Raw genomic sequence first — 1,028,730 nt, forward strand, 5'->3', positions numbered from 1 at the left:
TGTGTTAGGTAAATGCATTTACCAGTGACTCTGAAACTAACTGAGCAGTTCCACGGCTCTCTTCTCTACTCTTTACTACTACTTTAATACTGTTTCTAGCTAGTGGTGGTAGTTTTTTTTCTCACTGCTACAAAAAAAAAACGTAGAAAAATTTAGTCAACCCACACAACGTTAGAACCGTGAAAAAATGCACAATAGTTCTATCATAAAGGCCGACAGCTAAATGTTTGATTAACAAATTATTTTCTGTTTAAAGCAACAACAAAAAAACTATATATATATAACGTTATATATCATAAAATTGGGAGCCTGATGTGTTCGGCTAAGACAAGCTTATGTTTTGCTGAATGCTTGGTAGTGTGCACAAACATTGCGGATTTCTATGGCAACAGTGGATTTAACATTTGATCCCGAACTCAGAGAAATCATTCATTAGCCTTCGAGGGGACAACTTACCTGATCCAAAATGAAGACTGCAAAGTGTGTTGAGTTGGAAGCCAAACACCGTCATCAGCGTTTTGCCTGTTTATTCCTGCCAACCACTTGTTTCTCCGTTTTGTTTCTTTTGGGATACGGTATAAAGATATTCCTTTTGTATGATCATGCATCTGATCGCAACAACTGCACAGCATCGCTCGGGCATGATAGAAATATTTCGCGACGAGCTGTATTATCACCAGTGGTATAGCATTTTCTATTCCGTCAAGATGGCTGCTCCAAATGCCGTGATGTCACGCGGGACATCCCTATAGGTTATATTCATCAACTAACTATTCAGAAATGTTGTCTACATGTTGTCACTTCTTTTTGAGTCACTCCATCTTTGTCTGACTCCGGTTTGAACATAAAAGGCTAAACATTTTTGAATTTTTTAGGACACAAGCTGTTGTAGCTCCGTCCCCTGTGCTGGGAGCAGCAGCTCATTTGCATTTAAAGAGACAGACACAAAAACGGTGCGTATTTGATCACCCTCAAAAAGTGACAATTTTAACATGCTATATAAAATATTTGTTGGTATTTTGAGCTACAACTTCACATACACACTCTGGGGACATCAGATACATATTTTATATCTTGTGAAAAGGGCATTACTCCCCTTTAAAGTAACAAAAATTTCTTTTAAAATCAATTCATTAACATTGCCATAAACTGCATAGGCCCGTGATATAGGTTGAGTAGGACATTCTGGTTTCTAAATATGTTTAGATGGTCTCGGCAGTCAGTATTTTATCGCACAAAACACGTATTTAGTGTAGTTTGGGCCGTAGTTCATGATTTGAAGATGAAGGCAGTTCAAGTAAAGTTCAAGAATATTTTAAGTATACTTTATGTAGTAAGTATTCTAATAGCAATCTACTAGTAGTATAATTGTAAATGTACAATTCAATACTAGTTTGTGTATAAAAGTATACTTTTAAGTATTCCTCAAGTGTAACAGTAGTAAACTGTTTGTGCTGCAATTATACACTACAAGTGAACTTAGCACATTTTTTTAGTTTATGAAAGAAAACTTTAAAATATACTCTCTGTAAACTACTAGTTTTATTTTGCAAGTACTTGTAAGTTTTTTAAGTGAACGTATCATCATACTATTTATATATTATTTTTGCACTTTAAATAATAATTAGGTATTAATTTGTATACTTAAAATAACAGAATTTTTTGTAAATTACAATGTACACTAATAGTGGACTACACAAAAATTCACATACACAGAATTAGGAATATATCTGTTTTTTTAATAAATCAATATTTTCTAACAATGTAAGTTTACAAGACAGTATGTAAAACTATATGAAAGAAGTATTTAATTGGCTACTCAACCAAAAGAGTAAACACAACTACAAGCCAAGTATACTTAGAATACTACTTTAAGTATAATTTTAAGTATATCTCAATTAAAAGATTGAGTACAAAAATAGGCCAAATATACTTAGACCTTTCTGTCAGTATAAGTCAATACGTAAATGTAATTTTAAGTATGTTTCTAAAAGTATATAAAAAGTATACTATTTTTAGTTTAAAAGACGTATACCAATAGCACACTTGAATAAATTTATTTATCATAAGAGATGCTCAGCAGGCATTAATTCAGTCTAAATATATATATATATATAAATTCATCTAGTTTGATATTGGAATTTTAATTGTACAACTAGTTTCTTTTTTTTCTTTTTTTATATTTAGAATATCTTTGCTGTCATCAACAGTAATATTCACTTTAAGTTAATTTTTCAAAAGACTCACATTGTTAAATGTAAAGTTTAGCAAATCTCAGAATAAATAGAACTTTATTAGAAGTGTAAAGACATGGGATATACTTAAAAAATACCTAGACCTGTTTATTTTGTATGAATAGTTGTATTTATTATTTGCATCTACCATTGTTTTCCCCCATGCTGACCCTATCAGAACAGACGTGTGACCCATTTGTAGGTCACGACCCTCTAGTTGAGAACCACTGCTCTATGCCAGTGTCCTATGAACTATCCTCTTGTTCAGCAATGCATGTAGTGTTCCTAATCCAGCACCCATATCAAGATTCCAGGCAGTGCTACAGGATGGGGTCAAGATTTGAACTCTCTTCTCAGCCGCTCGTTCAATTTGATTATAATTGACCGGCAGGCTGAGAGGCAGTGAGATAGAGAGAGAGCTGGTGTGCAAAGCTAACGAGGGCTGATTGTAAATACAGCAGCAGGAGAGCCACGTGTATGCCCAGCCCTCTTCAGCCCGACTCGGGTAGAGTGTTTTAAAAGCACTGGAGCATGGGCCTCTCGCCTATGGAGCGGGAGCCGAGAGCTTATGATGGGGCCAACCGGAGGTTTCCATCTGCTCTCATTCTCTTTTTCACAGGAGCACGAGTGGCTTGTTCACACCAATGTTCTGGCCTGATCTCTTAAAAATGGCCACCACTTCATCAACCGCCCACCTCTGATATTAAATGCATCCAAATATATCCTGACACCACTTCGGTGCTCACAGGGCACTGAATGCAGAGAAATCTGTACAAGGTGTTTATAGAAGTCTCAGAGCCTTCACTAGTGACTAGATTCTGAAGCTTCTTACACTGTTTGAAGGATCTCATATGATTTTATCATGGTTTTACTGTATAATTAACGTTTTCTTCAAGCAGAAGGAGCTGGATGAAATATTTTTTTCACAATCTGACTTGTGATGCATCCTGGAATCACAATCACATCATGTTTGTTTGTTTAGTCAGAGGAGAACTGGTCCCCTGACTGAGCCTGGTTTCTTTTACCTCAATCTTGTCACCTGATGGGAATTTGGGTTCATTGCCACTGTCACCTCCGGCTTGTTAAGTTGGGGACACTTAATATTCAGCAGTATTATTGATTTGACCACATGGACACTATTGGATAAGAACTGAGCTGGATGATGACATCGCTGCTTTATAGCTGAATTGAACTCATTAATTAATGAACTTTACATAGCTATTGGACTGAACCGAATTAACAGTGAACTGACTTCAGCTTAACAATTACACTGTTGTCTTTTTAGAGCTTGTTTTCATCATTTTCCTGTTTATCACCCTAAAGGGACCAGACGATATCCCAGGCGAAGTTTGGAAACTAATGGGACGGCAGGGTGCTGAGAGCCTGGCATCACTATTCAATTGAATGATCGCAGAAAAAAAAACACCCCGAGCTGGGCCAACCAGTGTCACTTTGCCCATCTGGAAGGGAAAGGGCAATGTGAGCGAATGTACCAACTACAGACCCATCAGTCTCCTGTGCCATACAATGAAGATCTTTGAAAGGATTCTCGACGGGTGCCTCCAAAGCATCGCCAACACCACCCCAAATCAATGCGGTTTTGCCAAGGGATGCGGAACGATCAATGCTATCCACGGCTGCTGGGAAACATTGAGATAAAAACAAGAAAATCCACATGGCATTCCTGGACTTGGAGACGGGGTTTGACCGAGTCCCCTTCAGAACGATCTGGCGTCCCTTTTGATCGCACCAGATCCCTGAGGCCTGTGTCCGATGAACCCAACTCCTCCACCAGGATACTACCAGCGTAGTCTGCTGCCCTGTGGAAATCTCGCAAGCTTTCAGCATTAGCACTGGAGTTCACCAAGGATCGGCCCTCTTGCCCCTTCTATTCATCCTTTGCATGGATATGGCAATGGCAGACATCCAATCGCCACACCCGTGGACACTCTTGTACACTCTTGTACACTGACAACGTTCTACTCACCAACGAAGAGCAAAAGACCCTCAATGACCAAGTGCAACAGTGGAAAGATCAACTGAACGAGAACGGACTGCAGCTCAATCTCACGAAGGGCGAGTGTATATAGAATGCGGCCCACAAACCATAGGCACCACCATCGTAGACGATCAAGACCTGAAGAAAGAGGACTGCTTCAAATACCTAGGCTCCACTCTCTCGGCAGACGGTGACCGCCTCGCAGACTCACATGCATATTAATCGGAGTGTTGGCCTGCATCCACCAAACACCAGCAGGCCCTCCACAGTATGGAGATGCGTATGCTCTGATGGTCGCTTGGGCTGACCCACCTGCACCAGGTCATGAATGAGGACGTGCAGAAGGTACTGGGAGAAGGTACTGGCATTTTTCAACGCTGTACAACTAAAAAAGCGCAATGTAAATAAAAATCAACTTCTTTAAGTTTTTCTTTATAACTAATTCAGAACCTTATTTCAAAATGTTACGAATACGGTGGTTGGGATGTGATATTTTTGTAAAGGCTGATGCTACTTTATGCCAAAAACACTTTCATTACTAAAAAACATTCACTACCAATTGCACTGAAACTATTCAGTCTGAATTTGTCCATGAAAATATATGGATGATTGTAGTACAATATTTCATACTCACGTCAAGAAGATCCTGTGAAGTCCTGTGCACCTGACCAGCTTTAATATAGCACACCTGAAGAACAACTTAAATGGAATGGTGCTAGATGTGTGTGTATGCATGTGTTTGATTGGAGGTGAGCAGGAGGTGTGCTGATGTTGACCCAGAAGTGAAGTGATGCATGGAGGACAGACAGCAGTGACAGCAGGAGAGAACAGGTTCCTCAAAAGGTGAGAGAAGCTGCTGGTCCCAGCTGACCCATCCCTTCTTTGCATATGTGTGTATTTTAATTACTATGTATTATTGTGTTATGTATATGTGTTATATGTATTATTATTAAAATGTTTTTGTTAAAGATACATAGGCACAATTTGTTTGTCTCAAAAACAATTTCAAACATTGAAAATCAAAAAATTCTTTATAACAATGTTTTTAAGATAATGAGAAACATAAATGCATCTACTCATTATTATTTTTATTCTAAAATGTTGTAAAGTAGTCATAATAAAGTCATCAAAAATATTAAATGTAAAATGTATTATTACTATTAAAGTATAATTTTTTGTATAATTTTTTTCAACCGTTTAGGTATAAGTATTTTAATGTTTCTCATGATCTTAACGTTTTGTTATAGTCAAGTGTGTTTAAAACTTCAAACAGTGTATGTGTGTGTGTTTATGCATACTATGTGTCTTTATTCATTGTCTACTACAGGGCAAATTAAAGTTATTTTTGTGACTGACACCCGACTGATTTAGAACTTTGCAAGCTTGGCTGCTGATTGGTTCCCAGCAGGCCTGCCGGACTGCGTGTGTGTGTGTGTGTGTGTGTGTGCGTGCCTGTAGGCTCCTCTGATATTTACAGCAGGGTCCGTTCTTTATTTAATCATTGCCTCTGGGGTTCTCTTGGATGTTTTGCCTGCAGCAACTTTAGACAGCTGATGCCATATTTGGTCCTTACCAACAGGTCTCCCGTTCATGGTACTCTCAACTGAGACAGAGGATTCAGGGCCGGACTAGCAGTGTTGACAGGTGTGAAACCCAGGTACAAGAGGAGCAGGCCTGTGTGTGTGCGTGCAAATGTGTATGTTCCTCCTTGCTCACAACACATATCTCATCTTACCCTCAATCCTGCACATTTGCGGACTAAAAAGGAATAAATATCCTTGTTTGGATGAAAAAAAAAAAATGATATCACGATAGAGTATGTAAGATATATTTTTTCTTTCATCCATCTATAAAATTTCATGGCTTATAGAGAAATAAGTGGGTATTACTCTGGAGATAGTTTGGATATTGCACAGAGTAGGACAAAAGATCAGGATATTAGAGTTATGTATCTCCAGCTTTACACTACAGGCCACATTTACAGCCCAAGCCGAATACAAGCACATTCAAATTTCAAGCTTTGTTAAACTTTATCTTCAGAAGCATCGGCTTCATCAGCAATTTGGAGACTTTCACCAACATCTCTAGTTCACTTTGACCTGTAAAGATACAGCCTGTTTAAACACAACTGTGAAATGAGTTTAGGACAATCTACAGTATGTCTGGATTTTAAAATTCCAGAATCATTTTAAATTAGTGGTTTTCTATTTTACAATATTTTAAAAAGCATTTTTTCCCTGTGATGGTAAAGCTGAATTTTCAGAATGATTACTCCAGTCAGATTAAATGATCCTTCAGAAATCATTCTAATATACTGATTTGGTGCCCAAAAACATTTGTTATTATTGTCAGTTGAATTTTTTGGAAATCATAATACTTTTTCCCCCAGAGAAGTTTGAAATATAGATCTTTCGTAGCATTATAAATGTCACTTTTGATCAACTTAATGCATCCTTGCTGAATAAAAATATTAATTTCTTGGTAGTGTAATTTTAAAATGTAGTATAGTTTTGTTTTCAAAAAATAAATTATTATTATTCTTACTACTTCATTATTATTTCTATTTATTTATACATTAACATTAAGCCTCTGATGGTTACTGCAAAGATGAACTTGTGTCTCGATTGGACTTGTTTATTAAATAATATTGTCATTTTTATTAGATTTTTACATGGTTTTTTCTTTTCTTTTTTTATCGCTGTGGTCACTCACAGACATTAATCACAAATATTGCTGTATAAAAGTGTTTTGTTTTGACAGTTATATAGTCGCACCTATTAGTAGTTATCAGACCCAAACTCTGTCTGCGTGAACATAGCCACAGAACCTCCATTAAGTGGAGGAAAGTTTGATGTTGAATGTTTAGAACTAGCAGGTGTGTGTCATTGGCTGAGAACCAGCTGGGTCCATGAACTCTGCTGACTGGCTGTGTATGAATGATTTAGGAACAGGCTATCTGTCTTGCCCCAGTATGCGGTGCATGCATACGTGTGTGTGTGTGTGTGTTTGGAATACAGAGTGAGAATTCATGGGCCTCTGAATGGAGGTTTGGCTCAGAGACTTCACTGTTGTATGTGACAGATGGTGGAAAACAGCAAGTGCTGAGGAGAGATATTCAAATCTGATCTTGGAGAATGTGAAGAGGGTTTCTGGCCAGAGCAAAGCCTCTTGCAGAGAGAGAGATTAAGAGCGGAAGGGGAAAACTGAGGGGAGATCAGACAGAGGGGGAAGGCTTGATCAGATTTGAGGAGAAACCAAAATAGTTGTTTTTGTTTGTTTCTTTGTATCCAATCAGGATGTTCTGAAAGTAGGAATTCATTCTTTTGTCTTCTATTTTCACCATAATAATTTGTCAAGCTGATTTTATGGTTAGCAGAATCTTTACATTAAAGCACTACCAAAAAACAAATGTGTATGTGGTAAAACAAGTGGCGCAACTTTGTTTTAAAAAGTGGGTGGGACATGAGTACAGTATGTGTGGTGATGGGGGAGTTGCTAATAGAATGCTATATCAGATATGTACAATAACAACTGCAGAAAAAATAACATTACGATGATAGTTTCATCCTACATCTATTACATATTCTTAGTCACTAGATTCTTCACATTAGATTCTTCACACTAGATTCTTCACAAGAAATACATTGATCTGCAATAAATATTCATGTGCGCTAATGGTCTGGTGGTAGAACTTTTGTTGAAGGGATAGTTCACCCAAAAATGAAAATTCTGTCATTAATTACTCACCCTCATGTCGTTCCAAGACCATAACACTTCTGTTCATCTTCAGAACACAAATGAAGATATTTTGTATTAAATCTGAGGACTTTCTGTCCCTCCATTGACAGCTACGCAACTGACACTTTAACACTTTAAAAAGTTAATAAAGAGATCGTAAAACTAATCCATACGAATTTGGGGGGTTTAGTCAATTTTTTGAGGAGAAAAAATATTACTTTATATGATGATTGAATTTAGGCTTTTATTCACATATAAACATTCATCAACTCACATCAGTTGTGGTAAACGGAAGCTCAAGCGTGTTCGTGTTACGCAGCACGTTTGAGTTTCCACAAGAAACAATGAGGTTTGCTCAGGCTATATGTGAATAAAAGACTAAAGCAATCAAGTCTTTTCAGAAAATTTGGACTAAAGTATTCAATTCATATGTATTAGTTTTACCATCTTTTTATGAACTTTTTGAAGAGTCAAAGTGTCAGTTGCGTAGCTGTCAATGGAGGGACAGAAATTTCTCAGATTTAATCAAAAAGATCTTCATTTGTGTTCCAAAGATGAACTAAAGACAGGTTTGGAACGACATGAAGGTGAGTAAATTAATGAAAGAATTTTCATTATTGTGTGAAATAACGCTTTAAGCGTATCTCAAGTTCTTTGTTCTAATCCGCCCTTGTATAGTTTTTGTTTTGTATATCAAGAGCAGGGACACGTTTGTGTGAATTTTGTTTTGTGATTTCATCAGAACGAATAAAGAAGTCTCCGCAACAGCGTAGCCGATAAATTGAAGGGCTCATCTGAGTGAACTGCACACAAGCGCCAAGAGAACAGTGTTGCCTTTCGCCAATTATAACAGCGGCAACAAACACTCAGTGTGATTTCAAAAGCAACACATTCCAGCACCAGAACGTGTCCTATTTAACAAACGAATGAAATTAATACTCTGCTTGTCAACTGGAGAGACTTTTAATTTGTAGGCTATTAGGTAGGCTACATCAGTGCCTTGAAATATTTAAAAAAGGGGTGGGAACAATATCGACCCTGGCAAAAAGTGGTGGACACATGTCCCGCCCGCAAATTACACCTATGCGGAAAACTATTTTCAACCTTCATTCTGACCCTCGTCTGAAATTATAAAAATATTTAAGGGGCGGCTCCTTTAAGGCTTGTCACTAAACGCCCACTGTTATGATTGGCTAATGTCATGGCATAGGAAACATCAACGCCACTCACTATTGCACGTGAATAAGTGTTTTGATAACATTATCCATATTAAACTTTAATTTACAGACAAAGCATTATGAAATCGTTTACTTAAGATTTGCGATGTAGCTGCTGTTAGATCAAATACCGCTGACTGCTTCATCTGTCAACAAATGTTTCTTTGCAAACTCTCCATTGTTTATGTTACAGTTACCGGCTGGCACCATGTAAACGGCTTATATGCTCTATCTGGAAACAGCAGAAATAACTGAGACAGGGAAAACTGCGTCTGTTTTTCATCTCGCTCAGCAGAAAGAGAAAGACCGCAAAACGAAATAACTGACGTAAAGTCGTCCTCTGGAGCAAAGTAAACACCAACCTGACCCTTGCTGGCGAACTCCACTATTACTCCTGATCTCTATATAAACATTATAGTGTTATAATCCTAGAAACAGGTTCATTACCCCTGAACAAATATTCGCAAACATTAATTATACAATTACAAAAACTACCACTAATGTGATAGCACTTTAGTGGGCATCACACACTCCCTGACAGAAAAGAATGGCTCCTGACATTTCCAAAAATCTTTCTCAAACCAGTTTAACCTTTTCAACTTTTAACCTTGATTCTCCAATCTCTATTCAACAAACAAGTATGGTAGGTGGAATGTATGTAGTAGGTGCTTGGTACAGGTATGGGTTGTATGGTATCTGTGGATAAGGGAGTAGGTGTGAATATTGCATGCAAAAAGGTGGGACGTATGGAAAGAGTGAGTGTACAGGTGTAGTGTGTGGAGATGCTTCTATGACTGGCACATAGGGTGCTGTGTATACAGTAACTGAGTTAACTGTGGCGCGTGACTGGACTGATGGTTCACCTAATGACTTATATGTGAGGAAACGGCATGGCCTTCTATCACGGGCAGACCTTCTAACGTCTGACTGAGTGTGCTCTACAGGAGGGGTCAATGATCGAGCTTCTGAGTCGGAGCCTTTGTGTCCACCGTTTTCCTCCCCTTCCACAGGTTCAGTGAGTAAAGGTAAGTCTTCATCAGCGTTGTGTCTCTCCTCAGTAGGATTTGGTAAGTGTCCAGGTACAGTGTGGCTTTCTCTCCTTACAGGTGCTGATTCTGATCTTCTAATCTCTGGATACCTGGTAAGTTGCTCCTGGTAGATAACCGGTCTTTTCTTTGTCCTTTCGTTCGGTGTTCTTAACCAGTATCTTGAGCCGAAATCATCTTCTGAATCACTTCCACTGTCATCACTCATGTCTGCTTGCCTTTGAGTGTCTGTCATTCTCTCTTGGTTTCGTCTTCCATGTGTTTTCTTCTCAGGGATCGCTCTGGTGTCAGACGGAGTAGCTTCGACAGGTAAGTTGTTCACCAGCAACAGGAGATTGCGGTGCAATCTCCTGCTTTTCTGTTTGTTTCCATTTTCAGGGCAGTACACTGGGTTCTCCCCAAGTTGACGTTCGACTATGTATATCGTCTTCTCCCAGTATGCTCTTAACTTTCCTGGTCCTCCACGTTCACTGAGGTTCCGGACCAGAACTCTGTCCCCTGGTTGCAGTACCACTCCTCTTGTCATACATAATTTTTGCTATTCTCGCCAGCAATGTGGTAGGCTTCGGACATCCTTTTAGACCATTTCTCTGCAAATCCTCGAGGTGAGTATGGTTCCCTTTCTTCCACCAATCCAAACAGCAAGTCGACTGGGAGATGTGGATGACGACCGTAGAGGAGGAAAAACGGTGAGTATCCTGTAGCTTCATGTCTGGTGCAATTATATGCGTGTATGACATGCAGGAGGTGATCCTTCCATCCTAATTTTTCACTATCTGTCAAAATTCTCAAAGTGTGGAGGATGGTGCGGTTCAACCGCTCAGCTGGATTGCCTTGTGGATGGTAGGGCGACGTCCGCGAGTGACCAACCCCTGACAACCGTCGTAGTGATGGGAACAGTTTGTTCTCAAATTCACGACCCTGGTCATGATGTAGTTTGGATGGATATCCAAACCTGGGTATGAAATCATTGAAGATGCGCTCAGCCGCTGTTTTCCCACTCTTGTTCTTCGTGGGGTATGCCTGGGCGAATCTAGTGAAATTATCAATCACTACTAGGATATATTGATATCCTAGTATCCTATGTTTCCCTGACTTCGTTTGGAGAAGCTTATAGATTGGCTTGGCGATCCTGGAAAAATCCTGGATGTATGAACGGTAATATCCAAGGAAGCTGGCCAGTTTCCTTACCTCACCAACTGTCTGTGGTGTCTTGCTTGTCAAAGTTTTGACTGCTTCAAGGTCCCGTGGGTCGATATTGACACAGTCAGCTGATACCAGGCGCCCCAGGTACCTGACTTCTTGTCTGAAAAGCTCACATTTCTCAGCCCTTAGTTTTACTCCATGCTGTTGAAGGGCCTGGAGCACTTTGCGGAGGGCCTCTACATGTTCTTCGAATGTTCTTGCATTACAGAGCACGTAATCCAGATATGGGATGCAGCATTCATCCCTGAGTGGGCCTAGCACCTCCTCCATACTCCGCTGTAATGCTGCTGGGGCATTTGAGAGCCCGAATGGGATCCGGACCCATTCACAAAGGCCCCAAGGGGTAATGAAGGCAGTCAGGTGTCGTGAACCCTCGGCGATGAAACCCAGATGGTAAGCCTTTCCCTGACCGAGGATGCTAAACCAGGTGTTGCCCCCCAGTGTCTCCATCAAGTCTTGTATTCTGGGCAGCGGGTGTCGATCAGGCACAGTCTTTTTGTTCAGGAGGCGATAATCAATACAAAGGCATAGGCTGCCATCTTTCTTTCTAACTCATACAACTGGGGCAGCCCAAGTGGAAAAAAGTATACTTTATTGTATTTGAAATATATTCCCTTTTCAATAGTACATTGCAAATATACTAACAAAAAATGTACTATCTTTAAATATATTATAATTATATTAGCATCATCCTATTTTTATAATACAACTTTTAACACACTTTAAAAGAATTGTACTTTAGTATATTTTCTAAAAGTATATTGAAAAACAAGCATACTTTAAAATATTTCTAAAAAGTCCACTATAAGTACATTGGTTAAAAATATATGCTTTGTTACACTTTTAAGAAATATGCTAAACACAAGTATACTTTTAATATATTTCTAACAAGTGCACTAGAAGTACATTGGTAATAAATAAATACATGCTTAATTATACTTTTAAAAATATGCTAAAAACAAGCATAATTTTAACATATTTCTAAAAAGTGCACTATAAGTACTTTGGTAATAATAATAATATGCTTAGTTACATTTTTAAGAAATATGCTAAACCCAAGAATACTTTTAGTGAAGTTTTAGTGCATTTAAAGAAAACATACTAATGTTGCTCTTACTTACAATACATTTTTGGAGTACTTTGTGTAAGAACATAGCAAAATGATTAAGCTTTTAGTGTGTTTAAAATATATGAACTTTATAAACACTTGGGCCTAACTGCAATATATTTTAAATATGTATGTATTTATCATTTTAATATTTAAAAATATATATATACAATGTACCAACTTATAATGTATTAGAAACATTTGTCAATAATTATTAAGCATTGCAATAAGCAAACCTAATTAATGTTGTTCACTTTTACTTGTTTGTAGGCTACATTTTCCAGAGAAGTTAAAAAAAGTTTGTACTTGGTTAAATTCAAACAATAGCATAATACACGTGACTAGTCCTGATTGGTTCCAGAGCCTTTAAAAGGTTGTGATTGGTTCTTGTGATAATGAGCTCGCGAGCTCGCAGTCGCACTTCACTCAGAGCTTCCGTTGATCAGATAATATGCTGTGCGTGAATGTTACTTGAAGTGATTAGATTTAGAAGTCTAAATTTAAACTGTTAAAAATATATAGAGCGATCGTGTCTCTTTAGAGGAGTAGGAGGAAACCACGCGATTCATATGGATTAGATGGTATTTTTTGTGATTAACTTTTTGAAACGTAGCGTTATGACAAACGTGATTTTACCCAGCTTCTTCAAGTTTGCATGGCGTGTGACATTTGGAACCTCATTATGTTGTGATTCTTCTAGGTAAGATTTGTATTACATTAACATGACCGGTTTGGGTCTTGACATACATGCTCAGGGCAAGTTGTTATGACACAATGTTATGTACATTGAGCACTGATGTTCAGTTGGCTTGTTTGGGGTCAAATTTATTTTTATTTTTCAATAAATTTGTATTTTTTAAATATAACTATTTATTTTATTTGGATGAATTTGTCTTTTTATCAGATTTAACAATTGTTATAAATTCCATTTGTGCTGGTCAATTATGAACAATAGGCAAAATTGAACTGCTAGCAAAAATTGAAGCGAATTTGGTTGGGTCGAGGGACCGCTGCTGCAAATATTTGTGTGGCTCCTCCCCTAAATCTCACTCTAAACTTTTGATAAAACTTGAAAACTTGCATTACTTGTCTTTGCCAGTCGTATTTTTGACACAGTGTAACAGCACGTCTTTTTCAGTTCAGCTACATTCAATTTAACCAATCAGAGCCAAGCTTTTCACGTCGAAGCAGACTCGATGAGATTAAAGATACTGCCTCAGAAGTTACTGGTAAGTTTTAGTTGCTGTTTGCATACATAAAAAGCTCACTATTTAGTTTTTTAATCTTCATAAATCTTTTTAAAATCTATGTGGAGACATTTGTTTGTCTTAAAACAAATATAAAACATTGTCCAATGCATCTGCAAAAAACATAATTAGTCATTAAAACATGTACAACATTGCATTATCATTATTTTTATTTGAAAAATGAAGCTGTGTATTTATTTTTGATTTCCTGAAAAATTTGGCTTCATTATGTAAATGATCTGTCTTCGAAAGTTTGGGGAAAAAATACATGTTATGAACAAAGTTACTTTGTCTTAAGCTGACCAGACAATTATGGTAGTGTGTGTTGATTGGGGTTTATAGTAGTTCAAGCATGAAAACCTTATTGCCGTATGTATGCATATATAATTCTTTTTTTTTCATATTACTTTTTGTTGTTTTTAAGACCAGCTGCTATAGAAGAAAAACTGAAATCTGAGTGCAGAGACAAGCGAAGAAGAGAGTAGTAAGTATGGTTTGATCTCATATCACCTCTATTATAGAGATCTTTGAATCAGGCCTATTGAGCGGTGGACCACAGTTAGGAAAATGTTAGTGACGCGTGTCTATTTCAGGTGTCTAATTTGTGCTGCCTTTGGGTCATTCATGTAAAAATCTGTTTATTTGATTGTGTTTTTTAGTAAAGCTGTAAGTCACTTGTCCTAGTTGTCCTTGCATACAATATTTTTAACAACTTCTAATTTCCTTAAATCTTTAGATCTTTCTTTACAATAGACAGGTTCATGGGAAATACCATAGGTTTTAAATAAACCACAATTATCAATATAAAACATATCCTCTAATACTCACAGGTTGCTTTATTGATGCAAATAACTACATCTGTAACTTTTTGATTGAACTTTGCTCACTGTAAATTGTGTTGGGCTTCTTCTAATCTCATGTTCAATGTAACTCATAGAGTGCTGTACAGTGACGACAGACAAGAGGATAAAGCTCGCTGAGGAGGATATAGCCAAAGCTTTTAAAGGTACTGAGAAGTCAAAGGTACTGAGAAGTCAACAGAATTCTAATGCATTTCTATGCAAATTATTATACATATATTGAAACATGGATACAAAAGTGTTAATCATTGGTTAATTTTATATTAATTCTTCTTCCCTTTCAAAGATCCTCTGATAAAGCAGTCTTCAAATACTACAAGCCCCAGTTGCAGAAAATGAGAAGTGATCGTCTACTTGAAGATGAAGATGTGACATTCAAACTCTTCTGTTTCTTCGTTTCAGCCATTTGTAGGCCTAAGTTTGTAAATAATGCATTATTCAGTTCTGCACATTATTTTTCTGAAACTTTTTTTTTCTTTCTGAAAATTGCATTGTGATGCTTATTTAGTGATGTAAAATTCATAGTGTACTTTTCAGTAATACATGTCTAACTGAAATGTTCTACAAATATATATATATATATATATATATTGCTCTGCCATAGCATTTCACTGATCTTTTTAATTTACTTTAATTAATTTTTTTACTCTTATGTAATTTACACAAGATACTATATTAAAGTTTTCTTGATTTTCAAAGTCTGTGCATGTCTTAATGTTTATATTTAATTATTTTTGCACTTTTAATATACCATTTTAAATACTGAATAAAACCGCTTTATAATAAGCTATTAGTGTAATGCTAATACACTTTTAATGCTATTTAAATGTTTTTGAAGTACATTAAAATTATGCTTCACATATATTACAACTAGTTTAAGACATGAAAGTATATTTTTAATGACTGCAAAGAAATACACTTAATGTACTACTGGAAGTGGTTACATTTTAGCATAATTTAGTATATTAAAATATAGTACAAATATTTTTCGAAGGCACTCATAATGAATTTGTAACACAAATAAAGTACACTTTAAGCATGAAAATACGCATGTACTTAAAGTGTACTAAGTATACTTGAAATTGTCTCAATTTAGCAACAAAAAGTACACTAAATACACTTAAAGTTACACTTTAGTATAATTGAATTATAACTAAAATACACTTAGTACAAAAAAAAAATTATCCAAAATAGCACACTTCGAGTTAACTAGTCATTAACACACTTGAAGTATACTGACAATTAGTCTGGCTGCAAGTATACTTAGCATTTTTTTTTTCACTTGGGAGCATATGGGTACTTGGATCTCACAATCCAACCTCTCATGAGCAGCTCCTGCACGTATTCCTTTACCTCTTTAAACAGTGTCTTCGGGACTGCCGAGTTTGCTCTCTGTACAGGAATTTCATCGGTGAGGGTGATCGACATTTGCAGGCTTGGTATGCATCCAATATCATCGCTGTCACGTGCAAACGCTCCGGTTTCTTCACACATCTTTTTGTTGACTTTTTCCTTTCGTTCATCATCGAGGTGACTGAGGTAGATGGGAGGTCGCCATGACGGCCCTCCTTGATGCCACACTGTTAACAGTCACGGTAGGCTTGAGTGCTTCAGGTGAGTCTGGTGTGATCACTTTTTCAACACAGTGGATACTGCCAAGTGCTGTCTTTCATGGCAGAGTTACTGCATGTTTCGTGTTGTTAACTACTGGTACCGCTACATACGATTTTCTTGGATCTTGGACCTCCAAAAGACCTTCACCCACATCCAGTTCCGTCAACGGCACATTGTTGTCATCAGACTCAAATAGAAAGACTGCGTCAGATGTACTCATGTGGGGAGGGACTTGGCACTTGACCCAGGCTAGCCGACCTGCTGGGATCACCATGTCCTGTCTGCCTGTCCATAGGCGCCCCCACTGGACATAGGGTTTGCTGGCTTGGATGAAGCCCACCATTAGCTCTGCCTTCTCTGCTGGTATACACAAGGCATTACAGATTAGGACGACGAGGGTTGAAATCAGCTTTTCAGGTTTTTCTTGTATCATCTCTTCGAGCACGTTGAAACCCAGCAGTGGTCTCTCCAGAGCAAGACTGCTGACAAGAAAAGGCACAGTGATTGACAGGTTAGGGTCCTCGTTCCCCCTCAAATTGACTGTAAGGGCAACCCAGCCATCAAACGGGAGGGCGTCACCGTTCACTGCATACACCCTTAACTCAGTGGCCGAACAGGAGTGTCAGGTAAGTATTTACTCTTCCAGTCTCTATCAATCATGCTTACTTGAGGACCAGTGTCTAGCAGAGCACTGACTGCTAACCCGTTTTAGTGACAATGGGTGAGGGCCCTTCTTCCAATGAGTTTGGCTAATTGTTCCCTTTTGCTGTAGGGTCCTGTGTGAATGGTTTTCTCGGCTTGTTTGGTTGTTTCTGTCTCGTTTTCGTTACTTTGTCTTTTGTTTAAATCTCTTGTCAGTCTTTAATTTCCAGGTTGATCAGTATGACAAGTGTCAGGTTTGGACGTTCGCTGAGACCCGGTGACTGTTTGTCCCTCGGCAGAGACTGGCTCCAGTTTCCCTGACGTGTTAGTCTCTTTAGGCAGCCCACTGCCCGGTGGCCTTCTTCACCACAACGGAAACAATGAGGACATTCGGGACGATTTTTCTCCACACACTTGTCACAGCCATATGGTTTCTCTCCCCTGCGGTCTCTTCTGTCTTTCCCATTGTGGCTGAACTGTCCTGACCCCTGTTTCTGCATTGACTGTCTCATGTGCTCAACCGTGCTGGTAAGCTGTTCAAGTTTTTCCGTTTACTGCTGGATCATATCTGTTTTTGGCACCTTCTCCTTTACACTAGGACACTGTGCAGAGTTAACTTCAGACTGAGCACTGTGCACCATTGTTAGTTTTTGGCGGGTGGAGGGACCTAACCTTCGCTGCCTTTCACTTTCAGCATACATGATTTTCTTCATCTGTTTCAGGATTGCCTCGTCTGATACTCTGGTGTCCACCAGCAATGGCTTCAGCTCTCTGCGGACAGCATCATGTTTATGACCTAGACTCTGATACAGGGTGTGGAGAAACACATCCTGTACTGTGCTTGTGTTGTACTTGACATCTGTGTCAACATGTTTGGAGGCCAGCTTGATCTTCTGCTTAAGTCCTATGACTCTGTATAAAAACTGTTGGGGCGTCTCACTGTCTTTTTGTTTGGTCCACATGAGTTCCTGGAACAGTTCAGTGTTACTTTGCTCACCCAGGTGGGAATGGAGGAAAGCTTTTAGCTCTTCTACAGTCAAATCGTCCTAATCATTAGCATATCTTTAAACGTTCCTGGCTTGATGTCTAGGAGGACAGCTCTTACAACCTCTGCATCACTGAACTGCTCCTTTAACCCGTCTTCCATCTGCCGACAGACACTGTTATAACTGAGATCTGACCCCTGGTCGCCAATCTGACCCCCCTGAATCTTCAATTCCATACGATGAAGGTAAGATAACTCTCTTAAGGAGAGCAACTTGTCCTGTGTTACTGGTGTCGAGTGTTCACTTAAACCTCTGGTGCCTGCTACATTACCACTGTGTGAGGTGGGTCCCATCTTTACCTATGACTGGGATTCAAACTGTGTAGTGGGTGTGTGTTTGTACTGCATCATTTTCTTACTTAGCTCCTCATAACTAGCAAGTATTTTCTGTAGCTCTGTGTCATGTGTCACTAGCCGTGGCGAGAGTGAGAGTGCCCTGTGGCACTCCCAAATGTGGTATCCCAAAATCGGTAGGATTACTATCATCAGGTGGGTTAACATTATCACTAGCATGACTTACATCCCCACTGCCCGATACATCAATTGCTACAGCAACTTGTGAGACATGACCCTGAATGACTGTGTCGATTACCTCCCTTAAGTTTAATAAATGTGCCATCCCAGAATCCTCTGACTCTAGTAAAGGCTCATTCTGGACATGAAACTACAAATGTACTCAAAACAACCCTCCTCATCTGTTGACTGAACACGAGACTCGTCCATTCCTGGCACCGGACCCACCGACTTGGCAATCTGGAACAGTTCGTCTGCAGAGAGAGTGTGCAGGGTCTTTTTGATGTCCCACACCGACCTTTTCCTCTCACCATCCGCCATACTGCTTCCCAATTCCTCGCACTGGGTCACGATAGTCCAGGATCACAATTCATGCTCTGTTCTTGATGAGTGGTGATTTCAGCACTGCACAGACATTCTTTTTTTATTCTTTGCAGGTAACCTCTTCCTCAGCAGCCAGAATCGATGACATCTGGAGATCTTTTTCCCCGGCTGCAGCTCGCTGGTTGCATCAGGTCACTCTTGGTCCAAGGTTACAGTATCACTGGATCAGCTTCCGACCACCAGGTAGGAGTGATCCCGGACGAGCCCCCAATAAACTGTTACAGGTACCGGCTGGCACCATGTAAACGGCTTATATGCTCTATCTGGAAACAGCAGAAATAATAGAGACAGGGAAAACTCTGCGTCCGTTTTTCATCTCGCTCAGCAGAAAGGGAAAGACCGCAAAGCGAAACAACTTGTGTAAAGTTGCCATCTGGAGCAAAGTAAACGCCAACCTGACCCCTGCTAGCGAAATCCACTATTACTCCTGATCTCTATATAAACATTATAGTGTAATAATGCTGGAAATTATCCCTGAACAAATATTCGCAAACATTAATTATACAATTACAAAAACTACCACAAATGTGATAACACTTTAGTGGGCATTATCATTTACAAAACAATCTGCTGTCAAATTCTCTGAACAAACATATAAACCTTTGACACCATCCAGAACGCCATTAAAAATAAATCATCCATTTGTTCCTGATGCTGCTGAAATCTGTACAGAGACTCAAACAAGCTGCTTAAACAGGACTCGTCAAAGCAAAAGTTCCTTAATGCTTCTATTTACTCTTCCATTTGTGCTCCTGTCAGCAGACTCAAGCTTGTGGAGTAAAAAGATCGGGCATATATATACTGTATCTAGTGTAGTCAGCGTCAGTGATTATAATGGGTTCTAGATTATAATATAGAGGGTAGAGGGCTGTTCTTCAAATAGAACTGTTCTATTTGCTTTTGACGCCATGCTTGCTTCCAGTGGGCAGGGCCTGTGGTGCGATGACGTAAAACTATTAGTCTACTATCAAAATTACGATCATTCTTTTTTTACAGTGAAAAGAATCATAATGGAGAGTGAAAGAGAAAGAGTACTATGTTTATGAAACTGAGAACAAATGGTGTGTATGTGTGTGGGTTTGAGAGAGAAAGATAGATAAGTAGGCTAAGTTTGGTGATGGTGGGCCACCTGGTTCGGAGGCTGAAGAATGGAGCGAGTGGAGCAGACCTATGCCGTCTGTCTCCTAATAAACAGGCAGCAGATCCTGGGCCCCGGCCAGTGGGGAGCCCTGCCACCCAAACTGCCATCTCTATCTCACCCCAGAGACTAGCAGGGAGGCCAACGGCCACACGCCGGCTGACAGAAAGAGCAAAGCCAGCGGGCCATATGTGTCTGGTTGTGAGAGGAACTCAAACCACAGACTGTCCAACACAGAAATGCTGCAGCGGCCCAGCTCTTCCTCATGGCAGAATTAATGGAGCGCTCAGCATTGAGAGGGGCGAGAAAGGCACAACTAAATGGTAAGTTGCCTTTGTGATGGATATGTTTAAAAGGTATTTTCCTTTCATTGAGTGTACTGTACATTGTAGTTCAATTAAATTTTTTATTATAGTAAATGGATCAGACTATTTAATCAGGTAATATTTGGCTCTTTTGAGATATTCAGCTGTGCAATAGAAGTGGCAGCTCTCTTTTCTGCTAATTCCAAAGTCTACAATAATTGATATACTTTTTATGCGTGTTTTTTTTTTTACACAGATATATTATATTTTAGGTGTGTTTTGTATGGAATCCCTTTTCCATGCTGGAGAAAAAAATGAAATAAATAAATCTAAGAAAAGTTTAAGTAAAAAATATAAAGTTTAAAAACCACCCTGCAAAATATGAGCTGTGATATTTTAAAATGTAAAGTTGCAGTTATAAAATATTAAAAGTAAGTTGCAATTTAATTTCTTTTATTCTGAGGAAATGGCCTTCATAAATTTCAAGTAAATATTGTGTGAAATGTTTATTTAATTTGTGCCCACTCTTTGCTATATTATATTATATTATATTATATTATATTATATTATACTACACATTTGTAATTAAAAATATATAAAGCATATACATTTATACAACAAAATATTAAAGCAAGTGCCATTTATTTAAAATGTATATATACATAGCACAAGCACACCTTTTCAGAAGGAATGTAGTGGAAACTGCATCATTTGTTTGCAAATACCACTTAATTTTATATTTTTGTTAAAAAAAATGTAAGCGTGACTTAAGTGTCCAAAATAAATTACTATTATATTAGTACCTTTCTACAATCTAAATATATTTGGCACTGACTAATGTATGAAGGATACTTGCTCTACAAGTGTTCATTTCAAGAGAGATCTGTGTAGCTGCTGAATGCATTCATGTTCTGTTTCATGGTGAATGACGTGACTCCTCGTCTTTTGAACAAATGTATGTCAGATTGTGAGAGATTGAGTTTGCATTGCATTACATGCAAATTTGTCACATATGGCATCAAGCCAGATGTTTGTGGAAGATGGCAATCAAACGCGGATGTGTGCATTACTCATCTGCCATAGCAGATACGTCACAAGGTAAAGAAGTTATCAGCCCCATCAGTTACATTCAGAATCAGGTGCCTCAGATCTCTAGCCTTTGTTAGGAGACTGTGGGTAGTAGAGGAATTTTTAAAGAGGAGGCCGGATGACTCATGATGCCGATTCTCTTCTTTTATGGGGCTTTTGCCTCATTAAAGCCTTAACGGTGTGAAGAGAATTGGAACGACCGGATGGCTTTATCACACCCTCGCCTCGTCCCTTTCGCCCTTCAGATCAGCATTAAGCCCTGCCCACCCCAAGGACATAGACCACCATTAAGCCTTGCCCACCCCAACGCCACAAACCGAGGCCAACCATCCCATATGGTGAGTAAGAGCACCCACATCCATACTAATGGACTTTAATTAATCCTTTGCCACATTTTAACATAATAAATGCCCCAGCAGGCAAGCTACTTAAAAAGTGTTGTTTGTTGAATATGGCTGTATTTTTTGTTTCAAGGGTGATGATTGAATTAAATATGTTTGCATACTTTTAGTTAAAGATGCACTCAAGTTTTCTTCATGTGGTTCTTCATCCTATCGATTTTGGACTTGGTACTGAAACCCGGTGGCGTGGAGGCTTGGAGTTTGTTTACTAACTGCTTCTGCTTTATAACAAAAGCTGTTTGTTTATCTTATTATTTCTTTCTTTTTCGACTATTTTAAGTTGGAATTTGAAATGAAGTGGCCGGGAAGTTTAATTGGAATTAAAATATAAATTTGTAAAAACAGGTAATTGAATTTTGGGGGAATTTAGTGTTCTTCCACGTTGGTTCAAACATCTGTTTGTTTATCTGTCGATAAGGACTTTAAAACCTATATACTTGACATCTTTAACTTTTCGAATTGTGAAGCCATCATTCAAAGTTTCTAGTTAAAAATGATATTTGCATTGCATTTTATTTTCTGCTTGTTTGGCCATTTTATTTTGTCCTTATAGAGTTATACTGTGTTGTTAGATTTTATTGTGTTTGTTATTATATTATTTTGCTTGTTCTGTTTAGATATACTTCCAAATGTACTTTAAAAAAAATGTCTTGAGCACAAGCTGAAAGAATTATATAACACTATTTATTATTGTCTTATTAATACCAGGACACGGGAGAAAACGGCTTTTCGAGAAGTCTGATATGACTGAAGTCTTCCTCTCACGTGAGTGCACATCTTTTTAATAAATTGTTCTTATAATTGTATAATACAATTTCATATCATCATGTGCATGCTTTTAAAGCAGATGCTTGTAGTATTTGAAAGAGAGAAAGCTAATTCTCCAGGAAGGACATAGGGGGCGCTGTGCTCTCATGTCTCACTACATCACATCTGTCTGTTTTGTATTACTGCCTGCGAGAGGATTATGCTTAATGTAATAACCTGCTGGAAGTTTCCGGGCCTCTTTCTGAATTTCAACTTTTGTGCGAGTAATAACACAATTCTCATTGCAATAACTGATCAAACTCTTATCAAAAAGCTGCAGCTCAAGTGACATTTGGTGCCTTCAGGTTCTTGAGAAAATGTAACTTCCTGTGTTCATTTCAAGTAAGACGCTATTTGTTAAATTACCTTGTGTTACGTGAGGAGTAAACCTCTTTTCTTTTCTTTTTTGAACATGACATGGCAGCACACAGCTTTCAACACCTTATTTTATTGTCCCAACATTCAAAAGTACAAATAATTCAAACACAACAGTTTTATGAAAAAGAAAAAAACATTTACAGCAAGTATTTTTTTCCATATTTTGTTTCCAGTTTCAGAAATGACCTAAACTAGCAAGGATAACATGAAGTCATTCATCGCAGTAATTTGATTCATAATAAGAATAAGGATAATGAGAATAATATTAATCATAGTAACAATAATCAATAATCGATAGATAAGTAATAACGTAAGTAGGAGAGACCAGCTTGGTCCGGTGAACTTTTTTTTTTCTTTTTTTTCATCTTTTTTTGTCTTTAAAGATTTATAGATTTTTCAGATAGTAAACAAACACATTTCAGGAGAAAATGAATTATGACAAGAGCCTTGTTCCTCACTTTGCCTTCCCTCCTACACTACTGGCTGATGGGTTCCTATTGGCAGGCTGCCACTATAAGGCGCTACAGGGGGAGAGACACTGTGATACGGGCACGCACTATAGAGGCACGGCCCCGCGTTTCCAACACCCCCGCAAACTCTCACGCTTCCTAGACGCTCTCCCGTGCAGTCATCCACGCTCAGACACGCGGAGGGTGGTGGCATTAACCAAAAGAGGAGGACGTAATGCAGGAAATTTGTTCGTACATCAGAAAAACATTCTACTGGGGTCGTTGCATAATTCAAACTCCCAGCCGCAGCGGGGTTTGAGAAGGGCCGTACCGCCGCCCCCTTAGAGACGGAGCAGAGGAGGATGGATGGCATTAAAGGTGGAGGAATGTAAGACTGCTCATGAACGTGACTTTGTTTTTTTGTTCTCCAGCATTCACACCGGTCTTAACAAGAGCCGAGCTCTCCATTCAGGAAGTTTACCTCTCAAAATAGACTATATCTTAGAAAATATATAACAGGTGTCATCTATCAAATATTATCTGCTATAGCTATTTTTGTTCAACCAGTACAATCAGAGTCAATGCTTTTTTTGTTTTTTTTGTTTTTTTTTGGAGTATCAATGTGGTTTAAATGAAGGTTACAGTTCAGATGAGTCGATGAATCATACTAAAACAATGGACACATATCACTCAATCAAATTAGGGCAGCAAAGCCTGACATGAACATTGTCGAGATCCATGAGAAACTACATTTCAGACCCACATTTTTGCATAAAGTTTAATCACAAAGCAACGGTAGTGTGTGGAGGGAGGGCGGGAAGTGGCTTTTAAAACTACACAAACTTATCACAGGTTATATTGAACCAGAACAACTGTTATAACATTCTATTAAGACTAAACTTTATTGAAAAAGATTTAAAGATTTATGTTTAACAAGACAAGAAAAAAGCAATAGCAAATTGAACTATCGGCTAGGTTATGCATAGCGAGTAACTGTTTCTATTAATAAGGGAAGAGCCTCACCAACCCTCTTGACATTTTTTTCGTTTTTGACTTTTAAATTTTTTATATTGTAATTTTGATATATTGGTACAAAGCACAAACGTACTAAAATTTCTCAGTGCACAGGACTAATGGAAGAGCGTCTCCCTAGTCGTTTGTTCCCTTTAGCTCAGAAAGACCCCCCCCCTCCCTGTACCAGAATCACGCAAAAACACAGACAACATAAGAAAGGAACAAGTAAATAAATAAATAATCGAGATAAATAAATAATTTAATCAATGAGACAATCAATCAATTGATCAATAAATAAATACAGATTTTTCTCAAGAAGCTTTTTGTTCGATTTCTTTTGCTGCGGCGGTAAATCAAATAAATCGATCCAATTTTTCAGCACTTTTTTTGCGTTTTTTCTTTATCTTCACAAGCGACATGACAACATATTAAACAGGATTCCTCACAAGTTTTTCTAAGTAACTGAACCATCACTTCATAAAGTTTTCATATGAAAAAAGACAATTCCAAACGAAAAACAGTGACAACTCAGATAGATATAGATATTGGAACAGAAAATGTTGACTATATATCATCTATTTGTACACAACAAAGAAAGACACAGTCGTAATAGATCCTTTGAGGAAACAAATACTAGACTAACAGAACTAGCTAATTATCGCTGAATTTCGACAAACGCTGTACACTCAGCAAATAACCTAGAAGGAAGCAAGCCAAAGGAACGACGTCGTCAAGGCCCGAATTTGTTTATCTGGGGTTTCTCCAGACCATACGCCGGCCAACGACGACGATTTCGAAAGAATAAACGCCAACGAAAGAAGAAAAACAGCAGCTTAATATAATGCCAACATCGAAGTTTTCTTTTTTTTCTCTCTAAACAACACGAAGAACAACAAAGTTGGATATTTAAGATATGTGAACCATGTAATATAGCACCTACTGTTGATCGCTAAAGGAAGTACATCTCGAATGCGATATCACAAAATCATAGCGAATTAAACATAACCATGTATATGTCGTCCGAATGGAGAAAGAAGTGTGTGTGTATCTTTATTACTTATATCCCAAAGACAGATGGTCTAAAGTAAATGGGTGGACGATGGGTGGCCTTGCTTTGGGCTCTTGACTGTGAAGATGTGGTCGGCCTGGGAAGACCCCTCTCCCTCTCCTATTGGGTATCGCTGTTGAATAATTACTGCTATGAAAATTACCTGCCTGAATTTGCATCCCTTGATAAATTCTTCCATCTACAAAATTCTTCCATCGCCAATCCGGTTCTCCCCGAAAAACATACAACCTTGGATCCTAAAAAGTACCCCGGCAGAACGAACAAGACAAGGTGGCACCTGACCCCTCCCCCCGTCCCTAATTAGCCAGTCAAAATATTTTTCTCTTTTTTCAAATCCAGATTCTTGTAAAAATTCTTCAATAATTATTTTAATCATTATTTATAAAAATAGATCTTCTTTCTCTTTATTTTTTCATTTTTTCTAAACGCATTTTCAAGCAAAGAGACTTTCTCTTTGGCAACAGTGTGTGTGTAGTTTTTTTTTGACGCAACGTGTCATCAGGAGCGCTAGCCCATCCCTTCCCTCGCCCCTTCCCCCTGAATCCCCTGTGAGGACAGACGTGTGTTTTGTTTGCAGTACAAAACCAAAACTATGCTAGAAACATCTTCTGCATTAGAGAAAAGGGATGGCCTCATCCCTGTCAATTCATTGGGGTTCTCTAACAATTTACACCAAAACAAATGAATGAATGATCACTGATTTTTTTTCTTCTTCTTTTTTTAAAAAGAGCCCCCTCCCATTCTCTTACCAGGGAGGTGTTTTTCTAACGACAGTGGATCCGGATTTAAAAAAGAAAGAAAAAATCCTGAATCGACACCAAGAGAGTTCGATCTAAAGAAGGACATTTTCTTCTTCAAAATAAGGGCGGTCTGGTTTTGCTACTGTTTACAGAGAAAAAAAAAAGAAAAAAGTAAAGACAACCACGAGAACTCAAAAAGATATACAACAGAATCCCTGTACCACTTCCAGGGTCTCCAAATAATGAATATTCTCAATTTGTCATTTTGTAATACTTAGGCAACATTGGCTTATAGGTCCAAAGTTATATTATAAGCCATATCCAGTTCTTTTTTTGTGGGTTTGTTGGTTGGGTGTGTTCCTGTTTTGAGTAGCTGAGTGGGCAGAGGTGGGTTTTTAGTATTAGAGGAGCTGTAAGGAGCTACACAAGTGATGAGAGGGGAGTTCAGGACTTGTGGGTCTTGTTGGTCTTGAAAGACACTTGCAAGACACGGTCACCCAACCGATACCCATTCAGACTGGCGATGGCCATGGCCGCTTCGTCGTAGTTTGTCATGGTGACGAAACCGAACCCCTTGCACTTGTTGGTGTTGAAGTCGCGGATCACCTTGACGTTGTTGACGGCACCAAACGGTCCGAAGAGCTGCCACAGGACGCTCTCGTCCGAGTCCGGGGACAGGTTGTAGACGAAGATGCACCAGCCTGTTCCTGTGTGACCGGGGATATTCATCCCTACTAGACTGGTCATGCTATCGATGGTGATGGGGGAGAACCTGCAGGACAAGAGAGAGAGAGTGAGGAAGATGTGTAAGTCACGCTGTCACAAGCCAAACTTCAAACTGATTCTTCAAGGGTTGCGCTAGCAATTTTAGTGCCACATATTTTCAATCTATCACTTTGGAGTCTAAATATCTGCTCCTCTTTTTTTCAGGCGGAAGGCAACCAGAGAGGTTTTTGAATGCAGACTAAATAGGATGCGCTCCGGTGCCGGCTGCGGGGGGCTACGCGCACGGGCGCCAGGATGCAGAGCTCTTCCTGCGCGGATCTATTGGGGAACTAAATTACAGGAACTCTGCACATTAATACCTTCGAAGTTCATCAGAGATTTCACATGCAACCGAGTAAATCTGCTCTCATTCTCCTTGTAATCTTTCCATTCTTCCTTTTTTTTCCTCCCTCATGATACAGAGATTTGAATGCTCAGTTGATTTCACTTAATTGCCTTTCCGCTTAAAGGAAATTTCCACTTTAAATAAAAGGTAAATTGGATAAAAGGTTCATTTTGTGTGCCACCTCTCAAGGAATGACTATAGGCATTATTGGGTGTGCTTTAATTGAGATTTCCGCTTTGCTGCTGCTGTCGTCTTCGAATCCGAAAGGTTTGGGGAGGGGGATAGGAAGCTGCCAGTGAGCAGAAAATGGAAGCAGTGCTTTTCAGCCAGCTAGCACGGGGGAACAGAGTGTATTCCACCCACACCCTCTGCCGCTCCGCAGTGTGTGACTGTGATCGATAGCACTGCACGGACTACAGGGCCGGCCAATTCCCTGCTTCTTGTTCTGCCAAGAATTACTCAGACGTTTCATCTGCGTTTTAGCCTGTTCGTCCTGGCAGAGTCAATACATCTGTCTCCCTCTTTCGCTTTTGTGTCCTGTCGCTTGCGTCTCATTATGTTAACGAAGGGTATAATAGTAAGTCGGCTCACTTTGCACCATGTGACAAGCAAACCATCTCATGACTTCAATTACGCTGGTATTTCTGTGTAAATAATGAATCCGATCCCATTATTCATCGAATATAGCTTCATGGTAATTTGGATGCCAGTCATCTGCGGGCAAGCGGGTGAGGGTCGGACTAGCGTATTGCTGACACAAAGGTGTCAGGTGACTACTAGGGCAGGGCCGAGAGCTGTCTGTTGGTCGAACTAAGACGAACTGTTGGACGAGGAGTTGCATAGCAACAAGCGACTGACCTAGAGCCACCCCACCCTTCCAAGCTGCCCACCTTCACCTAGTGATGCTCACTTCTTCAGAGTGGGCTTTGTTCGTTAATTATCTTCTACATCAAGCTATGTGAGCACGACACCTCCCCTAAATTTTTCCTTTCTCGAGGCAGACGGGCTTATTTGACAGCTGATCGCACCGATAGTAAATAAAAAGGAATCTTTCGTCTCGTCATTTGTTTTGAAAGATGCTGTTGCCTCTTTTGCATATCCTGTTTTTATTGTTGCACTTCCTGTTACTTGTCAGATTTCTTTTTTAAAAGCATGTTTTCTTTTTTATAACAATCGTTAGGATGATTCATTCTGATCAGCCAGCGCTGAAACAAAACAGACTTTTCTAGAAAGAGAAGAAATCTAGTAAATACAGAGCCTTTAGTCTTTACAGAGAGCTATCTTTAAAAAAAAAGAAAGAAAGAAACTTGCACAATGCACAACCTTTCATGCTACTCCCTCCATCTTAGCCTTAAGTCTTTGGTGTTCGAGGGACATCAAAGTGTTTCAATAGATACTAAAATATGCAACAAAATGTCATAAGCACTAAAACATGTTCAAAAGAAGCCTTTTCACTACATCCACAGCAGCACAAAGCAAAAAGAACATGAGCAAACCCAACTGATCAGAGGCTCCTAAACCTGCAGTGAAACACTACATTTCCTGCAGGGATCCAGGTGAGCTGTCACCCCCTCCGTCTCGCTCTGGAGTAGCTCAATCCAACAATTAAAACAAAGAAGTAAGACGAAAATAATAATGCCTCATGCCTTTTAGCTGTTAGACTTAATGCATTGGGAATATACATCATTTTGTTCAATTGTTGGCAGTGTGTAACCCTGAACTGGACGGAGGTACGGCTTCAGCCCCTGAATCCTGTGGATGCCACGCCTCAAAACAGGAGCTACACATAATAAAACACAAAATACCAAGACGGAACTCATAAAAAATTCATGATCAACCACTACAAATTATAAAAGATACTTACACTTACTTTTAAGAGTTACTGACTGGTAGATTGAAATAAAAAAAAAGCAAAAGAACTAAAGGGAAAGGAAAAACCTTGAACTGAACTGAATGCATGTGATTTTCAAAAAGAAGGGAAAAACAGGATAGAAATCATACTGTCAACATGGACATCTGGCATTCGGTGAAGTTTTAATTACCTCTTAACGCCATAGGCCATATTAAGCAAATTGTCCAGCCTGTAAAGAGAAGGAGGGTTCTGGGGTTAATGCCAGGCAGATGGTTGACTCACTCAGTGGAACTAATGCTACATCCCTGCCTCACTGAAGGAAGACGCCCATCTAGCGATGGGCCATTACACTGTGCTGCCCCATCAGGCATCTCACAGAGTCAATCATACATCCAAAGAGCAGCAGACTTGCAGCAGCACTAATGCTAACAGGAGGCCACTTGAATGCCCACCAGTTTAGTTTAACAGTGCTGCAGTCCTGAAATATTAATCACTAAATCATTTATTTGTATTGTATACTTCATCATAACGTATACAAAATGTCATAGGTTGACTTGCATGCACTAATTAAGTACAATGAAGATTTTTTTTTAACAATGTGGGGAGGGGAACTGAATTATAATAAATGATTTGTAATGTACTGCCATTTATTTCTGTGTGTGTGTGTGTGTGTGTGTGTGTGTGTGTGTGTGTGTGTGTGTGTGTTTTGTAATATGATATGATATGATATGAACTTAATTCTTTGCTTTGGGAATATATTTAATTTAGTTTTGTTGGCAGCAAATAATCCGGAGCTGTACTGGGGTACAGCGTCAGCCCCTGAATCTAGTGGAAACCACACCTCAAAAACAGGAGAGTAAATTTATTCAGGTAAATTGGGCCATATATTATTGTTTTCATTTCACTCACTCACTCACTCTCTCTCTCTCTCTCTCTCTCTCTCTCTGTCTCTCTCTCTCTCTCTCTCTCTCTCTCTCTCTCTCACTCCCTCTCACTCACACACGTTGGGTGTTCATGTTTTATGGGGACATACATTTTCCAAAAAACATCACTTTTTATGATTTATAAGCTGTTTTTCTTATTAGGACTAAAATGATGAGGGATGGGGGGATATTTTTTTCTAAATAAATATTATGTTTAATTATATATTACAATTAAACATACAACATTTGTACTTTTCTAAATGTTTTCAATGACTTTTGTCATTGAAAAGAATTTCTATATTTTGATTCTATATTGCAATGCTGTAATGTATTTTTATAGTGACATTTAAAGAATGATTTAGAGGAATATGAGCAAATTGAAAACAAAACTCAAAAGAGAAATCATATCAATCATACAAACAGATATTAAAAATTATATATTAAAAATGAATCTTGGTGTCAAAACACGTGCAGATGATAGTGTTATGGATGAAATTGGTCTGGGGCCATCTTTCAGCTATTTGAAAACTTTAATATAAAATGACATTTCAATGAAGTTGGAGGTAGGATGTAATGCCACATTAACTGGGAGTGCCCTTTCTTCCTCTTGCTGTCACTTTCTTTTGCGGTCTCTCTATTAGCCCCAGTGACCCACCGGGCCGGTATATTACGTTTTCCTTTCCCGTCAGTCATTCTCATTTTGGGCTCCTGTCTGTTTGGCTACTCTGCGACCTCTGTCCCTCACTCGGCTCGGCCCTGTCTCATTTCCTATTAAAGCTGTAGCAAGATGGCTGGCAAGGCTAATTACTGCTTTCTCACATTTCAAACTGAAGTTCTCCAGACAAACACACACGTACACATGCTCCCCCTCCTTCCTTGTGGTGGGTCAGCAGTTGGTGACTCTGCCTTCTGTGAACTTGGAGAAAAAAATGCAGCCAAACTAAAGGGAGGAAATTCAGTGTATCGAGTCATTAAGATGCCAATTAGCCAATTAGGGAGGCAGGTTGCTTTGTGGGTAAATGAGTTAATTGGAGAGAGAGGGCTCTGAGGTGCAAGAGCAGGCGATGTGTGTCAACCCGGCTCGGTCCGTCCTACAGCTTTTCACACTTCCTCTCCAAACACACACATGACACAATGAAGCCTTTGTAAGGCTGACTAATACATGCAAATGGGACTCATCCTTTTCAGATCTCTTCAAAAATAAGTGCTTCTGATGTATAAAGAATTCATTACTGATTTCTGTCATCAGTATTGCTGTGCAGTGCTAATTGCTTGATGAGTCCTGTTTGTCTAAACAAAGGATCTCTTGCTTCAGATGCATGAACTGTCTGTGTGATGTTTGCTATAGAGGAGATGGACTGTAACTCATACAAAGTATTTTATATTTGTGATAAAATTGAATTATTAAATGTTTTGAATGGTTCTCATGAGCTGCACACTTCATCTTCCATTCATATGATTGTGAACGTGTGAACGTAAAAGTTTGGTATTTAACTTTTTGGTGAACTCTGACCTGCAAATTTGTATAGTGAAAAGGTGTTTGACCAAAAACGTCTCAAATTAAAAAACCTGTTCACTTACTATAATAAATACTAATTTTTTGTAAAAAAAAATGAGTAGATAATTTAACATTTCGAATTTATTATGTTATATTATTTTATTGATTTACAATAGTTTGGGGTCAGTACAATTTTATGTTTTGAAAGAAGTCTCTTATGCTCACCATGGTTCAGTTTGTTTGATCACAAACACGTACAAACAGTAATATGGCAACATTACTCCTGTCTTCAGTGTCACGTGATCCTTCAGAAATCATTCTAATGTGCTGATTTGGTGCTCAAACTTTTCTTATAATTATCAATGTTGAAAACAGTTGTGCTGCTTAATATATTTCAGGATTCTTTGCTGAATAGAAAGTTCAAAAGAGCAGCATTTATTTTTAATAATAGAAATTGATAACACTTTATTTCAGTGTCCTTGTTACATGTACTTACTGTAATAATAACAGTAATCTATGCAGTATTACATGCAACTAACCCTAAACCAAACCCTACCATATAGTAAGTACATGTAGTTAATTAAAATTACTCAGTACTTAAATGTATAATTACATTGTAACAAGGACACCTTAATAAAGTGTAACCAAGAAATATTTTGTAGCATTATAAATGTCTTTACTGTAACTTTTGATTAATTGAATGCACCCCTGCTGGAAAAAAACCCTACTGACATGTGTATGTAATAATCCTTTAAATAATATATTATTATTTTCCATTCATAATTTTTTTTTTCCAGTACAGGAGCCCTGGAACATGACATCAAATCCTGTTGCCCATATTTAAACTAAGTTTGCATGTTAAGTCACCTATAAACTGGTTCCAAAACACATGTTGTAGATTGTATTGAAAAAAATAGTTTATGTAACCATATGCTATAGCTTACTACCTAAATATGTGTCAATCTGCTTCTATTTTTGGAAAAAATTAATTATTTTTTGTCCTAAAAGCACAAGTAGTGTTTTGCATATGCAAACTTTTAAGTTTCAATAAGCTAAATGGCTAAAGCTATCACTATTGATACTACATTCAATGTCAGTTTGATTGTGAGTTAATATCCGCTGCTTTTAAGCAGTAAACTTTCACTGCAAGATGGCCTCATCTGTTTTGGCAGACTTCGCCAGCTCGAAGCTCATAAGATGTGACTCATAGTTAATGTGAATTAGCCTCTGAGGAAAGGAGATCTTAAGCAAAGACCTAGCAAGTCAACGGCTGGATCAAAAGGTGTTGTTATTGTTGCCTGTGACTAACTATATGTGTAGTGAGAGGAGGTATGGCAGAGAAAATTTACTTCACATCGCCTTTAAAAAGGTTGAGAAGCGCTGCCCAAAGCTATAAAGGTGTTAGCTGCCAGAGTGAAGTTATTGCTGGCTTGCTGAACTGAAATGAAAGGAACATATGTGAAATGAAAGAAGGGGAGGATGGCAGATGAGAAAAAGAAATCAGAGGGACATTGTGAACGACAGAACCCCACTGTCTCTTATCAGTCCTTTGCTTCTGTTTCTTTTCTGTATTTCATTTTGTTTCTGCAGATGTTTTGGAGCAGCTATTCCTCGGAGGTGACATGACACATACAACTTCAGTTCTACAGGTAACAGTTTCATAATCCAGACACCTATTTTGCTTTTCTGTTCCACCAATTTTGAAAGAAAGTTACGAAAGATGCAGATTGTTATTGCAGGCTGACTGTATTTACCTGAACCTCTGCGCTTGGTGGTGGAGGGGTCCTGGGTAGCGCCGGTTGGGGGATTGGTAGAGCTGCGACAGTAACGCCTGGCTGGTCTTCTGGCTGGGGTTGTTGGCAAACTTCACCGTTATGGGCTCGGCGGCACCTGAAGGTTTCTGTCCATTCAGACCCTTGATGGCTTCCTCCGCTTCTATCCTCTTATCAAAGCGAATAAAGCCCACACCCCGCGAGCCACCTGTGGGGCCAGCACACCAGAAACAACACACCATACATTTACTGGCTTTATCCGGCCTGCAACAGCAACATAGACCTTGTAAATCTAGATTTTTTCATTTTTAAAAAATGGATGTACATTTATAACACTATACCTTGTTATATTATATAAACTACAGAAAACTAGTTAATGCTGCAGTGTTTCTAATACAATGGCAGAAGGAGTGATGGCAAATTTGTCCTCTCTCTCTTCTGACCAGTGTAGTCAATCTCTTTCCTCTTTGGGAAAGTTCTAAAAAGGTCATCATTTATGTTTTCTTTTGCTACTGGACCAAATAGGAATGCAAAAATGAAATGTTTCTTTTTAGTTCTATTAATCACAATAGAAGTTTATCCAATTATGACGACAACTTCCGCTTCTTAGAACCCCAGAAATGTGACATAGGCTACACAAATGCACACACTTCCTGACTCACACAACTTAGTTCAGAATGATTCATTTCTATATTTAGAGATTGTCATTTGTCGACGGCGAATCATTTTCAGAGATATGCAGCCTGTGACGGATCCTATTGCTGGTGTCACATCATGCAAATGAGGCGAGATGGAACAGGAAGATTCTATTGGCCGGCCAGCATTCCAGTGCTGTCAGGCAGACGTGTAATTTGTTTTCTTTTCTTCATGAGAGGATGACGATATTGTGTGGAGAGGCTGTCGCCCGCTGGTGTGGAAATTGAGCGTGTGTATGCAACGGCCTCACGCTGTGTGGTTTGCGCCAGCTGACGGCCACACGCCGCCTCATGGTATGCAGCTTGTCCGCGACATTTCCATGGTTTCCAAGGCGATGGTTTTGACCGCTACCTGAAAGTAACATTTAAAAGAGCCTGGCTTACTGGGAGGTCTTTTGTTGGGTTGGTTTTTAATGAGACGATCCTTCTGCTCTGGGGAGGTGCGTGTGGAGACGACTTGCCAAGAGGGCAATTTGCATAATACAATGAACATGTATTTGTGTGTGTCTGCGCTCTGCTTTCTGTATTGTCAGTTCGTTCTCCTCTCACTCTCTCAGCTGTCACCCGCTAGTATTGATGTTTTCTGTTGGGCTGCCTGATTGTCTATTCAAATCAGTGTCTTTTGATACGTTCCATTCTGCAAACAAATATTTGCACACAATCTTTTCAATGCAGTGAGCTTTCATTCAGACTGCGGCTGCATTACTCTCTTTCCCTCGCAGCATGAGTCATTCCTGACAGCTTTTCACTTTTCCCTCTCCCTTCCAAAAACCTACTCTCTTTAATTAGACCCTCAGAAGTAAAGGCTCGAGGAAGGAAAAGCATGCATTATTCCAGAGAGTTTAGGATACACGGTTAGCTTCGTGCTCACCGTGGAGTGATGTTGAGGTCAAAGCAGAATCCTTCGAAAGTGGAGCAGACAGAGGAAACTGGGAATGACACCTCCTCTCTCTGTTCATCTCTCTGTCTAGAAGATATTTGACATGCAACAGCTCAAGTATCTAAAAATACAAGAGATTACACATTCCGTTTCATGAAATTTTGATCCAAAACTAGACGACTTTTTGTTTCTGTCTGTCAGTTTAATTGTGCAGGAATGAACTGATGGATCTGACATAAACTATATACTATCCATGCTTTGGCTTGTTTACATTGTACACAAACACCGTCTGAGACCGAAAGTGGGGAGAGGGAGGCATCAAGACATCCTGTCTATACTATAATGCCTTAAATGCTTTTGAAGGCAACAGAGATTTATCTTTCACATATCTCACAACGCGCAGTTTGACGGTTGGTGGAATAAATAAAAAACGACAGTAATTTTTTATTATTATATAAATGCAATTTTTTTTCAGCATATGCCTACTTTTCCTAGAAATAAGTATGGTGGATAAATACTAAATACTTGGTTTTAAGCTCTCTTGAATTTGTTTTAGCTCATTAGATGTGATGTTATGGTGACTTAACCAGAGGTAAAAGGTCAAGCCCTTGCATACCTATTATATGGCTATATTTGGAAAATCATTCAAGCATATTTGTGGAGTACTTTATTTCTGGAGTATATACTATGCACAGTATGCCAATTCTCTGTATGCTTGGAATACCTTAATCATTTATCATAATATGCAGTACAGTGCATGGGGTACTGTATCCCACAATGCAACGGTATCTTGACTTCCACTGCATTGCGATGAATGATCCAGAAATGATTTTCATTTCCATGCTGGACACCAATCACACACAATGTAATGAGGTTATGCAACAACAAAGTAGCATGTTGGAATGTTTATCATTAAATCATGCCTACTATTTCACATAAACTTTAAAAACAAAAAAAAATTTAAACAATAGATTTTCTTATAGAAATTGTTATTAATTGCATTATATTAATTCATTATATTTCATAAATTAACTTTTATGGGCAAGCACCCTATTCGTCCACCGCGACTACTTATTTTCCCAGAATACATTACACATTTTGAATTTATTTCAGTTGCAATTCATGTGATTCTTTCTGTTATTCCAATTAAAATTTCTGTCTGATGTGGCACATTCAATTTAAATTTCAACTCATTAATTGAAAGGGAACCAATTCCTAAATTCAGAATTTTGCACATCTCTGCTTAACATTATAAATGATGGGACTGATGGCTATTAAACAGCAAATTAATGTTGTAAATGTAATGTTGTCCCTTTGTCCTCTGTAAGTCTGGTTTGTATCATACCTTAAAAAACAGTGTAGGGCCGTAGGGCAGGTAATCTGTATTATGATTCAATCCAGAGAGTTTCAGCACTGTGCTCTAACACAACTATAATGAAATCGTGATGGGATCTCAGTTTCCTCGGGTAGATATAGTGCTGACCAATGTCATTCAGGCTGCAAACAGCTGACGATCTATCAGATGCCTGCAGAATCGCTAAAATTGCGGGTCCAGAAAATAAAATGGCAATTTAACAGTTAGAAAATGCAAATGGAAGCCTTAATGTTGACTGTGCTTTACTTTTTTCTTTTTCTCTCGCTTCTCTGACATTACCATAATGAGCCTGCAGCCGTTTCTATAACAGGCTGCCTAAACAAAGCGAGCGGCCGGGCTAAAACCGGAGACACTGGCACTGCTAGCTCCTTTTTAGTGCTTATCATGAACCGAACAGAGTTACAGCTACAATGTGCCGGTTAACAGCACTATTCTCCCCAGTAATCAGTTCTACCTTACGTAACTTTCTACCTGTACTTATCTCAGCTCAGCACACATGAAGCCGGAGAATGTGAGTTTAATAATAACCGTGACACACAGAGCGAGCACACAAGAAACAGTGGCAGGAGACCGCTATAGCCGGCCTGACAAAGCGCTTTCCACTGCACGCCCACTGTTCTTGTCCTCGACACTTACTGTGTACGAGAGAGAGAGAGAGAGAGAGAGAGAGAGAGAGAGTGTCCTCTGGGGAAAAAGAGAAAGCTCAGAAAAGCTTGGCTGTTAATGAAAGCCTTCTCTCCTATGTCTGAACACATGCACCTCTCCGTTGTCTCTCATTCTTTCACTTTTAAGTAGTTGTGACAACTATATGGAACATTTATTAAACTAGTGCGCTAATATATTATGAGGAAAAAAAGAGTACACCTCTTTGCCGTAGCCTAATCAGAGAAAGGAGAGCAGCATCCTCGTTTTATGTAACTTTTAGTTGCTGCCGCTACAGATGGTGTTTGAAAAGGCTCAGTAAAGGAAGTCTTTGAAGACTCTCTCAGCACTTTGCCTGTTTCTGCCGGCTCACGGCTATAAATCCATCTGTTTGTCCTTGTGTAATTAGAGGCCAAGGCAGCGGTGTCATGGCATGCTTTGCGACGTCTGGTGGAGTATCTCAATTCATTGTATACATCACAGATCCTTTGTCTTCTACAGGCCTTGATTTGGAAACTCGTCGTGCAACGTTGGCTCAAATGCACATGGATGTCGTGCTTCTAACCGTTCCTTACATCATGCTATAGCTAATGGAATTCAAGTCATGGGAAAATATCAATGAGAGTAAAAAGAAAAGGAGACGAAAGAGGAGAAAGCGTAGCATTTTAAAAGAGGGATTTCCACAAGTAGCTCAGTCAAGGCAGTCGTTTTTCACTTAAGTGGCGCAGCTTGTAGGAGCCGCCGTTTTGGATCAATTGTATTTGCTCTCATTGATGGGACATGTATTGACTGCTAGGCAAGGCTCTGCGGAACCCCTCTGAATATTTGACTATTGATCAAAAATCCAAACCTATCATACTTCACTTAGGTTACATGCTATGTGTAAGTACTCATGGCATGGATTTAGTCAAATGCTCAGAAGCTTTTTCAAATCCCTGTAATTTAGTCACGTTTAACCAATAAACTGAAAACAAACAGATACACCCTAGGGAACAAGTTATATAAACAAGACATGTGGGAAGAGGACTTCCACAGCAATACATTATACTCTCTGTGAGGGTGAACAGAGAAAATGCTTCCCTAATTGTTACCAATAAACTTTTGACAAGGATGTATTATGTATTATTATTTCAGAAAGGCAAAGCCACTGTTAGTTTACCATGCCATATGTGTTTGTTTTTATTAATGACTTTCAGTGTTATTTCACGATATTGTATTTTTCTTGATACTGAGAGGAATATGACAGAATTAGATTAGCCTTAAAAAGCATGTGGCAGATGTTGACTTGCTTTTTGAAAATGGGTGTGTGCATGAACAATCTTTATTGACATTATGCTAGCTTTAAGGTATGTATATTTACTCTATATTATACATATAATATATCATATACATACATATATATACACATACATACATATATACATATATATAAGCGCAAGTAGGCATAACAGTAACAAGTGGGACAAGACCAAAAGAAAAGCGTTTTAGTCATAATTGAGTCATTAATTCAATAACTGGCATGACTTAAGATTTATTCATTCGCCATGCTGTAAATGCGTGGTTTGACAAGAAACGTGTTTTAGGGAACCATTTTTAATATTTCTCTAGTATGAAATCAATATTTTGCAATTCTATGTGGTGATGCTAATGTGGGGCAGTGTTGCTGTTGTTGTATGTACCACAAATGGCTTGCATTTATGTTCCAATGATTGTACTTTTAGATTCTGTCAGAAAAATGGTGGCCCATGTAACCAGCGAGTTAATCTGTATCGTCAACATTCATGTGAGATTTAATTAAACTATGAACTGTTTTTGAGTAACAATCCCTTTTTGACTTCAATACTTGTTTTTGACAAATGCAGAATCCCTGTTTGGCTTTCAAGGCTTTTCAGAAGGATTGTAATATTTGCTAATGTCTCTTTATGGCAGCCCTCCGATCAGTAGCTTCAAAAAAAAAAAAAAATTCCTTGTTTCTTAATCACTAGCAACTCCAGTTTAATTAATCATTAAGCTCCCTCATTGCAGAACCTTTTCTCCCGGGGAACCTTCATAGGGCCAGAGGAAGGATCTGTGTCAAGGGAGGAAGGCGTGTGTGTGTGTGTGGCCATGCAGCGTTCCTCAGCAGTTCTTCCAAAAGGGTTCTGCACCACTAGAACGTGGAGTACATTTTCCTGTGCCTTATGCGATATTGTTTGAATAGAAAGTGCCGATATGAATTATGCAGTTGAAAAAATATTGAATGTGTAAGAAATTCAGCTCCATGACCATTTATATCCAAGTTGATTTATTCATGATGCTGGAGGAAGGATAGGCCAAGGAGATGGCTGGATGCTTTAAAATACACTCATCAGTCATTCCATGTCATTCGATCATTCTTAAGATTAGGATCCTTGGTCACGATCAAATGCAAACAATCAACCAACCTGCACATAAATGTACACACAGAAGATGGCTACAAAATGTATATTTTTTTGTGTAGTTTCAGTAAGTACATGTTAAGTGCATTTACATACACTTTAGAAGTTCTATTTCAGTTGGACTGAAGCAAAAAGTCAGATTTTTAAATGTCATGTTTAAATTGCACTAGTCTATTTTTTTCTGAATTCAGACTAGATAATGGCACCTTAGTCTGGTTTATTCTAGCATGTATAATATAGAGCCAACAAATTACTCAAAGTAATGCAGAATAATAAGATCTTATAGTAGATTGTGTGATTTAAGAGGTTTTTTATTTGTGTGTTTGCATGCTACAGGGTGAGAGAAAAGCGGCCCCACTGATACCTGTGACCTGGTCGACGAGAATGCGGGAGGTGATTATCCGTCCGTACTGAGAGAAAAGCTGTTCCAGCTCCTTCTGGGTCATGGTTTTGGGCAGCCCACTCACGTACAGATTGGCGTCACGGATAGAAGCCGAGCTGGGCCGTGCATATGACACCTGTAAGACAAAAAAAATACTTTGAGAATTCATTGCAGTTATGGAACTATATTGGTTTATCTGGTCATTCGAACTCCTCTTCCATATGTGCTTGTTGAACATTTCATTTCACTATTACTTTTGGAGTATATCTGTTTAGGCAATTTATAGCCAACATCTTGCATTGGCAATATGCAGCATTCAGATGCCAGAGGTCATCTGTGCACCTGTTCTTTATCACACTGTGTTGGTGGTCTGTATTCTCCCATTGACCTGGGGCAGCTAGGGACTTCAGAAAGATAATGCCCCAAAATCCTCCACTTAAGAACAAAGGACTTATAATAATTTCTAATAACCTTTCAACTTATAATAATTTGAAAAGGAACAACTTGCTGCCAATTCACAATTCACAGATAAGGGATATACACATGACATCCCAAGAGCTTTGCAAATGTCTCAAAGGAGGAATAAAAATTAAAATTCAATATTAATGTGCACCACGTCTAACTCCATTTCGGAAGGGAAACAATGTATCCAAGAAATATACCCAAAATGAAATGGTTGAAGTTCATGAACCTTTTAAACTAATTGTGGTCTATTTGGAAAGAAGTTTTGATGGTGTTTGCTGTCCAAAAATCAGTCATAAATAAGAACTAAAAGATATATAGCATATTTATTTACAGCCTTTATTAAAGGAGGTTAATGTGGAAAAAATATAAAAATAGGCATCTCTCTATATATATAATTAATTCATGTTTATACAACTTGAAATTAAATATATATATATATATATATATATATATATATATATAGAAAAACTTGCATTAATAAATGCAGTTGGTATCATTGAAAAAAAAAACATTTACAGTATTACCTAATGTTAATGGATAGAACCTTATTGTAAAGTGCTACCAAATCTAGAAACACAATGGTGTCATAACCACACATGTGATCATGTTATATTTTCTGAGGATAGCTCTTAACCTTTCAAATAAACTGAAATAACAAGTTACCAATATATACAGTAAATCAAAAATATTCAAGCATGGATTTAATTGCACATAATTGGACAGTTTCAGTTTCTTCTCTACAGTTGTACAGATTGTTTTAGAATAAGGTTCATAAACCTCACTTAGAGCACACAGCAGTAAATGATAAAGGCTAATTTGTTTTCAGAAAACACACATGATGGAATAACTTGTGTGTGTGTGAGAGAGAGAGAGAGAGAGAGAGAGAGAGAGAGAGAGAGAGAGAGAGAGAAGGCTGGCTGTCATCTGTGCTGAATAACACTTTGGAACCTTCTGTTTGTGCCTAGAGTGAGAGCCAATCCATCTATAGCTCTCTCTCACCCTCGCATTCCTCACACGCTCTAATATCAGCGCACTGCGTTTACTAGCACCTTGGACAGCGCTCCTTCCTCCATACTCTCTCCATCTATTGCTCACACACTCACACGGCACATTCTCACCTCTCTCGACTTGTCAAACTCGGCAGCACCTTGGACAGAGTCTATCACACTCTAAAACACACAGTGCTTGTTTTCAACTTCACATCCCAGTCACTCTTATTTCTGACTCACATTTTAATACATTTTTCACCCATTGCACTCTCTCAATCAAATCAAAGCATTGGCAAATTTAATATACCATAATGTGACTGAACTTTGCACAAATGTACAGGGATTGTTGGATTTTTTTTAAGCAGTCCTTGTGGGAAACTTCAGTCATGGATTATCTTGAATGATAATTATTTCTAAAAATATAGTTCTCCCCAAAATGATTTACTCACAGAATATCATAGTCCATATAACTGCTTTCATACAAATATAATTTATTATTATTGAAGTGATTCAATGAAAAGATCCAACTCAAAAGAATGATTCGCTCATGATTCAACCATTTCTACTCATATAAGCGTACCTCAAGATTTTCAGCACATAATTACTTAAATTTCAGTTTGTTCATGACTGTCAAGTCTTTAGAAGACTTTGAATATCATGAGATTTATTCTGTTCCTAAATTGCTTAGTTTTAAAATGCATGTATTTCCTGCATGGATATCTTCCTAAATTTTAAATGAGAATCGTTTATAATAATAAAAAAAAAAACAAGAGAGATGCTTTAAGGTCCCTCAGCAGTTTTCCTCCACAATATAACCCCTATAAAGTAACATTTGAAAGCAAAGAAATCAATAAAGCCATAATATTAGTATTTTAATTTTACAATTATTTTATAATTTTATTAAATACTCTTTTGTTTATTTTGCAGTACAACAGTATTGTTGCAATAGTAATATATTTCTTCATTGATTTAATTTTTATAATATAATGATAAAACAAAAATATTATTTTGAATAATAACAACTATTTTTATGAAGAAAAAAAGCTTTTCTTTTCCCTTTTGTCCTTAGCTGATCGCATGTCTAAGTAAATACTTCAAGTCATATGAATTATTTGTTTAAAGCTTCTTTTAAATAATATTGGAACGACAAGTACTTTCTTTAAAATGTCTCCTTTTGTGTTCCACAGAAGAAAGTCATAAGGGTTGAATCGACATGCGGGTGAGAAAATGATGACAAAATGTTTAGTTGAACAAATCTATTAACAGGCAGAATTTTCTTGTTGACTCCATGATTTTTTTGTCTGTCTTCGCTCTTTCCCACTACAGTTCACTTTTAATCCAAGATAGGGAGATGTTTCTATCTCCCTGCCCTTTTAATGCTCACGTCAATTTAATCTGTTCCCATTAATGGTTGAAGCAGCCTTTCCATCTCATATTTTCATTAGTTCTGACATTTGGGCAGCAGAGCCATCACAGGCTGTTACACTGCTACAAATGCTGAGCTAAACATGCTAAACACTCCGCTGTAATCTCCTCAAATCCACTTAAATGGAGAAGGCAAAAGCCATGGAACCATGGCAGGCTCTTCCCTCTCCTCTCCTCTCTTCCCTTCTTTTCTTTTCCTCTCCTCTCTTTTTTTAGTTTTTTTTTCTTGCACTGTCAAGCAGCTCCAGATGTCAGATCTATCAACACCCTGTCTGCTGTAAGGAGTGTGTGTGTGTGTGTGTGTGTGTGTGTGTGTGTGTATACACGTATCTCACAGCACAAGGCTACGCTCTTCTCGCCCTCAGTGGGATTTCTCCCATCACACCTCGACAGGAAGGCAAAGCCGGAGTTTTGCTGAGAAACGGAGAAGTGTCATGGAGAAGTGTGTGTGTGTGTGCAACAAAATGATGAGGGTGTGGAACTTGTGACTGGATTGAAACTCTCACTCATTCTTTTTTATTTTTTAGCCGGTGAAACGCAGCTCTGTTGATCTGTTTTCATGGACTTCCTGCATTAGCTGATGTGCTCGAGCGACAACATGTCCCTGACACCGTCAGATTTTGCCAAAGAATATAAACTCATCACAAACCACCACATCTTTTCTCACTTCCTTTTTCTTGTCTAAAAATCCTCTTGTAAACATATAGATCATCAGCTTATTTCAGCAGGAGGGCCCTCATAAACTGCAGGTTTTTTTTTTGCTCCACTGAAAAGAGCAAAGAACTGCACTTCGGATAATTATCCTCTCCTTTTTCCCCTTTTTCTCGCTCATCCACTCTTAGACACAGCTGTCTTTTGCTATTAGATGGTCTGTCTTCATCCCGGCTCGATGGGGGGTGGGGTTACGATGGAGGCTTTATGAGAAGGATGACCTTGGAACACACTTATTAGAAGTTATGAGATAGAGGATTTCACCTCTCTCTCTTGTCGTATTACAGCAGGAGAGCATCATTTTGAGAGGGCTGGTGCTGGTCTGAATAAAAGGTTTCATGGAGTGCAGAGAGAAAGGAGACCAAGCGGGGAGTGCCGAGAGCGTGAGAGGTGTAAAAGAGAGATCACAAGGAAGAGATAAAGACATCGGCTTCTCTGACCCACGCTGAGATGGACGGATGGATGAAGAGATAGTAAATATGGAGATAAAAGATCTAGATGATTAACAAAGAACACAGATTGGAGTGATGAAGTGATAAGCAATCAAAGCTCTTCCATGTAAATCACAGGTTTGTCTTTACCAGCTGTGACCACATAAAAACAACAGCATATTTTGACGGTTGCTTGGTATCTATTTCTGTGGCATTATTTAGGGCGCAGCGACTTTTAGCCCACTCAACCGAACATAGTCAGCTGATATAAAAATATGCATTTCTTGCGTTAAAAGCACATCATTTCTGATAATTTGCAATAGTTTCTGTTTTATAGAGGTACAAGGCAGATCTATCCATTGACATAGTAAATTACCAGTGCGGATAGTCAGAATGTGCTTATTCGAAGACGAACATTGAAAGTAATAAGTAGGTGGAGAAATCAGAGAATGTGCTTTGCTATATCTTTATGCATCAAACCTACTAAAGTATATTGGAGTTTGTGTATTCTACTCGTTTTGAGAATTAAGTTATTGCATAAAATTTGACTCGTTCATTTGTGCTTATGAACTGAGCGGAAAAAAACTCTGAATGTCACACAAATTACAGTGATTTTAGGAGAGCAAATTTTTTTTGTATAGGAACATGTAATCAACAACTATTGACATTTTTACATTTTCAAATGAATATGTAGTTTATTTTCACTATCTTTATCTTTGTATCTTGGTGTTAAACTGGTGACATTTCAGTTTTGACATTTCAAAGATGAAACTTTAAACTGGCTTGATATTGTGTCTCATAGCAAATCAGTGTGGATCATCAGTATTCGCTAATTAATATTCATGAGCTCAGGCTTCTTATGAAGCTCCCCCTCCCTAAACTCACTCTGGTAGCATTTGGTTGCGCCGTCTAGTGCAAAATTGGTCCAAAATTCTTCTCCACATAGGCTTTCATTGTCATAGACAGACAAATTGCTTGTCACTTTGCACATCTTTCTTTGTGTCAATTCCAGTATTCATGTTTGTGTGTGTGCGCAGGCAAAAAAAAAAATCAATCATGCATGAGATGCACGTGTGAACAGCACAGTGCACAGTAGCCTGCCTTTTGTTTGTGTATGTCGGTAGGGATAGTCACGGAAGACAACTCTTGCTTCATTAACCATAAAGTCTGCTTTTGTTAGAGAGTGTATGTGGCTGGAGGTGGAAATTCATCATGTTTAGAAGAAGTATGCTCAGCAACATCATTCCTCCAGGTTATGAGTCTGGTTTCTCCCAAGGTTTTTTCTCTCTCCCTTCTGTCACCTGATGGAGATTTGGTTCCTTGCCACTGTCGCCTTTGGCTTGCTTAGTTGGGAAAAAGTTGGATATTCAACAATATTATTGATCTGCCTGCATTGACACCAATATATGAGAACAGAACTGAGCTGGACGATGACATCGCTGCTTTCTCCAGAGCGGCTATATAAATATATAAATGGACTAAATGAATAACTTTTTTTACAACAAAAACTGAACTTACTTCAGCTGAATTATGACGATATGTTCTTCTAGATCTGCTGTACAGCAGAAACCAACTTTGTTGCATTATTTTCCTTTTATCAGTGTAAAGCTGCTTTGAATCAATCTGTATTATAAAAAGCGCTATATAAATAAAGGTGACTTGACATAACTCAACAACAGACAGCACAAAATTTAGTGTTACACTAAATTTTGCCCTTAGGCCGAATCTCTGTATGCTCAAATCAGTTTCAAATTTCAAAACATAATACCATAATACTAAAATTAATACCAGTCTTAAAATTATGATATCATAATATGTATACTAAAATAATATTAAATATACAAATAAATAAGGTTTATATATATATATATATATATATATATATATATATATAAAATAAATAATCATAATCATAATTTTTTATTTTAAAAGTATTTAATATTTAAAAAGCTAAATTTTAATACTCCTAATTATTTATAAAATGGTGGCTACATCAATTTAAACATTTTTGTGAAACTTCAACAGTAAGCAATTATACTGAAGTCTCGCAATCCTCATTTCCTAATGTGGTTCATATAGGGTTAAGTTCACATAAAATGTTGGTTTAGTTTGAGTCATCGATGAATGACAGCTATTATGCCCTGCAATTCAGTGAGTCAGATGTTAATTCAGTAACTGCTGTGATGGATTGAGTAAATTATTCTTTAGAATTATTCAAACTGATAACTTGGGAGGTTTTGACTGATTCACATTGCAAAGAAGCCGTTTTATTTTGTTGTTGTTTTGTTTTTCTCTTAAAGGGGTGTGGTAGTCGAAAGGACCAGCTGAAAAGTCACTCAATAATAGCCCTAAGATGGGAGTGAAAATGCTGGTGTGTTTGGCCAGTAAGTGCAGTGTTTTAACTGTGTTTATGTATGTGTGTACCACTGCCTCCTTGTGAAGTGTGTTTTGTCACTGAGAGAAGTGCCGCGTGGCAGGAAGCTGTGATGATCAGCAAATACACACAGAGTGAGTCATTCTGTCTCTGATGGATTCTTAGCTGATGCTGAAACCAGTACTAGAAACACTGCTGGCCAACACATACACATGCTGCCACTCTGGAAAACGCCCATGTTTGAGAGCATTGTGCTGTGCTCTTTCAAAAACAGCCCTGACAAGTCTTTTCTTTCTCCTCTCTTTTTTCTTTCTCTCGCTCCCACACGCAAATGCACAAACACACACACACACACATTCTTTTGCTGTTATGTTAAGAGGTACTGAGCATCGCAGACTGAGCCGTGTTTTCATAAACAGGCAAAATCCAATCTGATTAGATTAGGGTGGATGTAAGTAAGAGGTCTGGGATTATAGGCCAGATGAAAACACACACACATACACACACACTCACACACAGCCAGATTATGCCGTAAACAGCAGTCAGAATTTACTGTTAAAACCAGCTGCTGCTTCTAAATTAAGTACTGTTAAGGAAAATGGAAACCATCAGATTGTGGTGAATCTATTTCGTTCAATAATTTAATTTAATGATAGAACAGAAATGAGTAGAATAGAAAATAATAGATAAAATCAGTCCAGAGCAGAATAGAACATGACAAATCATAAGAGAATAAAATGAAATTGAATAGAATAGAATATCAGAACAGGACATGATCAGAACAAAAAACATAGTAAAAATCTGACAACAACATAGAATATGACAAAAGAGAATGGAATACAGAACTTTGATAGAACATAACAAAAATGAAACTACTACAAAAAGACAGATCAGATCTAAATTGAATTAAATTTGACAAATCAGAAGACAAACATAATTTGAATGGAACATATCAGAACAACAAAGAACAAAACATAAAATAAAATATCGATTAAACATTATAGAACAGAATTGAATGATGTGTTTTTCTACGGTGGAAACCAGACATATTTTAGATGTCTATTTAGCATGTCCACATTATTCTATTATACATGCCATTTCCCTTTTTTTGTGTGACTTCATGATTTGACATTTGGAGATTCATTTACATATCAACTACACTATTTTTCCCTTTTCTTCCTTCAGTTGCTTTCCTGTTTCCTTCTGCATCTTAATGAGTCAGATTTGCCCTCCTCTCTCTTTGTGCTGCCGCGCCTCAGCCCAGCACGAGGCAGTGTACGCCACATGTTCTAATCACTGCAGCTCCACTGGCACAAACGGTGACAGGAAACATTCAACGCATTGACTGGCGCAGACGTGAGAAATGGTGACTGGGAGAGCGCTTCCACCTAAATGAGATGTAGCTCTGTTACCGACTCTGTTATCTGTTACGTTTAACTAGGTTCAATCCCAGGTGCGGGTGACCTGTTAACTGGAGAGGTACTGAGAGAAGCTCCTGCAATTAGTGTGATGTGGGTTGCTTTGGTAAACAACAGGCAGGCAGTAGCCTAACAACATGAACCCTAACGCTGATCCCAACACTGACATCTACACATTCATGTATGCAGGAATATACAGCTGTTTATGTTTTTTACATTAATCATACAAAAATAATGTGATAAATCTGTTCAATTAAAGAATTAGCATATCATTTCATTAATTAATAGTATGCTGTACATTAGCAATTCATACACTCTTAAAATATTAAAATTTAAAAATAATTAAGTCATTAAGGCTTCATTTATTTGATCAAAAAGCTATAATATTTTGAAATTTCACAATTTAAAATATTTTTTTTCTATTTGAATATATTTTAAAATGTAATTTATTTCTGTGATAGCAAAGGTGATTTATGCTTTTAAAAAATAACAATCATAGTGTTACTTGGTTTTAAACAGGCACCTTTTTTTAAATTCCTGACATGTGTGAGACTGGACTTTATGGTAGTCTACTTACGTACCTTAATAGTTTTGGTCTGAAGTCTGAGTCCATTTAACGTGTTGATGGCTTTCTCTGCATCTTTTGGGTCAATGTAGTTGACGAAACCATAGCCAAGACTCTGCCCTGTAGTGAAGGAAAGAGAAGGAAGGAAATTTTAGCGTCAAACCTTTCATTATGTTTAAAAAGACATTAAATTGTGAAAGCATTTCTTTTAACCACCCTTCCTTTGAAAGCCAATCACTTGTCCTTAGTTACCAACCCTAAAAAATGATTTAAAACCACCTAAAAGCATTCATCACAAAAACTATGCATACATTATGAAATAGACGATGTTAACAGTTAATGATATATGTAGCATTAGCCTGACTAGCAGTGACTAGTTTGAGCTTGTTTAGAAAGTGTACATTAAGTGAAAGCTTCCACTGGAAACCTCTGACAGAGTCTTTGATGGAATTATTTTGATTTAACCTCTTCTAACCGTCGTCTGCTCCTCTGAAGGCGAGGCAGACATCAGCTGCTATTTGACTTAAATAGAAACCCTGCAGCTAAAGGCCTGTGTGGTACCGCTTTTTTCCTCCCTTTTCCTTTTCGTTCTTCAAAGATCTCGCCACACAAGTGCAGTGGAACTCGAGAACAGCGCTGCACTTATCCTCATTAATGGAAACAGACAGCGCTAAGTCCACAGTGTACACACAAAGTGAATCATAAATGCGTAAGAGTGTTACACCCTGCGCCAAACAAACATAAGCTAAAGCGCGCCAGATATCGTGGGGGGGTGAGCGGAGAACTTCTTGCTGCCTTCGCTTCCAGCCTCTATCTCTTTCTCTCTGGATTATGGAGGATTACCAATCCCTCTGTCATTCTTTAAGACTGAGAAGAGGTACTATTCAAAGCCTGACACTGATGTTTCAAAGTTCCTTTAAATATAAATACTGTGATCCTAGACAATATTTTATTGCTCAGGTGATCAAAAGTGACAGTAAAGCCATTTTTAATATTACAAAAGATATATTTTTTTTACTTTAGAAGGGGAAAATATCCACAAAAGTTAAGCAGCTCATTATTTACAACATTGATGGTAATAAATGTTTCTTAAGCCCCAAATCAGTATATTAGAATGATTTTTGAAGGACCCTATGACACTGAAAACTGGAGTAATGATGCTGAAAATTCAGCTTTGCCCAGAATAAATTACATTTTACATATTGCAATTGTAATATTTCCCAATTTTGCTGTTTTTACTGTATTATTGGTAAAAAAAAAAGTAGTCTTGGTGAGCATAGGAGACTCCTTTCAAAAACATAAAAAAATATGGCTGACTCCAAACTTTTGAACTGTAGTGTATTTGTTAATGTAATATATAATTTTTTAAGTTAAGTTTAGGGTCCAGATCTCACTATGAACTAGTTGCTTATTACCATACATATTACTAGGATATTGGCTGTTTATTAGTACTTATAAAGCACATGAATGCCTTATTCTGCTTGACTTTGTACATCCCTAAACTACCTTACTAACTTTTAATAAGCAGTATTATGAGTTTATTATGGCAAAAGTCGTAGTTAATAGTGAGAATTGGACCCTAAACTAAAGTGTTACCTTATTGTGAATATTCTTGACATGTGTTGTGCCAAGCTCTAAAAGCGAAAAATTGTGTGTGTGTGTGTGTGTGGTTCAGGTAAACCCTATGTTATGGGGACAATATGTTCCCACAAAGAGGGCAATATCTGAAATCCTTGACCTTCTGGGGAAATTTTTTGGTCCCCATGAAGAAAACAGCTTATTAATCATACTAAGTGATGTTTTTTGAAAATGTAGAAATGCAGAAAGTTTTCTGTGATGGGTAAGGTTAGGGCTAAGGTTAGGGAACAGAATATACAGTTTGTACAGTATAAAATAATTTTGTCTATGGAAAGTCCCCATAAAACTTGAAAACCCAACATGTGTGTGTGGGAGAGAAAATAGAAAAGAAAAGGTTAGTGTAAATGAAGTGTTTCCAAAGTGCTGTCATGGAGAACTTCAGCTATTTATAATGATACATTCGGAGAACGCACCAGAGAGAAGACACTGACTTTGCCTAACCTCACCATTTGTCTTTCTGTCTTCACCATCTCAGTTGTGTTCCTCGCTCCTTCCTTTGTGTCCGAGAGCATTTGGCCCCACGTTGGCATGCCCCATAATGCCATTTTCATTGTGTGTATATGTGCGCGTGGGTGGATGCGTGTGTTTGCATGATTGTGTGTTTGAGCGTACAATAATGGGTTCATAAAACAATCTGTTTTGTAATGCCCCTTTGCCTGATGGCATTTCCATAACGTCGCTAGCAGTTGTTCTTGCCTCCTTTGGAGTTCTTGCCTGAGGATAAGGTGAGGCCGACCAAGGCCGCTTCAGTCAAAGGGATTTCTCTCACCAGTATAACACACACACACACGACACACAGCCCTTCTCCATCACACAGCGGTGCGACAGTGGAGATCTCAGTGGGGGACTAGAACCTGTTTGCTAAGAAAAAAGCACTAGCGCACACACACGCGCATTTGGATTTTGAGGATTGTTGTGGAACTGAGTCATATTCTTAATATTTTAAGAAAATTAAAAGAAGAACCCCTTAGTGAGTTTACTCATTATTAATGTAAGTGCATAATTATTAGACTTTGTAGTCCATGGCAATACAAAGAATAAAATCGACCTGCTTTAAAGAAAGGAGGCTGCGAGTTGTTTTGACAATCTCTAAGGCCCTTTTTTTGGCAAGGCAATTATTTAGCTAATTTAATTTCCCCGCGAACAGACACATTAACAGAACCTTAAACTGATCTCTATTAAATATCTCATATCTCATCTGTGCTCTCTAACAAACTGCAGAGGCACAATCTCAAAGAAAACATGTAATATTACAGACATGCACATAGCCGCGTCATAAAATAAACTCCCTCTTTATCAACACAACTCACTGCTGCATGCTGCACCTGCTTATGGACATACAGACATACTAAGGATGTCTAGTGGTCTAGATGGCCAACTAGTTGTCCAATAACAGACTATACTGATTAGTGGGGTTGAGTAGTTTATCTACTGTTTTTAAAATTTCAGTAGTGATGCTTTAAAGGGGTTGAATAATGAGATGCAACTCCGCAGGGAGAGTATTAACATGCTTTTTGGTTGTACATTAACACGTATTTTTTGCACTTCCTTAAAACACACAGACAAATAAAAATAAACATCAAACACGATACCTATAAACAAGTATATACTGTACACTCAGTAATGTATACTGAATTTGGGCATGTATATATGGTATACACACCTACACACAGAATATAAAATTCTGTTCACACAACCAGATCATATACCCACGCAGAGACAGCACATGAATGCAAAGCGCACACAAACACAATCTCTTCAGCACAGCCAGGGTTACCTACAATGGACAACAGCTTAGGTACCGAAGAGGGTTACAGTCAGGTCTGCCTCATGAATTTATTGAGGGAAGTAGGAATCAAAAAGTATTTTTCATGGCAAAGTCAGCACTCTGCTATTTGCATCATATCTATTCTGTTAATGTTTCATGTCATGTTTGATCTACAGAAGTTTGATTTATATTTTGTGTTGTTCTGTCATAAGCATTCAGGGCAGAGTGTGCTGTTTACGTGAATTTTAAAAAGAATATTCTCTTTTCTCTAGTGTACAGCAAGATGATCGATATACATAAACTGTATTAAATGTGAAACTGCAAAAAGATGATTGAGGATTTTGACAGAGCCCATTAGATATATGCATTAAACATCAAATGCCACAGTAAAAGACAATTACCTCAATGCTGTTTAATTAGTATAATGGTTACGTTAACTTATATATTTTAATTGTCAATTAAAATTGAAATTGAAATGATGCATTGCGCTTTTAATGAGCTTTTAATGAGTGCTGATCTCCGTTTTTCCAGCACTTTCTGTTCCCCAGCAGGATAGACGTGCAGTCAAATTTTGATACATTGGAAAGGCTTTTTCAAAGACAATGCTTAACACCAATTAAAAGGATATTTTTCACAAATAAACAGCTTATGACTATTAGTGTGTAGGCTCCTGATGGGTTTTTCATTGCGATGGGACACGGCTAAAGCTGGAGCGTAATAGTAATGTGCTAGAGCTTGATGGAGATTGTGTGTGTTCTGTGAGTGTGTGGGTAAAACAAAGAGTATAGGTTTGCCTGTATCCAAAAGCATCTTTCTCCTTTGACAACAATTCAACTTTAGCCAAGTATATTTATTGAAATAAAATTCTATGCAAGCAACATGCATTACCTTTCAAAAGTTTGGGGTTGGTAAGATTTGTTCAATGTTTTCGAAAGAAGTCTCTTACGCTCACCAAGGCTTTTGTTTGATCACAAACACTTACAAACAGTAATATGCTGAAATATTATTACAATTTAAAATGACTTTTGTATTATTTTCTTTTGTAATATATTTTCAAGATAAATGCTTAGTGCATGTTCTTGTGGTGCCGAAAATCAATCAGGATTTTCATGATGTCATTTCCTGCAGATCCAGAGCCTCACAGTTTAGGTGATTGGCTCAAAAATGATGTGCTCCCATGAGGAGCAAAGATGGCCGATTACAAGTCATGTACTTACAGGGGGCCAGACTAGCATCTGCCATTGAGAGAAACAGGAATGGATAACAGGTATTATAGACCCCCTGCTGTATGATTTTATAATCTGGGGTATATGTTTTTGATACAAAAAATATTATCCATAATATGCACAGCTGTATATTGCTCCAGAGAGACATAGCGTGTGTTGTCATGTTTGTGAACCCACGGTATGTGTACATGAAAAAGATTATTAGTGTCTCTGTGATCGAGAGGATGAGGAAGATGAGGAAGGGCAGGCGTAAGCTACAACCCCCAACCCCCACCCCAGTATGCGTCTCCTTTAGCCCTTGAGGAACATGCTGAGTTAAATGGGAGGAATGATATGTTTCTCTCTCGTTAAATTGAGGCTGTTTAGAGTGAGAGGCTCCATTTGGAGGAGTCGTATTTGAACCATTACGCCTCTTACCTCAGCAGCAGGAGTCAGAGTGTGTGAGAAGATAAAATGAGTGTGTCCAGTGGGTGTCCTTCCTCTCTTTCACACACACATACACACACACACACACACACACACACACGCACACACACACACACACACACACACACACGCACACACACACGCACACACACTACACTTTTACTTCATGGTACATATCATTTACAATAACACACACACATATATTTCCCCGTGCTGAACATCATTTATCATCAAAGCTTTGCACAGGAAAGATATATTTGACTGATTTTCACTGTTCTGCTGCTTGGCAGTGAGCTAAAAGTCTTCAGACTGGATTCTCGCTAATTTCACCCTCTCTCTACATCAATTGTTGATACATAATTTAAAGGCCCAGTGCTTCCATTGATTGAAAATGAGAGGAACATTGTATAAAACACGAAACTGCCTCTAGCAACAACCCTCCTCCACAAACCCTCCGGCAGCCATGTTGAGTCGACAGTTGCAGTTCCCTTAAGCTTGAATCAGGTGGGAAAGCTGAAACTAGCAATTGTTTGGGAGAGAACAGCAGCACAGACGCAAGATGACAGTTCAACGAGCATCTGACGTTAACACACCTTGATATCACAAAGCTTTCTGGCTACGAACAGGAAAATCTGTTTGGTCAGACTTAAATTTAGTCACATTTAAGATGTGGAAGGGGGGGGGGGGGGAAGCAAAGACGAAAATCCATTTCAATTTGTCAAAACAAATGTATCGCTGCTGCTTGCTTGCTTGATATTTTGCCCTTGTCGCTATAGCATCTTGGGACAGAAACATGTCTCTGCAGTAAAAGACATCTCAAAGACATTTTTGTTGCATTTTATATGATATAGAAATACACAGCTGCATCACTGAGGTCATCATGAATTGTGTAATGCCAATAGATGGCAACGTACAACCTTATGGCTTCATTTCAATTAGCTTAGTGATCTTCCATCCAAAGAGACAAAAGCTGACTGAAGTGTAATTAGATAATGTAAGGTGCAATGAGATAATCTCTATTCTTAATGCTGTTTATCGTTGCATCTAATAGCCTTAATTCGACCCATTTGTACATAAAACACTTAAGGGATGCCTAAGTGCTCTCTCTCAGACAAAAGCATTATTCTGATTGGATTTGCATTAGAGATTCATATTTCGCCTAAGAGGTTGTGTAAAACCATTAGCTTACCTTACCTTGCACAAATGTAAGGCCTGTTTCCTTATGTACCTACCTACTGTGTATTTTACTGCGTGTTTTACAAGGAAAAGTAAATATAGCTTTTTTCCCCTTCTATTTATAAAAAACTTATATTGATATGGGGAAAAAAGGCAATTGCAAGATTTTTAAAATGCGATATAAAGTTCCATTTTGGGATACAAAATCACATGGTATTTAAAGTTGAAATTGAATTAATCTGTGACATACACTGGCGTTCAAACGTTTGGATTCAGTAAGATTTGATCAAAAAGCCTGCATTTATTTTGTCAAAAAATCAGGAAACCATCATATTGTGATATATACCAAGTTCTGTCATGAAACTTTAGATGGCTAGATGGGTCCTTAATGCAACCTGATGATAATTACATTGCACAAGCCATGCACTACATGGCACAAGCTGATGTCACATCTGAAGCCAATGAGCTTGAGGCTCAACATTTAACTAGCTGGTAACCGTAGCAGTTTGCAGCACTCTTTCAGAGTTCCTCTGAAACCCTCCACCTTCCCTAACTCCAGCTATATAGATTTGCAGCAGTTAATTCTATGCTATTAGTGCTGAAGCAGTATGTCTCACATGCTCACAGTATTGCTCAGTATTGGTGTATGTATTGGCAGTAGCAAGTCCCGTACTTGCTCTGCAGCAGCAATAACCAACAACAGCAATAATCAACAGTATGGCATCAGAAGCAGCATAGCAGATCTTTTCAGCCAAGACCAAATACATTAACATTGTTATATCCATTATGCTAAAAATCTTTTTAGAGTTGTCATGATAAATATATTTACTGAATTTTCAATAAACAACAAACAACCATAGCAATACAAAATTCCACACGCAGTCCCTCACCCAACTATAACAGGATTAGTACAGAATACAATACATTACAACAGAACCATATGTAATAATACAGACATAGGCCAAAACAAAAGTAAGCCTTAATTAGGTCCAATAAGTTAAGGGAGGTAATAAAAAAATATAGGAAAATCAAGGGGGGATATAGGTAAATCAAGTCATGCGCATAGTAAATAATGTGTGCTACTAACTTGATACAAGAGTTCAACTGGGAAAAACAAAAATAATTGTGTAGTGTAGACGGTCAATCAGTCAATGGAGACTGTATCCAGTCACAAAGATTTAACATGCTCTAAAAAGGGTAAACAAATTCTTGAAAATTTAACCATGGAACCACGAAGGCAGTGTTTAATTTTTTCAACTTTCACAAAAAATAGGGCATCGTTTATCCACTGAGTATGAAAATATTACAATTTAAAATAACCTTTTTTTCTATTTTAATATTTTTTAAAATGTAATTTATTCTTATGACAGCTATATTTTTAGCAGCCATTACTCCAGTTTTCAGTGTCACATTATCCTTCAGAAATCATTCTAATATGCCGATTTGGTTTTCAAGAAACATTTATTGTTATCAATGTTGAAAATAGTTTTGTTGCTTAATATTTTTCTGCAAATCATTATGTAATTTTTCTCAAGATTCTTTGAAGAATAGAAAGAACAGCATTTATTTAAAAAAAAAAATTTCTGTAACAATGTATAAGTCTTTGTCACTTTTGATCATTTTAATGCACTGCTAAATAAAAGTAGTCTCAACTGTGAGATAAAGTTACAATTAAGAAAGTTGCATATGTGAAATTTAAAATCTCATAGTGTATTAAGTGAATTATATAAAATTGAAGAGTATTGGACATAGATTGATGAACTTTTTGTTTGTTGGGTTTTCTGGAGCTCTGAAGGCACAGATTCCGTGTGGGCCGGCACATTGCTAATGCCAGTCGAGAAACAAATGTGATCATTTACCCAATGTCTTTACCAACTCTTTCCCAAGTAAACCCTACACTGGAAATCCATCTGAAACTGTGCGTCTGTATTTTGCTGTGCCAGGCTGGCGACAGCTGGAAGACACAGGAATCTCCCGCCCCCGTTCCCCCACTCTGCTGTGCCGGAGCCTGCGGCGTGTTGGCGTGTAGCCTGCAGTGTGTGGGCTGTCTGGGAGGAGTGTGCATGTGGAAACGAAAGGAGCCCCTGCAAATCTGGGACACCCCAACGAAGCGACGTCAGACCCCGCGTATTAGATGACAACACTGGCAGCCACCCCAGGGAATGCTGAGATCCCACGCTCTCTTGGAACTGCTGGAGCTGCATGGAGCCAGTGGCTAATGCCAAGCTAACCGTAAGGTAATGTTTGTAAAAAACCTCAACAACACTTTGTGGGCTAATAAAAATGCTAGGGGAAAAAAGAACAATAAAGTTTGCATTATGTGTGAGATCAATAATGGAAATATTGTCCAGATTTCAGAAAATGTGTTGCAGTTTAAGCTTGGTTCTGGATCATATAGATCAGTGGTTCAATTCAATAAATTCCCCTTCCTGTCATTCCAATTCCAATTCAACTTCCCGTAAGATGTGGCCAATTCACATTATACTTAATAACTAAAAGGAGGCCAATTCTTCAATCCTGAATTTTGCCCAACTTATTGTTGCTGCACAACAGCTAACCACAAGGCCACGACTCCAACTCAGGTACATGATTGCTTAAAGAATGTCAGTAAATTTTTCCCCATGCACATTTTTATATAACCCAATAGAGGCTAAATAGCCTTTAAAAAAACAAACAAAACAGAAGGTGATTAGTTTATTCCTGCGCTCATGTTTATCAGCAGCTTTGAGACGGTGACAAAAAGTTCATTGTCAAACGATGTAAATGAGGTCTGAATAACAACCTATCATTTACTTTGTTTACTCCAGGCTGAGTGCGGAACATCACGGCACTGAATTATATGAGGAAGTCAGTGTTCCCTGCAATCACTATGGTAGCTAATTCAGACTTTTTCCCACTACCAATTTCAGCTGTACGGTTGTGCCATTTAGATGTCGTGTTGCATGTGTTGGCTCGTTTAATTCGGCCTAATGCTGTTTTTAACAGCAAATGACAAAACATGGGAAACAGTTCATGTTTTATTTCTACAGCATCAGATAAACACGGCGCATGTTTGACATGGTGGTTTTTCACACGTTCGCAGCAGTCTAACACTTACTGAGGTGTTTCAAACCTCAACGTGCTTTTGCAAACATCAAGCACAATGAATTTTTCATAACACTACATCTGCTTTTCCCTGCAGTTTTTTATCAGTGTGATTGTGTGAATTTCAGCACATCTGCGAAGGACTGCTAAGATGTCTTTCTGGTTTTAAATCACATGCCGTTCTTAATTTGCTGGCGGGCGGCGCAGGCTGCACTCTGGTCAGTGTAGAGACAGAAGCCATATACAGCTACATATTGATGTCGGCTCAGCTTGACGCTAAGGTTAGCATGCGCTAAGCTTGGCAGCAGACAGCAGACAGCGGACACCGCGTTTGGGTCAGCAGCGTGACAGATGGTTGGGTCCTCAGTGTGCAAGTGGGTTGTGTACCTGAACAAGCAGTCGCATAAAGCAGCTTTGATGTAAGCTACATAAGTGTTAAACACAGAGCGAACTGATAGCAGCACCGCCGCCTGCGCCAAGCCATTAAATACCAACAATGGTATCTGTGGATTGGACAAGAAAAGGAAAATAATGAAGCAAAATGGCAGGCGACAAAGTAGGCTGGGAGCGATAGCATGTGTCGGTTGCTTTTCTGCTAAACAGGGAGAGGCCTAAACCGCAGGGGGGAGGGAGGGAGGGGGGTGCGAGGGGGGTTGGCGCTGTTTCTCAGAAGCCATTTTTTATCGTGCAGTAATTATTTACAGCTTGAAGAATATGAACAGAAGATTATCTGCAGTCGCTCTTTTCCCCCTCTCCTCATCAGATGGAAAATCAAAGATGCAATCAATTCACGTCCTTGCCTGAGTGTGTCCTTTTTCTGCCGTATCATTATAAACACAATTGTGTTCATTTCCACGCAGAAAAAGGATCCGCCGTGTCGAAAGCCTGACAAGTATCCAATTCTTTTCCCCTTTCAAACCGCCGCTCAATCAGTCTTTTCCATTTTGCTTTGTGCTGATAGCCAGAAGCGTTAACACTTTCTTAATGTATTCCATTAAAAGTTTTCATTCAATATGATTTCTGGCTCACAAGAAAATCACCATTACTCCCTATGGGCTATGTGTTTATCCTCATTATTAGCACAGAACGGGGTATTGCTGAGGTAGCAACACTGTGCTGGGGATGTGTGCATTTAGAGTAGGGGATTTTCAGCTTGATATGAACCTTTAAAAACAAAAGCTTTCCGCTAAGTTAGCAGCATCGCCATCTGCTTTATTCGGCATCTCGACACAATCCTTGTGGTAATGACTTCTGAAATGCTTTCCCCACTGAGAGGGATGTGATAAAGCCGTTTCTGCTGACAGTTTACATAATCGCTGATAAATATTGGCCCACTGTTTTTTTTTTAACTCACAGAGTGTAAATTATTCTTATAATCATTTTTGTGCAATGAATCAACAATAAAAATAAAAAAAATCAGTGATGAGTTTTGTTTGTGGTTTGTAAGTACATTTGTGCATTCCTAGCATATACAAAGTTGTTTCTTCAGCTATAGGGAATTATAATTATTTGGAGGTCTATAATAACACTAATTATAGTTAATAAAACATAGTAACACTATTTTGGAAACTTTACAGTGCCTTCATAATTTTTTGCTTTTTTTCAAGTGCCCCCTTTTTTATACAGATTTTATTATTTTAATTGTTCAATCTTAAACATTAAATATTTTTTAATTAAATTTTTTTCTTTTAATTGTAAATTTCCCTTTTGAATAGACTATTTTTATTTGTTTGTCATTTACTCTCCTATTAATATGAAATATTTGAATAATGAAATATACAATAATGTGTATTTAGGATAAATCACGTTAACTATGAAATTAGCAAGACAAAGGAGTTGGCCATTTTAATCCTAAAATGTTTAGAGTGTAATTTCCATCGTTCAATGTATGGTGGTTGATGCATGAGAATAAAATGTTGGACAGTGTTAGTACACTAGGTTGTAAAGTATGTTTTACGGTATTTCACTTTCTAAAAGGCTGCAGGGCTAAAAGTGCCCATAGTTCAGGGCTCCAGACTAACTTTTCCACTGGTTGCACTGGTGCTACCAACTTTCTCAGTTGGTCGCACCAGCATATGATTTGGTCGCACCTTTTTTTTTTTTTTTTGCTACATGCCATGGGATTAATCAATGCATGCTGAGGAATAGTGGTTTTAATGGACCAAGGCTAGCAAAGGCTTTCTGGGTTGCAGCAGAAATACCTGTAATATATTAATTATCATTGCCAAATTCATGGATTTCAGGATTCAGGATTTTCATGGATTTTGGACAGTAATTTTAAGCATTTTACATTTGAATTATATACAATCTATCCATTTACATTTGAATCATATTCTATCTATCTATCTATCTATCTATCTATCTATCTATCTATCTATCTATCTATCTATCTATCTATCTATCTATCTATCTATCTATCTATCTATCTATCTATCTATCTATCTATCTATCTATCTATTATCATCTTTCTATCTTTTAAAAATTATTAAACATTCAAATGTAAGCATTACATTTTAAAAGATTAGAGTATTATAATAAACTGATACAGATTTTTCGTTATCAAAGTTTATAGTTCTCACACTCCTTACCTTCTGCATTTTATAATAATTTCCTTTTCCTCTGTCGAGCAATCATGAGAGTAATCGCTCGACAGAGGAAAATATAACCGCTGAAAAGACGTAGGAGGAAGGGGCTCTGTGTTTCGTGAGACCATTTTTATCATTTATAGATGCCTTAATTCGTGAATTCGTAATTGGCGCGTTTCACCATCAGTGTGCAATGCGCGTGACGTCTATGTTCGTCAATAAATAAACTGTACGTGTCTTGCGGAAGAACATTGTAGACGGAACTTCTCTCCGTTAATGTCTATGGCGAGTCACGCAGGCACTGGGCTACTCCGTAGCCGAGACGACCCCGGGATAAAATAGTCCGAATATAAACACTTATTATAGGCGTACCGTAGTGATTCAGAATAAGTCAAAAACACGGTTTGGAAAATGGATTCATGATGTAGCATACTCGTTCATTTTGAACATAAGTTACGGACTGCAGCAGCTGATACAACGGCGTTCTGTTGCTCAAGTGTCCACTCGCACAAATGCGACCACATAACATTTTAACTCGCACATTCTCAAAAAATGGTCGCATATGCGACCAATTTGGTCGCAGCCTGGAACCCTGCCATAGTTGAAGAAACATCCGTGTGTGTATGACTACATTAAATAAAAGATTGAGCCTCAGGTCTCCAGTGTATTCAAGTACAGCTAGAGGTCAGAAAGAAGATGATGAGAGCATGTGTGCATGTGAAAGTGCAAGGAGAGGAAAGAGAAGGACGGATAAACAATCTGGGGTGGCACTTTGGCAAGCGGCAATCACCCGGATTTGACAGGGCAAGAGAACAGTAGCCGTGGCAAACGGTACATCACTGCATTGCGTCTCATCAAAGCTGACAGGAGCGGGGGAAGGGAAAAAAAGGAAAAGAAGAAGCCTGTCTATTACGTGCAAAGGCCCAAAGCTTCTCACCTTGTCGAGGGAGCCGTCTCTCTCTAACTTTTCAAGTGCTGTGTAAAAGGCTCTCTCGTACATCAAAATTCTTTGTAAGGCTGAGAAGTGACTTCTCGTCGACGTCCATACCCTATAGATGAATGCCGAGCGGAGAGCTCAGGAAGGTTGATCTGGTCAAATATTATGACATCGAGGTTCAGATACAATCTCTGATGCCCGAAATCTATTTTGAACCCCAGACAGCAGCTAATGACGACAGCAGAGAGAACTCGCAGTCTCCTGGCTCGCTCTGCTTTTACAATGATCAAGAAGCGATTTGTTAGCTTAAAATTCTGAACTGGGAAATTGCACCCCTGGGATCCCAGAGCAAAGAGTGCAGTACAGGGAAGAGCCATATTTATGATGCACTATGTGTTACCGAGCCTGAACAAGGACAGAGCGGTAAGACAGTGAGTGATCCTGGTTAACGTTATCTTTTCACTTACACGCTGTTGGGTTTTTAATAAAGCGCGTTCCATTTGGTGTATGTGCGGATTTCCTAAGACTCAAGTTAATATCTCACATGTAAAGACTGAAAAAGGAGCATGTGTCAACTCTCATGACGATGGTTCTAATGACAATTCTCTTGCCCGACCATCTGACTGCCTGGCAATGAAATCCTACAAAACCTGTGGTCAAGAGCCAAGACTCTCTCTGTCTCTCTATCTCTCCCCTTTTGTCTAAAAACCAGTGGCTTTAGGCCCGGCCTTGTTTTAATGAGATTATCCAGAGCGAAGTGTCACTAAGTAGGATATAAAATGGAGGCCATTATCTGGCATTATTTCTGAGCAGCTTCGCCATCCATCTGCTTACCACCCACATAGTCACTACGGTGGGATTAGAACTCTTATTAGCAGGGGAGTGCTGCTTAAACACCTCTATGTCCTCTTTCTCTCTCCTCCTTTCTCTCTGCGCACTGTAAACAAAGAATAGCCCTTCTCATCTAGTGTTTACAACTCTGGAATTTCCCTGAAATTGCGGTTTGACCTGATACAACTGCATCGAACAGACCCATTGAAGCAATGCTTTTAATGTAAGACTTCATTATTCATTTCATTTGTCCTATTAAATATTCAACAGTGGAGTAAAAAAAAGCCATTTTGTGATACAAGGTTGCTGGTTATGGATGGACCTTCAAAATGCTGAATATTCTAAAATGACTTTGTTATTTTGATTTTTTAAATAAAACTAGAATAATTTAAGTATTATTATTAAGTTGACATTTTAAAGATCGCATGGTGCTTGCCTCATTTTAAAAAATGTTTCTAAATATATTTCCATATATGCTATAAGCATATAAACATTTTAGTAAATCTTGTAATTATTTTGATTAACATTAATAGACAGCTGAGAAAAGTTAATGACTACTTCCGTTCCAACCAAAGTGGCTCCCATCCCAAAGTTTCCCTTTTTAATCTATAATACCCAAGACATTGTGCCTCTTCTGCCTCCACTACACACAGTTCATTATGTAAATCAAATTCAATTTTTGTTTTGTTTTCCCCCTCCTTATTATATCACCTGTGATTTTGTCTCGAACCAGCTTGCAGGACTCAATCTCGCCAATGCTGCCAAAGAGGCTGCGGAACTCTTCCTGGGTCATGTTCTGGGGCAGGTAGTTGACGATGAGGTTGGTCTTGCTGTCGTCATTAGGGCCGCCGGTCTGCATGGGCGAGGGGCAGCTGCGGCTGTTGCTGGAGGGCCCGTTGGCCGTGCCAGAGTTTGGCCCATTCGTCACCTGAGGCTCCATGTTGCTGATTATCTGCAGACAAAAGAAGGTTTGAAGGATGTGGCATCTGAAACATAGACAGTTTACTAATTCTTTAAAGAATATTATGATATTAAACCACATAGAAAAAGCACATTTTAGCATTTACAAATTGGCTACGGATTTACTATACATATTGATTGCTTTAAGAAAATCTGTGGAGTTACTGACATCCCAGATAAAGGGATTTGGAATAATCTGGTGTATGTAGCTGCAACTGCAACTATTAACTGCAAAACCTCACAGACTGACTCTAAATAATACAATGCATGACACACTTACTGAAAAACTGTTTATGCATCTCTAGACTTTCACTAGCTTTCTTCCACTCTCCCTCCCCCTCGCTGTATTACTGATATTTTTTAGTTTGGCTGTGCGTTTTGATGGTTGGCTCAACCTGACAGGGTAACAATGTGAGCCCTTCAGTGTGGAACGACTGTCATGGCGAACAGCGTTTGCCACTGGTTTAGCAGTGCGCTTTTAAGAGCAGGTGTTTGAAGAGAAGCTTACTGGCCCTGGGGAAGAAGGAACAGAGGAGGCCCCAGTCTGTGCTGCTTTTCAGCCTCAAACTTTTTATTTCAAGATTGTTCCACACCGCAGTTAAATGTATTCACCCATTTGCATAAAGCATGTTTGTGTGTGAGCGCATGTGTATTTAATTTTGTCACCCGACTCTATTTGAGGGGGCTGGGTGACATCTGGAATCGTGTCATATTCTAACTGTCACGAAGGTTGAAGATATGCGTGCGAGTGAGCGTGTGTAAGCGAGAGCAGATTAGGGGGTAAGTCTTCATGGTTGCAAAAGCAATACTCCATGAGATTTTCTCAGGGGGACAAACAACAACTACATCAGTCAGAGGAGCATGTTGATGACAGATTTTGCTTTAGCTTTTACACCTTTTATAACACTAGACTAACCTTCTCCGACTGTCTGGACAGCCATGGCAAAGCCTAAAACCGTGTCCGAACCAGACGTGATGTGACAAAGTGACACTATATTTTGTCTGCAGCTTGATTTTTATTTCACCGCTGTCATTTTGAGTAGCCCAGAATGCGCTGAAATATTACTGGACCAAAGTTCTGGTCCGCATGTATTTTAAACATAGAGGCGGAGAGACTAAAAATCATAAGAGGAATTTTAGAAAATACAGTCTGGTTGGTATCTTTGCAGATTCTTGTCACATCGAGTCTGGTTAGGATACGGTATAACTCTGTCCCATTGTATGCTGTGTGCTTTAGTGTCAGTCTTTTAGGAACATTCCATGAATGTTCTCATTGGTAGACAAAAGTCTTAGACCAAAAAGAGAATAGAAGAAGGAATAAATTAAACAAACAAATTATTATTTTTTAAACAGATTTAAAACAGCAAGTATGACCTGATTATAGCTTATTCAAAGCTGATTCTGTAAGTCAACCATGTTTAATATTCATTTTCTTTTCCTCTCTGACTGGATGTGGCATAATTCAGATAAAGATCTGCACTGAGAGAGTGAAGGAAAAGCGCTAATGTTTCCTGCTGATAGATTCATGAGTGGAAAATAATAGAGATGAGGAGGAGAAAAAAATGGATCTAAGCTGAAATTCAGCTGCACTTATTTTTAGCTCTTCAAAAAATACACTGCATCTGCACTCTGAAGTTTGACTCTCCTTTATCAAAGTGGGAATATTTAGAAAGGTTAACAATTTTTCCCCATCTGACATCACGCTCGTGTTTGCACTTGGAGTATTTTTGAGAAACACTCAGGCACAGTAAAGAGGATGCTAAAACCAAAGCTATTTAGTTGTGTACGATGAGAAACCATCAAAAATAGCTGCAGCATTTCTCAGTCTCCCTAAGTAATCTTTAAAGTCAATGTAATATCAAAATTGACCCTATTTACTTCCTTAATGCCTTAATGTTTTGGATCTTAATGAATGACTCATTGGCATGTTATTCCAAATTTAAAAAAAGGTCTTAAAATGTAATAACTGGCTCTACCTCTGAAATGACTTTCCTTTAACAATGGCATCACTTATGCTGCATGACCTATTGAACAATGTTAACCAATAGCCAATAGCAACTATATAAAAGAAAAAAAGGAAAAAAGTGTGCGTGTATATATATATATATATATATATATATATATATATATATATATATATATTTATTTATTACACAGCTCTGTAAAATACTTGATTCTGATTGGTCAATCGTGTCATCCAGCGGTGTGTTATCCCCCGATAACAACCGGTAAGAAGTCAGTGATTTAGGCTTGCTAGTAACGTTTTTTCCTTGTGGACATTTGAGCTAATAAAATATTAAAACTCAAATCAACATTTTATGTACAGTTATTTAATTGTCATCGAGTATCGCAGACTCTCTCTCTCTTGTTTCATACAAAGGCAGGTGAAATAACGTGTAATAAGCGGTATGACTGTACCGTATCCCTAATGTCCATCTAGTTTGAACTTGCCGCTTGCAAGCAACTGCTTTCTCTGCGTTTAAAGAGCTAATAAAATATTTTGACTCAGGTCAATATTTCATGTAATTATTTACTAATGTGGCAAGTAGCCATGTAATAAGCGGAATAATGCTTGTCGAGGTTTATTCTGCGATAACTATCGGCTGGATGTATATATATATATATATATATATATATATATATATATATACTGTATATATATATATACTGTATATATATATATATATATATATATAAACTGTACATTTAATAAATATCATGTTTCACTTTATTACATTATTACAAAAAAAGACAGTGCCTCTGTTTTTAGTCTTTGTAGACGTTCACATTTATCCAATGTGACAAAAAGGAAAAAAGCTGCCTGCAGCCCATAGGAGGCTCATCTGCAAAGCTCTCAGGATATGCATGTAAATGGATCCTGTTCCGCACTTCTCTGCAGAAAAGGGGGATGGAGCGACACAAAGGGACAAAATGGCCATCGCCACAGCAGGTTTTGATTGATGTGTGTGTGTACATGTTTATTTCTGTGTATTTTCATCTGTGTGCATGTGTGAGGGGAATCATATTAAGTCTGTTTGCAGCTCCTGCGGTGCACTGTTCTTTCAGGGTAAAAAGAAATGCTCAAACCTCATGGGATAAGAGCTTTGAATATTCCAGAGAAGGAACCGATGGAAGTGGACATCTTTCATTCTGGTTCCAGGGACCTGTTGTGTCTCGATGGCCAATTAAAAACCTTTTTTTCCTTTGTGATCCTTTTACTAGCTCTCATATGCTGCCTTATTATTTTTCTGTAGTTGAACTACCTTGTTGTCATATTGAGAAGGGTAATTGTTCTTTTACATACTCAGTATTGCTGGACATTTGCCCCAGCAGCTGACAGGGGTCAGTGTGGTGACTTTCCTTTAACTACTGTTCCTGAGTAGTTAAGATTAGATTGAAAGGCAAAAATGGCAATCACAGTAAATAGATGTTACTGTAAGGATTTTTATTTTAGTGATTCTTTCTGCAGGTTGTGGTCAGTAGGTGGCGACAACTGTCATTATGAGTTATTTAGCCAACTGATTAATTAAAAAAATGCTGAATCATTCAGGAATGAAACATTGGCCTGTATAAGTCATTGAATCGTTCACTTAAGTGATTTGTTCAAAACACTAATTAGCCTAGGAACTATATTGAAATTACATATATTGAAATTGGCTACTATATATTTATAATACAAACTTTTTAATATAAAATTATATATATATATATATATATATATATATAGAGGATATAGTCTGTGGAAACTTTGCTATATTGTGTATCTGAGATAAAACACAATATAGCAAAGGTTTCAAGGACTATATATATTTGTTATTTTATTAGCCAAATTCATTAAGAGTCTTTCTTTCTGTAGAAGATATAGTTTGTTAAACCCTTGCTGTATTGTGCATTTTATCTCAGATGGTATGCTTTATTGACCAATCAGCATGTCTTGAACTAACCGTTTTATAAAGTCTATTTGGATACTTTTTGTGTGATGTAGAATGGCTTTTGGGCCTGTCAGCAAACTTGAACATGTAAAAGGGCAGAAAGCAGCTGTGGTTAGGCAAAAAAGGTATACTGTTTACAGCAAGGTTTGGCTAGTTATGATTTCTCAGGATAACTACTTCAGTGATATCTGTCAAGAAGTAGAGAAATTTGAATACATAAATTGTGCTTACAGCACCTTTAACTGAACAGTACAGTATAAACTATTGTGGTTTGGATGCTAGCTAAGGCAGAGCCTAGCTGGCTCTATCTGTTTGTGCTTTAGCTGTAGAAGGCAGGGAGACAGTTAGACAGGCAGACATGCTAAGCCATCACAAAGGCCTTGGTGTCAGCCGGGGGACAGACATCATCTTCCCTTTGATCCAACTTAACAGTAGCCCCAGATTACATTCCTTTATTTTTTCAAACGCAATGGCAGATATGCCGACTGTTTCTGAACGCTGCTCGGCCCGGCTCAGGCTACGAGCACGCGCGTCTGTGTCTGTGTCTGTGTGTGTGTGTGTATGCAGGAAGGAAGAGGCTCTGCCACTCTGTCTTACATAAGTGCCTTAGATGATGTCAGGACAGGGATAAAAATACAGGTTCAACCAGTCCAATGTCCCTGAGTCACGCAGAGCCAGAGGTGTGTGTGTGTATGTTCACAGCACTGCAGATAGATGCATTTAGATGTGTGTCCTGATACCTGCCATTTCAACATGGCACTTTAATGGCCTTATTAGCTAAGATGATAAAATGTCAGGCTTCTATTCTGATGTGTGTTTTTACTGGTAATGCTCTCCAGTTATTATCAGATCCTTCTGATGCTAGTGCTCCCTCCTATAGATGTCGGCTCTTATTTATGTGGACATGTGGCAGCTAAATCTAGGAGAAAACTACACTGGGATTGATCTTCTGGTGAAATTTTTGATGATTTTTTTTTTTTTTTTGCGAATGCAATACAAACCAAATGCAAAATCAATCTTTTTTACATTCTAAAGTGATTCCTTATGCATTTATGTAATCTTTGTACTTGCACAAGACACTGAAATGTTGCACAGACATTATACATATTGACAATACAACATCAATCCAAAATATATTACAAGTAACACTCCTAATAACAATTTCAGTAATAATACTAATAATAAGTTTTATTTAAAACTTATCATTAGGCCTGTTTTGCTCTTCCCCTGCACACACCCTCCCTCTCATAGCACAATTTCACAGTAGCAATATGTCTATTAATGGGGTAAAAATGGCAGTTAGTGGGCAGCAGTCTCCTTACCATCTTTGGCTGTGTCAGCAGTCCCTTCTCAGCCCAGCCCTGGAGCTGCGGCAGGTCTGCCTGACGCCACTGAGTCTCTGTCGATCCCTACGGGAGGGGGGCAGGGTCAATATTCAAACATGCCCATTTTCTCCATACCAAACAAACACTCCTGACGGTCTCCAGGCACACTAAAACACACAGGTGGCTTTGATTTGGACTTGAAAGACACAATCGTTTGAATTCAGTTGGGTTTTATATATAGTATAATGGAAACGGGTGCTACAAGTTCATGCAGAGAACGGGTGATATATAGAATAGAATATTTGCTGATGAAACGGAAGTATTTTTTCACACTCCAGGCCATAGACAAATTTGTGTAGGATATAGAAACTGCAAGTTGTGAAAAACAGCAAGCCTCCTACTGTAGATTTAATATCATGGGCTTTCCGACAAATCCAGCCTCGTAAACAAGACCTTAGAGGACCAATACCGAGGCTGCCGCAATCACAGCTTGAGCCGTGGCACTAACAGGGAAAACAGCCAATTTAGGAAAAGAGGGAGACTCTGAGCGTGACCTTTCTGTTGGATGGATGGAATAGAGGAGTGTAATAGGAGGCATCCAGCACTATATGATGGAGGAGACACTTCTGCATCGGAAGGGATGGAGGGGGCTGGGGGGAGGGGCTTGGCGTCCTCTGCAGATCTTTAAAACGTTCGTGTAAGCGTCCAGGTGTCTGGATCTAGAGAAAAATGAACTGTCAGCGGAGAGAGGGATAGGGTGGGCAGGTGGATTGCTGACAGCTCTCGGTGTAGTGTTATCTGGGGCATGGGTCTGTAATTTAAAAAAGAGCCTCATGGGAATCTTTTTTAATCTCATGTGCCACCTTGGTTTTAGTTTTAGTGAGGACCGCAGGGTGTAACAAAACACTTTTATTGTTCTAGTGATGAAACATAAGTGTACATTCAGCTTTAAATGTGATGTGAATATATATTTGTTCTCTGATGAAACAACATATCTGCATGAACCAATCCAGAGCATTAGATCCACATGCTGCATCGTTCAAAAACAACAAGAAGCGGAATGACACAGCCAAATGATGCATCAGAATGTTGGTGCATCATTCACAGTAAGGTTTAAAAAGCTCTCGCTGTTACTCTGGTTACAGAGGACAGATCAATGTCCATGGGCGACAGAAGGGAGAGGAGAGGACAGACTATAAATGAATTCATCTTCTGTTTTCACTGACCTTTTCTCAAAGCTCACAGGAATCAAATATGGAATATGTAACAATGGAGAAATAGCTTTTTGTTCTGTTTCTCTCAGTCTTATTATCTCTCTCTACATTATTTTTGTTGAAAAAATACAACTACTCAAACTGCTGTTGTTCATATCAATTAAACAATGTGAACAAACATGTAAATTAAATTAATGATTGTTTCTTTAAATCATTTATCAGATACGCCAGAAACGATTAGCCACAGTTTGCAGGGTGTAAGGTAAATTATCTGAAGGGTTTTCTTTTAATATATTTACTTAATTACATTAACTTATTGACACTCTCTCTCTCTCTCTCACACGCACGCACACACACACACACACACACACACACACACACACACACACACACACACACACACACACACACACACACACACACACACACACACACACACATAAAACGAAACTCACACACTAAATGTAGATGCTCAAAAATATGCTGATGAGAAAGAATCACTGATAATCTGTATTTTATAATTATTATTATTAAATACCTACCAATATTAAATGCAACTAAGAGTTTTGTGGCTTTAGTCCATGTAATGTCCATGTAATGTTAGCTTTGAGGCCATCTATATGCTAGTGTTCTCCTAAACATTGACAAAATTACTTTTAGCAGATATATGCATTTAGAAATGTCTTTCTCTTCATGGAAAAAGGATGTTGATTATATAAAATATTTTAAAACATCCCTGTTTTCTGTTTATGTTAACACCTAACAGAAAACTATGGTTGTCTAGCGACTTCATGTTTTTTTTTAAACTGAAGAAAATTGCATCTCACATTAGCTTAGCATAACTTCACCATTTCCTTAACCACAGTAGCCACAGCACAAAAAACAATAACACAGAGATGTCACCCTGACCCTCTGCGATCAAAAAATCTCCCACGCTTTTCTTTTCTGCTCGCATGATGGTCAATAAATCAGCCACTTCATCCATGGCAGAACATTCTCGGTCAAACAACCAATACTTAATCCCAAACATGAACCTCACTGGCCTTATCTCACTGAAGCGTCTCACACAATCATTTCCATGCACCTACAGCCCATATCACACAACCTTGTGCCGGATAATTGACATTACAGAGGCTCTGCAAAAACAGAGAGCCTGCCACAAAATGGAGGTCACCCTCAGTACCTATATATATATATATGTGTGAATGTATGATCTTGCTGTTTTTGCCACACGCACTTGGGTTTCAAAGCTATCTAAGGGAGAATTTCATCTTGAAATGTTCTTTCTTGCACTGTCATTTCTGTTTACTCATACCACTTAGGAACATGTAGCCGGGGGATCTTTTCCTTCATTCATTTTTTGAGCTCCTTTAAAAAATAGCAGGACTGTGGTAAGTAGGCCTAGACTAAATCCTTTAAAATAATTCTCAGTTTGAGAAATAAACAAATTTGTATTTAACAGAGTCTCCGGACGGAGGGTACAAGTCTCCTTAATGTTCACAGAGGTTGCTGCACTTGCCCGAGACTCCATCCCTCCTGTGCACTGAGCTGCTGGAGGGCATGTGAGCTGTCAGAACCCATTCAGGTACGCAGCTTCATACATTTCTTGTATCTTAACGTCAGGTCAGTAAAGTTCTCTGTGTGTATTGATTTTTATTTTTCTCTCCCTGTGTTTTGCGTGGGCTCCCCTCCTCAGTGGGACACCTCCTCCAGAGCCCTCGGGTCAGACTGCCACTCCGGCAGATCAATCAGGGCAGTAATGTGGGACGGCATGCGCCAAGACTGCTCCGCTCTGTCACCATCGATCCGCATCTACTTTACCAAATGGATTTTTTTCTTCTCCGCCCTCCCTCCCTCCCTCCCTTCTCTCATTGAGTACCTCTCTCTCCCTATTATTCTTCCTCTGAGGGACTTCGAATAATAAATGCCTCAGTATAAAAGCAATTTTTCATTTAACTTTTGCTTGACACATTTTCTTCTTCCCTCTCTAGATGAAGTCCGGTTTTATGTTACGCCGGATCAATAGAAGCTTCCAAGAAGATTCTCCCATAATTTCTCTGGCTCTCTCCCCTGGGTGATGGTGATGGGCCTGGTTGAGCCAGGACGTTAGTGGAAAGCTGAGGACCACACCCTGATCACATTACCCCATCATTAGAGCGAGCCTCATTTGATCAGTAATGAAGGCTGCTGTTCATTTGGCCCATGCCTCATGTTCTTTCTAAGCGTCTGTTTCTGAGAGATGATTTCCTTGCTCCTATCTAAGAGTCCAAAGAATATCTCAGCGGAATTACTCTGACCTTTTGATTTGCTTCCTGGGGTGATTCAGGGTGACTATATAATGGCAGGTCTGTAGAGTAGTAGGTGAGGTTGAATACAGGCCACTGCAGAAACATAAACACCTGAATGCTGAAAGCCGGGATTGCATATTTTTTTCCGAATTAAAAACTACCAAGCTTATTTTTGTTAAAATTGAAATAATTTAAGCTAAAAAAAATGTCTCATTTAAATGCCTGGATGATGGAGAGATGATTGATTGTCAGAGGGTTTAATTACTTGAAACCATTATCAGAGATTTTAAATAATGAAAAATACATGAATAAAGATTGACACATCAAAAACTTGAAATAAGGGAAATAAGGTACAAAATCTTGGTTCTAGATTCTTTTAGAAATCAAACTGTTCATCGAACTGTTCATGTAAATTTCATGTAAAAATATTGTAAGAAAAGAAAGGAAGGAAAATTAGGAGATGAAAGGACTGCAAGGATGATAGGAGGAAAACATGTGAGGGTGCGTGTGGTGAACGGCAGCATCAGTGACACGTGTTTTTCCTTTGGGCTACGGGTCTGGTGAAACACCTGCGTCTCTCCCAACCCACTCTCTCCAAATCTCACAATGTTGACCTCATCAGCTGACCCCACTCTCTTTCTCTCTCACTCTCTCTATCCAGCGTCGCTCCTTTGCAGTTTCTCTCTCTCTCTCTCTCTCTGGATGAATGGCTGTATTTTCTCTCAGTGCGTGGGATCTCCTTGGCCTTAAATTAACCTCTCTTGCAGATCTTCTGTGGAGACGAATTAGCGACCCCCACGTGACATTGTGGCTAATGTGTTGGTGAGGGTTCAGCAGAGTTTTCAAATAAAAAAGGCAAAAAATTCTTCAATGCTGTGCTGATGAACTTCAGTGCAAAAATGAATGTTTTCGTTAAGTTACACAACTGCGGTGCATGCTGATGCAGATTAAAAACAAACAAACACAGCCATGATCATGCAAAAAATAATCATACAGAGCTGGATTTCTCGACTGCATGTGCACTTTTTGCACAATCCACTATCTAGTGCATGCTGCCATGGGGCCACTGGCTCTGTTAGCTGCTGGTAGCGGCCCAGCTCGCTGCTAAGGCGAGCAGAAAATTGGTGAGCATCTTGATTCAGGGATGACACTTAAATTTGTGTGGCTCCAGTGACCAGTACTATCCTCAGGCACCGGATGGAAATATGAGAGAGTTTGGCCCTCTGCCTGCTCCGGCAGGACTCGCGTCCTTCAGGCAGTATGGGGCAAGCAGCCTGCTGGGCCTGGCTTTGCACACACACACATACACACCCAGTGGCACGCCACTGACATGGTCCAGCCCCTGGCCATCTCTGTGATATCTCCCATGGACACGAGCACTGCTTGTGATGCGGAGAGGCCTTCGCTATCAGACACGAGGCTCTTGTATCATATCAAAGCAGATTTAATGGGTGAGTGTTTGGTGGGTGTGTCTTTAAAATCACTCAAATCTGTATTATAAAACTCAGTTTATCTGCATGGTAATGATAAAAGCGAGACAGGGGACTTCTTTGGGTGTGTACAGAACACGTGTCGTTGACTGTCAACTAGCCTCAGACCACGAGTTGATTGTCAGTGACAGGCTCAGAGATACAATGCCCACCCCCACATGCTCTTTCTCTTTCACATACCCTTCCACTTGCTCTATCTAACCCTACACATATTGCCTCCCATTCTAATGACTTCTACTTTAGAATAAAGGTGGTCTTCCCATGTCTGGTAAGCGGGCGGTATGTTTCAAGTATTATATCAAGGTATAAATGATTGTCATGCAATGGTATATAGCATGTAATGGTATAACAATATCTCACACAGAACATTTATTGTCAAATGCCCACAAATGTATATAAAATTACATAAATGAATTTAATCATATATTATTCCATTTGATATAATGATAGTTTAAATATGCTATATGTCATTAAAAATCTTGAATAAAATCACACATAGCATCAGTTCTGACAGGTCACGTCAGTCAAGCTCGCATCAGCTGATCCATGTCTACCTATTGGACTACGACGCCTATCACAGTATCTCTGTATAAGGCACCATTCAGTATTATATGCAATGTTTTCACGTTGTTCATGAGCTAATTACCCTCCTTCATCCCCAGCTTCTCCTCTCGCCCACAGTCAGGACTTGACCTTCTGAAATTCCTCTTTGAATCAGACTGTCACTTATCTTGATTTATGTTATCACATTAATTTATTATCATTAAGAACGTTAATGACATCTGTAAAACATTTATGTTGGTATTGTTCTGTTTATAATAAGGGGTTTCCCTGCTCTTATCTATGCTATAGGCTAGATGGATGGGTGGGGAGCTCTTGCCCAGAACAGAACCATACCCCCCAATTACTAATATTTATAATTTCCTGCAAAACTTTATTGTGATATATACTGGTCAACAACAGCATGCCTTCACTGGATGAGATGCGCCAAAACTAAATTGCTCCCATTACAATCATCAACGACATCCACACAAGAAAAAATCACCCGCAAAGACACTTTGCAGAGTAGACTATAGAATTCTTCTTTTTAAATCAAACCCTAGATATACCACAGTATAATATCTACCGGCTGAAACATCTGTACTATCACAGAATATATATGTATTACCACCCAGTCCTACACTATACTATGCAAATAGTCTTTTCTTAGATGTCTCCTCTGTCAAGGTTGTGTGCATATGTGTCCTGTCTCTCTAGTTGTGCAAGTGTGTCTATGTGGTTTCCTTTTACTCTGCGCATGCAGTATGCAGGCTGTGTCAGCTCCAGGTGGGGTGTTGACATGGCTATAGGTATCTGGCAGGTGGCAGAACAGTGCCGCACCTGCGCCTTGCACAGCCTCATTCCTCCATGCCCTGGAAACTATGCATACTGTGCACTCCTGAACCTCTCCGGCTAACAAGCTGCTTTACCAACTACAAATCACATTGAGACTATATAGATGAGTTTTAAAGCTGCGCTTGGGAACCCTTGGTGAGTATTGCAGTGAGTGTGTAGAGCTGGCAAAATGAGGATGAATGTGTTTTGTTATGCAGAGTGTGAAACCCAGCTAAAGACCTTGCACCATATATTTGTCTTTTAATTATTTCCTCTGTTTAAGCTTGTCATGCAATGTTTGCTCATTATAGAGACACATTAAAAGCTTTACAAATAGCCTGAAAGTAGATGTGTGTGTTTGTGTGTGAGGGGAGCGAAAGGAAAGGAAGACAGTGTTCATAAGGCAGCTAACTGCATCTCAAGTTCCTGAGAGGATGAGGTGGGCTTCTGAACACACATCAACTGAGCTTTCCTTTCTCTTTTTTTACTCCAACAAACCACTCACATGAGCTCTGGTTAATCCAATCTCAGCCTCCTCATCTTCCTGCAGCCTCTTTCTCAAAGTCCCTTTCTCCACACTCTCTCTTTTCCAAAACATCATCTCTTATTTGCACATTTCCTTTCCAACACACAATTCCTCCATTATTCTCTCTTCTCATTCTCCTGTGGTTTTTTGTTTCCCCTTATCTTCTACATGTTTTTAACCATTCTTCTTCACCAGTATTGGACTTCTCTTTGCACCAACAAACACCTGATTTCTGACTCTTTTTGTTTCTACAGGGAAGAACTACAGTGATACAAAATCTCATCCTATAAATGGAAAGCGTGATGACTGTTCCAGTATATTAACCAATTTTTTAAAATACACCAATATTCTAATTCTAGCTGATACAACAAGCTGATAAGTATTTTTATTTTACAGCTGATAACCGAAAAATGTCCAGAATAAAACTGTACAGTATACTATTTTGTCTAAAACAAATTTTTATAAAAAAAAAACACTAAAAACTAATGACCTTAACCATTTTAAAAACTAAAAGTGAAATACGCATTACAACATTATAATGTACAGTATAAAAAACTGGGTATTCATTTAGAGATTTACTAAGATTTACATTTAGAAGTGTTATTAAATTAGTTTATTTTAAATTGTGAGTGTTAGATGAGGAAAAGTAATCAATGTAAAAATAGGGCAAATGAGCATGAACAAATAAAATTTATGCAATATTGACTGATACATACAGTGGTGGTCAGAATTAATGACACCCCTGGTAAATATGATCAAAAATGCCTGTAAAAAATAAATCTGCATTGTTTATCCTTTTGATCTTTCATTCAAAAAATTTGCAAAAATCTAACCTTTCATTGAAGTAAAATAATTGAAAGTGGGGGGGAAATCACATTATGAAATAAATGTTTTTCTACAAAACACGTTGGCCATAATTATTGGCACCCCTAGAGTTTTTACGAGTAAAATATCTCTTAAGTATATTCCCATTAATATTTACCTTTTTTTTAGCACACCAGGGTGACTAGGAACATGCAATTGTCTAGCTATGACTTCTTGTTTCACAGGAGTTTAAATATGAGGAAACACAAAGGCCAAATTCCCTTAATCATCCATCACAATGAGTAAAACCAAAGAATATAGTTCTGATGTGCATCAAAAGATTGTTGAGCATTACCAAATAGAAAGTGGCTGTAAGAAAATGTCAAATCCCTAAAAATTGAAAAATTTTGAGAAAAATTGAAAATCCCCATTTTGACCATCAGGACAATAATTAAGAATTTCCAATCAACTAAGGATGTTAAGAATCTGCCAGGAAGAGGACGTGTGTCTATATTGTCTTAATGCATGGTGAGGAGGAGAGTTTGAGTGGCAAAAGACTCTTCAAGTATCACAGATGGAGAATTGCAGAGATTAGTTGAGTCTTGGGGGTCAGACAGCCTAAAACAATATATCAAACAACCTCTACATAACCACATGTTGTTTTGGAGGGTTTCAAGAAAAATCCTCCTCGCTGCTCCAAAAACAAACTCCAGAAAATTCAGTTGTCAGACACGACTGGAACTTCAAAAGGGACTGGATTCTATAGACAGATGAAACAAAAAAAGGGCTTTTTGGCAGCAAACCCACCAGATGTGTTTGGTGCAAACAGGGATAAAAAGTACCCCATGCCTACAGTTAAATATACTGCTGGATCTTATATGTTGTGGGCCTATTTTTTTTGCTGGAGGTCCAGGACATCTTGTTCAGATACATGGTATTATGGATTCTAGCAAATACCAAAAGATAAAAAATAAAAACCTGACTGCCTCTGCTAGAAATCTTATAATGGGCCGTGGTTGGATCTTCCATCAGGACAACGATCGAAAACAAACATCAAAATCAAATCAAAAATGGGTAACTGTGCACAAAATGAAGCTTCTGACATGACCATCCCAGTCCCCTAAACTGAACCCTATAGAAAATGAGTGGAGTGAACTGAAGAGAAGAAGCACCAACATGAACATGAATCTAAAGGATCTGGAGAGATTCAGTATGGAGGAATGGTCCCTGATCTCTTGTCAGGTGTTCTCCAAACTCATCAGAGATTATAGAAGAAAACTCAGAGCTGTTATCTTGGCAAAAGGAGGTTGCATTTTTTCATAAATTTATTTAATAACAGGGAGCCAATAATTTTGGCCGTGGTGTTTTGGAGAAAAGCATTTGTTTCATAATGTGATTTACTCCCACCACTTTCAATTCTTTTACTTCAATGAAAGGTTAGATTTTTGCTATTTTTTTTAATGAAAGATTAAAAGGATAAACAATGCAGATTTATTTTTTTGATTTTTGATCATATTTACCAGGGGTGCCATTAATTCTGACCCCCGTTGTATATTAATATCACCTAAACAGATAACCGATATACTATATTGTAAATCCCTGAAGGCATATATTATTTTATTCAGAATAAAACAGTAAATTATTTTTTATATATTGTAAGTGCTGCTGTTCTGAGAAAACAGACTGCATATATTTATATTCATGGGCATTCAATTTTTCCCCAGCCAAATAATTTATATTTATATTGGCCAAAATATCTGTACCAATACATTTATAACTTTAACCCTGCAAAACTCACATCTGGTGGAGAAACATCTCTATGCATGAAGTCAGTTTGGTTATTGATTAAGTTTGATCTCATAAAAGAAAGTAGCTGCAAGACAGTGCAGTAACCCCACAGCATCTGCTTTAATAAGAGAACGCCGAAGTAATTGATGGAAGATTGACTGAATTACTAACTAACACAGGCAGCAAATAAATAGCACAATCTCAATATGAGAGACAACAAGGTGAAAGAAATTCAATCTGTTAACCTCTTCATACATGTCAACGCAATAATGTAGTCATATAGGCTCCAAAATGCAGATTAATCAGTGTCATTAATAAGAGGGCATTTCTTCCCCCTGCTCTTCTGCAACTATAGCGAAGTGATAGACTTTATAGTCTTCTTGTTTTCCAAAACAGGAATGATCTAAACACTGTCAACATATCTCCAGGATGTCCTTTTTTCTTTAGAGGTGGGGATGTAAAGAATGGCATTATGAGAGAGAGGGCGACCTAATGTGTTCCATTGCAGCTGGTTAGATAAAACCTTTGCAGAATATCAACGAAAGCAGCAAATGTGGCATGCATTCAAAAGAGCAGTTTAATCTTCCAATGCCGGGGTACACTGTAATTGAAAATGCCTACAGGGGACCATCTATGCTCATATATAATGTGCTAGAAAATATAGGGTTATCCTCATAGAATCCATCAGAATCAGAGTTCAGAGATGATTGTGCGAATACTGTTTCTTTCGTTCTTTTTTTTGCATTTTGGTTTGTGCTTGGAATATTAACCAGTGTTTGTCTGATGTGCTTTTACTAACCATGGTTTCCTGATTGCAGGTTGATGGAGACCTAACGGAATAAATGCCTGGCTTCTGGGAAGAAAAAAAAAAGGCAGGGTGTGTTTAAGGAAAGACATTTTGCTCCCGGACAAGACAGCAACTTCTGCTAAAGGTCTGCTCTCACCTCTAATCAGCCTAACTCCTCTTGACAGCGAGATAACAATATCCACAACCCGAGCGGATCTACAGGGGCAAGATTTCACGCGAAGCAATTCCTTCGTGAAATGCCAATGGCTGTATCTATGGTTACTGTTGTGGGGAAGATGCGGGCCACCCTATTTGCCCTTTCTTAGCCGGGGTTTGTTTCGGGAGCTACTGTACCTCATACACTCCGTAACCCCTTACTGCTGTGACCTTTGACCTCTGGGCACTGATATTCGGAGAGCGGAACTATCTTTGACATTTATATCCATGTTCCCTTTCTCGCCTCATTTGTTCTCCTCATTTTATCCCCGTTTTCACCAATGGGAAACATGCACAAATAAAATCTCTCCTCGAGTGTGCTCTTTTGAATGCCATACCAGACATCATTATGCAATTTTTTAATATGCATCAGTCGTTTTTGTCATATGCATCGTAAAGGTTTTAGAGGTTTCAAATTCCATGTGATTGTGTGAGGCGAGCCGTTGCAATGTGAATGACCTTGAGATGTCCTTTAGCGGGAGGGAGGTCAGTTAATTGGCTAATGGGCAGGAGAGAAAAGCGACTATGTTTGCAATAGTGGGAGCAAAGACTCGTCTGCTGCTGCTGTCTTTTCCTGGGGTGCAAAATGTAGATCAGAGAAATGTGCAGTTTGTGCACAGTCTCGAGAGAGCCTGCCACTCAAATCCGAACGTCTGTATGAATACCAAAACACACAGGCAGAGAGAGAGAGAGAGAGAGAGAGAGAGAGAAAGAGAAAGAGAGAGAGAGAGAGAGAGAGAGAGAGAGAGAGAGAGAGAGAGAGAGAGAGAGAGAGAGAGAGAGAGAGAGTAAGAGAGAGAGTAAGAGAGAGAGTGAGAGTGAGTAAGAGAGAGGGAGGGAGGGAGGGGGAGAGAGGAGAAGGAATGAAACAAAGAAAGTGGGATGGATGAAGAGGGAGGTCGGAAGCTATAATGATGAGAGCCAGCTTGAAAGAAATGGGTGGTAATGCGCTTCTTTTACCTTTCTCTGTTTTATGTTGATGTGATCAACTCTAACCAACAATCAACGTTTGTGATAGAGCCTTTGCTGAGCATATTATTTTTTATTTATATATAGCCTATATATATATGTAATGTGTATCTGGAGAGGCAACTGTCAGTTTACAAGGAACGAGCGGTGTGTTATGTTGGTAAGCAGGTTGTGTGTGGTATGTATTTTCGCCTGATTATCGTCTGTGGCACTTTGAATTTACGCCAGAGGAATTATTACGCTTCCGGTTGTGAAGCCTGCTCACTCCCTCTCTCCTTAGCTTTTCTTTTGCAAGGAAAATGAGGATGAATCAAACTGAGAAATCACTGTGGATGCCTATTAAAATTTAAACCTGAACGTTTTGTTGTTATTCATGTATATTTAGCTTTGACATAATAAAAGGCCTCTTTGCGAAAGCATGTTATTAAGATTATATTAGATTATTATTCATAGCACACTGTTTAATCGAACCTGAACCTTATTAATGCATTAGGTGAAATCTTTTTTACATAAAGGGCATACAATTTTTACCCAAATTTTATTTAAGGTGTTGCTCAAATGTCAAACGTAGCCTATCAACTTTTTCTCAGATATTTTTCCTAAGATTATTTAGAAAAATAAATATTGATATTCAGTAAGTGTATCGAGCAATGAAGTTAATGTTAATAATATAGAACCAATAATTTAATCTTGGAATAATTTGATCAGAAATGTTTAAGCGTTCCGACTTTTGAAATCTTGGCACAATGTGTGACATTCTGTCTTTTGTGCAAAGTTTTCTCAGAAGCCAAACTTAAGAAGCAGGAGACTTAAAGTCTTGTTGCCGTCAAGGGGAAACAGCTGAGATGTTAAAGAGATCTCATTTGCGATATCTCTTTCATATGGGAAGATTTTATAAGAACATTTCATTGATCTGGTCAATATTAATTCGAGCTCAAATTTACATGCACAGTTTCCAAGGTTTTCTTCATAGGTTTGCTCAACTCTCATTTAAACACTAAGGGTAAAACTCACCCAGAAGTGATCACAAATATGGAATGTGATGAAAGCTCACATTAGCTACTGAAATCTTCACTCAGTTATTCGAGTCTGAATACGAGACTTGTCTAATAAGAGCATTCTGACTTCACCTGTCAGTGTGCTCAATCCTCCCTAGAGCTGGATGTTCAGTTACCTCAGTAACTCTCAAGGCATTTTCTCTAATCAGTTGGCAGAGTGAGACTCATTCAGTAATTACATTCAGAGGTTACATTTGTGTTCTAAATCTGTCAGAGCTGTTGAAAACGATTAAGTATTAGGATACTTTTTCAAATCGGAATGAAGAGCATAGCAAATAGATTACAGAGGGTTGTTTGCTCTTTTAACGATGCCATGTCGGAATAGCAGTGAGAACATAAAGACTTAAAAATGGCATCTGGCATGGATTCTAATTATAAAACTATACAGCAAAGCCTACACTTAATGTTATTTAGAAGATATATAAAAGACTCTAGGCTATTCTGTTGTCCTTTAATCTTAAATGTAGTGTGCTAAATCCAGTGGAAGAGAAATTTATTATATTTTGTGTGGTCATTCTCTCTATGACTGAGAAAGGATATCATAGTATCCCATCTTGTATCTAAGGTTATCTGATCTAATGTCAGTCAATGTTGTGTCTTTATGAGCAGAGGAGTCAATTTACTGGTATAATAATAATTTAATCATCTGGCACATCCTCTGATTCCTATAAAGACATATTAAATATTAAAGAAACAATATTTATTGGGCCAAATTGTCTTTTTTTGTGTGTGTGGAGAATTTCTTGCATTAAAAAACTGAGAAGCTATCCAATCCAATTTGGTTCAAGATAAATATCTTCTAACCTAGAGAAAAAGTTCCAATAAGAGAATGAATGTCTTTTTCTACAGAAAAGCAATACTGAAAGTGCTATGTGCCTGAAATTTTGAAACTGAAACTTGCACAATGAACCATGTTTTAAACTCACTCAGGTGGAAGCTCTACGGCGCCACCACCTGAGGGCTTGTTGCAAAAGCATGCCAAGGCAGTCAGTTAGATGGATGCTGCTGTTCTCCTTCAGCGAGAACCGTGAGGGATGGATGCAGTGGTGTCACATGAATCCCCGGGTCTTTGCGGCCAGAGGGGGGCAACCTGAGCCTCTCTAACTCTCAGAAAAATCAAGTGGCCCACTTTGACACTCAGCTGTCATCTGTAGTCACTCTGTGTGCAGAGGGGTGCAAACTCTTCCACCCAGCCTTCACATATCCTGGGGCACTTTTCCCACCCCTGCTGCCCAGATTTCAGCATCTCGGCAGCTTGTCTCCTATTTTGCTCTCTCTCTCTTTCTCTCTCTCAGTTGTCCACCTGCGCCCTCATCTACCCCTTTTTAATATTCAGTCCAGCTTTAGCCTTATTAGCATTGATATGCAACCTTGGAGTCGGACAACAAAGGAGAAAGCCCTAAAGCAGAGTAGTAAGGCTGCTTGGAGGAGGAAGTGAAATTATGAGGAAGGATAGAGATGAAGAGGAGATATGGGTGGATAGGGTGTGAGGCGAAAGAAGAGGAGAGTCTGTTTCTACGTGGCCATAGTTCTGTGTAATGGCCGATTGTAGCGCATGTAGCAGGGACGTCAGCACTGCGGAGGAGGAAGAGAAACGTATAGGCCTATGTGGAAGATCTTTCCCCTTAACTTCCTCCCTCCCACACCTTATTTCCTCTCTCACTATAAGCATTGTGGACAAGCCCCCTCACTGCCCTAATGTTTTTCTGCCTTACACAAACTGTGTTTCGCACAAAAGAAAGGGAGGCAGACAGGGATTCACTGTTGGGAATCACTCTCTTTTCAATTAGCATTTTGATTGCATGTTAAAGCCCACACACAAATAGTCAAACATTTGCCTGAAAAATGAATAATGCTGCCCACATTTGAATCTGAATGCCGCGCCGCTCAGATGAGGAATTTGACAGTCACTGCAAGTTAGTAAATACATATATCTGTGCTGTCTTGGCCGTTCGAAACGGTGCAATTATGATGTCTTCCACCTTTAAAAGATGTGCTAACGCGGGCCTAGGATTTCTCTTACCCTGCTCCATCTGTAAGCTTCGCTACTTCCCTCTATCTCTTTCTCTCTTCCGTTTCTCTCTCGGGTAGAGTTGGTTCCTGGCAGGCACAGTCTCCCACTAGCCTGGTGACAGCCGGGGGAGGCAGTCTCTGAGCCCTTAGTCAACAATGGACACATACACTCACACAACACACACACAGTGCAGCATGTTTAGTGCAGCCTGCCCTACCTCTATCAGAGAAGATGGGCAGTGATCTCCAGACGTGCTTGAACACTAACTACACTGCACGGAAACACACCTTCGCACATTGCCTGATAGATTCTCATGCACACGTACACACACACACACACACGAGGTCACTCCCACTCATTCTCATTTACAAACTTACACTCTAGCATGTACGCTAGTACACAGTTACACAACCTTCTACGTATGCATTGTGAATGTGATTTTTATACGAATTTTAAAGCATTTGTTTAGGAAATTGTTTAGAAAAATTAAATGATCACCACATTACTCATATGAATAATATGGCTGTATTATTTTGACAGATCAAACCGGAACAGCAAGTGTTAAAATGAGGGTGAAAATGGAAGATGAGAGCAAAAAAAGGTGAGCATTAAGATTCAACACTGCCTCTATATCGTTAGAAGGGTTTTAAACCGCACCATCTAAGAACCTGCTACACCTGTCCTTTCTCTCTTCTCTGCTCTTCTCTTTTCCTCAGCCTTGTTCTCAAATAAAGCTGCTCTCATCCTAAGAAAAAGGGGAGGAGTAGCATGCAGAATTGAAAAAGAGGAGAAAGGAGAGATAGAGAGACAGACAGAGAGAGACTCCAATGCTGCCACTGCAGCTGCAGGCAGTGAGACACAGCAAGGGCAAACACACACTCGTGCACACACACACACACACACACACACAATTGTCTGCACAAAACCATCGCAGCATCCTTACCATCTTAAACCCGTTCCACTCCATTCGTAAGTCGGTGGCAGAGTTCTCGCCTATAGCCGTGCTAATGTCTCCTCACTTGGAGATCTCTCTCGGTCTCTCCTCTCTCTCTCTCTCTCTCTCTCTCTCTCTCTCTGTATGTGTCTCAGCGATGGTGAGGCAGCGTGTGGCCAGCGGGAGAGAGAGTGGGCATTCCTCCTCCGAGTGAGGCTGCTTGTGAATGCACGGGCTTCAGCATGAGCTGAACGCTGCAGCCCCACTCCCTGCCCCCTCCTCATTGGTGAGGTCAGAGTAGCCCCCTCCTCCTTACTTCTCTCACTGGCTGCCTCAGCTCTCCATCATCTGCTCTACTCTGGAAAATTAACACTTTCGCTCTGGCAGCCTTGCAGACGAAGGCACAGGCGCTTCGGCTAGCAGAAGCCCTTTCAGAAACAGCAAAGGCAATCAATCGCAACCGATGTCTCTCCTTGAGTTAGAGCAGACTGATTGCACATACAGCCATTATGGTAATAGGGTGCCTGTGAGGCACTGCTAATTAATGCAAGTAAAGCATGCAATGATTACGGAGTATGTTAAAGCTTTTATATATACAGTATATGTATATGTATATATGCATAATATATACACACATACAGTATACACACACAGAATGTATATATACTGTACACAGGGATAGTTTAGTCAGATGGACATTATCGCAGGTTTTATTCTGCAATAATGACCTGCTGACTTTACACTATCCCTTCATTAACAGGGCTTAACAACTTACCGAATAAATATAGACATGAATGTTAAATGTTGAATTTAGTTCACAGAACATTTACACGCCAAGAAACAAAGGAGCAGTCAATTATACAACATTGCCCTGGAAAACGGTCATTATTCTGTAATATATTCGTTTTTATATAATTTTACATACATTTTACATTTATCTCTGTAAATTTACAGTCAGTGCATTAATATCATAAACTTCAAAAGGAAGTGGTTTGCACTTCAGTTTGATTCAACTGATTTAGGCAATTAAGACGCCATATAATTAGTCATTTGCAAAAGTGAGACAACACATGTTTTACTCAGTAAACCACAATTGTTATATACTGAGTATCAGGTTGAAGAACGCACTGGTTACTGAGCACACACACCTGCTCTTTGTACAAAAACATAACTGCACACGCATTCTCACACACCTTTACACAAAATGCGCACTCAAAAAAAATCATCTCTAAATAACAATATTCTGTCTTCATCCCTATTGTCGCCGTTTATGTGCTTAAGAGAAAGCAACAGAGCAAAGTTGGCGAAGGAGTACGAGGGATGAATGGATTATTCTAAGGCTGCGCGTGACAGCGTGTTTCAGTGATTTTCACTACAGTAATTCTCTTTCAAATGCGGGCACATTACTCACCATGACCATTCTCGTGTCCGGAGGTGAAGGTGAAAAAGAAAAAAGCTCGTTATTTTATACCCGGTTAAAAAAAATAAACGTTGCGCTTTTGAGCGTTTTTTAGGGAGTCGTTCCCAAAGTCTTGAAGGAGAGGTGTCGAGTGGACCCAAGGACAGTCGGATGCAGACTGGTCGGCTGAGAGATATGGTTAGATGGAGTCGAAAACTTACAGCTGCGGTCGGCGAGCGTCTATTGTTTCGTAAATTAATGTAGCTGAGGGGGGAGTATCCAAAATAAAACAATAAAAACAAAAAATATCGGTTCCCTTGACTCTGTGGAGCTAGCAGTGCGAGCGTCCCTTTTTCCTCCACACCATTTATGGAACACAGTGTCAGGCTGGTGTGAGATCTGATTGGTTGAGCGGGGACAGACAGGGGGTGGCGCGCGCTGCGCTTGAGGAGACTGTTGGAGAGGGTGAGGCGCGCGCGAGTCATAGGGGAGCGTCGCGTCTTTGGGGAAATAGCGGGCTCTGATTGACAGCTAATTTGACCTTCGGTTGCATGTGGAAGACAGGTACATGTGAAACGTTTTGGGTTTAAGTGTTGTGTCAAAAGCAAACTGTACCTGTGATGACTAGATAGGGATATTATTTACAATTTGGAATCTGAGGGAAGACGCACGCGCACATAGGCTAAGTTACAGTGTTTTTTTGTTTGGTCGTTTTTAACTTGGTCGATATTCGTGTGTGAATTATACAGTGACTTCTAAATGCAATTTCCGAGACCAATCTTTTGAAGTTTGTGCAATAAGTTACATGTTGTAATTTTGGCGCCACTAGAACAGTTACGAGCAGTTAAGACTTTTTTAAACAATTAACAAAGATTTTTATGATATATTTGTGAATTATACGTTTATAATAAAGTGGGAAATAAGAGATTTATTTGTCACAGCGTATTGTTGCTATGGTTACCTCCTCAGGCGAACTTGGCATCTGTTTGTGCGAGTCTACTTGGTGAGAGATAAAACTAACTTTATCTTTTAACGTTTGAAGACTTTGTTAAAAAGTGTGTACACACACACATACACACGTATAGGCCTACACATTTACATTCACATTTAAGTGTGTGTAGTTTAGAATTCTTTTTGCATTGGGTTCAAGGTCTCCCTCCTCCTCGGCTCCTCTCATAATTGGTTTAAACCTTTGTCGTTTAATCTTTAAAATTGTGTTTAGTATTGTGCCGTAGATCTTATTAATGCAAGCAAAGTATTTCTAGGATTATTTCAGGTTTAAGGTCCAGTCTCACAAATCTTGGTTACCTACATTGTAGGAAAAAAAATATGCGTAATTTATTTAGTGCCAATAATATTATTGTTAATGTGATCTTTATATGTAGGCTAGTATCTTGATTCTTGATGTTAAATAAAAAAATCAAATTACTTAAAAAACAGGCTTGTTATTGTATATCAATGTTATATTAGCATAGAACATCAGCAATAGCAGCACAAGCTAATTAATATTCATAACCACAGCCTTCTCATGTTGTGATGTCACAAGCTCATCTTGCTCCCCCTACTCATTCACACACACACTACATTCAATTGCATCTACTCGGGTAAATGCTTAATAATTAATAATTTCATCCAATGCATTATTTTTTCTTTCATTTTCTCTTTTCTAAATATTATTGCAAACTCTTCCCACATTCTCTGTTGTTCGCAGCTGCACACGAACTGAATCAATAATTAACCGCGAGAACAGCCGCTCCCTCCCCTGACAAAACCCATTTCACATCTCCACCGGTGAGGGCTGCCCGAGAGCGACTGCTCGCCGAATAAAGGGATTTCAGATCTTGTTTTATTTACCAAGATATGGAATTCATCACGGGCAAAAACACATTTCCTGCTTGCACCCATTTACTCCGCATATACAATCCTAATGTTACACATTCAATGGGTCTTCGGGGAGTGTTGTGTGAATGCATTTTGCTCTCAGGTTTGTTGTGGGGGAATAATGTGGGTGTCATTTTAATATGGTGTGGGTCTTTGTGTTGCTGTACTGGTACAATAGAACAAATCACAGGGCCAGAATGGGCTGGGAAATGGCTGTGGTCTTATCGTCTCTGCACCTGCAATTCTAAAAACCACAGCGGAGGTCCCTTACGGTGAGCAACTGACTTGACAAGAACTACTTTTGGCATGAGAGTCCAGCAGAGCCATAAAAAATTAAAGACATTTCTCACTAGATGGCCAGGCCTCGCTCTTAGGGACACAGTACTTGAGAGCTCGACCCGAGAAAACCCAAACTCCATGTAGACTATTTATATTTCTCTGTTCTTGTTAAATGTGTTTGGCCCAATAGCGGGATGTTGTGCTTCATGTATGTGTATATATATATATATATATATATATATATATATATATATATATATTAGGGGTGTAACGATACCCTCATGTCACGATTCGATATCACGATACTGAACTCACGATACGATATTATTGCGATACTCCAAGACATATGGTAAAAGGTTAACAAAAAATGTCCTGTTGATTAAAATGCTAAATTTTATATTACATTGTGGGTTTAAATGAATAGGCTTGGACTTGGTGCTTGTAACCCAAGAACAATGGTGACACCAGAATAACAATATTCATGAGTTATTGTAGATGAATATGCTTGCACGATTTCATTGACTAGATATATTTAAAATAATGTCTGCCACTTTTTACTGGTAACATCAGACATTTGGCATTATCAGGACCCACAAATATTCCCCCATTGCATTATTATACATTATAATCAACATTATATATAGTAGTTTAATGTAGTACTTACACTAAAACTCTGAAAACTTGAATTTTTTCTCACACAGTAATTTTTATTTTGGGGGGACTATCCACGATACATATTGTCACTATCCACGATACGTATTGTTGCATTTTTGTATTGCGATATATTGTGGCACGATATATTGTTACACCAATATATATATATATATATATATATATATATATTAGTGCTGTCAATCGCAATTAAAACACTTACTTTTTATACGATTTTTATATATTTTATAATTTAATAATTTCACAGTTAATCTCCAAATCAATGTAGAGACAACATAAAGTATATTTTAAATACTTGTTTAATGGCATCATTTTATGAATGAAGGCCAGTATCACTGATACTAATACAGCTACTGATGTCTCATGAAAATAACCCCCCCCCCCCATTTTAAACATGAATTATAGCCATTCAACATTACATTGTAATTGAAAGCTATCAATTTTTCAACATTTATTGGGCTTCAAAAAAATGAACAACCTTTAGTTTAAGTAAAATAGCATTATTTAAAACAGCAATGTTTAATAATCTAGTCATTGTGTTTGCTTCCCCATATTGCTCACTGAACCATGTGGCACTTTATGAGTTCTAGAAGGCATTACCTTTCAACTTCCTCACAACAAGACATTAATTTAGGTCCCTCCCACCAACAGAGAGAGAAAAACCTGTCTGTCGTTCATATGCAAGCATGATTCAATTATACAGGACCTCACATCATAGCACAGGCAAACTTGAGTCAGTTCTTTTACCTGTGTGACTTTACCAATCTGACGTCTAGCAACCACATATGGAAACCATCACTGAACTCATCACAACCTCCAAACTGAACGAGAACGAGCAGAAACCTCTCCACCCTTCTGATACCACCAACCATTTTTCATCATCACATGGTTGGCAGGTGGAAATGTGTACTTTGACTTTCACTTTGATACTGTGTGTTTATGCAGAGCAAGAGAGAAAAAAGTTGGTTGTGGGAGACTGCTACACTCACTTTCTCTACGTCTGACCATTAGGCATTTCAGAGATTGTGCATGTGAGAGAGACATATTCATGTGGGTAGTCAATGCCAAGGTCTCTGCACTCTCATTTGGATGTAAACAAAGTACTGAGTGCCTTTATGCAGATGTATTTTTAATATTGTATTTCAGTGGAGTGCATTTATTGCATACAGATTGAATGTTTTGCTTTTGATTTTTTTCCTTTGTGTCTTTTTCAGACAATAATAGCAGAACAGATCAGCTCCTGGTAATAGTAAGTTACAAACAACAATAAATAACAGTAAATAGATTTGAATGCTGTGACATTACTTTAATATTCATCACTACCAGGTATTCTACACTATGGTTGCTTTTGTCAAGAGTCAAAGAAACATCAATAAATCATAAATAACAACGATTCTTACAATGGCAGTTATCTTTCTCTACCTTCTCTTTCTTGGAAATCTTTATAAAGGACTAAATGTCAGCTGCTGGTCTTTGTAACAGCTGATGCGGCAGATAGAAGAGGAGACAAGTCCCATCTGGAAGGTTCAATTTGAATTTCCCTGTATTCAAAGTTCCATAGATTACTAAAAACATATACGCATGAGACAAATCAGAAATATCTGCTGTGCTGTGTATAGTAATATACCAGCTATTATGCTATTTTCAAAATAGCTTATGGTTTGAAAATATCAGTATTTTGTTTTTAATCACTATCATTGTACAGTATTTGGGTAGTTGACCTGCATTTTAACATTTTACGAATCTCAACTAAAATGGTTTTCAAATTGTTATACAACTGCACATTCATTTTTTGTGACCCCATATGAATTGAGAAAGTACGTGGAATATTTGTATTGATAGAAACCACACCACGAGACTGTTTAAGAATCTAAAAGTGGTGAAAAATAATGAGCGGTCATAGCATCTATAATGCACACGTTATATATAAATATGTATACCTAAAATCCTGTTAATGGAAAAAAAAATTGTGTCGACTACCCATTTGCAGCATCCAGTATGAGAGAGTGTTTTGAATTAAGGCCGTGTACACTAGCAGTAGACGTGCAGGCTGAGGGAACGTGTCCAGTATGACTCAGAGGCTGCGTGTGACCCTCTGTCTCTCTGTTCACTCCTGGGCTGGGTGGGGACAGATGGAGGGAGGGGTCTTAGGGATTAGACTGGCATGAGGTCTGCGGTGGGAGGTTTGGCCAAGAATGCATGGAGGTTTTGAGTGGGAGGATGTGACCTCGGGGATCTATACTATTGCAGAAAAGTGTATGTGTGTGTCTGTACACATAAACGACTTTCATTTAGTCATCATACGTTGGATAAGCCTCTCTGAAAAATGAACAGCAGGTAATAGCAGTCAAACTAAGATAGCATCATTTTATATAAGATGCCGTTATTTTGTCCTCCAACCCATATGCATTTTATGTCAGCCATTTTGCCAAATGGGCTTTTTATGCAGGTATTGCCGAGCTAAAGGATGGCTGTTCTGACCACCGGCAGAGGGGTTTTATTACAGGCCAGCTAATGTAAATCACATAATTTATCGGCTGTCAAAAAGCCATTAAAAGTGAAACAGCATGCGAATTGAGTAACGAGCTAAAAGCAACGAGGCTAATTGATTTATTTTCATTCTGTAAAAATTGTGTTTTTATATGCTCAGCTAACTAATTGACACTGAAATTGCATTCTTTTTTTTAAAATCTTGGATATGTCCGTTATACAGTAATTCAATGGGATTGGATTGTAAATTGGAAGTTGGGTTGTGTAATTGTGGATTGAAATGCAGTTTTTTTTTACTCAGAACACATTTTCTTGGAAAGGAAAATATTCATGTATATACGGTATTTCAAAACTCCCCTTTTTTAAATTCATGTAGAATGTCTATTCTCTTTTTCAAAACTGAGTTTGGTTATGTGTGTGATTTTGATGCAGTCAGAGGTTTGGTCAAAGCCTTTGCTAGCTGAGCATGTAAAATGTCACTTTAGTTATTGTTCACTCAAACACTAAGAGACACATGCACACACCCAGAACTGCAACCTCTCTCTTTCTCCCTCTCTCTTTCTCTGCCTGTGCTCCTTTGTTTCTGGAGTACCCCTGATCCTCTGCGGCCGCTTAGCTCCAATTAGAGCATCTCACCAACCTGGCCTCTAACACAAATACACACACACAAATGCTTAGCCCCAGTCTCCTCTCACTCTGCCTCATTTCAGCCCTCAATCTGACTAATTACTCTGAACCTTGCATGTCCCATCTCTCCCTGCTTACAAACACAAACACACACTCACACACACCACCTGACTTCTTCCGTTGGCCATAACCACAAATCCAAGTGCTCTTGTTTGTCAAATATTTCAGATCTACAGTCCACTCGGATGAGTGTGTTACTTATGCTCCATCAGTGTCTTGTCAATGTTATCGATTTCCACAATATGCATTCTCTTTCACTTCACATTCACTCCTGCTTCCATCATGAGCACAAGGCATCTATTCTGAGTTTAACATGTTAAAACATGCAACCGACATGGTGATAATTGTTTCAACTGCGCAAAATCTTCCAGTGAAATTATTTTGTCTAAATTTTCACCCTGAATAATAACAGGTTTATTTAAAGACACTGAAGTGAAGATCCCCTGCAAGCTGTCAGCTGAAGTGTGTTAAAAATTGCACATCTCATTTGGAGCCTTGACAAAAAAAATCCACTTTGTCCTGTTATTTGGGAATTCACTAGAAGATTAGTAGATTAGAAAAACTGAAATTCATTCAAAACACTGCATGTTTACAGTTTAGTTAATATTTTCCCTCAAATTACTTTGTTAAAAAAAATCCATTCAATATGCCAATAAAAATGCTAAAATTTTGTTTTAGAAAAACGTAAACATTAAGGGGAAAACGGACAATCCCATACTGTTTCTATACAATTTTGATTTGTTGTAGGACAAATATTTTTTTCTCCTCACATCAAATTCTCTCTCTTATTTGACATATCCCGATTGTCACAATTCTCATTCGTCTTGGGAGTAAGGGGTGAAGTTTTCTCCCTCTGAAGCAAATATCCCTTTCTGTCAGAGGACATGAGTATCACCCAGTCCAATTCCTGTTCCTGTCACCTTCTCAAAGGAGAACCCCGACACCACATCAACTCTTTTTGGCGGCTTCACTGCCAGGCAGCACTGCAAGTGTCAGGCTGCTGAGCTCAGGCTCGGCTCACCCAGATGGAGCTCGCCACGTTCAAATACAAAAAACCTGTCTGAAAACGACGGTTGTGTTTCGTATCTGAGATATTTTACAGGATAATGATTCAGGTAATGTTTGAGATAAGATTTAAAAGACTCTGAGAGTTTAGTAGATTTTCAGTGCTAATAAAATACATTTAGGTCAAAAAATATGACTACTAATAATTATCATGCTGATTTTGATGGTACTTATCATGGTGACTTTTTACATTTTACATTAAAGAAAGCCTCATGGATTGTGGGGAAAATTAGAAAAATGTGACACTGGAGTATCCTTGAGCAGATATTTAACCCAGTGGGTGGCTCTCATTGTGGCCTGCTCCAAACCAAGGTGACATTGAGCAAGACACTTTAGCTCTTTTCTGATCATTAACATCACTGACGATTCTCTCCATCTCATTTGCGTGGTGCAGTATGGTTGGCTGGAGGGAGACTGAGCGATGGTGAAGATCGAGTTGTATGACGGTTGGCTGTAGGGTGGCCTTTGCTGTGTTTGATCGCAGTCGGAGCTCTCGAGCACAACGAGGAAGACCGCTGTGGTCCATCTGGCCCAGTCTTTAATCAGTGCTTCCCTTCAGAGAGGGGGCCACGCTTTCACTGAGCTGACCAGGCCAGCTTTTGCTAAGAGCTACCACAAGATGAATATAGCTTATTCATAATATTATTCATTCCTCTGTAGTGAATTTTAATAATGGTGTGTTTTTGGTGCCTAAATATGTATGTTTTAAGTTTTGAAGGAAAGAAAAAAAGTTGTTAAAGCCCTGATATTAAGTGTCTTAACCGATGTAAAAATAGTTTATTATATCTTATACTATTTAAATTCTGCCGCTCAGTATGACTGCCAAATATACACAAATATACACAATTATGTATACTTAATAGGTCAATATTGTAACTAGTCCTATTGCATTTAAACTAAAACTGTACTACTAGACTAACAAATCTGTCAAAAATGTCTCTGATATTCATATGACATAGCAATCGTGTAGTAGTTTTTTAAATCTGCACTGACAAAATTTGATTCCGAGCATTCAAAGTTTTAGCTCATTGATATTATATGTACAACTCATATCTCTGGGGTAAAATCGAACAGAAATGTGCCATCGATCTCGCTTTTTTCCTTTTCTTGTTCCCCTGTTCCCCCACCCATCTTTCCTTGTTTGTAGATACTCCATCACCTTGTCTTTCTGAGCCCTGGGAAAAGCATCATCAGTATTTCTGCACCACTCCCCTCCATCCATGCTGTCTTTCTCCCAGAATTCATGGTGCCTTACTTATTCAGAGCAGACGAGAGCAAGACAAGAGAAAGGAAAAGATTCTGAAAGAGAAAAGATACAAGAGCCGCTAGCTGTAGACAGAAGGAATGCCTTGAGAAGCAATTAGCATATGTAACTTCTTTCCCCCCCTCTGCCTGAAACAGGGTTATTTCAGTGAGTTTGTATTGATGTTTTTGAACAGGCTCCATGGCAGAGCGTTTAATGCTGAACACTGCTGTTAGTGAGAATGCATTATTAATGTGAGGGGAAACTAACGGGGACCAGCAGCTCCTCGGGGCTGTGAAGAGGACGGTTGGCGTCTCTGAGGAAGCAACACCACGCCTCAAAGGTCTTCCTCGGTAATGCACACATGCCAGGCATCTATCATTTATTCATGACAGTCAGGCGCCTCCAACTCCCTTGAACAATTAACGAATCAATGAAATGTATGGGCTCAGAACCTATCAATACGGGGAAACAGCGCCGTTCGTCAACGTGTCAGCTCTTGGGCACAGGCTATCATTCAAGCAGAGAGCACATTTATCACTTCAAAAACAGCCTGCTTTGTCATAGCGGATAATCCTACTACAAAATGGCCGCCGATTCTGATGGATGATTGGACTTCCTTAATAACAACCGGTCAGGGTTGACTGCTTTTCTTAATGTATTTAACATGCAATCCAACACATTAGAGTGTTTCAAGGAGTCTTTGGAATCTGTTTTCCTGAACTTTGAGTGAACAAATCTTGTCCAAGTGGTCAGTTTAATTTTGAATTGAGTTCAAATGTCTTAAAATATGGTAGCTCGTATAATTTGCCATCTAATGTTGCCCTTGTAGCCAGTGCTCAAGCTGTAAAAGTAACGTGTGCAAAGTGAAAAAGGGAAGGAGAAAAAGAGTGAAATTGATGAATTACTGGTGCTGCTTTCTACACTACAGCGCCTTTGCACTTCCTGTTCAATTAACAAAACCATTAATTATACTACTTAAGCAAGCCAGGGTAAACCAGACAGGCAAGCATTCATGCACTTAACACACATTCATGTGTAAGCATTTAACGTTTCTCTTTTAAAAATCACTCCATCCTCATTCCTGAAATACTGAATCAGTGAAATGTCTATTTCTTTCTTCTGGAAGAATAAAGCAGCACTGCTGCTAAAAAAAAACAGAACTATTTTCTGTATTTGGAAATACTGTGAATTTTAGTATGCATTCTCAGTAACAGTCTTTAGTGCTGGCTCAGCCATAGAAATTACTCTTTTTTTCCCCCTTTTCTGCTCTTTCTTTTATTTTTATTTTATTTTGTATCTTTTTATGGCTTTGCTTTGCTTTTTAGTCACACTTAAAACACAAAGCTCTCGCTGTTCACTGAATCTTCTGTTTTGATGTTCTTTTTCCCTGCAGAAATCACAGCCCTGAAACTCTAGATGAAGACTAGACCTTTATTCTGTACGCAGAGAGAGGTAAGTGAACGTGTTTTCTTTGGGGACCATCATCGCCAGCACTGGCCCCCTGCTGCTGAAATCACAGGCTTTTTACTTCCAGGTCATGGTGTCTGTATAACTACCGCTGACCCCTCTCTTCGCTGACTTTTTTTTCAAAGAGAAAAAGGGGAGAGCTTTCAAGACCTCCAATCTTCATCAACACCAAGTCCCTGTGAAATCATCAAAAAGTGAAGGCAGTGAAAAAAAATCTATTTTTTTTTCATATACTGACTAGGGGCTCAGAGATTCAGTGACTGTCGTCCCTGGAGGAAGTGTCTTCCACTACATAGGCACAGGGGCCAGATGTCACCTGTCCTCCCAGGCGAGGGGAGCTCCGGTGGAGCTAAGACTCAACTGAGGCAGGCTGCCCTGGTTCTCTCTCTGCCTGGCTGGAGACACCTGCGCTTCGCCTCAATGGTGACGCCCCCCAATGGAGCTTTTTTCATCTACTTTCACATGCACGAGCATCCTGAAGCACAGCGGGTGTGAGTGTGTGTGTTGTTTGCGTGTCATATTTATGTGACTGTGAGAGTCACACACACATGCACCCTTGTGATGACGATACACACTTAATTTCATTACATTTGTTTCCTAATGAGCACTCTTCCTGTTTCTCTGCTTTATGCCTGAAAACACAAAACTGCGAACGTTTATGGCTCTGCAGCCAGATTGCTTTGCTAATGCTTCCTTAGACACATTTCAGAGGATGTCTAGGGTCCTATGTGTATTGTAACTTGGGTTTGCCTCTTTAGTTAGACCCAAACTCAGTTGTCAACTGGACCATTATTGCAGTCAATTAATGAGAATACGTTTATGCCTCTGATTATGTGGTACTGAAACACAAAAAATGATCTGAATGCAGGTCCATTTGCTTTCAGTTTTTTTCGTATTTCACTTTTTTTTTATACAGACAATCATTTTTATTGTCATCCATCAGATTACTTAAAAACTACAACAATCATATTTAGTTTGGTATTCACAAAATTTGGAATACGTTGTTTAGTTTCTCTTAATATCCCATCTATTTACAATATGAGCGCAGATCACCACCGTAATGCTCACACAGTATTTCGATGCAGTCCTGTGGAACATTTGGTGTATGTCTATTCAAAACCGGTGGTCTTGCATCACTAGTTTACAGAACAGGAGTTTGTTTCTGCACCCTGTCGTTTACACATGCACACACACACACTTGCGTTTAAGCAGTGAAAGATGGCTAATTCTCTCACTAATGCCTTGTGTGTGTGCGCGTGCACAGTACCCGTCTAGTGACCCACAGGTTAAATAGCTCATTCTTGCGGCCTTTTCTTCCAAAATGGCAAAGTGCCCTGACAATAGCAGTGGCCTCTGAAGCTGCAGGGCTCAGGGCTCCAGATCTTTCTCTGTGATGGCTCTGCCATTTTCACACTAGTACAGAATAACAGAAGCCTCTTGACAGAGCCATTGGAAATGAAATTTTGACAAAATATTGATGAGAAGTACTTAAAATTCCCAGCAGCAAGAATAAAGTGCTAGTGTCCTATTTGGTTTAACACAGTAGCTTTTGTATCCGGCTAAATATACACAGAGGTAAAAAGGTATTGATGTCGAAATTCTGAGGTGAACGCTAATAACTCTGCGAGGAGAGACGTCCTACTAGAAGGAGAAAATGTGCTTATTTCTGAACAGGAAGTTGATCCACTGCAATCTACTGCTATTGTGTTGCGAGATGCGAATCTTTTCACAGTTGATGAGTCTGCTTTACTTGCTGCTTGGCTGCTCTTTTAGAGGATTCAGACTCGCGCACACGCTCGCTACGGCTTTGTGCAGGGGTAGAATACTGCACCTGTTCTCAGTACAGTTAGGCTGGGGTTGAGCAGCACAAATGAACTAATTTCCAGGGCTACATTGAACAGAGAACACTGCAATCACAGCAGGAGGAGCCTGTCGAGCCGGCAGATGGGCAGAGCTAATCATTGTTGTGAAATAGAGATGACCCTGCCTATCTCTCACACTGCCAACAGACATTTGCCAATCGCTCTTCAATTCCCTCTCCTCTCCCCCTCATCTCTGTTTGTTTCTCAGCTCCCTCCAACGAATTTAGGAGTGAACGTAACCTTCAAAAATGGCTGAAAATGAAGTTAGTAAGCGAGCACAAAAGCATTTGATAGAGTAGCTGTAACCCGTGGACTGCTGGAGTGTGTGTGTGTGCATGAACAGCATCTCCAATCAGCATCAGAATTTTTTAATCCAGCAAATCTGCATGTGCTTAGATTTATGCACGTAACCCTACCAAGTCATATGTATTTTGTACATGTATGCCGCTTTTCTCATGATTGTACTTTTGTGCTATTTCAGAGGTTTTCATCATTTGTGCTGAATGCTGAAAAATGTTCAGTAATTGGAAATCACACCGTATCCTGCTTAGCGAATTATCTCTAGTGACAATGTGTCATGCTTGATTAAAAAAAAACCACTGTGGTTATTAACCGTGATTAGAAATCATTTCAATGTCTTCTGGATGTTCGAGACCCCATGAGAGTGCTTGGCACGAGGATACTAAAATCAAACATAACTACTGTTATGTGATGCAACTGTCTTTCTACTTCCCCAAATAAATTTTTTACTTTTATTAAATTATTCCAGATTGTTTATAGGTAGACGTTAAAATTAGTGATCCATTGCTTCTCTTGATTGCGCTTGGCTTTTTATGTCAGTTCATGTTTGTAAAAGCATCTTCAAATCTAGCTCTTAGTGTTTTCATCGCTTGATTGATTTACTTAATCATAAAATACAATCATTACTTTGATATATGAATTCTACACATGCTGCGCTTATAGAAATATAATTGAAAAAGCTGCATCCAAATGGTACGTTCTAGTCGTTTTCCTCAGCGAGATGTCTGAGAGCAATCTAATGCATGAATAAAAAATAAATCCTCACAGAACTACAAGGGAGAATAAAATCTAAATAGAATAAAAAACTAAAAAATGCCTAGACAGACCTCTACTTCTTCCCTGTACAATGATTTAATGTATGCAAATTATCTGGCTTCAGTTAATGAAGGCACAATTAATCTTTGTAATGATGGTCTGATTCAACCTTGTTAATTACAATCTCAAAATGTGAGTTGTGTGTTTGCGGATCCATGTGAGTCACAAATGCAGATTTTTACGAGAAGCAACTGTCCAGCTGCTTTTCCCTGCCCCCATATGAATAAACAGCACAATTTATTATCCAAATGTAATTTTTAAAAAAAGAAGGAAATTGGCAAGAGTATATTTTTTATCCAGATAAAAAAAATATTTGCATATAATGTACAATGACTGTTATTGTATAATAGTAAAACGTGAAATTAAATTATGCCAGACATAGTGTCTGAAAATTATATTTCAGTCATTTTGTTTAATTCTATTCATTTCGATCTTTAACATGAAAAGTGCAAAAGTAGAACTTTAAAACAGTTTGTTGACAGTTTTTCGAGGTGGAAAGAGATACCGAGAGAAGCTTCACTTCTCCTCAAACCATCTTTATCTTCAAAAAAAGATTTCACTATAAACTGTGTTCTGCTAATGTGAAAAATCCAGAATAACACTTCATGCAGTCACACAGCTCATAACCACTAGTGGCGCATACATATCGCTGTCACTAATTTTCATTATATATTAAATGTTGCCTAGATTTTTTGCCTTCCCATGCCAAACAGTGACTAATTGCTGGATGACAATGATTTTTCGGATTTACTAGTAAACGTTTTGTAGTTCAAATGAGAATATGTGTGGTTGTGACTTTACATGCCTTGTCTCTTTTTTCTGTCTTCTCAAAGCTGAAGAATCACCAGGATGAATATTCAGAATGTTTCAAATCCCTGAGCTGTGGAGAATTTTTAGGCAAGTGTGTTCACACACCTCAGAAAGGTTGCAAAGAAGGATTTAAAAATCTCCCCTCTCTGCCTATGAGCACCCAGCTGCATGTGATCGCAGTGTGTGTATATATACTTGTGTGTTTGTGCACTGGCAGAAGAGCTCCAGTGCTGTCAGTATGAGTCTGATTTGTGTGAGAATGTGGTGCGGCTCCAGGCAGGCAGGCTGATCCTGTTTTGTGGAGACGAGGAACGAGAGCCCATCACAGATTAGACACCCACAGTTTCGTGTCGATTTAATGCACCAAGTCAGGGATTTATTCTCAACCGACCGGCGCTTACAGCACCAGCCAGCCAGGGCTTTCCCATACAGCCATCTCTCTTCCCCCCCCAAGACTATAGTAGAATATCAGAAATGACTGAATAAGATTGTAAGGATGGATATCCACTTTCATAGCTCCAGACTTGAATGAGATCACATTCATTATAATCAGGAAAACCTAAGCCAGCTATTTGTCTAGTATGCTCTGTTATGGCCATCTATCAGTGGAGAAATAAAACGGCTGAATTTCGATGTGCTACGAATTAAAGAAATACAATAGAGCCACTCACATATTGTTGAACTTGAGGTAGTTTTGTAACTGTCTGTGCAGTAAAAGACACATGCTTTCTATTTCACACATTTCCAAGCATGTTTCTGCTGAAATGCTGCAGGGAGCACCAAAACAACACATTCGGAAAGTTGTTTGAAATTCAAAATGATGCTCGAAACAAATCGTACATACAAAAATCTGTCCTTTAGCCATCTAACCTTACATGCTCAAATGAATTTAAGCATACACACAGGCACACACACACACACACATCTGGCGCACTTTCAATTTTAGGCATCAGTACACTGCCGCACAAACATATTCCGAGCAGGAATACACAAATGATACACTTACACAAGCTGCTTTTTCTCACTCTTTCTCTTTCTTTCTGGCTAACTGATAGAAAGATCTAGTCGGAGTGGGCGGCCGTATCATCACACAATGAGGCATGAAAACATTGGCTAATTCAAGCCTTAGGGCTGCACACATTTACCTAAATTAAGTTAGAATTCTTATTCTACTGTGCCATCTATTTTCTCGTTCATATGTCTAACAGATCCGTCTATCCTCTTACCCCCAGCTCCCTGGCCCCCAGTTGGCTGGATGGATCTCGGGGGAAAAGCGGCGAGCCCATGCCTGGAAAGGAGCCCTCCGCCTGGGCTACTGCTGAGTTCTGTGAACACCTTACCATCATCTTCAGACACTGCTCGCGAGGTGCGCATTTACAGGGAAGAGGAGAAAAGAAGAGAAGAGGAAGAGAACAGAATGCTAGCCAAGGTAGTAACGAAATATACAGGCTAAAGAAATAGCAAGAGGCGAAAGGAAAGAGAAAACTGAACTGCCACAGTGATAGAGAGCCGTGTGCTTACGTTCACATTGGCGCTACACTCTCACAAATACGCACGCACACACTCAGTGCAAGCCCCAGATGGGCAAGTCATCAAGCAAGCTCAGCAGTTACAGCTATCTTGCTTTGAGTAAATGAGAAAATGAAATGATTGTGCGTGGGTGAGAGAGAGAGAGCAAGCTAGTCTCATCCATTACAGTACGCCCGGAGAGCAAAGAGGTTCTGCCTTCAGCTAGCAGATGTTTAACTGGACCTAAATGCTCAATCCCTGCACATTCATTTGGACCTGTCAGCTGCCACATTTAGAAGCATGGACACAGTGATAAAACAGAGAAACGTTACGCACAACAGAATAATGAACACACACTTAGAGAAGTGAGGTGACAGAAGAAGAAAATCCAATTCCTTTACCTCATTGCTCAACAAAGCAGCATTCAGTGTTCGGCTGATTTCAAACATCTTGTTGGCCGTGTTTCGATTCTTGTCGCTTTTTGTGATTTTTTTTCGTTCTCGTGGCTCTACGGCTCCTTCTTCTCTACTGGAAATGGGAATCAGTCCCGAGAAAAAAAAGAAAGAAAAATGAACAGATTAAAAAAAAATAAGAAAAGGAAGGAGAAATCCTCTATATGTGCTGTCTGGCTGGATGTATTTTCTCCTCTCTCGCGCCCGTGTTTTCTGGTGCACCTCTGTTAAATGTGGCGCTTGTGCCCTGGCTCACGGCACACGACTGAAGAGTCAATATTTTTTTTTTTTTTAGCTCCCCAGAGTCAGCACATTAAAACAAGCAGTCGGTCTGCCGGGCTTCTTCCCTTATCTGTCCTCCACACACTCGCTCGCACAATGCGTTACGATCCTCACACTGCTCTCTAGCAGATTAGTTCGTCCCAAAACATAGCTCTTAGTTTAAACTCCTCTCTCTCTCTCTCCCTCACCCTTTCTCTTTCTCTTTCTCTCCTTCCTTGCTCCCTCCCTTCCTCACACTCCCTCTCTCTCTATTTCTCTTTACCCCCACCCCACCCTCCACTCGCTCCCTCTGTCTATTTCTCGATCACGCTCTCCTGCAGTTACAGTTCACAGTGTAACCACAAGGTGGGAAGACTGTTCATAACAGACATGACACAGGCACATCTGCCTTTCCTGGCTCATCTTTTCCTCTCCGTTTGGCTTCACGGCTCTCCTCCTGCTGCTTGCGGGGAACACATGATCGCTTTGGCACCCGCTCACCTCCATTCTCCTCTCTCTCGCCTCCCTCCGCACCTTCGTCGCTTCGCGACAGCCTCATTTGATGTATGGGAGAGAACGGGGCTGATTTATAGACCAATAGCATTAAGAAAACTTTGACCAGTGGCACCTAGCCGGAGAAAACCCCTGCTGAGATGTCGACATAACGTTCCCGGAGCATATTTGTGAAACGGACATGTATCTTCCTCTGAAATGGCATCAGAGCAAGACATTGGCGTAATTGTGCACTGTTCAGTGCTTCGATTCACTGCTTCACGTAGCTACACTGACCCCGAAATACATTTGGATACTTTCGTTTATGAATGTAAATATGTAAATATATATAAATGCCACTGCATTAGATAACAAAATATCAAACCAAGTCGCATTTATTTTACAGAAAGGTTGCACAAGTATACTTTCTGGTTTTCAAATGTTAGGGGGGCATGTGGATATTTAATGTGATGAAGAAACCTGCGGTTACTATGCTAGAGACAACTGTTTGAATTTACTTCATGCTAGTATGACTTGACCTTGGTTAATTCTTGAAGGTCTAGCATCATTTGTTCACATATTCCAAATTTGGCTGAAGTGTTCAAATATGTTTTGGGGCCATTGTACTGTATGTATAAAGGAATTTGTATATAGCCTGATTATTAAATTGCATTGACAATTTTTGTCTTTCAATTGTGTTGTGTTGGAATTTGCTGATATATAATATCATTGATTCATTAGAAGTACTTTCAAAAGATAAAAGATAAAAAATACAATTATCTTTAGATGAACTTAAACGCTGATTCCCACTTAGCAGCAGGAACCCGAGGAGAATGACCTGTCCTCTGAATAATTAAACATCAACAACCAAACCCTTTAATATCATTTGAGAATTACATAGAATAATAAACAACCTGATTGTTATCCAACAATTTAGGTTATTTTCTGTGTAGCATTATTTGTAGGAAAATACAGTAATCAAATCAGATTTAAATCATTCTATTTATTTTAATTTAATGTTTGTTTCTTTGTTGTTGTTTTTTACTTTAAATAACTGGTTGTCTCATATTATTGGCTTTAGATTTTAAATGCTGTTTCTTTATAATTATTTTATATGGACAAACTTATAAAAGTATGAGCAATCATGAGGTCATTGTTATTCATTGATTTAGTCATCGACTCGCAAATGTATTCCCATCAGCCAATGACCGCATAACACTGTAATCTTACCATTTAAAAAATATTATTCGATATGCATACTAAATTAGACTTTAACAAGATGTTTAATTTAAAATGTTTAGCTATAATTATAAAGGGAGTGGATAAAATTGTCAAGATTCATTATGTTGTTTTGTGTTAAACAATTACTTTTTAATTGTTCAACATTAAATATAATACTGTCTATGGCAAAGGCTAATCATCATCTTTATGCCAACGGACGCAGCTAAACTCAGGTACAAGACAAACCACAAAACCACATGTCTCTTTCTCAAAATAATAAAGCATGCAAGAATAAGTAATTTTCAACCTGTTTTGTTTATAGTGAATGTGAAAAGCGGAGGTTAGCTAAAAGTGGGTATGACAGCAGGAAAATTAGCTGTTTCTTTCTTTCCTCTTTTTGAAAACTGCGTATGGTACAGTATGATCTGGTCTCCAGGCCCCATGAGAGGCGTGTGTCCAGTTAATAGCAGCCTATTGACACCGACCCATCTGTCAGGGTGGACTGAAGCCAACTGAAAGTAGAGAGATGGAGAGAGCGTTGAGAGAGAACACTACAATTTTTACATCATAGATGGTGTGCGCATGATACATTTTTTAAAACTGTATCACATTTGTTCTTTGCTATAACATTTTGTACCTCCACAGCATCTGCGTTATAACATTTAATGCTAAATCCATGTAGAATAACATCATTATAGGCAAATCTTATGAAGTTAAGAATCCACCCAGTGGGTTGCATGCTAAGGCACCATTGCTAAAAACGCTAAAAAGCACTGCTTTCTCGCTCTCGCTGTAATTATGTTATCACTGTGCAGGATTTCACGTTTGTCAAGTAGCGTAGCCTATACCAGATTTTATCGTATACACCAGACCTGGTTAAAAACGTACAGGAGACATTGTGTGTACGTGCGCACGCACTGGGATGGGCTGTCACTTGAATCATGGAGTCTACTGCTTGATTCCAGAGTCATCTGCCTCTCATTCTCCCTCCTCTGTCCACCAGGGTCCCAGGAGGATTCTGATTGCTGTCTCCATAGTGACTCTATGTGTCTTCATAAAGCCTGTTCAGAGCCTGCCCCTTCTCCTGTGTGCTGTCTGTTCCATGCAGATGACCTGCCATTCACTGCAAGGGACTCATGCGTGGATTCCCAACATGGTCCGTCTAAAAAGGGTTTCCCTGTACACCACCAAAAAACATGTTGGGCACGTTGGAAATGCACACCCACATTTACAAACACTCAAGTTGACTCTATAGAGTGTTTGCTTCAAATACCTCTAAGCCCAAAGAGTATGTCTCATCTTTAATGTTTAACTCAATCCAGTTTTGCCATAGCCGTTGGCGTCATACTCGTCTCACATCATTGTTAGCAGCATAGTCGGTTATAATGGTGGGGTAAAACTTATTTTGATGTGGAAAAACATTGCGTCTCGTGGGAACCAATTAAAAAATCAGAGGATCAAGAAGTGGACTGTACTTCGCTTTTGTATTCTATGATTGATGGGTTCATTAAATCATGTGTTCACTTGGCAGACCGCATGACAGGACCAGCGCGCGAAGAAGAAGAAATTCTGCTTTTGCAGGCACGTCATAATTGTCATAGGAATTATCTGCTGTGATTCTGTTTCCCCTACAATTATATTTCCTGGTTTTTGTTCACAGATCTATGCGGTTGGTGTATGCATGTACATCGCATGCACCCTGGAGCATGCGCAGACGTCTGCAGACACAAAAGAATGAGGAGGAGATCGCTTTGAGCGATCTATATTTTTGTTGCTCGATTCATAATACGAATTGACAGTCTCAATAAATAAACAGGGAGGCATGGAGCCAGATAATTGGAGATGTTAGGGAATGACATACCATGAAGGACAGCTTTTCAATTTTCAGATGGAAGGGTGTACTGTGCAGCACAATTCCTCATTATTTAAAAACAATCAAACTACCCCGGCTGCCCTGCTGGTTGTAGTTTGCCGTCAAATATGATCGCAAGGGAAAAAATCATTGCCAATTTTGTCTTATTAAAGATGACCCCCGTTCTCTTCATCTGCTTCTGACACTCGCCGCTCCGCTCATAACCTGAAAATTAGTGGCTGAGGGTCTCTATGTCTGTGTCCTCCTGAAACGCAAGTCATATGGTTGTTCATTTGCAGGCTAATCAGAAAGCTGCACTATTAATGGAAAATGAATGAGGTCGGATTTGATTGTGGTTGATGGCAGAGGCTATGCTCCAATTGTCCTGGAATCCATACACTTTAATCAATCTATATTGAGAGACAGCCAGTGTCGGTGTGAGGAACATTGCAATTTAAAAAAAATTAGACACTTGAAGAGGGATGGTTGATGACCTCAATCTCTGTCCTCACAATATAAGAAAAAGAAATATCAGGTTCAAGGTAGCTAGAGATAATACTATGCTTTTTTAAAATTCATATAAGGCCTACATGTTGAGTGCTAACCTGCTTTATTTCTTATCTGGGAGTGAATTCCATTCAAAAGTGAGCATCTTCTTTTGAATGGAATTGAATGGAATCACTAAAATGTGGCCGTTTGAAAAATCCTACACACAACCATACATCACATCTACTTTATCTGAGTGTTGCCAAGGACATATAATGTAGTAAATACTAAATTCATGTTTATAGAATAACATTGTCATGATAACTAACATTTATATAAAATAGTCTGTGTGTCAGCATTGGTTACAGGCAGTGATGATAAAAGTCAGGATATAGGTCCAGTGATTCTTTTAAAACAAAACTCAAAATAAGATCCTCAGGTGACTAGAACTGGCAAAATAAACAGAACGACGCAATCTAATTGCCGGTACACATTGTACGATTTAGGGCTGTCCCAGAGTAAAAATGACCAATTGTGTCGATTTCTGGCTCCTAAACAGTGGTAAGAGAGGTTAAAAGAAGGCCGTTGTCACGGTCTTGTGACCAAAGATACCCTACGATAATTTTCTGACAGTATCATCTCACAATGTGTTTACTGCTACGGCCTACGTCTACTGACTAGCCAATAAAAACACAACATGAAATGGCATATTGAATATTGAAAATGCTAAAACTTAACTACTTACCTCAAGCTCCATTTGCAAAATAGACATGCCAAGTGGGCCTCTTTTCCCTAGCCATAACCGCATCCATATTCTCCACTTTCGCTTACAATGTTCTTCTTTTTTTCAGCGCACAGAAAAACCCCAATTGCTAAAGTGCAATTTATCTTGCTCTCTTTGTTTACCACTAGTCTAAATAGCGCGTGCTGATGACGTTTTATTCATCTACTACCTTATGTTGTAGATTTAATAGAGCTTTTCACAATGCGCTTAATCCCGGCTTATCGTCGTTCTAGACACCGCTTTTAACCCCGAGTAAAGGAACGTTGTAATTTAGAAGCGGGGTTAGGACCCTTTTTACCTGAGGTTATGAAACCTTGCAGTAGGGTTACCACCGCTTTTGCAGTATTAAAGGGTTAGTTCACCCAAAAATGAAAATTAAGTCATTAATTACTCACCCCCATGCTGTACCAACCCCGTAAGACCTTCGTTCATCTTCGGAACACAAATGAAGATATTTTTGATTAAATCTGAGAGGTGGATCACTGCTACATAGGCTGCCAGAGGGAATGAAACTTGACGGCCCAGAAAGTCATTAAAGAACATGTTTAAATATTCCATGTGCCTACAGTGGCTCAACTATAAGTTTATCAAGCGACGAGACTACTTTTTTTCCGAAAAAACCCCCATAAATAATGACTTTATTCGACTATTCCTTTTCTTCCTTGTGGGCCTGAGACGAGAGTTCAAGAGATTTCCACGACGCATGCGCGAGAACTGAGAAGAGGACGTTCTTCTTCTAATACTTCTTGTTCAGTTCTCGCGCATGCGTTTGAGACAGTCGTCAAAACGAGGATGCGCAATGCTAGAGCTTTTATGTAAATAGGTTGCTTACTGCGTTCATCCAATCAATGACACTGACCCCGCAAATATGCAGGTTTTAGGAATGTACAATGTGAAACATCAGCTTATGAATACCCAGGATTAATTGTTAACCCAGGGTAAATTATGAGCAGTGTGAAACGTGAAGCAAGATAACCCAGGATACAGTTTGCGCAGGGTTTAGAATGACCCAGGGTTAACTATTTCAAGTGTGAAAAGCCCTTATAGGTGTCATCATCATACAGTCTACATACATGTCATACCCAAGTATATTAGATCCATGTCGTACAGTGTGATTTGTAATGATATTATAGAATTTCTGAACTCGCACAATCTGTAGCTGGCATATGTAGACAGAACTTAAATACACAGACCAAACAAATCAATGCAACAAATACCAGGTGTGAGCACAAATCAAACAATGAGTAACCAAGGAGACTAACCAAAGGTGGGAACAAAGGAAACAGAAAACAGAGGAAAACCAACTCAGGGTGAAATTCAAACATAGGAAAAACACAGGACATAGTAACCCTGACACTTGTGTTTAAAAAAAATGCAGCTTGTGTACTAGAGTGCGGATCGGGCCGAATTTTTTTGTCCGAGCCCGGCCCGCGTCCGACAGAGCGGTAACCGAACCTGACCCGAGCCCGACAGGCATAAAGATATTTATGTCCGAGCCCGACCCGAGACCGACAGTTAAAATCCCATTTTTTTCTCATACTAATGACACATATGCGTTTGTTTGTGTGGAAAGCCTGCTTTTATTAAGCAACTGTAGGAAGACATTCGGAAATGTCAGCAGGATGAGTGCATCAGCGCGCACGGAGAAACAAGCGCACTTAACGCAGGCGCGCATTCACGTGTTTCGTTGTCACGGCTACATAAACAAATTTCCGCACACAGGAAGACAGATGTTATGGTAATATTTTACATGCATCTTAATCACAAAAACGTCGTTTGCATCACGTGAAAGCATCAGGCACATTGGCTACCAACATTATAATCTGTTTTAAATTTAAAATGTTCAATGCCATATCGCGCTGATGTGACCGAGCCCGACCCGAACCCGAACATAATTTCTAAATATCTGTCCGAACCCGGCCCGGCCCGTCGGGTAACGACGGGTCCCGTCGGGCTCGGGTCGGGTATCCATCCTCTATTGTGTACTGGCTGTTTGTGTGGTGTCTGGTAAAAAAACAAACATGATTGTTTAAGGAGAATGTTTCAGAAATGAAATTGTGAGAACATGCCACCCAATATCATGTGGTCATTAACGATAAAATTACCTATACTGACCACTCAATGTACCCATTGTCAATGGGTCCCTTTGTGAAATAATTCAGTTGGTCAATTTAGTCTGGAATGACCCTGCAAATAGCATCCACATCAGTGTTGTAGTCAAGACCAGGCAGAGACCTGAAAAAATTGAGTCTGAGTCAAGACCAAGTCCAAATGCTCCCAATTCCATGACAAGTCCAAGATCATATGGTTTTGGGCTGAGACTCGAGATGGACTTGTTTTCGGACTGTGGTCACAGTACTCCAACGCTTATCCACATCCCTATAATTTTAGGATACATGCTGTCTGTCCTGTTTTTCCATATTGAGTCAGGGTATTTGGGTGGAACATAGCCTACTTGAAAGCTTTTTTTGCCATTAGTCTGTAGTTATGTCAGCCATTAATTAGCTACACAATTATGTATATTTACATTAATTTAGAATATTTAGTTTGTAATTTAAAAATATATTTGTTGAGACATATTTATTGTTTTATACAAAGATTATACAAAAGTTATACAAAAAACTTATATACAAAGTTTATAAGATTAAAAAAACTGTTAACTTAACTGTTGGGTTACTTTTAACACAACTGGCTTTTAACCCAATGCATTGGGTTAAACTAACACACAGTTGGGTTAATCATTGGGTTATTTTTAACCGAACATTATTGAGTATAATTTACTTAATTTGCTACTTCCAATAGGGAGTAAAAAATAATTTTTGGGCTATTTTCCCAGAAAAGTAAGTGTGTACATTTTAAGTCCAACTTTTTAGGAGTAGCAACACACTTGCATAGGTGGGTTAAAATCAAATAGACAAAAAAAAAAACATGAACGCATAATATAGTGGATGTTATAGTGCATGTTTTATCAGCAGCTAATAAAGGACTTGTAGTCTGTAAGTAAACAATGCTGACATTTTCTCTCCATTTGGACGCTTTGCTTGGCGCGTTGTGTGGAGACATCCGTGTGGCTGGGGGAGCTGTGCGCTTTTCCCGCGCTTACACGCACCTGCTGGTTACGTCAAATCCTTCCTCTCGCGCCGCAGCACGCCGTCGTCTTGGAAACGCTCCTTCAGCGTCGCAAGCCTGTGTGAGTCTGTATGATCGGATGATGGAAGAAAACAGCAGAGAACATCTCGATACTGGTGTGTAAAATTAAAACACATTCATACACAGTCATATGACATTTTTCTATTGACAGACACGCGTTGGATGCTGTCTGTGCATGTAGAGCGTGCAAATTTAGCCGTTAGGTGCATGATATGAGCGCTCCGTCCATGTAAACACTGACTGTTTGCTAACGTTAGCCGAATAAACCTTATTATTGTGATACTCTCCAGCACTCAAGAGAATCAAGACATTACAAAGCGTCTATGTATTGCGATATATATATATATATTCACTTACAGCTAGATAAGTCATGAAATGCAACACCACGTGTGCTTGTAGTCCAGCCTTGTTCAGGTGGACGTTTCCAGATACTGTGACTGGTAACGTTAACACTTTAATGGCTTTACTACATCTTTATGAGACTACTAACGTTAGGGTTCCAATGCATTTCATTGGTAAAATGTACAAGACATGTAAATTACTCGTTTATGCTAGCTTTACAAATCCTGACTAGACTAATTTAGATGTTCACTACTTTGCTAGTTTTAATACACAAGCTATGTTAGTAGCAATCTGATCAGACAGCCTTCTCTGTGAACATTTTCTGAAATTCAACGTTCTAAATTCATCCTATGTATATTTCTCTCTCTCTCTCTCTCTCTCTCTCTCTCTCTCTCTCTCTCTCTCTCTCTCTCTCTCTTTCTCTCTCTCTCTCTCTCTATACACACACACACACACACACACACACACACACACACACACACACACACACACACACACACACACACGTTGAGTTTTAATGTAAGTGGATATAATATACAATTTGTACAGTATAAAATCGTTGTGTCTATGGAATGCAAATATGGGGACATTCCATAGACACAATGACTTTTGTACAGTTTTGTGACCAAAATTATTTATTCTCTATTTAAACGACATCTTTACAGTATCTACAATGTTGAAATTTATAATGTTCGCCGATGACACACATATTTTTTGCTCTGGAAAAAATATGGATGAATTATTGCAATTGGTAGAAAAATAATTAATTGTGTGGTTAAAAAGTGGTTTGACTATAATAAGTTATCTTTAAATGAAAATAAAACTACATTTATGATATTTTCTGGTAATAGGACTCATAGCAATGCAAAGTTACATTTAAATGGAGTTGACATCGAAGTAGCCTATGAAACCAAATTTTTAGCTGTGATTATACTGAAGATAATAAATTTAGTCGGAAACCACATATTGAATATATTAGAAGCAAGGTAGCAAAATCAATAGGAATATTGTATCTAATAAATAAAAAGGGTTTGCGTATTATATATTCCTCCTTAGTAATGCCTTATTTGTCATATTGTTCAGAAATATGGGGAAATGCAAATAAACAAATATAGCTGTATTAATTAAGTTACAAAAAAGAGCTATTAGACTTATTAATAAAGTAGGATATCGTGAACCAACTAACAAACTCTTTATTCAAAGTAATACCTTAAAATTTACAGATATTGTATACATAAACAGTGTTTCCCCTAGGATTCTTTTTTAGGGGGGGGGGGGGGGTGTACTGCTAGTGTTGCGGAGCGGGCGTGTTACGGATACGTGGTGTAATTTTTTTGCAATCAAAAAGCATGTCTAATTAATTGAAATCATGTATTATGAATCATTAAACAATACTTTTTTTTAAAATATATGAAAAAAAATGTCACACTAATTAATTCTGCGCTAATTCACACTAACACTAATTCTGTGTTGTGTTTTTTCTGGTAATAAAATGAAGACATAAAACAAAAATTGTATCATTTATCATCAATTTTAATCATGTGAAATTAAATAAACTTTTTGTCAAATAACTTGCTGCACAATGAGCTTTACTGTTAAAATTAAAACATGGATTATTCCTTAAAAATTTCAGTTTTGATGATAATTTATTTGGATTAGTGTTAGTGTATTATTACATTGGGACATATCTAAATTCTAATGTACAACAGTAATATATTTCTGTCAAGTTAAACCGAACTTTTATTTTGACGGGTTGCCGTGAAGACCTTTTGAGTTTCTGTGTGTTTATGTCATGATGATAGTTGTTCTCAAATGAAGCGGTTAAATGATCACGAAGTAGGGTTGGGAACATACTGTCTATGGTTGGGAATCGTAAGAAATTTTTCGGTTCCGATTCCGGTTCCGCCAAACGATTCCGGTTCCGGTTCCCATTCAATAAAAATTATTAAAACTAATACAAATAGTAGTACGGGGAAAATACACAATCCTTTTTGTGTTTTATTTCTGATAGGCCCTACTTGTCAAATGAGTTTAACAGACTGGCAATGTCAACAAATGCAACATATTATTTAGCAATATTGTTTTCTGAAGGAAAATAAAAAATGTTGCATTCTCAAGGATAATTTGGGACCTCTCCTATATCTTATTGTATATCCAGCAGTGGAATACCCTCTCAGAAGGGGTAGAATATGCTTGAACACACATGTAAGATCCAGACAGGTGAAACATAATATTTTTTAAATCGGTTTGAATGATTGATTTCTGTGAAACTTCACTTGTTTCCTTACTGGATTAAAGTTCTCTAGCAGTTAATAAACAGAAATGCATGCGTCTTGCGGAAGAACATTGTAGCCGGAGCTACTTCTCTATGTTTATGTCAATGACGCGAGTGAGTCACGCAGGCACTGGGCTACTCCGCAGCAGTGCCGAACCGACCAGTGTAAAGTAGTCTGAGTCTAAACGCTTATTACAGCCTTACCGTAGTGATTCAGGATAAGACAAAAACACGTTTTGAAAAAAGGCATTCATGATGTAATCGCTCATTATATACATTTTGTAAATTCTGAAGCGAATTTTCGTTATTTGAAGCGACTTTCAAAAGGTGATTAACTGTTTTAACATCAGTGTTTATTCTCGAACTATAAACTTTTATCTCAGTACTTCTGTGATCGTTTGAATATTTTTAACACAGAAGTATCGATACTGTGTTGTTGAAAAGACAGAAAGTAAAGCTAACGTTAGATGTTTCATGTCAGCGACAGCGCAAACAGATTTGAATGTCCCGGTGTGAAGTTTTTGTCATTTAGGAATAAGATCGCGTGGGTGTTTGAATCGAGATCGTTTAAAGATTAATGGTGCAGCTCTACTGTCTTATTCTCTCTCTCTGCGTTGATATCTGACGCAAAAAAACTTGTTATACGAATAGCGCGAGGGACAGTGCATTCATTACAATTTAATATTTATGTGGTGAGACGTCGCTATTAAAGGATAAGCTCCCAGCACTTCGTCCACACATCGCATCAGAACCAAAAACACTACCGGTTCTGCATAAGAACCGGTTCTCGGTTCCCAACCCTATTACGAAGTGACTTTCAGAGTGGATCTAGAGCCTGGAGAGGAAGTTCATGCGTTTGTGTCTTCATATAGGCCAAAAAATAGCGCAAGCGTCACACGTGCTTCAGTGTGTGTGTGTGTGTGTGTGTGGTAAATGAAACTGCGCGTCGGCGGCACCATTCATTCACACAGAACATGCAGGATTCGTATTTAAATAGTCTTTGTGTTTTAATATTCACACACACTAGTCTACATCGCGATTTGATTTCAAGTGTACTGAACTGCTTTCTATTTTTTCCTCAAATTTACAAATTCCGTGAAATTCCGCGTTATACACTAAATTCCTTTTTTATGACTGGATTTCGTCAGCATTTTAGGGGGGGCGGCCCCCCCAAAACAATGGTAGGGGAAACACTGATAAAAATATTGGAAATAATGTATAGAGCACTAAATAAAAGTCTTCCATCTGGTATTCAGAAATTATTTAAGTTAAGAAGAGAGAGAAGATATAATTTAAGAGGCCCGTTTATGTTTGAATGTGGAAAAGAAAGAACTAATGTAAAACCGATATGTGTATCAGTTATGGGTGTGACACTATGGAATTTACTAAAAGATGATTTGAAATTATGTACTTCTCTGTTTGGCTTCAAAAGATCTTTAAAAAAGAAGATTGTTAATGATTATTTAGTTAGTATGTAAATCTTGTTAATATTATGTAAAAAAAAATATTGTATGTGCAGTATTGTATAATTATATATACTGTTTTTTATAATTTATAATGCTGATTCTTCAGGTATATGGTTAAATAGGGTAGGCAAATATAAGCCTCGGCTTCAGCCTACTCCTTTTTTGTGGTTATTTCATTGTAAATTTACCAACAAAAATAAAAAAATAAATAAAATATAAACTTTTATACTGTACAAATTGCATATTATATCCCCTTACATTAACTCTACTGCTAAACCTACCCACAGAAAACTTTCTGCATTTTTACATTTTCAAAAAACATCGCTTAGTATGATTTATAAGCAGTTTTCATCTTGTGGACACACACACACACACACACACACACACACACACACACACACACACACACACACACACACACACACACACACACACACACACACACACACACACACTCATAGGCAAATACTGTTTGTTTGTTCTTTTGATATTCAGCTCTACTTAAATGGTTTGTTCACCCAAAATGAAAATTCATCTTCATTTATTTACCCTCATCTCTTTGCAGACACTTAAGCAGAATGAAAGGTTCATTCACTATTCTCTTTTCTTTTCTTTTCTTTTCTTTTCTTTTCTTATTTTCTCTCCAAACAATGGAAGTGAATTGTGACTGAGTGCTGTCATTCTGCCTAAAATCTCCTTTTGGCTCGAGTGGAAGAAAGAAATTTGAGTAAATTAAGACACCAATTTTAAAGAACAACTTCTTTTATAATGTCTGCTTTTATTCATTTTCCAATGTCATTTTTCATTTTATGTGTTAATTTCATGTTATATGTTAATAAATTCATGTTATATGTTAATGTAAAAATATTTCAATGACTCAATAGAATCTACGTTGCCACTGTTTTTGTCATAAACACAGTGCACACTGATCAACAACCCTGTTTGGATGGCCGATTTCAATTGCTATGTTGCATAACTATGGTATAACTGTTGCGTAATCATTTTGAAGTCAGCAATAGATAGAGAAGTCATTGCTATTTTTTTTTGTTTTTTGTTGTTGTGTTAAAATGGAATGTGTTTTTTGATATTTGAAATTGGGCCAATCACAACGTTTTTGTATGTACTTCTGAATTTTATGTGGCAGATAATGAAGCAGGGGGGGAGGATGCTTTGGTTGGGAATGTGAACAAACTGATGATCACCCCTCCAGGATACACTGGACCATCCAAGAAAGGTCATGTCATCTTTGACGCCTGCTTTGAGAGTGGTGAGAGATCTGAGTATTTGTATTTTTAAGTCCCTTTTTCATCACTATACTGAGTGCTGTCATGTCTACACTACCATTCAAGAATAGCATTTTTCTGAAATAGAAATCTTTTGTAACATTATACATGTCAGTATATATTTACTGTCATTGTTGATCAGTTTAGTGGATCTTTGTTAAATATTTGTAATAAATTCTAACTGCCCTCAAACTTTTGAACACTAGTGTAAATTCTGCACCATTAGCACAGGATAAAATTGTAAAAATGGACTAAGCTGGAATAGTTAACAGCATTTTAACATTTTCAAAATGTACAGTGAGTAAATTGCTGATAAAATATTTGTTTAAAATATGCACATTATTCTAAAGTCATATTAAATATTCATTGTTTATCAGGCATTTACAAAGTAAAGGAATCCAATATTTTATCAGCAGTTTAATAACACTAAATTGCAATTATAAGCTTGTGCCAAGTTGCATAAGTGTAAGCGGAATGTAAAATGTTAACATATGCGTGTGACGTTGACATGTTCGTGATCTAATTTATCTAATTTAACAGCACCTTAGTTAAACAGTATGTTAACATGGCAGTTAATTATAGATTCAAAAGGATGAATAAGGTGAACAGCTAGAATAACCCACTGTTACCACTACAAATGCGATACACCCTTGAATTCCCAGGAGAGCAGTAGACCTCTATCGTCAAACATGTTTGTGCAAAAATCATTGTCAGTGTCTTTTGTTTAACCATACTATTTTAGCATATGGCAGCACAGCCTGAGAGAGACTATTGTCCATGTGAGTGGGGCATTTAATGAATAATTATCTCCCTTTTAAATGGAGGGGTAAAAATTGAAGTGTTTCATTTGAAAGTGACTGCTCTTGTCGGTCTACCTCGCTGAAAACTGTAATTAAAGCAAGTTATGATATTTTAAAGAATGCTTTTGAGTAAATGGCCTTTGTTTGGCACTTTTTGCCAGTCTGAATGAACAGTGATGTAATGAAAATAAAGTGCTTTTGCAGTGACAAGGTCAAGTGGGCAGCTGAGAGCAGCTTTGGGCCAGATTGACAGTGAATCAGTATGGCTGAAACAGGCACAATATCATTCTTTGCTGGGAGATTAGGTTCAGGGTCTCCAGCAGATGAGACTCAGCTTTCATATTCTTGACAGCCAACCAATTCACCCCTCTGCGGGGAAAGAGCTCGCCTGTGGCTAGGCTCCCTGTGGGGAGTTTTTTTATTATATAGATTTTTGGGTCTTGGAAATATTCTGTAATGGTACAATTTTTAGGTGGAGCGAGTTTTTCTGGTCATATCTGGTAGTTTGGGTTGAATGTTAAACTGAAAGAAAGCAGTTGGTTATGGATCCAGTGTCTGAAACGTAAGACTGACCACTTCAAATCAACTCGAAAGTAACTTGATAAATCAATATGATTCTGACTGAGCAACTCTACAAGAACTAATAATGTTCACATCGTGCTTTAGGAGTTAAACCACCCGTCATCATAGAGATGTTTATTACTTTTATCAAAACAATGGCGTTCATTGTAAGCTTGCTTGGATGTTGGCGTTAGTCATGTGAAAGCGATAGCCGAGGGTGGATGATGTTTGGGTGTAGTGGCGTAGGGCGGCAATAAAAAGACATAGAATATTAACATAAGTTACAGAGCCAAAGTCAATATAAATAAATAATCAGGATGTTTTATAAGTTTCTCTGTTTTCCCCTCTGACTGGCCCCGAGGACCCCGAGGCACTGATTAATGAACATCCAGCCGCAAGACCAGGATCAGCTAACATATATGACATTACCCCCATGTCTCTGGCTCGGCAAATTCTCTGAATGATTTATGGAATAGATATTAATCTGCTTCCAGTAAATGCATTATCCAAGTTGGAAAATGGAGAGGAATTGATGTTACAGCGCTAATGTCAAATTAATGTCCTGTTGCTGTTTCAGCAAAGCAACACTGCAGTGAAATGATGTTAACCACTTACACTCTGACAAAAGGGAAGCGGCACTTTCTCGGCAACAATCTGGGGTTTTGACGTAAGTGACTTTGAGAGCTGAAGCCCCTGTGTCAAATGAAGGACTTAAGGCGTGCGATAGTTCAACAAAGTTTTCAGAGCTAGGCACATCCGGTCATTAATCAAACGCTCTTCCCTTTATGTTGAAGAAGATGTGGAAATGTAAAGGTTTGTTACAATGTGGGCTCATTTGTCAGAAGCCACCTGTCAGCAAGTGATAACTTTTCACCGTTCGTAGCCTCTCTTTTGTTGCAGTGAAAGTCAGCACCTTCAAAATGGAAATGATATTTAATACGCAGTCAAAGGATAAAATATCCCCTCGGATAGCCTGTAAAAAATGAAAATAATAGTATAGATGCATTAGATATCACTCAGATCTTGAGAAAATAGTTATACCCTTTTCCAAAATATATGGCTGTGCACTGTGCAGTCAGTTCTAGCAAATTCTAGTAACTAACTAGAAGCAACTTAACAGCATTTTCCACATTTTGACATTTAGTTCAGCTGTTTTCAAAGTATTGATACTTTGCCATTCTAGTGAATCTAGTTCTAGTGAATATTTCATTCAGGAAGTTCATGTAAATGATTCGAGTCACTGTACAATGTTTCATGTTTAACTTTGATACTCTCACCCAAGATTGTTTATGTCACTGCCTTTGTACAACCTCTGATTAAATGATAAACGACATCATTTTTATATATAAATAATATATATATCTGTATAACTTGGATACTTTTTTATTTACAAAGAAAAAACCTTTCTATGTACTGTAGTTATCTACTTCTATTTGTCTTGCAGTAAAGCTAATTGCTTTTACAAAGCAGTAGCATGAGTATAGTTTAACTACTTAAAATTATGATAAGCTTGTAGCTTAGTAAACAATGTTTTCAGAGTTGCTTCCCCAACATTTATACAGTATTTGCACTGTGACTGCTACACACAAGATTTCAATCCTTGATGGCACCATCCAATGGAACTTCAAGCAAATGCTTCTGACTTAAAAGCCAAGATATCACTCAAGTTCCTTCCCTCTGCCAGAAAAAATGTTTCTTGTTTCTTTCTCCCTTTAGACAGCTGTCATGAGAGAGAAAAAAAAGTCAGAAAAATGTCTCTTATCTTTAGTATCCGGGTAATAAATTCTAATTGGTTAATTAAAACAGACCATGGATACGTAAACTATTTACTGAAGGCATAAAACACTTAATTTACATTTAGATGAGATGTAACTCATTTTCTTGTCAGCCATATGCAGATTAGGTCAGTGGTATATCTTTTCTTAGGCATTTGGGCCTACAGGTTTCTAATTCTCTCACTTCTGTGTCTCTGTCTTTTTTAGCATAACTTATTAAAATATCCCCCATTATGCACAGTTTGATAGTAAAAAACATAATGAATATTTCCCGAAGGCGTCATTAAAACGTTATTGATGGCTCTATAGATATAGTTACGTTTGCCGCATTATGTAAATTCCATAGATTCTTGAATTTAAAAGAGCTTTAATGTTTATAATTAGCACTTTAATCGTGTGATATTATCTGAGGTTTTTAATAATGTGGTTTTATTCCAGTTTAGAAACATTTGTTTGTCAATGTTTTTTTGGAGTAGCTGACTTTTAGAAAACATTTTTTTTATAACTGACATTGACAGGATTGATAGTCTTGCATTAATCTATGGCCTCCGGATACATTTTTTTAGCATGCCAGAATCAAGTATATTTAATGTGAACCTTTTAGCATTTTGAGGAGATCTTGAAGGTTTTGAAGTGCATGTCATTCATTACCTAACTCCTTCCCTTTCATTCGTGTAGATGTTCTCACATTAGTTTCATAATTCATTCTGGTGGTAAATTGTCAAAAATATTTCTCCACATGCAGATGCTTATCAGAGGCTCTGAGTGATACAACTTATTGACTGTAGCTTCTGATTAAATCTGGTGCCTGCTGGAGGCAGAGGAAGAAGGTGTGTGTGTACACAAGTGCATATATGCGAATGTGTGTCTACATAATGATTCGATTCCTACCAAGGGCAGGATATAACGTATCCACCAATGACAATCTGAGATGTGCGGTACCCCCTAAGCATTTAACGGATTTGCACTGGGGATTTTAAATTATCCATTGTAATCATAATAGATGAAAAAAACTCCTTCGATTCAGCGAACAAAAGAAATGTGTTCGGAGAGGGGACAAGGCCTCAGCCGCACGCTTGCTAATGAGGATAAACAGTAGGGAAAAATCTCTCCGCTGATGGGGCTTTAATTGTTTTGCGTTTTTCTTCTTCTTTTTTTACATTCAGTAGAGTTTTTCTGTCTGTTTTTATCTTCGCTCAAAGTCTTCATGCTTCATGTCACTCTTGCAGAGTGCATCTAGTGGATGAATGATTACATTTAACACCCCAGAAAGACAAGAGGGGGATGAAGGGAGGGAAAAAAAGTAAGAAGGCCAAGGGGACAAAAAGCAGCCAGGCTTGCCAGCAGATATTTATATACTTCAGATGTACCCTGAATCAAGACACTCAGATCCCCATTGATTAAAGAAGTGGAAACATTCTAACAATCAGGCTTTATGCTCAGCACAAGTGTCTGCTGGAAACAGCAGGGTTTACAGGGAGGATGAAGAGTACTTAAACAGATATTAGGCTACTCTAGATGTATTCCTGCCCTCAACAAAACATAACAACTACATGGACAAGCATAAAAAGACAAGTGGAAGAGATATTAGTTACAGATTTTGTGCTTAGTGTTTAGAAGATGAATATTATGCTTGTAAATGCTTTGGTGTTTAGGAGAAAAGTCATGCTCCTACTAAGAAAGCTACATCACTGTCTGGTGTCTTACGGTTTTCTCTTTTTTTTCTCTCAAGGTTTTAAGAAGGATTAAATTGAATTGATTTGGGCTGTTTTCTTAGAAGAACCAGCACAGGTTTCTGATTTATTGTTTTTATCAAGTGTCTTTTTGTCCCCCATTTAGCTAGTTGAAGCTAGCCTGCTTGTCCTTTGTCAATTTTGTAGCTTTATCTCTTTTATTCCTCTAACTGATCCTCAGGCCTCTGGTGTTATACAGCTTCGACCCTGAAGAAAATATCTGTGCACTCAGAGAGCATGTGTGGAAGAGGTTTTGTGCTCTTCCCCCTCCTAAACCACAAGGTTAACAGCCTCGGTTCTTGAGTTTTACTGTAACAGATCCTTACTCATTGTGGCCCTTTAATCATATATCACTCAAGTTAATGCACAAAGCCAAACGGCTGTAACATTTACAGGTATTTCACAAAGTGGTCTGAGCCATGTTTTCTGTGACAAAATACTGTCTTTTTTTCTTTTTCTAATTGATCCACTAGGGTTAATGTCAAGACGACATAAAGAAACAGTTCCAAATCATTCAGCTTCTGTAATTTACAATGTTCATGAGTAAAACGGAACGTGGAGTGTAGGACTGTAAAAAAACACGAAATCAAAGCACCACAATGGACTATGCTAAACCCATACCAAAAAGAAATCATAGCGCTGCACCGTACTGCTAAGCAACTCAACTAGAGCAGCAGTAAATAAAAGTTGTTCCAGAGGTGGTAAATGTTATTGAATTTTGATAAACACTTTATGTCCTTTAAAATAGCTAACAAATTATGCACAGTAGGGGCCTTTTTGTATTCCATTCTATTGTTTTTCTCTGCAATCATGTGTTAGACTAACCTCTTTGACAAGTGCACTTGCATCTTTTGCAGCATCTTATGCATGACACGCATTCTAAAAATGTGGCGATTTAGGTAAAGATGCATAGCTAGACCTTGCGTTACGTTTTTCATTCCACTGGCCTGCACTTTGCATTTAAAAAAAAAAAAGTCCCCTAAGTCATTGTAATTTAACATGAAAGAACAAGCATTTGTACTTCGAACTTTGCATATTTGTACCACATCCTTACAGTCTCATGCACAAAGATGAACCGCATAGCTGAACTATAATTTAAATTGGTCCTCACTCTTCCTGCCGGTATAGCAACTGCTTCTCAGAGCAGAAGTGCACAGTGGTCTGCGCACAGTCATGCTGTAATATTTACTCACCCCTAGAGTGCTCGGCTATACGTTTATTTCATGCAGCCGTTATTTTGAAATCGAAAGCGAGGCTCTGGTGGGAAGAACCCCGGAAGTAAAGATAAACAACAACGCCTTGGACTACCAACCTGAAGCTGCAGCTGCGATTTACACTATTGGATGTTAATATCCAATATAGAATATGTATATAGTTCCTGCTTCTATTTTTACTTTCTGAAAAAAACAATTATAAATGATTTTCACTGTATATAGTCTAAAGTATGAAAGAAATGTATGTACATTTTTTGAATAATTAATTTCAACATTAAACACAACAATACGCCATCACATTCGCGGCTCTCCTATGATTAAAGGCGATACTTCCGGTTTCCTTCCACACCGGAGCCTCGCTTTCGATTTCAAAATAATGGCTGCGTGAAATAAGCATATAGAGTGTCTGCACTGTGGAACGAGCTGGGCGAGCAGATATTTAAAATGTGCACTAGCAAATTAAACAGGTGATAATCCTGCCTGACATTCCCACCATCAGCCTTGGTTATGTTTGATCAGAGCCCTGCAGCTTGGAGAGATCTTGAATGAAACATCAGCTTTTAGGCTGTTGAGATTCTTGCATGGGAATATCATGGAGTGCACATGTGTGGTTGCGCATATTTTATTGACTTGTTCTTTGAGGTATTTCCTCTGGTATCTTGCTCTGCGAATGTCAATGTAATACAGTATGTTGTTATGGGAAGAAAGAGGCAGGAACCAGTGAATGTTCAACATACTTCAGTAAAGTAAACAAACGAAAGTAAAAAAAAGCAACTTAAAAAAGCCCAGGCCTGGTCCTCTCTCGTCCTTCACTGTCGTCACTCCTCCTTTTACGCTTCTCAAGCCATATATATATATATATATAATTTACTTTTAAGCTTTTAAAATAAAATAATTTGCTTGATTTCGTTGGTTCAATTTCACTCACATTTGTGTTGTTGCTGAACAATCTTTTGGTTCAGTGCTATCAAATTAGATACAGTGAGGAACCATTTTTCAAACCGTACAACACATTCCCACTTTCAGCCACTCAGTTTAGAAACTAATTTCTGCCATGCGTTTTACTTGTGAACGTGACGCATACTTCAATTAGCACCCTTCACTTGCTCTCACCAGCACATTATAATGGGCGGTATGAAGACTAGCATAACACTTACAGGCTCAGCGTTTTCTATTTTACTGTTATTAGCAGGAGGTTAACTCAGAGCACAACTGCCTCTTCTTTAAAGCAAATGGAATCTGTGCGGTTTTATCCGGACACTGACCCCTATTAGGAGAGACTTCAACGAATGGCGGGTTTCCTGAATATCTACGCAGGGTCATGGCGTATGCGTGTGTTTTTCTCAATGAGCTTTTTAACCCACTCTTGTGCTAGAGCTGTCAGAGCTAAGCCGCCACTCTTGTGTAGAGAGTGTTTAATATACTAGGTCAAGTGATCGAGTCAGCATCTCCATTGGCTCTATTCCATTTTATGTAGTAAAGTAATTTCAACTTGCTTCCACAGTTCGGGTTTTGTTTAAATACTTCTTTCGTATTTAACGCTTCAAGGACCGTGGCTGCCTGTCGGGCCATTGTTTGCTGCTAAAGCTCTTGATCAAAAACATGACATTTTTGTGCATTCAGAAGCAAAGTTCGGAAACAACGCCGCGAGTGGGGAATTTAGAGCGTCTCACAGGTGAAAATGACTACACACAGAGTCGTGTTGTGATGCGTTGCCGCATGAACACGCTGCTCCATGATGATGGAGTAATCCATTTCCCCAGCAGCTCTCCTGATGCCGTAAATACTGGGGCCAGGCGGACATGTCATTCCTCATTCTAGGCAAGGACATGCAGTTTGGGAAAACGCTGGAGATTTGTAACGCTTTAGCGCTCTGTTTTTCCTTTTTCTTATTTTACACCACCTCTGTTTATATTACTGATTTATTTAAAACATTTTCTTTGAGATAAAGTTCATTGATGTGATGTGTCAGGTTCACACATTTGTATGCTCTGGGTAAGTTTGTAAACCGATGCATAAGAAGCATAGAGGAATTTTAATAGAAATATTCAATAACACATACAGTGCTACTCAAGGATATATAACAAATGTTTTGCAAGCAGATAACTGCTTCCTGTGTACCGTCCTCAAACTTGTTGACTGTTATTCTACATCATTTGATGAGCACATTCCCCCCTACAAAGATAAAAGCTCTAATTGTTGCTCTCTGCTGAGATTGTATTCAAACACTTCTGTGTTACGTAAAATCACAAAGTGCCGTAGTGAATCTAGATGTACTGTTTTGCTAACAGCACCTCTTGTTTGCAATGCATTCTTCACGCTGACATCTCTGTAAGCACAGCATAGCATTTTTATTTCAGAATGATCAGTATTGATCTGTAAAATGATGTGATATTCATCATGTAAGAATATTATTCAGTCTAAATTTGGTTTGGTAGATGGTAACATTAATAGCAAAATCTATTGCCTTTCATCTGCCACTGTAGGCTGTGAGGAGTGTGTCGGAGAAGATTTTAGTCAAAAAAATTCTTTGAGAGCGTCTAAAAAAGGCCAATGTCTAGAAGAAAACCAATTCTAGACCGCCCACCGTCTTTGAATCAGGAACATTTTATGTGTGCAAATACTTTGCCCTTAATTAGAGTAAAAACTTTGCATTTGTCCTTTGAAGAAGGTTCAAGAAGCTTCCTTGCTCTTGGCAGCCACCACTGATTCCAGTGCCTCCCACCATGCAGCCAAAAATGACCATCCCTGATTTATTTTTCCCTTGTAATAAGAGATATTAAAATGAATATCAAATGTAAGTTGAATCCTTCATAGTCTGCTTTAACACAGCAGCAAAAGCACTTGTCAGTCCCAATTTATAGTGCTAAATGCGGTTACATTCACACACTAGTCAGTTAAACCAGAGTGACACGAATGTTACTGATATATATATATATATATATATATATATATATATATATATATATATATATATATATTATTGACGTCTTTCGGCAGTTGAAACCCCGATTGAGCGATTACATGTGACACGATTCGGATTTCGGTAAGTTGTTCTGTATCTTTCAACATATCTTCTGATGTTTATTCAGGTTTATTTTGTGCTGTAACAAGTAGTAAAGTGGAAACGATGATCAGTTCACATGCGCCCCGCGCTGCTGCTTTGCTTAAACTGAGGCGCTATGCGATCTGTCACGTCACAATAAATGGGGCCAAAATGGTATTTATTGTTTGAATTTCGTTATAAAATTGACAGAATTTGAAAGCTGAGACTTTGTTTCATATCAGAAGTAACAAAGCACAACACTTATTGTGATTTATTGGATGGGAGGTATGTTACAAAGCTTTCATCAACTTCATTCATCAACTGAAAACAGCATAGACTGAAAGATAGATTTTTGGGATTTAAGAAACGATATTGGTTCTTCAAAATGAAAATAGATTTAAATTAAAATAAGTTAAGATATTTGTTCATACAGTAATGGCTGAAATACAATATGTAAGCTGGTGTGTGAACAGCTCTAACATTGTCTGTGAATGGAGCTAAAGTTGATGTATAGACAGAGTATTAGCAGCCTTGCAGAAATCCAATAAGTGTGCCTTCCCCCCTAGTGAGCTTCTCTTTGTATTTTTTTTTCCTTTCACCATATATTTAGAGCACTGTTGCTTAATTCTCTTAAGTAATTACACCATGGTGGGTGTAGTTTGCTAGAGTACTTTTGCAAAGGGAGGTGAGAAGGAGCACTGATTTTCTGCCAAGATTTCTGAACAGCTTGCAGTTGAACCCCTCCGTTCTTTTTCTTTCCATTCGAGTCTATCAGGCCATTGACAGTAGCATCACTTTATGTATTTCCCTGCTTTGAAAAGCTTTTGCACGTTGTGAGATTTCTGTGTTTCTTGCTCGGGATGACCAAGAAGCCTTGCTGGCATTTTGTAGCCATCTTGGCCCACAATGGCTGTGCACCATTGATTCATCTGTGGTTTTATCACTGTGCTGCACAACACGACAGCGCACACCAGATGTGCACTAGTTACTGCATGCTACTGCTATGCGACACATCTATGAGTTTATCACTGCATACCAACCCCTTAGAGTGCTGACTGCTGCCTGGTAGAGGAGTCATGTGTTAGTATTCACTCCAAACCGATTCCCTGGCATAGTCCAGATGAAACAATCATTTGGTTTAGCTCGGATGTAAATCTATTGGAAATAGATGTGCTTTGTTGAACCAGTGCTGCCTCAAGCTGTGTTGCTCTCCGGTTTTAAATGAAACATGCAGGGGGAAAAAACTAGAGATTCCTGAAAACATCTGATTACAAGGTTTGAGCAAAATTCATAATTCAAGATTTGTCTCTTTCAATTCATAAATGTGAATTTGACTTGACTTGGCCACACCCCAAATAAGTTGAAGAATTGGAGTTTGAATTGGATTGGAATTGGATTGGAATTAAATTGTTCTATCTATACTACTGTTCAAAAGTTTATGCTCACTAAGGCTGCATTTTATTTGACCAAACATGCAGTAAAAACAGTAATATTGTGAAATATTATTACAATTTGAAATAACTGTTCTCTGTTTGTATGTATTTTAAAATGTATTTTATTCCTTTGATGCCAAAGTGGAATTTTCAGCAGTGATTACTCCAGTCTTTAATGTCGAATTATTCAACAGAAATCATTCTGATATGCTGATTTGTTGCTCAGGAAACATTTCAAAACAGTTGTGCTGAACCAGTGCTGCCACCTATTATCCATGCAAAAGACCAAAAAAGACTTGTCTCTTTTGTGCATTTGCTTGTCAAATAATGTCAAACATTTTGTTAAAGAATATAACATCTTTGACAAAAAACAAAACACAGGTTTGTGAGTGTGTGCATCTGTGAGTGTGAGAGTTTGTGAGTGTGTGCGAGTGTAGTGTAGATAACAAGTTCTGACGTTCAAAACAAATCCTGTTAAGTTTTCTTAGTTGTATTTTTCTTTATTTTTTATAAATGATTTATTGTTCCGACAGCTCAGGTCCCTTTAAACAAAAATATTAATGTTTTTGTGCACTTTATTTTTAAAAAGCTTATATATTTGGCAGATGTAAATCATACATGTGAATGTTTTTTGTGTTAGTCCATTTTTTTATTAATACTTTAACAGCTCAGGGATGTTAAAGGAGCAAACTGTTTTTGCACTGTGAATTTGCACTGTGCGTTCTGTTTTTGTATACATTTATTATATTTTATTTTTTATCCGATTCATCGATTTATCGAAAAAAATAATCGACAGACTAATCGATTATTAAAATAATCGTTAGTTGCAGCCCTACATAAATTTATGTACTAAATGGACACCTTATATCAATTAGTTATTTGGTTTTTGGAAAGACACCTGTGAATAATCCTTCAATCAGATTGTTTACTTTGCTGGATATAGCAAATAATGACAAAATGAAATGTTAAACAAGATAAGCTGTGTATGCTCAATTTCACTATAAATGTTCGATTTATCCCAATTAAAAATTGTAATCTATTAACAGACCTATAAAACAGTGATCCATTTTTGTGTAGAATTATTGTGAACATTTTTGTTTTTTTTGTCTATGGATTCTATAAATCCTATAAACCTTCCCACTTATTTATTTTTTTTAAATTAAAAAGACTTTCAAACAAGGGAATTTACAATTAGAGTTAACACATTTCTTTTAATACAGGGCCTGAATTTGGTTTTGGAAAATAGGGGGGAAATCCCCCTTTAGGTCATTCTTATGGGGTGGGGGTGGGGGTGGGGGGGGTTAATTTGAGGGGGGAGTTTTTTTAGACAATTTAAAAAAAATACGTTTAGCTAAATGTTTGCTCACTCATTGTATTTGTGTTTTTACAATGGGGTCATTTTTTGTTTTTTTACACAACAAAAGGAAGCTTGATTTCAATCTTTGAATTAAATTGAAAAAAGGAGCACAAATAAATACATGAAATAAAGAGAAAAGTTTAGGTCTAACACTAGTATTCAGAAATGCTAGAAACGGAAAAAATAACACGGAATAGTCTTTTAGTCCTGTATAATTTGAATACATAGGCTATTAATCCTGATTCCTTACAATTAATGCTATCTTTTGTTGTTTTATATACAATAATGACAGACACATTTTAGGCTACTCTCACTTTAAGAGCTAGTGCACGGATCCATTAAGGGGCCGTTCACATGTTGCGTGTAAAGCGCAGTCCACGTCACTTTCTCCTCTTTTAAAAAGGGCTCCCTGTTGCTAAGCAATCATGAGCCACGTTCTCCATGAAGAGGAAGACGTTTCAGCAAAGGATGAACGCGCAAAAGACGTAACGTGAACGGCCCATACTGTTTTTCTTAGTGTCACATGCATTTTCTTTTTGTATTATTTTTTTAAGACATAACCGATTGTGTTTGAGAGGATACTCCCCAAGACCGGAATTTAGACAATGTTGTGTGCTTTTGACCGTTAAAGCACTATAATTCGCGAAAAAGAACTCAGTTTTGTTACTCACGAGCTGTTTGTCATGCGGTTTAAAATCGATTGAATGTTTAAATAGGTAAGACTTAAAAAGACGCACAAATTATAAACAATAGTGACGATGCAATGGCCCGATTGTGCAAGTGACATTTCCATCAAATGTCCCGACTCCTGAAACGCGAGAGTCTAGAATCACCGCCTGCAGCTGCAGCGCGATTGGCTTGCCTTGTGCAACCCATTTTGAGAGACAGAAAAGACGCGGCATTGGCAGAATCACTCAGGCTGTTTGTGAAATTGCGTCTCGCAGAATGTTTTAAAATGACTGATTTGATCTTATAATCTGTTAGGTTAAATTTACTCATAGGCCTACATATTAGATTGAATGAATGTTTGGGGGAATTTCCCGCATTATAAACGCAAGACCTGTGGGAATGATTAAAATGATGCGCAATACCCGCAATCCTGCACCGAAATTCGAGCCCTGTAATAGACAGATTTCTTGAATGGATTATATTTAAATTCACATCTTCACATCCTGTTTGCAACTTCAATTCAATTCTATTCAATTCAGGAGTTGATTTGGAATTTAAAAGGCATCCAGAATGGTGCACAACCCTGCTGATATCATCTTTATCTGAGTTTGTGCCAGGTGTTTTGTTGCACTTTAATAGAAATTATCAACATTTCATCTTTATTCAGTTTTTGTTTTGACATTTCATGCCTCCCTCATAATGAAAGCCCCTTCTCTTATTGGTGACTTATTTGAGTTGCTGTTAATTTCAGGGTCTCCTTGTTCCTGTCTCCATTGGTGCCCACCTCCGATTACAGACAAGTCAGCCCCAGGCATTAGAGCGCAGACCAACAGGGAGCATTAACTGTAAATAAACAGGGAAGCCGCTCCCCAATAGGACGCTACCACCCTGATAACAGACCCCTCTTAGCAGCATTCTGACCTTCTCTTTGCCACAGGCTCACCATGGACCCTTCAGCTTCTTGTGTCTTTATCTCCCAACTCTCCACAGGAAAGATTATTCTTATGGCCAGGCCAGAGATATCGAGCAGGAACTAGAGGAAGAGATAACGAACAAAGAGCAAGAGAGTGTGTTAGGGAGAGATGAAAACAAAAAGTCAGAAACAGAAAAGGACCTAGAATGTTGTCCTGCTGGCTAAGCGTCTTTTGTCCTTTGTAGGACTTCATATAATTAACACGTAAAGAGATAGCATGAAATTTGAAGTGACTTCTGTTTACCCACTAAGGACTCAAACCATACAGCTAACAAAATGATAAGGCAAGGAATGAAAGGGAAGGAGAACAAAGTGGTACATAATCTAAATCTGGATATAAAGGGGTAACAACGTTAACCCTGCATTTTCAGGAAATAAGATAAAGAGGGAAGACCACAGTTGACGGGGATGAGTGGCTCTTTTAAGAGAGTGCCTCCAGGAGTCTGGGGCTTCAGAAAAGCCGGCATGTTTCATGGCTGAGATCGATGATACAATTTAGTACATTTCACAGTGAATGCCTCCCTGTGACCTGCCGACTGTTATGAAATGAACACACTTGCTTTGGGCCCTTTTTTTATTCAAGCAATACCGATACAAGGGCAGCAAGAAAATTTGAACCTTTTCAGATTCATTGGCCCCTTTATCACTGCTGCCAAGCGTGTGGGCTGCAAAGCACAGATGCAGACACTCTGTATTTTGTGCCACTGAGGGTTCTGCATATCCATGCTAAAAGATAGATGTCAAGCAATTACTTCTCTTGAATTTATTTCCTGCCCCATTTTTGATAAAATGCTAATGCATGTGATTATTTTACTGTATTTAGTACCATTTTAATGACAGTCTAGTGATTTGGGTGACATTGTGTAATTGATGTCATTAATTAGCATCTAGAGGCCGTTTGGCTAAAAACCCACATTCATGCGCAGCACGGCCTTCCTCATGGGACTCCCAGAATGGCGATGGAAATAGTGGTAGTGTTGTGAAGAATGCTAGTTTGAAGGCTTTTACAGTTTTGACACCTGTTAAAGATGTTCTGAGAGTTAGAGGTCATGGCTCTATTCTTGTCTTGATTTAACATTTAATAAAAATGTGAAAAAGTTTAGCAGAGATGGAGAGAGAGAAAAAGAGGGACAGAGATGGAGAGAGAGAGAGAGAGATTGATGTTGTCTCTGTGACACCTTGCCTTTAGACCGAGAGCAGGAAAAACTGCATGAAGAGAGTTTGTCTGGAGGTCTTGTGAGCCAGATACCTTTCCTGGGGTTTGAATCAATTCCAGCTTTATCAGTTGTCCGTGTCCAGGTATTCTCACCCGTGGGAGAGTCTGATGTGTTTTCCAATAATGAAAAGGAGCACATGGCAAAAACACATTTAAGAGGTGGCCAGTCTCCAGAGTCACTTCTAATTTCCAATGCAGTTTGTAACAAAAGAAAAAAAAAACTTGTAGAAAGGTTGAAAGATATCTGTTTCCAATGCCGTTATCAGTACCTGGGATGCTCTAGACTCACACCACATTACCACATTTCTCACCAGTAATTAAACTACAGCTAGTCAATAGATACCAGATAGTGCTTGTCCTTGTTGCTCAAATAGATGTGTTTATCCCTATTATTTATTGCTTTATAATCAGCTACTTAGCATAACATGGTGACTTAATCTAAACAACATTATATGGGTTCCATACTATATTTTACCATGCATATTTTAATAAAATAATCTGTCACTGAAATGTACAATGTATAAACTACACTCCTTCATCGGTGGCTTATTCTCTCTCTCTTCTCTCTTCTTTTTCAGTCTCTCTGGTTCTCCCTGTATAGTCCTGTTCTCCGGTTGTGGTTTGTTAGGAAGCTGTAGACTGCAGAGTGTCCAATTGTTTTGGATAAGCAGGAGGACTGCTCTAACTGACCAGGCTTGTAGCTCTGTAATGGGATTAGCCAAGCCATGTTCCTATTGTATGCCTGACAGGCAGGCCTGCCCCCCATTCTGTTTCTCTCCTTTCTCTTTTTCTCTTTTCCCTTCTCTTTTCTGTATCGCATAGCTCCTCATTTGTTTCTTCTATTTCACATGCAGAAACAAAACATATTGTACATTTCATAGATTCATTTGCTTGAGCTTATTCTGAACAACTCTAAAAAATCTTTTAAAAAAAAACCCATAGAATTATAGATTTTGTCCATTCCACCAACATATTCAATTATTTGAAATATATTTCTGGTGCACATGGTTTGTAGATTCTAGGTGTTGAACGGTAATATAAAATAAGAAACCGAAGAATATAAGTTAGGCAAATCAGATAAGAAGCAATGGAGGCTACGTCTATGTTTTAGAAATAAGTGTCTGAATTGAACAGCTGGAAGGAAAGAACAGTGTGAGATAGCTGAGTGGAGACCACCCACATGCTTCTCCAGACAGCAAACACATTACATTAATACGGATTCTCCATTTGCTTTTCTCTTCTATGTCTATAACAAGGTTAACCACATTAACACACACACACACACACACACACACACACACACACACACACACACACACACACACACATACACACACACACACACACACACACACACACACACACACACACACACACACACACACACACACACACACACACACACAGACACACACACAGACACACAGACACCAGATAAGATGATTCAACCTCCCACTCTTTTCTCTATATGGAATGTTTATTTCAGTTCGCTGATAACAGTGGGAATTAACTCCCTATAAATGAGAAAGTGTCTCTCCTCCCAACAGCTCGGCAGTGTCGTTCTGCTGAGAGCAAACAGGCTATAAAACAACACTGCCTCTATTCCCATTGAACTACATAGAGTGATCCTCTGAGCTTGTGGCATTATTTGCAAAAAAACCAATTTGTTAAATCCTAAGCACTGTGTTATAGAAGTCTCTTATGACAGAGTATGTAGATGAATTTCTCAAAACAGCTGTAACAGGAGAATTTGCTTGCAATCTCTGTTTCTTGCTTTTTCTCCCTGTTTTCCACTGTTTTCCACTGTGTCCATCTACACACACACACACACACACACACACACACACACACACACACACACACACACACACACACACACACACACACACACACACACACACACACACACACAAACAGTACCACAAGTAAAAATACAGTCATTGATTTTTCCTCCCCTGGTTATACATTGAATTATCTGTGTTGTCAGTGAACTGTCATCCAAAATGGCGTTCGTCCTCCACGCTGTGATGGCTGGACCTCTCCTCCGCTGTAGTATTTATGCTTGTTTAGGGCTGGCCGAAGTGTTGTAGATTACAGCTCATCATGGTCTGACTCTGGAGTCAGGCACCATAAAATTAAAACTCAAATCAATGGTGTATCATATCCTCTCCCATCAAGCTGAGCAGAGACTTGTTGCCCTGGAGCCCTGAAGTGTATTTTTTTCTTCTCACAAATGTAAGGAAGGCTGTAAGACATAACATACCTGAACATTGAAGGAAAATGAATCGGATGCTTTCGGCTAAATCAGCATTTTTGTGCGTGCTTGTTTTCATATTAAAATGCTGTGTGTATCAAAAAATTAGCAGGGGTGGTTGAGAGTTTGTAAGTTACCCAGCAATGAATTTCTAAGAGGGAAACTGCAGTAGATATGTCAGGACCATGGACAGCGACTTCATTCCGCGGTCTTTGGGGAGCTGTCTTTGGTGCTGAAAAGTCAAGCGTTCTGAAAGAAAGGCAGTATGATCTGCTATTTAGATTCAAAGTCTAAAGTGTGTGCCCCCCATTTTTTGGGCCTTGCAATAAACTAAATTCAGCTGCAGATATACAATATTTATTTTTATTTGTTGTATTAACATTCAGCCATTGAAAATTATAGGATTAGATTTGAACTGGATATACTTCATTTTTTGTAGAGGTTATTATATTTGCTCAAAACAATCAAGGCAAGTTTTTTAACTAATTGTAATATTAGATTGCAAATTACGTGCAAAAATTATTTTCAGTATTTTTTTTTCACAGCTCAGTCTGTTGATTTCATTATCTATGACATGAGATACAGCCAGGGTCTAAAATTAACTTTTTTGTATACCTGCCAATAGCAAGTAAATTAAGAACATTTAATGACTAGTTTCTTACTGGCAATGGAACTGTATTTTGCATAATTTTATATACAATACATATGCGTTCCTATGAAAATGCTATTATTGATCTGTTTTTTTATCTTTCCATATTTGTGGCAGGGTAGGGATTCCCAGTTTTTTGTAAAACACTATTTCCTGTAAGGGTTAGGGTCATATTATATTATATTATATTATATTATATTATATTATATTATATTATATTATATTATATTATATTATATATCCCACTCGTGGAAGTCCAAAGCACGACCATAAAGATAAAGATACTAAATAGTCTTTAATAGTAAATATTCACAGAACAAACTCAGATAAAGGCAGGCATGCAAATTAGTACGACCACGTAAAACGGACGATACCGAACAAATGAGGATTCAAACACAGGAAATGAAATACACAGATTAACGAGGTGAACACAGCTGAACAGGAACCATAGCAACGCATCAGACACGCAGACAGGAAATGAAAACCAAACTAAACTGAATATAATTGTGTCAATATGAATATACAGTGTGTGTATATATATATACACACACACACACACACACACACACACACACACACACACACACACACACACACACACACACACACACACACACACACACACACACACACACACAGTATATAGCCTACAGTGTATATACTGTACATACTGTAGGTTTTATATATTAGGTTATATATATATATATAGTTAGTTTTAGGCCCTATATACAGTGGTGGTCAGAATGAATGGCACCCCTGGTATATATGATCAAAAATGGGTGTAAAATATAAGTCTGCATTGTTTATCCTTTTGATCTTTCATTCAAAAAATTCACAAAAATAGAACCTTTCATTGAAGTAAAAGAATGAAAGTGGGGGGTAAATCACATTATGAAATAAATGCTTTTCTCCAAAACACGCTGGCCATTATTATTGGCTCCCTGTTATTAAATACTTTTTGCAACCTCCTTCTGCCAAGATAACAGCTCTGAGTTTTCTTCTATAATGCCTGATGAGTTTGGAGAACACCTGACAAGAGATCAAAGACCATTCCTCCATTCTGAATCTCTCCAGATCCTTCAGATTCACAAATACATGTTGGTGCTTCTTCTCTTCAGTTCACTCCACTCATTTTCTATAGGGTTCAGGTGAGGGGATTGGGATGGTCATGGCAGAAGCTTCATTTTGTGCTCCGTAACACATTTTTGTGTTGATTTTGATGTTTGTTTTGGATCGTTGTCCTGATGGAAGATCCAACCACGGCCCATTATAAGATTTCTAGCAGAAGCGTCAGGTTTTGATTTTTTTATCTGTTGACATTTGATAGAATCCACGATGCCATGTATCTGAACAAGATGTCCAGGACCTCCTGCAGAAAAATATGCCGACATCATTAAAGATCCAATGGTATATTCAATTGTAGACATGGGTTTTTTTATCCCTGTTTGCACCAAACACATCTGGCATGTTTGCTGCCAAAAAGCTCTTTTTTTAGTTTCATCTGACCACAGAACCCAGTCCCGTTTGAAGTTCCAGTCGTGTCTGACAACTGAATTTACTGGAGTTTGTTTTTGGATGAGCGAGAGGAGGATTTTTCTTGAAACCCTCCCAGACAACATGTGGTGATTTAGGGTTTGTTTAATTTTTTTTAAAAATCTGTGATCCTTAAAGAGTCTTTGGCCACTCGAACTCTCCTCCTCACCGTGCATTAAGACAATATAGACGCACGTCCTCTTCGTGGCAGATTCGTAACATCTTTAGTTGATTTGAACTTCTTAATTATTGTCCTGATGGTCAAAATGGGGATTTTCAATTCTTTAGCCATTTTCTTCCAGCCACTTTCTATTTTGTGATGCTCAACAATCTTTTGATGCACATCAGAACTACATTCTTTGGTTTTACTCATAATAATAATAATAATAATAATAATAATAATAATAATAATAATATGTTTATTTTTTATAGCACCTTTCAAGAACCCAAGGTCACTTCAAAAAATGATACAAACAGTTGACAGACAAACAGACAAGCAATCTGGCTGATATAACAATTAAACTAACAGAAAAGCAGATGGAGACAACCAATAACTATAAATAATTAACATGAGAAGTTAGATAATCAAAGAAGACATACATTTTGATAAAGAAAGCATGTAACATAAAAAGTTAAAAAGGAGGACAGAGAAATAGAATGGAAAATAAATAATTATTTACTGAGCATGGTGAATATATGAGTTTAAAGTTGCGATTTAAAGGTCTGTAGGTCAGGGGTGGCACGAAGATCAGACGGCAGCTTATTCCACAGCTTAGTGCCTACATTGTGATGGATGATTAAATAGGGTTAAATTTAAAAAAAACTTTAAATTAAATGGATGATTAAAAAAATTATTTGTGGAAGCTACTTTTCTGTCTGTGATTGAATATGTTGACATAATAAACTTCCAGCTTACCTCTGTACCCTTCTCTGTATCAATTCTGCTAGTTACCAGCTACGCTCCTCCAAGTGGTTGCTTTTTAATGTACCCAGGGTTTTGACAGATCTGGGGAAAACTGCATTTTCATACTATGCACCCTGGGCATGGAATAATTTGCAAAAAGATCTTAAACTAGAAACGTGTATATCAATTTATACATTTAAGAGCATGATAAAGAATGTGGTAAAGGAGACATGTGGTTGGTTTTCTTGAGAGGCTTGAGTTTTTTTGTTTTGTTTGTTTTTTGTGTGAATTTTGTCATGATTGTATGTAGCATTTTTAATATGTCAGGGCTCCAGACTAACTTTTCCACTGGTTGCACTGGTGCTACCAACTTTCTCAGTTGGTCGCACCAGCATATGATTTGGTCGCACTTTTTTTTTTTTTTTTTGCTACATGCCATGGGATTAATCAATGCATGCTGATGAATAGTGGTTTTAATGGACCAAGGCTAGCAAAGGCTTTCTGGGTGGCAGCAGAAATACCTGTAATATATTAATTATCATTGCCAAATTTCAGGATTTTCATGGATTTTGGACAGTAATTTTAATCTGTAATTTTAAGCATTTTACATTTGAATTATATACAATCTATCTATTTACATTTGAATCATATTCTATCTATCTATCTATCTATCTATCTATCTATCTATCTATCTATCTATCTATCTATCTATCATCTTTCTATCTTTTAAAAATCATTAAACATTCAAATGTATGCATTACATCTTAAAAGATTAGAGTATTATAATAAACTGATATTTTTCAGATTTTCAGATAGATTTTTCGTTATCAAAGTTTATAGTTGTAACTAAAAGCAGAAAATTCACACTCCTTACCTTCTGCATTTTATAATAATTTCCTTTTCCTCTGTCGAGCGATCATGAGAGTAATCGCTCGACAGAGGAAAATATATCCGCTGAAAAGACGTAGGAGGAAGGGGCTCTGTGTTTCGTAAGACCATTTTTTATCATTTTTATATGCCTTAATTCGTGAATTCGTAATTGGCGCGTTTCACCATCAGTGTGCAATGCACTGCACGTGTCTTGCGGAAGAACATTGTAGACGGAACTTCTCTCCGTTAATGTCTATGGCGAGTCACGCAGGCACTGGGCTACTCCGTAGCCGAGACGACCCCGGGATAAAATAGTCCGAATATAAACACTTATTATAGGCGTACCGTAGTGATTCAGAATAAGTCAAAAACACGGTTTGGAAAATGGATTCATGAAGTAGCATACTCGTTCATTTTGAACATAAGTTACGGACTGCAGCAGATGATACCACGGCGTTCTGTTGCTCAAGCGTCCACTCGCAAAAATGCGACCACATAACATTTTAACTCGCACATTCTCAAAAAATGGTCGCATATGCGACCAATTTGGTCGCAGTCTGGAACCCTGATATGTTGTGTTTATGTATGGCTGCTACCTTGGCCAGGTCTCCCTTGTAAAAAAAGATTTTTGATCTCAATGAGACTGCGGTAAAATAAAGGTAAAAAAATTAAGGGAATTTGGCCTTTGTGTTTCCTCATATTTAAACTGAAACTAGAAGTCGTAGAAAAAAAGGTAAATATTAATGGCAAGATACTTCAGAGATATTTTACTCGTAAAAAATTCTAGGGGAGCCAATAATTGTGGCCAACGTGTTTTGTAGAAAAACATTTATTTCATAATGTGACCCCCCCCCCCACTTTCAATTATTTTACTTCAATGGAAGGTTAGATTTGTGGATGAAAGATCAAAAGGATAAACAATTCAGATGTATTTTTATTTACAGGCATTTTTGATCATATTTACCAGGGGTGCCATTAATTCTGACCACAAATATGTATAAATATATATACATAGGGCCTATTACTAACGTTTTGCTACACCTGCCAGTGGCCAGTGACTTGAGAACATGAACCAGCCATTAGTATTTTTTACTGGCCATGGAACTGTTTTTGTAAAAACAGGCCGTAATGACTCTCAAAATTTTTATTTCTCTATTCCAATTATATACCACAGCTAAAACTACTAGCCTAACTAATATAAATTTAAAAGATGATTAAAGACAAGTAAACAGTCAGTGATAAAAATAATCAAATTACAAGTAAAAGCACAAATAAATACAAGATAGCAAAGATATATATATTTTGGTATTTATTTTTTTATGTACTAGTTGTAGCTTGTCTTACAATGACATGAAAACTATTAGAAATTTCATCTCATCTCAACTATTAAACTATCACAATTAAGACCAAATCACTGGATCACTGTTACTGCATGTCGATGGCCAATATTTGATGTTAAAAGTGGCGTAAATGGTTAATGTTCTGGAATGGATGAATGATGAATTAGAGTGCACATCTGTCTGGAACAGGTGCAGCAACCAATCTCCCATTCTCCCATTCTCCCATTCTCTCTTTTTCTCCTCCAGTGACTGGCTCAGCTACTGATCCTCCCTTTCTCTGTGTGGTTGGCTGATGTATAAAAAATACATGTTAGAGCTGTGAAACAGATGTTATTTTGGTGTAAAGTGTGTTTGACTTGACTCTTCTCAGTTGCTGAGAGCTGTGGTGTGGAGCCCTATCACTGCTGCTGGGAGTTCATGTCTGTCATTCAGGTTAAGATATGAAGGGGAATGTGAAATGTCAATACATCTTGTTCTTAGCTGCTCTGAAGGTTTTGGAATATAAAACTGATTACATTCATCTAGATGTCTCTGTTTAAATTGGGTGTTCACCAGAGTTGTGTGTTATACTAGTACTAAAATATTATCATAGTACTAACAACTGACAGTGCTACAATATCACTAGGAAATTTTTTAGTAGTTGGCCCAAGTGACAATGTTTTGCTATTCAGTGCAGTTTAGGCAGTGCAAAGCTAATTTATTCATTACATTATTAATTTGACAGTATAACTGGTTCATATTAAAATTAAAAAACAACAACGATATTAATCGGACAAAAAATTAATGATGAATCAAATGTAATTTGGACCCTTTGTATAGTAGAATTAAATTTGCATCAAATTTGAGAAATATAAATATACAGAAAGCTGTCTGGTGTATATTCAGGCATACTGTATATGACATTATTACACATGCACATTTTGTTGTTTTCTTTCCTCAGAAAGAACTTAACGAAATGACTATTTATTTGATTAAACTCAAATTATTCTCATTCAATTATTGGATTTATTGACAGCCCTAGTTTATTTTCATTTGTTGCCCCAGACATTTTGATTTAGTATCAATGGCTTAGTATCAAACTCTAATGCAAACACACTTTCATAAAATATTGCAAACTGCATCTATTGATCCACACATGAAATTTAATTCAATTTCTCTCCTTCACGCATCATGTTTGAGTTTCACATGGACCTTTCCATTTAATTCGGATATGTTTATAAAGGTCTCTCATTGACCTTTGCAATAGTTGTCTGATAATCTATAAAAATGCCTTTCCATCAGGAGTGTGCTACTGCTGTCATACTTGGATTCTTGCTGCAGGAGATTTGTGTTTAAAAGAAAGTGACTTTAATCAGCTAAAGTGCCAATATCCATTTCATCTAGAGAGCACTATCAATCTGTATCCAATACACTGGAAGAAAAACGCAGTGACCATTAGAACCATTCGGCAGCTGTTCAGAAAATGAACAGAAAGGCATAAATTAGTTTATGAAGTTATATATTTAGGGGGAAAAAGGTGACAAGTTTTCATGTTTTATTTATAATCTGCTTTTTTTCTGGAAAGTGAGTCTGGGAGTCTTTGTAGAGTGAGAACTGACTAAATCAGGAAGTTGAAACTCGAAAAGGTTGAACTTCGCACTTTACAGTTTTGTCCTGAGAGGATCCGTTCCTGCTGGTTTTGGGGACAGGCGATTAAGTTTGTGATGAGTTTAGGAATGTTTCTGTTCTGGCAGAAGGATGACGTTCCGCTGGGCTCCGGAGTGACGGAATGGTGGTCACTCCATCTGTCAGTAATTAGCTCTGAGCTATCTTCCACCAGGCGGTGACTTCCACACTTCTTTCCCTGAACCCAGCCTGCATGAGCAGGGCAACCAGATGCATCTCCCCCTCCCTCCCTCCCTCCCTCTTTCTTTCTGTTCATCCAGCCTTATGAGTTAACTCACTCGCATTACCATTGGACAGGGCTGCTGGACTTGTACATGGCAATGCAGCATTTCACTAGTTAGTAAATAAGAAAGTTAGTTGTTGTTGTTTAGTAGATTCTTTTATCAGTGTATTACAGCAACAATCATCCCTGGAACAAACTGGCTGCAACCATGAGATTAAAGCCTTAACCTTATGAATAACCTTATGAATGCTAAATTTGTGTGAGTTTGGTGCTTTTTAGTTAATGTCTGGTAGTTTTTCAAACAAATTCTAAATTAGCTTGAAATTTAATATTAAAAACTCAATATAAAATACATCAAGCAATTTCATGTGTTCTGTATGTTTATTTCTCAGGTGCACGATGGGGATTGCTAATGGTTTTAAACCAACAAACTTCCAGTTATCAGACTAGATCTTTAACTACCATACCATACCACCATATTAACTTTATTGATAAAGCAATTAGCGTTATCTTTCATTTCTTTCATATTCCAAAATCAGTCATTAAAGACGGTTGTAAAGGCCTCAGATTGCAGCCTGTACTTGCGTGTTGCATTGTGGCAATGTTTTGTTGCTGTTACTCTGCATGGTGTGAGAAGATTGTCTGTGTTTCCATCAGCACGCTTATTTAAGGCTGATCTTTATTACCTGCCATTTGACATTTGTGTGGGGCCTGCAGGAATAATATGTTACCAACAAAGCACTTTTCTGGTTTGTTAATATTTATTTGTTTGCGGCAGCCATGTTGAGGCTTGTTATTGTGCGATCTGCTACCAAAGCTGTCTAGTCGTCACCTGAACGACTGCCAAGCGTCTCGGCTCGGCTTCCTCCATCCCACCCAGTAAGTGTGTGTATGTGTGTGTCAAAATCTGTGGGGAAAGAAAAGGTTTAGATGGCAGCGCAGCATTTTATTTCTCTTTACATAAATGAAATACTGTGAACACACATAGATAGGGATCCCAACTGATTTATTATTAGTCTACAGGGAAATATCTCCCAGTCACTGCTTTGTGACATATATTTGTACTCTGTGTGGAAATATATGTCTGCAAGGTAAAGCTTTTGAAATGAATATATTTCTGTATGCATATATTGGTGTATCATATAGCTATTGAATAGATTCAAGGCCTGAAAGTAACTCTGGACAACTTCTTTGTTATTCTCTATGTCTCTCCATAGGTAACCTGGGCCGTGTTGACTACATCAGTGAATTTGAGTTTGATCTGTTCATCAGGCCTGACACGTGTAACCCGCGGTTTAGAGTGTGGTTTAACTTCACGGTGGAAAACGTTCGAGAGACTCAGGTGAGCCCAGACCAGCACAGAGACTCCTTACAAAAGCTTACCCATCGGAGATGCTCCTATAATTTTTCAGGCTTGGATATAAATGTATCCGGGTTTCAAAATTAAAACTTGCCGAGCACCATGTGCAAAAAATAGAAGAAGAAAAAAAGAAAAAAGGCTTAGGGACTTAAATTAACTAGTTAAATGAACAGTTTTATCATGTTAACCACAAATCTTTCCTTTGAGACATTTTTTGCAGTATGTACAAACATTCACTACTGTTTGAAAGTTTGGGGGCAGTATGATTTAATTTTTGTTTTTTTCTTTGAAAGAAGTATTTTTCTGCTCACTAAGACTGCATTTATTTGATCAAAAACAGTGAAAACAGTTCTGTGAAAACAGCTGAATTTTTCGCATCAATAACCTAATATTCAGTCACATGATCCAACAGAATTCATTCTAATATGCTAATTTGGTGCTGTGATACTTTTTTTTTGTATTTTGAACGTTTTTTGTATGATGTAAAAATGTTTGCACACTTCGGTGCTTAAATATTTATATACATTTCATGGATGCTACAATTTTTTATTTATTTGTTATTCTTTCTTTCTTTCTTTCTTTCTTTCTTTCTTTCTTTCTTTCTTTCTTTCTTTCTTTCTTTCTTTCTTTCTTTCTTTCTTTCTTTCTTTCTTTCTTTCTTTCTTTCTTTCTTTCTTTCTTTCTTTCTTTCTTTCTTTCTTTCTTTCTTTCTTTCTTTCTTTCTTTCTATTGTAATGTGAAACACATGCAAGTTTTGAATGCCATGAATGATTGAAAGATATTTGAGCCAGTGAGGTCTGCTTGTCATTATCACATTGATGATATGCCAAAAAAATTTCAAGTGTCACCCACACGCTCCCAAAGGTAGACAATTATCAGCCAAATAAATTCATCCCTTATGCTGACGTGAATCCTCAGCAGATTGGATGACTGATGCTTTAAATGACGTCTCCGGCTCCTGGAAGAATCAATATCGCAAATGAATCTTAAATCATGCAGGCTTACATGAATTTAAATCAGTTTTTCTGCAGAAGCGTAATGCTCAAGTGCCAGTTCATGCCTGTAATCAATTTACAGAGACCTTGTGGTACACACGTCAGACACACAGATTGGTTTATACACATGTAATTTTGGATGATTGAGTCAAGTTATCTCTCAAAATGAATAAACTTCTCTATTTTTTAATTTTTTTAATTTTATTATTTTGCTTTTTCACATGGTTTGAAATAGCATGTGACAAATCAACAAGTGGAAGTGTCCTTCCCAAGAAACATGCACTAGTCAAATTGACAAACTTCACCTTGTTGTTGAGATTCAAGTCTGTATTGCTCTTTTTCCCCCTCCTGTCCTCTTAGCTTTTCACTGCGCAGACAGACAGTATCCACTCATGAGCTCAGGACTTTGTCATTGGTGGAGAGGAGTGGTCACATGCCACAGTGATATGTGGGAACAGAGGGCGTGTCCGCCGGACAGGCCAGCTGGCTGGGCCGGGCTGCAGTTGTTTAGTTTTGTTAACACCGGTCGAAGTCTCATCACGGCTGTCATTTTTGTTTAATAGCTAGAGGACGGTTTACACCAAGAAAGGAGGGGCGGAAGGAGGGCACGTACGCTATCTCACTGATCTTAGATACCTACACGCAAGGATTGTACATTCTGAGGACGATATAAGGAGGGATGGAGAGAGACGGGCTGTTATTAATCGGAAGTGCTTTACAAAGAAATATGAGAGACAAAATATAACATGCGAGAGAGAGAAAGACTAGATGAAAATGTGGGATGCTGTTGCCATCTTCTGTAGCCTGGCTCTATCAGCCCATCTCCCTGCAGTGCTGTAGTCAGCGCTAATCAAATTTTATGGGCCAGAGATGAATGGAAGCTTTAGTCCGGGAGTCTGATCGATTTTAGGGCCAGATACCACTCTGCATCCTGCGCCAACAGGATATTTGCTGCTATGGCAAAAAAGAGAAAGATCAGGAGGGGAAAGAAAACACACACACACACACATCGTACACACTACAGGTGGCAAAAGAGAAACATTTACACTATTAGCTTTGGATGTGCTTTGTTGATGCCGACTCCACCCTCCCCACTCTCTCCCGCTGTCACCACCTTGCCCTCTGTCTCCGTAATCTTTTCTCCATCAATCCAATTTCCGTTTAAAATGAGGACTAGTGTGAATTTAATCTACTTCAGTGGGAGGAGGTGGGGCGATCGGTTGGTTTAGCGGAATAGAGTTTGTTTGGTATGGGTTGTCTGTGAGAGTGAACTGCAACACACATTGCATGTTTTGTTAATTTATTTTATTTATTTATTTATTGACAAGTGTTTTATTCCTGCACACCCAACTCTCCCTTTACTAAAGAACAGGAGAATGGGAAGCTGTGAAAGTGTGTGATACTGAAGCTGAGATGACCATTTTTGGCCATTTTGAAGTAAATGTAAGCTGGTGAAACAAATTTTGGTCATCTCAATCAGCTTAGCGGCTTTGTGGAAATTGGCTGCAGCATTTTCTTTTTTATGATGGATGGATGTCTTTTTCCCTTTCTTCTTCACCGCAAAAAACTGGTTACCTTAGAACCTGGGCTCCCTCCCTCTCGTTGAGCTGGGGTTAATTATTTTGCGATGCGATGGAGTTTGTGGTTTCTATTTAATCGATGACTGTAATTCTGTGTGTGTGGTGGTGTCATGAAGCTGTTGCTTTAATGCAAATCCAAAATGTGCATTTTCCTGGGTCCTGTTTTGGAGACAAAAATGCTGTAACCTATTTTATTGTCTTTGGAGAGGATGATTGTATATCCTTTCCTTTCCTTTCCTTTCCTTTCCTTTCCTTTCCTTTCCTTTCGCTATTATAGGCAAAGGTTCCTGATCACACCTGCTCATAGATGAAAGGACCTTCTGAGTCATGCGTATGATGATCTTAATTAATGTCATTAAGTATGTGTTTTTTTTTTATCCACTCTGTATGAGAATCAAAGACTGCTATTAACTCATCAGAGTGACGGCAGCGCAGTGTAAACATTTTGACATTTTGTATCTGCACAAAGAAAGGAAAAGACAGAGCAGAGAAGGGAGATGGGAGTAGAGATCCTGACCCATCCGTGAGTGCTGTAATGGATGAAATGCATATTGATTTTTTTTTCTGGAGTGGAGGGAGACTGGGTGGAGCAGGTGTGTGCTTGTATTAACAGTAGCATTAGCGTGTGTTTGTGCATCAGCATCAATGTGTGTCTATGTGTGTGTGTGAATGTGATGGTCTTGGTGTGTGTTGTTGTGTGTGTGTGTGTGTGTGTGTGAGTGAGTGAGAGAGATTTGCGGGAATGGGCGTGTGCTGTGTGATCTTGGCTGTGTGTTCTGGGAAGGCTGCTGGAGGTTGTGCTGTGTAACATCAGCTCTTTGGCACAGCCCGGGCTCTGCATCTGACTGTGTAAACCTGCATAATGGACTCTTATCACACACACACACACACACACACACACACACACACACACACACACACACACACACACACACACACACACACACACACACACACACACACACACACACACACACACACACACACACACACACACACACACACACACACACACACACACACTTTTTAAATGTTTGTATGTTTGTACAGGGACATTTAACCCTTCTGGTGTCCTTCAGACTGGACTGAGGGACATGGTGGGAGGGATAATGAATGTATGCAGCTCTGTCTCTGGAGGACCAGAGCTAGATCTGTATGTCCAAGGGTGTTGCCATTCGTGTATCCTTGTGTATGTGGACATGTGTATCCGATATTGAGGTGTAGGATTAGAGGGCAACCGATGCAGTGTCTAAACAGGAGACCATAAAACAGGTTGCATCTAGGGTTGGTGGAATGACCAAAATGTAAATGTGCTTATTTTGGATCAAGGTAACTGTATACACTTAAATTAATTCAGCTTGAATAAACCAAATATATTTAGATGTCCTTTTATATTGAATATTGTCATAATATTGAATTACTTCTTTATAAAATTATATATATATGTATATATATATATATATATATATATATATATATATATATATATATATATAAATATATATATATATAAATATATATATTATACATGCATACATAAGTGTGTGTGTGTGTGTATGTATGTATGTATTTGTATATGTTTTTATATTTACTTTATGCAACATGTTGAATGCTAAGATTATTAAAAATCTTTTTTAACATTTTGCCATTTCTATTCGAACATTACTGGATATGATATACTACTGTAGCTAGATTTATCATTGCGAGATTGGTACAATGACAGGAAAATAGAAAATAAAGATAAATATTCTAATTTACACTTTAATAGAGATTATGTTTGCATCTTCCAAACGATAAAACCCACTCACTAAGAAATAAATAAATATGTTGCCTGCTGTCTTTAACACGTCATACCACTATAAAGACAGCAAAAGAACAAATCAAAAAATAACAATATTTCAACTCGCGTTGGTTCTGTTCACTTTCCTCTAGAGTCTTTGTGTGTATTGTCTGGTATTTTCTTCCAGTCTGTGTAAGTCATGTGCTTTTAAGTCATTTCCCTGTCATCCTCTGCCCACCGTTTTTGAGGTGTCTCCAGGGGGCTGGAAGGAGAGAACAGATGTCTGGCATGTGGCAGGGGTCCTGTTCAACCCTTGGTGAATTGTTTGAGGATTACATTTGTAATTTAGGTAAAGTAGTCCGACCAGCAAGGCATTGACCTCCTATATTCTCATGCAGGTTAAAAATCTCCTGCTGGATTCTTCATAAACATCATCTTAAAATGTCATCTGTCATATTAGAAATAAACAGGCTTTCTTAATCCATCAGCTCTGATTTTACTTGCAGATGTTGTTTGTTTTTATTTTTATGTTATTAATTAGGGTTGTCAACTTAACATGTTGATTTAGTGGGATTAATTGTTTAATATAACTTGTTAAAAATTAGCTCAATTAATCATGCCCCTGACCCCTTTGTAAATGCCATTATAAGAATTGTTTTCTACCATTGCAGCAATTCAAGCTTTAAGTACTACTAATGCAGCCAGCTGCTATACATGTTGGATCGAGTGCAACAGATTGGAACAGAACACAATGATTGTGATGCTTTTTTGAGAGTTTGAAAGGTTGAGCTCCTTTCCTTCACACAGGATGCATTCTATCTTTAATAACTGCTATAGTGGACAACAAGCTATAGTGTGTGGGAATGAAGTAGAACACGAAGATCTCTTCTTATAACTTAACAAAACATTTTAAAAATGGTACAACTCAATGGCCAAATATGTAAAAAAAAAAAAAAAAAAAAAAAAACAACATTACAGAACATCCATTTGACCGGTTACAAACTGTTGGAGATTGCTGTTTTTGATAATTATGTAAAATAAAATTCCACTTTTTTAAATGTCTATTCATTGCTTAATTGCAACAATATTCGGATGCCTTAGAATTATCTTTGTGACTTTTCTCAGCAAATATTGATCTAGGCCATTAATTGCGATTAAATTGGTTTCAGTTACAATTTGTAATGGATGGACATTCCTATATAATATTTTGATTGATAACAGCAGAAAGTAGAACATCATTTACATTCTTTCATTTAGAAAAACATTGTGATTAAGCCACAGCTTTGTTTTTGCGATCATTCCAAGCCATTGCTAATGTGGTCACACAAGCTGAGTGTTTCCTCCCAATATGGCGTGTCTATTTACAGTCTTGCTATACAAGCGGCTAATGTGGCTAATGTACTGTGATTTGGCCAGGCTGCAAGGGGATCTGCACAGGAAGCTCATTTCACAGATATATAAGCACGCTGCACAGAGCGGCTCCAGCAGCACCTCGGCACCGCGGCGATCATCCGGATGGCGGGTGCATCTTGCGCTCCATACGGAGCCCAATACACTCCCTCTGCGGGAAAGACGGAGACCGTGCCATGCATGGACCCCCTGCCAACACGAAAGCTTCAGATTACATCTGCAGCATCCCTCATCCTCCTCCCCCGAAACACCAAGCAGCCAGGCAGGTGGCCCATTTATATACATTAAAAGAGCCAAACATCTCTCGCCTCGACTTCAGGGCTTTTTGATAAAGGCCGCTGCTAGGAAGGGGAGGGAGCCCACGGGGCCCTTTTGAGTAGCTAAAAGGCTGAATTTGGCGGCTGGGTGCTGCTGTGTTTGGCGCGGCTAGCGGGGCGCGTTGTAAGGGAATGGCAGGGGCCATGCAGAGCGCTGCGCATCTGCACAAACGTGCGCAGCAGCGGGTTGAGGATCATCCTTTTACAGGCCATAATGAATACAGATTGCGCAGCCGGATCGAGATGCTTGGCAATCTGCTGTGCCGAAAATGAAACAACTGCTGCTCTAATCAAATAGTCTTTTCATGCCAGCATACTCTTTAAGTTGGGGCTAAATTCAATTCCAGAATTCTGGGGTTATAAATGTTGTAATTAGACCATTGTTTTTAAACAGGAGGGTTCTGCACAGGCTGGCTCTCTATCTTTCTCTTGCTTTGTACCTCCTGATCACTATCTGTGTTGTAACCCATTGTGGCCCTGATGTGCTGAATGCGAAAGCTGAGGCTATAGACTCTTTGGGGCCCTTCAGAACCCCTCTGCCCATGTCAGATTCATTATGCTGACTAGCATTCAGGGAGTCTGCAGTTTATTAAACAAAGAGGAGCTGGTGAGCTGTGGTGTGCTGATGCTTTGTTGCAGCTTTTGTTTCTGTTTGTGCGCTTAATTCAATCAGGTCCACGCCCCCCTCTAACCATTCTGTTTGTTCTTTGCCGTTAATTACGGCCTAAATTGTTCTCTTGATGTTATATCTGTGTTTATTTACAATGGGGTGCTGCAGAGATGCCTTATGTAGGAAAGTGTGCAGCTGCTATCTCCTTGCTTTAGCCCTCTATTCTCTGCCTACCAAGAAGAAACCCAGTAGACAAAGCAAATGATCACTACATTGGAGCCTTTTAAAGTTTTCCAGAAATGTTTAGATCCTCATTTTTATATAACTTTTGTTCATACTTGATGATTTACATTAGTGTTTCTCAACTGCTGGGTCGCAAGTGTGCTCTGGTTGGGTTGTTGATTTATTAACTTTTAAAACTGTTTAAAAGTTTCACACCGTAAGCAGAGCGTAAGCAGCGCAGAAGCTCTGCGTATACAGAGCGGGAGCAGCACGTGCCCATTGTGCTTTCACACTGGCAGCGTTTGTCGCATGCAGCTAAACCGAAGCTTGTGTACTGCAAATTCAGACAGTATCGTCCATCGTGTCACCTTTTTCAGGTGTTCTCCGATGACTACTGTCTGTCATATGCTTTGATTTATGACGGTTAGCATACTCTGCTGTGATGTGAGTCATGTGACCATGTTCCCCACCCACACATGGCTTCCTATATGTGTGTGTGTGTGTGTGTAGTTATGATAAAAGTAATTTCAAAGTTAATATATACCTCTAGTTTTAGTCCGTTAAATGAGGTATGGGCAAAAAAACTCCTGGCAATAATGTGTTTTTGTGGATTTTTGTCATTTTGTAAGTTTGTAAATTTTCTTGTTAAGTTGTGTATTTTGACAAAAAAAAGTACTGTGGCTTTAATTCAGTGTGAGCAGCACAGCAAAAATAGACTCTCCGCCAAAACGATCACGGCACTGACACTTCTGCTCTTCTCCTGCTACGCGCTACCACACTGGCTCGCCCAGTTAACATGGGCACCAAAAAAATATGTGCTTTACATTCTGCTAGTGTCTTCCAGTGTGAAACGGGCGCAAGTGTCCAAGAGACATTTAGATTCCAAATGCACAAACTGTGATGTATATACACGTGTTACATGGGGCCGTTCTGTGTCTTTTTTAAAAAGCTTGATGCTGGTCTCTATTCAATGCCATTTAAATGGACAAGGACTGGGAAATTTCTTGTAAAAATTATTATTTTGTGGTCTGAAAAAGAAAGAACGGCATACTGAATAAGAACAACACGAGGGTGAGTAAATTACTTAATTTTCATTTTAGGGTGAACTATGCCTTTAACAATTTTGAAACAGTTTTTTTTTCTGAATGCAGAAGCAAATCCAGTTGACAACCACCGATTTATCACACAGTTAATCGCTAATTTTTACCCCCAAAGTGTTACTTTAATGACCTCTGTGTCTATCCTCAGTTAACCTGGTTGTATTTGTAGTAGAAGAATGTTATCTCTCACTAGATGAGCTCATAGAAATTGCTTGTCAGAATTAGTGGCATGTGCAGACACCAGCGTCCTCGCCGCTCCAAACGAGCAGGATCTTCACGAGTGCTCCTGTCGCTCATGGACACTGCCATCCATTAGACGTCTCTCTAAACTGCTCCACGTTTATTGGTTGTTATGAAAAGGCACAAATTACTAAATGCAAACATGCTCTGCCTTTGTATGACACTCTTAATGCATTGAATGTGGATATTATGAAAGGCAGACCGAGGCCTAGTACGAGACATGCCGGAGAGCTGTCCACATTTGCATTTTCATCCCATTCAGTGGCTTCCACTTATTGCTCTAAAATTGTTTTTGAATCTCCAATTCTGTGGTTATGAGGCTGTATTGAATGCCATTTGCTCTGTATTATTTGATGTGGAGGCAGCGCAGAGAGATGCTGTCAATCTGTGTTCATGGCTAATGTGGTTAAGCAAAGCCAATATGGTTGTTTTCAATGCGTGGTGTGGTGAACAGGGAGCTGGATTGTGACTTGGCGAAGTGAGATAGAGAGAAATGAGGAAGATGTCGTGTTCTCCATTTAGCTTACTTTTTGCCTGGCAAGGTATTAATTCATTGATGCTGTGTGTAATTTGGCAGATAAATAAGTTACATGTTATTTTGGTTTGAAGCTGAATTTAGGAGCTTGATTTTGTGTGTTTCTGGGGTGGATTAAAGGCACAGTATGTAATTTTTGCCGCTAGAGGTCACATATTCAAAACAATAACAAAAGCGTATAGCTTTATGACACTTGAAGGAGCGGGGGATGATGGGAGTTGTCTTCTTCATCTCCACTGCAGATGGAAATCAATCTGACGGGACTCGCATGTTCATGGATGAGGTAATAAACTTTTATAACCGTTACAATCCCACATGATTTTATTTCATTCTAATTAGCTGCAAGTAACGTAATGTGTAATGCTAAATTACTCCTCATACATGTTACTTTATTTGTTGAATTAATTGGTAAGGTATTTACACAGTTTTACGTGTTCAAAACAATCATACTAAAGGTACATTTAAATGTACCGACAGCATTTGCAAAAAGGCTGACTTACTATTTATGTAAAACACATACTGTAGTTAAATACAGTACCGTAGACTTGTTAAACAGTGGTAATTACCTATGCTCTCTCCGTCTAGGAAATGCCACACCGATACTGATCCTCGTTTTTTTCTCCTCTTGTCCAAAACTCTTTGTTATCTTTGGCACCAGAACATGCTGCAAACAATAACGAATAATCATTGTCCATAATTACTGTGAAACAGCAACAGAGTGGCGTGCTAGACTCTACAACTACCCCTTCCGCATTTTTTTATGAGACTCACTGTGTTGCTATGGTTTCTACGGCAGTAAAAGCAGAAAACCGAGGATAATGCGGACATGATGCCATTGACAGACGACGCAAATTGACAAAGCCACTAGAAGGCAAGCCTGCAACCTTTAGCCAAAAAAGCGTAGCGGCTAATGCTAACGCTGCGGTGGTATACGGGGGAAGGAGACCAGTGGTCGTTTTTTTGTGAATGGATGTCAATGTAGAAGAGGCTTAACTACACTGAATAAACCGCTTTTGTGAGGAAATAGCTAATCATTTAATGAATCCACTGCCTGTACACTCATCTTCAACGCTAAACAATACTTTTGTTGGGAACGATATGTAGATTTTACTATTATAAAAAGGTTATTCTATAAGAGAAGGCAGAGAAGGGATGTCGCAACAGGTAGGACTCGTTTACGGCATTACCATAGTATTTAATAGTAATATTGAGTGATTTTTGTATAGCTAATGTCTAAAAAAAAAAGAAGTAAAAAAATACAGATGTTTTCTTTCTTTGGCTTTCAGGTTTTACCAGTTATGATAAGACTTGAATTGTAATGACTATTATAACTGCATATATGCATATGATGCTGATATTATTCCTGTTAATGAATAAAAAGAAAATGTATAATTTAATTATAAATATTGTGTTATATTGTATGCTGTTTAATGAAAATTAAAAAATGAATTGTTCTTTTTTATCGCTGCCAGGTTCGTCTTGTAATGATTTATGACTGCTTGTGTCTAATAATGATGATGATGATGATGTAATGCTTTTAAATGAATGATGGTAAAAAACACATGCTTTTAATGAATTATGTATTAAATTACAATTAAGTGTTTTTGTGTAATCTTAAATGTAGTTTTATGCGCTCTGCTGTGACTAGTACTTTGCAGCTAATAGAGATATTCACACTCTTTTTTTCCGCAGTAAAGTACATTTCACAAACAATATAGTCCCACTGTATGTTTACTAGCAATATAACACCAAATATAGAACATTTATTATTCACAAGACCAACACGCTAATCCACAGGAAACTGATAAACGTAATCTGTAACTGACTGTCATAATGCAAAAATATTACATATTGTGCCTTTAATAGTTAATAATAAGTTAGCCTATTTTGAAGCAGTGCTTCTACAAAGCCATTGACTCTTTAAATTAAACATTTAGGATCCAAACAACCTTTTTTGTCAAATTCCAAAATCGCCTTCTATCTATGTAGATTTGTGGCCTATGGTAACATTTTATCACAATCGATTGTAGTGGTTGAAGATTCACACAGAGATGCATGAAATTCTAATTTTGTGCTTCACTATTGTTAGAAGATAAGCCAGCATGTGGACTGATTATAGAAGACAGTGTTGTACATTGTGGTAATACTACTCCTTATATATATATAGATATAGTTTGTTTTCAATTTTTGATATATATACATATAAATTACTTATATAATGAATAATGACACACACTATATAATGAATATTTAATTAATTTATCTAAAATACATTAATATTATACACAATATATGTATTATTAAATGTTACAATAATATTATATATCAAATATATTTATGTATTATATGGTGGTATATAAATATAATTGTCATAATACATTTGTGTAAATATAAATTACCACATCTTTACATCTATATATATTATTACTCTAAACTGTTGTTCCCCATGTCTTTGCAGTGCCCTACAGACGGAACATCCTTTGATTTCAAGTTTTACTTTGACGTAAGTTATCCTTACATCATGACTTGTCGTATGATGTCCACTTAACAGGGCACTATTCTGTGGTTGTAACATAACCTTAGAAATGTGAGGTAAGATGGCTGCTCCTCATTGTTGTTGGTCCATGTCCACAGAACTCTGACTAGAACAAATTCATGAAGCAAGAAATAGGCCTGACAGTGTGTTTTCTGTCTGCCATGACCTCAGCTAGAGTGAATATGGCAGGGTAGAAGTCAAACAAAGTAGCTCTTACCCACAGTGTACTACCCACAGGGCTCAGCGCTGCCCATGTTCCCTGGGGGAGATACGGCTCTCTCTGCCTCCAACAGCTTTTTAGGGCCTCATGCGTCACACCCCACCTCAAACTCCATGAATCTTTCATAACGCTGCTTTATCTGGGAAACCGAATGACCACTGATTTAAAGACATTATCCATACAACTGACATAGACAGGAACACATAACACACATGAAGACCTTTGTCACTGTATGTGTGGGGACTTGCATTCCACATGGACCAACAACAATCTAGTGTTTGCTGAATACTGAATATGGCATATTAAAAATATGGCATTTACTCTAAGATTTAACTTGCTGTTTTTACCTGACAGAAATAAAAAAGCCAGATGAATGCAACAAGTAAACATGATTTTTTTTTTAGTATTACTTTGAAACAATCATGTTTCATGCTGCAGGAAAGAAACTTATCGTTAGATCATGGATATGTCACTTTTCTTTAAGATTCTGACCTAAAGTTCTGTTAAAGTAGAGATGAGAAGGAAATGTAGTTTTCATTCACAGCAGTTCCCTCGCCAATGGTTTTTCAGATAGAGATTACGTCTGGTCTCGGGCTAAATTACACTGTCAGTGGTGATTCTCTATTGAATAGTTTTTTAAAAAAAAGTCTGATACTAGATTTAGCCTTTTTTTTCCTAGGAAACCAACCCTTTAATCTGTGAAGGAACCTGCAGCAACCTGCATTTTATTATCCATGTCCTCACAGTTGTTGAACAGTAAAATAAAGTTCCACCTTGAGGTAGATGTTTTATTCTATTTCATACACTTGGTTGTGGTCTGTAGGTATACCAAATTCTGTTTGCATAGAGTAAACAGCTGGTGTTTGTCTTTAGGATTTAGAAGGTCTAGTCTCTCCAGAGAATCATCAGATCATCAGAATCACAGCTTGTATGAAATGGAGTCATTTTAATGTATATCACTGCCGTTTTTTTAACAATAAAGAGACTCGATGATAATTTCACCCAGGAAGGCCACGTTTACGTTGAAAGCAGGTTGAGTTCACATGTCATTAATAGCTGAAACATATGCAGCGTCTTTAGTTGTGCAGATTGTATTATCGTGGTTTAAATGCACACACGATTGCCTGGCCCCTGCATTCCATAATTGCTTATGCCGCTGTTCAGTGGCTGTCATTTTCATTCAGTGTAAATTGCAGTATGCTGAGCCCACAAAGAGAGTCACAGCCAGCCCTGTTTTTCATCGCCGGGATGCAAAATAAATGATGTTTTCATCAGGAGACTAGCGGGGAATTTGATCAGCGGCGCTAGCTGCAGCTCCAGGCGGCTCATCGGCCAGATGTAACACGGTTAAGTTGTACCTGAAGGACCCTGATTAACAGCCTATAACACTTCCAGGCCCCAAATTAAAACCCAGATATCAGTAAACATGTACTGGAATATTCTGAAATACCAGAACAATCCTGGGTGGTCCATGACTTGGAGAGTCATAGAAAACTGTTCTGTGAATGTTCCCGTCTGTTGTTTACATTTCTTGTTGTGATGTGAGATAGCAGGTATCAGGTAGGCTATATCTTTCATGTCCTTATCAATTTTGGGCTGTGCTTTTTGCAGTTGACTTTCAACTAAATCTAATTTCATGTGATTTTAGGAACAATGGATTTAGGTAATCGGGAGAATCTGCAGAAGGTTTGCATTTAAATATCAATGAGTTATTAATTTATCCCTCACAGTCAGACTGAGTAATTGAGAGAACATCCCCTGATTTAATAAAAGATTAACATTACATTAATTAAACCACTAAATGACATCAATTATGCTGCAGGTTTTTTACAGACTACTGAGTAGTTTGCGGAAGGCATCACTCCAGTTAACAGATGAATTTTAATGTACACCCTTAACGAGAAAACACCCATGTATGATATGGAACGGAACGTAAATATCAGTTATTGAAATCCTGTGGCTTAACTCAGCCTGATTAGTTATCCCATGTTAACATGTGGCAGGCTTTCCATGTTGTCAAACCGTTAGTCCCTAGAGATTGAAGCATTTGAAACCATTGAATTGAACATTGAATAAACATTTAGAGTTTGGGAGAGGAGTGCAGGAAAGAGAGAGAGAAAAAAATAGATGTGCACATGAACGACGCAGGGAAAGTTTTCTAATGTAATGAGGCATCAGGACGAGCCTTTTGCAGAATTAATCAGCGAGCAGAGAAGGTGCCATTAAAACACACAGAGAGGAGACTGAATGCTTCTCTTGTGACAAATGTGTAATTAAGAATGATTTCATACTCTCTGTATTCACACATTCATCGATAGGAAGACAAAGAACGTTCATCTGCTCAGCAGTTTGATGAGAGCCAGTTTTTAATTACACCCCCATTACAATGACACCATTTTGCCAATTTTTGGGTGAAGTTTTAGAACCACACTCCTTTTTATAATGTTTAAAAAGACTGGCTATTTGAACAGTAAGGATTTTTTTTGTTGGCCCACAGTCAGGACAATATGTTTGCTTATGTTTCAGATGTTTGCTTATCCTTATTATTATTATTATTTCCTATATTCTTATTATATATATATATATATATATATATATATATATATATATATACACAATCAGTGTTTAATTTTTAAGTTGACACTTGGAGAGGGGGTTAGCATTAAATTAGATTGTGAATCACAAATGAAAAAATGGCAAAGAAATGAGATCTGGCACTGTTTGGCCACTATTTCAGGTCTGGTTATTGTAATAACTGGCTACCCGAAAACCCATATCAAGCTGTACTCATTCATAAGAATATGAGTTACCTATTTTTGTTTGTTTGTTTATTTATATGCTCATTTTCAAGAGACTGTTATTACATTGAATGCATACAGGCGAATGTAGGAAATCACTTCAGATACAGGCTGATATTGTCCTCATATAATAAAAGAGAATAGAGTTCATGTAACAGAATTGGAAATGAAATTGCAAGTCAGTCAGCAAGCAATACTATTTGTACAGATGAAGGAAACAAGTTAGATTTTTGTCTCTAGGATGTAATGTAGAGATTTAGGATATAATGGAAGTGGTCAAATCATCATAACTTAGTGATATTAATTCAAACTGTGCCACAGACAGCACCCCTAAGTGAATTTCATGGCTTAATAACTGCAGGTCACCTTGTTATAAGGAAATGGCTGTAATTTCGCTCACACACGCTACACACACACAGATTGTGAGAATGTGATTGAGCGTGCATGTGTAGGCGTATGTTTATTTGTATCTGTGTGTGTGTGTGTGTGTGTGTGCGAATATAGCTGTTATAGGTGATATAAACTATATTAACCTGTGCCTGTGTGTTTAAGACTCAGAAATATAGGCTGTATGTGAGGGCAGCTTCTTTCTTTACTCTTCAAATGGCTTTTTTTGAATGTTAACGACCTTATACTGGACCAAAACTCTAAATCATGTTCATAAAAGCAGCTTAAAAGCATGGATGTATGATCACTCGCTAACCTCTACTTTTTCATGATAAGCAGAAGAATAAATTTAATTGACACACATTAAATTCTGTTGGACGTTTTAACAGTTTTTAAGAGATAAAGCGATGATATCAGTTAAATGGGTTCTAATTTCACCAACATGGCTGCTACTGTAGAATATGGTAGGAAAAAAATATTGTTCGTTTTTACTGTCATCATCATTCAAAAGAAGCCGTGCTCACTTAGTCACGTTTTTAATATTTTCCAGTCCTGTTTTTGTTAATGTCTTTTACAACATATATTCTTATAATCATATTTTTATGCCATCTACCTTCTGCCACCTTTGATTGTTTGCACACCCGATCCAACTTGGCAACATCAAGTATCAAGGAGTTCACTTGTAAATATGACTTTGCTTCGTCATTCATTTGCACATAATTTGAAATTACAGTATTTCCTACTTCACTTGTAAGCCACATTACTGTAGCATGGATCTAAAACTAAAATATTAACTTGACTTAGAAAAAAAAAATATCAGGGCATTAGGATGTGAGAAACATCAGGAGACACTGGAGGTGGAGTCTGAAACCTCTTTGTGCCCATTGGCCAGTCAGGATGAAGATGCTTTCTCTTTCTGATTACTTATATGATGGGATACTTTCTTCCAGTCATAGTTTTGAAATCCAAACGCAACATGTAATCTCTCTTCAGAAGGATCATCTCTCCTTCTCTCCCCATTTTCTCTCTCACTCTCTCTCTCTGTCCTCATGAATACTATCGCTCAGGCAGCGAGCTGTTGCAGGCACTTTGTTGCTGACCATGGTGCTGAAAGTCCTGCTGCCTTCTATTGCCTGATTGTTCATTTCATGGTTCATATAGCCCACTCGCCATTTGTCAGCAAGGCCGTTAGTGCACCTGCTTTTTCTCTTTAACCCATTCCTTTACAAACCATAACAAATCAAACGCACATTTGTTTCAGCTCATGGCTGACAGCTCACTGCCAGCATTACTGTTTCAATTAGAGCGGCGTGTGCGAGTGTGCGTTTCACGAGTGAGACTTGAGTGCAGTGGGAATAGGTTTTAGTTTGTGTTTGTTCTCCTATAATGGGACGGCTTGTTTGGCGAAGAGGGAATTCTGTTCAAACACGACTGTAAGACTCGTATATATGTGGCGGCGTATATATGAACTGGTCACAGCAGCAGTAACCGCACAGATTGGCACTGTTATGTAAGAACCGAGAGGATCGGTGGGGTCATGTTTAGAGAATGAGAACTTTCGATTGAGGTGGAATTATCTCATTAGGGCTCTCCCAGCACACACGCATTAACAGTCCCTTTCTTTCTCATGCCAGTGTCCTTCATATGGAGTGTTGCCTTTGTCAGCTCCAAATTGTCCTTCATGCTGCGCTGAATTTGAGCAGTGTGCCAAACGCTAAGTAAATGTGTTTTTCAATCTACCCCCTCCTCCTTTTCATCTAATTCCTACTCGTCCAGCTATTCCACCATTTAAGGATCCTATACCTTTCTGTTTCTATGTAATATTGTCTCTCTCTCCTGTCATCATCTCCTTTACACTGTTGGTTTTGGCTGGCCTGGATAGATTCCATTCATACACACATACAAACAAACACAAACTGTTTGTCCAATCACATTTGTTTAAGCATGACCTGCACTAAGAAAATTATGTTTTTGTTCCTTGCAGCAGGAAGAGAGAGAGAACACAGTGAGGTGATGTGAGTTTAGCATCCTCTGTATATTTATATAGAAATACCATGGCATAATTATGTTTTTTGGATACGTACTATGGTGATACTTTGGCACAATAATACAATATAATATAACAACATATTATGTTGGGTTAAGCGAAGACTGACACAGCCATTTATTTTAAGTAAAATGAGCAACTTAATGACAAATAACATGTGTGCCAAATTTCCAGAAATCAAATCAAAACATCAAACAAACTTCAGATGAGTGGACTCAAAATGTAAACTAATTTAAAATACAAACATCACACTCAAGTAGGTCAAACCCCCCCCCAAATTTAGCACTTTATCCACTCTGTTTAAGCCTATTTTTTTTTCTTTTTGAGTGTGCACTTTGTATTTGTTTTTAATATATATTATTTAATAACATGAGTATTTGGCCCTATAAAGTATTCGGACATGCTTAAAAATGCCTGAATTTCATTGCATTAGATACAAAATATAAAAACAAGTGGAACCTGCAAACAAATGATGCACAGATTTTTAAAGAACTAACTTTACACTTTCTTCGTTTTTAGGAATATGTTTAGTGAAATATGTTGAATGTACCTTTGTACTTGTGCTAAATTCCTAGAAAATAAATTTTAATTAAATTAAAATAAATGTATACATTTAGTAAAAAAAATCACTTCAACATCACAAAATCTACCTTATTAGCTAACATTGTTTTTTTGTGAAGGTGCTGCAATAATTAATAGTTATGACACAGGCGTTTCCCTCCTGGCACATTTGAACCACAGCTTATGACAAAAAAGGAAGGAAAGAAAATAATATTGGAAAAGACACTGCTCTGGAGAACATTTGTTATAAGCCATTAGATAGAATGCGGCATTTAATTTGTTGACTGCCCCCAGTTGCTTTCACATCGAAATGAAGATTGAGAAACACTTTGTTGCCACCGAAGAACACACACATGTGCACACACACAAATATGCACTATATCGTGCACAGCGAGCACTGTTAAAAGGGAACTTCATTAGGTATGAAAAACAGTTTCTCTTTTGGTTCTCCTCCATTGCTTTTGGAGGCCGTTGGAATGGAAAATCCCTGATGACCAGGTAAGGAGTCTTCTCCCCGAAAAGTGCCATTATCCAGATGGTGCCATTAACAATTAGGCTGCAACATTTTCTCTTTTATAATTGACTCCATAGGCTATTAGGCAGGTTGGCATCAGGTTCGGTCTGCCTGAAACTTGTCCAGATGTTGTGGCGCAGACAGGGGTGACTGGATAGGAGATTTTAAAAGAGGGAGAGAGAGAGCGCAGACGAGCTCATAGCTGGGGTGTTGTACAGATGGACAGTGGCGGTGGGTGGTGGTGGGAAGTCAGACTCGATTAGATCAATGTCTCTATCACTCCATCTGCACCACACACACTCGTCTTCCTTACCGGAACAGATGAGAAAGTACTCATTCGTTCAGTATGCAGATGCTTAAGGTTGACCCTTTGACTTATAAAACTTGAAAGGTAGAATTACACTTAGGTATATATATATATATGTGTGTGTGTGTGTATGTGTATATATATATATATATATATACACACACACACACACACACACACACACACACACACACACACACACACACACACTCTATATATATATATATATATATATATATATATACATATATATATATATATATATATATACATACTGTACATGTATTTTTAAAATGTATTTATTAATTTATATCAGTGTTTTTCTTCATAAATTATTTTACGCTTTGTTTACAATTTGTTACACCCCCTATTATGCTCATAGTTGTCTTTGCGTATTAAGCTGGCATAGGGGAAAGTATCTGTAATGATGGCGCAGACACAAGGGGATCCATTCGCAGCATTTATTAGAATGGTCAAAACAGGCAGGGTCAAACAGTGGCAAACAGAACAGAGAAGGCGAGGCTGAGACAAACCAGATAGACAGGCAAAGGGTCGAGGCAGGCAGAGAGAATCAGAGTCCAGTAAACAGTCCAGGGTCAGGGCAGGCAGAGAAGGGTCAGCTACGATAAACAATCCACAGGTCAAACACAGGAATCAAACTCGGGAAGATAACGCTCAGAAATGATGGCCGGGGCAGATCAAGACTTCGCAGAGAAGTGGTGTGTGGAAGTGGCTTTTATGTGTGTGTAAATGAAGTGCAGGTGTGTGTGCAATCAGTGCAGTGCAGGTGTATGGTGTTTGGTGTAATCAGTCCAGGGAGGTGTATGATGGGAAATGTAGTCCAAGTAAACCCAGGACGTGTGTTGCTAATCATGACAGTATTACCCAAAAGTGAAAATTATGAAATTAGTTTAGGAAACAGACAATACTGATCGCACTGATTCAGATCAATAACTTCTTGGTTTTTAAATCTTTTTATAAACCTTTATCTAATATTTTTATCATCATCATCCTAGTTATCATTATTATTGTTGTTGTTATTATTTAAGATAATTATTATAATTATTATTGGCCATAACTCAGACTTGATCAGATTGCAGCCCACAAATCTATAATCTCTGATTCATTTGATTCATTGATTTGCAAACTGGCTCATAAGAGATATTTGTTTATGAATTGTGCACAGGTGGCGCTTTGATTTTACATGCAGGCAGTGAAGACAATTCAATAGAAAGACATGTTGTCAATTTATTGATTTTTTTTCACATTCTCATCAAATGCATGCTCACAACTTGGGTATAAAAAACATTTATTTTTGGCTTTGCTTTTGGTGCAGGAAGCATTCTTATACTTTTTTTCCTGGGTGACCCAGCATTGCATACTTGCAGTGTAGACGACTTTATCGATCATTATGGGAGCTATCTAGTTTTGTTGCTCGCTTACGGTGTACACAGGGTGTAATAGGCAGCGATCAAATAGAAACGTGAGTGGTAATACGAAGACTTGCTCTTTCCTTCTATATTCCATTTGTATGCTTGGGATTTCCTGCAAAGCAAGTTTCTTGTTTTTTTCCGTTTTATATGCGATTCTCATAACATTCCGACATTTGTTCTCTCAGAGGCAACAAAGTTTCATTTGAAGGGCATTAAATCTTATCCAATACTTCACCTTTTAAACAACACCAGAATCTTTTGTGGCTGTCATTTTGAGTCTCTCTGCCTTCCCAGAAGCTGGGGATTTTGCTAAAAGGTTCAGCTTTGTCCTATCTTATGTGTCCTGCAGATCAGAATCAGCAGTGTCTTTTATAGCCCAAAAAGAACAAAAATGATATTGATTATTCAATAGGCTGGCCAGCCAGAGCCAGTCTGCTGTATCCACAGACTATTAGTAAACAAATCAATGGGCCACACTAAGTCTTCGCTCAGGCTATGCCGAGCATTCTTCACTCTCCTAGAAGAAAAACTTCTCACAGCAGATTCACAGACACAGAAACTGCCTCAACAGAATCATATTAGCACAATATGAGCATGCTGTGAAACATATGCTGAAATGAAAGGGCTAATATTTTAGATATCAGTATCGCCTCATGAAAGTATAAGTACAAGTACTTATTCATTAATAATACATTTAAATAGAGTGCACCAAAAAGTCCAAATTCGCAATCTGCCGTTTAGATGACAAAAGTCGGTGATGGTTTGACTGATCCATTTATACTCCCTTCTTGTAGTGAAGACACCTTCACAAAGACTGGGATGGTGCTCGTGGCTCGTGCCGTCCATCCTCCGAGTCTGTGCAGTGATGAAGGCTCTGGCCTGAGGATGTAGCAGACAGGCCTTTTAATCTGGGACAGAGGAGCACTCGAGGTGATTGATGATTCAGTTGAAGCGTTAGCTGGAGTTCTACCTGAGATGGATCAGTGACTCCAGGCACAGGGCTCAATCCATTTCCATCACCTCATCGTCGCCACTCTTACTGTCCGTCACTTAATCAGGTCAGAATCATGCGGCAGTCGAGGTGGAGCCATGGAGGATGGAAGCCCCATTTATTACACTTCTCTGTGCAATAAGTATATGGTATGTTTTATGCACTGGTGGGGGATGTTTTTCATTAGACCAGCTGTGGTGAGCATGACTGAGCTGTCATTCACCCATGACCTTGACTTTAAAAGTTAAATTTACTGCACAGGGCACTGTGGACCTCGAATGTGTCTTAAGAGCATTACACTATCAATTGGCCTTCTGGGCATTTATCTGTTTATCTATCTGTCTGTCTGTCTGTCTGTCTGTCTGTCAGTCTTAGTCAGTCAGTTTAATATTTTTCTTTTACCCAGTATTTTTTTCTTTTACCCAGTATTTACTTGCAAAGAGTTCTCTGTAACGCTTCCTTTTACAGTCCTGTTCCCCATGTAAAAACTATGTACTTATTATAGTAATTACAATAATTGGGTAATAACTAGGTACTAACCCTGAACCTACCCCTAAACCTAACCTTAACCCATGTACTTACCTTATATTACCCAGTACTTTCTTAGGTAAGTACACTGTAAGTACACGTAAGTTAACGCACTGTAAAATTAAGGATTATTACCCAGTACTTGCTTAGGTAAGTACACTGTAAGTACACGTAAGTTAACGTACTGTAAAAGGAAGCGTTACCGAGTTCTCTAGATGGATCTGGATTAGGTTTTTCCTCCAGATTTACAGATACGTAGGTGTTCCTGCTAGAGTAACTCCGGGTCTGTCATTATGTTATCAGTGGATGAGCTGGAATGAAATGGCACTGTGTTCACTCTAATCAACAGGCTAATCAGTCCGGGCCTCAAGTGTGCTATTGTCACTCAGAAATTGGCCAAAGTCAAGAGGGATTTTCCTGTTGAAGCTTTTCTCTATTCATGAGGCATCCAATTGAAATAATAATAAAAAAAACTATTTTAATCTGTGTGCATTTTTTGACAGCCCGTTTTGAAGTACTCTGATTTTTTACTAATTCTCCATCATTCTTTCAAACTCTCCAGTTTAAACAAGGCTTCTTGCCACTACAGGGAATACAAGACATTTCATCAGCACTCCAGGCTCCGCCACAACAAACTCCCTGTGAAAAGGCCAGTCATTGCTGGAGGTCAAATTAGTAATTGACGAAGAATTGCAGTTGTCTTTCTTTCCTCTAGTGTTCCTGATCTTGCTCCAGATTTCAAACATTTATGAATAGACCACAGGATTGTGTTGAATATAGAGCAGAATTAGAGCATGTAGCAGCATGGGCTCCCTAAGCTGGGTAACCTGATAGTTTTCCCACTTATAATTAAGTGTTGTGATGTGGTTCTGCCCCCACCATGCTGACAGCTGCATACGACTTTGCCTTCACACAAATTACCGTGAGATCAACACGGTGTCAGTTCTTCTATGCTCACCGTACTTTCCACTTAACAGAGTTCTCTCATTTATAATTTTCATTTCTCACATAGCGTTTGCGTCGGATCTGGCTGTGAAGATTCAGAGTGTTGGTTTTGAGACCCTAATCATATGCGCAATAGGGGAAGAGGAACAGATTTGGGGCCAGCATACAGTATTACCTTACACCTGATGGAATGGTTTGAAGGAGGTTGGTAAAATTCATTGCTGTCCATAGTGAGGCAGAAGCCCTTCCACCAGGTAAAGTTAGCAAAGCCATTTTTCATAATGTTTTTTTTTTTTCTTTATTTCTTTTTTGGCAACAACAATTGTACTTAAACCCAGTGATTCAGTGTGCTGCCATTTCTCATTCCCTATCCATTCGTCCACACAGTGCCCAGTAGAAATTCCTCTCTGCCCCCACAGTTAGTCTGTTTTGTTAGACATATTGCATCTTCCCTGCTAACCTGTTTTTCTTTGTGTAATTCTTTACATACTGGGTCATCCATAAGTCTGAGGCTACATTACAAAGTCACTAAGCAATTAGCTAATCATTTGAACCACTTTCTACAAAAGGACAGATTTTGTTCTATTAAAGCTTCTATTGAATAATTCTCAATTCCTGGTGGAGAATATGGATATCAGGTTTTACACAAACGTGTGGAGTTTGCTGGCTTTATAATATAATTTAAAATGAAAAAAAATGTATTTAATTAGAAAAAAATGCAAACCATTTTCACTCGTAATCTCAGACTTTTGACATTTGTCAGTGCTGCTCTGATAGGATTTCCCATTATTATATTATATAATTTAATCTGATTATTGTTGTATTAATTATGACTTTATTTTACACATACAATTTTAATTAATTGAAATTATGTATTCATTTATATATGTGACCTTGGACCACAAAACCAGTCACATAGGTACATTTTTTGAAATTGTTCCCAAATAGATAATAATTTTAATAAATAAGCTTTCCATTGATGTATGGTTTGTTAGAATCGGACAATATTTGGCCGATATACAACTATTTGAACGTCTGGAATCTGAGGGTGCAAAAAAATCAAAACATTGCGAAAATCGCCTTTAAAGTTGTCCATTTATGTTCGTGATTGTGCTGCATTCACTCACAAAAATATTTGTTGTATATATTTATGGTAGGAAATTTACAAAATATCTGGAACATGATCTTTACTTAATATCCTAATCATTTTTGGCATAAAAGAAAAATCGATAATTTTGACCCATACAATGTATTGTTGGCTTTTGCCACAAATATACCCGTGCTACTTGTGACTGGTTTTGTGATCCAGGGTCACATATTTGCATTTTACATGATTTACATGTTTTTGAAATGAGTGTTTTGTAAACATCTGCACGGTAAAAACTCCCTCTCTGTCTGCTGCCATACTTCATAAGTTCTCTCTTTCCTCATTTGACCTTCTAACTCCTCGTCCCTACAGAAACTAGTTCTTTCTATCTTTATCTCCTCTTTGTCTCTTCCTCTCCCTCATGTTCTCTTTCTCCTCTTCTCTAATCTTTCTCCTATTCCCCCGTCCATGCTCAGAGACTGTATGTGCGCGTGATTTATCAGTGATTTCTCTCTCTCTCTCCGACAGGTAGGGCTGCTGCTGGGATATATTTTAATTACAGATTTAGTCAGAAGTAATTAAGCTTTTATATCAGAAGGGACAGCTCAATACTCCCCTCTATTCTATACAACAATAGATCCGTACACACACACACACACACACACACACACACACACACACACACACACACACACACACACACACACACACACACACACACACACACACACACACACACACACACACACACTCTAAGATACAGTTCAGACACAAACCCGCAAGGCTGTTTTGCTTTCTTTGGACATTTACCTCAAATCTGGCAAATGTTTTACCTCATTTAGTTTCTGCAGCTCTCTGGAACAAAATGCTTTTCTTGATTCCTATGAACTTTACTTTTTCAAGGACAGAGTATAGCGACAGGTGATATTTGATTTGACTGAAAACAGATGGATTTTGTGCATCAACACTTTTCATACAGATTATTTTTCAAATGCATTTTTTTTGTTCATTTGAGAAGATACTTTGTAAGAGATGTATGGACCCTCAGTTTAAACATTTCCTGTAGGGGATTTCAAGTGCATGAGCCGCTTTTCATTTAGTTTGAAAGTTTAAGACAGCAGCAATAACATCTCGCCTCTCACTGAGTGATAGAGCTCTGCCAGTGGATGTGCTCTTGTTAAGCAGCGATTGTGAAGTCTGTGTTCTTTTTATGTTGACTATGGCCCATCCGTATGCTCTGGAGTCCATAAGCTTGTTAAGAAAGACGGACACACAGAGGAGAAGGATGCAGGGAAAATGATGGCTGTGTGTCTGTGTGTATATGTGTGACACAGATGGAATGACTTCTCTGGGATTACAGTGTGGCTGGAGGAGCAGAGAGGTGGTAATTGCATTTTAATTACAGTGTTGATGGTTTTGTGCCGTGCCAGATGGAAGCTTCTTTACAGATACACACAAAATTAATCAGCCCTGTGCTGCAGCCCTCTCCTTTCACCTCAACAACGGTATTCTCTCTCTCTGTCATTCAGTCTTTCTCTCTATTTGTTTTACACTCAGCCTCTGTCTTTTTATCTCTCTGTCTCCAGATATACAGTAAATTTGTTAAATCTGTATATATTTTTCTCCCCCTCATTCTGTTTCCTCTTTCCTTCTTGCCTCTAGCGATGCTTAAAAAAAAATGCCTCTCAGTCTCAAACTCAATTTGCCACAAGGTCAATGACTACGTTTACATGCAGCTAATAACCCGTTCAAAACCGGAATATTTGCAATAACCCGGTCACGCACGGCCATGTAAACACCGGCAAAAACCCGAATATGCTCATATCCCGGATTTTAAAAACCCGGATATGATACCTGGGGTACCCCTTTTCTAACCCGAATTTTTGGTCTTGTCAACGCGTATTGGCATATCCCCATAGTGATTTGTGTTCTGCGCATGTTTTATTCGCAAGGAATCTTGGTCTTTTGAGTAGAGGAACTTCTCGGCGCATACAAAAACCCGCGTGCAGTATACCGGAAGTAAACATGGCGAGACGCAGCACAGCATACATTTGGAGCGAGGTCAGTACCAGCACCAAAGCGCAAACAAAGGTGATCGCTGTCTGCCCCGAACTATTCATTATCCGCGTGATGCTGCTGTTGTTAAGTCTTTGGATACAGGAAGAAGAATCGGAAATGACGCATATTGCGTCTTAAGGTTGTCCGTACGTCCAGACGCTAACCGCGCGTCACCGTTTACATCGGGATATTGCAATTCCATGTATGCAGGAGTAACTCTTTCTACTCACGTATGTAAACGGGTTATTCCTAATCTTTCAGAAACCCGAATAGTGACCTTAACCCGACCATAACCCGGATATTGGCTGCATGTAAACGTAGTCAATGTTAAATCCTAAAGGCAACAAGTATTAGTACATTAAGCAATGTATATGAGATTATCCTCGCATTCATTCACAGATGAAAAACAAAGATAAAGACATTGTTTGGATCTTGTAGATGGTGTTACCTACAAAATTTCATCATTTTAATGGATTTAACTAGTGTATGGTGTTCATCTTGAGCCATTCCAAACGTCCTCGGGTTACGACTGTAACCCTTGTTCCCTGAGAAAGTGAACGAGGACTGCGTCGAACGAAACTTTGGGGGAACGCCCCTCAGCGTAGCGCCTCTGAAGTATGAATGAAACTGAGCCAATCTCTGATTGGTGCTGCGTAATGACGTAATGAGTGACGGCATACAAGCGGAAGCTATAAAGGACGCCGGCACACATGAGATGTCAGCTTCTGTGATGAAGCAAGCGCTCCCAGGCAGGGGAAGGCGTGGCGAAGGGACGCAGTCCTCGTTCCCTTTCTCAGGGAACAAGGGTTACAGTCGTAACCCGAGGATGTTCCCTTTCGAGGGAACTCGGACTGCGTCGAGAGCACGAGAGTGGCAGGCGTAGACGGGATGTCCAGACTGTAAAACCTAATAAAGGTGTGGAGGGTGGCCCATCCTGCTGCATCGCAGACCTCTTGGATTGGGGCCCCCGAGAGGAGGGCTCTAGAGGACGCCATGCCTCTGGTTGAATGAGCCCTCACGGCCAAAGGTGAAGACAGATTGCGCACCTGGTAGGCCAAGGAAATAGCCTGGACAATTCAGTTCTTGGGCGACCCAAAACACACCAGCAACTGGTCTGACTTCTGCCATGAAGAGGACCTCTGAATGTAAATTTTTAGAGCTCTGACAGGGCAGAGCAGATGAAGTCTCTCCTCATCCGCCGTCACGTGAGGTGGAGGATGAAATGCCTGCAGAACCGTAGGCCGTGCCGCATTAGATGGCACCTTAGGCAAACAGCCCGGCCTAGGATGTAGGATGGCTTTAATGTCGCCTGGAGCAAACTCCAGGCACCCATTAGATATGGAGAGCGCCTGGAGATCTCCTACCCTCCTCTGAGAGGTAATGGCCAACAGAAAAACCACCTTCAGGGAAAGGTTCTTGGCCTCAGCCTACTCCAGTGGTTCGAAGGGGGCATCGGCCAGCCCTTCGAGAACCACTGCCAGGTCCCATGTGGGAACCCTGGTACGAGCCGCAGGTCTCATCCTCCAAACCCCACGGAGGAAACGTACGACCAACTGGTGTCTCCCCAGAGGCCCATCACCCAGAGGAGCGTGGAAAGCCGCAATGGCAGCCAGGTACACCTTGAGTGTGGACGGGCTAAGACCAGCTGAAAAGCGATCTTGGAGGAACTCCAGAACTGAAGCCACTGGGCAGTTAACTGGATCCACCTCACGCTCTCTACACCAATTGGTAAAGACGTTCCACTTTAAGCCGTACAATTTCCTCGTGGATGGGGCTCTAGAGCTGAGTATGGTCTCCACTACTCCAGCTGATAGGCCGGCCTCTAGGTACTGTGCCCCCTCAGGGGCCAGACCCACAGTTTCCATAACTCGGGCCGAGGGTGAAATATTGAGCCCTCTGCCTGTGTCAGCAGGTCCCTCCTGAGGGGAATCTCCCACGGAGGGCCGTCTAGGAGCGATATAATGTCTGAGAACCATACTCGGGCCGGCCACAACGGGGCTACCAGCAGTAGGCTGATCCCGTCGCGACGGACCCTCTCTAGAACTCCCGGGAGCAGAGCGATCGGGGGAAATGCATACAGACGCAGCCTCGGCCACGTCTGCACCATGGCATCCAACCCCAGTGGGGCTGGATGAGTGAGGGAAAACCACAGTGGACAGTGGGTCGTCTCTAGAGATGCGAATAGGTCCACTTCCACTGAGCCGAACCTCTGAGATATTGACTCCACCACCTCGGGGTGGAGTCTCCATTCCCCGGGCCTCAGCCCCTGTCTCGACAGGATGTCTGCTCCCTGATTTTGACTCCCTGGGATGTATGTTGCTCTTGGAGATTACAGTTTCCCCTGTGACCACAGGAGGATCTGATGCGCCAGTCTGCATAGAGGGCGAGACCTCAGACCACCCGGATGGTCTATATAGGCCACTACCGACATATTGTCTGACCTCACAAGGACATGATGACCCTTGAGGTCTGGCAGGAAGCTCCTCAGAGCTCGGAACACCGGCAACATCTCCAGGCAGTTTATGTGCCAGGAGGAATGATGGTCCTGCCATAACCCTGTCGTAAAGCGGCCGTCCATGACCGCGTCCAGCCCCTGAGGGAGGCGTCTGTCGAAACGGTTTTCTGGCGACATGACGCTCCCAACACTGGACCTTGGGACAGAAACCAAGCTTTTTTCCACATAGATAGGGAACGAAGGCATCTGCGCGTAACCCTAATCATGGAGAACGGGTTCCCTCTCGGGGAGAACCCCTTGGTTTTCAACCACCACTGGAGGGCCCTCATGTGCAGCAGTCCAAATGGAATAATGTTGGACGCTGCTGCCATGAGCCCCAACACTCTTTGAAAATGTTTCACAGTAATGGCCTGGCCTAGCTTTAGCCTGGACACTATAGCCAGAATGGACTCGATTCGTACAGGAGACAATCGTGCCTGCATCGTGACCGAGTCCCACACGACTCCCAGAAACGTGGTTCTCTGGGCTGGTGTCACACGCTCTTTTTCGTGTTGAGTCTCAACCCCAGGGTTTGGATGTGGGCGAAGACGACATCTCGATGCCGAACCGCCAGCTCTTGTGACTGAGACAGAATCAGCCAGTCGTCGATATAATTGAGTACCCTGATGCCCTGGAGCTTCAGGGGTGCTAGAACTGCATCCATACATTTGGTAAATGTGCGTGGGGAGAGAGCTAGGCCGAACGGAAGAACCCGATATTGGTACGCTACGCCCCCGAAAGCGAACCTCAGGAACTTCCTGTGAGATGGAAGGATGGATATGTGGAAGTATGCGTCCTTTAGATCTATCGTGACAAACCAATCCAACTGAAACCAATTGAATTTGACTCACGATGATGGGAATATTGAGCATCTTGAACCTGAATCTCCTCAGAGAACGATTCAAGTGTCTGAGATCTATTATTGGACGCAACCCCCCATCCTTTTTGGGAACTATAAAGTAGCGGCTGTAAAACCCGGACTCCCTGTCCAGTGGAGGAATACGTTCTATAGCCTCCTTTACCAGCAGGGAGTTTATTTCCTGTTCCAATACCCGACCCTGCACTGGGTCGACTGCAGTCCAGACCACCCCGTTGAACCTTGGTGGGCGTAAACCGAACTGCAGCCTGTACCCCTTTTGAATGGTGCGGAGGGCCCAAGGCGAAATATTCGTGAGATTTTTCCATGCGTCGAAATATTTTACCAAAGGAACCAGGCTCACGATTCTCGATGGGCGGACGCGATTGCTGCCTGGCCGCAAGCCTGTGGGGCGGACAGTGCAGCGCGCGTTCGCTGAAAACCAATGCGTCCCGAAGCGCACTTGGCGGCGGGAAGTCGACATCGATTTCCTGCGGGCTCCGCGGAGGAGGCGACCTCGATCGCTCCGCCACGGGTGGGGCTGCCGGCAGAGGACCTAGGCTGGCTAGGACCTCTTGGACGAAGCTTTTTTAGCCTGCAGGACGGCCCTCAGGTCGCCCTGCTGCTGCTGAGGCTTCGCCTGAGAGCGTCGTCTATGCCCCCAGGCTGTTTGAGGAGGGGCTCTAGACGAAACGCTCTCCTTCTGCGCCTGTCTGTAGGTGGAGGAGCTGGTGGCTGGCTGCGGCTGCCCACTGGGGGCAGGCTTCTTGGATCTGGGGCGGCGAGGGAGGTACTGCTTGAAGGCTGCAGATTGCTTTTTCACCTCCTGAAACCTGTCGAGAACTGTATTAACACCGTAGGACGTGCCGCATTAGATGGCACCTTAGGCAAATAGCCCGGCCTAGGATGTAGGATGGCTTTAATGTCGCCTGGAGCAAACTCCAGGCACCCATTAGATATGGAGAGCGCCTGGAGATCTCCTACCCTCCTCAGAGAGGTAATGGCCAACAGAAAAACCACCTTCAGGGAAAGGTTCTTGGCCTCAGCCGACTCCAGTGGTTCGAAGGGGGCCTCGGCCAGCCCTTCGAGAACCACTGCCAGGTCCCATGTGGGAACCCTGGTACGAGCCGCAGGTCTCATCCTCCAAGCCCCACGGAGGAAACGTACGACCAACTGGTGTCTCCCCAGAGGCCCATCACCCAGAGGAGCGTGGAAAGCCTGGGCAGGCTTCTTGGATCTGGGGCGGCGAGGGAGGTTCTGCTTGAAGGCTGCAGATTGCTTTTTCACCTCCTGAAACCTGTCGACGACTGTATTAACGGCGTCGCCGAACAGGCCAGAAGGTGAAATCGGGGCATCAAGGAGAAAAGCCCTGCCTTTATCCTTGATCCCCGACAGATTTAACCATAAATGTCTCTCCGAGACCACCAAAGCTGCCATGGAGCGGCCGATGGCACGGGCCGTCTCCTTGGTGACTCGGAGAGATAAATCTGCAGCCTTCCTCAACTCAGCTACATCATCTGGAGTTGGTCCCTCGCCCTCATCCAAATCCTTCAGAAGGTCGGCCTGGTAAGCTTGTAACACTGCCATCGTGTGTAAACAACCACCAGCCCGACCCGCAGCCATATATGCCCTGCCCACCAAGGAAGATGTATCCCTACATGGCTTAGTGGGCAGCACCGGGGCTTTTAGGGACGATGCCGATTCAGGAGATAAATAGGTGGCTAATGGTTGTTCCACCTTCGGCATCGTCCCATAACCTTTCTCTTGCGCCCCCAAAATATTACTATAATTCAGGACAGGGGGGTTGGACACGCGTGAGGAATGTGGCTTATTCCACGATTTACACAACTCGTTGTGTAAATCGGGAAAGAAAGGCAAGCCCCGGTGTTGAGGTTGCTCTCTGTGCTGTAGGAAGCGCTCGACTAATTTGCTTTTCTTTATGAGCGCTTCCTGCCTCTCATATGGCCAACTAATATTGAGACGGGCCACAGCACGAGAGACAACCTCTACCAGCTCCTCATATGCGGGGACATGGGGTGGCGAGTCATCCCCAAAATCCCCGCCCTCGATGCTGAGCACGTCTACTTCCTCGGGAGCAGACAGCTCAAACATCGGGTCCTCCACTCACGCGGAAGAAGCCGCGGGGCGGGCTTCCGCGCGAGGTGGGAGAACATCAGAACTGACAGAGGAATCCCGCGAATGTGCCTCAGCAGTCTCGAGATCCCCTGTCAGATCCATTTGCGAGCCCCATGAACAGCGTTGCCGCGCCGCCTCAGCAAACGCGGGTCCCGCACCACGAGGCTCGTGAGCCTGACCATCCTCATTAAAAATGGCCAGGCGGGAACGCAGCACACAGATTGGAAGCTTTTCACAATCTTCGCAAGCAGCCCCCTCGAGAGCTGCCCGCGCGTGCTGCATTCCCAAACAATGAGTACACAAACGATGCGTGTCCCCACCCGTGATATAGAGAGGGCAGGGATGCACACACCGAATGAAACTCGCTTGGCTCGCCATAATATATATATATATATATATATTGTGTAAATGCTTGTGACAAACAACACCAAATAAGACAGACAAGTCAAACAGAGACACTTGCTGAAGAACAGAAAGCTGACATCTCATGTGTGCCGGCGTCCTTTATAGCTTCCGCTTGTATGGCGTCACTCATTACGTCATTACGCAGCATCAATCAGAGATTGGCTCAGTTTCATTCATACTTCAGAGGCGCTACGCTGAGGGGCGTTCCCCCAAAGTGTCGTTTGACGCAGTCCGAGTTCCCTCGAAAGGGAACTTGAATTTAACAAGCTGCCTGATTTATTTGTTTTTTCTATCACCATGCTGATTTGGGTACTTTTAGATATGCACCACACATATCGCTTTGGCTAAATCTCCAATTTAGCTTAATTTAATCACATTCTACATTGCATCTGGTTAACCGTGTGCAGGTCAGTTTGTAGCTTCCATTACATATTATAATATTGTGTTGTAACAGTATACCGGTATGACGATATATCATGGAATTAACACATACGATTATCATATTGTGCACATTTGCTTATCTACGGTATTGGGAAAAAAGATAAGAAAGATCAGATGGAGACTCTCACCTGCCTATAAGTAACTACGCATGTTTTCTCTAATCTCTATCTCAAAAGTTATTCAGTCAAGAGCAGTGATTAATTTTATCTGTCTTTTGTTCTTTGATTTACATTAATGACAGACAGCAGCAGCTTTATTAGGCTGCTGTCACTTTAAGTTCTTAAGATGTCCGATCTCTCCTCTTTATGGTCATTTGAGACTACAACTAATTTAAGACTGGGCTTACCAGGATACTCGACAAAGCAGGTATTTTGTGTGCATGAGTCATGTGTGTGTCTGTCACACAGACAGGAGATTCACAGACAGCATGTCAGTACAGATTTAAGTTAATTGTTTTTGCATCTTATTGTGCTTGAATGGTCTAACAGCATGAATGATAGCGTAATCATCAGGGGCGGAGTACCAATCGGGAGAGTCGGGACTTTTCCCGGTGGGCTGGTAGTGTTTCGAGGCCGCGAGGGCCGGTCTGATAATAGTTATACATTGCAAGTTCTTAGCAACACCATCCGGCGGCCTGGTGTGCGGCCGCTGCCCGCTTAACTTTGCAGCCTCTCTGCTCAACCCGTAAATAAATGCATCGATCCGCAGAAGCAGGGAAGGAACAAAGTTTTATGTTTTTTTTTATTAATTTATAAAACAATTAATTGTAAGTTCTGTCATATTTTTCAGTTACTTTTACTGTTTTCGTTTTTTCCCCCATGGTATCTATTCAGTATCGGTATCGAGATATTTTAGTCTGGTATCGTATCAAAGTCATAATTTTGGTATCGTGACAGCACTACTGCCACCAACACTCTGCTTAACTTACTTGATCTTTTAACTTTTGAATGTTTTTATATATACTGTATATAATTAAACATTTTGCCGTTTAACATTTAACAAGGGATTTGACTGTAAGAAAACGGTAATATTATGAAATAGTTTTACAATTCAAAATAACTTTTTTTTTATTTTAATACAGTTTCAAATTTAATTTATTCCTGTAATGGCTAAAAAGTCTTACTGAAAACAAAAACAGTACACATAAACATTTTCTATTGGTATTTAATTATTCATATTTGGTAATGCTTCAAATTGGTGTTGTGTTCACAAGTTTGCTCTGTTTATATGTCATGTAAACTGCAACAATATTGAGAGTGAATATTTTTCCAAACAGTCTGTTTAATATTGTCTATTTGTCTCTATTTAATGTTTTGGGGAAAAAAACTAAACAAAGAATACTACATTTCAATTTAGTAATTCATTCAATTGGGAGAGTTGAGTTAGATACTGAATTTCCTTTTGCAAGGAAATGTATCATGCATATCTAATTAAATTTGTCTTCAGACGAAGTCCCGTTCGTAACGTTTTCTTGTGGCGTTTTTGTTTTGGCAGGCAGTGACGAACTGTTTTGGCAAGCTTTTGTTCCGTTGCCTCCTTTATGCTTTATAATCTTCTGTCTACATTGCATTAGTCTCTGAAAAATCCCCATTGATGTGAAAATTTCATTAAAGTTTGACTGGAGCTAAACTAGCAATTTCTCAGAGTTCTCATGTGAGTCTGGGTTCAAAGTTAAAAGAGAGGACAGTTGACTTTCTCTGACGGTTCAGGGCAGATCTCTTCTCCTCAAGTCGTGACTCGTGACAGGACTGGCCTTGGGGGCCAGGATTCAGACCCGAGCTCAGGATTTCAGAGGCCGGATCACCTGTGGCTTGTCTCTGCTCTTTACTAACTGTCTGTTGGAGATAAGCTGTGTGTGATAAGATGTTTGCAGTGAAGGCTCAGAGCCATCGCTGCGAGGGAAACGTGGCTATGTATCACAGGAAGCAACGGCTGCTGGTGAGCTGATAGTAACTTAATAGCTTTATGATACAGGGAGGGAAAATGCTCGCTGTCTTACCTATTTCAGTCTAATGTCTGTACATACACCCCGACACATACGCACAGAGGAGGAGGAGGAGGAGGGGGGGGGGGGGGGTGTTGCTGAAGTAAGTCTGCATGTTATCCGCTAACACTTTTTTTTGATCTGGTGAAAGAAAAGGTCAGTTTAATCTCAACACAGGCTTATCAGACTCTCTTTGCAGTTAACAGAGATTTTTTTAAATCGCCTAAATAATTCTCACCTCCCAATTAATATTTCCAAAACACATTCCTATGCAGGTGAAGATATGTTCAGCTGTGTGTGGCGATAGGTTTCCTGGGCTTAATGGCATTTGTGTGTAGGTCATTTTAATAAATTCATCAATTACAACAGAGTTCAATTTAGTCTAGCCGCGAGCCAAAACAGTGCGCGGCTGTATTTTCAAGAACGTTACAGTAGCTACTTTATTTTTCTCTCTCTCCCTGCCTGCAAAAGCCAGCAGAGTAATTTGCTGAAAAATTACCTGTGTTACCTTGTAATGTATGCTAGTCTGTGTAATTTTAGTTTTCTGATTGTGGAGTGACAACCGCATTCTACAACCGAATTAACTCCCGAAAAATGCAGGTAGCGACAAATGCATTTACAAAAATTATACGCAGTGTGTGCAAAACTGAACTGAAGTTGTTAATGCCGTTTTTAAACACGCATCAGAGTTATTTCTCCTGTATGCACAGCGCAAAAAATCACAGGGAATGAGGTACGCCTTGACTTTACGTCTTGATTAGTGTTGCCAGATCTAGTGTTGCCAGAACAGAAAAGGATCCTATAATAAACTAAAATCCAAGCGCTTAATAAGCAGCCATTATAATAAGAGAACATGGCAACACTGCAAGAGTGTGATCGGCAGCCTTCCAAACATAAACAAAACACAATGTCTCTGTCTATAGTGGTTAAGTTAAAATCGGCAAACACAAGTCTTTGGTCGCGGTAATATTACTTTGGTCAAAAATAGCTGATACCAAAAGTGTAAGAAACCAGACCGTTGCTATGGTTACTACGTTGTGAATCATCGCAATTTCGAAGTCACTTCTGTTCCTTACACACACAAAACGATAATTTAGGGAATTCACTCCCGTATTTAAATGCAGTGGCCTTTTACACAGCTTTAGTCATAGTCCTTTAATTATCCTTTACATTTAGTCAATATTTCATCATGTTATATACGTTAATTTTAGCCACTTCAGCTGTGACTAAAATTGCAGCAAATGATATTTGAATCGTTTTTTTTTTTTTTTACTTTTCCCCCCATAATTTCTCCAACTACATGTAAAATAGTTTTTACTGAATGGAGATGGACCTTTGTACATATATTAAATTATTGACTTTCTAAATTCTCTGCTGCTTTATTTTAGTTTAATCTCATATGTTACTGTAAGTCGACATGATGTGTTTTCTTTGAGAAATCTTGTTAATATTTGGATGTTTTCTTCATCTTTTTATTGTTGTAAAAATAAGTAATTTTCTTAATTCCTTTACTTCTGTGGGGTGTTAGAGTAATTGATTGAACTGATTTTGATTGAATAAGGTCCCATGACTAAAAAGGCCAATTAGTGTTTGGGAAGGAAATCTGTTAGTTAATGGAATTGTTACAGTTTTATTTTATTCTAAACCGTGTTGTCTGTTTGCATATTCATATGAGGCCTTTGTGTTAAACAGGTCATTGTTTGTGTAATAGGTTGCCAAGTTGGGTGTGTGTTTAGCTGGATTATGGGTGATTTCTCTGGCAACACAAAGCTCGGCATAATCTCCTTATCATCAGATGAATTCCCAATAATCCTGTTATGACAGCTAACACTCTGTTGATCACAGAGCCGCCTCACTGGCTAAAAAACACTTTGATTCCTGCCACTGACTCGGTTAAAGATGGGACATTGAACATGCGTTAATGCTTACTAGATTTTTACATTTCCTGAGGCAAATGTGAGTGATGCATAGCCATGATAAAGTCACTGTCAGGGCATTGCTGTGCAGTTGTTAAGGTGTTAAAGGTTGTTGCTAGGCTGTTCTGTGTGGTTACTAGTCTCTTAAGACTTATTCAGGAAGGGAGGAACAATTATTAAGAAAAACAATTGCGCATCTCTCCCCAACAGGTTGCGTTATTGAAGGTGCCATTCATGTCCATAGCTCAAACCATGCAGGACGAGTTATTTGCCAAAGTTTAATACTTCGGTTAAGGGGGTTGTTCATGTCAGCAATAGAAATAGTGATGTTAGCCTTTGCAAGCATTGCTAAAAAATTCATAAATGATGTGTTTAAGGCATGTGAGGGAACCTTGAGTTCAATGATGTACTCAATCCAGTGTACTCATCTCTCATTAGTACACTGTTTGTCTTAAGATGGTAGATACATGCTGATTTAATAGCCAGAAGCTATAAAATGCTTATAATTATTGCAAAGCTCTGCTGTGATCGTTTTTCTGGAAACCAGTACACTCGCCTTCTAACCTGCACCACCTCCAGATGTATTTCTGCTGTATGTATATCTTCCTCTACATTAGAAGGTTCTGAAGTAAAGAACCAGGGCTTGAATAGTCTCACACAGGAAGTGTTATGCTGACACGTCCCTGAAGGGATTGTTCATTTAGGACTGAGATGGCTGAAAGTTACATGTTCTTACATATGGATTTTACAGTGAAAGTTTTTTCCTGGTGAGCTCTTTCTGTCTCGCTTACTTTCTCTTTGTCTCTGATCTGCCAGCATTTGTTCATAATGAGATTCCTACAGGACGGGAATTCCAGGGAGAGACATATGTCTGACTGTACATGCTGTTGGCTTTCTCTGCAGCCCACATCCTCTGAGACGTGAGAATGAAGAAGAAAGAGAGGAAAAGAAACACACACATTGAGTATTGCTAAAGCACAGGCTACTGCCTATTGCCTCTTTCAGTCAACCTTTACTACTGTGGTGCAATATAATTTACCTTTCGTTTCAGTGGAATCTGCTCTTTTTGAACTGGATGTGAACAAAAGAACATCTGAATGACATTAATAATTGTTTGTTTAGATGTTCTCCTAAAATACAATGCAATACCCTTGTGACCTCTGCTAGTAATTACACACATTGTCGTATTTGAGTCATGTGGGTCATCGTCCCTGCATTCAAACATATATAAGTAAATAGATGCATTTAGATGCAATAGTGTGTGCTTTGGTGTGAATATGATTTACTTTATGACATTTATGCCATTCGAATACACAGTGTTGTGGTTCTTCCAGTTATACATGGGAACATGAGGAATAATTGACACGTCTAGGTTGGTTGTGTGTGTGTGTGTGTGCTTCACAGGCCCAGTCTGGGGTGCTTTACATGAAAAATGCTCCTCCTTTCCCTTACTCTCTCGCTCATTTTCTGACGAGTAGGCGTGTGTCACCCAGAACGAACATGTTTAATTTCCTGTCAGCACTGGGTGTCTTCATTTTTTTTTCTGTTAAAGAACAATGTGCACGCAGAACCTTGTCAGCCATTTTCATCTGCGATTTCCCCAAGGCCTGTTCTACTTTTCTGTCTCCTCCCTCAATCATATGGATTCATTAGCTTGGGGTTTAGAGTTTAAAACCCTTCTTCTTCTTCTTCTTCTTCTTCCTCTTCTTCTTCTTCTTCTTCTTCTTCTTCCTCTTCTTCTTCTTCTTCTTCTTCTTCTTCTTCTTCTTCTACTTCTTCTTCTTCTTTTAGAGAAGAAAAATTTGGTGACACACGTCAAGTCAGTTTTTTATATATATAGACACAATCAGATGTGTCTCAGTCTGATTGATCAAATGTGTTTTCGTCATCTATTTTGCAATAGGCTTCTTCTTCTTCTTCTTCTTCTTCTTCTTCTTCTTCTTCTTCTTCTTCTTCTCCTTCTTCTTCTCCTTCACCTTCTTCTCTTTTTTGAAAGAGAACCTCCTGAGGTTTTTGCGACTTTTTGAGATATTGAATCTGACAGAGTTTAATCTGCACGATGGAGGAGCATTGCCTGTAGGCTTATGATACCAGTTAACAAGTGTGATTCTCTGTGTACACACACATACAAATTTACAGTGGCCTCAAAATTATTTGGATATTTTTGCAATACGTAATTGTGTGTATATATATATATATATATATATATATATATATATATATATATATATATATATATACACACACACTTTGGGGCTACTATACTAGTCTATTGCCTGTACAATTTCTTATTCCCTTATATCTTAAAAAATATATATAAAGGCTTAAAACAGTTGTGATGTAACTTTTTTTGGTCATCACATAATTCCCAGACGTACATTTTGTGTAATATTGCTTTAAATACTTTACTATTATTCTAAAATGTAGAATAAAGAATGTGTAGGTGTATCCAGGTGTGACTCGTAGTGTATCATTAAACCTCTTGAAGCTAAACGCATTAGTTTCCTTTTGCATCAGTGGGTTATTATGTCTTGCATTATGAATATGTGTTACTCTATACGGAGACAGTGAGTGATCAACATATTCTTGAGATGTTCTTTGGAATGCACTTGATCATTTTTATTATGCCACATTGTTGTGTGTGTGTAGATGTAGGTGAATCAGAGAGGTTTGTATGTGAGCGAGAGTGTTAAGTGTATGTGTGTGTGTGTCTGTCGCCTGGGGAGATGGCAGTGTTTCGTGTGCATATTGAGGCGCGCTGCTCCCATATGATGATTTATTACTTCTTTTAGAGATCCTGCCTGGCATTTAGTGGAGTCATATTGAAACCCACACGCCACCAAAACAAGCTCTGACACTTAGATCTGCTATGCCACATGCAGAGATTGTGTGTGTCTGAGAGAGAGATTGTTAATTATAGTAGTTCTGGGCCTGCTGGAGCCCATCTTTACTCCAAGTACTGTCCTCTCATCTGTAGAGGTATCATTTGTATGTAGTCATAGTAGTACATGTGGATTTCTGTTATAGATATATTTTTCCTTCCTTCCCTACCTTTCTGTCTTTCTCTCTGGTTCTCCAGAGGGAAACAGACTGTAGATAATAGGTATGAAGAGAGATCCATGCAGGCTCTGGTGTTCCATACTAGGAGTGCAGCAGCCCATAGCAGGTATACCAGGGGTCAGAGTCAATTTCAAAAGGAGCATTTGCTTTATATCCAGTCCACACCTTCACGCTCTTGATCATAAAGCACTTCTGTTAATGTGCGTGGCCAGATTTTATCTACAAACACCCCCTCTACCCTTGTGATCGCCCAGTGGACAATGTTTTTTTGAAGATGTGGAGTTCAAGTTCTGCCTGGATATTACTGTTAAGACTTCATGGACCAATAGCAATCCACAATGTCAGAACAAAGATGATGTGTATTTTATGTATTTAGTGGTGCTCGCTAATGCTCATGCTTATTTGAACAAACCCGCTTAAACCACTTAAATGTTTATAAAGATATATTTCTGATGTCTGTGTGACAAGTATTCGCTGAGTTTTAAGTTTAGAGTCGTGCTCTAGATAAAAAGTTCATGGAGACGGAGAGGCAGAAAGCACACCCTGTTTATTTTCTTTATTTTACAAAAGCACAATGTTTTGTTTTGATTGTAAGTGGACACATACAAAAGTAGACCTTTTACAGTTTATTTTTTCATATTTATTTTGTCTGTATGACCATAAATTACAGAGTATTTTAAGTCCATTTTGCTACTATGTGAAGAAAATCCAGCAAAACGCGCCGGAGCGTTTGTCGACCCCTAAGGGTTAACCATCGTTATCCATCCATAATATCTATACAACAGAACTTGTTGGTAGGTTCTTTTGAATGGGTAATCAACCACCTAGCAACCATTCAAATCACTCAGCAATGGCTGTCAGCAATACTGTATGTGCCTGTGTGTCACACTGTTGGTTTATTATTTAAAGAGGTTGACCTCATCCTGCAGGCCTTCAATTATGGTTCTACCGCAGCTAACTTGATCTCTACAGCACCTGGTCTCACACTCTCATCTAAGGCCATTAAGTGTGTGTTTTCTGTGTACATCTGCGACTGTCTGTGTGTGAAGCTTTACAGATCTTTGCATTCTCTTCCATTCCCTTCCATTATGGTTTGCACTGCCCTCACCCCGTCTTCATGTGCATTTAGATTGGCAGTGACAGCTGCATACAGACACACGCTTCTGTCTTTCTTACCAGTAGCCCAGAGTAGGACCAGGAGTACAGCTTTATCCTCTGGAGCAAGTGAAGTCACACTGTTCACCTGTGTGGTTTGTGCTCTCAACACATTTCATACAGACGTGGTGAGGTATATGCACTTTTTATACAAATCTGGTCCAAAGATTTATGAAAGACTATTTGAATCATGCATTCAACTGATTCATTCAAAGTCATCAAAACAATTGACTGGTTAAAACCTGAAAGAGCATAGTACAATATAATTTAAAACTTTGGGGTTTTGCAAGTTTTTTTTTTTTAACTAAACCAGAACAAAAAAGTGTCTTATACGTACCAAGGCTGCATTTATTTGATTATATATACAGTAAAAATGGTAATATGTGATATTAGGAGCAATTACTCCAGGCTTCAGTGTCATATGATCCTTTAGTAATCCTTCTGATAATCTGTTTTGGTACTTAAGAAACCTTTCTTGTTTTTATCTATTGTTCTGCTTACTATTTTTGTGAAAAGAAACTCACAATTCTTTGATAAATAGAAAGTTCAAAAGAACAGCATTTATTTGAAATCTTTTACATCACTGTAAATGTCTTTAATGTCTCTTTTGACTTAATGCATCTTTGCTAAATAAAAGTATTAAATCTTATGGACCCAAAACTTATTAAAGTAACACCAGGTAACTTTTCAACCTTCATGATATATTTCCAAGTCTCTTGTGATGGTACATCGACTTACAATAGGTTGAATGACACGTCTGCCATAGCCTGACCGGGTCTGTAGCGTTTTTAATCGTACTTTTAAACTTCGGGTTTCGGGTAGTAACCGGCGAACAAAGAGAACTACAAAACTCGACTGCTTTACGGCATATACCTCCCTTCCACCACCACCCCCACTTCCTTAAAATCGCAGGGCTGTCAAGTGTCCTGCATTGAGCGTGACAGTCACTCATTTCGGTCTTTTGTCACGCCCTCCCGCCACACATTGTATTTCTCACGCTGAAAAATTATTTGTAATATATTTAATATGCCGCAGCGCCCAAAACTCTGGCCGTGCCGCTCTCACTGTGGAACAGGCATGAATTCAAGCGCGTCTCCTCTGGTGTTGTTCGTCTGGTGTTATTAGCCAATCAGAAAATAGCACTATGGTATCTAGCCTACTAGATACCATAGTGCTACTATACTAGCCTACTATATCTGGGTAACATTTAACGCAACAACCAATGACACCCCGTAGTCTGGGGTGTTTTTTTGTCTGCCTGACTATGTTACGGAAGCTATCTTATCCTCCGTTTATCTTCATGAATCAGGTAGTGATTATTTGTCTTGCCTCAAGCTATAATGCAAATCGATTTGTAAAATTTGCAGATTTATTTATGGAAGCTTGATATTATAATATTGACGTTATATGGTTATTATCTACCACGCAAACATTACATTGAAGTATCATATAGATTCAGTAAAATGGAACCAATAGACTAGCCTACTATAATGACACTGGGTTGTAAACGTGATCATTGCGATCATTTGTCGTTAGAAAAAAAATAAAACCCATGAAATTATATTCATATGACATGCTGAAATATATGCTACTGTACCTGGGATGAAGACATTTCACACGCGACGCAAGCAGAACACCTGCATGTGACCTCCCCCTACAGTGTTCAGGGCTATCATGGTTGTCAACAAATGCACGATGACAGAATTTACGACAGTAGTAGAGGACAATACTGTTTCCCAACTGTAGGGGGACCCCGAGAGCAAAAGTTACCTGGTGTTACTTTAACATTTTACATTTTCAAATGAACATACTTCTCTTGCTATTTCTACCACATAATGATAAAGTATTTTAGTATTTTATTTTTTATTTCATTGACTGTATGAGTGAGTGATTTAATTATTTTCTCAAACAATTCCTTTAAACCTTTTAGTTCATCCAGGTTCAGGTAGTAAATTCAGTATCGTCAAAAATGTAATTTACTCCAAATTACCATATAGTTGATTGAACTGTTGTAACTGTTGCAGTTTCACACTCTCAATCATGATGTTGGTCTGAATTTCAGCAAGGTTTGCGACATAAAATATCTTAAAAGTAGTCTTCTAAAGTCGTAAAATAGCTTTGTGTGAGTAACAGCCCAAAATTTAGGTCAGCAATAAATAAATGGCTCTCCTTCACACATTCAGGAGAGAAATAATGTCGAGAATAAATCGTTTATGTGAGACGGATCAATGAGTCAATGAACCAGTCACAGGGAGGTTCTAACTATTTCATTTTGATTTAACATAGTCTGTTTCTCACACAAAGAAAACTTGGAATATATTGGTCAAATCATACAATTTATCAGGGCTGCCTTTTTGCCGCTTGATAACTCATGGTCACTGTATTTATGGTAAACGGCAGCGTGAACACTCTTCACACCAAGTAAAGTTTGGAATGAACCCTTTAAGTAGGGGCTATCTCCTTTTGCTATATAGAGAGAGGCAAAAATGGACAGAAAAAGTAGATGACATAGAAATGCCTATTTGTGCTCTTGTAATGTTTCTAAGTCTGAATTAAGGTGGGAGCGTGTGCAGAGGGAGAATTGCTTTTGTTAATTGATGTGAATGAAATTGACACCCCGGTCAACACTCTCGAGTCTTATTCCCAGCTGCCACACACAAGCCAATCAATGCCCATCATTATCCGCCAGCAGCAACCTCATGTAATTAAACTCTTCCCGGAGCAGTCTTTATTTTCAGCTCGCTGCCATGAGTGCATGTGCAGTCCCATAGCAGGCCTGCTCTCAGATCAGCGCCTTCCGCCTCTTGTGAAGTGCATCCTACAGCAGATAGAGCCATGTCTGGGTCAACTCGGGTCTCAAAGAAAGCTTTCTTTAGAGCAGGACCGCATGACCCATTAAAATCTCATATCCTCCCTCGGGCTTCCAGACTAGCTTCCACCTCCCCCGTCCCACATCACCCGAGGATATTCCCAATCTAATAAAAAAACTGCACTTTCCTGTAGAATTTCTTTAACTGTTTCGTGTATAGTGTAGCGTGTGCGAAAAAAAGCATGTAGCACTGAGTACTTAAAGAAATTAGAAGGAAATTGAAACAAGTAAAGGAAGAAAAGTTGAAGACTGGCACTCTGCCTAGCCTCCAAGCTACTGCTGTAGCCAAGACAGAGAGATGAGCTGTCCGTCGTCCTGAAATCATGAAATCACCACCCCCGCCACACAGCGAGACGCTCTCTGCTGGGCTGTTTGCAAATGAATTCATCTGGAGATTATTTTACCGATCGTGTACTCTAGTTTCGGCCACGGGACAATGTTGGCACACAGTTAAATTATGACTGAGAGAGAGAGGTTGAGAATGAGAGAAAAATTGAAGCAAGTGAAAGAGAGTACTTCTGTACCTTTGTCTATGCTACAGATGTACATGAGAAGCTTCTAAGCACTGTAGGGCTGAGTGAAAAGGCTTCAAGGGCCCTTTTCAAAGAGGCTCCTTCCTCTTTAGCTGATATTTTGTTCTCCAAGATGTGTATAGCGTGGGAAAGGAATATGACACACTGCATGTGAAAGATACCCAGCCACTGCCTCCTCGGCAGACTCTGCCGCCAGCCACTTTTATATTTATTTTCTCTCCTCACACACACACTTAGCTTGGCGCTTGTCTTTGATACAATTCCAAGAGCTGTCAATCAGCCTTCATGTAATGCTTGGCTGAGATGGAAAGGAGGAGTTGGATGTGTAGCCGTGCTCTTCCACAGCACAAATGTACACTCTGAGTGCCAAAACAGATCAGGTAGAAATTACAAACTTTGCTTAGAAACTTGGGTTTAACTGAGTTGAACTGAGTCTAGTGAAGTATGACTGTGTAAGCGTGCTATAGCTGACTGTAAAGTAACTCCAGGCACAATGCAACAAGTATCCAGCAGCAAGCACTTCATCTGTTCAAACTGCTGTGTGATGTGACACTAAGCAGACAATGCTTTGCCTAATGTTAAGTATATGTAGATTTTGAACCAGTAAGATTGCAAAAGTGGATAGGGGTATCCAATGCTAAGTTGTAAACGTTTTAAGGTTTGTCACTTTGTCTTGTCTGGTTAGAACACTGTGTTTTAATCATTAAACCATGAAACAGCTACACTAACTACATGATTTATAAAATCTAAACCGATTTTTAAAACACTAGGCATCATACACTTGACGAATTTGTAAATGGTTACAGAGGGAAACTGGGAATCACACAATAAAAGACTCTAGATCATATACTACCAGACTTCCAAATTATTACGAACACAAAAACCTCGCACAAAATCACGTGCCTGATTGCTAGGAGATACATGAAACAGTTGTTGTTGTAGCAACTCTGTGTGCTGAGTCGCAAAAGAAAGAATGAGCCAAGTACATTTGGCTGTAGTCTGTAGATGCGGTCAGTATGGACTCTACATATTACAATGGGAATTAGAGGTGAGTGGCGCAGTCAGTTGTTTTTTGTGCTGATGGGTCAGATATTGAGGCTAATATGTTACGTTTGTTCTGTTCATTTACTTTTGTATTGTTATTTTATTGCAGCACAGGTAGATAGAGGACAGCTTTGGTTTCAGTAGCAACGCATCATACACTAAGGTATGTGTTAAAATCGGCTAAAAATATCAAACATGTTTTTGATATCCTCTGACTGGATGCAATCATAGTCTGAAGCTAAAAATCGGAATCTGTGCCCATCATACACTACTCGATTTTCTGTGAAATCTGTCAACTCCGACCAAAATCTGTAGACTTGCGCAGATTTTGGGCAAAAAATCTGAACAAAACTTGTGTAGTGTATTCCAGCCTTAAAGGAGAACTCCGGGCAATTTTTAAGTTAATCTTGATCGTTAGACCTTTGTGAGTACTGACTATAGAAAAAAAAACGAACCGGATTGGTGCTTGCTACGCGGAGCTGCGACCGCGAATGCCCAGAGCTCCCACTCAGCTAAAACGGCAGCTATTTTTCTTCTGCAGTTGTGGATAGTTGTACTTCAACTTGATGTGCAAACTCCCGTAGAAGTACTACGCGCTAAAGATTACCGCATTTGCAGTGAACACTTTGACAAGGATGACTACACACACTCAACACAGCGGGGCCGTTTGAAGAAAAATGCCATTCCATGTACGAAGACTCGTCGCACATGATCAACGCTCCTCCCACCTGGACATTGTTTACCTTTTCCGGCTACAGCACGGGACTGCAGCGCGAGACTACAGCTTGCCGTCTAAAAGACTATTTAGGTGAGTTGAAACAATGGCTAAGTTGCTAAACGCATCTTGTTCACATGTAGGGTCCCTGTTCATGTTGGACAGACATTTTAATTGCATTTTGTGTCTGTTAATAGGCTCAAAAACGCTCTTTATGTCCATGCCCCCATAGCTGCCGTTTTAGCTTGGTGGGAGCTCTGGGCATTCGCGGTCGCAGCTCCGCGTAGCAATCACCAATCCGGTTCGTTTTTTTTTCTATAGTCAGTACTCACAAAGCTCTAACGATCAAGATTAACTTAAAAATTGCCCGGAGTTCTACTTTAAGATGATTTTACTGAGCTGCAGAGCTATATTTTTTATTGCCAGATAATTTGATATTATGATTTATATATTCTAGCTATGATAAAGTTAATTATACTTCAATTATAGTCTATGTTGTGTGTACATTTTTTGTGTACGTGTTTTGTACAGAACTTCATGGTCTAAATGAAGTGGTCTGGTCTTCATTCAAATGACTGATGGAAATTTGTGGGCTATAGAAAAAAAAGTATGTAAATTCTTTTATAATGTGGTTTTCTTATAGAATGTTGCTTTGTTGATTAAAAGTTAGAATTGCATTGTTTGATATAGGGTTGTTTAATTTAAGAAGAGAATTTTATTTTTAGATTAGTTGACAAAGTCCCAGTGGTATTTGTTGCATGTGAATAGTTGATCTGAATTGGTCAGACCAGCTATGTATTATTATTTCTATAGAGATTTACTGTAGATGCTACATTTCAGCCTGTCCATCTTTCTTTGTTTTTCTCAGTCTCTGAGAGCTCTGTCCAAATTTTCAAGTGAAAATATAAAGGAAGCTGCTCACAGGTCTGGCTTCTCACAGAGACGTCATGTACCTTTTGCTTTTCATTCTCTGTGTTTCTGTTTCTTCAGATCCATAATTGGAAATTTTCACTCCTGAGCTGTCAGTTTCTCGCACCGTGTGCTTCCTGCATGCTTTTTTTAAGCCTGCTGAGGCAAATGGAGCATTATCTCCAGTGTATGAGAAGATTTGGCCTTGTTCTCTATCTAAATTGAATATCTGCCTTGTTTTATTTTTCCCCCCCTCATGCCACAGATTGAAAATCGCACGTTGAACATGGTATCTCAATGTGTATGTGTGTGAATGTGTGTCTAGCACTTGACAATCCTCAACAGGAATATTCCTCCAACACTGCGTTAATAAAAGAAACAGCATGTAGCAGTGATTAAAGTGGTTGAGATTTCAGTCCAGCCTTCTTTCTCGCACACTCGCAGAACCCAGGCCTCCGTCAGTGCCGACACACACTGGAAAATTAGTTCTTGTAGGTTTTTTTCTAATCTTCTTCAAACTTGTTGGTCATTAATGAAACGGGTAGTTATCTGCAGTCACAAATCTGTTGCTGTACAGCTCCATTCAGACTTTTGAAATGACAAATGGCACATCTAATCTGAACTGACTTTCCGCAGACAACATGTGGCGTATTTGGTTATTAGTGGAATTATTTTCAGACATGGTGAAACGAGTTTGCCGTATCTTAAAACGAATGAAAGCGAGATTAGCAGTTGCTATAATAGATAATCAAATACAGTTAACTCCATTCTTGTGTGCTCGGAGTACTCGTAAGAAGAGTACTCGGAAGAAGACGGTCCGCTAGTGTAGAGTTCAGTTTTATTCAGGATAGAAGATAGCACGTATTGAGTTTTGTCTTTCTTTTAACCTTGTGTTCAGACAATGGAATATTTAAAAAGGAAATTACAATTGTGCAAAGAACAGTGTGGATGGGAATAATGACAGCACCATCCTAGGACACAGTTATTACCCTTAAAATACTAATCCACAAAACCAGAGACTTCAATAAAAATCAGCTGTATTGTTCTGTGCATATCAAGATCTTTTTGGTTTTTTGCTGGAAAATTGGAGTCAGATAGGTCAGTAATGAGAAATTCTGAATATATATATATTTTTTAATTAAAGGTATACATTTTTTTTAATATATAATGTAACCTTTAGTTTTTCTCTTCAACGTCTTTAACAACCAATAGTAAATAATTTAACATTCATATAATACAATCATGTAAAAAGTGAATGTTATGTTACAAAAAATGCTGTGAAATGTTTCGGCACAGCAAAGCACCAGTTTCAATAAAAGTATATGTTTCAGAATCAGAATCAGAATCACTTTATTGCCAAGTAGTGCTTTCACACACAAGGAATGTGCTTCGGTAACAAGATGCTACCATGGCTGCTATAATCATCGCCAATTTCAGTCCAGTCACTTGTTTATACACTTTTACATCGCATTATTGCTCAGTTGTTGGCAAAGGGTGAGAGACCTGGCGAGCCATATGATTTTTGTCAAAGAGCCAGGTGTGGCTTGTGAGCGATAGGTTCCCGACTGCTGCTTTAATGTAACATACCAGTGATGATATTTAGTTACACTTTAAAATGTCTTTCATTCAAATTATATCAATGTATGACTTTACACAACCTCACTGTATATGAATGTTAAAGCAGTTCCCTCTTGCAATGAATCGGTTATGGTACAATAATTCAACTGTTTTGTGCCATATAGGCTGAATCCGACAGGTTACCTTGGATTGTGCCATCTCACGCTATAAAAAGGCATAAAAAAGGAAGAAAAAGGCCCCGTTAGATGTCAGGAATATTAAAGAGGTGAGAGGTGCCTTGTGAGTGACAGGGAAACAGGCAGTGAGTGACCCTGCCAATCAGGTGAGCAGTGATTTTAAAGAGGCCTTTTACTGTCACAACACTCACAGGCTGTCTCTCTCTCTTTTCCACCTTGCAAGTTTTTTGTGGAGTATACTGTCTCTTTTGTTTACGCTGGAGAGTGTGACCATAATGCTTTGCGTTTAGCTGCTAAAGCATGCCAGAATTGTGTCTGATGTTTATGAAACAAAACATCAGCAAAGTCCAGCTTCTCTTGTTAGTTGTTCATTTCATTTCATACTAGATTAATTAAAAATAATCTGCATCGGGTGAAAACCCAATTGGATTTTAAGAGCCTGCCCAAGTTAATTAGTTTCTTCTCTGTAAAGCTTGCAGAATTAGAGATTATGTCTTCTCTCTCCCACATACACTCTACAGGAGAACAGGAGGAGATGCGTGCAGTTTGCATATGTGCTAGAGTTCTTGTTAGCAGTGATGCTAATTAACAGGAGATAAAGAAGCGGAGGTGAGAATCCTGGAACAGAAATAAACCTGTGATTTTTCACAAGCAGCTGCACCCCAAGCCCCCCCCCCCCCCAAACAAGCGACAAGCTTTTCAAATCAGCTTGATGTCAAGTCCAATGCAGTTCACTCTCAGAGTCATTACAGAGTTTCAGACCTGACGTGTTATGGAAGTCTTTCCTTTTCTTGCTCATGCACATGAATGATCACACCTTGCATCCATATTTTGCCTAATCTTTCAAAATTACTGAAGTATCATATATACTTCTGAAATGCAATTTTTCCAGTAGCGTGTCATGCTTGTAACCAGCAGGATTAACAATTCAATAGTTTTAATTCCACATTTAGCAGGACCTCTCATAATTTCTTTTCCCTCTGGATGGTTAAAGATTCTGAGCTGGAGGCTTGAAGTCAACACATGTTCTTTATGTTTGTGTGCACCTGTGTATTGACACTATTTGAGTGTATAATTCATGCTCCAGGTCTTATTGCGCAATATTTAACGACATGCTATTTAAAGAAACAAAATGTTCAGATGTTTTGCAATATACAATACCGTTCAAACAGTTAGGCTGGATAAGTTGTTAAGGCTCACCAAGGCTGCATTTATTTGATCAAAAAACAGTAAAAACGGTAATATTGTGAAATAGTTACAATTTAGAATAATTGTTTTCTGTTTTAATACATTTTTTTAAATGTAATTTATTCCTGTGATGGCAAAGCTGAATGTTCAGCAGCCATTTTTTCCAGTATTCAGTGTAACAAGATCCTTCAGAAATTTGCTGCTCATAAAACACTTCTGATTATTATCAATGTTGAAAACAGGTGTGCTACTTAATATTTTTGTGGAAACCATGATATAGTTTTTCAAGACTCTTTGATAAAGGGAAAGCTAGAAAGAACATCTTATTTGAAATAGAATGTTTTTATAACAATGCAAAAGTCTTTTTTCACTTTAATATATTCTTGCTGAATAAAAGTACAAATTTCTTTAAAAAACAAACAAACGGTAATGTATAACGCCTTCGACTGACATTTATAGCTTCATTTTGGCATATAACTTACTTTTCATGATCAGTTCCCGTCCAGTTTTTCTCATTGAATATCTTGTTACACTTGAAGTACGTCAGATTGCAGAAGTAAAACGGGTTGCAAATTTCATGTTGACTTCAAGAGCTGTGTAGCTCATATTACAGGACCTCTATAGATTATGTATCCTTATACTTCATGTTATAGGAGTCGGTAAGACAAATCCAATAAAAACGATACAGTTATTTTCTCCTGATGAGCTGGAAAAAGTAATTCAGGCTGAATTTTGATGTTTTTTTTCTGATGAGTTGGATGATTTCTTGGTCATCCAAATCTGTAGCCAGTTGCTACAAACCCCTTAAGTTACAAAAAGTGATAATTATGTTACATTTGTAGCTAAGGGTTTTCTTATCTTAACATCTTTGTTGATTGGTTAAAAATTGCATAGGTTTATCCACCCTGAAGTCTGGCTCTTTTACAATAGTGCAAAATGTCAATTGACTTTTTATTACTTATGACCTTTTATTACTTTATTTCTCTTGTGTTTACTTTAAGCATTTACTTGAATAACACAGTTCTTGTCTGAATAAGCATATCTCACCAAACAAGAAAACATTGTCACCTTGGCCTGTCATACAAAGATCAATTGTAACTCATTGATCTCTGCTGTTACTGATAGAATTCCCTAGATTGATCAGCAGTAAACACAGATTGACAGCTACATGTCCTGAGTGCGTGTCTGAGATCAGTTATGGGGGATGAATATTGGAGACTTTGTGTTGATGGAGGTGAGTACTTTTTGCATGTTTATGTCACATTATTGTAATATCTCAAGACTATAGGGCTTTAGCTCTATTTAGATTATTAATGTTCAACTGCACAATCCATTTTAGCTCACAAAAAAGGTGCTCTGCAGCTGAAATTATTTGCTTTCTATACTATAGCTCCTCATATAAGTGCTCAGAGCTTAAATTACAACGGCTTCATTGCTCAAATTATCATGGACCTGTAGCTTCCTGTAGTGAGCTCTCATTTTAATAATTTCTTCAACTCATTTCTTGAATTAAGTCCTGTATGTTTTCGAGTCATCGTAGCAAAACGCTTACTAAGGAACATTGATTTGCAATGCTCACCCTGGGATGGGGTGTATTGAAATCCCGTTGCTGAGTCAGTCATCTCAAACAGATTCAATCAAAGCCATCAATGCTTTGTAATTAGTTCACACCCCCTCAACCACCCCCCTGCCCATTCAGCAAAGGTGAATTAACCAGACGATTGGTAGAACATCTAAGATAATAAGCATTTACCGCTAGCTACACTGTGAATATCTCTTTTCATTAAGGACAGTCTTGGGCAGCCAGGATGCCGATTTCTGTGATTATAATCGGAGAGTTGGGTATCAGCTTCCCGTGCCCTTCCTGAAACTCCCCCCGCTTTCTCCCTCTCTCACTTTCGTTTCGCTCCGCTCTTTCAGAAGGTCATCTCTGGAATTGGAAAGTGCACTCTGCGAGCCATCGAGATGCACGTCTGCGATATGCCGGCGTCTATCTAATCTTGTATCAACCACTGTAACGAAGTACAAACACAAAGTCCTGAGATCAGATGGGAAGCTGGCAAGGCAGATTTTTTCCCTCCTCAAGGACTCAATGTTTGTCTGGGAGGCCGAGAAGATCTAATTACCTCCAAGCGCATGCTTCCATGCAAGAAAAGTAAAACAATAAAATAAATAAATAACTTATTTATTTTACTTTATGATAATGAATTTTTTTTGTGTGTGATGGCTAATACGCTTTTAAAGAATAGTTCACCCAAAATGTATTTACTCACCCTCATGTTGTTCCAAAACTGTATGACACTTTTTCTTCGTCAGACAACAAAAAAAAATTCTCAGTGTTGTTTTCTTTGTCCAAAGAATAAAAGTTAATAGGGTCCATTGATGTCTGGACCTAACTTTACTTTGAGATATCTTCTTTTGTGTTTTACAAAGGAAAGAAAGTAACACAGATTTGAAACAACTTGAAGGTGAGTAAATTATGATTTTTATTTTTGGGTGAGCTATCCCTTTAAGGATAATTTTTTCATAAGCTTTTTTCCGGATGTGTTTCTTATAGGCTTCTCACGTTCAAAAATATGTAGATGGAGTAATTTGACTAGAATGCAAGGGACTCAAGGTGCATTTTTAAAGGTTTAACTATTTTTAACTTGACACATTGTCTAAAAATGTAGTGCCAATATTTTTATATGGGTAAATTTGAAGACAATGTTTCTTAAGAGGGTTTTATCAATAAATAAATAAAGCATATTAGTTAAAGCAATTTAAAAACTATTTTTTGCTCTTTAAAATTTAAAACAAACTGAGAAAATCAATTTAAAAAAAAACTCTAGATAAACCACTGACCTCACTAATTAATTAACTAGTCCATTATTGGTCCACCTATTTCCTAAGAAACTTGCTGCTGAGATGTTAAAATGTTGTGGTTTGTTTTCTGGGTGTTACTGTGTTGTTTCCATATTGCTCTAGTTGGTATCTAGCTGTTCTGGTTTCTAGGGTGTTTTACGTGGTTGCTATGTGGTTTCTTGGTGTTTTCTAGGGTCTTCTGTCTGGTTGCAAGGGGGGTTCTACAGTGTTCCAGGTGGTTTCCAAGTGGTTTCAAGGGTGTTCTGGTTGGTTGCTTGTAATCCCAAGTAAAAAGAGCCCAACTTAACATAAAAATTGTACATCCAATCACTTAGAAAAGTGTAGGCACACTTCTCCTCAACAAGCCACACGATTAGGTGTATCATTCATGCCCGTAGCACAAACTGTTCTTTTAATGCTTAGAGGTTTGTTTAAATAACTAACTTCAGTGAACTGAGCAATAGTAGTAGCGATACTTTACACACTTGTTTGGTCTCCTTTTGGATTATTCCCCTACATGAAGATATCTGTCTTGATTCTCTGACTGACCTCTCTGGCTTTTACCTTGTTAAGCAAATGAGCGGTGCAGAAAACCACTGCAGTTTGCTGCACTTACAAGAGACAACAGTGAGTAATTGTATGAGATCTAAATAAAAGACCTCTCTCTTTATTTTTCCCTCTGTTTATCGCTATCCCTCTCGTTTCCCTCTCTCTTTTCTCAATAAGGCCGCAACACCGACTGAGCTCTTAAATGAAAGGTACTTATTGTAATTGAACATCTGAAATGGTGTTTTATTTATAACAGAGGGCGGTAAAGAGGAATTAGCATCTCTGTTGCACAAAGGCCCCTGGTTGGCTTTTATGGACTTGCTTATGTAAAGCTTTATAAGATTGTGCTGAGCAGATTCATGTTAATGACGGTCAAGGTCGAACGGACTAGATAAACACACAAAGTTATAATAAAATAATCTTGACTAGCAGATTTCACTTTTGATTTAAATAAGCTGCAGTCCTTGGATGATGTATAGACATGCTAATTCAGCAAATGCTAACATGCTATCATCTCACTATAGAAATATTTTAAATTATACACATTTTCTGCAGAAATTAAATACCTTCTTTATGTGTTGAATAATTTTGTGTTTTAAGTTTTTGTTGTCAAATATTTAACTTTTTTTTTCATTCTCCGAAGTCAGCAATAAACTACATTCAAAGTGCTGAGCACAAAATGAATGTCATTGCTGCAAATGGCGACCGGCATTTATCACCTCAGATGATGCGAAACAAACCAACCAACCTTCACTAATATACGGACAACGGCACTAACAGCAGTTAGCATGCCGCTTGTTAGCCGCTTCCAGCCTGCATTAGCAAGCCGAGGATGCATAATGTCAGACAGGAGTGTTGCCACAGATAGCCTCCAACAAAACAGAGAAAAATACCTGTGACTTTTCCAGCTTGATTATAATGCTGCTGTTTGCTCCCCCTCAACTAATCAAATCCATTGTACTGCAGTCAATATGATTCTACGGTCGTCAATGTGATTATGCTAATTTAGTGGCGAAATGTCACATTTATCCATGCGCAACAGCTCCCGGACGAGGCTAAGTCATTCCAACATTTAGATATCTGAAATTCCGGTCAAAGCGGGGGAACTTTATGCAAGGAAGTAATTATGCGAAATTGAAGGTTTGGGGAGCAGATAGCTTGAAGATGATATTTAGTGGACAAAAATAGCAATGAAGTTGATTGAAATGGGAGGTAATTATATCTTTCTCGAAATGTAAGTCAGATTGAGTCCTGTTTGTTATTTATTTTAAACGCTTTCTCAGCCCGTCTTGTTTGGACGAGGCAAATTCGTTGGGGGTGGGGGGGGGGGGGTCTTATCATAAATAAACCATACAGGGGATTGTAGTGACAGAGAAAGAGAGATGGATGCAAAGAGAGAGGGAGGGTGGAGGAGGAGAGGCCTTGAGTGTGATGCATTACAAGCCAGTCCACTGCCCTCCACCTGAAGCACTAGCCAATATTTAATCCCAATAGTCTATTATCCAAGACACACACACACACACACACACACACACACACACACACACACACACACACACACACACACACACACACACACACACACACACACACACACACACACACAGAAACACACTCCCACCCTCCATATGCTTTCCCATCACCGCTGTCCACACAAGGACAGCAATGAGAGGCCATCATCCTGTGAGACTGTGTGCTCTCTAGATAAGGAATCACTCACACTCAATATGTCCTCTCAGCTTGACAGTAGTACCCTCATTAGCTAGTGTGTTTTCAGATAACTAATATGTGGGTAAAAATTCATTACATATGTTTTCCATGTATTTTATATGCTAATTTGACTCGAATTAAAATGATTTCCTCTGCTTATACCATTCATATGTGTTTTTCTGGTCTAGTTTGTTTTCCATACTTTCATTTCATATGGCTTAACTTTGACCAATTTGTGTTACAGCGTGCACGTGTGAGTGTTTGTTGATTCATACGGTGCTAGCATGGAGTTTGGCATGAGGAAGCCTCAGTGATATGTGTGATGAGACCGTAAGGAGGACCGTGAGAACCATTGGAAAGGTTGTCTTGTGATGCTTTACCTCCAGAAGTTTTATTTTTTTTATTTTTTATTTAACCTTTATTTAACCAGGTTTGTGTCATTGAGATATAAAATCTCTTTTTCAAGAGAGACCTGGCCAAGATAGCAGTACAAATTAGGTCACAAAATCACAGAACAAACACAAAAGAGGCAAAGACAACTCAAGTACATTTCAATTTAAATAAAAGTGCCATTAATTAAAACATTTGCACGTGTGGATCAACTCATGTTCTATAGTTTTAACATAACCTTTAAAATCATTTAAGGAAATTAGACACTGTAGTTTAAGTGTTTTCTGTAAATCATTCCAAGTAGAAGGTGCAACAAACATGAAAGCCTTTTTGAACAACTCTGTCCGGGCTTGAGGTAAATTCAATAAAATAGTTTTCTGGGACCGTAAACCATAGGTACTCTGTGTAAAAGTAAGAAATTCAGATATGTAACATGGAAGCCTGCCTATAATGCCCTTATATATAAAGATATAAAGGTGAGTAAGCCGGCAATTTGACAGAGAAGGCAAATTCACTGTGGAGTAAAGTGTACAGTGATGAGTGAGGGGTCTGCAATTTGAAATAAATCTTAAAGCTCCATGAAACACAGCATCTAACATCTGAAGATACTTTGTTGGGGCATTCATATACAACAGATCACCATAATCAATAATTTATGGCATGAATGTGTGTGAATTTACACATTTATTGTTAGTGGTCCATGGAGAATGATGCTTTTTGCCCGCATAGTGTGTTGCAATGGGATCTTCCACTCAACCTTTTGGACTTGAGCCAACCCTGTTAGATTGAGGTGGTGATTTTGTTTTACCAACCAATGACATGTGGGGAATGTGTTCAGGAAATCTGTACGAAAACTTTTTTTAAGGTTATAAATCAATACACATTTCCTCACTCGATTCAATTTGATTCTGATTCACAAACTCTTGAATTAATTAAATATCACTTTTAATTCAATTTAGTTATGATTCATTAAGGTATATTTCAGTTACAGTGTCCATACACTGTACTGTAGTATACTCTTAATTCAGTGAAGGATTCATCATACTGGTTCAAGCGATAACTCCTCAGTTTTGAATGATACATTGTTTGTGATTCTGTCCACAGTGGTTGTGCTTTGTTTTTGATTCACTAAAAAGAACCAATTTATAAGAGTCATTTGTTTGTGAATCGGACTACATTGCTGTATGTTATTGTGTGCAGCCCTTGAGAACATCTCATTAGAAAGATGTTTTCCTGCCATTATTTTGCAGCATGCACCTTTTTTATCTCGTTACATTCAATGAGGTATGCCAACCACCCAGAAAACCCTAACATCATGATGGCAAGTATGCACAGACAAGCACCACTCTGGTTCTTGCTCTTAATGCAAATGTATATTTTAAATTTTTGTAAGCATGCAGTTCCTCTTTTTACTCTTTCTCCTTGATCACTCTCTTTCTTCTTGCAATACACATTGCACCTAGGCTACAGTATACGTCTTAATTGCGCCTGCTGCAGCCTCTTGCAAAAGTGCAAGTGAAACTTTGTGAAATTATGATTGCCTTTAATTATGCTGCATAATCACTGATATCCAGTCATGTATGCCATCTGCCTCTCAGCGGGCTATCTCTGCCAGCTCTGAAGTTATTGATGCCCTGTCACACCCAGGTACATCTTAATAACCCGTAAAGAAGCTCTGATCGCAGTGCCACCACACTGAGCTACCATTTTCCTCCCCACTCATCACTTTATTATGTAACAAATCAGCCTTTCTAAAGGGAATGTGAAACGTGGGGCGCTCTTCCTTGCATTAAAGCGGCAACAGACGTGCACATCTTGGTCTTTCATGGGGGCTACTGATGAAGCAAACATTTTAATCTATATTTCCAGCCATGTGTTAGATGTGACTGGAGAAAATGAAATGATTTTGTAATTTGTTAAACTTTAATGTGTCTATGGAGAGTACATGCATATGTTCTCTTCTGGAGATTTATAAAGTCCAGAATGAACTTTATGCTTTAATAACTAATAGGAATACATGGAATTTTAAAACTTAATCTGTTCACAAATTACATGTATTTTTTTAAAATTATTATTATTGTTTTATTATCATTTCCCCCTGACCCTCAAGTCATCCTGTAGCCGAACTTGAACTTTTTACAGAAGTCATTAAAAGTTGCATTTTCAGTTGAATTTGGGGAAACCACTTAAAATATTTGTTGTGTTGAGCTATATATATATGTGGCGAGTGGGCCGTGGGAGAAAGGTGCGAGGCCAGTGGCGTGCTTGTCACAATATATATATATATATATTATACTTGAGGGGAGGGGAAAATATAATTATTCAACACCTGATTTGCAATGGGAGTTGAATAATTTCGATTACAGCTAATATTGTATGTTGTAATCGAAATGATTATATTATATTATTATTAGTATTTTATATATATATATATATATATATATATATATATATATATACGCACACACACAAAACTATACAATATTAGTTGGAATCGAAATTATTCAACACTCATTGTAAATCAGGTTTATTGGCAAAATTTGCAGACTTTCAGCTGTTTGCAGTGAACAAACAAAAGTAATTGAAATATTACTTCACAATCAAAAATAACCTTGCTTTAAGGAATTCATCAATTATTGTGGTCTGACTTGCCTTATGTGAATTGATGAACCACTACAAAGGAAAATCCATTTGGTTTATGGTTCATTTTCACCTCTGACCTCTAATGCGCTGAGAGGTTGAGTTGGTCACACTCAAGGCCTTAAACTGGTATTGCCAGCTGTCGTCCCTAAACTTCGGGTTAGTTTACAGGGCTGTTTAAAATGCAAAGTTATTGACTTTGATAAAACACACCTGTGTGCTATTTTTAGCTTTCATCTATATTAGATTTCAGAGATTTGCTATACAGGACATTTTAACTGTTTCAGTTTGACCATCCATCCATTTTTAAAATTCTTTATTTATTATATATTTTAAACTTATAACTATTAACAACAGAGCATCCATCAATTTTTCTTCTTCCTCTTTGCCTTTCTCCCTCCACCTGCCATGTTCTGGATCACTGTTACTTTCCATTGAGGTCTCTGAATAAGGTTAAAGTGAACAGTCCTTCATCCTGAACCAGCGCGAACACCTAAAACTCAAGCTGAGAGTCTAACAATCAACATAGACATGCTGTTTTGCCTGAAGTGTGTGTGTGTGTGTGTCTGTTTTCCATCGTCTGATTTTGGCTCATCTGCAGTGGCTCTCTCATCCACACTCCCAGCCTCTCAGGTTGACGAATGGCCCATCTTCTCCATTGTGTTTGACTCCAGGTGGATATTTCTTCATTCTCTGTCAGCCAGGCTGAAGCAATACTTCTTTAACCTCACCAGCTAATGAAGTAGCAGATGCCGGCAGTTTTCCCTCCTCTATGCTTTGTCTTTTTGCCTGTTTCTCTGTCTCAATACGAGGCTCTTCATTCCCAGTCCGAAACTAGCTGCCTCCCAACTGGCTGTTTGTTCCAGCAGAAGTAGATGAAATCAGGTGGAACTGGCAGAGAGTGATGGAAATGCCATTTAGCTGAAGTAACACGCACAGAGTTGCAACACAACCAGGTACATGCATGCATTCCTAATGCAGTCTTATAGTACACACTTACATGCAGACATTAAATTTACATACATGTTCAATCTGTACATAAGAAACATTCTCACTTAGCCTCATATTTTGTCTTCGGTTTCTTGAAAAAAAACTTGAGACAAACAAAGAAACAGATAAAAGTCTGCCACATTTTTTTTTCCCTCTTTTGATTTATTTGTTTTTCATTTTATACCTCCTCCTCTTGCCGACGGGCGATTTCACATAATGTTGATTTGCACAGTCCGAATGCTCTGCTATGATGAATTCCTGTGTTTTCCCCTTGTTTGATGGATCACACACAGCAGAGGTGAGACAGTCTCTCTCTTTCTCTCGTTCTTTTTCTCCTTCTCTTTCTCTTTCCAAACTGTCACCCCCTAACTGCTGTACTTATCTCTGCCATTCAAACACGCCTCGTTTCTCTAACCTTAAAATCCACACATCCACGCTTCTCTGTCTTTCCTCTCCTGTCTTAATTATCTTATCCAACCCTGAAATCTCAGCATGATTAATGACAGATCTGAGAGCTTGGGAGGTGGCGAGGCTGGAGGAGATGTTTGGTGGGTGGAATAACAGGGTTTTTGGAGGGAAAGGAGGTGGGGGTAATTATTTCTGATATATATTGATTTTCCCCCTATTGAGTTACTGGTCTCTGAGCTTAAGTCATTTGTAATGGGTACGTTCTGCTGTTACAGTAGAGAAATCCTATTTAGTGATGGGAAGCTAATGTGATCAGCCGCATTTGAAGCTGCTGTTTTTGGGCCTCTGAAATTACATCTCCCTCAGAAGCCTCTTCCCATTTAGATTAGATTAGAGGAGCGAACCACCCTGCCGCCCGCTTTCTGCTGCAGACGCACGACCTTCACGTGGCATGGACGTCCTCTCCTTATCTCTCGTACAGAGACAGAGAAATCTGTGAGTCTGAATTCATATGAATAAAAGTGGTCCAAAGCTTCTCTTTTGATGAAAATGACTGATGGTACGATAAAACGCTTCTGTAATTAATACCCCAGAGGAACATTTTATTGCTCAGAAGAGGTTCAGTTAAGTTTAAACTTTCTCTCAGGTTTTACATTTTTTAAAATTTCTTATTAGAGGATGTGTTTACATCTACAACTGATTGTCCCAAGTAAGCCAAACAACTGGTAAGGTGATGTAAATACCATAAATGGTGGTTAAGCAAAGACTCATTGGGATGTGTAGAATTTTCCCGCCTTTTTCTATAATGATCAATTTTTACACTGCCATTCAAAAGTTTGGGGTCAGTAAGAACGTTTACCTTGTTAGAAAAAAAATCTATATTAAAAAAATGCTGTACTTTGACCTTTTTATTCATCAAACAATCCTGAAAAATGTATCTTGGTTTTCAACAATGATAATAATAAGAAATGTATGAACCAATTAAGATATTAAAGAGATCTTGCATGTTTTTTTAATAATTTTCTTTTTTATAATAGGACATTGTTAAAGTAGCCCTGCTTTTTCCTATAGTCAATCAGCTCTATTTCCACAGGCCTCCTGCTGAGAATATGATTACAGGAGAAGTGTGTGTGTGTGTGTGTGTGTGTGTGTGTGTGTGTGTGTGTGTGTGTGTGTGTGTGTGTGTGTGTGTGTGTGTGTGTGTGTGTGTGTGTGTGCTGCAATTAATTTCAGCAAGATTGTTTTTTTAGCGAAAACCTAACCGTTAATTTAATAGGTTTTGAAATGAGTCTTTATTGTATATCAACTGAATTACAACGCAAGTGCCTTTTGTTCGCCGCAGTTTGTGTAATTTGATGTTACTTTTAATAACCCAAATAAATCTCTGGTTGGTGCATATTTAAAGGCTGTTAGTATCATAGCCTTGATGCTCCCCGCATCAGAAATTACAGCAGTGCCTAAAATCCAAAGTGAATCCTTATTCATTTAGGCAAAAGGTACAGAGCCCATCGCACCGAGAACTAATAAACACATAGAGATGAAAGCGCTGTCATCTACAGTCTCTGAGCAGCACAGCATATTGCAGGAACAATCACACGCACGTTTTCACACACTTCGCGAGCTCCCGTGCCGCTGCTGCCAAACTCTGTAGCAGTGGCGTATTGTGTCAAAAAGTCCGAAGTCAGAGAACATATTTGTTTCCGCTCTGGCTGTGCTCTCTTTGGAGCGCTGTCGTGATAGTGCTCTGATCTGTGGGAGGGAGAGCTTGGAGCCCGTCTGACTGTTGTGCATGAGCTATCAGAAGGCCAGTTTTAGCTGCCGAGGGATTGAGACTAGTGGAAGATGATGATGATGATGCCGGGTAAAGCTAGAGATGGATTTAGTTACATTGACAATTGGCATTTGGTAAAAGTGTTAGACTCGGTTGCTAGGTGCTTTTGATTACGGAGACTGCTTAGGATTGTTTGATATGGTCCAGCTGTCATATACTGTATCTATACATGTATACATCGATTGTAAGGAAATTTACAGAATGTTATTGTTTTGCGCTGTAACTGTTGCTGTGGCTGCTTTTGTCTTCACCTCAGATGCTAGGAGACAGTTTTGGTAACATTGTTGCATGTGCAAACGGTTTGAAAAAACAGATCGCCTATAGAGCTTCAGATTTGAAAATGAGGTGAGTGCTGTATAAGGAGTTTAGTAGCTGTGCAAAGTTGAAGAGGTGTTAAGTGTGTTGAAGTGTGGAGTGAGAAGTGTTTGGCATCTGCTTAATACATCCGCCTGTGTACTCAGGCATAACTGTACTGTATAGATATCTGAGATGTTGACAAATAACATGGCCATGACCTTTTGCTTTAACATCAAGATTTTATATAAATATACAGTCCACTTGTGAACATGCTTGCTTGTAATATACTGTAGCACAGTTTGTTTTTCGTTACAATTTTTTTTCATTAACATGATGATCATGTTCACCTGTTTTAGATCATGACATTTTTTTGTTTTAATATTAAAAAATATTCTAAAACTCTGTATATTTCTAGGTTTGAATTAGATTTTTGATCCCACATTTTGTCTAGTTGACATTAAATACTTTAAGGGAATTAAAATGAAATCTTGTAATGTGACATAATATACTCCATGTAAAACTGTTTTGAACAGCATTTCATTATTATTATTTATATACATGCAGCTTTAATAACTTCATATTAATTGAAATATTTTTACTTGTAAAAATATATTTGTCAAGCCACAGGACCATTTAAATGGCCTAGTGAAGAAAAATATGATTAAAAAATGATTGTGAAAAAATGTGACCATGCCTCAGATATACACTTCCCCTTATATATACATTTTGACCAAAATTTTTTATATATCAACTAAATTATCATACTGTTTTATCATTTTTATCATTACTTTTTTTGTTCACTTAAATAGTCTTGCAGTGTGACAAATTAATTTTTTAAAGTTCAAATGTTCCATGTGATCTCTCAATAATAAAATCTCGCTAATAAAAAACACATGCAATAATTCTAAAATAATTATACAATAATTTCTTCAAATAATTTTAAGGGAAGTATATGATGTCACACTGCTGGCACTATATTGGATGTGAGGTAACTTTGCTTGAATTCTTTTATTGTATTATGTAAGTGAGGTGACTGTGTTCGCTGTACTCAAGGTGACTGTGTTCTTTGCGTTTTACATGTTCTACAGGTAATGGTGTCGTTAAGGTTACTTGTGGTCTATATATACAATAGGTGACTATGTTTTATATGTCCTATAGGTGACTTTGGTTCAAGTTCTGTATGTGACAGTATTTTTTTATTTTTTATTTTTTTTTTATTTTTTTTTTAACCTCATATGGCGATATACTTCTGAGTTCAACTGGTCACACTATTCTGGTGGTATATTAATGTCTGTATGTTGTATGTTCCAGCTCGGGGTTTCATGGGAGAATGTCCCATGTGTGGTACGGTAAGGTGACTGTTCTCTGTTAGGTAAGTGTGCAGCAGGGCTGGGACAGGGAGAGAAAGGCGGAGGGAGGTGACAGCTGAGTGCTTGCCCTTGAGTTCCCCAGACACCAGCAGAGAGGGGGAGGGGTAGAGAGAGAGAGAGAGAGAGAGAGAGAGAGAGAGAGAGAGAGAGAGAGAGAGAGAGAGAGAGAGAGAGAGAGAGAGTGAGAGAGGTGAATGGAAGGAAAGAGATGGCTGCTCATATTGTGCTGATACAGCAGCCTGCCCCCACCCAACTCCATCCAAGCACTGCATTGCTCTTTCGCTCTGCCTCCAACTCTCTCTTACACACACACACACACACACACACTCTCTTTCTCTCTCTCACTCACTCTTTATGGAGGAATAGCTGGTCACCTTCTTTGCTCTTATGTTTAATGCAGCAAAATATGGCTGGACGGTATTATTATTATATATATATTTTATATATATATTTATATATATTATATATATAATAGTTTTGTTCACTTTTTTAAACTTGGACATAAAGAAAACCATTATTCCTAACATTTATTGCTGGGTTTCCATCCAATTATTTAAAAATATATATTTTTAGCATTTTTTAAATTATTTTTGAAACATTGTGCATTTCCATCAGTTATGTAATGTACATCATCTTGAGCCATTTGGAAAATGTCATAATATTTCAAAAAAAAATACAAATAAAAATTTGGTTGAAAAGTCACCTCATTCATGTCTAGCATTTTAATAAGGGTTATCTTAAGCACAAATTCAAAATTCACATGAAGGTATTTAAATGGAGACCCAGCAAGTCACCTCTTAGAGACTCCAGATTTTAGATCTTAGTTTTAAGCTTTGAACTGAAATCGGCAAGCAAATTGTCCTAAGCAAAAAAGTATTTCAGAAAGTAATCAAAAGAGAGAGAGGGGTATTATGTTAGAGAAAGAAATACATGATTGTTCTTTTTGTGAGTTAGGGATTCCATTAATGGTTTGGGTTTATAAAAAAAGGATCATTGGTTAAAAAATTTTTTTTTTGAAGCCACACATGTATTGCAGTATAAATGATATAGTAAAATCACTATCAGTTGAAACCTTTCTATCTATGTACTATATACAGTCTGCTTTATTTATAATCTATATACACAATCATACCTTCCAGCCCTACTGCACAAAGAGCAAGAGAGTGAAGGAAGGAGAAAGAAAAGAAGTGACAGATGGGCGGTCAGGGGTCTCTCTTTATATGTGGATGGCTGTTAGCAACAGACAGATGCAGGGCAGAAATACACAGAAACAGCAGGCAGGAGGCGAACAGAAGTGATGTTGGCTCATAGAAGAGCAGCACTGTGTTCGTGTGTGTGTGTTTACTCCATGTAAAGCTTGATAACAGCCTGCACATAAACAGGTGTAAACACAAACAGTGCCACTTAGGACTCATTAGCACGCCGGTCACCTCTCTTGCACACTATGACAGCAAGGCATGCAGACGAACAAAAGAAATGTAAAAATGGAAATGTAGCTGTCAGCTTATTCACCATGGAGATAGAAATATGTATCTATCTTTATGAATCTGAAAAACGGCATTACACAACCTTATAGTTCTCTTTTCAATGTCTTTATATAACATATGATGCAGGAGCTGAAATGTTTTGGCCTTTAAAAGTGACCGTTTAAATATTTGAAATATTACAACAATATATTTACATTATATTTCTTAAAAAAATAATATATATATATATATATATATATATTATACAGTATATATATATATATATATATATATATATATATATATATATATATATATACTGTACACACACACCCACACACATACATATATATATTGTGCTTTTCCATAAGTTATGTAATGTACATCATCTTGAGCCAGCCTGCCTTAATGGTGTGTTATGTAGTACCATATTGCCTATAAACGTGCTCAAATTTTTATTATCCAAAAAAAACCCACTGTGGTTGAAAATACTCCTCAATCAAGCATGTCTAGCATTTCCATTAAGGTTCTCTTAAGCACAAATTAAAATTTTCACATAAAGGTTATTAAATGGAGAGAGAACGATATAGATAGATGGATAGATAGATATCTTTCTCTAATGTTAACAAATAAAACCTTATTGTAAAGTGTTACCTCTCTCTCTCTGTCTCTTATATATATATAAACGCAACCATAGGATGTATCTTTCACCACAGTACACACTATTTGTTAAATCATTTTTTATTATTGTTAATATAAATAAATTATTTTTCGCTTTAATTATATGCATATACATTTAGGCAGAAATTCTATAACTTTTTTTTTCTTGGCCCATTTAGCCTTTATGATATTAAAGTGTATTTACAATATGTTCCAATGATATGAGACTTATCATCAGGGAGCTCTTTTTGATCGAAACGAGTGCGACAACGGTGTGTGCAAAATTCTGTGTTCTAGAGATCAAAATAGTGCAATGCTGACTGTTTTGCTTATGTAAGACCCTCTCTGTCATGTAGTCTTATATTCAGATTGTGTATGTGTGGTTTGGATTTTACGCGAGCGTTTTAGCATGGTCTGCATGTTAAGTGTGCTGGGGCAGGCCGAGTGATCGTTAGTGGCAGCTTGGGGACCGAAGCTGGAATGGCGGCAAAGATGCCAGGCAATGCTGGGACTTTGAATGCCAGGCAGACATGCGGGCACAGAACCCAGTCCCTGAGCTGTCTCTCTGACAGCATCAACACACTCTTGAACTGGACAAAACTAGCAAACAGATGTAGTTACTAGAGCATGAAGAGATTTATTTCTAGATTTGTCAGTGTTTCAGAAGCTGTTGTGGTGTTTTGGCACTAACTGTTTAGAAAACTAAAAGTCTTGTTGAGAGAGAGATAGCAGAGCAATGGTGGCGCGGTGGAGTCCTGACACTAGAGAACCTCTCACATCATCTCACAAACTGTGCCTGGTTCTGTATGATTCACATATTTTCTCTTTCCTCATCTCATTTTTTCGGCAAACTTTGTTATTTATTTTTAAAGTATTGCACATTCTCAGCTTGGTGCCTTTTTATTTTATGTATAACGTAATCTGTATATAATTGTCATATGCATATTGTCATCCAAACATATGATACAGTTGTTTTTAGTTAACAGTAAAGATATTTTAAATAGAAGATAGTGATAAAATGGATATTACACCGATAAAATTCATTTTATTTATCTGTTTATCTGTTTATCACTGTTTTCAACATAATAATAAGTGTTTTCTTGAGCACCAAATCAGCATATTAGAATGATTTCTGAGGGATCATGTGACACCGAAGACAGGAGTAATAATGGTGCTGAAAATTCAGCGTTGACATCACAGGAATGAATATCATTTTAAAACATTAAAAAAGGAAACATTTACTATAAATTTTAATATTATTTCACAATATTATTGTTTTATTGTATGTATGATCAAATAAAAGCGACCTTGGTGAGCAGAAGCGACATCTTACAAAAACTTTAAAAGGTCTTACCAACCCCAAACCCTTAAATGATAGTGTAAATATGAAAATTAATTAGATTTACATTTATTGGTAAATTTAGTTGATGTTTAGTTATTTTTACTGGAAACAAAGATATTGATTCATTAGGGCCCGAGCTACGATGGTGTGATGACCCTATTGGAATTGCTCTGTTTATTAATTTTAAAATTGATTGATTCATTAATTTTTTCAAAGCTAAATTTACTGTTTGACATAAATATGCATTTTGTACATATGCACACATATCAGGCCCCTGGTGTTGTTTTTTTCCCTCATCTGGTCTGATCTGGTCTTGTATGATTCCGTCTGATCTACTCTAGTTTTTGTGTCACCTCTTCGTTCCCCTGCTCTACCCCTCTGTTCTCTTCTGTTTTTTTTCTTATCTAGTCTAGTCTCATACTACCTCACCTCTTCTTATCCTGTGCCATCTCTTCTCGTCTGTTCTCATCACGTCTCTCTCCCGTGTACTGCTTCACATACGCTGGCATATTGCTTTGCTCTTGCCCCCAGTGCCAGGGGGCTCTCTGTGTGTTGTATGTGTATTGTGTTGGCTGCTGCTGGACCTCTGAATCGCTGGCACAGCCCTCCCTGTTCCAATCTCGCTGCCGTCAAACTCACTTACCACACCAGCTAATAGTACACAATCTGAGCCCGCAGCAAACGCCTGCCCAAGGTACATATCTTTGTGTTTGCAGTCTGTCAGTCACAGAGGCGCCCCACTCACAAACACACACCTGTTATCTCTGTGCCTGGTCGTGTGTGGTGGGCAGGCGCGCGGGTTTCGCCCTTGTGCGGTATGGATAGAGAGATAAGAACAGGGCATGCGAATGTGGAAGAAATGAGAGAGAGGGAGGGAGGGAGAGAGGGAGGGAGGGAGGGAGGGAGAGAGAGAGAGAGAGAGAGAGAGAGAGAGAGAGAGAGAGAGAGAGAGAGAGAGAGAGAGAGAGAGAGAGAGAGAGAGAGAGAGAGAGAGAGAGAGAGAGAGAGAGAGAGAGAGAGAGAGAGAGAGCGAGAGAGGTGAATGGAAGGAAAGAGATGGCTGCTCATATTGTGCTGAGGGGGAGAAGTATGATTTCTGTGGAAATGTAAACAGGAAGACAGCCAGTCAAAGGGTCAAAAGAGTTAAGACTGAATGAGTTCACAACACGTGGACCTTTCTTTCTTTTGATATCTTCCTTCTGAAATATTATATATTTAATTGGATGTTTGTTTTAAGCTTTTAATCACTTTTTAATCTTAAAAAAATTGATTATTTTTTTCTGGGCTGCACAATTTCACCAAAATGTTGTGATTTATATTTCAATATAACTATATATTGATTATAATAATAATAATTATTATTATTAATGTTGTTACTAACAATGAAACATAGTACGTAAATAGTGTAAAATAAATCTAGTATTTAAGGAAATAATGATAATAATAATAGTTTATAATTATTTTTGTTGTTGCTACTGACTTAAACTAAATAAGGAATATTACTAATGTAATATTTCACTGTAAGATAAAACAATTTGAGAATTTAAAACAAATTATATACTACTACTAATATTAATAACAATAATAATAATTATTAAAATATTAAACAAAATAAAAATAATATTGTAATATTTTACTGTAAATAATCAAGTATTTATTATTAATAATAATAATAGTCACAATAATTATAATAATTATTATTATTTTACAGTTCAACTGTAAAATTACAGTAGTTTTATATATGGCTTTAATTCGTTCATTTTCAAATGTTAAGCCATCATGCTTTTATTTTGGCAGAAATCCGCAGGGAGCTCTTTAAGCCTCTCTTTTGCTGACAGCATCCAATTAATCGAGCAGCTATATTGTTCTTTAACAATAAGATGAACAAAACCAGCTTTACTAGCTATTTTATAATGCCTGACAGTATTGAAAATCCATCACTATATAAGCATCAATTTATGAGACAGATGGCAAATTATGTTCATTTTTATTTTGAATGATTTCAGTGAGCCTATTTTGGGACAACAGATCTTGTTAGCACACAGTAGCTTTTTGTGTTTGCTTAAAATAGTCGTAATCATTCTTCACATTCTTCACAGAATGTCTCACTCTTTTCTCCAGTCCAATTGAGCTCAGCCCATGTCTGAATGGGGATGGTCCCACACTCTCAAACACACACAGGCTTTTAGTGCTGCAATGGAATTTGTGCACATCAATAGCTCCCCCTGTGGAATCTCTGATAGCTTCTGTTTGCGTCTTTATCTCCCTCCTCTTAGCTTTTTTTCTTTCACAATGTGTTTCGTAACCTCATATTTCAAGACTTCAGGACATAAACAAAGCCGCTGCAAAACACATTTATCAAGCGTTTGTTGTAGAACTGCCTTGTCCGAGTAATACGCCTCCTTGGGATGGGCCGGTGCGTGTAAACCGTCCCATCTTGGACTGCTGTCATGAATTGTTCTGTGTATTCTTATGAAAGATCACCTGATCCTCTGTTCCTCAAAAGGCTGGACAAGTGTCTGGATGTGTGAATCTCTGTGAAAGCTCGCTCACGGTATTGCTCGGTGAGCCAGAAGTTAGAATAAGCACCTCTGCGTGTGTGCAAAAGAGAGCGAGCGTCGGCTTCGTAGAGGCTCATTGGTGTTGTTGAAACTCTCTTGATGAGGCTAACTGAGTTGCCTAAATATAGATTACAGTAATTTACTTTCAAACAACTCATTTTCTGTGTTTGACATGTCCATTAACCCTGGCTAGAAAAATCATTAATTTTTCACCACTGAAGACATTAGTCATTTGAGCGACTTTCATCGTTGTCTGCCGCTCGGACCGAGACGGATGCAGAGATCATGCAGTTCACGTCTGTCCGGCGCACACGTGTCCTCCCACGCACATACGCTCATGCACCAACCACACGGCCCTCTCCTAAGTAGGGTGGCTTATCACCGGCTGTATTGTCCCTCACAATGTGAGGTAATTAGGTGTCCTGTGCGATGGCTGTCTCTCGCGCTTTCTTTCTGAGCGGCGAGAGAAATGGACCTGTCAGTTTTCTGGCACCAGAGAATTCAACAAATGGTAAGCAGTAATGGCTTCCTTTGTGTCCCGGCGAGTCTTTGCATCGACGGAGACGCATAAAAATAAAGCGAGACGTTTCTCTTCTCTTTCGCCCACACTCTCCCTCTCCTTTCCCTTTCATTTGCGACTTAAGGACGTACGACACGTTTGTCAGGGGAAGTGTTTCTTTGAATGCCATTGAAAGAGGCCGCTTAGATAAAACCGCAGGTAAAGAATCCCAGAGTCGCAGATGCAATGCAAACATCCTGCCTCCGTTCTATTCGCTCTATTAAACGCATTGTGGTAAAAAGGAAGTTGAAGTAGCGGAGTCACTCCGCAGTGGACTGCGTCCTTTCCAAGGACATCTCCGCAGAGCAGCAGCAAGCAGAAATCCCTCCAGCCTAATCCTACATTACTGACCTGTCAGCATCACATCCACTCCTGACAGCAGGTGCTGAAACACACACACACACACACACACACACATACACACACACACACACGCACATTTAATCATGCGCGGGAAGTGCACATCTCCCTACTCACATTCTTATGAGCCTGTGAGCTGCGATTGGGTGGAAGGCTGCCTGCAGACCCATTAAACTGGCCTTAAGTGTTTGCTCTAAATAAAGAAAGAGGGCTTGACCACCAAAGGGTTGAATGTGTGTGTATGCATGTGTGTAATGTGAGAAGAGGGTCATTGTTAGCTGTCATGCTCTGGTGCTCTGTTTCCTTTACCTGTCAAATCCAGTGAGAGCGAGAACGAGAGAGAAAGATGGAGAGAGGAAAAAGAGTGACCCTTCAAAAACACACACAGTCCTCTGCACTGACGGATGATGACACTAGGTGACTCCGAGCAGGGCATCACACTTATCTGAAAGTCTCAAAAACATCCAAAAATACAAAACTAGTCCACTTGAACGCATTGAGGCCTCTCCTATTCCTCCCTTTTCCACCAAAATGGAGCTGGTGATTTGCAAACCGCTCTTAGAAACCGACCTGCATTTACACTGGCTTGAGAACTGAGCGATCACATAACAGATTATGTTGCTACATCACATACCCACAAATAAAGTCGAGTTATTTGTAATATATAATTTCCTTGTTAAATTTTCTAATTTAAAATCAGTTTGTATGTTGTTTTTAAGAAGTATATTTTACTTAGAAAATAAAGTGGCTGGAGTTTACAAGTCTTATGAATTATGAATACGTCTGATAACTGGGAGCTAATTTTTCCAGCCTGGAATTTCTTTTTCTGTAGTGGAACCACGTCGAATGGTTTCTGATCGGCACCAGAGACCTCGAAACACACTCAGCCTGTCTCATCCTGCAAATAAAGCTCAGCCTCACCTCATGCCCTTATTTTTTTCCAAGGTAGAACCTTTTACCTTCACGGAACATTCCATCAAAACACCTCTATCCCAAAAGATAACGCTTCTATGCATAACTGCCGCAGTCTCATTTTCTTTAATGCAACTGATCGCCTCATTTGGCCAATGACAGCTTTCCCGACCAATAAACCAGCTGTCGTATTTGATAACTAGTAGATGTACATCTCGCCTGCAGGCGCGGGTGGTGTTTGAACCCAGCCGGACACACCACTCCAGATACGGATCTGGCACTGCAAGCTAAATGTGCTCCAAAAAAAGAATGCATTAAGGTCTCGGTATAAATAACTAATGGATGGAAGAGATGGATTATATTTATCCAGCTCAATACAGCAGGAGTAGATCAGTCTGCCCTGACTCACACACCTAATGATATCTGGCTTCAGCCCATTACGGACCACAGGCAGCCTTATAAAAATACCCACACATGGTGAGCTCAGACTGGGGTAGAGCGAGAAAGCCGCCCCTGTGGCCTGCTAGGGCTCAGGACTGTCTGAGTCAGCTTCTCTGCTGTTCTATGAAAGTCACCTTTCTCATCCTCACACTAGGATGAGAAGCAGACTTTGAGAGGAAGGGCTAGGTGGTGTAACATTGGAATAATTGTGACTATTTCCCATGTGGTGTGACCGTTTAGAAAGGTGAGGATGAGAGTGGCCGGATAGCTTGTGTGGCCTGATTGTTTCCTTTTGGCTCAGGAGTGTCTCATTTCATATTGTTGGCTGTAAACTGTATTTTCTTCATTCCTGGTGCCATTGTGCACGATTCATCAGTTAACATTTGTAGCATTTGTTTCTATTGTAACTATATGCTCCACCTCTGAAATGGCTTTTCTTTTAGGCTTGGATGAATAGTTATTTATAAGGTAAATGGTTATTTATGGATTGTTTAGGCAACTTTTGTAGGATCTTACCACATAATAACATAAAATAATATTTTATCTTATTTTTATTTTTTATTTTTATTGAGATGGCTTTCCCCCTTTTTTAAGGATATAGGTAATGCAGACTTTCTAAAATCTTACCATTTAAATACTTTTTTCACAATTAAAGAAACAATTTAAATTCTGTTCTGTTTTATTTTACTTTGTTTGTCATTTGTCATGTTGACTGGTTTGGGAAGCCCATTTCGTGCTAAATTTAAAGCCATCAGTAAATTAGATTTTTGCTCCAGAGAGAGACAGATAGCTGTCTATGTATATGACTCACATTTATAAGTCTGCACTCATAGCTTTATGTACAGAGCTCAACTTCAGCTCTGCTTTGAATGTGTCTGATAAGAATACTTTATTCTGAGAGTCAACACTTTTCGACCATAATCCCTTGACAAAGCTTTGACATCTTTGCAAGATGTTCTTTACTTAAATTATAACACTAAATTATGTGTTTTGTGCGCACAGGGCAGTTGACTCTGTAAAGTCGTTTTAATCAAGACTTCATAGAGACATGATTTGAGTCCCTGCCGCTTGGAAGATGTGAAAGTCAGCAGCCCTACCATTCTCTCTCTCTTTGTCTCATGGTTCTGTGCATTCTCTCTCTGATTGCCATAAGAATGATTGTGATTGGATTGTCACTGATTAAAATGGTGTTGAATTACAAAAGTAAGCGTCTCACAGAACAAAGAACATTTTTGCATGTGTCTGAAATAGGTGTTATGTGCTATTTACAGATCAAGAATGCTTTTTCCTACTGAAGTCATGAAGTCACACAAGTAAAAAAGTGACAGAGTGACTTGTTTTTACCATTGTATTTAACTGTACATAATGTAGCAGACACTAGGTAATTTTGAGCCAACATAAGTTTTGCTGTCAGTACTGGTGTCATTTGGTGTCATTAGTTTTTGCAAAAACAGTTTAATGACTGGTAAAAAATAAATATATATATATGTGTGTGTGTGTGTATATATATATATATATATATATACATAAAGTATTAGCTAATTAACTAGAATTGATTAGGTGTCATCAATATGTATTCCATTTTCTCAGAAAACAGAAAGAAACTGATTTTTTTTAATGTGTATATGGCTTCTGTTAATCTAAATCAGATTTTGATTTTATGCGGTCTTTAAGTGTATTTACATAACTTCATTATGACAAACTTCTGTCTTGCGGAGAGGTTCTCTGCTGCATTCACATCAGAGCAGAAATGAATGAATGTTCAGTGTGTGGCTTCATGAATCTGATTTACTAAATGAGATTGTTGCTACTCTTGCATAAGTAAATGAATTGCTGCAGTTGCCAAAATTCATCTGATGATAAGTTCTCTCCATTCTCTCTTTGTCAGTGGGAAATACATGCAGAGAGGTGACTGCTTATATTTTCTGTTTGACTGCAACCTTGATGAGATGTCCTCTATGATAGTCCGAAACAGATTATGATCACAATTGTCTTTGCTTACTATGTATTTTTGCTTACTTTTACGTGATATTGCACATTGAGGGCCAAACATGTGGCAAGGTCAAGAAAAGTTTCTTTTAAGTGTTGTTAACTGTGTAATTAATCAGTTTAGGGCTACAAAGTTTAGGGCTACGTAAATTAGTCGATTTATGTGGAATTCGTCGATTTGTTGCACTGATTATGGTCATCCCCAATGATGGCGGCTCCAAGTCTCGGGCTTGCTGAAAATCAGCCGGTATTAAAAAATATTGAGGCTGATCTAAAGTTTGGGAGTTTTTTAAACGGAGACCATATAAAATATTGCTATGCTCGCCAAAACAAAATGTATTTTCGATGCTTCAAAAAATTCTAACTAACCCCCTGAGGTCACGTTGACTACTTTGATGATGTCTTTATTGCCTTTCTGGACAAGGACAGTATACCGTACATAGATTTTCAATGGAGGGACAGAAAACTCTCGGACTAAATCTAAAATATCTTAAACTGTGTTCCGAAGATGAACGGAGGTCTTACGGGCTTGGAACGACATGAGGGTGAGTCATTAATGACATAATTTTCATTTTTGGGTGAACTAACCCTTTAAGCTGTTTGTTCATACAGCTGCATGAACATATTAATCTCATGAATGAACAACACATTTTAAGATTCTTGTAAGCAATTGCTGCTGTAAATCTATGAACTATGAACATAGTAAACAACTTTCCTAATTTGGCCTAAATTGTAAAGGGCTTCACGGTTCCAAAAATTCATACCCAAATCCGAAGAGACCCGTAAATGTGATACACGGAATTATTATTTGAAATTTGGACCCGACCCGAATGTACCCGATCGGTACATATTCCACAGCAAATTGCTATTAACAAGTGATTAAACAAGTTGCGAAAATAAAACCTTTGGTCTTAGCTAATGTTAGCAGCCTTCTCCCTTGTACCTGTGATGCTTACAATCCTCCTTGCCAAGAAAATTCCATCCATGTTATTCCTCTCTTGCCAATTGAAAGAGCATGCTTAATCCACTCATTATTCCAGCTTCAAAAGTCAATTTGTTGTCACGGTGACGGATAACAAATGCAACTTTGCAGTTTAGAATTTTTTTGTATCTCGAGTCAACTCACATAATAAGATAACTTCGACTGTTTGCCCTTTTTAACAATAATAACGATTGCTCGTTCAGTGCCATGGCCGGCCGCTGATGCCAGCATTACTTATTAAGACCAATTTTTTTTGATATAACAAGACGGTTCATTCATAATCTTGTGCGCACATTCGAGACTGCACATGCGTGTTAGCTGGAGCAACCTGAAATATACGCTTTTTACCGCAATTTGAGAATCTTAAAAAACATTAATGTGATAGCTCATCTCAGATTTTGTTGCTGATTTGAAATATTATTTAAATGTGGGTGTGCAAGGCTGCATGCAATTTTTTAAGATTTGAAGTATGTCTGAATTTACTTGCACACAATAGGAACAGGAAAACTGAGGGGGTCGATCATGTTTTTTTTCACCTTATTTCCTGGCTCTCATCGTAATTTTACACGTTGGAATTTACAAATAGATTGGGACCCGACCCGGACCCAGCTGACTATTTGAAATATAGACCCATAAGGGTCCGGGAAGTCCGTGAAGACCTCTTCTGCACCGCATAAACCTTATTGTAGCAAAGTTAAAGGCTCAGGGAAGAAGGAGGCTGGAACCAGCAATCGTTCAATGTAAAGTTTTAATCCAAAAATAAACAACAAAACGAAAAGTAAGCGGCAGCCCCTCATGGACGACTGCTGAATATAAACATAATAAAAACACCAACATAAATGTCCCAGGCCTGGTCCTCTCTTCCCGTGCACTGTCGTAAATCCTCCTTTTATCCTTCTGGAGCTGTTTAAATTGTTAGATTTTTCGATTTATTGAAAAAATAATCAATAGAAAAAATAATCATTTGTTCCAGCCCTAAATCAGTTTGAGAAGCTTTTCTTTTTTTTTTTTTTTAAGAAGATAGTCCACATTGGCATCTTCCAGTCAGTATGTGCAAACTGTGAGTAATGTGAGTTCTATAGCACCTCTCTTTCTTTGCTTTTCCTCTTCAGAGAAGCTAGCTTGACTTTGTCCCTGTGGCTCCTTTTGAAGGTGTTTTCGTTTAATCTTTTCCGTAAAAAGATTTTGGCCCGGGGTCACAGATCACATCAGGGTTGTTTTCCAATTCACTGACCATTTAATCAAGCTAAAGTCCATCGCCGCGGCCCCCCTCACTCTCTGCTTTTGTTCGCCCCTCTCAAAGGTGAAGTTGCTCTTTTCAACACACACCTCGTGGTCCTGTTTCACACTGCACTTCAGCTCTATTGACCAATGGATCACCTTGACCCAAACTCTGGAGAGCTCTCAGAACTACAGAAGCTTGCTTCTCTTCCACCATCTCAGATTTGAATGAGTCGGCTGAAAGATGTTTTTTTATCAAAAGGGTGATGAACCAAATCTATAGAAATTCTTTTCTTTTCTTTTTTTCCTCCCGTTTAATTTGAATTAAGCTTTTTTAGATGCAGGAGTGTTCATTCTTATGCTACACAAAGTACTTTTCATTTTCTAGTTCTTTAGTAAACTATCTATTCATATTTAAAAACCACTGGTCCTACTTTATAGTAGGCGTCTTTAATATATTCTGTAATGAATTATAATTATATTTAGATGCAAGTATTGTGTACATATGTTTTTACATTGTACTTTTATTGTAAAAAATACCTGCATTTCTGTAATCTATAATTACACTGTTGAGTCTTCTCTTACACTTAATCTACCCTTAAACCTACCCATACTACCAAACCTGTCCCTAACCTTAACCGTATCCTAGCCCAATACTATTTTGCAATGCAACATGAACAAAATAAGTGATTTGTAATTCTGTTTTTGTGTAAGTACATAGTAGTTAGTAGTACCTAATATAACGTGTGACCTAAGCACTAAAGATTTTGGAAGCATCAGATTAAAAATGATGGAGAAGTATAAAACCATGCATTTAAAAATGTTCTCTCTCTCTCTCTCTCTCTCTCTCTCTCTCTCTCTCTCTCTCTCTCTCTCTCTCTCTCTCTCTCTTTCTCTCTCTTCCCTAACCTGACTGTTGCACTCTATTTTCATGTAGCATTGTTTTTCAATTCTGCAACCCACTTTGGATCATGAATCACTATGAATATATGAGTTAATATGTTGTTCTTGTTCTTTTATTTTAGCTCAGTTATTTTATGCTTTGATCACTGTAAAACCTAACAGAGAAATTTACTAAATAAAACAAGTTAATTTCACTCAAATATAACTTTATAGTTAGTTTATAGCACTTAATAGAAAAGCAGAACTCACAGCGAATTAGTTATAGCAGATTTTTAGTTCCTGACGTGCTTGGCTTCAACTTTTTCCAGCATAAATTAAGTTTCCAGGTTAAATTGTTTAAATTAGCCCAGGTCCCCATCAGAGCATTCACAGCATTGAGAGATAATGGCAAGACAAAATCTGGATGGACGCTATAGGGAAATGTATGCAGAGGCATATTACCCACAACCTTGAAAACAGTAAGCTACATTTACAATTAAATGGGTTTTGGAGAAGAGAATGGAATAAAAAAAAACACCAGACCTTGAAATGCTAACGTAAATTGATGTGATTTATTTTCCTAATGTATTTATGATTTTATCTGGCTCATTTAATTAAGTATTGAATTTACGAATCAAGTGTGGAATTGCAGGCTACTTTGGATGCTGCAATTGGAATGCTATGAAATGCAAAGTCTAAATAAGATGCCACAGTGGAATGTGTTGCTAAAGAAAAGCACTTGGCAGTTTGCTCAGGTAAACAATGGAACCACAGCTCATGAATTGGCATTAAGAAATGCAATTTCCTTATGGTTGTTTGTTATACACACAGTCAGTTAAGTTTAGATTTAAAGCTAGATGCATATTATATGATGGTGTTGTATATTTTTCATTGTGGTACCACCTGAAAAAGAAATAAGTACTGTAGCTGAAATATTTGTTTCAGAAGTATCTTAACTTGAACTTGAAATCAAGTATCAGTGTAACGTTCTTGAAAATGGAGTGCTGCATATGCTGTGCACACTCATTCTGTATTTGAATTGGGATCCTAAAGCAATATTCCAGGTTCGGTACAGATTAAGCTCAGCTGAAAGCGTAATGTTGACTACCACAAACATTCATTTGCATTTGTAGAAAGAAAGAAAGTAGGCTAAGTAAGTAAGTTTTGGGGTACAGTGATGCACTTTTAATAGAAGTGAAAGAAGGGCCAATCTGTAAACGTTAAAATACACAATGTTATAAACAAAATGCATGTTAACAGTCTGAAAAAACTATTTCTGTATATTCAATTTTATATAAGTTATATTAAATTTTGCTCCGTTGGGCACATACACTCTGCAAAGTTTCAGGAGTGACAACCACATTTAAATACGGGTGTGAGTCCCCTAAATTATAGTTCCATGTGTGTATGGAGCACGACTCGTCCACGAAACGTAGATGATTGACACTGTGGTAACCATAGCAGTGTTTTTGGTGTCTTGCGTGTTTGGTATCCGCTATTCTGACCAAAGTAATATTGCAGTGCCAAAAGACTCGTTGTGTGCAGTAATTTGAAACTAAAGCACAGTTGACGGAGGCGTCGTGTTTTGTTTAAAGGCTGCTTCACAGAGTGCGCTCTTGCATTGTTGCCATATCCACTTATTATTATAAGCATTTTTGGGGTTGTTGTTTAAGCTTGGCTCATACAGCGATAGAGTTTCTGGAGTTATTAAACTGAGCAGGTATGAGTAGCAATACTTCGGTCTTATTTTCAGCATAAAGTATTTCCATTCATTTAATTTTTTTATGGGCTTGTTCTTGTTCACTGATTTGCTTGATGGATCTGGCAACACGAGTCAAGCTCTTACTGCTTTCCCTGTGATTTCTTGCACAGCACATACAGACGGGAGTTACATCTCTGATGCATGTTAAAAGACGTATTCTCTCTCGTCTGTCATCTCTCGTCATGCATCATTCAGTTCGGTTCCATACACAGTTGTCACTACCTGCGTTTTTCAGGAGTTAATTCGGTTGTAGAATGCAGTTCTCAATCCTATAAATTACTGAACTGTGTGTACAGAACAGGATTAAGCACTAAAAGGTGAACTGACACCCAAATTTAACTGTAGTGTGTATGTGGCCTTTGTCGCAGTGCTAAAACGATTATGTAAAAATGTACACTGCTTTACAGCTCATATAACAATAACAATTTTAACAAAGGAATTAATGAATTAAGTTTTCTTTTTTAAAACAAGATAAGCTTTACATTTCTGCTTTTAAATCCTTTAAGCAGTGTCTCCATTCACATGTGCTGTAAGTGCCTTACCTTAACATCGATTTTTAAAAAAAAGAAAACGAGGGGTGAGTCAAAGTTATTTTTTGTTGTAATCAACTTTATGGCACAAACACTGTTATTTGAGCTTAACTTGGATTGAATCTGTGATGTTGCTTAAATAAAGCCACATCCCAGATGATCTGCAAGAATTCCAATCCAATGTTCCAATCTAAACTGAGCACAAGATGGTTGAATACATGCATGCACTCAGCACATATTGCTGCATTAGTGTGTGAGTGGATCACCAGATATAATTCAGGACTATAGACACTCATACAGGCTGTGTGAAGGAAATGAGCAGTCAACTGTGCTCTAATCCCTTTTAGGCTGATATTGAATGATTCCCATCATATAAATCTGATCCTACAAACTCAACCTCAAAACCCTCCGGTTCCTTTCACATCCCATTCTGACATTTCACCTTATTGATGCTAGACAGATCAAAATCTTCAGTACACCTCCAGTTTAGGGTACTTACGCAATTGAAATATTTCAATAAATAAATCAACAAATAAACATTTTTCCTCTCAGCACATTAAAGGTGATAGTCCTTGGCACCAAAAAGCATATTTTCTCATGACTGCTGATGATTGAATGTTTGCAGCTATATTCAGAGGCAGTAAGTTTCCCATCCGTCCTCTTTAGCAGTTAGAGCGTTGTCTGTGCTGGTGGTTCTTTCTCTTTCTCTCTGTTCTGATGACAGATACACTTAGCGATGTCTCCGATTATGGCCATGACTGGCACACCTACTCCAGTCACTATGGCAACTCACACATCAGCATCCCTTTTGATAATGTCCTTTCTTTCTTTCTTTCTTTCTTTCTTTCTTTCTTTCTTTCTTTCTTTCTTTCTTTCTTTCTTTCTTTCTTTCCTTCTTTCTTTCCTTCTTTCTTTCTTTCTTGTTTTATCAGGTATCTTCAGCAAGTACTAGATTAATTAAATGAAATTGATCTCATGAAAAAATATTCAGTCGTTCATCTTTACGGGTTTTCCTCTGCATTTGAATTACCTCTAAATTTTTCTCAATCTTGCTTTCTCTTTCTGTCTCGCTCACACACAGTAGCAGTTCATGTTAGAATGATTTCCAATCTCACACACCAGTGTATCATAAACATGAATAAAGAATATTTGTTTTGACATTTGTCAGTCTTGGGTGTATAGCCAGGGCCTAAAATGAACACTCGCCAAGCACCAAATGCGAGTCTTAGGCAAGTCAAGTCAAGTCACCTTCATTTATAAAGCGCTTTTAACAGTGTGGATTGTTTCAAAGCAGCTTTACAGTGATAATAGAAATTACCGTAACAGATTGTTTAGGCTTTACCACAGCTCTAGGATAAAGTTATTGTCCAGCTAAAGTTAGTTTTGATTGATTCACTTCTGTTGCGAAGATCATTAGTTAGTTATGAAACTGTGTCACTCACCAGTTGACCGGTAGCATTTTTATGAGTTCTAACAATACATGAACGTGAACAAACATGAACGACGCTCTGGAAAGTTGTTGGCCCAGTGCTGCATCTTCAGGTTTAAGCCTTGACAATTTAAATATTCAAGCTTATTTTGTTACTCGCACACAGAAACCATGTGTCAGAGAGTGTGTGAATACTTAACTGAGCTCTTCTTGCACTTGAGCGGACAAATTCACACAAAATAATGTCAAAAAATAGCGAGTGTCCTAGTAAACAGTCAGTTATGTCTTAAGTGAATGTAAACATCTAAGAAAGTAAGCACATTTGTACGGTGTCAGTACATTAGATCCATACATTCGCTCTTAAAGTGAAAGCAGCCTAATATTCCTGCTGCTGTCTGTGTTTTTAATGTTAATTAAACAACCAAGGACAAAGACACAAAAATGCTCCAGACTGAATAACTTTTAATAAAAAGCATTCATTAAAAAGGATGTTTAATTTATACAGTGAAGGCTATGCAGTGTTATTTATGTACCTGAAATCTGCTGTCAGACCTACCTGAGCAGGGCTCCAGACTAACTTTTTTTAACCCCGTCCTGGAACCGTCCTGAAAAACATTTTGAACCTACTTTCCTAAAGTGAATGTCAACCGTCCCAAAATAAAAATGTTGATCTACTGTAGATTTAGTCGGCTAAAATCTTATTGTATTTCATCGACTAAAACTAGACTAAAACTAAAATGCATTAATGCATTAATTTAGAATAGAATGTCTCTAAAATTCCGGATAAAACATCTATGAACCTGTTAATTTGAATGATTTTAAAGTTTGAACATGCAATATACGGATTTAACTACTGTGACTTAAAAAAAATATCTTAAAATTAAATAAAACCGCTTTTCCTAAAGTAGAACAGTCTTCTTTTCAATGAATGATTTATGCATTCTTTATAACTACTTGCATACATCATTCTTTATTATATCAAGCAGCAGACATATTTATTTGTATGAATTAAATATAGTGAATCCTTATTAAAGCTATTAACGAGCAGTGAAAGCTTTTCTCTTTCCAATCCAATTGCACTGATGCACATCCGATAGACTCACAACTGTTTAAGACATAACCAACATAGTTTACGTGAATACTCTCCAAAACGGACATTTCGACATAATGTTGTGTGTATTTGTCCATTCAGACACAAAAGAGAGCTCAATTCAGTACTCGCGCGCTGTATGTCTATGTGCATGGCTGCGCGCTACGGGTCGGGTGTGTGCGCACAGAAAACCGTACCAAATAGAGCTCTTTATTTGCGTCGTCACTCTTATTCAGATCTATATGTCTGCTCTACTCATTCTCCCAGACGTTTACATTTTTTAACGTTTCATGAGACATGCAGCGCATGTACGAATGTGCGCATCTACCACACACGCAGGACATCAGTTTTGACTGGATCGCTTCCCAAATCGTCACTATCTAACATTTTTGTCTAGTTTTTATTCGTTAACGAAAATGTCAATAGAATTTTGTCATAGTTTTTGTCATTCAAAACTAGTTTTTATTTAGTTACCGTCTCGTTTTCGTCTGTGAAAAAATGTCGTTGACAAAAATAATGAAAATAAACGAAATTAACACTGCACCAATAACAGGGACTGTCCCCAGAAAACTTGAAAATCTGGTCACCCTAAATTAGACTGACTAAGAAAAAAGACCACAAATATATTGAAATCTAAATGTATGCTTTAGCTAATATACACACACATAGCCGGGGTAGCGCCCGTTAGCTAGCTAACGTTAGTAAGTTAGTAGCAAGCAGTTCGCAGCAAGCAGTTAGCAGACTGTTTCAATCCAATGACTAATAAAAATTAAATAATCAATTTAAATTGTACTCGCATCAAACTCGGGAATTGTAGGCCTACTCGGGTTTGATGGAGGAGATGCAGGGCCGTCTTGGTGCTCGATCTGTTTTACCTTACCGTTGTTTAACCAGCGCAACATATTTGCGATGTCATTAAGCCATTTGATAGATGTACCTCGGAACAAATCTCCGGGTGAGTAGCCGGCCAGTGATAGTAACTATAGTAACAGCATGAAGACGCGCTCCTTTGTTGTCAGCACTTTGTCAGTTTATTTTGTCATTGTCTAAGTAAGTTAGCCTAATAGGCTAGTAATAAATGAACACGCATACAAAAATGTCTTTCGTCCTGTAGGCGTCCTGGAGAATATTTCTGTTCGTCCTAAACACATTTTCTATCGTCCCCAGGACGATAGGACGCCGTAAGTCTCGAGCCCTGCTGAAAAGCACTGCTCATTTCATTTGTATCTTTGTTATATTGTATTTATTTGTGCTTTTGCTTGTAATTTGATTATTTGTTCTTATTGTATTACTGACTGTTTATTTGTCTTTAATATAATAAAATAAATGTAGTTTTAGCTGTATCAAAATTGTCATTACTGCCTGTTTTTGCAGTTTAATCGCTGGTAAAAAATATTTATGGCCGGCACATTTTCTTAAGTCACTGGCCATTAGCTGGTGTGGCAAAAAGTTAGATGTAGGCCCTGTGTATAGCTGATGCTCAATATTGTCTGTACAAATTTTACTGTACTTTTAGAAACCCATGATGCGATACAGTGCTGAGACTGTATACAAAGGCTTGTATATGACTCTTAATGGTAACAGATATGGGATTGCTCTATATGGACTCTTTAATATAGAAATTTCTGATACTGTAATTGTCCAACCTTTGATTGAATTGACCGTGGCTAACTTTGTGCTTGGAGCTTGCTGGATGAAACACTAGTCTGTAAGCTAAAGACATTAGTGTGTGTTTCTCTTGCTTATCCCAGCTCTCATCTCTGACCTTCCCTGCAGCGTGTGTTAGCGAGACACCATTAGCGATCCCATGTGCGACTCTTACTGTAGTAATATGATGAAGGTAATCCAACCCCAGGCCTGCCTTTCATTTTATAGATAAGTCAATATTAGACTCTAACATTGAATTTGTTCTTGTGTAAATGTGAAGCTCTCAGGGTGGTCTGCTCACAGTTATTCTTGAGAATGTTCCTACTAAATTAACTAATGGACTCAAATAAGGTTGAAAATGAGTATATGGGGTATACAAATATTACTCCAAAACAGTAATTTCTTGCCAAAGCTGAAAATTACTGAGCATTAATGGAGACATATATATTTAATTAAGACGTTTCTATGACTGTTTGTGCTTGGAAATCACAATTTTAAATTTGTATTTTAATTTCATAAAAAAAAAAAATTGAAAGTGAGAACTTGTGTGTGTGTGTGTGTGTGTGTGTGTGTGTGTGCGCGCGTGTGTGTGCGTGCGTGTGTGTGTGTGGAAAGTATTGGACTATCATATTTCAGCTCAATTTAAACAATGTATTTCGTTCCTTCTAAAGTGTTGCTCCATGTTGTCATTCATTTGTAGGTTGCTCAATCACAATTTCTTTTTTTGGTCTCAAATATTTTATAGAATTGTTGGTTGCTGCAATTTCATTGTATTTCACACTAGTACCTGGCTGTTGAAATTATGACCTTCTCCCATTTTCTTTAAAACAAACTGTTAGGATGTTTTAAGTGAGCCAGTGCTTCATTCTTGCTTCTTAGACTTTATACTTTGTAGTTAAAGAACAGCTTTTAGCCATTCTAAAGGATTTAATTTAAACAAAGCCCTCAAACAACGATATGAAGAATTTAAATCCCTCTGTCCCCTGCTGTTTGCCAAGCATTCGATTCCTCTGGAAATGAGAGCAGCCCATGCAGAACTGATGCTGTGCTTAGAATTTCTGCATTCTTATGGTATTTCCATGAATGGTCTTTAGGAAACATCAAATCTCTAGACCTCTCATTACAGAACAAATGCCAGGAGATTATCAGTAAGTGTGACTATTTTGACTCTAATAAAGGGTGATTTCTGTATATGTCCTTTCGTTTTTTTGCATATATTGATTTGTTTTGCATGAATCAATGGCAGGTGTGGTGTTTTCCGCGCTTATCAGTGTTTAATCGCTCAAGTGCGGGAAAAACCTTCGCTTTTGGTTCCGTGCGACTTTCCAAAGGTTAGCCTACACATTAACACTTTCATGCATTCAGCAAACAGAGCAGCCGTTCCTGTTGCACCTGGAGTGATGCATTGCCGCGCTGGATCGCTATGAAAAGCTATCGAATAGTCCGCCGCATTTTCCAGCTTATTATCCATTTTGTGATCCGTTTCTCCGTCTCCCTCCCTCGCTCTCCTCTGTCTTGGTTTGTATGTCTGTCAGAGACACCAGGTGCCCCTGAATAGGGTTTTTTCTTCCCTGTTTTCATCCCAAACAGATACTGGCCTGCGAGCCCGATAGCAGCCGCCATAATAAACTATGTGCTATGTGAAACGCAGGCCCCGGCAGGCAAGCAGCCAGACGTGCAATGTGCAAGAAGATGAGTGTTGCCCGCCTGCGCTCTCTCTCTCTCTCTCTCTCTCTCTCTCTCTCTCTCTCTCTCTCTCTCTCTCTCTCGCTCTCTCTCTTTCTTTCCCTCTCTCCCCCTCTCCCTGTCCCTCTCCCTCTCCTCAGGTCTCGAAGATTGCTTTTATACAGCCCCTCAATCAAAAACTCACACTGCCAAGCTGTACTGCAGCCACAGATGGGGGTAGAGCTCACCTCACATCTATAAAACGCTCTCCCCGGTGGAGACGACGAAAGGATGAAGGAGGGGTTAAAGACAAGCAGAAAGAGGAGGGGAGAAATAAGTGAGTCAGTTCAGCGCTGATTAATTAATAAGGTCGTTAGCTGAGGGGTGAGACGGTTAGACGCAGCAGATTGATATTCCACAGAGATGGCGTACCACTCGCGCCCAGCCTCCCTCCATCACCGCTGCTGATCTGGCAGGGCCGAGGGGTCGTGGTACCCCTGGGAACGTTTCGTATTAAAAACACTGACCTGTGACATCACTTCCTGCCGACGCAGCAGTGCTGTCGGGGGCCGTTGGAAGTTTTTGGGCTCCTGACACTTTTTTTTTTCTGCATTGTGCATGTTATATAGAGCGGCTGTGGTGCTTCTGAAGTGAACGGATGTTAGTAACAATGTTGTGCTATTATTTACCTCCTCCACAACCACATCTCACTCTCTCTCTTTCCATCAGTCTATCCACCCCACGTTGCCTCAGCCTCTAGAGGGTCAGAGGCAATAACACTGGCCCACTTCAATTTTCTCATTTCAGCTGCTGTTGATGGGCCAACAGCGGCAGGACAGAAGGCTAAATCTATCATCCTCCACTACTGAACGGTGGAGGTCAAAAGCCAGCATCCGTACAATTGTAGGAAATCCCTCCGGTTCGCACAAACAAACGCTGGATTTATGCACTCTTATTTATTTGCCCTTTTCTCCTTAAAATCTGCATATTCATTTGGACGTTAAAAAGATGAGAGAATACCTGCTGATAGTAACAGTGTGAACTGTGCCGTGGAGTGTGGTATTCATAGCCTCAGTATCACCTCCAACACATAAACAATCTCTCACCTCCAACACATAAACAATCACACACACACACAAACATATTCTGCTGTAATATTTATTTCTCTCTGACTCATTCTCCGGCCAGTGGGGGATTTTGGCATCATGTCAGCTCTGACCAGGGGGCTGTATTGTAATTATAGCAGATTGAGAAAAAAACTGAATAACATATTGACTCTCACAAGCCTGTGGTAATTTTTTTGTGTGCATGTCTGCAGAAAACCTCAGTATAGTGGCAGACTTGAGGGGGAAAGAGAGAGAGAGAGAAAAAAGAAAAAAGTGCTTGACCTTATCATCCTGAAAATGACCAACACACACTGAAGCCAGCGCTACATTTGCTCTCCAAGCTGCCCATCTGCCACCCCCGTCATATGATTGGCTTCTGGCCCAGAGGAGGCGGGCACTTAAACATCCTATGGTATCAGAATGGGATATTTGTAGCTTTTAGTGCATATATATCTGCTAAAATGAACTTTTACCGTAAAATTATCATCTTTCTCTTCAAGGAAAACAGACCAACAGTACAGATGACTCATGTTGTGCTTTACAGTTTTTGTCCAATCAAATAGTTTCTAGAATAAAAATAGCTGCATCCAAAATAGCAACCAAAGCTTAACGTTTGTCACTTAACAATGACAACACGTTGAATGTAGTATGTTCGAATTACATTCATTCTATATAGAACATACAGCCGCAAAGTAATTATTCAAAAGAAGTATCCAGTCAGAGGATTTGCCTTATTGGACACAGTCAATGTTTCGCTAATTCAACCATCCAGAAAGTAATAAAACACAGGCTATGTTCAGAATAGCGCAAGACCATACTACTCTTACTATTGCTGCTATATAGTTATTATGCACAGTATGCAAATTATCTGTATGTTTAGAATACCAAACTGATCTTCTACATTTTCCAAAATGAGCAGAATGAATGCAATGCACTCAACTTGACCTTTCTTTTCCTGTAAAATCAACTGCCTTTTTCCCAAGATAACTGGATGCTGATATGTGAATTAAGGTCAGATCATGTGACAACACAGCATACTACTATATATATAATTTTTAGTTGTAGGCTGGATACAATGTATACTGCTCAGTATCAGATAAATAGTAAGGTTTTTTGCCACCTGAACATAGCCATTCTATTTTACATTTAAGTGGACTAGCCTTTCGATAGATCCATTCCAAACTTCCTGTTTCAGCAGGAAGTGTGTCAACACAGCAAAAAAATAAAAAAACTCTGGTTGCTCCATAATTGTTATGAAGTTTAATGTTTAAAGAATGATTCTGAATCTTTGGGTCAGGAATGGTCTCTGCGATTCAACCGCAGGTCAACTGAGGTTTCCTGTTTATTGTGACATCAGACATCAACTCTGTCAGTTTTTTTCCCCTGCATTTCTCTCCCTCTCTTTCTGTTTTTTTCCTCACTCCTTCCATCTCTCTTTCTGTCTGAGCAGTGCTGCCCCAATGGACTGCTTGTGCTCCACTGACAGAGAGTGGACGCAGTAAGAGAGAAGCTAAAAATAACTTCAAAAGGCAGTTTGCTTTGACATCCGAGCCCAAGTGTGTATTTCCCGTAAAGTGTGTGTGTTTGTACAGAGCCTTTTGTGATGGTGTTCTCACTCCGGTCTAAATTTGCTCATTGTGCTGCTGGCATGTTGGTAATCACGCCCGTCTCGTCCTGTGGCGTAAAAATAGACAAGCAAACACAAATAAATAAATTAAAAAAGAAATCTAACAAGGCGCCAGCACAAGAACATTACACCTCCATGGAAAGTTGCATTATTTTCAGCAGAATTCATCTGAATTTGATGAGCCATGAAATATGAATGGAAAACATGAACATATCTGATTAACCTGGGGTAGACCACATGCCTGTTTGATGGCAGAAAGGCGAGAGATCATGGGGAGTGGTCACAGTAAAGGCCACTTCATGGCTTTTAAATGGAGAAATTGACCTTTTGTGCTGATCTTCAACAAGCACTTAAGGTTTAACCCAAATCTTCATATTAACCATCATAAGACTAAACACACAAATGGTCTCAGATGTGCAGCAAAAGGGCAACCCCTGCCAAAAAACATTTCTCTCACCCAGCTCTTCTAAAGTCTGAGGTCACTCCCACAGGCTCACTACAGTCGATTGGATGGCAATTTGAATACAATTTGCATATCATTACAGCATGTGACCATGTCTGTTTGGAGGAATTTACAAATGTTGGAGGAACCAAATTTAAAATAACTGTTTTCTTTTTTTATATATTTTAAAATGTAATTTATTCCTGTGATGGCAGTTGATTGTTCAACATCATTACTCCAGTCTTCAGTGTCACATGATCCTTCAGAAATTATTCGCATATGCTCAAGAAACATTTATTATTATCAATATTGATAATAGTCCTGCTTAATATTTTCGTAAAAAATGTGATCTGTCTTTTTTTCAGGATTCTTTGATGAATAGAAATTTCTAAAGAACAGCATTTATTTGAAATATAATTATTTTAATAAAATTATAAATGTATTTATGGTCACTTTTGATTAATTTAGTGTGTCCTTTTTTAAGAAAAAAAAACTGCCTCCAAACTTTTGAATGGTAGTGTAGAATAGAATGGAAAAGAACAGAATAGAATACAATTGATACATTTTTCTATCATTGCAGATTGCATGTAAGAACAACTTTGGTTATGTCACTGTTTATATTGTTTATTATTTATTGTTTGTTTTTATTGTAAGCATATTCATTTTTAAACTCTTCATTCTCCACATTTTCATCATAGGGTAAATGTATCATTGAGAATATTTGAACAGGGTGCCCTCTGAGATCCCCCCGCCCCCCCCGTCCCCCCCCCCCCCCCAATTAGAGAGGTCTGGAACAATAATGCTAGCGCTTAATTGCATTAACATAATGCCTCCTAACGATCATTACACTCACCAAAATAGTTGTGATAATAAAGCCATTACTATTTTGAGAGCACAATTAGCCTACGGTGCCACCCTTTGTGATGTTATAATTACGACATTTAGACGTGCACGCATTGCGTTCCTCATCCTGTTGGGAGGAGAGGACGGGAGGCGTAACGGTTGTCATAGACCGGGGCAATTTACGTCCTCGTCTGAAACAGACTTGTCACCTGCATTCCGCCGTACTACCCGGCAGCGTCGTGAGCTGATTGGTTGCATAGATAGACAGCATTCTCCAAATCTTGTCAGAGGTGAAAGAAATGGCTTAAGATAATAGAGTTAGATGGATAGATAGAAGGGAACAGGAAGACATGGAGAGAGTGCTGGTGAGATATAGGAAAGGATAGACATGGAGAAAGAGATTGGTTTTCATGCCTGGTAGTCAGCAGCTCTGTAAATCTCAGAGGACTGAAGAGGGGGAGCAGAAGGTTGATAGTCATCCATCACTTTTGACAATTCCACCTCTCTGTTGCCACTTACTTGACGGAAGACCCCGTATGAACGAGCGAGAGAGACCGACAGAGAGTATTTTTATAGAGGAGGAGTTTTTTGGATGGCAACACTGTTCCATTTTGTTTCTGTATTTGTCTGATTCTGAGTGAAAGATTGTGGCACTTCACTTCAGTTTTGCGGTTCAGTTCAGGGCCAAGTAGCCTTGGTTTGGGAATAATATTAGGGTGAGTTTTTTGGTTTTTTTTACCTATCCATTTAAAGCTACACTGTGTAATTTTTTAAGTTGATTCTTAGCAAAAACACTTTGTTCTTTCAAAATTATGTGTGCTCATTCATGTGTTATTACTTCCACCAACTAATCAAGTATTCTCGTAAGCTTAGAATCTGCCATGCAGAATACATACGAGCGAGTCGCTCGAATGGCGGCAGCCATGTTGTGCCTCCATCTTCAAAATACATTAGCCAAAGAGGGACATACCTGGAAATTCAAGCTTCACCTTTCGCACTTATACAGTCAGTGGTACCGTGACGAATGCGAGGGAGAGATTACTCGCGATTGCCAGCAGATTTGAAAGCCTGTTGAAGATGGAGGATCACGCCTTTTCTCGAGGATATGTAACAGAGTCGCCAAGTTTACCTTTCCCTCTACCTTTAGCTTTCCCTCGCACCTCCGTCGCATCAACTGATCTCTGACTCTGCTCACGGAGAAAATTATATAGCCTACGCTACATTGCCTTACACTATTAATCTCGTACAATATACAGAATAACGATAGCACTGATACTTTATTAACATTAGCTTGCATTCATTTGGGAACCTGACAGCTGATGTTAGCAATGAAATGGAACCAAAATAATGAAAACGTAAAACTATTATTCGTTTTACATAGAGGTCATAACCTACGTGTTAACTGACTAAGTAACTAAATGCAATTTGTAATAGTTTTCTAAAGTAACCTCATCACTTGAAGGAACACTCATGGACGAAGTCGAACTAGAAGGCATGTCAATCTTGGAATAATACGGCCACCGTAGGAGTTAAAACGGCCTCGGAATGGGAGGGGCTAGAAAGTAATTTTCAGTTGGTAGTCATATACAATTTCACCCCTAGATGGGAGAAAATCTTACACAGTGTAGCTTTAATTCATGTCAGAATGTCGTGATCCATGAGACATCAAAATTATCTAATGCAATAAGGGTAGAAAGGATGTAAAAAACCATATACCCCCTGAAAGATCCATGTATTAAAATGCATTGTGACTTAATTTCATGATGGGAAATCTAAGTTGACGACAAACCAAGAACATTGATTTTTTGCATGCACAATATAGCGTGACTCTGGCCACATGAGCCACCGGGATAGGGTTAAGTATTACAAACACGTATACAAAGGTATTTTCCTCATAGCTGTGCACGGAGGCATCAGTGGGTTAATGGAATGCTTTTAAAGCTCTCCAAGCATCATTGTGTGAATGACTGTGACCTTTTCCATTGTGTCGTCTGTATTTTGCTGGACCGTCAGTCAAAGGTGATGGAGAGACCTAATTAAACATGTTAGAATCACATGTTGCTGCCACACAATGGAGCCGTAGATTGCGATTGCCTTTTCAGTGAATATGGTAAAAGCGCCCACTTCCTGGTTTTCCAGTAGAATTAAATAATCCTCCACAAAAGGCTCTGAATGCCTGAACCAAACAAAAGGTCTACATGCCTGCTGCTTCAGAAATGCCTGCTGGAGTTTTCTGTTATCTGATATTACACTTATTGAATACAACCCTTTTTTAGAAGGAAATTAAAATCTGACATTAAATTGCAGCTCAACATGCTCGCAGCTTGTGAGTATGTGAAATGTCTCTTCTCTCCTTTTCTCTAAAATGTGTTTGTGCTAAATCAGATTTGTTTTTGTCATAGCAGAGCTTTGAAGTCAAACATATGCCTTGTTAACTTGTTTCTAAAGGTTCTGTGCCCAGTTGCAACAAACTCTTTACAATAGTTCAGAGCGTAGACTGTAAAAAAAGATGGACGACGCCCCTTCTCTCTCTTCCATTGGTGAGAAGTGTGTCCCGATATGGCACTGACATCTTGGGACATGAGTCTGCACAGTAGCGATCTCGGGACCTGAGTCTGCGCGGTAGCGATCTCGGGACCTGAGTCTGCGCAGTAGCGATCTCGGGACCTGAGTCTGCGCGGTAGCGATCTCGGGACCGGAGTCTGCGTAGTAGCGTTCTCGGGACCTGAGTCTGCTCAGTAGCGATCTCGGGACCTGAGTCTGCGCGGTACCGATCTCTGGACCTGAGTCTGCGCGGTAGCGATCTCAGGACCTGAGTTTGCGCGGTAGCGATCTCAGGACCTGAGTCTGCGCAGTAGAGTTCTCGGGACCTGAGTCTGCGCAGTAGCGATCTCAGGACCTGGGTCTGCGCGGTAGCGATCTCGGGACTGAGTCTGCGCAGTAGCGATCTCGGGACCTGAATCTGCGCGATAGCGATCTCGGGACTTGAGTCTGCGCAGTAGCGATCTCGGGACCTGAGTCTGGAAGTAAAGCAGGAAGTAAAATAAGCAGGAAGTAAAGCTGCGAAATCAAGCCCCGCCCTCACTCTCGCAGAATCAATCACAAGCACACGCCACTGCACTTTTTCAGTCCTTCCGTCTCATGTTCACCAATCATTGTTTAAGTCTTACTGTTTCAGGCTTACCTAAAGGAAAACTGCGAAAATATATGTTTTTTTTTAACTAATGTTTTAATTAGCTGCCTTGAGAAATGGACAATCCAAGATTTGATCATTTGTAAATATAAGAATGATGTTTACGTTTTTTTCAAGTAAACAATTAGTTTTTACAATTAGGTTAGCAAACATAAAGACATAAGTACACAGCAGTAAGCAGAAAAAATAAATATGTTTAAAGGGTATTTACGTAACACATGCAATACAAAAAAGGGATTTTATCACCTTACATTTAATCATTAAAAGCAATTGCATCTGAAAAAGGGACTGATAATAAAAAGTAGATTTTTTGCTAATTTGGGTGTATTTAAATGTATTTTAATGTTTATGATTTTATCAATACTGTTATCTCTACTCTTGTATTTATTCTGTTAATTAACATAATTGGGATTGATTTGTATTTTAAATATACATAAATGTTTCTCGAGCGGCAATAATAATGTTTATAACAGCAAAATCACTAACGTTATATGAACTCAATAATGTCACTGAAAACCAATCTAAAATGTCAGTAACGCTAACGTACTGAATTTTTAAACCAAGTTCAATCAAGTCCAAGTACAGTACAACCTTTGCTTTAGACGATAGGTTATACATAATTTTTAACCATATGAATTTATAAAATAAAAATAATTAGTAACTTCTACTAGCTAACGATCTACTGCTTTTAACAAGGCTTGTTGTCTTTTAGCTAGCTGGTCCATAACATTTATTTACTAATTAGCTTATAAACTTAACTTACCGAAAAAACTTGAAGATCGATCGAACATGCCAGTTAGCACAATCTACTGCAGAACAACCCTATGTCGGTGTGAAATAATTAATTATACGCTTATTTCACGCAGCCGTTATTTTGAAATCGAAAGCGAGGCTCCGGTGGGAAGAAAACCGGAAGTGTCGCCTTTAATCACAGGAGAGTCGCGAATGCGATGGCGTATTGTTGTGTTTAATGTAGAAATGAGTTATTCTAAAACTGCACATACATTTCTTTCATACTTTAGACTATATAGTGAAATTCATTCATGAATATATGTATTTATATATATATAATTCAGAAAGTGAAAAAAAGAAGCAGGAACGAAATATCTTATATTGGATATTAACATCCAATAGTGAAAATCGCGGCAGCAGCTTCAGGTTGGTAGTCCAAGGCATTGTTGTTGATCTTTACTTCCGGGGGTTCTTCCCACCGGAGCCTCACTTTCGATTTCAAAATGGTGGCTGCGTGAAATCAGCGTATAGAAATTTAGATATTAAATTTAAAAGCTCCAATCTCCTCAGTCCTCCGAAGATCCCGAAAAAAAGTCTGTTGGTGCTTCAGTGACTACTTCGCTCAGAGAACCTGTCAATTACAGCTCTCAATCACCGTTTTTATAGCATCAAATAACTAACTATAAACAAACTTATTTTAAAAACAAACACTTGAACTTACAGCATGATAAAAACTACAGCAAATGACAGAAACCATCTTTGGAAAAAAGAAATTTGAAGTGTAATTTAATTGTTTAGTTTGTCTCACTTCCCATTAAATAACATGGGGAGGCGGGGTTTATGACCTATACTAGGACTAGTCAAATATGCGCTTTGGCTTCACTTTTCAGGGCTTGTGTGGCACGCTTGGTTCAGAGCAGTTCTCGAGTAATTTTGAGGTCTCCACTGGTCCATTTGGATCCAAAAACCCGAGGTCCGACCCGAGACCCGACTTCAGTGAGTGCCTCGGACACGGGTCAGGTGCTTTTTTTCGAATGGACCTGAGAAGACCCAAATTCTTTTAAACTATGTCGGGCCTTTAACAATTTTATTATGTAAAACAATTCTAAGAAAACGTTGCTATCTCGCTTTTTCTAAGTTCTCTCTGAATCCGCGCTTCTACGTGCAATGGACCGTTAAACTTTGTAACCGCACACACGATGAGATCCATCAGGAAAAGCCACTCGCTTCATTACACTCCGTGTTCATGCAGGGCTTTTCTTTTTTTGTGTGTATAAGCCCTTCGCCGGAGATGACGTAAATAGCGTTGCAGAAAACACTAGCGAATCCATAATTTATTTGGCTATCGATTGAATTTTTATCGAACTATCAAATTTATTTTTCCAATCCACTGGTCACAATTGAAAGCCGAACAATATAACTTGTATCCATCTGGCAGGCCATAAAATAAAGTAATAATAAGTAAGTAAATAAATAAATGAAGTAATGGAGCAGCGGCCAAATCAGTCAGTAGACTGACCTGACTGACTGCGGGGCTGCAGGCTGTGCACACGTCAATGCTGTTTACATTCGGGTCCATTCGGGTTGCAAAATAAATGCTGTCATCGTATTTTATCAGTTCTGTCTCGGGTCGGGTTTTACTTTAAAGAAAAAAATATGCACGTCGGGTTCGGATAAGGAGTGACTTGGGCCGGGTCTGTTGATGCAGTCTGTATTATCACATACATTTTATATATATCAGTTTAACGCTTTAAAAATATTTAATGCAGCATCTGTTTTTTTCTGTCATCCATCCAGTATATGATCACGCTGTCATTCATTCAAGTGCTATTAAACCATTAAAGCACAGAAAACAATAACCTAAATTCTGACGTGCTGTCTGTGAATCTCCTATGTGACAGACACACACATGATTCGATTGCACAGTTTTCTTTCGCGCTTGAACGGACAAAAACATAAGTATGCCGAAATGCCTGCTTTGACGAGTATCCTCGTAAGCACAGTCTTAAATAAGTTAAATAAAGTCTTAAATCACCGTAAAGTCAAGAGTTGTAAGGACATCAGATATGTGTCAGCCCCACATCATGTGCTTCAGATGTTAAAGTGACCGCAGCCTAGTAAAACTGCTGCTGTCTGTGATTATTATGAATCAAAGAACAAAAGACAGAAAATCACTCACTGCTCTTGACTGAATAACTTTTGTAGCTTTAATAAGGATTACCTGTTAGATCAAATGTTTAAAATAACAGTTTTTATGTTGTTTGTGCATTAATTTGGAAATTAAAATTAACACAATATAAAAATATATTAAAAACGTATGTTAGGTGTGATTAATCGTGACTAATTACAGAAAAATGTGTGATTAATTAGTTTAATTAATTTAGATTAAAAGTTATTTTATCGATTAATGGCACTAATATGTAAATAAATATTGTACTGGTGACATAAAGCAAGGTTATATTTCCATAATTCTCTCAAAATTGCATGATAAAATTGAGAACAATTTAGCAAAAATGAATATTACATTTTGACCTTCATAATGGAATTCCGGATGTACTTATATTTGAATTTTTTATATATTTTATTATATTATTCATTGAACAGACAGTTAAAACATGATGTAATCTACAGCTTGTTTTGTATGTGGCTCAGTGTACTCTATATTTAACCCCTGTCAGAGTGACACCATATGTACTTTTAAATGACCCACTGCATGCTGCATTATTCAGTGTTAATAAGCTAATATGTACATTGAACTTTCTTAGTAAGAACATGACTTACAGAGGGCAAAGTACATTATTTATGTCTCTCTCCATTTAGACAATTCTCTTAAATATTTCAGCAGTGTTTTCCCCAGAGCAGAGCTCTGCAGATCGATCAGTATCATAAGACACTGTTTGCCCCCAAACACTGTTTGACATCCAGCTATTTCTGGTCAGGAGTACTGGGTAGGTCAGTTATTCTTGGAAGCCTTTTTCCTCATTCGCTTTTCTTTTAGATTATTTTTCTCTGTCTCTTAACGGTGTAAATCATTAGTTCACTTGTGCAACTCAGAGCAGCTTGTTGTTGAGTTGTAGGAGAGTTTCACCTCTAGAGCGTGTGTGTGTGTGTGTGTGTGTGTGTGTGTGTGTGTGTGTGTGTGTGTGTGTGTGTGTGTGTGTGTGTGTGTGTGTGTGTGTGTGAGAGTCTCATGGAAATAGATTTTAATCCCATAGATTCTCATAGATTCTTCTTTAATCCCAGAATTAGTTTTCAATGAGATATTTACTAAAGCTATGCAGCCAATAACTATATAACAAAAGCAGCTGATAACATATGATATGTTTGTTATTGTGCTATGGTTTCACTAAAATGCAGTATTATTGTAATTATTAATTGCAGTGTCTGCAAGGCAGCATAGTATGTATTCCTCTAACTTTTCTTTATTCTTCTACATGTGGTGGAACAGCAGCCATTTCTTCAGTATTCAATGTCACATGTTCCGTCATAAGTCAATTTAATATGTTGATTTGGTGCTCAAGAAACATTTCTTATAGTTATTAATGTTGAAAACCGATGTGCTGCTTAATTTTTTTCTGCAAACTTCAATCCTTTTTTTCAGGATTCTTTTAATAGAAAATTCAAAACAGCTTTTATTTAAAGTAGAATATTTTGTAATCTTTTGTAATCTTTTGATGCATCCTTGGTAAATAAGTTCTTTTTAAATAAAAACAATACTACTGACCCCTAAAATTTGAGCAATAATTTTTATGTAGATGTTTAAATAATTTAAATAAATTAGTATTAAAATATCTATTTATAATGTGAATAGTAAGTTATTTGTAATATAAATATATATTTGTGATATCAGTATAAAATTATAAAATAAAAAAGTTGCCTGTTGCGCAACATAGATGTAGTTATTTTTTTTTTACTAGTGTTTTGTTCTTAGTGGACAACATTTATGTGTCGATGAGGTGGTTTCTTCCTGTCTTAGTGAGAGAAATTGCCAGAATAACCTTCAGAGTGGACCACATTTTAAGTCAAAAGTCAGGCTCTGTGACACAAGACTCCAGGTGAGTGTGAATATGTGTCAGTGTAAAAAGCACTGAAAGAACTTGACATGCCTGATGGAAATGACATCTCAGGCAGGCTGGATGGTAATGTGTTCCTGTCTCTCTCTATCAGTAATTAAATTTACCGTTCTCACAGTTCTTCCATGACCAGCTCTGCACTGAGCTGTGCTGCTTTGGGAACCAACTCCAAATTACTCCTCAGTGTAGATACATTGGCTTAACTAATGCAAGGGAGCCCACCAGTGACTTACAGTATGTATGTGTGCAGTTTTTCTCTTTCTTTCTTACATAAAGCTCTTAATGAGCCTGAGATGAGATGTGTGTCCAATTTAACCCACACCCCTAACTTCTTCTGAGTAACTCCCCTGTTGACTGTGATGATGCCGTAGGAAATAATGACATAAAGTGGGAAGCTTCTCATGGTACTGTAAATACAAGTAGTGAAGATGTAAGAATGATACAAATCAAATCTGACAATGTCAACTAGTCAACTAAAGGACTCAACTTTAAACTTCACAGCAGCACTCAGCTTTTTTGTGCTGGGCTTGTCTGAAAATGACTGCACTCTTTGCATGAGCCTCATGGGAAAACATCCTCAAAATGTTATTTAATTTAATGTTAGACTGCATATGTTTTGTGTGATTGAATTCTTTTATACATATCCAGCTTGTCATGACACTTATTATACGGCTTATAATATTTGATTTTGGTTGGTCAATTCAATAGTTACATTTGTTTGTATAATAACTGCTAAGATTTGGTTCATGGCATCATACCGGTACTTTCATGTCTCTTGTTTCACTCTACAGTCTCTCATTTTATATTCCAAGGAAATTGCTGCCCAAGCTCCACATACTGACTGTAGTTAAATAGCTTTGAAAGACTTATTAATATTCATTTTAATATATATGTTGAGCATTAAATCTTTTCTAGATGTCTAGAAGTTCAGGAGTCCAGTTAAAGCAAGAAAATGAAAACATTGCTTAAAATAACAAAAGCAACCCTTGAGAAACATTAACTTATGCAGATTAATAATGATTATTTTGCTATTGCAGTATTATTGTAGAATATTTGCTCGGCCAATTGTTTTGGAATGTTGCAATGGACTGTTTTTCATAGCAGAATCTTAATATAATCTACAAGACAATACTTTTGATGTCCATTTATTTATTTATGTGGTAATTTGTTGAGTTGGGGGTGCACATAAAGATTCTGGGCCCTATCAACACCCGGTGCAATGCAGCGCCAAGCGCGACGCAAGTGTCTTTTGCAAGTTTCAGCCCGACGCAGTTATCATTTTCACGTCCTGCGCCATGTTGTTTAAATAGCAAATGCATTTGCGCCCATTTGTGCACCCATGGGCGTTCTGGTCTGAAAACGAGGTGTGTCCAGGCCATTGACCAACTGAAACTTGGTATCTAAAGTCAATGGTGCATTTTTTTTTTTTGTTATTTAAAGAGCAGAACGTGCATACATTCTGCTTATTACACACACAGGGACATGCAGCAGTACACAAACATGCCAAATATTAAAAATAAAAGGATTACAATGTAAAAGATTATTTTTGTGTACATAAATGTATGGTGGAATCCGGCTTGTCCCGTAGACTTTACCCTCTTTAGAGGCTTTAACCTCGCGCACGAGCAGATCCGTTTGCGCTCTGGAGACACGTTCGGTCTTTCCACTTGCAAATTCCGCCATGTTAATTGCGAATCCGCCATGGCGTGAGCGCAACTGACTTTTACAGAGAATGAGAGATGAGACTCTGGTTACGCCCATTACGCCCAAAACACACCCATTACTCATTAAGAGAATAGGGACAACCCTTTTAGACCATGCGATGCGTCCCCCGACCATTTTTCCCATCTTTAAACTAGCAAAAGTGGATTTGGACACGTCCTAAGTGCACTTGCGCCCTGCGTTTTAGACCATGCGCTTAGATCGTTAAACTAGGGCCCAAAGTGTGTTTGAGTCTGGCATGCAAATATTCCAATCCTTTTTCACTTGTTTTCTACTCTAGGTTTCAAATTTGATACACCTATTTATCTTGTAGCTGCAGTTAGCATTGTTTTTTCCCTGCTGTCATATGACCCAGAGAACCACTGGATGAAAAGAGAACTGACCCTACCTTGTCCCACCCTCAAGTCAGACAAACCCCAGCAATACACCAGTCTAGACCCAGAAACCACCTGCCAAAGCAGACAATCTGAATTTTGTGGTGGAAAAAAAAAAAAGAAGAAGAAAGAGTGGCGTGATGTAAAGGTAGTGGAATGAGGATGGATTTGCCTGTGGGAAAAAAAAAGACTGAAAGTAGGCTGGCAACAGATGTGTAGGGCAGTAAAAGTGTAATTGAAATGCCAGCAGCAATGGTCTTATCTACCCGTTCCAGCAGCTACCTCGCGTCTGAACATCAGTTAAATGTCATTTTAGCCCTGGCTGATTCAGGCCAACCACAATCCCCCATCTTCTGTGACTGCAGCCACTGATGGGAGGGGAACAGCGGGATGGATAGATGGGGGGGTTGGGGGGTTGGTGAAGAAAGCTGGCACTGAGGAAAAGAGAGAATGGTTGTAATTGGATTTCGTTTGCACACTGTTGACTTCCATCACCTGGGCTTAATTGGGAATTTGATATGATTTATCACAAGGAGTCATATTCAGTTTGGACATATCATTATTAGCATTGTCTGTACTGTTTATACACTTCATATTTCATAAACTTCATTCTCCCATTATATGTAAAAAAAAAGGTTCGAAGAAGAATCCACCTGCCCTCAAATTGCCCCAGTCATGCTGCAGTGACCCCAGGTCTACACTCACGTCACGTGGGTAAAAAGAGGGATGTGACAATAGGGCACCGCTAACTGTAGGTAATAGGCCTTACACCAAGCACCAGGCTGCATCCCAATTCATTTGCTTCTACTACACAGTAGAAGTAATGTATGTTATCTGTAAAAAATACTGTATATACCACTACTACCAGTGGGGAAACTTGGATTTTTTTTGTGTCAATTATAGAATCATGGCTAAAGCAAATTGGTATTGGTCATAATTGTGCTTTAATTGTTATTGGTAATAGTGTGATTAATTTTGTTCATAACTGCAATTACATTAGCATGATCTAAAATAAATATTACTTAATTTGTATGTTTGTGCATTAAAAAAAACTGTTTTCTTAGCTTTGGTCTCCCATTCCTATTCATTTTCAGTGCATACAAATATTGAGGCAAACTGTCACAAACTCTTCCTCTCATAGTCCAAGGGGTTATGGGTAATATTAGACGAAGTACCCACTGAAAATATTCCCTTTTTGGAATACTAATTTTTTAACATACTATGATTTGGGACATACCTCTCTATCTGTATACTGTGTGGATAGTATACAAGCTGGAATGCCGCTCAGATGTTCTCTAGGTCCACCAAACCCTCGTCGCTTCACCTTTACACAGCCTGACCTTCACTTTCTGCAGTGTTGTTTCTTTTTAAACTACAGTTGCAGACAGTGTTTTGTGATTTGTGCAGTTCCATATGTTGGTGGAAATGATGAGAAACTCACTTCCTTTTACAGTTTTGCCTCTATTGTCTCACGTGTGTCATAAGTTCACACAATCTTCGCATTACGTAGTCAGCGAGATCCTGCAAGATTCTTTTAACACATTTGGTGTCTCGTACAGCACTTCCCATTTGCACTGCTAATTTTGAAACTCACTGTGAGGTTTTGTGAATAGCAGCCCGATTGAGCATTTCAGATCTTCGCTGTTAGTTTTAATGGTTCATAAAGTTCTTACTTTGTTTGTATATTGTGAATATTATTGATTACAAAGCACCAAAAATTGTTCCATCTGCCTATAATAACACACAACAATTTATCAGAAGCTGCAAAATACTCAGTGCCGTTCAAGGTTTTATTTATCAAATTCATAACAACACGGCATGCTACAGTATTTGCGGACACTTTAATGTGCTATAAAGGTCAGACTGCTGCCATGATTACTACAAAATTGTAACTACCGTCACTATGGCATCTGTGGGGCATTTATGATTCAGCAGAATGGACTGGATCAAAGCCCTTCACTGGAGAATGACCAGTTGAATTTACTAAAAAGATTGTAAAGTTCATGGCATAGATTGTAATATAATCAAGGTTTTGTTTGAGATCGTTTACATTGGCAACTCGGTGAGAATCAATTTCATGCTTTTTTATTTGCTGTAAGCCACTTTATTTATGTACGTATTCATTTATTGTTTCTTTATAGTGATCTAATCGTTTTCTGATTTAAATGTCCCTAAATGTCACATACAACAAAAACTAAACTCAATTTCTATTACTGTAAGTCCATTTTAATTTTGTTTTGTAGTGCACATTTATAGTTTTTTGTTTTTCAGTTTGTTTTTCATTTAAAAAACTCTCATTTTTGTAGGTTTTTTTTCCCACTGCTGTGTGCATTTTCATATATAATAATAACCTTGGTTCCATCTCACAAAAATATCTGTTTCTTATTGTTTCAGAGGGTGATTTTCAACATCGTGAACTTCAGCAAGACCAAGAGCCTGTACAGAGATGGGATGTCCCCCGTGGTGAAGTCGACCAGCCGGCCTAAATGGTATTCATACCCTCTGCAAATATCACATCTCCTCCTACACACTGTTCACCACTGCGCTTTCCACACTTTAATTCCAAATAACAAATCCACGACTTATCTTCCATGTGTAGTTTCCATGTCTGTAATGCTGGCCCAAGCATGGGTTCCACACATGCCCTGCAGACATGGCGAATAAGACTTGACTGTGTACACTGTCGTCATATCTGACTCACAATATCTGTCTTATCTCTCTTCCACAAACAACAGGAATTTTCGTTACCACCTCTTTTGAGTTTTCACACTACCGGTGTTCCTTAAAGGAAGCATTCGACACTTTCTCACTTTCTCTTCCTTCTCCAAGTTGACAATGGTGTGTTTGAAGTTCCAGATGAGAGGTTGTGTTGCTGGGGATGTTTGGTCTCCATGGTGACGCCATCTGGGTAGAAAAAGGGACAGTAACAGGGCTGTTGATAGAGGAATTGTGAGAAATGCCAGAGAAGGAAGTGAGCTTCAGGCTGGACAAACTCATCTTAGGCGCCATTTTCTCTAAATGTGTTTTGTGTGTCTTTTAATCAGCTTGTCTCTTTGCGCTCTGTCAGCGGTAGGGATGGTTTTATTAGATACACGTCTGCCTTCCTGGTGGAGGAGATGCGTGAAAGACAAATGCAGTCCCCTAGCTGTGTGTATTTTTGGATGTCTGTTAAATGGCTACATGTATTGCATCAATGTAAAGATAAGATCAAATGTGCTCTATGTGAGATCTGCTATTCTTCACATATGGCTTATTTGATCTGTTGTCCATGATTATGCCAAATACTGAACTACTGAAGCTAATCTCCATATACACATTTAAAGACTCAGTTTCTTGTTTTTTTGTCTATTTGTTGTGTACTGTACTAATCACAGTCTAGGAGTGTCAATTACAACATATCTCTGATTATTTATGATTTATGATCCTGCAATTTGTTTTTTTTGTTATTATAAATTATTATTATTTTATAATATAAAGTATTATTACAGAATAAATCCATATATGGTTTATACTGTAAATGCATGAAAATAAAGTTGGAATAATAAAAAAAAAAAAATATATATATATATATATATATATATATATATATATTATTTATTAGTGAAAACACTGGTTTAATGATTTTGAAAAAGACCCATCAAGACTGCATTTATTTGATCAAAAATTATACATTATATTTATGCACACTATGGGGTAAAGAGATATTAGAGCTTTAATAGTTGATTTTTTTTTTTAAATAACCCCTTTAAACCATGACTTCTGGCAAGTTTTGGGGATAGAAAAGGCCATTTTGAGAAAAACAAATATGACATACCATTAACAGATTCAAGGCATGATTATTGCAGCACGTACCTTGAACTGGTCACAAGGTCCCCATCCGCCTTTCTTGTCACCAACCAGTTTAGTAGGCTCATCTGACAAATTAAATATGATTTAACTATCAGGACTATGAGCAGTAGGTGATACTTCCTCGTCTTCATGGAGAGTGCAGTTTGTACCGCTTTCACCTTTCCACAAGCGCTTGCTCTCCCGTAGCGTCTGTCGTTGCTATGCAACCATGAACAGAGGCGTGCTTGGAAAAACGAGCGCGCCGCATCGCTTCTATTATGAGCGCATTTGAAATAACGAATTTGCACGCGCAAAAAACACACTATGTGAACGGCCCCTTATTGCAACGTGACATTAGCCTAATCTAAAATATTTCCATATGTGGCTCTTTCCTCCTTTCTTGTTAACAAGTGGATTCAGAGCCACCGCATGCAGCGCTGCCGGTCGCCATGTCTCAGCATTTTAGGTGTGTAAGTGAATGAAGTGAATGTCGTGATATTACTGATCATGGAAAGATTTTGCTGCATCTCTGAAAAATCCAGCGACGGCGCTGCGGCGCTGATAAATACATTGTAGGGGAAACACTAATGGGGAGTAGCCAGACTCTCTGTACAAATGAAATGTACGACAGTCTGGTGCGACCAGGCTATACTTTGAGCACTTTCCAACAACTTTGGAAAAAGTTAAGTTTGCAAATCCCTAATTACTAAACACGTACCCACATACACCGATACATCCACGCCTCCTATCAGTATCAATCACAGTTGTGCATTACCATTCAAACACTCATCTGCCAGGTTGAATTTTCATGGGTCATGCAGTCTGGGCAGGTGAGGCCTGTCAGAGGTAATAGCAGGGAACTGATGGATGCAGAAGTGTGTGTGCATCCATACGGGTGCATACAAAAGCCACTACGCCACGTTATCCTGACGCGCCGAACAGAGGTCATGTGACAGAAAATACCCGCTCAACGGAAGCCTTGACATCTGTCACGAGTCGATCAAGGGCATTCAGACAAATGGCAGGCATCTGCCAAGGGAGTCTGTCTTCCTCTGCCAAACCCTGGTCACGGCCTAATGGGACAAGACAATTAGATGGAGATGCTGGCGGAAAACAATGGACTGCAAAACATTTCACAGTCAAGCTGACGTCTCCTACGTGCCCGTGTAAAACATTTCCCTAAGGAGAGTGCTGGGGGTATTTAAGAGTTTGTAGCAAGTCATATCTCAGTTTTTATAGACCTGTGCCCCTCAAACCTCTCTTTAGAAAATGAATTGCTATAAGGTAGCACAATTATGATTAACTGGGTTTTCAAATACATTTATAAATACACTCAATTACATAATATTTAATATTTGTGCATAATTTGACAATATCACAGCTTTATTGGAAATACAATTATATTTACATTGATTTTCACTTTTTGTTCAGGTTATCATAGTTTTAAGGCATGCAACAATTTATAATTCAGTGATTTTCGTACCTTAAGATCTACATACAGGTCAGGGTAAAAACAAATAATTAAAAAAAATACCAAAAATAAAGGATGGAGGCTTGGTAGAAGTTTTTAATGTGACCTTAAAGATGAACTGAACTGAAATTTGAAAAAATGTGATATAACAGATGCATTTTATTTATTCTCATTGGTACAATTATTAAAATGGCAGAATTTGTTAAAAGGGATAAAGTGGTACGTTGAAAATGTTGTTGTTGTTACACGGGCGCCGCCATGTTGGATTTCAACATTCGACTACGTCACTGGCATGGTAGGCTACTCCGTTACCATCCAACACTAGCAGAGCTAGCTTCTCTCTACCCCCTGCCTTGTCAACAAAATTATTCTAGTCGTGATTTCTAGTGTTTAATCCTAGGTACGAGAGACGTGTTGAAAACGTCAATGAGTACATGAAGCGTCTGATATCAAATGTTTTATTTAGCTACAAGTCCAACGCATACTAGAATCCTTGATATTCGGCTGAGGGGAAAAGATGTAACGTTAACGTTAGTTCACTGCACAGGATGGGAATGGAATCTTATTCATCCTTCCCAAATGCCCCCTCGCCCAAAGAGTGAACTGCCGGTACGCTGTTAACCTAAGCAGCCTTAGAAAGGGATATAAGTTAGCCTAGCCTAGCCCAGTCGCCAATTCGTAAAATAAACTGTTCCATACCAGCTACTTATAGGGCGCTCCAGCGTCTCAGCTCGGACATCCCTTAGAGATAGAATAGCCACCCTCAACACGTCTCTCTCACCGCACAGCATCCGAAATGAAGGGCGCATGGAGATGCATTTTCGACAATCAATAAATGTTCCAGGTTACCCTCTCTAAAACAGATCGACTCCGGTGCAGTGTCCATGCTCCGGCAGCGCCCGCGCCCACACCCGCACCAGTCACTTCCCCCAAACGATCCTGTACTGTATGTGGAGCCTGAAACTGGTCGTCCTCCATGTGGTGGTAGTCAGATACTACTGGCCTGTCCCTCACATGCTCAAATGCGTAACTCATGCCATTAAAATTACTGATTTTCGTGTTTGTATATAGGACCTGCAGCTGTTGCCTGTATACCTTCGCAGGTCCTACCATTCCAGTGACGTCATCGAGATTGCCAGCGTAACAAACGCAATTTTTGTGCTGCTTGAAAAAAGCTATATTGATATTTTTAGTTAAAATTTTTAATGTAAAGTACTTTTAATTGTCATAAACAACATGTTATCAACGTTGATTTTTTTCAGTTCAGTTCATCTTTAATATAACCAAAAGAAAAAAGTTCATTTAATCTGTTTTCGTTAGTTTTAGTAAAAATCAACCCCTGGGACATAATTGTGTCCGTAATTGAAGAAACACTTGATTTTTAAACATCAATGACCGCTACAAAAATAAACAATATGAACAGAAAACAGGATTAGACCTAAATAATTGACATGATTTGCTGTAATCCTGTTCTCAACCATGTATTTGATTCATTGTGCAGCCCTACAGTATATCACAGTCAAGCTCAATTAGTTTTTTTTTTTAGATTTAGCTGCAGAGAGGGAACAAGACTGCCACATGACCCAGGGTGAACTCGAACCCAGGTCACCAATAGCACGAAAAACTCTTAGTAAACTCCGTGTTACAGCTTCAACCATCAGTCTTATTTCTATTCTCTGTGACAGACCTCGCACATTAATTTATTGCATCACAAAGTCGCCCTTCTATTATCAAATTCTTTAAAAACTTTTTTGCTAACTGAAAATTGAGCAATTTTTCTAACTTTCTAACATTTTCATAGCAGGAAGGAGGCAGATTGACATTAGACGACATTTCTTTTATTTCCAGCGGCATCAAAGTCATTGTCTGAATCATGCGTTTTTTTTAATACCAATCTGGAGCTCAAAGGACCACCGTTTGTGTTTGTCTGCGGCATGTGGTGTGAAAATAAGCCTGTAGCATTTAGAGACTCCGAATACCCAAGCGAAAGCGACAGAGAACCTCTGTGTACAAATGCCACAGTGATAGTCATCAGATGGCTGGATCAGGGTGAGCTGATCATACCGCATGCTGCTGTGGCGCAGACTCGGGCATTAGGACTTCAATAAAGCGAGGAAAGACCACGTAATTCTCACACAAACGCAAGACGATCCTCCGTTTCTCATCCAATTATAGAGATGTGAAAACAACATGCTGTGACGCAAAGGGAGGCCTTACACACACATTTTTACATGCAGGTACGCATGCTCCCTTCACAACACACTCAAGCACATACGTGATAACTATGTGCAAAGCGGTGTATATGTAGCATTTAATTGATTGTTTGTGATACAGAAGTGAACATACTGTCAAGTCAAGTCACCTTCATTTATATAGCGCTTTTAACAATATGGACTGTTTCAAAGCAGCTTTACAGTGATAATAGGAAATTAAAGTAACAGAGATTGTTTTGGTTTACAGCAGCTCTAGAATAAAGTTATTGTCCAGCTAAAGTTAGTTTTGATTGATTCACTTCCGTCGCAACTATCATTAGTTAACTTAACATTAACTTAGGGGCCGCTAACTAATGGTTCATGTGATTATGGACTGTACCACCCTAAATAGAAATTCTATGCTAGCTAGGTGCTGATTCAGTGCTGGTCAGTGTAGCCATGCACTGCAAAAAGTGCCTGTTGAAATTTGTTGGGCAAGGACATATAGCTTGCTAAGCTAGTTCAAGACTCTTTGGAATCAAAATTTTGTCCATTTAAGGTCTTTTTTCTGTGTAATTATAATAGTTTGAAAATGCAGTGGCTGTACAATATTTTATCACCCCATATACACCTCAATCAAATTCTGCGCAACGACGACGATGAGTGAGTGTTTAACTTTTTCACATGGTAATGTTGTTAATATTCCATAGTTACCTATTTAATACAGTGCACTTCAAAAGTTTGTAAGTGTAGCATTATGGACAATATCAGCATAAGTTCTTATCAGTTTTGTAATGACTTTACATTAATAAGGGACAATACAAACTGTGAAAACATTTTAGTAAAAAAAAAAAAAAAGATTTGAACACTTGAGCTATAAACCATTTCTAAATTGTGTTCTATTGGTCTGTTATGTACTAACCCATCAGAAAAGCTACAATGGTGTGCTGACTGAATAATATTCAAAATAGACACCTGGGACACATTTAATCAGACACCACAACTTCCAGAGGGGCTTATCTTACTATAACATCTATATATTACCGTAATTATGTAATCAAAAAGAAAATAATTATTGTTAGTGTTCAGTGTGGGAGTAACTTTAATGCATGTATGCCACAAAATAAGATTATATGCTTATATTGTCCAAAATTCAACTTATTGTCCAAAACAAGAATGTTTCTTCACCCTAAATTATTCTACCATACCTATCTACCTTACTACCTTGATACCTAGCAATATCAAGAGGGGAAAAAAAGATTTTTTCTTTGGTTGTGTTTGTGAAGGAAGTAGGTAGTTTATTATTTAGTGTCCTCCTTGCTTGTATAATCCAGACAGGCTGTGACATAAACTAAAGACTATTGGCTATCTAAAAAGAAAGGGGATGAGCCCTTCAGTACAGAATGTCCCGCCCAAACAAATGGTTTCAACAAAATATTATTTTGTGATTCCTAGTTCCTGAGGGGCAATTTCAGAAGACATTTATTCAATCTCAATGTTTTGAGCTTCAAAAACCCCAAACAGCTGTCTTTCATTTCTCTTGAGCTTTTGTTTTGTATTGTTGCTGCCTGGGAATTTCTCTTTCACATTCTCCTTTTCATTCATTTTCCATCATGACAGCAAAGTGGATCAGCTCAAAAACTGCTAATCTTTCTTTGACAAGTAGATACGAAATAAAGCAAAAAGCAGCGTTAACTGTCTGATCCAGCCTTGTATGCAGCATTGGATAAAGTCAAGAAAAAAAAGATTGAGCGTGGGAGAGAGAAAGAGAGTGAGAAATGGGAGAGAGAGAGACAGTTTAAGAAAAAAGAAGAGAACAGATTGCCATTGCTGCCTTTATCTGTGGAAAAAGTCACTTTTAACCTGAAAGTTGAAACCTTTATCTCTATCTGCAGAGACTGTTCTTCCTTAAGGCTGGCTGATGCTGGAGCTCTGTGTGTGCGCGCACGCATGTGTGTGTGTGTGTCTGGTGTGTGTGTGTGTGTGTGTGTGTGTGTGTGTGTGTGTGTGTGTGTGTGTGTGTGTGTGTGTGTGTGTGTGTGTGTGTGTGTGTGTCTGTGTGTGTGTGTGTGTGTGTGTGTGTGTGTGTGTGTGTGTGTGTGTGTGTGTGTGTGTGTGTGTGTGTGTGTGTGTGTGCGCATCGCCTGGGGCTCATCTGTTTTTGGCCCATGATAGACAGACAGGCATCAGACTGGAACTTGGATGCGTGCATGTTTGTTTCTGGATATATGCGTGTGTTTATGCTCCTACAGTTCAACAATAGGACAGGAAAAGGACAGGACAGGAATTGGCCAATGAGCAACCATAGTGTGTTGTTTAGAAACAGTGCTTACTGATACAGACAATATATCCCTTTGGAGTAATCTTTTGCTTTGTAACTTTGCAGACTGTAATAATGTTCAAGTTCAGGGAAGAAGGAGGCTGGAACCGGTGAACGTTCAACGTAAGCACAAAATAAACATAAACAACTAAATAAAAGTAAACCGGTAGCCCCTCATGGATGACTGCCGCATAAACTAAAACAAAACAACAACATAAATTCCAGGCATAGTCCTATCTCATCCTTTACTCTCATCAGTCCTCCTTTTACCGTTCCGGAGCTCCTCCATGAGACTTTAGTAGGTACGCAGGTTTGGTGTCTTAAATGTGGTGCTCAGGTAACCTCGCTCTGTTCCCACGGTTCTTGGCCCTGCCCTGCTTGCCACATACCCCGATTTCCCTTCGCAGCGTCACAGCGGCCGCAGCATCTGGGGGTAAGTATAGACGATTGTTCTTTTTTCATTCAGTTTTGAAGCGTCTCATTGAAACAAATATAACTGAATGGGAATTGTATTTTATGTACATTAATATATATATTTATATAATATACATTCATTTATTTTTATTTTTTACTTTGCAACCTCCCAATATATACCTAGGCTACATTCAATCTGCACACTCTTAGCAGAATCGCTTGCACCCGCCTACAACAAGAAATTTAGTCCCATGTCTCAACAAATTTAACCAGGTCTCAGGGGTATTCTGCAAGAATGCAGATCTATAGCTCAAACTAATCTCTTAAATATATTTCAAAGATTCAGTGCCATGAACAATTTTTAGCTAATCCAGCAAACTTTTAAAAACAACTTTTTTCTTGGTTAAAGGTTGTGTACCTTGACTCATAGCCAGCCAATCAGGTTGGAGCTTGCCATATTTGTGTTCTGTAAGCATCAGAGAGACTGCGAGTGGTCTGGGAATGTGGCTGGGACTGTTATTAGCTTAATGGTGGTTTTGGAATCGTTATAGGTATGTCTTGCGCTGTGGTTCATGTGGTTGTGTTTTAGCAGGCTGGCAGCAGTGAGGAGGACTGATGCATTGGGCTTATTGCTTTTAAGTGGGAGGATGAAGTGGTTGTGAGCTCTTCACAGGACTGAGAGCTGTTTAGCATTCAGTGAAAGAGAGAGAGACCTTTGACTGTTGATCCTCCTGACACATTAGATCCATTCTATGGCCATATTGAGATTCTGGGTGCTTATTGTAGGATAGACTGTACCTCTTTTTCTTCTGCATCATTGGCTCTCTCAGCTTTTAGTTACTCTCTCTCCCTTCTCAAAAGTGATTTTGCTGCTTGTTTCATAGGTCTGTCTATCAGACTTTTGTATTTCTTTTTAGGAGAGTTTTGTTGGTATTCAGTTCACTGTACGCTGTAGGGATAAAATTTCATTTTTGGCCCCCATGACAGCTTATAAATCATACTAAGTTATGTTTTTTTATGTGAGGGTTGTGTTTATGGGTTAGGGGATAGAATATAGCCTACAGTTTGTTCAGTATAAAAATCATTGTCTATGGACGGTCCCCATGGAAACCCAATGTGTGTGTGTTTGTCCACTCAGGTGCAGAAGGTGATTTAGGTGATTTAGTTGTTTCCTGTAGTTGTTTCCTGTATATTTGACAATTTCAGTCTTACACCCTGTTTTGTTGGTCTTAAATGTGCTTAACTTGTTGCTCTTTACTGTGAACGCATTTCCGAACTGTTCACTGGCGTGAAAGAGGTTACTGAGGCTATATTTAATGCCCTAACATAGAAAGGAAGCTAAAATATAACGAGTTTAGCTCAATTTTGTTTTAGCTCAATGTGGCGTGGCAGCATTAGCACCTGCTGGTAGATAATGGAACTACACCACACTTCACTGCCAGCAAAAAGTATCCTTCTCTATTGACAGCAATTCAGAAGTATGTATTCTGACAATGTACTTTTTTTAGCATGCCACATATTGTCAGTGGCACAAGTTTGAATGCAAACACATATCTTTCTTTAGTTTTTCTAGAACAATTTGAGTTTAGCCACTTTTAGCATGTTTTTAGCATACACTAAAGTGAGTTTAGTTTAGAATAATATGCAGTATGTGTTGTCTCTCCGCAGAAGTGCCTCTGTGTATCTTTCCTTCTCTCTTTTCTTCTCATCTCTTTTTATGGAAAGCTTTCCCCCCTTCATTCACACTCCAAGGTGACAACCATCTCAACTTGGAGAGGGGAGACGGTACAATCCCCCCCACCCCCCTCCCCCACCCCCCCACCCGCAGTGTGGACTTATTTGTTAGCCTGATAGAGCGAAGAATTAGCAAGCAGCTTCTTTCTGCCGGCAAAAACGGCAAGCGCAGCGAGTGGAGTGTCACTGAGCTTCTGGCGTTCTGGGTTCTGTGAATATGGAGAGCTCTGTGGCACTCTCAGCAGATGCTGCTGGGAACTCCCAGCATGCAGTGGAGGCAGAGAAGAGCGGGTGCCATCCGTACCGAAAAACAAGAAACTTTTGCTGCGATCAGACCTGCGCTGGATGTCATTTCAAAGAACAGTAAGGGATTGCAGCTGTGATTGCAACAGTGCTTTTCATCTCCTGGCACAAAGCTACAGAACTGTCACTTGTGAATTAATGTGGATCCAAACGCCTGCAGGAGAACTGCAAGGCAAAATTACGGTTGTTCGTAAGGGAGAGTGGGGTAAGATGCGTCACAACCTTAATCTAGCAAACTGGATTTAATGTTTGTCACAAATATTTCATATCATATGTCTTACGACATATCATATCTTATGCTAATATTTTTCTTTGAATTTTGACTTTCTTCTATTGCATTCTATAATAGAATTAGGTTTATTCATTTAGGCATTTCTCCTCGCCCGGAGGACAACTTCATTAATGTGGCACAGCTTACCCCACTCTCCCAATCATACTGTGTATGAAGGACTCAGTGTATCACTGTAAAAAGCCATTCTTATTACCATAATAAGTAGCTTACTGCTGTCCTTTTCACGTTTATGTATTTAAAGAGATACTTTTTAATGGTGTGTTTCTCCTCTCACCAGCAGCAAAGACCTCTTCTATCATTCCTCAAAGAGAAAAAACTATTATTGAGAAATATACTTTCAAAAATAGCACAGGGGTTAGTGGGAAATAACCTTGTCCAAGGGTATGTTTTTATGAAAAAAACGTGGAATGAAAACACGCACACACACTCACACGTTAAGGAAGTTTTCCACCAGCAGGACTGCTCCACCATGAGTCCGCCTGGCAATTTTGCTTTTATACTAAATCCTTCCTATGAACGTCTGATGTAACAAAATAGTGAAATTGTATTTGGAGATGTCTCCGGATCCACCAGAGAGGCTGCTAGCGGTAATTGCCCTGTCAATCACTGGGCTCCTGCTGTTGAGTCTGATTGGTTAAGCTGTGGGAAGGGGAAGCTCACCTTAGAGGAGAGGAAACTCTTTCCTCACTCTCCTTCTTTATCCATGTTTTTCAATCTCTTTCTCTGTAGACCCCTTGGGCCTCTGGTTGTCCTGGGAGTCTTCGCTGCTTACAAGGCCGGTGTACTGTTTAAACAAACAAAGAAAGTAAGGTGGTATGGAAAACAGTTGTGCCGTTTAACATTTTTGTGGAAATGGTGATACTTTTTTGATGAATAGAAAGTTCAATGAGCAGCATTTACTAAAGCATGTATATACATCTTTTGTAACATTATAAATGTCATCACTGTCACTTTTAATCAATTAAATGCATCCATGACAAAGAAAAGTATCACCAAAAATCACCATTGATGATAATAATAATAATAATAATAATAATAATAAATGTTGCCTGAGCAGCAAATCAGCATATTAGAATGATTTCTGAAGGATCATGTGACTGAAGACTGGAGTAATGAAATGCTGAGAATTCAGCTTTGCCATCACAGGAATAAATTATGTTTTTAAATGTATACAAATACAAAACAATCATTTTATATTGTAATAATATTTCGCACTAATACTGTTTTTACTTAATTTTTGATTAATTGAATGCAGCCTTGGTGAGCATATATACAGTATATATATATATATATATATATATATATATATATATATATATATATATATTATTTTTTATTTATTTATTTTTTTACATTAAAAAGTTGTAATGTTTCCCATTTTAAACTGTTTTGCTGATAATGCCATTTGGAATTTTAAAATCCAAAATAGAAGTTTATTTCACTTGTGGAGCATGTATATCTCACACTCACCACACAAACCAAATATAAAACAAACAATCTTCTCTGCCTTCTTACAACATCATGAAGTGAGCGATAGAAGGACAGTGTTGGGTTCGTTGAGTTTCTTTTTTTATATATTTGCCATTAGACTGAAAGGCCATTTTGTTTTGTGTCCCCATTCTGTCCCCTCCAAGAGGCTCTGACACTGGAACTCTGTGTCTGCGTGGTTTATGGCTCAAAGTTTTGAGGGTCGCTCCAAACATCTGACACAATGAATGCCAATGTGAGATGGAGGAGCTTGGCACGGAAACTATGATGGAAGTAATTTCGTAATGGCTTGCATTACTCTTTGATTATAGTAGCCAAGAGGGGTTCTGCTTCTAAATGGAAATGCATTTCTACTGCAGTGCAGTGCATTAGATTGATTAATCTTATTTTTGCCATTGCTTAGCACTCATGTTTTTGAAAGTATGTGTATATCTGCTAAGTGTATAACAAACCTAAGAGAACAGTTTCTAAAAAATATAGATTTGTGTTTTTTCCCTGTGGATCTTGTTGTCCTATGGCCTTGTGCAAGATGGTGACATTTATTCAGGTAAAAACTTGAGACCTTATACCCGTCACATGAAAATACATATAGGGATGGCTGATAATGCTTTCTTTTCGATATCAAGTACTATCAAGGCCATTATCAGTGCTCTAATTATTTATTGTGATTTCTGACGATAAAATTGCTAATTATAGCCATTTCATTTTCTTTCTTGCATAAAATCTCAAAATATTTAGGCTCTTTATTTTATATTTAATTTTATATTTTTTGTATATTTAGGGTTAACTATTCCTTGAACTTTAGCACCTCTTTGACAGTAACCAATGTTAATGTGTAAGTACAGTTATACTTTTTTGCAATGTACAGTCAGCCAGTCATTATTGAAAAATAAACCTTGACAGGGTCTGACTGTATATAATCCTTTACCTAATCATTTACACTCTCTTCTATGCAACTTCAGGAAGTAACAGAACTTTCTCACTCAATCAATCAGTCAGGAAAGCTTAGAGAAATCTTCCGCTCTGATTCTCCCAGGTCTCCACCATCTTCACACCAATGTGGCTGCCCATCCCCTCACACAATTAATCGTGTGGCATGCTTTTAATAATTGGCCTTTTAATTGTCGACAAATGAAGAGTGATGTAAAATAGCTAATAGCTTGTACTAATTAATATGGGTATTGCAGGCTTGTTAATTAAGGGCATACAGGACCAGGACCGGCTCGGCTTATTTGAGCAGTAATACCGAGCCCAAGGAATCGTTTCCAAACAAATCGAGTCCCTGATTCTGTCTGCTCTAAACTCTTCGTAAACTTAATCAGTCCCACATGATCCGAGAGCATCTCTGTCCACCATGCTGCTGTAAACAAACATAGACATATCACACAAAACACAAATCTATCCATCCATCCATCCAATCTTCCGTCCGTCCGTTTCAAACAAGGTTTTGTTATGCCAACATTTAAAGTTTGTCTATACCAACTTTGCTGTTTTCATCAAATATTTTATTGATCTTTTTATTGTACTTCACATTCAAATTTGAATTGCTATTCAAGGTTCTGTTTGCTGCCTCAGTTCAAATCGAAATGTAAAAGGTATTCTGCATTTAATTCTAAACAACGTACAACACTGCTATTGACCACCCACATCAGCACCACTCTAGTTTTTTGGTTAAAAGTCTGTTTTTGCACGTACAGTACTTTACACCAGACCTGGTTCTACATGGGGTGCTAAGCACCCTCAAATGCAAGCAAAAGCACATCATAATATATTGGCGTAACAGATTTGGCAAACGCTCCAGTGCATATTTGTGTTTGCTCTCTGGAGAAAATCAAATGTGTCTATTTACAATGTGTTTTTGCAGCGGTGAGCAGTGTATCCAATCACAGAGTTGTTGATCTCTTGAATGCAATGGCCAATCAGAGGTGTTTAAGTTAGTCAGAATCCAATTACCACTCAATATGCCAGAGTTTTTATTCATTGCTGAGTTATGCAGGCTCGTGAAACCTCTCGTTAACAAACAAAGTGTAGACACAATGTAAGTATGAGATATATTGTGCATTGTTAACAGCTTCATTGATTATAACGGAACTTTGTGAGATCGTGATGAACTGACAAAACGATAAGGGGAAGTATTACAAAACAGTATTGCTCGCTTTCGAGGCTACAGCCTATATAATCCATTGAATAAAACTTTTGTTTTTCATTCTTCAAAGAGGACAGACGGCCAATTGCATGCTGCAAAGTTTCGAAAGCGACGTACATATAAATGCTGGATTCACTCTGCACGGGACAGAAATATGACGTTAAAATAGTAATGCATTAAAGCAATGTAAAGGCAGACTAGTAGATTAATAAAAAAATATTCATAGCAAAATATTTTTTAAATTCTATTCCAATTATTGGTAAAAATTATGACTTGTAAGTAATCTTAAATGACTAACTGTACACTGCTATGGTGGTTTGCCTACATCTGTACTTTACTAGAGCATCCTCAGTCATTTCAGAAGCACCCTCAGTGATTTGATTCTGGAACCGGGCCTGCCATTCACACATACGCATGGCAATTCAAACACAAATTATTTTTACACCCAGTCACATACAGCAAGCTTGTGTTACGAGAATTTCTTTTAGCTTTGATGGAATAAAGAAATAGTCCCTTAGATACAGTTTTCTTGGAAACAGCCATACAAGCGGAGCCTGTAGCATCAGGTCCCCGGTGACCTGCATTTAAGGGCTGATACTTGAGTTCTGCTGGGAGAAGCACATTTATTTAGCATATCACATTTGGACACTTGACCAACGCTCTGTGTGTGGAAATACACAAATATTTACACTGACACTTAAAGGGCTTTTAGCAAACTAACACCTCTTTCTTTTGTTGCTGGGTTTCCCCAGTCCCCGCCAAACATTACCAACATGTCTTTTCTCTGTTTCCGATGTTTGTGTTCCAGGATTAGACGTTTCCTTTCCTCCTGGCCCTTCCTGAATTTGTCTTCATGCTGCTTTGTAGAGTTTGGCTCTCCTAACATGAGCTGTAGGAATCAGAGTGGGGCTTCTGCATGTAGCGTGATAAGACACGAAGGCCTAAGCCCTTATTCTGAGGAACAGAGCATCTGCTTTGCATTTTGTGTCAGAGTTGGAATAGAGTAACTATAAAATGTAAAAGCGAGTATAAAGAATCTGTTTGATGGCGCAGTATTGGAGTTCATTAGGTCTGGCTGCGATGTTAGCGGTGGTCTTGCACTCTGGGAGATTCTTTAGAGCCAGCGGGGTCTAAGCACTTCTTTCAGAATGTAATTACAAAATTATATTTATTAGATGTAATAGCACCTCACTCAATTCTCACCCACCAGCTTCATCTAGAAGGATTCATTCACATGTGTAATACAATTGGCGAGCAAAAAAAGGAGCAAGTCGCTCTCCGATCGGAAATAATCTACACGGCGTTGTTGTTCCAAGAGAGCTATTAGCTTTCATGAGCCGAGCCTGTAAAGGAAGATTATAACAGAAATAATAGAAGGAAATGTAACAAATAGATGAATAGTCTTAGCATAGCACGCGTGCGAGACAAAGAGATCTTTTTTGGATGAAACCGTACCTCTCCCTCTCCGTAAATGACTTACCTGGACAGTTTTATGTTTGCCTGGAGGAGAATTAAAACAGATTCCATTCCCCCAGTTGAGCATAGCGATTCGTGTCAGTGCTCTCCTAGTTGAAAAGCAGTCTAATCTAAATGCTTTTGTCAGGGGAGATTTTTGAGATTGCTGCCGCCCCTGCTACAAATTGGTTGTGTCATCTTATAATGAACTATTTGAGTGTTGCGTCTCTGCGGCCAACAGTCTGATGATTACTGTATGCTGCTTTCACCATTAGCTCCAGCCGTACCTGCCTCTTTACCTGCTTTATTCTTCCCTCCCACTCCAATCTAATAAACCACAGGGGGTGAGCGATGAGGAGAGGGTGTGCGTTTTAGCATCATGGATATCGCATTCTCAAGGTTGACTGGCGTTGAAGTTTGAGAGGAGACGAAACGCTTGTGCTTGTGAGGTGACCTCTGACCCCAGCTGGAGGATTGTGAGTATCGCAGCCATTCCACAAAGCGCTGCTGTCAGAGGCAGATGAGATGGGGAAAAGCCGGGCGAAGAGTGGATAATTTCTCGGAAAAGACAGACAGAGAGCATAGCAAATAAAAAAAAGCAGAGAAAGACTGTTATGTCAACAAGCTGACTGGTGGGACGCAGAGTAAAGCTACGGCCTGTATCTGCAGAAAGCAGACCTCTCCAAGCATTTCCACACGCTTTTGAAGATGAATCCTAAAGAAATGCTACTCCCCCTTAATTGCATCCATCGGCTGATGCCCAATCCCTTCATTCTTCCTCTTTCCTCTCATCTCCCGCCTCTTCTCCGCTCTCTTTTCCTCTCACTCTTCCCCTTATCCCTCCTCTCTTCCTGCTCTCCAACGAGAGTAGCCTTCTCTCAGACCACAAGCCTTTGCTAACTGGTTTTCACTACTCTTTTCTCATTATCTGCCAGTTCTGCCGCTTCAGGGGATAAGAATGCATTTGATCTGACTTCTAAAACTCATGAGCACGTAATCTATATTGGACTTCAACAATGAATCGATGATAATTGATGATTAATTTTATGAGGTTTTGACGCTTGGCATGGAGAACCTCCCTTTAACCTCCCTGGCTCTAAAAGTAGTGAACAAAACATTTTTGTTATGATTTTGACAGTTTTAATTTCCATTTAGCCAAACATCTTGTGATAACAGCAAACAAGCAATTAAATGTGTCTGCCATAGTTAAACTTCAAATACTTTATAGAACTTCATTGTATGTCAGTCAAATGAAATGCAACAAAATCATTTTATTCAAAACAGTTTTAGTTGTTAAACAACAAATTAAATGAAACTTGAAATCACATACAATATGCAACAGAAGTAACATTTATCTCCCTGTGATTGTGCCTTTTTTCTTTAGTCAAATGTTTTTTGTGAGTTTGTGACTCAGAGAATGTTATGCCGTCATGCTCTGCTGCACGTGTTTGAGAGAGAAGTGCAGTAAATGCATTCTGAAGCTGAGCGGGACTGAGTATCTTAAAAATCTCCTGCCTGACTGAATTAATGCGGGCAACCAATCAAATTACATGGAATCAGAATGTCTGAGGAAGCAATGGCTGCCATCCAGTTCACATTATCTGTTCAGTTTGTCTCTGTGCCTAATTTATCATGCAGAGCTGCTGACCAGGAGAATACATAAAGACTGCATGATCTGCATCCTAGTTTGCATGAGGTGTGCATCCTTAATAGTATTCTAGTTTATGAATAGAGCCCAAATCATATTACTTTGGTTGCAAATAGCTAAGGAAAGTGGGCTAAATGGTGCCACTTTTTGCTTAAAATGTCCTTTAGTCAAAATAAAATATTTTTCATATTTTTAACTATAGTATCTATTGTGCATTTGCTCATGCATATTAGGCTTAAGCATAATACACTTAACCTCACAGATGCTTAATTTAGGGAAATGCACATGAGAAAAAAAAAGGTTTGTTTATCCTGAAAGCAAGCTAAAATAATCATATACAAACAAGCTAAAAAAACATTGGCCCTTTATAAATATATGGTCACAGTTTGATGTCTTACCTCACTCTCCTTATATGTAATTTAAGATTGTAATGAAAATTATTTTCCAAAGCTGCTCAACATATTTTCACATATTTGTAGTACAGTATATATCAGAAGAATACAAATTAGGATGTAACCTTATTGTCAACCATAGATTATGATGAAACTCAGCAATATCTAAATATGTTAGCCCAGATGAGTTTAATCGGAGCATTGAATTATAATACAGTTGTGTAGTTTGTCTATTTTGTGTCATTGTGGCTGGACACGAGGTGAAGGGAGTGTCAAGCAATTGATGTGATCCAACTGTCATGAAGCGAAGGATAAGAGTGTGGATTATTATGAATGAAAAGAAATAGCTAATCTGAATATAGATTGGTCCCATCTGGTTTGGGTTGGCAACACTCATCTGTAATTCAGTAAGCATCAGTGCATCTGTGTGCTCTAATAAAACAAAAGGCCTGGGTGTGAGAAAGAGATAGAAAGACAAAGGGAAAGAGACAGATTGAGAGATTGTCAGTTCAAGAGCAGCAGGTGGGTCATATGTATTTTAGACTTGCTGATTCGATGGGGAACTGTTACTTTACACAACTAGAGGGTCTCACTAGTGTATCAGAAGCACAAAGCTAACACCCAGGTAATGAGTCTAAAGCATCCATCCATCCATTTAAAAAGTCACTTTGGTAAATATATGTGAGGTGGTGTTGTTTCATACTGGACCCACAGCTGATATGAGAGAGAATGTGGTAGGCTAGCCCAAAACAAACATTATAAGCACAGCACATCCTCTGCCTCTCCACCGAATGAATGGCTTGACCCTCCGTCAGTGGCTGGATCGCACAGCCAGCCCAAAGCTACAGACCCACTTAGACATATTACAGTACTGCACTTCTGTCTTTCACTACATTTCCCCTTGGAAATGAAAAAGGAGTAGGGGGGGAAACAATTCTTTTTGCTTTTTATTGCCATCTCTTCGCCTTTTCCCGGTGAAAAAAAAAATGTAGCCGTGATTGGGAGGGACAGAATGTAGCTTTTTTTCTGGTTTTGAAATTACAAAACAACAGAAAAGAATACAATAATGCAGACTCAGTTTAGATATACATTTTTCATATGAAGTACGGGTAGCACGTCTTATATTATGACAATACCTAGACTGACCCTTGTCTGTTCCTATATTTCAAAATATATGTTTCAAACAAAATCAGACCAAAACAAAATTCATTTGGAGTTTGTTTCAGGAGTTTGAAACCGCTTCTTTCTGGAAAAGTTTGCTCCAGCTGGTCAGCACCTTCGAACTACCATTTTTCTGTGGCGATTACATAATGGATATGTGCTTTCTGGGGCTCCGCCCTCTTTGACGTGGAAATCTTCTCTGGTTCATTTCCTCTGTTGAGTCAGTGAGTTAACATAAACACTGGAGAGCTGCTTTATATTAGACATTGACTAATACTAATCGAAAGCAACACTGACGCTGTTTTTTTTTTCACGTTTAATTCTGTAAAGCTGTTTGGTTTAAAGCACTCTATTGCATAAAGTGTTTTATAAATAAAAGTGACGTGACTTTACTTGACTGGATTGTTGAATTGCAGAGCTCGTGCAAATATCCACATTGCTATTACCGTATGCTTTCTTAACTGATGTTTTCTCACTTCTGCTCTCTAGCAGTATATTGCTGCAAAGGTATTTCAAACTTCTTAAGAACACGTGAGTATATGTGGGCCTTAAAATGTTTTTTTTTCTTTTTTTTTCTCATGTTTGCACATACAGTAGGCTAGCTGATAGATAAGTTACCTTGAGCTTCAGTTTTTATCGAAGTATATATAATATAAATATATATATTTTTTAAATATATACCGGGATAAAATGTCAAAACCGTTGATAGCAGTCAGTTTAGGAGAATGAGGAGGCTGTTTCTTGTGAACCTGTGTTTAAATAATTATATGGGCATTTTGTAAGTAATTTTGTAAGAGGCGGAAAAGATTAATGACTCCCTCCCAATACAGCATAAAAAATCCCATACATAAAAATTACTAGATGAAATGTTCTTGTAATCACACAGTCTGCTTCAAGAAAACCAGTGCTTTACAACAACAAATAATTCAATGACTAAAAGCCAGTTCTTTTCTTTTCTATTCTATTCTTTTCTTTTCTTTTTAAGGACCTCTATTTGTTAAAAAATAATAATAATACAAAATCTGAATGTCAATGCTAAATGTCTGGTCTTGTTTGTGAGCTGATAATATTTCATTATATTGTGCGGTATTTAGCGGTGGCTCTGAAATAGCTCTATCGTTTGCTCTGGCAAAAGGTATAGAGCCACGCTGATTAAGATGGATTTACCAATCCAGCAAAGAGTATTAGAATGGGTTCAACACCTCCCAGAACCCCCTACTCATCTGAGCGGCGGTCACGTAGGCACAGTTTCTAAAACTCTGAGATATTACTTTGGAAGTGTTAGGGCCGTGATTAGGGGTGAAAAAATGAAGGGAAAAAAATTCCTCTATTTCCGTCGCTGCTCCATGCCGCCATATGAACAGATAGCTCAGTGTGATGTCTTTGCTAGAGGACACAGAGAGTGACTGGAGTCCATTAAAATGATCATTGGGCCATTGAGTGTGTGAGAGAGCACTCCATCAGAGGCCCGCAGATTAACCCATTACAGTGGTGGCATGCGGGGCCCCTGGTAGGTGTGTGTGTGTGTGTGTGTGAGCATCTCATGCTGCTTGCACCCTGTTTTCCTTAATGTCTTTCATAATGACTTGTCTCTCACTGTATATAAAAAGGCAGTATGATGCATATTCCAGTTATTGCCCTTGTATAATAGTAAATGCACTCAAATATTCTCATTCATAGTGAAGTTACTAGTATAGGGACGGATTTACTAAACATTAATTGTACCTGTTGCAATGCACTGTCTACAGTGTCTACTGCTTTTCTGTGAGTTCAGTGTTTTTTTTTAATAAAGCGAAATTTATAATGAGCCTAATTTACATATGTAGAAAGAAACGTGTTTGTACTGAAACGTAATTTAAAGGTAACAGTATTTCAATAGTCCACTTTAAACATTCTGCTAACTATAAGCCTGAAGGGGAAAGTCTTGAAAGAATGTGCAGCACAGCTTGGTCATGTGTGTACAAGGTTGTTTCAAATCTTCCTGGACAATGGTTTTGTACCATTAGCCTGGAAGAATTCCATTGTCATTCCGGTGCCGAAAATACCTAATGCAAAATCTCTCAAAGACTTTCGCCCAATCACACTCACATCTATTCTGTGTAAATGTATGGAGTGCATAGTATGTAAGGAACTGTTATCCCAAATTGAGACATGCATAGACCCCCTGCAATTTGGCTATGGGGCCAATAGGAGCACTGTGGATGCCTTTCTCACTCTTTTAAATAAGGTTCAAAATCATCTAGACAACTCAAATTCCTATGTTCGAATACTCTTTATGGATTTCTCATCCGCTTTTAATACTGTCCAACCTTATTTTCTCTTAAAGCGCCTTTATGAATTAGGTGCTAGTTGTTGGATGATTTTATGGATTAAGGAGTTTTTAAAAGGTCGCCCTCAGCGAATAATAATGTTAATAATAATGTCTGTGTTGATAATAATGTTATGTCGGATTGCTTGGTTTTAGATACTGGGGTACCGCAGGGATGTGTACTGTCTCCAATACTTTTTTCCGTATACATAAATGAACTGAAGTGCAATGACGATGACCTTACCCTTATAGAATATGCCGATGATATGCCATTGGTCTCATGTCAGAAAGAAATGAACTGCACCTCATATTTTGAGTACATTGATAGTATTATCTGTTGGTTTGAGAGCAGTTCTTTACATCTTAATATTAAAAAGACGAAAGAGTTATGTTTGAGAAATCAATCAAGAAGAGCAGATACCGCATTTGAATATAAATCAGTTGTCATAAAGGAAAAAAAAACTGTAGAGCAGGTCTCGAATTTTAAATATTTGGGTACAATCATAGACGAGAAACTTAATTTTGAAAGTAATGTGGAGTACATTCATAAAAAAGCACGACAACGCCTGGGTCTGATTAGGAAATTGAGAAGCTTCAATATTAGTCAGCAGACCCTAACTATGTTATATCGATCAATGATTGAGAGTATTCTCACATACAATATTGTTTCATGGTACAGCAATCTAACATTAAAAGAAAATAACAAACTCTCACAAATAATTAATCAAGCTAATAAGATTACTGGACAAAAACAACAGCCACTTCAGAGCTTGTTTGATTATTCTATGGGGAAAATGGCAATTGCGATTTTTAAAGATAACACACACGCTCTTCACTCTGCTTTTGAATTGCTCCCATCTGGACGTAGACTAAAAATTCCCTTGGCTAGGAAAAATTTCTATGAAAGATCTTTTCTTCCAATGGCAGTGATTATCTTAAATCGTACAGTGTTTTAATTGAAACAATAGAACGACTGTTAATATTTTTTAATTTTTCTTGTCTTTCTTAGAGTGTTTAACTTTTAATTTAACAACGTTTATTTATTTATTTTTTGTATTTTCGATTTTATTTTTGTATTTGTGCTGTTGATGTGTTACAGTGTCAAAGAAAAATTTCCGGTCTGTGAAAACAGACTGGACAATAAAGTTCAATCAATCAATCAATCAATCAATCAATAAGTAACTTTGCAACTACATATTAACTACCATCAATTAGTGTATTAGTAGACTGTCCGCTTAATTTTTTCTTTATTTTGATGGTCCCCCATCAGACATTCTACTGACTAGAAATGTACATGTACATGTCAACTTACTCTCCTAACCCTAACCCTAAAAGTTAGTAGAATCTCTAAAGTGGAATATAGAAATAAAGTGTAACCACTTTAAATACTCGTGGCACGATGGCAACGTGACTTTGTATGTGGTGAATAAGATGCAGTTGTTTGTGCAAAACTGGCACAGCTGTGAATTCACCCTGCAAATCCAGGCACATTGAATTCTACTGTCTCTGTCTCTCTCACTGTTTCTGCAATGTTTAATGATGGGTGATAAGTCGCTCTTTGCAGTGTGGTTATAATATTTAAGTGAGTTGATAACTGGCTGAGAGAGTGATTAGTGAAACACATTGCACAGTAATTCTCTTTGAAATTCACCATGAAAGACACTTGTCTTTTATCTTCCCAAATGGCCTGTTACGTTATGGAGCTGATGCCTTAAATTAATTCAAACTCTTGTTTTAAGTTTTGGAAAAATAATATGCCTGTGGTGACAGACCCATAGTTGTTTTGTGTGCGCAGTTAAATTGTGAGTCAGCCTCCATTTCAGTGAATTGAAATAAATATTTTCAATACATTAGAGTTGTTTTTTTATAAAAATGTATACTTCTGATTAGAGGACCCTCATTAGAAGTCCTTGTAAAATTGCCAATACATGCATCATTTCATATCAGCTGAACTCTATATTAATGCACCAAGTTGCTGTGTTGCTTGGTAACCATACACTGCCTACAGTTAGTCTAATGATCTATATTAGTTGGCAGAATTGTTTATTTTCACCAAGTAATATAGTAAATGTCGACTAAATATCCTCTTTGCATTAAAACAGCACTTTCCGACAAGCTGACAGTTTGTTGTCGACTCCAGTGTGCTTTTATTTTATATAATTTAGATTTTGTTGATTTCTGAAGGATCATGTTACACTGAAGACTAGAGTAATGGCTGCTGGAAATTCAGTTTTGCCATCACAGGAATAAATTATATTTTAAAATATATTAAAACAAAACAGCAGTTTTTTTTCAGACTATTACTCTTTTTTTCTTTATTTTACAAATAGATGTAGCCTTAGTGAGCATTAGAGACTTAAACTGCCCTTAAACTTGAATAGTAATATCTATTACTGTAACTGTCAATCACTGTAACTCACAGACTATTGTGTTATCTTGCTTTGACAGTGCGCGATTATGCCAGTTGAATTTGTTGCTATGATATACACAAAATAGTGTAATATAGCCATAAAGCAGCACTATGTATGTATTTTAGGGAGCAACCTAAACTGCACAATGGTGTTGACTCACGGCCATTGAATCAGCAACATTTGGCTTCCAGGCCTGAACGTTTACCACTACACCACACCACCTCTTAGATTTTATTATGATAAAGTCTTCAAGGATCTGCGGAATTTGTAATCTTTAGTTCTAATTGGTACATGTGTCTTCCCTTTGCTTTAGCAAACTACATTTACCTGTAATCAGCCATCCACACTGGAGTTGAGAAGGAGAGGGTAAAGGTTATTGAGGAGACTCCTCACATGTCCTCCCATGGCTTGATGAGGTGACAAACCAAATCCCCCTCTAATCCCCCAGTTAAAGAAACGGTGTTGAATGAACATTGGATCTCTATTCTCTTGTGTTGAATGGATGAATGCATCTGTATACATGGATATATGTGCCATCAAGGTGGGATAAAAAGCTTCAGACTTTAAATTGGTTTACAAATGCTCTGTGTCCTCTCACTAATGTCTGTAATCAGAATCAACTTCTCAGATTTGGGCCCATTTTAACAGCCTGCAGTGGCCCCAATTTGGACACTTTTAGGCATATTTAAAGTCAATTTATTTGAAGTTTGAAAGTTTGATAATCAGAGTGTTGTCTTTCTCTTGAGCAATATATATATATATATATATATATATATATATATATATATATATATATATATATATACCCAACAAAAATAATTTTTTGAAATTGAAAAGTTTGTGCTATATCTCTTCAGAATTAATGCCACTTGTTATGGTATTTTGTAATGCGCATAAATTAAATGTTTTAAATTATGGTTTAATCTTAAAAATGCTTGGGGACACTGTATACACTGCTGTTTAAAAGTTTAGAGTTGGTAAGAACTCTCTTATGTTCTGCATTTATTTGAACATAAAATACATTAAAAACTAACAGTGTGAAAAATACGATTTAAAATTTTTTTTTATGTATTTTGAAATTTAATTTAACTCTATGGTGGCAAAGCTGAATTTTCTCCAGCCATTATTCCCGTTCTTTCTAATATGCTTATTTAATGCTCAAGAAACACTTCTTATCATTGTTAATGAAAGCAACTTTGAACTTTGAAAAAAGTTATGCTGCTTAATATTTTTGTATAAACTGTGATACATTTTTTTCAGGGTTCTTTGATCAATAGAAAGTTTAAAATAACAGCAATTGTTTGAAATAAGTTTTTTTAAAGCAAATATTTAGTAAATATTCAGTGTTCTTAACTGACCAGTTAGAATAATTGTAATAATTACGTAAGATGTAAATAAAACATGCACATTTGTAAAAAGTAAACCGTATGTAAACAGAGATCTTATTGTAAAAGGGCTTTGGTAAACAGGCACTGTGTGTGTGTGTGTGCAAGTTTTTTTTTTTATCCGATTGAGGAGACAGGTATATTAAATCAGATTATTTCAGGTCTACGTCGATGTTTCACTTGGATCTGGCTCAATCGAATCGATTAAAGCTATCAATCTGATTACTAACGGATTATTTGTGTGCATGTAAATACAGCTACTGAAAAATATGCTTTTTTGGCCCACACAGTGTAGTTCCGGCATCTACCAGCAGGGATAAACTGTGCCAGGCTAACCAGCTGAACCCTGACCCCTAGAGACCAACTAGCATGACATCAAACACCCCTGAGTAGTTCAGTGGCACAACAAAGCGCCAGTGATGTGACGTTCATGGCATGTAGGGCTTATGCTACGTCATGTTTCTCGCCAGTGTGGAACTGCACTTTCACAAGTTCAAGGACAGCTCAGCGACAGACAGAGCCTGCACTGCTCTGTTTTGACAGCTTTTCTCACACCTCAGCCACCAACAAGAATGTGTAGGAATCAGTCTTTAGCACAGTGTTCCTCCTCTCCCATCTCGCTGTCTCTGATCGGTCATACGAATGGATGCTGCGTTGGGGTGTAGCCCCCTAGCTACCTCCGCCGCTGAATGTGTGAGATTGTTGCCGGAGGCCATCCAGTCTTCTTGCGTGCTTGACAGGTCCTCTGCCTGCCTGTGTGTGTGTGTTGGGGTTCTTTCATTTGGAATGAGGGGTGCTGAGAGTGAGCTGTTTAGCTTTAACTGGATCTCATTTGTCAGAGGCTGTCAGGCCTGCAGATGTCTGTGTCTCAGAGAGGTGCCTCCATAGATCCAGCCTGCTGCTTCCTGAAGAGACTTCAGCTCTACCCTCCGGCATGCAGTAGAAGAGAGGGAGTCTTCAGTCAAACTGGCACTCTTTCTCTCTCTCCATTTCTCTCTCCCTCTATTTGCCAACCAGGTATCTCCTCGGCCAGCTCATTAAGACTCTTGATCATGCAGTAAAGTGTCTCGAGTGCATTGTCAAGCAGGTATTATTTGTCATGCTGTTGTTGTTTTTCTGTCCTCAGCTGCTGTTGTGGATTATTAACATGATAACGCCATGGTGTTCTACAGATTACGTGTCTCCGTCCTTTGTTTTAGACACTTGGATCATAATGATGATAACACCCTTACAAAAAAAAAGTACTGTGGCAGTTGCATGATTTATTGATATCATCATATAGTAATGCCATGGAGCTTTGATTTATATCATGGTACTGCTAATTAGCATATTCATTGAGTGGGGTTTAAGTCAACATTGAAAATCTGGGAATTTAAACTTGAAAATAAAGTTGTTGTTGTTGTTGTTGTTTTAAAGGTGTATTCCGTAACTTTTTTGTGTTTAAAATGAGTGAGTACATCATGAATCAATGTTCTTCCTGAAGATGCATGCAGTTCTGTTTATTAACCGCCAGAGTGCCAAAAGTTACGGACTGCAGCTTTAAATAACAAGTTTAAGCAAGTAATTCTGAAGTTCATGTTTTTTTTTTAATGTTCTGCTGAATATATACTAACATTGATTCTATATAATAGTCTTTAGAACCATTATTTTAAAAAGCAGAATGAACGTCATATTTGGTGATTTATTTATTTTCATTATTACTTTATTTTATAGATTTGATTTAGTTTTTTATTTAATTGTATTTTATTTTTACATTTTAACAATTTTTCAGAACTATTTTGCTGCCCAGTTTGACATCCCTGCAGAGCATTACAAAGAATACCATGGTATTACCACCAGGGTAGTTCCCCAAAAAAGCATGTAAAAACACTGGTAATACCATGGTATGATGTTAAGGCAATGTCATGGTATCATTGTTTTTGTAATAGTTATATTTCAACAAAATAGAACAGCTGTATACATGCAGCAGCCAGTTTAAATAATCGAGTCAAAACACGGTGCTAGTTATGCTAATATTTAGCTAGATCATGTGACATAATGCTAATTCTATTTAGTGGTAAAATCACACAGATGTTGTGTTGTCTCTGGGCGGCAATCCATTGGCAATCCAGTTATGGTAGAGCTGAGTTGTGTTGGGTGTGCTGCAGAAGATAACAGAGACAGTAACACACTAATGTGCTGGTAGTTTGAAATTCATTCACAGCTAGTTTGCATCGTGCTGTGTCTGCTGGAATACTCTGTTTTAGTAAGCTGCTGAAGTCACACTCATTTGTATAATTTCAAATTGGTCTTCCATTTTCACCCTTTGGCTAATGTTAGCCCTTGTGCTCCCTACATTAAGAGTATACAAGTATACTTTGATGATTCCTTAGCACTTTCTCTCAAACAAGCAAAATATTTTCTACATTTTCATGATAGATGAAGTGTAATTTGTGTGATTTATGAAAGAATTTGGTGTGATATTATTGTTACATGGTGGCTGTGCTCTAAATAAAAGTAGATGCAGTAGATCTGTTATTATAATAGGGATTTTGTTTCAACCCAGTAGTTTGAATCATTTGATTCTGTTTACAAAAAAGAGTTGATTACTGAATCATTCACTGATTCGTTCAAGGGCATTTTCTGTGGCTTAAATCATTACACGAGTAGGTGGTTTGGTCTGTGTGTAGAATTAATTTTAGCATAGTTTTTATCTTAAATATTGTACAAATAATTAATATAATGAATTTTAATTCATTATATTAATTCACATTTTTTCATTATTAAAGTTTTTTTAGTATTGTGAGTCATTGAATCTTCACTCAATATATTGGCTCAAAACCACAACCGACACCCTTTTTATGGTTTGTCTCATGGAACTTGAGGGGTTATCATATTATATCCAGTGCTTCAGTACTTCAACTCTCTTCTCATTCCATGTTTGATTTTTAATATACTGGGATTAGCGTAGAAGTGGTATCTTTTAAGATATTTCTTTTTGCCATGTCACACCTGGTTAGGACATAGTGTAAGCCAAGAGAAATGAGTCAATGCATGGAAGTGAACAACAATGATTTTTTCACCCCTAGTTCTTATTTTGCAAGGATTATACTGTGTTTGGCAGCATTTCTGATTCTGAACATCAGAATCTGTGTGTGTGTGTGTGTGTGTGTGTGTGTGTGTGTGTGTGTGTGTGTGTGTGTGTGTGTGTGTGTGTGTGTGTGTGTGTGTGTGTGTGTGTGTGTGTGTGTGTGTGAGATAGAGAGACATTACCGATGTTTGGATATATCTCTATTAAAGCATGCCTTAGAATGCTTTTTTCCAAGTTTTAAGGAAGTAATATGTTGACCGAAAAATAGATTGAAAGATTTTGTGTGTGGCCACGGACGTTATATAAACAGTGCATGGAAGATTTGACATGTTTAAATGTTGTAAAACGTTTTCATACGTTCAGAGATGTTTTTCTCACTTTGCATATCAGTCCAGCAGTGAAAAAGTAAAAGAAAAGAAAAGATAAGAAAAAAAAAGATTAAGTTAAACTTGTCCTTTTCTACTAATCTGATGGCACAAGCATTCATAATCTCAGCTGTATTATCACATTCATTTAAGATGAGATCACCAGTCTTTCTGTGTGGCAAAACTCAGTCTGGTCCAGATAACATTATCAGCATTCTTAACTATCACTGTGACAAATGAGTGCTTTGATCTTGTTAGATAAGCACCGAATTCATTTGTTTAATTAAAGCAGCCTGTCATGTGCTGGTGCGGAGGTCATTTTAAAAACTGTTGAAATTAGAGCAGGTAATTAAGTAGGGCTGTGATAAGGACCCCTGCGTGGAAGAACCGCATCTGCTGCTCGGAGAGAGAGGCTTCATCTCTCCCCTGGGCAATCCCTCAAGGTCACTGGCTTTATTAAAGTTAGCCAGCGCCAGAGCGATAAAATATTTTATGGACTTGTTGGACAGGAGAGGTTTTCAGGATAAATCTGCACCCGTAGATGGCAGCGTCTTCGTGACCGAAGCAATTAGGATGCCCCCTGTTATCACGTCATTGAGGAGAACTTGTACGGCAACTAGCACCTTGACAAAGATATTTGTTTGGGCAATAGAGTGTGGCATTAATTATAAGAGGCTTTGATTAAAAGCGCAGTACGGGAGCGTCATTTATCCTGACACGTTTAGCGCCGCGCCCGGCGAGGGTCATATTTGAGTTGGATCCGACGTCCTTTCTTCTGCTCATATGTTGCAGGAAGTTGAATTCAAGCTCAGTTTGTTTGCCTGCTTCGCGCACTGTCCCATTTAGGATTAGAAGGGCTGCCGAGGTAACACATGGGGTTTTTCGAGAAACTGCAAAGACTCTGCCAGAACTCATGAGAGTGCTTCTGTAAACTCTGCCAATCTTAACTCCATTTATTTTCGTCCATGTGATCAATGAATAAAATCCATTAGAATTCATCACGAGAACCATCAAAACCAGAATACTGAACTACCAATCAATATCAGTATCGTCGCAGCTGTGACCGGCCCTTCCAGTCTTGATTTAGAGGGAAGTCATGTGCAAAGTTAAATGGATAGTTCACCCAAAAATGATACATTTTGTCATCATTTAATCACCCATATGTTGTTCCAAACCTGTAAGAGTTTCTTTCTAGTGTTGGACAAAAAAGAAGACATTTTAAGAAATGTTGGTAGCCAGAGAGTTGACAGTAGCCATCGACTTCCATTTTTTTTCTTTTTTTTTCTTCTTCTTTTAATTCATTTAATTATTTCATTTTTTTTCTCTCTCTCTCTTATGAGCTCTCCTTAATTTAACATTGTATTCAAATTTGTTGTTTGGCTCCTGGTTGCTGTTGAGAACGAGGTTTATTTGTTTTCTGACGATTATTTTTCAAAGACAAAAAGGGTCAACCGAAAAATAATTTTCTTTATGAAAACATTAATAAAAAAAGCATCACCCATGTTTATGCGAGTAAGTGGTGATTTAACACATAGTAGCATTCTCAACCTGACATACATACAGTGTAAATCCAAACCTTTTCTTCCAAAAATTCTTGGTTTTCTTATCTTTTTGCACAAAGCTTTTAGATCTGTAGTATTAAAATATGCATGCTTGCGTATAATTGTAATATTGACTTTTTTTAGCTGTTGTGTTTTGTGGATTCATTGATCTGAGAGTCTCTGATGGCACACATCACACATCATCTCCAGGCTGAGCTCAAACGGGTTGTTAAATCAGGCTTTCAGGCCTGCAGGCTCACTCGAACAGTCTCTATGAAGTATGCCTCATGTCTGTGCTTCTTGGATTACTACATTGCTTCACACCTGCAATCAGAGGTGTTTAAGTAAGGAATAATTGACGACGGGCCATTGAATTATTAATTCAATGGCGCGTCGTCAATTATTCCGCTTGTACTATGGTTACCACACATGAAAACACTGTTCAGATGATGTATTTCAAGACGTTTGTCAGGTTTTTGTCCTTAAAACACTATTGTGTGTGGGACTCATTTATTACGCATCTCATCCCAAGCCTCCGTTGCTAATTCCAAAACGTCATTTTAGAGCTAGTAACAGAGTCTTGAGCCACTGATACAGTTGAGAGAGAGAGAGAGACTTAGCGTGTGTGAATTACCTCAGTCTGTGCGTCTCTCAACAGTGTTCGACACCAGCGTCTACTAATAGCGAAACTACGTTTATCTGCACCTTGCTAATGAGAAACATCATGTAGCTTTTAAGTTGCTAAACTATTTTACTGATAAAATCGTCAGAGCAGAGTGTGTGTCCGTACTGTATGTGTGTGCGTTTGAGTGGGAGAGAGTGCGAGAAAGAGATATATGCTTTGCCATAATAACTAATAAATGCATAATAATAAAACTTAATTTTGTGGCAGAAAACTTGGAAATTACTTTACTTTAAATTTTAAATTTTAAACTTTAAAAATTAAATTACTTTATTATTTTACAATACTTGTTTGCTCGGTCAGTGTCGTTGTGGGGTTTGGTTCTGTGGGCAGTATGTCACAGTGTTGGGTTTGTGTTCCCCAGGTGTCCACTAGAGGTCCTCGTTATCACGGTGTCCTTCACTATTGACTTCATTTCCCAGCATTCTGTCTGTCACTGTCACTCATCAGTTCATTGCACTCAGCTGTTCCCCGTCATCATTGTTCCCAGCTGTTCATTGTTAGTCTTGTTAGATGTGTGTGTATATATTCCCTGTCTGTGTTAGTATGTGTACGGAGTCGTTGTATTTTATGTCCCCACACTTCTGAGGTTTGTTTCTGCTCGTTTCTGGTTTTTGTTGTTTTGTTCTGGATTACGTGTACGGATTACCCATTAAACATACTGCATTTGGATCTACTGTTTCCCTGTGTGTGTGTCGTGACAGAACGACTCCGTCAACTCAGATCCAGCGGTATGTTTTTTAACATCTCCTCCCCAGCTACCGAGCGGGAGAGAAGGGAGTTATTTAAGGGGACCCGATTAGTCAAGTTTCGCGGGACCCGTGGAGGTCGCAGTGGAGGAGGTGGTCGAGAGACTGTTCACGTCCCGTCTGCCCAGCGAGAGACTGTTCACGTCCCGTCTGCCCAGCGAGAGACTGTTCACGTCACGTCTGCCCAGCGAGAGACTGTTCACGTCACGTCTGCCCAGCGAGAGACTGTTCACGTCACGTCTGCCCAGCGAGAGACTGTTCACGTCACGTCTGCCCAGCGAGAGACTGTTCACGTCACGTCTGCCCAGCGAGAGACTGTTCACGTCACGTCTGCCCAGCGAGAGACTGTTCACGTCACGTCTGCCCAGCGAGAGACTGTTCACGTCACGTCTGCCCAGCGAGAGACTGTTCACGTCACGTCTGCCCAGCGAGAGACTGTTCACGTCACGTCTGCCCAGCGAGAGACTGTTCACGTCACGTCTGCCCAGCGAGAGACTGTTCACGTCACGTCTGCCCAGCGAGAGACTGTTCACGTCACGTCTGCCCAGCGAGAGACTGTTCACGTCACGTCTGCCCAGCGAGAGACTGTTATTCATCACGTCACTTTTGAGGTCTGTTCTGCTTTGTGCTAGTTTGTTTATTGTTTTATGTTTTTGGATTGCTACGTTGGTTTTGACCCCTGCCTGGACTGGATTTATGTTTTTGGATTACCCTAATAAATACTGCAAATTGGATCTCTCTGTTTCCCGTGTGTGTGTCGTGACACAGTAAAGACCTTTGAAATAACTGAAATCATTTGGCGAAGTGATATGGAACTGTGATGCGGTCAAGACCTGCTTGGAACTACTTTAGCCGTGCGTTTCCCTGAAAATAATTGCACACCTAAGAACGTTCGTCAACCAATCAGATTCAAGCATTCAACATCCCCGTAGTATAAGTTAGAATAGAATCCACTCACCACTCAAAACACCAGATTTTCTGCCCAGTGCTGAGTTCTAAATGCTCGCAAATCCTCACATTATAACAAAGTGTGCAGTCAGATTAATTGATTATAACAGAATTTTGTGAGATCACAATTAACTAAGATGTTTTATTCAAATCTTTAATATATATTATTAATGTATTGCCTAGAAAGTGTGCAAAGAGTGCTCCCTTTATAATCACTAAAAATCTGTCACTCTAGTGGCCATATACACGCTGCAAAGTTTTGGGATTGACATATAAGTCGTGACCTAATGTTTAGAGAGTCTCAATACCGGCAGGAAATGACGAGGTGCCCTTGAACAAGGCATTTAACCCCCAATCGCTCCCCGGGCGCCGCAGCCAACATGGCTGCCCACTGCTCCGAGTGTGTGTGTCCACTGTTTGCAGTGTATGTGTTCAGTACTCACTGTTCCAAATGTGTGCGCACTAACTCTGATGGGTTAAATGCAGATGGGTTACCTCTGTCACTGAAATATAAATTCGTGATTCACTCTTGAAATTGCAATGATTGGTATAGTGGTGATAACCACAGCAATGGACAGGACAAAACTATATAATGTCGAAATAGGCTTGAGCACCCCCACTTATTTCAGAAGCAACCTGAACCGGGCCTGGTCCAAATGCAGGATTTGGCTGCATTAAGTAAGGCAATGGTTATTTTTTATTCATGTTGGCTGACATGCCACGCCACACAATACAGTATGCTTACTTTTATATAATGTACATTATGAATACCTTTATATTTCTATATAAACAAAGAAAAGTATGTGTGTGTGTGTTTGTGTGTCTTTAGTATTCTGCCTTGAAATCAACAGTTGTTTTTTTCGTTGTTGTTTTTTGTATTGCACTCTTTGATATAGGCCCTACATTTTATGTTGTCATGGCGGTGTTTGGAGTAATGCAAGAGGCTTTTAGTTTAAAAAAGTTAGAGAAACTCTGGAGTAAACTGATAGAATTGTGCTTTTGACCCGCTTCCTAAATCACTTCGAGTTTGTTGACGACAGGATGGCGGCTTGCCATCATTTTCGAGAGCCTTTACATGTGGGTTGCCCTCTGCCTCTCCCTTTTAGCACGCCTGCCATAGCCTGGTCTGCCAGAGATCCTCCGCTGCACTGTTGCAGCCCCATACTAATTAATTGTCTTACTGCCTAATTACTAATACATCTCCTCACTACCTTCTCAGGCACCCGCCTTGAGGGCCAGCTCCACACGAGCATCGCCTGGCTCAACTGACACCCAACCGACTGGACTGCTAAGTGCCAGCCTGCCCCAGTCCTGAACTCTTTGAACTTGCATTTAAAGGGGTCATATAATGGTACATACACTTTTCCAAGTTGATTGTACTGAAATGTGTGTTGGCAGTGCCTGTACACAACCATCATATAATGATAAAAATCTGTCCAGTGTTTTTGTTTTAATCTCCTTATATGTTTTCCCCTGCCTCAAATTGAGCCCTTCGATTTTGTGACGTCACTAAATCGGACGCCCCTCCCACGATTGTTGATTGACAGCAGCGTTTCAACAGATCCCTGCCCTGAGCGAGCTGTCAGTCATCATAGTCCGTCATTGTTGATACGCTGGAGCAGAATGGCGATTGTGGTGTTCTGTTCTTGTGTGTAATAACAAACACAGCAGTAATTTTGATGTTCCTAAATCCGAACCGCTGAAGACACAGTGGCTGAGTTTTGTTTTCGAAGGGAATATTCCCCACGAGCAACGTCAATGCTTTCATGTTTGCGCGATTCGCACATCTTTTCTCAGCAGACTGCTTTATTAACGAAGGAAGTAACTTATAAAGCTGATTTTAATAAGAAGCTGCTCCTGAAAAAAGAATCGTTACCAACTATTCATGTCTCCCTGCTGAACCTCCAGAAAAAGTAAGTGTAAAATTTTATTAAACTTTATATTAATCTTTGCAAATCGCTTCACGATAAATGCGGCTAAGGTTTACACTCAGGGTACATACGGCATGTTTTCTATGTACGACGTTCTCAATATAATTCATAATCCCACGTTTATAATGAACAACGCATTATGGTTATTGTGTTATTACAAATTGAGTACGTTACATCAGTAAACACATAGCGTTCGTGCATCTCACTAAGTTACTCTACCCTGCCAGTACACAAAGATAGATCAAAGTGACAATATAATAACCAACCATTCAGAAACGTCATGTTCGAGCCTTAATTGTCGAACTTCTTCGGGACGTCATCTTGTTCCGACTCCGGTTCAAACTGATACGGTTGCACAGATGTGTCCTCCTCAGAGACTCCCGCTGCCATTTTTTCCTATAGCCTCAACTGTTGTCAAGGAAACACTCCACGTGCGGTGTGGTCATAACGCATAACGCTGCGTGCTGAAAACAGAGCTGTTTTTGACCAAGTAAAATTAGTGTTTTCTTACAATACTAACGGAAATCTTTAATTAAAGTATATTACAAACTTTTCATTTAGACCCTAAAGAATCAAAATAACTTGTATGAAAATCGCATTATATGACCACTTTAAAGCATTTAGCAGATGCTCTTATCCAGAGCGACTCACAAAATGTGCTTCAGCTTTAAATCTGTGACTGTCAACAGATGGTAAGCATGTAATTCAGAAAGTTGTCTACTAATCGAAGTCTTGCACATGGCCTGAAACCACCATCGGCAACCATGAGACTCAATAGGCGTAGATTTGGAGGGGGGACAGAGTGGACATGATCACAATTTTTGAAAGGGAGTAACTTGTTTTCTCAGTCATGTCTTAATTTTTGTTATCAATGTAGACTACCTTTTAAATGCCTGATGAAGGTCACATGATCGAAACTATTCTATTTGTTTGCAAGTTATGGTGAGTCGAATTTATACTGTTCAAAAGTTTGGCTTCAGAAAAATATTCAAAAACATTCGGAAAGAATTGTCTTTTCTTCACCAAGGCTGCATTTATTTGATCAGAAATGCAAAAAAAAAAAATGTATGATTGTGAGCCGTACTGGCATTCTCTATTAAACCTTCAAAACGATGTATGATTTATTGGAACAAAAAGTTGTTCCAACTTGAATGTGAATACTCGCCAAGACAGATATTTTGAAATACTGTAGTGCTGTGTATATCGGGATCACGCGCTGTCTGAGAGGAGTCTTTATGCGCAGTCTGCGCACACTTCGGATGTGTCAGTCAGATCGAGTAAGATTGTTCTGTTTACATCAGCATGCGTCTGAAAATCACATTTCATTGGTTTAGACTCATGCCATCGAGAATTCGATATGAATATTCACAAAGTTGGAATGTTGCACTTTACAACCATACCAAACTTGTGCTAAGGGGAAGCACCAGTCGTCGAGAAGCGGGCAGAGAAAAATGTAAATTTTTCATGGATTATTAAAACAAAGGAAAGATTTAGGAGGGTACTCCTCTCAGGAAGAAGTAAATAAAGATCATTTTAGATGTTTAATTACTATTTGGAGCATTGGGATCGCTAGATAAGGGCTTAATGAACTCATATTTGTGAATCTCAAATTCGACCGAAATTGACGTATTTTGCCTGTAGCTCGTAATTAGCCCGTCAAGTAGCCCGACTCATTTTGCCTGCACGGGTCACAATTGTTAAACATTATTACAATTTAAATTAAATTTTTTCTGTTTTAAAGTTTAAAATGTAATTTATTTCAGTGATGGCTAAGCTGAATTTTCAGTAGTCATTACTTTTGTGTCACCTGATCCTTCAGAAATAATTCTCATATGCTGCTTTGGTCATTAAGAAACATTTATTAATGTTACCCATGTTGAAAAAAGTTGTGCTGCTTAATATTTTTGTGGAAACCATGATACATTTTGTTCATCAGAATTAGAAAGTTCAAAATAACTGGATTTATTTAATAGAAATGTTTGTGAGGATGTTTGCAACGATGTAAAAGTCCTTCCTGTCACTTTTTATTTGCATTTCTTTTGTAATTATAATTTCAGGCAGTTAAGTATATTATAAATTAAAGCTCCAGTCCGTAACTTTTTTGGGTTAAAAATGATCGAAATAGTTTTTTGAGCAACAACCAGCCAGTGTTCAAAACTATCTGCTTGCCTTAGCTCGATTCAAAACGGTAAGCTTGTAATAATGTTTTTAATTCCAGTGGCAATGGCAGGAAATTCGAGCATGTCTTTGCGTCATTACGTCACATCTGTCCACATAAAGAAGGTGTCCCGGCTAGTAGGCTATATTGCGTGTGAGGATGTTGGAGGTGGAGATTTATAGCCTTTTCTCACAGCACTTGATATAATTAAACTTATCAATTTGATGGCGGATCCAGAAAAATTCAAACGACAATCACCAGTGACAACTGAAGATTCACCCATTGTAAAATGCAAAAGACTTCGAACTTCAGAGTGGCTACAGAAAAAAAGAGACTGCAACCGGGCCCATGCGAAAACAAGGATAAATATCGGAAGGGCATTAAATGTAGTCACGCAATGCTGATGTTGTTAACATTAACAATTTGAGAAAGTATAATTTTTTCGTTTTGACGTGAAATGATAAGCGATCGTTGGATTTAATCAACAATGTTCTCTTTTTCTCTGGTATCATATGGTGGTTCTGGTTAGAATTCGCTGCACTGCTCTTTGTTTGGGTACATAAATCATAAGACCTGCAGCTGCACTGCAAAGGTCACTTCAAATCTCAAGTAAAATGGAGTAGAGCCCAGAAGGAGAGGACCTCCTAGTGCCAGCACACTGCTTCCTTTCTGTCGTGTGTGTATGTGTGTGCGTGCAAGGTGAGGGTCTAAAACTCAAAGAGAAATGTGAATGGAGTGAATCCAGCAAATCTCACATGCTCCAATGCCCGCAGGAAAAAAAGAGAGAGATTCTCCTTTCCTACACACACACACACACACACACACACACACACACACACACACACACACACACACACACACACACACACACACACACACACACACACACACACACACACATATATATATAACTATATATATATATACATATACATATGTGTATATGTATGTGTGTGTGTATCGGTCCTGGTCTGGAATCGGTCCTTCTCCACAATCTTCCTCAGGGTCCGGTCACCTCTTCTCGTTGTGCAGCGTTTTTTGCCACACTTTTTCCTTCCCACAGACTTCCCACTGAGGTGCCTTGATACAGCACTCTGGGAACAGCTTATTTGTTCAGAAGTTTCTTTCTGTGTCTTACCCTCTTGCTTGAGGGTGTCAATGATGGCCTTCTGGACAGCAGTCAGGTCGGCAGTCTTACCCATGATTGCGGTTTTGAGTAATGAAACAGGCTGGGAGTTTTTAAAAGCCTCAGGAATCTTTTGCAGGTGTTTAGAGTTAATTAGTTGATTCAGATGATTAGGTTAATAGCTCGTTTAGAGACCCTTTTCATGATATGCTAATTTTTTGAGATAGGAATTTTGGTTTTTCATGAGCTGTATGCCAAAATCATCAGTATTAAAACAATAAAAGAGCTGAAATATTTCAGTTGGTGTGCAATGAATCTAAAATATATGAAAGTTTAATTTTCATCATTACATTATGGAAAATAATTAACTTTATCACAATATGCTAATTTTTTGAGAAGGACCTGTATATATATATATATATATATATATATATATATATATACATACATACAGTATATATGTATAGAGGGAGAGAGAGAGAGAGCTGGGTCAGTACAAAGCAGTCACTGTGTCAGAGTTGAGTTGTTGTGGGTGCTCGGGGTCAGCGCTGAACGTTCCTGACACTGTGATTCAGAACTCTACTTTCAAGGCCACAGAAACAAATAATTCCGTTCAGCTGGAGGAGGAGGAAGAATGGAGGAAGTGAGACAGGTGTGCAGTCAGTCCATCTCCTCCATCAGCCTGTCGACAGCTTTACGACCAAAGCTGTCACACGTCAGTGCATCAGTGTCGCCAGGAATGCAATTCAGTTCCTGAATCTGAATTAAGGAATTTCAGTTAAGGAAATCGAATTGAAATTATGTGAATTTCAGTATGAATTATAAACATGCTGTCATTATACACACTTAGATCTATAGACAGCATTAGATCTATAGACAACTTTAATTTTAAAACACAAACTTTAATTCATTTCCCAGAATATTCTATATGTTAGAATTGTATGTAGATTCAAATTTTGTACTTTCATTTACATGATAAATTTTAATGTTTTTCATGAATTGTTATAAATTTAAAACAAATTTGAATTTTTGCAATATAGCTTTGATAACTTCTAAAAATACAACTATATATGTTAAATATAAGAGAATTTCTACTGTTTAATGGATTCTAAGATAAAAAGCATCGTTAATCAAATTTAGTGGTGTAATTATGTGTGTTTTGTCAACTAATCAAATTCCCCTGCTGTTTGATCCTTTTTGAAATGCAGTAAATCCCTTTTCCTGTAATTCTCATTCGAATTCTGTTTCTACATCCTGTGAGGACTGGCCAATTCATTTCATATTCGAAGTCATTGGCTGCATTTGAAATCGCATACTTTCCTACTATACAGGATTTGTACGAAGTATGTCCGAATTCACAGTACACCTAAAAGAGTAGGCAAAAAGTACCCAGATGACCTACTGCTTCCAGCGAGTGTCCATACGATGGACACTTTACTATCCCATGAGGCCACTGAAGTGGCGTAACTAACGCTGGTACTGTAGGTCACATGATAATGACAACATGGCGAATGTAGTACGTCCGGATTACATTCATACTACACACGTTCACACTATATAGAACATGTTTTTTAAGCAGTTGTGAAGTACTTATCTAAAATAAGTACCTACTCAAAAGAGTATACGATTTGGAGCACAGCCATGAATTTGAAAGCAGCCAATTCTTAAATCCAGAATGTTGTTCACACACAACAGAAATCTTCAGTGGTAACACAGGGACACAGGCCCAGAGAAAGCTCTGACAACCAGAGAATGAAGATTAAAACGACTGCAGGACACAAATTCTGCTGTGTGTATGTGTGTGTTTTGAGAGCGGGGGAGAATGCTCCAATGCGTTTTCCAGTTTATGTGTGTCTAGCTAAGACCGGCAAAGAAAAATTGTGGTCACGAACTCTCCGCTCTCCATTTTCCAGTTGTGAACTGTTATTTCTTACAGAGTAAGCACTAACTTGCCATAACAATTCGCCCATATCTCTGCGGTACCAATCCCAGCATTCAGTTCAATACGGAGTGAAGCCCCTCCCTCGCATGAATGAACAATAGGGCCTGAGCAGGGAGGGCGTGGAGCCATGGAGCCTCAGTGGGTTTAAATGAAAGTCATCCAGTGCATGCAGGAAGTCATAAGCAGACAGTGAAGAATGGCAGTGCTGTAATCTCTCTGTTGGGGAGCGGGACGGGACGGCAGCGCAGGCTCAGCTGTGATCATTGTGTGTGCTTACTCGTTTGAGCGTGTGTTTGTCAAGCTCAGGTGTGGGCTTTTACAGATATGTGTGTTACACTGAGTGAATGTGGCAGAGGCACCTGCTCTGTTTGAATGTTCCGTCTGTTTGATCTTAGGCCTGGAGCCCCACACACATGCACAGCTCTCCTGGGGCTCTCTCTGTGTGTTGGTGAAACGCACCAAAACATGCCCAGTTTCACCCTGAAATCAGAAGAAAAGAAATTATATTCGATTTTAGACTTTCTTTCTTGACTTATTTGATTAAGTCCTACTCAGGATCCATCCATCCATCCATCGTTGTGTATATACTTTATTCCTGTTCTTTTCTTGTAATAGTAAAGTTTTAATTGTAATTCTTGTAATTCTGTAAATCTTGTAATTGTAATTCTTAAAAATTGAGATACAATTTTTAAATAAAAAATGCTTAAAAATCAACAATAATTAAAGGCATATACAACAATTTATACTTTACACTTGAAATGAAACCTTTTTTTCACATTAATTTAATGAGAACTAGTAATTTTTGCATTACACTAAGAATTCAGAGGTTAAATCTGTCTAACTGTCGTGAATATCACAATGCAGAAAATCGTAATGGCACTACAATAGATTTCACTTTCTTTAAAGCAAGTGAAATTTCTTATTTTTTTGCTTTTGAGGTGAATGGATTCTTTTGACTGGCTTCATGATAGTAGATGTGTTGCCTCTGATTTTTTTTTAAAAAACTCATAGGTTTCGATAACACAGGAGTAAATCAGATTCTAGATCGCATTTTAGGATCAGCAAGAATAATTCATTCGACTTGGGTCCTTTTTTTAATAAACTTGAGTTTCCTTCCCCCTCAATGAATTCTTCTCGTTGACCTGGGGTTGATTTTTTTTATGAAGCTTACCATTAGGGTTCTGCGGTATGTGTGGAAGATCTCAGTGGGTTTGAAAGAGGAGTGTGTGGTCACCGTATAGCCCAAAGTCTTCCCCTGGATCCACTAATGCGGTTCCCCTCCTCACTCACTCACTCTTTTCTCTCCTCTAGACACAAATAAATAAGTGATATTTTCATTAATCCTTGCCTTCCTTCAAAATAATATGGTGGCTACTTCATAAAACATTGATGGCAATCTTTCATTATTCATTTTGGGGGTCCTGTTCTTTCGTTCCTGAAAGGAAATTAGAAACGGGGGGGGGGGGGGGGGGGGGGGTAGACACAGAGAGGCAGACTGAAGGGAAGGGAAGAATAACATGGTGGATGACAAGGCCAGGCAGAGTGGCGTTTTTGCATTATGTTTTATCTCCGTTCTGGCTGAATGCCATTTCCTGCCGGTGTTGGAGCTTATAGCTCAGGCAAGGCTGAGTAGCGAAGTGTGCAGAGGGAACACATATCCCAAACATATTTTCAGATTAACGAGAGCTCCGATCGCTCTGGTCCTCGGAGATCAGGTGATTCACAACTCTGAGATGCAAACTGAACATTTTACTCTGTGTGCAATAATAAACATGAATGCCAATAATCTCAGATTTCCCTAACTGTGGATCTTCCACTCTATGTGTTTTATATGGAGGCGTCATTGAGTAATGCACATTAATGATATTGTTACAAGCCTCTCATATCCTCATTGCATCTAATTTGTGGTTAGTGTAATGGATTCATGTATGTATGGAGTACATAAAAGGTCACTTTATCCCCTTTCCCATGGCCCTTTGCCTTCATTAAAGCCCAACATGAAAGCCTTCACTATTGATTTGTGAGTTTCTCAAGGATGCACTTTGAACTCTCCACCATTATGGAGAGATAATGGTTGTTTGCATGTAGTTTAGACCAGCTACGTGTGATTTGCAACCCCTGCGGTAACTTTTGATGGGCATGTAGCAGAAAACACTACCTGAACGAGAATAGGTGTATGTGCTTTTTATAATGAGCACCTAATTTCTTAATGATGCTAAATGACAATGATGGCAAGCCATCCATTAAGCTGTTCCATGGGAAGAATGGACGAATAGGTCCTGTAAGAATGAGGGATATTAGAACTATGGCATCTATGTTATCAAACCCAACCAGAACTCAGAGTCATTGCTGGAGATGAAGGGCCTTATATGCTTAATTAGACTGTGGATCGGGGGACAACAGGTCAGAAATGATTTATACAAAACTATTTGTGATTTTAAAAAACCTGTCTTTCCTCTCTGAATTAGCGAGAAATGTTTTCAGTATCGACCAGCAAGGTGACAAAAATATTTCTGCTAAAATTTCTGTAACAATAGGAAAGGTTAATTACTCATTTTTTCCCCTCCTGTGTAATTACTTTAAGTACAGTTTCACAGCACAAAGGAAAAAGCTTATTAGCACATGCTAATTTGCACGACACATTTTCATGGAATCCCACATATCATATACAAAAGATTCTATAGCTCTAATGGCAGTGTATGCAATTATTCTGATTTGTACGTAAAAAAGGATGTTTATGTTCTGCCTGTGTTCTGACAACAAACTAACACTATTGATTTTATAAGCGGTTTCGATCCCTGCCGCATCAGCTTCATCAATCGCAGACTTTTAGCAGATGCTTGGCTGTTCAGGGTGTACTTTACTCAGTCAAACCCATTCCACCAGTGCATGTACATGCCCGGCGTGTGGCGAGCCGTTATGAATTTGCATGCAGAGGTGCTATATGTGTAAATGGCTTTGTAGAGCTCCATCACGCTGAGTGATTTACCTTTACTGCATAATGCCGCAGTTCCAGCTTCTCCTTCCCCGTTTGCAGCCAAAGTTCTCCCTCTCTCCTCTGTAAGTAGTAATCTGTCACCTCGTCTAATACAAGAATGAGAGACAGAAAGCAGGGAAGCTGCCATTTGAATCTCTCAAGCAGAAATGAAAGCCCACACGACGCCCTCCGGTGAGCTCATAGAAGAAGAATTACTATCCGCTTTGCTAATCTACTTTACAAATCACTTTCCATCAGTTTAGTGTTTGAATTGTTCACCCACCATGAGGGTTTTTACTATTTTCTGCTGCAGTTTTGATATATTATGCACTTTGTTAATGGTTGGTTTGACTTTTACTAAGTCTGTTTTATAAATGAAAGACGTTCGGTTTTGCGTACATATTTCTCGTGGCTGATGCGGGCGGTGATGAGGTGCAAGTAGACATTTGAGATTTTTCCTTGTTTGTCTTGTTTTGTACCTCACGTTGTTCTCTCCTAATGAGCACAAATCCACTAAACTACATCTTCTGACAGTGTTTGAGGGAATCTCATGACAACTCTGTCAAAAAATGTCTGGTTCATATTTCACCTCAAAATCAAAAGAACAAAAACAAGATTTACATTTTTATTTAAAATATTATTGATTTACATTTTGTAAAATATTTAGAATTATATATAATATTTTTGTTTTACATTGGAAAATTATACTATTATTACTATTATATACTATTACTATTAATTGTATTGATTATTTTAATATTAGAGTATTATTAAATACATATGTGTTCTGTATAATTATATTTTTCACACTATTATTAAAGTATTTATCAAGGAAAGATTTATTGTACTGCCTTAAATTCATGCTGATTTTAATGAAAATCATCGTGTCTAAGTTATTTCCTTATTACAGTAAGATTTTTGATAAACAAAATTATTCAAAAAAATGTTTACCTCATGCAAAATATAATTTCATATTTGTTTTCTTATTATATTGTGGTGAATATGAACCTCTGAGATCCTCTAATAATATTAGTCAAGAATTTGTGCATTAAAAACAGTTTCTCATGAAACATTGTTTTTCGATATATGTAAATTACCTCTGTTCTGATTGGTTAGCCTGTTTGTATCAGCAACGACCAGCATACCAGTTAATTAAGTTGCTCAATCCTTTTGATATGTAAATGTGCGTGGTAAAATGTTAATTTGATGTTATAACCAATTTTTGCATTTTTCAGGTTGTCAGGGTGGACTGGGTAGGGTCTACACATAGAGTTTTTCAACGTAGTACGTTCAACTTCTCTATTTCCAAACAGCAAGTAAAAATCCCATTTTTCGTGATAGGTCCCACTTTGTTTTGTAATGAATGGTATAGCTAAACTGCAAGGTTAGCAGAATCCTGTGTCTTCTGCCCTCACAGGGACATGGCCGGTTGCCTAGTATGTTGTTCTCTGGATGTAATTGAGATGTTTCAGAAGCTCCAGTGTGGCATGTGGCACTGAGGCACAGGCCAAGAACACAGGGGGAGAGGAGAGCATAGTGCTATCTGTCTGACTGAGACTGGATGACTTCTGTCAATTCCATAAATACCATGACCAGTAGTATACCCCCAAACATATATACCTCCCCACAACTTCCCTTTGCCCTGCACATGCACACTGTCCCTCTGTGAGCCCGTGGCGGGGAAGTTAATTGGCAGCATCTGCTGTCTAGGAGGCAGTGTACCATCCCAACAGCTCCCCCCACCCCACCCCCCGGGGCATCTGGAGACACCAGTCTGACTGTGGGCACCAAAAGTGATGGGGGGTGTGTGGGGTAGAGAGTGAGAGAGAGACAGAGATACAGAGAGCAAACTTGCAGCTGGCACTCTTGCCAGCGGGGATGTGGTCAGACAGGCTGGCAAGCTGTGCCAGGCAGGGACGCCCCCAAGGGACAGATGGTTTACAGATCTGGACAGGATGCAAGGAGAGAGAGCAGAGAGATGAGATCCTGACAAATGCAAAAAAATGACTTGCTTTAAAGATTAAAACGAAGCACTTAGAATTTGGCAGTGTAATTAATTTTACACAAATAGGGCGAGCAGTCTAAATTCTTGTATTTTGATAGTTCTAGGCCTTAGACTTTCAGGAGTAATAGAAGCATTACTAAGATGAATGATGCTGCTATAGATTTGTGTGCAGTAGAATATTTGATTATGCAGTGGAATTGTTTAGTGTAGGTCACTGAAAGTTTCTTCTAGTTTCTTCCAAGGAACTGGAAATTGAAAGTGATCATCATATTTGATGGTTAAAATATTACTATACCAGTGACATCTTTGAACCAACACGATCAATTCTGTATTTTTAAAATATATAGGATATCCATTGTAAATTTTGTTTTAAAATGTGTGTATGCAGTGCTTGCCAGAATTCATCTGGTCATTGAGTGTGAAAAGGACGGCTTTTTTAATGGAATTATAATGTTGCATAGCTATATTCGCCTATTTTATTTTCAGAAATCGCGAAAAGTTATCCAATTTCATGCTGAAAAGCTGTATTTTCATGCAGGTCCTGCTCTCTCAAAAAGGCAATTGGTTTATTTAACTGGAAGGCAGGACATCCATTCATGCAGCCATATTGAGCATTGCCTTCCGATACGAGTGGTCCATCTCTTTCTCCTCTACTGCGAGGTACAGTCTGCTTCGACTCAACAGCCCTCTGAACTTCATCCGGCTTTTACCACAGTCTTGTGCTGATATCACTTCCTTTGAGACCTTATTTTGCCGAGTGTGTCATTGTTTTGATCTTGCAAGAGTCACCTTGTGTGGTATTGGATAAAAAACACTGATGACATCATTGCTGTCCCTGCTAACATTACAACAGCAAACATCACAGACTTTATCGGCATGCCTTAACGTCACTAAACCCAGCTGCACATTTAGACATCATCTGTTGAAGAATAGATCTACTTATTAATATTGAACCCTCAGTGTCCACCTAATGTACAACTGTGGTATGAATTTCCCAGAAGGGATTATTAGATTATGCAGTTGAGAACTGTTTTGTTCACTAGCATATATGAACACTTTGCCTGTTGACTGTGAGAAAGGCATATCAGAAGTGAAGTTGTGGTGGTTTTAGGAGGTCGCTGTCTGCTCTCAGCATCCTAACATCAACCGTACCCTGTGATGCTGCTTAGATCTCAACCTGGACCTGACACTCACATCTAATGGAGCTAATGTGGATGGATTTCAGTTTGTATCTCTGCCATCTCACTTGCATCAACTCTCATCCCTCTGTTTTTCCATCTCTCGGTCTATCTCAGTCCCATCTCCATCAGTGTGTGTATGTTCATGTGTGTGTTAGTGCAGTTGAGATGGAGTGCAGACTGGCGCCAGGCTGTCTCCTTGGGTCCACTCCACCTACTCTCCGTCACCTGGGAAAAGAGGAAGGGAGGGAGGGAAAAGAAATGGCACACCTGCATCAGAGAATCCCTTCTTCTCCCCATACTCGTTTTTCTTTAAACAAACAGTTGTGTAAATTTCTTTGTTTGGTTTGGTTTTTTGTTCATGTGAAGTGTTAGATCTCACTAAAAACATTAGTCACCATCCCAATAATTAGGCTTTAATCTTCTGGTTTTCTTGTACACAAATATTAATGCTAATTAAATTTATATTGTTAAATTTATTATATTAATTTATTTCATTACATGTATTATTTAAAAACAGAAATATTTACTATGACAAATACCAACTGTGAAGAACATCAGTCACCATCCCAATAAAAGGCTTTGATCTTCTGGTTTTCTTGTACACAAATATTAATTATTATTTATTTAATTACACTTGTTGCAGCCCATTGCCATCTATTTTGTTTAATTAATATATATATATATATATATATATATACAGTATACTAATATTTAGGCCTATACATTGAATTAATATTAAACAATATTTTATGATAAAATAATTTAGTAAAGTTAATGTCATAATTTATTCATTTAAAATCAATATTAGTAATACTTAAAAAAAAATACTATTTTAAGTGTGTTCTGTTTTTGTGTGTGGTGCTCATGTGAGGCATTGTAGGTGGTTGCCAGGACATTGAGAGCAGTTGCTATGGTGTTATGACGTTTTTTAGCACATTGATGGGGTTGCTAGGTTGTTCTGGGTGTTTTCTACATTTGACTCGGGTCCCTCCTTCAATGTAAGTCTTTGGGATTTTTCAGCAGTGGTATTGCCCACCAAGGTCTGATCACTTTGAAAACCAATAGTACGCCTCTTCTTAACAAGCCACATGTTCTGAGGCGTCATTTATGTCCATAATTTCCAAACAAGTTTCCCAAATCCCAGTTCAAACAAGCAGGTAGTCCCCATCCAATATCGTACCAGAAGTTGACACGTCAGACCACTCAAACAAGCAAAATATTTTGAAAGCACCATATATCTGCAGTGTTTACACTCTTTGGGGAAATTATCCTAAGAATAGCTTACTTATAATTGTTTCTGCACTTTAAACAGAGAGAGCAAAAAGCATCTCAACATGTATGTTCACCTCTGCATAAAACGCAAAGTAGCTTTCTTTCTCAAAAAAGTAAATCTGTGTAATGGAAATTATGAGGACACCAGCTGTGCCCTCATAATCTCAGACGTCCCACAAGGCCAAATGGTACTCAGGTGGGGAAAGTCTGCAAAACCACGGAAAACCAACGCGTAAACACATACACAGACATTCACACCAGGGCACCTCTTGGACGTCACCCTGTCTGGCTGTTATTACCATCTTTCTTTGAATGCACACCTGCCTCCACCTCCTACAGTCTGCGTATGGATGTGTGTACGTGCCCTGTGCGATTTCTGCCCCTGTGCCCCATGAGGGGGCATGGCGCCATGTTGGCTGGTTCATAGGGCTCATCTGCTCCATGATAATTACCCCAGACATCCCTCAGCGCAGCAGGGCAGCTACTTACCACCATGGGGTCACACTTATACACACACATTATATTACCACTGTTGAGGCTAGCTATAGCCTGATCACTACACACCCTCACTCTCTCACACACACACCGTTACACCGCTGCTACAGATGGAGTGAGCCACCTGGGACACGCAGCCCTGCATTAGGGTGTTGTGGAGTATTATACTGATGACGCATTAGTGAGAGTGAGAGGGAGATCACATGAGCCTTATTGTGTGAAGACAGACTGGGTGTGGTCCATGTTCGTGCCTCATTTTTTTTTCTTTTTAAACATGTGATGCAAGTCATTTTGGATTAAAGGGTGGGTCAGTTCTTTGAGGCACTAAACACAAGATCTATGGCCATCTACTGGCCGTGGAAAGAGCATAAAAATAGTCTTAGCCATTGCTTTCTGTTGTTCATTCATCCACCTTTGCCAAGCAAGAAAAGTGTAGAAATTGAAATGTAAACAAAATATAATTTATCATGTATTCTTGTGATGGCAAAACTGAATTTTTAGCAGTCATTACTCCAGTCTATAGAGTCACATGATCCTTATTCTAATATGCTGATTTGGTGCTTAAAAAAACATTTCTTATTATCATCAATGTTGAAAACACTCGTGCTGACAACTTTAAAATTACATTTTTAAAACATAACATAAAAAGTTGTTGAATCACAAAGCAGTTGATTCACGCACTTCTGAGTGGTTCTGCACTAGCTGAGCAACTGCCATTGAGATGAATGTGAATGCTAACGGATAGCTTTCTCCAGGTATTATAAACCTCTTTTGATGTAAGTGTTATTTGGTATTACGAAGGATTTTGAAACTCAAGCTTCTTCATCTTTTTTCTTTTTTTTCAATTTCAGTGCATTTATGTGTGGATGTCTGCGATTGCATGGTTAGGAGTGCTTCCGGCTCTTGAATTTGATTCATAATGAGAATCTTTACTGTTGACCCTCTCCCTGTTCTCTCTGTCTGTGGATGTTGCTTCTTATAGCATCACTATAGACACCATAGGGAAATCTCATCTCTTCCCACACACAGCCAATGACAGGGGCCGCACTAACCACCTGCACACTGCTGGAGCCATCCGGCAACCAATTATCTGAAGATTACTGTTTTCATTTTTGTTCGTATTTCCTTGCGTTTGTTTGTTTGTTTTTCATTTATTTAGTGCCCATGTATTTCCATGCATTTGCATACGGGCGTCTGTTGTTAAATGTCCATAAATTATAGTGCACACTACAAGACTGAAGCTTGTCACCCCTTTCATAAGGGTTTATAGTCTGCAACAAAAAGCCCCAGATCATAATGTACACTTGTGAGACACGCAATTTACTATGTTTCCAAAGTTGTTTGAAATCTGACTGACCTGCCAGGTGTGCACACTGTCCTAGACAAGAAAGAGAGCAGAAATGAGCAGTATGTATATGTCACCAGGTCGGGGGAGGAGTGAACGCCAGATGACCGGCCGTCCCAGCCCCCGACTCACGTACCACCGCGAGGAGCCAACACCACAGAGGACACAGAGGCAAAGTAATGTAGAAAAACACAGAATCTTTATTGAATAAATTAAGTAAAAACAACCTCAAGCCAACTGGAGGAAGGTGAGGTTTCAGCCGTATAACTGGTCCTTCTCAGGACTCTGGCAGGCAAGGAACAGGTAAGAATTATCAGCGGAACTGCTTCTCTCGGATTCACAGCAGAACTGTCTTTCTCTTCACAGGATTCGGGTGGACGGAGAGGAGTACGGAATCAGCACAGAGTTGGCTCTTTTCTCGGGGCACAGGCAGGCAGAGAACCGGTAAGAGTTATCAGCGAAACTGTTTCTCTCGGATTCACAGCAGAACTGTCTCTCTCTTCCCAGGATTCGGGTGGACGGAGAGGAATACGGAATCAGCCACAGGACTGGCTCTCCTCTCGGGGCTCAGACAGGTAGAGGACAGGTAAGAATTACCCGCAGAACTGTTTCTCTCGGATTCACAGCAGAACTGTCTTTCTCTTCACAGGGCTCAGACAGAGAGAAGATGAGGTTTCCACAGCAAAGCTAGTTCCATTCACAGGGCTCGGACAGAGAGAAGATGAGGATTCCACAGTGAAGCTGGTTCTACTCACAAGGCTCCGGCAGACAGAGAGAGAAGATGAGGATTCCACAGCAAAGCTAGCTCCATTCACAGGGCTCAGACAGAGAGAAGATGAGGATTCCACAGCAAAGCTAGTTCCATTCACAGGGCTCAGACAGAGAGAAGATGAGGATTCCACAGCAAAGCTAGTTCCATTCACAGGGCTCAGACAGAGAGAAGATGAGGTTTCCACTGCAAAGCTAGTTCCATTCACAGGGCTCAGACAGAAAGAAGATGAGGATTCCACAGTGAAGCTGGTTCTACTCACAAGGCTCCGGCAGACAGAGAGAGAAGAGGAGGATCCCACAGCAAAGCTAGCTCCATTCACAGGGCTCAGACAGAGAGAAGATGAGGATTCCACAGCAAAGCTAGCTCCATTCACAGGGCTCAGACAGAGAGAAGATGAGGACTCCACAGCAAAGCTAGTTCCATTCACAGGGCTCAGACAGAGGGAAGATGAGGATTCCCCAGTGAAGCTGGTTCTACTCACAAGGCTCCGGCAGACAGAGAGAGAGAAGATGAGGATTCCACAGCAAAGCTATCTCCATTCACAGGGCTCAGACAGAGAGAAGATGAGGATTCCACACCAAAGCTAGCTCCATTCACAGGGCTCAGACAGAGAGAGAGAAGATGAGGATTCCACAGCAAAGCTATCTCCATTCACAGGGCTCAGACAGAGAGAAGATGAGGTTTCCACAGCAAAGCTAGTTCCATTCACAGGGCTCGGACAGAGAGAAGATGAGGATTCCACAGTGAAGCTGGTTCTACTCACAAGGCTCCGGCAGACAGAGAGAGAAGATGAGGATTCCACAGCAAAGCTAGTTCCATTCACAATGCCCCGTAACGATTAAAGAGGAGAAAAGGAGAATTTCACCACTAGATGACTTCTTCCAACGGTCTCCATCCAATGAGTCGCGGACGATGTCTCCACAGCCAGGACCGCTTCCCCAATGTCACTGCATTACACCTCCACTCGTGCTCAACTGCAACTCGCACAAATCTGCACACGTGTTTACATTAATGAACAACACTGCAAAGTCTCGTCACTCACAAACTAGGGCGGAGACAGGGGGTCTGGTCCACTGCACCTCTCACAATCTCTTGGACTTTTTCCAATGGAGCGTGGGACATTCAACTTCCTCCAAAAAGACAAAATTACACTTCATGCAGCCTCATCACATCCTCCAAACAGATTTCTCATATCACAGTCCAAACATCAACAGCACTTATCTTCTCATCACGTCCTCCACCAGATTTCTCATTTCTCACTCCAAACATCAACAGCACTTATCTCTTATCCGCCACAGTTCTCCTCTCCACATCTCCAGATTCACCCGAATATCTCCCGCCGCTATTCCTCTCTCCTTCCTCCTTCATTGAAGATGAAATGTCCTTTTATCCTTCCCAACTGACAACGCGCCCCAATCGCGATCGCAATCATCCTCTCCCGCACCTGTTTTGTATCAACTAATCATCCTCCGTCTCTGCTCGGAGTTTTCCGGAACTGGAGTCTTCCGGGTCCCACACCGGAAATCCCTCCCCTCGGAAACCCGGCTGTGATTAAAAGGTTCCGCCTGCCTTTGTCACCCCGGTGACATCCCCCCCTGCCATTCGGGACTAGTCCCTAGGACCGGGAAACTTCGGCCCACTCGCCGTATCGCTGGGGTGGCCTCCCCTGGTTGTCCCTCTGGGAACGTCGAGGTGGGGATAAGGGGACTGCTCTTACCGCCTCGATTTCGGGGCCCCTTGGGACCACGGCCCATCCCACTGATGGAGCTACTGGGGTCATAGACCGTTCAGGGGCCTCTTCCATCGGGGCCAAATAATTTGGGCAAGGACGAAGCAAATTCCGGTGTAGTACCCGCTCAGGGCCTAGCCTTCCTTCAGGGCGAACGGTATACACAGGTAGATCAGGCCTTTGTTGGCGTTCCACCACATACGGTACAGTCTCCCAACGGTCGCTGAGTTTGCCCTTCCCTGGGCGTCGATTGTCTCGCACCAATACTCGCTCTCCGGGCAGTAGGGGGGCTTCTCGAGCTGTCCGATCATACAACCGTTTATTTTTGGCTGCTGCTGCGCTCAGATGGTCCGTAACCCGACGGTAGGCGTAATGGAGCTGCCGATGATGACGACCCACCCACTCCGTCGTACTCTGAACTCCCTCCGTAGGCTTAGTCCCCAGCAACAGATCAACCGGTAACCGCATGTGTCTCCCAAACATCAAGAATGCCGGGGCATAACCTGTGGTGCTGTGTACACTGTTATTATAGGCTTGTACTAGGGCAGGGAGGCATTCCTCCCACTGACTCTGTTGGTCGGCTTCCAAGGTCCCGAGTAACCCCAACAGGGTCTGGTTGAACCTCTCGCACCCCCCGTTACCTTGGGGGTGATACGAGGTAGTGCGAGTCTTCCGGCACCCATAAAGGCGGCTCAGTTCTTGTACAACCCTAGCTTCAAAGTTCGGGCCCTGATCCGAGTGAAGAGTCTCGGGGCACCCGAAGGGCTGGATAATAGCTCGCCAGAGTACACCGGCAGTGGTAACAGCTGTTTGGTCTGGGGTAGGAATAGCCCATGCGTATTTGGTAAATAGATCAGTTGCTACCAAGATGTTCTGGTACCGATCCGTGGGCCGACCCAGCGTTAAGAAGTCCATCCCCACGATGTGCAGAGGTGCTCTAGGGCACATGGGGACCAAGGGAGCTCTTGCCTCTTTCCTGGTCTTAAAAAGTACACACCGGGGGCAACTTTGAACGAACTCCCTGACCGTCGCTTCCATCCCTGTCCAGTGAAAATACCTCCTTAACAGGGATAATGTCCTTTCTTGTCCTTGGTGTCCTGTGTGCGTGTGGTAGGCTTCCAGCAGGGCCAAACGCTGTTCTTCTGGCACCACCACCTGGTATACTGCCTCCTGGTTTACTGGCTCTTGAATAAAACGACAGATCACCCCCTCTCTCAAACTGAGTCTCTTCCACTGCCCCATGAGTTTCCTTACTGCCACGGTTTGAGTCTGCCTCTCTTCTACCCCCGGCCTAGAACCTTGTTGCAGGTAAGCATGCACCCTTGCCAGGTCAACATCCCTCTGCTGTAACTCTTTCCACCGGCCTGGGTCCCATCCCCAGCCAGTGGGTACTCCCTCCAACCGGATTCCGGGGGCTTCCACCACTCCCACTAGCAGTCTTTCCTCCGGTTCAAAAGTAGGGGGTACGGTTCGCCCACTCTCGTTAGGCACAGGGAGTCGGGACAGCGCATCCGCATTAGTATGCTCTCTACCTGGTCGATATTGAAGCTGGTAATCGTAATTTGCCAGCTGGGCCACCCAACGCTGCTCCACCGCTCCCAATCTGGCTGTCTGCAGATGAACCAGGGGGTTGTTATCGGTCACCACCATCACCTTCGCTCCCCATAAGTAGTCTTTAAATTTTTCCGTCATCGCCCACTTCATTGCCAGAAGTTCTATCTTGAAAGAGCTATAGTTGGAGGCATTCCGCTCGGCTGGATGGAGACTCCGGCTGGCATATGCAATAACTCTCTCCTCTCCCTGCTGTCGTTGTGCGAGTACAGCTCCCAATCCTGCATTACTTGCGTCGGTGTATAGGATAAACGGCTGAGTAAAATCAGCATACGCCAGGATCGGGGCCTGAAGGAGTTCCCGCTTGAGTTTTTGGAAAGCCGATTCACACGCCGAGTCCCAGTCCACGGAGGGAGATCCCCGGGGTCGGGAGCGTCCGGTACCTTCGAGGAGTCGATTCAGGGGCTTGGCAATCCCCGAAAACCCCTTGATGAAACGTCGATAGTAGCCTACAAAGCCCAAGAAGGACCTTACTTGCCGGACAGTTTTTGGCACCTCCCAGCCCTGGACGGCAGACACCTTCTCCGGGTCAGGGGACACACCTGCAGCGCTGACCCGATGGCCCAGAAACTGCACCTCACTCCTAAATAGCTGGCATTTATCCGGCCGCAACTTCAATCCATATTTTTCCATAGCCTGGAACACACGTTCCAGGTGGAGCAGATGGGAGGCGAAGTCTGGCGAGAATACTATGACGTCATCGAGGTAGACCAAGGTTGAATCAACTAACTGCCCTCCCAAGCATCGCTGCATTAGCCTCTGGAAAGTCGCAGGGGCATTGCACAGCCCAAACGGCATCCGCTCCCACTCAAAGAGCCCAAATGGAGTGGTAAAGGCAGTCTTCTCCCTATCCCTCTCGTCCACCTGCACCTGCCAGTACCCACTGGCCAGATCTAACGTGGAGTACCAGGCGGCCTGAGTCAGACTAGTGAGGGAATCCTCAATGCGTGGTAAGGGGAATGCGTCCTTCTTCGTCACGTCATTCAACTTCCGATAGTCAACACAAAATCTCCAGGCACCGGTCTTTTTCCGCACTAGCACAATTGGGGCCGCCCAAGGGCTACTACTCTCCCGTATGATTCCTCCATCCAGCATCCCCTTCAGCAGGGTGCGAACCTCTGAATAAAGCGTCGGGGGCACCGGCCGATACCGCTCTCTGCTTGGTGCCGCGTCGCCTGTAGGAATCTGATGTTTGACAATCCCCGTACACCCATAGTCTTCATCGTGGGTAGAGAACACATGTTGCCATTTCGCCAGAAAGTCTCGGAGTTGGAGTTGTTGTTCCTCTTCCAGGCCCTCTCCTTTTAAGGAATCTCCTGCCACATGATCCGGTATTCCACCTCTCTGGGGGTCATTCCTCGGCTCTACCGATCTAACAGCCACTTCCACTACCACAGAGCTCACTTGACGGAAGCAAACGTCTCTCTCTTCCCTCACCTGGTGGGAACGCACCGCGGTGACTCGGACCAGGCGTTGATGGCGGCGAAGGACGACAGGATACGGGTTAACGTTCCGTACCCGCACCGAGACCCGGCCCCGATGGACCACAGCCAGCCCTCGGGCCACTCCGATGGATTGGCAATCCCAATGTGGTTCGAGGAGGACCCAGTCGTCCGCGCCATAAGACCTTGGAGGCAGCCGAGCCCATATCACTGCCTCGCTTCGTGCTGGCACTGTCAGGCCAAACCGGCAAATTACTCGCCCAATGCTTTCGCGATCCTCCTCGCGGTTAGCCGCCTGAACCCTACGGCAGTCAGCCAGAATACGCTCCCATTCCTGTCGCTCTGGGACCGAAGGGGCCTGGGCCGGCCGGTTTCGGAACAGCTCTTCCCAGCATTCCGAAATGACATTCATGCCAATCAATGCTCGATGTGAACCCAAGCAGCGGTCTCTAACGATAACAACTCCTTTTTGTCGTACGGGGACCCCTTGAACATGGAAGTCCACCATCACATAGCCGGTATAGGGAATGTCTAGCCCGTTTGCTCCTCTCAACACAAGTTGTGAGGACTCCGCCTCCTGAAGTCGTCGGTTTTTAAAGAGTTCCCTGGACAGGCTCTCGGAGAATAACGTGACTTGGGAACCGGTATCGACTAAACCTTCAATCTCCACCCCATTAACCTGAATCTTCACGGTTGGACAACGTCCAACCCAGTCGTCTCGGAGGATAGGCATAGAAAGGGGGTCATTTAAGGGGGTCCCGGCCACTTGACCCGCAGTGGCCGGCACATCTAAAAACCCTCTTGGGAACTGCGTCGGGAGCCACACTGACGGCTATAATGTCCTGATTCCCCACAGCTGTTACAAATGGGCCTGCCCTGACCATCCCACTGGAACCTCGGATTAGCCGGTCGTCCAGGGCGCCGTCCGGGCTCTCGGCTCCCCTCGGAATAGGATCGATCCCGGCCACTGAGCTGTCCCCGGCGCAGTTCTTCTAGGAGGGTCCTAGATAGTTCAGCCATCTGTCCTTTGACGTCCTCCAACAGTTCTGCACGCAACTTCTGTTTCCAATCTACGGTTGGAGTAGAGGCACCACCAACAGCCATACACACCGGTGGGTCAGTTGCCTCACCCTGATCCATCTCCAACGCCAAGGCCTCCTGTCGGAGATCTTCAAAAGTTAACGCTGGGTCTCGGCGGAGCTGGAGCTTTATACTCTGTCGGATAGGCCCGTCTCGGAGCCCCAAACCGAACTGATCTCGCAATAAGGAATCTCCATCACCCAGACCATGATCGGGTCGCCCTTTCAATCGAACAAACTGCTCACGTAGCTTCAACGCATAAGCCCGTAAGGCTTGCCTAGGACCTTGTCGAAAGTTGAAGAACTGAGCCCGAAGGGCGGCCACGGGGGTAGTATCCCCATACAGTTCCGCCAAAAAGTCAAAGATGGCCTTGGCGGTGGCTCGTGCAGTGCTGGGTGCAGCAAGAACTTCCCTCTTTGCTTCTCCCTCCAGGGAGCCCAGAACAAACTGTGTCTTCTGTGTATCACTCAGCCCCTGGAGGCCAGCCAGGTATTCAGTTTGCGTCCTCCAGTCCTGGAGATGTAGTTCTGATCCCGGTCCTCCATAACGCTGGGCCCAAGGGGCTCCCATAAACACGGGCATGACCTGTGGTCTTGCAGCCACCATCTCCTCGTCGGCCATAGTGAACCTGTGGCCGCTTCAACTCGCGGTGGCAACAACCCTGCCGACTACGCCACTTTATGTCACCGGGTCGGGGGAGGAGTGGACGCGAGATGACCGGCCGTCCCAGCCCCCGACTCACGTACCACCGCGAGGAGCCAACACCACAGAGGACACAGAGGGAAGATGAGGTTTCCACAGCAAAGCTAGTTCCATTCACAGGGCTCAGACAGAGGGAAGATGAGGATTCCCCAGTGAAGCTGGTTCTACTCACAAGGCTCCGGCAGACAGAGAGAGAGAAGATGAGGATTCCACAGCAAAGCTATCTCCATTCACAGGGCTCAGACAGAGAGAAGATGAGGTTTCCACAGCAAAGCTAGTTCCATTCACAGGGCTCGGACAGAGAGAAGATGAGGATTCCACAGTGAAGCTGGTTCTACTCACAAGGCTCCGGCAGACAGAGAGAGAAGATGAGGATTCCACAGCAAAGCTAGTTCCATTCACAATGCCCCGTAACGATTAAAGAGGAGAAAAGGAGAATTTCACCACTAGATGACTTCTTCCAACGGTCTCCATCCAATGAGTCGCGGACGATGTCTCCACAGCCAGGACCGCTTCCCCAATGTCACTGCATTACACCTCCACTCGTGCTCAACTGCAACTCGCACAAATCTGCACACGTGTTTACATTAATGAACAACACTGCAAAGTCTCGTCACTCACAAACTAGGGCGGAGACAGGGGGTCTGGTCCACTGCACCTCTCACAATCTCTTGGACTTTTTCCAATGGAGCGTGGGACATTCAACTTCCTCCAAAAAGACAAAATTACACTTCATGCAGCCTCATCACATCCTCCAAACAGATTTCTCATATCACAGTCCAAACATCAACAGCACTTATCTTCTCATCACGTCCTCCACCAGATTTCTCATTTCTCACTCCAAACATCAACAGCACTTATCTCTTATCCGCCACAGTTCTCCTCTCCACATCTCCAGATTCACCCGAATATCTCCCGCCGCTATTCCTCTCTCCTTCCTCCTTCATTGAAGATGAAATGTCCTTTTATCCTTCCCAACTGACAACGCGCCCCAATCGCGATCGCAATCATCCTCTCCCGCACCTGTTTTGTATCAACTAATCATCCTCCGTCTCTGCTCGGAGTTTTCCGGAACTGGAGTCTTCCGGGTCCCACACCGGAAATCCCTCCCCTCGGAAACCCGGCTGTGATTAAAAGGTTCCGCCTGCCTTTGTCACCCCGGTGACATCTAGACGGGAGCCAGATGATACTGTGTATGCCTAAATAATAGAGCAAGATTGTGGAAGATGCTGCCCTTAAAAACAGTGTGCTTTTACTGCTACATTGTTGCAAATTTGGAGATGAGTTTAACATATATGCATAATCCAATAATTCCATCATTTTAAAGGAAATAATAGAAACTTTTTATTTTACAAATATATTATAATTTTATTAAATCAAATATTTATGTATTTTGACAATTAGGTTGAAGAACTGAGTGACTGACAAATCAAATAACAGAATCCCTTAAAGGTAAACTAATTTTATTTTTGTATTGAAACCATGTTATAGTTGCAATTGACTAATGATTCAGATAGAATTATTCCCCACAATTTGGCCTATAAACCTTATGTATCCCACCCCTTTTCAGCACTGCACTCATGTTCTGTCTTCCGCTTTGCATTTCCTCAGGGAATTTATGAACGAACTGGTCATTTAAAAAAATCGTTGTGGTCTACTGACATTTGTTATGACATCTGGTTTAAAGGGACATTGTGTAGGAATTTCTACCATCTAGCGGTGAAATTGTATTTTGCATTCAAACGAATTGTGCTCTTCAGCGCCTCGCTTTTTCATAAGCCCCTTTCACGCAGAGATTCCGGAAAATACACGGATAAAGGGACCTGGGATTTGACCCGGGTCCGTTTGACTTTGGTTCATTCACACTGCCAGTGATTCCGGAATCAGAGAGTGCGTTCACACATAACCCGTAAAAATCCCGTAAAGACACGTGACATCGATGTGACATGTAATGTCTCAGCAGCATCTATAGTTTGCTTATGAGCTGCGATTTCTCTCTCGAGGAACCATGCTTGTGGATTTTTTTCTCGATTCGATCATAAACTAGCGCATTACGTACCGTTTCACGCTGGCGAACGATCCCGGCTTCAGCGCCATCATTACGACTCGGCATTGATTACGGCTTTTGTTCACACAGCGCGCGTTCCGGGACTGAACATGGCAATGTTACTAGGTCCCCAACCCAGCATCGATCCCGGCATCAATCCCGGGTCGTGTTTGCATTCACACGTAAGGTGTTCTGGCAATTTCTCGGGATCAACGCGCTGTGTGAAAGGGGCTATATGCGTGTTGCATCTACGGTAGCTGTTATGTACCAAAAAGCTATGACAGGATGTCTTCTAATAGCACTTCGTCGAGTTTTACATTTTTGTAATCTCCGGTCACGTTTCCTTTTACGTTCAATTTTGGACTTTTTTGGCGACTAGGATTTCTTCTCCTGTGGCTCGGCATATGTATGGTCCGCCATTAAAAATAACAGTGCAATGCAGCCTTTTAAACTTGCCGGGGCAGTGGCAAGCGCCTCTCACTGCTCTGCTCCTCCGTTTACGTGACACTGGCTCTGAACGAAAACGCGTTGTGGAAACGTGTTGGCCTAATACTTTTTGACCCTCACTGCTATTATAGTTTTTCAAGATGGCGGAACTACATGGAAGCCTCCGTGGACCTACCCGTCACATGTATATAAAGATAATAAATTCTTCGTTTACGAGGATAAGTCAGATAATTGGCAGAGTATTTGTACACCATTGAGGACATATTTATGAATAAAAATATTGATTTTAGATAATAAAATACCTAAAAAACTACACATTGTCCCTTTAAACATTACAATTCTCATGATAACTTTCGCTAACTCTACGAGACTTGCACCGTTCTCTCATGGCTCTCGCCCCGCCCTGCTTTCCAGTCACTTTGTAAAGAAACATGCGCTTATAGGCTGAACACGTAATACGTATGCACATGATGTCAACATTTTCACAAATTAACGTATTTTTGAAGAAAAAAAACGTCGTCATTGATAGAACGAACGGTCAAAAGGCATAAAAAGTTTTCCGTATTTGGTTGAAAACGGTGTTGTGTAAACGGCCCCTGAGTTCCTATAACTCCCGAAAAGCGTAAGCCCCTGTTGTCTAAAATGAACTCTTGCATTGTTCTATGAATGAGTGAGGTCAAACAGCCATGGATGAGATGATCTTGTGATTGATTGTGTAAAATGCGTACCATAATGCTGATAACACAACAGAAAGTGAAACTGTTAGTGTCTAAAAGTGGGCAGGACGGCAAGTTCCTGTTTTGCAGTGTGTGCTAATCGTCAAATAAAATGAAAGGTCTCGTCCTTTATGTCAGGATGTGTTTGTACCAACCATCACAGCATTAATGCGCCCTATGCAGAGCTGCTGTATTGATTAACCACTCACCGTTTAGCCTTTATAGCTCATATAGCCTTTGGAGCAACTTTCTGTATTTTGTTCAATAGTAACGAGTGTCAAATCTCTCCAGCGCCTCTGTACTCAGGCCACATAATCTCACAGCTAATCTTAACACCGACACACCCGGTGATATTCGTATCCTCTCTCCGTTTATTTTTTTGAGACAGGCCGACGTCTGGTAGTGCATCTGAATGTGCCTTTTGCTGTTCTGATGTTAGCATTATCTGCCCAATATCACCCCAGAGGTACCCAGACGCTCTTTTTGTTGGGCAGCAGTCATAAAGAGCATTAGGTTGGAATATATTAGCCTGAGAGTTTGTCTCTTTCTCTCTCTCATGGGTGAACGTTTATGATCTGAGCTGTAATGAGTAGATGATTTACGAGCTGTGAAGGCAGTATGATGGCCAGGGCTCTTAGCACTAATATTACACGTGTCCCGCTGCGCTTGTGAAGAGCAATGCATCTCAGACTTTAACACACGTGTGTGTGTGTGTGTGTGTGTGTGTGTCACTGCTTGGAGTGTATCGCTGTTCTTAGTGCATGCACTTGGCATGTTCAACCACGATACCACTCATTAGACAAGCTATTTCCCAGAATTCATAAACACTTGAGCTCAAATGCAGCTTTGCATTTCAATCTAGTGAGGGTTATAGATCACGATAGAATCAGATTTAATCTGTCACTATTTATTAAAGACAATAAACCCCTATAGGCCCACTTTGCATCAGTAAAATGAATTTGTGTACTGTAATCAATGTCTGGAGTCTTATGAAATTCATTTTGGCGTCGGTGCCTTCTCTGAGTGAGACTAATGTAAAAAATTTAGCAATTGGTGTAGTTTGAAATTGAAGACCACTTTTAGATTTTAGATCAACCATTTTTTGGGATAACATCAATATTTAAATGAAGGACTGGGTTATCTTTCCATGTGTGTACATGGCCATATATTCTTGGTTTCGACTGAATCTCACTACTAAGTACGAAAAATGCAGTTTGCTTCGTCAATGGTGAAATATGTAGTTTAAATTTAAATGAACGTCTCTGGTTACGTATGTAACCCTAGTTCCCTGAAGGGAATGAGACGCTGTGTGACAATGCTTTGGGAAGGCCCCTGCGTGAGTGCGTCATGAAGCACGTAGGAAATCAGTCCAATGGGGAGACGGAACGTCATAGGCAGGTGACGTCATCGACCAGGAAACTATATAAGCACCCCAAAACACAAGCGTGTCAGCTTCTGATAAGACTGAAGCAAGTGCTCAGGGGCATGCTGGGAGTATGGCATAGACACGCAGCGTCTCGTTCCCTTCAGGGAACTAGGGTCACATACGTAACCAGAGACGTTCCCTATCAGGGAACTCGAGCTGCGTGACAACGCTAATACCAACGTCGCCATACGAGCAAGTGTCCGTCGTGTGAAGTCAGAGCGCACATTCGGACGAAAGCACCTGCGCCCCTGGAGTGGAGCTGAAGTCGAGATGATAAAACTTCACGAATGTGTGCGGTGAGAACCAGCCTGCCGCATCACAAACACCCTGGATTGATACTCCTGACAGGATAGCCTTAGAGGCAGCCATACTCCTGGTTGAATGAGCCCGGACAGCCAAAGGAAAAGGCTGACCGGCAGACTCATAGGCAAGTGAGATGGCCTCGACCACCCAATTGCTCAACCTCTGCTTAGATACTGGACAGCCCTTCTTAGGGGGTCCAAAGCAAACGAATAGCTGTTCACTCTTTCTCCACAGGGCAGCTCTGTGGACGTACGCATCTAGGGCCCTAACAGGGCAAAGCAGATTTAGTTTATCTTGGTCCGACGTCAGAAATGGAGGAGGACAGAAAGCCTGCAGTACAATAGGCCTGACCACATTGGTTGGTACCTTGGGAACGTATCCCGGCCTAGGGAGGAGGAAAGCCTTCACCATGCCTGGTGCAAATTCCAAGCACGAGGGAGAGACCGACAGAGCTTGGATATCTCCTATTCTTTTTAATGAAGATATAGCCAGAAGAAAGATAGTTTTAAGAGTGAGGAATTTCTCCGAAACTTCTTCAATGGGCTCGAACGGTGCTAGAGAGAGACCTTCTAGAACAACCGCCAGGTCCCAGGTCGGCACCCTCGTGCGAACTGCTGGCCTCAGCCTCAGAATGCCACGAAGGAAACGGGTTACAAGTGGGTGTCTCCTGAGAGAAGCACCACTCAAAGGGACGTGGTAAGCAGATAAGGCCGCCACATACACCTTCAGTGTGGAGTGGGATAACCCTGTGGAGAAACGCTCCTGAAGGAATTCCTGCACTGCACCCACCGGGCAGTTAACTGGGTCCAGCTGGTGTTCTCCACACCAAGAGGTGAACATTTTCCACCTCAAGGCATATAATTTCCTAGTGGCCGGAGCTCTGGAGTGGAGGATGGTCTCCACGACCTCAGTCGAGAGACCAGATTCTATGAGCTGGGCCCCCTCAGAGGCCAAGCCCACAAACTCCATAGATCTGGGCGGGGGTGAAGTATCGACCCGCTCGCCTGAGAGAGAAGGTCCCTCCTCATCGGAATCTCCAGAGGAGAGCCGTCGAGGAGAGAAATTAGATACGCAAACCAAACTCGGGCCGGCCAGTACGGGGCTACCAACAGTAGACTGACTCCGTCCCGGCGAACCCTCTCCAGAACTCCTGGGAGCAGAGCAATCGGGGGAAATGCGTACAGGCGTGACCTCGGCCACTCCTCTACCATCGCGTCCAACCGGGCTGGAGGACTTAGGGAAAACCACAGTTGGCAGTCTGATGTTTCCCTGGATGCAAATAGGTCTACCTCGGCACGACCGAAATGTTTCCATAGGAGCTCCACCACCTCAGGGTGGAGTCTCCACTCCCCGGGCCTCAGCCCCTGCCTCGACAGGATGTCTGCCCCCTGATACAAATACCCCGGGATATAAATCGCCCTCAGTGAAAGAAGCTTCCCCTGGGACCATAGAAGGATCTGGTGAGCCAGCTTGTATAACGGGCGCGAACGCAGACCCCCCTGATGGTTTATATAAGAGACCACTGTTGTGTTGTCTGACCGGACAAGAACATGGTGACCTCTCAGGTCTGGGAGGAAGTGTTTCAGAGCCTGAAACACCGCCATCATTTCTAGACAATTTATGTTCCAATGAAGATGATGGTCCTGCCACAGACCCTGGGCCGAGCGACCACTCATGATCGCCCCCCAGCCTGTGAGAGAGGTGTCCGTCGTTAGTGTTACACGACGACACGGAGCCCCCAAGACAGGACCTAGGGACAGGAACCAAGGTTCTTTCCACATAGCCAGAGCACGGAGACACCGTCGCGTGACCCTGATCTCGCGGAGTGGGTTTCCCCTCGGGGAGAACCCCTTGGTCCTGAGCCCCCACTGCAGTGGTCTCATGTACAGCAGGCCGCACGGTATAACGTTGGATGCTGCTGCCATCAGACCCAGAATCCTCTGATATTCTTTTACAGTGAGTGACTGGCCTAGCTTTGCCTGTTTGACGGCTAAGAGAATCGAAGCTATACGAGCAGGAGACAGACGTGCCTGCATCGTCGTTGAATCCCAAACCACGACCAGAAAAGTGGTCCTCTGTACTGGAGAAAGCACACTCTTCTTGGCGTTGAGCCTCAACCCCAACTTTTTGATATGGGCGAGAACGACACCTCGATGCCGAATCGCCTGATGCTCCGATTGAGCCAGAATCAACCAATCGTCGATATAGTTTAAAATGTGGATGCCCTGGAGTCGCAGCGGAGCCAGAGCTGCATCCATACATTTCGTGAAAGTTCGGGGAGACAGTGCTAGGCCGAACGGAAGAACCCGATACTGGTACGCTTCGCCCCCGAAAGCGAACCTCAGGAACTTCCTGTGTTGTGGAAGGATGGAAATGTGGAAGTATGCGTCCTTTAAATCTATCGTGACAAACCATTCCTCGGACCTGATCTGTGACACGATCTACTTGAGAGTAAGCATTTTGAATTTGAGCTTCCCTACTGAGCGATTCAACAGGCGCAGATCTAAAATTGGATGCAACCCCCCATCCTTCTTTGGAACGATGAAATATCGGCTGTAATAACCCAACTCTCTGCTGGGAGGAAGAACTCGTTCTATAGCCTCCTTCAGCAGGAGAGTTTTCACCTCCTGTTCCATAACCAGAGCCTGCTCGGGGCCCACCACTGTGGGCAGAACCCCTCTGAAGGGAGGCGGGCGTGATCTCAACTGAATCGCGTACCCCTTTTCGATAGTCTGCAGGACCCAATGAGATATATTTGGAAGGCTTTTCCACTCTGCCAAAAATTCTACTAAGGATACCAGTCTCTCGAGACTGCCCTCTGGAATATTTTGAGTGGCAGACACAGTGGCCTGTAACGGCGCACCGGCAGTGAACAACTGGTCCGACCACTCTAAACCGCTCCTCAGAGCGGGCGAGCGTCCCTCGGGAAAGCGCTCGCTGGGACCGTCTACGCCCCGGCACGCAGGCAGGGTTTGCAGAACGGGCCCCTGAGGGCACCGAGAGAGAACGGGCGCTGTGTACTGCAGCGAACACCTTTCTCTCTTGGTGGGGACCACCCTCAGTACCCTGACGTTTCTGGCGTCAGGGCTTATTCTTCAACGCAGCCTTCCTGGCGACAATAACCGTCCTCAGATCGGCCTTGCCCCTGGAAGACCTCATCTGAGAGCGCCGTGCCTCGGCCCAGTCTTGCTGGGGAGGAGCACGAGACGCGACACTCCTTTTCTGTTGCGCCCGGTGTGAGGAGCTACTCGACGGCCGGGGCATGAACACAGAGGGGGAGAAATTTCCGGAGCGCCGCCGCCTGCTTTTTCTCTTCCTGAAACCTCTCGATGACTGAATTCACTGAGTCACCAAAGAGGCCAGCAGTTGAAAGCGGGGCGTCCAGGAGAAAAGATTTTTCCTTTTTCTTCATGTTGGATAAATTCAACCATAAGTGTCTCTCCGTTGCCACCATGGCTGCCATAGAACGGCCCACTGATTTGACCGTCTCCTTGGTGGCACGGAGAGAAAGATCTGCTGCCTGACGTAATTCTCGAATTACGTCAGCACTAATTTCATCCCCCTCACTCATATCTTTTAAAAGGTCTGCTTGATATGCTTGTAATATCGACATAGTATGTAAGCATGCTGCCGCTTGACCTGCCGCCGAGTAAGCTTTGCCCACCAAAGCCGAGGTATTTCTTAATGGCTTTGTGGGCAATGCCGGTGTCTTAAATGACGATGCCGTATCTGGAGATAGATGGCTCGCTAGCGTTTCTTCAGCCTTAGGCATCGCCCCATAACCATAATTCTTAGCCCCAGAAATATTTGAATAAACAGATGTTTGCTGGCTAAATATTCTGGATGACACTGGTCTTTTCCATGACCTCGACACCTCGGTGTGGAGGTCAGGAAAGAATGGAAGACACCGGCGTGGAGGTGCAGCACGAGACGGCAGAAATCTTTCATCTTGTTTACTTTTTGAACGAGATTCCTGTCTATCAGCTGGCCACTCGATGCTTAATTTTTCTACAGCACGAGTGAGCACCTCCATAAACTCCTCACTAGCAGGAGACTGAATTGACGAGTCCCCAGTCTCTGCTGTATCAATACTTTCAACATCCAGATCCTCAGAACTGGATAATTGAAGTGATGGTGCCTCAGCCTGGGGGGAAGAAACCGCAGCGCGTGCTTCCACACCCGGATCTGAGGCACTGGATCTACCAGGTAAAGGCTGAGATAGACAGAGCCCGTCTCAATCCCCGCTGATAGATCCATTTGCGATCCCCACGATTGAAGCCTCCGCCGTGCCTCGGCAGCAGCGGGACCCGAACCGCGGGGAGCGCGCACCGAACCACTCTCCTCGAAGAGGGCTCGGCGGGAGCGGAGCGTTTTCATTGACATACGCTCCCAATGCTCGCAACCAGCTCCCTCGAGAGCTGACTGGGCATGCTGCACTCCCATACAAACAACACACAGATCGTGAGTGTCCCCACCCTTGATATAATGTAGGCAGGGATGAACACACTTTCTGAACTGCTGTTCGCTCGCCATATTATATATATGTATCGTCTCTTTATAGTTTTTTTATATGTGAAAAACTCCTGCCTAGCAATTTCTAAGGACAGACAAAAACACTTTGAGACACAGACTGATATATTCACACACAGAGCGCTTGCTGAAGACTCAGAAGCTGACGCGCTTGTGTTTTGGGGTGCTTATATAGTTTCCTGGTCGATGACGTCACTCGCCTATGACGTTCCGTCTCGCCATTGGACTGATTTCATACGTGCTTCATGACACACTCACGCAGGGGTGTTCCCAAAGCGTTGTCACGCAGCTCGAGTTCCCTGGTAGGGAACTCAGTATGCCCATAAAATTGCATCTGAATATAAAATCCAAATAACCATTGTACATGATTCCTTTTTCAGAGTAATGACGTCTTGGTAATATTAGCCCACAGGTTTTTTATTAACCCATAACCCGAAGAATCAAACTGTGGTGCATAACTCGTCCTGCACCATTTGTAGAGCATTGCAGACCCATGAGCTAGTGTGAGAGAATTTTGGGCCGGTTGACAAACTTGTCACTTGACCTTTTGGTCCAGTGCTGCATTGCCACTGAACATTTTATGTTCATTGATCTTGTGTACACACATTTTTTTAAGTATTGTATGTCTTATGTTCTGCATTATTGCAAATTCTGCTTATTTGTAACCAAGATAAGATACTATTTTCTAGTTGGTTAACTCTTTCTCTGCCATTGACAGAATTTCTCGTAATTTATGTGACAACGCTTTCACCGCCATTGACAGAATTTTTTATTGGCTTTCTGTGTTTTCAAAGTTATATGGTAGTTATATCCTATTGTGCAACTTCTGAATAAGTAGAGAATCTTCGGATCAAAACACAGGCAAAAAAGGAGCAGAAACAAGCGATAAAAGCATTGCTTATGCACGTTGTAAGCTTTTTGTTCAAAATGTTGTTTTATGAAACTTACCCACATTTAAGTGCTGATAAAAAATGAATGCATGAACTTTTTGTGTGTTTGTTTGTGTGTTTGTTTTTTTAAGCTGAGGCTCGGTTCTTTCTTTTGATATATTGCATGGTTAGATATTCATACAATACAATATTCTGGGGGACATGAAATTTTGTGAAAATGTGGTGTATTGCGGTGATGCCTGTGAATATGGCAGGGCTACTAGAACGACTGGTGAGCAGAAAAATCCTTGGAGTCCTTATTATACAAATTCCGTGGCTTGTTGAGGAACGGTGTTGTTGAGGAACGGCTTGTTGAGGAATTTATGGCAGGCTTACTCCTGCCATAAATTAGATAAAAAATCCCATTGACCCAAGCCATATCTAGGGGATCAGAATATCATGTAAACCTGGAGGTGGGCTCTTTTGAACTAGGCCAGTTAGCAACCCACCAGAACTCCCTGGCAACCACACAGAACATAATAGCAACTGCACAGCAACACCCTGGCAACCAACCACATGACTCTAGCGTTGTACCATCAAGGTAAGCACTACTCACATTTTTTTTTTTCTTTGTAGAAAATGTCTTCTTTTTTTATATCTTATGTGGTTAACCAACACAAAGTATAATGTCTATGCTGTTCCCCAAACTGGCTAGTTTGTCCTACGGCTCCTAGGGTAGTTTAATTCTCCTTTCTCTGATCCTCTATATGCATTCGACGCCCTTCACCATTTAGAGAATCACACAGTGAATTCACACGCCAAAAAACCCCTCATTTCAAACATACCATCGCACATGGACAGCTAGACCACAAAGCAAGTGAGGTTGCTTAGTAACTGTGCCATCCAGTGCTATTCTCCCGTCTGATTCATGTCCCAAATGATAGATCAATCACAGGAGGGCCACTCCACTCCCTCTATCTCTCATATTACGACAGAAAAATCGAGAGAAAAGAAACCATATCAAATGTAAAACAATAAATGCATTAGAAGAGGGATCGCTTGTTTGAGCAATAATTACACAATATGGGCCTGCGTCCAAAGTCAAAAGAGCCTGCACATATCTGAGAGTATCATTGTTGAGATGAAATGTAATATCCGTATGTGTAATAGATCCTCTTTTTTTTCTTCAGCTGTTTTTGTCAGGAGGATGAGAGCAGAATTGTGGCACTTGACAGCTTCGTGCACATATTTGAAACCATTTAACCTTCCCAACATTAAGCAGATGACAGCCAGTGCTCTTAGAAGAATAGGGGAGGGCGACAAACGGAGAGCGAGAGAGATGGAAGGAGTCAGATAGACAGAAGCCACTGCGATGACCTCTACGCTTGATTGATTTGAGAATATAGACAAGATGTCCCGCTCCGTATGAAAGCTAGCAATTTTCCCCCTCGTCTAGTTCTCTTCACAGGGAACCCGACAGCCGCGCCGGCATCAAAGGCCCCGTCGTGTTCCTGCTAACGGAGTTGAAAAGCGCCGCGATTGAGAATGACACCTCGGTACGGGCCCGGCCGTTTAGCTAACAGCACACACACACACATGAAAAAAGAGATACGACCGCTAATCAGCGATAGCGTTGCCCACTCAAGTTGAAGAAACTTTGGGTTTCTTTACTCTTTCTCTAACAAGTTATTAAAACTCCCTCATTTTTAAAGTCCATGACCTTGAGCTCCAGGCGTTGACCTTTTCTCTATATGGAAAGAGAGCTGCAGAGCAACAGCTCACTGTGTGTGTGTTCCTCAGGGTGGGGAGTGTGTATAAAAGGCGTTCGGGGCCAGGTGAATTGTAAAGCCGTGTGTGTGTAGGTTATTGTCCGCCGGCCTGTCCCCCCCCCTCAGGCACACAGCGAGATAAATGTGTTTTGGAACGGGGGGCATTGTACCACATCCACCAGCACAGGGAGGCATGGGGCACTATCATTTAGATAAAACAAATTACCAGCAGCCACAACGAGAGAGAGAGAGAGAGAGAGAGAGAGAGAGAGAGAGAGAGAGAATGATAGAGACGAAAACATACATTGCAGCGAAGATAGAAAACGCCCAGCAGGTTCAAGATTCACTAGGCTCTCTCTCTAGTCTCTCTCTCGCTCTCTCTCTCTCTCTCTCTCTCTCTCTCTCTCTCTCTCTCTCTCTCTCTCTCTCTCTCTCTCTCACACGCACACATAGAGGGGCAACACAAAGCTATTTTCTCTGGCCAATAGCGGCGCAGCGGCGCGGGAAAGGCGAGCAGTAAATTCCCGCTGGGTAATTAAAATCAATAGCCACGACTCGCTCAGTAGCCAACAAGGTCAAACGCTGGAGAGGAACCGGGATAATGCCCAAACAGATAAATAAAAAAATAAAGTGAGGTGTCACGCTGTTTCATTAACCCTGCGTGGGGAGGTGTGTGTGTGTGTGTGTGTGTGTGTGTGTGTGTGTGTGTGTGTGTGTGTGTGTGTGTGTGTGTGTGTGTGTGTGTGTGTGTGTGTGTGTGTGTGTGTGTGTGTGTGTGTGTGTGTGTGTGTGTGTGTGTGTGTGTGTGTGTGTGTGCTAATGTCTGCTTGGCAGGGTACTCGGGGTGCATGGCGAACAGACGCGGGTCATGAACCTAACCCCACTTGTAGTGTATGTACAAGAACATTTAAAATGTTCAAGTCTGTTATGCTCAACATGACTTATTTTATTTGATCAAAATACATAAAAACTGTAATTTTGTGTGAATGTAAATGGAAATTACCATTTTGTTATATTTTAAAATGTTATTTATTCATGTGATATCAGGATTTTTTGATAAATAGAAAGTTAAACATAAATCTTTTGTAACATTATAATAATTGTATTTACTCTCATTTGTGATCAATTTGAGGCATCCTTAATACATTAAAGTATTAATTTCTTTAAAAAAAAATCTTTTGAATACTGGTGTATACCATGGTATTTATTAAAACTCTGAAATTTATTTTTTGTTTTATGGCATTACAAATACTGTTTAAAAGTACAGTTGGAAATAATGGGAATAGTAACAGTAGAATGCTTTACTGCAAGGAGAATAAGGGTGTAGAATATGTATAATAATTAGGGGTGTAACAATATATCGTGTCACAATATATCGCAATACAAAAATGCAACAATATGTATCGCGGATAGTTCACCCAAAATAAAAATGACTGTGTGAGAAAATTCTAATTTTCAGAGTTTTGGTGTCAGTACTACATTAAAGTACTGTATATAATGTTGATTATAATGTATAACAATCCAATGGGGGAATATTTGTGGGTCCTGATAATGCCAAATGTCTTATGTTTCCAGTAAAAAGTGGCCCCCTTAACTGTCACTTGCCCGTATACGTGCAACCGAAATTTACTTCAAAATATTACTATTAAATCCTAATTTAATCATGACAAACTATATATCGTTGGAATGGTCTAAGACTCCTGAATAGATATTTTAGCGCTGTTTTTTTCTTACAAATTTTGTATGAACAGTAATATATGAATTTATGACAAGAGTGCACCTCAAAAAATCGACGTCATTACAGGAGTTTCTGACCTTTGTCACAAAAAGTTGACGTACACACTTTTAATAATTGAAACTTTGGTTTTTTAATGCTAAAAGTTCATAATAAAACATAATCTAGTATTTGTCAATAAAAAAAGATAAAATTATATTTTAAAAAGTAAAGTAAAAAGTCCCCTAAAAAGTATATTATATATATATATATATAATTTTTTATTATTATTATATCACATATTTTAGTAGTTATCATAAATTAGGTATCATTTGAAAGCTTACGAACTCAGAATTCATCCTGTAAAAACCGTTTTGAAATTGGACGTTGCGTTACCATAGAAACGGTATTTTTTATTAGGCCCCTCCCCTTTTGGGCATCATCTTTCATAATTTATTATCAAAAATGTTCTAATCTTGACAAAACACATATTGTCAGAAAGGTCTGAGTCTCAAGGTTCCATATTTAGTGACAGAAGTGATATTTGGATAGAAATGTATTAATTTGTTATGGCAGAATGCATACAATTAAATTCAATGGAATGCAATGGCACCCGGTGGCTATTTTTGGTATAACGCCTAAACAAAATCTCATGGGAACTTCAATTTTTGTGATATCAACTTTAAATTTGGAACACAACTTGGTTAGATATATAGCTTTCATTTTATAGTAATTTTAAAGTAAAAAATATGTTGTAAAATATTTATTTTATATTAAAAAAAATATATTAATAAAGTATATTTGATTTACTGTAAATTTTAACTTCCATAACTTTTTCATACTTTAATTTTTTGAAGTGCTTTCACTTCAGTAATAATCTGCTGATTGTTTTCTTTAAAACAAGACCAAACTTAGGTCTATATTCCAAAGCATTCTTGAATTACAACCATTTAGGTTTGTATACTGCATTTTAATATCAATTATCAAAAGGGGGATGACAGCTAAGGGGTTAAGTATATCTAGTCAGTGACAGAGTGCAAGCATATTCATCTAAAATAATTCTGTAATTTCAATTGAATTTCAGAATCATGAATGAAACAGAATCATGAATATTTTTATTCTGGTGTCACCATTGTGTGCATTGGGTTATCAGCACCAAGTCCAAGCCTATTCATTTACGACCACAATGTGATATCAAATTAGTTAATTTTTTGTCAACCTTTTATCATATGTCTTGTAGTATCGCAATAATATCGTATCGTGAGTTCAGTATTGTGATATGTATCAAATCGTGACATGACGGTATTGTTACATCCCTAATAATAATAAACCTGAAAAATAGTTTGATGGTCCTAGATGGAGGCTTTCTTTCGTTTGTGAACAAAATGTATGTATTTATTCATTTATTTGTTTACTTACATTTTAAGTTTTAATTTTGGGGACCCAGACCAGGTTTACCTGCGTCTATTCAAATAAATCAAATGTATCTAATTATTGAGGTCTTACGGAATACACTACTTCATTTACAGGTTTTTACATATTGATTCATTGAATATGAGTGAATAAAATTGTGTTTGTGTGTGAATTGTTGTTGTCATTTTGTGTTTTTAGGTGTCATAGAGTGATTGAGTGGGATGAGTGTGTGTTGAGATAGTAAGTAACTGACAGTGAAGGGTCATGTGTTTGTTCGTGATTTAGTATATTTTGTCGCCAAGCCTGACATGCATTAGAGATCATTTAATGTGTCTCTGTGAGTGTGTGTTAGCAGTAGAGAGTAGTTTGGACCAAGCAGGTCTCCTGTCCTGTGTGTTAACACTCTTTTGAGACACGTAGAGTTAGCAGTGTTGTAGAAGTCCCCCAGAGGATTTCTCAGCTTGATCGTTCATTTGCTGTCTTTTCCTCCACAGAGAAAAGCTCATTCACTTTAATTACGGCTCAGCGGTTCACTTTGTTCAGGTTGCAGTGTGTGAACTACTGTATGAAGTTCTGTTATGTTGGCATGCACGGTGTGTGGCTGTTCCCATATTTGCATAGTTCTACATAGCTTTATTTCTCACGGTTTTATAATGAACTTCAGGGTGGAACATGCTCTCTTAAACGGCCAATCACAATGCTGCACCCGAGGGGCTCGCTATACAGGAAACAAGCTGAGCAGTGCATATGTTGTATGCATGGTCACAGCATTTGGAACATGCCTATAATATACAAAAATGACACTTATGTAGATAACTAGCCAAATATCGTTCATGTATCATATACGGCCAGATTTACGAACAGCTTGCGCCAATGCAAACCCTCTTTTGGTGTTAAAAAACTACCATCAGGATTTACCAAAGACATGCAGTGAAAAGTGGTTATTGTTGTAACCATCGACTCCCATCGGCACTTTTTTGGAATTGCAATCTCATGCTAATTTGGCCTGTTTAGTAAATCTGGCCCATAGTTTTCATTTTGCTTTTTTACTGATAGAATGCAACATTTTATTATTTGATTTGATTTAATTGATTTAATTTTATTTTTGTTTAATTTAATTTTATTTCATTTTTGTTTTATTTTATTTCATTTTGAATGAATGAATGAATTTCAGAATGTTTAAGTAGTTTTAGCTTGATGGTGATCAATGTTATAAACTTCTTTATTTTAATATTCAAATAATGACGTAGATTAGTGGCAATCGGTAGTATTTGTTATTTATTTTACATGTCTTTTCTTCAATTTAAATGTTCAAAATCCATATTTTCAATATAGTCTCAGGCTTTTGGACCCCGTCTGTGTTTTTATATGTATTTATGTGTGTGGGTGACTGAAGATAAGGGAACAGGTGTGTGTTTATAACTTTTGAAGCGTTCAAACAAAGACACTTACCCTGTTACATCACTGTACAGTGTGTATGTGAGTTGTTTAGTGGAAAGGAATGAGATGGAAGGACTGGAGGTTGATTTTAGAGAGCTGTTTCCTCTCTCTTATCAGTATGGCCGTGTGGAAGCTTCTGTGCTGTTCACATAGATAGCATCTCCAACTGATCTCTCTCTCTCTCTCTCTCTCTCTCTCTCTCTCTCTCTCTCTCTCTCTCTCTCTCTCTCTCTCTCTCTCTCTCTCTCTCTCTCTCTCTCTCTCTCTCTCTCTCTCTCTCTCTCTGCCCTGTCCCACAGTCAACCCATCCCAGCTCTGATCTTTCCTCTCTTTCTCATCTTCTCACTGTCTCCCTCCCGCTGTTATTGCCTCCCATCGTATGTTCTTTGCCTGTCCTTCAATGCTATTTGATCTCTCTCTCTCTCTCTCTCTCTCTCTCTCTCTCTCTCTCTCTCTCTCTCTCTCTCTCTCTCTCTCTCTCTCTCTCTCTCTCTCTCTCTCTCTCTCTCTCCGTCTCTCTCTCTCTCTGTCTCTCTCTCTCTCCGTCTCTCTCTCTCTCTGTCTCTCTCTCTCTCTTTGTCTCTCTCTCTCTCTCTCTCTCTCTGCAGATGGTGCAGATTTACTTTCAGTAGCTCCACATAAAACTGATTAACAGCACAGTATATCATTTTATATGCAAATAACATTGCATTCATTGTTCACCCAGCTCATCGTGCACTGCAGAAATTTTCATTGTTTACATTTTGCTAGTAGTGTTTGCCTTTATCTAGATGGGATTTTAAAGGGAGAGGCATGGGAAGAGAGAGAGAGAGAGAGAGAGAGAGAGAGAGAGAGAGAGCTGTCTGAACAGCAGTAATGTGAGTAACTGATGTAGAGGATTGGTTGGCCTGCAAGTTTCCAATATTATTTACAAGATTATAAGATTTTTCGTTATTATTATTATTATTTTTTATTTATTTATTTATTTTATATCCTTTTGTTCACTTCATCTTCTCTTCACACCTCTTTTCTATTTTTTCTTTTACTTTATTTTATTCACTTCATGTCATTTCCCCTTAATGTCTCTTCACTTTTCATCTCTTTTTCTTTCTTTTTTTTCAAATCAAAAGTAAATAGTCATGTCAGAAAGCAATTGTCTGTCACACCCAAAGAATCTTATTCACTGCCACTGATGACATGAAACGTCATTTGCAACACATTGAACTTCAGTCATGTAAGATATTTCCAAATTAAACAGAATGTTGGGCAGGAAATAATGTAGCTTGGGATTTTATTTGATCATTCTTGACTTGTTTGAATTGTGATTATAATGATATGACGGATCAATAATATTTCCCCACCTACACTCTAAAAAAATGCAGAGAGTTAAAAGAACCCAATTGTTTTGACTCGGTTGGGTTAAATGTTTAAATGTTAAATGATGCATTTTATTTAACTCAACTACAATTACTATATTGCTGGGTTAAAATAAACGTATAGGTTGGAAATCAAAATCACACAGAAGTACAAGAGTAAAATACAGGCAACAGTAATAAAATAAGCAAAAGGTGAACATTTATTTATAACAAAAACACCCAGAAATGGAAAAAAATTGAGTTTAAACAATGTGTACATTTGTGGGGGAAAAAGTAAAAAAAAGAATGACTCAACAGTTGTACATGCTTATACAGTTAAAAAAAATCTAAATATAATATTTAATAACTTCCATATTAGAACTAATTTAATCATATTTTGTTTATTTTTTCTCTAGTCAGTGAACATACTAGTAATGCTACGGCCGGTGTGGTGAAGTGATGAGTCCCAGCTTGGGACCCCAGCAGTAGCCTGATCTAAAGCTGTTCTCGAGATTCTTAATGTAATCCATCAAAACTTTAATTCATGTATGTTTAGTTCCAGTTCATCATTCATCTATCACCACTAAAGTGATTTTGATGAGAGAGAAAACACTCCGACAATATCCAAAATCCAGTTTTAAATGAGCACATTCCTCGCTGCAGTCAGTTTCAAAGTACTCTGTCTTCTCTGCTTTAATGTTTGAACTTGTGTGACGTGCATGCCCTCTTTTACGTCTACATTCCCAACCCACCGTTTGGTTACTGATTATGAACAATTATCAACCCAAAGTGGGTCAAATCAACCCAGCTTCAGTACCCAACAGTCTCAACACAGCATTTGGGTTAAAAAAATAACCTAGTGTTTTTTAGAGTGCATGCCGCCTTGGTTACACCAGACGAAAAGTGTCATAGAGAATGTTTGCAGTTTGCACACTATAATGATTAAAGATTATGAACACAAACTATTTTTATTTTATTTGAATGTTAATGGATCTATTGAGAAATCAAACAGGGTGCATTTTATTGTCATGTTTCTTTCTTTCTTTGTCACAGGCAAAGATTGCCAGCCAAGAATGTGTATTACTATCGGTGCCCTGACCATCGGAGGAACTATGTGATGTCTTTCGCCTTCTGTTTCGACCGTGAGGATGACGTTTATCAGTTTGCCTACTGCTATCCTTACACCTACTCCCGTCTGCAACATTACCTGGCCAGCCTGGAGCGCCGAAATCTGGATTACCTGCAGCGGGAGCAGCTGGGCCTCAGTGTGGTTAGTCACTGCATGTTTGAGTCTGCGTTACTGCACATCTTTTTCTTTAAGGAGGCGGACACATGTAAGTGTCTTTGAGGATGCATGACTGTGTGTGTGTGTGTGTGTGCGCGTGCATGATCTGCACAGGTACTGGATCATTGACAGTGCCTACAGTGCCGTCTCCGCTCTTATCAAATAATTGTAGAGGAAAACTCATTAGGAATGCTCGAGAGATTAAAGCCCTCTTTTAGGGCCTTCATCACTTTCACGTTTGTCAAGGAGAGCCTGGCACGGGAAGCCACTGATGAAAGGACATTTATTGATAAGAAATATGGTGTCAATGGTAAAAAAGAAATCAGTTTCACATTAAATGGGATTTTAAAGGGCAAATATATTGGGGGGGGGGAATAAATGGCAAAAATATCTACTTCAGTCATGAAACTCTAGAGGGCGCAGGGAAATCTGCAAGGAATCACATCATTACCAAATGCCACAAGCTGATTGGCCTCTGCTGATCCTGCAGGCAATTAGATTGCTTGCCCAACATTTAAATTCTCTGGTTCATTGTTTGCTGTAAACTAGTCCTTCAGTGCGCTATTATAGTTCCTTTGAAACACTTCTCCTCCCCAAGCTCCACCTGCCTAGATCTGCTACAGGAGAGATTTATACAGCAGCATAACTCACATGCTCACCGCAGCGTGTCTGTGTATCAATTATCAGTAAATTCATACTTGTTCTGCAGCATCAATAATAAACAGTAGCAGCAGCAGCAGCGAGCAAATCTAGTTCGCTAAGACTAAATACATTAAAGTAACACAATGTAGTTTTTCAACCTTCATAATATATTTCGAAGACCCTTGTGATGGTACATCGACTTACAATAGGTTAAATGACATGTCTGCCATAGCCTGACGTGGTCTGTATCGCTTTTACTGGCACTATGTAACTTCGGGTTTCGGGTAGTAACCGGAGCACAAAAAGAACCACAGAATTCGACTGCTTTACGGCATACATAGTTTTTCTTCGTTTCTGATGTCTTTCATAAAATCATGCATCATACTCTACCTTGTCTGTGGCCAGTTGTTGTTGTGCACCTGAGACGCATCTCTCTGTAGGCAAGGGCGTGGTTAGCTGGTACCTCCAAATTTCCAATAGAAAAAAATCAACTGCAGTAGCCACCGTTCAACCTATAGAGGGCAGCACTCAGACGTTTTTACATCATATATTGTAGAATTAAAACACTTTAACCCAAATGTCAAAAAATGTACTCGAATCAATGAACAGCATTTATGAAGCTCCATTCTTACAGATCATTAACTAAAAAAAATGTGTTTTAGTGTTTAGTTACCCTTTAAATAGCATTGGCGTTAATTGCAAAAAAGCTTAAATTAAATTATATATAAATATTAGATGACAAAAAAGACTTAATAAGAATCAAATGAAAAATAGAAAAGTTGTCTTGGCAACTAACTGAAATAAAATAAGTTTAGTACTTAAATGACCATAACTGAAATAAAAATAAATGAAAGCTAAATAAAAATATAATAATAGTAAAAACTAATAAAAAGGACAAAATCACATAACAAAATCACTTAAATTAAAATATAATATATGTACTTAAAACTGAAAATATAATATTAAAAGCTAATTCAAATTATTATTAAATACCATTGTATAAATAATGCGGAAATAACACTGGTAGCTGAAAAGACAAAAAGTCCCTGATCTAATGCAGTGAAACGCAGAAGTGTCCAGAAATGCCCAGAATACTTTTTGGGGCCTCATGCCATTTCCTTAGCATGTGCAATCAGCCTTTTTATAATCCATATAGAAGATATAATGTCAGAAATAAAGCAAGAATGAAAGGATGGATACTGGATGACTGGGGAAAAAGTGAGGGAGGGACATTGAGATAGAACAAGAGAGAGTGAGAGGCAATGCATTTGTATGCACAGGCATAGGGGCATTTTATAGCCTTATTTGTCTTTTTATGTCCTCTGTTCTTGGGTATGTGGCAGTACAACACTCTTAATGACCTGCGGAGATGGAGGAGAGAGGGAAAGAGAGAGAGGGAACGAAGAAAAAGAGAGCAGGATGAGGCTACAACAGCTTGGACTGCAGTAGTAAAACACTCTCTGGAGTAACACAGACGTGATGTAGTTAAACAGAGGTCCTATGAGGGGGAACATAGCGTGCACACACACAAGTGCTATAGGTAAAGCACCAGAGAACAAGCCTGGATTCAGTGTAATACACTGGGATTACTTCTCTCATATCTTTCACTTTCAATGAGGCAAGTAAATGCGAACAGCGTTCCACAAAAAGAGCCGTCTAGTACATATCAATTACCTCTTTTGCTCCGTTAATGCTTCGCCTCACAGGGTCAAACACTTTGTTTTTTAGAAGTCTGCTAGCTGGTGAGGTATATATGAGCACTAACTTTTTACATTCGCTTTTGCTATGCATCTAATACGATTCGTCTCTATCCAGAGGTTTATGAAGATGAATTTGTTTGAGCGTCCCCACGTACACGCACAGCAAATACGCTCGCACGGGCTGTTTTCACGACTTTAAAATGCAGACTCGCAATGTCATGTTCAACAGCAATTGTCACATCTGTTTATTGTATCTTTAGTCATCAAAGACCTCTAACAGCATTATAAAGACAGAGAAGCATAGTGGGTTTTGACAGTCGCTTTGATGGATGATTATGCGTAGAAGCTTCTTCTACCGTCAGCTCGTCTGTTCGCCGCTGCCCATTTCGAATGTCGAGTTCGCATCAGCAAATGGAGAATAAAGTTGTTTTGAAGGAGACGCATCCAGATCCATTAACCATATCCGGGTGTGAAACGCTGGAGCCATCTGAATATTTAAAAGAGATCAAACTAAGATCTGCATTTATGGATGTGAATTATTTAAGCGTGCACTGTTTGTTATCCAGATCTTGTATAGTCCAAGCGGTATGATCTTAAAATAAAGGAAATTAAAATAAGTGTATTGGATTAAATATTTAAGCATATATAAATGTTTATTTTGCATACAAGCAGAAGGCCTCTGGGTCTTTGTTGATGCTCAGTTATCATGACTCAGATGACCTGCATGTCTAGACAGCGCTCCCCAGTTTCATCCTCTTTTCTCATGCAACCTTCAGTCAGTTTCCATTGGCAAAGATCCCGTCAATCTCAACAGAGACCCGTCACGTGACTCCAGTCCGGCTCCCTCACACAGGTGGCCTGTTGTGTTGAATTCTGACTGCCTGTTCCTCTCCAGATGTGGAGCTGGAGAAAGAGACAGAGCAACAGTTGTGGATCTGAGAGTCTAGCAAGAGCACTTACTGCAACAAAGAGCAGAGACTCAAAGACAAGCAGACAGACAGAATCCAGCCCGAGGGCCTGACCGGGACACTCTGCTTCACTCGCTCTCTCTCTCTGTCTGTCTTTCCAGATTACTAAATATTACATTTTTTAAATCTTTTTGAAATAGGTCTTTTCTGCTCACCCAGGCTGCATTTATTTCATCAACATGATAAATGTATTTACTGTCACTTTTGATAAATATAATGCATCCTTGCTGAATAAAAGTATTAATTTTTTTTAATTCTAGTTTTCTAGAGAGAGAGAGAGAGAGAGAGAGAGAGAGAGAGAGAGAGGTGCTATTTTGACATTTAATTGCTATGTTGTAAAAAAAAAAAAATCTTGCTTTTTTCTGATGTATTTGAGCTCAAAATTGAAGTTTGTAGAAAGTACAAAGAGGAAATGAAAGTCCCATATTAGCAACCGGAAAATGAGGCTGTTATTTTAATGATTCACAGATAGAGGCAGATTGTAAGGTAATTGTTCCCTCATTAGTGTAATTGTTTTTCATCTGTGTAAATTTAGAGCTTCTATAACGCAAAAACAGAATGTCCTGAATATTGTCCAGACAATAAGCAAATCATTATTTATGTACTTATTTCATTTTTATTTGAAAAGTTTTCTAAACAATGACTCATTTTCTCAAATCATTTTTGAGATTCAATACAATTATTTTTTTTTGAAATACAAAAAAAAAAAGATTTTGTATTTCAAAATTGTAGTACAAAATATTTTTTACCTCATAATAATTACTCATAATTAGGTTGTATAAGTAGCAAAAAGAAATTAGGTTGTATAAGTAGCAAACATTAGGAAGAATCATGTTAATTTAATCTTAGCAGACACAACTCTATTGGTATATACTGTAACTAGACACTAAGTGTGTGCTTTATTAGTTTGTCGTGCTTAATATACAAGAGAGTACCCAAATACTTCAGATACTTGCTTTAAATTTGTTCGGTGATCAGGTTGAACTGCATGTTTGCAATCATGTCTGTTGCTTAAGGAAAATGAATGACATTTAAAACAGGCCTTGAAACTTTTATAACCAGACTTTTAGAACTACTCTTCTGTGGGTTTATGATCACTGTCTGTCTGTTTTATGTCTGTCTTAATGTGTATATAAACTGCATTTTGCCATGTCAAGCTAGTAGTGAATTTTAACCTAACTAACAGTAAACTAAAAAAAAGAGACTTTAACTTGTACTTAAAAAGTTTATTTCTTGAAAATAAGGATAAATTCAAGAAGGATAAATATGAAAATAATTATAAAACAATTAGACTCATACGCTCCAAGTCTTTCAAATCATCTAATATAATATTCTTAATATTCATACACTTCTGTTCAAAAGTCTGGGGTCGGTAATTTTATTAATGTTTTTTGAACAAAATCTCTTATTCTTACCATGGCTTTATTTGATAATAATAAGATAAAAAATGCAATATTGTTAAATATTATTACTTTTTAAAATAACTGTTTTCTATTTTAATATATTTTAAAATATAATATATTCCTGTGATGACAAAGCCGAATTTACTCCAGTCTTTTTGTTGTCAAAAGACAGCAAACGTGATTATTTTATGTTTTTTTTGTTTATATATATATATATATATATATATATACATTTTCTCATAATTGATATAAATATAAAATTTAAATATAAATATAAAAATGTTAATATTATATAATATTTAATATTATATAAATATTAAATATAAATATAAGAATTAATTATGAGGAGGCTTTTTTATTTTATATATATATATATATATATATATATAAAGCCTCATGTGTGTGTGTGTTTAACATTAAATACATTTTAATTAAGTAAATTTTGTCATCAGCAACTCTTTGTAACTCCTTTTTATGCTTATAAGGGGACCACATGGCATCGTGTTTTGCAGAATGACCCAGTAGATAAATGCCTTGTTAATGTCTGTATACAACAGCCTATACTCACATTCCCAGAGTAAATATCCGCGTTCCTGTATGATTTATATGGGCTACACTGCCTCACACCTCTCCGTGATGTGAGAGTGTTGTTTCCACAGAGATGACTCTGAGCTGCTGACAGATTCTCTGCTATTTTCCTTCATTTCCCTCTTTGAGATCTCCTGTTCTAATACAAGATGCCGACGCATCTCCCCGTAGGGACTGCAGTCTTCAGAGGCGCTGTGCAAAACTCCAGGCAACTGTCCCTAACCCCTCTCTCTCTACATCCCTAAAGTCCTCTGATGTAAAGGCCTGAGTCTCACAGCCAGGGCTGAAGAAACCCCCCTCCGATCGTCTAGTTCTGGAATTGACTGAGCATTTTAAAACGTGAGTTGAGATGACCGGCTGGCTGTGAAGGATGAACGTTAAGCAGGCAAATAGGGTCCCGTCTCTGATTTGATGGAGTACAGGTTTATGGATGTAGTCAGAGGGTACGGGGTAAGCACTATTACCTCAAGTCCTTTATATATATATATATTCTCTGTCACCGGTGGCTAGTACTTATAGGAGTGAGTTTAATAACAGCTCCTCAAATGGAAGGTGGACTGAAGTGTGTGTGTGTGTGTGTGTGTGTGTGTGTGTGTGTGTGTGTGTGTGTGTGTGTGTGTGTGTGTGTGTGTGTGTGTGTGTGTGTGTGTGTGTGTGCGTGTGTGCGTGTGTGCGTGCGTGTGTGCGTGTGTGCGTGTGTGTGCGTGTGTGCGTGTGTGCGTGTGTGTGTGTGTGTGTGTGTGATTACTGGCTCTTTAATGGCCGTCTCAGAGTTGCACCCTTGAGCTGCGTGCTGGGCAGTGCTAGATTCCTCTTGTTTCATCAGTATGAGCCAAATGTACAAGAACCGCCTCAAGGCAAAATGAAATTCCCTTAATAAATCCGTAAAACAGACGTTTAGTTGACAGAGATGAAATAATTATTATATCCTATCAGAAAGCTACTTTCAAGTTTGTTATTTGACAAGTCATAAATGATGCTGTTTATGGTGGAGCACTACAATGAATGGTGGATGTGAAATTTGAAAACGTTCCGTGTGTTATACCATAAAGGCCAATATTAATAATTTATTTTATTTATTAGTGTCTGTTGATATTGGATATTAAATCGTGGACATTCTTTTATGTCTGTTTTTAGTTTTAAGATTATGTTTGCCATCACCTAAAACTAATTTAAAGGCATATCCAGATTATGAGATTTATGCACAATTTCTTGAAGAGCACTTTCCTATAATAGAGGTCCCACCTCTATAAATAGTCTTTCATATAAAATAGGTCTCACCTCTATTACGGACTTTTTTATCCTTCAAAAATACTTTTTTGTTTAGCAGATCAAAATAAATTGTTCATTCATAGTTCATACTTGAAATTCTAATGTTGTGATGCCTAAATTCACTTAACATTGACATAACTATAGTTTAAAGTGTTTTATTTATTTACTGTATATTTTATTTAGAACACACACTCACTATTTTCTATGTAAAAAAAATAATTTATAAAGTTTTAGTAAAGTTTTTATATATATATATAAAGCCTCATGTGTGTGTGTTTAATATTAAATACATTTTAATTAAGTAAATATTGGCATCAGCAACTCTTTGTAACTCCTTTTTATGCTTATAAGGGGACCACATGGCATCGTGTTTTGCAGAATGCAAATATTGTAAAATCGATACAACCCTTTTTAAATCCATTCTGAATATTTTCAAGTTTTAAATATGTATGAATTCACATTTTCAAATAAATATATTCCTGCTGAACACACACAAATATAAAGTTTATGTTTGGTTAAACATTTTTTTAAATTTGTATTAAATAAATATGATATACCTATAAAATTAATGATTAGTCTTTTTTACTGTACAGGTCCTTCTCAAAACATTTGCATATTGTGATGAAGTTAATTATTTTCCAAAATGTAATGATAAAAATTAAACTTTCATATATTTTAGATTCATTGCACACCAACTGAAATATTTCAGGTATTTTATTGTTTTAATACTGATGATTTTGGCATACAGCTCATGAAAACCCAAAATTCCTATCTCAAAAAATTAGCATATCATGAAAAGGGTCTCTAAACGAGCTATTAACCTAATCATCTGAATCAACTAATTAACTCTAAACACCTGCAAAAGATTCCTGAGGCTTTTAAAAACTCCCAGCCTGTTTCATTACTCAAAACCGCAATCATGGGTAAGACTGGCGACCTGACTGCTGTCCAGAAGGCCATCATTGACACCCTCAAGCAAGAGGGTAAGACACAGAAAGAAATTTCTGAACAAATAAGCTGTTCCCAGAGTGCTGTATCAAGGCACCTCAGTGGGAATTTTGTGGGAAGGAAAAAGTGTGGCAAAAAACGCTGCACAACGAGAAGAGGTGACCGGACCCTGAGGAAGATTGTGGAGAAGGACCGATTCCAGACCTTGGGGGACCTGCGGAAGCAGTGGACTGAGTCTGGAGTAGAAACATCCAGAGCCACCGTGCACAGGTGTGTGCAGGAAATGGGCTACAGGTGCCGCATTCCCCAGGTCAAGCCACTTTTGAACCAGAAACAGCTGCAGAGGCGCCTGACCTGGGCTACAGAGAAGCAGCACTGGACTGTTGCTCAGTGGTCCAAAGTACTTTTTTCGGATGAAAGCAAATTTTGCATGTCATTCGGAAATCAAGGTGCCAGAGTCTGGAGGTAGACTGGGGAGAAGGAATTGCCAAAATGCCTGAAGTCCAGTGTCAAGTACCCACAGTCAGTGATGGTCTGGGGTGACATGTCAGCTGCTGGTGTTGGTCCACTGTGTTTTATCAAGGGCAGGGTCAATGCAGCTAGCTATCAGGAGATTTTGGAGCACTTCATGCTTCCATCTGCTGAAAAGCTTTATGGAGATGAAGATTTCATTTTTCAGCACGACCTGGCACCTGCTCACAGTGCCAAAACCACTGGTAAATGGTTTACTGACCATGGTATTACTGTGCTCAATTGGCCTGCCAACTCTCCTGACCTGAACCCCATAGAGCATCTATGGGATATTGTGAAGAGAAAGTTGAGAGACGCAAGACCCAACACTCTGGATGAGCTTAAGGCCGCTATCGAAGCATCCTGGGCCTCCATAACACCTCAGCAGTGCCACAGGCTGATTGCCACCATGCCACGCCGCATTGAAGCAGTCATTTCTGCAAAAGGATTCCCGACCAAGTATTGAGTGCATAACTGAACATCATAATTTGAAGGTTGACTTTTTTTGTATTAAAAACACTTCTTTTATTGGTTGGATGAAATATGCTAATTTTTTGAGATAGGAATTTTGGGTTTTCTTGAGCTGTATGCCAAAATCATCAGTATTAAAACAATGAAAGACCTGAAATATTTCAGTTGGTGTGCAATGAATCTAAAATATATGAAAGTTTAATCTTTATCATTACATTATGGAAAATAATGAACTTTATCACAATATGCAAATTTTTTGAGAAGGACCTGTATATGATCATGCTATCATTCATTCAATTGCTATTAAACCATTCAAGTGCAATAAGACACACAAAAAATAACTCAAATCTGTACTGGCTCGCATCTGTGAAGCTGCCCATGAAAAATGCACACAGAAGGCCGCTTCAGACAGCGCACCAGTGCCGCATTGAGTTCTCTTTCGCGCTTGAATGGACAAAAACACAAAATGATGTCAAGATTCTTGTTTTGTCGAATATACTAGTTGTCACAGTCTTAAATGAGTTAAAGTGTTAAATGAATGTAAAAAAAATGTGAGAAAATAGGATTTCACTGCTCTTGACTGAATAACGTTTGTAGCTTTAATTATAGGATTAATTTATTCAATTTATAATTAATGCAATAAAGACTGCAGTTTGATTATTCAATTTCTGTATATTTAACCTGTGACATTTATTGCAATGGGATTATGTGAAGATTGTTTTAAGTTCACTTAAATTAAAAGTAGTAAAATTTTTAAAGCCATATTAAAAGCTAAAATTGATAGCTTTCAATTATACTGTAATGTTGAATGGCTATAATGAATGGCTTAAATTGAAGAAAAAAAAAGAAATCAATTTAATAGAGGCATCATTATCAGTGCTGGCATCAGTGATACTGGCCTTCATTCATAGAGCTTAGTAAAAAATGCCATTAAACAAATATATAAAATGTACCGTCTTTATGTTGTTTCTACATTATTTTGGAGATTCAATGTGAAAGTATTACAATATTAAAATATATTGTAAACTTTAATGTTAGGTGCGATTAATCATGCTAAATTACAGAAAAAAATGTGCCATTAATTAATTTTTTTATCGATTGATAGCCCTAAAAATGTGATGTATCATTTATATGCAGTGTGTGTATAATATATTTAAAATATATTGATAATATTTATTGTCTATAACAAGGAAAAAAAAATCAGATTATTGAATCGGTTAAAATATTAAAATCAGTGCATCCCTATTTAAATCCATTCTGCATATTTTCATAATTCCCGCTGAACCTAAGGATAAGTTTAGAACCCTCCAGAATAATTGGATCTCTGTGTGTCAGTGCAACACACACTGTCACATTCATACACATTCATTGCTCTCTGTGTGAATGGAATGATTCCGTAGGCCTCTTTAGTCTGAAAAATGGGGAAAAAGGATTGCTGGCTGTGAAGAGGAGGGAACGAGGGAGGAGGAGGAGAGGAAAGGAGCGTGGAATCTGCAGACAAGAATTCGAGAGGGGAGGAAGGTCATTTTTTTGTTGTTCTAATGGTCACTGGAGCCCCTGCAGACAGACGAACAGTGGGGGATCTTGTTCAGGAGCCTGTTAGCAGGAATAAAGGATGGAAAGCTCCTTGGACGGACGCGTCTCTGGCCTTCGCACGCTTCTCTCTATCTCTCACTTTACGCCCAGGTTTATCTCCGTGTTTGTACACCCCGTGTCAAGATTTAATCAATAGCAGTTCTGCCTTGCGTGAAGAGAGAAGGTCAAAGTCGGACTGGAGAGATAGAAGGAGGGTGGAGAAGGAAGACACTTGAGAAAAGAGAAAAGGGAGGAGGATGAGAAGGAGACGAGGTAGAATCTGTGAGCTGTGAAACAGTGATGGATAATCGCATGAAATCTGGTTGTTTATGGACTGCAAAGCAGAAATGGAGTCCTCCTCCATCACATGGCGGGTCTCTCATCGCTCGCTCTCTCTCTCGCTCCCTCATTTTTGCTACTGTTTATTTGTCAAATCTTTTGTGAGTGCTCATCCAAAAGGTTTAGCAATTTGAAGAGCTCTCCACCAGCTGCCTGGAATTGTCCTCTCAAGAGCTGACCAGGAGTCAGTCTATCTGAGGAGTCACAAACTGTGGCTATACATCTTATCATAGGTCTCTCACAATTGAGAATGATTTTTTTTTGTGTCATTTTTGTGAAATTTGATCTCCCTTCATCAGTAAAAAAATCTTATTTAGAGTTTCAGGAATACTTCAAGTACAGTAGTACACATGCATCAACACATTTAGCTATGAATGAAGGAAACATCACCAACTCTGTGCTCCACCAAAACCTAGTTGCCAAATGTTTTTTTTTTTTTTTTTTTTTAGCTTATGTAACTAGATAGATCTTAAATAGAGCTGCGAAAGCAACAAAACTTGCATTGAATATTGAATGGACTTGATAACAGGTTTGGGGCTATGCAGATAATTTGTTTGGTGTTTTATGGTCCAGTTGGGTATTGTTTTTTGTCTGTTTTGGTGTATTTGGTTTCTGATATAAATGAGCACAATGGGGGACAGCAATTATATTGGAAGAGAACAACAAAAATGCTGATGATAGTAATAATAGAGATATTATTATAATTCCTGTTAAATATGATGGGTTTTGATACTTGCAGAAAAAACTCTGCACTTGCTTGTGCATTATGTTGACAAATTTATGTAATGCATTCATTAAAAATAAATAAACAAAGAATGCATTGCATTCATACATTGACATTTTGTTGGTACTTCCATATCGCTAAAAGTTGTGATCACATCATTCAAACTCATGATAACGTCCAAAGATAACCAAGGCTTTATGTAATCTCTAAACCGAGATGTAAATGTTTCCAGGCCGATGTTGTGCTGGATAATAAGAAATGCTGCTACAGCAACGTTTCCTTTGCGTGGCTGTGCTGTCGAGTCTGGTTCTTGTCATTTTCCAATATCATTCCCTCCAACATTTCCTGTCCTCTCTGTGCTATCACTGCCAATAAGAGTGGCAAAAGGCCAAAAATAAAATGGCATTTCCAAGCATTTCAAGAAGTGTATAAAGCATAAAATACAACAAACATTTCACAGATGTCGATACAACTGAGGTGTGTTTAACCACTGTGAAATGTCTCCGTACAACTGTTGCGTGTGATGTAAACATCCTTTGCCGTAAGCCTGATAACATTTCCCCATCGGGGTGTGACCTTTGGCAGTGGGTCTCCCAGAGCTCCAGGGGTCAGCCTTGACTCTGCCGGTGTCAAATGGAACCTGTCTTTTCCATTCGCACCTAACAGTGTGAATGCTCTCGCTTAACAAATCTGACTCTGGATCGAGCCACGGATAAGTCGTGACCCGAGCTTGACTGCAGGGAGGCTATTTTACATTAGATTGAAGATAAAGACTTTGATGTGACCCCGTTTTATCGAGCCGCCCTTTTATCGAGACCAATGGGCCCTTCGGTAGGTGATCCTGCTGCTTTATTGCATATTGAGACTTCTATATCAGCAGCAGAGGAATCATCTAGCTGATATGGAGGACCGTAATAAAGAGAGGATAGAGTGAAAAGAAATAGAGCGAGTGGGACAGTTCGAGGGGCGACTGCAATAGTACAGCGGAATATTGTTTTCTTGAGACCATAATAAGATAAAAGAAACCCCCCGCTTTCAAGCCGGCATGGACGGAGAGGGCAGAAATATGACCGGTAGGTACGGCGACTTCTCTTCGTCTGCAGAGAGGCATCCTTCATCTTCCTGAATCAGTAAAACGATCCTCATTGTAATGCAAGGTTTGCTTAGTCAGAGATAATATTTATTTTTTGAAATTGAAATGGCTCGCACCTTGAGGGCTTAACTCTGTTTCAATATTTTGGAAGTGCTTTGCGAGCTGTTTGTTATGCAGAGGTCGGTAGATGGATCTGGTTAGGAGAGGGGTATTTATTGACACAAGGTTATCTCCCAGCGTAGGTTCATATCTGTCACTTAACTCTGTCCGGTTTAACCAGAGCCGAGGCTGGTCTGCCCTTCCCTGATGCCACCAGTTTTCAAAGCGCCTATCCTGAAATCTCACAAGACCTTCAACTTCCAGCTTTAGGTCAAAGGGGCAGATGGAGTAAACCAATAGAAAACCATTATGGTGGTGAAAAAGATAACGAAAGAAAATAGAACCTGAAGTGCAATTTCTGGCATCCTTTTTTAGTATTAAGAGTATGGTTTGGTTTTCTAATATACCGTATGTTATACATGTTGAATGGCTGTATTTACTCATTTCATCCTCAGGAATTAAGAAAAAAAATCTATTTAATACAGACATTAATAGCAGTATTGTTATTAATGATAATAGCTTTCATTCATAGTACTTAGTAAAAAAGATGCCATTGATCAGATATTTAAACATACTAACTTTATGTTGTTTCTACATTAATTTGGAGATTCAATGTAAAAACATGTTGCAAGTGGTAATGTTAGGTGCGATTTAATCCCGATTAATTGTGTATGTGTGTGTATATATATATATATATATATATATATATATATATATATAAAACTGGTAATGTGTGTATATATATATATATATATATATATATACTGTAGTGCTGTCAAAATATAATGTTTATATATGATTACATTTTTTAAACTATTGGCATGTATGGTTCAATTAACAATGTTTAACATCCATGAAACCTTTCTATTGCACAAAAGTTTACTTATAGTGAAAAAAAGTTTTTTAGATTAATAAAATGTTCTTCTCACACACACACACACACACACACACACACACACACACACACACACACACACACACACACACACACACACACACACACACATGAATGGTTCTTTTAGGAACTGTTCACTGAAAGATTCTTTGGGGGACCCAAAGTAGTTCTATCACAGCGAAATCCCCCTTTTGGAGAATTTATTTTAAGAAAGTATGTACTGTATAAATGATTTAAGCTAAAAAAAAAAATTTGAATAATGTTTAACATTTATTGTTAAAAACTGGTGATAAAAATATAAAAGAATAACACAGACAAAAATATTGTCAATCAGACTGTCTCTATTGTTCATTAATATTATGCCTTTTAAAAAATTTAAAAAGGGATTTAAGATAATGTATGTGATTGAAATATTGACTAAATTTAAATGACATTTTCCTCCAAAGACTGACTAAAACTAAAAATTGTGTAAAAATGAACATTGCTTTTATTCTGATTAATCCACAGCTCACAGCTTGCTATCAATTAAAGAACAGAATGGAAAAATAAGCACGTTTCTATGAGCTTTTAGGGCTTTTTAAACGTAAAAAATACACCTTTCTGACAGTGTAATTGCGTTCCATTGCAGGAACCAAATTTAGGGCCCGGGTTGGTTAGAGAGGGGAAAAACGATCAGGGAATGGAGAAATATGAGTGATACAGTACATCATTTTTGGGTAGAAAAGAAAAAGAATTAATGAAAAGTGAGTTGCTCACCCTACAAAAGCAGCCAAGCTTGAAATTCAGTTTGAGGGGAAACTTAATTTGTTGTAGATGGGTGGAGAAACATATTTAGCCTGGGTGGAGAGAGAGGGAAAGAGGAAGAGAAAAATAGAGGGAATGTGGGGAAGAGAAGGGAGCACATTTAAAGGAGTGAAAGAAATAGCAACAGGTCTCATGCTGGCAATATCAGAATGATGATGAGCACAAAAGATGAGCTCCACCATCAAATCATGATTACTAGTTTTATTTTTTTACAACTGCTAGTTTAAATCTGCATTGTTTGCGTTTTGTTGCACTATAGCGCAAAAAAAAGCTTCCTGTTCTTCACCCAACATATTTTGTTTTGAAATGCCGCATTTCATGTAGTTATAATGATTTCTAAACCCGTAAGAAGGAGTTTCCCTGGAGGACTTAAAAGCAACATCAGTTAGCTGCTAAAACGTGAGTTGCATCATTAGCTCTCTTCTCTTCTTCCACCTTACACAAACCTCAGACCTGCACAACCAATAGCTAGACAAAGGGGAATTGGAAAGAGTGTTCCCTTTCGAGAACGTTCACTTCGTAAGAGCTATCAGCTCTTCCCCCGTCGGAAAATAATAATAATTTGAATCTGGTCTGCTCTGTCAGGGCTCTCAGAATCTATCTGGAGCACTCCACCACATTCAGACAGTCGGAACAGCTCTTTGTGTGTTTCGGTGGCCGCACTAAAGGTCTGCCGGTCACGAAACAGAGACTTTCTAGATGGATTGTATGAAAGTGGATTGGATTGGATGGATTGTATCTCTCTAGCCTACACCTCCAAGACATCTATGCGGCAGCAGGCTGGTCCTCACCGTACAAATTTGTGAGATTCTATAACCTAGAGGTCCCTGCTCTGCAGGCACAGATACTTTCTATCTAAGGCCTCGGCCCTGTGCCTTATAAACATTATACCTTAAAGGGGTCATATAATGGTACATGCACTTTTACAAGTTGATTGTACTGAAATGTGTGTTGGCAGTGCCTGTACACAACCATCATATTATGATAAAAATCCATCCAGTGTTTTTGTTTTAATCTCTTTATATGTTTTCCCCTGCCTCAAATTGACCCGTTCGATCTTGTGACGTAACTAGATCGGACGCCCCTCCCAGGATTGATAATTGACAGCAGCGTTTCAACACAGACCCTCCCTGAGCGAGCTGTCATCGTAGTCCGCCATTGTTGATACGCTGGAGCAGAATGGCGTGTAAGCGATGGTGGTGCTGTTCTTGGGTGTAATAACGAACACAGCGGTCATGTTGGTGTTCCTAAACACGAACCGCTGAAGACGCAGTGGCTGAGTTTTGTTTTCGAAGGGAATATTCCCCACGATCAACGTCAATGCTTTCATGTTTGCGCAAATCATTTCTGACAGTTGTACCTAACACTGTATAGATAACGTTACACATCACTGACAAGCCTACATTTACCGAAAAAAAGTTTTTCAAGACCATTAGCTGTAACATCAATCTGTCAATGAACTAACGTATACATCAGTAAACACATAGCGTTCGTATCTCTCTACTCTACCCTGCCAGTACATACAAAGATAGATCAAAGTGACATTACGTTAACCAACCATTCAGAAACGTCCTGTTCGAGCCTTAACTGTCGAACGTTATCTTGTTCCTGGTCTGACTCCGGTTCAAATTGATACAGTTGCACAGATGTGTCCTCAGAGACGAGCTAGATTCGAGAATGTGCAAGTTAGATGCTCTGCTCTGTGCACAGCGTTTTAAAATAATGGCTTCAATATTCTCAAGAAAATTAGTTTTCCCACTGCGTGTAGCTACGCAATACGACGTGAACGTTCTCGAAAGAGAACACTCTTTCTAATTCCCCTTTGTCTAGCTGTTGGTTGTGCAGGTCTGAGGTTTGTGTAAGGTGGAAGAAGAGAAGAGAGCTAATGATGCAACTCACGTTTTAGCAGCTAACTGATGTTGCCTTCAAGTCCTTCAGGGAGTCTCCTTCTTACGGGTTTAGAAATATTTTTTTCCACTGCGTATAGCTACGCAATACTCGTTCCCTACTCTCAGGGAACCGAGGTTATGTTAGTAACCGAGTACGTTTTCCTGCACGTTTCTCCTCTAACTATGGTTAAGAAGATCATAGTACGGTGGGTTGGTGTGTTGGATCAATATGGACTGTCAGCACATATTTTACAGGGAATCGGTGGCGTTTCTCTGCTGCTAGTTAAAGCGTGCAGCTGATAGTGCCAGCTAATGATCATTCTCATGTGGGTTTGCTAACTTCTGGTTGATTTGATAATGCTTTTTCCATTAAATTAAATGATGAACATACTGAGGATGTTTGGTGAGGTCTGATAACTGTAATTGGCCATGGTTTAAGGCTGGGGTTTACAAAGACAGTGGGCCAACCTTCGGACACAAAAAACATGATGCAAACCTAGTATATGGGAAAAGTTCTTAAAGCTACAATATGTAATTTTTTCGTCGCTATGGGTCGCTAACCTCTTACAATAACAAAGGTGTAGTGTTGATGACGCATAAGCAGAATTATGGAACTTGTCGTCATGCTGATGGATCTAATAATGTTTATGGATGAGTGAATACATTGATGTTTGTAACATGACTGTGTTATGAAGCAGGTCACGATTGCTAATGAGAGACAGATATCAGCGCCATACGCGAGTGCCGTGGATATAAAGGAATAAGGACATTTCATTCTACCGAACTACCAGCAAGTGCTGAATTACTTCTCACACAGGTTAGTTTATTAGACGAATGAAACTTGTGAGGTAACGCAGCGCTGTTTCACTTAGTCTCAACTATCAAACTAAACTGCATTTGAGTGTGTTGAAAGTTATGTTATTCTATGTATTAGTTTGTCTGTATGAGACTAACAGTAAGCTAGATCAACATTAGAATAACATAATGATCATATTTTAACATTTCATCATGTTGAACTATATAACATTGATTAGTTTTATGTACATTTGCTCACATGTCTAATAAAGTACATGCAAGAGTGGCGTATATGTCAAGTCGAAGTTTGTCACAAACGTGGAGCTCTCGGCATCTCGAAAACACGAGGCTTATATTGATCCTCGTTTTAGTTCTCCTTTTGTCCCAAAGTCTGCTTGCCATGGTTCATATTGTTTGAACAAAACAACAATAGCGAGTTTTTCTTTCCCAACTGTTTACGTTCACTTAAGACATATCTGACTGTGTTAATGTGAATACTCGCCAAGATGGGCATTTTGACATATACAGTAAGTGTGTGTATTTGACCTTCCAAGCACAAAAAGCAACGGAACTCAATTCGGATTGCATGTTGTCTGAGAAGCAGCTCTCTGTGCGCACGTTTCTTGTGTGAGGTTCTCTTGCACAGTTTATTGTTTTTTTTTTTTATAACTTATAAAGCACATTCCACTCTTTATTTTCTCATTCATTTCTTTATAAATCTAATGTGTCGTGGATACATATACATTCAGTGATATAAAATAACAAAATCTCTATCAATTAACACTTGTGGCCAGGATGTATAGCCCTCCTCTTCCTCGCCTCCTCTGACGTGCCCTCATCACACTTTGAAATCCCCTGGTTCAAGATATAACTAGTTTCACATAATCAGACTTATTATTAAATATTTTTTTTTAAGTTTTACTAATTTTTTTGTCGTGTTTATTAGTTTTCTATATACCTTTAATTATTTTTTTATTTCAGTTTTTAATAAGTGTAGTACTTCTACTTAAACTTGTTTTATTTTAGTTCCAAGGCAACATTACTTACTTGTTTATGTTTTTTAATTAATATTTTTATTTTATTTTATCTTTTTTTCTGTCATGGAAAACAATTTGGAAAACAACATGGAAAACATTTATTTAATATATTAGTCAGCATTTATTTTTCTATTTATTCATTTTAATTTATGGGCTATTTTTGTTTTGTTGGCTATTTTCACATGCGGGGAATTTAAAAGGTTTATGATTGACATTTTAAGATTTAAAGAAGCTAGTCTGGTTTTGTTTTATAGATCTCAAATCTGTTTGACACCTGTCAGTCACCGGGCAGCTGTCCACCTGCATTATTCAACCTACAAATCGGCAGAACTATTGACATTACCAGGGATAACATGTGTGACCCCAACCACAAAGAACCGTGACATTTAGCTCTGCAGGATAGCAGGAGGTCCTACTGTATGGATTCAAGATTCAGCTTTTGCTGTTTAGTGTGTGTGTGTGTGTGTGTGTGTGTGTGTGTGTGTGTGTGTGTGTGTGTGTGTGTGTGTGTGTGTGTGTGTGTGTGTGTGTGTGTGTGTGTGTGTGTGTGTGTGTGTGTGTGTGTGTGTGTGTGTGTGTGTGTGTGTGTGTGTGTGTTCTTGTATATATGGTTTATGAGGACATAAATGTGTTTGACATGGGTATTATGGGTACAAATGGGTATTTGTTGTTTTTTTAATTAAAAAATTGGCAAAAAAATTTGTGATGGGTAGGATTAGACCATTAAAAACTAGGATAAACTAGGAATTAGGATTAAAAACCATTACGTCTATGGAGATTTCCCGTAAACTATATATATATATATATATATATATTATTTAATATACATATTTAATCAATTAATTTTAGCCCCAAATGTTGTAGTTACAGCACCTACCAGAATAGTGTGGCATTACTAAGATGAGTTTCCCCTAAAAAAAAAATTTCATTTTTTTTTTACATTTGCATTGTGGAATCAAAAGACGGCATGTTTTATTGAACCTAATCTTAAATCAAATTTTAAGGGCAGTGGAAAGGAAGATTTTAGTACCGTATTGATATAAATCTAGTATTGATTTGAATTGTGATGATTTTTTAGTGAGTCCCATGATGCGTAATACCCGTATGCAGATTTGTAGTATGCTAATCATAGTTTTGTAGATAGTTTTGTAAAACCAGTGAAATGCTTTGTTAAATCCTAAAATTGCTCATGACCATGTGTAAAGATCGCCACCTTCTCTTTGTGAGTGAGTTTAGCTCATTCAGACTTAGCTGTGGGTGTGTGTCAGGGATCCAGAGGTTAGCAGCAGGGAGCGAGTGTGTGTACTGAAGTGAAGTATCCCTGGATCTGGTGCCGCCCACCCAGGACACACTCCGCTAGTCCTGCCCTTCCAGTTCCTGCCCTTGTCCCAGCCCTGCCCGCCTCACTCGACGACTGCAGAACACTGATAACACACACCTCCAGCTACGCTTCAGCCGCTCGCACAAAGATACTCACAGATACACACACGCCGCTAACCATGTGCAACAGTTCCTCCCACGAACGCACGAGAGCAGACACAAATGCGTGCAGAAACTCAAACAGATCTTTCTGTGCCCACACACCTCCTTTTGTCCATACGTTCCTTTTTTTCTCCTTCCATCCTTCTCTTTTCATTCCCCAAAGCAACCATCTACTCCTTTCCTTTTTAATGCGCTGGACAAAAGACACATGTGAGGCGGCCCACAATTCCACGACTTCATTCTTTCCTCTTGTCGTCTCCCACCCCCATCAACAATCTTCGCCGTTAAACTCTTGAGAGAGAAAGAGGGATGAATGCAGACACTGCGCTCTCTCCCGGAGGAGGCGGTGTCTCTGGCATGCCGTAAGGTGCATATTGTGATATAGTGACTCCATTCAGTCAGTCGATTGCTTTTAGTGGTGGTCTGGCTGGGCCGGAGGAATTGAAAAGGATGGTGGTCTGCTTTTCATTAGGCCCTGGCCCAGACTGGAGAGTCTGGAGGGACTAAAGGGAGGGGAGGCTGGTCGAGTTGGCTTGACAAGACGATCACGCAGTGGGTTCTGGGAGAATGATGTGTGTGTGTGTGGGGGGGGGGGGGGGGGGGTTATTCATACTGTTGTCGAGAGCAGGCACCTGGTCTGGCAGACAGGTGGGCTTTCATACCGCTTTTGTTCTTGCTTGTTTTCACATGGTCACTTGCTATTTATCACACTCGCCTGTGAAAGAATTGGAATATTGTTTTCTCGATGCATTAATCAAACGCATTTTTTTCTACATAGATGGCACTACATAAGGAAGGCAGGCTCTGTAGAATAAACCAATAGCGTTTAAATCTATTCATATTGCCGTAAATACCCTATTTTAGGTTATATAATTATAACATTTTGTTTCAAATAAATGCTGTTCTTTTAAACTTTCTATTCATCAAAGAATCTTGAAAAAAAAAATCAAGTTTCCACAAAAATATTTTTAACATTTATGGCAAGAAATGTGTCTTGAGCACCAAATCAGACCAATTAGAAGGATTTCTGAAGGATCATGTGACACTGAAGATGATGATGCTGAAAATCATAATCTGAAAATTTCAAGCTGATAAAAAATAATAATTTTAAATGGATATTTCAAAATATTTCTATTGGTCAGCAAGCACATTGTAAGACAGAAAAACTTACTGTTTTATTTTACTGCAGTATTAATGTACAGGGATAGATTATCAAGGAAATTACTCTGGTTTTAACATTCTGTAATTCATTTCAAATTAGATGCTTCTTAGATGATGTCCTCATTTGTAGAAGCTGAATAAAAAAAATGTAAATGTTTTTTTGTTTTTTTTTTATGTAAAAATGCAGAATGCTTTCTTTTATGGTTACGGTGTGGGTTAGGTTACAGTATATATTTTTTTTAACCACAGACAATAAGTCTATGCAGTGTCCCCATTTACAGTAGCTATCTAAATGACTGTGTGTGTGACACTGAGATCTTCCATCCAAACTCTGTTCCTCCTTGAGCTTTAACCCTGAAGCAGAGCTAATGAACGTTTTAGGACATCATAATAAACCGTAAGCATGTTAAGCATGTCTCTGTTTAACTGGATTAGGTTTAGATAAATGACTTGCGTCACTTTCACGCTGGCCTGCGTTTTGACGTGAGGGCCTGTCACACACAATATAGTTCAGGCCGGTCCATAGAGCTGGGGTTAAATATTAGCCATTATCTGACAGGCAACAATGACATCCGACCACGAGTCGCCCGCTGGTTCCCATGGCAACCCTGCCGAGAGCAGCAGGTTTTAGCTGGCTGTCACTTATTATTTTGACTATGAATTGGAGACATTAAACTTTCGTCCCATTGAAAAGCACTAGAAAATATTATCCAATGACCAGAGAGGAGTGTGTGTGTGTGTGTGTGTGTGTGTGTGTGTGTGTGTGTGTGTGTGTGTGTGTGTGTGTGTGTGTGTGTGTGTGTGTGTGTGTGTGTGTGTGTGTGTGTGTGTGTGTGTGTGTGTACAGAATCGCTTGGAGTGTATTGGAGAGGCCACTTGAAACGGCAGTAACCTTTGCTAAGGGCACGGGTGTCAGATCCTGCCCTCCCATGGCTCCCCATTGTGAGAGCATCAAGCTGCCACCCTCTGATTTGAAACCTTCCTCTCCATTGCACAAAAGGACATCTCTACCGCTATCCATCCACCATCCTTCTCTTTTCAACCACAATCTTGCTTTTTTGCACAAGACTCTCTGCCCTTCAGAGACAGGATCAATAGCTGGTTTTGTCTCTTTCGGTTCTATGTCAGAGCTGTCTTTAAATGAGATTCGAAGCAGTGTCTCTGTCAAGATATCTCTTCCTGTATTTCCCGTTTGCTGAAAATAATCACACGTTTCCTATGACAAACTGTGAACATCATTGTATCCTGTAGTTAAATCTGACAGGATCCCCAATCACGTTTCTGTTTTTCCAGGGATCGGCATTAAAGTAAAACCCTCAGGTCGTGTGTGCGAGTTGAAATGGAGTATTATTCCGAACTATCATCATGCTCTGAAGATGCTTTTGAAAGCAGAGGGCTTAAATGCCGCAACATACAAACGTTAATGCTGCCGATCACTTAACCAGAGAGGTGTTTAAATGTGCATTCGGTCTATGTGTATAGAAAACAGCAGACCTGTGGGTCTTATAATGGTCATTGTGATTTAATCACAGGGTTTCATTCCTGTTCATGCTATTAGAGGCTGTGTCTGTGACCACTGGATTGAGACGTCTTTGTTGTCGTGGTGTCAGTTTTTTCTAATTCATGAAAAAAACAATGCTTCTGTACGCAAAAATAGTAAAATGCAACTAATCACGTATAATCATGCATGCTTACATTGCAAAATAAATAGGCATGTTAATTATCTCTTGTTGTTGTAATCCAATCAAACTCTACTAGACTGCAGTAAATACAGGTTCACTTGCAATAAGAATAAACATGCACCACAATGTGCTTTGTGTGATGAATCTTGTATAAATCTTTGACTCAAATCGATTCATGGTTCACTATTTTACAGGTTGATAGAAAAAGAGATTTTTGCCAATTTAAAACGTATTCAGACAAACAGTATATGACTGAAAGTGTAATATTGCTTTATTACTACAGTGCGATAAATAAACGAAAAAAGCGAACTGGGCTCAATTTCTCCTCTTTTCTTTTTGTAGATGTTGGTTTATTATGTCTTATTTTATTCAAATGCTGGCAAGCACTGAAACACCTTCATCTGACTGGTCGAAGCTCCCCATCTGCTGTAAGGCCTTAATTCATAAAGGGTCGGATACGGCACTGCAAAGTGCACGATAATATTTTATTAAAGTTTAAATACATTGGCAGTGCCATAACACATTAACTTGACTGATAGAATTACGGTAATGCCGTACAGTAGGCAGTTTGACCAGTCAGATGAAAGGGGTGTTTCAGTGGTGCCCACGTGTGAGTAAAATATTAAAGGTGTCCAATTATGCCCTTTTACGAAGTCTTTATTTTGTTTTTGGGGTGTACTAGAATATGTTTTTTAATGCTTTATTGTTCAAAAATCGCATTATTTTTCACGTATTTTACATTATTACAGCTCCTCTTTCCCCCGTCTTGGTGAACGAGCTGTCTAGTTTCTATTTCAATGAAGCCCCTCCTTCTGAAGTACAAAATGTGCTGTGATTGGGTAGCTGGCCCAGAGAGTTGTGATTGGCACCGCTTAGCGCGTGTTCGGGAAATGTCCCACCCCTCCATAAAAGCAAACTCTACTTAGATGTAAATGGCGTCAATTTCAAACCAATTTAAGCCTGATTCAGACTTAAGAATGTAAACAAGCAAGAGGATTGGGCATTTGATTCACGGACTATGAAAGCACGGATTTGTATTTTTTATTTATTTTTTTATTTTCTTAGACACTTTAGATACAGGGCCCTATCTTGCACCCGGCGCAAATGACTTTGTACACTGACGCATGTATCATTCCTATTTTGCACCCGCGCAAAGCGGACTTTTCCCTCCACAGACACACGTCGCTTAACTAAGAAATACACTTGCGCTCCCCGGGGCGGTTCAGCGCAAAGAGGAGGCGTGTTCCGGCGCAAACTTTCCCTCATGCTATTTTGCTGTTCTATAAAACAATTGCGCCACTGACCAGAAAAAACCTAGTCTAAAGTCAGTGGCGGGTTGCGCGTACATTCAGATGCTATTTTAAGCGCGCATGCTTGGCCATAATACAGAGTGTGAACAACGCGCATACACTGTAGATGATTCTCTCATCTACACAGATGCATTTAACTTTTTGCAAATTATACATTATTATAAGGAAAAATATTAAAACACGAGGGAAATCATTGTTGTGTCCATGACGATGGGGAAAATAGGCATAAAGCTTACACATTTACCCACATTATTATATGCATGTTTAACCGAAGCTAATTTGGGTGAGTTTGTCCCATCCCCAATGTCACTTTTCTTTCTTTTACGGCCCTGACGAGAACATCGATCTCCTCGGCTGTGAACCGATTCTGAAGCGCTCCTGGTAAATGCGCAGTTATAATAGTTTTGCGCCATGGAACAAGCGCACCTCGTTCATCATGCTCTTAAAGGGAATGTGATATAAAGCTCTTATTGGTTTGTTTCCCGTTACGCCCAAACCACACCTATGAATAATGAAGCTACTTCAGACCAACCCCTTTTAGATTTGTGCAGGCGCAAGAGGCATTTATCCCGCCAGGAAAATAGCAACAGCGCCGGGATCCGCCCACAAAGTTACTTGCGCTTTGCGCTTTGACACTTGTGTTTCAGATCGTTAAAATAGGGCCCACAATGTTATATTACGATGTTATATTGTACGTGATATTTGTCGGAAAACTATGGCAATCCATACTGTAATCGACACCTTTTTTCGTGGGTGGAGATTATTTAAGTGAGGAACATTATGACTTCATAAGATCCGGAAAAAACGCATTGTAATCCAAACGAGTCGTTCGTTGTAGTTCTTGGAAAGTGGATTCTATCTCCCTTTGGAGTGGATTTCGAGTGACCCCTTTAAAGCCATAAATGCAATTTCCAAAATCCTTTTAAAATAGGAAATGAATTTAACATACACAGTCCTGAATTAATATGTTAACTGACTCATTGACTCACTAATAAAAACAGACATTTGTCGCCAACTACTAGCATAACTACTGTATTTAACCTGCAGAAAGTTCCCGAAAATTCTCATCACCAATGCAAAATATGATTTTTTACACATTTACTGCATCACAAAAACCACAAATAATTCATAAGAATGAATTGAAAGGCCTTTAAATTGATGCATTAAGAAAACAAGAGAATTATTACACCCCTGAAGTTCACGGTAATATTAATAAACACCAATTTTGTTGACATTTTTATTTTTTTGTGCATGTTAAACTATTTTACATTGTTTTATTTCTATAGAGACAGAGCGACAAATTGTGTGAAGCTGCCTCCTTACTGACTCCTGACTTAAACAAAAAACAAAACAATGTCTAAAAGCTGCTATGTGACAGGGTGTACAGCAAACAAGCTAAACAACCCAGTTTTTATTAGCTGTCGACCCAAAAAACGAGACAGAGTGCAACGTGTCATATTACTCTGAGAACTACACCCACTGGAGGAGAACGTAATCGGCGTAAAAGTCAATGGAGACAGTTGCATAGTTTTCCTACCCGGTGTGGGCGTGGCCTAAATGCGCTCTGTCTATTCTTCTTGAGTCGCCAAAGTAAAATCGGAATCGCGATGCAATATCGGTTGAGAGCCATTGGACTTGAGTTCAGCTAATAATGCCTTTGGCTAAAACTCTTTTGCAAACTCAACTGCAGATCCACCATCAAAACATTTAATATTCTAATGAGCGATTTAAGCACCTGACAAAAGCAAGCAGACTGATGGATGAACAGACGGACAGATAACAGAGGAGCCATTAGAGATGTGACGGAGTGGTCAGTCCGTGCGGGGGGCTGAGGGATTACTTTGTCTTCGTCACAAATCAAGATGAGATAGCCCACAGCACTAATTAAAAATCCCATCCTCCTCCCCATCTACTCCCTTTGATCACAGCCATTCAAGGAAGTTTGATTCTTAGTGGACTGACAGAACCTTCCAGCCTCTCTCTCTCTCTCTCTCTCTCTCTCTCTCTCTCTCTCTCTCTCTCTCTCTCTCTCTCTCTCTCTCTCTCTCTCTCTCTCTCTCTCTCTCTCTCTCTCTCTCTCTCTCTCTCTCTCTCTCTCTCTCTCTCTCTCTCTCTCTCTCTCTCTCTCTCTCTCTCTCTGAATTGATCTTAATCAATGCTATCTGGAACGGCTGATAGCACTTTCCTGCCCTTCTCCTGCCTGAAAGTCAAAATGTTGTGTAATTCAATTTACTAGAAAAAAGCGTCTTTCTCTCCCTCATGGACTCACCCCCTCACGCACATACACACACGAAAAAGAGAAAACAGAAAAGAAAGAGATGTTGGGAAGGAAATTGAAAGAAAGATTGAGTTATTTTTCACCACAGATTGATATTAAAGTAGCCAGTCTGAGGCACATTCAGCCTTTCATAGCCTTATATGCAGCGCTTATGTGTGTGCTTGTGTCCGTCAGGGTGAGTTCTTATACTCATTACTGCAACCTCTGCGATCCTTGACCAATGAAAGTGTTTACTGTCAGAGGAACTAGAAAGGAACATGCTTATTTTTTTAAGTCTTTTATATAAGTGAAGCATTTACAGTGAAGCTATTGGACTATTTTAAGTCCAAGCTGTGTGTGTGTTTGTGCACGTGTCAATCGTATACCGCTTGATTTGCATCTGCCTTTAGAAATTAACAATTAAACTAATGGAACGGCGAAGTAGTGGATGATGACCTGCGTTTCCACAGTGCCGACCCTTTCTCTGTCGCTACGTTCATCCCAATTATAGAAGCTAATTATCCCGCAGGAGAAGCCCTTGTTTGTTTTGACGAGCCGCTGTTTACCTTTTCAAAACTTTCCCTCTCATTCCTTTCTAATAGTCCCAGGCTTGGTCTTTCCTTCTTTCTCTCCCAGCTCATTAAACCCAAACAATTACATTCCTACAGAAAACCTTGCAGCATACATCCTTTAATGAAAGCAGTCAGGAGAGGAGGGGGAAAAGGAGAGATGGTTAGAGAGAGAGAGATGAAGCCGGAGTTAAAAGTTATTATCAGGTCTGCTGATATCACCAGTCTGCTTCATATAGTTCTTTGTCAGGAAACTTCACAACGTTGGTTGCTTGAGTGTGAAAACAAGTTTAGACGTGTATGTGGGGGAGTTTCTCAATCGTCCTTAAATTAAACTGCCAATTTCCTCAGCTAATAGTATGGTGTCAAATTTGCTCAAATACTCTGGTAACAACAACAGGCAAAAACAATTCCGGCAAATTGCACCAGGGTGCTTTTATTTTCAATGGTTTGCAGTGAGTGATGAAATGCTGTTTTACGACGTCTAAGATTTGCGGCTTTTTTTTGCAGTGAATGGAAAGGCTTCATTCATTTCAAATCAAGCATTGGGTGCTACAAAAACAGCGAAAAGCAAAAACAATGCAGATAGTGTCTATCAGGAGCCCACATAAATGGTGTTGAACATCAGAGCTACTTCTTGCCTGAAGGAACAGTTAGGTGGTTGTTAATAAGATGAGCTGATTGCATCTCTGGGAACACAGACACACATTTGTCACTGTAACTCAAATGCCAACTTCTCAGTAAACGTAATACTTGAGCAGTCCGCCATATTGGTCCATGAACACTCGAGAGCAATTTAACAGAGCATCTGCAGCCGTAGTTAGACGCATTAATGTCTATATCCGCAATAGACTTCAGCAGATTATTTTGCCACACCAACACAATACAAGACAAAGGCGTCAGCTAACACAACATTAAAAAGTTGCCATGAGATGATACTTATAAAAACACAAACCAACACATTCTCACCTGTGAAAGGTTATCCAATTTCTTCGGGAATTTAAATCTTGGCGTTTTCACAACCAGAATCTACGCAGTGTGGCTCATTCACATGGATTCATATCCATGGTTATATTCGAGCTTCCTCATAAACCGGGCATTGTACACTTAAATATAGTTAGGCTCTGTGACGAATTTGTTATGTTCCTCTATTGTAAGTTGATTCTGTACAAATTATTTCAAAAATAGAATATATATCTTTTGTTATCTTTCTATATCTTTTGTTCAAATAATTAGATGATTTATAATGCTAATATCATGAATTTATATTGATAATAATGAGAATAATTTGCTCTTCCTCTGAAACAAATTACCATTTCCTCTAGTATCACCAAGCCCTCTTTTTTTCCAACCACTTGTAATATACAGTAGTCAGTTTATATGCCATATTTTATTTGACATATTGAAAACAAGACAGAGAGGTATATGCACTTTTAGTTCTGGGGATTTTTTGTTGTTGTTGTTGTTATTTGGGCAATTGATGCAAAAAGGTACACAACAGTGCAAACCACTGAACACTGAAGACTTTATAGCTGTCACTCACAGCCTCGTTTTCAATCACATCAAATTAAATATGCCGTCTACCCTGACTGAGATCTAAAGCTAGCTGCATTATTCTGTTCTGATGTGCAACACCCACTTTTCATGATCAAATCAATTCCCGTTGGATACAGGGACCATCAGGTCTGTTCTCACCAAACCAAAATTTTCAGCATAGAAACATGCTTGAAACTATTTATCTTAGTGAACTCTGAACAATAATTCTGATTTAAATGTTTTGTTTTTGTTTTTCAAGACTAGGTTGGACATTTTATTTGTTAGTATGCAAAAAAGAAAAAAAAAATCATACAGTTATCCAAAATTTCGGGGAAATTTAATTCAAATATTGCATCAGACACACTGATCTGAATAATGTATTTGTGAAATTTTGTTTGGGATTATTTTTCATATATCCATGTTATGCCAGAACTCATGTGAACAAATTTTGCAAGGATGACATTTCTGTTTGTAGTTTAGTAGCTCTGTTGCAGTAGTTTGGTTTCTAGTTTGTTAGCTTTAGCCACTTTCCATGGAAATCATATCAATCCAATAATTAAATGCATGTATCCATTATTTGCAATGAACAGTCATCAGTGTTATACTATTTTGTAACGGGGTAAAGATTTGTAATCACTCACAAAAACTCACAGGATATACTGCATATAAACTGCAAGTCTAAATGTGTGCTTGGCATTCAAATTATCACCTTTGTACGTTCATATTGACAAGGTATGATTTATGCACGTTTAGAATCCACTATAACAGCCTACACTATGTGTTTATGTATAAATTATACTTTTGGTATGCACAGTACTTTTCTCGGTATGCTCCTGTCTCCCATAAGTGTGCTATTGCTGTCTTTGACTAAGACAAGGTGACAAATCAAAGTCAAGGCTCAGATCTCTGTGAAAGCTCAGCCAGTAAAAGAGCCATAAAAGTGCACTGTACATAATACTCCAACAGTTAATGCTTTACGTCCACTTGTACACTTTTATTATCACCTCTGTTCATCATTCTTAATGTCTCTTCTCCTTTATTTCTTTTTCTTTCCTTTTTCTCACTGTTCTAGTTGAGGGATTCTGCAGTAAAGATTGGGGATGTTGTAGTGGGAGCTGCATAGTCAATTGCAGGTTGAATGGGAGTGGAAGTGCAGTATAGTGCAGGACTGTCAGTAATTAGCTTCATAATCACCCGGGTCATTTAAGAGCTGCGGACGGTTATGCACGACTCTTCCTCTGCAAGGACACACACAGACACACACACGCTGCAATGCCATTAACACTCCTCCTCTCCTCTCTTTGTAACCTTGCTCTCTAAACCCCCTGTGGCTGAGGGGATTCCTCTTGTTAGTAACAGTGCCTGGTTAAGGGACTGTGTCTCACAAAGCAAATTAGCTGTTTAAGGATTTATGCATATCACCACTAGACTTATGCAAAATGAAGCCGTAGGACGGATAATCATGCAAGCCAATAATCATAAAGCCAATGACCCTTTCCTCAGAGCGGGGTTATGGGACAGAGAAAGATCTTTTTGCTTTATTTGTCAGTTACAATGGGCTCCACAAATATTGTCACTCTTGGTAAATATGAGCAAATCAGAATTTGTTTTTTGCAATTTGTCCTCTTGGTCTTTCATTCAAAACATACACAAAAATCAAACCTTTAATTAAAGTCAAATAGTTGAAGGGGGGGGATCCTGAAATATATGTATATGTATTCCACAACTATTGGCACTCCCCTAAAAATCAATCTCAAGTATATTCCCATTCATATGGTATGCTCTTTTCCACTATCTGGGCAATAATTAAGAAGTTTAAATCAACTGAAGATGGTAACAATCAACCTGAAAGAGGAAGTGTCTATATTGGCCCCACATGTACTGAGGAGGATGAGTTGCTAAAACCTGTATTTGAGATGCTAGTTGGGTCTTTGGGTCAGAAAGTCTCCAAACATATGATCAGACCTCACCAATAAAACCACAACTTGTTTGGGAAGGTTGCAATAAAAAAGTCTTTGTTTACATCAAACAGCAAACCCATCCAGCTGAAGTTTGCCAGGCATTACTGGATCTTTCAGTGGGACTGGACTTTATGGTCAGATGAGACCAAAATAAAGCTTTTTGGAAAAACACCAGAGGTGGGTTTGGCATAGACAGAAACAAAGCCATGTAGAAAAGAACCTCATCCCCACTATAAATCAACACCTGACTGCACCTGTCAGGAGGCTTAAACTGGGTCGTGGTTGGATCTTCCAGCATGACAATGATCCAAAGCACATCTCAAAATGAACAACAGAACAGTTCACTGGCCAGAGAATGAAGGTTTTCTTCATAGACATAGCATTCCCCTGACCCAAACCCCATAAATAGCCTGTAGTCCACAAGGATGGACCTCTGAATCTGAAGGATCTGGAGAGATTCTGTATGAAGGAATGGTCTCAGATCTCTTGCTATGTGTTCATTAACGTTATAATGAATTATAGGAGAAGATCCAGAGCTGTTAACTTGGCAAAAGGAAGTTGCAAAATTAAATGAAGGGCTGCCAATAATTGTGGAATACATATATTTCAGGAAGAAAAAAAACATTCTTTAAACAATTTGACTTAATTTAAAGGTTTGATTTTGGTCAATTTTTTGAATGAAAGGGTAACACTTTACAATTAGGTCTCATTTGTTTACCAACAAAGCAATACATTTGTATGTATTACTTTGTTAATGTTAGTTAATAAAAATACAGCTATTCATTGATTGTTCATGTTAGTTCACAGTGCATTAACTAATGTTAAGTAATACAACATTTGATTTTAAAAATGTATTTGTAAATGTTGAAGTTAACATTAAGATTAATAAATGCTCTAGAAGTATTGTTAGTTCTTAGTTCACGCTAACTAAAGTGTTACCAATGAAAGACTAAGAAACTAAATTGCAAAAACAAATATTCACAGTCAGCTTTAGTCATATTTACCAAGGGTGCCAATATTTGTGGAGCCCACTGTATGTAATACTTGGTGTTGTGTCTTTTATTGCCATCTTTGCCAGGTCACTCTTGAAAAAGAAATGTAACCCCAATAAACAGAGCAATTCCAATAGGGTCTTCACACCATCGGTGCTTGGGCCCTAATAAGTTTTATCCTGGTTAAATAAACTAACTTGTTCATTCAACCAGTGTTATGTGTTTGAGGCTTGAGTCCTGTATGTATGTGCTGATGGCCCACCAGTTGTGACAGGCACCTCTGTCCTCCTCTAATATGATTTGTCCAGCTATTGATACTCCTGAGCCCTTACCCCCCTCCCCCTTCCCTTTCCCTTTCCCTTTCCCAATCTCCACACTAACACAATTAGCATCTCTTCAATAATGTTCAGCATTTCATTTTTTCAGCTTTAATTAACAAATTCAATTTGCTCAAACCGCTGTGAAAACAAATTAAAAAGCATGCAGAATTAAGGCGCACAGCTCTCTGGATGCAGCTAAGGTGATTACAGATGCGTCAAATTAGGGCTTTCTTGTTGGATTTGTGCGGGGAGGGGGAGGCGAGCGTGTCGTGTGTGTATGTTGTGTGTCTGCATACATGTAAGGTGAGATCAGTATTTGAGGGCTGGTGCGGGGGGAAATCAAGCCGTGTCTTTTACAGCTGATCATTATATCACTGTATTCTCAGTAGTATGTATCTTTAGACGCTCTAAAAACTAATTTTCACTCTTTTCAGGCTTTGATAGAAATCTCTGTTGGTGTGAATCTGTCTCTTCCAAGGTTGCAAAACATTCATTGCATTCTATGGCTCTTGCTCTCTTTCTCTAACACTCTGGTTATACTTTCACATTCATAACATATTGTTGAACCATTTATATTTAGAAAATACTGTGCACATATGCCAGTTTTGTGTTGTTGTTTTTTTGTTTGTTTTTGTTTTTTAAAGCGTTTTTATTTAAAGCTTTATTTTTAAAAAAAGTGTCCGTGATCATAGATCTGTTGTTGTCATACTGTAACACTTTTTATCAGTAGGCAGAGTGAGGAATGGTTTTCCTCAGCACTAGGCCTTAAATGTGTGAAGGATCAAATGAAGTGCTACTGAGAGAAGCTTCAGGAAACTCGTGAAATTTCTCATGAGCATGAATGATTTTTTTTTTAAGTCGATGGCCTTGTATTATGGAACAGGGAGGTTTTTTCTGACTTGTTTGAAAAGTAGGCCACCTTTTAAGGATATTAACAGCATCATGTAAATGTAAAAGAAAAGGAGTCCTCTTGCTTCTGTAGAGAAATGGCACAAAAATCTTTCAACGCCTTGCTGTTTGGTTCAGTATTGTAGTGTGCTCGCTGACCTAAGGATGTATATGTTTCTTCTCCAAATGCAGCATGGAGTGCTCAAGGCTTCAGTGTATATGTTTCACATAATGATTTGATAGGCTGAGCTAACCAAGTCACAGTACATCTGTGGTTAAAACTGAAGTTGGCACATGTTTGTTGAGTCATAATGTTATCTATTTTTTTTACTAGTGATTCTAGTGAAATTTAGGGCTGGACCCGGATATTCGAATATTCGTTCGGTGTGTTGGTATTCCATTTGAAAATGTGACATTCGAATATTCTTCTTTTTTTTTTTTTTGCACACCTGGCATCCCCTTCGAAACGGTTCTCATTCACGCTTGAATATGTTTTACACTATAAAATCTGGTGAAATATAATACTTAACATATAACTTCGTTATATCTACTTAATAAATATATTTGCTTCTTCTTGGACTACTAAAAGTGTTCCTGCAGCGGGAGTATTCTCTGGCTAGAGCGCAGAACAGCGGAGTTTGTATGGACAGAAGTGCATTGAGCTTGTATTTTGGGTTAAGCTGCGTTGCTTTAACATTGTGGAAAATATAATAATAGAAACAAAATGTATTATCCTTTTTACCCCGTTATTATCAATCTAAATTAATCTACAGCTAAATATAGGAGACTTTGAGATTTTACTGGGACGTCACGTTTATTTTTTGTTTGTCTTTATTTAAATTTCATTTTTCTTTATTGGGATTTCGTTTTTCTATATTTAAATTTCGTTTTTATTCATTTAAATTTCGTTTTTATTTATTTAAATTTCATTTTTATTTATTTAAATCTACCCTACTTTGTCAGTGAGAAAAATATTACAAGACTACATTATTAAAAATATTGCTTAAGTTAAAAGACGTGTGTGTGTGTGTCTGTGTGTGTGTGTTTTATATCACTAGCGCAGTGTCCGTTCTCGGAGCGTATGCCCTGCATGCGTAAGGCGCGCCGCTTATTTATTTAAATCTATCCTACTTTGTCAGTAATTTGTTAGTGAGAAAAATATTAGACTACCTTATTAAAAATATTGCTTAAGTTAAAAGACCTGTGTGTGTGTGTTATATCACTAGCGCAGTGTCCATTCTCGGAGCATATAAGCCCTGCATCCGTGAGGCGCGCCGCTTCTTTATTTAAATCTACCCTACTTTGTCAGTAATTTGTTAGTGAGAAAAATATTAGACTACTTAAATTAAAAATATTGCTTAAGTTAACAGACCTGTGTGTGTTTTATATCACTAGTGCAGTGTCCATTCTCGGAGCAAATAAGCTCTGCTCGCGTGAGGCGCGCCGCTTCCCGCTCGCGCTGTTCTGTAGTTTATTAAAAGTTGATTAATTCTGAACGTGTCGCGTCTCGCCTGTCTATCTATATTGCACCAAATACGACACTGCACTCCCTTGTGAAGTCATTTGGATGAACGGTTCTCGAAATAATCAAAATGCAACGGACAGACAGACATAGGCTATAGAGATTCCGAAGCTTCGAATATTCGATGTTCATTACTACCGAAGCTTCGAAGCTCAAAAAATGGTATTGGACCAGCCCTAGTGAAATTATGATTCCCATGGCAATTATTGGTACATAGTTTGCAATATAAATGCAGTTTTAATACGGTTATAATATGAAAAATAACATTGAAAATTTACTTTTTGATTCTTTGAATTTGGCTTTTGTTGTTGATATATTCTATTCGAAATTATTTGTTGTATCTTTGTGAAGAAAACTTAATTTAATGTAAAACATATTTAATTTATGTTAAATATTATGTATTAAATATTTATAAATCATTGCTAAAAAAGGAAATTTCACCTTTTTTGTCGTGAGACCAATAAAAGTCAAAAGGCCAGTAAATATCTGAGAGAGAATTACTGAGCCCTGAGCTGTTAACTCAGTTTTCTTTCAACCATCACTAATATTCTGAATGGGTCTTAGTTGTGAAATAAAACTTTTTTATTCTTGATGAAAATGTGTTTTGTTTTGATAGGACAAACCAAAGACATCTCAGTGTTGTCAAAATGAAATATCACTTTATTTTATTCCAGTATTTATGCAATCAGTGCACGTATAAAGCATAATATTGTGGCCACTGAAATTTTATTCTGTTTTATGGCTTTATTATCATCTTGTTAACCAAGAGTTGAGTGTGTGTGTGTGTGTGTGTGTGTGTGTGTGTGTGTGTGTGTGTGTGTGTGTGTGTGTGTGTGTGTGTGTGTGTGTGTGTGTGTGTGTGTGTGTGTGTGTGTGTGTCTGTGTCTGTGTCTGTGTCTGTGTCTGTGTGTGTGTGTGTGTGTGTGTGTGTGTGCGCGTGTGCGTGCATTATAATCCAGGTATTAAAAAGTCTGTATCAGTCTAACAGCATCTGTTGCTCTGTCGCGTTGCCTTATCAGTTTTTACCGCATTACGTTTACATGGAACATATAGGCTGTCATTTTCCATCTTATCTCTCGCAGCAGAGGACACAAAATTCAACTTTTCAGCTTTCTTTCTTTTCCATCTCAATGCACGTTGAAGCCCCGTGGTTTTGCATTATCCAGAGATCCAGCAGATGTCATTCATATTGGTATTAAACATGAAATAGGTCATCCTTTTCTACTTCGTTTAAAAGAAAACCTTATCTAATGAATGACTGACATGGCTTTGGGTTGTGAAAATCTTTTATGAAACCAAATCGGCTTCCCAGATGTCCAAAAATCCATGATTTTGCCCTTACAGTGTCATTAGCTACAGTTAGCATTCCTCTAGAACACGGCACCATGTTTAACTTGCTTTAGTTGGTGAGATGTTCTGAATGCCAGCGGGACAGATTGATAACTCAGACAAATCCTGTCACCATAAATCCAAAACATTTTCCGCCTTTAGTCACAGTTGTCAGGGATAATGATGTCCTACAATGCTTTTTCCTTTTCTGTGGCTTTAAAATGCCATTTAGAGAGAGAAATCATTCAGACGCCTGTGAGCTCTGGCCAGAGCGGCTCCTTTAATCTCCGCAACACAAAAACACACGCGGATATGTGTGAACGCCATTCAAACATCACATTTCTCCATGAGTTTGATTTTATTCGCTGCCATTTTTTAGAATTAGCTGCAGAATGATTTATTATAATTAGTGCATTGGTTTCTTCGAAGTTCTTGTTTCAGTGTCTAATGCCTGTGTCTGGACATGTAGGGGCGAGTAAATTGTGACAGAATTTATATTTCTGCACTATCCCTTAAAATCAGATTTGCTCCTATTTACATAGGCTCAGTTTTCTTTCAGGTCAACTACTGTCATGGCAGTTTAAATAGAATCTTGCTGAGCAAGTTAATTTGAGTTAGTTAAACAGTCAATGTGCTTTTAAGGAGCTACTGAATAAGTAACCAGGCCACAGAGATGGTGAAAATAATTTTAGCCAATACAATACAATCCAATCAAATGTTGACAGATAAAAGTCTCTCTCTACAGTATAAATAAAAATATAAAATATTTAAATAATACTTTAAATTAAATTAAATAATACTAAATATTCTTTTGTAGTTTTAATTTTAGAAATGCATCATTTTATGGACTTTAAATATGTGCAAATACTGTTTGAGGTTTCCTTTTAAAATGCATGAATGTACAACAGAACAAATTCTAACTATAATAGTCTCACATAGCCAGATCTATATAGTCTGCTATATTCTCAAATACATACTTTATAATCAAAGTATCATAACTGTGTAATTTGTATTATCTCAACTGTCGACATGATACCGGTGAATTGCAGAGCTTTGATCAGATGCTTGCTTAACTGCTGTTTTCGCACAATTGTCATTTATTTATTTTTTATTTATTTTTTTAAATTAAAAAACTCTTTTTTGTTATTGAGAGGAATGCATGCAGTAATTACATATTCATCTAAACGTCGCTCTCAGCAATGTAGGCGGCGTCTGCATGTTCGCTAACAGTATATCACTGCAAAGGTATTTCAAACTTCTTTTTACCCTTAAGTGAAGAACACCTTGAATCACGTTCAGTCTCTTGTACGTTACGGAGTGTGTGCATGAGTGCGAGCACAAGCAAAAGTGGCTGGCTGCAGTTCACTTAATGGCCACCGGTGTCCCTAATAACAAGGGTTTCTGAATTCTGCATATAGCCCCTTATTTTAAACATTTGCTTCTTTTGAATTGATGCTCAAACAGTATCTGACGTCACTCTAGAAGGTTTTCACTGAATGCTACTAAAGATTTGTTTCTCTTTTCTCTTCAAATCATTAAGTAGCATCTTACTGAACCCCTCAGAACTATCAGTCAATGAAATGAAATTCAATGAAAACATATATCACTTGATAATTTTACCTAATTTTGTGTCTACTGTGTGTTTATATGAGCTTCTACCTGTATAGAGCATCCAGATCACTCACTTTCTATCTTGATTAGGATGATGCCTTTGAAGGTAGCTGCCTGTGTAGGTAGTAGACAGCAAGGCAAGTTTTGGATCAGAGCCGGTGTTTCTGCTCTTCTTTCTGGCACATACAATAGATGCTCTACTAAATCCAATTTCCCCCAAATGACTTTTCAGTCAGCGAAAACTGGCGATAATGTAGTAACCGTTGTACTCCAACAGATTATCCTAGCTGCTCAAAACCAATTTAGTTAGATCAGTTTCTTGTGTTAATCAGAGTTATGAATCATAAAGCTTTTTGATCAATCATCTTTTCACTCTAATGCTGTACTGTTGGCACAACAGGGCTTCCATCATCTGGTATCATAGCAACAGATGCATCAAAAAGGTGCTTTTATCTGAAGTGCAACAAAAGAGACTTTCGAAGGCGAAAATTACAGCACACACGTTCCGCGGATGCCTCAGGAGGGTCAACGTAACTTTCAGCCTTTTTTAGATAATTTCCTAAGTACAATAAACCTTCTCATGAGCCGAGGTTATGACATGTGATGTGAAATTGTCCCATAGCACTCCCCATAGCAGTGTGTTGTGCTGGGCAGGATTACACAACAGAGCGTGTCGCTCTTCTCAGAGCCAGCGGGAGGTCATTGATCTCTCTCTCTGTAAATATCAGTTCATGCGTGTCCCCATGTGGCTCCTCATCTAGAGGGGTTTGTTGTTGGGGTCTAGGGATGAGAGAGGACGGTAGGGTTGGAGTTCACATGAGCATCCTGCATGTTTTAGATGTGCCAGATATTATTTTCATGTATTCTAACATCCTTATAGCCTTAAAGACAACACTGCTGGAAGAGAATACTGGTTCACAGGCTCGTCCAAACCAAACTGTTGCAGATAACGATGTTTCATAACAAAATGCCAATGCGTTTGTAAAATGCACCAATTTATGACAAACTTCAATATGGCTGAAATTGATATCCAAAACATTGGATATCATTTGATTCTGTATACCCCCAAAAATAAAGAGACCATTTACAACAGACTATTTAGAAGTAATGCACACAATAACTAGTATACATGATATCCAATGTTTCTATAACAGCGATATTGAATTTTAAATTGGTGTATTTTACATATGCATTGGCACATTGTTATAAAACTTGTTATCTGTATGTTATATTTGAATGATTAAAAAAGACCATGGTCTATTTTAATATATATTTTAGACTAAATTTTAATGCAAATGCTGGATTTTCAGCATCATTACTCCAGTCTTCAGTGTCACATGGTCCACATGATCAGAAATCATTTTAATATGCTGATTTGGTGCTCATGAAACATTTCTTATTATTGTTGTGCTGCTCATATATTAAATTATATATTGTGGAAACTGTGAAACTTTTTTCAGGATTCTTTGATGAAAAAGAACAGCAAACAAAAAAAGAACAGCATTTAATTGAAATAGAAATCTTTTGTAACATTATAAATGTGTCTGTTGTCACTTTTCATGCATCCTTGCTGAGTAAAAGTATACATTTATTTAAAGATTCTTACTGACCCCAAACTTTTGAATTGTAGTGTAGATCCACCTTCAGTACTCATTCAAATTGAACTAGACACAAACAGTCAATATTTAATGCACTAGTTTGATTTGTCAAAACAAAAGCTGCTACAAACAAGAATTTTGCTGCTAAGTTGCCAAGGTAACAGTGGGAGTAATGTATGTCTTTTGCCACTAGCTTCTTGTACCAAACAGCCCATATTAGATGATAAAACCCTGTACACTTTAGAGTGCTCAAGAGTTCTGCCCAGAGCAGGTAACAGTAATTGTCACTTTTGAATGAAATTCACTGTTAGTCACTTCAGGTACTCTATGAATATTTGAATCCTTCCGATCCCGCTATAAATTTTGACTTGTGATGCAGCCTGAATCATAATCACACCGTGTTTGATCATTGGTATCTCCCAAGTATTTTTTCTTCTCCATTCTGTCACCTGATGGAGTTTAGGTTCTTCACCACTGTCGCCCCTGGCTTGATTAGTTGCGGACACTTAATATTCAAGTGTATTATTGATCTGACTGTACTGACGCTGTTGTATGAGAACTGAACTGAGCTGGACGATGACATCATTTTTTGCAGAACTGCTTTATAGATGAAATTAACTAATTTAATAATTGATGAACACTGAACTGACTTCAGCTGAACAGCCGAAATGCATAATTTTCCTGTTATCGCTGTAAAGCTGCTTTAAAACGATTTGTATTGTATAAAGCACTATGTAAATAAAGGTGACTTGACTTGACTATGCAGGCCCAACTAAACACCATATACAAACACAAAATCCTGACATCACTGCACAGATTGATATCAGCCCCCTCTTGCAGCTATAAATCCAATTATAGCTTCAGAGATGATTATACTGTTGTTATTTTTTACCGACCACCCATTCTCTCTCTTCATATAACTGTCCATCCTCTCATCCTCTATCTCTTCTCCAGCCTCTATTCACACTTATCTCACTTCAATGCTCCATTTATCACACAACAGAACATCCCGCTGGAAATGAATTGTCTTCAGAGACGCTCCACTCCTTTAAGAGCATGGTGTTGTCTTCTCTTATTCCAATATGATGTCATATCTGCCTTGCATTCATCTCATTTGTTACATGCTAGGTGCAAGGATCAATTCAGATCTGCTCTTTTAGGATTTAGATGCGTTTTCTTGCACTTCTCAACTGACATGCATACTTCAGTACAGTTGGGTAGGAGCAGGAGAGAGAGAGAGAGAGAGAGAGAGAGAGTAGGAAGAGTTTGATCTTGTGGCCTATAAAGGGTTAGTTCATCCAAAAATGAAAATTCTGTCATTAATCACTCATCCTCATGTTGTTCCAAGCCCGTAACTGTGCGTTCACACCGCCGCCGGCGAGAGCGTCAAAGTGGTCGGAAGTCATTCATTTTCAATGAGAGCCGGCGGCCAGCTCCGGCGAGAGCGGCGCGGTGCGTCTTGGACCGTGAGAGCGGCAAGGAGAGTTGAAATCTGGTCAACTTTATGGAAATGAGCTATGACGCGGTTCGGCGGCAACGAATCGGAATGTAGAAGTGCTCCATTTGAGACGATTCCAGAGAACGCAGTCCTGTTAACTTTGGTTCCGACCACATTAGTTCCTAAGCAAAATAGAGGAGAGGTTGATCATTTGAATTTGATAAGAAGGCGCGCAACACTATTTATAGGCAAGATTTTCGCGCTAATACACTTTTTTTCTGCGGGAATGTAAATTAGAATATAACTTAACCATGAACTCAAAAGCCACATCACACACATGGCTTTTAATTGCTTTATTTCGTTAGCAAACATGTCACTATAATTGTTAAGTTCTTTCCATCGATCAATTTTCTGCAAAAAATAACGATCGACATGCTTGTTTGCTTTGCGGCCCCTTTAAATGAAGTTTTAAAAAAGACCAAGCATTCGATCTACATCAGAGCATCAGAGCGTCCACGAATCTTTCCACGGCGTCGCTGGCAGGGCGGCAAGAGCGAATTTTGCAGCTCTCGCCGGCGGTGGTGTGAACGCACAGTAAGACTTCCATTCATCCATTGTCAGCTACACATCTACCACTTTGACACTTCAAAAGTTCATAAAGAGATCTTAAAACTAATTGATATGAATTGAGCGTTTTAATCCAGATTTTCTGAAGAGACATGATTGCTTTATATGATGAACAAATTGAATTTAGGCTTTTATATTCACATATAAACATTCATCAACACACACATATATAAACGGAAGCTCAAGCATGTTCGCTTGACTTCCAGAGAACCAATGAGGTTCATTCTCGTGTTACGCAGCACGTTTGAACTTCCACAAGAAACAGTGAGGTTCATTCTCGTGTGTTAACGCAAAACGTTTGAGCTTCCGCAAGAAGAAATAAGGTTTGTTCTCGTACGTCAAGCAGGTTCGGTTGAGCTTCTGTTTATGTTGGCTGATCAATGTTTAAATGTGAATAAAAACATAAATTCAATCTGTTCATTGTCAAAAGAGATAGTTGCGTAGCTGTCAATGGAGCGACAGAAAGCTCTCAGATGTCATCAAAAAGAACTTAATTTGTGTTCCAAAGATGAATGAAAGTCTTACAGGTTTGGAAAGACATGAGGGTGAGTAATTAATGACAGAATTTTCATTTTGTGGGTGAACTAACCCTTTAAGGGCGATCTTTCAGAGGCAGGACCTGATAGAGCATGGGAGTGGATGATGGAGAGGAGTCTTTACCGCCAGCAAGAGCTGCCCTTCTAATTGGCCTTTATAAATATTTAATGGCATCAAGATGAAATTCAATCATGGCTTTTAAGTGCTGAATAGGTTGAATGCAGAGTTAACTGTGGGGTGATTAGATTTCTCTGGTCTGGGCTGCAGTCCTTCTGCAGGTGGGCAAGTCTAAGGGGAGCAGGCGCAGTCCTAAGAAATTAATCTTTTATATGTTGTGGTGTATTTTTAAAACCAAGGTTCTCCTGGTCACGCGACAGAGTTACCCCAGCAGACCGTCCTGACGCTCTTCTCCACAGCTGATCCAGCTGTCCATTTGCTTCCCTTTGTAATCGCAAAATAAGGATGCTTTTGTGATATAAAACATGCTTTAATTAGTGCTTGGAAAGTGTATTTTATATACCATCAATTAATGCAACTGATGTTGTTTTTTCAGTAATTTATTCTGATATCTTGTTACTGGATTTCCAATAGCCAATATATGCTGCCTTCTTTTATTTTCTTCTGATGTCAACAAAATAATAATACATTTTACTTTATTTATTTTTATTTATACACATTGCCACTCATTATATTATATTATATTATATTTCATATTTGTTAGAATAATGTTACATTTCAAGGATATGTTGTGGAGTGAGGTGAACTAAAATACATGTTTATAGTGTTTATAATGTTTGTAAACATTTAGTTTAATTTACCGGTATTTTACATTAATTCTGAATGTAGTAATAAAATGCGACATACACAGATGCGTCTTACCTGTGTTTTTTTTTCTCTCAATGATGTAATTTTTACCGCTCTATTATTAGTTGATATTATAATTGGCCATATATCTGTAATTGGCCTAATGAAGAGTTTGAAATGCATTGTATCTGTTGCTTTTAATTTTTGCTACACAATGAGGTATTTTACATGACAAAGCATCCCATATTCAGAGCCTGATGAAGAGTGTTACAGTGGATCTGACAGTAAGTGCTCAGTGAAGAGAGAGACCCAGGGGAAGATGACCTCATCGTGAGCTCATCCCTTAGATCTGTATTATAAAAGAGGGAAGCATATTCCCAGAGGGGAGAAAGGTGAACCGAACACTAGATGGAAGCGAGAGAGTAGAGAAGTATGTGTGTATATGTGTGTGTTTTTGGTCGCCGATGACTCACCTACACAGGAGTGTTTCCCTCTCTAAGAGGAGGTGAGTCAGTTTGTTGACTCACTCACATTTCTCTCTTTTTCCTCGTCTTTTCCTCTTCTTGGTGAAGGTTGGCGTCAGACAGAGGGGTCCTTGGGGGATTGATGCCAATGACTCTGACTCCTGCTACTGGGACTATGGCAGATGGTTTAAATAGCGTTAATCTGCCTTACCTCATCACCACTGGGCTGTGTGTGTGTTATAGAGGGAGGGGTGTCCGCTGGGGTCCATAATTCATGACATATTCCCACCATCAGCTAGTTTATGGCACAGAACGAGTTTATCCCTGAGTAAACGTATAAAGTCTGCCTCCTTTTTCCATAAATTGCTAATATAACTTTCTCTTTACTTTGTATCTGATATTTTGAGTCAAGTAATTTAGCCTGCAGTCGCCATATGTATTTTTAAATGAAATGTTAAGATGGGGGAGCTCAGGTTAATCTCATTATATTGACCTTACATGCATCTGAAATGAGACTCAAATTTGGGGGTCTATTTTTCTATAACAGCCCCCACCCATGATAATCATCCGCAAATAAGAAGAGTAAATTCAGGGGGAAATATTGCAAATGAGTTTTCAGGGAGGCTGTGCATGAATATTTAATTCTGTTGTAAGATGAAAGGTCCAGTAAATGAATGACTTTTTTTTTTGCTCTGTCTGGTGGCCTGCCCTCTTAATTGCAGTTGTGCAGTTTTGCACCTTGCAAAGATTAAGACTCTTTTGAAAAGGTGTGGATGCCCCTGATAAGATTAATGACATTTTAAGAGGAAAGTTTGGGATGTCTGGCCTATTTGCAGTTTTGCACCAAATATGGGTCAAGCGAGGGAGGAAAAGATTCAGTATGAGTTTAGTTAAAACTTTGTGCAATAGAAAAATAATAAATAGTATTTTCTAATTCTTATATATATATATATATATATATAATGTAGAAAATAAAATGAATTTTATTAAAAAGAAATAGATAATTTTTTATTTGAATAATTCAAAAAGTCATCTTGATATATGTAATAATAAACCATATATATAAGATGGCATAGCTTTATATGCAAACTACTGAAGTCTCTTTAGGTAAATGTGTGTGCGTGTGTTTTCTGAGAGTTCTTGGTTATGGCTCTGGTAATTGGACAGGGTGCATTGGGTTTTTTGACATAGGGTGAAGGGCTCTCACCCCAGCATCTGTTGAGGTGAGTCGGCCTCCCTTGTGTCACAGCCCCGATCTCCCAGATCTCTAAATTTCGGCACCAGTTGCCATCTCTCTCCCATCTCGTTCACCTGTGACTGTGTCTTCTGGTGTTAAAATAGAATAGATACTATGTTCCATTCAGAATATTAAACGCCTTTTGACTCAAGTGAGGCCCGGGACACCCACTGTGTGCTCCTATGCAGACTGCCACTGTTCTGAGGGGGATTCCTTGGCACTCTTTGATAAAGATTAATACAATCCTATTTTCATGCCTAGGATTGCCTCTCCTAATGTGATTCTCTCTCTGTCTCTGTCTTTCCTTTTCCCCTGTTCCTGGAAAACACTAAATACCTTATCCATGCCGACAGTGTCTCTTGTACGTCTTAAATGTTAGCGTAGCCTTTGTGATCTGAAGAAAATATCAGTTGATGTGCACCTATGGCCCTGTGGACTTTAGAAGAAAAACGAAATGTTTAAATCTACAGCAACAATATGGATCCTGGTAATTGGATCAATTGTGTTGCTTACGTGAAGGCTTCTCGTTACGATTGAGCTATCAGGTGGATTATTAACAGATTACTGCATGTAAACGTAGCTACTTTGAGCTAAAGAGAGTTTTGAGTATCTCATCTCCATTTTCCATAGATTTTTGAAAGAAAGCAGGAGGATTGGCTTGAGAGAATGCTCTACATGTAGCTGTAACTGACAGAAATCAGTCAGGATGTACAAGGCCAAAAGGGATATATAGCCTAAGTGGGGGTGAAGGCTCATGTCAATGAACAGACAGACGCATTGCAGCAGCCACTGGCTTTTTCCACTCGCTGTTTCTGTCTTAAATGCTGGATCTGTACCAACAAGGCCAAGCAAAACTAACAAAGGTCAGCTCAAAGGAATGGAGCAACTGGCCTTTTTCAGAGCCTCTAATTGGCGTAGAAGAGAGGAAGCTCTAAGCGGGTTTGAACTGTCAATGGGAGAATTCACATAAAATGAATTGTGTCCGGTGATAGAGCTGTATGTTCATGTTGTTTAAGTGCCTGGTTCATTTTGACGCAAATCATCTCCTTTAAATGAAATGTCGTTTACCCCCTTATTTCCATGTGGTAATAGTGCAAGACCAATACCAAATAATTAGACTACTCTTGTCTCGGGCTCTGGGGAAAGGGGGATTGTAGTTGGGCCGCTCTCTGTCATGGATCGCTTCATAAAGAATAACATTAGCTGTGTTCTAAAAACAAGTGAGATGCCTACTTAGAATAAATTTGTATAAATCCAAGACGGCAGCCAGTCCTGAGAAATATTGTCAATAATTATTTGTATTTGCATTTATATATTTGCATTATATATATATATCATTCAATAATGTTCATTTTTTTTAAAAAAAGTTTAAAAAGTTTAAATCTGACCATTTAGTCTGACATAAAATTTTGACCATATTATCCAATATTTGTGTGTGCACTGTATATCCTTATCCTTATTATTGCAGAATTAGCTTAAAAACCAAGTAACATCAAACTGTATAATTTGTAAATGCTGTGCACTTTGTGAGAGTAGTGCTATATGTGTGGTGGTTTCATTTCACTTAGGATGCAGCATATATAGACAACATGGTTTTGAAGCAGTGATATTGACTTTCTGATCCCATGACTCTATGTAAATATATGCACATAAATTGCAAGTCAACTAGTGTTTAAAATGCAAAACAAACCTTTTTATTGAAATGATCAGTAATATTATTGCATGTTTTAGTGTAATACACTGCATCTCTATCATTACTTTCCCTGTTCTTAGGATCGGCTTAGAAAAGGAAGAGGTTGTATTGTATGTGTCTCTTTCACCAGCAGGGGGCGATCTGAAAATAAAACAATAGACATCATTTCAAGAGTTTGTCAAAACAAAATCGTTTTCATCTAATCTTTAACGTCAACTGCTATTATATTACACTGTATACCCTTAAAAGCATTTTAGGTGTAGAAGAAGATGCTCGGTGAGAGTCAGCACCTATGAGTCATGACTCATATCTTCCAATTACTGTATAAACACCACATTAACACATGATTTTTGACAGGTGCCAACATATTTTATGCATGTATTATACTGACTTTATTATTTTTAGCAGATAGAAAATACACATCATGAACAAGTCAGGTGGCCCAGACATATTGCTAAACACATTCTGTATTGCTAACAAGCGTAATGAATAACATAACACACTCCACACACATTACATACACACAGTGATTGTTCATTAAAATTGATTCAGTAATTCTCTTTTCATATTTTAGGAGTGTGTGTGTGTGTGTGTGTGTGTGTGTGTGTGTGTGTGTGTGTGTGTGTGTGTGTGTGTGTGTGTGTGTGTGTGTGTGTGTGTGTGTGTGTGTGTGAATGATATCAGTGTATGCTCTCTGCTCTACTATGTGTGTAGTGGCTCTTATGTAGAAGGACCTGCAGTACTGTTACCACAAGAGTGTTAAAGTACAGCTCTCGAGCTGCTTGCCCTCACAGTATGTGTGTCCGCCTCACACTGCAGCACGTTGAGGACGCCATCAGTCTTTGATTGGGCACTTATCGATCTGAGAGTGTGACCTGTGTGGATTTCTGTAGCCTCTGCCACACCCTCTCTCCAGGAAACGACCCGCATCTACTACAGCACATGAATACATAACTCGCAAATCACAATGGATTATGAACACAAACCCACACACCCTACATAAAGCTATTTTGTTAGCAGAGCAAGAAGTGGATTGAAGTACAAGTAACCAAATAGGCCAACAAACAAAGATATAATATATATATATATATATATATATATATATATATATATACCTGTGTTTGTGAAGATATATAAAGGTGTACAGTATATAAAACATATACAAAAATATATATAAAGATGTCTATATATATATATTTTTTTTTTTTATCTTTATTTGATACTAATGTAATATAATATAATCTTCCGGAAAGGTTTTTTTTTCTTTATATGGTTTTTAATAAAAACTAAATATTCATCCAATGAAGGCAAAGGACAATCACTTAAAAATGATGGTACATTACAAAACTACTAGCTTATAGTCATTGATTATAAAAGTGTCAAAATTACAACAACCTAATTTAGCAAAAAAGATACTTAGTTTTAGAATGTACGTCGTCTCCACGACACCAATTCGTAATACTATTTAGGAGTGGATGGTCACTGGAGGTCACTTTTGGCACAATTGACATTTCCATGGTATACAAAACGTCTGATTGACGGATCACTCTTGATGATTATGGGTTCTATAATTCTTATTTGTTATTGGCCAGTTTTTTGTGTGAACAGGTTCATAGGAAAGCATTATTTGATTCAAACTCTTTTGCTGTGAATCGGCCTCAAGAGAAGTGTAAGATTAGAAAGATTCTGTTTCATAGAGTGATATATATGCATTGTATATGTATTTACATAAAACTGATGTAAAATGCATGGCACACTTTTATCTCTCCAGAGAGAGATAGAGAGGAAAATGTGCTTAACAGCAGGCATCACAGACTTTGATTTCTGAGTAAAAAAAAAAAAAAAAAAAATTCTTAGTTTCCATCTCTCTTTATATCTTTTTCAGCAACAACGAAGGCTGGATCTTCTGACCATCACCAACCCTGGTGAGTATGCATGTTTTGCTTTGTGTGCATGTGTGTTTGTTATTCACTGCACACTACACCACACAACAACGTTGTATTCACAGACGGGGTTGTGTGCTCAAAGAAGGCGTCACACTTTGTAAATTCTCTCACTTCTCACAACAAGCATCAGCTGCACTCCAAGAGCAAAAATCTGCAAAATAGAGGCCTCTTCTCGCGATTTCTTTTCTCAGCATTTCCTTGATCCCATCGTAGCACCCCGGGCACGCCTGTCCCAGAGCAGCGGGTACAGCCTGTGCTTCTGCGTCTCTATGGGAAGCTGAATGTTTTCTCAGTGCATCTGGGTGAAGGCTGAAACTGCATTCAGAGCTCTGGGAGAGACAGATGGGGTAGCCAGGAAGGATGCAGCCCCCATATGTCTAAAATATCTGGCTGCTCTAATACACTTTGATTAAAATAATGTTTATGTAAGGCACGTGGAGTAGGCTAATTTTCCCAGCTTTGCTCAGCATCTGTTACCCAAAGCCACACAAGACTGTACCGCTGACCTTCACATCTCTACAAAAGACATGCACGGTGCAACATGGTTTTTAGCTTACCTTGTTTGGGGTTATATAATGAAAATGACTCCCCCCCCCATGATTCTATAGCCCTTGCCATTTTGGGAGGATAATTTTGCTGATTTCAGCGAGCAGTAAAATCTACTTTTTCTCCATAAAAACTCCACAATTGTGCACAAGCAGACTGCAGAGGGGCTCTGGAGAGCCGTTGCGCTTTTTGCTGATCTAGAACTCCCCGAATGCAGTTATTAAAACTAACCGCTGAAAAAACAACTGCTAAACCGGTATTGGATCACCAGGCTACAGATGGGCCTAATGACTTATTGATGAGGTGAACAGGGTATTTTAGTTGCTGTAAATGAAGAATCGCCCCTGTAAATGAGCTCATCCGTCCCTGTCTTCCTCTATAATCCTGCAGTCTGGCTTCTTATTAGGATTCGGTGTGCAAAGTGTATATGCGACTGTGGTGACCTTTGACCTGCGTTTGTCCACGCTGAGTGTGAAGGAAACTTGTTTTCCTGCTATATGGAAAGCAGCTTGCACTCTTAGATGACTGAGACAGATACTGCAACAGGACGCGTCGACCTATCCACATATTACCTAAGTGTGTGTGAAAGGGATGATAAAAATTAACATACATACATGTATCTATAGTCCTTAATGAGATCAAGCCATGTCCTCCCCGGTGCCCTTGGAGGTCTTCTCAGTACTCCGAGTGCCACCTTTTCGGTCGGAACTTGGCGCTGTGGTTGAGGCCCTGTAGATCAGTGCCGAGGGGGGTCTCGGTGCCCTGGCCCCCTCATTAGCTCTCCTGTGTGAAGTGTGCTTCCCACTCAACCCCTGCCAGACCCTCTTTAATTGGACACTTGAGCAGCACGATGTGAATCTGGCTCCATTGAAGCCTGACATTTCAAACAGCTGACCTTTCTAAGGCCAGAACAGCTAAAGAATGATTAGCCTCGCCCACCGTTCCCATCGCAATGCAGAACACAAACTAAACACAACGTTCATGGCGAGAAAAAAAAAATTATGAAGGTAGGAAATCTAAAATCAAAGGACTAGATTTTCACGTACTAAAGAAAATATCAGTGCCGACTAGGCATGAAAGAATTGGCAAACTTTTGTTGAAGTTTAATTTAGGTTTTACATTGTGGTGTTGTGTAAATTAAAAGCTTTTTGGCATAATTGTGGCGTTCAATATGTGTCTCTCTGAATAAATAACTGTTTTTGTAGTGGAACGGCAGCTAAATGGTTAAATACATGCACGAAATAAGAGACCAATAACAGTGCAGTATGCAAATAAATGCAAGAAAGCAGACTAATCAGAATACAAGTGCAATCACTCTAGGTTTGGGAAGCATTGAAACAATAGAAATGATATATAAATAATACCAGTAAAGTTTTACCTTATGGGGACATTTTTTTGGGTCCCCTTGAGTAAAATAGCTTATAAATCATACTAAATGAAGAGTTTTGAAAATCTAAAATGTAGAAAGTTCTGTGATGGATAGGTTTAGGGGTAGAGGGAACAGAATATACGGTTTGTACAGTATAAAAATCATTACGTCTATGGGAAGTCCCCGTAGGAAACATAGAAACCTGTAAAAGTAAAAACGAAGACAGAGAAAACAAAGCTTTGCAACTATTACAAACCAAAAGCTCTATTTGTGGAGGAGGTTTGGAGACTGTGATAGAAGGGTTTTGGTGGTCTTAAAGGGAGGGGGAGGGGGGGGGGGGGGGGCTGCAGTGTGTCTGGAGCTTAGAGGGTGTCCACGGCCAGAAAATTGAGTTCAGCCATCTTTTCGGAAAGGCTATTGTCGATCTATCGATTTGAATGCCCTTTTCATATCTGCAGTCTCCATTGCGTTATTGTTCAGCTGGACAATTAACTTTGCTTGGCTGGTGTTTAGTCTCTGTGTCACTGCAACCCCATGGCCACCATCTCAGCAGCGTTAAAGGAAAAAAAAGGTCAATTACATTCATGAGACTTGGAGAGATGTGCAAGCTCACTGCTCTGAGAACAGATATTAGACAACCTTCAGATCTCCTCAAACGCTGTGAGCTCTTGTTCAGTGCTAGACACTTACACACAAGCATTCTCTCATGTCTTCATCTGTGTGTGGATATATGTAAATCATCTCTGTAATGAGAGCCCGTGAAGGTTCCCAGTCGGAGAAAAACAGCGTTTAATACTGTTGTTCTGTTCAGCTGCTCTTTTAATGACACTTTTACACCTGGCACAGCACAAATCATGAAAATAAAGTAATTATGATATAAAATGTAACTAATTAGAATTATATTATAAAATTTTCTTCTCATCTTATATATTATCTAATTATATTTGTTTAATGTATATTTTAAATCCTGACAAACATATGTTTGTGAAATGTCTACATATTCTATATATATATATATATATATATATATATATATATATATATATATTATGAATTAGTACATTACACAGCAATATGTCATTCAAAGCTGTGCATTACAGTCATTTTTTTACCACTGTAACTCATGGTTTATTGGTTTTACTTAAGAATGTTTGGCCTAATGTGATCTTATGAGTTTTTGTCTGTATTTTTACGCAAAGTGTAGTCCTACCACAGGAATAATAACTTAAGTTTGCACTGAACCGTACAATATTGAAATATTGACAGCACTGAAATGTAAATTTACGAATAAACAACTTAGACGTACCAATGTGTAAAAATCCTTATTTAACCTAATACCGAATTCGTGGAATTAATCAGTTGATTCTGTTGAATTTATGATAAATTATATTATATTTTCAATAAAATTTACCTCAGCTGACTCATTTACTAAATTTGAAATTATGACATTTCATTCTGTTCAGTGTGACTTCTGGTGCAAACTCGTTTCAAAGAATTGCATAATGTTAAACAAGAAAAACACTTTAAAAACTTAAAATGAATAACATTTCTGTAATCATTCAACCATTATTTATCATGTAATATTTATTTTGCTTGCTGTGGGACACAAAAGGTGTTTTCTCAGTACAGTCCTATACTGTTACTGATGATAGAACCATAAAATACATCAAAAACACAACACAAATTCACAAAAGTATTTTTTTTTTGTGCACTGTTATCCAAACCTTTAGAATCAATACAATTGAACAAACCCAAAATCAATCATTTATTCAGCAATCATCATCTCCATTCTCAGCAGCAACCATCAGTCAAATCCCGCACTCGTTATAAATTCATAAATTGCCCTCTCAAGAATCTTTTACACATTTTATGGCAGTGATATCAAACTCTCATTGGCTCTCGCCTGGTTCGTCACCCGTTGCGTCATGCCATGTTTTAGGTGATGTGCGTTTGCATGAGAAATGCGCGCCTGTATTAGGATAAGATTTTCAGCGATTAATAACTTAAATTCACCTCTGTGCTTTATACAAAACTATTATATACCGCCGGAGAGGACTGCGGCTACAACACATCATCAGTTGGAGTACATTTGGTGCCACTTTTGAATTTTTTTTAACAAATAAATGATTGTGATTCCACACTCCCATCTGTTTGTTATGTTTTTCTTTATTACTGTAGACATTTTTAAGAAATGGTTATGGGTAGGTTTAGAGTGAGGAGTGGAATAAGAGGCTCAAAATATATTTTTAATGCTATATTGTAACTAAAATGACTTGTCATTTTCCTACACATTTCTGTTCATTACATTTTATATATTCTTTTTATTTTCTCTATGAAATGGTTATGTTTGGGGATACGGTTAAGGGATCAAAAATGGATCTATAAAATGGTTAAAGGACAATTACACAAGATTTAGATTTAAGATTTAAATACATGGTCTCTTGTATTCCTGATGGTCTCTGGACTGGGGCCGTGTGGCCAGACACCCCGATGTTTGTGCTTTTGTGTCTGGACACATCAACTCGGCAACTTGGACAGCTGCACCTCACAGCGGCCAATACCTGCACCAGTGAGATCTGCCTTTAATGGAGCAGAGGGACCAGGCCTGGCTTAGAGAAAGAGAGGAGAAGATGTAGCGCAAAATACAGCAAGTGCGATGGGGAATGATCATAACCCATTTAAACTTCTTTGTGGATATTTCATCTTAACATCCCAATCAGCGTCTGAGTGATGGAAGGTGGTTAAAAACGAATACAACTAATCAAAATAATGAACAGCGGTTGGTAGAGTCCGCAAAGAAATAGAGAAACTGAAAACGTCTGTTCGGCTGCCTCATGCTGTCTATTTTCCAGTTGATTTTTTCCAAATGCACACAAAGGAGCATAGCGAAAGGGCTGTGAGCCTGTTAATGAAGAAAGAATAAGAGCGTTAATGTAGTCTGGAGGAGTGAGAGAAAGAGAGAGAGACAGGGTGCGCCGGTAGTCTGGCTTGAAAAATATTTGTAAAATATGCATCATTAAACCATTATTTAAAAACATGTCTGGAGCCCAGCCTTGAAGCTTTTCAACAACTAATGCCTCTAGTTAATATCCCCAGCCATGCAAATATCACAATTTCACGCCTACTTCACATAATCAGCCATGGGTTTTTCTGTTCACCATGTGAAAAACAAAACGACACGTTAAAGATACTAAATGAAAAATGCAGTGTGCTGTTTGCTATTAACTTGTCTTTCTCTTTTCACGGCTTGCCATTTGTGTGTATGCGTGTGTTTGTGTGCATGAGAAAAGGCAAGATTTGTGGGGAAATGTAAATAGTGTTTTAGCAGACTAGACAGCGAGGACTGTTTCCTTGTCACCAGGGCCACTGTCGTTGCCAAGTGCAGCAAATCCATAAGGGTGGAAAAAAAGAGTGAGATTTTAGGTCGGACGACCTTTTGTTATTTCCTGCAGTGGCGGCTGGTGCTTTTCAAGAGCAGGTAATCACTCGTCAATGACAAAAGTGTACTTATGTTTATTTGTAGATAGAGAAAGCTGCTTCACAAACTACTGGTGAAAATACTTAATAAACATAATGAACCAAGCTCAGAACTGTTTGTGGCGTATCTGAAAAAGACAGGATTGTGTAAGCTAAAATAAACAGATTGCAAAGTTGAACCATCAGACAACATTGATTTCGCTCTTACATTTCAAAACAAAGTCAGTCATTGCTGTAAATTCCTGCCCATTTGAGAACTCAAATCGTCATATTGAGATGTCATGGTTCCATGTGAGACGTAAATATATTAATAGAAAGCCCTGGAACTAACAAATGATCAGTTATTGTTTCCATTGCAAATAGTGGGATGCCCTTATAGATTCCCAGTGAAGCACCGCATCCAGCTGGGACCAAGAATAACACATTTAGAGCCTTTTGTCCAATGAACATTGATCTTTACTTCATTAAAACCAAGCATTCAGTTGTGTGCCACTGACTTCAATAGACATGTTCATGTGGAAATAAAACTGACTGCTTTATTTGTATAAGACTGGTAAATAATTCATTCAACACAATATTACAGGGAAAAATAAACCTAACCAACTAGGAATACCCCCTAAACTCTAATATAGTCCTAGAAAGTAATGTTACAAATCGCCCCCTATACCCTCATTCACTATTCCCTACATTACTCCGCTCATATAGTTCAATTGAGTGAGTGAATTCGGACACTGAGTGCACCTGAAGACCTTGAATGAGTGCACTCAATAATGTCCACTATGGTTTCGGACACCACTACAAATGGCTGTCCCCTCAAATAGTGCCCTATTTAAGGGTATGGGGGGGGGGGGGGGGGGCATCATGATTTGACCCCAGCTGCAATGCATACTGGGTAAAAGGTAGTGCCAATCAACGCTCTCTTTCTCTCTCTCTCTCTCTCTCTCTCTCTCTCTCTCTCTCTCTCTCTCTCTCTCTCTCTCTCTCTCTCTATATATATATATATATATATATATATATTTCTCTCTCATTTACATTGTTACAAAATACTTCTATTCATCAAAGAATCCTAAAAAAAAGTGGTTTCCACAAAAATATTGAGCCGCTCAACTACTTTCAACATTGATAATAATAAGGAATGTTTCTTGAGCAGCAAATCAACATATTATAGTGATTTCTGAAGGATCATGTGACACTGAACACTGGGGTAATGCTGCTGAAAATTCAGCTTTGCCATCATCACAGAAATGAATTACAATTTAAATTTATTAAAGTAAAAAAACATTATTTTAAATTATAATAATATTTCACAAAATTACTGTTTTATTGTATTAATGATCAAATAAATAGAGCAGCCTTGGTGAGCATAAGAGACTTCTTTCAAAAACACTTTAAAAATCTTAGCAACCCCAAACTTTGTTTACATATTTTATCATTGAATATTGCGTTTCATTCAGAACTAGATTAAATTGTGGAAGTAAAATGTATTGCAAATGACATTTCACATTGACTTTTAAAACAATGGCCACTGGTTTGCTGCTAGCGAGTGAATAATAGAGGTGGGTTCAGATGAGGAAGCTACACAGCAGAAAGGGACAAAGTGATTGAGAGAAAGAAACATGGATTATTCTGTGAGACTTTATCGCCACTCGCACTGAACTGCCCCCGCTTGTTCTCTGCTGATTTCTTCTATTGGTTCTCTGCTGCTAGCTTGAGCAGAGACTTGATGCGGTTACCTGGTTACCGCCAGGCCCCGTTTGCAGGGTCACTTCATTAATTCTTTTCCTGGTGAAATGGTGGCATGCGTTGGTGTGTGTTTATGTTTGTGTCGGCTCAACAAAGAGCGGTTCGCTCTCACGCTCCACCTGCCGCTGCCCTGTTATCGGATCCACCCACACACACTCGAACGTTAGCGCATGGTGGCCAACTGTAGGCCTTAATTTTACCGCTGTCATATTAGCACACCTAGTAAATCTGGACAAGAAATTAGCTACTCTACGTAAACATTATGTCACTTCCCATTAGGGCTGAAGAGCTGAGACTGCTTAAGAGAGGATGAGAAACAGGATGACAAGAATTGCTCCTGAAGTGTGATGTCACACTGTGAGTGTGTGGGGCCTTCTTGTTATCAGATGTCTTATCTAATAGCAAATCAGCAAAATCTAAGTCAGCACCCTGACAGAGCAATATGACATTAATTCTGATCTATCTATTCATCTGTCCGTCTGTCTGTTGTTCGTATCCATCTATCTATCATTCTATCTGTCTGTCCATTGTTCGTTTTTGTCGCTCTATCTATCTGTCTGTCAGTATGAATATTCTTTGTTTCTGTCTATCTATTTATCTATCTGTCTGTCTGTCGTTCGTATCTATCGTTCTATCTATATTGTTCTATCTGTCTGTCGTTCATTTCTATCTGTCTATCGTTCTATCTATATGTCTCGTTCGTTTCTATCTATCCATCTATCCATCTGTCTGTTGTTCGTATCCATCTATCTATCTATCTATCTATTGTTCTATCTATTGTTCTATCTATAATTCTGTTTGTCTGTCTGTCTGTCCATTGTTCGTTTCTGTCGCTCTATCTGTCTGTCAGTATATCTATTTGTTTCTGTCTGTCTATCTGTCTGTCTGTCGTTCGTATCTATCTATCGTTCTATCTATATCGTTCTATCTGTCTGTCTGTTGTACATTTCTATCTGTCTATCTATCGTTCTATCTGTCTCGTTCATTTTTATCTATCATTCTATATCTATCCATCTATCTGTCTGTCTGTCGTTCGTATCTATCTAATTTCTATCTGTCTATCGTTCTATCTAAATTTCTATCTGTCTGTCTGTCTGTCTATTTATCTATCTATTATATGTCTGTGTGTCTGTATATATATATATTTTTTTATCTATCTATATATCTATCTATCTTTTATTTTCAAAACTTTCCAACAAGGCCAACGTTTAAAGTTGGTCTTGACAATTTTTTTTATTATTAAAAAAAGACATTTATATTCAATTCAATTCAATTCAATTCAAATTTATTTGTATAGCGCTTTTCACAATACACATTGTCTCAAAGCAGCTTTATAGAAATTGCATATATACATTTTATTTTATTTCAATTCATATTAAAATAATTTTTTATATCCAAATTTGAATTACAATTATGCATCCAGTATTATCTTAATTTCGAATTCAATTTAAATTCAGGAAAGTAAAATCTCCTTAACTTTGTAATGCATGTGTTCCCATCATACTTATTATGCATAATTGGGTGGTGCATAAATAATAAGGTTGCATTTTTCCATAGTTTGCCAATGTTTTTTGCACTTCTGCTTATGTTGATACTGTCATCAAGTTAGGTAACATGTTTTACAACATTTTCTATGCAGAATGATTTATGTGGGAAGAAAATACGATCAATTGTTAACAGTATCGTGTTTATCATGTTGAGGTGTGGGTCCGCAGATTCGTAAATATATATATATATATATATATATATATATATATATATATATATATATATATATATATATATATATATATATATATTTTATTAGGTCATATTTTTTTTATCAACAAACATTATGAATTAAAATCATATAATTGGGGTGTTTAAGGTGTGTTAGAAAATATAAATGTATTATTTCAACATTTACATGCTTATATAAATGTTAATTGGTAGTGTGAAGTGCTATTACATCAGATTTGGAATTAAGAGTCATTCTGTAAACTGGAATGTTAAGTTTACTCACTTTAATCAACATTATGTTGCTAAGTTAAGTAGATTTTACTTAATTTTATACCTCTGAAATTTACTCAAAACAAATGATGTGCAATTGTGTAATGTTTTAACTGTTATGATAATCACATTTATATAATTTTGCTCTGTATAAATATTAAATGCTTCATTTTGCTACCAGTTTTAGCCCTCAGACTCCAACCTGACAGTCTATATCTATACAGATCTATGACAAAAGCATAATGATTATACATGGCCATCTATGCTTGTGAACCCTTTATGATTTCTTTCTGACATGTCTTTATCAACCAGATGGATCCAGTAATGTGTAATCTATTCCAAGCAATCAAATATTCACGGTTTATTGTCTGCACAGAGTGAGGACAAATGAAGTGTCCATGCAGAGCGAGTCTGAAATTATCCAGGACGAAGGGGAAAAGCGCAGTCTAGTCTTTCATATTAATGCAGTCCAGAGATCATATTTGTAGGTTTGGGAGGTGATGCAGATTCTTGACCTGACCGGATCAATAGTGTACGCCCCAGAGAAATATAGATGAAGCACACCGAACAGGCCCGAAGCATAAGAAACATCTCTGAAGCTCTCGTTTGTTCTTTAAAAGGAAGATCAATGTCCCCCCTGCCGCCACTCGGAGAATGCACAGCGGGACACCGTGCTGGCAATGATACCCCTGTAAATATTTGATGACGGGATTGAAGAGCGGTTATACAATATAGTTTGCGTCTTCTCGGGCTGTCAGTTTTGAAGTCTGTCTCAGGGCAGCAGGCATCAGTGACTAACAGAGCCGAGCGGAGCTCTGTTTCGGGGCTACTGTTCATTTCACGCGCTATCACTTTTTGTATTGCCCGACTGAAGACTTCACGGCTAATCAATTATTCATGAGGCACTAATTAAAGGACAAAATAAAGTAACGTAATTAAGGGCAGTTCAATTAAACAAGAGATCATTGGCTTTTAAGTTGTTGGTCAATAGAAGATGACATCGCCAACTTTTTCCAGACCCGGCGCGCGGCGTCTTTTTCCCCGAACATGCTGGAGCCTTTATTTTAAACCATATTTCTAATGTTCTCTAAACGTTCCCTGCTGTCCCCCTCTGTGCTTCACAGATTCTGGCAAAAACGGCAGGTTTGGAGCGCACCGTCTGGTTCTATACTTAGCCAGCCAGCACTGACGCTCGTGTACACACGCGCACCTGGGCTAGCGTCTGTCCGTCTCCCCGATTGGCACAGGTGTGCTGTTTTGATTGGCTGCGTGGTAATGGCTAATGTGTTCCCAGCTAATGCTGCTGTCACAGCTCCTCATGTCCATCCCTCTCCACCTTCATCACCATCCTCCTCCTCTCCCGGGCACTGACCCAAAACATGCCCACCGCTATCATCTCGCCCGACACCCACCCTCTTTCCTATTCTAGTCACAGAGCTCCTACCTCCCTCTCCGACACTGGGCTTCATCATCCACATCATTATGGAGATTATCCCATGTCTTTTATTTAATGGTGGCTAATGTTTCACCAATAAAGATGAATGAGGGGAGCTGTGAAGCTCTAATTGGAGGGACATGATGTCTGACTCTGAGCCGTTGATAATGTCGACACTGCCAAACAGTTTATGAGGCGCCATCACCAGTCTAAGTGTGTGTTTAGAGGTGGAGGGGGAGCAGACACTTAGTTCAAGTACTCATTGTTTGATAACCGAGTGTGAGAGAGCGCCGGACAAAGCCGCTGTGTTAATTGATCTGTTTTCATGAGTTTTACGTGAGAGTTTTTTGAGCATGTTCTAACATTCATAATGACATGACTGTCTCCCGTCAGCTGCTGACTTAGCCTGTGTATTGAAAATCTTGAGGACATACTATTTACCTTTAGTTTTCCCTCTAGTATGTGTTATTTTCTTATTTATAAGAATAATATGAACAGAACAGGAGGAGGAAGTGTTGCATTCCACTACAGATAATCATTATCAGTCACATTGATATAATTTTTGTTCGTCATGCCCTAGTTTAATCCATCAGAAAAACATTGTAATGCCATTTTTTAGTTCTCTGGATATCGAACCCATGACCTTTAGCACCATGCTCTGCTATATGAGACTTTTTCTTCTGTGAAAGTGCACGAAAAAGACAATGCTGCCTTGAAATATGGTCACCTGATTTAACACAATATCACATGAATTATTCCACCGGACTACGGTATCTCTTACTTTTCTACCTAAATCTTAACATCTCCTGATCTGTTTTCACTGGGTGCTCTAAAACTTATTTTCCCCCCTTTTCTTTACTTATCGAATAGAATAGAAAGCATTTATTGTCAATATACTCACGTAAAAACGAAATTTGGAAAAGCTTTCCCTTGGTCCCGGAAAAATTATACAACAAACACAAACAATATTACATTTGACACAAATTTTAAACTTTTAGAACAAAAATAAACAATTTTTAGTCAAATTTAAATATTGCACTAATAAGAAATATATTGCACTAAACCTGTTCGTTGCAAAGTTAAAAATAATGAAAAATAGCGCCCTGAGACTGTATATGTATGTATGTATGTAGCAGAAAGGGATCTGTGCATATTAGAGTTCATGGTGGTTATGGCTCTGGGGAAGAAACTGTCCTTGAATCTCCTTGTTTTGATGGACCTGTAACATATAATCTCTTATCCCTTACTGTGAGGATTTTTAGAAGAAAAATGCATTAGTTTCAATACTTTATATTTATCTGTCAAAATGACGGAAAGCATTTAAAATTTACTGTCTTTAAAAACTTTTTAAAAGGTAGGAAATGACTTCGCGCAAATAGTTGCATAAAACAAAATTGTTATCTTGCAATTTATAAAAATAAAAAAAATTATACAATAGCCGAGACACTTTTCTCAGTACTTCGGTCCCTTTTTCAGCAGTCTATGTGGGCTAAAATGTACCTACAGGCCAATTTGCATGTTTACATACTTTTTTTTTTTCAAAACTGTTAAACGTAAGTTCAAAACCTAACATTATACAAACTGAGTAGACAAGAATTAGTTAAATTTCTATAGTAATGCCATATTGAAATATATTCCAAATCTAGAAAATGAATATCAAAACTGAACACCTTGACAGGTGACATGCTGCATCCCAGTTTGCCTACTTATACTATACCCTAAAAGTATGTACTGTTTTGTAAAGAAAAAGTACACACTTTTGAATGTGTTGCAGTAGGCGAGCTTTGGACAATCAGTACTACTTCGTCATAAGTAGCTGCAACATTCTTTCAATTTCATTACCATCGATACAAAAGAGGCAAGGCAAGGCAATGTTATTTATATAGCACATTTCATACACAAATGGTAACTCAACATGCTTTACATAGAAGAAATTTAAATAATTTGAATAATTTATTTAAATAATAATAAAAATAAATAAGAATAATTAAAACAGTTTAGAAAAAAAAATAAAATAAAATACAGTACAAACAGTCGGACGAACAGTGACACAATACTCGTTCAGTAAATGCACAGCTAAACGGATGTTTTGAGTCTGGATTTGAATGTGACTACTGTAGGATGACACCTGATCTCTTCTGGAAGCTGGTTCCAACTGCGGCTGGCATAGTAGCTAAAAGCAGAATCACCATGAACCCTTGGTATTTCTAGCTGATGTGATCCTAATAATCTGAGTGATCTGTTGCGTTTATATTCAGTGAGCATATCTGTAATTTATTGAGGTCCTAGGCCATTGAATGATTTATATACCAGTAATAATACTTTAAAATCAATCCTAAATGTAACTGGGAGCCAGTGTAAAGACCTGAGGACTGGTGTGATGTGTTCATATGTTCTGGTTCTGCTCAGAACCCTGGCAGCAGCGTTCTGTATGAGCTGCAACTGTCTTATCGTGTTTTTGGGAAGGCCAGTTAGGAGTCCATTACAATAATCCTCCCTGCTGGTGATGAAAGCATGCACAAGTTTCTCTAAGTCTTGCCTGGAAACAAAACATCTAATTCTTGCAATATTTTTGAAATGATAGTATGCTGATTTAGTTATTGCTTTGACATGAGTACTGAAACTAAGGTCTGACTCTAGAGTCACACCAAGATTCCTGACTTGATTTTTAGTTGTTTGACCCCTAGAGTGAAGATTTGCGTTCACCTTGAGAACTTCATCTTTGTTTCCATATGCAATGACTTCAGTTTTGTCTTTGTTTAACTGAAGAAAGTTTTGGCACATCCAATTGTTTACTTCATCAATGCATTGGCACAGGGAGTCAATGGAGCTGTAATCGTTAGGCGATAGGGCTAAGTAGAGCTATGTGTCGCCTGCATAGCTGTGGTAAGCGATTCGGTTCTTTCTCATTATTTGGCTCATTGGGAGCATGTACAGGTTGAATAGGAGTGGCGCAATAATTGAGTCTCCTATACTCACATAACCTCTTTTATTAATAACAATAATAAAAGAGGACAGCTAAGAAATAATTTTGTACTGTGATATAAACATGAACCATTGAACATACACTGCAGTGAATTCTAAACAGTAGAGAGCTGTTATTATTCTTTTGTAAAGGAATACAAAAAAAACATTGTGTAATCTACATTATAGTGGTTTTTTTAGGTTATTGGGTTTATGAATGTCAAAGTATTTGTCGTTTGAGAAACTTTGCTAGTGTTATGAAAGTAAAGTGTTTTTTTTAGCTTAGTTTTAATACATTTTTGATGTGGAATTTACTGCTGTGCCAATGGTGTTGAAGAGTTTTGAAAAAGTGACCTTTTGGGCAATGAACCCTTTTTCTTTTTCTTTTCTTTTTTTACAAAAATTACATAACAAGCATTCATGTTAAAGGGATAGTTCACCCAAAAATGTAAATTCTGTCAAAATTTACTCATGTCCTAAGAAAACTCTCTCACCCTATGTCTTCTACAAAATACAAAAGAAGTCAATGTGGAGCAGTGTTGGTTTAGGCTCCATTGACTTTTGCTGTATGGACAAAAACTGAAACATTTTTTTGTATTTTGTAGAAGAAAGAAAGTCATACAGGTTTAAAAGGACATGGGAGTGAGTAAATGATGACAGAATTTACATTTAATCTCAGACCTGTTTGCTGGATAGTTGCTTACAACAGTTTGGAGATCAGAAAAATTCACATTTGATACATTCTGTCTTGAACTGGAGCCACTTGAACGCATCAGCCAGGGGATCTGTGTAGTCTTATTGGAGCGACTCTGAGTGCAGGACAAGCCAACCATTGAGGAGCAGATTAGATTAAGAATAATCCTTTCGCAGCGCGCTGAGCCCCGTCTCTGCAAAGTCCACTCACAGTGCATCAGTTACACCGCTCTGCCCAGCAACACCAAGGGCCCCAGTCCACCCAGAGGTCTTCAGCCATTCATTCACTGAGACTGAGATGTTCTTTTTACTGTCCACATAGGTCATGACACAATCACTGTCATTTTGCAGATTTGGCGTTTAGCAGAATAGATGGACAGAAAGTACAATCTGTCTGTTGGCCCCTATGGATCCTGCGGTTCGGAAGCCCACGTCTTATCCCTGGAGCAAACTTCTTCTCTGCACTTTCAGCTCAGGACTTGATGGCAGATCTGACTCAAACAGTGACAGAAAATGAAAGGAAATAAATGGGTAGAAAAAAGAAGAAAGGGCAAAGCATCCAAAGTTCTGCATCACTTACTTTTCAATTACGGCAGGCGAAGCAGAACGAATTGTTAGTGCCATTTATTGACTGTGCCTTTCTCGTTATTAAAGTACAAGTGAAGAAATCCGTCCTTTTGTATAACAACCTGCCTGTTTTACAATAACAAAATGTTTCTTCTCTGTCAGACAGCCTTTGTCATTTGAAGAGAAACAAGGAAAAGAGAATGGCAGGGATAGCAAAACAGCATGCTGGCAGAAACACTGATACAGTCAGAATCGGCAGTGATCCTGAAGAAAACCTCTTCCCTCACAGCATTCAGCTGAGACTATTGGTGCAGAACAAAAGTAATAGGTGAATGAATCGATTATGGTAATGATTGGCTGCCTGAAAGATATTTCTTATGCCGTATAACAGGGATATGAGAGATATTGAAAACACATTAACGGAGAAGCAGCTGTGGATACCTATAGCAGTGGAAAACCACAGTGTGCTTTTTCATCCTTGACTTGTGATCCTTACACTCAAGTTTATGTTCCACATAATAGACCACATACAAAACATTGTGATGAATCTCCAGTTCAATTCAAAAGAATGCAAAATGGTGCATTCATTCTACAGTCTTTCCATGTTGGGGCCGCTGGACTGCATCAAATTTCTTAGACTATACTTGGAATGTCTTTTAAATATTCTTTTAAATGCAAGTGGCAATTTAGTATCTAATAATATCCTACAACAATTTCTCAGAGAGAGAGAGAGAGATTTTTATAGCTATTGCTATAAGCCAGGGGTGCCCAATCCTGTTCCTGAAGATCTACCTACCTGCAGGCCAGGGTTCAGTTCCAGCTCAACACACCTGCTCCTGAAGATCTGGATTAGCTGGTTCAGGTGTGTTTGATCAGGTTTAGAGCTGAACTTTGCTGGAAGTAGATCTCCAGGAACAGGATTGTGTGTCCCTCCTATTATCGGTATTTTAAAGTGTATGACATGATTCTAATTAATACTACATATGGCCGGTAACACGTATTATTTCACACAATTCTGGACCTTTCTTGACAAAGAATATATTTGCAAACCCAGTTAGCATAATTCTAGAAGTCTCTGTATGCAGTTTGATCCAAACCTGGTCAGAACTGACCAGGCCACAAAGCATGCTGGGTAACTGGAAGCACTAAACTTTGGCCCTGTTTACACCTGGTATAATGATGCGTTTTGGTCGATCGGATCACAAGTGGACGACACTAAATACAGGTGTAAACGGCGTCTAGAACGTTTTGAGCTTTCGACCACTTCCAGAGGTAGTCAAAAACAATTTTGATTGCTTTCTTAGAGTAAACACTCGTGTGGTCGAATCCATTCAAACAGCCCACCTACTCTCAGCCTACTGATTTAATGTGTAAACATTATGGGAAGAGCGCTGGCCAGACAGGATTTAAGCTTTGTCAGCTGGAGACCCCAGTTTGGTTTGAAAACAAAAAACTTACCAAGCACAATGTTCTCTCAGCATTTCTGATTTCTAACACACACTCACGGCATTTGGTGTGGTCTTGCGGCTGCCAGAGCAGAAACGAAACTGCTACTTGTGTGTTTTTCTGTTGTTTTTTTCTGTTCTGCATACAGTATTGTAAATTGTGTGAGCTTATTTCGTCCAATAGGTCCAAAGATCTGAAAAAGCGCATACATTTACCCGCCCATAGACCCTCCTCTTGAATAAATCAGGACAGAAGTGGTCAAAAGAGATGGATTAAAACACCAGGTGTATACGGGAATGCGTCTCCCTCATCTACTTGTGATCTGAGCGACCAAATCACATCTTATTACTTAGGTTTCAACAGAGCCTTTAATAAATGACCAATTTATGAATTTGTCTGTAAATTTACTCTAAATGAAAAAACAACAACTTTATATTGGAAACCTGTTTGATAACAGTCATGAATTCAATATTTAGCATGCTTTTACAACAACTGAGCACTCTTATACATTTGTATTGTAATAACTACAAAACTCCATCTGGAGTCAAAATATTTGTATAATATAAAATATTTTATTAATAATCATTTACTATCTTGTTTTATAATATAATATCACTGTAATGATTATTATTAATAGTAATAAAAACAACTTATTTTATAAAAATCTATTATTGGTCAAATTGTCTGTATTTTTATGTATTTTCTTTCTTTTTTTATAATTAAGAGCAAACGACAATTTGAACCCCCATAATAAACCTATCATCACATCTGTTTTGATTAGTACAGTCTGTAGCGTCCAGGCTCTGCATTTCCTCAACTGATGCGCACCAGCCAGACTAAAGCAGTCGATCTCAGAGGCCTCCCCACTGTCTCCCCCCTCTTTGTGTTTATATATGTTTTTTAAAATATTTTTTTGAGGGAAACTGTCAAGCCCTATCCCAAAGAACAGGGACCAAAGAGCAAAAATAATGTACGCTTTCGTGCGTTTCTTGGAGGACGACATGTGCTACGCGTTACCTGTGTCAGACGTGAAAGATTTCCAGCCTGTGCACAAAAGAGATTTTGATGATCAGAAGGTGTATGTGGTGCTGAGAGGCGCAGGCCATCCTGCCAAAGCACACATCCTAGCCCTGGCAGGTGAGTTCTGTTCTTCTCTTCCTTTTAACTATAATAATAATAATATTCATACATAACAGTGACACGCATTACGAAAATGCTTGAAATGTCTTGCAACTTTGATATGAATCATATTTGCATGTGCATGAACATCTTTTTCTGTTTAGCTTTATATTATATTTATGGCGTATGATGAAAAGTTATCATACAAATCATAATTTTAATTTCACATGAATTGCATGAACATGCTTTAACACGTATGTATTGAGTTGTCGAGAGAACACTAATGCTGTAACCTGAGTGTTTTGATGTGATGAATGGATAGACGGAGAAGATGTCATAGGTTTGATGTCTTCTTGATGATTCTGGTGTTTTTAGCTCATCGTGATTGCGGGGTTTGTGTAATAGAGAGATGTAATCGTGTCATTGTTTGACAAGCTCGACCATCTAAATATTAACTAAGGGAAAAGTGCGTCGAAAATGTCTGAATAAGTTCATGAAAGTAGAAACGAAAGATAATAGGATTTTAAAGGCAGAGAAAGAGGCTCAGGATGCTAAGCGATTGTTAGCTTGCTGCTAACGCTTCTTTCTTTTATCTCCGGCGCATAAGAGCTTAACAGCGAATAAAATAATCATCATCACAACACTAACTATCTATCTGAACTGATAAAGATAAGGAAAATCATACACGATAACCAGAAAGTTCTGTATTTCACCGTTTTGTTGTGTTTAGCTCAAGCTGCTAGGTTACTGTCATTACATTAGCTAGCCAGGTAACTTAACGTAAAGGGTTATTATTGTATGTAGTTTTTTTTTCTTTTACGCCCTTCAGTTTGCTTGAAACCTTATGCCAGCATGTTATACTGTTAAATTATAACTTGTCATCGTATTATGTGGGTTTTAAACCAGTGCTGGTGGCAGATCTGTTGTCATGTGACACTTCCTACTTGAGCTCAAGCAGACAGTGAAATCCTCCAGCCACTTTCACTCCTGCCACTCTTCAATCAGGACTAGTTAGATACATTACTAATCTACATGTGTGGCTTAACCTGCACTTACAACCCTGATCTCGTTAGGGAAAGAAGTCTGCCGTCCAGCACAGCTTTTAAATCAGTCTGCAATCTGTTGTGGCCGACCTTGAGGCTCAAATGCCATACCTGGCCAATGTAAAACTTTTAATATGTAGTTATTAACAATTGAGATCTTGTGTTGATGATTTTCCACTTGGCATGATAAGGGGCTAGGTTTGCACATTAATATGGTCCGTCTTCTCCAAGCGGCCTTGGTTTCTTGACACTGCATCACACGCTGACAACTGTGACGACCCCGCCTGTCAAAATCATATTGATGCTGCAGTCAACGACGCTTTGCAATGTTAAACGCTCCATTAATAGTTTATTGCAACAATAGCTAGTCATCTGTGTCATTACAAGGTTACTGGGAAACTTCTCCACCAAACTCATAAAATGTTTCTCTTGCTGATGTATCCTTGTTTTAACCATATCATCATTTTAGATTACAGATGAAATATTATTTGCGCCTCTGATGCATTTCCCCTCCTCTTTTTCAGAAAGCATTGAGGAATTTGAACACAGTATTATGCAAAAGAAGATGAAAATACCCAAAATGTCGAACAGGAACACAGTGGAGAATCACTTTGGTGAGGAGAGAATGCCGCTAAGACATAAAAAGGTTGGTCTACCCATTTTTAAGATTTGGAGACTTTTGCAAGCTTTCTGTTACTGGTCTGGATTTGTTGATGGGGAACATGTGGACAGATTGGGAATGGCTCAACAGGGATTTTCTGCTGATTTTAAGAGTGTGATTTATACTCCGCAAACAAAACAAGAAAAACATATTAGAACATGTTTTGACGCTTATGGAATTTGTCCTGGCATTTCAAATGTTTCAAGCCAGTTTTGTTTAATCTTGCAGTTTTAGCAAGAGACCAGAAAGGCCATTTCTTTTTTCGGTGGGCTTGTTGTGTATTTTTAGTGTCCTGACTTGAAGTTTACGACCCAGTTTTGTGTGCTCCTTCAGTTCATAACTTAATTACTTAGTTCGATCTTGGTGTTGAATATAATCTGAGTTGGTGTGTAGTCATCATTTCACAGTTTAACCATTGAGCCAGTTTAGCCCTGTTACAGTGGCATTAAATATTAAATCATGAGATTCTTTTTTAATTAGCGATGTTTTGATAGTTTTAAAATTAAAAAGTTGTCATTTTTGTGGGTATTGATGCAGCTGCTCTTCCAGCCATGCTTTAAAGGGAAGTCATGGTGTTCTTCACTTCCACAAAATGTGAGTGATGCTTGCAGTGGCAAAACTCGGCACTCGGTTGCTAGGGTGTTTCTAGTGGGTTGCTGTGGTGTTGCTATGCAGTTGCCAGGGTATCCTGGATGGTTGCTAGGGCATTGCTAGGCAGTTGCTAGGGTGTTCTGGGTGGTTTCTATGGTGTTATGCGTTGTTGCTATGGTGTTCTGGGTGGTTGCTAGGGTGTTTTGGTTGGTTGCTATGGTGTTGCTAGGTTGTTCTGGGTAGTTGCTATGGTTTTGCTAGGCGGTTGCTAAGGTACAATAATGACATGACGAAGTATGACCCCCCTCTTAGCACACCTTACTGTATTTTGCGAACCAGAAGATCCTAATTAGGTGTTTGGGGTTGGAACTTAACTCTGGAGGTAGGTAGATATCCAAAAGCAAGTAAATTATTTACATGTACACTATTTGCACTGGTCAAGATGCTCAATCTTGTGATGCAGGTTCAGTCACAGGAACAGCAGCGGGCCAGTTCCAACTCCTCAAAGAGCCTGGCTGCGGTGGTGGCACGGCTGGAGAGGAACGCAGTCAACTCGTACACGGAGGGAGAGGAGCTGGACAGACTCACCACAGAGGAAGAGGAAGAGCAGGACGAGGCCGTGGTGCCCCGTGTCCTGTACGAGGATCTGGTGCACAGCTACAGGCAGCAGGAGGAAGAAATGAGACGTCTGCAGCAGGAACTGGAGCGCACACGCAGGCAGCTGCTGCAGCAGGCCAAAAAGCTGAAGGAGTACGGCAGTCTGCTGACCGAAGTCAAGGAGCTCCGGGATTTCAACCGACGCCTGCAAGACGTCCTGCTCATGAGGCTTGGCAGTGGTAAGATTTGCATGAATCGCACATATAGGCCGACTTGACCAACTAAAGGCCTGTTCTCACTGCACACAATATTCACCAAAACTGTTCAACAGATCAAATTTTTACTGTTCTCTGAATCATAGAAATTCATTCTTTTGATTAAAGCCTTGTCGTGCATCTGTATTGAAAACACAGACTGTGTTTGAATAGGCCTTAACATAGATTTTCTTATTAGCGGCTACAAACATGGCTCATCCAATCAATTTGAAGTCTTAAATATCTGTTTTATAGTGCTTGGAATGCAACGTAATGTTAACCTTTTAAATGTATGTTTTTTTTAAGAGCTTTTTAGAGCTTTTTTTTCTCATTACGACAAAAGCAGCAATGGCTAGTCAGCTTTTAGTAGGTTATAGTGAGTGAAGTATTTCAATTAAATTAAGAATGAATCTTCAGACAGCAATTTAAAGGGATAGTTTACCCAAAAATGAACATTTTGTCATTAATTACCCTCAAGTTTTTCCAAACCTGTATGACTTCCTTTCTTCTGTTAAACACAAAAGAAGATATTTTAAAAAGAAAATGGTGGTAACCACACAGATCACAGCACCTATTGACTTCCATAGTAGGAAAATATACTATGGAACTCAAAGGGTGCCATCAACTGAACAAAATGAGGATGACATATTTTTCATTTTTGGGTGAACTATCTCTTTAAATATGTTATTTTATAATTTTTAGGGCTGTCAGTCAATTAAATCCTTTGATTAATGTGATAATTATTTAGCATATCAAGTACTTAATTAATATTCAGCATATCAGGTAATTAATTATGTCATGTAATTGTTATTAATTACTCGAATTAATCACACACTTCAATATTTGCTGAGAAAACCCCCCAGATGAAGATAATTCAAAGTCTGGTGGATGTAAGAATTGAATAGACATTACAAAAAAAGTGACTTTATAAGTCAGTATATTGTATTATATGGTCAACACATTTAACACAATTTTTTTTAATTATTTGTATTTGGAAATGTGCTAGACTGTCTTAGGCCATTAAGTTCAAGTTAACTTTATTTGTTTAGCACATTTACAACAGCCACTAGGCTGACCAAAGTGCTTTACAGAACAACCAGATTAAAAGATAGTAAGACCTGCATTAAGTTTACAGTTGTTGTTTTTCCGCATCTCTTTATAATTAACTGTACTAAGTTAGCATGTTAAATTGACAGCCTTAATACTTTAACATTTTTATGGGATGTTCCACATATATCTGAGCTGCAGGGTTTGATTACCACTCAGATGAAGACTACAGTACAGGCTGCTTAAAGAGGACATAGTGTCCAGAGCGCTCAGGCCAGTGTCCCGGCCAGCTGGGTTACGTGTGTGTGTGCGCGTGCGCGTGTGCGTGTGTGTGTGTGTGTGTGTGTGTGTGTGTGTGTGTGTGTGTGTGTGTGTGTGTGTGTGTGTGTGTGTGTGTGTGTGTGTGTGTGTGTGTGTGTGTGTGTGTGTGTGTGTGTGTGTGTGTGTGTGTGTGTGTGTGTGTGTGTGTGTGTGTGTTGTGTGTGTGTTGTGTGTGTGTTGTGTGTGTGAGTGAGAGATTGGTGGGGGAACAGACTGTGGTCTGGAGCAAGCTGGTGGAGCAGGCTAAAGATTAGACCGGCCAGGGCTCTTTAGGGTCAGACGTGCAGAGCATTGACTGCTATTAAAACTCAACAGATACATTAGAGCTTAGTGCGGCCAGCCACCAAGCCAGTTTACTGAGCTAAAATGTCCCGGTTGTCTTGAGGCACGGGAGAGCCATGTTTTAGGCAGCGCTCCAAAGAGAGGTGCCAGGACTTACTGCAGCCACACTGGACTTAATTCAAAACTGTCATTAGAGAGCAGGGACCGTCTGCCTTCAACACTTTCTCAGGATTACACTCATCTTTCTCTTTAAATTGTGCTTTACTGAAGAATGCTGATCAATGGTTTGCTTTGCTTCATATAGAACCGATGCATGATAATGGTACACAGACAATCAAAGCAGAGGTGGTAGAGCCGATCAGTGAACCACAGGAGACGTGTCAAGAAGAAGCCAACACTAGCTCTACCCACTCCCACTCCCCGTCCCCGAGAACCGTCTACACCTTCAATGATGGAAAAGTATGTTCTCCTGTATGTTTTTACGGTCTTTTCTATTGCAACTGATTCTCAATCATCCCAAAAATCCACGTCCATTCTCACTTTATTTCAGTCTGTTTTTATCAGCAAAGCAGCCCAGTAGTCACCACATATTATATATATATATGTATATAAGAATCTACTGTTCAAAGGTTTTGGGTCAGTAACACCTTTGGTGCTTTTATTCAGATAGGATCCAAATTTATAAAAAATTCCAGTAAAGACATTTATAATTTTACAAAAGATTTTTATTTAAAATAATTGCAGCTTATTAGAATGATTTCTGAAGGATCACGTGACACTAAAGACCGGAGTAATGATGCTGAAAATTCAGCTTCACCTTCATAGGAATAAATTCAATTTTAAAATATACATACTACAACAGTTATTTAAAATTGTAATAATATTTCACAAAATTACTGTATTTTTGATCAAATAAATGCAGGCTTGGTGTGTATGAGACTTTTTTCAAAAACATAAAAAAAAATACTCCTAACTATATTTATATAACTTGCATCTCATACAGTAAATTAAATAAGGGCATGTTAATTGTGAAGAGATTTTCCAGTGTTATGGAAGTTGCCGTCGTTGATGTTTACTTTATGGATACAGGCGTTATTTCAGGCTATCGTGAAGGAAAGGGGGCTTGACTTCAGCCATTAGTTCATACTGACAGTAATCCAGCAGCTCTTTTAAGCTGTTGTGTAAACAGGACAATTCAGTGATTTCATTGATGTTCCTCGTGTTAGTGTGATTCAGTGTTTCTTTTAATGTTTTGCAGTGGTTTGGTTTGTCTAATTGACTAGCGAAATCCTTTCTACAACCATTCCCCCGTCAGTCTCAAAGGGCCTTTTAACCAGAACGCTTGCTGTGATTTTGAGCCCTGTTAGCAGACACCAGGTCCGCATTTTGCGTTCCTCCGCCTGCCTTGCATGACAGGGGGGAATTTGTGTTACATGCTGAAAGGGTTCGCAGTTCAAGCGTGAAGAACAAAAGCAAATTAGGCCCTTACACATACGCACACATATCTGGCATTAATTATTTGTACCACAGGAATTGCCCTGAGTGACAGGTAGCTGTAGAAAAGCAAATCTCCTCTAAAAATGCTTGTCTGCTCGACCAGGGCCTAAAGCACATTAGTTGCATTTGGGAAAAGCCGCTGGATTGGAGCCCGAAGACTGCTCAGGGTGACAAAGCAGAAGGCACATTACCTCAGCTGTTACTCACCAGCTGCCCATCAATCCACCTGATGGCTTGTTGGGCCGTCTCCACAGTGTGGCTTAAAAGTCAACACTCTGGTCTGGCATCTGTCAAAACACATTACAGCATTTAATGAACCCGGACACCTCGCCACTGAATTTATGAGTGACTCGTCTCTCTCGTATGTGGTGATCGGTTCCTGTATCTCAGAGGGTGGAGAAAGTATGTAGTAGAGATGCGCGGTTGGCGGTTATAGCCGCGGATAAATCGCGGATCGGGCGGATGACGTGACGAAAAAAAATATTTTAATTAAATTTGGGCGGGTGGCGGGCGGTTTCTAGTCTCGCGGCTGTCATCAGCAGCGCCTTGTATCAGCGGATGGGGGGCGGGAAAATTGGTCAAAAACGTTGGTGCGGATGGATGGCGGACGGATGATGAGTTTTGTGATGAGGTTGCGGATGAAATAATAGCCCATCCGCGCATCTCTAGTATGTAGAGTCCCTTGTTGCGAGATTAAATTACTCAAAACACCATGATCTTCACTGGTCAGACTTCCTACCGTCATGGAAAACTGGTCAAAAAAGTCATTATAATTCTATATATTTTTCTAGTTATGCTTTGCTTTAAAATATTTCATCAGCTAATTATTTCTCTTGAATAGAGTAAAACAAAGCTTGCAAACATTTGGAAAGGTCATGGAAATTCATTGGTCAAAATTTGTTTGATTTATTTATTTGAATTATAGGGATCATACAAATGTTACGCTTTAGTAACTCCTTGTGATATAACATATATTTACTTGTATTTAAAAATACTGATGGATTTTACAGAAATTACCCTGACATACCTTTGGTTCCCAATATCATCTGTAGTGTGTGTCTCTACCGGTGTATATATATATATATATATATATATATATATATATATATATATATATATATATATACACTCACCTAAAGGATTATTAGGAACACCTGTTCAATTTCTCATTAATGCAATTATCTAATCAACCAATCACATGGCAGGTCCTTCAATGCATTTAGGGGTGTGGTCCTGGTCAAGACAATCTCCTGAACTCAAAACTGAATGTCAGAATGGGAAAGAAATGTGATTTAAGCAATTTTGAGCGTGGCATGGTTGTTGGTGCCAGACGGGCCGGTCTGAGTGTTTCACAATCTGCTCAGTTACTGGGATTTTCACGCACAACCATTTCTAGGGTTTACAAAGTCACCAGATCTCAACCCAATAGAGCATCTTTGGGATGTGGTGGAACGGGAGCTTTGTGCCCTGGATGTACATCCCACAAATCTTCATCAACTGCAAGATGCTATCCTATCAATATGGGCCAACATTTCTAAAGAATGCTTTAAGCACCTTGTTGAATCAATGCCACGTAGAATTAAGGCAGTTCTGAAGGCGAAAGGGGGTCAAACACAGTATTAGTATGGTGTTCCTAATAATCCTTTAGGTGAGTGCATATATATTAGAGCCCGACCGATATATCGGCGGGCCGATATTATCGGCCGATTTTAGGCATTTTCCTAACTATCGGTATCGGCATTTATAATGGCCGATAAATGAATATTTTTAAAAATGCGGGTACGGTGATTCATGTAAGGGTGGCGCTGCCAATAAAGCACCTAAAAGCTGTCGCAAGAACTGGCAAAAATAATGATTATGAATACAACAAATATAGCAAGGAGACATTTTAATTGTTTATTAATAAACAAGTGTTTTCAGTCAGTGTCAGCCAAAGATGAAGTTGACGATGCTGACTCGCGATCTTCAGTGAGCGCGCGCCAGAGAGAAATGCACATTTCATACGATTACATGAGTCTGTCTGTCTTTCGTTTTGAATTGTTCTGTTTAAAAGTAGACATTTCAATTTAGATATATTTCAATTCTCAGGTCTATACGCTGAGTTTCGGTTCATGAGACGAGCTCCAGTTCAACCGCAGGCGCCTCCGTGTCGAGATTATCTATCGTCTGCTAAATTTACTTCTTATAAATTAAATCCAGGCAAATGGCTGATGAAACATTGATTAAAATTAAGATACAATTAATACAAAACGAAATTCACTTTGAAACGAAAGGTTTTTTGTGCTTTCTGTTTGATGTCTATGTGAAAGTTTCAAAGCATTAGTGCCGCTTTCAGAGCGCTCACGTCCGTAGTGCTGAACTGTCGCGTCTGTAACATTGTTTTTTCCTCATAAATGCAAACACGAAAAATAAAATAAAATAAAATAAAATAAAGTGAATATTTTATGTAGCCTGTGGAGACTGAGAGCCAACCCTTCTTCATCCGGTGGGTAGTAGCCTACTTGTGATTTGCTCAGTGTATTACACAGAATTGATTTCTCTGCTACAAGCCTCTGTCACGTAATTGTGTGAGCTTGTGACTATTGCAAGCGCGCAGCTGAGAAGTCCTGATTATATTGTCTGCTATATTTAGGCCTTCTTATTTATTAAGGCAATTGGTTGATGAAACATTGATTAAAATGCGTGGCGCGAGCGATCTCCGACAGTAAACTGATTCTGCTTTGTCTAGGGTAAACAGCTGTTGCGACGCGAGCAGTAACGGCCGCGTCCGGTGTAGACACCGTGTTAAAGCTCATTCTGCCTGATAACGCTACGTTACAACATCAAGCAATATTCCAAAAATGTATATAATTATAACACTTTATATAGGGCCATTTTGCATTAAGAGTAGCCTAGTTTCACGTTTAGTGCATTTTGCTTACTAATTATTTAAAATAGTATAAAAGTACTGTACATATGCAATTAAAAACGTTTTCATTATGATATTATTCATTTTACTTTAGTAAAAAGATCTGAGTTCTTCCTCCACTGGTAGAGATTAGAGGAATTAAGAGTAAAAATAGAAGATAATAAGGTTTTGTCAGTGACACTTTTTATATATTTATTGATACAAGTTATGACTAAATTAAAAGACAAAGTCGTCGTTAGTGAAGATTATGCAACAGTATTTAGAATATAATATAATATAACATGCAATGCAAACTAGTTTGGTTACAGCTCAGCTGTATAATTATCATTCTATCATTCCCCCTGCCTCCATTACATATCTGTGTCACACAAGTGTTTGATTACCACATTTGAGTGATCATTGCAAAACGTGTTTATAAAATATATTTATTCTGTTTATAGCTACTGTGTAAAGTACCCATCAAAAGTTACACACCAATAGGAAAGTGTCCAAACTTTTGACTGGTATACTGTACTATAATACACATAAATAATATTGCTACTGTATTATAATATACACATAAATAATATCGGCCGATATATCGGTATCGGGCTTTTTATACTCCCTAATATCGGTATCGGCATCGGCCCCCAAAAATCCATATCGGTCGGGCTCTAATATATATACACGAGACGCGTGTATGGGGTGGTGATGGCGCAGTGGATAAGACACATGCCTTTGGTGTGAGACACCCGAGTTCGAATCCACTGCGAGACACCAATGTGTCCCTGAGCAAGACACTTAACCCCTAGTTGCTCCAGAGGCGTGCGACCTCTGAAATATAGCAATTGTAAGTTCGCTTTGGATAAAAGCGTCAGCTAAATGTAAAATGTAAATGTAAATAAATGTAAATGTATAGATGGATGTCTGATTAGAGCCGTACAAAAAAAACCCCACAATTTTTATGATTTAGTTTTCTAGATTCTTTTTTAAATGCTAAACATCCTACATTATCGGCAAGGTTTGTGTAAACCTATGAGCAGAACAGTTCAATATGGTACACAACTACTGTTAACAAGCTTGAATTACGCAGAATGTTGCATGTCATCCTCCATAAACAGAGTTATTTAATTCATTGTGAAAGAAAAGCTACCATGTCTCAGACACACTTCGGGGAATAGACCACATGGCAATTAAGTGGCAGAACGTGAAAGCAAAATCTTGTCTTTGTCAGTGTGTGTATGCTCCATATTTGAAGAAGAGCGTCTCTCTTGCAGGTGCACTTGGGTGGAGGGATTTGGGTGGAGGAGGAGAAGTGGCACCAGCTACAGCGGACACAGGGAGACTCGAAATTCACCAAAAACCTGGCAGTAATGATCTGGGGCACGGAAACCCTGAAGAACCGCAGCGTGACTGGCGTTGCTACGAAGAAGAAGAAAGATGCCTTGCCCAAACCACCGCTCTCACCAAGCAAGCTCAAAATCGTCCGAGGTAAACACTCTACCTTTCATTAGAATGATTTTTTTTATATTATTCAAATAAAATGAAAGATTAGGTTGGAATTACATTTCTGTTTTTGCTGATGGAAATTTGTATCATTCGAGATTTGTTATTGTTGACCGAATGTTAGCTCTCAAGACCAATAACCAAAATTTTTATTTGACAGCTGAAACTAATATGGTATGAAACCTCATTTGAATAATATTAAAATATAAAAAAATTATATATAAGTATTATATATTTTTTAATTTTTTCAACTGAATATGCTAGTAAACCATCATGAACAACGAATAAAGGAACAAATTACAAGCAAATAATTTTTTTATAAATAGATAAGCTGATTTATGGTCACATTTTTTGTTCCAGAGTGTCTGTACGACCGCGTGTCTCAAGAAACAGCCGACAGCGCAGAGATTACCCAGCGATTATCCAAAGTGAACAAATACATCTGCGAAAAGATCATGGATATCAACAAATCCATCAAGAACGAGGAACGGCGAGAGTCCAAGCTTCTCATCCAACAGACAGTGAAGATGGAGAACTTCCCTTATGACAGCCTGTAGGGGGCGCTGAAGTTGTCACCATAGCTCATTCTACTCCTCAAGGACTTCTGGTGGAGAAGGTGCACGTAATCACCGGCGCTGCCAATTGAGATTTCCACTGATGCTCTCCCAAGACCTCTCTGTCTTTTACTCTTACAGACCCTGTTACAACCTGTCTGACAGTTTTACCTCTCTCCACACTGCCTTAGCATTCCGGTGTGCATTCTGTGAGTGAATCGGGCGGGTTTTTGTAAGCTTTAAAGGGGGATCTCGGGGTGGGTCTGATGTTATGCGTGATAGACAGGAGCGATCCTTTAAATCGTGTGCAAGTAAAATGTGTTTGGCACATCAGCTTGTGTTCTGTGTCAGAACATGTCCTAATGTACTAAAGAGGTTTCCCTTCAGAAGAAGTCTACTTGTTTGCGAGGTGTCATAAATGCTGGCTTAGAGTCGGAGTCTTAAGGGTAGGTAGGTCACTTCACTGAGACCATCTGCTAAAGGTACTTAACATAAAGAGTTGCACTTTTAAACAGGGTCACACCCTGCGTTGTCTTAATGAACGATTGATTTAATTAATCAATCTAGGCCTAATTGCTCCCGTTAATTGCTTTCCTGAGATGACTACTGATGGTCCGTTCTTGATGGTTGTTAGGGGTGGAGAGGTCGCATGTAGTCAGTGATCCTGGTAGACGGTTGTCCTGGAAGACGGATTAGCAGTGTTTCTTTGGAATTCAGTCCCATCCAGGTGAATAAATATTTGTTAAAAGTTCAATTTAGACTTTTTAAGGTCATCAGTACGCTTATTGTTTTCGCTTTAGGCGATATTCTGCCTTCATGTCCTGTTGGGAAATTCCTGCGTGCTCGGAAGTCAAAATTACGATGACATGTTTTTAAGGGCTTTACACTACGGTTCAAAGGTTTAGGGTCGGTAAGTTTTTTTTTTTTTTTTTTTTAATGTTTTTGAAAGAGGTCTCTTATGATCACCAAGGTTGCAGTTATTTGATCAAAAATGCATGTGAAACTTTATAAAAAAAATTAAATAACTTTTCTATTTTAATATATTTTAACTTCGAATTTATTCCTGTGATGGAATAGAATGTTCAAAAGAACCGCTTTTATTTGAAATATAAACCTTTTGTAACATTGTAAATGTCTTTACTGTCACTTTTGATTCATTTAATGCATCATTGCTGAATATAAGAATTAATTTCTTGAAGTAATCAGTCCTTAAACTTTTCAACAGCAGTGTATATTTAAACAAAATGCATCATTGGGTAAAATGTGGTGCCCAAAACAGTTGTTCTGATTCAACACCGAAGAGAGTATTTTAATGTCATATGTTTAAGTATAGTTGAATTCTGATTCTTTGAGTTCTCTTGTTGTGTACAAAGTTCACAACAGTACAGTAAAAATGCCGTAAAGTATAAAATAAGATTCTTGTAAACAACAAAAGCACATCCAAGTTGATTTCAGTGAACTTGATGGACTAGCCATGGGACAAGAGTTATTGTATTATCGGGTCTACAGAGATGGAGACCACCTAAGACCTTTTACCAGCCGTAAATTGCACTTGGGACGGAGGGTAAGTGGAAATCAGAGCTGGGCTGCAGGGCCTTCTTCCAGCTGGCAATCATTGGGAACTGTGTTCTCCGTTTTATAGCAAGCTGTGATTGTAATATGAGCTGATATTGCTTTAACTGCACTTTGGTGTGTGAGTGTGGAGAGATGCCAGGTGCTGTGTGCGGACGTGGGGTAAAACTGTCAGCAGTGCTCTGGGTTACACATTAGCCTCATTCCTCTGGTCACACCAACAGCAGAGTCTCTGCTCCTGCCCACCTGTAGAGGGCGCACTCATCGGGGGGAGAAATAAGATATCGTGACAACTTACAACGAGCCATGCCATCCACACTTTAGTCCTTTGACGTCTTTATTTTCATCACAAACAGTTTATGTTGCTTGTCGGCGTAACAAAAGAAAGAAAAACGAGCCTTTTGCAGATTTGGGTTCTTGACTGTGATGCCATATCGCTTACTGTGAATTAACCACAGATCTGCCACGCAAAAGCCTCCCCGTTTTTGTTTTTTTTAAATCGAGTACATTTATTAGTGGGGAGAAAATTTCAGTGTATATTTGGAATATATTCTCATGTTTTTGAACATTTCATTGTTTGCATCCAGGCTGCACCTTATCCCACTAAGCTTCTGGTTCAGAATCGAGTCAGACAACGTTGTAATTCTGTCTTTATCTTTGCTGGTTCATACTGTATGTAGTTTATAATCATTTCTACTTTTACAGTGTATATGTGACGTTTGGCTATTAATGTAGATCCTGGGTAATCACATTTCTAAAACAATGCAGGGTTCTTCGTGAATACATCATCTCTAATGACAGAAACCCATATCTGAAATTGATACTAACATGGATTTTTTACCGCAGGTATCTCAATGCTTCAAGAACTTCAGTTTATGAATTCCACCTCACTGTGAGTCATTTGTTACAGACTATCATTTAATTTGGAGTCATTTCCGTCGAGAGGCGGTCGTTGCCCTCCTTTCCGTTCTGAGGAAGTCATTGTCCATCTTCGACAACGTAGCACTTTAATCCTAAGGAGAGAAAAAAAGTATAAAAATTCATCAATGTTGGCTGATTTGTTGTGATTTACTCAAGCCAATTTAAAAAAGTCAACATAAACATTTAACAAAGCTTGTGAAAAGAGATTCACAAGAAAACATAAATCAGTTTTCTGCCACTCAATAGCAGTTTAACAGTCATTTGTTTCTCATTCTTTCGAGCTTATGAAAGCGATTCCTTTTTTTCTTTCTTACAGCGATGTATCACCAATATGTCAAGATAATTGGACAGATTGTAATAAGGTTCTTTTGTTCCACTGAATGTCTTTCTCTACTTTTTTTTTCCTGTAGATATTTCCTGTATTGTGTGATATGTATTGCCACACTTTTGAATATTTGATGTTCCCAAATGAGCGTACGTACTGTGCGGATATACTGGAAAATGACAGCTTTAGGTGTGTCGAGGAGGTTGAATGAAAGCCAAACTTTATCATCTGTCCATGTGGTCATACTTTTTATGTGGAGATTTGCTAGTGCGACCGTTGCCTTGAAAAAGACTCCAGCGTTATGTATTGCTCTATTGCTTTGTTTTTGTCTCTCAGCTGCGCCGAGACTGAATTCGGGCACGACGGCGTTCAGATCCAAGTAAAATGAAAAATTTAAAGTTTCTTCACTTGCGAGATCAAACCAGTGAATCCCATTAGGGAAAATCCGACTTTTAATTACAATCATGTACAGTATTTATAGGCTAAAAGGCTACAAAAGCGAAGCATTATCCTCGCGAAGGCTGTCTTTTCTCTTCTGGGAGACTGTGGTGAGGCTGGTGCCTATGCTTTTCAGTGGCTGGGTAATAGCGGTGCTTAGCTTTGAGCTGGTCTGTGCCTCTGGAAAATGGCGAGTCTGGTGCAAAGTGCATGAGGGATCAACATATCATCTGAGTTGTTCTTGGCATATTGTCCAGGAGACGTTTTGTCATGGCGAATGAGTTTCATCCAATCTGAATGTGTGTTGGTGTGTTGGAGGTTTGTGTTGTTCTGTTGAAAATAAGCCAAAGTGGAATCTCTGCAACGGACAGTTTGTGATCAGTCTTATGAATTAACTTTATATGAACTTGCACAAAAACCGTCCCCTGCTAAGTTTTTCCACAGTTAGCTAAGCTAAATGAACAGGAAAGTAGGCGAAATCTATATTTTATTTTTACTGAAAAAAAGACTGTGCTGGTGTTGCTGTGCTGTCGACAACTTCATTGTCTGATTTATGTTGTTTTCTACTCCGTATCAAGAGCATTAAGCTTTAGATGGATATGGCTATATTGTTCAGATTGAAACGTGTTTAATCGTTTATTTCTTCATTCCTTTATGATGCCAAAAAAAAAGAAAAACTAGAATGAGGACATTCTTCGGGGAGAAAATAGTTAATTGCTCCGGCCTGCTTCACTAACCTACATGCTGAGATTGTCAATCAAATGCTGAGGACCCGCCCACATGTCACAGCAATTCTGAAAACTGCCCAGTAATCTGCTATCGCAAGAACAGCAACTTCCTGTTGCGGTTTTACTTTTTCATTGTTACATTTACAATAAAGGTCCCTACTCAGATTCATTCTTGTATAACAAACAATATTCTCAGCTCTACTAGTGAAAGAAATGTATTTTTGATAAAAACACAAGTTCAGGTTATTCTTAGTCTGAAAACAAGCATGTAGAGTCACATTCCTACCTCATTCCCGATCATCGTCTGTCTCGCTATCCTCATACCTCATTCAGAGATATAAATCAGTCTATATGGTGTAGATTCATTTCAGATGTTGTCTTTTACTCCCTTAACAACTGTGTCGATGTCTCTGTGGCAGTAGAAAGCGTTTGGTTTTTCGTTTCCTTGCAGTAATTACATTTTTATCCCATTGATGGTGCTACAGCAGGCGTGGGTTGTCTACTCTGTGTTAATTACCTCAGATGGTGCTAATTTTTCTACTTTTCTGGAAATCGTTCCGCTTTGCATGGATACAACTGGTTAATGTTCATTTTATAGCAGCAGGAATTTTGGGATAAAAACAAAGCATCGGATAAACTCTTAGAAATTGCATTCAGCACACGTCGTAAAGATTTAGTTTTTAATATTTAAAATAAGACATACCTCTCTAACTAATTACCTCACATACTCTGTTCCAATTTAACAGAATATTAAATACCGTGCACGCAGGATCTATCCGTGGCCATATAACCTTGTGTTTATCGTACAATACAAACCTAATGCTGGAGTAAGAAACCTGATAATCCAAACCATCTACCTAAATCCTACTGGGCAGTTGACTCTCACAGCAATGCGGTCCTCAGCACTTAATGTGAAAGTCAATCCCACTGTAGAATTACAGTGCAACTAACATGGTAGTCTTACATTTGATGGTGGTGGTGGTGGTGGTGATGATATTGTGCAGTATGTTAACTGTAGAGGGTTTTCTTAACTTACCAAAGTGGGTCCCTCCCAAAGAAACTTTGTTGTTGTCATGAAGAAATGTTTGAAAACAAAGTGTCTGATTTGCATTTTAGTTCAGCAAAAACATCTTTAAAAATACGGGTGTGTCGAGCGACCGGCGCCAAGCAGAACGTAAATAAGTCTGTCCACAAAAATCCAATCAGACGCTTTTTTCTGTGAAATGATATATCAATGCAGACAGTTGATTCATTTAGAGTGTGTACTGTGAGAGCTGAAGGCAAATTGTGAGACTTTTGCTAGCGAACTCTTTCCAGTCAAGACGTTTTTGATGATTCTGTGTCATGTGAAGCTCAACTGACCTCAAGACCAGACAATGAGTTCAGAAATTGATAGTATTGCATTTAAATCTGATTTTCATTTTCATTTCACATTTTGTCTTTATCACGTCTTTGTCATCTCTTCATTCTTGTTGCTGAATAAATATCTAGAAACCTCTCTCTCTCATATATATATATATATATATATATATATATATATACACATATATGTATGGAACATGTATATATGTATGTATTAATCAAATATTTTCTGGAAAGTCATTGATGGAGAATGTTGGATGAAATAACTGTGAACATGCTCACTTTCAGGTCTGCGTTTGTGGGTGGTTGTGGGTATTTTCTTTTGATATGGTCACTTACTGGTTAGTATTGGTTTTACTATGGAGTCAGTGAGAGCTGCTGTCAGCGGGATCTTCCTGCTCACAACAGTCCCTGTTCCCCATACGTTAGGTCTGCTTTACTTGCACACAGATCAAGCCTAAGCCTGTACTAAAAAGACTCTCAGTGGAGAATTTTTATTCATACTGTGTTTTTAGGCCTAACCCGGCTTAATTCCAGCTAAACTCGGCCTCACTGCAGCTTGTGTCTGACTCCACGGGGACTCAAACAGAGAACGAGGATAAAAAGTCAATGGAAAGCAAAATCAAACGTTATATGTGAACCAGTTGCACTCTTTACCTGTGCACAGCTGGTCTTGCCGGTTAACATCAGTCGTGTGTGCGTGTGAGTTTATGCGCGTGTGTGCTGCAGTCTCTTGTTCAATGTACAGATCAGCAGAATAAATTCAGACTTTTATTCTACAAACAAAACCTGTCAGTGTGAGCTGTTTTCTTTTTCACAAAACGGTTATCTTGAATTGATTGATATAACTCAAGACAATGGACAAGTGTGAAGTTTTTCTCAGCATATAGAGTAATTCACTTCATTCTGTGAACATTCTAAGAAAATGAGAGTGTTAAACGTCAGCAGCCGGCACTGTTTGCTATCTATATGAAGTGTATAATCTGGATTCTGGAAGATCAGCCAGCCCCATCCTGTGTCCTTGACTTGATTGGACACAGACACGCACATTCACAGGAGGGATGTGATGTTTGTGTTTGATGTGTGGGGTTGAAGTGAGAGAGACTGCGAGATTAAAAGCAAGATTGATCCGAGTGTCAAAGAAAGATAAGCACACTGGCCTGTCTGAGTTATTGAGGAGGTGTGACATTGATATCAGACCACACACATACTCAGAAGTTCAGGTTGCACTGAGCTCTTGTAATAATTGAGAACGTCAAAAACCTATTCTAATATTAAATGAGCAAGTATACCCAGATGATGGAGTTGGAATCGCCAGTTTGCTGGAAACTTTTTCCCTTTCCTGTTTTCCCTGGATCTCAAAGATCTTTCATAGATCATTTCGACTGAACAGACTAGCAATTATCTGTCATGGAGATAACAGTCTGTAGTCTTCCTTTAGTATTTAACGCTTCCACTACTCTCTCGCTCTCGACTCTTTTCAAACTGCTAAGCACTTTTCTGCCTAATGTTATTGCCTACCTATGCAGTCTCACTCTCTTTCTTTCTCCATCTCTCCCTCTCTCCATCAGCCCAAGGGGACTGCTGAATGTCATTAAAAATAACAGTATCCACATGACTGTAATATTTTGCAGTGGTGTTATTGACAGAGAGATGATTTAGTGTAGTAATGATGGATTGAGCTGGGCGTCAGGGCCGGCACATGCAGGGACGTGTGTTCACAGCAGAGAGAATCGCTCTATTTCATTGCATTGGATTTTTCATCCTCAAGAAGAAAAAGTACAGAAAACTCTGTGTGTTTTCAAGCCTGTTTATCTGTAGTTTAGATTTGAGACTAGGGTTTTTTGGTTACTCAGTAGACGGAGTTATGGGAAGAGAAACGGAAATGGGATTGAGACATGGCATGCTGGTCACACTTTAGATTAGGGTACAATTCTCACTATTAACTACTACTTCTGCCTCAATAAACTCTGCATTACTGCTTATTAATAGTTAGGTAGTTAAGTTAAAATATCCTAAAATATCCTTAAATATCCTAATAATATGCATCTTAATAAACAACTAGTTAATAGTAAGAATTGAATCCTAAACAAAAGTGTTGCCGACATGCCTTATTCAAACTCCCTTGTTATTTTCAGTTGTATTTTTATTAATTTTAGTAATGTTTGTACTTTGTACAACTTCGTTTAAGTTATTTAAGTTTTTCTTATTTATTTCTGCTTCGTTTCAATTATACCAAAAACATTTTTAGTAGTACACTGTTTTTAACATCTCTTTCTTGATTCATCATTTGATCCAGCTTTAAATATTTAAAACCGTTATACCCAAAATTGGATTCAAATTGCAAAATGCGCTTTTCCAACCAAAATGATAAGATGCCAATGACTAAATTAAACATAATGAGGTTATGTGACAACACTGAAACAATGGGTTTCTGTTCCATATTGCATATTGTTTTACATACCATTTAAAAGCATTAGACATCCTATAATCATCCTATAATGCAGTTGGCATTATGTTAGAATTCCGTACCGCTTATGGCTAATGAAGAGATATATTATTAAATCTCTGCTGATCCCTAATGCTGAATTTCCCAGAGATCCCTGGGTGAGTAGCTGGGAAGTGGATGATGAGATGAGGGAGGGAGTTAGTACGAAGAAAGATGAGGGAGGGTCCTACGAGAGACATCTGTGATTGGCACTTGTGAAATGTGCTTGTTGTCACATCACCGAAAACCTCGATGACCCCGAGCGCTATTTCATTGTAGCGAGCTGCGGTGACAGCGGACCAGGGATGGGCGGCAGATGCGTGCTGCTGGGCGGGGGGTTCTTTAATCAGGGCTCGCTTCCAAGACGACGTCCATCACGGCTTTCATTGATGTGCTGTCACAGAGGCGCTGCCGTCAGCAGCAGGGCTTCACACATCATCCTTTACCTGCAGCTCAGCACTCCACTCGTCATCCTTTAGCAGCGGGAGCGTGCGATTGGGCAGCCGGTGGGACAAACGCTGTCACCGAAGGGGGGCTAGAGTGATGGAAGCAGCATGGAATAGGAAATGTGTGGAGATGAATAGAACTTTTGCGCTGCTGTTTACAATTCTACAAGTGATGACAATAAACCGGTGAGCTTTGCAAGAGGAGCAGTGCGATTTTTGCGTCCAAGCCAACAGAGCATTTAATACAATGAAGCATATCGAAGAATGTCAGTGACAGTTCACAACTTCACATGTGCGCACACACTCACACAAACTTGTTCCTGCTTTTTGATTTACATGAACATAAAAGCCTAGAGGGAATGAAATGTAGTTTTCCAGTTGAAAGACCGAGTAAAACGTGTCCTCGTCCGGTTGACATTTTCAGCACCCCAAAACCAAAATTCTCTCAAACGCTTGGAATGATCAATGCATTTTTTTTTCTGTCACTAGAGTAAATGTGCAGCAGTAGCATATTAGATTTTCAGTTTATATCCTTTGGTTGCTTTGTGTTTTTTCCCCTCTGATTTTTAGAGGAAGGTCATACATTCCTCTGTAAATGCTATTAACCTATGCAGACCGCAGCTCTTCATAGCACAGAAAGCAATCAATGGACGAGATCTTGCTCTAGGTAAATTGTATTTTATGGCTGTGATATATTGATGCATGGACATTGATTCAGCCCAGCCCTCGACCTGAAAAACGTTGAACAATACTTCAGAAAGGGAAGGAGAAGAAGAGACAAGGACAAATCACACACTATCTTACTTTTTAGTGGGCAATAAGGCCTTTCTGTGATTTTTCTGTTGACGAGAAATGGACTTTGCTTTAATGCATTCTGCCTTTAGTTTTTAAACTTCTTAAAGGGACAATTGATAATTTAGCCAAAAGGAAATCCAGACATTACATAATCACGTTCATGACAATTGCAAACCTTTATGACTTTATTTCTGCCATGAAACACTTTTTTTCAATGTAGTTTGTTCCAAACACTCAAAAATGACAAAAAAAAAAAAACATCATGAAAATGATTCATCTTCTAGATCTTCTGAAGCAAAATATATATTTGTGTGAGGAACAGGCCAAAAAGTCTCTAAAATCTGGAAATCTCAATATCTGTCTGAGCTATCTGTGGCATGCGCATGAGTGATGTCTATATTTTTGTGAATGAATCTTTCATATGAGTTTTATTTATTTCAGTGAACCAGTTGATTCAGTTCACAATATCGGTCTGTATGATTCCCTGATGAATCTTTTTCTGATTTATTTCTCTTGCTGACTCAATGGTACGGTCGCAGTAGTTGTATAGACCACTTTTAAAATAAGTAGTTTTTCATCCTATTTGAAGCTTAAAACTGTTCTTACCCATTTCTTATAATTGCATGGAAAACATTGACCAGTTTTGATTACGTTTTAGGGTAAAATTATAAAATGGTGCCTATCTGTTAACTAATGGCATGCAAGGGGAGGGTTTGGGGGGAACCTAATCGAAGCACTTCATATATTTGCAGTTTCACTTGCTGACGACGAAATTACACATTTCACCTTTAAGCACGCCAATAATGCAGCTAGAGAAAGTATTTTAAAAGTCTTATTTGAGACTCCCGGACTCCTTATTTGAGGCTCATCTCCCGAAAGCATAGAGTGCAATATCTGTAGTCAATGATTCAGAAGGCCCGTTGCACTTGTTACCGGTTCTACTTGACCCGCTCAGATCGAGAATAGAACCAGGTCTCCAGTGTGGGAGGCGGGCGTGCTAAAAAGGACAGATGCAGCCATTAGAGCGCCTCTTGAGGCCAGGGGAATGAAGTTTACACGCACAGCTCTTACTGCCCTACGTCCGTTACACTCAACCCTCTAAACCTCACTCCCATCCATAGACTGTAAAAAATTTACTTATTGTCCGTGATGTCACCCGTAGGTTTCTGAAGAGCATTTTTGAAGCCTAAAAGTGGGCGGACCCGGCCGTCGCCATCTTTGCTGCACGTCACTCCCTGATAACAAGAAAATGGGAAGAAGCGGGAAGTGGGTGAAGCTTAGGGGGGCCTGGTTGCCAGCAGACAAACAGCTAGAAGTGACAGCAGCAGCAATCCACCTGTCACTCAAGTGGTCATGCCCTTAATTATGCAGAACTTTAAGGCTTAATATAATTTAAACTAAAAAAAGTTCTAAAAAAAAATTCACCCCCATCACAGTTGTCATGAAAGGCAAAATTAGCTATATAGACCACAAACCAATTTTTGTACCAGGCTGTAAACTTTTTTTTCTGCTGTAAAGTTGGGCATTTTAACATGGGGGAGCCTATCTCTAGCGGCCAGTTGATGAATTGCAGTTTAATTCACCTCCGTGTTAGCTTCAAGAGAGAGATCGGAAGGTTGCCACTTGCTCTCATCTGGGTCACGGCACCAAATGTAACCGGTCCTACTCGCCCTGCTCCGAGCGAGATTCGAACCAGGGTCTCCGACCTGGAAGGTGGGCACCATAGACGCTAAAGACCGCAGCAGTGTGCCTCTAAAGGCCAGGGGAGTGAGGGTTACACACACTGAATGTAACCGATCCTACTAGCCCCGCTCCATGCAGGACTCGAACCACGGTCTCCAGTGTGGGAGGCGGGCACCCCAACAAGGACGCTAAAGATTGCAGCCTCTAGCATCAGTTGCTACAGCGCCTCTTGAGATCGGGGGAGTGGGGTTTACATGCACGACTCTTACTGTCCCACTTCTGTTACACACTGTTACCTCCACTTGTGTTTGAGTATCACACTGGCATTGTTTGATTGATCTGTGTGGACCAGAACTGTGTCAGATCAGGCCCTATTAAAATAAACATCTCGCTGCAGAAGAAACGGGTTAACTGGCTGAGAGAGTCAGACGTCTGATTTATTTTCCTCTCCTCCGCATGTCAAGCAGAAGGCTCTGTAAATGACTTCGATTAACGCAGAATGCTCCCGCAATTAAAAAATTCAAAGCTATCATGAATTTTTCATACTAGGGATGTTTAAGCTAATTATGGCTCAAAATGGAGCTCTTTGCCGAGGCGCGGCAGAGTCGTCTGACATTGACGGCCAATGTCACTGTCACAGAGCTGCTCTTAGCAACACTTCTAATCATCAGAGCTGCTTAGTATTCATGTCATTGTTTCTTTCTTTTCTCTCAGCCTTTCTTTCTCTTATACTAGCCAGACAGTCTCCTCTAAAAGTGTTAAATTGTCGTCTTCATATGATGACATCAGTAGTCATATCATGGTATGAAAGCTAGACAAGATGTTCTATCGAGAATAACATTTAGTTTAACCGTTTAATGGTAAAACATCTGTAGCACATATATTCATATTTCATAATCTCTACATATCTAATCACAAATCTTTCTCACTACCTATCTTACCATGATTTATATCACGAGTTTATGAATAATACTTAATTTAGTTGTTAAATTGCGGCATTCAGCATGTATGTATTAGTTACCTTATTTGGGCAACTGAAGCTGGCAGTTATAAAATAATTATAAAAATTATAACAGTGTCATGTAAGTCTGGTTAAAAAAAGATTTTTGAAGCCATCCTCTGCACCTTTGAACAAGGATTATAAAATTGATTTTCCTTTAACAAAATCTTTCACCATGTAATATATTAGTCAACGCACTTTAGTCAACATTATATGGATATAGATCACATAATATAATACTAGCAGACAGCTTCTTCGTGCCAAGGCTAAGAAACAGAACCAAAGGCAATATGTACGATAGTTTATTGGCTTTAAGGAATCAATGGCAATGAAATATTCATAGACTTGGATTTTGCCAAAATTATGATTGACAGCTTTCCTCTTGCAGATGAAGGATTGTGGCAGGCTAAACAAAAACAAATTATCTAAATTAAAAAGTTCAGATTGTTGTTTCCGTAACTGCTCTGCGCATTTGACCTGTGGTCCATAGCATGGGTTATTAATCATTTTTTTTAAATTCAGATTGGGTTGCTGACATTCAGTAGGAACTGCTCTATTATAAAGGATACCTCTAATATGAACGAAACCCTTTTATTAGTGACTCAAAGCGAGGCATACGCTTGCATTCATCTCCCTTGTTTGCAGTCATTAAATAAATTGCCTGATAGAACAAGAAGATCTTTTTTTAGGATGCATTGTTTGGCCTTTTGAGTGTCCTTACATTACAAAGAAAATCTATTTTAGTGGCCGTATAGTAAAACACTCCATAAGAAGTGAGCAGCAGTCGTTTAGCATGCTGTTTTATTTAAATGGTAATCACGTGTGATTTAAAGAGCCATTGCAAACGTAGAGGAGCGAGCAGATCTTAAAGCAGACCTCAGCTCTGGTGAGGAAGACTGCTGGAGTTTGTCTCTGCCCATCTTCGCGTTTTAACTGCACTACAAAGTTTTGTACTGAGATGACATCTTCCCCCGTTACTCTGAATAATTAATTAGACATGATAAATTATTCCTTACTCAATTCCACAATCACCGGTACACACGTGTGCACACTCTCTTTTGTGTGTGTGTGCGTGTCAAGTATTAACATTTCAGAACCCTCGTGATTAGTATTCTCAAGGTTCACCTGTGTTTCTCTGAAGGTTCAAGTGGACAAAAGCCACAAAAAATGTGTCAAGCCTCAGTATGAGGCAGTGAACTTTAATTTCCTGAGAACGCCAGTGCTCTGTGAGGACTCAAGAGATGTTTTTTTTTTTTTGTGGCTGAAAAGGAAAATACAAAAGCTTCATACAGGGCCAAAGAACCCTAATTTGCCAGAGCTCTGGCTTGCTTAGAGACTAGTCTTAACCATGAGATGAAGAGGCCTCACTGCGCGAGAGGGCTACGTACAAATGCCAAGAAACCAAACTAATATAGAGCTATTTCCGATCTCAGATCTGTAGATCCTTCCATGGTCTTTTGAAAGCCATTCATGCCCATTCCCAGGAGAGAATGGTTACCGAGACTTAGCTGGGTACTTTAAAAGTCTCCAGGTTGGTTTTGCCAGCATTGTTGGACATGAATACTGGCTCTTTGGATGTCACCCCTGCGGCAGGATTAAAGGCAGCAGGGAGTTACGCTCAGTAAAGTCTGTGCTTAATAACTGCGGTCTGAGGGTTTTGTTTTGAATCGCTTGAGACCCTTTGAGTGGTGGGCCGTGTATGTATTTTACTGTGTGTGCTACAAGAGGGGGATGAGAGAGGTGTTGATAGCCTGGCAGGCAGGAAGGGATCTGGCCGTAGCCACAAAGGCGTCAGTAAAGGAGACAAGAGCCGACAGAAGTGGCCTTGATTGGCCTCCCAGAGAAACAGACAGAGTCTAATGTCGAAAGAGGAAACAACTCAAGCTGTAAGCTTGAAAAGCCAATGTCATGTTTTTGCAAGTCTGCAGTCAGCACTCTTCGACAAAGACACTTGTGTTCAAAAACCTTTGGACAGACTGCAACTTTTTTTTAACCAATTTTTAAAGTGTGTTTTTAATACTATTTTTAAAACTTACTTTTAACAGCATCTAAAAAATGTGTAGCACAAGATGATGTAAAACTGCGAGATGTGATACAAAGGCCAAAAAAGGGTTCATTTGGGGGGTTTCGCAGCAGATATTGATAAATGTGATTACATTGAATTAATCTGCATGTCATTTAATAATCTTTCTCTTTCATTTTTTATTCTATCAATTTAATTGAACACCATAAATGTACCACAAATTGACTAAACAAATATAAAAATTAAGCTATTTATAGCCTTATATACAGTATAATATGTATAACTTGATTTGTGAAGGCATATACGTTTTCTCTTCCATCTTGTTGATTTTTGCACCTGTACCATTTGCGAAATGATAAATCATGAAAACTCTTGGCTGCATTTCAAAAGGTCAGCGGCAAATGGGTTCAAAGTTTAAATTATTTGATCTTTGAGCGTTACGTTACAATGGATGATCTACATGGTAGACTGTAGCTTCCAGATTCGCTTAATCAATGCTTTGGGCAACGTTGACAGTGGCCATCTGTCCGAGAAAGCAAGGCTGGGCCTCAAAAATCTATTCCAAAGGAATGAAAATAATAGTTAAACTTTGGTTTAATAAATTTACCAATTAATGAACAAAACTCAGTTAATGTAAGGAAAATACATTATATATGCTATTAAGGCCTCTATATATAATTTTTTTCTATACAGCATAGTTTACTAAACTGACCAATCAGAATGTATATTCAAATGACGCAACGTCGTTTGCGAGCGAGAAAGGAAGAGGCATGCTAAATGAAATTTCCTTCCTACAGCATATATAAGCAATCATTGTCAGAGGTAACCATTAAAACCAATCGACTTCCAGTATCACTCCATCAAACACATTTGTGGCAGCAGGTGAACAGAAACTTTTTCCAAAATATCGATGAAATCCAAATTAAATTATCTAAAAACAAGTGAGACAAACACCAGGGGTAGGCTATAGCATAGGCCTATGTAAATATTCAGTAGTGAAGGATGGAGTTCATTTACACATATGCGAGTAAATGTTAGATGGAATGCGGCTCTGAATTCATGTAATGTTTATGATGGTCTCGCGCTGCAGGATGTTTAGTTTATTTACTATATTGATTGGCAGGTGTTGTGTTGGTGAGAACGCATCATTCGTTATCTAGGTTTTTTATGATAACGAGGGAATATCATATATGTGTATGGAAACTAATTAAATAGGCTATATACATCAAACATGCAGCAATCTTTTAAGCTATTGGTTAGATCAATATAATTTGAAGTTCCTTCACTGTTTACACATGCAAGTCATGTGAAATGGCCTGAGATGGAAAGAAGCTGATAAAAATAAGTATTATGTTAATGGAATTAAAGAGTGAAAGCCAATAGGAGAATAAATGGTATAAAGAAACGAAGAGCGAGCGAGATTGATGCAGCGTGTCTGAACCGCTATACTGTGTCCTGCGGGGGGCCGAATGAAAACACAAGCTGTCACCTCAGGTTTTGTCACACCACAACACACACCTGCTTTCACTCCCACAACACAGGACAAAGTAATGTCCCGTGTTGAGAGCTGTCATTGAGGTCTACGTGCTCCTGTTATTGGGCCATCTGAAGCGCTCTGACTGCTGTATGTTCTGGGGGTTTCTGTGGTGCTTGAGGTTCAGTGCTGGTCTCAGAGCAGGGTAAGCGGAATGACAGTAAGATCATTTCACACAGTGAAGACCCGAGCCCGTTTGACGAACTGTTTGGTTTTTTAGAGCCATTTAAAGGCCTCTTTGAGGATCAAGACTTGGTTTTGAGGGATAAGGTTATAAATAGGTTTAGGGTAAGGGTTTGGGTTAGGCACTTAGTTGTGATGGGTAGGGTTAAGGTAAGGAGCTAGAGACTGCATTGTGTCAATGAATGATCTTACAAAGATAGATGTACAAAAGTGTGCGTGTGCGTGCATGCTCGCGCCTGCACCTTTTAATGGCCAACTCTCACATTCTGCACATTTCCTGCAACATTGCAAATGCTGTTTCTGGTAAATCAAAGGCATGAAAACATGAGGGGAAAATGACATGAACAATGGTTTCCATTTTTGACTATTCCTTATGAATTGATAGCTATAGCTTGTGGTAAACAGCTGCCGGTAGCACTTAAATAGATGACGCAAATGTACCACACTTCATTTCAGAACCAAATAATGCAATATTATTCGTGAAAAAAGACCTGCAGGGAGAGGGTAGAATTGAATTCAAGTTCAAACCTAGCAATCAAACCAAGTGTGAAAACAGCTTAAGAGTATGAGAGTTTGATGTTCTTGTAAAAAAAGTATACAGTATAGCGGTTCAAAAAAAAGAAAAAAAGTGACACTGGTTGTACAGCAATTCACTGAAGTCCACTGCTTGATCTTATGCATGTAGGGCAACAGCAGTGTTGTGGTAAACTGTATGTGAATTGCTAGGAAGTGAGAGTGGATTAAAACCCCACAAGCCCTTCAATTACTCCTGCTGTACAGCTGCCCCGTTACAGAGGAAGCTCTTTTCAGGGATAACTAACATATCTGCATATCTAAGTGTGTGTGTGTGTGTGTGTGTGTGTGTGTGTGTGTGTGTGTGTGTGTGTGTGTGTGTGTGTGTGTGTGTGTGTGTGTGTGTGTGTGTGTGTGTGTGTGTGTGTGTGTGTGTGTGTGTGTGTGTGTGTGTGTGTGTGTGTGTGTGTGTGATTTCACTAGAATAAACACAACAATTACTTACATCCACACAGCTTTGTATTTTAGTACATAAGATTTTTTTTTTATGTGCAGCTAGCTGAAAATATCACCCCTGTTCATAGAGAAACACAGCAGAGTTTGATGTGCAAGTGAATGTGCTTGTGCTTCTGTCCTCTGTTGATGTGTCGTTTTTTAAAAGAAAAAAAACCTTCCTTTCCTGTCCCGCTAACCGACCCTTTGTATGTGTCAAGTTGTCAACCTGTTTTCCTAAAACAATGTGAAGACTAAACAGTTAAGAAAAAGTTGCCTGAGATTATTATAAAGTAATAATAATCCCCTAGATGCATTATTATCTTTTTACACTTTAGAAGCTTTATTTGTCAAAATATAATGAATTTCATTCAGTGTTGGCGTGAATTAAAAATGAATTGAAAGAATTTCTCATGATTAAGAGGTGTTAGGCATGATACAAGGTAAACATTTTTTTTTTACGCTTGTCTTTGTCACGGTCTGGGTTGGAGGAGTGGGGTCAATAATATATATTTTTAATGAAATAAATTAAAATGTGTTTCAGCAAGGATGGATTAAATTGATCAGAAATTACAATAATTAAATGTATAATATTATAAAAAAATGTCTATTTCAAATTCATCAAAGGACCCTTAAGAAATCTATTGCCGTTTAAAAAAAAAAAAATTAAGCAGGACAGCATTAATAATAATGTTTTTTGAACACCAATCATCATATCAAAATGATTTCTCAAAGAGCATGAATAAATTACTTTTTAAAATATATTAAAATGAAAAACATTTATTTTAAATTGTACGAATATTTCACAATGTTACTGTTTTACTGTATTTTGTATCAAATAAATGCAGCCATGGTAAGCATTTCTTTGAAAAACTTTAAAAGATCTTTCAATGTACCTTTAGTAACATTTGCAGCAAACACAACAAAGTTCTGCAGATCCGAACTGTGCTCTTTAAACAGTGCACTTTGTCTCCTGTGCAGACGATAGCTGCGCTGTGTGTGGCAGTCACAAGACTTTCTGCCGGCTGATTGGTGGAAAGCTGTTGAGCAGAGCAGTCATGGATCAGAGCAGGTCAGAATGATGTGTCCCAGCGGAGGAGTCAGGGGGCTCTGGGGCTTCTTTTCTCTCTTGATCTCTCTCCCTCCTTCACTGACGCTGTCCCTCTCTCTCGACTGACAGTAAAGGTCAAGGCCTCCTCATCCTGTCTGTCTTGCTCTTCCTCTCCTTCTTCCTCAGTCCGCTGACAGGTCTTCCTGTGGGAACATGCCCAGGCTCATCTTACTGACACACGAGGCAAACAACTAATATTTCATTAGTATTTCGCACCGGTTCATAATGCGGCCAATGCTCTCATGCTGAATGTTGAGGAGATAGGCTCAGATACAGAACATTTATTTGTTCAGTCCGAGTGTCCAAGATAATTACCAATTTTCCATTGGCTGTACTGTAAGCCACTTGCATGTAATCTCGTCTCTGTCCCCCCTTCTGTGAAATACCTGCTCCGTCCCCCAGTTTACCGCTGAGACTCGGTCTCCTTGGAGCGCTTATGAGCAGATACCTCAGCAAATTCCACGAGAGCAAAGGCGGTATGGATTAGATGAGACGGCAGGCAACAAAGCCGTAAGTAGAGCGTGTCTGCTCTGCTGCTGATTATATTAAACACTGAGACATTGGGGGTTTTAATAATACATTATCCTATCTGATGCTCCCGCCATGCAACCACAATCCTGCCTTTCCCATATTCTCAGTGGACCGCGGTCCCTAGAAACTCAACAGGAGGAGGGGAAGTCATAAAGCTAATATTTTATTGAGAAGAAGATGAAGTCACTCACTGTTTATTATGGCGAAGGAACTCAGTTGAGTTTTCTTTTGCAAGATCAGACTCAAAAGGCCATGTAATACCGCACCATATGTTTTTTCTTCGTGCTAGCCTTAAAAGCGTTCCTTAAGACAGAACGAGTGAAAGCGACAATTATAAATCAAGAGTACACACTTATGAAGTACCCAGTGTTCTCTTATGAAGTGTCAGAGGAGAGCTTTTTGTTTAAGAGAACTTTCTTGGATATTTTTAGCAAGGGAACAACCTGATTTCAGGATGGATTTGAGACATGAGAAAGGGGAAATCAGTATCCTATCCACACTCACCTGTAGCCCCCCAACTGGTGCCCCCATTGCGTTCTGTCCTGTCCTGGTTTGTTTTCCACCGTCCTCGGCTTTGTGATGGAGGAGGTTGGGGGCTTTGGGTCACACCTACAGCACTAAAGTACTTGTGGGTCTCCTGCTGAGATCTAATGGCTTTACTGTGGTGGCACCAGGCACATGAAGTTATTGCAGACCGTGCAGTCGCACACCTACTGACAGTCACTAGAACATACTCAATCACACACCCACATAGAGGCAGACGCATGAAGCTGTTCGGTGGCTGAAAGAATTACGCTTAACTGCACCAACATGCACTAGGTTTGTATTTCAATTACATTTTCTGGTGTTTTAAAGAGTTCCTGAGTGGGAAACACACACACACACGTGTGCGGTGTATTTACTCTACAATGAATTTCATCTGGCAACGTCTTTGTGCAAATATAAGGCTGGCATGCACCAGACGGGTAGAGTCAAAGAACGTCTGCTCCCGCAGCAGTGTCTTTTTTCTTCCTTATCCTCCCCCTCTATCGGTCCAAACCAAGCTTTTTCTGTCTTTCTTCTCTCTGTAATCTGCATAAAAAAGTCAGTGATTATCGGTTGAGGGTTTTTTTCTGTTTCCTTAGAGGCTGAACGTTACTGAACAGATAGCTGATCTTTCTGAAGTCCTATTTGTTCTTCAGGTTTGCCCCCGCTACAAACATATCCCTGATCAAAGCATTATGAAAGGACTTGCCACTTCAAACGTGGACCCTTTTTACGCCCCATTCCGCCTGACCTGCCAATTGCAATGGCAACGCTGTAATCACCAAATCCACGCCCTCCTTCCATGCCTGCCATCGCAGGTAACCGGGAGAATGAGAGTATGATGAAGATTCTCATTTTGAAGGTTCAACCCTTTTCTCTGTGACTTTTACATTAGAGGGAAGTTGTGTAATGTAAAATATTGCCAAGATTTCACTTAACAGTTAAGAATTAATATCATATCTCACAGTTAAACGGCGTGTTGCTAACTTTACAGAATGGATGCGTGGCTAGGTCAGTTTTGATCAAGTAATACTGTAAGTAGTGGGTTTTCGTTTGAAGTCAGGGTTATGGCAGTCATGTTCCCATTGGCTTTGAACTTTATTTGATTTTTATTTATTTAAACTTGAATCTTCTAGAATGTATGTATGTCAGTATGATTTCTTTTGTGAGAAATGCATGCTTTTATTTAGCTAGGACTCATGAAATTGATCAAAACTGACAGTAAAGACAGTAAGATTTCATATAAATGCTTTTCATTGTTTAAACAAAAGTATTGGGATATTAATTATCAGAAAGATTTCTGAGGAATCATGTGACACTAAAAAATGGCTGCTGAAAATTAAGCTCTGCCAAATTACATTTTAAAATATATTGAAATAGGAAAGTCATTTTAAATTGTAATATTTCACAATATTACTTCTCACTATCAAATAAATGCAGCTGTTGTGACCATAAGAGCAAGAACATTAAAAAAAAAATTACCCTGATCTCAAGAGGCGCTCTAGCAACTGACCCGAGAGACTGCGGTCTTTAGCATCCTTGTTACCGTGTCCGCCTCTCATGCTGAAGATGCTGGTTCGAGTGCCGTTTAGTGCAGGGCAAATATGACCGGAGTCGTTGCATATATACTTTTTGGTGAACTTTGCTTTTAGAGTCCTTACCCACACATACTTTTTTACACCAGATAAAAGTGTTTACAACTTGTTTATGCATTTAGCAGATTTTTTTTTTTCATAGCAACTTACATTTTACATTCAAGGAGTCTATTTATTTCTGACACACACACACATGGGTCGATCCCATGACCTTGGTTTTGCTAGCAAAATGCTCTAAGCTAAGACCAGGAGACTCTGTGTATCTTCAGCAGAATTCTTTATTAAGAACTTGCTGTTTGTTTGCTGCAGTCATCAAGGTCCAACTTGGTATCTGTATATTGTAGTTTTACATACATTTTAGGGGGCAGTGCTTAGAGAAAGAGACAAAGCACCTGAGAGACAACCTTAAACAAAGCATGCAAAGGAAAAATGCAGGTATAGGAACCCACCCTAGCCTCTAGTCTAGAGTCTCACCAGTCCTAATCCAATCAGCATAACTATTCAAAGAATGGGACAGGGGCTCCCATTAAAGACAAAAGATGAGAGTCTCAGTAATCCTGCTAATTTGACTTGCAGGGCCGGCGCTCACTGCGCGTAGGGCACCAAGTGCTTGGGGGGGCACCAAAAAATCTGGGTCGTGAAAAATCCTCACAATAAGCTACTAGTATAAATAAAATGTCTAAAGCTTGTTAATATAAGAAAGCAATACAAAAGTAATATAGGCCTAGACCAAATTAGTCGAGAAAAAGGTGAATCTCCTGTGCCATTCTCCCTCTGACCCAAAAAAAAAAAAAAATGTGTGTATAAATACACACACATATGCACATGTATATTTAAGAAATATTTGCATGTATATACTGTATATATTTATATATAATTTATATTATATATACATTTAAATATTTTATATATAAATAATGATGGTGATGGCGCAGTGGATAAGACACATGCCTATGGTGTGAGAGACCCGGGTTCGAATCCACTGTGAGACACCAATGTGTCCCTGAGCAAGAAACTTAACTCCTAGTTGCTCCAGAGGCGTGCGACCTCTGACATATTGGGGCATGTATATACTGTAAGAGCTCAGTATACCCTATATACTGTATACCCTAAGCACAAGCATTTGTGCTTAGGGCACCCCCAAGCATTTGTGCTTAGGGCACCCAAATGGCTAGCGCCGGCCCTGTTGACTTGCAATAAAGAGAACAGGAACTGGCAGAAACCTCTTGCTTTGAAACTTAGATCTTCTGTAGTACTGTAAGACTTACTGTTAAAGTACAACAGCTAGTTGCCAGATATTGTAAATTCACACTATTTATTTTACAGTGTTACAAATCTGCTCTGTGGGAGAGGAATTTGTTCTCCAATTGTCAACATCAACAAACAAACTGCAGCTTGTACGGTGGCTGAATGCTAACTCACTGCATTGTCATCATAAACTACTTCTAATATGCAAACGTACATTCTGACAAAATGGCAGCCCACTGTGTGTTGTTCCATATGGAATTTTATTGCCCTTAATGCATATTCATAGGAATGAGTGAGTGAGCAGCCTAGCCTTTTGAGAAGAGCGATGAGCTAATAGCATCTTCCCTGTGGGAAATGTACAACTCTTAAAGCAAAATCCCAGCTGTACAATTATCCCATGTGCGGGCGAACCAAAGATATTACCATTCAATCGACTCTTATTTTTATTAGAAGCTAATAAAGGGACATCTATGCGTTATGATCACAGGAAAAAGGAAACGAATGCACATATTCATATTATGATATTTTATTTATATATTCAGCACATTAAATCAACTGAGATTTTTTTATTTTCACAAGAACAAACAAATTCAGGGTGAGTTTGCATTTAAGTTTAGTCAAACAAGGAAATGCATACAGGAGTTTTGATGCATTGACTTTTGTGGATTTTATTTGGCTCTCTCGTCATTCATCATAATTACTGCATGCCCCAGTTTTTTTTTCTATATTTTTGCCCTGAAAATTAATTCATCTTCTATTTTTACCCTGTCTGGGTCTTTTAAGGGCCGTGGTTGGGATTGAACTCACTGCCATGGCCTTTACATTGGCACATTTGTACTGCTGCAGATGGCATTTCAGACATTTGCCTTGTTGTAGACTGCTGTTTGAGGTTAGAATAAATGCTGAGGGTGCAGCGAGAGCACATTTATGCATATATATTTTCAGACTAAGCTGTTAAATATGCTGTGAGATAAGAGCAGATGTTACCAGTACAAATATTCTTGTGTTAATACCTCACAGGCCCATTATTCAAAAATATACCTGTCCTAAATATTCATGTTGGAAGAGGAATGCACTAACTATCTAATTGAAAAGAGATAGATTCATCATGATAGCAGTTTCCTCTGCCCATGCATCTTATACCCCAGAATGCCATATACACTTGGAAAATCGCTGTTCGTGTAAACATATTCGGTGAGCCAGACTTCAGGGCCTGTCTTTTGTAGAACAGCTTCAAACTCTGCTCGTTTTGAAGCCTTTAGGTTTAAAGTCTATCTGCTCAGACAAGGAATACAGCAAATTCCTCAGAGAGAAATACACATCTCATAAGAGCTCTTTCCTTCCTTACTCTGTTTCCCTCAGTAGTAAGTCCCACAACATACGTACCAATAAAGTGTGAGCATGTTTCATGTGCTGTAGGGAAAAGCGGCTCCTTGGGCTGAAGAGAGAGTGAGAGAGAAGGAAATGTTGTGTAATTGTGACCTGGTTCGGTACGGTCAACAGTCAACTCTATCAATCACCTCCCGGGCTAAATGTGACACAAGGGCTGAAATTGGACCCTCTTTCAACAAGCAAATCCCCCTCAATTAAGTGACATTTCATTAATCTGTATCAAAGTCAGACTAAATGCATCCCACACAACTGTGGCTGCAGTAAGCCCTGGAGGCCGTTATTAAATTTGCTTGTATAATTGTAAAGGAAATGGCGAACGTATTCGACTTAAAGGGCACCTGGCATCTGTCTCTTTAAAACCAAACTCAGCTAAATTAAAAGTGTGCAGTTGGACATGCTAAGCACAAACTCTGTCCGTGCCCTTTACAACCACTCTTGATCAATTCTTAATATGTCTAGCCAAACATTTTCCTCTGCCTTCAAGTAAATACTTTCTGCTCTTTACATTAAGGACTAAACATTAAATATGATCCAGAATATGTTGTTGTTTTTAAGTTTGCTCAGTATGTTGGTTTTATACAACAGTTTGATAAATAAGAATTTAATATTGAGTAACTTAGTCATGCTGTAGTGGTGTTCCCGAATCGGAATCTGTTTCTGAACAAATCTTTGGGTGAATGTGTTTTTGAGTGAATGATTCAATGACTCAGGCACTTGTTTCATTCCTAAATTAATCTGTGTTTTTGAAGGAATTATTTGAATGAATGATTCCAATAGGTCACTCATAAAGTAATTTCTCAACACCTTCTGTTATAATAAAGGAACTTGGAGAGCATGAAGAGCATGACCCCATATGAATCATGCACACTTATATTTATAAGAAATCGAGTCAGTTGGGCCAATTTTGATTTCATGTCTTGAATAGAAATATTATACATTTACATTAAAAGTTTGCTGTCAGAGTTGGAGTGGGCTGGTCAATTGCAAGTTTGAAGAAGTAATTAATTTAAAGTGAAAATGATAGCAGTTAAAACTATGGTTTAACAGTCTTGAGGTGTGTTTTGTCTAGTAATGTGCTTTTGCTGATCTGCTGCTTGACTGCAGTGTGTAGTAATGGAGAGAGTGTGAAGCACCAGTTAAAGTACTTAAAGGACAAGTTCGGTATTTTACACTTAAAGCCCTGTTTTAAGATCGTTTCTGATGAAATAGAACGGTTAAGATTGAAATTTGGACAAATGCTGCTGTCTCGAGAATTTTCGGTTTCTGTATTAGCACTCCCCACCTCCACAATGGTTTCATAGGGGCACTGGAAGAATCATTCATTAAATGGATTAAACTTTAGTTTAAAAAGACGTGAAACTCACAGAGTGGTCTGGGGTGTTCACTGAAATGCTCACACAAAAATCGCTGCAAAAGATGCTTTCCAACAGGTTTTATCGTAGTTTTTGTCCAACTCCATTGACTTGTATAGGATGTTCTGTGCGGTAACGGTATTACTCCGCCGCCGGAGACGGAAATGGGGTTGTTTGTATTCTTTCTGTAGTTATGCAGTCGCGGTCATAGACATCCTATAGATAGACGCCCTATCGACCGCTACTGCCTATTGGCGCGGACGAGCCGTGGGGCCGCCATCTTAAACCGGTCACCCGCTCCGCTCAGTGTAATCTGTTTGGCAGGTGCAATGAGCTGTCAGCGCATTTAATTAATCATATCTCACTGAATACCGAACTGATTTTCACGCGGGATTTTTTTTTCAAGGATTTTTTTTGCTGCAAAGGTCATACACGTAGCTACGATACAGGACACATTGAATATTTTACTCACAAAATACAAACAATAGTATGGTAATGTTAATGTTAAATCTTACTTGTGGAAAGTAATCACTGAGTTATAGTCCGCCGATTTGAGCAGGAATATGCTGCACAGTGCTCTGGCATCTACTGCTGCTATGCAACGCAAATAGGTGTATGACCGGTTAAGATGGCGGCCGCATTTCTTTCGCCACAGCGGCCAATAGGGCATCTAGTCTCTATATGATGTCTATGGTCGCGGTATCGTAGGCTACGCTATCCAAACATTGGCAAAGGTGCATTATCGCCACCAACTGGGCTGGAGTGTCTATTATTCAAGCTCTCAACGGAAGAATGTCCGGTTGTGAGGCTTTTGGAAAAATAGGTCCACAGTTTTACAACGAATGGTAAAACACCTGTTGGAAAGCATCTTTTGCAGTGATTTTTGTGTGAGCATATCAGTGAACACCCCAGACCACTCTGTGAGTTTCATGTCTTTGTAAACTAAAGTTTAATGCGTTTTATGAATGATTCTTTCAGTGCCCCTATGAAACCATTGTGGAGGTGGGGAGGTGCTAATACAGAAACCGAAAATTCTCGGGACAGCAGCATTTGTCCAAATTTCAATCTTAACCGTTCTATTTCATCAGAAACGATCTTAAAACAGGGCTTTAAGTGTAAAATACCAAACTTGTCCTTTAATATCCTTTTGATTTGTTTGTAATTTGTTCATGATATATTTAGATTTGTTCACAAAGGAAAAAAAAATAGTATCGAACACCTTGTGGGGACCAGATGATAAAATCAAAACAAAAAAAAAATGTTTTTTTTTTTCAATTGATTTAAAATGTATTTAAAAACGAATAAATAATTTTCTTATGAAATATAATTGTTTTCGATTAATTAATTTAATTATTAATACAATACTAATTTTAAAGTAAAACCGTTATATATTTTATTTTTAAATTATTAATACAATTATAATTATAAATTACAAACATACAGACAATAGTCAATACAAACAATAGATGGCAATAGAAAGTCCCCAGGGTGACTTAGAAAAACAAATGTGTTTATGTTTGTGTTTTCCTTGTCTTTTGTGTTTGTAGTCTTGTTCTGATCAGTGACATCTGAGAAATGACCATGTTGAGTTTATGCTCCATCCACAAGTGCTCCCTCTCTCCTGATTAGAGAGAGAGAGAGAGAGAGAGAGAGAGAGAGAGAGATCTGAAAGACCTTCTTCTCTCAGTGCTTAATCAATAAACCGCTGACAACCCAGTGAGAGAGAGAGAGAGAGAGAGAGAGAGAGAGAGAGAGAGAGAGAGAGAGAGAGAGAGAGAGAGAGAGAGAGAGAGAGAGAGAGAGAGAGAGAGAGAGAGAGAGAGAGAGAGAGAGAGAGAGAGAGAGAGAGAGAGAGAGAGAGAGAGAGAGAGAGAGAGAGAGAGAGAGAGAGAGAGAGAGAGAGAGAGAGAGAGAGAGAGAGAGAGAGAGAGAGAGAGAGAGAGAGAGAGAGAGAGAGAGAGAGAGAGAGAGAGAGAGAGGAAAATAGTTTGCTATCCACATTTGCCGCCCCTGGCCAAAAGCGAGGTCTGTGTGTGAATATATTTTTTATAGAGTATAAGATTGAGATTGACAGAGATGGTGAGGCTGTAAATTGGGTGTCAGGGATCTCACTATGTAGTGAGAAAATGGAAGAAAAAAAGAAGGAATAAGAGGCAAAAAAAAAAGTCATGAGAGAAATTAAACCTCGGAGCTGTAACTGCGTAATAAAGTTGGGTGCAGAGAGAGCTTTTCCGTCTGGACTTTGTTGCTTTCAGAAATTATTTAGAACTCTATGGGGGGCAGGAAACTAATAACCTATATTAAAAAAGGCATCTTTCTTTCAACTGTGCTTACAGCCCGAGCTTTTCCTGGAATCTGAGTGGGTGCAGTGTGTAAAATGACTTGCTTTGTCCCAGTCTGAGATGTGTTTCAGCACAAATTGTATCGAGCCTGACATGATCCAAGTGACCTTTTGAGATTGCAAGGGTTTGTTATTGCATGCACAAGGTTAGTTATGCCCTACATAGTCTAAGACACATGCCCACGGACCACCCACAGTCCATTCACTGACCGTCTGGTGCATATATTGCACACAAAAATGCCATGAGCTGGCTGAATTCACTAGTTAAATATACCACCAGTATAGATGGAAAACCATACCCTCAAGAGTTTCCTGCAATACATATTAAACAGTGGTGCAAGAACACTAATAAATCCACAGTGCAAAACCGACTGTGAGTCCAATGCTTTGATTACAGAATGAACGGATGTTTTAGGTGGAGGGTGCATTTGATTAAGAAACCATATTTAATCTACAAAACACTTCAAAACTCCACAAAGTACAACAAGCATATAGGTGAGAACACTCATTTAAACAGCATACATACCGGGACATTTGACCGCACATCTCATTTTTAACATAATGCTTGCAATCGTAACGCAAAGAAACAGTAAGATAAAAATTAACACAAAAAACCTTAAGACCCCGGTATACTTCAAGCGAAATCGAAGAATGCACTTCTGTGACGTCATTTCAAACAAAATCAGGCCAAAATGAATTTTCTGGCTGGTAAATACCTTTGTACTACCATTGGTCCGTGGCGATGACGTAATGGGTAGAGGTATATTCATCTAAACTCTGCTCTCAGCTGAGTGGGCGGTGTTGGATGTTCGCTAACAGTATATCGCTGCTCGCGTATTTCGAACCCATTTTTACCTCTAAGCAAAGAACAAAAAAGAACTTTGCTCTGAGTGTATCAGGGCCTTTACACAACAACACCTAAGGGGGACTTGCAATCCTTTCTACACACACTGAAACAGTCACAATTTGACATCACACTCTGCGTGTATGTTTTAAAAAACATAATTCAACATAAAAATGACACTTTTTAAATAGCAAACTTAAAGTGTTTATTACAAATAAAGTACTAAATGCTAAAAATGAATAAATGTAAGTCGGTTCATTTTTCTGAATCGAGCACATAACTTGTGGGACTTAAATCGGTGTATTTACTGTCTGGTTGTTCATATGACAAAATCTTAAGAAACAAATCTAAAAAATAAATAGATTTTTTGTTTTCTATTGTTGTTTAATATATGAATTATATTATTGTTTTATATAATATTATAATATTGTATACATAATTATATTATGTAATATAATAATAATCATCATTTCATTTTAATATTTAATATAAATACATATCTTCAAATTACTATTAAGAGGAATTGGCAACGGAATTGTTGCATTTTTTTTTTTACAGTACACGTTAAGGTGAGTAAGTGGGCGGTTCTTGGATAAGCTACAGTAATGATGACTTTAGACTCCTTGACTGAAATGACATTTTACATATGTAACGGAGGCCAGCTAGCAAGAGCTGTGCATGCAAACCTCACTCCCCTGATCTCAACAGGTGCCCTAGTGACTAACTGTCGAGAATGCTATCTTCAAACTCCTTGTTAGAGCGCCCGCCTCCCACGCCGGAGGCCCGGGTTCGAGGCCCGCATTATTGCTGGGCGAGTAGGACCGGAGGGGTTACATATATGTAGAGAAAGTGATGCAGCATGAGGATTGTACCCTCTCTCTCTCTCTCTCTCTCTCTCTCTCTCACTCTCTCTCTCTTGCATGCAGGAATGATGTGCATCAGCCTCTACAAGGATCTTGAATCTCATGCTAGGTTTACCTTTGTGGTTGCTCAATGCTTGTTTCGATCTAGGCCTGTTTCCCCGGCAGCACCGGACTCGGTTCCTTCGTAGCGGTGTTTGGCTGTCAAGTGGCGAGCGGTTACCCCCACATGCCCTTCTAACCCCCACTGTCACGTACGAAGGGCAGCACAGCTAGGGGCATATCCCAAAGAAATCACCACTGCTTTTTTCTTCTCGTTTGTAACTCATCCTTTCAAGCAAGGCAGCCATAAAGTTCAGTCGTGCATTCTTCAAAAAGCCCTATTATTGCCTCTCTCTGATTCCCTGTCGTTCAGAGCACAGACTGGCATTCTTTCTTCTCTCTCCACCTCTTTTTCTGTTTTGAAGGGACGAGGCAGGAGTCGGGGAGAGCGGAGGGAGACTATGACCAATGCTGCCAAATCGAGGGCGAGCAATTTGGCAAAAGGGCTTTAAGCATGACAGATTTCTCCCTCTCTGTCTGTCTGTCTCCCTCTTTTTCTCTTGTTATTCTCCTTAATGTCAAGAGGCGGCTTGCTGTTTTCTTTCTTCTTTCTTTTTTCAAGTCCCAATTTCACATGGTCTGTCATCTGTGAAAGCTCATAAAAGGATAGAAAGATGGTATTGGATTTGTCAGATGATGCCAAAGGATGTTTTTTTTTTTTTTTTTACCACAATCATCATTTCTTTTTCTCCATGACCTAACTATATAGTGGCCACAAAAAGTAGTTAAACTCTTAAGCCTCACTTAAATGTATGAATATCAATCCGTTAGATAATAGAATATCAAACCAAGTGTCATTTGCAAGCACTGTGTTTTTGTGTGTATGAAGCAGGGTTGTTCACCATTCAGAACTGAATTGATAATGCCTTGTAAAATTCTATTCAGTTGATGAATTTGGAAAAACAGGATGCAGAATTACTTCAATTGAAAATCTATTTTCTCATATTGAAATTTGATTCAATAAAAAAGCCAAGTTTGCTTTTGCAAGCTTTAAAGATTGAAGGTTTACAGCTATTCAAGGATAGATAGATAGATAGATAGATAGATAGATAGATAGATAGATAGATAGATAGATAGATAGATAGATAGATAGATAGATAGATAGATAGATAGATAGATAGATAGATAGATAGATAGATAGATAGATAGATAGATCTTCTTCGAGGGGAGGGTCTATGTGAGGGTAAATGTATGGGCTTCGATCAAATGTACGAAACAAACTCCCGCAATTTACATATGAACATGACCGGAGAAAACAGAAAAACAGACAGAGGGCAGTAGCTTTCATTTCTGCTCTGACAGGATCTAGAAGTTCTTCAGTTCTGAATTTTGCACAGCCCTTGTATAGAAGTAATTTCCCCCTTAAGTTTATACAGGTATTTCACATGAACAGGAAAGTGTCCATTTCACTTTGTTTTAATAGTCTATACGTATTGTTTTGACATTTAACACCTAGTAAACTTTTTACTTCTCTTTAAAATAAATGTCACTAGGTTTGTGATTTTGCTGTATTCCAAAGCAATGAGATTCATACATTTCAAAGTGTTCAAAATCTTTTTTTCCTCTCTGATTGAATGGCTCGCTCTCAAAGTCCTCTGTGGGGGCGGGTCACAGGTTGACCTTTCCTCATTAAGCTAATTAGTACACAAATATTTTGCCTAAAACAAGCAACCAGCAATGACCACCCCTTAAATTACTATTTTTCTTTCTCTCACTCCTTGATTCTCTTTCTTTGTCCCTCTCTAGCCTTTCCACTGACACTTCCTCCACCTCTCTCAACCTCAATTGTCTTGAAATTGTCGAGAACAGAGATCTCTCCATTTCACGGAGACGAGCGTGGGTGAAAGAGGGGGCTCTTGATTGCGCTAAATCGATTTCTAATCACCCTACGCTCTGTGCTTTTATCCCTCCGGACCATCTGCGGGGCTTAAGAGGGTTCAGAGTTGTATTTACATGCTGGGTTTTGCTGTCTCTCCATCTCTCTTCAGCTCTGTCTGATACCAGTGTCATAACATGCCATTGTAATCCTCTGGAGTGACTCGCTTCTTACAGTGCATTGTGGGAACCAAAACCTTGATTGCTCACTTCAGCTCCCACTTACTGGCTCAGTTCTGAGTCGGCATCGCGCAGAGTGGGTTGTTGACCCAGCCGTGGACTTTTGCTTTCCTTTGTCCTTTGGTCTGACCTGCTTGACTTTGACTCAGACACGGTCCTTTCACAGTCCGGCTTTGCTCTGGCCCAGATCTGCCCCACTGCCGGCGATAAATGCGATGTAAAAGAACGAAATGGATGTATTCAAGGGGTTTCTTTCAGAGAGGCGGTGTTTGAATTGAATCAGATCTCAGATTGAAGAGCTGGTCTGATGCTTTGAGGTGAGAGAGTAGCGTAGAGGAGCCCAGGGGTGAAAAATGCTTTATGACCCTGTGGCTAGAGAAAATCCGTGAGGAGACGCGGCGCATACTGCCTGTTCTGCTTCTACCTGACCTGTACACAGGCAGGAATCCACAGGCGTAAAGCTCTATTTCTTTTAAAGCCCTGTCCTTGAAGAATAAAGTGAGATGGGAGTGAGAGAAAGAGGGAGGTTGATGGCGGTTCGGCTCCAGCACCCATACGGCAGCCCGCACCCTGTATAAATTTAACACTACTGACAATTTACAGCTAGTCCGTGTCGGCTGATATGACGCACACACGGATGAGCGTGTCATTCCACTGCTGCTGCAAACTGATGCTGATTCACTCCAGCGTGAAGGTGCCGGGTGCCGTGTAGAATAACTGAATGCATTTGGAGGAAGAAGGTCCACGTTGTCATGGGGTGGAGGTTGGAGGGCACAGAACCAGGACTCCTTATTCCTCCCTCTAATGAGACTTAACTCATGCAGTATGGCAAATATATTCACTGTAAATTTACTGTATCTGTTATTACAGAAAAGTACTGTGACAGTGGCATGATGCAGTAATAGTATAAGATACTACTATGATATATATATATATATATATATATATATATATATCATGTATCATATTAGTACCACCTTATATCATAGAAAGCATGATGTCCTTGTTGTTTTTATAGTCTAAAAAGCATATTTTTTCCGTAGTTGAATCATGTTCAGAGAACTATGGTATAGGATAATAGTACAACCCCAAATCAGAAAAAGTTGGGACATTTTGTAAAATGCAATAAAATCAAGAATCTGTGATTTGTTCATTCTATTTAACCTTTTATTAACTGACAAAAGTACAAAGAAACGTTTTCCAATGTTTTCACTGACCAACATAATTGTATTTTGTAAATATGAACAAATTTTGATTTTGATGGCTGCAACACATCCCAAAAAAGTTGGGACAGAGACCAAATAAAAGTCAAAAGATTATCCTAATTAGATTATCCAACTATTTTGAAACAGTCCACAATGAGCAGGTGAATTGGTAATAGTTGAGGGTATCGTGTTTGGGTGTAAAAGTGCTCTCGGTCTTTTAAGCAAAGATGTGTCATGGCTCATCACTTTGTGCCAAATATCATGAGAGAATTGTCGAACAATTAAAAAAATCCCATTTCTCAATGCAAGATTGCAAAGAATTTATGCCTTTCATCATCTTCCATACATAATATTGTCACAAGATTCAGGGAATCCAGTAGGGCTGTCGCGATAACCGCAATATCGCAGTACCGCGCTACTGACAGGCCAACCGCAGAGGAATGCAAGTAGCCGCAGCAACCGCGAACCGCGTTTTCTTTTTTCATAAGGCCACCCTTCGTAGTTCGTACCATGTGTATTGAATGTTAAATAAGTTAATAATGATAACAAGACTGTTTATCATGGTGATTTGTACAGAGGATTCGTGGATTTGGACCTAAGCCTAAACAGACACTAAACAGTGAATGTGTTCGACTGAGCGCGTGCGATTACCTGCGTCTTTCTTTGTAGTCAAGGACATTCGTGAATCGTGAAAAGGTTGCCGTTTCCAAGGAAAGCGAAATATTTGTCGTAGGCTATCATCCTTTTAACGTGTAAGGGTTTTTACCATGAATGGCGTCAGCGCTGGTCAGCATTACACAGCGCAAGAAAGCCGTGGGGGGAAAGCAGCGAGTCACGCATGAATCAATGCCATTGGTCTCTATTAAGTGAAGCATTGCTTCAGCTTTGCCCAAAAGTGAAGCATTGGTGGCCAGCTGAGCCTTGAAAAGTGGAGCTCAAAGTTAAAAAATATTTAACACCTTGTTTCATTACATCTATAATTTAAGGAATCAGCTTTTTTGAACGTTTTTGTTAAATGAACGGTTTAATGACTCACTCAAAGACAGTCCGTTGGCATAACAACTGCGCGCTGAGTGACAGTCTTTCAATGCGCAGAGACGCTGTTTAGTTTCAGTTACATTGGTTACATTGTTTTTGTGTATGCTGACCACATCATAACACGTATTTATATAGCAACAAATAAATATAAATAAATAAATGGCGGTAAAACCGCATATCGCGCTATTGAGCCACTCAAAATTACCGCTAGGGAAATTCCTTCACCGCTACAGCCCTAGAATCCAGAGAAATCTTAGTCTGTGTTGGGTAAGGCAGTAGACCCTGTTGAATGTGCGTGACCTTTGAGCCCTCAGATGGCATTGCACAAGATACCATCATGCTAATCCGTTAAATACAGCCACATGTGCTCAGGAGTAATTTGGAAAACCATTTTCACTGAACACAGTCTGACGCTGCATCAAGAAATGCCACTTGAATCTCTGTTACGCAAGAAGAAAGCTTTACCACAGTTCTATGTGGAGATGCCGGGGAGTTCTCTGGGCCTGAGCTCATCTCAGATGGTCTAGAAGACTGGAAATGTGTGCTGTGGTCAGATGAGTCCATGTTTCAGCTTGGTTTTGGGAGAAAATCGACACCGAGTTCTCAGCCCCAAAGACGAAAGGGACCAACCAGACTTTCACCAGCGACAGGTGCAAAAGCAAACATCTGTGCTGGTATTGCTGTGCATCTTTGTATATGGGTAACTTGCATTATTGTGTAATTAAAAGGAAAGGTGAAGTGGCACAGTGGTAAACATGTCTCTGTCCTAACTTTTTTGGGGTGTGTTGCAGCCATCAAAATCAAAATTTGTTCATATTTACAAAATACAATTATGTTGGTCAGTGAAAACATTGGAAAACGTTTCTTTGTACTTTTTTCAGTTAATTAAAGGTTAAATAGAATGAACAAATCACAGATTCTTGATTTTATTGCATTTTACAAAATGTCCCAACTTTTTCTGATTTGGGGTTGTACAAGATAATAAAAATTTGATATTTTATAAACACAGAAGCATTTTTACTTGTGTTCGCAGACAATTAGGCCCGACATGTATGTTTCTGCATGGCATTATAGTAGCCTAATGCTAATAATAATGAAGGGCTTGTGGTTGACCAGCAGATTAGGATTCGGCGGAGTCTGACCCTACAGAAAGGACACAGTAGAAATAAATGCAGCCGTCATGTTTGAGTCATCTATCTCGGGCCGTTGTGTGAAACTTACTTGGCTCGTCTTAAACAGAGCGAAGCTGCCATTTCTGCTGAATTTGATCTGCTCGGGTTCCAGCTCTCTTAAAGATCCCAGGTAATTGTGTTACGTCAGGGCTCTTTTCATGTCTTATCAGCTTGCATTAAAAGTGGCACATCGACCACAGGAGAAAAGCCGAACTGCACAATCTGCATAACCTTCAAAATTCATTAGATTTTTCACTTTTTGTCAGACACTTCTCGTCTTTTGACGCCATTTACATATTTATCACACCTGATCATATATACATATTTTATTTCATCACGTCCAGTGTTAACGTGGGGACTTGTGCTCTCAGGTGAGAAATATGCTGAGGTGGTTGTCTCAGCCTAGGTTGTCAACATAAAATTTCTCACTCTCGTTTCCCCTCCGCCTTTCATTCCTTTCCTAATGGAAGTAGGGAGCAGTAGAAGGAGCCGAACGGGGCTGTTGACCTTTCATGTGATTTGGAGCGGTGGGTTCTTCTTTGAGATGAGGGATTCCCAACACTATCGGGCCGGCAGCACCATTAAAGGAGATATAGAGCGGGCCTGTGGAGTCCTTTTAAAAGAGTCAGCCCATTACCAGTGCTTTATGGTCTAATTGAGAGCGTGTGTCGTCTATAGGAGAGAGCGCTTGTTTATGTCCCACCAGGTTCTTACAGGTAAGCAAAAGAAGGGAGGTTATAAAATCGGTCAAGGTAAAGTTTACATTAAGGCATCAGGATGCCCGACGGGTGTCAATGGAAAACAGAGTGTAAGAAAAGCACTGATGCAGCGAAATGGGTGGAGAAAAAAAGTTCTCAGATTGCTAAAGCACATTTGTCTTGTTTCGTAAGAGTTTTTTCTGTCTTTTCTGCAGGGTTGGAGGTGGTGAATTGGATGTGTGGAAGCTTGTTGTTGATCTTTAGCACCACCTGCAGGTCAAAGGACTCCAAGTCAGTCATGTGTTTTATTTTGAGAGCAAGAAAAAGGAAAGAAAGAGAGCTCACGCAGCAGTTCTCAAAATAAAGATAAACATTTACTCTCTGCTAAGCTGCGGGCCCTCTGGAAAACGCTGATAAAAACACTGACGCAAATGAACATTAAAAATACATCTTACAGACTATTAATTCTGAAAAGTACCGTATGGAACCCTGCAAGTGACTCGTAATGAATCTTATAGGCTGTTTGCTTTAATGGCGTGGGAGGTGTATAGGCTCAGCATAAGGTAAACATCTGTGCCGCACGTTTAAGTGTAGTGTTTGCCTCCTGGCTGCTCGTTGTTTTACATCCGCTGGCTTATTTGTGGTGGGTCGGGGCCCGAGGTGGGATTTATAACTGATGGACCCGCACACCCAGCTCCTGCTGAAACGCAAGCGTTCACATTTCCAGCAAACACCCAAGCCTTTCCACTGAGACTTCTGAATGGCAAAGCCATCCATCTCTGTGAAGGACAGAGAGGGGGAGAGAGGCGACGAGAGAAATTTTCCTGTAAAATTCAACGAATGTTTTATGATTGCAGCCCATGCTGAAGTGTTTTTAGGCCCCCAGGAAGCAGATTAGAATATATATGGGTGAACATTGCATAGCGGCAATCAACATTTCCTCCAGCTCAGCACAAACCCAGATGAGATCAATAAGATATTAGGCTTGTGTACATAGCAATGAGCTCAACGATCACCGGAGTCGTTTAGGACACAGCGAGAGAGGCTGTGATATATTATTGACCAGACATACAAGACAAGCCAGTCTCATGGGAGGACAGTGTGTGTGTGTGTGTGTGTGTGTGTGTGTGTGTGTGTGCGCGCATCCATGTGGTAACAGTTGCTTTACATGACAGATAATCATCTGTTCACTGCAGTGTGGTTTTTCTGCTACATCCTGTGCAGTGACTGACAGGATGAAAACTAATCATACAAAAATGTACTTTGGAAGCCATAGTTTCCGCCAACATTGTTACAAATGTATACTGTTTAATGTATAGTGAAAAAAATATTATGCATAATAATTATTGTTCAAAAAGAAAAGACACGGATAATATATAATAATAAAAACAATAATTATGATTTCTAAATTCTGGTTGGAAATCACACTGTAAAATAATTACACTTATTTAATTTTCAGTAAATTCAACTTAGTATAAACTAATTATATAAAAAAAAAAATAATAAACTAAATAAAATAATACAGTGAAATAATTAGGCCTTATACAGTCTAGCTACCTTTTTATATTTTTGGAAGGGGGTCATTTGCAATCTTAATTGGGGGTCTCTGGCATCAAAACATTTGAAAACCTGTGCTCTATGGTGATGCACAGAGATTTTGGCCCGGTTTCACAGACAGGGATTAGATTAAACCAGGATTAGGCTTTAGTTCAATTAGGGCATCTAAGTAGCTTTTATAAACGTGCCTTAGAAAAAAACATGACTGATGTGTATCTTGAAACAAAACAACGGCACTGATATATTTTAAGGAAACAGCTCATTTTAATCTGGGACTAGGCTTAAGCCTTGTCTGTGAAACCGGGGGTTTATGTAATAGGCCTACTGTATTTTCCTGGAACGCTTTATTGACTGGTCAGCATTCAGGACTGGAACAACGTTGCGTTTCTTTTTCTGATCAAAGTGGAGGTGAATTTATCCCGTTTTTACTGTTGTAAAAATTGTATTTTAGCTGAAGCTGTTGTTACCACAGCAGAATTTATAAACCCAATCTCTTGCTCCTGGTAAAAGCTGCCTCTGAGACGACAGGTTTCCTTGAACTGCCACAATGATCTCGAGTACAGTTCTAATCATTTCCCTTCAGCCTTCGCAATGCCTTACAGACTTTAAGACGGCCCCACGGGAGCCAGAGTCACCATAGACATAATGTATTAGGCCACGCTTGTCTTTACAGCTAGTGATGGATGGATATAATATTCAAGGAGCCTGCTGAATAATGCATATGGATATTTTAATGTTTCATTCGTGGTCAAGTCTGGAAGTTAGGAGGATATCTTTGAGGATTGACCTGTGTTCTGCTATTCCTCAGACTGCTGAGGTGTCAGTGTGTGTGAGTATGTGTGTGCCTTATTAATTCTATGATATTCCCCTGAGTCAAACACACACATAAAGACAGTGCATGATTTGTCATCCCATGTCTAGTTTTCATCTTGATGCATTACCCCTGCATTGAATAGAATCACCCATATTAGTTCAAAGACAAATTGAGTATTTTTAGTGTATCAGTGTCTGTCTTCTAAAATGCCATGAATTTTATCCATTTGCCTGCTAATAGAAAGTGATAACAGCGAACTTATATATACTGTAAGTGTGTGTGCTTGTTTCAGTCTCCTCACAGGTGTAAATTCTTGGTCGTTGTATGATTTCCTTGCTAGAAAAAGTCATTTCCGGCGTACCTGTTCGGACAACCGACAGCACAGCCGATAAGAGAAATCCGTGAAGGCCGAACAAATTCCACGGCGTGCGTGTTCCAGTAGCTTCCCGCCTTGAGGAACAGAATGCTCTGAGACTAAAATACGCTCGCTTCTCTGCCTGGAAGCACATCAGACTTTTAAAGAGGAGCTTTTGTTGGCAGTCCTCTCGCATTCGTCCAGCTTTTCTTTTCATTAACTTGAATGGTATTCCCATTCCATTCCTAACTGGCATCGCTCACAAAGGAGGACTGATTTGATTTACGCTGCATTAAATTCCTCTCTATTTCATTTTGGAGACTGTAAAAGAGGAGAAGAGGATGAAATATCTGGAAACAGATCTAGGAGTCATTATTGCATTCATGATGAAGTATCTAGAATGGAATTAATTTAAACACACAGTAAGCTTAAAATTCTATCTACCAAACATTTTGAAAGGGCCAAAACTTAATTTGGAGCATTTATTCTTTTTTGTTAAATTTGTTATATTTTGCTATCTGCCAGAATGTTTAAAAGGGACAAAACCTTTAAAAGGGTCTTCACTGCTGTAGCATTTTTTATTTTCTCCGAAGTACACTTATAATATTTTTCAGTTTTGTATGCCAAAAATGTTACATGAACATTTGACTCTTTCTATCTCTCTTTCTGTTTCATTAACTAGAATTAAACAGGCTATTTGCTGTACCTTTAAGACTTCTATATATAAATGACCTCTATTATGGTTGGCCAACCTCGGCATACCGGTGTAATTCTTACTGTCTTTAATAACTTTTAATGACTGTTTCTGACCCATTTTTCACAGCTTAATTTACATAAATGGTCTGAGTGGACTGGAATGGATAATAAACTTCTGTTTTTAGTAAATATTGAGTCCATATGGTGCAAAATAAATGCTAATTAGCGTTGCTTGCAAAGGCAGGCATTTTTATAATAATTGCTTGTATTTACAGTTAGAGATTTGAAAGCAACTTTAGTGCAAAAGTCATCCTGCAGCATAGAATGTGTGCTATTCATTTCTGACTTAAGATTTTTGCCTGGTCAAAAAAAAAGAAGCCAAAAAAGCTCTACACGTACATTGAAAGAGGTTTAGAATATTATAGCACTTTAATTAACTTTATTTACTCATTTGAATGTTAAATTGTAGTTAAAGTCCTAATTGAAAAGATGTAGGTACTTAAGGGTCCCTGTAAATTCATCGGCCACAAGATGTTTTTCTCCTGCTCTTACGATCAGCTATAGCACATTGTGCTTTGTCCTCCCGTGGAGTCTTCATTAGCTCGTGACATTTCCTATCAGTCCTGTCCTGTCATACTGGGTTTCCTGCTGCATGTCTGAGGTCTGAAACTCCAGGGCCCAGACATATGGCTCCTGACCACACATACACTGGCCTGCCAAGACCTCTGCCTGCTAAGACTAACCTTTCTGTGTACGTGTGTGTGTGTGTTTCAGCCCATCTGAATCAAGAGCGAGAAAAGCGGGTGGTGTTTCTCACAGCCCGCGTTCACCCTGGAGAATCACCTGCTTCCTTCATCTGTCAGGGTAAGACCTTGTCTCGTCTCGACACACACATACACAGCCCTATGATGTCCTGAGATCCCGTAATCTGCTGAGATACAAAACACTGACCAGCGATCGTTTGACCTCGCTGGGCTTCATCAGAACGCTTTTCCTTTTGTACTTTAAGTTCTTCACACTGTTGGGCTCCGCTGCGAGTGAAGGTCAACGGACGAGTGGAAACACAGGAGGTCAGGGAGTGTACGGCAGATTAAAGGAAGTGTCAGCTCATCTTCTCTGCATCGCTCCTAAATCTGTTTAAAGCCGGCGATACAAAGACCTTACCTGTCATGGAGCACAACACTTGCTGACACAACCGTCTGACAAAATGCCCAGATTTCAAAGGCAATATCATCAATAACATCAATTCTATAGAAAAAACCTGCTTTCACTTTGCGTTACAAAACAGAGACATGTCTTTCCTGAAAGTGTCCTTGACAAATGATAAGAGAATGCAGTCTTTTCACAGGTGAATTATGTTAGAGGGATCCATAGCTTAATGTCAAATCATTATCGCCTATCTTTGTTGGGGGTCTTCAACAGGGAGTCTCCTGTTCAGAAGGGGGCGTTTCTTTTAATAAGTAATTAAAAAATATTAAACTAAAAGAAAAATATGCATTGGACAGCAAATTCAATTAAACAACAATCAAAGCTAAAATTAACCAGCATATATATATATATATATATATTGGCATGCAAATGTTTGGGGCTGGGAAGATTTTAAAATGAAAAGTTTCTCATGCTCACTATGGCTACATTTATTTGACTAAAATAAGGTTTAAACTGTAATATTGTGAAATATTTTTGCAATTTAAATAGATTTCGATTGTAATATATTATAAAATGTAATTTATTCCTGTGATGGCAGAGCTGAATTTTCAGCGTCTTCAGTGTTCCTTTAGAAATCATTCTAATATGCTGTTTTGGTGCTCAAGAAACATTTATTACTATTATTATCAACAGTTGTGCTGTTTAATATTTTTGTGAAAACCATAATATTTTTTTTTCAGAATGCTGTGTGTTAGTGATAGATATTGGTCATCATCAGCCATTTTGAAATAGCCATTGCTCAGTTAACAATAGTGTCAGCTTTCACTTTTTTGTAATTTCTGAAATATGGAAGCAGCATTGCCATAAGCAACTGCTTAGCAATCACCAAGAACATGCTTGGCAACCGCATAACACCCTGGTAAGCGCTCACAACATCATGATGACATTTTCCTCAAGACCCAATCAAATTTTCTTATAAAAATGTTAAATGTAATTTATTCATTTTTTTGTTTTATTTAAAAATTTTAAATGGTATTGTATGTTGTATATTTGTATATGTCTGCATGACTTCTGTCAACCTGCATTATAATCAGCCACTGAAAACAACACAATCATTCTACCACCACTGTGTGCATCCAAATCATTTTGAACTGTCAGCTGATGTAGTTGGTAGTGTTTTTGTCTCGTCTCACCCCAAATCTTCATGCTGCTAATTAATTACTTCGGACTTGTTGTAATTCTGAAGAGGGCTTTTATGCTTAACTGAAGTTTGGTCAATACAAAGCTTCAAAGTCACCTGCCCTGCCACCTTCATAACACACACATGCGGATATGCATGAATAAATATAGGAACTTCAAGCAATTAGATAGCATAGCAGTGTGGCCTGCCTCTGTGCCACATTGACTCAATTAGAGAGCTTGTTATGCCTCCATTAGCACTAATGAGCAGGACAGAGTGGGTGAGGGGTTGAAGAAGATGAGGGAATGAGATGGGGTCTGCCCTCTCGCACATGCACAATCCTGCTCTCTCTTTCTGTGCTTCTTGTTTACCTGTCAATTATTCGCTCTCAGTACAGGGCAAATGGAAGGACAAGTGACCGTCACTATCGACATGTCTTTCTCTCCATCTTTCCTCTTTCTGTCTCTCTTTCTCATTTTGTTGCTCTAATTAGTATGATCTTTGCTTATCTTTGCTCTCTTTCATTCTTTGTTGACTGTTTCATTCCATTTGTATTTACTGGAGATGTGCGTCTCTGATATCAGCTTCTGAATTTTATGCATTTTACGGTCCCCACATTTTTTTTTTGTCTTTCAAACTCAATTTGCACTGGGATGAACTTTTGGATGTCAAGCGCAAGGCTTAATTGTGTGTATTTGTGTGTCTTTACTGCAGGTTTCATTGACTTTCTGGTCAGCCACCATCCCACCGCTCAGGTCCTGCGTGATCATGTGATCTTTAAGATCGTCCCCATGCTCAACCCTGACGGCGTGTACCTGGGAAACTACAGGTCAGCTAAAACGCACAAATGCACCCATAATATTATTTATGGGTGACATTATATGACAACAGTCATATAGTTTCCAGTATCACAAATCTTATGGTTTATACTAGTAATTTAAATTTAAAATAGATATTTAATATAGACGCGCTGCATGTTTCAGAGTAAAGCGCAGCACTTTTCATTTTCACTTTCGATCCACAGTAAATGCTACTCTTCAAGTGCTGTGTGTTTGAGTAGCTTATAATTTGCATTTGGGAATGGAACATGCACCAACCGTCTTCCTAGATTTGTAATGCGAATAGTTTATAAATGTGTTGTCAACAAAGAGTAGCGTTAAGGTCTCACTGCGTTTTCCTCCCAAAATAAAAGCTCAATGTTTTAATGTTTTAAAGCAAACAACCGTAAATGTAAGTATTGTAATTGTACTGTTGTTCTGTAAAATAAAGTAATAATAATGATAATAAGTATTATTGCTATTAATAATTCTAACAAGAATAATAAGAACAATTCTATTAATACTTGTATTATATATTGTATTGTAATATAATATATTATGATTTCTTCATTTTACACTACACTAGTATGTACTATTGCTATTGTAAGATATTTCTTTTATAGATATGTTTAATAATAATGATTGCCAGATCAGGTTTTCCTTTTGTCATTAGCTTCTTTCTTTTTTTACATTACTATATTATGTCATCATACTCAAAGCCCTTGATCTGCCTGACAGTATTTTATAAGATATTTTACATGAGTAAACATCTACAGATGTGAATTGGAACACAAGTGTGGCCTTTCTACACTGGGGCTACAGTTGGTGTTGTCACTGCTGCACGGCAGGTGTTGTCTTCACTCCTAATGCCATTATTGGCTTTTATATAATGGTGGCGATCATTCTGAATACAGCCGTGGCCCGCTACGTTTTCCCATACGCCTGCAGAAACTGCGTCAGTGCCTGCCCCCTTGTGATGGCTTTGTGAACTGCAGAGCTGCAGAGGTGGATCAATGGTTCAATGGTGGTGACAGGGCTGACATACAACATACGCCACCACTGACCCTTGAAGGTGCTCTCAGCAGCAACTTTAACCGATGCTGCCTCACAGAGAGCCATTGAGATCCATAATTAGAGATCAGATCTATTTCTCTCTCTCTTTCTCGCTCTCTCTTTCTCTCTCTCTCAATCTCTTTCACTCTCTCTCTGTGCTGAATCAGTAGTTTTAGAGAGAGAGAGAGAGAGAGAGAGAGAGAGAGAGAGAGAGAGAGAGAGAGGCTCAAGCAGATGCAGGAGGGGATGTGGGATCAATCCTTGCTGACTGGGGATTAGTGTTGTTCTGAGAGCAGCAGCATTGACTACAGGTTCAGCTCAAAGTCACAGTCACAGAGTCTCAGCTGGACAGCAGCAGGGACTCAGGCATCTGTCCGTCCCCCACATCAGTCCACTGCCTCAGGGAAAGGAAAATAACAAATGGAGACCTGTAGGAAAGATGGCTTGAGATGGCATGTGTCCAATGGTGTGGAAGAAAAAAACACTCAATGTTGCCCAAAAAACACCAGTGATCTGCCCTTTATGTCTGTAAATGTAGAGCAGTGTTGTTGTCTTTATTATGGACCATTAACGCTTTTAAGATACGGGCATTAAAGTGTTTTATATACATGATTATAGTATAATAACTTTTAATTTTGAATTATCAAAGTATAGTGTCATTTGCAATAGTTCACCCAAAGACAAAAAGTGTCAACATTTATTTAAGCTATGTCTGACTTTCTTCTGTTGAACACAAAAGATCTTTTAAATAGATTAAAAAAGGTCAGTGACATGTTTTTTTCCAGTGTTGTTTTAGAGGCCATTAACTTTCATTGTATGAACAAATCTGTTGCAAAATTCTTCAAAATACCATCTTTTGTGTTTCACAGAAGAGAGTCAAGAGACATGAGGTTTAGTAAATAATGACACTATCCCTTTAAAACACTTTTGTTAGCCCAATCATAATCTAGCCACAGTGAAAGTGTGTAAACAGCATTTAAAATCTGAATTAAAGTGAGTAATATGTATTTCAAGTGATTAAACCAACCAGAAACACTACTGAACAAAATCTGCTGATTTTAGCATGTTTATGACCGACGTCACAGCCTTTACCTTAGCCTTCACAGCAAATTGGTGTATTTCACCTCTCATTTGCATAAAGTTGATTGCTTCACAACTTTTTGATGATTACTCCTCTCCACTGTCAATCCCACAATCCCCTGTGTGAGCCTGCCGCTCATCTCCCATAGAGAATGAATTGAAAACACTCTCTGCTCTGCTCACTCCGCACGAGTGGACTTGTACTGTGTGTGTGTTTTTCTGCAGTTCTGACTACAGAATCTGTGTGGATTTCACTTCAAGCTTGACTGTGATGATGTTGAAACTCAATAACTTTTTACCACTTCAAGTAAATAACATGAAAACTTGAAGTTTCACTTGATTAGTTTTTATTTCTGTTTCACTGCACTGGGTAGCCCCACCCACACATTGAATCCACATTGAATCCAAAGTCCCTCTCTCCATGGCTGTATATTCAACATCAAAGCATATTCGTTGTGATATTGTCGCTTCGCACAGTATTTTGCTCTCAGTGAGGTCTCACAAAGATGATAACGGTGTTGGTGTTTTGTCATTTGTTTTATTTAGTTGAACTCTTCATTTGTTTGTTTCTATTTTAGGTGTTCTCTAATGGGCTTTGATCTGAACCGTCATTGGCAGGACCCTTCCCCTTGGGCCCACCCCACTCTACATGCCGTCAAACAACTTATTGTCCAAATAAACCAGGACCCAGTGAGTATCCAATATATTAAAGCAGCAAAACCCCAAATGCAACCTACAGTCTATCAACACAAAGACAGTAGAAGAAAGAGATGACTTATAGTGATATTCTGCCGTCTTGTCTTTCCTTTAGTAAAACGCATTCTGAATTCATTCTGATATCTTTTGAAAATTGTGTTTTTCTTTTTTATGAATGAAAGAAAAAAAATGTATCCAATTATCCAATACATTTTTGAGCAAGTACATAACCAGCCAGTGTTCAAAACTATCTGCTTGACTTCAGACTTCAGATTTGCTACAGAAAAAAACAGACTGCAACCGGACCCATGCAAAAACAAGGATAAATATCGGAAGGGCTAAATGTAGTCACGCAATGCTGATGTTGTTAACATTAACAATTTGAGAACAAAGTATAATTTGCATGGTTTGACTAGATATGATAAGCGATCGTTAGATTTAATTGGCGCAATTTACTGCAATGCTTTTTTCTATTTATTTGGTCAGAACAAAAGTGGACGTTACTTACTTGTTCCGATGACATTTTCCGGTGAAAATTCTTATGTTGGTCATACTTCCAAAACGTAGAATCTGTGATTCCGAATGACAGTATCCACATCCGCCGCGGTAACTGACAGCTGCACATTCTCCTCAAAACATTGGATTCATCCGCGCTGTGGCGTGCCGCCGAGGCACAACCCACGTAAAGTTGATAATTCCGCAAATAACTGCAATTGCAGATCTCGAACAGAGATGGCGACAAAGAGGAAAAACTACGGACTGCAGCATTAAATACATTTATATTTAATATAATTTATGCATAAATTGGAATTGACCCTAATTGTCTGTTGCGCACAAATGCAGACAGTATTCTGAAAGTTTTTTTATTCCTTATTAACTCCTTCATTGACGGAAAATTCCGGCTTTCCGTGTTTTCACTGTTATACGGTAGCAGGCGCTAAGACACATCTTCTGAAAGTGTACTGAATCTCCTAAACAAAAGACGTGTGAAGAAGAAGCAGAAACAAGCGATAGCATATGTGTAGATGCATATCTAAAATAACGCAATCATCAACATATTAAACAGAATATAAATCAAAACTGCCTACGGTTACTGAATGAAATGTCGACCCAGGATGAGCTATTGGACTGTCCGAGCTTTGGGGATGTTGATGGACTCGATTTACTCCATCTATGTTTTGGTCATCATTCTGAATCTGATCCGGATGTAATCTTAGACAAAAATGAAGTGTAGCGTCAGTTCTGGCAGGTCACGTTAGTCAAACTCGCATCAGCTTGACTCTCAGCTGATACACGTCTACCTATAGGAATACGACGCCTATCACTGTATACATATATAAGCTCCTTCAGTATTATCAACAGCTATTGTGTTTCTCAGGAGCGAATTACCCTCCTCCATCCCCAGCTCGTGCAGTCAGTATGGCATTCTGATTCCCCTTGAATCATAATAAATTCTCAAATTTTGTTGTACTTTAAAATCTTTAATTAATGATATCTGCATTCATGTTGGTTCTGTTCTGTTTACTCTGTTTATTGCTGCTCTCCCTGCTCTTATCCATGCTAGACTGCATGGATGCACAGTTACCCCTTTTCCACCTAAGCATTTTGAGAGCCGGTTCGGAGCCGGTGCCTGCGCACGAACCAGTTCTTTGTGTTTCGACAGCCAAAGAACCGGTTCTCGGCCAGGAAAACTGGTTCCAAAGCAGCACCGACTCTTTGCTGGACTAGAACCGTTCTTTTACCACGTCATGCTTACGTCGGGGGCTGGGGGCGGGTTTAGATGTGTTCTAAACATCTTTTCTGACCAAAATATAGGATCGCAAAGCCAGGAGAAACATTTGCAGAAACATGATGTAATCCGCCATTGTAATTGTTATTCTCGAAGTTGGCGCAAGCGTTTCTAGTTTTTTTTTATTGAAAACATTATGTAAGAAAAGAAGAAAACTGTCACAATATAGAACAAATAAATGGAAAGAAAAAAGACACAAGATAGGGGTACATAACTAATCAGAAAAGATTACATATGAAAGGAAAAGTTTAAAAGACTTACATATTTCAATTGTTTTTAAAGCCGTTTTGGTTCACGAGTTAGAGATAATCACAAAGTAATGTTGTAGGTTTGCAAGCGTTTCTAGCTAAGATGTATGGCGACGTACACAATGACGTAACGACGTCGTTCGCTGGGCGCTCTAGTCAGTGGAAAAACAAACAGGTTCTGAGAAGGTTCGCAAGTTGAACCAGATCCAAACCAAATTTGAACCAGCACCAGTTCCGAACCAGTTCTTTTTTTTGTGGAAAAGGGGTAAGTGAGTTCTTGTCCAGAACATAACCATACCGCCAATCCAAACTGTATGCTAATTGTCAATCGTATTTGATAGTGCGATAGTGGTCCTGACAGAAATGCGCTTTTCTCAGCTTTTTGATAAAAATGTGTTGTTAAAAATGAAGCTAGAATAAAAGGTTGTTTGTTTGTTTGTTAGTTTGTTTGCCTAAAAGCAGAGGCTATGTTCTTTGTTTTGATATATTGCATGTTCAAATATTCATACATAATATTCTGGGGGCCATGAAAATTTTGTGAAAATTATCAAAAATGCTGGTGGTGGCGGGCAACTTAATAAAAGAAAAGATATGCTGGCGGGGAAAGAGTTAAAAAATAATTATGGAGCTAAAAAAATATTTATGTTTTCAAACTGAAATTTCATCTGCCATGATTGGTTGATTTATAGATAGTCCTGCCCCAAAACTGACAAATTAATATTTCACCAATAAATTGCTATGTTTTATATGCTTGGGGGAAACAACCTTCACGTGGCTCACTTATTTTTCTCTCTGTATGTTAAACTAGGTTGGTAGAAAGTATTTTAACATTGAGATTTATGCACAAAGGCACACATTTACACTTTGTCTTTGAAAGGTTATGTATAGTATGTATAACAACCTTGCTCAGCATATAGGAACCAATGTACGATTTAAAGCAGCTACAACTCAGCATTTTTCTCAATGAGTGTGTCTGTGTGCGTGTTTGCACTCCCTCTGCCCAGGTGTGTCTCCCACACACACTCTCGGTCGTCTTGTCTTTTGTTTGATAAAGCGCCGCCTCAACTTCCTTTATGTTCATTATAGCAGAAGAGTGAGGTTGTTGGATTAGTGAAGGTCAGATGCTGTCCTGGGAATCGTCTGCCCTTTCCTGCTCTTTCACATCCCGATAAGACCGGCAGGCACACTCCGGAGCGGAGGGCAGCGCCACGCGGCTTAACCTTTCCCCCAGGCCTGACACACTGATCAATGTGTTGCTTCACGGCAGAGTGATCTGCTCATGTCCCTCACATCCCGACAACCACACACACATATGCTTCATTACATTGTGAAGTTAGATGTGAGGAACATTGCATAGTAACATAGATTTCCACGGGTCCTAAATGGATCCAAACAAGCAACCTTGTAACTTTTACTTGATCACTCAGTTTGTTTGAGCACACTGACCAGCCTGACACAACAACATTGGTTTAATCGACCAATAGCAGACATGGAAAGTGTTTGGGGAAATCTGTCTGAAAATGGATTTTCACATTTTACTCACCAAGGCTGCATTTGCTTGATCAAAAATACAGTAATATTATTACAGTTTAAAATAACTGTTGTCTATTTTAATATATTTTAAAATCTTATTTATTCATGTGATGCAAAGCTGAATTTTCAGCATTACTACTCCAGTCTTCAGTGTCACATGATCCTTCAGAAATCATTCTAATAAGCTGATTTGCAGCACAAGAAACATTTCTTATTATATTTAATGCTAAAAACAGCTGTGCTGGTTAATATTTTTGTGATGCGTTTTCTTTCAAAAGAACAGTAGAAACCTTTTGTAACATCTAAATGTCTTTAATTTCATTGTGTGTGTGTGTGTGTGTGTGTGTGTGTGTGTGTGTGTGTGTGTGTGTGTGTGTGTGTGTGTGTGTTTGTGTTTGTGTTTGTGTTTGTGTTTGTGTGTGTGTGTGTGTGTGTGTGTGTGTGTGTGTTTGTTTGTTTGTGTGTGTGTGTATATGTGTATATATAAATGCACATTGATCATTTGCCAGATTGCCTATTAAATTTCCCTGAATTGCAGTTCACTAAAATTCCTCTTCTTTTCATTACGAGTTCCAATCCAACCCTGATGGGCAAGGAAAAAAAAGAAAAGTAAAGAAAAGAGAATAAAATATGTGGCTAGTTTAGACAGATGTGTAAGATGCTGGTTTTATGAGGAGAGAGTGCACAGGAGAGAGGGACTCTGGGGAGAGGTAAACATTTCATAGCTCTGTCCGGATCCCACACTTTGGTCCTTGTTTCATTCCCTTTTGTCCTTTTAAAGAGATTTAGTGGGGTTTGGGAAATCATAGTCCCTTTCTCTTTTTTTGTGTAGTTGTTGCTAATAGCAAGCTCACAATAAGTTTGAGGAGGTGCCAGTTTAAGCACATTAAGCCAGAAGTTCACCTATCACTTAGAGAGGTCACCAAGGGAACATATCCAGGAAAATGTTATTTCCCTTGTATGTAAATTAGTCATTAAGCTGATGCTTTTATCCAAAGCGACTTCCAGTACACTTATTACAGAAAACAATCCACCTGGAGTTTAGTTGTCAAGGCAGTGTTCCACAAATCCTGACAGCCCTCCGTGAACCACAAGTTGTGACGTCACAAGCACTGATGTTAACACACTGATGTTATTTTGTGCTGAAGTAATGCCTTTGTCCTGCCTTTCTTGTCTTTATTGAATGGCACATGTTCTTGTTATCCTATCACATTTAATTAAACACCAGCCCTTATATTAATTTGCAACTACCTTGTATAATGTGATCTAACAGCCATATATTGGCCCTTTCTTTTAAGATATCTAACACAAAATATAAGCATTAGCGTATCTAAGTAATGCCAGTCAAGACAAATCACCTTTATTTATATAGTGCAAACAATGATAACAGAGAAATAATTCAAGGATGCAAACAGTTCATTTCGGCTGTACAGCAGCTCTAAAAAGAAAATATGGAAACACTTTAGAATACGGTTCCGTCATTTATGTATAACTTCACAGGAACAAATGAGTAATGTGGTATTAACATTGTAACTGCTATTAACTAACAAGAAACTCTGATTAATTAATTAGTAAGTAATAACGCTCAAGTGAATGAGGTCACTATTATCTAATCAATGACTACTATTTTTTGCATTTACATTTACATTTATCCAAAGGCATGTGTCTTATCTACTGCGCCGCCACTACCTCCCAGGGGGCAATTAAAGGAGTAGTTGTCAGTTGAAAAGAAATTAAGGTTTTTGAGGAAAACATTCCAGGATTTTTTTTTTTTAATGATTGTTTCGCCAGATAAGCCCCTTATTCCTCGGCTGGGATCGTGTAGAGCCTTTGAAGCTGCATCGAAGCTGCAATTTGGACCTTTAACCTGTTGGTTCCCATTGAAGTCCACTATATGGAGAAAAATCCTGGAATGTTTTCCTCAAAACCCTTAATTTATTTTTCGACTGAAGAAAGAAAGGTGACGTGGGGGTGAGTAAATTATCAGGAAATTTTTATTCTGAAGTGAACTAATCCTTTAAGAACTATACAAGGTCATAATTAATGTGAATAATGTATTATTAATTCTAAAGTGAAGATCACGGTAGCCCAGTATTAATGACTCAAGTAATTCTATCCTTCTAAAGAAGTTACTAATTATTTTGATCAGTATTCTAAAATGAAAAGCTTTATTACTCCCTATAGTAATGACAGAAGTCAGTGTAAGCTTTGACTTTTGAAGGTTTTGGATTGTAACTTCTGATGGATTTGGTGATACTTGAGTAATTACTAGTGGATTACCATGATCTTCACTTCACTTTAGAATACTGTTCCAAATCATTAGAAATTCCTTTAAATGGTAAATGGTAAATGGACTGCATTTATATAGCGCTTTCACAGACCCAATGGCCACCAAATCGCTTTACATATTTGCCTCGCATTCACCCATTCACTCACTCATTCACACACCGACGGCGGTGTCAGCCATCCATGGCGCCATCCAGCTCGTCGGGAGCAGCTGGGGTTAGGTGTCTTGCTCATGGACACCTCGACACTTGGTCAGGTGGAACCGGGGATCGAACCACCAACCTTTCGGTTTGTAGACAACCTACATGAACCTTGAACTTTAGAAGGGAGTAGTAACACTTGAGTCAATTGTAGTGGGTTGCCATGATCTTCGCTTTAGAATACTGTTCCAAATAATTAGTAGTTCCTTCTGAAGGATTTGGTTATACTTGAGTCATTACTAACTGGTGACCATGATCTTTACTTGGTTATGAACAGTTGTTGTTACTAGTCCTCTGATCATTTTTTATTTAAGATGAGTTTGATTGGTTTTGTATCCATCTTAGGCTTGATTTTATAGATGTACCCCATTAAGTGGTAATCTTGGGAAATCAAGAGAAATATCAACTCTAAGAATGAGAAGTATGCTGTTTTGAGATGTGCCTGCTTATATGAGCTGCTAATGTCTGTGTGGCAGTTTGGATTCGGATGTAGTTATGTATTACTTTTGCGGTTGTTGTTGTTGTTGTTGTTGTTGTTGTTGTTATTGTTGTTGTTGTTGTTCGCAATATGGTGTGGAGTGTTTTTGACTGATAAATGCTTCCCAGTATCCACAACAGAGGAGGAGAGATCAGGATGGGGAAATGCTCCTCTCCCTAACACCACACTGAGCATCTCACAGCTATACTGACAAAAACATACAAATGCAAACAAGCACACTCACACATACGCAAACACAGACTCATACAAATATTCATGCCATGCGAGATCTCCAGCCAGACTGGCATTGGCTGCGTTCTCTATGGTTAATCACATTAGACACAGCACAGATCAAAGCTATTGGATGCCAATCTCTGTGCCAGCCCAGTCACGGGGGCAATGCCCACCGGCACATTCCACCAATATGGTACATAACCAATATGAGTCATAACTTTTTGTTTTTGTTTTGAGTAAGTTGCTCTAAAAAATTTACTAGCTACTAATTATGTTCAATGGAGTTATTAGATTACTGTACTAATTACTCCCTCTAAAAAGTATTGCATTACTTATTACTAATTACTTTCTTATTCCCATATCAACCTCGACCAGTTGAACAATACAAGGATAGACATGAAACTGCTCTTTTAAAGGGGTCATGACATGAGATTTCACATTTTCTTTTGATTTTTGACGTACAAGAGGTCTTTGCACCATTAAAACATCCTGCAAGTTTCATCGCTTAAAGAGTCCTCATTATAAACAAAGCATCATTCAAGCACAAAAAACAGCTCATTTTGGATATTGGCGTACATGTGATGCACTGGCAAATGCCTGCCTCCAGAGCAAGACATCGACGAATAGTTGTACATCATCGCACCACAGGCCCCGCCCACTGGCATTCAGTCACGTAATGGCTGACACTTTTCTACACCAGATTCGAGGATCACGTCAAAAGCAAATAGAACCCATTATAATCACTGACGCTGTCGACGCCGCAGAATACAGATACCAATCATTATTACATATTCAGGTCTTTATTGACACGGATGGATCTCTAACAGGTACAATAGTATAAAACTCTCATGATTTTTTTAAATTAACAATTACAAAAAAGTAAAATAAAAAAATTGTTGTTACCTTTTGGTACTTGGAAGGGTTCAATTTGAGCAGATGCTTTTTGCCATCATCACTGTCATTGTCAGAGCTTATTTGCCCACTGCATTCAGCATCTGACTCATATTCACAATCTTAACCATATTCTCAAGACTATTGTTTTCAATGTCTTCAAAATGATTTTTTTTTAGCACTAACAGCTTCTTCACCAGATCCACCATCAAGTGACAGTGGCACTAATTTAATTGTGTGCATATGTCTAATTTTATAAAATGAATCAGGGGGAGGGTAGTGAATGACTTCCTGGTTGATAAAGACCGGGGTATGCGTTTAAGTGTTAACTGTATAACAGTAATAACTACTTTCGTTACGGAGGCCTCCTACAACAGTCTCTCTGAATCCCTCCTTTCCGCAAACCTGCTCTGTTGTGATTGGTCTACCGCTTACAGTGTATTTCAGAAGCTAAACCCCCATTACCATAACTGAACTTCAGCTCCCGAGGCTTTCTAAAGCTCGATTGTACCGATTGTACACACTCTAAAGAGCGTAACAATGACGTCAATTTTACCATATCAAACGAGCGTGAGTCCGATGAATGATATATTGGAAGAACTAGTTATTCAACCCAAACCTTCATGGCAAGGACGACTTGAGCAGGACGTTTCTTGATACGTTACTCATTTTGAGGTACATTATGAGATGTTGCAACTGTAATTCCTCACCATCAGCAGTATGTCCATCAACAAACCGATGTGTATATTTCTAATTTATTGTGGTGCACATGTGGGAACTGTATCAATAATGGTGCATACGTTTGTCGTGGTTCATGGATTCATTGACTCTCTCCCGCTATGTGTGTGCGCGTTGAGTGAATGGGCGCGGCTTATCAGCAAGGCTCGTTATCTCAGCTGATGAGCCGATCAGCGCCAGCTGTTCTGAATGAGGATGTCCCATATATATTTTGTCATTTCGTCTTGTCTTTGTCAGATGGTTGTGGAGGTCTCCGGTTGGCTTACTGTCTTTTCTCCTCACTCCAGTTCCTGTTTTTCCCTTGCTGTGGATTCTGCCTGAGGATTATTGCTGGACCGGTCTCGTTGTCTGCCCACTGAGTCCTGCGTTGCCTAGCCTTGACATCTGCTGCCTGCCTGCCTGCCTTTGGACTTACACTACCTCTTTTGTGTGTTCAATAAACACCAGGTTCACTTGTTTTTGAATCCTTGCTTGTTTCCTATGTGCCGTAACAAAACCATCTGACCAGACCATGGATTCAGCGAGTGCTGCCGAACTCGGGCATATATTTTCTGAGAATCGTGCCTATATGGATCGTCAAGATGAGCAGATTGGAGCCTCGGGCCAGGCAATACAGGCTTTGTTAACGCAGGTGTCCGAGCTCCCCTCTCAAATACAACGGCTGAGAGGTCCCACTGCGCCAGCTCCGCCCCCGCCTGTTCCCCCGGAACTTCCCAACTTCAATCGACCTGAGCTGCGCATCCCAACGCCTGAGAGATATTCGGAAGAACCAAACATGTGCAGAGCTTTTCTAACCAAGTGCTCAATTTTCTTTTCTCTCCAGCCTGTGACTTTTTCCTCCAAGGAGAGTAAAGTAGCACTAGTTATGACGCTACTGTCTGGACGCGCGGCTCAGTAGGGGAACAGCGGTGTGGCGGAATCAACACGACTGCTGCTCCTCGTTCCAAGCACTCGAGTAGGAGATGGGACGGGTATTTGACCGCACGATCGCCGGACGCAAGGCGGCTCGACAACTGGCCGATCTCCGGCAAGACAACAACTCTGTGTCTGACTACTCCATCCAGTTCCAGACGTTGGCCGCCGAGTGCAAATGGAACGAGGAGGCGCAGTGGGAAATGTTCCTGCATGGGTTGGCTGACCGTGTTCAAAAAGAGATATATACACTGGAACTACCCAAGACGTTTGATGGACTGGTTGATCTGGCACTACGAGTCGATGCACGACTACAACAAAGAGAGAGACGACCGTTCCAGACTCCAGCGGTTGATTTCGTTGAGTTTCCCGGGCTCAGAGGTGCGAACACGGTCAGCCCCGCGAACGATCCTGAACCCATGCAGGTAGGTCGAGCTCGGCTCCCCCGGGAGGAGAGAGAACACCGCCGCTCGAAGGGTCTGTGTCTCTACTGTGGAGAGCCCGGCCATTTCGTCTCCACCTGTTCCTTAAAAAGCCAAGCCCGGCGGTAGGACGGAGACTACTGTCGGGCGGGCTTTCCTTGACCAGACCATCGAACGCCACCCTCCTTCCGGTGAGACTCCAGTGGGCAGACCAATCCTTCAACGGCCAGGCGCTGGTGGATTCAGGAGCGGAGGGAAACCTGTTGGACTTTTCTCTGGCGAGGAAGCTTCACCTCCCCATCACCGCTCTCGAACACCCCATTACTATCCATGCACTTAATGGACAGGAACTCCCGAGCATCAATCACGCCACTGGACTCATCACACTCATCACTTTGGGTAACCACACGGAAAAGATCTCACTCTACCTCACCCAGTCACCTCACGCTCCTATTGTCCTGGGTCATCCGTGGTTGGCAGACACGGACCCAGGATAGAATGGGGTCATAACTCTGTGTCCAGCTGGAGTAATCAATGTTATGCCTCATGTCTTTCATCTGCTGTCCCGTCTGTTTCTCGTTTTGTGTTGCAGGAGGAGCCAGTGAATCTGTCTAACGTGCCACCGGAGTATCTCGACCTGAAGGAAGTATTCAGTAAGTCCCGGGGTGCTTCTCTTCCTCCGCATCGTCCCTATGACTGTGCTATAGATTTACTGCCAGGTACGTCTCCGCCTAAGGGCAAGTTATATTCGCTTTCTGCTCCAGAAGATCCAAGATCTCCAGATCTCCAAGATTGCTCTGCAGATGGCTGCCTCGGTGTGGTGGTCTCCAGCTACTGTATTTGTTTTTGTTCGTTTGTCCTGTGTTTAGTCATTATTTTCCTATCAGTTTCACCAAAGACGAACTCCTGGACATTAGGAAACACACACCAGAAAACTATACAGTTTTTGATTATTCAGACGTTTTGCTGGATATTCTCGTCGGGGGGGCAGCGGTGTTGTTCAAACGCGCGTTCAGACGCAAACGCGGGAAGCGTGCAGGCGCGCTGGTTAAACTCCGGAGCGCGGCCTGCGCACTGCACTCCCCAGTTTTTATCTCGCAAATCTCCGATCCCTTCCTAACAAAACGGACGAACTACTTCTCCTCACAAGGATTAACAAGGATTTTTCTAACTCTGCTGCTCTGTGCTTCACTGAAACCTGGCTGAGTGAAGCCATACCGGACAACGCAATACATCTGCCGGGCTTCCAGCTGTTCCGAGCGGACTGCATCGCGGAGCTAACGGGGAAAACGAGAGGTGGTGGATTGTGTTTCTACATTAACGAAAATTGGTGTTCAGATATAACAACACTGAACAAGATATGCTCTCCTAACTTAGAGACCCATTTCATTAATTGCAAACCTTTCTACTCGCCACGGGAGTTTTCCTCTTTCATTCTCGTGAATGTTTACATCCCTCCAGACACGTGCGTGAGCGCGGCGCTACAACAGCTGGCTGAACAAATATCTGAAACGGAACAAAGGCATCCGGACTCTCTTCTAATAATTATTGGGGATTTCAACAAAGCAAATCTTTCCCGTGAACTACCAAAATACAGACAGCACGTTACATGTCCCACCAGAGACAGTAATATACTGTACCACTGTTACACCACAATAAGGAATGCGTATCACTCAGCAGCTTTAGGGCTCTCTGATCACTGTTTGGTTCATCTTATTCCGACCTACAGGCAGAAACTGAAATCAGCTAAACCTGTGTTAAGGACTGTTAAAAGAAGGACTAATGAAGCAGAGCAAGATCTACAGGCCTGCTTTGATTGCACTGATTGGACTGTTTTTGAAGCTGTTACCACCGATCTGGATGAGCTCACAGATACTGTAACATCATATATAAGTTTCTGTGAGGATACATGCATTCCTACCAAGACATTCTTATCATTCACTAATGATAAACCATGGTTTACTGGGAAACTCAAACACCTTCGTCATGCTAAAGAGGATGCTTACAGAAGTGGGGATAAAATCTTGTATAACCAGGCCAGAAACAGACTGACAAAGGCGATCAGAGTTGCTAAAAGAAGCTACTCTGAAAAACTGAAAAACCAGTTTTCATCCAACGACCCATTATCAGTCTGGAATGGCCTGAGGAACATCACCAACTACAAGTCACCATCCCCCCGATCTGTGGACAATCAACACCTGGCTGATGATTAAAATTCATTTTATTGCAGGTTTGAAAAGCCCTCATTCACACCACACACCGGCTCTAACCTGCACTTCACACATTCACCATCACCTCCTGCACTCCAACTCCCCCCTCCTGCCATCCAACCTGAGCTTAAGGTCTGTGTGGAGGACGTGAGCCGAGTCTTCAAAAAACAGAAGACTAGGAAAGCCTCAGGCCCAGACGGCATCTCATCTGCTTGTTTAAAAGGCTGTGCTGACCAACTGGCCCCGGTCTTCACACAGATCTTCAATAGATCATTGGAGCAGTGTGAAGTTCCCTGCTGCTTAAAACGCTCCACTATCATTCCTGTCCCCAAAAAAAACAAAATCACTGGACTTAATGACTACAGACCTATCGCTCTCACGTCTGTGGTCATGAAGTCGTTTGAAAGACTGGTGCTGGCCCACCTGAAGGACATCACTGGACCCCTGCCGGATCCCTTTCAGTTTGCTTACAGAGCAAACAGGTCTGTGGATGATGCAGTCAACATGGGACTGCATTATATCCTGCAACATCTCAACAGACCTGGGACTTATGCAAGGATCATCTTTGTTGACTTCAGTTCGGCCTTCAATACCATCATGCCTGATCTTCTCACAGCCAAACTGACCCAGCTCTCCATACCATCCTCGATCTGTCAGTGGATCTCGAGCTTCCTGACGGACCGGCAGCAGCGAGTGAGACTGGGGAAACACACATCCAGGACTCTCACCACCAGCACTAGCGCCCCTCAAGGGTGCGTTCTCTCCCCACTGCTCTTCTCCCTGTACGCTAATGACTGCACTTCTAAAGACCCCTCTGTCAAGCTCCTGAAATTTGCCAACGACACCACTGTCATCGGTCTCATCCGGAACGGTGACGAGTCTGCTTACAGACTGGAGGTTGAACAGCTAGCTGTCTGGTGCAGTTACAACAACCTTGAGCTGAACTCGCTCAAAACAGTGGAGATGATCGTGGACTTCAGGAGGAACAGCTCAGCACACCACCTGTTTGAACTGTTACCGTCAAGACGGAGACTTAGATCACTGGCCACAAGAACATCTCGGCACAGGAACAGTTTCTTCCCACAGGCCATTTTCCCTTCTGAACAGTTAATACTCCTCCCAAGGCATATGCCTTTAAGTGCAATACTCCCACTGTTTAGTGCAATATCCTACAACTCAGGTGATACTTATACTTATATTTAGATTTATTTATTATAATATTCAAAACACTGTAAATATGTTCATAATCTGGAAATCTGGAAATGTCTATTCTGACTAAACACAACTGTGATACTTTTATTCTCATATATTTATATTTTTATTCTTTATTCTTATAATTTGTAGTATTATGTTTTATGTTTCTTGTTGTATTTGTATAGTCCACTGGAAGCCTCAGCACCAAAACAAATTCCTTGTGTGTGCAAGCACACTTGGCAATAAAGCTCTTTCTAATTCTGATTCTGATTCAGAAAGGGAGGCTATGGAGAAATATATTTCTGATTCTCTAGCAACTGAGTTCATCCGCCCTTCCTCTTCTCCAGCGGGGGCAGGATTCTTTTTTGTGGGTAAGAAGGATGGTTCTCTGCGACCTTGTATTGATTACCCAGGGCTGAACAGCATCACGGTAAAGAATACTTATCCTTTGCCGTTGATGTCTTCAGCTTTCGAGAGGTTGCAGTGAGCATCATCCAGGAGTTAATCGCACTAGGTTTTTAGTCAAGCAACGATTCTGGTGGCCACGTATGGCTCGTGACATTCACAGTTTTGTTTTGGCTTGCTCGATTTGTGCTACTGGTAAGACTTCCAATCGACCCCCAGATGGGTTACATCAACCGCTGCCTGTCCCTTCGAGACCCTGGTCCCATATTGCGCTAGATTTTATTACCGCCCTCCCACCCTCTCAGGGTAACACGGTAGTTTTGACCGTGGTGGACCGGTTTTCGAAGGCGGCCCATTTCATTCACTTGCCCAAATTACCTTCAGCCAAGGAGACAGCGTTGGCAGTCGTAAACCACGTCTTTCGCTTACATGGCCTCCCGGTAGACGTGGTCTCCGACAGGGGACCCCAGTTTGTGTCCAAATTTTGGCGAGAATTTTGTAAGTTGCTGGGGGCGACTGTCAGTCTGTCCTCAGGGTTTCATCCCCAGAGCAATGGTCAATCCGAGAGAGCCAACCAAGATTTGGAGAGAGTGTTGCGATGTTTGGTTTCCAAGAATCCTTCCTCATGGAGTCAACAACTGTCAATGGTGGAGTACGCCCACAACGGGTTACCAGTGTCGTCCACGGGCCTGTCTCCGTTTGAGTGTAGTTTAGGTTACCAGCCACCAATTTTTCCCGGTCTGGAATCTGAGGTCGCGGTCCCTTCCGCTCACGCCTTCGTCCAGAGGTGTCACCGCACTTGGACTAGAGCCCGTGAGACTCTACTCCAAGTGGGGGCTCGCACCAAGGCTAATGCCGATCGCCACCGGTCTAAGCCTCCCGTATACGTCGTTAGTCAAAAAGTGTGGCTTTCAACCAGGAATATTCCTCTCTGCTCCGTTTCTAATAAACTTGCTCCCAAATTCATTGGCCCGTTTACTGTCACCAAGATCATTAGTCCGGTGGCAGTCCGCCTCAACCTGCCTCCAGTGTACAGGAGGATTCACCCCGTCTTTCATGTGTCTAAAATTAAACATGTGTTTCATTCTCACTTTAATCCGCCCGCCCCGGTTCAAATACCCACCCCCCCACCCCCCGCCGCGACTCGTAGATGGGGAACCCACATATTCGGTTAACCGTATTCTGGACTCAAGACTGAGGGGACTCGGATTCCAGTACTTGGTGGACTGGGAGGGTTACGGTCCGGAGGAGAGAAGTTGGGTTCCTGCCAGGGACATCCTGGACCACTCCCTTATCGATGATTACAATCGACAGGTAAGGGTGTCTTGGAACGCCAGGCGGCATTCCTAGGAGGGGGGGTACTGTCACGGTTCATAGATTCATTGACTCTCTCCCGCTATGTGTGTGCGTGTTGAGTGAATGGGCGCTGCTTATCAGCACGGCTCGTTATCTCAGCTGATGAGCCGATCAGCGCCAGCTGTTCTGAATGAGGATGTCCTATATATTGTTTGTAATTTCGTCTTGTCTTTGTCAGATGGTAGTGGAGGTCTCCGGTTGGCTTACTGTCTTTTCTCCTCGCTCCAGTTCCTGTTTTTCCCTTGCTGTGGATTCTGCCTGATCGGAGGATTATTGCTGGACCGGTCTCGTTGTCTACCCACTTAGTCCTGCGTTGCCTAGCCTTGACATCTGCTGCCTGCCTGCCTGCCTTTGGACTTACACTACCTCTTTTGTGTGTACAATAAACACCAGTATTCACTTGCTATTGAATCCTTGCTTGTTTCCTTTGTGCCGTAACAACGTTAGACGAGCACTAACTTAAATGACTGATGTATCTACACAATATTAAACGCTGTAAGGGGTATACAGTTAAAGACCCAGAACCAGATATGAAGAATGAAGACCCAGAGTCAGAATTATAAAAAATTAAAGAAAATATTTACTGAAGATAGTTTGCAGTTTCATCAGCAGAAGTCAGCTTCAATACTCGCACAGGAGTTCGTAGGCCGCCCCGCTTACAGTTACAAAGATCACAGCAGTTATACGATTTCCAAGGTCTAAGCTACGTCATTGCTTACAGGATGAATGATTCTCATTGGCTATGAAATAGATAAACACAGTAATTTTCCACACATATACAGATAGACTGAAGCATATCTCCATCGATTATGCAGCTGAAGTTAGGCACGTCATGACCTTCCAGGTCGCAGATTTGGGTTGCTGGGCGCCAGCATGTCCAGAACAACAACTCAGTCAATCTCCAATAATGCCAGTGGTTCCTTAACCTGTAACCAAGAAGACTAACACACACACCGACACACAGCTTTTCCAAGGTTGGATTTGGCCAGGCTCTCACTATAAACAGGAGAGTCCTCTCAAAACATCAAGATAATGCGTTCTTTCTCTCAAGGATAGCTAAACTTTAGTCTAACTGGAAAGAAAGGCTTTAACAAAGAAATGGCCCCTTAAACTATTGGCTTCAATGACCCCTATATGTTTTAACACATTGAAGACCTTTCTCAAACACAAAACAAGTCCCTATTTCATTTCTGGAAGCTGGGTTAAATAAGCAAGCACTGCGTTCAGATATCAAATACAGACATTAAAGAATACATGAAAAGAACATTTCAGTAATCACACTGGTAACTTATATAAATAAAGTAAAATCTCCAGAGAAGTCATTCAACTCATTTGATATTTAGAAGGAAAAATATTGATTAATACCTTAATTATAATCAATCATTACATATACATTGAAGCAGCAGTGGATTCCAATCCACCCCCTTCAACGCAAAACTACGAATTTTGAACACCCAGTAGAAAATGTATACATAAATAATTATTCATACTTAAAGTTTATGATTCTGAGGAGCAAGCTGGTCCAAATAAACTGGGTACTGACCCATCTTTCAAGAGCAAGCGTTTGGCGAATCCCGCATTGAACTCCCGCATTGAGATTTGAGAAGCAGTTGTCAGTAAAAGTTGTTCGCTGACGGAGAATGTACAACATGCATTATACAAATTCGTTTTTTAGTGACATAGAACCGTCACGCAGTGTAATTCAAAAATATAATCGACACGTTAAGGCGGTTCAGAGTCGATTCTTTCTTTTAGGAGACAATAACTTTATTTATTGTGCACATTCGACTTTACAACTTTGCAGAAAGTTTACATTCACAAACAGCTATATCACTCACTGCATGAAAGGGAATATTCGAAAAACCATAATTGGGGCACCTTAAAGGCTAAAAAATAAATACTGCATCATACACACACACACTCACATATACAACTGCACACACACACACATTGTAGCATTCATACTAATTAGGCTGTTTAACAGCAGGCAGAGTTCAACACCAAGCCAACACACAAGATCCCTGATCCCAGTATGTTAACATAGACCATGCTAAGCTAATGCATGCTAATCTACAACACTCACCATTTAATTGCACAAACCTGTTTTGGTTAACATATATTGCATTGCCAATTTTTTTTTAACCTGTGCTGGCAGAGAGTGCACTTTTAGACAATTTTATTGCACTGCTCAAATAAAACCAGTTACTAATATGAAGTTTATTGCAGTCCTACAGGAAATTGACAACTACTTTGTATTTGCATCGAGGATACAGCTACTTTTGTCCTAATTAATCAGTTCATTAATGCTAAGTGTTTTCATAACCTTTATTTCAGTGGTAATGAAAAACCTTCAGGTTTATTTGTTGTTGTTGTTGTTGTTGTTGTTGTTGTTGTTGTTGTTGTTGTTGTTGTTGTTGTTGTTGTTGTTGTTGTTGTTGTTGTTGTTGTTGTTGTTGTTGTTGTTGTTTTGTCAGAAACAAGCCCATATTTAGGTATATTTTGAACACCTCATTGATCCGATTTTGTGTTCAATCCATCTCTTTGATCGCTAAAGTTACTTACCTGAGTGGGTTTAAAAAAACGAAACAATTCACCAAATTACACTCTCCAATGAGCACTGGTCAGGTGAGAAAATGACTCAAAGTTAGTGATGCAAGTGTATATAATCTGTCCATGAGCACCAAGTATTTGTTTATGAAAAATGAAAGAGAAAGAGAAGGGGAAAGAATAAGGAAACAAATGGACCTATCTCCCGCGTAAAACGCTGCTTTTCCAGCCCATTTATCATGGAGAGAGAGGGATTCTTTTTGATTGGCTGATTACCTCGATCATTCATCATGGCCCAGATATCCCTACCAATCTGACAACAGCATTTTGGATAATTTGTTAAAGATGACAAAAGGGCCGGTATTGCCATGGTTCATTTCTGACCTTTTTAATATTAGAAAATTAATTTTCCGTCTGAAACAAATGTATTAGATCCTGTCAGGCTGGCCAGATGAATATTGCACCTTGAAACCCCCCCTTCCCTGTGTAGTTGCTGCTCCTATTTCTTCTTTTTCTCTCTCTCTTTCTCTCTCTCTCTCTATCTTTCTCTCTCTCTCTTTCTCTCTCTCTCTCTCTCTCTCTCTCTCTCTCTCTCATGTGTATGAACTATTGTGTGCGGTTCTAATGGTGGCAGAAAGCAGTCTTGCGAGAGAACGAGAGAGAAAGAAAGACAGATAAAGAAAAAGTTGAGACGTCCTCTCGTGTCAGACGGACCTTTCTAAGCGATCGCCGAGATTTACGGGCAATTTACGTCCATCATCACTTCCTGTCCTCCGTCCTTCCATCATCTCACATTCAGTGAATCTCTGTAATATCTGGACTTGTCTCTTTCTCTTTCTTTCCCTGTTTCTCTCATGTTTTTAAGGGTACAAGGGACAAGTCAGATGAGCTTCTGGTGTTTGGTTGAAGATGGTGATTGTGATGATTTTATTAAGCTTTTCATTTGACTATTACGTTTCCTAAAGCCATGCTAGTTCCACAGTCACTTCTTCATATAAATAAAAAATGATTATATGTGAGTGTTAGTATTATCAGTATTTCCATGCTGAATCTATTTGGCACTAAGGGCCGTTTAGTCAATATGATGGTCCCTCTGGTTGGAAAAATCATCATTTTAGCAATGAATAAAGTTCAAAAGAACAGCATTTATTTTTGCAACAATGTAAACATATTTACTGTCACTTTTGATCAATTGAATGTGTCCTTGCTAAATAACTGTAATAATCTCTTTTTAAAAAATCTTACTGTCTCTAAACTTTTGAACAGTAGGATATGAATGTCATCACAACATTGAAAAAATACCAAAATATTTATTATTTTAGCTATTTCACCCAGCAAAAATTTTAAGTCTCTTCTGTATTGAGCTGAAGAGCTGTGTACCATCCCTAATGAAGAAAGGAACGAGGATAGAAACTGTTGCGCTATATGGAACGCTGCCATTTTCCACCCTGGCACACATCTGAAAAGCGAGACATAATCTGAACTCTGTCTGATGAGCTGTCTTTTCAAAGATCATGCACACAGACTCCTTCCATCTTTTCTCTTCTGCTTTCGCTTTGCATGTAATTGTGTGTTTTGACCTCAATCAGAATATTTTCCACATCACAACTGTATTTCAAGTCTTTCATTATCAAAAACCGCTCAGACTCTTTCTTTTCCCCTCGTCTGCGGAGGATGGACAAACTTCTAAACGAGCAGCATCTGTTGCGTCCTCCCTTCATAGGTATTGCTGATGCTAAGTGCTTTGTGGTTAAATGCATCAGCTTCTAATCCTGCTTAAATCAGCACCATTTCTTAATTCATACTGATAAGCAGAGCATTTATGGGCCTTAACAGCCCAGACTAATTACTATTCCTTAGATAAGTGCTCGTCCGACTAAATTCTTTTGACCTTCCATTTCTACTCAAAGGAGCAGATAGACTTTTGCCTCCTATCATGCAGCTTTAGAAAAGTGTGATGGGCATTAACTTCCTTTTTTTTTTTACATGTACTTGAATATTCAACACGTCAACACTCCAAATTATGCTCTATTTTCATATTCCTAATTTCTTAATTGCCCATAATTGCTTAATTACAAATTCAAATGAACAAATCTGGAGGTCAGAGATGCATGCTAATTGAACAATCAATCAGCGTTAAACTAGCGGAGTATTGTCCACCTTTGATTGACAGCACATTAGGACTGTGTGATTGGCTGTCTGTTTGTTGACATTGAGGGCTGTAGATGGGAACTGTACTTTTCTGTCATGGACGTCCTTGATATTGCATCAAGTTGGCATTTCAGGACAGATATCATTTTCACCTTGAAAGATGATATTTATTTAATACCACAGGAGTTGTTGGGTCATTTCCTACTATGCTGTACATTTTCATGTAGCATATTTCACACATTTCAGCAGCTGTACACTCGTTATTCCAGTGCATTGTGGGATTGAATAGGGGGCAATTTCGGATTCAAGTACATAGTATTTTCATATATTTCATATATTTTCATAAATTTTATATATATGTATACAATACTGTACAGTACTGTGTGTTTATATTAATATATATATATATATATATGTAATATATATTAATTTTAAAAAGTGTAAGGTATGAATTAAACAATGAGTTGTTTATGTATTTAAAACATTTAATAACATTCTTTAAAAAAAATATTATTCAAATAGATGTCACCATTTTTTCATATGTCATTTGTCAGTGTGAGTTATTTTGGTATTATTTATATACTATTAAAGTAATTGTTGTTTTGAATGTCCTTTTATTTTTATATTTTAAGTTTTTGTAATTTTTTTTACGTGCTTTTGACATTTTATTAGTATTTTGTTTTGTTTTTTGAATATTTCTATAATTGAAAAAAATTATTTAAAATCAGAAAATTTAACAAACAAAATTCTGTTCCTTAATGACAACATCCTCCAGGAAGTGACACCATAACAAAGTATCAGCAATTTCATTAATTATAAAAAAAAATACTTGTATAGCTTATTTTTTTAAGTTAGAGAGTTTAAAAGGTACTACATAAGATGAATCACCCAGGTATTACAGTCTCTTTTTTATATCACTTCACTTCTTTGTCTTTCATGAGCTCAGCACTATGACAGATGGCACCTGGTCCCAGATCAGTGTGGAAAGGTTACTTCTTACCCGGAGGTAGAGAACAGCTCTTGCAGAATAGAGCAGCAGCCATTTCATTTCCACTCTTAATTATGTTGTTAACGGTGCAAAATGAGCCAACGGACCTTGCTGAAGGAACACAGCACTTCATGCATACAGTCCCATTACACAGAGTGTGGTCTTAAGCATCTCTTTGAGCAAGTGAAAAGGTCACAAATGTGTTTGAACGTGTATGCACGAGTAAAGTCAGCGGCCCCACCCTGACTCTGTAATGCAGGGCGAGTATGTGGGCGATTAGACAGTTACCCGCCTCAATTGCACACTGGGAACTCCTTGAAGGCTCTGATGGAGCTACCTTAACGGTGACCAGAGCCTGCCACTCTCTCTCTCTCTTTCTCTATCTCTCTCTCTCTCTCTCTCTCTCTCTCTCTCTCTCTCGCTCTCTCTCTCTCTCTCTCTCTCTCTCTCTCTCTCTCTCTCGCGCTCTCTCTCTCTCTCTCGCGCTCTCTCTCTCTCTCTCTCGTTTTCCACCTCCTTTTTTTGTCTATGTGTTGTTTCTCCCTCTTCCTTGCGGGCTCCATCCATCAGACTGGCATGCGTGCAGCCGCCCCACTCTCAGCCACCATATTTCACCGCCTGCCATCAGAGGCCTGACAGCCCTGCGCTCACTAGGAAATTGCTTTGGCTGTGAGCGGAATTTCAAGCACCGGGTGCTGCCCGATCTCTCCCCCCACTCTCATCTCTCTCTCTCTCTCTCTCTCTCTCTCTCTCTCTCTCTCTCTCTCTCTCTCTCTCTCTTTGACTCCTGATGTTTCTCTTTCTCTCGCTTGCTCTTCCTTACTTCTGCTTTACCTCCCTCTCCCCACAACCCGCGGGATTCGAGGTGCGCTTCGGAATGTGTAATGAAGAAAGAAAAGGTTTGCTGTAGATGGAGAGAGCGCGGGAGGGGGTCAAAGGGTAGAGGAGTGGGCCCTGTTATGCCTGCATCTGATGCTTACAATGTACACAACGGATCGAGAGAGATAGCAGCCTCAAACAAAATGGCCATTACTTTGTTGCCGTATAGATACGCGTAGCAGGATGCTCCTTTTGATGCCTTGTCACCGAAGTGCTGTGACTCACTCTGTCTCTCTCTCACCCACACACAATAACACACACACACCGACGAGGCACATCAAACGGCAGCCCTCCTCGTGGCGACACCTCATTCTGCTCGACAGCGTGATCCTCTCTCGACACAAAACCACACACAAGTGTCTCTCTCATCATCTTGCCAAGCCTTGGCTTAATGATGTGGCAGCCATGATGGAGCGGCAGTTTCCTGCACTGCAGTGCTGTTATACAGTAACTGAGAGAACACAGAGCCAAAATGGCGTGTGGGCGGATTCAGAGGGGGAATATCTGAAGGATTGTCCTCTTTTAAACACTTCACATATGTCTGTTTATTCTGTTTTCATGGAAGTATAGTTACGTTTTCAGTCTTCTTTGTTGAGATGTTTCTTTCTGGTGTCACTTTGCCATTTGTTTCTGAATTTAATTTCTGCTCCGTGTTTAGTTTTTTGTTTTGTTTTTGCTGACAAATATTATTGTATGTGTTTCCCGGTCCATATTAATCATTTATTCTGCATTAAACGGCTGAAATCCGGCCTGCGGTTGAGGTAGTGAGGCGTGCCTGCTTGGCTTGCTGACTCAGGAACATGAATTAATCCCTCTAAACTTTGGCAGTTGTGACAGCTGTTCTATAAAACACCCAGGAGTGCTGTTGCTCTTTCACGGGACTGTGATGAATAATGCTGCACTTATTTTTGCACACAGCATAGTTTGATAGTTTAATATTTAAGATGTTTGCTTGCTCTGTGTTTCTATGGACAGTCAATCGCTCGTTGTCTGTGTTAACTGCAAAAATGAAAATGTAGGCTACTCACCCTTGTGTCATTCTAAACCTGAATGACTTTCTATCTTTCCTTTTGCACAAAATAAGGATGTTTTGAAGAATTTTCTTTTGTCCAATGAAGTTACACTACCATTACGTACCATTTGGGAATTCTTTTTTGCTTATGTCTATTTTTATGTGATCAAAAATACAGTAAAAACTGTAATCTTGTGAAATATTTTTACACTCTTTCCTATTTTAATATATTTTAAAATCTAATTTATCCCTGTAATATCTAATATCTATTTAAGGATTCTTGAAAAGTATTTATTTGCAATAAAAAAAGCCTTACTGACCCCAAACTTTTGAACTGTAGTGTATATTATGAATATGAATAGTGTGAATATGAATGTGCATATGAATTTGCCTTTATTTATTTTTGTAAAGATTATCTCTCTTTTGTTGAAGTGCTGAGTTTTATTTATTTATTTTAAATATTGTTATGCCTGCCAGTTCTTCTTTCCACCTGTCTGTCTGGTCTCTCTCTCAATCATTTTGTCTCTCTCTGTCTGATTTACAGAAAGTGAGTTTGGAGTTCTACATTGACGTGCACGCCCACTCCACCATGATGAATGGCTTCATGTATGGTAACGTCTTTGAGGAAGAGGATAGAGTGCAGAGACAGGCCGTCTTTCCTCGACTCTTGTGCCAAAATGCGCCTGACTTCTCTCTCGTGAGTCTCACGGCTATTACATTTAATTGCTTTTTTTGTTGAAAAACACAAAGGCCCTCAAACTGCTGCATGGTTATTGTTCTTTTCTTTTTTTAGTTTAAGTAATATTTACAACTATTTTATTTTTGTCCTTTTTGCTACTTTGATGTATGTACATAGGCCTACAGTATGTTTACATGTTGCCTGCATAAGCATCTTGGCTTAAAGCATTAGGTCACTCAAAAATGAAAATTCTGTCATTATTTACTCACCCTCGTGTTGCTTTAAACCTGTGTAACTATTTTTCTTCTGTGGAACACAAAAGGTCACGACATTCAAAGTCAATGGCTCACAATGTTGTTTTGAACCCCGACATTGTTTAAAATATAACCTTTGGTGTTCCACAGAACTTAGAAAATCAGACAAGTTTTAAATGACAAGAGGGTAAATGTTGACAGGATTCAAATTTGTGGGTGAACTGTCCCTTTAATGTGTTGTAGCATATGCGGCGTTAACTGCTAGGCCACGGCTCTGACAGATTTAAGGGCCTTTCTCACTGAGCGTGATTAAGCGACACGAATGTACGTTGCGATGGCACTCTTGAATCGAAATAATAGATCCATATGGAGCTATTCACACCGGGGGTGATCAATCTCAACGTGACAAAGCAAGATTTTTTTTTTTTTTTTTTTTACCAGTGTGTCGCTTGCTCCGCGATAAAACAAGCCGTCCAATTAGATTTGAGCTTACCCAAGCCGAGTAGTACTGCTGTTTTGAAAACCTGTGTGAACACAGAAGAAAGGTATTCCGGAAGAGAAAAGAGAATGGATGTTGATTGTTATCATTGGTGTCTGAGAACAGATTTATTTTTACATGTACTTTATTCAGATTATCATTTCTATTCCTTTCACAGTGAATTATGCGATCTGAAGAGCTTGGAACAGCGTACAGAGCGCTGTTTTCCTTTGTGCGTGTCTGTTATGAGTCAGAAAGCTCATTTGCTTTAGAACTGTCAATCATATTATTTGATCACAACTCCTGCCTATCCAAATGATGACGTTGTGTTCATTTCCTCATTCTGAGTTCTGCATGGTTCCGCACATAAACAACTGATAAAAACGTTTCTACAGATGAAACATGAAGCCAAATAAATATAGTATTACAACGATATGCGTTTTTCATGCAGCTCTGGGTATTTTTACTACAATAAAGAATGAGAAATGCTTACATGAGAAATGCTAAGCCGGTTGGAGTGTTCAGTTTATTATAAAACACTACAAATAATGCAAGTCTTCCGTTTTTTTAATCAAAATAAATCATTTAGATCGCAGTCTGAAGATATTACACGCACTCGATGATGGTTTTTGTGTAGTACAAACTTTATTTATCTTAATTTACTGTTGTATGTTGTGCAGCAGACAAGGTTAATGCCAAACGGGAAAACCTACGAGATACATAAATGAGGAACAATGTATTCTCAGTCAGCCGTGAATCAGTCTTTTCGCGTTCAGTGTGAAAGCTCCATTCCTTGGACGATTCGCTTGCCTTTATCATGTCACGCTCAGTGTGAAAGGGTCTTAACTCTCATTTCTGAAAAATACTGTGAAAAATCTCGTATATTGTTAATATGTTACTATTGCATTATGTGTGACTGTATGTAGGATACAAATTTAGGAATGGCAGCGTAATGTTGCGCATGACGTTACCAGATAACTTTAAAGTTTCTCTCTGCCATTAGACTGATAGGTTCCTTTTTTCTTCAGCTAAAGAAAATCATTGGCTGAATTTCATCTCCGTCAGCCTTTTCACTCTTAGCTCTATACTCATTAGCGAACGGCGCATGGAAAAGCGTTATTGGTATTTTCTCCAAAAATTCAATACACCCCATAAATTAGTACATTTTTTGTTTCCACGATGAAGCCCATCAACACAAGATATTTTTCCAGGTGCCAAGAAGTAACCTTTTCAATTCTGCAGAGCAAGACAATAACCAGACTCAATATTGCTGATGAGGTGTCTATATGAGAGGAGCAGAGCCACTTTAACCATTTGCCACGGTGAAGCTCTTTTGGATGAGCCGAGAACCGCATGCTGATGAAGACATGCTTATATACGTCTGAAAAGATACATGAACCATCCGTGCACCCAGTGCCTTAGTAACACAGAGCTGGAGAAATATTATTGCGTCTGCTCATCGGCACAGACCGTATCCTCTATATCTCAGCCCCTTCTCATTTTTCACTTGACAGCTATATTAATTGGTAATTTCCACACAGTTTTCAATGTCAAAATGGGACAGCATGAATCAACAAGATTGGTTGTTCTTTATTTGCTTTGTTTGTTTACAAATTTACTTCTGGTTTATTTTTCGTCTGTATTCATAGGTATCGTTTGGATGGATGTGTCTTCCAGCTCATTGCACCCTTTCCACTCTTTCACCATTCTTCTTTCTTGTTCCTCTTTTCATTTGGTTCCATTATAGTTTCCAGAGGATCTCATCATCATGATTATAATGTTTTGATTAAGATGGATGGTTGCAAAAAAATTTTGTTGTAGCTTGATAGATAAACTTTTGGATGATAGGTAATGAATAAATGTATCGATAAATGAATGGACAGATGATTGGATGGTTGCAAATGGATGAACAATATGGATGGATATATAATGGATAGAAGGATGAACAGATTGACTGATCAATGAATAGATAAATGTATGTATGTTTTATGGTTGGATGGATTGATAGACTTAAGGCCCCGAAATACTCACGGCAAAGGTGTTTACCAGCCAGAGCGAAGTTTTCCAGAAAGTTCGCTTTGGGAAGATTTTTCAAATTCCAAAACTACAACACAAAACTTAATTTTGGCTTGATTTTGTTCGAAATGAAGTTACATCAGTCTGTTCTTTGATTTTGCTTGAACTGTATCAGGGCCTATATAAAGTAAAAAATTACTATGAATGGATATGGATATGAATGGATAGACAAGTCGATGGATGGACAGATGGATGTGCTTGTTTCCTGGAGGGCGGTGTGTGTGTGTGTGTGTGTGTGTGTGTGTGTGTGTGTGTGTGTGTGTGTGTGTGTGTGTGTGTGTGTGTGTGTGTGTGTGTGTGTGTGTGTGTGTGTGTGTGTGTGTGTGACCTCAACACAGTGTTGTATTTTGCTTACCTACAGTTTTACACCAGTGATGATCCCATTGTGGAGGTCCCCCTCTCCCCTCCCTGCGGCCCCTTATGCTCGGTGTCGCTCTCTTTGTCAGCATGCAGTTCCTCCAGCCTGCAACAGTGACCTTCAGCATGCAGGAAATGTGACATTTCAGTAGCTCAGCCAGCAGAATACGGGCAGAAGACTAACCTTTATTGCCCAGTCACCCAACTAGAATTTGCAGACTTCTCTCATACTTACACAAAGAGCCGCTTTTCACAGCCAATGAATATTCTCTGCCTCACAGAAAAAAATGTCACCACATGATGTTTGTGTTTTCTGTGTATGTGTGTGTGTATGAGAGTGTGTGTGTGTTCAGTTTAAGGTTAAGCTCTGTTTTTGTGGATCTAATACATTCTGTGTTTTGAAGCTAAGCTCTCTGAAGCATTGTTATGCATTCGTGTGTGTGTGTGTGTGTGTGTGTGTGTGTGTGTGTGTGTGTGTGTGTGTGTGTGTGTGTGTGTGTGTGTGTGTGTGTGTGTGTGTGTGTGTGTGTGTGTGTGTGTGTGTGTGTGTGTGTGTGTGTGTGTGTGTGTGTGTTGTGTGCGCGCGCTTGTGTGCGTGCGTGTCTGTGTGCGTGTGCGGGTGTGCGGTGACAGGAGGGCATAGAGGGCAGGTCTCCAGCTGGCATGTTGCCCTTTCTCTCTGCCTATTCAGCACACAGCCATCCCAAAGTTCATCCGGCATATTGAGGGAGCGCTGCCTCTGGAGAGAGTCATGTCTCAACTGCGCTTAGCCACCAGCTACACGTCACACTGACACTAGATCAGTCACCTTTCTTGAGCAAAAGCAAACATTTGCCAGCCATTCTAGCTGAGCCATGGAAAGGCACAGAAAGTGCAGTGTAAGCAAGCACACAACTGCAGGAAAAGTGGAGAGCAAGGAAAAGTTGCCAGCAAACTTAAGTACTTTTGTAATGGACAAAGTGGCATAAAATATCAGGCCAGTCCAATGCGATCCATAATTAGTTTCCTAAATCCAATCAATCGCTTCCTCCTTTTGGCAACTCTGAGCATAGTGTACAATAAAACCGGTTTGGTGGGGGAGGGGTGGGTGTGGGCGGGTCCCTTCTTTTGGTTTTGGTTTTGTTTGTTTTTTAGTGCAGTGTAACACCAGAGATGGGACCATCAACACACAAACAATACTGTATTCTTTTATTTTCAATTCATTATTCTTTTCTATATTTTTTTACTATAATATATATATATATATATATATATATTTTTTTTTTTTTTATCTTTATTCATGTTTATTTATATTTTATTTTATTAAATAATTTTGATTATTTTAGATTTAATCATTTTAATTATATATAAAGTTATTCATTTTTTATTTATGTATCGATTGATTCCACTGTGTTATTGCTATGAACATAGCCTTTGATACTGAAATAGTCAGTCAGTTATTTAATAAATAATGCAGTATAATACAACTTACTAAATGTCAAGTCTCAAGCATTTTTAACAGTTTTTACATTGCATATATAATAACTATATACAAAAATAGTGTAACAAGCATATTTGTGCTTTTATTTGTTAATACTGACTGTTGTTCATGTATTATTAAGTCACCTTCTTTTTGGACCATTAGTCAACAAATCCTCAGTAAACACAGCAGGTGTCATACTCATTGGAGATGCCCTTTTAATTTAACCAAGCTGAGTGCTCACTAAAAAACCGCTCACTCACACATCTTTTTTTCCCCAAGCAATTTCAAGTTCATTTATATTCAAACGAGATCAAACGTGGTGATTTCTGAGTAGGCGTGTTGTTTACTCCATCCATTTCCACTAGTTTGACCCATTCACGCAGATAGGCGGGTATTGAAAGAGTTATCAGCCAATCACAGCGATGTTTTCATGGTTTCCTCACTCAAAAAAAGCTAAAAAAAAATCCCTGTTCCCAAGTAAGTCTTATTATTATTCTCTATTCTCTCTGTTTTACAGTCCAGTACAACGTTTAACCGTGATCTGGTCAAGGCCGGCACCGGCCGACGCTTCATGGGTGGTCTGTTGGATGACACGTCGTACTGCTACACGCTGGAGGTCTCCTTCTACAGCTACCTGACAGCAGGAACCACCTCACCTGTGCCGTATACTGAGGATGGCTGTATCCTTTCAGTCCTTCTTCAGCTCATAATATAACTCTACACTGTATGTATGTGTGTATATATATGTTTAATTCAGTGTTACTTGAAATTTAATAGCAATTTCTGAGTGAAAATGGTTTCCAAGTAAATCCTACACTGTTTTTTTAGTGTACTATTAAAACACTATATGCATTTAAATTAATCAAAAGTGACTGTAAAGACATTTCTAATGTTTTAAAAAATGCTGTTCTTTTAAACTTACTATTAATTAAAGAATCAAAAAAAAGTATCATGGTTTCCACAAAAATAGTAAGCAGCACAACTTTTCAACATTGATTATAAGAAATAATACTTGAGCGAGGTCTGCTACCTTTCAGGTCACATCTCAAAATAGTCACTTGTGAAGGATTTAGGACAGTGTGCATTGAGATGAATGGGAACTCTAAAAGATAGTTTTCTCCAGTTTTTATAGACTTTGCACACTTCTGTTTCTCTCTGTTCTCCTCGGGTATCTCTGACCCTGAAACCTCCTGCTGCCTGAAAGATAAAATGAACAGATGAAGGACGAACTTCTTATTTTGTTTCGCCTCTCCAAATTTGTTCTGTTTCATAGTGAACTGATCAAGTTTTGAGTCTTTAGATACAGGAACCACAGGTCGTTTTATTGACAGAGAGGTATTGAAGAGGAACTGGATCTTGTTGGTTATAAGTTGTTTGTGAGTTGGTTTGTTCAGTGACAAGCAAACACCCCGTCACTGTATCTTACCTAAAGAGTCTTACTTCAACTAGAGCGATCAAGAATCGATGCTGCTGCTCCGTAGACTAAAGCCAATAACTTGTGCTGCTGTCTTACTTTCTGAAATTATCTCTCCAATGTTGGTACACCGAACAACATACTGGGTGGTGTCACAGTTCAATAATGAAGGCTGGGGTGATTATGTCACACTATTGAAGCTCGGCTCTCTTCCCTGCATTTAAAATGTCGTACAACTCCATCCCCTTATTTACCGGGACTCGGAGCAATGCTTACTCACTGATCTCTTAATTTTTCTGGGAAACATTATCAGAGAGCGAGGCTTTGACCCAGTTGGCTGTTAGACACACGAGAGAAGTCGTGTGGTGTGAGCCAAAATAAGGGAAATTTCATCAACAATCAGGGTGATTTCTAAGGATTAAGGTTTATCCTGCTTTAAAACCTACTTTTGAGCAAACACCAGCAGATGTACAATGCATTTTTTGATTAGGGGCAATTCTAGGATTTTAGTACCAGGTGGACTCATTTAGGGAATATTTTTTTCCTTTAATTGGAACACCTTAGCAATGCTCAGGCAACCAGCAAGAATACCCTATCAGGGCCTAGCAACCTCATAGTAACTGCCATAGCAACCACTTAGAACACCTTGACAACTGCCTAGCTACCATTCTGAATACCCTAGCAACCACCCAGACCACCTTAGCAATTGCCTATAGAAACAATCAAAAAAATACCCTAACAGACGCATAGTAACCACCCAGAACACCTTAACAAACTAGCAATACCCAAGCAACCACACAGAATACTGCAGCAACTACAGAGCAATCATAACAACCAATGCCTAAAAAACCACCAAGAATACCCCCAGCAACTGCATAGCAATCACCCCGAACTCATTAACAACCAATGCCTAAGAAACCACCAAGAATGACCTAGCAACACCCTAGCAACCACCCAGAATACCCTAGCAGCCTCATTGTAGCTGCTTAGTAATGCCATAGCAACTACCCAGAACACTTTAGCGGCTAGCAACTGCACAGCAACCAGCACTGACCAGATGAAGGACTAATTTTTAATGAGTACTTTTAACAAATTATTAGTGAAGGATTCACAGCTAAGTTAATAACAGAGGCTAAGATAATAACAGGGGCTAAAATGAAAGACCCTAAATAGCCATGCCTTTTTTTAAAAGATAATACTGCCTACAGCAATAAAGAACCAGAGAGCTTTTGGCAAATGGTGGGTGATTTTTGGGGTGTTCTGTGCAGATTCATATCTGAATCTGATGTTGAAAGCTGCTCTATATGAAAGAGTGAATTCCATGACTAAAAGGTCTCTTTGTGCAAACCCGAGATGTGTGTAGCTTAAGTGCCCTCTAGTGATAGGAAAAGGGTTCGCTGAACTTTACTACGAGCGTATGTGTGCGTGCGTGCGTGCGTGCGTGCGTGCGTGCGTGTGTGTGTGTGTGTGTGTGTGTGTGTGTGTGTGTGTGTGTGTGTGTGTGTGTGTGTGTGTGTGTGTGTGTGTGTGTGTGTGCGTGTGTGTGTGTGTGTGTCTGCGGTCATATGTGTGAGCATTTCACCCCTGTATCACTCTGTCATGCACCCAGCTGCTAGACGCTCATATTTACAGGCCTCTCTTGCATGAATTTATTTATTTGTTGGCTGTTTATCTCAGAGCGAGCAGTAAAGCTGCTGACTGATGCCTCATCGCTTTCACTGTTTCTCTCCGCTCGCCTGCTGCCTCGCTGGGCTGTCATCTCCAAGGCCCAGCCGCTCTAGTCGCGGTAATAAGAAACCCATCCATGTAGAATTACTCCACAACCCTGCAGATTATTTTCCCTTAGTGACATAGAAAAGATAGAAACAACAAAAAAAGGCAATTTACAGCTTGCTGGAAAGAGTCATAACTTACCTGTGAGGCCTCTCTCCTTGAAACAGCATTTTTTTACCCATCACTTAAAACATCTGTGCCGTGAAGTACTGTAGCGACAGGTTAAAGCTGATTGTGGGCTGTGCTGTTTATTAGGTGTGTGCAAAACACAAGCTAACAAAAAGGAACCTGCCACTCTGGACGGGAAGAATTTTGGGAGATGTTCGGTACAAACCTGGAACCGTTTGCATGTTTTAGTGGGAGATCATTTGCACACTATTTGTAGTACACATCTGGGCACACACACAGACATTTATGAGCCTTTAATACAGTGAGAACCACTTTAAATGTTGTTCTCACAAGTCGGTTTTCGACATGTTTTAGTATAATGACAGTTTCTTAAACTTAACTTTCACATGTACAGCCAAACACACAAACAGAGGAATATAGATTATAATTTTTCTCAATTGCTTAGTAACATATAGCACATTCTATAAGAAATAATATTTATTTATTATAACAAATGTGTTGTATTAATGATATTATTAAACATTACATATTATAATTATAATAATTTTATATGATTTTATATATATATATATATATATATATATATATATATATATATATATATATATATATAAATGTTGATATGTTTGGTCTTGGCAGAATAGATCTGCTATGATGCTGCTGCAGAGTAAGTCCGGGACTTGCTACTGCCAATACACACGACACGCTGCTATGAGCAAGTAAGACATGCTGCTGCTGTACAATATACAGTAGCATACATGAATTACCCGTAGCAGATCTATACAGGTGGAGCTTGGGAAGCTGGAGGGTTTCTGAAAGCGCGCTGCAACTGCTACAGCAAATGCTTTGAAGGTTGAGCTGTGAGCTTATTGTCTACTCGTATAGCAGAAACCAATCAGTAGTAATGGCAATTTTTAAAATACTGCTTCATGAAGCTTCGAAACCTTTACGAATCTTTTGTTCCAAATCAATGGTTCGTGTATCAAACTGCATCACGTGATTTCTATGATTGAGGCTTCATCATTTCATCCAATGGCATAACTGTTTCGAAACACTTCGAAATTGTAATGTTTCACTGCTGGGAGCAATGATCTCTGTCAACCCCTGAATCACGAGGAGTCAATGAACAAGTGTCTGTGGGTTTTACCTGATCTCTGATCATTTTTATACATTTGTAGGCATTTTAATTAAACATTAGTAAAATAATTAAATGTTAATAGTCTCTTAATGGCCTGTTTAGCTGAGCCATTCATAGAACAAAACAAACAGATGATTGATAAAAGAACATATAGATACTTGATAATCTTATTAGATGATAAGATCATTTATTTTGAACGATTTTACTTTCAATAAAAAAATTTGCAATAGATTTGTCAAAGGTGTTTTTATGCAATTTTTGGCCCGGAATTTTGTTGCATTTACACTGTTCTGACCACTAGCGGTCACCGTAGAGACGGGTGTCGGATTGTTTCGAAGCCATTTGCTTCAACTGTTTCAGTGTACAATTTTTTTTATTAAAAAATAATTTGAATTAATAATAATATTTTCCAGATAATATTTTAATCATTTCTTTTGGCTTTAGTAAAATGAAAAACATCAAAGAGTCTAATAATATAAATTGCCTTTATATTTTAAGAGGATCGTCATATTTGGTAGTCCTTGGCATTAAAAAATCTGAAACCTCCCTGCATGGTTTAAGATGTTAGTCTAGACTAGAATGGATTTTAGAGGCCAAACAATCGAGGAAAAACTGTACATGGTGTGACTTTTAAAAGGTTATTACGTTGTAGAACTGGGAGAGGGTGTGTGTTAGTTTGTGTGTGGGGCACGTGAGGGTTGAGGGTGTCTGCCTTCAGTAGTGGAAGGGTATTTGCCGTGGCATGTAGTGCAAAGATTGGGGGCAAAGAGGTTACCAGAATGTGACATGCCACTTTTTACAGGCCGGTTGGCAGGTCTATGGAGCGTGCAAATTATCAGCAGAGACCTTTACAGACATGACTTCACTCCCCGGTAAAAACGAAAACAATGACAACATTATAATTACCTGCAAAGGAATTAATTCACCTTTCCTAACCCCACTAAACAAACACGCACTCATACACACATGCATAATGTACTCCTAATGTTGACAGTGGCACCACCTGGATAGAGATCTCACCATGTACCATAATGCTGCATTCATGACAAAAGACATTGAAAGATCCTTCAGTCAAATGGCTCAATTTCTCACATTTTTTGCTTCACCTTTTTCTCATAATAGAATACTGAGCATATCGGAATATTGAGCAGCGGCACTGAGGGAATAATTTAGCACATTTAACGATTTAACATTTACCACCTGTAATGTCGCGCGAAACTGAAGAAATTTATGATGGATGCCCGACTCGGTCGGTGTTAACCTGTAACCGATTTTTTTATTATCGTCACAGCATCCCCCAGGCGTTATAAGCTGGTTAATGCCTGTGGCGGCAAGGTGCCTCTGTAAGAAACTGCTGCAGGTGGTTATGACTTCTTATGAATTTAGATTGACAGCATAGAGAGTGGTTTGAAATGACCTTTTAGTAAGACAAGCCCTGAATGAATATGTATACATCAGCTATAGCACTATAAGGTCTTGTGTATGATCTAAACCAAATTTAATATGTTACTTTAAACTCATAATTTACATGAAAAGGCCTACCTTAAATAGGAACTTAGCGTTTTACCGTTTTACAAGATTTTGAACTTGTGAAAATAAACATCATAAAAATTTGAGACATGTATACGTATATATAATATATAATAATATACCTACTTAATATAGTTTGTATAATATGTACATTATTTAATTTATCAATATTTTGTACATAATATATTTAAAGGGGTCATGAACTGGATTATTTTATAATGTTTCCTGGGGTGCCCTCATAATGTTAGTATGATTTTTACATCAAAAATGTTCATTATTTAGAAATAAAATGCATTTTTCCACGCCTGATTTTAGCCTCTGATTTGAACGCTCTGTTTGAAGAGGCTGTGAGACTTCAGTGTAAACGCACACTGCTGAGATTGGCTGACATGTTTGCATATGAAATAGCTAGCATTACATGTGGAAATCTCTCGAATACTTTTACTACGTTTTAACTATTACAGCTATTGAGATTAACAAATCGTGAGGAGCTTTTAAAGTTTTTAGATCACATGAAAGGTTGCAGTGATGAGCATTGAGCAGATGACAGACAGTCTGTTGGTCGTGTGAATGAAGAGATCTCATCTTTGCAACACAATTTCTGCAGTCTCACGAATGCTTTCACCAAGCAACAATGCAAACACGATGTAAATACAGTATGAGCTTCGTTGTGCTGTGTAACAGCATCATTGATTTCAGTTTTGGCAAGTGTCCAGATAACTCGCACTGTGTGATTGACAGCTTGGGCGATTGGAAAGGGATCGTTCTATGATCTGTATATAATTTAATCACAGTTAAAATAAGATTATTTTCATCCTTCTATGAGAAACGATGTGAAGTTGATCGTTTTTTCACTGACTGGATTTACTAATGCATAAACAGTATTGAACGAAATCACTGATCACAGATCAGGCATTAGAATAAACATTATGACTTAAATGTTTGTGGCGTTGCTGGCAGATCCATATCGTAAAAGTCTGTTTCCAAAGCCTGTTCCGAAATTTACCAAATAATCCACAGTGAAATGTACCAAATACAAACAAATAATGCACTGCTGAGACATTAACATAGTTGGGGGGGAAAAAACACTATCCTAGAATTAGGATCTTTTGGAATGTAATGGTATTGATCCTGTGTCGATCTTTTCTTGTTCTCGTAACTATTCACTAACGCTCCAGTGAGCGCTGCCAAAGATGCGGTGATGTAGACGTAGGTGTTGATATTCTTCTGCAAAGGCGGTCTTTCGCTGCCCTGTGACGTCATAAGTCTCCACTTTTTAGATCCTGTCGTTTTCTGGCCATGGTTTCAATAAAAGCAGTTTTTGGAATAACAAGGAAGTTTTGAGGTTTGAAACTTACAGGGTATTTTATAGCATTAATAAACTCTTTAACTGTCAAAAGACAAAACTGTCGTTAAATTCTCAGTTCATGACCCCTTTAAATTATTTTTATCTGACCCTAATATTTGTTTGTTTATTTATATTGTTTCCTAAAATCACTGAGCTATAGGACAGTCCGAACTAATGTCAACCATCAGTTTAATGAAAGATTTTGTTAGTAATCTCACTTTCCTCATATTAACCGCAATCATTGTCATTTATCTCCAACCAAACAACTTAATTGATGAGGGATAATGGGATGCTTTTTGTCCGAGTCTTGCTGTTCCAATTTCATTTGAAAAAATGGGAGAGAAGTTCTGATGACGCATCATCGTTAGAGTGCAGGTGAGCGCCGACTGAGTCTGGGATCTCGTTCAACACCCAGCTGGATGCTTTGATGGAGCGAGCTCACTGTGACTTTCAAATCACTTTGTACGGATGTCTCAGAGCTCACTGTCCTAAGAACTTCAGAAAATGCTGAGTAAAGTTTGGTTTGTTGAGTTTAGCAGACATCTGTGGTACAGACATGTTATGGCTGGTGTGCGCTATCCGTGCTGGAATCCATTTTAATTGCCCTTTTCTGAAGATGTTTGTCATGGCATAATTAAAGTTTGCTTTGGGATTTATTAAAATTACAGTAATAAGACCGTGTCATCTAATGGATGAAATTAAGGATTTTTTAGCTGTACACGTCATAAGCGAGAGGAAGACAGATGTTGCGCCTTCTTGTGTACATATGTAATATGCTGTACGTGGTAAACCCATCAGTTTCGCTTGTTTATTTTTAAAACTACTATTTTGAACCACTTGCATTGGTCAGAAAAACTATTAGTTTGTTGTTCAATGATTAATCAGTTAAAGGTACAATATGTAAGAATTTTGTAATAAAATATCCAAAAATCAATTGCACAGTGTGATATATTTACTGCAGTTAATTTCAGAGAAATTCCAACTTTAAATAATGGCTCGTCCCGGACATAGGTCCCAGACTCCCTGTTCACTTTTCGCCTGTCAATGACGTAATATCCGCGTTATCCCTGGTTTCCTCTTGTACTGCCATAGTAACCATGGCGACAGACGTGGACAACAGCGTTACGTCTAGCGGCACACTCACGCTGTCATTGTTGTTTCGTTCAAAGATTATGGACCATGGCAAGCAGACTTGGGACAAAAAGAGAACTAAAACGAGGATCAATATCATGGCGTTTTAGAGATGCCGAGAGCTCCACGTCCCTGACAAACTTTGACTTGACGGAGCTCTTGCTTGTACTTTATTAGACAGATGAGCAAAAGTACATAAAACTAATCAATGTTATATAGTTCAACATGATGAAATGTTAACATATGATCTGTATGTTATGTTGATCTAGCTTACTGCTAGTCTTATACAGCCAAAAAACTAACACTTAGAATAACATTATAACTTTCAACACACTCAAATGCAGTTTAGTGTGATAGTATAGACCAAGTGAAACAGCGCTGCGTTACCTCACAAGTTTCATTCATCTAATGAACTGACCTGTGTGAGTATTAATAATGCACTTGTGGGTAGTTCGGTAGAATGAAATGTCCTTATTCCTTTATATCCGCTGATATCTGTCTCTCATTAGCAATCGTGACCTGCTTCATACCACAGTCATGTTACAAACATCAATGTAATGTTACATTAATGTTACATGTTACATACATAATGAAAAAAATTACATATTGTAACTTTAACTTTCTATCTGCCTAATTATGGTAAGCTATCTACCAGCAAGGGCTAACTTCTCATGTTAGCCTGCCCAAACTTGACAACCTGATTAAAGTAACTGATCATTTCTCTCAGATAGTATATATAGGAATGTTGTTCCAGGACCAACAAAGGATTATCCAAAAACATCTATTGGCAAAATCACCTCTGTGTGAAAATTTCCCATGACATAATCAAAGCTGTGCTTTAGAATTACGATGGCATTTAAGGGTTTGGTGTTTGAACGAAACAACATGTTAAGGTTAAAGCTTAGCTTTTGGGTAAAGATTAGCATTAGGCATAGTGCTAGACATCTGATATGGAGAATGTTACAGAGAGACATTCACAATAATCTTGCCTCTGCCCTTTACAGTCTGACAGGTTAACAAGTCTTCTACTTCTCGTCATCAATGAAGGGAGAGAGAAGGAGTGTGAGAGAGAAAAAATGCGCCGTGTTATGGCGACTGTGCCATTTTCTTTTGTCCTTTAGGCTACAGACGGCTACCGAGAGAGCTGTTATCCCTGGGCTAAGCTATAAAAGTCCCACTCAATCAAGCACCGCCCTTCAGTGTCAGACGCTTCGGTTTAGACCCAGCAAGCTTAAATGTTGCAGTGCTATCTTGAGAATGGCCTGTACATATGAAGTGATCCAGCACAATGTCAGATCAGGCAACTGCCTTAAACATCAGTCGTAGCCTGTTGATCCTCAAGTTAACTGCCAATGACTGACATGAGATCAGCCGAACAATAGCCTGATTGGCAGAGGTGCAGTAAAGAGAAGGGCTTATTCTGAATACCAAATAATAGCATTGCAAACGTCAGCTTCAGTGTAGTTAGCTACTTTTTGTCATCTTGTATTGAGACTTTTTGTTTTATTTAAAAAACTTGACTGAATTTAAATTACTTAAAAATCTGAGTAGCTAATAGCTTTCAAAGTTGCTTTCTCTCTGCAATGCACTTAATGCCTCATTAACTGTAGCATGTCTGCAGCAGTGATAAATTAAGATTTTAATTACTTACTATTATGAACACTCAAACAGACAGTTCACCCAAAAATAGAACTGTCATCATTAACTCATCATTTACCCATCTAAACCTTCAGCCAAAAAGTATAAAACAATGATCTGACTGAAAACAGACAACTGGTGACAACATCATTCAAAGCACTGAAACCAAAAATTTCTGTCATTTACTCTCACTCATGTTTTTCCAAACCTGTATGACTGACGTGGTACATAAATCTTGAAAAAAATAATTTGTCCATACAACCACAATGCTTTTAGGACCACATTGGGTTTCATTGCACGGACTAAAACAGTTAAAACGCTTTTCAAAATGATGTTACAGAACAAAGAAAGTCAAACAGGTTTGGAACAACATGAGTAAGCGATGGCAGAAATTTCATTTTTGGTTTCAGTGTTTGGAAAGATGTTGCCTGTATTCAGTCAGATTATTATTTTTATACTTTTTGATTGATGGTTTAGATGGGCTTAGATGGATTCAGTGTTTTCCAGTGTGAGTTAAGAAACTTCTAATGGTCATGAAGGAATGGATGTGTTTCTCTCTCACTCTCTATCTGTGGAGTAGATTGTCTTGAGAGGTCATCAGATACGGCAGTGTTCTGGTCTTTGAGAGCTTTATGGCATGAAATGGATTTGATTGTGTGGGTGCAGATGGATCCGGCCTGTGGCCAATCCAGCCACTGAACCTCTGCATTGCTCTTAAAGCCAATACTTCATACTAGAGTGCTTATCTCAGCCCTTTAGCACCACTGCCCATGGTCATCTCCTCCCTATTAACACTACAACAGGGCCGTCTCTGATGGAAAAATGGCAGTGAGTGGTCTGCCAAGTTACATTTCGTATGCCGCAGACTGTCTAGATGCATGTGTGTGTGTGACACATTGATGTATTTGATTAAATACAGAGATGCACTTGAAGCGTTGATGCACTTATGAAGCATTATTAAAATTTCCTGCTCGAATTCCTGCCAAATGAAATTCCAAAGCCCGTGTTTGTCCTCTACAGCAGTTAACTTCAGTCTCGCCCTACAAAGGCCGGACAAAAGGTCCTTACTGGGAGTTAGAGCTGTGGGGAGACAATGCCTGCGTGCTTTATGTGCTCTTGTTTACCGTTTTAATTTGCATTGTTAATTGGCACTTTGTGACACCCTGGTGACAGGCCTGTCACTCCACTGTATTGATGCCACTCTTGTCCCTAATTTGTCTGCTTGTTAACACACGGCGGGCTCCAGACCAGGGTGCCTTGTTCCTTGTCATTGGGCCATCATTGTCCGTTTGTCTGTGTGAGAGCCTTTGCGTGCGATACACAATCCCGTAAACAAATTATTTGTCAGGCCATGGAAACGTCCATCTCCTTCTCATCTCATCAGCCCCTTGGAGACCTGTCCTTGAGTCGCAACAAAGACGGCAATCGATCCCCGCATCCGAGTGTTTGGCGATGACATTAAAAACCTCACACGCACCAATGACACGGACTGCTTAACCCATTTAAGCCCACGGGAAACTGAAGTCGCAAAAGGCTTTATACCTCAATTTGTAAATACTTTTTTTAGCTGTCTTTAGGAAAAGCTTTTGAAAAGTTGCTTGATAATCGTGCATGCAATATTTAAAGCAAGAGCAAAACTAATCTCAATATCGGTTTCTGATGGAATTTCTATGTAGACTTCATTGAATTAGCTGTATTTTAATCAGGTTTACATGAAAAACGCTTAAAAATTGCACAATATGTTGCACAGTATGAAGACATATCTGGGAAAAATCTGGGCATATTAATATGTTAACTGAAACCGCCAGACTTTTGCAACATGGTGTGAAGAGCCCTGCTGAGATTTTAGACTGTAAAGCCTTTTGAACTGTTGTATTTTTATTCATGCGTATAGTAAAAATATATAATCTGCTTTATATCTAATTATGCAGATGACAAAAACATACGAAAATATGACTGAGGTTATCAAATTTGGGGCGAGATTTCTTATTTATTGTAGTTTTTAGAATATTTTTATAGCTGTATGTTACTCCCAGATATAAAATATGCAGCTTCTCTTAAAAAAATGATGTGAAATGTAGGTTAAAACAGATGCAACGGTGAACACTCAAAAGGTGAATCACTAACTGAGTGCCCTAAAACAGCTTCCACTGTCAGCTGGTACTTATTTATGCAGGATCCAGCACTCTTGATTGCATTAAGGCCAAATACGTTTCACGTTGGATGAGATGTGTGAAGATGTGGGTGAGATGTTCACTTTCAGATTTTTTTTTCACTTTCATAAAAAAGTCAAACGTTAGATTTCTTGAGAAACTAAGTAATTCCTAAGTAATTTCTTTATACAAAATGACTGAAAACACCTGGTTATAGGGTTATTTTCATGATTTTAAACTGTTTACTTCTAAACAAAATTCCTCCCTTTTATTATAATTCCTCTCACATCAGTGATTAATCGTGACGCGTAATTCTGCCTCATGATGTTTGCGGTCTGTCTTCTGGTTTGCAATCGTGACCACTTCACCACACGGGATGCCTAACCTTCATGCCTCATTATTATGCAACAGCTCTCGTCTACCGTCCAGGTGGAACGGTGAATTATTTTTGAAAATTCCAGCCCTCCACAAGCCACATCCCACGTTCTGGCAGTACCTCGCATTTCCCCCTGCTTCCAAGTTGTTCTAGGCATTCTGGTTGATGCTGGGATGTGGCCAACAGCCAATCAGAGTGCAGGAGAGTCCTGCTCACAGCTGTGATGCTGATGAAGTCTTCTCCTCTTCCTCATCAGACCTTCCATCACATATTTCCTGTTATAAATGGGTATGATGTGACATCACAAGTGGAGAGGCCATCTGCACACGGCAGGGTCTCTGGCTATTTCTGTCAGGGCTCCACGTACGCACACACACACACACACCGGCTGGAAGAGTTTCTGTTTATAGAGGGTAAGCATGAAACTTTTCACGAGGTCAAAGGAAAGATGTCATGGTTGAGAGAGATTTGAGGCTTTGGCGTCAATGTTTAATACTTCTGCCAGACTTGGGTCTAAAAAACCAAAAATGGGTTGCTTTTCTGGTCTATTCTGATAAGTTCTAAAACAATGCTATTTTAAAAAAAAACTATTGTTATTATTATTATTATCATTTTAAAACAAGCAACGTTTTCATAATAGTATCTTTTTTATTATTATATTTCAAAACATTTCTTTAATTTTGCACAGTATTATCTTAATTATTTATTAATTTATTACTATTATTGTAATTTTCAATATTTCAACATTTTTCCTTTTACAATTTTCTCATAATAATATTATTCAGATTATTTAAAGTTATTTTTTATTATTTTAAAACAAACAACTTTACATTTATCAATATTATCTGTCATTATTATTTTAATATTTCAAAATGTGTCTTTAGTACTAATAGTATTAGTTTTATTATTTTAATATTTCAACATTGTTTTTAATTTTGCATCATAATATTATTACATTTGTTTTAAAATAGCAGAGTATTATCTTAAATGATTAACATTTTTATAATATATATTAAATATAATTTATTATATTTTTCAATATTTCAATCATAATAATATTATTTGAATTATTATTATTATTATGTTATTATAATAATAATTTATTATTATTATTCACATTTTGCATAAAAGGCAAAACCAGCTAAGCATTTTCTTGATATTTTTTTATGTTATTTCTTAATCAATACGGTGCACTTTAGAAACATGCCATGTCATGTCATGTCTTCTGTGTCATCCTTCCAAAGTGAACCGTGCCATCTTCCCTGCCTGGCATCCAAAAATAGCTGTTGTTTTTGGAGTGTTTGCAGCCCTGGCCAGATGGGGTGTGAAGACAGGGGCTGGAGTCATGGAGAGAGTTCCCATCATGCTGCTGGGTGAGGGATGGAACCCAGAATGACTCCATACACTGCAGTGGCTGTCGAGGCCACAGAGAGCAGGGGGTGATGAGCAAACGGCTGGATCCGAGAGACCAAATGGGAGGTTTAAACACAGAGGCTTTGACCTCTCTGCTAATCAAGGTCATGTTGAGCGCCTGTTTATTTCACTGACAAATGTTCATATTATATTTGGCGATTGATGCGGTTTTGAATAACTCAGTAGTGCATTAGTAAATCAGAGCTGAATATGGATTGAATTGTCATTTAAGGTGCGAATATGTGCATGTCATTTACATGCATGAGACATGGCAGAAAGTCCTTAGGTGGGTGCGTTCCCATCAAAGAGGGATTGTTTATGAGTTAACAGCTTTGGATAATAGGATTCCAGCCATGGCCTCGGGATTTATGTGGCCGAGGAGATTTTTGACTGTTGGAAGAAATTGGAAAAATAAAAATAAAAAACGACTGAATCGCTTTGCACCTTGTTTTTCTTCCAGGGCTCTTGTTTCACTCCAACAGCCCTGACAGTCAGACATGTCATCTCAGAACATCGGTTAAAGGCTGACAGCCAAAGGTGAAAAATAACACCCCTTTGTTCATTCATCAACAGTGTCCGGCCCCAAAAGAGCAGACGGTTAACCACAACACACAGCTGGAGAAAACCTTCCTTATCAGATCATGATGGAACATCTATTCTGAGCCAGTTTCCTTCAACACAGAGATCCATCATAGTCCATAACACACATAGATGTATGATCTATATCATACGTTCATGCTTTTAGTTGAAATCTTCAAATGTACTTTTCAAAAACTTTTTTATAAAAGCCTATAAAATAGATATTTTTTAAAAAAAAAAGTGTAATGGAGCTTTCTAGCTTAAAAAAAACATGCAAAAGCAAATGTATTTATATGACTCCTGCATTATATGTCCTATATTTTGTGAGCAACATACACAAATGGAAGCTATGATAATCTTCAATGAAATTAACCACCATGACCAAATCACAGAGTCAGTGAGTCAAATTTGAAAACCTTATCCGTCCAAATGAATCATTCAGACCACTTTTGGGGACAAGACTTCCACAAAACAATAATTTGTTTAATTGGACATCATCACTTTTCATGTATTGCCCAAAAAAAAAAAAAACCTAGGAAAGATGTTTGGTTCAGTGTGTTCTTTTATGGCCAAGTTATTGTTCTTTTATGGCATCAGAGCAGTCATATGAACTACTTTTATGAAAGCCCCAGTGAGTCCGCATTATTTGTAGTTGCATGGAAAAATGGCTAGTGCATCATTTGAAACTTCTTTTGTGTTCCACGGAAGAAAGAAAGTCTTGTTTTGGAACGACACGAAGGGTAAGTAAATGATGACAGAATTTTCATTTGTGGATGAACTATTCCTTTAGGTTAAAAGAAAATGATTTCCGTTTAACGTTCGCCTGGCTTGTGGTTGTTGGATTTAAACGTCTCCCACTCTTTCAGCTGCATTGTAAGTGCCCTCACAGCTCTTTGATGCAGTGCTTTTGGTAATTGATGTGCTCTGTAACTTGGGCACGGTGGAAAAAAAAAGGGGGAGGGGGAGGGGTGGAGTAGATGCATGAATTTAAATAAAGCTTTGGCTGTAAGTAACTGCAGGAATGAGATGCATTTTTTCCCTTTTGGCTGACTTGACTGAGAGGCGTTTGATTTATCCTCACGAGGAGCTGAGCGCTGGCTCGCCTGTCCCGCTTATTTACTCTCCGCATTGCTCTGCTGGGTATTGGCCAGTTATTTACTGCAAATGGTCGCGTTGGTGCGAGATGGGAGAAAATCGGGCTCTTATTTATTTATTTATTTATTTATTTTTCAATTAAAAGTGACACGTCAGAACAGAGATTTAAAGGTTCCGAGGGATCCGACGCTCTAACCGTGCCGGGGCCTAGGAGGCATTCCAATATTGCTTGTCTCTTTAGGAATTCAGAGACAGGCTGCTGGAGTGGGATCAAGGTGTTTGACTAAAATGCCAGCACAGTTTTTACCAATGACTATAAAACAGTCAAAAGACTAATATCTATGCATATGAAGGTCACTTTATATTTAGTTTTTTCTAATAAAAAAACAACAACTTGTGTATTTTGTAGATCTGTCTTTGTTATCTGTGTAAAGTGTTCTGGAAGGCCCCTTAATTTCCTCTCACAGACATGATGCTGGGTAGAAACGTGGCCCGGACGTTCCTGGATTACTACAAGCTGAACAACCCGACCGATGAGAGCAAGCATACAGGACACATTAACAAGTGATAACATGTCTTTTGTTTGTTTTCATTATTCTAATGAACATCTCCTTTTAAATAGCTTCAATTGTTTGATACCAATCATGGCTAACTTTCATCTTTTCCTTTAGTGTTCGAGCAACTAAACTGTTTTGCATCTGAAGGTTCTCCTACTTCGGTTTTATTTTAAAAATGTATTTTATTTTTACATTTATTTATGATTTAATTATTAGCTTTTTATCTCACAAACCCCCTGCAGTACCCTCCTGAACAACCAGGGGTTCCTGCTTTAAATTATCATATAAATGGAATTCACTTTGGAAAATTTTAATTTTAAAACATATTATACTATATTCACCACGGACACTCCTTCACCGCATATGAATTAAATGATTGTCTCTTACTAGAAATCCTACCACATGCTTTATTTTGTGTATGGTAACTTGTCTATGTAAAACAGAAGTTCTCAACTCTGGCCCTCGAGGTCCACTTTACTGCATACTTTAAACTCTACTTTAAACTCCTACTGTAAGCTTTCTAGTGATCCTGAAAACCATGATTATTTTGATGGTCCACTTTAGACAGTCTGCTAACTTTGCAGCTTGTCAACTAACTCATTAACTTGACACTATACATGTCAACTAACTCTCATTTGAGTATTAGTTAAAGGTTAAATTAGGGTTAGGGTTAGTAGAATAAGTTGACATGTACTTGCAAAGTTATGTGTTGGGGGACCATCAATATAAAGTGTTAGCAGATATTAAACTCTTTCCCCGCCATTGACGTAATTTTCCGTCATTTAAGAGACAACGCTTTCCTGGCATTGACAAAAGGTTATGGCTATCCATGTTTTTACTGTTATAAGGTAGGGGTTATATTACACATCTTCTGAAAGAGTACAGAATCTCTGGATCCAAAAACAAGCAAAAAAGAAGCAGAAAAAAGCGATAGAAGTATTGCTTATGCACATGTAAGCTCACGCGATCATTAAACAGCATATAAATCAAAACTATCTAACGTTAACAAATGAAATGTCGAACCCAGGACGTATAGGACTGTGAAGCTTTAGGGGTGTTGATTTGACCATCGTTATGGATCTGATCCGGATGTAGTCTAAACAAAAATGAGATGAAAACCCAGATTTGAGTCTAGAAACAATTCTGATTCTGACAAACCTCCTCTAATAAACATGCATTATGTCTTTCAGCACTTCCAATGGAACATCCACCAGTCATCAAGGAAACAATACTGGAAATGGGAAGGTGAAAGGGGACAGAAAGCCCCATGGAGTCAGGGATTACTAAACACACAGGGAATGGGATACGGTTCCTCGGTGAGACATTATAAACAACAGTCCACTTGGAAATTACGTTTTCATATCAGCCCACAGCAATCCACCAGATATTTGTTGTGTAAGTTTTTATGTGATGATTTTACTCAACGACTGTGAATAAGTCTTCAGTATTAATTCTCACTTGTGAGATATTGCACAGAGAAAACATCAACAGTTAATTATCCCACCGGCTACATTTATTGCTTTTTCAGTGCTTTGTTGAATACCAACTATTTTCTTTGCCTTGCTCTTGGAGTTGCCTATTATAAGTACAGAAATTGTATTTCACTCAGCTGTACTCATTCTGATAAAGTGATTACTTTTATGAATTCTTTAATTGTCTAGATAGTCATCTTTAGTTGTTTATTCAAATCTGAATGCTTGGAAATTGCTTAAATATAAAGCAATTGACCTGTAATGTTTTATTATATTCATGCTTTGTGTTCAGAAATGTGCATCTAATAAAGTGATCCAAAAAAAATTATCTATTTATTAATTTTTTTGATAAAAAAAATTGCTTTCCAGTGTCTTAAGTGCTTATATTGAGAACCAGCAGAAGTAATTTTGAAATGCTATTAAAAAACAATGCATTTTTAATCCTCTCATCATAGTCTCAAGGCAATAAGCATCAACATATTTTTCTGCTGTTCACCAAAGTACTCTAATACGGAGTCTGTTAAGCCTGCAACAGTGTTTCCAAACAAAGTCTGATCTGTCCACACTCAACAAACACTCACAACACAATGTGAGGGGGCCAAAATACAGAATGGCTCAAGCTATCATTCAAGAAGTGTGAAAAGCAGCATGTATTTTTCAGGCCAGTCATTCGGAATAACTGAGGCAATCCGTCAGAAAAGGCAAAAACAAATTACTTGCATTTTAGATGGTAGAAGAGAAGATGGCGAGAGCTAATGTGAATGAGAAAACACATCCATCTACAGAATCTCGACAAACACACACACACACAGGTAATGGCGCTGTCATACCTAAAAGCCTTTGTGCTTATGGAGAGTCTCACCTCCCCACTGCGCTGTCATTTTAACCAGAGCCTCGAACCATTAGTCCCTTATGCTTGGCTCACCTCACTGCCACAAACACATCCTAATTGCCCTTAGGCTGATGTGAATTGTTTGCATTTCCCCTCTTAAACATTGACATGGTCCCTTCCTCTGCACAAGTTAACTGGCCTCAGTGATTCTCTGTGAGGTCTGTCTCACAGCACTAATTCTGTTCACCCTATACATTTTGAGAAATAGTCATTACTTTTCAATAGTAATACTGAAAGACTGGAGTTATGGCTGTTGAAAATCCAGCTTTGCATCACAGAACTTGCAAGCGCTTCAGAACTCCTGACCTGATATTTAGATACACTATTCAATAAATATATTTGTTTGACAGGGAAGCTGTGCGCAAAAATGAATTATATATATATTTTTTTTTAATTTAAAAAGCACCCCAAAAAAAGGGCACTTTCTCTCCAGGAATAAAAAGGGCAGGTGCTCAAGCCCCTTTTGATGTCTATGTGTGCACGTGCCTGGAGGGCATCATGTTCTGCTTCAGAATGTCTCAGTACATGCTGGAATCCATGTTTCCCTAAATGAAGCACAGCTCCCCAGTACCAGCAGCACTCATGCAGCCCCAGACCATGATGCTACCACCACCATGCTCGACTGTAGGCAAGACGCAATGTACTTGCTACTCCTTATCAGGGCGTCACCACACATGCTGGACACCATCTGAGCCAAACAAGTTTATCTTAGTCTCATCAGGACATGGTTCAGTAATTCATGCTCTTGGAGAGGTTGCTTTCAGCTAATTGTTTGCGGGCTTTCTTGTGAGCCAGCTTCAGAAGAGGCTTCCTTCTGGGACGACGGCCATGCAAACCGACTTGTTGCAGTGTGCGGCGTGTGGTCTGAGCACTGACAAGCTGACCTCCCGCTTCTGCAACATCTAAAGCAATGCTGCCAGCACTTATGCGTCTGTTTTTTGAAGCCAGCTTTTGCACCTGACGCACAGCATGAGAACTCAACTTCTGTGATTGACCATTGCGAGGCCTGTTCTGAGTGGAACCCGTCTTGGAAAACCTCTGTATGACCCTGGCCTGTACTGTAACTCAGTTTCAGGGTGTTACCAATCTCCTTATAGCCTAGGCCATCTTTGTGGAGAGCCACAATTCTAATTTACAAATCCTTAGAGAGTTCTTTGCAATGAGGTTCCATGTTGAACATCCAGTGGTCAGTATGAGAGAACTGTACTCAAAGCACAAATTTTAACTGCTCTAATACAAGATCAAATTTGTATGGTCGTGTCAAGCAGACAAAAACTTGAAAATTATGAATAGAACAAATGGCTTTACATGGTTAAACGATATACAGCTATTATCACTTAGGGTGTACTCACTTTTGTTGCCAGCTATTTTGCAATAATGGCTGTATGTTGAGTTATTTTCAGAGGACAGTAAATATATACTGTTATATATTTACTGCTATACACCCCTCACATATATAAATGTGAGGGGTGTACTCACTTTCGTGAGATAGTATCTCACGAAAGTGAGTACACCCCTCACATTTCAGCATTTTAGCATATCTTCTCAAGGGACAATATTATAGAAATGAAACTTGGATATAGTTTAGAGTAGTCAATATGCTGCTTGTATAGGAGTATATAATATATATATATATATATATATATATATATATATATATATATATATATATATATATATATATATATATATATTATTTTTATGTGTAGATGTTTTTCATGTTGTTTTTAAACATTTACAAATAAGACAGGAGGTACATTAGGATGAACAGTAAAAAAAAAAATCAAAAACAAAGAAATAAACATTTAAAAAGTTTAACATTACAAGTAAACATTAACATCTCATAACATACATGTTAACAACTCATTTTACAAGTTGATTAGAAAAACTTTGTCGAAGTTCTGCCTAAAAGCAATGCCTTATTTCCTATGCTTATTTCCCCCATATTTATTTTGTAACTTGATAGTGTCGTCATTTCCTTGCAGTTTCACGGCAGCTTGGGCTGTTGTGTTGTCATAGTAACCAAGTTTAAAAAACATGGGCGGACTGACACCGCCCAAGAAGCCTTCAGCCTCACAAATGCGACAAAAAGCGTTAAAATGCACGGTCGAATTGGAAATACAAGCTGTGAGTATATTAGCACGCGTCCCATTCTCAACACAAACAAAAATATTCCAATTTGCATGTGTTATGATTGGATTTTTCGTGTTAGCATACTGTTAGCAACAAGTTGCTATCCCGGAGGACCATTCTGTCCATCAGACATCAATCAAAAAGTTGCAAATAGCAGAGACATGTTAATAAACACTCCTGCATTCACTCCAACCTCCGAGGTGTTTATTAAAAACAATGTACAATTAAATATCCTTGATTTTCAACCAAGCTGTTAGCATCTAAGTTATAAGAGCTTTTGTTTTGCATAACGTTATAGCGCGTCATTATTTTGAGAGAAATTGTCTTCTGCAGGATTTTTTCATACTGTAATCAAAACGATAACAAGATAAGTTCACACGACACGACATTCATACTAAAACGTAACTAGGAATAGGAAGTGGTTTCTTTACATTCGGAGATAAGCTAAATGAATTGATAATTAATATTTATCAGGTAAATCCTATAAAGTTTATATTCAAAACTGTTTATCTGGCAGACAAAAAGAAATAACGATATAAGGATTTTGCCAACAAAAAAATTATTAAAAAAGAATAAATATTTTAAAATGTAGTTTTTTTATTATTATTAATGTTGGTTTCATAGATTCCATACATTTTTAAAAGTATCACTTATAGGTAGAGATGGGACGGTTGATACCGGGGCTCCGATGCTCCGACGCAGTTTTTAAAGCACTATTGAATCACACACTGTACGATGATACGTTAATTGCATCGAACATAGGCATTGAAATGACAATACCACGTGATTGATGACGTTTGAAGCTTCGAACGTCATGCAGTATCGGGAAAAAAAGCTCAGCATTTGAAGTATCCGCTGGTTTGAAAAAAAATGTAATGATGGGAAATGATTATCGAAGATGCATTATTTAAACGATTTAACACTACACATTCCTATAACATAATTTGTATATTTTTAAAACACAACACAAAATATTTTTTCAATTACAATTACTATAATTATGATCTCATACTTGTTTATTTATATTATTAATAAATATGTGAATCAGTTGACCAGGTTACACATGACACGATTTGTGGTCTCACTGCCACGAATTAATTTAGATGAGATTAGATAGAACTGTATTGATCCCACTCTTGTTTGTCACCAACTTCCAAAGCTTTGTCTGGTCACGTGCTTTTTTTGCTCTGTGGTGATTTGTTAGATATGGTGGAGAAAACAAGTGTGACGAAAACTTTGTGTTAAAAGCTTTGAGTAAGGAACCTTTTTTCCTTTTTTCGGCACAATTTGATGAAAGCCTCAAATGCTTCAGAAAGCCTCGGTTTCCCATTACTACTTAAAGGGTTAGTTCACCCAAAAATGAAAATTCTGTTATTAATTACTCACCCTCATGTCGTTCCAAACCCGTAAGATCTTAGTTTATTTTCGAAACACAAATTATGATATTTTTTGTTGACATCCGAGAGCTTTCTGTCCCTCCATTAACTGCAATGTCGTTGCAACTTTCAAGGCCCAGAATGGTAGTAAAGACCATTAAAATATTCCATGTGACTACAGTGATCAAAATTTAATGTTATGAAGAGGCGAGAATATAGAAGAGGCGAGTCTTTCTTTGTTCAACAATTTCAACAATTCCTTCAACAATTTCTTCTCTTCTGTGTCAGATCTCCTATTCAAGTTGTAAACTCAGTACAGCGCTTCCAAGTTCCGGGTTCTACACCAGAATGCTGGCTCATTATTGGCAAACGGCGCGCTGTTTACGTGGGCACGATACATTCGCGTGATGCTGATGCAGAAGCTGGCCAACAATGAGCCGCGTTCTAACGTTGAACCAAAAACGCTGTACTGTGTTTACTACATGAATAGCTTAAAGTAAATTAACCCTAAATTTTTTTTCTCAAGGAGAAATATAAAAATATATAAAGGTAAAACCTTGAGCATTCTAGCATTCTGCCCATTTTGAATCAGACAGAGATATAGTGCGTAAAATTACATTTATTTTAATGAATGAATGAATGAATTATAGCATTTATTTGAATTCATTTTGGAGAAAGAGATGAGAGCGTGTGTGAATTACCTTCATCTGTTTAGTGTCTCTATTAACAACAAAGCTGTGAGTTTAATTACTTCAAAACCAGCGATATTACTCCCTCGTTCGTTGCTGAGAAATATAATGTAGCTATATTATTAAAAGTCCCGAGGGAGCGTTGATAGGTTTATGTGCTCCTGAATGTTTTTCTGAGTGAGGTATGCATGTAAGCTTCCATGAAAATAGAGCAAGTGACGTGTGTGTGTGCTTCAATGAAAGCAGCGCAATAATATAGAATGGTGATTAAACTGACTTGGAACTACCAGCCAATCACAATCGAGTATTTAGAAAGACCATGGTATGAATATATATACTTTCATCATCCATTACTTCACTCTTCAGTGTCACATGAGCCTTCAGAAATCATTCTAATATGCTGATTTGATTTGGTGCTCAAGAAACATTTCTTATTATTGATGCTGAAAACTGTAGTTCTGGTTAAAGTCGCAATGAAATCAATATTGACAATTCCTATTTTTTTACAGAATAGAGTGGTGCTAGTAAGTTGTCAGAACCTGAAAGACTAATTCGCCGCTGGTTCCTTCGAGATTTTCCTATGGGGTTTTATTATGGGGTTTTTCAATTGCAGTTATGTTCATTTTTAAAAAATTACGTTTAAGACAGTTTGGGGTGTAAGTGTGTGCAGTGTACGTTGTAGAACAAAACATTGAAATATCGTCAAGTAATATTTACCTCAGACTTCATTTTACACATAAATCGAAAAACCCCATTATAAAACCCCATAGGAAAATCTCGAAGGAACCAGCCGCAAATTACTCTTCCAGGTTTTGGCATCATACCTGCACCACTCTATATTGCAGTGCTTATTATAAATGATTTATCCGTGTACATCATTATTTTGTTAAAAATTCATGTGCCTGCATAATCTTTAATCAACAACGTTAACCTCCCCTTCCCCTCGAAACGACAACCAAATGGGACTAAATATCCTCCACAACTGACTGCAAACTGGCATTCAATCTGCCTACATTTAGTTAGTAAAGCCTAACTTCCTACGATGCAATCAATTACCAAATAGAATTCAAGTCCCGTCCTACATTTTTTCTCGTTCCAGAGGCTGTTTCACTCTGATGATCCAACTTCTGTTTCATGCAGACTTTAATATTTTTGTGGACAAAGTAAAATGCTTAAATGTGCACAAAACTACAAAAATGTGTTGCGAAACCTGCTGATGACTAAATGTATGCCTCACATTCCATTAAAGATTATATAACGGTATAAAATGTGTTTCCTCCTATAGATCACTTGTCCAGGGGTGGTGTTACCATCCAAAGAGGACATGTATGTTAGTGTTCGGATAATGGGCCAGTACCAGAAGTCCAAGTGTGTTCCTCCGGTTTTCCCTCTGCTGCTGCATGAAAAAATGGTGTTTGTGAAGGTGAGACTTTAATTAATTTTAGCCTTTGACATATGCTATCTTACTATTTGTCTTTTTTTGTTTTCTTTCGTCTCCCATTCTCTTCAACAGACCTTTGTGGGAATGGTTGACCCGGTTGCTGTAGCCGACCATCTGGAGAGTAAGAATCCTTTGGGCTGTTTTCAGTTTGTCCTGTGTTCTTTCATAAGCCTCAGATCAATAAACTTATATACCTTTCCATCATGTTTGTTTCCTCAACTGCAGATGATACAACATCTTTAGAGCTCATTCAGCTGGTTCCTCCAGGTAAGATCCCACATCCATTCCAGCTGTAACACTAACAGATATTTGAGTCTGTAGATTGAGTTCTCCACCATAGTGCTGTAAACTAAAAAACATTACATTTGAGCTCAGCTTTGATTGAAGGCTCCAGCTTTTGCAGTCGATGCAACGGCTGAATTCTCAAACCTGCTAGTACAATTTCAAAAATTAAACAACATCAGCAAGGGAATACATACATTATTGGACCGAGCACTCCCATTACTGTATGCATAAATCATGCAGCTTTCAATGGAGGTCTCTTGGGCTGAGATTTTTATTTTGCACACAGTCTGACACTCATTCATTTCTGTTGCTGCGTTATTGCTTTAAAACGCAAAGAAACAGCTTTATTACCCTGAAACAACTTGATTACCCAGAGCTGTTAAGAAAAAGGACAGAATTCACCATTCCATCATGTATTTTTCATTTGATCGTGCAGAGGGTGAGATCCTGGCCACGTTTGAAGACGACACCCGGGAGTTTCTGTATCCAGGCCCTCGTTTGAGTCCCAGAAGCCCCGGCCCAGAGAGAGAGATTCTGATGAAGAGATCCATCTCCTTCCCCGTGCGTTTGTCTTCCTTTCAGCGTTTTTGTCATATCTCTGATGCATCTTAAAAGCCGGGCCCATTTTCACGCTATTTGCTTGAAGACGTAGATTGTTTTGGTAAATTGATCTGCCAAGAGTGTTATTATCTGCATTCGCCCTCTGTCTTTTCATCATCCAAAAAAGTTATGTGATGCTTTTTTTTTTCCTGCTCTCTGTCTCTCCTGTCTTGTTCCCCCAGGGAATCTCTCCCAAAGTGGAGTTCTCAACGACGTCTATTATTGAGGAGTGTGATGTGAAACATGGTCAGCCTGCCATGTCTGTAAGTCTCTGGGCTTTTGTTATTGCCATTATATTGCAGCTGGTATTAGCTCCATTCCAAAAGCTAGCGTACTGCCTCGCCTGCCTACATGCAGTAGGCAGCAGCCTTTTAAGGCTCCTGGCTTCTAGAACGACCGCATAATGCTGCCGCTCGTTATGTTTTGGAACAGAGCAATTATCTGTGATGCTAAATGAAAAGAAACGCTGAGGTTTAGACGAAAAGGATCAAATGACTTTCGTGTAACGAGGCTTTTCTTAGATGTATGTGGGAGTATGATGGGTCTCCCTGTCAATCAAACTGCCTGCTGCCATCTGTGCCACTTGTTCTGTTTGCTGCTGTCCTTCTAGTGGCCCCACACCCCCTTTCAGGATGTTCTTTTTACAATGCAGGTAATTACAGAGAATTGGCTCGTTTCTACCCGGATCGGCGCTGATCAGTTGGACTTGACCGGTCCAATTTGTTTCTTCCATTACATGCTCGCAGACCCCTCATTCCATTTAGAATCGCTGATTGAGTCTACATCCTTCATGTCAAGTTTCTCAGACCCTCGTTAGACCGCTTCTGCTGTTGACCGTCTCGTCGGGCCCGTTTCATGTGCGATTCAGTCGTCCCTTTGTGGATGTCTCTAGTTCGGACTTGACACGGCACTCTGTAATGCGGGCTTTCTCTGCGCGATTTGCATGCATTTGAATGCCGCTTGTTTCTTGTTTAATAAGCTACTTGTGGTGCTGGCTTTGTTGTTTCAAGGACATCCGGCTTTATCTCCCATTACCAACACCAGCCGAGCCACTAATCACATCAGACAAGCGCGACTCCTGCTTTAAAACGGCCTCTTTGTGCCTCCGTCCAAAGAAAAGGGGAGAAGAGAGAGCGGGAGAGAAGAATAAAAGGAGAAAAAGCCACTTAGTTTAATTTCATTAAATCTCGACTCTTCAAACAGCAATCGCTATCAGGATTTACTTTTTTCTTTCTCTGTTTTAAAAAAATGACTTAATATGCCTGGATGTTCCAATTAGCATTTAAATTATCGTTGTTTTTTACATCCATGTAATGCCATTATCATATTAGGTTGAGGCCGGCCATCAAATGCAATTAACATTTTTAAAAGCGTATTTACCCAGGCAGCGCCTGCAGGAACAGAGTTATTGGGGCTCAGAATTATGTTAGCTGAGATTAGAGTTATTGAAGTCATTTGCCTGCAAAGGTAAGATTGGAACACTGAGGAAAGGTTTACACCAGGTTACATGTGTACATAACAAGAAAATTAGTGGATTAGCACCGGACGAACAGAAAGACGTTAGCAATATCCCTACAATAAAGCGTGACCTTATACTCGCTTCCTCTGGGATCTTCTTTTCTTTCTTTTATTTTAAAGGTGAAGAGAGTAATTTCTGTGCCACTAGTGGCACCAGACAGAAAAATTATGATTGTTTCCAAAAATATGGGGACCATGCAGTACTATTAAGGGATTTGAACAGACACCGAACCCTACTGTAAGTATTAATTCTGGCTGTTAACTGTGCTATGGACGTGAATGATATCCCAGTGGTGTACTATTTCTTTTAATAATCAAATCAATGTTTTATTCCTGGCAGATGATAAAATGGGCGATAAAAACATTTAGGGCAACACAATAATATATAAACAGGTGTGGGTAGTCCTAGCAACTGCCTATCTAAACATAGATCATCTTAGTAACCACATAGCAACCATACACAATACCCCTTTACATCTTCTTCACAAATGTAGTTATTTTTCTGTTTGTTTTCTCTTTGAGCTTCTGCATGTTTTAAAAGTCATAATTTAAACAAAATATAATTTTGTTTGACATCACTATGCTTCATGTACAACTGTCTGTATGTCATTATATTATTTATTGATGTTTTGAATTGGCTTTTATTTTATAGATTTTTTTTAAATTTATGTTTTATTATTTTGTGCTTTTGTTTTTACATCTTTATTAGATTTCTTTCTTTAATATTTCTATATAGCTTTAATATTTCTATTTAGCTTTAAAGTCACCAACAATTCTTATTTTTTTAAATTATTATTCATGTGCCCTCATAATCTTTAATCAAAATAACTTCCCCTCCCTCTTGCACTGGGATCTCTTATCTTCTGTGATGACGTGTCTACTAGTGTGAGGGCGGGACAACCTTACACTCACATAACATCAACTGACAACATCCAATCATTTCCTAATGGACAGAATCAAGTCACGCCTTACATTTTTAGTCGATATACATCACAATAGGGATGAAAAGACTATTGCAACTTTAGTTTCATGTAAACTTTAATTGTAATTTTAATACTTTAACATAAGCTCATTTCTAAATTTCATTTAAGTTTTTTAGCATTATATTGAATTTTTTCATTTTACATTTATATTTGATTTTATTTCAACTTTATTTCAATTGCCAAAAATGATTTTTAATAGTTTTAGTTGAAATTTTAGCAAATTATTGCACCTATTAATAAAAATTAAGTGAATATGTCTTTATTCCTGTCCAGTTATGCAATCGTTCCTCTACTAAGCCCTGTCGTGTGAGAACTTGCCCTGCAAATGCAAAGAAGAAACCAGACACAGCGCCATGCTGTGGATACGAAAAGCCAACGGTAGCATCCCAAAGCCGTGCTCCTTCACCCTACACCCACCGCAAGATGTGTCAGCTGTCCGAGGAGGCCAGACAACGACTCAGTCACATCAAACTGGGGCCCTACACATTTAAGAAAGAGACGGTCCCTCAGGCTCCATTCGTGGTGAGTGAAATTGAATGATAAAATGGAAGCAGTGTGTATTTAGTGTTCATGGAGATACAGAACATTATCTCAGGTCACCTAATAACATGTATGCGGTTATATTTTTATACATGTCAAACATTTATTATTTTCAATAGTTCCTCTGTGAAGGCGTTGATTACAAGAGACAGACAGCCGTGTCAAAATCTCCACCCGTTTTCTTGACTGAAGTAAAAACATAATTTCTTTTCCTGTGTTTTCAAAAAACAACAGTACGTCCGGGGTGCAAATATCAAAGCTGTCATTGTATAAAAGGTAGCTCTTGGATTTGTGTCTGATATCATCATGGCATTTTCTGTCACAGGCCTTTTAAAAATTGGGTAGCCTTTTCAAAGGAAATCCCCAGGCTACAATTAACCTAAGTAATTAAGAGTCAGGCCGTGATTAGCAAATTCTTCCCTCTTATTTCAGCAGATTTGCTCGCTTGGTTTATGTGTGTTTAAAGTCAGCACACTTGTTTTGCATGAAAACTTAATAGGTTGGTTCATTAACTCGCATGGTCACTTTACTATTTAGATGAATTGCAAATGGACTAATTGAAGTCTGAGAGTTGAGTTTATTTAGACACCTGAGTCTGAGTAACTTCCCTCTTAAGTTTCTCCTCACTTCCACCTTCCAAGAGAAGTGATTAACTGTGAAATGAAAGTCAAATTCATTTGAATAATCATTGCTCTGTGTGTCAATGGAGTGTTGATGCATGTCGCTTCACCTGGTAAATCAGAGATGAGCGATTATTTATCTTTTAATCGGCAATGTAGCTGATTGAATCTTCTGTTTGCAGGTGCCCCGAAGCCCAAACGCGTCACTGATGTCCCCCACGACAAGTGGTCTTACATCTCAGTCTGCTACTAAAAAAAGCCCTCTACAACTGCGAACACAGAGCTACACAGCAAACCTCACAGGTCACTATAATACCGTTGATGCTCACCCTCATGTCCTACCAAACTTGTATGACTTTCTTCTGTGGAACACAAAAGATATTTTGAAAAATGTGTTGTTTTGGACCCTTACTGACTTTCATTGTGTATAGGGATGAAAAAAAACAAGAGTTATTTGGGTCAGAAACATTTTTTTAAAAGAAATTTTAGCAAGGCATAAAAACCTTGCAATCTGTGTCAACTCAACCAGAGGTCCGCGGCTAAAAATTTTGATTTTGATAATTATTTGTGTGGTGAAAAATATACATAAATGAGGAAGAAAGCCAAAATATTAAATGTCATGAATGTACATTTAGGCCGTGTGTCCACCAAAGCGTTTTTAGCCAGCTGAAAACGCTAGACGCTTTGCTGAAAATGCCTAGCTGTGGGCGCTTGAGAGCGTTTTGGCAGCGCAGCGTTTTTTCAGTTGAGACGATTCGTTGCTATGAGTTATCCGGAGTAGAATATCCGGAGCACAGTTTACTTGTAATTGATTTCGCAGATAATTTGTTTCATACTAAAAATTTATTTTTCATCCATTTTGTTCGGTTAGCTCTGCTGGTTGACGTCGTTGTACAGAAAGAATGTTGTGACAGTTGGTCGGTGTGGTATTTGTCCCGTCCCTCCTCCACTGTGATTGGACGGCTGGGTAAAAAGTGACAGTGATGAGCGCTGCGTTTTACCCAAAGTTGAAAAAGTTCAACTCTCGGCGACCAGTCAAAAACGCCTAACGCTCAGCGCTTGAGCGTTAAATATACGCCCAGCGCCTTGTTACGCTCATGGCGTTCTAAAAACGCGGCGCTCCCATTGAAAACAATTGAAAAAATACGCCAGCTGCGTGAAGAAACGCTTTGGTGGACACACGGCCTTACTGAATAATCCACTATTTTGTAAAGGGGGTTAAAATGACAATTCTAGGAAATCTGAGTTTCCTACTGAGAAATCTGAGTTTCTTAGTAGGAAACTCAGAGTTTCTAAGTAGGAAATATGATTTGAGAGAGAGTTCATGTCCGATTTCATGAGCAAAGGCTATACATTATAATAATTTCCTACTAGGAAACTCAGATTTAGTAGGAAATTATTATAATAATTTTTTATTATTGCCTTTTGTCATCTAAATGGACATGAACTCCCTCTCAAATATTTCTTACTAAGAAACTCTGACTTCCTAGTAGGAAACTCAGATTTCCTAGTAGGAAAATACGGGTTTCCTAGTATAAAATTATTATAATTTTGAAATTGCCTCATGAAATTGGACATGAACTCCCTCTCAACTCATATTTCCTATTAAGAAACTCGGATTTGCCAGTAGGAACTTCAGATTTCCTAGTAGAAAAGTCAGATTTCTTAGTAGGAGTACGAGTTTCCTACTAGGAAAATACAAGTTCTCTAGTAGGAAATTATCATAATTTATTGCCTTTGCTCATGAAACAGGATATGAACTCCCTCTCAAATCATATTTCCTACTAAGGAACTCGGATTTCTCTGTAGGAAATCCAGATTTCCCTGTTGGAAACTCAGATTTCCCAGTAGGAAATTCAGGTTTCCTAGTAGGAAACTGGGTAGAAAACTCTAGAAAATAAGAGTTTCCAAGTTGGAAATAATTCTAAATTATTGTCTTTGCTCCATGAAATTGGACATTAACTCAGATTTCCCAGTAGGAAACTCAAGATTTCTCATTTAGAAACTCAGATTTCCTAGTAGGAAAATACGAGTTTCCTAGTTGGAAATTATTTTAATTTATTGCCTTTGCTCCATGAAATTGGACATGAACTCCCTCTCAAATCCTATTTCCTAGTAGGAAACTCAGATTTCCTAATAGGAAAATACGAGTTTCCTAGTTGGAAATAATTATTATTTATTGCCTTTGCTCCATGAAATTGGACATGAACTCCCTTTCAAATCCTATTTCCCAGTAGCAAACTCAGATTTCCCAGTAGCAAACTCAGATTTCCCAGTTGGAAACTCAAGATTTCTCAGTTGGAAACTCTGATTTCCCAGTTGGAAACTCAAGATTTCTCAGTTGGAAACTCAGATTTCCTAGTAGGAAAATACGAGTTTCCTAGTTGGAAATGATTGCCTTTGCTCCATGAAATTGGACATGAACTCCCTCTCAAATCCTATTTCCTAGTAGGAAACTCAGATTTCCTAATAGGAAAATACGAGTTTCCTAGTTGGAAATAATTATTATTTATTGCCTTTGCTCCATGAAATTGGACATGAACTCCCTTTCAAATCCTATTTCCCAGTAGCAAACTCAGATTTCCCAGTAGCAAACTCAAATTTCCCAGTTGGAAACTCAAGATTTCTCAGTTGGAAACTCAGATTTCCCAGTTGGAAACTCAAGATTTCTCAGTTGGAAACTCAGATTTCCTAGTAGGAAAATACGAGTTTCCTAGTTGGAAATGATTGCCTTTGCTCCATGAAATTGGACATGAACTCCCTGTCAAATCCTATTTCCTACTGAGAAACTCAGATTTCCTGCTAGGAAAGGAAATAAATTATAATAATTTCCTTCTAGGAAATCTGAGTGTCTCAGTAGGAAACTCAAGAATTTCTTAGTAGGAAATGTTTCTTGCCCATGAGCAAAGGCAATAAATTATTATAATTTCCTACTAGGAAACTTGTATTTTCCTAATAGGAAACTCGTTTTTTCTACTTGGATATGAGTTTCTACTTAAGTTTCTTAGTAGGAAATATGATTTGAGATGGAGTTCATGTCCAATTTCATAAGTAAAAGCAATAAATAACAATTTACTGCTTGGAAACTTTTCTACTCATAAATCTGCGTTTCCTAGTAGGAAATATTAGGGAGTTCCTGTCCAATTTCATGAGCGAAGTATAACTCTACTATTTCTGGGCCTTTAAAGTGGTAATAACGTTGCAGTCTATGGGGGATTAGAAAGCTCTCGGATTTCATCAAAAATCATCATTTATATTTGTGTTTTGAAGATAAACGACGGTCTTACGGGTTTGGAACGACAAGAGGGTGAGTAATTAATGACAGATAACATTTTTTTGGTTGAACTAACCCTTTAATATGGTGTCCGAGAGAGCTCAACACGCTGCAACTGAAGAAAACATGCAAATAGAAAAACATCCGCAAATTAGGAGAAAATCTTCATCAGTTTTACATCACATGTGTGAGACAAACCCGGATGGGACGTGCTAATAGCTCAGTCTACTTTTTTATTTTATTTTGTAAACGTTTTTTTGCAAAACATACAGAGATTACATGTTTATGACATATAACTTTGTATACAATATGTTCAATGTCGTCAGAATACAAATGAGAAATGAAGAGTTAACAATGAGCTGAAAACTAAAAAAGAACATGAGGGTAAGATAATAATATTACTTATTAATATAGATATTGGATTACTTAATAAATATTCATCTATGACATTTAATATTTTGGCTTTCATCACTATTTATGGAATCCCCCACATGCCTTGCATCTTTCCTAAAATCTATATTTCATGACGATGACACACATTCTCAAACCTACAAACAGAAAAAACATGAGCATTTGAGCTGAGGAAGTTTCCGAAATTTGGTTGATTTGACACTGAAAGACCCAATAGTGTGGTTTCTTTTCTGTTCTGTGGAAGAAAGAAAGTCATGGGTTGAAGTGACATATCAGTGACTAAATGATGAGCTGTCCCTTTAAAACCTTCTTTTCATCAAGTATTATGATATGTTTTTTTTATATGTGTTGTGGAGGATGCATTTCACCATATTTTCCCAAATATTCTCTAGATCCCTCTCTCCTTGGAAGTTTTAGATCAAAGCCCTCACAGGTGAGTTACAAAGTGATTGGCTTTATCAGTAAGGTACTCCTTGCCTATTCTGATCCTGTTTTCTCTGCTACAAGCAGGCATCCAGAAGTTCCCCAAATAAATCCCCCAAAGAGCATTCCACACCTGTGTCCATCACACTCCGAGACCAGAGTCCAGTCTTGAGCCGCTCTTCCCTGAGAGAACGGTTTGTTTAACACAAGTTTGGCTGCAGAGCAATTTAACAGTTTTTGTTCTTGTCATCCTGTTCGATTCTGTCTTTGGATTGATTTGTTTTTTTCATTAAAGAACAACATACATAAGCATTATACTTATTTATCTTTGCATGTGTTTATTATATGTCATGCTTGTGCCTTTCCTAAAATCCATATTTCATGACATGCATTCTCGAACCTGCAAATGTGCATGAGCGAAACTAAAAGTGCTACCCCTTCGCCCATTTCCTATGAATTTCCAATTACGTGATATTGACTAAATGTGCGTCTCATAAAAACAAAGCCCAGTAAACAGAGCGTCCATTCCACAAATCTATATTGTGATCACACACAACAGACAAGATGAATTTACTGCCTCACCTTCAAATGACAGAATCTGATGTTTGGTCATGTTTGTTCATTACTTATGAGAGGGGAGAGGAGGGGGGGCTGCTAAGAAAACAAGAGGAAATGCTATTGATTGTGTTTCAGTGAGATCTAATGCGTTTGACCCGACGCACAGTTTAATAAATTCTAAGAGACCCTTGTCATTGATCTGAACATCGGCTGTGAAACCGGCAAATGTTTGTTTACTAGTCTCTCTACCGTCGGCGCCTTTTCCGCAGGGGCATGAGCAAACATTTAAAATCAATAGACAATCTAAGTCTTGAGAGTAAATAGTGGGAAATGTGTGATACTATTCTGTCAATTGAAAGCATGACCGGAGTCACAGGCCCGGAGATTAAGGCTCGCTCCGTAGATTCGCAGAATGAGAGATCAGACACGTCTTTTTGAGCTGCTGATGGGGGGAGAGTTAAAAAGTTCTCTAAAGTTCAGGCTGGCCCTCTCTGGCCTTCTTTTATGGTAATTATAAAGCCTAAATCTTACAGTCCGTCTGCGTTAAGGCCACCTTTCATACAGATCTGCTGGTCTCTTTACCTCTATATTTTTTTTAATATAGATTTTTTTCTAATTAGTTATGTCCATTTATATTTTTAAACAAGCTCAGTGAGTTAGTATTATATTTTAGTATAGTATTAGTATAGTAATACTAATATACTGTTAGTATAGTATTACAAGTTTATTCACATGCAGGCTTTGATATTCTAAATCCAAGGACACAGCTCAAATGCCTGGGTAATTCCTCATCTGAGCTTCTCTTTCTCTCTTGTGGCATATTTAGATGCGTAAAATGAAAATATCAGCCTTTGCTACAGGGCTGGAGATAAATGTCTCTGTATATGTATTTGTGATTTAACTTCATGATTTAACTGGTCTGAAATTTACAAGTTGTATTTCCCAAGATGCCTGCGCTCCAATGTAAGGGCAACAGCACAGACTAGTGGTCAGAGTATAGATGTATAGATGCTGGTTTTTGTTGTTTTTTGTTACTTGGAAATATTTAAACTACATATTTTATAAACAGTAGAGAAGAAACATTCACAATATAATATTAATTTTATAAATATGAAATAAATAAATAAATAAAAATCAGTTGGAGTGGTATGCTCAGTCCATCTTACCCAATATTTTATATTTGTGATTTATATATATATATATATATATATATATATATATATATATATATATATATATATATATATATATATATATATATATATATAAAAGTAATTATAGTTGGTGCCTCTAACCATTCATTTGATTTTCTGGTGAAGTTTCAAGGCTTCATTGCTTATATTTGTGTTAAGACTTTGTTGCCTTTGAGATGTATTTTCAGCCATGTTGTTTTCCATTTTCTACAGGTTCCAGAGTTCATCCAGTTCTTCACAGTCAAAAGAGATCCATAAACGAGTGCAGAGAATCCTCAGTAGCTCTGGTCCCCGCTGCAAGCTTTCTTTTGTACGTCACCCCTGAGATCGCAACCGCATGTAATGCTGTCATTCTATGCACACGTTAACCCATGGAAAATTATTCTCCAAAACACTCATTACGGCACATGTCAGTGTTTCAAACGTCCTCCATTGATTCTGTCAGGCACTCTGTATTCTTCACATCCATTGTTTCAGGATGTGCTGCCACTGTCTTCCAGGAAGTGAACGAGGTAATCACCTTACGTGCTCATTCTTTCTGTTCGCGCGAGTCGTGGGCCGCTTAAACGCATCACCGCCCACGCCGTGTTTTGCTTGAAGAACCTGACGCGAAAGAGTTCTAATTACTCTAAAGCTTCACCAAATCCTTCCTTAGAGGAAAAAAGGAGCGCATGTTCACTGGGAGGGGGGTCTACAGGCTGACGGCTGTCTTTACAGGCTCATCTTTTACAGACAGGAGAGAGAAGAGAGATGCCACAGTGGCACAGTCGGGTGCCAAGCTCCGCGTGGCTGAAGCCCAGCTCCAGAAAGGAAATGTGTAATCCACTTCAGAGTTAAGAGTAGAGAAGGACTAGGATTTTTTAAAAGCGTTTTAATCAAGCAGTTAAAAGGATCTGCTTTTATTAGTTTCACTCTTCGTTGCATCAGCAAATTTTTTAATTAGTTTGGGATATTCAGGAACAGTTTTGTGCTAACTTCATATTATGATTAAACATTTTTTTGTGGTGTTTTTAGTGAATATTTTCCACAACTATATGTGTGTGTTGTCAGGATGAAGAGAGTGAGGAGGAGGGAGTCAGACAGAGTTCGTGTGTTTCCACCCACCATGTGATTGACAGCTGGCTGCCGCAGGACAGGTAAACAGCGCCTCCTTTCAAACTTTTTAGGATTTTTTGTCTAAATTCAAATTAAAAGAATCTTTCTTTAATGTGTAAACAGTATATTACAATAATAAGTACAATACTACGTTTTGTACTAAGATATTCCTACATGTTACAAATTACATAAAATGAAAGTGCCTGCAAGCGTATGGATAAATACTTGAAAATGTGAATTTGTTATAGTTGCGTTTACAATATAGTTATACATTTTAATTTGACTTTCAATAAACATTGTGTTCTGTCCATACTGCAGGCTAATTCCTGGAGAACCATCTGTTCATTTAGACAACGGCACGTTTTGGACCAACAGAGCGGCCGTGTACACTGGGAAGCCCCACAGAGCTCTGTTTGAGGACAGTTTGTGCAAAATCTACAAGAACCTCTACAGAAACGCTTCACAGCCAGGACACAGTGGACAAAGCACCTGGACACAATGACCAAAGACATGTTCAACGAGTCTTTTAATGCAGTGGTTTTCAATCATGGTCCTGGAAACCAACTTCTCTGAATATTTTGTGTATCGCCCTTATTTAAAGGGATAGGTTACCTAAAAATTCTGTTAACGTTTACACACTCTCAAATTGTTCCAAATCTGTATAAATGTCTTTGTTCACAAAGATATTATAAAGAATGTAACCAAGCAGATCTCATGCCCCATTGACTACCATGTAATTTTTATTATATAATTTAATAACAGTATTAGTAAAAAGAAAAAAAACAGCAGTACTTTTGGTTTGAACCTGATTTATTGTGAATCATCAGGAGTAATCAAGTCTTTCATCCAATTGCAATCCAGTTAAGGAAAAACTTTAAAAAATATAAAACACAGTATATCGTTCTCTGTACAAGTTTCATGTTTCTAAACATGCAATGCAAATGATTAACATTAAAATAGTCTTTTCAATCTGCTGAATTTAGTTGCTGTGTATTTACAAAAGCTAACAAGTCCTGTGAAAATAAAAAGATAACAAATCTGATTTGCCTTGTGAAATTATTTATTAATTTTCTTTTTATGGAACTTGTGCTTTTTGTTCATCTTGCCAGCAGCCTGTGCTGCTTTTTCTGTCATGATCTCTTGATATTTCCTTTTGTTATAGCTAAAAGAGAAAAAAAGATATTTTAGAACATGACAATTAATTTAAAACAATAATTAATAAAAGCCCATTGTTGAGAATATAAATAATTTATTACATTCTAATCAGCCACTGTTTCTTTAACTTACCTTCTAAACTCTGCATCAGCAAGAAGCTCCTCCACAATGGTTCTTTTCCTTTGTTTCTTGGGGATTCGTGAATTATAAAAGTCTACTGGGCTGTCAACCACTGTACCAACCTGAAAAAAAAAGAGCTAAACTTTACTCAAAAGAAAAGAACAATATGGCATTGTCTTCTTTCTTTAAACAGTCATGCCTGTGGTTAATTGCAATGTCAGCATTTTGATAACACTACAATTCTCAACAAAAAAATTTTTTTTTTGTCTCAGAAATAATGGCTTTTTGGAAAATTGTTTGAAAGGAAAAGTCTGCTGATAAAGACTCCCAAACAGACCTGAAAGTATTTGGGAAATCCTTCTCTATCGTTCTTCTTGTAGAAGCGCTTTGGGTCCATGGCTGAGCGCATCTGCTGTGCCTTCAGGTCATTTTTGAGCTCTTCGGTTAATTCAGGAGCTTTCATGTTGAACCAGCCATCTCCAGATGTCTTTTCTCTTTCCGCCTGGATGAGACGCATAAGAAATTGCTTGTAAACAATGATCAAAAGCATGGAAAATACAAACCTAATTTTCACCACTATTGCTATAATGATCCGAGCGAAAACACAGACATCATATCCTGAGTATTAAAAGGTTTAAAGTGAACACTACTATTCAAAAGTTTGGAGTCTATATGAAAGTCTCTTACATTTAACATTGCTGGTTTACCTTTACTACATCACAAAAAACAACATCCATTACTCCAGTCTTCAGTGTCACATGACCCTTCAGCAATCATTCTAATATGCTGATTTGGTGCTCAAGAAACATTTCTTATTATCATCAATGTCGAAAACCATCAGGCTGCTTAACATTTTTGTGGAAAGAATTTTCAGGCTTCTTTGACAAATAGAAATAAAATTTGGTTTTAAATATAAATCGTTTGTAACATTATACATATCTTTCACTTTTGATCAATTTAATAATGTATTCTTGTTGGATTAAAGTATGCATTGCTTCAGGACTTAATTTCTCCAAACTTTAGATTGGTAGAATGTAGAATTGAGATGAACAGCTGTCCCTTCAAGGAGACCAAAAAATGTTAAAGAAGGATTTGAATAACCTTTTAACTAGACGGATTTATTAAGAACAGACAGCAGGATCATCTATTTCAAGAACTGGTCTGCTCACCTTGCGCTTCTGTTTAGCAGCATGCTTTGATTCCTTGTAAGGTGGCACAGCATCTTTCTTCTCAAAATCCGGAACAATAACACTCTTCTTTAGCAACTACACAATAAATACAACATTTTTCATGAACTTTAGCTTCAATGAACAGTAACATCTGCACAAAATGCTTTTAAATGTCAAATAAAGACAATGTTTCATCCAGGATAATAAATGATAAAATAAATTCTAATTACCTCATCCTGATTGTTCGGGTTCTTCTGGGTTTGCGAACTGTTGAAAGGATTTTTCGGCTTGTTACCATCAAAACTGATGTACAAACCACCAAGTTCCTTCATTTTCAGACCTGGGTCAATGGAACTAGATAGTTGTATCCTGAGAGAGAGAGAGAGAAAAAACAATGATGTTTTCAGAATGAATATAAATTAAATATTACATTTAAATATTTAATGAAGAGCTCTAAAGAAGAAATTTAAAGGGATAGTTCACTCAATTACTCACCCTCATGTTGTTCCATTCCAAACCCATAAGACTTTCGTTCATCTTCGGAACAAGAATCAAGATTTTTCTGATGAAATCCGATTCTGTCCCTCCATTGACAGCTAGGCAATTGAACCTTTAACACTTCATAAAGAAATCATAAAACTAATCCATATGAATTGTTTGGTTAAGTCCAAATTTTTCGCTTTATATGATGAACAGATAGAATTTTTTTTATTCACATTTAAACATTCATCAACTCACACACGCTTGACATGAGAGAACCAATGAGGTTTATTCTGATGTGTTATGCAGCACGTTTGAGCTTTCGCAAGAGGTTTGTTCTCATGCAGGTTTGGTTGAGCTTCTGTTTATGTTCACTGATCAATGTTTGAATGTGAATAAAAGCCTAAATTCAACCTGTTCATCACATAGAGCGATCGCGTCTCTTCAGAAATGTAGGACTAAACCACTTAATTCAATTAGATTAGTTTTTACAATTCATTTATTAACTTTTTGAAGCTTCAAAGTGTCAGTTGCATAGCTGTCAATGGAGAGACACAAAGCTCTCTGATTTAATCAAAAAATATCTTCGTTTGGTTTCTGAAGATAAACGAAAGTCTTATGGGTTTGGAACGATTAATGACAAATTTTATTTTTGTGTGAACTAACCCTTTAAGATGTTTTAATATTTACAAGTCGATACAAAAGAAGCAATAAAAATAACTTACAGAGGCTTTTTGGGAGCAAAGAGCACTTTTGAATCGTCGTCATCATCGTCATCACCCTCTTCATCAACAAAATCATCCTCATCCTCTTCCTTAGTTTGCTTGTCATCAATAAAGTACTGTTCTTCAGGCTGTAGTCCAGGTCTAGTGTCTATGACAAACAGTCCGTTACCATGAGCCTCTGCTTCTCCTGACTTCTGATTTCCCTCAGGGTACATCACATCTTCACTCTCCACATCTACAGCTTCCTGTGAACAACCCTCCTCTGAAGACAGACCTTCATCAGCACTGTCTTCATCCTCACTGCTGTCGAGTAAACTGATCATTTCTTTCTGGGGAGGCAGTTCCTTAGAAGTTTTCTCTGTGGTGGTCAAATATGCTTGAGAATGTGAGCTTGTAGAAGGGCCTTCAAGGTCCTTCAGTGTTACGGAGTCATCCTCGGTTGTCTTTGTGTCATTAGCTTCCTCACTAACTATTACACCTTTCTTCTCACACACAGCTATATCCTCATGTTCCTCAACCACATATGGTAGAAGATCTTTTGGGGCGTCTTCTACTGTATCCTCCGTCAAAGGTTCAGAACATCTCTGATCTTCAATAATTTTCTCAAACACAGCAGGTACAGGATCTTCTGCATCTGTTTCTACCGAATCCTCTGTCACAGGTTCAGAACATCTCTGATCCTCAATGGTCTTCTTAACCACAGCTGGTACAGTGTCTTCTGCGGCTGCTTCTACCGTATCCTTCTCCACAGGCTCAGTACATGTTTGATCCACAACAACATGGCTTGTTTCCACAAACTCTGGCTCATTATTTTCCATGGAAACAGCTCCTGGTTCTTTATCTTCAATAAGTGTAGCAGACGTTTCAGCCACTGGTTCTTCCTGAGACATCATAGTTTTAGTTTCACAATCCTCCACTGGCTTGATGTCTTGCATGCTGCTCTGAGGTTCTAGCATCTTGACGGGCTCCTCCTGATCAAGAATTACAGTTATATCTTCAGCTTTCTCCTCAATAATGGTGCACTCTTGGGCTTCACTGGTGTCTGTGGTCATGGTGCTGTCCAGTTGATCTACTGTGTCTTCAGCCTCATCTCCATCAGGTACTGGTATACTTTCATCATGAAGTTCAAGTTCCTCGCCCTCTTTCTGTTCCTCAGGCATGGCAGTAGCAGTGTCAACAGCATCAGAAGTCAATCTTGCTTTACTTCTTGTCCTGGTTACAGGGACCGCACGGACACTACTGGAAGACCCGGTTCGGCTACTACAAGGAGTCCCTCTTCCTCTTTGAGGGCTTGGGCTCCCCTGAGAGGTGCAGACGTCAGTAGCTACTGATTCTGAATCTGATTCACCAACCAGAGTGCTGCGTTTGGGCTGACGCCTTGTGGCTCTCCAGGGACTCATGCTTGGACCGGACTTGCATGTATCAGAATCGTATTCGCCATCTTCAACTCCTGTTTTGCAACTACGACCTCTCAGCTTCCTGGGTATTGAAGAAGGGCTGTCTGTGGTTTCCTCTAAACTCAAAGGGATCGGCTCGATCGGTTTTACCTTCTGGTTTCGTGCAGATCTGCGGACCACAGAGCCACGAAGTCCGGAAACACTCGAGGAGCATGACTCCGCTTCAGATGGATCTGCTTCAGTGGTAGGAACAGCAGTCTTCCGATGGCTCCTTGTTATCCGACGAGTGTCAGTGACTTTTGTAAGGGATACAGCAGAACTACAGGACTCGGCCCCTGAGGGATCATCATCTACCTTTTCAGCATCCTTTGAGGCTGTTGAAGTCAGAACACGTTTCCTCAGGCTGCGAGGGGCTCTACAAGAATTGGTCTCAGACACTGTGGACAAGCAGGATTCGGCTTCGGATAACTCATCCTGTGCAGTGCGCTTCTCCACGACCAGAGTCTTCCGTCGGGTTCTAGGTGTTGCTTGCACATCAGAGACTACAGAGCAGCAAGATTCTGACTCAGACACATCAGCTTCATGGGTAGAGTCGGGTTGCTTTTTGTCAGCAAGGAGACGTATGGATCTTCTTGTGTCTCGCTTGGGTGGACTTGCTGCTAAGGAAGAGGCGGTACTGTCATCCTTCGGCTCATCTGGCTGGGAGTCGCTAGTTAATTCAGACTGGGACTGGTTTTCCTCCATTAGCGTTCTGCGCCGTGTTTTTCTAGTCGAAGGAGTAGGCTGCTGTGAGAACAAGAACATCTGCTTCAGATTATTTGGGTATTTCTTATCAAATTAATGTACTATTGCATATACAAATGTGAATTGATATCCGCTAAAAGACAAATATTTGGCTTCATGGCTACACAACCAGTCAAAACTTTGGCTATAGGTCTACCTATCCATTCTTTATTACCACTATTTAGAAATTGTAAAATAATAGGCATGTATTATCAGTCAAAAATTATAATTATACCCGGATAATTAAATATTACCCTGGCCGCCACACCAGGACAGGGTTGGGAACCACTAGTCTAGTGGTTAGGATTCAGAATGCACTTTGAAATTCTTTCCTGTAGCTCAAACAGTAGAGCATTGGTGTTTGCAACGCTAAGGTCATGGGTTCGATTCCAGAGAAAGGAAGAACTGACAAGAATGTAAATGTGTACCTTGAAATGCAATGTAAGTCGCTTTGGATAATGCCAAATGCATAGAATGTAAATATTTCCCACCAATCCTCAAAAACCTCTTAAAACTATTATAGAACCTAGTATAGAACCTAACGACATGGCAAATATTGCAGCATTGAATTGTATATATGTGTGTGATAAATGTACTTAGGCCTATGTACTGTTTAACAACTTTATAACAGAAACACCACACGTGGCGAGTTATGTTGATCCAATCATGTCCCATCTCCAGTTCAAGGCCACTGATAGAGTATGACTGTGTATATAATTGTTTAGTCGAAAAAGAACGCAAAACAGACTATACAAAATACGAACGGACAACATTTTGTATTCAAATATGAACTGGATTTATGAGTTTCGCAAGTTTACTGCAGCTGCTCAGACATTTATGGACACATGCGGCGATTGATTTTTGCATGAAAGTATATAAAAGCACTTCAATTCCAAACACACGCTAATACTTCCGGGCAACATGTTAACTAAATGAATAAACTACTTAGGTACCCTACATACCGTGGCTCCAGAGTTTTCATCGCTAGTATTTTTCACAGGGGAGCCCACGCGTGTTCCTCTCCTGGTGGCCACCATCTTGCTATTGAAGCTGCGCGCACTTCCGCCTGCGAACCGCGTCCTCTCAAAGCACAGACCTGACTAATCGATGTAAGAAAGTATGGTGAGTTGCAAATAATGATATGGATCTGTGTTGGTTTTACCTTCTAACCAAGTCCTATTGTGATCTTGATAGACACTATTGAGACTCAAACACTATAAAAAAATATCTAAATGTCACAACTTTTTTATTCTTTCGCTGTGGGTGTATCCAAAATAAAACAGAAATAAATGAAAACCCAATGCCAGTCCATGTTTATTTTAAATTTCCAAGTTTATAAATCAAATTCAATATGTTTAACAGACAATATGGGATTATACTCATTTGAAAATAGTAATTACATGATGTACGGTAGAAAAAACTCTCTTATATGATTGGATCCAACAGGTACCGTAATTGCAATGAATAAATAACACAAGTAAAAATATATATTCTGACTATCCATTAGATACTGGAACTATAATCATTATTTTCCTTCAAGTGTGGAATTTTCCAGTGTTTTTATATACAATGAATTTATGACATTCATGCCATGCATGTTACCAGCATCCCATACAGTTACATATTTGAAAATTACCTCAGATAAGCAAAGCATTTTTAGTTGGGTGCAAAAGAGAATCATCCATTGACAACAGGCAACATCTATTGAACGTTCCATGGGAAGCATCAGTCAAAATAAATTATACAAACTTAAAATGGCAGCAAGATTTAAAATTTGACATTTAAAATTAAAGTAAAACCTCTAAAACTATGTGGCCAACTCGTTTAAAAAAAATTGGGGTAAACATTTTTAAATAAAATGAAAAAATTCTCCAAGGTGTATCTCTTCTACAAATCTTTTTGAAAACAAGTGCCTCTGCCCATGTACTTAGTTGTATGATTAACAAAAACAACCTTTTGGTATTTGAAGCTCCTTACCATGCCGTCCCATTGCTTTATATTAAATATTAAAAGAGGGATTTTTATGTACAATAACAGATAGCCATCTAAATATTCTTAATCATGAGGAAAAATCAGTTATGTGGGTGGAGTGAATTTTTGCTCCTTGGAAAATTCATATTCACTTTAGTGTTGAGAAAACCCCTTGTAAAATATGCATCAATGATTTAGTAGCTCCCTAAATTAAGTGGAATACATTTCAGGAAACCAAAAAAACCTGTTCAAACAGGACATGTTAATGGTCGCTGCTCTTTTTAGCATGAACAATGTAGCCCTTTGCTTTTATGATGCCTCTGCTCTTGACGATGATGGAGTACCGTAAGACCCACTCCAGCCTCCAGTCGGCCACCTGCAGGTCCTTACTGCTCCCTTGGACTGCTTCCTGGAAGCCTGCAGCACTGATTAGCTCTAGACACAAAAAGAAAGATTGGCAACATTAGATTTCCTGCAGTATTGTTCATGCCAATTCATAATTACATGGCAGAACCAGTTCATGCACGCAGTCATTGGCTCAGTACAAAATACACACCTTTGGGGTCATTGTGCGTTAGCAACTGAATGTCGAACTCTTTAGCAAATGCAGTTAGGTCTGGAGGCATCACACAGCACGAGGCCAGATTCACCTGATTACTGCTCGGCTTTATCTGCATAGCATGAAAGAGTACATATTTTATTTTAAAAAACACACACAAAAAAAACACTTTTCGAATCCATTGTACATCGTTTATCACAAAATACACTCTTAGCAGACCTGAGCCCAGTTATAGAGCTGCTCTAGGAGGGTTTTGTCCAAGTCTGACGTGCCGATGGCAGCAATTTTCTGGCTTTGCACGAGACTCTCCAGCTCTTCCCACAGCGGCTGAAGGTGGGTCAGCGTCTGTGCCTCACCCTCAGGGAGAGGAGGTGGAGCAATGATCACAGAGTCCAGCTGAGATACGCCTAACGAAAGACAAGCTGAACGGAGGGGGATTAGTCAAATTATCTCAAATTAATATTCACACTTCTGTTCAAAAGTTTGGATGCAGTAATTTTAAAAAAATAATAATTTAATACTCTTATTCAGCATGGATTCATTAATCAAAGTAACAGTAAAGACATTGTTACAAAAAAAATTAAAAAGCTGTTCTTCTGAACTTATTAATCAACGAATCTCAAAAAAAATTATCATCATGGTTTCCACAAAAATATTAAGAAGCACATCTGTGTTCAACATGGATAATAAGAAATGTTTCTTGAGCAGCAAATCAGCATATTAGAATGATATCTGAAGGATCATGTGACACTGAAGACTGGAGTAATGATGCTGAAAATTCATTTACATTTTAAAATATTAAATGGATTAAAATATTCACAATATTACTTTATTTTTGATCATCAGCAGCCTTGGTGAATATAAGAGACTTCTTTTAAAAAACGGTATTGTATATATTGAATAATTGGCTTGATCAAAAATACTAAAACTTAAGCACATTTGAATGAGATGCCACTTTAAAAAAATTACTGGCATTATTGATCCATTTATTGCTAAACTTCTGAAATTAGTCTGATCATGAGGATGTTGCTGATTTCACATTCTAAGGGGGTGAAAAAATTATTAGGTGAAAAAATAATTAAAAAATAATAGTTAAAACATAATGAGTCAAACTTAAATTATATTAATTATTAAATTAAAGTATAATCACAACTAAGGTTTAAACAGGGGTCATAAAAGTAAATAATTATTTACCAATATTATATGTGACCCCCTTTGAGTCCTTGTTTGGAGACTACAAATTTTCTCTTAAAGTGCCCCTATTATGCTTTTTTAAATGTTTCTAAATTTTTTTGGAGGTCTCCTACAATACATTTACAAGCATATTCATAAAATGTATTCATTATGTATTCATAAAATACATTGCACATCACCTAATTTCTCAAATATTCTGAAACCAGTTAATTCGAAGATCCAGTCTCTTTAAACCCCTCCTCTCCGAGAGCCTCCTCTGCTTTGATTGGTCAGACGTCCCGGTCTGTTGTGATTGGTCAACCACTTACAATATATGTTGGAAGTAAAACACCTAGTACCATATTTCAGCTCAGGAAGCTTCCATAGCACTTGATACGCAACACAAACAGCAATGATGCTGTTGGTTTTTCAGTATTAATTCCAGCGCAAGTCCACACCCTTTGGGGTCCACATGCAAAGTGGATTTGCAGCGCTAAAAATAGCGTCTTCTTCAGTTGACAACATGGACCAAACTCTTCCAGTCTCAGCTACAATACAATGTTTGATGGCGGGTCAAGGTAGACGTTGTTCGCGGGCAGCCAATGAAGACTGCCATGTTGCATTACTGCCATGCTGCAAATTTGTTACAGTATTACATAGATACATAACAGGAAGTAAAACTGAAATTGCTGACTCCTCGTTTCAGCACTTAAGAATCGATTCTTTCTTTTAGGAGACAATTTTATTTGTGGTGCACTTTGATCTTTAAAAATGTGCAGACCTTTCATTCACAAACAGCTATATTACACACTGCTTGAAAGGTAATATTCAAAAGAGCATAATAGGGGCACTCTAAATTTTCATATGTCTTTTAAAATTTTCGTTCAAACGTTAGTTAGTTTCGGGTAAGAAACTCACCCTTGTCCATAATCAGTTTTACCCATCAAACATATGAATAATAATAGTGTATAGCTCATCATATTAAGTCGAACTTACCCATGTCTACTGCACTTCTAATTGATGAGCAGTGCGACTCAGTGAGAAAAAGCTTGACTGTGAAGATAAACATAAACATATTTACTAACATCATGCACAAGCATGGCAACAGCGATACAGTCTGAACGCACTAATGACCAGTAATCCTCACCAGACACCTTCAGCTCCTCTCTCTCCTCTGGGGTGATGGCCTCTGTGTTTTCTGGAATGGTGCAGTCCAGAACAATGGGAAGCTCCTGAGGAAGAAAAACAGCAGTTACTGAATTGCACAACCATGCTTTCATGGAAAGTATCTAGTCGCTTACTGGATTATGCATTATAGTTGCATAATTTTTTGGCACTCTTGTGTCTATGAAGCTCCCCGGTCACTTTACTTTGCATGTGAGAACATTAGACACCTTGTTAATGGACTCCATGAAAGGAATGCATCAATAATAAGCCTCAGCTTTTGTGTGCTAAGACCTTTACTCTCTACTCACTGAGCAGAATAAGCCAGAGCAGAGGCACACCGGCCCCATGCCATGAACAATCACCAGTTTTTGCATCCCAGTGCCTATATATGCTTTACTGGTGAAATGAGACAGACATTTTGCTCTCCCGCAATCCACAGAGTGCTCAACTGGTTATGTTCAGTGAGTCTTATGGCTACTTCTTCATGCAACCAAACTCTTTAATATGTCAAAGATGACATATGTTTAGTTTAAAATGGCTTGTTTACAAGTTCTCAAGGTTTCGTTTTTCACTTTCATAATAAGTGTCATGCAAGGTCTTACCGAGTCAAGTGATGACGGCATTGCGGCAAACCACTCGCTTAGTGTGCCTTGGATGCAGTCTTGAAGCTGTGGATTGAGTCAGACAACATTGCAAAAAATGTCAACTAACAGGACAGGCAACTTCCCTTCCCGAATATCAATATTTGAGAAAAGACATTTACATTATCTGAAATACTAACTGTTGGGTGTTTCTCCAAACATAGGTGTACATACTAAGTTTTGGCCCTGTAGGATTATGGCATAATATCAATTATTAGCTAATAGTAATATTTTATGGTTTTTCATATTCTAAATAATAATATTTTTATTATTAATTCTTATTGATTCAGTTTAATTCTGAATCCTAACCATTAAATTAAATGCAAAAACATAGACTAATTAAAAAGGTGTGTGTGTGTGTGTGTGTGTGTGTGTGTGTGTGTGTGTGTGTGTGTGTGTGTGTGTGTGTGTGTGTGTGTGTGTGTGTGTGTGTGTGTGTGTGTGTGTGTGTGAGAGTGAGTGTAGAGAGACGCAATATATTTGGTCAAAAGTTATGTAAGGAAGTCATATTTTCATCAACTCTTACAACAAGACATGAACATATTTCATACATATTTCATAAAAACACATTATCATATAGATACATTACTAATCCACTCTCGTGGACTTGATGAATAAGCCTAATTTTTATGATGGGATGTCAGAAAGGGTTTGGTCAGTATATAAAAATCCACAGTCATTTGTCATTCATTTGAGATTAAAGACATGACTCAGAAAATTCACATCAGCCTGATATTGTTTACACAGATACTCATCCCAGCATGTCGGGTCAGGTCATACTGTACACTTTCTCTAATAGGTCTATGAATGAGTGTTATTATTAGGCAGAAGCATTGCTTGTGTGCACAACTACTACTCACGGCCACAATGGTTCTTTGAATTATATATATACATATATATATATACATATATACATACACACACACACACATACACACTTTAACATTATATTAAGAGATGCCAGAATGAAGACATGATCATTTGAATTTTTATGCAACAACAGTGAGATGCATATGGCTTAAGCCACATTTTGCATAGTTTCATCAACTTTCATGTCATGAACAGCACGAGGCAAACTAGTCGGTGACGTCATTAATGGAAGCAGACCAAAGATCACCCAGGATTCGTTCTTGTGAGCCGATTCTTTTAATAATAATTAATTTGATCGAACCGATTCGCAAAGATTTCCACTGTAGGTCGGTGTCATGTTGGAGCCATACAAAAAGAAACATATAACCAGTTTTTTCGAGCAGGTATTAAAAATATGTCGAGGAAAAGTAAAATTAGGTTAATCATGAGAGAATCCAATTTCATAGCAAATGTACACAAAATCCAAATGATACCCATTATGTATATTAAAAATATACGTATTTAACCATATTTACTTAAAAAAAATAGTTCGCAAATGGCTGCTGTGTGAGGAACACGCACTTAAAAGGAAATTAATCTGTGAGCCGGTTCACCAAACTGAACCGTCCGAGGGAACCGATGCGCAAAAAAATGACCGTGGTTAAACACATTGACCGAACAACCTAATACTACAAAACATGTCAGGCCTGTGCTGCCAAGGTGGACCAAGATGCACTATAGGCTAAGCACTGAAAACCCATGTCATTTACCTCCTCACTAGGCGAAGACGGACATTTCTTCTTAAGTCGACTGCGGTTGACTAAATTTCCCGTGTGAAGCTTCAGGGTTGTTGCGTGATTAAAAAGCCGTTTCGCGTTTACATGAGACTCCATTACTACGTGAAAATCGGAGACTGGAAAAGGGTGTTGTCTGTATTAAACTATTAACCACAAAATGCCCTCGGGTACAGTGTATCCTTCTCTCTCTCTGTGTACAACAGTGTAGTATGACTTCGCACTTGTAGTTCATTCAAGTAGAGAGAGGAGGCTAGAGCAGAAAGACTCACGCCCACAATGACAATTCGGATGATTTACGCTGGAAAACCTGGTCAGGATCAACCGGAGGTGGATTGGAAGAGTCATCTACAGCAACTTTCAACCTCTATGCTTTCAAACTTTTTGAGTTAAAGGCCCCCAATTGTCCAACACAACAATATTCAAAGAATCCCATGTAGGTTGAGATCTTTTCTCTGGCACTTCTGCAGTAATAATAACAAAGCTGCTGGCTTTCAGGCTTCTTTACTAAGTGAAACATGATGAATCACAAATGGTGTCTCAAGTTTATTTTCATTTCTACACTGCATGAGCGATCACATTAAAATAATATATATATATCTTTTTTTGTTGTTGCATTTTTAAGACTTCTTTTGAATAATGATAATAAATACTTATATAATTTAAAGTCATCTTACAGCCTGGTGATGCCCCACCCCCTGGTTGAGAACTTGATGTAGTGGAATCTTAACTGTTATATTTTGTCATTATGACACAGCATAAATTATTCAGGTCAAGTCAAGTCAGCTTTATTTATATAGCAATGTACACAACATAGATTGTTTCATGCAGCTTTATACAGGAAATTAACACAAACTTCATCAAATATGAGAAGTCATTTCCAGTTGTGTTCTCATCCAATAGTCAGTGCAAGTAAATCGATAAGATGGAGTGTCTTACAAACCCCAAATTATGATGTTATATATTTTTTATATATTCAATTATAATTGTGCCTTTAAACTGCTTTTAATAAACTTTTCAAATTAAAAATCTGATTCAAACACTCTTTTTGAAACAAAACATAACAAAAAATTTGCAATTCACAAGTTAATTTGTACATTAAAGTGAAGACACTGGCAGTATATAAAATTATAGCAGACATCTATGTGTTTTAATTGGTGAGATTCTTACCATCAACAAAAAAATGCTATTCAGAACTTTACAGTATATTCAAGCAAAGTACCCCCAAAGAAAGACATTGACAGTGAGTAAAATGAGGGCATTGACATTGCAGACAGTCTTCCAGGTGTGGTCTTCTTCAATACTTGTGAGTTTCTTTTCCAGAGCCTGCCGTTCCTCCTCACTTATCTCTTGTTTAGCCACATGGGAGAGGCCACACAGCCACATTCCAGCACGTTTCCACCATGCAGGCATGTCCTCATCCGACCCCTCTGACTCTGTAGTGCTGGAATCAGAGCCTCTAGCCCAGGGGTCTTCCAGCTCTACACGCTCCTTCTTACTGTGTCTCGTCCACCAGGTCAAACGAACAAGCTGAAATGAGTTTTAATATAAATTAAATATAATATAAATGAGTGTTATATTAGCTCATGTTCAGTGTGTGTTACTGCTAAAATATCAACATAAATTATGTACTGCTTTGTGTATGTAAATATATAAATAAAAAAAGTGTACATGCTTTCTTTGCTTTTTATGCTAATAAAGAAATTAAAAAGTCTTGTCTTTATAAATAAATTTCCAAAATCGAGGTAGTCTTTGTTAGTGCACATATTGCGTTGGTATAGCCTATATAATTTGGTCTGTTTCGGGCAGCAGAACCTCCTTTTGTGGACATTAATAGAGAATAAAATGGTTCATAAATTAATTAAATTAAAAATAAGAATACAAAATGTTAGGTGTAGGATTAGTCTGTTTTATGTAATTTTCTTACTTTTAAACCAATATAAATACATGGAAATGCCCTTTTAGATAGGTAATGCCCTGGGTACATGCTCTTTATCTCCTTTTTGTAAGCATCTTATACAAATGGATATGGAAGGGATAATGTATATCAATACTGATTTGAGCAGAAACCTTTCAAAATAGTACCTCTTTAAAATCTATTAAGTGTACAAAACAATCGTTCTAGCAACAAGACGAATACTTCGACAATATTACTGTACACCTGCTATTAATACTGATGCAGTATTGTTGCAGTAAAACCAGGGTTACTGTTTCTGTACAAAACATCTCCAGTAATTGAAATGAAGCTGAAATAAAATAAAAATAAAATAAAAGAATAATTAAATATTAGTTGAAAAACTTAAACTAAACAAAAATGAGAAATGTTACCTTGGTTAAGTTGAAGCACTATTAACTGAAAATGAATGAAACCTAAATAGCAATCTAAAATAAAACAATGAAATGACAAAAACTAAAAATCTGATGTCAAAGGTGACCTTTCTAAGGGCCACCGGCCTTAGGGGGGCCTCGTCCGGAACGAGATTTTTACCAAGTGGGACCCGACCCCAGAGCACAATTTCAACCGAAGGGGAAGAAAAAATTGATTTCAAGGGGAGGCAGAGAAACAACCTGCACCGGGGCCCCTGATACCACAGCTACGGCTTTGCGGTCATTATCAGGAAATAATGTTGCGACTAACCAATCAGAATTAATCATTTCAGAGAGCAGTGTAATAAAATTAAATATTTAAATGTGTTTGCAGTTGATAGTTACGTGTTGCTCTGGAATAGGCGCAGTGCAGAGGCTGACAGCTGTGATGATCAGAGCTGTCAGTGCAAGAAGGATTAGAGCAAAATACAGGTAGTGCACATCTTTCAGCAGGGCGGGACGCGAGTCTGTCTCTCCGCATGACGGGGTGCCATAGACAAATTCCAATACCATCCTCACTGTGCCAACTACAAGTCCCACCATCAGACCCCAAAAAGCACCCTGTGCAAGATAAAAAGAAAGCAGCTTGGCTTGGATGTTTTATAAACCTTAAAAGAAATGCATTGAATGTTATAAGATATTTAACTTTCACTTTATTGCATGAGCACAAATCAGCTAAAACGTGTTTAATTCACCTGTTCATTTACTCGCCCCCAGAAGATGGCCATAATAAACAAGGCAGTGATGGGAGGTGCCAGGAAGCTAGTGATGGCCTGGATGTAGTCAAACAGCTGTCCACTATTGGCAGTTTGAATGATAGGAATCCACACAATGCTCAGGGCCACTAGGAATAAAATGAACACCCTGTAAATGTAAATAAACAGCACCAATTAGTAAGACAGCAAATAAGTCAGGAGACTAAGGCTGTTCAGTTTATATTTTGGAAAAGGTTATACTTCATTACCTTCACTTTCAGTTTGCATACGAAGTATATCTAATTGATCTGAGATCTGTTGTACATGTGCTGTGCCTTTATGACCCAAAAACAGGTCAGCAAAACCTATTCGATATGGTTATCCACATGGTGTGGTAAACTGCAGAGGAATTGGTGCTGGATCAGTTTCACTTTCGTTAAACTAGTTTGTATGCATATAATGATAACATTAATTTATTTTAGATACTTGTGTACAAACGTGTACAAAATGAACATGTTCTATGGTTTTTCCACAAAGCATTTAACAGAAACTACCTGCCCACTACCATGAGCTCTCTCTCAGAGGCCCGGAGCCGAATTCGTTGCCAAATGTCCATGGTGAACAGAGTGCTGCTACTGTTGAATATAGAGGTGAGAGAGGACATGAGTGCAGCCATCATTACCGCGATCATCAGACCTTTCAAACCTACAAAACAATGACAGCGAAAGAAAGAATAGATAATCATAACAAGAACAATAGGCATATCAGAGCAACAAGATGTTGTATAGCAACTTATCTGCTAAGTGATGTGCCTAATTTTTTGCAGGTGTGTTATAGACTTAAGAATGTGTACTCCGTGAAATATATAATATTACAAAGTCTATTAAGAATATAGACTTCGAATATAAAAAGTACTTCGAACTGAATTTTTCCATTTCTGATCTTTTAAGTGCCACTCTGCCTCTGCTCATCAAAATCATATCTAAAGATAAAAGATCTAGGTAGAAAACAAGAGATAAAATTGAAAAATTCTGTCAAAAGTAACATTAACATTTCTTTTCAAAATAGATAAAATGTAAACAAAGGCATAAATATTTAAATTATAATATTATAATTTATAATAGATACACAATTATATAATACACAAAAATATTTTATTATAATTACACACACATGTTTGTTTCACTACAGTATATTAATGAGGACATTGCATAGACTTCCATTGATTTTATATTAGGTTAATGATATACCCCTAAACATACCTATCACAGAAACATGAGCAAATACACACACACACGCACGCACGCACGCACACAAACATACACACACGCACAGGGACTCGAACTGGGGATCTTCTTGTTGTGAGACGACATTGCTACCGACTATGATACTATATAATCTATTAAAAAATAGAATAATTGTTAGTTTGTTAACATTTTTGTTAGCTTTTCATTTTTGACAAATGATCTTATAGGTGACAAAGGAAAATTTCAACCAAATGAAAAGGGTTGTCATACCCACTGGCATGAGCTCCACAACTAACTTTGGGTAAGCAATGTTAGAGCAGCCAACACGGGCCCCACAGATCTTCAGACACTCATCAGGATCCACACATCCTACTTCATCTAGAAAATACACAAACATCATCACATTATACCACAAAAACAGAGATTTCACATTCAACCAAATGAATGCTGTGGATACTTAATTAAAAGAACATGAACCCCTTGTCATTGGTTTAATAAATGTTCGGAACTTTTTAGAATCCAGACCATAAATCTATTGGGGAAATGCAAGAATGACTGAGCGTACTTGGGTAAAGAGATCTGCTGATCATTCCTGGCATAACAACAAAGAACATAGGGAAGACCTTGAGGTAGCCACCGAGTACCGAACCACCTTTGGCATGGGACAAGTTTTTGGCAGACAGAGACCTTTGCACTATCACCTTCAAACAATAAATAGATGCAATTGCTTGATGTGAAACAGTTTTTAAGCTTAAAGAGACCTATTTGAAACTAATTTTAAATTGTAAAGTCATAATGCACCGATAGTCTTCTAATTCTGTTTCACCTGGTCTGTGCACCACACCCATGTGGCAAGAACCGTGAGTCCAAAGATCAGGCCGGGCCAAGGAAGGTCTCCTGTCACTGGATCTCTGAAGATATGAAAGGCGTCAGACCGAGGAAGATGACAAGTGGTGTTGGGAACCGTGATAGCAGGTACAGCGTTCTCATACTGAACCAGCAAACCCTCGTACCATCCAACTTTGTCAAATGCTGTCGGGGAAAATTCATTTGAAATGACTTTCCCAGGAATAATTCATATAATTGTACCTTTTTAAGAAGAAGGGATCTATACCTATAAACATGAGGACAAATGCTCCTATAACCATGATGACGGTCTGTAAGGCATCAGTGTAGATTACTGCTGTCAGCCCACCTGCATTAAGACAAGCCACGAGTTGCTGCATTTCAACTAGAATCACATTTAGACATTAGTTATCTATAATATTACTGTGGTTTTATTACCAGCTATAGTATAGAGCGCAGTGACAGCTAGCAGCACAACGGTGGAAACATACAGGTCCCATCCTAGTGACACCTGGATGAATAAAGCCCCTGAAAAAATGTCTGTCTGAAAAGAACACAGTTATGCTTATAATAAACTTTAAAATATGTAGTAGATTGCTATGCAACATTGCTGTTTACTCTTATTGAAGACCATATAGCATACTGTATTGTTGCTCCTTGGCATAGTTATATCATCAAAAAACATGTTTTATGATAATATAAATTTATAGCAATAGTATAACAGTATTTATTTTCTAATTATGTATCAGATTAGCATTCCTTCCAATGGTTTTTGTTTGTTTTATTGTTTTTATGAATATATATATTATTCATTAAATATATAACAAATAATTTATAAGTACACATATATATTCATGTATTAAACAAGGTGTCTTACTGATATCTTGGTGAAAATGTAGAGGATGAGAGACAGCACACTCATGTAGATTCGGATGCGCTGACCCCCGAACCTCTTCCTCAGATACTCTGGCATTGTGACCACACCAGCAGTAATATACACAGGCACAAAAATCCAGCCCAAGGCAATAAGGACCCACGCTGCCTACAGAACAATCACACTTGAGGTCTGATACGAGGTTTTGTTTCAGCATGTGATGCAATAAAACGACTGTAATCTAACAAGTGAAATCAGTAATTGCTGAAGCAACACTGAAAGCTTGTAAAATGAGGAATAATTTGTCTGCCGTACATTCCACTCAAATCCCCCGACTGCAAGTCCCCCTGCGGCTCCTGTCCCTGCTAATCCAATGAACAGCCCACTGCCTACGTTACTGGACATCAAAGAGGCACCAATCTGTTGAAACACAATACTGAGATAACACTCAAAACTAAAGGAAACTATGATAACTCAAGGAACTATGATAACTCAAGCTGAAAGAAGCATGTCTTCACACTGACTAAACAAAGTCAACTATCAAAATATTACTTAAGTACAGTATGTTTAAGTGTTGTATATATGATTTAATTTAGTTTCAAACTTTACACGGTAACACTCAATATGTTTACAAGTAATAAATTATTTTAAGAGACTGCAGAGACGTCAGCATTTCCCTTTTCCTGGTTGTAATTCCAGTCAAAGGCTTTGAAAATCAAGATTCTTCCTTGTAGGCATGCACAAGATAAATATAATTTCCAGCTTTAATATTAGGAGTAGACACGGTAAAGACACAAAAACTCACTGGCCACCATGTCATGGATCGTCCAGCCAAGAAGTATCCTCCCACTGTCCCACGGTTGGCTCTGATTGAGGACTACAAATCAGAAATCTCGAGCATCAAAAATTAGACATACCGAATTCTGTACATCGATGCAAATGTTGCCAAAGAGGCTGCAAACTTTCACTTACCCATATTCCAACTGCCAACACAAACACAAAGTAGATTACAACCACAGCAATATCAGCAGCCTCTAAAGCAAACTTCACAGGCACCTCGGGCTCTGGGGTGCCCGTTACAAGCTCAGGTAAAGCTGGCATTTTCTAGAATGCCTGAGGCAAAAGTGTGAACTTTGAAGCAGGTGTTGATTTCATTAATAATTAATCAGCCTGTTTCAGAGAATGCTGAGAATGCACGAGTTACACATTATATGACAGATACACATCACCACATGACGCCGTAAACTAATTTAATTTTAAAAAAACGAAGTTAACAGCTTATGTTTTCATATTTGAAGACACACACACATGTACATACATGGATGGGATATAGCCTATATATATATATATATATATATATATATATAATGGATTCTGGAGTTACTTAGGATAATAATCTAATATTTAATTAATTAAATTCAATAAAAAGACGGACTGATTACAAATATTGGAAGATTTTTTAATTGCAGAGTTACTTTTAAAAACAAAACTTGTAATTTTGTACATGCGATACATCATAAATACTCAATGTGACATTCAACTGCATCAGTCCATTCATTTCTTCTTCCAGAATTTGCTGTAATCATCAACTTTGAAATCATCCTCAAAATCATCCAATTTCTGTTTAGCTGCCCTCTTCGGTTCCCTTCTCCGCATCCTGATTTTCCGCTCCTCCTCTGAGAGTGTGGTGATGTCCACAGGCATCTGGCAAAAGAGTAAAAGCTGTCAATGATAACTAACTCAAAAACACACAGACACACCGGAGGTACTTTTCTTTTTTAAAGCTTGGCTTCATTATGAAAAAAACATTGTATGACAGTTCTTCAAAGAAATTCTACTTTTGTGTTTCAGAGAAAATAACAGCATAGCAACATGATTTTCATGACAGGATTTTCATTTTTTCTTGGATATATATGAGCCACTAACCTTGATTATTCTTTTGGGCTCTCTATATCTGATGTTGATGGTGGACCCATCAGGTCTCACTAACAGAACTGGATACATCCTCTCATACTTCTGCCTCCCAAAGCGGACCACACAAGTTCTGTTGGAGTTTGACTGAAAGACTGTAGTGTGAAATGTGGATGTGGCTTGCAAAACCCTGTTGGTGACAACAGCCTGAAGACACCTGTGCAAAACAATAAAAAGACATTAAACATCTAAACATTTCTCAACATCAATTATTACGCTTCAAATAGCTGCAGTATAACTTAATAGAAAAATAATGCAAACATTGTAGCTTCAGAACCCGGCACATTTCATTGTCATTGTTTGCTAAGTCAGATAGATTCAGGTTTTATGTTATTTGTTAAGGGAAATGGTTAAGAAACTAAAATCCTTCCCTGAACAGGTATTTTGAATAATAATGCAATGACTAACGTTACCACACTAACGTTATATCAAAAAACGAGCGAACTCAAGGAGGAATCGGTTCACTACTTACATAAATAAACTCTTGCACGGCTGGCCAATTCCATTTAAAGCCATGATCATATTTGTAATCCTGGAAATGCCTATATAGTGAATGCCTTCATAAGTGTGAGTGTGAGAAGAAAATAGCACAACTCTTCGAAATGAAGAAGGTCACCATCAACAAACAGCATGGATGTGTGTCAGAATAAAACGCTCCGCCTGGAAAGTTGTACTGTAGCTTACAATAGTTCCGCTGTCTGTTCTTCTTGGATTTTAGTTCACATTTAGATATAAAACCTTATTTTTTATTGTGCATAAAATAGATTAACGAAAGCCTTTTTTTTTTCAGACTTAATAATTAAACCACAATTTAGCATGCAATGTTTTATTAATTAACAATGTATGAAATACAGACTTTTGTGAAAGCGTTTAGTTGATTTATGCGTAGCTATATACTATAAAAAGGTACAGTAGGCTATACAACAGTAACAATCTAAAAGCCTCAGTCATTTTCTCCTTATTAAAACAGTTTTGTAACTAAAGAAATATGATAAAAAATTGTTTTATATTATATGGAGCAGCCTCATGGGGGCAGGCTTGTTGAGATCACACCATCATCATCATTATCATCACATCATCATTTCGGTAACTTCCCTGTTATTAGACGCTTGTCTAAATTTTATATAATATATTTTAACTCTTTAAACTTGTTGGTCCAATGAAGTAGTGGAAGTGGGAGCCACTGTCTTCTTATAATGTTCTGCCAGTCTGTCTGCCTCTCTGTGTCCTGAGAGAAGAGCTCCTTGCACTGTGCCATAAAGAGTCTTCATCGTTGCCTCACCTGCAAACAAGACCTGAAGATCCTGAAATATATGAAGTGAAAATCACTTTAATACTTCAGTGTTAAATGACAAAGAAAATCAAAGGAGGGCCTATTTTAAACATACTTCTAGCTTAAATGAAAACATCCTCCTTAATAGCCCATATCTCTCAACGCATATTTCAATAATTAAAATAACTAAACATTATTAATTTTAATTCAACATAATGGTAGGCAATAAAATAAAATAAAATATCACATACTTCACTTTGGCTACCCACTAGGGGTTGTGCCAACGTGTCCATAACTTGCCCATCAACACCAACAGGGAGGAAAGTGTAAGTTCCCTTTACAAACTTGTTGCTGCGCCACTTAGTGCTAAGAATGGACTTTGGCTGAGGAATGTTTGAATGACCTTGGGAATACAGAAAATATTACATGATGACAAAACTTGATTAAAAACTACAAAAACTTAATTAATTTGAAGTCCAGTAACTAACATTATCATTAAAAAGTAATTCAAGTACTGATATGGATATTTCTTTAAAGAGGATTTCTTTACCAAAGAACATTTTGAGATGATCAGTGACAGCAGTTGAGAGTTCTTCATCAGTCATGGTTTCAATCAGGTCAGCAATGTCTCCTGGACACCAACCAATCAAGATATTACCAAACCTAGAAAAGAGAAAATGAAAGATTAATAAACGTTAACGAGTAACAATGTAAAATGAGTCATATCATATATTTTTCCTGAGGTACACGAATAATGTTAATAAAGCGTTTTGCCCCATAAACAGTCATATAATAATAATAATATGTTTTTTGAAGCACAGGTTTTGACTGATTTTTTTTTACATTTTACTATTAATATTAGTTCTGCTGTTTAGGACTAATAGTATATCCAGATTTCTCATACAGCATTTATACTTGTAAACGTGCATGAATTAATTTAACATTTTAAAAAATTGTCATTTAATGCAACATTAACCTTTCTTTGGGTCTCAGGACAGAAAAGTACTGCAAGTTCTTGAGCCACTGCATTTTATTGGTGGATACTGAGGCAGGCGTGTCATCCTCATAAATTAGGCTGATAGTACCGACTTCATTCTCCCAGAATGCCTCTTCATACACCAGAAAGATCTTGGCAATATTGCCAAAGCACAGCTTATCGATGACCTCCATTTTCTCGGTTGGGAGACTGGGGATGAAGAGGCTGGAAGCTTGAGCTTTTAGACAACCTTCACACACACACACACACACACACACAAACACACACACACACACACACACACACACACACACACACACACACACACACACACACACACACACACACACTCACACACACACACACACACACACACACACACACACACACACACACACACATATATATATAAATGTGCCACTCTCACTTCAGATAGCATGATCATCTTCAAAATACTCCATCCTTATCAACACATACCAAGTGAAATGGTCACTATTACATGATCGGCTAGAATCTCTTCTCCATTCTCACAGACAATGCAAACTGGGTACTGGCGGACTTTTTCATCAGAAGCAGCTTCAGCGTGAGCAGTCGGAGAGGGGGCAACAGAGAAGGCTCCATCCCATTTGATCTTACTAACTTCTCTTTTCAGCAGCAAACGATCCTTAGGGAAGTCCTCCAGTAGTATATCTACAAGCTGAAACATTAAACTGACAGACATATAACAATTAACACTAAATTAATAATTGACTTAGCAATAATTGTAAATGAATGCAGATCATCTTCTCAACCCATCATACCCAGCAACATTGAGACTGTCACCCATGTTGATATAATACTGCCAGGAGTCAAGAGAGATCCTGTGGAGGTCTGAAGCTCCAACGTCAATTAGCATGTCTTTGCCAACCAAAGCAAAAACACTCTGCATTCTAATTTTCTCATCCTTGTCTTCCAAGCTGTCAATCACACCTTGGGTTTTTTCTGCATAGTGTTCACCTAAACTCTTTCCCGTGTTGGAGCCACGGTGTTGAATAATGCCCTCCCCAGCTTCATATGCACGTCTGGCGAAGTTTGCATCCACTTTGTTTCCCTTGTTACTGTAAAATGCTTCTGTGCCCATGTCAGGGACCTGGATTAGAAGGCCAGACTTTTTTAGTAGACGGTAGACAGGGTTTTTTTCTGACGCCCCATGGATGTACTGAGCTCCAGTATCAACACATGCATTCCCTTTGACATGAAAAAAAAAGAAAGACAGTGACATATATTAGACATAATGTTAGGTATGAATTCAGCATTTAACCAGGTTTTAGGGCAAAAAAATGTAAAGTGACAAAAATGCCCCAGATATTTAAAATACGTAGGGTAAAATATCTGATTTAAATTGGATTTAAAATCACATGATAGGCCTAGATTCTTTTGACAGCAAAAAGAAAAGAAAAAAAAATGACTTTTTAATAGAAGTGAAACTAAGTCATGGGTCCACAGATTTCAGTTTCCTGAAAGTTTCCTCTACTTTTAGCACAAAACCCGACTTTTATTTATTTATTTATTTTAGTTAAAACAATGATAAAATAATAAACATAATTAACAGTTATGTTTATTATTTTTAATAATACATAATAAATAATTTATTTCATTGTTATTATATTATTGCATAACTTATTAGCCTATACATTTTCTATACATTAACTTTTTACTATAATACTCTAATCATTTGTCAAGTGTTTAATTCGTGTTGGTATTCAAATGATAATGTATGCTATACGAGTCAAATGTAGGCTATTCACCAAGACTCGCAGAAGCAACTCTTCCTCCGACCCTCTCGGAGGCTTCCAGCACAGTGACGTCATTAAATCCGTATTCTTTCAGCTTCGTGGCTGCAGAGAGTCCTGCCACACCAGCACCAACCACCACGATACACGGGTTTCTGAGTGCCATGTCTATAATATTGAAGAAGGTATTACGTTCTACACTGCAGCTTTACTAGGCTACAAACAAGATGCTTTACTAGACAGTACATGGTATTCCTATCACAACCAGCTTTTTTCATTAATTTGTAGGTTTAGACGAAATATAAGTTTAAAGTTAGACGATAGCTATAATGAAATCTTTACTTACTTTGTTACGGCGCTAAATGCTGACTATCCACCTTAATTTAGTTGCATCCTGTTCCACTTCCTGTTTTCCTGCTATGACTTCATTTCGATTTAGAGGCGGTGTTTATTTTGTTCTGACTCAGAGCCAGAAGGTCTGAATCTTACGTGGAAGAAGCAGAAGGTCTTTTTTCCCCTCAGGTCGTGACTCGTTGTATACACAGTTGTCCAATAGAGGGCAGGAAATCCTAAGAAATTGAGTCTAATTTTGAACACCTGGGATGGACATATGTCATATAATAGTTTTTCTGAATTGCTGAAACCCTAAAGCCCTAAACCAATTTGTCGAATGAATCACTCTTTCTGTAAAACCTTAAACAAGTTCAGGCAGTTCACCATTTGAAAATCTCATGCACTCTATTTGCAAAACTCTAAACGCATTCTCACTCACTAAACACACATCACACTGTGATGCACTTGTGTTGCAAAACACTAAACACAGGCAGGCAAAAGTTCAACACAACTAAAACACAGCTGTCATCGTTTACACACAACAACTCAAAATTGTTCACACTTATTTCTAATGATGTGATCAAACCATCTGTTCAAAATAAGCCAGTCCACAGGTGCACTGAATGTACTGTAGAACAATAGAAGGAAACAATTTGAAAAGGAGAGGAGGAAGAGTAGAGATGATGAGGAGGATGAGGATGAGGACAGTGTTATCAAGGCTGAATCCCGCACACTAGAGGGTTTTTCTCTTTGCCTGGCAAGAGACGACATTGCCTGTGATGAGGACAAAGGTCTCAGGCTGGACACAACATTGAAGATGTGATGCTGAGGCAGAATGAATCTTTCACCGATTTTTATTTTTGCAGTTTCACAACTGTAACATGCTTTTCATTTAGCGGATTTTTTAAAACCTTTTTGGCTTTTGCAGTTTTACATTATGCAAGTGCTGAATATACAGACATTCAGTTATATTCAGTACAATACTATACTTGCAATGTGAGACAGCAATTTGGTGTCTGAAACCATAGTGGACGTTATTGAGTGCACTTATTTAATCCCACATTGCACTGCAATAACGAATGTACAACCGATGTACATTCAGCGGCTGTCCGAATTCGCCCACTCCTTTTCATTCACTCCTTCAAGTGAACAGTATTAGTGGACTAACATAGGGAATAGTGAATGAGGGTTTAGAGGGCGATTCTGGATACCGACATGGTTTTGAGAAAGTGGGTAATGGTTTCGAAAATGTGTTTTAGCATTCTGAAAAAAAAAAAAACTTCAGCAGGATTGATCCATTCAAATGACAAAATGTAAAAGAAAAAGTACACATGTTTTCATGGTGTGGTTAAATAAGAGGTAAACTTCCTTTTCTTTAATTATAAAATGTATTGCCCTTAGTCTTTCTCTGCTCAGACAATATTTTTTAAAACAGATGTATTGGAGCGCAGAAACACTTCATGCAAAACTATAATAAGCCAGCCAAAATGCCAATTTTAATCAGTGTCCTCTAAATTCATCTATCTGCAGTTTCAGCTGCTTTGCAAAGCTGACACTTTTCAACACCCAGAGTCTGGCCAGTGGAGAACCAAGCCATTCACTTTTGTCACAATACGAGCCGCCCTTTTGTTCAGCCATGCTCGGATGAATCAGTGACCTTATTGTGGCATTAATTCATCATCGGTGTAATTTATCATCTTTTGGCATCATTATATGCAGCTTAGTTTTCAATAATCTGTGCTTTGTCTCAAAGCAGGGTTGAACAGATCTGATCCAGCGAGAAGCAGGTGAGGGGTGAAATCATGAATTTTACACAAAATGCTCAGTGAAAAGACTACACCAACAAACAACAGGCGTCTTCTGCTGCACTCAGGGGGAGTGACACTGCCCTCCACTCTCATTGTTTATCTTTGTTTGGACGGCCAGTGACTGCATGTAAGGACAATTTTGATAGTTGTTTATCATTGTGACAGAAATGTGCCCCTGAAAAGATACTTTTCATGTTTTACAAACGCAAGTTACGCAACACACTGTTTATGTGATTATCATTAAGAAAGAAATTATCATAAATCTGTTGTTGGTCACATAATTATGAGTGTTTTGGAAACATCAATGTGATCATATTTCTCAAGATGATTAGATGATCACTGAAGGATTTTGTGTGATTTGGAGAATGTTTGGTTTGAGAAGGTATAAGTACTTTTTCCCATGGTGCCGTTTTCACTTTATAATGAAGTAACTTGTCAGGGCAGGACAGTCCAGAGGCAATGCGCTCTATCATCTGTTTGTCGACAGACAGTCCCACCCCAAAAACCCAAAGCCCCCTAGACACAATGAGCTATATCTGCAGTATATACAACTGTGCATGTGCATTGATAGTTTACACTTTCTAAGAAAATCTGTCCTGCTTTTTCTTATGAATTGTAAGTGACCCCAAAAATATTTGGGCACTTAAGACACAATGAAAATATCTTTACTTATCAAAACTGTGGCATTTATTTTAAAGAAATGTAGCACAAGCACACTACAAAAAATGACTAAATGAAGTTTATGAAGTTTCAAAGTATAAAAAAAATAGATTTAGGCCTGGTTTTACAGACAGAGCTTAGATTAAGCCAGAATAAGACCTATAGTTTAATTAGGACATTTATAACTTTTATAAACATGCCTTAGGCAAAAAATGGTTGCACTCTATTTTACAGCCCTGTTCTGCATGGACATACTATGTACTTATTATAGCAATTAAAATAATTGGGTTATATAGGTAGTAACCCTGAACCTACCCCTAAACCTAACCTGAAAGGGTTAGTTCACCCAAAAATGAAATCCTGTCATTAATTACTCATCCTCATGTCATTCCAAACCTGTAAGGCTTTTGTTCATCTTCGAAACACAAATGATATTTTTGATAAAATTCGAGAGCTTTCTGACCCCACACAGACTGCAACATAATCACCAATTTCAAGGTCCAGAAAGGTAGTTCAACCTTAATTTTATGAAGCAATGAGATACTTTTTGCGCGCAAAAAAACCCCATGTGAACAGCATCAGAAACTGACATTGAAGACAGGAAGAGAATAAAATGTTGAATAAAGTACTTATTTTTGACACAAAAAGTATTCTCATTGCTTCATAACATTAAGGTTGAACCACTGTAGTCACATGGACTTTTTAATGATGTCTTTACTACCTTTCTGGGCCTTGAAAGTGGCAATCACGTGTCAGTATGGGGGATCAGAAAGCTCTCGGGTTTCATCAAAAATATCTTAATTTGTGTTCCGAAGATGAACGGCATGAGGGTGAGTAATTAATGACAGAATTTAAATTTTTGGGTGAACTAACCCTTTAACTCATGTAGTTATTACCAGTATTTTCTTGGATAAGTATAGGCCTACTGTAAGTGCACATACTGTAAAATAAAGTGTAACTAAAAAAAACATTACTGGTTTGATTTCAGTTAAAACAGCTTTATGATTTCAATTAAGGTTAATAGTTAGCAGTATGTATAGTTTTAGAAAATGGTTTAGGGAAAGTGAAGTTTGTTCTGAGAGCTGTGTATTATTTGTTTGCAGATACTGCTTGATTTGATATTTTGTATCTAATCAAAGCAATACAATTATGCCAATTTTTAAATGTGATCATACTTTTAATAAAGTGTCCATACTTTTTGGCCAATATGAACAATATTGAGATCTTTAGGTAAATTAATTGTATGATAAAAATGATCTTTTCATATGCATTGATCATATACAAAAGGATGTAGTAGGTCTTTAAGTTGGTGTTATTATCGACCAAAGATGACAGAAGCTGAGCTCTGTGTGGGTGCAACTTTCTCTCAGCACAGTAAACAGCAAAAAGTAACCAAAACAATACCACGTTTGTTTTGCGCATCAGAGAGCCTATTGTGCGCCTGCTGGTGAGCTCTCCATCAGTTTCTCCTGGCACAATGAGCGAATGCACCCCCGGCCGCGCCTGTCCTGCCTTCTGATACAAGAGATGGGTATGTATGCCAGTCATGTCATCCGCTTGTTTCAGAATCAGCCTGGCAAGGCTGTATTTGTAAGACTAATGACAGCATGGCTGAGAGAAAAGCATGATTATGTTCACTCATGTAATCATTATGCCTCAATGCTCCTGTCTACCAGGGCAGGGCATCAAAAGGAAATGTGAGACGGCAAGCAAAAAGCTCTCATCTTCTCACACAGGGGAAGGTCATTAGACAGTGATAACAGGGCAAATCATCCCTTACATATTTTTTTTTTAGAAACTCATCTCAATCTCAAAGGACTGCATTATACATGCTTCACCATATTCATTAACAGAATGGTCAAACAAAACGGCATACAATTTCGACCACCAAAGAATTTGCACTCTTTCTTGCTATGTAATACAAATTAAATGTTTATTTTTTGTATATTTGCACATACTTTGTAAAACATTATGGAAACACTTCATTTTACAGTACAGTAGGCCTACTTACCGTGTACTTAACTAGAAAGTACTGGGTAATATAAGGTACGTACATGGGTTAAGGGTAGGTTTATGGGTAGGTTCAGGGTTAGTACCTAGTTATTACCCAGTTATTACCCAGTTATTGTAATTACTATAATAAGTACATAGTATGTACATGGGAAACAGGACTGTAAAATGAAGCGTTACCAACATTATTATGATTATGTTACCATTATTATTCATAATACATTTATACATTTAGGAATGTGGAACATTAATTTAATAAGCAATAGAATAAATTGCCTGGTAAAATATTAATAAATCAGTTCACCAGATAGTGAATATATTTAATAAGCAATATAATAAATTGAATTATGGAGTTCAATTAGACTATTTAAAATATTTGGGTTGTGCTAGCTTATAAGAAGTGTTCAGTAAGAATTGCAGGTTGAACTTTTTATCTTTTATTATAGCCTTGACATAGGCTCCATCATAAATGCAATTGCAAAACTATTCATCTTTAAATCTGAATTGGTCATCAGTCCATCAGCCGTGACTTAATATCCATGCATTAAATATTTATCTGTCTGGCAAGGCGCTTTATGATACAGGGGGAATGACAGCCTAAGGTCACATCTTCTGCAGAACAATTCAGAGCTGAATAAATGTTGGCCGACCGCCCAAAAGCAGACTCATATTTTAAGTGCTTCTGGTCCTAGTGTCCACGAGCTTATCATATAGGTTCTTAAATGTTATAGGACAATTTAACTACGCATGCCTACAACAAACATCAGTCATTTAAAAATGATTTTGAATAGTCTAGCAGTTAGCTACCCCCATTTCACAGCAGGAAATGTTACACCGTGCGAGAAAGGGAGAGAAAGTAGCCTCGGGGTCGTATCCAGTCCTTCTCCACAGCAATTCGCGCGCTCGCACAATTTAAAGATTAACGGTCAACTGTATTCCTACTCACTGACTCAAAACTGCTTTTCGATCATTCTACTGAATAATTGCTTATAGGTGTCATATTTAATGTATATATCAGAAAGCTCAAACATGGGACTGTTTCGGGCTCAAACAACCGCATGAAATCACTCACAAGTCACAACAATATTACACCGGGCGCATGGGGTGCAGAGTAGAGCTGTGTCGACGCAGCATCTCGGCGCGCATTCTAGTGAAAGCGCATTCACTTCAGGCGCGTAGTAAACGCATCCTTGCAGGATTTATCACCAGAGAGCATCATTCCTCTTTATCATTGCGGAGAGCAGCTACAACAGGGACAATTCATGCGGGACGAGTGTTTGACATCTGAGCGTCTACTCTATTGAGGGAGTTGGTTAATTTGGACTGTCTGGGAAGCATCTATTACTGAAGTAAAAACGCCTTCAAGGTGAGTTTTGCTTACTTTTTTTTTAATAGATAATATATGTGACCAACAGATTTTGTGTAGCCTGTAACCATTTATAAAGCCGTTTAGTATATGAGTAGCCTAGCTTACGTTTTTAAATGCAAACTTATGACATGCCATTTAACACGTTTTCATTTGAACTATCCATCATTATGTTTCTTATGTCTTGTAAGTTTTTCATTAGTGACTATTTATTCAGTTCAGTCACTAAAGGGCTAGTCACAATCCCCCTAAAAACTAGGCTTACTATTTAGCCTTTACTTGTCTTATTCGATGACTTGTCAGAATATCTATGTTATATAATCTTATTAAGCGTAAAAATGCATCTAATAATGATGTAGCTTACTATTAAAGTTGGAATATTTACCATTAACTAACGTTAAATAGCTTAACCTAACATACCTATTAGGCCCTAAAATTCTCAGGTATATTGAGAGAATATTCAGGTTCTTGAGTTAAAACACTCTTAACCTTGAGTCTTCTGAGTTCTGACACTGACAAAATGCCTCACAGGTTCAGTGACGTGCTTTGAAACTAAATCATCTGTCCACAGGAGTTGTCTGTCAATTAAGAGACTCTCTTAAAACTTTGTTGGATGAGTGCTTGCCCTCTATCAAAGGTCTAACATTAGATGCAAATTGCGTTTATGGCACGCTGCTTCAGCAAACTTCCATTAAAGAAATTGAAATATGTGTGTGCAACTTTATTGGAACCTAAAGTCCAAGTTATTTGGCTTCAGTACTCTTGACTCTTGCCCTAGAGACAAATGGAGGACAGAGAGAGCGAGAGAGAAAGAGTTTAAGAGCTCCTGATATTGTTTAGCTCTCAACCACACCACACACTACGTAGCATGCTGAGAGCTTTCTTATGTGGTCGTTCACATCCTGATAAATCCCACTGAAGGCATGCAGTGCATCTGGCATCTTAGTTTTTGCAGACAGTCTAGCAATGGTGTTTTCCATGCTTGAAAACAGGCTAGAACCCAGCATGCTCTGAAAAAGCATGGGCTTGTGGGATGCTGAACTCTTGACCACAGGGCAGCCAGTTGTGTGCAACTAAACAGAGATCATGTCTCTGAAATAAAAAAAAGACTGTTTATTTTAACTCATATGGTATGTGCTGTCTCTAATGTATGCATACATTAAACAGCACAATAAATCATTTGATTAATAATTTTTGATTAAAAGAGCTGATCGATAGGACATTCAAGTAATAAAACTCAGCAAAGAGTGTTTTTTGTTTAACTTAGAAGCAAAATGACTTCACGGCTTATTCATTTTTCATGCTTTAAATTCAATTTGAGATATTGATGGACCTGTGCCATTTAACTTTGAGCAAACAAATCAATACCCTGGTTTTAAATGGTCTGTGGGCACAAAGTGTTTGCTATTTCTATGAGTTTCCCACAACTGTCCCCAGAAAGTCTGTTTGAGGAGGAGACAGAACTCTGAATGAACTTTGGAGTTAGAAAGTTCCACTTGACCTCTGACCTAGTGTGCATTACATTTCTCAAGTTACACTGTGTGTTTCCAATCTCTGCAAGACAATCTACACAATACAATAAATCTATACAAGCAAGTATCTTAAAGGGATAGTTTACCCAAAAATTAAAATTCTGTCATCCTTTACTCATCCAATTTGTTCCAAACCTAAATTAATTTCTGTCTTCTGCTGAACACAAAAGAAGATAGTTTGAAGAATATGGGGAACCAAAATACTATGGAAGTCAATAGTATGGGGCCCATCAACTGTTTGGTTACCGACATTCTTCAAAATATCTTCTTTTGTGTTCAGCAGAAGAAAGAAATTCATACAGGTTCGGAACAAATTGAGGATGAGTAAAAGATGACAGAATTTCAATTTCTGGGTGAACTATCCCTTTTAAAGTATATCAAAAAGGAAAGTGATGTGCATTGAAATTGGATATTTTGCATTTCATAAAGCTGAACAGAGTTAAGGCCAGTTCACACCATACGATAACTATTGTGATAACTATATTAGCGTCCACACCAGTGGGCGATATCGTTCTGTTTATTCTAAGCGTGTTGCAGTATAGTCGTCTGCGGCTTTAAATGCTCGAGCTCTTGAAAAAGGATGGATTCAGATTGCTAAAAGTGATTCCAACAATGTTGTTTCTCTGTGCCTTTATCGTTATATTTGTGGTGTGGAGTGGACTCTGCTATACTTTTACATTTAGAAGGATTTTTAGAACTAAATCTTTATCGTTATAGGTATTATCCTTGGTGTGAACGGGCCTTTGTCAAAAGACAGTTTGCACTGACTTTACATCACAATTTTAAATGTTTAAATCAGAAGCATTATAAAAAGCATCATTAAATGCGATCCATACAGACTGCTATGAACAAGATTTCTCAACACCTTGAAGAAGATGTCACGATACAATTTACAAAAAGTGGAGAAGAGGACTCAAGTGCAGTAAAAGGATATTTATTAATAAATGAAAACAAAAACACAAAGCAAAAACCCACAAGGGGGAAAACATAATCAATGAAACATAAAACAGAACTGAACTAGAACGACAAACACTGACCAAGAACACGAAGACCATCACAAGGAACAGGGGTAACATAAGACAAAGATCCGACCAAGACAGCAAACAAGAAGAGACTTAAATAGGGAACAAATCAAGAGGGAACAGGTGGAAGAACTCAAACACTAATCAGGTAACGAGGGGGAGGGATCAAACAATGACAAGAGCACATGGCCCAACATAACAAAGACACCCATGTGCAATACGAGACAGGACAGACACGTGACATTACCCCCTCCCTACGGAGCGGCTACCAGACGCTCCATCAGGCGGGACGGGAGGGACAGACCAGGGCGGGACGGGAGGGACAGACCAGGGCGGGACGGGAGGGACAGACCAGGGCGGGACGGGAGGGACAGACCAGGGCGGGACGGGAGGGACAGACCAGGGCGGGACGGGAGGGACAGACCAGGGCGGGACGGGAGGGACAGACCAGGGCGGGACGGGAGGGACAGACCAGGGTGGGACAGACCAGGGCGGGACGGGAGGGACAGACCAGGACGGGACAGACCAGGGCGGGACGGGAGGGACAGACCAGGGCGGGACGGGAGGGACAGACCAGGGCGGGACAGGAGGAACAGACCGCTTACTCCTGGGAGGCCAGGGCGAAGCAGACAGTCCATCGGGCGGCCAGGGCGAAGCAGACAGTCCATCGGGCGGCCAGGGCGAAGCAGACAGTCCATCGGGCGGCCAGGGCGAAGCAGACAGTCCATCGGGCACCCAGGGCAAAGCAGACAGTCCATCGGGCGGCCAAGGCGAAGCAGACAGTCCATCGGGCGGCCAGGGCGAAGCAGACAGTCCATCGGGCGGCCAGGGCGAAGCAGAAGACCCATCGGGCGGCCAAGGCGAAGCAGACAGTCCATCGGGCACCCAGGGCGAAGCAGACAGTCCATCGGGCGGCCAAGGCGAAGCAGACAGTCCATCGGGCGACCAGGGCAAACCAGAAGACCCCTCGGGCGGCCAGGGCGGTGAAGACCCCTCGGGCGGCCAGGGCGGTGAAGACCCCTCGGGCGGCCAGGGCGGTGAAGACCCCTCGGGCGGCCAGGGCGGTGAAGACCCCTCGGGCGGCCAGGGCGGTGAAGATCCCTCGGGCGGCCAGGGCGGTGAAGATCCCTCGGGCGGCCAGGGCGGTGAAGACCCCTCGGGCGGCCAGGGCGGTGAAGACCCCTCGGGCGGCCAGGGCGGTGAATACCCCTCGGGCGGCCAGGGCGGTGAAGACCCCTCGGGCGGCCAGGGCGGTGAAGACCCCTCGGGCGGCCAGGGCGGTGAAGACCCCTCGGGCGGCCAGGGCGGTGAAGACCCCTCGGGCGGCCAGGCCGGTGAAGACCCCTCGGGCGGCCAGGCCGGTGAAGACCCCTCGGGCGGCCAGGGCGGTGAGAACCCTTCGGGCGGCCGTGGCGGTGAGAACCCTTCGGGCGGCCGTGGCGGTGAGAACCCTTCGGGCGGCCGTGGCGGTGAGAACCCTTCGGGCGGCCGTGGCGGTGAGAACCCTTCGGGCGGCCGTGGTGGTGACTCCGGCTCAGGAACCGCGGACACCGGCTCAGGAACAGCGGACACCGGCTCAGGAACAGCGGACACCGGCTCAGGAACAGCGGACACCGGCTCAGGAACAGCGGACACCGGCTCAGGAACAGCGGACACCGGCTCAGGAACAGCGGACACCGGCTCAGGAACAGCGGACACCGGCTCAGGAACAGCCACAAGAACTGAAACAGTTACAAGAACAGACACAAACACAGACACAAACACTGGGTCCGGAACCGACATGGGCTCCAGCTCTGAAACAGGCACTGGCTCTGCCTCCGGCTCAGGAACAGGCACTGGCTCTGCCTCCGGAAGAGGCACTGGCTCTGCCTCCGGCTCAGGAAGAGGCACTGGCTCTGCCTCCGGCTCAGGAAGAGGCACTGGCTCTGCCTCTGGGACAGGCACTGGCTCTGCCTCTGGGACAGGCACTGGCTCTGCCTCTGGGACAGGCACTGGTTCTGCCTCTGGGACAGGCACTGGCTCTGCCTCTGGGACCGGAACAGCAGGGACTGGCATCTCCAAGATCCGAGCCAGACGCTCCAGATAGTCCGTCACAACCTTGGCGGCCACGCCAAAGGGGATCTCTGGCTCTGTCCCAGACTGAACAGACGGAACGTGATCAGTCTCTCGCTGGGCAGACGGGACGTGAACAGACTCTCGCTGGGCAGACGGGACGTGATCAGTCTCTCGCTGGGCAGACGGGACGTGAACAGCCTCTCGCTGGGCAGACGGGACGTGAACGGTCTCTCGCTGGGCAGACGGGACGTGAACGGTCTCTCGCTGGGCAGACGGGACGTGAACGGACTCTCGCTGGGCAGACGGGACGTGAACAGTCTCTCGCTGGGCAGACGGGACGTGAACAGTCTCTCGCTGGGCAGACGGGACGTGAACAGTCTCTCGCTGGGCAGATGGGACGTGAACAGTCTCTCGCTGGGCAGACGGGACGTGAACAGACTCTTGCTGGGCAGACGGGGCGTGAACAGTCTCTCGCTGGGCAGACGGGACGTGAACAGTCTTTCGCTGGGCAGAAGGGCGTTTCCTCCTTCTCCGTCCATGACGGCGAGAAGTAGGTCCTGAGCTGTCCCTACAGATGGACGAAAATTGGGTTGACCCAAATGTGGCGATGGTGTAGTCCGGGCAATCCAAGTAATCGTCGTCCATATTATTATCATCAAAATTCACCCAGTTAAACTCCTCGTCCTCCATGCTGCTGAGTCCACAAGTGTTCGGATCTTTCTGTCACGATACAATTTACAAAAAGTGGAGAAGAGGACTCAAGTGCAGTAAAAGGATATTTATTAATAAATGAAAACAAAAACACAAAGCAAAAACCCACAAGGGGGAAAACATAATCAATGAAACATAAAACAGAACTGAACTAGAACGACAAACACTGACCAAGAACACGAAGACCATCACAAGGAACAGGGGTAACATAAGACAAAGATCCGACCAAGACAGCAAACAAGAAGAGACTTAAATAGGGAACAAATCAAGAGGGAACAGGTGGAAGAACTCAAACACTAATCAGGTAACGAGGGGGAGGGATCAAACAATGACAAGAGCACATGGCCCAACATAACAAAGACACCCATGTGCAATACGAGACAGGACAGACACGTGACAGAAGAAGCCTCTAGTCACTGTTTACTGTAACCCAAACAGCTGTAATGGCAAAAGTATCTGGCAGATTGTCTGTGAGGATGAGTCAAGCCTTGCCAGGGAATGTTATTAGCCTAACTGTGTCGTGAGCTCAGGACTTCAGGCATGGCCGGAATGCTGTGAATCAGGGAGACCATCCTCCTCCCCAGGCAGAACTATGAAATGGAGCATGTTGGGGAACACAGGGGCAGTACAGAGGAAAGAGGCATTAGATAAACAAAACTAATCTCATAAGGAAGTAATAAGAAACTTTTCATAGATACACTGTAAACATAGAGTTTGTTATTCATATTTTGTGGTCATTGTTGCTTGGTTTGCTTGATTTAAAACCCAATCATTAACATATTGACACAATATTTAGTTTGCATACTATTTTTTTTATCTTAAAATCAGTGTTCATCTTGCAGAAGTTCAAATACAAGCATCATTTGATCATGACTGTCTGATGTTTAAAAGAAATATGATTTTAATTGCATTAGAATGTATTTGAGGTGAGCTGCCTCATGGTAAACGCAGAGATTAGGAGGGTGGATGGGGAGAGAGTGGTGCCTGCCTCCTCTTAAACTCCCCACTATAGACGTTAACACAAGATAGAGAGGACTAGCAGGACAGGAACAATTTGTACAAAACATCTGCTCACACACTTCACTTGAACTGACAAAATGGCCACACTATCTTGACTGATTGCTAAAATGTTGTATCGTATCTCAACCCTGTGGAAAAGACCAGCATATGTAGTGTTTTGGATGAGGGTTTTCCTGCACGGGATGCTGACAGCTACATCAGGTTTTTTTAACTAGCAAGAGTTTCTTGGTCAAAGAGCTTCACACATGCAATCAGTCAAAATTCGGCAAAACATTCCTGCATTTTCATCTCAGAGGGTGTTCTAGTCTTGATCTGACACAGCATATATCATCTCACTTACACATTCATAAGTACACCCACATTTTCAAGTCATAGAGGTCACATATGTAACGATCTCAATCATCACACACATGCATGCACGTGCAATATACAACATAATAATAAATCAGTGCTCCGTGTGCTCTTGACTTGTGAGATCTCCCACATGTGTCGTTCTGGAATGCTTAACTCAGAAAAATGATGTCACTGATTCTGGGTTCACTCTCATCTCTTATCCTGAAATCTGACAGTTCAATGAAGACGTCCAATCAAATCATCTCATCTCATAAAGGACTGACATTCTTAATCAGTGCTATCAAGATAAAAATAGCTTAAATTGCTCAGTTCATCTCATTTACTGCACTTTTTAGCTCTTCTCTGTGGCATGTTTGTTGGCATTCTCACACCTGCAAGTGTAGTATTTAGACTGGCAAATTTTGCGCATTTGTGTACCTTACCAGAAAACGATGAGCATTTTTTTTAAAAAGGGCTTTTTACACTGCAGTCGACCCCAGGTTTTCGTCGTTCCAAACCTCATTTTTATCCCTGGGTAAAAGAATGTTTCACATTTGTAATTCAGACGTTTTTTCCGGGGATTATCAAACCCTGCTCCAGAGGTTATCACCGGTGTTAACCCCACATTGTGGTGCCAAAAGTTTTTGCAGTGTTAAACAATGTGGTGTTAGAACGTTACGATTAGATGTTTAGCAACTGACAATCAATCGTGTGCTTTGGGCAGTCTTGGAAACACTGCGAGTTGTATATAAACAGTTGTTCTAGCATTTGATAGGAAAAATGGCGACGGAAAACGTGAAAATTCGAGTGAAGAAGAGACCGTTTTATTCTTACCTTTATAATTTGAAAAAATCCATTCAGTTGGTCCAATCAGTGACACTGACACTGCAAATGTGCAAATAAGTACGTTAACCCAGGGTTTAGGAATGAAGCTACAGTGTGAAACGTCATTTTATGATAACCAGGGCCAGGAATAGTTAACCCTTGGTAAATTATGAGCGGTGTAAAATGTCAAGCAAGATATCCCAGGTTTAGTATAGACTATAAGTATATGTACACTTTACGGTTCTCAGATGTTAGTGGAACATGTCCTAAGTGATGGTTACTCTGCAAAGACACCTGTGTGAACTTGAGGGGAACTGACTTACATTTTTGTACAGTTTTCTTTTTTACAATCGCTAGGTCCAATTTTTTAATACCTGGGTCACTTTTTGCAAAACTCTTCACACAGCACAACAGCAGTCTATGTGAGCTAAATTGAGGATCACTTATAATTGCTTTGGCACAAAATGCAAACTGACTACATCTTTCAAATTACATGAATTGTTTTCTCACTCAGACACAACCACCGCAAAAAATCTATGTACCTACAGGCCAATTTTCACGTTTACATAGTATTTTTAAAACTGTTAAACTTAAAGCTCCAGACCGTAACTTTTTTGGGGTTAAAAATGATTCAAAATAAAAAAATGTAACAAGTACATAACCAGCCAGTGTTCAAAACTATCTGCTTGCCTTAGCTCGATTCAAAACGGTAAGCTTGTAATAATGTTTTTAATTCCAGTGGTACTGGTGGATTTCCGCAGGAAATTCGAGCATGTCTTTGCGTCATTACTTCACATCTGTCCACATAAAGAAGGTGTCCCGGCTAGTAGGCTACATTGCGTGTGAGGATGTTGGAGGTGGAGATTTATAGCCTTTTCTCACAGCACTTGATATAATTAGCTAATCTTATTAATTTGATGGTGGATCCAGAAAGGTTCAAACGACAATCACCAGTGACAACTGAAGATTCACCCGTTGTAAAATGCAAAAGACTTCGAACTTCAGAGTGGCAACAGAAAAAAGAGACTGCAACCGGGCCCATGCGAAAACAAGGATAAATATCGGAAGGGCATTAAATGTAGTCACGCAATGCTGATGTTGTTAACATTAACAATTTGAGAACAAAGTAAAAAAAATTCGGTTTGACGTGAAATGATAAGCTATCGTTAGATTTAATCAACGCGATTTACTGCAATGCTTTTTTTCCCTTAGTTGGTCAGAACAAAAGTGGATGTTACTTACTTGTTCAGATGACATTTTCCGGTGAAAATTCGTATTTGGTCATACTTCCAAAAAGTAGAATCTGTGATTCCGAATGACAGTATCCACATCCGCCGCGGTGACTGACAGCTGCACATTCTCCTAAAAACATTGGATTCATCCACGCTGTGCCGTGCCACTGAGGCACAAACCACGTAAAGTTGATAAGTCCACGAATAACTGCAATTGCAGATTTCGAACAGAGATGGCGACAAAGAGGAAAAACTACAGACTGCAGATTTAAGTTTACAGTAAAACCTAACATAATAAGAAACTGAATAAGCCAGCAATTTTGTACATTTCTACAGCAATACCATATTGAAATAAATTATCAATCTAAAAAATTAAATGCTATCCAAACAGTTAGATGTAGCTGAACACCTTCACAGATGTTAGTCTTTCAATGTCATTACCATCTATATAAAAGGGGGAAAACTTATAATTTTGTACTGTAATGTAAACATGTTCTATAACAAATACTGCAGTGAATTCTAAATGGCAGAGAGTGCCATTCTTGTTTTACAAAGAAATAAAAAAAAAAGAAATCAATGTGTAATGCTTTTAGAACATGAGAGAAAAAAGCATGTTTGTTGGTTGGCAACCTTATAGTGTTCTGGAAGAATGAGTTGATTTGAGACATGAATGAAGTGTTTTGGTAGTACTAGTGCATTTTGTGCTGTGCCAAGCTGAGAGTTGGTTATGAGAACTGTGTAAAGAGTTTTGAGAAAATTACCAAAGTATTGAGAAATGTGCCCTTAGTACATTCACTATGGGACCACTCAAAAACAGTTTCTGGGCCCCTTAAAGGAGAACTCCGGGCAATTTTTAAGTTAATCTTGATCGTTAGACCTTTGTGAGTACTGACTATAGAAGAAAAAAAACGAACCGGATTGGTGCTTGCTACTCGGAGCTGCGAACGCGAATGCCCAGAGCTCCCACCCAGCTAAAACGGCAGCTATGGGGGCATGGACATAAAGAGCGTTTTTGAGCCTCTTTAACAGACACAAAATGCAATTAAAATGTCTGTCCAACATGAACAGGGACCCTACATGTGAACAAGATACATTTAGAAACTTAGCCATTGTTTCAACTCACCTAAATAGACAGCAAGCTGTAGTCTCGCGCTGCAGTCCCGTGCTGTAGCCCGAAAAGGTAAACAACGTCCAGGTGGGAGCAGCGTTGATCATGTGCGACGAGTTAAGATCAGAGTTGCTTACAAGTGAAGAAGAAATGGTACGTGTTTGTGCCTTTCCGAATTGTGGCAACAGAATGCGAAAATATAAGACCTTAAATTTTCATCGTCTTCCTATTCATGACCTCGAGATTCTGCAGTTGTGGCTAGTTGTACTTCAACTTGATGTGCAAACTCCCGTAGTACTACGCGCTAAAGATTACCGCATTTGCAGCGAATACAATTACAATACAATTACAATTCAAGTCGAAGAAGCTAGTGAAATAATTAAAGCTTTGTAAATAAGACTACAAAAACATTCATGCACATATCTCTCCTCATGCCGTGTGTGCCCAAATGGAAGGATAAATAAAGTTTACATTTCCTCCACAGTGGTTGCACCCGTCTTCGTACATGGAATGGCATTTTTCTTCAAACGGCCCCGCTGTGTTGAGTGTGTGTAGTCATCCTTGTCAAAGTGTTCGCTGCAAATGCGGTAATTTTAGCGCGTAGTACTTCTACGGGAGTTTGCACAAGTTGAAGTACAACTAGCCACAACTGCAGAATCTCGAGGTCATGAATAGGAAGACGATGAAAATTTAAGCTCTTATATTTTCGCATTCTGTTGCCACAATTCGGAAAGGCACAAACACGTACCATTTCTTCTTCACTTGTAAGCAACTCTGATCTTAACTCGTCGCACATGATCAACGCTCCTCCCACCTGGACATTGCCTTTTCCTGCTACAGCACGGGACTGCAGCGCGAGACTACAGCTTGCCGTCTAAAAGACTATTTAGGTGAGTTGAAACAATGGCTAAGTTGCTAAACGTATCTTGTTCACATGTAGGGTCCCTGTTCATGTTGGACAGACATTTTAATTGCATTTTGTGTCTGTTAAGAGGCTCAAAAACGCTCTTTATGTCCATGCCCCCATAGCTGCCGTTTTAGCTGGGTGGGAGCTCTGGGCATTCGCGGTCGCAGCTCCGCGTAGCAAGCACCAATCCGGTTCGTTTTTTTTTTCTATAGTCAGTACTCACAAAGGTCTAACGATCAAGATTAACTTAAAACTCCTTTAAGAATATGTGCATATCGTAGAACATGTCTATATATTCTGCCTATACACTATAAAGATCTGCACTACTTTAGTCTTGTCACATGTCTAAAAACGGAAATCAATATTAAAGAAAATTCAGGTAAACAAAATAAACAAAAAATAAATAAATAATAATTTTATCAGAAGTAAATTAAGAATTAATGGTCAAAGTCATTGGAGTGCAAAGGAGCCAGGCAGTCTGTTGTTTCTTTCCCTCCAAAACCATGAATCTGCAACCACAACAGAGGAAACAGGAAGGGGGCTTCTGTATCCCAAACAGGATGTTCAAAGCAACACAGTGTGTGACTTCACGTGTCTTCAGCCCACAGAGTGCAGTAATTAGTTCCTGTCGCATGCTTTCTAATCATCAGAGCTTTTTTTTCCCACCCATAATGTACAGTATATAGACCTCGCAGTAATAGTGAATGCTATAGCATATTTCATTTCAGTCTAAAACATGCAGTAACGCTTGAAGAAGTGGAGGAACAATATGTTGAATATGATGAACATGATCTTGTTCAGCACTCTATCAATGGTTAAGATACACAATCATATATGACATTGATATGTGGGTGCATGTGCACACTAAACCCTAAATGTGATCAAGCCATGTCAGGATGCAATGTGGCTTTTAAAGAGATTGGATCATGCAGATGCTTGAGCCCACTGAATGAATAACAGCCAGACAACTGTGCTTCATCATCAGCATCCACCTTCAACTTCATCACTTGAAGCAATAATATATATGCTTTTAATAGTATATATACTTTTAGTAGCTTTTAGTCTGTTTACGGAATTAATTGAATATACAAATGCATACAAATTGGCATATGCACTGGACTTGAAAAGTAAACAACAAACTATGTGTATTGGACCTAATGGCATGAATATAATTTAAACTGTGAAGCTAATAGCTTGAATATCATTTAAACCGAATCAACTAATAGTCGATTAAAGAGGCACTTGATTAGATTAAAGGCACTTGTTGATTTAAGTGCTGCAAGGGTGGTCAGCCCAAACAACCTGTCCTCTGATGTGTGAGCCCCACCATACATCTCTCCATGTGGCCACAGGGGCATTGACATTCACGACAGGAACAAACGTCCCGGCAATTGTGTAAGCTACTCCTCTGATTGCTTCACCCCAGGGATGGGCTATACACTGACTGTGAGCACAGCTGGGCCTGCAACCCATATTGAATTAACTGCAACATTTTTTGCTGTATTGCCTCAGCAGTTTTATGAGCCATGTTCCACCACTTCCACAGCTGCTTTTATTGCCGATTGTGTGAGAGTGGATGGGAGTTGACTGCTGTGAAAACAGGGACGTCAGGATCTTCCTGACTGGTGCATGTCTGCATTTGCAAAATGAAATACTGCAGGGCTCATAAAAATGAGATCAAGTTCAAGGGGTAGATGACGAGTTAAGAAACTGAAACGTGATTTAATGAAATATTTTCTTTCCACTCCAACCCCTGTTTTAATTTGGTGTCAAATTGTAGGCGCAGTAATTTAGGTCTCATCAGTGTAGGGCAAACCATACAAAAAATGCTGCTTGCTAAAGAAAACATAACTATTTTTATTCCTCATACTTAAGTAATAATTCCAACAGTTAGTTCTGGTTCACTTGGTGGACATTTTTCAGTGACTACAAGTTACATTGATACAACAGTAGGCGGCGACCAATGTCTTTATGAGTGAGCCACTGAATCATTTATTCAACGAATTTGTTCAATCACACCGAGTCATTCAGGGACGAGACAAGTTAATGAGTCATTGAATCATTCTCTCTTTGTGACACTGATTCATTCAGGAACACCACCACTGTATGTAGCTCAGAGACGTGCAGGGATTAAATCTTTGAAAATATTTTCGTTGTTGGAGCAAAAACAGATAAAGTAACCTAATAAAATGTGTCTAAAATGTAAGTTACTGATTATTTACCTTTTGTTTATTGAACTGCTGTATAAAAGCAATATCACATGCTATCATTCGATTGGTCTGAATCTACATCCCTGTCATGATGAAACACTAAATAAAGCATGAGATGATGTTTAGGGCATGATTAGTTATGATTTGTGAAGTGGATTATTTTGTTGGCAGGAGTAACCCTTGACAAAGCAGTTCTCTCAGGCAAGGTGACAGGGTCTTCTTCTCTCAAGTGGAGCCCACACAGTCTATAAATACACACACACTCACTCTCTCTCTCTCTCTCTCTCTCTCTCTCTCTCTCTCGCACGCACGCACGCACACACACACACTAATAACTGTAATGGTCTTCTCTCTGGATGTTTTTTTAAATTATAGGACATATCTTGCCAAGATATAAAAAAAAAACGCTGCTGCCTCACCCAGCCTTTTTAATTAATTCAATTCCTCTGCATTTTTGTGTTGGAATCCAAATCTAAAGAGGACATACATCTTTCTGACCTGTGAATAACTGCCCCCACACAGAATGTCTTATGGAAGATAAACTTCCAGGGATTTGTCCGATCATACTTTGAAGGGAAGGGAGTAAAAATGCTGCCCTCTCATTAATTAGCTATTAAACTGAGGGAAGCTGGATTGTATAGTACGCCAACACCATAAACCCATAGTGGTGTTTAACAGTCAGTTTGAGGGTGGATTTCCAGAATCATGCACACACGCATCCAAACATGTACATACAGTATGCATTTATGCACATGTGCTCCACCCATCACACATGCACACACCCATGCACGACAGGGCACCGTGAATCACTTCTTAATCATAATGAAACTGTTCAAACCGCTTATTAGATTTCTTAGGAGTGCACCTCAAGTACCATGTGCTTGCATTTTGCGGACCCCCAGGGCTCACAGAGAAAGTATCATGTGCAGACAGAATGTTGCAACCTCTGGATTGTGGGCTAATGTTTTTTTTAGCTTCTATGAAAGCAGATGATTCTGTACAGTTTGCTTTATTTGTGTCTGAAGGCAAGGCTCATAAATGACTCAAATGTCATGTGTCAACACAACAGTTAAATAACTCATGCCATGAATAGTTCATCATGAAAAAAGTTGAAATCTATCTATCCGTCTAGATTTTTTCATTTAAATAATCTCAAATAATCACTTTATTAACGCAAATAATGCTTTGCTTTTCTCCTAGCCTTCCATGCGGAGAATTTTTGAGGCAACACTTGGATACATTTCTATCATGAAGCACATGTCCATCTCGAAATGGCTAAGTCAACTGGGCTTACCTCAGTACTGCACGCTATTCGATGAAGAATATGATGGAGTGGAGGTAAAGTCAGCACACACTGTGAGTTTAGACACACACACACACACACACACACACACGCGTGCGCCCTCACACACAGTGCTGCATACCACATACAGCATTTAAACTACCATGCAATTATTCAAACAGTCATTTGAAATTCCATGACTGTCTGTGATTCTGTCTTAATTTATAACCATAAACAACTGATGGAGCTGTTCAAAGTGAGCTTTGAAAACCAGTAAACATTACAGAAAAGTGAAATCTAAACTTTGTGTTTAATCTCGGGAAAGCATGCTGAGATTCCTTTCACAGCATCTTACTGAATGTAAACCAGCTGATCTGACATCTGTATTTTCAGCCATTTTTTTCTTGGCAGCACATTCCAACTGGAATGTAAGTTCGTCCAGGAACAGCAGCAAATTGGAGATTCTGAAAGCATTTTTGTGGTTTACAGATGCCAGTATGCACGCTTGACTCTGATCATAGCGCTACACTTCAGCTACTGCCAACAAAAGAGTTTAATTACACGAATAATCCTAAACTTTAAACTTCACTCTACATTTACACAGAAATATTTAACATGGGTTATACAATTAACTGTGCCCATTTGACCGTGTCTCAAGGAGTTTGTTTGATGTCTAAATACTCAGAAGGAGAGAGCGAAATAAATATGGTTAATGTCTAGCAAAGCATAATACTCCTAAATTGTACATCCAATCATTTTAGATATTTTTTTGTGCTTCCATTTACATTAGGGCTGTCCAATGCTGCTCCTTGAGAACCACCTTCCTGTAAAGTTTAGCTCCACCTATAATTAAACAACCTGCACCTGATAATCTAATCATCAAAACATTTTCCACGTGCATTCTAGTCATAACCATTATAGTTGTATGTAATGGAAAACTACCTGTCTACCACTACCTGTTTTGTCGCACACAAGTTGAGTCCCAGGTGGCTCCTTTTCAGTGCCCTATAAAGAAGTCCAGTTACTCTGAAATAATTTATTGTACACACCATAAAAAACATTTGTAAAAGCAGTATAAGTCACTGTCTTCCACACAATTATCCACTTTACAATTTAACCAGGTCCCCATCCTTTGAAAGAGAGAAAAAAACTAGGAAAAGAGACACTCAACTGCCAAGAATGAAATGAACATGGCAATCAGAAACAACAGTAGTGTTGACACTGAGATGACCAAATGTCCATTATAGGCTTACTGATTACACTGTGTAATGCACATTAATGCTGAATCGTATTTCACTGATTACATCTAATGGAGTGCAGGGTAAAGTCTGCATGAAAAACAGAACCAATAAAACTGCTATTACGTATCCATTACCACTTAAACTGGTGATGAACGAGATGTTTTCTCTTTATTTTATAACTGATTTGAGTGACTAATATCTTTGACCCACACACATACAAAATAATCAGCGATTGAAATCTACAGCTGCCCACAAATATACTATGGTACCATGATAGTACCAGGTAAATTACAGTATCATGGTGCATGAATACTGTAATTGTAAAGTAGAATCTATTGCAAAAAATCAACAGGAATCATAGTATAACAGCATGCTCCACCAAATATAAATACCATTGTGTTTGTGTGTGAGTAGAAAAAATGCCCCCCCCCCCCAAAAAAAACATTTTAAACTCTTAAGTCTTCATGAACTTGCCTTTATCTTAAAATTACACTGATTGCACTTTTGGATCTATGTTCCCTTTCTGCTTCATTAAATTCAATTTAGAATTTCAATTCTGCTTCCTGTTTGCTATACCTTACTTCAAATCCAAGAATTTGATTAGAATTATAAAGCATTCTCAGTTCAATTCTGCAACCCTGCTTTCAGTGCCACCACCACCATCATCATCAAAGTACCATAGTTTTGTCATCTGATACCATCACTGTACCATATAACCTTTTTTTTTCTTCTGAATTAAAAAAAAGGATATATGGGCACACATACACACAAACGCTTAAAGCAGCCACCTCCTAGGACACTGGAGTAAGATTAACAAACCTACTGATAAAACAACAAAGTAGCACATCTCTTATATCTACCAGCCCACTCAAAGTGAGGTGTCTGAATAGCTGCCCAGTGACATGTTTTTGAAGTTTCAGCATGAGAGATTGATATGAGACCACACACTGTAAATTAAGAGTTTGAGGGAGCAGAGACTTTGTCATGGCTTGTTAGATTCATCTGTGGGTTGAAGGAAGTTGAACAATAGGCCCTTACCAGCATATGTTATCCCCTCTTTTTCCATCTCTTTGACACCCCCCCCCCCCTCTCTCTCTCTCTCCCGCACTGTCTTTCACTGACTCTCTTTGTGTCTATCATTCTGTCCGTCCCTGTCCACCACCCTTTCTCTTTCCCCAAGCTAGCCTGTAAAAACAGAGACATGGTAGTGGGAAAGAGTGCTTGCTGATGTATGGGATTCTGAATGCATTGGATGAGGCAGATGAGATAAGACATACAAAGAGAGCAATGCAGCATGCATCTGTTTCTCCAGTGTTAGATCAACACGACTTCACCTCGCTGCACCAACTCAGTACAAAAGATTTCACACTGAACCTTCGAGTCATGCTTAACGAATGACTTGGTAAAGGTGGTTGGAATAAGAATGAATAGCACTTAGATTACCAGGACATGTTATAAAAAGTAGATTTTGCTTTATATTATATATTTTTACTCTTTTATCTCGATAAAAAAAAACCTATAAATTAAAACCAGTCATTTTGAATGCTATAAGAAAAATGTGGGCATCACAACATTAGGATTTACAGTATGAAAGTGAATACTAATTTTGAGATCAGCAGAAAATAACATGTAAAATAACATTATGGTGTAGTTAAATAATTTTAAGTGTGCATTAGATGGGAGAAATGAACATGTACAATTAAATATGCAATCCACAGAAATGGCTAACATCTAAACAAATAGCTAACAAACAAACACATTAAAATCTTGCATACTATTTCAAACAGATAATATTAAAATTGGGATGCAGCCACAAAAAACTGAGTGAAGTAATTTTAGTTGTATTGACAAACTATGGGCAGTCCCAAATAACCCAATATGTTGTGGCAGTACATGTTTATTACTGTTTATTTAGGAAGGAATGCTTTGGCATGTGCGCTGTAAATGCTAAACAGCAGAAAATAGCACATGACCCTTTTATTAAACGGCTCTTGTTTTGTCCTGCCGGGAACAATGAAAGCAGAGATGCTGTCTAAAACATAGCCGTGTGTTTTTGTTGTGTCAAAAGCAGAAGGAATGTTATGTTGTGAAAGCAACACAAGGCCGGAATCTGAGGAGTGGTGAGGCATGGGGCCTTAATGACACACTGTTAGCTTAAACCGTTCACTTTTCTGATGTTTGCGTGTGTGAATGATAGATAGCAATTGGTTCTAGCCCTAGTTATTCTCACCACACATTAAATCACTTCATCTCCGTGTTTCTGTCTCTCTTTAGGACTTGTTGCACCTCACAGAGATGGATCTCTTGGGTTTGGGGGTCCAAAGTCGTCTCCATCGCATCCACATTCTCTCTAGCATCCAAGTGCTGCAAGAGCGTGAAGCAAAAAGAGGTTAAGTCCTTCTTATTCTCACATGGGGCCTCATTTGTAAAATGTTTGTACACACAGATTTGAACTTCCACACCAACGTTGATATGTATAAAAATGGTCTTTGACATGGAAAAGTGCTTAGCACCACATCAGGGTCTAAGCAGAAGTACACACTTTTCCTTGTGGCAAAGAGTCAGAGTACTGCAGTGCAGGCATTTGGAAATCCAAGGAATTCTTGCCTCTCGACATTTTCTAGTAAAAGATTGGAGATTCTGGTGCTCTTTTATATGTTAATATATGTTATATGTTTCATAAATTAATCAAGCAACGTTTACAAGGCGGATTTACAAAAGAGATGTACACACGTTTTTTTGTGCATTTGCTCATTCTCTAAATCACTCATAGGCACATTTGAGAAATGATACATCAATTGTAGGATGGTTTCTACACAGCATTTTATAAATGAGGCCCATGGGTTTCTGAATATCTAATTTCTCTGATTTCTCACTTTCTCATCCTGTTCCCATTGCCTCACATGCTTTTTTCTGTCTTGTCTTGTATAGCCAGGTTTTTGACTATCAACCTGCTTAGACAGGAATGGTTCTTATATAAAGTGGCAAATCACTTAATTTTCATGTGACGTTTACGGGCCAAGTAAATCTAAAATCAGACTTAGCTGTGAGAACAAAGCAAAATATAAAATTCCCGATGATATCTAAATTTATTTGCTACTAAATGTCTCAAAATGCCACAAACTTATAAATCCAGCTCTTCAGTTCTTCACTATATAGCAAGCAGACATTTGTTTGAAATGGAAATCATTTGTAACATTGTGACATGTCTTTACTGTCAGTTTTGATCAACTTAATGTGTATTTCCTGAATAAATGTTATCATTTTTTAGAAGAAATTTTTTTTACTGGCCCCAAACTTTTGAAAAGCTGTGTAGATAGAAGCTGGACTCTATTCTCTACATAGACAATAGCTGCCTGGGGGCATCATCAAGATGGCCACTGACTGGACTGACTGACCTTCTGCTACTTTTATGGGCTTTTTAAAATACAAAAGGTGTAACAGAATCATTAAACTCTAAAGGACTAAACCTGTCATTAAAGTATCCCTCTCTATGCAGTATGCACACATCATGCATGAACCAGTGGTGTAAAAACAGAAGCAGGAGCTTATCTCTTCATGGATGTTTTCTCTAGCTGGGCTGATTCTCTGGTTCCTGTCCTCTTGTCTCTGAAGCCCTGCTTGTACTGGACAGCCTGTGACTATGTCTGTCCATGCATAAAGACCAGCACTGAAGAGCTTCATTAATCACAGCAAGCCTGCATGTGGGAGAGCAGTTCAGGAAAAGGCCGCAAGCACATTATGCTAGGGGACAAATACATATGGGGTCAAATCAACAGGGATTAGTTCACAAAACGAAGCATTGGAGTGCAGGACAGATCCCCCTGTCGAGTATTGTGTGTGTGTAATGGTAGTGTCTATATATAAGCTTGACGCCAACTCAGCCTGGTGGCAAAGTTTTCATATGAGATAAACATAATTATGCTATCCTCAAGATCTCAGAGTCACCTTGAAGCCTTGAAAGCAATACGCACCTTGTCAGTGTGCTGAAATTATAGAGATTACGGTTCATCAGAGAACACTCAGAAACATAAGAAGCATTTACTGTCAACACTGATGTGAGTCATGAATGGACCTGTTTCCGCACACTCACACACAAAGACATCCTTCCGTCCGACTATACACCTCTCAGTGTTGCCATGTCAGCTTATATTAGGATTGACTTCAAAAACTAAACTAGGCCTAATCATTATCCTTATAGTTTAGATATTGTCTTACTTAAAAAAAACTGAAAATGGTATCATTACATGTATTCAATGGACATGACTTAGTATTACATGTAACTAGATTATATTTAGTAAGTACATAAGTACATTCAGTGTAAACATTTTTCCAGTGTCACTCATGTGTGGCTTTAGACATTAAGTCACAATTTTCTGTAAAGCTGCTTTGAAAAAACATGGAATGTTAAGTTAAAATGAGTTATAAGTGACTCTGAGTTTGGACTCTGGTCGCTTGTAAATGTGAGCACTTGCAGGATGCATTCTTATGGGATTTATTTACAAAATACTGTCACGTATTTGGTGTTGATAGTGCTTGCCCCACAATTATGAACGAATAATAATAGCCATCATGAAAAAATTCCCACCTGCCATTTGAGCCAAGGTTTACTTTGTGTCATTAATCGTATAGTTTGCTTCTCCTTTTCTCCCATGTTTCTGCCTTTCTCAGGCCCTCTTCTTCTAACCCACTGATAAACGAATACAAGAAAAAATGCCACTCGACCAATAGCTGTATGTGCACGTTTTGTGCACTGATTTAATTATTGATTTTGTTGTCCTGTTGTATGCATTAAATATTTTAATGCGAAAAAAGAAAATGATGCATTAAAAATAAGTCTAAACTCCAAGTTTATTCTATAATAAATAAGATTCTCATGCGCCACCCACACGAGAGCACGAAAAAATGACTTGTTGCTTATTTTGGATGAGGTAGGTTGCTTATTCTGGGCTTGTTTTGTCATACCAATTTGCTTGTTTTTTTTTAGCAAAATCTGGCAACACTGCCACCCCTAACCTTCCATCAAACAGACACAGACGCGTGTCTATGTAGAGGAGGAGCAGACACATGCTGCTGTGTGCTGGAGCTGCCAGGTGATTATTAACTCTTTCGCCCATCCCGTAATCCCGGCAGTAAGCGTTGCTGTGGGGGCACCCCTCCACTGTGTGTAATTAAGTCCTTAAAAAGCATGTCAAGACACACACACACACACAAACAGTGGGCTGACAGGCTGAGGCTCGTTTCCCAGGCATAACATACTACCTCGACTCCATTGCTATAGATACTCTGACACTTTTGAAAATGGGCTCTTGAGTTAGATATCTTGGACCAGCGAGCCTGCAAATAAAATTGTCTCCAAGCTTTGTAACCTTAAGGAATAGTTTTGAACAGCTTTTGAACAAATGCATGGATTATTTTATACTACAAATCAAGCAGTCTGTAACACAAACTTTTGTTTACAACGCAGGCAAAAGTTTTAAGTAGTCTGGTATAGTAAGTGATTTAAAGACGTCTGGTCTCTACTGGCATGGTCCCGTGCTTGAGGACTATAACTATTGTTTTCCTAAAATGTTTGGGCTGTTTAAGGACTCAATAGGTGGTCTGATTAAACCAGTTTCAACAACTTTAACAGCCTATTCTAGTAGTGTCTCCATTCAACCCCTGTAGTCCTCACTTCCTGTGAGAAATGCAAATGTTACACATGCAATTTCGTAGACCACCATGCTCCGTGCAAAGAGTGGTACGAGTCTCCACTGCTGCGGCCTTGTGAGAGATCTTGATAGTTTCATGAGTAAACGCGGTTTTCTCCAAGACAGCTAGCAAAATTATTGTAACAACGGTTTTCAAATTTTATACTACATACAAAAACTATATTTTTTATTTAAGCTTTATTTATTTATCAGTTCACATTAACTATTTTATGTTTGTACTTTATTACAGGTAGCGGTTTGAAATCAATGTCCCAAGCATTTCTACTTGTAAAAGTGCATATTTAAAAAGCATTAAGAATCCAGTTGCCCCCAAAAATAAAAGGGCTGTCATTTATTTACTCAACCTCATGTTGTGCCAAATCTGTGTCATCTGTTGAACACAGAGATGTTTCGTTTAAAAGACACTTCAGGCACTACTGTATTTTATTTGGAGCCTTTTGTGTAATTGAAAAATGTGTTAGTGCATAAACAGTACTCACATGTATTTGGAGCACGGCATTGCAGTGATGTTCAATGATGACAGGCTGCTCTTCAGTAGAAGGGCTGGAGTGTACTATTAAATAAAGCATGCTATTAAATGAGTGGTTGGCTCACTGCCTTCCCTGCTCTCTGTGCAGACTGCAGATTCATTCAAAGGGATGCCACCATATATACAATTCCATACATAAGCATTTCTGAGCTACATAATAGCCAATGTAAGCAATTAATCATTCCAGGTGGGTTTCATAATTTTGTTTAATATTATTTTACTTATTATGTCATTTATTTTTTAGTCTTGCAGAAACTAAGATGAAGACTACCCATAAAAATGGTTAAATTACAGAGTATATATATGCTCACATTTATGCAGTTCTTTCATTAAGCACTTGGGTGTTTTGTAAAGCCTAATCCTGCATAAGCATTAGAAAAAAAGAAGAAAAAGAATTGTAAATATTTTGAGAGCCAGGGTTGATCCTGTGAGAAAACGTGAGAAAGCTCATCACAGTCAGATGAAAGCCCAGGGTGTCTCTTGGATATATTCTAGGCGTTTCTAGGGCGTTTTGTGGGAAAACTCTTCCCTGTCCTTGTGCTCACACTGGGTGTGAGAGTAGAGCTGGCATTCTGCTCCTTCACCCTTCAGTCACATCCAGCTCATTGCCAGCATTTCATAAATGTAAACACATTTCCCAGCCAGAAGGAACAGCTGGGCCCACTCTTTAAAAAACTCTGTTTTGAAATTTAATACATGTCCAAAATAAATCATGACGGATGATACTGGGACATAAAGTAGCCATTGCTGCTGCTCTGTGAAAAGCTTTTCAGATTCCTGCATTAGGCTCTCTTGTCTGCTAGACAAATGTCACCTGAAGAAAGTGTTCATTTCTCTTCTGAACAATGTTTAAATAGGTTTAGGAGGAGGATTGTGTTGGCATTCCGCCAAGTTCGACAACATGCCCAAAGTCTCTAGTATAATATTGCAGACGCAATGCAAAAACACAATTTGCATTATACATTATAAAATCAAAAATGACTGATTTCTTACTTTCTTAGTGCATGTTCCTGGTCTTACTGTGAATGATTCATCAATTCTTGTTAGTCCGAAGACAAATGAAGAAAAGAGTAAAAAAAAATCTTTGGATTATGTATAATTAAAACCTGCTCCACCTCTGACACAGCTTGTTTAGCTGACATGGTCAAGACCTCTTCATTTTTAAGCTGTCTAACCACCTGTCATATAGAGATCACTTTTTACAATCCAAATGTAAAATTAAGTTCTGCCTATTTTCTTTATTAAACATCACATTTTACTATGAAAAACATCAGATGGGAATACCTTTTTTTATATGTGGTATTTGCGTTCCACCAATGAAAAATGAAAGAATCTTATGTCATTTTGACAAAATCTCTAGTAAGTCATGAAATTTATGTGAGCTTACCATATGAATTTGAATATGAAATATTGTCGTCTATTTAGATAGCACAGTCTATATGAAGTCTCTTTCTTGGTAAAGATAATTTTACTTTCACTCCATATTTATCCAGCGACCTGGAATAGAGTTACACTTATGCAAGTAAGAATGCAGGAACCGGACAACCAGCCACCAGTGGCCATTTAGTCCATCAATATGACCGTGCTTGTCCATGTGTAAGTGGCAGCTAAACTCCCCCTGATGACAGCTAGACTGTAAACCGAGAGGTCAGATGTAGGGATGCTCATTGCTCACTGCTGATGGTGCCGGTGTTGGAAAATACCAGCCATGACAAGCAGATTCCACATCACGTTTATCTGAGGCACAGGCTCTAAGATAAAGCTGATAAGACTGGAGCAAGTTGTTGCTCAATTTTAACATGGGTTTTATCCAGTAACAGTTTAATAAGGCTTTATAGTTATTCTACCTGAGTATACAATGGAATTATGCATGCACCATTACCCTCTTAATGACTTTATAAAGATTCTTAAAAGTCTGAGCCTATGGTAAAGTTTGTAAGAGTCAGTGTATAAATAATGATTATCACATCACATGTTTTTATGATTCAGAAAATCAGTCATGAGAGGAAATTAATATTTTCCTGTTGAAAACGTGATGATTGAATGTTGTGGAATTGGGCGAGACAGTTTACATTTCATACTTTGATAACTGTTCTTACCGTCCTCAGCCTTGAGTGGAACCAGTAGAATGAAGACAGGCAACACGTTCCCTTTGACAAAAACAGAGATAAGAAGAAAATAATTCGACAAGCTCTAGATCCCTTCTGAGGGACACTTCCTGTGTCTGTTTGAGAGACATGAGCTTGGTCTTATGTCTTGAGGCATTCTGGGAAACGTTTGGCAGCAGAAAGTCAAAGATGTGTTTCCATCTTTCATCTTTTTAATCTTAATGTACACATAAATACATAAAAATAGTTAAAAATACATAAAAATAGATTAAGAATTATTCACCAAGCTCCAAATCAGCTTTGGTATGTAAAGAACAGTTACTTACTAATTTGCTTGTTTCGTTATTGGGAACTGCAACATAATACTTATAACAATCTCATATTTGATGCTGCGAGGAAAACAAAAATCGCAAAAATTCCATAGTCATGAGAACATACTTTCATTTTTTTGTTTAAAAAAAAAATGCTAACATTGTTATCATTGCAGTTAGAATATATCAGACACATGGCTACAAACAAAGCACTGTGTATGAGGTGTTCTAGTTGGTCTTTACTTGTGTCTTCTGTGACCATCCCTCCTCCTCCAGTCGGAGCTGCTCTGCTCTGCTGGGGGCTGAAGGTGGTCCGACTCCATGTTAAGGTGCCTAAGGAGATGAGATCATCAGATTAAATCAAGGAATGTCTGCTCTCAATCATTGGCATTAGGGCTGGCCCTCAAATGCCATGCAATAGTGGAAATGTGTCAAGCGCTAGAGATTTTGCAATACTGACCACAGTAGAAATATTGACATCACAAGCAGCAGACAGGTCTGCTTTATGTTACACACGTGAGTGACAAAGAAACATGGAGTAAGGAGAAAAAACAAGTCAAGTTGAAGAAAAACTTGTTATTAAAGCGAGTTGTTTGTCAAGTTAAAACAGAGTTAATTAGTGTTGGTAAGCAACATTGCAATTGCATTAATGTGAATGCAGTTGATGTGCGGCCACAGCTATTTTACCATGACTTCAGATGTGGCTCACCCAATCCGAATTTACTTAGTGTGAAGGTGTTTTGTCATACTTGCCATTCATTTGTTACGGATATTGTTATCTTTGGTTGTGTCTACCATATTTGAGGACACCAGGGCTGAACAAGCCAGACATGTTGTTGACACACTCATCATAACTCTTCCCTTTTAGTGATCTATTGCCTGTGTCACATAATAAATGCTCAATTTCAAAGTGTGCACGTTTAATTGCACAAAGCCAAAGATTGATAATAGCACTTTGGGTGTGTCTTTGACAGATATATATATCTATTTTCATGACAATGTCTGGCTTTGACACTTTGACGAATGGTATTCTCGGCAGGTGTGCTGTAACTTAAGGAGGCCTATTTCAATCCAGATGCCTCTTTTTCAGTGCACACACTTTTGGCGCTTTTCCATTACCAGTACCAGCTCGACTCGACTCGACTCGCCTCGACTCGGCTCGCTTTTCGTTCCGTTTTCCATTGCAGAAAGTATCGCCACAAATAGTACCCGGTCGTCATAGCGACGCCTTTCGTTCCTCGTTGCCCCATCAATCTCTCGCTGGATCCTCTCTTCGGCAACCAAACAAAGGAATGTCTGCACCTCCTCGTTTGACCACGGCGTATTCTTCCGAGTTGCCATAATAATAGTAGTAAGTTTAGTAACTATCTCTGGCTAAACTATTTAAAAAAGGCGGGGTTATTCTGGATACTCCATCTGGCACGTGCAATGATGACGCAGTGAATAGTGACGATTCTCTCTGACCAATCAGCAGTCGGCATTGTTTTCACGTCACATTTTAGTATCGCCTTAGCTCGCCTCAGCTCGCTTAGAACCTCGCCGGAGGTGGTACGAAAAAAAGTACCCGAAAGCAGGTACAGGTACAACTTTTACACAGTGGAAAACCAAACAAAGGCGAGTCGAGTCGAGCTGAGCCGAGCCAAGGCGAGCTGGTACTGTGTAGTGGAAAAGCGCCATTTGTTAGTAGAGAGTTCATTTTGTGGCACTAGTGTTTATGCACTTTTGGTATGTAAATATATCCCTACAACACTATAATTTTTATTATGAAATGGAGAGTTTTGGTTTCAGATACTGATTGGTCAGTAAAGAGTACCACTCATCCTAAAAAAAGCAATATAGTGACATGAAACATAATTTAGCTAACTGTGTATATAACTGCACAACACACAAAGAAGATAGCTATTGTTATTCATGTTATGTGTATCTATTGTTATGTGAGGATTTTGGAACTGCATTGGCAGGTGTTCCAATGTTTTGCACAACATTCAGATGGTAACTGAGTGACAAAACAAACCTTTGAATCACCTGCATGATCATCACACTCTCCTTAGCCTTTAGTCAGATCACACCACGCCTCATGTCTCTGCCTGAATCATTGGGGAAGGAACCCTGCCTTTGTCATTTGTTATCGTCCCACTGACAATGATGTGGGACAGAGAGACGGGAAATTCTGTTCCTCAGAGACAACAGAAAAAAAACATTTAGCTATTCCGATTAGCTATTTCTGAAAAAGCATTTGGTAACACTTTTGCTGAGTCTCAATTTCCCTACTTATACTATGCACTAAAAGTAACCACAGTTAAAATCCTCCACATTCAATTTAATTTAATTTCCAACCGTATCTGAGAGAAATGTAGTAGCACGTTGAATACTTTGGAATACTCACTTTAAAATACTACGATTTGGAACACATTAATTATAATTTCGAAGACGGATATTTAGGACGGATAGTATGCAAATTGTGACACAGCATTTATTTTGATAGTCCACTTTAGACATTCTACTAACTATAAGTAGCTGCATGTCAAATACCACTCAATGGTATTAGTTGTATTAGAGTATTAGTTGACTGTCTGCTTAATATCTGCTAACACTTTATTTTAATGATCCTCCAACATTCTACTGACTGTAAGTAAATTTGCAAGTACATGTAAACTTATTCTCCTAACCCTAACCTAACAGTCTACTAATACTCTGAGAGTTAGTTTACATGTAGTTGCAAATGAATGAGAGTTAGTTGCAAAGTTATTTCGAACTATTTCAGTTCTTCAGTTATTTAAATTGTTGGTATTAATTTGACACATAACAGAAACTGTGATACTTGTTTAAAAAGTTAACTTGAACAAAAAGGGGCAAGGTATTGTGTGGACTGGACACATGACAGAGGAGAGAGCTGCTGGGGGCAGGGGCCGGCTAGTCGGTTATGAGATGACTCCTCAAGTTCCGCCCATTGGAGAGGGTGTGTCTGGGAAATCCTAAATCACTCCCGTTGGGGCTGAACTTAGGAGAGAGAGAGAGGGTGAGAGAGAGAGAGACTTGAAGGAGATTGTAAGACTGCTTGAAAAACACCGGCACAGTTCATAGTGTGAGGTCAGTGGCAACATAACAGGATTGTCGTTCACGCACGTCTTGTTGTCCATCAGTGTGAATCTGTGCACTAGATCGCTATGCTTGCTGTGAAACTGTGAAACTCTTACAGACTGCATAAGGAGAGTATTCGTTTTTTACATACCTGGAGAAACCATAACCTTAAGCCAGGTAAGAAAAGTAACACATTTATTTAGTTTAAGTTCCCTGTTTTTTGTTTTGTTTGCATTGTTTTTTGTTTTGTTTGCATTATATATATATATAAAGTATCATTTTTGGTCTTTGAACAACAAAAAATGCCAATTATGATTGTCTAAGCTTGCAAACTGTCTGTGACACTTCGTGTGTTAGATTCAGTAGCTGACAGTAGCTGTTGTGAGGAGGGGTGTGTGTGTGTTTTATAAAGTTTTGCAGCAGCAGCATCTGTTGTCTTTGGAGTTGCTCATGTGGAAAACAGTGGAAGCCACTGCTGAGAACTTTAATACATTTGTGATTAACATGTCACAAATCTCACTAGTCGACTCACAGGCTGAATACAGCACTGCGGGTCACATCGTAGATGGGTAGCAGGGGGGTTGAGGCTTGACATCTCCGCTCACCCCTTCCTGCTCAACAAAAGAAGACAAGTATCTAGTATTATTATCACTATATTTTACCTTTATAACAAGAACAACAAAATGCTATAAAAAGCACATCATTAAAAAAATAAAATGTTTACATATAAAATAGTTTCTGGTCTGGCCAAAATGTCCACAGAAATGCAAAGGGCATTAAAACGCAGAAAAGGTGTCGATGTGACCATTCCTTGATAAAATTGTGTCATCTTATTTAGCATAATCAATGGATTGTGCATGTAAACACTCAATAACTATTAAAAAATAAAACATACAGCAGAGGAACTGACACCCTTTTCTGTTTTGGTCTCATTCTGTCCTCCCTTCGTTGCTCTTGCCGTTTGTTTGTGTGTGGTGTTTTCCTCTCAACATGCTCATTACAGTAATTAGGGAGCAGTCGTGTTGAATGTGATTGGAATGGTAGATCTTAAAGGATCTACTTTTAGCACATAGAGCTGAGAGAGACGGATGTGACCGCTGACTCCACGCCTTCAGTGAATGGGCGTGTGGTGTGTTCACAAGTCTGCATGGATTTCCACACTTCCTATTTTGATAAGCCTTAGCGATGGGACTGCGTAATGAACCACTCAGGCCTGATTTGTGGATGTTGACTACTGGTAAAGGAGTCCGAGTTGAAGTAGAAAGTGTTGTGTCTGTCATGGGGGGCGGAGGAGAGATGTTGATGTATTGTTGACCATATGTTCCTCCCTCTGTGTGCAGCCGAGTTGTCCGCATTGAGGGAACTATGGTGCATTCTTGGTTGTTTTGTCTTTTTTTTTTGTCTAGCTTTACTGCTATTGTCAATGACAATGGGACCCTCAATCAATGAGACAAACACAGTGATGTCATGCACGAAGTACTAGAACTCTCACTCTACAAAATCTTGACTAGTAGTTCTCAGAACATTACCTACATTACTACATTACCCTACATTAATACCATTCAATAGTTTGGGGTCAGTAAAAATTGCAAAAATATTGTGAAATATTTATACAATTTAAAATGACTATTTTATTTTTAAATATATTTTAAAATGTAATTTATTCCTGTTATTGCATAGCTGAATGTTCGGCCATTACCCCAGCCATCAGTGTCACATGATCCTTCAGAAATCATTCTAATAGGCTTGGTAATCAATGTTGAAACCAGTTGTTCTGCTTAATATTTTTGTGGATGTTGTGATGAATTTTTTCAGGATTATATAATAACAATAACAATGTAAAAGTCAATGTAATGCAACCTGAATAAACAAAGGTATTAATTTTTTTTTTTACAAATCCTACTGACCCTAAACTTTTGAATGGTAATGTACATTTTACATTGGACATTAAAGGGATAGTTGATTCAAAAATCCAAATTCTCTCATTAATTACTCACCGTCATGTCGAACCAAACCCGTAAGACTTTAGTTTATCTCCGGAAATCAAATGAAGATCTTTTTGGTGACATCTTCAAAAAGTTCATAAAGAGATCATAAAACTAATCTATATGAATTGAGCGGTTTAGTCCAAAATTTCTAAAGACACAAGCGCTTTATATGATGAACAGATTTAATTTATGCTTTTATTCACATAGAAACATTCATCAAAAAAATCGCCCACAGCTCTCCTTCTCTTTACACTACAAAGACAGTTCACCTTTCAAAATAAACCACATAACATCTAGAATAAAGATATATCAATGTGCATTTCCCACCAGTCCTGTGTAAAAAATGTTATACAGAACATTATCGTGAGATGCGGAGCGGAGCACAAGAAAACACCTGAGTCTGAAGTAGCTGCTCGCTTAAAAGATCTTGCTCGCCTCTCAATCGTCCGATTTAAAAACGGTTTTCGCAGGATGCTTTTTTAGTTTGTAAGCTTTCGAATGATACATAATCTCTAATGTCTACTGAAATATGTGATATGAAAAAAGGCAATAAAAAAGAGCGCCAATCGTCCTGCTAGCAGGACGTGTGACAGTTAATTAAAACTATTTTTCTCAAAATTCCGTTCCTGAAAATCATAGCGATCAGTGGACTTCAGATAACCATAACATTTGTTACCAACAAACGAATAAATAAATAAAAACACATTTGGAAAGGGCTTGAAACCAGCTTTAATATGGGATCAAAACCTGGAATAGGTAAAATTTCACCATGTGATGGGTTTTCCAGATCACATCACAATTAGTTTTACGATTTTTTTATGAGCTTTTTGAAGAGTCATCAAAAAGATCTTAATTTGTGTTCTGAAGATGAACAAAAGTCTTATGGGTGTGAAACGACATGAGGGTGAGTAATTGATGACAGAATTTTAATGTTGGGGTGAACTAACCCTTTAAGTGGTAACCCAACACAAGATCACAATCATTTAACATACAAAAGTAAACAAAAAACTTTTAAAAATGCTTCATCCAAAAATGAAAATTCTCTCATTACTCACCCTCATGTCGGAACACAAAGGTATTTTTGATGAAATCCGATGGCTCAGGAGGGGCTCCATTGACAGTAATTTAATTAACACTTTGAAGGCCCAAAAAGGTAGGAAAGACATTGTTAAAATAGTCCATCTGACTACATTGGTTCAACCTTAATTTTATGAAGCGACAAGAATACTTTTTGTTGCCAAAAAAACTAAATATCGACTTTATTCAGTAATTTATTCTCTTCTGTATCAGTCTCCGACGCACGTTCATGAGAGCACCACGACGCATGTGTGACGCGTTCCTCTGCTTGTAGGTCATATGTCAGAACTCCAGCTCCTACGTCATCACCACACACACACGCACGCTCATATGCTGTGGTACTCTCGTGAACGCGTGTCGGAGACTGATACAGAAGAGAAGAAATTACTGAATAAAGTTGATATTTTGTTTTTTAGCACACAAAAAGTATTCTCGTCGCTTCATAAAATTAAGGTTGAACCACAATGTTTTTCCTACCTTTCTGGGCCTTCAAAGTGTTAATTAAATAGCTGTCAATGGAGCCAAAAATGGCGTACTAACCCTGTCTGTCTAACTTTTGTCATGACCATTTAAAGTCAGCACACCTGGTAACTCTCACATGAACCACGCAGCAGGGATAGCAGGAACTTGACCTATAGGACGTGACCACAGGAATTATTACAGAACAACCAGACGGTAATCTCCCTATAATAATCCCACCACTAAAAGGACAATACAAATAACTCTACAGCACGAATAACAAAACAATTTTCTGTGAAAATCAACACCATGTCAAACATCTTAACTTGTAGTGAACCTGCTCCATTCTTCTAACTTTGTTGCGCATGCACTTTGGTTCTACAGTTCATTGGTTGGTTCTATCAGAACTACAGAATGTGTTCTACACTCCTTCAGGCCATCATGGTTGATGCATGGCTGTGTGTTAAGAGCTCTTTAAACCCTACACTTGCTCTCCTCTCACTCGGGTCTTTGTGTTCTGTAAGCAGGTTTGAATTAATTAAAGGAGAACTGCATTATTCACGAGACTCCCACCAACTCCTGTGGGGGATGGCTGGACGGTGAAAGGGCCAGGGTGAGAATAGTTGTCTTGTTGTTTTGAAATGCGCAGAGAATTCTCCTCCTTCATGTATTTAACCTTTTTGCTGTGAGAGTCTTGTTTGTATTACATGCACATTTTGAGTATGAAAAACACCCAGTGTGATCTTGTCTCTGATTGTTATTGTAACCAGTACAATTCGTACATCTATACCCCTTTAATACTGTTGTATAATTGCATCTGGATAATCATTTTAATGGAATTTGAAATGAACAAGCAATCTAGCTTACTAGCAAAAAAAACGTTATATGTGAAAGACAAAAAGCAAACAAGCATTTAACATAGAAAAACATACTAAAACATTTCTTTAAAAATGCCTTTAAGGGATATTTCACCCACAATAGAAAATTCTGGAATCATTTACTCATGCTTATGTCTTTTTTAAGTGCCGCACAAAAGGAGTCTTTTAATGCATGTCCAAGGTGCTCTTTTCCATACAATGAAAGTGAATGGTGACCACGGCTGCCAAGCAAGATTTTCTATGCACGATTTTCAGTGATTTACAACTATTAGTCGGTTTGTCACGTAAAGGTATGTATGGATTCAGAAGACTTGGAATGCGTTCTATGGACTACTTTTATGATGCTTTTTTGTTTTCTGAAAAAAAGAGGCCCTGGTCGTCATCCATTTTCATTGTATTAAAAAAAGCAGCTCAGACGTCCTGATAAACTACTTTTTTTTGGTGTTCAACAAGAGAAAGTATGTCATAGAGGTTTGGAACAACATGACGGTGAATAAGTGATAACAGAATACTTTTGGGGGCAAATTATCCCTGTAATCTGTGTATAAACCAGTCTAAAAAAAGAATAAGATAATGGGTTTCCTGGAGAACAAAGGCAATTTAACATTCTTAAACATGACAATGTATTAGCCAGAGGCAAAGTGTGTTTGATATAGGGGATGATGTCAGCCAGAAACTAGCTGTGCTTTCAGGATTGAATGAGAGAGAGAATGGGCTACTGTGATTGACATTTTGAAGTGAGGTCATATGATGGCATATTAGTCTAGAATAGAACAAGCACTTGAGAAAGAACTGGATAATCAATTGGGAGTCTACAGAGAAAATAAAAGAGCAAAGCAATAATTAAGAACCGTTTAATGAGCGTTTTGCATATTCATGACCTCTGGGGTGAAAGTGAAAGTGAACGGTTTAATTGTTTAGCATATGTAATCCAGAGCCACAGGGGACCCGTTCTGCATATCTGCAGTGCTGACAGCTGTCTTTCTGCCTCACTGGGTGCTGAAATGTTGAAAATTACACCATGCAGAGCTCTTAGACACCAAGTTAGCTTACAGTGGCCTTTTGACCTGGGCTGAGAGCAGGAGCAGGGAAATCACTTGTGTTTAAGATTCCTATTACAAGGAGTAGTTTGTTTATGTAATAGTTACATATTTTAAGATATAAGATATTTTACATTATAGTATCCACATTACACATATTACTCATTGCTGCTATTAAAATCTTTAACAATATTAGACAGTGCTCAAAATAGGTAAATTCGCTCAGTCGCTGAGAGCTCTTAAAAAATAAAGTTTTTAAAGTTTTCAGCTTTCTTCTTTCAGTAGGGGTGTATAAAGTACAGAGAAAATATACTGAGGACTATATATACTAAAATAAAACTTAAAAGATCTTGCCAAAAAGTAGTTGAACAAAAGTAAATAAAAAATAAATTGTTCTTAGTCATTTAAAAGTAAAGAAATAGTCTGATGAAATCAATAAGACTAGAGATTTTCTCAGTTTTGACCGTGATTGCACCATCCATCCTCAATGATAGGTATAATTAAAAAGCATTGATTTAAGTTCAAGACTGTAGTAGTCAATGTTGAGACGTCTCTTCACAAAAAAAAGTCCATAGCTTAAGCCAATTACATTTTACACCCAAGTGAATTTCATTGGCTGTGTAAATGCACAGGAGTGGGATTTGATAGCCTTGTTACCTCAGTAAGGGCTTATTATTATTATTTAGAGGAAAGTCTTGCAGAAAAATTCACCCACACATAAAAATGGTCATAATTTACTCACTTTCATGTCATGCTAATCCCTGTATTTATTTCTTATGTTTCTTCTATACAGTAAATGTTTTTAAGATTGATTTCGAAAAACACAAGGGTGAATAAATGCTGGAATAATTTTGTAGTTTTAGGTAAAATATCCCTTTAAATCACAATCCCCTGTGAAATATGTACATTTAAGGTACTTATATAAATGGCCTCCCTCACGGACCTGGAGAGTCTGCCTCCTTTAAAAAAAAAAATCTGATATGAGCATACCAGCTTTTTCCACTATTTGTTCCTATTTTTATTTTTAGTAAGGTCACAGTTGCCCTCTTAAAATCACCAGTGTATATGAATTTTATGACTCAGACCCCTCACTTCCCCTGACACAGGAAGTCCAGATCTGCCTTCTCAGATGAGCATGACTATCCCTCACACTCTGAGACATGTGAGACAAACTAATCTGAAAACAAAAGGGGATTCCTGACTAGCCAGGATGATAACTCAGTAACACTGATCTGTGGATTTTAATGTCTCCTAGCCATTAAACACCACATGAAAAACAGCACCAGTGAATGGTGTCTTGTGTTTCAGGGCCCCAGGACAGTGCACAGGTGCTCCAGGTGCATAAATATACAGCTGAGGTATCCAGAGGGATTTCATAACATTGCAAAGTGCCCTGATCAAACCATTAAAAAAACGCTGTGAGGATCTAGTCATTATACACCAGAAAAAGAGTTACATAAATGCAACTAAAAAAGCGTCAAAAGTGATTTACAGGTGTGTGCCAGCTGTAGTCTGATTAAGCGCATATATTTTCTTATTCTTTAAGAGCAGAAAGACCAGCACAACTGTTATCTTAGGGTTTGTTAAATCTAAAATTATCCCGAAGAACAGCATTAAAAGAGCACAGTCACATGATAAACTGATTCAGGACGTTGGTGGTCATGGATCAGTGCATTTTTGGGGGGCGGAGGTGACTGTGGTTAGTTTGCAGGTTCAAACACCCCGACAGGACTTTACCAGGGAGTTTCCATGTCTTTCATTTCTCCACTCATGGACCAAAATTAACTCTGTCACACTGTGCACTGGTGGATAAATGGAGAAAACTTATGAATAATTTTTACTGACCACAAAACCGTAATTCCTATGGAAGCTGGTCTCCGCTACGGAATAAAGAAATTAAAAGGTAATTGTGACTCTCACAATTCTGATTTTTTCCCCCTCACAATTGCATGTTTACTTTGGTTCTTACTATTGCGAAATATAAATAATAAATTTAAAATGCAAAATATGTAGTGCATTTACTTTATATTTAAAATATGTATTTTGTTTGTTTATATATGGCATTGTCTTTAGTCTATAGGCTACATATTTAATAATAAAAAACAATGAATTGTTATTTTATGCTTCAGTAAATTAAGATACTTAACCCTTGCAGCAGATAACAAAACGATTATTCAAATTTGAAATAAATTATAATCAAGCAAGGTGACAATAGTATAACACTCCTATTATAATCACTATAATCAACTAAGCTGTCTACACTGCTGTCACGTTAGGCTGCAGGGAAGCACACGACAGGAGATTCGCTGAAATAAACTGAATTTAACAATACAATCACAGAGAATACTCAGTAGAATACAACCATAAAACATAGATGATACGGACAAAGAACTAAGGAAAACTAAGGGTATATAAAGCAGGGAGATAATGAGTAGAACAGAAACAGGTGTGGGAACAAATAACAGCCAAAGAAACTAACAATGGAACACAGGAAAACTGGAAACAATCAAACTGAGTAGAAACGAAACTAAAACAAGACATAACTGAGCATAACCGTTACAACTGCCAAATGAATCTTATTTAGCATGTGTCTTCGCCTTGTTGATGATCATGATGGCAGCAGCTCCAACTCATCAAATCCTAAACAGTCTGTAAAACCTCACACAAAAATAATAATATCACAATGAAGATATCACGAGTGTGCTGCTTATAATCCAGCAATGCAGCCATATTAGAATCTAGCATAACATAATGCTAAACATTCTCTCACATAATCCATTCCTATAACAATTTGATTCACTTACATCAGATACATAAACAGTAAGGGACCAGGACAGACTATTGTTCTGTTGGGCATCTTCTTTTATTTAAATAAAACCAGCAGTTTATTTACTCACCAAGGCCAGGTTTCAGTCACAGCTCAGTGAGTGTTCATTTTTGACCCTGGATTCACTGTTGCACAGCAATTTATGGGAAAACACAAACAATATGAACTCCAAACCCAGAACTAAATGAACAGTTATATGTAGCAGAGGAAGAACATTTGGGGGTGAATGGTTGTGGACTTTGTGGAATGAGTCTGAGTATGAAATCAGCTCCCCCGCTTTATAAAGGGAATGAGATCATGCCAGACCTTAAACAGAGGCGCTGTCAGGGTCCAAGATTGAGTTTCACTCATCACAAAAGGGACAAAAGATAGTGACGGCAACACCAGCTCTGCTGCGTGCATGTGCGCTCCGAATAATGGGGTCAACACTCACACACACTTATCCAGTGTTTGGGTCAGTGAACTCACACACCCCCTGTTAATTTTCAATTGAACTATCCCTTTGAAAAAAAAGTGTGATGCCTTCAAATGTAGCTTATCCATAATTCCATAAAATCTGTCTCCACTTTCACTGCACCAATTAGTGGTCTTCGTGTGGCAGTGGAATGCTGAAGTAAACAAGAGTTTGGAAACAACAAGGGAAGATCCTTATCTGCACGTCTTGCGGTCAGACTGAACGGAGTTCCCTCTCTTTAAGAGAGATGTCTCTGTTTTTTGTTTCTCTCTGTTGCTGCCAGGAGACAGGTCTATCAAAAGGTGATACGTTCCAATTTACCTGTGCCACAGGGCACACATGGCAGGAGGTTTCGTATAAACATTAGCTGTTGATACCACCTAAAAGAATGTCAGAAGAAATAACACCCAGTAACATTTCACCTTATTCATGTGGTCAATAATAGGTATACAGACAGACTACTGCCAGTATTATTTATACCTTCTTGTTATGGAAATAGAGTAACACTATGCCCAGACAGACAAAAGTTTCCTCTTTTTTTTCTTTTTTTTTAAAGAAATTAATACTTTTATTCAGCAAGGACACAACAAATTGATCTAAAATGACAGTTAAGACCATTACATTATTATAAAAACATGCTATTTAAAATAAAAGCTGTTCTTTTAAAATGTTATCCTGAAAAATATGTATCACGATTTCCACAAAAATATTAAGTAGCTCAACTGTTTTCAACATTAATAAGTCATAAGAAATGTTTCATAAGCAATGTTTCATGAGCATATAATAATGTTTTTCGAAGAATCATGTGACACTGAAGACTGAAGTTATGGCTGCTGAAAATTCAGCTTTGCCATCACAGGAATAAATAACTAAATTCAATTAATTTCAAAATATAGACTTTTAATGTAATGTTTTTTTTTTCTGTTTTACAGAGCTGAGGATGATGGCAGAAGGGAGGTTTTCCAGTCTGCCCAGGAACATGCACGTTGGGCGGCAGTGCCCGCTCGCATCTTCCATGGATCTGCTGAGCTCACGGGCTGCCGTAGCAGACATGCCAGTCAGCGGCTACCAGGGCGTCTCCATCCATGGCACACTGCCTCGCAAAAAGAAGAACAGCACTGGTTCCCCTGTGAAGCAGTGGGAGATGAATGGAAACGTGGGATCATCAGCAGCCCCACACCCAGGCCGATATCGCCTGCCACCGTCACCGCTAATACACAACGTTATTGAAGAACACCATGCTTTCTACTCAAACAGGAACTGCAGTGTCACATTCAGGTAAACAGTATATCTATCTAGACACTTGTCTACACACCATTATATCCATCTATACTCCTATCCTCTCCCAATGATTCAAACACAACAAAGCCCTGCACCAAAAGCAAAAGCACCACAATCTTTGCAAGAACTCAAAGCTACCCAATAGTTGAGATGAGTGTGAACACCCCTTCAGATAAATGGGATGTCTTAACAGTAACATATTATGGTTAAAAACACACTCCCAATTCATGAAATCATGTACTCCTCTTTCCCTCAGCTAAGATTAACATTACTATGTTGAAATAGGCTTTCAAAGACAAAGTCAAGATTAAGGTGAAGGTCAACACAGCAGCAAATTAACCTGCCTGCTCTTCACAGCTTAGGCTATTCAACTGAAAATATCTAAAATCGAACATATGATGAAAGACAGTGTGAGAATGAGCAAGCCAGTTTGGTCACTTTACTGACTATATAAAAGTACAATATGATCAAGCCTTTTGTGACTCAGATTTGTCATCTGGTACTGGCTGTGCACATAAATATGTGTCATAACTGATTTGATGATTGTCAGATTATAGAATAGGACTGTTTAGGGAAGTACTGATCACATTTTACATCGTACTATTACACCGTGTCCTAATTGTTACAACGTAACAAGTGATAAAAACACTTTTGTTGCTGGAACCTTTTAGTGTTTTGCCCAATTAGGACACCGTGTTATAGGACATTACAAGTTCATTGATAATTTGTTATGTTTACCTTCAGTACAATGTTTTCTGAATTAAACGTCATTTACAGTATCATAAGGTCTAAAATGTCATCTACGCATATTTTTTGACTGTTTAACTGAACAACTTTGGGGTTGTGGCTCCACTAGTGGTTTAACATAACTGACAGAGTTGGATGTCAGATCAGTCGACACCAAGTCTTCAGCCTTAGGTTGCCCACCAAGCCCAACTTTACTGTCTTACTTCAGAAAATAGGGGATCAAAATCACAAAATACAAGCTGCTACTGGCTCAGTCTCATGTCCAGGACTGTCTCAATCTCTTTCTTACGTCTTGTCTCTTTTTCCTCACTGTCTATCTGCGTCTCTCTGCAATAGCTCTAGGCCTGCTTGACTGTATCGTCCTAACTGACTTTCTGATCTTATCACAGCCTCCAACAAAGCAGTTTTTGTTTGTCCCTTATTTATGCAGACTGACTTAACAGGTAATATATCTCACCCTCAATAAAAGACCTGGCAGATATAGTAAAGTAATCTGCGTCTGGCTCCGTGGACAGTGTTACAGATTATAGAGGCCACTTTCCACAAACAGGACACAAACTAGGCCCGGAAATTCTTAAAGGAAAATGTATAATATATATATATATATATTTTTTTTTTATATAAAAAAAAAAAGTTGATTGCCAACCTCAGGAGGTATAAAATATAAAAATAATATTTAAATATAAAGGTATTAGGTAAATGTATTATTATTTTGGTAATTTACTAATAAATAAATTGGTAAGTTAATTATAAAGTATAAATAAATATAAAGAATTAAAATACTAATTACTGATACATAAAATAACAATTTAATAGATAATATACAAAAATATGACATTATTTTGTGATTTAATTTATGGAAATCAATCTTAAAACAAGCTACTTTTCCCAATATGTTAATTTTGCTTGATAATAATTGATCTAACATATATTTAATACGTTTCATAAAAACTAATCCAGTAAGGAAAATTTAAATTTAAAACTTTGTGTGGAAAGAGCCAGAGACAAAAAGAAATGCAATGCATTGAAACAGTGTACAGACCAAAAGACAAAACATTGATAACCTGAAGTGTTGTTCACTTCTCCAGTAAGTACTTTTACCAAAAGCACCCCAGGAAAAGCAGAGAATAGACTAAATAGAGGCTTTTACATAAGTGAGACTGTGTGTGTTTGTGTGTCTTTGAAAGCGTAGGTGTGTGTTTGGGTTTCCGTAAGTGGGCCATATCTGTCCCTTGACATTTGAAGGTTACCTAATATTGGACTACTATTTCACAGCCACAAAGCTCACTGAGAGATGGGAAGTGAAAAATGACCACGGCACACAAAAGAAGCTCCTCTGGGGTGGCAGCAGGGTTAGCAACAACCTCTCGTAGCGGCCCAGTCACCATAACAACACCTTATTGCGACTCTGCATGACACATGGAAAAAGAAATGGGTAGAACATAAACACTGTGCATGAGAGAGACAGGAGAGAGAGGGGAACCTACAGCACAGAATAGGATTGTAATTTCCTAATGTGGACACCTACATTAAATCAAGAAGCAATAACTAGCTTGCTCCTGGAGGACTTTGGAGACTCGAACGGCATTGTGTTAAATATCAACATCCTGAACGTCTGGCTGCAGAATGCTCCACCAGTTTATGTGTCTGCCTGCAGGTGAGTAGACAGATGATATCCGATGACTATTGGTTTTGATGCTAGGACTGAAACATTTATCTTTTTTAAACCAAAGGATTTAAGCACTTTGAGTCTTACTACCTGCATGTGTGAGGCAGCTGTTCTAACACAGACACACACACAGGGTCTTCACAGGTTAAAGTGAGGGTTGTAAATTTACAGCTTGACTGAAAGATGAAAGAATTTTTGAAGAGACAGATTGGCAGAGAGATAGAGAGCAACACACAAAGAAATAGAGAGAATGAGACAGATGAAAGAGATGATGGAGGAGCAACAGTGCCAATTGATTTACTTGTTAAAGCTGATTAAAGTGGTTCTAGTTGTTGACAGAACCCACTCAGCACACTCATAACTACATAGCCACAATTATCTCACGTGTGCCACAATTATCTTTGTTCCTCAGTCTTGGTTCAATCTGCCAAACAACAGAAATGACACCTGGCAAACATAAAAAAAAAGTTTAGATTTTTTTGCAATATATAAGGTAACAACAACAGTAAACTACCAGTTTAATTGAAGTAGTAATAATAATAATAGCATTTTTAATCGCAAAATACCTTACTTGCCAGAATTAAAAAACATTTCAGGATTTTTTCTTCACCAGGATATTTTGTCACCAGACAGTGCCACCTATCTATCATAATGTTCAACATCACAAGATATCAACTGTATAATTTGTTATACTATTATCTATAAGATATTAGATGTATTCACATGAGAACTTGTTACTATGGACCCTTTTCACATTTACGTTTTTCTCAGAAGCCGAAGTCGTCGTAGTTGGGTAAACATCTATAACGGTGAATGAGAGACTACATTAAATATATTTTTTTGTGTTTCAATTTTCTCAAATAGCAAAAGGAAAACTCAACAATAGTGTTTTCACAACTTTCAAAAAGAGGAAAAAATATAGAGAGATGTTAAAGGGTAAAATTTCTGTCATTTATTTCTCACCCTCATGTCATTCCAAACCCGTAAGACCTTCGTTCATTTTCTGAACACAAAGTAAGATATTTTTGATTAAATCTGAGAGCTTTCTGTCCCTCAATTGACTGCAATGTTATTACCACCTTCAAGCCCCAGAAAGTTATAAGACATCATTAAAATATGTCATGTGACTAGAGTGCTTATGAAGTTGCGAGAATACTTTTTGTGCGCAAGAAAACTGAACAAAAATAACGACTTTATTCACCAGTTTCTTCTCCTCCATGTCAGACTCCTACGCTGTTCATGTAGTAAACACAGTGCATCACTTCCAGATTGTACGCTAGAAGGCCAGCTCAGTATTGGCCGGCTCCTGCGTCAGCATCACACGCATAGGTTGTGGAGCTCACGTGAACAGCGTCGGCCAATAATGAGCCTGCGTTCTGATGTACAACCTAGAAGGGCTGCACTGTGTATACTACGCGAATAGCCTGACATGGAGGAGAAGAGATTGTTGAATAAAGTCGTCTTTGTGTGTGTGTGTGTGTGTGTGTGTGGGGTGTACGGGGTGGGGGGTGTCTATATTCCATGTAGTTAAATCAATTAATGAAACCGGCATCCTAAATGGATTAGAAAAATCCACAAAATGCAGATTAAAATAATTTTTGTATTTAATGTCAGCTACCCATTTATTGAAAATTTTTACTGGTTAGTTGACATGAAATGCATAACAGTAATGATATTAATGTTCTACGTGTCACTCAGGTCTTTGTTCGGCCATCCGGTATCAGTGTTATGTAACTTCGTTAGTGTTGCTAACTTGCTAAGCTCTACGGAACCCAAACATTCTATCCAGACTACTAGGTGGTCCAAAGGATTTCCTTCTGCCAGTTCTGCTGATTCAAACAGTGTGAAACTGTTTTTTTTTTTGGAGTCTCTTTTCTTTCACAAGCACATTTATATAATACTATTTATAATTAATAAAGACATCAACCCAAACCCACACCCTAACTAAAAGAAAAACTTTAGAATTTTCAATAAAAAAAATTCTGAAAATAAAACATAAAAAAAATTTATTAACATCTTATTTAAGTAAACTCCATCACCCATAGAAAGGCAGGTAGGTTTGAACAGAATAGTAATGGATATAGTCTGACAAACATTTGAAGATGTTCTGCTTATCATTTGAAAAACAGCTAGAGTTTAAGGAAACCAGATAATATATCCTTTTTTTAAAACATAAATGCAATGGAGAGTGGGTAGCTGTGCTGCTTTTAAGTTATGTCATCCTCATCACTTTTCTGATGAGCATATCAAAAACAGGCAGCTGTACAGTATATGATGGGCCTTTTCTAAATATATAATCATGTGACATAAAACGTGAACAGCTCATTTAAGTGCCAACACAGCTTAACCACAGAAACATCTTAGCCCACTCTTACCTGTCTAATCAGAACCTAGTGAACCTGCTTCACGGAGTCGCACTGCCCCAGTCGTTTTGGCTGTGAACTGCCTTTATGTCTTTCAATGTGTAGGTGAATTTTTGACTACAGCATATGGCAGATTTTTGGGAGCATTGCATGTCAAATGTCCCATTTCTCTCCAGTGGTTTAAGCATTATGAATCTGCTCCTGGAAACATAATAATAGCCTGTCCATCTCTCTAACTTGCCATGTCCTCCCTCAGTTTTCTAATTCTGACTGCCGAGGCTTTGTGAGGTTCAAATCACCACTTTGAGAGACAATGCAGCTGTGGCTTGGCATAGAACAAACTAGAGATGGAGATGGATGTTTTCTTGAGGCTGTGTCCTCACTTCATGCCCTCTCTTTGCGGATAAGACGGCATGTTCAGCCCAAACTCAGGTCACTCCTGGGTAGGCCTGTGGGAGTACTGACAGTGTTCTCTTATAGCACACTAATGTCAGCGTTCAGAAGCTTTAAAGCGTGACCTCTCGCCTCTAGAGTTGCTTTCTTCTTAATGTTCAATGGGAATTTAAAACAGGAAATCAGTTACGCTTTTAAGTTTCATCAAATGCGAAGCAAACAAACAAGCCAAGAAATCTTAAACATTCTCATATTTCCAGTTATCTGATGCTTTTTATATATCTGAGCTCTCACCCCAGGTGCCACCTCCACACTGAATCTGAAAGCCACCCTTATTCCCCTAAGGGGGTGAGACAGTCCACCACACACCCTGGTGGTAAGAAAGGAAGAAAGAAAGAGTAAAAGAAAAGTCAGGTTTTTGTGTAAGCTGAGATGAAAGGGACTCTGGGTAAAGTCAGAAAGAGAGAGGGCGGAATGGTCTAAATGGAGAAAAAGCTGAGCCGTGCACCTCGACCGTGCGTTCTTCTCCACGACTCCTTCACCACTGCGCTTCCTGCGTTCCACGCTCCACATAGAGAATCTAAATAAAACAAAAATGCAGTGCTGACCATGGGCCATCTCTGCAGTTAGGGTAAGTCGCATCTAGACCGCAACCTTAAAACCGCTGGCAGGAATAGAGGTCATGTGAACAATCGCTGCCTCCTGTCTGGTCCTACGTATTGTTCTGTTACATTTGTGCTAAGTTTGTCTCTTACCCAAAGGTTGCACTGAAATGTTTATGTATGCTTTTTTTACAGCCCTGTGGGAAATTTAGACTCAAGGAATTAATTTCCCTTTTCCTGGCTATAATACCCTAATTTGGGTAAATCTTCACGTAAGCATAAATCCGGAGAGAGTCACAAGAGTGTTTGTTTTTGTATGAGACAGAGAGATGCTAAAAGCCCCCAGACCTTTAACACCAGCTTTGACCTGCTCATCTTCGACTGCCTAACCTTTTGTAAAGCCTGCATACGTTTTTTTATTCTTCTTGAAAAGTATCTAAACTGATACTTGCTTTAATCTCAGCCGCACTTTGCGCATTGGGGTTGATGAGAAGTAATTGTGTGTGTGTGTTTGGGGGGGATGGGAGGTGTATGTGTCCACAAACATGTTGTGGCTGGTGTGGTCTATACTGTGGTGTAATGACCTCAGGCGAGCAGGGCTGGACTGGTAGCCACTTTACTGCAGTCCAATGTACAGCCTGCCCAGAAAAGGACCCACACACAAACACACACACTTACAGTTATACAGGCAGGCAGCTGAGCTAGAGAGTTGATGTGTTCGCTGAAGAGAGTTCTTTCTTTCTCCTGCAGGGACGGTGCAGGCATGGACCCTAACATGGAGTATGTCAAGGTAAGGCTTCACATTTTACCTTTATCAATATGTGCGTGTGGAGTTTTGAATGATTGCTCTATTATGGTAAAAAGCCGGTGGCAATGCATGATGGTATGGCGGTTAAGGGTTGTTGAAGAAAGAGATGATCTTAGGGCAACCCTTAACCCTCTAAGATATCCAATACTATTCAGCTCAAAGAGTTTTGTAAGTGTAGAGTCTTAAAGTGGGACAGGAATGTCAGCCGTGCTGAACGTTGAGGATATGAAGGATTGTAGTTTATTGACAGTGAGTTGGGAAAATATACATAATACATCACATACTTGGATTTGCATCAGAGATATTTGTGTGCGTCAGTGTGAGTGATTCTCTTTGTTATATAAACATTTGCACTTCCTGAGGCTTTGTATCTTGTGAGCCAGTTGATAATGACTAGAGTTAAGCGGATTGCAAAAACAACACTTTCGTTGCAGCTCTCAATGTTATAACTCGAGCCATGGATTTTTATCAAATATAAGCGCTCTCTCCTTGACCCGTTTAGGTAGTTGACGGCATTTTATTCTGCCAGGAATACATCAGACCTCAAACGTGTATAACTTTAAGCCAGAGCTGTTCATAAAACACAGGAAACTCTACAGCCAAAATTTTCGATAAAGATCTGACAATCTCTGCGTTTCCTACTGTGCAAGAGGCCCCTGTAGACACATCCTCAATTAAAATGGCACAATTACAAGGAGGAAATGAGCTGGTGATGTTTCAAGGGTATGCAAGCAGCATATGTAGTTTAAATTATAGTATCAAGTTAGGAACAAATGAAAAATTTCACTTTTCCAGCAAAGGCACAATCATTACCTGGCTTTATTTTGACCTGAGGCATCTAGCCATTATGAAAGCTCTTCATCACACAACACAACTGTATTACAACACCCACGACTCAGATCTGATGAGAGAGATATGGTGTGACATATATCTTGGGGGTGTCTCATTCAGTTAGCATTGACTGAATGAGATTTTCCACTGTGATCACCTGCGGCCTTGAGTGTGCTGACACCACACAGCCACCTCTGTCAGCCTGCTGAGAAACCATCCGTCACTCTCTCTGTCCTCCTCATACTCAGCTCTGTGGTTTGCCTCATCTTGGGCTCTCGCAACTCTCTGCGAAGAACAAACTTCTCCTAGCCTTACCTCACACAAACAACATACCAAAGCAAACAGCACAAACACACACAGTCAATACTAGCAACTACATTGTAGCAGTGCTCCAGTGCAGTTGAACATACAGTCATACAGTTACCATGATAAAATACAATTTCAAAAGATGTCATTACATGGTGAATCTTACAGCTGGTCAATATCATCTTTGTGTCATATTTCACCCCAAATTATATAAATTATATAATGAAAAAAGCCAGTTGTTTATTCCATTATATTAAACCCATTGTACCCCTCATTATTTATGTGTGTGTATAATACATATGATTAAAAGGTATTTATATTCATTTATTCTTGAAATTAAAACTAATAATACATATTGTATTAAATAAATTAGGATAGAGAAATGAACAAAATGTTAAGATTTTATTTTAACTTATTTTTTTATTTCCAATTCATTTAATTAAAAACTTACTATTAAGAGTGAAAAATTATGATTTTAATGAAAAGTAATTAATGTGTCCATATAAAACAATTTTCATTACAGTAAAGAAAATCACCAAGGAGAATAATGAAATGGGGGAATGTGTTGATTTTCATGAAAATAAATAAATATTTTTCGGAAATACGAGTGAAGTATGATCCAGACATCCGTGAGATGCACCCTCCAATCAGAGAGGCCTATAATAGAACTTGATAGGAGATGACATAATATATCCTCAGGGGAATAACATAGCCATGAAATGTTTCAATCAGATGAATTGCACACACTGGCTCTTTATACTCTATTTTATGCAGTTCTTAGAACTGTCTGTCTGTTTAATGTGTGGCCATCTGTAAGCAATAGCTATACAGTGAATCTGCCATGTGAAGACAACAGTTATTCTTTTTACAACCTTAAAAACTCAGCTGAAAACAACTAAATCTAGACATTGACACTCTGTCCTGGACACATCTGTGTTTGTGTGTCTGTGTCTAGGTTTGTACTGGTCAAAGGATCACATCTTCAGTAAATCATACCCTTCCTCTCCCTCTGAATGAATGAAGGTGGACCTCACCTTGCCCTCTTCAGGTGGTGTTGAGTTTCCAGCTCTGTGTTTAGCAAACACCTGGGTCTGTACAGGTTCCCATTTAGATCTGTGCACTAGCTCTGTAGCTCATTTAGTACAATATACTAAAATGATGATATTACAATTATGAATAGAAGAACCCTCATTAAGTCAAGTCTCCTTTATTTGTATAGCACTTTATTCAATACAGTTTGTTTCAAAAAAATTGTTAAACTGGTAAATAATGATCATTGATGCAAACAGAATTTAATTAAGCTGTAAATCAGCTCTAGAAAGACAAAAGTGACATTGTTCAGTTGAAATCAGTTCAATGTTGATTCAGTTCGGTTCAAAAATTAATCAATTCATCAATAAAGCAGCTCTTTAAAACAGTAATGTCATCATCCAGCTCATTTCAGTTCGATAGTGTCAGTGCAGTTACATCAATTAATATAGCTGCAAGCAGACATTACCGGGGCCAAGCGAGAGAAGCGGCAACAGATGCCATCATGGGTGGGAGTGGCAGACCAACTGCAGCAAGGAGCAATTAAAGACATTTTAAGAGAATTTTGGCAAAATGGCTGAAAAATCATATATACAGTAACTTTTAAGATGATTTAATGGTTTATCACTTTCGACAAATAGGTGGCGCAGTTATGAAATCAATTTGATGTGGTCAGAGTGAGTTGACAATGACACATCCAAAGTTTGGTGTCAAAATGTGAAGGCATTGCAGAGATAAAGACTTAATAGTCATTTTGGCAGCATGCCTCAACTTTGATGCTGCGGTACGAAAACAGTTTCGTGTATCAACACGAAATCCATAACTTTTAGTTGGCACGGTCTGGAGAAGATATGATTTGATTTTAGTCAAAATCGGACAAACGGTCTAGGAGGAGTTCGAAAAAGTAGGTATTTAGTGAAAATCAAGATGGTGGACAGGAAGTTTGGCTGACTTTGGCAAAACTGGTATCTTTGTTTTCGGCATAACCCAAGGAATCAATTAAGACCAGAGTCATTACAATAGGCAAATTCTTTTAAAAGTTATTAGCATTTTTGTATATTTAATTATAACTTTTGACCAAAAGGTGGCGCTGTCTCAAAATCTTTTGAGTACCTTCAGGGGATGGTTCTGGTGGCAAATTCTGACTTTCATAATGTTACAGCAATGCTTTTGTTAAGTATAGCATTTTACATCACAAAACTGTATTGAAGTCAATGGGAATTTCATGTTTTGTTCTATTATAGCGCCACCAAGAGGCAAAATCCCACAATTTTTTCATGTGTCCTCGGAATGAGGTTATACATGTGTGTGCCAAATTTGGTGAAATTATCTCAATTCGCTGCAGAGTTATAGACATTATTATGTAAAAACACGTCAAAAATGACTGACACGTGACTTTGATTGAATTTTCCTACCCCTTACTATCAATACTTTGACATTTGGGCTGTGGCTTTTGTTAACGAGCTATGGTTGCAAACTTCTGACGGTGGTTTCGTCTCGATCAGACTAACAGTTTCGAAGATATCGGCAAATGTTTTTTAAGCGCTAAATCACAACGCTACACAAACTGTGAGACGAAACCTAGCATGTTTGGTATCTGTGGATTTGGCAAGGATTCAGGAACCTAATGAGATGACTCCCATGAAAATAAGTCAACCACATCCAGAGTTATAAGAATTTGAAAAATAAATTTTACCACTAGGTGGCATCGTTTCAAAACTTCTCAGGCTCCTTCAGGGCATCGTACTGATGACCCATACCGAGTTTCGTAACAATTCGTTCATGCGTTCAGAAAATACAGTATTTTAGCTCATGATTCAAAATGGCCGACAGCCAAAATGGCCGATCTGGGAAAATTGGATATCGCTCGACTCGTCGTGACGCCCTGAATCTAACAAGACCACTTTTATGATTTTTGGACAAACCGTTCAGAAGTTATAAGCAAAAATAGCCATTTTCTGACCAGTAGGTGGTGCTGTGCTTAAACGCAGCATGTAGCCTCAGGTCATGCTTGTGATGACATGTACCAAGTTTGGTCTAAATACGATAAAGCGTTGCGGAGATACAGCCTTACGTCCGTTTTCGCAAGCGATACGTAAAATGTGTTCGTCCGTTTATCGAAAAATTGAAGAATCAACTTGAATTCCATGATTTTTGGTCCCCACTGCCTGAAGATGATCTGGTGCAATTTTGGTGAAAATCAGACAAACAGTCTAGGACGCCATGAGCTCCGGAATCAGAGGAAAAAATTATTTTGTTGATAGGCCTTATGGTTCACAAGTTATTAACATAATAAAAGTGAAATTTTGGACAGGTGGTGGCGCTAGAGGCAATGAGTTAGAGGCACCAAAATTGGTGTATTTAATGTTGGGACTGTCCTCTATCAGAATGTCAAACCAAAACAACTTTACCGCAAACGGTTCTATGGGCTGCCATAGACGCCCAGTCGGAAGATGAAGAAGAAGAATAATAAGAACCGGAACAGATACAATAGGTGCCTCCTAAGGAAAAAAAAGAAAACATGGATTATGTTCTCACAGCCTTGTTTGTTATGCATGTTATGTATTAAGTACGCCATCTACACAAGGTCTATAATCAATACAAAAGTATCCCCTTTCCATCAGGTTTAATCTGTCTCTCTTCATTTGACTGGCTAGTTTTCAGCTCAATTATGTTGGTTTTACTTTGGTTACATTTTTTTGACAACCTGTTAGTTGAGGAATGTTTTCTTCAAAGTCAACAGGAAGCCAGCCATCAAAAATATGGGATAATTAACTTCCAAGACCTCATATGCTGATATCACTTCCTGAAGTCAGATGATTTGAGTTTTAACATTGTTAGTGAAAACTGTTTGTTTTTAGATTATATCAGATCAGATCAGTTTAGGTAGTGGTTTCCATCTGTAACCCCAGGGCAATTTTGAAAAAAAGGAGTGAAAAACCTACAGTAAGTTACAAGGAACTGAGGGCAAATCATCTATCTATATTTAATGTCAAGCACTGATGACATGATTTATTCAATATAAAGCTTTTATTCTTCTATGCCTCCCTCTTTGCGTGTGAAGCAGAGATTGGCAACAACGTGGTGCGAAACTGGAGCTATTATCATCAAAGATGATCTGGAGGGTGGAAATTGTTTGGATGACTTGATGTTTAAAAACAATTTTTTAAAGGGTGGGAATCAAATCTTTCTCATACGGGATCTGCGAATATGATGCATGAATCACAGACTTCTTGTTGTGAATCATTGATGGGAACGATTGGAATGGTGTCAGAGAGACATCAATGCCACATTTGGTTTAGTGTATGTATCCATTATATGACCTTTCGGTCTCCACACTCCACACTCTTTAACAAGGATATTAACAAATATTCAAAATTGGGAGTGGATGAAAAAAATGTATCAGTTAAAAATAGGTCATTAAAAACTCCTGGAAAAAAACTATTTTAAAATAAAAGTTCTAAACAGGAACAAAAATGGTTTTACAGCCTGGCACTGCAGGAGAACCTCCAAAAAGAAAACCATCTACTGAAGCATTATTAAACCCAGAAACCTTATCTGATCTGAAAAGCTAATGGTATACAATCAAGAACTTTTTTCATCTCCAAAGAACCATAGTTACTTACAGAGCCACATAAAAATATCTAAGATTAGGAACATGAACGTCCAAGTACCAGTCATAACATTTTGAGGAAAAAGTCAAAATTACAAGTACAAGTTGTACTTGTAGCAATGTGAGCTTTATATTATTAGCCTATATAGAATTCACAAAATATTATGACTACAATCTTTATTGCTACATATTTAGCAACAAAATATGTAATCCCGTAATCTTAGATTTTTTATACTTTTTTGTAATATTACAACTTTGCCAACTTTATACTTTTTTCTTAAAAAAAAACATTACATTGTAATGTTAAAAACATGTAATTTTGCTATGATTTTATTCTTGTAGTCTTTTTGTTTGTTTTGTTTTTATGTTGCACTAAAACACTGTTGTAGTTACCAACCCTATTTAACAAGAAAATAAGATGGTTCTAAGGGTTCTGCAAAAAGCCATTGAAAACTTTTATTTTTAAGAGTGAAACAACAGATTTCTTTTCTGGTCTCTCTCATACAAACTTGCACCTGTTACTCATACTGTTCTTGATGGCCTGACTGTGAACACATATACTGTTGCTCAGTAAGCTGTTAAGCACTCATGAAAGAGCTTTACAGGAACAATGAGGCACTGTTCCCTCTGTGGGATCTGCTGCCCCACAAGCCCACAGAAAGACCTCTTTAGCAGGTTTGAACCCTCCAGAGCAGAGACACGAGTACAGAAAGCCTGGTCTAGAACAGAGAACATACAACAATTCAAAGAGTTCCCAGCTCTTAAACGATGAGAAAGACTGGAAGCATGAAGACTCGTATTAGATTAAATCATATCATCATTGCTTGATATTTTATAAGGATAGATAGACAAAAATGAGAGTAATGGCTGTGAAAGGTAAAGACTGCTAAAGACGTGGCCATTGACACATCACGATGCATTTACTTAACAAACAGTTAATGCCCAAAAGATCGCTACTTGTGTGGATTCAAAATTAAATATACATGAAAATATTACATGCATGATATTTCTGACTGTACATTAATGACTGGTTAAGCATTACATGTAATAATGCTTGAAGGGTTAGTTAGGCCTTCTGAAGCGAAGTGACGTGTTTTGGTGAGTTGGAAACTTCTTGGAAAAAAAGGTGTCTTTTCCACAAATGTTTTATGTATGTATGCAAATTGTGTAATATCCAAGGTACACATTTCTAGTAATTGTGCAGTTAATTATCATATTGTATTTTCAGAAAGTTTGGGAATATTTTTCCTCTCCCCAAATTTGTCTCTACCGAAACACAATAATAAATAATTTAGTAAGAAGGCCTATATTGACCTATTGATATTTTGTTTACATCTACCTTGTAAATATATGTTTTGCTATTTAAAAAAAAAAAAAAAAGAGTTTTCACAGGTAAATCAATAACAAATACAATTTTAACAATATTTCAAGTGTAATTTATAAGATTTGTTGTATTTTGAGAACAATCTTTCTTTGTAAAAGGCATTGAGATAGTCATACTGATTTTAAAGTTAAGGATTAATTATTTTGAATATACATTGAACCAAATAATAACATCTTAGTTGATAATTCAGTATACTTTATTTTAGACAAAACATCCATGTTTCGGTCGTGACGGCACATTTTTCTGTAGTGACAGTAATGTTTTGGTAGCGACCACATCACATTACAGAATTTTAACTCTCATACTAAGATACCAATGATTTGCATAACTGTACAAAAAATGTGTTTATTTCCCCCAAATAAATAATTATGTGTTCCCTTTTGTCACTACCAAAACAATGATGACATTTTTCGGTAGTGACAATTTAAGATACTTTTGAGCCTAGTTCAAAGATGATAACCAGCACATGGTTACCACAGTTCTGAACAGTTGTACACACACAAAAATTAACTTTTATCAAATAACACACAAAAAAAACATGATGTCACAACCGAAACTTCACCAAATGTTTCGGTAGTGACTGTTTCAGTAGTGACAATTTAAGATACTTTTAAAACCTAGTTCAAAGATGATAGCCAGCACATGGTTCCTAGCACAGTTCTGAACAGTTGTACACACATAAAAAATAGATTTTATGGAATTACACCCAAAATTTTTTGCTTAATTGCAGAAAAAAGGTGTTTGGTAGTGACGTCCCTTAAAGTTACACACAGATTTTCAGACTTTTGAACACATTTCCCTCAAAACAATGGTACCTATCTATAATGAAAGAGGCACAAGACACCTACATTTTTCCTGATCAAAAATGTAGGTGTGTGTTTAAAATCAGTTTCAGCCATTGGACTAAAACACACACTGTTTTGGTTGTGACATGAAAATGCGGGACACCTTTTTTTACGTAAAGTTTCATGATTTAACAATAAAATATTAAATAAATGTTTGTTTTTTTTTAACTTTACTTTTTAAAAGAAATCAAAAATATATTTTTAAAAACAACAACGGAAAAAAAATAAAAAAATATTTCATTATCATTTTCACAAGTTGAAATTTAGGGGTTAGGGTCCCGGACAGCCACCTCCCAATTGAAAGTACCCAATAAAAGGCTTACTTATATTTTAAATATTATTGTGGGATTCAATAGATAATAGAAGGATCTTAGTAAACATCTAAAATTTGAATACTTAAATGCTTTATAAATGTGTTTTTTGGTTGTCAGACAGCAGTTTGAAACAATTCTGGAGAATGGCCCATTTATAACTTTATAACCTATAATCACTGGCTTCCGGTAACAGCCGTACTCGAGCCTAGTTCCAGCGGAAGCGTGACCTCTGACCCGACGCATGACGTAATGACAACGAGGAAGCGCAGAGGATAGAGCAAAACAAAACACCGGTCATGAATTAGAAGTCTAAAACGAGAATTTTTAAAGAGAAATGTTGGAGGAGCTTGAGTTTGTTGCCCAGCCCTGTTTGGACCACGAGAGGCGTCTACTCTCACCTAAGCTTATGCTACTCCTACTACATCTGTTATCGGAAGCCAGTCATTATAGTTTAAAAAGTTATAAATATGGATATTTTTCTTACTATAACTCTGATTGAGTTCCACTGAAAGAAGAAAGTCATATACACCTAGGATGGCTTAAGGGTTAGTAAATTATGGGATAATTGTCATTTTTGGGTGTACTATCCCTTAAAGAAAGTTAAAATAAAGTGTACAAGTTTTTGTAAACAACTCAGCAGATTAAACCTAACAAAAGCTATGCCTTATTTTTTTTATTTTTTTTTGCTTTCCTCTGCGTAATCTAACCGTATATCCAGGTTTTTCATTAAATCTAAATAAAAATGAAATAGCATGTGGCACACTCCCTGCAGTTAAAGCCTCCAGTTTTTATAATATAATGTTTTGGCTTGAGTTCCAGATCTTAATGCGGTGATATTAAAGGCAGTATTTTTAGATCTTTACCTCAGGATACACTTTAGATTGTTGTAGAGGAATCACTTGACTGGTATTGATGAATGTTGATCAAGTTCACGGCCTCAGGGTGGAGGATTGCACTTGATATTTACACGACTATGAACTTGGAACAAGACTGATAAAACCATACATTATTGAGTCAAAGCAAAATGTGAATGAACATTATAGTCCATATTGCAGAGATAAAATGTCATATCCTTCAGGTGCCAAACTAAACAAAGAGAAAGATCATCAGTGCATCTAGAGGTTTACCTGAATATTAGTGTGGATCTCCATGGAGAACTATGAGGAAAGCCATCTGTTTAACAGCAGCCACTAAAATTAGCAGTGATTATTACCGCTGCACAGAGGCACAACTCCCCCTAGTGTTCATATATGCGACCTGCAACACACTCTAAAATAAGATCACAGGTAGTTTTCATTGACATGTCACGTCACAATTTACTAAGAGCCTCAAAAATCTTTTGAGACAGCAAAAGTCTATTGATTTGAGTGAAAAAGATTCCAATCACAGTTTCTGCAGCATAAAGTAATAAGTTATTATTAAAATATACAATAATAAATGTAATACAACACAATACAAATGAAATAAAATTTTAATATTATAGAATCTGTCTCTCAAGTTCCTCACATACAATTTGATCTTACATTTTCTAATATTTGTTTTATTTTTTTACTGCCAATTATTTCTTTTATTTTTTTGCCTGAACTACGCTATGATGAAGTAAGATTAGACATGTATTTAAGGTTTATTTTTTGCACTCATGTACAAAAAAATCACACTGACTCCTCTCTTTAGCAGACTGTGGAAAAGCAGATTTGCTTGCAGGGCCTTGGTGATTTTATTGAGTGTAATTAGGTATTTTAGGAGCTCACGCTCAGGGAGAACATTCCAGTGTTGGTCCGAGGGTGCTAGCCAGTCATAATGTCTTTGTTTCCCCCTTAAGAGCAATCTGGGAGAAACATAACAAATCTCATTTGATATACATCCAACTGTTTGCAACCAAAAATGTTCCTGGAAAATAGAACAAACAGCATACTTTACTGTTTCCATCACTAATGATGAACTGAAAATAGTTTAATTTTTCTGAATTTTGAAAAATACACAATGAAATTCAAAAGTCCACAGTGAAAATCAGTGATTCAAAATCCATGGAAATAAAAAGTAAAATATTGTTAAAATGATGAGTCAAATGTTCTTGCTTCAAATGAAGCACAAGATGCTCAAATCATGCTGAAGAAAATGATCATCAGCTTTTACACAAACATGTGGTGTTCACGCAGCTTGAATGTTGCTGCCATTAAAGCAAAAGTGAAACAAAACAAATAAACATTCGGAAAGGATTTAATTTTTAATTAAATTAAAAAGTCTATTTAAATTTTCACTCAACCTGTTATTCTGATAAAATAATTTATTTATTTTTAAAAAGGGAAAAAAGCATTTTTACTAGTGGACATTAGAACCCCACTGTAACTGTCAGCAGACTCCACAAAACTGTTGAAATGATTATGGAATCACTTTTGAATGGGTGATGCCATACAGAGAGCCTGTTATGCAGGTTTGCCCTTTCACTAAATAGTCACACAATTTTAGACGGTGCAAATAACATATACACAGACTCACCTCACAAACACACTGTGAGCTCTTGTTCAGTCGGGTGAAATGGTCTGGAAAACATGAATTCTCTTTCCAAACGCCTCTTTTACTCCATGAGCCTTTTGTATGGGGTGGGGGTTCCGTTCCCTGAAAATGACAGAACTCATAATGCTGTTAACAAACAGGCTAATCAAGAGAAAGCCTCCGCTAGCCCATCAACAAAAGCCCCTCTAGTTAGCCAACTAGTAGCCGCAATAACTCTAAGTGCTATTTGCGTGTGACTAAGAGACAGGGTAGTCTTGTTATTTAAACCCCAGTGGGAAAAGTGAGTGAATTTGGCCGTCTGGGATCCCTCAGGCTCAACCGGACTCTCTTCGCAGGGTCAGGATAGTCCCAGCTGGGTAAGAGAGCCTACCTGCTAGGGGAATGCTCTTTTATATTAACCCCCTGCTGTTACTGAAACCCCACTGGAGTTTAGAGTGATGTTGTGCTGATACTAAAAGACACAGCCCTGGTCCCTCGGTGCAGACTTGTCACACAGGATCACCACTGTCCTCGTCTGCCTGGAAAAACGCTTCTGAAGGTCCTCCACAGGAGATGCTCTCTCTTGTCTGGAAAGATTAACTTCAAATATCATTAGTGATAAGCAATGCTTTTTCATGTCATTGAACTGCTTAATATCAGATTGTCTCTCAGCATGTTCTCGTTAATTGCAATGTGTGTCAGTGTCTCTGTTTTGGTATAAAGTGATAATTTTCCTATTTGTAAACCCTGCTAACCAGGCCCATATAGAAACTGAGCATACACAATGCTCCAGATTTCTGTCAAATTCAGTGTTTGTTTATTATAAATAGTATTTTGGCTAAATTGAATATGCATTCAGCCCTTAACATATTTGACCATGTTTAACTCACAATTTTCTCCCCAAATCAGTGTAGAAAATGAGAAAAGGTCTACACATACCTGCTCATTATTGAAGATCAGTCAAAATGTAAGAAATCTATTTTTATATAAATGAATATGATTGATTTTATTAGCATTAGTGGCCAACCAGTGAGACTTTTTAAATGACTGATGTTGATATCTAGAGAGCAGGGTGGCTGATGTGGTAAAAATGTAATATTTAAAAAAAATATTACATCCCAAATCAGAGTACCTCATTCCATCCCTTTCCCTGTTCATCTATTTTTTGGCAAGCTGTTCGAGGATTTGAGGAAAAGTGGGTTGGTTTAGAGGCTGGCTGTGTGGTGCTCCTGCAGATGACTGAGTTCTGATAGGCTGAAGAGTCGAATCACATGGAGTTTAGCACGGCTCCTTACATGGGCTGCCCGGGGGTGAGAGCAACAGCATGGAGCAGCATATGCCCTGCTGAGCGCACAAACACACACACATACACACACTCGCGCTGAGAGAGTTCACAGACAGTCACTGGGCAGCTAACATGCTCTCATTCATGGGGGGTATTAAACAGTGAATTTTGGAGATTAAAGCGCGTGACAGTGTTTCCACTGATGAGTTGCACTGAAACAAGAGAGATGTCGGAGAGATGCAATATTTTAAGGACCATCACGGCAGCTTTGTGCTGTTTCTATCAGAAAAGCTCCGTTATTGGAGCCAAGGTGAGTGAAAGCTTCCTAAAACTACATCTGTATAAATTTGCATGTCAATTTATGCATTTTTAGTAGCATCTTATTCATGTGTAATATTTATTATATATTTATATATACTATATTTTACTCTTTATATTTTAACAACTTTATATTTTACTGTTGATGTACAGTACATTATATATGTAACAATTTATGTAAACTAACAGTAAAATATAAAGGATTTACATATAAAGTGTGGAATATTGCAAATACATAGATGTACTATAGCATTACAGAAAGACAGATTCAAAAAGTAGAGAAATTTAGATCAATTAAAAAAACGATAGCCTAGAGACGTGAATAAAAAGCAGGTCTGTGTGTAGTTTTATTGTGGCAGTCTTTGGTCTGGGCTCTTCAGTATATGGCTTTTTTCATTATAGTAAGTGAAGGCGTCAGACACACATGCTCACTCGCGAGTGTGTGTGTGTTTCTTCCCATTCACTTGTAATTGTTTAGTTGCACACCCTCCTCCTTGTCTTCAAAAGCATTTAACCCGTATTGATTGAAATCTTTTATCTCTGTGGCGGCTTGCAAATGGATCGTAAGTGTGAACGTGTGTGGTTTTGTTCACTCATCTAATGTGTCATGTGATAAGGAAAGAGAGCTGCCCAGGTCGGGTTGAGGGAATTTATGGGGCGATATAAAATAGGTGGGCCTGCGTGTAGCTGTTACAGGTACATATGGAACCGATGTAGGAATGAAACAGAGCAGTCTGCAGGTCATACGACTATTCGAAATGTTTGGTTTATCAATGGCGAGAATGTTCAAAGAGTTACATTACACCGAGACTACAGGGGGTTTTGGCCAACATGATGAAATGCATTACATTTTCTGAGTTTATTGAGTGGATTGAAATATTTCTGTCAGTCTCCACAGATGTGGCTAATCGGTTCTCCCTTGCTGGCACATGAAGATCTATGGTCCATCAAAGCCTACAATAAAGCAGTGCATATCAGGAGAATCTGGAACAAACTAAAAAATCTGGAATTTTTTTCTCATTTCCAAACTTATTCTATTTCTGATATACTTCAGAATGCAAGCAGATATTCATAGATCAAGAATGTCAAGGGGCTTATTCAATAGTCTTGCATTTAATAGCAGTATTCCTGTTGCTGAACCAGTAGAGCATGGCGCTAGCAACACCAAGGTCGTGGGTTTCGATTCCCAGGGAATGCATGGACGAAAAGATGTGTAGCTTGAACGTAATGCAAGTTGTGTGATGATGTGTCAGCCAAATGCATAAATGTAATTTGCATGAAGACTGATGCCAGATTCCTGGCATGTTTATCGAAACAGTCTATATTTTCAAATTCTAAGGCTGAATTGACCAAAAATAGCAGCATGTTTGTTATTTCTCAGCTCTGGCCAGCCAACTCAGCAGACCCTCGCTCTCAGGGTTTGAACGTCTGTTGAAAACATTCGGGTCTGGTCCACATTTTTTGGGCTTGTTTCTAAAAATAGTGCTAGGTTGTCATGGAGACTTCCGGTCTTTTCAATGGTGTTGGGGGTCAGTGGGAGTTAGAGGGACAGAGAGGGCAGTGTTGGTGCTTCTTGTATGGATTCTTTCTTTCGAAAGGAAATTTCTCACAGAACCTCCTTGATCATAGAAGGCTTCATCTGGCAGCGAATGATTTCTAAGTAAATGTGGTGAAAACAACTTGGGGCTTTACTTTGGTCAGTGTGAGGGACAGCTGTGGGAAGGAGGGTGGTGTGGACTGTACACTACAGTACAGCTGTGAATCTCTTCCACCCTGTAGAGGGCTGAAACCTAAACCGTGACAAGTCTGCCTTAAATAAACAGGCTTACTTGTTTAGTAGAGGCGTAGATTAACCCCTGACATAGACTCCAATGAATGTTGAATTAATCATTCTTTTTAATGATTATGTGGTTGAAACAATTTCATGTAGTGTTCATGAGTCTAAGGCCCTGTCCCTAATGGAACCCTAAAGGCTGATTTATAGTTCCGCGTCAAAAGGAGCACCCTTCTGAAACCTAAAATGACAAATGGGACACCCAATGCCTTTTGTCTTTAAAGGCCACACGCAAGCTGTGGCCATTGTATGTCTACAAGACCCCAAGTGCACATTTAACTTTGTTTTGGACTAAAACTTTATATCTTGTGTTTTTTGAGCATTCAACAAGCACTTTTAAGATGCTGTCAAGTTAAAAGTATAGTTCACCTCTGAAACACAAGATCCCTGCATTTGGTTCCACCTTTAAAGGGCAGAAACGGTTGGTATCAAAACCAGATTAATTATGTGTATGTTAATTTTTTGTGCTTCCTTGTTGTTTGGTCATCATCTTCACTTTATTTCTCGTGAAGCATTATTGTACTGCGCTTCTGCTATGATAGACATCCACTCTTGCATTGCGTGTGTAACAGAGGCCAGCTAGTGAGAGCTGTGCAGGCTAATGACTTCTAGGGAATGCAGTGTTTACTGTTTAGTGTCCTTGTCAGTGCACCAGCCTAGCATGCCACGATCATGGTTTGAGACCGACTGCAGGGTGGTTAGGATTGGAGGGTGAGCTTCAGAGGTGGAGCAATGAAGAGAGGGGTGTGTTTGTTTGGGTTGATTTCAAATATCAACAATGTTCAGGAACGACTTTGAGGAATAACATACTGCACCTTTCATTGAAAATATTGTTATAACGGCAGTATTTAACTAACGTTAAATGAGGCACATACTTTTGAGAATGCATTTGAGTGATGACTAAAACGAATCAGTGAATCATTTTTGGAACACCCAGACAAATTAACTGAAATTTTTCTCTAACACTTCCCACACATTAGACATGCAAGAGCGGTTCCCCCACACACTGACAGTGTAACACAGCAGAAGCATCATGGCTGTGGCAGAAATAGAAGCTCAGCAGAGCAGTGGGACAGCGGGAAGTCTCTCTGATTGACAGGCTGCTGGAGAGGTGCTGACACAGCCTGGCCAAAAGTTTCATCTCCTGTCAGTACTAAACAAAAGAATATGTTTTTGGATCAGGAAAAAAAATTAAATATTTCATTCACTCTCAAGTCTGGACTGCATAAAAAAGGGGGGAAAAACAATTGATGATTTTATCCATTGAAAAATGGGTATTACATATCAGAACAGAGCAAAATCTGCGAGTAGTCAACTGTGGAGGACAATACCTTCCTGAAACACCACTGGCACATGTGTTTGAAGCAGAACATGAAAGATATTTTTGAGTCAGAGCAAGCTCTTACATTTTGATGAAAAATTACATTTAAAATGTTTTTCTTTTAATAATGTGTACTGAATCATTCACAAGCAGAGCAAGAACATGAACAATAACTTTTAATTGAAACATATTTTTTGTCTCTAATTCTACCTTCCTCGAGCATTCCATAGGACTTAAAGGCATTTTCCAAGCTCAAGACTTTCTTTTCTAACAGGATGGCTTTCAGCAATTCTGAGTCCCCAGGACAAGCGTGTCCCCTAATTTTCCATCTTTTCCCCTTTTTGCTGTACAACAAATTGAGCACGCTCAAGGAAACATTAAAAAGAGGCCATGTTCAAAGTGATCCAGCACAGCTGCCCCAGGCCCTAATCTCCCCCTCTGCCCTCCTTACAAAGCCAGGGCTGGGCCACGCTGATTGGGACAAAACTGGAATGGAATGAGGGGGCTGGGGATCACAGATTGATATGGAGAGAATGTGATTAAATGAGAAGGAGACCAAGAGAGAGAGGGGGGGGGGGGGGGGGGGGGGGGGGTAAATGTATTGATTTACACTCAAATATTATACAATAATATATTATTGTATAATAAGTATATAACACACACACACACACTATGGAACAAAAAATAAATATAGAAATTGGTGTGAGAATATTCATAGTATTGTCAAGTAAAAAACTGATTTAGATGATAAATACATCAATGTTGAATCAGATATCAATTTAATACAGTAATAAATACAACAAATATGTAAATAATAATGACAATGTATACACACACTAAATTAAAAAACAAATGTTTAGTATAATATTGTTTAGCCAATTTCATGCTGATTCCCATTCATTTTATGAGGACTGCATTCATACTTCAAGACATCGAAACTGCATTAACAAAATGTTTATTTTAAATAACTTCAAAAGGACAATACATCTTTCATGAGCATCTGTCACATCCCCAGTTCTTCCCACTGAAATGTATGCTGCCCTGTCCAGGAACACATAAACATGGCAGACACCCCAGGGACCCTCTAAATGGACAATGTGATGGGGGTGAGATAAGAGAGGAAGAGGTCCTGATTTTAGAGTCCTTGGAGACTGATGTGACACTCTGATGGCCCTTTTTGTTTACTCTGGCTCAGGAAGGGTGTGACCCAACACCAAAGCCCAGACCAGGTCGATTGTCCTGCACATAAGAGGCCACTAATGACCCCGTGAAACCCTTGGGAATCTCAGCCTACAGGGTTGAGACAGAGGGTCTCCATCCTTCAAGCCCCCACAGGAATCAGCAGGAAATAACAAGATTTCTACATTTTATGTTAAGATGTGTGATGCTTACCCATATAAAGTCGCCACCACAATGAGAGAAGGGTTTCTAATGCATTGCTTTGTGGTGCCAAGGTCTTCATGTTCATATTAGCACATTGCTATGTGGCTTCTATGATGTTCTGGGTGGTTACTACTGTAGTCGCTATGCTATTCTAGTATCTAAGGATGACTAAAGCCCTATAGTTATCCCGTGCGATATGATACCCGTTTTCTTAAAGGGATAGTTAAATGAAACTTAAATTAAATGAAAATTCTGTCATCATTTACTCCCCCTCAAGTTGTTCTAAACCTGGATGAAGTTCATGAAATATACTATGGAAGTATAAAACCTTCCCTTCCCTTTTTTCCCTCTTTTAATGTCCACCTATTGTAAGTCAGATCGCTTAGAAAAGTATTAGTCCTTTTCAACAAGCCACAACATTAAAGGTATTACTCATGTCTGTTCAAATCTCAAATCATTAGTCATGAGAATGACTAACTATCTGCCATTGGATTACTGGGCCTGCTGGTTTCCATCACAACAAGTCAGTCTGAACACATGTACATGATCTCCATTTTTAGCCATGCACTTTGCCATAATCTGCACAATTTACAAATCAAACATGGATTTTTAACCGTTCACTCACTAAGCTGCTGAACGGCCACTTGTGGAGCAAACTAAAGAGGATTAGATGTTCGGGAATTAACAGGGGAATGTCATCTCATCCATAACAATTATCGAGAAGTGGCTTTCCAGATCAAATTCAGCCTTTGAGCTCATCATCTTAGTCCGGAAAAACCATGAGCACAGTCTGTTCTGACATGTGCCAATATGATCTAATGTGCGCTTGGTTAATAAGTTATGCTTATGATGTCTTACAAACTACTACAGAGCATTTTTAATACTGCAAAGTGTCTCATATATGTCATTATGTGACCCATTCTGCTGTCGATATCTAACCTGTGCTCTGCACTTACCCAATGAGACCTTTGAACCCTCATTCAATACATCCAAATGTTCCATTATGATTCACGTTCAAAAAGCATGCCACTATTTAAAAAAAGAACCTTAGCAATCAGCCCCTCATATGTGTGAAGATAAAATTTAAAATATATAAATGGCAACAACTAAAAGCAGAGGTGATTGATCTGATGTACAAATATATCTGCACTGCAGTTTGATGGAGGGATTATTCGTCATGGTGCTATCGAGCTGCTCGAGCAATTGAGCTTTGGCTATTTTTAAACATTTATAGCCTCAACGCACCTCTAAATGGATCCACGATGTCGTAGCGCTGAATGAATGTGACGGCCGTGCCAGATCAACACCACCTCAGCTGGCATGCAATCACAAAGCAGTCATAAAACTGAAAACATGAACATCAAATATTAGCATTCAGCACAACCCGGTAAATCTCATGCTCATATGTTTTTACTAAAAGTTCGATTTCAGTTGTTTGTTTAAGTCACTGTATTGTGTAATACAGTTGAAAGACACTGAGCACAAACAAGTGCTTTGGATGATTTTCCCAGTCAGGGTAAAACTATGTATCGTCTGGTCACTGTAATTTGTGGCTTGCGGGGTGTTGGCTTGGATCGCTGTTGTCTAAATGAAGTGGGTGTAACGCTCGTCCCTCACTACAATACCAGAGGCATCAGAGTGTATTTCAGTCCTCGCTGTGGCCTGGGTTTGTCAGACTCTATACATAGTAAGGATCTTTGAAGCTTCTCCATTTAAAGGAAAAAACTGTCCATTGCGTGGCATGACTTGAATATATTTGGTTTAATAAGCAAAGAGTTGCTAAAATATATTTTAATAGTTTGCTTTCAAAGAAATGCACAGTCTTTAATTCAGCAGTTTTATTACATCCTGACCGTCTAAAAAGTGTCTTTCAGTCCTCTGAAAACGATCGAATGATCAGTGACGAGTTGACATGCGGATCAATCCGACAGGATTATCCACCAACCTCTCAAATAAGGAAGTAATAAGACTCTGCCATATGTTTGTGTGCGTGAGAGGTTTTCCAACACAAATCGCTTACTCAAAGACCAGAATTAAGAGATCTTATTGTAGAATTGATACAGTATCTTTTCCAGCTATCTTTTGTTGACTATCATCCATAAAACCATCAAAACATATTAGTGGATTTGTTCAAATAACTCAAAGATTAAGGTAATTTGAAAATATCTAAACCAAAAGGCTATTCTAAACCTTACATATAAAATATTAAGTTAAAAAAAAACTAATAATTTAGAACGATCATATACCATCATATGGTACCATACCATATCCAGGCCTGTGTGCAGTGGTTTGTGGTGGACCACAGTGACAGATTGTGGTCAGTTAGATCCTAATAACTGCCTGACAGAGAGAACACTGCTTGGGCTATGGGTCAATGGACAGACAGAGAGAGAAACTGACAGCTAAGCATCTTATCAACATCACAGAAAACGGATGTAGCTTGTCTGCTGCTGTCAGCCCTGGAAAAACATGAAATGTATATTGAGTTTTTACTTGATGAAAATTACATTTCCACATACTACTACACGTTTACACTTTATATGGTAATACACACAATAATGTTGTTTGCATGCCTTGATAAATATCTTAGATGTATAATAATATTATAAACACGGCGCAATTATGCAAAAGTCCTCAGTAGTACACTAGGCTCTAGTTTCCTTTTGACAGCTTAAAAAAATGTCACTGTACACCACCAGGGTTCTCAGCCATAATCCGATATCTTGGCAGGTTTAAGAAAACCCAAATGAGTCATTCATCAAGCCACAAAAAGCCATGCAAAGCTACAGTGACAAATTAAAATAGGACTTAATAAAATACACAACAACATCATCTGGCTCTGGGTCCATGTTTGAGTGATGCAATCGATTTCATTAAATCTGTCAAACAGTTTCCACTACTGAGCACGCACACACAGACAGTTACTCATCGATTTTAATTACCTTTGCCCTTACATTGGTTTCATTTGACATATTACTCCATAGACCACAACTACAAAATTGAACAGGGACTTTTCCTCCTTGCACACAGATTTAGCTCGGGGTTACGCAGCAGTGCTGTGCTTGAGTACCCACTGCACACAACTACCAGCTACAGCACAAAGCTACCACTTTGGGTCTCTGAGGTTGGGTACCACACATAGCTGCCATTCCAAGCACTTAAACAAAAAGGAAACAAGAATACGCTTGAAATCCCCTTTCTGAAATATGTAACAGCCTCTTGTCTATAAGCTGTAACACAAGTGCAGAATGCAATTCACCCATTCACATTCAATAAAGCAATAAACCATTATAGTAATTTTACCATGTTAAAGAGTGTTTGGCACACCACAAAATTATCTTAGAAACACGGAATCTTTATATGCATATACATAATAATAATAATAAATTATTTGCTCAAATAATAGCCTTAAGTAGACTGCTTATGGTTGACAAGCAAAGTACACTTTCGATGTTTAAAATTTTTAAATGCTTTTGAAAGAAGTATCTTATGCTCACCAAGTCCGCATTTATTTAATCAAAAATAACAAAGTAATATTGTGTAATATTATTACAATTAAAAAATTCTGTTTTATATGTTCATATTTTAAAATGTAATTTATTAATGTATTTGCAAATCAAAATTTTTTCCAGTCTTCAGTGTCACATGGTCCTTCAGAAATCTAACATTCTAATATGCTTTCGATTGCTTTAACATAAACATACATAGAAAGATAAATTATAAAATTATTTATTCATTTATTTACAGTGCCCTTGTTGTTTTTTGACCGTGTTTTAAGGAATTTGCTTTGCATTGTGCGGGGCACCCTGCTTGATAGGTTAAAATAGATTTTTTCTGAAGTCTTAACAGTCACTCATTTTAATGCATCCTAGCTGAATAAAAGTCTTCATTTCTCAAAAAAAAACTATATGTACACACACACACACACACACACACACACACACACACACACACACACACACACACACACACACACACACACACACACATACACATACACATACACATACACATACACATACACATACACACACATACATACATACATACATACATACATACATACATATATATATTTACATATATATATACATATATATATACTTTGGTACTTTGGATATGACATCATGACTTCCTGTTAACTTCCAATTGCTTGCTCAATTGACATTTCCAAATAATTATGTCAGATTATTCACGGATGCTTCACTGCCCTTAACCCAATAAAACTACTACTACTCTATACTACTTGTCCTGTTAATGCAACGTATCCTGCAAGGAAATTATCTATACCGTTTAAAAATAATTTGTTAACATTAACCCATTAGGTTTCATAAACTAAAAATGGATGTTCTTCAGCTTTTATTAATATAGTAATATAGGTTATATGACATAATTTATAAATATACTAATATTCATTCATTGTTAATGTTCGTTCATAATACATTCGATGTGCAGTACACTGATATACCATTCCAAACACAGGCAGTAATTTTTGTCACAGGAGAGTATTAATACAGCTCATACTTTGTTGATAAACAACAGTGGCATGTGATGTTTGTTAAGACACAATGGAGTATTAATATTGCATAATCAGTGTATGTTGTCAGTGCTTAGCTAGGAATCAATGTTGAAACACATGAGAGTATAAAGTGCTATTTGTGCCAATTGTTTTTAAATTCTATTACAATCAGGTCACATGACTGAGTTATGTTATTGAGACAGTGAAAGTAAGAATGAAACGACATTGACTGGAAAGATAATGAACTATGCTTTACCAAGTAAGTAGATTTATGTCATTAGTGCAATCTATTAGTTCGAATCAAAGCTCATGTTTCACAGAAAATGACTAATCAGTCTATTTGTGTACCTAAACTCTAAAGTAATTACTTTTAAGCAGTTTAGTGAAAAGAACTATTCTCAAATTCCTAAATTGTGAAATCCACAGCTTTCCAACGAACCTGAAAAGTTCATGATGATTCAGAGCAGTGGGTGTGTGTTCGTGTGTTCAGGTAAAGGTACGGTATGCCCTGCGGATTCTGGAGGCGGAGACAGACAGGAAGAGGGAGGGACTTGGGCGTCACAGTAAACAGATCAGCACAGGAAGCAAGGGATCCATCAACCAATCAGATACTGAGTCACATAGCAAAAAGTAGGGAGGGGGTAAAAAAAAAGGGAAAAAAGAGTGGATACGAATAAAAGACTAACACCATATACTTAAATCATAGAGACAAACATACCATCTACGGTAGGGCCACCATGGCTCTAACATACTCTTCTGTTCCCATCTATGTGCAGTTTTCAAGGGACAAGTACATCATGGATGGACCACCGGAGAAGCTTCGAAGAGAATTAGAGGAAGAACTGAAACTAAGCAGTGAGGAACCACGGAGCCATGCCTGGTATCATGGAGCCATCCCTAGACAGGTACAGCTTTAAGAGGAGGGAGACGGGTGGGTGATCATTATCGGATAATGTTTGTTTTATGAGGCTCTCTGTGGCTACTCCGTTTCTGTGATTTAATATATATACATGTACAGTTACAATGTCTGAAATATTGTTCGGAAGTTGAATCTGGCAGACAGCGATGATCTTTCTGCTGTCAAAAGCATAGCTGAAGTCACACTGAAGTCATGCCTGTAGCTGGCACTCAAACATTCACTTTCTTTGTATAAAAAGATAATGAAATAAAGACATGTGGCCATGTTTGCTCCAGCTAGAGCTTAGAGAAAGACTTGATTAAGGTAAGAAATACACTGAGGATATGACTTGCATTAGATGTTCTTAATCCTACTATTTTGCACTTTTAGTTACTGTACTTATTATAATGCTCTTGCTAAGGTCAAAAATGATGAAACATGTAGATACATAGTTACCTGATAGGCATGTTGTGCAAAATAATAACCTATAAATAGTGTCTGACCTTTAACCTTTACGTGCAATTTTACTTGTGAAATTGCATATTGATGATTAGATGGTGGAAGTACGAAAAATCCCTTTAAACAGATATATTTAAGGCATATATGCAAATATACACTCAAAATGTATGCTTCTAACTTGTCTAAAATTGTGAAATGCTTTGACAAATATGGAGCAGAGAGTCAATTGTCCTCAGTAGTATAGCTGGTTGATCAATACTTGTTTTTTAACTGGTTTAACGGTGCCAAACACAACACGGAACAGAACAGGAAAAGCCACATTCACACCCAGACTTGCCCAAGATCAAGGAAAACAAAAGATTTCATTGAAACAAAACACAAAATCTGGAGTCGGGACTGTATGCTAGAGTGTAGTCAGCTAAGTAGTCAGACAAGACCTTAGATCAACTTGACAAACAACAAACCTACCAATAATGAAGTACATTTCACAGTGCTTAAAGGGACAGTTCAATTTTGTCATTTACTCACACTCAAGTTTTTCCAACCCTGTATGAGTTTCTTTCTTCTGTTGAACACAAAAGAAGATATTTTGAAGAATGTTGGTAATCAAACAGTTCACGGCACCCATTGACTTCCATAGTAGGGAAAAAAATACTATGGAAGTTAATGGGTGCCGTCAAATATTTGATTACCAAGATTCTTTAAAATATCTTCTTTTGTGTTCAACAGAAGAAAGAAACTCATACAGTTTGGAACAATTGAAGACAGACTTTTTAGGTGAACTATCCTTTTAAACACTGTATTTTGGACAGTTCATTTACACAAAGCTATATTCAAAAACAGCCATCAACAGTTTCTCATTGCGACAGACATCCCAGTGCTGACAGCTACAGATCCGCTCGTAGGAAAACCATGTACCCTGGCTCCTCTTTCCCATGCACCTTTGCAGGATATGTCCCTGAAACTGACAACTCATCCATCAACAATTGTTGCAGAGCAGAGTGGTTAATATAGTGATGAATCATGACTGCTATTTGACCTGAGGTGTATTTATTTAACGGCATCATATGATCAGAACTACCAGCATCCAAAATCAGGCTACTGCTGCTTACACCACAAATATACCAGTCACAATGGATCCTTCTCATTCATCATGGTTCAACACACCTTATAAATGACCTTAGAATACAATTTATCAGGTTCATGCGTAGAAAAAAATTATATGTTAATAAAATGTATATATATATATATAATAAAGATGGATATTTAGGAAAAAGAGGCCACTTAAGGAGACACTTTAAAATATATAATTGGATTAGACTGTCTAAATATTCATAAATATAACTACATGCATCACAGGTTCCCCCTAAAATATGATGCATGTTTGTGATGATTGATTGTTAATTCATTCTCTACACTTACAGTACATTACCTACCTATGTTAACAGGAATCAACAGTGTGACTGTAGACATGTATTCATTTGTTCTTTTGAGTGGTCCTTGGATCACTACACACCCTGTGATCAAGCATTTCCCTCTGACAGCATGTGGGCTGCAGTGTCTTTCAGCGGGACGAGTCTGACCTGCTCGGCTGAAGTTAAACAAACAAACTACAGGCGAGGGAAAAGAAAGAGACGCCATTGGTGTGAAATGGCCTGTGGTTAATTTCAAAATGTAAATTCCCGGCAGTGTTCTATCACTGTGGGGGGAAAAAACATGATGGATGGTAAAAGATGAAGACTTATTAATTATAGATGACAATGTTGGCAGAAACCTGTGAAACTACCACAATCAAATTAGTTTATTCTGCATATTTGGACAAACACGATGTACAGCCATAACTATCTGTGCATTTCTGTACAGTGAACCATAAACATTTTTGCTTCTGTTTTATACCATAAGACAGGCCTGAGAAAAGCTGTTTAGCACAACCATGAAAACAGTCATAAACACTCAGCGATTCTAATCAGACTTAATGACTCTTTTCCTGGTGCCACTGCTGATCCATTGCTCCAAACACACATGCTAACATTGATTTATTAGTGTTTGATCTCCTCATGAACACATTCTGGGAAGTAATATCAATGACATATAAACTTACATAAAACTAATCTAATCTTATATAAACTAATAAACTAAAGGCATAATGATATATTATAATGAATAAGGACGCACACACACACTTTGCCAGGCCACAAAAAAAAGAGAAGTTGTCACTGTTTGGCCTTAAATAAGCAAATGCTTAAGAGTCTTATCATTATTGCTGTGATTATTACGTTTCTAGCATTTTACATGTTTGGCAACAGTTCTTCTAACCCTAACTGATTGAGTGTGTAGCTTTTCATTTCTTAAACAACCATGTAGGAAAACACATCATGACCATATTCCAGGATCACAATGTCAAGATGCATCAGCTCAAATTGTGAAAAAATGGTTGGGAGGGAGCTCAGCCTCATGAATTGGCACAGTTCAGAGTTCAGACCTTAAATTCATTCAAAAGTCTTTGGGGTGTGCTGGAGGAGACTTTACAGAGTGCTGGACTCTTGCATTGTCAATAAAAGATGACCAAAAAATTGATGCACCTCTTGATTGAAATAAATGTTGTGGTGTTTTTACATCAAATCGATTTTTGGACAAGATCTTGTCAAATTACGGTTAGAAGAACTGTTGCCAAAACAAATAATATGCTAGAAACATAAAAATCACTGCAATAATGATCCAATGATAGACTCTTTAAATCCAAACAGCAACTTTCTTTATGGCCTGGAATTATTCTACACTGATTTTGAGTGATTTACAAACTGATTAATTAATATTCCAAATGGCTTCCTAACGTTCAGTTTGGAGAGGTAGTCCATCATTCTAAACTGCTTGAATGCACCAGTGAACCACAAAACCAAGAAATATCTAGGTCATGCCATGTATCACTGTCATAAAATTAGTTCTCTAATGTTTACTGAGGATGTATACATAATCTGATTAAACTGAATATCATAAGCACAAAGCTACATAAAAATTTATGAGAAGAAAAGCATCACTACCTTAAAAATGTTTAGGTCAAGATCCAACATGCAAAATACTTGAAACTACGGTAGGCAGGAAAATACAGTACATATAAAAGAGAGAGAAAAAAGCTACCACAAAAACATTGAAAATTGTGTGTGTGTGTGTGTGTTTGAATTGAAGGTGGCTGAAAACCTGGTCCAGCGTGATGGAGACTTTCTGATCCGAGACTCGCTGTCCAGCCCGGGAAACTATGTCCTCACCTGCCAGTGGAAGAACACTCCTCAACACTTCAAAATCAACAAACGAGTAGTAGCCATGAATGAGGCCTACTCACGCATCCAGTACCTGTTTGAGAAGGAGGGATTTGACAGTGTCCCCGCGTTAGTGCGATACTATGTGGGCAACCGGGAGCCGGTATCTGAGGTTGTCGGAGCGATTATCTTTCAGCCAATCAACAGAGCTCTGCCTCTGAGATGCCTGGAGGAGAAATATGGAGTTGGATGCATACGTGTAGAGGCGGGATACTCCGAGAGAAAGAGCCTGACTTCGAAACGGTTGAGTCTGAATATCATGAACGGACACACCCAGGATCACACCCTCAGCCGTGGGAACCTCCTCAGGTGAGAGAAACACAATCATATGGCCCTTTCCACTATTATTCAATGCCACACTTTACAGCCAAGAAGAAATACTCTGGGAGGCTTTTGAATCACAAACGTGAGGAAATAAGAGAGATTAATTAATTTGACTCATAATAGGATTTACTAATTATAGATTCTAGTTCTCAAACGGTTTGGTAGATTTAGCCTGTTCAGAATCTCTATTTAGGAAAAAAAATTAATTTGTAATCATGTAATTTAGCTGTCCAAAAAAGAGACCAATAATTAGTTTCTTTCATATTTTCAACACATGGCTAGACAGTAAACATACTTACGTAGTGGTCCCCTTAGTAAATGTTAGTTAACGCATTAACAGTTAACAATGCATTTATTACAATATTTATTCATCTTTCTTAACGTTAGTTCATAAAAATATAACCGTTTATTTTTAGTTCATGTCAGCTCAGGTTCATTAAATAATTAATAGATTATATTAATTCATGTATAAGTAGATGTTGAAATTAACATTAATTATGATTAAATACTTTAGAATTATTTTTCATCATTGATTCATTTTAACTAATGTTAACAAATGGAACCTTATTGTAAAGTGTTACCATTTTAGCTCATGTGATTTAAATTATGTTTCAATCTTTTTAAAGAATTTGAGGTTAAAGGAAATTCTGTGGTTTGACTGCCCTCATCATGAATTACAAAAGAAACATATCACAAATAAACAGTACTAGAAATACAATTTAATAATATTTGCATTATATATTTGGGGTCTACTCCGAAAAATTGTGATTTTACAAACTACTTTCAAATCTATACAATAAAATGTATATAATGTTGACAGCAATTATTGGATCTTTTGGTATGATTAGCAAATTCAATTTCTTAATGGCAATCTCTTAGAAATCCTTGACAGTTTTGCTCATAAGCGCCCCAACAGGAAGTAAAAAAGGCATTTTTCAAGCCATTTGCATTATTTATGCGGAAATATTCATGTTCATTTATTCAGTCCTGCAGTGTGTGACATCTTCACATTAATATAAAGAGATTTTAAGCATTAAATAAGTGAAAGTTTTACTTATTTGTGCAGATTCAGCATATGGGAGTCCTAACTTTTGGAAACGATGTGTCAGAATAGCTTTCAACCTCATCAATTTAAAAATGGTATTAAAATGATTGTTCAGATTGCATGAACTCACATTCATTCAGAGACTGCATAGAATTTGTACTTTCAAAAATTCATATCACACCACAGAACCTTTAAAAACTCAATTAAAAGTGGTGTCATCTTTGTCATCTTACTCTAAAAGATTGGTAGAGAAGACTTTAAGTGACCTGTCTTTCTCCTTCACAGCAACAAAGATAAATGTGGGAGTCAACCAGCATGTCTAAACCACGTTCAGGAGAGGAGACGGCCACTGAAGACCCATCAGTCGGAGAGCTTCCTCCCTATCGGTGAGTGCCTGTCAGCTCTCATCCTCCTTGATACCCCGTCACGCCTCCAGCCCTCCACTGATATGCACGTCTGACAGCCCTGAAAACCAGTCATCTTTCTCACATTCACTTTGTGCCAAAGCGAAAGTGATTCTCAAAGTCAAGCGGACGATATCGCCTTTGAAATTCACTTTCTGTTACTGATCGTTAAATGTGTGAAATGAGACGTGGGATTGAAATGCGAAATAAAATGTTTTGTGGAGAAGAATGAAAGTGGAGATGGAGATAATTTATGGAATAAATATGGTTATGCACAAAACGCAGCTTTGCTGTCCATGTCAGAATCCAGAGTGCTGAATCTGCATTGCCGTGCAGAATGCCAAAAGAAAACTTACACACAAAAGTCCATCTGTCTATTTTAATTTAAAAAAAAATGTGTGATATTATGGATATGAATGAATCCCTTTGCTTTCAGGCTGTAAACCCCAGGCTCAAGTTCGGCATATGGAGCTCCAGCCATGCCCCAAATCCCCAGTTTTCCGAACAGGAAGTGAGCCAGCTCTGAGCCCCACAGTGCCGCGCAGAATGGCCTTCGACACCCAGCTTGGCCAGGCCATTCGTGGATCTGACAGCCAGCTGTGTCCCAAACCGCCCCCTAAACCCAGCAAGGTTCCGGCTATGAGAGTATGCTGCACCCCGGGCCTGAAGACCCTCGCCCCACCAGTCCCCCCGGTAAAGCCCCACAAACAGCGACGGCAGCAGTCGGGTAGCTCATCGAGTCCAGAAGTAAGCTACTGTGATCTGAGTCCATGCAGCCCTGCGGATTGGGAAAAGATGAATGGCTCACATGCTAACAGCTATGTGGAGAGGTTAAAGACTGAGGAGGAGTTGAGGAGAATTGATAGCAGCATTAAACTAGATCGTAGCTCCTACCATAACGCCATTGAGGCCCTGGAACACGACAGTGAGGAAGACAACGAGGAGAATGTGGATGAAGAAGAGAATGGCAAGAAAGGTTTCCAAAGACCTGTGATTGAAACTGAATCAGCATTCAAACCTGGTGACGTCAACTTCCGGCTTCTACCAGTGGAGAACAAACCATTGGAGATGACAGTGCTGAAGAAAGCCAAAGAGTTGTTCATCAGTCAGGATCCAAAGACCATCGCCAAACACATCCTGAAAGCAGACTGCCAGGTAATATTAATGATGAGTCTTTGAAGTCAACATAAAATCTAAATGAATATTTATTATTTTCAATCTGTCAACATTCGCTAATGCATTAGGTGTCCTGAATTAAAAGTTAATAGCATTTTTTACTCTAGATTGTTAATTTATAAAAATACTAGTACTGTCAAATCAATTAATTGTGATTAATCGCATCTAACATAATAACTTATTATTTGTTTAAATATATGTGTGCATATATATATATATATATATATATATATATATACTGTATATGGATATATAATATGTACACACATATATTATATAAACACAAACTTTTATGTTAGATGCAATTAATCAATTTGATAGCACTAAAATACACATTGCTCATTATTAATTTACGTTTGTTCATAATACTTGAAACGTTAAAAATGTGTAAGTTTATGTAGAAAATAACATAACCAACATTTACAAAGGTTTTAAATGTATAGCTCATGATACCTAATGCATTAACCAGTGTTAACAAATTTGACCTTCATTTGGAATAACCATGCATTGTTTTAGGAAACGCTTGCTTGTAATGCAACTTAAATGTCAAAATTCAAAACGGTCTATCACAAATTGTTTATTTGATGGCTTTCGATTTCAAAAAATTTGGAGGGAGAGGGATAAAAAAATGAAAACGAAACAACAACAAAGGAGAAAATCGAGAAAGATGAAAACAGAATTAGGGATAGTCATCCACACCTACTTAATGAATTCAATCATGACCGACAGGTCTGTAATTACGCTCTGGTTATGCGAGTCAGCCTATTCAGGATGAAGACTGGTTCTTCCAGCCAACCAGAGGACAAGACCACAGTTGTGCCACACAGCCAGGGCTAAATGTAGATGAATCCAATTAAAAAGCCTTTTATAACATGTGACTCTCCACATTTCGCACTGCTTCTGAAAGAGGCTCCAGATTGTTGTCTGTGTATTTGGGAATGAAATCCTAAACTGGCAGATTATGTCAGTCACAGGACCAATGTTATGGATGAAAGAACATCCACCCAAATTTAGAAACCCTTCACAATCACAGATTAGCTTCTGTGCAATACTTTCGACTCTGGATGTTACTACCTTTGATGCAAATGCTGTGTGTACATGCTGCAGGTTGCCAGGATCCTGGATGTTTCTGAGGAGCTGAAAGCTCAAATGAGCGTGACCTCTGGGCTGGAGTTGGTGACCCTTCCTCATGGGAGACAGCTGCGGCAGGACCTCATGGAAAGGTAAACGGATGCTGTTAACACGTGATCTATAAAGCAGATTTCTGATGATATACAAGGAGGACAACTCTTTCAGAGAAACATTAACTCAGTCACATGCATATATAGGCCACACATTTAACATGCATGGCTGGTTCTTCTTAAAAAGGCATAACACCATGGCAATTGGAGTTGCTGTGGATATCCTGGGGTGTACAGGAAGTCTGGAGGAGCGAGCAGCCACCCTAAACAGGATCATTCTGGTCGCTCTAGAGCTCAAAGACTCAATGGGAGATCTTTATGCCTTTTCCTCCATAATGAAAGCACTGGACATGCCTCAGGTACTCAACAGCTCCTTCTATCTTCCACTTTCGGTTGACTTGCGCTAGACTTTTTTCCCTCTCTTTGTGCGGTCAACAAGCTTTAATCTGCGTGATCTTTCTTGAATGACCAGATCACCAGACTGGATCATACGTGGACTAGCTTGCGGCGAAAATATACACAAACTGCCATTATTTATGAGAAATCTTTGAAACCATTCTACAAAGGACTCTATGAAGGAAGTGGTGAGTTTTTGACAATAAAGCATGTTTAATGCCCTTTATACAGTAGGTCACCTGTAACTTAGTTCTTGTTCTTGTCTTTCCAGCTGAAATCCCACTGAGCAATGCCAGTGTCCCGCTGCTAATGCCGCTGCTCACCTTGATGGAGAGGCCTGCAGTCACCTTCGAAGAGATGGACGTCTGGGAGAACAATGACCAAGGCTGTGAAATCATGTTCCGGCATCTGGAAGGAGCTCGTGCTGTTGCACGCAATGCGGACACCTACACCTGCAATGCACAGCGGATCCTCCAGGGTAAGAAAGGACATAAGTCATTTCGGGAGGAACATGTGGTGCTTTACTTTGAGGGAATTGGTGCGCAAAACACATTGAGCTGTTCAGGTCGTTGTGTTAATATCCAAAAGAAAATTAGCATTTGAATCATGGGTTCCCTCAGGAAGTTAAAAGGTAAAAGGCCTAGCTAGCTAAGATAGCTTGTTTTGAATCACTCAAAAAAAACACTCAAAAAACATGATCAGTTTCAATTAGTCCAAGTAATCTTCTAGAGCAGTGATTGATGCTGAACATGATTCAACTACAGAACAAGTCATCAATACTTTAGTCACGCCTGAATCATAATGCTACAGTCATGTGTACTTAAGGTTTGTGAGACTTAAATCGGTGTAATTACAGACTAGTTGTTTATATAACAATTACATATTATGTTGTACTAAATGTTAAAATAAACTGATAAATGAAACTTTACAATTTGTATAATTAATGAACAATACAAAGCATTTATTCATTTAGGTTAATTTTTGTATGTAGTATACCAATACATTTTTAACATTTCAAATTGTATAAATTAAAATTAGCTAAAGTATGAACCAACATGAATTCACAGTAAACAATAGTATATTATTAAAGTTTTTTTTTTAAGTGACATGCGAAGGCCAAGTATAGTAACCCATACTCAGAATTTATCCACTGCATTTAACCCATCTAAGTTAGTACATACATGTTAGCAGCAGTGAGTACTGAAAACACACTGCAAACCGTAGACACACACACACACACACACACTCGGAGCAGTTTGCAGCCATGTTTGCTGCGGCGCCTGGGGAGCGATTGGGGGTTATGTGCTTTGCTTAAGGGAACCTCTGTCATTTCACCTTCAGGTTACCAGTATGACTCTCTAACAATTAGGCCACGACTAAAGTCCAACACACCTATATCAGAGAGAAACTACTTCTGAAAAAAAAAAAAATATATATATATATAGGGCGGGACTTGATTTCATCCTCGGTTATTGACTGGATCGCATGAAGTTGGGAGTTGCTAACTAAATGGCAGCAGATCTGAATGCCAGTTGGGGAGGGTATTTAGTGAGACGCGTCATGAAGAGAACAGAGATTGTTTCCAGGGGGAAGGGAGGTTAACATTGTTGATTAAAAATCATGAGGGAATATTAATGTACAAAAAATAATGATGTGAACAAATAAATTATTTATAATAAACACTACATTCTGTAAAAAAACATTAAGAATTTTTTGATGTCATGGCGACTTAATGATATTTCATTTTCTCTCCAGACTTCCAACCTAATGATGACATGTTGGAGGTCTTGAGGACTGATTTCCAGTTGCGTCTGCTCTGGGGCAGCAGGGGGGCGGCCGTGGACCAGACAGAGCGATACGACAAATTCAAACTCATCCTCACGGCGCTGTCTAGAAAACTTGAGCCTGCGGTCAAACACACAGAACTCTGAAAAATGAGGCACGCACTTTGTACAGTATATTAGACTCTCTGAGCAAGCAGAAACTGTTGAACCTCTCTGGAGGCAGGCCAAAGGTCGTCTGACTCTGTACCTAAAAAGGATGTTCTCTAACATAACGTGAGCTTCAGAAGATCACATGGAGCTTGCAAGTTGGAAGCCATTCATGAGCACAAATGTCGCTTGTCTATGGAGAGCTACTTTCTTCCATATGCACCTTCCACAGGTGTGTTGTGCTCCACACTTATGACTAGTGAAATGGGCAGGTACCAGTTTTACCTTCAGAAAAAAAAGAAGGAACAGTATGTAGAATATATCTAATGTTCAATACATTATCCACCCTAAGAAATAAAGATAAAGTTGGAGGCAGAGAACACTTCATGAAGTGTGTGTATGTATGTATGGGGGTCAATTACTTGACATGAAGTGATGGATTAGAGAAGACTGGAATTATGGATTACACCTTCAAGACAAATTTTCAGCACTGTGAAGGAACAGGATATAGTAAAGCTTGTACACTTTTAGAAATGTCATGAAACCCATCGGTCAAAGCAGTGTTGATCAGTTTAAAAATCCCACATGGAATAGAATGTACATAATCATTAGTGAACGCATGTGAAGGCTAGTTTGTGTAATATATTGTATGAAGTATTATTGACCTGTAAATAGTCACCCATAAATTAAATATTCTGAAAAATATTAAATAAACATCTAATGAATGGTTTTTAATTGTTATAGAAATGTTTTCATATATGGGGTCAGTGAGATTTCTTTAAAGCAAGGATGCATTAAATTGATCAAAAGTCACCATAAAGATCTTTATAATTAATTTATTTTTAATTTAATTTCTATTTTTTATTTTTTATTAACGCCTTCTATTTCAAATAAACGCTGTTCTTCTGAACTTTATATTCAAAGTTTCTGGGATTTTTCTTTTATCAGTTTCCACAAAAATATTAAGCAGCACAACAGTTTTCAACATTGATAATAATAATATTAATAAAATGTCTCTTGAGCATCAAATCAGCATATTAGAATGATTTCTGAAGGATCATAAAACACTGGAGAAATGATGATGAAAATGCAGCTATGCCATCACAGGAATAATTTATATGTAAAAAAAATTATATATATATATATATATCCGCACAGTTATTTTACTTTTTTTTTAAACTATTTTTCAATAAATGCAGCCTTGGTGACCCTAAAATGTCTGGTTTAAAACATTTTCTAAAAAAAACTTACTGACCCAAAACTTTTGAACGGTAGTATGTGTGTGTGTGTGTGTGTGTGTGTGTGTGTGTGTGTGTGTGTGTGTGTGTGTGTGTGTGTGTGTGTGTGTGTGTGTGTGTGTGTGTGTGTGTACAATCCATGATGCACTGCATATACCCTATTTACAGATTAGAAACCTTGGTTCCTGACAAACAAAAACCCAGCAATAGCGATGAAATACAATGTGCACTGTAGGAATGTAAACAAAATACATTATACAAGCTAAACACAAAAAGAGTGAAGAACTCCAATAAATGACAGGCAGGATGAACGAGACAAACAGACATAAGTATTTATTTCTCGGTTGCTCTTGCTCCAACACAAACCCTAGTATATAGTGGTCAACGTTGTCTTACTGTACAACACATTCACACAAAATCAAGCCTTCACATCTGACATCATTCACTCCCTAATAATCCAATTCAAATGCAACAGGGTAAAAAGTGCATTGGTTAAGACCAGGGTCCTACTGAGAACAGAGTTCAGACAAGAAGAAGAACTGGTTACAAAAAGAGTACGGCACGGTTCTTACAAGCAAAGCCTGGAAGTAACTCGTTTGGTTAAAAAAAAACCCTTAGAAAACAAAGTCACAATAAAAACATTCATTCTGAAATAAAGATGTTAATACATACAGTTTAATAATAAAAACTAACTAGGTATATACATATGCATATATGCATCCATATGCATACACCGTTTTATATGTAAGAATCACATTCACAAATACACGCACTTGAGATCGAATTCTGGAGACGTGTGGTCCTTGTTAGTTACAGTGAGCATGTTCTTGCACATGTGAAACCAGGAGCTGGACTAGATGGAGAAAGCTCCACAAAAAGCTGGCAGCCCAAGAACAAGCAGTTTTTTTTGGGCATAGAGGATCAGATAGACCCCTATATGCTTTTAGTTTCCATACAGAGGGCTGTAATTAAGGCAGAGATGATGGGTTGGTGTTCATAGGTCCTCGCTGGCATTTCCTCCGCTTGTTTTATATGGTGTTGGGTCCCCCTGCTGGCCAAATGCAGAACTGCACCAGGCTCCTGCCATCCAGCAGACTATGCAAAGGGGGCGGGGCCAGTGGGTGGATGTTGTGTGGGGACTGTTGCATTGGCTACTGTAGCACCATGCTTCCTTTACTCTGATTGGTCATGCTTTAGAGATTCAGATCATGGTTAACATGGAATGCATCAATGAAGAAACGTAGTCAAAAGAGAAACGGACACAGAGACAAGACATACGTAGTTGAGATTAGTGGTTAAACCTATTAAGGGATCAATTTGTCAGCACGGAATGAGGAAGAAAAAGGCTGTGGATCATGCAGGTGCATGTTATGATGAACATGAAATGATGGTACAGGCAAAACATTCCCCTGAATATATTAGTGCCAGGCAACGACTCTCTTTAGGTTCTCCAATATCCCTGGAATGTCTGCTGTAATGGAATGATGTTAATGGTCATGACAAACAGCATGCAAACATGCAACCTGCCCCAACACAATCTCGGTCTTAAAATCGCCCCACCGCCCCACTAACAGACCCACAGCAGTGAGCCCCGTCCACCAAACACCACAGAACCCCACTCATCCAATCAGGAACCTGTAGCCACAGAGAGAAAAGAGAGGACAGAGTCATTGACAGGTCCACCGACAACAAAGATTTACCAGAGAGAGAAAAAAAGATAGAGGGCGCTAGTGAGCCGTGCTGCTCTCAAGTTCCACATTGTTCTTGGATGATTTTTTATTATATCCCAAATTAAAAAGGAAGTTGTGACACTACAAGTTTAACGAGAAGAGTAGCACTCGCAGAGAGAGTTGAAGTGAAACAGGTTTGGCGCTATGATGAGGGGAAATTTTGCTACAAGGACATAACACTTGGAAGAAAGGAAACCGCATGAACTGAAAGATCAGAAGTACATCAATGTATCCTCATACTGAATAGTACAAATGATTGGACTGTAGTAACAATGCAGAGATGCTCCGAGTAGAGTGTACTTAAGTTTCAACATGTATAAAAACACATAAATCTTAACAATTAAGAGCTGATTAAAGTTTGACAAGTTCTCTCACGAATATAATGAGGAACTCATCTCTCAGACAAACAGACACTTGAAAAGGAGCCTATACATTTTGTTCAGTTTTGCTTCAATGATATAAAACTGATTAAAACGCTTATTAAAATGGAATAAAAAGCAATAAAAATCTCTACAAGTCTACAGATTGATCCGCTGTAGCAGTCGCAGTGTAGAGGAAATACAGTCACTTTCGACAGTGTGAGTGTGTTTGTCCTCGGGCTCACACAGTGAACAAAAAGCATATGGCAGTCAGCCGAGCTGCACTTGATGAGTCACGGTAAATCTGACACACACTCCCCCATGTACGATGTCATAACTAGGTGGTGCTGCCGTGGGTGATGTCATATGTAGGTGACCGCACCTTTGCTGTTTTTCTCCAGTGTGATCTCCACGTAGGACGTGGGGACGTATCCCTCCACTCCGCTATTATTCCGAACCCGCGTCCACCCGTCGCCTTTATCTTCCTCTATGACGTACAGCACCTCGTTCTCGTTCATAACCAACGTGCCTTCGTTAGAGCCTGAGGAAAAAACATATTTTAATACCTTAACCAGTGTTCTGAAATGAGGAGGTGAAGTTTTATTTAAATAAATCAAATGTTAATTCATGTCCCAGTGACACTTAATGTTGTCACATGTTCCTGGTTAAATAAACATAACATTGTATAAAAATTTACCAAATACAATTCCATTTTGTGTTTTTACATGAATTTATGTATACTTAGTTATAACAAATAGAACATTAATAACATTGTTAAAGGCAGTAAAAATTGAAACAATATATTTTATTTGTGAACTGATATTCAGATTTTTTTCAGATCATCAGTCATCTAGCTCAGTAAACACTGGTCACAGACATGAAGATGCACCTGATCGCTCACTAAATCCCCCCACACTCATCGTGTTTTCAGGACATTTCATGTTTGATTTTGACATGACAAAGCGGTGATATCCCAAGTTGTTTACTTATTTTTTAAATTAGTCTCACATTTATGCTTCCATTAACATATAGCATAAATCTTTATGTAAAAGCACTTAAGTGAATTATTTAGTAAAAATCTGTCATTTTGTTGTATAGTAATTCCTGTGGGCAGAATTGGTTGGTAAAACTGTTTTTATGGATCTTTATACTCAACATTATGCCACAATGTTGTCGACAGCGCTTAACTCGTCCTAAACGAGGAACATTTAAAGCAAGCTGTTTTTGTACCATCAAAAGAGTAGAGAGCTTTGCAGTGGCCGATGGCAGGGAGAGGATCGTCATCGTCAAACTCGTCATCAAATTCGTGAGGGTCTGGCTGTGGTGGAGACCGATGCTCCTGACTGTGATCATCTGTGTAACTGCCTTCAGGGCTGAAAGACAGGAGAAAAACAACAGCCATGCATCAAAGTAGCCTTTATGTTCAGAGGCGGCGGTGTGACGTGTGGATGCACAAAGCACTGATGAAATGATGGTTTGGCATCTTTTGTTTTCAACTAAAGTGTTACATAATGAGAAGCTGCTGTTGCACTGATACTAGTTGTATATCTTTTGGTTTACGTACATCGAATATACTTTAAAGTGTAATTTATTCCTGTGATGGCCAAGCTGAATTCTCTGCATTATTAAGTCTATTAAGCATCATTATAAGTCTTGAGGGTCAAATGATCCTTCAGAAATCAATGTTGAAAACAGTGCTGCTTAATATTTGAGGATTCTGTGAAGGATAGAGTTAAGGAACAGAATTTATTTGCTAGTTTTAACATTGTAAACATATTTACGGTCTTTGCTGAATAAAAGTATTAATTTCTTTAAAAAAGAAAAATGTTTACTGAGCTCAAACTTTTGAACAGTAGGGTATATTTCTATGATTAGCAGAAAATAAACATTCACTGTAATTTAATATATATATTTCCATGTCGGGTTTATGATCCATCAACCTCTTTAAATCGCTGCTGTGCCTTTCTACTCATTTAGATTCAGCAAGAACAGCTCAATAACTCTTCTACGAGTGGGTTTCAGGCACTCATTAAAGGGATGACCGTATACAGGATATATACATTATATAATAGTCTGTCTATATTGAGAATGCAGATAATATAATCAGGAAATCCAGACCTCTCTCTGCCGTGGGGTGTGTGGTGGTTCACATCCGCACTGGGCCGCCGCTCACCACGGGATCCATGCTTCCCTTCAACCTCTGCCAGCCAACTCTGAGATGAAGTGAGACAGGTGAAGAGTGATTCATGTCCAACTAAATAGTCATTTTCAATCATTTCATGATGCAGCATCCGCATTATGTCCATTCCTCCACTAGATGGTGCTGGCACACAGAGCTGCTCAGCTGTTTTATCTCAAATTTATCCAGATGTACATTCCCGGAGGCTGTGCTTCCTTATAAGACTGCAACAATAAAGTCATTCCTCTGGGAAGTTTACCTCATTTTTATGGATCTCAGAGCGGAGTTTCTCCATGTTGCATATGGTCTCTGAAATCTTGGGCTGGAGACTTCCGGGATCTCCCATCTGCGGATTCTTCTCATAGACATCTTTCATTTTGTTAAGAGCATCTCTGTGACAAGGACAATTGTGATTTTGAGATATTATTCTCTAGCTAATTAATAGGTTTTAAATAGTTTAAGCTGTTATCATAAATCGATACAAACAAACAGAAAATAATAATAGCCATTGAATAAATAAATACAATTCAAATACATTAAAATAAATTGCTAAATTAAAACACTTTTCCAGCATTAGATGGTTTTAAGCATGTAATAAAATTCTGGTCTTTCTGCTCATGTGAAGAAATTAGGAAAAAGAAAGTGAGCAGCATGCTTTATAATCTACCTTTGGTCCATTTCTTTCTGTAGTTCTTTGTTTAGCTCATCGATCCTCTGTTGAAGTTTTTTGCGTCTCTGTTCAGGGGGAAGATGGCTGAGATCCTCTAGTGTTGGCGCCTGTACAAATATAGGTTATTCCAGACACAGTTGCAGTGCACATGCTATACAGTCGCTCTAGAGAGAGATGTCCTTCCTAGAGCTTAATGGGCCTGTTAGTTTGCATACATTCCAATTTTGCAATTCATCTGAAAGTTTATAAACATTTAGCCACACTACAAGAAAGACATCTTTAAGCTGTACAGCATGAGGAAGGAGGGGGTTTCAATGCAGTCATAGCGACCTAGATCTAAACACTCAAGTCTATTTTCAAACTTCATATCTATACTACTGCAGTTCAATACACACATCACTTACCAGCTTTAAAGACCACTGAGAGGTTAAGGTTAGGTCACGCCATTTCAAAAAGAAACAAAGACAACAAATCGCTCATCAACATCAGTCAATCGAATACATTTTGACTGATGATTTTAGTCAAGTTCACAGAACGGCACCATGAGGATAAACCAGGTCTTAATCGAGGTCTGACCTACTGCAGTTCATGTTAGTCTAACATTGTTAATACCACGAAAGAGACATTTTGGAATTCTGGTTAAAAACCTGAACCAGCCTGAAACCACAACCTCATCTTTGTTTTCAACATTTCTGTTTAAGCTAGGTTATAAGGTAGAAGCTAAAAACAGGTAATATAGTGGGATTTGTTTTTCGAATCAGTTATTCTGAACTACTAGGAAAAGGTCGGCAGAGTGTTAGAGTTCCCACCACAACAGATTATTTAACTAATGACAGCAATCCAATAGTAACTTGATACATTTGCACAATGATGTACCAGGCCAAGAACATGTTAAGGAAACAAAGATGACGCTTGTGAGATTTCAGAATAGTTGTATTCGGATAGTTAAAAAGACGTTCACAAATATTAAACCTTGGCAAAAATGTCCTTGCGTCCTCATCAAACTGTATGTGAGCGGTCATCTTTCACTCTGTTGTTTACAAAAGGATGGACTTGTACTCTTTGGAGATAATTGAAATGACTTTGATGGGCATTTTTCTACAAAGAGATTTACAGCTGGATGTTAAACATTTTTGGTAAACAAAATCAGTTTGGTATTTATCCAAAAAGCTTTGTTCAGGATTTAAAAGATCTTCCTCAAAGGAGTTTTTCGAAACCGTAAATCTCCCAGATTGTACTCATGTATATTCAGAAGAAAACTCCCTAATATTTGTAAATGTATTCCCCATTTTTCCCTTCTCATGTCTGTTTCACGGTGTGTTCACAATGACATCGATTTACAGAGTTCAAGTGATTACAAGTCATTACTTTTCAATAAGAGAAATGAGCAACAGCAATCATCTCAATGTAAAAAAGTTTAGTTGCACACAAAGCAACTTGTAACATCAATGTCAGTGTGAACAGGTTTACAGAAAAGAGCTAATGAGCTGTATTAAGTAATATGCAAACTTGCATGCGCTTTTAAAAATAAAGCAAGAAGAAAGAAAAAAAAAAGAAAAGAAAAAAATCACCAACCCAACACTTCCACCACCGTGTTTTACTGCTTTACGCAACAAATTAAACTTAAAAAAAAAATTATGGGCACAGCTCTTTGGACCCAGATAAAGCCTTATTCCTTCACTCAAAACAATCATATTTCGCTGTTTCCTCGCGTGCAGGAATTAGCTAAACCTTGGGTGAGAGAAACCGGCCCAAGCGCCAGCGGCAAGCGCTAATGTCATAATCACTGCAAACCCACACACACCAAGGCCGACTCTTACCCCTCTTCTCACAGTTCGGAAGGATGGAATCTTAGATTTTGCATTTCTCACTTCAGATAGATGGTTAGCCTTTCGCTCTTTTGCGAATTTAGGAGGCTGGATATGGCCAGAGGGAATACTTGGGCGGGAAGGAGGAGGGTTGGATGGGGGAAGCTGGGACAACAAAGATTTAAGGTGAACTAATAACCAAACACAAACAAACGAACACGCAAATCTGTAAGCCCTAGTTAAATGACTGACTGAATGAAGTCTAGCTTCTTAAATGTAGCTTTATAAGCAAGTATTAACTTTCATTACAATGAAGGGTTTCTTTTTTTTAAAAAGGAACTGCTTTCAAGGGAGAGAAAAAAATGTGAAGTAATGTTCTTAAAAAAGACAAAAAGGTCAGGAAGTTTTTGTAGGTACTGACAGCATAGTTCTGAAAGCAGAAGTTAAAGTTTTACCTAGCCATATAATCCTTTACTGTTCACACAAGCCAAAGCAGAGCGCCTGACGGTCACACGGGCTTTTAACTTATTACCTATTCTAAGCAAATGAGCTTTACAATGGAACAGAAGTTGCTGAACAATGAAAATACCTTGGGTTTCTTCCCAAAAAGCCAGAGTTTGTTTTTGGTCCTGCTAATCGCGTGTTTGGGGTCCGGTTTGCTTCCCTCTGTTTTGGGGGTCCCAATGGTGCTATCTGATCCTGTTCGCTGGATGTTCTGACTGAAGTCCTCAAAAGGGAAATCAACCGGGGGTTCAAACCCCGACTTGAACGACTCCACTACGATCCCAGAATCCTGTGGGACAACAACAATATGCTTAGCATGCTTGATATGCTTTATTTAGAGTCAAGTGCAAATATAATACACTACCTTTCAAAAGTTTTTTTAAAGAAATAAATATTTTTATTCCGCAAGGATGCATTAAATTGATCAGAAGTGACAGTAAAGGCAATTATAAAGTAACAAAAGATTTCTATTTTAAATAAATTGTGTTCTTTTGATCTTTCTATTCATTAAAGAATCCTGAAAATATGATCACAAAATGTTTCAACAAATATAAATATATATATATATATATATATATATATATATATATATATATATATATATATATATATATATATATATATATATATTAAGCAGCATAACCGTTTTCAACATTGATAATAATAATAAATGTTTTTGGGAACCAAATCAGCATATAAAAAGGATTCTAAAAGATCATGTGATAATGAAGACTGGAGTAATGATGCTGAAAATACAGCAAAAATAAATATATATATTTTAGAATCTATTCAAATAGAAAACGGTTGTTTTACAGCATTTTGAACAAATAAATGTAGCCTTGGGGACCATAAGATATTTCTTTCAGAAACATAAATATCTTACAAGCCCCAAACTTTTGAATGGCAGAGTAAATTTCATTTAAACAAAAGAAACACATTTCCTTGAACACTGTCATCAATATAACATACCTCTTTCTCGACTACTACTAAACATTTATTTATTTGCCCTCTTGAACATCAACTCTCAGCTCAGTTACTTGGCTAACCTTAGAAACAGTAACACAACCTTCTGGTTACCAGTCCATACCTGTAGCAGTAATATTGTTTAGAGGAAAAAAAATATGCAACATCGCATCTTTGGAGAGAAAAAAGACTATGAAGTTAAAAAAAAAAAGAAAAAAAAGTGTGATTTAAGTGTGATATGAAGGACCAGTGAGTACTATAGTGTTTGTAAACTGTGAGAGTAGGCACAAGGAAAAAAGGATAGCTGCTCTGGGATGACTGTGTTTGACCAGGGTGTGGTAGCATTACAAAAGAGCCCTGGCTTCATGTCACCCGTTTAACAGCCTCTATGAGGCTCTCTTGACCTCAGGATTCGAGCAGAGGGCATTAGAAAATCCCAAAACACCGTAAGCAAGCCCATAAATAAAACAGAATCAGGTCATAATCAAACCCTAATGGTTCGTCATTGGCCAGGTCAAGTACCGACCATTGGAGTCAGGAAAATAAGGAGAAACTAGGAAAAACAAGAGTGGCATGGTGTTATGGGTGTTACTAAAGAAACTGATCATTTCTAAGTCTGAGGATATGAACAGCTCTGAGTAGAATCTTCAAGCTGCCACCTTAAATTACAGTAATTCGTCAAAACGTAAACGCATAATTGTTCCAAGAATAAAGAAAGAGTCGTGCATAAATTAGTTGGTATTTCAATCCTAAAATATTTAAAAGATCTGAAGGGGTATCCTATCCTAGCTAGTAGTTGCTCAATAGTTTTGTAATACGTACAGATTGTTATATGTTCAACATGAGCAACTACATCTGGTCAGAAAGTCGGTAGGGCCATTAACTTAAATTGATTCACACACCCACTTGAGGCTGCACATATAGTTGTTCATAAATAATAGAGATTCTCGAAATGAAAGTTGCGATGGAAAACTTGCTAAAAAATGGATAGTGGGAGGCTGGAAGTATCAGTATATAAGGCTTAGGCTACACCAAAAGTTACTTTTAGCTTATTTATATAAAAAGCTCCAAGGTATTACATTTTACTAAGAACAGTTTGACTCCAAGTTAAAGCATTTCTAGGAAGTTCTATATACATTTTGTTCAAAGTCAGTAAGTTTTTCCTTTCAGCAAAGATGTATTAAAATGTATCAAAAGTGACAACTTTTACACTGTAACATAAGATTTCTATTTCAAAATATATGCGGTTCTTTTGAAATTTCAAAAAATCCTGAAAAAAAAGTAATCACTGTTTCCACAAAAAAGATCAAACTGTACAACTGTTAAACATTGATATTAATAAATGTTTCTTGAACAACAAATCAGGATATTAGAATGATTTTAAGGATCATGTGACACTATAGACTGGATTAATGACATCACAGGAATAAAATTTATTTTAAAAAATTTTTAAAGGTGAACTTATTTTGTTCAAAGTTAACAGAATTTAAATAATGAATCAATATATCATCAATCTTTCTCACCGTGATCCACTTTGGTAAGTCAATTGAAAGTGTTTATAATTTAGACCCAGCGGGATGATTTTCATGGGAAATTGTGTACATGCGTCACTCGTCTGTGCGTGTCACATCACATCCGGTAAATAAAACAAATTTTCTCCAGCTACTTTGATGCGTGTATGGTGTGGGAGCGGCATAGGTTAGTTGTTACAACAAGTGAGAAAGGTTGACATGGAGCAGCTGAACCTCAAACTAAACCTACAACAGAACAGAGGAGAGTCTGCTGGCAAAAAGAGAACATAGCTGAGCTCGTAATAAAACTGTTCTAGAACAGATCTATCTATTCATCTGCACAGTCGTGCAGAGCCGTAGTACAACCAAAACAATGTTCTGCCGTAAAATGTATGCAGTTTTGTTTAACTGCTAGAAAGCAAAAAAGTTATATAGTGTGCCTTTAAATTGTAATATTTCACATATTGCAGCTTTTACTGATCATAAAGGAAGCCTTGGTGAGCATAAGAAACATAAAAATACCTTACCATCACCAACCTTTTGAACGAGTCCAGGACAGAAAAAGAAAGAAAGAGAGGGAGAACTAAATGGGGCAGATAAAAATGTAATCAGCGGTTGCGGTGCCACACAAGACCTTTTCATAAGCATCAGCGCTGGCGACAGCACTAAGAAAATGAGCAACTTATGATTCTCTCATCCTCCCATGCTCCCAATCATCCACTCCCTCACTTCCTCCCGCCTACTCGCCGTCTCCAATACTCCCTTCTTTCAATCAGTGTAGTGGACTGGAGCTATCATCAATATCATAGGTACAAAATGACATCAGGGAGAAGTGCTTTACATTTGAGCATACCTTAAGTTCATAATGGAGTGTAATAAGTTACAAAGGGATGAAGGGTGGTAATCAAAGCACGGTAGATGTTCAGAAGTTCACAGTCAGTAAGACGTTTTGTTTGTTTTTGAAAGAAGTCTCTTGTGCTCACCAAGGCTGCATTTATTTGATCAGGAATACAGTAAAATCAGTAATATTATTAAATATTATAACAATACAAAATAACTGTTTACAATTTTTTTAAATGTAATTTTATTCTTTTGATTGCAAAGCTGAATTTTCAGCATCATTACTCCAGTCTTCAGTGTCACATGATCCTTAAGAAATCATTCTAATATACCGATTTGTGGCTCAATAAACATTTCTTATTAACAATGTTATAAAACATTGTTGTGCTGCTTAATGTTTGGAAAACCATGTGACTTTTTGTTTTGTAAAATGTCTTTACGGTACAACTTTTGAACTTTTATACATTGCTAATATTTCATAATAGAATTTATAGATGTTTTACCAGTACTGAATTCCTTTTTGAATGGCTCTTAAAAGCCTAAAAGTGTTTAAGCACTTACCCTACGCTCATCCACATTTTTAGCAGCGGTCACCATGCCCTCCAGGCATTTTGAGACAATGGGAATGACTCTTCGTTCCACCTCGGCAAAAGTCCGGTACGTCTCCCCAAGCTTGACCGTCCGCCGTTCATCCATGTCCTGCAGATTCTACAAGCACATGAACACAGAGGTTACAGAACTACATAAATAAAATTACAAAGATACGTTTTGATTTATTAGATCTTTCCTGTGGATGGCTACAAACCAAATAGAGTCTATTACAGTGCTTTATTTGTTAACTAAAAAGACTACCATTAAGGGACGAGTTCACACAGAAAGCATTTTAGCTGTTAAAAACACAAGACGCAGGTCAGTAGATTGAAAAAAAGCACACGGGTAAAGATGTCCATCTAGTGAACGTTTACATAGAAAAACAATAGAAAAGTAGCACAGTCGAATGGTAAAGCGCGTTAAGAATAGTTTTCGTTCATTTAAATAAAGCTGAAATAGAATATAAATGGTACATGAAAACTTAAACTATAAAGAAAACTGGAAATCGCAACTAACTGGAATAAAATACGTTTAAGTACTAAAACTAATTAAACTAAAATAAATTCAAGCTAAATGGAAAAATTCTATTTTCTTTTCAATTCTATTTTTTAAAAAACTAATAAAAATGATAAAAACCCATAAAATGAAACTGAAAATAAGAAAGTCAAAGCTAATTCACAATATTAATGAATACTATAATATTATATAATTAAAACTAAAACACTAGCACTACTTATTGTTCAGCGAGTATAATCTACACAGCTTTAGACTTCAAGAACTCACGAAAACATTTCAATTAAAATATCAGAAACTTAAGATCGGGGACATCATCACCTTGAATATTTGAGGGATGGACACGTTGAAATGTTTCCACTGTTCAGCATTAAAGTTCTGCAACTGGGCTGCATACTCGTTCTTGCTCTCCTCCGCCATGTGTTGTCTCAGATACAGCTGGGACTTTGCCTAAGACAGAATGAATGGTCATCTGATTACCAATACGTCAGGAATACAGCTCAGGCCTCAGGACGACTTCCTAGTCTTAGACCAGAAACTGCATTCAAGTGCTATTTTTCAATGTTTTTACAAAATGATTCAGACAACGTTCAGTCAATAATTATAAGAATTTATGTAGAGTATATCAGGATCACAGAAACTACCTTTTCCACCTCTGACTTTGTGGCGTTGATGTCATTGTCTAGCCTGTCGTAGATCATTTGTGATTTTTCTGCCTCTTTGCATTCCCGTTCAAACTTCTTTTTACTCTGTGAAATCCATACGGAAAAGGAGACACACATGTTGATGGGCTGTCAAAACAGGCATGAAACATTTCCTGTATTGCTATGTGAGCATTAGCAATCCTTCCTGCATATAAACTGTCAGGATTTGATATAGTAGTAACATAAATACAGATAATCTTACAAACAAACATCCAAAACAGTTCTGAGAGTGAGAGCGATAATGAAATTTGTGTAATAGCTTCCAGAGCATCTGTGTTTCATTTTGTGACAGTGCAAGAAAGAGGAATACCTAAGTTATTACGACATGGTCATTCTCAACGCCAGATTCAGCTGTTGCTGGCCTTAAGCTGCAGCAACCTAAAAGCTGCACAAATACTCTATGAGACGCACTGACAGACAGGAAACGTACAGGATGCAGGAATGCAGTGGAGGGTATGAATTGGAGCGAGAGGGAGAATGGAAAGAAAGAGCTTGAGAAGATGAATGCGGCGCAGGAAGGTTTCCATTTGTGCACTGCCAACAGTCTTTGTCACTTCTTCTGTTTTGTACTTGCACATAAACACGCACAGTCATCTGGATCTGTATAAATCTGGACCCCAGGTCACAGCTGGAGGAGAGGTTGTGAATCGGCCACTCGCACTCAGACACAGACACAACTGTCCAACTAGCAGTACAAACACAATCAATCCTAAATATCGCTGATGCTATTCCATACTCTCTGTGTTTGATACCAGTACCAGTACCTTCACTCAGTAGATTGAAAAAAATGCACGGTTAAATATGTCCGTCTAGTGCGCCTTCACATTGAAAAACAATGGAGAAGTAGCACAGTCAATTGGAAAAGCACATTAAGAATAGCTTTTGTTAATTTAAATAAAGCTGAAATAAAATATAATATAAATATTAAATGAAAAACTACAAAGAATATTAGAAATGGCAACTAACTGGAATAAAATGAGTTTAAGTACTAAAATAACTCAAACTAAAACAAAAATAAATTCAAACTAAATAGAAATGTTCTACTGTCTTTTAAATTTTATGTAAAAAACAGCTAACAAAAATGACAAAAAGCACAAAATTAAATTTAGAAAAAGAAAACTGAAAATAAGAAAATCAAAGTTAATTCAAAATATTAATGAATACTACAATAGCTGATAACAGATGCTATTCCAAACTTTCTGTGGTTGATACCCATACAAGTGCAATTTCATGCCTCTTGCTACCTATTTCCAATGTACAACAAAAATAACATGCCATTGAATAATAAAACAATGTAAAAAATATCTAAATATTTATATAAACACTGCATTGTTTTTTAGAAAATAATTATTTCAAATAATTATTTATTAAAAGTAAACAGTCACTAATTAAATTACAACAAATTAATTAAAAAATAAAGATAAATTACATAAACAAGTTTTGATGTCTCCTTAATAGTACCCAGCAGTCAAATAAACATTAAACATTAAATTAAACAAAAATGCCTGATTAATAAGGATGAATGGGCATACACACAAGCCTATCACACAGACTGCGCATAAGTCCAGATTCTATACTCGGCACTACTGATTTCTTTTTGAAGCAGTACAAGTACCAGTACATTACTTACATTGTCCATGTGTTTCCAGCACTGGTCTAGATACTGTTGGGTCTTCCGTCCCTCCTGGAGATGCTGTTGATCAGACATAACAAACAAATGTTTAATACAACTTGTCTTGAACTGCACCAGAACATGCAGGTGTCTCAGGTGTATGTATTCGGCACTCACATGTTTCCTCTCTGCCTTCAGGTCCTGTGAGTACCTCATCAGCTCCCCATACACGTTGTGCCCCATCTCCTCGGCAACGACCTCTCGCTGACCTGCGTAGTCATTCAGCTCGTTCAGTATGGAGTAGAATGACAGACAGGATGTGAACCTGCAAGAGGAAAATATGCAATGTAAAAAATAATACTACATATAATCTTGTTTGTTTATTTTTATTTCCATATCAGCATCAATGACTATTTTCATGGCAAAATCTAAATATTATTGACTTTTTTATTTATTTAATTGTTTTAGAGACAAAAAAAATAGAAAGACATGATTCTTACAGCACTGCAATAAAAACTATATCATCTTTCAATTTGATATTTGACAAAACTATATCCAGTTCCATCAAACAAATCAAATTTTGCAAGCCTATTTCGATTCGTTAAAATGACAAAATAAGCATTAGAAGTCAACTGATATGTTTTGTTGTTGTTGGGTTTTTTTTTTTTCAAAGCCCAAAGCAGGGTAGCTGCTAGTCAGTGTAAAACCCACTGTCATCACATTTATATATATTAGAAAAGTTTAAAAGACCTTAATATGTATTTTTAGAACATTTGAAGCTCTTGCATCTGAACTAAAGGTTTACGTTCTAATTTGGGACAATTTCTTGGACATTCAATGCCCTCATTAAAAATGAATTGCGTTTATCAGCAGTCGCACACAGCTTCTCCTCAGGTTGCCGCCATGGCCCCTGGGGGCCGGAAGTCTCTAGTCTATCTGTATGTTGATATTGACTAAGGGCCAGCCTGTAAGGCATGACTAGCTCACTATATTAAAAATCCCCCTTTACAAACACACAAAAAGATGTTCGTCTCTCCTCTTTAGGGATGTGTGTGTAATGCAAGGGCTGGACGGAGATGTTTTTGTCCAAAGCAAATGTCCCCCCCACCTCCAGGGTTGAGTTCTAATCAGCGGGCTACACTACATGAGGAATGTCCTGGGACAAAAACACATGCTGGGAGAAATTATGCCTATCTAATGGAATTCATTACGGGATATGGGAGGGACTCGAGCTGACACCCATCGTATACTCCCCCGTTTCTGCTTTCAACCGTAATCTAGAGCCAACAGGGTAGAAACATGCTGGTTAGGAAAGCAACTACAACCAAAATGTACAATGAAATAATGCCATGAGCTAAAAGTACGAATGTAAAAAATGTACAGTTGTAGTGAAACAAATGGATTTCATTCTGTCATTGGATCCAACGGTAATGAATATGTAATGAGTGTATTAGAATATTGATAGTGAGTTTTATTTTAGTATCACTCAATACTAAAATAGTTTTTTATTAATATTTGAATTAGCTTTTAGTTTTATTTGTTTAGTTATTTTAAGTTTTTATTTTTTTTATTTTACCATGTAGGTTTAATTTATTTTGTCTTAGTTTTAGCTCAGTTTTATTTTTTTCCATTTTTTTCATATACTATTTATATTTTATTTTATTCAATTAACAAAAATATTTGTATTAGTTTTAGACAGATATTGACTGTCTATGAGGAAAGAGACTGCAGAGTGATGTGAGAGACATGAAACTAGCCAAGCTAAGTAGGAAATCAGTCTTGTTCTTTGGACAACTATCAATTAAACAGTTTGAATATTTGACCAAGATAATGCCTGGACTGACCAATCAGAATCAAGCATTCTAAAGATACGTGTAACCGGCTATATCCAAATTGTGTTTTTGGTAGCTGCCATTAAAAACACGAATAGCTGTCAGAATAACCACTTAAAAATCTTTGGAGCAAGCAAATGTTTGCAATTTAACTCACCTGGGCTCATCCTCTTTGGATCGCTTGGGGCAATATTTCTTAACCAGACTCCTGTTGGGCAACAAAAAGAACCTTTTAGAACTCTCAGAGAACAACAGCTCATGTTCTGAATAGATCAATCAAAAGCACTCATTGGGGATTAGAAGAATATCCCTTAACATCAAAACTAAAGTTATTCACACAACCATGAAGAGAACAAGGAGTCTGTCTAGTGTGTTTACTTTATGCATCAGAGAATTAAAGTAGGCCACAGTAAACAGGCAAAACAAGTGATGGTATGCTAATCCGTCTTCCTTCTCCCCCCGTCCCACGCAATATAAACTCAAGGGAAGGAAAACAGAAACGAATCTTCTGTGGGAGCTCTTGGGAAGCTCTGCTGTGCTCCGGCATGGAATGGGGGATGGTGTGGGGGGGTCCGTTGAGTGTGCTCAGGGAGGAAGGCAACCCAGACCCCCATCGAGCGGAATTAATGATGTTTGGCACTTCCTTTATTAAAGCTTCCTCAAATCCACTTCATGAAACAGATCAAACGAAAACTCACTTCCCTTCTCTTTTAGTCTGGTTATGATTGGTTGTGTGCACTCATAACTAAAGTGCCTCAGCATCCTTTTTCAGATGCAGCAAAAACACAAGCATCAAACTGATGCAAGAGTTGCCTGTTTTGATGTGAAAAGAAACATGTTACGTCCACTTCAAAGTGTAATGTTAAAACCCTTTTTTGACAGACAATAAATAGTAGAAGTGGGAAAACAGTCCAAATGTTTTTTGGTCAATGAGTGCATTTACATGCATGTTCTTAAACCAAGTATGCTTAAGCCAATGATGAGTGTGGGCATGTAAACGCGTTAAACCGTTTTCCTTTAATGGCATCAGGTCATGAACGGCTTAAGAATAAACTGTCCATTATCCCGTTTCGCCCAGCATGTAAACACCTTAACCGGTGTTCTGCCAGCTTATTGAAGTGCGCATGTGTGATATCTGTGACAGGAAAGCATCCCTATACGGCAGATTTAAGCACATCCAGTAAGTGTTTTGTGGTAGGGGAGGAGAAATATCGCAAACTCAGACTTTTTCTTGACACAAGAAATATATAAAATGTGTTCTCATTCTCAAAGGACAGGTAGTACAGTTCAAATATGAGAGAAGAAAGAGTCTGTGTAAGTTCCCACTGAAATTTTGAAATACACTGAGGTTTTGTAATGCTTTAGCTTATTTAAAATCACAACTTTTTGGTAGTTAGAGTATTGGTGTGCATGTAAACATGCTCATTGTATTAATTATTTTGTAATATGTTAAATGTACTCAATGGTATTTTGCATTAAAAATAGGTTTTGTTAGTCTGTTAATATGGCTATAAGATTAACATATTAATTTAATTAATCTGTTAATTTGGCTATTAGATTAACAGATTTATTGAATTAATTGCAAAGAACCATTGCATTTGTAATAACTATATAAATATTTATAAGAATATATTAATTCTAAATAAATGATTTGTTTTGATACACACACACACACGCACATACAATACCCCAAACAAATAATAAATCATATTTATAATTCATTTTTAAAAAATAAAAATTTGGAAATAAAAATATTTTTTATTTACTCAATTTGAGCATTATTTGAAAGAGACAACTGGACAGTATCTGAAAAGGCTATTTTTAATAGAATAATCAAATAAATGAATCAACTAATTAATCATTCAAGATAGTTTTAAATAGAAAAAAAATCTATGGAAAAAATAATGCAGAAAGAGATTATTATAATTTTTTAAAATGACATTAAAAATCAAACACGGGTAATGTTCATTGGCTCCATTCACCCCTCACTACGGAAACCCTTGAGAGAGAAAACCGTCATGGTGTTGCCATGTGTGACGGTGCGCGTCTCAGGGGGGGTTTAGAGAGTATTGTGGGACCTGTCAGGTAGAATGAATGTGGTACTACACTAGTACCTAAAATGAGATTTGAGAGGGGGGAAGAGGAGCGACTCTATAACCGTATCCAGGCAACAGCAAAATGTCCACAGGGACCAAGACATCCCGGGAGAGGAGAGGAGAGGTGAGGAGAGAAGGCCCCAGCTGCAGTCACTGCGTGTCCCTTTGGCGAAAACACAGCGTGTCTCTCATTCTCAGTTTGATCTCATATCAAATCTTACAACTTGGAGCCTGCGGGGATTTTTGACCCGATGCGTCTCTCACCCTCACCCTGAATCCCAAGGTAAAAAGCAATATTACCACATAAGGGAATGATGGAGGGGGGGGGGGGGGTCAATTACATGGGTCAATGCAGATGTGCTCATTAGGACAATTAAAGCCCTATTATAAAACGGATTGAGATTGCACACCAGTTGAACACTATAATAATGTGCAAAATAATGTACAGTTAGGCTGATGAAGTAACATATATTATGTTTTTGTTCTTCTAGCAACATCATTACCGTAAAACTTCAAATAATAGCCGAGTCCCAAATAGACGCCTGTCTCTTTTACACGCCTGATGTGGCGGCGGGTTTGGGTAAATAAAGGCCAGTCTCAAATAGAGGCCAGGGTCTGTTTTTTTAGTTTCGGGTAGTATTTAATCTTCTAAAACCCATCAGATCGTTCGCTTTTTGGCGGCCGCCAAAGCAAATTTGTGTCCCGCCAAAGCCTTTTTTGATCGATGAGTGATGTAGAATAGAATGACTGCTGCACTTGACAGGGCGCAAACGAGCAGAGGGAGCGCCCCGGCCGCACGCACTCTCGCGTCTTCAAACAACACAAGCGCTATCTCTATCCCTCGCGCATATTAATCAAAATCAATAGTCACGATATTAAAAGGTCGGAAGACCGCAGTTTCACGTGGAGCATTTGGAGATTTTTAGAGATTAGAGACTCTAGGAACATCTCAATCAACAACATCTCAACACTAAATTATACAGGCCTGTCTCATATAGACGCTCATCTCAAATACAAGCCGATGCAGTTCGACAATTTGGGAAAATAAAAGCCTGGGCTATTATTTGAAGTTTTACGGTAAATTACTTAAAGGTAAGGTGGGCAATTTTAAAGCAGCTAGCAGTAGCAAGCTAGCTTTGAAATCATAAGATCCCACCCTCTCTTCAGTGCATCTCCAAATCACATGAACACGCCACACAGCCAGAGTATAGTCTGCAAAGCGTCAAGAGAGACCACATTACATTACCTCATGTCTTAAAGCAAATAACATGACAGCGCTTTGACTTATACCACCTGACTGCTACAGATTTATTTCAGAGTTGATAGTGTTGAAATAAAAAAAGCATAAATCCGAGACTGAGGACGTGCACCGCTCCGAGTAGAAAGTCATGGGTGGCCATCTCTTAACTGCGGTAGTTATGGTGTGAAAGCAGCATAAGCTTGTTGTTTTGGTTTAGGGGGAACTTTAAAAGGCGGCTGCTGTTTGTTTGCTGTGCTCTGTGACTTTCTGCCCACAACTTTACATAGCCTCATGGAACGTGCTGATGACGTGTGATATGGAAATACATACATTGTCAGGCAGGTAAGGCCATCCTTTATTACATTCAGGCAGAATACAATGAATAGTTGAATATTTTTTTGTTTTTATGTGCAATTTTAAATAAACTGAACTTTGTGTGATTTCAATGAGCAAACAGCAAACATTTTTTTTAATGATAATTACAGATTAAGAGTAAGAAATTGTTAATAGATTGTTGCAATACCTGTAAACTTCAGGGATTGGTCACTATTAATTGACTAGTTAAAGGATTAGTTCACTTTTTAAAAAACTTTTGCTGATAATTTACTCACCCCCATGTCATCCAAGATGTCCATGTCTTTCTTTCTTCAGTTGAAAAGAAATTAAGGTTTTTGATGAAAACATTCCAGGATTTTTCTCCATATAATGGACTTGACTGGGTACCAAACGGTCCAAGGTCCAAATGACAGTTTCAGTGCAGCTTCAAATGGCTTCGAACGAGTTTGAACAGAAGAGTCACGAATGTGCATCACAGAACAGAGCAAGGCGAGCATTTGTGCTTATAAAACTAACTTTTTTATTTATTTTTGAAATGACCGATCGTTTCGCAAGATAAGACCCTTATTGATCGTCTTGTGTCGTTTAAAGCCCTTTGAAGCTGCACTGAAACTGTCATTTGGACCTTGGACCGTTTGGTACCCCATGAAGTCCATTATATGGAGAAAAAGCCTGGAATGTTTTCATCAAAAACCTTAATTTCTTTTCGACTGAAGAAAGAAAGACATGGACATCTTGGATGACATGGGGGTGAGTAAATTATCAGCAAAAGTTTTTTAAAAAGTAAACTACTCCTTTAACCAAATTCATCATCATACTATACAGGGCTTCCTTGTGACCAATTAGTCAGCTAGTTGTTCAAGAAATGTACCCAGATGATTCTATAAGTATGTAGTTAAGTGCACCTCTAGTAAACATGGCTACAAAGATAGAATCTGAATCAGTGCTTCAGTACCATTCACTTAAATCATTCACTTTTTATTAGCCCATTTATTTCATGTTTTATTAGCAAAATAAAGCCCCTATTAGATGCTCACCGTAGCTGCTTTGCATAGACCTGCTCGATCTCCAGACGCTCCTTGACGAACTTTGCATAGCGCTCTAGGAAGTCGATTCCCCACTGCGTGTGTTTGTCGAGATTCTCGAACTGGTCCTGATCAAGGAAGAAAGCAGAAAAGAGAGAGAGATCCAGTGAGAGGGAGTTTGATCTGTCACTGGGCTGCTGGTGCCAGACAGGAAACATGAATATGGAAGGACTTGTTTGAAGAATATTAAACATTTGCAGGGTGAGTGCAGAATATAAATCAATGCTAAATAAACATCCACATAACAAACAAGGATTGTTTCATTGCTTTGAACTCATTTTCAACCAAGTCAAGATGAAAATCACTCTTCTCTTATAAGGCATATTTAAAAGTCAAGTCAGAGTTTTGGGAAATACTCCTCTGCAGTTATGTATCATGCTATAAAAAACTTTATCCTTCATTAACCATTCCAATCGTATCCAACTCTTGATGATTCTACATGCCATCTTTTGCCATACGCGAGAGACAGTCCATGAATTTTCTTGGTGATGATTTTCCAGGGCAGGTCACCAGGTCTTTCCCTAACCCTTCCCAAACAATTTAGCATCTCCAATTCACATATACTGCATGCTTTTTGGATTGTGGGGGAAACCGAAGCACCCAGATGAAACCCACACAGACAAAGAAAAGACTCCTGGCACTACCCACTGAGCCGCCCATAGAAACATATACTGGGGTTGTAAATGTAGGTACCAGCCTTCTTCACAAAATCTCACTGATTTATCTGTTATTTCAGACATGCTGAAAGATATCCGCCTTCTTCATACAGCCAGCTTGGATGAAGAATCGGATGAGCAGAAAGTTCAAGCTCAAGACTGTTACATCACATTCCTCACCACCAACACGACAGCACAGACACGGTGGATCCAAACAGTCCATCTGGGTTCTGAGCAAAAAACAACTCTACGGAGGAGTAAGTGACATCTACAGCTTTACATTGTAGGACTATTTATGGTAAAGCCTTGGATTTAGCCAGACTGAGAGCGAGAACAAGATGCACCTAAAATGAAACACTGAGTAGCTAAATAACTTTTTTGTTATAGAGGGCTCACAATCACTTAAAACAATTCTGTAAAAATGTAAATATTATATAAAAAATTTATGTTAAATAAAAAAATTGAAATGCATATTTTTTAATTATTTACTAATAATTTAATTACATATAATAATTATTTATTAAAACTATTTATTTATTTATTATTTACTTATTTTCTTTATTTATTTTTTGTCACAAGTGTGACCATTACAGCCCGGTGAGGTCTCAGACTGAAGACCTGTCTTTATGAACTGAACGTGAATGCCGCCACAAGCTGTATAGTCTCAGTCTGTCATGGGTCAGACGAGGCTTTATGATGATGATGATGATCTCTGAGAAGTAGAGAGAAATAGACAAGCTGTGTATTAGCCCGAGGCAGAGCCAGTCTGTTCACAGGAGGCACAAGACAGTCTATCCACTGTTCACCAGGAGACAAGAGACACAGTAATGCAGCTTCAAAGACTTGATCAAAAAACCAAAACAACTAATATCAAACAAACTATGATGTAATATAAATCATTTTTTAATAAGCACACATGCATAGATACATACATGACTTCTCAACATTGGTCAAATATCATGACCTGAATGATGACATGGTCATTTTAAGATACATTACATGTGACTGATTATTTCCACAGTCCAACCTGGGGTTAAGACAGCTAGCAGGTTATGAACCTACAAGCTATTCCAGCTCAGATCTTAAACCACTACACATCATGCGTTCCCGCCAAGGGAGAAGAGGGGAGCTTTGTTCTGGAGTTGACAGGCCGCCAGCGTACTTCCTCCACTGGAGAACAATGTACAAAACGCCATTACAAGCACCTTACGGACAGCACAGATTACAAACTCATTTAATCAGCCTCCCCCTGAGGACTTCTGATGAACGTCATCAGGAATAGAACACACGACTGATGAGAAACGCAGTGAAACCCATTAGTGAACCCAGCAAAAGATCCCTGACAATTACATGTGACACCAAGAACATACACTACAGGACGGCAATGACACATTAACACACTGACCCCAACACATTTTACACAGAGATAAACATTAGTCGCAAAAAAAATTTCAGAGTTTTCTAGAAAGGTACTTGACATCTGAGTTTTCTCTATGAATGACAGGTCAAGCAGAGTCAGTGGTAACACTAACTAAGAATGTGCATTATTTAAGAATATCTTCTGGTCAATACAAAATAGCCAATAATGATGTTAATGTAATGGCAGATATAAAATTTGATACTCTTTTTTAATAGTATAATATAATATACTAAAATCTATAATTTAACACCCAAATTTGGCATGTCCAGATCAGGTTTTTTTGTACCTCCAATCTGAGTCAGAAACTCAATATTCCAAAATTGAGTATCTGCCAATACAGAGTCCCGATCCGACACTTGTATTTTCCTAATGCTTGGTCCACACTTCAAGAATATTTAAGTTATTAAAATCAATCCAAAGTATACAGGGGTGTGCAAAGTGTTTCTCATGGGTTTAAATGTAAAAAAAAGGTGCATCTATCACAAGTAACTCCAATATAACAATTACCACAGTCATTCTATACAGTGGTAGACATTGTAAACAGACTGTGCGGTCACAAATCTGAATATGGGACTAATGATATAAACGTCTCGTATTTTGTATAATAAGCAGAATAATTGCAACAGTGGATTTAAGGTTAGAAAGCGTGAAGCTCGCAGTGTCAGAATGCCAATCTGTCAGTCAAGTTACTCAAGTCCAAAGCGAGACGCAACCACAGCGATGAGTTATGGCAACTATGTCTCACATAGTCTGATTGCAAAGAAATATAAAAGAAATGACTTTCAAATTGTTACAAAAGTGATATATATATTTTTTTTGTTGCTAAAATTAATATGGTCAACATTCAGCTAATATATCATACATATAACCCGGCCCTAACACTTAATATTCAACCTAACACTTCAATACTTCAGTCAAGCCAATACAAGAAAATTGGCTTGACTGAGCTCATCTGTTCAGTGGCTTGTATTTTGAGCTGACTTGGATGTTTCCGTTATACTACTGACAGCATCTTACTTAACTAATGACTGCATCCCTAATTTATCAGAGAATGAAAGAAAGAGTAGAGACAGAGAGACAGTGGCGACGATAAAGTGCAATTAAGATAAAACTAGAATCTCGTCGCTCTTGCTCTGTTTGCACACAATATCAGTAGTTAATGATTACTCTGGGCTAGAACTGTCATGACAGACATTAGGCAGAATCTTCAAAACACAGCGAGCCATTCAACGACATCACCTGACATTCAAATCACATGGGGTGGGAGGTTTAAATCCAAATGAGCTCCCTAGAACTGATGAGTGTTGCATAAACGTAATGCAGACGTGTGTGTGGGTGTTTCTCCAGACGGGGAGGGAGTATTACACACAGTCCTGCCGGTTCAATGCCGGGCGCTGCTGAAATCGAGGAAATCACCTTAGCAGCACACTGATGCTTCACTAAAGTGGAAAAACAGTATCCCCCCCCCCACCATCTTCCAGCCTTTAAGTGTCATAACACACGCATACACAGCAGTTAAGGAAATAAAATACTGAGATGAATTATAACCACATACTAGGGACATTTTCAAAATTAACTAGTCAGTGGCTATCTGAATGACCAGAAAACTAGCTTGTGTTAAAGAAGCCCAGTAAATCAGGCTGGTTTCGAATCATAGCAACAAGAAACTAATTAGGCACGTTTCTTATGGAATCTGATTCTGGACCCAATGTAATTGATCACTACTAAGGTGTATCTATATTGCATGTTTTCAAAGTAATTATTCTTGTACTTTTGGCTTTGCCTTTACTCCTTATTAAAGTACTATACGTATATTTCTTAAGCCCCTTTCACACAGCAATCACGGTAAATTACCATAAAATTACCAGAATGACTTTACCGGTAAATACACAAATATGCTGTTCACACAAGCAACGGTGTTCTGGCTTAATACTGGTAAGAGATCATTCACACATCCAACTACAGAGCCACAGCGCTGATGAATGGAAAAAGACAGGGACTCTGAAAAAAGCGGCGAGACATGGCGCAAAGGTCAAATATGTCCATACAGTGCATATATTTACATACAGAAACTATTGAAAAGCAGCTGAGCTTACTGTAAACAGTGCAGAATAATCACATCATCTCCATAAGAACTTTATGAATGGCCAAAAACAGACTTTTCTCATTAGAGCGTTCTGACTTCTTACCTGCTCATACGGTAATCTTCATTCTGCTTTACGAAAATTGGCATTATACATACTAATGCCCTAAATACTTTAAAGGGCATAGGAACAGTCCCCAGCCCTAAACTCTAAACATTAACTAGATTAACCAGAAATCTGGTCTATGGTCAGTGTAAAGAGGGACTTCTATTGAAATAGGCATAAATCATATAACCAAATGAGTGAACAGATAAATAGAATGTTGCTACCAATCAGCACAGAGGGTCACCGGGTCCTGGAGTGGGTGTGGCTTAAAGTGAAGCATAACAACTGGAGTGTCGTAGATTAATACTCACATGTTCAACGTAAAGAGGAAAATGCTTTCTTTCAGTATCAGTTATTTTTGTATAATTATGACTTGCCTAAATTTTTAAACATCTCATTTAATTTATATAGAAACATAATAAATATAAATATAAATATAATAATAAATATAAATAAAATCCATCTATCTGTGGGGATACATTTGCATAGCTACTCCAGGAGGGGAAAATAGCAGCATTAAAAAGAAAAGATTAATAGCAGCATTGATAGTTCTAATATGTCTAATTTGTTCAGAGGGTTTTGAACTACACAAATGGCAGATTGGCCAACCAGCAGGTTCTCTCTAAATACACACAAACACACACCAAAACACACCTATGACATCCAACAAACAGCTTGAGCCATGGTTCTTGGTGGCATGTGTTCCCCTGACTGGCCCGTATGCACTAATGATGAAAAGGAGATGGTGGTCTGTTAGCTTATTGTGAGGGTCTGTTCTTTTGGCTGGAGGGATTACACAAGCTCACGACTATGGACGCTGAATTAAAATCTTTCACACATCTTTGCTCACACTCAAAACCCAGCCTGTTCATATATTATACAGTGTAAATGAAACAAAGGCAGCAGCCAAGTCCTGGCATAATACATCCAATTCTCTGGCTGGTGCCCGGTTACTGTTGGTGCCAGAGTTTGGTGAGCATGCTCAGTTTCTATCCTTACGTCACCTTCTCTTCCAAGCACTCATGAATAATTAATACCATGAGTTCCTGCAGGCTCCGCCTCCACAGACTGACTGGCAACTGCAGTTGCTAGGAGACAGAAAGAGGTGGGCCAATCTCAGTTTACAGAAACCTTATACAGTTCCTAAAGTTAAGTCTCAAGGGATGGAAACGTCCCAGACCCCCTGCAGAAGCAAATATGCCCACTCGCTATAGTCACTTTTGATGCGCATCAAATGAGAATTTTCAGTGAGAAAAGAGATGGGCTTCCTGAGGATTTCTTGTCGTGCTTGCAAAAGGAGATTGGATTTCCCTCCGCTGCCTCAAGATGAGGTCTCTAATGCAAGGTGATTCCAGCAATGCTCCTTTAACATTTTTCCAGACTCTCCCATTTCAAGATTCTTGTTTCTCCGCTAGTTATTTTGTGTTTCTTCCATTTCTCTCAGAAAATCGTGGTTGTTTTGTTCTAATGATCCTAATCAAGAATATCTGTCTTCATAATTTAAACATTCTCCAGCATGCTCTTCAATATGTAGAACTCTGCCACTTACATCTACTGTGGGAAAAGACTAATACATGTGAGCTTTCACAGATCACTGAACAACTATACACATGCATCCTAAGTCTTTAAATAGTTTAATGAATAATTAATAATAATAAAAGACAAATGATAACTTTTGCAAAAGTTAAATACATTTCTATATGTCTAGTGGTTGGAGTATGACAGTTATTTTTGGTAAAAATATTCTGAAGAAAAACATTTTTCTTTGGAATAACGTGCACTTTGGAACAATCATGCACAACAAGACCAGGAACGTACTAAGAAAGTCAAGTCAACAAACTGACCTTAAGTAAATGTCAGGCTGGACTGAACATTATTCTGAGAGGAGAACAGAAAAACAAAAAATGAGTCAAAAGTATTGTGAGTCGTTTATGTGGAAACTAGAACTGTCTAGAGAACCCACAGCAAGATTATCTATGAATCTAGACAGACTGAAAACTAACAAACTAAGGACTAGTTAGAGTTGAGATAATCGCAGCACTTGGGGTTAACACCTCTACAAGAAAACATTTCCAATTACACTGCAGTAGGGATGCAACGATTACCGGATTTCACAATTAACCGCGCTTTAAAACGTCACGGTTAATTAATCGTAAAGACTATGCTACACCGAGTGTTCTGCACGGAACGGAACTTTTGTACCAAATGAAAACAAGGTTACACCAGCGGTGCACCAGCTTAATGCCGTGCTCGTCAACCACTATGGCAGAGGGACTAGCAGCGACGCTCTATTTCCACCGAAAAAACGCTTTAAGGGCCTGTTCACAGATCGCGTCTTTTGCGCGCTCAAGTTCGTTATTTCAAATGTAGGCGCGCGGCATGCGCGCTCATAAGGGAAGCGACACGCTCGTTTTTTCCAAGCGCGTGCGCGCCGCATCGAGATAAAAACATCTCTACTTTTCATAATGCCGCAAGCGCACCTTAGGTCAAGTGACAAGAACCAACACAGCAACGACAGACGCCTCCGGAGCGCAACCGCCCTAGCGCTTTGAAAAAAGTGGCGTGCAACTTTCAGCTTTCAGTGCAACGTAAAAAAACAACAACAAAAAACAGCGGAATGTTTTGGTTACGCAAGTCTGTGGAAAACAGAATGTGACGTGCTCTCAAGAGTTTCAGTCAGTGAACATTTAACTTAATATCCTATTGCTTTCTCCTGTAAATGTTAGGCTTTGTAGTTTTAATATGCCCGGTGTAAAACACTAACATAAGATCAGGGCTATGTATACTTCTAGGACTACCAATTAACTGCATTTCAGTTATTAATAACACTGCATGAGAAATGTTCTCAGTTTCTTTCTATAATTTTTACTTAAACTTCAAACAAACAAACCAAAATAATGAGATTATAATAGATGATTTTCTAAAGGCACATTTAAAATTTGGATTAATAATTAAAAAAAGAGTATTAAAATAAGTACAATCATATTGGAGCGGATAACATTTGGACTATATTTGTTTTCTTTTAAAAGAAATACATAGTTAATATTTAGCTTACATTTAATTCAATAGAGCCAAATACTTTGAATAAGGTTTATTCTTATTTTCATTGGGATTTATTATCCCTTTATTTGTTTTTAAGTCAAATACTAACAAGATATTTTTTTCATGTTATCAAGTTTTCTACCTCAGGTTGAAAATAAATTTAGAACAAACTAAACACTTAATCATTTTGTGATCTATTTCAATCAAAGAGCCCTGTAGTCATTGACTTAATTTTTTATTTTTAAAAGAAAAATGCTGGATGTTTACAAAGCACTTCTCTTTAATTCCAAAGGAAGAAATTGATTATCGTTTGTCATTTTATAATTTTGTACTGTGGTGTGGCAAATAACACATTAAAATCTAGTGTTGAGTGTTCATGTGATATTATACATATAGTGTTGTGACATTAATTGATGCATAATAATCGTGATAATCGTTAAATCGTGATTATTTCTCAGACAATAATCGTACTAACAAAATCTGTAATCGTTGCATCCCTACAGTACACAGCACATTAAAATAAATCTTTTAAAACATAAGTATTGTTTCATTGCAGGTCTCTAAAGGCCGATCAAAAGAGCTTATCAGGAGACGCAAAACTTGAGACAATTTTTTGCAGCTAAAATTGCTTCACTACATTCACCGGCCTGAAAGTTCTACCAAGTGTCTGAAAAGGACAATATATTTGCGACATCATTGCGGAAACATTGCAACGACAGCAACCCTACAGCAATGACAGTAAGGAACAGGGCCGTGCAATTTTAGCAGAGCTGGAATGACGCGTTGACGCAATTGATTACGTCATTTATGTAAATTAGCCAATATGTGTGGAATGGTTCAATTCGTCTTGCTATCTATGTTCCCCAATGATGGTGTCTCCCGGGTATGCTGAATACCAGCCGTTGTTACAAAAATATCGAGCACGATCTAAAGTCTGGCTTTAAAGTGACAGAAGCCTAATATTCTTGCTGCCACCTGTGTCCTTGATGTTAATCAAACAGGAAAAGACAGAGAAAATTTCTCACTGCTATCTAGTAGGTTTAGTATCTATATTTAATTTATACAGAGAAGGCTTAAATAGACTCTGTGGGTCTAATTGAAGCCTTCTATTTATTAAGCGATCGGTATCGATGAACAGGAAAGCACGATACTGCTTCCAGTGTTTGGCCTCAAAAATCCTGACTGGAGCACCCTTACTTGTTTAATAGATTTGCTCTCTTCCATTTCTAACTCTGCACCAAATACAGACTTCAACTCAGATTGCATGCGAAGCAAAAATATTTTAGAAACTCCTTAAAATAGAACAAAATGTTTCTGAAAATCACAGTCAAAGTAAAGAAACAAAAATCTGGGGGTCTTAAAGGACAATGGACATCTCAGGAGAGGCATCTTCCAGAAGGCAAACATCCTGCGCTCAAATAATGACAGGAAGTGAGGTCAGTACGTGAACAATAACATGAAAATCTTACAGAGTTCTAGCATGGTGGAGCCGTACATGCGCAACTCTGTTCATTGCAATTGACATCTTGGAGACGGCTGGGATTGACAACAAAGAAATTCATGGATGCAAATTTTTCTTTGATGGCGCTTTGATATTTTTGTTGGATCTCTATATGTATGCCAGAAAGTTAAAAATTCAAATTGTCAGATAAAATCTTAGCCACACATGGAATGAGAATGTAACACACACACACACACACACACACACACACACACACACACACACACACACACACACACACACACACACACACACACACACACACGGCCTGTTGGGGAGGGGGGCAGGGAAAGGCAAAAATGTCACCCTGTCTTCATTACTTGAATCAGAGAGTACAAGCCTCAGGCATTGTTTAATATCAGTCCTTCCAATTCATCCAAAATCTAGCTGAGAGACCCCAAAAAGATCTACAGCACTTTTCATGAATTTTACATGGAGTACAAAAGAGACAGCAAATTTCATGAATTATACATGGAATACAAGAGACACAAAATACTTCCTTTGGGGTTTTTTCCAAGTTGGAATCCTGAATTAGAACATTTGAATATAATATAAACAATTATAATAACAGAAATAAACAATATATTACAAGTGATCTTCAAAACATTTAGGGTTGAATTTCCAGCAATAAATATATATGTTGTCATATATACGGTTACGTGATATAAAAATTACTCGTACCATGAGTCATACCACCAACTAATTACAGTACTTTCAGCCTGAATTTTAGGGTGTAACTGGGATTGTTAAATTCATGCCTTTTTAAAAAGCTTTCCATTGTTTTGGCTAATCCATACATTGGCATTCAAATCGTTGATCTCAAGGCACTTCAAAATCCCTGTTGGATGTAGGATAGGGGGGAAGGAGGCTCTAAAATCTCACCACATCCTCCCTACAACCTGCTGTGCTTAATGAAGTGCCCAAGGGCACCACCTCTTCCTCTCTTTCATCCTTTCTCTCTAGCAGCACAAGGGACAGGCCTAATTCAGCCTCCACATGGAAATTCTTTTGATGCTGCCCAAAAAAGGAGAATCAAAGTAAAAAGGCGAAAACTTTACCTTGTATTCAATTGCTAGCAGCGAAACATTTATAGCTGTGGTTAACTGATCCGCAGGTATTGTACTGGGGCGAAAGCTGACTGGCCTGAAAATGACAGTAGACCTGTGGTGGCAGAAATTTGAGTCTGTCTGCTCAACGAAAGGATCACATGAGGAGAAGATGCAAGGGGGAGGTGGAAGAGAAAGACAAAGGGAGACTGGAAGATCACTTTCAGCCTTTACAACTACAAACCTAGATTTTCATCCCAACGGCTTCTGTAAACATCTGTTCAGAACGCTAGAGGATAAGTCCCTCATGCGAACAGTTTTTCTTTTACAGCGCTGGAGAATAACACAAAGCATCATTACTAACTTTTCAGTAGCATTTAAATCAGCGTCAGAATTTAAGGGCAAATATTTGTGCCTTAAAATTAGATCCTCAGGACATTATTTCTAACCTTTAAAAAACACAATGCCCATTAAATGCCTAATTTCATCCAATTTGAATAGTCAATGTGAACAATAATGTCTTACAAAATCAAATCAACATCAAATATAGAAGTAGCTGTAATGCAAAAGCTTAATCAAGCTAAATCAATTTAAAATAAATATAAAAAATAAATAAAAATAATTAATATAAAATAAAATGTCACTTGACAATCTACAGTTTTAAACTAGCTTCCTCAACCCTTTTCCATTCCCAATAAACACTCAGATGCCAATGCCCGGTGGTCTTAGCGGGATACAGCTTCCTTGAACCGATGACATGATCTCAGTGAAGATTCTTTGTCCTTTAAATGTTTGGGAGAACTGGCCAATGAATCATGGGCTTGAGACCGAGTGTGATCAGTCTGACTGCGGAGGAGCCGGAACAGGAAACCATATGGAAAAGGCCTCAGGAGAGGTCGTTACATAAACTATTACTTTATTATCCTACAGTCCAAGTTCCTGTCGGTGGCAATGGTCCATGAAAGCGAGGGAGATTGTGAGAAAGGGAGAAAAAGAGAACACTGTATAGCATATCACAGCGAAGGCTCACAAGAAGCACCCGGAAAGCACATGCAAGTCATACCCAACTCTAAACACCAAAGTTAAACTTGCAATTTAATGTCAAACTAAAACCACAGATAAGTGTGACTCAGCCAAACAGTGCCGTTTACAGAAAAGCAGGAGAGGCACATTACATTAGTAATGTTTCAGTCATCAAAAAGTCTTTTTCCATTCCAGTTTACTTCAATGAACTGGCTCGTAAGACTCAAGACCTTTGCCACTTTCAAAACCCACCCAAGATTTACAACAAAAGAATGAGCAAGAAATAAAAACAAATACTTTCACTGACTGCGTTATGAATGAAAGGGCAACATTCATAAAGTGGAAATGTTTTAGTGAATCATTATTAGGTCACGAGGCATGTTTGTAAAGCTACACATTACTGTGGTCATTAACTTGAGGACCACTGAGGGTGGGAACAAATGTTGTTTTGTGGTGCTAAGGGCACTTGGACAGTTCATGTCCCCAGAAAACTTACTCCAGCAACAAAAGACTGTCTGTAACATCTGATCAACCAGCCATCCGTTGAGTCAGGGGGCAGCCACGTGTCAATTTTACTCATAAAAAGGAAACTCTCAACATAACCTCTAACCAATACGTACAGAACAAACTGGACATCATTGTATGATTATTGAATAAGATCATTTTACAGACCAGATGTGTCAGAGTATAACCAGACCCCATGAAGTGGCTTGATGAGTGCAGTTTTACGCTATTCCTTTTGTAACAGGGAGTTTGAGAAGGGTATATCGAAAGGATTGTCTATTAAAAAAATTCAACGCAAGACAACAATATTTGTGTTCAGCTTTCCCAGGAGAGAAAGAATGTAAATGCATATATCTGTAGTACAGTAGCATATAAATAAAATGAACACGCACAGAACAAAGTCACAAAACTCTTATTTTGATTAAATGTCAAAATTCAGGACTGTAAAGAAAGATCACTAGATCTTAATACAAAAGCAATTCTTATATTAGCAAAAGCATGCTTTAAGGAGATGGTGAATACCGGATTATACATTTTAAAGAGATAGAGGATGTCTCCTGTAAAGCCCATAAATCAGATTTACTCACAGAAAACTAATTATAGTCACTAATCAAATGACATAGCTGACCTAGAGACCATTAAATGCCCGATCCAGCTTTGTGAGGAGCAAGTATGGTAATTCAGAAATAGAACATTCAGCTCCTTCATTACTGCAGTGATGAGTAATTGTTGGCGTACAGGACTGTGGCAACAGAAGGGAAATTGGGGAGGCTATATTTTTCAGACCTAAAACATTTCATTGGCAACAAAAGTAGCCAATAACAGAGCGTGGATGACCTGTACACCATCTGGACCCGAGTCGGTGAGGTCATCGCTGAGGCCAAGCCAGAGTGACATTTCCTGTCTCCCTAAGGAGAACTACAGAGAAGAGCACTGCTCAGACAGATTACATATGCACACAGCTCAATGTAACAACAAGCAAGCATATAAAATGTAAAATATGTTAAATAAACAATAAAAAATTACTCTGTTTGTTGTTTTTTTACTAAAGAAATGCAGCAATTAGGCCACAATTATCACTGCAGTGCCAGTCAACATAACAATAAGCAGTGCTGAAACTAGCTGTCAGTGTGGGAGGTGGAACTTTCGAAAGTCTTTGTGAACGCCTGGGTGAGTCTACGTTAAACCAGCCTAGAGGTCACCACATGCACAAGACATCTCTATGGCACAGGGAGTGTCTTCACTCAATTATAAAGGAACAAACTTAATTGCATAATTTAGTGGTTGCATCATGTTGAATACTATTATTAAACAGTATGCATTCACACACAAACCACTGTTCAGGAATAAACTATAACTTAAGAAAACAACAACAAATGGGGACTCGTTAGAATAACTTCCTGAATAAGTCATTAATAAACATAATAAAATGCATTTTAAGAAATAAATAGTTGTGGGATATTTCAAATGAACTGAAGTATCAATACAAATGAAGTTTCTGTTGTGACAGTACCAGATTTTCCCTATAATTGCTTTTGTCATGGTATACAGTATTGAATCTCATTACAAAAATTATTTTAAACTATTTCAAATAAAAATAAACACTGAAGAATGAAATACAATAAAACAATAATTTTTATATATATAATGTTATCTATAATTTATTTATATATACAAATATATAATTTTTGATATTATATAGTTTTGAAAAAAAAAAATTTCAAACTGATTGAAGTGCAAAAGAATAACTATAGCAAACTATTTTAAAGGATCAGAACATTTTTAAACAATATCTGGTTGACTGAAAAGCAGCAAAGATGCAACATTTTAATTTTAAAATTTAAAATTTTTGCACAATTTTAATTGGGATGATATGGCATCTAGAATTATTCACGGTATTTTGAAGTACCCACGATAACAATACTGTGTAATGTACAGTCCACATATTAATCGAATACCAGCATGTCTTGCTCCAAATGGAGCTCATGAGAAATCTTTAAAAGATGTAAACAGAAACTCACTAAAAAAAAAGTTACAATTCTTAGGCTATCCTATTTTATTTTTTTGGCTTTTCTTAAATGTGGCCAATATTAAACTCCAGTGTGAACAGGTCACAATCCTGAACTGACCCACATGTGCAAACGAACGATAGTTAAAGACAGCTTGCAGCACGCTGTAATACAGAAGTAAACACACAGGTTACTCAAGTCAGCATTTACACGTTCATTTATAAGGTTATGTGCCATGGAAGCCAACCAATTTGCGCACAGGCGATAAGGAAGACGCAGATGAGGAAAAGGAGAAAGAGAATAACTGTTGTTCCACTGACTAACTTCTCTGCCGTCTTCCATATTCATAGAAACTACATGCATGTAAACTGAATGGAGTGACTCACATTAGCGCAGAATTGTGATGAATGTCGATATATAGAGTGAAGTAAGTCACATGAATTCCGATTTGACTGTTCAGCCTGATGTCGCACTGAAAAATATCAGACTTGTATATGATTTAGGACAACACATGGAAGTGGCCCAAATCAGAATCGAAAGATCAGATTCCATGTAGTTTGTGCAGTTCCCACAATTATAAAAAAAAAATCTTATCCGAGTCACATATGAGCAAAAAAAAACAAACAGATTTTTTGGCCCACTTTTGCCCAATTAGTTAATTAAGCTAACTCATTTCTAATAAAAATATAGAGATTTGCAAAAAAACCTGATTTGTAATTACATTTCCTGTTACATAAACAATAGCTTGAGCAAACCATGCAGGGTACAGGAGGGGGCTGGATGATAACAACAGGAGTTGTTACTAATTGTGTACTAATTATGACTTTGTATTCAGTATCCAGCTACCCACCCACTAAAAAAACAGACAAGACACCAACAAGAACATCAAAACAAACATGGCTCAGGTTTCAAAAAACAAACCTGTCTGAGAAGAACCTGTGTCCTTCACATACAGTATATGTATAGCAATAGTTCACTCCCAATTTCACAAACAAAAAATGCCACCATACAGTACTAAATCAAAACTTTAGCCACCAACCTCTCCTGCTGTGTAGACGATACACTCAGGAACTTTTCAAAGTACTGGAAATACACAAGACGAATGAGAAGGAAAAAAAGGGCTATTGTGGAAGGTAAGATTGCCACGCTATGGATTTCAGGGATATTAGGATTTAGTAGCTCTCCTTAATGTAGATTATATCTGCAGTGCATTTTCAAGTATTGGAAACTTGCCTGGAGCTATACAAAAGTCATGCTGACACTGACAGCAACTTAGTAGACAGTTTTTGCAGGAAAACAGAGACTTCTTATCCTACGACAGTCAAACACCATTGTAACCACAGCTTTTAATTCAAGTCACTCCTGGACAATCAATTCCTGGAGTCATTTCTATGGTTGTGCAAAACTACATTCCTATGGTTGTGCTAAACTACATTTCAGTAAGTTTTCTGAAAACTGGTCAATCTTAACCCCTTAACTGTCACCGTCCCGTATACGGGACGCCTAACTTTACTTCAATATATTACTATTAAATCATAATTTAATCATGACAAACTATATATCGTTGGAAAGGTCTAACACTCCTAAATAGATATTTTAGCGCTGTATTTTTATTACAAATTATGTAGGAACAGTAATATATGAATTTATGACAAGAGTGCGCCTCAAAAAATCGACGTCATAACAGGAGTTTCTGACCTTTGTCACAAAAAGTTGACGCACACACTTTTAATAATTGAAACTTTGGTTTTTAATGCTAAAAGTTCATAATAAAACATAATCTAGTATTTGTCAATAAAAAAAGATAAAAAAAATATTTTAAAAAGTAAAGTAAAAAGCCTCTAAAAACTCTAAAAAGTGTAATATATATTATATATATATATATTAATTTTTTCATTATTATTACATCACATATTTTAGTAGTTATCATAAATTAGGTATCATTTGAAAGCTTACGAACTCAGAATTCATCCTGTGAAACCCGTTTTGAAATTGGACGTTGCGTTACCATAGAAACGGTATTTTTGAATTAGGCCCCTCCCCTTTTGGGCATCATCTTTCATAATTTTTTATCAAAACCTTTTCTAATCTTGACAAAACACATATTGTCAGAAAGGTCTGAGTCTCAAGGTTCCATTTTTAGTGACAAAAGTGATATTTGGATAGAAATTTATTAATTTGTTATGGCAGAATGCATACAATTAAATTCAATGGAATGCAATGGCACCCGGTGGCTATTTTTGGTACTACGCCTAAAGAAAATCTCATGAGAACTTCAATTTTTGTGATATCAACTTCAAATTTGGAACACAACTTGGTTAGATATATAGCTTTTATTTTATAGTAATTTTATAGTAAAAAATATTTTGTAAAATATTTATTTTATATAAAAAAAAATATTAATAAAGTATATTTGATTTACTGTAAATTTAAATTTCCATAACTTTTTCATACTTTAATTTTTTGAAGAGTTTTCACTTAAGTAATAATCTGCTGATTGTTTTCTTTAAAACAAGACCAAACTTAGGTCTATATTCCAAAGCATTCTTGAATTACAACCATTTAAGTTTGTATAGTGCATTTTAATGTCCATTATAAAAAGGGGAGGTGACACTTAAGGGGTTAAAGCCCAGTTCTCGCTAAAAATAAGTAAATAAATTGGGGATACATGATATATCGGCCACCATATCGGTATCAGTCGATGTATGTTCATTCTAAATTTCAGCGTTATTGGTCAGATAAGAAAATTTGGCCGATATATAATAGAATTTTTCCTTCAGCTAAAACAGTTAAGATGTGCACTGTTCACCACGATGTTTTAGAATTGCTTGAAATATAATTGGAATCACTTCAAAAAGGAAAGTACAGTTAGGTGTAACATACAGTACAAGTCTGTCATATATGCTACATAAAATTGTGAGAACATTAGATATAATTTTGTGCATGGGACATGGCTTTTAATGGTAATTCTTTTGTTTTTGTAATCAGGCTCTCAAATATTATATAAAAAATTGGATTTAGATTTATCAGTTTTTAGCTTTCAAATATAAAGAATTTTCAGTTACTGTATTGGCCAAAATGAATATCGGTGCATCCCTAAAATAAATCCAGATTTGATTGACATCCTGAAACATCTCCAGTCAATTCCTTAAGAATATGAACTCAATAAATCTAATATCACATTTGAGAATGACAAAAATCATCACCTGTGTTTGTTGTAACTTCTGTGTGTCCAAGGTACACAATATTATATCTTATCAAAGTCATCAAGCAGTAGATAAAATAAAAGGACTTGCTCAAAGGGCCTCCTCACAAGGCAATATAATTTGTGCTCTCTGTGTGTCAGAGCCACATGTTGTTTTGGTTTGTTTCCAAAAGGAAATTGCCAACAAAAAAAACAAGAGTACTTCATGTAATGTACGTCTGTCCGAGCCATAATTTCAGCCAGATGTGTGTGTAAGCACCTGACATGGAATGCAGAGCATTAGTACGTCATCAAGCTGAAGTGATGGAAGTGAATAAGGATGAAATTCCTGTAGGAAACACTCACTCTACAACTAATTTTCTAGATATGCCTGTCAGTCAGATCTCATATTTCTCAACACTTTTGATTCACACTCTTCCTGTAGCTGTCAGCGCCTCACATCCCAGACAGTCTCTTTCATCTCGCTACTTCTGAAGACTTGCTAACATGTGCCCAAAACCACCTACGACCCTTCTAACATGGTCAAATCCCTCTGTACCCCGAGGAGAAACTCTGTTAAGGTCTGGTGTTCAAGATTAAAGGCCTTTAAAGGTATGCCAGTCTGAGGAGACATGTGTGAGTAAAAAGGGAGTTGGTTCACTGCCTTGTAACTTAAGGCTGACACACACTTTTAAGGCCATTACCGCATGTTCTGACACTGATTATCCTTTCCACCGAGGGACACTTCATTTTCTGTCTTGCTACAAAACTGCCCACTGAGCAGTGAACAACAGCAGAATCATCGCTCTAAAGCTAAACAGCTCTAGAGAAAAAACATGGACAATGCGTGATTCTATGCTCACCGTAACAAGCCAGTTGAGACAATGTGATCTTTTGTCCAACACCACTGATTTTGACATTAAGGATGAAATGGAGAAACAAAATTACGTATAACAAATAAATAAATCAAGAAAAGTAATTAAAAAAAAAATGTTGTCCAGATATTTTGGCAAAAACATAATTACATTTCCTATTCAATTCTTTTATTGTAGTACAATTGTTCAGTATTTTATTTTTTATTCATCTTTAAAGGTGATGTGTGCATTCTTCCCATGCTTTCCACGCCAGTTTGCACAGAAAGATAAATATCCAGGAAAAACAGCAATCGTGCCACGAAAACTTTACCTTTTTTTGAGCATCCCAATTAGGGATGGGCATTCGATTAAATTTTCTTAGTCGATCGTCGGGAGAATTAACGATCGACTATCGATTAATCATTAATATTTTTATATTCAAATTCATTATTTATTTTTATATTATATACTTTTTATAAATTAAAAATGCAATGAAAATACAAAAATACAGCGCGTTTTTCCTCGATTGAATCTTTATTACAAGATGATCAACTTGTGGCAGTAAAACTGGACGTTCGGTTAGGCTAAACTTGAAGATATATGCGCTGCGGTGATCGGAAGCAACGGAACCTGCAGCTGCGAGTTGGCGTTCTTAAACAGAGACCCTCGTTTGTTCCAACATAATAAATAATAAAAAAAATCATGTTAAACAATAACTTAACCAAAAACATAATAATACTTGGATCTGACAGGTTTTGTCAAAATGTAACTCAAAACTATCCAAGAACGGAGTCGAGAAAGAGGGTGAGAGAGATTAGCCTACCTACTGTAACAATCAATTCGGCTAGGCTACTTAACAAAGCCTCATAAAAAATAACTAGTAACTCACATACAACTTCTACACCAGTCTACTGATTTTTGTTGAGAAAGATAAGCATGTTGATGACATGATCTGAGGTCAGACGCGACCGCAACCTGACCGTCAAGCCTCGTTTACACTTTCGCCTGGCTCTGCAGCGCGAGTCTCCACAGACTGCGCGCGCACCTCCCCAAACAGACGAGGCGTTTATACTCGACGTGCTCGCCTGTGAAACACCGAATACCGCAATGACGTCATTTTTGAGGCGCTCACCTTCGCGCTCGTGCGGACGCGTCGAGTGTAAACAAGGCTTCAGTCCAGCCGCTGAAAACACCCGCTCTGAGGGGACTGACGTTGCCGGGATGCACAGGTACCTCCGCGCTAACTTGACCAGCCCGGGGAACACGTTCACTTTCCACTCACACTACGCAACGCAGCAGCATTAGTTTAATGATAATCGATAACAAATTAACGTGATCGACGAAATTCTTAATGATCAATAATCGATCGTCGATTAATCATGCCCATCCCTAATCCCAATCAGCTCAGCATAGCAACATGGGCTCTACCAATGCTATGAGACTGGGGTGGGAGAACAATTGTTCTGACCAATGACAGGAGAATATTTGGGAGCAGTAGAAATAGCATTCAAATACATAGGCTATCCATTAATGTTTTATTCATTTTAATGTATGAAATATGGAATTGCTAACAAGTTTGCGACACTTCCTGCCGAATGATATAACTCTAGTACGCATGCATTTCCATGGTTGTAAAGTTTGCAATTGCATGTGGTTTGGAACTGAATGCTCTACATTGAATGTGCTAAAGAAGTGTGTTTGGAGATGGCACTTCACACCCTACATCCCACAGAGATGTGTCAGCCATGGCATGTTACTCATACAAGCTTAACTTAATTCTAAAGGATGCTGTTACAGATCTTCTTAAGTTAGCACCAGGAAATAGAAAAGAGCTCCAAACATCCGCAATCACTTAAACCTCCAGCACGCTGGGTGAGGCAAGAAATGTCTTCCTTCCTTCAATGAAGATGAGGATAAGGACACATAATGGACAACATGGAAAACTTTTCCTGTAATCTTTAATGATTAAGAACACCACTATCGCTTAATCTCCATTTAAAGGTTCGGTGTGTCACTTCTGGGATGTTAGTGCCAAACACTACACTAACACCCACATATCCCACCCACCCCATCTTTCATTGTTCAAATCAAACAGAGCAATATTTTGAAAGAATCACAGTGTTTACATCACTCCGGGATGTTTACTTCCCACGGTCCCTGCATACTATTTCGACACAAACAAAAATTACTTGCATTATATAAAAAAATGGCCAAAGCCTTATTTGATCGGTGAATGACGTAGATGATTGCTGCACTTTTGATAGGGGGCATGCTCGATGCAGAGCCAAATGGGAGGAGCTAGAGCTCTAGCTTCACCTCGCTGGATCTAGTAACCAGAGCTTGAAGCGCTATCAAGCCTGTTAATGTTCGTGCGAGTTCAACCGTGATGGAAGGACATGTTTGTTCTGAAGTGCAAGATGCTGGCATACATAATATTGCCTTATTTTTCTCTAATATTTGTCATGATTATAAATTATTTTCAGCATGGTCAGTATCATTTCTGTGACAAACGGCATTACGTTACGTAAACACTTAAGAACATTGCTCACACTATGTGTGTGTTTCTAAAAACGGTTGAAACTTTGTCTCTATGTATTATTTTCTCTTTATAAGGTTGAATAGTTTCGTTGTTTTCCTCACTTTTTATGCCGCTTTGGATAAAAGCCTCTGCTATATGATTATGTAAATTAGTAGACTTAAAAGGCAATGTGAAAGCTTACTATCTGTGCACCCCTCTTTATTTTTTGTCTACTACATGTGGGTTATTTGTGAATTAATCTAAATCATCTGATTAATTTATGAAATAAATAATAATAATAATCATAAATAATAAACTAGATCCAGCCAGGGGAAGCTCTAGCTCCTCCCATTTGGCTCTGCATGAGAGTACCACTTTGCATGAGCAGAGAGAGAGCCCCGGCCGCGCGATACATGTATGTGAATGTATACACGATACATTCACATGGAGAATTCGAAGATTTGGTTTCCTTATTTACCGCTGGGTGTGAATTGTGCTAAAAACAAAACGTTGCCTTATCTCCGCTGGAAAGCATTCCGCACATTCAGCTGACATAAACCACACTTTCAATAAACAAAAAAACCTATCCAGTGATGAAATGTTTTCTATGTTGACACAAATTTTGTGCGATGTTCTAACTGCCAGGATAATCACACAACGCATGACGTACACGTCCACCAATGACACGTCCACCAATGACACGTCCACCAATGACACGTCCAATTCGCAAACTAATGACTCCTTTGAACCAATTCACTTTAATGAATGGTTAAAACAACAGATCTGTGCAACACTGAACTCACAAGACGTCTGAATCGAGACTGTCCTCACTGTAGCCTGTAGCACAATAACGTCATTGATATCAAATACGTAGTTGACGTTTTAACACGCATGCGCTGTAGTAGGTTTCGATTACGTCATGAAAGTTTAAACACGCAAGGGCGCTATTACATTATCCACAAATTATATTATTTTATAAAATCATTTATATATGTACATATTCCATAATAATGGCTATAGTGGATGAATTTAAACATTCTTGTCTGAATCGGTGTATAACAAATCGGTAACACTTTACAATGAGGTTCCATTTATTAAACTCTAGTTAACTACATTAGTTAAAGCAACACTATGTAACATTTTTTACCTTAAAATAATGTTTCCAAAATCTTATCAGTGGTTCATCAAGTCGTAAGAGGGTGAAAGGCACTTCTGCCATAACCTGACGGGGTCTGTATCGCTTTTATTGGCACTACAGAACTTCGGGGTTCGGGTAGTAACCCGACCACAAAAAGAACTACAAAATTCGACTGCTTTACGTCAAGCGCTACAATAGTCATTATTTCATTTTTCTTCGTTTCTGATGTCGCAATACATCATCCTTTCATGAACTCATGTAACATACTCTACCTTGTCTGTGGACATCGTTCATTCTAAAGCCGGTGCTGGATAAACAGCGAGCGTGTGTGCGACGGTAGACTAAATTATTTACGACAGCGGTAATGGACAATTTCGTTTCCAACCAGTAGGGCGACCGAAGAGGAAAAGTTCCATGGTGTTGCTTTAACATTAACTATTAAAGGGTTACAAACATATCATTTACTCAGAACACCTCTTAAAGTGTGCTTACCCCATTTTTTTAATAAGAGTGGTAAGCAAGATTTAACCTTGAAAATTGTTATTAGCTAGGTGCTAATTTTATTCAATTGTATATGGTAGAAAATTTGACTATTAATTAAAATTACTTTTTAATGCTACTTTTTTTATATTGATATGATTATATACCAAAATAATTATCAGTTTTAGCAAAGAAGGATTTTATCTTAAAAAGCTTTGAAATCCATTGGTAAAATCCCAGCTTTTTTTTAAAGGAGGGCAAGAAAGGATGACTGTGTCTGTCGGCCACCACCGAAGACCAATTTTGACCCCGGAAAAACCCTGATAATGTCAATCTTAAATCAAAATCAAGTGATTCACACAGCCACATCCAGCACCCATTTTAACCTCAACCATGAGTAAAACTCATAGTATTTGAATAGGCTGGATCCCATGAATATGCCTCCTGTCGAAGAACAGGATATAGCAGGCCACATAACCACCAACACCACACAGTCAGACCGCAGTCACCAGGTCGAAGCCAGCGGAATGGATCCGCCAGACTGTGAGGGGCTTCACATGGAAGTCTGGGCTTGTCATGAAATGGTGTTAAACCACCAAATTCGCACTGATGTCTGAAGCAGGACTTTGTTTTTTGCCCCTTGTTGACTCTTTACATTGGATTTGAGGGACAAAAGAGAGGGCAACATTTACCCTACCCCCTTCAACCACACAGTGTTAGCACCTGTCAAATAAACTGTAATTGCCTTGCAGAGAAGCTTTGAAAGGGATATGCATTTCTGTAGTCATGTTTAAACATGTCAGCAATGCATTCCTGTTATTCTGCATTGGACAGTTTCAGCTGCAGGTTGCTTTAGTACTAGCATGCTGCTAGCAAAGCAAGAGCACTCCAGGATATTCAAGCCTCCTGCCCGACTCATTTTAGTCGGTGTCTAAACATAATATGCAAAACATTGAGGTGAATTCAATGTGACCTCCTTTAAACCACGTATCCGACTCAGCAAACGAAAGAATGGAAAATGGCACTTTTCTTACAAAATCAAAAATACTGGCAGCTTGATTCTAATAAGACCTTTGAAACATCACAATTCAACAATAAAAAAAGGTACAATATAGGGCTTAAACCTCAATTAAATTCTTAAAAATAAGGGATGCAAAAATCGTTATTCAGTGATTCGACAGTTGTAGTATTTATGGAACGTAATGTCAATGTAAAAAATAGTTGGATTCAATTTTCAGTTACAGTGCAGGGCTGTAGTGTCATTTGTAAATCATTAGCAGCCATGTTTGAGTGCATCATTGTGATTTAAAAACTTCTGGAGGGTCTTAGAGACAAAGACATTTCACAAAGAGCATGAGTGCTATCATGTGCTAGCCTAAGAATTAAGACCCCCATCCCCCAAACGTCTGTCTGTCTTCCTGTACTGAAATGACCCCGATTACACAGATAAAAGCACACATACCACAGCTAAAAACGCAAACATTCAGCCCTCCAGCTTAATGCAATGGCCTTGTTCCAACACCTAATGAGATGCTTGCTGTCTACTCCCGCATCTTCTAGGCATCCTAGATCCTCCAAGATTTTGCATAAGCGCAGAACTCTGCATCTTTCCACAGAATTGGAATGTCCCTTTGTTAGTGGTCACTGACAAAGTTCTACAATTTTCAAGCAGTATACATTTGTTAATCAAATATTTAAGCTAATTTAATTTGTCACACAAATCACCAACTCATGTGAAGTCTCTGCCTTTAGCTAATAATACCTAAAATAAATTACATGCATACATTATGGATTATTACATTCAATTTTTACTTGAACTAAATGATATTTTTCCAATTTGAATGAACTTTTAGCCTACTCTTGCTACATCTACCATCTTAGATTTGTTTCCTCTAAGCATGTTGTTGTTACAATACATTGTTGAACTGGATTCTACCCAAAAGATAAATGCGATGCAACTTTACAATTTGGCCAAAAGAAGGCATCTCAAAAGCAGTGGTGGGCCGTCAGGGCCAGCAAGGCCTTGTCTGCTGGCCTAAACACTATCAGAATCACTGACTTGCACTTTAATATATTTTTTCCATGAATGAGTATTAAATTATTCCCAATAGTCCATTCTCTTAATCTCACAGCTTTTCTCTTGATTGGGCTGCTTCCAGTATTGTATATTTATTTTAGTGCTTTTATCCAATTATATTTCAGCCATCATGTGTTGCCAGGGTAAAATAAATCTGCCTTGAGGCCTTCAGAATGTACAGTGCGGGCGCCTGTAGCTTAAAATGAATAGAAATTAAACTGTTGCTTTAACCAATCAGATAATCAGTGAGACTTAATCAGCCAATCAGATTTCGCTTTGACCGCACCAGGGCCATCTAGCAGGCGTACAATAACGTCGGCATTTTCACGTCCTTTGATTGGGTGGTCAGAGCGCGTACTATAACTGGTAGTCAGAGGCTGAGCAAGCTTACCGCATCTGTAGCGAACTGCGTAAACTACAATATATTCCTGTAGATTTAATAGTTTTTCAACCCTCAAATGAATGATTCTTTCCCTCCTCGACCCCCAGCAGGTTCAATACTACAGGAAAAACTCCCTTATTCAGCCTTATCCAGCTTAACGCAGAGTCACGGAACTCTATTCGATACAGATAACCTGTACACCAGAGTAAATTAAGTCTTTTTGAGGAAAGAAATTAGGATGGATTTTGTGTAAAACATAATCAGTAGTTTTGGTGAGTATAATGCTTTTTTTGCCCCCGTTTTTTCCGCGGTGAATAGGATTTTATTCTTAATTTTTCTTGTAAATTTATGATCAAATTTTTTTTTCAAACATTCAAACTATTGTAACGTCTGAAATGGACTATTGTAACCCTTGAATAACAAGTCAAGGGAGGCTCCGTTTCTGAACTTATAATTGGAACGCAAGAACCACTGTACACAAACACACCAGCTCAACTCACTCGCTCGTTTCTCTCTACCCGGCCTTTTCCAAACTCACCGCATTAACACAACAACCGCTGGTGCAAAATAAAAACAGCAATTTCACAACAATTATAAAGAGTCTGTGCGCTGCCACACTATTAAAAGTTATTAATTCACTGAAGGCCTAGGTGTGAAATGCACGGCCCGCCACTGCTCAAAAGTAAATCTTTGGTGCCCACCTTTTGCGAGTATGAATGACAGGATGACAGAATGCTATTTAACATGTTAAGCTGCAAAACCACTTTTGAAAAATCCCCAGAAATGGCAAACCCAAACTAAAACAGATACAGTTCATGAACCCTTTGTACTAAAAGCGGAAGTATGATCTCATTTGAAAGCTGACACCTGGCAGTTTATTGTAAATGTAGAATTAATTATTCTCATAATCAAAAAATAGTTATAAATAGCTTCAAAGTTTTGTAAAGTTATTATAAATTTATTTTTATGAAATATCTTCATAAAAATAATATTGAAGTTGGCATTGTATCAATCTATGAATGCACTGCAGCTAAAGCCACATGTCTGACCATGTTATATTTAAAATCTGAAGATGACAAGTCTAAAACTCTGTATTTAGTTGAACGTTTTTCATATGACTTTATTTTGATTAGACTCTAAAATGCAAACGGATGTTTATTGTCATGTTCTAAACATCTATTCAGTCTATTGTTTTGTGTTGCAAACGAGCCCCATTCAGTCTCAGTCTCCCCTGCACACATTCACACCTCTCCGGCCTGGTTATGGCTCTAAATATGTTTTTCTTTTGTCTTCTTTATAATTACTAACGACTGGCAATTCACATTGTTTCAATCCCTAATTTCTTTTTTCAAAGTTCTCACTTCACATTTGAAACTGTATCAAATGTCCTTCTTGAAAAAAGAAACATTTTAGTTAGCATTCCTATTTAGAAAACATAAAAAAAACAGCTAGGTGGCAGGTGCATCTGAGGTCTGTGTAGCATGTTAGCTTAGCACACCATCAATACACGACAATTTAAAACCATGTTTGTTCTCCAAACTTACTTTATAACGCAAGTCGAGTGTTTTAAATAACCTTCTGTGATCTGATTTTGGCTTCAGATAAAAAAATCGGACAGAAAATATATTATTTTATAGTATTCTGCACAATGATAAAGTCTATATCGATTAGCATTACATTATAAATATAATCTATTATTATGAAAATACCTGACATGGCTCGAGAACACAGGCAAATCAAATATCATTGCAATCATGTTTATTGTCTTCAAAACGTCTTTATCTGCATGTTACAGCGATCTCTAGAAGCTTTGTATGTTTCAGGAGCTTCCTGGGATGTCACATGATTATGGCTCTTCTTCATGTGTTCCATATATGGACTGCAGGTGCACACGCGCCATCAGGCTGCCAGTATGGATTGAAAACACAGTACATCAGAGTATCCAGCGCTCGTAATGATTACATCGACCCATTTGGGTATAAATTCAATAAATATTATTCCTGTCTATATAAATCTGAAGTAAACCTATGAGAATCTATCAATATTTCTCCAAATCTGCACATTTTTGAGCTAAAAACCCTGCGAGACGTTGTTTCGTCAAGCGCTGTCATGACGACCTCACATGAGTTTTTTTCTGAATGAGACCGGCTGATGCTCATAATTCATATTAAAGGTATAGACTCATTTTTTGATTACATAACTCCTGAATTAAGACAAACTGTCACTATAAGTTTCTTAGAATACAATAGTGGTCAAATACTGAAACTTGAGTCTGTTATCTTTTTAGTGATGTATAGTTTGTCAAGGTAATAACTTTAAATCTGATAGTAACTTTGAACTATTTAAACAAAACAAAAAAACTTTCAGTGCGCCGGCGCTCTGGCAACGGTTAACAGGTTAACGATGAAAAGCATGTAGATCAAAAACCGGACCAAAAAGATCTATTATGTATAAATTGTCATATTTAACCTGGGAAGCCCAAGATATACATGTTCTCCTAGAGCCTTCTTGTTTACCTTGCATAATCAATCAGGGAAGGGCTTTAACTTCCAGAGTTGCTCATATACCTCATTTTAATGATTAACCTCTCTTATTACTGTGCCGTGTTCTATGTAAAATTCATTCTGTCTCATGCTGTTTGCACTGTCTACTCTGGTATGCACACACTTTATGTAGTCTTGTCTCCTTGAGATAATAGGCACTTCCATTACACCACGTTTGTCCAGACTGTTTAATAGTGTGTGAGTTTAATCCAAGCATAAAACATGGAGCCAAGACTTTCAGTCAGGTGTTTCAGTTGCTACCTGACTTGCATAATTAGATAAAAACAAAAGACACTTGAGCTGTGTATTTCAGCACAGACTCAGCTTAGCATAACTGTGCTGGGAGAGGCATACATTGCATTGGATTACCCTGGAAACTGCTTCTCTTCCATGCAAATCCACAGTTCACTCATTCAACAAGAAACAATCTCAAGCTGTTTTGATACAGCATGGTATCCCGTGAGAATAAACTGTAAAACTGTCCCTACCGTACCAATGCAAGTGAATCAATGTACATTTCCAGGGCATTCTGACCATTCCAAGCAACAGTCTCATGGCTTTAGAAACATTTCAACAGGTCATAAAAACCGCAACGCATGTCATCCAACAAAAGGTGGGAGACGACAAAACGACCAGTCTGGTTCCCTGTGTTTTTTCTCTCTCTTTCTGTAAACAGGCTTGTGTGATTTGTCAGGAGACTAAGGGGCCTATGTGAAAGAAGCTGAAGCTGAAGAATGAACTTTGTTACCCTCAACACACAGTTTCAGGCCAATTTCCATCGAGCTTGCCTGTGAAAAACCTGAATTCAGTTTCCATTCAAGTGCTGCAAACAATTAATTCGAAATTCTTAGGTGTTGAGTTTATGAATTATTAAAGAAATATGCAGGGATGGCATCCTCTGAGGTGGCTTGTTTTGAAGTCCTCTTAATTCTTCAGGTTAGGTAACAGAGCTATAATATGATGGATTATTGCAGAATTTAAGACATTTATGACACATTCTCCCAAGTAGCTCCTATAATCCTAAAAAAATCCTTTAAAAAAAGTGGATAAATGTAGTGGTACAGGATGGGCGTTTATGCTAGTTTCTTGGTATCTCTATTTTAAAATGCAGGTTTACAAACTGGGGTCCACAGACCATCAGGGGAAAAGGTTCAGCGGGAAAATACTTTAAAAGTAAAATAAATACAATTTTCTAAATTTTACAGACGCTCTTTTGAGTAAGAAGATTCCTTAAAAAAAAATCTCCATTTGTGTTCCATGGAAACATGACAGCATTCAGATTTGGAACAATATGAGGGTGGCTAAAATTATTCTTCTAAAGGAAGTGAGTAAGAGGGTTTTAAAACATGAAAAGAGAACATTGCCCACTTTTCCAGTAAACTTGGCATTGATGCCTCAGACATCATGTGACAAATGACTATTGAAAATTCCCAGGGCAAACCGATGCCTATGTCCAGTTAGTCTTAAAATAAAGAAACAACAATGCTTCAGGCCCAATGATTCAAGATATGGGACCATAAAGTGGCACTGTTTAGTGTTTACCCAAAACAGTGGAGACTAGTGGCACTGGTACCACAGATATTCAACAAGGATTTAAACCTGGGCTAGTTGCTTCTGATAACCAAAGCTATGCCAGAGGACAAAGGAGAGCTTCAGAGTACAGCTATTTTGGACCTCCATCATGTAGGGGTTCGGTTGAGAAGATCACAGGACGTTCCGCCAGTTTGTTCCAGGCCAAGGAGCACAGAACTTGTTTGTGTGAGTCGTGCTCCATAAATATTGGCTTTGTGAAAAAAAATTGGTTGTAAGCCAAGGTTTGATGGTCCAATTAGTCGATTCCAGCAGAAAAATAAGCTACGAACCCTTGGTTATGATAACATTGACCTCAAAACTAAATTAATCTTTGTTGTATGATATAGACGGACATTTGCACCCAGCTGTTGGTCTTTCAGAGAGTGCCAAGGGCCTAAGAGAGAGCCAAGAGCAAGCTTTACATGCTACAAAGATCTGACTGTCTGCAGATATTCACTCTCCAACCAAACATAGCCAAGAGCCTGTGTTTAAGCAGGATACTGAGAAACGTTTTAAAGATTTTGTTCTGATCAGAGCAGGGATGACAGAACATAATCTGAATAAAACTCAAACTCTAATGTCGGGAAAAGGGGCCAGAAGCAACTATCAAACGTTTAAAACATTCAAGACATGCAAAGAATCTCCATAAAGGAACTATAACAAGACATAAATTATAAAACTTTACCACCCTAAGAGTGGCAGAGAAACAGAGAGAGGAATCAGTATGTGATCAGCATTTATTCTGCAGAAAATGGGTCAGTGGCAATGAAATCACAAACTGGTTCTCTCACCAGAGACACACACATGTAACCGAAACATTACTCACACATGCCAATAAAACATCGGAAAGCACTGGAATGACATACTAAATGCCGAGGGGGGTCAAAGGTTCAAACAAATTGTTTCCTGACCTACTCTTTCCCACGACTATGTTCTAAGCGTGTGTTTATGTCTATAGCTCCTCTGGCACATTGGCAGCGACAGCAGTCTTGGCACGCAGACATAATGCCCTGGCAGATTCTCACCTGACTGAACTCCAGGTATCCTAGATTACCGGCTCTCAGCAATCTGTACACCTCAACTGTGAAGTCTACATTCATCCGGATACATTTGAAAACGTTATTTTAGTTTCAAAACGCTCTCCATCTACACTAGCATTTTCAAGCCTTTTGCAAAAAAAATTTAACATACTTAAATCATCAAACTCTGCATGTGTAAAACATTAAAAGCTCACTGAAATTATACTGGCAGACCAGACATAATAAAGTTCTCACGCTATTCTTCAGGCACGATCACTTTATTAGCAAAGATCTCACCACTTGCTGGTATGTTTAAGTCACACTCAGTAGCTACTCTATGTATGGTCTATATGGTCACAAATTGCCTTCATGTTTTGCCACAGCAATTGCGAGCAAATTTTCTGTCATCTTGGCAGGAATAAAAAATTAAGATTGTACAAAGTTACATGTATTTTTGGCAACACTGTGAAAGTGTATAGCACATAGCAGGCACATACCTGTATTAACAGGTATCTTTCAGTACAATATGCATCACATGATTAAATATACGTCATTGGTATCAAATACCTCTGTTTTCACAGTCCACACTACAATGCGAAAAAGGCGTTTTGAAATTGATCCACTTGGGAGAGCATCTTAAAGAAAACTCACAGGACAAAAATGTAGACGGGTTTCTCTGTTTAAAATGTATCCGGATTAGCGTAGACATAGCCTGAATAGTGCCACTAAAGTAAAACATCAGTAAACACTATTGGAAAAATACCAATAATTAAAAAGTACTATAAAAAAATATATAATTTAAAGTACTGAGCAATTAAAGGAAATAGTTCAAGAAGCAGCTTAATAGTGGTTAATAAATTTATGCAATTTCAAACTTCTCAAATACTTAAAAAAATAAAATGAAAATTGTGTCATTTACTCACCCTCATGTCATTCCAAAATTGAATTTTTTTAAGTCATTTTTTTATGGAAAAAAAAGTTTGATTTATTCCAATAACAATATACATTATATTGGTTTAGAAGAATTGATAAGAGTAGTGCTTGACAGCAATGATCACTATTAGCTGTTTAAAGATTCATTAAAACGTCACCTATTGTATTCCACAGAAGAAGAACAAAAGCACACAGGTTTGGATGGACATGCAGGTGAGTAAATACTGGTAGATTTTTTTTAATTTTGGGGGTTATTTTAAGGTTATATAATACAAATTGAAAGTTCTTCCTTAAGAGAGCATATTTTAAATTCACAATTGTCCGAGTTTAGCACTCAAATTCTGCACCTAAAAGGACTAATGTGGTTGTTTTGTAGCTATTTGTAAAAACACACAGACGGTTGTCAAAAGCCTGACGAATCAAAAACAGAAAGAATAACTTTCAACTGAGCTATCTTGACAGTAGCCTCCCACAGCTGCCTTTGTCTTGAGTCACTGCAGCAGGGCTTGAAGACAGAAGTTGCTTATTAAGCTGATGTATAACAAGCTCTTCAGTCAAATTTTGACATGACTGTCACAAGATAAGTGTATGATCTTAGATCAGGTGCAAAGGGCAAATTCGGTCTGCAGATTTCCACAGGTAAATGCATCTGTTATGCATCTGGATCTTAATGAGAAAAACTTTTATAGTTATCGATATTTTATTATACACATACTGTTCAAATGTTTCGGAAAGACTTTTTTGAAAGAAATTATTCTGTTTTATTTAGCAAATAGGATGCATCATATTGATTAAAGTGACAGTAAAGACATTTAAAAAAGGGATGCACGATATGTCGGCCACCATATCGGTATATGCTGTTATATGTTCATTTTTAATATTATTATTATCGGGCCCGATAAGAAAATGTGACCGAAATTAAAGCCGAAAAATAATGGATTATTTCCTTCAGCTGAGACAGTTCAGATGTGCGCTGTCCGCCATGATGGTTTTGAATTGCTTAAAATATAATTAGAATCAATTCAAGAAAGGAAAATATAGTTAAGTGCAACATATGCAGTGCAAGTCTGTCATATAGGCTACATAAAATTATAATGAGTAAATTATAATTGTGTGCTTGGGACATGGCTTTTAATGGTGAGACTTTTGTTTTTGTAATCAGAATCTCAAATTATATAAAAATTTGGTTTTAGATTTATCAGCCAATATAACGGATAATCGGATTTCAAATATAAAGAATTATCAGTGATCGGAATCAGCCAAATTTTTCAAATCGGTGCAACCCTAATTTGAAAAGTTATAAGATTTAATATATATATATATATATATATATATATATATATATATATATATAAAATCAGCAAATTAAATGATTTCTGTAGGATCATGTTTTTTTTCAACAAAAAAATTGCCTACATTTTAAAATATATTATATTTTCATAGAAAAGTTCATAGAAAAATAAAATGTCTTCATCTACTTACTTACTGGTTGACATTGTCTAATGCAACTCATTTTTGAAACCCAAAACACTACAACACACAAAACCCATGAACTAAACAATTACTATCCAAGCCCTGCGAGCTTTAGCAGGTTTAACCAGTTTGCGCCACAAAAGGCTGAATCACCACATAGAAGCCCTGTTAAAAATTCTTTTAACAGCACATACAGAGTTCAGTCCATGCGCTCCATATGGTCGTACAGTTGTGTACAACTTACAAAACAGACCTGTGCAGCGGCTCCCCGAAAATCATCATGCAGGCTTCAGGCAAATAACTTTAGGAGATGTAAAAAAAAACACAAGGAAACTGTTTTAATAATAGCAAGGGTTTAAATGTCAGTTTCCTGTACTCAGTGGAGCATTGTGTGATTAAGTTTCAATCAGGCTCTTTGTCCTTCCTTACATTGATTAAAGTACACACAACCCCTCACAGCGATCCGCAGGATCCACGTTCATACCGCTTTGCTAATAAAAGCACTGGACAGCAAAAATGTCACAAATATCCTCCATGATACTCAGAACTAACAAGTTGCCTTATGCGCAAGGCGTTTTCTTGTTATGTTACAATTGGGCAATTCTGAAAGGTGTAAGCTGATCACACCCAAGGCGTCATGCCACTACTTCTGATTCAAAATCAACATTTGACAAATAATGAGTGACATTAAAAACATTAATTGAGTTTTAATGTCTCTAAATAGAGCACACGTGGATCGCAAAGTGCATTTGAGGAGAACCATGATGAAAAGTGCACAACCATTTAAGTGATTGAATGGCATTTCATTCATCAGAGCCAAGGCTAAGGATGGAAAAACGTCCACATTTTATGACTAAAAAGACATATACCAATACCATGAGACAAGCAGACAACTTGATTATTCAGCATGTTCCATGTACAAAGGGATTTGCCACAGGATTACAGAATAATGCAATTTACAAAAGACCATTTCTAACGAGGAGGATATGCCATATTTCACAACATAAGGGATTTACGGTTTGAGAAATTAAGACAGCCAATTCAAGCCAAATTGAGGGCAAACAGACAGTATCGGATGTCCAACAACAAAAATCCAGCCACACGTAAAAGCTCTGGAATATGTTCAATCTAACAAGTCCAATGTCCATTGGACAGTATAATTAGTCAAACTGCTAGTAATTCATTTATTTATCAAAGCTTACAGCACTCGTGTTAATGATCTTGTTAAAAACCACACATTGAACACCACTCACTGCTACAATTCTCTCATTCTTGAACGATTTGCGTGAAAGACTTTTGTATTTCTTTATTGATGTCTTAATTTCACAACTGCCCTTGTTTGTAAGAATAAATGAGTTATGAAAGTCACAAAAAACAAACAAACTGGATTTTCCAGCATAACACGGTAGTTGTGTATTGAAACAGTATTTGGATTCTAGCTGCTCTTTAGATTGTTGAAGCAGGCAGACCTTCTTGCAGCAGTTACCAGCTGGTAATAAGATATTAATGTGGTAAAACTGTTTTTTGGACGCATTAATTATCCGCCAGCAAATGATCAGCTTGGACCATGTTCAAAACCAGCTACTTTGTAACCAACAGGTCAGGAACCCAGAGAATATTTAAAAAACAGAATCTTTACCAAAACCTTTTAGTTAAATCTGTTAATTACTCAGTTAACTTCATTATAAAGGCTACAATAAACCAATACACTAGTATGAGCCAAGTTACACTGTCATAATAACACCTAAACCTAAATTAACTCACACACAAAACACAGCAACAACAAAAAAAGTTATTAATCTGGATGATTAATCACAAATAGGCAATTCCGTACATAGCAAGTAAAGTTGTAACTAAAACATCGCTTAAACTACCGTTTAAACCATTATCCTCAAAACCCCTGATGATACATGTGTTATTTCTAGCAATGCCTCACACATCCTCTGCTTTTTGTCCAGTAGCCCAATCTGAAGGGCAACACCCCTGTAACAGACCCACACACACTCGACGGGCTTCATTGTCTCCCAATAGTTCAGCTTGTGCCGAAACGATACATTTTTTTTTATCATTATTTAAACGGCCAGTGTTCCATTGTAACATGGCAGACTTGAAGCCCAGACAATAAAATGTGGCATCAAACTGCAAACGTGGTGCAGATAGTCAACCCGTAGATCTAAACACATTAGAAGATTCCTTTCAAGCTATTCTTTAACAGCACATCATCTTCAGCATTCTCTGTGTCACCAATAAACAAAAAAGGAAACATATCCTGGAGACTGCTGAAAGAAACTGTTGTTTATTAAATTAATAACACATATGATAGCCTATATTATCTCTGTTATACGCGAGAAAAAAACGAGTTAATAGAGGGTGATCCTCTCCCCAGCTCTTAATCGAAACTGGGTGTGAAACCTTTACATTAGGTTTGATTTGGATTTGGAATAGCAATAGAATTATATGAAACGTCACGCGTGATACATTTAAAACTTGGTACATTCGAAAAGCGAAATGTTACAATGTATCAAACTCTCGTATTATATCTGACGGTATGGTGTACTGACACAGTAAACCCAACAGGACAGACCGGGAATACACAGACAGCTTGACTAGGACACCTTTCCTGAAGTCTTGCCAAAACCCGAGTTGTTTTGTGAGTGAACAAAAGGCCACAAGGAACGGGCAATGGGGAAAAGTGCGCTTACCCAAAGATCCGTTCCCCAGCTCATAGCGAAAAACTCCAAGAACTAACGTCTCCTCCGCATAAAACTCCAGGGTTGCTTGTTCTTCCCTCTCTTTGCCGTCGTAACTATCTATACTCCAGTGAAGCCAGCAGCGACAACCTCACGGCTCAGGGTTTTCCCATTTCCGACTAACAATGCGCCTCTGCCGCGGGGAAATGGAGGGATGTGATTGTCCAATAGCGCCTCTTACCCGTCAGAGCTTGCACGTGGAGAGGTAGAGTAACTACACACAACTACTGGAGCACAGGAAAAACGATTCTGCCATTTAGATTTTAAATCACCGAGTGATAAGAATGTGATAAGAAATGTTATTGTATTGTTACATTAATTTAATATATCAAATATTTAATATGACAGAAAAGTCCATAATGTCCTGTTGAAGATACAACTTGACAAATGGCAGTCAAGGTACAGTGGGTTTGCTTCAAGTCTTAAAGGGATAGTTTACCCACAAATTTTAATTTTGTCATTTATTAGGCTACTCACCCTCATGTCGTTCTAAACCCATAAGACTTTCGTTCATCTTTGGAACACAAATGATGATGTTTTTGATGACATTAGTAGCGAACAGCTAATCACATGCTGAGAAAGAGTGAAACTCATTCAAAACTCATTGAAATTAATTTCTCGAGAGAAGCAGCGCAATTCACTTATTAAATAAAAGTATCAAAATATTAAGAATTTAAACAAATTTACACAGCAAGAAGAAAATAGCTGTCTATGAAAGAGGACAACAAAAAGAAAAGTCTCGCTACTGTATATAAGTGCAAGTAAAAGTTGTGTAGTTAGTTGCAGTTGATAAAGGTATAGAGAGATTTGTACATTTAAGCTCACATTTTAAAGCTTCTCTATTGATTCTTGTGTATTTATATTACCTTCATACAGTTATTAATTTAAACTCTAGGGGTATAAGGGTATAATAATGACATAATACCTAAATCATACAAATATATTATTCTAAATAAGCATTACTAAAAGCCAGACGATTTTGTTTTTAAAAATCATTTGTGTGTGACCTTTAATTTGGAGTAGAAACAGGTGGAGTGACTTTATGGCATCAGACATGTGTCACTTTGCTCACAGCTGATTGGTCCAAGTTCGGTTTGCAACCTCTTACCTGGAGCATAACCTGCCCCGGACCAGGTTAGCCGTAGAGCGTAAGTTACTATGGCGATGAACACTGCTAAAAGCAAGCCAAACCACTTTCATGGTCCCTAAAACCCAGGGTTGGCGCAAACTAAACTAAAACATACCTGGCTATCCACCTAAACCGGCTTCAGGCCCCAGGTTAGCCGTGGAGCATAAGTTACTATGGCGATGAACACTGCTAAAAGCCAAACCACTTTCATAGTGGCTAAAACCCAGGGTTGGAGCAAACTCAAAGCATACCTGGCTAGCCACCTAAACCGTCTTCATGGTATAGGTCCCAGTTGTGGTAAACAGATTCGTGCAAGCATGTTCGCTTGACGTGCGAGAACCAATGAGATTCATTCTCGTGTGTTATGCAGCACGGTTGAGCTTCTGTTTTATGTTCGCTGATCAATGTTTATATGTGAATAAAAGCCTAAAGTAAATCTGTTCATCATATAAAGCAATCGAGTCTTCAGAAAATTTGGACTAAATTGCTTAGGGTAACTAAAAACTTGGGTAATTGACAAATAACACGTACATGATTTTTTTCTGCATGTACGCTGTGTTTTCTGATGAAATGTTTTGTTTTATGAAATGTTTTAAACAGTCTCAGATGACGCATAGCAGTACTTAATAAAAAATGATAATACAAACTCCCAAACCAATGTTTCAACAGTTTCTTTATTCATTATTTACATCAAGTGTAACACTGAGGAAGGACTTCACAGTAATATACTATTAAAAGTGAGCTTTAAATTAGAATCACACAAAATATACTTTTTACAAAACAGAAAAAAATACTGTTGATCTGTCAACCTCTGCCTTTTTAATCCCTGTTAAATTCACATATTCAAAATTAAGAGTGTTTTATTTTCATTGCACTAGACGGACTAGAGAGGTGGCCTTTGGTATATAAATTTCTTCAGCACTTACAATCTGACCTTACAAAAAGACAGTCTCCAAAGAATGTGAGTTCCAGGATTCAAGATAAAAAGTAGATCAATAAATAAACCAAAAATAAATAAAAGTGACAAACAAAAATGTTTAAAAAAGAAAAAAACATTCTTGGGTAATTAAAATGAAACTGAAAAAGACTGAATTCTGATGATTATGTTTGTGAGACAAACGGCTTTGCACCCCAGAGACCGCGTGTGGCTCATAAAGCATAAACTATTGGACAAGATAGTTCTCTCTGAATTGTTCCTAAATACATGATACAATCAAATATTATTCAATGTACAAACTTTCAGAGGTTTGGCAATTTACTAAAATAAAATTGACTGATTATAGCAATAGGAAAACAAGTTAAAATACAAATTGCGGTGGCAATGAAAGAAAAATAACTAGCTGTTTTACTAAAATGTTTAAAAGGCAAAACGCTCCCTGACAATCATGTAAAACTGACATACGAAACAGTCACTCTTTTACCCCCTCAGTTGTTTGGTAATGAAACATTTTCAGACATAATAAATGGAATAGACAACCTGCATGTGTTTGAAAGAGAACTGCTAATTCACACATGAAAAATATTTTCTGTGATTACAAGAGAGGTATTCCTGACAAAGCAAAAGAAATTGATGCGCTCTCTCAGTAAAATAAGACCAGACTTCAAGCACTGTCTTTTTCTTATTAAAGGACAGATCATTGCACTTTTTCCTATTCAAGTTGGACACCTCACATCCCCAGATGTCTAAACAGGCTAGCTTGAATGATAATAAAGGCTTCAAAATTCCCATATGCCACCTTAAAATTGATATCGAATATTTGAGAGCAAAATATATTTACATAAACATATCTTTAACATGACCTTGCAGTGCACAAAACATTAAATCTTTCACAAAAGGCACCATGTAATATCAGGAAACATTGCCCAGCATGGCAGGAAAAAAAAAAAGGAAAAACAAGCTAATTTAGTGTAAGCAAATTATGCTGTGATCTAGAAAAACAAAAACTGTTCTGAACAAACAACTTGTATGTATTTCTGCTGCAGAGGAACTGAAATGTCATGGAGATGTATGGCAAAACAATTTCGCCTTCCAAATCATCCATATTACAAACTCCAGATAGTGAATTAAGGCAAGGCAATTAACATTTATATTTTAAAAGTGTGCTCCAGTGTAATCGGTACAAATCAGCTTCATTACAGTTTTATTATGACATTGCAGGGTACCCACAAAAATCTCATTTATGCAAATTCTAATAGAAATCTATCATTTCATGAATACAGACTCAGATAACACATGTAACCGTTTGTGTCCTGAAGAAAATGCTTCTTTTAATAATGTTTCTTTTTAATAAAGGTTGAACGATGTGAAGGGAGACTATGGAAAACGCGCGCGCACACACACACACACACACACACACACACACACAAAACATTCCTGTTTTTAACAAATGAATACATTCATAATGTAGATGCACAGATGGAGACCGAGATCCTCACACCCAAACCTCACCACAAGGACACAAGTCAGTATGACCTTTCACGTCTGTTTGTGGGTATAAAATAATAAGCAATATCTACAATGTCATAAAAATGCCTGTGCTTTTAATAAAAAATAACTTAAAATTCAAGTTTACAAATGGCGACATTCTAAAGTGAAATCAAAATAACGTTACAAATCAATGTGCTAAAGAAAATGCAGTTTGTGTTAAAAGACTTGGCAATACTTGTATTTGTAGTGTTGCTGCTTCTGTTTTGGCAATATGCCATAGTCATAAAATAAATTCAGACTATCCACACATCAAATAATTTCCCCATTGCAAATCAATAAAATCTAGAAATATATTTAGAATTCTTGAGTGTTGAGAACTAAAGAGTATGAATGTAGTTCTGAGCCATCTTGCTAATGGGGGAATTATCTAAAGGCCACAGATATAAAAGGCCAAACATGATCCATGTGGTGACAGATCCAACACCATTTCAACTATGCCACAGCAAACCACTACTAATAACTATAATGCATGGACCATATCGAAATAAAGACTAATTACAAAATCATCAATGGTCATCAAATGCTGTAGTGTTTAACAAATGTGGTCAATACAAAATGACAGTATGGGATGTAGACAAAAGTACTTTTAGTGTGTAAAATAAGACTGAAGCTGAACAAATGTGTATAGAGCTGCATGTGTTTGCAATCCACATTCATTACTACTGTATGTTCTGAACAAGCAATATTGTTTAGGCAAAATTGATTCCGATTATGAAGTTTGCATTGACATTCTGATGCAATATCCAGTTACTGTGAATCAAATGCAAATTAAAGAACCAAAAAAGTGATTGGAAAACTTTATCTAAATTCAAAATGGACGATAAGTGGACCAATGAGCGGGTAGTCGGCTCACCTTAACCTGTGCAACCCCTGTCTATTTGTGAAAATTCATTCTGTCATACCAAGATAAAACTGTAAATATTAATTACAAAGTAAATTTGTCAAAAGCAAAACCATGTGTATCCTGTTAGTGACAAAAAGCTTATATACAAAGAACTCTGTTCCCAACTGGCAATTTCAATGAGAAAGTCACCTGTAAACAATAAAGATAGAGAGAGTGTGTGTATGTGTTTGTATTCATTTTCTGAGGTACTTTTTAGAGAATAATCTCTGTCCCCAAAAATTTAAATAAAACTAGATTGATTCTGGGGCAAAAAGTTTCAAGGGGTACAGGAAGAGGAGTTTTGGAAGGTGTGGTAGACACAGTGGCTACCTTTGCACTACATCACTGATCTCTTTAATGCACGTGTGCAAGTTGTCAAGAGCCGGGCTGGTCCCAGGTGCCCCTAGTCCCGCTCCCCCACCCGCAGAGGAAGCACGCAGCTCCTGTAGACTCAACTCCAGTTTACCCACTGCCTCGCGAAAGGCAAACTTATTACGCGTCTGTGGGATGCAATCAACATACCCCGAGCAGTAGTCCAAAAGTTGGTGTCCCACATCCAGGACCTGGCTGCTGGAAGAAAGCTCGGTGTTGCCTTGAAGAGCACTACTCAAGCATTCAGCACATTCCAAAAGAGCCTCCTTGCTGATCTTCTCCAGGGGGATACGTTCTGTCTGCTGCCTAGTCCTTCTAAGGGTGGGTTTAGCGGAAGTAGGGCCAGGTCCGCCACTGGAAGAACCATTGGCCATCTTAGTCTGGGTGGTGGTGTTGCTAGTGGGGACTATGGGAGCTGGAGGCACTTGTGGTGGTGGTATTGATGGACGTGTCCCTCTGGCTTCTCTCCCTGACCTTTTGAAGCCATCTCCATTGACCTCCATGTTCCCACTGACTGCTTCATCGGCTGCATCGGCACTGTAGGTGTGTTGGAGGGAGCGGAGCATGGGCGGTGGAGGAGGTGCACATTTTGGCTTTACCAGTCGTGGTCGGTCACGATCCCCACTGTCAGACAGCAGTTTGAAGCGGTTGCCCTGAGAGTCCACACCAACTAGGCCGTCGGCCGAGCTGTGCTTTAGGGTCGGCGAGATCAGAACTGGAACTTTGTGGTTGTGCAGATTGACTGAACCAAGAGTGGAGGTTTTTGATGGAGACGACCACCCTTGCCTGTCATCTTGCCCATCTTTTCCCCGTGTATTGGAGTCCGAATCAGCCTCTCCACCTACACCTGGTGCCCTAACTCCACCTGCCACCCCTCGTGGCAAGAGTTTGGCTTTGGGACGATCCCGTATCTGAGCCGTACCTTCGTCAAGCTTCCTCAGAATTGCATCCGAAGGTCGTGCTGCCCCATTTTCCGGCTGTGAGGTGGTGGAAGCTGTGCGCTCTAGTGGGGGTTTGCTACGGTTTCTTGGTAATGTCAATGCCATACGCTCTAAGTCTGGCAACCCAGCAGACATAGAGGAAGTTGAATTGGAACGAGGGAATGGCTTGGTTCCACTCCCTTCGTCTATCCCAGAAGGCTTACCAGTCCGCAATCCCAGGGTCTTTTTGATAAGGCGAGGGGTGAAGAAGCCCGCTAGGCTTCCCCAGCTACTGCTGCCTCCCACTTGACCAGAGGTTGCTCCAGAGTTTGAACATGAGGGCTTCTGCCCAAACGTGGCCCCACAACAGCGGGACTGCACATGGTTCCCCTCACCATGAGATGGAGAGAAACTCAACCCATCAGTTTGGGGCAAAGGAGGAGGGCCTGCAAACCCAGCCGTGGGCTCATACTTTTTATGGGGCTGGGTCTCCATCTCCCGGAAAGAGCTGCTCCTCTTGGGTGGCATTGGGAGATTCTGCTGCTGCTGAGGTGAGGACGAAGCAGAAGATGAGGACATGGACTTCTTCTTCATGAAAGAACTGAAGAAGCCAGCTTTGCGGTCACGGGTGAAGGTGGTGTCCTGGGAGTCCTCCAGCAGGCTAGAGGGAGACTTATCCCTCTGTTTACGTGGTAGGGCCGGAGAGCTGCTGAAGCGTCCATCACCAACAAAAAGGGATGCTGCAAGGCCTGAACACAATGGGACAACAGAACCAAAGGTCAAAGAGCAGCAAAAGAAGAGGTAGTAGTTAACATGCAAACTTAATACTTATGCGCTTTAATATTTAAATGGCTTGTGTCACCATGGAACACTTGCTTACATGATTATTCATTGCACAGATTTCTTATTGTCACATTGTGATTGCTTGACTATAAATTTACGATTTAATTCATTACATTGTTGCCAATAGTTTTGCCTCGAGCAAATGTATCAAAGATAAACATAAGAGTAACACACAGTGTAAATGAAGGCTGTGGAGTGGTATCTGAAATCACTGCAACATTCAGTCCTTTGCACTACCGCTCTGCCTATGACCAACATTGTAATTTATATAACCTAACTTTGCATATTCTTTTATACAAGAAACTGTGTAGTGTGCCTATGAGCTGCCTGCTCTCATAATTCAAATTGGAGGACCTGACACTAGGCCAGGGCTGTCTCTTTAATTAATGGGGTAAAACGTTTCATGAGTGGGCCAAGATACTTTTAATGTATTTTTCACAGGTCCTGTGACAAACAGGGTGTCTAGATATTTTCAATATAGAGAGTGTATCACTTGATATGTAGGGGACAGTAAGATTGTCCAAAAGATAGGACAATAATTACAGAAATTGGAATACAAAATATGTTAAAAAAAAAAAAAAAAAAATATATATATATATATATATATATATATATATATATATATATATATATATATATACATATACACACACATAAATAAATAAATAAATATATATATATAAACTTTTAGCACTTAAAAGTTTTGATAACATGACAAAAAGAGGCAGCTTTACCAAAAAAATATAAAACAGTCCCACCTTAAAAGTTTATTTTGCATAAACTTTATGTAATTTCAATAAATAACACATAAATAGTTGAGTAGAAAAACAATATTGCACAATACATAAAATTCTTTAATGTGAGTAAGGTTAAACAGATTTTAATCATAATATATAGGTACACATGCAGTTGTGTGAAGTGCTTATGTGCATACTTGGGGTTTAGTGACATGCAGAAAATGGGAACAAACCAGCAATAGAAAGAAATCAGATGTATTTACAGAAAAATTATCAAAACATGAGAGGGAAAATAGGTTATGAATGTTTATGAACATGTCAGTCATCTGTTCATGATACATTTTGAACATATTTTAAATGAATGTAAATAAAAGAAGGAATATACAGAATATAAAATGTTTTATTTATTTATTTTTTTAACTTTTTTAATATTCCTACGTTTGTGAATATATGTAGGGTTATATACTGTATAGCTCTGTTAATCGATAAGGAACACCACTCCCATTCTCTTGAGTTTCTTTCTGAGCCGGAGTTGGGTCTGTATACCTGCAGGGCCATGGGGTCCTGCGTCTTCCATATTCTCTTTGTTCTCAGAGTGTTTCTTCTGGCTACGAGACTTTGAGGGCAAGAGTGGCATATCGTGGCCGAAGGTGTGTGCGAGCCCACATTGCCCACCAGATGAGGTTTTACACAGTTCTTCGGCTACCTCTGGAGAAGAGTTAGCAGAGAGAAGGTGCATGTTAATATTGTATTTTACATGAAAGTATCGCGGGTCAAAACTTTTTAAATGTTAACTTCAACTTTATTTCATTCACTTTTCAATGGTAAAGTCAATACAAACTGCACCCAAGTAATTTATCGTTTAAGACATATTTTATTGTGCATTGAGTCTTCTCTGCTTAATCGTCAAGTGTATAAGATCTGCATGAAGTCTGCTCAGTCTACAGCTTCATCTGGCACTCACAACAGATGATGTAATAATACCTTCTGAGATGCTTGAGTCATGGAACATGGTCTCAAATGCCTGGTGAATCTCAGCAAATGAGGGTCTATCCAGTGGACTCCACTGCCAACCTGCCAACACACAACAAAATATGGATTTACATAAATGACCAAAACCTTCACTAAAGTCCAAAGGCTTGGGGTCTGTATCTTTTACTTAATATATAAAAAACATATGAAGTATTCTGAATTTGAACATGACCTCATGGTACAGTAACCTGAGTGTTAAAAATAGATAAGTTAAATAAATAAGTTCTCCAAGATTTTAAATGAAGCCAGTAAGGTAATAGGCCACATGCAGACACATTTGAATGATTTAAACCCATGCAAAATGTCTCAATGATAATACAGGATGTGTCCCACACCCTTCATGGTGAGTTCCAATTGCTGCCATCATTATAGGCAACCACAGGTAATGAAAAAGTGTATCCGTTATCCTTTATGCTTAACGCTGTTAACATTTTAAATGAGAGAGATGATTATGTTAAGAAATAATACAAATGATTTTGTTAATGTGTATGTTATTTACGCATGTATTGTCATTTATGTATTGTACATTGAAGCCAAAGAAACATTTCCATCACATGGATAATAAAGTTGCTGAACTGAACTAAAGTTAATACTTATATTCAGCAAGGGTTCATTATATTGATCAAAAGTGACAGTAAAGACATGTTACAAAAGATTTCTATTTCAAATAAAAACTGTTGAGGTTTCCTCAAAATATTAAGCAGTAAAACTTTTGTCAACATTGAAAATAATAAGAAACGTTTCTTGAGCACCAAATGAGCATATTAGAATTACATTTTAAAATCTATTAAATAGAAAACTGTTATTTTAAATTGTAATAATATTTCACAACATTACTGTTTACTGTATTTTTTATAAAATAAATGCATCCTTTGTAAGCATGAGAAATGCTTTTTCAAAAACCAAAAAAAAAAAAAAAAAAACCTGATCCCAAACCTCTGAATGGTAGTGTAGTTACCATGGGTTGTGGTAATGGGTTACCATACTTGGCCTTCACATGTCACTTTCACTTTTGTTAGTCCAGAGTGCCATGAATGTCACTTCACATTATTTGAATATACATTACATGATGTTATACTTAAAAAAAAAAATAGTGTATGTTATTAAGTGAAAGCGTCATCGAAATTCACTATCGTTGATACTCACAGGCTCTCATGAGCTCGTAAACTTTAGGGGGACAGCCCTCGGGCTGCTCCATGCGGTAGCCCTTCTCCAGCAGGTCGTACACCTGAGACAGGTCGATTCCTGGGTATGGAGACATGCCGTACGTCGCAATCTCCCAAAGCAAAACTCCAAATGCTGGGAAGTTTGAAGTAAATAAGTGAGTCATTCTGCAACACATAACTGTTTATAGCGTAAAAGAACTTCCAACACACAATCCTCATGACAAAATGAAATAAGAAACTGACCCCACACATCTGATTTGATGGAGAAGGTGTTGTAGGCCAGACTCTCTGGTGCTGTCCACTTGATGGGGAATTTGGCACCTGCATGAGCGGTGTAAGTGTCGCCTGTCATCAGACGGCTCAGTCCGAAATCAGCCACCTTGACCACATGATTCTCTCCAACCAGACAATTACGAGCTGCCAAGTCCCTGAGAAAGAGATTGACAAGCTGTAGCGATACCTCTTAGAATGCTTTAAGAAAAGTTAAAAAAACAATGTAATCGATTAGAAAAAGGGAATTTAAATGACATCTTCAGCGTCTTAAAGTCCAGTGACGTCTGAAGTACTGTGCTCACCTGTGGATGAAGTTCTTCTTCTCCAGATACTCCATGGCGGAGGAGATCTGAGTGGCCATGTAGAGCAGCACCACAGCGTTCACCTGTTCTCTGTCACACTCACGCAGGTAGTCCAGCAGGTTCCCGTGGGGCATGTACTCCGTCACTATGTAGAATGGAGGCTCCAGTGTACACACACCTAGAAGCGGGCATCAGAACTAACCAATTAGGTACGAGTATATATGTATATTATAATATATAAAAATTATCAAATATATAATATTTGATTATATAATATTATTATATAATATTTGATTATATAAATATATAATAAATAGATATAAATAATACATATAAATAAATAATATAAATAAATATAAATATATAATCAAATCAGACTTTTGTCACAAAATGACAGATTTTTATAAAGATACATTTATATCTGATACCTTTTTATATACGTTTTTATATGTGATACCCTTTTGTTTTTACACAATTTTTAATGAGAACTTTAGTAGTAAGAACTAAAACGAGACAACCTTGTATGAAAATGTATGAATGTATATCTGTATTAAAGGGAATTATGGGCTGGTTTTGCACATTCCTAGTATACTCACCCAGTAACTGTACTAGATTGGGATGTTTCACCTCCTTCATGACTGCAGCCTCCTTCAGAAACTCCTCAACTTCCATGGTGTCCTCCTTTAGGATAAAGTGATATAACAGAGTGATATAAATATGTATAGAATAAAAAGCGATACAAAAATCTACATAAAATCGAATAGAAAAACTCCTAAAACAGAAATCCATGAGCGCAATACAATCATCATCCTCTTGGTGGCACACAACACCACATAAACTGTTTCTGGGTATCATTTTAAAACAAGGTTTCATTAGCTAACTACATTAGTTAACATGAACTAACAATAAAAAATACTTCTAACTCATTTATTAGTGTTGGTTAATGTCAATTTTATTAACAGTTATATTTTTTATTAACTAACGTTAAAAAATATGACTAAAGTAATAAATGTTATGCTCATTTTTACTTCATATTAGTTGATGCATTTACTTATGTTAACTAATGGGACCATATTGTAAAATAGTTAGTTACCTTCAATGAAAAACAATGATATAACATAAAACACACACCTTTAGTGTTTTTACAGCAACCGTGAGGTTGTACTTTTTCCAAACTCCGACGTACACCTCTCCGTACTGGCCACCGCCCAATTTGTGCTTCATGGTGATGTCGGTGCGCTCCATCTCCCACTTGTCGTGGATGGGAGAGACGCCGTAGACGGTTGGCTTGTTGCATTTTGGAGCGGGATAGTGTAGTGTGGTTACCAGACCATCCGCCACTGTGGAATGATGATGAACCAGCTCAGCTAACGTGCTAAAACGACTCTCAGCTGTTACATAGACCTGAGACAGAAGAGAAGAGTGAATTTAATTCGTAAATTATTTAAAGCAAAAGGAGCTTTGCTTTCAAAGTAAAGTGAAAGCAGCCCTACCTTTCCGTCAGAGGCGGTGTTGATCCGGTAGTGATAGACCCGTCCCTCGTAGCGAAGCGAGATAGAGAGCTGGCCAGGACTGCTCTCGCTCTCCCTCACCAGGAAGCTGCCGTTGATCAGACTGCTGAGCAGGTACTCAGCAGCGCTGCGGGACACGGGCCCATGATACCAGCTGTGCTTCTCCAGACTGTTCACAGGGGTGATGTAGTTACTAGGCACCCAACCCTGGCCATTCTTCGAACGGACTTCACTCCACTCTAGATTCTGATTGTACCCCAACACTCGCAGCTTCTCTCCTGGAATAACAAAAATTGAGCAAGAGTGAGACAGATACAACATTGATGTATGAGCAATGTAAAGCCTTGTTGTTCACACCAATACATCTGCATGGAATGGAATGTAAAAAGAGATTAGTCAATGCAAGCCACAACAGGTCCATCGTTCAGCTATAAAAACATCCACATCTGTTTTGCCCCATAAGCTCAGACCAAGAAGAAGAACAGTGTCTTATTTTCTAAGTATTTCAAATATTTTGAGATCTGAACAAACCCTGAGGGCATCTGGGAATGGCGGCAGAGAAGTGACAATTATGACATAAGATAAATAAATTAGTATTTGATGTATTGCGCTGTTTTTAATAACCCCAAATACATGTGCCTTAGATGGACATGTTTGGTTGCATCACACGCCATTGTCACATTTTTAAGATGCTACAAAAGTTAAAAATAGTATTTTTACAAGATATGCCTTGAAAAGCACTTTTGAAAACATCTCAAGAGCCTTGTGTTCTGTTCCATTAAGCTGTGCTTCGTCTAGCTGTTCGATGAAGAAACAGTCCTCTCCAGAGTGTTGAATCACGCTGACAAAGTGCTGCTGAAAAAAATGCCATAACCAAATTAAAAAGGAGGCCCCTTTTTAGCATGTTTGTGAATTTCTGCTGCAGAATTTAGATTAAAAAAGAAAAAGTAAATGAAATAATATAAAAAATTTACATCATTTTTTATAATAAAATTATAAAATATTTTTACATTCATATACACTACTGTTCAAAAGTTTGGGGCTGGTTATGATTTTGTTTTATGTTTTTGAAATAAGTCACATATGCTCATCAAGGCTGCATTTATATGATAAAAAAATACAGTAATATAGTGGAATATTATTACAATTTAAAATGACTATTTTCTATTTTAACATTTTTAAATCTAATTTATTTCTAAAGCTGTATTTTCAGCATCATTACTCCAGGCTTCAGTGTCACATGATCCTTCAGAAATCATTCTAATATGCTGATTTGCTGCTTAAGAAACATTTCGTATTATCAATGTTGAAAACAGCTGTGCTGCTTAATATTTTTGTGGAAACCGTGAAATATTTTGTAGCACTATAAATATCATATAGTGTCACTTTTGATCAATTTAATGCATCCGTTTATTTTAATATTAGATAATATACACATTTAGCTTTTTTTTAAATCTATGCTGTCCTGCTGTTCCTTCACCTTGTTGTGATCCAATCAAGCATTGGTCCAGTAGAGGGCGAAACAGAGATCAGGCCCACTAGCTTTCAGACAGCAAGTGTTTTTTTGCTAATCCTAAACTGACACTGGCGCGGCAACAAGGCCCTCACGACAAGACAAGAGGAGACTGGCGCAGTGGTGCCAACCAGACGACATTACATTACTGGCCATTAGCGGGTACTTCAGAGAGAAAGAGCCAGCCGCTAACTCCCTCTCTCTGAACTATCTTCTCTTTGCTAGTTTGTGTTTACCCAGCTGCTTTTCACCCAGCTGACGGGATTACACTTTAAAACAGACATTAGCGTTAGCAGTGGCCATTCAGCATGGAGCATCTGTGACTCATATTCCAAAGTCTATTACAACACGCTGGAAAGAGTTGTAGGCGTTAGTGCATATGGCTTAGGTTGGTGCCCATGTGTTCATGCTCCTCAGCTGAATAAAACACAAACTTTAGCCTCCGTTTTCATTTTTAGCCTGGTTCTTTGTGCTTTGATACTACAAAGTGCTGCTGGGAAGAGGAACAACAAAGATCTGAAGTAAAGAAAAGAGGAAGGAGAACGATGGAAGGAAAAGGAAGGATAATAGCATGGTGTCCTTGTTATAAAGAGGGAGGAAGTTATCAATAATGGTTGTGAAGACACTCTTCAGCCTTGTTTATTCCAGGTATTTAAATTTGGTCCTGGGTCACATTTGAGTTTACACTACCGATGCAATGTGGTTTTTCATTTGTGTACAAAGTGAACAATGAAACCAAGCACAACCACACTCGTCCCCTTTTGACGATCGTACCTTTCGTGATGCTCAGCGTGTTGTCACCACTGGCAACAAAGTCGTAAAGAGCAACGAAGAGGTTTGGGTCACTCTCTGCAGCACCCAACAGATTCTCCTTCGAGCTCCAGCGCACCGCTTCAGTCAGTGCCGTCGAGTCCAGTCCAAACGGCCTGTGCAGGGCCTCTGTCAGGAAGAAAGAGACATAAAGGAGAGGCTAGATGAGTAACAGGATACATAAGTGACATCTCATGAGAAAGCCTCTGGGAAGGGCAAAATGAAGCAATATAAGAGAGGTGAGGTTTCAGAAAAAAAAAAAGCTGATGAACAAGTGAACGTCAAGGTTGAGAGGGAGCAGACGTGAAGAAACAGCAACCAGATGACGCAGAGTGAAAACAAGGAATGCGATTCAAAGTGGCATCACTGCTCCTTACGTCAAACCTGGCTTAAGAACAATGATCGCTTTTTCAAAATTATTTGTGCAAACAATACACGAAGGCTACACAAAACAGCAATGAATCATTATAAAAAGGCTATATTAGATAAGGTTGACTGACATTCATTTAATGAATATTTAATTATTACATATTTTACAATTCACAAAGCATTATTGGAAAATGTGTTTATCTGTATTTTTAAATAGACATGGTATAGTGTGAATTCAGGGTGATTGGGATACTTTTTGCCATTGAGTTAATTTGGAAAAAGTGTCCCAATCAACCTGAATTCAGTCAAATATGTTTGGTAAAATATTTTATATAAAAACTTGAACTAATTATATATGGCTATATTTAAATAAACTACACCGCCACATCCATTTTGTCATGTTAACATGAAGTACTGATCTATTAGAAACACTTCCAATTGTGAAAACCAGATGGAACACTGGAAAACCCCCAAGAGAAAAGCTTCCACATTTACCATACCAAAAAAAATTAAAAAAATACTACGCATCCCTCAATTTGAAATTCTTCATAAAACTCACTCAGTGCACCAGTGCAGCACTGGCTATGAGACCTGCCGGTTAGAAAAGGGCTACCTGCGAAGCAATAGTGGTCCACATCCTGTTGACTGGACTGGTTGGTCAGCCTGGCCCTCTCTTCCTCAAAACTGCTGCTGGACAGCAGGGTCTTTAATGGCATAATCTAGCAGCACTAGATTAATATATAATATATAATCTCACACGCAATACAAAACAGACCTGATTTGGTGAGGGTTCTGTTTTTATCTGAAAGGGTTTGACTCTTAAGCAAGATTTTAAGCTGGGGAGGAGCATAAAACTGCTTTGAGGTTGGAAAAATGGTGTGGGAGAGTCTCCACGCCTTCAGCATGTTTGCGTCTGCTGGTCTTCCTTTACAGCTGTCAAGCAGACACACACACACACACACACACACACACACACACACACACACACACACACACACACACACACACACACACACACACACACACACACACACACACACACACACACACACACACACACACACACACACACAGAGTCTGGGCAGCTGCCCCTTTCCTTAGGGAAAAAAGTGGCAAGACAAAACTTGAGAAGGATAGAGGAGAAAAGACTTCTGAAACTCACTTTACTAATCATTAGAGAACAAATTTTGCCTGCAAGATTTGGCTTGATTAGGGTTACCTTTTCAAAACTAATGTGGTGTTACCATGGTACAGGGCAGGGCTGGTATCAAAAAGCAATACCACGGAATCTCATATATAATATGATTGCCATATTCCCAAGGTACTTACATTTAACATACCAACTTCATATGCTGAATGCCTGGCAAGAGCAACAGCCAAATTATTCATCCTCAACTTGCATCACAAAAGCAACAGCAACAACAAGTCCATCATGATAAATACAATGGATGGTATGGTTTCACAATGGTCAACTACTCCTTCAACAACCAACTAGATGGACTAATTTTTAAATTCTGGCTGATATCAATAAAGTAATAATTATTTTGATGTTATGACCGTTAACCGATAAATGGCAAAAACACTAAAACACAAAAATTTTTAAATAAATCTATAATGTTAAACTACCGTTCAAAAGTTTTATTTCAATTTCAAATAAATGTTTTTCCCTTTTAACTTTCCATTCATCAAAGAATTCTGGGGGAAAAAATCTATCATGGTTTCCACACAAATATTAAACAGCACCAGGATCGGGAGGCACCGAATCAGCATATTAGAATGATTTCTGAAGGATCATGGGACTGGAATAATGGCTGCTAAAAAAGCAGCAAATTCATCATAGAAATAAATCCATTTAAAGTATTTAAAAAAAAGAAAAGAATTTATTTTAAATTTTAGTAATATTTCACAATATTACTTTTTTACAATATAACCAATTATACTACTATATTAATCAAATAAATGCAGCCTTGGTAAGTATAAAATAATTCTTTCAAAAACATTTTAAAAATTCTTAAAGGGGTGGTTGATTATGATTTTACTTTAGTTAGTGTGTAATGTTGCTTTTTGAGCATAAACAATATCTACAAAGTTACAATGTTCAAAGTTCAAAGCAAAGGAAGATATTTGCTTTAAAATAATTTGTTTAAGGACTGCAACAAATGGCTGGTAGGGACTACACAACATTCCTCCCGGGTTAGTGACATCACTAACCCTAAAATTTGCATAAACCCCGCCCCAGGAACACAGTCCATGTTGAGAAGAGGAAGAGTTGCTGTAGCCGTGCACATCTGTGAGTCTGCTCAAGCTGTCGCATCCGTCTTTTCACATGCAATGCAGTACATAACACAAATGCAATAGCATGTCACTCTGTAGGCATGTTACAACAGTTCCCACACAAGAGATTTTATAGATTATCATGACAGAATATGCTAATCAATGACTTGAAGATAGTTAACTCCACATTAACTAACCATTCAGAAAAGTCCTTCTTGAGTCTCTCCATCATTGTCTGACTCATTTAAACAGAAGAGGCAGAACGGTTTCTGACATTTTAGTGCTTGTCTGCGTGTGCTAACACACACCAGCTCTTGAAACTCCACCCTCTGTGCCGGGAGCAGCAGCTCATTTGCTTTTAAAGGGACACACAAAATGACACGTTTTTGCTCACCCTCAAAAATGGACAATTTTAAAATGCCGTAAAAAATAATCTGTGGGGTATTTTGAGCTAAAACTTCACATACACACTCCGGGGACATCAGAGACTTATTTAAATCTTGTGAAAAGGGGTATTATACCACCCCTTTAACTTTTGAACAATACGGTATATGCTAAGGATAATATATTTCAAATATAATGTGATTCTTAGCACATACAGTACAACCTAAAACCAAGCTAACAGCACAGAGCTACCAGTTAGTTAACTAGTTGTTTGAGCAACACATCAATAGGTCGATTTTATGTAGTTTTGGACATAATAAAGACCCACAAACTCGTACTGTCAATATGAAACATAAACAATACCTAAAGAAACAAGCACATACTGCATTAGACACAAGTGAACCAATAACCCTAAAAATTAATATTAAGGCTAAATTAAATCAACAGTTTAAGAAGATAATATATTTAACTCAAAACAATCATTATGCATATAAGACACAAGCCAAGCCAACACAAAGACTGGTCTTCTGCCAGGTCTTACACAATGCAATAAACAAGCAAGTACACGCAGCTGAGACAGTCAAGGCCTGTACGGCAAACCCGACACACACAGGCACATATGCACACAGGTACTTGTAGCCCTACCTTTATTCCTAACCAGCATGCAGTGCTTCCCAGTCCTGGTCAGCTGACTGATCCACAGTTCCCAGTACATGACCTCAGTTCCAGTGCAAGGGCTGATGGCAAAACACCCTTGCCCTCAATCCTCAGGTTCTCGGTTTAATTCACACAAGAAACTTGAAAATATGACACGCTCCTCTTGGTTGAATCATTTCAGAGTTTCCGGTGAGGCTCCGAACTCAGAGTTTCCCACCCCGCAGCCGGAATGCCAGTCCGACTTGATTGTGGCCCTCCATGCCAACTGCCTTCAGTAAGAAATGCCCACATGTGCTTGTGTGAGATATGGGAAGATTGAAGTTCTGAGGGTAGTTTTATTGGATGTCTTGTGAGGGGAGGCGTGTGTGCTTGTGTCTGTGTGTGTCTGTGTGTGTGTGTGTGTGTGTGTGGGAGGGGGGGGGGGGTGTTGGTTTCAGAAGGGGGTAAAGGAATGAGCAGATGGTTCCATTTCTACACCATGTGTGCTGCCTACCCAACATCCTCATGGGAGAGGCTGGAAAAGCATGGAGGTGCGGAATTAAACGTACCCCTGAGTTTCAGAGCAACATGTAAAATGTATTAAGACAGGATGCTCATTGCTGAATTATTCAGGTACACAAAAAAAACATTGTTTTTAGATGTCTCACTATTCAACACACCAAGAATCGTATGAGTTGAATCAGGTCTTTAAAAAAAAGAGAAAAAAAAAGAAACACTGGAGTATATGACATCTGCTTGGAAAAATAAAAGGCGTATGTAAACATAATCAAAGAAATAAAAAAAAGATTCAAGTCTTAATGTTTAGACTACAGAGGCCAGCTGCTACCCGGCAAGTCTAATGGACAAGATCATCAAGTCATGTCAAAATAACATTTCATGAGACAAGAACACATGAATGTCAGACAATGTCTTACCAATTACCGACAGTCATTGAGCCACACACTGAAGTCGGGGGCGTGTCAATCAAAGAATAACGGTTGAAGGTTACAGGTATTGAACATAATACCGAAAGTGGTGCATTCCACGGACGAGAATCCATGAACCGCATTGTTAGACAGCATTATTAGACAGCTAAGGCTGCATTATGACCATTTAAAAATCATAATATAGAATAGTGCTATTGTGAACAATCAAATGCTGCGATTCAATTAAATTAATAAATGCGCTGCGTATTTCAAAGTTAAGGGCGGCACTTTATTCTATAGGTTATGCGTTTCTTCCAGCGTCTCAGAGCAGCTCCGTTCACAGTAATTGCTGCTCCACTCGAACTCAGTCTCTGCATGTGCTGTTTGTTTGGGTTTCCAATAACGTGCATTTAGAAGTGTTGTTATTTACATGAATGGAGCGCATCTCAGGCGCTCGGTTAACAAACACCATCTCTGCATATGCTGTGAGTTTGTGTTGCTAAAGCTAAATTTTAAGCAAAAGGTTTGCAGGATAAAAAAATTAAAAAATCCTCTGTGGCAGCACAGGAATAATAAAATACCCGGAACATAGCATCAATTACACACCTGATCCAATGTCAAGTCAAGTCAAGTCAAATATATTTATATAGCGCTTTTCACAATACAGATTGTATCAAAGCTGCTTCACAGTATCAATCAAAACAACTTAATGTTTGTTTATTACTGGAAAAAAGACATCCAAGTTTGGTAGAGCTGATCAATGGTATGATTGGTTAATTAATTTGAATATCCCCAATGTGTATCGATAAAAGACAGACGGACCGACCAATAGATAGAAATGTCAAGCCCTGTACATTCACAAACTTTGCTCACCCTCATCCAACACTTCTGATTGATCTAGCAATTGACCCATGTAGGGTGCGTCGCGTGGCTGCATGCGTTTGTCCTGCGTGTGCTCCTCAGCACACGTGCGGGTTCTGTGTGTGTCTTTGTGTGCAGAAGCTTTGCTGTGAGACAGCTGGGGGAGTGCTGTTTGTGCTGTGTGAATGGGCATACTGAACGAACTGACCTGTATGGCCTTGTCCTGATGGGAGTCTAGCGCAGCTGTTGTGCTGGGCTTAAGCCAGGCTTATAGCAGCTGCACCAGCACCTCTGTACTCTGACTGGAGCTGCTCTCAACTGACACAGATTGTGGACAGAACATCCTGTTCTCAACATCTACTTCTTTACAATCAATATAACTTCAAACTGCACTTTGGTACTTCACCAGTAAGTTCAGGCTAACTAAAGCCCAGGTTCCATGGAAACCTAGTATCAAGCAAAGGCAGCACCACAAAAGTTTAAAGTAGAGATGCACCAATATTAAAATTCTGGCTGATACTTCAAACTATACTATTTCGTTTGAGAAATCAAAAATAAAACTCTAAATTTAAATGCTGAAAGCGGTTTGTTCCAAACCTGTATGCTGGTATTTTTCTATGGAAAGCAAAAGGAAAATGTAAGTTCATTCAAAAACTAAATTAATTTAAAAAAATTACAATGGACTATATTAAAATTCTATGCTATTTTACCAATTCTATGCTATTTTAGCATTAAATCTAATGTAATTTTTAAATGCTGCAAGTACATTTAGATGCATTAAAATATCACAACATTATGATGTACAGTATGAAAAGATGCTAAATTACATATAAGAGTGTTATTGGTGTTGCTAAAGACAACTTGAAATTTTTTTTTTAAATACCATGAACAATTAAATATCCAATCTCAAACATTACCAAAAAATAAAAACTGTCATTTAACCAATATTATGCATCCCTACCCTATTTTTTTTTTTTTTTTTTAAATTCACATTGATGCGAAATGTGTAACCATTACACTTAAACATTACATGTATTTGCATGACACTTCAAGACAAAAACACAGGAAAAATACTTTAGGTAATACATCACTTCAGCCCATATAAGAATATTTATGCCACTTCATGAGCATATTTTACTTAAAAATCACACCAGTCATGGGATGTTCAGAAAGCCTGTCAAAGTAAGTGACAGTAACCGAGAGGGGGCGGAGTTTATCAATGTGTCAATTGTCTCAACCCGAAAATTCCGATAAATCAGACACCTCACCTGCCCGTCACCAGCTCTGTATTTCCCAAGGCACAGAACAGCCCCCTAACATTACACTGGAATGTGACATGTACATCTGTCATGCAGGAAATTGTGACCAGCATTCTCATATGCAAGAGCAGCTCGCAGGAGGAACGGACAAACACATTCCCTGATACAGCGAGATTTTTCGGCAGCAGAGTGGAGCATATGCTCCCGTCGCGGTGCTAATTGCATGCGTTCATAGCCTGTGTGCGGATGGACAGAAAATTGACCTTTTCCCAAACAGAATAGCTGTTATTTCCTCCAAACAAATGAACTAAGTCACCAAAAAGAATAAATACTGCAAAATACATTTTTTGAACAGGTTTCACCAAACTTCTATCCCTTCTGCCATTGGTCACCAAACAGTCCTGCTCCAAACTCATGCTAATGTTGCTGTTGCTGCACTGGTGCTCAAACAAACAGAGAAACGTTTTGATAGTGCCAGTGTTTATAGTTTTTGTGGGAATCAATCTACGAATGGCTTACTCTGGAGCAGTGGTTCTCAATCTGGGGGGCTGGGGCCCACTAGGGGGCAATAAGTCTTAAATTATGTTAATACAACTAAATCTTAATAAAAATGCTTAAGGAAAGAAAACTCAAAGATGTACAAATTAAAATGACAATATTTTTATAAAAAAAATTATGTATTACAACAGGGGATTTACCAAAGATTCAGCTCAAGATATGACAGATAAGAGGGCCTTTGAATATTATCTTGGAGTCAAAAGTTTGATAACCACAGCTCTAAAAGAAGTTAACATAAAATAAACATTGTGATTATTTACTTACCCTCATGTTGTTCCAAACATGTGTTTTTATTTTTTCATGGAAAATAGAAGAATGCAAAAATTTTAAAAAATAAATCAAATTAAAAAAATAAATAAAAACGGTACAATAAATTATGTAATAAATAAATAAAAACAGTAAAAGCATACAAGTAAAAAAAAAAAAAGCAACTGACACCAAAACAAATTTCTCACTTTCTCAAATGTTGAAAAATATGCAACATGCATTTTTCGGTTTTGAATGAGAACGCAGGCTAAACAACACCTTTTGGGCAAGATTATCAGTGAACAATGGCATAAATTTAGTCAGCTCTTCAAAAAAAAAAACTATTAAAAACCTTTTACAAAATTGGAAAATAGCACAGAAGTGGTATGAACAAGTACTCGGTTTTCTTTTTGGAGCTTGACATCATCTAATCATGTACAAAAAGAGCTGTGCTGTGATTCTTTAAAATTTACTAGCATACAAAAACCATAACAGCATAAAAGTTTTGAAAAATATGAGGGTGAGTAAATAGTGTCAGACTTCAATTTTCTTGGTGAACTATGCCTTTACAGGAGAAAGTATTTCAAAATTGAACAGTCATCTTTTGTGCTTGAGAGATGTGAGGCAGGACGTTACACCTCAAGAGTGCTGGTAAAGTGTTGCACTAGGGAATGACACCACAAGCTCACCTGTTTATCTGAAAGTGCTCAGCACATCACAGCAAAAGCCACATGGTGCAAGACGAGGCCTATTTTTAGATCCTGCACAAAACAAAACTATCTTGCCATAAATACTCCCAGGATAATCATATAATCATGCACAGAGGAACTGCCGAACAATGATTCCTCAAACAATGGGCCCATATAAACTGAACACTATGAAGGACAGATCCTGTTCATTCACATAATGAGGATCCAACAAGAGCTCTCTGCAACAAAGAATGCACAGTTGTCCCCCCTCTCTCTCAGTCTCTTCCTCTTTTCCAGTAAATGGCTCTCCAGTTGAAAAGACTAGTGCAGTATTACAAGACAACAGACAATCTGATGAATACAAGTGTCCAAAAGGGAAATTAATTTACCACATACAATTAACCAAATGTGTCAATGATAGGGATGGGAATAGTAATGAATTTAAAGGGTTAGTTCACCTAAAAACCTGTCATCATTTACTCACCCTCAAGTGGTTCCAAACCTATTTTGAAGAATGTTGGTAAGCAAAAAGATCATAGTAGCCACTGACTGCCACAGTATTTCCTTTTCTTCAGAAATCATTCTAATATGCTGATTTAGTGCTCAAGAAACTTTTAGGCTATTATTATCATCAATGTTGAACACAGTTGTACTGCTTAATGTTTTTTTGTGGAAACAGTGAAAACATTTTTCACAGGATTCATTGAAGATTCAAAAGAACAGCAGATATTTGAAATGGAAATCTTTTGTAATACTATAAATGAATTGACTCACTTTCATCAGTTTAATGCGTCCTTGCTGAATAAAAGTATTAATATTTTTTTTTTTTAAATGGTGCCAAAACAGAACTTCTGAACAATACTGTAGCTTTGAGTTTGTCAGAAAATCCATCAAATCAATTATCCATTCAGATATAGTCCAGATATGACATTTTACCTGTGCTGCTGAGTGGACATTCGAGCGACCTCCATTCGTGTGGACATCAATCTGACAGGCTGGCTTGAATAACACACTTTGGATTTTGGGAAATTGCCCGGTGCCATTCATTCAGGCCTACTTTTGATGGCTTACACAGCAGTTAGATGCCCAACTACTGTGATTTACCTGTTCACTGGAGGTTCTAATGGGGCTCTATATACAATAAACCTACAACTGCAAAGCATTGTGGAATTGCTTAATGCTTCCCCTGGGGACCCTTTTCTTTTACGCTGGATCAGAAGACTAAAACACCAAGCTTGACAGGTCAGCGCAAACATAATGACCTGAAAGAAGGAGGTTTTCTGAAGGAACGCTGTTTTGGCACCTGATTAAAAGCATTGTCTTCATTGGCCTTCCAAAATTGGCAAGGAATTCTGTATGTAAATTCTCTTTGTACAAGCATGCACAAGCATGAAAATCACACACGCCCTTATAGCTTAAAGGTACTTATTAAGATTTTATGCAACACAACACAGACTCAAGACACTAAAATGTCCTATCATGAAGAAATTACATGTTCTTTTTATATTTATATAACTCCTCCCTTTGAATAACATCTACCTAATGCACCATTGCTATCTGTGGTTGCCACAACAGAGTGGGCAGAACACAATTCATCAGACTGCTCACATCCTCCATATCTGATGAAATTTTGCTGCTTCTTAACAGATGAACACATTAACTTCCTCATAACTTAGTCCATTACTTCACTTTACTTTACCTGTTAAAATTTCTCCAAACAATAAAATTAAATAAATAAAGTTAGGGCACTAATACAATTAAATAAATAAGGGCACTGATGAAAATGAAATATAATCATTTAATGAAAAGGTTTGTGATTTATACATTATGGTTCCTGTTTGAGGTCAGTACGTTTTTTTTTTAAAGAAATTAATACTTATATTTGGCAAGCCCAATCTCAGACACAAGCAGAGCAGCATCAGGAATATTAGGCTGCTGTCGCTTTAAATATGGATCTAATATACTTCTACACATGCGTTTTTTTCTCAATTCTCAACGCATGCAAAGGATAAACTTTCATGGCGATGCAGCACTGGCCCGATTGGGACAATGACAGTTCCATCAATTGTCCCAAGTGTCGTTCACGCTGGCACTGGGCAGTCTTTAGTGTCAAGCCCTGCAATATTCTGTACAGGTTTCATTTTGTTTTGGAAAGTACTTCATTATTTTACCCAGAGAAAAACGTTGGATTATGCAGAACAGACATTATACAACTCAGTGCCGTCACATAGTTAATTAATCAAAACCGTCGGTACCTTTTTCATGCCATAGCCCATATGCAGATGGTTTTAATTGATCAAAAATCGAATTTATGTAAACGTTGACAAGTCGTTCCAGCCCTACTATCAATAGGGAATGATGCTTTTTGCCCCCATAATGGTGTAATTAACTCACTAAATTGACTTTGAATTTGATCATCGTTCTGAATACGATCTGCGATTCTCAGCTTTTTGTTCAAAATGTTGCTTTTTTTTTTTATGAAAGTTGCATGCTCAGATATTCATACATCAAAATATTATGGGGGCCATGAAACTGGCTGGCAACTTTTTTCAAAAATGCTGGCAGGGAAAGAGTTAAGTATACAAGCATTGCACCTCTTTGTGCAGGTCTAAAAAGAGCCTGCTTAAACCAAGAAACAACTACAGGGCCTGCATTTCATTTGGAGGCGAGAACGGTATTTGAAGACATTTTGATGGAGGCTTTAAGAGACATTCTCTAAAGAAATTAAGAACCATGGTGGTTAAGACAACCACGTCACCAGATGAGGGTGAACGCATTAGCCCGGTCTCAGAGATAAGACAGCATAAGCCTTTGGTATTTAATGAGCCTAGTGGGCCAGACACATTATGAATGGAGATGCATGGATTGAGTCAGCCAGGTGGTCTTGCGAACAGGATGTGTTGGCAGGCTGTGGAGGACCTGTCTGAACACGCATCATGACCTCAACAGCACCAATGAGGAGTCGTCCTTTTAACTACAGTGGTTGTTGGGTGTCGACAACCCTTCTAGTGAATATATGCCAGAAACAGATCATAACATGTTTGATTCAAACGTTCATTATCAACAGAAAAAGAGCTGTACTACAGCTCAAGGGTGCATGATTAAAGTGTTATCGAACGCAGTGAATGCATTAGTGAAACGGAACACTCTGTTTCAGAAAGTGAACGTGACGCCTTAAATAAAAAAAATAAAAAACATTCCCAACATAAAACGCACAAAGGCCGGGAAAGGGAATGGCAATGACACAAACTAAGCAGATGCTAGGATACATCTGATGATAATGCAGGTCTCCTGGCTTTAACCCTAATCTCCCCTCTGTCCCATCTGATTTCACTACTGAATCGTGGGATTATTCACTCAGCGTTCCAAGACCTATCGTAACGCTCAGGCAGGCCATTCTTTGCGAATGGGATTCAACTGGGATTCATTAGAACTACTTTGATGTGTATATGACCAAACATGAAAGGCCAAACAGGGTTTTTATTGGTCTTTTATTTCTATTTTTTTGTGGTTTTTAACCATACGTAGTCATACACGCATGCAAAGTTGCATTACAGAACTGCTAATAGAGGCAAAGACGTGAAAAAACGTGTTTTTGGGTGAAAAAACAAATCATAATAAATATAAAAAATAAATCATAATAAATATAAAAAATAAATAAAATAAACAATAAAAATTATAAAACATAATAATATAAACTTTGCTTTACAGCCAAAACAAATGTTCAATCCAGAAAAAAAAACATCAAAATTTAACTTTTTGTAGAGCAAAGTACATGCAATATAATTGCAAAGTTCAATTTAATTTCCATGCGGTTCCTTCAAACTGTCCATTTCAATGAATCAGTTCAAAACATTAATTCGCATCATCACACATTGAACAAAGGCCAAAAATAGCAGAGAAAGCCAACAGATATAGAACAATGACACCTTGTTCCTGGTCTGAAGAGAAAAACATGGATAACCACTGATCTGCAGAGAAAGGCAACAGAGAAAGAGTTGAACTGAAAAAGTCCAATATCTCAATCACTGCCTCAACATAGAAGAATTACTCCAGTGTGTCATCTAATCCAGACCTTAATAAGGACGCAATGAGAGGATGGAACCGGATAAGGCTGTTAAAATGAAGCAGGATTACCAGATGTCTAGGAGAGCACAGGCACCCAATATCTCACCAATGACACAGGAATTAGTATCCAATTCACAAGTGTGTTACCAACTAGACAATTAAAAAATAATAATAAAAAAGTATTATATACACAATCAACATTGATACTTTCAGCCTAGTGACAACAAATTGCGGTGTTCTAATGACCTCTAGTGGTGCAACAACCAAATCGAACCATGGGCCAAGAGAGTCCCATCAGGTCTTCACAATGAGACAGAGAGAAGTTTGAGACTACTTTATACAACTTCTCAGCTGTTTTGATATCTCACATATCAAAAAATGGATTGCTTAATCTAATTTTGCCCTTAATTCCTATCCTCTTACATCCTGGGAATTTCACACTTGTCAGTGCTGTCTATTCAATCCTTTAAACAAACAGATGAAAGAGATATTTATGTAACGTAATTACTAACTCGATTACAGCAGCACTATGCCTGCTTACCAGAAACAACTAGAGCTCCAAAAACCATAACTTCAAATCATCTACGATATTCTCTCATATTTCTTAAACGGACAGTTCTGACTCTCAATTTTGCTTGGATGAGTCTTATTTGAAGCTGCTGCCAAATGCCAACATTATATCATTAAGTTAAAACATGTGCACAAAATCACTCTATCGGACAGTCTCATGGTTTTTCGCTTTCCCAAACCTTGGAAATGCATGATGCATAAAATGATGGAACAACAAACACAAACAAAAATGAAACTTTCGAGAGTTCGTCTGTACATTTTATCTTCTAATCAAGTGCCAACTAAAGCGCAGCACTGTTCTGAGCTCTAAAAATCAATCGTTTCGGGTACTTTGGAATGCATTAAGTTCAGGGCAGCACTTTGCACCACCCTACTGAAATAATAAAAGCCTGCTGGTACAGGACAGAGTTGATAAATAAATAAAAAGAGTGTGGAACTGGCCCTGTGACCTCCGAACGGCGAAGGGCTGACTCATTGGCTGACTGCAGGCGACGGGAGGACGCAGACAGGACCACTCTTTCATCCCTCCGTCTGACGGCGTGGTCAAAGTAAGTACAGATCGTCACGGTCGTATCTGATGGAATTCCACTAGTTAATGAAGAGATGAATGTTCTCCTGGATCTGACGGAATTCTGCTTTGAACGTTAGATGAGTCATCTGTCGATGTCCTGAATGCACTATGGGCAGAAAAGCGTTGGGAAATGGAGTAGTCCACCTCCCCCTATGCTCTTGTGTAGTCATCAGACTCAGAGTGATGATGACCGCACTGCAGAGTTCCAGAATTAAACAGTGAAGAAGCTTCCTGTTGATGTTGTATACGAGAGAATGTTAATGACAGACAGTACTACAGTGCACCCTCCAGCCATTAACTCTTTCCCCGTCATTTATGACAATCCAGCAATCTATGTTTTCCACCTAGTCGGGGGCGCTATTATGCATCTTCTGAAAGAGTACAGAATCTCTGGATCCAAAAACAAGTCTAGAAGCAGAAACAATTGATAGAAGCATTGCTTACGCATATGTAAGCTAACGCGATCATTAAACAGCATATAAATCAAAACTGCCAAACCTAAATGAAAACCCAAAAACAAGAAGAGGTATGTATGAGACTGAATTTGAATCCGATGCAGACGTTGTCAAAAAGATGATTTTCTTAGCTTTTTTTTATTAAACTTACCCACATTCAAGTGTAAATAAAAAGAATGCATGAAACTAGAAATCATTTCTGTTGTTGCTTAAAAGCTGAGGATATGTTCTTTCTTTTGATATATTGTGTTCAGATTGTCATATAAAAATTCTAGGGGACATGAAAGTTTTGTGAAAATGATCAAAAATGCTGGTGCTGGCTGGCGACTTTATTTTTTAAAACGCTGGTGGGGAAAAAGTTAAAAGGAACAGTTCATCTAAAACTTAAAGGGGTCATCGGATGTCAATTTCCACAAGTTAGTATGATTCTTTAGGATCTTAGTGTAAAGTTTATAACATACTTTGGTTAAAAATCCTCCTAAAAAACAGCTCTATTCACAGCGACCCGTTTAAGTGCATGTCTCTTTAAATGATGATGAGCAACTGCTCACCCCGCCCTCTCTTCTGTGGGGGGTGTCAAGACTGCCTTGGCAGACAGTATACAAATGGCTGAGGGTGGAAATATGCTAATACGGGAAATATGCTAATACGGGACAGTCCACCAAAATTGGTCTAATCATTTATAATTTAATAATTACAAATAGTCTCATTTGTTATCATCAGTTAATGCATAAGCTAAAATGAACTAACAATAAGCTATATATGTTTACCATAGCATTCATGTCAGCATAGCATTAATGTTAACAAATTAGACCTTATTGTAAAGTGTTACCGGTAAAACTCAGAGCATACAATACAGAAACAACATTAGGTCGAGTAACCAACAACATATTTTTCATTTTAGGGTGAGCTATCGCTTTAACGTTACAGATGAGGCTCTGAGACAAAACATTTACAGATAAAACAACAAAATGTGACCAAGGCCATATGATTGGAGATCAGACATTATAAGATGTTCTAGCCTCAAGTGTTTAATATAAGGGGTGTCTGATGAAGTTTATCATGGCATGTTTGTCACCACTGGTATGATAGTCAGGCCTGTGACCATACAATTATTATCCTGATTATTCAGATGACATACAGCCACAGCTATACATCTGGCTATAAGGGATGAGAGTAAAAATAACTCATCTGCAACCCTCACATGTCAGTTTTTCCAGCCGAAGGGTTCACTGTCAAGATGTGACAAGCTCCTCTTTGGCATTGATCAACCCATCCAGGAGAACAGACCAACGCTGGGCACAAGCCTCCAAGGGGACCCAACGCAACTCATGGGAAATAGATAACAGACATCACTGTTCATCTAACACCATCCAAAGAGTGCTAAAGATAATGTCAAGGGTTGGGAATCGAAAATCGTACGAAAGTCTCGTATGTGTTTTCTTAAGCTTGAACAGACAAATACATGTTTGAGTATTTGAATGTTTTAATTTTTCCCTCTTTTGCACCTCGCTTTTAAATCCCCAATTCGAAAGTAAAATGCGCACGTAAAATGGCACTCATAAAGGTGTGGAGCAGAGCAAGCGTTTTCAGTTCACATTTCTATGGAAGCTCAGCTTTCAACAAAAGACACAGAATAAATGTTTGATACAAACGTTATTACCATATTCTGGAATCGAAACTGGGAATCTAAAAGAATTGGAAACGTAAAAATTTAAACGATAGATACCCAACCCTATTCTCGACTCCCCTGCAGTGCAAACCACACATCTAATGAAATCCCAACCATTGTGCCACAGTCACAATAAACAACACCTGATTATGAGATTTAAGAAAAGACAAATCTGTGTGACAGGGACACACAAACAGTATTATAATAAAATATGTGATTTGTGTTACTGCCTGAAACAAATGAGTCAGTGAAATCGAGCGAGCGAAATCCGAGAAAGCAGTGGCTTCCCCAGCAGCAAGTGCTTCATAAGAGACAATAAATGCCAGCCCTATCAAATAACAGTCATCGCATTTCTACAGTTAGGATAGTATGATGTCTGAACTTCCCCTTCTCAGTTGAGTTACTACCCTTAAAAAAACAATCCTCAACATCTAATGCCAAATTTACACAGTTAAGGTGGCACAGAAGCGCTTCTGAAGTGGCTTTTAGATGTTTTTATACAGACTGTGTAATGTTGCTCAGAGATAGCATAAAGGCAATTGTAAAAGTATACTTTTATACCAGGGTGTGTAAGGTGGGTCAGAGCAAGCAGAAGTCAGTCTGGCTGTAATGCAGCATTATGCCTTTGCGCAGAATTTTGAGCAGGCACGGGGCAGCCTTAAACCAGCTGTGTAAAGATACATAAAATGAGAATAGCAACTGTGTTTACATGCAACATAAATATTCTGTGAATAAGAAGCAGAATCTGCCCATATAACATATTTCTGCAGGAATATCTCAATAGCTGTGGAGCATTAATTTTTTTTTACATGAAAATAAATAAAGTTTTAACCAGAACATGAATCCAAAAATGATGATGTGCGTGTAAACAATGTCAATAACACTGATACAACTCAAAAGCATGTTTTGGATCAGTATAAGTGACAGTAAACAAACGTGTCATTTACCTGATGCTTTTATCCAATCAGAGCCTCACAATACTCATTTCAGTGACACTCCACTTGGAATGGGCACAATGGTGCTAGTACACGGATCGACACCTACTGGGGATTGAACCTACAGCAACAACAACACTTCATATTCTTAAAAGAAATGATCTAATGGAAGACGACCAGGCACTGACCATGCTTAACCACTTACAAAACACATGTTAAACTCCTAAACTGTTCAGACACTGAGGGAGACAATTATGCTCTGCTGTGTGTGCACGTAGAATGAAAAAGTTTAAAAGGGTTCATTTTAGGGTGATCTACTTTACATGTTTACCATGTCTATGTAAATGTTCAAGACATGGTTACGGCCATGGTTTCTGCGAAGTGTTTGGACGCATTCATGGTGTCAAGATAACGCTGTCTACATAGGCAACACACTAGATGTTGCAACACAGCCCGAGTCATGGAGTATATCCGCTTATCCCAACGGATCTATCTCAACTTCTCAACGGAGAGCAGCTCCGCATTTTACCGACTATGATTTGCATGTTGCCACTGACTCAAAGGGAGAACCCTGCGACCAGGGGAATGGGCTCATACCTGAGTGCAGGGTGAAAACATTGATCCCTGGATCCGGCATGATGTTCGCTGCAGCGGCGGCAGTTCTGCCCGGTGGCGTCCCTGTGATGTTGCAGTCTCGGGGTCTCCTCCCGGAGCTGCTGGCCCGGTTCGATCTGCCCTGCTGCTGTTGCCCCTGCGGTGGGGTCTGAATCCCTGCGGAAGCCCCTTCTCCCACGCGGCCTACCTGTTGTCCCATCCTGCGAGTGTTCTGGGTGGGAAAATAACACAGATCTATGGAAAGACCCGCCGTCCGTTTGGACCGCTCACATCCCACAACGAACGAACGAACGAACCGTGGGACGACGGCCTGTTCTTCAAGGGATGATTGTCTTCCCTTTCTTGGTCACCCCTCCTCCTCCTCTTCCTTCTCCTCTACCGGACCGGACCGAGCTCTGTTAGCTTAGCTTAGCAATTTGTGTGTGTGTGTGTGTGTGTGTGTATGGGAGAGAGAGCGATAGAACCCACCCAACACCTAACAACACACTGTCTAATCGTTCGATTCTACAAACCCGGATAAGCGGCTCTTTTAAACGGGAATGTAGGAATATCCTGCCCCCCAGCACCTTTACTCTTAAAACGAACCCGTCTGGGGTCGTTCCGTTCTGCTCCAGCCGCTGCGCGCCCCCTCCGCCGCCGCCATCTTTACCGCAGGATCAGTGGCGTGCGCTTCATGAGCCAATGACGGAGAGCGCGCAACACATCATCATCGCAGTGATGCAAAACATCTCTCTTTTTAATCTATGAATATTAGTATTGACATAAGCGTAACCAATATTTGTTCATTCATAATGTACAGTGACTACCATTTTACCGATTATAAATGAATAATGTAAACAGGCCTACAGTATAACAAAAAAAAGGTTTTATTAAAGTGTCTTAACACAACATAAAGAAAATGATGATACTTCACTTAGGCTATATATCAACATCATATTTTATAATACTAAATGCTCTAATAATAGGCTACGTTTTGCTCTTAATGCCAGACACTGCAGTGCATATTGTTTATCAATATATAATTTGTAAAATATTATGATTTGGAGCTTTTTTTAATGTTTTTTCTCTCTTGTATCTCATTAAAACTTCATTATTTCGCTTCCACGTTCCAAATAATGTTCTTCTGTAAATCCAAAACATCTGTGTGTGTGTGCGCGTACAGGCTATATATATATATATATATATGTATGTTTCTGGTCAAAAGTTTGAAACATTGCTATTTTTAATGTTTTCGAAAGAAGTCTCTTATGCTCACCAAGTCTGCATTTATTCTCTGCATTAAAAATACGAAGAAAACAGTAATATTGTGAAATATTAAAACAATTTAAAATAATAGTTTTCTATTTTAATATACTTTAAAATATTCGTTTTTTCTGAGATGGAGAAGCTGAATTTTCATCACCCATTCACTCCAGACTGCAATGTAACATGATCCTTAAGAAATCATTCTAATATGCTAATTTGATACTCAGTTATTATTAATGTTGGAAACAGTTTTTTTTTGGACCTGTGATACCTTTTTCAGGATTCATTGATGAATAAAAAGTTAAAAAGAAAAGCATTTATTCAAAATAGAAATCACTTTTTATCAATTTAACACATCCTTGCTGAATAAAAGTATTAATTTCTTTAAAAAAAAAATTAATTACTGACCCCAAACTTTTGAACAGTGGTGTATTTTGTTACAAAAGGTTTCTGTTTTAAATAAATGCTGATCTTTTTTAAACTTATTGTTCATCAGAGAATCCTGAAAAAAAGTATTACAGGTTATAAAAAATATTAAGCGGTTTCCAACATTGATAATGAATCAGCATTTTAGAATGATTTCTGAAGGATCATGCGACACTGAAGACAGGAGTAATGGCTGAAAATTCAGCTTTGCATCACAGTATATTAAAATAGAAAACCATTTATGATTTTAAATGGTAATAATATTTCACAATTTATTCTGTTTTTTTGATATATATGTATATATATATATATATATATATATATATATGTGTATGTACACGTATAGCATGCATACACGCACGCACACACACACACACACACACACACACACACACACTAATAATCTTTCCTTTCTGCAACAATCTCACCTGTAAAGAAAATATTTTTATTCACAATTAGTTTTATGTGGTCAAGTCACATGAAACATACCTATTAGACCAAATACAACATGGCTCAAAACACAACATAGTACATACAAGCAAACTACACTTAAGTAAGTAAAACTGTTTATTTGTCCATTACAGATCATGCTGGGACAGGCTACACACACACTGGACATTTCACAAAATAATTTATGATGAAAATTTGTTTAAAAATATGGCATCGGTTTTAATTATTACAAAACATTGATGACTTGTTTGTGAAGAAAGTTACATTCATCAACTATTCTGGAAATGAAAAATTTACATGGCAGGTGTCAAAAAGAAAGAAAAAAAAACTGAAATGCCTTGTACAGACATACAGTTGTCCTAAGATTCAACTCTCCACAACCACCTGCTGGTCATAACAGTTATTGCAGATACATTTAAAAATAACAATAATAGAGAGGCACTTCATTTTTTGCACTGATAAATGACATTCAAAATGTCTTAGAAGAGTTTTTAAAATAAATCCTGGTAGTGTTCCCCAACAATAATTTATAAGTAATAAAGGGATTGTGCTAGAAATAACAATATATATCGTTGATAATAACACAATGATCACATGAGTGCAGCCAGCTGCAACACCTCAACACTTCAAAACAACTGATACCCTATTTTGTGATAAATAAGTCTGAAATCATAGCTTTGTAATTAGTATACAATTAATTCAGCTCTAGGAACAAAAAACAAACAAAAAAAAGTCAAATATCCAGTCGCCGGTTAAACTCTAAGCGCCGATTTCACAGACAGGGCTTACATTAAGCCAGGATTAGGCCTTAGTTCAACTACGGCATTTAAGTAGCTTTTATAAATGTGCCTTAGAAAGAAACATTACTGGTGTGCATCTTGAGACAGAACAATGGCACTGACATATTTTAAGATATTTCAGTTAAAACAGCTCGAACATGCATTTTAGTCTGGAACTAGCTTAGGCCTTGTCTGTGAAACCGTGGGTATGAGTGAAAGTTAAGAAGTAAACAATTGTGTTTCACAGCAATATGGCACATAAATGAAATCCACTGAGGTTTTAGCATTCACAACCCCACTTGTAAACATTCTAGAATTTGAGGTCCAGGAAAAAACTGGTCAAAATGTGCCACATGGCCTCTCCAGCATGGAATAACACCACAATATCTAAGGAATGGCAGTTCACAAAACACATTTATAATCGGATCTCAACTTTAAGACATCACAAAGGCTTCTAAAAATAGAATCTCTTTAGCCAGATCAGACATAACCTAATATAGATTGTCAAATGCTAACAAGACTGTCGCTTAGAAATTTGAAAGGAAATATTAGTAATGCACATTATAAATATTCTACATTCTGTTACAGATGTTATCATAAATATTAAGATCTCAGCAAATAAAATATTCAAGGCCTCTTTGTAAAACATTGTATTCATGAATATAGAGTAAGATTTCCACTTTTCACTTCGTTTGGTCATAGTGCAATACCTATAGAATGCTAAAGTCCCTCCATTCATGTGTCAGCTGGAGGTGTGGCTTAGTGAGCGTCCACAGCAGAGTTAGTCTGTGGATAACAAGTCCAAGATCGAGGCTTCAGCAAGTCTATGAAAGAGGGCTGAGAAAACAAAAAGGAAACCACCAATATATGACTAAATCCACATCAAACTACATTCACAGATGAATATATACACCAGGCACCAGCACTATGTGTACCTCTTCAACGGAGCAGTAGCGCCGAGCGTACCACTCCTGAGAGTACAGGCAGATGAGAACCCCTTGTCCCAAGAACAGCGCAGTCCACATGATCACGTTCCAGATCGGCCCTTTTCTTCGGTCATGAAGAACGAAGTTAAACACCACTAAGAGAAATTTGAGTGGATTACATATATTAGGGCTCTGTCATGTTAATCAGCATGGAAAAACAGAGTCATTGTAACTGAAGCTAAAACCAATTTCCAGGTGGTTATCTGGCATCCCAGCCTGACCAAGCTGGTTAAATTGGTCTGTCTGGATGGTTTTTGGTAGAACAGCTGCTGACCAAATAAACACCAGCTTGGTCAGCTGTAAGACCAGCTTAAACCTGCTAAGACTGTCAGTTTTTCAGCAGGGATATTTACCATGCTTATGTAGTAAATGAGGTTCTTACTTCCAAAGCACATGAAGAGGCAGAACAGGACGGGGTAGAAGAAGCCAAAGCAGATGGCCAGAACATACTCATGCACCACAGCAGACACCGTAAACACAACTAACATGGCCGCCGCACGGAATCGCTTCTGTGTCATCTGTAGAAGTGGATGATCAAACTTGGTTAGGCTTGATGCACATTTGGTCACATTTTCAAATAAGACAAAAACAGGTTATTTTTTTTTATAAAATACAGTTCAACACAAGGCCACCAAAGGGGTCCAACCTGAAATACTTCCATGACTTTTCCAGTCGTTTGTTGCAAATATATATTGCTATATATTGAAAAATTAAATACAATTATATATAAATAAATGCTAATAAGAAAATTATAATATAGTATATATATATAATTATTTTTTCATTATTACTCAATTAATGATTTACCTCTAAATTACTATTACTTTTTTTAAGTAAATATGTAATTTTATTATATTATAACATATAAATATACACATACACACACTATAGACTATTATGAATAATTTATATTTGCTACAGAATACATTTTCAACAGATGACTTACCCATAAGAAGTCTCTGTAGACATAATAATAAAGCCAATCATGTACTACAACATTCCATGTGCGGTAATAGTTAGCAAATGAAGTGGAGTTCCACCAGTCCTAGAGAAAAAGCACATTATTCAAAGAACAAAATGCACAATAGGAACACAAAAAAGATGAAATGCTAAACTAAGCAGATCTGATCATGTGGAACATATAAAAATAAATCTACAACAAAGTCTATTAGGTATAAGGCTCTATATTTGTGAAATGAAACACTTTCTGTTCGTGCTGTTTGTTACCTTATAAAACATTCTGTCTCCAAATCGTAGCATTTCAGCAAATGCATTAAGCCAGCAATGCAGAAAGGCAAAGAACGCCAAGAAAAGCACCAGCACTCCTGCGTATATGGGACAATATCATCACACAAAATGCATTCGTGCACGTTTTTACTACTTTTGTGACCCACTGTGCACTCTTTATTACAATTCTTTTCTCAACATTTTATCAGTATAAAGAAATGAGAAGATATATTGGCCCTGCTGACATGATACCTGGCAGTATAGAGTTGAAGACACACAACACCATTGCCCTCAGGTCAAAGAGCTGCATACTGATACTGCGGAACTGAGGGATACACAGCCGGACAAATATGTAATACGCATAAAACAAACTTCCCAGCACCTGGAACGACACAGAAAAACACAACATTCACATCTTGAAATATATGTTTATAAAAATAACAACATGAACATGCACTCTTTCAAAAAACCCACCTGTGAAAACTTTGTAGCCACATAACCCCACCGAATACAAGGATTTCTACAGAGACAAAGCAACATATGCGCTCAGAGCAAACATAAAATCAAAACTGACAAAAAGTACTCTCTTTATATATATATATATATATATATATAATACATTTATTAAAAAAATAGTTTAAAATATATATATATTTTAACTCATTTTTATTCATTATTTACATAATTACAATTTTAATTTATTAGCATTTATATATGTTATGAATTTAATTATAAATATAAAAAAAAGTCCTAAGAAAACCAATAGCAGTCAGTCTTACCGTGGATAATTGTCTCTGTATATTAGGGTGGGTGCAAAGAGAAAGTAAATGTACTGGGTGAACTGAGGTACAGCTACTGAATCTGAAAAATAAAATATTATTTTTTTAAAAATTAAAAATAAGTATAAAAAGACGACGACAAAATAAACCAGAAGTTTTTTTTTATGTCAACCAGCATATAGGTGAAGATCTTACTCGTTTTGTTTCGTTCTAAGGATCGTATCCTTGGCACATTTTCCCGGATGAAAGAGTGAGTTTTCATCATCAGCCGCACCTGTTTACAACAAAAACCAAAGCAACAACTACATTCAGCAGTAAAAGTAAAACAAACCTTACATTCAAAATCTACCTTCATGCATGATTAGATTTCTACCTAGCAACACATTAAAAAAACACACGAAGGCAGAAAATAGAGCAATGGAGTGATATAAAAAGAATCCCGTTGCTATGGTTACGGAGTACCTGTTCTAGAATAAGTATGAAGCATGAAGCAGGGGGAAGGCCGTTCTTCAGCACCACATATGTGGGCAGGAAACCCAAACACAGCCCCTGGTACAGCAGCAAGAGAGAAGCGGCCAGCACTGTCCATAAGGCCCGATAGTTTGACGTGGGGTAGACGCTGGCCCAGACACTGAGCAGTATATATGGAACCACAAGAGAGGACAGGAACATACACATCCACGTGACAACCACTAGGGGGAACTGGCCAAACGCGTAAACCAACAGGTCAAACTCAAGCACCAATCTAGAGAGAGTGCACGAAAGAAAGATGTTTACACTTTACACAGATTAGTGCATCTTCTTCTATTGTTTCACTTTACTGCAAAGATAGATATATAGACAGACAGATAGATAGGAGTGACAGAACAATAGATAGAGCGACAGAATGGTAGATCGATAGATAGAGAGCAACTGAATGATAGAGCAACAGATAGAACGACAGAACAACAGATCGAAAGAAAGATATAGCAACTGAATGATAGATAGAGTGAGAGCACGATAGACAGAGCGACAGAAACGGAGCGACAGATGGAGTGACAGAACGACGTATAGAGAGATAGATGGAAGAATACATTAAAAAAAGTACATTTAAAAATAAATACAGAAAAGAAGGAAAAAGTAATACAAAAATAAATTCAGTATTAAATGCAATTAAAAATGAATTATATTTTGTTCTTATACATCCATCTATCGAATTGTATTTATTTGTAACAGGTTTGGGCCTCTATAAGCCAGGAGAAGTATATACTGAATATAGGAGACCTTGCAAACATTGTGCTTGTAAAGACACAATATATCGCTTCATATCTTAGCAAAAACAAAAGCATTATGAATTTACAAAACCACACTGTTGGCAAGGTCAGAACTTGAACAATTCAAACAAGGTTGCAGTCTCAAAAAACTGAAGCAAACTGGATTCCAAAAGTGTTGATGAATAGTGAGTGTCCTAACCTGCCCTCATCGATGAAGTCCACGACGAGTGTGCTGAAGATGAAGAGGATGAGGAGAGCGATGAACATGTGATAGATGGTGCGGATGTGGTTCACCTCAAAGAGATCACTGCAGAAAAATCATTTCATAAGCACTATTACTTCAAATATACATATTCAGTACAACCATATGTTTCTGGTCACTTGGATGGACACTGTTTTCTTGATTAAACGCTAAATACATGAAAAAAGAACTAAATCATAAATTGTGATATAATAAAAAAAGTTTATTTAGGTCAGCTAATCGAATGAAAGTCATATCTCATCTTTATCTCACCACAGATGGAAACAAATCTCAGATTTCACACATTTCAGTACAGGTTTCAGCAAGATTTCAGAGAAAATACACCCATGACTCACTCTAAAAGGGATCGACGAATCACAAACTGCTTGCTTTGGGCTTGGGAAGGTTGTGTATGCCTACGGGAGCAGAGAGGAAGATGAAAAGGTAGACAACAGGAGGAAAGTTATGAGATAAAAGCACTATGCTGATGTGCCAAGAACATACAATGGAAAAGAAATCTCAAATGTAGTGAATTCATGACAGTAAATGAGAACAATGTACTAGCCAGCCATGGCACTCATTGCAATGCTGTTTATGCGTGATTTCAGTACCTGAGTTTGCTTTTCTCCTTATCTGAGAGGGACTGAAAGACTGTGCTCACATGGGAGGAACCCAGACTGGCAGACTCCTCTATGAGGCTGTCCATGAACTCATTCACTTGAGTGTCAAACTGCCTCATCAGGTCTGCTTTCAAATGCTGAAAAAACATTCAGTCGGAGAATCTGGTCTCATGTGATAACTCAAGCTGTCACGGTCATTTTGTTTAAACTGTGGCTGATCTTAATGGAGACAAATGAAGGTCTTTGTATGTCTAAGGAACTTTAAGAGATACTTAACGATCACACAGACAAAAAACAGGCAGTACGCAATACATTGGAGGTCTGTGATTCAAAGTTTAATCCTTTGGCTGTACTTAATAATTCCCACGTGTTTCTGAATAACCTCACTGTCCCTGGCTGACAACCACATCCTTCCTTATTCTACACTTCCTGTAAACTTTACAAGCACACTTCAAGCAGTGGGAAACAATCTAAAACAACAGTTGATCCTAATAAAGAAGGAAAATTATTATTTTGCTTAAAATCAATATTTAGTCTGAAAAATGTGCTGCGCTTTTGTTAATTGATCATTTTTGTTTGAATCTTTTTAATTCAATAATTCAACAACACCTAAAGAAGCAATTCAGAAAATGACTTGAGAAATTGAAAACTTATTGTGTATTCAATTACAAAACCATTTTATGTTTTTGTGGGATTTAAACCTGTAGTCATGTGACGAGAAATTAATAAAACAGTATGTCAAGGTCAGTTGTTTAAATATGTGTGTGTGTGTGTATATATATATATATATAATTGCGTAAGACAAAAAAAATGTTAATTAGATATTTTACATTTTTATATATAAAATTGTTTGTTTTTTTTCAAAAAAACTTTATGAAAGGGCTATACTTTCATACATATTTGATTTAAATAAAATGATTACATACATGAGAATTATGATTCAAAAATACTTTCATAAATATGTTTAAAAATATAATGATTAAGATGTGTAAACTCATGTGCATTCAAGAAACATATTTTATTACTTTACTCGATTGATGTGTATGGCTCCATTTCCAAAACATTAAAATGTTATATACAACTTTCAGAAGGGCATTGACAAAAATAATAATTATATGGCATGTAAACATATTTAAATAGTTTCTCCTTTTCATCATCCAGAACAAACATACTTATTTGTCACTGAACCACTAGCAGAAATACTCTACTAGACTTTTTAAAAATTAACTAGAGAGAGCAAAACTTCCTGCATGACAAAGAGCTTGAGAAACTAGAACAAATATCTGGAGCTGCTAAACTAAATCACAAGAATAAGCATTGCATTGCATTTAAATCACTAAAAGGATATAGTCAGAGCAAAGGTCACATTAGAACGTTTAGGATCTGATAATCTATGACGTAAATGTGATTGTCAGTATTATCACAGATTATCTGTATAGTCACTCTCGAACAATACAGTGATAAAGTACAAGATTCACACAGTTGCTCTCATGGTTTTGCTATCTGACAAGATAAAGTTCTGAAAGCCACTGATTCACTGGGATTGACGTATTACCTCTGCTTTCTTCTTCAGCTGTAGTTTTGCGCTGATAATGTGCTCCACTTCTACTGTTCCTAAAATGAGACATCAATACAGATCCCTCATGAATGCCAACATTTACATACAGATGGACGCAGGTCATTCTGTGGCACTTGTGGGCACCGTATCCTGGTTACCATACACTAATCTTTAACTAATCCAACATAACGCAAACAGAATACCTGCATCCGTTTGAGAGCAAACAGAAGAAACAGATGATTCATACAACACTTTTAAAAAAGATTGTACATTAACCTATACAGACAATATCATCACAAAATTCCTTGAAAAAGCACTGAAAACTCACTTTATATTGATAAAATGCAATACATCTTCAAAAAAATCCTTACCGCATGTATATAATCAAAAAACAAACAGCCAATTCAGGTTTGACTGAAGAGTAATGACGCTGAAAATTCAGCTTTGCATCACAAGAATAAATTACAGCTTAAAATATATTCACATGGAAAACAGTTCTTTTAAATATTTCACAGCATTATTGTTTTACTTTTTTTTTTTTTATCAAATAAATGCAGCCCTTGTGAGCATAAGAGACTTCTTTCAAAAAACTTTAAAAAATGTACTTTGTAAATACAAGTATAAATGTCCCCATTACATCTTCACATTATGGAAGATAAAAAAAAAAGTCGCTTTCATTTAGGAAAAAGGACTTTACATTGGGATAAATGAATACGTGTGAAATAGCCAATTGACTATATGATAAATAAATACATTTTAAGTTTTATGGCAGAACAATTAAATAGGTAATGAATTAATAGTGAGTGTAGAACCTGATGACTTTTGACTTACAGTACAAAAAGCAGCAAAGTTTACCCCATTGAAAACACTTTCTTGTTCAACATTATTTCACCCTAATAAAAACGCTTATATAATAATAAATATAATTAAAAACTCAAATGCTACACTGTGAATCATCTTATGAAATGTGCTACGCTGTATTTGACAGTGGAGTTGCACAATAAAACACTACACTAGCATTTTCAGTGTCATCGTGTCAGAGTTAATGGGAATGACTGCATCATTGATAACAGTACTGGACAGGGCATGGCAATTACTCAGTCAGGTCACACGGCAAATCACATGGAAGTCTGTTCATTCCCAGAATTAAGCTTGATAGTTTCACTAACGTAACATGAATCTGTAATGGCTATTGTTTCCTCATTTTGTTTTAACCCATAGCTATATGATTACACTGCTCAATCAAGACCTTCACTACAAGAACAGCAGTAAGAACAGGCTGAAAATTATAAGCAAATCATACCACAGCATATTTATAGCGACCATGAGTTATATTATAACTGTATAATTTCTTGCTATTATTGCAAATTAAAAGCCTTTCACTTTGGAACAGAAAAGCAGCATTTAATTAAGAACACACCCATTTTCTAGCACACAAAAAAATGAATTGATATTTTTGGTATTTGAACCAATCAGATCAAGGGGTAATATTCTCTTTTTGATCTCTTTAAATAAATAATGTCAAAGGTAGACTGTGTCATACAAATTATGGGTTGTGCAATTTGTACAAGCATGTAACGTAAATAGTTAGGACACTAGGTGAAACATGTTGCAACTGATTCCAATGGGTCAGAGTTGAATGACCTACAATATAACTAACAAAAGAGAAACTCGTTTGTCTCTTCATCAGAATTTTAATGTGACTGTTTTGCCTCTGCTCAATTTGAATAGTCTACATTTGGAGGACGAGGTCAAGGTTTTGTGTTAAGTGTTTAAGTGAGTCTCACCATTACTTGGGCAGGGCACCTCTCCTGTGGCTCTTTCAGCTCCTGTCCCATCCTGGTCTGATGACGGAACAACCTTATGGGACCCCCTACGATTGCGTGGGGTGCCAGCACCCTCATTCACCATCCTGATGCTGAAAACCCAACACAAACCAGCAGCATGAACAATGAGAATCTTATGAATTGTTTAACATGTATATCATTGAAATCAAGGTGATAAATGACGCAATTCAGAAAATATTGATCTTGATTAAATCAATTAGATTTTTTTTTAACTAGTAAATTTCATTGAATTTTTTAATAAAGTAATTCTGATTAGTCATAACATATATAACAAAAAAAACTCTAACTTGTGAGAGATGAGACATTTGTATTCGTTTATTATTACTAGGCCTAGTAACTAAAAAATATAAGGATGTCTAATTAATTGTTACTTGTAAATCTAGAACTGGTATCAGCATAATTAGTATACAGTAATAGTCAGATTAAGCCACAGATATTTGAATCACAGATCCCCATAAAATTCAATAACAAAAATCTGATGAAATAATTACTTGTTGACTTAATTTAATACGGGTCTCTGATGGAACAGTACTAGTAGCACATCTAATAATAATTATCAGTGAAATTAATTAAAGTAAATACAAAGATACCAGTTAATAATGGAATACTGAATTAAGTTGTATTCTACGCTAAATTAGATGGCTGTGTTGGTGCTCGTCTGTGATCATTTAACTCACCCTAAATACGAACGATACTCGATACGGTGATTGTAAACACAGAAGACGTTCAATAACCAGGTAATTTTTGATGTCTATTATATTGGCTCCGTTTTACGAAAGGCAGAAAACAACCTTTAGATCACTTACTTCCCAAATACACACGTCCTTAATAATCAATTCGGCTTCTGAGGACAAACTCCGACTGATTGACCGAGATTAGTGTGACAGCAGAGCAACATCAGGCCTGTTGAAGGTTGAAATCAACTGAAACAACAGACCCTCGTTCTCTGTGGGGGGCGGAGTCTGCACTTAAGCGCCATCTGATTGGTTGAACTGTTTCGACGGTGTACATTGATCTTAAACGTACAGTAACAATACCAATATGTTGCAGCGTTGCGGGTTATCTTATTTTTCTCAAATATGTAATGTGGGATAAATATATAAATCATAAAATCCTTCGAGAACATGACGTGGTCATATTTCACCCCAAAAGAAAAAAATCTTAAAAGAAATGAAGCAAGTCGTTTATTAGTAAAGTCTGTGGAATAAGTAGGTTAAGTTTGGGACTGTTAATAATTATAATTACTATGGGGTTTACAAATGTATAGTTCTATTTTGAGTTAATAATGTGTCTTTTGTTAAATTAAGGTGTTATATTTAATGTTCCCACTGTGGAGATTATCGGCCTATAAATAATTCATTAATGAGTGTGGAATGTTTACTAGTTTTAAAGTAGGCTACAGTAAAAAAAAACAAAAAACAAAAAAACAGTATTAGTAATCCAGGATTTGTTTATTGTAACATTAGGAATATTGCAAAAATAAAGGGCATTTCATGACACATTTCTAGAAAGAATATAATATTTTTTGCAATATATAGAAAGCAGGAATGCCCTATGGTTTTTAATTTTTAATATCAGTTAGAAAACATCAAGGTATTGAATACAAATTCTTACACCTTACATAAATAAATCATTATCATAAATACTCACAACCCACTGACACACACGTCTAAATAAACTCACAAGCTCACTACACACACTCAAACAATTATTGCACCACTTTCAGTCTACAGGAAATCTGAATAATATAAAACCAGAGAGGCAGCAAATTCAGCTATGCTCGAAATAACTGATCATAAAGTATCTGACATAATGTAAGGTAACATTATAATACAATTCTCAAAGTCTCATTATAATGTACTGCCAGCTGGGAACATTGCATTCCTCCCAGGAGCTCTGTGAATACTATCTATTTTTGGAAAGAGACTATAAGAAGCACAAATGTCCAAGGACGATGATCGCATCTCCTTCCAAGTTCTCCCCTCCGCTCTCTAAAAAAACGTCTCTTATGGGAAGTAGTTGCACGTCTCCTCTGTGGAGCTCTGAATTCCCCAGAACCCTCACATGTGCCGTTACCTGTAATATAAGGCAGGGAAAACACTTATTATGCTCTTGTTATATGAAATAGCTTTAATTTACCTGACATGGTTTGGCCGTGTGTCATTTTTGGAAACTTCTCATTTAGCAAAGCTTTTGTCTTGTGTCATAGACTAATTTCATTACCAGAGATTACTTCTAACCTCACAACCATGCTGTGATATGATGATATGGGATGGATGGATTTCTTCATTGGAGTCTCCTCGTAAGTGTAGCACCCTCTTAGTGGTATCCTTGTGCTCAGCAGCGGGGCTGGGTTTTTTGGGACATTTCAGGCTGATGCTTTGTGTGGCAGAGTTACTGTGCAACCGTAGGAATCGCAGTTGGACAACATCGAGGCCTCTGTACTCAAACTGTGTACAGTTTGTGTGAAAATCAGGAAATTACATTCATTAAGACACCTGTCATTCTTAATAGAAATAATGGTATTCATGGTACTGTTTCCATATAAACAAAAAAAACACCAAATTAACAATAAATTTCATCAGCATATGAAATTAAGTAAGTTCAGTGACTTACCTTGAAGCCTCTGTGAGGCTCACTAAACCACTTTTTAGATCTGTTCACTGATGGCCATATTCCTGAAATCTTACACAATCGTGACAACAAACAAGGTATTATTTCAATATAACAAAATATCTGTACACAGCATCTCTTCTTTTGTACATGTGTCCATATGTCATTGTATTATTCTATGTCTGGCTGGTATATTTCTTTGAGAAAAGTAAGTTTCTCTTTCAGACTTTGGGCATCCCAGAGTAAAAAAAAACCCCATCAGTTTATTTGTGTTGTGCCAACTATTTTAAATGGAAAGTAGCTAAAACCTGCTTGAAAAGTCGCTAAATGTCACTAGATGACGTCACGAGTCAATTGTTGGCATTCCACATCAGTTTTCTCTCTTAATCCATACTCACATTCTGTATTTTACTCAAATATACAGCCGAATGTCCAATAAAGCTGTTCTTAATTAAAGGTTTTCTGTCAGACAACAGAATGAGCATAATATAGCGACTGACCACTACATGTTAAAGTACACTATGTAACTTTTGGCCCTGTAGCAGAAAATCATCCCGCTAGGTCTAAAATATAAACACGTTTTGGAAGAAGGATTGATGATGTATTGCTGTATTGAAAAGTGTACCTTTTACACTGTGTACCTTTAACCAGCAGTCTAAAAAGTCACTAGATTTGTCTCTAGTTGCTTTTATTTTAAGTCGCTAAAAGGGTCTAAAAAAAGTCGCTAAATTGGCAACACTGTTTATGTGTTTTAGAGTCAACAAAGAAGATTGATAAACTGTGAAAATCCTCTTACTTCAGACTGGACAGGAGACACACAAGTTAGACCACCAGCAGTGAAGTTACAGAAAACACGGAGAGCATCAAAGGGACATCCGTGGTTAGGATCAACGTAGTAGTGCCCTATGAAAACATGACCACAGTTAAATAAAAATGTCCTTCTCTGTGATTTTTCTTTTAAAACAAAAGCCACATCATTTTCTGGTCTCAGGTTTTCTGCACACCGTCTCTGAGATGAGGCTGGATGAGACTCAGCTCTCTGCAGGTGGTTGCTGGGCTCTCTTTGGTGCCTGGTGAGTGGCTATTTTCCTCAATCCCATCTTCAGGGTCATCAAATCGAGACTTTCGTGATAATGACCTTGCTTTCTAAACAGAAAGTACAATCAATATTTTAAAAGCTTCATCTTGTGTCAAGTCTTTCTGCTTCCCGACCCCACCTTTTCCTCTAGTGTAGCTTGTGGTAATTGACAATAAAAGTGTGTTTCAGTGCTTAACAAACCAAGGTCGACTGCTTTAGTTTGTACTAACATTTAGTGAGGCTCTTCTCTGAGCATGAGGTGGAGTGTGAAGCCCTTGTGTCAGCTTGCTGGGAATACCTGGTTTTCCCTTGTAAGAAAATGAGATTAAGTCAGAGTATAATAAATTAAGTTACATAATCTTTTAAAAAGGAATGAAATAAGTATGAAAAGGAAGTGTTGACATTATTAACATGTTACATACAGGAAAAATGTACAACTTACAGGTGGTCCTCTCCGACCTTTTAAACCTTTCTGTCCTGATATTCCCTGAACTCCTTTCATTCCCTGTTGATATGAACAATATGTTAAAAAGCACATTTAACCCTCTTAAGCTTTTTTTATTCTGGTGGGGGGTTGGGGGGGTTGGTTGTGTTGTCACACCTCGGCTGTTCGTGGCGGGTGGGAGTGAACCTTTTGCACTATGGAAGTTTATTGTGGTTGATATAAAGATTTTTAAAAAAGATTTAAAACAAAAAAAATCTGATTTGATTCATCAAATTGAGAGAACCATTTTATTAAACAAAACAAAAAATTAAATTGGTCAGAAAGTGCTGAAAAGGGTTAAGAAACAATGTTGTTGAAATAAGTCTCTTATGCTCAAAGCTTAAGCTTAAGCTTTATTTGATAAAAAATACAGTAAACAGTTATATTGTGAAATATTCTCCGTCAGTTTTCTATTTTAATCATTTTTAAAGTAATTTATTCCTGTGAATTTCTTATTTTTACACCATAACTTTTCTTTTCCTTACAATTTTCATGTAAGTTTCATTCGATGTGATGTATGCATTGTTGTTTGAGTTGTTGCAAGGGCACTACAGGTCAGTCTGACAGTAAGATCTGTATCTGTACTGTACCTACCTGGTTCAGGTACAGGGTAATGATAAGCAGAGCTATATAAATTACAATCACACCTGCAATTTCAGTACACACCTTCCTTCCAGGTGGACCCTGTTGTAGAGCAAAACAAGAATCTGTCAGAATCTGTGCCATTGTTCTAAAGCAAATAAAGTTGGTCAATGAGTTTACAAAGAGACATACAGTTGAACCAGGAAATCCTTTGTCACCAGGAGGCCCACGAGCACCAGCTTCACCCTGCAACACAAAACATACTCATTATATATATAAGCTGTTTTACCAAGCTTTGCACTAAAAAAGTTCAATAAACATTAAAAAAAATACAAAAAAAGAAGGCTGTCAATTTACACTGCAAAAAAATAAAAAGAACTTATGAATAAAGAAACAAAAAGGTCACAGAAAATATGTGCACAATACAAACTGCTACCTGTTTGCCTTTTGGCCCAGGCCGCCCCTTGTACCCTGGAGCAACTTGTTTTCCCTGCAAGATGAAGGAAAACATTTATAACTAGTGAAAAAATCAACTGATTGTTTTTGGTGTTTCGTCTGAATTTACCTTTTTTCCTGGTGGTCCAATGGGCCCTTGCAATCCTCTAATTCCAATATGGCCCTGTAAATTGTATTAATGACCATGTTAACCCTACACTGTAAAAAATTCAACTTACATTTTGTTTGACAAATTCTGTTTTTAAAGTTTATTCAACTATTTAACATGAAAAATTTTGTACAAGTAATGACCCTAAGTTGAGACAACTCAAAAATGTCCTGCAGCTGGTTGCCTTAAAACTTTCTCAACTTTCTCAGTTTACTCAACTTTTTTTGTTTTTTACAGTGTATAAAGCTTATTGTATAATATTTGATATAATAGACACATTTCTAAGGCTTCTACATTTTCAACAGTTTAAGCTATTTTAGCAAGTAAAATACCTTTTAGTATAGTTCTAAAAATGTCCCCTTCAGGTTTTTGTTTTTTTTGCTGCAAAATCTTCACTGATTTTTAAAAATTAAACATAAGAATAACTTTTATATTGTTAATAATATTTCAAGATTAACACTTACTGGACTGAAGCAACTTTACTTCATTATCTATATTTCTTCTTTTTTTCTTTTTTAGAAAAAATCATGTTAAAATGTGAGTCTCAAATATGTTACATCAAGGTTTTGAGGAACATTTATTTGTCCAACTCTCAATTATCATTGTAGTGCTTTGCATTTTATGTTTGGCATAGACATATGCAACCCCCCCCCCCCCCCCCCCCCCAACACTATAGAAACTACAGAGCTTTGATCATAAAACTAAGAATTTAAGTATCATCTTATTTTACTAAGATATTAGGAGATATAGAGAGACACTTGATATTTATATTCATTTTATTAAAGTAGACTGCTACACTGTTATAAACATCTCATTGATTTACAAATTAATCTTCATTTTTGGCCATATAAATATCAGTAACTGCACCAAATTGCATTTAATTTTTTACCTCAGTTTGGGGCTGGGAGGTGTTTTTTATTTCCTAAAGTAAGTACTTTATTTCCTAAAGTAACATATTCTGTATCATACTATGAGCCATAAACCCCGGCTGTATCAGGTATAATACTAAACAAAAAACATATATATATATATAGTCAAAATTTTCAATAAACTTCAGTTTTTCTGACTATTACTTCATATGTCAGGCTTCTATACCTTACGTCCTTTCTGTCCAACATCTCCCTTTTCACCTTGAAGTCCTGGAATCCCCTAATTAAACAATGAATGAATGAATGAATGAATGAATGAATGAATGAATAATTACTTGTGGATTGTAGAAGGCAAAACAATTACTTTAATTAAAATACCTTCGGCCCTATCAGCCCAGTGGGCCCTGGTTTCCCTTTCGGTCCTATAGAGCCCTATGATGAAGAGGCTGGTAAACTGATTGTAGTAGGAAACATTTATTTATTTATTTATGAGCCAGAATAAAAATGACCTTTGGTCCAGATAGTCCTTGACTCCCTTGCAAACCCGGTATTCCTGGGGCGCCCTGTGAATGTGTATTTGAAACCATGTGTACAAATCATGACCATATTCTATGACTGACATACTTTTTAATGAATCATTCAACTTCTTACTTACAGCACGACCTGGAGGACCTGGTCTCCCTGGAGGTCCTCTGAACCCAATGTCACCCTGGAAGTTAATATAAACATTCACTCAGCAGCACCTGTACAATGAGGTATGCTCTAACGCATTCTCATCCTTTGGCGTCATATGTGACGCCATATGACAAAACGGCGAAATACTACGCACATGGCACCCTTTATCGTCAATATAACACGCACTGTGATGGGTAGGTTTAGGTGTGGGGTAGGGTCTGCGTCTCATATTCACGCTAAAGGATGCCAGTCAACTTTATGACGCCTTGGGTTCGCGTGTTATATTCACGCTAAAGGGTGCCATGTGCGTAGTATTTCGCCGTTTTGTCATATGGCGTCACATATGCCACCAAAGGATGAGAACGGGCTCGGTATGCTCACTTTTCTGTCATTTGACATAAAGCTATTCTACTCTAAGAATAGTACTTCTAAACAATCTAAGGCCAGACATCTCAGCAACAACTCAGAAAACCGTAGAACCGCCCACAAAACCCTAGCATTGTGGCAGTTAGTTTTGCATGGGCAAGCAATCACCCCTATAAAATGTGAATAGTGAATAAGGCCAAGCTACTCACTGGGTCGCCCTCAGTGCCTATAACTCCCAGCAGTCCATCTGTTCCACTACGACCCTTAAATGGAGTTAATGTAAAAGACAATCATATTTGGCACAAACAATAAACAGTTAAGAAGGTTAAGGATTTGTCTAGGGATACTTGCTGGCTTTCCAGTGAGACCAGGATTGCCATGTTTCCCTTTTGGTCCTTGAGGTCCCTAGAGAACAATAAAACATATGCATGAAATTTTTATTTGTTTGTGTTAGAAAAATATGAAATAAAACCAGTAAAGCCGCCGATTATCAAGACCATAAATGTCAGAAAAAAATCTTGAACCCACTGGCTTTCCTGCAACACCTTTACTGCCTCTCCTTCCAGGAGAACCTTTCACTCCCTGTGTGAAAGAATCACATTTACACTTGTTCTGGGAGGGCTTGTTTTAATGGTTTTTTGTCCAAAATCAACTCTTTAACATATTGGCAGACATTAAAATATGAGAAACATTCTAGTCACAAAACATGCAGAAATTTTGAGGAGATTAAATGATACATCAGTAAAATATCGACCCACTGACTTTTGGTCCTGTTTGACCCTTGACTCCTTTTTCCCCTGGAGTTCCTGAAGATCCTTGTTTTCCCTTCAGACCGTGAGGACCCACAGCTCCTGGCTGACCCACTGGACCCTAAACAGGGGCATAGATCATTCAAATAGGTTTACACTGTACACTTTAACATACTGTATGTTAGTACAAAATGCATTTGTCTCGTTTTTAATGATAAATGCATCTCATTTTGTTCATTTTGCAAACCAATCTGGGTGTAAAGTGTTTTCTCACTATTTTGCCTCTTGTTCCAGGCTCTCCTTTCTTCTCACTTGGACCTTGAACACCCTGTGAACATCATACAAATTCAGGTCAATAATGCAAGGCCAGACATCTTTTTTTAATAATGTATACGTCTTCAAAAGTAAAATCCTACAATTGTTCCTATCATCCCAGGGCCCCCTGAATCCCCTTTAAGTCCAGGTTCTCCCTACAGCAGACAAAAAACAAAAGCAGATGCACTTACTCATAGTGTAACGGAGCATACGATTTATTTCATCCTACCACACAAACAACCAGTGAACATGGGTGAATAACTTGATAAGACAACATTAGGTCAATTGACAGTGACTGTCTAATGTATTTCATGCTATATTAATTAGATAATGTAGGTAAATGTGGCATCAGAAGACATCAGTAAAAAATTATATAAACATACTTTCAGCCCATGCTTTCCACTTTGTCCAACAAATCCTTCTTTTCCTGGCAAACCCTACATTTGAATGAAATACACAAATGTTGAATATATTTCCCAAAATATACTATACATCAAATATATCATCAAATATATCAAACCTAACTTACCAGTAACCCAACAGCACCCTTTGGACCTGGAGGCCCATATGTTCCTGTCTCACCCTTTAATATCCAAAGAACATTGAAATAAATGAAATGAATATATATTTCTGAATAAGCTACACTGTCTATAAAGGAGGAAGTGGTACCCACAACAAGTCCACATAGACCTTTGTCGCCTTTATCAGCAGGTGCTCCCATGTTCCCCACAGGACCGTACTTCCCCACCAAGCCGTACTGACCTCTTACACCTTGCTCACCCTGTGCATTCACAAAGATACAGAGAAAACATAATAACAATCAGAATATGACAATGCATTTGACTATTTCATCCAAACACCAGTGCAAACTCAAAAACTCACTTTTTCACCAGGGGATCCAGGATCTCCCTTCTGCCCTGGAGCACCACTCAACCCCTTATAAAAAACAAACACTCTCAAATCTCTTTTATTTCATTTATAGTATGACGTACTTGAGAAATAATCAAAAAAACAGATAAATAATCTCACATCTCTTCCTATTGGTCCTTTCGCTCCAGGTGGTCCTCGATTTTCACTCTCGCCTGGGATTCCTTTTAGGCCACGTTCACCAAGAAACCCTTTTTTACCCTTCTCACCCTACAACCGACAGTTCTGTCCTGTGTATCATTTACATAAAACACCATAACACAATGTACACGTATGAAATGGAGATTGCAAAAATGCAGCATCAGAGGATTCGTACTCACAGGCAATCCTTTACTTGCTGCTGGTCCGACTGGTCCAGTATCACCCACTGGGCCCTAAAGCAAAGCATCACTCATCTATTAATACAATTATACTACTATTAAAAAGTTTTTTAAGAAGATTAACATATTTTTTGAAAGTCTCACCTACTGTAGGCAGCATTTATTTATTCAAAAATACATTTAAAAACAGTATTTAAACATTATTTAACAATTTAAAATGACTGTTCTCTAATTCAATATATTTTTAAGAGTAATCTGTTCCTGTGATGAAAAGCTGGATTTTCAGCATCATTACTCCAGTCTTCAGTGTCACATGATCCTTCCGAAATCATTCTAATATGCTGATTTGGTGTTTTCAGGTTCAAAAGAACAACAATGTAAACGTTTTTACTGTTACTTTTGATGAATTAAATGCATACTTGCTGAATAAAAATATTATATTAATTATCTTTGCATTAAGGGGATAGTTGTTCCAAACCTGTATGAGTTTCTTTCTTTTTTCTGTTGATATTTTGAAGAATGTCAGTAACCAGACAACTGAAGGTAGCCAGTGACTATGAAAAAATACAATGGAAATGAATAGCAATTTTGTCAATTTTGACTATTCTTCAAAATATCTTATTTTGTTTTCAACAGAAGAAAGAAACTCATACAGGTTTGGAACAACTTAAGGGTGAGCAAACGATGACAGGATTTTAATTTTTGGGTGAACTATCCCTTTAAGTGTAACTACATAATTAAAATGTATAAGCAATCTACCTCCTCACCATCGATACCGGCAACTCCCTGCAGTCCACTGGCTCCTCTCAGTCCCTTTGGCCAAAACATTTATGGACAAAAGATCTCATACTAGGCCACAATGGGACAAACAATAGATTTTACATATATAATGAAGCTAAAACTAGAAAAAATACCACACCTTATTCCCTTTTTCTCCTGGAGGTCCGAGGGGTCCAGGTGGTCCATCTTTACCCTGAAATAGAAAGAATACAATAAGGGATTAGAGCTGAAACCTTCCCACAGTCCTCAAAACAATATATCAAATAAACCAAAAACACATACTGGGTACCCAGCCACTCCATTCGGCCCAGGAGGTCCTCGGGGCCCTTGATTTCCTACTGGCCCCTGCTGACCTGTCTCACCCCACTGGCCTATGTTTCCTTGTGGTGCCTTTAGAAGATTGTATTTACAAATGTTTCACACACATCACAAATTATTTCAACATTGGATAAACACTTACTACTACTGTATCACTGGCAAAATGACTGCAAAATGTTGTGCATGTATGTTAAATGTATGTCTTACAGGCGGTCCTATGTAGCCCTTCTCTCCTGGTATGCCTCGAGGGCCCTAGAGAGTAAAATAATTATAGATTTCAATCAAAGTTTCAGAGCCTAAAGTTTAATGGCACTTAAATAAGATATATATTATAAGGCTCTTACTGGCTGACCAGGCTTTCCTTTTGGCCCCTCAGGGCCATTTTTCCCCTAATATCAAATGAAAAGATTGTAAAATGTATTTTATGAATTATAAGCAGAGAGTAGTCAGATGAACTATGGCTTGTAGATGAAAGGAGGTTTGGTTTAAATGCAAGAATGAAAGAAAACTTTCTACTTCTGCTGCTGATCACTGGTAAACATGGCCAATAATGTTTTCAGCTTTTTACTGCATTTAGTTTTTGTCATCATATGTATTGATGCATCACATGATGTGACTTCTACATTTTACAAAATCACTAACCTTTTCCCCAGGACTGCCGTGAAACCCTACTGAACCCTCTCTGCCTTTGACACCCTGAGAAAAACGAACCGCAAAAAAATGTATCATTAAAAAACCTATCAAGACTAGCCACATAACATCGCCAATTGCAATAAAATAGCACAGAAAAAATATCCAAATTTGGATAAAGTCTATGCTGGAGAACTGGGTGTCATGTAAAATAAAAAGGTATTTGGAATTTTATGAAATCATTACTTACCCTGATTCCAGGCTTTCCAGGTTTGCCAGAGAGACCTCGGCTCCCTGGTTCCCCCTTTAAAAAGTTATTTAATAGCATCGTGCTGCAGGTCATATTCTTTGACAGTAATGTCAGAATTGGCAAACTATGACATTTTTAACTACTAATTATACCACAAGATGAGGCCTTACATAACTAAGACACTCAATGTTTTGGAAACCCTGTCAATCAGTAGAGGAAAATAAAACTCACAATTTTTCCAATAGGACCTTGCATTCCTGGTGCACCAGGCTTTCCCTGTAAACCCTATTTAGACATAAGATTTAATCAGTTGTGTTGTCCATATCAGTATAAAGATGTGTAACAAAGCATAAATAATGAGAAGAGGTCTTACCCGTGGTCCTGTAGGTCCTCTATCTCCATCTGATCCCGGTGGTCCAGTCGATCCCTGTAACACAAATTACTCTTAGTGGCTAATGAGGCAAACTAACAGGGCATCAAAATGTGTATGTGTGGCTCTTACAGGTGCACCATAAGTGCCATCCTGTCCTCTACTCCCGGAAACACCCTGCAGTCCCTAAATGATGATAAACATTATGACTTAGCTAATATAACTTGATACATGATGGTGAACGCTAATCCACATCAGTCGATGCTATAGTTAATCAATGCTATGCTAAGTTTGTTGTGACATTCAGTGTTGGAGTATAACATGCATTTGACCAATCATTAGGAACCTCAATTTACCTTTTCCCCTTTAAATCCAGTTCCTCCAGGGACCCCTTGTCTTCCCTGTCCCGTAAAAAAATAAAAAAAATAATTAAAAAAAACTTTTGTCCATGCACTGTACATGAATGTGATTTTCTTTTGTAACTGAAATAATTCTGACCAAAGGAATTAGAAAATCATGAGCAGACCTAACTTAAAGCCGCAGTCTGTAGTTTTTCCTCTTTGTCGCCATCTCTGTTCGAAATCTGCAATTGCATTTATTCATGGAATTATCAACTTTACGTGGGTTGTGACTCGGCACGGCACAGCGCGGATGAATCCAATGTTTTGAGGAGAATGTGCGGCTGTCAGTTACCGCGGCGGATGTGGATACTGTCATTCGGAATCACAGATTCTACTTTTTGGAAGTATGACCAACATACGAATTTTCATCGGTAAATGTCAACTGAAGTAAATAACGTCCATTTTTGTTCTGACCAACTAGGGGGAAAAGCTTTGCAGTAAATCGCGCTGATTAAATCCAACGATCGCTTATTATTTTACGTCAAACCGTGCAAATTATACTTTGTTCTCAAATTGTTAATGTTAACAACATCAGCATTGCGTGACTACATTTAATGCCCTTCCGATATTTATCCTTGTTTTCGCATGGGCCTGGTTGCAGTCTCTTTTTTTCTGTAGCCACTCTGAAGTCCGAAGTCTTTTGGATTTTACAACTGGTGAATCTCCAGTAATCACTGGTGATTGTCGTTATATCTATCCACCTATAAATATAAATCTCCACCTCCAACATCCTCACACGCAATGTAGCCTACTAGCCGGGACACCTTCTTTATGTGGACAGATGTGACGTAATGACGCAAAGACATGCTCGAATTTCCCGCGGAAATCCACCAGTACCACTGGAATTAAAAACATTATTACAAGCTTACCGTTTTGAATCAAGCTAAGGCAAGCAAATAGTTTTGAACACTGGCTGGTTATGTACTTGCTCAAAAATTTATTTTGGTTAATTTTTAACCCAAAAAAGTTACAGAATGCAGCTTTAATAATGCAGCACATGGAGCTGTTAAAAGACACATTAATACATTTAAAAAGAATGATCTGATGTACACGGGAACCTTAATACCGGGTTCTCCTTCAGGTCCCTGTTCTCCTGATTTTCCCATCTCCCCCTATAAAACAAGCATTTAGAAATAGTTATATTATTTCAATAATGGACCCTAGTAGCCTAGTAAAATATATACAGCGTTTTGAAAAAAAAAATCAATAATAGTTTATTATTGGCACAGTGCTCTGTGAATACAATGTAAATGTGTTTACAGCGCCACCTACAGGTCAAGACTATTAGTTGTTTTAGGTAATAGTTATGAGTAATGAAAAATGATCTACCGATTTTCCTATAATTACCACTGGGGGGGTTTGATCAAATTACTCAAACTTACATTGTTTAAACACTTGGCACCGGTTTCACAGACAAGGCTTAAGCCTAGTCTCAGACTAAAATGCATGTTTGAGCTGTTTTAAATGAAAGCAACTTGCACTGGCATACCTTAAAACATGTCAGTGCCATTGTTTTGTCTCAAGATTCACACCAGTAATGTTATTTTTTTTGCTTTCTAAGGCATGTTTATAAAAGCTACATAAATGTCCTAACTGAATTAAGGCCTAATCCTATCTCAATATAAGCCGTGTCTGTGAAACCAGGTCTTGGAATCCTTGCCCTCCTAATTATGACTATATAAAAAAGAAATTATAGCCTACTTACCAAAGGTCCTGGAAAACCAGAAAATCCTCCTTGGCCAATTCGACCCTTTTGAATTTAAATCATGTTATTGCAATTGTATTTGAATGTGATATCTAAAGTATAACTTTCAAAAAGAGTAATGATCAATCACCTTGTCACCTCGTGGTCCAATAACACCTTGGATACCCAGAGGACCTTTCTCTCCCTGAAGATGCCATTTATATATGATAACTATGTTTTTTCTGAGATAGCACACTATGTTAGATTCGTTTAACAAACCGAACTATAATTATACTGTACCTTAAGTCCATCTTTTCCCTGTCTCCCTGGATCTCCAATAGGTCCATCATAGCCCTGAAGAAAAAGCATACTAAGTGGTTGACTTTCAATGAGTCAGTTTTGAACCAGTTAAATGTAGCTGCCGCTCACCGTGGGCCCTGGTAAACCAGCAGGTCCAGGTGGGCCTATCTCTCCCTGTAAACCAGACTGCCCTCCTCTGCCTCTGAATCCCTGTTTACCTGGCAGCCCTGGAAGACCCTGATAAGAAAAGATAGATTAGTTCTTTCAACATTTACTCCCTCAGGTTTTTTTTTTTTTTTGAGTCTGAGAACAGTGTGCTTCTGGCATTCAATAAGTGTTGTTTACTTAGCCAGAGGTTTTGTAAATATTTTAGTGAACTCACTTGATCTCCATTTTGGCCAGAATCTCCTTTCATTCCACGCTGGGATTTCAGACCCTGAAGTTTATAGACGGACAGACAAGGACAACAAACACAATCTTCCCAAAACCATTATATAATTTTTAGCTGGCTAGGGCTGCGCAATTTGATGAAAGAAATATTTTGATTATTGTGACAAACACTGTTTTGCGATTTGAACTGTTATATGATAATCATTTAACATATCTACTGCTTCTTAGATTTCAAGCATTAAAGAACAAAAACAGCATTATATTACATTGAAAGATGAAATAGAGTGGCATGTTTACTTTCACAACACACTGAAAGTTTTGGTTGTATATTAAAGTATTTAAATTCTATTTTTTAAAGTGAAGCTTTAATAACTTCAAATAATTGTGTAGCTCTACTTTTGCTCTACAAAATAAACCTCAGTCTCAATCATAGTAATAGTGTCTCACAGCAATCAGACATTTACAATATTAAGGAATTGTTTGAAGTAATCTTACTGGATCACCTGAGGGTCCAAGTTTTCCTGGTTTCCCATAGGCACCCTAAAACAATAAAATTGCTTAATGCTTGAAAACATACAGTATATTGCTGCATTATCACAGAAGCACATTGGTTTGACAAATGAATATGAGATATATCTAAAGAGATCTATTATAATTCTTCATGAAGAATGAACTGTAAGCTTACCTTTATACCCGGTGGTCCTGGATCTCCAATGCTTCCTTCAATTCCTGCATTTCCCTGTTTGAATAAGAAATATATAGGCTTCAGATAAATGTAGTAAAATCAAAATGAGACTTTAAATGTGTCTGTAATTTCAAAGCTTATCAAATAACATGAGATGCACATACAGGGTCTCCTTTTTGACCTGATGGTCCATATCCTGGTTTTCCCTTAAAAGATCATAAAGGGTATTCAGTCAAGTCAGGTGAACACCAGTTGTAGCAGTTTGAGAAGGAAGAGACAAGAACAGACTCAATGATCATGTTCACATACACACTTTGATTCTAATATAGGATCTTCGTCATAATCCACATTTTTTGCATAATTACAGTCTTTATTTATAACGGCATGTATCCAAATGGATCTTAAATGCACAATAATGTGCATGTAAGTGTGGTAAGCAAGAGGGCATAGATACACTATATAAAGGAGAAAGATCAAATGTATAGTTCACAGCACCTGTGGTCCAGGAACACCAGGACTACCAACAATACCATCAGGCCCTTCCTCTCCCTGTAATATAAATGACTCATTTCTTCATGAGATATTTGACTCTCTACTTGTGGTTTAATCAAAACATAATGAAATGTTATTGTCGTAAATATTCTAATGTGCCTTTTTAGGAAATAAAATATATATTTTTTAAACTTACCTGCTTGCCAGGTGGTCCCCTTGGCCCTATATCTCCAAGCTGGCCCTTATAAAAGAGAATGAGCATTGTGTTATATTCAAATTCTAAAGGAATTATTTAGCCAATAGATTTTTTTTTAGAGCTGAGCAAAAGTATAAAAATGCATATTCACTATATTCACAAGTTTACATGGGTTTGTCATGATTATTGTGAACCTGATAATTAGAACTACTAGATTTGAGCTTGTAAAAAGCACAGTGTTTCTTACAGGGGGTCCGGTGACGCCCGGAACTCCCTTCAACCCTCTCGGTCCCGTACGTCCCTGTAAAGAGAGACCCATAGAGTTATGCACATATAAGAATTAAGAGATTATAAAGAATAAGTTTTGTAACATACTGGTGATCCTGGTGATCCAGTGAACCCAAGCCCCCCTGTCTGTCCCTGTGACAGAGATCATTACAAAAAATAAACATCCAGTTTGCTCATCTTATTTGTATGTTAGAGCCAAATAAATAAATATTTTAGCACATACAGGTGGACCAGTCGGCCCCATGAATCCCCGTGGTCCTCTGGGACCAGGTGGCCCCTGTGTGTGGAAAATATGTTGTTTGTTAAAGAATGTCATAGAACTGTTTTGACCTTGTAATATATATATATATATATATATATATATATATATATATATATATATATATATATATATATATTCAAAATTTGGGGTTAGCAACATGTTTTTTAAAGACATTAATACTTGTGTTATTAATAATAAGATGTGTTTCTTTACCAGCATAATTGATTGATTTATGACAAATCACGTGACACTGAAGACTGGAGTAATGATGCTGAAAATCCAGCTTTGCCATCACAGGAATAAATTACATTTTAAAATATATTAAAACACAAATAAATGCAGGCTCAAATAAATGCAGCCTTGGTGAGCCTAAGATACTTTTCAAAAACATTTAAAAATCTCACAGACCCCAAACTTTTGAATTGTAGTGTACATATACAGCATACACACAGGCAGAATAACTGCCTTATAAATACATGACACACAATCAGAAGTACACTGATACTCACAATATATCCTATTACCCCGGCTTGACCCTTCTCTCCCTTTTTTCCCTAAAGAAACAGAGTTGGCTGGTAAGTGCAATGATCATATCTAGTGAAAGTCTGGATAGCAAGAAGGGCATCTTACCTTCTCTCCTTTCCTTCCTTTGATTCCCTGAAGCCCCGGTTCCCCAAGGTCACCCTGAACACATCAGACACACTTTCTTTAAATGCAAAGAAGTCAAATATAGGGATGGGTGAATGGAAATCAATTACATGTTTTTTTTAAAAGCAGGAATGACAAAAACACACGAGGGGGACAGTTTTGGAATCTTATTTTGGTCTTGGCTGTTTAGATTATGTTAAGCCTAGGCACATATGGAATTCGCAGACTTCTGCAGAATGGATTAAAACGTGTTTAGCAATTGAGAGTACTCTTATCGGTAGCTGAAAGCATAGTCAAATTAGTCAAAAGAATTTGGCACATAAAAGGGGCAGAGAGTTTAATGCATGATGTAAGTTCCAATTCTGTGGAAAACTGTGTTTTCACTGGAGTTTTGCAGACACAGATTCCATGACTGCCTAGCTATGGTATTATCCACAAAAAAAAACTGGTCATTCTTACCCACTCACCCAGCTCCCCTTTACTGCCCTTTTCTCCCTCATAACCTTTTGGGCCCTAAAGAAAAACACACACACACAAATCTATGCAGTTATAGGCAGATTTATACAATATGTTTCACATACAACACTGCATAGATGCATATTAAGAATTTTGATTGTCATAAGTCTTACATCCTCCCCAGGTGCTCCAGGTTGGCCCGTCTCCCCATTCCTCCCAGCTGTGCCCTCTGGTCCTGATCTCCCAGGTGGTCCTGGCATTCCAACGGGTCCTGATCTTCCCTAGTACAAGACAAAAGCAGGACGTACATAGTATAGCACATGCTACAGTATTTGATAGATACTGGAGTGTTTCATTTTAGTTAGTCTATTTGTCAAGTTCTGTCAAGATCTCAAGATTTTTACAATAGTTCTTTTACTTGGAATCTCCCTGGAAATAAATGATCTCATAAACGCTCAGAGTGAACCATTAGTGCTGTATAGCCTAACTCTGTTAAATAGTGCAATCCCATAACAGGCAAATACAAATAAACTCATCAGGTATCAGATAAGATTAACCACATTTATCAACCCGGGTTAAGTTAAACATAGGATGCAACTAGAGGTAGGCAATATGACCAAAATCTTATATCACAATATGAGTAAATTTATTTTACAATAACAATATGCATCACAATATAGTAATTTTTACTTTTATAATAGGTTTTTATAATACAATAAATTTTGATTTTGATATTTTGATAGATATTTAATAATTCTTGTCACCAATGTCAATATCACAAAACAAAAATTAGCCTAAAAAAACAACCTCAAGCTTACTGAAGATATGTAAACAGCCAGTGATAAAATAAAAACAAATAAACTAATTAGAAGCAATAGGACCAAAAAAACTACAATAGAACAAAGACCCAACTAAAATAGAGCTACCTGAAATACTTCAAGTGTGAAATGAAAAAATGCTACATAAATTGTATAAGTATTCAAATGTATAAAAAAAACACTGTGTGCTCTTCACTGTGTAAATTAAATATAAAATTTTCCTTATTAAAGTTACAAAAAAGTGATTTAGTCCAAAGCTGTGAGTGGTTCTCTCTCTTTTGTTGTTTGATTAACATGAATGACAGCAGGAAAATTAGGCTGCTGTCACTTTAAGAGCTGCCTGGATGTTGAGAGAGTGCTGAATCCTGTTACACAAAGCTTCCATCGTTTCTCTGTTTACGTCCACTTAAAACATTAATGACTGTGTTTACTAGGATACTTGCAACAACAAAAAAGGCATTTTGACACATACAAGTGTGTGTATTTAACCGTTCAACTAAGCTACTGTATATTCACTTTAGCTTTGATTAAAAGATAGAAGCTTAATTAAAACTTTTCACCTGAACCAAAACGGATGATTTCAAAGGCAGCAAAGAGGGCATTTTCTTTTTTATTATTGTTTTTCTTATTTAAAATAAAGGTTTTCTTTTCTATTAAAATAGCAAGTTTTTAGTTTAAATCACAGCTAAGAAACATGATTTGTCGTCAATGGCATGTTTTATTAGGAGAAGATGGGATGATTTAAGATTTATAAAACCTGTTAAATAATCCTTTCACTTGCAAAAGCGTAAAATCTTGTAAATCTGTGAGCATGCATGAGGAGGCAGCCAAAAGAAGTTCAGATGAATGTCATCTTGGGAATGTCACATTTCCCTTGATGCCAAAGATTAAACTGAAACTGCTCTTATGATTTGAATGGCAACAAGCCAACTTGAGTCTTTGCTTTTGAATCAGCTGAAGTCTGAACAATGTGACTCTTATTGACTTCATGCTTGTTGATGCTTGTTGAGCCATTAAGGTTATCAAATTGTTTCTGAACCGTATCGTGTCTCCACATGGGTTGATCACACTTTTACGAAGCTGCCCACCATGTTTCTCTATGTAACAGTGAGCAAGCATTTATCTGTTGCCAGAGACGATTGTGTGATGAAGAGAGAAGACAGAGATACCTACAGGTTTCCCTCGCTCTCCCTTCCTCCCCTGTTTGCCTGGAACTCCAGAGAGGCCCTAAAAATAGATAGATACACTTTTTTTTTAAGTCCTAATATCACATACAGCATATGAATAGGTTTTTACACTGGGGTCAGAAAAAAAATCAAAGAAAAAATAAGTAAAAAAGTAGGAATTTGGTCCCATTGCATGTGGATCATCATACTTGGGGGTCATCAGTAAGTTAGAAAATGTCTCTCACTGACAGTCTGTGAACATTAAATGGAGATAATAAATAGTCAAATATTATATTTTTTACTTACGTGTGGTCCGGGATCTCCAAGTGGTCCCAAAGGTCCGGGTAATCCCTTCACTCTCTAAAGAAAATGTGGGGGAAAAAGGATTTCAATCAGCAGTGTGGTCATGTAACTCAATAGAGCTCTCAGTAGGGGTCAAACGCAGACTAACTTACCGGCCACAATGACACTAGTTTTTTGTAGAATTTCTTGTTCTGCAAGCAAAATGAAAAGTCTAAGTAAGAGGCTCTATCCAATCATACAGTGTTTTCATAGAATGTAAGAATGCAGGCAGCGTTTGAATTTTAACTATTTCTTTGTTTTCCGACTAAATGGCAGAAAAACCTAAAATTATCTAAAAGGAGTAAAAAAACATTGTTCTGCACCTTGAACACTTGCCACTCCTCTTCAGACGTGTACCAGACTATGATAGCTGGCATGCCGGGGGGTCCGATCGGTCCTCTGTACCCTGTCCGGCCCGTCCGGCCCATCACTCCTGCGTAGCCCTGAGTGACACGCAAACACCCATTAAAGCATTAGTTCGACTGAAACATTAATATGACACGATTTGACTTTACAATAAAGTTTTATTTTAAAAAATGTGATTACAATTCATGGAATATTATGATTACTCTTTTATTATTGGTTAATACATACTTTGTCTCCTTTTTCTCCTGGAGGGCCTGGTAAGCCAGGTGGGCCTGGATACCCCTAAAAGAAGTCATTGTAATAATATAATATAATATAATATAATATAATATAATATAATATAATATAATATAATATAATATAATATATCTATCAAAACACCTCAGCACTAGCACTATCCGACTAATGGCCCAAAATATCACTTGGAAAGTTGGAATGGACCCTCAAAATCACTTCAAACTGCCCAAGCACACAATTAAATTATCTCTTTCAAACAAGAAATTGTCATGGCAACAATTAAAGCATTGACGAGCTTAGTCTTTTTATTGCTAATTTTGTTATTTACTACCTTAAAAGACCGCAGTACTCAATAGACACACGTCTACCACAGGAGGGCGCTAGTGCTCAACTAATGGTCTCTGCGTCGCTTCTATACTGAAACTATAATCTCTCTCTCTCTACTGTCAGTAATGAACTGTACAGGATTACATTGCTGAAGCATTCTAGAATTTACATAACATAACATAGATGCATGAAATAACAGGTTAACAGTACACTGAAATGGTTAAAAAATGATATGTAGTGTCAGTCCTACTCTTTTTTCTTTTTCTCTCTCTAGCACTGGCATTATTAAATAAATTCTGCAATCCTGTTCCTCTTTTTAGGATAATATTTCTCTCTCAATGTCATACAATGAGTCAGTTCTTGTTCATAAGATCCATTCAGTGGAGGTAAATGACCCTTCTTCTCCTCTATTCAACACTTAATTGAATAATGCCTCTGCAAACTCAATTTCCTACAAATTCTAGCAATGGGCCTGAGATGACCATGTGGGCGAGAATCACAGTATTAGAGCAAGGAGAAAAGGACCATCTCACTGTATTCATATATTGCATTGAAGGCTAGAATATGATAGAATATATTCATATCTGTAAGATTGTAATGATTTTCTTGAACCTTCTATGAAATTCTGCATTTCTCACTCATTTAAAATGGAACAGATATGTGAAGTTATCAGTTTATTCGGTTGAAACTTGCGAACACCATTAGCATTTCAGAGAAGTATGTAAACCGCACTGGACTATCAAAACAAGTAAAGCCTTTCATTTTAATGACAAAAAATAATGTAAAGATGATGGAATGTTAATGAATTATTAGAGAGATAAGCGTGTTTCTTACCCTTGGCCCCCTGAAACCCGGTGTGCGTACTAGACTTCCTTCCCTGTGTATGTTTCCTTGCATCTGATTGGCTTAGACAAAAAAAAAAAAAGCCAATTAGTGAGACATTATTTTATATTGTTTTTCAACATTTCTTAGACGTTGTTTATCATTTCTAAAATGAAGTATCAGATATGATGAGGAAAAAAATGATGTGCAGTAGTCTGAAATTTAGAGGCACAGCAAAATAAATACATAATAATAACAAAAACATGTAAACATAATAATAATAATAATAATAATAATAATAACTGTGCTGTTATATTATCATATTTTTTTCATTATATATTATTGGAATTTTTTACATTTATTTTGTGATGTTTTCAGAGTGATTTAATTTCATTTCATTTCACTCGTCATACAGAATAAAATGGCCTACACACATATTCATTTACGGAAGGAGAAATTTTTTTAGAATTGAAAATGTGTACACTTCAGCTTAAAAAAACAACTCTTTTTTTTACTTTTTACTTTCAACTTACAATGGGTCTCTGTTGTTGTACTTGGTGCGGTGGTAGGACGTCCTTGACAGGCAGCAATAGCACCTGAATAACAATCATCAGTTTCTGGTTCTCCGTTCACAGATGCTTTTTGTTCACGTCTAATCTGTGAAGTCTCCTCTGTATCTTTTATCTTTTCTTGCTCTCTCTCTTTCAGTGCAGTACTAGCTTCCCCAGGGTTGAAAGTCGCTCTGATTTCTTTATTCTTCTCCCGTGACTTTACTTTACTGACAGAGGTGCTGCCGGTGCTGGTTTCTGTTACATTGGTCAGGTTTTGAGGTGAACCACTTGGCGCTGTGATTGAATCCTCAATGGATTTTTTCCGTGACTTGTCAGTGGCTGTATCTATTATATCAAACAGAGGGACATTTGTGGCTCTATTCATTGAAACTGCTGTACTGTTCTTCCGAGTTGAAACAGAAAACTGAGGTGTCAGCAAGGGCTCCTTCTTGGTTTGACCTTTGACCTCTAATTTGACTTCAGTGCTCATCTTGAAAGACTCTTCAGATTGTGGAACGTATCCACCTGCTGTTGAATTAATATTTCTCACCCTCATGGTCCGAGGCTGAGACTTGCACTCAGGGTCAAGCACCCCTGTGGTCTCTGGAAAAAGAAAAGATTGAGTTGTTTTGATGGGCTGGGTTATGAGAGAGGAAATGAAGGCCTCCTTCTTGTCTATCCCACCTTCAATTGCCTCTTCTTGGTAAAAACCAGATGATTCAGTCCGTTCAGATTCCGTTTCATATGTAGAATCAGCTAGGCACTTCAAAGGTACCATCTCTAGGTTAGGTAATCTTTCCAAAGATCCGCTTGCTAGAGTCTGCGGATCTGAAATTGCCCTTGGTACACTTAAATCATCAGATGACAAAGGAAATGACATCATATGTTGGCTCACTTTTTTATTTTTATCCTCAATTTCCACCATGGCAACAGAGGCAGAACCAGAGATGGCAACATTTGCTCCTTTTCCCACGTCTTTTCCCTTGGAATAGCATTGAACAGAAACATACATATTTTAATATAGTTCAGGTTCAGGTTCAGAATATAGATGATGTACACCAATCCTTAAATCAACTCATCTTTAATATATCTGTTATATCGGTCTGTATTTTAAATGAAACAATAAGAGATTTCCAGATAGCAGTGATCATACACAGAACCGCTGCGTCTCTTAAATGACACTTTTATGTCAAAAGTAAACTGAATTTTATCAGCTCATTAAGTTAGCACAGTGATGTCGACTGATTCATGATTCTATTGCAGTGATAAAACAATGTACCATTGATATCTTCAGTGCTGGGGGTAATGCATTACAAGTAACGCGAGTTACGTAATCAGATTACCTTTTCAAGAAACTAGCAAAGTAACATAACTTTTAAAATATCAGAGTTACATTTTTAAATAAGTAACGCAAGTTACTTTGTTTTCCCATTTATTGACTGACACCTCTCCTGTTCCCATGTTGAGAGAAATCAGGAGTAAGTGCGGAGGTGCTGTGTGCTCTGTGTAAATATGATTAAATATGTGATATCTTATCATATAAGATACCAATACATTCTCACTCCCAAGTCGTCACATATTGACGCTTGTTCAGGACAACTTAACATTTTCGATGCAGGGTACATCATTGCTTTTAGTCACTTGCCTTGTGCTTCAGATCAAGACCCATCCTGACCAAGTGTAACTGACGTAGGCCAGTATGAGCTGTGCTATAAACCTCACTCCCCTGATCTCGAGAGGTTCTCTAGTGGCTGACGCTAGAGGGTTTGGTCTTTAGCCTCCTTGTTAGAGCACCCGCCGAGACCATGGTTCAAATCTCGCTCGGAGCAGGTTGAGTAGAACCTGTTCGATTTGGTGCCGTGACCCGGATGGGAGTGAGGATTAGGGGGATGAGTGTAACTGTCATAGGCCTGTAAGATCTGTGTGTGTAAACCTCATTCTCCTTATCTAAAGAGGCGCTAGTGAATGATGCTAGAGGCATCTCTTTGTTAGAGTGTCCGCTTCCCACTCCAGAGACCACAGTTTGAATCCCGCTCTAAGCGGGTCGAGTAGAACCGGTTACACAACCGTCAATATGTGATGAGTTGGGAGTGAGAACGGGTTGAAGATACACAAAAACATGGTTTCATAAATACTTTGAGATTGTTCCGTCTAAAAAGAACAAAGGTAATGTTATTGAAGAGAAAGGTGAAAGGGAAATGAAGATTCATTTTTACCTGTGACTCTTGGACACACTGGGATTTGTGATCAGGACAGTTGAGGTCATCTTGAGTGAGGTCACCCATTACTAAGGTCATTTGCTGCATGATACCCTGTAAAGGATGACAACCATCTCTAGTCTATCAATCAATCAATCAATCAATCAATCAATCAATCAATCAATCAATCAATCAATCAATCAATCAATCAATCAATCTATCTATCTATCTATCTATCTATCTATCTATCTATCTATCTATCTATCTATCTATCTATCTATCTATCTATCTATCTATCTATCTATCTCTATACGTGTGTGTATATAGATACTAAATCATATATAGTAAGGTATCAACCACAAAGTTAAGATGAGGTTCTGCTACTTAGGAAAAATAAGGTAAGATAAATAATAAACAGTGACAAACATTCATGTAAGAATAGCTCCAATTACAAAAATAATTAAGACTGTAAAGTACTACATTTGTTATTTACCGCTGACCTTTCATTGATTTATCTTAACATTGTGTCAGTTTGTCATGTACTGCAAACATGTAGACCTTTTGCTATACTGAAATGCTGTTTGCATTATTTAATGGCACAAGTCAGAAACATCCTACTTTACATGGCAACAAAAGTTCGGTTCAGAAGAGGAGTATTTATATAGGTTTGAATTTGACATGAAGTATAGGAATTGTCTGCTAAAACAATCTTAGCCTCATAATAACATAAGTCCAGCCTCAATAAACCCAGTTCTTGAATGCTTTCTCCCATGCGGCCATCGAGCTGAAGGCAATCCTTTGACTGCTTAACAACCTGTGTTTGCTTTTCTCACATGGGCTCCAGAGCTCTCTGAACTTCACTTTCATTTCATACAGCCTGTGGTGTTGTTGGGGCTGGCTAGTTTGCATTGCAAAGAGAATTAGCTATTTTGTGCTAGCGCTCCAGCCGACATTGAACTTGGGCTGTGTGGTAGTCAGGGGCAACAGTCACACAAGAAAGTATCAATGACCTAATAAATAATCAAAGACACTTGACATTTAATGTGTATGTAGTTCTTCGTCTGCTGGTCGAAACGGAACAAACCAAATTGTGTAATTAAAGCTGTATTATAATTTTTTTATATATTTTATAGTATTCACGTGAATTTATATAATTTTATTCATTGGTTTGTTAAATAAACACAGTATTACTGTGTTATTACTGTATTATAGTATGTTTCATACAGTATCTCTTCAGTTACAACCAAAAACACATACTGTCCACTTAAGTGGACCTCCGAAAATCTTTATAAAAAACTGTTTGTAGAAAAAATTCAAATCTTATTTTTCATGCCCTGAGAGTGATAAAAAATCTAGAAAAATATCCTGAATGAGATTGTCATAATTCATGCATGAAAGGGTTAACAGAGATTAAAGATTTAAAGGCATTCCCAAATATTATATAATTAATAACAGATCATGAGTCAGAGTTAATGTACATCTTACAATACACTTCACATAGAATATGGTATTATATTTTCACTTATCATTATGTACGGTATGTACTGTAACTTGGTTACCCAACAGCTATAGCAAAATATGACACTGGCATTTTATTTTGCATATGTGTAAATTAACTTTTGGCTTATATAGTTACTGAGATATACAGTATACATGCCATTGAAAAGTTTGTGGTTGGTTTAATGTTTTTGAAAGAAGTCTCTTATGCTGCTTTTATTTGATCAAAATACATTACAAACAATCCTATTGTGAAATATTACTACAATTTAAAATTACTGTTTTCTATTTTAATATTAAATGATTTTAAATGTAATTTATTCCTGTGATTACAGCTGAATTTTCATTACTCCAGTCTTCAGTGTCACATGATCCTTCAGAAATCATTCTAATATGCTGATTTGATACTCAAGAAACATTTCTTATTATTGATGTTGAAGACAGTTTAATATTTTGTGAAAACGGTGATCTTTTTTATTATTAAAAAGAAACTTCAAAAGAAGCATTTATTCGAAATAAATGACTTTAAAAATGTTAAATTAAAAAAAAAAATTCTTTAAAAAAAAAAAAAAAAGTGACCAATTGTGATGTCCGGCCTAGGAGAATTGACATCTTCACTCTTCAAATATAATGAAAAGTCTGTAAAAGATTTTGTAAGCATATTGCGTAGTCATGCTTTCATTTGTGATTATGCAATGAGATTTTTGGCCATGCTGTCATACAAAGAAATTATGAACAAATGCAAAAACAAGAGAGAACCAACAAAATATTAATAACCGATTTTGTCGTAGTAAATATATGCTTTTTCCTGTGAGCTTTTGTTGTTCCATGAATTATTTTTGCATAGTAAAATAAAAACCTGTAGCTGTAGAGTGACTTATTTACCAAATAATTGTGTCAGATAAATACCTTAACCAAGTAAGTGTTTTGTTCTTTCATCAAATTGAAAATATTGAAAAATTTGATTTAATCGAACTTGTAGGTCGGACATCACTTTTGGCCACTATGAATAAATTATTTTAAAATGTTTTCCAAAAGCACCCTCGGATTAGACCACATTTTTTTTATATATAATTTTTCAACTAGCATAACTAGTATAACTAGTGTTACATCGAGTTTATTCTAAAAAGAAAGACAAGCAAAAGTGTGATATTCTCTTGGATTTGGAGGTTTAGCTCTGGTTTGTGAAAGCCTCTTCCTGTCCTCGTCACGAGGGCCTCAGGCCTGGTCTGGGTCGATCAAACACACAGAATGCACAGCGTGCTCAAACCACATCAAAATACAGATGGAGAGACTCGTTCACCTCTGCTTGCCAAGACAAAAGTACTAAAACCAAGAGCCTGATTTTATGTGCCAATGCAGAAATAAAACAACTATTCTACAAACAATAAAAAGAAAATCTGCTAAATGAGTAAAAGTCAATTTACTTTCAAGCATTTGCTGTGGATAAGAGGATAGGAAGAAACACTTACTACGCAGTAGAGAAGTTTGAGCAGAGTTTCAGAGTCCTGCATGGCTTCGGGGGGGCAGGCCGGTCTGTGAGCGCTTCAGAAGGAGGTATGGTCAGTTTTTGACCCCTGGACAGCACTAAAACAGACCTGGACCTGGAGAAATGCCAGAAATGGGCAGTGCCATACACACTCACTCCATAAGCGATGTAGATCCCACTAGAAACGGGAGGAAATGAGTTCAGACCCTCACTATGCCCCTGATGAAGAGGGATCATAACACCTCCCACACGAACCAAAAGTAAGGAAGGGTCACCACCACAACATATACCCTGGGCCCTTAAGCACTTCTGTACAGGATCTTTTAACAGGATCAATAACAGATCAAATGTTACATTGATGAGCATTAGATTGCAGATCCTTCGTTAAAACATACAGTTTATTCAACCAGTGCCTTATAATGATATTAGTGATTTCTTGTTTAGTTCTGTTAGATAGAAAGCATGCAACTAAATTTTGATCTCCAGTGTGCAATGAATCATATTCACCCCAAGCATAGTCTTATCACTATAGTTCTTTTTCCTAAGCATATGCGTGCGTGTCTGTTCTATTCACACTGTATGATCCCAGTGAGGAATGTGACAAGGTGTTTATAGAAGTGTCTAACTTACAGTAAAGGGTATGAGGCATGGCTGTTTGGCTCCTCTCAGCGGTATGATTGGTCTAGAAGACATTCTCTACTCAGTATTAATCAGTCAGGTCCTGTCCAAATACGACACCACTGAAAATATGAACACAAATATGTGGTTCAACAACAAATTTTATATCTCTAGAGAATTGTAGAGGTGGTGGTTAAACAGTATCATCACACATTCCAGTCAAAATAACTGTTGCAAATGTTGTCAAATTAACCCCACACTGAGAGGATGTTCAGTGGAAATATACTTTTAATGAACACTAGAATGCAAATGTGAATTTAAGTGGTTGTAAATTTTTTTTTAAAACACAGTAGAAACATAAAAAGGTATAATAAATGAATAAAAAAAAAAAAAAATGAAATACTCTAGCCTTTATTATCTGTTGTTTACACATGTATGCCCATAACAATGATACTATGTTGATGATAAATTGGTGTTATTATTATGGGATACAGCATTTATAAAATAAATAAAATCAATACTGGATCCATCATTATCTGTCTTTCACATGTGCATGTCTATAACAGGGGTACATTGGTGCTATGAATTATGAGATAGAAAAATTCTAGTCTGGAATGAATTATAATGATGATGAACAATAATAGAGATAAAATATTTACTTTGGTAGAGTGTCTTTATGTCTCATACAGTATGTATCAACAGATCCAGGTGGTGATGAAAGTAAGTTTGAGAGGTGCAGGTGCACCTCATCAGAGAACCTGCACGCACGCACGCACGCACGCACGCACGCACGCACACACACACACACACACACACACACACACACACAATACCAATGCACTTAAGAAAAATATAAGTATCGGGGCTGTGCGCAACCGATTATTACAAATAACACACTGCCTCTTCCCTAAATATAGCAGAGGCATTTCATCAGTCTGCGTCAGTACAGAAGAATACTTTTAGATCTGTGATGAATCAAAGTAGCCTACTGCTGTTATATACACAGAGTGATGCTTTCCCTACCCAGCTTCAGCTTCAGCTCACATACTAATGTTAGGTTTACCACAGAACTGAAAAGTACATTCAGTAAAAGAATGTCACTGGGGAAAAAAGTCTCACTTTCATGTCAAATCCAAACAAACAGAATTTTCATCTTCAATTACAAAAAAATGAATAGACCGTATTATCTGTAAATAAAAATACACATCATTTAATTCATAGGTCATCTGTCACCAAGGATATTGTTTAGAAAGACTCATTACACAAAGTGACTGTGAGGCATGAAAGTAGCCTTCTTCCAATGCTGATATTTATGGATTTTTGACTGCTACTCTGGCTAAAAGAAAAATGTTTACTATGATGTTGTCCCTTCTTAAAATGTGACAGCTCCTACTATATACAAACAAACAGACGTGTGTATGTATTGGTTTAGTGATTTTATCAGCAGATGGTCTGTCTCGCCTCAGCTCCCTCATATGTTGACCTGATGTAACAGACAGACTGGCAGCACCTGGAACAGGTTCAGCTCTATATGGAGATCTTGGCTTCACTCATCCATGAGCATCAAAGGCAGAACGCTTCACCTGCTAGTGAGATATCTCTATATGGTCAAACCCTGGTACAATATTTCCATCTGTCTCCACCCATGAGCACGGAGGTCAGTTGGGTCAGTAAGAGTTTAGAGTCAAGGCTGTTTTAATGTACTATTGCAGTGGGACAGGATCATTCATGTTGTATAGAAACTGAGGTCATAAGAAAATGTCAGGTTGGAAAATATGAGCGGTCTGTCTGTCTATTTATCTATCGTGGGATCAGCGGTATCTTTTTCCTCAGAAATGTTTCTAAAATTATCCTTACAGTCTAAGACTATATATTTTGCACGTCGTGGGCATTCTCGCTTTTTGTTTCTACAGAAAAACAGATGGTTGGGCTTCCACGAAAGTGGGACAGGCAAAATATAGACAGCAGCAGTAAATCACCATCCACAACACGCTACTGAAGCGCTATAGAGAATCTCACAGTTAGAAATTGAGCTTATAAATAAACGTGATACTGCCAAAAGAGCCATAAAGAAATAGTTTTCAACACCCTTAGAGCAATATGCTAGAGCACAGAATCAACTCTAACCACTGACACATCGCACAGCATCATATACAAACTGTTAAACAAACCACAGAACATCGAGATTTAGGAAGATGAGACTCAGCTGCAACGGGTATTTTTTTATTTCATATAATTCACAAGGCAGCGACCCCCAGTAGGTCACGTAGAACAAGTATCAAATACTCTCTATTCACATTCAGGAACATGTCAAGAAAACAAATTACAACACAGCACATGATACAGAAATTCTCTTGAAGGGCAACTGATCTTAAAATGTTTTTTATTAAGATGCTGGATATACAGAAACTAACCAAAGATGTTTTTTTGAAATAAAAATGCTTTTTTTCTTTGCAGTTTTTGAGGGGAATTGAGAGAGGAGGCTGGTCTGAAGTGGCATGTTGGGTGACCAATACAATTGTTCCATATTTCCGCTACAATACTCTAAAGTATAATTTTAAACGTTATGCCCGTTTCCTACAGCTACATTTCAATCGCAACTCACCCACATTCGGGCTAAACGTACATTTAGAAATTCTACAAATGGATTCATAAGAGCAGCATTTCTGCTAGGCCAAGCACATTAGAGGGAGTTGATGCTTGCCGTCAATTTAAACTACAGGACTCAGTTTCTAAGCCAAACTATAAATGGAAATTCACAGTAAACATTACAAATGAACCCAAAGGCAACAAACGCTCATTGTAATTGCTTTCCTATTCTATTAATAGTGCTTGAGGGATGAATCACACTAAAACATGTTCAAGTCATATTATACCCAACATTTTGTTGTTTTTTGAAATGATAATTTGCATAGGAAGCAAGGAAACCTATTTTTGTACAATTAAGATTATTTGCATTTACATTTATTTTCCTGACAATTTTCCTTCAAATTATCATTACTGCAATGCATCCAGAACTTTGTACAGTTTTATAATTGATAATATTATTCTAATGAGATTTTACAACATAAATACTTCTAAATATGTTTTTGCATTTTGAAGCAACCCATTTTACTTTTGTATTCTATTTACTGCACACAACATAATATGTTACAAAGCAAATATTCATAATGGTATTAAAACAGGAATTATATGCAAAATATAATTGCTTTTTTTTCCTCTTGGTTTTGGGGTGAAATAATGACTCAGACAGGCTTTGTGAGATTCACCCAAAGAAAGACTTTTAAGAGATTTCTTAAGGGCCAAGAAAAATCAGCTGGTTAAGAATGAAATGATAAGTCTAATCATGTCAATTTCAAATAGTTTGCATTACTAGTGAAAAGGACATGGATTGGTCATCGTGTCACAAAAGATAACATCTTTAAGACAATTTGGGTTCTTTACTGAAAACATGGCTTGAAGACTTCTCAGTACATATACCGGATTTGTAATATTTACATATGGTACACGAGTCCTCCATATAGACTCTATTGTTAAAGGCCAGGATTTCACCTGGATCCACTTGCATTAAACGTCATGCACAATTGATCAGGTCCTTCAAGTCCCTGTTACCTTCACGGAATGTCAGTCATTATTACAATATGTAGTTAAAGGGGTATTTACCTCTCGTCATGGACAGACTGAACATCACTGCATGCGCTCTGAGTGTGTGTACTGGATTGTATGTGTGTGTGTACCTCCTAAATGAACCAGTGACAGGTAGCAGAACAATCAGGATGTCAAAGCCCTGATTACGCATCTGTTCTCTGCCCATCAGCCTCTACAAATTAAAAAGAAATGGCATCCACATGTATGTTTCTGTATACCATGCTGGGAAAGGACTATGTAAACACTGTTTGAACACGCTGTCCTTATCGGCATTATACAGGTATTCTGCTGATGGGACGTCTCAAAATGTTTAGGCAGGTTTGGAAACCTGAGTGTGTTCGGGCATGGCCCGAATCCTAATGACGAGTTTGGATTCATCTGCATTAGCCTGTGCTTGATCTGCGAGGTGGGTCCAGAGAAAGTGTAAGGGCACAAACCTGATCTTTAACCTCAGTGTGCTCATACTAGGACTGCTGATCATTTCAGAATGTTTCCATTTAACCACAGGCAGGCTGTGATCTTCAGATCTTTAGTACGGTTCTTCTGAGAGGATTACACAACTCTGATCAGACTCCACATTCACAGATACACAAATAAACATACATAGGCATATTTTTCCTTAGATTGAGGCACAAAGTCCAGAGGCATCAATCCACTCCGTACGGTAACACAGAATCTTCTACACACCCCTAACACCGATCATCCTCATCAGTGTCACTGAGAAGCTCACAGCCTGACGTCCCAGACGTGGCTTGTCCTAGTCGTTTACGTAAATGTCCATTAGGCACCTGCCAGGTGTGACGTAGTTGTGGGGCAGAACTGATGGTGTTGGAGCGGCCCAGGCTGGTTGCTATGGCAGCCTCGAAAGTGAGAGTCTCCTCCACACCGGTTGAGTCCGGACTGTTAACGTCCTCCTGCAGTGTCAAGTATGGCTCCGAGATGTATCGTTGAGGGGTGGAGTGGGCTATGGCGGTGCCAGGACCAGTCCCGGTTGGCTCCTCCCCTTCCTCTGAGGACTTGGCCCTTGACCGAGCCTCCCCCAGCTCAGGATTGGCACGGCACACTAAAGGAGAGTAGGAGATGTGGGGCCGAGGACGAGAAGGTGTCTGTGGGAGTTGCCGACGCCCTCGAGGCGTCCCTGAATCAGAAGTGGAGGGAATTTGGCTGCTTGAACTATTTCCCTATAGGATTGTAGGTAAATACACAGACAAAAAGAAAAAGAAACAAATTAGGTGATGAATGGAGAGGGCGGCCGTTATTCCAGTCTTCAGTGTCACATGATCCTTCAGAAATCATTCCAATGTGCTGATTTGGTGATTTTTGTGGGAAACAAATATCTTACCGACCACAGACTTTGCATTAGTAATATGTTTGCTTACCCAAGAAAACACAAAATATTCTGCTGGGTAAAAGTGCATGTGTTTGTGTCCTCACCTGTCTGAGGGTGATGTGCTTCCTGCCTTCACTGGGTGACCGAGAGTGGCGTCTCTCCTGGGACTGACTCCTTTCCTCTGAGTTGCATCGAGACACGTCTGGAGACAGCAGGTGTCTTCGCTCTTTAGACCGCCCTCTCTCCTTGTCCACTGGCTCCCGCAGGTTTGATCTGACAGCTGCACATGCACAAACATAAGCATATGTTGAGACATGTGCAGACACAAAACACAGATATAAATGTGGCCTTGACCTGGGAATCCTCACAGAGATATCCTCAAAGTCCGATATCATTCAAAAGACCTGTATCATTAAGTTTTTACAAATTTAGTATTAACATGGTACTTCAGTACCCACGCTTCTGACAGCCCTACTGCAAACTCACCTCTGAAGCTTCTTTGTCTGGGTCTCTCCAGTCGGTCAGGGCTCACCCTTTCCAGAGAAAACTCTTCCTGCCAGTCACCATTCACACACTGATCACCAATCGTGGAGAATGAACGCTTCATCAGTTTGCTCTCTGAAGATACCTGCTGTACATGTGCAAAACACAAAAACACACAAAACACACATACAACCCCCAGGAGCACACACGCATCAACAAACGGCCAAACACAGACACAAAAAACGAAACAAAGTCATGTTATGGTTTAATACTTATACACTCTCTCTCTTTGAAACCGTGCATAGTGACATAACACTAAACAATGTGAATGAAATGAGTTTCTGAACTGAGTTCTAACAAAGGCAACCACCACCTCCTAACATTCCCTGCAAGAAAAAGTTGGTCAAGCAGGTTAAAGTGATTGGATTTGGTAGCTGCTTGCACCATAGGTTCCCACTAAATGAAACCACTAGTTCTAACCAGGTTGACCTTTAGCACACCATTTAATCAACCGTCTAAAATATTTTACCATATTTAAAGCATATATAACATTAACACTTTTTATTTTATACATTAATATTATACCAATAACATTTTGTGGCGGGGGAGGCGTGGTTCAGCGAGGTCTGCGACGAGAGAGAGAGAGTGGAGAGACGAGCGGCGGTAAGTAGGTCAAGTGTAAAATGACTGACACCTGTGTCTCGTTGCAGTAATTGGCGTGGGGAGACCGTATAAAGCAGACTGGAACCAGCGATCGAGGAGAGAGAAGGGCTGAGGTCTCGTGGGAAATGGGAAGAGGTCTTTGTGAAAGACAAACCTGATCGAGTATTTTGAAACTGTGAATGAGATTTGTGTTTGACGTGCGCATGTGGCACCAGAGCTTTGAGTTATTAAATAAAATTCGGTCTCCTTCCTTCACACTCACACGACAAGGCCCTGTATTACACTGGTGCCGAAAACCCGGGAAGGAAGGAGAACGCCGCCGCCAAAGATGCAAACTCCGTCAGCAACATCGAGGACGCCATTTGCGGACATCATTACATCGCTCGCGGGACTGCATCAAGAGAACCGCCAAGCCCTGCTGGACTGGCGGGTGGATCAGGAAGGTCGGTTCCAAGCCCTGATTCAAGCCCAGCAGGCGGACCGCGAGCTGTTCCGGAGCTTGCTGGACCGCGAGGTTCGGACGGAGCGGGCTTTCCCCAGCTCCAACCCAGCCGCTCTCATGTCTCTGACGAAGATGGGAACCTCCGATGATCCTGAGGCCTTCTTGGACCTGTTCGAGAAAACGGCATGTGAGTTGTGAGGCCTTCTTGGACCTGAGGCATGTGAGTGGCCATCAACCAGCTGGCCGGTTCGGCTGATTCCGCTGCTGTCGGGGGAAGCCCAGAAGGCTGCTCAACAACTGCCCGTCCAGAACCTCCTGGTATACACCGATTTAAAACGAGCCATTCTCCAAAGTGTCGGCCTCAACCCTGAGCAACGTCGTCAACGCTTCTGTTCGCTGGAACTTGCGGAAGCAGGCCGACCCTTTGTCTTGGCGCAGCAGCTCCAGGAACTCATGCCGCAAATGGCTGTTGGCTGGAGGAAGCGACGCTGAGGCCATCATCGACCAGGTGGTGCTGGAACAGTTCGTCTCCAGGTTGCTGAAGAGGACTGCCCAGTGGGTCCAGTGCCACCGGCCGGCGTCGCTGGATCTTGCCATCCAACTGGCGGAGGATCAACTGGCGACGTGCTCCGGGTTTCGGCGAACCCCTGCCATCTGTCTCTCTCTCTCCCCCTGTCTCTCTCTCCATTCCCCTAAACCCGTTCCTTTCCCCAGGACCCGCTCCAATGGACCTCCGAGCGCACCTCCCCGCTGGAAGGCTGGAGCCGAGGGCCCAGCCTGGTCGCTAGGATCCGTCAGGGGAGGGGGGCCGGGACACCCTGAAGGGCTCGACGCGGTTCCTGCGCTCTCCCCACGCCAATTCCTTGACCCGCTTCCTGCCACTAGAGCGGCGGGGAAGCCTGGGCCGGCCTGTTGGCGTTGCGGGGATCCGGGCCATTTCGTGGACCGCTGCCCGGTCATGGAGGTTGGGACACTGGTCCGGATTCCGGACGTTCCGCAGGCCGCCCCAGATCAAGCCGGGCTATACCACATACCTGTGAGTATTAAGGGGGGTACCTATCAGGCCTTGGTGGATTCAGGTTGTAACCAGACCTCCATCCATCAAGCCTGATACAGTCCGGGGCATTGGATACGGGCCGCATGGTTAAGGTGAGGTGTGTGCATGGGGATATAGTGGACTACCCCTTAAAAGCCATCACTATTAAATTCAGGGGACAAAATCATTGTGTGGAGGTCGTAGTCAGCCCGTACCTCCGGCATCCGTTAATTTTGGGAATGAATTGGCCAGCTTTTAAACAATTGTTGGGATGTTTAACAACGGATGCCTCTGGGAAAAAGAAAAGGCGGGGAAGGGGGGCGCGCGCTCAGGTTGGAGAGGGTGTTCCTGGACCCAGCGGAACTGTTTCAGAGGAACCGAGCGGCTTGGCGAGGTTAAACCTCTCCAGTCGCGATGACTTTCCCCTGGAACGGGAATCCCGAAAGAAATTCTCACGGACCAAGACACCGCGTTTATGTCACGCACGTTAAGCGAATTATATGAATTATTGGGCATTAAATCGGTGCGTACCAGTGTCTATCACCCACAAACGGACGGACTGGTCGAATGATTTAATCGCCCGTTGAAAACAATGATTCGTAAATTCGTACAAGAAGACGCGAAAAATTGGGACAGGTGGCTAGAACCCCTCTTATTCGCCGTGCGAGAGGTCCCGCAAGCCTCCACGGGGTTTTCCCCCTTTGAGCTTCTTTTTGGACGTCAGTCCCGTGGGGTGTTAGACATCCTAAAAGAAACTTGAGAGGACGGACGCTCAGATAGCAAAAATGAAATTCAGTATGTCATGGACCTGAGAGCAAAACTCCATACACTGGGGCGGCTCTCTATGGAGAATTTGCTTCAGGCTCAGGACAGACAAAGCCGGCTGTATAACAGGGGAACTAAGCTTCGATAGTTCGCACCGGAAGATAAAGTGCTCATTTTACTACCAACCTCCAGCTCTAAATTGTTAGCGAAGTGGCAAGGACCCTTTGAGGTCACACAGCGGATAGGGGATCTCAATTATGAGGTTGTACGGACAGACAGGGGTGATTCACAGCAAATTTACCACCTCAACCTCCTAAAAAAATGGAGTCAGTGTTGCTTGCGAATGGCAGTGAGTGGAGAGGAGGATCTCGGGCCAGAAGCGATCATCAAAGGGAAATCTCTCGCCCTGGCCTCGGGGGGAGATCACCTCTCGCCCTCGCAGCTCGCTGACATCACAAGGTTACAAAAAGAATTTGCAGATGTGTTTTCACCCCTGCCTGGTCGTACTAATCTGATCCAGCACCATATTGAGACAGAGCCGGGAGTGGTGGTTCGCGGCCGGCCATACAGATTGCCTGAACACAAAAAAAAAAGTGGTTCAGACGGAATTAGAGGCAATGCTGGAGATGGGAGTAATTGAGGAGTCCCACAGTGACTGGGCAAGCCCGATAGTTTTAGTTCCTAAAACGGACGGATCGGTACGGTTTTGTGTGGACTATCGCAGGGTGAATGCATTGTCAAAATTCAACGCTTATCCAATGCCGCGGACTGACGAGCTGCTTGATCGGTTAGGCACGGCTTGTTTTTATTCGACGCTGGACTTAACGAAAGCATATTGGCAGATCCCCTTGTCCCATGTCCAAAGAAAAAACAGCCTTCACCACGCCGTTCGGGTTACACCAATTTGTGACACTTCCTTTCGGGTTGTTCGGGGCCCCGGCCACGTTTCAGCGGCTCATGGACAGAATTCTGCGACCCCATGCTCCATATGCCGGCGGCATGTGGAGCATTTGAGGGCCGTCCTCGGGGCGCTGAGACGGCGGGGTTAACGGCCAACCCGAGGAAGTGTGCAGTTGGGCGGGTGGAGGTAAGGTATCTGGGCTTACACTTGGGTCATGGGCAGGTGCGTCCCCAAATTGACAAGACAGCAGCAATTGCAACCTGTCCCAGACCTAAGTCCAAAAAGGAGGTGAGGCAGTTCCTGGGGCTGGCGGGATATTACAGAAGGTTTATTCCTGACTATTCGGAACTCACCAGCCCGCTGACTGACCTCACTAAAAAGGAGGTACCAGATACGGTCCAGTGGACGGAGCAGTGCCAACAGGCTTTTACCCAAGTTAAGGCTGCTCTGTGTGGCGGTCCGCTCCTGCACTCTCCTAATTTCTCTCTCCCTTTTCTTTTGCAGACTGATGCGTCGGACAGGGGGCTGGGCGCTGTCCTGTCCCAGGAGGTGGAGCGGGAGGACCGCCCGGTGCTGTACATTAGTTGTAAGCTCTCAAAAAGAGAAACTAAGTACAGCACCATAGAGAAGGAGAGTTTGGCCATCAGATGGGCGGTCCTCACTCTTCGCTATTACCTCCTGGGGTGGGAGTTCACCCTCTGTTCGGACCACGCGCCCCTGCAGTGGCTCCACCGCATGAAAGACACCAACGCGCGGATCACCCGTTGGAATCTAGCTTTACAGCCTTTTAAGTTCAAGGTGATCCCCAGGCAGGGGGTGCAGATGGCTATGGCTGACTTCCTCTCTAGGAATGGGGGGGGGGGGGGGGGGGGGGGCTGCAGGCCGGATGGCTCCCCGGCCTGAGTCGAGCGGTGGGGGTATGTGGCGGGGGAGGCGTGGTTCAGCGAGGTCTGTGACGAGTGAGAGACGAGCGGCGGTAAGTAGGTCAAGTGTAAAATGACTGACACCTGTGTCTCGTTGCAGTAATTGGCGTGGGGAGACCGTATAAAGCAGACTGGAACCAGCAATCGAGGAGAGAGAAGGGCTGAGGTCTCGTGGGAAATGGGAAGAGGTCTTTGTGAAAGACAAACCTGATCGAGTATTTTGAAACTGTGAATGAGATTTGTGTTCGACGTGCGCATGTGGCGCCAGAGCTTTGAGTTATTAAATAAAATACCCACGAGTCTCAGCCAGCTGACCCCGGTCTCCTTCCTTCACACTCACACGACAAGGGCTTGTATTACACATTTATATTACTTTAATATTTAAATAATTTAAATATATTTACATACACCAATATTAAAATTAGAAACATTTTACCATAATTAATATTTTAAACACTATAATTTCATATTAATATTTTCAGAGGCATGACTACATAAACATGTTACCACTCAAATCAGAATTTTTTGATTTTCCAACAGGGTGAGCCATTACAGTCCCATCAAATCACAAACTACACCTTTCTACCCACTTCTTCCATTCCCTCTTTGGGACCAACGCCAACACTGATGCTAACCACAGTGCAGGCTATGCTAACACAGGTAGTACCTGTGGCTCTACCTCCAGGCGAGTCATGGAAGAGGCTCGGATAGAGACGCCTCTCCCTGGCACTTGCAGAGGATCGGCCTGCATGCTACTGGGACACATCACTCTGCTAAATTCTTTGTGCTCTGGCACCTACGCAGTTAGAGAGAGAAAAAACGGGGAGGAGGAAGAGACATTCAATCCTTACAAAAAAAAAATACTGAGCAGGTCTAAATATCATTGTACCAAATGCCCATTCGTTTTATCCACCATCAGAAGTGGACAATGTAATTATTCTAATGTAACAACCTGGCTAATCTTATACACTTTTAGAAGCAAATTGGGAACAACTCTTCATTAAAAGATATTTTTGTATTCAAAAAGATAGAGTAGAAGAAAAGTAAAGTGGCAAGAGTGAAGCACCATAAGCACAACATAGAGCCATTACGCATAAGCAACTCAGAGAGAGTTTAGAGCGTTTCAATGCAGAAGCCACACATACTGGGCGTACTCACAAGCGCTCTTGCACAAAAGAGTTTCAAACAGAAACCAACTTAAAATCTCTTAAGACATCTAGCATTATATCACAGTTCATGGAAGAGAGGCAAAGAAAAAGCTACCAAGAAGGGAAGAAAATAAGAATACAGATAAGAGCACAGAAAGACTGTATAACTGATCACTGGTTATATAAGTGATGGATGTTATCTTGACCTAGTGTCTAACCTCGAGAAACCACATCAATACACCCTTCTGAACCTTAAAAAAACAACTCTTTAAAATCTCTTCCTTTACAAGGCTAGAAGGCAAATAATAAAGGGATGGCAATAAAGCTGCAAAATATGAGAAGAAAATGAGTCAGGAAAAGTATCATGCAAGGTTGTGAACCAGAGAAGTAATGTCCATGCAGATGACTTCATGATAGATTAGACGTCAGCCCAATTTTTATCTCATGATTAAGATTTACCAAAGCATGATTTTTTTTTCTTATGCTGGGGAAAATAAGTTCTTTATGCTTTAGAGTGGCAGCCACTCAATTAATTAAGTAATTTACATATAGCGTGGCCTTTTGATAAAATCTGGACAGTGTTGATTATATCTCTTGCGGTGAACATTTTTATAATAGCTTAAACGAATCTACTCGCTTTTGAAAATCTGACAAACCATTGCCAGACATCTTAAAAACATTAGAAAAATATATGTGACTTTTTGTGACTTTTAGTTCAAATTCACAAAATAAACTTTTAGCACATAACTGACAATGGACATTTGAATTAGCAATTTAACAACCCAGAGTCAATTATTTTGCTTGGACCACTGTTGTTTTTTTAGTTGCCTACATAAGCATACACACTACCCACAGTCTCAGACACAGTCTCAATCAAAGTCTGTGCTTTGCCAATCACATCTCAAAATAGATTCAGAATATTTTGTTCCACCTTTATATTCCTAAAACTTTCACAAATGGATCAGTGACCTTGGCTGTGTGGGGTATTCCGACCCTATCACCTTTTGTAACTGTTTTATAACCTGAATTATTCATAAACCGTCATGGAATTAAAAATTGAGCATGAGCTTGAATTCACATACTGTTTAAGAATTTTAAATAGATAGTGAATTTGAATGTTTCACAAAACAAAGTAGCTATGAGGTATGCACATATGTAAAACAATGAATAAAATGCAAGACAAGTCAAGGCTTACTGTGCCAATATGTCTGAGATGATATGCATTTGTTTGTTAATTAGGATTTAGTTTCTCCTACCATGCTCTGGAGGTGATAGTGGTGTTGGTATTCCTCCCTCTCCTCCATGCTGTCTTGGCCCAAGGGCTGCATGAAGAGATCTTGAGGGGAGATGGGACTCAGTGCCACAAACCCACCTCTAGTGCTGAATAAACAACAGATAAACTTGTCAATTTTGCTCATGTTGGTATGCACCAGAAATGTGTCACCAAATAAGGTTTGTTTTGGGGGATCAGAAATGAGTAAATAATTGAAAATGGCAATTCAGTTCAACAGTTTATGTCATGTTGTTGGATAAAATCAAAAATACCTTTTACTTTTGATTTTAAGAGGGGGATATAAATATTTGATGCTATTTTTCATGCTAGGTTAATTGTATGTAATGTAAAAAAAAGTCAATCTTTATCATAAAATAAATAAATAATTGTACCTCTAATACTTTTAAATATTGCACCATATACAGAAAAATTAAAAGAACTTATGGAAAGAGGTGCAGACCAGGGTTATTATGGTTAGCTAAAACTTAAATCAAAACAAAAACAATCATTACTTGAAATAAAAAAAAAATATATAATATATATATATTTTTAATGTTGTTGTTGTTGAAAATTAACATTTAATTTTGTTTACATTTAAGTGCAAAATAAGTTAACTCTTTCCCCGGCAGTGTTTTTAAAAAAAGAAAAAGTTGTCTGTTCCCCGCCAGCGTTTTTCATTTTCACCAAAATGTTATGGCCCCCAGAATATTTTGATGTATGAATATCTGAACATGCAATATATCAAAAGAAAGAACAGCCCCTTTGCTTTTAAACAAAAAAAGTTTTATTCTAGCTTCATGCATTTTTTTTTATCAACACTTGAATGTGAGTAAGTTTCATAAAAAAAGCAACATTTTGAGCAAAAAGCTGAGAAAATGGCGCTTTTTTGTCAAAGACTACATCTGGATTAGATTCAGACCGATGATCAGAACATTGATGGTAGAGATAACTTCCGTCAACACCCCCAAAGCTTGCAGTGTCATATAGTTTGTCCTGGGTCGACATTTTATTCAGTAACGTTATTCAGTTTTGATTTTTATGCTGTTTATTGTTGGTGATCGTGTTATTTTACATACGCATATGTGATGTGCTATCGCTTGTTTCTGCATCTTCTCCTGTGTTTTGATCAGGAGATTCATTTCTATTTCAGAAGATGCGTAATAGCGCCCCCTACCCTATAACAGTGAAAAAAAAAACGGAAAGCCGCAAAAAAGGGGAAGCATTATCTAATAAAAGACGAGAAAACTCGTAAATGTCAGGGAAAGAGTTAATTAAATCTAAAAACATACTAAAAACTACATTATATATATATAAAAAACAAGATTGATAAAACTCAACTAAAATTAAAACAGAAAATATGAAAATAAAATCTAATTCAAAATATTAACAAAACTATAATAGTATATCAATTATATTAAAATATCAATAGATCAGACAAATACAGGGCTAATATGAGTACACACACACACACACACACACACACACACACACACACACACACACACACACACACACACACACACACACACACACACACACACACACACACACACACAACATGTACAATTACAGGGCAGATCCTGCACTGTGGGACAGGAACGGCAGAGCCTTGGCACTGCAGAGAATATCCTGTGGCAGTGAGGATGCATCCATGCGTTGGAACATCGGTGCATGTTTCTGCAAGACAACATTAGATGGTCAGCACAATCTCTCCAGTGACACAGTGACCTAATTCCCCACAAAGCAGCACATCTTTCCAGCTTTAGAAAGTATAGTGGAAATATGAGGGTTTTTCTGTGTCTATTCAGAACCCCATTCTTTACAGTTAGATGTTGCATATATAAGCTGATTCAATTGGCCTAAAGTTGTGAGTGGGCTGTTCTTTAGCTCTCGAGTTCTTGTTGCAGGAGGTAAAATACATCTCTACCTGTTCTTCAAGCTGTTGACGGAGCTTCTTAGCTTTGTTCTGCTTGTAGTAGTCCATGATCATCATAGCTGCATAGATCTTCCCAATGGTCATGTCACTGGCTGGAAAAAAAGTGTTGTTTATTGTAGAAAACAACATTTCAATGCAGGGTGCAAATAACACTCAATTTTAGGCTCTACCAAACCAGTACAACAAGCTGAAATTTCACAACCAAAGTGAATTATACTAATAAAAAACATAAGATGGTATTCAAGTTTTAAGAATACAAAAACCTGCCATAAAGGATCTCTCACCTTTGTTAATGGGTACAAGAAAATCAAGAGATTTCTGGGAGAGGTGTGGCCAGATGACACTGATTTCCTTCTGCAATTCTACGTCCATCTGACCCCTGTCCTCACCTCCTGTTACACAATTGAACCATTAGAAACAGTTGAACAAATATTATTGTGCAAAATAAAAAAGCAAAAAAAACCCAAAAACAAATCAGAGTAAGTTTGATTTTTAAGGAACTGGAAATGATCAGTGATGCAAACCTCGAGCAATTTTAATGTCCAGTGCGGTGCGTATCAGGGCCATAAGTGTGGAGGTGAAATGGACGGACATGTCCTCATCCACTGGCATGTTCATCAGAACCAACCGCTGAGAGCAAGTCACCACCAGGACAAAATACAAATTAAATTCAAGAATTGCAAAACTAAAAAGTGAGTGCGCATTAAAAAAAATAGTCATCTAGGTTTAGTTGTCGTTAAACTTTTACAATTAACAAAAAGATGTCACAACACTGCGAATTCATGCACACAGTTGAAACACATATATTGGATAGAGACAGAGTAGAAATGTATGCATAGAAACTGGAAAAGTCTGAAGGATCACACTTTATTAATATGCCCTTTGAAATATGTCTTTAACATGGGAATAAGCGTCAGGGTAATGCCAGTGTTTTGAAGACATTAAGGTGACATTCAAATAAAGTATCTTTGGTGGATTTACAGGGACTTTATGGTAGGATGATTAAAAGACAATGACATACAATAACATCACTGATAGTCTATGAATTATAATAATAAAGTTTTATGTATCGCAATTATTTGACATTCAGTGGCCCTAAAACACGATAAATATCATTGAATTAGATACAAAACATGAAATCAAGATTTATCTGCAAACAAATTATACTATAACTTATTTTTAACTAACTTGTGTCTCACAAATAATTGTCACTAGGATCAAAATCCTTTTAAATAATACAAAAAGATTTGTTCACGTAAAGATATTCATATACTTCGGCTTAAGTGTCCAAATATTTTGAGTAAATAATGTATTTATAAATACAAATAAATAATTGAGGCCACTGTAATTACATCCTTTAGCCTGAGCCTCTTGAAAAGAAGCAGACTTCATTTAAATTGTAATACTGCAGACTACCTTATATGCCAATTTGGAGGGGCATTTCTTGCCCAGACCAAGCGGTGGCGACATGCAGGTCAGCATCTCGTACATATCAGTGTAATGAATACGGCCACTGGGAGGGGGTAGTCACCAGGGGCAATGTGATGAAGAGGAGGAGGAGGAAGAAGAATTGGGCATTCCCAAGGAACGAGGGAGGAGAGGAAGTTTGGCGTGGAGGAAAAAAGGAAACAACAGAAAAGATAGAGGAAGAAGACAGGAAAGGGAAGGTCATTTAAATGCGTTTCATACTTAAGAAAAGAAAAACGGTCATAAGGGAAACTGATTAAACAGAGGTGAGACCAGGTGGAAGTTTTTCTATGCAGTGCAGGCATAGAAGAGGCTATAGGAGAGAAAATATTAAAACAGCCAAAGATCTGAAGAGTCAAGCAGGTGGATCCGAGGGTTTGACAGGGTGTATTGAAAAGGAAACCCTGCTATTATAATACATAAACGCACAGGGGTAAATTTGCTTCGGGTCAGAAATTAATTTTTCTCTGTCATGAATTCCTGAAGTTTAATGTTTAACATCAGATGTATTTTGTGAAATGTTAACGATCTAACTAATTATTTAGACTGGATTTTAATGAGATAAAAAAATAAATCATACAATACAATATAAAAATGTAGTTGTTTTAATTTAGATATACATCTTCCGATGCTACTTGGACACATCCTCAGTGATAAACCAGTGGTCATAGGGTATATCGGGTCTTAAATAGACTCTCAACCGGGCAACCCAACCAGGGGTGATCAGCCCCTGACCAAAAAAAAAAATGCCATCAAAGTCAAAACTGACAAGTAGCAAATATATCCCTTAGAAATATAAGTTACTTTCTGACACTGTGGTAGGTCAGGGGTATAATGTTCTCTTGATTTACAAACAGGTGAGACAATGGTGAACACGAAAAGTCTGCCCTCCTCTAACCTTAAACCCACATTTATGGAATTATGTTCACTAAAAGCCCCAAATCCAATTCATACACAGAGAGACTGAATCCCTACTGACATCCGTTGGCAGTGTTAGATATTATCTCATGGAGTTCACTGATGGATGGCTCTCAGTGTCATTAACTGCAGCAGTTATTCACACTTCAGGAGCGGGATGCGGGCCAAAGGGATGAGCTGTCTCTCTGTGCACTAAGCTCTTGTCTCTGCCAGTCTTTGACCCGGTGGAAAGTAGCACTGGAGTAAATCACAGGAACGAGAGGGGAGAAAGGGGTGGTAGCTAGTGAAGAAGTGGGGAATGATAATAGAAGAGGAGAAGAGAGAGAGGAAGAGGGGTAGTTTTTTCGTGGGTGAGCCAAACCTTGCATGCCACCCTGTAGGGACAATTCTTTCCAAAGCCCAGAGGAGGTGATATTGAGCGTACTACTTTGTACATCTCCTTATAGTGTAGTTTTCCACTGGTGAAGGAAATACTGTCCGTTAATGGTAAATAGACAATGTCAAGTTAAATGTAGGAGTGGTCATTTTTCATGAAATATACTTTAAAGGGGTCATATCATACATTAATGATTTTTTCCACCAAAAGCCATCGTAATATAGCTGTTCATGACCGTTTTAAGCCATCTTTCTGAACCATTGGGCCCTATTTTAACGATCTAAGCACATGGTCTAAAGCACAAGGCGCAAGTGCACTTAGGGCATGTCCGAATCCACTTTTGCTAGTTTAACGACGGAAGAAATGGTCGGCACGCCCGGTGCATGGTCTAAAAGGGATGTTCCTATTCTCTTAATGAGTAATGGGTGTGTTTTGGGAGTAACATGGAAAAAAAAACAATCAGAGTGTAATTTCCCATAAATAAATAAGTTCACTACACTACCCCACTATCAGCAATATGTGAAGTGCGCCACGCGTGGATCAAAAACAATTGATCTATGTTATGGAAACATAAAAAATGCCTTCAAAGCAGTCAAGAAACCAGCGATAGGTGGGTCAGATCATAATACTGTCTTTTTACTGCCCTCTTACCGACAAAAACTGAAAAGGGAAAAACCTAAAATCACATCAGTGCGTGTGTGGGATGATGACAGTGTGACAGCTCTGCAGGGCTGTTTTGACTGCATGGAGTGGAGCGTTTTTGACTGTGTAGATCTCAACGACCATGCGGATGTTGTCACGTCATTAACTTTTGTGTGGACAATGTGATCCCGACAAATCGTGTGAAACAGTTTGCCAATTCAAAACTTTGGATTAGAACCGAAATTAATAAACTGTTAGTGTCACAGTGTTGGGTTTGTGTTCCCCTGATGTCCACTAGATGTCCTCCTTTCCCACGGTGTCCTTCACTTATGAACTACATTTCCCACGATCCTTTGTCTGATCATTGCACTCAGCCAATTCCCCATTATCATTGTCGATTCCCTGTGTATATAACCCTGTCTGTTTCAGTATGTGTCACGGAGTCCTTGTATTATGTCCCCACACTTCCGTTATTTGTATCGTACTGGTTCTCGTTTGTATTTTATGTTTTGGATTGCCTTATTGGACTTTTGACCCCTGCCTGGATGACTAAGAGTTTGGATTGCCCTTTTATTAAACTACTGCTTTTGGATTTTCTGCCTCCAGTGTGTGTTCCGTGACAGAAGGACTCCGTCACACAAGATCCAGCGGTATGTTTCTCAATATCTCTTCCCCAGCCACCGAGCGGGAGAGAAGGGAGTTTTTTAAGGGGACCCGATTAGTTAAGTTTCGTGGAACCCGTGGAGGTCGCAGTGGAGGAGGTGGTCGAGAGCCTGTTCACGTCCCGTCTGCCCAGTCAGAGAATCTTCACGTTCCGTCTGCCCAGCGAGAGACTGTTCACGTTCCGTCTGCCCAGCGAGAGACTGTTCACGTCACGTCTGCCCAGCGAGAGACTGTTCACGTCACGTCTGCCCAGCGAGAGACTGTTCACGTCACGTCTGCCCAGCGAGAGACTGTTCACGTCACGTCTGCCCAGCGAGAGACTGTTCACGTCACGTCTGCCCAGCGAGAGACTGTTCACGTCACGTCTGCCCAGCGAGAGACTGTTCACGTCACGTCTGCCCAGCGAGAGACTGTTCACGTCACGTCTGCCCAGCGAGAGACTGTTCACGTCACGTCTGCCCAGCGAGAGACTGTTCACGTCACGTCTGCCCAGCGAGAGACTGTTCACGTTCCGTCCGCCTTCCTGGGCCGGGACTATCTGGAGCGTCTGGCTCGGATCCTGGACATGCCCGTGTCTGCTGCTCCAGAGCCGGAACCAGTGTCTGCTGTTCCAGAGCCGGAGCCGGAGGCAGAGCCAATGGCCGTTCCAGAGCCGGAGGCAGAGCCAGTGCCCATTCCAGAGCCGGAGGCAGAGCCATTGCCGGTTCCAGAGCCGGAGGCAGAGCCATTGCCGGTTCCAGAGCCGGAGGCAGAGCCAATGCCTGTTCCAGAGCCGGAGGCAGAGCCAGTATCCGTTCCAGCGCCGGAGGCAGAGCCAGTGCCGTCTGCCTTCTTGGATCTGGACTATCTGGAGCGTCTGGTTCGGATCCTGGACATGCCCATGTCTGCTGTTCCAGAGCCGGAGCTAGTGTCTGCTGTTCCAGAGCTGGAGGCAGAGCCATTGCCCGTTCCAGATCCGGAGGCAGAGCCAATGCTTGTTCCAGAGCCTATGCCTGTTCCAGAGCCGGAGGCAGAGCCAATGCCTGTTCCAGAGCCTATGCCTGTTCCAGAGCCGGAGACTGAGCCAATGCCTGTTCCAGAGCCGAAGGCTGAGCCAATGCCTGTTCCAGAGCCGGAGGCTGAGCCAATGCCTGTTCCAGAGCCGGAGGCTGAGCCAATGCCTGTTCCAGAGCCAGTGTCTGTTCCAGAGCCAGTGTCTGTTCCAGAGCCAGTGTCTGTTCCAGAGCCAGTGTCTGTTCCAGAGCCAGTGTCTGTTCCAGAGCCAGTGTCTGTTCCTGAGCCGGTGTCTGCTGTTCCTGAGCCGGTGTCTGCTGTTCCTGAGCCGGTGTCTGCTGTTCCTGAGCCGGTGTCTGCTGTTCCTGAGCCGGTGTCTGCTGTTCCTGAGCCGGTGTCTGCTGTTCCTGAGCCGGTGTCTGCTGTTCCTGAGCCGGTGTCTGCTGTTCCTGAGCCGGTGTCTGCTGTTCCTGAGCCGGTGTCTGCTGTTCCTGAGCCGGTGTCTGCTGTTCCTGAGCCGGTGTCTGCTGTTCCTGAGCCGGTGTCTGCTGTTCCTGAGCCGGTGTCTGCTGTTCCTGAGCCGGTGTCTGCTGTTCCTGAGCCGGTGTCTGCTGTTCCTGAGCCGGTGTCTGCTGTTCCTGAGCCGGTGTCTGCTGTTCCTGAGCCGGTGTCTGCTCCGCCCTGGCCGCCCGAGGGGTCTTCGCCGCCCTGGCCGCCCGAGGGGTCTTCGCCGCCCTGGCCGCCCGAGGGGTCTTCGCCGCCCTGGCCGCCCGAGGGGTCTTCGCCGCCCTGGCCGCCCGAGGGGTCTTCGCCGCCCTGGCCGCCCGAGGGGTCTTCGCCGCCCTGGCCGCCCGAGGGGCCGCCCTGGCCGCCCGAGGGGTCTTCGCCGCCCTGGCCGCCCGAGGGGTCTTCGCCGCCCTGGCCGCCCGAGGGGTCTTCGCCGCCCTGGCCGCCCGAGGGGTCTTCGCCGCCCTGGCCGCCCGAGGGGCCGCCCTGGCCGCCCGAGGGGTCTTCGCCGCCCTGGCCGCCCGAGAGATCTTCTTCGCCCTGGCCGCCCGATGGACTTTACGTCTCGCCCTGGCCGCCCGATGGACTTTACGTCTCGCCCTGGCCGCCCGATGGACTTTGCGTCTCGCCCTGGCCTCCCGATAGACTTTGTGTTTACCCCTGGATGCCCGATAGATTTTTTGTTTTGCCCCGGTCCCCGGTTAAACCCTCACTCCTTGTTCCTGTCTCCCTTCATGGACCTGGCCCACCTTCCCTCCCCCTGATCCTCCACCGTTCCACCTCCCTCCTGAACCTCTTGTATTATATTGTGTTGTGTTTTCTGTGTTTCTTGTTGTTGTCATGGAGCGTCTGGTAGCCGCTCCGTAGAGGGGGGGTTATGTCACAGTGTTGGGTTTGTGTTCCCCTGATGTCCACTAGATGTCCTCCTTTCCCACGGTGTCCTTCACTTATGAACTACATTTCCCACGATCCTTTGTCTGATCATTGCACTCAGCCAATTCCCCATTATCATTGTCGATTCCCTGTGTATATAACCCTGTCTGTTTCAGTATGTGTCACGGAGTCCTTGTATTATGTCCCCACACTTCCGTTATTTGTATCGTACTGGTTCTCGTTTGTATTTTATGTTTTGGATTGCCTTATTGGACTTTTGACCCCTGCCTGGATGACTAAGAGTTTGGATTGCCCTTTTATTAAACTACTGCTTTTGGATTTTCTGCCTCCAGTGTGTGTTCCGTGACAGTTAGTTGATAAAGAAAGAGCCTTTATATTAAATAATAGTTCTGGAGGGAAGCTGATTCAGAAGGAAATACACACGAAAATCAAACAGGACAAGAGACAATATAAAGACAAAGTTGAACAACAACTTAAGGAAAATAACTCTTGAATGGCGTGGAGGGGTATTAGAACTATCAAAGGTCAAAATCACCACTCTTACAACCCGGTACATACAGTCGAGCAAGCAAATGCCCTGAATGAATACTTTGCGAGGTGGGAGTGTGACGTGCCAGCGAATTCAATCAGCTTCGATGGAAGAGCAAGTGCATCAATCAGGGTAAGCTGTGAGGAAGTGGGGTGGATCTTCTCCTATATAAGGACATGGAAAGCTGGCAGCCCTGACAAGCTGGAAGGCACCATCCTAAAAAGCTGCAAAGAACAACTGAGCCCGGTGTTCAGGGGACTGTTTCAGAAATCACTTGACACACACAAAGTCCCAAAGATATGGAAATCATCGGAAATTGTATTACTTAGTAAGAAACTCAAACCAGTTGGACTGAACAATTTTAGACCAGTGAAACTTAATTCTGTTGCTATGAAGTGCTTTGTGCGGATCATTCTAATTCGTCTCAAAATACAAACCCAAACTCACATGGACACAGTTTGCTTATAGAGAGAAAAGGAGTGTGGAAGATGCTAAAAAAATAAATGCTGCACCATTGACTATAGACCAGGTTTCAGTTGGTCAATGGCGCAGTCTATTTCAGTTACCTCAAAATAGCAACGCGCCAACAATGCGCCTGAACACACCTCGTTTCAGTTTCAATTCTTTGCTGCTGTAAAGCAAATGTGCAGAATGACCAATTTCCCCAGCTTTGTGCCAGTAAATGAGATCTGAATTCTGCAAACAAATTGTTTTCTTATATTGGACTCTTATATCAAAATAACAAAGAAATTTGATTATCCATGATATGACCCCTTTAAGTCATTCTACAATGTTTTTAAATTTGAGTGAAGAGAGACACAAAAGCATTACTAACAATTTCAAAACAAAATGATACAGTTCATTTTACAAATTACATTCATGCAGCATACTTAAATAACACCCAACTGTTAACAAACATCTGTGTTAGTTTATATATAATATAATTTTATATACTGTACAATTAAATATAATAAATATAATATTTTTTGGAGAATAAGAAAAAATGGAGTCTATCATCAAATTTTTTGAACATTTGTATCGCATTTGATCAACTGAAAAGAGTGGAGAGCTGGATCTCTCACCATGCTGCCCGGTCATACTCTCCCCAGATCCGTATAAACTCATCCAAGTGGTGAGGACCCAGAATGGACGAGTCACGTGTCAGGTACTCAAAATTATCCATGATCACAGCCACAAACAGATTTAGCATCTGAAAGAGAGATAGAGATGTGAAAATAAAGACTGAAAATACATATAAAATTGTACAAGTTGCCAAGTGAGCATAAAGGCCTGTTCACACCAAGGACAATAACAATAACGATAATAATAAATATATGGTTCTAAACATTGTTCTAAATATAAAAGAATATCAACGTACACACTACAACTATAGCGATAATGGCACAGAGTCACTATCGTTGGAATCACTTTCAGAAGGTTTTTTTAAAAACAATAAAAACATTGACAGCCAATCAGAAATCATTCCCATTCTGCTTTAAAGAGCTCAAGCATTTAAAGGGGTAGATGACAAACCTGCATTGTGCCCTTAGAATAAACAGAATGATATTGTGCGTTGTGTGGACGCTACTTTATTTTTCATTATGGTTATCTATATAGTTATCGTTCTTGGTATGAACGGGGGTCTTAAGAGTGTTAAGCATTGGCGGAGATTAATGTTTTCCTTTGTTTTATTATTGATTTATTTTTTACTTTTTTAGATCATTTGTTTCATTTTAAAATCTTGCAGTATATATTTTATGTCCAAATAAATTTATTTTATCCAAAAAAATTGGATTTGGTGTGAGAAAGGCCTTAAGTGTGTGGGTTTTAAGTGTAAAGGTTTGTAATGATGTGTATTTGTGTCATTAAACTGTACAGCTTCTCACCAAAAAAGAACTGAAGAAGATGAAGGATACAAAGTAGAAGTATGCAAAGTCGGTACCACATTCTTTTTTCATCCCCTTTGTTGAGTTGTTGAGAGGAATTGAGTTGTCTATTTCACACTCCTTCTCTCCTAAACACGATAACATGATTTCCTGCCATGACTCACCTGTTGCACTCCTAAACACATACACACATATATGTAAATCATAAATGAAGACACATATATTCATCCCCAAAAGGTAGTCTGATTCATTGTATTGGTTTTATAGTGAAATTATTATATAATAAAATGTAGCCCCAGTTTTTAACAACAAAAAGAAAGAACATTAAAACAGATGCAGAAATTATAAACCAAATCTTACCTGAACAACAGCATGAGTGCACCAAAGAATGAGTTAAAGTTATTGTGTGTGTTGATTTGGCTTTTGTCATTTAGCTTGATGTTGCCGAATACCTTTAGTAAGATTAAAAACACAAGAGGTGTCTGTCACATTTACAGGCTTAACAAAGTAAAGTAAGAGAAAATGTGGCAAAGAAACGAAGGAAGACACAGAGAGAATAATATAAAGAAGGAGACAGACTGTCTGAGACAAAGACAACCTTTACCTGCATGCCAATGATGGCATAGATGAAAAACAACATGGCGATGAGCAAACAGACATACGGAAGAGCCTGCAAGACAAATCTCATGTTAAACTTACAGAATTATTTTTTATAATAAGCGGTTTTAGTTCAAATAAAAGCAAAAACAGTGTTTAGAAGAATAGTAATAAAAAGAAGAATAAGGGATCTCAATATCATGCCCATGGAGTTCAAGACATGTCTGACCTTGAAGGACTGGACAAAGGTCCAGAGCAGAATACGGATGGTGTATCCCTGACGCAGAAGTTTAATCAGCCGAGCTGCCCGGAATAGCTTAAGAAAGCCCATACTAAAAGGCTGAAAAACCAATCAGAACACAGAGGTAATGCTTATGAAAAATAAATAAAGGAGACAAAATAGAATATGAACTATTCAAAATACTGAGTACTTAGCAATCATAAATAGCTTGCGCATGCTTATCAATATAGGCTAAAAAGCAATTAGAATACAGACATTATTGCTCATGCAAACAACTACTGCCTACAAATCAATCAGAATTAGAGCTGCACGATCAGGCTAATTGTTAAAAAAAAAAATCACAATCTCGATTCAAACAACCACGCAATCTTATTCATAAATGACAACAATTTGGCTTTGTCTATTAAACCTATGACAAGTACGATCACAACGAACATTTAGATCTGCATTGGTGCTGATCCAGAAAGAGAATTTGTCATGTATAGGCATAGAACAAAGTCTTTTCAACCACACAGTATGATTACTTCTGTCTTTCAATTTAGATTATCACAGAATTACAGGGATAAAAGTTTATGGTTCAGATATAAACACTGATCACCTTTTGAGAGTAACTTGACGGTTCAAATAAAGATTGTACTGATTACATTGTTACAGTAAGTGGAGATAAGTTACTGATAAAAAATGTATTAATCATTGAATCATTCTTTCAAACGGTTAAAAAAAAATGTAATGCAATATTTTTAAATAGACTGCAGCCATAAAGATTTTGTCAGACCTTCTAGTAAATTACATATTATTTTGTTTATTTTTCTATTTAAAATCGTGGGAGAATCATGATCTCTATTTTGAAGTAACAAATTGTGACACTCGATTTATCCAGAATCGAGCAACTCTAATCAGAACACACAGATTCCTCACTTTTTCACTCTGCAATTTGTCAACCGCAATTTCAGCAATGCTTCCTAGAACCGTGATGAAGTCAAATATATTCCATGTGTCTCTGAAATAATTCTGAAAGATATAAAGGTAATAATGTATGTTGGAAATGCATTTCAGGATATATATTATAAAATGTATCACATTCCCAGTGTTAGCTTACCATGATACCAAATGCCAGGATCTTGAGAACACATTCCACAGAGAAAATAACAGTGAACACAGTGTTGAGGTATTTTAGCACATCATCATAGCCTTCAGGACGAGGATCATGATGCTGACAGAAAGCACAAAAAAAAAAAAGACAAAAAAAAGGTCTTCTTGAATAATTAATTGTTTACACCATTTACTTTTTTTTACTAATTTATTTTTATATTGTTCTTATGTTGCTTGACACTATATAAAGTATATCTATATAAAACTTATACAGGTTTGGATACATACAGGTTTGGAACAACTTGAGGGTGAGTATCTCATGCTTTGGCTGCATGAGGCACGTTCAGGAAGACCAGGAAAACGAAGACGGATAACGATCAAACTCTATTATTATTTATGAACAAGACACGTACCAAACATAGCAAGCAGTGTAGACGTAGAACCGACCAGGAAGAACTGAAACTAGGGAGACTATATACACAGACAAATGAGGTGCACAGTGACAGTGACAGTACGCCCCCTCCTGGAAGGTAAGGGGCTTGTGCCGTAACGAAGAGATGAAGGCGGGGAGGTGGGGGTTTGGGAGGAGGAGAAGGAAAAGCAGGCGGAGGGCTGGCAACAAGAGTGTGCGAAGGGCTGGAGAAGGTCGTGGATTACTGGGAGAAGAAGAAGAGGGTCCAGGCAGAGGTGTATCCAATGGGAAGACTCATGAACCATGGTGGAGCCGATGGAAGGAGGAGCCATGGAGGTTGAAGGGTAGAGGGTTCTAGGGCGATGACGGACTGAGGCGGAACCGACGGGGGAGGATGACAGAAAGGAGACGGAAATTCGACGTACCATGGTGGAGCAGAGGGTTCAGAGGGACACGGGGAAGCCGTTGGCTTAAGCGACTGAGGTGTAGACGGGGACACAGAAGGGTGAGGTGGAGACAGAGGGACTGAGGACCAAGGAGGAGCAGAAGGGAGTGAGGAGTCCAATAGAGCCGTGGGAACTAAGGAACGAGGTGAAGCCAGAGGAGTGCAGTTCAGAGGTGATAGAAGGTGGATGAGCGACCAAGGCGGATCTGGGTGGATGAGGGAGCATGGTGGAACTGGTGAACTGATGGGCCACGATGGAGATGGAGGTAGAAGCCAAGAGTGAGCTAGTGGATTGATGGGCCGATGTGAAATCCTGGACGCAGTGGCTGGAGCAGGATTCCAGCCACCCACAGTCCAAGATGGTGCTGAGGACTGGAAGCCCCTCAGCGAGCCCACCATTCCATTAGGGTGTAGAGGGCGAGTGATGGGGCTGACAGGAGGCAGAGGAGATGAGGGTGACGGTTGGATCATGAGAGGGGGCGGGAGAGGGTGATTGGGTGGGAATTTAAGCTCAGGAACCGACTCAGGCGTGGCGGCGGCCATCTTGCCCAGAGACGAGGGCTCAGGCGTGGCCATTTTGGCCAGAGACGATGGCTCAGGCATGACAGGTATGACGTGAAGAAGCTCAGGCTTGACTGGCATGACGTGAAGAAGCTCAGATTTGACTGGCATGACTTGAAGAAGCTCAGGCTTGACTGGCATGACGTGAAGAAACTCAGGCTTGACAGTAAGAGGCTCAGGCTTGACTGGCATGACGAGAAGAAGCTCAGGCTTGACTGGAATGAAGTGAAGAAGCTCAGGTTTGACTGGCATGACGTGAAGAAGCTCAGGCTTGACTGGCATGACGTGAAGAAGCTCAGGCTTGACGTGAAGAAGCTCCGGCTTGACTGGCATGATGTGAAGAAGCTCAGGCTATACGTGAAGAAGCTCAGGCTTGACTGGCATGACGTAAAGAAGCTCAGGCTTGACTGGCATGACGTGAAGAAGCTCAGGCTTGACTGGCATGACGTGGAGAAGCTCAGGCTTGACTGGCATGACGTGAAGAGGCTCTGGAAGGGTGGTCTCGGGGGAAAGAGGCTCTGGAAGGGTGGTCTCGGCGGGACGAGGCTCTGTAAGGGCGGGACAAAGCTCTGTAAGGGCGGGGTGAGGCTCTGTAAGGGTGGTCTCGGCGGAACGAGGCTATGGAAGGGTGGTCTCGGCGGGACGAGTCTCTGGAAGGGTGGTCTTGGTGGGACGAGACTCTGGAAGGGTGACCACGAGACTCTGGACTCGTTTAGGTTAGGAGGTGTGGCGATGAAGATGGCTGGTGACGGTTTTTGAGCGGTGATGTCAGAATCATCCTCATCCACAGTGAAGGCTAAACCGCTCAACCACATTACATAATCCAAAATTTTTGTTATTTTATCTTTGTTATTAAATAAATAAGAACAAAGAGGCAAATAACAAACAGTAGAACAAATTTAATATAAGAAAGAAACAAATACAATTAAGCATTCAGGTAAGAAAAAAAGAAATTGAATGAACAAATGTAAAAAATCACTGCATAGTCTTTAGTGTATTAATTACAAATGATTATTATTAAAGCTACAAAAGTTGTTCATTCAAGAGCAGTGAGTGATTCTCTCTTTTCCTTTATTGTTTAATTATCATTAATGACAAACGTGAGAACTTCTCTTTCGAGGGAACTCGCGCTGCATCGATGAGGCTTTTGAACCAGAGCCTGTCTGTGCGAATACTGAGAGCACAACTAAGACTCTTGTGACCTGTGAACTTCGGCTGAGAATGTCATCCCGGTCCCCAATCTTTCTGAGGCGGAGCACAGGAAACGACACTCTATCCTCTACAAGGAGTTTGTTAATGGCTGCTCCGCCCAGCAGGCCCCCATTTATGTCTTACCCACCAGTGCCATAGTAGTTCTAACTGGCCTCGAGGGTAATGCTGAGTCTTAAGGGGGGCCTCAAGCCGTAACAGGACTGATACCTGTTCTGCCTTTGGCATCGGCCCATACACAAGCTCTTTCAGCCCCCTTTATTTAAAATATATTTTGAGAACTGAAAAATCGAGCTGAAAGGGTTTGATCTGGGATCTCAAATTTTATTAGTGGAGATCGAGAGAAACTGGAAGGCCCTGAATGGAAGTTATAAACTCAAAAAAATCCTTGTACACATGGGATTGAGATGGCGAATCTTCAATTCTCTTAACTCGATGCTCAGCACATCCATCTCCTCGGAGGTGGACAGCTGAGGCAGCGTATTATAGCATTTAATTCCTCAAAATTAAATGTAGATAACTTATTTAATTACTCAAAATTAATTGCAGTAAAAGATCAACCAGACAAGTCTAAACGGTCTGGATGAAAGGCTGAACTTATATGTGAATCTAACTACTGAAAGTCAGATAAGCATTCATCATTTAATTACTCAAAATTAAATGCAGCCCATTTATTTAATTCTTCAAAATTAAACAGCAAAAGGTCAACAAGTTAACACGGTCTGGATGAAAGGCTGAACTTATACATGAATCTAACTACTCAAAGTCAGACAAGCATTCATCATTTAGTTCCTCAATTAAATGCAGCCAACTTATTTAAATCCTCAAAATTAAACATAGTAAAAGATCAACCAGACAAATCAACATAGTCTGGGTGAAAGGCTGAAATAAATATTAAAATAGTTTCAACATACAATAAAAGAATCATAAATTCATAGCTTGCAATAAACTATGTATCTCTTTAATCTATGCATTGCCTCAGCCACTTATTCTTATTGTATAATCTTTTTTTCTTTTCTTTTTTTTTGAAAAAGTAAACAGTAGCGGGGGGAAACTACCCATAGTGCACACATATACATGTTGGGAAATTTTATGAATGAACACAGCCCGCCCCCTTATTTATTTTTTATATAGAGCTAAATGTCGGTGGATGCTCTTCATGGATGAGGGTGGTGAGTTCTTATTCCCTTGCATCGATGCTCAACACCTCTACCTCCTCAGAGATAGACTGCTGAAACACTGGTCTCTCTACCAGGGCGGAAGAAGCCACGGCGCGGGCTTCCGATCCCAGAGAGAGAGCGCTGGATCCCCCGGGTGAAGGCAAAGAAAAGGCGGAGCCCGTCTCTAACTCGACCGCGAGATCCATTTGCGAACCTCACAATACCAGCTTCCGTGCTGCCTCGGCAACAATGGAGCCGGTATAGCGAGGAACGCGAGCCTGAACACCCTCCTCAAAGAGTGACAGGCGGGAACGGAGCGTGCACCTGCTATACGTCACCCGCCTGTGACTCTCACTCTAGCCATTGGACTAGTTGACCAGACAATCACGCAGCGTCATCGACGCAGCGTGGGTTCCCCCCAAACGTTTACTTAAGACATGACCGACTATGTTTGCGTGAGTACATGCCAAGAATGATTTATTTAGCCTACAATAAAACAGAAAACTAACATGTATGACAGGCTTATTAATTTTTTTTTTTAAATGTTTTTTTATTTTTTTATTCATCAATACAAAATTATTTTACACACATTCAGATCCGGAGTCATTCTGGTATGGAACACCCGGATTTCAGGATCCATTTAAAACCTGATGGATGCTAATATGTCAATAAAGCACTATAGCACAATAAATGAAAGAGACAGAGAGAAAGGAACCTTTTCAAATTTCAGAACAATATCTAAAAATATCTGTGCTCTGTTACACTCTCTGTCCCTCAGTAAGCATGTATGCAAACCATTACAGACATGATGACTAGTGGAGTCCCACCTCTAACTCCAGGTGAAATTACTCATGCGAGATGTCAGGCTAAAGATAATGAGGAAAAGTTAAATAGTAGCTGGTGCTTCAGATCAATATTTAATAAGCTATGACTCATGACTGTCTGGTTTTCGAGCAGTATCACAGACCAGGGGTCACCAGCAGGGACTGAAAAACAGCTAAATCAACCTAATTTATTTTGACAAATACACAGACGGTAAGAGAGAGAGAGGTATTACCCCTGCAATACTCACAGGCTTAAAAGAAATGTACATTTAAATTCTAACCAAAGCTACTTACAAGAGTAATGTCTCCTTCCATCTCTATAGCATTATTTGTAAGGGAATAATGTACAGTTACTGAAAAATAAATCCTTTTAGCGTGAGCAGAACTCACGGAACTTTTTTGCAACAAATAAATAAATAGAATAATTTCAAATCAAATCAGAATCTTTCTATTTTGATAAAAGAAAGAGATCACAGTGCCGTGACATCTCTCCTTACCTTCATCATGAGAACGATGGTGTTCAGGGCAATCATCGTCAGCACGGTGTACTCAAATAAGGGCGACACCACAAAGTGCCACAGCCGATACTGTAAGGTCTGTTTGTTCTGGGGCATGTAGCGAGTCAAAGGTTTGGCACTGATGGCAAAGTCGATACAAGCCCTCTAAGAGAGAAATATACAGTATACATATATAGTTGTTTCTCAAACACATTTGCATTTAACTAGCAATTGTCAGGACGTAAAAAACATTGCTTGCACATTTGTTTATTTTTCAGGGTACAGTGCAACAATGCCAATTGCAGCTACATAAGATTTGTGGGTAACACTTTATTTTACAGTGACCTTGTTACATATGTTACATGTACTTACCATAGCAATAACAATAAATTATGCATAATTACATGTAACTTACCCTCAACCAAATCCTAATCCTACCCTAACGCTAAAGTAAGTACATGTAGTTAATTAATATTACTCAGTACTTAAATATATAATTACATTGTAACACAGACACCTTAAAATAAATTGTAACCGATTTGTGTTGAAAATATGTACAGGCACAAATATTTGGATGTCAAAATAATTACTTGAATCTGAAGCATTTTTTATTCAAAAGGTCTTTTGAGACTGCTGAAGTGAAGAAAACAAGAATAATTCTTCAACAAAAGACTCTCATGCTGCATGTACAAGCGGCAGTACTCTGTTGAACATGCAACAGTGATTCCCTAAAGTACAGACAACTTTTCTTTTGTATATTTTTTATAATACAATCAATTGTTGCCTCGAGTATGTGTCATTGCTTCAATGCACACTACTAAACTTGAATCTCAGCTTGAATGCAAAATCAGTCACCTCGTTTTTCTCCAGACTGCACTCCTCCATCATTTTATCGCCCTGCTCTTGGAAGGTGATGATGATGAGGGCCACGAATATGTTGACGAAGAAGAATGGGAACACCACAAAATAAATGACATAGAAGATGGACATCTCCATCCTGTTCCCCTGACTGGGACCCCGGTCCTCCTCAGTCACATCCACAGAGTGTTGCAGAACTCTACAATACCAAATAAGTGTGTTTACAGACAAATCTATATACATATATCTATGCTTTCTGTTCCAAATGAAACTGAGGTTACTCTGCTAGAATACCTGTTTGAACTTGAGGGGCTTAAAGGTGCTGCAAGAAGCACCAGCAAAAAATGCTACTACTGCCTACAGCCATTTTTTCCTTTGCTTGAGCATTCGGGTTTGTTTGCAATGTGTTAAAGTGTGAAGCTAACAATCTGTGAATGGGTTTTAGAGTGATTGAAAACATGGGCGTGGTCAAATTCACTCTGGTGGAGGTTAGCAAAACGGCTGAAATCACTAAAAGCACCCAAAAGTCCAAATACACTTTGGGCCTGTTGTGCGAGATTCCTCCAGAATGTAAAAGTTGGAGTTACCGAATATGCAAATATCAGCACACAGCTTTTAGAAAGGTGTTAAGAAGAATGCTAATCTTATTAAGCTGTTAATAAGTTTGTTAATTGATACAGTGTGAAAATATGAACTAAAGTTGGCTCTTACTGCGGCCACCCTTCTCCAGTGGATACGGTAAAGAGAGTCAACAGGGCCCAGATGACGTTATCATAATGGAAATCATGTCTTTTCCACTCTCGTTTCTCCTTTTTCTTTTCTTTGTCATAGTCAATGTAGTAACCCCTATAGAACATTAAGAAAAAAAAAATCCATATCATTTGCAGATATTTTGTGCTCGTAAAAATGTCATCCTTCTATTCATATTTTCTAAAGTCTTAAAAAAATATAATGCTTAAATAAATTTTAGCATTATATTTAGAATTTACATTCCAGCTGTAATGGGTACCTACTTGCACTCGTTTTCTGTGTCCTTGGAACTGTCGGTACAGTAGTAAAATTTCCCTTTGAAAAGCTGCACGGCAATGACAGCAAATATGAACATAAAGAGCTTGTAGACGATGAGGATGTTGAAGACATTCTTTAGCGACGTGACCACACAGTCAAAAACGGCCTGAAAATAAGTAAGAGATAGACAATAACTAGTTTTTTTTATTTTTTTATTTCTACTTAACTTTCTTTTAATTTTAGTTTTGGGACAAACCATTCCTGGCTCGTAGCAATGTAAAGGGTCTTGGTAAACAAGGCTATGCGGGGATGCCCTGGGTCAGAGATGCGCTTGTGAGCTATCTCGTGCCCAGTGCGGCTTGCGGCTCCAAACTTGCCCTCAAAACCGTGCTAAATGGCTAATGGCCGAGTGTCCGGGTAGCAGTCTTCTAGTCTGCCCCGACTTATTGGTGGCAAACGCAGTGAGGCTGCGATCTACCTTGTCAGATCTAGCCCTGGGTCATATAGACCAAGTAATATGGGTTGTATTGAGATCCAGACATTGCCTCGGGCTGTTAGTTCTTGGCCACTAGATGCGCTGCGTGGCTACAATCTTTGGCTACAGCTAGTGATTTTACAGCACAGTGAGCAGGCATTTGAGTAGTATGGCGTGGGTATTTCATTCCAATAGCATCAACTCCATGAAGCAGTGTTGAGTTCCATTTCTAAAGAGAACTTTAGGTTACGGAGGTAACCCTGGTTCCCTGAGAAGGGGAACAAGACACTGCATCACGTTGCCATCCTTCCGGCATGCCTTTACGTCAGACAATTGAAATTGATGACGTTCTTTCTAGGTGCTTTAATATACTCTGCCGGCACGCCTGTGATGTCACCTGACTGCGGTAGCCAATCGAGATTGGTGTGTAGCACACGGGCTTCAGACACCGTCTCACAAGGAGTAGAGTCTTTTTCCTCTTTTCAGGGAACCAGGGTTACCTACGTAACCTAACATATTATAACCAATGTTCAAACAGTGGTGCTGATTAATCATTTATGCAAACTCTTACATTTTGTCAGGATACTTTGATGAATAGAAAGTTAAAAAGAACAATTCAATGCATCCTTGCTGAATAAAATTATTGATTTCTTTAAAAGAAAAAAGAAAAAACAGAACAAACTTACAATAACAATAACTTTTGACCCAAAACTTTTGAACTGTAGTAATTTCATGTTCACATACCTTGAGTTTTGGAAGTCTTTTAATAGTCTTGAGAGGCCTCAACACTCTAAGCACACGCAATGATTTGATGGTTTTAATGTCTCTTCCTGTGTTACTCCTGTATAGCATAAAAACATATATTACAAAACAACAAAGGCCAATTTGTCATGTACAAATACAAACACACACACATTATTATATGGCACAAAATTAGAGTGTTTTTACCCCATCACATTCCTGTCAGATGCCGTGAGCCACAATCCACAAGAAGAACAACAGAGAAACAAACGAGAAACAGACAAGCATTCTGAACCAGAGAGCTTCTCAATGAACACAGAAATGCTTTACACTCACAACAGAGAAAAAAGAGCATCCACTAACATCAATATGTGTCAAGAATTTGGAACGTCTGAATGCTTTTCCTCACATAAATCATGGTATCATAACATGGCATTAATGGCATTTGAAAATGAATAACAAAAAATTTGAACAATGCTGCTAAACATCTTAATTAACGTTTCAGACTGACCAACAGAACACCAAACATGTGAATAAACACTTGTTATTTCTCATGTTTGGGTATATCTGACTCACGTGAGAGCAAAGGCCACCAGTGCTCCCACCACAACTATGAAATCCAGAATGTTCCACAAGTCACGGAAATAGGAGCCATCATGTAAGATCAAACCCTGCTCAATCATCTGAGAAAAATATAACAACAACATACACAGCATAGTTATAGAATACATTTTATATAGCTTAATTTGAAAACTGAGTCTTTATAAAGGAACATAGAGGAACCCAAGAATGATCCAGGAACTCACCTTGATTATCATTTCAAACGTGAAGACGCCAGTGAATACATAATCAAAATATCGCAGCACCTATTGAATATAGAAACAAATAAAAAATGTAGAACCATGTCAGCTTTAGCAAACATGAAAAGTAAGGCTACAGCATGCATGGGACTTGACATTAGCATTGTTTATCAATGACTGCTAAATTTTATCAAGCCAGAATGTTGGTATTCTCATGATGGATCTACTGACTACATCACAGCAGTGACAGCACTCTTTATGTATAGATTTAAATCCTAGTGTGTGCATTTCTGAGAGGGAAAGAGGCTTCGTCTTCAGCTGTTCTCTACATCTAGAGCATCATTTACGTCATTTGTTTACATACACACAAGATCTCATCAACTATTACTGAAAGGGTCTTAGCATGTAATTAGCTGTGGCTTCATACGGCTGGTGCACTTTCACAAGGGAAATTTAAAACCTGGAAAAAAATCTGATTTCAATTAGTGAATAATGCCAAACACTTCATGACCCACAGGAACAATGTCATCAGGATCAAAGAAACTCAAACAGGTCTACTGATTTATTTTTTATTGCCAAAAATTAAAAATAAATTCATTTTTTTCTTTGTTCAAAATAAGAAATAGATATTGTATTTGTAATGATACTGGGTAGTTAAAACATGTTTACGAGCCTTTTTTAATCATCATCTTTTTAAAATCATCATCATCATAATTTAGATTATTTTTCTATGAATGTATTATGGAAAGCGAATATTTTAGGTGTTGTGCCAGGTCAACATTTACTTTTAAGTTGACAAAAATGTTTAAAAGTATAAATATTCCACATAGTCTCTCAATTGAAAGGAGGTCAAACTTGCATGCATAATAGAAACTTGCTGCATGTAAATTGTCCAAAAAACATCAATGTCAACTAACTTACAGTATTACAGCTTTAAGTGACACAGATGAACATAAAAGTATTATAATAAAAGGATATATAAGAAAAATAAGGTAATGGTACAATAAGAATCTGTTTTATTTTATATTCTTATAATTATCCAATATCCACCCTTTAGTAATGCAGTAATCAATGAAACAGGTAAATTAACGGAGGTAAAGATACTCAGAATTGTTTGTAAGCTTCCTTACAAGAAATATAGCGAAGCTATTTACATATGATTATTGTATACACAATCATTTGAAAATGGAGACAGGGTGGAGGAGAGGCATTGTTACTTTGTTCCTGTCCGAATTAGTGTTGACGGGGTCTTCGGCAGCCAAAGCGATACTGCTGGCAGTGATCACCAGAAGGATTGACATCTCGAAATAACGAAGATTGACAATGTAGTGGCAGGCCCTGCGGACCCTGTGGAAGAGATGAGAAATAGAGAGTGTGAGAGATGAAGCAAAAACATATTCATAAAATATAGAATACAGCTGTGGCTTGACAAACATCCAGCCTTACGGGTTGTTGGGTTTGAAGATGAACATGCTGACAGGTGGAGGGGCTTTTGGCGCATCTGGGGTTTCCTCTTCTTCTTTCTCTGCCTTTGAGGCCTCCATGTCTTTACTATTACCTAATAAATCAAGGTATATATTAGAAAAAATTAGATTTTATGAAATTAAAATTATGAAATTAAAATGATATAAAAAATATCTAGGTAACATAAAATCATATCAGTTTATATTTGTGTATTTTCCCTACTGAAAAATCTTGCAGGTCATGTTATTGGATGGTGGTGTTTCAAGGAATTTTAAGTAGCTTAATCAGCAAAATTTCCTTTGCCAACCAGCTTCACCAGAAAGACCAAGCTAATTTCCATGTCTTTGCAGGTGAACAAACAGCTTGGCTATGCTCCTATAGCTAGACCAGCACCAATCCAGTACTAACCAGCAGCAATTAGTCTAAGCTGGTCTTATCAATAGGGTTATCAGAGGTGCAGGGATGCACAAACCTGTAATGGAGGTCAGCTCCATGGATGGCTGAGTGTCGGTGACTTCTATCATGATGCTGGTGTTAAAGGATGACTTATCCTGATTCAAGGATCTGTGGTTGTTATTATCTGTCTCGCCAGCACTCGTAGTGTGCTGTGGGGACTGCTGGAGTGTGCTCTCAGTGAGCTGTAGAGTTGCAGGTTCTGAGTCCTGAAGTGAGTTCTTGCAGGGGGAATTGGCTGGTTTTGGCTCTGATTCAGAGTTGTCTGGTTTGTTCTGCCTGTGGAAGGAGAGAAGTTAATATCACAATTTCTCTCTCCAGACTCTCAACAAGGAATACTGTGTACTTGGCCATAAAAATAGTTAGGTATATGTTAAATTAATTTAAGCTGTCACTATGTTGTGATGTGAATTGAGCTGTCCAGTCATTATGTCAATTTGTAGGCAGACCTCGAAGGCCAATTTGCTAGTTTCCTCAAAAAATGGGTTTTTTGAAAAGTAGCTTTTGATTTTAATAAAATAAGGTTTGTGGTGACCATGACTTTCACGTATGTTCTACAACACTGTACAACAACATGCAATTAATTTCTTTAAAAAATTGTTGCTGGCCTTAAACTTTTAAATTGTAGTGTATATAATTTATACAATTACATAAATATAAAGGGCATATAAAAACAAAACAACAAAATAATTAAACAAATCACCTCTGTTCAAGCACTCTGCCATCTGGACTGATCCCTCCATCATTCTTTGATTCCTTTTCATCTCCCTCATTCCCAGGCCTTTGTTCTCTTCTGTCAACACCATCGTCTCCCTGTTGTGTCTCTTTGCCCCTTGCATCTGCACGGTGGCGTGGGCGTCGGGATCTGGGCCCCATATCAGGGGTCAGCGTGTCCCCCATCGCAGGAGGCCTGTACTTACGGACTGCCCGCTGCCGCCTGTTCCCATTCAGTCTGGGGTAATGGTTGTTGTCTAGAGAACGCTCGGGTGAGGTCTTTGATTCAGACGGCTCTGTTAGGGGTAGATTCAGCGTCACTGGGGGTTCAGGAAGGGATACGTCGGCAGGCATTGGTGGCTCCGGTATTGGAATCGCTAAAGGGGATTCGGGGATAGAAATGGACTGAGATTGCTCATCCACAGGCATGTCCATAGTCATGGGTGGCTCTAAGGTAGCCTCTGGCATGGTGGTGGTTGCAGTGGTCTCGATGGCTCTGTGCTTGCTGTCAGATGGAGATATCCCTGTGGTCTGGTGGTGATGGCAGCCAGGTGGTCCATCGTGCTCTTCACTCGGGCTGCTGAACAGGATCTCACGGCTGGACATCTGCCTGTGGCGGCGCAGTTGGCTGGTCCTCTGCTCCCAAACTGACATGGTCAACCTCCTCCTTCTCTCTCTCCTGGACATGAAAGAGTTAGAGGCATTGAGTGGACGAGCATCAGCCAGACTCTCCGAATCCTCAAAGGAGTAGGCCGCACGGCTCCGGTGAATTGCACGCTTCCTGTAGAGGTAGGGCCTCCTCCTCCTCCTGAGGAAAAAAAGAGAGAGGACACTCAATGATACTGGGTGGCAAAAGAATTTCAACAACCATGCTACAACAATTGTTTCATTACCTTATCAATCATTAGCAGTACAAAGTGATAATAATAATGATACATTTTATTTGTAATGCGCCTTTCTCAAACTCAAAGCGCTAAACCCTTTCTACCCTTCAGAAAAGACTAGCTTAGTCCAGTGGTTCTCAGTTGGTTTCATTTTAAGACTCTATATTACATTGAACGTCAAGACCTAAATAAATGTTTATTCAAAAAAATCATTCATTGGTTTATTGTTTTTAAAATAATTTTTTTATTAATTTCTTGGATTCTAAGAAATGTTTATTTGAAGTAACCAGAACCATCCTTAAAATCAAACAATGAAAAGTATTAATATTACATGAGCTGTTTAGGCCCAATAATATGCAAAATCAACAGATATTACGGCTGAATAGCAAATCTTCATAAAGTTTGAGGGCCCTATTTTAACGATCTGAAACCTATTTTTCCTGGTCTGTGGCGGAATTATTTTCTGAAACTGCAAAATAGCACTAGGGAACGTTTGCGCCGGAACACGCCTCCTCTTTTCGCTGAACCGCCCCCGGGAGCACAAGTTCATTCGCTAATACAGACGTGCATCTGTGGAGGGAAAAGTCCCCTGTGCATCGGGTGCAAAATAGGAATGATACATTGTACAAATTGTACATTATACAAATTGTACATTGTACAAACCGGTCTACAAAGTCAATTGCGCTGGAGGCAAGATAGGGCCCTGAATGTTTGGTTTCAAAATGTATCAATGGTCTCCTGCTCTTGGCAGCCAATAATTCATTGCACTAAACACACCTTCTACCAAGTGACAGATGATTTTGCATCAAAATACTGTAGAATGTTATTAGACAGATGACAACAAAAACTTTTTCTTTTCTTTTTTTCAAAATTACAAAACAATTTTTATTTATTTTATTTATATGCCTATTTATATTCCTTTTCTAAAAATATAATGTGTATGTTCATATTTAGTGTTTACCCAAACAAACCTGCAACCGACCAATTGAGAACCACTGGCTTCAAAAATTGAATTGAAAGCTGGTTCACCATGAACATTATACTAGTTAGTTAATAAATGTGTAGGGGATCGGCATTGAAAAACAACAACATGATGGTGACCAGGTGGTCTAGTCAGCAGGGTAGCTGAATATGAGAACTGAAGTTTCTGAGTGCAAAATATTTAATAGATTGCTTTTAACAAGTAATTTGCAACTAATGGTAGAAAGGGTCCTTTAATTCCGTTTTTGTGTGACTGGGATTTCATGGTCCAGCTGGTAAGGACAGCAGAGATGGAAAACAACTGGATAGAGTTGCGATATAAAAGTGAAAAATGAAACAGCAAAACTGGAAATAGATTTGATTCAGAATGGAGAGAGAAAAAAGAGTGAAATATCATTGCAGGAAATTGACAAATCAAATTCCAACCAAAGATCAGACTTGAAAATGTGAAATCAGACATTTAATAAAGATGGCAGAACAGAAAGCTTCACCCAGATTGATAAATTAGGCGGTGCTGAATGTTAAAATTGAAATAACAGACTATTACTTACTGGCACTTGTACTCTTGTGAGGTCCGTGTAATCAATGAGCGATTGGTTGAAAACAAGACATTAGTGCTTTCGAGAACAAGGACAAAACAAGCCAAGAATCACAGCCCAAAAAGGTAATTGACAAAAATTCTGACAAATATATTGTTTCATTAGTATTTCAATGCTCTGTTTATGCCAATGCCATTTTAAAAAAACATTTAAATGTTGTTTTTTTTTTTACATTTAACATGTTGCATTTATACTATAGTTGATAATAAATTGTAGTTAGACAAAGTTTTAAAACAATTACAAGTTTTGGGCTGTGTAACAAGGCAGCAAAGCGTAACATGAAAACATGATGGGTAGATATATTAGAAGCAACAAATACAGTATTCTGGAACATTTTGAAATGCTGAGACAGTAAGAAACATGGCACAGATATAAGACATATATAAATGGGGTTCATATGCATAAGCACACAATATCAGAAAGAGAGAGCACCCTGATTAACTTTGTAGTCAACTAGTCATACATATGCATTTCCCAGGTATGACCTCGATAATTGTCATGCTCACTGAAGACATGCATTCATTTCTCATTTTTCGTCAAGCACTTTCGGACATGCTACAACAGCCTCTGTTTAGTTTTAAAGTAAACATGCAAAATCCAAATGCCACAAGCCACAATTTCCAGTCTGAGTTCACTGACAACCAGCTCCCGTATTTTCTCCCAAAATGCAGTAGAGAAGAGACCCTGTGGTATTCACATCATACCAATTTGTTGTGACAAAGGCATGGCCTCCATCCTACTGTTTTTGTTTTCAGTAATTGTCCAGCAAACATTTAAAATCTTATTGCTCAATAATGACAAAATAAGCCTCTTTTCTATACAACAACACTCATCACAAACATTTGTTATTAGTTATTGCAGATTGTGAGCATGCCCAAAATAATAGAATATATATAAATGTATATATATTAATACAAATGTTTACACAGGGTCCAAAAATATCACGTGCCATGCACCAAATGCAAATAAGAACTGGATTTCTGTCAAATTTGCCAATGGCCAGTAACTATAAGAAAGTATGTAGTATGATGCATATCAATTAAAACTGTAAGAATGATGTAAGAGACGTGAGTGAATGTTTTTAAATCAAAAATATACAAACTAACAATACTAACTAAACATATCTGACACAACTCATGGTGTCTTCTAAAAACTTTAATCTCAAAGGGAAATTTGCCATAAGAATTGTATCTAGGAGGCTGGGATTAATTATTTTTCTCCAGAACTCCATGTGGCAACACACGGAGCAACAAAATGACAGGGATGAAAACTGACTCATCTTGTTCATGATGCTGTGAGTGACACAAGATGCCACTAATAGGCAAGGAAAATAGCTTAATAATTCAATTGTCAAAAGGACAAAATGTATACATATTCATGACTGTTAAGAAATACGTTTAAAAACTCCATTATTTTTTCTCATATTACTCGCCATAGGCAGGTGTAGCAAAAACTTAATTTTGGATCCTGCTTTTACATTTCTTGACTGAAACGTGGCTTATCTTTTCGCCCTTTCTAGTTACGGCACGTATTGCCACTGGGCTCAGAAAGAACCCTATATATCACCTCCAGCATAAAACAACATGTTTGTAGAGGTGAATCCATGCTTACAGGAAATTCAGTGATATACTCATTCAAATCAGCATGAGCAAATCAAACTCACTCAAGTCATGTTAAATGTATTATGCTATCAATGAAAAGAAAATTCTAAAATATCTATGATCAATCAAGAGATGTAAAGGTGATTGGATTGTAACGTTGATGGACAGTCATCCCGGCTTGCACATGCTCAACTCCAGGAGTCTGACATCATATCCATGCAGTGTTAAGTTCCCAAAATCACAGAAAGATGCATCTGTGTGTGAGCTCCGGTTATAGAAACTTTAATCTCCAATTTTAGACATCTGATTCTCTTTATATGTCTTGAGATTAAGGCTAGTTGGATGCCTCTTCTGTTCTTGCAAAGGAGATAACATACAAATACATATCTTGCCTGACCAATGTAAAGGCATTCAAAACTCTGTAATTCTCCTTTTGATGGGAACAAAATAGTCTCTATGACAACAGAATAGACTCATCCCTGCAAAGACTGGGAAGCTTGCCGGTTGCTATGACAACTTACTGTTGATTTTGAAGCAAATTATTGTGCTTCGAGAATAAAGAGCCCAAAAAATCCCTACGCAATCAACCAAAAGAACATTGTGTACAACCCTCAACAATGGGTAACAGTCTTATTGGTCTCAAGTAACTGCCTCTTGCATACTTCCCGGGAAAGCGAAGCCGTCAAAGTTTTAATACTTATTTCTAAATTACTCTCATTAAGCAGAAATTTGCATCCCACCATTCAATCAATTCAAAGCTGATCCGTCTAGCTTGTGTTTTCCCACATTTTAGCTCAACAACTGTGGAACATTTGATTTGAAGGGTACAGAGCGAAAGAGATATCTGTAGAAGCAAAGACTTCAACTGTTTACATATTCTAGCAAAAGTACAGCAATGTCCCTCTAGAGTCAAACTAGCATGTTCATCTAAGTAAACTTGGCCAGATACTTCAGCTGGAATCGTCCTACAGGTATACTTTGGCAGACGTGCCAATTTTATCTCTGAAAACCACACTAAAAAACATCCCAGACACAAGACAGGTGTTAGTATGTTAGTTAGTTGGTATATTAGCATCTCTGTGAGAGGGCAAATGCAGCAGGCAAGGGTATACTTGGTTCACTTACTCTGAGCACATGAAAGAGGACATGGGCCCAACCTCCTTGGCTTTCTGCAGGGCATGTTTCTGATTAAACGCCGCTTCCTCCTCCTCTTCATCCTTTGGAATAGCAAGGCGTTATTCATTATTCAACTGCCTAACAAATCCTTTAACATATAAAGCTAAAAGAACCATGCTGGATATACCTTTGTGAGCTCCTGGGCATTGGCCAAATTGTCAACAGCGATAGCCAAGAAGACGTTGAGTAGTGTATCTGACCATTTTATCAAGGATTTTGACTCAAAACAATGAGTTATGCAGAAATAACCACCAAAACTAAGAAGAACAGATTTAAATTATAGCATATTATAATAGCATATTATAATACCAGCACAGACTTTAAAGTCAACATGCACTAATCTTGGTTGGAAAGTTCAAGAAAATAAGCTTAGTAATGTAAGGTAAAAAGCAGAGAAAGATAAGTTTTGATGAAAGACTATGAAGTTGTAGTAATGACTCATGCACAGTAAGAACAGGAATATGTATTAAGAAAGTTAACTAAATTTTGAATTCATGTAGACTTCAGTGAAACCCTGAAAAACATCAAATGATTTTTTTAAAGGATAACCCCCTAGAAAGCATAAGTGAAACAGCTCTGAAACTGTTCAAATGAATCACAGTCACATCTTCATATTTTCAAAGATTTTACATTTGTGCACCGGACAATGAGTACATTTAATACTGTATATGCCATATACCAGATAGGATATACCTGTATAGAGAATAGAGAAAGAATAAACGAAGGATACAATTTCCAAACAAAGTCAGAACAATGAAGTAGACAGATGACCACATCCCCGACTTCACTCCACCTTGAGACCGGATGCCATTGTACATGACTTCATTCCAGTCCTCGCCAGTGAGAATCTAGAAACACTGTGAACTTATTCCAGGCCTACATGGAATCTGTGCCCGAGTAACTCAACAGAGATCTCCTCATTTTTCACACAATAGGAACACTAAAATTGAACAAATTCTTCCCCGTGCATGTTTGTTAATTAAATATTTTGGCTAATTTGATAAACCTTTTAGCTACCAATATGTGGAGTTCCAATAACATATTTTACCACTTTTAGGTCCATTCAGAATTACACTTATTTTCCTACAAAATAGCCACAGAAACAATTTGTTTAAGAAACACAATTTGTTTAAGCCTACTACTATCTAAATTTCAGGGTGTTTTTTTTCTAGGCTGGACTGCTGTATATTTATGCATTTTCATCATTAATAAAGGAATGACAGATTCTGTTTTGAAACTAAGTATGTTTTTGTTCTTGCTCTGATCCAAATTTCCTGTTTATCTGTGCAATTAAATCTTGGTCTAATTAATTAGTCCTCCTTCTAAGCCATTTTTTCACTTAGAAACATCCGGAGTCATGCATTATACTCAGATTACAACTGGATGGAATCTTACTTGAAACACTGTCATGATGGCTGCTGGAAAAGTGTCAAAATTAGTTGGTGTATAGTCTTCAAAAATGAACCTGTGGAGAGAAAAATAGAAAGAAAGAAAATTTGACATCTGTGTGCGAGCCATTTTATTCAATATGTGTCTGACCAGGTTACTGAATTATAGATTATTTGCTTTTCGCCAACTGGAGAACCTGATCTATTATCTATTGTCTTGCTACACCTGTCACACAGGGTTATGGCACCACTTACAGTACTTTTTAGCATGAAATTTGTTGGCATGTTTAATATGATGGACTGAACACAAAGCAGGCTCAGGATTTTATATTGTTATTGCATTTGACATAAAAGGGCAGCTCATAACTAGGGATGTGCCTGTAGCCGAATACTTTATTCGGAAAGGCACAGATAATGGCTTCAAAAACGAATAACGAATTCTACCAAAATAATAGGAAAAATATTCGGCAGACACAGTCACTGCTTGTGTTTGCTAGATAACAGGTGAGCCAGTGGATGTTATACATAAACCACTAAATCACTACGCCATAATAAGTGTGAAGTGAATGTGTGTAAACTCTATGAATGAAATGAGCACAGCACGATCGCAAATGAAATAGCCATGTTGCCGTCTCTGCACATCTATTTATTAATCAGGATAGGGATAGTTCCCCAAGGCGGGTCGCCTGAAGCACAACCGCGATACATGTCGGAGCACTGCCTACGAGACTTTAGGCTCTGAATATTAGAAGATATTTAAAGAAAGGTTATAATTATAATTAAGAAAATTATTATTTTATTAGTTATACAATGGATGTTTGTTAAATGATAACTATGAATAGAACAGAATTACAATTAAAACAGGATTCTCAAGTAATTTTACGGAGTTATGGTTAAAGCCCCGCCCGCTTTCGGTTTTAATCTAATACAGATACGAATCATTTTGAGATTGTTACAGATACAAATACAGATATGGATATTGGCTCCGCTGCACAGCTCTACTCAAAACTACAGGTGTAGGATTCAGATATTTTTATACAAAAATCCGAATTTAAACTATGTCAACAGGGGTCGTCTGTGCTCAGACTGGTGAGATATTACCTTCCACCAAAGACCTGCATGCCCAGAAGTGCAAAGACCACAATGAAGAGGAAAAGCAGGAAGAGCAAACTGATAATGGACTTCATGGAGTTCATCAGAGACACAACCAGGTTCCTCAGGGATGCCCAGTACCTTAATAACACATAAATGCATCATCTCAAGTTCAACATGGGGACATCCAGAACTGAGCAAAGTCAATAAACAGATTATTGCCTCTGGAAGAGGCAAACAAATCCTAAGGGCTGTTATTCCAGGCAAGCTTTCACTTACTTGGTGACCTTGAAAATTCTCAACAACCGCAAGGCACGCAGAACGCTGATCCCAAAGGATGTGCCAGGTCTGAAGAACCCCCAGAGCACCTCAAAAATGCTGCCTACTATCACCTGGAAGGAAATCAGGAATTACACCTCTTCGAACATGTCCATGACATCCAAAAATACTTTCTAAAGACTGTCACATTAGCAAAATTTCACAGGAAAAAAGGTCCATTGTCTGTTGACAATTGTGTAGCAATGTATGGAGCACAACACACACAGAGGTCACTTTCAAAACAAGATGCTTCCTGATAGTTCATGCGATAATTCTGTGCGATCAACCTGAACCCGTTGCAAAGCTACAAGGGGAAATCTTTCACCCTCATGCAAAATTCCTGATCACACGGATTACTATTGAAATTCACCTGTCAAACAATGATAAATGTGACCGCACCTTAAACACTAATTTATATTCTACTCTCTCAATTTATTATATACATACACAAATATTTTGTTCAGAAAATTAATTTAATATCAATTCATCAGATATTTATTTATTTATTTAATTGTTGGTTACATTCAATAAAATCAATACCTCTGATGTGGGCCAAAGTCACCATACAGACATTTAAATAATTCAATAATTAACCAATTAAATGATTGACCTAAAACCAGCTACTTTTCATGTTAGATTTACTGAATGTTATTGATATTTGATCACACAAGTTCCCTTTCGTTGTCACTCCGAGTTACGTCGGATTGACGACGAATGGGGTTTCGCTTAGAAAGCCTATCAACTTCGAGTATTACAAAACGAGCCAATGGCAAAGAAATGCATGGGTCTGCGGAATTTGCATGGCGTAACTCCGCCCCACCTCGTGGGTATAAAAGGAGGAAGCCGGCAACATGCAGATATGTTTTTGCTTCGGAGCCATCTCTGAATTGTCAGCTTCACAAACGAGTACCTCGAGTGTTGGTGTGACGGCGATCTACGGCGAGAGCGTGCTTCCTGCTGATCTGTTGCAGTGGTCTGCCAATCGGTGCGTTTCTCCCCGGGTGCTTCAACACTTGAGTTTTTTCTCGCTAAAAGAGCTTACACGTGGCACATCTTTTTAAAGATGTCTCTCGCGTGTACTTCTGGTTGCGGCAGATTAGTATCGGACTCTGATGGGCACGAGCGTTGCATAGTATGTCTGGGCATTGATCACGCTAGAGCAGCGCTCGTGGATGACTCATGTTCTCTCTGTGGGAACATGACCATCGCGTCATTGCGGTCGAGACTCCGTGAACTCGCAAGAGTGAGAGTCCCCTCATCCACCCCCCGCTCTGCGGCTGGTTGCCAGGGTGACCTGAGGGTTACGGTCTGGAACAAGGCGCCGACTATGTGTCCGCGACCCCAGCCCCCCTCTTCAATGACGGTGCCCGCTAGCGAACTGCTGATTCCCGCGGGTCTACCCTCTGGTGGCCCGCGTGTTTCAGTTGAAGCTACAGAGGAAGATGCCATGTCTGTTCCAGCATCACTAGGTGGGTTTGAGTCTTCTGGAAGTGAGGGCTCGTCACAGGTGCCACCTTCCGGTGCGCATACGGCTGTGCTCGAGTCTGATCCGGAGATGACGGCCATGCTTTCCCGGGCAGCAGCGAGCATCGGACTTGAGTGGAGGCCTCCACCCTGTCCCGAGCGCTCGCGGGTGGACGATTGGTTTTTGGGTAAGGCCGCCGACCCTCGTCCTCGGCAAACCCCAATACCTTTCTTCCCGGATGTGCATAATGAGATCTCGAAGTTTCCGGAAGATCCCCCTGTCTTCTCGGGACCGCTCGCTGGTCTCATCCGCCTTTCCTCCCCTCGATGAGGCAGCTGCCCGTGGGTACACTGGGCTTCCCCCGGTTGAACGCTCTGTTGCCATGCAACTATGTCCTCAGAGTGCTTCTTCTCGGGGCGAGCCCAAGCACCCATCCAAAGCCTGTAGATTTTCGTCGACCCTGGTGGCGAAGTCTTACAGAGCGGCGGGACAGGCGGCTGCTTCACTGCATGCTATGGCCGCTCTGCAGGTCTACCAGTCTACCATCAGAGACATGTACAAGGGTAGGACAGACCCAGGGCTCTTTGATGAGCAGCGCGCCGCGACCAACCTTGCTCTCCGGGCGACGAAGGTTACTGCGCGCTCCCTGGGTTTGGTGATGTCCACAGCTGTGATCCAGGAGAGACATATGTGGCTGAACCTGGCCGACATGCGGGACGCGGAGCGGACCCGTCTGCTTAACGCCCCCTTGTCCAAGGCCGGCCTCTTCGGCGGTGCAGTTGAAGATTTTGCCCAACAGTTTTCAACTGCCCAGAAACAGACCGAGGCCATCAGACACATTCTGCCCCGCCGGCCCGCTGCTGCCTTCACCCAGCCGGCCGGGCAGACGCCTCGACCTGTTTCCCGCCGAGGGCTCCCTCCTGCGGCTCCCGCCCCTCCCGCCCGGACCACGCAGCAGCCTCCACCCAGGGCCGGTCGCGGAAGAAGCCGCAAGAAGGCGCCACAGCCCTCTCCTGCCCCGCCCCCCGCTAAACGCCGGGGCAAGCGGCGCTCCTGAGACGGGCTGCTCAGGGATGATGATTGTTTCTCAGAAGGAGGTAGCAGGACCACTCCTTCCCCCGGTGGAGGGCAGGGGGAGAATCTTTTGTTCTCCACTCCCCGCTGCTCACCCACGGGTGGGCAGCACCCTAATGTGGTTAAAAACAGAAACAATCCCCTCTTCCCTGAGCTCACAGAGTTCTCGGGCGACACAGAGCGCCGCCCACAAGCCGTGCTCTCCTCGCCCCCCTCTGTCCCAGACGCGGTTGACACGGCGTGCCGTCCACAGACCGCTTTCGCCCCTGTCCCCCTCTGTCGCCAGCCCCTGGCAGAGCAGGCCCCCGCGGGACGACCAGCCTGGTCCCCTCTGCCAGGGCGCGGTTGCTAACTGTGCCCCCACACCGGGCCGCTATGCCGTCCACGTCTGGGCCAGTTACTCCGCTTCGCTGCCCCTCCGGGGGGATGCATGTGGTTCGGATGCCTGTGGTTCGCATGCCTGTGGTCTGGCTAGAGCTTCCCCGTCTGTCCCGTTGGATCACGCAGACCGTCAGGTTCGGCTATGCGATTCAGTTCGCACGGTCTCCTCCCCCCTTCAGGGGAGTCCGCTCCACTTTGGTCGGTGGCATTGCCCCCATCATGAGAGCAGAGATCGCCACCCTGTTGGCGAAGGGTGCAATCGAGACTGTCCCTCCAGCCGAGATGAGGTCCGGCTTCTACAGCCCCTACTTCATTGTCCCCAAGAAAACCGGTGGGTTACGGCCAATCCTGGACTTGCGCGTGCTGAACCGCTCCCTTCACAGGATGCCGTTCAAGATGCTCACCGCCAAACGCGTTTTCGAATGCTTACGGCCCCAGGATTGGTTTGCAGCGATCGACCTGAAGGACGCCTACTTTCATGTCTCCATTCTTCCTCGACACAGACCGTTCCTTCGGTTTGCTTTCGAGGGGTTGCTTTCGCGGTTCTCCCTTTCGGGCTAGCCCTGTCTCCTCGCATCTTCATGAAGGTCCTCGAGGCTGCCCTTGTTCCCCTTCGGGAACACGGGGTTCGCATCCTCAGTCGACGACTGGCTGATCCTAGCTCACTCTCGAGATCAGGTTTGCGAACACAGGGACCTAGTGCTTCGGCACCTAGCTCGTCTGGGCCTTCGGGTCAACTGGGAGAAGAGCAAACTATGCCCCGTGCAGAGGATCTCTTTTCTCGGTATGGACATCGACTCAGTCGCCATGTCCGCGCAGCTTACGAGCGAGCGCGCGCAGTCACTGCTGACTTGCCTGACAAAATTCGAGGGCAGGCGTGCGGTTCCACTGAAACTCTTTCAGAGGCTCCTGGGACATCTGCAGCCGCGGTCACGCCGCTCGGATTGCTTCATATGAGACCACTACAGCTTTGGCTTGACCGAGTCCAGAGGTGCATTGCAGCACGGCACGCTCCGAGTACCAGTTATTCCGACCTGCCGTCAGTTCTTCACCCCGTGGTCGAACCTCAGTTTTCTCAGGGCGGCTGTCCCCCTGGAACGAGCTTCCCGGCATGTTGTTGTTTCAACAGATGCCTCCACCACGGGCTGGGGCGCCATGTGCAATGGACATGCTGCTGCGGGCTCCTGGACAGGACCCCAGCGGCTATGGCATGTCAATTGCCTCGAGTTGTTGGCAGTACGCCTTGCCCTGCACCGCTTCCGGGCGTTGCTCAGGGGTCAACACGTACTAGTCCGTTCAGACAATACCGCCACTGTAGCGTACATCAACCATCAAGGTGGTCTACGCTCCCGCAGTATGTCACAACTCGCTCGCCACCTCCTCCTATGGAGTCAGAAGCATCTGAGGTCGCTTCAAGCCATTTTCATTCCCGAAGCGCTGAACTGTGCAGCCGACGAGCTCTCACGGCTTCAGCCTCTCCCTCGAGAATGGCGACTCCATCCCCAGTCGGTTCAGCTTTTTTGGGACCAGTTCGGGGACGCACAGATAGATCTGTTTGCCTCCCACGACTCGACCCATTGCGCCCAGTTTTATTCCCTGACCGAGGGCACACTCGGCACGGATGCTCTGGCGCACAGCTGGCCGCAGGGCCGCAAGTATGCGTTTCCCCCAGTGAGCCTTCTTGCGCAGACCTTGCGCAAGGTCAGGGAGGACGAGGAGCAGGTCATCCTGGTTGCCCCTTACTGGCCCAACCGGACCTGGTTCCCCAAACTAGTACACCTCGTGACAGCACCTCCCTGGCCGATCCCTCTGAGGAAGAACCTTCTTTCTCAGGGACGGGGCACCCTATGGCACCCTCGTCCCGATCTCTGGAACCTCCACGTGTGGCTCCTAGATGGGACGAGGCAGGTTTGAGTACCGTACCACCAGCGGTGGTGGCTGCCATCACTTCCGCTAGGGCGTCGTCCACGAGACACGTCTATGCGTTGAAGTGGAACCTCTTCGTCAGCTGGTGCTCTTCTCACCGAGAAGCCCCCCGGAGATGCTCGATCAGCATTGTGCTTTCCTTCCTTAAACAGGGGCTGGAGCGAAGGCTGTCTCCCTCCACCCTGAAGGTCTATGTTGCCGCCATTGCCGCACACCATGACCTCATCGAAGGTAAGTCGGTGGGGAAGCACGACCTGGTCATCAGGTTCCTTAGAGGGGCGAGGAGACTAAATCCGCCTCGCCCTCCTCTCGTTCCCTCTTGGGACCTCTCAGTGGTTCTAACTGCCCGGAAGAGTGCTCCATTTGAGCCCCTGCAATCAATCGAGCTTAAATTCCTGTCTATGAAGACAGCGCTCCTGGTTGCACTGGCCTCCATTAAGAGGGTAGGGGACCTGCACGCATTCTCCGTTGACGAAGCGTGCCTGGAATTCGAGCCGGCTTACTCTCACGTGATCCTGAGACCCCGGCCTGGATATGTGCCCAAGGTTCCTAGCACTCCCTTCCGGGACCAGGTGGTGTACCTGCAAGCGCTGCCCCTGGAGGAGGCAGACCCAGCCTTGGCACTGCTCTGTCCAGTACGCGCTCTCCTATGTAGAAAGGACGCAGTGTTTCAGGACCTCAGACAAGCTCTTTGTCTGTTATGGTGGGAAGCTGAAGGGAAAGGCACTCTCCAAGCAAAGGTTGTCTCACTGGATAGTGGACGCCATTGCTTTGGCATACCAGCAGCAAGGTCTACTGTGCCCCCTTGGTGTGACTGCCCACTCCACCCGGAGTGTGGCGTCCTCTTGGGCTCTAGCGCATGGCGCCTCGCTAAAAGACATCTGCAGAGCTGCAGGCTGGGCGACACCTAACACATTCGCCAGATTCTACAATCTCCGAGTGGAGCCAGTGTCCTCTCATGTACTCGCTTCAACCAGCTAGTACTGGACCCACTCAGGTGTCTTCGCTTGCTCGCCATTCCACTCCACGGACTGGATACGTGCGATATTCTCCTCAGGTGAGCTTCCCCGAAAGCCCTGAGTTCCTCCAGCACTCCTGACGTTGGCGCCAGTGTCTATTGCCTGCGCGTCGGCTAGGTGCCTCCCGTGTGCATGGTCCCTCCCCTGAGCGACCCCCACATGTGTATTTCCACTGTAAGCCTCTCTGAGCATGTGTCTTTCCCTTGGCAAGCCACCTTGCCACCCCTGGGGTTGAAATATTCCATCTGCGGCTGGACACCCCAGTGTTCTCCATATGTTTCCTTCGGGTCATATTTGTATTTTCTAATCCCTGAGTAGGGAAAGGAGACGTTATCGCCTGAGCTCAGTCTTGGCTCCTCAGCGAAGAAACATATCTGCATGTTCCTCCTTTTATACCCACGAGGTGGGGCGGAGTTACGCCATGCAAATTCCGCAAACCCATGGCATTTCTTTGCCATTGGCTCGTTTTGTAATACTTGAAGTTGATAGGCTTTCTAAGCTAAACCCCATTCGTCGTCATCCGATGTAACGTCTCCGTTCCCTACTCAGAGAACGAGGGTTACATACGTAACCATAGACGTTTCATAGTTTTAAAACAGAAAACTGTAATGGGATATGTATTCATGGAAAGGGCCAGCTACAAATGTTCTGATTAAATTTAAGATTAGAAAATAATTATATATTAAGTGGCACAGTCCAGAACTAAAACTGAATTTTAATTAGTTTTTAAGCCACATATTGATATTCAGTGCTGGATCTTCCAATTTACATAGAAATGAGAGACACGTTCATAGTGCGAGTGTTGAGGTATAACTTCAAAAGAGATAAAATATGATCTAGTTTCATCTGCTCTTATTTATTTGCATGTCTTTTATGTTTCTTGATAAAAAAATAAAAAAAGTTTTGAACACTAATTTTAGGAGTCACCACCTTGATCCTCTTCGACACTTGCCCTGTTTTGCAATCTTCATTTCAAAGAGGATTACGGCAAGGAAGACAGAAAATACACTTACCCCACAATCAAAGCAGTTAAAGGATGAGTGGAAATAGAGTCTGGGCCCGAGTCCATACATCTTCAGAAACATCTCAGTAAGAAACAGACCCAGAAACAGGAATTCTGCATAGTCTGAAATAGAAAGGTACCACTTTAAGGTTATGACTTTGGATCATGTATGACAGTATACACATAGCGAGAAAAGTTTAATTCTGGTTGTGGTCTTACAGAGTAGACTAGACAACCACTGAGGCTGTTTGTGATGTACAATGGCTACACAGAGAGTGTTGAGGGCCACCAGACCCAGAACAATCCAGTAGAAGGTGTGAGTCTTCACCATACGGCGAATGGAGATCCGTAGCATGCGTTCTTTCCTTTGGAAATAGGATGTTGGTCCCCGTTTAGCACTGCGTATGCTGACTCTGTTCAATGGCATCCCTGATGAACAAAACAAATTAAAACCACTTTTGTATACATCTTGAATAAATTAGGATATGATTTCAGTTCTATGTGAATTTAATCTGAAAACATATACTGACACACAGGTAAATATGCACTGTATTTTGAGGGTCAGGTCATCATTTAGACAGGATATGAGGTTGAGTTGGGGGAGGAAGCCACTCACCTACAGACGAGATGTCAGCATACTGTTCCTCTGGAGCTCTCCGAACATCATCCACTCCTCTTCTCTTTATGGTGGTGGCTCTTTTTAGCACTGAGAATAGAAGTACCAAATAATTTATATTTTATTATATATCTTTTAATATTAAATAGTTATTTTACTATAAATTAACAAATGAATAAACCAAATCTCTAATACATGAAAGCATATTGACAGTCATCTGCAAAAGTCAAACGAGTATGCATTTTCTTTCACAACGTTTCTGCAAAAGTCTAAAGACTTTTAATATAAAGAATTATACTGTGTGAGTCTGATTATTTTAATGAAACCATGGTGTCTGGAAAATGTAAGCCAAAGCAAACTACTAAAATATTATCTGAAAAATATTAACTTTGTATAAAGTGTTTTATACAAAAAATAATAATAAATAAATAAAGTCTTTAAATGCAAATTAGCTGCTGCGCCTGGGCCCGTTTCCAGAAGGGGGTGCAGCTCGTGCTACAGATACTCCAGCAACAAGAAAACGTCTCGGGCTATGACTATAACCCTTGTTCCCTGAGAAGGGAACGAGACACTGCGTCGAGAATCGACACTTTGGGGACGCTCCCTTAGTGTGCGCCTCTGAAGTAAGAATGAAACTAATCCAATCCTGATTGGTGTTGCGTCGTGACGTAACATGTGACGGCATAACCGGATGCATAAAAGTGACGCTGACACACACACACATCGGCTCCGCGGTGAAGCAAGACGCTCTAAGGCCTCGAGGGGCGTGGCAGGACGACGCAGTGTCTCGTTCCCTTCTCAGGGAACAAGGGTTATAGTCATAACCCGAGACGTTCCCTTTCGAGGGAATTCAACACTGCGTTGAGAATCGACACTTTGGGGAACGAATGCCCACTAGGCCACGCACCGAAAACAAGACTGCCCCGGAGTGAAACTGATTCAGGCACTCAGCTAGGACGAGAGCACATGTGTGCCAGGCGTACTAGGGAGGTGCAGACTATAGAACCTAACAAAAGTGTGTGGGGTAGCCCAACCGGCTGCCTCACAGATCTCCTTGATGGGAACTCCCGAAAGGAGGGCCCTAGAGGACGCCATGCCTCTAGTAGAATGAGCTCTAACGGCCAAAGGTGAAGGCAAATTCCGCACCTTGTAGGCCTACTTATGGTTTGTATAACCGGGAGCCCCTAATAGGTGATCCAAAACACACTACAGTAGTTCCAACCTCCTCCAAGAGGAGGACCTCTCAAGGTAATACTCGGAACTCTGACTGGCAGAGCAAGGAACCTTTTTCTGCCGACACATGAGGTGGAGGATGAAATACTTGCAGGAACATGGACCTAGCCATGATAAATTGCACTTAAGGCACATAGCTGGGTCTCGGATGCAGGATGGCCTTAACTCCATCGGGGGCACACCCCAAGCAAGCTGGCGATAATGCCAGGGCTTGGAGATCTCCCAGTCTCTTTAAAGAAATAGCTAAGTGAAAGGCTATCTTGAACGTGAGGTCCTAGGCGAAGCCGACTGGAGGTATTCGAAGGGAGCCAGGGATAGCCCTTCGAGAACCACCGCCAGGTCCCAGGAAGGAACCCTGGACCTGACTGTCGGTCTCATCCTCCAATACCATGGAGAAATAGTATGACCAGTTGGTGCCTCCCTAAAGGCCCAACATTTAGTGGTGCATGGAACGCCGCAATGGCAGCCACGTACACCCTACGTGTGGAAGGGGAGAGATTCGCAGAGAACGATCTTGAAGAAACTCCAGAACTGAAGCCATTGGGTAGTTAACTGGGCCTAACTCAAGTTCTCTACACCAAGTAGAAAAATATTCCACTTGAGGCCATATAATCTCCTAGTAGACGGAGCCCTAGAGATAAGTATGGTTTCGACCACCCCAGATGATAGACCAGCATCTAGGTACTGAGCCCCCTCAGAGGCCAGACCCACAATTTCCACAGCTCTGGATTAGGATGGAATATAGTGCCCTCCGCCTGAGACAACAGACCCCTCCTCAGAGGAATCTGCCATGGCGGAGCTATCAGGAGTGAAATTAAGTCTGAAAACCATACTCGGGCTGGCCAAAACCTGGCTATCAGAAGAAAACTGATGCCCTCCTGACGGACCCTCTCCAGGACTCCCGGGAGCAGAGCGATCGGGGGAAAAAGCGTACAGGCGAAGCCTCGGCCAGGCCTGTACCATGGCATCCAACCCCAGCGGGGCTGGATGAGTGAGGGAGAACCAAAGTGGACAGTGGGACGGATGTTCCTCGAGACGCAAACAGATCCACTTCCACTGGTCCAAACCTCTGCCATATGAACTACACCACCTCTGGATGGAGTCTCCATTCCCTGGGCCTCAGCCCCTGCCTCGACAGGATGTCTGCTCTCTGATTCAGAACCCCCAGGACATATATTGCTCTTATAGATAATATTTTCCCTTGGGACCATAAAATGATCTGATGCGCCAACTGGATAGAGGGCGCGATCTGAGTGTCCTTTGTCGGTTTAGATAAGCTACCACTGAGACGTGGTAACCTATGATGTCTGTGAGGAAGCTCCTCAGAGCCCTGAACACAGCCAACATCTCTAAGCAATTTTTATGCCAAGAATGATGATGGTCCTGCGACAGACCCCTGGCAAAGCGGCCGTCCGAGACCGCGTCCCAGCCAGCGAGGGAAGCGTCTGTCGAAACAGTTTCCCAGCGACATGACGCCCCTAACACTGGCCCTTGGGACAAGAACCAAGGTTTCTTCCATATTAATAGGGAACGAAGGCATCTGCATGTAACCTTTATAATACGGAACGGATTCCCCGTGGGGAAAAAACCGTTGGCTTTGAGCCACCACTGAAGGGGCCTCATGTGAAACAGGCCCAAAGCAATTATGTTGGATGCCGCTGTTATGAGGCCCAGCAGTCTTTGAAATTGCTTTACAGTGATGGCCTGGCCTAGCTTAATCCCGGACACCATGGCCAGGATGGATTCGATACGAGCAGGAGACATACGTGCCCGCATCGTAACCAAATTTTATACCACGCCCAGAAGAGTAGTCTTCTGAGCTGGGTCCAACACATTTTTCTTAGTGTTGAGCCTCAACCTCCGGTTGTGAATGTGGCCAAGGACGACATCTCGATGCCGAACTGCCATTTCTCGAGACTGGGCCAATATGAGCCAGTCGTCGATGTAATTCAGTATACGGATGCCCTGAAGCCTCAGTGGAGCCAGAGCCGCATCCATACATTTTGTGAACGTGCGGTGAGATGCTTCGCCCCCGAAAGCGACCTCAGGAACCTCCTGTGACATGGAAGGATGGAGACATGAAAATAAGTGTCTTTTAGATCCATCGTGACAAACCAGTCCTCGGATCTGATTTGGTTCACGATAATAGGAATAGTAAGCATTTTGAACCTGAATCTCCTCAAAGAACGATTCAAAAGCCCTAGATCTAAAATGGCCCCTTAATTCTGGCCCCTTAAATCCAGTAGAGTCTGTACCTCTTGTTCCATAACCCGAGCCTGTTCTGGAACCACTGCAGTCGGTACCACGCCAGCAAACTAGGGAGGTCGGTGACCGAACTGCAATCTGTACCCATATTTTATAATATTTTATAATATACAGGACCCATATAGATATATTCGGAAGGCGTTGCCATTCTTCTACAAAATCTACTAAGGGAACCAGCCCCTCGAGACTGGCCTCGGGTGTTTTTCGAGCACTATTCTCGACTTCCTGAAGCGGAGGACCACCAGGAAAAAGTCGATACAGATTTTGTGACCATAGTCGGTACCCTGTTGCAAGCTTTTAGGGCGAACGCCACGGTGTGCGTTCGCTGGAAATCGATGTGGCCCGAAGCGTCAAGCAACATCTTCTTCCCCGAGGGCACCTGCTGCTAGAACAACCTCGATTGTTCCACAGCGGGGGGGTGGGAGGGTGGGGGGGTGGGAGGAGGAGGTTGGGGGCAGAAGGACCTTAAGGACCTCTTTCCCGAAGCCTTCTTCGCCTGAAGGACGGCCCTCAGGTCACCCTTCTGGCTGGAGGACTTCGGTTGAGAGTGCCTCCTCTGTTGCCAAGCTCCCGCAGGAGGGGCTCTAGAGGCAACGCTCTCTTTTTGCTCTTGCCGATGGGAGGAGCTTTGATTTAGAGTGGCGAGGGAAATACCGTTGGAATGCCGCCGACTGTTTGGTTTTTTTGTGTGTTTTTTTTCGCTTCCTGAAACCTGTCAACGACTGTAGTGACAGCGTTGGAAAACAGGCCAGAAGGAGATAGCGGAGCAGCCAACAGGAATATTTGCCTCATTAAGATCTTTAAGAAGATCGGCCTGGTACGCCTGCAAAATCGTCATAGAGTGCAGGCACGCACCAGCCTGACCAGCCACCGTATAAGCCCCGCCAACCAGTGCAGATGTGTCCCTGCACGGGGCTTAAAGCGAAGATGCCGCATCAGGAGAACGATAACTCGCTAAAGCTACCACAACCTGCGGCATCTTGCCATAACCCGCCTCTCTCGCACCCACCACATTCGAATGAACATATGATGAATGTGTACATATATATTTTTTATAAAGATCTGGGAAAAACAGTAAGCCCCGGCTCTGAGGTTGTGAAAGGTGCTGCAGGAATCTCTCGTCTAGTTCATTTTGATGGGGACCATCCTGCTTATTTTGTGGCCAGCTGATATATTTTATATATATATCTATATATCTATATATATATATATATATATATATATATATATATATATATATATATATATATATATATATATTTATTTATTTATTTAGTCTGGCCACAGAACGCATCACAACCTCCACGAGCTCTACATAAGCAGAAACATAAACCTGCGAGTGTGGTGAGATACGTAAAGAGTGGGGTTTTTCCCAGGATCTACATATATATATATATATGTATTTTATAAAGATCTGGGAAAAACAGTAAGCCCCGGCTCTGAGGTTGTGAACGGTGCTGCAGGAATCTCTCGTCTAGTTCATTTTGACGGGGATCATCCGGCTTATTTTGTGGCCAGCTGATATATTGTGTGTATATATATATATATATATATATATATATATATATATATTTATTTAGTCTGGCCACAGCTCTTATAAACAGATAGCTCGAGCATCGCGGGCTTCTGCGTCGTGAAAGCGTGTCACATAATCTGCGGATGATGAGAGAAAAGGTGCCTCAGCAGTCTCGTTCTCATCCGCGAGATCCTTCTGCGATCTCCAGGATCTAAGCCGTCGCGCCGCCTCAACGGACACGGGACCGAATCGCGGGGACGCAACACCAATCAGGATTGGATTAGTTAGATTCTTACTTCAGAGGCGCACGCTAAGGGAGCTTCCCCAAAGTGTCGATTCTCTACGCAGTGTTGAGTTCCCTTGAAAGGGAACTGGAAATTGTCACACAGCCAAAATTGTAGTCGTGTTCAGCCTTAAGGCCTCATTATGCTTCTGCGTCAACTCCACGGCGTAGCTACACTGTCACTCCTACGGCGTCGTAGCCGTTTTATGGTTCTGCGTCAGGTAGCGTTGCATCGCAGTGCATCTGACCAATCACAGCCCTTGCGGTCTGCGTCGCCTCGACGGGTGGTTAAAATTTTTCGGATTGCTACGGCGGAGGGTTCGTAGAGGGGTTCGCGGCGACGCAAAGGGGTCTGCGGCGGTACGCCGTCGATTTTCGACGCAGAAGCATAAAAAAGGCTTTACATGTTCGAACAGGAATCGAACACTGATAAAGAGACACTTGAAACACTTGAAAGAAGTTACAACTTTTACAATGCAACTGGATGTTTCTGAAAGGTTGGTGGATACATTTATGTAAGTGTTTTGGGGTTAAGTTGATTCAACTTTTTATTTTGGCGCAGACATTGTATATCTCCAGCTGCTACAGTGAGGAAACAGAAATGGCGGACTGCTGAGGCTCACTCAGGGCGGGATCTATGCTAATAGGGCAGATCTTCACCAGTCCGGGTCGGGGCTTCTGGAACCACTCTTGGAGAGACTGTTTATGATTTATGGGGATTATAAAAAAAGGAGTAGGTGGACTTTTCCAATTATAGGCACAGTGGACACACATCTGTCTTCAAACACCTTATAAAAGTGAATTTTGCATAATAATTGAACTGCAAATAAAGCCGCTTGTTATATTTTGCTGTTGTCAAGGCAACAATAAAGTAAATACGAATCCCTGCAATTACATTTTATTTTTTAAACTCTCTTCAGAGTGCTATATGGATACCGATTGCTGTCAAACCCCATATACAAGGGCCAGAATAGGTCTCAGTCTCTCCTGACCCTCTAAAAATGTTTTTCCATATAGGGGTAAGTTTTTTAAAGACAGTTGTCCATAATGGTATAATAGGACTATTACCCTTACAGGAGAACAGCAAGGGCATCGAAATAGGAGTTCACCATGGTGACTGCCTGTTTTTCAATCACACAGCCTCTGGGAAGCTTTCAATCACCATTTAATAAATACAAAAAAACACCCTCGTCAACTTATACAGGGTTCGGATGGGTTTCGGATAGGATCATGTTTTTTTTTGTTTATTGTGACATAAGTCTATTAAATATATAAACCCTGTGCTGCTTTATGTGACCAGAACAGGCTTTATACACCAGAACAGGCTACTGAATAAATAACAGGGTCCTGCACAGGTCCTGTCTGGTAAACCCGCACCTGTCCGACCTGTTATCCGACTGCAGGTCTAATTTAATTCTGTACCCGACCCGGTCCGTTTGACATACAGATCGTGACCCGAACCGCACCCATATTAAATCTACAAAATAAATAAGGTAGACACATTTTTTTACATTTTCTCATGTAACACAAGCAATCCAACCAATATTAGGCATTTTGAGTTGAGGCATAGAAAAATATGCACCCCAACATGGTAATAATTAACAGTTTTTTAACAGCCCATACTGGCTACTTTGAAAAAATGTGCATAACTCACACCATAGGGTATACAGATGCTTATAGGTCTCCATAAATTAAAAGAACATGTAGCCAAATATGAGCCGTTACTGTCATTTAATATCAGGGATATTTTAGCATATTATTAATTCTTAATGCCTATTAATTACCAAACCGCACCAGAAATGCCAACATAAATCTTATTCCACCTTATTTGATTACATCAAATATTAGCATTTCAGCCGCCAACGTGCAGGACTCTGATAAATGATCAAATCTGGAACAGAGAGAATGCATATTTACTAGGTTGTACTAGTGTACACTGCACTAAGGGTGTTCAAAATAATCACATGACCCTGACACATAATTAAAAACTGCATCCCACAATCTACGTGGGAAAATGAGAGAGAAAAAACAACAGAGGTCAAACATCTCACCATCTAAAGCAGAAGGTCCTGAATTCTTGTTCTCTTCTGCAAGCATAACCTCCTCTGCAAAATAAAAAATGAATTTAAATTTGAAACAAGTTTTGAACATACAATAAACTGAAAAACTGTTATTCAAAATCTAATTTAATCCTGGATATTAAAAGTTAAAAAAAGAAATTAATGATTTAGAAATATATAAGATGTATAAGTAACAAAAAAAAACATTCTGAGCTATTTCTAGGTTAATAATTAAATATGTATATTTGTGAAAGACCATGTGAACTTTGTTTGAAAGGTTAGATTTTCCGGTTTCAATTGAATCACAAGATGTTCTTTAGATCAGGTTTTACACAAATGTGTGGCATTCACAGTCCTTGTGTGATTAAAATCAAAACGTATACATATGTTTTTCAGTTCAGCTTTTTATTTTATACTGATAATATAATTTGGTAAGGAAAAATTGCTAAATAGACTTGAAAGCATTTTCTTTCACAAGTGTGTCTCTTTTGAACAGTACTCAGCATCCGATTTAAATTGGGGCGATGCTGTAGCACATTGTTTTGCCAGATTTGATTTACTTTATTAGTTTTGCCAGTTCATTCGCCAGCTCAGTGTGTAAGAGTACCTGCTCGGTCAATCCAAGCCCGATACCCGTTCAGCTCCCTCTCGATTTGCTGCTGTCTCCTCAGCTTCATGAAAGCCCTTCGGTTCTCCACTCGCTCACGCTCTTTAGCAAACTCCCTACAGGAGTAAACAACATACAATTACCCACACAAAGAAAACCAGAGGGATGGGACACACTTAATTTATCAAAGTGTTTCACCTACATAGAGAAGGAATGAAAGGCAGAGATAGGGAGGCTGTGTCCCATTTTGCATAATTGAATATTTTTTTAAATCACACTGACTTGTGGCTTCTACATAAGCATATTTCATTTTCACTGTCAAACACTGTAAACTATGGTGAAACATCTCTTTTGACTTTGTCAGAATTAGAAAAATGGAAACAAAGTGAACAGTTTTTGCACACTCTCCACACTCCCATGAAGCACTGCGAATGATGTAATTGAGTCCATGTCTCTACGCCCTCAAAATACTTGTTTGTATATACAGTATATGTATTATTTTGCAATAAACTTAAAATATATTGTTTTCTATATGCATACGTGTGTATATATATATATATATATATATATATATATATATATATATATATATATATATATATATATAAAATCAGCATTTATAAATGAGTAGTTTTTTATTTCGCCGTTGTTTTAAATTTTTAATTAGATTATGTTGTTCCCAAAGGGATTGTACTGTAGTTCTTTCTATCACTAGAGCCACAGTCTTGTATTTTTGTCTTTTTTGTCTTATTTTCAAAAACATTTTTGCTTCAAATCAAAGTTTGAAGAGTTGTGAATAACATCATAGCTGATTGGCTTGGTTCAGTGTTTATAACTCTTTAACAAAGACTTTTTAAAAATGAATGGAAAAATTACTTCCGAAACCAGCAGTGCTGGTTAATAAAAACAGTAATATTATGAAATGTTATTACAATAAAAAAAATAACTATTGCCTATTTGAATATATTATAAAATGTAAAATATTACTTGGTTATGGCAATTTTAAGCAGCCAGTTACTCCAGTCTTCAGTGTCACATGATCCTCAGAAATCATTCTAACATGTTGATTTGGTGCTCAAGAAACTTTTCTTTGGTGCTAAATATTATTGTGGAAAATGTTTCTGAAGGATCATGTCACACTGAAAGCTACAGTAATGGCTGTTGAAAATTCTGCTTTGCAATCACAGGAATAAATTACATTTAAAAATATATTACATTAGAAAAAAGACATTTTAAAGTATAATTATATTCCACAGGGTTACTGCTTTACTGTATTTTTGATCAAATACATGGAGCATGGGTTATCATAAGATACTTTTTAAAAAAACATTAAGAAACATTTAAAAAAAAAACATTTAAAAAAAAACTTTTGACCGGTAGTGTATGTGAACAATGATCAATGTACAAAGAGAGAAAATAGAGATGTGTAGAAAGAGAAAGAAGTGTCTGTGTGTTTAGTAACTTAATCTTACCTCTTGCCTCTAGAGATGAAGTTAATACATTTCACATTAACCTCCGATAAAACTCATTACCCTGGGTCGGCTCAGACATCAGGTTAGATGTAGTGTCAGTTTGTCTTAGAGCTCATTGAGGAAAACAGTACTCACCCTGATAGGACACCTAATACCAGATTCAACACAAAGAAGGAGCCAATTATTATTAGAGGAATGAAGTAGAGCCAATTCCATGTAGGGCCTAAGGCATCGTTGGTCTGTGAAAACACAAAACAGGAAGTGTGCAGTTCTTAAGCTTCAAAACAAAGAAAGTAATACTTTGAATTTGCAGTACTACAATGCCTAGATTTCCTGGATTGAAAAGGTCTGAAAACCAATGCCTAGATTGAAAAGGTCTGAAAACAATAAACCCTGCCCTTGTAATGGTGACGTTTCAGCGGGGCTCTGCTCTGCCATGCAAAGGGTGTGATCACTGCGTGGGAAGGTGGCATCATTGCCCAGCTGAGCTGAGAGGGTGTTCCCCACATCCCAATGCAGCTGCAACAGCTCAGTTATGAGTGTGAAAACAGTCTAACTGTGGCAGCATGACTCGCGTCAACATGTATGAGACCACATGACTGATTAAAAACAACGTGGACTTGGATAAACCTGCTTGAAATATTAGTAAAATGTATTATTGTATGTCAGAACTGATAGCATTGTGGACAGCATTCTGACACATAATGTGGTTGCACATCAGATCCCGACTTGTGGTACTTTCCGATTCCCTTCCTCCTATCTCTCCACAATGCTTCCTGTCAAGTCTGTACTGTCCTATGCAATAATCAAATAAATAAATTAGTATTATTAAGTATTTTATCAGTGCTTTGTTTTTAATGTAGAACGGATTATGAAAAAAGAAACAGACAGTACTTTAAAAAGCAGGATTCCCAGGCAATTTGACCAACTAATTTTCAAATTAACTTTCCAGACATTCAAAAGTACAGGATCATGATTTTTAAAATTAATTTTATTGTAATTAGTCGACTCACAACGAATAATTTTTACAAGGTGTAACATTTTCTACTTAACCCCCCATATCTACTGAATTTGAGGGTGCTTAGTGTATATAAGCAGTAATATTAGCAGAAGGAAAATTTAATTGTATGCCAAAGACAAACAACAAATCTTGATCAAAATACAAGTAAACTATCTGAGCAGAACCTCTAAAATTTGTGTTCCGAAATTAAAATAAAAATTTCGCAAAATTGTTCTGTTTAAATTTTAGTAATAGTATTTAGTATTTTTAGCTCCAGGAGGGGATTAAACCAGTGTTTATCAAGCAGTGGGTCACAACTCAAAAGTGAATCACAGGTCTATTTGGACGCGACACAACACTCACATCCATTGTAGGCAAATGTAAGCCGTTATGCAACTGGATACCAGTGGGCAGGGCCTATGGTGCAATGATGCAAAACTATTCATCGATGCCTTGCTCTGGAGGCAGGCATATGCAAATGTATTTGCCTGTGTGACGTCACAAATACCACAGTATCCAAACGAGACATTTTTGGTGCTTGATTAAATAAATGTCCTGTTTATAATGAGGGCGGCATTTTAAGCTATGAAAGTTGCAGGATTTTTAAATGTACCTCTAATATGTCAATAGATCAAGGCAAATTCTTTTGTTTTAAAGTCTGAGGAAGTCCTCCTCCAGAAGTCCATTCTCAGAAACCAGCACTATGAAAGTGAAAATCAGAGCCGGCTCAGCATATAAATGACAGTAGTTTGATCAAAGTCAACCACCTAAGCTCATTCCACCAAAAGCTCTAGTGTTAGGACTATGTCTAACACCTCTCATTTTTCCAGTGCTTGGAGCAATTTGGAGATGAAACCACTTTGACAAACTCTTCCAAACATGACTTATGATAAGAGAAATGTTATTGTGCCTGAATAGGCTTGTAAGAAGATCAGAAATCAGGTAAAAGCTACACAGTATTGCATACTGTGTGTAAGACCCGTGTACAAGTATGACAGGTCACAGCTGCAAGAGTGGAGGAAGTTTCATCTATTTCAGCTAAAATAGGCCTGTTGGCCAGAGATTTTTCTTTTGCCATGTATTTATTATTTTTGGGGAGAAGAGAAGGAATGGGATTAGGACACAAAGCAAATGTATTCTACATGCATGAGCACCAAGGATCAACGTCTCCCAGTACAAACGCTAACCACAAAGCCATGGTACCAACAAAAACATTTCTTTATATTTCTTCAGAAAGACAAGGCTTGAACTCATCCAACCCATTACTTGCCAAAACCTCAAACAATGTGAATTGTTGCCTATGTAAAACGAGTCATAAAACCTCATAAAATGTGAAGTACAAAGATTTCAAACACATATGCTAATGACTCTGTTTAATCTAAAAACAAATGTGTTTAATTTAAAAAAAAGATCTTTAACAGTGAAGTAATGCTTCAACATTGCATTACATTAAGATTATACTTTTATTAATTAGGATTATAATACAGAAACAGAACTGCTGCAGATAACCTAAGGCAGAAACTCACATTATAGAGTATGGTTGTCCACCCTTCCATGGTGATGCACTGGAAGACAGTGAGTATGGAAAATAAGATGTTGTCAAACTGAGTGATGCCATCATTGGGTCCGGGCCAGTTGTTATTGCAGGTATAATTTTCAGAACATTTCTTGAACCCACATTGCTCAGATTCAGATAAGCCTAGAGGAAATAAGAGAGACAAATATTTTTTTTCTTCATGTACTGAATATTAAATGTATAGTGATTGACTTTTTAATTTTGTTTAATGTATCGATGTCAAATGTTTGTTAATTTTGATTAATGTATCAGTGTAATTTGTCTGTTTGCTTTCCTGTTGGCTATCATGCAGCAAATAGAGGAGGCCCAGAGAAAGAGGAGGTGTTTATTTCATGTGTGGGAGGAGGAGCCAAGACTCTGATTTCCAGGTCTGTATGGACCCCTGATTTTTTCGTGCAAATGATAAATGTTATTCTTGTCAATACTAATCTTATATATTTTTTATTTAATAATATGCATGTGTATTACAGTAATTATTTCTTTTTAGAAGAATTAGTTATTTGTAACCCTAAAAGATGCTAGATGGTTAGGTTAACAAGTTTCAGAGAAACCAAATCTTTTTTATAAAAAAAATTCCCACTGAAATTTTTGTTTCCAATGTTCTTTCTTTTTTAGTATTCTAAATATTTACACTGGATCCCAACATCTGACATAAATATAAATTAAAAGATGTATATCTGGTCTGCACATGTTCTTACTTGTGTTTGTCAGTGTGTGATCCTCTTTACTTTTAATGCCTGGTACACATTGCCTGTGGAGTTTTCCACTGTAGAACTCTAGTCCAATAATGGCAAACATGAGAATGGCAAAAAACAGCAGCAGACCGATCTGTAGCAGTGGCACCATAGCCTTCATTATGGATTTCAGAACTATTTGCAGACCTAAAAAACATAAATATATATATCAATCACACATAAACATTAGTATAAATCACACATAATTGTGAAAATTTCAACCTAGGCTCATTGTAAAAACATGCCCGTGGCAAAATTTTTACAAAATGATATTGCGCTTCTTACATGTTTCGCAACACCTACAGTAAACCTAACCAATAGGCGAAGCAACTATGTGAAGTAACCATCAGTAATGCACAGCTGTAGCAGGTGAGCTACCGAGCAAATTCAGTACATCAGAAAAGCCACATATATGGAGCTGGCTATGTGATGTAAATGTCAAAATGTATTACTTTACAAATCATGTACTATAGTAAAGGTGTTTTGAGGTCATTATCAGTAGCTGCTCGTGAAAAGAGGCAAGGGAGGCACAGCAAAATCCATAGCTGAAGACTTTTGCCGCAAAAACATTGCCAATCACCATGGAGTATTTAACTTTCAGCAGCTAGAGTGTTGAGAAAAAATACATTGCAGAGTACCCTTCCTTTGTATATCAACAAATCATTGCAGAGATGTAAATTACATAATATTAGAGTCACGGAATGGTGAAATAGTGAAGTGAGGATTTAAGTGCAGAAAAGGATTTTTAATATGTAATAACAATAAAACAAAACTACCCCACAGGGAAAAACAATACAGACATCTCAATTTTGACTCAGACAGAGAACAGTTACACAAGGACACATGAAGTGACAAACCAGCACAGGACTGCAAACACAGGGAGAATAAAAAGGGAAGCAAACAAAAGGGGGTAACGAGGAAGGCAGGGGGGACAAATTAATTAATAATCAGGTAACAAGATGGGAGGGGCTAGACAATCAGGAGAGCACATGACAAGCCATGTGCTCACAACAAACCAACTATACGCAAACGCATGACAAACCGGGAGTGTCAGAGCTCTGTCACTAAACCAAGATCGGAACCCTGACAATTAGTCTGAACTGCTACCACTGATAATGTACCAAAAGATGCCAATAAAACAGCTTGTGCACAATATGTCATGTAATGTTACATTCAGTGACCATAAACTTGTTTGTCAGCAAGAAAAAATAACTCTAGAGGAGCATTTTGATAAATATATGCACCATATTACATATTCATTTTTACTGTTCTTCAATATTTAATGTAGGTTTGAAGAAAGACAATTTAAATGTTTATTGAACGAATTGGAGTAGAAACATAATGATGTAATTATAAAGTTAGTATTCTAACCTTATTATTATAAAAACTTCCTTGTGTGTAATTTAAGTGTTTGTATAAAAATCTGTTAATTGTAACATTCACTATTATAGTAATTTAGACTTTTACTGGCTCTAGTGTTCATTTCAGCTGGAAACTGCAGTTAATTGTATGTATTGGAGTTTTGGAGAAATATAGGTAGAGGAATGCTTTTCCAATGAGCCGGTTAGAAAATGTACTATTCATTTCTTTAATGTGGAAATGACTACACGGTGTCGTAACCCGTTGTGATGTGACAAGTTACAGATGTGTGGAGTGGGATTTTGGACCAAAGAGTTTTCACTGTGCAGCTACCCAGAAACAAAATGCCTTGATGCATTTAACTTTTTGCGGTTGGATTTATGTCGTCTTATTTTATCGCTTTGCACCTGATTAGAACGCAGTGTAATGCTCCTCTCAAACAAAATTACACAGGGTGATTAAGAACTTCATATAGATTCGTAAACATACTAGGAATGCCAGAAACCAGTTTAAGGGGCCGTAATACCCTCACAGCCCTCAGTGTTCGCAGGTCTAATGAAATATTCATGTGGGCTCCTGCTGTGGCCAGAATCCTGTTAACAAAATAAAAACAAACATAGGTTAGGCGGGGAAAAGAAACAACAGTTTTGCAGGATATATAAATATTTCACAAATATGTTATTGATGATGTTGGGTAAACTACACAATCTCCATCAATAGTGACATGGTAATCGCATCTATAGTGATGATTCATAGTGATACTGCTCAATGCATGTGACCCTTAATGAGGTAATCCTTCTCAATGAATAACGGCAAGCACACTTTCTAATAAGGGTCACTTCTGATTCACAGCTTTCTTCTAAATGCAGGTGATATTCATCAGGCATGACCAATGAGTCATCTCTGTCTTTCATTCTACTTGTTTATTTTACATATAGACCTAGACAAGAGTGCAGCCATCTTTAGAATTTTGTGTTTGAACTTCTGTTTACAAACCGTCTAGCTGGTGTGGTGGATTTACCTATTGTTAACCAAAGTTATCATGTTAAAAAAAAAATTTCTTAGAGGACCACGGTTCGGTTCTGCACCCCAGCTTGGTTCAAAATGTACCTTGATACAAAATAACTGTATCCCCATTTTACTGTTTCTATAGTTTAAAGTAAGCAGCCCGTCAAAACAACGGAGCATTGCACAACACTCAGGGCTGTTTTCGGGAATGATCATTTGGCACTCTAATATTTTTATCTAGAGCCAAACAAGCTTCATTCAAGCCCGCTCCGTGCACGTTGCTTCTCTTCCCCGCTAAAGACGTAAAGCAATACAAGAGCAACAGATGACATAGGTATTTTGACAACAGTAGCAGAAACATGGTGAGCAGCCAATAAATAATAATTCATACTTTCGCTAAAACAAATCAGAAAATGAGAATGCTGCAATTATAGTAATTTTTATCTGCCATACAGTATGACTCTGACCGTTCAAACCAGGTTGTGACAAAATTATTTTTTTTATCTACAGTATATTTAGCATTAGGCCTAGTGATCAGCATGTTAAGAGCATTTCATAATAAAGTTATAATTGAAAAAAAAAAATTGTAGATGGCAAGGAAAGACCATTAAAACTTAAAAATTTTTAGTTAACTTTGTTTTCTGCTCATAATGAGATCATTTTTATGATTATGTACGTTGTTTGAACCGTCTATTCCAACATCTCAACCAAAGCTAAAAATTCTGGATTCTCTCATAATCCAATTCATGTGGCACTCCTGTTGTTGACTAATTAAACTCCATCCCATTCAACCCCACGAGATGAGAGAGACTGCCAAAGAAAGGTGCATGAACACAAGAAAAAAAAAAGAAAAAAAAAGAAGACACATAAAGAGACAGTGAGATCGTCGGATGAGAGTAATTTTGTATGGAGTGGTGTGGGTGATATGATCAAAATCTTGTAACAACATAAGTCAATTTATTTGACGATTTTTGATTTAAAAAAAATTATACCTTTTAAATTTCATCATTTTTGCCACCAATTTCAATATCTCTGCACCTCCGGGGTCGACCATGGTACACTGCTGCGCACCGACATGGCACCTCTTGTGTGAGCCAAAAAACTGCTTGCTGAACTCACAATTAAAAAACATATTTCAAATCAGCAACAAATTCTGACATGAGCTGTCCCATAAATGTTGTTTCTAATGCTCAAATAGCTTTAAAAATGCATTTTTTTAGGCTAGACGAGCCAGTGCGCCATTGCAGTCCTAAGCGTGAGTTTAGGGCTGGGCGATATGGCCAAAAAAATGTATCACGATAATTTTTTTACATTAGTCGATATCGATAATTTGTCACGGTATATGAATTCATTGTCTCCTTCTAGTCTCGTGTTTCTGTTGTTAGATGTGTGGGTGTGCGTGAGTGGGCGGAACCACTCAGATCAAGTGGATTAGCGATCCAGCTGATCGCAATCACCTCCCCAGCTTTTGCCTATCATCTCACCTTTAAAAACTCACTGAACTTTCCTTCCTTTGTCAGATCGTTGTTTGATGTCCCTTGTGTCTGATCCTGTTCCTGTCAACGTCTTGTCATGTTCCAGTCTTGTTCCTCGGTTCGCTACTATTCTGGATTTATTCATCACCTCATCATCACGGCACTTCAGTCTGGATTACTGACCGTCTTGTCCCTGCGTCACCAGCTTGTTGTGTGTGCTCTGAGTGAAAATACACCATTAAAGAGTTTTACTTGCATTCTTGCTTCCGCATCTTGTTTCGTGATAGAACGATCTGACCAACGATTGAAGCAGCAGGTGAATCTTCGACGTTGGAAGATTTCGTCCAGTCCAGTCTTCAGCGTATGGATAGTCAAGAGAGAAACTTGAATGATATGGCGCGCGCCGTTCAGGTGCTGGTGACGCAGGTGTCCGAGCTCACCCAGCAAATACAACAGCTACAAGCTCCCACTGCGCCACCCACACCAGTCGTTCCCCTCGGACATCAGAGAGCGCATCCCAGTCAGAGCCTCGACTACCAGTCCCGCAACCTTATGACGGTGAGCCCAGCTATTGTAGAGCATTTTTGAACCGTTGTTCCATGCACTTCTCGTTGCAGCCCCGGACTTTTACACACACGAAACCCGCCAAAGTGGCATTCGTGTTGACTCTGCTGACTGGGAAAGCAGCTCTCTGGGGAACGGCTGTGTGGGAGAACCAGGATCCATGCTGCGCCTCGTTCCTGACACTCGCCGCCGAGATGAAACGAGTGTTCGCCGTGCGGTCGCAGGGAGAGTGGCAGCAAGGTTGCTCGCGGAACTCAAATAGGAAGAGAGGTCGGTGTCTGAGTACTCAATTCAGTTCAGGACCCTGGCGGCAGAGTGTCACTGGAACGAGGAGGCGCAGTGGGACATGTTCCTGCATGGGCTGGCCGACCGCGTTCAAAAAGAGATCTACGTCCTGGACCTGCCTCCGTCTTTGAATGGACTTGTGGACATTGCGCTTCGAGTAGACGCACGACTGACCAGAAGCGAACGTGGACTCTACACAGCCGGGTTCCGGAGGGTATTGAGAGCCAGCAGTCCAGCGGCGGGAGCGCGGTCAGCCCTACCTACGATCACGAGCCCATGCAGGTGGGGGCGAGCTCGGCTTTCCCGGGAGGAGAAGGAGAGGTGGAGATCCCAAGGTCTCTGCCTTTACTGCGGGGCCGCGGGACACTTCGCCTATAGTTGTCCGGTAAAAGGCCAAGCCCGGCAATAAGTATGAGGCTACTGTCGGGTGGGATCTCCGCCGACAAGACCTCATCTACATCTACGCTCCTCCCAGTAAGACTAAGATGGTCAGTACACAAGCAGGACAGTCAAGCACTGGTGGATTCTGGGGCAGAAGGTAACTTTATGGACCATTCATTTGCACGTAAACTTCAGATTCCCCTTTTACCCCTCACCAGTAGGATATCTGTACATGCACTCAACGGTCAAGACCTTCCCACCATCTCCCTCATCACCGGACCATTCGCACTCACCAATTCAGGCAACCACACCCGAGACACTTTCCTTCTACATACTGGAGTCTCCACTCGCACTGTCTGGTGTCTGCTTGTTCGTCTGTTGCTGTCTCTATGTTTCAGGAGGAGGCAGTGGATTTATCAAACATGCCCGCAGAGTATCTAGACCTGAAAGAGGTGTTCAGTAAGTCTTGCGCTGCTTCTCTCCCTCCGCATCGTCCCTACGACTGTGCCATAGATTTATTGTCAGGTAAGTCTCCGCCTAAAGGCAAGTTATATTCGCTCTCTGTCCCGGAGAGGGAGGCTATGAAGAAATATATTTCTGATTCTCTAGCAACGAAGTTCATCCGCCCTTCCTCTTCTCCAGCGGGGGCAGGGTTCTTTTTTGTGGGGAAGAAGGATGGATCTCAGCGACCTTGTATTGATTACCGAGGGTTGAACAGCATCACGGTAAAGAATACCTATCCTTTGCCGTTGATGTCTTCAGCTTTCGAGAGGTTGCAGGGAGCGTCTATCTTCACTAAATTGGACTTAAGAATCGCTTATCATTTGGTTCGCATTAGGGAGGGGGATGAATGGAAGAGTGCTTTTAACACCCCTAGGGGGCACTTTGAATACTTGGTCATGCCTTTCGGTATGTCCAACTCCCCAGCAGTCTTCCAGGCACTCGTCAATGACGTGCTGAGAGATAAGGTTGACCAGTTCATATATGTCTACCTGGATGACATATTGATATTTTTATCTTCTCTCCAGGAACACGTTCAGCACGTCCGACGAGTGCTTCAGAGGTTGCTAGAGAATGGGCTTTTTGTCAAGGCGGAGAAATGCGTTTTTCATGCACAGTCTGTTCCGTTTTTAGGATTCATTGTGTCGACTAAGGGAAATTCACATGGATCCTGAGAGGGTTAAGGCTGTGGTGGATTGGCCAAGTCCAGAATCCTGTAAGGCCCTACAGATGTTTCTGGGGTTCACCAATTTTTACCGGCGGTTTATTCGCAATTTCAGCTAACTGGCCGCTCATCTAACCGCCTTGACCTCCCCCAGAACTACGTTCAGGAGGTCAGACGCTGATGAGGCAGCGTTTGCCAAACTAAAAAGCCGCTTCATTTCAGCTCCCATCCTCATTGCCCCTGATACATCACGTCAGTTCGTGGTGGAGGTCGATGCGTCAGAGGTGGGGGTAGGTGCAGTGAGATCCCAGCGTTCTCCCACAGACGACAGGATGCATCCGTACGCGTTTTTGTCACATCGCTTATCCCCTTCCGAACGTAATTATGACATTGGTAACCGAGAGTTGTTGGCAGTCAAGTTAGCGTTGGAGGAATGGCGTCACTGGTTAGAAGGGTCAGGGGTGCCTTTTATCGTCTGGACTGATCATAAGAATTTGGAATAGATCAGAACTGCTAAAAGATTGAACTCCAGGCAGGCTCGTTGGGCACTTTTTTTCGGACGTTTTGATTTTACTCTCTCGTACCGCCCGGGTTCTAAAAACATCAAACCCGATTCTTTGTTGCGCATTTTTGATCGCTCCGAACGCCCGTCTACTCCCGAGTGCATTTTGCCTGAGAATCTATTCATCTCCACACTCATATGGGAGGTCGAATCGAGGGTCATAACGGCCCTAGAAGGGGTAACGCCTCCGCCCGGTGGCCCACCGAATCGTTTATTTGTGCCGGAGGGATTACGGTCTGACGTTATTCGGTGGGGTCATTGCTCCAACGTGGCTTGTCATCCAGGAGTTAATAGCACTAGTTTTAATAGCACATAACGGTTGTTTTAACTGTGGTGGACCGATTCTCGAAGGCGGCACACTTTATTCCCTTACCCAAATTACCCTCAGCTAAGGAGACAGCGTTGAGAGTCGTTGATCACATCTTTCACTTACATGGCCTCCCGATTGACGTTGTCTCCGACAGAGGACCCCAGTTTGTGTCCAAATTTTGGCAAGAGTTTTGTAGGCTACTGGGAGGGACTGTTAGTCTGTCCTCAGGGTTTCATCCCCAGAGCAATGGCCAAACCGAGAGAGCCAACCAGGATTTGGAAACGGTGTTGTGATGTTTGGTTTCCAAGAACCCTTCCTCATGGAGTGAACAACTGTCTATGGTGGAGTACGTCCACAACCCATTAACAGTGTCATCCACGGGTCTGTCTCTGTTTGAGTGTAGTTTAGGGTACCAGTCACCTATTTTTCCCAGTCTGGAGTCCGAGGTTGCGGTTCCCTCCGCTCACGCTTTCATCCAGAGGTGTCACCGCACGTGGACTAGAGCCTGTGAGACTCTACTCCAGGTGGGGGCGCGCACCAAGGCCAAGGCCGATTGCCACCGGTCGAAGCCTCCCGTATACGTCGCCGGTCAAAAAGTGTGGCTTTCTACTAAGGACATTCCTCTCCGCTCCGTCTCGAATAAACTTGCTCCCAAATTTATTGGCCCATTTACTGTCACCAAGATCATTAGTCCGGTGGCAGTCCGCCTCAACTTGCCTCCAGTGTACAGGAGGATTCATCCCGTCTTTCATGTATCAAAAATTAAACCCGTGTTTCACTCTCACATTAATCAGCCAGTTCCGGTTCCTCTCCCGCCGCGTCTAGTAGAAGGGGAACCCACTTATTCGGTCAACCGTATTCTGGACTCTAGGCGGAGGGGACGCGGGTTCCAATACTTGGTGGACTGGGAAGGTTACGGTCCGAAGGAGAGAAGTTGGGTACCTGCTAGAGACATCCTGGATCACTCCCTTATTGATGATTACAATCGACAGGTAGGGGAGCCTGGTACCGCCAGGAGGCTTTCCTAGGGAGGGGGGTACTGTCACGGTTTATGAATTGATTGTCTCCTTCTAGTTTTGTGTTTCTTTTGTTAGATGTGTGGGTGTGCGTGAGTGGGCGGCACCACTCAGATCAGTTGGATTAGCGATCCAGCTGATCGCAATCACCTCCCCAGCTGTTGCCTATCATCTCACCTTTAAATACTCACTGAACTTTCCTTCCTTTGTCAGATTGTTGTTTGATGTCCCTCGTGTGTGATCCTGTTCCTGTCAACGTCTTGTCCTGTTCCAGTCTTGTTCCTCGGTTCGCCACTATTCTGGATTTATTCATCACCTCATCATCACGGCACTTCACTCTGGATTACTGACCGACTTGTCCCTGCGTCACCAGCTTGTTGTGTGTGCTCTGACTGAGTGTGAATAGACCATTAAAGAGTTTTACTTGCATTCTTGCTTCCGCATCTTTTATCGTGATATAATTATCACGATAAAAATCAAATCTTTATTTCTTTCAAGTTTAAAGGCAGATATTTGCTCTGAAGTGAAAGTTGTAGAAACCAGAGCGTTAATTGTGGTTTTAAACTACTCTTTATTGTCAGAACATATCATGACAAACACTTGCCAAACAGGTGAACATTTCATAAATCTGAGGTAGAACATTCAAACATTTTGTCATTTTTCCTTAAAATAAATATCTGAATATAAAAATATATTTCTTAGTTTCTGCATGTGCTAATGGGGGATATTGTTTAGTGTTAAGTGACTTTGATGGCACGTAGCCTATCTTCAGCACAGTTCGCAGTGCAGGCTGCAATATTAATATTACATGTTTTGTCTCAAAACGCATATTTGACAGTGAGTTGACAGTAAATCTGCATCCTAACTCAAGCTAATACTCCTATGTTAAATTTATGTCCAGAAAAAAAACAGTAACATCTGTTAAATTTTTTTTAAAAATATTCTGACTGTTTGAGTTTTATTAAAATTAACCATTGGTCATCCAGTATCATGCATTTAGATCATAACCACAGATAAAACCAGACATGGCCTATAGCACCTCACCATCATGGCACAATGTAACTTTATGGTTTCTATGGTATTTATGAAAAACAGTAGCCTAAATACATTATTAAATACTGTAATTATATTCCATTAGTCCTTTAATACATTGTCTACATTAATAATATAATACAATTCAATAAGTATATCCCACATTTCATGGTGCAGTTAATATTACTAGGCTAACATTACAGTAAATCCATGGTAAATGGATTCAGTATCAATTCAGATTCTGACTGTATCGTTGCGCACAGTGTTTCTTCAGTTTGTCAGCACTGTTTCATCTGCCTTTAAACTGGTTTAAATCATGGAGACATTTGCGTTCTTCGCTGAATTCAAGCCTTTGTCACTGGATCTCGTGACCGAGACCGATCAGAGTAAACGCATCTGCTCTAGTTAGCTCGCGCTGCGCTGCCGTTTGGACTTTGAGCCGACGGGATAAATGGTCCGTGTGGCGCGCCACGCGGTTCAAATGAGTTTCGTTCCACTTCTGGCGCATAAACTTTATCGAACTCTTGATATCGGTTTATCGAGGAAAATTATATTGCAATAATTATCATTATCGTTTTATCGCCCAGCCCTACGTGAGTCTCAAGTTTCTATGTGAACCAGAGCTTTTAACGGCAGCTGCAATGACTTTACCAATCAGCGATTGGCTCTTTTACCTAGAAGGCGGGACGTATTCCGCCATATTGCACATTGCAGTTTCTCCCTTCCATAAGTAATAGGAGTGAACCGTCTTTCTATATCTACTGTATAGTCTTTGGTATAAACTTGATATCATAGGCAAAAGCTAATACAGGCATCAAGTAGAAGCCTGTTCAATGTGAAAATAGTTAAAATTGTTGCAACCATGAAGTCTGGTTGTGCAACTGCAATGAATGTCCCAATATGAAATAAAAAATAAAAACCATTATTTAAACTAAATGAATAATACTTTTAATCTAAGATTGTTGTTCTAAAAAGTTAGTTTTAAGTAAACTGCTGTTTGCAGACGCACTCTCGCCCGATCCTCAAGCAATGCCAAGTGTGCCATTCTCACCAGTTCTCAAAATAAACACCTTTTATACAGACGCAGATTACAGACCTCTCATTAGCCAGCTGTATATACGAGTATATCTGCGTTATTCAGAGAAACCTTACAGCTGAAGCTATAATGCAGCTTTTCTTACTCTTTAACTGTATATGATGGAATGTATTTAAGATTAAATTAAATTGTATTATTTAATAATTGTATTATATAATTTTATATATGGATTATATAATACAATTAATGCAACATACTTCAAAATAATTAGAGTCATGTTACGATGAAATATAACTTCTTAACACGATAAGTTTGTACAGAGTAAGTGATTTTTGTGTACGTGTGGTTTCAATTGTTCCTATATTTTTTCACAAATTTAGAATAAATTTTATTACGACATTTTTGGTGAATCATAATCTGTTCTTAAAATCGTTTGTACGCACATTTCACGCACAAATGCTTAGTGAATGAAACCAATTTTCCTGAATTTCGAAAAGATTAAAAAAAAACTTTTTTTTAAGCTTTATTTGTCATTGACACCTTTATTCTATTTAAAGTGTCACAAAAGTGATTCAGTCAAGAACGAGAGATTTTCTCTTTTTTGTTGTTTGATCAACATTAAAGGGTTAGTTCACCCAAAAATGAAAACGATGACATTAATGACTCACCCTTATGTCGCTCCAAGCCCGTAAGACCTCCGTTCATCTTCAGAACACAGTTTAAGATATTTTAGATTTAGTCCGAGAGCTTTCTGTCCCTCCATTGAAAATGTATGAACGGTATACTGTCCTTGTCCAGAAAGGAAATAAAGACATCATCAAAGTAGTCCATGTGACATCAGTGGGTTAGTTAGAATGTTTTGAAGCATCGGAAATACATTTTGGTCCAAAAATAACAAAAACTATGGATTTATTCAGCATTGTATTGTCTTCCGGTTCTGTTGGGGATCCGCGTTCACGAGTCTGCAGTGACGCTGATGACGTAAGACGCTGCTGACGTGTATCTGGTGCGTCCGTGTATTCGGGTTTGTAGCAATGTTCAGGGAAGAAGGAGGCGAGAACCGGCGAACATACATACTTTATTTAAAATAAAATAAACAAACTAAAATACCGCCAGCAGCCCCTCGCGGACGACTGCTGGCTTACCCAAAATAAAAATAACGGCCAGCAGCCCCTCGCGGACGACTGCTGGCTAAAAATAAAACACAAATACAAAAACCAAAACTCAACTAAAATTCAGGCCTGTTCCTCTCTCGATCATCAACGTCGTCGCTCCCCCTTTATGCTTCCGCTCCTCCGTGAGAGATGCGAGACCGGTTTGCTCACAGGTGTTGCTCATTATCAATCGCACCACCGGCCTCGCGCTGTTCTCTCACGTCCCTCGGCCGTCCTGTTCGCCACATACCCCCATCGCCCCTCACAGGGTACCCACGAGCCTGTGCCCACTCCCCCCCGGCGGCGGCGATCCCTGGGGGGTATGGACCGACAAGCTGAGGGAAACGGAGACGGAAGCATGAGGAGCGACAGATCGAGAGAGGGGGGAGAGAAAAAAAAAATTGGTCCGGTTCCCACAACACGCTGCCATCTGGTCCCCCACCAGATCCCCCTCCGCGGTGCCTGCCGGTGACGCTGGGTAGCCCTCGGTGGACGGCTCGATGCTCCTCCGCCGCCCGGTGGACGGCGACGGCTCCTCGGGTGCCTTGGGCAGACGGTAGGATTCCCCCGCTCCCTGCTCCTCCCCTTTTCCTGGTGGACGGCAGCAGGCTCCGGCCCACGGCGAGCGGGAAGAAGGAGGCGGGAACCGGCGAACATACATACTTTATTTAAAATAAAATAAACAAACTAAAATACCGCCAGCAGCCCCTCGCGGACGACTGCTGGCTTACCCAAAATAAACATAACGGCCAGCAGCCCCTCGCGGACGACTGCTGGCTAAAAATAAAACACAAATACAAAAACCAAAACTCAACTAAAATACAGGCCTGTTCCTCTCTCGATCATCAACGTCGTCGCTCCCCCTTTATGCTTCCGCTCCTCAGTGAGAGATGCGAGACCGGTGTGCTCACAGGTGTTGCTCATTATCAATCGCACCACCGGCCTCGCGCTGTTCTCTCACGTCCCTCGGCCGTCCTGTTCGCCACAGGGTTCAAATAAATATGGCTGGGCAACAAAATGCAAGTCTTCCTCTGTGTGGAAATCCTTAGACATGTTTGTGAAGATTGTTTTGTTTCCAGCGTGCGTCTCCCTCAGACTGTAAACGAAGCTCGGGCGCACCAGATACACGTCAGCAGCGTCTTACGTCAGCAGCGTCACTGAACGCGGATCCACAACAGAACCGGAAGACAATACAATGCTGAATAAAGTCCTAGTTTTTGTTATTTTGGGACCAAAATGTATTTCCGATGCTTCAAAACATTCTAACTAACCCACTGATGTCACATGGACTACTTTGATGATGTCTTTATTTCCTTTCTGGACAAGGACAGTATACCGTTCATACATTTTCAATGGAGGGACAGAAAGCTCTCGGACTAAATCTAAAATATCTTAAACTGTGTTCTGAAGATGAACAGAGATCTTACGGGCTTGGAGCGACATGAGGGTGAGTCATTAATGACATCATTTTCATTTTTGGGTGAACTAACCCTTTAATGGCACAGATGGCAGCAGGTTTATTAGGCTGCTGTTACAGAATGCACTGATCTAATGTACTTGTTACACATGCATTTTATCTCAGCCTTTTTACGTTCAATTGAGACACAAATGACGGTTTACGAGGATACTTGCAAAGACGGGCATTTTGACACATAAGTATGTGTATTTAAACGCTCAAGCCCAATTAGGTGGCAAAAAGAACTTGATTGAAATGTGTTCTCTCTTAGACAGCTCTCGGAAACCATCTCTCAGACTATCTCTATAGCGAAACGAGTTCTATTTTTCAGCTTATTGCATTTCAGCGGTTAAAAAAAAGCTTGTTTTTAAAATTTAACTTCTCTGGTTTCTAATATTTGAATTCAATACATGACCCAGCCAGTGTAAGGGACATGTAAAATATTGAATAAAATAATTGCTCTCATCAAATGAGGCATAGAAATAGTCCAAATAGAAAGTGTCAAGTATCTGTCACAACTAGAAGAGGGGACAGCAGACTCAAAGGTACCAGTTCTTTATTGAAATGTGCAAATACAAGGAATGAATCCGGTTAGCCAACAGTATCAAAGAAAGTCACTGACTATGTTTACATGCAGCCAATAACCCGTTCAAACCAGGGATATTAGCAATAACCCGGTCACGCACAGCTATGTAAACACCGGCAAAAACCCGAATATCCTCATATCCCGGATTTTAAAAACAGGGATATGATACCTGGGGTACCCCTTTTCTAACCCGAATTTTTGGTCTTTGGTCATGTAAACGCGTATCGGCATATCCCCATAATGATTTGTGCTCTGCGCATGTTCTATTCGCAAGGAATCTTGGTCTTTTGAGTAGAGGAACTTCTCGGCGCATACAAAAACCCGCGTGCAGTATACCGGAAGTAAACATGTCGAGACAAAGCACAGCATACATTTGGAGCGAGGTCAGTACCAGCACCAAAGCGCAAACAAAGGCGATCGCTATCTGCCCCGAACTATTCATTATCCACGTGCTGCTGCTGTTGTTGTTGTCTTTGGATAAAAGAAGAAAAATCGGAAATGACGCATATTGCGTCTTAAGGTTGTCCGTACGTTCAGACGCTAACCGTGCGTCGCCGTTTACATCGGGATATTGCAATTCCATGTATACAGGAGTAACTCTCTGCTCACGCATGTAAACGGGTTATTCCTAATGTTTCAGAAACTTGAATAGTTACCTTAAAGGATTAGTTCACTTATTAAAAAACTTTTGCTGATAATTTACTCACCCCCATGTCATCCAAGATGTCCATGTCTTTCTTTCTTCAGTCGAAAAGAAATTAAGGTTTTTGATGAAAACATTCTAGGATTTTTCTAGATTCGTTCATTTTGTTCGTTGAATGAACGAAATGACTCGAAAAAAGATTTGTTCATTTTGATGAACGAGTTCGAACAGGAGAGTCACGAACGTGCATCACAGAACAGAGCAAAGCGAGCAATTGTGCTTATAAAACTTAAACTTTTTTATTTATTTTTGAATTCACAGAACATTTCGCAAGATAAGACCCTTATGCATCGTCTGGTGTCGTTTATAGCCATTTGAAGCTGCACCGAAACTGTCATTTGGACCTTGGACCGTTTGGTACCCCATGAAGTCCATTATATGGAGAAAAATCCTAGAATGTTTTCATCAAAAACCTTAATTTCTTTTCGACTGAAGAAAGAAAGACATGGACATCTTGGATGACATGGGGGTAAGTAAATTATCAGCAAAAGTTTTTTAAAAAGTGAACTAATCCTTGAACCCGACCATAACCCGAAAATTGGCTGCATGTAAACGTAGTGACTGATTCATCACTTAACTTGAACTTAAAAGTCTCTTTGTCCTTAATAGGTATAGGTGAATAGAGATTGTCAATGCAAGGAAGAGGATGATGATCGCAAAGGTTAAGTATCCACAAGGCAAGTAGGCAGAAAGGTAAGTCCATACACCAGGTAAAGAGTGACAAGACCAGACAATGTGAGAGTGTGGATGGCATGCTTAAATGTGGTGCTGCTGATGAGGGTGATGATTGAGTGTTTGCAGGTGGGAGCCAGGATGCTGTGAAATGAAATGCTGTGGTGACTGGGCTGGTGACTGGAGATTGCGACAGCATCAGGTCAAATAACACAAGGTCCAACATTTTCATGACAATTAAACACCCCCACCCCAAATCTCATTATTAAAAAGAAAAGAAAAACAAAATAAGATTTTTTTTCTCTCATGAATAATATGACCGCTGCATGTGAAAATGCACAAAATTGTTTTACAGTTCATAATTTATGTTAATTAGTACACTGTGGCAGTGCATGAAACAAGTCTTACCTAACGTTGATACAAATGTTTAGAAGCAGTGTTTTCCCTACCATTGTTTTGAGGGGGCAGCCCCCCTGCCCCCCCCTGAAAGAATGACAAATATATAATTTAAAAAAATAAAAAAAACGACGTGTGAGGTCCATGTAGTAACTTTAGCGGCTATGATTTTCGCAATGCAAAAACGCGGACGGAATCGCGGAATCCAGTAATAAAAACGCTATTTACTGTATAACACAGAATTTTTGATGAACGAAATAAAAAGAAGTTCAGTACACTTCAGTACAAATCCCGATATAGACTAGTATGTGAATATTAAACCGCAAAAAGACTATTTAAATACGAATCCTACATGTTCTGTGTGAATGAATGGTGCAGACGGCGCGCAGTTTCATTTACCTCTCACACACAGTCATTAGCTGTGTTTACATGGACACCTTTTGGTTCGTTCGAAATGAAACTTAATCAGATTGATGAATCCGAACACGGTGTTTACATGAACGATACTAGAGGTAATCGGGTTGATGTGCACGTTTATATGTCACAAGTTTCAAATCTGAATTGATTTTTTGACATGCGCACACTGCACGAATACTGACGCAGTTTGAGCATAACTATTCTCCTCTATTGGTTCTTTATTTGTTTTAAAAAGCAGACTAAATATTTTTCCGTCTCTGGTCATGATTTGGAGACAATGAGCATATGAACCATTTTTCCGTGCTGCTTATATTTATCACGCAGTAAAACGCACCCAAAACCAGTCATCTATGGATGAGAGTCTGAAACATGGACTGGTGGAACGTTGTCGTGCTCCACTTCACAGAAGCTGAGTGAAATGAGAATTTTAGAACAACGGGACACTCATTTAGATGACACTTTATTCAACAGGAAGAACAGCGCGTTCCATGCGTCATGTCATTACGCTATTTCAACGTCATTGCACATGCGCAATCCTTTCAGTTTCGGTTTTTAATCCAATCAAGTGTTTGGCTACATGTTCTCGCGATCGGATTACAAAAGGAATAAATCACCCCTTTCAATCAGATCGAAATTCCAATCAGATCGAGCTCAATCAGATCGATTAAGGAGTTTACATTAAGGTTTTTTTAGTCTGATTGAGCCGTCAATCCGATTATAAGAGTCCATGTAAACGCAGATAGCATGTGTGACGCTCGTGCTGTTTTTGCCTATATGAGGACACGAATGCATGAACTTCATCTCCAAACTCTAGATCCGCTCTGAAAGTCTCTTCGTTAGCAACCGCTTTATTTGAGAAAAACTATCGTCATGCCATAAACACAAACTCAAAGGTCTTCACGGCAAACCGTCAAAATATAAGTTTGTTTAACTTGGCAGGAATATATTACTGTTGTACAGTAGAACAGTAGTTAGATACGTCTCAATGTAATAATAATACTAACACTAATACCAATAAATAATCATCAAAACTTTGTTTTTCCTGTTTTAAGGAATAATAAAAAAAATTCTTCCATGCTTTAATTTTAACTGCAAAGCTAAATGTGCAGCACGCTGTTAAATTAATGTTTTATGTCTTCATTTGATCAAGCCCTATCAACGAGGAGCACTGTGATTATGGTTTATGCTCGTCACCTCATGTATTGACTATTGTAATGCTCTTTTTTTTGGTCTTCCCTTTAAACTTTTACACAAGTTACAGTTAGTGCAGAACTCTGCAGCAAGTATACTCCTAAGATGGAACACATATCTCCAGTTCTACAACAACTGCATTGGCTTCCTGTTAAACAGCGCATTGAATTTAAAATTTTGGCTCTTGCTTACAAAGCACTGCATAACCTGGCTCCTTCCTATTTATCTGACCTACTTTCAACCTATACTCCCTCTCAAACTCTTAGATCATCACCCACATTCTCCTTAGTTCTTCCTCGCATGCGCTTGGCTTCCATGGGATCTCAAGCTTTTAGTTACGCTGCTCCTTATCTGTGGATAAGTTGTTATACTTGCTTTCACAGGACATTCGCAATAGTAACTCTTTCCCTATCTTTAAGTCTTGTCTGAAAATGCATTTCTTTAGGCAGGCATACCTGTGATATTGTATATATCTCTGATCGGTTGTGAAATTAATTTTTTTTATGCAATTTATCGGCATGTAAGATTTTTTTTGAGTATCACCAAAAAAAAAAGTTTTATCTGCATATAAGGTGTTCTTGAGTGTCACCAAAAAATTGTTTATGCGTTTTATCTGCATGTAATGTGTCCTTGAGTGTCAAGTAAGGCCCCTATAAATAAAATGTATTATTATTATTGTTATTACATAATTACCAAAGAAAACACACCGACTTTGTGTGAAAAAACCCATTTCATAGAATTTGTTTTAATGTTGTATAAGTTTAATAATTGTATAAGTTTCATGATTTCAATTAATTAGAGATGGTTTTTGATTACTAAAAATGTTACACCATGTATCCGTAACGCCCGCTCCACTAGTAGTCTACCACCCCCCTGAAAATAAATCCTAGGGGAAACACTAAGAAGTATCCAGAAATACAAAAATGTTACATCTTGCACAATTACAAAAAAGCTGTTTTATTGTCATAAATTCAAAACAGCACATATCTGACACAAATGCAGTTTTTATCTAAGTGCACATCATGCTATTCTGCAGCACTCTCATTTCCGCCAACTTTTGCAGCCGCGTTCATGACCATTAATGAAGACCTGTATTAAACAATGCTTAGGAGATAAAATACAACTTCAACATATTCTTACACAACTTCTATAGCCCATCCATAGTGAAATGAATAACTGCATAGAACAAACCACAGAATATATCCCATCCAAGATTTTCACTCAATTTTCAGCAGGGCTTTATAACAGTGGAATATTAATCCCAGACTGTCCTGCATATTAGTCACATCTGGCGTGTCAAGGTAGCAGGATGTCAGTGATTCTATTTAGGACCTGTGAAAGAATTAAAATAGCAGCACAGGAATGAGATGAAAGCATTCACTGAAATACTGCTAAAGCAAGAATAAAGAGAGAAAATTGCTCCTACAGATGCAGGGCATCTCTAAAGCACAATTTATACTTCTGTGTCGAACTTACGCCGTAGCTACGCCGTAGGCTGTGCGTAGCGCGCGTACCCTTCGGCGTACCCTGACGTGCACCTCTCCAAAAATGTAACAACGCGTCAATTCGACGCGGACGCAAGCCCTGTGATTGGTCTGCTCAAACCGCTCCCTCGGGTTTCACATGCTCCCTCTGCGTGCGTCAATGCGGACAACGACGCAGAAGTATAAATTAAAACCAATGCGTAGTCTACGGCGTAGAGGCTCCGGCGTATGTCCGACACAGAAGTACAAATCAGCCTTTAATGGCAAGGGCATAAATGCTGCAATCAAAAAAATATTAAACAAAAATTAAAGGATAATAAATTAGATGGAAAATGTTATGATGACCATGATTCTCTAAGATATCTGACAACATTATTTGTTGCATTTATATAAATGGCAGAATAATCGTTTGCACTATGAAATCAGTTGGGAAAAGTTTTTTAAAACGATCATGCAAGCATTGATGGATCCATCACTGGGCAATTCCATGCGAAGGTCATCTTTACCATGAAAAAATAAAGTTTTAACCAAAAGAACAAAACCCTTTTTAAGTTGTCCATTTAGGTCTGTAATATACTGTATTAATGTGCTTTAACAAAAATTTTAAGAAAATTGCCTTGTTTATCCACCAGATATGAGGTGAGCAACAATGCTTAAATTACATTTTCAACCAGCCATATTTCATGCTTTCAAAAAAAGGTATCTGTTACGGCGCAGCAAGGACAAAGCAGAGAGTGAATCCAAATGCAAGCACTTTAATAATCCAACAAACAGGTAATCCAGGGTAATCCAGGGTAAACTCAGAACTAGGAACAAGGTACTCAGAACTCAGACTACAAGCAACATTAAACAACGACCGACAAAACACAACTGAAGCACAGGGGTTTAAATACACAGGCAAACAAGATAACAAGGGGGCGGGGCTAATTAGAAACACCTGGAGAGACTAATAAACAAGAAAAACTACAAAGGACTACAAAACATGGCACAGGACAGGAAATAAACAAAAGTCCAGACAAGTCAAGGAAAACATAAGGCAGGAATCGTGACAGTATCAAAGACCCCCTTTTTTAAACTTTATTTTAACAGTAAGCATTTTGCAGAAAGATGGAGGCATGCCTGAGAAATAAATATACTAATTTGGTCATAACAGCACTGTCTGTTGAATTTATAAGGGCTATAATAAAGAGGTCTTGACGCTTTCTCGTCACAACTAGAAGAGGGGACAGCAGACTCAAAGGTACCAGTTCTTTATTGAAAAGTGCAAATACAAGGAATGAATCCGGTTAGCCAACAGTATCAAAGAAAGTCACTGACTATGTTTACATGCAGCCAATAACCCGTTCAAACCAGGGATATTAGCAATAACCCGGTCACGCACAGCTATGTAAACACCGGCAAAAACCCGAATATCCTCATATCCCGGATTTTAAAAACAGGGATATGATACCTGGGGTACCCCTTTTCTAACCCGAATTTTTGGTCTTTGGTCATGTAAACGCGTATCGGCATATCCCCATAATGATTTGTGCTCTGCGCATGTTCTATTCGCAAGGAATCTTGGTCTTTTGAGTAGAGGAACTTCTCGGCGCATACAAAAACCCGCGTGCAGTATACCGGAAGTAAACATGGCGAGACAAAGCACAGCATACATTTGGAGCGAGGTCAGTACCAGCACCAAAGCGCAAACAAAGGCGATCGCTATCTGCCCCGAACTATTCATTATCCACGTGCTGCTGCTGTTGTTGTTGTCTTTGGATAAAAGAAGAAAAATCGGAAATGACGCATATTGCGTCTTAAGGTTGTCCGTACGTTCAGACGCTAATCGTGCGTCGCCGTTTACATCGGGATATTGCAATTCCATGTATACAGGAGTAACTCTCTGCTCACGCATGTAAACGGGTTATTCCTAATGTTTCAGAAACTTGAATAGTTACCTTAAAGGATTAGTTCACTTATTAAAAAACTTTTGCTGATAATTTACTCACCCCCATGTCATCCAAGATGTCCATGTCTTTCTTTCTTCAGTCGAAAAGAAATTAAGGTTTTTGATGAAAACATTCTAGGATTTTTCTAGATTCGTTCATTTTGTTCGTTGAATGAACGAAATGACTCGAAAAAAGATTTGTTCATTTTGATGAACGAGTTCGAACAGGAGAGTCACGAACGTGCATCACAGAACAGAGCAAAGCGAGCAATTGTGCTTATAAAACTTAAACTTTTTTATTTATTTTTGAATTCACAGAACATTTCGCAAGATAAGACCCTTATGCATCGTCTGGTGTCGTTTATAGCCATTTGAAGCTGCACCGAAACTGTCATTTGGACCTTGGACCGTTTGGTACCCCATGAAGTCCATTATATGGAGAAAAATCCTAGAATGTTTTCATCAAAAACCTTAATTTCTTTTCGACTGAAGAAAGAAAGACATGGACATCTTGGATGACATGGGGGTAAGTAAATTATCAGCAAAAGTTTTTTAAAAAGTGAACTAATCCTTGAACCCGACCATAACCCGAAAATTGGCTGCATGTAAACGTAGTGACTGATTCATCACTTAACTTGAACTTAAAAGTCTCTTTGTCCTTAATAGGTATAGGTGAATAGAGATTGTCAATGCAAGGAAGAGGATGATGATCGCAAAGGTTAAGTATCCACAAGGCAAGTAGGCAGAAAGGTAAGTCCATACACCAGGTAAAGAGTGACAAGACCAGACAATGTGAGAGTGTGGATGGCATGCTTAAATGTGGTGCTGCTGATGAGGGTGATGATTGAGTGTTTGCAGGTGGGAGCCAGGATGCTGTGAAATGAAATGCTGTGGTGACTGGGCTGGTGACTGGAGATTGCGACAGCATCAGGTCAAATAACACAAGGTCCAACATTTTCATGACAATTAAACACCCCCACCCCAAATCTCATTATTAAAAAGAAAAGAAAAACAAAATAAGATTTTTTTTCTCTCATGAATAATATGACCGCTGCATGTGAAAATGCACAAAATTGTTTTACAGTTCATAATTTATGTTAATTAGTACACTGTGGCAGTGCATGAAACAAGTCTTACCTAACGTTGATACAAATGTTTAGAAGCAGTGTTTTCCCTACCATTGTTTTGAGGGGGCAGCCCCCCTGCCCCCCCCTGAAAGAATGACAAATATATAATTTAAAAAATAAAAAAAACGACGTGTGAGGTCCATGTAGTAACTTTAGCGGCTATGATTTTCGCAATGCAAAAACGCGGACGGAATCGCGGAATCCAGTAATAAAAACGCTATTTACTGTATAACACAGAATTTTTGATGAACGAAATAAAAAGAAGTTCAGTACACTTCAGTACAAATCCCGATATAGACTAGTATGTGAATATTAAACCGCAAAAAGACTATTTAAATACGAATCCTACATGTTCTGTGTGAATGAATGGTGCAGACGGCGCGCAGTTTCATTTACCTCTCACACACAGTCATTAGCTGTGTTTACATGGACACCTTTTGGTTCGTTCGAAATGAAACTTAATCAGATTGATGAATCCGAACACGGTGTTTACATGAACGATACTAGAGGTAATCGGGTTGATGTGCACGTTTATATGTCACAAGTTTCAAATCTGAATTGATTTTTTGACATGCGCACACTGCACGAATACTGACGCAGTTTGAGCATAACTATTCTCCTCTATTGGTTCTTTATTTGTTTTAAAAAGCAGACTAAATATTTTTCCGTCTCTGGTCATGATTTGGAGACAATGAGCATATGAACCATTTTTCCGTGCTGCTTATATTTATCACGCAGTAAAACGCACCCAAAACCAGTCATCTATGGATGAGAGTCTGAAACATGGACTGGTGGAACGTTGTCGTGCTCCACTTCACAGAAGCTGAGTGAAATGAGAATTTTAGAACAACGGGACACTCATTTAGATGACACTTTATTCAACAGGAAGAACAGCGCGTTCCATGCGTCATGTCATTACGCTATTTCAACGTCATTGCACATGCGCAATCCTTTCAGTTTCGTTTTTTAATCCAATCAAGTGTTTGGCTACATGTTCTCGCGATCGGATTACAAAAGGAATAAATCACCCCTTTCAATCAGATCGAAATTCCAATCAGATCGAGCTCAATCAGATCGATTAAGGAGTTTACATTAAGGTTTTTTTAGTCTGATTGAGCCGTCAATCCGATTATAAGAGTCCATGTAAACGCAGATAGCATGTGTGACGCTCGTGCTGTTTTTGCCTATATGAGGACACGAATGCATGAACTTCATCTCCAAACTCTAGATCCGCTCTGAAAGTCTCTTCGTTAGCAACCGCTTTATTTGAGAAAAACTATCGTCATGCCATAAACACAAACTCAAAGGTCTTCACGGCAAACCGTCAAAATATAAGTTTGTTTAACTTGGCAGGAATATATTACTGTTGTACAGTAGAACAGTAGTTAGATACGTCTCAATGTAATAATAATACTAACACTAATACCAATAAATAATCATCAAAACTTTGTTTTTCCTGTTTTAAGGAATAATAAAAAAAATTCTTCCATGCTTTAATTTTAACTGCAAAGCTAAATGTGCAGCACGCTGTTAAATTAATGTTTTATGTCTTCATTTGATCAAGCCCTATCAACGAGGAGCACTGTGATTATGGTTTATGCTCGTCACCTCATGTATTGACTATTGTAATGCTCTTTTTTTTGGTCTTCCCTTTAAACTTTTACACAAGTTACAGTTAGTGCAGAACTCTGCAGCAAGTATACTCCTAAGATGGAACACATATCTCCAGTTCTACAACAACTGCATTGGCTTCCTGTTAAACAGCGCATTGAATTTAAAATTTTGGCTCTTGCTTACAAAGCACTGCATAACCTGGCTCCTTCCTATTTATCTGACCTACTTTCAACCTATACTCCCTCTCAAACTCTTAGATCATCACCCACATTCTCCTTAGTTCTTCCTCGCATGCGCTTGGCTTCCATGGGATCTCAAGCTTTTAGTTACGCTGCTCCTTATCTGTGGATAAGTTGTTATACTTGCTTTCACAGGACATTCGCAATAGTAACTCTTTCCCTATCTTTAAGTCTTGTCTGAAAATGCATTTCTTTAGGCAGGCATACCTGTGATATTGTATATATCTCTGATCGGTTGTGAAATTAATTTTTTTTATGCAATTTATCGGCATGTAAGATTTTTTTTGAGTATCACCAAAAAAAAAAGTTTTATCTGCATATAAGGTGTTCTTGAGTGTCACCAAAAAATTGTTTATGCGTTTTATCTGCATGTAATGTGTCCTTGAGTGTCAAGTAAGGCCCCTATAAATAAAATGTATTATTATTATTGTTATTACATAATTACCAAAGAAAACACACCGACTTTGTGTGAAAAAACCCATTTCATAGAATTTGTTTTAATGTTGTATAAGTTTAATAATTGTATAAGTTTCATGATTTCAATTAATTAGAGATGGTTTTTGATTACTAAAAATGTTACACCATGTATCCGTAACGCCCGCTCCACTAGTAGTCTACCACCCCCCTGAAAATAAATCCTAGGGGAAACACTAAGAAGTATCCAGAAATACAAAAATGTTACATCTTGCACAATTACAAAAAAGCTGTTTTATTGTCATAAATTCAAAACAGCACATATCTGACACAAATGCAGTTTTTATCTAAGTGCACATCATGCTATTCTGCAGCACTCTCATTTCCGCCAACTTTTGCAGCCGCGTTCATGACCATTAATGAAGACCTGTATTAAACAATGCTTAGGAGATAAAATACAACTTCAACATATTCTTACACAACTTCTATAGCCCATCCATAGTGAAATGAATAACTGCATAGAACAAACCACAGAATATATCCCATCCAAGATTTTCACTCAATTTTCAGCAGGGCTTTATAACAGTGGAATATTAATCCCAGACTGTCCTGCATATTAGTCACATCTGGCGTGTCAAGGTAGCAGGATGTCAGTGATTCTATTTAGGACCTGTGAAAGAATTAAAATAGCAGCACAGGAATGAGATGAAAGCATTCACTGAAATACTGCTAAAGCAAGAATAAAGAGAGAAAATTGCTCCTACAGATGCAGGGCATCTCTAAAGCACAATTTATACTTCTGTGTCGAACTTACGCCGTAGCTACGCCGTAGGCTGTGCGTAGCGCGCGTACCCTTCGGCGTACCCTGAAGTGCACCTCTCCAAAAATGTAACAACGCGTCAATTCGACGCGGACGCAAGCCCTGTGATTGGTCTGCTCAAACCGCTCCCTCGGGTTTCACATGCTCCCTCTGCGTGCGTCAATGCGGACAACGACGCAGAAGTATAAATTAAAACCAATGCGTAGTCTACGGCGTAGAGGCTCCGGCGTATGTCCGACACAGAAGTACAAATCAGCCTTTAATGGCAAGGGCATAAATGCTGCAATCAAAAAAATATTAAACAAAAATTAAAGGATAATAAATTAGATGGAAAATGTTATGATGACCATGATTCTCTAAGATATCTGACAACATTATTTGTTGCATTTATATAAATGGTAGAATAATCGTTTGCACTATGAAATCAGTTGGGAAAAGTTTTTTAAAACGATCATGCAAGCATTGATGGATCCATCACTGGGCAATTCCATGCGAAGGTCATCTTTACCATGAAAAAATAAAGTTTTAACCAAAAGAACAAAACCCTTTTTAAGTTGTCCATTTAGGTCTGTAATATACTGTATTAATGTGCTTTAACAAAAATTTTAAGAAAATTGCCTTGTTTATCCACCAGATATGAGGTGAGCAACAATGCTTAAATTACATTTTCAACCAGCCATATTTCATGCTTTCAAAAAAAGGTATCTGTTACGGCGCAGCAAGGACAAAGCAGAGAGTGAATCCAAATGCAAGCACTTTAATAATCCAACAAACAGGTAATCCAGGGTAAACTCAGAACTAGGAACAAGGTACTCAGAACTCAGACTACAAGCAACATTAAACAACGACCGACAAAACACAACTGAAGCACAGGGGTTTAAATACACAGGCAAACAAGATAACAAGGGGGCGGAGCTAATTAGAAACACCTGGAGAGACTAATAAACAAGAAAAACTACAAAGGACTACAAAACATGGCACAGGACAGGAAATAAACAAAAGTCCAGACAAGACAAGGAAAACATAAGGCAGGAATCGTGACAGTATCAAAGACCCCCTTTTTTAAACTTTATTTTAACAGTAAGCATTTTGCAGGAAGATGGAGGCATGCCTGAGAAATAAATATACTAATTTGGTCATAACAGCACTGTCTGTTGAATTTATAAGGGCTATAATAAAGAGGTCTTGACGCTTCAGTGCACTGTCACGTCCATAACGTTTTAAAGGTTTAGTTTATTTAATATGACCGTTATAAATGCAAATAACTTGAAACTTTATTTACAAAGCTAAATTATGTTTATGTTTATAAGGATACACAATTCATCTCACTACTTTGCTCTGAACAACCATAATAATGCGTTACGGACGTGACCGTTACGGACGCTTCATATTAAATCATGCAAATGACTATTGTGATCTGTTTCAAGACAGAAATGATTTTATATATAAACTTGTGCGCGTCTCATAAATATCAGAAATATAGCCTATCTATAGAAAGATTGCAAAGATCAAAACGAAAAGAAGTGGGCAACTCTCTGATTGTGTAATCTGTATGTGCTTTTTCCACCACCACGTCCCTTTAGAGGTTCGGTACGATCACACTGACAAAATAATAATAGGCTAATAATATTGCGTGTCAATTATTTTGTCAAATCATATTTATACGAAATAAAATGTGATGATTTTGACTCACGACTGTGCATTAAAATCCATAAACTGGCCGAAAACCGTGCGATCATTTAGACACAAAAAACGTAGGCGTTACATGATTGCTAGTGACTCACATCTACGGACAATAATGTCCATCGGTTCACCTGACTGTGGAGGAAACCTGTGATTTGAACTTCTATATGACAAACATTAATTGTTAATGTATTTTAATTTTGACTGTCTTCCGTAATAGTCTCTGCTTTAATGTTCCGTCTATGTGTTTATAGTATTACGTCTAGGCATGTGCCGGTATCAAATTTTCATGCTGCGATTAATTGATTGAGCTTTTATCACGGTATACGGTATTATCACAATATTTTAATTGCACAAGAGAAACAGACGGATTGGGGGTATCTAAAAAAAACTTGCATCACAATGTGTAATTGTGATTGTCAAAACATTAATTTTATTTTTTAGTGACAACATGTTATAATGTTTACATGGTACAGTTACTGAGGCTAGTGTTTGTATTATTGCTTAACACAATTTTCATGATTTCAATTAAATTCTTGGATTTAATTTCAATCTTGATTCAATATTGACTCATTTGGATAAATATTAGGTAGGCTACAGTAGATAGCCTGCATTTAATTTTTTCTCAAGAAAAAATATATCTCACATAATGCTGTAAACATACAGAGAGAAATTAAATATAATGCATACAATATAAATATAATAATAATATAAATATAAAAATGTAATATGCCATAATTTTCATTATAATATCAATTATATAATGACAAGTAAACATATATTAAAATATGTAATATAGTGCACATATTTAGCAAAATACTCCTCTCTATAGCTATTTTCTTATAGTCAACTAACATTAAATGGCTTTCCTGAGGTAAATGTAACGTTCTGTGACATAATTGTTCTCCTGCAGTGTTATGGACCTCTTTCCGTGGTTGAAAAACACTGATTGATCGAAAGTACGTATACCTTTCGGTGGGTTGTACTGTATCTTTAATAAAAAGTAACAGATGATCTGTTTACTTGAACTGAGGCGCGCGATCTGTCACGTCATTTACAAGCACCAAAACAGTATTTATTGTCTGAATTTCGTTATAAAACCTGAGAGCTGATATTTTTTTCATATCAAAAGTAACCTGCTCTGTCTAGTCTGTCGGTGTCAGTGTCCTCTTTGCTCCGCGATTTTTCTCTGCGTGAGAAAATGGATGTGTGGCGCGAGACCGTGTGAAAGTGTCAATTGCGTGAGTCTCAAGCTGCTGAATGCGTGAGAGTTGGCAGCCATGCGGGGGATAAATAGTCGGCAGCGTTCCTCCTTCCGCCGTGCTTCTTTTCCATGTGAGGATTGTTTACATTAGACTAGAGTGCACACTGCATTCACACAGTGCTTATACATGTGATGTGGGGATTGTTTACATCAAAGTGCGCACGTGTTTTGCGCAGCATATACGCATTGTTTTTTTAAGCGGTTGATGGAAAATAAGCTGATGCGCGTTCTAAAAATCTAAATTCGGATCTATTATTTTTCACGGTATTTCGAAGTCCCCGCGATAACAATATCGTGCATATTCATTACCGCGATTTATCGCATTACCGAATACCGGCACATGTCTAATTACGTCCTAGTCGAGAGGCGTCCTGCAATTGCGCGAGGAACCTGATTGGTTTAGGCGCGAAACAGGCGCCCTCTAATTCGCTCGCGCTTCCTGTCATTCAAGCTCAGGTTTTGACAGCTCAAAGATAGCGTTATCTTAAAGCTAAACGCCTACCACAACGACAGATGGATAAAATGGTAAGATGATACTAAAAACCGCACACAATCAGGGAAAATAAATTGAATAAAAATCTAGTTATATTAATGTCATATCAAATAGCCTTGTCACCTCAGAGTCATCACCTCAGATAAGATACCATGACAATATAACAACCTACTTTATAGCAGGCTATATATATGTGTGTGTCTGTGTGTGTGTGTGTGTGTGTGTGTGTGTGTGTGTGTGTGTGTGTGTGTGTGTGTGTGTGTGTGTGTGTGTGTGTGTGTGTGTGTGTGTGTGTGTGTGTGTGTGTGTGTGTGTGTGTGTGTGTGATGTATGTATGTGTGTGTGTGTGTGTGTGTGTGTGTGTGTGTGTTTGTGTGTGTACACACATACATATTCACACATACATATACATACATATACATCTGTTTGATCAAACAGATTCTATGTATTTCAGACGCGTCCCATCCATAACAGGGTTTTTGTCAGGTCCATAACGTTGGTTTTTCCTCATAATACACTTCATTACAATATATATATTTTAAACATTGATATTTTTATGTTCAGCTAAGACCCCTTCATCATGTGGATAGCAATATTTATACATTGAATTTAAAAGTTCACAGACTTTAAAGGAAATCGAACAGTATACCAAAAACTCTGTCATCTCCCGTCACATCCATAATGCATGCATATTTTCCTTTTTTGGGGGTGCTTAAATATATTTTAGAAAAACATGTTTTGCCTGTCAATTCCCCAGATTGGGTGCTCTGAGAATATGCATTTCCAATTTAAATATTGTAAGAAGTTTTTTTTTTCCTGAGACATTTCACCTGTCATTATGAGTTCAAATGTCACATCCATAACGCTGGAATTACCCCACTACAAATTATGTAACATTAGCACATGTGAAGGGAGAGAACACAAATTTCATGCAAGGAAAGCATCATTCCTCATTCTGAGAGGAGGTTGAGTGTGAAAGATTATGTGTATTTTCAGTTAACTTTAGTCAGATGCATTTACATTGTCACTGTGCCTCAAGATGCAATCAACTGAAACAGTGTCTGTAAAGGTGTGAAGCAAATGGCCCATACAGATGTATGGCCTATAGAAACTGAATGGCCCATACAGGTGTAGGCCCATAGAAACTGATTGGTGTGAATGACAAAGACAGAGTAGATTGGAGGGTAGACCGATCTCCTATGGGAGGCCCTAAGAGTTTTCTATTGTTTGTAGCCCATTTGTCTTCATGTATAAAGTTCTGTCTCACAGACAGAACTTTGGGTTAATTTTGTTGAAGGGTGACATGCTAACATTGCTGCTGAAGAATTCTGCTACACTACTGTCTTCAATAAATTATTCTCCCCACAAGAACTCTGGTCAAGCTTACTTATTTTATGTATTGGAGAAATCTAATCCATTGGCGAGCCACCCAAACCGATGCTCGGCCAAATACAGCAAAATCTAACAAGAGGAAGGAGAGAGATCTTGACTGTTTTCTCTGAAAACAATATTGTGTGTGGGTGGGTCAGGAACACAAAGCTGGTGTGAAGACAATTCCCTGGCACTGAATGAACAGTACGACATGTTACAACTAACAAAAGACCACAAGATCTCCATAAAAACAGTGCAGAATGAGCTTCCTGTGATTCATGTGAGCCTGCTGTATAGCAAAAGTTCATACTAATGATTAACAAGCAGGATTAAGCTCTGCAAATAGAAAGAAATGACACTGTAAATATTTAAAAAAAAACATCTAATACAATATAGCCTACATTTACTTAAGAAGAAAAGCTGCATAAGATACTAATGCATACGACTTATTAGCGATAAGGCCTGTATCTTGTATTTCTGTATACATCTAAAGAAAAAATCTGATCAGTTTGTGTGTTCCCTGGGAACTGAACCTATGACATAGCATTGCACGTCTTTAAGATATTCTGAGGTCATATTACTTAGAATTTGTCAGAACTTGAATTTTGTCTTAAAGGGATAGTTCACCCAAAAATTAGAATTCTGTAAGTAATTATTGACACTCATGTTGTTCCAATCCCGTAAGACTTTCGTTCATCTTCGGAACACAAATTAAGGTATTTTTGATGAAATCTGAGAGCTGGCTCACTCCTACATAGGCTGCTAGGTAATTGCATATGCCGGCCCAGAAAGTTAGTAAAGACATCGTTAAAATAGTCCAGGTGGCTACAGTGGCTCAACATTAAGTTTATAAAGCAACTAAAATACTTTTAGTGCGCAATAATTTTCATTTTTGGGTGAACTAACCCTTTAAGACAAAAAGTTTCTGTAATACGGCCAATCACCCACTAGGTGAAGTTTGATCACTTAGAAAAGTAATACAACAACTTTCTGAACATTTGCATGATTTTAATAATTTACTGTCTATAGAAAATGCAGTGTGTGCTTGTCCAAATCCAGAAATAATAATGCGCACCTTAGAAAACTGACTATTGTATAAAAAAATGTTTTTTAAAAGGCTTAGAAAGCCTGTGGGTTGTATAATCTCTGTTAGCCAACATAATCTTTTGCAAATCCCAACCTAAATTTAAAATGTAAGACCACTGTGCCACTTAAAATAACACCTAATTTGATCTGCAAACCAAATGTCAATATGTGCAAATCCTCTCAAGATTTCTAAGATATCATCACATGCATTTTAGCAGTCCACATCCCTCACATTGTTGATATTGTGTTTTTTTTGGTCTTCTGTCAGTTAGCCAGACAGTACTGGTTAATGATCCTTCTCTGCCCACTGCAGATACACGGCTCTTTGATGGGCCCCTGACTCACACATGCAACCGTTACATTGTGACAGATGGCATATGAATCATTAAGACACCAGTAGATCAATTATTCATCATGGGTAAAGAGCAAACACTTAACTAATTGTCAAACACGCAGGGAGAAACAGACAAAGAGAGAGATAGTGTGAGAGAGAGAGAGAGAGAGAGAGAGAGAGAGAGAGAGAGAGAGAGAGAGAGAGAGAGAGTGACAGAGAAAGTAAAAGACAGAAAGAGGCAGAGAGCAGACATCTGAAACCATAATAAATTACAAATGAGTGCTAATGATTCCCAATCAGAGTGTTTTAACCCTTGACCTTAGCTGCTTGATTTATTTTGCCTTATAAAGCAATCAGCCCTGTTTGGCAAAGTAAGTGCTCAGATGGAAAAATTTCCCTTCACTATCATTCAGGAGCCAGGAGTAAAATGCTGCAACAACTAAATCAAAAACCAAATAAAAAAACACTTTACAATAAGGTTTTATAATTGTTGAACTATCTAACAATGAAAAAAGATTTCTAAATCATTTATTAATCTTAGTTTATGTTAATGTCACACTTTTTTGGGTTATTTTTTCAATGTTTGGGTAGTTTTTGTGTAACCCAGATCCTGGGTCAGATGTAACAACCCAGCAGTGTTAATTTTGTCAGCAAATTTTGATTTAGTTTTAGTCTTAGTCTTTTGACTAAAATGCCATTTAGTTTTAGTCATATTTTAGTCATCTGAATTGTTTTACTTTTAGTCTAGTTTTAGTCGACGAAATACAATAACATTTTAGTCGACTAAATCTACAGTAGATTTAGTCGACTAAAATATAATGGGTTTAGTTCAATTGTAATGCGTTAATTTATAATTTCTCTAAAATTTCCAAACCCATATACTCCCGGAGAAAACATCTATTAACCTATTAATATGAATGATTTTTAAGTTTGAACATGCAATACAGATACAGATTTAACTGCTGTTACTTAAAAAATATCTTAAAATGAAATAAAACCACTTTTCCTAAAGTACAACACAGTCTTCTTTACAATGAATGATATATTCATTCCTTATAACTACTTACACATCATTCTTTATTCTTTCAAGCAGACATATTTATTTGTATGAATTAAATATAATTAATCCTTATTAAAGCTATTAACAAACAGTGAATGCTTTTCTCTTTTTCTTTTGTTGCTTGATCAAAATTAAGGACACGGACCGCATTAGGTTTATTGCCACTGTCACTTTAAGAAGTCGGATCATGTCCAATGACATGCGGATACAATTGTACTGATGCACATCCGACACACTCACAGTTTAAGACATAACCAGCATAGTTTACATGAATACTCTCCAAAAAGGACATTTAGACATACTGTTGTGTATTTCTCCATTCAGACACGAAAGAGAGCTCAATTCAGTAGCCTACTTGCGCGCTGTAGGTGTATTGTGCATGACTGCACGCTTCGGGTTAGGTGTGTGCGCAAAGAAAACCGCATCGAATAGAGCTCTTTTTTGCACCGTCACTCTTATTCAGAGATCTATATGTCTGCTCTACTCATTCTCTCAGCCGTTCACATTTTTTAACGTTTTATGACCGCGGGGTAGATCACGTTACAGTAGCCTACAAATGTGCGCATCTACCACACACGCAGGACATCAGTTCTGACGGATCGCTTCCCAAATCGTCACTATCTAACATTTTCGTCTAGTTTTTATTCGTTGACGAAAATGTCAATAGATTTTCGTCATAGTCTTTGTCATTCAAAACTAGGTTTTATTTAGTTATCGTCTCGTTTTCGTCTGTGAAAAAATGTCGTTGACGAATAATTTTCGTCGTTATTTTCGTCAACGAAATTAACACTGCAACCCAGGGGATGAGTTATTGATCACAGGCTTTTTGCTACCTCTTCAGGAGAGAGCAGTGCAGCTCAGTCAAATTAGTGCGCGTCTTCTGTAAAATACAGGTTAGTGGCGGTCTGAAGTTAGAATTTCCCCCGCTAAACATAAAACAAGTGCAGGCACGAGATCCAGCGCTGTTACGGTGGAAACGGGACAACAGAAACTGGTCAAATTACACTTGAATTACTTATAAATGTTTGATTTTTACTTCTAATTTTTTTTTTAAATTAGCTTAAATTTATGCAATATGTATTCAAAACTATATAAAATATGCTATACTGTAAAATATGATAAAAAAAAAGGAATTATCATGGAAACCAGTGGTTGTTTATGAAGTAAAAAAAGAAAGAAAAAAAAAAGCTAGCACTATAGTCAAAATGCATCAACCCTGTATGATGGTTTAAAGCAACCCATTATGCTGGGTTAAATAAACAACCTAATTTGCTGGGTAAAATTAACCCAATGTGTTCTGTCCTATATTTACCTAGCCCTTGGGTTGAAAACAACCCAAATTGGTGTTGAAAAAACGTTGTATCTGTTCAAATTATTTAATGGAACCCAGCTAACATAACTAAAAATGAACAGTATTTTTTGTAACACTTCACAAAAATTAGTAAATTCTAGGGCTGGACCCAAATATTCGTTCGGTGGGTTGGTATTCGATTAGAAAATGTGACATTCGAATATTTGTGTTTTTTGCACACCTGGCATCCCTCTCGAAATGGTTCTCATTCGCACTTGAGTATTTTTTACACTATAAAATCTGGTGAAATATAATACTTAACATTTAACATCGTTATAGCTACTTAATAAATATATTTGCATCTTCTTGGACTACTAAAAGTGTTCCTGCAACGGGAGTATTCTCTGGCTAGAGCGCAGAACAGCAGAGTTTGTATGGACAGAAGTGCATGCCTGAGCTTGTATTTTGGGTTAAGCTGCGTTGCTTTGACATTGTGGAAAATATAATAATAGAAACAAAATGTATTATCCTTTTTACCCCGTTATTATCAATCTAAATTTATCTACTGTGAAATGTAGGAGAAATTTAGTCTTCTATATTTAAAACGTTTTTATTTATTTAAATTTCATTTTTATTTATTTAAATTTAGTTTCTATTTATTTAAATTTCGTTGTTATTTTATTTTTATTTAAATTTCATTTTTATTTATTTAAATTTCATTTTTATTTATTTAAATTTCGTTTTTATTTATTTAAATCTACCCTACTTTGTCAGTAAGAAAAATATTATAAGACTACCTTATTAAAAATATTGCTTAAGTTAAAAGACCTGTGTGTGTTTTATATCACTAGTGCAGTGTCCATTCTCGGAGCATTAGCCCTGCTCGCCTGAGGCGCGCTAGCCTGGTTCTACCAGACTCTCGTACATTTCATTTGTACAGAGAGTCTGGCACCGCTCCATTGACAAGCGTTAACTTCCGTGTAGGCGGGTATTCTATTGAAGTCTAAAACTATTGGATCTGCCCAGAGTCACTCTATCTGCCATAACCAATCGCTGACGTTTGGTCGTGACATATGTCTTTTCCCGAACCCCGTGGGAGGATGGCCATAAACACAAAACTAAGCAAAGATTGTTCTTGCTCCGGCTTTAACTTCTTGATATTCGGCAGCGTTGCCACAGCGGATCGAATGGCTTCGCTCGCATCTTTCTTATTTTGAACTACAACTCAAAATAACGCACGAGTCGACATCAACGTCATCGTTCTCAGCCACTCCCTCTGTTCGCTGATTGGCCCGGTAAAAAATTGATCGGAGAAAACCAAAGTCTATAGCGCAATCCCAGACGTAGTACTGAAGGAAAATGAAATTGAGCGGAAGCGCGCCGCTTCTTTATTTAAATCTACCCTACTTTGTCAGTAATTTGTAAGTGAGAAAAATATTATACTACCACAATTAAAAATATTGCTTAAGTTAACAGACCTGTGTGTGTGTGTGTGTGTGTGTGTGTGTTTTTTATATCACTAGTGTAGTGTCCGTTCTCGGAGCATATAAGCTCTGCTCGCGTGAGGCACGCCGCTTCCCGCTCGCGCTGTACTGTAGTTTATTAAAAGTTTATTAATTCTGAATGTGCCACGTCTCGCCTGTATATCTATATTGCACCAAATACGACACTGCACTCCCTCGTGAAGTCGTTTGGATGAACGGTGACTGTTCGGTTTAATGACGGGGATGGGGGCGTGTCTTACGCTTCAAGAGGCACACACGCACATTTACACACACACGCAAGGTCTCTCCCTCTCTGTCGTACGCGCGCTACACGGTTTGGAGCTCGCAAGCTCTAGATTCCAGGAGATTTGAACTAATTTGCGGCATCAGGGAGCCGCTGTCAATATGCGGGAGACTCCCGGAACTTCCGGGAGACTTGGGATGTCTGAGACATATAGAGATTCCGCAGCTTCGAATTTTCGATGTTCATTACTACTGAAGCTCATTACTAAGCTTCGAAGCTCAAAAAATGGTATTCGGACCAGCGCTACTAAATTCATTAGTAAACACTAGTTAACTACATTAGTTAACATGAACTAATAATGAACTGCACTTACAGCATTTATTAATCTTTGTTAATTAATAAAGGATTAATAAATACTATAGCAAATGTCTTGTTTCTTGTTAGTTAATGCATTAACTAATGTTAACAAATGGAACAGTATTTTAAAATATTTCTGAATACAATATAAATGAAATATGAATGTTATGAAATCTTATGAATATCCCCATAGACCCTATAACTACCCCTTACTGACTTTAATGTGTACGCAGCACCTGAAAAAAAGGCTACCTTCCCTAAACATAACCAACGTGACAACCTGCTTGCGCAGGGAGCGTTCCTTGTAGCATGGAGACATTTGTGACAGATGATTCAGAGGACATATACTACAAGGAACGCTCCCCGCTAGCCTTTTTTTCAGGTGCTGCGTCATATCATTACGCCAGCTGCACTCATGGTACGGCAGTAAAGTTTCTTGATTATTACGCAGAAATGAGAGTATAGTTCCCAGCCATATCAGCCTAGAAAATCGCAACTTTACATTTTCCGTCGGTCTTAGTGCACGATGTAACTAGAGAAGAGTCAAGTTTTAAATAGGAAAAATATCGAAACTCTTTGGTCATTTTTTTTTGAGAAATGCTAATGGTCTTGTCCACTTCAATGATGTATGCTAAGCTATGCTAAAAGTGGTACCGCCAGAACCGGAGATCGGCTGAATGGTAGGGCTGGGCGATATGGCCTAAAAAAAAAATCCCCGATTTTTTCACAAAAATCTGATTTACGATTTAAATCGATTTTTTTCTCTCCCTACTTAAAATCAACCTGCAGATGACAAAGAAATTGTTCAAAACAAGTTTTAACTTTATTTTGTTTTAATATCCCCTTCTGGGATTTGATCTCCATTAAAGTGCAATCAGAAACAACAAGCCAAAAAGACAAGAGGACAGGCCCTGTCTTTGAAAACAATGAAAATTTAACGTAAAATAAAATGGGTGGATTGGGATTGGGGGGATGTGTAAAAAAAACAAAAAACTTGCATCACAATAAGTGTATTGTTATTGACAAATTATTTGGTAACTAAACATAATTTTATTAAGTTTACTGGTATGCTACTGTTTTTATTATTGCTTAACACAAATTTCACAATTTCAATTCTTGTGATTTGATTCTGATCTTTATTCAATATAAATTCCTTTGGATAAATAGGTACAGTAGATGCGTTAATGTGTTAATTGTTCTCCCAAAAAAATCAATAAAAAAAATCACCTAATGCTGTAAACATACAGAGAGCCCTGTCAGCTGGTATTATTAAAGGTTAAAACCAACTCAAATTAAATATAATGCGTTTTTTATTTTATATGCGTCCAACTAACATCCGTGCTATGGGTCATTAAAAGGCATCCATTCCTGAGGTAAATGTAACGTTACGTGGCATATGTTGTTCTCCAGCTGTTTTATGGATATCTTTCCGCGGTTGAAAAACACTGATCGATCGATCGATTTTATTACATCTCGGTAAGTTTGTAGTAAAGAGTAACAGATGTTCGGTTCACGTGCCGCTTGAACTGAGATCTGTCAGCGTTCTTTCACGTCACATTTACAAGCGCCAACACAGTGTTTATTGTTTGAATTTTGTAATAAAATTGACAGAATCTGAGAGCTGAGAAACTGTTTCATAACGATAGTAAGCTGCTCTGTCTTGTCTGTCGGTGTCAGTGTCCTCTTTGCTTCGCGATTTTTCTCTGCGTGCAAAAATGGATGTGTGGCGTGAGAGCGTGTAAAAAGTGACAGAAGTGCTCTCACACAGTGAACTCGTGAGAGTTGGGAGCCCTGCAGATTCAGCTTGTAAATGTTTTTGGCGGCTGTGCTTCTGCTGCCGCGGTCTTGCTCATTTGCCATGTTGTTTGTGTATCTCTATCATGGCAAGCGCTGAGCCCGGTTGGAACTACGGGAGCCCAGATGGGAGCCTCAGCGGTTGTTAAAGAGAAAACCGATTTTCATTAAAAAAAATCGGCGTAAACTACACACTCGAGTTAATCGATAAAATCGATTTATCGCCCAGCCCTACTGAATGGATTCAAAAACGGTAAAACTCAACACTTTAACTCTGGGGGAGTTGTAAAATGAGCCTATTTCCAAAAAAAGTGGAGTATCCCTTTAACAGCAAACCAAAGAGAGCAAGGTTTTAACTGAACTATGCATATGCATTTTATCCACTTACATTATGTTCTTGCTCAGTTCATGCAATAAATGCACGTTCTTAAATTAGCTAGGTTTTCTAGCGCATTTCAACTGCTCATGGTATGGCCCATTTTAGTGGCAGCCAAATGACACTTAAAAATCAGTCAGAGCTATAAAAATGTATATTCATTACAATTAAATATAAAGATATTTATGAAGATACATTAAACTCCCCGCTATTCGCACCTTAATAGCACGCACACATTTCTGCCCATTTCACTTGTGTGATCGTCAGCCTCTGCTTTTCCGTTATACAGACTTTCAGCTAATAAAAGAAAAAATAATTATATTTTTTGATTTGGTTGGGGCATTCTATAGCCCTTCATCAAACTTCTCAACACACAGTGTGCATCAGATTGTTTATAATAAATGCACAAATCAAAAAAAAAAAATCTTTCTGTGAAAAGATATCATTTTCTGTGCCTAAATTCTGATTGGACGGGCAAGGCAGATGTTTGCCTATGCCTATCTGGCCCTGGTTTGAATGATTACTTTGTTTTTTTTAACTGATTCAATGTCATGTACAGTAACTGTCCAATTGAACCGATTCCCTTAAAATGAATCAGACCTACGCTACAAAACATTGATCCCAGTCTGTTTTTTAAAAAGGTCTCAACAGACAATCAGTTCATTTTGTGGCCATAGACCACAGATTATGTAATCTTTTTACTATCTAGCCTATGTTGGACAGATGGGAGTCGTTGCAGCAAGGTTCTGGTTAAGTCAGAAGAGACCACCCACTGGTCTCAACAAACGCTTTTATTACTGGAAACAGCACTTCTAACACTCCCAAAGGGTAAATTCACACAATGGTGTATTTCTTAGTTTTTAGAGACTTACAGTTATGACCTGCTCTTTTCTGTTTTATTGCAAAATTGTAGGACAGTGAGCATAAGAAAAAGAGAAAGGAAGAAAGAAAAAGAGAGTGTGGAGCTGGCAGCTCACTAAACTATAGTGCAGAATGCCCTACTGTGTATTTAAAGTTATTTCTTCACTTCATATTACATGATCACTATCACTGTCATATGCTGTCTAACTCATCAAGACACCTTGGCAACATTTATGTTCCCTTTCTATGAAATGCCAACTATAAACAACTGGTATGAAAGCAATCAAGCCAAATTAGCATATGTGAACCACTATGATGACAAACTCGGCAACATAAAAAAGAAAAAAAAAGAATCTAATGGAAATATATACAAATCTGTTTCATCCTGGAGTTGCAGTATAACAGCTGTTAAACCAGCCAACACTGCTGAAACAAACCTATTTAAAATATCACCAGGGCTGGACTGGGACAAAAAAAATAAATCGGCACTGGCATTTTGGCCCAGACTGCATATGACATATGATCATAAATACCACCCATCTTTGCGTGCCCTTGAATATGTAGGCTATACCAACTCCTACTACTTAAAACCACTAAATGTAATAAATAAGCAGGTATGAGTGAGAGTTAACATATTAAATACTTCTAAAAATTGTAATTTATTATTACTATTAATCTGTATACTCCACAGTGATGAATCCTAAAAAAGCTATGAGCTGCACTTGCATAATAATACCATATATGAAATGGACAAAAAGTTGTTAAATAAAGAAACAAATAAAGTCGTGTGGATGTCTCTATACAATTTAACCTACAGCCTATATTAAATAATGAACAAAACAAGAATACTGCAAGCTGACTCACTGTTAATGTTGATTGATTAAAAATAACAAAATAATGCTCTCAATTTCAATAAGACAATGTATCAGAGACACATTAAATATTTCTCTGCGCCTCCCTTGCGTTCCTTCATCTCTCACTGACTATTTTGACAGATGCACACTGTTTAAAGATGTGATTGGGCCAGTCCAGTCTCAATTAAGAAAAGAACCAATGGGCCGCTAATCTATGTGTTTCATGGGCTGGTCTGGCAGAAAAAAAAATCATACGCTGACTTTTTTTGACCAATGCATCAATGCACCCAGCGCCATCAATGAAGCAAAACAAAACAAAACAAAAAGAATGGGCTGCCGCTGTACTAGTTTTAAGGGTCATTCAGACAAAAAAAAAAAGAGAGAGATGTATCGGCCCACAAAGCATTTCAGTCCAGCGGGAAAATGCCCTGTCTGGCAGATGGCCAGTCCGTCCCTTAATAACACTGACCAACTTCAACTGCATCTCTCTGAAGCACACACTCCACCAGTGTGCTCTCCAAACACTTGACCACATATGATCATCATTCAGCAAACTGATCATGAAGAGATGTCAAACTTTCAAGTTAGCTTTTGCTTTGTAAATACGAGCATGTGAAAATCAAATCAACACCATTCATTATTTTTTTAATGAAATAAAAAGGTGTCCAACATCTTCACCTTCCTATTGATTAATAAACAGGCTTTACAAGTGATTTGTTTTTCTGATATTTATTCAATAAAACAGGTGCAGTACTAACTTTGCATACATTTTTGTTTGAAAAATGCTGCAGATCTCGATCCATTCCATTTCATTTTTATCTTTTTACACAAGCTAACTCTATTTAATAGTAGCCCAATTAATAAACATTGTATATGAAGGTTCCCAACAACAAATCTCTGACCTTAACCCTGTTTTCACAGCTCATCGCTACCCAAAGCAGGCATTTATCTACTCTATATAAATATTATTCATATTATATACGGATTACAGTGGCTTGCTGAAATTACCATATCTTTCTAAAGATTGAGAGTCACATTACAGTGCAGATTGTTTTGTGTCACAGTGTAATTCAGGGCTGTAGAGTACGACCATTTAAGTTGCATTCACAACTAAAAATTACTGTGTGTGATTGTGAAAAAAATATTTGAGTTTAAGGAGTTTAATTGTACAGTATTAATTCTAATCCGATCATGAAGTAGAGTATATCAGCATATAGAATCCATTGCATCTAGAGCGCCATATGGAATATTAAAATACATCAAAAGAAGCCGCACGAGGTGAGGTCTTTTGCACAGATCCTCCACCTTGTCCACATATATCAATCAAGCTGACAGCTGATTGATCCAGAGCATTTGAATGACAGCTGTGTGCCTGCAGTCCTTGAAGATCAACCATATATACACCAGTTGCGGCCAAAATACTGAGACAAAACAAGCAGTGGAGAGGATTTTATGAAGCTAGATGTTGTAATGCACATTTACAGTAATGCACTATATTAGAGCCTCATTAGAAAAGGCAGCTGTATGATAGATATTAGATTGGTCACTCTCTGATTGCGATCAGTCAATTTAGATTGTTTTAAGATTGTTACAAAATATACAAGTGCAGTATATTTCCAGATATTTTAATTTCATGGCAAATCAGACTTTTCTTGCTCTTTTTAACTTAATAAAATGTGTTGCACAGTGCAGACATACTCTAATGTTCACTTAACACTCTACTAAGTCATACTCTAATGTTCACTCAACGCTTTAAGTCCACCCATAGCATTTACAGAAACTAAGTGCAAAAAATGAGTCATATATTGTCAAATTTGTATTAGAACCATGGGCAGTGTGTTGGTTGAATATGGTTATTAAATAAAAAATAAAAAATGAATCAATTAAATGTTCACACACACACTTTTTTTGCTGCAAAAAAACCTTGCAAAAAATTAAAATGCTACAAAAGTGTTCGATAACAGCAAATTGAAATTATTTTATAGAAACAACAGCTTCTCGACAGCACTCTACGAGCACAAGTTCAGGGTGACATGACACTGTTCCTGTTCACTGAACATCTGCATCACATAGTCAAGACTCAAGCCTGCTGTTCTTACATCAGCAGCTGAGGTAATGATAGAGTATGTGAATGCATTATCCAGAAGAAGCTGTATTGTGCTAGACACGAGGCTTAGTAAAGGAGCAGCTAGCAGACAGGCGCTATAATTAACACACAATGTGTGCACATGATGAATGTGTTCACAACAATGATGTTCTCATGTTCACATGCTTTTTCTCATATATACATATGCAATATGTATATGCAAGAATTGAATTGGAGCGTCCTAAATCCTAATACTTTGAAAATAGCATGATACAGGCCCCCAAATTGCAAGGCAGCACTGTATAGACCATATGTGCCAGAGAAACAAGCGCACAGCCATCTTTACAATTTTGTGTTTAAACTTGTAGCTCTGTATATTTCTATGGCAAGAGTAATTAGCTAGTGAAGTGGATTTACTTATTACATAGTTAACGTTAAAAACGATAGTTAAAGTTAACATGAGCATTGAAATGTTTGAAGTCAAATGTCAATAGAGCGGTAAGATTTTAAAATGTGCCTTTTATTTATAAGTAAATAAATAAGATCTCAACTTAATGCTGTGAAAATACAAACCGGAAGACAGAACATGAAGAGCGCAGCGCTGAAAAGGGGCGGGGCTACATAAGGTCAATAGATATTCCTCAAACATTCTTATCAATAACCGATAAGCTTGCTGAATTTAACATGCATTAAATATACAGATTTTTTTATATATATTAACAATTTAACTTTCTCTCACTACATTTTTTAAAGTATGTACCTTCTTATCAACAGTGAAGTACATTTAGTGTGTAATAGAAATATGGCAGAAGGGATGCAGCCCATATTTCTCCCCATGTGCAAACTAGTGTTATCTATAGTCCAGCTGATGTTGTCTTCTGTATGCTCCTCATTATGAATATATAGGTTTCCTCTAGCAAGCCTGTGACAGGTGAGCTGAGGTAAAACTAAGGCAGGCTCTTTTTTCCTGCTCTCTCGTCATCCAGCTCTCTCCATTACAGCATTGTCCCTTGGAGCCTAGCGCTTCCTAAAAATAGCGTGGGTGTAAAGCCCTGCTAGAACAATGGGGGCTATGCACGGATGACAGCTGTCTGTCCTGTCAGAGCGTGGACACCTCCGCGGTGTGACTGGCTCCCGGCAGACGAACTTATAACTCCTGTCAGGAGCCTATATGCTTCTGCCTGTTTGCCAAGAGTAGAAATTATTGCAGGCTCACGCCATGGTTTCTTTAGAGCAAACAACCGTGGGGAGATGGGGAGCACAGATTTAAACTGACCAATCAATTAATCAACAGCTGTTTATGGTAATTAGGCTACCGCTGGGTTTATGTGAAGCAGGCCAGGCACACAATCTCATTAGGATGTGTGTTTATATTTGCTACCTGTCACCATGCATGATAACAGCATTAATTGGAGCTTAGTGTGTTTTTCCGACACTGATTCTGCCATTCTAATTTAATTATAACAGATGGATATGCATATTGAACATGGGGTCAACGGAACAATGATGGTGGAAATGTTGATGGAATCCAGAAAAGCATGCCATGCAAGCCAAAAGAGGGATTTTAAGAATTGCATTTTGTTCCTTATTTAGTACTGACCTGAATAATCAGTTTCAATGAATTTCCACAAATTATTCAGTTCAAAAGTTTACATATGCTTGATTCTTAATATTTAAAATTGATCTGTTTAAATTGTTTATTATTTTGTATTCTGGGAAACATATATTATTTATAAGTATATATATATATATATATACAGTATATATATATTATGTAGTTTCTGAAATGCATAACATTCTTTAAACAAAAGAATAATCTACATTTATTTATAACATTTAGCAGATTCTGCAATTCAAAATACAAAGTGAATTTTAAATAGCAGTCAATAGAGAAAGATGTTTTTTAGAACCAGATGCTTTAGTTACAGTATCCAGCCAGCAGGGGCTAATCGGGCTATGCTAGCCAGCCAAACTTTGAACAGGATCACCCATTTAAAAATGTATCACAGCATCTAGTTTGGCAGGAAATTATTTACAATTTGAATCTTCCAACAACAAGCCAAATTTACACAACATTGGTAACTGCCTACTACAGTCAAAGTTTTTAACCCCGCATTTTTTACGATCTTAGTCCAAATCCATATAAATGTTCTTAATGTTTCCATAGTCAGGTCATGGTGGACAAGGAATTGTAATGTTATTGTAATTTTTTGTTATTGTATGTTACTGTAAATTACTGTAAACTACTCCAAATGAGTAGAAATTAACTGGTCTAACACAAAAATACAGTACTACTTACTGCAAGTTTCAATCTTTTAGCTTACTGGAAAGATGATTATAGAGATACATTTTGGAACACTTCTAAAAAATCTCTTAGGAACAACTTAGGAACTAAAAATATGTTTAAGAGGTGGGGAAACAATACAACCAATATCAATACTTGGGTCTGTAAGGGTTAAATATGTTTTAGGGGGGTAACTAAACACTAAAACAACTTTTTTTAGTTAATGATCTGTAAGAATGGAGCTTCATAAATGCTGTTCATTGATTCCAGTACATTTTTTGACATTTGGGTTTAAAGTGTTTTAATTCTACAATATATGGTTTAAAAACGTCTGAGTGCTGCCCTCTTCAGGTTGAACGGTGGCTACTGCAGTTGAATTTTCCTATTGGTGGTTGCGGTGGTTCGTGACACAGCGGTTGTTGGTGACGTAGGCAGGTTCCATACAAAGAGATACATCTCAGGTACACGCCCCCCTCCACTGGGCTCTGCCCACTTTTCCAGCATTTTTCAAATATTACCAGTGGGTGGAGTCAGGCTCTGACCAGGGGTTTAGTTACCCTTTAATGTTTAAAAAAAAAGAGAGCCCTTATTCTATACTGATCTTTGCTGTCACTTCTAAGGTCTCAAGTAAAATACCAGAGGAATTCTACCATTTTCACCATACAAAAAAAATCATGTTTACTGTCGCGTATGCACATTTTCTTAAAATTGGCAGTGCAGAGTGATGTTGGTGGATCTGAAGGATGCTTATCAGGGTCTCTGAGAGAGCTCTAAGTGTTTGGCAGAGCCGCAGAGGCACAGACAGAGTGCGAGGGGAGTACACCATGCCACATGCCCACAGCTTAAAGAGGGGGCGGGTGTGACTAGTAGACACCAGTGCTTATTAATGTCATTAGGGATGAGGTCCTCTCATTCCCCAAGATTCTGGGTGCTGGATGTTTACTTGCTAGGGGCCCAAGATTGCAAAGACACCATTTGCATTTAAATGACTGGAGTCCTAAGCCAGCCGATAATAGGCTTTAAGGAAGGACTGGCAACCCATTTATCCACCTACTCACAATGACTATACAATCAGACTTCTGCACGATGCCACCATACTGCGCTAATCTGTACTTCCTGTGCACAACGCTGCTAAGACACAGTCAAGAGCAGAGAAATGATAACTATCACAAAAACACACCTACGTGCACTGATAACTGTGAATGCAGTGACACTGGAAATGACACATGAATTTCGTGTCAACAAAGCGTTAGTATGAACCAGGCAATATGCAAACCTATTTACTTTGAGACATGTTCCTGATCTCACGGTGCATGACTTAGCAGTGCATGTTATTTCAAAGGAAATTAAGTTTGCCTTTGTAATCTTCAATCAAACTGAAATGCTTTCCTTTTCGCCAAATAAAGGCATAAAACATTAAAAAGTTTATATATTTTTTATTTTGTTTACATTATTTTAACTTTATATACACTTTGGTCAACCTGGGGTTATGTTTAAAAGTGCTTTATAAATAAAAAGAATGAATGAATGAATTAATAAATTTGTCTCCTAATCGTATGAAATTAAACTTTTATTTACAAAAATAAAGTTTTAAGAAAAGTTTATTATTTTTGTTTTATTACATTGAGATGTAGCTAAATTCTACTGTACAACAGTAATATATTTCTGTCACAATTTCAAGTTAAACCGAAGTTTTATTTTGACGGGTTAACGTAAAGACCTTCGCGTTTCTGTGTTTATGATATGACGATAATATTTCTCAAATGAAACGACAAAATGCTGACGAAGTGACTCTCAGAGCGGCTCTGGAGATGAAGTTCATGTGTTTATGTCCTCATACAGTGACGTGGCAGAAGCTGAAAACACTGCTAGCGTCAAGGGTGCTCCAGTGTGTGTGTGGTAAATGAAACTGTGCGTCTGAACCATTCATTCAGACGGAGACACGCAGAACATCCAGGATTCATATTTAAATAAAATAAGTAATAAATAAAAAGTATTTTTGCGGTTCAATATTCACAGACACTTGTCTATATCGTGATTTGATTTAAGTGTACTGAACTGCTTTTTATTTATTCATCAAAAATTTGACAAATTCCATGAAATTCCGCGTTATACAGTAAATTCCGTTTTTATGACTGGATTCTGCGATTCCGTACGTGTTTTCTGCATTGTGGAAATCATAGGGCCCAAATAAAGGGAGCAGAGCACATAAGGAGCAGATGAACACACTCAAGCAAAAGAAGACTAGACAAGGGGGCATGGTAACTGGAAATGAGGAGGCTGGACAAGAGGAGCACATGGCCAACACAAACAGAGTGAGAACCATGCGCTCAGACACAAGACAAACAAAGAAACATTGAACAGATACAAGACAGACAAGACTGTCAGGGCAGGACTCTGTCATTCTAAACTGATAGAATAAGATTCTAAGTTAAGATGTTTCTGTAATACAGCCTCTGATGGATAAATAGTAGGGGTGTAAGGATATTTAAACCTAACTGAAAAACCGCGATACAGAACCCACGACACCCTGCTACCCCGCCCAGCGGACCTCATGTCTTATGTGTACACAACGAATTCAGTTTTGTAGCCTAACCACCATTAACATCATATAATAGCAAGCTCTGTGTTTTGTTACTTTCGATAATAAGCAAGGTGTAATCTTTCAAATTCTGTCTATTTGATCATGAAATTCAAACAATAAATGCCGTTTTGGCACTCTCTGATGTGGCGTGACAGATCTCTGTACTAGGTCCTCATTTCAAGCGGCAGCACGGAGCGCGAGTAGACGCCATCAAATAAATGCACTATATTAGGCTATATTTTACTTAACCTGTTAATGATATCTTGATTATTTAATGTATGTTTAAAATATCTTTCATGAAAATGACAGCAACTGTTTAAATTATTATATTTCAATAACGAATTAGAGTAAAAACACAAGTTAATGCAAAAACTGCCTTATGTTCAGTTTACATGTTTTCATACAATGTGTTGGGTATTGATTATTATATCTAAAAATAAATAGCATCTGAATTTAGGCTAAAAGTCTAGGCTCGGTTGTTAACCTGTAATGTTATAGTAATGTAAATGTAAGTTTACAGCATTAGCAGATCTTTTTTTTTTAATCCTTGGGAAAGTTTAATTGTAATTGAATTAATTTAAAGACAAAGACAAAAAAAAAAAACTTTCTCCTTGTTCTTTGTGCAACTGACTTCATTAAAATCTAATGAGCGATGATGACTCATCTGATACCACCAGATCTTATAATCTTCACTCAACTCCTAATGAGGGTGCAAGGCTTTGATGAAATACTCCCTCGCCATCTCATCTAGACGGAGGAACACAGGATAAGTGCAAGCGAAAGGAACAGAGAAAACTTCAAAAACTGACTGCCTAGTGCCTACATCCCCTGTACACACATTAGCAAAAAAACACTGACATTACACCCTTGTTTCATTAGAAAAATTGAACTCTAGTAATCATCCAGCTAACGGGCAACACCTTGCACACATTTTAAGTGTAGTAACATGACACTCAACATATTCACACAATTTCAACTCTGACATCATTTAAAGATTACCAGATAATTATGTGGGTGGTGCCAGCATGGAAATCTAACCAAGACGCCAGAGAGTCTGATCACATGCAAATATAGACACATCCAGTTGTACAACAACATTGAAGACATTAAGAAATAAATAATTATATTATTATATACACATTAGAATTTAAACAAAAATTAATAAATAGTTAAAACATCTTTAACATGATTCTATCATCTAGTTATTTTTAATTGTAAACATTTCATCACAATAGTACTGTTTTTACTGTATTTGATCATATAAATGCAGCCTGCCTGATTGAGCAGAAGACACGTTTTCAAAAACATAAAAGAATGGAAACACTTTATTTTACAATCTCCTTTTATATGTTACATGTGTACTGCTTTTTTTTGGGGGGGGGGGCGACTGATCTCTCAGTCATCAAATTAATTACACGTCATCTGCCTTTTTGAACCTAATGAACACGAGACCTCAACACTGCTCTTGTGCTGTCTCTAAAATGACAAATTTGTCATGACTTAAACATCACAGATATTTTCAAGGGTGTTTGTCTGTGTTGTTATTGCTGTTTGTGCATGTCAGGTGTCAGTGAACAACTGACGAGTTAATGAGAAATAAGGGGTTGAGAGGTTAAAGTCTTTCTCGCGTTTTCTTTCTCTCTTAAACCAGACAAAGATCCAGGGCTCATCAATAATGAATGCCAACGGGAATCATGTGAAATTCTCTAAGAAGCCCATCTCCCTTTGTACTTTAACACTATGACAGTGATTAATATTTTATATGTATCGTTACGTTGCACTGTGTATGTGTGTGTCTGTCTTTTTCTTTTCCTCTCGCTCCCTCCTTTCTCTTTTAGATAGCTCCCTTCTCTGAAAAACAGATGATACATATTACGGTACAAAGCAAAATGGCCTCTGCCCTTCATCCCAGCTTCTAAATTGTGGTTTACTCTGCAAATGAAAACTTCAGCAGCCTTTCCCTTGAGGACAGCACTTCTTGACACTGCTGTTTTAACAGCACTAACGCAATATCTGCTCTTTGCGATGGATTTTCAAGGTGCTGTTCATTTCTCCACTCAGCCTGGTCTGAAAGTTAACACTCTCAGATGATTCAATCAAGCAGAGTTTATTGAGGTAAAATGAGGTGAAAGTCCATTGAATTTCAGCAAATCCACAACCTTGTGTTGTGCAACATCTCGCCAATGCAGAAAGTTGCCCACAAGGACACACTCTACACATATACAGTGCAAAATCCTGGAAAACTATCAAGTTTCAAACTAATTTTACGAGAAGAAAACCTGATCTACAAATTTGAAACAAATGAAGATGCTTGACCCTGACATGAAAAGGTTTAAATCAGCAAACTCAGCATCATTCAGAAGATAGTAGCACATGTCACTCACCCACTCAGAACGACAATGAAGTCCATGACGTTCCAGCCATTCCGCAGGTATGAGCCCTTGTGGAATGCAAATCCCAAAGCAATGACTTTTATTCCAGCTTCTAAGCAAAACATTCCTATGAAGTAGGGCTCTGTTTTTTCCTGAGAAAAGAAAATGGATTGGGTGTGAGACAACAGAAACTACCTACATAAAAAACCTAGAACTCACATTCGATTTTGACACATAGCCAGAATGTTCTTTTCAACGAATCTCTAAGAACAGCAATTATGAAGAACCTGGTTTTAATTTAGGTTTTGTTTAGAGCGGCGAGTGTCACTACTTGCCTCTATTTAAACAAGGCCTTCTCTGAAATATGTCACTAAAGTAAAACAGTAGGGAAATACTCTTTGAATGGGAATAATTAGCATGTGGTGAGCAATTCAATGGGGGAAACTACAGTCTGAATAAAGTTGTCAAGAACAAAGAATATGAGGAAGGAAAGAATATGAAAGCACAAGAGAGAAGTGCTGTGCTACATTTAGAGTATAACTGTGGTCTCTAAGAGTACAACATCTTTCTCGTTACACAAATTACAATAAATACATCTATAAGCAGATAACTAGGGCAAAATGATTAATCTATATTCAATTCTTTCAAATGAAAACAGAAAATCAGCTAAAAATTGAAGATGAGGAGAGCAATATATGTTAGTGGGTATGTGTGTCCTCACAAGTCTCTTTGACATGGGCGTCTTGTCCTCTCCTGGCAGGTGCTGCTCCAAGGCCAGGACGATGCAGTTGGCGATAATGGTGGCCAGGATCATGTATTCAAACGGAGTTGAGGAGGAAGGTTAAGGAATAGTACATACTTAAGACATCTTGCAACTATTGATGTTTGGCAGTGGGGGGCCTGCATTTCACACCTAGGCCTTCATTGGTGTCCTATTAATAACTTTTAATTGTGTAGTAGTGCACAGACTCTCTATAATTGCTGTAAAATTGCTGTTTTTATTTTGCACCAGCAGTTATTGTGTTAATGCGGTGAGTTTGGAAAAGGCCGGGTAGAGAGAAACGAACGGGTGAGTTCAGTTGGTGCGTTTGTGTACAGTGGTTCTTGCGTTCCAATTATAAGTTCAGAAACGGAGCCTCCCTTGACTTGTTATTCAAGGGTTACTATAGTCCATTTCAGACATTAAAAATAAAAAAAATTAAGTTTCCATCATAAATTTAAAAGAAAAATTAAGAAGAAAATCATATTCACCAAAACTACTGATTATTTTTTACACAAAATCCATCCTTATTTCTTTCCTTCAAAGACTTCGAAGACTTCATTTACTCTGTTGTACAGGTTATCTGTGCGTTTCTGTTCCGACAATAAGTCTTTTCCGGTAGGTTTAAACCTGCTGGGGGTCGAGGAGGGAAAGAAACATTCATTTGTGGGTTGAAAAACTATTAAATCTACAGGAATATATGGAAGTTTGCGCAGTTCGCTACAGATGCGGTAAGCTAGCTCTGACTACCAGTTATAGTACGCGCTCTGACCACCCAATCAAGGGACGTGAAAATGGCGACGTCATTGTACGCCTGCTAGATGGCCCCGGTGCAGTCAAATCGAAATCTGATTGGCTGATTAAATCTGACTGATTATCTGATTGGTTAAAGCAACAGTTTCATTGCCATTCATTTTAAGCTACAGGCGCCCGCACTATCGATTCTGAAGGCCTCAAGGCAGATTTCTTTGACCCTGACAACACGATGGCTGAAATACGATTGGATAAAAGCTCTAAAATAAACATACAATACTGGAAGCAGCGCAATCAAGAGAAAAGCTATGAAATTAAGAGAATGGACAATTGGGAATAATTTAATACTCATTCATGGAAAAATATATTAAAGTGCAAGTCAGTGATTCTGATAGTGTTTAGGCCAGCAGAGAAGGCCTTGCTGGTCCTGACGGCCCACCACTGTTTGTCCATTAGTGTACTTACTAACACAACATCACACTATTGCTGTGCTCACTGTGCAAAGTTAAACAGCACTATGGTTATAGCGCCACCTAGTAGTCAAGAGTAGAAATGCATTTCCCGCAGTAACCGCGGAGGTACCCGTTGTGGTAAAAAACATATTACAATGAATAATTCTATTAAACCCTAGCATTTAATTTGCTCAAGTCTTACTGGTTCATTAGCAAAACAGCCAATGAAATTAAAGGGTCAGAGTGATGGTAGAAAATTGCATTAAATTATTGCATTTAAAAAATGTATACCTTGACTAACAATATAAGTGGTACGAGCTACAACAAGAATATGAAGAGAAACTACATTGATATGTATTGAAGAAAATACTTGCAAGGAAAAAGAATATAAAAATGTAAATGTAAATTTAGTGTAAATTGACGCAAGAAAAATAAACAATCATAATGCATTAAGAAGACCAGAATTCAACTTGAAAATATGACACCATACATTTTGAAATGGGTGATTTTCAAAATATAATCTTAAATTTCTTTTTACAAATGTAAAAAAACAACAACTTTTTAACACTTTAAAAAACAAAGTTTGAATGGAGTCACAATGAGAACCAATGCATTCCCATTACTTTAACAGTTCAGATTTAATTAATAAAAAAAATTTCAGACCAATTCTCTACCCTTTGTAAACCTGATTTACTTGCTCAATTGAAAATAAAAGACTCAAAAGAATGATTCACTCCCAAATCTGACAGACTGAACCGTTTGTGAGTTTTAGAAAAATATGTACTTCCTATCGAAATTTCAAAGACTTGACTACAAAATGTAAAAGTTTTTCATGATTGTGGGAACTCTGGAGTGTATTTCAGTGTGTGTCTGTGTGTGCGTATGTGTGTGTGTGTGTGTGTGTGTGTGTGTGTGTGTGTGTGTGTGTGTGTGTGTGTGTGTGTGTGTGTGTGTGTGTGTGTGTGTGTGTGTGTGTGTGTCTGTGTGTGTGTGTGTCTGTGTGTGTGTGTGTGTCTGTGTGGTCAGCGTACAAGGCTGCTGATGTAAAATGTGCTAATATACAGCAGCAGTACATTGCAGGCTGGCACTAAAGGATGCTTTCTCAAACACAAACTTACATGCCCAAAGAGTGCATGAAGACTGTTGTCTTGTACAGTGAAATGAAAGAGAGCAGCTATTTAACTTCAAGATGTTCTCAGGACCCCTGGTGGTTGTGAGTTCACAGCCAGCCACTGATTTGCATGTGTACAGAAAAATGTTGGATTTTGAAACGTGGCCTCTGCCAAATTCTGCCAGTGTGTGTGGGGATAAAAAAACAGTAAATAAAAGAGCCCAAACTGCTTAAGACAAAGAAGAAAGAGAGTTCAGTACAAATATAACAGGCAGCTGGAGGACAGAACTCTGGGGAAGTCTCTCTCTCTTATGTGCCTTTCTATCCTTCAGTTTGTGTTAATTAAATTAAGCTCAGACTTTTCTGAGTTCCAGTAGCATGATGCTAGTGTAAATATGTTGGCTTTGAACAGTAAAAACAACATATGTTCTGGTATTGGTGTTCTATAAAATGGACAGTATGTTTAGGTTATTTAAGGTGGAAAATAGAGAAGAATAAACTAGTGATAAAACAAATACACAGAGGAAAATTTAAAAAGTAACACCATACTAAATAGGCTGTATTTATGTTTTATGTAAATATATTTAGTCCGCACACTCTGCATGCATGGTTACATTATTTAATATTTAAAAAATGTGTGTGTGTGTGTTTCCCAGTACAGCTCTTGAACTCAAATGAGTCTGCCATCCCTATGCTACAGTATGCTATGCTTTGATAGGCTATAATGTTGCAGTTTCATACAGTATTTCATTTAAACTAAGTCATAAAAATGTCTTGTTGCTCGTAACTTGTTGCATCTCTGGTTAGGAAACGCATTATTTAATTTCTTGAGACTTCATTTGGAGTCAATTAATACACAGAGAGGTTATTCGAGTTTTTATGAAAAGTGAAACAATGCCACAGAGTCACAGAAAGAGAGAAAGAAAGACTGCAGCCATTACAATCTAAAAGAGACAGAGAGAGAGAGAGAGCGGTCTCCGTGGCAACAGGCTCTCTCCTGTCTGCCATAAGTCAGTACTCCGAGTTAATGTGGTCTCTGAGCCATCAGTGTTCTCTACATGCTGCTGAATGCAGTCGTACAATCAATACTGACTACACAAACATCCTTTCACTGTATCCACCATGACACATGATACTCAATATTTCTCCAGATCAGCTCTTAATAAGTTGAATGGGACTGAATAGTCGAGCAACAGTATCACACAGGTATCGCTGTTCACAAACATCTAACTTTAGTGACTTTATGAGCAAACTTTCTCTCTCTCTTCCATACTCTCTGACATTTCTACTTTTTATTTCTACTGGAAGAGATTTCAAAATAGCTGTGCAAGATGTGGCCTATGTAAGTGTTTTGCAGTGAGCAAAAATAATTAATTGCATTTCAATCCAATAGAAGCTTGAAGCATGAGAGAGAGAAAGTGATTAGGAGAAATACAGAGACAGGAATAGGTGCATGGAAAGAGAGAGCGAGATACAAAAAATTATACCATTCATAACATCATAGACATCACTCTAACGTTTCTTGCTTTAGACCAGGGGTCAGCAAGTAAGTTTGGCATCGGGCCCCAAAAAAAATTGGCCATTAGATGGCAGCCCAGAACATAGTCATAGCCAATAACGCACCTTAAAGCCGTCACAAAGAGCCGGCAAAAGTAATGATTATGAATGTTTCAAATATAGGAAGGAATCTTTTTTAATTGTTTATTAATAAACTAGTGTTTTCTGTGTCAGTGTCGTCTGCAATAGTGACCGCAGTAGTGAACGCGCCTTCAGAGAGATGCACATTTCATACAGATTACATAAGCAGTAGTCTGTTTCTTTTCGTTTTGAATTGTTTTGTTTAAAAAAATAGGCATTTCAAGCTTTCTTTATATATATTTCTCGTGTCTGTGAGGCAGCTTATATGGTGAGTTTGTTCATTTATGAGACGAGCTACAGTTCACAAGCAATGCAATCGCGCCGGCGCCTCCATGTCCTGATTATATTGTCTGCTATATTTGCTTATTATTTATTAAATCTAGGCAATTTGTTGATGAAACATAGATTAAAATTTAGATACAATTTATACAACATTTTTACAAAACATTCTGAAGTGGTCAAAATCATGTCTAACCCACATGTCTCCCGATATATTGCGGCATCTTGCAACGCATCCCGCCTTGCTAAAACACACATATGTCGGAGATGCATAATGGATAAAAATAATTTAAAAAATAAAAGAGGACTTGAATAAGCCCATTAATGTGCATGTTTGAGTCATGCTCTTAATAAACTATGTTTTATTTCCTTTTTCCATATTGTGAATAATAAAAGTGTATAATTTTCATTTGCTTGTTACAAAATGGAGCCTAACTTATTGTAATAATTATTTGACGAAGCCTACTTTCACACTTTATTTTATTATTTGAATTATTCCTTGGCAATAGGGCTGGGATAAACGATTATTTTTTAAACGATTAATCTAGCGATTATTTTTTCGATGCATCGATTAATCTAACGATTCATTTTTCCAGTCCGATTCGATTTCAATTCGATTATCGATTATCTCCCCATTAATTGAATAATAGCAATTTATACATGTTGATTTACATATCTGAATGGAAAAAACATGAATTCCTTAACATTGCAATATGTTTATTGCTCTTAAAATTCCAAAATAAAAGACTATACAAGAGCAAAGTAATGCATTCTTAGTCAGAGGTAGAATTCAATTAAACCTTGAAGCCTTGAAAACTCATAGGCCTAGCTTACTGAAAAAAAGTGCAATCTGTCACGACACATTAAAGAACCACAAAATAGTAGGCCTATTTATGGTTTAATTTTCTTTGACTGACCAAATTTGAAAGTTGAGACTTTATTAAAAGTTACCTTCTTGGTCCTGTCTGTCAGCGCGTTGTCAGTGTCCTCCTGTGACGATGTTCGGCTGGATTGCCCTCGAGTGTCACTAGACCTTACTATACACCACTGCCTTCCCTGGGACTGATCATGCACACACCCTGAACTGATTTCACACACACCTGTTTCCACTGATCACTCTCACACCTGCATCGAGTTCCTCACGCAGCTCCACACTCATTTATACTCCACTCTAACTATCACTCATGGCTAAGTCTTGTTTTACTGTTCTGGACATCACCAAGCTTTTCCTAGTCTAGTCCTGTCTGTGTATCTGACCCATCGTCTGTTTTCTGGATTCCGTCTTGTCTGCCGCCTGCCTCTGTCTTCCCGCCTGGTTATCGGACTCTGAGTATTGCCTTGTCTCCTATGCTGTGTTTGCTGTCTGTGACCCTTGCCTGTCTGACTACCTTCTAATAAACTCACGCTGCGTTTGGATCTACCTGTGTCTGGTTGTATCATGACAGAAGACTTAGCCATAAACAGATCCAGCAGCATGTCAGCCTTGTATGCCTCCCAGTCAGCCAATGCGGATCTGATCGCTGTACACCGGGATCAGCTGGATCAACTCACCTCGTCATTGGAGAGGTTGGCCAAGATGGTTCGCGGTCTTCAGGTTTCCACACCGGGACCATCGCAGACTCAACCTGTCTCCACAGTTGTCAGCCCTGAGCCAATCCCAGTTCCACGCCAAGCTCTCCCGGTAAAATTCAACAGCAAGGTTCCACGTCGAGCTTTCGCAGCAATACCGAACACGGATACGGGAGCTGAGATTATGCGACTTCGTCAAGAGGATCGATCGATTGAGTGGTATGTCAAAGAGTTTGTTGAACTGGCACGTTTCACGATAATGAGTACCGAATGTTTAATGGTCTTTTTCCGCGGAGGGTTATCTGAACCGCTCCGGTCACTGATGCCCATTCATGATCCCCACGGAACTTTAATGCAGTATATTGACATGGCCCTTCTACTGAGTGGTTCTGCTCTCGCTGTGAGTAAGATGGAGAAGGAGCTCCACGACGCCGCGGCATTCACCGAACCAGGGTATAGTCATGTCATGCTGGACGAGCTGGAGAATCCTCATGTCACACCTACCATCAAAGCTGCCATCGGATCGGTCTATTGCTACCCAGGACTGGTTTCCAGCATGGCTGATCCTCCACTGATCTCAACATGGAAGTCCATAAAGGTCGCCGTTCCAGGGTTCCTTTCTGCCGAGCCAGAGCTTCACGTCAGCCCCGACGAGCCAGAGCTTCGCGTCAGCCCCGACGAACCTGAGCTTCGCGTCAGCCCCGACGAACCTGAGCTTCGCGTCAGCCTCGACGAACCTGAGTGTAACGTCTGCCTCGACGAACCTGCCCTTCACGTCAGCCTCGACGAACCAGAGCTTCACGTCAGCCTCGACGAACCAGAGCTTCACGTCAGCCTCGACGAGCCAGAGCTTCACGTCAGCCTCGACGAGCCAGAGCTTCACGTCAGCCTCGACGAGCCAGAGCTTCACGTCAGCCTCGACGAGCCAGAGCTTCACGTCAGCCTCGATGACCCAGAGCTTCACGTCAGCCATGACAAGCTTGAGTTTCACGTCTGCCTAGCTGAACCAGAGCCTGCTACCGAACTGCCAGAGCCGCCTGCAGCCGATCCTACGAAACCTTTAGTGAAGCCTGCAGCCGAACCCCCGAAGCCTCCAGTTCCAGTCTATGTCCCCGTAGGTTCCCCCAAGTATTTTTTGGAGGGGGGCAGTAGAGGCCACGAAGGGACAATGAGGGGCGTGCCACCGTGGTCTCCTGAGGGGTCGTCTCTGCCGTGGCTGCCCGTGAGGTCTTCACACCCAGGGAGGCCTGAGGGGGCTCCACCCTGGCCATTGGTCCATCCTGTTCCACCCTGGCCTTTGGCTCATCCTGCTACGCCCTGGCCGCCATCACGTCCTGCTCCGCCCTGGCCGCCATCACGTCCTGCTCCGCCCTGGCCGCCATCACGTCCTGCTCCGCCCTGGCCGCCATCACGTCCTGCTCCGCCCTGGCCGCCATCACGTCCTGCTCCGCCCTGGCCGCCATCACGTCCTGCTCCGCCCTGGCCGCCATCACGTCCTGCTCCGCCCTGGCCGCCATCACGTCCTGCTCCGCCCTGGCCGCCATCACGTCCTGCTCCTCCCTGGCCGCCATCACGTCCTGCTCCTCCCTGGCCGCCATCACGTCCTGCTCCGCCCTGGCCTCCATCACGTCCTGCTCCGCCCTGGTCGCCCACGCTCTGCGGCCCAGGCCCGCCTTGGCTACCTCCTTGTCCCGTTCCCCTGCACGGGCCTGGCCCTCCGTCCCTCCCCCAGGATCGTCTTCACTCTACCCCCCACCTGGATATTCTTTGGAGCGTCTGGAAGCCGCTCCTTAAAGGGGGGGTTATGTGACGATGTTCGGCTGGATTGCCCTCGAGTGTCACTAGACCTTACTATACACCACTGCCTTCCCTGGGACTGATCATGCACACACCCTGAACTGATTTCACACACACCTGTTTCCACTGATCACTCTCACACCTGCATCGAGTTCCTCACGCAGCTCCACACTCATTTATACTCCACTCTAACTATCACTCATGGCTAAGTCTTGTTTTACTGTTCTGGACATCACCAAGCTTTTCCTAGTCTAGTCCTGTCTGTGTATCTGACCCATCGTCTGTTTTCTGGATTCCGTCTTGTCTGCCGCCTGCCTCTGTCTTCCCGCCTGGTTATCGGACTCTGAGTATTGCCTTGTCTCCTATGCTGTGTTTGCTGTCTGTGACCCTTGCCTGTCTGACTACCTTCTAATAAACTCACGCTGCGTTTGGATCTACCTGTGTCTGGTTGTATCATGACACCTCCATGTATTTTCCACAACATTAATAGCTATAAGCACATACTTGCAGCAGTCTCGCACGCGCTTAGAGCTCGTGTGTGTTGCACGTATAAAATGAACAACCTCGATCCATCAGGAAACGCCACATAGGTCGCTGCATTTCACTGCGCTTCGTGACATTTTTTCCTTTTGCGTGAAGTAGCCGTTCGCCGGAGATGTGTTAAAAGATAGCGGAGTGCATTCATGATTATTAGGCTGCCGGTATAATAATCATCCTGGCGCCGGGTCTGTGTGAGTAATCTACTCTTTAAAATAAAATACTATATTTTACTCATTTAAGACTGCTCTTATGAGGAAACTCGAGAAGAACTCGAGAACTTAAGAGAACTCGATACTGACGCACATTTTTATGTGGGTTGTGTGTGTGTGTGTGAGTGTGTGTGTACGTGTACTTTAGAGGAACGAGTGCGTGCCGCCTTGCACTTCTGACAGTCTGAGGAGCCACTCTTGTTGCTACTACTCTCCGGCGCCGCCATCTTTGTTTTGGGTCTGACGAATCGACGGGCATATTTTGAGTCAACGAATTTTTTGCGTCGACGTAATCGATGACGTCGACGCGTTGTCCCAGCCCTACCTGGCATCCTCAAGTAGCCTACTAAACTGCATTTTTTTTATTATTCTTTGCGTGCTGGAGATAGGCTATTTCGTCGAGTGATGTTAACATTTAAGCTAGCTGGTGAGAGAAAATGGCACTATCTAAGAGTCTGGAAAGTTGACAGCGAAAATTGGGCATTCAAAGAAGAATGGAAAGACAACAGTTCATCCTACCTAGTTTTGTAAATGCAAAGCCGGCGTGTCTTATCTGCAACAAAGTTGTCACTGTTTGCAAAGAATATAAGATTAGACATTCTCAAAATAAAACATTGCTGCAAAAACGTTCTCGTACTTTTATTTTAAAGGCAAAATCACTAAAGACGAAGTGATTGTGAGTAACGTCCTGGTTGCGTATGCAACCCACCGTTCCCTGAAGGAGGGAACGGAGGACGTAGTCGACGCCGACTGAAATGGGATCTCGCTAGAGAGCCTGTCTTCTTCGAGTACTATTGAACGAGCCAATGTAATTGGCGTGCGTGATTCGCATCACACACTCCGCCCCCGCGGCGCGGGTATAAATACGGAAGTGGATGCACGCACTAGTTGCTTTTCGCTGAGGAGCCGAGAGTAACCCGGGGTCAGCGGTGGTCCAGCGGTAGTGGCAAGGGGACTACGTCCTCCGTTCCCTCCTTCAGGGAACGGTGGGTTGCATACGCAACCAGGACGTTCCCTTTCAGTCGATAACGTCGGACGTAGTCGACGCCGACTGAAATGGGATCAACCATTGAACACGCCACTAACGCTGCCACCTTCCAGTGCCTAAACCAAAGCCTCCTGATGCCCCCGCAAACTTAAGGGGGGGAAGGACAGGGCTTAGGCCAGGGATGTCACTGCTGTTCCTACAGGACCACTGGGAAAGCGTTCCCCGTACGTTGGAAAGAAGGGACGCTGCGGAAGCCACATCCAACCCGAGGGAGGTAATGTGGAGAATACACATATGAACTGGGCGGAAACCGGGCAGTCTAACATATGGAATGTCACTGGGGTGGCTCCAGCCTAAGACGGGTGGAGACACACCGGACAGTGACGGCAGAGTCTCTCTGACCAGCCCAACCTGGGAAATGGGGGAGACCAGGAACCGAACCTTGTCCGCATCCGCCATACCAACCAGGCTGAGCCAACGAAGGCGCTACTGGACCACCAAGGTGGACATCGCCAGACCGATCACGCACGCTACGACACCCGTACCCCGGAGGGTGAGGTCGGATGCAGTGCGGTGCTCACCTATGAGCGCACGGTCTGGATTACCCTCGTGCATGCCATGGGTGCCCTAGCCTGCAGCAACGCCATGGCACGCAAGAGGAAGGGGCTTGCCCACAGGCTTTGTAAGCTCTGCCCGTCGGAACAGACGAAACTCACAGGCCTTAGGGGGGAGACGAGGATCCCCCCAAAAGGCAGCGGCCGCCGGACACAGGTGCACCTGTGTCGACAGACCGCTCCAATGGAGGGACACCTCGCAACCCTTCACCGTTCCTCCATCAAGGGTAATGAGGGGGAAAAGCTATTCAGGCAGTTTCTGGCAGAGAAAGATGCTGTTCACCACCTGATAAGCTCTCCATGCATTTCGGGAAAGAAAGGCACTGGGGCGGCGAGCTGAGAACCAGCGCGGCCCGCCCCAAGATACCAAACTCCAGATTCCAACCGAGACTGAACGGGACACGGTGAAGGTTCCACTCGAGCCCGGCAGCCTCGGCGGCCCGTTTCAGCATAGCTGATAATTCTGGATCCGGCTCGGGCAACATTGAACTCCCGGAGGGAGACAATGCAGCCGAGTCATCATCTCTAGAAGTCAGCTCACCCTCCGATGCTGCAATCGGCGTCCTGTCCTCCAGGGGAGCCCCGAGTGAAACCGCTGGCCCACCCATTACAGATGGACCAGCAGACAACACAGGAGGCCCCAGTGGTTGCAGTGGAAGGGAGGAGTGAGGAGCCCACAGGGAATGGTTACCGGGCGGGACATCCAACACTATCCTCCGGTCACCCATCCCACACAACACCCGAGGGTGGGGCATGGTAATGGGGACTCGCTCTCCGCGAACGAAGGCGAGTCTCGCCCTCAACACTGCGACAGTCATGTTCCCACAGAGAAAACATGAGCTGTCCACAAAAGCTGTCTCAGCGTGCTGTAAGCCAAACACGTGACACAACAGTTGTGACCATCAGAGAGAGACAGGGAACGACCGCACCCAGAAACGCACGGGCGGAATGACATCTTGAAAAAGACGCAAACGCACCCGTGTTGCTCTTTCAGAAAATAGGACCGTCACCAGTGCCGGAGCACACAGGGGAATGACCGCGGCAACACTGAACAGAGAACTGAAACAGTGAAGCACTCACTTTTCCGCCCTCTAACCAGCCATCAACACACAGAAACATTTAGAAATTTGTTGCTGTTAAAACAGCAGTTGAGAGCTCAAAGCTCGCGATCACCGCTGCACTCGCGCTGTAGAACACCAGCACTGGGAGAGTCTTCCTGAAGAACACCGACACACTCGCTCGTTGTAGACAACAGCACTCTCAGAGACATCAAACGATCGGCTCCGAAGCGAAAGGCAACTAGTGCGTGCATCCACTTCCGTATTTATACCCGCGCCGCGGGGGCGGAGTGTGTGATGCGAATCACACACGCCAATTACATTGGCTCGTTCAATAGTACTCGAAGAAGACAGGCTCTCTAGCGAGATCCCATTTCAGTCGGCGTCGACTACGTCCGACGTTATCGACTGAAAGGGAACTGTTGCTGTCATGACAGATCTGTTTAAGAACCAGCCGCTAGCAAAATAATCTGGCTGCGGGCGCGGGCCAGATATTATTGCTGGCGGGCCAGTTTTGGCCCACGGGCCGCCTGTTGTCGACCCCTGCTTTAGACTAATAAGACCAGGCATGATAAGATCAGGATTCAGGAAAATGAATTAGAAAAGCAAAGAGGGTTCATTTGATATTGACTTTAAAAGTCTCATTCCTCAGGTGGTTTTCCAAACCTGATTAAGACAAATTAAGAGGTCCTTAACACCCTCTACCACATCTTCTGTTTCTCCCTCTTCTGTTCACTGGAGGGAGGCATAGGGCCGATTGACAGGATCAATTATTGAGTAAGCATGGGCACGGTGGGGTATTTCCTCCCTCAGCCACACAGTGGGAATCAGAGGAATGAACAGCTGTGGCTTCCCCACCGGCCGAGCGGCACAGCGGCCCACTCGCTTCATTAAGCCCTGTCCTTCCCATAGACGCCATCGATCCGCCACAACCAACCTGTCCATCTAACCCCACGGCCAAACCGGCCCATTTCAGGAACCGTGACGACAAATAATGACATCACCTGATGATCTTCTTCTAATGTGCGTCACTAACAGAGGAAACAACACATGCTTCCACCCCTCCTCAACATTCACTGCCTACACACACCCTAACAAACATGTTCTTCTCTAATGACTCCATCTGTAAGTTTTCCAATTCACAAAATGAATGCATTTCTCTCCAGACACATCTCTGTCCCTCCTCCCAGCGCTTCATCAGCCTGAGCTCAAATCACACGTCGAGCGACACTTCAAACAGAGCTTTCCTAAATTACCGCTCTCACACACAGGTTGTCGATGCTGCACCACACAGGGCTCATGAACATGCTGTTTTGCAAACCGGTGTGACCTTTGGTTATTCCACAGGCCTCTGTGTGTGTGCATGTTTGTGTGTACATATGAGGAGAGGTGTCTTTTTTCAAAAATTCACTATCCGTTACAATTTCATTTACAATAGATAAATATTAGCCTGGATGCAAGGCCGAACCCCGCCCACAAAATTTTTAGGTTGGGAAGTTCGGTCTGGACTCGATCCGTTGAGGAGCTATTATGCCCGAACAAAAATTGTTCGGACCAATCAAATTGTCAGGGCGGGCTTTATACGAGAAGAGGAACAGAGAATCGCGATCAAGGCATTTGTCGATGGGAAAGATGTTTTTGCCGTCCTTTCTACGGGATTCGGAAAAAGTTTAATCTATCAACTTTAATCTATCTCTCAACATACGTCACTTACTCCATTGCTCTGATTGGTTCTAGGTCTATCCAATTGAGTGCAGAGGCCTTTTATTTCCTGGTTCGGTTGACACACGCCCCATAATCACAGCCCAATGGAGCAGTTTCAGACTCATATTCTGACTAGAATCTGAGTATGACGAAATCAGGCTAGATAAATATAATTCAAAATAACAAAAAAAAATCTTTTTTTAATTACAATATTAAACTACATATTTTTCCCATCATACTCGATTGTGCAAAAGGACATATTTTTGATTGCTTGGTTTTTATTCCTGCTGTGCAGCCTCACCCACTTTTATCTCCCTAGTCCAAAATTCTTCTCCTCATAAATGTACATGAAACATCAATTATCTTCCAATTCGTTGTGAATGTGAACGTCACTTTCTGCAGTATTTTTGTTGGATATACTCATCACTTGCCGTGTGACACCTGGTATAGGACACCGAGTAATAGCTAATGTTACTGAACAGCAAATGATGTATCCACAACAGGAAATAAAATAATTAATTAATTAAAATCCATTATAAATGCATGAATGATATAACACAAATCCATGTTAACAAGCTTAAGCTTCAATAATCCTTTTCAAAAGCCACTGATTTCAGATATATTTCAAGAGTCCACAATTAGAACTTCCTGCTCTGATCAAATCCCATTATGTATCAAATAGTAAATCTAAAAAAGGAAAGTCGTTATTTGAAAGAATGAAATGAGCAAAATTGGGCAGCATCCGATATCACCACATGCAAATTCTGACTGTTCCTCCAATACGAATGAAAAATGTGTGGGAGATACATGCATCTAAATTGGAGCAAGATGGTATTTTGGTCTGTTCGACTTATGGGGATTCAACTTTTGCTTTGTCAAAGCAAATGTTTTTTTCACTGGGGCAAACTAAAAAAGAACTTCGATGTAACTTTAAAGAAACCATTACAATGAACAGTATTATCCTGATGACATATTGGCTGATGTCATCAGCATCTAGAAAAACCCTCAAAAAGAGCTTGACAGAAACATGAGAGATGGTTTGCCCTTGGGGAGGTCACAATGTCTTTGTTTGACAGCGAAATGCACATAGAAAAGTCTTATTCAACAGCTGTTCCCACATTGTTTGGTTGCATTATAATTATGAGACATGGCAGGGGTTAATACTTTTCCTGCTCTGCCACAGCTGTCATACAGTGCAATCTGATGCAACAAGAACCATTATCATTTAGGATGTATCTGAAATGCATATGTAGGTTAGACAATGAGAACAGACCTGAGCTCTGTTCCAAAACCTAGTGAGCTCCCTACATATAGTTGCCCTCTAAGTCAGCATCCTAAAAATCATGAAACTTCATAAATGACTGATTTGGAATGACTAGATAGGCAGCTTCTCTGCATGCCACACAAATAGTGCTCTTAGGGACGGTTCATACATAAACGCTGGACCACGTCAGTGGAATGGAAAAAAGAGGTCTAGAGACACGTTTTTTATTTAAAAGTTGAATTTCTTTTTTAACTTTGGCACAGCATTTTTTAGAATGATGTGTCATTCGCTAGATACTACAAAAGACGCGAGTCGCGAGCGCAACAGTCAAACATGTCCGTCTAGCATACGTTTACATAGAGAAAAGGAAAGGAAAAATGCATTCTGTAAACGGCCCCTAAATAAGACACTCGACTTACAATTGATGTGTGAAGTCTAATAAGCATAAACACACAAAAGTAAAATAATTTTATTACAATTAATTTTGATAATGTTGCTAAGCTAATTGTGCAATACTCTAATAAGTATAAATAAATATATAATAATATAAATATTGGGTAAAATAATATTTTTAATTATACTGTAATACTTTAAGATTTTCAGCATTCTGCATACACAATTTATTTATAATTTATTTATATTTTGATTATTATTTGGAGATTTTCTCTCACAATTCATTATGGGATTGCCTTCTACGTGAATGATAAAAGCGATGGTAACCTTAAAAACCTTGGTTAATTGAGGTATCTTAGGAGGCTGCATAATTAAGCCGCCTACCTTTTAGAACAGTCTTTATCTCAGTAGCACACTTATGATGCCTGAAAATGTTCCCTCTGTAGGCAGCTTGCTAGGTTTTGGAACAGAGCTCCTACAAGCAATTCCTCAGGTGGGTGTGAACAGCTCTAAAGACATGAAACTCATTACCATTGGCTAATAATGACATCAAATCTGATCCATAATGAGTCTACGACATACATTTAATTACACTGTTGATCTTTCCTTGTAATACACTTAAGAATCACTCCCAGAGGGATGTCGTTTTCTCCTTTCTCTAAGGAACAGACTCTAGTTGCATTTATTTTGGGGCAAGGCCAAGTCATTACAGCACCATTAGCAGGGCTTCCATCTCTTCAGCTCCCTGAAGCTCTCAGCTTCAGAGTAAGAGATGTGTGACCATATGCTTAAAATCTGCCTAAAGTGGTCACAGACACTGACACTTGCATTATGTCGCAAGTGGGCCATTAGATACACAAGAGAGCCAAGACCAGATAGATGCTATAATTAAATTTAACATGCAGACACGAACACACATACTGAGTCACGTTGTTGCAAATGAAAGCAGAAACGCACAAAAGCATATCAATCAACGCACATAACCACATTTCCATGATATCACCGCCCTCAATCGCTCTCCTTTCATCATTAGGCTGCAGAATCGCTTGTAACATTAAGTGTGTTACTGTCTTACAAAGGCAACAACCAAACCTTGTCGTCACATGATTACAGCAAGCACCCGCTCTAATTTTATCTCTCCTTCATGGCATTCAAAACAACAGGAATGACATTCAACCCAAGTAAAGGATTTGAGTCAAACAAGAGCAGGGAAACACACAGACACGTTATCGAAAGCCTCTCTGCTTTGAAAATGACACCTCTGTGTAAGGCTCAGATAGGTTCACACATTTTACATCCCTCGCCTGCATAGTGCGAGAAGTTTCTCTTTTTAGCATGCATACTCCTTTCGCATTTAGACGTTTGTTTTTAGATGTCTGAGCAGCTTATAATAGCCACTTAACTGACTTCGAATGTAACAACAAAAATCACTGAAATATATTTTAAAACATAAATAAACAATCATACTCACAACAATATTTTTGGCTTTTTAAAGAGTAAGTTAGGCTATTTTTAATCAGCTTTGTATTGCTACAATGCCTGAATCCAGATTTACGTATATTTGTCAGCAAAAATTCACTGAATGATGCACAACATGTCATTTTGCGTCATCAGGTGGACTTTTGATAGCTCCAGAGCTCCTGTTACAGAACTTCTGCCTTTGTCCCCACAATATAAAAAATTGAGTTTCTATTGCATAGACAACCAGGTTTTATTAAAAGCCAATATTGGCAGCGGTGAAATACCTCTGTATTTCACATATTTGTAAGAATTTCTATGTAGAATTGTTCAATGATTTCTATGTAGAATTAGACTGATTTTATTCAAGCTGAATAAATGTACTGTGCTCCACCTGGCAATGGATTTCAAACGACACTCTTACCCTCCCTTAAAATGACTTTAAAGCATAAATAATGTAATGCTTTAAACCACCAAACGCTGTGATAACTAGATTACAGCAAAGCTTTTACAGATTCTTTACAGTTAGTAACTGAGCTCTGCCTAATTTAAGTAAATGCTAAGACACAGTCATGTCTGGGCAGTCTGCTGTGACGTTAAAAAAGGGCAAATGAAAACCCAACAATTGTTCCAGTAGTGCACACCTGTGACAACTATGGTCAACGGCCTTATCATGGCCTGTCACTGACTCATCTAATTTGCATCATAGAGAAGGCTTTTTTTAATCACACCATGGCACTTTGAAGTCTGTAATCAATGGCATGCGTCCAAAAACCTCCAGTAGGGTTTATGTGGTTGCTGGGTTTACCTCTCCTCCCTCTCCTGTCCAACTCATCAATAATTGTATATATGTTTCTTCATCATCAGGAACCAGCTTGGCAAAGCATAAATTACACAGAGAGCTCACAACAAAACATAAACATCATCATCAATAAAATACACTTACTCACAGATTGTAATTTGAAATGCTAAAACACTCATATGCTACTTTCATATATGTCCTTTCACGCTTTACTTAACCCTTAATCAACATCCTTGTTAACCCTCACCATTTATAACCCCGAGTTATAAAGCCCTGCTCCTGATATGTTTCTGACTCTGAAAAATATAATGCCCTGTCCATGGTCCTGAAAGCAAGTCAGTTCAATGAATTATGTAGTATAAACTATCAGGAAGTGTATTTTGTCATTTACAATGCATTTAAAAACAGAATACATCAATTTTCACTTTATGTCATTACCGGGCCAACGAGAGCTTGAACATGAAAATCACTATATTAGTGGGTCAGTGAGAAATAAGGATGTCAAGAGATTATTAAAATATATATATATATTCTCAGGATTTTTTTTTTTAGAAATGCAAACCTAGTATTGAAAAGAAATTATATAATTGTCTACAAAACTTTCATTTGTTGACTCAAAAAACTAAGTCTAGTGGTGAAACCATTATATAAAACCTTGAATGCACAAGAGTGTGCAAAATAATTTTAATGATTGAACAAAACTTTGAATTGTTAATATATTTTTTTTAAATGCACAATTTCTGTTTTTCGTTTTATTTATACTGTACAATTTTCATAGTTACACCACTTATATTTTAAGCCCCACAAAAACATCAAATTGTATTCATACAGTCATTGTCTGTATGACTTACATTTTTAATGTATTTTTGAAAAACTTGTATATCTGTGGCGTTTTAATAAATGTGTTATAAATAAATCATGCAAATCATTCCCAAAAGACTTGAATACACCTGTTGTATGATAAACATATGTTAGAAATGTTTGAATTAATAGTCATTTTGACATTTTTATGAGGCTTAAAGTCCTTTTACCCTGTAACAAAGTTTGTTTACAGAAATAATTTGCAAGCAAGTAAACTAAAATTAAGGGAGAGAATTTGAGGGGACTGTAACATATACAGGCTTGATCAATTTTGAGTTTCAGAACATCAGAAATAAACACAGGAGTTGCATGTGCTTTTGTAAAACGTGTTGACAACACATTTGCGTGTGCTGTCAACACCGAGTTCGTGTTTTAGGGGGCAGGGCGTGTTTTACCGTTTAGACAAAAGGATATGGCCATTCTGTGATCTTCTTAGCATACTTCCTAACGATGTTGTCCTCTCCAAAGATAAAGAGCGATCTGTTGACGGTGAAGCAGTTCTGTCGAACTGGGATGGGGTTGTACAGGGCCATAGTTCGGGCTCGCTGCGCTTTGGTCTGTTTGAAGGCTGGTGAAATTCCACCTGTGGATACCGCAGGAGCATCCCGGTTCCGACTGCGCTCCGAACCCCCATCCCCGGCTCCCAGCAGACCGGGAACGTCGTCTCCGAAGCGAGCCATTCTGTGTGGAGCAAAAACAGAGAAATCTTAGCCCCTCTGTCAACAGGTGCAAAAGTGCGATTACCTCCACAGGGTGAACTGCAAATAATCATCCAAACGGCAATAGTTTTCCTGTTATGGCAAACGACGACTAAATAAACGACCGTTGCATCCTCCAAGCACGCGCAACACGTAGCTTACTCCAACAGATATCTCTACACACCCCAAAACACCAAAAGTAACATTACCTGAAAGTAAAATGTGGAATAAAAACGTTTAAAATCCGAATATCCAGTCGTACATCCCATGAAGATGTTATTTTTAACAGGAGGAGAGCAAACTCTTTTCTGAGGAAGAGTAGTAATCAGCACCCATGTTTAGTAGGCTACACCATGGTAAAACTAAAAAGCCATCGTTTCTGAATGTCTCCGGGTTTGTTTTGCCCTCCTTCGTCACTCTTCCATCCCACTTACTAATTGTAAATGTTTTTGGGTCTTTTCTGAATCTTTTTAATCGCGTCGACGACAGCGTTCAACAAACTCCATCTTCACTGTGTGTGCGGCGAGGCGCGGATGTGGTTTGTTTAAGGTTGGCACGCGCGCTTGGCCAACCCTCAAAACAGCGCGAATGTGTCTGAGCGCGTGCTGACTCTCCAACCGCTACTCAGAGCATACGTTTATCTGTAAGCGAGACGACCTCTATCGACATGATGCAAATGCCTTCCGAATAGGTTATTTTATGTTTCTTCAAATAGGCTACTAGGTTATGTACGATACCGTTAAAATGAATGTAAGTTTTGACAGTTTATATCAAAACAGGAGGGGAAAAAAAAACATTTTCCCCTTCTACAAATGCATGAACGCCAGTCATCAAAAGTTTTAAGCGTTCACATGTCATAAAAACGCATTCTCGTGAGGACTTTTTCATGTAGCATAGGCTAGTTCCTTCTCAGAAAGTAGCCTACACAAGTTAGCCTGAAATCCAAATGACATTATTTAGCCTACTTTCTAATTATAGATTACGTGAACTATAATTCTGAGGTTCGCGTTGTTGCAAAAAACAAAAACATAAAAAATAAAAAGTGTTTCAGTCTCTGAAACACGTTCCTTTACCACTGACGTCACTAAGCCATTTTAACCTCTATAGCCCTCAATAAAATACGAAAAAAATCCCACTTCCACCTTAGATGTTTTAAGTTTAGCCTATATACATTTCAAATAAAGAAAAAATACAGAACTCGTATTGTTTTTTTAAGAACAAATCCAGAATGTTTGAGGATTAGGCTATCAATTACACGCACTGTAACAATCTTTTCACTCATTTCAGACGGACACCGTACCAAGAGTAAGCATCTCTATTCTGGGAGCAGCTTGTTCAGCTGACTTTGAGTTTAGAGATAAGTGGTGTTTAAAACTCCCTTTTCTGTGTCCAAGATCTAGTGACAGGCTTGTGCACAAGATCATAGGCTACTCTTTGGCCTAGTGATGACACAAATTGACACAAAGAAAAAAAAAGACAAGACATGATCAGTTGAACAACAATACTGAACATTTTGTTCATACTAGTTTCTGTAAATCACCCAGAAGATATTTGAAAATTTTCTCTATTTCCCCCTATTCTGGGTAAATAAATAAATTCAAATAAAAATAACAAAATACAACAAATGTGAGGCGAGAAAGTGAGGCATTTCGTGATGTCACTTAATCTCCTTAAAATTAATGAGCAGAACAGTTTAAGGGCCAGAAAAGACCTGCTAATAATAGTCAACTGGAAAATGAGAGATCTCACGCAGAAGGGGTGGAAATGGATGCGGCTAATAAAAATGATGATGGAAATTGCAATAGTCCAATGACCCAGTAGATCATTCCAGATTGAGGTTATTATCGCACAGCACAGAAAGATGGATGCAAATAAATGTTTCTTCTCTTTCTTCCTCTCAAAAGTGAATAGAAACTATCATTTAGGAAGCACAGATGATGAGCAGAGGTGGAAATTTAAAAAAAAAACAGTTGATGACTTCCTATTTTATGACTTTGATGATCTTCAATAGCCTCTAGGTTGACTGCATGGAACTCTGTGATTTTTGCCCCCAATTACAGACACATTTAGGTAGTGTATACTCTTCTCCCAGCTGAGATGAGTAGGTGAAGCAGTATACACTTAAGCAGGCACCCTATATCGAGGTCTACTATAAATAAGACAGAGCAAACACACACACAGAGAAACACTCGAGCTGCCAGTGTCCATCCATATGGCCAATTACTCACAGAATGTGAAAATACAGTTGTGCTCCATGGTGTTGATGGAAAAAAGAGTGTATGTGTGTGTGCAAGGGTAACAGAATGAAAGAAAGTGTGTCAGAGAGAGAGAGAAAGATAATAGCAGAATGAAAGAAGCAGGGAGGAAGTATTGTAGGATATGCATTCATCAAATGTCAACACGTATTCATAACGATCTGTTGAATAAGCCTCATGGAAAGCATGGGAGTGGCCCACTGCTGCTCTGTTCCAAAACCTAGTCATTGTCACTATAGCTGTGTTCCCAAAGCAAAGGCTTGTCCAAAAGGTAGGCTACTTAATTAGATACCTAATTTTGGGCAAATTATATAAGGCAGCATCAAAAGTGTCATTTACATAGAGTCCAATTCTAGAACACATGGTAGAGAACTCAGAGAAAGATGGCAGGCACTATGTAATATTTTTCAAATAGATTAATAGTATTTAAAAAATATCGACGTATTCAGTTTTTTTTATGCTTTATTAAAGCTCCAGTAGGTAGCTTTTGTAAACAAATATTTGTTAAAACTCTCATTATGTCCTGAAAGTAGAATATGAGACAGATAATCTGTGAAAAAAATCAAGCTCCTCTGGCTCCTCCTTGTGGTCCTACTGCCATTTGCAGAAATACACCGCTCCCGGTCAGAAACAACCAATCAGAGCCAGGAGGAATGTCTTAGCAGTGTCAATCACGCTCGTGTACGCGCTGATCACCCCTCTCTTGCACAGCGCGAGCGCGTACTGTCGTTCGTGACTCTCCTGTTCAAACTCGTTCATCCAAATGAACGAATCTTTTTTCGAGTCATTTCGTTCATTCAACGAACGAATGACTCAAAAAAGATTTGTTCATTTGGATGAACGAGTTCGAACAGGATCACGAACGTGCATCACAGAACAGAGCAAGGCAAGCATTTGTGCTTATAAAACTTAAAGTTTTTTATTTATTTTTGAAATGGCCGATCGTTTCACTAGATAAGACCCTTATTCATCGTCTGGTATCGTTTAAAACTCTTTGAAGCTGCGCTGAAACTGTCATTTGGTCCTCGAAACGTTTGTGTCCTATTGAAGTCCATTATTTGGAGAAAAAGCCTGGAATGTTTTCATCAAAAAACTTAATTTCTTTTCGACTGAAGAAAGAAAGACATGGACATCTTGGATGACATGGGAGTGAGTAAATTATCAGCAAACGTTTTTTTTTTTTAAAGTGAACTAATCCTTTAACGTTATCTTAGTAGCTATAACTTATAGAAAGAGTGCAACCTTATAAAGTTACATGTATTGCAAAATACATAATTATACTGGAAGTTTGTAGTCAAAGTATGGGCAGGCCATAGTCAATGTAAAGCATATTGTTGATGTTTCGTCCCTATTAGTGAATGTTCCATAACTGTTTATAATCCGCCGTCATCGGTGGTCCTGTTTACTAGCCTGCGCGTTCACGGCAGGCTCCGCTGTGGGGAGGAGCTGTGGAGGGAGGGCTGTAGCGCAGCAGAGAGCAAGGGGGTTGGACCTGTAAGTTGTGCTTCTTCAAATTTTCAGGCTAAGTCAACATTTTCTCAAAACTCCCTACTGCAGCTTTAAAGAACCACGCCATTCGGTAAGCAACATGCTAATGTCGTCCTCAACTGGAATCAAGAAAGTTGCTGTCCGTGTAGAAAGTAAGCAGTGAGGTAGATCAATTGGTTTAGGAACAGCGTCTTGTAGGTTTTATTCACACTGCACCCAATAAGTGTTATTTTAGTATTATTTATGTACTATCATACAGTAGTTTCATTAATATTTTGAATTAGCTTTTATTTATATATTTTCCTTTTAGTTTAAGTTTTATCATTTTTACTAGTGTTTTGTTTTTATATAGTTCTATATAGCTTTAATTTATTTTTATATCAGCTTTTAGTCCTTTCACTATTCAATAATGTGCTGGAAACATTTCTCAGAGATTTTGGTCCATATTGACATGATGGCATCACGCCGTTGCTGCAGATTTTTCGGCTGCACATCCATGTTGTGAATCTCCTGTTCCACCACATCCCAAAGGTGCTCTAGTGGATAGAAATCTGGTGAACTCACTATCATGTTCAAGAAATCAGTGGTCATAAATGGATAGACATGGCCATCAGCAATGTGGAGTTTAAACAATGCTCAATTGGTACTAAGGGGACTAAAGTGTGCCAAAAAAATATCCTCCACACCATTAAACCACCAGCAGCAGCCTGAACAGTTGATAAGGCAGGATGGATCCATGCTGTCATGTTGTTTACGCCAAATTCTGACCCTACCATCTGAATGTCACACCAGATATCGAGACTCATCAGATAAGGCAGTGTTTTTCCAATCTTCTACTGTCCAATTTTGGTGAGCCTGTGCAAATTTTAGCCTCAGTTTCCTGTTCTTATCTGACAGGAGTGGCACCGGTGTGTCTTCTGCTGCTGTAGCTGCTTCAAGGTTCATGTGTTGTGCGTTCAGAGATGCTCTTCTGCAGACCTTGGTTGTACCGAGTGGTTATTGTTGCCTATCTATCAGCTCGAACCAGTCTGGCCATTCATCTCTGACCTCTGGCATCAACAAGGCATTTTCACCCACAGTACTGCCACTCACTGGATTTTTTTATTTTTCTGACCATTTTCTGTAAACCCTAGAGATCGTGAATATCTGAAATACTCAGACCAGCCCATCTGGCATCAACAACCATGCCACGTCCAATGTCACTTAAATCACCTTTCTTCTCCAATCTGATGCTCAGTTTGAACTTCAGTAGATTGTCTTAACCATGTCTACATGCCTAAATGCATTGAGTTGCAGCCATGTGATTGGATGATTAGATATTTGCATTAATTGTAAGCATTTGTTCAGGTAGTGTCAACATCTGCTTTATATAAATAATTTGCAGTAGTAATGACTTTCTTTGACAACAATTGAGAGGAAAGCACAGAAACTTGGAATTCTGCCTCTCCTTGTGTCTATCGTAGCATAAAGGAGATGATACACAGGGCAACTTTTTAAGCAATGTTGTTGCCGAGCAAATGTTGCTTGGGCACTTTCCCATTGAAAATGGGCAATAAATTTCTATCTTTATAATTTAGATCAGTCATGGGCCCTGTGTCTCATCTAGTTGCTCGTTGACGGCAACATTGCTCAGCAACATTGCTCAAAAAGATGCCCTGTGTAGCATCACCTTAACAGTTGTTTACTCATTCAGTATTTACTACACAGTGAAGCCTTATATATGGAGAATGAATAAGCTTCAGACATTATCAAATAAACAGATTTGAGTCAGATATGCAAAAATAATTGCTGCCTGTTTGTTGCTATTTTCCAAAGACAAAAGCATCAGGGTTATACAAACAAAACAATTGATTCCTACTGTATATTGTAAGCAATACATTTAATTGTCGCTATATACTTGATATACGTGATATCTGGACTGGTAATTGTTGCTCTTTGTTTGTCAAGACTCCCTCCCTTCTACTTCTGAAAACACAATAAAAAACACACAATTAATTTGACAATTTTAGTCGTACCTAAATCCAAGGTAAATCAGCTGACACTGACCTCTCTGTTTAAGTTTTGTATTTTATTCCTAACTAATTAAAAGCTACCCAGGAGGCATGAAACTGCGAGACATCTCCGCTCCCACATAATGTAGTGTCCTTGTCATCCTAATAGTGGTCTCCATGGTGACTGTACACCTTTGAATTTCTAATTTGTTCCTCCCGTTGTTGGCAGCAAAAGGTTCGCTTAACAAAAAGACACCTTTCATAGCTGCGATCTTAAATGTACGTTCACTGTCACACTAAGAGACATGCTTATGTGCTATAGACAATTCAAACGTCCAACCTGCAGGATTCACACGCTCGCTCACAAGCAACTTCCACCTGAATTCTACCTCAGATGACAATATACCTCGATTGAAAATCATCCTTCACTGCAAGCACACAAACACACAACATTTTTCCATCTGATTGCATTATATAATACAAAGAACCAATTTATTTCCAAACCAAACTAATGTTCTTAAAGGGTTAGTTCACTCAAAAATGAAAATGATCCCATAATTCACTCACACTCAAACCATCCTAGGTGTATATGACTTTCTTCTTTCAGTCGAACACAATCAAAGTTATATTAAAAGATATCCTGGCTCTTCCAAGATTTATAATGGGACTGTAGTGAGATTTTGAAGCCCAATAAAGCACATCCATCCATCATAAAAGTAATCCGCACGGCTCCAGGGGGTTAATAAATGCCTTCTGAAGTGAAGCAATGCACTTGTGTAAGAAAATTATCCATATTTATAACTTTATAAACTATAATCACTGGCTTTAGGTAACAGATGTAAGTGAGTCAGAGTGACCTCTGACCCGACGCATGAAGTATTGATGAAGCCCAGAACCACGAGAGGCGTCTTCAATTACCTAAGCTTATGTTACGCCTACATCCTAGGTCATACGTCGGGTCAGAGGTCACTCTTCTGCCGGAACTAGACTTGCGTACGGTGGTTACTGCAAGCCAGTCATTATAGTTTATAAAGGATTAAATATGGATATTTTTCTTACTAAAATGCTTCGCTTGACTTCAGATGGCATTTATTAACCCCCTGGAGTCGTATGGATTACTATTATGATGGATGGAGCTTTTTGCTTTTTGTAGCTTTAAAAACGTATAAGTTATAAAGCTTGGAAGAGCCAGTATATTTTTTAATATAACACTGATTGTGCTTGGCTGAAAGAAGAAAGTCATATACTAGAATGGCTCGAGGGTGAGTTCATTCATTTTTGGGTGAACTAACCCTTTAAATGGACAATTCACTAAAAAATATATAATTATTTCATAATTTAGGCAATTTTGAAAATTGTCTGTTTTTACTTTTTTGTTGTTGTTGTGCATACAGTGAAAGCATAAGGGTCCAGTGCGTTTTTCGACCACATTAACTTTCATTGTTTGAACAAAAACATTCTTTAAAATGTCTTCGTTTGTGTTCCAGTGAGGGTAAAAAAGTCATACAGGTTTGGAAAGACATGAGTGTGAGTAAATGATGACTGAATTTTCATTTTTGGGAGAGCTTTCCCTTTAACATCAAGATCAAGAGTTTTCATTTCTTTGATGAAACAAATGGACCATAAACAGCTAGATAGTTACTTTGTTTTATTTGTCTTCAAGGACGAAATGTGTCTCGTTTTTAATAGTTCAACTCAAATGGGATTTGAAATGAGAGACTGCAAGATATAAAAGACACCCTGAGTGACATTAAATCAGTATTAAACCAATCTTTTATCTTTTTCAACAATTTAAAAGTCACTTTTTTTCTTTCATAGGTCATTAACTAAAATGTATAAGGTGTCTATAACATTGAAAACAAAAAAACAAAACGCACACACTGTCCTGGACAATCTAGCGATGGCGACGCTCTTTCTCACATCCTGTTTCATGCACAAAGAGCCTTGGTATAGCGTTTGAAATAATCACCTTAGAAATGTCACCACAAAAGCACCGGCAACACAAAGCCCAGACGGGAGCACTTGATCACAACTCACATAGACTAAATAAAGCACATCTATGGGATCAGTGCAGTATCTCAACCAAGCCCTAATTCAAGCGATTTGGCTTGTGTTTTCTGTCCTCTGTTACCTAGCAACAGCCTTGTCTTCTCCTCATCTCAAACGACTGGGATGAAACATAACTCAAGCTTATATAAATCGTATATTCAGAAAATAATCTTGGCTTTGTTTTAGTGTACTAGCCTACTACTGATTGTCAGTTGGAAGACAGCAGATCTGCAAACATATCGTGAATCTGTTTTTGTGAGATATCAGAGGTTGAAGCCACAGTTTTGTTTCCACCTACTCCGTCTGCAGAATGCGGCAATTCAGAAATTCATAATTACATAGGCCAACAGGAAAGACTACGAACAACAACATGAAACAGGATATTAATTGCTGTACGTGATCACGCTACATCATCCCTAAACACATAATCATTTGTGTTTACAACCAAATTCCTTCCATATATCAGATATTAGAGTGGCAAATCCAAGCTCAAACCCTAATGTAAATGTTTACTTAGGATTGTGATGTGACACATCCTGGTCTTACTAAGTATGTTGAATTATTTAGGAGAAAAATATTCATGTTTAATATCATGTAAGTCATTCTTTGAATCTTCGAAGCCCACTCTGGATAACTTGCATCCTTGCTTATTTTACAACAATCTCTAACTGGTTATTTTTTATGTCAAAAGTTTGACATAAAAACATCTAAGAGGTGGCTTATGCATTTTCTCTGTTGTCAAGGTGAAAGCATATTTGGTAACAGCTCAAAAAAACTGCAGACACCTGTTACTCTTGGTTGTGCATGTGAAGCTTGAATGTCCATTAGTGTTGTGTGGACAGAGATCTGTCTCCATCTAGCGGTAGCAGCTTGAAGCAACAGTGTAAAAGGATACTGATCACAAAAGTGAGTGACAGTGTTATTTTAGCATTATTTATATACAATTATAGTATTTGTTAATATTATTGAATTAACTTTTTTCTATATTTTCATATATTCTATATATATATGTGTGTGTTTTTATGTGCTTTTGTCATTTTTATCAGTTTTTATTTAGGTTTCTTTGTATTTGTAATGTAAGTATATTTTTAACATCTCTATTTAGGTTTAATTTTATGTGTATTTCAGTTTTAGTTATAGCAGTACTTCAACTAGAACTTTATATCAGTTAGTTCTCAAGGCAACATTTCTAATTTCTGTTTAATTTTTTTAATCTAATACAATTTGAAAATTAAGCAGCATTACAGCAATACAAAAAGATCAAATGGTTGAAAAATGACTGAATTTTCATATTGAGCGATCGATTCTTTTATATAGATTTTCTCAATCGCTTTGGCTCAATTCTCGAATGAGTCCAGATTTATATATTATTTTACTGCCATTACCTGTTTTCATACAGAAGTTAGTTTCCTAAATAAGTAAATATATAACTTTTTTTTAAGTTGAATATTGGAAGTGAAAATGGTTCTTCCATACCATAACACTGCACTTAGATATGTGTGAATTTCCCACACCATGAGTAATAATTTGTATAGCCTAGTTCTATTTTATTTAATTTGTTCAAGAAATTTTCTATTAAAGAAAAGATACAAAATAAATGTTTGTGTTTGCTGTAAAGTGGTTAGAAAAAATGAAATCGGAATCGGCTAAAATCGGTATAGGCAGGCCAAATTCATGAAAAATCGGAATCGGCCTAGTAAATTGTAATCGGTTCATCTCTAGTTCAGATCTCTGAATAGATAGTTTCTTGTTCACATTTGAATTTCTTATTGATTTAAGCAAATTGGATGTGCTTTGGTACGTGTGCAAAAGAGAAAGTAATTGTCTATAATTTGCACAATAACTAAATGTATGAAACCTTATGGTGAAAAATTATTTCTAACAATCTCTAACAAGTGCACCAGACTTCCTGATCAAAGCCATAGCAATGAGATTTCTGAGATTAAATAATCCATCTCCATAAAGTATATTTTGCTGCTCTGAATATATATTAAAAAAAAGAGATTGAATGTTGTAATTCATATTGGCATCTAGACAGGAGATCCGAGCAGCACTGTAAATTACACTTCTTGTACAGTGGCTATTCAAAAACTTCCCTCGGGAGAGGGTCCTGGCAGGGTTTGCCGGAGGTTTGGAGCCACATGGCAAGGGAGGATGGATGGCTTGCCTGGCTCTCACCCCGCTGGCACAAACAGGGGCATCAGGGGCACAGAATCAGGGTAGGGACAGATGGGGTTGTGGATAAGGTTGAGGAATACAGGAAGTGCTTTGTGTGCTAGTATTTGTGTGTGTGTGTGTGTGTGTGTGTGTGTGTGTGTGTGTGTGTGTGTGTGTGTGTGTGTGTGTGTGTGTGTGTGTGTGTGTGTGTGTGTGTGTGTGTGTGTGTGTGTGTGTGTGTGTGTTGATAGTTTGAGCAGGGTTCAGTAATTGTAGTACGAGACAATTACTACAAGAATGATAAAAATCTATTTCCTCATTAACTCCAGGTAACCTAATAGTATAGATCCAAAACATCTCACATTGTAGAAGACGTTTCAATCTATTCCCACCTCTTATGGTACAGAGGATAGATTTAATTCCAATCACATTAAGGGAGCTGTCACTTCCATGACCCACCTCATTATGCCTTGCCATAGGATACAACATGCTTTTACTACGAATAGCATATTTATTTCAGCCACTCTTAATTTCCTTTTTGTTTGACCTAAAAATGTGCACAATCACATTCCAGACTATAAATTACATAAGAGGAATTACAGTTAATAAACGATTCAATTGGATATACTTTTCTAGAAAACACATTATTGAAATGTTTGTTTTTACCATATTATCATAATGCCTGCACCCTCCACATCTAAAATGACCAACTAAAGAACCAAGCCACGTTTTATTTTCAGGGGCAGAAAGATAACTAGCACTTCCGCACCACGACTAAGAGAATCCATCAATTTAAATAAATAAAGATAAATAAAGAAAACCATTAATAAAATTAAAATGGTCTTTGGTGCCAACCAAATGAAACATGTTTAAATGTAAGAATTGAAAAGAACTAAATGAAAGGAAGAATGATATTTTTCATTTATGCACCAATATAACAATCCAGCTATTTTTACCCACAAATATATCTTTATTTAAACATTTTGATATATAGTATATGAAAATGCCACACCTCTGGAAACTAACTGTATATTTTGAACTGGTTCACTGAAATGATCTGAAACCAGACAGTATTATTTTAAAAAGCCCATTAAAATCACCATGATACACCAGCATAACCATAGCAAATATACTGTGAATATTTTAACGATATATTGCAAAGCCATAGATACAAACATCTGATGCAAACAAAATACTTCCAAAGAAACAACTGCCTTTGAGATGAATGGGAATGCAGATGGATATTGTTCTCCTGATATTACATACAGTATAGAGCTCCTTCTCTTTAACCTAAAACTGAAAAACACAACTGAGATTTTCCAAAAAATATGATTGTTAATCCAGTATCGTTATTCACCACAAGGGGAGGCTGATGAGATTGTATATTGCTGGAAGCAGGTGTGAGTTGCTTCTGTGAAATGCACCTATTAGCTGTCTCTATCTATCAGCACGCTCCCCAAACAAACATTACTCACCGCACATAAGCTATGACTGTGGCCTCCCAATAGAGATATGGAGAGGCAAGATGATGGAGTATCCAAAGAGAACGAGCAACCACACACACACACACATATAATCTTTCACCTGCTTGTTGTGTCAGCCTAACACACTTCCCAGACTATCCCAGCTGCACAACAGGTAGGTCAGACACATTAATTAAGACCTAATCTGCGATGACGACTCAAGAAACAGCACTGCAGCTATTTTTCATAATCACATATAAGACCAAAATGGGGTTAATGACATTCTTTCATCAGATCTCTCCCAAAACAGAGCGTTTCACCGGTATGAACTTCCAAACACGTTGCCACCTTTGATATTTAAATAGGATGTGAACGTGCATGTAAGTGATTCCACAGCAAAGGAAAGATCTGACATTCATCTGGCCTGCTGCTGTATTCTCAACACTTTTATGTTTTGAGCACGCAACGATGCTCCTAAAAGCTCCCACCCCCCCTATACTCACCTCCCTCTACAATTGCCCCGTGCATGTCTTTGTACTGCGTCACAAGCTGCAAAGAACCAAAGGGCCCTTCAAGACCAGATTCTCACCGGATTTGGCTTCAGGACGCATATTTCACATTGGACATGGCGACTCAACATTGACCCAACAAAAAATACCTTAAAATTAAGCATTAAAAATCAATTAAATGTTATTATGAACTGAGTAGGTGCAGGTGTACTCTCTGAGTAGGGTAAATAGGAAAAATGGGCACTTTTGTAAATGCATAAACAGCCGATGGTATGATTTGCCAGATGATTTTAACACATGGAACAAAATAGTGTAAGAGTGTTTGACATATTACCAAGTGAGTGAATAAATTGGGCAAAAATACATCAGTTTTATGTCACAAAAAAGGATGGGAAGTGTTTTCTCCCCCCTTAAAAAAATAATGAAATGTTTATTTAAGTAAAGTTTAATACTTTTAAATTAATACGCTTTAATTTACACAATAGTAACGTTTTTTCCTGCTGGTCTGGTCGTGCCAATAGTTCAGATTTTTATTAATATTATAAACATATTTTCACTGGCCCCAACACTTTTTTAATGCATTTTAATGAACTTGTTAATGAATTTATAATTTCACATTTCCAATTTGAATAAAACAATTTTTTACATATACTTTTAATGAATTTAAATGTATAATTGTATATTTATAATTTCACATTTCCTATTTTAAATGTAGGCACGTAACAGAGGGAAGCAGACAGGTAAACAAGGTCTTAATTGAGCAGAGGCACGGAGTGGGACAGCAATGGAGACTGGTGAGTATGAGGCAGAGAATCAGAGTTGAATGATGAACTGAGTGTTAATCTTGGTTTTTTAATTGCAAGTGGTCGAAGAGAAAACGGCTGGCTGAAGGTGGAAGGCAGATGACGGATGATAGAAGACGAAGTTCGGTTAAGGAATCCTTGAGGTAAGTGATCACGGGTACATCAGGGTAGAGTCTGTAAGTGTAGGCCTACATAATATATATATATATATATATATATATATATATATATATATATATATATATATATATATATATATACTTTTTTCGCATACCATTTACTTTCTTTGTTTACCAGTTCTGTCAACCAAAGTATATGACTGACAGAGATTGTAAGCTAATGGAGACAGAGAATGTGAGTGAGCGCTGTGTTATCAGGCGCTGCCTTTCTCTTTTCATGCGCTGGTGTTCTCAGCGCCGCCCTTCAAAATAAAAGTCCGGAGCGATATATCGGCCTTGGCGATATATTGGTCGACCACCAGCGGAGGGTGCTGATCTGGTGACTCAGTGACAGCTATAAGGTTTATTATATATTTAAATGATTTCATATTTATTTTATATTCTTTCAAAAATATTTATTATGCATTTTCTATAGATGAAAACATATTTTTTCCATCAAAATATTTTCTTTTAAAAATAAAGCAGTAATAGCTGCAATAATACGGGTAAAACATGTTATTACCTGCATTTGTCATTGTTTTAGAAACTCACCAATTGAGAACCACTATTCTAGATCAATAACAAATTCCTTATTAGAGGGATATACACTGTAAGCCTACATAACACTAGCTAACCACCCAGTTCAGTCATGAACACGATGTCGTTTTTATGAGCAGCAATTTTTTTTTTACAGACTGCTGTAATAGCTCCTTTTGAATTCATTTGTGGGCTACATCAATGGAGAAAATGGGAAAATAATAGTGATGGAACTTTTAATTTTGCTTAAGAAATTCGCTAATGGGGACAGAAAATTAATTAGACAACCCAACAGACTATAGGAAGTATGTGGGAGTCTACTTTTGGATTCTGCTTTTGTTAATGCAAATTATGTCCTAATGGCTGAAGTAAGCCGTTTCATGAGGTTTAAAATGAATGAGTCAGACAAGAAAATGACCTCCCTTTATTACGAGAATCCTTTGATTCAAATCAAAGATTCCAATATCTTTAGATTCTAGATCATTAATTAATCAAGAGAGTGAAAACGCTGCATTATTGGCGCTCACTGATGAAAAATAATCAGTGACAGTAAATTTTATATTCTTATTAAAATTTACAAAATAAACAAAATCAGCTCATCCTATTTTTTATTTATTAAATTTACTCAGACTGGTTATCTTGCACATTTACAATGAAGCGCTTCCATTAACCAATGGTTGACATGTAATTTCATGGCTTTGCCAGCAGCGGCTTCCATAATATCAATAAATCTGGGTCATAAATAATTAAAAACACACAAGATTGTGTGTTGGTGTATAACAGAGTCAGACTGGTCTGTGAGAGGAATATTTCACGTTCTGCTTCTCTGAGACTGGGTCTATTAAAGCTGCAACAACATTATACAGGAAACAGAAAGAGGCAATGATCTCAAAGAAACAGAAGGGGAGAGAGATGGACATTAAAAGCAAAATGATTTGTGTAGTCTATTCTTAACAGAATCTACTCCCATAAGCTGTGTTACTTGCATCATAACATAGAATGCGGGCAAAGCAAATGGGTTGATCTCATTCATTCTGACTTTATATCTCGCAATTCTGACTTTATAACACGCAATTGCGGCTTTATATCACGCAATTCTGACTTTATATCTCGCAATTCTGACTTTATAACACGCAATTGCGACTTTATTTCACGCAATTCTGACTTTATTTCTCGCAATTCTGAGAAAAAAAGAGATGTAAACTCGCAATTGTGAGAAAAAAAGTCAGAATTGTGAAATAAAAAGTCGCAATTATTATTATTATTTATTTATTTAGTGGCGGAAACAAGCTTCCATAGATATCTGACGTGGTAGTAAATAAAAAAACCCACCAGGGCCTAAATTCATTGCTGAAAGATATTTATTTATTTAATGCAATGAAAAATTTTAGTCTTAGTCTTAGTCTTCTCCAGGTATGACTAGAACCTGTTTACCACATAAATCATCTCATATAAAAAAATGAAATGAAAAATGAAACCTTAAAAACACCCCAAAAATGTACTCACTAAAAAGACTGAATGCAGCCCATCATCAACAGCAAAAAGATTTAGAAAAAAAAATTAATCCATTTTCAAATCCATCCAAATCAAGAGAAGTAGCCTTCATCCTTCAGTCAGCAGGAGGTGTTTGTTAAAGGTGTCTGGACAGTAAAAACAGGAGAAATGGTGAGTGTAATGGTTCCCTTTCAGTCGATAACGTCAGACGTAGTCGACGGTCGACTGAATTGGGATCTCGCTAGAGAGCCTGTCTTCTTCGAGTACTATTGAACGAGCCAATGTAATTGGCGTGCGTGATTCGCATCACACACTCCACCCCCGCGGCGCGGGTATAAATACGGAAGTGGATGCACGCACTAGTTGCCTTTCGCTTCGGAGCCGATCGTTTGATGTCTCTGAGAGTGCAGTTGTCTACAACGAGCGAGTGTTTCGGTGTTCTTCAGGAAGACTCTCCCAGTGCTGGTGTTCTACAGCGCGAGTGCAGCGGTGATCGCGAGCTTTGAGCTCTCAACTGCTGTTTTAACAGCAACAAATTTCTAAATGTTTGTGTGTGTTGATGGCTGGTTAGAGGGCGGAAAAGTGAGTGCTTCACTGTTTCAGTTCTCTGTTCAGTGTTGCTGACGCCCTATTTTCTGAAAGAGCAACACGGGTGCGTTTGCGTCTTTTTCAAGATGTCATTCCGCCCGTGCGTTTCTGGGTGCGGTCGTTCCCTGTCTCTCTCTTATGGTCACAACTGTTGTGTCACGTGTTTGGGCTTACAGCACGCTGAGACAGCTTTTGTGGACAGCTCATGTTTTCACTGTGGGAACATGACTGTCGCAGTGTTGAGGGCGAGACTCGCCTTCGTTCGCGGAGAGCGAGTCCCCATTACCATGCCCCACCCTCGGGTGCTGTGTGGGATGGGTGACCGGAGGATGGTGTTGGATGTCCCACCCGGTAACCATTCCCTGTGGGCTCCTCACTCCTCCCTTCCACTGCAACCACTGGAGCCTCCTGTGTTGTCTGCTGGTCCATCTGTAATGGGTGGGCCAGCGGTTTCACTCGGGGCTCCCCTGGAGGACAGGACGCCGATTGCAGCGTCGGAGGGTGAGCTGACTTCTAGAGATGATGACTCGACTGCATTGTCTCCCTCCGGGAGTTCAATGTTGCCCGAGCCGGATCCAGAATTATCAGCTATGCTGAAACGGGCCGCCGAGGCTGCCGGGCTCGAGTGGAACCTCCACCGTGTCCCGTTCAGTCTCGGTTGGAATCTGGAGTTTCGTATCTTGGGGCTGGCCGCGCTGGTTCTCAGCTCGCCGCCCCAGTGCCTTTCTTTCCCGAAATGCATGGGGAGCTTATCAGGTGGTGAACAGCATCTTTCTCAGCCAGAAACTGCCTGAATAGCTTTTCCCCCTCATTACCCTTGATGGAGGAACGGTGAAGGGTTGCGAGGTGTCCCTCCATTGGAGCGGTCTGTCGACACAGGTGCACCTGTGTCCGGCGGCCGCTGCCTTTTGGGGGGATTCTCGCCCCCCCCCCTAAGGCCTGTGAGTTTTCGTCTGTCCCGACGGGCAGAGCTTACAAAGCCTGTGGGCAAGCCGCTTCCTCTTGCGTGCCATGGCGTTGCTGCACGCTAGGGCACCCATGGCATGCACGAGGGTAATCCAGACCGTGCGCTCATAGGTGAGCACCGCACTGCATCCAACCTCACCCTCCGGGGTACGGGTGTCGTAGCGTGCGTGATCGGTCTGACGATGTCCACCTTGGTGGTCCAGTAGCGCCTTCGTTGGCTAAGCCTGGTTGGTATGGCGGATGCGGACAAGGTTCGGTTCCTGGTCTCCCCAATTTCCCAGGTTGGGCTGGTCGGCGACGCGGTGGAGAACTGCATCCAACAGTTCTCTGCCGCTCAAGCGCAGACGGAGGTCATCCGGCACATCCTGCCCCGGTGGCCAGCTGCCGCCTCCACCCGCCGCCGGTGGCAGCTCCTCCGCCTGCTCGTCGCCGTGGGCGTTCCCCGGCCGTCGCTCCTGCTGGCCCTCCGCAGCAGCCTCCACCCAGGCCTCAGCATGGAGCCGGCCGCAGTAGAGACGCCCAGCCCGGATGAGATGCTCTTGGAGTGGCACGATCACTCCCTCCCCCCGGGTGAGGGCCGGGTGGAGCCTTTGTTTGTGTGTGTGTCTGTTCCGCCGCTGGCTCCCTAAAAAAAAAAAAAAAAAGCGGAGCAAGCGGTACCCACACTTCAAAGAGAGAGCAATTTCATCTGTTCCTGGGTCCCAAGAGGGCCAGTCTGGCGGGTGTGACCCTGTATAGCCTTACACCCCTCAGCTCCCCCTTGGTCGCCAGCAGGCAGCTTGCTGCGTTCGAGGACCCGGTCATCCGCCTTCTCACGCGCCCCCTGCCACTTGTGGAGACAGGTAAGTGTAGCACAGTACACTAACACCACTCTCTCTACTTTGCTGCCCCACCTCAGGCTCGGTTACCCCGCTCAAGTCAGTGATAGTAATCACATTAGGTGTTGAGCAGACGTGCTCCTGAAAATTCAGTGATATTCATCACACCGAGTGATGAGCAGTGCTCCTGACTTGTGCGTGCTTATCTTATCCTGCTGGCGAAGGATTTGATATAGCCGCTCCTCCAGCCGGTACGAAGGCCAGTTGTAAACTCGTTCTTCGTGCTACTAGGTGGTGGGTCGTAACCATCTTGGCCCAAGATTGGTCTGCAGCTCCGACCTGAAAGACATGTGCTTAAGAACAGATCTCTACCTTCCGCACCGCAGGCCATCCTGTGTGTTGCGTCTAAGGGTGCAGTATCAGTATAGCGTCCTTCCCCTCGAGTGCTCCAGAGCCCGTTGGGTCTTCAGGTCAACTGGAAGAGAGTAATCTCACCCACGGGCTGAGTATCTCTTTTTCAGCTTTGGAGAGGGACTCGGTCTAACACTTCTCTCCAATGAGAATGTGTTCAGCTGGTGTTGAAGTGAGAAAGGGTCCCACTGAAAGAGCTTTCAGAGGCTCCTGGGGTATATGGTAGTCGCAGCCTTTGGCTTCCTCCATATGTGACCGCTTCAGCGCTAGCTTCATGATCGAGTCCCGAGGTGACCGTGGCAGAGCAGCTCACCCTGTGTGACTATAGTTCATCCCGGTCTGCTGCCAAACCCTCTTCAACAGAGGGGCCATGTACAAAGGGCGTGTTTTAACGGGGCCTGCATGTCACAACTCACCCTTCACCTCCTCCTTGGAGTCAGACGCTTTTGAGGGCGCTTTGTTCCACTCCTCCCGCTTTACTCAATCGTGCCGCCATCGAGCCTCACGACAGTTATAGCCAGGGCAAGTGGAGACTCCATCCCCTGGGTCCAGCTGGGTTATGACCATTCCGGGGCCGCTCAGTTGCCCCCCCGGTTCCATCTTTCCGCCAGTGTTTGTGTAAACCGAGCGGACTACCCTTGGACAAACACTGGGTCTCAGCTGCCCCCGGGGCCCGCAGAAATGCGTTTAACCCCAGTGAGCCTTCTAAAAGTGACTGCGACTCATGGTCGCCTTGCGCCTGCTCAAGTCAGTGAAATCATCACACGTCATGTTGAGCAGAATTGCTCCTGAAACTCAGTGAAGTTCATCGCACTCAGGTGTTGAGCAGCAATGCTCCTGTAGCTCGGTGAGTTTGTCACACTCAGGTGTTGAGCAGAAATGCTCCTGTAGCTCAGTGAATTCGTCACACGCAGTGCTGAGCAGAAATGCTCCTGGTGCTCAGTGAAGTTCTTCGCACTCAAGTGTTGAGCAGAAATGCTCCTGAAGCTCAGTGAGTTTATCACACTCAGGTGTTGAGCAGGAATGCTCCTGAAGCTCAGTGAACTTGTCACACTCAAGTGCTGAGCAGAAATGCTCCTGGTGCTCAGTGAAGTTCTTCGCACTCAAGTGTTGAGCAGAAATGCTCCTGAAGCTCAGTGAGTTTATCACACTCAGGTGTTGAGCAGGAATGCTCCTGAAGCTCAGTGAACTTTTCACACTCAAGTGCTGAGCAGAAATGCTCCTGGTGCTCAGTGAAGTTCTTCGCACTCAAGTGTTGAGCAGAAATGCTCCTGAAGCTCAGTGAGTTTATCACACTCAGGTGTTGAGCAGGAATGCTCCTGAAACTCAGTGAATTTGTCACACTCAAGTGCTGAGCAGAAGATGCTCCTGAAGCCCAGTGATCTTCACATGTTGTGTTGAGCAATGCTCCTGTCTTTTTGCGCCCGTCGCTTGCACCTAGGTGCTAAGTCAGGAGGAACAGGTCTTCCTAGTTGCCCCTTATTGGCCCAACTAGACCTGGTTCCCATCGACAGCCTTCCTGACTTCCCCTGAAAACTCTTTCAGGGACGGGGCACGAGGGCATCCGCGTTCTTCCCCCGGAGTTTCCGGGCGGTCTTACATCTGAACGCAGAGGTTCAGGTGGCTATCACAGGGCATGTGATAGTTACCATCACTTCTGCGAGCACCCCCTAGAAATGGGTAGCGTGCTTACGCCTTTAGAAGTGGAACCTAGTCGTTGAGTGCGTCTTCTCGCCAGAGGAGATCCTGAAAGCTTTCAATCACTTCAGTCCTCTCTTTCCTGCTCTTTCCTGGGTTGCAGTAGGCTGTTTTCCTTCACCCTCAAAAGGATGTTGCCTCGGTGTTTAAACGACGCTCATCGTGTTGCAGAAGTGTGCAGAAGCACGTTCTGATCGTCAGGTTCCTGAGGAGCAAGGTCTTGTAAATCCTTGTGTCCCTCTTTATCCTCTTGGGCCTTGTCCCTGGTGCGACTGCACTGCAGAGACCGCCCCTGAGCCACTGCAGGCAGTGAGTTAAAAATTCTGTTATATCAGTTCCCCTGCTCGCGTGGTCTCTACTAGAGGGTAGGGACTTGCTCGCTTTCGGTCAACGTATTGTGCCTGGAGTCTGGGCCGGCTAACTCTCACAAGCTGAGACCCCGGCTCGGATTGTGCCCAAGGTTCCTACCTCTCCCGTAATAGGAGCAAGTGGTGAGCCTGCAAGTGCTGCCCTGGAGGAGGCAGATCCAGCCCTGGCTTCTCTGTCCGTTCGCTTGGACGTGTACAGAACGCAAGCCATAGACCTCAGACCAGCTCTAGAAATATCTGTTGGAATTCAGCAGAGAGGGAAGGCTGTTTCCATGCAAAGTTGCACTTAGTGCTTGCCTTCATTTCGGTAAAAATCCGAGATGCAACATGTCCACTTAGGTGTTGAGCTCCTCTATGATGAGTGTAAAGTGCTCCGCCTGGGCGTTGACGATATGCTTTGCTAAACAGATTCTAGAGTTGGGGGCTGGACGACACCTAGTTGAACCGCTGCTTCCCGTGGGCTCCCTTCTCATGAAGCCAGTTTCACCGTGAGACCGGTTCAAGTGTCGGCTTGCTGCGCCATTCCCCTCCTATGGACTGGATACCTGCGCCTTTCTACTCGAGTTGAGTTCCCTTAAAATTGAACCCTGTTGAGTTCCTCCACACCCCTCCGACGTCGGACGTGCGGAACGTCTGGTGTTAGGCCTACCACTCGTAAGCAGTGTGGAACCTGTGTTAGGCTGGGTCCATATGTTGCGGTCCCTACGGCGACCCCATATGTGTATTCTTCCACGATACGGCTCCCTGTGGCGAGCCCGTGTCTTCCCTCGGCAGAGTCTCTCTGCCGTCACTGTCCGGTGTGTCTCCCCCGTCTTAGGCTGGAGCCACCCCAGTGACATTCCATATGTTAGACTGCCCGATTTCCGCCCAGTACATATGTGTATTCTCCACGTTACCTCCCTCTGGGTTGGATGTGGCTTCCGCAGCGTCCCTTCCTTCCAATGTACGGGGAACGCTTTCCCAGTGGTCCTGTAGGAACAGCAGTGACTTCCCTGGCCTAAGCCCTGTCCTTCCCCGCCTTAATTTGCGGGGGCATCAGGGGGCTTTGGTTTAGGCACTGGAACGCGGCAGCGTTAGTGGCGTGTTCAAAGGGTGATCCCAATTCAGTCGACCGTCGACTACGTCTGACGTTATCGACTGAAAGGAACGTCCTGGTTGCGTATGCAACCCACCGTTCCCTGAAGGAGGGAACGGAGGACGTAGTCCCCTTGTCACTACCGCTGGACCACCGCTGACCCCGGGTTACTCTCGGCTCCTCAGCGAAAAGCAACTAGTGCGTGCATCCACTTCCGTATTTATACCCGCGCCGCGGGGCCGGAGTGTGTGATGCGAATCACGCACGCCAATTACATTGGCTCGTTCAATAGTACTCGAAGAAGACAGGCTCTCTAGCGAGATCCCAATTCAGTCGACCGTCGACTACGTCCTCCGTTCCCTCCTTCAGGGAACGGTGGGTTGCATACGCAACCAGGACGTTATCTATCCAGGGGTCAGTGTTTATGGTCGCCCTGGTTTTTTTCTAGCTTACACGAGCCTTAAACTGATTTTTTCCCCCCAAACAAACAAGTACTAAACACCTTATGACTCCATATATGTACAGAACCAGCTGTGAGTGTACAGTATATACATACTGTGATTAACACTGATGTCTACCTGCAGTGAAAAAAGGGTAACCAGTTTATTGCAAGAAATTATTTACTGCAATAAATAATCTGATAACACTTTATTTTACAGTGATCATATTACACATATAGGGTACATATTCCTAGAATTAATGCTGTAAGAAGAGTACAATTGAAGAAATATTTACATAAACCAATTGTCAATTGCCTTTCTATAAACGTGTATAAGCATCCAACTCTTTTGAAATTGTTTATTTAAAGGTACACTATGTCACTTTTTTGTTCAAAATTTATACAGTGAGTGAGTACATCATGAATCGATCTTCCAAACCGTGTTTTTGTCTTATCCTGAATCACTACGGTACGATGCCTATAATAAGTGTTTATAAGGACTATTTTAGGCCGGGCGGGACGACAACCTCTGTGGAGTAGCCCAGTACCTGTATGACTCGTCATAGACATAAACACAGAGAAGTAGCTGCGGCTACAATGTTCTTCCTTAAGAACATTCAACAAAACACTCTACATATAACCCAGGACCCACACAAATTGATTAAATCATTTTTCAAACATCATTTAGTTTAGCAACCAATTACATTTTCTGACATTTTTCCATTTATTTCCTCTCTCCAGACCACAGACGGATCTAGATCAATACATTTAAAAGTAACTCCTTCAAAAGTAATGCATCAACATGACATGTTCTGGTCCCTCTCCATCAACCTAAATCTATTAAAAAAAGAGAGGTGTTCATGTAAAAAAAAAAGGTAACTCATTTAGTCTATAATTAACCAACTACTTATATTTTAACTAAGTAAATATTTTTATTTTATAGTACTATAAAGTTCTATGAAAAGTAACTTTATTTCGATGATTTACATTTTTTAATATGTGAGTTAGTTAATGTTTTCTATAAGAAATGTCAATGGAACTCAAAATGCTGCTTTTGTTAAAACTACTGACACATGAACACTCATGAGACAAAACACACAATACTAAACACAGGATTAAACATTTGCTATATAAAACGCATCCTGAAAAGAGTCAAGTGTGACAAAAAGTTCCCTGATAGGGAACGAGACGCTGCGTCAAACACCCGCTCATAGGCGGGTAACGTCATCGACCAGGAAACTATAAAGCACCCAAATAACAAAAGCGCAACAGCTTCTGATAGGCCTGAAAGAAGCGCTAGCGGGAATGCCGGGAGTATGGTGGAATGACGCAGCGTCTCGTTCCCTATCAGGGAACTAGGGTTACATACGTAACCGAGACATTCCCTTTCAAGGGAACTCGAGCTGCGTCAAACGCTGTGGGAACGCTAATACCCACGTCGCCATAGGACCAAGTGACCGCCATGTGAGAACTAGCGCACAGAGGACGAGAGCACCTGTGCCCCAGGGGTAGAACTTAAGTCTACGTCGTAGAACTTAATGAAAGTATGCGGTGAAGACCATCCAGCCGCATCACAAACGTCACTGAGGGAAACTCCTGACAGTAAGCCTTTAGAAGCCGCCATACTCCTGGTAGAGTGGGCTCGTACAGCCAAAGGTGAAGGCTGACCAGCCGACTCATAGGCAAGTGAGATAGCCTCGACCACCCACTTGCTCATTCTCTGTTTAGACGCGGGACACCCCTTCTTGGGTGGCCCAAAGCACACAAATAGTTGTTCTGACTTCCTCCACAGGGCAGTTCTGTGGACATAGGCGTCTAACGCCCTAACAGGGCAGAGTAAATTAAGTTTCTCCTGGTCAGACGACAGAAATGGAGGGCGATAAAAGGCCTGCAGAACTGTAGGTCTAACAACATTAGTAGGGACCTTGGGAACGTAACCTGGTCTAGGATGCAGAAAAGCCTTAACCATGCCAGGCGAAAATTCCAGGCACGAGGGTGAAACCGACAGAGCCTGCAAATCTCCGATTCTCTTTAGTGAGGAGATAGCAAGAAGAAAGATAGTCTTAAACGTGAGAAACTTCTCAGGAACTTCTTCGATAGGTTCAAGAGGAGCTAGGGAAAGACCTTCTAATACGATGGCCAGATCCCAGGCCGTCACCCTCGTACGAACTGCTGGCCTCAGCCTCAGTGTGCCACGAAGGAAACAAGTTATAAGCAGGTGTCTCCCAAGAGAAACTCCACTGAAAGGGACGTGGTAAGCAGCCAGTGCCGCCACATACACCTTTAGTGTGGAGGGGGATAGCCCTGTGGAGAAGCGCTCCTGCAGGAATTCCAGCACTGCACCCACTGGGCAGTTAACTGGGTCCTGCAGGTGCTCTCCACACCAAGAAGTGAAGAGTTTCCACTTCAAGGCATAAAGCTTCCTCGTGGATGGAGCTCTGGAGTGAAGAATGGTCTCAACAACCTCGGTTGAGAGAGCAGAGTTCATGAGCTGGGCCCCCTCAGAGACCAAGCCCACAATACTGGGCGGGGGTGAAATATCATGCTGCCCGCCTGAGAGAGTAGATCCCTCCTGACCGGGAGCTCCAAGGGAGAGCCGTGCAGGAGAGAAATCAGGTCCGCAAACCATACTCGGGCCGGCTAGAACGGGGCTACTAATAGTAGGCTGACCCCGTCCCGGCGAACCCTCTCCAGAACTCCAGGTAGCAGAGCAATCGGGGGAAAGGCGAACAGACGTGACCTCGGCGACGGCTGCACCATAGCGTCCAACCCCAGAGGGGCTGGATGGCTGATGGAAAACCACAGATGACAATGCGTGGTCTCCTTGGAAGCGAATAGGTCCACCTCGGCGCGACCGAAACTCAACCAAAGGAGCTCCACCACCTCGGGATAGAGTCTCCAATCCCCCGGCCTCGGCCCCTGTCTCGACAGGGAGTCTGCTACCACATTCAAATACCCAGGAAGATACATTGCTCTCAGAAATAGTAACCTCCCTTGGGACCACAGGAGGATCTGACGGGCCAACTTGTAAAGCCGGCGAAACCGCAGGCCCCCCTGATGATTTATATAAGAGACCACCGACGTGTTGTCTGACTGAACTAACACATGATGACCTCTCAGGTCCGCTAGGAAGTGTTTCAGAGCCTGGAACACCGCCAACATCTCTAGACAATTTATAAGCCGTGATAGATGATGGTCCTGCGACAGCCCTTGGGCTGGACGACCACTCGTGACCGCCCCCCACCCTGTGAGGGAAGCATCCGTCGTTAGCGTTACGCGACGACAAAGAGCCCCCAACACAGGCCCTTTGAATAGGAACCAAGTTTCTTTCCACATGACCAGAGCACGAAGGCAGCGCCGCGTGACTTTGAACGTGCGGAGCGGATTTTCCCTCTGGGAGAATCCCTTGGTCCTGAGCCACCACTGTAGCGATCTCATGTACAACAGGCCGCAAGGTATAACGTCGGACGCTGCTGCCATCAGACCCGACAGTCTCTAAAACTGTTTTACAGTAAGTAGCTGGCCTAGCTTTACTTGTTTCACAGCTAAGAGAATCGAAACGATGCGGGTCAGAGCGAGTCGCGCCTGCATCGAAACCGAAACCAAACGACACCCAGAAATGTGGTCTTCTGAGGAGATAATACACTTTTCTTTGCGTTCAGCCTCAACCCCAACTTCCTGATATGAACGAGAACGACATCTCAATGTCGAACCGCCATCTGCTCTGTCTGAGCTAAAATCAACCAATCGTTGATGTAATTGAGGACACGAACACCCTGAAGCCTCAGGGGCACTAGTGCTGCGTCCATGCATTTCGTGAAAGTGCGGGGAGATAAAGCTAGGCCAAACGGAAGAACCCTGTGCTGGTACACCTCGCCCCCGAAGGCGAATCTCAGGAACTTCCTGTGTTGTGGAAGGATGGAAATGTGGAAGTACGCGTCCCTTAGATCTATCGTGACAGACCAGTCCTCGGATCTGATTTGTGACACGATCTGCTTGATAGAGAGCATCTTGAATTTTGGCTTCCCTACCGAGCGATTCAATAGGCGCAGGTCTAAAATTGGACGCAACCCCCCATCCTATTTTGGAACGATGAAATATCGGCTGTAATAGCCTGACTCCACACTGGGAGGAGGAACCCGTTCTATAGCCTCCTTTTGAAGGAGTGCTTTCACCTCTTGTTCCATAACCAGAGCCTGCTCGGGGCCCACCACTGTAGGCAGAACCCCTCTGAAACTTGGTGGACGACACCTGAATTGGATAGCATAATCCCTTTCTATTGTCTGCAGGACCCAATGAGATATTTTTGGAAGGCTTTTCCACTCTGCCAGAAATTCTACTAAGGGTACCAGTCTCTCGAGACTGGCCTCTGGTGTAACTTGAGCAGCAAACGCAGCGCCCTGTAACGGCACACCGGCAGGGAACAACTGGTCTAACCGCTCTGAAACCCTCCTCAGAGGGAGCGAGCGTCCCTCGGGAAATCGCTCGCTGGGACCGTCTGCGCCCCGGCATGAAGGCGGGGTTGGCAGAACGGGCCCCTGAGGGCACCGAGGAAGAATGTGCACCGTAGAAAGAGGTGAACACCTTTCCGCCTCGGTGGGGACCACCCTCAGTGTCCTGCGCGCCGTGGCGCCAGGACTTCTTCTTAGCCGAAGCCTTCTTAGCTAATATAACTGTCCTCAGATCAGTTCTATTACTGGGAGATTTCGGCTGAGAGTGCCGCGGCTGAGCCCACTGTCCAGCAGGGGGAGCACGAGACGCGACACTCTGCTCAGCGCCCTATATGATGAGCTCGCAGACGGCCGGGGCTGCTCCCGCTCAGCAGCCCCAGGGACATGAATTTTTAAAGGGAGAAATTTCTTAAAAGCTGTTGTTTGCTTTTCCTTCTCCTGGAATTTATCGATGACAGAATTTACAGCATCGCCAAATAAACCCAGGGGGGAGAGAGGAGTGCCTAAAAGGAAAGCTTTTTCTTTTTCTTTTATATTTGTCTGATTTAACCACAGATGTCTTTCTGCGGCCACCAGAGCTGCCATAGATCGACCCACTAACTTGGCCGACTCTCTGGTTGCGCGCAGGGATAAATCAGCAGCCTGACGCAGTTCGCGGACCACGTCAGCACTGACCTCCTCACTCTCACTCACGTCCCTCAGCAGGTCAGCCTGGTATGCCTGCATAATAGACATAGTATGCAGACATGACGCAGCCTGACCCGCCGCCGAATACGCTTTACCCACAAATAACGAAATATTTCTAAGAGGCTTGGTGGGTAATGCCGGTGCCTTAACAGATGGCACAGCCTCGAGGGAGAGAAAACTCGCAAGCGTCTCTTCCACGCGAGGCATAGCCGAATAACCATATGATTTTGCCCCCACAATATTAGAATATGTTGAAGTCTAGGGACTAAACACTCTATATGACACCGTTTTTTTCCACGATTTCGACACCTCAGTGTGGAGATCGGGAAAAAACGGCAAGCACCGGCGTGGAGGTTGCACTCGTGACGGCAAAAATCTCTCATCAAATTTCGATTTAGAAACAGACTCCTGTCTAGTCACTGGCCATACAATGCTGAGTTTTTCTACAGCTCTTGTTAATACCTCCACTAGCTCATCACTTTCGGGAGTGTAAGGTGGCGAATCCTCCACATCTCCCTCATTTATAACTGGTGCCTCAGCCCGAGCGGAAGAAACCGCAGCGCGTGCTTCCGAACACGGGACTGAGGCACTGGATCTCACAGGTGAAGGGAGAGATAAGGCAGAGCCCGTCTCTAACCCCGCTGAGAGATCCATCTGCGATCCCCACGATACGCGTCGTCGCTCTGCCTCGGCAAGAGCGGGACCCGAACCGCGGGGAGCGCGCACCGAACCGCTCTCCTCGAAGAGCGCCCGGCGGGAGCGGAGCGTCATTAATGGCAGACGCTCGAAATGCTAAAAATCACTGCTGCATTCCCAAACAAACAACACAAAGAACGTGTGTATCCCCACTCGTAAAATAACGCGAGCAGGGAGGGACACACTTCCTAAACTGCTGTTCGTTCGCCATATCTCACTTAATATATATATATATATATATATATATATATATATATATATATATATATAATATAATATATATATATATAAATTGTTTGTGTGGTGCAGAGTATGTAAAGACAGACAATATTCACACAGGGACAGATTCACATATAGCGCGACTGAAGGCACAGAAAGCTGTTGCGCTTGTGTTTATGGGGTGCTTTATAGTTTCCTGGTCGATGACGTCACCCGCCTATGACGTTCCATCTCTCCATTGGGCTGATTCCATACGTGCTTCATGACGCACAACGCAGGGGCGTTCCCACAGCGTTTGACGCAGCTCGAGTTCCCTTGAAAGGGAACAATAAAACATTGCAAACACGGCAACCATAATTATGACAATGCCTTCTGGGAAAAGGACAAATGGGACTGAACTAGGGTCAGAAATGAACCAGGGCTTGGGACAAAAATGCATTTAATGGTATTCCTATTTCATGATATTAGGCCAATCTAGTCTTGGGTTTAGTGTATGTTAGGACAGAAAGACCAAACAATTATTTAAAGTGCATTTCTAGTAGAGAGTGTATTGTTTTATTTCAGTTAACTGATTCATTTGAAGTACTTGACATTAATGAACACTGTGTTTGTGGATTGTTTTTTTAGACGGTTTGAAAAGAATATGCCTTTGTTAACAATGCCCCTGAAAATCAATTTAAATGTTCAAAACAAATATTGTTGCTTAATGATTATGTGTCACGTGTGGGTGGCTGTAGTGAAGCACATGATGATCGAGATTAAAAAAACAAACAGTCTTTAATAATTATATCCAACTGACACAGGAAAACTTCAGAGAAAGATAATCACAACCATGTATATAACAGCCACAAACATAAATAATACCAGACAATGATCAGAACTCAGGGTTTAAATACACAGGGATAATTAATTAACAGAACTAAGAACAGGTGTGGGATTAATTAATAAACAAGGAAACTAACTAGGGAACAGAACTCAGGCAAAACAGAACAGGGAACAGAATGAAAGCGAAACCAAAATAGAACATACACATTAGATTAACTTGATTTATCTGACTGGACTGACTAACGAAGCCATTTTTAAGTGATCAAAACACAGTATAATAACATATTATGCTTGCTGGTTCAACTTCTGATTATAACAGACATGCTGCATCAAGACACATTACATGTATTACTTTAAAGTTATTGTTAGAATTTCCAACAAACTTTTCAAATAGCAGGTACACAAAAGGAAAATATTTAGTCCAGCTTTTTATCTAAATCATTTTTTACTGTGGCTTGGTGCATAAAAAAAAACACATTGACAAATAAGAGATTGTGCTCATGCATCTAGACACATCATTCTTCATTTCTGCCTCTCCTCCTTTTGTGACTGACAAACGCATCAGATCAGGCTGATGAATAGGCCTTTTCAACATGTCAACATAAATTATTCAGCTTTGACAAACAAGTCTGACATTTAAACACTGCTGGTTGTTGAGAGCAAAACATTTATAGAGTGAACAGAACAACTTACGGTAAAAATGCTCTTAAATGCGTCTTAAATGTCCCTTGGAGACAAAAACACCATTAGCATCACAATATAAACCGCATTTCTGCTGTTGGTCAGAGCACAGAATGATGCTAAAAGATGGAGACAGCAGAGCGCCAAGGGCCATTCCATACAACACATCACAGCCACAGGGCCACGGTAGAGAACACCTGTCTTCCACCTGGATGAACGACCCTGACTCCTTTTGGAAGATCACACAGGCTAAAGGCAATAAAGTCAATGTGTGTGTGTTTTTATCAACGTTTGTGAGTGGATCTTTGAGTGCTTATCATGAATGTCTCTAAGCTCATTTGTGTGTTTTTCATTAATGATTGTGAGTGCATATGGGTCAGCAAATGTCCTCACGACAATATTAAAAATAAACCCTACAGAGGACCAGATAATAATCACAATAGGGAAACTGACTTAATAAATTATGTCTTAATGAAAAGGTAAGAATGCATTGAAATGTGTATATTTACTCGTGTGTGTATCTGTGCAGCTATGTTTCATGAATGTATGTGCGAGTGCGAGTACCTCTTTTCTGTTTCATGAATGTATTCTAAATATAGGCCTGTCTGTCATTTAGTCTCTGTTCTACACTGTTCTCCTCTCACAGCAGCTTCTGCCCACCCTGTTTAAGAGCAGCGCTCATTATCTTACAATGTGTCTCCCTTCCAGTGACATCTAGAGCAGAGGGTCCAAAATGAACCCCTGTTGAACACCAAATGTGAGTAAAAATTTGCTTTGGCTAGTAAAAAAAAAAATGCCTGTGACTCATAACTACGGTGGCCGAGAGAGCTCAACGTGCTGCAACTGAAGAAAACGCATGAAAATAGTAAAAAAAGAATGCAAATAGAAAAAAAACACATGCAAATAGAAAAAAAAACCGCATGCAAATAGAAAAAAACGCATGCAAATAGAAAAAAAACACATGCAAATTAAGAAAACATCTTCATCAGTTTCACAACACTCGTGTGCTCCAAATACTCACAACACAACCAAATACAGAAACGCACTGCAAATAACACAGACCTCAACGGAAATGTTTCCGGGGGAACCAAATAAGTTACAAACCCTTTTTCTATTTTTTTTTTCTATTTGCATGCGTTTTTTTCTAAAAAAAATTCTATTTGCATGCGTTTTTTTCTATTTGCATGTGTTTTCTTCATTAGCAGCATGTTGAGCTCTCTCGGCCACCGTACATAACCTTTTAAATGAACTGCAACAAATGCATGCCTTAAATTGATTTTAAGAATGGTACTCTGACCGTTAATGATATAACACAACCCATCAAGACAAAAACAAAAACATATTTTCTAGGACGCCTACATTTTTTTCTTTCTCCAGAACTCCATGAGGTGCCAGATGTGGAACAATCCTCACATTAACCACCAAAAAAAAATATGTCAATGCATCATCTTCATGTTTTTTGACAAAATACAACAAAATAAAAAAAGTGATGGGCTAGCCAGGGTGCCATTCATCCAGGGTGTTTCCCTGCCTACAGCCTGAAATCCTGGGATAGGCTCAAATCAATTTCTGTGACGTCAGACCTGCCTATTATCTACAGACAATAAATATTATTACTATTATTACTACTACTAAATATAATATGCCTTTCTATTTGAGGACCATAAAATGGTGTAATCATTATGCTTCTTCAAGAATTCCAGGCAACAAGCTTACACATTGCACGCTTGCGTGAAAAGGCCTGGGTAAAGTATGTTAAAAGCCGCCCATGTTTCACAGAATGAGGGCTAAAGATCAGTTTGAGTGAGAGGTTTAATTAGATCTTGAAAGGAGGCAATGAGGATGGTGGCTTGAGGATCTGCTCCATCCACATTTCGAGAGTTTTGATTTTGCCGCAATCAGTGATGAGGTTTCCATGGCGATGCCTATGACCTGTGCCTCTTTGAATACAGTAAAGTCAGATGGAAGATGAAAACATTGTGTCACTCTTGACTGCACCGGCGCTATTGTCTACCATCATGAGCTGAATTATCCTGACAGTGCTTAATCACGCAACAGCAACAAACCATTAGGCATCTGTAGAGACACTGGCGATAATAGCCCAGCGCAAGACATATTGCAAAGTCCAATTGTCTCTGCATGTGTGTGAAATGACACATGACGTCGTATGCTTGTGTTGTGACAGCAAATAGTTTTCCCCAGGCTTAGTATTTTTCCTGTCTGCTATTTAACTGAGCAGAGACTCCCAATCTGTCACATAGTACATTCACACACACACAACACAGTGTTAGTTCACTTAAATCTCTGTCTGAACAATTTGGACCAAATATAAAAAAAGAAAATGTTCTCTTCAACATCTTAATGTTAAGGACTGAAAAGAACAAAAATAGCATGTGTCTTTCCATTGTCTGGAGATAAAGGAGAAGGAACCTTTTCCTCTATAAAGAAATGTTTCTGTTTGTTGATAGAAAAAGCATAGGCTCTTTTACATATGGGCTCAAGGAGGACAAAAGCGTATGTTTTCCGAGAGCTATGACTCATATGTAACCTTACCGTAGGCACGTCGAAATGCTACCATGATAGGCTTCATCGATGGATGGAAACAGATCACAAAAGATCTGTAACATGCAAAAGGTTAAACGAATCATTTCGACATATTCTGACCATATTTCAGACTCATTCTTGCCATTTCAAGCATTTAAGCAGCACGTTTGAAATTGCGCAAGAGGTTTGTTCTCGTGCGATAGACAGGTTTGTTTGAGCTTCTGTTTATGTTCGCTGACCAATGTTTATACGTGAATAAAAGCCTAAATTCAATCTGTTCATCATATAAAGCGATCTAGTCTTTTCAGAAAATCTGGTTTAAACCGCCCAATTCATATGGATTAGTTTTACAATCTCTTTATGAGCCTTTCAAAGCGTCAAAGTTTCAGTTGCGTAGCGGTCTATGGAGTTTACTGCAATAATGTCGCAACAATGATGGTGTGAACTTCGTATTCTTTTGACGCGCATTGTCACAGCTGTAAACACAATGGTTTTCTTCTTCCATAAGAAAAGCTTTGTTTCCATGTACGCCATTAAGAACGCGAGACACACCTCACAGAAATCCTAGACAATTAAACCAATCAGATGATTACTTTGAAACTCCAAAGTATTCCCATTTTGTGTGCTATATTCATCAGCCCGTGAGCATAACATCTGAGGCTAGACTATACTGCATATAAAAGTCACTCTATTATATACCCTGCCAGAAAAAGATTATCTGCAGCAGTCTCTCTTACAAACTGCATTTTCAGTTGAGTCCAGGCCAGAATTTATAGCCTACTACCCCCACCTCCCGCGTGGACCATTCATTTTCTTCTCTCCCTCAAAGCAAACTCATTGCTGAAAAGTCTTAATTATCCAGCAGGGCTAGATGGATGAGAAACCCTGTACTCATGAACAGCTTCAGGTAAAGTCACTGTATTGGTAGGAAAAAAATATTTCCCTAAATGTTAAATTCTAGCCATTCATTGTATAGAAGAAAAACATAAAACTTAACAAAGGTTGGTGGATAATAAAAAAAAATGAAAAAAATATTATGTATAGGAAGCCATAGGCCCCTGACAGAATAAAATAATAATAAAATAAGCCATTATTCCCCTGCAAAGAAATGCAGTTCGTTGTGACAAAATGGCTCAATAACATCTCTCTGTGCACAGTGTGTGTGCAGTGCAATGCTGTCTTATCAGGTCAACAGATTACTTTGTCAAAGAGATTTGATTCATAGATCAAATTAGGCTAGGTGCATGTTTACCTAGCATAAATTAGGACATATCATATACAAAATACATATAGGTAAACCCACACATACTCTATTCTGCGGGAACAGTACATTAGCACTTCATTCATTTACACAAATCAAACGCTGGAATGCCTTTCTAAATTACACTCTGATGTTTCCTCTTATCTCCACCATCCTATCTAATAAAATGCCTTTTAGACACATTCCCAACTCTGTTTAAATATTTAGTCCCACAGTACATCAGCAGCACTATGGGTGTATTTAAGTAAAGAAAGGTCCAGGGAACAAAGCAGTAGCTTATACAGTATGTGCCGCCCAGCTCAGCGGGGCCGGGATCTAGTGTATCTGGAGCCTGTGAGAGTGTGTAAGCGTGTCTCAGGGGTGTTAGGGTCATTATAGCCCCTCATAATGTGTTTAAAGCTAAATGAGAGGTAATCATTTCAGAAATGCAATTTCCTAGCACTGCGAGACACAGCTCTCTCTTTCTCTCAACACACTCTCTTTAGTCACTCAAACACATGGAAGTGCTGCAGTGGTGATGTACTTTGGTCTGCTTCTATTGTTTTTTGCCCTCTAAAAATGCTTTGTAATATTACGTCTTACTTCAATATAGTTTAATATAATTAATTTATGAGACAGTGATTACCAAGAAAACTTTAAAATGGCACTTCCATGGTTGCTCACCCCTGATCTAGCGTAATTGTTATCTTTTAAATTTAAGCATTTTCTTTGATATATTTTAGAACATGTTGATGGGCACCATTGACTTGCATATAATTGTTACCCATATTCTTTTAAATATCTTCTTTTGTGTTCAGAAGAAAAGGTTTGGAACAACTTGAGGGTGAGTAAATGATGACCGAATTTTCATTTTTGGTTAAACTATACCTTAAAAATATGCACTTATTTTTTGTATGTTTGCAGGAATTGTGTGTATCATTTTAAAATTTAAGTCTAAACATGTTATACATAACTTTACTTTCAATATTTTGGTATACTAAGGTATACAGAAGTCTTTTATTTTGTATTATACTGGTAGGTCTAATTTTCCCCCAAATAAAGTGATTGATTATAATTAAAAAAATGTACTTCACCCATTAATGAACATCTGACCTATTTGATAAAAGCTCATAATGCAAAGAAATATTTTTTCTTCAAAAATCGTTTTTTTCAAAATCGTTTTTGTTCCTGAGTTTGCCACTTAAAGGGTTAAATAGAGAGACTTTATAAGGTGAAGTCTATAAAATAAGAGACTATAGAACAACTATAAACTATAACTTTAGACTATAAAATAACTTTTTTTATATAACGAATATCTCGTATGGATTATTATGAGATGAAAAGTAGCCATTGCGACTGTTACTTCTTTACAGAGAAAGTCTTTTCTATTCTGCTCATATAGTCTTTTCACTCAAATGACTACTGAAAATCTTTCTTGATGCAACACACTATAATTTCCCAGTGTTATGACATGTACTATATAAGGCAGCGATAACAAGTAACCTCAGAGTGTTCCTTTCAGCCCCCTTTTCTCATGGTTTAACAACTGTAAAACCCACACCGTCCTAATGAAAAAAGCAAAAGATAAAGACAAGCCCTCAAAAGCACACAAAGCCAACTGTTTAGGTTGGATCACCAATGGATCACCAATGGAACACAATGAATGTGGAATCCCATGTTTCCCTCCATATTGGCTTGTAACCCGAAATATACTGTATAGAATCTAATCATGATAATCTGACCTGCACTGTGAAAGTGGTCGGCTGATACATGTTTCAATAACTGATGCTGATTTCTGGAGAACAGGTTTATTTATGGCTGATATATTACAGTGACATACACTACAACTCAAAAGTTTAGGGTTGGTAAGAGTTTTTAAATGTTTTAAAATAAGTTTCTTATGCTCACACAGGCTGCATTGATTAAAAATACAGTAAAAAACACAATTATAACTATTTAAAATAAGTGTTTTCTATTTTAATATATTTTAAAATGTAATTTATTCATGTGATGTTAAATCTGAATTCCCAGCAGATATAGTTTCAGTCTTCAGTGTCACATGATCCTTCAGAAATCATTCTAATATGCTGAATCTATGCTCAAGAAACATTTCTTATTATTATCACTGTGAATAACAGTTGTGCTGCTTAATATTTTTGTGATAACTGTGATACACTACCATTTTAAAAGTAAGGTTTAAAAAAGAGGGGTTAAATACATGTCGATATATCAGCCTGTATGATGCATCACTCTATTATAAGTGGAAACAAGGCTTTGTATCATAAGAGGCCCATTCTTAGCATGTCATCACCTGAATTCAAACACTAGATATCAATGATGGCACAGAAGTAAACTGTTACTCCACAATGCCACAACACCAGTATGAGACTGGCAGATATTGTCAATTTATGGTTATAGCTATCTTAAAGGAATTCTCCCAAAAATGAATAATCGTAAACTCGTTTTTTATTTAACCCTCATGTGGTTTCAAACCCATATGAGTTTCTTTCTTCCATGGAACACAAAAGGAACATTTTTAATATTTTACCATGCAATTAGAATCAATGGCAACTGGAGCTTTCAAGCTCCGAAACGACAACTTGTTGGTGAATCAGACATTGCTATTTCTCTAATGAACACAGTTTTAAGTGAATAACATCATCTCTGGGAGAAACATTTCTTTAAGTAGTGTTCAATAAAGAAATTTCTACAAAGTGTGCGAGGAACTTATTAAATTGCATGCTGTGTGTATGCACGTGCCACTTACTCCCATTCCTTGCGCCGGGCCTGTGGGGTGCTGTGGATCTTGTGCGCCTGATGTGCTTTAATGATGTCCCGTTGTTCAATAAGTCCCCCCCTGCGTCTGTTAATGATATTCGGGCTGACGGGCATGTCGGGGTCCAGACCCAACGCGGCCGCCCCCTCGCATGACCCCCCCAGATCCAGGGAGGATGGTGCCAGACCCATCGGGTGGGCGTGGGGGACGTAAAGTGTATCGAAACTAGATGCATGGTACAGGAAACTGTCAGACAGTCTCTGGGGCTCCAGGAGAGAACAGGAGAGGGAGCCGTCTTCCAGGGTTCCCCGGTGCTTGAGCCAGCTCTCCGGGTCCTTGGGCTGGAGGAGGAAACATCGCGGGGGTGGGCTCCCACCACACATGCCCTGACCGAAAGCAGGAACTGCCAGGGCATTACGGTCAGAGAGGGTCTGAGCGCTGACCGAACACGTGCCCAATTCCAACATCCTGAGGCCAGACTCTCAGCATCGTTCTGTTTGAAGAGAAAATAGGGAAAGGCGACAATTAATTAGGGGGCCTCATCATGCTTCCAAAAAACTGCAAGATGACTTAAAATTATTTAAAATAAGAAAATAAGCTTCAGATTCGGGTTCCAATGGTCTTGAAAAACCTGGACTTCTAGAAACTGGAAAAAGCCACTTTACAATAAGGTTTCATTTGTTAACATAAACAACATTAGTTAACATGAACTAACAATGAACACTTCTACAGCATTTATTAGTCTTAGTTAATGTTACTTTCAACATTTACTAGTACGCTTATAAAATTAATAACAAATTTCATCTGATTCAATATAGAGTCACAAGCTTGCAATTCGATTTACAAGCTTGCAATTCCGATTTCGATTAGATTCAATATTGATTAATTGGGGTATCTATCAGGTGCTGTACATTTTCTCAAGGAAAAAATTCAACTAATGCTGTAAATTATATAAAGAGTCAACTGTACTAGAATACTAAAGGTTGAAGTTAATTGATTTATTTACAAACACTTATACACAAGAACGTTTTTATTATAATAATAAAGTACAATACTAACTTTATAATTTATAATTTATCCAAAAATAGGCTACATTACATTCTGAAGAACAGTAAAAAAAAAAAGAAAAAGTAATATGTAATATATTGCATATATTTAGCGAAATGCTCCTCTCTATAGTAATTTTTTTGCTAACTATTGAGTTTATGGTCATTTAATGGCTTGTCTGAGGTAATGTTACACCACATATTGTTCTCAAGTTGTATTATTTACGTCTTTCCGAGGTTGAAAGTGATTGAGCAATCAGCCGCTGAGGCGCTATATGAATCTGTCATACACCATTAAAGAGCAGCAAAACGGTATTTATTGTTTGAATTTCATAATAAAATGGACAGAATTTTAAATCTGAAACTTTGTTTCTTATCTAAAGTAACAAGGCACAACGCTTCATGCGATTTATTGGATGGAAGGCGCGCTACAAAGTTCTGTTAATTCATCAACTAAAAACAGATTTTCTTGGTTCATAAAAATGAGAATCAGTTAAAATTGAGACTTTACCCAGCCATAAAAACAATGAACAATTGTATTTTATTAATATTCACAAAGATTATTAAATGTTCACTGTTAGCTCAGGTTAGTGTCACGGGATAATCAGGAAACATAAGCGAGGAATCAATTGCAGGAAAACAAAGGTAAGATTTTAATTAACCAAACAAACAAAATACAAAGTACAAACAAAACTCCCACGTGGGGGAAAAACCAGAACAAATACTAACAAGGCAAAAACACTAGGAACAAGAAACAGGAAATTTGACACCCGAACCAGCACTCGACTGAAAACACAAAGGAAGCTATAAAGGAAACACACACAGGAGGGTAATGAGACAACAGGTGAGGAATGTTAATACTAAGCAGATAACGAGAAAGGAGGAGCTAACAATTAGACAGAAAGCACATGGCACAGGAATAGTCAAGAGCCATGTGCTCACATGAAACTAGACTGACATAAGACAGACAGGAAATGTCATAGCTCTGTCACCACACAGGACTAATAATAAAAGCAGAAGCGACAGAACCATGACAGTTAATACATTAACTAATGTTAACAAATAAACAAAATACATTTTATTTATTTCAAATTATTTTTATATTGGCACTATCAGTTTTTGTAGATAAAAAGTGAAAACAAGCTGTTACTTCAGCAGAACCAGAAATGTCTATATGGACTCAAAACTGCACAGAACAGGTTTTGTTTCAAGACCCTGCCACTAAATCGGCCTACCAATGTGCAAAATTATTAACCTGACAGGGAAATTGACAATTTTGCAAATGCATGAGAGCAGACATGTGATTTATCAGAATATAGACTTTATTGGGTTATGACCCGCACCTGTTGAGAACCATTGATCTTCTGTTCATGCAGACAAATGAGGTCATCAACATGCAAAGACTTTAAAAACACATTTACTATTAACTATATCAATAACTAACAAAGCCTTGATATGCCAGGAGCATCGAGGGAAAGAGTTTTAGCATCCGTAGCTTATTCACTGTCAAATGTGACACTAATTTAATGAGATATTCCCTCCAATCTCATTCACAAGGAGCCCTAATTGTTGTAGAAAGAATGTTGCCACCAATGCTTGTTTAATGCGTTGCCTCTAAAACAATTTAGTGACAATGGCAGCCTTTAAAAATCATGACAATGTTCTAGTCACAATAACCTAATGAGGGAATCAGTTATGCAGCTTATAAACAAATTAAATCGTAATCAAATCCCAGCTAAGGTCACAAATCATGCAAAAGAATGTTATTAAACAATTAATTCATGTCTGTGTCCTCTCCATATTAATCTGTCAAAACATATCTACTAGAGTTTATTTAACAATGCAACAGTGCCACAATTCTTAGTCTTTCTAAAGTAAATGCCAAGAACCCCAAATACGATGGATTCCTTTGTCTTAAAATATAATGTCTAAAGACCTATTCATAGTAACATATTAAACATGACATTACAAAACAATGTTTAATTATATTATTATACCCACTATTAAATTAATTATAATTGCATAAACCTGAAAATAAATAAATTTAATACTTTCCACGATAAATATTGTTCTGAAGCAGCATGACAGAAAACAGTGCACTAAAACCCCCAGTAAGAAAGATAAAAAAAATGTTTTAATTATTTGTAAATACACACACATACATATACATACATATATATATATATATTTAGTTGAACATTAACTTTGCAGTCCTGCAAAGCTGATTTTGTGAAATCTTAGACATTTTGATTGCAGATTACCTATTTTTCCATGAGGATTCTCTATAGATTACTGTTGTCACTATAGTTACTCATGAAATAGTATTGGCCATTTATAGTTTAAAATAAAATAAAATTTCAGTGCATCTGTTCTTTTTATTGCACCTTGTTTGCAGCGTCAAGCTCTAATCATCTGGCCTCTTTAACATGTAGACACCATGAAGCGAGAGCTGACAGGGCATAAATTAGTAAGACTGGCCAAATAAAACAATGTGACTGAAAAATACAAACTGATCCTGCGCTCAGAGCTCTGTGATTCATCACGCAAATCTACGCAGAAGCGGTGTAGCATCTTATTAAACCCCAGCTGAAAATGGAGCAGCGGTTGACAGTTGCAGAAGGATGCAGGAGTGTTTGTGTTATATTTACCATGGTGGCCCACATCCAACATCATCTCAGACTCAAACACTAATAAGGGTGAAATATAGTATGATGCTAGCCTTAGGCGAGTAGAAAAAAAGCCAAATACTGTTTAAATATGGATATTATTATCTCAGTGACATAGCTATGTAAATTTTATCGCTCAGAGGTTGCTCTAGTTCAAAAGAAATGGTGTTGGAGTTTTCAGATCAACTCTGTCTAATGTTTATCCCAAAATTCCTCATAAGAAATAGAAAGAAATTAGACAATTGTTGATATACAGTATAGTAAAAATATACACTACCAGTCAAACGTTTGAATCATTAAGATTTTTTCAATGTTTTTTTAAAAGAAGGTCTATTATGCTCACCAAGGCTCCATTAATTTAAAAACTGTTGTGCATCTGTAAAAAAAATAAACAGTAATATTGTGAAATATTACTAATGTAAAATAACTGTTTTCTATTTAAATATATTTTAAAAAGTAATTTATTCCTGTGACGTAAAAGCTGAATTGTCAGTGCCCATTACTCCATGTCTTCAGTGCCACATGATCCTTTAGAAATCATTCTTAGAATTATTATTGTTCAAAATATAGTTGAGCTTTTATATTTTTCTTTTGAGGAAAAGGAGAATGCTCAAACTGTGATTAATCTTTTCCATCATATTCTTTATGCCAAGCTAACTTCTATCTGTTTTGTAGCTTGTTTCTTATAATTGCTGCTATTTTTGGTAGAAACCATGATACATTACTATACCAAAGTTTAGGGCAACTAAGATTGCCCTGGTGCTTGTCAGCATAGCCAGTGGGGAGAGCAGGTGACCGGTGCCGGCAGGAAGGGTAATCTCCAGGGTGGCACTGGTGATACAGTGAATCAGGGAGGCGCCGGTAGCTCAGGGAACCAGGAAGGATTGTCCTCCGTGGCCTTGACACTAGGCTCGGCCAAAGATGGCTAGAGACGAATACCCTAATCCTCCGTCACCGGACTCCACTTCAGGGGCTAGAGGACTGGTAAATTTCTCTCATTGGAACAAGCTCAGGAAATTTACAGACTGGAATGGATTTGGAAGTGGATTCTGGATGTAGGGTTCTGAGAGGGGCAGATTTCTTCAGGGCTTTCCAGACGGAAATAACCACAGGATCCGCAACTTTCGCTCCCAGGTAGGACCTGGGAGGTGTTCAGTGGTTGGATGGACAAAAACTCTGATGCCAGGATGTCTGCAGTGGACTGCAGAGAAAGCTAATGAATGGAACTGGCATCTTCTTCAACCTTGCCAACAGTGAGGGGGGGAAACCACTATAGCATATAGCTCTCAAGGAAACAAGTGGTAGCTGACGCCAGTATCTGGTGATAAAGATGGTCGTCTAATCCGCTCCAAAACATGATCTTCATGGCACTATTATTCCATGGAACCAAGTTGGAAAGTTCAAGAAATTCTCTCAATTTGACGATCATCTTGAAAAATGGAGATGAGCAGATTCACTGAATCTCTAGAGATGAGGGAAAGGCTCATAGTGCGGCTTTTGTTGTCGTTGGGTCTGGTCTTCTGTCATGGAAAAGAAGAATGCAGACACAGGTAACGTCTGAACAGAGTTTATTGAATAACACGCATAAAGTTAGCAGGTGAGTCTCTGGATAGCAGATCGTTATGGTGCGTGACAGGTCTTATCCGTTGCAGGTTGAGATGAGAAGTGACCAGAGGACTGAAGTCAGGCAGACACAGAAGACAAAGGACAGGACAGTTCGATGCACGGGTAGGTAATCCAAAGGTAAGTAGTCAGGTGGAAATTCAGTGTTGAACGACAAGACAAGACAACTGTGATGAGGAGCGTGACAGCTTATGTAGGGAGATAATGAGCCGGTGCATGGGTGATGAGTGATTATCTGTGACAGGTGTGTTGATGGATGACTGAGTGCAGATGGGGATCAGAAGGGATGCTAGGAAGTGTAGTTCTGGTGACTGGGCTGGGGATTTAGGATTGACACAATTAAATTTATCAAAAGAGATATTTATAAATGCTGTTCTTTTGAACTTTCTACTCATCAAAGATGAAAAATGTAGCACAGTTTCCACAAAAATATTAAAGGTGCGTTCACGCCATGTCCTACTTACCGCAATTACGTGATTTTAACTTTTAAAAAGCGTTCACGTCCTCGTAGAGCTCATAATTACAGCTTGTAAAATGGGAATTGTTTGAGAGCTCCTACTTGTACAATGTGACTGCTGTAACACCTGACCGCTGCAGATTCATTGTGGTGCTATAGAAAACGCATACTCCCAGTCCGAGGACCTGAACAGCTCCGAATATAACGTTACGTGTGTCATGTCGAGACCATGGTAATTACAACATGGTGTGAATGCAGAAGAAGCAGCATTAATAGGAGAATAATAAGAAATAAGCTATAAAACGGAGAGAAGTTAACCTGGTTTGGAAAGAATATGATGGAAAAACTTCATCATAATTAAGTTATGATGGACATTTTGGAATTTGAGACAATGCAATCTATTCTCCTCTTTTTCCTCAAAAGAAAAATATTAAAGGCAGAAGACTTAATATAAATGCTCCATTAGCTCTCTAATTAATCTCATTGCTGTCAACCAGGATATTAAAGAGATTTTATTTGTGATTTAACAGAATCCTAAATGATCTAATCTAGATTTCTCAAATTGAATCAATCAAAATTATTCACCAATAAAAAATAAAAAAAACCAAATCCTTCAGTTTCACAACCCACCATTGTGAGAAGATATTTTTGTCACACTTACATTCAGAAGCTACGTTTCTGCCCAGTAGTGAGTCTCGCTGTAGTCTAACCCTTGGTGAGTTAATGACAGGCCACGTATTGACTCGGAAGTACAGGGATTAATTGCAGCTGCATAATAACGAATAAGAGCTTCCAACGGCGAGGGAAAAGCATACACCTGCCTGTGCCAAGTTTCAGCAAAAGCCATTAATTACTCTCTGATAAATGAAAAAGGAAGACGGATGTTTGAGAAATAAAAATGCATTTGTACAAAAACAAAAACCAGGAAAGGTTCTCTGTGGCAAACTCTCAGTTAATTATGGATGTAATGGGTCCATTTCCTACAATGATCAGAGAAACCGTCCTAAATGATTGCAGTAAATGAACCCCTGAACTAAACACATCTGAAAAAAACAGTGTGTGGCATTAATTGAAGTTTCAGGCATCCTGGGTGTACTTTTTAAATAAGTTTATTTATAAAATGTGCTGTAGACTACTGTGGTGTCAGATAAAAACATAGTGTTTGATTTGAAAGAGACCAGGGCAAGTCATCACACTTTTTATTCCCAATGAATATTTCTCAGTTAAGTTAATATCTCGGCTACAACTAAAATAATGTTCATTTAACACTTGTTGACATTTTGTGACAACACGCCCCAAATAATGTGGTATATTGTCATATTATATGGCAATATAATTATATTATATTAGCCTATTATAGACTACTGTCTTTTTAAGTTTTAAAATTAAAACAGCGGAAATGTAATTTCCTGTATTAAGTCGTTATTATGGCTAACAGATTTTGCAGTTACAGTAAATGTAAACATTTAAAAACACATTTGACAACTTGCCATGACCTGTAATTTGTGAAATTTATACATCTTTATGCATATGACTGGCCCTGGTGTCTCTCATAACATAGTGCTCCTAGATTATACCATGGTATTTACACAGTACTCCAAGCTGCTTCAAGAAGTACAATAGTTTTACCATGGTACATGTAAAAAAAAAGAAAAAAAAGGTATTATCATGATTGTATACATCCAAAAAAAACTGGTATCACTGTAGTACCATATACAAAAAGCCAAGGTAATACAAATGGTACACAGGAAATTCACATTTAAAACACAAGTAAACGCATCGCTATAGCGATATATTTCTCTATTTTCCATGAGATTCCGACAGAAACAAAACAACCGAACAGTAAATCTCAAGAAATATGAGCACAGCAGAGCATCTCCAGTAATAATTCTTTATGGAAGTAAATGACGCAGATCCAATATTCCACTCAAATAGCTAACAAGCTGCACCTGGACCAGGAGGATTGCAGTCGGTTGGGGTTATTCTTTTTATCAGTACTGTTTACCTTTCCTTCCTGCTGTCTATGTTTACCCGGCACCTTAAAAGTACTTTTATTTTAGTGAGTCATACTCCATTAGGAAATGTAACATGCTTTTTCTTTATTAACATTTTTGTCATATATGCCGTATCTCTCAAAAACAGTCAATTATATCAGCAAAAGAGGAATGCAGGTGAACATCAGATGAATCTATCACAAGAAAGAATTACTCAAGTGAGATTGAAGGGAGAGAAAACAATGAGAAATATCCTGTTTTTGAATTGGCCCGGGTGGGTTGGGATTGGGAATAAGATATGATCCAAACTGACTCAAGATCTTTCAAGTAAAATGGACAAAAGAGAAACATTTTAGAGCCTTGAACACTTAGAACAACGGACCGGATGTGTTAGCGAGGATGAGAGAGCGGAAGCATGCCCTCACGCTTTTCACAGGAATTTGAACTCCAATCCCTCAGCGCTGGATAATTCAAGGTGAGGGTGAAAGAGCGTGTAACCTTTGCAAACACCTGCTACCCTGAACAAATCCCTATTAAGCAACAAAATCCCTTTTTGTCCTCCCCCTCTTTTCCTGCCCTCTTTCATCACCTGCGACACTTAGCAAGCCTGTCTGGTAGTATTATCAGAGCGCAAGTCAACAGAGACAGGCTGAAATTCAGGAGATGAAATTGATTTCCCTTTATTGCTTTACCACAGGAGGTGAAGAGAGTGTGGAATCAGCAGTGGACCATTTCTATCTCATTAATGAGAACTTGAACCTCCACAGCTCTTAGAATCATTTCCATCTCATGCAAAAGAGCACAAATACAGCTTAAAATCAAGCTAAAATTTGGTATTTGGTAAGACCACAATCACACATTTGGTATTTGGTATTTAATTAATCACTCTGCAGAGAGAATACTAATAAAAAAAACATTAATTTCAGGATATCAAAAAAGCACCTCGATATATATACCATGGCACTGGTTATTACCATGTTTACGTACCATGGTATTTACCAGGGTTGTGAGAATACCTTTTCAATTCCAATTCAATTCCTGAATCTGAATTTAATTTAAATTGAGGTAGGATAAATGACACAAAATTAATTTTTTTATAAGAAATCCAAAGTTTCAACTACTAATTGCCGTCTGTAATTGTAGTTGTACTAAACTATTGTTGTACTGTTATGTTGTATTCATAAAACAGTGGGTGGAAAGTACTGGGGTGACCTATTGTACTACTTCCGGTGAGATTCTGAACTGCGCATTCGATGGACACTTTACTATCCCATGAGGCTATTAGAGAGGAGAAGCGAGGAGAAGTGACTGACGCCGTCGGTCACATGACAATGACAACGTGGCGGATGTAGTACGTTTGAATTTCATTAATTCTACACACATTCATACTTTATAGAACATACTTTTTAACAGTCAGTTTCACACCAAATACGTACTATACAGTATGAGATTTCAGACGCAGCACTTTTTCTTTACATGCACTTCAAGGATATCAAGGTAAAAACCTTGTACTTTTGTTATTTAATAGAAAATACGTAAACAGAAAAAGTCTGCTATCTTCTCTCACATGCTAGTTAGAAAAAAGCCTAAGCTCTTTTCCAAGGTCAGTGTTTTAAACCACAATTAAGGAGTTTTTCTCACACAACCACTGAGTGAGGAAAAAATGGTCAGTGTTAAAGATCTTAAGCACGTTTCCGTCAGCTAAATAATGAGTCTGTCAAAATGTGTCAGCTGAGGTACTCTAGCACGGTGACGTTGTTTACTCCAAATTGTTCAAATGTGTTCAATGGCGTCATTTCACCATGCTATGAGTGGGAAATTCAGATTACCATAAAAAGACTATTTATGACAGCTTCACTGTTCGATCACTGAAGAAGCTTGTTTTATAGACATTACTGCATTATACCACACGATTACACTATATACAATACAGTTATTTGCACACCACAAGGTGGTAAACACGTTACATTTATACAAACCTGAGCTGGTAAGAGGGAATTATCATGATTCACCAGAAAACAAATTGTGAGGTTAAGTGTCGGTGCAATTTCCACAAATGGCAGACACTGAAAATATACACTAAAACAACTGGAGGCAATAGGCTATGCTTTGGATGATGACACAAGCTTTGGTTGCATTGTGTCAGCTATGAAACGGCTGTGAAAAGAGGAGGTTTTCATTCAAATTCTTATCTGAATCATTGGACTGTGGATTGTTTTTGTCCTTTTTTGTCTGGTACTTTACAGTGTGTGAAGGATTAATCATAGCTTTATCAGCCCTGATTGGCATCACTGACATCATCATCCTCATTATTATTATCGTCATCCCAGAGAAAAATGTGAAAGAGACCATCAATGTCAAAAGACACTTTAGAATACAATAATATTCAAGCTCTGTTCCAAACCCTAGTTAGCTGCATCACTGTCTACTATCTACAGACTACATTTTCAAATGGCTAAACTTAATTCTGTTGGAAATGGGTTTCCTAACAATTAACTCTATTCAGATAAATTGTTTAAAAACCTGACTGACTGAATAAAGTAAATCAACTAAATCTCTTAAAGTTCGGTACTAGCTCGCAAGAGCACTTTAGTGTATTTTCTCTAACATTACAGGCACCACATAATGCTACTACTTGCTCCACAAAACAGTTACAGTAGACTTTAAATCTGTGATTGTATCACATCACACAGCAGTTACATTCTCAAGGTGGATAATCCAATTGCAGGTCAGAAAAAAACTTAACTCGGAAACTTAACACCGCATATAGCTTTGAACTACCAATGAATATGAATTAACCACATACAAGATTTTTATTTTTTAACTGTCAACCTAAAAAACACTCCTCACCAAAAAGGCTTTTAAGCAAATTGAAAAGTAAGTTGGCTCACGTTATTTATGTTTCAGGCTTTAGAACTTCCATCAAGGGGACATAGTGTGGAATCAAAAATGCAAAGAAGGTGTGCACATGCACACAAATTATGCTCAGGTGCAGGACAACAAAATAACAATAATGGAAAAAAATAGATATTACTTCTTTTTTCCAACATAGTGAGTGCTCTCTAGTTCTAACAGTGCATTGTGGGACATTTTAGATAGCAAACGTTTCAGTGCAATGGAAAGATTTTGCAATTGACACAGCCCTTAAAATGGAAGACTCCCATATCAGTTTCCTGACCACTGAATGCTAATTAAGACGAACCCAAAGACTATCACAACTTCAGTTTAATGCCATCTCTCCTTATATGTCGGTCTCACACACATCCACCATATTTGTAGATCTGTACTGAATCTTTCTCCTAAGCGAGCAATATCAGCTGTTAGAGATCCACGCATCTTCCAAAATCTACCAAAAATCAATCTGAAGACTTTTGGTTTACTCTTTTCAACACACTATGCTTTCAGACACACTTATTCTAATCTCACATACTATTTCGGATGTGTAATATACACATTGGGACACCCTGAAGATGACAACTGGCTAATCCAGGTGTGTTTAATTAAGGTTGAAGAAAAACTCTCTTTGACCTAACATAGTTTGGTTAATGGTTTTTGAAGATAAGGGGTGTCACTCAGCCGGTCTACAATTTGATTGGACTGACAACCTTTAAAGGCTCAGTAGGAATCAGTAGACTCAGTTTTTCAGCTCAGTAGGAATTGTTATGAATCCCAAATCTGAGCACATGCAAGCTTAACTCTTCTGCAGTTCTGTTCTTGTGTAAAACTATATTCCATAAGAGGAATTGAGAGAGACTAAACAGCCTTGTATGAAGAGGATTTATTTTTTGGTCTCCTCTGCTAAATTCACAATGAACATGACTCATTGCTGGCAGACTGAAACAGTATGAAGTGCTGTCTGTTTGACAAGCAGACCAGTAGAAACGAGTCTAACCTAAAGTCTGGCCGGTGCTCACGTCAACTGGGGCAACGACCCACCTGCGGGAACTCATCTCTGTGTTCACCTGGGCCAAAGCACGTGTCAGTCCCTAAACAATGGACCTTGGGAGAAAGAGATAGCATTGAGCATGTGTCTAATTACTGTAGTATGGTGACTGAAGCGTGTCTGTGCGTGTCTCGCTGAGCTGAAATAGATGATGAAGAGAACACGGCTCATCCCGTGCTGTTTAGAGGAGGCGGTTTATTTACCAGAGAAAGAATATATTTGTGCACAGAGGAAAGTAAACACGAAATGATAATGAAAGGGAGATAAAACACACGGAAGGAAAGACACAGAGCTCAGGGTTAAGGGAAAAAAACTGATTAAAAGAAAATGGTGTCTTCCTCAGGCACAGGGAAGGAAACATATGTGGGGTATAATTGGCACTTACAGGAATTTGCTGCAAGTTGCTGGAATTTCACAATGCAATCTGATTTGAGTGCCTTTTTTTAACAAACATCATCCTCCCATGTTTATTTTATGAAATACTAAATTAAAATATGGTAATTAATTCATTTATTGATGTATGCTGAAATAAACTTCCATTCAAACCATTTTTTGAAAAAAAGCTAAAAATGTAAAAAGAAATGTAAATGTAAATTTACATTTATTAATTTAGCAGACACTTTTATCCAACGTGACTTTTGAGGAATACAACAAGTGACAGTACAGTAGTAATAAGAATATATACATACTTCTTCATCAAAAAGGTAAAGGTAGACCACACATGGTCTACAATGAGTGGCGGGACAGGGACTTTTATTCAAATCTCACTCAGTCCTTCACATTTTAATTTAGTACTTCTCAAGTTAATTTCATGAGAATAGACTAGAACAAGACTAAAACAAATCCAAACAGAAATCCATTTAAAAGGCTTAATTTAATTGTGTGTAAAAAAAGCCCTGAATTTAATTAATTTCATTGAACATTTATATTTTTTGAGTGCATGCTCACAAGGAGAAAACAGCACAATTCTTTGAATGCCCACCGATATTGAGGAGCCACTGGAATGAAGGCCACCGTGTTGGAAGATAAGAATAGCCACTGAAACCTTCACAGCGTGCTACAGCTGCCGTTTTACTGAGCAGTGGTGGAGACTGGACAAGTGTAGAATCTCGTTATAAGGTTCGATGCCTGCGCATTTAGCACCCATTAAAATGAACAGACACATTCTTGAGACAGGGATCCATTTTCACTTCACTGAAACCATTGACCGTTGAGATTAATCTCAAACTAATCACATACTACACGATATCAGATATTTTGGCACAATCCGTTTGACGTAGGGTGTAGTGGTGATTTGTAGCCGACAATGGCCATCGCCCGGGATGCAAGAATCGATCATTTCATCTTGTAGCCTGTAGTTTGTAATAGTGGACAACAACCGATGCCGTGTCTGCGATGCTTCACGATGTCACGACAGAAAGTGAAGTCAACGCCATTGCTGAGTATTTTGTCCTTAAAACGTCTCAAAAACACGTTTTGAAATCACTGGTGTTTCAGGTGTCACAAACTACCTTGTAACCAGTCACGTCAACGTGCCGTGCGGCACGGAGAGATGTATATTGCGATGTTATGATGAACTAAATGGCTTTCTCCACTGACGTTTGTGTAACATTAGCAACACATTATTAGCTGTTGGATAACATAGCCAAGCCAAAGGCTAATCATATTAATTATGGTTATGTGTTCGACGTTTAATGAAATTTATCAATACACACAACTATAGATAAAAATTCACTGCCAAAGACGGAAAAGTTTTAAAATGATAAAATGGTTGTTGTACTTGGTAAAGCTGTATCCTTTCCGGGAAAGCTACATGACATACAAATCCAGTGTTAGTCACAAAGGTTTCAGTGCCCCTCAACAGACTTAAAAGCTTTCAGCCAGATGTAGCCTGACCTCCTGCAGTTATACACTTTACTTCTTTTGAAGTTACTAAGAAAATGAAATACATCACTTAAAAGATGAAGAAGATATTTATGGAGACGTGAAGGAGCCAAAAAAGTATCCACACAAATATAAAGGATGTGTTTGCCAAGCAGGCATACTTATGCTGTTCAGCAAATACAACTGAATAATGAAAAACTGAACCAGAAAAAAAAATATTTAAAAGTGTAGTATGTAATATTGACAGCTAGAGATGCGCGGTTGGTGGTTACACCCGCGGACTCCGCGGATAATAGCGAAAAATAATATTTTAATTCAATTTGAGCGGGTGGGAAAAAAATCTAATGAAAAAAATATGTACTTTGTTAAATATTGTTACCTACATCTGAAAAGTACATCCGTATCCTTTCTAGAACAGATTAAAGATTAAAGACACACAACAGGAACAAGCCGAACTGACAATGTAAAGTGACAAACCAGTTGATCAGCTAATGTATACGTTTGTAATGTTTTTTTATTGCGGAGGTTTTGTAGCTTCCATTAGCTTCCATGGCTGCAATTCAGCCAACTGGTAACCCGGGGTGTCGAAGTCCTATTGGGTAAATTGGCAGTCGCCAACCAATGTATTGCTTCGCTTCAAAAGGCCTTTATTAATCCCTCAGAGTCGTGTGGAGCACTTTTATCATGGATGGATGCACTTTTATGGACTTCAAAACAAAAACGGCCATTCACTGCCATTATAAAGCTTGAAAGAGCCAGGACATTTTTTAATATAACTCCGATTCAATTAGTCTGAAAGAAGAATTTCATATACACCTAGGATGGCTTGAGGGTGACTAAATCATGGGGTAATTTTCATTTTTGGGAGAAATATCCCTTTAAGTCATGCTTCTCAAATTTTTCTCATCTATATTTTCGAAAAAGTTCTCAATAATTTGACGAATTGTGCTTAGATTTGTCAAGATAACAAAGTCTGTCATCAAGAGTGAGAAATTTCATTATAACCTCTACATTTTTCATCAAATTCTTCCAGGACCAAATTATCTGACCTTTGCTATCCATATTATTTGGACAGCTCTGTACTCCCACTACATGTATGTCAACCATGTGTCAATTGTGTTTATTTTGATTTCCTAAAAACTTTTAGGAGAATCATCTGAGACAAACTATATATCCTTGTCTTCCTGAGCTATGAAAAAGTAACAACATCTTTGTTTCTCTGTATCAGCATAATAGCAGCTATAGTAGCCCTGCATGAGCACAGGGTGTCAGTCATCTAGTTTACACATCTGTGGGATAACATTGTAATCACACTACATATACAAGTCATATTGTTCACATTTTCATACTTAAGCTGGATCAAGACAATCCTAAATAGAGATGGGGGGAAAAACATAAATATAAGGAAATCGCCTGTGTTAAAGAATGCTGCCTATCCCCTGCTGTTGGTCTACTACATCAACCACGGAAAATTACACTCATTTGCACTTTATGCTTTTTAATTATCACCACTGTTAATAGAATGAGCCCTGGTTGCCTTGAACAACAAGCATCGATTTAGCTGTGAACACAAAGCAAGACTAAACACATAATGATCAACCCTTACTCACCTTCAAAAAGCATGATGAAACAGCTGAGAGCAGTTGGGAAATATGGCGAGGGCATAAAGTGCCCTTGGAAATAGTTTCTTAGGGAGAATGAAATCTAAGGGTATTTATTAGCATGGTCCCGGGTTCAAAGACAAGGACCTGAAAGCAGAGATTCATACAAACTCAAGCTGCCGCTTGTAAGAGCTTAAAAAACTCACACGCAACAGCACTGAACAAGCCATCCAGACAGATATGGCTTAAATGACATATCGTACTTTAAAGTAATACTTATTCAGACGTATCATGTCATCCTTTGATGGTTCTGGTTGACAGTAAATGCTGCTTCTCACAGACTCCATCTCTGTATGTGCTGTGAGTTTCATATGCATTTTTGGAATGCAATGTGCACTTGGTTCACTTTTTTTTTTCTTCATAATTTCCAACATTTCTGTGGGCAGAAGTTTACAGAACTTTACCAGTATTCCCACAAAATAAAAGTTCAAGGCTTTGCATATTTCAAAGTAAAGAATATAAGATATAAATATTAAAGTGTAGTTCACCCAAAAATTAAAATTCTGTCATTAATTACTCACCCTCATGTCATTCCAAACCCGTAAGAATTAAGATATTTTTTATGAAATCTGAGAGCTTTATGTCCCTCCATTGAGTCTAGAAACTACCACTTTCAAAGGCCTATAAAGATAGTAAATAAATCATAAAAGTAATCCTTGTGACTCCAGTTGTTTAACCTCAATTTTATGAAGTGACGCGAGTGCTTTGATTGCTAAAGAAAACATAATTTACCACTTTATTTACAAAATATTAATCTCCAACGCATGTCAATCAAATTTTGTTTTTTAGTTTTACAGAGCAATAGTAATTTACAAAAGTATTATATTTATGTCTTAATTTTTAAAATTAATTAAAAATAAATACATTTTAATAATAAAGACCCTGAAAGAAGTCTTAGTTGATGTCAACAGCAGCAATATGCAACAATTTCATGAGATGAAATGTCATATCACTGTTAATATCTTCATATATGAAAAAATAATTGCAATATAATTTTTTGCAAAGTTGCACAAACCTACTATATTAATTTTAAAATAAAAACAACCAAATGAAAACATTTGACCATTAACCAACATCAGAAAACCGTGAATATGCTAATGTGTTGTTATTGAAGTACCTGTATTAACTTATAATATCAGGGGTACTTCAAGTAAATATTTTACATCTAAGGAGTTGAGCTGTCAAAAAAGTTTGGAAACCTTGTTATGCATCCACTAGATCCTCCAGTCACATGAATGGTTTTTCAGAGCTGTGTGTTTCTGTTGACTAGCACAGGTTAGTAGCTTCTAACAGGCTGTGTGACAATGAGGAATGATTACCTCAAAATGTACATCCATATGCAAGTTCGAGAAACTTTATTTAAATGAAATACATACACCTCTTTCGCTATTGTCAAGTGCCAGTGATTATCCCATAGGTTGTCGACTCCTGCACTAGATGTATGTCTTTGATCGTTGCAATGCGTCTGGTTGTTTTCTCCACAACTTTTGCCATGAGTTTCGAGTTACGTTAAAAATGTTGTAAATGTTGTTAAAAAAAACTTGTAAAAATGCACCTCATGACTCTTGCAGAGGCTTTTTGGACACAAGAACATAAGTGAACAGCCCCTGATATATAAACATGTTGTTGCTAATCATTAAATGCTATTATCTAACTCAAAAATAGGTCTATCGTGCATAAGTCAATTTATTTTATTTATCTCTGAGAGTCGCTATCAAAGGATCGCCACGCTCAAGGTGGCAAGAGGTATCACATTCAGTGAATTGATAAGAGACTCTATTACTGGGGTGTAATACAATTACAGCCAGTATAGGATAGTCATTTAGAAACATGGAAAAACCGAACTCAGTTACAAGGCATGTTTGAGCCCTGACAAGACACCTAAATGGCCTGTGTCAGCGTGACGTATGGAGTCTCATTTTCAAAATGGGCGAAGCCAGGGTACCAGTTACCCTGGTAACTGGGTAACAGGGTAACAGTTCTTGTATCCTGGTGCTGAAGGTGAGTAGGCCTGAGGTGCATTCGAATTAAACATCTCAAGACGTATGTAAAACCCTCAGTGGACAGAGCAGAGGCTTTCACATCAGAACAGACGGAGAGAACGAGCTCAAAACTAATCAGGGGCTAATTATGCTGAAAAGATGCTTTAATCGATGACTTGCCAGACTCGGAATTACAGCCTCTCTCATGCATTGGTGCACCTTTAATGCTCTCTGCTAAGAACTAGCTGTGATTTTTTTTAAAGAAAAAAGCCTCTTTTACCTTTATCACTTAGTTACTCAGACATTTCTAGTGCAGTCACTACCTTACAAAGCCTTGTTAATGTGAAAAGAGAGCTGCTACTGAACTCTCTGCAAATGTTCTAATGTGGTCTGAGTCATGGGCACTGTACAGTGTTCACTTACAGCCTAATTTTGTCCTCTAAGTCAAATATATTCTTGTTCTCTCATCTTTGGTCACATATAAATATATCTTCTCTAGAGCACCAACATCAAATACCTTTAAAAGACATCTCATTTTAATTAGGTTTTTTGCCTGATTTTTGTCTTAATAAACAACAGATGCCCCTGTGGGATATTAATTAATTCTATCAACGTGTCTTAACAACACTTCTGAGGTGACACGAAAGTTGTTGTCAACAAGGTCATGCCTTCAGTCACATGAAGAACAGACAAAAGTCCAATTCTGAGGGATCGATGCATGAAAGCTAAAAATCCTTAATTAAAACTTAAGTGGAACTCAACAATGAACTTGAATTTCAACTCTCGTCTCCATGACAACAAACAGAGAATCCGCCACATACACATACAATTCACATTGCTTCATACTCTGTGCACTTGGGAATCTGGATCAAAACACCACTGTGGTGTATACACATGTGCACAGAAAATTGGATAAATGGCATGGGACTTCAATAAACATTCTAAAGCCTTTTGCGTGTCTGGTGCAAGCCTCTTTAACTCGGCACTTTAGAACGACAAGTTCCAGTCACACTGAGATCTGGTGACTTCACAGGCAGCTTTCATGGAAATCAAAGTGGCTTATGACGTACCCAGACATCGAATCACTCAGATGCTGAAACTGCTGGCACCCTAAGCTGTCTTAGATAACGGTTTTATTTAGTGTTAGGCCTGTCACGATTACTGATTAAGCATTTGGTTGTGGTTTTTTGATTTAATCACAATTATTTAAGATAACTGCAATTATTGTGCAGTTTAAATTTATTTCACATTTTGCCAAAGAACATAAAAAACACTGTTGTAAAGTACACAAAGATAATCAAAGGTGTTTCTTTCAAAAAGGTGTTCAGACTGCATTATATTATGTTAGGGTCCTGGCAGAAAACTTTATTATATTATATTATATTATAATGTTTTTTCACAGCATTAAAGTAAAGTATATGTGCCTATTTTATTATAATATTATATACAATTCCAAACTGTAAGTGATAGGAACAAAACAGAATTAAATCGTTAATCACAATTATTTGTATGACAATTAATCGTCAGCAGAAAATCCATGATCGTGAGTCGTGACAGGCCTATTGAATGTTCAACTTGTCTTAGTAAAACTAAAATCTAATACAAATATCATAAAGAACTTTTATATAACGTTTTTTATGATAGCCACCATTTAAATATTTAGGCTATATTTCAAAAACAAATTATATTAAAAAACAGCTTTTTGTGCAATGTAAATGTTTGCAAACAAATCAGTTGTTCATTAACTTCATTTTTAAACCACAGGGTTTCTAGTTTACAGCATTGGGTGAAAAAGTTTTTTTTTTCTGAAGAAAAATATGCATTCCAATATTGTATTCCAAATTGCAAACAGATTTCAATTTGGAACTGAATTGAAATTGAAAGCTTATGAATTGAGATCGGATCAAATTAAATCGTAAAATTTGTGTCAATACACAGCGATAGTGAAAATCATTATATCGTTATTCGTGTTACCAAGGACACGTTTTTGCTGGTCTGTAAAGACTAAAAAGTAAAAACCCACTGGTCTACAGCCATAATTATTGTCTAAAATAAAAAGTGAATTGAATTGCTATTCAGATGCATTGCAATGAGGATTACATCATTTTTTCCAGTAACTGTTTAAGTAATAAATAATGCAGTGATAACTGAATGGGGAAAGCCATTTGTCAGTACAATTAAAGAGTGATTTGGCAGTTCTGTAGTTTTCCAAACAGCACTACATAATGCACATAGACATTGACAGCACCACCTGGGGTGCAGACTCTAAAAATGGGGATGTCTGTTAACTACTTTGCAACAGAGAACCTGTATTGACTAACACGTTGTTCCCTGACCAAGAATCAATGTGCATTGAGAGGCCCTTGCTCATGCTATATATGAACAGACTGAACCGTGGTCTGGTCAGTGACAGGTGCGACTCTTATTCTTTTAAAGTCCATTTATTTGGTTTACAAATATTCACTTAGAATTTTTATTTTTGTATAATGAATAGTTTCTTACTAATGCAACAGTAGGCCTATCTTTATTCAATATTGTGTGTAACCAAATGTAATGTTATACAATGTGGAGTCATAAATATAGATGGCCTCAATCGCTGATTCTTGTCAATCCTTGATATGATGCATTACTGGTGTTTATTCAAATTTATATACAAAGCGTTTCCCGGCAGATTGTTCTCTTTTTTTCAAAACGCTGTCAACATGGAGCTTGGAGCAACACTTTAGCGGTAGTCACATTCACTATACCGTAGTCAAGTAGGTTACTACCTACCAGGGTACTGAGTAGGCTACTGGGGGTTGAGAAAGGGGTAGCGAGCCAACAGTAAAGCCAAAGCCGTCTAAGGAAAGCCTGGCAACTCCCTATTATGCCCTATTGTACCGAATTTTGGTTGTAGTTCCACCAGAGTTCCACTGGGGGGCGATCGTCCGAGTGCAAAATGAATGGGAGTCTATGGGGCTAGACGGCTAAATTGATCTCTTTCACCCGATTGCCGTTGATAAATCTCAGATTTGTATGTAGATTTTGCAAGTTTAACATGGGTTATAGGTCCAAAATTGAATGAACAAGTACTTATGTCCTTTCGATTTCTTACAGGTTGAGTTGTGGTTGCCCATAACACGCTAGCATTCTGCTAATGGACTTTGATTGGTCAGTGAAGGACTGATTACGTCCAGAGATACAGCTTGATGGCATCGTGGCATCCGAAGTATTTTCGACGTGGTCTTTTAAAACAACAAAACAAAAACTCTTCTAGCACATGTATTTACCTGTGTCAGCGGTGTTGTCGAAGCCAAGAGAGAAAAGAAAGTGCAGATCGCGAAAGCACCAAAGTGACTGAAGGATTGCCGTAAAGCAGTTCTCTGGTCGTACGATGTGTATGACCTCATTGCCATTTTGAAAGACTTTTTAAAGCAAATAAGTGACTCTAAAAAATCTAAACCCCAGTAAACTGTAATTTATTTGCATCTCCTTTCGAAAACAACATTCAAATTACTAGACAAAAAATTATATCCTGATAAAAGTGGATTTTTAGGGATATAGCTCCATAGACCTCCATTCATTCTGCACTCGTCCTGTGAGCGCCCACATATGGAGCCAGAGTGGAACTGCAACCAGTTCAGAACCCGGAAGTTTACTGCCAGTGATACTTCTCCCAATATTAGACATTCTCTGGTAAAGCTAATGGTGACATGGAACGATAAAAAAAATATTGTATTCACATACGAATTTATTCATTCAACTGCTCTATCAGACGCCATTTTTATTTATCCGTCGAACCGCATATCGGCAACTAATGCATTCTGTCTTTAAAATTGTCAGTAGACAGGATGTTTCGTTAATATTCCATTCGAACATGATTTGATTTCTTCCTACCTTTGTAAACTGCATTTTCAACGTCCGGGTACAGTCAGTGTTGCTTGAACTACAACATTCCACTCTACCGCGCGTGAAATATAAAATGCGACTTGTGTAACTTAGTCTGATTAGTACACATGACTCGTCTGAGTCGGTTATATTTAGTGAATCAAAACATACAAAGCTAAGTTACCATTCCGACTCTCGAACAAATTTCTCTTGTGAGCGGTTCTTTTTTGGTGACTCGAATCGGGCGAATGACCTTAATGACTCGAGACAGTTCTTTATGACCAATTCCTTACTGAACCAAAAGCAATTGCGTTCGTAATGTCCGATTCGAATCGAGTTATTTTCTAAGAGTAGGCTAGGCATTGATATTTAAATCAGTGCGGTGTTTACTGGTTGGTTGTGTGTAGTTAAAGATAGTCAACGTAAGGCCTACTACACGATTTTTTGTAGGCCTGTCGTTTCATAAAACAAATAGGCTATGAATGAACTGATTATACCACATTTTTGTTTGTTTTGTGTTTTTATATAAAGGGCCAATGCCGCCTTTAAAAAGTCAGTGAAAAGTCTTTAAAAAGTCTTTCTGTAGCCATTTAGCCTACTAAATAAACCAATGTCTATTGAGCTATCTTTTCTGTTTAAATCTGTAACTCATAAATTATCAGTTCAACTCATCAAAGGCTCCAAGAGCAATAATGCATTAAGAATTTTCCTCCTTTTTAAAATCTTATAACCTTCTCAAAGTTGCTAAAAGAATCGTTAAAGAGGAATTGGAATCGGAACTACGCAGGTTCATTAAATACCCTATACACTTAGGCTACGACTGACGTCTCAAATAAGAATATAATTTTCTTGACATCTTGATTTGATTAACGATTCAACGAGGCAAATCACGTAGATCCACTCAAATGAACAAAAATGACAAACAAACAAATAAATGAATAGCCTAAACAATAATAGTATCAAAACACTTTAAAGAAGTTAACGACAATTTAATGTAAATTACACGTCCAGGAAAAAACATCTGTATAAGAACTGCAATTATAAATCTCGAGTGGGTGGCAATGTTAAACACATCAAGCGAATACCTAGGCTATATGATGATAATGAGCGCTAATAAAAACATAAGCTTACCAGCATGAGATAAACGGAGCGCAGCTACAAGTGCTCTGAGTCTGAGCTCCATCACCGCAATAGCGCAACGCAGAGTTTCCTTCACTGTTCCTCACATTCACCGGCGACTGAGCGGCGTTTTTCCATTTCTGCTGTGCCCGTATTCTGAAAATATGTTTCTGTTAAGCGAGTAAGTACATCTGTCTTTCTCTCGCGCGCATTCTCTGAAACAGCGCTAAAATGGTTAATGTACTGGAGAGATTGCGGGTGCTGAACACAAATACCCAGTTTCAAACAGAGTACGACAGGTTAGATCACCAGAGGGGGGCGAGAGTATCTGTCTCGGTAATTAGGAAACATAAATTATTAAATATTTCACATTATGGTTTTAACACAATGATAAAATGGTCAGCAGCTCGGTTATATGTTGTTATTATTAAGTGGACTGTCTAATCTGGAAATATTCGTTTTTTGGGTAAGTGACGCGTGAAATTCCATGCATGCATTATTACACTTATGCATGGCTTGTTTAATGGTTTTATTAGAGAAAGAAATTTCAAATCAATTGTTATGTTACTGTAGACTATCTATCTGTGTATGGTTGAGTTATTGCTCAGGTTCTTCAATATGGAAATTCAGTTGATGAGCTTGAATGAGCTTTGTTAATATTGAACAATATTTTCCATTTTGTTCATGATTTTGACAATATTTCCAAAATATCTGTTCTAAATTTCTGTTTTTTATGTAAATTCAACGTCTCAAAAGAGTGACCAAAATGTAGACTATATGTATCTGTAATTTAAATAGTTTTTATGTATTATGTTTTCTGTTGCTCAGCATTTTGCTTGATATTTACCTCTCCTTTATACCATTTAAGTGTTTAATTATAAGGGCTTGCATATGGTTGATGTGTGACCCACCTTGGGTAAAATATATGCTAAAAATTGGCCAGTAGTTTTGCTTCTGTAGTTTTTAATTGTTTCTTGTATTGTTTGAGGCAGACATATAAAATGTTTCTGTCTGGTCCTCAGTATGTTCTGGATGAGTGGTGTGTTATGGTTTATTTAATGAGTTTTATTGGAGAAAGAAATGAAAAACCAATTGTTGTGGTTAGGCTTCATGTCTATCCTTTGTTTTCAAGGATCCACCTCACCCTTCTCTGGGCAATCCTGAAGCTAAAGAAAAAAAGATAGAAAATCCTGCTCTTTGCTCCATGCAGGCAAGATCACAACTGTGCTCCTCACTGACATGACAAACACTGACAAGTGGAGTGACAGTAAGCAGTTGTAACTATGCTATACATCCCATAATACACAATAATAATAGGCCTAATAACAACAACAACAACAATAATACAAATATATTATTATTAATTCATTAGAATTTTGCAATCCTATTAAATCATTCAAATTGCTGTTAATAACTCTTATGCCTAATAACATCAACAATACAATTATTCTTATTATTATTCATATTTGCCTTAACTTTTTAATATTTTTATAATAACATCAACAAATATTACAAATTCATAAAAAAATTATATAAAAAGTATTTGTATTAGCTTTTTATTTTTTTAGAATAGCAACAATACAAATATTTGTTATTATTATTTATTAATAATAATAATAGCTACATATTTTTATTTACTTTTTATTATTTCTTATAATAATCTCAACAATAAAAATATTTAATATTATTATAATCATTTATTACTATTATTATTATTATTATTATAAAAACGATTTCTTTAATATGCACTTGACTGTTGACTTATCTTTGAAACAGATAATAATAATTATAATGATAATGATGATAATAAAAACACATCAGAGCCAGTGCTGACCTTGTTGAACTCATAACAGGTGAAATGTCTCAAGGATCAAAGTAAAGTTATTTTTGTTGTAATTCCATTAGTTAAACACTAGATGTCAAACACGGCCAAGAAATAAACACACGTTCTTTACGGAAGTATCGCGAGTTTCTCTCAGACGTGAACTTCCTGAAACAGTTGTTTGGATAATGGCGGACCGTCAAATCTAGCCAACGGCCGTCCTAACTTATCATTAAAGCCGGGAAACATACACCGAAAGGCGGGTAGCAGGTACAATAAACTTTTAGGTAAGTATTACCCAATCACATTCTGACCTGAACGCTTAACGAAAGACAACCTGGTCCCAGAAACGCAAAAAAGTTTGTTAGCGAGCTTTAATGGTTTAGCCGGTTAGCAGCAGCTGTTAGCGATAACTTTCGTCAGAAATTTTAAAATCATAGGCCAACAATTTCGTTGTAATATTGTGAAACTCTCTGAGATACATAATTATTGTTTCAAGTATGTTAGACGTCGAGTCGGTTGTTTGGTTGATATAGTTCGCTGTTGGATTTCTCGTCAGTAAGGTAACGTTAGTTCGCGTGAAGTTGTATTTGTGTGATTGACACTTAAGTTATAACTAACGTTACGTCAACTGTATTTCTTTATATACTTATTTCAAATGAATTTTTTCTTGTCTCATATTTTTGTTTGTTTGCTAATGTAGTTCTGATTCTGTATTAATATTAAGGTCTATAAATGCTTACGTGCTCTTCAACTGTAATGTAACGTTATGTTCTTATTTTCTTATATCCTTTTCGTCCTCTTAAGTTATGTTTTATGTGTTTTTTAAGCTAACGTTAAGCTCTAGCAATGCAGAGTATATTAATGCGGTCGAACACTTTGTGAGTCCCTTAGAAGCGTTCGCTTGATATTTTATCCTGATTCTGAATGCGATGTCAGCTGATCTCTCAGCTGATGCTGCTGATCTGTCATGTTGTTTCCCTTTCCCTTTAATTCAGAGTAATGCCCATGAATAGTTATTGAGAGGCCAATCAATCTCAGTAATTAGCTGTGTTGATTCCTGCATCTTTCTAACGCTGTGAACATGATAGTTCTGTGAGTTAGATTTGTATAATGATTTATGAACTGGTAGTTTAATAACTCAAGACTTTGAGCTTTCATTGTCAAATCACCTTTTTTGTACTCGGTCTGGGTGCAGGTAGAGGTGACAGAATCGCCAGCTGTCTGATGTGTCCAGCTGTCCAGAAGACAAGGTGGACTTATGTCTCTCTGAATAAAGCTGCTGGAAAGTGAGTCCTGGTCCATCATGTGTTATGCATGCAATGCATCCTTCTCTTTAGTCTTGTTAATTAGTATTATTCATCATTTGTTTACATGGGAGCAGTTTTCAAATGAAACTATAATCTCATAACTGTTGAGTGCTGTACATACAAGGTTAGATGAAGTTTCAGTTCCCAAAATGTGATATGGAATTGAATCAGGAAGATCATATTCTTTGTCTGGTCTTTGTTTTTATTACACATTTTTAGAAAGTGATATTGAAGTGTTAGTGACAGATCTTTTCTTCCGTATTTTATATGCACACCCCAGTGTAGCATAATTAAAAAACAAAAATGTAAGGCAGGGATTTGGTATATGTGTTGATTGGATGTTGAGATGTGCATTATAAAGTGGAGCCGTATGATGCACACAAACTTGCAGGGGTGGGGTTTAAGTGAACAAAATGACTGGAGAAGTCCTGCACACTTCACCAGAGAGAAGTGTGTTTTTCACTAGAAGGTCCTGTTATGACATTTTAATTATACAGTACGAGGTCAAAAAAATTAAATGTATGCAGATGAATCATTCACAATAAAGTCTATAATATGCATTTAGAATTTCATGCTGACTTTAAAGTTTTGTTGTTTTCCTCATTCCAGACACATTTGGTATCTACGTTACCTCATTCACTGCTGTTAGAGAAGTGGTAGGGTGTGTTTAAATGCCTGAAATTCTGAAATTCACTCAATGAAATATACATGTAGGCCTCAGAGATATGTCTTATGCATGCTTTATTAATACTATATAATTCAAGGTTCTGAGCAGAGGGTGTGATTTCGGTGTCCTTTTGGAAAGTGCGTTTGTTGCAGTGCTTCAGACAGTCTGCACAAAACTCTTTTTTTTACTTTAGAATAGACCATTGAACTGTTTGCTCTCGGGACGTTCGAGGACAGGGACACCATGTTATAAGTGTAGTGCTTGGAGGAAGACTGGGTGATTCAGATGACTTGAAAATGCTCTGAGACCATCATATGTCTGGCCTTCAGGCAATCTAACAAATTGTACACCATTACTTTAACCCTCGCTTTGATGAAAAAACTGAGGCGTTTGGGTGAGACATTAAAACCTAATAGTGATATGCTTTGGTCAGTCTATCTTAGTAACAATCAGTTAAACTTGTGGTTTGGCCAAATATAATTTAGCACAAAGACTACTGTTAATGAAGTCATGTGTTTTAGTGATAATCTTAGCAATAAGCCATTGCCAAACAAAACAATATTTGACAGCAGATGTTGACAAGATAATTGCATTTCTCACATTGTTTGCCTCTTTCCCCCCTTCCCTCTCAGGTCGGCATAGCGATGTGGAGTCGCTTGGGAAGTGAGGCGGGGCCGTCAGCCTCGGTCTCTTCCCAGCCTGCCCTTGCTGGGCAAGACAACAGGAGAGGTTCGTCCAACTATGTAATTCAATACTTTAAATATCAACGTGAGCATATTTGTGTGATTTCTTATGTTAATGTTTTTCTCTCAACAGAGATATCTCAAGCCTGGAATAGTCTCAATCAGACCAAAGCTGCCGTGAGTATTTCTTAACCCGTGTTTCAGGTTCTGACCTAGTTATGATGCCAAAACAGATACCTTGTTACATAGACTTTGTCATTTCTAATTCAGTAAGTACAATTATAAGTAGCTGTTCATAAATAAATGAAAAAGTAAGATTCAGTGGTATACTCTGTAAGGCTAGGCTGGGTGATATGATGAAATTATCGTATATTTACGATGTCGATTCTAACAGTCATTTACCAGATGATCATCAACAATCTCGGGTAAAAATGACAGCTATATTTCACACAGCCCCATAATTACCATACACATATTTATTCACATGCAATAGCATGATTTAAATATATTTTCTATAGACTAGTAGTTAGTATAGACCAGTGTTACTGGTTGGCTCGCATGGCGGTAAATAATACAGTGATATGATCAAGCAGTCACTGCAGATATTTCATAAAAACATTTAAAAAGAAGTAGGACTATAACATAACCCATTAAAAACTCAAAGTGTCAGCTCTATTTTCAAATAATTTTGATCGGATTGAAAGGGGTGGTTTATCGAGAGAACATGTTCACTTGATCGATTGAAAACCGAAACTGAAAGGACGCCGTCCGTCGCGCTGAACGCGCTGTTCTTCTGATGAATAAAGTGTCGTATAAACGAGTGTCACGTCGTTCTATATTTCTCCTTTCACTCAGTATTTGTGAAGTGTAGCAGGACAACGGCTCACCAGTCCTCGTTTTAGATTCTCATCCACAGACGACTGATTTTGGGCATTTTTACTGCGTGATCAATACAAACAGCACTGCATAACGGTTCATCATAGTCTCCAAATTATGACCAGAATTTGATATTAAGTCTGCTGTTTAAAAGAAATAAAGAACCAATGTAGGAAAATGGTTATTACGCGACAACAGCGGGAAACTTTGTATATTTGTGCAGTGTGCGAATGTCAAAAAACCTATTCCCAATTTGAATCTTTTGACTTATAAACATGCACATCACCCGATCATGCATCATATCACGATGTTAAGCATTCATGTAAACTACAATACATTCAGATTAATCAATCACAATGAATTCAGACCGATTGAAACAAAAGTTCTGCATGTAAACATATCCAGTCCCTGCGGAGTTACCAGTTATGGCGGTATTTCCAGCTCTTAAGGCCGCATGTGCTCTTGGATGATTAGATACATGAGGGTATTAATGTCATTCTGGGATGAATCTATTCTGGAAATCCTGTTTTTTTTTTCATTAAGGGAAATCATCTCGTCTCAGTTACAAATTTGACTGGTAAATCATTAAAAAAAAAATTATTTATTGCATTGCATATTGAATGTTCATGGGTGACATATTAATAAACAGACATGGTATTTATGACTGGATGTAACTTTTTATACTTTCCTGTAAAAATGGCTCTCCTACTGACTTTGTCCTATCAGTGCGGCTCTCATGAAAAAAATAGTGAAGACCACTGGTATAGACTATAGACTAAAACAGTTCTCCTCATGAAACAAAATTAATCCAGCACAAATTTGATAAGAACAATGTGTAAATTATTAGCAACACTAACATAACAGCAAAGCTACTGTTTTATGTAAGTTTAAGCTCAAACTAACCAAAGTAAAACTTTTAACGTTTCAATAATTAAATTAAACTAACTGAATCGCAAGCTATCTATTAGATAACGTGCAGCCAAACTCAACGTGATGTGTGTTTACATTGTTTGTCGGCAGTGTTGTCTCCGAGTAGACGATGTAATTGAATAGCGCGATATTTTGTAAGACGATTATCTGTAAAATATTTTTTACATATCGCCCAGCCGTAATACTCTGTAGGTTTACTATCTGTAGCATTATCCCCACAAGATCTGTTGACTCAATGGCTAATTGTGGTCTTGTCTCAGTTGCGACACATTGAGAATCGTCTGGAGGCTGCACCAGGCACTGGAGTGCTTCTGGACTCAGTGCTAGACACAAAGAAAGCATCTGTTAGTGGCGGTCGGAAAATAAGCCGCAGAGGTAATACAGACACATCCACTGTAACACATTTAGAGGAAATTCACTAGAGAATTATTATACATCCGTGCTTTTAATGTCACCTAATATATATTATTGTACTAGATCAGTATGTATGTTTTGTGGAATGGTATATTTTTGTTTTTTTGTTTGTTTTTAATTAATATGTGGTTTTTATTTTTAATAATTTTATTTACATAATTTAGTTTATTTAATTTGCAGTTCATTTTTTAATGGTACATTTTTGAAAGCCATTTATTATTTAAATTAGCTTCGCTTATTCTGTTAATGAAGATACATGAACATTTAGTACACACACTGTTTTTTATTCATTTCAAGTAATTTATGACTTAAAGTAAAGGCTTGTAATTTACTTTTAAAATTCAGTTGTCACAATGCAGGGCTATTTAAGTGAACTACAGCAAAATGTATAAATAAACAAGTTATTATTTCAAAAATATGGAAAATACTTTCATATATACACACACACCTTTATATACTTCTTTAATATATGTATGTATATATAAAATGATTCAAACATTCATAGTTTTGCCTCTTCCATTGTTTGTGTCTTCTATGTATTTACTACAGATGGTCACCATGCGGAGGAAAGTGGATCCAAATCCAGAACACGGAGTCGGCGCAGTCCAGACAAAAGTTCCCGCAGTCCCTTGAGGAACAGCACTCTGGACAGTAATGCCAGGAAACCCAGCGGCGTGGAGTTCAGAGAACCACTCGCTTCATTCAGGTAAAAGCTGCAAACTAATTAATGTGTTAAAGCGGAAGTTTGTAATAGCAAAGAGAACTGAAAAAAAAGTTTTTTGATGCTACACATTGGCTGCAGCTGGAATGGACCCTTTTCACAGACTGTGATGACACGTTTCCACAGTTATCAACACAGCAAATATTTTTTTTGTCATTTAATGCCAAATTAATATAACACAAACTAATGCTGCTGCTATGGTCTATCTTTCTCTCTTCTGACCAATGTAATCAGTCTCTCAATGCTATCATGGAGTTTTTCTTTTGCTATTGGAGCAAATGGGAATACAGAAATTATGTTGCTGTCATCTCCCATTCACCACTATAGAAGTTTACCCAACTATGACATATTCCGTATCTGAGAACCCCGTAAATGTGAAAGGGTCCATTGAAGCAGTTTAGAATGGGGATAAATTATACATACTGCAAAAAATGCTTTTCTTACTTAGTTTTTTTTTTAAATTTCCAGTCCAAATATCTAAAAATTCTTAAATCAAGATGCATTTACTAGATGAGTAAAATTACATACGATATTATGTCCTGTTTTCCGGGGGAATTAATCAAAATTAAGTGAGTTGATGCTTAAAAATAGCAAAATTATCTGCCAATGGGGTTAGGAAAATAATTTTAATTCAAACAGAAACAAGATTATTTTTCTAACCCCATTGGCAGATCATTTTGCTTCTTTTGTTTATTTCCCCGGAAAACAAGACTTAATATCTAATGTCATTTTACTACTCTGGTAAATGGATCTTGATTTAAGAAATGTTTGATATTTGGACTGGAAACAATACAAAAATACTAAGTAAGAAAAGCATTTCTTGCAGTGCTCTTCATTAATCTAAAAAATAAATATAGTTTTAGGAAATAGATTTAAATAATTTGTTTATTTTTGAGGGTAATAACTTAACTATTTGGTTACAGCATGTCTGAATGATAAAGGAATGAAAGTTCAGAGCAGACTATGGAGTATGGAGAGGTCAATGAGTGCAGTTTTTGTGTCTGAAGGTTAAGTTTGCTATTTCATCCTCTCATACAAGACATTTGAACAAGGAACCATCATTTTGGCTTCAGTAACTTCAGCACACATGTAGCTGATACTTCCCTTTACAGGCCTATTTTTTCTGTTGCCATTTGAGTTGTTGTATACATGACTTCTAGAAAATCTTCTCGTGATCTTCAGTTTAAGCAGAATCATGTCTTTCTTTTATAGGGAAGCATCTCCGCTGCCAATGTCCCAGACCCACTCTGAACCAGAAGCCCATTCGTTACCAACAGAGGTGGCCATTACTCAGCCTGACTTTGCTTTAAGCCAGCTGGTCTATCAGCGTGACACCCGAGACATGCAGACTGCAGACCTGGACAGCCTGTGCTCCTCCGCTGTAGACAGCACATCTGTACGCTACCTCAACGATCTGTCTGCTCTCAACGCCATTCACCAGGCCGACCAAGCAACACTAGAGTCAGAAGTCAGGCCCAGATCACAATTACAGGCTGAGACATCCCAGATGTCCCTGAGGTCCAGCCCGGGTTCAATCGCATCCTCACATCGGTTGGAGAACCTGCGTCGACGGCAGCCTGATGATAAGCTGGAGAAGCTAAAAGAGAGAATCCGCAGACAGAGGGAACATCTGGAAGAGAGGGAGGACAGAAACAAGCTGCTGGGATACCTGGAGCAACCTGTGGGTATTGAGGCAGCTTTACACGGTACCACAGTTCCTACTGCTAAAGTCCGGAAAGTGGCCCCAGCCCCTCCTGCACCTATTTATAAAGGTAAGCTGACTCCAGAGAGAAAAGATGACCCCCTTGTGTTGGACTAGTAACTGAGTAGTAGTAAGTTCAGACCCCATAGGGGCTATCACCATTGCACTTAACCTCAGGTTGCTCCAGTATTACGGTCCCAGTAATAGTTTTTTTCTAAGATATTCAATATAAAAGCATCAGTTAAATGTTTTATGAGGTTGTTGAGTGAGAAGAGGCTCACTTCTGTGTTTTCTAGGCTTCAACACCATTGAGACTAAGATTCGCACACCTGATGGGAAAGTGTGGGCAGAGGACGACTTCCAGAACTTAAGCAGGGAAATATACAAAGACCTGACGCAACAGCTCAAAGGTATACATGGTGTTCCAGACTGTTATTTTATATATTTTGTCCCATTTGTTAACATGAACATAACAATGAATAATGCTTTGGTAACCCTTTACAATAAGATCACATTAGTTATTGCATTATTTAATGCATTAGTTAACAAAGCAATACATTACTTACATTATACATTTTTGTTAACGTTAGTTAAAGGTGCTCTAAGTGATGTTGGGTGACGTCACTTCTTGTTGACGTTCGAAGTATTGTCAAACAAAACGGAGGCTAGCTAGACCCTCCCTCCTCCTCATCCGCGCACTAGCCCCCCAAACCCCACCCCCAAATCCTTCTTGTCGGTTATTGGCTGGAACAGTTTATGTTTCGGGGTGCGGGTTAGCCAAGTTTGTTTTTGTTGCCGTTTGTGGAGCCTGGGGTGTCTGCAGAGACTATGTTTTTTTACAGTGTGTTCAGGGGACAGGCAGCTAGAGGATTGTGAGATGTTTACTGTATGTGAATATATGTTTTGGCCTAAAAAACACGTGACATCGCTTAGAGAACCTTTAATGTTGTTTATTGTTAGCTCATGGTAGCTCAGGAACATTAAATATTATTAATAGATAGATAGATACAACTTTTGATTTTGATAATGTATTAGTAAATTGAAATGAACATTTAACTGAGATTAATAAATGCTATACAAGTATTTTCATTGTTAGTTCTTGTTAACTAATGTTAACAAATGGAAACTTATTTTAAAGTCGTACCAATACTTCTAAAGCAAAGTGGTATGATTAAGGTACTCACAAAAATGTTACAGTATCGTGATCATAAACAGCTCACTGGCTGTCATCTTAATCACTCGTGCTGTAATTATGTTTTGTGATTTGAGTCATCCTCTTTTTTTCAGCCTAATAGCAGGTTAGTGAATGAGTTATTTATTTATTTGGAATTAAAATGTTAATCCATTTGATGTGACGGATCTCAAATGTTTTTTACTGCCCATTGCAAGCCCTCTGAGTCATGAAAAGCATTAGTAATGAACAGGAATTAGGACAGCATCACTGTTTTGACTGCCACTGAATGCAGCTCACAAAATTCGTGTTTCTCTACTGGATTGCAGTATGGTCAAAAAGCATGTTTAATCCAAACCACTCTTGGACGCTGACTTACATGCTCCTAATTGGCTCAGAGTTTCCAGGCGTTCTGCCACAGCCATAGTTACAAGTTTTCATGTCAGCCCTGACTGTTCTTAGGAGTTTTCTTCAAGGTTATTGGGAAGGATTGCATCAGTTTGCTCCACAGTTCCTTAAAAAATCATTATGGAACAAGCTCATTATAGTATACATAATGCAGCTTATTCCATGTTTCATTTTTTATGTTGAATACACCAAATCATGAATGTTTTTAAATTGTTTTGTTTGCTACTTTAGGGGACAAATTGCTGAATACTGAATATTTGTTGTGTAAATGTGGGCAGTTGTGGTAATTTCACAGATCTATATAATCTCTATTATAGATCAGTGGGTAATATGTGCATGGTTGTGAGTGTAATGTAATGAACAGCAGTGTTATTTTTTTGTATGATTATATACTACTATAGTTTTTATTAATATTTAGAATTGTCTTTTATTTTTATGCTTTGTTTCATTTTAATTCTTAGTTATTTTAAGCACTTTTGCATTTATCTAAAGGAAAAATAAAATTTAAATAATGTATTTTATTTATTTCCAGTTATTAATTTTAGTGCTTTAACTTAAACTTTTTTCAGTTAGTTGCCAAGGCGTTATTTCAGTTAGTATGTTTTTTAATAGTTTTAGTTAACAATAATAACCATGATGAACAGTGATGAACTCTCTTTTCACAGCAGACAGCACAAAGCCAAAGCAGAGGCCTGGGGAGCGAGAGAGGGTAAAAGAGAAGAAACCATCAAAGCCTGTTAGGAAAGTACACAGATCTTCCTCTGCACCAGACTCAAATGTTAAACCAGGTCTGAATTCTCTTTTACTTTCTCAATGTCTGTCTTTTGCACACTCTGTGTGTCTCTCAAGCAAACAACTGTAGCTTATTTAAGGAAATAATATTGAAATTCAACATCTGAATGCACATATAATTTCCTGATTAATTTTAGATTTGCATATGAAGATTACAATTTGCAAATGTTCCACTCAACACACATACATGCCCACAAACTGTCCTGGCAGCCATTTGTGATCCTCTCTTGACCTGCCAGCGTCACAGTGCCCTGTTCTCTGCGGGGCTTTCTTGGAAACCGGCATGTGTTAATGTCTGTCTGCAAGCACAAGCTAAGTCTCTTATCCCCACAGAAATTTCTAGAATGTGTAGCATGCAGATTAACAGGATTGCTGTGCTGTGACGCTGACGCAGAAAATGCTTGACAATGCTCCAAGCCGTTGTGGCCTCGCTGACAGCTGGAGAGGTGTCACTCTTGTCACCACTCAATAAAAAAGTGACATCTGACTCCTCCTCCACTAATTTAACCTGTGGAGCCCTAACTTCAGAAATAGATGTCTGAAGTCTGTTAGTTCTTCCCACGTTGTCTCTCTTATTTTAACACAACCCAGAAGTCTGCTTCTAGTTATACAAGCTAGATTTTATGTTGCATTCTGCAATGTTTTGGAGTGCAATGCCAAACACAATTCAATTTCATTAGCTGCGTTTCCATTACAGATTTGCGCAAAACTTTTGCAATATTTTCTAAATGTTGATAAACTATTTCGAAATGACGGCGTTTCCATTTAACTGATCTTATGCGACTAATACATAATTTCTCATAAGACGTTCCAAAAATCATGGCAACAGATTTTGGTAGGTTTATGTATATTGCAGCCACCGCACTAGCCGCCATTTTTAATCGAAGGAGATGTAGGCGTGTTATCCAAGCATTAATGGCAAGGAAAGCCCCTTATACTTGGGAGCGGCACATATGAGGTGTTTCTCCCTCCTATCTGCTTCAAGGTCTTGATAAATTGTTTAGAATCCAGTATTCCCGTAATTCTTTTGTCTTTTATGAATTTAATGAAGAATTCTGTCTCGTCTTCAGTCCAAACATACTGCGTCATCTTTAAAGAATGATCGAATTTTACATACGCCAGGTGACCTGTAAATGCGAAAAAAACTTTCCATTGCAGTTTTGCAATAACCTTTTTCGATTTGCCTGAAAACGGCAATAAGCCGTAAACTTTTTTGCACTATATAGGAGGTTTGGCTAAATTTACGTGTTTACATTGGGCTTAATTTCAATATGCAGTTTCAATTTGCGCAATTTGAAGGGTAATGGAAACACGGCTATTGAAATCTTAACATTGCTGCAAGAGGTGCTGCATGCAGACATTAGCGTTAACTGTCAGTTTTCACTTTTAGGGTACCTACTGTCAAGCAAACAGTTTGATGAGAACAGTTAAACATTTGTAATGTTTATAACTGGTTACTTCATACTCTGGTTTAATGTTACAGACATTTAAAGGTAACTCTTTCCCTACTAATACAGGGCTCAACAGTAAGGCCTGCTACTAAGAATACTTTTTTTTTAAAGTATATTTTATTTTTAGCAACATATTTTATGTGGCAGAAATAATATTAAACATTTTCTGCCACATAAAATGTTGCTAAAAAATGTGTGTGTGTTTATTTATGTGTCACATTTAAATTTTCAAAATAATATTTATTTACAAAATAAACTACTACAAATAAATAATAAATCATTTTTAAATTTACGTTTTAAGCAATCAATTATGCCTGCTCTATACATGACTTATGATAACTATACTTTAGGGAATTTAAAGCATGCTGTCATTCTTATTCAGCAGTTATATTTGGCTTTTAAACTATTTTGGTAAAGGTGGCAACATTCAGGGTTTTATTTTTTATTTTTATTTATTTATTTATTTTTTTACTAAAATGTGTTTTTTCAAAATGAAACCATATTCTGCTGCAAATTAATATAGAGTATTTTGATTTTATCCACCTGGATTTGATTGGATTGTGAAAGATGGCATTGGTTAATATTGTTCCCTTTTCACGTGGTGTTGAGTACGTCAACATAAAAGCCCTGTTTTTGAGGCTTAGAAATGTATTATATCTTGATACCATTTGTGTTCTTTATAATACCATGCACTGATGAATCTTGCATCCAGGGTGGGAAATTAACTTTTATTTATCCACAGTGGCTGGTGGATGCCCAATTTTACCAGCCACTTGTATTTTTTACGAGCCACATTTTCTGGAATTCTAATTTATGAATGAGAACTGTGACTTTGATAACATTGACGTCCATTACAAATATGTCATTCGTTTTATCAATTTAACAATATGAGTTACGCTGCACTCAGGACCCAATTTATGTTTTCCTCCGTGGATGCTCACGGGCGCACGCCCTTTAAAAAAAAAAAAAAAAAAAGCACTATTAGCACAAACAGGTCTACCATAATATGTAAGCAACATGTATGTACATGTTTGTATTTTTGAGAGAATTTTATGCATGGTTATTTTACAGTTTATTTTTTAATATCTTGTGCATCTGTGGTATGTTTTATTATATATTATACATTAATTAAGTACTATTATATTTAATACCTTAACTATGTGCTTGTTTGTAAAAAGGTTGTAAATTAGTAGGCTATTCAATACGGTGACAAGTCACGTGACAAAAGAACGAAGGACTCAAACCCGAAGACTCGAAAAAATGAACTAATCATTTCTCTTTCCGGTACTGACAGTATAGCCTCTATGGGACTGACAGGAAGAACGAAAGACTCGGACCCGGCCGAACCCGAACTCGAGACTCGAAAGATGAACTAATCAATTCTCTTTCCGGTACTGACAGCATAGTCTCTATGGACTGACAGGAAGAACGAAAGACTCGGACCCCTCCCGAACCCGAAGACTCGAGAGAGATGAACTAATCATTTCTGTTTCCAGTAAAGATTCAGAACCCATATGTTGCGCAATGCACATGCGCGGTCGACACAAAATGAACGAATCACTCTCTGAGACAACTCGGTAGTCCCTAGTCATATTAAAGATTCGTTCAAAATGAACGAATCGTTCATGAACGACACATCACTACTAGCCATCACAAAACACAACTTCAAGTTAGTAATTTACTTACTTGCAGATCCAAACGTAGTCCCGAAAAGGTCTGCCCTTTTTGCCGATCGCATGGACGTGTCTGAATAGAATTGGTCATATTCATTGACTCTATTTTAAGGTTAGTTGTTCCTCTAACGAACAAATTGTTTGCATTTTCGGACGACGCATAGGTTCGACAGTAAGCGAACTAAGCGAACTGTTGTTTTCTCTTCGTCATCAATGCGCCACTTGTTCGAAAAGTACCTTCACTTTTTATTTACTTCACCCTCAACAGGTTGTACATTCATATACTGCTGACTCCGCGGCGGGCCTCTTAGTAACCAATAAAAATATGTTTTACAATTTACCCGCCACTGTGGCTGGTATACAAGGCAAAGTCACCCACCACTTTGAAAAAGTACCAGCCATTGGCTGGTGGCGGATGCTAATTTCCCACCCTGCTTGCATCGTAAGACCAGACTCATTTAATAAAGTAAATGCTGTCAATTTTAAATTGACATCTGTGTTACATTAAATGCGAGTGGTTTTTTTTCTGAACAAAGACAATTAAATATCTGTCTGAATGTAATTCAGAGCAGCTAATGTGTCTCTTTATTATTAGGAACTTTTGTCATACTTTCCTCTCTGCCTTAATCACATCTGGTTAAAAAAAAAAGTACAAATTAATTATTGGAACAACTGTTAGTCTTAACGCATCTGCGCAACCTGTCTCCATAGCGATCAGCACGTCATCATGGCGAGATGGGCAAAAGCTGGTGAAGATGATGCTGGGGCCGCCGCCACGGTTACACAGAGAGCCTCGGGCGCAGTCCTCAGAGACACAGATGAGAACAGGTGAGAGGATGAGATATCTGCCAGGCTCCGCTACTGTCACCATGCAGAAAGTTTAGAGCTCTGCCACATCACAAACCAAACTTAAAATATCTGTATTAATTAGCCTTAAATGTCACAAGATACCTGGTTTTTGGCTTCTCATATTTTGGATACCCAACCAAATGTTCTTGAGGTGTTTTAAAAGAGTTTAATGCCAACTGTTATTAAATACCACATTGCTGTGAAGTGCTAGTCTTCCAGCAGCTAGTGCTCCAAGTGTCAGGTCTATTAATAAATAAAGATTCAGACATCCTCCCCGCATTGGTAAACTTTGCTGCCCAGTGACCGTAATGAATAGGGTTCGACTGGGTGTTTCTGACTCACTGCACAAGCCGACCTGAACTCAGACATGGGTTACAGGGAATGTGGCTTGTGTTTGGGTGCCTTTTTTTTTTCTTTTTCTTTTATTAAAACAGGAGACATATTTTAACTGTTATTGTATTTAAGCACTGTGCATTTCTGACATTTGTTAAGTCTGAACCTTGTCTGCTGATTTGAGTTGAGTCACAGAAGCTGAAGCTTCATGTAAATAAAAGGACAGTGACAATAAAGATGTTTGTAATGTTATAAAAAAAAATCTATATCAATTAAATATTCTTTGGAATAAATAAATGGTTTCCACAAAACATATTAAACAGCAAAACCTGTCCCAACATTGATTGTAAGAAATGTTTCTTGAGCACCAAATCGTTATATTAATATGATTTCTGAAGGATTGTGTGACACTGAAGACAGAAAATTTAGCGTTGCCATCATAGACATTAATTACATTTTAAAATATATTAAAATAGAATTATATTTAATATATATTTAGAAAAATAATAATAAACTTATTTTAAGTTGTAATATTTTACTGTACTGTTTTTACTGTTTTTGATCAAATAAATGCAGACCTGGTAGCATAAGAGACTGAATTAGACTGAATTATTCCAAACATTTGACAGTTGTTTAGATGCGGGTAATAATATCACATGTGGTCTCTCTTTTTCATCGTCTACTGTTTTCCTCCTTTATCTTTTCCTGCAGGCCATGTCCCCCGTTCCAGCTCTGATCCTCGTCTTGAGCGTAGCCGGCGTTCGAGGCCCAGCAGTGTGGAAAGACCTCGCAATCATGTTCTTCGGGATGAGCCAGCTGTACCCTCCAGATGTGCAGGGGATGATAGAAGAAAGTCTCCCATCACAGACCTCCTCTCAGCTGACATCCAGGGCATCCTAGATGACCTGCAATTGGAGGAGGGCATCAGCAGAAGGGCGGCAGCATCCAGCTCCAGAGTTCATGCTTCGACCCGAGCTTCCCGAAGTGCCAGCCCTGCCAAGACTACCAAGAGAGCAGAGTCTTTTGAGCAGCCCGTGCTAAAGAAACGGCACTATGACTCAGAAGCTGTGCGAATGTATATTGCTCAAAAGCAGGAAGAACGGAAAAAACGGCAAGCGGAGGAGAGGAGGGCTCAGAGAGAGGAAGAAGAGAACAAGAATAAACGTCTACAGGAGCTTTACAGGAGACAACGAGCAGGGGCTGCCAAGGGCCCGGTCGCACCTGAAGCTCCAATAAAGAAGCGGCTCCAGGAAACATACACCAAACTGCTGCTGGAACAGACTCAGCTCAGAGGAGATATTAATGGTGCTGACACAACAAACATAGGCCAGCAGGTAAACATTTTTTAAACACCTTTTTTTTGCAGTTATACAGCTTGTCGATCTTGTTATATTGTAGTATTTTTGTAAAATTTATTTAGGTGATAAAATTTACACTACCATCATAAGTTGTAAGAATATTGCACAAGAGCATAATAGACTTAGCGTCCTTAAACTTTTGAATGGTAGTGTAAATAAAACATTTAATTTTCATTAAATTGGTAGTCATTTTAGTTCAGTTAAAAGTCTCTTTTCCTGTCTTTGTATTAGGCTGTATGAAATAAATATCATGTTTTTATTTAGCATTGGACTAGACATTGGCTAAATCCATATTGATTGGCCACTCTTGTAAGTTTTTTTTGTTGTTGTGACATTGCAGTTGAGACCAGTATACCAGCCGTCTGGAGAGTCTGATAAAGAAAACAAAAGACATGATCGACCTCAAAGTGCCACCTCCAGCAGTGATCTGTCCCTCACGGAGCAACGGCAGCCTCCTTTGTCCAGGTACACAGACAGAATCCCATTCCATTACATCATCTGTGTCATACTGTAATGTTTGGTTTTTCATCTAGAAAACCCTGAAATTGTTCGCTGTTGTTTCCACCAAAGAGCTTCCTTTTTCGGTGTTTATCTGTTCAAAGCGCTGAACAGATTAATAAAATATCCGCTTTCCCTAAATGGGAAGTCGTTTATATTCCCTTACACTGATGAAATGCTCTTATTTCAAGTAGTTCTGTAAGAACAGATTAATCCGTCAGCTCAGTGCTTAGTGTGAAGTGTTTGTTGCTTGGCTGTATCGGTTTCCATGGCCACTTTTAAGTGCATGTAGTTGGTGGCGTCTGCTGCATGTTAAGTTTGTAGGCACTGGGACGTTCCTAAAAATGGAGAAAAACTGAATCCTTAAACTAATTAATTGTTTTGGTAAAATTACATGAAGATATGCTTTATTCAGTGTGTGAATTTTAAGATATACATTTTCATAGGGTTTTTTAATGTATTTTTTGTGTATTCATTAGTGGCAGTCTTTTTTTTCTTTTTTTTAGGTCATACGGTAATTATACTTCAATAATCTGTTGTCTTGTAATGTTTTTGTAGGAATGAGTTGGGATTTGCAGGATCACCCTGGCTTCAATCCGACCAGCGTAGTCCCGGTCTGAGGGTCAGCAGCTCTTTACCGCCCCCTTCTGGTCAGATCTTCTCTCAACTGTTAGAACTTGATCCAGAACCTTCACTACCCAGCAGAGAGTCCCGAACTGCACATGTGTCGTTGCCCTCAGCCGCAGGCCGCAAAATGAGCCGTATTGAGGCTCTTAAGGCCACCGCTGCCTCTCTCTCTAGCCGCATTGAGAGCGAGGCCCGCAAGCTAGCCGGTGCTGGAATAAACTACGGTTGCAGCAGGGATACGGGCACAGGTCTTTTAATCCCTACCGATGACCGCTGGGCTAAACCTGTCAGTCCACCAGTCAGAGAAAATCCGACGGATACTGATGACCTGGTCGAGAGGATTGAAAGACTGCTTGCTGAGGGTCAGAGCACCTATGATGAGGCCCTACCAGGTGTGGGCAACATGCACAGCTTTAGGGAGAGGGTGGAGATTTGGAACAAACAAACACCTGCGTCCTCCGGCCTCCCTTTTAGAAACGTACGTAAGACCCCTTCTCCTCCAAAGCCTGTTGGTCAGGAAGCTGAGCTGGACTCCAGCGGAGGTTCTATCAGTGAGGGTCCTCTGCTGAGTGAGGGCAGTATGTCTGACGAAGACCTGCAAGAGCTGCCCAAATCCAGACTGAGAACCACAGGATACAGTACAGCCCATTTAAATGGAGACAATTTGAACCCAATTTCACGCTTTCAGAAAGAGGCAGAGAAGCACCTGCCTTATAGTTCGATTAGTCCGGTACAAGGAGGAAGCAATGGACCGTGGGAAGAACTGGCCAAGGGAAGCCCACACAGTGTTATTAATATATTTACAAAGAACATGAGTTACGGCAAAGGTGAGAAATTTAAAACATTTGACCTGTGTTAACATTTAACTGATGTTTACAGGACTGTCACATTACGTATGTATAAGGCATTTCTATGACCTTTCAAAAGTTTGTGGTCTGTAAGATTATTAAAAGTTTTTAAAATAAGTTTTTTTTAACCGATGTTAACTGTATTTGGCCAAAAATACAGTAAAAAACGTTATGATGTGAAATGACTGCATTCTATTACAGTACACATTGAAATGTAATTTATTCCTTTCATGGCAAAGCTGAATTTTTAGCAGCCATTACTTCGGTCTTCAGTGTCACATGAGCCTTAAAAATCATTCTTAAATGGTGATTTGGTGCTCAAGAAACATTTATTATTAAATGTTGAAACCATTTGTGGTGCTTAATATTTTTTGTCACTTTTGATCAACTGAATGAATCCTTGCTAAATAACAGTATTCATTTCTTGAAAAATTCCTGTACAATCTTACAGACCCCCGAGCTTTTGAATGTTAGTGTATATATTCATTGCGTATATTTGTTTGTGTAGCGTTTGAGGAGAGGGGAGGTAAGAGTTCTCCGGCTCTCCGCTCTGTTCTGTCTGGTGCCAGCTCATTGGATGGCATGGTCTATGAAGATGACTTTGTTTCCTCGCGTGGCAGTAGCCAATCAGCATCCAAGAGAAGTCCCAATGGGCTCAGGTAAAACAAAATTATTTTGATGCTCAGAAGATCACTGCCTTGTATATTCAAATTGATTTATAAATGGATGTAGAGGGTGAAGTTAACAATTTTTAGTAATCAGCCTGAAGAGGGCAGTGTTGCTCTATCATCATACCAGCACTTCCTCACATTTCAAAAGCACTATGTAGAATCATAATATGGTGTATTGTCCATATCTGTGTGTATATTAGTTTAAAGGGATAGTTCACCTAAAATTTTAAATTCTGTCAGTAATTACTCACCCTCATGTTGTTCCAACCCCGTAAGACCTTCGTTCATCTTCGGAACACGACTTAAAGGGTTAGTTCACCCAAAAATGAAAATGATGTCATTAATGACTCACCCTCATGTCGCTCCAAGCCCGTAAGACCTCCGTTCATCTTCAGAACACAGTTTAAGATATTTTAGATTTAGTCCGAGAGCTTTCTGTCCCTCCATTGAAAATGAATGAACGGTATACTGTCCTTGTCCAGAAAGGAAATAAAGACATCATCAAAGTAGTCCATGTTACATCAGTGGGTTAGTTAGAATGTTTTGAAGCATCGGAAATACATTTTGGTCCAAAAATAACCAAAACTACGACTTTATTCAGCATTGTATTGTCTTCCGGTTCTGTTGGGGATCCACGTTCAGTGACGCTGCTGACGTAAGACGCTGCTGACGTGTGTCTGGTGCGCCCGAGCTTCGTTTACAGTCTGAGGGAGACGCACGCTGGAAACAAAACAATCTTCACAAACATGTCTAAGGATTTCCACACAGAGGAAGACTTGCATTTTTTTGCCCAGCCATATTTATTTGAACCCGAATACACGGACACACCAGATACACGTCATCAGCGTCTTACGTCATCGGCGTCACTGCGGACTCGTGAACGCGGATCCCCAACAGAACCGGAAGACAATACAATGCTGTATAAAGTCGTAGTTTTGGTTATTTTTGGACCAAAATGTATTTCCGATGCTTCAAAACATTCTAACTAACCCACTGATGTCACATGGACTACTTTGATGATGTCTTTATTTCCTTTCTGGACAAGGACAGTATACCGTTCATACATTTTCAATGGAGGGACAGAAAGATATCTAAAATATCTTCTGAAGATGAACGGAGGTCTTACGGGCTTGGAGCGACATGAGGGTGAGTCATTAATGACATAATTTTCATTTTTGGGTGAACTAACCCTTTAAGATATTTTTGATGAAATCTGAGAGCTGGCTCACTCCTCCATGGGCTTCTTAAGGGATTGACACTTGTTCCCTGAAAAGTTATTAAAGGGTCATGAAACCCCCCTCTTTCAGCTCAAGTCTAGCTCACAATCTTTTTGAAAAATGCAACTTAAATGGGCGTGGATGGCTGTGAGAAGAAGGGAGGGAGTGGGTGTGGCACGGCAGGGGAGAGGGGAAACTGTCATCAGCCAGCAGTGTTGCCAGATGTACGATAATTAACGTATTTGTACAATAATTTTGACCTCTGTACAATGTACGATCAATAATGAACAATAATTTCAGAGTTTTCAGTCGTTCGTCCAAAGACACATCCTACCGCTCCTCTCTCTGACCCCGAATCATTTCGCAGGCTCGCCCTGCCTGCACGCAAGCACGTACACACACACACACACACAGGCACCACACGGTGTCGCCCGGCCCGCACGTCAACACTACACATTCACAAGTCTCCCGCATTAAAGGATAACTAAACCCCTGGTCAAAGCCAAACTCCACCCACTGGCAATATTTGAAAAATGCTGGAAAAGCGGGCAGACCCCAGCGGAGATAGAGGGGACGAACCGAGGGCAGGGCTGAGCAGGGGGGGGCGTGCACCTGAGACCAGCAGTGACAGCTCCTGTCAAACTAGCTAAAATGGAGTGACGCAAGTTGCTTTGCAATAGAGCGGTCATTTGTATGTAGTCGAGAACTTTTCTCTCTCACCTGAAGTGGAGGGGGGTGAATTGTCTGTGGACACCAGCTCAAACTGCGGTCTTAACTCCCGCATCGCGATCGGCATCCGATTATTCTTATATTCAGTCATTTTGAGGTAATTTTTTTCCAGGATTATTATTACTATTACGTTCATTATATTTTGCTGCTATGTGAAAAAAATAATCAGCAAATCGCGCCTGCGCGTTTGTCGACGCCAGAGGATTAACTTTAGCCTAATAAGAAGGAACATAAATTGTGATTAAAAATATGTGCTCACTCACATCATGACGACGCTGCGGTGGTGGAGTTCATGGAGAAAGAGGTATGAAGAGCAGCGTTTGGCAGCGCGAGCTGTGTGGAGAAGCCCATTTCCACCTCCATTGCGTTGGAGAAGCAATACCACGTAAAATGCAGGTTGCACACTGGAGCGATAGGCGAGATTAACTACCTAGCCTACACGAAATAATCTAAATAACTATATAAATGCTATGCTAACTAGATGCTAATATATATCTATCCTGATCGTTTTCAATACGATCGTAATTCCAACTCCTGACTCGCTACAGTAGTTTTGACGGAACCAGATGCTTTTATACCAGGGGCTGCCAAGGGCATGGTGAGCTCGCACCAAGGGCGTGACAGAGTGACGTCAGAGAGTATTCTACGTCAGAGAGTACCCCTACTGCAGGAGCTTTCCGTTTAACCTGAAGAGGGCAGCACTCAGACGTTTTTACACCATATATTTGAAAATTAAAACACTTTATACCCAAATGTCAAAAAATGTACTCGAATCAATGAACAGCATTTATGAAGCTCCATTCTTACAGATAATTAACTAAAAAAAGTTGTTTTAGTGTTTACTTACCCTTTAAGCATACAATTGATATATTATCGAAATATCTAAAATGTTCATAATGACTGCTTATTTAACAAAAGGCAAGTAAAATGACCAGGGTTACATTTTAGACACACACATAGCCTACCTCTGATAGAAAAGTCCTCAGGACTTGGACTTGGAGCTCTCTCGGGTAAAATGTTTGCGGCACACGTATTAGAAGTGTCCGTGGTTGATGGCCAACCAACCGCCCGGAGCCAGAGTCTAGCCCTGGCAGCATCGCGGGGAAATATATTCAACCCACTTTGCACCACGAAAATTTTGCGTCCCGTGATTGGCTCTCTCCTTTACTACGCGATATCACAGTTTGACATGTCTGTGGAAAGATCCACGTGGTGTCATGAATAATTAAGAGACAGTGTCTCATTAATAATTATAAGAGACCGATGAGTCTTTAACGCACTACACTGTGCTCTGCCACGTCACAGCCTGCGATGAAGATTTTAAACCCGGAAGATGAAAATAGCGGGGGAAAACTAAAATTTAACCATTTTCACCCTACTATTAAAACTAACAGATGCTAACATTGTCTTCAATGGTGTTCAACACACATACCTCTGTTAAAATCTCAGAAAATTTGGTTTAGGGTTTCATGACCCTTTAAAGACATTGTTAAAATAGTCCAAGTGACTACAGTGGCTCAATCCTAAATTTATCAAATGACGAGAACACTTTTTGTGCGCAAAAAACCCAAAAATAATGACTATTTCAACTATTAATTTCCTTCTGTGTGGGCCTCGAGGCAGTTCACTAGTATAATAGCGTAAGCTTCTGTTGTTATACGTCACACGCATCACACACATGACCATCGTCGGCCAATAGTGAGCCTACGTGTGACGTAGCTCTACGCATTCACACTACGTTAACTGACTAACGTAATTCGTGTTCTGAAGATGAACGAAGGTCTTATGGGGTTGGAACAACATGAGGGTGAGTAAATACTGACAGAATTTTCATTTTTGGGTGATCTATCCCTTTAATATAATTTCTGATCCCTTCTCTCCACAGTAATGGCCATGGTCGGTTCAGTCCTTTAGACGGGTTGCTAAGTGGGAGATCTGCCTACAGTAACAGAGCTGGAGAGAGATCTCAGCGTTCACCAGCTCTCACACCCCTCTCCTCTCCGCACTCAGCCAGCTCAAGCAGCAAGAGAGGTCAGATATATTATAGAGGGCCACATCATGTGATCTTGAGTGGGATACAGTGTGAAATCATTTTCTGTTCTTTGTGTACATTCCTATAGGGATTTCAGAAATACTGGTACTTAGGAACCCAAGTCTTTCTACAGTATCAGGAGTACTGACTCAATTTCACTGATGTTGGTTTTGAACAGACATTTTTGTATCATGATTACAGTGCAAATTTTAGCTCCGTTTTCATTCCTACAGCCTCAGAAAGGAGCCCGCTGGAGGGACAAAGAAACACGTCCTCTGCAGTCTCTGAACTCCCTGCTGAGGGCTTCAAGAAGAGTGGCTCAGAGAAAGCATCCAGTCGCAGCTCTCACAGGAGCGTGGACACAGACAGCACACTGGGGGGCGCCTCAGTCCACTCCAACCATAGGTAGGGCCTTAAAGTCAGTTTGAAAAAGAAGTTGTGATAGTATTTTCTTCCCTATTGTGATCTGTATCCAAGTGAAATGGTTTCTCGAACAAGAAAAAAACTATGGCAGGACTTGATTATTCAATTGGGAAATAAAAATTGAGGGCACATGCATTCAAAATGATTAAAATAATGAAGTGCACAAAGAAATCATTTATAATATATACTACAATATTCCATAAAAAAAAATAAGATTAGTCCATTTTGATTTCATGCTGACTTTAAACATATTGAGTCCCCGATATCATAGTTTTTTCAGTCTTTGCTCAAGGGTCAAAAGAAGTATACTGTTTGCTAACGGTATACTGTTTGCTAACATTCTGACACCGCCCACGCTTGCATTTAGATAAATATTCATATGTGTGATGCTCACTCAATAACAAAATAAACTAAAAGAAATTACAGCAATGAGGAAAGAGCAATTAAGAAAGCATTTGATCCATAGGGATGTGGAAATGTTTGCACCGGCTTTGCAATTCGTCACTCTATTCAACTTGTCAAGTCATGTTTTTTTATAGAGCTAGTTGCACAGTGTTATTGTCACAGGGTTATATTAAAAGTACTTCAAAATTATAATTACAACTTCATTTTCCACTATAAAGTAGTTAACTCACCAGAATCAAAAAGTAATGAACCACAGAAGTGGAAGTTAGAAGTTATTTGCTAGCGGCACAAAGCTTTCCTAAAAGTTTGGTTTGGTGAGCTGTTTCAAACTACCGAAACAAACTCCAAATTTGAACTTCATTTGACCAGATTTTGTTCGAAATGAAGTCACACCAGTTCGTTTTTCTATTTCACTCGAAGTATATCAGGGCCTTTAGGGATTTCCTGTTGCTTAGCTGGCACTGATAATGTATATTTGAAGCCACCATAGTTTGAATAAAAACATCTGCTACATGTACCTTCATGCTAGTCTTTTTTATTTTAATTTACTAGTCCAGTCATCTTTCATTGCCATTCTGCTGTTCAGCAAGTTACCGGACATGAACTCAGACATTTTGAGCACAGACCGGAAATATCTTTAAATGCAATATCCTTGCTGTTCCGGTTTATCATAATTATTAGAGCCCAGTGGAGCCAGTGTCAATATTAGTGCTGCTAAATATCAGGTGGAGGCTAGAAGTGTTCGGCCTGCTGTAGCCCTTCTGAAAACGAGGCAGGAGGCAACGTGCAGGCACACACTGGCTCTTTTGTTCAGTTGGTTATCTGCGCCGCAGGTCAGGCTCATTGCCAAGCAGATATTTCCCTCTAGTGTGACATTCGAACCTCCCTGTGGCATTTGTTAAAGCCTGTGAGTCAGATTCCCCTCATGCCTTCTTGTCTTTTCAGCATTCAGAGGGCCGTATGTGCTCTCTGGGTGGGTTTATCCAGCAGCAGAGTTTGAACTGAATTTAAGTTACTCCTATCATCAGCACACTTCTCTGACATAATTTCCATCCACAGTAGCACAAAATCCTTATTATTCAGTGTTATTGGACTATAGGAGGTTTTGATGGTCATTGTATAGTGCTGTGCACAATTCAACTCAAGATGCTTACCTTTTAGATCAACTTTTAATGAAAACGTCTTGTTCTAATCTCGGCTAAATCATTTTGTTTGTTGAAAAAATATTAAAAACAATTATTAAAAATATAAGAAACAATTATTAAAATGTATTGATTGTATTAAAATACTTTTTTAAAATTCTCAATAAATAATAATAATAATATATTTTTTTCATTAGTCATTTTGGCTCTGAGGGAAAGAAATCTCCCCAAAGCCCTGGTCCGACTCCTGCCGCTGGTTCTCCAGCCAGCTCTCGTTCTTCCCGGTTGTCTCCAGGTGACCGTATCCCAATCAGAGAATCTGCCCATGGCTGTGGCTCCCCTCACACAGCTCTTCCCAATTCCTCCTCATCCTCCTCTTCAGCTGCCAGGGCTAAATCCAACCCCTCACCCCATACTCAAAGCCCAGGACGAATGGAGGATAGGACTGCAGGTAAACTGAAGTCTTCTCTGATAATGGAGAATTTTAGAATTTGAAATTTTTCAGAATTGGAATCGTTGGAATTGTTTTAATTACTCTGCTGTGTCCCCAGATTCAGCGGAGCTCCAGTTTGCTCCGGGGGTCCTGCAGCAGCGCCTGTCTGCTGAGCTCAATTACCTGGACGCAGTGGAGGAGTCAGTGCGACAGCTCAGTGATGTGGAGAGGGTGAGATGCGTGTCTCTCGCTCAGCAAGAAACCGTCTCGCTCGCTCAGATTCTTAAGGTGAAGTTCTGAATCTGCTAAAGCAATTCTCTGAACTTCTGTGGTCATGTAGCCATGTATTTGATAAATATATATTGATAAATTAGTGAGAAAGCTGAGAGTAAAGCTTGGTTTTTATTTTAGAAATAAATCCTGTTTTACTCTCCAAGCTAGGAGGAAGTTGATCAGTGCCACTTTCTTACCGGTCTTGGACTATGGGGATGTTATTTACATGCATGCTGCCTCTATCACGCTGCATACACTCGACACAGTCTACCATGGTGCATTACGGTTTATTACTAATGCCAAGTCACGCACCCATCAATGTCGTCTTTATGAGGCGACTGGTTTTAGCTCTTTAGGTCTCCGTAGATGGTTTCCCTGGCATATTTTTATTTATAAAGTCATTAATGGTAATTTACCCAGTTATCTTACTAGTTTGTTGACCTGGAATCATTCCATTTACAATCTCAGCTCCGTTAACATTAAGACTGCTTTTAGTTATGCTGCTCCTTGGTGTTGGAATTTGCTCCAAAAAGTATTGAAGCTTTCTGTTTTTATCCCACTTGAACAATTTAAACAATTACTTAAATGTTCCAAATTTGAACAATCCACATGTTTTCAATGAACCTTTTATGTCATTCTTAAATTGTTTTACATGTACTGTCAATCTGTTTTGTTTGTTTTTGTGATTCTGTGAAATTTGTGCAATTGTTGCCTCAGGGCTCCATTGTAAAAGAGATTTGAATATCTCAATGGGACATCACCTGGTAAAATAAAGGATAAATAAATAAAAATACATTTGAGGGTGACCTTTAACCTTTGACTCTTGCAGTCCCAGCAGCAGAGGCATGAACGTGACTTGTACCTGCTGAGGATGAAAGCAGAGCAGGAAGCCCTCGAAACACAACGGCAGCTGGAAGAAAGCAGACAGAAAGCTGCACGGGTATTTACACCACAATATGCTAATAGTTTAAGCCCTTTTTTTGAGGGCATTTCATATCAGAATTTGGTTTTAGTATAAAAAGCTTGTTTGTATGATAACCTCATGAGATGAGGACTTTACATGTAAAAAAAAAGGAAAGGATGATCAAATCTAAATCTAATTCAGACCAAGTTAAAAATGGCAGCTTTTAGTTAAATTATTTTGTCTTTTTAATGCACAGACATATTTTGTGACATGCTTGTGTTTAATTCAAGGCCCATGCAGAGCTGCAGGAGAGTTTGCTCCAGTCTCAGCAGCAGGCGTTAGGAGGTTTGCATGAGACCACAAATAAGATGATCAACCAGCAAGCTGAGGCCGCACGCCACACAGCTGAAACAGCACGACACATTAAAGAGGTGAGCTAAATTTCGGGGTACGGGAAAACAATTCACAGATGCATTGTGATTTTTTTTCTTTTTTTCTCAAATGATTCCGGATTGATGGTCTCTCTCTCCCCCCTCCCGCATAGATGACTGAGCTGGCTCGTTCCCAGATTGCGGGAGCGCTAAGTGTTCCTGGACCCTCTATTACTAGCCCTTATGACCAACAGAGACAGCACAACCGCAGTTTGAAACAGCAACAGCCAGACCCCCACACGGACAGGTAACTGTCTTATTTATCTTCCTGTACTATGCTTACTTCAGCTTGGTGCTAGATGGCGTTTTTCATTAATATTAACAATTCATTTCTAAACGAAAATGTCAATTTCATATTGTTCCAAAACTTATGTGAAAGTTTAAATACGCAAAAGTGCAGATGAGATATGAGAGCCACAGCAGGGAATTTGAAAAAACATGGAGATGAGTAAATCATGACAGCTTTTTCATTTTTGGGTGAACTATCATTTTAACTGTGCTTTCACTTTGCATTTTCTAATGTGAAAGATTTTTTCAAATTTGTCATATTAGTGATTGCGATCTATACATCAGTACTGATGCTGTTTTGGATCTTCTCCAGTAGCTGGAAGAGTGAGCTGTCTCCTAAGAGACGTCGGAGTCCGTCAGAGATCGAGACGCCACCAGACAGCCTCTCAGATTCCATCCCTTCCAGGAGACCCACCATCAGGTAACGATGTGTACTTTTCTTTTGAGATTATTTCCTTTTTACAGCACAAATGAATGGTTTTATATGAACATAGAGTCCGTAAATCCTCGTTTCTGTCTCTTTATTAGTGGTGGTGGCAGCAGTAGTACCCAGTTGAGTCCACCTCGTTCCGATCAAAAGGAGAGGAGGACAGCAGGGAAAGACAGGAGCAGTAGTTCAGTCGAGGACCAGGCTCACACCGCTGCCGATGACTCCCTTTGCTCTGACAGTGTGCGTAGCCCGCTTGAAGAGAAAGGTAAAGCTCACATTTTTGAGGACATTCTGTTTGTCCTGAGGAAATGTTAGTTATTTTGACCACTTCCTTTCTATTCTTCCAATCAGCAGACAGTGCCTCCATCGCCACAGAGTACTCTGTGAAGTTTGATGATTCGATGACAGAGGATGACATTGAAGAAAGATCTTTCCGCTCTCTTTTACCATCTGAAGCCCACCGTCGCGAATCACTGGACAGGAAGCCCATTCCTCGCCCTGAGTCTGATGATGATAACAGCCATGACAGATCCAGCCCTAAAGTGAGCTCAAAGGTAATTTACTGTCAGCTCTCCTCATGCCACATGCCTCTGACTCCAGTTTTGTTCAGAATGAACGGGCCTGTTGTGTTTCTTTCTGTTTGGTTGTCATAGTTGGAGGTTGTTTGTGTTTTCCTGGTGTGTTGATAAGAAGTATGTGATGGATACATGACTCAGCCCTTGTGTTTTTCCCATGCTCTGTTTCCATGTCACGGCATACACAGCAGGATGACAGCATGCCCTTCTCCAGCGGCCAGGACAGCTTCTCCAAGTTCACCATGGACTTGGTGCGTCAGTACATGAAGGAGGAGGAAGTTCGAGCTCAGCATCAGAGTTCTCTTTTGCGTCTGCGTCAGAAGGCCCTCAGAGAGAAGACCAAGACTGAACTGGCCTGGCTGGAACACCAAAAGAGGCAGGGCAAACGTTCATGTTAATTTAGTTGAATCCGGATCAGAGCATGTTTCGCGTTATGCTAATGCGCTCCCCTCAATCGCTCATGGCCCAAGCGAATGCTTCACAGCCACGATCGCGCTCACTGGTAAAACGACGTTGCCTTAAATCTCACTCCGACATCAAATCATTACTGTGTAAATAATTACTTATTACTATTACTGCACATGGCTATGTTTTCGTCAATGAATGCAAGCAGACAGATATAAGAACTTGGTAGAAATGATTAATTTCAACACCCTTATTTCTCACCGCTGTTATTTTTTTTTGAATGTTTATTATGTTATTGAGAGGAAAATGCTCGGCACATATTCATCTAAACTGTGGACATCGGGATGTTTTTTTACAGTATAGCGCTGCAAAGGTATTTCAAACTTTTTATCCTTAAGCAAAAAATTAAAGAAAACTTCGCTTTTAGTATATCTCACTAACTCAGTTTCTCCACACTCCCTTTCAATTTCTTCTCCTCCTTCGTTCCTAACTTTGATGTTTACTGTGCATTTAGGCTATGTATAAGGTTCGCAACTCCATTAAAATAATATTTGAAGTCCATAACCTTAGATGCATATTCTTGACATATTCTCGAACCAGCACATCACTGAGCATTCTGGGATGAGCGAGTGGCCCTGAGTGAACTGAGCAAGCGGAGCACTCTCCGCTCCAGAGGAAATATTACCGTTTCACTCGCATCACATGCTCTGATCAGGACGTTAAAACTGTGAGATGCTAAAAAATGTACCCCATTTGCTTTCCTTATAATTGCTCTTGTCTCACTGAGTGAGATGTCATAATTCATGCACTTTTAAAAAAAAAGGTTACTTTGTTCTTTGTTACAAATTCTAATAACTTTTCCTGTTTATTATATATTGTATATTATCATAGCTTAATTTTATTAATAATCCATTTAAATCCTGATACATTTAAGTCTCGCTGTACATTTCCCACTCGATATTCTGTTTCACTCACTGATATATACACTTTGTGTGTGTGTGTGTGTGTGTGTGTGTGTGTGTGTGTGTGTGTGTGTGTGTGTGTGTGTGTGTGTGTGTGTGTGTGTGTGTGTGTGTGTGTGTGTGTGTGTGTGTGTGTGTGTGTGTGTGTGTGTGTGTGTGTAACTGACCCCCTCAAAAGTTATCAGTAATGTATGTTACATAGCGGAATTAATGAATTTCTGTATTTTTTTTTCTTTTTTGCTAAATCTCATTAAAATAGAAACCCATACATTCAAAGACCGTATACTAGTGAACTATAGTGACATGTTATTCATCATCTTTCCTTTCCACCAGGCGTCTCAGAGATAAAGGCGAGGATGATAAGATGCCACCTCTTCGTAAGAAACAGAGAGGCCTGATAATGAAGCTACAGCAGGAACAGGTGACAACCATGTGGAATTATGAGATTATTTCTAAGATAGACTTGTAAAGGAATTTATATTAAGTTAAATGTTCATCAATTGTTGAAGTATTCAAATGCTAGTCCTTGTGTATGGCACAGAAATAAAAGCTCAAACTTTGCTGTATGTTTTGTCCCACAGGCAGAGATTAAACGGCTACAGGAGGCAAATAAAGCAGCGAGGAGAGAAAGACAGCTGCTCTTCAAACAGCAGGAGGAGATTGAGAGAATAAGACACACAACCCTTAAACTCAAAGAGCGGCTCAAGAGTGCTGAAGACACAAAGTTGGTCAGTCTTCTGAATGATTATTTTAATAGCAATAATATTTATTTATAATTCTTCTGAATAAAGAAACAATGTACATTTCTCTGCCTTTTTTTTTTAATCAAACATCTGCAGTCACCTGTGTCGGGTGTAGCGGAGGAATCAGCTCCGCCCAGTGTGATAGTGACAGACACAGAGACCCGAAGTCCCTCCCCCATGTCTGTGTCAGGCAGTGAAACCAGCAGCATCATGCAGAAACTGAAAAAGATGCGCTCTCACATGGACGAGAAGTAAATAAAACCTCACGCATGTTTCTTCTCTATCCTTCCATCTTATCCCTCTTCTGTCCTCTCAAGTGATGCATTGGTTTGGAAGAAAATCTGAATTTTTTATCTATATGATTATATTAATCAAACTTAAATGAAACTTTAAAGATGCATAAGTTTTGCAGTGCAAACTTCTTCCAAAAAGGTTAAACAAACAATGTATGTTTGGTGTGCTCAGGGGCGATTTCTTATCATTTATGACCGGCTAATACTACTAATATCATGTATTCATTTCCTTGAGGTTCGTCTACAACTTGCTGACTGTGTGACATTTTAAAGTGTTTGTTTATTTCTGTGTGTACAGTGTTTGGTTTGAACAGAAGTGTGCTCTATGTAGGAAAACACCCATCTCCCTTAATTATTGGAGGAATCTTTCACATCTAAATTGAGAGCAGCTTTTTTATGCCACTAGTAAACAGGAAGTACATTCTGACAGCCGGATTTCTGAAACTGGTCAGCTGGTTATGAGGTTTCACGAATGCATTTCAAAAGTTCCACGTGTTCTCTAAATTCTTTGTCCATTGTACGTGATCTCATTCTCCCATATTCAGCCACTCATGCTTTGACAACAGTTTCTTGTTTAGTGTTATATCTTGGCAACTGGTGAGGGTCGTCCCATTGTTTAAAAACTTCATAGTACTGACACACATTTTTGACCTGCGAATAAAATTGGTACACAGAGTGAAGGGGATTTTACGCTTGTCTGATTCCACTAATAACTTGCTTTGTTGGGATTGTAGCACCGTTCACACGCTTCTAACTTTTTCTCACTCTGACTAATAGCATGATGATCTCTTTAGTATAACTTCCAGCTGTAATCATTCAGTGCTCATCCATATAAACAATTTATATGGTCAGCATAAATTAATACTACTGTTATGTATATTTACAAATATACCTCACAATTGTACTTGTAAATAAATTTTGTTTATTTACTGTATATTCTTAATTGTTGTATATACACTATACTTCCACACTTGCTCTATATCACCGTAAATACTTGTAAATGTACATAATAGTATTTAGACTGCTTTGAATTTGAGTAATTTATTATATATATATTTTTAATTAAACACAAACTCACAAATATATACATATATACTCAGTACCCACCTTTTTACATTAGTAAGTGATTTTATTTATTTATTAATTTTTTTTCAGTCACAGTAATGAGAATTGAGGATTTAAATTGTCATACTTTTAATTGTCTCAATATGAAAAAAAAACATTTTTGGAAGGATTGAAATATGAACTAGAGATTTTGTGAGATTCCCCAGACTGCTGTTTGGAGCAAAAAAAATTTCCAGGCTGCTTTTCCAGGAAATTACCAAGGCCTTTCATCTTACTCGAACAAATGTTTTTTTAAAGCAGTGTCTTTGATCATTTTTGAAAGTTTGACTTGTTTTTATGTATGACGCTCACAGTAGTGGTTTAAGGATTTGCAGCACGTAGTTAAATGCTAACAGTCACTAACAGGTTTGTTTGTTTGTTTGTTGCACATTAGTAAGAGGAAAATAAGGACACATTACATATGTTTACACTCAATCTCTCTCTCTCTCTCTGTCTCCATATCTGTATTTCTTTTGTCTGTCTCTCTTCACTTTTGTTTCATTCTCGCCAACTCTGCGCTTCTTGATATTTGACTGTCCTCTCCTCTCTTTCTTCCTTTGTTTTTAGACACTGTTCCCCTGTCCATTATTTCTTCTCTGTCTTTACGGCTCATCACTGGGCATCTCTGTCTGTCTGTCTCCCAAAACTTCACCCCAAATTCCAGCTCTTTATCTACAGCCAGTTGGTCAGGTACAGTTACCCACAATCCTCCTCTCCCCGTTCCTCCCCTCTCTCAGCACCTATTTCCCATGGAGCATGCTTTTGTTCATCCACTGCCAAAGCTGGGTGGGTGGGGGAATGTTTGGTGGGGATACAAGCAGGAAAAAAGGAATATGCAGTGATGAATGGATGGATGAAAATGAACCAGCTACACCATGGTGAAATAAGCTAATTCTTTGGCTAAAGCAAGTTTAAATTCAATCATAGTTATTTATCTGACTGGGGAAGATAATTTTTTTATTTCTAATGACTCAATGTTTTACCGAAATCCTTCATGATTGGTTTTTGAGTCTATTTGTTGAACAGATACAAGCAAATCTCTTGAAATTGATTACCGTAGTCAATCCTAAAGCCAAAGATCAGACTTGTTTAAATCATGGTGGGTTAAATGAGTGATTTCTGGGTCCTTTGTTTTTTGTCTCTGTGGTGTGATCCTGTCAAACCCAGTCTTTGCCTAATTGCTTGTCTGTCTTGTATTAATTTATATACATGTCATTTATATATGGTGAATCTCACGAAAATGTATCTCAAATTCAAATGGAAAACAATAAAATATATTTTGCATAGATGAAGCCTGTTTTATGACCAGTAACGTTTTTTACAGCATTTTCATGACATTTAAGAACTAATTGCCACAATGCTTATTTTTCATTTATATTTTTTATTGTCATTAGAGTGTCATTGCTGTAACAGCAAAACAAAGAATATTTATTTATAGAAATAATGAGGAGGGGGGTAAATTTAGCAGCTTAATTGTCATGAAAATCACTATACAACTAATGTTGATTATCCTAATAAAAATAGGCTTCATTATCATTTTGTATATTTATACTTTTTTTCTGATTTTGTTGTGGAATACAATCTAGACCACTTCAACTTTCGTGAGCTTCACCCATGCACTGCACAGAAAATCATCTCTGTTAAATCAGTTCTTGATCTTGGTATTGTGGTGAGTGGAGACCAGAAGGAATATCTCTTTTCAGACAGGCCCGGGCAGACTGATATATTGTATGCTTCTGAATAATGCTAGTTTAGGACTTCTTCATCTGCCCAATGGCCACAGTAAATCTTAACTCCAGCCCCTGATTAAATAAGTGTAGCCCGCGATGAGCTAATGAGTATATATGACTGAGGCAACATAATAGAATTTATGGTTAGATGAAGATGGCCGTTGTATTCACGAAGCAAGATGATTGCTTTTAGATAAAGCCATCTGTTTTTCTCTAACATGTTTTTAATTATCTTAAACCTCAATGAAAAAGGCAGGCGGGTTTGATCTCCCAAACCAATGTCATGATGCATGGAGGACTTTTTTTTTTCTGCAAAAATGATCTGCCTTAAGTGAAGCACAAGTTTTACCTGGTGCAGCTTGCTAAAAATGATAAATATATTATAATATTCAGTATAGCATATGAAATGCTAATTATTCAGTTTAATGTGCTTTGTTAGCTTGTTAAAAAATAATTTGACAAAGCATTTGAAAATTCGCTATGTGAGAGAGACAATAGTGCAAAACAAAAATAGCAGGAAATCTGTTGTGATTCGCACTCAAAATTAAAAAAAATCACAAACGTTTCTTTAGTGTAATTTAATTATAGTGTCAAAAATAATTCCTTTGCAGGATTGCTCTTACAGAGACAACAGCATAACATTTTGTCAAACCCTGGGTGGAACCTGTGTGTTTCAGTTTGTGAGGTGGTCATCTCTCTGTGTTTCACATATGAACTGTTCCAGGTGCATGAGTTTTACCCTAATAAGGACATTAAAGGCACAGTACTGGCATTTTCCCCTATTTAAATGAATGCAGGTCTCCAATCGGAGGCATGCCTGTTTTGGGAAGCATGTTTTGGAGTGTGTGTGTTTGTGTCTGGGTTTGTTTGTTTGCACATCCTTTGGAATTGAGACTAATCTGTTGTTTGAAGAAGGTGGGTGAGTGGCATTATTTGGACGTCTGCTTTGCCTGCTCTTATGGTGGTATGTCTCCAAATTGTGTCACTTTGCTTTACACAATCTTGTTCTCCCTTCTTCTGCCTTTTCTGTCTCTCTTTTGTCTCTTTCACTCTCTGTCCTGTAGATTTCTCACTAAAAGGGAGCAGCAGTTGATGCAGAGGCGCAGACATGCGGAGGAACTTCTCGAGTGGAGGCAGCGTTTGGATGCAGAGGAGGCTGAAGTGCGCCGCATGGAGAAGCAGGCTCTGGCGGCCTGGGAAAAACAGCAGCAGCCACGCAACAGAACACCACTGCACCGGGAAAGTGAGCACAGTAAAACCAGCGGTGGGCAAGAGAGTCCCACAGGGCAAGGTGAAATTTGACAACGTATTCATATCAGTGACCCCACACATCAGTTGTACTCCGTATGCACTACCATTCAAAAGTTGTAGGTCAGTAAGATTTGTTTTGAAAGAAATGAATACCTTTATTCAGCAAGGAAACATTAAATTAATCAAAAGCGATAGTAATGATTAAAACATTTCCACTTCAAATAAATTCTGTTGTTTTGAACTTTCTATTCATCAAAGAATCCTGAAATCCTTTGTTTCCACAAAAAATTAACTAGCAGAACTGTTTTCAACATTGATAATAATAAGAAATGTTTCTTGAGCAGTCAATCAGCATTTTAGAAGATTTCTGAAGAATCATGTGACACTGAAGACTTAATGGATGCTAGGAATTACCATTACATACAAATATTAGATACTTTAAAGTAATAATATTTCATAAAATTACTGATTTTAGTGTATTTTTGATCAAATAAAAGCAGCCTTGGTGAGTATAAGAGACTTCTTTCAAAACGTGTTAAAAAAATCTTACTGACAACTGGTTAAGTTAGGCCTTGTTATTTTCTACAATTTATACTGTGATTGTTATTTTAAAAAAGTTGTTGTCATTTGTTTCCTTTTTTTGTTTGATAAAAATTCAATAGAAGTTTTATTACAGTTTTAATATCATGGTTAAGGGGGTTTTAGGAACTTCACCTTATGTGTAACGACATCTTTTGTTGGGGTAAAATCACTGAACAGCACAGCCTTTTGTGGATTTTTGATTTATTAATGTGCTCTTTTAGCCCCTGGAAAGGTTTTCCACACCGTGTTATGTTTACTTGTTTTGAAGGTTGGTGTTTAAGAGCGTCAAAGCAAAGATTATAAATTGACCTGTGATTTCTTGTATATCTTCATCCATGTTTTCACAGAAGCAGTCAGTGAAGATGACGACTCTCCAGCACTGTCTGTGTCCAGTGTGCACACTGATTTGTCTGTTCCAGAGCAGCTGGCAAGCCCTTCCTCAGACCAGTCTGTCTCTGAGCTCCATGCTCCTCAGCCGGGAAGCAGCCCTGCTCCTGATACCCTCTATTCACCTGAGTTTAATGCCACAGACAGCAAACAGGTGAAAATGAAACCTGCAGAGCAAATAGTTTTGTTTAAAAAAAAAAGTATTTGCCCCCTATGTTTGTGAAATTGTCCATTTAGAGTGCTCAACTGTTAGCTGAGTGAATACAAAATACTATAATTTAATATTTGTTTTGTTCCTTAGTGGTTCTCAATCCTGGTCCTGGGGACCCACTGCTCTGCAAGGTTTGTATGTCTCCCTCATTTATCACACCTGATTCAGATCATCAGCTCATTAGGAAGGAGCTCTATGAACTGAACTGGGTGTGTCAGATAAAGGAGACATATAAAATGTGTAGAATTGTGGGTCCCCAGGACCAGGATTGAGAACCACTGAGTTAGATTACACCTATATCAGTCCTGTGAGAAAGTAAATGCCCCCCTTAAAGCTAATATGTAATTATCGGCACCATTAAGGACAATAACTGCAACTAAATGCTCCTTATCATTTGATATGAGCCTCACACAACTCTGTTAAGGAATCTTTTGCCCATTTTTACCATGCAAATGTCCGTGTACGTGCTTTAGAGCAGTTCAGTAGTGTGGCTGTCACAGTGTATTGGAACATTAGGACAGGAAGTCAAACATGGAATATGCTGCATCTAATGTTTATATTTGATATTATTAGAGCAGTTATTGAATATTGAGCATTGAGGATTTGCAAAGTTGTTTGCATCTTACAAGCACAAGTTGTTTTTAATATTTTGTGACATTACACAGGGTTGATTATAGCTCTCTTTAGTGAGTGTGATTTACATGTCCTGACCTTGGATCCCTCTTCGTGTGTGTGTATGTGTGCGTATGTGGCAGTCTCCTCCAGGGAAAGTCAGCTCTCTTCATCATTCAGACAGTAGCCAGCCTGGCACTAGTGAAAGCAGCAAGATGCAGGTGTGCTCCAAATCCAAGACCAGTGAGGTCCACACCTGTGACCCTCATTCGGCCACTCCATCCGGTAAGATCCTTGCTTCACCCAGCAGACTTCTGAAATAATCAGGATTTGCTCTATCGTCTAGGCCTGTTTTCCTTGTAAATTGCAACGTCTAGAATACTCAGTTTCATGTAGCATTTGACTTTCCTAATCTTTTAAATTGACTACCTCTTCTTATTCACTCGTTACTAAATTGGAGGTGTGAAGACTGGAAGAGGAACATATATAATGCTTGATGTTTAGCTCTGTTTTGCGCACTTCTCTGGCTCAAACCACTTAGTCATGTTGTAGAAGCACAGATGAATCTACCTGCCTTTTACTGATTATCTGTGTGAAAAAGAATGTGGTCCTTTTATGATTCAAACATTGTCTATCTATAATATTCAAATGTTTTATTTAGCCTCTAATCTTTATAGAGAATATTTACTGCCACATGAGGCAATGTTTTTGGTGATGACAATGGTTTAACTTCATATCTCTTAGCTGAGGTTGTGTAATATTTTTGTACTTTACCTTAGAGACCACATCTGATCAGAGTGATATTGAGAGTCGCATTCGTGCCCTCAAGGACGAGCTCCGCAAGCGCAAATCAGTGGTGTACCAACTGAAGAAAGAGCAAAAAAAGAGGCAAAAAGAGCGTCTGAAAGCTCAGGAAGCGAGTCTACTGAAACAGTTGGAGGTCAGCGAGCAGCACCTTCCATATTCACTTATTTCTGTGGAACATTGTGCTTTTCCTTTAAAATAAATAACTTTTCTTGCAATTTTTCAATATTATTTTAATTGGCTATACTTCTTATTATGCTGTATGTGTTAATGTTTGTGACGGTCTCTTCCTATGGTTCCCCAGTCATATAATGACTTTATTCAGAAGACCAAGGCTGAGTTGAGTAAAGAGCCTGACAGCACTCCAGCTACCAAACCCCAAATTAAAACTCCCACGTCAGCCACTGAAAAGCCTCGGATAAAACCCCCTCCTCTTCAGAGGTCAGCCTTGACATTTAACAGTCATTTTTAATTCACTCTTTATTCTTTTTTTTGTGCTCATAACAGTTGATGCATGTTTACTTTCACAGGCCTGAGACTAGCAAGAACTGGAAGATTGTCACAGAAACTGAGAAATCAGAGACTGTCCCTACGGACGGGTCAGCAGATAAAGGTGCAATGCCTTTTAGACTACAGCACATACATGCTGAAATTGAGAATATTGCTTCGAAACAGAATAAAAGGATACATAATGTTATAATTGTGCATGGTGTCTGTATTTGTTCGCAGATGATGCTGCACCATCAGGACTTCATAAGTATTCATCAGAAAATGATGACATTTCCTCAGATGAAGATCCTCCTACAGTCACTCCAACCCCAGTTATGGGAAGTCCAGAACATATGGACATTTTGAGGAGCTTGCATAGTCCAGAATATCTAAGCCACCAGTCAGAAGATGCCCCCTCGATCAAAGAGCATTCTGCCAGGCCAGAGGCCAATGACCTCCTTTCAGGAGATGAGAGTGTGGTCTCTTGCCACAAGTCTGGGATTATGGAGGAACTGGAATATGCAAAGACAGAGAGGTCTGAGAATGACCAATCTGACCAGCACTCTCACCCTCTGCTTAAACTGGATCTTGGGCTTCATGTGCCATTTCTAAAGGATGTGAACTTCAAATTTGAAGAGGAAAGATTGTCTGAGAAGGATGCTGAAGACAAGCCAGCATTTCTAGATTCTGCAGAAGCTGGAGAGAGTATGAGATTTGCTGATTCAAATGTATCTCCTGTGGCGAAATCAAAAGATATAGTCTACCCTTCAGCTGAAAAGACTCCTTCAGTCATAGATCGTTCTTATACCCCTGACTTCTTGTTGTCCAAGAGGGAGGATTTACCAAAAATGAAAGATTCACAGTCACCCCCAGGTGATGGCTATAACGATGACTTTGAGTCTTCCTTTGGGTCGTCATTCAAGGAGGAAAACCATGAATCAAAGCCTACATCACCTTCTGCCCCAGAGCCTAAAGAAAAATCTTTTAAGTCTCCAATGTACAGTAGTGAAGAGGAAATTGAAGAAGAATTAAGTGTCCAATCAGGAAGTACTAATGGCAGCTTCCAAACTGAAAGTCATGTAGACCTGAATAGCCTTGGTAAAGGCTCCAAAGAAGACATCACCAGCCCTTCAAAATGTCCAACTTCCCCCCAGCCCCAAATGCCAATCTTGCCAATAAAGGACGAATTGCCAAGCTTCTGCATTGGTGACCGGGTTCTGGTGAGTAATATACAACCAGGGACACTGAGATTCAAGGGACAAACTAACTTTGCCAATGGATTCTGGGCTGGGGTTGAACTGGACAACCCTGAGGGAAGTAACAATGGAACGTATGATGGGGTGGTGTACTTTGAGTGTAGGGAAAAACATGGTTTATTTGCCCCACCGGACAAGATCTCTCGTCTTCCAGAGAAGTTTGAGGCCAGTGCAGACACAGAAGATGAAGATTCCTCATGTGATGACCAGCCAAACAGAAAAAACAAAAGCTCAGAGAAGCAGTTGGAGCACATAAATCTGCTAAACAAAATGAAAGGAGAAAAATCTGACCTAGATTTACATCCTGAGGCCAGAGAACCCTTGGATGAGCATGAAAAGCCATTGGAACGCAACATCAAACAGCTTTCCACTGGGCAAAGCACCTTTATTAAATCTCAGCATAACCTGGATTTTAACGATATTGACTGCAATATCATTAAGGACTGTGACAAAGGTCCGCACACAGTGCCTAACGGCAGCGACAGGGACGTCATTCTCAGATTCGAGGACGCATCTGTTGAAGTTGTTCCATTGCTCAATATATTGGATAAAGGGACATCCATAAACCAAAAGCAGGAAGAGGAACCAACAGCAGTCATTTTGGACCTGTTGGTTGAGGGTGAGAAATCAAGAATTGATGGTCTTCAGAAATCCACTGACATCTCAATCGAGGAGGCCAGTCTAGACAACAGAGAAGACTTGAATAACAAAAGAGCTTTGACTACCCTCGCAGATAAACTTGTGGAAAACTTCCTAAGTGATGCGGTGAAGCACTTTCAGAAGATCAAGAAAGACAAAGAGGGGAAGTTATCAGCTGCTAATCAGTTGAAAAGAGACTTCATCAATGAAGATGATGGACTTAGAAGCAACAACTTCAAATCTCAGAGCAGGTCTGCATCCAAAACAAAGACGGACAGTTTCCGCACCTTCTTTGATGATGATCAGGAAGAACTTTCATCTCCAGAGCATTGCAACAGACCTGTAAGTGACTGACTATTTTGATTAATCTTAAGATCCTATAGAACTCGATAAAATGAGAGACCAGTTTAAAAAACTTTGTTTAAAGTTATTGAAAACAAGTGAATGATTTACCCAACAAACTGATAACATTGCTGATGTGTAATGCTTAAGTTGACATTTCCAGCTGAATTGACAGATATCCAAAGACTGATGTTACCTTGGAACCTTCTTTTTAGGCCTGCAGTGTGTTGCAAAGTTCAAATAGAACATGTAAAGTTAAATCAGATCTTCTCTTAATGAAGGTTGTTAAGGGGTGATCTTGATGAAAGTTAACTATGCCTCTTCAACAGGAGAGCCCTGTCCTGGGTACAAGTGGACAGGAAGAGTTAGCTAAACGTCTGGCAGAGCTGGAGCTGAGCCGTGAGCTCTTCGATGTCCTTGGTGACGAGCAGGACTGGTTCGATGAGGACTTTGGTCTCAGTTCACGCAAACAGCAGCAAAAGCAAAAACTTCAACAGCAGCCAGATGGGATTTCTGGCTCCCTGAGTTTGGGTGCAGGGGAACAGGTCAAAACACCACCCAGGCCTGAACTTCCTGTTCAGATGAAGCAACCAGAGGAGCCTGCCATGGTTGTTCCTCACACTGTCCAGGAGGTGGAGAAACTGGTCATCGCTGCTACTCAAGAAATCTGGAAAAGCTGCAAACTGGGTCATGGTCGACCAAGTCTGACTGCAGTACCCAAACCTCAACCCTCTAATAGTTTCCTAGAAGGAGACGCCAAAGCCAGTGACCTGGATGCTCAATGTCAACGAAGCTACAGACTGGTAGGGAGTGAGAATCTGACATTTATGTGTTTGTTTAGCCTTGGGAAGGTTTTTGTGAACATTTCCAGGAAAATCAATAAAATTTTTTGCTGTTGTATTTATTTACAGACGGTCTTTGATTTATCATGGGAGGTCATTCAAGACATCTATGCAGAAGATCCGAAAGTTGATCTGCCACAATGGATGAAGCCACGTCGCCTTAATTCCACCTACTTCCATCGGGTGAAATGCCCCAATGACATCACAACAGTCCAGGTATGCAAGATGACAATACCGCTTATAGTTGTCAATAATACTTAGTTATACTTTATTTTAAGGTGTCCTTGTCACGGTGTGTTAAAGTTAGTTGGCTGTAGTTATGCATAATTTATAGTTACTACTATAGTAACTACTTGTAATGTGTAACGAGGACACAACTTAGCAACAAGTAGTTAGGCAACAAGTAGTTACCCTACTTACATGATTGTATATTATTTTATTTATTTATTTACTTATTTTAATATGTATGGTTTTTTTGTTTGTTTGTTTTTTCTTAGGAATTTGTCACCACTGAGGTATTAAAGTTGTGTGGTCTAAAGAAAGAGCCGAACCAGAAAACAGACTGGCAGAAAATGATCAAATTTGGACGGAAAAAGCGAGACCGAGTTGACCACATTTTAGTAAGTGTTTTTAACTTCCTATTCAGAATGCTAGTGTGTCAAATTGCAACAAAAACTTGCTGATTATGGAGTACATCTATTTTAATGTTGCCACTTAAGCTTAATTATGGTAAGTATAGTATGCAGTTTATACTAAATGCATAACTCCATGATCACTCGTCCACTTCTAGGTCCAGGAGTTGCATGAGGAGGAATCCCAGTGGGTAAACTATGATGAAGATGAACTTTTTGTAAAGATGCAGCTAGCTGATGGTATTTTTGATGCCTTGCTAAAAGACACGGCTGACGTTCTGACCCAAATCCAAGAGAAGTCGTCCAAAAGAACTCTTTGATGATGCTCTCGTCTGTACAGCGAAACGTTTTAGGTACCTTCTGTTAAACATAAAATCCAAGCTTTGGCATAAAAGGACATTTAGAGAGGAATTCCCATTCAGTCTGCTTGTGCAGTCCACGACAAGACCGATAGTGGATTCAGGATTCAAGGCCATAACACCTTGTCAAGAGGTCTGACTTGTCGTGGAGATAATCACATTCTCATCCGGGAAGTCTGATGAACACTCTTGGTGTTCCAGTGTTAACCGTAGCAGCTGTTTGGGTCCAGATTCCCCACACTGTGTCTGTTCATCATTGCTGCTAAAACAGGCTCTGCCATTCTGAAGTCTTATACAATGACCTTAATACTTACAGACTTGTTTCTATTTCCAGTTAGATTGTATAATAACATATACTTGTTTTTTCTTTTAATCCTATTAATTTATATTTTAAAAAAGGAGCATTTGAATTTGAAAGTATGTAAAGAAAAGAGATTATTTTACCATTGACATGATTAATTGCAGAACGAAGCACAATAAGTACAATTTGAATGTTTAAATGGCAATACAATGTAAAGGGATTTGATGCAAGATAATGTTGAATGCAAAAATATTTAAATGATATTTAACTGCTTTTTGAAAGCTACAGGAAAACTGTTCTTGCAATGGCTTTGTTTTGATCCTTCAAGCAATGTTGTATTGGCAACACACGCTATGGTTATTAGATGCCAAAAGATTGAATTGGACATATATTAACTGTGCTGAACACTGACATGCTGGGTTCTAGCCTTAACATTTGCCTTTTATCAAATTCATTTTAAGTGCCTCCATTGTTATGTTTGCTCATGCATGAGCTACTTTTCCCAGCCTTCCTTTGACTTGTCATAACGGTCCCTTTGGCTTTAATGGTGTCTTAACTTTTTTCTTCATAGCTGGACAAACCTCTAATAGTGTAAGATGTACATTTCTGCCTTACTCTGTGTGTGTGTGTCCATCATCAGAACCTTTTTAAAGTACATTTTTGTCTTTTTAAGGAAATATCAATGGTAATGTTACACTATCGCTGGCACAAGGACATATTTGTTTACTTTTAAAGGAGGCGTTTTACACATTGTGTACCTTACAGAGGAATTGCTCAAGGGCTCAGCACGTCCATCTCGTTTTTATAGCCAAACTGTTGTCTACAAATACTGTGATGTACATATTTGTTTGTAAATCAGTCTCCCATTATAATCCTGGTTTCATCAGAAACATTCTATGATCATAGTGTCTGAGATGTTTAATTAGCTGTAACCAGCCCTTTCTCACCTCTCTTAAAGCTGTACTTTTTCTGAGCCAGTCTGTCCTTTAGTGACCTGTGAGGTTAGATCTAGAATATTGTGCCGTGTCAGTGGGTTAATCTTCATCTATGCAGCAACAGAGTCTCTGACACCCAGCATCAGTCGCTCATCCAAAAGCACGTCTAATAGGTAACGGAGATCTCTACCTCGTTCCGAGAATAGGCTACTACTAATAGTCTTTTTGGCTAATAAGTTTAAATTTTTAACTATGGGTGGGTAATTCTCTGCCTTAGGTAAAATTAGGATTTGTGTGGCACAAATGGTTTGATAATCAGTTTCTACTTTTAAATTTGTAGGTCATAGAAATGTTTTTCATCCCGTAAGTGTATGTGTATTTATAATGATGTACTGTGAGTGACAGAGGTGCACTTGAAGACTTGTAAATTGTTTTACCCATGTAAATAAGAGTCGATGCCTATCTCCTGTGAGTGGACTCATGGAAGATTGCTGTGAAAATGGGCATGGTTCCTTTTGCTTCCATGTACATATTATAGATATATTTGTTAACTGAACTGATCCTTTGGAAATTGTAAATAAAGATGATCTCATTTCTCAGTCATAACATTTGCTGTGAGATCATTTGTTTCAGAACCTTTTTAAAGTACATTTTTGTCTTTTTAAGGAAAGATAAATGGTAGTTACACTATTGCTGGCACAAGGACACATTTGTTTTCTTTTAAAGGAGGATTTTTACTCCTTGTGTATCTTTCAGCAGGATTGCTCAAGGGCTCAGTACGTCCATCTTTGTTTGTTGGTTGTTTGTTTTTGTAAAGAAAAGTGTTCCCTTTCAAGAGGTCTCTCCTATTGCGTAAGTAGCTTACGCTATGGGAAAACTCCTTTTCTCGAGAATATTGAAGTCTTTATGTAAAACGCATTGCAGCTGCACAGCTGACAGCAATGAACGAAGGCAGCTCGGTCATTGGCTGTGCTGCGGCAACTTGCTCGAACCAATGACGGGGCGACTCTGAATGCGCGACCAATGAGCGCGCTTTGCGCCCGCGCGCGTCAGAGCCCGCCAAGATGGGCGTGGCCAAGAGCTATATATTGGGCGCCCCGTCATGAGAGTTCTTTAGATTTAATCTCCTTCAGCGAACACCTTCTTCGCTGGATCCTCCGGATTATTGAAGCTTCGCCGTCGAAAAGCATACCAGCGGGATTTGCTACGAGGACGTCGGCACCTTCAGCCGCCTTCTAACGCGATCCTACTGAGCCATCCGGCGTACTGCTCACGCAAGTATTTACATCTGTTCGCTCTGCGACACTTGTAAAAGAGCAAATTTTCCAAGGCGTTGTTTCAAATGCCTTCCTGCGCGTCGTGCAGAGACCTTCTCCCGGACGGGGATCGTCACATCATCTGCGCTCGCTGCCTGGGCCGGGACCACGCAGAAGCTGCTTTGACCAAGGGCGGATGCCCCGAATGTGACGACCTGGGTCTCTCCGCACTGCGGGCTCGCCTCGCCGCTTTCGCCGTGAGCGAGCCCATCGCCGCCATCCCTCTGTTCGAGCCGCGCACTAAGAAAAAGCGCCGCTCACAGAGGCTTCCTGAACCTGAGCTCAGTGACGTCACGCCGAGCCAGTCTCCGCGTGCTTCACCGCCGCTCTTGCCCTCCCCACCGCCGGTTCAGTTCTCCCAGCCGGACCCACACCCCTCTAGCAGAGCGGTGGGCCTTGTGACTTTCGGCGCGTCCGAGGACGACGGGGGAATGGATGACAGCTTGTCAATCGACGCTGCATCGGACGACTGGCCGGGCTCCACTCTCGACCCCGCCCCGTCGACGCTAGCTAGCGCGAGCGGGGGCTCCACCATGGATAGCGAGATTATCCGCGTTCTCTCTAAGGCCGTGGAAGACCTCGGGCTCGATTGGTCTTCTCCCGAAGAACCAACCCGGAGCCGACTGGATGAGTGGTTTCTGCAGGGGCGCCAGCAGGCCCCTCGGCAAAGGCCTTCTCCCTTCTTCCCGGAAGTTCACGACGAACTCACCAAGTCGTGGAAAGCCCCCCACTCTGCGCGCCTAAAGCCTTCTTTTTCTTCCTCGCTCTCCTCTGTGGACGGCGCAAAGGAAAGAGGCTACGAGGGAACACCGCCCCTCGAGGAGGCCGTGGCCAATCATCTCTGCCCGCCCTCCACCACCGGATGGAAAGCCAAAGCTTCCCACCCCTCGAAGCCCTGCCGCACTACTTCAGCTCTCGCCGGTCGCGCCTACGCCGCCGCCGGCCAAGCTGCATCAGCGCTTCACTCTATGGCGGTACTTCAAGTGTTCCAAGCCAAGCTTCTCCGCTCTATGGACGAGTCTGGCCCCGAACCCGAAGCCTTTAAGGACCTACGCAGCGCGACTGACATAGCCCTGCGAGCCACGAAGGCCACCGCCCAGTCTATCGGCCGTGCCATGGCTAATTTGACTGTTCTCGAGCGCCATCTGTGGTTGACTCTGACTGAGATGAAGGACGCGGATAAGGCGCCATTTCTCGACGCGCCTATCTCCACCAGCGGGCTGTTTGGACCGGCGGTTAAGGGTTTTGCCGAACGCTTCACTGAGGCCCAGAATGCTTCACAAGCTATGCGGCATTTCCTGCCCAAGCGCTCCAGCTCATCGCAGAGCAGACAGAGGCCGCCGCAGCCGCAGCGGGCTAGAACAGCCCCCACCGCCTCTCAGCCCGCGCCTCAGGCTGACGCTCGACGCCGCTCGCGCTCTCACAACCGCAAGCCGCCTTCTGAGCGACGGGGTCCTCGGCCCAAGATTGTGCTGAACCCCGAGCCTCGAAAGCCGTCCTAGCCACAAGAATGAAAAGAGAGAGTGCGTGTCTCGCAAAAGCCGGACCACTCTCTCTGCAAAAGCTCAAGCATTACCCAGTCCCCTTACAGGCGGCTGGATATGTTCATACAGCAGTCAATGGGCCAGTCACAGAGCTCGCTCACCTGCAAACAAACGCCGTTTTTACGGTGACGCACAGAAAACACAAAAAGAGTCTTTTTCTGCCTGTGTCACTAAGGGTTCACATGTCCACAAGGTGTGCATTCCCAGATACTGTCAAAACAGTGCCAAATTCATTCCCAGCTCAAGCTGCGCACCCCATGAATGTAGATCACGTGCCTACGGTCATGTACGCACCACTACACACAAGCACTGTTCACACAGTTATAAATTCATCCCCAGTAAAAGCGGGAAACATTATAAAAGTGACGCGTGTGCCTACCACTGTTTATGCACCCCCACTTATAAACACTGTCCTTACAGTGTCAAACACAACCCCAGCCCAGGCTGCGAGTTTTACAGACACAGCGCGCGCTGCTGTAATCACACACGCGCCCATTCACTCAGCTGCTCAGCGCGCGCCCGCGCCTCTGAGAGCTATGAGCTCAGGCGATTCGCTGGCCGTGTCCCTGCGTCACAGCGGCCCGCCCCTAGCCTGTATTCAGCCCATATCTGTACACGCAGCGGCATGGGAAAATATTCCAGATATGCCGAAATGGGTATTGAATATAGTAAAGCACGGATACTCGCTCCAGTTCGCTCGCAGACCACCACGTTTTACGACTGTGGTCGAGACGAAAGTGAGAAAAGAGTGCTCACATGTTCTACGCACCGAGGTGCGCAAACTAATAGAAAAGGGCGCTGTGGAAACTGTTCCCCCCTCTCTGAGCGAGGCAGGTTTTTACAGCCGCTATTTTCTCGTCCCGAAAAAGGATGGCGGTCTCCGCCCCATCCTAGATCTCAGACACCTGAACAAAGCACTAATGATTCGCTCGTTCAGAATGTTAACAACCAAGCATATCCTCGCGCAAGTACGCCCAGGAGATTGGTTTCTCTCAGTGGATCTGAAAGATGCTTACTTTCACATTCCAATAGCGCCTCATCACAGGCCGTTTCTGAGATTCGCTTTCGAGGGACAGTCGTACCAGTACACAGTACTTCCGTTCGGCCTGTCCCTGGCTCCCCGTACATTCACGAAATGTATGGATGCAGCACTTTCCCCCCTAAGGCGAAGGGGAGTGCGAATACTGAATTATCTCGACGATTGGCTGATTCTAGCACAATCAGAGAGTCAGTTAATAACACACAGATCTTGGATTATCAGCCATTTAGAATGCCTGGGTCTAAGAATCAATTTTGCAAAAAGCATACTATCTCCCAGCCAGAGGATTTCTTTCCTGGGAATAGTTCTAGACTCGATGCAAATGACAGCGCGTCTCTCATCAGAGCGCGCGCTCACCATCCGGCGCCTTGCAACATCATTCAGGGCGGGCGCGCTCGCCCCCGTCAAGCGGTTTCAGAGGATGCTCGGTCTCATGGCCTCAGCATCGGCCGTACTCCAGCTAGGATTGTTGCATATGCGCCCTCTCCAACGCTGGCTCAAGAGCCGCGTCCCTACTCACGCGTGGCGTTCGGGCCACCTTTTAATCAGAGCGAACCACGGCTGTATAAAAGCCCTGACGCACTGGAAAGCCGCCGACTGGTACCAGTCAGGCGTGAGTCTGGGTGTGAACACAAGGAGAAAGATGATAACGACAGATGCCTCCAAAATAGGTTGGGGGGCCCTTTACGAGGGCAGGCCTGTCTCCGGCTTTTGGTCAAACCCGGAGAAGCGCCTACACATAAACTGTCTGGAAATGAAAGCGGTCGCTTTGGCTCTCAGAGCCCTGCTCCCACAGCTGAGAAACGAACACGTCTTGGTCCGAACGGACAACATGACGGTAGTATCGTACATAAATCGCCAGGGTGGACTCAGGTCGAGCTCCATGCATTCAATGGCCAGGAGACTCATTTTATGGTCCCAGCACAACTTGCGCTCGCTGAGAGCAGCGCATGTGCCAGGTGCCCTGAACCAGGGGGCGGACATGCTATCCAGAGACAAAATTCTCCCAGGAGAATGGGCTCTCAACCCGCTGACGATTCACTGGTTATGGAAAACCTTTGGCAAAGCGGAGATCGACCTCTTCGCCTCCAAGGAGAACGCGCACTGCCCTCTTTTCTTCACGAAAAGCATGGATGCGCTCGCCCAGAGCTGGCCGAGCCGTCCCTTATATACCTTTCCCCCGATCGCGATGCTACCGCAGGTCATCAGTCGGGTCAGAGAGGAGAAAGACGCAGTGCTGCTGATAGCCCCACTCTGGAAGAACCAAACATGGTTTCCAGATCTGATGCAAATGCAATCTGCACCACGGCCGATTCCACTGAGGCCAGACCTCCTCAGTCAGGCCAACGGGATGATATTTCATCCCCGCCCCGATCTGTGGGCCCTTCATGCATGGCCCCTCAACGGGTTCCCAGGAACCTCACGAGCGGAGCACTAAAAACCATCGCTGAGGCGCGGGCGCCCTCCACGAGACGCTTATATGCCCAGAAATGGAAAGTGTTCAGTGTCTGGTGTAATGCCAAGGGCTTGAACCCTGAAACATGCGAGATTACGAACGTACTCGCTTTTCTACAAGGGCTTCTGGAGGCGGGCCGCGCCCCCTCCACGCTCAAAGTATATGTGGCGGCCATCACAGCATCACACGACCCTGTAATGGAACGTCCATTGGGAAGAAACGACCTAATTATTCGTTTCCTAAGGGGCGCTAGGAGGATGAACCCTTCACGCCCCCCCTCAGTGCCGATCTGGGACCTAGCTACTGTCCTAGACGCTCTTAAAGGGCCTCCGTTCGAACCACTCCGAACCGTGCACCTTAAACAGCTCTCGCTCAAGACTGCGCTCTTGCTGGCACCCGCCTCGGTCAAGAGAGTGGGCGACCTGCACGCGCTTTCGACAAGCGCTGCCTGCCTAGAATTCGGACCTAACGACTGCAGGGTCGTCCTTAGACCGAAACATGGGTATATTCCTAAAGTGCTCACCACTCCCTTCAGAGCACAGGTTATCTCCCTAACTGCGCTATCGTCCCCAGCAGACGAACACGACGCTAATCTACTCTGCCCCGTTAGGGCTCTCAGAGTGTATTTGGAGCGTTCTGCCCTATTCAGACAGACAGAACAACTGTTTGTGTGCTTTGGCGGCCGTACGAAAGGTTCCGCCGTTTCAAAGCAGAGAATCTCTCACTGGATAGTTGAAGCTATAGCGCTGGCTTATGAAGCTAAGGGACTTCAATGCCCCTGGGGAGTCAAAGCACACTCCACCAGGAGTGTGGCTTCTTCCTGGGCATGGTCGAGCGGGATACCGATCGAGGATATTTGTGCGGCGGCAGGCTGGGCCTCACCGTCCACATTTATCAGGTTCTACAACCTACAGGTCCCGACACTGCATTCCAATGTACTATCAGCATGATGCTAGTTGAACTACGAGTTCGTATCTAGATTATGTATGTGCTTGTGTCACACTGAGCGCCTTCTAGCCGCTCTGTATTCTTTCCCACATATAAAGCTCGCCTCTGCCGGCTAGTTGGATGATAACTTTGCTTTTTTAGCTCAGGCACCTGCCTCTGGCTATCATAAGGCGAAGTTCAGCACGCACGGCGTTTTGCATGGTGTTCCCATAGCGTAAGCTACTTACGCAATAGGAGAGACCTCTCGAAAGGGAACGACTCGGTTACTAACGTAACCTCGGTTCCCTGAGAGGAGGGAACGAGTATTGCGTAAGATGCCGTGCTTGTGCTTGGTTAGTTCGCTTCAGTCGTTTTAACCTAAAGAACTCTCATGACGGGGCGCCCAATATATAGCTCTTGGCCACGCCCATCTTGGCGGGCTCTGATGCGCGCGGGCGCGAAGCGCGCTCATTGGTCGCGCATTCAGAGTCGCCCCGTCATTGGTTCGAGCAAGTTGCCGCAGCACAGCCAATGACCGAGCTGCCTTCGTTCATTGCTGTCAGCTGTGCAGCTGCAATGCGTTTTACATAAAGACTTCAATATTCTCGAGAAAAGGAGTTTTCCCATAGCGTAAGCTACTTACGCAATACTCGTTCCCTCCTCTCAGGGAACCGAGGTTACGTTAGTAACCGAGTCGTTTTTATGCATGTTTAACAAAAAAAACATTGAAATTAACAATTTAAAGAACTGAAGCACAATTGACAATTTATAAATATTTTTTTGGCATTTAAATTTTTTATTTAAAAAAAATTATATAAATTGCATTGAATAATATCAGTTACACATAATCTCAAATTTTTATATTGTATGATTTTGTTTTTTTATATACAGTCCAGAAAGTCAATACTGTTTCCTCTGAGGTGGGACAGCCAAAGTCACCATTTTAAGGCAGTAAAAAGACATTTGATGTGTAATTTTGTGTTAGACACTAGTTCAACACATTCAATAGTTCTCACAACAACAACAAAAAAGCATAAGATTTGTGCCTCTAATGCTGATGGGATCTGCAAAGTGTACTGTATTCGGGATAGGTGCCTTCACTGCCTTGTGTAAAATGTCAGTTTCATCCTCCAAAAGTGAACCACGCTCTCTTTCAGTATCAACATTGATTTAAAGTTTGCCTGGGTGGAATGTGCCCAGTCAGAAACTTTGGACTAGATGCGCATATGCAATATGTCAATATTTGAGCAAAGGGTGATTCTAAACGAATAGATCAAGGTGTCAATACAGACCTACAGGAATGACCAAACCTACTCTGGCTTACTAAGCCTACACTGTAAAAAAATATATATTGTTGGTTTAACTTAAAGGAAGTTAACTGGTTGCCTTATAATTCCTTCATTATAGTTCATTGAAATAATACATTCGAGTTAATAGAACAAATGAGATTGGTTTAATAAATAGAAACTCAAAATATTGTTATCTGAACCACATTATTAGTTGATTTGACAAAAGATCAAAAAGTTGTGATGACAAATCATGAACATTTTTTTTAATACAAATGTAGGCTATGTTCTTAAATTATTTGTGATAAAAGGATATTGATGGAATGAAATAAAATGTGTATGGCTTTTCCTTGTTCTTCAGTGAGGGGGAAAAATGGACCAGCTGGGCATTAAGCAATTCCAGATGCTTATGGCAATTGAGATTACTTAAATTCAGAAATGAATTATAGCCTATGTGACAGTAGGGCCTATGCCTAATGCTTTCTGTACACCTAGTACATTTAGAAAAGACTTTATAAGATTATCAGCTCACATCTAAAGACTTGGGTCCACAGTTTTTAGTCTCAGACTAAAGACTTGCGATAATATCAAACATGTTTGATATGAAAGACTAGAGAAAGACTGGCATAAATCGGGTCGCTGACTGATTATCACCTCACAATTAACGATCGAGACGACGGGAGCGCGCCGAGACTCCAGCAAGATTCTTAAAGACTGCCGGTCTTTAGTCTGGGACTGTGAAAATCCTTTGGTGTACGCCCGGCATAAAGCATCAATGAGAAAATAAGGAAACAGAATACAATATGCCTCCCTCCATGTTAAGTCTGTAAATAATAAAATTGGTAGGCTACTTGATTTTCATTTTTTTTATCTTCATGTTTCATTGTTCAGAATATTTGAAAACAGGTTAGAAGATTTTGGTTCGCGATGGCAATAATGATGATAAAGATGGCAATTGTGGCAACTGAGGGACGATTTAAATTTGTGTACAATGGGATTATTTTTCTTCTTTTTTTATAATAACTATATTTATTTCACTATATTATATTTATTTTCACGTTTGTTGAGACTGCCATAGTTTTAAACATTTTATTTTGATAGTTTAAGTTTGAACAGATGCACAGCTAGGCGACATTGATTGCACCAAGTACAACATGTTCCTGGATCAATAATCTTTGTTGATCCTGGAACAACATTTCAATCAACCAATCAGATTTGAGAGACAAGTTTACAGTTTATGTCAAGTTTAGGCTTACGACCAGGTTTAGTTGCTTCTACATCAGTGTTTTTCACCTATCATTTCCCTCTGAGTCTGATTTTAGGGCGGTATTGGTAGGGAGACGGTTTTTGGACAGGAACGTTGTTAGAACATTACATTACATTTACTGTGTTGTTCCAGGATCAACGAAACACCCAGCAAACACAGTATACGTTCCCCTAACGCTACCTTTTTGTTGTTGTTGAGAGAACCAAATAATAACATTTAAAGAACGTTCTTTTTAGGTTTTATTTGTGTTACCATAAAACCATTATGGAACGTTATGTATAAGTTATTCTAGGTTATTTTAAAAAATAATGCCCCAACAGCGGTCTGGGAACGTTATTTTACTTGCAAAAACTAAAACCTTAAAAAAAAGTTCACAGAACGTTATTATTTGGTTCTAAAAAATGCCAAACGGGAACCAAATACTAACGTTAGTGGAACGTTGTGTGTTTGCTGATCCAGGGACAAGAGAAAAACATTTAAAATAAAACGCATGAAACAAAGTTTTCAAGATGGTTTTAATGTGACCGACCGTAGGCTCGTAGGGAGGGGGTAAATCTATTAGTTTTAAAAAAAAATCAACCGACTGTGACATAAAAGTGTTAAAAACACCCATGTCGGTTTGTTTTGCTATGAAGTAGAGTTCAGAGAGAGAGCGAGAGAGAGCGCGCGTTGAGGACAGTTAAGTGGGAGGGAGCTGAACGTTTGCCCAGTCGCAGTAAACTTTCTATCCCTTTCTAATAGAGTTTGTTTAGTTTGACCTGAAATAAGGGAAGATGGCGCGGTGGAGCTGCGGTGCCACGTCTCGTTACACGACAAAGAACAAATTAAATCCATTTAACAAATTTTTATGTGCTTTTATTTCTTTTTTAAGTATTTGTCCTTTAATCGCCGAAGCTGGGCTGTACACAGCGTCGGATCAAGTTATTATTCTATCACCGGAGAATGTGGACTCAGTGCTGTATAACTCCAGCGCGGCTCGTCTCGTTATGTTTTACGCGACCTGGTGCGGACACTGTGTCGGCTACGCACCCACCTGGAAAAGCCTCGCCAGAGATATTAAAGGTTAGTGTAAGCTGTTTCCACACCTTGAAGATAAAACAGTTGTTCGTGTCCTGTAGCCTATATCATTTACCATGTAACCGGTTTCCTCCGAAAAATCTTAGTTACTGTTTTTGTTACTAGCTACAATACTAAAACTATGGCATTGTTGGTATCATTAGCCACCACTGTTAACAAAAAGAAATAAACACAATATGCCAGTAATCTTCTACAGGGTTTAAAGGGCATTTTAAACATTCGGCTAGTTACAATCACTTTTTGTAATTTTTGCCGAATGTGATGTTTTCGTGAGAGGTTTTAGCCTGCTGTATCTGATGCAACACATTGAATTCTGACACATTGAAAACTTTCAACTTGTAATAATAACAGGATCTTTCACTAAGCTGTTAACAAGTCTAGCTTTTTCAGTTGGAGACAAACAGCTAGGTGATATAATGACCCAGTGAGCTGCCTACTTTGTGCAAAGGCGTTGACCTATACACAAGCAATGTCTCAAAACTTAAGCTGTCTACCAAGTAAACGAGTGAGTGACATGCCAAGTGAGCTACCAATAGTGAGCTTAAATAGTGTGTATCACGTGACATAGTCAGCTGTCTGCCAAGTGAGGATGACTACCTGGCCATACATCATTAGTGCATTCAGAGTCAATTAATTGTAATCCATACCAAATAGGCAGTTCATTTAGGTTTTGAGACACCACCACATTGAAGTGCACATAAGTTTTTTCCTCTTCTGTTGCTCTAGTTTTGAGGTTTTGGAGATGCTAATCTAGGCTGAAGGTAACTTTGTTCATCAAAAACACTTGTTAGCAGACTCTTTTGACTCTTGGAAGTCCCCTTTGTGAAAGGTTATTGGAGCATATTGTTATAACACAACCTTAAACCTTTAAACTTTAAACTTTTTGCAACCTTACAACATGCAACTGATTTGCAAAAACGTTATCAACCCCATTATGTGCATTTCATAAACTCAGCATTCTGTGTCATGTTGCTTTTGTAGAATGGAAGCCTGCTGTGGATCTGGCTGCTATTGATTGTGCTGATGAAAGCAACAGAATAGTTTGCACCAATTTCGGCATCACAGGATATCCCACACTGAAGGTAATCTGCAGTTAGAGTACAATTACTGTTGCTGTTGTGTTTGTGTTAGTTGTAAAGGAAACCCGCAAATGTTTTTAATATCTCTGCTTGTTTTTTTAGTGTAAAATAACATATATACACAACTGTTCAAAAGTTTTGGGTCACTAAGATTGTTTTTTTTGTTGATGCATTAAAGTGATGAATAGTGACAGTAAATACATGTTAGAGATGATGTACTGTATATTTCTGATTAATACTTTCGATTTATTTAAGAATATTTCCCACAAATATATTTAGCAACTACTTTTAGTTAAAATCTAGTAGTTTAGTTTTCAACATTTTTATATATTAAAATTATTTCTGAAGGATCATGTGACATTAAAGACTGGAGTAATGGCTGATTAAAATTCAGCTTTGCCATCACAGGAATAAATTACATTGTGAAATACATTAAAATAGAAAACCGTTTTTGATCTAATAAATGCAGCCTTGGTGGGCATAACGCACTTTAAAAAAATCTTACCAACCTCAAACTTTTGAATGATTGTGATATTTCATAATTTTATGCAATACTGATTTTATACAGCCATAATTGAAACATTCAATACAAAGTTGATATTTAATTAAATATGTTGCGAACTCTGAAAATGCAAGCAACATCTGAGCAATACAATTCTCTCTTGTGTGTAACCTTATGCGTATTTTATAAAATGTCAGTGTTAAGTATGTGAATGTGTGTACTCCAATTGACAATAAATGAAAATGAAGATATTCTAAAATCATCTTTAAAAATGGTAGACTGTGTTTATGTGCCTCATGAAATATAAGAAGAAACTTTCTGTAAATTGTTCATAAAACCATTCTTAAATTGTTGCTGCCACGACAAATGATTTACACTGAAATTCATTCTGCTTGTGTTTCATGAATGAGGCCCATTACAGATTGCAATAGTTTGACTTGTGAGGGGTTTCCACTCAGATGAATCCATTTTATTCATGAATAACTGTTCTTTGTTCAGTCATGCACTATGGGTTTGGGCTATTCTGAAGCCAGAGGGACGGACTGATGTAACAGAATCTGTCAGTTCTTTGTCCATTCTCCATGTAAACATTCAGCTGTTGCCATTCCTTGAATTATTATCTGTCATCAATTTCCTTCAAGAAAACATCCTGAAATCATCACTACGCTCCTCTACTGTTTGGGTATTTTTACATCTGGATTTTGATTAGTATGTGTTTGTGTTCTTGTCTTGTAAAATAAAGTGGTAATTCTTTTAAAGGGACAGAGTCCACAGCTTTGATGAATTTTAAGAGGGGTGGTGGGGGGTTAAAAGGAAGAACTGTTGACTAAAGCTGTCATTTGGGCTCTGCAGGCAACCGATGTGAAGGTCTCAAGTAGCAAAGCTAATGATCTCCCTCTTTCTCTCTCAGTTCTTCCCTGCTTATTCAAGCAATGAGTCCATGGGGCAGCAGTTCAGCGGTAAAACTGTATTTCTTTATTCTTTTTTTTTAGTTCACTCCAAATTAAAACGTTTCTCTCAGTTACTGATGTTCATGTTGTTCCAAACCCTTATGACATTCTTTCGTCTGTTAGAAACATTCCCACATTTCAGGATGTTAATAGGGATTGGGATTAGAAGAGAAGAAAAGGGGAGAATATAAAGTTTTAAACTGTTCCAGCCAAAATAGACTGGGAGGAATTTGGGAGGATTTGGGAAGAGGAACTAGAAATTCCACATGTAGTCAAAGCAAGCTGAATATCTCACCGTATATTGTTCATTAAACTGGTTGTTTGCAAGACCACAGCAACTGTTTTTTTACACTGCGAGAGCAAACGAAAAAGCCTAGTACCACAGATTCTTGTGGTCACATTTTTAGCGCTAGTATTTTACTGACCGTGAAAATAAAGCATGACAGAACATTTACAACCCAGTCTATCAAAGTCATGAACATTGTATGTTTGTAGCTTAACCTCTGCTGTCTAGCCCCCAAAAAGTAGCATAATAGTAATCCGGAGTCTTTTGAATTCATGACAGCTTAGTGTGAGAAACAGCCCTAAATTTACATGGTTATACACTAAAAATCTTTTCCTCTACCATTACTGTCATTCTCGGGTGAACTATCCCTTCTTATGTCCAATCCAATATCTTAATCAAGATCTGTGATGTGCATGATTATGTGCATGATTATGTGCATGATGACCTTTATCTATGTATGAACATGTTTTGAATGTCCATGTAGGATCCTCGAGGGATGTGAGAGGCCTTCGGCACTACATTATCGATAAATTGGAGAAGCAACATGAGGCTTGGCCACCAGCTTGTCCACCTTTAGAGACAGCTAGGTTAGAACACAATGTCTTACTTTTCTTCTCTGATTTTAAAGCATATCTTCATTTTTATTTGCACTTTGAATCTTAAAAATTTGGACTTGAATCTCAACTTTTATCATCTCTTAGTTGATTAAATAAGTTTTGTAATGTAAAAAGCGATAGGGTCAGCGAACATGTTGGTTTTGTGAGCTTTTAGTTGACATTGCTGTTCAAAAAGTCACTCGTATGCTCATAGGGAAGGAAAAGGACACACCATGAACTTGATTTGCATCATACTTATTTCTCTATTTTAGTGTCATCTGTCAAATCATCGCAGGAAATGTTTAAATAAAAAGCGTTTTGTCCTCTGAAAGCCAATAAATAGAGAAAGCACAGAAATAGTTTAGAGAGGGATTTAAAGGTGTTTTTATTAATAAAAAAAAAATAAAAAAATCTCTTTCTTCCCACTCATTTGCAGTCTGCTTCACACACACGATTTGGCACAGGCCAAACATGCCCTTCATGTCACAAAAAAAATAATAATATATATACATGTGTATATATATATATATTAAATGTGTTAAAAAAAGTTAGCATCATAGTTAAATTAGTTCAAGACTTGCTTTTAGTAAACTCTTTAGGTAGTATATGACCTAACTATAGAGTCAGACATTGTCCTCATATAATCTTTACTTATTTGAATATAATACATTTTCTCTCCACAGTGAGGCAGAGATCGACAACTTTTTTCAGACCAACAATGTAAAGCACCTCGTTCTTGTGTTTGAGAGGAAAAACTCCTATGTTGGGAGAGAGGTGAGATCAGTTTACACAAAGATGATTTAAAGGAATAATTCATGTCATTGTTTATTCACCATGTTGTTCCAAGTCTGTATTCCTTTCATGGAACACAAAACAATAGATTTAGACTAATTCGTTCATAATGTTTTCCGTGTATTTGCAAGCTTCAATCTTTCTATTAAGACTTAACTGAAAAATACAGAATAACTTTTGTAGAATATGATTTTTCTGTACAAAATTTACTAATGTACTAATAGGTTAGGTTAGATAAGATTTTTTGATATTTTTCTTGTGACGTTGAATTTTTTTTTCTTATTTTTTTTTTCTTTAGGTGACATTGGATTTGTTGCAGTATGAGAACATAGCTGTGCGCCGGGTTTTGGACACAGAGACAAGTTTGGTGTCCAGGTTTGGTGTGACCGATTTTCCTTCCTGCTACTTGTACTACCCGTCCAGATACATCTGTAGATTGAAAGTGTAAGTGCTCCATTTCCTTCATTCATCTCTACAGCAGATGTAAAATCAGTTTACATGATTTTGCAATGACTTGAAAATGGAAATTTGCAGGAGTAAATTTTACATTAAATCATGTAAATTAAAGGTAGGGTAGGCAATTTTTGGAGCGGCAAGCAATAGCAAGCTATCTTTGAAAGCATAAGATCCCACCCTCCCTTCAGAGCGTCTCCAAAGTCACGCCTCCTTCAAAACACATGAACGCACACAGCAGAGTTTGCAAAGCGTCACGAGACGAGAGACGACGTTAAACTACGTAAACTACCTAAAGCACATAACATTACAATAATAATGATCTTAAACAACTTAGAGTGCTGACCTGTACCACCTGACTGCTGCAGATTCATTTCAGCGTTTGATAGTGTTGCGTGTTGCCATTGAAACGCAAACCGCTCCGAGTATAACGTCACAGGTTTCCATCTCTTCCAAATGCCTCAAATCATGTTTCTTTTTGAGAGGAGGTGTGCTGTTACTTTTCTAAGCAGACTTCCAGATTTTGATTGGTTTTTATAAAACAGTTGAAAAAAATCATATAGATTTGAATTGGAAAGAACAAAATTACACACTTCGCCTTTAATCTCTCTTTCTTGGTGTATAAGCATGAACTAGAGCTGAGGCATTTAACTCTTAGATTCTTATATTTAAGTATTAAGCATTTGCCTGATCCCATCTTCTCAGTTTTATGATCATTAGCTATTGCAGGAAAAATCTCCACAACATCTGGCAATGTTAATGAGACAACAGCGTTTTAATACATGCCATTATTCAAGATCACAGAGCTTTCATAATCATTTCTAACCAGGAGCATAAATCAGAGGTTTACTTGCTTTGTTATGCTTGTTTGAGAAAAATATTTTGGCACGGGTGTGGGGCTCTTTAGATGACAAATGCAAAAGAGAAATGATTTATGGTTGGCTTATGTTGTTTCCGTCCTCCTTGATGGTGTGCAGAGGGTGTGCGCATGTGTGTGGAGGGGGTTTTAATCTTCTACACCGAAACAATAGTGTTCATTTTTTTGCGTTTCACCTGCCAAACAGTCCCTGCTCTGCAGAGCAACAGATGGCGTGCCGTCAGGTCTGAATGCGTGATTGATCTTGTGTAGCATGCGCAAAAACACAAACACACACACACACTATCTCCACGATCTCCCCGGGCGGAACAGGTCCTCGTGGTCTCAGAAGCGTGCCGTCAGACCCTGGGGACCTCAGGCTTTGCCTCGTCTCCCCGGCGAGGGTTGATTGAAGCCTGGGTAGATGAGGGAGTGTGTGTCCGCCTGTGCGAGAGACTCAGGAATGCACAGTGCTGTTTAATGTTTGATTGCCAGGGTTAGTGAAGAGGGTAATGATCAGTAATGACATCTCATCAGCACGCCACACCCACCATCTGTTCATCTGAGGAAGAAAGGTAAATGGATGATAGTGGAAAACTAGAAGTGAGACTTGGGAGTATAAGCTCACAATGCATTCCTAGACACAATTCATATTTTTTGGGAGGGAAGTACCTTTTAACATTATCAATTTCCAGAATACTTGAATTGGAGTTTCAGGAATTCAGGAGTCAGTTTTATATCTAGAGACTGTGGTAGCCAGAGGTACAGTGGCAGATATAATGCCAAATTGTAAGATAAGGTCAGTAAGATATTTTACAAAGTGCCCTGCCTTTAATTTTACCAGGCAAAATAAAATATTTTTTTAAAAGGTATCATCTGAAATAATTGTAGGATTTCGGCCAAATATTAAATTGAAAGCTTTAAAGCTCAGTGCTGTAAGAGTTGTGTTTGTTTATTGTTTGTCAGTCTACTTAAAACTATTCGGCTCATGCCATGCAAAATAGCCTTTAGTGCTGACATAGTGTATTAAACATTTGTACTATTTACTTAAAATTCTAAATCTGTTACGATAATTGGGGCTTTTTTCATCCATAAGGCTACCTGTCGCTGTCGGTATAATTTTGAATTGACACGAAGGAAAGTAACACTTATGTTAATCAGCCAGGCGTACCGTTTTTTTAAACTCTCCTTGACATGGGAATTTCTATTAAAGTCATATTTAAAAATGTATCTCAAAATGTCCAAACATCAGTTGATGAATCTGCCTGGCCGATATATTATTCACTTTAGTCACAAATTAAATGTTTTACCTCACTTCCTGTCTATAACTCTACTTCACATACTGTCAGACATACTGTCAGAGTATGTAATGCATTTGATGAAGAACATATTTCTCGACCCACCATGTTCTGTAAGTATGCATGTTTGAATACAATCCGAACATATTTCTTCTGCCCTGTCAGATACGGTAGGTTATTTTTTTGCCTACTGTTTTATGAATGCTATGTATTCTGACATACTACTCATTTGACATGCTGCTTTTTGGATACTGTATAATAGGGAAGTAGTTATATTTGGAAGTAGAGTGACTGTCTCTACCCTATCTCTGGCTCTAAATCCACACCCTAACCTTAACCTTAACTCTTCTTTAAATTCCTGTCCTAAATTGAACTGATTCAACAAACAGCAGCTCTATAAAGATGGATTTCGAGCTCTTCTGGAGTCTGACAGACATGACAACCCCTCCACATTCTTTTGTCAAATGTTGTCACATACTTGGTCATGTTTAGTGGTTGTGACCCTCATTCCTTTTTTCTCCTCCCTTAGACTCAGTGAAGCTCGTACCTTCTACTCATATGCCCTCCAGAGGTTGCCAGGGGTAGTGCGGACAGGCAAACTCCAGACTCCCATCATTAAGCTCATCAAGAACTCAACTGTAGAGAAATGGAGGCCGTTTAACAAGTTAGTGCACACAAGCTGACATACAGTAATCAACCATTGAGCCATTTAAGCCTCTAAATTGTTCATGGTCTTCCCACATTTAGACATAATTTACATATTAATGCATAATTTAATTATTTACATGGTGACTAGATAAATGCACTGAACAAGCTGTTACAGGATGCTAAGGGATACAGGATGCTTTTATTAAGTCTTATTACACTTATTTCAGTATTTACACATCAGTACTTAATAAATTCAAATATGTATATTTGAACATACAGTACATAAATCAAAGTTTCATTTGTTTAAGGGATAGTTCACCCAAAAATGTCATATTTTACTGTACCTCATATCGTTTCAAACCCGTAACACTGCATTCACACGGGGCGTCAACGCTCTGACGGAGGGCGTCTGAAAATGGTGCTGATGTGACCTTTATTGTGACAACAGCCAATCACATTACTTTTCCAGTGTTGCATGATCACTTTTGGCTAGCGTCTGCGCTATGGTATTTGCATAGGTGATCTGATTGGTTGGCGCCTGAAACGTTGAAAAAATTTTCAACTTCTGCCGCAAGCAATGCCAGTGATTTGACGCAACGGAACCCACAATTCAGTTCGACAGAGCATGTCATCATCACCCATTCAAAGTAAACGAGAAGTGTTAACGCTGACACCCAGTGTGAATCCACTGTAAGACTTATGAAGAGATACAATCACTTTATTTGAGGAACAGAATTATTCTAGGCTTTCATTCACATATATGCATAGAGCAAATGGTAAGCCATCACATATGGAAAACACAGAAGCTTGTGTATTCGTAACATGCTAAAATCAACCTCATTGTTTCTCATTTACGCAAGAAGTGATCGTATCTCTTCGTAATACTTAAATTAAACCGCTTAATTCATATGGATTCATTTTACAAAGTTTTGGGATATTTTTGGTTTTGGTAACCTGGACTTTCAATGGAGGGACAGAAACATCCCAGGCTTCATTCAAAATATCCTAATTTGTGTTTTGAAGATTAACCGAAGTTATGGGTTTGGAATGAAATGAGGGTGAGTGAAAGATGAGAGAATTTTCATTTTGGGTGAACTATAGTGTTAACAAATCAAATCATGTGGACTTTTGTAGTTGCTTCTCATAATTTAAATGGTACACATAATGTCACCAATTGTCCTACAGAGGTTTCTATGTGTGTGTATTTAGGACGCGTGTGTATATGTCTGATTTGGAATCAGCACTGCATTATTCTCTGCGTGTAGAGCTGTCTGGACACATCAGCATCAGTGGAGACGATCTGACTGCGCTCAAAAAGTACATACATGTACTGGCTAAGGTGAGTCACATCAGTAAACACACACATTAAATATCTATTTTTTTTAAATATCTCTCCCTTCATATCATGGCAACTGTATCAGCCATGTCAGTTCCCATGAGGGAGTTCAGTTCAGTTCACAAACCACTAGAGGGAGATACACTGAACATTTCAATCTAAGAGGTGTTTTTCAAGCCTTAGCACAAATATTTTCAGTGCTTGTGGCCTTAAATGATCTTGGAGATCAGTTTGATTGTAGAAAGTAAAACATATGGTCAAATGGATGATTCAGGGAGAAAATATATTAGCACTCATGACAAAAATGGTACAGCGGGTAATAAAAGTTTGATGCTGAAATGTTTTCACAGCAGCATGTGCACTTGATGCGAAACTGCTGATGTTATTTTCTGACATTTAAGAATACATCCAATGTATTCCTTTTTTATTTTCCTTTTGAAACTCTGATCAAAGATCTAAAAAAATATTTTTAAAGGATTTGTCCAACTTAAATGATAAAACATAATTCTTTGTAATGAAAAGAAAATGATTTAGGCTGCGATTGCTTAACTTAAAAAAACAAAAACATCCAATGCATACTAAAAGCATAATTATTTGAGTTATTTAACTGTTCATAATATTTCTTTGATTCTGGGTATTTCATTGCATTGGTGTACTGTTCTATTGTTTCCTCATATATTTATTTTTTTAATTAAACATTCTCACAATCTTACTCACAAGAAATGTTCACGTCGCAATCAAAGAAATAAATATGAAATTAAGGTTTCATGGTATTATGTGACCTTATTTTAATGACAATAAATATCTCTTACATATTTTTTGATTTCGAGGGTGAAATATGAATGGAACATTTCGTAACATTGAGATTCACTCGAATATTCTCTATATGTTTTCTTTCTTCTTTCTCTTACCGTTCTCTACTGGATCAGACACGTGCCACGGATCTCTTTGATGAGGTCTGAGACAATGACCTTTCGCTGGCTTTGCGTCCATCCAGCGTAGCACTGCCAATCTCTGATTATTTAGGGCTCTCCAGGGAAGGTCTACACAGATGCCTGGAGGAGTGGCAGGGGCCCTGGTCATGCCTCCCATTAACTGTGGTTAGTTTTGTCAATATTCCCGGCTCCCTCTGGTATTCTAGTGTTAGCTGGGCCTCTTCAGAGTGTCCTTGCTGTTTTTGGCCTGCTCTTTTGAGCTGCCTTGTTAAACAGACACGCTGGCTGCATTAATTGACACTCTGTGAAGAGGAAGTGTTTAACCCCACTAAAGCAAAGCATGGAGAGATTAATGGTGGCACGGAGGAACAAGCACATTCACACACACACACACACACCCACACACACTCCGTGTTCTGAGCTGGAGATCTGTACAGTGGCTTGAATGCTAAACACAGTTAGGTTGGCTGCTTTCAGATTTGGTGCTTTAGATTAAGATGCTTAGAATGCAGACAGACTGATGTAATGGGTAATCCTGTGAACCTGCCATCTCGTCCTGAACCTACTCCTGCACCAGGTGACCCTGGGGTCTTTAAAATTACAAACAAAAATATATGTATAAGATACAGTATATGTGAAGAATAGCTGTTTTCTATTTTTATTTTGTTATTTTTAATTATTTATTATTTTACTATTTAAAAATGTATGTGTATATGTGTCTGTGTGTGTATATATGTGTATATATATGTGTGTGTCTGTGTGTGTGTGTACTATATACTGTATATATACTATATATAGCACAGCGGTTTACTGCCAGAGTGGAGTTTGACACAGCAGTGTTTTCCTCGGTCACGCTGTTGCTTAACGTATCTGGGTTTGCAGCACAATCCGGATTTGTATGAATCAGAACATGTATTTCAGGATTAAAAGTGTGGATCTTGGAGACATGAGAGCATTACAGAGAGGCTTTAGGATTAGGCTTTAGGCTTCCTGCCACGCAAGAGGGAGAGAATAAAACAAGGAATTAGAAGGCAATTTGAGTTCCAGATCCAGCCGTGCCTCCATCTTTTATCTCAGGGCATGGTGTCCTAAATGTCTGATCCTGCGTTTCCTGTTTTCATTCGAACAACTTTCAGAGATCCCTAATGTTGAGGACACCTAGCACCTGCTGTTGGTTAGTGCCGTGATAACAGGGAAACCGTTTAGATGGCTTTTACATGGCCCACTTGTATATGAGTCCCAGAGGGTGAGATTAAACGGGGGTCTTCCTCAGGGCTTGGCCAACAGATGCCTTCTCTTTTGAACCACTGCAGAGAGAGAGAGAGACTGTGGTTTCTTGAATGCTGATACTAATCGGATTGGAAATGACATATTGCTAGGGTGAAGTGGATTGTCATGGTCCGAAGGGGAGGAAGAAGGGAGAGCGGGGAGCTGAATCAGTAAGGACAGTGATTGGAAAGGGCTGTTTGTGGTTAGTGATCTATATCCCTGCTTTGGTAAATGGAATATGCAGAGGCTATATATACTCTTAAAAATGCTGGATATAATGAAAATACTGTTCGAGGAACTGTCTGAATATCAGGGTATCTTTGAAAACATTCTTTTCTTGAAAAGATAATCACTACAGAGGTCCCTAAAAGTATGTATAAATCCCTCTTAAAAATGTCAATGTTATTGGATTGGATAGCAGAGTATCATGGCATCTGCAAAAAAATTGACTTTTCTGTGCCATTATTAACTTTAACAAACTGGTCCAATTTTTAGTAGTTTTCCCTCAAGTTCACACATTGACTATGGGCGGGTAATATTTGACAACCAAATACAGTATCAGTATGTTTTATCAGTAGCACTGTACAACCAGGTTTAATTCTTTAATATTAGTTAATGTTTTATTTACTAACAGATTATTAAAAGTTATAAATACTATTGTACTTTGTTAATGTTAATTGATAAATATACTTTTTGTAATTATTTCATGTTCAATATCATAATACATTAACAAATCTTTTCAGTATATTAGTATATGTAGAAATTAACATGAAAGTATAATGAATAAATGCTGAAAAAGTAGTGTTCATTGTTATTTCAAGTGTTTTTACTAATTGAACCTTATTAAAAACAAACTTTTGCGCTACATTTCTCTAAAGTAAATGTGACTTGGTTAATATTTTGGTAGAAAATGTAATGACATACCACCCAAAACTTTTGAACGGTAGGGTAAAATGTAAGTAATTTTTTTAAAAAGTCGGTTCCATTGATTTGATCAAAATATATTATTGCGAAAAAAATAACTTTTTTATTTTAATATACTTTAAAATGTAAAAACTGTGATTGCAAAGTTGAATTTTTGAGCATCATTGCTCCAGTCTTCAGTGTCACATGATCCTTCAGAAATCATTCTAATATGCTGATTTGCTGCTCAAAAAACATTTCTTATTATTATTACATTTGTGCTGCTTAATATTTTTTTGGAAACCATGATAGATTTTTTTTCAGGATTCTTTAATGTATAGAAAATTCAATAGAACAGCATTTATTTAGGATAGAAATTTTAAAAATGTAAAAGTTTTTACTGTGACTTTTGATCAATTTAATGCATCTTTGCTAAATAAAATATGCAATACCATTCAAAATATATATATTTTTAAAGAAATTAATTGTGTTGCCAAAGTATCCAAATACTTTTGGGGCCAGTGTATATCGAAGTGTGTGAGCCAGTTGACTGCATTGTTTTCTTTACTTCGCCTTTAAACTATTAACCAGACCAAATATTGAGTCCATTAGGATTTGTATCTGTGTACTTTCTCCATGCAACTCTTAAAGAGACTTTGCAGTGTAACAGAATGATTCCACAGCCTCTCATTCACTAGCTGCCAGCACCCTGGAGAGTTATTCACATAGGCCGTGTTGTTTTGATTGCAGAGATTCAGAACAGAGTTTTCACCTAGTTTTGAACAATGCCTTTTATATGAGCAATCCCAGATTACCCTCTTCAGCATCCATGTCTGTTAATGAGCTTTTCACACTAGTTAGAGGCCAGACCAGTGCACAGATTTATTCAATTTATTTATTTATTGTGATTTATTCACACACACTCAGACATTTTCTACTTTTCCCACCTGTGCAGCTTTGATTAGCTTTCCTCCTTGGCTGCATTCTCAATGGCCGAATCTCTCAGATTAAGGAAACAAATCAGAATGGAGTGGGGCGTTGGGGTTAAGTAAATCTCTGCAAGGCTTTTTTAAGTGAGCTGCGTTTTAATAGAGATCCTGTTAGAGGGTGATGAATAGAAGACCGCACCGTGCTGAACAGATGGCCACAGGAAAATTGAAAAGACGCAAGAGCACAAATCAAAGAAAGGTGCACCTCTGGGATCCTATGGTGCCTCCCCACAAACACACACACACACACACACACACGGGCATTTGCCTGCACTAATGTGGCTGTGTTTATGGGGCCATGACGGAGTGTTAGCGTTGGCTTTGTGGCCCCAGCTCAGACACAGAATTGTAAGGTCAGCACTGGCGTCTGTCCAGGGCCATTGAATCTGTCCATTCCCTCGTGCCACATGGCTCAGGCTGGTCATTACTTCACTGAGCTTCTAGAGTCCCGTCCCGTCCCCCCCCTAACACCCCCCCCCCCCCCCACACACACACACACACACACACACACACACATTCTTTAACACTATAAAATTTGCACTGGTGTAAGAAAGAAGTGCATCTGCCAATAGTACATTCAGTGTTGCTTTTTAATACTGAAGGAAAAAGAAGACTTCATATTTAATTTTATTATTAAATAATAATGTTAAAATGTGTTTTTTGTTTCATTGATTTAAAAAACGAATTTGAATAATATATTATTATCATTATGTTTTGTAATGTCATTGTTAATAATAATAATTATTATAATTATCTTTAATAATTGTTAATGTGTCATTAATAATAATAATTATTATTAGTAGTAGTAGTTAGTGTTAGTAGTAGTAGTGTAAGGGAAAGTTACTTTTAAAAGTAATGCATTACAATATTGCAGAATAATAGGATGCAGGAGAAGAAACACTTAATTCAGCCACAAAAAAAACCCTGAACACAAATATGATGTTATTCTAAAGTCAGCTTTGCTTATTAGTGTGGTTGAATTAGATCTTCGAAGGTCAGCAGCAAAGACATTGGTTAATAAAGTGACATTAAATACATAAAGTATATTTGTGTAATTTAACATATTTAATTATTACAGGTTTGAATAATATTGAGTTTGCATTTCATCTGTTTTATAAAGCGCCTCTGCACTTACTCCCGATTTCTCTCAACATGGAGGTGTCAGTCAATAAATGGGGAAACAAAGTATCTTGTGTTACTTATTTGAAAAGTATCTCAGATACTTTGTTGTAAATGTAGATGTAATGTGTTACTTTACTAGTAACTTGAAAAAAAAGTATTAAATGTATCATTGAAAGTTGTTTTTTAACCAGAAAAAAGAACACTTCATTTATTTTAACTATAAATAACAATCAATAACTTTTGATCGATTATAACAACAACAATAATAGTGGTAACACTTTAGTTTAGGGTCCAATTCTCACTATTAACTAGTTGCTTATTTGCATGCATATAACTAGGATATTTGCTGTTTATTAGTACTTATAAAGCACTTATTAATGTCTCATTCTGCATAACCATTTCTACACCCCTTAATCCTACCTAAACTTAACAAGTACTTTTCTAAGTATTAATGTTAGGAGTTTATTGACGCAAAAGTTGTAGCTAATAGTTTGTTAATTAATAGTGAGAATTGGACCCCAGTCTAAATAATTATTGTTGTTAGTAATGTTATTATTATTATTTTTTACAACATTTAAAAAGGGTTAGCATGGCCTGTAACTGTGATCAATGTATATGTGTATGTGTGTGTATATATATATATATATATATATATATATATATATATATATATATATATATATATATATGCATATTTAAAGGAACATATTTTCATGACTGTAACTTTTCAGAGCATTGCAATGTGTACTTCCACTGTTACTTAGTGTCTTCTAGTTGCACATTAGCAAATCTAGTGGTCTCACCATTTGAAAACAGCTACTGGTGTTACAGAAATAGCTGTCACATTTATTAGGTTTAAAAGAACTTATGTAAATTATGAGATGCTTTAGCTTAGCCTAGTCCTAAACGTGTGTGTGTGTGTGTGTGTGTGTGTGTGTGTGTGTGTGTGTGTGTGTGTGTGTGTGTGTGTGTGTGTGTGTGTGTGTGTGTGTGTGTGTGTGTGTGTGTGTGTGTGTGTGTGTGTGTGTGTGTGTGTGTGTGTGCGTGTGTGTAGTATTTCCCAGGTCGTCCGTCTGTAAAGAGTGCATTGAAGACCATGGACAACTGGTTACAACTACAGAATGGGACAGAGATCAAATACAGTGATTTGAGATATGTGCTGGACAATGCTGTACAGGTTAGTCAAGCTTACCTGGGCAGAACATCTCAGAAAGTGCTCTGGTTTTAAATTTTTATTTACATTTATGACTATATTATAAATAAGAATTTTGACAACCAGACATTTGATATAGCAAAGCACTTTATTTATTTGGAAAGGTACCCGAAATTGTCAATAATTTAATGTAAGCATTTCTCCACTTAGACCTGGGTCATGAGGTCAGTGTATTGGGATACTGTCACTCATTTAAATTTATTAAAACATTTATTTAAACTATTTAAGCTGTTGCAAGCACAATTTCAAGCCATGACATTCAACATTACATGCAGGCTGCATAAAAACAATTTCATAAGGCTAAGGCATAGTGATGATACTCTATGGTTAGATGCTCAAATTTAGGCAAAAGAGCTGTGTTTACTTAAAAAATAATAAATAAATATATATATATATATATATATATATATATATATATATATATAAATATATTCCGTCATCATTTACTCACTGTCGTGTCGTTTCAAACTGGTAAGGTGTTCTTACTTCTGGAGAACACTAAAGAAGATATTTTGAAGAATGTTCAATGAAAGTCAATGGGGTACAAAACAACACTGGACCCTTGTCGCGTTCATTGTATGGACAAAAGACACTTTTGACATTTTTTATTAATATCTTCATTTGTGAAGAAAGTAAATGATGACAGATTTTTCATTTTTGGTTGAACAATATTATATAATGCTGTCATGAGGCTCCATGCCTACATACACAAACATACTCTGAAGCAGTTAGTGACATCATAAGCTTTTAGCCACCCAGTCAATGAATCAATGAGGAAGTAGGAAGGCATCCCATAAGGAAAAGGGCTGGTGTCATCAAGATCATCGCCTCTTATAGACACGCCCACCAATCAACTGCTGAGTGACTCTGCACAAGAGACTGGCCAATGGGAGATCTGGATTCATTCCAAACCAGACCAAAGAGTTTAAATGTTGTTTGATATTTGCTTTTATTTACGCATTAAATGAAATATCATTGAGGAGCTTTCATTTCCTGCAACACTCATACCTGCTTTAATTGCAGTAGCCACCTTACTTCATTTGAGGAGTGACTGAAAGGAAAATTGATTCACTTCAATTGATTCTTGTCGTTTAAGTGAAGCACAAGTCAATTGAGACTCCATTTTTGTATGTGTGTGTTTTTTTTAAGACGAGCGATGCAGTGTTGCCTGACGGTGTTCAGTGGGTGGGCTGCCAGGGATCTCAACCCCAATACCGTCGATACCCGTGTGCTGTTTGGACACTCTTCCATGTGCTTACGGTTCAGGCTAAAGAAATTGGCAGCACAGGTACTATTAATATGCACAGTGCCTCAACTAGATCACACATTAAAGGAGAACTCCGGGCAATTTTTAAGTTAATCTTGATCGTTAGACCTTTGTGAGTACTGACTATAGAAAAAAAAAACGAACCGGATTGGTGCTTGCTACGCGGACCTGCGACCGCGAATGCCCAGAGCTCCCACCCAGCTAAAACGGCAGCTATGGGGGCATGGACATAAAGAGCGTTTTTGAGCCTCTTAACAGACACAAAATGCAATTAAAATGTCTGTCCAACATGAACAGGGACCCTACATGTGAACAAGATACGTTTAGAAACTTAGCCATTGTTTCAACTCACCTAAATAGTCTTTTAGACGACAAGCTGTAGTCTCGCGCTGCAGTCCCGTGCTGTAGCCGGAAAAGGCAATGTCCAGGTGGGAGGAGCGTTGATCATGTGCGACGAGTTATGATCAGAGTTGCTTACAAGTGAAGAAGAAATGGTTCGTGTTTGTGCCTTTCCGAATTGTGGCAACAGAATGCGAAAATATAAGAGCTTAAATTTTCATTGTCTTCCTTTTCATGACCTCGAGATTCTGCAGTTGTGGCTAGTTGTACTTCAACTTGATGTGCAAACTCCCGTAGTACTACGCGCTAAAGATTACCGCATTTGCAGCGAATACAACAATACAATTACAATTCAAGTCGAAGAAGCTATTGAAATAATTAAAGCTTTGTAAATAAGACTACAAAAACATTCATGCACATATCTCTCCTCATGCCGTGTGTGTCCAAATGGAAGGATAAATAAAGTTTACATTACCTCCACAATGGTTGCACCCGTCATCGTACATGGAATGGCATTTTTCTTCAAACGGCCCCGCTGTGTTGAGTGTGTGTAGTCATCCTTGTCAAAGTGTTCGCTGCAAATGCGGTAATCTTTAGCGCGTAGTACTTCTACGGGAATTTGCACAAGTTGAAGTACAACTAGCCACAACTGCAGAATCTCGAGGTCATGAAAAGGAAGACGATGAAAATTTAAGCTCTTATATTTTCGCATTCTGTTGCCACAATTCGGAAAGGCACAAACACGAACCATTTCTTCTTCACTTGTAAGCAACTCTGATCTTAACTCGTCGCACATGATCAACGCTCCTCCCACCTGGACATTGTTTACCTTTTCCGGCTACAGCACGGGACTGCAGGGCGAGACTACAGCTTGCCGTCTAAAAGACTATTTAGGTGAGTTGAAACAATGGCTAAGTTGCTAAACGTATCTTGTTCACATGTAGGGTCCCTGTTCATGTTGGACAGACATTTTAATTGAATTTTGTGTCTGTTAAGAGGCTCAAAAACGCTCTTTATGTCCATGCCCCCATAGCTGCCGTTTTAGCTGGGTGGGAGCTCTGGGCATTCGCGGTCGCAGGTCCGCGTAGCAAGCACCAATCCGGTTCGTTTTTTTTTCTATAGTCAGTACTCACAAAGGTCTAATGATCAAGATTAACTTAAAATTTGCCCGGAGTTCTCCTTTAAGTTATTAACAGATTGCTCCCTTCTCTTTTTAAACATGGTAAATAGTAGTCTTCCTAATGTCTTGCTCAAAGACACAATGATGCTACGAACCGTCTCTCGTGGGGCTCAACCCTTAAACCTTCTGGTAATTAGCCCAGACTACATAAAATTGAATTTTTACTAATGAAATTAATATTATTGTGAAAAGGGAGGAAAATTGCTTATTTCATTTTCAAGGAAGATTTTTCTTTGTAATAATATGTACTGATGTTTATAATAAGATCAAAAACAGGTTTCCTGTAGCCAAACAATAGCAAGCTAAGGCCATGGATTCGATTCCCATGGAATGCATATCAAACTTATCAAACGTATACCATAAATGCAATGTACAGTGGGCTCCACAGATATTGGTAAATATGAGCAAAACCGTCTGTGAACATTTGTTTTTGTATTTTCTCTTCCTAGTCTTTCATTCAAAATATTCACAAAAATCTAAGCTTTAATTAAGTCAATATTATTCACAATAATCTAAGCTTTATTTAAGTCACAATTAAAATTCTGAAATATATGTATTCCACAATAATTGGCACCCCTTCATTTAATATTTTGGGCAACCTCCCTTTCCAAGATTTACGGTTGATGAACATATGGTAAGAATTCTGAGGCAATTCCTTTATACAGAATCTCTCCAGATCCTTCAGATTCAGAGGTCCATCCTTGTGGACTCTTTCCTTCAGCGTATCCCACAGGCTTTTTATGGGGTTTGGGTCAGGGGAATGCTATATCTATGACGGAAACCTTCATTCTATGGCCAGTGAACTGTTCTGTTGTTCATTTTGAGATGTGCTTTGGATCATTGTCATGTTGGAAGATCCAACCACGACCCAGTTTAAGCCTCCTGACAGGTGCAGTCAGGTGTTGATTTAACATCTGCAGGTTCTTGATGTTACCTGATGATACCATATATCCTGTCCAGGGTCTTTGGATGAAAATTAGCTCCACAGCATTAAGATCCACCACCATACTTCACAAGTATTTTTCTACATGGCTTCTGTGACATGGCTACATGTTTCTGTCTATGCCAAACCCACTTCTGGTGTTTTTCCAAAAAGCTTTATTTTGGTTGTTTCTGACCATAAAGTCCAGTCCCACTGAAAGATCCAGTAATGCCTGGCAAACTTCAGCTGGGTGGGTTTGCTGTTTGATTTAAACAAATACTTTTTTATTGCAACCTTCCCAAACAAGTTGTGATTGTATAGGTAAAATCTTATAGTTTTCTAGACTTTCTGACCCCAAGACCCAACTAGCATCTCAAATACAGGTTTTAGCAACTCATCCTCCTCAGTACATGTGGGGCCAATATAGACACTTCCTCTTCCAGGTTGATTGTTACCATCTTCAGTTGATTTAAACTTCTTAATTATTTCCCAGATAGTGGAAAAGAGTACTCCAACAATTTAACCATTATCGTTTAGCCATTTCATGATTTGTGCAGCTCAACAACCTTATGGCACACATCATTACTGTGTTCTCAGGTGTTTCCCATAGTGATGGATGACTATAGCAATTTGGCCTGTGTGTCACTTCATATTTAGAGCCCAGTGAAACAGGAAGTCATGACGTATCACTTAAGTGTTCGTGATCACTAAGGTGAACTTAAAAACATACCATGGGAATATGCTAAAGTTAGATTTTTACCAATCATTTTGGCACACATATTTTGGAGAAAAACATATTTAATTTATGGCGTATTTATATTTTGTGTAAATTAACTTCTAAAAGGGTACATTAAAGGGTACATTTTTGTGAATATTTTGAATGAAATGCAAACACAAATTTTTACTCTCAGTTTTGCTCATATTTACCAAGGATGCCAATATTTGTGGAGCCCACTGCAAGTCGCTTTGGATAAAAGCGTCTGCCAAATGCACAAATGTAAATCTATTAAAAAAAGTAAAAAAGGTCCATTTTGATTTCATGCTGACTTTTTAATTATTTCAGGCTTGTAAAAAGCAACACTATCTTTCAGAAATGTAATTTGCTAAAAAAGAACAAATCAATGAAACATCAGTCAGGAGATGTGTCGCACAGTCTGCTTTGTTGATCTGTAATTTTTTTGTACGGTTTCTGCTACAGACCTTATATGTTTCAGGCTTATGTAAATGAAACTCTGTAAGTGGTCTAAAGAAGCTTGGACTGAATTATGTGGCCCATCTTGGCCTGTTGGTGACCTCGAGCGCTACCATCAGCTGCCCTGTGTCACAACCTTCAAGGCCCTTTGGAGACAGATGAGGCCTGTCTATTGTGTAAGGAAGGCGGACATGCATTTGTATTAGGCTGTGTGTGGCCGTCTGTGCTTTCCTCAAGCATTTATGGAGCATTTAGTTGAAAAATCCTTCTTGATACAATACAAATACACACCAGAGTGTTTCATTCCAGGAAACCAGTGTGCCACTGTTATTCTTGGGCCTTGTTTTGCTGCTGGAAATGTAATTGTGTGTATAAGAGAGGGATTTGTTTAGATTATTGGAATCTGAAGGGTTAATATAAGACCTAGTGAACACAGCTTCTCCACTCACACTTAATCCAGCAGCTTACAGTGGGCGGAAGAAGAGCGGAGGGGGCATCAGCGTGTGGATGCGTGTTTGTGTTTGTGGAGGGGGTCATGTAACCTGCAGATGGAAGGCCAGGGACGGGGTGTCCATCTGTCCACTGGCAATGCTCTGGATTATGTCCACCAGCTGAACACAGAAGAAAGAAGTAACTAAATGCAACACTAAACTAACTTAGAAAGCATTCGGGGTGAGAACTGACCTGTCTCACTCCTGGTACCTGCAGGGACTTGTCCTAAGAATGTGTTGTGTTTGAAAGAATATATGCTTAGGAATTAGTGTAGGGTAATCTGGGGTCCGGAGGTTAGTGGCCCATTGTGTGTCTGAATTGACAGGTTTGAAGTTTTCATGCATTAATAACCAGTATGTAACCATTTTACTGGAGAGGTTCATATGCTATATTATTTATAATTTATTTTTTAAATTTAAAATTATGTAGTATAGTGTTATGAAGCTAATTATGAGAAATTATGCCTTGTTAGCAATATAATTAATATAATAATATCATAAAAATTATATTTTATTATAGTTGCCATTATTATTGTTGTTATGAAATACAATATTGATATATTATAAATAGTGCTGTCAATCGATTTTAAAATTAACTAGATTAATATATTAATATAAGTTTTTAATATATTTTTATAATGTAATAATTTCACCTTTAATCTCCAAATTAATGTAGAAACAACATGAAGACAGTATATTTTAAATAATTTTTAATGCATTTTTTATGAATGAAGGCCAGTATACTAATACAGCTACTGATGTCTCAATAAAATTGATTTTTCTTATTCAATTTGAAACATTTTTGAAAGCTACCAATTTTAGCATTTATGAGGCTTAAAAAAAAACTTTTAATTTAAGTGAACTTAACCCATAATAAATGTCTTATCTACCTGTCTTATAGGTTGGTAATATACATAAATTGAATAGCTATCAAACAGCCTGCACTGCATAAATTCTAAATGAAATCTAGATTAATCAATATTAAAAGCTAACAAAGTCCTTTAGTCAAGAGCAGTGAGTAATTCTATCTGTTCTCTTTGTTCTTTCATCAACATTAATGACAGACAGCATTAGTGGCTGCTGTCCCTTTAAGACCATCCGCTACTGCACATGATGCAAATCTGACACATCCCATTCATTTAAGATTTAATTTAACTCATTTAAGACTCTTCTTATGAGGACACTCGACAAAACTGACATTTTGGCATAATTGTGTGTGTTATTGTTCAGTCAAGCGTGAAAGAGAACTCAATTCTGGTGCGCGTCTTTCTGTGTGTTTGTGACATTTAGACAGGACATTCACAGACAGCGGTTTCTCTTTTGTCTTGTCATGCTTGAATGGTTTAAAAGTATTTTCATGAATAAGGGCATGATTATATAATGTAACGCTAGCCAAAGGATCCTGGGGAAAAAACGGGGAAAAAATGTATTGCATGGGTTAACGCATTAACGTTGACAGCACTAATTATAATATATATATATATATATATATATATATATATATATATATAATATATATTGTGTAGATTTATGTTTCATGCACCTAAAGTTGGTAGTGCTTCTTTTGCAATGAAACTTTCATTCTTTTTTAACTTCCTCTTTTACCATTTCTTTTTGTCCATTTCCTCTTTTCTCTCTTCTCTTTCTGTCTCTTGATCTCAGACCCTCAGGAAGTGTTGCAGGCGATGAGAGGTTATGTCAGCAGTTTTTTCGGATGCAGGGCCTGTGCAACTCACTTTGAGAGTATGGCCCTGGAGAGCATGGATCATGTGACCTCGCTGTCTGCCGCTGTCCTCTGGCTGTGGTCTCGCCATAACCAGGTCAACAACCGCCTGGCAGGTCAGTATTTTCAGTGTAAACAAATGTTAAGTGTTAAAACTTAACGACTAACACTTAACATGCATACAGTGGCCCCAAAAATAATTTTGAATAGGGTTTTGAAATTTATTTTAACTTAAAATTAGAAAATACACATTTAAATTTATTTCACTGCATTTTAAAATGCCATTTTTGTGAACCATTGGAGTCATTGGGTGTCAGGGTTATATTTAGTGGATGTATGAAGTCAGTTCCCCTCAAGTTCACACAGGCGTCCTAGCAGAGTAACAGAAGGAGTCATTCGTCAAATTTAGCTATGGACATACTCATGTGAGCAGAAAGTGTCAATACTTTTTGTGTTCATTTTGAACAGTATATCTATCGGCTATCATTTCATAATTTAAAACATAATAGACCTTTTTTGACAAGTTTATTTGTACTATTTCTGTACAATAGGTTCCACATGGTATGGCTTTTAAGTGTGTACAAATAATCTTTAACCATGGATAGTATTCAGTCCTGTCCCTCCTGGCCATAATATAGAGCAGGAGAAAAGAAGAGAGCACACCAGGAGTTTTTGGGTGGATTTTCCCTCTCCAGAGCACCAGTGCAGCTTCTTCCCTTTAAATCCCTTTAATTCGACGATCCTCTGGGCAGACACCAGCTGTCCTCTTCTCTTCTATCCGTCTATCTCTCTTTTTCTCTATCCCTCCACTTACATGCATTCTTTTTTTCTATTTCTCACACCTTCTGTTGCTCCCCTTTTTTTATTTTAGCATTTTGTTTTTAGTTATTTTATTTTGTTTTGTAAGTCACTTTGGATAAGAAGGGTCTGCTGAATTAATTAATTAAAATCTAAAAAAATATATTTTATTTCGAAGTTGTACTCGTTTATTGTTCTGATAAGAACATTATTACCTTACAGTTTTAATAAGAATTCACTAATAAAAGTGACTGCAAAGAACTGTCTGCAGAGTTGACATTTAATAAATAAAAATCGTAGTCATCTCTCTGACAACTTGTCATCGTGCACGGCTGTTGTCCAGAAGAGCTATAAAGGGAGTTAGTTGCCTCTCTTCACACTTGCTTAATTCATTTGTTTGTCCTCTTTTGATGTCTCCTGCCTCTTTAGCGTCTGTTCCGTTTTACCAGCCATGAAGTCATGAATAATTGGACAAAAGTCCCCCCATGTGTGTCCCCCTATGGCTCTTCTGTGTCTCGGGGTCCCCTGTCACTTCTGCTGATTAGGTCTTACTGTCTCTTGTGTCCCGGGAGAGCCGTTCCTGTCGCTTGACAATTGATACAGCAACAGTGTCTCCTGCCTGGGGCACGCGGCCCTCTATTCCCCAGACGCCTGGGACAGCAGGTGGCACACGCCACGCCGCCAGCATCAAGCCTTCCTCTTCTTTGTAATCTCTGGCCCAAGTGGCTAACTCAGAGTGTGTGTGAGGTGGGTGGCACTCCCCCCTCCTCCTCCTCCTCCCACCCTCCAACACCCCTTACTCCTCTCGGTCCCCAAGCGGGACCCTCCTTCTCCTCCTAATCGTGAGCCTCTTTAGTAGTTCCCTCCCATCTCGCACACAAACACACAGCTAACCAGCCATGAATAGTGGCCTATTAGTATCACTGCTGCACAATTATTTTAACTGGCCTAAAGGCCCAAGCAACAGGCCTCAGCCCAGCGCTGCTGCCAACTTGTCGAGGGGGAGATGTCTACAGAAGGAAGACAAATAAGTTTCATGGTTGCCAGATCAGGTCGGGTATATTGCATTGTGGCATATATTATTTCACTGCATTTTTTACATACTACAAAATTAGGAGGAAATGAGTCAGAGTATAGTAGTTCTAAACATGCCTCTTGTTTCCTTTCTCTTCCCGTGTCTCTCCAATTCCCTAGTTTCTATGGTTCTTTTGAAAATCCCAAGAAGAGGTTTAGCCTATGCTGTATGTTTCTTTTGCATTTGTTAAGTAAGTCCTCCAATCCACCCTTCATCTGAACACAGGAGCCCTGCCCACCCATAGGCACTCATGTTCACTCACACTTACCGGAACTGTCCTACGTGAGGACTCCTTATCCCTATTCACACGCATGCATATTAATGCCCGCCCCAGCAAGCTTTTGTGTCAATGTTAACAGTGCTACAGCTGAAGTCACCTCTGTGCTGAAGGCCTCTATGATTAAAAGTAAGATCTTCATAGGCATTGCATCACATCACAGCCAGAAATGAGTGCTGTCACAATGCAAGGCATAAAGACCCCTGGGTTCCTCTAGACGCATAGTAAAATTGATGTATCTCTTATGTAAAGTGCGGTATGCAGAGTACGTCCATACATGCATATATACATCAGATTAATCTACGTAAGAGATGGGGGAGGGATGTAAACTAACTGCTGCTTCCACCTCTTGTAGTGTCCTGGCCACCTCCTGACATCCGCTGCAAGCAATTTATTAGCGGATGCCTCCGTCCGGGTGGCTTTTGGGGGAGGGAGGAAAGGAAAACATCTGACGGGAAAAAAATAGTAATTCATTAGAGGGAGAGCTGCAGCCCAGAGGTGCTGGCTTTCATATTCAATTTGGAGATGGTGGCATGTTCATAGGGGGTGTGAAGAGAAGAGGCTGGTGCGTGTGCATGTGGATGGGGAGGGGTGTGTTGTTCACCCCAACCTCATCTATTATCTTCACGATCCTCCCTCTGGGAGAGCCCACAGGTCTATTGATCATGTCTTTAGACCTGTCACACACACACTTAGTTCTTACAGCACCTCAAGGTTGGGCAAAATTCAGAATTTTTAATGACAGGAAGAGGAATTGCAATAGAAATTCAAAAGTTACTCAACCATTTTTTCATCTGGTTTTGCTACATTTTGGCTAATTATGCCCAATTACTTTCTGATATACAAAATGATTTTTGTTCTGAACTAATTAAACCAATTTTAATCCACAAAATATTGTTTTCCGATACTTTTATAAAACTAAATATTTACATCAACATTTGAAATTAATGATCATATAATATATTAGGTAAATTAGAACATTCTGGGAAATGAAGTGTTATTCTCCAGGTATATGTTAAGCTGTCAACTAACATAATTGATTTAATTTGGGCTTTTCCCACTAAACTTAACCCTAAATTAGATCATTTGTCTTATTAACCTGGGTTAAAGCCAGTTTTAACCTTGGGTTAAGCAATTTTTGACACTTGTAAATGGGGATTAGCAGGTGAATCTCATGAAAACATGTCCAGGTCACATTAAAATATAAATAAATAATAGATTTAATATAAATATTATATATAAATGAAGCCTTTTGTAGTGGGAAATTATATGGAATTATTTTCAGAACAATTGAGCATGTTTCACCCTCAAATTCTCATTGTTTTAATACATGCAGACAATTTACTTTTGAGTTTTTTTTTTTTTAAATGTCCATTCTTAATTATTGTTCTCATTTGGTGCTTATTAATTTAATAGTTTTATTTAATGTATTAGAAACAAAATACAGTCTTTTTTTTATTTAAAACAGGATAAATGAAAGGTTTTACAATAAATACTACTTTGATGTATAAATGTTTTACAATTTACATGAAATATTATTGTTGTTGCATTTTAATACAGTAATGAGAATGAGATTTCTTGTTAAATAGGCTTCAAAAGAATTACTTTGGATTAACAATTTCAGGTGTGAAAGTTGTGATTTAGTAGTTCATTGTCAAAACTCCTCTTTTGATTTATGGTTGACTTGGTTTATGAAACTCCTCTCTTCACTGCTTATGAATTCTGAAACTGATGATGGCTGTTTTTCTGATCTTACACAGGAGAACTCAGTGAGGACCCTTATTTCCCTAAGATTCAGTGGCCGTCTCCGGAGTTGTGTCCTAGCTGTCATGGTGTAAAGAGGACCGGTGAGCACCACTGGTACCAGGAGCAGGTGCTGACCTTCCTCCGAAACTACTTTTCTTCAGATCACATTCTGATGGACTACCTGCAGGACGAGACACAGGCTCTCATCCATCAGAGGAACCGACTTGCGGCCGCTCGGATGGAGAATGAGGCCAGGCGTGGGATGGAACGGAAAGCTCGAGAGGTCCTGGACAACCACCCTGCCGAAGAGCCTCAAGAAGAGGAGCAGGAGGAGGAGGAGGAGGAGGAAGAGGAAGAGCCAGCACTGGAGGAGCAGGCCGGTGAGCCGTACCCTGCGGGGCTGGAGGGAATGGGGGTGCCTGGAGCAGACACAACCGATAACCAGGCACCGCGGGAGAAGCCACAGCTGCCGCAGTCCCAACACAAGCCAAGAATTGTGGGATTGAAACTACGGGAGCGCCAGGAGGATATAGTAGACCTGGATTCCTTTGTAAGCCAACACTATAAAGTCAAAGCCCTTCAAGCTGCAGCCATGTCTGGCGTAGTGCGACGGAGGAGTCTGCAGAAGAAGGAGGATGCAGAAGACCTCCAGTTCGAGGGAGGCTGGAGAGTGAAGCGAGACCTGGGAAGTCAGGAAGAGAACCTCTGGATGGAACCGTACCCCAGACCCCAAAGCAAGCGCTGGATGTCCCTGCTCAGCGTGGGATTCTCCAGGCTGGATGTGAGCCTGTGTGTCCTGCTGTACTTCCTCTCCACCATGTGTCTGCTCGCCATGTACCTGTATTTTAAACTAAGGATAAAGCTACGACGGGCTAAATTGTCTCTGGCCTAGAGCATCGCTCCAGCGTAAACTTTTAATTTTAGCTGGGACGACCAAATCTCGCAAGCTGTGGCTACTAGAGAACCTGACAGCTTCAGTGCCAAAGTAACGATTCACAGAAATTGAGAGATTACAAAGTATTGTTTTTGATTTTATGGTAATTAACAAGGTAATGCGAAAAAATGGCAAAGTCTCATTTTACGGACCCGCCACTTGTCCATGAAGGTCTGCTTGTGGTCTGAATTTTTTAAAAGATGTTTTGCATTCTTAGAAGCATCTGATGATGACAATTTTGTTTTTATTAATGTCTTTATTTGTTTATCCTACAAAATTTGTTTTTATATGACCACTCAAATAAATCTGCTGCACACATAATTTTTAAAAGCTCCAATCATTTTGTATAATATCCTTGAAACATAAAAGTTTGATTTAAGAAATATTTTTGTAAAATATTGCCCTTAAGTAAAATCATTAAATCTTTCTAAATCTATATTTTTTTTTTATTTGTAGCAGTGCTGTGATTGTGGTTATAATGAAAATACACCTCTGTATGTGTTTAAACCATTTTAATTGTGTCGTTATCTCACTGCCTGTTCATTTACTGTGCCTTCCTGATCAAATGATTTTTGATTGAAAAAGTGTTTTTTTTTTTTTTTTACAAAAATATTTTGAGATTTGAATGTGTATTAAAGAGCATCTCTACAACCAGTATCTTAAACAATCAGAATCACAGAAATGATGGTTTGTGCCTGTTAGGTAAGCAAGTGCTTTGCTGGGTAAAATCTGATTAAAAATATTTTTTCTAAAAACGTCTTGTATCGTTTTTAAAACTCCAGTTGTAGTTGGTATTAGATACTTTGCTTTTTTTAAAGCCATGTTGACATATCATTTCCAGTGTCTTTAAAACTTATAGTTAGTGTGCATCACAAACTAATCCTGTCAGTTGAATAAGTAACGTCTGAAATACGCTACACAACTTTTGTCCAGATTTTTGCAGTCTGGAGTCAGCCCTAATTGCAGATTTTGGGCAGTCTGAGTCGACAGATTTCATGTAGTGTGATGGCAACTAACTCCGGTTTTGGAACACATTGTTCTCATTTGTTTAATCATATCATCCCCAGTTTTTCTGTGTAGGCATTTACAAAGTCGGCCAGTGTTTGATGACTAGTGTTTTGAAAAATGTTCAGAATTTAAGTCTTGGAGTGTAGCCATTCCTGAAGATTTTACTCATTTCTCAATCAAACGCTGTGACAGTAACCGTTCGTGATACACAATGACTTTAACATCTTTGTCATCATAGCCTTTCCAAAGCCTGAGCATCATTCATCCTATCGGTGTCCTCAGTGCTGTGTGCGTTTGTCTCAATGAAAAGATCATGTGTTTCGTTTAAGTGTGTCTTGGGTGAGAAGTGGTCGGGGAAGGGGTGAGCTGACCCGTGGGTGGAAGAACTAGCCTGTTGCCATCTGGTCTGTTTTGCTAGCTAAATCCTAACAATTTCATTGGGATTATAGCAAGTGAGTAATCCTGCTTTCCTTTGGGTCTGCGGGAGATTACCACGGGGATTAGCCCCCACCCGATAATAAACTTTATTAAAACGCAATCGGCTTTCAAGGCCTCTTCCCTCACACACTTGGAAGTTGGCTGTGCCCGGGAGGGGGTGGCGACCCCAGGGAGAGAGGATCTGAGGAGGAACACTGGAAGACAAGGGTTTGAAGTGTTCCAGATTACAGGCTCATCTGAAGGGCACCGTCGCTTGATCTTGAGCTTTAGGGTTTTCGTGGAAATCTGAGTGCTGCCCTTTTGTCCCACATCTCTGTTTGCTTGTTCTAATTTTTTTCCCCCTTTACTAGATGTACTATACGAGTCTTTGGGTTAACGTGTTGAGCGTTTAAAAATATGGTGACTATGTTAAAAAGAAAAGTTCTGAAGTTCAAGGTTTCTTGTAAAGGACAAAGAGGATGGGTATAGATCACATGATCTTTTTTTAACTTATTTGCTACATTCAAAGTGATTATTCCCCGAAAAATCATCATTAAAGGGATAGTTCACCCAAAAATGTAAATTCTCTCATCTTTTACTCACCCTCATTCTCTGATGTATGACTTTCTTTCTTAAGATAAAAACAAAGTTTTTTTTTAAAGAGAATCCATCTCTGTGAGTCCATATAATGCCACTGAATATCTGCCACTAATTTGATGCTTGAAAGAAAGTCATATACATCAGGGATGGCATGAGGGTGAGTGAATGATGAGAGAATTTTCATTTTTCCGTGGACTACCCCTTTAACTTGCCCTAATTTCATTCCAAGCCTGTATGACTTACTTCTGTGAAACAAAAGATATTTAGAAGAATCCAAACAACATTCACTGTAAAAGCAAAATAAAAAACTTAATGCCATGAATAGTCAACTTTGATGTTTAAATTACATTTAACTGAATTAAACATACACATATCTAAATGTCTTCTTTGAACAGAGAAATGTGTGCTATTACTTTTTCTAGGTGATTGGAATTCTAATTTTTGCCCAGGAGATTCAAACATCCAGATGGACACTGAAGGACGGACATGTGACATAGAGACTGGAGAAACATGGAGACTTGAGGATGTACTCTTTTAACTTGGGTCAGTAAGCAAGATTCGAACACCTTGGCAACCACAAACAGCCTGGCATTGTGCCAGCGAGTTTTGCACAGGCAAAAGGAATGGTTTTTAGTCACCCAAGACTTTAATTAAATTTAAAATTAATGTGCTTTGTATTTAATCTGATCATTTCAATTATCATTTCAAACGTATGGATTTATTTATCTTTATACATCCCAGCAAATTTGCCAGCATGTTGGTGAGTAGTACACACTTTAGTTATGGATTTTCTATCCAATCTTGCCAGTGTCTCTATGTACAAATCAGACTGTATAACTGTGAAGACACATAGTAATGTGCTTCCTGTTCCATGCCAGACTTAAGTGAGGGACCTGTTTGTATGCTATGAGAACAATGGAACAAAAGATACCTCCCCAGCCCCCAACCAAAAGCGTCAGAAAGCAAGGGTAAAACATCACCTTGTGTTGCCGGTGTTGTGTTCCATAAATTAGACAATGCTGGGTTTTATTACTGAGGCCCTCCAACATGTACTTTGCGTGTTTATGGTCGATCGCATACTGGTATTAAAATGCTGGACAGGTTTGATACCTCTGCTGTCATACCACTCTGTTTTTAATAATACAATAAAGCTTTTGCCATAGACATACACAGGGTGTGTGAGTGTGTATGCACACTGAGAGTGAATTAATTCTGTGAAGAGAGGAAAAGGGTTAATATATGGTTTCGTTATGGTAGCTCATTTATACTCTGACCCCTGAATGTTACATTTATCCCTAAAGCAGGAGCCAAACAGGTCAGATTCATCTCATTTTACTACCTCATGTCCATAATGCATATTTTGAGATGCAGCCCTCATTCTTAGCTTTAATGTGGCCCGTCAGAATGAACGGATGGACTGCTGACAGATGAGAGGTTGCAAACCACTATAAGAAAGAAAGTAAGAAAGACATTACTATAGTTTATACATATGTGTGTGTGTGTGTGTGTGTGTGTGTGTGTGTGTGTGTGTGTGTGTGTGTGTGTGTGTGTGTGTGTGCGTGCGTGCGTGCGTGCGTGCGTGCTTGTGTATTTTTTCCATTAACTATGAGTTACGAAGGATGAATCTGAACTCTGTCTTCATACTGAATCCATGTGATGAGATTGCTGATATAAGCCCCCAAATCTGGTTGAAAGGTTCAATGATAAAAAAGAGATTACATTGTATTGTCTAGGCTTTAAAGGTTAAATTATTTTGAAAGGTTCTTAGTATATCCTTTTGCTTTGGTAGTGTTCATTTTAAATGAACAAGAGCAAGTTCCCTACACACTACATAAACAAAGATATGTGGACATTTTATTTCAAACCCATATGCCTTAATAGTAATGTGCCCTTTCTTTACTGCTGTGACAGCTTCTGTTCTGTTGTGATGGCTTTGGTACATGGATGCAGGTATTTGTTCCCATCCAGACACTGTAACATCAGTAAGGTCAGACAGAGATGTTAGGTGATGGGGTCTGACTCACATCCATCGTTCCAATTGATCGTCAAGGGTTTCAGCTCTGGTCTTTGTGAAGGTCAGTCAAGTTTCGCTCAGTAAATCATCTCTTTATGAACCTTGCTTTGCGCACAGGGACACAGTGCTGCTGGAACCGAAAAGGTACGCTCCATTCAGATACACTATATAATTGTCCTTTGCTCCAATATGAACGCAAGTATATAAACTCAGCAATAAAAAGAAATGTCCCTTTTTCAGGATCATTTTGTGAAATCCTTTACAGATCTTTATTGGAAAGGGTTTAAACAATGTTTTCCATGCTTGTTCAATGAACCATTAACACTTTTTGCACATGCACCTGTGAAACATTCCTTGAGACACTAACAGTTTACAGGCGGTAGACAATTAAAAGTCACAGTTCCAATAACTTATAGTAGGACACCAAAGAGACATTTCGACAGACTCTGAAAAACCCCCAGATAAAGATGCCTTGAGTTCCTGATCACCTGCGAGAACATGCCATAGTCCTTCTATAGGAGGCATGAGGACTGCAGATGTGAACAGAGCAATACAGGGAGACAGGAAAGATAACTGGTCGTCCTTGTAACCATGTAACCATATGTTTCCCCACACATGTTGGAGAACTTGCAAGTGCCTTGGTGGAGGAGTGGAGTAACGTCCCACAGCAAGAACTGATAAATCTGCTGAGATGCACTGTAGCGCACTTAAAGCAGCTGATGCACACACCACATACTGACTGACTGCTACTTTAGATATGGACCCCAACCATCCCTTTTTTTAGAGACTCATTATTCCATTTCTGTTCAGAAATGTCTGTGAAATGTCAGTTTATGTCTCAGTTGTTGAATCTTTTTATGTTCATATTTACACGTTAGGAAATTTGCTGGAAAAAAAGCAGTTTGAAGTAAGCGGACGTTTCTTGTTCCGGAGTAGTATGTATGCACAGCTTCTTGTCATGCAGCTCTAAACTACGTAGGCTAGAGCTGTGGATCTCCATGCTCTTAATATGCCGGCCGCAGAATAGGGTGCTGAGCCTAGCTCAATCCTGAAAGCCACCGTTCTTCTATAGGACAGGCCAGATGATGTCAATAAGATGAGTTTGGATGCCTTCCCGAGAATGTCCATCAACATGCGTTAATGAAGATGCTTCAAAGATGTTCATCAGTGTCGTTTAAGCAATTACATATTACCAGATAAATGCCCCTCTCTTTTACCCCGATCTGTCTTAGACGAGACACCTCAACTCAAGAGTTTGCAAATCATTTTGTTTGTATGAACTCCAAATGTGTTGCATTCACTTGTTGCAACACATATTAGGCTCCATGTAAGTTATTACAATAACAATTACAACGTGTATTCATGCTATCAAAAAACAAACAATTAGGCCTGTGTCCATTAGTATTATTCAGTGCTTATCTAATTAAACTAGATGTGCACTTTAATTTAAAGCATTTTCTTCAATTGAATAACACAATAAAAATCATGCATAAGTTCAGAATCATTATGCTTCATGGGAGCCCGCTTAAATACACATAAATAAAGGTATCGATTGCTAAAGCAAGTAAAAACATTACAGGGGATTCTTCATTGTTTAATGGTATAAGCTTAAGGTGAAACACCGTCGCCTTTAATTGAATTTCTAACCTAAGCAGGATCTACCCCTTAGCCAATTATAATGCATTAGACAATTATAATGTATTATTCCTGACCTGGTCTGCAATGGCCAGCCATTTCTGTGTTGTATGGTTCACTTTTTAAGAGTTTTGCAAACTGAAGGTTCACCTTTAGATTCCAATTACACAGTATACACCTTTAAACATGTATTGTATTGTATTGTATATTATATGGTATTGTGCATTGTATATTGCAAATTGAACACTGGTTGTGTATATTGAATGCATTTTGTTATATCATGTATAACTGACTGATATGGCTTAGTAACTGTGCTTTTTGGAGAAGTCCATAGTAAATGTCTCCTAAGTGTAACTGAATTCAGATTCTGATTAAACAATGTCGAACCTCGTACTTCAACTAATTACGTAAATGGACAGGACCTGTCAAGAGACAATAACTATTCCCTAATAGAATTTGCCCCCAAGTGCAATTTAATTTCCACTGTTGCCCTCTCTTGAGGTCTCTTCATCTCTTTCTGTCTTTCCTTTGCAGGGAAAATGGGGGGAACGGCTTCTGACATTGATGTTCCAGCCTTTATTTACTCTTTACGCGGAATAGAAACCACCAGACTGAGGTAGACAGGTAAAACGTATCTGTCTTTGTCTTAGTATTTTTTTGTATTTTTGAGCCGAAAAACAGCAGATGGACTTCCTGTGTGCTCGAGCGCTGTCCAGCTCGCGAAGTGCTGAAATGAACATGCCACGCGACTGGCGGTAGGTTTGCATGACGCTCTCTGCGACATGATGTGCTTATTTAAGCGCGCAAACGTTGTTTATTTTCGTTTCGTATTTAAATCGTATTTGTTTAACACATTTTTGTGCATGACACTGTTTTAAATGTTTTTAAATTAACAAATGGATGAAAACTGACAACAAACACAGCATTTGTCATTTCGGCTGTATATAGGGAGACTGAGAAGTATTTGTTTTGTTTTTTTTCACGCTATATATCTCACACTTTGATATGTTATTATATACTTTGATATTATATGAGATTGGCAACAATTACGGTCAAATACAAACAGCGCTGTTGCCAGAACATGCCTCACTGACACTAACAGACATTTTAAATGTTGTGCATGAATAAATTGTGTTAATTAAATTAACACCCCTCATTTCTATTTCAAATGTCATTCCATTCTAAATATATTTTGATTAAAATGTTAAATTCTAATTTAAAACAAGTAGAAACAAGTGTGACACATTTGTACACTATCCCATTTTGTGTAATATTTATAAAAGTACCGTCTGGTCAATATTTTTATTTTTTTTTAAACGTAGATTTATAGAAGCTTGTGTAGATGATGATATATTTCAAATTAACCTGCTGATTTGTAAACCAGACGTAATAAAATATTTTGATTTTATTTCTCTCTCTCTCTCTCTCTCTCTCTCTCTCTCTCTCTCTGTCTCTCTCTCTCTCTCTCTCTCTCTCTCTCTCTCTCTCTCTCTCTCTCTATATATATATATATATATATATATATATATATATATATATATAGCAGCGAAGTGGTCATGCATGATAGTTTAGTTTACCCAGAATTCGTTTGTAATTGTGGTTGTTACCACACGCTTTCTGGTTGCTTTATTTGATTATAATGATGTAAAGCGTTACTTAATGATCCTGGTTTTATTTTCATCTGAAATTCTGTGATGAACACCGTTTTGAATAGTAGCTCCAGTTGTAAAGTTCACATTAATTTGTCCAAATATACGCTCAATGAAGAGAAGACTGAGAGGCTGAAATCTGATCTATTGCTGTTCGCGTGCAGAGACCTGTATTTTACTAATATGATGGAGCAGCAGCTCGTGGTGTCAGAATGCGGATACTGTGAAATACTGGCAGTAATTAGAGGTGCTCGGGGTCAGTGGGAGTCGCACCCTTTCGATGAATTATAGCGCACAGGTCTCTCGTTGTTCGGACAGGTGCCCTTTAGTGCATTTTATAGTGACTTAAAATGAATTTTGAGATGCAAAATAACTGCGCGCGTGCACCACGCGGATTTAATCGTGTGGCAAAACATTGGCACTTTAAGAGCATTTGCTCCCCTGTTCTGTTTAAGTAAGACTAAATTCACATTTTCCCTTGACCATCAGCGTAATCAAATCTGCATAAATAGTCCACGCCATAATCAAAATGAAAATCAAAAGCGTGGCCAGGGATAATTCCCATGTCCACCATTGGCCCATGAAGAGGGGAATCTGGTGAAGCTCGAGGACTGCTGCTGATTGCCACCATTTAATCAGCTTGATGATCACTTTCATTTAACTAAATTACACTGGAGCCATTAAGCAAGACTGTGGACGGGGTTGTGTTGTTTAAAACTTGAAATAATCTGACTTTGATGATATCCACGTCTTATTTACATATCTCTGTAACATAGGACTATCCATCTAACCATGATTTATATAGCCTATAGTTTTGCTGTATTTTACACCGGGCAGGATGATTAGGGATTGAAATAGCCTACGCTGTATATAGATGAGAGGATTTTATCTGTATAGGATGTTACATTGTGTTTCTCCAGTCTCAAGATGAGCATTTTAGACTGATATTGATTTTATTATTAGTGTTCTGAAATTGGACAGTAACTAGTTTCAACGAGACTGTCCAGTAAACGGAGAGATTTATCAGCCATTTAAGCGCGGTGTGATATGGGGAGGTAGGTGGAATTAATAATGCTTTCCAATAATAAATAGTGAAACTAGTAAATGATCAGTAAGAATTATTACTATTCACATTTCTTTTAAATAATAACGTTAAAATGTAAGATAATTATAAATATTATTTAAATAACACATCATTTTTAATGTGTTGTGAATTTCTATTTAGCAAGAGGAAACTATATTTGTATTCATAGAGTTTGTTCTTTCGCCCATCAGCCGTGTATTCGCATCTCACAGAGCTTCCAGCACATGTGGCCTAATATATTTTTTTAAGAAATATGCCTTTGAAGTATTTGTAAGGATGAGGGCGAGAGGAGTGAGGTAAGAGAAGAGAGACGTAAAGACATAAGCTACGTGATACAGGCTACGTAGAAAAGCAGCGAGACTGACGATGATGAGACTGACTGCTCCATTGTGAAGCTTGTTTTCATGAGGTCGCGAGCGCACACACACACACACACACACACACACACACACACACGGCGCATTATAGTGTCCATGAAGAGAATTGGAAGTGAAGATTGAGTTCATCTCGCTTGAACCCCGCTCTCTACGGAGGAAGAAAAGCTCGAATGAAATGAGTCCTGTCAGGATTGACTGTGTCGAGACGGCTGATAAACAATGTAAAAGATCTCTTGAGTTTGTATTTTTAGCAAAACGTTTTCCAGGCACTATTGAGAGTTTTTGTCCTATGAACTCGTCAGGTCAACGGGACAAAATAACGAGAGATAATTTGAGCCATTTAAAGTGCCATGTAATATAGCTGTAATAAAAGACAGAAACTTTAAATAGCCTAAACTAATATAATTGTGCGCATGGAATGTGCAACATTTTTAAGTAGCCTACCATAGTTGTAACAATTTTTGCTTACACAGCTATTGTCTGCCTTGTTAACATTTTCTCAGAACGTAGAGAGAAGCCTAATTCATAATTGTAATTCATTATAAGGTAATTAATACTTTTTTCTTTTCTTTTTTCTTTTTACAATATATCAGTCAAAATGTATGCTATTATCTTTTAAAATATTTTACAACCTTAATTAAAAAATATATATATAGCCAATATGATAAGGTAATTTACAGGTAGGCTACCCAATAATCAGGGTTTAGCCTATAGGATTTTACTTCTTTTTTATTATGAATATTATTTACATTCTAGCTAGGTAGGCTAATGTCTAATTCCACACATTCCAGAACATACACGTAGGCTACTCGAGGCCATTGCATATTCCTAGATATCCACTAATAGCAACCCTGAAATAAACCACGTTTTAAATATTCACGTAGGTCTAATATTTACGTGACTTGCTTGACTTACTCCTGACAGGTCTCAAAAGGGTTTAAAAAACACTTCAGATTCTGACGTTTCGGTAGCGGCCCTGTATTTATCGTCATCACTTCCTTATCGCTTTTTCTACTTACCTGAGAGCGCGAGTAGCACAAGTTCCCGCCTCTCTTGCGCCCGTCCACGCCTCCCATTGGCCCCCCGGGGGAGTGACGTCAGGGCCGCCCCTGCAGTGTGAATGAATCAAGCGGTTTGTGTGACACACAGCGATAGAACTCACGAGCCCGAACTCACGCGCGAGCGCCCGACTATTTCACGAGGATAACCACAGGAGCGAGGACTGTAAAAGGACACTATCCGGGGAGAATTTTTTTTTAAATGCACCTCTGAGATTCTCAGACCTCCGCGAGCGTGTGCATGTGCGCGTTTTATCAGACTGGATGAAAATGATGCAAAGTGCGGCTGTGTTGCCCGGCGAGAGCGCGGTGAAGGGTCTGCCGGACATCCTCGGAGTGCCACTGCAACGTAAGGGATTTTTCTTCTGCTTATATTGATTAGTTAATCAGAGAATTGGCAGGCCTCCTCCGGGCGTCTGCAGGCCACCACCGTGGAATAACATGTAGCTTTTAATTAAACTCCACTGGGGAATCATAAGTGAGCCTCCGGGACTAACTGGGTGGTACAATTAAATCAGACGACTTTTAAGTGTAAATAGATTTAACTGTAGGCTATATATTGGTAATAATAAATACTGATTTAATCTCGAGCATTAGATCCCAAATATTATTTCATGATGTAGCTGATAAACGTTCTTCTTGAATCTGATCATAACTGAGCTCTGTAACGCATAAAAATGTGTATTGTGTAAATGCAATGCTTTATAATCCTACAATATAAAAGAAAAATTGAACCCAGCCTGACTGCATATTGGTCAGACAAATTTTAGATCGCACAGAATACAAGCCTACACTATATTGCACCTCTTAATAAGTTGTTGTGGTTGGGGACAGCGGCCCAAAAGGTGCAAGAAACGATACAATGAGACTGGTAGAAAAATAATTTAAGACGATTTCTCTATAATGCAGAGATTAAATGGAGCAGAGTGCATTTCATGTTATTTGTTTAAATAAAATAGAGATTATAAAACCATCTAGATTCAGTTCATGAACATTCTATATTAAAAATGGCATTTCATATTATCTTCGCATCTGGTCTTTATCAGTTGCAAATTAATCTGTGTTAGGCCTATATAATCTGATCTAACAATCAAAATGGAGTTTGAATTGGATAAATTGCTGACCTAATTATTCACAGGCGAGCTTCAGAAATGTACAGATGGACCTCATCTTGTTTGGGCCAGACTTGTTTTATGCAATTGTCTATTGTAAAGAAGAGAACGCATCATTTTAGTCACTAGATCCGTGCGTAATAAAATAATAATGGGCATTTAACTGAGTGAACACAGAAGAAAATGCTGGAAAACGAACCACTTGTTTTTTGGCCAAAAGAATGGCCAAAGGTTAAGTAGGCAATATAGGTCTGTCAGTGCAGGCGAATGCCTAATTTCATTAAATGATAGTAGATTAAAAGATACTGCTACTCAGCCTCCCTTGGCGAATAAATTATGGATTAAGTGAGGATTATTTTAAGAATAATCTGTTCTTGTGGTATGGATCTAAATATTATTCTAATGAACAGGGTGCTTTTAAAACAACATATGGGTAATTAAATCAGAAAACTGAAGCCTGCAAGTAAACGAGATCTAAAAGAGAATGCATTGAATGAAAAAAAAATTAAACAAGTAATATCTGACGAAACGAGTGAGTTAATTCGAATATTTCAGATGCACACGTTGATGTTAAAGAAAGGCCTGCCATGGCAGTCATCTTTTAATTAAATGGCTAATCAAATACATCCTTGGAGTAAATGAGCGTTAAAAGCTGAAGGCGGGTGAGTGAGTGAAGCTGCGCCGGGCGGGAGCTGTTCCTTCAGCACCAGAGGCTTTACTCTTACCGAGCACAGCAGCACCAACACATTCCAACAGAACATTCATGTAAATGCTACTGTAAAAACTGTTAATTGGCTATCTGTGAATGACCATACCAGAAACGATCAATTATTTTGTTTACAAAATACAATAGGCCAAGTTCTACGGTAAAATATAGTACAACATAGTTTTTATGGAAAGTATAAATTACCTTGTAATTTACAGTGGGAAAAATAGCCTGTATATTTAACAAGGCATTTACACTGTTTTGGGAAAATATTGTGTTAAGTAAAAAGTAGGCATAACGACTGTTAATTTATGGGAAATGGTCATTCCTAGAATTTAATATCCTACGCAAACTATCACCAATGTTTTTTTTTAAATGTTACTATTAACTTTTTATGTTACTATTTCTGTTATTTAATTAACGTTTACGGCATTATTTTAGTGTCGTACGTTACTGATGGTGTTTTGTGTGTATGTGTGTAACACTGCATGTTCTCTGTCAGTGTGATACTATTGGATACGGTTGCTGTAGAGGTCGATTTTGATGAACTTTGAGACATTTGTCGTGGGTTTAAATAACATAAAGCATTCACGTGATTACGCATTTAAGCACCTGCTGAGATCAAAATTATTTAATTAATATTATTAAAACTACTATCCCCTTGCGTCATAATATCAGAATATTCTGTCTTGTTGAATCACTTTAAACAGCATGTGTGAGACTTGCCGACAGAAAAAATAAAGCATAGGTCAAATATCGATATTAAATGTCATGATATTGTGATTTGAAGAAATTATACCGAGTATTGTCTGAACGCTGGAACGGGTTTTCTCTATAGCCTACTTTACCAAATAAGATCAGCTGCATTCATTTATACTTTTATGTCCTGTTTGGTTTTAAATGTCAGTGTTTTGTGTTTTTTTTGTTCGATCACTTGTTCTTGAGCATCAGTAATTGCAGTGACAGACTCTCTCTGTTAAAGAATCAATGAAGCAGTTATATGATTTCAATCTCAATGTCCTCATGTCCTCGGCCGTTTTCTTCAGAGATATTGATTATTTACCAACAAATGGACATCTTTCCTCGCCTGTCCACCATTTACCGGTCCCATAGGTTGTCTCGTGGAATGTTCTCTAAATTTGCTGCCACAGTGATCTAGTATGTTAATCACTTATAAGGGCTAATAATTCAAATTTATATGTAAGTAATATTAACTAGTATTTCTTTAATCAAATTTATTTAGGCTACAAGTCGTATTTATTATAGTAATTCCATTAGAATTATATTTTTAGAAGTAGTTTATATTTTGTAGCTTAGTAGCCTATTTTTTATTTAAATAGGCTATTGTTGTAATTTTACAATTACAATTATTTTACAATTAGCCCGCCCGGCTATTGTTGTAATTTTCAGTGATGTTGCCATTTTTGTCCCGTTTTTATTGATTTGTACTTGTATGTTCAAAAATAGTAAATATTAATGACATCTTAAAAAAATAGGTTTTAACAGTATTTTCCCTACCATGTTATTATTTTATATTATGTTTCACAACAGAAGGTTATACTTTTTTAATAATGGAATCATTATTATATATCATCATATATAGAGTACGATAGATCATTACAGATCAGTAGTGTTTTTAATTATATGAATATATATAAAGTATGAAACATATTCACGTAATTTCTACTTATTTGAAAGTGCAATACCTATGACCTGTCCACCATTATATAATGTAAGCATGTTTTTTAATGACTTAAAATGAAACTTTTTTAAATTACCATTAAGTGTTACCCTTTTTTATTTAGAAATAGTGTTTCAAGAAGTTCAACATTTCTGTATGCATATTGACCCTCGTGTGTTTTGTGTGTTCCTCCAGAGATCCCCCAGTGCGCAGGCTGCAGTCAACACATCCTGGATAAGTTTATTCTGAAGGTGCTGGATCGTCATTGGCACTCAAAATGTCTCAAGTGCGCCGACTGTCACGCGCTCCTGGCAGACAAGTGTTTCTCTCGCGCTGGGAATGTCTACTGCAAAGAGGATTTCTTTAAGTGAGTCTATCTATCTATCTATCTATCTATCTATCTATCTATCTATCTATCTATCTATCTATCTATCTATCTATCTATCTATCTATCTATCTATCTATCTATCTATCTCGATCTATCTATCTATCTATCTATCTATCTATCTATCTATCTATCTATCTATCTATCTATCTATCTATCTATCTATCTATCTATCTATCTATCTATCTATCTCGATCTATCTATCTCGATCTATCTATCTATCTATCTATCTATCTATCTATCTATCTATCTATCTATCTATCTATCTATCTATCTATCTATCTATCTATCTATCTATCTATCTGATAGATTATCATAAATGCATAATTTAAGTGGTTAATGGAGTCAAGCCTCTAGCTGTACATCATTATGTATCATATATGATATGTTATTTAATTTCTGTTGTTTCAGTCACTATATTGGCTGCATTCATTATCAAGGACTGGAAATGACAGTACCAACCGCTTCAAGTTAGACTGTAGGCCAACAGTTTTGTCATATCTCTTCACATCAGATCCTTTAGTACAGTTTGGCACTGGTATGTGTGTGTGTGTGTGTGTGTGTCAGGTGCTTCTATGTTCGAGTAAAGGCTGGCACATAGATTCTCTGTCATTGTTAATAAAGTGCTTTGTTTCATTTTTCTTGTGTCAGGTTAGGAAGCACAGTGTGCTGGAACTCAGCTGCAAAGACTGCGTGTTCCCAAATTCAATTCCCAATGCTATATTAGAACTTAAGAAAGCAAGTTAGCATTTTTTACTCTACATCCCCCTGATCCCTTCCTTTTCTTTCCTCTTTTCTTCTGTTTTGCGATTGGATTTTCCCCCTTGGCTTTAAGGAAGGAAATTAAGTTTGACTTTTATCCAAAACAGGATCAGTAGTGGCTTTTACCAAATCATGTTTGAGAGGTTTTAATGTCACAGGCTTCAATGAGACCTAAAACGCTAGCAAGACTCAGAGTGGAGGCTAACTTTATTAGCAAGCCCGTGGGGACAAAAGAAGGGATTTTAATGTTAAGACCGGCGTGATGCTGCTGAGGAGGACGGAGAGGGGGGGATGGAGGAGGAAATGCTGGCGGTTCACAGGCGAGAGGGGCGGGTGGGGTGCGAGCCTTCCCGTTAATGTTGCAAAAACTTCACCTTGGTTAAGTAAAAGGAGGGTTTATTTAGCAGTATTCACACTGTGATTTACAGCCTATTCTGACTCAGTGCTTTATGAGCCGTTCTGTGCGTGCGTTTAAAGTGGCCCCTCTCTCTCTCTCTCTCTCTCTCTCTCTCTCTCTCTCTCTCTCTCTCTCTCTCTCTCTCTCTCTCTCTCTCTCTCTCTCTCTCTCTCTCTCTCTCTCTCTCTCTCTCTCTCTCTCTCTCTCTCTCTCTCTCTCCTGTGAATCTCACTGCCTCCCATTGATCAAGACCATTTGTCAACTCCAGGGACATGACCAGCACAAACAAAGATGCTCACTATAGTATTCTGAGCGTTTGTAACTTTGCAGTTATGGTACAAATAGCCACAGTTAAAAAATTGAACAATACAAAATGTAATGATGCTTAGATTATAAAATTAATTTCGGTAACACATTAGTCAACTACATTAGTTAACATGAACTAACAATTCCAGCATTTATTTTAATGATCTTATTAATGTTAATTTCAGCATTTAATAAAATATTTTGGTAACACTTTACAATAAGGTTCATTAGTTAACATCAGTTTAGTTAACATGAACTAAGAATGAACAGTACTTCTACAGCATTTATTAATCTTAGTTAACATTAATTTCAACATTTACTAATACATTGTTGAAGTCAAAGGATTTATTTGTTAACATTAGTTAATGCACTGTGAACTAGCATGAACAAACAATGAACAATGAAACAAACATTAACAAAGATTAACTAATACAGTAACAAATGTATTGATCATTGTTAGTTCCTGTAAGTTAATACATTAACTAACGTTAACTATTGAACCTTATTATACAATGTTACCAATATTTTTTAAATCAAAAGTTAGAGTTTTTTAATTGTTTAGAATTAAGCATATTGTACAAACAAGAGTACATACAGTATAACCAGGATTACATATAAAACATTGTACCTCTTAAACAACTGCATACAGTGCTTAGCATTAGTGAACTCACTCATGCAAAAGTTGACTAAAAAGAGGAATAAAAAAATCATCTTTTGGAAATTGAATGAGGAAAAATGAGGTAAATCCAACTTTTAAGGATACCAATTTTCTTTGTGAATGAATAATGTATCGTAAATAAATGTTCTTCCTTAAAATACAGGTTGCATAAGTCAGGACACCCCTATGTTAAATTCCCATAGAGGCAGGCAGATTTTTAAAGGCAAGTTATTTCATGGATCCAGGATACTATGCATCCTGATAAAGTTCCCTTGGCTTTTGGGATTAAAATATCCCACATCATCACATACCCTTCACCATACCTAGAGATTGGCATGGTTTCATTTCAGTTAGCCTAATTGCTGGTTCGATGGTTTCTTATGGAATGTGCCCCATGCCAATCTGTGTGTCCTGACTGTATCGAATCGTGACATGAGGGTATCGTTACACTCCTACAAATGAGACTTTATTGTAAAGTGTTACCTGACATTGTGTGTGTACTTTCAGGCGTTTCGGGACAAAATGTGCATCATGCCAGCAGGGGATTCCCCCGACGCAGGTGGTCCGGAAAGCTCAGGACTTTGTGTACCACCTTCACTGCTTCGCCTGTGTGATGTGCAGCAGACAGCTGGCCACTGGGGACGAGTTCTACCTCATGGAGGACGGGAGGCTCGTGTGCAAGGAGGACTACGAAACAGCCAAACAAAATGGTGAGCTCTTGTCTTCAGATCAGCGTAAATCATACCTTCTTGAACCATCAATTGGTTGCTCCTGTTATGCTGTACATTTTAAGCTCTGTATTTTTTTTTTTAAATGAATATGCTTAAGATGACTATATCAGAATTTCAGAAATACGCTCAGTAAATTTATTAATTATATTGATTAACACAATGCGATAGATATAGGGATAGAAATAAAGTGCTAATCTTAACCATTACTTACCAAGGGACTGAGTGTTAACATTTTTAAACCATTTGTTTTTAAATCATATAAATGTCAGTAATTTTATCACACATGTTTTAAATCAAATAGCACTACAAAACACAGAACTGTGACATTCTGTCACTTCCTGGAGGATAATTATCATGTGTGACTGTATGTATATATATATATATATGATCTATATAAGATCTGGACAATACAATTGATGCACTTCTTGATAAAAATAACACCACAAAAATGTATTTCCATCAAGAGGAACATCAATTTTTGGTCAAGATCTTGTACTGACAATGCAAGAGTCCAACACTCTGTAAAGTCTCCTCCAGCACATCCCAAAGAATTTCAATGAATTTAAGGTCTGGACTCAGACTCAGAATATATATTAAACATGAATATTTATAAAACATTTAAATCTTAAAATGTATGTATGAGATTACTTTACATGCATTTATTTAAAATAAAAATATAATATTAAATATGTAATTAATATAAAATAACATGTTATTATAACATTTATTAGTATTATTTATATACATGAGTTATGTCCATTACTACAGATCCATCAGAATTGTAGGTAGTTGCTGAACTGGCTATGAACTGAGATATGCTTTTATGGCTGCGGTATAACAGTATTTTTTGCCTCAGGCTTGGCCGACGTCACAGGATTGGAAATTGTCTCAATTGGAAATCATTCTGACAGCAAAGTTCAGGAGTGGAGATGGTGTAATTAACTTCTTCTTTTACAATCATAGAGAGACACTGAGAGATCAGAGGAGGCAACAGGATGGTAGTAAGGAGACAAAATCACCATTAACTACAGTCTAGTAGGGTCTCAGTGTCTGGCATATTAAGTCTATCTGTGATCTGACCTCTCATGGATCTGCCTCTGAAAGCCCCTCACGCTGTATTTATGGAGATTTCTGTGGGCTGTTGATTGATTATATTAAGTGATGCAATGCACTTTTACGGTAGGGCCCCAATAACTCGCACTGGCATGCCATTCTCCGTGGAGATTTATTCCCTTTTCCGCCACAGTGTGACAGTTTCAGGGGAGTATCGACTGGCCATGTGTGAGCACTTCCACTCAAAGCATCCCACAAACTCTTCTTTCCATGTACCCCACAGTAGATGAGCTACTGACATTTTGATTTTTTTAGATGCTTAACTTCTTTGAGTTCAGTTCTGTCGATTTCAAAATAACCTTTACACGTTTTCATTGTGGCAATTATTTCAGTGCAGTTAAATGTTGGTTTTATGTAATAAAACAAAAAATATATAATTTAGAACTTCTTCTATACTTCTGCTTTACAGTTTTATTGTTTAATGGACATGTGATGGTAAAAACATTTATAGATTATTACATTATATACATTATTAAGATTTCTATTTTAAAGAAATGCTATTCTTTTGACTTTTCTATTCATAAAGGAATCCTTGTATACACAAAAAAAATTATTACGCAGCACATCTGTTTTCAACATTGATAATAATAATAATAAGAAATGTTTCTTAAGCAGGAAATCAGCATATTAGAATGATTTCTGAAGGATCATGTGACTCTGAAGACTGGAGTAATAATGCTGAAAAATTAAAATTCAGCTTTTACGTCACAGGGATAGATGTCATTATATAAAATATTCAAATAGAAAATAGTTAATTTAAATTGTAAAAATATTTCACAATATTAGTTAGTTTTTTTGATCAAATAAGTACAGCCTTGGTTAGCAAAAGAGACTTTTTTATACACATTCAAAAACTTACCAACCTCAAACCTTTGAACAGTTCTGTACATATGTGTGTGTGTATTTTATGTGCAATTTTGTCCAATACTTTCTACCTCAACCTAATTTGCAAAGACACATGAGGCTCGAATCTGTTTGACCAGCCAATGGCAGATGGTGGTAGAAAATTCAGTTTTGTTTAGTGGCGCAGAAGTGACACATTTGTAACATATTTTTAAAATTGGTGTGTTACAGATGATTCAGAGACAGGAGCAAAACGTCCACGGACCACCATTACAGCCAAACAGCTGGAGACACTCAAAAGCGCCTACAAGAACTCGCCTAAGCCAGCACGACATGTGCGCGAGCAGCTCTCCTCAGAAACAGGCCTGGATATGAGAGTGGTGCAGGTGAGACTACAGGACTCAGGACAACCTTTCAAATTAGGCTTCAAAGTGTGGCTGTCTGAGTCCTGACCAAAGCTTTTTGGTCCACAGGTGTGGTTTCAAAACAGACGAGCAAAAGAGAAACGGCTGAAGAAAGACGCTGGTCGGCACCGCTGGGGTCAGTTCTACAAAAGTGTCAAACGCAACCGAGGGTCCAGTAAGACGGAGAAGGAGAGCTCAGCCGATGACGCAGGACTCAGCGATAGTGAGCTTAGTTTCAGAGGTGAGACTATTTACATCTCCCATGATGCCTCTTTCTCTTTGTATTCTTTTCAAAAACATTTTTATTTCCCTTCTTAATTCCCCTTTTCCTTTTATTTTTAAAATATGCCACTTGATGGATTGTTTGGAATATTCAAATGAGGTTTTTGGTTCTGCTACGTGTTTTTTTAATGATTATTTCATTTTTGTCCGCCAGTTTTGAGAACTCATAAAAGTCTCGAGCAGCTTTCAAAGGAAGGCTGTGTTTACGAGAAATGAAAGCAGCAGTGCACAAACTCTATAAAATTGGTGAAGCTTTTAGTCAATTAGTGAGGAAGCACACGGGCCTTTGTTGTTATTGAAAGAACAGAGACTGGTTTGCGATCCTGTGCGTACAGAGAGTAAATCACAAATGCTCACCGCGTCTCAGATACTTCCAGAAGCATGTAATCTCCTTTTTAAATGGGATATTTATGAGGTCTTTCTCATAACTGCAATTCTTCTTCTATGTGTAAGAGTTTCAATACACTACCGTTCAAAAGCTTAGGTTCAGTAAGATGCCTTCATCTTCATCAAATTTGATGAAAAATACAGTAATATTGTGAAACTGTTTTCTATTTTTGGTATATTTGGTAACACTTTACAATAAGGCTTCAATTGTTTTAAATTAATTAATGTATTAACTAACATGAACTAACCATAAGCAATACATTTGTTACTGTATTTGGTAATCTTTGTTAACGTTAGTTATATAAAAGGTATATAAAATACAGCTGTTCATTGTTGGTCATGTTAGTTCACAGCACATTAACTAATGTTAACAAATACATCCTTTGATTTTAATAATGTTATAGTAAATGTTGAAATTAACTTTAACAAAGATTAATAAATGCTGGTGCAGTTCTAATGTAGTTAACTAATGAAACCTTATTGTAAAGTGTTACCATATATTTTAGAATGTAATGTATTCCTATGATGGCAAAGCTGAATGCAGGATTCTTTAAATAGAAAGTTCAGAACAGAATTTATTTGAAATGGAAATCTTTTGTACTTTTATAAATGTCTTTGCTGTCACTTTAGATCAATCTAAAGACATATTTACCCCCAAAATCAAAAAAAAAAAAATTTGTCACCATTTACTCACCCTCAAGTTGTTCCAAACCTTAATGAGTTTCTTTCTGCAGTTGAACACAAAAGAAGATAAATTAAATAATGTTGTTAACCAGACAGTTGATGGCACCCATTGACTTTCATAGTATTTTTCTACTTCCTACTATTGAAGTCAAAGGCTACCATCAACTGTCTGGTTACCAATATTATTTAAAATATCTTCTTTTGTGTTCAACAAAAGAAAGAAACTAATACAGGTTTGGAACAACTTGAGGGTGAGTAAGTAATGACAAAAAATTGTTATATTTGGGTGAACTATCCCTTTAATGCACCATTACTGAATAAAAGTTTTCATTTCATCTGACCCCAAACTTTTGAGCAATATCGTAGGTGTATTTTGTGAGAACAATCTTAAAAGTGATGTTGTGTGCTCTCTCTAACAGAAGACCAGATCCTGTCAGATCTGGGTCACGCCAACAGCTTGTACGGAAGCATCGGAGACGTCTCGAACAGCAACATGCTCAATGGGAGCTTCTCCCTGGAGGGGGGCGGGCAGCCTTACCATGACCTGCGGGCAGGAAGTCCCTACGGCCTGCCACAGTCGCCCTCGTCCATCACTTCCCTCCCTGGCCACACCCCGCTGCTCAACAACTTAGGCTTCAGCATGGACGGCATCATGGGTCAGGGCGGTCAGCCCAATGTAGGTCAAGCACTGAGAGCAATGGCTGGAGGACCCACCTCTGACCTGTCGACAGGAAGTAGCACGGGCTACCCAGACTTCCCCACCAGCCCTGCCTCATGGCTCGATGAAATGGACCACTCCCAGTTCTGAGGTCAAAATGGAAAGTGCGGTACTATGAACAAGACGTTTGAAGATTTTATAGACATCTTTCCCAGAACTGTGGCGAAATGTTTATGTGGCAAGGGTATTTGGTAGGCCTAAAATGGCAGCTACTTCAACCCTGCTGAATGGCGTGCTGATACGAGCAACCCGTCGTAGAATGTCTGCGCTGTATCATAATTTTGTAACTCGTATTTTTTCATTGTTCTCAAAACTGGATTGGACGATTTCCAGCATGAAATGGCGTGCGGCTGAGAATGGCGTTCAAACCCAAGACCACCCTGGAAAAACAATCACGATCCACCACTTTCTGAGAACAAGAGGGCCCATGCATGTTTCCGAATGAGGAAGAGAACCGCCCATGTTCAAAATGGCGACGCACTTTATGTTCCTCCTCGACTGCACACGGCAGGCTGAATACGGTAAAGAGAGGAGTGCACCGAGCAAGGAGAGATATTTAAACAAGTGGCACAAGTGTATCTTTCCTACTTACAAGGGTTTGGGATTTTAATAGTTGAAACTTTCTAAACAGCTGTACTAGAGGTGGCCCTTCACACTAGGTCTGAAGAATAGATAAAGATTATTTTTTAATAAAAGGACGAATCCGCATGCACTGCTCTGAATTTTCAAAAAAATCTCTGTCAATGGTCCCTGTCTGTTCAACACTTTTCCGTTAAATTCAGGCATCCTGTATAAGCAATGAAACAAAACAAAACAAGCTGGATAAAAGTTTAAAATAAAAGTTAATATTTATTTCTGTCACTATTTAATATACAAGTTTGGTATAACCATCAAAATACTTTTGTTTCCCATTGCTATTCTTACTTATTGCTCCATGAGCAAAAATAAATATCATAGCCTACATGCATTAGAATGTAATTTATTTCAGAGCAGATGAGAGCAGTGGATTTTTTAAAAAAAATCAGAATATGTGATTGGGCCATTACACAGACACAAGTATGGCCTGACCAATTATTATCAAGCAAAAATGTGAAAGGGAAAATTTCTTATTTAACACATTTAGCAACAACTATGAGGATTTTGTGTTATTTATTCCTGTAATGGGTACCAATGTCAGTATTATGAAGAGTTGGATTATGGGAAAGAGTATGTGTTGATGTAAAACTATAAAACTGGTGACACAATTGTAAACATGCGGAAAATAATTTCAATTTTGTTATTGCAAAATTTGGACCGAGATAATGGTGACTGAGTAAAGATGACGCTGCTGAAAGAGTGAACATAAGCTAACAAAAAGCAACATGAAAAAAAGAAAGAAAAATATCCATCCAACAGAAATGTTTTTTTTAGTCTTAATGGCTGTAAATTTTGTAAAGTCTCAAAAGGTGTTGAGAGTCTTGTCTCATGAGCATTATTTATTGCTATGGATCTTTGAAAAAAAAAAGAGCACTGAATTTAGTCCTATATGCCTTCTGTCCAATGGTATGAGTTGTGTACAGTCAAATCTATATGGAGAAATAAAGCCGAATTGTCTTTGGGTTACTGCAATGTTTCTTTTCTTTTTCTTTTTACTTCACACCCTTTTATTAATAATGATGATAAAGTTATACACAGCTATAACAGTTGTTTTTAAGCTTAATAGTAATAGTTTAATAGTAAATCAATTATTTGTTTCTCATACAAATAAACAAATACATTGAACATAATGGAAAATAATTGCATAATATATGTAAAAACAAAAATTATAACCTCCTCCCTACACTAACTTAATTGTGTTGAGAAACCTCCCATGGTTTGAGTCATTAAACTCAACTATGTCACCATGTTTAATGATGATTTTAAAGTTTTCACGAGGGGCTCTATCTTAATTAGTTAATTGTATTCACAACAATAATGCCATTGGAGTATTTTAATTATTCACACTTTATAGTATTTCCAGCATTGAACGCACAGATTATTTTATTTATTTTGTCAATTGGTTGCATTGTGCACGTCAGCAATTACTTAATTTTCGATAATAATGTTTCGAACTACAAAAAACATATATGTTTCCGTCCATACATTGGGGTTATACACCAAGAACAATGGATTTTTTTAAAGAAATCTGCAAATAGGCTACTATACCACACACACACACACACACACACGTGGAACTTTCAGACGCAAATCTGTTCGCCGGCTCTCCGATTCATAAAAACGTATGAATAAGGCCAAATTGTAGCCTATTTAAAACAATATAATTAATATCGTCAGATTGTGTTTTCAGCATGCGTTTAGCTGGAAACAGTAGCCTATCGATTTTCTGGTATGAAAGCAATATTTATGGAATAAACCTGAAAAGAAGGACTTAAATAGTAAAACAGGCGGTCTTTGCAAGCAAACACGGCACAAACAAGCTGATTTCACTCAGCCATTGATTGGGGCTGCCGCGGCCATTAATGTACAGCCTTTAATAGTTCAGTCTTACAAAGATAAACAGCGACAAAGACAGTTGGGATAATTTACACGCCACTTACAGCACTAGTATACATATAAATCTGAGAAAATTCCTGCACTGTTGCTTTTGCAAAGATGACAAACACAAGCGCAAATGCCATTATCATCGATCTGCGAGCTTTTATTACGAACTTCCTGAAGCCAACGATTCACCAGCCTCCCGGGTGAGAAGGAAAAAATTAACATGCAAATAGTTATTCAGCCTACATTTAATCTGGGCAGCATATACGGGGTATTTTTCCCTTATGTCTGATGGAATTCAGTGACATGAGTTGGCATTTTAATTCAACAGCCATACAAATAAGAAAGGTCATTATGCACGGACAAACGGTTACATAGTATAACTGTAGAAGTGTAATGGGCAGTATTTCAATATAGAAGCAAGCTCTTGAGTTGATGCACTAGAATGGCCTCTGCCTTTGATTGACTGGAACTCATGTTTACTGTATTACTCGGCTCTCTCTGAAATAGCCTATTAATTCTGATTGGTCAAAAGGACCATCCAGCGGTCTGAAATCTAACGTCGTCAGAACACGTAGGCCCCGATTTATTCACAGCAAAGTTCTTTTTGTTCTTCATTTAGGGGTAAAAAGAAGTTCGAAAAACCATTGCAGCGGTAAACTGTTTTAGCAAACATCCCGGCGCCATAAATATGTGCTCCTCTCAATAACAAAATAAACACATAACAAAAATAAAAACATCGAGAAAACAGCAGTTAAGAAAGCATCTGGTAATAGCATATTGATGCTTGCACGAGCTCTGCTATTCGACACTCCAAGTCACTTCACGTTTAATTATATAGCACTTTATACAATAAAATGCTTTAAATCAATACATTTAATCATCTATCAGATGCTTTTATCCAAAGCTATTTACAAATGAGGAGAACAATAAAAGCAATCAAACCAACAATGGGGCAACAATATGTAAGTGCTGTGATTATTCCCTATTAAGCAGGTCATTCCAACAGCATGGAACAGTCAAGGTAAAGGTCAGTGAAAGTAATTTTGTGCCTCTTTGTGGTGGCACCACAAGGCGCCGTGAATTTGTAAAATGCAAGGTTCTAGAGAGCACAAGAGTCTGAAGTAGTGAATTTAGGTATAGAGGTGCAGAACCAGTGGTTGTTCTATAGGCAAACATCAGTGCCTCGAATTTGATGCAAGCAGGAATTGGCAACCGGTTGGGTTTGCTGAGACCACAAGCAGTTCTGTAATTGCAAGGTTGAGTTGAAAGTGGTGGTCCTTCATCACGCAAGAAATGTCTTTCAGGCAGGCTGAAATGTGAGCAGCTGCCGTCGGATCATCTGGCTGGAATGAGAGGTAGAGTTGTGTGTCATCAGCGTAGCAGTGATGGGAAAAACATTTTTATGAATGACAGATTCTTAGTGATAACATGTTGATGGATAAGAGAAGTGGTCCAAGGACTGAGCCCTGAGGCACATCTGTAGCTAGATTTTACGACTTAGATACCTCACCCCTCCACGACACCCTCAAGTAAGACTTGAACCATTAGAGTGTGGTTCTGAGATGCCCTTCGTCACGAGGGTTGACATGAGGATCTCGGGTTAACTGTGCCAAAAGCTGCAGACAATGAGATCCAGCAAGATGAGTACAGATGATTTGGAAGCTGCTCATCTCAAAGCTTCAATAACTGAGAGCAGGGCAATCTCAGTTGAGTGGCCGCTTTTGAAACCAGACTGGTTGTTTTGTCTTGTGATTTTTTTCTTTTTAAAGCTTTTAAGTGTCTTAAATAAGTGGTTACTAATAAGTGTCTAAATGGGACTATAGAGGTTGTTGAGGACAATAAAAGCCACAACTCATCTACTTATTAGTCCGCTTTCACAGCCTAACTTCCAGGTTGGCCTACAAAAATATGTCATCTCTGTAGCACTTTATTTGGCTAACTGTCTGAAACTTGCATTACTTATCATGTCTTTTGTATCACTCTGCCGATTTGTGCTTTCTTGTTTTATACAATTGCATTTGGCACCATTTTCAGTTTTAATTTTACTTTAATATTGCTGGAGTCTTTGTCTGACTTTGGCTGACTGTACTGTATCCCTTACATATAGCACACCAAGCACCAATATTTGAACCACAAATTATAATTTTTTTGAGATATTAGTGGGATATATTTTCATATATTTTGCTGGCTGGCAAATTCTAAGCAAGGCTGGAGTGAAGCATTGCATTAAGAGTAGTCCAGTACGTGCCATTCCATTTAAGCTGGACAAGCAGCTGAATAGCCAGAGAAAGAGATAGACAAAAAGAGAGAAAGTGAAAGGGACAGTGAGAGAGAGAGAGAGAAAGAGTGAGAGTAACAAACCTCCACCATCTGGCACTAATGGTGTTAGGGAAGCATCCAGAGAGGCGACTTGTAAAAATGCATAAACGTTAAGTAAAGAAAGCTGAGCAATATGGGACATGATTTTAGAGGAGTCCATGTCAAAAGTGAAGAGCTCAGAGGGAAATTGAGGCACATAATGGAAACATAATGGGCTTAGTGTCACTGTCGTGCAGACAAGCCCTCAGAG

The 1,028,730-nt window shown here is 39.0% G+C and overlaps 17 protein-coding genes and 5 long non-coding RNA genes across 78 annotated transcripts; 10 read left to right on the top strand and 12 right to left on the bottom strand.

The window, feature by feature from the left end:
• The first annotated feature begins 4,989 nt into the window (after positions 1-4,989).
• On the top strand, positions 4,990-33,268 carry LOC143732409 (uncharacterized). 2 transcript variants are annotated; one of them, XR_013201108.1, is made up of 3 exons: positions 4,990-5,076; positions 5,813-5,890; positions 33,218-33,268. It is a non-coding gene; the product is annotated as an uncharacterized LOC143732409 (long non-coding RNA). The 2 variants fall into 2 exon arrangements; XR_013201110.1 differs by lacking the exon at positions 33,218-33,268 and adding an exon at positions 21,631-21,770.
• On the top strand, positions 13,008-15,211 carry LOC143733006 (uncharacterized). Of its 2 annotated transcripts, XR_013201230.1 has the most exons (5): positions 13,008-13,248; positions 13,687-13,781; positions 14,225-14,279; positions 14,733-14,801; positions 14,942-15,211. It is a non-coding gene; the product is annotated as an uncharacterized LOC143733006 (long non-coding RNA). The 2 variants fall into 2 exon arrangements; XR_013201229.1 differs by lacking the exon at positions 13,008-13,248 and having other exon boundaries at positions 13,705-13,777; positions 14,220-14,279; positions 14,942-15,209.
• elavl4 (ELAV like neuron-specific RNA binding protein 4) lies at positions 24,678-101,006 on the bottom strand. 16 transcript variants are annotated; one of them, XM_077223448.1, is made up of 10 exons: positions 100,403-100,937; positions 99,719-99,847; positions 68,054-68,140; positions 62,551-62,791; positions 48,185-48,288; positions 39,773-39,926; positions 34,966-35,061; positions 33,382-33,607; positions 29,397-29,435; positions 24,678-27,015 (listed from the first exon to the last, which is right to left on the bottom strand). In XM_077223448.1, the coding sequence occupies exons 1-10, from the start codon at positions 100,448-100,450 to the stop codon at positions 26,688-26,690; spliced, it is 1,452 nt and encodes a 483-aa protein (XP_077079563.1). In that variant the 5' UTR covers positions 100,451-100,937; the 3' UTR covers positions 24,678-26,687. The 16 variants fall into 16 exon arrangements, with proteins under 16 accessions (XP_077079563.1, XP_077079566.1, XP_077079565.1 ...); XM_077223451.1 differs by lacking the exons at positions 99,719-99,847; positions 100,403-100,937 and adding exons at positions 78,340-78,393; positions 84,930-85,268 and having other exon boundaries at positions 25,847-27,015; XM_077223450.1 differs by lacking the exons at positions 99,719-99,847; positions 100,403-100,937 and adding exons at positions 78,340-78,393; positions 83,528-83,739 and having other exon boundaries at positions 25,847-27,015.
• LOC143732410 (uncharacterized) lies at positions 39,745-43,997 on the top strand. The gene is made up of 2 exons (XR_013201111.1): positions 39,745-39,928; positions 43,668-43,997. It is a non-coding gene; the product is annotated as an uncharacterized LOC143732410 (long non-coding RNA).
• LOC143732411 (uncharacterized) lies at positions 85,388-89,277 on the top strand. Its single transcript, XR_013201112.1, has 3 exons — positions 85,388-85,481; positions 88,964-88,998; positions 89,200-89,277. It is a non-coding gene; the product is annotated as an uncharacterized LOC143732411 (long non-coding RNA).
• A 7,693-nt stretch (positions 101,007-108,699) lies between the features above and the next one.
• LOC143732405 (cytosolic carboxypeptidase 6-like) lies at positions 108,700-479,430 on the top strand. 6 transcript variants are annotated; one of them, XM_077223445.1, is made up of 14 exons: positions 108,700-108,794; positions 113,927-114,049; positions 139,498-139,622; positions 150,888-150,932; positions 239,334-239,428; positions 314,072-314,288; positions 360,959-360,998; positions 428,376-428,465; positions 430,645-430,759; positions 433,460-433,571; positions 456,595-456,747; positions 461,874-462,036; positions 477,541-477,637; positions 478,821-479,430. In XM_077223445.1, exons 1-14 carry the CDS (start codon positions 108,758-108,760, stop codon positions 478,915-478,917), a joined length of 1,509 nt encoding a protein of 502 aa, XP_077079560.1. In that variant the 5' UTR covers positions 108,700-108,757; the 3' UTR covers positions 478,918-479,430. The 6 variants fall into 6 exon arrangements, with proteins under 6 accessions (XP_077079560.1, XP_077079557.1, XP_077079559.1 ...); XM_077223446.1 differs by lacking the exon at positions 150,888-150,932 and having other exon boundaries at positions 108,705-108,794; XM_077223442.1 differs by lacking the exons at positions 428,376-428,465; positions 430,645-430,759; positions 433,460-433,571; ... (2 more) ...; positions 477,541-477,637; positions 478,821-479,430 and adding exons at positions 379,935-380,056; positions 381,126-381,498; positions 383,468-383,634; positions 388,825-389,038; positions 389,414-395,741 and having other exon boundaries at positions 108,703-108,794.
• A 2,553-nt stretch (positions 479,431-481,983) lies between these two features.
• spata6 (spermatogenesis associated 6) lies at positions 481,984-498,170 on the top strand. Of its 5 annotated transcripts, none has more exons than XM_077223299.1 (13): positions 481,984-482,121; positions 485,478-485,615; positions 485,706-485,754; positions 485,859-485,900; positions 486,355-486,479; positions 486,701-486,781; positions 489,293-489,541; positions 490,362-490,482; positions 494,257-494,297; positions 494,375-494,481; positions 496,252-496,348; positions 497,089-497,174; positions 497,452-498,170. In XM_077223299.1, exons 1-13 carry the CDS (start codon positions 482,032-482,034, stop codon positions 497,633-497,635), a joined length of 1,410 nt encoding a protein of 469 aa, XP_077079414.1. In that variant the 5' UTR covers positions 481,984-482,031; the 3' UTR covers positions 497,636-498,170. The 5 variants fall into 5 exon arrangements, with proteins under 5 accessions (XP_077079414.1, XP_077079413.1, XP_077079418.1 ...); XM_077223298.1 differs by having other exon boundaries at positions 481,994-482,121; positions 494,372-494,481; positions 497,452-497,916; XM_077223301.1 differs by having other exon boundaries at positions 482,007-482,121; positions 485,478-485,560.
• Positions 497,926-504,086, bottom strand: dnttip2 (deoxynucleotidyltransferase, terminal, interacting protein 2). 2 transcript variants are annotated; one of them, XM_077223297.1, is made up of 7 exons: positions 503,925-504,086; positions 500,783-502,962; positions 499,808-499,946; positions 499,578-499,673; positions 498,746-498,910; positions 498,421-498,530; positions 497,926-498,295 (listed from the first exon to the last, which is right to left on the bottom strand). In XM_077223297.1, the coding sequence occupies exons 1-7, from the start codon at positions 503,997-503,999 to the stop codon at positions 498,190-498,192; spliced, it is 2,871 nt and encodes a 956-aa protein (XP_077079412.1). In that variant the 5' UTR covers positions 504,000-504,086; the 3' UTR covers positions 497,926-498,189. The 2 variants fall into 2 exon arrangements, with proteins under 2 accessions (XP_077079412.1, XP_077079411.1); XM_077223296.1 differs by having other exon boundaries at positions 500,783-502,965.
• Positions 504,087-504,275: 189 nt separating this feature from the next.
• gclm (glutamate-cysteine ligase, modifier subunit) lies at positions 504,276-510,397 on the bottom strand. The gene is made up of 7 exons (XM_077223304.1): positions 510,093-510,397; positions 508,435-508,500; positions 507,813-507,897; positions 507,662-507,718; positions 505,712-505,914; positions 505,490-505,604; positions 504,276-505,368 (listed from the first exon to the last, which is right to left on the bottom strand). The coding sequence occupies exons 1-7, from the start codon at positions 510,213-510,215 to the stop codon at positions 505,196-505,198; spliced, it is 822 nt and encodes a 273-aa protein (XP_077079419.1). The 5' UTR covers positions 510,216-510,397; the 3' UTR covers positions 504,276-505,195.
• Positions 510,398-510,888: 491 nt separating this feature from the next.
• On the bottom strand, positions 510,889-517,280 carry slc5a9 (solute carrier family 5 member 9). Of its 3 annotated transcripts, none has more exons than XR_013201045.1 (14): positions 517,118-517,280; positions 516,951-517,022; positions 516,461-516,565; positions 516,149-516,313; positions 515,710-515,815; positions 515,540-515,620; positions 515,252-515,457; positions 514,991-515,126; positions 514,722-514,803; positions 513,733-513,813; positions 513,179-513,347; positions 512,829-513,044; positions 511,182-511,646; positions 510,889-511,108 (listed from the first exon to the last, which is right to left on the bottom strand). XR_013201045.1 is itself a non-coding variant. In XM_077222746.1 (13 exons), the coding sequence occupies exons 1-13, from the start codon at positions 517,244-517,246 to the stop codon at positions 511,326-511,328; spliced, it is 1,965 nt and encodes a 654-aa protein (XP_077078861.1). In that variant the 5' UTR covers positions 517,247-517,279; the 3' UTR covers positions 510,889-511,325. The 3 variants fall into 3 exon arrangements, 1 of the variants encoding a protein (XP_077078861.1); XR_013201044.1 differs by having other exon boundaries at positions 513,733-513,883; positions 514,696-514,803; positions 517,118-517,279; XM_077222746.1 differs by having other exon boundaries at positions 510,889-511,646; positions 513,733-513,883; positions 514,696-514,803; positions 517,118-517,279.
• A 312-nt stretch (positions 517,281-517,592) lies between these two features.
• On the bottom strand, positions 517,593-518,795 carry mrpl55 (mitochondrial ribosomal protein L55). Its single transcript, XM_077222750.1, has 3 exons — positions 518,589-518,795; positions 518,072-518,273; positions 517,593-517,849 (listed from the first exon to the last, which is right to left on the bottom strand). Exons 1-3 carry the CDS (start codon positions 518,636-518,638, stop codon positions 517,700-517,702), a joined length of 402 nt encoding a protein of 133 aa, XP_077078865.1. The 5' UTR covers positions 518,639-518,795; the 3' UTR covers positions 517,593-517,699.
• Positions 518,796-518,926: 131 nt separating this feature from the next.
• paox1 (polyamine oxidase (exo-N4-amino) 1) lies at positions 518,927-522,602 on the bottom strand. 2 transcript variants are annotated; one of them, XM_077222747.1, is made up of 8 exons: positions 522,484-522,602; positions 522,153-522,305; positions 521,166-521,592; positions 520,843-521,075; positions 520,366-520,615; positions 519,940-520,052; positions 519,641-519,792; positions 518,927-519,420 (listed from the first exon to the last, which is right to left on the bottom strand). In XM_077222747.1, the coding sequence occupies exons 2-8, from the start codon at positions 522,301-522,303 to the stop codon at positions 519,259-519,261; spliced, it is 1,488 nt and encodes a 495-aa protein (XP_077078862.1). In that variant the 5' UTR covers positions 522,304-522,305; positions 522,484-522,602; the 3' UTR covers positions 518,927-519,258. The 2 variants fall into 2 exon arrangements, with proteins under 2 accessions (XP_077078862.1, XP_077078864.1); XM_077222749.1 differs by lacking the exon at positions 522,153-522,305 and having other exon boundaries at positions 522,484-522,594.
• Positions 522,603-527,609: 5,007 nt separating this feature from the next.
• Positions 527,610-605,457, top strand: bcar3 (BCAR3 adaptor protein, NSP family member). 6 transcript variants are annotated; one of them, XM_077222752.1, is made up of 14 exons: positions 527,610-528,314; positions 542,470-542,607; positions 546,067-546,181; positions 565,188-565,533; positions 572,061-572,100; positions 594,373-594,501; positions 598,140-598,579; positions 599,925-600,025; positions 600,480-601,198; positions 602,327-602,442; positions 602,588-602,759; positions 602,873-602,984; positions 603,068-603,274; positions 604,552-605,457. In XM_077222752.1, exons 2-14 carry the CDS (start codon positions 542,476-542,478, stop codon positions 604,725-604,727), a joined length of 2,805 nt encoding a protein of 934 aa, XP_077078867.1. In that variant the 5' UTR covers positions 527,610-528,314; positions 542,470-542,475; the 3' UTR covers positions 604,728-605,457. The 6 variants fall into 6 exon arrangements, with proteins under 6 accessions (XP_077078867.1, XP_077078866.1, XP_077078868.1 ...); XM_077222751.1 differs by having other exon boundaries at positions 527,825-528,314; positions 542,470-542,625; XM_077222753.1 differs by lacking the exons at positions 527,610-528,314; positions 542,470-542,607; positions 546,067-546,181 and adding an exon at positions 555,434-555,709.
• An 815-nt stretch (positions 605,458-606,272) lies between these two features.
• On the bottom strand, positions 606,273-661,247 carry fnbp1l (formin binding protein 1-like). 4 transcript variants are annotated; one of them, XM_077222759.1, is made up of 16 exons: positions 660,804-660,978; positions 626,491-626,606; positions 621,939-621,989; positions 620,127-620,274; positions 619,968-620,030; positions 618,278-618,382; positions 617,955-618,083; positions 617,091-617,237; positions 613,301-613,504; positions 612,724-612,876; positions 610,901-611,010; positions 610,493-610,625; positions 610,173-610,267; positions 609,285-609,427; positions 608,437-608,595; positions 606,273-607,600 (listed from the first exon to the last, which is right to left on the bottom strand). In XM_077222759.1, exons 1-16 carry the CDS (start codon positions 660,825-660,827, stop codon positions 607,593-607,595), a joined length of 1,788 nt encoding a protein of 595 aa, XP_077078874.1. In that variant the 5' UTR covers positions 660,828-660,978; the 3' UTR covers positions 606,273-607,592. The 4 variants fall into 4 exon arrangements, with proteins under 4 accessions (XP_077078874.1, XP_077078876.1, XP_077078873.1 ...); XM_077222761.1 differs by lacking the exon at positions 612,724-612,876 and having other exon boundaries at positions 660,804-661,247; XM_077222758.1 differs by having other exon boundaries at positions 606,273-608,595; positions 660,804-660,972.
• On the bottom strand, positions 650,894-651,215 carry LOC143732971 (uncharacterized). Its single transcript, XR_013201226.1, has 2 exons — positions 651,111-651,215; positions 650,894-650,951 (listed from the first exon to the last, which is right to left on the bottom strand). It is a non-coding gene; the product is annotated as an uncharacterized LOC143732971 (long non-coding RNA).
• A 1,388-nt stretch (positions 661,248-662,635) lies between the features above and the next one.
• abl2 (c-abl oncogene 2, non-receptor tyrosine kinase) lies at positions 662,636-692,598 on the bottom strand. 4 transcript variants are annotated; one of them, XM_077223354.1, is made up of 12 exons: positions 692,269-692,357; positions 691,901-692,129; positions 674,795-674,959; positions 672,490-672,785; positions 672,128-672,400; positions 671,593-671,677; positions 670,997-671,174; positions 670,665-670,849; positions 670,402-670,554; positions 669,208-669,297; positions 668,770-668,931; positions 662,636-667,392 (listed from the first exon to the last, which is right to left on the bottom strand). In XM_077223354.1, the coding sequence occupies exons 2-12, from the start codon at positions 692,115-692,117 to the stop codon at positions 665,678-665,680; spliced, it is 3,519 nt and encodes a 1,172-aa protein (XP_077079469.1). In that variant the 5' UTR covers positions 692,118-692,129; positions 692,269-692,357; the 3' UTR covers positions 662,636-665,677. The 4 variants fall into 4 exon arrangements, with proteins under 4 accessions (XP_077079469.1, XP_077079468.1, XP_077079470.1 ...); XM_077223353.1 differs by having other exon boundaries at positions 691,901-692,598; XM_077223355.1 differs by lacking the exons at positions 691,901-692,129; positions 692,269-692,357 and adding an exon at positions 675,813-676,024.
• A 1,545-nt stretch (positions 692,599-694,143) lies between these two features.
• On the bottom strand, positions 694,144-704,292 carry soat1 (sterol O-acyltransferase 1). Of its 2 annotated transcripts, XM_077224370.1 has the most exons (17): positions 704,136-704,269; positions 703,270-703,400; positions 701,480-701,538; positions 699,916-700,061; positions 699,661-699,720; positions 699,263-699,370; positions 698,273-698,555; positions 698,006-698,084; positions 697,811-697,892; positions 697,506-697,551; positions 697,284-697,413; positions 697,032-697,129; positions 696,751-696,849; positions 696,187-696,322; positions 695,754-695,899; positions 695,529-695,655; positions 694,144-695,205 (listed from the first exon to the last, which is right to left on the bottom strand). In XM_077224370.1, exons 2-16 carry the CDS (start codon positions 703,391-703,393, stop codon positions 695,578-695,580), a joined length of 1,674 nt encoding a protein of 557 aa, XP_077080485.1. In that variant the 5' UTR covers positions 703,394-703,400; positions 704,136-704,269; the 3' UTR covers positions 694,144-695,205; positions 695,529-695,577. The 2 variants fall into 2 exon arrangements, with proteins under 2 accessions (XP_077080485.1, XP_077080484.1); XM_077224369.1 differs by having other exon boundaries at positions 694,144-695,655; positions 704,136-704,292.
• Positions 704,293-709,936: 5,644 nt separating this feature from the next.
• On the bottom strand, positions 709,937-726,180 carry LOC143732056 (uncharacterized). The gene is made up of 51 exons (XM_077222732.1): positions 725,673-726,180; positions 725,152-725,222; positions 723,982-724,035; positions 723,711-723,830; positions 723,501-723,539; positions 723,352-723,405; positions 723,053-723,106; positions 721,235-721,342; positions 721,065-721,118; positions 720,588-720,641; positions 720,467-720,511; positions 719,919-719,972; positions 719,783-719,827; positions 719,655-719,708; positions 719,408-719,452; positions 719,215-719,268; positions 718,884-718,925; positions 718,720-718,773; positions 718,530-718,574; positions 718,027-718,080; positions 717,774-717,881; positions 717,645-717,698; positions 717,496-717,549; positions 717,366-717,410; positions 716,719-716,772; positions 715,616-715,660; positions 715,392-715,445; positions 715,263-715,316; positions 715,121-715,174; positions 714,890-714,943; positions 714,652-714,705; positions 714,354-714,398; positions 714,217-714,261; positions 713,974-714,081; positions 713,831-713,884; positions 713,671-713,724; positions 712,912-712,965; positions 712,694-712,801; positions 712,547-712,600; positions 712,338-712,445; positions 712,194-712,247; positions 712,048-712,101; positions 711,766-711,819; positions 711,624-711,677; positions 711,363-711,470; positions 711,129-711,182; positions 710,948-711,005; positions 710,810-710,863; positions 710,215-710,268; positions 710,069-710,122; positions 709,937-709,981 (listed from the first exon to the last, which is right to left on the bottom strand). Exons 1-48 carry the CDS (start codon positions 726,178-726,180, stop codon positions 710,856-710,858), a joined length of 3,312 nt encoding a protein of 1,103 aa, XP_077078847.1. The 3' UTR covers positions 709,937-709,981; positions 710,069-710,122; positions 710,215-710,268; positions 710,810-710,855.
• Positions 726,181-733,857: 7,677 nt separating this feature from the next.
• On the bottom strand, positions 733,858-920,571 carry cacna1ea (calcium channel, voltage-dependent, R type, alpha 1E subunit a). Its single transcript, XM_077222712.1, has 49 exons — positions 920,473-920,571; positions 899,332-899,833; positions 863,671-863,937; positions 845,728-845,833; positions 845,019-845,158; positions 798,584-798,687; positions 796,700-796,882; positions 795,952-796,124; positions 793,561-793,664; positions 791,954-792,069; positions 791,338-791,391; positions 783,990-784,079; positions 783,593-783,802; positions 783,384-783,496; positions 776,467-776,579; positions 776,197-776,328; positions 775,103-775,172; positions 774,438-774,555; positions 773,835-773,902; positions 773,657-773,748; positions 768,456-769,274; positions 767,772-768,031; positions 767,282-767,393; positions 767,053-767,182; positions 765,842-765,901; positions 765,612-765,718; positions 765,243-765,254; positions 765,039-765,135; positions 763,825-763,985; positions 763,523-763,657; positions 762,809-763,010; positions 761,954-762,118; positions 756,853-756,966; positions 756,672-756,764; positions 755,742-755,852; positions 755,520-755,585; positions 755,276-755,367; positions 754,916-755,090; positions 754,112-754,239; positions 747,457-747,553; positions 746,565-746,670; positions 746,325-746,432; positions 746,032-746,132; positions 745,675-745,781; positions 744,088-744,211; positions 742,351-742,479; positions 736,957-737,098; positions 736,575-736,750; positions 733,858-736,321 (listed from the first exon to the last, which is right to left on the bottom strand). The coding sequence occupies exons 2-49, from the start codon at positions 899,805-899,807 to the stop codon at positions 735,830-735,832; spliced, it is 7,350 nt and encodes a 2,449-aa protein (XP_077078827.1). The 5' UTR covers positions 899,808-899,833; positions 920,473-920,571; the 3' UTR covers positions 733,858-735,829.
• Positions 920,572-923,554: 2,983 nt separating this feature from the next.
• cep350 (centrosomal protein 350) lies at positions 923,555-966,153 on the top strand. Of its 15 annotated transcripts, none has more exons than XM_077222687.1 (40): positions 923,563-923,691; positions 924,603-924,693; positions 926,014-926,110; positions 926,198-926,241; positions 928,131-928,245; positions 928,834-928,990; positions 930,218-930,777; positions 931,004-931,117; positions 932,952-933,074; positions 936,914-937,030; positions 938,096-938,718; positions 939,083-939,207; positions 939,799-940,694; positions 941,224-941,374; positions 945,218-945,363; positions 945,598-945,769; positions 947,532-947,785; positions 947,886-948,055; positions 948,870-948,980; positions 949,235-949,375; positions 949,489-949,622; positions 949,977-950,084; positions 950,192-950,358; positions 950,445-950,647; positions 950,857-951,044; positions 952,369-952,456; positions 952,617-952,763; positions 952,875-953,029; positions 954,743-954,865; positions 956,970-957,196; positions 958,086-958,279; positions 959,092-959,233; positions 959,728-959,888; positions 960,057-960,193; positions 960,283-960,365; positions 960,482-962,478; positions 962,808-963,281; positions 963,390-963,536; positions 963,818-963,940; positions 964,111-966,153. In XM_077222687.1, exons 3-40 carry the CDS (start codon positions 926,026-926,028, stop codon positions 964,270-964,272), a joined length of 9,264 nt encoding a protein of 3,087 aa, XP_077078802.1. In that variant the 5' UTR covers positions 923,563-923,691; positions 924,603-924,693; positions 926,014-926,025; the 3' UTR covers positions 964,273-966,153. The 15 variants fall into 15 exon arrangements, with proteins under 15 accessions (XP_077078811.1, XP_077078802.1, XP_077078805.1 ...); XM_077222690.1 differs by having other exon boundaries at positions 950,860-951,044; XM_077222689.1 differs by having other exon boundaries at positions 950,448-950,647.
• Positions 966,154-972,967: 6,814 nt separating this feature from the next.
• qsox1 (quiescin Q6 sulfhydryl oxidase 1) lies at positions 972,968-1,003,385 on the top strand. Its single transcript, XM_077224251.1, has 12 exons — positions 972,968-975,444; positions 976,441-976,541; positions 977,951-977,999; positions 978,761-978,863; positions 979,556-979,646; positions 979,963-980,108; positions 982,801-982,935; positions 984,129-984,258; positions 990,528-990,650; positions 991,836-991,974; positions 997,740-997,916; positions 1,001,711-1,003,385. Exons 1-12 carry the CDS (start codon positions 975,156-975,158, stop codon positions 1,002,586-1,002,588), a joined length of 2,361 nt encoding a protein of 786 aa, XP_077080366.1. The 5' UTR covers positions 972,968-975,155; the 3' UTR covers positions 1,002,589-1,003,385.
• Positions 1,003,386-1,012,574: 9,189 nt separating this feature from the next.
• On the top strand, positions 1,012,575-1,025,229 carry lhx4 (LIM homeobox 4). The gene is made up of 6 exons (XM_077224247.1): positions 1,012,575-1,012,821; positions 1,016,167-1,016,338; positions 1,018,987-1,019,189; positions 1,021,398-1,021,552; positions 1,021,640-1,021,811; positions 1,023,343-1,025,229. The coding sequence occupies exons 1-6, from the start codon at positions 1,012,737-1,012,739 to the stop codon at positions 1,023,729-1,023,731; spliced, it is 1,176 nt and encodes a 391-aa protein (XP_077080362.1). The 5' UTR covers positions 1,012,575-1,012,736; the 3' UTR covers positions 1,023,732-1,025,229.
• Positions 1,025,230-1,028,730: the final 3,501 nt, after the last annotated feature.

This window comes from Siphateles boraxobius, unplaced genomic scaffold, assembly GCF_051911475.1.
Source record: "Siphateles boraxobius isolate OS27281-9 unplaced genomic scaffold, OSU_SipBor_1 9, whole genome shotgun sequence".
In the NCBI taxonomy this organism is placed as follows: Eukaryota; Metazoa; Chordata; class Actinopteri; order Cypriniformes; family Leuciscidae; genus Siphateles; species Siphateles boraxobius.

What these genes read in the sequence shown, in the direction of transcription:
- soat1 (XM_077224369.1), bottom strand. Translation starts at nt 703,393, where the DNA reads ATGGTGAATGAGGGTGCTGGCACCCCACGCAATCGTAGGGGGTCCCAT. An exon ending in GGTGCCCTGCCCAAGTAATG is followed by an intron (nt 701,539 to 703,269) that starts GTGAGACTCACT and finishes GTCTCATTTTAG; the next exon opens with GAACAGTAGAAGTGGAGCAC. An exon ending in GAGACAGAATGTTTTATAAG is followed by an intron (nt 696,850 to 697,031) that starts GTAACAAACAGC and finishes CTTTTTCTCTAG; the next exon opens with GACTGGTGGAACTCCACTTC.
- LOC143732056 (XM_077222732.1), bottom strand. Translation starts at nt 726,180, where the DNA reads ATGAGCACTGAAGTCAAATTAGAGGTCAAAGGTCAAACCAAGAAGGAG. An exon ending in GGGGACCACCTGGCAAGCAG is followed by an intron (nt 719,269 to 719,407) that starts GTAAGTTTAAAA and finishes TTTATATTACAG; the next exon opens with GGAGAGGAAGGGCCTGATGG. An exon ending in CTGGTTTTCCAGGACCTTTG is followed by an intron (nt 716,773 to 717,365) that starts GTAAGTAGGCTA and finishes CTTGTTTTATAG; the next exon opens with GGGGAGATGGGAAAATCAGG.
- dnttip2 (XM_077223296.1), bottom strand. Translation starts at nt 503,999, where the DNA reads ATGGTGGCCACCAGGAGAGGAACACGCGTGGGCTCCCCTGTGAAAAAT. An exon ending in ATGAAAACTCTGGAGCCACG is followed by an intron (nt 502,966 to 503,924) that starts GTATGTAGGGTA and finishes TTGTTCTCACAG; the next exon opens with CAGCCTACTCCTTCGACTAG. An exon ending in ACCCGAACAATCAGGATGAG is followed by an intron (nt 499,674 to 499,807) that starts GTAATTAGAATT and finishes TTTATTGTGTAG; the next exon opens with TTGCTAAAGAAGAGTGTTAT.
- spata6 (XM_077223298.1), top strand. Translation starts at nt 482,032, where the DNA reads ATGGGCGGACTGACACCGCCCAAGAAGCCTTCAGCCTCACAAATGCGA. An exon ending in AGAGATCCATCTCCTTCCCC is followed by an intron (nt 486,480 to 486,700) that starts GTGCGTTTGTCT and finishes TTGTTCCCCCAG; the next exon opens with GGAATCTCTCCCAAAGTGGA. An exon ending in CTACACAGCAAACCTCACAG is followed by an intron (nt 490,483 to 494,256) that starts GTCACTATAATA and finishes AATATTCTCTAG; the next exon opens with ATCCCTCTCTCCTTGGAAGT.
- mrpl55 (XM_077222750.1), bottom strand. Translation starts at nt 518,638, where the DNA reads ATGATCATGGCTTTAAATGGAATTGGCCAGCCGTGCAAGAGTTTATTT. An exon ending in CCGTGCAAGAGTTTATTTAT is followed by an intron (nt 518,274 to 518,588) that starts GTAAGTAGTGAA and finishes TGTTTTGCACAG; the next exon opens with GTGTCTTCAGGCTGTTGTCA. An exon ending in AGCCCAAAAGAATAATCAAG is followed by an intron (nt 517,850 to 518,071) that starts GTTAGTGGCTCA and finishes CTCTTTTGCCAG; the next exon opens with ATGCCTGTGGACATCACCAC.
- qsox1 (XM_077224251.1), top strand. Translation starts at nt 975,156, where the DNA reads ATGGCGCGGTGGAGCTGCGGTGCCACGTCTCGTTACACGACAAAGAAC. An exon ending in CATGGGGCAGCAGTTCAGCG is followed by an intron (nt 978,000 to 978,760) that starts GTAAAACTGTAT and finishes ATGTCCATGTAG; the next exon opens with GATCCTCGAGGGATGTGAGA. An exon ending in AAATGGAGGCCGTTTAACAA is followed by an intron (nt 982,936 to 984,128) that starts GTTAGTGCACAC and finishes GTGTGTATTTAG; the next exon opens with GACGCGTGTGTATATGTCTG.
- abl2 (XM_077223353.1), bottom strand. Translation starts at nt 692,117, where the DNA reads ATGGGACAACAGGTAGGCCGCGTGGGAGAAGGGGCTTCCGCAGGGATT. An exon ending in TGTTTTCACCCTGCACTCAG is followed by an intron (nt 674,960 to 691,900) that starts GTATGAGCCCAT and finishes TCTTCCTGACAG; the next exon opens with AGGCCCTGCACAGGCCGTTT. An exon ending in AAGAAGAACTTCATCCACAG is followed by an intron (nt 670,850 to 670,996) that starts GTGAGCACAGTA and finishes TCTCTTTCTCAG; the next exon opens with GGACTTGGCAGCTCGTAATT.
- cep350 (XM_077222687.1), top strand. Translation starts at nt 926,026, where the DNA reads ATGTGGAGTCGCTTGGGAAGTGAGGCGGGGCCGTCAGCCTCGGTCTCT. An exon ending in TCATTCGGCCACTCCATCCG is followed by an intron (nt 959,234 to 959,727) that starts GTAAGATCCTTG and finishes ACTTTACCTTAG; the next exon opens with AGACCACATCTGATCAGAGT. An exon ending in AAACCCCCTCCTCTTCAGAG is followed by an intron (nt 960,194 to 960,282) that starts GTCAGCCTTGAC and finishes TTACTTTCACAG; the next exon opens with GCCTGAGACTAGCAAGAACT.
- paox1 (XM_077222747.1), bottom strand. Translation starts at nt 522,303, where the DNA reads ATGGCACTCAGAAACCCGTGTATCGTGGTGGTTGGTGCTGGTGTGGCA. An exon ending in AGTTGCTTCTGCGAGTCTTG is followed by an intron (nt 521,593 to 522,152) that starts GTGAATAGCCTA and finishes TTCATGTCAAAG; the next exon opens with GGAATGCATGTGTTGATACT. An exon ending in GTCCTGAGACCCAAAGAAAG is followed by an intron (nt 520,053 to 520,365) that starts GTTAATGTTGCA and finishes TCTCTTTTCTAG; the next exon opens with GTTTGGTAATATCTTGATTG.
- elavl4 (XM_077223448.1), bottom strand. Translation starts at nt 100,450, where the DNA reads ATGTTTGAAATCAGCCGAACACTGAATGCTGCTTTGTTGAGCAATGAG. An exon ending in TTCAGACCAAAACTATTAAG is followed by an intron (nt 39,927 to 48,184) that starts GTACGTAAGTAG and finishes TTTGTCTTACAG; the next exon opens with GTGTCATATGCACGGCCCAG. An exon ending in TCTCGTCGACCAGGTCACAG is followed by an intron (nt 35,062 to 39,772) that starts GTATCAGTGGGG and finishes AATATCTTCTAG; the next exon opens with ACAGAGAGATGAACAGAGAG.
- gclm (XM_077223304.1), bottom strand. Translation starts at nt 510,215, where the DNA reads ATGGAGTCTCATGTAAACGCGAAACGGCTTTTTAATCACGCAACAACC. An exon ending in TAGAAGTGCAGTAGACATGG is followed by an intron (nt 505,915 to 507,661) that starts GTAAGTTCGACT and finishes CCCTCCGTTCAG; the next exon opens with CTTGTCTTTCGTTAGGCGTA. An exon ending in AACGCACAATGACCCCAAAG is followed by an intron (nt 505,369 to 505,489) that starts GTGTGTATTTTG and finishes TTTTGTGTCTAG; the next exon opens with AGCTAATCAGTGCTGCAGGC.
- slc5a9 (XM_077222746.1), bottom strand. Translation starts at nt 517,246, where the DNA reads ATGCCAGCTTTACCTGAGCTTGTAACGGGCACCCCAGAGCCCGAGGTG. An exon ending in GATCCATGACATGGTGGCCA is followed by an intron (nt 516,566 to 516,950) that starts GTGAGTTTTTGT and finishes GTGTTTCAACAG; the next exon opens with ATTGGTGCCTCTTTGATGTC. An exon ending in TGCGCTCTATACTATAGCTG is followed by an intron (nt 515,621 to 515,709) that starts GTAATAAAACCA and finishes GTCTTAATGCAG; the next exon opens with GTGGGCTGACAGCAGTAATC.
- bcar3 (XM_077222751.1), top strand. Translation starts at nt 542,476, where the DNA reads ATGCGGAGAATTTTTGAGGCAACACTTGGATACATTTCTATCATGAAG. An exon ending in TCCTGAAAGCAGACTGCCAG is followed by an intron (nt 601,199 to 602,326) that starts GTAATATTAATG and finishes TACATGCTGCAG; the next exon opens with GTTGCCAGGATCCTGGATGT. An exon ending in AAGCACTGGACATGCCTCAG is followed by an intron (nt 602,760 to 602,872) that starts GTACTCAACAGC and finishes TTGAATGACCAG; the next exon opens with ATCACCAGACTGGATCATAC.
- lhx4 (XM_077224247.1), top strand. Translation starts at nt 1,012,737, where the DNA reads ATGAAAATGATGCAAAGTGCGGCTGTGTTGCCCGGCGAGAGCGCGGTG. An exon ending in CCTCGGAGTGCCACTGCAAC is followed by an intron (nt 1,012,822 to 1,016,166) that starts GTAAGGGATTTT and finishes GTGTTCCTCCAG; the next exon opens with AGATCCCCCAGTGCGCAGGC. An exon ending in TGGATATGAGAGTGGTGCAG is followed by an intron (nt 1,021,553 to 1,021,639) that starts GTGAGACTACAG and finishes TTTGGTCCACAG; the next exon opens with GTGTGGTTTCAAAACAGACG.
- LOC143732405 (XM_077223442.1), top strand. Translation starts at nt 108,758, where the DNA reads ATGATGGAAGAAAACAGCAGAGAACATCTCGATACTG. An exon ending in AGCAGCTGGGCCTCAGTGTG is followed by an intron (nt 314,289 to 360,958) that starts GTTAGTCACTGC and finishes TATCTTTTTCAG; the next exon opens with CAACAACGAAGGCTGGATCT. An exon ending in ATGGAAAAGTATGTTCTCCT is followed by an intron (nt 383,635 to 388,824) that starts GTATGTTTTTAC and finishes TCTCTCTTGCAG; the next exon opens with GTGCACTTGGGTGGAGGGAT.
- cacna1ea (XM_077222712.1), bottom strand. Translation starts at nt 899,807, where the DNA reads ATGTTGGAATTGGGCACGTGTTCGGTCAGCGCTCAGACCCTCTCTGAC. An exon ending in CGCCCATGTCAAAGAGACTT is followed by an intron (nt 845,159 to 845,727) that starts GTGAGGACACAC and finishes TTCTTTTCTCAG; the next exon opens with GAAAAAACAGAGCCCTACTT. An exon ending in CCATCATGACAGTGTTTCAA is followed by an intron (nt 774,556 to 775,102) that starts GTAAGATTCCAT and finishes CAGTGTTTCTAG; the next exon opens with ATTCTCACTGGCGAGGACTG.
- fnbp1l (XM_077222758.1), bottom strand. Translation starts at nt 660,827, where the DNA reads ATGAGCTGGGGAACGGATCTTTGG. An exon ending in TGAAGGCAGAGAGGAAACAT is followed by an intron (nt 620,031 to 620,126) that starts GTGAGTGCCGAA and finishes TCTGATCAACAG; the next exon opens with CATCTCCAGGAGGGACGGAA. An exon ending in CAAAGTCAGAGGTGGAAAAG is followed by an intron (nt 618,084 to 618,277) that starts GTAGTTTCTGTG and finishes ATTCTGTCTTAG; the next exon opens with GCAAAGTCCCAGCTGTATCT.